This window comes from Bos indicus x Bos taurus, chromosome 1 (genome assembly GCF_003369695.1).
Source record: "Bos indicus x Bos taurus breed Angus x Brahman F1 hybrid chromosome 1, Bos_hybrid_MaternalHap_v2.0, whole genome shotgun sequence".
Lineage (NCBI taxonomy): Eukaryota > Metazoa > Chordata > Mammalia > Artiodactyla > Bovidae > Bos > Bos indicus x Bos taurus.
This window is the reverse complement of record NC_040076.1, coordinates 43483610-44637042: the sequence shown is the minus strand read 5'-3', so window position 1 is coordinate 44637042 and position 1153433 is coordinate 43483610. Positions and strand designations below refer to the sequence as shown.

Here is a 1153433-nt window from a genome sequence, read left to right as displayed (position 1 = left end):
GAAGTCGCTCAGTCGTGTCTGACTCTTAGCAACCCCATGGACTGCAGCCTACCAGGCTCCTCCGTCCATGGGATTTTCCAGGCAAGAGTACTGGAGTGGGGTGCCATTGCCTTCTCCGGTTACAAACACATACAAATACAAATACAAAGTAGGAAGGGTGCCTATCTGTGTCTATTCTTTTTGCCATTAATCAAGAGTCATTAGAGTCATTCCTTTTACTTAGTGAGTATTTTGACTCCCTTTAGAGAAGGGCTGTCCGAAGAAGCCAATGGCAACCTGTTCCAGTACTCTTTCCTGGAAAATCCCATAGACGGGGGAGCCTGCTGGGCTGCTGTCTATGGGGTCACACAGAGTCGGACACGACTGAAGCGACTTAGCAGCACCAGCAGCAGAGAAAGGCTGTGAGTTATATCTTCAGTTGCTAGCACAATGCCAGATACATGGAAAGTACCCCAAAATTTTTGCTCACTGGCTTCTTTGCCATTTACCTTTTTGTTGAGGATATCAAACTGAGCTATCTACTCTTGGATCATAATCGCATTTTAACTCCTTGTGCTCCCCAGTTCAAGACCCTATCCTCTGAAATACCTAAAATACCCACAAAATATACTAAAAGTAGTATTCATATTTTTAAGCCTCTCTGTTTTCAGTAAAGAAAGTCGGATCCAGAAAGACTGAGTGATTTGTTTTTATCCTATATCTAGTATTTTAGGGTTATTGACTCATAAACATGGCATTAGCTCTTCACTGGCCCAACTTCCTCATCCTATGTAGCGAGTATATTCTCCATTAAGAACAATTCTTTCTAGTTCAATAATTGGTTGGTAACTGAGTAGGCACTATAATTCAGATCTCATTATTAGCAACCAAGTCCTCCTGGTCCCTCCTCACAATGCCTAACTTTACCACAGAGATAACAGGAAAAGTGGGCATCAGCTTCATTTTACTTGAGATTCCATACACTGGAACATACTTAATAGTGCTATTTTTCTTTTATAACATCAGTGTGATAATAATAAATATTCATCATATTTAATACTTACAAAAGCCAGGACATGGAATCAATCTAGATGTCCACTGACAGATGAGTGGATAAAGAAGTTGTGGTACATATATACAATGGAATATTACTCAGCCATAAAAGGATTGAATTTGAGTCAGTTGTAATGAGGTGGATGAATGTAGAGCCTATTAAACAAAATAAGTCAGAGAAAGAAAAACAAATATTATATATTAATATATGCTAGTAAACTAATGCTCAAATTCTCCAAGCCAGGCTTCAGCAATATGTGAACTGTGAACTTCCTGATGATCAAGCTGGTTTTAGAAAAGGCAGAGGAACCACAGATCAAATTACCAACATCCGCTGGATCATCAAAAAAGCAAGAGAGTTCCAGAAAAACATCTATTTCTGCTTTATTGACTATGCCAAAGCCTTTGACTGTGTGGATCACAATAAACTGTGGAAAATTCTGAAAGAGATGGGAATACCAGACCACCTGACCTGCCACTTGAGAAACCTGTATGCAGGTCAGAAAGCAACAGTTAGAACTGGACATGGAACAACAGACTGGTTCCAAATAGGAAAAGGAGTATGTCAAGGCTGTATATTGTCACCCTGCTTATTTAACTTATACACAGAGTACATCATGAGGAACGCTGGGCTGGAAGAAACACAAGCTGGAATCAAGATTGCTGGGAGAAATATCAATAACCTCAGATATGCAGATGACACCACCCTTATGGCAGAAAGTGAAGAGGAACTAAAAAGCCTCTTGATGAAAGTGAAAGAGGAGAGTGAAATGTTGGCTTAAAGCTCAACATTCAGAAAACGAAGATCATGGTATCCGGACCCATCACTTCATGGGAAATAGATGGGGAAACAGTGGAAACAGTGTCAGACTTTATTTTTTGGAGCTCCAAAATCACTGCAGATGGTGACTGCAGCCATGAAATTAAAAGACCCTTACTCTTTGGAAGGAAAGTTATGACCAACCTAGATAGCATATTCAAAAGCAGAGACATTACTTTGCCAAAAAAGGTCCATCTAGTCAAGGCTGTGATTTTTCCAGTAGTCATGTATGGATGTGAGAGTTGGACTGTGAAGAAAGCTGAGTACAGAAGAATTGATGCTTTTGAACTGTGGTGTTGGAGAAGACTCTTGAGAGTCCCTTGGACTGCAAGGAGATCCAACCAGTTCATTCTAAAGGAGATCAGTCCTGGGTGTTCTTTGGAAGGAATGATGCTGAAGCTGAAACTCCAGTACTTTGGCCACCTCATGCGAAGAGTTGACTCATTGGAAAAGACTCTGATGCTGGGAGGGATTGGGGGCAGGAGGAGAAGGGGACGACAGAGGATGAGATGGCTGGATGGCATCACTGACTCAATGGATGTGAGTTTGAGTGAACTCCAGGAGTTTGTGATGGACAGGAAGGCCTGGTGTGCTGCAATTCATGGGGTTGCAAAGAGTCGGACACGACTGAGCAACTGAACTGAATATATATATTGGGCTTCCCTGGTGGCTCAGATGGTAAAGAGTCCACCTGCAATGCAGGAGACCCAGGTTCAGTCACTGGGTTCGGATGATCCCCTGGAGAAGGGAATGGCTATCCACTCCAGTATTCTTGCCTGTAGAATTCCATGGAGAGAGGAGCCTGGCAGGCTACAGTCCATGGGCCTCATAGAGTCAGACACAACTGAATGACTAACACTTTCACTTTCACTTCATGGAACCTAGAAAAATAGTACCAATGGACCTACTTACAGACAAGAAATGAAGGTGCAAACATGGAGGACACTGGTGGACACAGTGGAGGAAGGAGAGGGTAAGACAAGAAAGTAGCATTGACATAGTTCATTTCAGTTGCTCAGTTGTGTCCAATTCTTTGAGACCCCATGGACTGTAGCACACCAGGCTTCTCTGTCCATCACCAACTCCCAGAGCTTGCTCAAACTCATGTCCATCAAGTCGGTGATGCCATCCCACCATCTCATCCTCTGTCATCCCCTTCTCTTCTCACCTTCAATCTTTTCCAGCATCAGGGTCTTTTCAAATGAGTCAGTTCTTCACATCAGGTGACCAGAATATTGGAGTTTCAGCTTCAGCATCAGTCCTTCTGAAGATATTCAGGACTGATTTCCTTGAGAACTGACTGGTTTGATCTCCTTGCAGTCCAAGGGACTCTCAAGAGTTTTCTCCAACACCACAGTTCAAAAGCATCAATTCTTCGGTGCTCAGCCTTCTTCACAGTCCAACTCTCACATCCACACATGACCACAGGAAAAACCATAGCCTTGACTAGACAGACCTTTGCTGGCAAAGTAATGTCTCTGCTTTTGAATATGCTGTCTAGGCTGGTCATAGTTTTTCTTCCAAGGAGCAAGTGTCTTTTAATTTCATGGCTGCAGTCACCATCCGCAGTGATTTTGGAGCCCCCAAAAATAAAGTCTCTCACTTTTTTCACTGTTTCCCCATCTATCTGCCATGAAGTGATGGGACCAGATGCCATGATCTTAGTTTTTTAAATATTGAGTTTTAAGTCAGCTTTTTCACTCTCCTCTTTCACTTTCATCAAGACACTTTTTAGTACTTCTTCACTTTCTGCCATAAGGATGGTGTCATCTGCATACCTGAGGTTATTGATATTTCTCCAGGCAATCTTGTAGCACTGACATACTATACACTATCATATATTCATGAAGATATACTAGCGGGAAGCTAGTGTAACACAGGGAGCCCAGTCTGGCACTCTGTGATGACCTAGAGGGGTGGGATGGAGGTTCAGAAGGAGGCTTAAGAGGCAGGGTATCTAGCTATCTATATATGTATATATAGATATAATTTATATTTTTATTTTAGAGGGACAGAGAGGCCTGGCATGCTGCAGCCCATGGAGACACAGAGTAGGACACAACTCCACAACTAAACAACAACAAAATTAAATTATGACTGATTTGTATTGATGTACTGTTGAAAGAGATGGGAATACCAGAACACCTGACCTGCCTCTTGAGAAACCTGTATGCAGGTCAGGAAGCAACAGTTAGAACTGGACATGGAACAACAGACTGGTTCCAAATAGGGAAAGGAGTATGTCAAGGCTGTATATTGTCACCCTGCTTATTTAACTTATACGCAGAGTATATCATGATAAATGCTGGGCTGGAGAAAGCACAAGCTGGAATCAAGATTGCCAGGAGAAATATCAATAACCTCAGATATGCAGATGACACCACCCTTTTTTTTTTTTTAATTTTTAAACTTTACAATATTGTATTAGTTTTGCCAAATATCGAAATGAATCCACCACAGGTATAACTGTGTTCCCCATTCTGAACCCTCCTCCCTCCTCCCTCCCCATACCCTCCCTCTGGGTCGTCCCAGTGCACCAGCCCCAAGCATCCAGTATCATGCATCGAACCTGGACTGGTGACTCGTTTCATACATGATATTATACATGTTTCAATGCCATTCTCCCAAATCTCCCCACCCTCTCCCTCTCCCACAGAGTCCATAAGACTGATCTATACATCAGTGACACCACTCTTATGGCAGAAAGTGAAGAGGAACTAAAGACCCTCTTGATGAAAGTGAAAGAGGAGAGTGAAAAAGTTGGCCTAAAGCTCAACATTCAGCAAACTAAGATCATGGCATCTGGTCCCATCATTTCATGCCAAATAGATGGGGAAACAGTGGAAACAGTGTCAGACTTTATTTTTGGGGGCTCCAAAATCACTGCAGATGGTGATTGCAGCCATGAAATAAAAGACACTTACTCCTTGGAAGGAAAGTTATGACCAACCTAGATAGCATATTCAAAAGCAGAGACATTACTTTGCCAACAAAGGTCCATCTAGTCAAGGCTATGGTTTTTTCAATGGTCATGTATGGATGTGAGAGTTGGACTGTGAAGAAAGCTGAGCACTGAAGAATTGATGCTTTTGAACTGTGGAGTTGGAGAAGACTCTTGAGAGTTCCTTGGACTGCAAGGAGATCCAACCAGTCCATTCTGAAGGAGATCAGCCCTGGGATTTCTTTGGAAGGAATGATGCTAAAGCTGAAACGCCAGTACTTTGGCCACCTCATACAAAGAGTTGACTCATTGTAAAAGACTCTGATGCTGGGAGGGATTGGGGGCAGGAGGAGAAGGGGACGACAGAGGATGAGTTGGCTGGATGGCATCACTGACTCGATGGACATGAGTTTGAGTGAACTCCAGGAGTTGGTGATGGACAGGGAGGCCTGGCGTGCTGTGATTCATGGAGTGACCAAGAGTCAGACATGACTGAGTGACTGAACTGAACTGCTGAGACAACCACAATTATTAATTGTAAAGCAATTATCCTCCAATTTAAAAAATTCTTCTTGGGAATCTGAGAGATGTGATGAAAAACATTTTTTATTTTTCATCCCTTTTATGTTTTCATCTTATATTTTTATTATTTTTTCAAGTATTATAATAATAAATATATCTATTATCTCTTCAATAGTAAAGGGAATCATTTTCAATAAATAAGAAACCTAAGTAAAAGAATACCAACAAAGGTGCTAGGCACTTTACATATTTTATTTCATTTATAAATATGTACAATAATCCCATGGAACAGATACTTTTGCCCATTGCATGAATGAAGAAATGAGACTTGGGCAAGTACTACTCTGAACAGGAGCTCTGTGGTTAAGGACATCTGGGTGACACTGGGTTACACAAAGTTAACAGCTTTCTTCAATTCTAGGATTTCTCAGAGCCTTTCGTATGCTCACATACCTTGTGAATTATCAAGTTCCCAGCATTATTTGGCCACAGAATCCTCTTCCTGAGAAGAACCTTTCAGAGGTAGCATTCTTAGGAGTGTGCTTTGGAAGCACTGCCCCACATGAATGTCTGCAGAATGGTCTTAGTTGAGCAGTGTGACTGCAGGCGCTGGTGATGGGCAAGTCTTTGCCATGTAGCTAAGGGCATTCATCTCATGTAAAGTTCCAGGTATGTTGAAGGGGTGACTAAAAACCAGCTTTGGTGGTGCTCAAGACATATTCTGTTCCGCACATGGTAGAAGTGCTGGAATCCTGGGAATCTACATTAGCCACAACTTTTTAGTGTCTCCATCTTCATCTGTAGGCCAGATATCCCCCTAGGCACTCAAGAAATTCAGGGAATGGAAGAAATCCCTAGGCACAGAAATTTAGATGTTGACATTTATATAAGAGCATGAATTTCTATTGGTTATAGACCAATATTAACATATAAAGTCATTAACCTATGCACACATATACTAAGATGACAAAGAAGGAATGGAAAAGAACTACACAGGGGATGATTCACTCATTCATTCATTGTATTCATGGAGACATCACTCTAGGTGCTGAAGACAAAGCAGTGAACAAGAGAGGCAGGGTTCCTGCTCTCACATAGCTGACACTCAGGGGGACCTGGACTTGTACTGACTTTGTCTCAATTTGGTCTGTGACCAGGGATAAGCCACATAAACTTCTGAATCTCTGTTTCTTCACATTTTAAACAACCTATTAGATCCCTTTCCTTCATTTAAATTTCAGCCATAAAGTCATAGTTGAGGAAAAACAAGGTAGGTATCTGTGATGGGGGTATAGAGTAGAAGTAGCCCAGAGCAGGTGTCAGAATTCAACAGGATAAGAAGGGGATTCATAATGGTTGAGGGCAAAGGATGGGGAAAGCCTGGCATGAGATGTTAACCCCTAAGCAAGGTGAATAAGCCACCCACACAATGGGGAGAGGAGCCTGGCATGAGGTTAGGGTGTGAAGAAGGTGTCCAGGTGATAGACAATCCCATATGGGAAATCAAAGTCAGAACAGAGGAGGACAGTGCTTCAGAGACCAGGACGGGTCAGAAAGACATCTTCATGATGAGCTGATTGATGTGGGAACTCAGAGTCATGGTTAGTGGGAAGGGTATCCACATGGAATGGCAGCCTAGAATAGGGAGTCAGACCCCAAGCAAGAAGGAAAGGGTGTCCCACATGGAGGTGGGAAGTGAAGTTGCTCAGTCATTTCCGACTCGTGACCCCATGGACTGTAGTATACACCAGGCTTCTCCATCCATGGCATTTTCCAGGCAAGAGTATTGGAGTGGGTTGCCATTTCCTTCTCCAGGGGATCTTCCTGACCCAGGGAATGAACCTGGGTCTCCCGCACTGCAGGAAGATGCTTTTACCCTCTGAACCACAAGGGAAGCTATTGGGTGGAGGTGGGGGTGAAGACAAAAGTTTGGTTACACAAAGGATCATCAAACAAGTCAATGTTTAAGAATAATCAGAGCCAATTTCCTTACTCTAGGAGAAGAGAGTTACAACAATGCAAAAGAAGAAAACTTAATTCCATGAGAATTTCAAAACAAGTAATCAGCAACATGGAGAAAGAAACAAAGCTACATACAGTCAATTCTGAAGGAAGCAATATCCTCCAGAGAAAGTGGCACTCAGACAAATGCATAAATGCAACAATGAACAATGAATCCAAAAGCTGAAAACTTGTGACTTGCTGTGATACAACAAAAACAAATATTTTGAAGACATATTATAACAAAGACAAATATTACTTTTCATTTCTAGTGCTTGAATGAAATAATTTCCATTGTGCCTTAATAAAAGTCATATATGAATGTGAGAGTTAGACCATAAAAAGTCTGGGCACCAAAGTGCTGATGCTTTGCAACTATGGTGCTAGAGAAGACTCTTGGGAGTCCCTTGAACAGCAAGGAGATCAAACCAGTCAATACTATAGAAAATCAACCCTGAATATTCATTGGAAGGACTGATGCTAAAGCTGAAGTCCCAATACTTTTGCCTCCTGATGCAAAGAGTCAACTCATTTTAAAAGACCCTGATTCTAGGAAAGATTGAAGGCATGAGAAGCGGGTGACAGAGAATGAGATGGTTGGATGGCACCATTGACTTAATGGACATGAGTTTGAGAAAACTCTGGGAGATAGTGAAGGACAGGGCAGCCTGGCATGCTGCAGTCCATGGGGTTGCAAAGAGTTGGACACAACTGACCAACTGAATAACAAACTGTAGTGTTGAATTGGAATTGGATGTATATGTCAATATAAACTCATGGTTTTTCATATACTTTGATATACTTTTCATCATATATTTCAACATATGTTTAATAAATTTATTTTATATGTAAATAATATAGAAGCAAGCATAGATGCAAGTGTGTTAAATACAAAAATGTATATACTGCACATTTGTGATATATATCACACAGATATTCTCTAGCTCCAGCCACTCATAGGGCCTGGAAGCAGTTATACCCCATTAGCAATAAGCACACCAATGCCCAGATTCTGACTTCTAAAAACAATTTTCCACTAAAAGGAATATGGCTCCTTTAGGAAATGGCTAATTCCAAGACTGGGGCAGGGAAAATCCAAGTTGAGCCTAGACTATCCTAGACCAGAAAGCAAAAAAGTGTACAAGGAATGATAGGTACATATTAAATGGACACAGACTCCAGCATGAAGTGACTCTCCATTACCAAATGGGAGACAATTTGAGCATCAAAATAAATGATGTTTACAACATATTATAATTCATTAAATAAAATAGGAAATCTACTGAATCTGAAGTAGGGCTCAGCAATCTGTGGGCCCAGCAATCTCCAACTCTATGCCCACAAATGTTTGGTAACCACTGTTCAAGGTGATTCTCCCAAAGGCAGTGATCAAGTTTGTGGTAAACTAGCAAATGGCAAGAGATTGAATGGCTTTTTCAATAATAGGATATTCCTTTGTTAATGCTTATGGGAAATCTTATGGCTTTAAAGATTGCCAGATATCAGATAAGTATGCTAAAATTCATAAGTAGACTATATTTTTTGTCATATGTAAAACTACCATTCTGTTTTATCTTATTCATTTATTCAACTAGATTTTTAATGGGTTTATACCCAGAAATGTCACGCAGTTCTTAAATCCCTTTAATCTTCCTACCATCTGGACTGTGATCCCAACAAAGAGTTAAGTATATATAAACCTGCTTACCTTACCTCCCACAGCATTGATGAGGAAGGCCAATCTCAACTTCCCCATCTGTTATAACTTAGAGATGAGTCCCGGGTGTTCAATGGAAGGACTGATGCTGAAGCTGAAACTCCAATACTTTGGCCACCTGATGTGGCCTCAGTTGACTGAGTTGAAGAGTCGACTCATTTGAAAAGACCCTGATGCTGGGAAAGATTGAAGGAAGGAGGAGAAGGGGACGACAGAGGATGAGATGGTTGGATGGCATCACTGACTCAATGGACATGAGTTTGGGTAAACTCCAGGAGTTGGCGATGGACAGGGAGGCCTCAAAAAGTCAGACACAACTGAGCGACTGAACTGAACTGAACTGAGCCTCTGAGTTTCTCTATTGGAAAATATCCCAGTGGCATTATCTACCCCTTAATTAGTGAAAAGTCTGAACTATTGCCTATAGAGAAGCCTGAACTCACCTGTTTATATTTCTATTCAACCCTACCATCCTCTGTTTCTACCTAGTCAATGGAGGACAGGAAGAAAGATATCAAAAAAACCTTTGCTGGGCCAAGAGGAAGTTACCAAGTCACTCGCCTTGCTTTCTTTGTGCTTTTCTGCTTTCCCATGCTCTGTGTGTCTTTATTCATCAGGTACCTCCTATGCTCCCCACAGCAAGGTGTTCCAGATCGTATTTCAAGGGCTGATTTCTTCATAGACGGAAGTACCTTGTTTAATACTAGTAGTAGCTTGTTGCCTAAGAAACTCAAATGTATGTGGAAGATGCTGCACTCTGATTAATGTGTGTTCAGTCATTTCTGACTCTTTGCGATCCCGTGGACTGTAGCCCACCAGGCTCCTCTGTAACCTCATGGGGTTCTCCAGGCAAGAATACTGAAGCAGTTGTTCCCTTCTCCAGGGGATCTTCCTATCCCAGGGATCCAACTTGTGTCTCCTGCATCTCCAGCATTGCGGGTGGATTCTTTACCACTGAGCCACTGGGGAAGCCTTGGTTAATGTAACCCTGAGCTAACCTCTTCATGCCCCAGAAGAGGAAAGAAAAGGCACCCTCAATTTTTTTTTTTAGTTTTAAATTTACCTCAGCATCTTGCTCCAGAGAATCTCAATTTCTCTCTCCATGTATTCCAACATATTCCTATTAAATTCCTTTCCTGTTTTCTTCTCTTTTATTTCTTCTCTTTTTCATCCCTCGTTTGAGCTGATGGGCACAGATATGTGGTCAAGACTGAAAGCAGAGAGAAATGGTCTACTATGGGTTAGATTAAGAAACATAGTGTGGGATAACAGTGTGGGAATAGTTTTATTCTTTTCCTTTCTAAAAACCCAGCTCCAGGTGAAAGACGAATCCAGAATTTATAGCAAATAGACATGAGCTTTAGCCAAGAAACATTAGTCCCATGTAAATGCTAGTCCTCCTGAAAATAGTAATATAAAGTCTTAAGCTTAACTGAGCTAAGTTGATATTTTCAATGTCTTGTGTCAAAAAGCACTATGATTTATATCTTAACAAGATAATATTCTAGATCCTAAGTCTCTCAATTAGTATAATTATTTTACAGAAATCATTGGCCCAAATATCAATTATCTATTGCTATATAACTGGCCACTCCAAAGTTTAGTGATTTAAAACACAACCATCATTTATTTCCTCATAATCAAGTAATTTGGGCAGAACTCAGTAGCAGTGGCTTTGCTCCACATGATCATATAGCCGAATCATCTGAAAGTTTCACAGGAGCTTCAAGGATCCAAGATGACCTTTCTCACATGTCTGGGATCTCAGCTGAGATGACCAGAAAGGCCAACTGCCAGGGCCTCTCTCTACCTCGTGGTCTGTTCTGCTCCAGGGCCTCCTCCTTGAAGATTTCCCAACAGAATAGCCTTGTTTCCTTCACATTCAGGCTAGGTTTCAAGACAGCAACAGGGTAAGCTGCAAGACCTCCTAAAGTGTAAGACCATAATTTGCCACATGGTCTTACCACATTTCATTGGTGAAACAAAATTGTAAGACCCGTCCAGATTCAGGGTTGAGGAAACCACAAAAACACATGAAATCAAGTAAGCAGAATCCCTAATGGCCATGAAGTTTCATTTTATGTGTCAACTAAGCTAGGCCCCGGTTCCTTCTTATTGGTCACACTTTATTCCAGATGTTTCTGTGAAGGTGATTTTTAGATGAGATTAATGGTTTCATCTGTAGACTTTGAGTAAAGTAGATTACCTTCATCCAAGCAGTTGAAGACCTTAATATTAACAGAAAAACACTGACTTCCACCTATCACGGAATTCTGCAGCAGGCTGCCTTTGAACTCAAACTGCAGCATCAACTCTTTCCAGCCTGCCTTCTTAAAAGCTTAGGAGGGCACTCTGCAGATTTTGCACTTGACAACCTCCACAATGAGTCAGTTATTTAAAATACATAAATTGTATATATATATATATATATATATGCACATATATATATGGGACAAACTAGGAGTTTGTGATTAAAATATATACAATATTATATATAAAATAGATAACCAACAAGGACCTTCTAAATAGAACAGGGAACTACATTCAATATCATGATATATGTACTGAATCACTTTGCTGTATACCTGAAACTAACAAAACATTATAAATCAACTAAATTTCAAACTAAACAAAAATTTAATTAAATATATCATATATATGTATGTGCCAAGTCGTTTCAGTCATGTCTGACTCTTTGTGACCCCATGGACTATAGCCCACAGGATCCTCTGTCCGTGGGATTCTCCAGGCAAGAATACTGGAGGGAATGGGCTACTGTGCCATTCTCCAGGGGAACTTTCTGACACAGGGATCAAACCTGAGTCTCCTGGGGCTCTTGCAGGCGAAGTCATAGGGAAAACTCATATATATGTGTGTGTGTATATCTTACAGGTTATGTATCTGAAAAACCTTGGCTAATACAAGAGCATCTTGTGATGAACACCGTGCATTTTCCAGAAAAGGACTGTAATTCCCAGAAAGCTTAATATTAGTGTATGATACTCAAGGAGTTTGTGATCTAGTTAGAGAACAGGCATATAAAATTTAGAGAATACCAAAGATGATAATGCAGAAGTTACTTGTTGATAAATGATTTACTCTCCAAGTGTAAACTACCTACCTGAGAAATGTTGAACAAAAAAAACAGTTAAGGAAACTTGCCAACCTGAGTAAGGCCATAAAAAAAGCATAAATGTATAACCAAGCCACTTGTCAGCAGTTTTCCCAATAAGGACAACGTATTTTATGGCTGTTAACAAAACATAGGAGAGATCATATTTTCATGTCTGGAATTGCCATATAACCTTCAGTATGCCATTTCCCAGCTCAAATGCATATCTTATTTTGAAGTCTAAAACATTAAATTTAAAACTGATGTTAGAGTAGTGAATGTATTAGTTTTCTTTGGCTGCTGTAACAAAGTAACACAAATAGAGTGGCTTAACAGAAATTTATTGTCTTATAGTTCAGGTAGCTTAGAAGTCCAAGATCAAATTATTGGTGGGGTCATGCTCCTTCCCTCTAGAGGTGCTGGGAAAGAATCTGTTCCAACTCTCTCTCCTTGTTTCTGATGGTTTGCTGGCATTGTTGGCACCCCGGTCTGTTCCTTCCTGTCCGCATGATATTCTCCCTATGTGTATCTTCACCCAAATTCCTTTTTATATGGGCATCAGTCTATTGGGATTGGGGGTCACCCTACTCCAGTATGACCTCACCTTAACTAAGCTAATTGCATCTGCTACTGCTAAGTCACTTCAGTCATGTCCAACTCTGTGCGACCCCATAGACGGCAGCCCACCAGGCTCCTCCGTCCTTGGGATTCTCCAGGCAAGAACACTGGAGTGGGTTGCCATTTCCTTCTCCAATGCATGAAAGTGAAAAGTGAAAGTGAAGTCGCTCAGTCGTGTCCGACTCTTAGCGACCCCATGGACTGCAGCCTACTAGGCTCCTCCATTCATGGGATTTTCTAGGCAAGAGTACTGGAGTGGGGTGCCATTGCCTTCTCCAAGCTAATTACATCTACAGCACTGTATTTCCAAATAAGTTCACAGTCTGAGGTGTTGGAGGTTAGGACTTCAACTTGAACTTGAGGAGATAAAACTCCACCCATCACAATGTGTTAGGGTGCTGATAAATTAAAATCTAATATATTTTTAAATTACCCAAACTCTTCTTCTAACAATGCTTGTGGTTTGACATGTTACTTTGATAAGTGAAGCGCTCTTTTCAGGTGTGAAACATGGTGTTTTGGCTTATGAGTTGTGTTTCCATGCTTTACCACTAGAGGGTAGCATCATTGCTATTTTTTTCTGCTGCTAAGTACTCACCATTCATCCATAATGGGGACACATCAGATATGAAGTAACTGTAGATACATTTATCCAAGGGGTGAGGAGAAGGGAAAGTATCAGCTGGGAAGAACACAGTGTCATGGTCATCCCTGTATTGGTGATTCCTCTGCTGAATTTTTGCTATGGACTGAATGTTTGTGTACCTTCAAAATTCATGTGTTGAAACTAATCCCAGTGTGATGATATTTGGCCCTGAGGCTGTTGGGAGAAAATTAGGTCATCAGGGTGACGCTCTAGTGTTGAGATTAACGCCCTTATAAGAAAGAGACTGGAGAGAGAAGACCTGTCTCTCCCACCAGAAAGTGGGCCTTTACCAGACACCAGATCTGCTGGCACCATGATCTTGGACTTCCAAGACTCCAGAATCGTCAGAAACAAACATTTGTTGTTTAAGTTACCCAGTTTATGGTCTTCTATTACAGCAGCCCAAACTAACATAATTCTGACCAGAATCAAATCACCAGACATATTAGAACAGAAGCCAAAGTCTCTTCCCCTGAATGGACATTTGTGTGGAAAGCAGGGCTGGGGGACAATGGGTCTTATGAATGAAGCAGGTCCCTTGAAGACGGACCCGAGCCATTCACTGTGTAGTCATGAAGCCTCTTCAGCGGACAGAGCCCTCTGTCCCGGGGTCAGGAGATTTATATCCCATCATGGGCTTGGCCACTAATTGACAGCACAATCTTAGATAAATCACTAAATCTGGTCTCAGAATCTTCACCCATAGACAACCTTTGGGGCCCTGTTTTCTTTAAAGTATATTTTCCTTTGATTCTTCTCTCTCGTTCCTACTCCTCTAGCTCACCTTTCAATGCTGCAGGTTTAGAAGAATTCCTTAGGTGCTACAGCAGAGATGAAAAAGTGAGACTGCCTTTAGGGAATTACAGCTTAGCAACAAGATAGCATTTCATTGCAGAGGTAATTAGGGGATTGAACAGCCTATGATCCTGTGCTGCTCTGGGCTCCATACCGTAGGAACTTATAAACAGCAAAGGGTGGTAAGAAGAAATAGGAAAGAAGAGCTTTAAACCGGGCCTTAAAGAATCTCCTGAAGTTAAGCTGCAAAAGAGGAGGAGGGGAAAAAAGGGCAATTGGTATGATACAGACACAGAAATACACATGTTTTAAACAAATTTTAGGAAACAGAGAACAAGTCACATTTCTGGAACAGGGGTTGTGTTAGACAATATGACAGTATAACTACATATTGAAGTACATTCAAAGTAATTTTATTTTATTCGGGTGTAATGTTAGTCAACTTAGAATTAATCTGAGAAGCCAAGCAACCGAAGTCAGTCTCTGAGCACATGAGAGAATTGTTTCAACTTAAACTGTTTAGCCCTTTGATTACTTGGCTGAGTTTTTCTGTGTTTTATCACCTTAATTTTGGCTTCAGATACAAATTATAAGTGGGACTTATATTGGGCTCCTCCACATGGCTTCTTACTAAAAGTATTTAATTCTCCCTTTTGGACATTTGAAAACAGGCAGAAGAGCTCAGGTTCATGAGAGGAACCAGACAGGAGGCACTCTTTTGCCTCCATTTTAACCTTTTGCATTAGTCATATCAATTCTTCCCACAATTCATGCAAGCACTGAACAGAGAGGTATTGTCCTGGCTTTAAAAGATTAAAGGCTAAGAAATACTGACATCCAAGCTCAGAGCTGCTGAATCATTGTTAAAAGAGAGTGACCTAGAATTCATTAGAATATCATCTTAATATCTGCAGAAAATGAGTAGTCTCATCATATAGGAAATGGTCAGGGGGGTGAGGGGGAGTGGAGGATTCTATCAAGTTCAGAAATTTCTACTTAGAAGGAAACACAATTAATATCTTAAGAGCTAAAGAATAGTGAAATCCCATCAAGTGACATGGCAGCTTGGGCAGGGGTTGCAGATTTTCACAAGTAGGCAGAAAAGACAGATAATTTTAAGTATGACTCCAGCAGGGGAAGCCTCCTTCCATGTGCTGTGCAAGACTGGGAGACAGCCTATGTGGAGGGTCTGATGTAGTGACTGTAAATAACAGGATTCATTCCTAACTGTCATTCATTCATAAAGTGCTTTTAGGGTCACTGTCAAGAATCCTGTCCTGTTCAGTATCTGGGCCCAAAATCTCGACAAGCAGACTAGATGTCCCTGGCATTGTCTGTTGTAAACAAATCATCTCCTTACCAGTAAGTTACTTACTCCAGCTAAGTACAGAAATGTTTAAGAGCATCAGAATCAACAAATGTTGATATTTGTGCCTTAAAGAATTGTACATGTATAGTATTTTAAGTATTTATATCCTACAAATAATTTTATCTACACAGATTAGTCTTGTAAGTTCAGTTTATAAGTGTGCGATTGACCAACAAATTTATGCTTGTGAGTTGCAGTTGCAATCTCACTGTTTATACAGTATTGGAATATTTAAGAAAGTTTAAATAATACCACATTTAAAAGTTTAATAAATTAAGCTTTTAATAATAACAACTTGAGAAGATCTGTTGATTAATTAAAGTACTCAAGAATCTGAAAAAATATTTAATTCATAAACACAGTGAGGAAATCTAAAGGGCAATCTTATTATCTAAGTTTAAAATTGTGCCCCAAATACTAAAGTTTCCTTAAAATTGAATGCTTAAATTTTCCAGACTTAAAAATAGAATAATACTATTCACATATTGAACTTAAATTTATAAGAATGGCTTATATTTTTCATTTTTACTTGTATGAATCAGAAACCCAAACACTGTATTTTCTGCACAGCTCTTGAAGCACCTCTCCAAGCTTAAAGCAAACATCTCCTTTTATTGCTATTATTTAGGGGAAATTCTTATCTATTATTTCATGCATGTCCTCTATTCTTTCAATCTTCTCCATCTGGAATTCAGATTAGGAGAATATAGAATTTCTGGATCTGTTGGGGGCCAGAGTGAGGTACTCCGCCCATGGCAAAGGTCATGAGGAAGGAGGCTCGACATACGCAAAGGCGGGATCGAGCCTCAGGAGTCCCCCTGGAAATCCTTGAGCGTCTACCCCCATAACCAGAGCCTGCCTACTTTACTACTTTGTGCTCTTTCCTACATCTTTGACTTTACAGGGGGCTGTCCCCCACCACCTCTTTCGGAGAAGGAGTTAACCTAGAGCTCCAGTCAATAAAAACTCTTGGGTGTGACAAGAGTGTTTTAACCTACAAACTCCTCTGAAGGTTCTCTAGCCTGCCTGACAGGCTCCTCCGGCCACATGTGATTGCTCACAGCCTCCCAACCGTGAGAGGCACAAGATGCTTTAAACCCTCTAAAAACAGGTTCTTTAGAGAAGTTAGAAAACTATAAGTATAGTGGGCTAATTAGAAATTGTGTTGGTGAAGGGTTTTTCATTTGTTGAGCCAATGTTTGTTGCTAAGTCTCCATATCCCCTGCCCTTACACACATTAATGAATATATAGAAGGAATAAGTATTAACCTTTGATATTAATCACGTTAGACCTTAGGCTAAGTAAATTCTTTCCTTAACTAAAACCCACTACACCCTCACCCTGTAGGAATGTAACTTTATTTGGGTGGCGTCTGTTTTGAGAATAATCAGCCCTGGAGAAATAAGTGTCCTGATTGACTGACCACTGTCACAAGGAGAGGGTCGTAAATTGTCAGCAGGCCCCCCTGGCCAGAAGATGATGTAACACCCCTAAGACCTCTGTATACATTTGTGTGAAGCACCTGACTTTAATAAAAGTCAGGACTGCTGTCCCCACGTGACTTTTGTATAACATCTCAGTGTATAAAAACAGACTCTGGAAAATAAAGAATTGGGATCAGTTTCTCGAAATACTGGTCTCCCCATGTCGCTCTCTCTCTCACTCTGGCTGAGTCTCCATCTGGAGCGCGGAACCCACCATGCTTACTAATTATGCCTGGGCTTCTAAGATCCGACCGGGGAGGCCTCAGTGTCTCCTCTCCTTCGGGAGAACGGAAGGACGCCTGCGGCCTACGTAAGTGGTGCAAACTTCTTGTCTTGAAGTTTTATTGGTCTCCCGCGTAAACCAAGCTACTCAGCCTCTTTTCTCCACTGAATTTTCCTACTGAGCTATCCTTATTCTATTACTCTTTATATCTTTAATTAATATCTAATTGAAGCTATTGTATCCTGATCCTCGCCTATGCCGTCTCTCCTTCGAATACCCTGGATCAACCGGGGCTGGTCCTCGGCATGGATCTATTCTCCATGTATACAAATGTTTCTTTCATGCTTTGTAATCTATTAATTCCTTGCATTTGGGATACCTTGTCATTTCTCAGCTTTTATTTTCACTGCTCCTGTAGTTCTCAGTAACTCTTGCATCACCTTCTTAATCCACATCCAAGATACAATCACTACAACCTTGAGTAATGAGCCCTGTAGTGACATGATGAGGAGGACACCATGCTGGTCATAACCTGATCTCCCAGTTCAACAGTGAACTGGCAGTTGGTGCCATGCGAGGCTGCAGTTTCCTAAGCAACGGTGGTAAGAGATCACAGAATTCACTGAGGAGGTATTAGAGACCACAGAAATAGCTGAGGAGGTATTACCATATCCATAGCCATGTTGATATTGTGCTGAGTTATTTAAAGAATCTCTTTCCCTTGGTTATGGCATATCAAGCATGGGTTAACTCTGAAGAGGCTTGATAAAAGCTCAGGACTTGAGACTTGTTTTTGGAAAAGTTGAGATAAAATACAAACAAAAGTACGGGAGGATGCTCTTCCTCTACTCCTTTCTTGATGAAGGTTCCATAAAGTTATATTAATTATATTTAGTTTATTGCTCATTTCATGGACTACAGGCAGATAACCCCAAACTATGGACTCAGACCTGAACAGGAAGTTTCTCCTCTGAGAACTCACTGGGTTGCATCTCACTTGTGTTCTCTCTGTGAAGAAACTGCAGGAATAGACATTTCTGCTATCTTGTAAAGACTGCTAGTATATTTACACTTACAGCTTTCAAAACTCCAGACTTAATCTCATTCATGCTAATTATCATAGAGTTCCTACTCAGGCCTAGGTACCAGCAATGCCATTTTGACATAACTGCAGTTGACAGCTCACTTGTTTGAAATACAAATTGCCAAAAATCATAGAACTTGCCCTAAGATATAGTATACATATGGGGGCAGAATGCCATGGTCACCTGGGGACCACAGCATGTGGGCATTTCATATGCCATAAATGTACTAGGGTCTATTGCATTGTTCAAGATAAACCTTTAGGCCCCCTCATCAGCTCTTTTCAACCATTACATAAAAAAAGAAATGGGTCCAGTCCTTTGGCCTAAAGAATCCACTCACATCCCTCTTCACTGTCATGTGAAAATACCAGACTGGGGCAGCTTTCTGGATTAGTCAGTGCTTCTGGAACACCAGGGAGCTTCTGGTTTAAATTGAGTGCATGTCACCTCCAGCTACTCACTTTTTTTTCTGGTTGTTGTTTAATCACTAAATTGTGTCCAACTCTTTTGTGACCCCATGGACTAGCCCCCCAGGCTCCTCTACCTGCTAGACTGCCTCTTTTCCTTCATATTCAGGTCAGCCATCCATGGACTCATGCAGTGCTCCTTATCTTTCCTGTCACAGCAGAGACTGGCCTTTCTGACTAATCTGTACTAAATTAGCTTCAATTTTGTCTCAGAGATTCTAGATTCATAAAATATGACAGCCAGAAATTGATCCATTTGATTGAATTCCCTACCTTCACAGAGAAGACATGGTCACTGTTTAAACCCTAGAGGCTAGTGATGGTAAAGCCAGAATGAGAAAGAATTTCAGACTCTCCTTTGGGAGTTACTTAGTCCACCAGTGAAAAAGGGCTCTGATTGTTTACCCATGTATTCCATAAAAGGCTTCTGTTTTAACCCCTCAGTTATTCTAGCAGGGTAGATGGCATGGTGGCCATACTAAGCCATGTGATGATTTTTTCCTCTACAGATAATATTCAAACTCTCCTTTCCTAGATTTTCATGGCTTTTTCACCATGTACCCTTCTGTAACCATGGATCATGCCTTTTATCTTCTTTGAGAGAGTGCACCACAGGATGACTTCCAGCTTGCTCTTCCCAGGAGAGAACACAGGTGCTACAGAAAGAGATGTCTCGTGAAAAGGAATTTCGGTGTCACACAGGTTCTATCTTCATGATATAAAGGTGGGGTGCAGCTGAATAACAAAAATATCTGAGGTGTTTGAACCAAGATCCACGGATTTGTTTATTTCCCACCGTAGCAAGGCAGTAAACAAGTGAAATCCCATCTATGAGTTACAAATGATAGTAAGCCCAGGAACCTTGAGCATATATATCTATAAGGCAAACAAAACAAGTATTTTTCAGAATGTGGGCATCATGCTTTAACTAATCTAGAGAGAGCCACCTCAAGCCCCCAATATCATGACACCAAGAATCATTCTCAATCAGCTGTTCTCCAAACAAAAGATAAAAAGGCAAAAATAATAGAAAAAGAAAAATTTCATCTAGAAAGACTGGATGCCCATCAAAGTCACATCTCTTCTTCTGAATCTTGTTCTCGTTCAGCATTTTTCAGCAGTTCAACTTCTGAAGGGCAGAACCTCGTAAATCGAGATTTAACCAACCTGAGGAGAATGAAAGTCATCTTACATTATTCCATTTAAAATTAAAACCCCAAACTATCTGTATCTATAGTACAACAAACTCCAAATTATCTGTGCAAATGGAAGAGGCACCCTCAAAAAGAAAATCACTTTTATTTGTCTTTGGAGCTACCTGCGAACATTTTGTGGATTAAAGCAGTCTATAAGCAAACAGACACAATAAACCTCTAATATGTAACATAATTGTTTGCATCATATTCAAAATTCATAACTTTAACCATTTCTAAGACAAACAAAAGAATCTCTGGACTGTAGTAGGTCCTGAAGAAACTGAGCTCAGCTGAGTATTACAAAAAGGAGCCCTGTCCTGAGAAGGAAGCCCATGAAGCCATCGCCTTCCCCAGGTTGAGCCCCATGTCAAGTCTGGGCTGTACTGCAGCCCTTACTGTGTCTTCAGAGAGCTGCTTCTGTGCTGGCCCCAGGCTGTTCTGTTGAATGTGATGGTCCCTGATGCACTAAGAAGTTGAAAGAAGTGACCTCTATTCTTGTAACTGTTTTCATAGATTAAGAAAATGTGTAGGTGCTGGGGGGAAATTTCAGAATTGAAAGATGCCAAGTTTCTTGGTAGCAGAAACTCAGCAGGCTCTCAACTTTTCTGATGTAATCAGAACTACATAAAACTTTTCCTGTGCAGGATTATTTGTGAAGAAATGGTGCGTGACTATGTCAATAAAATATTGTTAACTTCCAGAAGTACATAAGGATACGCAAACAAACTGATAAACCAAATCCAAAATCATTATTGTTTTATGAAAAACGTCACCAGCCTGTCTGTAACTTTACACTTGTTTTCTGTCTTTTTCTCCCAAAGAAGGTCTGGCCCATCCCTCTCAATACACCAGGCTTTTACTTGTGCTCTGGATCTCACTAGAGTATGAGTTTCCTAAGAGCAGAGGCTTCATCTTATTTACTGCTCTAACTCTTGTCAGAGTCTAGAACAATTCATAATAATTGTTCTATGGTTCATAGAATAACTGTTCACTGGTTCGTAATAGTGGTTCGCTATGTATGTGATGATTCAGTGGACTGTGGAGCGGTCCTACAGAAGTTCATATCACTCATCTACCCAGAGGTAATTCTTCAGTCATTTCCAACTCAACATTAATTTCTCCAACACACAACAATTGAGTGGTATCAGTAACATCTACGGACTCATCAGAAGCCAAGAAAAACTACTCAAAATCTTTTGCCTTGATAATTAGTTGACCATTGACCTGGTTCCCAATGTTCTCAACTCTTCAAGGCACTGTTTTCATGAAAAGCTAATAGTTTTAACTAAGGTTAAAACTAGGACACTGTATCATTTCATTTTTTTAAACCCACATGGTTATCTCCACATTGCAAAACCTGAGTAGGTGCTAAATGAAAGGGATTAATTAGTACATTCATTAGATTCATTCTTGATGACTCTTCTGGAAAGTGAAACAAAGAACTAGCTATTTAGTGTAAGTTGCCTACATGTGAAACTTCAAGTCGCACACTTTCAAATATGTGAATGTGCATGCCAGCCCCTATATGCCAGCTGTTGTACTATAGTACTGTACTTTTCAAGGTACTGTATTGTGAGGTTAAAAATACTTCTTTATTTTTGTGTTTTTTTTTAATGTATATATTACTTGTGTGAGAAGTATTATAAACCTATTACAGTACTGCTGCTGCTAAGTCACTTCAGTCGTGTCCGACTCTGTGCGACCCCATAGACAGCAGCCCACCAAGCTTCCCCGTCCCTGGGATTCTCCAGGCAAGAACACTGGAGTGGGTTGCCATTTCCTTCTCCAATGCATGAAAGTGAAAAGTGAAAGTGAAGCCACTTGCACTTACAAACAAATTGGACTTATGAACAGGCTCTCAGAACGGAACTCATTTGTCTGTAGGAAATTTGCTGTAGAAATTGTTTACACGGTTAACAGTGTTAACACAGTGACTACTCCTGTTCCAGATTCCTCCTCTCTGAGTTGTATCTGCTGTTGTTAGACGCCATCAAGCTGAGGCATATTCAGGCTCTGTCCACACCCTGAAGCCCTTGGTATTGGCACACACAGAAATGGCTACTAGGGAGAGATTGAGGGATGGAATAATAAGCAGGAAGTACAAATAATTGCTAAATCCTGGAATGGTGCAAGTTCAGGACACTAAGTTCAGGGTGTGTCTGGGCTTTTGCTCCCACATGTTCTCTTCTGCTCTTAATATAAGAGCAGAGCTGAGACTCTGGGTATACTTCCAGAGTTGAAGTGGAAATCAAACTTCCAAAAATCAAACTACCATCTACCATGAATTTGGTCATTTCTATTTTGTTCTTCAAAATGGCTCACAAGAATCATTTGTTTGGAAAACCAACCTGAAAATGGGTAATATTTCTTTGTCCATCCAAAGGGGCTTTTGAAGTACTTCTGTATCACAGTGATGTTTATGTAAGTTTATATGTGAAATATAGTAAAACACACAATAAGATTTCCCAACAGATAGGGGTCTCCTATGAGCTGTCATGAGAACAACAGGCATGGGACTAGATGAAGCAATCTTTAAACCATTATTCGGGAAAGCTGCAAAGCACAGCTTCATTCTTCAGAGATTTGGGGGGCAGCAGTTCCATAACCCAGTTTTGTTTCCATGGTGATCTTTGTGCTTTGTCAAATAAATTCAGATAGAATGTCCTTAAAACCTATCACCTGTGACTGAGTTTTAATCCACTTCACAGTCAAACCCAGGTGTACATATTTTCAAAGCTCTTCATGACTACAGGATTGAATTGAATTATCCTACATATAACCATGCTAAAAGTCAATATTCAATCTTCGTGATATTGTTTAATCTACTGCTTAATATTATATTAAAATATATCAGAATACAAGCTCTTGGCCTTATATTTCATAAGCAGTATGAGAGTAAAACTTAAAAGCATATAAAACATTCCCAAACAACTGAACCCTGTTTGAGAAGTTCTGAAGCAGAGCTGTTAAAATAGAAAATAAGTGTTTTTGAGAGTATGCCAAGATCAGTGAGAGATATGAAAAAGATCTTTTCCTCCAGGTAGCACAATCTAGTTAGCAGATAAGCCTAACATGAGCTAATAGTAAATATCACAAGATAGATCACAACTGTTAAAATGTGTGATCAAGACTAAAGTACTGTAAACTCATGCAAGGAGATAAGCAAAGACAAGAACAATCACATAAGTTTTCATAGAAGAGATGAGCATTTGATTGGATATGCCGGGAAGAGACAACATGTAGTCAAGAAGTCCAGGGTGCCGGGGAAGGAGAGGCAGTTGCAAAAGTAAACATGAACTTTCTGGTTTCTAGAAAACTATACGTGGGTAAGCGGCTCATTAGGGGTCTGAGGTTTTTAAAACAGAAAGAAGCAATAGTCTTCTTTTGGCTCTAGAACTGACATGGAATAGAGAGGCTTCTTGAATGCCGGCTTTATTCTTGGAGGCTGTCCAAACCCTAAGGAGATGAGGCCCAAAGTCAGCCTAAAACAATAGAGGAAGAAGTCAAGTTTCACTCAGTGGCAGAGTGAACCTTAACCATCAGTGCATACACATGCTTTGGGGGAACTGAATAGGACTAATAGAAATCATTCCATAAGAAGGTAGAATTTCAAGCAGGCATAGCACTTAGACCTCTAGAAGAAGGTAACTACAAATCAAAGCCTACTAGAGACATCTGGGAGCTAGACAAGGAAAAGGCCTTTTTACCCAGAGACACAGCACCAAATCTCTTTAGCAGTAAAACCCACAGAAGCACAGAGAAGTAGAGGTAACTGGGGAAACATCTAGAGAGGACTAGAAAGCTAGTTTGGGCAGAGGCTGAGACCCCATTGGGCCTCGAATCAACTACTGAATCTAGGGAATCTAGAGAACATGCTAGACGTGTACTATCCAAAATGATAGTCACTATGTATGTATGAAAGCTAAAATTCATTAAAATTAATGTAGTACTGGGTTGGGAAGATCCTCTGGACAAGGAAATGTCAAACCACTCCAGTATTCTTGCCTGGGAAATCCCATGGACAGAGGAGCCCTGCGAGCCACAGGACATGGGGTTGCAAAAGAGTCAGATATGACTTGGCAACTGAATAGCAACAACAATAACAAGGCACATGTCAAGTGTGCAATAATCACACATAGATCATGGCTACATGGTGGAGACTGCAGATATAGAACACTTCAATCAATGCTAAAGTCTGAAGATTTAGAGCCTGCATGATTAACAGTTGGAATCAGCCAAGCCAACTGTGGTTTGGCATTAGCTACCATGCTAATGGAAATAAGGAACCATGCTCATTCCATTCTATTCCTACTCATCCTTCAAGTTGCAGCTTAATTCTCAATTGTGAGGAGACCTCCTGTGTGTTCCAATAGTGCTTTATTCTTACACTATTTCCATTCATCGTACTATATTTAAACTGTCTTTCTTTCTCCATAAGGTCCATCAGTTTAGTTCAGTTCAGTTCAGTTCAGTTGCTCAGTCGTGTCTGACTCTTTGTGACCCCATGAATCGCAGCACGCCAGGCCTCCCTGTCCATCACCAACTCCCGGAGTTCACTCAGACTCACGTCCATCAAGTCAGTGATGCCATCCAGCCATCTCATCATCTGTCGTCCCCTTCTCCTCCTGCCCTCAATCCCTCCCAGCATCAGAGTCTTTTCCAATGAGTCAACTCTTCGCATGAGGCGGCCAAAGTACTGGAGTTTCAGCTTTAGCATCATTCCTTCCAAAGAAATCCCAGGGCTGATCTCCTTCAGAATGGACTAGTTGGATCTCCTGGCAGTCCAAGGGACTCTCAAGAGTCTTCTCCAACACCACAGTTCAAAAGCATCAATTCTTCAGTGCTCAGCTTTCTTCACAGTCCAACTCTCACATCCATACATGACCACTGGAAAAACCATAGTCTTGACTAGACGGACCTTTGTTGGCAAAGTAATGTCTCTGCTTTTCAAGATCAGTCATAACTTTTCTTCCAAGGAGTAAGCATCTTTTAATTTCATGGCTGCAGTCACCATCTGCAGTGATTTTGGATACCTTATACAATTTTTGATACAGAAGAAGAAGGAGAACAAGAACAAAAGGAATAATAAAAACAACAAGGGAGGGTGGGGGAGGTGGTTCAAGAGAGCAGCCTAGGAAGGTCCTGAATTCACCGTCTCCCATGGACACAGCAAATCTACAGCTACATAAGGAACAATTTCCTATGGAAATAGAAAAAGACCTGAAAACTAACCAAATAGCTCCTCTACAATAAAGGACAAAAGGTCCACAATGAGATGGGTAAAAGAGGCAGAGATGTGGTCCCACCAAAGACCCCACCTCCAGGTTGGAGACCCACAGTCAAAGAGATCTCACAGATACAGAGCTTCTTCCTGAGGAGCAAGGATTTGTGCCCTATATCAGGCACCCGAACCCTTTGGACTTGCATTGATGAGATGAGCCCCCAAAACATCTGGCTTTGAAGATCAACAGTGCTGATGTCCAGAAGAACCAAAGGGCTGTAAGGAATGGAGATTCCACTCTTAATGGGCTTGCATGCAGACTCACCCACCTGGCCATACAGCACAAAAACCACAGTTTGAAGAGTCCAAACCATATGTGAATGGGATTCATTTGCTAATCTTAAAGCATCTGCCAGCAAGGAAGAAATCTGTTAGGATTCTCTCCCAGGAATGGAAGCACTGGCAGGTTCCATTTTCACTTTCTTCCCCCTCTACTTTGCTAGTGCCAGCACGAGTGGCAACCATTTTTGTACTCTAATTCTAACTTGCTAGCACCAGTGTTAGATCAGAGGAGAAATTAAAAACCACCTGGAGACAAGTGGAAAATGGAAATACAACATACTAAAATCTATGCAATGCAACAAAAGCAGTTGTAAGATGGAAGTTTATAGCAATAGTCCTACCTTGAGAAATAAGAAAAATTTCAAATAAACAACCTCACTTTTACACCAAAGGGAACTGGAAAAAGAAGAGCCAACAAAGCCCAAAATTACTATAAGGAAGGAAATAGTAAAGATCAGAGTAGAAATAAATGAAATAGAAAGTGAAAAGACAATAGAAGAGATCAGTGAAACAAACAGCTGATTATTTGAAAAAATTTAAACAAAATTGCTGAAAATATTCCCAGCCAGGCTTCAGCAGTACATGAACCGTGAACTTCCAGATGTTCAAGCTGGTTTTAGAAAAGGCAGAGGAACCAGAGATCAAATTACCAACATCTGCTGGATCATGGAAAAAGCAAGAGAGTTCCAGAAAAACATCTATTTCTGCTTTATTGACTATGCCAAAGCCGTTGACTGTGTGGATCACAATAAACTGTGGAAAATTCTGAAAGAGATGGGAATACCAGACCTCCTGACCTGCCTCTTGAGAAACATGTATGCAGGTCAGGAAGCAACAGTTAGAACTGGACATAGAACAACAGACTGGTTCCAAACAGGAAAAGGAGTATGTCAAGGCTGTATATTGTCACCCTGCTTATTTAACTTATATGCAGAATACATCATGAGAAATGCTGGGCTGGAAGAAGCACAAGCTGGAATCAAGATTGCCGGGAGAAATGTCAATAACCTCAGATATGCAGATGACACCACCCTTATGGCAGAAAGTGAAGAGAACTAAAAAGCCTCTTGATGAGAGTGAAAGAGGAGAGTGAAATGTTGGCTTAAAGCTCAACATTCAGAAAACGAAGATCATGGCAGGAAGGCCAGGGGTCTCCAAATAGAGGAAATAGCCTGCAAGTGTCAGACATTTTTATCTCTCTTAAGCGGCAGGAGGAAACAAACTAGCAATATTTTTTCCTTCTCTATACAAATTTAAAGGGAGGTTTTTCTTAAAATATTGTGTTGCCATAATGACACCCGGCTTCACCTGAAGTTAGCTATTCTCGAGTCTAGAGATAACCAATGCCTTTTTCTTATGGAAATGTTTGTCTTAAGCTATGCTAATGTACTATGCCTTTACCCCAAACTGTCTCCAAGCCGGTTCCGCCTCTTGGCCCAGAACCTACTTGACAAACCAGTATGGATATTGTTCCCCTAATCTATGTAAATGAAACTATTTGTATGGTGGTCTGCCCTTCTTCAAGATTCAAGTTAATCATTTTATGGCCCAGGATAAACCATTTGGTGCCAAGATTATCCCAAAATGCATCTTATGGGTGAGGGGCCTGGTGCCATTCTGAATTTTAAGACATTCCTTTCTTTCATTAACAGACTGCTAGTGACTATATAACATCCAGCTAAAGACTAGCAGGGGGGTACTCTTTCTGCCCCCTTCTGATGCCTATGTCAGAAGCTTTCTCTATCTCCTTTATACTTCAATAAAACTTTATTACACAAAAGCTCTGAGCGATCAAGCCTCGTCTCTGGCCCCGGATTGAATTCTTCTCCTCCGGGGGCCAAGAATCCTGGTGTGTTCGCGTGATTCAACAACAACCTTTCAGTCCCATCACTTCATGGGAAATATGTGGGGAAACAGTGGAAACAGTGTCAGACTTTATTTTTCTGGGCTCCAAAATCACTGCAGATGGTGACTGCAGCCATGAAATTAAAAGACGCTTACTCCTTGGAAGAAAAGTTATGACCAACCTAGACAGCATATTCAAAAACAGAGACATTACTTTGCCAACAAAGGTCCTTCTAGTCAAGGCTATGGTTTTTCCAGTGGTCATGTATGGATGTGAGAGTTGGACTGTGAAGAAAGCTGAGCACTGAAGAATTGATGCTTTTGAACTGTGGTGTTGGAGAAGACTCTTGAGAGTCCCTTGGACTGCAAGGAGATCCAACCAGTCCATTCTGAAGGAGATCAGCCCTGGGATTTCTTTGGAAGGAATGATGCTGAAGCTGAAAGTCCAGTACTTTGCCTACCTCATGCAAAGAGTTGATTCCTTGGAAAAGACTCTGATGCTGGGAGGGATTTGGAGCAGGAGGAGAAGGGGACGACAGATGATGAGATGGCTGGATGGCATCACTGACTCGATGGACATGAGTCTGAATGAACTCCGGGAGTTGGTGATGGACAGGGAGGCCTGGCGTGCTGCAATTCATGGGGTCGCAAAGAGTCGGACAAGACTGAGTGACTGAACTGAACTGAACTGACTGAAACAAAATTGACAAACCTTTAGCTAGACTCACTAAGGAAAAAAGAAAATGAAATGCTAGTCATTTAGTCATGTCTGACTCTTCATGAGCCCATGGACTGTAGCCTGCCAGGTTCCTGTGATCATGGGATTCCCCATGGACTGTAGCCTGCCAGGTTCCTGTGATCATGGGATTCTCCAGGTAAGAATACTGAAGTGGGGTGCCATTTCCTTCTCCAGGGGATTTTCCGGACCCAGGGATCAAACCTAGGTCTACCACATTGCAGGCAGATTCTTTACCATCTGAGCTACCAGGGAAGGAATGAAAGAGAGAAGGCTCAAAGAAAATCAGAAATAAAAAAAGGAGAAACCAACATTACCCTCACACTAAAATCAGACAAAGATATCACATACAAAAAAGAAAATTACAGGCCAATATCACTGATAAAAATAGGTGTAAAACTTTCAACACTATAAGTAAACTGAATTAAAGGCTATATTAAAAGGATCGTATACCCTGATCAAGTGGGATTTATTCCGGGGATGTAAGAATAGTTCAACATCTACAAATTAATCAATGTAACATATCACATTAACAAAAAGAAGGATTAAAGTCATATGATTATCTCAATAGATGTATAAAAACATTTGACAAAATTCAACATCATTTATGATAAAAACTTTCAACAAGTGAATATAAAAAGATGTATCTTAACATAATAAAGACCATATAGGACATGCTCACGGGTAACACCATACTCAGTGATGAAGTCATGAAATTTTATTCCTTAAAATCAGGACCAAGACAATAAGGTTCACTCTTACTACTTTCAGTCAAAATAGAGTTTAAGTCCTAGCCATAGCATTTAGGCAAGAAAAAAAGGCATCCAAATTGTAAAGGAAGAGGTAAAACTGTTACTATTTGCAGAGGACATGATACTCAGTATAGAAAACCCTAAAGACTCCACCAAAAAACTGTTAGAATTAATAAATAATTTTAGTAAAGCTGCATGGTACAAAATCAATATGCAAACATGTTGCATTTTATACAGTAACAAGGAACTATTAGAAAGAGATATTAAGAAAACAGTCCCATTTACAATGGCATCAAAAAGAATAAAATACCTATGAACAAATTTAACCAAGGAAATGAAAGACCCAAGGCAATGGCGCCCCACTCCAGTACTCTTGCCTGGAAAATCCTATGGACGGAGGAGCCTGGTGGTCTGCAGTCCATGGGGTCGCTAAGAGTCGGGCACGACTGAGCGACTTCACTTTCACCTTTCACTTTCATGCATTGGAGAAGGAAATGGAAACCCACTCCAGTGTTCTTGCCTGGAGAATCCCAGGGACGGGGGACCCTGGTGGGCTGCTGTCTACGGGGTCGCACAGAGTCAGACACAACTGACACGACTTAGCAGCAGCATATGCTAAAAACTATAAAACATTGATAAAAATAATTGAAGAAGACATAAGTAAATGGAATGATATTCCATGCTTATGGACTGGAAAAATTAATATCATTAAAATATCTACATTACCCAAATTGATCTACAGATTCAATGCAATCCCTATCAAATTATGAATGGCATTTTTCACAGAAATAGAACAAACAATCCCAAAGTTTGTATGGAATCACAAAAGATCCTGAATAGTCAAAAAGAGGTTGTTCTTCTTAAAAAAGAAGAACAAAGCTGGGGGGGGGGGGGCGCTCATACTTTCTAATTTCAGACTATACAACAAAGCTATAAAATCAAAACAGTATGATATTGGCATAAAAACAAACCCATAGATCAATGACACAAAATAAAGAACTAAACTCATAAATACATTGTCAATTAATTTATGATAAAGGAGGCAAGAATATAAAACGAGAAAAGGCCAGTCTTTTTGTTGTGCTAGGTAAACTGTATAGCCACGTGCAAAATAATGAAACTTGGACACTCTTATACTATACATAGAAACTAACTCAAAATGGGTTAAAGTCTTGAATGTAGGACTAAAACCATAAACTTCCTAGAGGAAAATATAAGTGGTAAGTTCCTTGATATTGCTCTTGTTAATATTTTCTGCATCTGACTCCAAAGGAAATGGCAACAAAAGAAAAACTAAACAAATGGAACTACATCAAATAGAAAGCTTCTGCACAGTGAAGGAAACCATCAACAAAATAAAAAGGAAACACTGAATGGAAGAAGATATTCCTAAATGTTATCTGATAAAAGGTTATATCCAAAATACATAAAGAAATCAAACAACCCCATAACAACAATGAAAATTCAATTTAAAAATAGGCAGACAGTCAGAATGGCTGCGATCCAAAAGTCTACAAGTAATAAATGCTGGAGACAATGTGGAGAAAAGGGAACCCTCTTACACTGTTGGTGGGGATGCAAACTAGTATAGCCACTATGGAGAACAGTGTGGAGATTCCTTAAAAAACTGGAAATAGAACTGCCTTATGACCCAGCAATCCCACTGCTGGGCATACACACTGAGGAAACCAGAATTGAAAGAGACACGTGTACCCCAATGTTCATCGCAGCACTGTTTATAATAGCCAGGACATGGAAGCAACCTAGATGTCCATCAGCAGATGAATAGATAAGAAAGCTGTGGTACATATACACAATGGAGTATTACTCAGCCATTAAAAAGAATACATTTGAATCAGTTCTAATGAGGTGGATGAAACTGGAGACTATTATACAGAGTGAAGTAAGCCAGAAAGAAAAACACCAATACAGTATACTAACGCATATATATGGAATTTAGAAAGATGGTAACAATAACCCTGTGTACGAGACAGCAAAAGAGACACTGATGTATAGAACAGTCTTTTGGACTCTGTGGGAGAGGGAGAGGGTGGGATGATTTGGGAGAATGGCATTGAAATATGTATAATAGCATATATGAAATGAGTTGCCAGTCCAGGTTCAATGCACGATACTGGATGCTTGGGGCTGGTGCACTGGGATGACCCAGAGGGATAGTATGGGGAGGGAGGAGGGAGGAGGGTTCAGGATGGGGAACACATGTATACCTGTGGTGGATTCATTTTGATATTTGGCAAAACTAATACAATTATGTAAAGTTTAAAAATAAAATAAAAATTAAACCATCAAAATAAATAAATAAAAATAAAAATAGGCAGAGAATCTGAATAGACATTATTCCAAAGAAAACCTACAGACAACTAAAAGGCATACCTGCAGAACAGCTGTTATCAAAAGGACAAGATATAACAAGTATTGGCCAGAATATAGAGAAAAGAGAACTCTGATGTACTATTTGGTATAAATGTAAATTTGTATAGCCACTATGGAAAACAGCATAAAGTGTCCTAAAAAAATTAAAAACAGAAGTACCATACAATCCAGCAAATCCACTTCTGGGTATTTATCTGAAGAAAATGAAAACACTAATTGAAAAAGGCACCTCTAGGTTCACTGTACCATATTTATAATATAATAACCAAAATATTTGGGCTTCCCCAATGGCTTAGTGGTAAAGAATCTGCCTGCAGGGCAGAAGATGTAGGAGAGGTGAGTTTGATACCTGGATCAGGAATATCCCCTGAAGAAGGAAATGGCAACCCATTCCAGTATTTTTACCTGGAGAATCCCATGGACAGAGAAGCCAGCGGGCTATAGGGTCGCACGGACTCAGACACAACTGAACACACACACACAAAACCAGGATATGGAAACAAATGTCTATCAATTGATGAATGGATAAAGGAGATGTTTTATATATGTGTTTATATAAGATAAATATTTTATACTTATATGTATATAATAGAATATTACCCAACCATAAAAAAGAATGAAATGGACCTTGAGGTATTATGCTAAACACAATACAACAGATAGAGAAAGACAAATACCAAATGATTTCACTTATCTGTGAGATCTAAAAAACAAAGGAACAAACAAAAGGAACAGATTCACGGTTGCCAGAGTTGGGGGAGGTAGGCAAAAATGGATGAAGGGGATCAAAAGATACAAACTTCCAGTTATAAAATAAGTAAGTCTTATAGTTTGGGGAATACAGGTCTTTGGTCTCCTTAGGTAGGTTTATTCCAAGATATTTTATTCTTCTAATGGGGTTGTTATTCTTGTTATTACCAAGTTATTATTCTTGGTAAATGGGGTTGTTTCTTGAATTTTCTTTTGGATCTTTTATTGTTAGTGTATAGATAAGAACAGACTTCTATGTATTAACTCTGTAACCTGCAAATTTACCAAATTCATAATGAGCTCTAGTAGTTTTCTTTTGGTGTTTTTAGGATTTTCTAAAACATTTTCTACATGTATAGGATCATGTCATTTGCAAACAGTGACATGAATTTAACTTCTTTCTCATTTGAATTTCATGTATTTCTTTCTCTTCCCTGATTGCTGTAGCTAGGACTTCCAAAACTAAGTCAAATAGAAGTGGTGAGAGTGGACATCTTTGTCTTGTTCCTGATCTTAGAGGAAATGCGTTTAGCTTTTCACCAATAAATATGATTGTTAGTTATAGTTTGTCATATATGGGGTTTATTATGTTGAGGTATGGTCCCTCTATGCCCACTTCTGGAGTTTTTAATCATAAATGGGTGTTGAATTTTGTCTAAAGCTTTTTCTGCATCTATTGAGATAATCATATCACCTCACACCAGTCAGAATTGCTATCATCAAAAAATCCACAAACAACAAACGCTTGAGAGGGTGTTGAGAGAAGGTAACCCTCCTACACTGTTGATGAGAATGTAAATTGCAGCCACTATGGAGAACAGTATGGAGATTCCTTGCTGCTACTGCTGCTAAGTCGCTTCAGTTGTGTCTGACCCTGTGCGACCCCATAGACGGCAGCCCACTAGGCTCTTCTGTCCCTGGGATTCTCCAGGCAAGAGCACTGGAGTGGGTTGCCATTTCCTTCTCCAATGCATGAAAGTGAAAAGTGAAAGTGAAGTCGCTCAGTCATGTCTGACTCTTCGCGACCCCATGGACTGCAGCCCACCAGGCTCCTCCGTCCATGGGATTTTCCAGGCAAGAGTACTGGAGTGGGGTGTCATTGCCTTCTCCTTAAGAAGCTAAAAATAGAGTTACCATATGATCCTGCAATCCCACTCCTGGGCATACAACCAGAGAAAAACATGATCCAAAAGGATACATGCACCCCAATGTTCACTGAAGCATTATTTACAGTAGACAAGATATGGAAGCAACCTAAATGTCCATCAAAGGGATGGAGCCAAAGCAAAAAGAATACCCAGCTGTGGATGTGACTGGTGTTAGAAGCAAGGTCCAATGCTGTAAAGAGAAATATTGCATAGGAACCTGGAATGTCAGGTCCATGAATCAAGGCAAATTGGAAGTGGTCAAACAAGAGATGGCAAGAGTGAATGTCGACATTCTAGGAATCAGCGAACTGAAATGGACTAGAATGGGTGAATTTAACTCAGATGACCCTTATATCTACTACTGTGGGCAGGAATCCCTCAGAAGAAATGGAGTGGCCATCATGGTCAACAAAAGAGTCTGAAATGCAGTACTTGGATGCAATCTCAAAAATGACAGAATGATCTCTGTTCATTTCCAAGGCAAACCATTCAATATCACAGTAATCCAAGCCTATGCCCCACCCAGTAATGCTGAAGAAGCTGAAGTTGAATGGTTCTATGAAGACCTACAAGATCTTTTAGAACTAACACCCCAAAAAGATGTCCTTTTCATTATAGGGGACTGGAATGCAAAGTAGGAAGTCAAGAAACACCTGGAGTAACAGGCAAATTTAGCCTTGGAATACAGAATGAAGCAGGGCAAAGACTAATAGAGTTTTGCCAAGAAAATTCCCTGGTCATAACAAACACCCTCTTCCAACAACACAAAAGAAGACTCTATACAAGGACATCACCAGATGGTCAACACCGAAATCAGATTGATTATATTCTTTGCAGCCAAAGATGGAGAAGCTCTACACAGTCAGCAAAAACAAGACCAGGAGCTGACTGTGGCTCAGACCATGAATTCCTTATTGCCAAATTCAGACTTAAATTGAAGAAAGTAGGGCAAACCACTAGACCATTTAGGTATGACCTAAATCAAATCACTTATGATTATACAGTGGAAGTGAGAAATAGATTTAAGGGCCTAGATCTGATAGACAGAGTGCCTGATGAACTATGGATGGAGGTTCGTGACATTGTACAGGAGACAGGGATCAAGACCATTCCCATAGAAAAGAAATGCAAAAAAGCAAAATGGCTGTCTGGGGAGGCCTTACAAATAACTGTGAAAAGAAGAGAAGTAAAAAGCAAAGGAGAAAAGGAAAGATATAAACATCTGAATGCAGAGTTCCAAAGAATAGCAAGAAGAGATAAGAAAGCCTTCTTCAGCCATCAATGCAAAGAAATAGAGGAAAACAACAGAATGGGAAAGACTAGGGATCTCTTCAAGAAAATCAGAGATACCAAAGGAATATTTCATGCAAAGATGAGCTCGATAAAGGACAGAAATGGTATGGACCTAACAGAAGCAGAAGATATTAAGAAGAGATGGCAAGAATACACAGAAGAACTGTACAAAAAGATCTTCACGACCCAGATAATCACGATGGTGTGATCACTGACCTAGAGCCAGACATCCTGGAATGTGAAGTCAAGTGGGCCTTGGAGAGCATCACTACAAACAAAGCTAGTGGAGGTAATGGAATTCCAGTTGAGCTATTCCAAATCCTGAAAGATGATGCTGTGAAAGTGCTTCACTCAATATGCCAGCAAATTTGGAAAACTCAGCAGTGGCCACAGGACTGGAAAAGGTCAGTTTTCATTCCAATCCCAAAGAAAGGCAATGCCAAAGAATGCTTAAACTACTGCACAATTGCACTCATCTCACACGCTAGTAAAGTAATGCTCAAAATTCTCCAAGCCAGGCTTCACCAATATGTGAACCGTGAACTTCCTGATGTTCAAGCTGGTTTTAGAAAAGGCAGAGGAACCAGAGATCAAATTGCCAACATCTGCTGGATCATGGAAAAAGCAAGAGAGTTCCAGAAAAACATGTATTTCTGCTTTATTGACTATGCCAAAGCCTTTGACTGTGTGGATCACAATAAACTGTGGAAAATTCTGAAAGAGATGGGAATACCAGACCACCTGACCTGCCTCTTGAGAAACCTGTATGCAGGTCAGGAAGCAACAGTTAGAACTGGACATGGAACAACAGACTGGTTCCAAATAGGAAAAGGAGTATGTCAAGGCTGTATATTGTCACCCTGCTTATTTAACTTATATGCAGAGTACATCATGAGAAATGCTGGACTGGAAGAAACACAAGCTGGAATCAAGATTGCCGGGAGAAATGTCAATAACCTCAGATATGCAGATGACACCACCCTTATGGCAGAAAGTGAAGAGGAACTCAAAAGCCTCTTGATGAAAGTGAAAGAGGAGAGTGAAAAAGTTGGCTTAAAGCTCAACATTCAGAAAACGAAGATCATGGCATCCAGTCCCACCACTTCATGGGAAATAGATGGGCAAACAGTGGAAACAGTGTCAGACTTTATTTATCTGGGCTCCAAAATCACTGCAGATGGTGATTGAAGCCATGAAATTAAAAGACGCTTACTCCTTGGAAGGAAAGTTATGACCAACCTAGATAGCATATTGAAAAGCAGAGACATTACTTTGTTAACAAAGGTTCGTCTAGTCAAGGCAATAGTTTTTCCTGTGGTCATGTATGGATGTGAGAGTTGGACTGTGAAGAAGGCTGAGTGCCGAAGAATTGATGCTTTTGAACTGTGGTGTTGGAGAAGACTCTTGAGAGTCCCTTGGACTGCAAGGAGATCCAACCAGTCCATTCTGAAGGAGATCAGCCCTGGGATTTCTTTGGAAGTAATGATGCTGAAGCTGAAACTCTAGTACTTTGGCCACCTCATGCGAAGAGTTGACTCATGGAGAAGAGTCTGATGCTGGGAGGGATGGGGGGCAGAAGGAGAAGGGGACGACAGAGGATGAGCTGGGTGGATGGCATCACTGACTTGATGGACGTGAGTCTGAGTGAACTCCGGGAGTTGGTGATGGACAGGGAGGCCTGGCGTGCTGCGATTCATGGGGTCGCAAAGAGTCAGACACAACTGAGTGACTAATCTGATCTAAAGAATATGTGGTACATATATACACAACGGAGTATTACTCAGCCATTAAAAAGAATACTGCTATTTGCAGCAACATGGGTAGACCCAGAGATTGTCATACTTAGTAAAGTAAGTCAGACAGAGAAAGAAATATCATATCTTATTTATGAAACAGAAACAGACTTACAGACTTAGAGAAGGAACTTATAGTTACAGGGGAGAATAGTGGGGGGAGGGATATTTAGAGAGTTTGGAATTGATATGTACACACTGCTGCCTCTAAAATGGATAACCAAAGAGGACTGATTGTATAACATAAGGAACTCTGCTAAATATTCTGTAATAAAATAAATGCGAAAAGAATTTGAAAAAGAATAGATATATGTATATGTAGAACTGAATCACTATTCTGTACACTTTAATTAGCACAACACTGTTAATCAACTATACTATAATATAACATTAAAAAATTTTTTAAACAATAAAATAAGTCATGGGGATTTTGTATATAACACAGTGACTATAATCAAAAATATTCTATTGCAGATATGAAAGTTGGTTAAAAAAGTAAATCTTGAAAGTTCTCATCACAAGAAAAAAATTTTGCAACATTAATATGGTGACAGATGGTGTTAATATGGTGACAGATGGTGTAACTATTAATAGACTGATTGTGGTGGTCATTTTGCAATGTATACAAAAGTTGAATCATTATGTTGTACAAAATGACACTAGTATAATGTTGTATGTCAATTGTGGTGGTTGTTGTTTAGTCTCTAGGTTGTATCTGACTCTTTGCAACCCCTTAGGCTATAGCCCGCCAGTCTCCTCTGTCCATGGGATTTCCCAGGCAAGAATACTGGAGTGGGTTGCCATTTCCTTCTCCAGGGAAAGTTCCCAACCCAGGAACCAAACCCCCATCTCTTGCATTGGCAGGCTAATTCTTTACCACCAAACCACCAGGGAAGCCCATGTCAATTGTACTTCAACTGAAAAAGAAATCTATCATAGGAACCAAAGCGGGGAAAAAAAAGAGCAAGGGTAAGAAGAATTTCTGTTGAGCTCTTATTATATTAAGGGCAGTTTAATGATATGATCTTATTTAGGTACCATCATTATCCCCATTTTGCAGACAACAAAACTGATATTTAATGTAGTTAAATCATTTACCCAAAGTCTTTTAGCTGACAAGAAGCAGAGCTGGAAACATGGGTTCTTAGCAATCTGTTACATTGCTCCTCACCCATCATGAAACACTGTATCAAAGTCCTTATAAAAACATGTAGCATTCAACTTCATCTTACTGTTACAAATATTACAGCAATTATCAAATTAATCAGATACTCAAAGTTAATGAGAGGCATACATGTTGGTCAAAAGTGCCACCACATTTGGGAAGTGACATAACTGATGTACACATGGGCAAATGGAGGGGGCTCACTGCAGGTATGTTGATGACCATTTGGGAAAGAAAACAGAATATACAAAGACATGAAGGCACAGAAGAACATATTGAAGGGTGATGCATAGGTTCAGAGTACAGCAGAGACACTCTTTAGCTATTCCAATCTTAAACCAGCATTTATTATTTTAATTGGAAATGTTTGTGTTTGTAGATAATGTGGAATGCTAAGGAATAAAATACCTCTTTGAACTTAAAGTTCAGACTGTCGAGTCTTGATGATCATATACCAAAAAAAAAAAAAAAAATAGAATTTCTATGAACAATAATCACTAACTTACCGGGTGACAAAGGCATAAATTGCTCCAGTGATGATAATGGCTATTGCATAATGCCAGCAAAAGCATATGGTGAGAAACATAATGTTGTTATGATCCATTAAATCCCAAGGAGGGTTTCCGTTGATGGGATAAAGGACAAACGCCATCTGTAATTTAAAAGAAGAAGTGAACATTAAAGCATTACTGCCATATTCCCAAAGATGGTGCAATTCAAAATGCTTTGTTTCAAGATTAATGGTGACAGATAACTCCCATTATCTGAGATGCTACAGATAAGAAACTGCTATCTGTTTTACTAAGATAGACAATATCTACTAAATCATATTTTTGCAAAAATGTTTAGGATATTTACAGATCAATTTTCAAAATATGACTAGTAGTCATCTCTGTAGATTGGTAGACTTTCAGAGAATTTGGTAGGATTCTAAGTTGCTCGGTTTCACTCTATTATTTCAAAATCAGAGTTTTTTTTTTTTTAAGTTTTTGAAATAAACAAAGCCCATGGGTAACATTATATTTATACTTAAAGTTTGTCTCCTAAGATCAGGAGCGAGACAGGGTGTTTGGTTTTACCATTTCTGTTCAACACTGTACTAGAAATTCTAGCCAGAGCAACTAGTCAAGAAAAATAGATAAAGGGCATCCACACTGCAAAGGCAGAAGTAAAACTATCTATATTCACAAATAAAATGATCGTATGAACAGAAAATTCTAAAGAATCCACAAAAAGCCTATTCGAGCTAATAAATGAATTTAGCAAACTTGCAGGATACAAAAGCAACACTCAAAACATGTAATGGACAATTCAAAAAAGTAAATTAGGGAAACAACTCCACTTATAAAAACACTGAAAAGAATAAAATATTTAGGAATAAATTTAATCAAGGAGGTTCAAGTCTTGTACCTTGCAAAACTATAAAATATTGTCAAAAGAGATCAAAGATCTAAATAAATGAAAGTATACCTCATGTTCATGAACTGGAGCATTTAATATTGTGAAGACAGCAATAGCACCCAAAGCGCGCCACAGATTCACTACCATCCCTATCAAAATCCCAATGGTCTTTTTTTTGCAGAAATGGAAATCTGATTCTAAAATTTATGTGGTATTGCAAGGGACCCTGAATAGCCCAAACAGCCTTGAAAAAGCAAAGCAAAGTTGTAAGTCTTACACTTAGTGATTTCAAAACTTATGACAAAAACTACAATAATGAAAACATTGTGGTACTAACATAATGGTAGACATACAGATCAATGAAATAAAATTGTGAGTCCAGAAATAAGACCATAAGCCTGAAATAAATTGGTTTTTGACAAGAGTGCCAAGGCCATTCAATGGGGAAGTTAAAGTCTTTTCAACAACCGGTGCTGGGACAAATGAATATATACATGCAAAAAAAAAAAAAAAAATTATTTACCCTTATTTTACACCATATATAAAAGTTAACTCAAAATGAGTCAAAAACCTAAATATGAGAACTAAAATCATAACTGCTAGAAGAAAACATAAGGAAAAAGTTTCATGTCCTGGGTTTTAGTGATGATTTCTTATACACGACACCAAGACACATTAAAATTAAGAATTTTTGTACATCAAAGGACAGTATCAAGAAAATAAAAAGAAAATCCTCTGCATAGGAGAAAATCCTTGCAAATCACGTATCTAATAAGGAATTGGTATCTAGTTCTAACTGTTGCTTCTTGACCTGCATACACATTTCTCAGGAGGCAGGTAAGGTGGTCTGGTATCCCCATCTGTTTAAAAATTTTCCACAACCAACCACAACAAACACAGTCAAAGGTTTTGGCACAGTCAATAAAGCAGAAGTAGATGATTTTCTGAAACTCTATTGCTTTTTCCATGATCCAATAGATGTTGGCAACTTGAACTCTGGTTCTTCTGCCTTTTCTAAATCCTGCTTGAACATCTGGAAGTTCACAGTTCATGTACTATTGAAGCCTGGCATGGAGAATTTTGAACATTCCTTTGCTAGTGTGTGAGATGAGTGCAACTGTGTGGTAGTTTGAACATTCTTTCACATTGCCTTTCTTTGTGATTGGAATGAAAACTGACCTTTTCCAGCCCTGTGCCCACTGCTGAGTTTTCCAGATTTGCTGGCATACTGAGTGCGGCACTTTCACAGCATCATCTTTTAGGATCTGAAATAGCTCAACTGGAATTCTATCACCTCCACTAGCTTTGTTTCTGGTGATGCTTCCTAAGGTCCACTTGACTTCCCATTCCAGGATGTCTGGCTCTAGGTGAGTGATCACACCACTATGGTTATCTGGGTCATAAAGATCTTTTTTGTACAGTTCTTCTATGTATTCTTGCCACCTCTTCTTAATCTCTTATGCTTCTGTTAAGTCCATACCATTTCTGTCCTTTATTGCGCTCATCTTGAAATGTTCCCTTGGTATCTCTAATTTTCTTGAAGAGATCTCTAGTCTTTCCCATTCTATTGTTTTCCTCTAATTCATTACACTGATCACTGAGGAAGACTTTCTTATGTCTCCTTGCTATTCTTTGGAACCCTGCATTCAAATGGGTATATCTTTCCTTTTCTACTTTGCCTTTAGCTTCTCTTCTTTTCTCAGCTATTTCTAAGGCCTCCTCAGACAACCATTTTGCCTTTTTGCATTTCTTCTTGGGGATGGTCTTGATCACTGCCTCCTGTACAATGTCACGAGCCTCCATCCATAGTCCATCAGGCACTCTGTCTATCAGATCTAATCTTTTGAATCTATTTGTCACTTCCACTATAATCATAAGGGATTTGATTTCTGTCATAGCTGAATGGTCTAGTGGTTTCCCCTACTTTCTTCAATTTAAGTCTGAATTTGGCAGTAAGGAGTTCGTGATCTAAGCCACAGTCAGCTCCCATCTTGTTTTTGCTGACTGTATAGAGCTTCTCTATTTGGTTGCAAAGAATATAATCAATCTGATTTTGGTATTGACCATCTGGCGATGTCCATGGGTAGAGCCCTATCTTGTGTTGTTGGAAGAGGGTGTTTGCTATGATCAGTGCATTCTCTTGGCAAAACTCTGTTAGCTTTTGCTCTGCTTCATTTTGTACTCCACGGTCAAATTTTCCTGTTACTCCAGGCAGCTCTTGACCTTCTACTTTTGCACTCTAGTCCCCCACAATGAAGAGGACATTTTGTATGGAGAAGTAGTGGGAGAAAAAAATTGTGAAAAGCAAATAACAATGTAATTTTATTAGCTTGAGATAGAGTTTGGGAAATAAACATTCAAAGCAACCAAACATGGAAGCATAATAAATTCACCTAAGTCCCTGAAACATTTTCATTTCAGAAGAATCCAGCACAGAGGGGACGAGGGACATGTACCATGGCTAAAGCTTCCTATCCTGCAAGTATGTTTGCTTGTATTGGTATCAAATATTCATTTTTCTCTAAGTCTCAAATGTCATTTAGTCTGACCACCCAGTAAAGAAAAATACTAGTCTGGACATAATGATGGATAGAAAGTTTTAAAAATAATCTCAAATTTATACCCTCAAAATTTAATCTCATATATCTTCTTTAGAAAAGCTCTTGGGGAAATATGAAAACATTATTACTCTGCCAAAAGGGACAACATTAAGCCAACCTATGCTCAGTTGCAAAAGTTCACAGCTTCTTCCCTCAGATATTTAATTAATTAATCATTAATTTTTAATGGAACACTAGTTTCATCAGTTCTGCTCTTAATTGTATTATTACTTTATTCAACTATCTTTGGGTTTCCCCCATTTATCTTAGTTTCTTTATTTGAATATTTAGCTCTTTAAGAAATTGGATTGCATAAACATGTGGATAATCTTCAGCCCAAAAGATGGCATACACTTTCTTCTCAAATATATATTTACTACCACTGACATTGGGCTGCATCCCGAAAAAGTCTTGACACATTTCAAAGGGAACACATACAAAGGAATTGAAAACAAATAATAAAAAGAATATTTTTGGAAATTGAAAAGAATGTTTCTGAATAACTCATAAATTAAAGAGGAAAGCACATAGAAAATGCAACATTCAAAATCACCCAAGGTGAAAGCTACCACATACAAAATCTCATGCTGCCTGCCAAGTCGCTTCAGTCATGTCCGACTCTGTGCGACCCCACGGACTGCAGCCTACCAGGCTTCTCCATCCATGGGATTCTCCAGGCAGTAACACTGGAGTGGGTTGCCATTTCCTTCTCCAATACATGAAAGTGGAAAGTGAAAGTGAAGTCACTCAGTCGTGTCTGACTCTTAGCGATGCCATGGACTGCAGCCTACCAGGCTCCTCCACCCGTGGGATTTCAGAGGCAACAGTACTGGAGTGGGGTGCCATTGCCTTCTTCCACAAAATCTCATAGGAAGTAGTTATACTAGTGTATAGGACGAATTCTACAGTCTTAGGAATATTTATATAAAAATAAGAAAAATTAAATATAAGTGAATATTCAACTCAAAAAAACTAAAAATAGAGGAGAAGAATATAGCCTCATGACATTAAAGAAAACTGAAAATTAGGAGAAACTGACAAATCCATAAATATAACATAAAATGATCAACTGGATGGAAAGCAATTAGAAATAGAAAATATTTAGAAACATTTAATTAAAAAGAGTCAAAGAGATCCCCCCAGAAGATGGCGGAGGAGTAGGACGGGGAGAACACTTTCTCCCCCACAAATTCATCAAAAGAACATTTAAACACTGAGTAAATTCCACAAAACAACTTCTGAATACCGGCAGAGGACATCAGGCACCCAGAAAAGCAACCCAAGTCTTCGAAAGGAGATTGCGAGCCCTATGGTAACTCCCCCAGCAGAGAAGCAGCGCAGATGCCTGCACACGCCACTAGCAAGCGGGGGCTGGGCTGGGCAGGGAGGCGCGGCGCGGGCTGCATGGCTTAGAGTAAAGGTCTGGCCTGAATACCCTGAGCGCTATCTGAGTGAAATAATTTGGGCTAGCAAACCAGACTGTGGGATATCTACCACGCGAAAAGCCAGCCCTAACCTAAGACACTGCCAGGCCTGCACACGGAACAAAGGACTGAACAGAGATAGCCGGCTACAGACCATCCCCCTCCAGTGACAGGCAGCCAGAGCCGGAAGGGGGCAATCGCAGCCCCAGAGAAACATTATCTATAAAACTAAGCAGGCTTCTTTGCTAACTAAAACTTCTTGGGGGTCTGGACGGTCAACATCTGCCTGAGAAGGTGCGCCGGTTGTACACCTAGATAACCGAGCAGCAGGGAGGCGATAAGTCGCAGCAATTGCGCTCACCAAACACCTCATCACCTGAGCTGCTCGGACCTGGGAAGGGCACAAAACGCAGGCCCAACCGAATCTGCGCCTCTGAGGACTACCCGAGTGCCTGAACCTGAGCTGCTTGGACCTGGGAGGTGCAGGCAGTCCAGGGCTGGGCACGGATGGTTCCTGGCGGAGCAACCTAGAGCCTGAGCAGTGTGGGCAGGGAGGCTACACGCGCAGTGAGCGGGGGCTGGCCCAGTGTGGCTGAGGCACTGCGAGCACACGCCAGTGTTATTTGTTTGCAGCATCCCTCCCTCCCTCCCCACAGTGCGACTGAACAAGTGAGCCTAAAAAAAAAAAAAGTGTCCTCCACCGTCCCCTTTGTGTCAGGGCGGAAACCAGACACTGAAGAGACCAGCAAACAGAAGGAGCTATAACAGAGGGAACCGCCTTGGAAGCTACAGGCAATAGATTAAAACCCTGTGGTTAGTACCAACTACATAGGAAGGGGCCTATAGATCTTGAGAAATATAAGTCGGACCAAGGAACTAGCCGAAAATGAACTGAACCCACAAAACTCACAACAAAACCAGAGAAAGTCCTAGATATACTTTTACTATTTTTATGATCATTCTTTCTTTTTTTTTTAAATTTTTTAAAAAAATTTTAAGTCCTGTATTATTCCTTTAATTTTCACTTTTATAACCTATTACTTTGCAAAAAAAAAAAAGACCCATTTTTTTTACAAAGCAAACTTCATATATATAAATTTTATCATTTTTTTGACCTTGTTTTTTTTGTTTGTTTGTTTCTTTTTGTTTTTGTTTTTCTTCTTTTCTTTAACATTGTATTTTTGAAATTCCAAACTCTACCCTAGATTTTTAATTTTAGCTTTTTGGTATTTGTTATCAATTTTGTACCTATAGTTTTTTTTTATATAATTTCTGTGACTTTTTTTTTTCTTTTCTCTGTTTCTTTCTCTTCTTCTTTTATATAACATTGTATATCTGAAATCCCAAACTGTACTCTAGATTTTTAATTTATGTTTTTTGGTATTTGTTATCAATTTTGTACATGTATTTTCTTTATAATTTTTACGACTTTGTTTCTGTTTGTTTTTTTTTTTTTTTTTCTCTTTCTTTTTCTTCTTCTCTTTTTTAACATTTTATTTTTGAAATTCCAAACTCTACTCTAGATTTTTAACTTTTGCTTTTTGGTATTAGTTATCAATTTTGTACCTATATTTTCTTTATAATTTTCGCGACCTTGTTTGTTTTTGTTTGTTCATTTTTTCTCTCTTTCTTTCCCTTCTTCTTTCCTTTAACATCATATTTTTGAAATTCCAAACTCTACTCTAGATTTTTAATTTTTGCTTTTATGTATTTGTTACCAATTTTGTACCTTTAAGAACCCAATCTTCAGTACCCATTTTTCACTAGGGAGCGAGATTACTGGCTTGACTGCTCTCTCTCCCTTTGAACTCTCCTTTTTCTCCACCAGGTCGCCTGTGTCTCCTCCCTAACCCCTCTCCACTCTACCCAACTCTGTGAATTTCTGTGTGCTCCAGACGGTGGAGAACACTTAGGGAACTGATTACTGGCTGAATCTGTCTCCCTCCTTTTCATTCCCCCCTTTTATCCTCCTGGCCACCTCTGTCTCCTTCCTCCTTCTTCTCTTCTCTGTATAACTCCGTGAACATCTCTGAGTGGTCCAGTTGTGGAGTGCACATAAGGAAGTGATTACTGGCTAGCCCACTCTCTCCTCTATTGATTCCACCTCATCTCATTCGGGTCACCTCTAACTCCCTCCTCCCTCTTCTCTTCTCCATGTAACACTGGGAATCTCTCTGGGTGACCCTCATGGTAGAGAAACTTTTCATCTTTAATGTAGATGTTTTATCAATGGTGCTATATAGAAGGAGAAATTTTGAAACTACTGTAAAAATAAGACCGATAACTGGAAGCAGGAGGCTTAAGTCCAAACCCTGACTCCAGGGAACTCCTGACTCCAAGGAACATTAATTGACAGGCGCTCATCAACGCCTCCATACCTGCACTGAAACCAAGCACCACACAAGGGCCAACAAGTTCCAGGGCAAGACATACCAAGCAAATTCTCCAGCAACAAAGGAACACAGCCCTGAGCTCCAAGATATAGGCTACCTAAAGTCACACCAAAACCACAGACATCCCATAACTCATTACTGGACACTTAATTGCACTCCAGAGAAAAGAAATACAGCTCCACCCACCAGAACACCGTCACAAGCTTCCCTAACCAAGAAACCTTGACAAGCCACCTGTACAAACCCACACACAGCCAGGAAACACCACAATAAAGAGAACTCCACAAACTGCCAGAATACAGAAAGGACACCCCAAACTCAGCAATTTAAACAAGATGAAGAGACAGAGGAATACCCAGCAGATAAAGGAACAGGATAAATGCCCAGCAAACCAAACAAAAGAGGAAGAGATAGGGAATCTACCTGATAAAGAATTCCTAATAATGATAGTGAAATTGATCCAAAATCTTGAAATCAAAATGGAATCACAGATAAATAGCCTGGAGACAAGGATTGAGAGGATGCAAGAAAGGTTTAACAAGGACCTAGAAGAAATAAAAAAGAGTCAATACATAATGAATAATGCAATAAATAAAATTAAAAACACTCTAGAGGCAACAAATAGTAGAATAACAGAGGCAGAAGATAGGATTAGTGAATTAGAAGATAGAATGGTAGAAATAAATGAATCAGAGAGGATAAAAGAAAAATGAATTTAAAGAAATGAGGACAATCTCAGAGACCTCCAGGACAATATTAAATGCTACAACATTCAAATCATAGGGGTCCCAGAAGAAGAAGACAAAAAGAAAGACCATGAGAAAATACTTGAGGAGATAATAGTTGAAAACTTCCCTAAAATGGGGAAGGAAATAATCACTCAAGTCCAAGAAACACAGAGAGTCCCAAACAGGATAAACCCAAGGCAAAACACCCCAAGACACATATTAATCAAATTAACAAAGATCAAACACAAAGAACAAATATTAAAAGCAGCAAGGGAAAAACAACAAATAACACACAAGGGAATTCCCATAAGGATAACAGCTGATCTTTCAATAGAAACTCTTCAAGCCAGGAGGGAATGGCAAGACATACTTAAAATGATGAAAGAAAATAACCTACAGCCCAGATTATTGTACCCAGCAAGGATCTCATTCAAATATGAAGGAGAAATCAAAAGCTTTTCAGACAAGCAAAAGCTGAGAGAATTCTGCACCACCAAACCAGCTCTCCAACAAATACTAAAGGATATTCTCTAGACAGGAAACACAAAAATGGTGTATAAATTCAAACCCAAAACAATAAAGTAAACGGCAACAGGATCATACTTATCAGTAATTACCTTAAATGTAAATGGGTTGAATGCCCCAACCAAAAGACAAAGACTGGCTGAATGGATACAAAAACAAGACCCCTATATATGTTGTCTACAAGACACCCACTTCAAAACAGGGGACACATACAGACTGAAAGTGAAGGGCTGGAAAAAGATTTTCCACGCAGATAGGGACCAAAAGAAAGCAAGAGTAGCAATACTCATATCAGATAAAATAGACTTTAAAACAAAGGCTGTGAAAAGAGACAAAGAAGGTCACTACATAATGATCAAAGGATCAATCCAAGAAGAAGATATAACAATTATAAATATATATGCACTCAACACGGGAGCACCACAATATGTAAGACAAATGCTAACAAGTATGAAAGGAGAAATTAACAATAACACAATAATAGTGGGAGACTTTAATATCCCACTCACACCTATGGATAGATCAACTAAACAGAAAATTAACAAGGAAACACAAATTTTAAACGATACAATAGACCAGTTAGACCTAATTGATATCTATAGGACATTTCATCCCAAAACAATGAATTTCACCTTTTTCTTAAGCGCACATGGAACCTTCTCCAGGATAGATCACATCCTGGGCCATAAAGCTAGCCTTGGTAAATTCAAAAAAATAGAAATCATTCCAAGCATCTTTTCTGACCACAATGCAGTAAGATTAGATCTCAATTACAGGAGAAAAACTATTAAAAATTCCAACATATGGAGGCTGAACAACACGCTGCTGAATAACCAACAAATCACAGAAGAAATCAAAAAAGAAATCAAAATTTGCATAGAAACGAATGAAAATGAAAACACAACAACCCAAAACCTGTGGGACACTGTAAAAGCAGTCCTAAGGGGAAAGTTCATAGCAATACAGGCACACCTCAAGAAACCAGAAAAAAGTCAAATAAATAACCTAACTCTACACCTAAAGCAACTAGAAAAGGAAGAAATGAAGAACCCCAGGGTTAGTAGAAGGAAAGAAATCTTAAAAATTAGGGCAGAAATAAATGCAAAAGAAACAAAAGAGACCATAGCAAAATTCAACAAAGCCAAAAGCTGGTTCTTTGAAAGGATAAATAAAATTGACAAACCATTAGCCAGACTCATCAAGAAACAAAGGGAGAAAAATCAAATCAATAAAATTAGAAATGAAAATGGAGAGATCACAACAGACAACACAGAAATACAAACGATCATAAGAGACTACTATCAACAATTATATGCCAATAAAATGGACAACGTGGAAGAAATGGACAAATTCTTAGAAAAGTACAACTTTCCAAAACTCGACCAGGAAGAAATAGAAAATCTTAACAGACCCATCACAAGCACGGAAATTGAAACTGTAATCAAAAATCTTCCAGCAAACAAAAGCCCAGATCCAGATGGCTTCACAGCTGAATTCTACCAAAAATTTAGAGAAGAGCTAACACCTATCCTGCTCAAACTCTTCCAGAAAATTGCAGAGGAAGGTAAACTTCCAAACTCATTCTATGAGGCCACCATCACCCTAACACCAAAACCTGACAAAGATCCCACAAAAAAAGAAAACCACAGGCCAATATCACTGATGAACACAGACGCAAAAATCCTTAACAAAATTCTAGCAATCAGAATCCAACAACACATTAAAAAGATCATACACCATGACCAAGTGGGCTTTATCCCAGGGATGCAAGGATTCTTCAATATCCACAAATCAATCAATGTAATACACCACATTAACAAATTGAAAAATAAAAACCATATGATTATCTCAATAGATGCAGAGAAAGCCTTTGACAAAATTCAACATCCATTTATGATAAAAACTCTCCAGAAAGCTGGAATAGAGGGAACATACCTCAACATAATAAAAGTTATATATGACAAACCCACAGCAAACATTATCCTCAATGGTGAAAAATTGAAAGCATTTCCTCTAAAGTCAGGAACAAGACAAGGGTGCCCACTTTCACCATTACTATTTAACATAGTTTTGGAAGTTCTGGCCACAGCAATCAGAGCAGAAAAAGAAATAAAAGGAATCCAAATTGGAAAAGAAGAAGTAAAACTCTCCCTGTTTGCAGATGACATGATCCTCTACATAGAAAACCCTAAAGACTCCACCAGAAAATTACTAAAACTAATCAATGATTATAGTAAAGTTGCAGGATACAAAATCAACACACAGAAATCCCTTGCATTCCTATACACTAATAATGAGAAAACAGAAAGAGAAATTAAGGAAACAATTCCATTCACCATTGCAATGGAAAGAATAAAATACTTAGGAATATATCTACCTAAAGAAACTAAAGACCTATATATAGAAAACTATAAAACTATAAAACACTGGTGAAAGAAATCAAAGAGGACACTAATAGATGTAGAAATATACCTTGTTCATGGATTGGAAGAATCAATATAGTGAAAATGAGTATACTACCCAAAGCAATTTATAGATTCAATGCAATCCCTATCAAGCTACCAATGGTATTCTTCACAGAGCTAGAACAAATAATTTCACAATTTGTATGGAAATACAAAAAACCTCGAATAGCCAAAGCGATCTTGAGAAAGAAGAATGGAACTGGAGGAATCAACCTACCTGACTTCAGGCTCTACTACAAAGCCACAGTTATCAAGACAGTATGGTACTGGCACAAAGACAGAAATATAGATCAATGGAACAAAATAGAAAGCCCAGAGATAAATCCACGCACATATGGACACCTTATCTTTGACAAAGGAGGCAAGAATATACAATGGATTAAAGACAATCTCTTTAACAAGTGGTGCTGGGAAAACTGGTCAACCACTTGTAAAAGAATGAAACTAGAACACTTCCTAACACCATACACAAAAATAAACTCAAAATGGATTAAAGATCTCAATGTAAGACCAGAAACTATAAAACTCCTAGAGGAGAACACAGGCAAAACACTCTCGGACATACATCACAGCAGGATCCTCTATGACCCATCTCCCAGAATATTGGAAATAAAAGCAAAAATAAACAAATCAGACCTAATTAAACTTAAAAGCTTCTGCACAACAAAGGAAACTATTAGCAAGGTGAAAAGACAGCCTTCAGAATGGGAGAAAATAATAGCAAATGAAGCAACGGACAAACAACTAATCTCAAAAATATACAAGCAACTCCTAACGTTCAACTCCAGAAAAATAAATGACCCAATCAAAAAATGGGCCAAAGAACTAAAGAGACATTTCTCCAAAGAAGACATACAGATGGCTAACAAACACATGAAAAGATGCTCAACATCACTCATTATCAGAGAAATGCAAATCAAAACCACTATGAGGTACCATTTCACGCTAGTCAGAATGGCTGCAATCCAAAAGTCTACAAGCAATAAATGCTAGAAAGGGTGTGAAGAAAAGGGAACCTTCTTACACTGTTGGTGGGAATGCAAACTAGTACAGCCACTATGGAGAACAGAGTGGAGATTCCTTAAGAATCTGGAAATAGAAGTGTCTTATGATCCAGCAATCCCACTGCTGGGCATACACACCGAGGAAACCAGAAGGGAAAGAGACACGTGTACCCCAATGTTCATCGCAGCACTGTTTATAATAGCCAGGACATGGAAGCAACCTAGATGTCCATCAGCAGATGAATGGATAAGAAAGCTGTAGTACATATACACAATGGAGTATTACTCAGCCATTAAAAAGAATACATTTGAATCAGTTCTAATGAGGTGGATGAAACTGGAGACTATTATACAGAGTGAAGTAAGCCAGAAAGAAAAACACCAATACAGTATACTAATGCATATATATGGAATTTAGAAAGATGGTAACAATAACCCTGTGTACGAGACAGCAAAAGAGACACTGATGTATAGAACAGTCTTTTGGACTCTGTGGGAGAGGGAGAGGGTGGGAAGATTTGGAAGAATGGCATTGAAACATGTATAATATCATGTATGAAACGAGTCGCCAGTCCAGGTTCGATGCACGATACTGGATGCTTGCGGCTGGTGCACTGGGACAACCCAGAGGGATGGTATGGGGAGGGAGGAGGGAGGAGGGTTCAGGATGGGGAACGCATGTATACATGTGGCGGATTCATTTCGATATTTGGCAAAACTAATACAATATTGTAAAGTTTAAAAATAAAAATTAAAAAAAAAAAATAAAAAGAGTCGAAGAGCTTGACTTTACCCCTACATCCAGAGAAATCTCTAATTTCCTTTTAGTTCCCCTGGAGCCAAATAACCAACCATCATGCCTACCCCAGACTTGTAGTCCACAGAGCTACAGCCCAGCTCTGCTCAGTCTGGGAATGTCTAGTCTCGTCTATTTCTATTCTATTCACTGGGGGCTTGCCCTATTTTTGTTTGTGGTGTTTAATTTGCAACTGTGTATTTTTAAACTCTCTTACTTTCATTTACTTTTCTATTCTTTTAATTTACTTTTTATTTTATAGGTATTTTTGATAGTTTATGTGTCATTGTTACATATTTGAAGCAGAGGCAATACACTGAGGCATAAACTCACTGTGTCATCTTGATCTGAAATTATCACTGTTAAGTTGTTTAATTTTATTTTTAGTTTTGAATCAGCAATACCAGAACATAGTAAAATATTCCAATCAAGAGATACAGAATGCATAATCACATCTTACATGCCATTCTATTTAGCTTGCCAACTGATGGTAAATAATCTCACAATACAACATCTATATACCAAATGGTTAAATTCACTGATTATCAAATTATACCATGATAAGGTATTTGTTATTTTTTCCAAATCATTTTACCTTCAAAAAACCCCTGAATCTCAGACCCTATTTACTAGCCTGTGCTCCAACAACCTTTCTACTCCCCCACAAGCTTAAATATCACATCTTTCCTAGCCCCCGTTTGACCATGATGTTTCTCTGAGTCTACCAGGGCTTTCTTATCAATCTTCACTGAAATGCAAATCCCTGGAAGAACCTCATCATCCCAAATCCCTGCACTTTAGTGACTAAAAACCTCCTCTAAGAAATCTTCTGTGATTAAACCACATTCACCTTTTATTCCAGACTTTCCTTATATTCATGAATGTATGTTCAGACAGAGGATGAGATGGTTGGATGGCGTCACCAACTCAATGGATATGAATTTGAGTAAATTTCAGGAGTTGATGATGGACAGGGAGGCCTGGTGTGCTGCAGTCCATGGGGTCACAAAGAGTCGGACATGACTGACCGAACTGAACTGAACTGATAAAGTATATGTTCACTGATTGGAATATATGTTTTCAACAACACTCCAAGGTTAGGGAGTCAACAATAAAAGTGCCTGGGATTTGGAGTCAGACAGACCCACATTTAGATCCTAGTTCCACTACTGTGTGGTCCTGAGCAAGTAACCTGCTCTCTCTGAGTCTCTTTATCAGTTAGTTGGGGATGATAATATCTAACTTCCAAGTTGTCGTGAAGACAAAATGAAAATGAAACAATGTGTATGTAAAAGTCATGTCCAGGGGCCGGCACATACTTATTCCTCAATAGATAATAATTCCCTTCCTTTCCTGCTTTCCTTACGTTTCTCGAGCTTATTACCCATTAGGCTTTAAGTGACTTTAGCATCGGGAACTGCTTCCAGCTAAGCACCAGCTCAGAGTTCCTACAAATGGATATTCAGGTGTGTGATGAAGGTGTACACCTCCCACCTCCTTCCCTGCTGCTCTGCCACTATTCTCACCAGGGCTGCTGGGCCCCTCAAAGGCCTGCATTCTCACTACCAGCAGCATATCAGAAGGAAATCTTTGGGTTCCAGGGCACAACACCCACAATCAAAGAGAGAAGGTCATCAGTGCAGACACCAGGCACATTCACTGGAGGCCCCAACTCACCTGCCAGAACCAGCTTCCCTGAAGCAGGAAAAGGCTTGTCCGCAGAAGTTCCACAGTTATCTTGGCCTGTATGAAGAGCTCCATGAAGGTAATCAGGGCTGTCAAACAGATGGCCAAGAACAGAAGATTGTGCACAAAGATGTCCAGCACTTCCCGGCCATGAGTGTGATTGTAGAAAACAAAAGCTGTTGGAGGCAGAAAAAATAGTTTGTCTTTCTCAATGAAACTACTGTTCCTCCCCCATCTCCACACAGCTTTACATTAAGCACACACATTTGTCCAAAATATAAGGTGCCCACTGCTTCCATTAATAATGGAAATCTCTAGCATTTTTGGAGTCATCACTATACCTGTTTACAATGTAATCTTTGAAATCTCCTTTTCCCTTCCCCAGTCTTTATTCTCTTCTCCAATACATCATGACATTTTCAACTAACTAAATTTCAAACCATATTTTATGCAAAAGGATAAATAATAAGCATGATGAAGGCAGGGGAGCAGGAGTTAGGGCAAGTGGACAGATGAATGAAATAGTCTTTCCTTAAGCAATTTAGTCTACTGGAGGCAGCAAATATAAACACAAATCATAAGAGTGCACTGCGATGGGTAGGGCAAGGTTCTCTGGAAGCTCCCAAGAAGTAGTAACTAACTATATTTTTAATCCTATGGACAGATAGTGGCTTCAACTTCATCCTTTTCATTCGGATGTATAGGAAAAGATGTTCATTCAAAATATAGTAACATCTGGAGAGTAGCTTCGGTGTGAATGGATACATGTAGATATGTATGGTTGAGTCCCTTTGCTGTCCACCTGAAACTATCAAAGCATTGTTAATCGACTATACTCCAATATAAAATAAAAAGTTTAAAATAATATGATAACATCTGAGATAATGAGAATCATGCTGTTGGTGACTGTTGCCCAACTTTTATCTATCACTTGTTCTCAAAGAGCATTTGGCAAAAGCACTTATCTTTAGATGTAGGAGGCAAGGTGGACATTAGAAATGACTGCCTCTTGATAATTGGGGGCTTTTTAGTTCTATGACCAGTCTACCCCTTACATATAAAATGTTGTGGTTCAGTCACTAAGTCGTATCCAACTCTTCTGTGACCCCATGGACTGCAGCCCACCAGGCTCCTCTTCCATGGGATTATCCAGGCAACAATACTGGAGTGTGTTGCCATTTCCTTCTCCATACATATAAAATAAATGAAAACAAAGCATTAAATACTTGTCATCAGTGTTTTCTTATGCAGTAACAGGGAGGCCAACTGAACAAAAAGTGTTAGGACCTCAATTTTATGTGACTGGATTTTTTGGACTCTGTTTATCATGTAATGGTGGAGTTTCATTATATCAATATTAAAAAGGCTACTTCATAGGTATGGGAACTATTCTGCTTTGAGTGGTCTCTTCTTTGGAGGATATTCATGCTTTACTAACCCCAGAGAAGGAAATGGCAACCCACTTCAATATTCTTGCCTGGGAAATCTCATGGACAGAGAAGCCTGATGGATTTCAGTACATGGGATCACAAAGAGTTGGACACAACTGAGTGACTAAAAAACAACAACAACAACGCTTCACTACTCTGAGCTCAGTTTGTTGTGTTAAAAATGGAAATAATGATCATCTCCAGGATAAACCTGAGATAAATGAGCATAGCAGGTGGTTCTTTAAGGTAGATGTGAAATTTGAATACGATACCTGAATATTGTGCTTGTCCAGTTTTACTAAATAAGTTAGTAGGGAAGGGAAATCTTTGGCATCCTATCTAGGACACCTCAATAGCTTACCATGACCCAGACAGCTGGCCTACAGGTCAAGGCTGTACCAGGACACCAAAGGAAAGGTGCCCTTTATTGTTGTAAAGGGCTAGACAAATGTCCAATAATAATGAAAGATAAATGAAAACACTCATACTTACCCTCCACAAATAAGGCATTTAATAGCATTAACTTGCTAAAGGAGGGAGGAAGTGACCTGATGGTGGAACATAAGATGTTTGTCACACCCAGCAGCCCAAAGAAGAGGTATATGGTAAAATGATGCCAGTCTAGGAGTCTGACCCATTGATTCTCTTTGTAGTTGTATAAGATCAAGTGCGGTCCTCCAGGAATAAACTGTCCTGAAAGCATGCCTGCAGAGGGATAAATCACACTTTAAGCCATCTTTCCACAGCTTTACTGAAAACTGAAGATGCAGAAGGATCAGCCTACAGCTTAGCCCAATATATTGTCTTTTTATGGCACTGATTCTTCTTTCTGGGCCATTACCTAACAGCTGAGCACTGGTTCTTTAGACTGGTTTAGAGCTTCAAAGACTGGTTTAGATAATCCCTTTTAGTCAAAGATAGCCAATTCTGTCAAACAGCTATGTCAGATCTTCAAAGCTAATGGACTTAGTTCCACTGAGTTCCCCGATCAGTTACACTGACAGACTAAGTTCCTATTTTAATCTAATGACTAGATAAATCCTGAGTAATTTTGGATTTAGATTTGTGAGACCAATCCTATAGCATCTGATTACTTCCTTCTTACACAGTACGTCTTTGGGTCGGGAGTTGTGCTTGGTTCAGGATTAAAATGCTAGAGTTCAGCTTCTCCCCAATTAAGGATAACCAAATACAACTGAGCAACTGAACCGAACTGTTAGAAAACTAGGCTTGAACTGAATTGCTACATGATCAAGCAATAAAAAACAGAAATACAATTAGAATACGTATTCAGATGTATTTGAATAAAAAATTTGTTTTAGTAATCTCTTGTTTTGATATTCAGTCTTCTCTTTGCATGTGAAAATACACCAAGAAAGCAAACAGAACACAGAAAAGGATCACTCACCGATTAAAGCCATTCCAACTAGTACAATTCCCTCCAACATTTCCATTCGACAGAATAATGCTTTGGGATCGAAGTAGGAAGTCTGCTTCTGGTTTTTGAAGGCATATTTCAGAACACACTTTGTAGTCCACCAAATCCCCAATGTAATTAAGAAGACTCCAGGGAGAACATGGCCTTTGAAATCCCCCATGACTACCAAAATAAGAACATAGAGAAGATGAAGGCATTTCATTTCCAGAACTTGGCCTAAATGTCACTTTTTCTGTAAAGTATACTATCTCTGATAATGGTAGATATATCACTGAGTCAGAGGATCCAGTATTACTGATGACAGTAGTAGACCTATTACAATATCAACAATACCAGCAAATAGAAAAATCCACATTTGTTGAACACTTACCTTTGTCTAGGCACTGTGTCAAGTGGTTTACATGTGATCTCTAACTTAATTTTCACAACATACGCATAAATCAAGGGTTAAATCACATTTTCAATTGGCATACAAGTATAGGAAGTGAAATGACTTACCCAAACCTCACAACTATTGGGGGGGAAAAAAAAAAAAAAACTTCATTGTTTTTAACAGAGAACTGAAAAGATCTTTGAAAAATGATAGTGTGTACTCAACCAACACATTTTAAATATATTTGAAAGAAAGTAACATGAAAGTTTTATCTTTATGTTTAAAACTTGAAGTGATATAAAATTGCCTACAAGAATTTTTAAATAGGTAATTTCAAAGTATCAAACATCAAGAGTGTGGAAAAGATCATTAGTACTTATCAAATATCTGTGTACTCTTCCACACTTTTCCCAGCCACTTCACCATTTGATCAGAATCACATTTCCAGTTCTGAGCAGTAGACTGTGGCATTTGTCACTTCCAGGGTGAGTCAGTTAAGAATCTACATGCTTCCTTTAACTCACTTTTCCCTGCCTTGGCAACCTGGGCATAGCATATCTACAAGATGGAAGACAATCAAACAGCCTGCATCAGATTTCTACAAGAAACAACCCTTTATTGGGTTAAGTCATTTAAATGTTGAGGTTTAATAGCTTAATCAAGCAGATCCAAAGGGATACGAAGCTAAAACATACTGCAAATTCTGTTCATTCCATTGCTACATGATTGACCAATAAAAATCACACATATCCTCCTTTTTGGTCAGCACTATATAAAACTATTGCACTCATCTAACACGCTAAAAGTAATGCTCAAAATTCTCCAAGCTAGCCTTCAACAGAAAAAGAAACAAGAACTTCCAGATGTTCAAGCTGGGATTAGAAAAGGCAGGGGAGAAGGCAATGGCACCCCACTCCAGTACTGTTGCCTGGAAAATCCCATGGATGGAGGAGCCCCTGGTAGGCTGCAGTCCATGGGGTCACTAAGAGTCGGACACAACTGAGCGACTTCACTTTCACTTTCCACTTTCATGCATTGGAGAAGGAAATGGCAACCCACTCCAGTGTTCTTGCCTGGAGAATCCCATGGACAGAGAAGCCTGGTAGGCTGCAGTCCATGGGGTCTCACAGAGTTGGACATGACTGAAGCGACTGAGCAACAGCAGCAGCAGCAGAAAAGGCAGAGGAACCACAGATCAAATTGTCAACATTCGTTGGATCAGAGAAAAAGAAAGAGAATACAAGAAAAACATCTATTTCTGCTTCATTGACTATGCTAAAGCCTTTGACTGTGTGGATCACAATAACCTATGGAAAATTCTGAAAGAGATGGGAATACCAGACCACCTGACCTGCCTCCTAAGAAATCTGTATGCACGATAAGAAGCAACAGTTAGAATTGGACATGGAACAACAGACTGGTTCCAAATCAGGAAAGGAGTATGTCAAGGCTGTATATTGTCACCCTGCTTATTTAATTTATATTCAAAGTATATCATGCAAAATGCTGGGCTGGATGAAGCATAAGCTGGAATGAAGATTCAGTTCAGTTCAGTCACTCAGTTGTGTCCAACTCTCTGTGAGCCCATGGACTGCAGTATGCCAGGCTTCCCTGTCCATCACAAACTTCCAGAGCTTACTCAAACTCATGTCCATTGAGTCAGTGATGTCATCCCCTTCTCCTCCCACCTTCACTCTTTCCCAGAATCAGGGTCTTTTCAAATGAGTCAGTTCTTCCCATCAGGTGGCCAAAGTATTGGAGTTTCAGTTTCAGTATCAGTCCTTCCAATGAATATTCAGGACTGATTTCCTTTAGGATTGACTACTTGGATCTCCTTGCAGTCCAAGAGACTCTCAAGAGTCTTCTCCAACACCACAGGTCAAAAGCATCAATTCTTCAGTGTTCAGCTTTCTTTATAGTCCAACTCTCACATCCATACATGACTTACTGAAAAAACTAAAACTGTGACTAGATGGACTTTTGTTGGCAAAGTAATGTCTCTGCTTTTGAATATGCTATCTAGGTTGGTCATAACTTTCCTTCCAAGGAGTAAGCATCTTTTAATTACATGGCTGCAGTCACCATCTGCAGTGATTTTGGAGCCCCCCAAAATAAACTCTGTCACTGTTTCCATTGTTTCCCCATCTACTTACCATGAAGTGATGGGACCAGATGCCGTGATCTGTTTTCTTAACATTGTTTTAAGCCAACTTTTCACTCTCCTCTTTCACTTTCATCAAGAGGCTCTTTAGTTCTTCTTCACTTTCTGCCATAAGAGTGGTATCAGCTGCATATCTGAGGTTATTGGTATTTCTCCCAGCAAACTTGATTCTAGCTTGTGCTTCATCCAGCCTGGCATTTCTCATGATGTACTCTGCATATAAGTTAAATAAGCAGGGTGACAATATACAGCCTTGACGTACTCCTTTCCCAATTTGGAACCAGTCCATTGCTGGCAAATGCACTGGAACTGGACCAGTCCATGTCCAGTTCTAACTGTTGCTTCTTGACCTGCATACACATTTCTCAGGAGGCAGGTAAGGTGGTCTGGCGTTCCCATCTCTTTCAGAATTTTCCACAGTTCTTTGTGAACCACAGAGTCAAAGGCTTTGGCATAGTCAATAAAGCAGAAATAGATGTTTTTCTGGAACTCTCTTGCTTTTTCCATGATCCAGCAGATGTTGGCAATTTGGTCTCTGGTTCTTCTGCCTTTTCTAAATCCAGCTTGAACATCTGGAAGTTCACAGTTCACCTACTGTTGAAGCCCAGCACAGAGAATTTTGAGCATTACTTTTCTAGTGTAAGATGTGTGCAACTGTGTGGTAGTTTGAACATTCTTTGGCATTGCCTTTCTTTGGGATTGGAATGAAAACTGACCTTTTCCAGTCCTGTGGCCACTGCTGAGTTTTCCAAATTTGCTGGCCTATTGAGTGCAGCACTTTCATAGCATCATTTTTAGGATCTGAAATAGCTCAACTGGAATTCCATCACCTCCACTAGCTTTGTTCATAGTGATGCTTTCTAAGGCCCACTTGACCTCGCATTCCAGGATGTCTGGCTCTAGGTGAGTGATCACACCATTGTGATTATCTGGGTCATAAAGATCTTTTTTGTGTAGCTCTTCTGTGTATTCTTGCCACCTCTTCTTAATATCTTCTGCTTCTGTTAGGTCCATAACATTTCTGTCCTTTATTGAGCCCATCTTTGCATAAAATGTTCCCCTGGTTTCTCCAATTTTCTTTTTTTTTTTTTTTCTCTCCAATTTTCTTAACGAGATCTCTAGTCTTCCCATTCTTTTGTTTTCCTCTATTTCTTTACACTGATCACTGAGGAAGGCTTTCTTATATCTCCTTGCTATTCTTTGGAACCCAGCATTCAAATGGGTATATCTTTCCTTTTCTCCTTTGCCTTTAGCTTCTCTTCTTTTCTCAGCTATTTCTAAGGCCTCCTCAGACAACCATTTTGCCTTTTTGCATTTCTTTTTCTTGGGGATGGTCTTGATCACTCCCTCCTGTACAATGTCATGAGCCTCTGTTCATAATTCTTCAGGCACTCTGTCTATCAGATCTAATCTTTTGAATCTATTTCTCACTTCCACTGTATAATCATAAGGGATTTGATTTCGGTCATACCTGAATGGTCTAGTGGTGTTCCCTACTTTCTTCAATTCAAGTCTGAATTTGGCAATAAGGAGTTCATGATCTGAGCCATAATCAGTCCCCTCCCTGTCTTGTTTTTGCTGACTGTGTATAGTTTCTCTATCTTCAGCCACAAAGAATATAATCAGTCTGAATTCAGTATTGACCATCTGATGATGTCCATGTGTAGAGTCTTCTCTTGTGTTGTTGAAAGAGAGTGTTTGCTATGATCACTGCATTCTCTTGGCAAAACTCTATTAACCTTTGCCCTGATTCATTCTGTACTCCAAGACCAAGTTTGCCTGTTACTCCAGGTATTTCTTGACTTCCTACTTTTTTCCAGTCCCCTGTAATGAAAAGGACATCTCTTTTGGGTGTTAGTTCTAAAAGGTCTTGTAGGTCTACATAGAATCATTCAACTTCTTCAGCATTACTGGTTGGGGAGTAGACTTGGATTACTATGATATTGAATGGTTTGCCTTGGAAACGAACAGAGATCATTCTGTCTTTTTTGAGATCACATCCAGGTACTGCATTTCAGACTCTTTTGTTGACTATGATGGCTACTCCATTTCTTGTAAGGGATTCTTGCTCACAGTAGTAGATATAATGGTCATCTGAGTTAAATTCACCCATTCTGGTCCATTTTAGTTTGCTGATTCCTAGAATGTTGATGTTCACTCTTGCCATCTCCTGTTTGACCACTACCAATTTGCCTTGATTCACGGACCTAACATTCCAGGTTCCTATGCAGACTTTACTTCCATCACCAGTCATATTCACAACTGGGTATTGTTTTTGCTTTGGCTCCATCTCTTCATACTTTCTGGAGTTATTTCTCCATTGATCTCCAGCAGCATATTTGGCACCTACTGTCCTGGGGAGTTCATCTTTCAGTGTCCTATCTTTTTGTCTTTTCATTCTGTTCATGCCGGGAGAAATAATAATATCCTCACATATGCTGATGACACCACTCTTATGGCAGAAAGCAAAAAAGAACCAAAGAGCCTCTTGATGAAAGTGAAAGAGGAGAGTGAAAAACTTTGCCTAAAACTCAAGATTCAAAAACTAAGATCATGGCATTCAGTCCCATCATTTCATAGCAAATAGATGGAGAAACAATGGAAACAGTGAAGGTCTTTATTTTTGGGGGCTCCAAAATCACTGTGGACAATGACTGCAGCCATGAAATTAAAAGATGCTTGCTCCTTGGAGAAAAGCTATGACAAACACAGACAGCATATTAAAATGCAGAGACATTACTTTGCTGACAAAGGTCCATCTAGTCAAAGCTATGGTTTTTCCAGTAGTCATGTATGGATGTGAGAGTTGGACCATAAAGAAAGGTGAGCACCAAAGAATTGATGCTGTTGAACTGTGATGTTGGAGAAGACTCTGGAGAGTCCCTTGGACTGCAAGGAGATCCAACCAGTCCATCCTAAAGGAAATCAGTCCTGAATATTCATTGGAAGGACTGATGCTGAAGCTCCAATACTTTGGCCACCTGATGCAAAGAACTGACTCATTGGGAAAGACCCTGATTCTGGGAAAGATTTAAGACAGGAGGAGAAGGGGATGACAGAGGATGAGATGGCTGGATGGCTTCACTGACTCAATGGACATGAGTTTAAGCAAGCTCCAGGAGTTGGTGAAGGACAGGGAAGCCTGGCATGTTTCAGTCCATGGAGTGGCAAAGGGTCTGACATGATGAGTGACTAAACTGAATTGATTGAAAACCAGGTTTGAACTGTATTGCTACATGATCAAGCAATAAAAAACAAAAATATCCTCCTTTTTTGGTCAGTGCTATAGAAAATCAGAGTCTTCCCTAGTGGCTCAGACAGTAAAGAGTCTGCCTACAAATTGGGATACCTAGGTTTGATCCCTGGGTGGGGAAGATCCCCTGGAGAAGGCAACGGCAATCTACTCCAGTATTCTTGCCTGGAAAATCCCATGGATGGAGGAGCTTGGTGGGCCCCAGTCCATGGGGTGGCAAAGGATCAGACACAACTGAGTGACTAACACACTCATAGAAAATCAGTCTTTAGTTATATGAGTTTTGAATTACATGAGCACTCTTTTGTTCAAAGATATTGTATCATCTACAGAATAACAAAGAGAGTGTTCAGAATAACCCCTGTGGATCTTACAGTGGGCCAGTGCAGGAAAACTCACAAAAGGGGATTTCAGGATTCCCTTCAGCTCAACAGAGGTGGGTGATGGACCTCTCAATTCAGGGAAAATCCCTTTGAGTTACTTCCACATCCTTCTGACAGAACTGTGAAGTTTCAAAGATGAACTATGAAGCTCACTCAAACACTAAAAGGCTCTTAAATCTCCAGCTGAGACCCCAGATAGACATTGTAGCAACCCCAGAATCATCCATACCATCCTAGAGACTCTGCCTCAGCGTATCACAAAGTGCCAAATGCAGCTTCTTGTCCAGACTGACTCTAATGAGGGGTGTGACCTGGATGAGGTCCCTTAAGCTCTCTGAGCCTTGGTCCTTAATAAAGAAGGATGTGGCTCCCTGACACCTGGAGTTCCTTCCTGCTCTAACAGATTCACTGATTCATTATCCTAACCACCATCTTTATCACAGTGTTACTGAGTCCTCTTGTATGTCATGGCTTAGACAATCACATGAGATTGAAATATACTTCTATGTGGGATTGAGAAGTACACCTAGACTCTAAATATTTTTAACTTTTCTGAAAAAGAATCTGATATATTCTAAAGGAAGCTTAAATTTTACATTCTTTGGTACAGGGAATCCACTTCCAGGAATTTATCCTAAACATCTAACCAGAAATCAGGAACCAAATTACAAGCAATATACATGTCTGAAATTAATAAAGAGGGGATATATTTACTTTAAAGAAAAAAAAAGGTTGTTTTTAAAACTGAGAAGAGGGGACTTTAGATTCAGATTGACTAGAGATGAATCTTAACTTTACTGTTTAACAGTTCCATGACTTTGGGAAAGTTATTTAACCTCTCAGGGTTTTAGCTTCCCCTCTGTAAAATAAAACAAAGTTTCAACCTTATAAAATTAAAATGAGTTGTTCCAAAGCAAATAACCCACAGTATTATTAAATGAGCTCCGACTATACTCAACATCACAAACTATGAAAGTAAAACCAAATGACAAATTCTACTTGTATACCAATTGCAGAAAAGCAAGAAGCACCTATACAATTCACTTAGCACTCATTCATGTACTGCCTGTAACATTGCTCCTGCTGTTGACTTAGAGAGTTACTAGCGACTGCAATTTGGAGAAGGCAATGGCACCCCACTCCAGTACTCTTGCCTGGAAAATCCCATGGACGGAGGAGCCTGGTAGGCTGCAGTCCATGGGAACGCAAAGAGTCAGACACGACCGAGCGACTTCACTTTAACTTTTCCCTTTCATGCATTGGAGAAGGAAATGGCAACCCACTCCAGTGTTCTTGCCTGGAGAATCCCAGGGACAGGGGAGCCTCGTGGGCTGCCGTCTATGGGGTCGCACAGAGTCGGACACGACTCAAGCGACTTAGCAGCAGCAGCAGCAGCAGCAGCGACTGCAATTAGAGAATAAGCTCCTTGAAAGCAGGAACCATAAATCTACTCTTCCATTCCCCCCTGGACCTGTACAGTGCACTATATACTGGGAAGTTGTAAGTTAAGAGTAAAGAAGTCCTTCCTGTAACACAGGATCACATATTTACTCAACACCACCATTAAACTTGGGGCTTCCCTTGTAGCTCAGTCGGTAAAGGATGTGCCTGCAGTGCAGGAGACCTGTGTTCGATTCCTGGGTTGGGAAGATGCCCTGGAGAAGGAAATCACAACCCACTCCAGTATCCTTGCCTGGAAAAGCTCATGGACAGAGGAGCCTGGTGGGCTGCAGTCCATGGGGTCGCAAAGAGTTGGACACGACTGAGTGACTAACACTAACTAACACCATTAAACTAATTATCTTATTTACCACCCAGTACCAGAAAATAATTTTCCTCCAGTTACCACCATTCACCGGCTTGCTCAAACCCAAAATACGCAGGTCATCCTAGAGTCCATCTATGTCCCTGAAAACTAGTTGATTATCGAGATTTACTGCTTCTGCTTTTCTATGTGAACCCTCTCCTGCCCCAAACTAGGCTGACTTCCCTTAGCCTCTTGAATTTTTCTGCTTGGTGAATCTGCCCTGATGGCCCAGACAGGAGATGCTAATACCTTCTCCAAGTATTGAGTTCTTACTTTACTGAATTCTTTCTGTAATTAGTCACTGGAAGTTGGCCTTCTTCATTAGTCTCTATATTTGTTACTATATTGTGAGTGCCTGTGAGGCAGGCAATTGAGGCCTCTCAGAGGTTAAATGCCTATACCATCCTTATTTATTTTTTTAGGCTTCTGGTACATGGGGAAAAGAGAAAGAAAATTCCAAAACAGGTTACCAAAACTGGCTGCTTTTAAGTGTTTACGTTTCCCTAGTAAATACTTTGAATCCACACATAAAATGTATTGCCTATTTTGGTAATAACATGAAAACTTCTGAATTGTGCAGCTCTAGGCCAAATCCACCTCTATGACCAGCTAACAGATTACCACACCCCCAAAGGCTTGAACATACTAGTGTATCTCAGAACAGCCCCTGGGATGTGATAGGGTGGCAATGAGGAATAGTTGAAAGATTTTGAGATGATTGGAATGGGGTGAGAAATTACTTCTTTTCCTATGTCAGCTTTAGATCTTCTGTATCTGTAGCCTTTTAATCTCAAACACTCTGATGGTTCCAATCTTTCTGTTTAAAAAACCCAAACAAAATGAAGTCAAAGCAGGCTTGCTATATTTGCCTGGCTAAGGGACCCAGCAGACCCAGTTTCTCCCAGCAACAAAAATGGCACTCAATTGATTTCACTTCCATTGCAGAGAGAGAAAACTCACTCAGAACCTCAAACATCACTCAAGTCAACTTCTAGAACACCACCACCTGTATATCAGTCTGTTGTTCCCTGCTTTTGCAACTGCTGGTAAAAACCTAGGAATCCAAGTTTAATTAGATCTCAATCTAAAAAGCAGATATGTTGCCCTTGGAAGGAGAACATGGGGCCCTCCTCCACAAAGCAGAGCATACTTGCCAGGCAGACAGCAGAAACCCCAGGGAAATCACCAGGCTAGCAAACCAGAAGGTCCTTCCTCAGCATCCTTCCTGCTTGATTGCACCACTTGCAATCTCGTGCAGAAGAGGTTCAGGCAGCCCTAAAGTGGTGGGCTTCAAGATTCAATCACTAGCTTCCAGCTGCCAGCCATCCTAATAATTTATACCCTTCTCCATCCAGAAAAAAAACCTCTGCTCCTAATGACACCAAACATCACCCCCTGAGCTAAGACAAGAAACAATACCTGCAACCCACATTGGCTGCTTTTTTCTGAACATCCCCTGACATACACAAATACTCACCACTCAAAAGGGAAATGTTTTTAAACTCTCTCACTTAAGGATAATGAGCAAATCTCAAGATTTAAATCAGGTGTTAGGGATTCATTCCCATTAACCAAAGCCACTTAAACCAATGGCCAGGGCTGTGTATGGAAAGAGAGAACTCAAAATGGCCTAGAAATAGAGATTCTACAATTTACTTGTTGGATTTTCAACTTCAATATAAAATGAATACTATGGAGAAAAACTTAAACTAAAAATTTAGCTTGAACCATCACCAAAATGAAGTATTCTTAAATCTTAGCGATTCATATTTCAAGATATTTACATATTCAAATACACTAAACCAATTTGAGCTATTTCCTGAGCTTACTTTACCACTTGTCTTAATTCTCAAAGCAATGTATATACAAGTATATGTAGGTTTAATTATATTTTATTTTCCACCATTCCATACCAGTTCTTTCTCTCCCAAATTTCAACTGTTTTTAAAGACTCTTCTTTTTTATTAGCAGTATTATGAATAAATTTATTATTAATAAGTTAGCCTTACATTCACACTTTCCTCAGTGTCAAGTCCTATGCAATTCTCTTCTTCTAGAAGAGAATTTACAATAGTCCCAGTCTCAAGAAGGAAAAGCAGATACTGACTGACTTAAATCTAAAACTGCCCCCTCTTCCTTCTTGGAGACTACACCAATGTCCTCATATCTTTCCAGCTTGAACTTGAGCAGATACATCAGAATATGTCACAATGCCTGCATAAATGTGAATCTAAGGACCAACCCCTTTTGAAAACCCTACCTTCTGGTCCAAATGTTGTGCCATAGAGTATTTCTCAATGAGACTCACCTGACACTCCATCCACATGACCACAGTCATGTCCCACCTGCTGTGAAAACCAGAGCCAGGGTGCATGTCTGATCTTTACCCTCTCTCTTCCAGGCCATCAAGATGGATAGATGACAAAGGGAATGGCAATAGCAGCAGTAACATAATAAAGCCTGACTGATAAGACTGATAACGACAACCATCTTCTAACATACAGTGAAATGTTCCCTTGGTATCTCTAATTTTCTTGAAGAGATCTCTAGTCTTTCCCATTCTGTTGTTTTCCTCTATTTCTTTGCATTGATTGCTGAGGAAGGCTTTCTTATCTCTCCTTGCTATTCTTTGGAACTTTGCATTCAGATGCTTATATCTTTCCTTTTCTCCTTTGCTTTTCACTTTTCTTTTCACAGCTGTTTGTAAGGCCTCCTCAGATAGCCATTTTGCTTTTTTCCATTTCTTTTTCTTGGGGATGGTCTTGATCTCTGTCTCCTGTACAATGTCACAAACCTCCATCCATAATTCATCAGGCACTCTATCTATCAGATCTAGTCCCTTAAATCTATTTCTCACTTCCACTGTATACTCATAAGGAATTTGATTTAGGTCATATCTGAATGGTCTAGTGATCTGCCCTACTTTCTTCAATTTAAGTCTGAATTTGGCAATAAGGAGCTCATGATGTAAGCCACAGTCAGCTCTTGGTCTTGTTTTTGCTGACTGTATGGAGCTTCTCCATCTTTGGCTGCAAAGAATATAATCAATCTGATTTCAGTGTTGACTATCTGGTGATGTCCATGTGTAGAGTCTTCTCTTGTGTTGTTGAAAGAGGGTGTTTGCTATGACCAGTGCATTCTCTTGGCAAAACTCTATTAGCAGAAGATATTAAGAAGAGGTGGCAAGAATACACAGAAGAACTGTATTCATGACCAAGATAATCATGATGGTCTGATCACTCACCTAGAGCCAGACATCCTGGAATGTGAAGTCAAGTGGGCCTTAGAAAGCATCGCTATGAACAAAGTTAGTGGAGGTTATGGAATTCCAGTTGAGCTATTTCAAATCCTGAAAGATGATCTTGTGAAAGTGCTGCACTCAATATGCCAGCAAATTTGGAAAACTCAGCAATGGCCACAGGACTGGAAAAGGTCAGTTTTCATTCCAATCCCAAAGAAAGGCAATGCCAAAGAAGGCTCAAACTACCACACAATTGCACTCATCTCACACGCTAGTAAAGTAATGCTCAAAATTCTCCAAGCCAGGCTTCACCAATATGTGAACCATGAACTTTTAGAAGTTCAAGCTGGTTTTAGAAAAGGCAGAGGAACCAGAGACCAAATTGCCAACATCTGCTGGATCATCGAAAAAGCATAAGAGTTCCAGAAAAACATCTATTTCTGCTTTATTGACTATGCCAAAGCCTTTGACTGTGTGGATCACAATAAACTGTGGAAAATTCTGAAAGAGATGGGAATACCAGACCACCTGACCTGCCTCTTGAGAAACCTGTATGCAGGTCAGGAAGCAACATTTAGAACTGGACATGGAACAACAGACTGGTTCCAAATCGGAAAAGGAGTACGTCAAGGCTGTATATTATCACCCTGTTTATTTAACTTATATAAAGAGTACATCATGAGAATCACTGGGCTGGAAGAAGCACAAGCTGGAACCAAGAATGCTGGGAGAAATATCAATAACCTCAGATATGCAGATGACACCACCCTTATGGCAGAAAGTGAAGAGGAACTAAAAAGCCTCTTGATGAAAGTGAAAGAGGAGAGTGAAAATGTTGGCTTAAAGCTCAACATTCAGAAAATGAAGATCATGGCATCTGGTCCCATCGCTCCATGGCAAATAGATGGGGAAACAGTGTCAGACTTTATTTTTCTGGGCTCCAAAATCACTGCAGATGGTGATTGTAGCCATGAAATTAAAAGACGCTTACTCCTTGGAAGGAAAGTTATGACCAACCTAGATAGCATATTCAAAAGCAGAGACATTACTTTGCCAAAAAAGGTCCATCTAGTCAAGGCTATGGTTTTTCCAGTGATCATATATAGCTGTGATAGTTGGACTGTGAAGAAAGCTGAGAGCCGAAGAATTGATGCTTTTGAACTGTGGTGTTGGAGAAGACTCTTGAGAGTCCCTTGGACTGCAAGGAGATCCAACCAGTCCATTCTGAAGGAGATCAGTCCTGGGTGTTCATTGGAAGGACTGATGCTGAAGCTGAAACTCCAATACTTTGGCCATCTCATGCAAAGAGCTGACTCATTGGAAAAGACTCTGATGCTGGGAGGGATTGGGGGCAGGAGGAGAAGGGGACGACGGAGGATGAGATGGCTGGATGGCATCACCAACTCGATGGACATGAGTCTCAGTGAACTCCAGGAGTTGGTGATGGACGGGGAGGCCTGGCGTGCTGTGATTCATGGGGTCACGAAGAGTCGGACATGACTGAGCAACTGAACTGAACTGAACTGAACATATAGTGCCTCAAGCAAGAGATTGGCATTGGTACTTAAGTTGGGAGTCACAGCCAAATCAAAGTTATGGGAATAAGAAAAGATGATGGGAAAACATTTAACTAGGTCAACAGTGAAGGTCACTTGTCTTCAAGGAATACACAAACTAAGAGCTGGGTGAATAAATAAGTTAGAATAAGTTTTCCTAAATCAATATGAAGCTTGCCCAAAGTGAAATGTAAACAAGAAAGAAGCAATGGTCTGACTCTAACCTGGAAAGCCAGCAACTGCTACCTATCTGCATTGAAGTCTTATTTCCTCCTTCATTGTAAACTCTTGGTGAACAAGAGCCATGTCCCCTAGAATGCTTCACACCCAGTTAGCCAATGAATGATGGACCCACCTCCCTGAAACACTGGCCTGGGTGGCAACCAAGATCAGAAAGAGTCAGAGTGACTAATTGCAAATTCCTAGGCTCACTTCATATCTACTAACTCAGATTTAAATGTGGCCTCCCCATCAGCATACCCAGAGGCATTTGTCTCCCATCAGTACATAAGCCGTGATGTGTCTGCTCATATCAGGCTTCGTATAAGACAAGGGTAGATGGTGCAATAGCTGCTCTTGAGACCAGACAATAACTGGCTCTGTCAGATGACAATAACCATTCTAGAGTGCTTCCATTCTATTTATTTTACTCTATTTTATCAGGTATTACTAAGACATTATTTTATTTTGCTCTCTTCTGTACAGTTCAGTTAGGTTCAGTCACTCAGATGTGTCCGACTTTTTGCCCTGCCATGGACTGCAGCACACCAGGCTTCCCTGTTCTTCAACTCCCAGAGCTTTCTCAAACTCATGTCCATTGAGTCAGCAATGCCATCCAACCATCTCATCCTCTGTCACCCCTTTCTCCTACCTTCAATCTTGCCCAGCATCAGGATCTTTTCCATTGGGTCAGTTCTCTGCATCAGATGGCCAAAGTACTAGACCTTCAGCTTCAGCATCAGTCCTTCCAATGAATATTCAGGACTGATTTTCTTTAGGATGGACTGGTTGGGTCTCCTTGCAATCCAAGGGACTCTCAAGAGTCTTCTCCAACACCATAGTTCAAAAGCATCAATTCTTTGGCACCCTCTTTCTTTACGGCCCAACTCTCACATCCATACATGACTACTGGAAAAACCACAGCTTTGACTAGATGAACCTTTGCCAGCAAAGTAATGTCTGCTTTTTAATATGCTATCTAGGTTGGTCATAGTTTTTCTTCCAGGGAGCAAGCATCTTTTAGTTTCATGGCTGCAATCACCATCTGCAGTGATTTTGGAGGCCAAGAAAATAAAGTCTGTCACTGTTTCCATTGTTTCCCCATCTATTTGCCATGAAGTGATGGGACTGGATACCATGATCTTAGTTTTTTGAATGTTGAGTTTTAAGCCAACTTTTTCACTCTCCTCTTTCATCAAGAGGCTCCTCAGTTCCTCTTCGCTTTCTGCCATAAGGGTGGTGTCATCTGCATATTTGAGGTTATGGATATTTCTCCTGGCAATCCTAATTCCAACTCGTGCTTCATTCAGCTCTTCTGTACACTTGGTTCTTATTCCCATAACTCTTTGAGTTAAACATTGAGATGTTTAAATAACTAAAACCATCCCTGTCACATACATGGGCTATTCTTAACCAAACATTCAGAACAATAAACAGAACACTTAACCTGAAAATAGAAGACAGGATAAGGCAATCCAAAGACTTATATCTTGAACAACACAACCGACAAATAGTAAGAACAAGTATATGTCACATTACCTGCCTGTAGCCAACTCTTCAAAATATAGAAGCCTAGATTGTTTCTGTTAGAAGTGTGGCACCTGAGGTAGGTAGGAAGCTAGCATCTACTATGTGCTAAACTTTTCATGTATTTGATTATTCTTTGAGAAAACCCAAGAAGTATTCTTTCTACCACAGGTGAGAGAAATATGAGACACCAAGAGATTAGCTAACCAACACTAGGGCACAGGGGCTTCTCCCAGGTAGCACTGGTGGTAAAGAACCCTCCTGCCAATGCAGGAGACCTGGGTTCTATCCCTGGGTCAGGAAGATCCCTTGGAGAAGGACATGGCAACCCACTCCTGTAGTCTTGCCTGGAGAATCCCGTGGGCAGAGGAGTCTGGCAGGCTACAGTCCTTGGGGTCACAAAGAGTTGGACATGACTGAGCGACTAACACAAGGCACAGAGTTGGTTAAAGATCAGAGCCAGGATTTCAAGTTCTTTATATGTCTGACTCCAAATCCCATTCTGTCCCCCTAGATCAGGGCAAAGACTAAAAAAAACCTTCTCAGCTAGCCCCATCAGACAATCTTCATCAACTACATTTGTGTAGGTTAAACACAGTGGGGAGAGGGCTTCTCCTTCTAGGACTATCTATAACTGAATTGTCAGCACATGTGAAGGAGGTGAAGCTTTGCACATAGTCAGAGTATTTATTTACCACTGTGGTAATCAAAGTCAGAATGCACAGGGTTGCCAACAAAAAAAGCACTGAGTAGTCTGAGACATCATTTGACAAAGGTCTAGACACTGAGATGAGTATCAGTGATGTAGAAAGAATCTAAAGCAGTCATCTATAGTTCCAGGCTTCATGCTGCTTCACAAATCACATCAATGAAAAATGTCATCAAAAATCGTCAAATTACACACTTAAAATTTAGGGCTAAACTTTATTGTATGTAAATTATACTTCAATGAAGCTAATTGAAAAGGGAGAATGAACTCTTCTGCACTTCCTTCTCTCCTGGCAGCTGGGAACATGATTTTGATGGATAGAGCCTTAGCAACTATTTTAGACTATAAGGCCCAAGTTGAAGAGAAGGAGCAGTGAATCTGAAAGAAGCTTATTCCTGACAACTTTGTCAGGATCCATTCCATTCCTGAATACTTCTGTTGTCATGAATATTTTATGTAATATGCAAATTAAATTCTTTTGTGTATAAAAGAAAAAATATTTAAATCTATCCTGTATAGCAAAAAAATAAAAATTATGTGTCAAAATAATAGCTAACATTTATTGATTGCTTTCTGTGTACCAGTCTCCATTCAAGTAAGTGCTTTGCATTTTAACTAATTTAACCTTCATAAGAAGCCTCTGAAGTAGATACTATCAGATATTTTGTCACTCTGATTTTGCAGATGAAGAACCCGAGGCAAAGTTAGGAACTAAAATGTTTACAATCACACAGGTGATAAGTAACAGAACTGGAATTCATATCCAGCCCTGGGTCTATAGTACCTCTATGACAATATACCATAAATACAGTTAAAAGACACTTGACCAAGAAGATATTGACAATTAATGTAAAACTGACAAAGGCTGAGTAGCCAGAATGTCATTTTTAATCAGGGATCTGTTTGTTAAAAAGAAAAAAAAAAAAATCTGCTCCCCTACACCCCTCTACCATGGGCAAGGAATTGTTCTTAACAGACAATTCAACACAGAGAAAACCTTAATGCCGGATAATCAAATGAAAAAAGTCCAATCTCATGAGAAATCAAAGCAAATTGAATTTAAATCAGAGCTATTTTTCTTATCAGATTAGCAAAATTCAAAAGATCCATTATATCAAGTGTTGGTGAGAGTATGAGGAAATGGGAGTGCTTATACACTGTCAGAAGTATAAATTTGATTGCTGACTACAGTCCAGCACTTCCATTTGTACTATGTACTCTAACAAGTCATAGATATGCTCTCTTGAATATATAAGAAATTTTATTGTTGCATTGGTAGTAGTAACATGAAATTAGAAATAATCTGAATATCCATCAACAGAGAAATAGAAAAATAACATGAAGTAACCTATACAGTAGAATATGATGTGTGTGTGTGTAAAAGTTGCTCAGTCATTGTCCGACTCTTTGTGACCCTATGGATTATACAGCACATGGAATTCTCTAGGCCAGAATACTGGAATGGGTAGCCTTTCCCTTCTCCAGGGGGTCTTCCCAACCCAGGTCTCCCGTGTTGCAGGTGGATTCTTTACCAGCTGAGCCACAAGGGAAACCCAAGAATACTGGAGTGGGTAGCCTATCCCTTCTGCAGTGGTAGAATATGATACTAGAGTTTAAAAAGACCTTTTTAAAGATGAAAGCATTAGATCTATATTGAGCAACATGGATAGGTTTTTTTAAAGCATTAAGTTGAATGAAAATTGCAAGTTGCCAAATACAATTATGGTTTGATGTAACTTATGTAGTTCTAAACACCTGAAACATAATACAATTAATTACTCAAGCACATATATTAATATAAAAACATAAAAGCAAGGATAGGCATTAGTAATAGTAGTTTCCTTTGGGGAGAGTGAAGGAGACTAGAACTGAGGGATGTCATGGAGTGCTTGTTCTGTAATACCTTATTTCCTGTATTTAAAAGGAAAACTTGAAGCAAATAATACAAAATGTCAGTTCTGCATGGTAGGAAGACTAGAGTATGCCATATTATTTTTGTGCTTTCAATTTTTTAAATTAATAGACTTTATTTTTTAGAAAAGCTTTAGGTTTAGAGAAAACTGAGCAAAAATTACAGATTTCCATGTTTTTTTTCTCCCCAACTCTCACAATTTCCCAATTATTTACTTCTTGTATTAATGTGTATATTTGTTACAATTGGAGAACCAATCAATACGTTTTTATTAACTGAAGTTCATCATTTACATTAGGGTTCACTTTGTGCTTTACAGTTCTTTGCATTTGACAAATGCATCATGTCATGTATCTATCATTACCATAGCATGCAGAATGTGCCACAAAAACCTCCTTTGTTCCACCTACTCATCCCTTTCTTCCTGCCCCTGAGCCCTTGGCAACCATTGATCTTTTTACTTTGTCTATAGTTTTGTCTTTTCTTGAATGTCATATAATTGGAATCATACAATATGTAGCCTTTGCAGACTGAGGCCTTTTATTTAGCAATAGTGCATTTAAAGTTCATCCACGTCTTTTTCTGGTTTGATAGTTCATTTCCTTGTAGTGCTGAATAATATTCCATTGTATGAGTGTATCACTGGGTTTTTTGTGGGGTTGGTTTTGTTTTTTGTTTTTTGTTTTGCTGTTGTTGTTGCTTGTTTTTGTTTTTTATCCATCCCCCTATTGAAGGACATCTTGTTTGTTCCAGTTTGGGGTGACTATATTATACAGCTGCTATAAACATGTAAACATTTATGTGCAGGTTTTCGTATGGACATTAGTTCCCAACTCATCTGAGTGAACACCCAGGAGCCTAACCCTGAATCACATGATCAGAGTACGATTTCTTTTGTAAGAAGCTGCCAAACTGTCTCCCAGCAGGGCTGTATCATTTTGCATTTCCAACAGTAAATCCAGAGAGCCGTTTCTCCAAAGCTTCTCTAGCACTTGATTTTGCCAGTGTTCTAGATTTCAGCCTTTCCAATAGGTGTACAATAGTACCTCATTGTCGTTTCCATTTGCAGATCAATCAAGATACACAATTATTTGCCATCTGCATATCTCCTTTGATGAAGTGACTTACTTTTTACTTGGGTTATTTATTTTCTTTTTGTTGACTTTTAAGAGTTCTTTGTATATTTGGATATCTCTTTTTATCAGACACATGAATTGCACGTATTTCCTCCCAGTTTGTCGCTTGTCTTTTCAGTCTCTTAAAAGTGTCTTTCACAGATTAGAAGTTTCAAATAATATGGTATAAATTATATATGCTTTTCTTTGATGGGTTGTGCACTTGATGATGTATCTAAAAACATCATACCCAAGGTCATCTTGATTTTCTCTTATGTTATCTTCTAGAAGTTTTATAGCTTTGGTTTTGTATTTAGGTCTATGATCCATTTTGAATTAATTTTTGTGAAAAAAATATAAGGATTATGCATAGATTTCGTTTTTGTTTGTTTTTATGTGGATATACTGTTGTTTCAGCACCATTTATTGAAAAGATTATTCTCTCTATACACAGAATTGCTTTTGCCCCTTTGTCAAAGACCACTTGACTATGTGTGGGTTTATTTATGGGCTCTTTATTCTGTCTCATTCATCTTTGTGTCTTTTCTTTCACCAATACTACACTGTCTTGATAACTACGCTGCTGCTGCTAAGTCGCTTCAGTCGTGTCTGACTCTGTGCGACACCATAGACAGCAGCCCACCAGGCTCCCCCGTCCCTGGGATTCTCCAGGCAAGAACACTGGAGTGGGTTGCCATTTCCTTCTCCAATGCATGAAAGTGAAAAGTGAAAGTGAAGTCGCTCAGTCGTGTCCAACTCTTAGCAACCCCATGGACTGCAGCCCACCAGGCTCCTCCGTCCATGGAATTTTCTAGGAGTGGGGTGGAATGGGGTGCCATTGCCTTCTCAAACTAATACCTGAACTTGGATAGTATCAGTCCTCTGATTTTGTTCTTCAAGATTGTGTTGGTTATTCTGGGTCTTTTGCCTTTCCATATAATGCTTAGAATAAGTTTGTCAATATTCACCAAAAAATTGCTGGGGTTTTAACTGGGACTGCATTGAACCTATAGATCAATGACAACACTAACTCTAAGAATGACAACAGCACTGATTCTTCTAATCCATAAACATGGAGTATCTCTCCATTTATGTGGATCTTTGGTTTCTTTCATTAGAGATTTGTAGCTTTCCTCATAAAAACCTTATACATATTTTGTTAAACTTACATTTCATTTCTTTTCCCTCTTCTTTTGGTGCTAAGGTAAATAGTGTTATGCTTTTAATTTCAAACTCCAATTATTCATTGCTGATACAGTTGACAGCAGTTGACTTCCATATATTAATTTTATAACTTCAACTATAATCACTTTTTAGTTCCAAGAGTTTTTGGTTGTTGTTGATTCTTTGGGATTTTCTAAATAGACAGTCATCATCATCTACCAAGAAAGATAGTTTTATTTCTTCCTTCTCACCTTGTGTATTTTATATTTCTTTTTCTTATATTATTGAAGTAGCTAGAATTTCCAGTATGATGTTGAATACTAGTGGTGAAAAGGGACAACTTGCCTTGTTCCCAGTTTTAGGGAGAAAGCATCCAGTCTTTCAGCATTAAGTAAGTTAACTGTGGGTTTTTCTGTAGATATTCTGTATCAAATTGAGGAAGTCTCTGCCTTTATTCTTAGGTTACCACTCTTCAGATTAAAAAAAAAAATTTCTAAAAAATTTTTTAAAAACTAAGATGGTCTTTAGAACCAGAAACTAGAGAACCTTAAATGCTAGGTTAAGAACTTTATTCCATGGACAATAAGATGCAACAGAATGCTTTGAGGAAAAAAAAAAAAATCAACAGAGATATGCATCAGACCCCTTAAACTCTTCCACAATACAAAAATATAATTTCTATCTAAAAATGTCCAGCAAACTCCTCCAACTACTTCAATACCTCATTCTGTGGACATTCAAATCTCACTCTCCATTAGCCCTGCCTCATAGCCAACTTGAGTCCCTTGGAGGTCCCAGGGAAGATGCAGAATATTCATCTGTCTTGATAAACTGCTTCCACACAAACCTGACTTGCAAACTCAGTATTCTATTACCCACTCCCTGCCCAGAAGGGAAAGTTAGATCACTCTGGTTCAGAGCAGAGACACAGTCACCCCATGGCCCAGACTCACTAACCAATATGCAGTCAAAATGCAGTGACCACCTCTGAATCAACAATGTTGAACAGTCATTTGTACCACATATTCTAAAGAAGGAGTTGTTGTCAAGAGCTCTACCCATAATGGTATCTGGATGCCTGTCTACAGAGAACACCCTGTAGCCTAGTTCTATCCTCTGGGGACATGAGATCAAACTAGAATCCTCATTTTAGCCAGATACCCATGTGACTCATACGCACATTAAAAACTAAAAACCCTTGTCTGGTCTAGGGCAGAATTTCCCTACAGTGGCACTATTGACATTTCATGCACAATTATTTGTTTATTATGTAAGGTTCTCCTGTGCTTTCCAGGATGTTCAGCAACATCCTTGGCCTCTACCTTGTAGATTCTGACAGCACTTTACTCCCAACTGTGACAAAGATATCTACAGATATTGATAAATGTCCCCTGAGGGGCTAAATCGTAGTCCGTCCCCAATAAGAAGTACTGGTTTAGAAGATCTTTGGTCCAAACTCTTAACATAAAAAGTTTTTTTTTTTCTTTTCACTTGAGAAAAAGAGAAATCTAACAAGTTTAGCTGTTAACTACTGTATAAGTCCAAAAAATATGATGTACACCTTTTCAGGAAGATAAAATACATGTTATTGCAAATACTAGAACAAAACATCATTTGAAAAAAATGACTTGCAAAATTCCCATGACCTTTCATACAAAAATTTTTGAAGTTTAAGTTTGATATTATTACTGAAGACAAAGGAGGACTTAGCAATAAATATTCCATACACGAAATGAGGTCCAAGGACTTATCCTTTCATGTCATCACTGCAAAAACTTTTGCCCTAGATATCATCATATAAAAGTCTATCTAGAACATCTCATTTTGAAAAAGATGACCTATGAGGCATCATAACCTATCAGTTTATAGTGTTACAGTGTTAGTCCCTCAGTTGTGTCCAGCTGTTTGCGACCCCTTGGACTGTAGCCCGCCAGACTCCTCTGTCCATGGAATTCTCTAGGCAACAATACTGGAGTGGGTAGCCATTACCTTTTCTAGGGGATCTTCCCAACCCAGGGATCAAACCCAGGTCACTCTCATTGCAGGAAGATTCTTTACCATCTGAGCCATCAGGAAAGCCTTTCCAGCCTCAAATAGTGGACATGGTAACAAGGTAGGGGAAGTCATGTTCAAATTCAGCTTGTGAAAAAACATATAAGCAGAAGCTGAAACCAGTATGGTGATATCTGAACCCTGTACAATTTTTGTTGGCATAGAGGAGGAAAAGGTTGCAGAATAATTCTTTGGTCTCTTAGTCTCTTGGAGTTAGGAAATTTAGGTCTCATATTTATTCTAATTAATTTTTTCACAGAAGCCATCTAGGAAATAATGGCTCCTAATTTGGGTGAGTGTCTATGGCAAATAAAGAAAGAAACAAGACAATTTCAGCTATTGATAAACTAGCTCAGGGCATTATGGGGGAGGGTGGGGACACTGGTTCTGCGTGGGAGTGCTAAGCTGGGTTGTGCTGAGTCGAAGGATCGAGACCAAGGCAGGGGAAACATCTATGCAGTGGATGAAGCCATCGGCCCAGTACTACCCTCAAATATGTATGGTCATATTGATTCCATCACACAAAAGAGACAGCTAAACTTAGAGACATTTGCCACTTGTCTGAATATCCTTAGTCAGTAAGCGGTAGAGGGCAGAAAAATAAGCCAAATCTCCCAAGTACTAGCAGACAGTGTTCTTTCTATTAATACAACACCAAATACCCCCATTTTAGCTTCCTGTTGCTGTTCTAACAAATCACCATAAGTTACAACAAAAGATTCAATGTCTTACAGCTCTGGAGCTCAGAAGTCAGAAATGAGCTGCACTCAAATCTCAGCCTCTCTCTCTGACGCTGCTCCCCATTCTTCTGTTGCTGTGTCCTTTTCGACTCTGATGATCCTGCCTTCCTCTTATAAGGATCCTTATGTTTACATTGGACTGACCGGAATAATCCAGAGTATAATCTCCTTATCCCAGATCCTTAGCTTAATCAAACCTTCAAAATCCCTTTTACCATGTAAAGGAAAGCAGAACACATCACCCCAAAGTATGCCTCTTTGACATAAAAGTTATTCTGAGCTGAAGGCTATTAAGAATGCCAGGAAAGCTCTCTCTACCTCACCTTTTTACCTAAAGGCAGAACACACATTCTCCTTCCACTGGAGACAGCCTTACCAGCCCAGAGATGGCCCCAAAGGAATCTGTAAACAAACATTAACCACTAGTTCCCTGCCATACATTTTTCTTCCCAGTTTGCTGCCCTAAGAAGCCCAAACTTCCTTTCTTTGTCCTGTCATTTCTCTCCACAGGTATTGTTCTTTGTTGAAGATGATCTAGAAATTGTAGTTATAAGCCCTGCTTTGAATTACTTTTAACTGAGATTTCTCCCACGTGCTATGCACTGCATGAGTTAATAAACTGTTTTCCTCTTGCTTGTTGATCTTTCTGTTACAGAGTCCAGGCTGAAAATCTAAGATGAGTAAAAGAGTTTTGTCTACGCTACTTCTTGACACTCCACATGGAACCAGTTGGAATGTCCCACTGTCTATGAAACCTGCAGATTGGATCCTGGGACAAAAAGCCAGTGAAAGATAAGAATTCCTACCCAAGTCTGCTCTCTCAGTCTCTCTGTAATTCCTGGGCAAGAAAGAAAGATAAAAATTTCCCTTATCCCTTCCTCTCCAAGTGTTTTTCCAAAGAAATATTTGTAAAAACTAGTTCTTTAAATTGTGACTCTGTGGATTTGGTGGCACTAGTAGTAAAGAACCCATCTGCCAATTCAGGACACATAGGAGACTCGGGTTCGATCCCTAGTCTCTTGGGAAGATTCCCCTGGAGGAGGGCATGGCAACGCACTCCAGTATTCTGGCCTGGAGAATTCCATGGACAGAGGAGCCTGGTGGGCTACAGTCCATAAGGTCACAAAGAGTTGGATACAACTGAAGCGACTGAGCACGCACGCATGCACTCTGTAACCAGACCTCCTCACCTCTAGATCTTTCCATGTTTTGGGCCCCCATCACACACACACACACACACACAAAGTCATGGACTATCCTATACTTGAGAAATTTCTTAAATAGCAGTTGCTTTACATTTCTCATAAGTAAATGTGCCCCCAAATTTCTTTAAAATCTTTCTGGTGACCTGGTTTCTGGTGATGTAAATTTTACCACACCTCCAAAATATAAACATCAGAGGAGTTAATTAAAACAACTGCCTACAACCACCTGAGATTGGAGGGAAATAGAGAGACTTTAAAAAAAAAAAAAAAAAAAACAGCTATGAAAACACCCTTGTTCAAAATCTAGTCCACAGTCTCTGTGAGATTAGCTATGAAGAGCAAATTTTAAAATCTTGAAAGTTTTCTCTACAAATATTTGTAAAATGTTTTAGCCATCTAAGCAAATAACCTTACCTTGTTCCAACTGCCAGAAATGCAATTTGAATTCAACATTCTTTTATAAGCTAGTGAGTTTTATATTCCATAACTGTTTTTAGCCATAAATGGCTAAAATTTTTAAATGAAGTTTCAGAAGGGCATGGCAACCCATTCCAGTATTCTTGCCTGGAGAATTCCATGGATAGGGGAGTATGGCAGGCTATAGCCCATAGGACTGCAAAGAGTCAGAAAAGTGAAGTGACTTAGCACACACATAAGATCTTTGTCTGCACCTGTCTGTATATTTACGTACGTCTAGGCATGTGTTATGTGTATGTGATATTTTTGTACCTTTGGATGGTATTGCCAAAAATAACTTATGAAAGAGCTTAATAATCAAGTGTATAAATTAAATGTTCCTAAAAGTCTCAGAAATATAGAAATTAACTAAATGTCTTTCAAGTTCACATTATTGGGATAATCTTCAGTAAATAAAAGCTAGTTTAAGTTCTTCAAATTAATAAAACTGGCATGTCTCCAGAGCTTTCAACATTAAATTTAATGCATATGTATGATTTTTTTCCTCCCTGGATTTAATAGTCAAACAAGTATATGTTATCTCTATTAGATATTTAAGATTATAAACTTATAAATTGAAACTAAGAAAAACACAATAAAAAAATTACTTAATGTATGTTAAGCACAACAGCAAAACAAAGGAAAGAAAGAGAAGCCACGTGTTTAACTTTTTAGGTACTTTGCCTCTATGATGTTTGATGCTTGCCTAATATATAATCATGTATGGATGTGAGAGTAGGACTGTAAAGAAGGCTGAGCCCTGAATAATTGATGCTTTTGAACTGTGGTGTTGGAGAAGACTCTTGAGAGTCCCTTGGACTGCAAGGAGATCCAACCAGTCCATTCTGAAGGAGATCAGCCCTGGGATTTCTTTGGAAGGAATGATGCTAAAGCTGAAACTCCACTACTTTGGCCACCTCATGTGAAGAGTTGACTCATTGGAAAAGACCCTGATGCTGGGAGGGATTGGGGGCAGGAGGAGAAGGGGACGACAGAGGATGAGATGGCTGGATGGCATCACCAACTCGATGGACGTGAGTTTGAGTGAACTCCAGGAGTTGGTAATGGACAGGGAGGCCTGGCATACTGCAATTCATGGGGTCGCAAAGAGTCGGACACAACTGAGCAACTGAACTGAGCTGAACTGAATATATAGATGTTACAATTGATAGCAAGAAAAGTAATTTAAGATGATGGCTACTTTTGTCTAATATTATGAAATTGTCATGAGTAATCTAAACATAATTGTTTAGAACAAGCAAGTTAAATAAAAATATGTGGGGAAAAAAGTTTATAAATTAACTTTTCAACAATGATTATGTTTTACTTAAAAATAGTTTCCAAAAATCTTTTTGGTAAAATAAAGCCTTAAAGCTATCCTGTATTAAGTGATGCATAGTCATGGAATATCTAGATCATTTCCAGATAAAATAAAATTCTGTAACAATATTGCTAAACATAAGTTTATTTACTTTTGACTTCTTATGACAGAGGGACAAAAGATATTTAGGTCTATTAACAATATGTTTTTCTTGCCATGTTAAAAATTTGTTGTATGAATAAAAGGCATATGAATCTAAAAATTATGAAATGGTTTATTCATAATTTGCCAATCTACTATAAAATGTTGGTATGTGACAGTTCAAAGTTGTGCTTCTTAGTTTTCACTGAAAATTAGGGTCACTAGAGATTAAATTTTTTAATAATATATGTAATTAAAACTATTAAAATAATAAGAAAGCTCTGTATGCAAAGCATATAAGGAAAGTAAGAGGTATTTTTTGTAAGAAAAGGTATGAGATATGAAGATGCTTTTTTGTTCATGGAAACAGGGAGTAATTTTGTCCTGGTTTAGAGGTTATTTAAAGGCTGTTTCAGAATAATAAAGGAGAGAAAGAGATGAAAAAATAAAGGAGAACAACTGAAAATATTTAGAAAGTTGGAAATAGAAAATCTTGTGTAGTCAAGTTGGTTTAAATTGAATGAATTTATCAGAATTTTCTTTTTAATAAGCTTTAATATAAAAATGTGGGTATATATAAAACTAAAATTTAATTTTCTTTCTCTGTTCAAAGAACAAAGTCTTTTGGAGGTTTTTCTCTTTACCTTTTAAGAAATAAGCTTAGAAAAAAAGTCCATAAAACCAAGACTTTATGTCTTATCAAAATATTTCTTGTGCTTCATGTTATCTTTACCAGGTTTTCAATTACTTAAGAAAAACTGAGTCAATATTAAGAGAGTTAAGGTTTTTATTCCAACATGGGTAATTATCTTTATTTGCCTTTGAAACCTTTTTGTTGTCAACTTGGTTAAACGGATAAATATTAATTCACTGTGACTTGTGGTTCTATTAATGTTTCAAACCTTTTGATATTTTTTTTTACAAACTTCCCAAACCAAATTCTAAGTGAAATCTTTTATATTTGGAACTAATTTTTCCAGAGAGTCCCTGGAAAACCTCAAAGAATTTGTTCTCTCAAAAGAAAAATGTTAAATTAATTAGGCTTATTTGATATGTCAAATTACCTGAGAATAAGAAATGATGCTAAACCTTCTTTAGGTTATATTTGTATGGCTGCATGTTACTATTTTAAGTGTTACCAAGTCCAAGCTTACTTTTCTCACCACACGATAGGCCAACAAATCCAAGAAATGAGTTGTTGAGGCAAAGAATACGACTTTATTCAGAGAGCTGGCTGACAGAGAAGATGGCAGACTAAAGTCTCAAAGTCATCATCTTGTTGGGGGCCTTCATGTCAGGTTTTTTTATGGATCAGAGATGGAGAGAGGCGAGGAAACAACGTAAAAAGACCATTTAATTCTTGCAGATATCTCTGAGAACAACAGGCCTCAGGTAGGGGGATGTGTTAGTTTTTTTTCCTAACAGTCATTCACAGGTGGGCAGGGTCAGATTGTCTCCCTGTGAGCTAAATAAAAGCACCTTAAGGGTCAGGCAGAGGGGACAGGATTCTCTGAGGCAGGTCATTATGTATGATTTTAATGACAAAAATGGCAAAAATAAGGTTAAAGTCATAGCATGAAGTCAAAATTAACCCTTCCCAGTTACAATTCCCCACTGTCAATGGCCATCTCACAATCTTGTGGGGGAAGGGGGTGACAACTGTTCTGTCAGATGGATCTTTCTGGGAGTGTCTATCTTCAGTGCCAGTGTCTCAAAAGTCATGATTTGTCTTCTTTTTGCTCTTTTTTGAAAAGTGTCCACTTTACACCTGTAGGCTTAGAAATATCTAACTTCAAACCCAAGAGGCAGCAACTCAAGTTAAGAAATTTAGTGCTTTTCTATGTATGGGAAGATACAAGAGTCAGGGCTCATTCAAATAATTTCCATGGTATGTACCTCATCTGTCTGGGGACCGTGTTCCTGTATTCTCAGTTTCCTCAGGGCTCACCACCTTCCTCGTTCGCCTTCCTCAGAGCTCACTGGCTCATGTTGAAGGGCTGCAATCACTGATTCCATTTCTCAGGTCTTTCTTCTTGGTCATGGTTTTGACCAATATTTGGGAAACATTTCCTGATCAACTTTTGTCCCATGGTGCTGAAAGGCTCATCCCAGATTAGGCAAAAATGCTTGATACATCACACCAGTTGGTAAATTTTGGACCAGGCCCCATCAATAATGAAAATTCTCTGGTTTCTGTCTAACTGTTAATATAATCCAGGAGACATTTTCCCTTGTTGTTTCTTCTCATACCCAGAATCATATTATTACAATTATTTCCTCAAAATATTTAGCCACAGAAGTTTCACTGGAGACCTGATCTGCACATTGGTTACTGCAAGAGATAACAATCTTATAAATTGGACAGAATGTAAGTAGTGCAGCCAGTAACATTGACAATGACATAGTGCAGGAGTGAGACACAAAGCACAATTTGAAGACAAAGAACAAATTTAAACAATGATTAAATTTATAATCCAATTGCAATAGTTGAGAGACCAAAGGAGGCATAACTGATTTAATGAGCTGTTCACAGTTTCAGTGTACTGGCCGTGTGTACTTAGACATTCATAGCTTAATCTTTGAGACAAGCATATGTTACTGGTAGGATCAACAAAGTAGAGAGAAAAAGATACATATTTCAGTTTTGCTCACAAAAGATATAATTTTCCAAGTTATTATAAGCCATAATTTAAGGAGAAGATTTTCCTTACTCTTGGAAAACACAGATTTAAATCAGTAATCCTTTTAGATAAAAACCATAAAAATTACAACCATATTTACCAGTTTACTCAGTCCTGTGTAACTAATCCTTTTTGATAACAGCTTTATGAAGTCATCAGCTTTCTCATTAGAATTCTTTGATTTACAAAACCACAATGAGGTACCATCTCACACCAGTCAGAATGGCTGCAATCCAAAAGTCTACAAATAATAAATGCTGGAGAGGGTGTGGAGAAAAGGGATCCCTCTTACACTGTTGGTGGGAATGCAAACTAGTACAGCCACTATGGAGAACAGTGTGGAGATTCCTTAAAAAACTGGAAATAGAACTGCCTTATGATCCAGCAATCCCACTGCTGGGCATACACACTGAGGAAACCAGAAGGGAAAGAGACACGTGTACCCCAATGTTCATCGCAGCACCGTTTATAATAGCCAGAACATGGAAGCAACCTAGATGTCCATCAGCAGATGAATGGATAAGAAAGCTGTGGTACATATACACAATGGAGTATTACTCAGCCATTAAAAAGAATACATTTGAATCAGTTCTAATGAGGTGGATGAAACTGGAGCCTATTATACAGAGTGAAGTAAGCCAGAAAGAAAAACACCAATACAGTATACTAATGCATATATATGGAATTTAGAAAGATGGTAACAATAACCCTGTGTACGAGACAGCAAAAGAGACACTGATGTATAGAACAGTCTTATGGACTCTGTGGGAGAGGGAGAGGGAGAGGGTGGGAAGATTTGGGAGAATGGCATTGAAACATGTAAAATATCATGTATGAAACGAGTTGCCAGTCCAGGTTCGATGCACGATACTGGATGCTTGGGGCTAGTGCACTGGGACGACCCAGAGGGATGGTATGGGGAGGGAGGAGGGAGGAGGGTTCAGGATGGGGAACACATGTATACCTGTGGTGGATTCATTTTAATATTTGGCAAAACTAATACAATTATGTAAAGTTTAAAAATAAAATAAAATATATTTTAAAAAAAAGAATTCTTTGATTTATTACTCAGTTCATCATTATGGTCTGAAAGTCAGAAATTTGTATTTATCCAAAAGTCCTTTTTATAAATCTTGAAGAGGAGACATTTTTGCAAAGGTATTAGAGTGAAACCATACTGTCTGCAAATAACTTTAAAAAGGCACAGTTTAAATCTGATTACAATACAATTGACAAAGCCATCCGGTTGCCACTGTGACATTCAACACTTTCAGAAAATAACTAGAATTATGACTGACAATATTCCACCAGGATATATCAGATTATTAGGAACTCCATATAATCTCTAGAATATCTGCACCATTTATCATATAATGTAAAATTTATTAGGTGGCACTAGTGATAAAGAACACACCTGCCAATGCAGGAGACATTAGAGATGCAGGTTTGACCCCTGGGTTAGGAAGATCCCTTGCAGAAGGGCATGGCAACCCACTCCAGTATTCTTGCCTGGAGAATCCCATGGACAGAGGACCCTGGCAGGCAATAGTCCATGGGGTCCCAAAAAGTTAGACACGACTGAAGCAACCTAGCATGAAAATTTATAATTCATTTGACATCTCCCTTACAGTTAGGGCTTTCCTGGTAGCTCAGCTAGTAAAAAAAAATCTGCCTGCAATGTAGGAGATTCTGGTTCAATTCCTGGAAGATCCCCTGAAGAAGGAATAAGCTACCCACTCCAGTATTCTTGGGCTTCCATGGTGGCTCAGATGGTAAAGAATCAGCCTGCAATGTGAGAGACCTGGGTTCGATCCTCGGATTGGGAAGACCCCCTGGAGGAGGTCATGGCAACCCACTCCAGTATCCTTACCTGGAGAATCCCCATGGACAGAGGAGCCTGGTGGGCTACAATCTATGGGGTCCCAAAGAGTCAGACACGACTGAACGACTAAGCACAGTATAGCACAGCACTTGCAGATAAATATACCGAGTGAACCTAATTAATATCTCCCTTTGGTGTGCCTCAGGGGCTCTTTGAAGCACACCAAAGTTAGCTCGAGGTCAAAGAAACATAATTTGATTTGGGAAGTTTTGTCAAAGGAACACCAAAAAACTTTTAAAAATACAATAGGACCATGAAAGTGAAAGTGAAAGGGTTAGTCACAGAATCATGTCAGACTCTTCGTCATTCCATGGACTGCAGACTGCCAGGCTCCTCTGTCCATGGAATTCCGTCCACTGGAGTGGATAGCCATGCCCTTCTCCAGGGGATCTTCCCTATCTAAGAATCGAACCTGGGTCTCCCACATTGCAGACAGATTCTTTACCATCTGAGCCACAAGGGAAGGCCATAGGTTACTGTGAAACTTAGCCAAAGTGACAATTAAAGATTTCCAAGGCAAATACAGATTACTACAGAAGTAAATAAACTTAAAATCTGTTATCAAAGGCAATTTAGCATCTTCAGAAAACTTGTCTGTTTTAACAGGGAGCAAAGCCAAATTTATGCTTTGCCTCAGTTTAAAGTTTCATTTACTGAATTAAACTTGTGATGCTTTTGAACTGTGGTGTTGGAGAAGACTCTTGAGAGTCCCTTGGACTGCAAGGAGATCCAACCAGTCCATTCTAAAGGAGATTAGTCCTGGGTGTTCTTTGGAAGGAATGATGCTAAAGCTGAAACTCTAGTACTTTGGCCACCTCATGCGAAGAGTTGACTCATTGGAAAAGACTCTGATGCTGGGAGGGATTGGGGGCAGGAGGAGAAGGAGATGACAGAGGATGAGATGGCTGGATGGCATCACTGACTCGATGGACGTGAGTCTGAGTGAACTCCGGGAGTTGGTGATGGACAGGGAGGCCTGGCGTGCTGCAATTCATGGGATCGCAAAGAGTCGGACGCGACTGAGTGACTGAACTGAACTGAACTGAAACTTAGTCAATCCTGACTGATCATGTACAAAACCCTTTTGTGGTTCCATTTTCCATAAACCTTTCATTCCTTCAGTTATTTTAGCACAATTTTAACTTTTAAGTTGTAGAATATCTGGAGAGATCCTAAAACATGTATTTCTTTTTTAAAATATACTATTTATTTTAATTGGAGGCTAATGACTTCACAATATTGTATTGGTTTTGCCATACATCAACATGAATCCGCCACGGGTGTACACGTGTTCCCCATCCTGAACCCCCCTCCCACCTCCCTCCCTGTACCATCCCTCTGGGTCATCCCAGTGCACCAGCCCCAAGTATCCTGTATCGTGCATCGAACCTGGACCAGCGACTCATTTCATATATGATATTATACATTAAAACATGTATTTCTAAAGGTCTACTCAAAAACTCTTTTCTCATTTGCACCTTCTTTCCTCAAAAATTTCTTCACATTAATTTACTTTCCTTGCTGACAGATTTGCAACAGATATAATAAATCTTATTTAGCTGATACTAAAACTGATGCTGGGAAAGTGTAAAGGCAGGAGGAGAAGGGGATGACAGAGAATGAGATGGTTGGATGGCATCACTGACTCCATGGACGTGAGTTTGAGCAAACTCAGGGAGATAGTGAAGGACAGGGAAGCCTGGTGTGCTGCAGTCCGTGGGGTCGCAAAAAGTTGGACATGACTGAGCAAGTGGACAACAAAACCTATGCACAATGAAAGTATTATACTTAATATTTTATTTAATGTTGATATAAGACATGCCTGTTGGATCAACTAACTTATTTTATTTTATTTTTTTTCAACTAACTTATTTTAATGTGCATGCATGCTAAGTTGTTTTAGTCATGTCTGACTCTGTATGACCCCATGGACTGTAGCCTGCCAGGCTCCTCTGTCCATGGGATTCTCTAGGCAAGAATACTAGAGTGGGCTGCTGTTTCCTTCTCCAGGGGATCTTCCTTACCCAGGGATCGAACCCACGTCTCTTACATCTCCTGCATTGGCAGGCGAGTTCTTTACCACTAGCACCACTCAGGAAGCCTAGTATTGAATATTTCCCATTCATGTGAACCTGAAATTTACTTTGCTTAATTTCTCTTGTATTTAGAATCGTTTGGTTTGTAAGTGCTAACTTTTGTTTAAGCCAATTAAATAGAGCTCTCTTACAGATCAACCACGGCAATGTTATCCAAAGACAAAGACATGTACAGACACACAAACAGTGAGATCTCAGTTCTTATTTCAAGACTTTAATCCTGAGTCAGGTACAGCAGTGTAAAACCTATACGTTTACAAAAGAGGTTGGATTAAAATTGGGTTTTTCACAGATGGAACAAGTCAAGTTCACTCAACTAGACAGCTAAATATTCACAGGGAAAAAAACATTTAGGATTTCTATTTGTCTTCAGTTCAGCCACTCAGTGGTGTCTGACTCTTTGTGACCCATGGACTGCAGCATGCCAGGCTTCCCTGTCCATCACTGCCGGGAGCCAGCGTGAGGAGCTCCACCCGTGGCAAAGGTCATGAGGAAGGAGGCTCGGCATACGCAAAGGTGGGATCGAGCCTCAGGAGTCCCCCTGGATATTCTCGAGCATCTACCCCCAAAACCAGAGTCTGCCTACTTTACTGCTTTGTGCTTTCACCTCTGACTTTACGGGGGCTGTCCCCCACCACCATCTCGCTCTCTCTGAAAAGGAGTTAACTTACAGCTCCAGTTAATAAAGTTCCTCGGCATAATAGGAGTGTTTAAATCCAAACCCCTCAGATAGCTCTCTAACTCGCCTGACAAGTTTACCTGGACTCCTACAGCTATGCACATGATTGTTTACAGTCTCTCAGCCGTGAGAGGCATGGGAAGCCTAAGATATTCAAATAGCTTAGAGCCTCTCAGAGAGTTATAAACTGTCAGAATAAAACTAGTAAAAGATTTCATTGATGAGCCAATGCTTGCTGCCAAGTTTCCACATCCCCTGTATTGTATCCTTGAATGTGTATTAATTAATATAGTTGGTATGTAGAAAAAATAAGTAGTGGCCTTGGTGTTAGCAACTTTAGACCCTTAAGGTAATAAATTCTTTCCTTTGTTGTAAACCCACTGCACCTCTGCCCTATAGGAATGCAACTTTATCTAACACCTTTGGAGGATAGTGCCAAACATTAAAATAATTACTCTTAGAGAAATAAGTCTTATGGTTGACAAACCTTTATCAGAGTCATAAAATGTTAACAGGCCTTCTGGCCAGAAGATGATGTAAATTACCTAAACCATTTGTATACGATAATTTACAGAAAAGAAAGCCTGGTCTCAATAAGGATCAGAGACTGCTGACTTTGCATGATTTCACACCCCCTGTTATCCTCTATGTGCAACTTAGGGTATAAAAGCCCCTGTTGAAAATAAAGCTATAGGCCTTGCTCACTGAAGCTTGGTCTCCCCATGTCATTCTTTCTTTCACATTCTGGCTGAGTCTCCATCTGGAGCGCAGAGGTCCTCTGTGACCATTTATTTGCCTGGGCTTCTAAGACCCACTCGAGAAGGTGCCTAAGGCGGGGCACCTTCTGCTATTCGAGAGGGCACCTGCGGCCTCCATGGTCAGAGCTAACCTGATGTCACAGGTTGTATTGATTTTCCGCATAAACCAAGCTACTCAGCCTCTTTTCTCCACTGAATTTTCCTACTGAGCTATCCTCATTCTATTACTCTTTATATCTTTGATGAATATTTAAATAAAGCCAGGGTAATCGCCGACGCCATCTTCCCTTCAAACTTCCTGGATCAGCCGGGGCTGGACCCCGGCACATCACCAACTCCCAGAGCTTGCTCAAACTCATGTCCATTGAGTCGTTGATGCCATCCAATCATCTCATCCTCTGTCATCCCCTTCTCCTCCTGCCATCAGTCTTTCCCAGCATCAGGGTCTTTTCCAATGAGTCAGTTCCGTGCAGCAGGTGGACAAAGTATTGGAGCTTCAGCATCAATGGCCACCTCCATGAAACCAAAGGACTGACACACCCATCCACCCCTCTTGCAAAGCTTCACCCCTCCTACTATAGCCTAGGGGAGAAGGCCTTCTGCTAAGAAACCAGCCTTACAATAAGTACTTTTCATTTTACCTTGAGCAGTTAGTACCAGAGGTCTGTGTGTTACCGAACCACACTAACAGGAAATCACCAAAAAAAAAAGCAAATAGCAAAAATATGCCCAGAAACCCAAAAACCAACTGGCAAGAATGCCCCAAATGTGACTCCAAGTCCCACTAAGCCTTGGATGTTTCTCTAAAATGTTGTAGTTTTACTTCACTGGGAGAGCTTCCAAACTGGAGCTGAAGCTCTCACTGCCAAAGTTACCTGGGGCCCCTGTAGGGAAAATTATAATTGGATGTCTCAAGTCCAAGGGGGACCCCAGGCCTGTTCATTATCAGTGTTCCTCTCCTTGGCAAAGCACTGCTAACTATGAGATTGTATACTTGAGTCACTCAGGGGCCTTCTGATCTTAACATATCTAATATGCTCCCCCAAAGAGCTATCCTATGGGATAGATGAAATATTTCCCATTTTTATAAGTTTGGTAACACAAAAACACAAAAGACATAGGTAAATCTCAACAAAAATGGCACAAACAGGTTGCATCAATGCACAGATGAACCAGCTCCCAACTCAGGTAAATAAATTTACCCTACAAAGAAAAAAAAAAAAAAGAACTAATTCCAGCCAGGTAGCTCACCACACGATACTAGCTCCCCAATGAACCGGTTCGCACTCAGGTAGAATCCAACAAAATCTCCCCACCTCCAACAGGGTGCCCCAAACAAATTGGCTTGTCTTGTAAAGGAAAAGCCCAGACTGAGGGGGAAATACGTTTTTGATGTGTATACTGGAGCAACTTAGCCTATAAAATTGGGTTCATCAACTTGCAACACAAAGGATACACAAAACCACAAATAAACAAACTGGCTGAACTGGCTATCAGAGCGGGTAGAACAAGGGGCTTCCCTGGTAACTCAGTGGTAAAGAATCCACTTGCAATGCAGGAAACATAAGAGAAGTGGGTTCCATCCCTGGGTCAGGAAGATCCCCTGGAGGAGGAAATGGCAACCCACCCAGTATTCTTGCCTGGAGAATCCCCACAGACAGAGGAGCCTGGTGGGCTACAGTCCACGGGGTCACTGTGAGTTGGACATGACTGAGCACATACGCATAGGAACCTACCAATGAAATTGACTTTTGTTTTGTCAGTTTCTTATACCAACTGCCAAGCACTGTGCAGCCAGTGCCACTTCAGGATATCTTGAAGGAAGGATCCTCAGGACAAATAGTCCTGGTAGATGCTTAGGGTCTTACAACAGTACTCCCTGACCAGGGCCAGCTAGCCACAAGCAGCAGGACTCCTGGCTGGCTAAGCCAAATTTGTTATCGAGTCCAAGCTCTCTCTACTGACCACATGCTAGGTCAATGAATCTGAGAAACGAGGTGTTGAGGTAGGAATACAACTTTAGTTGGAGAGCCAACTTTTCTCTTTCTTACCCACCTATTAATAATTTAAAGCAAATTAAATTATATTGGTAAATTATATCTTTGTAAACAAAATTTTCTTTCTACCTGATCCCTCAAGAATTTAGAAACTCTTACTGAGTGTTCCTATTTTCACTATAAGAAAATAAAACTATTTGCATATAATTATGTAATATAGTTATTTGCATAGACTGAGGGAGAACCTGTTTTCCTTATTACAGGACACAGTGGGCAATACTGGTTATATTACCAGGACTTTGACTGGAATGTTATATTTGAGAATATAAACTAATATAACTAATGTTAATTAGTTTTTTTAAAACTGTCTGGTCATGTATTTAGACTAAGACATGACCAGACAGTTTTTTAAAAAACTAAGATTGACTTTATGGAGCCTTTACAGCCTCCTTTCAAAAAACTATCTGGTATCTTGTTTATAGGGTTCCCAGCCTAACCAATGAGAATGCAAAGTCATTTCCTAGTAGACCCAACAACTTATGGCATCTTACATCTCAAGAAGAGAGGAATTCACCTAAATCTACAGGCAATGCAAGTGAGTCCTTGACTTGGCTTCCAGAGTAATCTTATATTCTTTATCAAAAATTCTAGCAAAACAGACTTAAAAGAGCTTACATGATCAGTGTCTATTCTTGCTTCATTTATGTTAATAATCAGACCAAGTTTAATGAAATTAGACTTATTTAGCAAAGCAATCAGAGAAGGCAATGGCATCCCACTCCAGTCCTTTTGCCTAGAAAATCCCATGGATGGAGGAGCCTGGTAGGCTGCAGTCCATGGGGTCGCTAGAGTCGGACACAGCTGAGCGACTTCACTTTCACTTTTCACTTTCATGCATTGGAGAAGGAAATGGCAACCCACTCCAGTGTTCTTGCCTGGAGAATCCCAGGGACGGGGGAGCCTGGTAGGCTGCCGTCTATGGGGTTGCACAGAGTTGGACACGACTGAAGCGACTTAGCAGCAGCAGCAGCAGCAGCAAAGCAATTTGTCTTATTATCTCTTTGGTAAAAAATGGGGGTGATCGTAGAGATAAAAAAATGATGTTTCAATGGAAAACTATGACACAACTTTATGGATATTGGACCCTAGTCCTGTTCACTATCATTGAGGTTTTGTTATTTACCTGTGAATCAAAGTGGATCCCAAATTCTTTTAGATTCTGAAAATATCTGGTCACAGCTCTCCAAGCTAACATTTCCAGTTTTTCTCCTACCCTTCTGACTTGTAATCACTAAGAAATCACTAAGAAATAAAACTGCCCTTTTCCCAAAGGGCAGTTTCCCAAAATGACTGAAACTAGACAACCTGATATAAACAGAAATATCACCCACAACAGCTCATGTATGAACAACCTTCATGCCTGTTGTTGTGTAGGTCACTCAGAAGGTTCACTGGAACACACCTGATGACAGCCTCAGAGACATTCAAACTGCAAAACATACTTTGAGCTCAATATCTTGAAATCTGCTCAGTTGGCTGTCATCTGGACTCAAAAATCAGTTTTATAGTCTACTCCAACCATTAAACTTCATTTTCCTTTTGTTTCTATAGAAATGCCTCTTACTAAATCCCTGATTGCTCAGATCATATAGTGGAAACCCACGAAAACATCACCTTCTGAAATGAGACACAACTGTTGAACCAAACTGACCTATTACCAAATTAACAGACCGACTCAATCAAACAGAAAATAGTGTTCTTAAATTCACTCTATTCTGCTTGTTTCTGTCTATATTTTTCTCCCCCTGTGCTGATCTCTTATCTCACAACTTGTAACCCAATTCAGCTTTTAATATGTTCAGTTCAGTTCAGTCACTCAGTTGTGTCTGACTCTTTGCAACCCCATGACTACAGCACGCCAGGTTTCCCTGTCCACACCAACTCCAGGAGCTGCTCAAGTGAAAGAAAGTGAAAAGTGAATTCACTTAGTCATTTCCAGACTCTTTGCGACCCCATGGACTGTAACCTAACAGGCTCTTCTACCCATGGGATTTTCCAGGCAAGAATACTGGGGTGGGTTGCCATTTCCTTCTCCAGGAGATCTTCCCGACCCAGGGATTGAACCCAGGTCTCCTGCATTGTAGGCAGACGCTTTACCATCTGAGCCACAAACTCATGTCTGTTGAGTCGGTGATGCCATCCAACCATCTCATCCTCTGTCGTTCCCTTCTCCTCCTGCCTTCAATATTTCCCAGCATCAGGGTTTTTTCCAGTGAGTCAGTTCTGCGCATCAGGTGGCCAAAGTATTGGAGTTTTGACTTCAGCATCAGTCCTCCCAATGAATATTCAGGACTGATTTCCTTTAGGATTGACTGGTTTGATCTTCTTGCTGTTCAAGGGACTCTCAAAAGTCTTCTCCAACACCACAGTTCAAAAGCATCAATTCTTCAGCACTCAGCCTTCTTTATGGTCTAACTCTCATATCCATACATGACTACTGGAAAAACCGTAGTTTTGACTAGACGGACCTTTGTTGGCAAAGTAATGTCTCTACTTTTTAATAACCTATCTAGGTTGGTCATGTGACACTTTCTAAAAACATGTGACACTTTCTAAAAATAAAGCTACAAATTGGGAACTAAAGGAAACTAGAATACACCATCCCAAAGTATGCCTATTTGACATAAAAATATTTTTGAGCTGAAGGAAATTAAGAAGCAGCCAATGGAGGAAAAGATTTTTCTTTTCCCTCCTTTCTGCCTAGAGGCAGGATATACATTCTTTCACTAGAAACAGATTCTAATCAGCGCAGAGGTGGCAAGTGGAATCTGCAAACAAATCTTAGCCAAACTTAAACAAATCTTAGTTCCCTCCCATATGTTTATATTTCCACAGTTCACAGCCCTTGAAAACCAAAATTGCTTTCTTTTGTCTTATCATTTCTCTACAAATTTATTGTTTTTTGTTGAAGATGCTCTATAAGTCAGAATTCTAAGCTGCCACTTTGAGTTATTTTTCATTGAGGTTTCTCCTGCATGATATGTGCTGCACGTGTTTAAACAAAAACAACAAAGATTGTTAGTTTTTCCTCCTGTTAATCTTTTTGTTAAAAATACCAGTTGAAAATCTAAAATGCATAGAGGTCCAGTGTTTCCTTCCCAATATATTTTGTTATTGTTGTTGTTCAGTCGCTCAGTCGTGTCTGACTCTTTGAGACCCCATGGACTGCAGCACACGAGGCTTCCCTATCCATCACTTAACTCCCAGAGCTTGCTCAAACTCATGTCGAATGAGTCAGTGATGCCATCCAACCATCTCATCCTCTGTCGTCCCCAATACATGTAAGGCAACACATTCTAATTTCCAGAGACTGGCCCATCTTTGGGGCTGGGGAAGGGGGACGTTATTCAGATTGTCATACCCTGTTAGGAATGCCAGTCAGAAGGAGGGCCTCTGACCATCATAAAAGTAAAAACTTTAAAAATCACTACCAGATGGTGGGGGGAGAAGAGAACAGAAATAGAAATGTTACAACAGAAATGGGAACTAGGTTTTTCTGCTAAGTGAAAGTGAAAATGTTAGTTGCTTAGTCCTGTCTGACTCTTTGCAACCCTACTGGAGCCCATCAGGCTCCTCTGTCCATGGAATTCTCCCAGGCAAGAATACTGGCATGAGTTGCCATTTCCTTCTCCAGGGGATCTTCCTAACCCAGGGATTGACCCCAGTCCTCCTGTGCTAACAAACAAGGAAAACAAATGAATGAGTATAGAAACCCCCAGAACAGGCCTGTAGGAATTAAGCAATCCTAGTTTTACTTTGACTGTTTCTAATCTTTGGTGCACATAACTAGACTTGTCCTTCCCAAAGTTAATTTCTTAATCACTCTCTGACCCTAGGCATCCTGCACCTGCATTCTTCCCCCACACACCCTTGTAACACTCCCTTGCAGCATTCTTCAGAAAGGAAGTCACAGGCCAATAACCTCAAGGATGACCAAACCCAGTGTTATGGCTGTGTTAGAACTTTGCAGAAGAAAGAAGAATGTAAAACCGCCACTGCCCTGATCCTTATCATATACCGCTGACAAAGACATCAAACTATAACACCTCTCCCTATTTCCCAGGGAGGTGGGCACAGTTGAGGTGCTAGCCTGATGCATTCCCTCCTTGCCTTGCAAAGGAATAAAGCTACCCTTTCTTTCTCCTCTATAACTGTTTCCGTACTTCTGTTTGTCATCGGCACACAGACAGCCAGATTTTGGCAGCAGAAGGAGCCTCTTTAAACTCTCAGATTCCATCACTGATGAAAACTCAAGGGCTTAGTATTGTCTACTTCTCAATCCTGGCTGCACCAGAGAATGCCCTGAAGAGCTCATAAAAAATAACTAACGCCTGGACCTCAATTCCTAGAGTTTCGGCTTCAATTATATCAAAGTCTGCTTTTATATATATAAATAAGTCTGCTTTTGTGTATATATATATATATATACACACATATATATTTTTTGTGTGTATGTATATATATATACAAAACAATTTTGTGTATATATATATATTTGTGTGTTTATATATATATATAAATATATATATATCTGTGTGTATATATATAAATTTGTGTGTGTATATATATAAATTTGTGTGTGTATATATATATATATATATATATATATAAACTAAGATCATGGCATCCAGTCCCATCACTTTCATGGCAAATAGATGAGGAAAAGATGGAAGCAGTGATAGATTTCTTCTTCTTGGTCTCTAAAATCTCTGCAGATGGTGATTGCAGCCATAAAATTAGAAGCCAATTGCTTCTTGGAAGGAAAGCTACGACAAACCTAGACAGTGCATTAAAAAGCAAAGACATCATTTTGCAGACAAGGTCTGTATGTATGCATCCAGCCTCACAAGTATGGACGTGAGAGCTGGAACATAAAGAAGGCAGAGCACCAGGGAATTGATACTTTTGAACTGTGGTGTTGGAGAAGACTCTTGAGAGTCCCTAGGACAGCAAGGAGATCAAACCAGTCAATCTTAACCAAAATGAACCCTGAATATTCATTGGAAGGACTGATGATGAAGCTGAAACTCCAATACTTTGGCCATCTGATGTGAAGAGCTCACTCGTTGGAAAAGACCCTGGTGCTGGGAAAGATTGAAGGCAGGAGGAGAAGGGAGCAGGAGAGGATGAGATGGTTGAATGGCATCACTATTTCAATGGATGTGAACTTGGGCAAACTCTGGAAGATACTGAGGGACAGGGAAGCCTGGTGTGCTGCAGTCCATGGGGTTGCAAATAGTCAGACACAACTTGGCAACTGAACAACAACAAAGTATATATACATCTCCTGGCTCCTCTTTGAAGCAGTTTCTCAGACCTACTGTGAGGCTATTTTCCAAACTAGACTATAGCCTCAGTAAGTGAAAGTGAGTGAAGTCGTTCAGTCGTGTCCGACTCTTTGTGATCCCATGGACTGTAGCCTAAGCTCCTCCCTCTATGGGATTCTCCAGGCAAGAGTACTGGAGTGGGTTGCCATTTCCTTCTCCAGGGGATCTTCCCGACCCAGGGATCGAACATGGGTCTCCTGCATTCCAGGCAGATGCTTTAACCTCTGAGCCACCAGGGAAGCCCTCAGTAAGATCCTGAAAGTGAAAATGGAGTCACTCAGTCGTGTCCGACTCTTTGTGACCCCATGGACACCAGGTTCCTCCGTCCATGAGATTTTCTAGGCAAGAGTACTGGAGTGGATTGCCATTTCCTTCTCCAGGGAATCTTCCCGACCCAGGGATCGAACGCAGGTCTCCCGCATTGTAGACAGACGCTTTACCAACTGAGTCACCAGGGACAAAGCTCAAACTCACATCTCGCATGTTGTACATTTTTGTTTAAGTAGACAGTTTGTTAGCTCTCCAGATGATACTTGTTAACTAGAGGTTAAACTGCTAAGTCCTCTTCTTATGCCTGGTATCTGAGTTTCATTAGCCTCACAAATTTCAACAGTAAATGCAGGAAGGGAGGGGAGAGAGTGACTCACCATGAATGACCTCTTCCTATTATGTGCCAACACCTAATACATTCTGCATGCTGCATGTTAAACCTCTTGATTATCATTCCCATTTTTAAAGATAAGATAAAGATCAGTTCAGCCACTCAGTCATGTCTGACTCTTTTTGACCCCATTAATCGCAGAAAGCCAGGCCTCCCTGTCCATCACCAACTCCCAGAGTTCACACAAACTCATGTCCATCGAGTCGGTGATGCCATCCAGCCATCTCATCCTCTGTAGTCCCCTTCTCCTCCTGCGCCCAATCCCTCCCAGCATCAGAGTCTTTTTCAAGGAATCAACTCTTCACATGAGGTGGCCAAAGTATTGGAGTTTCAGCTTCAGCATCAGTCCTTCCAATGAACACCCAGGACTGATCTCTTTCAGAATGGACTGGTTGGATCTCCTTGCAGTCCAAGGGACTCTCAAGAGTCTTTTCCAACACCACAGTTCAAAAACATCAATTCTTCGGCGCTCAGCTTTCTTCACAGTCCAACTCTCACATCCATACACGACCACAGGAAAAACCATAGCCTTGACTAGACGGACCTTTTTTGGCAAAGTAATGTCTCTGCTTCTGAATATGCTATCTAGGTTGGTCATAACTTTCCTTCCAAGGAGTAAGCGTCTTTTAATTTCATGGCTTCAATCACCATCTGCAGTGATTTTGGAGCCCAGAAAAATAAAGTCTGACACTGTTTCCACTGTTTCCCCATCTATTTCCCATGAAGTGATGGGACTGGATGCCATGATCTTCGTTTTCTGAATGTTGAGCTTTAAGCCAACATTTTCACTCTCCTCTTTCACTTTCATCAAGAGGCTTTTCAGTTCCTCTTCACTTTCTGCCATAAGGGTGGTGTCATCTGCATATCTGAGGTTATTGATATTTCTCCCGGCAATCTTGGTTCCAGCTTGTGTTTCTTCCAGTCCAGCATTTCTCATGATGTACTCTGCGTATAAGTTAAATAAGCAGGGTGACAATATACAGCCTTGATGTACTCCTTTTCTGATTTGGAACCAGTCTGTTGTCCCATGTCCAGTTCTAACTGTTGCTTCCTGACCTGCATACAAATTTCTCAAGAGGCAGGTCAGGTGGTCTGGTATTCCTATCTCTTTCAGAATTTTCCACAGTTTATGTGATCCACACAGTCAAAGGCTTTGGCATAGTCAATAAAGCAGAAGTAGATGTTTTTCTGGAACTCTCTTGCTTTTTCCATGATCCAGCAGATGTTGGCAATTTGATCTCTGGTTCCTCTGCCTTTTCTAAAGCCAGCTTGAACATCTGGAAATTCACGGTTCACGTATTGCTGAAGCCTGGCTTGGAGAATTTTGAGCATTACTTTACTAGCCTGTGAGATGAGTGCAATTGTGCAGTAGTTTAAGCATTCTTTGGCATTGCCTTTCTTTGGGATTGGAATGAAAACTGACCTTTTCCAGTCCTGTGGCCACTGCTGAGTTTTCCAAATTTGCTGGCATATTGAGTGCAGCACTTGCATGGCATCATCTTTCAGGATTTGAAATAGCTCAACTGGAATTCCATCCCCTCCACTAGCTTTGTTCATAGTGATGCTTTCTAAGGCCCACTTGACTTCACATTCCAGGATGTTTGGCTCTAGGTGAGTGATCACACCATCGTGATTATCTGGGTCATGAAGATCTTTTTTGTACAGTTCTGTGTATTCTTGCCACCTCTTCTTAATATCTTCTGCTTCTGTTAAGTCCATACCATTTCTGTCCTTTATCAAGCCCATCTTTGCATGAAATGTTCCCTTGGTATCTCTAATTTTCTTGAAAAGATCTCTAGTCTTTCCCATTCTGTTGTTTTCCTCTATTTCTTTGCACTGATCACTGAGGAAGGCTTTCTTATCTCTCCTTGCTATTCTTTGGAACTCTGCATTCAGATGCTTATATCTTTCCTTTTCTCCTTTGCTTTTCACCTCTCTTCTTTTCACAGCTGTTTGTAAGGCCTCCTCAAACAGCCGTTTTGCTTTTTTGCATTTCTTTTCCACGGGGATGGTCTTGATCCCTGTCTCCTGTACAATTTCACAAACCTCCATCCATAGTTCATCAGGCACTCTGTCTATCAGATCTAGTCCCTTAAATCTATTTCTCACTTCCACTGTATAATCATAAGGGATTTGATTTAGGTCATACCTAAATGGTCTAGTGGTTTTCCCTACTTTCTTCCATTTCAGTCTGAATTTGGCAATAAGGAGTTCATCATCTGAGCCACAGTCAGCTCCCGGTCTTGTTTTTGCTGACTGTATAGAGCTTCTCCATCTTTGGCTGCAAAGAATATAATCAATCTGATTTCGGTGTTGACCATCTGGTGATGTCCATGTGTAGAGTCTTTTCTTGTGTTGTTGGAAGAAGGTGTTTGCTATGACCAGTGCGTTCTCTTGGCTAAACTTTATTAGCCTTTGCCCTGCTTCCTTCCGTACTCCAAGGCCAAATTTGCCTGTTACTCCAGGTGTTTCTTGACTTCCTACTTTTGCATTCCAGTCCCCTATAATGAATAGGAGAGCACCAGGCTCTGTTGGCGCAGGAGCGGCTGAGAGGAGCTACCCCACGTTCAAGGTCAGGAGCAGCGCCCTTGAGGAGATATCCCTCATCCAAGGTAAGAAGCAGCGGCTGCGCTTTGCTGGAGCAGCCGTGAAGAGATAGCCTACGTCCAATGTAAGAGAAACCCAAGTAAGACGGTAGGTATTGTGAGAGGGCATCAGAGGGCAGACACACTGAAACCATAATCACAGAAAACTAGCCAATCTGATCACACGGACCACAGCCTTGTCTAACTCAATGAAACTAAGCCATGCCATGTGAGGCCACCCAAGACAGGTGGGTCATGGTGGAGAGGTCTGACAGAATGTGGTCCATTGGAGAAGGTAATGACAAACCATTTCAGTATTCTTACCTTGATAACCACATGAACAGTATGAAAAGGCAAAATGATAGGATACTGAAAGAGTAACTCCCCAGGTTGGTAGATGCCTAAGATGCTACTGGAGATCAGTGGAGAAATAACTCCAGAAAGAATGAAGGGATGGAGCCAAAGCAAAACAATACCCAGCTGTGGATGTGACTGGTGATAGAAGCAAGGTCTGATGCTGTAAAGAGCATAGGAACCTGGAATGTTAGGTCCATGAATCAAGGCAAATTGGAAGTGGCCAAACAGGAGATGGCAAGAGTGAACATTGCCATTCTAGGAATCAGTGAACTAAAATGGACTCGAATGGGTGAATTTAACTCAGATGACCATTATATCTACTACTGTGGGCAGGAATCCCTTAGCAGAAATGGAGTAGCCATCATAGTCAACAAAACAGTCCAAAATGCAGTACTTGGATGCAATCTCAAAAACGACAGAATGATCTCTGTTCATTTCCAAGGCAAACCATTCAATATCATGGTAATCCAAGCCTATGCCCCAACCAGTAATGCTGAAGAAGCTGAAGTTGAACGATTCTATGAAGACTTACAAGACCTTTTAGAACTAACACTCAAAAAAGATGTCCAAAAAAGATAATGATAAAGAGATGAATTTCATAAGGATTACAACACCTATCACAATAATGTTGTGACAGAACCAATATTCAAATCCAAAGCCTATGTCCAAAGGGGACAAAGAGGAAAAATAATATTTTTTGAGCATCCACCCATTTGGATCTCTATAGAATCCTCTCAATTCCATGAGGTAATATTTTCCTTATAGGTCAGTAACTTGAAAGGCTAGCTAGTTTGTCCAGGCCACACTGCTTTATACTTTTTCTCCTCCAGGTGAGAAAGCCCAGCTCCTATAAGATATTACCTTGAACCTCATAGACACTCTCATTTCAAAAATATATTCTGACCATTGCAGGTTCACATGGGAATGTCCCCTTCACCCTTCAAACTTATTTTAGAGGGATTCTTATCCCACTGCTGCTATCCATTAACACTCCGCTATGCTCAAACAAAATAGTCGCATTTAAAGTTCCCCAAATATTCCAAACTCTCTAACATGCTTCCTTAGCTCTCTACAGTCTTACTGCTGCTTGGAACCCTTCCTTCCCTCAACCAATGACATACATCCTGCATGGCTCAGTTCAAGAAAAAAGGAGGAAGAAAGAGATAGGAAAACTCCATTCAACAGTCATTTCATCTCAATCAAGCACTCTCCCTGATCCACCGTGCAAGTGTGAGGAACCCTATTCTGTGTTCCCAAGGCACTCTCATGGAAATTTCCTGAATGCCATCATTACACATCTAGGGTCTCTCTCACTGCACTGTGAGCTTCTAAAAAGCAAGATCTATGTCTCTGTCTTTACATTCTCATTGCCCAGCATTCATTGAATGAGTTGTTAAACAGGTAAATAAATGATTGGTTGGGTCGGTGAGTATGCTTATAGCTCTGTCTGAGTATAAGAAGCAATACCCAGTGCCACATAGTCTTAAGTGTTAAAAGAGAACTAGAGTGCTCTTGGAACATTGGCATCCCAACAGACCAGTAGTCAGGGTATTTGTCATAGTGACAGGAGCAGACAGTCTCCACAGAGCATCTGGTGATGCCTTCAACCATTTCATAAGAAGCCACCAGTCCTCAACCTTTTTGGCACCAGGAACCAGTTTCACAGGAAAGTTTTCCATGGGCGGGAGTGGGATGGTTTCAGGATGATTTAAGCACATTACATTTATTGTGCTCCTGTGAGAATCCGATGCTGCCTCTGATGTGACAGGAGGTGGAATTCAGGTGGTAATGCAAGCAATGGGGAGTAGCTTTAAATACAGATGAAGCATCGCTCCTTGGCCACCGCTCACCTTCTGTTTTGCAGCCCATTTCCTAACAGGGCACAGACAGGTACTGCACCATGGCCCAGGGGTTGGGGACCTCTGCTCTAAGCTGTGCAGAAGATGTAGCAAATCTGGAACTAGCCCCATGTTAGCTCCCAGGGGGCAGGAATATGTGGAAATGGTGAAATACCTAATAAAGTAGTGAGTAGGAAGAAGCCTGCTAAGCATCACAATGTGGCCACAGAGGCAAGGAGCCCAGGCTCGCTAACCTGGAAGGGACAGGGGACAGGAAGTGTTGGCATCCATCCATGTCTAGAATGGCAGATGGTGGCAAACTGTACCGAGCAAGGGGCAGGACCACAGGAACTTAGTTCTCCCTAACTCACAACACTTGGGTAAGTATGTTGAGAGATGTTTCTAGACACCTTAAAAGATGTTTATAGATGTTGACTGCACTGAGATAGTGGTCTATACTAGGTCTTGGACCTGAACCTCTAACCTTTGATGCAACACACTGGTGTGCCCCTGATGGGTACAGCTATGACAGAAGGAAATACAAATGCACTCAGGCCCAGGAGCAGTCAGCTGAGTGTAAGGGGATCCAAAGCCTATGAAGCCAGACCTCCCCTGGCCTGTTCTCTAAGAGTGAGTCCTCTCATCTACATGGTGTGATGTTCTACATATACTGTGACAGAAATAAATGATGAGAATCGTTGGGTTAGACTATATGAGACAGATGAGCAGCACCAGGGGTTGGGGATGTCAAAAAAAGGGATTTCACTTTGTAACTAGGACAAGAATTGCAAACTCTCAAATGTACAGACCAAGATCATCCTATTTGTGTGAGTGCTTCTGTGAGTTCAGATGGAAGATGGGACATTAGAGTGTTGTACCATTAAAAAGAACTAAACAATAGTAACCCACAAGAGTAAGGCCCATGTTTTCAGCAGGAGTTATTTGCTCCTGAAAAGCAAATAAATCAATGTGAGCAACATGTCATCCCCCAAATAGCCCATATTTCCTCATCCCAAGAAGAAGATCAGGGGCCAGAGCAGCCTACAACCACTGTCTGGCACCCACTCTCTTGCCTCTACTGCAGAATGGCCCCGGGAGAAATTAGTTCTTCAGTTCAGTTCAGTTCAGTTGCTCAGTCATATCTGACTCTTTGCAACCCCATGAATCACAGCACGCCAGGCCTCCCTGTCCATTACCAATTCCTGGAGTTCACTCAGACTCACAACCATCGAGTCAGTGATGCCATCCAGCCAACTCATCCTCTGTTGTCCCCTTCTCCTCCTGCCCCCAATTCCTCCCAGCATCAGAGTTTCCAAGGAGTCAACTCTTCGCATGAGGTGGCCAAAATACTGGAGTTTTAGCTTTAGCATCATTCCTTCCAAAGAAATCCCAGGGCTGATCTCCTTAAGAAGGGACTGATTGGATCTCCTTGCAGTCCAAGGGACTCTCAAGAGTCTTCTCCAACACCACAGTTCAAAAGCATCAATTCTTCGGCACTCAGCCTTCTTCACAGTCCAACTCTCACATCCATACACGACCACAGGAAAAACCATAGCCTTGACTAGATGGACATTTGTTGGCAAAGTAATGTCTCTGCTTTTGAATATGCTATCTAGGTTGGTCATAACTTTCCTTCCAAGGAGTAAGCGTCTTTTAATTTCATGGCTGCAGTCACCATCTGCAGTGATTTTGGAGCCCAGAAAAATAAAGTCTGACACTGTTTCCACTGTTTCCCCATCTATTTCCCATGAAGTGATGGGACTGGATGCCATGATCTTCATTTTCTGAATGTTGAGCTTTAAGCCAACTTTTTTACTCTCCACTTTCACTTTCATCAAGAGGCTTTTGAGTTCCTCTTCACTTTCTTGCCATTAGGGTGGTGTTATCTGCATATCTGAGGTTATTGATATTTCTCCCAGGAATCTTGATTCCAGCTTGTGTTTCTTCCAGTCCAGCATTTCTCATGATGTACTCTGCATATAAGTTAAATAAACAGGGTGACAATATACAGCCCTGATGTACTCCTTTTCCAATTCGGAACCAGCCTGTTGTTCCATGTCCAGTTCTAACTGTTGCTTCCTGACCTGCATACAGATTTCTCAAGAGGCAGGTCAGGTGGTCTGGTATTCCCATCTCTTTCAGAATTTTCCACAGTTTATTGTGATCCACACAGTCAAAGGCTTTGGCATAGTCAATAAAGCAGAAATACATGTTTTTCTGGAACTCTCTTGCTTTTTCCATGATCCAGTGGATGTTGGCAATTTGATTTCTGGTTTCTCTGCCTTTTCTAAAACCAGCTTGAATATCCAGAAGTTCACAGTTCACATATTGCTGAAGCCTGGCTTGGAGAATTTTGAGCATTACTTTACTAGCATATGAGATGAGTGCAATTGTGTGGTAGTTTGAGCATTCTTTGGCATTGCCTTTCTTTGGGATTGGAATGAAAACTGACCTTTTCCAGTCCTGTGGCCACTGCTGAGTTTTCCAAATTTGCTGGCAAATTGAGTGCAGCACTTTCACATCATCATCTTTCAGGATTTGAAATAGCTCAACTGGAATTCCATCCCCTCCACTAGCTTTGTTCGTAGTGATGCTTTCTAAGGCCCACTTGACTTCACTTAAGAACTGCAAATTCTCATGTAATTTCTCATGAAAACCATCATTATAGCATCATGGACCAGGTGACAAGTGAAGGAAAAGAGGGCATGATTGTCAAGGAGCTGATGGCTCAGTGGTAAAGAATCTGCCTGGCAATGTAGGAGATGCAGGAAGCATGGGTTCAATCTCTGGGTTGGGACAATCCCCTGGAGGAAGCCATGGCAACCCACTTCAGTATTCTTGCCTCGAAAATTCTACGGACAGAGGAGGCTGGTGGTCTACAAAGTCCATGGGGTAGCAAAGAGTCAGACACAACTGAGCCACTGAGCATGCACCCATGGGCCATTATCCCCATGGTAATTTACTCACCAAGCACTGTTTGGCTTTTCTTTCTTTTTTTTAACTCTGCTTATGAGTTCTCAGTTCCCAGACCAGGGATGAACCCAAGCACAGCAGTGAAAGCACAGAGTCCTAACCACTAGGCAACCAGGAACTCCCTGCCTTGGTCTTCTTAAGGGCAGATCTGAACTCAGGATTGGACACTGCTGGTCAGTGATCCAACCAGAGAACCACAGTGTTCCCTGAGAGAGGACTAGAGGTGTTAGGCTTCTATTGAAATACTGTTCATCCAGAAACAATAAATAATTGACAACAAACATACCCCCACACACACATTACTAAGCTGATTAGATATACTCTTCATAGTCATGCTAAATGGCTTAGAGATATCCTGGAGCCTGGGTGCAGGAGCCAAATGTGGCAAGGAGGCTCTGGGCACTCCCCACAGGTGTCAGAGCAGTCCCACCTGTCAGAGTGATTCTGGCTGCCATTGCTCTGCTGTGACCTGAGTGGGCAGGAGAAGGCCAGACCCAGCTGGTACAGAGTAATAAGAGTCAATAGCCCAGAGGTCTGTGTGTACGTGCTGAAGTGAGCGTGGCACTATAACAGCCCTAGCCAAGAAGCAGCTAGCTCAGAATAAATAAATAAATAAACAAGTGTGTCATCTAAAAAAGCAGCTGACAACTGAGATCCAAATACACCCTGCCAAGGTGGGGCTGATACCAAATAGAGGAAGCTCAAGCTAATTCCCACACATCCAGCCTCAGCCAGAGGTGCCAATGTCACCTGTACTGCATCTGTCAAATACTGCCAGTGGGATTTAAACTCTTCTACATCCCACATTAAAAGACAGCCAGGACTTCCCTAGTGCTCCAGGGGTTAAGAATCTGACAGCAAATGCTGGGGACATACTTAGTCCAGGAGAATTCCATGTCCCGTGGAATATATGTGTGTCCCAATTCCTGAGCCTGCACTCTAGAGCCCATGAGCCCCAACTACTGAAGCCCACGCACCCTACTTCCCATGCTGAGCAACAAGATAAGCCCCAGCAATGAGAAGACCACACTGCAATGAGAGAGTGGCTCCCACTTGCTGCAACTAGAGAAAGCCTGCACACCGCCATGAAGACCCAGTGCAGCAAGAAATTAATAAATGAATGAATGAATAAGTAAAGCAAAAATACCATGTGATATAGCAATTCCACTTCTGAGTATTTACACAAGAGAAACAAAAATTGCTGTCTCAGAAAGACATATGTACCCCCATGTTCCCTGGAGTATTATTTATTGTAGCAAAGACATGGAAACAATATAAGCATCAATTTATATGTGTCAACTGACAAATAAATGAATAAAGATGTGATACACATATCACACACACACATACATACAATGGAATATTATTCAACCATGCAAAGGAAGGAAATCCTGTCATTTGTGATGACATGGATGGACCTTAAGGGCATTATGCTAAGTCAGACATATACACAAATACTGCTCCGTGAGAATATATGTGACCTTAATTATACATGGAATCTAAAAAACCATAAACTCATAGATAAAGAGAACAGGCTGGTGATTGCCACAGGCTAGTGGGAGAGGAGGGGTAAAATGAATAAAGGTGGTCAAAAGGTACAGCTATCCAGGCATAAGATAAATAAAACCTAGGAATGTAATACTCTGCATGGGGACTGTAGTTAATACTACTATAGTGTGTATTTGAAAACTGCTTAGAGAATGGGGTTAAAAGTTCTTATCTCGCACAAAAAAAATATGTACCTGTGTGTGATGATGGATGTTATCTAAGTTTTTTGTGGTAATCATTTCTCAGTAGATATGGGATGGACAAAAATGTTCACTTAGAACAGCTTATGAAAAAACCCAAACTTTTCGGTCAACCCAATACATATATCAAATTATTATCTTATACACCTAAAACTAACACAATGTAATCTGTTGATTTTATCTCAATAAAAAAGAAAGGAAAACAAAACAAACAGCCAATTTAAAAGTAGGCAAAAACATCTCTGGTGGCTCATTGGTATAGAATCCACCGAAGACACCAATTGTCTCTGCCAATGCAGAGACACAGGTTCGATCCCTGGTCTAGAATATTGTAAAGTAATTAGCCTCCAATTAAAATAAATAAATTTATATTTAAAAAAAAAAAGAAAGATTCCACATGCTGCAGAACTGTGCCTGTCCCCCACCCCCACTACCTCGGGATCAGGCAGGTAGTCACATTTCTACCACCAGATGTGAAGGGAAGAAACAATGAGCTCTGCACCCCACCAGAGGCTCCCTGTTTGGAGGAACATCCCATTCTGCTGATTTGGCAGCCCATTCCAAAAGAATTGAAGGTTGCTTACAACGATTAATGGAATTGGCAAAATAAGATAAAGATGAATCAGAAAAATGGGAAGGTGAAGGGCTTAGTTCCTCTGGATTGGGAATGAGGAAGACTGGTAGCAATTTAATGGTCACTAACTTCATCTCTCCCTACTTCAACCTGTCCCTTCTTTACTGGACCTACCTGATTCTAGCTCTCTTGTCAAGGTCACTGAAATCCCAATTTGCTGCATTCAACAGCCAATTCTGTCTTCATCTTACTTGAGCCACTAGCAGAAATTCACAGAGTGGATCAGGGCCTTCTGCTGGAAAATATTTTGCCCCTGTTTTTACTCCTCTCTGGTTCTTCCTCCTTTTCTGCTTTCTTTTATCTCACAGGTCCTTAAAATTAGCAAGTCCTCTGGCTGTTTTTAGAACTCTTTTCTACCTGCCCTCAGTACTGGGGTATCTCATTCTGCTTCACAGCTGTAAATACTACATCACGTGTCCACCACTCCTAGATTTCTATCTTGAGCCCAGGCTTCACTGCTTAACTCTTGACTCCCAAATCCAGCTTCCCATTCAGTATCTCCACTCTGGTGTCTGACTTACACCTCAAATCCCAAACCATCCAAGACAGATCTCCTAACATCCCGGACGAAATCTGCTCCAGTTTTTCCCACTCAATGACAACGTTATCTTTCTGGTGAGTTGCCCTCTCCCTAAAATTTAGAGTCATCCTTAACTCCTTTCTTTCTCTCACTACTCACATCTAACCGACTAGAAAATCCTGTTGGCTCTATCTCCAAAATATTCCCTGGGGCTGTCTACTCTTCACCCCTTCCCTGTAACCACTTTTATACAGGTGTGTGTTATTACAATGGTTGAAGTAGACTCTGCTTCCACCTCTGCCCTTCACATTGTTCTCAACATAGGAGTCAGTGTTACTCTACTGAAGTGTCGGTTACGCTCAAGGTTTCACGAGAACCTCCGTAGCCACAAGTGATTTAGCCCTTGTCACTCCTCCAGCCTTCTCTCGTCCTCTCCTCCACCAGCCACACCGGCTTCCCTGTTTCTCCTTGCACAACAGGCTTGCTTCCACCTTCCAGCCTTTGCACTTGCCACTTCTCCTGCTTGAAATGTTCTTCCCCTTTTCTCCTTTCAGCCTTTGCTCAAAAACTTTCTCAGGGAGGCCTTCCCTGATCACCCTATGGAAAAACTGCAGAATGCCTCAAACCCCAACCTCTTTTCTTGCTTTACTTTCCCCATAACAATGCCCCATCTAACACACTACAGACTTTGCTGATTTATTTTGTTGATTGCACCATGGCTCACTAGAATAAATGCTTCAGGAATGCAGGATTTTTTTTTCCTGTTTTTCTTTATTGCTTAATCTCTGGCTCTTAGAACTGTGCTTGGCATACACTGATTCAGTACACAAATGTTGGGTTGATAAATGGATGAATGGATAGATGGAAGAGTGGACAGCTGGATGGATAAATAAATGGATGGATGGGTGGATGGATGATGGATGAATGGAAAGAGTGGATAGCAGAACCTATGCTTTAGTTGCCACATCCTGAAAGATCTCAGAAGGAAAAAATGCTCCACACCAAGTGAAGTAGAATTCAGCATTTGAGACACATTCCTTCCCACATTTACTCTGCCTATCTAACTACAATGCTAGAGTCTAACATGAAATGAAATGTCCATAGAATCATTAAATTAGGCTAGTCTTAGCTTTGTCTTAATCAGCCACAACCTACAATAAATTGGCTATGGAAACACCATTAAGGGAGTTGAGAATGGCAGGACATGACTCCAGTGCTAGGGAAGTGGAGCTAGAGAAAGAGTTGATAAACTAGAGGTAACCATTGCTGAGTTTCTATCCAGAGACAGCTGCTGCACTAGGCTCTTTGCGAGCATTATTTCATTAAATCCATACTACTCTGCAAGTTCAGAAAGACTAAGTTATTTGCACAATGTCAAACATACACAGAAGAGTCAACCTAGGTCAGTGTGAATGAAAAGTTCTTGCCCTTTCACACTAAAGACTACTCTGGAAATGGTGAACTACTTTTGACCATTTCAAACCAGTTCTCCATCTAATCATTCATCAACCATGGTCTGAGTAACACCTTAGATTTGAGGCAGAAGAGTTAAGGAATAAGAAGTTAAAACAAAGCCTTCATGTCTTAGTTAATGCTGAAAATTTGCCAACAGAATAAAAAAAAATCAATAGACTGCAACCTGACAACTTTCAGTCAGTTTTATACACATATACACATCCAGGTGCACACCAAACCCAATGAGTAGGAAAACACAGTACTAAAATATACCACATTCTTACCTTTGCCCTCATGTCCCATGGCTCGTGAGTATGGAGATGTGTTTCTTAGTAGCTGACAATCCTGGCAGATGCTGCTTTACTGCTTTAGAGAGACAAGCATCTTTCACCAGCATCAGCCTTGGAACAGCTCCAGAGAAATCCTTTTTCTTCCTCCCACTCACACATTTCTCCCTGGGCACGGCACACATTGCCAGTGGCCTCCACCTCTGCCCAACCTACAGAAACCTCGCCCATAACACCCTGTAATTAATGTCATCAGACGAGCAAGACTGAGTGTCACTCCACAATGCACACTCTCTGCTTAGCAGTAGACACTGTCCTTGGCAATCAGGGAAGCACTCCCCAGCCACCGTCAGCAGGTGCTTCTCCAGGTCCTGAGAAGGACTTACAGCCTTTATGCCCACTCTCACCAAGTCTGCCTCCTGACTAACAATATCTATGAAACTGCTCAGTCGTCCTGCTTAGGCAGCCAATATGTAAGCACAGTAAAAGTGGAGGCTTCCTCGGGGATAAGGCCTACTCATGACTCTGCTTCTCTCTCCTGGGCCAGTCCACCAAGCCAACCCACCCACACCTATTCCCACCCAAGGGGAACAGATAAAAGCTACAGGGTGCACTCCTCACCTGTGCACAGCCTATAAAAATTAAGAAAACTCAGGAAAGAATATTCACAATCACTGGGGCTGGTTTCAGTATTTGGACCCACCAGCCAATAAGAATATTTCTTAGTTCTTGCTTAAAAAATAAGACATACTGAACTGTGTGTAAAATGCACCCATGAAATTGAGGTTGTGCTAAAGACCATAACACAAAGTAAAGCAAGTAGATGTAGAAAGTTCATCTTTTCAAAGGATGTTGCCAAGACCTAAATCATTCTATTAACTAGAGTTTCTGAATCAGTATGGAGATGGTTCTAAAAGGGGAAAAGAGACCTCTGAAAATCTTAAAGGAGGTTAAATATGCTACCAGTTAAGATCATGGGGAGGAAAAAGTGGAAGTAATGACAGATTTTCTCTTCTTGGGCTTCAAAATCACTGTGGATAATGACTGCATCCATGAAATTAGAAGACGGTTGCTCCTTGGAAGAAAAGCTTTGACGAACATAGACAGCATATTAAGAAGCAAAGACATTACTTTGCTGATAAAGGTCTGTGTAGTCAAATCTATGGTATTTACAGTACTCATGTACAGATGTGAGAGTTGGACCATAATGAAGGCTGAGGGCTAAAGAATTAATGCTTTTGAATTGTGGTCCTGGAGAAGACTCTTGAGAGTCCCTTGGACAGCAAGGAGATCAAACGAGTTAATTCTAAAGGAGATCAACCCTGAATTCTCATTGGAAGGACTGATGCTGAAGCGTCAAGCTCCAATACTTTGCCCACCTGATGCAAAGAGCCGATTCACTGGAAAAGATTCTGATGCTGGGAAAGATTGAGGACAAGAGGCAAAGAGGGAAGCAAAGGATAAGATGATTGGATGGCCTCACCAACTCAATGGACATGAACTTGGGCAAACTACGGGAAACAGTGAGGGACAGGGAGGCCTGGCATGTGGTAGTCCACAGGGTCACAAAGAGTCAGACATGACTCAGTGACTGAACAACAACAACAGAGATCGAGGAATGGGTAGCAGTTTCATTAGGTGCTTATCTGGATACATAAACTTGGAGGACGGTGACAATGGAGGTTCTTGATTTTTTTTTTCTCACTCTTGTTACCTCAATCTTGCATGACCTTGGATGCATAGAAGCAGAACCAGCTTCAAGATTTGTATGGCCAAGAACAAAATGAAAATGTGGGTCCCTTGTTTATAAATTGTTGGGATGTTGACAACAGTAACAGTACAGCATTAAAATAAGACTGAGGCTCTCCCATCTAAAACTGGACATCTAAAACTATACAACTATACAAGTTGCACAAACATGAAGCTGGCCCTGAAGATAAATAATTTCTCTTCTGTTTTTTGAGCAACCTGCATGGAAACTACAGTGTAAAGAAATGCTCTTGGGCACCATCAATCCTGGGTAGAGTGCCAAAAAGCTCAGTGTCCCTGTGAAGCATCATTCCATGCTGGTATCACTTGGAGAGAAGAGTAATTCCTTCCATCTGACAAAATCCTGAACTGGACTTCCACAAACATGGCTGTTCCACTGGAGATTCAAAAGCTTTCTGTCCCTGAGACTAAATAGACATTTCTCCAAAGAAGACATACAGATGGCCAATAGGCACAGGAAAGCATGCTCAACATCATTAATTATTAGAGAAATACCAATCAAAAACACAGTGAAGTACCACCTCATACTGATCAGAATGTCCATTATTAAAAAGCCTAGAAATAACAAAGGCTGGAGAGGATGTGGAGAAAAGGGAACTCTCCTATATTGTTGATGGGAATTTAAGTTGGTGCAGCCACTATGGAGAATGGTATGGCGGTTCCTTAAAAAATTAAAACAGAATTACCACATAAGCCTGCAATCCCAGTCCTGGGCAATATACAGGGATAACTATAATTTGAACAGATACATGCTTCCCATTGTTCACAGCAGCGCTATTTACAATAGCTCAGACATAGAAACAGCCTAAATGTCCCTCAACGAATGAATGGATAAAGAAGATATGGTCTACATATACACTGGAATACTACTCGGCCATAAAAAATGAAATAATGCCACTTGCAGCAACATGGGTGGATCTAGAGATTATCATACGAAATGAAGTAAATCAGAAAGAGAGAGGCAAGTACCATATGGTATTACTTATAGGTACCATCCACAATGTGACACAAATGAACTTATTTACAAAACAGAAACAGTCTCAGAGAAATAAAAAACAAACTTAGCTACCAAAGGAAAAGGGAAGGGAGGGTTAAATTAGGAATCTGGGATTAGTAGATACAAAGTACAATATATGAAACAGATAAACAACAAGATCCTACCATATAGCTGTGTGTGTGTGTGTGTGTGTGTGTATCTGAATCATTTTGCTGTACACCACAGATTAACACAACATTGTAAATCAACTACACTTCAAATTGAAAAGAAAAAAGCTTTCTTCATTGCCAGGAGAAACATCAACAACCTCAGATATGCAGATGATACCACTCTAAAGACAGAAAGTGAAGAAGAACTAAAGAGCCTCTTGATGAGGGTGAAAGAGGAGAGTGAAAAAGCTGGCTTACAATTCAACATTGAAAAAACTAAGAGCATGGAATCCAGTCCCATCACCTCATGGCAAATAGAAGGGGAAAAGTGGAAGCAGGGGCAGATTTTATTTTCCTGGGCTCCAAAATCATTGTGGATGGTAGCCACGGCTGTGAAATTAAAAGATACTTGCTCTTTGGAAGGAAAGCTATGACAAACCTAGACAGTGTATTAAAAAGAAAAAAAGAAGAAACATCATTTTGCTGACAAAGATTTATATAGTCAAAGCTATGGTTTTTCCAGTAGTTATGTATATACGTGACAGCTGGACCATTAAAGAAGGCTGAGCGCCAAAGAATTGATATTTTCAAATTATGGTGCTGGAGAAGACTCCTGAGAGTCCTTTGGACAGCAAGGAGATCAAATCAGTCAATCCTAAAGGAAATGAACCCTGAATATTCATTGGAAGAACTGATGCCAAACTGAAGCTCCAATACTTTGGCCACCTGATGCGAAGAGATGACTCATTGGAAAAGACCCTGATGTTGGGAAAGATTGAAGGCAAGATGAGAAGGTGACAACAGAGGGTGACATTTTTAGGTAGCATCACTGACTCAATGAACTTGAGTTTGAGCAAACTCAGGGAGATCATAAAGGACAGGGGAGCCTGGCATGCTGTAGTTCATGGAGTTGCAAAGAGTCAGACACAACTTACCAACTGAAGAAATAAAATTCCTGTTGTACTTAGGTTTACTAGAGGTCAAATAAGACCTTATTCTATCTGTTACAAATTTGTCAACAAGAAAAGTAGCAAACTTTAAGAAAACTAAGATTTGTGCTTTCAATAAAGGGAAGTATGACTATAAATAAAAGTACTGAAATGAAGACAAAATTCTTTTCTCAAGACCCACTTTTCACAAAACTTTCTGTAGCATTCACTTAATTTATTCTAGCACAATTTTAACTTTTTAAGTTGTAGAATATCTGGAGAGCTCCTAAAATACATAATTATATCTAAACATTCACCCAAAACACTTAATTCATTTTTACTTTTTTCCTCAAAAATTTCTTCACATCAAGTTACTTTCGTTGCTGACAAATTTGCAATGGATGTAAAATCTTATTTCAGTTCAGTTCAGTCACTCAGTTGTGTCCGACTCTTTGCCACCCCATGAATCGCAGCACTCCAGGCCTCCCTGTCCATCACCAACTCCCGGAGTTTACCCAAACTCATGTGCATCAAGTCGGTGATCCCATCCAGCTATCTCATCCTCTGTCGTCCCCTTCTCCTCCTGCCCCCAATCCCTCCCAGCATCAGAGTCTTTTCCAATGAGTCAACTCTTCGCATGACGTGGCCAAAGTACTGGAATTTCAGCTTTAGCATCAGTCCTTCCAATGAAGACCCAGGACTGATCTCCTTTAAGATGGACTGGTTGGATCTCCTTGCAGTCCAAGGGACTCTCAAGAGTCTTCTCCAACACCACAGTTCAAAAGCATCAATTCTTCAGCGCTCAGCTTTCTTCACAGTCCAACTCTCACATCTATACATGACCACTGGAAAAACCATAGCCTTGACTAGACGGACCTTTGTTGGCAAAGTACTGTCTCTGCTTTTGAATATGCTATCTAGGTTGGTCATAACTTTCCTTCCAAGGAGTAAGCATCTTTTAATTTCAAGGCTGCAATCACCATCTGCAGTGATTTTGGAGCCCCAAAAAATAAAGTCTGACACTGTTTCCACTGTTTCCCCATCTTAGGCTATATTAAATGTAATGAAAGCATTTTGCTTAATATTATATTTAATGTTGATGACTCAAGACATGTCTATATTAATTAGATCAACAAACTGAAATATCAATTCAGTTTAGTTGCTCACTCAGTCTGACTCTTTGCATCCCCATGGATAGCAACATACCAGGCTTTCCTGTCCTTCACCATCTCCCGGATCTTGAAACTCATGTCCATTGAGTAGTGATGCCATCCAGTCATCTCATCCTCTATCGTCCCCTTCTCCTCTTGCCTTCAATCTTTCCCAGCATCAGGGTCTTTTTCAATGAGTCAGTTCCTGACATCAGATGGCCACAGTATTGGAGCTTCAGCTTCAGCATCAGTCCTTCCAATGAATATTCAGGATTGATTTCCTTTAGGATTGACTGGTTTGATCTCCTTGTAGACCAAGGGACTCTCAAGAGTCTTCTCCAGCACCACAATTTGAAAGCATCAGTTCTTTGGTGCTCAGCGTTCTTTATGGTCCAACTCTCACATCCGTATATGACTACTGGAAACACCATAGCTTACCAGGTACTAATTTAATATTGACAATTTCACAGTTCACATGAACCTGAAATTCAATTAACTTAATTTCGTTTGAACTTAGAATTGTTTGGTTTGTAAGCATTAACTTTTATTTAAGCCAATAATAATTGCCGGTTGCTTGGAAACCTCTGGAAAAACCTGGAGAATCCCATGAACAGAAACCTGAGTAAAAAACAAAACAAAACTGGCTTAAGGAGCTTCCTTTGTGGTCTTTGCTTCAGCTCAATGGGTCTTACAGATGCTAATAATAACATTAGAATAATTAAAAGTTAACAGAAAAAATTTGTAAGAAAAGTCTAGGTATTATTTCCAACAAGGAAAAATTTTAAAGGAATTTTCTCAATGAATAAAGAAATCTTTTGGATAGTTACTTAAAATGGGAAAATTAAAATGGACATTTATGGGATTAAAACAAGGAAATCAGTCCTGAGTATTCATCGGAAGGACTGATGCTGAAGCTGAAACTCCAATATTTTGGCCACCTGATGCAAAGAACTGACTCATTTGAAAAGACCCTGATGCTGGGAAAGATTGAGGGCAGGAGGAAAAGGGGATGACAGAGGATATTTGGATGGCATCACCAACTTAATGGACATGGGTTTGGGTGGACTCTGGGAGTTGATGGACAGGGAGGCCTGGCGTGCTGTGGTTCATGGGGTCACAAAGAGTCGGATACGACTGAGCAACTGAACTGAACTGAACTGATACTACTACACTACATAAGGTTATATGGGCCAAAAGGGGCCCCCTGTCCTGTGCTGTGCTTAGTCGCTCAGTCAAGTCCAATTCTTTGCAACCCCATGGACTGTAGCCCACCAGGCTCCTCCGTCCATGGGGATTCTCCAGCCAAGAATACTGAAGTGGGGTGCTATGTCCTTCTCCAGGGGATCTTCCCAACCCAGGTATCGAACCCAGGTATCTCACATTGCAGGTGGATTCTTTACCATCTAAGCCACTAGGGAAGCCCTAAGAAAGTGGAGGAGGATGCAATCTAAATTGGGAGAGCTTACTCTCAAAAATAGTACGGCAAAAGCCAAGTTTTCAAAAATGCAAATGAGCAAAACACACAAACACAGAACAACCCAAGAAGATCAGATAAAACATTTACATCTCAAAGATATAGAGAAATGTAAGTTTCTACCTAGAACTCCATTGTTTGAAGTCTGTAAAGATATTTTTACTAAGCTAGCTCATAACCTTAATGTAACTTAACTACATAGCAATGAAAGAGCCCTCAATTTTTAGGGCGAGATTTCCTTTAATTTCCAATTAAGCGAATACTTATAGGTTTTGTACATATATTAAGCCAGCTTGGGTGTTGGCAATTTGTTGTTCCTTTTTCTTTTATTCTGAAACCTTTATTTCCCATTTTGAAGTCAATGTTTCAAGATAAAATTGCAAGTGACAATCACGCGATGGGCCAGTGTGTGCTGCTTCGGAGCTTAACTCCTCTGGTTTTGTTCCAGAGTTGTTTTAGCCCCCTCCTACATGTCTCAGGTCTCCCAGTGAAGTATAAGACTTCCCCAGGTGCTCAGATCATGGAATGGCCAAATATTGTGCATGTCCATGGTTGAGCACTTTGTTAATTACATGAGTGGGTTTCCCTTCAGGGACAACCTCACAGCGTGGGGTCTTGCCTCTACCTTAAATTTCCTTAAAGTTTCTCAGTTGCCTGAGGAAGCTGTTGCTGGCAAGGAGGGTAGAGTCCCTTCTTCAGAGCTCAAAACCACTCATAAGATTTCTGCTTTATTTTGACAAACTCTACTAAGGCAACCAATTCAAGGAAACACCACAGGCCAGTTTCCTCCCTAATAACTTGGTCCCAGTTTGGTCAGTGTTTAACTAAGTAAAGTCTTCCCAGTCTCTAAATTGAGGATAACAATCACTCAGAATCCAAACTGAGGCTTCCCAGTGCCTTGCACACTGAGGATCACCTACTCAAGCAAAATCTTCCCAGTGTCTTTTTACACTGAGGATACCCACTCAGCACCTATGAAGAAGGAATTCATAGGGCCTGGACTCCATCTTAGGCCTGTTCATGCTGATCGTGCTCAGCCACCTTTCCAATGGACTCTGAACTCTGTGTTTAGTGCCTGTGAAAACAACAACAGAAGGATAAGACCCCCTCCAGACAGGGGAACCTTGAAGATCATATCTAGGTTACTCATCGTCTAAGAGAAAACATACACTAATCACCCCTTTCTCCAGACAGGCCATACATTTTTCAGTATCTATCGGAGTGTAACCTCAGGTTTATTGATTATTGGCTGATTGTTTGACTGTTTGAGCACTTGAGCACATAGCACGTGAATGATGGGGTTATTGAGATTGTATTTTCCTTGGTTTATGTAAGTCTCAAGGAATTTTGAGTGGTGGGTTCAGACACCTACACATGGTGTATAAAAGATTTTCACAAATGCTGGTCGCAGTCCTTGGCTAAGAGGAGACTCTGCCTTGGGCCCGCCGGTGTAATAAACTGCACTCCACTATCTAAATTGCCCTTCTGAGTGAGTTTTTTTCCCGGAACGAGTGGCTACAACACCTAAACTAAGCAAAATCTTCCAGTCCTACAACTGAGGATAACCCACTCAAGTCTCTAAAGTGAACAACCCAGGTACCTCTTCTTGAAACCAAGTTTCAAGGATAGCCTCTTCCCACCAAATAAATCTTAGGATCATCAACCAAAACAGGAGACCTGAGAACCAGGAGAGGCTCTTTCAAATCCATCTGGACTCCCTAAGCAGGCAGATGGGCACAAAGGGCCTCTGCTGGTACCAAGCCTCCAGATTTTCAGACAGCTCAGGTGGAGGGGAGAAATCTACTCTGGTCCCCTCATGGTCACCATAACTGTCAACTTGAAAAACAGTCACAACCTAAAAGCTGAGAGTTGCTTTATTTGGTGGGAATTTTTAGGACTTCAAGCCCGGGAGACAGCATCGCAAGTGACCCTGAAAGAACTGTTCTGAGGAGGCAGGGGGACGAGTCAGGCTATATAAAAGCTTGCAACAAAGGGCACGTAAAAGTATTTTTGTGAATTAAAGAAAATCAGATATCTCAAGTTAAGGAATCTAGCACTTTTCTATACATGAGAAGATGCAAGAGTCTGGGCTCACTGAAATCATTCCTTTCATATGCATCTCAGCTATCTAGGGCCAGTATCCTGTGTTTTCCACATTCTGAGTTCCTCAGGGCCCTCCACAGGGAGTGGCTGCAGCCTGATGGCTGCTGATCACAGGGACTCTTCTCCTTCCTGGAATCACTGATGACTGAGACATCTTTGTTTATTGACGTGGCAGGGAATATTCCAATTTTCAATAGAGATGACCACAAAACTAAACTAAATTAAATTAAAATGTTAGCAAAGAAAAGGAAATGAGGTCTATGCATTTGTGGCAGCAAGCAGTACTTTTCTCTCCCTGATGAAGAGAAGGCTCGTGAGAACAGCAAAAAGAGACAGGGTAGTGATCACAGCGGGAAAAATAGGACATCTAGCACATATCCAAAACTTACTCAACACTATTTGCCCCACTTTGCCAGTTTTATATCAGACAGCAGCTAGGTTTTTTGTTGTTTGGATCCCAAGAAAGTTAAATTGTGTGTTGGATAGGATCTGGCCCCATCTCGCATTAGAGGGGAAAAGTTTTAAACTTGGATTTCTCACTGCTTCTCTGGGAGAATTAAAGTAATAAGTTACAGTACACGTGCTTCTCTCTTGTGGAGCCCAGGCTCCAGGGTGCATGGATTCAGTAGTTGTGGTGCATGGGCTTCGCTGACCCTCAGCATGTGGAATCTTCCCAGATCAGGGATCAAACCCGTGTCTGCTGCTTTGTCAGGTGGATTCTTAACCACTGGACCACCAGGGAATTCCTGCACTCTCATATTCTTAAAGTTTAGCATTGCTTTTAGGGACCCAGCACTAAGGCAGTATCTCCTACCATCAACCCCAGCCTACAGTGGATGGCCACCACTTCTCAAAGACCCACCACCCACACCCTTACTAGTGCATTTCTTATTATCTTAATGAATAGAGTATCCTCTGGCTCCTCTTGGATAACATGATAATGGATGTGTTCTCTGGTCTTATTTTATAAATCCACTTTAATATTCTCAAGTTTTGGAGCCCTCTGGTGCCTTCTGCAGTGCTCTGCCAAGGCAGTTCTATTTTGTTATCTTTATCATGCCCAGGCTTCGAAGAGCCATGCCAGTGGCTTCTAAGACAGGCTCCAGGTATCCTTGTTAGGTCATTAAATTCTGAGTCACATAAGTTCCCATGGCAATAAACTTTCCCTATCTGATACCCATGTACCCTAAAGCTTACACATATTCTCCTGGTTCCTGTCAGTTAATATTACCTGGGTCCTCCAATTTTGGGGAGGTGACAGAAGTGTATTTCTCTCCTAGGCTGTTGGTGTACAGCCAGTGAGGTATAGTGGTGCAAATACTGAGAAGGCTGAACATCATTCTGTGAAGCAGCCACCTCGGGGAGTCTTTCATGGTTTCAGGCAAAGAGAGGCGATTTTACTCTAACAAAGAAAAGGTAACTGCTTCTGCCAACCTTAAGGGTTTAGGGAAAGAAATCAGGGAGGTCCAAATTCTGGGACCTATCCACTCAAATACCTCCACTGCAGGTCTGAGTCCCACTTCTTGGTCAAGGCTCTGACTTCAGCATAAAAGACACATCAAGGCTACTTTGCAGTTCTGCAGTTTTCAGTCAAATTTTGGGTTTGATTTTTATCACCATCTTCTGATCCTTGCAAATGATGGAGGTCTCTATAAACACTGCTGTTGAGGCCCTCCGGTTTTCATAGCTTGGACTGAATTTCTAGTTGTCTGAACTGAGCCTGTCATTCTCTTCAAGGTTTCTGAGGCAAATAACATATGCCATCTCTTCTCCTAATACTGTTCGAGTCTGGCCCTATTGCATATTCCATTTCCTCTTCCACTTATACCTCATCCTGTTGCATGAAAGAGGAGACTCTAAGTATTGTGATGTGCAAGTGTGGCCAGAGATCCTGCCCCTTTTCCACAGCAATGGAATCCTTGCTGACATCTCACCAGTAAGTGATCTGATTCTAGAGTTTCATCCCAACTACTGGCTTTTCACTAATGTTTCCAGGAACATGTCTTACTTTATGTCCTTCTCCACATAGTCAAAGGATTTAGTATAGTTAATGAAACAGAAGTAGATGTTTTTCTGGAACCCCCTTGCTTTCTTCATGATCCAGTGAATGTTGGCAATTTGATCTTTGGTTCCTTTGCCTTTTCTAAACACAGCTTGTACATCTGAAAGTTCTTAGTTCACATACTGCTGAAGCATAGCTTGAAGGATTTTGAGCATTACTTTGCTAGCATGTGAAATGAGCACAATTGTATGGTAGTTGGAACATCCTTTGGAATTGCCTTTCTTTGGGATTGGAATGAAAACTGACCTTTTCCAGACCTGTGGCCACTGCTGAGTTTTCCAAAGTTCTTGACATGTTGAGTGCAGAACTGTAAGAGCATCATCTTTTAGGATTTGAAATAATTCAGCTGGAATTTTGTCACTTCCACTAGCTTTGTTCAAAGTAATGCTTCCTAAGGCCCACTCAACTTCATGCTCCAAGATGTGTGGTTCTAGGTGAGTGACCACACCATTGTGGTTATACAGATCATTACGGCCTTTTTTTCATATCTATAGTTCTGTGTATTCTTGCCTCCTCTTCTTAATCTCTTCTGCTTCTGCTGGGTCCTTACTCTTTCTGTCCTTCATCATGCATATCCTTGCATGAACTATTCCCTTAATAGCTCCAATTTTCTTGAAGAAATCTCTAGTCTTTCCCATTCTATTGTTTTCCTCTATTGTTTTGCATTGTTCATTTAAGAAGGCCTTCTTATTGCTCCTTGCTGTTCTCTGGAAGTATGCATTTAGTTGGGTATATTTCTCTCTTTCTCCGTTGCCTTTTACTTCTCTTCTTTCCTCAGCTGTTTGTAAGGCCTCCTCAGACAACCATTTTATGTTCTTGCATTTCCTTTTCTTTGGGTTGGTTTTGGTCACTGCTTCCTATACAATGTTATGAACCCCCATCTATAGTTCTTCTGCCACTCTGTCTACCAGATCTAACCCCCTGAATCTATTCATCACTTTCACTGTATAATCATAAGGGATTTGATTTAGTCACATCTGAATGGCTTAGTGGATTTCCCTACTGTCTTCAATTTAAGTCTGAATTTTTCAATATAAGGAGTTCATGATCTGAGCCACAGTCAGCTCCAGGTCTTGCTTTTTGCTGACTGTATAGTGCTTCTCCATCTTTGACTGAAAAGAACATAATCAATCTGATTTCAGTATTGACTGACTGGTGATGTCCACATGTAGAGTTGTCCCTTGTGTTGTTGGAAGAGTGTGTTTGCTATGATCAATGTGTTCTCTTGGAAAAACTCTGTTAACCTTTGCCCTGCATCATTCTGTACTCCAAGGCCAAACTTGCCTGTTATTCCAGCTATCTTTTGACTTCCTACTTTCGCATTCCAATCCCCTATGATGAAAAGGACATATTTTTTGGTGTTAGTTCTAGAAGGCGTTGTAGGTCTTCATAAAATTGATCAACTTTAGTTTTTTCAGCATCAGTGGTTGGGGCATAGACTTGGATTACTGTAATGTTGAATGGTTTGCCTTGAAAATGAACTGAGATCACTCTGTCGTTTTTTGAGGTTGCACCCAAGTACTGCATTTTGGACTCTTGTTGACCATGAGAGCTACTCCATTTCTTGTAAGGGATTCTTGTCCACAATAGTAGATATAATGGTCATCTGAATTAAATTTGCCCGTTCCCATCCATTTTATTTCATTGAGTCCTAAGATATTGATGTTCACTCTTGCCATCTCCTGCTTGAGTACATACAATTTACCTTCATTCATGACCTAATATTCCAGGTTCCTATACGATAGTATTCTTTACAGTATCGGACTTTGCTTTCACTACCAGACACACCCACAACTGCACAGCATTTCCACCTTGGCCCAGCCGCTTCATGCTTTCTGGAGCTATTAGTAATTGCCCTCCACTTTCCCCAGTAGCATACTGGTCACTTTTTGACCTGGCTGGCTCATCTTCCAGTGTCACATCTTTTTGCCTTTTCATACTGTTCATGGGATTCTCACAGCAAGAATACTGGAGTGGTTTGCCATTCCCTCCTCCAGTGGACCACATTTTGTCAGAATTCTTCACTCTTATCTGTCTGTATTGGGTGGCCCTGCCTGGCATGGCTCATAGGTTCATTGAGTTACAGAAGCCCCTTCTCCACAAAAAGGCTGTGATCCATGAAAGGATCCAATACATATGTGCATATGCAATGGAATATTACTCAGCCATAAAAATTAAATACTGCTATTTGTAGCAATGTGGATGGATTCAGAGAATATTATGTTTAGTGAAATGTCAGAGAAAGATAAATATTATGTGATATCACTTATATGTGGAACTAAAAATAATACAACTAAATAAATATACAAAAATTAGGGGTATAGGATTAACAGATACAAATTATTACACATCAAACAGGCTTCCAGGTGGCGCTAGTGGTAAAGAACCCACCTGCCAATGCAGGAGACATAAAAGGCCCAGATTCATTTCCTGAGTCAGGAAGATCCCCCAAAGAAGGGCACAACAACCCACTCCAGTATTCTTGCCTGGAGAATCCCATGGACAGAAAAGCCTGGTGGGCTACAGTCCACAGGGTCACAAAGAGTCAGACATGACTGAAGTGACTCAGCACTCATGCATAGAACAAACAGAAAAGCAACGAGGATTTACGGTATAGCGCCAGGAACTCCATTCAATGTCTTATGATAGGGAAAAGAATCTGAATAAAATACTGGTCACTATGCTGTATACCTGAAACACACTACCATGTACAACTACACATAAAAGAAAAGAAGCTAGAAAGATTTAAAAGCAAAAAAAAAAAAAAAAGGAAGGGAAGAAGAGGGGAAGAAGGAAAGGAGGGAGGGCCAGAGGCATGGAGGGAGCCTGGGAAGCACCTGGCAGACCCATCGCAGAGGGACTTGTTGCCTCAAGTAGAAATTTGGATGAGACAGTCTTGAGTCAGATGACCCCTCCCTGCCCCAGGTACACAGTGTAAAGTTTGACTTACATATATTGTGAAATGATAGCCACAATAAGTTTAGTTAACACGCATCCCCTCTTATAGACACATAAAAAGAAATGGAAAAAAAAGGCAAAAAACATTTTTCTTTGTGATGAGAGCTCTTAGGATTTACTCTTAATAGCTATCATATATAACACATTTGTCTTTGTAAAAAGCCACTTGTTTATAAGAACCTAATGAACAATCTTTACACACACAATTGCTAGTTACAGGCGAAAGATTTATTAATATTTCAGAGATAAGAGAATCCTGGGAAAGTACTTCACTGGCTCCTTGCTCAGGTTAAAATTGTTCATGACAAGTATATTACTATTACCCATTATGAATGGCTAACCAGCACCCATTGCAAATGGAAACTCTAAACAAAGAGACATAGTAATCATTATGAAGATTTAATTTGTTTGCATTTATCTCTCCACCAAAACACCTGAAGGTGATTTACACAATAGCAATGAAATCACCTATAGCAATTGCAATGAAATCACTCTTGGGAGTCCCGTGGAGAACGGGGAGATCAAACTGGTCAATCCTAAAGGAAATCAACCCTCAATATTCATTGGAAGGACTGATGTTGAAGCTGAAGCTCCAATACTTTGGCCACTTGATGCGAAGAACTGACTTATTAGAAAAGATCCTGATGCTGGGAAACATTGAGGGCAGGAGGAGAAGGTGATGACAGAGGATGAGATGGTTGGATGGCATCACCAACTCAATGGACATGAGTTTGAGTGAACTCCAGGAGATGGTGATAGACAGAGAAGCCTGGTGTGTTGCAGTCCATAGGGTCACAAAGAGTCAGACACGACTGAGCAACTGAACTGAACTGAACTGGATGAAATCATCTGCTGTGAAGAAAGGTGTATAGGACACAGAACACTGAGGAGGTATGAGAAGAAAGGGAAGGAGGCAAGAAGAGTTTGAAATAATATTTTTGTCATCAAAGTTTGAAAACCAGCTCCATGGGGTGTTTGATGCCATGCTGGAAAGTTTTAATTCTGTAAGTAATGAGCCATCTAAGGGCTTCAAGCTAGAGAGTGACACAATATATATATATATATATATATATATTTTTTTTAATTAGTTATCTCTGAGGAAGTGATGTGTAGACTTTCATTTACTGTTTATCTTCCCCACGGCAATGTGAGCTCCTGAAAGAGGTTTTTATCTGCTTTGCTCACTGTTGTATACCTAACACAGAGCAGGAAGTAAAACAACAACAACAACAACTTTTCATTGAATGAACAAGCAAATCCTGGCAATTAGTAAAATGGGAGAGACTTAGAGATCATGAGCCAAGGCGAGGTGTGGCTATGCTCTGTGGTGTAAATTACTCAAGAGTTGCTGGGCACACATGTATGCACAAGCTGAGCTAAAATTAAGGAGCTTCACAGTTCATTATTGATTTTTGTTTGTTTGCTTGTTTCTTTAATCTAGATAAAATTGACCTATAACATAATACTCATTTCAGGTGCACAATGATTCTATGTCTGTATATATTGCAAAATGATCACTACAATGTCTAATTAATATCCACTACCTCTGCTGCTGCTGCTGCTAAGTCGCTTCAGTCGTATCCGACTCTGTGCAACCCCATAGACGGCAGCCCACCAGGCTCCCCTGTCCCTGGGGTTCTCTAGGCAAGAACACTGGAGCGGGTTGCCATTGCCTTCTCCAATGCATGAAAGTGAAAAGTGAAAGTGAAGTCACTCAGTCGTGTGCGACTCTTCGCGACCCCACGGAAGGCAGCCCACCAGGCTCCTCCGTCCATGGGATTTTCCAGGCAAGAGGACTGGAGTGGGGTGCCATTTCCTTCTCCAATGCATGAAAGTGAAAAGTGAAAGTGAAGTCGCTCAGTCGTGTGCGACTCTTCGCGACCCCACGGAAGGCAGCCCACCAGGCTCCTCCGTCCATGGGATTTTCCAGGCAAGAGTACTGGAGTGGGGTGCCATTTCCTTCTCCAATGCATGAAAGTGAAAAGTGAAAGTGAAGTCGCTCAGTCGTGTGCGACTCTTCGCGACCCCACGGAAGGCAGCCCACCAGGCTCCTCCGTCCATGGGATTTTCCAGGCAAGAGGACTGGAGTGGGGTGCCATTGCCTTCTCTGATTCACTACCACACACAGTTACAAATTTTTCTCTTGTGATGACAGTTTTTAAGATCCACTCTCTTAGCAACTTCTGTTTATACGGTGTAGAATTGTTAGCGATAGTCACCATGCTGTACGTTACATCCCCAGGACTTATTTTATACCTAGAAGTTTGTACCTTTTGACTCTCTCCACCCATTTCACCCACTGCCTACTCACACTACTCCCCACCTCAGGCAAACACCAATCCGTTTCCTGTTTGTTTGTTTTTGGCTTTGGGGGAAGGGGTTGAGGTACAATTGACATGTAACATTATATTGGTTTCAGGTGTACAACATAATGATTTGATATTTTTATTTATTGTGAAAAGATCACTATGATGTCATTAACATCTGTCACCACACACTTACAAAATTTGTTTTTCTCATGATAAAAACTTTAAGATCTATTCTTTAAGCAACTTTCAGATATGTTTTACAATATTGTTAACTATAGGCACCATGCTGTACATTACACCCCATGACTAATTTTTTTATAGCTGGAACTTTGTACCTTTTGACTATCTACACCCATTTTGTACACCTGGCCTGCCCCCATTCTCCCCACATACCCCCATCCCAGCTTGCTTTTTAAGATTCTGTTATGTAAGTGAAATCATACAGTATTTGTCATTCTCTATTTGACTTATTTCACTTAGCTTAATGTCCTCAAAGTCCATCCAAGTTGTCATGAATGGAAAGATTTCACATATATATATATATATATATATATATATATATATATATATATACGAAATATATAGAGAGAGACTTAGATTTCATATATATATACATGAAATGCAGACAAGGCAATGGCACCCCACTCCAGTACTCTTGCCTGGAAAATCCCATGGACAGAGGAGCCTGGTGGGCTGCAGTCCATGGGGTCGCTAAGAGTCGGACACGACTGAGCGACTTCCCTTTCACTTTTCCCTTTTATGCATTGGAGAAGGAAATGGCAACCCACTCCAGTGTTCTTGCCTGGAGAATCTCAGGGACAGGGGAGCCTGGTGGGCTGCTGTCTCTGGGGTCGCACAGAGTCGGACACGACTGAAGTGACTTAGCATAGCATAGCATAGCATATATGAAATAGAGAGAGAGAGACTTAGATTGTTTCCATGTCTTAGCTGTTGTAAGTAATACTGCAATGAACATGGGAGTGCATATGTGTTTTTGAGCTACCGTTTTGTTTCCTTCATATCAATACCCAGAAGTGGAATTGCTGGATTATATGGTAGCTTTATTTTTAATTTTTCAAGGAAATTCCATACCCTTGTCCACAGTGGCTGCACCATTCACCATTGTTTTTCCCTCACATCTCCATACATGCAGATGGGGCAGAACTGTGCTCAGTCAATTCTCTACCTGGCTCCTAAAATAGCAGGATTTCAGTCAAAACAAAGTTATATAATCCCAGGAAACAAAAGAATATTAAAAACTTCAAAGACAAAGAAAATTAGTATTTATAATCCCTCCCTTTGCTAGTTTAAAATCTCCCATTGTGTAAATGTAAATCATCTGCACAAGTATTTTATGCCTTCTTTCTCTTTTTGTGCCCCGTGGAGAAAATCAGTTCGTCATTCTCCCTCGTGTACCTTTAAATACATTAATAAGTCATAAAAATTACCCAGTGTTTAATTAGATTAATCCAACCTCCAAAAGTTTTGATAGGAAATGCTGCAGTTCTCCTTTCTGTCTGAAAGCTATGGGAGTGATTTTGTCACTGCCCGACAGGGAGGTTTCTCTGCGTCCAGCGTTACCGTCCAAAGGTCAGCTCAAGTCTGCCCCCTAGAGCAGAGTAACCAGTGTGCCTTCACAGTAATGCTTAACCGTGTTCATTTCTGACACTGGTGTTTTCCAGAGAACAGCCACTTTCTATTTTATATGCTTCTGCATTATTTGAAAGTATGACAGGTGCTGTTTTTATAAGTAAAAGAGTTTCCATGGAGGGGGGAATATGATCTACAAATGCAATTTTTCATTTCAAGAGAGTAATATATGACAGTTTCTTGCCTAAAATAGGCAGAATTAATTCAAGTTATAGAACTCTGTTCAGAGTCACACTCTCAGACAATATATATATATAGCCTCAGTACTATGAGATAGGCACCTATGGGGTTCTGGGAATGCAAAGATGATTAAGATATGATTCCTGTGAACTCAGAGTTCACAGTCTAGATGGGAAGACAAATGTGTACGTAAATCATTACATGCTAAAACCCACATGAGTTATACTACAGCACAGAAGAGAATATAATTGGACAGAGGTATTTTCATTTGGAAAGAGAAGGATGGAAGGAAGGAAGGGAGAGAGGAAAGAAGGGAGAGATAGAAGGAGGGAGGAAAGAAGGAATCAAGTATAATAAACTTTAAAATGTTATAACTACTATTAAGCCAGTTAACCCAAAAAGTAACACCATGGGTTAATCAAATTCTGATTCTTTTTAAACTCCCTAGAATTTAAAAAATAAAATTCGAGTAATACAAAAAGAGGCTTAGAGAATCAGTCACGGTAAAGATCAGTACTGCCCCAAAGGAATGAGACAGAGAGGTAAGTGTAAATTTTCTAATAGCTACATTAAAATATCAGAGGGACTTCTTTGGTGGTCCAGGAGTTAAAACTCTGTGCTCTCAATGCAGGGGGTCCAGGTTTGATCCCTGGTCAGGGAAGACATCATTTTGGTCAGGGAAGACATCAACAAAGACATTATCTTTGTTGCAATCAAGGGGCCTCAAGTGATGTGGTTGCAGTGAGAATGGAATTTAGTAGGTCCCAGTGATATTTAGAGGCAAAATAGGCAGAAGTTGATGATTATTGGAATGGAGAACAAAAGAAGACTACAAGATGGTTTCAACCTGAACCAAGTTCTTAGTTGACAACTGGTAAATGATAATAACCATTCACTGAGATAGGGAACCATAGCCTTGACTAGACGGACCTTTGTTGGCAAAGTAATGTCTCTGCTTTTTAATATGCTATCTAGGTTGGTCATAACTTTCCTTCCAAGCAGTAAGCATCTTTTCATTTCATGGCTGCAATCACCATCTGCAGTGATTTTGGAGCCCAGAAAAATAAAGTCTGACATTGTTTCCACTGTTTCCCCATCTATTTGCCATGAAGTGATGGGACCAGATGCCATGATCTTAGTTTTCTGAATGCTGAGCTTCAAGCCAACTTTTTCACTCTCCTCTTTCACTTTCATCAAGAGGCTTTTTAGTTCCTCTTCACTTTCTGCCATAAGGGTGGTATCATCTGCATATCTGAGGTTATTGATATTTCTCCTGGCAATCTTGATTCCAGCTTGTGCTTCTTCCAGCCCAGTGTGAAGAAAAGCTGAAGAAAGCTGAGTGCCAAAGAATTGATGCTTTTGAACTGTGGTGTTGGAGAAGACTCTTGTGAGCCCCTTGGACTGCAAGGAGATCCAACCAGTCCATCCTAAAGGAGATCAGTCCTGGGTGTTCATTGGAAGGACTGATGCTGAAGCTGAAACTCCAGTACTTTGGCCACCTTGTGCAAAGAGTTGACTCATTGGAAAAGACCCTGATGCTGGGAGGGATTGAGGGCCGGAGGAGAAGGGGACGACAGAGGATGAGATGGCTGGATGGCATCACTGACTCGATGGACGTGAGTCTGCGTGAATTCTGGGAGTTGGTGATGGACAAGGAGGCCTGGCATGCTGCGATTCATGGGGTTGCAAAGAGTCAGACACGACTGAGTAACTGAACTGAACTGAGATAGGGAACACAAGAGGAGGGAAAGACAGGGGGGCAAGAAATAATAATGTACTTTTTAAAAGTGAGTTTGAGGGAATTTCCTGGCAGTCTAGTGGTTAGGACTCCATGATTTCACTGCTGAGAGCCCAGGCTCAATCCTGGGTCTGGGAACTAAAATCTCACCAGCCTTGTGGTATGACCATAAAATTAATTTAAAAATGAGTTTGCAATGCCTATGAAAACTGCAACTAGATATATGTCTAAGGTCCAGTTGTGTGTGTGGGTGTGGTGCTCAAGAGAAAGGTCTGCATCATAGGAAGAGATTTAGGGGCCATTTGGGGCTTCTCTGGTGGCTCAGATGGTAAAGAATCTCCCTCAAGGCAGGAGACCTGGGTTCAATCCCTGGGTCAGGAAGATCCCCTGGAGAAGGGAATTGCAACCCACCAGTATTCTTGCATGGAGAATTCCATGGACAGAGGAGCCTGGCGGGCTGCAGACCATGGGGTCAGTTGGACATGACTGAGTGAATAACACACCACATAGGTAGCTGACCCCATGGGAATGTTTGATATTGCTCAAAAAGAATAAGCGGAGTCAGACATATGCCTAGAACACATGCCTAGACAAAGCCTAGAGGAAAGCCAACATTTAAGGGTTAAGGATTCCTCAACAAAGACTAACCAAGAATGATCAGTGAAGTCCAAGGAACCAGAGAATATAGATCATAACAACCAGAGAAGACTTCAGAAGGGAGAGAGTGGTCAGCAATGTCAGAAGCTGCCAGATAGTCAAGCTAAGGAAGTAGAGCAATGTTTTCATACAGTTTGACAGTAAAGGGGACAAGAGTGACTTTGAAGAGAACAGCTTCCAAAGAAGGTAAAGATAAAAGTCACATTGCCACAGACTGAAAATTCAGGGAGGAATGTAATAGATACTCTTCAGGAAGTTTTCTGTGAAAGGAAAGATAGCTAAGGTGGTAACTCAGGGAAAACAAAGTGTTAGTCACTCATGTCTGACTTTTTGCAAGCCCATGGACTGTGGCCCACCAGGCTCCTCTGTCCATGGAATTCTCCATGCAAGAATATTGCAGTGGGTAGCCAACCCCTTCTCCAGGGGATCATCCGACCCAGGGATCAAACCTGGGTCACCTGCATTGCAGGCAGATTCTTTACCATCTGAGCCACCAGGGAAGGCCAGGGTGGTAACTATTGGCTATTAAAAGTGGTACCTACTGATATGTTGTGAGGGAAACTTTCTAAGATAGAATAGACTTGAGCACATTCTAAGTATGTTTCCTTTGTAATAACCATTAAAATTATGCACTCAACTATTTTATTGACTTTAAAAGATGTTATCACATATTATTAACTGAAATGAGTTAATGTTTGGACATAAGTTGTGTGTGTATATCTGTGCACATAGATAATATTCTGAAAAGACATAAAATAAAGTATATCTCTGAGTAAGTATAAGAATTTTTAATTTTTATTCTCTTTCTTTTATATCTTTATTATGACAAGTATTGTTTTATTTTAAAACAAATTTTAAAAAGGCAATAAATAGACAAAGTCATATTCAGAGAGTCCCCCCTTTTACATGTACAATGGTCCTGAAAGTGTGCTGAAAATGGACTTTTCTTCAATTTGATAAAATATAGAATAAAATTCCTAATTCTGATTTTTCCAGGTATCATCATCCTTGAAGGGGAAGAACCTTCACACGTATCCTGGTTGGAGTGGAAGGTGGCTACTCTCTCAGTCAGCCAGCCAACGCGCCCCGAGAACTCCAGGTATTTCTCCTTCCCGTGGGTGGGCCACTTCTCCCCAGACCTTTATATTGGGGCCACAGCAATGTATAGATCATCCCCACTTCTAAAATTTGGTTAGCAAGACTGAAAAGTACCCAAAGCAAAGGTGGAGAAACCAGTATTTTCCCCACAACTACAGCAGAACACAAACCTCAAAGGCAGGTCAGGTCCCATTCTCCACCTTGGTAGCAAACACACCAGGTACTAGATTGAAGTCATCTTTTACTTGTGTGAAAAAGCATCATTGAGAGGCTACATGAAAGTATCAACCCAAAATGGTGAAGGTACAAGTTGTATGAATTGAAAGAATGCAAGTTAATGATCATCAATATTTTACTTTTATTTCACTGTTTTCCTCTTCTCTTTTTCTTTCTTTTTACTAACTATGCCAAAGTTAGTTTGTTCTTACATAAGCAATCAGTTGTGGTATAATTCTGGGAGATCTTTACAAAATAGAGATTCTTGCTACCCTTGGGCATTTAAAGATCCAAGACAGAGATAAAGAATAAAAAGAAGGCAGGAATAGAGACCCAGATGTAGAGAACAGACTTATGGTTATGGACACAGCAGTGGAAGAAAAGGGTGGGACAGATTTGAGAGGATGGCATTGAAACCTATACATTACCATATGGAAAACAGAGAGCCAGTGGGAAGTTGCTGTATGACACAGGGAGCACAAATCCAGTGTTCTGTGACAACCCAGAGGGGTGGGATGGGGAGCGGAGGGAGCTTCAAGAGGAGGGGACATATATATATATATATATATATATATATATATATATATATATAATATACACTTATGGCTGATTCACATTGTTATATGGCAGAAACTAACACAACGTTGTTAAGCAATTATCCTACAATTAAATTTTTTTTAATTTTTTAAAAAAGAATAAATAGGGAGATTTCAACTATCTCTCCTTCTAGGGAAAAAAAATAGAATATGGGCTCAACGTGTTTAATTAACCTGACTGTGGTGATGGTTTCACAAAGAATGTCATATACATACACGTCGATCATCATGCTGAACAATTTAAATATACACAAATTTATTCATCAATTATACTTCAATAAAGCTGGAAAAAGAATAAAAAGTCCCTGCTTCAACAGCACATACAGTAACATTGGAACTTCTCTGGACACACAGAAGATTAGCACAGCACGTGTGTAAGGGTGACATGCAGATCTGTGCGGAGCATTCCATATGTTTCAAATAAGTCATGGGTGTAATGTACAGCAAGATGACGATAGTCAACAATACTGTATTGTACATTTGAAAGTTGCTAAGAGAGTAAGTCTTAAAAGTTCTTATCATCAAAACTATAACCCACTTCCAAGTCCTGCTTTTCTCATTCACCTCTGCCCATTTACAAGCAAATCACACACAGACTAAGTCAGGACCCTCTGCCAAAGGGAAAAAGATGTCCTGCCTCAGGTTAGGAACATGAGTCAGAATGAGCTGAGTTCTGGCCCTAACTCTGATTACCTCCTCAGCAGTGAAAGACAGAACTTTCCTAAACTGCAGTTTCCTCTGCCAGCAAGTAAAAAGACTACACCCCACCTCGGGAGTGGTGAGGACTATTTCAGGTCATGCGTTCAAACTTTCCACATAGTACCTGGCACCTTTAATTACCAGTTCTCATTAAATAATGGCCATTAGACATACTTATATAATAACTTCTAGTAAGGAGTTCGAGTCACACCAATGACATTTATTTAAGATTATTTGTGAGGCTGATGTGGAAGAAGGGTTGGTGAAGATGTGTAGGTGGCTCTTTAAATATCTCTCTTTACATTTTCAAGAATAACTTTATTCTATTAAAATACCTTTTATTCTTTTTATTCCCCTAAAAGGGCAACAGAGCAGATCATACTCTGAAAAGCAGGTGGGGTATGATGCAAGCTGTCTTGGGGAGCAGCTGAATCAACCACCCACCTGAGTCACTCAGCATCTGCAGACCCTCTTACAGGTACCGTTCCTGGGTCTGGTAAATTGGGGCTCAAAAAGCAGCAGCGTCGGTAGTCATGGTGTGGAAGCAAAGGGTTATTTGAGCGCTTTTTCAGACAGGGTAGGCAGGTACGCTTCTCCATGCTCTTCCTTCCTAGAGCTCCTTTTTTCCTCCACTTTCTTGCAAGACCTCACTTCCAGAAACCGGCGTTCTCTCTCATTTCTCTCCTTTCTGCTCTCAGGTCCCTGATAAAGAAGGATTGGAAAAGGGTAGATAGCTGACAACATTCAACATTTTTCCTAATTATCAGAAATGTAGGAAACTCTAATCATTTAGGAGACTTTCACATCTTAGTTTTTAGTAATAAATTAGCACAAGCCTAAGGGTATTGCTAAAGCTTTAGTCATAAACAAAGGAAGAGGGGCCTTGGGCACCAGCAGATGGTCTGTGGAGGAAACTCGGCCTGCACATGACTCTGCCTCTAAGGTACAAAGGGATGTGATTTCACAGTAAAATTAATACTCTTCTGGTACTTTTTGAAAAAGAATGTGGCAAGGGAATCATACATTGAATGATTCTAACCTCCTCACGGTCACTAAGGGTTTGCACTAAGTTTTCAGATAAGGACTAGGTAAAGAATGAAGTGTCAAGAATGACATTCAACCACACTAACATTCCCCAACAAGTTGCCCAGGGGTCCACATTCAATGGTCAAATGAACAAACACACACTGTTGTTCTAGGATGGGGCGATATGACACCAACTAGACTAGAGACCCTACTGCTTAGATTCTACACCTAGGCGGAGGGAGACAATCAACCAATAAGCCTGAAAGGAAATAAAAAAATAACAGGTAGTTATAAATGTAATGATAACTATAAATAGGGTGATGTGATAGGGAACTGTGTGGAGACTGGGGGCAAGGGGAGAGGTGTGCTTCTTTGATTTCCATGGTCAGAGGGTTAGTTTCGAAGGAATTACTTACAAAAGACTAGTATTGGTCAATATAGTGATGGTATCTATTTACACTTCAGTTTTTTAAATAAACAAAATCATTATTCCCCCATTGTCCACTTGAATTGGAAATGCTGCAGAACTCCTGAGTGCCTACGAGGTGAACATAAGCAGTAACACTCAGATGAGCAAGGTCATGACTAGCCCAGCAGGGTGAGCTATGGGGATGTCTGGTTACTGAGGGGGTGTTATCCTCTGTACAGTGTTAAATTGTTTTCATACTGAGATTATTTCATTTCTATCTATAATGGTCCGCTAGTCAAAATCAGAAAGCAAAACAAATGATGATGCTGAGATACAGGTTAAGAGGGGCTTAAAAATTGTACTAGCCCTGTAAATGTGCCTCCAGATTATTTTCATTAGGTCCAGCACTTGTATTAAATCCATCAATCTGCTCATAATTCATATTGAGCAGCCAGGAATATCTCTAATCCTTATAAGAACAGTATAAAATAGAGAAAATATAGTGATGATTATTTGCAATTTGGCTTTTCCCTCATTGAGAATAAAGACTATGTGAAAACTGCTCATAATAATAACCTGAAATATTTTTTTCTTATCTTATCACTTAGAAACAAAGTGAGAAAAATTATTTTAAAATGCCAGTTGAGTTTTTCAATATCAAAAGGAAAAACTTTAATGTTATTGGTCATGAACAGATCACAAAGGCAGTTTTCTGGCTCTTCTTGATGCTAAAAGATGTAAAATTTAAATCTACATAGTAGTATACATTTGGCCCCCAAATAAAAGCCAATATACATCATTTTTAGATTTGCTGACAAATCACACTTTTTAATGTAGTTAGTTTCAGAAAATCGCATCAATTGTTACACAGAAAAATGTTTTAAAGTATGTATTTTCCAAATTGTTTTATTTGGAATGAAGAAAAATTTTATAATATAAAAGTAATATAAAATTTAAAATATTTAAAATTATTTATCATATATATTGATCACATAATATGAAAAGCATTTTAATGATTTTGTAAATTCCTAGCAGGTTTCTAGGTTATTATACAGTTGTCCCTTAGTATCCTCAAGGGGACTGGTTCCAAAACCACCCACGGGTACCAAGATGCATGGATGCTCAAGTTCACAAGTACAGAACCCAAGGATATGAAGAGCCAACTACATACAACTATGAACAGAGTTCTTGAGTCAAAAAAGTTGAAAAGGCTGCCTTGGTTATCTTGGCACTCAAAAGGAAGAACTTGAGAAATGAATGAAACAAACATTCTTATATTTTAAGGATAAGATAATGACATCTCTTTAAGTAAGAAAATTGATTTCACATTTACACACTTATGTAAACATGTGATATGAATTTTTTCTGTGGCCAACAGAATCAACAAAGAATTGTTCTGATTAAATTTTTTTTCAAAACATATTTATATCCTTCCTTACTCTAGAAAGAATTTAAAGCAAGTCAATTCCCTGATTAATATAATTAATGACTTTAACAAGCAGTTTTGAAACAGATGTGAAAAAATATTTTATTCCTGCCAAAAGCTCATAATGTGAATCTAATCATGAGGAAATATCAGATGATTTCAAACTGAGCTTCATTCTAAAACATAACCAGCCAGTCTTATGAAAGATAAAGACTGAGGCATTGCTGCAGAAATAAAATAGCTTAAAGGGACATGAAAATCATTTGCAACACATGATCTGGAATCTTGATATAAAAAATATTATTGGGACAACTGGGAAAATAGGAATAAGGCCAATAGATAAGATATTGTGTTGGTGTTCATTTCCTGAGTTTAATTACCATACTATATTTATATCCTTGTGCCCTTGTTTGGGGGTGGGAAGGAAAGAGAGAGTAAATGTAAATGGGATAATATGTTTACGTTTAGAGGGAATCTAGGTGAAAGGTGTAGTCTTGGCACTATTCTTGCAACCTTGTTCTAAGTCTGAAAGCATATCTAAAAAAAAAAAAGTATTAAAAAAAAAAGACAAAATAGAAACCCTTAATAATGTTTAGACACAGAAAGTGACAGCTGTTCACTATTCTTCCTTCCTTATTCCTTTTTTGATCCCGTAGAGATAGCACTTACTCAAGGGGAGTCATAGATACACAAGGTCACTGCGACAAAAGTGAAGTGCCACCGTGAGGCAAAAATGCACAGTGACAATCCCAGCAGCTGTCACAGCTAGGCAGAAAGCACCAAGCTCAGGGGACCATGAGGTAGGAAGCCCATGAGTGTCTTCCCTAGCCAGTCACAGAGCGCAGCTCAAGATCCAGGTGGATCTAGCCTTACTTATTCGCTCCATCTACTACATGGCAGAAACATATCATTATTCTTCTTTTGCAAAATAAAACCAAAATCAAAGACCCAACAAAAAAGAAGTATGTTGCTCAGGGCTGCTCAGTGAACACACTGCAAAGTTGAAAAACTAACCTCCAATTAATTGGTCTCTAGTTTAGGACTTTATGTATCAGTTTTGGCATCATCAGTGGTGCTTCTAGTCTTCCCCCCATTTCCTGCCTGTTTCCCTTATGCCTCACTTGGATTCCCACGAGGCCACTGTGACCACTCCTGCTCCTGCTCTTCATGGTGTCCAGAGAGTTCCTTCTGTGTGCTTTTTAAAGATACAGGGGGCACAACGCCATCACAAACTATTTCCTACCAGATTACATAGGGGAGGATAAGAGCAATAGGGACAGCTTTTTCTTTTTCATATAGTGGAAAGAGAACAAATCACAATTATTTGTAATAAGGGTGATAGAAACAGTCTCAAAGAACTAGAGGACATTGGTAACAAAACATTCCAACCAGTACTTCTTCAGGAATTCTTCCTACACCCGATGTCTTTAAATAATAATAATTTAAAACCTTTATGTACATCTGGGCTATCTAAAACAGGTATCATTTTCCAAAGATCTCAATGCTGCTGCTGCTGCTAAGTCGCTTCAGTCGTGTCCGACTCTGTGCGACCCCAGAGACAGCAGCCTACCAGGTTCCCCCGTCCCTGGGATTCTCCAGGCAAGAACACTGGAGTGGGTTGCCATTTCCTTCTCCAATGCATGAAAGTAAAAAGTGAAAGTGAAGTCGCTCAGTCGTGTCCGACTCTTTGCAACCCCATGGATTGCAGCCTACCAGGCTCCTCTGTCCATGGGATTTTCCAGGCAAGAGTACCAGAGTGGGGTTCCATTGCCTTCTCTGAAAGATCTCAATGCCAAACTGTAAATAAGAAGCTAGATTTGTTCTCCTCAGACTGGGAGAGTACGAACTCTTTGAGTTTCCTTTTCTAAGACAGCTTAAATATTCAATAACTCTGTTACATACCAAAGAGACGGAACGTTTGGTTCTAAAGCACAGTTGCTGTTCAAAGGAGTCTGAAAATGACTGAATTTTGGAATGGGATCTTCCTTTTGATTCCAATGGCTCCTTGAATGACCCATCCCCTGAGCACTTTCTGTGATCCCGCACTTGAGTGTGGCATCGAAATCCCTGGTCCTCATAAGAATACCTTCTAGGATGGCTGGCAGACGACATCATTCTGGGAAGTACAGGAAACTGGGAATACAGAATAAAAAATGTTACAATATAAACAGACTGCACAATATTAGCACAGAGACAGAATGTCCATAGATTACTAACCAAACGAATCTCATGTTGAACTGAAATTTCATCTTCTTGATCAGTAGGACCTTTCTACAGCAATGAGGCAGTGGAGTCAATTTGTCAAAACATTAAATATCCCAAGATTAGCTTTGTTGCTCCTGTATCATTAGGGTGGTATAATCAAGTGTCCCAAGCCTTAAACTGACATGTAAAAAAAAATTCCAAAATAATCAAGTGAAAATTTTAAAGAAGCCATAAACATTAAAAAAAATAATACAAAGATGAATAGTTGTGTGATTTCTGTATAGAGAAGGAATTTCTAAGAGCAAAGAACAATAGAAGAAGTCAAAAGGAAAAAAAATCATTTAATTACATAAGTAAAGCTAATATACATGAAAACAACACAAAATTATGCAGTGGACAAAAAAAAAACAAAATATTTGCTACAAGTTACTAATATTTAATAAATACTCTGAAGATAAATAAGTATATTCACATATACATACAAACATAGAGGTCAGGTAACACAATGACAGCAACAGAAAATGATCAACAACTGGAAAATAATCAAAGACAGAGTTCAGAGAAGCCAAACTTTTGAAAGAATTGTGACATTTGCTCTCTCAATTTCTCTTACTCTCCAAACCACTCCAATCCAGCTTTTGCAGCCACATGTTAGTTAGGATATTGGTCCCCATGTTGCCAAATGCTGTGCATGTTTTAGCCTTTCGTCCTTTATGTAGCCTCCAACCCAGGTGCCTAGGGAGCCATTCTGAAACAGTCTTTCTCTTGCCTTCTGCCATGGCACTTCTTGGTTCCCCCTTCACCTTTCTGCCACTGTGTTTTAGATGTTTGCTCACTTCTCCCTTCTGTCTGCTCACAACTGCTGGAGTCCCCAGCGCTCTAAACCAGTCCTCCCTCCCTTCCTTTGCTTTCTCACCTAACACTGTCTCTCTAAATGCCTCACCCCCAGACTTCAATTTCTATCTATACCCTAGTTTCCTCATTTATACTGACTTCTCCCCTGAGCTTCTGCCCGCTCAAAACTTCCCTTCTTGGTTTCCCATAGGCACACAACCTGATCCGTCCAAATTCGAACTCATTGCCTCTCCTCCCCAAACCTGCTTCTCAAGTGCCCCTCAATTTAGAAAAGGCATCGCCATTCACCTGGTTGCTTGGGCCACCTTCCACATCCAATTGCCAAGTCAGTAGAATCCACCTCTCAAGTGTCTCTGAAAACCATTCACTTTTTTCCAGTGCCACCGTTACTACCCTAATCCAAGTCATCATTACCTTTTGCCCAGATTACAGTGGCAGCTTCCTTCCTAGTTGGAGCTATCCTGGGTTCACTCTTACTCACTTTCCCCACAGCACCCAGCATACTTAAAACAACCGCAACAAACATACGCCATCACGCTTCATCTCTTCACCCTCACCTCTTCAAGGACACAGCCTCACTGGTCGCTTCCTCCAGCTCACTTGCTCCTAGCCAGCACAGGCATTTTCACAAGAGGTCCCCTCTGGCTGTGACCCCACCCCTTCACTTCATCACCAGCTAATCGCACTTTACTCACAGTGGAAACCACACCCCCCTCAGAAAGCCTTGCCTTCCCCCTTGATTGGTCCAGGCCCCTGAGGCACTGTTAGACACTCTCCCTGAGGTCTTATACTTCTTCATGACGCTTTTCACAACTGTCGTTGATCTTCTGGTTAATTTTGTTACACGTCTCTCTTCTCCAGTAGACTGTGTGCTCCACGTGTCAAGGGCTACGTATCATTCTCTCCTAGAAACTCAGTACACAGCACTTTGCTGCCTTCACAGCATGAGTTTATTAAATACACATTCAATGAATAAAAGTATAAAGAATGAAAGAAAAAGAAAAACCAAGTGGTGAAAACTGTTTAGGCTTATTAGTAGTCAAAATTATGTTAAAATGAAATGAAAACCAATTTTGCCTTTTGGGTTAGCAAAAAAAAGTTGTTTTGTTTGTTTGTTTGTTTTAATAACACTAACACTAGCAGGAGTGCAAGGGGATAGGCACTGCCATTCCTTGCTGGTAGCAGGACTATAAATGGATACAGCTTTCTTGGAAAGCTGTTGACAATATGAATCAAAAGGCTTAAAATAAGGTCCTCATTGCACATGGGCTGCATTGTGTCATCCCTTCCCCCCCCAACCTGCCCCACCAAATTCACATATTGAAGCCCCATGTGAATAGCTCACAATGTGACTGTATTTAGGGGTAGGGCCTTTAAAAATTAACTTAAAATGAGGCCATCAGGGTGGCCCTAATCCACTCTAACTAGTGTTCTTATAAGAGGAAGAAATTGAGAGACACCAGGGACATACTCATATGGAGGAGAGACCACGTGAAAACACAGGGAGTAGACGTTTTCTACAGATGTTTTCTGTACTGATCACTTATATTGTCAGTAAAAAAAGAATAATAATACGCTAAAAAATTGAGACTGGGACACAGAAGGACAAATACTTCATGATTCCACTTATATAACATATCAGAAATGGTCAAGCTCCTAGAAGGAAGGAACAGAATGGTGGGTGCCAAGGGCTGGGGCAGTTGTTAATTAACAGGTATAACATTTCAGTGCGCTGGTTCAGACTCCACGCTTCCCCTGCAGGGGGCGTGGTACCACCCTTTGTCCGAGGACTAAGATTCCACATGCCTCACGGTGCAGCCAAAATAAATAAATAAATAATAAGTCCTAGAGTTCTGCAGTACAACATTGTGCCTAAAGGTAACAATACTGTATCGTATACTTAAAAATCTGCCAAAGAGGGTAAATCTCGTTACATGTTCTTATCACATCAAAAATCTTAAAAAATAAAATTTAAAAGATGTGAGACTGGGAGTGAAATGTATGTGTTTGTACAAATGTTCTCTTCCATTGATAGGCATAAAAAAAATGGCAAGGGTTTCCATCACAATGTAAATAAAGTGTACCCTTAATATCTCCTTATGTCAGATGAAATTTCCAGTTAGTCTGTTTAGGTGTGGAAGCTTGTGAGAAACAAGCTTTAAAAGCACTCTAATTGGTAACATAGAAACACATATTACCATATGTAAAATAGATAGCCAATGGGAATTTGTGTATGTCTCAGGGAACTCAAACTGGGGCTTGGTGACAACCTAGAGGGGTGGGATGGGGAGGGAGGCAGAAGGGAGGTTCAAGAGGGAGGGGAAACATGTATACCTACGGCTGATTCAAATGCAGAAACCAACATAATACTGTAAAGCAATTATCCTTTGACTAAAAATAAATAAACACACACACATAAAAAGCACTCTAATTGGTTACATGGAAATTTTCCCACTTTTAAAAATGTTTTCTTAGTAAGCAAGCTCTACTTTTGGAATTTTATATGCCCTTCTAATGCAATTTCCCCCACAAAGACTTGAATCAATGCCCTCAAAAGCTTTTTTTTTTTTTTTCAAGGTGTGGAATGTCACTTCCACGTCCATGGATCAACCTTATCCATCTGTCTCCTGTGCTGTGACGCAGGTCCTCGTGTGAGGCATGGGATCCCCCACACTCTGAGCTCATGGCCTGGGCTCCCGGCTCCCAGGCTCCAAAGCCTGCAGCAGGCATGGACTTGCTGGAGCAATTATCACCCCGGAGTTAGTAGTGCTCTCACCAGAAAACAGTGCTCTGAACAACCTTGCTATTTCTCACAGGGATGCCAGAAAACCATTTCTGTCCAAAAAACACCCTATGCACTCTTGACTCCAAGCCATAGGTTCTTGCCTTTTGAAAATATAGTTACGTAACACCTTCACTCCAAGAACTACTTGAAGTTTTTTATTCTGGGTTTAATTATAATCACCCTTCAATTGTACCCCTCCTGCCCTCTGAGTAAATGCAAGCACCTGAGCATGATGAGAAATAATCGGGGAAAAGATCCAGGTGTTGAGATAATTAAGACCCATGTTGAATCTTAGTGCACTGTGTGTGTCAGGCTCTCTGGGGACCAGGCCTTATCTCTAATCTCTGAACAAAGCCTACAAGGGAGTCATTCTTCCCCTTTCACAGATGAGGAAAATGAATCTTAGTTTGGCTAAGAGACTTGTCTAAGACTTACATGACTAGTGACTTTATGGAGATGCTTAAGCATAAGATGTCTCTTCCTTGGATTATTGTTGTTGTTTAGTGACTAAGTCACGTCTGGCTCTGTGACCCCACAGAATGGAACCTGCCAGGCTCCTCTGTCTATAAGATTTTCCAGGCAAGAATACTGGAGTGGGTTGTCATTTCCTTCTCCAGGGGATCTTCCCAACCCAAGGATCAAATCTGCATTTCCTGCTTGGCAGGCTGATTCTTTACCACTGAGCCACCTGGGAAACCCCTTAATCAGATTAATAATCCCAAACTTGTATCTTCAACAACAGCAACAAGTTCACTCTATTTCTAAGTGAAACATGGCTTTAAACAATGTACCAGTTATAACAAAATCTTATTACAAAAGTAATAATAATTTGTAGGTCTTTAGGAAATAGTCTAAATTAATTTTATGTGAGGAATATTAACTGCCTATCAACAGAGCCAAGAGATTTATAAATTAGTCAATTAGCATTATACAGAAATAGCATCAGGATAAAAAGGTTCAACTGGTAAAATGGTAGGTTGATACCATCCGCTGGACCTCCTTTAGGGAAACTAAAAGACAATTTAAACTCTGACACATAGGAAAAAGAGGAGGAGGAGGGAGAGGAGGTGGGAAGGAGAGGGGGAGAAAAAGTGCTTACTTGGTACCAGGCACTGTTCTAAGCACACTGCACACACTAGTCACTGAATCCTAAGAACACCTGCATGATGTATGCACTGTCTTCATCAATCCCATTCACACAGAGGGACTCTGAGACAGAGGGAGGTTATGCAGCCAGTAGTAGACACTGGGAGGCACCTCAGAGCCCTCGCTCTTACTCACTCCACTCTGCTGCCTTCCCAGAAATTCCTCTATCTTGGCATCTATTGATAGTAGAAGAGAGGAAACAAGTCCAGGGAACATTAATGATAAATGCTCCCCTGTAGAACTGTCACTGATGCCTGAAATTTATTACTAATTTCTTTGGATCAAGCTTGTCTCCTCTTGAAATAGAATACACATTTAAGCTGAAAAACAAGGAATCACATTAGTCACGAAACTTTAGGGCATCCCCCTCGTTTCAGGCGTGAGAAATCCTCTAAGGGGGCCAAGGCCCACCCTACCCCTGTAGTGAGCAACGCTGGAGAACCACCACTGAAGTGAGATACTACAATGGCGAGAGTGTGTAACAACCCTTAGGTCAGTCAGTCAAAAAAATTAAAATTAGATATATATTCTACAGTTTTCTTCCCTGGTAGCTCAGCTGGGAAAGAATCTGCCTGAATGCAGGAGATCCTGGTTCAATTCCTGGGTCAGGAAGATCTGCTGGAGAAGGGATAGGCTACCCGCTCCAGTGTTCTTGGGCTTCCCTCGTGGCTCAGATGGTAAAGAATCTGCCTGCAAAACGGAAGACCTGAGTTCGATCTCTGGGTTGGGAAGAGCCTCTGGAGAAGGGAACAGTTACCCACTCCAGTATTCTGGCCTGGAGAATTCCATGGACAGAGGAGCCTGGTGGGATACAGTCCACCGGGTCACAAAGAGTCGGACATGACTGAGCGACTTTCACTTCATTTCACTTCTGCAGTTTTAAATTGAGACTATAAAGACAGAATATAAAATTGGTTAAAGGTGATTGTTGTTAAAAAGAAAAAAAAATCCCTTGGGGTAGAGATAGGTAAGAGGTTTATTTTGAACCCCCTCAAATGATATGATGTGGACTAGCACATGTTGTGCCTATGTGAGCATCGAAGAAGCACTGAGAAAGCCCAAGGCCAGGGAACTCAGTTCCCCCGGAAGAGGTCTATCATTCAGCATAATCCTCACTTCCACTAGGCCCTAACTGTGTAGAACAAGGCTAAGAGAACCACATTAATCTGAAGATGACTAGAAAGTCAAATCAACTACTTACAATTCACTTTCAGTGAGTAGAATAAATAAGGGATATGGAGATTTTTCTACTTCAAGTTTGTATCCGTGTGACAATGGAGGGAGGAAGATTTGTTCAATAATGAGAAAGACGAAAAAAAAAAATTTTTTTTTTTTCACACAGGCACCTCAGGACAGTAAAGTTAGATTTTTAATTTGATTTAAATCAGCAATCACAGATTATAATGAGTCTTGTCAAAAAGTCGTGTGTGTTCTCTATATCTAAGAAATTAGTAATAAATTTCAGGGATCAGTGACAATTCTACAGGGGAGCTTTTATCATAATGCTCCATGGACTTGTTTCCTCTCTTCTACTATCGGTAGAAGCCCAAAGTAGCAGTGTTCTCTAAGATGGAGCAAGCTTCATACCTTGTCTACCTCATTCTTTCTGCCGAATTTGTATTTTCCACCAGCTTGGACACGCCACAAGCACAGACGCCATATACGTCTTCTTTTCCCCTGTAATCCTATTGTGCCTTGAACAACAACTGGCGCACAATCGGTGTTCGATAAATATGTGTAATGATTTAATGTTCCATCACTATGGTTTTGCAAGAATCGTGAGGCTGAAGACTTATAGTGGAAACCACATGCAAATAGCAAATAAGGGGAAAATTCTTCACGTGAATATAAAACTGATGGATGTAGGCTACTAACAGGTTGCAACAGGGGAGAAGCCTTTGAGTGGAGCAGTGGGGAGAGACAAAACAAAGATAAGGCTAAGAGTAAGCTTTTTTCTTTTAAGTTGTGTCTGAGCTCAAAGCAAAACACAAAACTTGAAAACCTAATTGTTCTCATATCTCCAAAGTAAGAAAAATTTGAGCACATTTTAGAGTCAGGAAAAGTTAAGTATCCAACTACAGATTCACTTCAGAAACACAGGCATTGTGTGAGGAGGGACGAGGAATCAGGCCCTCCATCCTCCAGGACTCTGCCTCTTTTGCCCGGGGTCCCCCAGTCTGCGCTCTGTGTTTCGTGCTCTCTCTGCTCAGTTAGGTCGTCATGTTTCGCCCGTGCTTTTGTTTCCTTAAATAAACACATGCTTTCTGCATGCTAGTCTGCTAATTATGGAATTGTCAACTCGGAGAATCGAAACAGGTTAACTCGGGCAGATGCTCAAAGCCAGTGTGAGCAGGAAAAGATAGATGGATCCTCTTTAGAAATGTTATACAAAGAAATTCTGCTATTCTCCGATAGTTTAAGGCAAACAACATTGCAACCCACAAGTGGACTCTCTAAATAAGGTAGATCATCCTAGTTTTTAAAGTCTAATAAATGCTAAAATCTATTCAAGAAACTATTATTTTATGTCATGTTTATTTGTTTTCATATTTTGGTGGCTCCAAAGGGCTGTTGTGATAAACAGTGAAACTCATTTTTTTTCTCTTTGTTTCTCCCTGGTTCTTGCTGTTTGGCTAAACACTAGTCATATTCCTGGTTCACACATTATGAATACCTCCCTCAGTGTGGGCCATAAAAGATTAAAACATGAGCATAATAAGCAAGGGTTTATTTTATAACAGAATTATGGAAAGTGAGACTGGAAGGGTTCTTGTAGATCATCAAGTGCAACCTCTGTCTTTTTTCACTTAAAGAACCTGCAGTTCAGTGAAGTGTTGAAATGCTCCCTTGGTCCCTGATTATGCTTTTTAAGAGAAGTATTTTCAAATATTTGTGTCTCAAAGAGGTCTCATTCCTCAAACTTGCTGATCATTTGGAGTATAAGACTGCTTTACATGCTTTAATATACTTCACATACATTATGCTTCTGGGAACTTCAGAGCTAAAAATAAAATAACATCACCCCTGAAACTTATTTGGTTCTGGAGTTAGCATAGCAGGGGGTTGGGGAAATATTCTCTGGTAGCTGGAATTCTAAGTGCACGTGTACCCACTGTCGAGTCCACACCTGGTCAGGTCCACCTATTTCCCTCTCAAGAGCTCTCCTGTCCCCTGCCTAGCCATGGAAAAACAGTGCTGAGAGTGGTAGAATGTTGGCTTTCTCTCCCACCAGGAAACTAAATGAGAACCAGAAGAAAGAGTACATCAAATTGATCAGGGGTAGTGACTTATTAAGTAGAATCCCCAATTCCTTAGATGCCACCAAATCGTGGAGCTATTTTCAGTATTTCAAAAAGACTGCTGGAAATCAAACAGTGATCCACACCAGTGTTACACAGACTATAACATCAGGTTTCTTTCCTTTGGCTTGAATTATATTACCTCTCAATAGGATTATCCCAGGCTTATCAGGAGCTCCGAGTAGCAGTTAAATATATCTTAGGTTGCTAAAAATGAAGGAATCTTTACTTAATAGATGAAAATCAGGTCCTTTGGAGGACAAGATAAAATGATAAAAGGGATTTTTGTGAGTATAAAAAAAGGTTTGGAAGTACTCATTTCAACCAAAGAAAACTGTATCATAGGACCCTCAAAAAAATCGAAGAGAAAGCCCCCTCCCCTAGTTTGGTTCTCCCCTGGTTCCATTGTAACAACTCACTGGGCAGGGCAGGGAGCTTTTCCTGTAACTGGCGTCTTGTGATCCACGGCGGTCCCGGAGTCCTCGCTCATCCTCCTCTATCCAGCTGTGACCCCAGAAGCTGCTCATCCATTTGGCAAAAGACACATCATCATCATCATCATCATCTTTGTGCTCCATGTAAAGGCGCTTCAGAATATCCAAGGCCTGTCCCTAAATCTAGCAGAGAGAAATATCACCCAACAGGGCTGACTCGATGAAACCCAGGACCTCCCCAAGAGACAAAACGAAACTGATGTTTTCAAATGGTTTCTGATAATGGAATCCTTAAAGGAGAAAGATTTACTAAACAACCACTTCACAATCAGGCAGCCTCTGGTAATGTCTATTTATAAATTGTGCAGCCCACATTCCCCTCCCCTCCCCCTGTCTTTTTAAATTGAGAGGCTTTTTAATCCTTCCATTGCTGGGGTTGTGCCTCACAGCCGAAGGGTGGGAAGTACAGTCCACTGCCTGGTTTTCCCTGTGCTTTGCTGCTGATGGCATGTGATGGCCTCTCCAGCTGTCAATGGTGATAGAGCATGACCCTCATAATATGCCTGTCAGCTCCAGGCCAGCTCTAAAACGGGGCCACTTACAAGGGACAGACTGCAGCCTGCAAGATAGCCGGCTATTGGTATGTCATATCTACAGCCAGATTCTCCCAATAAATAAATTTGATACTGATATAAAATCTAGCTCCTGGGGCAAAAAGAAGGTTTTTTTTTTGATGTGCTATTTATACATGTACAAAGGTAAAGGAATGTGCAAATCTTAAGTGTACGGTCTGATGAATTTGTACACACATATACCCCTCTAATGACCACAACTATTCAGGTGAAGACATTTCGAGCACCCTGGCAGTCTCCCTCTTTTCCCATTCTAATCTCATCTCCCTCCAAAAGGTTAAGATTTCTGACGTCTATCACTGTAGATTAATTTTGCCTGGTTTTGACTTTTCAATGGAATTATATAGTATGTATTATTCTGTGTCACAAAATTGTTAGTGAGATTTATCCTCACTTTTATAGTAACAGTGGTTCATGCTACATAGTATTGTACAGTATGATTCTCCAACTTTTTAAAAATTCAGTCTATTATTGATGGTCTTTTGGGGCTGTCATATTTGGGTTGTTTCCATTTGGGGCTGTTATTAATAGAGTTTCTATGAACATTAGAGTCTCTCTTAGTAGGCTTTTTCTTCCTCAAGGTAAGGAGAATATAACATTTATTGAGCTACTCTGTGCCAGGTATGGAGTCAAGTATCTTACATATGTTATTTTCATTATTAACAACCCTGTGCTTGGGGTATATTCATCATATTTTATAGATGAGGAAATTTAATTCATAGATCATCACTTTCCCAAGGTGAAATTACTTCTGAGCAGCATAGCCAAGTTTGAAGCAAGAAGTAAGCCCAGGTTCTCTCCACTGTTCTGCCAGTATTCCATGAAATTTTTGATAAATTTTATATTTATAAATAGAAGCGTTCTTGGACATTTTCCATATAAAGTTTCTTCCTTGAGCTGTAAAAATTGACTTAACTGTAACCAATGTTCCTAGAGTACTATTCTACAACTTACCTAAGGGAAAGTAACCAATGCACAAGATGGCTTATATTTTTATTTTTTGCTTTAAATTATAGGGTTCATGCTTGTTACTTTGTAATATTTTTATTAAAGAATGGAGGCTTCTCCGTGACCCAGATGAGAAAGGAAAATATATAATTCTATGTCATCACTGTTGGTTGTCTCTGTCATTAAAGAAAGAAATCAGATAATTATTTTCCTTGGGGAAACAGAACCAGGTTTGTCCACAAAAGATGACAATGGATGGACTTCTTTTTTTCTGTTTCTCTTAAGACAAAACTGTGTTTTCTTCCAATTTCTGGGGAAAAAAAAAAAAATCTGGGCGGGGGTGGAGAACCCAGAGCAGATAATATCTAATTACTTCAAAGTATTGTAGGGAAAAGGAACTAGGACTTCATCTTAAAACCTCTTTGAATAATATCTGTCTCTTGCACTTCTGAGTGCGAAAGTCATTCAGTCGAGTCCGACTCTTTGTGACCCCATGGACTATACAATCCATGGAATTCTCCAGGCCAGAATACTCGAGTGGGTAGCCTTTCCCTTCTCCAGGGGATCTTCCCAACCCAGGGGTTGAACTCAGGTCTCCCACATTGCAGGTGAATTCTTTACCAACTGAGTCACCAGGGAGCCAAGAATACTGGAGTGGGTGGCCTATCCCTTCTCCAGGGGATCGTCCTGACCCAGGAATTGAACCAGGGCCTCCTGCATTGCAGGCGGATTCTTTACCAGCTGAGCCACCAGGGAGCTCTCCCCTTTACACCCTAAGTGCTCAGTCACTCAGTCGTATCCAACCATTTGCGACCCTATGGACTGTAGTCCCTGAGGCTCCTCTGTCCCTGAGATTTTTCCAGGCAAGAATACTGGAGTGGGTTGCCATTTCCTACTCCAGGGTATTTTCCCAACTCAGGAACTGAACCTGAGTCTCTTGTATCTCCTATCTTGACAGGCAGTTTCTTTACCACTAATGCTACCTGGGAAGCCCTTAATGCCTTACAGGCAAAAACAATTCAGATATTGGAAATGTGCAGAAAAAAGGTATCTGTTTATACACACACACATACACACACACACACACACACATATGAATTTATTATGAGGAATTGGTTCATGCAATTATAGACCAGAAATCTGCCAGTCTGCTAGCTGGAGACCCAAGAAAGCAAGTGGTGTAATTCAATCTGAGTCCAAGGGCCTCCATGGAAAGCAAGGATGTAAGTCCCAGTCCAAGTACAGAGAAGATGAGATGAGATAGCTCAGTTCAAGCAGTGAGGAAAGAAAAAAAGGGTGAATTTCGCCTTCATTTGCCTTCTGTTCTATGCCAGTCCTCAACTGATTGTATGATGCCCACCCACAATGGCCAATTTACTTTACTGAGCCCACTGATTCAAATGCTAATCTTATCTAGAAACATCCTCACAGATATCCCCCAAAATAATGTTTAGTGTAGGTGCCCCCATAGCCAGTAAAATTGACATATAAAATTATCACAAAAGAACTAATCCCATTCCCAAGACTCCACCCTCAGGATCTACTTATCTTCCAAAAGGCTCCATCTCCAAATACATCTCTCACAATAAAGATCAAGCTTTAACACAAGAACTTTGGAGGACCACAGACACTCAGTTCACAGGAAGCTGCCTACATGACCAGTACCCAGTAAAAACCCTGGGCATTAAGTCTTTAATGAGCATTTGAACAATGTTTCACACATGTTATTTCACACTAACTGCTGGTAAAATTAAGCACATCTTATGGGAGTGAAATGGAAAGGGAATTTTGGAGGCTTATTCCTGGTATCCTTCAGACTTCACCCAATATGTCTTTCCCTTTCTGATTTTATATCCTCTCAGTGCAATAAATTTTATCCACAAGTACAATTATGTGACGAGTCTTGTGGATTATTCCAGCAAATCCCTGAACTAGGGGGTGGCAGTTGGTGTCAAAAGTGGGATTTACTAAAACAACCCCAACTCACTGAAATATTGCTAAAGCAGTGTCTGGAAAAAGGATAAAGGGGACATCATAATAAACTTTTGATGCAAACTGGTTACCTAGTCATCTGTGGTATGAAACATCAGCAGAGATGATGTCTATTGTGAAAGGTAAAGATTAACTATGGAATTTCAAAATGATACAGGCAAGTCCAGGAGAATCTGCTCATTGAAAGTATTGATTGCTTTTGGCAATGGTAGCTAAAGTGACAAGACTAAAAATTGCAGTTGCAACCTAGATGATGCCTTAGGGTCTTGTTCTCTCCTCCCAGTGGGAGGGGAAAAGATTATCAGTGCCAAGGCTAAAGCAAGCTTCAGATAAACCAGAAATAAAGGAGAAGGGAAAAGCAATACTCTGTCCTCTGGTACAGCTGCTGCTGCTGCTAAGTCACTTCAGTCGTGTCCGATTCTGTGTGACCCCATAGACGGCAGCCCACCAGGCTCCCCCGTCCCTGGGATTCTCCAGGCAAGAACACTGGAGTGGGTTGCCATTTCCTTCTCCAATGCGTGAAAGTGAAAAGTGAAAGTGAAGTCGCTCAGTCGTGTCCGACTCTTAGCGACCCCATGGACTGCAGCCCACCAGGCTCCCCATCCCTGGGATTCTCCAGGCAAGAGTACTGGAGTGGGTTGCCATTGCCTTCTCCATCTGGTACAACAGCCCCTTACATTCCAGCTGGGATTTCTCAGCAGCTGTAATGCCAATCCTGAAAAGTGTTGAGGGGGTTGTACAAACTTGCAATGAAAAAAAGAGGGAGAGAGAAAGAATGGAGAGACTTTTTTAAAAAATGACTTTTTTGTGGCTACTACTTCTGGATGTATGATAAAAACTGATGCAAAATACTATATGCCTATAATTTCATACATGTTAGAGGGATTATCCCAAATCAGGGAAAGCTCCCCAATAAAAGGTGTCGGTAGAACATAAAATCCTTGCTTTTTGTTGCTGGTGGATGGGTTAAAATTTAAATGCTGGCTATTGAAATCTCACAGCTGATTATTTTTGCTAAGATTTTTGCCAGTTGGAGCCTATGAGAAAGGTAGACAACATAAAAAGAGAGAAAATCTCTATAGGAAAATCTACTTTTGAGTTTTAAAAGTCAGGTTTTGATTTGCTAAGTTCTTGCAAAATCAGATGTCTAATTCTTAGAGGCTGATAATTTTCCAGCCTAATGTGCATATTTTTGAGTGGTTCAATTTGAACTTTAAGTCTGGCAGGATAAAAAGGACCTGGAACCTCACTGTCTGACCCAGTAGTCTCTTGGCTTTGCTGCTGCTAAAGAAGAAAAGTCCTTTTTGGAATCCTGGATTCAGAGATCCTATTTACCTGGACCTAACAGGAGGCTGAGGGGCTTGCCAGGTGGCTCAGTGGTAAAGAATCTGCCTGCCAATGCAGGAGCCATAGGAGATGTAGGTTCAATCCCTGGGTCGGGAAGATCCCCTGGAGGAGGAAACAGCAACACACTTCAATATTCTTGCCTGGGGAAATCCCATGGACAGAGGAACCTGGTGGCTCCATGGAGGTTGCAAAGTGCTGGACACAACTGAATGACTGAGCATGCGTGCAATGTCACATAATGATTGCGATAGACTGTTCCAACTTCTGAAAGCAGGCATAGGCTCAGTGAATAGAATCCAGGCTCTGGGAGATGTCAGACATCCTCCCCTTCCACCTTGTGGGGCCATAAACTATAAAAACACTATGGATGCTTACTGAACCCCATGGTTCATTTGCAGATGTCCATGGGAAAGGGTTTGTTCTCTGACGGGACCATCTGAAACCAAAATGCTAGTAACTCTATCTAATGTAGGGACGAATTGCATCTGAGATGATTAATCATAAGAAACTTGTGATTCCTGTCAAAACTCCAAGTTGGGAGACAGCACATTACGGGGAGTGGGACCTCTCCACCACTCCTAAAAGATAGGGTTCCCACCCCTCTTCCCAAGGATATCTCACAGTTATTGACTTGTGTTTGGGTTTTACTAATAACATTATTGACAATGGTGGACTGGTAACTGATTCTAATTCACTCACCTTTCTTTCTTAGTTAGGAATTTTTAGCATTAAATCCCCAAACAGAGATTGAGCTTCTCCAGGCTATTTACCAAATAAATGATCAGCATGATAAGGATTGGGGTTATGTAAATCACATTCTGCAAACTTGAAAATTCAGGATTTTGTCCTACAAGTTCCTGAACATGATGTGTCTTTTTGGTTAAGTTTATTAAAAATGTTTTTCTATGTAAATTCATCTATTCCTCTGTTTGAATTTATTAAATTAACACTTATTAAGTGGAGTGCAAGGTGTCAGTTGTGAGCCGCACTTCAACAACAGATCACAAGAGAAATTAAAATAGAGAAAAATTAAATACTTACAGGTCCCATGGGCAGGTCAAGGCAGAGTGCAGACAGAGAGAAGCAGGGCCTGGGGAACATGTTTTTATTAGAGTTTATAGGGTGGAGTGCTTTGCAGTTTCCAGGCTAAGGCCAGATTGGTCAGTTCAAACCAGAAAAACAGTGCTTTGATAAGTCCCATGAAGGTCTCATTGGTCTTATCTAAGAGAGTGTAAGAAGGCACTGGGAGGCAGGGGAGATTGTTGATTGCAAGGGCCTTTGAGGAAGTCATATCAGGAACTTACATTTCCTTGTGATTCTGTGAGCTGCCATCTAGGGCATGGGTTTACCTAAGGGGACTACTGTCCGTTTAAGGTCACTGCTGGCCCCTTGGCCAAACAAAACGGATGTTGAGACACAATAGCATGGAGTAGCTTAGCTAAATTCTCAACACTCTCCTTATTCCTAACCCTTCCTGCTGAAAAGTCTAGATCAGAATAAAACATGATTGGGAAAAAATGTAAAGTTAAGATTACTGCATGAGACATACTTATCAAGTGATAACACAGAAAAAACAAAACACTAACACCTGTGAGATGCAGGGATAGGTGGGCATCAATAATTTCTACTTTTTATAACTGCTGTCTTTCAGAACTGCTCCTGGAGGAATTCTCTGGCAGTCCAGTGGTTAGGACTCTGTACTTTCACTTCCAGGGCCTAGAATTCAATCCCTGTTCAGGGAACTAAGATCCCATAACTCTCCTGGCACAGCCAGAGACAGAGAGAGAGACAAAAGAACTGCTCCTCAACGACAGTACTGCCTTCACAAGATGCTTTGAGGTCTTGAATGCAAACAGACTGCTGAGCCTATGATCACACCTAACAATGCTGACTGTGACACAGCAGGGGATGTCCTCAGCTTCTGCGTTTCCAGGAAGAACACCTGAAGATGCTGTTCCCACTCATGAAGCAAATGAACTGATGTCAAAGACAAGCAAAACTGATCGAAACTGCCTTCCTCCTGGAAATGCTTCCAAAACTAGGGACTCGGGACTTTCCTGGCAGTCCAGTGGTTAGGACTTCAAGCTTCCACTGCAGGGGGCATGGATTCAACCCCTGGTTGGGTAACTAAGATCCCAATGCTGCATGGTGCCACCTAAATAAATAAATAAAACTAGGAACGCAACTGAATTATTTGGACTGGACAGAAAGCCCTGAGGCATAAGGACTCACAGTGGGAAGCCACACTGGAGGCCCCGTTAACCTGTTTTGCCTGACTAATGTGTGCCTTCATTGGTGTGACTTAACAAGTGCACACTTTTTGTTTCCAAGGGTGCTCTCTGGAATTGTTATTTCTTGTATGCGTACCTTGACTATCATGGACCACCTCAACTTACCAGAATTGTGTTGTGCCTAAATTGATGGCTCAGGCCAGGTTAAGAAAAGGTTAATATAAAACTTAAGGAGAAAGCCACCTAGCTTTCTAAGACTGACCTTTATTTTTAATAGGATTTGTTTATATTGGCTAAATCCAGGATCCCTGGAGGGCCATAATGAAAAGTCAATATTGCAGGATGCTTTCATCCTACTGCATGGGTCCTACCGATAATAATTTTGCTCTAAAAATGCCTTGAGCAAGAAGGTGGATGCTGCAGGAAAAAAGGTAACACAGTAGTCTGATGCTGCCTATCCTTAGAAAGGACTCCTTGCAAGGTTGGCCCTTACCTGGTATCTGGGAACTTGGCTGGCCACCCATCCTCTGTAGTGATGTAAAACTTTCCCTAACTGGAACCCTCCTACACTGTTGGTGGGAACATAAATTGGTGCAGCCACTATAGAAAACAATATGGAGGTTCCTCAATAAACTAAAACTAGAGTTGCCATATGATCCAGCAATCCCACTTCTGGGCATATGCTGCTGCTGCTGCTAAGTCGCTTCAGTCGTGTCCAACTCTGTGCAACCCCATAGATGGCAGCCCACCAGGCTTCTCTGTCCCTGGCATTCTCCAGGCAAGAACACTGGAGTGGGTTGCTATTTCCTTCTACAATGCATGCATGCATGCTAAGTCGCTTCAGTCTCTGTGCCACCCTATGGACAGCAGCCCACCAGGCTCCTCTGTCCACGGGATTCTCTAGGCAAGAATACTGGAGTGGGTTGCCATTTCCTTCTCTATCTGGGCATATATCCAGACAAAACTATAATTCAAAAAGATAAATGTAGCCTTATGTTCATAGCAGAACTATTTACAAGAGCCAAGACATGGAAACAACCTGTCAGTTGACAGATGAATGGATAAAGAAGATGTGGTTTATATATACAATGGAGTATTACTTAGTCATAAAAAGAACAAAATAATGCCATTTGCAGCTACACAGATGGACCTAGAGATTATTATACTAAGTGAATAAGTCAGAAAGGGAAAGACAAATACCATAACACTTATATGTAGAATCTAAAATATGATAAGAATGAATTTATTTACAAACAGAAGCAGACTCACAGACACAGAGAAGAGACTGTGGTTGCCGGGCTAGGGGGCAGGGGATGACCAGATTGGGAGCTTGGAAGTAGAAGATGCAAACTACTATATATAGAATGAATAAACAAGGTCCTACTATATAGCACAGGAAACTATATCCAATATCCTGTAATAAACCATAAGGGAAAACAATATGAAAAAGAATATATAATATATGTATAACTGAGTCACTTTTCTGTACAGCAGTAATTAATACAATACTGTAAATCAACTAGACTTCAATCAAAATAAATAAATTTAAAAATATATATACACACAAAACTATATACCAGAAACTAACAAAATACTATAAATTAACTATACTGAATTTAAAAAGAAAGAAAAAAAAATCTTTCCCTAACTGATAGGAGTGGCCTAAACTGCTTATACAACCAATGTGATTTATGCTGAGTAGCTGCCTTTCTCGTGAAAGTCTAGAGTTTTGGTACATGCCAGGCAGTGCATGCCTACATGACCAGCCTCCAGTAAAAGCCTTGGGTTCTGAGGCACCAGTGAGCTTCCCGGGAAAACACTTGGCACATGTAATTACAACTCATTCCTGGAGGAATTAAGCACACAGTGCGTGACTCCACTAGGAAAGGACTTCTGGAGCCTGAGATACGTTTCCTCTAGACTTGACCTAAGCGCATTTTCACTTTGCTGATTTTGCTTTGTCTCTTTTCACTGTTATAAATCTTAGCTATGATTACAGCTACATGCTGAGCCCTGTGAGTTTTCAGTAAGCCAGCAAACGTGGCGGTATTTTCTGGGACTGCCCAGTGCAGGAAGGAAAGACAACTCTTCAAACATGTGGCCAAAAAATTTTCCCAAAGTAACAGATAAATTTACCACCCAAAGAAAAAATATTCGGCCTCCATTATATGAAATTAGTCCATCTCCATTTCCTCCCCTCACCACCATACCCGCCCACTTAAGCCGATTTCTTTAAAAGTGTGAGAGAAAGATGGTTGTCCACTTTGCCTGTCCTAAATTTCTTACGACAAACCTAGCAGCAAAGGAGCCGCAGCAAACGTCAAGTCTCAGCAGCTGGGGGAGAATGGCTCTTCGTCCTGTCCTGGAAGCCAGGGCCTGAGAGGAAGCCATGCAGCACTCTCTGCGAGCCCAGCTGCCCGCTTGACAGGGCAGAGGTTTGGACACCTGCCTTGGGGAGATGCTGCCAGGGGCACAGGACCAAAGGGAGCTGCCCTTTTGACCCTGCTCTAACGCTCTGCCTTGCCAAGCCAGTGTTTACACAGTGTCAAGTGGCTGAGACAGCTGCAGTTTTCTAGACAGTTTGAGTGTGCTTTTTTAATTTTTCTTGTACTTATTGTGAAAGGAATTATCTTCTCATAGAGGGTAGAACACCAGTAGTGCGTGTGTTCTCATAAACTGATCAGACATAAAGGGTGCCCAAGTGACAATGATCCTTGGCCTGCATAAAAATGAAGTGGCTTTGCAGTGCCCTTTTTCATATTCGCTGCTTCAGAAGACTGCAGTAATGAAAAGATGATTTTGCTTTTATTTCATTCTTCTTTTCATTTATTTCCTTTTGTTATTTCATTTCATTCCCTTTATTTATTTCATTCTCCATAGCCCCTACCTATTAATTTTTTTTAGTTCATTTTTTCTTTTTATTTTTGACAGTTAAAAGGAAGAATTATTCATTACACTGCTTTCAAGTTTGCCAAGCCAGTTTCACTCTGGAAAAGAAATGCTATGTACAGAGCTAAGCTGCTACTTTTTTTTTTAGTACATCAATGGTTTTGAGATAGTTTTCACTTGCCAGAGGGCAGTACTTGATTACTTGGCACTGTGTGCTGTGTTCTATTTAATGTCCTGATTATCAGTATGCTCTTTTGCATGCAACGTTTCCTAATATCATCCATTTCCATGATTCTTATCCAGTTACACTTTGAAGTATGCAACCCTTTTGAGGTGACTACCAAAGATACAGATTGTCGCCTAACAAAGTGTCCTAAAGCATGTACATGAAGGTACAACATAATCATTTTTTATTCTACAAAGTTGTATAATTTACATAATGAAAACTATTTTTAAAGTATTCAACTGCTAATGCAAAAAAATATATGAGGGAAAGAAGGTATGTTTTCAGAGGTTTGCCTACTAGAATGTTGGTTGTATAAATATCCAGTTACTTTGGTATTAAGCATCATTAAGTTCTGCAGGACTTTGGCTAATGAGACTTTATGACACTCCAAGTTTTTAGATGTTGTAAAAGGTTTTTAAAAAACAATATCTCACCTGTTTCACAAGAGACCGTTAGAGACAGCATTTATTCTCATCTGCCAGAGATGGAATCTCTGCGGCTTTGTCTCCAGGAGTATTATTAATTGTATGATTTCTCAAGATCTTATTGATCTCTGAGCACCTATTACTCTATAAAAGATTAAACACACTATTTGTTAAAATTTACCACTTTGTAAAAAACTTTATCAGTTCAGCTCACCAGTGTGTCCTACTTCAGAAAAGACTTCCTCCCATTTATTAACTGCAATTTCACACAGTTTAAGGGTAGTGCCTTAGCACCTCCTCTTGTGTTCACAAGCCTCCCCATATAAAGTGCTCCAGAGAAGAACTGGGGGAATTAGACTCCTGTGAGCCTGACTTCGTCTTTTTTTGTCACACCGAGTAGCACATGGGATCTTAGTTCCCAGGCCAGGGATTGAACCTGTGCCCCTGCAGTGGAAGCTCGGAGTTTTAACCACTGGATTTCCAGGGAATTCCCTGTGAGTCTCAGTTGTGCAATGTAAAATAAAGAAGTGGATCGCCAAACATTTAACAGAAATTGTGACAAAATACTTAAGACATTTAGAAAAATAAATTGGAAAAATTAAATTTTGAGTCAATAGACAATGGGAAATCTTCAGAATATTAAAAAGAAAAACTTTAATGAAGCTCTAGAACAATCTCTTCTGAGGATCAAATGCCATATACTACTAGTCTGAACACAGCCTTTCTGAAAAGAAATATTGCAAGGTGTATTAAGAAGCTATAAAAAATATTCTCATCCCTTGACTAAAAAATTTCACTTCTAAGTATGGTAAGTATATAATCAGAGGTTCATACAAAGGATATTTGTTTACCATAACATTATTTTAAACAGCAATAATGTGGAACTATCTTAAGAATAGAATTTGAAGATCAGGCTAATAAATTATGACATACTCATATAATGGAATTCTTTGCAGTCAGTCATTTAAAAAATCACAGGACTTAATGACACATGCAACTTCTCAGAATAAAATATTTGGTGACAAAACCAAAATATAGTGTGAGGGTTAATTTTATTTATCAACTTGGTTAACCCATGGTGCCCAGATATTTGGTCAAAAAGTATTCCAGATGTTTCTTCTTCAAAAAAATATTCTGAAGAGTGTTTTCTGGATGAGATTTAAAATTAAGTCAATGGACTTTGAGTAAAGTAGATTGATCTCCATTCTATGGATAAGTCTCATCCAAATAGTTGATGGCCTGAATAAAACAAAAGACTGAACTTCTCAGAACAGGACGTAATTGTGCCAGCAAACTGCCTTTAGACTTCAACTACAGTATTGCCTCCTCCGGGGTCTCCAGCCTGCGAGCCCACCCTGCAGATTTTGGACTTACCAGCTTGCACAGTCATGTGAACCAGTCCTAAAATCAACCAATCAACCTCTCTATAAAAAACAATGGTAGTCACACAAAGCTATACATGTGTTAAAATTTCACCAAGTTCTGTGTGTGTATTGCTGGTGAAATCTGAATAAGTTCTCCAGATTATATCTATGTCAATTTCCTCATTTGATATTGCCCTATAGTTATGAAAGTTGTCAATATTGGGAAAGGTGGGGGTGAAAGGTACGTGAGACCTCCATATACATTTATTTGCAGCTTCTATAACTATTTCATTGTAAAAGTAAAATGAAAAATTACTGCTACCAAGAAAAAGTTCTCTAAATGGTTAGCGACTAGATCAAAACGCTATTAAACTACAGATATTCTTGGAATATAATAATAAAGATAGCATAGCTTTTCAATCTCTCTGAATCCCCACAGAAAAACCAATAGAGCAACCTCTAAATGAAATCATCCATGGACAACTCTACAATAGATACAAGATGTCCCCCACCCCCAAGTGGAAGGGGTGGGGTCACACAACCAACTATGAGTTGTCCACGCTGAAGGAAGAAGAAAGTAAAAGGCCATCTGTTAGATCTAAGAATCAGAGAATCACAAAACAGTCAATAGTTCAGAAAGCACAAGAAATCAGGTTAAGAACAGTGCTATCCTTTTATCCACAATGTTGTTGAACTGTTTTTTTTAGATCTAGATTATAGATTTTCTTGGACTTTCAATTTGGAGACATATTGTCTGTGAATAATAAAAAGTTACTTCTTCCTTTCCACTATTCTTTTATTTATTTATTTTGTCTTATTAACACCTTCAGTAACATGTAATAAACCTAAAAAGCTTGACTGGTTCTTAACTTCAAAAAGAATACTAATGTTTCACTCTTAGATATGTTTATTTAGACTTTCAGATGATCTTTATCAAGGTTCTATAATGAAAATGTTTTCTAATTGGATCACAAGTAGATAGGGCAAAATACAACTTTGGTTAAATCTAGTTAGAAGATCATGGTATATTAAAAATAACTGCAACTTTTTGCTACTTCTTCCATTGAGAGTTGCAGTCTAATTCACTTCCCCATGAATCTGTGCTGGTCTTGCTAACAGGCTTGACCCACAAAACGTAGTAGAAGTGAAGTTTTGGAAAGCTTTGCAACTTCTGCCTGCAACTCTTAGGGCACACTCACTGGGAACCATGAGATGTCACAGAAGTCTGACTACCCTGACTCCTACGCTGGTAAGACCACAAGAAAGTGCTCCACCTGATAGTCTCAAATGAGTCCAGGTTCCCTACGTGTCTCTAGTGATAAAGAACCCACCTGCCAAAGCAGGAGACATAAGAGACACAGGTTCGATCCCTAGGTCAGGAAGAGTTCCTGGAGGAGGGCAAGGCAACCCACTCCAGTATTCTTGCCTGGAGAATCCCACGGACAGAGGAACCTGGCAGGCTATGGTCCACAGGGTCACAAAGAGTTGGAGAGGGGTGAAGAAACTTAGCACGGAACAGCAGAAATCACTACCACTTGGGACAGTCTGTCAAGCAGCAATAGATAACTGGAACACAGATATATAAACTATTTTTATGGTTTTACATTTTTTCATAATTTAACAAAATTGAGTCTCCTCCTCATTATTGGAATTGAGGCAATTTCCCAGTGGTTAGGAAAAACAACAAAAGGTAAAGACAGGCGAGTATAGCACAGAGGATCTCAGGTTCAGTACTAGACCAATGCTAAGAGCAGGTCTGCATAACAAGGGTTACTAGTCTAATAGGAATGAATTAGAAAATGGGTAGATACTCCACCAAGGGCCCATCACTTAGTGATGGGCCAGCATCTTCATGCAAATCAGAAAAAGGAATACCTTTTTTCCTAGCCACAGTCTGACATGAGACTGAGATGAACAAAGTGCAGGCTGGATCTCAGCCTCCACTTCTTCCAGCTTCCTTGCACAAGGCGCAATTAGTATAACCTATATGCAATACCTTTATAAAGTACAAGGAAATATTTCTATATTTGCAAATAACACAAATTCTTGTGGGCGGCAATGAACCAAGTTGATGAGGATGCAAAGATCTTAGGAATCTGTGTGAGTGGGCAGAAAGGTGGCAAATGAATGCACAAAGTATAAATATGAGCTAACATCACAGCTAAGGAGAGGATCTAGGGTTGTTGCAGACTGTTCTTCAGATTGTTCCCTGAAGATAATACAAAGGCTTCCTTTGACAGCAAAAAGAGCAACTACTTGATTGAATCATTAAAGTGACATTCCCCCTGAGAAGTAAAGTAGTACCACCCACTCAACTGATGCTCTGATGGAAGCTGAATAAAGGAGAAACCATTAAGAGTGGAGAAAAATTAATAGCACGAGGGCTCGGAAGAAACAAGGACTTCTATATATGAGTAGAATATGAAGGACAAGTTAATCAGGTCCCAGGGAAAGGAACTGCAGTGGTGGAGGTGGTAGCAGTGAATACAGCAGGCTTGGGACCAGGAACTAGTAACCGTGATGATCGTGGTGATGCAAGCAGACAATTTCTGGTGATGGCAGCAGCTGCAGCAATTGAGTTGGTTTCCCAGCTCTGCCAGTGGTCTTGACCAGCAATGTGGCACCAGACCATCAATGCTAGCAACAGGAATGGAGATAAAGCAGTAATCAGGAACTGTCCAACAAATACTTCATTAACTCTTTATTCAGCACTGACCATATTTCAGGTATCATGTTTAGTAGATAAATGTTAACAAATAATCATTATGTGCCCAGCCCCATAATAGATGTGGGAGTACAAAGATGATTAGATTAACGGTCCCCATCCTTTACAATCTTACAATTGAGTATGGGGAGCACACATGAAAACAAAAAAAATTGTGGCAATGTGGTAATTGTGAAGAAGAAACATAAAGTTTTGTGTAATCCAAAGTAAACGGAGAAAACATATTCCTTTGTTCTGACACATAGCATTAGAGGAGACACTGTGTTAGGCACTATATAGAACACAAAATAAATCAGATATAGATCCTGATCTGAGATGCTTAGAGTCCAGTCGATGAAGCAGGGCAAGTACAATTCTTAAAAACAAGTAGGAAAGTGACAATGTTTTAGAAAGTTCCAGAAAAGTATTTTAGGGTTTTAAAGGAAAGCCTGCATATAGCAGCTACTCAGTATTGTCTTAAATAAAGCTACATTCTACCAACTCAATCTTGAATGCTACTTTCTCCTTCTTTGATGCCCTTTAATATAGTTTACTTTAAAAAATCTTTACTGAGTGCCTCTTATATTGAGTGCCTGCTCTATACTGAATATCCACCTCCCCATCAATCATATATTGAAGCCCTAACCCCCAATGTGATAATATTTGGAGGTGGGACCTTTGAGATGTAATTAAAATTAGATGAGATCATGAGAGTGGGGCCCTGGTCCACTGGGATTAGTGTCCTTATAAAAAGAGACACTTAAGAGCTTGTACCTTTCTCCACCTTGAGAAAAAAAAAAAGGAGAAAGAAAGGAAGCAAGGAAGGGAAGGAGGGAGAGCAAGGGCAAGAGTGAGGAAAAAAGGAAGAAAAATAAACAAAGAAGAACGAAAGAAAGAAAATCACCTGAGGACACAGCAAGAAGATTGACACCTGCAAGCCAGGAATAGAGCCCTCACCAGAAACCTGACTGGCCAGAACATTGATCTTGGCCTTCCCAGCTTACAGAACTGTAAGGAATAAATTTCTGTTCATTAACCCAACAAGTCTAGCATATTTGATTATAGCAGTCTACTACCAATAACCTCAGATATACAGATGACACCACCCAAACGGCAGAAAGTGGAGAGGAACTAAAGAGCCTCTTGATGAGGGTGAAAGAGAAGAGAGAAAAAGCTGGCTTAAAACTCAACGTTCAAAAAACTAAGATCATGGCATCTGGTCCCATTACCTCATGCCATATAGATGGAGAAACAAAGGAAAGTTTCAGACTTTACTTTTTTGGGCTCCAAAATTACTGCAGATGGTGACTGCAGCTATGAAATTAAAAGACACTTGCTCCTTGGAAGAAAAGCTATGACCGACCTAGACAGCATATTAAAAAGTAGAGACATTACTTTGCTGACAAAGGTCTGTATAGTCAAAGCTATGGTTTTTCCAGTAGTCATGAATGGATGTGAGAGTTGGACCATAAAAAAGGCTGTAGAATTGATGCTATCAAAATGTGGTGTGTTGGAGAAGACTCTTAAGAGTCCCATGGACTGAAAGGAGATCAAACCAATCAATCCTAACAGAAATCAACCCTGAATATTCACAGGAAGGACTGATGCTGAAGCTGAAGCTCCAATACTTGGGCCACCTGAAGTGAAGAGCCAACGCATTAGAAAAGACCCTGATGCTGGGAAAGATTGAAAGCAGGAGAAGGGGATGACAGAGGATGAGATGGTTGGATGGCAGCACCGACGCGATGGACATGTTTGAGCAAACTCTGGGAGATGGTGAAGGACAGGGAAGCCTGGCATGCTGCAGTTCATGGGGTTGCAGAGTCAGACACAACTGAGTGACTGAACAACAAGCCATCCCTCCCAGACTAACGTCCTTCTCATCCAAAATTCACATCCTTGTCACATGCAAAATACATTAATTCCATCCCAACAGCCCCCAAAGTTAACTCATTCCAGCATCCACTCAGAAATCTAAGGTGCAAAGTTTCACTTAAATATCATATAAATCAGGTATGAGTAGGTCTTGAGACATGATTCATCCTGAGGCAAAAATTCCTCTCCAGTTATGAACTTAGAAAACCAGACATGTTACATGCTTCCACAATATAAATGGCCCTTGAACAAAAGAGTTCTGAACTGTGAAGGTCCACTTACACATGGGTTTTTTTCAATAAATATGTGTAACACTATGGTGCTTCCCTGATAGCTCAGCTGTAATGAATCCACCTGCAATGCAAGAAGCCCAGTTCAATTCCTGGGTTGGAAAGATCCCCTGGAGAAGGGACAGGCTACCTACTCCAGTATTCTTGGACTTCCCTGATGGCTCAGATAGTAAAGAATCTGCTTGCAATGCAAGAGACCTGGATTTGATTCCTGGGATGGGAAGATCCCCTGGAGGAGGGCATGGCAATCCACTCCAGTATTCTTGCCTAGAGAATCCCCTTGGACAGAGACTGCCCAGCTACAGTCCATAGGGTCGCAAAGAGTTGGACATGACTGAGCGACTAAGCACAGCACAACTCTTCAGAGGTAATTGAATCTGTGGTACAGGACCACACACATGGAGGGAGAGCCAACATTAAAGTCATATTCAGATGTTCAACTGTACAGGGTGGGGGCAGCACCTCTAACCCCCCACTGTTCAAGGGTGAAGTGTACAATGACAGGCATATTACAGATATGTCCATTCCAAAAGGGAAAAAATAGGAAAGAAGGGCTGATAGGTCCACAGCAAGTACAAATTTAGCAAAGCAAATTGCATTAGATCTTAAAGCTCAGTAATAACCCTCTTTGGTTTGATACTCTGCCCTCCAGGCTCACAGGGGTGGCAGTGTCACTTCCACAGCCTGGAGTAAAAGGTGGCCCTGCTCATGCAGCTCTCTGCAAGGGTGGTCCTGTCTCTACGGCACTGGGCAGACACACCCTGGTGGCCCTGCCCCCTGGATCCGTGGTAGGCATGGTAGCCCTGCTATCTGAACAGCCCTTAGCATCTTTCCTTTTTCCTGAACATAAAGCAAGTTCACAGCTGAATAATTGTATGGTCCTATCCTATAAAAGCCCCAAACTACAACAGCCTTCTTCATTCCATCCTATTTTGGGAGGTCCTCTTTAGTTCCAGCTGGCAGTGTTTCTGCTGATAAAATCCTGTTTCTATTCCTAGCTTCTACTGATATTGACAATTAAGTCCGTAAGTTGTACTAATGATCCATCAAATAGTCTTTCGGCCACATCCTAGTATTCTCTTCATAATAAGCTTTCTCTCTCTCTCTTTCTGCAGAAGGCTCAGAATTTTCCAAATCTCCTAGTTCCTTTTTATTTAAAGTTTCTTCTTCAATTCATCTTGCTTCTCTTACATTTTACTATAAATAGTAAGGACTACCCACAGCACACCTTCAATACTTTGCTTAGAAATCTCCTCTGCTAAATAGCCAATCATCACTCACACTTCTAATTTTTAGAAAACACTGGGACACAATTCAGCCAAGTTTTTTTGGACGCTTTACAAGAAAGATCTCTTTGCTCCAATTTCTAATAACCTTTCCCTCATTTCTACTTGAGATCTTACTGGAATGGCCTTTATCATTCATATTTCTACCAACATTCCACGACTATTCATGTGGAAGTTTTGTCTCCTATTTGGCTCTTTTCTTTCTGAGCCCTCACCAGAAACACCTTTAATGTCCTCATATCTATCAACAGTTTCTTCATAGCAATCTCGGCTTTTTTCTAGCACATGCCTCAAAACTTTTTCAGCCTTTACCCATCACACAATTCCAAAGTCACTTTCACATTTTTGGTATTTGTTACAGCAGTACTCTACCCTAGAACCAAAATATATAGGTATTTCATGGGGCTCTCCAGAGAAACAGAACCAGAAATTTATAAAAAGGAACAGATTCATGCAATTATAGAGGCTGAGAAGTCCCAAGATCAGCACTCAACAACCAGAAACCCAATAGAACTGACAGTATAAATTCCAGTGTGAAAGCTGGCAAGTTCAAGACCCCAAAAAAGCCAATGCTTCAGTGCAAGTCCAAAAGCAGGAAAGATCAATGTCCAAGCTCAAGGGAACCCTGAAGTTCCCTCTTGCACAAGGAAGGGTCAATCTTTTTTTCTATTCAGGTCTTCAACTGATTAGGGAAGGCAATCTGCTTCATTCAGTAAAACTGATTCAAATGTTAATTTCATCACCACCAACAACAGCCAAAAACCCAACCCTCTCAGAAGCACCCAGAATAATGTTTGACCACATACCTGGGCACCTTGTGGCCAGGTTGACGCATAAAATCAGTCATTAACACGGACTATTTTGGGGGCTCTGGAAGTAAAAGATAAACAGTTTCTACTGGTATGGAGCTTATGTCCTAAATAAATAATTTCAAACACTTGTGCTGAGAATGTGGACCAAGGAAACAGACAAAAGTGTGAGAAAGGAGGTGGGGGTAGGCAGAGACATTTATAGGAAGTGGAGCAATTCTGAAAGTCTAAGAGCTAGAGAATGAAATTGGAGTTACACTTTGGGAGGAAGAATCTAGTATCAAGCTGCAAAGTGGCACATGGGAGAGGTACTGCAAACAGGGAGCTAATACAGCATGCAGGAAAGATGAAGGTGATGGAAAACAAATGGAAGAAGAAGGGGAGAAACTATTCATCAAGCATCTGCTATGTGTCAGACACACTTTTAAGTGTCTTCACATATTTGAACTGGAAGTGGCAAAGAGCACGGAAAGGAAAAAAAAATCAAAAAGATATTACAATCAGCAAGACTTCAGCAGCTGATTTTATGTTTAGGTATGTGTATAAAGGATCAGTTTTCATTCCAATCCCAAAAAAGGCAATGCCAAAGAATGCTCAAACTACCGCACAATTGCATTCATCTCACACACTAGTAAAGTAATGTTCAAAATTCTTCAAGCCAGGCTTCAGCAATATGTGAACCGTGAACTTCCAGATGTTCAAGCTGGTTTTAGAAAAGGCAGAGGAACCAGAGATCAAATTGCCAACATCCACTGGATCATGGAAAAAGCAAGAGAGTTCCAGAAAAACATCTACTTCTGCTTTATTGACTATGCCAAAGCCTTTGACTGTGTGGATCACAATAAACTGTGGAAAATTCTGAAAGAGATGGGAATACCAGACCACCTGACCTGCCTCTTGAGAAATCTGTATGCAGGTCAGGAAGCAACAGTTAGAACTGGACATGGAACAACAGACTGGTTCCAAATAGGAAAAGGAGTTCGTCAAGGCTGTATATTGTCACCCTGCTTATTTAACTTATATGCAGAGTACATCATGAGAAACGCTGGACTTTAAGAAACACAAGCTGGAATCAAGATTGCCGGGAGAAGTATCAATAACCTCAGATATGCAGATGACACCACCCTTATGGCAGAAAGTGAAGAGGAACTCAAAAGCCTCTCGATGAAAGTGAAAGTGGAGAGTGAAAAAGTTGGCTTAGAGCTCAACATTCAGAAAACGAAGATCATGGCATCCGGTCCCATCACTTCATGGGAAATAGATGGGGAAACAATGGAAACAGTGTCAGACTTTATTTTCTTGGGCTCCAAAATCACTGCAGATGGTGACTGCAACCATGAAATTAAAAGACGCTTACTCCTTGGAAGGAAAGTTATGACCAACCTAGATAGCATATTGAAAAGCAGAGACATTACTTTGCCAACAAAGGTCCATCTAGTCAAGGCTATGGTTTTTCCTGTGGTCATGTATGGATGTGAGAGTTGGACTGTGAAGAAGGCTGAGTGCCAAAGAATTGATGCTTTTGAACTGTGGTATTGGAAAAGAGTCCCTTGGACTGCAAGGAGATCCAACAAGTCCATTCTGAAGGAGATCAGCCCTGGGATTTCTTTGGAAGGAATGATGCTAAAGCTGAAATTCCAGTACTTTGGCCACGTCACGCGAAGAGTTGACTCATTGGAAAAGACTCTGATGCTGGGAAGGATTGGGGGCAGGAGGAGAAGGGGACGACAGAGGATGAGATGGCTGGATGGCATCACTGACTCGATGGACGTGGGTCTGAGTGAACTCCGGGAGTTGGTGATGGACAGGGAGGCCTGGCGTGCTGCGATTCATGGGGTCGCAAAGAGTCAGACACAACTGAGTGACTGAACTGAACTGAGAGGTGAAGAGATAAGTCATATCAGAAAATGTGTAGATAGAGATTATATGCAGATAACCTGTGAAGTTGAAGCAATGAGATGTACATAGGTTACTCATGCAGATAAAGAAGAGGATATATTTTTATGGATTCTCATACTTGAGGAAGATCTATAGGTGTGCTGTTCATAGTTGGCACTCTTAAACACATGAAGATACTCAAATCAAATTAAATTAAAATGAAAAATTTAGTTAGTTGTACTAAATACATCAAATGGCTACCATATTGGATATCAGAGATAGAAAACATTTGCAACATCACAGAAAGTTTTATTGGGCAATATGTATCTAGAGGTTTGTCAGTAAAAGAAAGAGGAGTTAGTCTTATGAAGAGACCAACCTAGACAGCATATTAAAAAGCAGAGACATTATTTTTCCAACTAAGGTCCATCTAGTTAAAGCATGGTTTTTCCAGTAGTCATGTATGGATGTGAGAGTTGGACTATAAAGAAAGCTGAGCGCTGAAGAATTGATGCTTTTGAAGTGTGGTGTTGGAGAAGACTCTTGAGAGTCCCTTGGATTGCAAGGAGATCCAACCAGTCAATCCTAAAGGAAATCAGTCCTGAATATTCATTGGAAGGACTGATGCTGAAGCTGAAGCTCCAATACTTTGGCCACCTGATGTGAAGAACAGACTTATTGGAAACGACCCTGATGCTGGTAAAGATTGAAGGCAGGAGAAGAAGGGGATGACAGAGGATGAGATGGCCGGATGGCATCACCGACGCAATGGACATGAGTTTGAGCAAGCTTCAGGAATTGGTGATAGACAGGGAAGCCTGGTGTGCTCCAGTCCGTGGAGTCGCAAAGTACTGGACAGAACTCAGTGACTAAACTGAACTGACTCTCCTGAAAGCCAGGGAAAACAACATTTCAAATAGAGAATGACCCATAGTATCCAGTAAAAGCATATGAAAACTAAAAACAATAACTTGTGACCTCTAAAGCAGTTTCAGACTAGTAATAAAGTTACAAACTGCTTATAAGAGATTTTGGATGAAATGAGTGATAAATAGGTTAAGGTAACAAGCATAAACAGTTCTTTCAAGTAATTTTTCAGTGGAGAAAAACAAAGAATGGAAACCTAAGCAAGAGTTGAAAGAGAATCAGGCTAGATGTATGCCTAAAACAAGCATGTTTGTGGTCTCATTAGAAGGCCTGGCCATCAACCAATCAACCAGCTATCCACTAACTTTACCAATCAAAAAGCCTTTCATGTGGCAATGACAATTGAAAGGATAGAATTATACAAAGTTAAAGCTATGAGAAGTTTTGTTGTTTAGTCACTAAGTTGTTACCCCGTCTTTTGAGACCCCATGTACTGTAACCTGCTAGGTTCATGAGTCCATGGGATTTTCCCCAGCAAGAATACTGGAGTGGCTTGTCATTTCCTACTCCAGGGGACCTTCCCAACCCCAAGAATCAAATCCACACCTCCTGCAATGCAGGAGAATTATTTACCTCTGAGCCACTAGGAAAGCCCCCAAAGAAGCTTTGAAAGTGAAAGTCGCCTCATCATGTTGGACTCTTTGTGACCCCATGGACTATAGCCCTGCCAATCTCCTCTGTCCAACAAATTCTCCAGGCCAGAATATTGGAGTGGGTAGCTGTTCCCTTCTCCAGGGGATCTTCTCAACCCAGGGATTGAACCCAGGTCTCCCACATTGCATGCAGATTCTTAACCATCTGAGCCACCAGGGAAGCCCAAAAGCAGCTTTAGGAATCATCTAATCCATTGGTTACATCATATAGAAAGCAGGTGTCCAGCCACACCTAAAATCTAGATTAAGAACTCAAGTGTTTTGCATCCCACGCTATTAGATGTTCAGCCTCATTCAAATGCCTCCTCAGACACAGACCAGAGAAGTGAAGAGAGTTTCGTCTATTGAGTTCCTTTAATCTAGCAAGAAAATACCTGTTAACATATATAAAACTTCAATTTTTAAAAAATGAAACATAATTCTTTTACTTCTCTCCTTTAAAATTTAGAGAAACAGAGAACTAAGCATTGAGTGTCTACTATTTTGCAACAAACGTAACACTAAAAAGACCTTGCTGCTGCTACTGCTGCTAAGTCGATTCAGTCATGTCCGACTCTGTGCGACCCCATGGACAGCAGCCCACCAGGCTCCCCCATCCCTGGGATTCTCCAGGCAAGAACACTGGAGTGGGTTGCCATTTCCTTCTCCAATGCATGAAAGTGAAAAGTGAAAGTGAAGTCGCTCAGTCGTGTCCGACTCTTAGCGACCCCATGGACTGCAGCCTTCCAGGCTCCTCCATCCATGGGATTTTCCAGGCAAGAGTACTGGAGTTACCTTAAATACCATTTAATTAAATCTTTAACGTATAACCTGTTTTCAGTATTTCACAGCTTAGAAATGCATGCATCAGTTCAGTGAGGTCACAAAGGTAGTGACAACTTTTACTCAGTTTCACATTATATTCAATTAGGAAATGGAGAAAATGGGAGGCAAGAGATGAATAGCCTAGGGAGCCGAAATTACATGTTTAACAAGGTAAAAAAGTAACAAGGACAAATTCATTTATTGATGCCAATCTTAAAAATAAAACCAACTCTTTAGATAAATAATAGCTACTTAAAATGTTTCAAGAAAGTCTTAACATTGTCTTTGGAGGGAAAGGAGACTTCACAGTAACTTTTGTAACTTTTGATTGCAACTATAACAATCCACTGCCTATTACTATAAACCAGTTTCCTTTAAAAACTTTAAATGTTTTAGTTCCTACCAATAATTCGTAATTACTAGCATTCTACAATCCCCTGAGGCTGCAGAAAAACTGAAATTTCAAGAAAGAGTCTAACTTTGTTCTGAAAAGGCTAGGGAAAAATTACATTAAGGGACCAAAGATTTGCCTTTGGGGGTTGGGAATCAGAAAGTGAGAGAAGTCATTGCCTGCAACAATCACTATTTGATCAATTCTACTGCTATTATTTTTAGCTCATCTTTTTAGCCTGTTGCTAAGGAACTCTACAGCCTGAAAGCAATGTACCAATAGGAACCCATATGAAGCAAGAGAAAAGCAATTATCCTGACTTTCAAATTAGGCCATTCAGTCTATTTTGGTACCATTTAATAAATTATCTCCTTTCAATCTTTATGCAGCCGCTATAGTCTGCACATACATATTTTCGCTGTGTCGAAAATCCTCGGTTGTACCCAAAAGCAAAATCTTCATTTGTAAATTTTTATTATGAGGGTCTGCAGATCAGTATACCTGAAATGGAGAGCCATAGTTCTGGACTCTGATTTTCTATTAATACTTGTCTTTTATTCTTGCAAATACTCTGAATTCTAAACTTCTTGCAAGGAAAATTTTTGTATTTTAAGAAATCTGGTGCAGAACACGGTGACAGGACTTGACAAAGCTATTAGATACATAAAGCTGAAATTTCTACTTGGAACATGGCAGGACAGTGGGTGGATCAGAGCACTGGGGAGGGCGCGGAGGCTCCAAAGAGCGAGGTGTGGGCTGGGGTGTCAAGTGAAATCCGGTATGACACAAATACGTACAGGAAAGATGGGAACTCTGGGTCTTCTCATTTCTACCCACTCACTTCGAGAACCTCGTAACACCCAGACGTCATCGCTCTCGTAACTGGTGCAGAAGGTGAGTCGCAGGGACCCCGTTCAAGCTGTTTCAACTGGAGCCAACCTAGATTTCCACCGAGTCTGATTTCTGCCACCCGCCGTTGCCCTCAATAACCTCAAATTGTTCCAAACTAAAATCTGGCCATGGAAGAGCTAAGAAGACCGGTAATATCGGGCTATCTTCAGCTTTTGGCTTTCCTCCTACATTTTTAAGTCCTTCCAACCCGATGGTTTCCCGGGACACGCGAATAGACAGCCGAGCTAACTGCCGCGGGGCTCTAAGCAGCGCCAACGTGGCGTTAACGAGAAAACGAGGGGTCCAAATTCCACCAATGAACTAGGCAGCTCGGCCTACGCCCCGCCCACCAATATTGCCAGCCAATAATCTTCAAAACCCCTGTGTTACTCCCGCCCATTCTTAGAGCAGCTTAAGAGCCTGAAGCTTTCTCTGCTCACCCGAGCACTTTAACCCGCTGTTTATGCGCCCTTCCTTCGCTTCGCTAGCTCAAAGGGCCCTCGGCCCTTCTTTACTGAAGGCGTAGAGAGCGGCATCGGCTATCACCGGAGGCCCCGGACCCCAGAATTTAGTCTTAAAATCAGCAGCGGTACGAAAGGCAAGAAAAAGGACTGCCTGGGACGTTCAGATCACGCCCAGTTTACCTTGACCCGGAAGTGATTTTCCACTCCTCTTTTCTCCCTGCCCCCCTCTCCCTTTTTTGAGAAAGGAAAAGAAGGACAGCTAGGTCTGGCCCGGCATGCCTTGGGCTTCCGGTGACCTCTGGCCCTTTTCTGTCGTCCGCTCTTGCTGCCTAGCGTGCTTGTTCGCTCACTGCTTTCCTTCCCTACCTCCCTCCCGTTTTCCTTGGGACGCTACCTGGTGACTGTGGCTCCCGCGACCAGCAAGGAGGCGGTGGCGGAGGACACTCGTTATGGCCGCCTCTAAGCCTGTGGAGGCGGCAATGGTCTCAGCGGCTGGACCCGGTTCCGGGAGTGGGATGGGCGGCGGCAGTGCGACTTCGGGCCCGGGCACCGGGAGCCTGCCGAGATGGCAGCTGGCGCTGGCGGTCGGGGCGCCCCTGCTGCTAGGAGCGGGTGCCCTGTACCTATGGAGCCGGCAGCGGCGGCGCCGGGAGACCGGGGCCCGAGGCGACTCCGGCGGCCTGAAGCGCAACAGTGAACGGAAGACCCCGGAGGGCAGGGCCAGTCCGGCCCCGGGCAGCGGACACCCCGATGGCCCCGGTACTCACCTGGAAATGGTGAGAAGCAGCCCCGGGCATGGAGGTAGAACCCGGCGGGTGCAGCCTTTCCTTGACGGGGTTGTGCCCCTCAGGGGGCTTCCCATCAGATGGAAGCTGCCAAGCGGCCGCGCAAGGGTTTAGGGAAACTCAGTTCTGGCTGCCGTTATAGGGAATGGAGTAGCCCGAGGGCACAGGTTAGCAACATTCGTTGACAGTTTCCTTTTGGTTTCAGAAAAATATATGCTTTTCTTCTCAGTGACACAGCGTTTATCTCTATCGTTGTGGGTAAGGGGACATTTGCTAATGCGATGATTGTCTCTAACTAGGGAAGGAAGCCAAATTCCCTTAACGATCGGTACATTGTGATATGAATTGCCTTGATCATTTCTAAGGCCTAGGACTTAATCAGTAATAATCTTTTAATAACAAATGACTCCCTGGGTTGGGGAGTAAATACAGTGACTTGGTGGACAAGAGTAAAATGGTGTTCAGAGACATTTATTTCATCTGTAGGAATGAGTTCTTAAACTTGGGTTAGAAGCATCTTAAATTTTTTTTTTTTTTTAATTTTACCTGGAAACTTAACATGACCAAGCCTGACTGCATGATACGGATTCTCTGACGTTAAGCCAAGCTTCGGAGTGCCTGATAAATTGCTTTGTATGGTTTTGTTGGAACTATTAAATCCTTCTGGTATCTGACAGCTGTTGGGGGAGGTGGGAGGGAGTGGAATTGGCCTGGCTGCATTTAACAATACAGGAGTGAGCTGAGCGGGGTGGGGAGGATTTTTCGGAGTCTGAGATTGTATAAGGGCAGTTACAGTTAGAGAGTGAATCAGTTCAGAGGAAACTGGTCAGAAAATATATATATTTTCAAGTTATTTCCATATTATACTATCCAGAGTGAAGACATGTTTTTATTAAGTGAGTGAGTGAAAGTTGGTCAGTCTGTCTGACTCTTTGCCACTTCATGGTCTGTACAGTCCTTGGAATTCTTCGGGCCAGAATACTGGAGTGTGGGTAGTCTTTCTCTTTTACAGGGGATGTTCCCAGCCCAGGGATGGAACCCAGGTCTCCCGCATTGTGGGCTGATTCTTTACCAGCTGAGCTACAAGGGAAGCCCAAGAGTACTGGGTAGCCTATCCCTTCTCCAGAGGATCTTCCCAACCCAGGAATCGAACTGGGGTCTCCTGCATTGCATTCGAATTCTTTACCAGCTGAGCTATCAGGGAAGCTCCTGATAAGTAGTCAATTTTAAAGGAAGTTCTGATGTGGAAGCAAACTACCTTAGTTTAGTGCATCCTATATATCAGGCATTGTGCTAGGCCCTGAGAAAACCAAATAATCTTTCTAAGGGGAGAGTAACATACTGCTTTTAAAAAAAGTATAGCAAAGATGCAGTACAACTATGCTGGAAAAAACCTATGGACTGTGAGAACCAGGAGATGTATGTGTGTTTTATATTGGGGTCTCCAGCAGAGTTACCTTGGAAAGTCATTTTATCTCTCAGATGTTGGTGTCATCCCTGTAAGAGAAGAGAATTAAACTATTAGATCTCTTTTATTTCAGCCCTGGGAGTGGTGATCATGGCACCATGAATTAGTCATCATTTGTCTTGTTTTGATGTTTCTGAAAGTCTCTGGCCATTTCCTATTTTATTTGTTTTTAATCATGGAAGAACAGTGGATGAATAAAAAATACCTAAAAGTTCTGAGTTCTATGTGCTGTGCTGTGCTAAGTTGTGTCAGTTTGTCTGACTCTCTTCGACCTTATGGACTGTAGCTCGCCAGGCTCCTCTGTCCATGGGGATTTTCCAGCCAAGAATACTGGAGTGGGTTGCCATGCCCTCCTCCAAATCACCAAAAATAGTTTCTATTAAAAAAGCTAGGCTCTGATATTGCAGTTTCAAAAATGACCTACTCCACCTCACCTTTTTGGCATTTGATAGAATTTAGCATACTGTCAGATTTTAGATTTCCTTAAGCCCCATTTCCAGTGTTTCAGCATTGTCTAGGTCAACACTGTGTTAATTTTTAAATTTCATGGTGTTTTGTGGTTTTACCAGAACAGTTTTTTAGTTCACATCATTGCTGCTAAAAATTAGACTTCAATATTGACTTCTTTGTATAACTTGAACTGCTTTAAAATGATTACTTCTGACCCAAAATAAAACTGAGCAAAACACTTGCACATACTGTTCTTGTGGATTTTATGGTGTTGTACCTATAATCTTACTTTGAATTACTAGATGATACTTTAGTAAAGCAACAGTAAAAATGTCTTTGCCATTTTTTTAATGGAAATTTGTATTGCAACTCATGATCATCATTGTATATTGAAAAACTTTGTTCTTTTTTTTTTTATAGCCTGGTCCTTAGAGTTATTATTAGACTATTTGACCACAAATGGTAATTTATTATTATCTGTGGTTGGAGAAATTGTTTTATATTTGAATAGCACCTTTAAATTGTCTACCTCAGTGGGCTTTGTAAATAAGAAAACGTTTGTTTGAACTGATGGGAAAACTGGCAGAATCCTGATGCTCAATTCTTTTCTACCTAATCAATAGTTGTAATTTTTAAGGAATGCAGGAATGGACAAATATTGTCAGTTTAGGGCTCAGTATCAGTGAGCAGAATGGAAAATCAGTGGTTATTGTTTGTTGGCTTATGTTTGCCTTAATGTAAAACTGAACTAATTACTGGGCTCCTGTCTATTGGGTTTGTGATACTCATGTCCAAACAAACTATACCAAATTGGCTTTTTCTGGGATAGCAAATACTTGTAAAGCAAAAAATTCATATTTTTGTTTAATTAATGGGATTTCAGGAGTTCACCAAAGGAAGGCATCTAATTACAGTTGATAGTGTGAGACAGAGGTAAAGTATTAAATCATTTTCCACTTTGGGACATTATAAAATCTACCGTGATGTGCCATTTTGTTTCAGTAATTTATTTTGAAAACTTGATAATTAACAAATTTTTCAAAGTTTGTAAGGTTCTTTGTGAATCTTCTAATCCACAGGACTTCTCAGTCTCTGGGCCTGAGTTATCACAGGGCAGCATCATATTCAGATATACACCAGCCATGGTATCTGGCTGTACAGATAGATGTCTTACATATTTCTTTTTTCAAACAACTTGTGAATTTTTAAAATGTGCATTTATTTACTACTGACTTTATAAGTAGTGTTTTATCCAATTGTTGTCATTTGATTACTTAAAAAAGCAGTTATACCAGTTCAAGTTTTTTTTTTTTTTTTTTAATGTTGCACAAGAGTGAAATGTTTAGGAACCACTAATCTAAGTCAGTCCTTTAAAATAGGAAGGGAGAGATGTGTGTAAACATTTTAATTAAAGAGGTCAAAAACTGATAACCTGTTATCAGTCATGGTTGAAATTAAATAATTCCTACCCCAGCTCCAGTGATCTGTTTCTAATCTTTTTTTTTTTTTTAAATCAGGATCACCAGTGACATAAGACCAGTGAACACCTTTCACTCTTCATCTTCCTTGATCCTTCATAGTATTTCACATTATTGTCTCTTAATTTTGTGATTTTTCTTTTGGTTGCTGAGACACTATGTTCTCTGATTGTAGTTTTTTGTGGTTCTATCACAGGCTTTCTTAATGCTCTGTACCGTCACTGGATGCTTATTTGCCCTCCAGAAGCTTCACTTAACACTTACATGATGACCCCCTAATTTCTTGTTTATAGCTCAGACCCCTCAAAAGACCTAAGACCCAAATTTACAGGAAATCTTCACCTCATTACCTTTTAAGTGTTTAACATCAGATTCTCTTGAGAATATTCCTTATCAATGTGGTTCATCTAACTAGTTTTCCAAGCCAGAAACTTGTGAACTATCTTCCCTAACTCTGTATTCTTTTCATGTTCTCCACATCCAACCTAGAAAAATATCCAGAACATTCTACTTCTTAAGTATCTGACTACTCTTCGTTCCCACTGCTATTATATCTTGACTGAATAACTGATACTCTCTTTATTGTCTTCCTCCAATCCGTTTTGTCACTAATAGAGTAAATCCTAACAGTTCCATGCTTAAAACTGTTAAGTGGTATTCTGGTCATTGCTCACAGATAAGTTCAAATTCATCATGATTCAAGACTCTGTGGTCTTGTTCTCACTTATCTCTTATCTCCATCTCTTGCACTTCCTCTTGTTTCTTGCCTTTGGATGTTCTGTAACACTGTTCATTATGTCTACCTTTTTATCCTTCAAGTCACAATATATAGGCCATTTCACCTTTTCTGAAACCCTTTTATACCTAAGCATTCTGTTGTGTGATTGATTACATCACACTCTGAACTTTTCTCTTCCATAGCACTTAGTACTAGAGTTGTTTATTCATGTCGTTGCTACTAAACTCAGGAATCTGTGAAGACTGGGACTTGCTCTGTCTTTGCCATTTTTCAGAACTGGCACTTGGAAGATGTAAGTGAACCAGTGAAGTGTCATTATTTGACATTTTTTAAAAAATTCACAGAAATTGAATACTTTTTCAAAATTTCCAGCTTTTCATTTGTATTCTATCCTGGGGAAATTTGTGTTAACAGTCTTAAACCTCATTTAGACATTCTTTTTATAAATTTCTTGATTTTGTATGAACTCAAACCATTAATCCTGCAGAGGTAGCATCCTTACAAGTGAAAGTCACTCAGTCATGTCATTCTTTACAACCCCATGGACTGTAGCCCATCTGGTTCCTCTGTCATGGAATTCTCCAGGCAGGAATACTAGAATGGGTAGCCATTTCCTTCTTCAGGGGATTTTGCCCAACTCAGGGATTGAACCCAGGTCTCCTGCAGGCAGATTCTTTACCATCTGAGCCACCAGGGAAGCCCTCCTTACAAGTATATTCTTCTTAAAGAGTTCTCTGTATTATGATTTAGTAGGTGGGGTTGTATGTAGATTTTTTACATTTCAGGACATAATCTAGAAAAGAACTTTCTTGTTATCTTTAGGTATCTTTTATCTTAAACTTGATTTTTTATAAAAGTAGCAATTGGTCAATAAAGTATTGAAAGATTGTTTCTTATGTGGTAAGTGTTTCAGACTTGATTGCTACTTTCGTAAAGCTAGGATTCAAATTTTAAAATATGCCTCTGGAATTTGGTAAACTTAAGGGAATAAAACCATTGAAAAGAAACAGTATGCAACCACCTCATGTATATTCTGCTGCTGCTGCTAAGTCACTTCAGTCGTGTCCAACTCTGTGTGATCCCACAGACGGCAGCCCACCAGGCTCCCTCGTCCCTGGGATTCTCCAGGCAAGAACACTGGAGTGGGTTGCCATTTCCTTCTCCAATGCATGAAAGTGAAAAGTGAAAGTGAAGTCACTCAGTCGTGTCCGACTCTTCGTGACCCCATGGACTGCAGCCCACCAGGCTCCTCCATCCATGGGGTTTTCCAGGCAAGAGTACTGGAGTCGGGTGCCATTGCATGTATATTCTAACTGGATGTAAATGTGTAATTATGGTGATGAGTTCCCTCTTACCCACTGTTTTAGCTTTCTGTAGTTTCAACTAACCTCAGTAAACCATGATTTGAAAATGTTAAATGGAAAATTCCAGAAGTAAATAGTTCATAAATTTTAAATTGTATGCCATTCTGAGTAGGTCCTGCTCTGGATGTGAATCATCCCTTTGTCCAGCACATCCTGTCCCTTAGCATTCAGTTAGCTGTCAGATTGACTGTTGAACTAGTAACCTGTATTTTACTTAATAGCCCAGAGCACAAGATTAGTGATGCTGGCAATTAGGACATACCAAAGAGAAGCCATTAAAGTTCTTCTTTTCAGTAAAAAGGTGAATGTTCTTGACTTAATAAGGAAAGGAAAAATAATCATATGGTGAGGTTGCTAAGATATATGGGAAGAATAAATCTATTTCTGAAATTGTGAAAGAACGAGAAAGCTGTGCTAGTTTTGCTGACACAGACTGCAGAAGATATAGCTACAGTGTGTTAAGATGGAAAGGGCATTAAATTTGTACAATGAGATACTTTGAGAAAAGACCACATTCACATAATTTTTATTACAACATATTGTAATTGTTCTACTTTGTTATTACTTATGAATCTCTTATTGTGCCTAATGTATAAGTTAAGCTTTATCCTTGATACATGTATGTAGGAAAAAAATGTATATGTAGGCTTTGGTACTATTTGCAGTTTCAGGCAGTCACTGGAGACAGGAGTCTTCGAATGTATCTCCTGCAGATAAAGTGGTGATTGCTATACCTATTCTATCTCCTTACACATGGATTAATGTACCTGATTCTAGCTCATTCTTTTTACAATGACTATATGTTTCTGATCACCAGAGTGTTTTTTAAACACTTGCTAAGAATTTACAGTGATTCCTTATTGCCAAATCTATATCATTGATAATTCTAAAGGTTCTTATTATAACTTGAGAAAGTAGATGGAGTTGGGTAGAAAGTAACTGAAAAGCAGTGCAAAGGATTCCTGGGAGTTGGAATTAAAATCCCCTATATTATAAAGAATTGGGTAGTTGTATATTTTCCAGTTTAAATTTTTTCTTCCAATAAATTTAATTTCTGCCTGGTATTGGCCTCAAAGCTTATGAAAATAATGTCTAATTATGATCTAATTACTATTATTAATGTCTAATTATTATCTTTAGGTATCTTTTATCTTAAACTTGATTTTTATAAAAATAGCAATTGGTCAATAAAATATTGAAAGATTGTTTTTTATGTGGTAAGTGTTCCAGACTTGATTGCTACTTTCATAAAGCTATGTAAAGTTTTATGTAAAGTTTCATAATCACTATGTTTCTATGTTTCACTAATCTACTATGACATAGTAGAAGGCTGGTGTTGATTGATAAGCTCACGTTTTGTTCTAAATTTTATCATTGGGCCAAAATAATTAGCTTTTCTGTATTGTCCCTGTGGTAATGGCATTCTTTCTCTTCATTTTTATTAATGAAGGGAAGCAGTTAGACAGTAATGTGGCTGTGGAGGGAGTGTGGTGAGCAGAAGGTGATAGTGAGGTTCACTGAGACATTGCTCTTCCCAGATGTGGTTTGGTTGCCTTCTGGAGTGACAGTGGATGAAAATTTGCAGTTTGGTGATTTGCCTGTGTAATTTGATCCTTGTCCACTCAGTGTCATTCAGAGCATCATTTTTTTTTCCTAGTACAGTAAGGAAAGGAAATTAAGCAGGTTCTGATTTTGACCCTAAGAGACAAAAAAATCTATAATAATTTTTAAAGGGAATCTATTGTAAAACGTGACTAAATGGAGGGAAATGGTAAGTGAAAGAAGTAAACAGTCCATAAGTGTTCTTGAACGTTTGTGTTCAAAATGTCTTGGTTGGTTTTAGGTTGATTTAGACTTTGCTGTCAGGGCTTCCCTAATAGCTTTGCTGACTTTGCTATCAGGGCTTCCCTGATAGCTCAGTTGGTAAAGAATCTGCCTGCAATGCAGGAGACCCCAGTTTGATTCCTGAGTTGGGAAAATCCCCTGGAGAAGGGCTGGGCTACCCACTCCAGTATTCTTGGGCTTCCCTTGTGGCTCAGCTGGTAAAGAATCAGCCCACAATGTGGGAGACCTGGGTTCGATCCCTGGGTTGGGAAGATCCCTTGGAGAAAGGAAAGGCTACCCGGTCCAGTATTCTGGCCTGGAGAATTCCATCGGACTACAGTCTGTGGGGTCACAAAGAGTCAGACACAACTGAGTGACTTAAAAAAAAAAAAAGACTTTGCTGAAATAAAAATAAGAAGTACCCATCTTTCTAAGGAGAGGAAGCCTTGTATACCTTTCCATATTTCTCTCCATTCTTTTAACTTATCTGCACTCACATGACTACCTCTCCTGGTATTCTGTGTGATATCCTGTATGTAGCCTTAAACTTCCAATAAACAGGAAAGAGTTCATTGCCTGTTTGTGCTAATGAAACAAAGTCATTACTCTGACCCAAGAAAGTTCTTTTTTAATCCTCAAATCTTTAGTAAAAATAATAGTCAAACATACTTCTCACAGGCATTTAATATAGCAGCTTACTTTCTATGTCAGCAGTCCCTAGTGTATTAGGCTGTGTATTAGCCATGTTCTCAATGACTTAGAAACATTGTAAACTTTTTATAAGAAATTGAAATAATGTTTATCTTGTTGTATTTAACATTAAAAGTAATTGAGTTTCATTATTTTGAAGTTTTTTTGGAGCACATAAAACTTTGTAGTCATGTTTTCTTGGTAGATTGTACCTTTTATCAATAAAACTGCCCTTCTGTGCTCCATCCCTGGCATTTGAATGGTATTTTGTCTGATACTGCCTTCTTTTTTGCAAGAATTTGCATTCTGTAACTTTTTTATGTTTTTTTTTTTGACCTGTCATTTTGTTTTAGCTCATGCCTGTAGGTAGCATGTAGTTATTTTTTTAATAGGGAGATTTAAGCTGCTCACATTTATTGTTATTATTGACGTGTTTGGTGATTCTTGCCATATTTACTCCACCTTTTTGTTTCTTCTGTGATCCTCCCCTTCCTGCTTTTTTGTTTTGTTGATCATCTCCCCCACTTTGGAGTTCATTTTTAGTGGTAAGGAAGTTGTACACCACAGTTTCTGTTCTGGTGTTAAATCTTAAATGCTAATTTAGCTACGTATAAGATTTTAAGTTCAAGATAATCTTTCTTCAGGACTTTGAAGTTGTTGCTCCATTGTTTTTTAAGACATAATGTCGGTGATAGTCTGACCCCAGTTTGGTTTTTTTTTCTTTGTAGGTAATCTGTATGTGTGTGTGTGTATGTGTATATAATTTTTTTCTACCTGAAAACTTTAAGGATTTTTACTGTGAAATTTCACCATGATATATCTAAAAATGTGTGTCAGGAATTTTTCTGATATTTTCTTAAGACACTCCTTTCTATGCCTTTCCTTCTAACATAGATAGATGTTGGAACTTTGGGATTTATACTCCTTATATCTAACTTTTTTCCAAACTTCTCATCTCCCTGTCCTCTATTCTTCTTGCATTCTGGCAGATTCACTTGCCTCTGCCTGCTGCTTGTTTGCTCCCCAGTTATGCCCATTCTAATATACAGTCCACCTATTTTTATCATAATAATTCTTTTTAATTTTCAAGATGTCTAATTGGTGCTCTTTAAAAGCAGCCTTTTTTAAAATGAATGTGGTTACCTCTCATTCCTCTGATGTTAAATTTTCTGTTTGTTTTGTTTATCCTGCTTCCTCAAATACTAGTTTTTTAAATATGAGTAGGGTGCCTCTCTTTTGTGGTATTAATTTTCCTTTATGTTAGCAATTCTTGACAGTATGGTTTCTTGGAAGACAGACATAGTGTGTTTGTCACTGGTCTTTCAGGTGGAGGGGCTCCTCGCTCCTTCTGGATGATGCAGCCCTAGTCCAGCGTGACTTCTGTTTCTCTAGTGGAATGGGAGGTTGATGAGGTCGCTTTAAGTGCAATTTTCCAGCAACTGGAAACCACAACTACATTAGAAAGTCCTAGTTGTCTTCTATTATGAATGTGCCAAGGATTTTTTTACTGTCAAAGCTTTTGCAAGATGGTTACGGCTCTTTAGAGGTAGAAGATTTCATATATTACTCTTTTTGTGTCTTATTCGACTCCTTTCATCCATTTGCTTCTTTTTAAAATATGCACGTTTCTTATTGGCTTTCCTGGTGGCTCAGCTGGTAAAGAATCTGCCTGCAATCCGGAGACCTGGGTTCAATCCCTGGGTTAGGAAGATTCCATGCAGAAGGAAAAGGCTACCCACTCCAGTGTTCTGGCCTGAAGAATTCCATGGACTGTATAGTCCGTGGGGTCACAAAGAGTTGGACACGACTGAGCTGCAGTCCCTGGGGTTGTGAAGAGTCGGACACGACTGAGCGACTTCAGTTTCACTTTTCACTTTCATGCATTGGAGAAGGAAATGGCAACCCACTCCAGTGTTCTTGCCTGGAGAATCCCAGGGACGGGGGAGCCTGATGGACTGCCGTCTGTGGGGTCGTACAGAGTCGGACATGACTGAAGCGACGCAGCAGCAGCAGCAGCAGCAGCAGAGCGACTTTCACTTCACTTCACTTATTGACACTAGCTAGCTTAAACTAGCTGTTTAATATTCTGAACTTAGAGTTCCCTACACATCTTTCTTTGCACACTATACTTTTTAAAAACTAACTGTAGTTTCATTTAGACTAAAGGAGAAGGGAAACAAAAGGTAAATGGAAGAAAAAAGTAGCAAAAAAAAAAAAAAAACATGAGTAAGGGAGAAGATAACAGATATAAAAGCATACTCTCCTCCCATCATCTCTTCATGACTGAGATGCCTTAGGTCCCAAGCAACTTACTCTTCGCAAGGTGAACTCACAGGGGCTCTGTGAGTTCGTTGTGAGGGCAGCTACTTCTGCTTTTGCTTTGTAAGTGTTTACCTGTTGGAAATACATGGGTTCTTTCATAATCACATATTTGTTAAACATCACATATTTGATGTTGACAAAGTTTGGGGTGAAGACGTGCCGCAGAGCTCTTGGACCCAGTAGCTTGAACCTAAATAACTGGATTTATCTACAAAGATGCTTCCCAGATGTTTACTGAAGCTTTTGCAACTGTCCTCTGTGGCTATTAACTACCAACTCATGAAATATGTGAATTGGGTCCTCTAGGAAGCAGATACTGAGACAAAGATAGGAGTGCCAAAATTTTATTCATTTGCAAATAATAGATTTGGGATAACAGTTGTAATGAGGACGGCAAAGTGTGTCTAGTATCTGTTCTACACTGTTGACCAACAACCTAATTGAAAAACACCAATACATGTGATTAAATGGTTTTCAGAATGAAAAAGTCAAATAACCAATAAATGTGAACAGATTTTCAAATTCATTTATAGTGGAGAAAATGTGAATTAAAATAATATCAGAATATTATGTTACACTGGGGTTTTGCAACTTTAGCACTATTGACATTTTGGATCTGATAAGTTGTTGCGGGGTGCTGCCCTGTACATCGTAGAATGTTAGCAGCATTCTAGTATCTACCTACTAGATACCGGGGGCATCTCCCCCAACCCCTAGGTGTGAAAATCCAAAATGTTGTCAGGCATTGTGAAATGTACCCTAGAAGGAAAATCATCCCTGATTGAGAACCACAGTTTTATGCCCATTAGACTGGATATGAAAACTCTTGCTGGCAGAGTTTGGTGGGAAAGTGGTATACCTTAAAGCAATACAGCCTTTTGAGGGGGGAAGTGTCTTTTTCAAGTTAAAGATTTATAAAATTTTTGATTTGGCAGTCCTATTAAAGACTCTTGTCTCCCATGAAGATGTAAATATGAGTGGCTTGCATTGTGAACGCCCATTCTGCCCTTCCATTTTTTTCTTCAGTGTGTCATGTAGTCACTGTGATCTGAATCTGTTACTGCGTATTGATAAGTGTTTCATAATTGTTTCCTTGTATTTCAGAACTCGCTTGATAGAGCCCAAGCAGCCAAGAACAAAGGCAACAAATATTTTAAAGCAGGAAAATATGAACAAGCTATTCAGTGCTATACCGAGGCTATCAGTTTGTGTCCTACAGAGAAGAATGTTGACCTTTCCACATTTTATCAAAACAGAGCTGCTGCCTTTGAGCAATTGGTATGTACCGTAGGTTGGTTTTTCTTTTTTTTTCTTTATTTGCATAATGTTTCAGCTAATGCAACTCAAATATGTCTAATACACTTTTTGAAGTTGTTTTGAAATTATAGGAGTTTTGTTTTGTTTTTATATCCTTTAATTACATAGGTTTTTAAGAACAAATTTTAGTTTTGTTCATTCCACATATAATCCAAAGTTGTATATATCAGATTTTATAAAATTAGATAATAAAGAACGTTAATGTTTCTGGTGACCCCATTCACCTCAGCAGTTTAAGTCTATTTCTTCAACTTTTGCCTCCATATAAGCATATGTGGGGGAAAAAAAGACTAAAAGATTAATTCCCATTACATTGTTTGCAATGTATCTTTCCAGTTGCCACTGTATCTGGTACAACTTTTCATAGCACACACAGATCTGTTTCATTCTTTTTAAAGCCAATAGGTAGTAGCTGTTATATAGCTGTATAGTGGAAGTGAAGTGAAGTGAAGAGTCGTGTCCGACTCTTTGCAACCCCATGAACTGTAGCCTACCAGGATCCTCCGTCCATGGGATTTTCCAAGGCAAGAGTACTGGAGTGGGGTGCCATTGCCTTCTCCAGGGGATCTTCCTGACCCACGGATCGAACCCGGGTCTCCCGAATTGTAGGCAGACGCTTTACCGTCTGAGTCACCAGGGAAGTCTACAGTGGAAAACATCTCCCTACTGATGAGCATTTGAATTACTTCCTCTTTTCCCTGTTGCATTCAGTGTTGCAGTAAATATTTTTTAAATACTTTTTTTTTACATACTTTTCTGAGAATAAAATTAAGAAATGGAATTATAAAGAGATAGTACCTATTCTAATAATAATATTTGAGCATGCTTGTTTTCTAGTATCTCACTTTGTGAATTGGTCTTAATATTTGCCACTCTAGTAGAAGAAAAATACTATCTTCTCATTTTTAATTAGCACTTTTTGAGATGTTGGTGATGTGGACCATCGTTTTCTATGTTTATCAGTCATTTGTAGTCTCTGCATTCTTTGTTCAACCATATTTTGTTGACTGTGTTATATATGAAAGGTTACTGTAGTAGGAGCCTAGGTCTGTAAAAGCAGACAATTATGCATCGAACTCAAAGATCACTCAACAGTGAACTGTTAAATGACATTTGGATAAGCCTTTGATTCTCTAATAGAGGAATGATTGAGGTTGGTGTGTCAAATAGTGGACAATAGAGTGTTACAAATGGAGAAAACAGTGTATGTAATTGCTTCTGAGGCAGAAAAGAGTTTGCCATGATTAAAGAAGTGTGGATAAAGGATCCTGGGATATAGAGAGATGAAATCGGAGAGGTTGCAGAGGCCAGATCAAGCAAAGCCTTGCAATAGCAAGAAGTTTGGATTTGATTCTGAGTGTAATGGGAAGTATTTAAGGCTTTTTAATAGGGCAGGAACATCATCTAAAATTGTTCTTACTGTTCTGTCAGTATATTGGAGGGAGGCAGGAGTGGAGGCCAGGGGGCTGAGGAAGGATGTTGTAGTTGCCGAAGTGAGACATGAAGGAAAGCTGAAAACCAGTAGAACTTGCTATTGCATTGGGTGTGAAGGGTGAAGAGAAGCAGGAGTTTTACTTATAGTGGCGTGAGGAAGGGTTGAGACAGCCAAGCAGATGGTTTAATTGAGAAGTGTCTGTATTTTAGGAGAGTGATTTGGGTTAAAGAGATAAATTTGGGAGTCCTCTAATTTTAATGTGGTTATAGGACCACAGATGTGATTACCTAACGGGATGAGTCCTTGAGCATTCCAGCAGAAATCAGATGGGGGGAGAAGTCAGCTAGAGAAATTGGGAAGGAGCAGCCAGTGGAAGTAGGTGGAAATTAAGCAGAGTGGCTACTCCTTGGAGGTTTGGCAATAATGAGGGCTGAGAAATGGGGTAGTAGCTGTAGGGAATTACGGAATCAAAGGAGGGTTTTTAAAAGATGGGAGATACTAAAGCAAGTGTTTTTATGCTAATAGGAATGATTGAGTAGAGAAGCAGATAGCTGCAGAGGCAGGAGAGCTGACAGTGAAGTCCTTGACATGGGGGAAGTGTAGATCCTACTGCAAGTGGAGGGTTGGCCTTTGATGAAGAGGGGTGCTTCCTCAGTTTTAAAAGGAGGGAAGGAGGAGATGATATGATCACATAGATGCAGGTAGGTTATAGATGTGGTAGTAGAAAGATGGCTTATGTCCTTTACCTATTTTTAAAAATCAGATTGCTTATCTTTATTGCAGTTATTTGGAGCTGTTATAATGTGTTGTGGATATTAACTGTTTGTATGAATTGGGAATATGTTTTCTATTGTGGGACTCTTAATACTCAGCCTGCTGAGTTTAGAAAACTGATTTCTGTTGAACAGTGCTTCCTTCAGTGTGACTTTTTTTTTTGTTTTTTAATACTTTCAATTACAGCAAAAATGGAAAGAGGTGGCACAAGATTGTACAAAGGCTGTTGAACTTAATCCCAAATATGTGAAAGCTCTCTTTAGACGTGCAAAAGCCCACGAGAAGCTAGACAATAAGAAGGAATGTTTAGAAGGTGAGGGTATTTTCGTGTTTACATATGAAAATTACTAAAGGTTTTGTAGTCACTGGTAAATTTATATGCAACTCTCCCTATGGGTAGAGAAATCAGTTGTGTGTAAAAGTTGGACTCTTCCCCAATTGAAACTTTGTTCTATAGTTTCAATTGACATTGCTGATGCTTGAGTACCATCACTATTCCCACCTATTGAATTAAATGATTTAAAGTTTATATACTGCACATTTTAAACTTGGCAACATCATCAGTGTAATTTCATGAATAAGAAATCAGAAGAGAGGTTTAGTTGAGTGTTACTAAGATTCTGCATAGTTTCAATTAATATCCTATATCAATATGAAATAAATTTTGAGATGAATCATTAAAGAAAACATTTGTTTTTTGCCCTTGCTATTTTCAAACATTATCCTTTACTCAAGTAGAAATTTTGTAATTGATACAAAGCATCAAGTGAATTTGCCGTTCTCTATAAATATCATAAATATTCCTTGGCCTCTAATTAGCCATATCTGTTGCTAAAACTTCAGTTAGGGTATTGGCCACTTACCTACAGAGTACATTGTTCCACTTAATATAGAGCTAACCCAAAATGCAATTCCACAGTCTAAAAGTGTTTTCCCACTACATATTTAAATCTGCTTTAAAAGTATCAATAATCAGAAATTTAGCCATAATTTTTTTTTTAAATAATATCATCATTTAAAAGGAGAAAGCTATTTTGTTTTTTAAAATCTGGGTTACCAGTTAAGAGTGGTTTTAGAGAACATTTTAGAAGAAACTTGAGGTTTTGCAGTATTATATACTTCGGTGATGGATAGGAGGAGTGTTGCTTTGAAAAAGAGATTTCTGAGTTTTGAACCAGACCTTGAAGTTATTAAGAGCTAATTATAGAGAGGCGTTTAAATGGGTTTTAGATGGAGAAATGGGATGGGGAAAAGACATTGACATTGGCACTAGCCAGAGTATCAGGGGAACATGCAGTAGATTGACTTGTTTGGAGGGGCATGGGTTTGCAATTATGAGAAATTGAATTCAAAAAGAGAGGGACAGTCTTGTTGACTACTTTGAATGAAAGGTTGGGAGGTTAAAGAAACATTGATCTTTTTCATTTCAAACCACTGTATATTGAGTTATAGCATAGCCAGGTTCAAATGATATTTTGAAGCAGATTTCATTGAGAGCTCTGTGGCAAGATGGCTTTGGAGACAAGGAGTAACCCTGAGGCCTATTTAAAAAAAAGTAAGACCAGACATGAGAGAGCCACATTATGATTTGGCCTATATTTACTGTCCCGAAGAGAATATTCCTGGGTTACTGGTTTTATTTGCTATGTACAATGTTAGAGCAGTGAGAAGCATCACAAATCATGTAGCATAGTCCTTTTCATTTCACAGGTTAGGAAAGTAAATTCTGGAGAAGTAGAGTGACTTTCTGAGCTATGAGTTTGTAAAGTATGTAAAACCAAAGTGTTAAGAATAAATTTATTGAAAATGATAGCCACATAAAGCTATGAATTTAGTTTGGCATTTTGTGGTAACACTGAGCCCATTTGATGCTGCTAGTCATCTTTGCAATAATTTTCATACTCACTCTTATTTTTTTGCATCATTTCTAGATGTCACTGCTGTATGTATATTAGAAGGATTCCAAAATCAACAAAGCATGCTGTTAGCTGATAAAGTTCTTAAACTTCTTGGAAAAGAGAAAGCCAAAGAAAAATATAAGGTAAATTAACCTGCATTGGTTAATATAGAGGAAATATGCGTTGTGAAGGGTCATTGCTCATTTATACTGCTTAAATTTGGGCATGATGGTAATGACTGAAATTAGATCTGGATTATATTTATTTTTCCTATAATATTGGGCTTTTGTGGCCTTTTAAAATAAGAATGTGACCTATGTCCGAATTGTACCTGCTGCTGCTGCTGCTAAGTCTCTTCAGTCGTGTCCGACTCTGTGCGACCCCATGGACTGCAGCCTACCAGGCTTCTCTGTCCATGAATATTAAAAGAATTCACGTATATTAGAGGTTTCCAAACAATGGCCTACAGGCCAAATCCAGTCCGCCACCTGTTTTATAAATGTGCCAGTAGTGTTTTATTGGAACTCAGCCACTCACACATTGTTTTTGGCTGCTTTTAAACTACAACAGGAGAGCTGAGTCGTTGTGACGCTATATGGCATAGAAAACCTAAAATATTTACTATCCGGCCTTTTACAGAAAAAAATTGCCAACTCTTGCTTTTTAAAGTTTTTAAAGGTATACTGTATAAATTGGCACTGGTCTTACACAGTTAGTAGATGGTTTAATTTAGTGTGTGTTTATAAGAGTTCTTGACATTTTACATCTTCAGAGAGGGAAAGGCTGTCATTCAAAATGTTTTTTGAAAAGCTGGGATTGGCAGCATTACCATTTTCACTGTCTATTACCCTACAGTTTGGAGCCTGATATTCTTCAATTATTTGAAAATGAGGAGCCAGTTTTTATGGCAGTGGTTCCCAGTGTTCTACAAATGCATCTGCTTCTTTGGTTAGTGTTTTCTACTTTGATGTATTTAAATATGATTAAATTTCAGAATCGTGAACCTCTGATGCCATCTCCACAATTTATCAAATCTTACTTCAGTTCTTTCACGGATGATATAATTTCTCAGCCAATGCTTAAAGGAGAGAAGTCTGATGAAGATAAAGACAAGGAAGGGGAGGCTTTAGAAGTAAAAGAAAAGTAAGTGTGTCTTGAGTATAGTGTCTGCCTAATGCTTTTTGTGGGGGAATTGGATTGTGGGGGTTTTTGCTGCCGTAGAGGGTTTCCCTGATAGCTCAATTGGTAACGAATCCGCCTGCAATGCAGGAGACCCCAATTCGATTCCTGGGTCATGAAGATCCACTGGAGAAGGGATCGGCTACCCACTCCAGTATTCTTGGGCTTCCCTTGTGGCTCAACTGGTAAAGAATCCGCCTGCAATGTGGGAGACCTAGATTTGATCCCTGGGTTGGGAAGATCCCCTAGAGAAGGGAAAGGCTACCCACTCCAGTATTCTGGCCTAGAGAATTCCGTGGACTGAATAGTCCATGGGGTCGCAAAGAGTCGGACACGACTGAGCGACTGTCACTTTCACTTTCATTGCTGCCATAGAGCCAAAATGGGACTCTGAGTCATCTCTTTAAAAACTTATTTATAGACAGATATGAATATAATAGAGCTTCCCTGGTGGCTCAGACGGTGAAGCGTCTGCCTACAATGCGGGCGACCCAGGTTCAATCCCTGGGTCAGGAAGATCTGGAGAAGGCAATGGCAACCCACTCCAGTACTCTTGCCTGGAAAATCCCATGGATGGAGGAACCTGGTAGGCTACAGTCCATGGGGTCGCAAAGAGTCGGACACGACTGAGTGACTTCACTTTCTTTATGAATATAATAAAATTATAGTATATAATAATATTATTATAATAATAAAAATACTTCTTTTCTCACACATGTCTATTATATCCTGAATGTTACATCTTTGGTAACTCAAGGTTTTACTGCCAGGAGTCTGCCCAGCTTTTAAGGTCTACATAATATTCTAAAGAGAGTTCCCAGAGAGTCAAGTGGTTAATTATATTTGAGTAGGGGGACTAACTTAAAAAATGATTGTGTAGGTCAATATCCAGATGTTTCAGTGCAAGGAAGTTTCTAATTTAATTTTTAGAAGTGCCCAAAAGAGTAACTATCTTCAAGGTTTTCCCTGCATGCCTAGGAAAATGCCATTCTTTGTGTTTGTGTTTACTCTTCTAGAGAGCTGAAGTCAAAGTACAAGGTGCTGTGTTTACAACTGGCAGTCAAGGGATGTAATACATAAACTATCGAGCCTGCTTATCCATTTATATTTAGCAGTACTTTTGTTTTGCTGTTGAGGCTAGCTCACCTCTCCAAGAGAACACACAATATTATTACCAACATGACATTTTCTAATGAGTTTGGAAGAAAAGGGAATGCTGTTCCCATAGCAAAGCATAATTTTGCCTCTATAGTGTATTGAGATGTTTAAGGGAAAAGATTGCTTTTGGTTTCTCTCTCTCAATTTTCCTACCATTATTGGCCACCTTTTTTAAGGGAGGATACTATGCATAATTTTGCCAAGATGTTCTGATTTTTGTTAGTTGATGAACAATCTCTTTAAGAAAATTATAGATGGGAAGTAAATGTTGAGGGTGATGCCAATAATTGCCTCTTCTGATTAGGAGGTAGTCCTAATTCCAGAAAAATTACAATGAAGTTTTAATACCATTATTCTAAAAGCTACATTGAGAGATGGTTGGACGTAACTGTCTCTCACCAGAACACTAACTGGAGTTGGTCCTAAGTTTTTAAATTCTACTTTACTCTGAGCCTTAGCTTTATCAGTTTTTGGATGGAGAGATAATAATTACCTTTGAGGCTTATTGTGAGGTTTACGGGTCATGTTTGTAAGCATCTAGAACTTAGGTTCTCAGTAAATAGGAACCATTATTACTTCCAATCTAATTATTTTGTCTTAGTTCAGGAGTATTAGAATTTTAATTATGGGAAAGGTTAGCACAGAGTTTCTAAGTTTTGACTGACATAACTTTTAAGTCACTTGCCAATTCTCTCTATTCAGAGTAGGTAGCAAATGAAATAAGAAAACATGATTTTCTTACATAATGTGCCTTATATTGTTTCTTATGTAATATGCCTTATATTTGTAAGACCCCCTTAAAGAACATCTAGTGTAATTTTCCTTTTCAGTTCAAAAAATCCCTTCTACAAGTGTTGTGAATAAAATCATCCTAGACAAGTGATGATATTGTGGTCATTGCTTTTTAAAAAGTAAGAGAAGGGTGTTTTCTTTAAGTCCTATTTGATGGAAGAGTCTTCTGCTTTTGTATTCCCACCTATTCATTCTGAAAGTGATGGGCTTCCCTTTTAGCTCAGATGGTAAAGAAACTCCCCACAATGTAGGAGACATGGGTTCGATCGCTGGGTTGGGAAGATCCCCTGGAGTAGGAAATGGCAACCCACTCCAGTGTTCTTGCCTGTGAATTCCATGGACAGAGGAACCTAGTGGGCTACAGTCTGCTTCTTTGATATTCCCACCTGTTCAATTCTAGGTCTGTTCTTCTAGGTGAAATAGCACAACTTCTAGATGAGAGCCTTTTAGCTATTCCATTTGCTTAAGTTCTTGCTCCCTTAGTGTTCACTTTTCACAACACAGCTGGAGTGATGTTTACAAAGTACAGCTCAGGTCACACCTCTTCTCTTGCGTTCTGGGACCCCCAACTCACCTGACTATTTTCTCTTTCTCTGTTCTTTCTGTTGGTCATAAAGTAACTGTTGAGTGCCACCAGTGTGCCACAGATAAGGTGAACAAGACAGGATCCTTTCCTATGCTGCATTTCAGTCTGTCATTCGCTTACTTTTTCATGTGTCTAAATGTTGAAGCCTGGACAATAACCCTAGGTTTCTGCCATTTTCTCTGCTGTTTTCCTTTTTAAAACCCTCTCTCCAAGGCAACAGGAAGATCCCAGTCTACATCGAAAGTCCTAAGGTGCTACCCCCACACACACCTCCACCACCACCTCCAGTCCTGCACTGGCTGGTTAACTTGTTATGCTCATTTTATTAGTAATAAAAGATAAAATTTATAATTTCCTCTGTTCATTTTATTTTCAGTTCTGGATATTTAAAGGCCAAACAGTATATGGAAGAAGAAAACTATGATAAAATCATAAGTGAATGCTCAAAAGAAATAGATGCTCAAGGAAAATACATGGCAGAAGCATTGCTACTACGAGCTACTTTCTACCTGCTTATTGGCAATGCCAACGCAGCCAAACCAGATTTAGATAAGGTCATCAGCTTGCAAGAAGCTAATGTGAAGGTACTTTTAAAACTCTGTGTGTGTGCATGTGAAAAAAATTAATAATAAAAATGAGGCTTTTAGGTATGTTTTGCCAAATTTGTGGCATTTCAGTTGCCATTCTCCAAAAGACTTATTTTTTGTTTTCGAAGGAACTACACCTAATAATGATTGAATTGGTGCGGTGAAACTAAAACAGACATTTCAGTGATAGTTAACTTTAACTAAGAAAGGATTGTTTTTTCTACAGCATCTTTTGGCTTCAGCTTCCCTGTATATCTTCTGCCTACTGTATTGGACTATATTTGGGTAGGAGTAAGGGTGATGTAGCAGTGCTATAGATAATATAAATAACTTGCAATATGTTATAATACTATAAATAACATGCAATATGTAGTATAAGAAGATACAATGCATTTAATAAAAAGTAAGCATGTTTAATGTCTTCTGAAAGAGTTTATTTACATGAGGAAAAAAACAAGATCTAAAAATATATTGTAATATAGAAACATATCAAAAGTTTTTGCGGTTGTGTGGTTGGAACAGCTTTTCATTTTCTAAGTGTTCTTGTGTATATGCAGTTATTTTCATAATTGAGATTTGGTAGGGATCTGTTATGGCACCCCACTCTGGTACTCTTGCCTGGAAAATCCCATGGATGGAGGAGCCTGGTGGCTGCAGTCCATGGGGTCGCTAAGAGTCGGGCACGACTGAGCAACTTCACTTTCACTTTTCACTTTCATGCATTGGAGAAGGAAGTGGCAACCCACTCCAGTGTTCTTGCCTGGAGAATCCCAGGGACGGGTTAACCTGGTGGGCTGCCGTCTATGGGGTCGCACAGAGTCGGACACGACTGAAGCAACTTAGCAGCAGCAGCAGGGATCTGTTAAATTATATGAGCCCTCCATTTCAGCATAATAAGAACAAATGTCGGCCGCCAAAGTACTGTTGGTTAATTAACATCTCTTTTTCCTCACTGAATTAAGAAAACTCTGGCTTCCTTCACCTCCAAAAGAATCATTCATGTATTTTGTGGAAAATGAAAGTTGTTTTCAAGGCTTAAGTATTTGCCAGCAAATTTTATCTTAACTTCTTGTAAACAAAAGTAATTTAAACTATGTATTTGTTAAAAGTCCTTTTCAAAATGAGATTTTCAAGTTGAAGATAGCCTTGTACTAATTATCTTTATTTCCTGATAATCAGATATGTTCTGTTTTTGTTATTATCATGGGGGCATTCTTACTTGTTTCATTGAGGACATTTGTGTACTTTTGCCTTGAAAAAAACTTTGGAGAAGAATCTTATTTCTTATTTCCTGATCATGACTTTGTTCTAATGGCAGGTAATAATGTACATATCATGCCATGTACAAAAATGAGCTCAAAATGGATCAGAGACCTGAATGTAAGAGCTAAAACTATAAAACTCTTAGGAAAAAACATAAGGAGGAAATCTTCAGTACTTTAAATTAAGCAGTGGTTCCTTAGGTGTGACACCAGCAGCACAAATGACAAAGTGGTGGGGGGGGGGGACTTATTCCACAGAATGGGAGAAAATATTCCCAAGTCATATATCTGATAATGATATGCAGACAATATTAAATCGTCTTTATAGCGCAACAATAAAAAGATAGCCTAATTTAAAAATAGGAAAGGATCTGAGTAGACATTTTTCCAAAGAATATGCACAAATGACCAATAAGAACAAGAACATATACTCAGCATCATTAGACCTTAGGGAAATGTGAATCAAAATCACAATCAGGTATAACTTTATACTCGCTAGAATGGCCATAATCAGAAATTTGGACAATTAAAAGTATTGATATAGATGTGGAAAAAATTGGAACTCTCACACATTGAGAGTAGAAATGTAAAATGGTAAAATCCCTTTGGGAATTAGTAGGCGGTGGTTTCTAGAGTTACCATGTGACCCAGCAGTTACTCTCTTAGGCATATACCTATGAGGATTTATGTCAAGACAAAAACTTGTACATGAATGTTCTTAGTAGCATTATTCATAAGAGCCAAAAAGTGGAAGCAGCTCAAATGTCCACCAGCTGGTGAAGAGATAAATAGACTGATTTATCCATGCAATGGAATATTATTCAGCCCCTAAAATAGAATGATGTACATGTTAGAACTTAGATGAACCTTGAAGACCTGCTGTTTGTGAAAGAAGACAGACAGAAAGGCCACATAGTTTACAATTCCATTTATGTGAAATGTCTGGAATATACAAATCCGTAGAAATAGAAGGCAGAATGGTGGTTTCCAGGGACTGAGAATTAGAGGTGAAATAGAGTCCCTGCTAATGTGTATGAGGTTTCTTTTGGGATCAGTGAAAACATTTCTAGTGGTGACTGGTTGCACAACATTTTTAGTCATATACTAAAAATGACTTACAGTATGTGAACTACATCTCAATGAAGCTGTTATTTTTTTAAAAACTAAATTAGAATAAAAAGTAATGATGAATCTTTCCTCATTTTGGATATATAGCTTCGAGCAAACGCGCTCATCAAAAGAGGCAGCATGTACATGCAACAGCAGCAGCCTTTGTTGTCTACTCAGGATTTTAACATGGCTGCCGACATCGATCCTCAGAATGCAGATGTTTATCACCACCGAGGACAGGTAAATTAATTTTCTTAAGGCGTTTTGATCCTTGAATTGAGGGATTTGATAGCATTTTTGAGAATGTCTTAAAGTTTTCTTATATCACTGATGATAGCTATGAACAAAGTATCAGGGTGGTTTAGTTTGGGTTTAGTTTGATACATAGTATCATTTGTTTAGTTCCCTCTTGAACATTTGTCCTGATACTTTTTTGTTAAAAAAAGAGAGAGAAGAGGAAGGCTGCAAATGTTGGGTTGCCAGTTCAAGTTTGGTTTTTAGGCATTTCTGCTTCATAGGTTTTCAATGAGTAAAGCATTAAAAAATTAGTGACAAATTAAAAAAAACTTGTAGTGAGCATTTTGAGTTAATGCTTAGAATCAACAGAATGATTTTTGTAGGCATCTTGTAAAGAATTATTAACCTGAGCTATCTAGACTGTATCACAAAAAAATCTCTTCTGAATAGAGCTTTATAATTCTATGCATATTTGGTTTTTAGTAAAAATTCGCAGTGAAGAAAACAGTTCCCAATTTCAGCCTCATCTGGAAAAACATGGCTTTAAAATCTGTTTGTATACATGTATACCTGTGGTGGATTCATTTTGATATTTGGCAAAACTAATACAATTATGTAAAGTTTAAAAATTAAATAAAATTAAAAAAAAAAAATCTGTGTGATGTGGCTTCTTGGAGTGCATTAGAGTGGAAAGTATGGACTAATCCATATAATAACAGAAAAGTTCAAGTCGTTTCTAATGGAAAATTTTAACCTAATATTTCTGCCTGGAGCATCTTAAGAAGTATCGAGATAACCTTAAAAACTAATTGATATTTTGATCCTTACTGGGTGTATCTTAAGATTAATATGAAATGTAGTTATTTAATGTCTGATCTATCCCTACTTTGAAGTTTAAAAGTACAGAGACATTTCATATTCTAGAAGAAAAATCACTTAAGAGTGATTAAAAACTGGTAGGTTTATAGTGCTTTTTTAAAAAATTGAACACTAGTTCTAAGTTTTAGCACCTTTCCTTTAAAATTATAAGATTTTCTGATTCACTGTTTCTAGAAAGTAATTCTATATTAATAATTCCATGCTTAGCTTTATGCTGATTATGCAAAAAGGCACAGTACATGCTTAACTGGTGTAGTTTTTGTTTTGAACTGCGCTTATTTGTGTACTTTTTTTCCTTAGCTGAAAATACTGCTTGATCAAGTTGAAGAAGCAGTAGCAGATTTTGATGAATGTATTAGATTAAGACCTGAGTCTGCTCTGGCGCAAGCCCAGAAATGTTTTGCTTTGGTAGGTTCTACTTTCTTTTGTATTTTCCTAAACATCAGTATTTCCCATTGTTAACAAAAACGAGTATCTCATTGTCTACAAAATCTTCCGTTTTTTCCTTCAATCTGTGACAAACAGGGAGAAAAACATGTCAGCTTAAAGAAATAGAAGTGTGTATGTTACTTGAGGTACTGCTTCAGTATTTCTCTGGGTGCTTTATTTGGTTCATCCTGATAGACGTTTGTCCCTGATTTTATGTGCCCCCTAAACAGCGCTCTTCTTCTCCCTGCTCTTTACCATAAGCCAGTACAAAGAACAAAAGCATTTCAAGGAAATACTTGGCAATCATGACACCATACAATGTACCTCTCATTTCACCTTTGTAGAGCTATTCAGAAACACAAAGTTGAAAATCAGGTAAAATAAGACGATTTCTAATGAGATGAGATATTTCCAATTAGCCCCATACCCTGAGACCTAAAAGAATTTTCCTTTTAAAGAAAAAAGTCAGTTTACAAACAAGTGAAAATGTTATCAGATGAAGGATACTATAATGCTTTTAGTAAAATGATAATAAATTTCTTTGAGTTTAATATTCCCCTATTTATATGCAAAGTTAACTTCAAGTTAGTCTGTCTGCTAGGATATTGAACATCTGGAAATTGTGTAGTGGCAATGAAGCCCTGATTGTACAAAGCCTTTGAGTCCCTGCTCTGTAGATATTCCTGTGGAACCCTTTTAGACGCAGCAAATTATGTTCGCAAATTACCTGCTTTTCTGGAAATATTTATGTAATTTTGTGTGACCATTATAAGATGTTAACATTTCCTGAGTTTTTGAGTTCTTGATTTGACAGGCTTCTGTTGATTTTTTACACAGTATCGCCAGGCATATACAGGAAACAATTCTTCACAAATCCAAGCAGCTATGAAAGGTTTTGAAGAAGTCATAAAGAAATTTCCAAGGTGTGCTGAAGGCTATGCATTATATGCCCAGGTAAATGTCATTTTTCGTATTTTTTCAGTTGCCAGTTCTGTAAAGAACTGCATTTATATCCTGAATCCTAGAGTGGAAATCAGTAAACAGTGATCTTGTTGTAGCTTCTTTGGAAGCAAACGACTTTGTTCCGGGTTCTCAGGATGTTCAGGATGGTCCTGAATCACCTCAATGGGGCTTCTTTTCTGTGTTACATAATTTGAAAACTGTGGCCCTAAACTTGTAATCTGGAGAAACTTTAATAGAGCATTTCCCTCACGTTTTCATTTCGATTGGATTTATAAAAATTTAATTACTTTAGGAAAATTTACTGCATGCAGTTGGTGGGGAAAATGTCCTTGGAAAAAGTTTTCTTTCTATTTGATTACTGTTCTTTTAAATAGTTAGTCTATAACAGCTTATTTTAAACCATGATTTGTCCAAAATTCTTGATGCTTTCCTTGATTTAGGATTGAAACCATGGAAAATTGGATTTAAATTTGCATTATTTTCACTTTTAATCATAGTTTGAACTCTTTAAAAGTTTATTAACTTTAAATCATCCATTTAGATGAAAATGATTAGCTTCTTATTCCCACAGTTAAAGAGTTTTCCCTCAAACTAAATAATATCTGAATGGCTGTGGCTTAATCTTAAGTTAAAAGCTGCTTGTGGTATCTCAAATCCCAGCCATCTCAAAATTCTATATATTTTGTCTTTTCTTTTTAGCCTAAAGAAATTTGTCCCTCCTTCCTTAACCCCCCAAACATCACAGAAACAGGAAGCACTTAAATATGACCATCCATGGTAGACTCCTACCTCCAAATATCCTTAAGGTTTATTGATTTGTTTCTGATTTCCTTCATGCTATCATTAGTCAAGTTATAAGAAAATTTCCACAGGAGTAAAACTTTCTTTTTCAAGGATTATTGAGAGGGACTGTGAGAAGATTGATTTGTGTTGGATCGATTCTGTAAAAGTCCTACACACCCCTGCATAGGGTTGAAATTCTGGGATATGAAGTACAACCCAGGAATTCTTTAACCTCAGTTTGAAATCTTTATCTATTCAGTCTTTAATTCCTAGACAGAATGACAATTAAACAAATGATACATTGGTTGCTAACTGCATGCTGACTTATTAATTGTGAAAGCATGTACTGTCAGTTTTCAGTTCAGTCGCTCAGTCGTGTCCAACTCTGTGACCCCGTGGACCGCAGCACGCCAGGCCTCCCTGTCCATCACCAACTCCCAGAGTTTACTCAGACTCATGTCCATTGAGTCAGTGATGCCATCCAACCATCTCATCCTCTGTCATCCCCTTCTCCTCCTGCCTTCAATCTTTTCCCAGCATCAGGGTCTTTTAAAATGAGTCAGCTCTTCGCATCAGGTGGCCAAAGTATTGGAGTTTCAGCTTCATCAGCAGTCCTTCCAATGAACACTCAGGACTGATCTCCTTTAAGATGGACTGGTTGACCTCTTTGCAATCCAAGGGACTCTCAAGAGTCTTCTCCAACACCACAGTTCAAAAGCATCAATTCTTTGGCACTCAGCTTTCTTTATAGTCCAACTCTCACATCCATACATGACTACTGGAAAAGCCATAATCTTGACTAGATGGACCTCTGTTGGCAAAGTAATATCTCTGTTTTTTAATATGCTGTCTAGTTTGGTCATAACTTCCCTTCCAAGGAGTAAGTGTCTTTTAATTTCATGGCTGCAGCCACCATCTGCAGTGATTTTGGAGCCCAAGAAAACAAAAGTCAGCCACTGTTTACACTTTTCCCCCATCTATCTGCCATGAAGTGATGGAACCAAATGCCATGATCTTAGTTTTCTGGATGTTGAGTTTTAAGCCAACTTTTTCACTCTCCTCCTTCACATTCATCAAGACACTCTTTAGTTCTTCTTCACTTTCTGCCATAGGGTAGTGTCATCTGCATATCTGAATTTATTGATATTTCTCCTGGCAATCTTGATTCCCGTTTGTACTTCATCTAGCCCAGCATTTCTCGTGATGTACTCTGAATAGAAGTTAAATAAGCAGGGTGACAATATACAGCCTTGACGTACTCCTTTTCCTATTTGGAACCAGTCTGTTGTTCCATGTCCAGTTCTAATTGTTGCTTCCTGACCTGCATACAGATTTCTCAAGAGGCAGGTCAAGTGGTCTGGTATTACCATCTCTGGAAGAATTTTACACAATTTGTTGTGATCCACACAGTCAAAAGCTTTGGCATAGTCAGTAAAGCAGAAGTAGATGTTTTTCTGGAACTCTCTTGCTTTTTCAATGATCCAGCAGATGTTGGCAGTTTTATCTCTGGTTCCTCTGCCTTTTCTAAATCCAGCTTGAACATCTGGAAGTTCACAGTTCACATACTGTTGAAACGTGGCTTGGAGAATTTTGAGCATTACTTTACTCACGTGTGAGATGAGCACAATTGTGCCGTAGTTTGAACATTCTTTGGCATTGCCTTTCTTTGGGATTGGAATGAAAACTCACCTTTTCCAGTCCTGTGGCCGCTGCTGAGTTTTCCAAATTTATTGGCATATTGAGTGCAGCACTTTACAGCATCATCTTTCAGGATTTGAAATAGCTCAACTGGAATGCCATCACCTCCACTAACTTTGTTCCTAGTGATGCTTCCTAAGGCCCACTTGACTTCACATTCCAGGATGTCTGGCTCTAGGTGAGTGATCACACCATCATGATTATCTGGGTCGTGAAGATCTTTTTTGTACTGTTCTGTGTATTCTTGCCACCTCTTCTTAATATCTTCTGCTTCTGTTAGATCCATACCATTTCTGTCCTTTATTGAGCCCAAGATATCTTTGCATGAAATGTTCCCTTGGTATCTCTATTTTCTTGAAGAGATCTCTAGTCTTTCCCATTCTGTTGATTTCCTCTATTTCTTTGCATTGATCACTGAGGAAGGCTTTCTTATCTCTTCTTGTTATTCTTTGGAACTCTGCATTCAGATGCTTATATCTTTCCTTTTCTCCTTTGCTTTTCGCTTCTCTTTTTTTCACAGCTATTTGTAAGACCTCCTCAGACAGCCATTTTGCTTTTTTCCATTTCTTTTTATTGGGGATGGTCTTGATCCCTGTCTCCTGTACAATGTCACGAACCTCCATCCATAGTTCATCAGGCACGCTGTCTGTCAGCTCTAGTCCCTTAAAACTATTTCTCCCTTCCACTGTATAATCGTAAGGGATTTGATTTAGGTCATAATGGTCTAGTGGTTTTCCCTACTTTCTCAATTTCAGTCTGAATTTGGCAATAAGGAGTTCATGATCTGAGGCACAGTCAGCTCCCAGTCTTGTTTTTGCTGGTTGTATAGAGCTTCTCCATCTTCGGCTGCAAAGAATATAATCAATCTGATTCAGTGTTGGCCATCTGGTGTTGTCCATGTGTAGAGTCTTCGCTTGTGTTTTTGGAAGAGGGTGTTTACTATGACCAGTGCGTTCTCTTGGCAGAACTCTATTAGCCTTTGCCCTGCTTCGTTCTGTACTCCAAGGCCAAGTTTGCCTGTTACTCCAGGTGCTTCTTGACTTCCTACTTTTGCATTGCAGTTCCCTATAATGAAAAGGGCATCTTTTGGGGGTGTTAGTTCTAAAATATCTTTTAGGTATTCATAGAAATGTTCAACTTCAGCTTCTTCAACATTACTGTTTGGGGCATAGACTTGGATTAGCATGATATTGAATGGTTTGCCTTGGAAACAAACAGAGGTCATTCTGTCGCTTTTGAGATTGCATCCAAGTACTGCATTTCAGTCTCTTGTTGACTGTGATGGCTACTCCATTTCTTCTAAGGGATTCTTGCCCACAGTAGTAGGTATAATGGTCATCTGAGTACTATAATATATAAAATTTTATAGCATGTACAGAAATTAAAGTGAGACGAACACACATAATTTTATGACATATGTACTGAATAGTACACTTATGTTTAGGATTTAATTCGAAACAAACCAGAAGGTAACCATCCTCATCACTGAAATGAAATTCAGAAGGGCGTTTTTGGTTCAGATTTCTATAAGCAGCTAAAAGAGTAAAGTAGCTTTTAAAGAAACCAACATTAAACTCTTTAGCAGAGGTTTCATAATTGTATATTTATCCGTCATTGTGTTAACTTCAAAATAGGTTTTGGCTTCCTTGAGCATTGTCTTACCAGCACTAGCACTATTATGTCTGTTTGCACTAAATTTCTGACTTTTGGTCCCTCTTCTGATGTTTGCAACTTTTAATTTATATATATTTAGAGGGAGTTATATTTTAGTTACACAGTATGACTTTTTGCTTTGAGCTCTGAAGCTTGAGCTTAGATGCCGGCTAACTCTCAGAGTTACAGTTTGAGCATGGTCTTGTCTCCACATAACCAAGCCTTCCATTTGTGCCATGGGATTTGCCTTAAAAGTTGACTGTAGCCTTTTTTTCTTTCACCAATTATTTTTAAGGATTGACTCTGATAACCATTAACATACCTACCTGAATTTATCCTTCCAAATAAGTATTGTTTTTAGGGTTAACATTTTAAATTAAGTTTAATACCCTAAACAGGGCTTCCCAGGTGGCATCAGTGGTAAAGAATCCACCTGCCAATGCAGGAGACATAGGAGACTCCCTGGATCAGGAAGATCCCCGGGAGAAGGGAATGGCTACCCACTCCAGTATTCTCGCCTGGAAAATTCCATGGACAGAAGAGCCTGGCGGGCTACAGTTCATGGAGTTGCAAAAGAGCCAGACACGACTGAGCAACTAAACAACAGTCACCTCAAAACAGTAATTTGGTTATGAATGGTTAAATGAAGTAAATTTTAATGATTAATAAGCAACATATAGTTATAACTCCTTAGGGATACAGTTACCTAAATTTAACTGAAGTATCTCTTCACATAGGCATTAACAGATCAACAGCAGTTTGGCAAAGCTGATGAAATGTATGATAAATGTATTAATTTGGAACCAGATAATGCCACAACATATGTTCATAAAGGGTATGTATTTTTGGGGTCTGTTTGTTTCAGTAAAAAAGCTAAATTGCTTGCACAGTAATAAAATGGAATTGTTTTGCTCACTGAGAAAGGGGACTGTGATAGAGTCAGTGAGCTAATTGAAAAATTTCTTCATTGCTATGAATGCTTCACTGTTACTTTTTTTTAACTTTTATTTTTTAATAATGTTTATTATTATACAATAATTAGTAAATGTGCTACTTGCACTCTAGCTTAAGGATTTCAGTTCTGAACATCCTGTCAAATGTTACTTGTATCAAAAAGGAGACACATAAATAGGTTTTTCCTGTTCTAGTATACTTAAATTATCATTTTTAAAACTTCACTTAAATTATACAAATTAAAACATTAAGCTGTGCAAAGGAAGTTAATAATAGAGCTTAGACCATTATAATAAGGAATTTAGACTTCATAATAAGGAATTTAGACTACAAAACCACTATAAGTTGAGGGAGAAAAAAACCGATTTGATGCTGATTATACTGTTTTAGATTTTGTTTTTCCTTATTAATTAAATTATAAATTCACTGAGAGCAGAATTGATACTGGGCCATGGTCACATCTGACTGCTGTTTTGCATTTGCAGTTTACTTCAACTTCAGTGGAAGCAAGATCTGGATAAAGGTTTGGAGCTTATCAGCAAGGCTATTGAAATTGACAATAAATGTGATTTTGCATATGAAACCATGGGAACTATTGAAGTACAAAGGTAACTTCTATAGTCTGTCCTTAGGAAAGTTAGGGAAGCTCCATAGATATTTATCTTTTTGTTTTTTTCATTATAGATAGGTTATTGTCATTATTCATTGCATTTCTAAGTCTTAAACATGCCTTTGGAAGCAAGATTCCCTTGAAACTATACAACTTTGATTTGCTTGGTTTCATATTTTTTCAATTTAAAAATCAAAACATAAAAGTTGTTTAAGTCAAGCATATGCATTAAAAGGGAAGCTTGATCTTAAAGAGTTGCTGTATGGTTGTGTCTCCTGTCACCTGTGTCACTTCTGTTGGAGGGGAATGTCTGCCTTGTACGTAAGCAGTGCACTGTAGCACAAGGCTTGGCAGCCACATTGCCCAAAGACATAGATCTTGCTGCAGCCAAGTGGCTGGGGAACTTGGACCATCACCTCTGAGCCCTCAAGTTTTCTTTCAAATCAGGGAGTTGGGTAAGATTTTTGCAGTTCTGACTTTTTCATAACTTCTTGATTTCTGTAAATGTTTATCCAGAGTTGCACTTGAGATTCACCATTAACAGATGACAACTGCATATGCCATAGACTTTAATGTCATATGCCATCTTGACACTGGCATTGTCATCCATTTGAGTATCTACTCTAGGCCAGGTACTGAACTTTAGGTGCTTTCCAAATATTTCAGTTGATTTTTTTCTGTCTTTATAAAGGTTGAGATTATATGGTCCTCGATTTAACTGAAGAGTATAGAAACTGATTCCTCAGTCAGTCAGTTCAGTCACTCAGTCGTGTCCAGCTCTTTGCGACCCCATGGACTGCAGCAAGCCAGATCTCCCTGTCTATCACCAGCTCCCAGAATTTACTCAAACTCATGTCCATTGAGTCAGTGAAGCCATCCAACTATCTCATCCTCTGTCATCCACTTCTCCCACCTTCAATCTTTCCCAGCATCAGGGTCTTTTCAAATCAGTCAGTTCTTCACATCAGGTGGCCAAGTATTGGAGTTTCAGCTTCAGCATCAGTCCTTCCAGTGAATATTCAGGACTGATTTCCTTTAAGATGGATTGGTTGGATCTCCTTGCAGTCGAAGGGACTCTCAAGAGTCTTCTCCAACACCACTGTTCAAAAGCATCAATTCTTTGGCACTCAGTTTTATAGACCAACTCTCGCATCCGTACATAACTATTGGGAAAACCACATCTTTGACTAGATGGACCTTTGGTGGCAAAGTAATGTCTCTGGTTTTTAATATGCTATCTAGGTTGGTCATAAGTTTTCTTCCAAGGAGCAAGCCTCTTTTAATTTCATGGCTGCAGTCACCATCTGCAGTGATTTTGGAGCCCCCAGAAATAAAGTCTGCCACTGTTTCCACTATTTCCCCATCTATCTGCCATGAAGTGATGGGACCATATGCCATGATCTTAGTTCTCTGAATGTTGAGTTTTAAGCCAACTTTCACTCTCATTTTTCACTTTCATCAAGAGGCTCTTTAGTTCTTTGCTTTCTGCCGTAAGGGTGATATCATCTACATACCTGAGGTTATTGATATTTCTCCTGGCAATCTTGATTCCAGCTTGTGTTTCATCCAGCCCAGCGTTTCTCATGATGTACTCTGCATATAAGTTAAACAGATAGGGTGACAATATACAACCTTGACGTGCTCCTTTCCCTGTTCGGAAGCAGTCTGTTGTTCCATGTCCAGTTCTGTTGCTTCCTGACCTGCATACAGATTTCTCAAGAGGCAGATCAGGTGGTCCCGTATTCCCATCTGTTTCAGAATTTTCCACAGTTTATTGTAATCCACACAGTCAAAGGCTTTGGCATAGTCAATAAAGCAAAAGTAGATGTTTTTCTGGAATGCTCTTGCTTTCTCAGTGATCCAAAAATCTTTGATCTCTGGTTCCTCTGACTTTTCTAAATCCAGCTTTAACATCTGGAAGTTCACAGTTCACATACTGTTGAAACGTGGCTTGGAGAATTTAGAGCATTACTTTACTCACGTGTGAGATGAGTGCAGTTGTGCCGCAGTTTGAGCATTCTTTGGCATTGCCTTTCTTTGGGATTGGGATGAAAACTGACCTTTTCCAGTCCTGTGGCCACTGCTGAGTTTTCCTAATTTGCTGGCATATTGAGTGCAGCACTTTCATAGCATCATCTTTTAGGATTTGAAAGAGCTCAACTGGAATTCCATCACCTCCCCTAGCTTTGTAGTGATGCTTCTTAAGGCCCACTTGACTTCACATTCCAGGATGTTTGGTTCTAGGTGAGTGATCACACCATCCTGATTATCTGGGTCATGAAGGTCTTTTTTGTATAGTTTTCCTGTGTATTCTTGCCACCTCTTCTTAATATCTTTTGCTTCTGTTAGGTCCATACCTCTTCTGCTCTTTATTGTGCCCATCTTTTTATTCCTAGACTGGTTAAATTAATAAGGTGACATTGTGAGCCAGTAGTAGAAAGAGGAGATGAACCCATATTTCACTGATGCTGAAAGTAGCTGATGATCTTCCCACCATCACTTGTCAGGAACTAGTAGGAGTTGTCTTAATAACATTCAGTCACTCCTGGAGTCCTCTTCTCTCTCAGCTCCAGAGGAAGCAGAATGTATGTGTGTGTGTGTGTGTGTGTGTGTGTGTGTGTGTGTATATATATATATATATATATAGGCTGATGAAAATTTTTGTGATTCTTTTGAACCATTCTGACAGTTTCATATAAATATTAAATTATTTCTTAATTTCTAGGTAATGTGAATAAAATATTCTTATGCTAGAATATGATTGGGTAGTAGTTCTTAATCTTTTGAGCAAAGATGTGGACTTTTCCTAGAATAATGCATATATGGAAACTCTCTGCACTTAAGTTGTTCATAGAGCCTGGGTTAAGGGCCCCTGATATATGGAGTTTGATGAACTGTGTTTGAAATGTACTTTAAGAAATCCATTCTAAATCCTGCTTTACAAACAGATAAATGTTAATGAATGAAATTGCTGGTTAATGTAAGATTTAGCAAGTCTTCTGTCTACCAAATATCTGAACATGAACTGTTAGTTATTTTTTTAATTGTCTCTTATGCACCATATCAATATATGTAGTAGGAGATTAACTACAGTCACCCAGAGGCACATTTTACTTCTTAGAGTTTAACTGTTGTATATATGTGTGTGTGTTAGTTGCTCAGTTATGTCCACCTCTTTGTGACTGCACGGACTATAGCGCTCCAGGCTCCTCTGTTCTTGAAATTCTTCAGGCAAGAATACTGGAGTGGGTAGCTGTTCCCTTCTCCAGGAGATCTTCCTAGCCCTGGGATCAAACGCAGCTCTCCTGCATGGCAGGCAGATTCTTTACCATCTGAGCCACCAGGAAAGCCCGTTATATTTATAGTGGAGACTTAATATTTATTGTAAGATTACAGGCATGTATGCATGTATACATATCCAATACTAACTACTTTAAAACAGCTCTTGTTTCTTAGTAAGTATATAAAGCCTAGTCACAGACTGTAAGAGGTAAATTTTGTGTTTTTTGACAAAACGTATGCATCCATTTATTCAAAAAATAGATAATAGTTACCAAGCATTGTACTTGGTTCTGGGAATTGAAAGGTGTCCATTAAGGATCTACTTCTGCTTCATTGACTATGCTAACGCCTTTGACTGTGTGGATCACAACAAACCGTGGAAAATTCTTAAGGAGATGGGAATACTAGAGCACCCTACCTGTCTCCTGAGAATCCTGTATGCAGGTCAAGAAGTAACAGTTAGAACCGGACATGGAACAACTGACTAATTCAAAATTGGGAAAGGAATACAAGGCTATATATTGTCACCCTGCTTATTATATGCAGAGTACATCATGAAAAATGCTAGGCTGGATGAATCACAAGATGGAATCAAGATTCCCAGGAGAAATATCAATAACCCCAGATATGTAGATGATACCACTCTAATGGCAGAAAGTGGAGAGGAACTAAAGAACCTCTTGATGAAGGGGAAAAGAGGAGATGAAAAAGCTGGCTTGAAACTCAACATTCAAAAAAGATCATGGCATCTGGTCCCATCACTTCATGGTGAATAGAAGGGGAAAAAAGTGGAAGCAGTGACAGTTTTTATTTTCTTGGACTCCAAAATCACTGTGGACAGTGACTGCAGACGGAAATTCAAAGACACTTGCTCCTTGGAAGGAAAACTATGACAAACCTAGACAACTTATTAAAAAGCAGACATCACTTTGCCAACAAAGGGAGATAGAGTCAAAGCTACAATTTTTCCAGTAGTCACGTATAGATGTGAGAGTTGGACCATAAAGAAGGATGAGTGCTGAAGAACTGGTGCTTTTGAACTGTGGTGCTGGAGAAGACTCCTGAGAGTCCCTTGGACTGCAAGATTAAACCAGTCAGTCCTAAAGAAGAACAACCCTGAATATTCATTGGAAGGACTGGAGCTGAAGCTTCAGTACTTTGGCCACCTGATGGGAAGAACCAACTCATTGGAAAAGACCTTGATGCTGGTAAAGATTGAGGGCAAGTGGAGAACGAGGGCAGCAGATGATGAGATGGTTAGATACCATCACCGACTCGGTGGACATGAACAGAGGCATTTAGCATGCTACAGTCCATGGGGTTGTAAAGAAACTTAGCAACTTACCAACAAAGACTGGTGTAAGCATATATATTCATCTGACTGTGCATAGAATGATGATAGAATTATGGGAACAATGGAGAGGGAGCAGCCAATTCCTGCTGGGAAAGGGAAAAATATTTTTCATGAAGATATTCTAGTCAGTATTTGAACTGGGCCTTAGAAAGGTAAGGATTTGACTAGAATCAGGCAGAGAAGCAATAAATAATCTGACCATTGTTAGCATGAGTGAACTCAAGACCTGTGTGACTGGAGTAGAGATGTGGGGGCTAACGATATGCTGGTAAGGGTTGCACAGATCTGTGAAGGTAAGGTCCCTGAATACCCTTAATGTTCTTTGAGCTTACATCACTGCTTTCTAAAGGAGCCTCATGATGGAGTAGAAGTGGGCAGAATTTAGGAACCAGATGTGATTAGGATTTTAAATAAGTCACTGAATTTTTCTAGTTTCACTGTTCTTATCTGTGAACAAAGGCCACAAGTGACATAATATAAACACATATAGTATTCAGTCTAGAGAAGGCGATGGCACCCCACTCCAGTACTCTTGCCTGGAAAATCCCATGGACAGAGGAGCCCGGTAGGCTGCACTCCATGGGGTCGCTGAGGGTCAGACACGACTGAGTGACTTCACTTTCGCTTTTCACTTTCATGCACTGGAGAAGGAAATGGCAACTCACTCCAGTGTTCTTGCCTGGAGAGTCCCAGGGACGGGGGAGCCTGGTCTATGGGGTCGCACAGAGTCGGACACGACTGAAGTGACTTGGCAGGCAGTATTCAGTCATGTTCAACTCTTTGCAACCCCATGGACCGTAGTCCACCAGGCTCCTCTGTCCATGCGACTCTCCAGGCAAGCATACTGGAGTGGGTTGCCATTTCCTACTGACCCAGCAATCAAGCCCAGGTCTCCTACATTGCAGGCAGATTCTTTATCATCTGAGCCACCAAGGAAGCCCTGTATTTGTAATAGTAGCTAACAGTCATTGTTTTCTATATGATAGGCATCATCTTGTTATAAAGAAGCATTTTATTAGTATCATGGTTGAAACTTAGAAGTCAGCTCCATGTAATTTTTGTTTTTTTTTTTCTTTTAGAGGAAACATGGAGAAAGCCATTGACATGTTCAACAAAGCTATTAACCTGGCCAAATCAGAAATGGAGATGGCTCATCTATACTCACTTTGTGATGCTGCCCATGCCCAGACAGAAGTTGCAAAGAAATACGGATTAAAACCACCAACATTATAAAATATGGGGGAAGGGAAATGACCCTCTTTTTAGAAGTTTACCCCTCTCCAGCTGAACCCTGAAGACACTGTTGTGAACTGTGTTGAATGGTGGGACTTCGTGTTTCCATTGTGCTGTTGTCCTTTGTCACAGCTGTCTCATGTTTAGGTGTTGTGGGAGTGGCTGTTGAAGAAAGTTTGCAGTGTGGCAGCTTTTATTCCCTGTGCAACAAAAGCTTAGAACCTGTTAAAGGGATATGAAAATAAAGTTGCAAAGAGTACAAATGACAATTGGCCATGCAAATAAAAACTTTGATTTGTTGATTTGACTTTTTTTCTGAGGGGGTGGGAGGGTGAATATGTGCTGGTTGATTTTGTCTTTGTGTGCGTGTATGTGTATATATATATGAATATTCTACAGTTTTACAGCATGTTGGTTTTTTTAATTAACATAGTACGTGCTGTAGAATAGGATTCTTTTAAGATTTGGTTAATCCCTTTCAGTTGAGTCCTCTGAAGGAAACAAAGCTTAAGTGGGGATTTTTTTATGGCAGCAAAATTGAGACCCTTTAAACCACTGTCCGTCAGCATGCACAATGCCTCTGATTCTGCAGAATGTTACACATGGTGGCAACGCTTAAATCTTTTGACCCCCTTCAACTCTGATAATGTACCTCATTCTTAAAGTCTACAGTAGCTCTTTTTCCTACAGTAAATCATGCAGAAGCAAGATATTCTAGTTGATGTATGTGCAGAAGACTGAGTATTCAAGGGAGAGCAGACCAGGCATGAGGTAAGATGAAATGTGTTTACAATTGCCCACGGTTATTTTCTCCTGTTTAAAGGTACTACTATTTATTAGTGTACTTTTTAAAGAAGACAAAGATTGGTTATATATATATATATATATATATATATATAAATGAAATGTAATGAGTAATTAGCTTAAAATTTCTAGTGAAGAAACGGGGGCTAACAGTTCAAAAAGGATGAAAGTCTCATGTCCAGAAGCATATATTTCCTAAAGTGACAAGTTTAATGCTTCTTATCTATGGCTATGTGTACCTACGGGATTGTGAGCCAGTATTGTCAAAGATGCTGAGGACACGTGGCATGTATCTTAGTTTTGAACTGCCTTTGGTCTTGAAGCATGTCCAGGTCTGTACTGGGGGCACCGGCAGCAGGGTTTTGCTTCTTTCATCTTACCTTTACCTCACCCTCCTCCTTAGCAATCACTTTGTTTTCTCAACATGTCACTTTGATAGATCATCCTTTTCTTATATGCTGGATTTTTCTGGTGGGGGGTGGGGTGTTCTTAAAGAATGTCCTCCTTTGAGATATTTATGGTGGTTTTGAGATATTCAGGGTGGGAAGAGGTTTACTTAGGTCTGAGTAGAATAAAAGAGCAAGCTGTCAGTTGTACTTTTCTGGAAATGTTATCTAATTAGAGTTTACATTGTTGGGAGTAAATGAGCATTTTACCCCTCTTTAAAAAGGTGCTTTATCCTATTGAAACCAAAAAGATTTTGTCAAAAATGCCATCGTTTCAGAAGCTACTAGAAGTGACTCCTTTCCAAAGTCAGAGTCTGAGAAATATTGCGAGGCCTCTAACTAATTGGTGGGGGCAGCAAACATAATTTAAGATGGCCTGGATAATGGAAAGTGGGAGAGCGCTGCATTGTAGCTTTTAAATTAAGCACCTACTGTAATAACCCCTGAATACAGAAATGTTCTACATCTCTGAACAACAACCTCTGGCTTAAAACAGTTTTTATTTGCATGGCTGTAGTTACATTAACACTGATATTTTCTTCTCTTCCTACCCCTTGGGGTTTGGTAGAAAACACACAAAGGAAACTGAAGCATGTACCATTCGATACTATCATTCCAGAGCCTCATGGACTATTGCCTGTTCTGAAAAATATTTGAAACTGCGCTGAAAGCTGCATCTGTCTGTATCTTCTTTTGTAAATGACCTCACATGTAAATTCACCAAATAAATATTACATTCAAGCTTTTCAATCTATTCTTTAAATAGAAGGATAGGCAGTTTATTCATTTACCATAGTATTTGGTAAATTCATTCTCTTGTGGGCTCAAGCTAACTTTGACATATTGGACATGTTTGTATATGAAACACAGTAAGTCTTGGGTTATTAACGATGGAGTTTCCCATTCTTCCTCCTGGTGAAACAAAAGTTCTAAGGAACAGCTAGTAGAACCAACTTCCTGTATTCCTACCTTTACCTTACTTGTACTGCACAACAGCCTGGAAGGTTACCAGGCAGACCTGAGCCCTGTGGCTCAGCTTATCCTCAAACTGGTTTCACCAGTAAGGGCTTTTTTTTCCCCCCCCCCAGTGAGTTTTGATCAGTCTTCAGACACTTGGTCTTGTAGTCTGAAAAATCCTACCATCCTTAGGTATTTGTGGTATGAATAAGAGATCTCAGTGCAGTACTAAGCAGCTTTGGCTTTATAACACAATTCAGGTAGATGGAAATTCAAATTGTAAATAGTCGTTTTTCCCAGGAGAGCTCAACTAATTGTCATCTTCTTAAGGCTGTTTATAAACAGGAAGACTGCATAATTACCCCCAAAATTTTTTAGTAATAATGAAAGTAGTAATTACCCAAGACTGTCCTGGGTAAATTGAATTGTATGGTCTTTGTATTTATAAAGAAACGATATGGTAATGGGAGAGCTAATAACTAATCAACCATAGCTTTAATTCTCTGCATAACTGTTTGAACAGTTGGGTCAGTTCAGTTCAGTTGCTCAGTCATGTCCTGCTCTTTCTGACCCCATGAGCTGCAGCACTCCAGGCCTCCCTGTCCAAAACCAACTCCCGGAGCCTACCCAAACTCATGTCCATTGAGTCGGTGATGCCATCCAACCATCTCATCCTCTGTCGTTCCCTTCTCCTCCTGCCTTCAATCTTTCCCAGCATCAGGGTCTTTTCAAATGAGTCAGCCCTTCACATCAGGTGGCCAAAATATTGGAGTTCCAGCTTCAACATCAGACCTTCCAGTGAACACCCAGGACTGATCTCCTTTAGGATGAACTGGTTGGATCTCCTTGCAGTCCATGGGACTCTCAGGAGTCTTCTCCAACACCACAGTTCAAAAGCATCAATTCTTAGGCGCTCAGCTTTCTTTATAGTCCAAACCTCACATCCATACATGACTACTGGAAAAACCATAGCCTTGACTAGACGGACCTTCATTGGCAAAGTAATGTCTCTGCTTTTTAATATGCTGTCTAGGTTGGTCATAACTTTCCTTCCAAGGAGTAAGCATCTTTTAATTTCATAGCTGCAGTCACCATTTGCAGTGATTTTGGAGCCCCCCAAAATAGTCTCTCACTGTTTCCACTGTTTCCCCATCTATTTGCCATGAAGTGATGGGATCAGATGCCATGATCTTAGTTTTCTGAATGTTATTAACTTGTTCTATTTTTAAGGCTTTACACACAGTGACAGAATGAATAGTGGTCCTCCAGAAGATATTCATGTGATCCCTGGAACCTGTGTTACCTTATAGGGCAAAAATGGACTAACGGGTGTTATTCAGTTAATCTCGTGATTGGGAAAATATCCTGGGTTATCTAGGTTGACCCCAGATACAGTTACAAATGTCTCTGTAAAAGAGATTTCAGAAGAGAAGATGGTATGACAACAAACAGAGATCAGAGTCCTGGGCCCCAGGCCAAGGAATGCTGGCAGCCACCAGGAGCTCAAAAAGCAAGAATGGATTCTGCCCTAGAGCAGAGCGTGGCCCTGCTGACACCCTGATTTCAGTCCAGTGAAACCGATTTTGGACTTCTGGCCTTCAGAACTATGAGAAAGTAAGTTTCTGTTGTTTTAAGTCACCAAGTACGTGGCAATTTGTTATGACAGCCATAGGAAACCAATTCTCCTTTTGCTATTCTGTACAAGGCAGCCTATAGTTGAATTATTTTTTGAGTATTGCAAAGTTCAGCATGACCTCACATGCACTTAAAACTTTGGCCAAAGGCATTTCAGGCAGAGTGAAGATTTAGTCAAAAAATGGGGCACTTGTGATGGAAAATCCATGTGATCATGGTAAAATCACCAGGCCAAAGCCTGTTCTTCATGAGGCAAAAAAACTGAGATGCCTCTGCCAGTACCAAGAAATATCAAAAGAAGGATGCTATTTCCAAATGTTTTCATTTACTTTAAGGAGACGGTACACAAATTCTGTTGGGGGTTGAGAGCTTGACCCTTATAGACTACCTTCCTGCCAGCCGGGACTTAAGGGACAGGAACTGTGCCAACCAAAGGAGCGGGGCGGGGGGGGGGGGGGGGGGGGGGGGGGGGGAATTCAAGGTGAGAAGAGGCTGCAGGCAAATATGATAGCTGCCTTTTGGGGGCCAGGAACATGACTCGGTTTCTCCAGTTTTTTTTTTTTTTTTGCTAGCACTGGAATATACCATGAATCTGCAAGTGCTGTCCTAGAGTCCACGGGAGGGTTTGGCAGATAAGGTTTCTATAGCCTAGAGGGGAGGAAGACCACAGTGGAAACAGACTCCTGGATACCATTTGGGGGACTAGAAACTTTAAAGCAAGGGGGGACCGGGTAGAGCAGGTTGGAGTCTCTGCACAGATGACTCATGGTCTAAATTATCCATGAAGCTGCTATATTAGCAAATTTTATCCAATTTTAATTCTCAGAATACCTGCTTTATATCAAGAACTGGAAAGGGTCAGATTTTGCCCTACTAAGTAGTTTCATGAATGCTAGCGAAAGATGTGAGACCCTAGGTCAGAGATGATGGATCTACTTAGAGCACGCTAAGCAGCACAAGCTTCATGTTCGCTTTGCTCCCGCGCCTCATGGAGGTAACCTGGAGTGACCTAGGCGGAGGTCACACGCGGAGTGGGTCTGTGTCACAGCTGAGAAACTCTGAGCTTAGGAAACCGAAATCTTAATGAACTGACCACTTGAAAACCTGCCTAACTTTTGCATCAGTGGGAAACATTATTGTTGTGCTGATTCATAAACAGACCTAATTGTATGCTCCAGAAAGAGACAGTTTCTGTCTTCTAAAGCTGTTTACTTTATACAGACATCTTTGAAAGGGCAGTCTGGAAGAAAAGCTATCAGTGCCTCTGTTTGCAAGGCATGCAGAAACTAAAGAGACCTGTGGAGAATGGACTACTCATCTCTACATGTTTTTAGCTTTTATGACTTCATCTCAAGCTTAACTTTCATGAGTTTAGAGGATTACAGCATCTATTCTCGGCTTCAGCGTAGTGCAAGTAAAAGTATTATTGGCCTGAGCATCCGGTGACTGGTTCTAACTAACACAGCTTTCCACTGGCTGTGTGATCTTAAGTAAATGAAGGTCTAATCCAGCTCTAAATTAGATGAAGCTACCCTATGTCCTGGATCTTCCCAGATTAGAATCTCTTAAATAAGGGGACCACTCCAGAATATGTAGAAGTTACTTCACCCGAAAACTTGTACATGTCATGTACAAGTATAAACTGTAGGAATGAATTCACTTCAACTCAGCACTTACTGAGAACCCATCAGGTGGCTCAAGGAGCTCCAACACTGAGCTCCTTTTATGGCCCAAAGTTTTGGTGCCATAAAATTAGATAAAGTTAAATACACTACAGTATGGAAACACAGGACAGTAATAACTTCTGCTAAGCCTCGAGTAATAATGAAGATTTAGGTCATGAACTTGGAAGATGAGGACACTACAAAACAACACGAAAAACTAAGTGAAGGGATATTAGTCTGAGCTGAAAATAAGTCATCCAAGTTAAAGTTGAGTCCAACAAGATGAAGCTGTTTTTTCTAAACTGGTGAGGAGACACCAATAGTAAAACTACATATGAGGATTATCAGCGTATGGTCTTGAATAGACCATGTATGTAAATGAGATTACATCAGGACAAAAAGTACTAAAACTGGGAAACATTAACATCTAAGGGACAAAGATGACGATGAAAAAGTGGTCAGAGAGATGGTAAGACCAAGGTCACATTGATGGTGTTTTATTTCAAGAGGCCAAATGGACAGGTCTGCAAAGAGATCACCAGTAATCTGACAGAGAAGTGTCACTAGAATGGTGAGGGGGAGAATGTGGCTTCAAGGATCTGAAAAGAAACTGAAAGATAATTAGTGAGTAGAAATGACTCCTTTAAGTAACTAGGTAAAGAACAATGAGTTTTTTACAGATGGCATGGTTTTTGTTTTCAGTGAGAAACTTTGAGAATGATCCTACAGACAGAATATTAAGAGTAACAGCACACAAAGGAATACATTTGAAAAATTAGGTCAAAAAGAGCTAGGATCACAACACTGCCCCTTGCCCACCATATTCCATTCTTCCAGATCCATACTCATTTGGTGAATTATGAACTAGCTACCAAGTAATCATTGAACAGGAGGTAGTGTTCTCACATGTATGTGTTTTAGTAATTTGACTGTAGATCTGGGGCCAAATTTTCTAGTTCCTGATTTTAACAAGACCATTTTATCCCTAAAGTGAATCTTCAACAACTACCTTTTACTTTTCCTCCACTCTCCACTCAAGAAGAAATGAAGGTAATTTGACAAGACATTGGGACACAAAGATAAACAGCATAAAAGGTAAAAGCCCTATTAAGCCTGCTGCCCTGGCAATATGTTTTGGTCAATGCAGACATCACAGAACACATTTCTTTTCCCTTTTCATCTCTTGGCTTATCAAACCCACTCATGACCAAAACCTATATAGCAGTGCTTAAGGAGCAGCATAAAAGACTTAAAAAAAACCCTAGTGCCAGTGTAGCAGAACATTCATTCAGAAACCTTTTTCACTTAGTGTACTTTGCACAGACCTAACCTGTGGCAGCAAGGAGTCCTTCCCTAAATACCCATTTGATGTCACAATATGACTACTATTCAGTCATTTTAAAACATGGGATGTTAGTAATTTATTAATTTGTAACCAATGCAACACCTATTATCTGTTAGCTCTCAACTTCAAACACCTTGGCTAGAGTCAAGTCACATTTGCATGACCGACTGCACATCCTGATTTCAGCATCTGTTATCAAGCTTGTGAGGCAATCAGTTCCATTAGCTAATGTATTGCCTTAACTAAACTTCAAGTGACAGATGTCCAAAATGTGATAGCATACTTCAAAGTATTAACATAAAAAAAGCATCACTGCCTTAACTCATTGAAAGTCAGGGAGTGAAGGAATGACAGTTAACACCTTTTTCATGGCCTTATATTGCAATGTTTTTCCAATTCAGGTGGACCAAGTTCAAGGTTCATTTTGGTCAGATATTTTCTTCAAGGGGAAATCAGAGACTATATTGCCACTTAGTTTCTAAAAATACAAACAATATTACTTCCTAATAGGAGATGCCTACTTCATTCATTTCCTTTCATAGTCTTCAAATGCACCAGAAGGCAAGATGACCTGATAATAATAAAAGGACGATACACGCATTTAGTAATGAAATACAAAATCAAGTTTCAGGATCCATCTGCTACTATCTGTTGTAGGAATCCTATATAAAGGGAAAATGTCTTTTCAAAGAGGAAATCAAGAATACTTCAAGACATATAAAAATAAAAACACAACATTCCAAAATCTATGTGATGCAGCAAGCAAAACAGTTTTGTGAGGGAAGTTTATAGCAAAACAGGCCTACCTCAAGAAGCAAGAAAAATTTCAACCTACATCTAAAAGAATTACAAAAGAACATACAAAGCCCAAAGTCAGCAGAAAGAAGGAATAAAGATCAAAAACAAAACAGAGACCAAAAAAAAAAAAAATCAATATGCCAAGAGTTAGCTTTTTTTTAAAAGAAAATTGACAAGCCTTTACCCAGGCTCTTTAAGAAAACAGAACCCAAATGAAAGAAACCGAAGAGGAGAAATTAGAACCAGTATCACAGATAAAAAAAATTACATGCAAGAAAACAAAAACAATTATATGCCAAAAGGAAAACCTAGTAGAAACATACATTTCTAGAAATGTACAATCTTTCAAGAATGAATCAAGAAGAAACTGATAATCTAAACAGACTAATCATTACTAGTAAAATTTAATTAGTTATCAAAACTCTCAGCAAAAGTCCAGGACTGGTCAGTTTTACAGGGGAATTCTACCAAACATAAAAAAGAGCTAATATCTATCCACTTAATTTTAAAAAATTTTATGTTTAAATTGAAAAGGAGGGAACAGTCCTCTAAATTCATTCTATAATACCAGCATCACCCTGATACCAAAATCAGACAAACAACACACAAAAAGGGAATTCCCTGGCAGTTCAGTGGCTAGAATTCCACTCTTCCAATGTGGGGTCACAGGTTCGATCCCCGGTCAGGGAACTGAGACCCTACAGGCAACACAGCACAGTCAGCCAAAAAAAGAAAAAAGATATCACATAAAAATTTTGAGGCCAATGTCTCTGATGAATATAGATTAAAAACCCTCAACAAAATATTAGCAGACTGAATTCAACAATATATAAAAAGATCATACATTGTGATCAAGTGGGATTTATTCCAAGGACATGAATTGTTAATTTCATTATGAATAAAAGTGACATTCAACAAGATGACATAACAGCCCTAAATATGCACCTAATAAGAGAGCTTCAGCATACCTGAAGCAAAATGAAAGAACTGTAATGAGAAATTGACAAATCCACAATTATGCTCCAAGATATCAACACCCCTCTGTTAATAACTGACAGAAAAATTAAGACAAAAAACAACTAAAGATACAGAAGACTTAAAAACACTATCACCCAATGTGACTTAATTGACATTAATAGAACACTCTACGTATAACAGCCCCCAAATACACATTCTTTTCAAGGGCACATGGAACATTTACTACGATAGAACGTCGTATGGGCCATAAAACAATCTCATAAAACCTGGAAGTATTTAAATTATACAATGTATGTTATCTGGCCACAATGGGATCAAATTAGAAAGCAAAGATCTGGAAAATCTCAAATATTTCAAAGTTAACATAAATAATCCTTAGATCAAAGAAAACATTAAAAGGGAAATAGGACAGTATTTCAAACTAAATGAAAATATATCAAAGATTTTGAATGCAGCTAAAGCAATACTTAGAGGGAAATTTATAGCACTAAAACAACTCTTAGAAAGGACGAAAGGTCTTCAATAAACCTAAGCCCCACTTTAAAAAACTAGAAAAGTAAAAGTAAATGAAACGCAAAGTAAACAGAAGAAAAAAGAATAAGAGCAAACCTTAATATACTATGGTCAAGTGAAGTTTATCCCAGAAATGCAAGGTTGGTTTACCATTCCAAAATGAATATAATTCACAAAGTATAAACATAGACTAAAGAAGGAAAAAGATGTTTGTCTCAATAAAAGCAGGAAAAGCATCTGAAAAAAAATCCAACATCCTTCCCAGAGAAAAACTCTCAGCACACTAGGAACAGAAAGGAATTTCCCCAGAGGGCATCTTTGAAAGACTAAATGCTTTCTCTAAATCAGAACCAACACAAGTATGTCCATTCATGAGTCTACTCAGAACTGTACTAGAGGTTCTAGACCATGTTACAGGCCAGAAAAAAAAAAAAAACAGATTGGAAAGGAAGGAGCTTATTTATTTTGTATACTGTATTTGCAGACATGATCATCTATGTGAAAAATCATATAGAATACAAATATAAAATGCTGCTAGAATGAGTTTAGCAAAGTTTCAGGATAAAAGAGCACATATAAAAATAAATTCTATTTTATATACTAGCAATGAAAAAACAAGAAATAAGTTTACAAAACAATAGTCCAGCATTATAAAACTTGGAGGCTTTAGGGATAAAATGGACAAAAGATTTGCATTACCTTTACTCTGGAATTAACAAACACTGTTGAGAGAAATTAAGGAAGGCCTAAATAATTGAGGGGTTATCTCATATTTCTGAGTCAGTGATTCAATACTGGTAAGATGTCAACTTTCCATAGATTTAATGCAATTCCAATGAAAACCTGGACAGGCTTATGTTCTATAGAAATTTACAATCTAATTCTGAAGTTTGTTTGGAGATAGAAAGGACTTAGTCTAAACCATTTTGAAAAATAAGCTGAAGGACTAACACTGACTTCAAGACTTAGATTACTAAGTTATAGTAACCAACACAGTAAGTTAGTTCATGTATATATAAGAATATATATGGCCAATTCATTTTAATAAAGATGCCAAGACAATTCAATGGAACAACTGGATAGCTAGAGGCAAAAAAAAAAAAAAAACTGGACTCTTACACCATATACAAAAAATTACCATTCAAAATGGGTCATACCTCAAATAGCCAAAGCAATCTTGAGAAAGAAAACAGAGCTGGAGGAATCAGGCTCTCTGACTTCAGGCTATACTACAGAGCTACATTAAGCAAAACAGCATGTTACTGACAAAACACAGAAATATAGATCAATGGAACAGGACAGAAAGCCCAGAAATAAACCCATGCACTTAGTCAATAATCTATGACAAAGGAGGCAGAGGAGAAAAGATAGTCTCTTCAGTAAGTGGTGCTGGGAAAACTGGACAGCCACATATAAAAGAGTGAAATTAGGACATCATAAGGACATTTATTTTGTATACTGTATTTGCAGACATGATCATCTATGTGAAAAATCATATAGAATACAAACATAAAATGCTGCTAGAATGAGTTTAGCAAAGTTTCAGGATAAAAGAGCACATATAAAAATAAATTCTATTTTATATACTAGCAATGAAAAAACAAGAAATAAGTTTACAAAACAATAGTGCAGCATTATAAAACTTGTAGGCTTTAGGGACAGAATGGACATTAGGACATTAGGACATTCTCTTAACATCATAAACAAAAATAAACTCAAAATGGATTGAAGACCTAAATGTAAGACCAGATACTATAAAACTCTTAAAACAGGCACAATACTCTGACATAAATCACTGCAATATTTTCACCTCCTGATGCTGCTGCTGCTAAGTCGCTTTAGTTGTGTCCGACTCTGTGCGACCCCATAGACGGCAGCCCACCAGGCTCCCCCGTCCCTGGGATTCTCCAGGCAAGAACACTGGAGTGGGTTGCCATTTCCTTCTCCAGTGCGTGAAAGTGAAAAGGGAAAGTGAAGTCGCTCAGACGTGTCCAACTCTTTGCGACCTCATGGACTGCAGCCCACCAGACTCCTCTGTCCATGGGATTTTCCAGGCAAGAGTACTGGAGTGGGGTGCCATTGCCTTCACCTCCTAGAGTAATGAAAATAAAAACAAAAATAAACAAATGGGACCTAAATTAAACTTAAAAGCTTTTGTACAGCAAAGGAAACCAAGAACAAAACAAAGAGACAACTCACAAAATGGGAGAAAATACTTGTAAACAATGTGACCAACAAGAGATTAAACTCCAAAATAAGGACCTAATACAACTCAGTATCAAAACACAAACAACTCAAACCACCCAATTTTAAAAAATGAGAAGACCTGAATAGACATTTTCCCAAAGACATACAGATAGCCAAAAGGCACATGAAAAGATCTTCAACATTGCTAATAGAAAAATGCAAATCAGAACCAGTCAGAAGGGCCATCAAAAAGGCTACAGATAATAAAAGCTGGAGAGGGTGCAGAGAAAGGGGAACCTCCTACACTGTTAGTGGAAATGTAAATTGGTGGAGCCACTAGGGAGAACTGTATGGATGGTTCTTTAAAAAACTACATTTGTAATTTACCATATGATTCAAGAGTCCCTTGGACTGCAAGGAGATCAAACCAGTCAATTCTAAAGGAAATCAATCTTGAATATTCATTGGAGGGACAGATGCTGAGGCTGAAACTCCAGTACTTTTGTCAACTGATGCGAAGAGCCGACTCATTGGAAAAGACCCTGATGCCAGGAAACACTGAAGGCAGGAGGAGAAGGGGACGACAGAGGACAAGATGGTTGGATGGCATCACCAACTCCATGGACATGAGTTTGAGCAAGCTCCAGATGGTGAAGGACAGGGAAGCCTGGCATACTGCAGTCCGTGGGGTCCCGAAGAGTCGGACACGACTGAACAATATGATCTTACAATTCCACTCTTGGGCATATACCCAGACAAAACTAGAATTCAAAAAAATACATGCACCCTATTATAACACTACTTACAACAGCCAAGACATGGCAGCAACCTAAATGTCCATGAACAGATATATGGATAAAGACGTGGTACCTATATACAATGGAATATTACTCAGCCATAAAGAAGGATGAAATAAAGCCATCTGCAGTAACATGGATGGACCTAGAGATTATCATACAATGGAAGTCAAAGACAAATGTCACATGGTATCAGTTATATGTGGAATCTAAAAAAAAGATACAAATGAACTTATTTACAAAACAGACAAAAAACTACAGTATGATTCCACTTGTAGATAATTTTTCACTAGTCTGTAGTGACAAAGCTGATCAGTAATCACCTGGGGATAAGAGGAGCAGCCAGAGAGATTATAAAATAGTACAAGGAAGCTTTTAGGGGTGGTGGGTATATTCATTATCTTGACTAATGTAGTTTCATGGACATATACATGTCAGATTTTTCCAAATTGTACACTTATTTTTAAATAGTCATTTGACTTTTTCACTATTGAACCCTTCTCAGTATATACTGCTGGTTTTTCAAAGGTTAAATTGCACTCGATAATGTCAAGTTATTCGTTATTCTTACAGCTAAAGGGATGTGTATTCATGTATTCTTTTGTTTTAAAATCTTACTTTCCAATATGGCAAATATCTCTATACATGTAAACAGCAGTGTGCTAGAGAAGACTTACACCAGCTCACAAGAGCTAATTAGACTTCCAGCACTGTTTCAAAGTGTTAGATTGATAGCTTGAATTTGGCAGTAAGTACACCTTGGAAATTGGGAAATGCTTCCACAAAATCAACTTTCTCAGACTGCTGGTTGTTAAACATCTACCAACCCATCACCAGCTATAACATACATAAAGAAAAGCTCAATGGAATTCTTCAATTTTAATTGTGTAAAAGGATTCTAAAAACCACTAAGCTAAAAACTTGACTTTATCAAGCTAAAAGTGTTCCTAGCTGCTAAGTCACTTCAGTCGTGTCCGACTGTGCGAACCCATAGACGGCAGCCTACCAGGCTCCCCCATCCCTGGGATTCTCCAGGCAAGAACACTGCAGTGGGTTGCCATTTGACTTTCAGACACTCACCCATATTAAGAGAATCTTTTGCAGCTCACACTTCAGTTGCCTTGACCAAATTATGCCACTGCCAGGGGGCTCATGTTTGAAACATTTCCCTTAAAACTGGGGAGGGGTCTTAAATCCTTAGCTCCTCTCTGAATTTGAAGAGCCCTAAGGGTGCCAGGGAGGGCAGAGCTGCCATCTTCTCTAGCAAACACCAAGGATCCATCCCACAGTTACTCACAGACCAAAAAGTGACATTAAGATAACGGCTCAAAGACCACTCACAGACCAAAATGTGACATTAAGATGCTGCTCAAAGACCAAGGTTTCTGCATAATGTATTCCAACTCCAGCAATCAAGTAAGAGGTTCACCACACAAATATACAGGTGGATCAACCATCAAGAATACCAGGATCTGATATTTTAATAACTGCTTGAGACAACTTGAATATGGAAGATTTAGAGCCACACCCACCCTCCTCCTGTTCTTCAGTGCCAGCCCTTTTTGACCATTTTATATGGTGTGGAGAATACCAGCATCAGCCCCATCATCCCAACAGAGCTTCCCTTTTCAGGAAGGGAAAAGACTGAAATTATTTAAAAAAAAAAAATTCCATTAAAGAATTCATAAGATTGTTGATTATCCTGTAGAAACATATCTTCCTGTTTCATGACATGTCGGAAACATCAGGATTTTTTGGCTTCCACTGCATAGAGGTCTGATCGCTTCTGGCTAAAAATGGGGATTTGCTGGCGAATTTCAGCCAACTTCTTCAGGTCTGCAAAAACAGAAAAGTATACTATTAGTAGATGTGATTCCTTACTTGCCAACAGGAACTTCTTCCCCAAACAGCAGAGAAACAACCAGAGCCCCAGCCAGTAATTTACTCATGGGCCTTGTCTGGAGGCACATTCAGCTTGGCACTGCCCCTGGTGTCATTTCAAACCAAACCAAGAAAACTCAGGCTGAGACAGAGCCCAGGGCTTAGCCAGAGAACCAAGGATAAATGAGGAGGGCGGGGCATAAAGGAGTCCCTCCCGGTGTTCTACAGCTGTAGAATCTGGCCTCAGGGCACTTAGGGACACCAGACACCTAAACTGGGCCAGAGTGAATCTTACCTATATCTGCATACACGATCGTCTCTTCAGTGCCAGCTTTGGCAAGGACCTCCCCCCTGAAAAACACGTGGGGAGAATGAGTCAATTCCCTGATGCTTGCTGTTATTTACTATCTCTGTTCTTCCGCCCTATCTCACAGGCCAAATGGGAAGGAATCTGTTTTTAAAACAAGAAAATACGGGCATAAATTCCTATGATGCTTTTGAACTATGGTGTTGGAGAAGACTCTTCAGAGTCCCTTGGACTGCAAGGAGATCCAACCAGTCCATTCTAAAGGAGATCAGTCCTGGGTGTTTATTGGAAGGAATGATGCTAAAGCTGAAACTCCAATACTTTGGCTACCTCATGCAAAAAGCTGACTCATTGGAAAAGACCCTGATGCTGGGAAAGATTGAAGGCAGGAGGAGAAGGGGATGACAGAGGATGAGATGGTTGGATGGCATCACTGACTTGATGGACCTGAGTTTGAGTAAACTCTGGGAGTTGGTGATGAACAGGGAGGCCTGGCATGCTGCAATCCATGGGGTAGCAGAGTCAGACACAACTGATCAACTGTACTGAACTGAACCACTTAAGTAGCTGTGTGGTCTTCTGGCAAGCCATGTCGAATCTCTACTTCCTAATCTATAAAGTGGAAATATGAGCTCTGTGAGGACATAGTGAGAAAATACCTTTTATTTTTTTTTTTTTTGAAATCTTGAAGGAAGGTACCTGTTGTGTTTGATGTTCCTTGCTCTGATAAGATATAAAACTGCTGCAAACAATGCTTCTTCAGAACAATTCCTCATAGCTATCTGAGAAGCTGTCTCTTAGGCTACAGTCCTCAGTTTGGCTTGAATAAAACTTTCCTATTCCTACTATAGATTATTTATTACTTCCACCCTGTCGTGAGTACATTCAAGAGCCCTTTCCAAGGGCAGTCTAGCTCTGTTTCTTCACACCTCCCAAGGCTGCTACATAACCCTGGAGATGGAGAGGGAAGGCTTGGGTCTGCCTGGATCTCTGGCCTCAAGTCTGTGATCCTTGGATCCCTGTGTTAATGGCTTTTGGGTTTGGAGGGAGAGATTTCAACCTTTGAGGCCTGAGTAGAAGTGGTAGAACCATGCCCCAGCAGGAACCCCACACTGGAAACAAAAACACTCCACAAAATCTGAGGAAAAGCTGACTTGGAAAACTATTTCCAGTGCTGAGTGAGTCTCTTGGCCCAAAACAGGCCTTCAAAAACATAGCTGTGGGACTTCCCTGATGGTCCACTGGTTAAGAAACTGCCTGCCAATGTGGGGAATTCGGGTTAAATCCCTGGTCCAGGAAGATCCCCGCTGCTGCAGGGCAACTAAGCCCAGGTGCCACAATTACTAAGCCTGTGCTCCACAACACGAGAGCAGCCCCCACCTGCCGCAACTAGAGAAAGCCTGTGTGCAGCAACGAAGACCCAGCACAGCCAAAAATTAATCATTAATTTAAAAAAACCTTATCTGTGAAATTTTTCCAAAGTACAAAACAAAATGATCCAATACAACAAACAATCTGATATAATAATTGGTTCCATCTAGGGCCACAGATTTTTGGCACAGTAAGCTACAGGCATCATCATTAATGACGTTTAACTGAATCCTTTTCTAGTCTCTTCTATTTTTCCCCCATTTGCCCCGGCATGCAAAGATCTCTATGTTAACCCTAGGCACCTATCACAATGACAAAAAAGCCACACAGCTCCCAACCAAATGGGGGAAATTCTGCAAAGGAAGAAATACAGGCAAATCTTAGGTAACCAACTGTGTCAAAAGCAGCCAGCCTGATGAGTAAGAGTTCACCAGGAGAACCAGCTGGGTGAGCAGAGCTACCCACAAGGTCAGTAAGCTGATCACTAATGTCTACAGAGGAACCCAAGTCAAGTTTGAGAAAATTTTGAAGCCAACTCGATCCTTCCAGCCTTCCAATGCACCCCAGATCCTGATGTACAGGAGGCTCACTGAGAATCTCCCACGGGCCATATCTCCCAAGGCCTTCTCCACCACACACGTTCATCTGTGAGTCCTACAAAGTCAGAAGAGAGGAACTCTGGGAATCCCACAGTGACATGTAAGCCTTTGCAGCCTTGTTACTGATATGTTTATCCTGAAATTTTAGAAACACATATGTGTGTGTGTGTGTCGTAATCATACAGACATACTGAGAAGTAGTATGGAATAAATCTAAGTTCTGAATTCAAAAGTCTTGGATCCAAACACCAATTCTGGCCACTTCATCCTGTGAACTTCAAGTCTACCATCTATTAACTGGGTTAAATAAAGATAAGTCCTTGAGAGCTCAAATTGAGACAATGTGTGTGAAAGTACCATGTGAACTGTACAAATGCTGGTAAGACGTGTCTATTACCATCCGGCTGTGTATGTATCTGGGCAGACTTCCCTGCTGGTTTCCCTAAGTAATAGAATGCTTTACCCTCTCACAGAGGACAAGTTCACAGTTCCTCTTAATTCAACCCATCCTCCACTCTCCTCTAAGTGTTATGCAGGGAGCAAAATCCTTACCCTCAACTCATTCCAGCCGTAGGTCCAGTGACCCAGTCTAAATTTTAACCCAAAGCCAAGAGTTTGGGAGCCTCTTTTACTAAAAAACCACCCACCTGTGACTTCTGCCTCGTTTCCAAGTTTGGTTGACAATGAACGTCACTCAGAAACTCAGAACAAGGCTGAGGCCAATCACTCAGTCAGGAGAGCTGAGCCATTTCTCTCTCGCATGGCTTTCAAGTGGAAGCTCCTCCCACAGAGAGAGCCAGTGACCTGGCAGGCCTGAGGGGAGACGGCAGCGGAGGGAGGCGCAGGACCACCCGGGAATCAGACAACCCACCTGCCCAAGCACCACCTCTCTCAGCTCAGTGAGCCTGTCCCTGCAGAGCCAACTCACCAAGGATTCACAACAGTGCTGTGTCCCCAGGCAACATAGGAGGCCTTTTCATCCCGGGCGGGAGATGCTGTGGCCACGTACACCTGATTATCAACAGCCCTGTAGTCAATGGAGAGAAAAGAGGTAAGTCATACAGTACAGATCTGAGACGTTTTTACCCTAAGTGTCCAGACCCTTCTTTCAAAAACTAGGACAGGACAGGCTAGCTCGGACATGGAAGAAACATTCAAAGCCACAGAACCCTTTCTTCAAAAAAGACCTTGCTGCACAAGCTAGTTCTCCACTGGGGCAATTTTGCCCAGCAGGGGACTTCTGCCAGTGTCTGGAGACATTTCTGACCAAGGGATAGCTACTGACATCGAGGAGTAGAAGTCAGGGGTGCGCAAACATCCTGCAACACAGAGGACGGCGCCCACAACAAAGAGCCATTTCCTCCAAAGTGTCAATAGCACCACAGTGAGAAACGCTGGCCTGAGCCAACCTGTAACAGGTAAAGAGCAGAGCTTCTCTGGTGCATGCAACCCAGGTGACCAGAGAGAATGGGCTGGCCTCGCTGGAACAACACCCCGGGCAGGGCTACAGGGCCCTTCCATGCCAATGGGGCAGTCCCATCACCTCAAATTAGGCAAGAACTAGGAACCGGATGGTAGCACGGCTACACCAAGCCACCTGACCCACAGCCCTCTGGGCTCAAACAACAGATTCGTGCCAGGTCATCCCAGGCTCTCTCCAGCTTTTCCTGCTTTCAACAAAGCAGCATTTATTAATACTCATGGGATCACATACCCCTACCACCTTCCATCATGCAACCAGCCAAACACTCCTACATCCCCTTCCAATAAAAATCACTGTCATCTCCAGATGTGAGCACAGTGGCCATCCCTGGGCAGAGAGAGGAGAGTACTGACTGAGAAGGAGAAAAGGGGAGCATTCCAAGGGGCTAGAAATGTTCTAGATTTGATCCTGATCAGAGGTGAATCCATATGTAAAAATTCACTGATCTGTAAACTTAAAACTAGTACACTTTTCTGTAAGTATATAATACCGCAATTAAAAAAATCTTTTCATGAACAACCCGTCATTTCTGAGCAGCATTTCATGGTTTGCAGAGCACTTCACAGTCATATTCCTGTTCCCTTCTATGTTACACCCACCTCTGCTATTTGCCCTTCACCACTCCTCGGGCGACTAAGGAAAAGTAACTGTCCCATGCGCAGCGCTCAGAACTTAGACGTTAGAAGAACAAGAACTTATCACAAGTGTCTTGGCAGAGTACCAAGACTAGCAGGAAACTCTGGAGGATGGAGGAGGGTAAGCACCCATCTACACAGCACAAGGACTGCTGAGCGTGACCACAAGTCTCTCCGGGCGTCAGACTCAGGAACCCTTGCCTTTGCCTTGGCTCCAGCCATGTACACTCCATGGCTCTCCAATTCTCTGTAAAACCTTCTGGCAACTCTACCAGAGACAGAAATTCTTATCTGAACACAGGAAAACCAAATCACTGCCCACCTGATGGGTGAATGCTCCTGGAAATGCAGACATCAGTCCTCAAAATCCACAAGGCTGGTGCTGGGGCTTCTGAGGAGCCCACAGCAGAAGCCCTCCTTTCGGACTGGAAGACAAAGAGTCACCTTTGGGAACTGCCTCTGGGTGCCAGGGCAGCCTGAGTCAGAGGCAGCATTCCATACGGGGAAGGCTGATGCTTCCACCAAACCGCAAACGTTTTCGCAGAGAAACACGGAGATGCTTTCTTACCGGCCTCGCTGAAGCAACTCCCAGTGGGCTGGCCCGGTGGTCAGATTAAAAGCTCCAGGATATACCAATAGCTGGCAGCCTTGGGGCAAGAAAAGCCAAAGAAGAGGGATGCAGGTGGACACCCAACCACATTAGCCCTCCCTCTGCTCCTTACCTAGTGGGGACCAAACTCAAACTCCCCCAACGTGAATAGATTCATCAGTGTTACAGATGGCTGTGAATTCCTCTAGAGACACACACGCAACACACACACACAAGTACAGTGATCCTGACAACCACTTTTCAAGCAAAGGTGACTTTGCTTGAAAAACATGGAAAATCTGTCATTCAGACTTCTCTCAGCACCATGTGGACAGCTCCCAGGGTCAAGGACCATGTTTTGTGATGTTCATCAACTGAAAGGAGGAGAAGACTAATTGCTCTACTTCTTCCAGCTAAGACTCAACTGAAACAGCCAACCTGGAGCCCTTGCGCCTCCACCTTTTGCTGAGCAGGGTGTCAAACCGTCTGCACCCAGTTCACTTTATAGTGACAGACAAACTAGAGTCAGAGTACCTCTGGCAGTCTAGTAAGGATGCTAGTATTGTTGAGTATCATAAGAGGACCTTCGTAAGTTCTCTGTCTGTAATCCTCACACCTTTCCTATGAGAAAACTGAGACCCACAGTTCTCCAGAGATTAATTTACCCAAAGCACTGTGCCAATTAAGGGGCAGAGCTGGAACCAGAACCCAGGGCTTCTCATCTGACTTGTGCTTCTCGGTTGGCAGGATGGTCCTCTGGACCACAGTGGCGCTGACTGCCTTTTTGCTGTTCCCAACATCTAGGGCTAGTGAGTGGTGCAAGCCACGTGCAGGCAGACCTACTACTGGGGCCCCAGTGCCTCTCCAAACACAGCGGCCGGAAGGGCTCCAACGGCAGAGCAGACGTTTAGTTTAGGAATGTGGCTCCTGCCTTAGCTGTGTGGTGTGTTAAACTACAACCTCCAGAAAACCACACTGCCCATTCCCAGAAGTAGTCTGAGAACTCACACAGACGCGGAGCTTAAGACCTCCTCCAGGTTTTCTGACCAATGATCCCCTCCACCCACAAAGCCCAGAGCCAATCAATCTCCGAGCATCTACATGACCTAACCCAAGGCGGCCTCACCTCTCTGTGCATAGATCTGCGCCAGCTCTGCGAAGCGGATGTCATAGCAGATACCCAGGCCCACCCTGCAGTAAGCTGTTCTCCAAACAGAAAATGTACAAAGTTAATCTCCTGAAGCAGGTGTGGCCAGGCAAAGTCTCCAAGATCCAATGGTCACAGGACACTGACGGGAGTACATTCACGCAGGGCCCGTGGACAGAGAACATGTAAGTTTGCTCCTGCGTGGATTCTGCCTCGTGAGAACATCATTTACATCAGTAGAGCAGAAATGAGAAATTCACTCTAATTATTAATAAATGTTTCTTATCTAAGTGGGAGGTGTTCAGTCATGGCCTAATAGGTATAGGCTGGAAGCTATCACACTAATAAAGGCTGTGACCACTGGAAAAGCACAATCATGTCAAACCCTTAGTTCTCCATTAAATCCCCCACTTTCTAGATCTCTGACCGTTCTCCGCCCTTCTCCCCCTGGCCTTCCAGACAGGTTTTGTAAAGAAGTTGGAAAGCAACATCATGAAAAACAAAGGACTACCTGATCCTCCTCTACTGGTACTGCTAGAAGAGGTGAATTTATCTGGTACGTACGAGTATCAAACGAGGAGAAACTATCACCAGGACTCAATGTTTCAGATTCTTGAAATGTGATTTTCCCAGGAACATCAATGTCAAACAGATGGAGCTGCATCACAAAGAAAGGATTTGGTTACCTCCTTTCCAGCAGGGCTCATGGCAGTAATAACACACACCTTTCCATGGCCAGCCAAGGGGGTGTTCTAAGATCACTTGTACAAAGGGCAGCGCCAACCTGCCCACAACCCACCCCACAAGATGCTGACATCCTATGAAAATGACTTCTAACACAGGGAACTGGAGAAATGCTGCTATAGTTTGTACGATCCTTCTTCCCTTGGTGGTGTGCAGATCAACGTCTAGATTTCTTATGGAAAGTAATTTATATGCCGCTTTTTTTACTCAATATAAATGCTAAATGAAGACTTCTCAGAATCAGAATCAAACTGACACATTGGCAAGGAGAGGTAGAGAGTGGGCGAGTGATCAAAAATAGGTAGTTCTCCAAACCCAATGCAGCAATATATTAAAAAGTAACTTCCAAATTGGATTTATTCAAAGAAAACAAATGTGTCTGAACATTTGAAAAACCAAAGTGACTTACCACATGAACATAATAAGGGAGAAAAGTCACATGATCATCCTAAGAGGTGTATAATGAGCATTTGGTAAATTTCTACATCCATTCTTATTTAAGCCTGGCACACTGCAGTCTATGGGGTCAGAGAGTTGGACACGACTGAGTCACTGAACAACATTCTAATTTAAAAAATAAAAGAGAAAAACTCTTCTAGGATGGGAACCCCTTTAATAAAGAGAATCTGCAAAAAAAAAAAAAATCTAAAGAAACCTATTTAAAGGTGAAACATTAAAACCCTTCTCCTGTTGAGATCAGAAACAAGGTAAGTATACCTGCTATTCAACACTGTACCAGAGGTCCTAACCAAAGCAATAAGGCAAAGGAAAAGAATACAAAGGGTAAAGATTAGAAAGAAAAAATTAAAAGCCATTATTCTCAGATAATTGTGTACCTAAGGAATGTCAAAGGACATACACAGGTGAATTATTAGAATGAATGAGTTTAAGCAAAGGTATTATATACAAGGTCAATATTTTAAAAATGTGCTGTACGTCTATATACTAGCAAGCATCAGAAAATGAAAGGACATCAGAAATACCATATAGGAATAAATCTAGTAAATGATATAAGACTATATCCAAAAAACTATCTAAAAAACTTTGAGAGAAATTAAAGAAAGCCTAAGAAAATGCAAAGAGAAATATATTCATGAACTGGAAAACTCAATTGTCATAGCCCAGTGCTGGGTCTGTTTCCAGTCACGGCAGAGTGGCTCCTAAAGGACCAGCTTTCTCACAGGTAACCCTGAGCTCTGGACAAAACAAAACAAAAAATACAACTACTTAAAAGCACTTGACAATAATCAAAATCAGGCAAAAATTAGAGAGAAGTCAACTTCCGGAAGACAGGACCTAGTGCTGGGTGTTTCCCACTTGTTTACAACCTTCACTTGGAAGCAAGGCCCAGCTGTGGCTGCGACTGGTGGTCACAACTACCCACCAACACACCAGCCAAGGAATCAAAGGACAGAGCTTCACAGCAGCTGGAGAGTGAGGGGGACACTGAAAAGGAGAAAGCAGAAGAAGGGCCCTACATTTTACATAGAAAACCTGTCCAAATCCCTGACTAAGCAATGCACTAAAGATGTGTGGGGCAGACTCTGAGCAGCCCAGCTAAAGCTAAACTTTGCAACAGGCAGAGCAGCTGCAGTTGCCACCCACCTCACCAAGGAAGGGTCTGGTCTGTGAGTATGCCCCAACTACCTACCTGCTCAAATAAAACACTCAACACTTTTCGGGCGAACGCAACAGAAGTTAGAGTCTCAACAACATATAATCCAATATACAATCCAAAAAACTGGACACACAAAGGTATGACCCGAACTCTTGGAGAAAAAGCAGCAATGGAGCAGACCCAGGAAGACCCAGATGTGATCACTACCAAAGACAATAAAGCAGCTACTGAAACTAACCTCAGGAGAGTAAAGAAATAGATGCTCTTAACAAATAAACAAAGAGGAAACACAGTAGAGAATAAAAGCTGTAAAAAGAGAATGAAATAAAAATTTGAGAAATGAAAAATCCAACATCTGAAATTTTTAAAAATTCCACTGGATTACAGAAGGGAGATTACAGAAGCCTCAGTGAACATAAAAAATCAATGGAAAACATGCAATCTGAAAAAGACAAAATTTTTGTTTGAAAAATAAAAATAAAAAACCACAGCCTTGGTGACCGCGTTTGGTGAACAGTATCCAAATTGGAGTCCCATAAGAAGAGAATGGGACAGAAAAATATTTAATATTTCTTGAATATTTCATTCTAACAATCTCTGCCTTTTAACTAGAGTGGTCACTCTATATTTAATGCTCCCAAGTTTCCCAAATACAGCGAGAAACTAAATTTACAGATTAAAGAAACACAAAGCAGGACAAATACAAAAAAAAAAACCTCGTATCAGGAATATAAGAGTCAAAATTCTGAGAACCAAAGATTATGAAAAAACCTTGAAGGCAGGGAGAGAAAAACATGAATTACATGCAGGAGAACAATACAAATTACCACTTACTTCATGAGTGTGTGCATGCTCGGTTGCTTCAGTCATATCTGACTCTTTGTAGCCCCATGGACTGCAGCCCACCAGGCTCCTCTGTCCATGGGATTCTCCAGGCAAGAATACTGGAGTCGGTCGCCATGCCCTCCTCTGGGGGATCTTCCCAACCCAGGGATCAAACCAACATCTCCTGCACTGGCAAGCGGATTCTTTTACCCACTGAGCCACCTGGGAACCCCTACTAACTTTGTATCAGGGGGGAAAAAAGAGGCTAGAAGATAACTGAATAATGAATAATGTCTCTCAAACATCTGAGGAAAAAAAGAAAAGTGTCAACCCAGAATTCTATTCCACCAAAAACATCTTTTAAGAATGAAGGCAGAGACTCCCTGCCGGTCCAGTGACTAAGACTGCCCCTTCCACTGCAGGGGGCAGGGGTTCGACCCCTGGTCAGGGAGCTAAAACCCCACATGCCTTTTGGCCAAAAGACCAAAACATAAGCAACAGAAGCTATACTGCAACAAATTCAAAAAGATTTTAAAAAACAGTCCACATCAAAAATATCTTTTTAAAAATGGCAAAGTAAAGATATATTCATAAATAAAGCTAAGAGAATTCATATCTAGCAGATGCTCACTTCAAAATGCTAAAGGAGGTCTTTTTGTTTGATGGTAAACATACCAGACAGAACTAAGGTCTTCAGGAAGAAAAGAAAATAACCAGAAATGGTAAACGGTGAGGTAAACATGAAATATTTCTCTTAATTTCTTTAAAATACAAGTGACTACTGAAATTAAAAATTAGTATTTTGTGGTATTTATAATGTATATAGATGCAATATGCATGACAACCACAGCATAAAGAATGGACCGATACAACTGCAAGGTTCTTAAATTTCACATGAAGAAACAGAGTATTAACTAAGAAGCCTATGACAAGATAAAGTGTGTATACTGTAATTCTTAGGGCAACAACTTAGGGGAAAAAAAGCAAACTACTACTCAACTCAAAAGAATGCAGGCAAGAGGAACAAAGGGAAACAGTAATTCAATGTCCACGTGCTTAAAATCCAATCATAGCAATAATTACATTAAATATAGAGTGAACACTCTAGTGAAAAGGCAAAGATTGTCAGAATGAAAAAAAGCAAGACCCAACTACATGCTATCTGCAAAAGAGGCATTTATATATAAAGAGACATACAGACTGAAAATAAAAGATTAGAAAAAGATGTACCAAACAGTAATTAGAAGAAGGCTACAGTGGCTTTACTAATATCAGAGATAAACGTCAAGACAATCAGTATACCAGAAAAAAAGGACATATCATAATGAGAAAAGGATCAATTTACCAAGAAGACTTAACAATCCTAAGTGTATATGCATGCATTACCACTGCAAAGATATCAACTCTCCCCAAAGTGATCACTATATGTTTGAAGTGAAGTGAAGTCGCTCAGTGGTGTCCGACTCTTTGCGACCCCATGGACTATAGCATACTATGCTCCTCTGTCCATGAGATTTTCCAGGCAAGAGTACTGGAGTGGGTTGCCATTTCATTCTCCAGAGGATCTTCCTAACCCAGGGATCGAACCCAGGTCTCCCACACTGTAGGCAGACACTTACCATCTGAGCCACCAGGGATACCATCCTAATCCAAATTCTTGTAGGTTTTTCCTTGACCAAAATTGATAGGCTGAGTCTACAATTTATATCAGCAGGCCAACAGCCAGGTATAACCACCTGTGCCAACTAATCCAATGCCTGGTGTGTGTACCACAGGATGGGTACTGGGAACTTCAGAGCGAATTCTCAAGAGGCAGTGAGAATTGCCACATTCTCTACTGACCTTTCTGTGCTTTACCAGTAAAGTTCCATCAGGCCCAAACACGGCGCAGGTGTTATATAATTTCCCAGCATCCTTTTCAGGAATGGACCCTTTTGTTGAGAAAGAAACACAGAAAGAGACACAGAGAGACAAAGAAAACATTCTGAATGAAGCATTCTTTTATAACAGGACAAAGGCTTGTTACAGTTTACCATCTTCTCGGGTCCAACAGTAAAGTTTACTGTCTCCTAAGGGTTATTTAATCATGATTCTTTTCTTCTTGAATACAATTTTTCAGAGACCAATTTCAGAGTGTGGGTGAAATGTAATTAAGTCAGAGGCCAAAGAAAGGTTTCAAAACTAATCAAACTATTTTTCAATTCAGCTTTGCTCTTGAGCAACACTTAACCTGAAGCATTAGTGCAACACAGGGAATTCACAGTTGCGCAACTTAAATCCGCCAGGTCCTGCAACATAACTGTATCCAAAAAGGCCTTGAGGTGGGAAGGTATGCCAGTCTTTCCATCACTAAATATGGTGCCTGTAGTTCTATCTCTGCTCTGTCCTCTTTTCTCCACCCCTTATTTATTTCTAATTCTCACTGTATCAGAATACAGAAATAATTTTATTGCATTAAAGAGTTTTACTGTATTTTTATGTAAACAAATAAAACATTTTTATTTAAACAAGCCACATAAATAAAGCTACTTTTAAAAAATTATAGTTGATTTATAATATTACACTAGTTTCAGACATGCAACATGATTCAATCTTTTTTTAGGTTGCACTCAATTTAAGATTATTACAAAACAATGGTTTTATTTCTCTGTGCTGCACAATATATCCTTGTTACTTATTTATTTTATACACAGTTGTTTCGATCTCGTCCCATCCCTAACTCCCCCTCCCCTCGTCCCTCTCCCCACAGTAGCCACGAGTTTGTTCTGTGAGTCTGTTTCTCTTTTATTACATACATTCGTTTGTTTTCTTGTTTTAGATCCTACATGTAAATGACAGCATAAAGAATTTGTCTTTCTCTGACTTACTTCACTAAGCCTAAAACTCTAAGCTACCTTTGATGTCAGCGGTCTCTTTCTGGGGGAAATAAAAAGAAAGTCTTAACACTGTATTAAAGACTTTCAGATATAGTTTCTCCTTCCACATTTCCACCTGCCCTTGTACCCCCAGATAAAATTTTCAGCAATTTGGTGTGTGTCCTTGTACAATATTCACTATGCCTTAATATATAAATACATATAAAAATATACATATAAAATATATAAACATATAAACATATAAAAATACACAGTCTTTTATGTGGATCATTAATCTATAGGGAAGGACCTGTTCATTTCATACCAAACTTGCTCTTCTTCCACCAAAGTGTGTCTTGAAGATCCTTCCACAATCCTGCATAGACAGATCTACCTCATTGTTTTCTATAGCTAATTTGTATTCCATGGTTCAAATGTAACAATAGTTTCTCAGATGTTTTTAATGTTTAGGCCATTATACCTTGCGGGTAGGAAGTTACCTCCAATGACATATACGCTGCACTCCTTTGCCACTTCAGAAAGCTTCTGTGTGGAGTCACCAGGAATTTTCTCTGCATAATCAGGAAAATATTTTGTGCCATATGGAGAATTAAAGCATTCCTAGAATAATGTTGGAAGAGAAAAAAGATGGGGGGGGGAACCCGACTTATTTTAAAGTTCTGCTGTAAAAAGACATAGTTCTCAAAGAGGTAAAAAAATACAACTGATAAGAAAAACACAGACATCTTAGGCTAAAGAGCCTGTGGCCACAGACAGGATTCGGCCCCAGGCTCAGATGGGGCTGGAGTCAGTGTGCTCAACCGGATGCTGGTCACCTTGGCAAAAAGCTGCACTTGTCTCTCCCTGAGTCCACAGAACCACGCCTCCACAGCGTCGGGCACCTGGGACCCACTACCACTGGGCTTGCTCACAGGATTGGGGGTGTTAAGATGAATCCAGACTCTCAAAACTATATTATTAGCTATGTAAAGCAATAAAGCCTATGTTTTTCAAAAATACAGAAGCCGTGAAACCCACCGAGGTTAAGACATTTCCTCACGTATACGGGATACACGAGGGATGTTTCTAAGCTCCCTTCCAGTGCCACCATTCTGATCCTGCAAACTCTCTCACTCCCCTGAATGTGTCTCAACAGCTCTGTGATAAAAGAAAACTCATGCATTTCACCTCCAGTTCATTCATTTACATTCACTGAGACTGCTTGTCTGTGCTAGGAAACTCAAGATCGAGGATCACCAACTTGTAGAAGATACTTTAGCAGGGGACACATGCAGAATTCAAGTGCTTTTGCTCCTGGCTTTTAGGCTCTGACCCCCAGCAGCCTAAACCGACAAGAGGCCATGACTGGATACAAGGAGAGATGAGTCCCATGACTGGAGCGACATTAAGATCTCAAGTGCCCCTGCTGAAGACTCCTACTCACTGGCCTCCCTGGTAAATAGCCCAGAGCCTAGAATATCAATACAAGCTAGCCCTGAAGAGTCTCCAGGGCTTGCTGAGGGCTGCCCCCACCCCACCGCGAGGTCGGGGACGGTCAGGAATAGTTCCACCACTCACCCCTGCAGGCCTCTGCCAGCAGAAGGGGCCGATAGGTGCCTCTTCTGACCAATGTGGGACTGTCCGTGGGGCTGACCCTGTACTTGTTGACAAACAAATGTGGCCCCATCTTCAGCTGATTCTGTCTTAAACAGGTCACCTAGCACACTGATGCAGCATCCTTTGGCTCACTACATACTACAGGCTTCCTAAGTGTTTAACAATTTTCAACAATGTTTTTAAAATGTCGGAAGCTCAGCGCTAAAATCAATGTTCTGGTCTCGTGAAGACTAGACTATGCAAGCAGAGAAGGTAAGTGCCTGAGGCACTGAGTATTTTGGATTTAGGTAAGTCCCTCTGACTCCTGGGCTTCTGAACCGAGCAGGTGAACTAAAGTTAAAGACCTGTCACCAAGCTGGCACGTCCTATCACAAAGATCCTTGCTAGGTCATCTTCCATACAGATGAGGAACCATCCTGGGGTCCAAAGGGACCCTGCTGGCCCCTAAGACCCAGAATGAGCAGACACCACACTACCGGGACAACAGTGCTCAGAAAGGGGTGGCCACCCCAGACTTACTGGCAGGGAGACTATCTGGGCTCCTTGCTTCGATGCCTCCCGGATGAGGCCACAGGCTCGAGTGAGGTTCTCTGACTTGATGGAAGAAACCTGAAGCTGGATGAGGGCCAAGCGGAAAGCTGAGGAGGAAGATAAAAGAGAGGAGCGGTCAGAAGATCTGACTGCTGACTCAGATAGAGCAGCTGTTTTTAATGGAGGGTAAGTCGGACCCCCAAGACACGTGGCAGCGTCTAGAGACACTACTAATGGTCACGACTGCTGGTGTGCTACTGGCATTTAGTGGGCAGAGGTCAGGGACACTGCCAAACATGCCACAAGGCATACGACAGTCCCTGATGACAAAGAATTATCCACCCCGGGTTGGAAAGATTCCTTGGAGGAGGGCGGGGCATCTCACTCCAGTATTCTTGCCTGGAGAATCCCATGAACAGAGGAGCCTGGCAGGCTACGGTCCATAGGGTTGCAAGGAGTCAGACACAACTTACTGACTAAAACAACAGCAGCAAATGTCAACAATGCTGGGGTTGAACAACCTTGAGACAGAGCCATAGTGTGAGCAAAGCCTGCTCCAGGCACAAGAATCTGAAGTGAAGCCAGCAGGGCCAGCCTCTCCCTTAGGAGAGAGGAGACTGGGCTTGACTAGGGAACTACCTCTTATCATGCGACCTCAGGCCCCAGTCCATTCTCAGCCAGGTGCTGAGCACCTTCCAGCACAGCAGGTGAAGTCTCTCTGGCAGTCCCCGCCCCACCGTGAGCCAGAAGGAAGCAGACACACCTAGCTCAGCTTCCCCATCGCCAGCTGGGACACAGTGCACTGGTCCAGCCACTGGGGGACGGGGAGGCTGGCAGCCGATGGGCTGCACATGTGCCACAGAGAGGAACCCTGGGAGGACCTGCACTCACCCCACGAATCTCCTGGTGCCCAGAGGAGCACACCATTAAGTAGCAAATGAAACATACCACGAGAGACTGAAACACTGTGGAAGGAAAACCAAACAGCACTTCTTCCTGCTGTCTGAACAAGGGGCCCCACATTTTCATTGGAGACTGAGTCCCACAAATCACACAACCAGCCCCGCCAAGCAAACCTGCTGTCAGCCTTGGGGCAAGAAGGTCACCGGTTCCTCCAGGCTTATTTCTTTCTTGAGGTTGTCACCACATCCGACACTTGCTTTTCCTGTAGAGCTCTCTTAGCCCTTGCCATAATCATCTTTACTGGTTAATAGTCCTCTAGATAAATTTTTTCCTGTTCAACTGACTAGTGTGGTTTCCAAGTCCCGCCTGGACACTTACTGACACAGTTTCTGCTTGTGGTCTTGATAGAAGGCTACATTAAAGGTTCCCAACCATGTCATAACCCACAAAGCTCTGCAAAACTTCTGAAATTATCTGGAAGTTAATTGGCCTGGCCTTGCTTCCCTACCCCAACTCTGCTGTAGAGTCTAAAATTCCACCCTTAGTGACTTCTCTCTCTGGGTGTTTCTCCTGCACCTGTAAAAACGTCCCCAGAGAAGCAACATTGACAGACCCTGGCCTTTGATGAAGACCTGTTTGGCTCGGGGTTAATCCTAAAAATAGGAAAACTAGATGTCCATTCCTTCTTGTTGTTGTTGTCATTCAGTCGCTCAGTCTTGTCCAACTCTTTGCAAACCCATGCACTGCAGCACGCCAGGCTTCTCTGTCCATCACCAACTCCCAGAGCTTGCTCAAACTCATGTCCATTGAGTCAGTGATGCCACCCAGCCATCTCATCCTCTGTCGTCCCCTTCTCCTCCTGCCTTCAATCTTTTCCAGCACCAGGGTCTTTTCCAGTGAGTCAGCTCTTCACATCAGGTGGCCAAAGTATTAGAGCTTCAGCCTCAGCATCAGTCCTTCCAATGAATATTCAGGATTGATTTCCTTTAGGATGGACTGGTTTGATCTCCTTGTAGTCCACAGGACTCTCAAGAGTCTTCTTCAAAACCACAGTTCACAAGCATCAATTCTTAGGCACTCAGCCTTCTTTATGGTCCAACTATCAAATCCATGCATAACTACTGGAAAAACCATAACTCTGACTATTTGGATGTTTGTTGGCAAAGTAATGTCTCTGTTTTTTAACATGCTAAGTTTGTCATACCTTTTTTTCCAAGGAGCAAGCGTCTTTTAATTTCATGGCTGCAGTCACCATCTGTGGTGCTTTTGCAGCCCAAGAAAATAAAGTCTGTCACTGTTTCCATTGTTTCCCCATTTATTTGCCATGAACTGATGGGGCTGGATGCCATGATCATAGTTTTTTGAATGCTGAGTTTTAAATCAATTTTTTCACTCTCCTCTTTCACCTTCATCAACAGGCTCTTTAGTTTCTCTTCGCTTTCTGCCATAAGGGTGTTATCATCTGCACATCTGAGGTTATTGATACTTCTCCCAGCAATCTTGATTCCAACTTCTGCTTCATCCAGCCCAGCATTTTGCATGAGGTACTCTGCATAGAAGTTAAATAAGCAGGGTGACAATATACAGCCTTGATGTCCATTCCTTGGTTTCTCCTAAATACAATGAGAAGAACTAAACTGAACCTGGAACGCAGCTTGTCAAATAGTTTTAAAGAATGGATGAAAACAAAAGCTGGGATGATTACTTTGGGGCAAACAGCCTGAGCTGTCACCAGAACATCACAGAACATCCCATCAAGTCTCCACTGTAACGGAGAGGTGGGGCTTTGTCTCCGCTTCTGAGGGAGGGTAAGCTGAGATCCCCCAAGGCTCTCTGATGGCTTCCTCTCCCCGCTCCCACCCGGGAAGGAAGCTGTCCAGGACCAGGGTGGGGACTGGCTGACATCGTGCAAAACACCCACTCCATAGAGGGGCCGAGGCAGGACAGTTCCACGGCTGGGGAGTTCCTTGAGGCAGAGGATGAGATACAAGTCACTTCATCTCAACTGCAAATGAACACACTTCTCATTTTCAGGTCCCTAGTGGTAGGTAGTCACTCAGTAGTGCCCATCTCTTTGCGACACCCACAGACTATAGCCCGCCAGGGTCCTCTGTCTGTGGGATTTTCCAGGCAACAATACTGGAGTGGGTTGCCATTTCCTTCTCCAGAGGATCTTCCCACCCCGGGACTGAACCCAAGTTTCCTGCATTACAAGCAGATACTTTACCATCTGAGCTACAGGGAAGTCATCAGGCCCCTGGCTATACTATACTAATCCTTGATTGTTAGATTACAATGAATAGTTCATGTCCCTGGCTATACTAATATTCACTGTAATCTAACAATCAAGGACTCACCAAGGGGAAGGATAAATATCTTAAGCGAAGAGACCAACAGGGAAACAGCATAGGGAACGTGCAGGTCTTTTACACATATAAGCATCTGTGGGTTATCGTTAGCAGTATTTTGTAGATGAATAAATAAGAGGCTTGCAGACGGAAAGGTGCAAGAAACCAGTCCAAAAAGTAACTGGCACAGCCACAATCAAGCCAAAATCTGGACTGCAGACAAGAGGGGCACCATGTTTGTTTCTGGGTGGGTGGGGGAAGTCAGGTAACTTGAAAACACTCCTCAACGGAGTCAGATCAACGCTGCCCTCAACCCTACCAAGAACCACACCTCTTAAGTTCATTAGTCTCTTCTGAAAGATACAGTCACACTCAGAAGGAGGTGTGTAAAAGGACTTCTATACTCCAATCCTGGAGGTTCACTCAGGTACCAGCTTGCACTGCACTCCAGGATGTTGAAATGAAAAACAGAGAGCACTTCCACAAACACTATCACCTTGAGAGAGCCTCACAAGACCTCAGTAGGAACAGTTTATGTTCATTTTAAAGAAGGGAAACTGAGGTCCAAAGCGATCAAATGACCTGTTGACATGGGCTGCGCCAACCCTGTAATAATCCAGGTCTCCAGACTTTTTAAGCCCAGAGCACTCTACTGCCTCGTGTAAAAGAATCAGGCACAGACTTGGGAACACAGCCAGAACCTCATCCCTGGGGCTGATCCTGAGTGGGGATGTGGAAGCAGCACGTGACACATGCGTGCTCAGCTGTGTCCGACCCTATGGACCCCATGGACTGTAGCCCACAAGGCTCCTCTGTCCCTGGGATTTCCCAGGCAAGAATACTGAAGTGAGTTGCCATTTCCTTCTCCAGGGGATCTTTTCCACCCAGGGATCAAACCTGCTTCTCCTACATAGGCAGGTGGATTCTTTTACCACTGAGCCACCTGGGAAGCCCCCAAGAAACATGGTAATACCTAACCTGAAAGTTCAAGGTCCAGGTGCAGAAACAAACTGCCCGTTTTTGTTGTTGTTCAAGAGAAGGCAGCATTTCCCAGTGGGTGTGAGGGGGGCGCACTGTGGAGCAAATTAACGAGTTCACTTACCACACAAGCCCCAGTCAAAGAAAACACGTGCTTCATTTTCACCTGACAGGGCTCAAACCACAAATAATCAGGGTTGGTACCTTTGCAAAACCCAAGTTCAAACCAATCTAAAACTAGCAGCAACCTCCAAGAATCCCACGGGACAGACTCTCACACTTGAGGTATCATAAATACTGAAAGCTTTACTGAAAATGCACAGTCTTCGGGTAGTGGAGCGGGGGTGGCGGTAGGGAATAGGAAAGACCACCAGGGAGGGTGCGGAATTTGCATTTGAAATAAGCACCCTTCCCGCGCCGATGAATCTAGAGCGGAGCGGACCGGCCCGGAATGCTCGTGGAATCTGCCTCACGTATTACAAGAGCCCGCGGGGCGGGGAGCAAGGAGCCGGCGCTTCCGGCGCGCTGACCCGGTGCTCCCGCGACCCCGCTGGCCCGTTCGGAAGCCCAGAGTCCCCGGCGTGCGCCGCGCTGCGCTCCGCGGCCTTCTCCTCCCCGCCCCGCCCGCGCCCACCGCCCTCGCCGCTTGGGCCCACAGCCCCACGACCACCGGAGCAGAGAAGGCCAAGGGCGCGGCGGGGAGAGGAGATGGAGAGAGAGGCTGAACGGGCGAGACGCTCCGCTGGCGTCGCACCCGAAGCCTCTACTCCGGCCCGAACTTGGGCCGCGGCGCTACTTACTGGCCATGGCTCTGCCGGGAAGCACCATAGGTACTGTTGGCGTAGCCCAGGTCTCTGGGCCAAGGCGGCGGCGCCTCGAGGGGCGGGGCAAAGCGGCGCGTCCGGGGGCGGGGCATCATCGCCCGATGCTCCGCCTCTCGCCCCGCCCCGCCCCTGGGCCTCTTGGCAGGGCTCAAAGGTTGTTTTTTTTCTGCTGCTGCTAAGTCGCTTCAGTCGTGTCCGACTCTGTGCGACCCCATAGACGACCTCCTACCAGGCTCCCCCGTCCCTGGGATTCTCCAGGCAAGAACACTGGAGTGGGTTGCCATTTCCTTCTCCAATACATGAAAGTGAAAAGTGAAAGTGAAGTCGCTTAGTCGTGTCCGACTCTTAGCGACCTCATGGACTGCAGCCTACCAGGCTCCTACATCCATGGTATTTTCCAGGCGAGTACTGGAGTGGGGTGCCATTGCCTTCTCCATGTCCTCTTTCAAGCGGGCCTCAAATACCTGTTAATCTCTTGCTGTTTCAGTAACATCCTTGTAGTCAGATACCGAAAGGCAAGGGACAACCTAAATCGGGGTGGTGTGCTAGTAATTATTTAACAACCTATCTCTCCGAGTCTAAACGAAAGGATTGAACCTCTTGCTAGTTGAATCACCTCTGTGGCCAGGGGAGATTACCTTACCTTATACTGATTGTTGTTCGGTCGCTCAGTTGTTCGTGGCCGATTCTGTGACCCCATGGACTGCCGCAGGCCACGTTCCACTGTCCCCTGATCCTGTGACCCCACGGACTGGAGCAGGCCAAGTTCCACTTGTCCCCATCTCTCCTGGAGTTTGTTCAAATTCATGTCTAATGAGTTGGTGATGCTATCTAACCAGATTGCCTTGGGGGATTTGAACAAGTCCCCAAAAGGAGTATAGAATTATCTTGGTTGATTTAGGCACTCTGGGTTTGGAGTACAAGGCTGCTATGAGATCCTGCTGCTGCTGCTAAGTCGCTTCAGTCGTGTCCGACTCTGTGCGACCCCATAGACAGCAGCCCACTAGGCTCTGCCGTCCCTGGGATTCTCCAGGCAAGAACATTGGAGTAGGTTGCCATTTCCTTCTCCATGCATGAAAATGAAAAGTGAAAGTGAAGTCTCTCAGTTGTGTCCGACTCTTCGGGACTCCATGGACTGCAGCCTACCAGGCTCCTCCTTCCATGGCATTTTCCAGGCAAGAGTACTGGAGTGGGTTGCTATTGCCTTCTCCGCTATGTGATGAGAAGAGGGGAAAAGAGAAACTAGGTTCAGACAGAATATCGTCAACAGCAGTTCAGTCCTGCAAGGAGAGCCAACCAGTCCATCCTAAAAGATCAGTCCTGAGTGTTCATTGGAAGGACTGATGTTGAAGCTGAAACTCCAGTACTTGGCCACCTGATGAGAAGAGCTGACTCATTTGAAAAGACCCTGATGCTGGCAAAGACTGAAGGGAGAAGGAGAAGGGGACGACAGAGGATGAGATGGTTGGATGGCATCACCGACTCAATGGACATGGATTTGGGTGGACTCCGGGAGTTGGTGATGGACAGGGAGGCCTGGCATGCTGCAGCCCATGGTGTCGCAGAGTCAGATATGATGGCGCGACCAAACTGAATATGCTGAAATCTGCTAATACTGTTTTAGGATATTTGCTTTTATTAGAATTGATTTTTAATTTGTGCTTTTGTCAAATTCGGGGAATCAAAAAGTAATAAAACAAAAATTTGCTACCTTTTAAAAAATTTTTTAAATAATTTATTTTTGGCTGTCCTGGATCTTAGTTGCTGCACAGGCTTTTCTCTAGTTGCAGCGAGTGGGGCTACTCACTTGTTTCGGTGTGCTGGCTTCTCATTGTCCTGGCTTCTCTTGTTGTGGAGCACTGGCTCTAGGGTGCAGGGTCTTCAGTAGCTGTGGGTCCCAGGCTTTAAGGCTCAATAATTATGGCACACAGCTCAGTTGCCCCATGGCATGTGGGATCTTCCCAGATCAGGGATTGAACAGGTGTCCCCTGCACTGGCAGGTGGACTCTTCACCACTGAGCCACCAGAGAAGCCCAATTTGCTACCCTTTGTGGTCTGGAATAGTTCAAATTATATTGAAATATATCTTAGTTTTTAAAAGGATACTATAAAAAACATTTTGAGGACAATTAAGGGACATTTATTTCAGTATGAACTGGATATTTGTTGCTTTAATGACTTTTATGTGAAAACTGTGATTATGCCGAACAGTCTTCATCTGAGAACATGCATGCTGAAGTATTTAGGGATGAAGTGTCAGAATGTCTGACTTGAAAATGATCAGCAAAAAAGAAAATATGTTCTTAGTAACTATGGGGTTTTTGAAGCTTTAACAGACTAACTGGACTTGGCTTTGCAGCAGGAAGATCTTTAATAACCTTCTAACTCTATGTGCTGTGTGTTTAGTCGCTCAATCGTGTCTCTTTGTGATCCCATGAACTGTAGCCCGCCAGGCTCCTCTGACCATGGGGATTCTCCAGGTAAGAATACTGGAGTAGATTGCCATGCCCTCTTCCTGGAGATCTTTCCAACCCAGGGATAGAACCCAGGAATCCCACATTGCAGGCAGATTCTTTACCATCTGAGCCGCCAGGGAAGCCCAAACATATTGCAGTGGGAAGCCCATCCCTTCTCCAGGGGAACTTCCCAACCCAGGAATCGAACTGGGTCTCCGATTGCAAATGGGTTCTTTACCAGCTGAACTACCAACCACCAAATTCTGCTATTCTTATGGTCTACTGAGGCTCCTTATCGATAACCTCAAGATACACAGATGACACAACCATTATGGCAGAAAGTGAAGAGGGACTGAAGAGCCACTTGATGAAAGTGAAAGAGGAGAGTGAAAAAGCTGGCTTAAAAAATCAACATTCAAAAAACTAAGATCATGGCATCTAGTCCCATCAATTCATGGCAAATAGATGGGGAAAAAATAGAAAGTGACAAACTTTATTTTCTTGGGCTCCAAAATCACTGCAGATGGTGACTGCAGCCATGAAATTAAAAGATGCTTGCTCTTTGGAAGAAAAGTTATGACTAAACTAGACAGCACATTAAAAAGCGGAGATATTACTTTGCCGACAAAGGTCTGTCTGGTCAAAGCTATGGTTTTCCAGTAGTCATGTATGCATGTGAGAGTTGGACTATAAAGAAAGCTGAGTGCTGAAGAATTGATGCTTTTGAACTGCAGTGTTCGAGAAGACTCTCAATTGAGAGTCCCTTGGACTGCAAGGAGATCCAGCCATCCTAAAGGCAATCAGTCCTTAATATTCATTGGAAGGACTGATGCTGAAGCTGAAAACTCCAATACCTTGGCCACCTGATGCGAAGAACTGACTCATTTGAAAAGACCCTGATGCTGGGAAAGATTGAAGGCAGGAGGAGAAGGGGATAACAGAGGATGAGATGGTTGGATGACATCACCGACTCAAAAGACATGAGTTTAAGCAAGCTTCAGGAGTTGGTGATGGACAGAGAAGCCTGGGGTGCTGCAGTCCGTGGGGTTGCAGAGTCAAGGCATGACTGAGCAACTGAACTGAACTCAGTATTAGCTATTACAATCTGATGAAATGTCCTGGAGTTCAACAGTAGTGATGGTTGCACAACTGTGAATACACTAAAACCCACTGAACTGTAGGTAAACCTAATGCTACACAGACTACATTTCAATAAAGATGCAATTTTTCAAGTTGAAGCTGTTAATGGTATAGGTGAAATATTACTTTCATTACACATTCAACCTGTGGAGTTGAGTCTTCCCTAAGTCAAACTGTCAATTTTAAGTAGAACTGCCAATCTATGGCTCTAAATTTAGTATGTTAGAATATCATGTTAAGAAGTTTTAAAGGTACTGTGTGAAACATATCAGTGGCAAAAAGTGGTTGAATAACCATCAGTAAAAATTTATCATCCCTACTAGAAACATGTGTTATTAATGGTGGGCAAGTGACATCAAATCTTAAGAGGATTGATTTTACACCTTAATAAGCAATACTAATTCCCAGGGATCTGGGAGAGAAGAGGGGTACTCTTTCTTTGCACTAAATTTCTTTGAGCCTTGGTTTTCTCATCTTGAAAAATACAGTAAATACCAAGCTCAAGAGAAATGCTGGGCTGGAGGAAGCACAAACTGGAATCAAGATTGCTGGGAGAAATATCAATAACCTCAGATATGCAGATGACACCATCTGCAGAAAGTGAAGAACTACAGAGCCTCTTGATGAAAGTGATAGAGGAGAATGAAACAGTTGGCTTAAAGATCAACATTCAGAAAACGAAGATCATGGCATCCAGTCCCATCACGTCATGGCAAATAGATGGGGAATTAGTGGAAACAGTGGCTAACTTTATTTTTCTGGGCTCCAAAATCACTGCAGATGGTGATTGCAGCCATGAAATTAAAAGATGCCTACTCCTTGGAAGGAAAGTTATGACCAACCTAGACAGCATATTAAAAAGCAGACATTACTTTGTCAACAAAGGTCCATCTAGTCAAGACTATGGTTTTTCCAGTGGTCACGTATGGATATGAGAGTTGGACAATAAAGAAAGCTGAGTGCAGAATTGATGCTTTTGAACTATGGTATTGGAGAAGACTCTTGAGAGTCCCTTGGACTGCAAGGAGATCCAACCAGTCCATCCTAAAGGAGATCAGTCCTGGGTGTTCATTGGAGGGACTGATGCTGAAGCTGAAACTCCAGGACTTTGGCCACCTGATGCAAAGAGCTGACTCATTCGAAAAGACCTTGATGCTGGGGAAGATTGAAGGCAGGAGGAGAAGGGGATGATAGAGGATGAGATGGTTGGATGGCATCACCGACTCAATGGACATGGATTTGGGTGGACTCCGGGAGTTGGTGATGGACAGGGAGGCCTGACGTGCTGCGGTTCATGAGGTCACAAAGAGTCAGACACGACTGAGCGACTGAACTGAACTGAACCAAACTCATAATACTGCAACCCCTGCAATTCTGGAGGGTACACAGATATGGGTATCCCAGAGTGAATTCTAGTTCTCTGGGTATCAGACCAGTGCAGAGAGGATACAGCTACATAAGTGCCTGGTGCAATCAGTGACAAGTATTTTCATTTGATATGCATGAATAATAACTGGGCTATTAAGATGAGCAAATAATTTTAGACAAGTAGTTCAAGGGAGTAATTTACTACACATAGAATGTAATGTCATTAAACTCCCTCTTTCCTCTTACCCATCTGGATGAACACAAAGAGGAATCTAATACTTTCAAACCTGAAATTGGAACACTACAATCCACTGTAAGGATAGCCCTCAATCTCCTAATTTTGTGGTATCTGTAGAGATTTACAATTGGGTGGAAATGGATAAAGAGAGAGAGATACTGTCATTAAGAACAAAGTTTTGAGGACTTCCCTGGTGGTCCAGTGGTTAAGAGGCTGCACTCTCAATGCCTCCAATGCCGAGGGTACAGGTTCTATCCCTGTTGGGGAACTAAGATCCTATGTGCATGTTGGCATGGCCAAACACAAAAACAAAAACCACAAAGTTTTGAGCAAATTGTACTGATTTATTTACAACTGTAATTTATAAAGAGTAACACAAACATCTTTACATTAATATTATGAAAAAAGTCCCATGGCTGAAATGGGCAAAAAATGAGACTTCAGGACGTTTCTAAAAGGGGCACCAAAAGAAGGGGAAAAATGCAATACAACAGTCGTGGGGAGTTATAAATATCAAGTATTGTACCAGGTGCAGTTTCATGCAAATGTCTTCAACCACTCAAACTGTTTTTATTTAGATACGAGAATAAAATATCTTGAACTATGTTGCCTTTTATTCACTTGATTTCCTTTAAGTAAATTAAAATAACTGGCTGTAAACAGGATACATCTGAATATTTCTATCAACCCCTAGAGATAATCCATGACATTTTAGGACATGGCAGGTTGTGAGGACTTGTTACTTCCCAAACAGATTTTTGTAAGCAGTCATTCCATGGCCCCAAATGTGTTCCTGGATTTCTTTCACCAAATGTGTCTAACACAAAACTCAATGAATTAAACTGAGAAAGCTGCAAAATAAAGCAGACCACTTGCAGTTTTGTCATATTAAGAGAATAAAAATCATTTCAAACCACTAGAACTTTAATAAGAAAACAAAAAAACAAGAGAAAAATATTTCATGAAGTGATGATAAAAACTAGTTTATACAGCTCTCCGATCATCTAGCTTTTCTTTAAGTCAGTATTAGTGTGGTCACAGACATAATCTCACAGAAGATAAATCCATGTGTGCTCAGCACCTGTTTTGAAATATCCTAAATCAAATACTCCTCTTGTAATAGAGGCCAATGACACTTGTAAAGGTACAATTTTGTCCCCCAAGTGTTAATTTTAATCTTAACATGCCTACCTACTTATTATAATGCTTTTAACTGCTCCTTAGATACAATTAAGATGAAGTGTAGTATCTAAAGCACTCAGTGTTAAGATTATTAGCTAATGGTACAAAGACGACTTAGAAACTGATGTTTCAACATTTTACTAGCTGGTCTGAATTTGAATTGGCTGGAATCTTCATCCATTTTATTAAAAAGATTTCACTCTTTTCAAGAACAGAAATGGCAAACTAATTATTGATCTATATAATACTTTTTAGTTTCTGATACTGCTCAGTGGGTAAAACTAAATGTAGCAATTAAAGGGGTCTCTTCAGTGAATTCTATCTCTAATTTTCAGTGAAGACATTGCAAATACACATGTGTATGGTTGTTTTTAAATCTGAAACTGATGCATGTTCTCTTAAAACAGCTCTTCAAAACAGAACTGCATTCTGCACCCTTAGTTTATAAGGGCACAGGGTCAGCTACTTTCAAGTCATTTGATAACTGACCTTTATAAGAAATCATTTTACAAAACCAAAAATGCAAAAGAAAATTAAAAAAAAATTTAACTGTCCAGAGATTGATTATAATAATTTATACTTTCTTAGACTTGCTATTTAAGCACCCCCATAAGCAAATGAAAGTCTCCAATTAGTATTCAGTCAGGAAAATATGTCCATATTTCTCTTGGTTGCCTTAATTTCTTTTGAAATAATTTTCGTTTATATTAACTTTCCAAAGCATCCAAAACTTTCATGATCTGTTGTTTTATGGCTTTGGTAGCATCTCCTGCATTTGGAATCAAATACCTATGGGGAGAAAAATATATGTTAATAACACTGCCTTCTGTTGAGGACTCAGATTCCACTTCCAGTGGGGAAGTGACCCACAAACCCAGCACAGACGCCCTCCCATGTACTCCCCCCGTCACTTCTCTCAACATATACTCAAAAGTGCTATTTTGAAAGAAAGAAAATCCAAGTGCAAAATGATTTTTCTTATTGTGTAGAGCAAGGTGGAATAAACTGGAGATCAGGAGTCAGGAGGGCTATATTTGTTTCTAACACAAGCTAAGTGTGAAGATCTGGAAGTCACTCAATCCCTCTGGGCTTCACACTGTTACCTGTAAGATTAAAGATGATTTAGCTTCAACAGCAATGTGGCTACAGCCCTGATGCCAGTCCAAGAACTGTTTGTCACTGGTCCGCAAGAAGGCAAGGAGGAGCCTGTATCAGACTGTTAACTAACTACATCATCCAGCACACTGCTTAGTTCACTGAGACTTTTCAAAACAAGAACTTTTTGATGAAGGAAAATAAAAACAGTGACTTACATTCTGAGAAAAGCTCATTTAATTGCAAAGCAGCATGTAGTGCAGCACTGATGTAGGGTATTCCTAAAGACCCTTCTGTCAAAGTCTGTGAAGTTAGCTATGGCACTTAATGAAATCATGTGCTAATGCCTAATCCATATATTACAACAAATTTGTAAGGAAAAGATAGCAAGAATACCAATAAAAGTGATTCAGGTATCTATTCCACCATCCATTTCCCCAAAGTGAGAAACAAATCATGTTTAATCATGAACTAATTCAGTAATTCAGATAATATCATCCTAAGAAAATCTTACCTTTCGATTGCCAAGATTTCTATTCCTGAAGCGCTACTGTTTCCATACTTGAAGGTAATTAGCTCAGGATGTTTTTTTTTGGATGTTATTTTAACTACAGAATTTAGTGCTTGTCGAGACTGTATATAGGCCAATCCTTTTCGTGAAAGAATCTCCCTTAAACAGTACATATGTGTTGCAGTAACCAACAGATGACTTGAGAGAGACAAAAGATTAAAAAAAGCAAAAAGAAATGTCATTCAGAACAGCTGTTACTTCAACAGTCCCAATTAAAAACATTTTCAACTCCAGATGAAACTACTTTTGAAGGCAAAGGATCACTATTGATTTAAATAAGCTACTTAATAACAGCTTTTAATTTGCCTTTAGTTGTAGGCAAAATTAGTGTTTTATTGACAGATAAATTCTGTAACTATTTAAGAGTAAAGTTTATATTTAATATAATAAAAACTATAATTAGAAATTATTAAAATAATGGATTTTTGGAATCTATTCTACATGTAGTATATTTGAAATATACTACCTTTCAGACTTTTAACAGCAAACTATCCTCATGTGACATACCACAGCATATACTTTATATCAAAGCAATACCTGGACTGCCTTACATATTTAGTAATATTCTGAAACGGGCCCCAAAGACAAAATAAGGATAGAATTATTAACACCCACACCATGCCTTGTGTCTCAGCTCACTTTTAGTATAGTAATAGTACTCACACACTTTTATGAAATACAATAAGACAGATATCCAGAATGAGGGACATTCTGCAGAACACCTGACCTAGACTCAAAGGATTCACTCATCATGAAGAAAAGCGGGCAGTATGATGAGGGGAGCACTACTGTTGTTCAAGGGATGAGACTAAGGAGAGAGAAGGCAAATGCGATGTGTAAAACAGGACTAGACCCTGGATCAGGAAAAAAGGATAAAGACTATAAAAGATACCTTGGAGATACTGTGAAAAATGTACATGTGGTCTGCATGTTACATGATGCTCATTTTTAAGGTTTTTAAAGATGTGACAGTGTTATTGGAATTGTGGAGGAGACTATTCATATTCTTGAGAGATTTATGCTAAAGCACTTGTCATATTTATAAGCTGCTTCTGAGTGGTTTGACAACGGAAAAATGTGTATATGTGTATGTATTTACAAAGATATTTACACAGAGAGATGGGATACTGTGAAAAAAAGTTAAAAGTAGCTGAGTTTGAGAGAGGCTTATATTCTATGTACTATTCAACTTATCTGTTTAAATTTTTCCCAAAAAATTACCTAAAAAATATTTTTTTAAAAACCAAGATATATAATACAAGCTGACAGAAGAAATTCTATCTTACTGTACTTAGATACATAGAATTTCTTTCGCACTTAACCTTCATATCACGACTTCCCTAAATTCAATCTTACTTCTGAAGAAGGCATTTTAAGAAGTACCGAGGGACTTACCTGGGGGCACAGTGGGTAAGAATCCGCCTGCCAATGCAGAGGACACAGGTTTGGTCCCTGGTCCAGGAAGATTCCATATGCCATCAAGCAACTAAGCCCATGCGCCACAACTACTGAAGCCTGTGAGCTCTACCGCTCCAGCAGTTTCCAACTACTACTAAGCCTACATACTCCAACTACTAGAGCCTGTGCTCCACAGAAGAGAAACCACCGCAATGCGAAGCCTGTGCACAGCAACAAAGAGCAGCCCCCACGCCCAGAAAGTCCATGCACAGCAACGAAGACCCAGTGCAACCAAAAATGACATTTAGAAAAAATTCAACTTAAATAAAAAGTACCTAGGAAACATGTGTCCACTTTCTTTCACTTCTTTACAAGGAAAATGATGCTTGACATCTGGCTTGTTTATCCAAGTCTGAATGTTCACAACCTCTTTTCTATCATCATCTGACATTGAAGAACTGTCGATTTCATCTGTAAAGAATTTAAGATGTTAAAAGTGGGTATCACCAACTTTAAAAATGATAGCCTGAAAAAATTTCAGTAGTATTTTAAACAGACAGGTTGAAAAACAAAACAATCGATTCTAACCCAGCTACTGTATTTCCTGTGCCAATGATACTAATATAAAAGTATTATGATGAAACATCACTACATATGGTAAGAAAATCAAGTGAAAATATAACATATATACTTTTATTACAATATTAAACTACCTGAGGAATTTCAACTTCTTTGATTTATACAACGTAACTCTAATCTATGACTAGTCTGTAGGGAGATGGTGGAATTGTCCAATCATTATATTACCACCTATCTTGAGGGCAAAAATGGCTGAGTTCTTTTTCTCTTGCTGGTTTCTTTTCCTTTTTTGTTTATTGAAGTACAGTTGATTTACATAATTAAATCAGTTTCAGGTGTATAACATAGTGATTCAATATTTTTATAGATTACACTCCATCTACAGAATTACTGGCTTCTGATTCTGGGGGAAAATAACAACTAAATAATCCTGGGATAAGTAAGTCTATTTAGTGGGGTTTTATGTGAGAGAAATGTAAGGCATTCCTGTTATTCTGTTTTTCTAATTTAAGAAAGGGAATTACACTCCCTAGAGTTAATTGCAGATGTTCTTCTCTTCACTTTTCAAAAAATCAAAATACAAGAGACATAGTAAAAAAAATGAAATCTCACGTATCTATTCACTTCTAGCTTAAATAAAAATTAAGCCCTCATGGATTTCTGCCCAATCACATCCCCATTTCTTTTCCACCAAGAAACAGTGACTATCTGAATTTGGTGTCACATCTTTAATCAAACAAGAATATTATTAAATAATATACTGTTTTGCATTCTAAGTTAACATAAATAATAGACTGCTCAACTGTATTCTTCTCCAACTGCTACCCTATTCCCAACATTATAAATTTTACCCATGTTGACAATCATAGCTCCAGTTTTCTTATTTTCATTTCTGTGTAATTTTCCAGAGCATAAATACATATGTATAGATATAAAAACATGATATGTGAAAATACACCAACATTTCTTCATCCATTTCCTTCTTTTGTTAATGGAATAACAAATATTTAGGGAAAGACAGACTGATAGGTAACAGGAAAATGACAGAAGAGACAGAGCAAAAAGGAGAAAGGGAAACAATTACAAATAGCATACAGAAGTTTATGAAACAGAAGGTAAGAATAGCTAGAGAAGGTGTTGGGGAAAAGCTATAAAGAAATAAAAGTACAATGTACTGATTATTGTGTTATACTATAAAAGAGAAAATGTACTTTTAGAGTTTTTATACAGGGATATAAAAATATTATATAGAAGAAAAATAAAAATTCTGTGTATTTGCTTCAAAAAAATTACATATAGAAAATTATTTTCCCTTCAATGCAGTTTTCAGGAAGGTGACTGTAATATACACTAAACTGTCAAATGTGAGTCCCTCTAATCTGGCAATCTTACTGGGAATTATTTACCCTCTAGATACACTTGCAAAAGTTCACCTAGATATATGTGAATATACATTCATGTACGCACACACACACACACAAAGATAGCCACTGCTATTTGCAATAGTAAAAAGAACTGGAAAACTACCAGGGTCAACTGGGAGAAGACTGATTTAATTATGGTGCATTTGTATAACAGGAAGTCAGCTGTGGGCTGAGGTGGAAAATACACAATATGTATTACTAAGTGAAAAAAGCAAGATGAGATTTGGGAGTATTCTTCTTGTTTTGTACTTTTATATACAACATATATTTAATATATAGTATATATATTTATGTATTTTTTCTAACTCAACACACATTAATACTAATTATGATCACTTAGGGTAATCTGAGCAGTGGGATTATGAACAAAAACAATAATTTTTTAAAACATAAAGACAATCACGAATTTCCCTGGCACAATATCCCCATCTTGTGGCCCTTTAGGATATTGCCTCCAGTTTCAAAAGGCTCTTTTCAGAGGTCTCAATTTTGAGATTTCCTGAACTTGAGTCCCACAACTCTTAATCCCCTACATGGCTGAATCAAGGGGATTTACGTCCAATCCCATGGACTTAAATACTATTTATACACTGATAATTCCCAGATTATCACTGGCTTCGACATCTCTCCTCAACTAGACTCCTGTAATTATTGCCTACTCAGCATTTCTACTGCATAATTTAAGGCATCTAAAACCAAACTCTTAACAGAAAAACCACAGACTCTCCAATCTCCTCAACAGAATCACTGTGTCTTGCTGGTCCCAGAACGATCTCTACAATCACTCCTGATGCCTGAGGAAAGCAGTCTGTATACAGAGAAGTGTAGTACCACACCTGTGTCGTATTCTTCCTCATCCCCGATGCTGAAAACAGGCTTCACACCACGATAAGGCTTACCCACTCTGTCACTGCTGCTCACATGCCTATAATTCAGAGAATTGTAAGAGGGAAATCATCACTTAAGTTTCTAAAGATTTTCCCCAAGTATCATCTGAATATTAAAATACAAATGTTCTTTGTCCACCCCCTACCTCACCAAGTACCACCCAGTTTCAGGCCAGCTATGTTAAGGAAATTGAAACAAGATAAGGAAATCATGTTAGCAAAAGTGGCACAAGGGCTTGGTGTGCAGAATGCTTTCAAATCTGTAAAAATTATGTTTTAAACAATTTTAATGTTCACATAAACCAATGCACTGGGACATTCCTTAACCTCTGAGCTCTGTGTCCTCAGCTGTAAAACGGTAATGACAATATCTACTCTTCCTGGCTACTGTGAAAATTAAATCAGTTAATATCTGGTAAAGCTCTTGAAATAATGTCTGGCATACAGCAAGTGCTACATACATGTTTCTTAGACACAACAGTTTATGAAACCAAATATTCAAATTCTAGTAGGAGTGCCTAAGGGCTTCTCATTTGGGTACAGATGTCTTAAGGCTTTTCCTCCCATTTTTTGTAATTTCTGTTACTTCTGTCTCAATAGAAACTAAGATGCTACTTCTTTTACATAAATAAACCATGAAAATTCTCAAGTGAGAATAAACCACTTCATTCTCAAGTGGCAGAAACAAACAACATGTAAACTCAAACTTAATTAGTTCTGTAGGAAGTTCTCTTTTTTATATAAAAATCAATACCTTGTTACTTTTCAGGTAATCTCCAATAAACCAAGAAATACAATTAAAATATTTAGACAAAATATTACATGTTTCTGGAGAAAGAGTACTATTTGTAGGATAAAGTTCAGCTAAGATAATCTATGATGAAGGAAAATTGTGACTTGCTTTTTCCCTTGTCATGTTAAGATAGAGTTCAATTAAGTTGTCTTAGAATTCAATTTTTCCCAAAAAACAGAGATCAAATCTATATTTTAAATAATTTCTTAATACATAGCATCAATAAAAATAATGACCTAATTTGGTTAAAATAAGCTTAAATCTTTACTTCTCCCAAAACAATATTCCTTAACAGAAAACCAACAAGAGTTGAGTGTATGACAGAATTGTAAATTAATCAATACACTGCTTACAGTTTAAGTTAAAATCATAAAATCATTTGATTTTTATGCTAAAACATATCTAATGTAAAGTTATCCTATAAATTAGCAAATTTTACTCATTAAAGACAAAAATATGAAAGAAATAATTAAAATAAATCTATGCACTCAGATTCAGCTCTCTAACAAAAGGCAAAGACAAACACAGCTTTATGTAACAATACATTTGTGTCATCTAGAATATAAAATTGTATGAGATTGTGTTATTGGTTCTCTCCTGATATTAAAGCATAATTAAACTTCTATAATATAGAAAATAACGAAGATAATGTTTACAGTAAATGCTTGTACCAGAATGTTTGTATGAATAAAGTGACATCCAAAAAAAAGATACCAAGCTATACATTATTGAGCAAAATGTATAATACAATGCAGTTTTTATAAACAAGATGGCTAAAGATAACTAACAAAGTTCTTAAAAGACTATCAAAAACTGAAACTCAATATCTGGACTCTTTAAAAAGCAGTCTATCTATGCTTTTTTGCAGAAACAAAATCTACAAAATAGTCTGAATAGATTTTAACTTTACTTACTGGGCTCAAAAACAAACCACATTTATTCTAACTTTTCATTAAATTCTATTTTCAAAATGGATATAATCTCTAGGGACCAGAAAAGATAATTTTTAATTTTTTAAAAATTATTTGGGATAAAATTTGGAAGTTAAAAAAAAAATCAGAATAATTTGATGGTCCTGTAACAAGAGAAAACAGAAACATGATTCACAAGTACATTATAATTTTAAAAGAAGCCATCCCCTTTAAAATTATAAAATTCTAATAGAAGCTCTGTAACTGGCATCATACAGGAGCAGTCACAGTAAATAAAATCTCTTATACGTAAGTTGAAAGTAAACTATTGCTAAAAATGCTCCTTCTAATTCACTGAAAACACTGAAATGATCTGCCAAAAAAGTCAACCTCATTATTCCAGAGCTTAACTTACTTTTCAAAGTATGACTAGAACTTCTTTTTAAATGTTCATAGGTATTCCTATAATTGATATTCAAATTAAAATCGTAGAAAAGTCGTGCATATAAAAATGTAAAGCCATATATATAAGGTTCTATTGTTTATCCTAATTGAAGATCCAGTAGATTTCTAAACTTTAAACCTATGGAATTTAATAAACACCCCAATTTTACTGGGATAAGAGAAGAGATGGATTATATATTAACATGTCCACTGTGGCCTAATTTCTTTCAAGGAAAAGCAAAGGCAGAACCCTAGAACTGGAGTTCTTTGGAACTGATTTATATAATGTTGTCTCTCTAACTTAAACACATACATCTTATTAAGAAAATTCTAGCAATATTATCAAATGACATAGTGTACGTGAAATAACAAAAAATTTGAACCGCAAACTATGCTTTTTTTCAGGTGCTACAATTTTCTCCACTGTTAGGGCATGAGACAGAAGTAAATGATCTCCAAAGCTAATAGCCTCCCAACTCTGAGACTATGTATTTTCTTTGTTTCATCTTCCTCTGTCTTAGAATAAAAACATGAAATTTGTTTTATAAAATTGTGTTTGAATGTATGTGATTTTCTGAGGAACAGGAGATATAAAAGGAGAGGCAAGGAAAAAATTTAAATGATCAAGCAAAAAAAACAAAAGGAAAGCATAACAGCATCACACACTCCTAAAAGCAGAATGAGAAGAGTTCAGCATTTGAGACAGCTGCATGAAATCTGAGCCAAGACAGCAACAGGCTTAGAGACAGCGTGATGCATGCCAAAGGAAAAGGATGGTCCAGTAAAGCTGTGCTACTCGTTGGCTTACCGCTCGGTACATGTTCTGTCTGGCCAAGGAAGATTGAAAGACATTCTACAGCAAATTGAGGCAGAGGACAGAACAATATGATTATTAAAAACACAACAGCTTTAAAACAAAAATATAGTATAATCAGTTCTTCTAATTGTGTATATTAAAAAGAAAATGTTTTGATGATCCCAAGTACAAAGAAAAATGAAGAAAAGCCAGTTTCAAGTGATTATTTAACAAAGAGAATAGTCTTTTCAACTTAGTATTATCACCAGTTCATTTTAAAATAAAATTTTAAGTGTTCATGCTACAAAATGTAGCAATAATAGTACCCTAATTGAGAATGCACTAATTAAAAGTATTTTTAAAAATAAAGCTTTTGAAAGCAGACAGAATTTTAATGAGCAAAAAAAACTTTCAGCCTTGATAAAAAAACTTTTAACATTATTTATCAGTTGCCCATTTTAGACAAAGCATCGTTTTTTGGATTAATGAAAATAACCTACATCTTGTTATTTACTAAACGAAAAAATATATATACCTCTGTATGCATATGTACTTTATTTAATAAAATGAAAAATAGTACATTCCTTATATTCAGTTCTTCAAGTCAAATACTTCAACTCTCCTAGTATACTGCAAGTAAGACATGAGATGAAATTAAATACTATAATACATTTCCAAGATGAGGCCTGCTTAGAAACGAATTTCACACTGGAATTATTAGGTTAGCTTTGAACTCTAAGAACAAGAAAGATCAGTGAAACTAACGTGGAGAAAAAGAAAACATATTGTGCACTCACAGTCCCAGTGAGAAACAATATAATAGACATTCTTAAACTTCCTTATCATTTGTTAGCTGGTTACTTCATTTGTAATTCATGGGAGAAGTGAGGTCACACATGCCGTGAACAAAATTCTATGAAGATCTGAATTCTTGAACTTAAGAAAACGGGGTTCTGCTTTATTTAGTATGACTCAATTTTCTAGGTTTTAAATTCCTGAAGCCAAGAAAGAGATTACTGCTATGACATTACTGCACTTAACAGATGATTCCAACCACGTGACAGGTGGGATTATACATAATAGTGCTGGAATATTTTTTTCTAATGAATGGCTTGAAGGGGCAGAATTATTATTTGCCACCTATTCCGGGCAGTGGAAGAAGAGAGTAATCTTCATAGTCAACCTTTACAGCAATAAAGAACATCTCTGTGATGACAATGAAAACTGGAATCATCTAATAAAAAAATATAATTTACAATCTTTTTTTAAAGCACATTCTATTCAACTAACATTTACTGTAAGATACTTTTCTTCAGCTTGAATTACTCATCACAAATTCATACTGTATAAGTAACTCACCGGTCCACAGGAGTTGATGTATTCTCAATAAAGCTGATAACTTTTTCCCTGACATTAACAGATTTTGTCTTCAAAGCAACAGTCATTTTATTAACTAATGATTTCATTCCTCTATCATTTGAACCATTAGAAGATTCACCCTAGGGGGGGAAAAAAAGAATTTACTGATGAATTAACTGCTCTCCAAATAACTAGCAAGACACACTACTGCTGAAGGTTGTCTCGATGTTATGCACTGAACTGGGTGCACCTCCTACCACAAAATCATATTTTAAAGTCCTAATTACCCAGTATACCTCAGAAAATGACTGTAGGTGGAGACAGGGCCTTTAAAGAGTAAATTAAGGTTAAATGAGGTCATGTAATAGGTAGGCCCGATCCAAAATGACAGATGTCCTTACAGGATAATGGGGAGACATCAGGGACTTACCAGCCCAGAAAAAAGGCCATGTCATCTGCAAGCTGAAGACAGGTGCTTCTGGAGAAATTAAACCTGTCACCCCTTTGATCCCAGACCTTTAGCCTCCAGGACAATGAGGAAATAAATTTATGTTGTTTAAGTCACCTAATCGGTTGTGTTTTGTTAAGGCAACCCGAGTAGACTGACACACTGGGTGAAACCATTTTAGGAACGGAAGGTAGAAATGAAAACTGAGGATATGTACTACACACATAAATGTGTGCGACCTGAAACTACCTTTTATTCAGTAAGAAATGAAGTTATTGACCTCTTAACTCAGATAACTCTATAAAAATAAGTAAAATTACAATCACAGTATCATTCATATAGCTAAATTTTGAAACATTTATTCTTTATAAATTTTTGCTGTTTAAGACATTATTACTTAGGTCTTTATTTCTCAAGAAAAGTCATCTTTATGCACCTAGTGTAACAGATTTGAGTATAATTCTTAGATTGTATATAACTGTTCCTTTACATCCTACTGCAGCGGTTCCCAGTCCTTGTGGCACTAGGAACCAGCTTTGTGGAAGACAGTTTTTCCACAGATGGGGGCTGGGGAATAGTTCAGGCATTAGGGAGTGGCAGAGGAAGCTGCTTTGCTCATTCACCTCCCGCCACTCACCTCCTGCTGTGCTGCACAGTGGGTTTCTAAGAGGCCTTGGACCTCTCTGCCCTACAGGCAAGTTGGTTGCAGATGTCACAAGTTTAAAAATTTGCCTATCTTCTGCCCATTAATTCCTCTTCAGGATTTATGGGAAGGAAATAATCAGAAAATGCCCTAGGATTTAGTCACTAAACTATTTTTTAAAAAGTTTAAAAAACAACCATTTAAAAATATTAGAAAATGCTCAAACGTTCAGTGAAAAAGCAGAAAATAAACCTATTTGTACACTCTGAGCACTACTTTTAAAATATAATACTACAAAAAAGCATTATAAAAGATGTGAAGAAAATATTTCAAAATATGAACAGCTGTTATCCATGGTTAGGTAACAATTAATTTTGCTTTCTTTGTATTTTTAATATTTACATATGATGCTATAATGAAATGTATTATTTTTATTTTTAAAACAAGTCATTAATTAAAATGTATTATTTTTACTTTTAAAACAAGTAAGTCATTAACTAAAATATGTTACTTTTATTTTTAAAACAAGTAAGGCATTAACTAAATAACATAAAAATCATGTTTCCATTTCCATATCCAACTTCAAAACCAAATTATACTGACCATGGAATTCTTTGGTACTTTAGAAGATAACACATCTTTAAGAGTTTCTTTAATAGCCTCACTCATTGCTTTTCAAATCTGAAGATAAAAACTTCAATAGAGAGACTATCCAATGCTGTGGGCGGGAATATAAATTAGAATGATGTTTTTTAGAGGGCAATTTGATAATAATGCAGAATTCTAAGGATTCTGACATGTCATCTTTTGATCAAGTTATTTCATTTCTAGGACAAAATAATGTCATATGCAAACATTAGTACAAAAATTAACAGTAGTGTGCACAACAGAAAAAGACTGGAAGCAATGTAAATATTCAATAATAAGGGACTAACAAAACAAATTATAATATATCCATAGTATTTAGATATTAAAAACGAAAACAGCAAATATTTATTAAATAAATGGTGAGCTCCTAAATATCTAAAAGATCATGCTGAAAACCTAATTCTCAGAGAAGCTTTATCTGCACGATTTGACAATAATTTGCTTTGACTTACAAGACTGAAGATAAGCCTCAATTCATCATCTACTGAGTTACAAAGTTTATCTGAGCCACCAGTGAAGTATAAAGTATGTAAGTGACACTATATAGTATGCAAGTGACAGGTACTACACTTTACGTTCACTTGTACATTTAATTCTCATGTCATTATTATGAAGAAAGTTCTGGTATTATCACCCCTATTTGCACAGATGGAGAAACCAGAGCGGAAATGATCTTGCTGGAGATCATGAAGAAAATAAGTTCTGGAGATAAAACCTGAGTACCCAGGTAAGTCTGATTGGTAAGCTCAGGACTGTATTGGAATTTTCCTTCTATTTCTGATTTAGAGAATGATCATCAGGTAGATAGGGATCATTACTTGTGAAGAAAACAATTTAATGACAGAGCCAGGCTTCAGCAATATGTGAACCATGAACTTCCAGATGTTCAAGTTGGAGGAACCAGAAATCAAATTGCCAACATCCGCTGGATCATGGAAAAAGCAAGAGAGTTCCAGAAAAACATCTATTTCTGCTTTATTGACTATGCCAAAGCCTTTGACTGTGTGGATCACAACAAACTGTAGAAAATTTCAAGAGATGGGAATAATAGACCACCTGACCTGCCTCTTGAGAAATCTGCATGCAGGTCAAGAAGCAACAGTTAGAACTGGACATGGAACATCAGACTGGTTCCAAATAGGAAAAGAAATATGTCAAGGCTGTATATTGTCATGTCAAGGCTGTTTATTGTCACCCTGCTTATTTAACGTATATGCAGAGTACATCATGAGAAACGCTGGACTGGATGAAGCACAAGCTGGAATCAAGATTGCTGGGAGAAATATCAATAACCTCAAATATGCAGATGACACCACCCTTATGGCAGAAAGTGAAGAATTCTTGATGAAAGTGAAAGAGGAGAGTGAAGAAGCTGGCTTAAAGCTCAACATTCATAAAATGAAGATCATGGCATCCAGTCTCATCACTTCATGGGAAATAGATGGGGAAACAGTGGAAACAGTGGCTGACTTTATTTTACGGGGCTCCAGAATCACTGCAGATGGTGACTGCAGCCATGAAATTAAAAGACGCTTACTCCTTGGAAGGAAAGTTATGACCAACCTAGATAGCATATTAAAAAGCAGAGACATTACTTTGCCAACAAAGGTCCATCTAGTCAAGGCTAGATGGTTTTTTCAGTGGTCATGTATGGATGTGAGAGTTGGACTGTGAAGAAAGCTGAGCACCGAAGAATTGATGCTTTTGAACTGTGGAGTTGGAGAAGACTCTTCAGAGTCCCTTGGACTGCAAGGAGATCCAACCAGTCCATCCTAATGGAGATCAGTCCTGGGTGTTCATTGGAAGGACTGATGTTGAAGCTGAAACTCCAATAACTACTGCCACCTGATATGAAGAGCTGACTCATTTGAAAAGACCCTGATGCTGGGAGGGATTGGGGGCAGGAGGAGAAGGGGATGACAGAGGATGAGATGGCTGGATGGCATCACCGACTCGATGGACATGGGTTTGAGTGAACTCCAGGAGTTGGTGATGGACAGGGAAGCCTGGTGTACTGCAGTCCATGGGGTCACAAAGAGTCAGACACAACTGAGCGACTGAACTGAATGCAGATGATACAAAGTACAGAAAACACATAAAAGACTTATTGCCCAAATATTTCCAAAGAAGAACAGAATGGATTTACTCTCACTATTCTCCTGGAACAAACTAATTGGGAGAGTCCTGAGAATCAACTCACTTTAAAGTCCAAGTTAATCACAGGAGTCAGAATTATCTCCGTTGATATTTAAACAGAAGTAGAAAATTGTCACTAAGTGATACCAAGTTGCAGCTGGGGAGGGAGAAGTCTGAATTCAGCAAGGAGACCACCAGAACTCCTGACTAGTTTAACTATGCAGGTTGGCTCCTGTGATTCCATTAACCTCACGACAATATGTGTCCTCATTGTACTTGTTTGAAATATTTTGACTCCATTTCTTTTATGGTGAGTATTTAGATGTTAATCATCATTTCTGAGCATTCATCCAAATCTGGTGACATATTCTACATACACACTTACATCCACAGAAGAATTGATGCTGCTCCTTGAACCTGAGGTGCTAGCAATCCAATGGCCATATCCGTTTTCTGGTCCATCCACATTGATGTCTGCCAGGTGCTGCTGCAGTGCTTAAAGATAAAGAGGAAGAAGGAAAAAAAGTCCTGACATATCAACCCCCCTTAGAAGTCTGATAAACATGTCAGACATGACTTAGCAACTGAACAACAACAGAAGCTGAACGAAAAAGACCCAAGGGCATAATCACAGGTATTTCTTTCACAGCACCTTTGTAAAGAATAAAAGATGCCAGGCTACAGAAAGTTTTCCTTTCCCTCCTCTTTCTTCTAAAGCCCTCTCTCTACACACATATAACTTTTCTTAATTGACCCTAAGGGTGACAGTAACCATATACACAGATTTGATGTCTTCCTCTTTGGAAGGCAATCTTTCAAGTATTAATAAATAATTTTAGCAACATTTTGATGATATAAAGGATTAATGGAAAACCTATGATGGCTTTTGTTTACCATAAAGAGACATCAGTTAATCCTTCCAGTAATAAAGAAGCAGTCTTAGGCATTAACTGCTGTGGAAAGAGAGATTATTCTTGGAAAAGAAATAATTCATGGTTTAAAAAAATTTTCCTAAAACCTAGCCTATCTGTGCTATATAAAATAATGCTTTTCAGACACTTTTGAGAACAATAACCAAGTTTTGTGTTATGCTGTCAGAACTTCCAATAAATAACACTAGGACTTAGGCCAATACTTGCTTAACACCAGTACTCATTAAAAGAAGCCCTTTTTTTATATCACTCTGGGTATGAGCCTCAAGGGTAGTTAGTTATCAGGCCATGATACAAATTATATCCATGATAGGAGATAAAAATTCTTGCCAATATCAACAAAGACCAAGTTGAAATAAACCCTAACCTATCGAAACTTCTAATTTATAACATAAGATCATATTAAGTCAGAACTTAAGCCTGATAAGACTCTTTATGATTCAAACTCAGGATTCTACTGCCTCCAACAAATATTAATTTGATTTTACTATTAATTTTCCTAGTAATTACAGATTCAATATTTGTATATCTCTTTTACTAATGAAAGGCTTTCTTTTAATTTAAATACATTTGACATGCAATACTGTGTAAGTTAAAGGTATACAAAAAGTTGATCTGATACATTTATATACTGTAGCAACAGGGGCACCTCTATCATGTCACACAGTTACCATTTCTTTTTTTGTGGAGCAAATAATTAAGATCTAGATTCTCTGCCCAAGTTTGGTGATTATAATACAATATTGTTGTCCACATTCACTATATTATGCATTAAGTACTCCAGGACTTATTTACCTACTAGTTGCAAGTCTGTACCCTTAAGTAACAGAATTTGTTTAAAAAAAAAAAAAAAAGACAGTCTCTATTTAGAATCTTACCATCCTGACCTACTCCTTTATAAATTCTCAAATATTTGCTGTAGCAACTCTGTCATTTTTCTATCCTGAATTACCAGATTATCTGCAGTTGAAAACATCAGCTTATTTCTTATGCCATTCAGTCAACGTTTTTCATCAGCTAATACTTTCAAGTAATTAAAAAATGAGAACAAAACAAAAAAGCAAATAGTAAGAAGAGTTTACAGTGAAAAATAACCCCTCCTACTCTTGTCTCCCAGTCTTATCTACCCCTCCTTCTTCATAAAAACAAATCATGTGGGCAGTTTTTCACCCATCTTTACAAAAACATTTTTTACAAATTCAAGCTAATTGGGGCTTGTATTTGTAAATATACAATTAGCTTGAATTTGTAAAAAATGTTTTTGTAAAGATGGGTGGCTCAGACAGTAAAGAATCTGCCTGCAATGCAGGAGACCGGGGTTGGATCCCTGGCTTGGGAAGATCCCCTGGAGAAGGGCATGGCAACCCACTCCAGTATTCTTGCCTGGAGAATCCCATGGACAGAGGAGCCTGGTGGGCTACAGACCATGGGGTCGCAAAGAGTTGGACACAACTGAGCAACTGAGCACAGCACAAGTTAAAGACATCCATTTTAACAGTCTTCTAAATATTTTCTCATTGCAACTGCCTATTGTATTTGTCTTTATCTATCTGTTCTGCTGGCCTTGCCTTTTCTGAAAACAGTGATGACTGAAAAGAAAGTGTACCCAATTACTAATTTGGTCACTCCAAATCAGCTCCAGTGATCATATAATTTCCTCTGAAAAGTAGGGTCAAAGGAATTAATAAATTAAAATCTTACCCATAAATCCTCCACTGGCAATGCTCACGTATTCTTTGTTTTTCTAAAGTGGAAAATAAAATTTAAATTACTTCAAAATGCAATTCAATTAAAATATCTTATAGTTCTATAAGCACTGACAAATGTAATAAAAGGTTATATACTAAATTTCTGGATTTTTTTTACATTTAGACTTTGGCACAGAGACGTGCATACATTTATCTTGTATACTGTAAGATCTGGGGCTTGCACAGGAACAAGTGGACAACTTTGCGGCTACTAATGAGACTGTACTACAGTCCCAACGGTGCAAGAAGTCAAACCAAAATCAGTTACACTGTATTTTCCAATGTAATGAAAAAAGCTTTCAAAAATATTTGGGGTTCTTTATTAAAAAGGAAATACAAAAGCAAGTAACACAGCTAATTATGAACAAATGACAGAATGTCAACATTTTACAAACTATTAAAAATTAATGAATCCAAGTAATGATAAAGACACAAGAAAGGTATCTGGGCAGTATTTACTGCCTGAGGAAGTACACACTATCCAAGACTTCCTGCTCCCCCACCCTCCAAAGTCATCTAACAAGACTCTAGGTCTAACCACCAGCTTACGGGAAATACCAGAGATAGAACCTGATAAACACCACTATGTGAATGCAACCAGCAAAATCCAGATTGTGGGTTTTTCCAAATAAACAGATGCAAGGAAAAAAAACTGGAAACAGAGCCGATAAAAAGAGACTTAAAAGATATTAACCAAGTGCAATGTCTTGTTTTAGATCTTGAGAAAATTAGGAAACTTGAATACTCATTAGATTTTTTATAATCAAGTATAGTAGTTATAATGTGATTATATCTTTACAAAGAATTTACAGTTCAATTCTCCCTACTTTTGAATTTGTTTGAAATTTCCACGTTAAAAATTGGGGAGGGAGACGGATTTCTAAATCCATATCAAGAACTCAAATTATTAAAAGAAGTCCACAATATTCCAAATTCTTGCCATCTGACATCCTTTGTAATATATAGCTTGTTTCAGAGCATTTTTAGAATAGCTCAATTAAATTTATAAGTAAAATGAATTTGAGTCCCTATTTCTGTTATTCTGTTTAAAGTAATAAAATATCTTTACTCCAGTAAAGCATAAAATTACTGTATAATCCCTCTCCCAAATACTTTGTTCCCTTTCTGATTTTGTGTTTCAAGGATTGTCCTTTCGACTAATTTTCTCAAACCAGAGTCCCATTGAAGTGGATACAAATTGAGTGGCCTGTGTCTCCTCTCTTCCTGATTTCATAGTTCAGGGTCACACAAAATGAGGACTTTAATATATAAACTCCAAGGAATAACTAATAAACAACTATTTTTATAAAGAGCGAGCTGTCAGTGAGTGAGGCTTTGTAGAAAAGGTAGATGGACAGGGTGCATGAAATCAGTGATACAAATTAGTGTGTTAAAGACAACACTGGAACTCAAAAGGGAAAGGTGGTTAAGTGTCATAGACATATTCATGTATATTTATTCGATTTCAAAGTAAAGATATTAAAAGGAATTATATAGCAACTGTAAAAAGTATTAAGGCATGAATACGCACAGAGAACAAACAAAAGAATAATCCAGAAATGGACCCTGATGCATTGAAGAATTTAGTCTATTGAAGAGGTGGTACTTCAAATTGATAGCATAACTGGTTAGCTATTCAGGGAAATTTTTTTTTTTATTCCTACCTCATTTCTTACAGAAAAATAATTCTAGATGGTCCAGAAGATTTAAACATAAAAAATAAACCATAAAAGCATGTGCGAAAAAAATTAAGGAGACGACTTCTTGGCAAGACACAAACCAATCAAGTGTTTAAAAAAAAAAAGAAATTTAACAAGGTAGACAACAGCACAAAATTGCCTAGGAGAATTTCTTAAAAGTGACAGCAAAAACCAAAGAAAAACTGCAGTAATCTGTCAGCATACCTGTAAAAAGTGTGCAAGGACCATGTTCATATACATGTCTTCTTCCTCTCTGCCACTGCCCATGAAGCAGAGGTGCTCCCCACCAGCGATGGAGCCAGACTCAATGGACTGCTTCTGTGCTTCCAGCAGAGATTTTACAGACTGTGCAAACTCGGATGGATTTTGGAGCATCTGGACAATTAAAAAAATTTAATATGGCAAGCCTGTGTTTTTTATACATCTGCAAAACTTGAAATATTTTCCCCGCAGGCTGGGGAGAGAACAATTTTATACTTCCACCATGAAATTTAAAAAAAAAAAAAAAAAAAAGGCTCTTTTTTTTTTTGGCTGTGCTACACAGCTTGTGGGATCTTAGTTTTCTGACCAGAGATTGAACCCAAGCCCTCTGCAGTGAAAGCTCTTAAGTCTTAACCACTGAATAGCCAGGGAATTCCTAAAATAAAGGCTCTTATAAATAAAATCCCTGGGATAAAAGAAATGTATATTAAATGTACCTATAATACATCAGAAAACAAAAGTTGACAATTCATGGAAAGATTAAATTATGCAAAGAAAATACCAAGATAAAAAATGTTTTTGCTGTTTGTTGTCTAAATTTCAGTGTCTTCATGGTATCATGACAAGAAAAGTTTAACAATGAGTGGAAGGGTCCATGACAAAAAATTCATTGAAACAAGCTATATTTTTTAGTCTCCACTTACATGGCAAACCATGTTATTTCTTAGAAGACAGTTAGAAATAGTGGAAGCATTTATCAGTACTTATTCTAGGTACTAGAGATATGACAATGAAAAAATTCATTTCTTACCCTCAAGAAAATAAGCATGCCAATAAATACAAAAATTTGTTAAAACTGTTTTAATAAAAAGCACAGTGAAAATTCAAAAGAAAAATGGACAAACCACAGAAAAGCACTTTGTAAAAAAAAAATTACAAATTAACAGCACACTCAAAAACATATGTGCAGTATCACTAGTAATGACCACTGCTTTCCACTCATGATTCTTGTAAAATAGAAAATTAGTGATGTCTAATAATGCTTATGGTATAAAACAATCATTCTCACAGTTGTAAAGTATAAGTTGATACAGCCTTTTTAAAGGGCAATATGGCAGACTCTAGTAACAATTCTATATACCCACATTCTATATGCCCACATTCTATAGTCTATATGCTATAACTCTTACCCCAACAATTTTACTTTTAGGAGTGTATTTTACAGAAATATTTGCACAAGTCCACAAATGTTAACTACATTAACTACATGTTAACTACAGCATTGTTTTATTACAAGAAAAATGAAAACATTCTAAATGTACATAAATCAGGCGATAAATTGTGGTATATCTATACCATGGATCACTATACACCATTAAAAGGAATGTACTAAAATGAAAAGATGTCCCAAGAAACTGTTAAGTGAAAAATCAAATAGACAAAAAACAGTGAATAAGAAATATGTAAATGTATGTTAAAGGTCTGGATGATTAAACAAGCTGACAGTAATTGTTAACTCTGGAGATACTCTTTGAGCTTTTTAAGAATAATCAAAGTTATTCACAAATGACTTGAATAATAAGCATAAAAGATGGACCATCTAGGTCCTCCAGGGCTTCCCAGGTGGCTCAGAGGTAAAAAGCCTGTCTGCCAAGCAGGAGACATGGGTTTGATTTCTGGGTAGGGAAGATTCCCTGGAGAAGGAAATGGCAACCGGCTCCAGCATTTTTGCCTGGGAAATCCCAGGGATGGTTAAGCCTGGCAGGCTATAGTCCATGGGGTCACAAAAGAGTCGGACATGACTTAGCGACTAAACAACAACACATTTAGATCCTCCAAGATGAATTTCATGCAAAGATGGGCTCGATAAAGGACAAAAATGGTAGGGACCTAAGAGAAGCAGAAGATATTAAGAGGTAGCAAGAATATACAGAAGAACTGTACAAAAAAGATCTTCATGACCAAGATAATCACGATGGTGTGATCACTCAACTAGAGCCAGACATCCTGGAATGTGAAGTCAAGTGGGCCTTAGAAAGCATCACTACGAACAAAATTAGTGGAGGTGATGGAATTCCAGTTGAGCTATTTCAACTCCTGAAAGATGATGCTGTGAAAGTGCTGCACTCAATATGCCAGCAAATCAGGAAAACTCAGCAGTGGCCACAGGACTGGAAAAGGTCAGTTTTCATTCCAATCCCAAAGAAAGGCAATGCCAAAGAATGCTCAAAGTTACCGCACAATTGCACTCATCTCACACGCTAGTAAAGTAATGCTCAAAATTCTCCAAGCCAGGCTTCAGCAATACATGAACCGTGAGCTTCCAGATGTTCAAGCTGGTTTTAGAAAAGGCAGAGGAACCAGAGATCAAATTGCCAACATCTGCTGGATCTGCAAAAAAGCAAGAGAGTTCCAGAAAAACATCTATTTCTGCTTTATTGACTATGCCAAAGCCTTTGACTGTGTGGATCACAATGAACTGGAAAATTCTTCAAGAGATGGGAATACTAGACCACCTGACCTGCCTCTTGAGAAACCTATATACAGGTCAGGAAGCAACAGTTAGAACTGGACATGGAACAACAGACTGGTTCCAAATAGGAAAAGGAGTACGTCAAGGCTGTATACAGTCACCCTGCTTATTTAACGTATATGCAGAGTACATCATGAGAAACGCTGGGCTGGAAGAAGCACAAGTTGGAATCAAGACTGCTGGGAGAAGTATCAATAACCTCAGATATGTAGATGACACCAGCCTTATGGCAGAAAGTGAAGAGGAACTAAAAAGCCTCTTGATGAAAGTGAAAGAGGAGAGTGAAAAAGTTGGCTTAAAGCTCAACATTCAGAAAACTAAGACCATGGCATCTAGTCCCATCACTTCATGGGAAATAGATGGGGAAACAGTGGAAACAGTGGCTGACTTTATTTTGGGGGGTTCCAAAATCACTGTAGATAGTGACTACAGCCATGAAATTAAAAGACGCTTACTCCTTGGAAGGAAAGTTATGACCAATCTAGATAGCATATTCAAAAGCAGAGACATTACTTTGCCAACAAAGGTCCATCTAGTCAAGGCTATGGTTTTTCCAGTGGTCATGTATGGATGTGAGAGTTGGACTATGAAGAAAGCTGAGCACCAAAGAATTGATGCTTTTGAACTGTGGAGTTGGAGAAGACTCTTGAGAGTCCCTTGGACTGCAAGGAGATCCAATCAGTCCATTCTAAAGGAGATCAATCCTGGATGTTCTTTGGAAGGAATGATGCTAAAGCTGAAACTCTAATACTTTGGCCACCTCATGCAAAGAGTTGACTCTTAAAAGACTCTGATGCTGGGTGGGATTGGGGGCAGGAGGAGAAGGGGATGACAGAGGATGAGATGGCTGGATGGCATCACCGACTCGATGGACGTGAGTCTGAGTGGATTCCGGGAGTTGGTGATGGACAGGGAGGCCTGGCGTGCTGCAGTCCATGGGGTCACAAAGAGTCAGACACGACTGAGCTACTGAACTGAAGACGAATGAAGGATGAGAAAGGCACACAGTCTGCATTCAGGATGCAAACATGCGAGAATCGCCTTCTTCACCTATAGCACCTCAAACTCTCTGGGTTGTTTTACCTCCATTTTCCATGAACTTCCTCCTGACGCCACTGAGACCTTTCCACATGCCCTTTCAACCTTAGCATCAACTTTTTCAGATAAGTTAGGGACAAAGTTACTCCTCTTACTGTCTTCTCCATTCCTGAGGCTCTAAAAACCCCAGACGGGCTTAAATAATGCCAGTCCCAGTCTTACCAAATGCTCTAAGCATCTCTAACAATAATTACTTCATCTATTCCTTCAATTCAAGTGATCCTAGAACAGTAATTTTAACAACTGAGGCCCTATATGCCAGAGACTACCCTTATTACATATTACTTTATTATATGCACAAGTACTCATGAAAAGGAGGCTTACAGTAAAAACTTTTAGACTAACTACCCAATCATAATAAGAGCTAATATTCACAGAGTACTTACTAAATGCAAGGCACTATGCCGAGTGCTGTATGAGGCAGCTCACAGTAAGAAGTTTAGAATTTACTGACATAACAATGGTAAGCAACAGTAAACCATACATAACAGTGCTCTCATCTACCCTTTATGACGCCAAGGGGGTGTCCGTGGTTAAAAGGAAACCTGAGAGCTATACTTGTATAAAGGCAGACTCCCTCTTTAAGCAGAAAGAAAAACATCCCCAAATCTGGTACATGTATATTTATTCATGGATTAAAGAAAAAAATCCATTTTCTCCATATTTTTTAAAAGTTTAAATCACATTTATACTAACCAGATCTGAATCTAAATGGAAAGCAGTCGATAAATGCCCAGCATTATACTGTTCTGCAGGACGGCAATCCACCACAAAGAACCGGACTCCTTCCTAAAAGGGAAACATTTGACATAATAAAATTTGCCAGGAGGAGCACATTTTACACAATATAATATTAACAACCAAAAAGGGGGGAACAAATGGATTAAAAAATGGATCTCACGTATAGTTAGGAAGTCCCATACAGTACAGACTCAAGAAAATATCCTCAAGATCTTAAAGAGTTGTACTCATTTTAAACAGTAGTTAAAACAATTTGTATATACTGTCCTTGACAAAAAGTCTTAAAATATATAGCAGGAAGAATGTTAGTTTGGGCTATAAAACTAATTTGAATTTAGTAACTTAATGTGCATCATGTTAAACACTTTCAAAAACACTATACATGATATAAACACAGATGTAGATACAATTTCTATTTCTGAAAATAAGCCCACAAACTTATCAACAATGTAATTCACGTAAGGATTAAATAAATGTCTTCTGGGATGACAGCACGTTCTCCAATGCCAATCTGAATTGGAGTACACATGGGTCTCTTTAAACTGGATTACAAGCTATTTTTTTAATAATGGTTCTAATGAGAAAACCACACAAAATGCTTGTTTTAAAAGTATCTACTGTGAAAGGCCTATCTTCCCATGTTCTTTCCTCTTCTCTGCATCTTTGAAATACATCCCACCTTTCAAATATACACACGTAATTAACTGCTGCACTATTAATAATAAAGAACTTATACTGAAAAAACTGGCTCATCAGATTTTCATAAATACAAAAGAGAAAAAATTATGGTATATCCTCAATTCTCCTTTGTAAATGCCTTTTGGCATTAAACCATGTAATTCAATTATCTGCATGCTGCTGCTGTGCTGCTTCAGTCGTGTCCAACTCTGTGAGACCCCATAGATAGCAGCCAACCAGGCTCCCTCGTCCCTGGGATTCTCCAGGTAAGACACTGGAGTGGGTTGCCATTGCCTTCTCCGAATTATCTGTGTTAGTATCTAGAATTTAACTATGAAATAGTAAATTCACCCTTTCAAGTACTTTATATAACATTCAGTAGCCCTGTTAAAATTTAAAATAAGATTTTGCAATTTACAAAAACTAGTGTCAAAAATAATTAGTTGTTTGACAAATAAAATAACACACAAGCTGGCAGCTTAAAAATGAGCATATGCACAGGAGATTTAACACATTAATCATTCAGAAAAAGCAAAACAACTACATTCTTATAGTAAATTAATTTTGCAATAATCAACAAACATGGAGGAGACATTCATTCCTTGCATTTAAAAGGGATCATCCTCTAACAAACAGTGGGGTTTTTTAACTTACCCCTTGAAGCTGATTTGCTTGAAGGATCTCTGACACTGAGATAGCCAGGCAAAGAGCCTGACTCAGATCTGCATCGTCGTCCTTAATTCCCAACAAAGTACTGCCAAACAGATGGTGATTATCCTGTGTGAAGAGGAATTTTTAAAACTTTATGAAGAAAAAAAATAAAATCAAGCTTCCCTCCTAAAACTATTCTCAACAGACCAGATAAAAGGTAAAATAATTATATAACATCTTTGAGTCATATGATTTAACTTATTATATCAAATTTCTAGGCTAAAAGCTATAAAAAGGCTACAAACAAAACCCATGTTTGAGTTCACACAAAATGATAGACTAATTAAAAAAATAACACATTCTACACAGCTATTTTCTATACTATCACATACAAATAGCAAATTTTTAAATGATTACTCACATTTTATGCTTAATTGAATAAAAATTAAAATATGGCATAAATTATGTAATATGCTGCTAATAAAACCTGCTCTAATTAGCAATTGCTAGTGCAGTTTATTTACTATGTCTGAAGAATAAAAATTATTCTCTTAAAAGGCTGGGAAGAAAAGGATAAAAGTTCTTTTTCATCTAGTATCATAACCACTACCTTGCCATCTAACTTAGTCAACACTGTTGGGAACTGAGGTAATCTACATAAGGCAATTATTAAAATAACTGAAATTAGTCCTGAGAAACAAATTTCTTTTATAATTAGTTTTGAGGGAAATGTTCTTAAAAAGTTTCCATCACCTGCCTCCTGGACACACTATACTGAACATAATTTAATCTCATCTTAATATTTCAGGGACATGATAACTTCCAACTAACAATCATGATGGTAGAATGCCTTAAAAATAAAAAAAAACAATAATGTTCTCATGAGCACTTGAGGTCACAAATAGTTTATAAATGGTAATTCCATGCTGCCTCCATTACTAGCTTTAGAATCTAGAGTTTTAGTTTCTAGAAGTTCACAGCACTTGGACTTCTAATCTGATGTCATTTCTCTTGAAAGCACTTGTCTGATCTGAGAAAGGTTCAAGGTCTCCAGGGAGCTTAAGATACCCTTTTTTTGTGTAAAAGACAGCTCAGCATCATTAAAAGTTGGAGTTTTAACTTTAACTCCAGATAAAGAAGGCATAATGATACCTCCTCAGTCAGATTTCTATAACACAATTTTTAAAGTAAGGAAGCGTTAATTTAAGAAATACCTTATAGTCAATTTTCTCATGATCAGAAATAATAATCAGAGGAGAGGTAAAATGGCTCCTAGCATATTTGTATACTATCTTTTTAAAATGTCTATTCCTCTACTAGGGAGAATATTTATAGTGAAAAAAATCACACAAAACTGTACAACACAGAAAGAATGACAACCTAGAGTATTTTAACTGAAGTGGATACAACATAAACAAAAAACAATGCACAAAATGTGAAATACTGAAGCAGGTCATTCCTTGTCTGATACCTTTCTAAATGAAGCTGGTGTTTTACTGCAATAATACTGAGCCAGAGAGAAAAGGTCTTCTATATCTTCTAGATTCAAACTGGATGGAGTATTTTCCAAGAACTCTGAAATAGGATTATACATATATTATAATATTTTCAAGAAATTTTGCTTGTAAAGTATACAACATTAAACATTATATATCAAAGCTGGTTTATCTTAAACATTATAGTTTTATACATGAAATCTCAACAGTGATGCACAGAAAACTGCTTGAAGAGATGTGGATTTTCCTCAAAGGAGCTGAAACTCTTAATATAATCCTGCTATTAGTGACTGATAGTATCTGGCAATCAAATCAAATTCATTAGCCTTGATTGTAATACTGTGATTTATTTAACAAACACAAATGCCAGGGCCCCTGCAAATAAAAAATAACCAAGAAATGATTCCTGACTTAAGGAACTTTGTCTTGCTTGAGAAATATAAAGATAAATCATATAATGTAGTGAAGTAAACACTGTAACACAGACAGTACAGTGTGCTGGGTACTACAGAAAAGAAGTAAATCTGTGAGGGCTGGAGTGGAGAAACCAAAAGGAGGATCAACATTTCAACAATGGAGATACTTACAAGAGTCGGGGATTCAAAGGAAAATTAAGGAAGGAGGGGAAAGGGAGAGAGAGAGGAGACCAGTTTATTTAAACCAAATAAACAGTGTACAGAAAAGAACTGAATGAGTGAAAAAAACATGTAAGGATGAATGAAGGTAGCAAATCCGGGGAGACCATATTTAAGGCCTGTATGTGGACAGTGTGTAAGATTTGAAGGGAACCTCAGATCTTCTAGACTAATCTTCTAAATTCACATAATGGATGAGAAAACTTGAGTTTTAGAAAATAAAGTGACTTGAAAAATGTTTTCTCCACATTAAGTGATACTTACGGATAACTTCTTCTTTGCTGTCAGACTCCTGCCCTAAAATGACTTCTCTGTAAAAGAGAATCACATGAATTTGAGTTAAATATTAACAGAGCACCCTGAGAACAAAGAAGAGAAAAATCCAGCCACCTTGATACTTACTTTGCATTAACAAGGATTATTAACATTAAGAAATAAATAAAAAATGGATCTGCCTGTTGTAGATATCCATCCCATATTGCCTGAGTGACTTCAATGGAACAGTAACAGGCAAAAAGGCTTCCAAGCTGTAATCAGGAAATGAAATGAGAAATATAAACCACTGGAAATGACTTGCTCTTTTTAAAGTATTGAGGCAAATGCATAAGTAACATTATAACAAACTGTCTGTACCTGATATTTACCGTGGACCTTAATTTGACTGTACGTAATCCAAAGGAAGACTATGTGGATCCAAGGCACAATGAAGCCACTGACCAGCTGTGTGCCTTAGGGCATGTCACTTATCCTCAGGAGCTTTACATTTCTACTTTTTTTTTTTTTAAAGGAATATTACCCATGCTCTACCACTACTGTGGTAAAGAGAAAGATAACTAACCCTTAATATCTAAAGTAACTTAAGTTAGCATGTATCTGCCACAGCATAATAACTAGCATAATTACCCATGAGCTCTATAAGGTAACTACTACAGTACTTAACTTGCTAAGAAATTGTGAAGATCAAGCATGGTAATTTCAGTTAAGAGCACCAAATGAAATTGTAATAACAATTTAAAGGCCAACTGTGCCCCAAGCTTACTTGTACATAATTTGAAACACATGAGACAACACTGATGTCCTGCAAAACGTTTCAAGAGCTCTATGGTTTTCTATGTCAATTAAAGAATTGTTAATGTATGTAAGTTTCTCTAGAGCCCAACTGTATTTTAAATTGCATGAATTTAGGGATATTTTTAGATTATTCCATTTTTCTTGGATACAGAAACAATTTCATCTAGAGGTTTAAATTTAAAACATTTTTAATGAATAAAGGAAGCTAACAAGACACATACATTTAGTGAATATTTTGTGCCAGGTACTAAACTACTGCTACATATCTTTCATTAAACGTCTCTTATTTTAAATATTCTCATGACAGGCTTTCAAAATAGACATTTTCCTCCCTGTATTATAGGTAGGAAAATAAACCTGTAAGAAATAACCTTCCTAACATCACAGAGCTAGTGAGTGGTGATACCTGGACTAAAAAAAAGGCCTGAGACTCCACAGCTGAGGTAACTGCTATTACAGTTGACCACAAACTTTTAAAGTATAATACATAATGCTTCTAATGTTTTTTGTAGTTGTTTAAAATTTACTATTAGAAATAAGGAAGATGCAAATACAAACAGACAAGGTACGGTCAACATTAACCTCACTTAGCCAAACTAAAGCTACCTCTGCATCATTTTCAGTGATGAGTTCTCAAATCACAGGAACTGGTTTTTCTTTATCTCATGATTGGAAAAGAAAGACTCCATTCCATAGACAAGATACTGGTAGCAAGAATGAACTACTTGGGAAACTGACAAAGAGAAACTCGTTGTTTCCATAACCAGTTAAAATCTACAACCAGCACTGAGTACTAATCCAGAGTTCTGGCCACAGAAACGGCATTTCTCGGCCATGATGTGACCAGAAAGACGTCTATGAAAATATTCAAATTCTTAAAAGAAAATTTCTTACTTCGATACAAATAAGTAGACTTAATAGCAACATATGAATCTCAGAGAACCTACAATTTTATTTTTATCAAAGTGACTAGACTGTAGCCAAGAAGGAACGAAAGAGCAGGTTCTTGAGGTTTAGTATGCTAGAGCTGAAACCAATTAGGGTCTCTAGGGTCTCACTGTCTACTCATCCCATCACCCTCTGAGATAGATCCTATTATTAGTCCCATTTTACAGATGAAGAAATAAAAGTTCAGAGGCTAAGTGTATTAAATAACACAGTTAATAAATGGCAGAAATGGAATCCTTTCTGAAGAAAAGTTAGGTAAGACATCATCGAGAAACATGTTAAAATTTTTGAATATACATATATTTTCTTCTGGAACCTAAACACTGTTTTAAAAAGACCTTCAAGCTACCCTATAAGAGCAGTTCTCAAAGTATGGTCTGAGGAGCCTTGGACATCTCCAAGAGTATTTACAGGGCAGTTTGTGAGATCAAAGCTATTTTCATACTAATACTCATATTTTGCCCTTTTCATATTCATTCTCTCACAAATGAACAACACAATTTTCCAAAGGTTACATGAAATATGGTATTATCACTGACTGAATAAAGAAATAAATATGAGAATGTACTTGCCTGTGATCTACCCAAACATCATGAGATCTGCAAACTTAAAAATGCCACTATTCTTCCTTTTTGGGAAATAGTTCATTTTCATTTAAAATATTTATGCTAACATGTATTGGATTTATCACTACTTCTAAACGAATACCTAAAATTTCTTAATTTCTAACCAATGTGATCCACATAAATTATGGATCCTCAAAAAATGTTGAGTGTAAAAGGTCCTGAGACCAAAAGGCTTGAGAACCACAGACCTAAAATAATAAAACTTCCCATTTAAAATATAAATATAGAATGACAGAGGACTGAGATGTATTTTATATTCTTTTGTATCAATCATTTGATAATCTTAAGTTATTTTCTTCGTGACTGTAGATCAATTCTCAAACACATTATCAACAATTTAATTACACGGTTTTAAAGTGAACTGATACATACCATATATATTTACATATATTTCTAAAACAACAAAGGCTAAACTTCGTATTAAATAATTTAAATGAAGAGCAAAAAAAAATCTTTGAAGTGCTAATAATTTTAATCATTTGTCTTAAATAATAATGGTCTATAATTTAACACTTTTCTTTCTTTTGCTTTGGGGGGGAACTAACTATAGTTTCACAGAAAACTATTTTTCATTAAGTGTTCCTACTTTCACTTTATTACCCAGTTGAGTGCATAGGAGTCTGGAGTAATTTTCTTTGTATCAAGAAAAGAACAAAGCTCAGGTTCATGGTATTGGATGAGTAATCGGAAAAGATGAAATGGTCTCCCCTTCAGGGAACAATCCCTAAAAGACAAGAGAAGCAAAGTTTCTTGCATTAATAGGTCAAAACTGATCATATCAGTAACCAGTCTTCGTGCAATACCCTCCTCCCCTCCTTACCCCAGAGCATCCGACTTAAGAGCATTGATAGCAAGCCTACCTGACGCAACAGGGGACAGACCTCTCTTGCTTACACCTAACATACCTGACCTGATAGGAAGAAATGGCACGTCTACAGCCAACTCTAGGAAGATTCTTTCCAGGTGAACCCAGGCAGCACTCAGGAGAAAGGACTACAGGGACCAATGAAAACAGAGGGACCACTTAGGTTATTTTGATAAGCTTTGGATCCCAAAGGGAGATCTGGAGAGCCCTGAGGAAGTCCAGCTCCCTTCTTTTTCTGCCAAATAAGAAAGATCTCCCAGGAAGGCTTCAGGATAGCTCCATAGTTAACGTACTCAATTAAGAATCCCTTCAGCAAAGCTCCAAGTCTGAAATGGCCACAGACGAACATTCCAAAAGAGTGGACCCAGAGCTGTGACTGGAAGTGGCCTGGATACCAGATGCTCAGAGAAAATCCCAGGAGGTGCCAAACACTGACCCTACTGAGTAACTATAATACTTCTTGCCTTGTTCCCTGGTGTCTAATAAATCTGTCTAATAAACCATTAAAAATATACACAGCTCAAATTGCAGGCCATCTTAATAAAAGTCAGTATTTACTGAGGAAACACCATGTGCCAGACACTACAATACAGTTTACAATGTTATCTTACTTTATCTTTACCAGCAACTCTATGAAAGATACTATTATCACCCTCAATTTACAGATGAGAAAACGGAGGCTTAGCTGTGGTCAAGCAGGTCAACCAAGGTCACGTAGCTAAGAAGTGATGGCATTAAGACTTGTACACAGAAACTGGGTATTAAACCATTATACCAAGCTACCCTCCCATATATGCAATTTAATATTTGAACTAGTGGTATTTTGGTAGATTTAGTCTTTAAAAAGCAAACTGTAAAAAAAAAAAAACCTGAAATAAGGTGAAAGATTTCATGTAAAAACATTAATGAAAAGCATTGATAAAGAATGTTTCAAAATGCTATTCAAGTGGGAATAATGAAAACTAATCTCTGCAAAACTAAGATCTAAGGTCAATGTCAGGATTTGGTATAACCATTCATCTACCATTTTTAATACTGCAGATAACAGGGAAGTTTTGTAGAAAAGGCCCTAATTTGCTAATTCAGATGTCCAAAGATAGAACTGGATTCATACTGACAAGACTACCTCCTCCTCTGTCTGAACACTTTCCCCACTCTATAAAGGCAAAACAGTAGATTGCTAAAACAAAACACAGAGACACAGTGGTAACGAAGACTAGGAACATACACTGTAAGGACAATTGCCTAGTTTGTGGGTCTCATCCTCGGAAAAAGTGGGACATCTCAGGGAATCAGCCATTGCAACAGCATCTATTCATTTAATAGCTGTGTACTGAAAGTTACTCTCCACTGCAAAGCAGTGTGCTTGACAGAATTCTACTCATGTTACATCTGACTCTCTAATAAGATATATTATAGTGGAGTTGTTTGAGCAACATTTTGTGGGGCTGAGCCCTATGCGGGGGTATTAACACTGACTCTGGCTGGAGTACAGTGTTACATGTGGAATTCATGGAAACAGTAACTGGAGTAACCTGGCAAAGTATGTTACACAGCTCAGTGCAAACCTCTACTAGTAAACCTCTACAATACAGCCTGTACTAGTATCTGCCACCACCAACTTCCTGTAGAGACAAAGCTGGATCATCATGTCCCTTGCTATTACTAGTTTTGTTACACTGAGAGGTGGTAAAAATATAAGCAGTTGAGAGATTTAGTATAACACAGTCGCTCAGTTGTGTCCGACTCTTGGCAGCCCTGTGGACTGCAGCCCGCCAGGCTCCTCTGTCCACAGGATTTTCCTGACAGGAATACTGGAGTGGGTTGCCATTTCCTCCTCCATCAGTATAACAGAATGACTCCCAAATGTGAATTCTAGCCTCTGATTTACCATTAGCATAGCCCTGTATTCTGGCATCTCTAGGTCTGCTTTCCTTACATGAAGCCCTATCGCTTCAAGGTCGCACCCAGGTTCTCCACTCTGGTATGTATTAGAATTGCCTGGGAATTTAAAAATCGACAGGGCTCTACACAGTCTACTTATATTTGAAACATCAAGGGTCAGTATGTTTTAAAAGTTCTTTGGCCGAACAGACATTTCTCCAAAGAGGACATACAAACTGCATCTAGGCACATGAAAAAAAATGCTCAAAGTCATTAGCTGTCAGGGAAATGCAAACAAAAACCATAATGAGACACCACTTCACACTCAGTCTGGCCATAATTAAAAAAAAAAAAAAGTTGGCAAGAATTTAGAGAAACTGGGATCTTTATTTACTGCTGGTGGGATTGTAAAATGCTGCAATTATTGTGGAAAAGTCTGGCAATTCCTCAAAAGGTTAAACACAGATTTACCGTATGATCCAAGAATCCCACTCCTAGGTACATATCCCAAAGCAATGTCCACACAAATATTTGTACACAAATGTTCATAGTTGCATTATTCATAACAGTCAAAAAGAATCCAGATGTCCAGCAACTATTACATGAGTAAATAAAATGTGCTATTTTATTTCATTGTACATACAATGAAATGTTACTCAGCAATAAAAAGAAATAAAGTAATGGTATTAATATATGCTATAAATACATACAGATGAATCTTTAAAAGACAATGCTAAGTGAACAAAGGTAGTCACAAAAGACCATATATTATAAGGTTCTATTTATATGAAATACCCATAATAGGCAAATCCACAGAGAAAGATGAGTAGGTGCCTAGGGCTGAGAGTACTGGGGGAAAAAGCAGTTGACTGCTAGTGAGTTCAGGGTTTCTTTCGGGGGTGACAGAAACATTCTAAAAAGGATTGTAGCTATGGCTGCACAGTTCTGTGACTATACTAAAACCCATGGAATTGTACATATTAAAGGATGAATTTTATATTATGTGAATGATATCTAAAGCTGTAAAAGAAAAAGAAAACAAAAACCAAAAAAAGTTGTTTAGTTGATTCTAATAAGCAACCAGGGTGGAGAAACTTGTAAGGTAAAGCACAAGTGTCCAATCAAACTTAGGTTCAAATCCTGACTCAGTCATACACCAGAAGTATAATGCTGAATAAGTCATTTAACATCTGTCTTTGCTTCAGTTTCTGTAGCTGTAAATCAGACATATCTGCTTTATAGTGGTCACTGTTTAAGTGAGAAAATACAAAAAGCACCCAAAGCTAACCCAGTGCTTTTCACACGAAAAGCAGGGGGGAGGAATGGCAGTCATTTAACTATCAAGCTCTAGAATAGCAGTCCTCTTACCTTAGGTGCATGCTGCAATCAACCAAGAAGCTCTAAATCTAAACAAACCTCACTGCATGGCTGGCCTCCTCAGAGATCTGATTTAATTAGTCAGGTATGTAAAAGGGCATCAGGATTTTTTAACCCCACCCCCAATGACTCTCCAGTACTCTTGCCTGGAGAATCCCATGGACAGAGGAGCCTGGTAGGCTGCAGTCCATGGGGTCTCGAAGAGTCGGACACGACTGAGCGACTTCACTTCACTTCCAATGACTCCAATGTGTATCCAAGGTTCACTGCGCAGCCCAACCACTGCTCTAGATTATGTCAAAAGTTCCTTTTGGCACTAAAGTTCTGACTATCTGATCCATACCTGAGAACTACAAGAATTCTTTCTGAATTCCACCCCTCCTCCTACCCACCTCCCTTCTTCCCTGTACCTCTTCCATTCCCCCAAAACAACCCACCCATCTGTCTAGACTCAATTTAAGTGTCACTTTCCCAGAAAAGACCTTCCTGACCTCCAGGGTAAGTCAGGTCACCCCCACTGTACATTCCCATAGCACTCTGCATTTCACCTTCCTAACACTCAGTGCACTTCCAATTCCTTCTTCAACATTTGTATTTCTAGGACTATATTCCAGGCTGTAACCCCAGCACTGAAGACAGCAGCACTCCAAAACTTTTAGACACTATAATGTTATTTTTATAAGTAAAGAAATCAAAATAAGAGATATCATCCAAAAAGTATGAAAAGTTATACTGCATACATAAACCCTACAAGCACAAATTCTTAACTAAAGAATCCTTTAAAAAATATTTATAACCACAAAAATAAAGTCAATAACAATTATGATTCAAACAACCTTAAAAATTACTTGAACCTTTTACTTTACCATCAAAATAAATCTAACAACTTTACTTCAAAACAAACTAGAGCTTCCTTTATTTTACAGCTATAATAAAAAATCGTGTCTTACCTGGGAATGTACTTATTCATGATTGCATAAAAGCAGTTGTATAAATCACTGCGTGGCAGCTGAAGATGCACCAACGGTTTGAGGAGATGTATCCAGCTAAGGGTTGAGCTATACTTAATGTTACGGGATTTACAATAAAAGGTAATTACAGATTCAATATCCAAAAGTAATTGTGCTGCCTTCTCTTCTGGCACTGAAAGGTGATCTAAAAAATAAGAGTCAAAATTACCAAGGGGCTGCTAGACGCTCAGCTATTGGACAAAATACTTGTTTACAAAATATATGATACTATCTTACTGCATTTAGAGCATGTAAAGGACAAAATAAAACTACATAAAAATACATTTTTCCTTATACCTATTCATATTCACTAGCTATTCAGGATTTATTAGCTTAATATTGGACCTTCATATATGTTTCATATATATATATATATCATATGTGTGTACACATGAAAGTAGTGAAAAGTAAAAGTGTTAGTCACTCAGTCATGTCTGACTCTATGCGACCTATGGACTGTGGCCCATCAGGTTTCTATGTCTATGGGATTCTCCAGGCAAGAATACTGGGATGGGTAGCCATTCCCTTCCTCAGGGGATCTTCCCCACCCAGGGACAGAACCTGGGTCTCCTGCATTGAAGGCAGACTCTTTACCATCTGAACCACCAGGGAAGAGGGGGGTGTGTGTGTGTGTGTGTGTGTCTGTGTGTGTGTCTGTGTGTGTGTGTCTGTGTGTGTGTGTGTCTGTGTGTGTGTGTGTAAAAGAATGCACAATGTGAAGCAGGAAAGTAGGTATCACCCACATTTCCGGAAAGCAAAAAAGCGTTTTCCAAATAACAGATTATAAAGACTATCCTCTGCCCCAGGAAGGGCAGCTGCCACTATGGCTTTGTTGAAGCGAGGGGAAGTGATTCATTCTCCACCACCCAATTCCCTATCCTTCGCCTAGCAATAATGTTTCTCTTGAGGTCGGCCCATAAAAAAGTCTATTTAGCCAATAATCTAACTAAAAAATGACAGAGAAACAAAAAGACACCAATGGACTATAGATGAATTAAAAAAGAGAACTATAAACCAAAATAATTTAATCTTCAAAAGACAGTGTGAGGGATTTGAAACCTATTCACCCATGATCTGTAACACGTTTTCTATAGCAGATCATGACTTATGACTTACAAAGAAACTTTTGGAATACCTCCTTTTAATCTGAGAGCTGTATACAATCATACAGATGGTCAATAATACAAAAAACAATTTAAAAATACTAAAAATCAGACACTCTTTCTTAAATGTTGACATTATTTCATAAGAATTGCCAAAGAGATGTTCTAAAACTATGCCCTTTCAATATATTCCAAATTCAACAAATCGCCAATTATAACAAGTTCATTCTACTAAACAGTGACTCCTCCATCCAAAAATTATTATTTGCAGAATTTATCACTGTTTGAAAACAATTATTAAACTTACCAATGAACTCCAGACAATCTTTGTGAATAGTGTTCTGTTCTGGCAGGTCTAAAATACCATCCCATGATGCCAAACTATCACCTTTTCCTGCAACATTTAGAGCAATCTGGAAGAAAGAGGAAAAAAAGCAGCTGGCTCCTTATGTTATTTCTCACTCTTGAAAAATACGTTATAATAATAATAGAGGCCTGGATTTAGGGATAATAATGTATACTTCAAAAATTACAAGTAAAATGTCTATATCAAATTTTACTATTTTATGTTAAACCAGTGAATAAAATGAATTACACAAAGTATTTACATAATATTTTACACATGTAAGCTTATTTCAAGCAAATATCATTAACGCTATAGAAAGAACCTTTGTGTCCCCTCCCCCAAATTCAGGTATGTTGAACAAATTCCCAATGTTCTGGTATTTACAGGTGGGGCCTGTGATAGGTGATCAAGTCTTGAGGGTAGAGCACTACATGAATGGGATTGGCCTCCTTATACAGAAGACCCTACTTAGCGCCCTTGTCCCCTCAACCATGTGAGAACACATTAAAGAATTACAATTCTTTTCAATTTAATAGTGTTATGGTTATTTTTAAAGTCTTTAGACTTTCATATTAAATATTTTAGTGCCCTGCCAAGGATTTGCTTTAAAATAATACAGTGCGTAGGGTGGGGAGAAAAGGATAGAATACTAATCAAATAAGATCAGCCAAATGTTCAGTTCAGTCACTCAGTCATGTCCAACTCTTTGCAACCCCATGGACTGCAGCACGCCAGCTTTCCATATCCATCACCAACTCCCAGAGCTTGCTCAAACTCATGTCCATCGAGCTGGTGATGCTATCCAACCATCTCATCCTCTGTCGTCCCCTTCTCTTCCTGCCTTCAATCTTTCCCAGCATCAGGGTCTTTTCTAAGGAGTCAATTATTTGCCTCAGGTAGCCAAAGTACTGGAGGTTCAGCAACATGGCCAAATGTTGACAACAGTTACAACTCAGTGATGGGTGCGTGGGGGTTCACTAAACAAGTGTTTTTACATGAGTTTTAAATTTCTGTAACATTTAGAATACTAAGCACAGGTATAATTCCATTTCTGTTACATATATATATGTGCAGAGGGGAAAAGATAAGATGTGACACCGAGATATTACTATGTGTTTTACTTGTAAGTGGTAGATAACAGACGATTTTTTTTTTATGTTATCCTTTGCTTACACGTTTTAACAATGGGAACTACTTAATAGTAACAAAATCTTAATTTAAAATTAAAAAATTATAATACACATGTACTAGAGAACAGCTGAAGCAGAAAATAGAGCAAAGGAAAATCTCCTATAATTCTAACACCCAGAGACCTATTTCCTCTCCCACCTTTTTAATTTGTTTTTTAAATATAGCCGTATCTGCAATTATATATCCTATTTTACTCATTGGTTGCACTTTCCCATTTCACTGAATAATCTTCATAAACATAAATTCTAATGGTTACAAAAGGAAGCACTGCCTTTCAAAACCTAAATTATTAAATATACCAAACACTACAGGCACACGGGCTTTCCCTGGTGGTTCAGACGGTAAAATATCTGCCCGCAATGAAGGAGACCCAGGTTCGATTCCTGGGTCAGGAAGATCCCTTGGAGAAGGAAATGGCAACCCACTCCAGTATTCTTGCCTGGAAAATGCTATGGACAGAGGAGCCTGGCAGACAACAGTCCACAGGGTCTCAAAGTGTCAGACACTAAAACTTTCCACTTGCACAGAAACACACACTTTAGCAAGCTGCTCTATTTGATTAATTTTCTAAATGTGGAATGCGCATAACAGTATAAAGTCCTCTGCAACTAAGACAGCTGAAAATCAAAATTCTAAAATATTGTTCTTAAGTGATTACATTTTACTTGTTTTAGTTTCCAGTTACCTTCCAAACTTTAGCCCTCAGATCAGCAGGCAGTGGCCTCCCTTGAATTATATTTCTCAAAGTTTCAAGATCACAACCTCCTGCTTCCAGAGCTTCTTCAAGATCTTTTTCCCTGAAAAACAAGTCCTCTTTATTAAGATAAATTTTTGGTTTTTTTCCTTCCTCAGTACTTCCTCAATAAATATGGCCTATTAAAGGTTAGCCTGCATGCAATGCAGGAGATGCAGGTTCAATCCCTGGGTCGGGAAGATTCCCTGGAGAAGGAAATGGCATCTCACTGCAGTACTTTTGCCTGGAGAATCTTATGGACAGAGGAGCCTGGGGGCTACCGTCCACAGTGTCACAGAGAGTTGGACACAACTGAGCGACAGTACAGACTAAGAAAAAACGGTTCTCAGCAGCCAAAATGCAATATACTGCATGTTGTTTTCTTGAAAGGAAATCTCAGGTTTCATATAGTCAATCTACTCTTATTTTACACTTAGTTCTAGCAAGCTTATTTATCTGTTTTCTAAGATTAAAGAAATTTAAAAATAGTATACAGGACAAACAGTACTAAGAATTCACAGTAACAGTAATATTCATAGCAGTGATAATGACTAATACTTTCTGTAGGACTAACCTTGTGCCAGGCACTGTTCCAAACATTTCGTGTGTGTGTGTGTGTGTGTGTGTGTGTGTGTGTGTGTTTAATTCTTACAGTAACCCTATGAAGTAGGTTATATTACTGGTCCCAGTTTACAGATGCAAAAACTGAGGTAAAGGGAGGTTGTGTAGCTTATAGTTAAACATCTAGTAATAGCAGAGCCAGGATACAAATTTTAACAGCCTAGTTCTAGAATTTATGCTCTTAACGTTATGCTCAGATTGAGGCAGGAAGGAGAAGCCATAAAATCGGGCCAAGAATTCAAGGTATGGGAATACTAGCACAAAACTATAGAGATACCATGCCCAGAACAGTGCCTGGCTTATAGTGAATAGTCAATAAAGGTTAGAGGAACAAAAAAATAATCTAATGGCATCCCTGTATTTATTATATATCAAAGCAAACTACAACCACATCAAGTACATTATCAAGTAAATAATCAAGCAGTTACATTTAGTCTACTATGTTTAAGGAGAAAAGCACGAAATAAATTTTATTTCATATATATATGGTCAAAATTTGTAAAATTATTTGTAAGTTGAAATAATAACTTAAAAACCTTCACAAGGGTATGGATTATTTTTTAGCTGGGAAATAACTACTTAAAATAGCTAATCCCTCAGAATTCTCAAAAGCTAAGGTTCCAGTCATTATTTATAATTTTAGTACACAATGCACAAGAAATGTATATAAATAAAAATCCCTGAGCCAGGCAATTTCTAAAATTCTTTGGAGCAGGCTAAAAGGCAGAGCATTCCACTAGGATCAGGAAACCAGGATTTTGTCACATGTTTCTGGTTCTTGAAGAAAATAAATTACACCCATTACATATTCTCTCAGTAAGATAATGTAAATCTCCTCTATTCATAGGATTCCAAGAATATTAGTTTAAATATATAACTTTCCTAAAGTGCTGTCCCATTAATGGAAAGGAATTAAATGAAAATGTAATCACTTGGGATCATATCTGACAGAAAAGCTGGGATCAAATCTGAAAGATTTTCTTAACAAAGCTACTACAAATTTGTATGTTTAAGAATGTTCATATGTTAACCACATGTTTGTATGTTAACATTCGTATGTTAACCACACAAGAAACATTTCATTCTTTTGTTATTTGGTCACCAAAGTGTTAGACCAGAAAATGAAAGAAAGAGACTTCATTCAGTCCACAGTTGAGAAATAGTTAAGGCCTATAAGTGATAAAGACCGGGCTTCATCTATTCTGTTTGGCCAAAGTGTACGAGACAGCCTGTCAGAATCTGAAGGACTGTTTGTAACCATTAAACAGACAAAATTTAGTGGGATCTTTGATGAACAAATACAATTAATTTTAAATGATTAAATGTGTAAGTGAACTGAAAATACCATTTAATGAGATGAAATTATTTTTATCAAATTAATGAAGAACTAAATTTTTTTTCATTTTTCAGTGAAAAATCTTTGGTTTCTTTTTAAACTTTGCCAAATTCCTTACTACTGCAGACAACAAAGTCAGTACTTTGGGGCAAAATGTCCAACCCTCAATATACTTGATGATGATAACCTCTCTGTTGATACAGCTGCTATTGGATTCTCTGATGCTGTTCCCAGAGGACCACAAATGTGGTTTCCTGGAGCACAACCATAAGCAAGAAACCAGAATATGCTCCACTGTAAGTAGTCAAAGGCACTTCTCACAACTAAATAATTAAAAGTAATGTTATCTTCTGAACAAGGAGTTCAAAGGCTCAGTTATCAGAACTTCAACATTACAAATGTACTTATAAATGTAGTAAAAAAGCTGAAAACAGTGAAGCTAAATAATTCATGTAAGAGTCAATTTCCTATCAAGAGAGTATTTAGCTCTCAGAATTTTCCTTCCCCCAGAGCAAGTTTCTTTTCATTTTTGAACAAGCAACACCTAACATTCAAATAAAAAATGCATGTCTGGTGGAGTATGACTGAGAGGGTTGTGCTTTTTAAAGTCTTCTTCGGTTATGGTGGCTTCCCACCATCTCTATAAGCTAGAAGTTGACAGAAATGTACTAGACAGTCTGACAGGCCTTAAAAATAGACAAGAACGGGCCATGTTTAATTATCTTAGTAAATATAAAAAATAAGTAATTATCTTCTCTGCTCAGAAGGTCTAAGACAAAACAAATCCAAACATTTGGGGTTGCAAAGAAACAGGAATGTACGTCTTCCTGCCTCTGTGATCTTGAAACTATAGTATTTATTTGCATAATAGTTTAGGGCTTCCCAGATGGAGCTTGTGGTAAAGAACCCACCTGCCAATGCAGGAGACATAGGAAACACGGGTTCAATTCCTGGGTCGGGAAGGTTCCTTGGAGGAGGGTATGGCAACCCACTCCAGTATACTGTCAATGATCTATCAATGATATATTTTTGAAACTTAAATACAATCTAACAAAATTTCTCCAGAGTTGATGTTCTGTAGCAAAATCACCCAATCTAATTTAAGCACTGTAACCCAAGCTGCTTTAGAATTATAGCAAGGCGAACAGTATATGATAAACTTTAAAGGAAGTTAAAATATGTAAAAATATTTGGTTCTATTTTTGAGCATGGAAGAAAATTAATTTTGGTGAAGGGGTGTCCTCCCCATGTCCTCCTTCCTGTGTAAGGAGTTAAAAGTAGAGGGTGAAAGGTGGCTCAGACTTGTCAGAAGAACTTTCATATGGCTTCGTCAGTATTAATTTCATGGCCTAAGACTTCAAGCACATTCTTAACGCCCTGAAGTTCACCCCTTCACACTCCTAACACATTCAGAAAGCTGCAAACTCCTAACACGGGGTTATTCGAACCAGTTCTGCCGTCTCTGTTCCCATACTTTGCTCTAGGAGGACTCATCGGGAAACAGAGACAACTTCATGATGCTATCATGAAGATTCACCACCGTTTGTTTCTTTTGGGCATCAATCTACCTGAAAATCTCCTATCCACCACTTTCTTCAGACTCCCCTACCCAGTCACTTTACTTCAGGTGACATTATTTCTGATTTCAAAGAGAAAATACAGGCCAGCAGGCTTCTCTTCCCTTTGATCTCAGCCACTCTCCAAAATAAAATGAGTAACTGATCTTTATCCCAGATACCATTTCCTTCTTTTCTACATGCATAGATGTCTAGGGATGCTTTCTCTAGTCTAATACTGATAACTTCATGTGAGTCTTATATCCCTGACCCACCCACCCCCCCACCTCCCTATGCTGACTCCTCCGGAGCCACGAGCCACCAGTTATCCTCTCTCTTCTATCTTCCACTTCTCTTTTGCTATTGCTCTTTCCTCTGAGCCAACATGCTCAAGGATTGCTATTAGAAACAACATCAATAACAAGCACAAAAACTCCTCCAAACTTTCCTGTCCTTCCACACTCCTGGTTGTTCCTGTCCCAGCAAAGCTTTTGGAAAGTATTCTTGACAACACATGTGACCACGTCTCCCTCATCTCCCACTCACCTCCTCCTCTTACACACCCAACCATCCCTCTTCCTTCTCTACTGCCCACAACTCCAGGGCCACTCTCCCTATGTTACTTCAAATGATCAAATCTTTACCTTGATTTGACCTTCCCAAAACATCAGACTACTTTTCTTTCTCCAAAAAAATAAAAACGATAACAACTAGCCAATAAGCACCCGAGAGGCACATGTCGTCATTAGCCATTAGGGAAACTCAAATCAAAACCACAATGAGGGATTTCCTTGGTGGTCCAGTGGTTAAGAACTCATCCGCCAATGCAGGAGACACAGGTCAGTCTCTAGTCTGGCAAGATCCCACATGCCCTGAAGCAACCAACCCAGTGCTCTAGAACCCAGAAGTCACAACTACTGAGCCTGTGCACGCTAGTGCTATGGTCTGCAGCAAAAGAAGCTACCACAAGGAGAAGCCCACACACCACAGCTACAGAAAAGCCAGAGCACAGCAATGAAGATCCAGCACAGCCAAAAATTAACCATTAAAAAAAATGTTTTTAACCCACAGTGAAAAACAACAACAACAAAAAACAACCCACAATGACACACCACTGCACGCTCAGAAGGACGGCTAGTATCAAACTGTCCTAATGGAAACTGGAAGCATCATACATCGCTGGTAGGAATGTAAAACGGTACAGCTACTTTTGAAACTGGTTTGACAGATCCTCAAAATGTTAAACCTGCATTTTTAACATGTTGATACAGCCACTATTAGATTCTTTGATGTGGCCCCCAAGGGAACCACAAATGTGGTTTCCAGGAGCACATCTGTAAGCAAGAAACCAGAAAATGCTCCACTGTAGGTAATCAAAGGCACTTCTCACAAACTAAATAGTTAAAAGTATAACCCTCTCATAATTAAAAATACGACCCAGCAGTTCTACTCCTAGGTTTGCAGTATACCAAAGAGAATACAAAACATACACCAAAAACTCATACATAAATCACAAGATACTATATAACACATCTGTTAGAATAGCTAATATCCAAAAAAGGGGAGGAGGGCAAGAATATGAAGAAATTAGAATTCTTGTGCATTGCCAGTGGAAGTGATGCAAAATGGTGCAGTCAACTGTGGAAAAGTTTGGCAGTTCTTTAAGAAGTTAAACAGAATTACCATATAACCTAGCAATTCCACTTCAGGGGGATATACCCAAAAGAACTGAAAGCAAGAACTGAAACAGGAATTTGTACATCCATATTCACAGAAATATTATTCACAACACCAAAAACTGGAAACAACCCAAATAAGCATCAGCGTATGAATGGATGAGTAAAATGTGGTATATATAGACAATGAAATGTTATCAGTCTTAAAAAGGAAGGAAATTCTGACACATGCTACAAGATGCATAAACTCTGAAGACAAATACTAAGGAGGTGAGGGGGAAGAAGTCACAAAAGGGCAAACAGCGTATGATTCCACTCACATAAGGTAACTAAAATAGGGAAATTCAAAGAGACAGAAAGTAGAACAGAGGTTACCAGAGGCCGGAGGTAGGGGCAATGGGGAACTACTGCTTAGTAGGCAGAGTTCTTGTTTGGGATGATGATGGCTGCACAACACTGTAAATGTACGGAATGTCACTTGACTGTACCTGTTAAAATGGTGAATTTTATGTTATGTATGCTTTACCACATTAAAAAGGGCAACGACAAAAAACTTTAAAAAAATATCTGTAACATTAGTTCTATGTATTCTTCATAATAGCCAAAAAGTAGAACCTAAATGTATGCATTATTCATAAAAGCCAAAAAGTAGAAACATCATCATCTTATGAATGTGTGTTCATACACTGGAATACTAAGCAATAAAAAGGAATGAAGTGCTGACAACATGCAACGCGTGCATGGACCTTGAGAATTATGCTCAGTGAAAGAAAACAGACACAAAGGCCACACATTGTAAGATCTCATTTACATGCAATGTCTAAAATAGCAAATGTATACAGACAGAAGGTGGATCATCAGGACCCGAAGTGACAGGGGAATAAGAGGGATACTAATGGGTATGGGGTTTCTTTGGGGGTAATGAAAATACTCTAAACTTAGATCATGGGTGATGATTGCTTAACTCTGGAAATATACTAAAACCACTGAACTGTACACTTGAAATATGTATTTCATGATTCATAAATTACATCTCAATAAAAATGTAATAAAAGAGTAAAAAATAATAATAAAAGAGAAAAGTTTCAGTTCAGTTCAGTCGCTCAGTTGTGTCCGACTCTTTGCGACCCCATGAATCACAGCATGCCAGGCCTCCCTGTCCATCACCAACTCCCGGAGTTCACTCAAACTCACGTCCATCAAGTCTGTGATGCCATCCAGCCATCTCATCTTCTGTTGTCCCCTTCTCCTCCTGCCCCCAATCCCTCCTAGCATCAGGGTCTTTTCCAATGAATCAACTCTTCACATGAGGTGGCCAAAGTATTGGAGCTTCAGCATCAGTCCTTCCAAAGAACACCCAGGACTGATCTTGCAGTCCAAGGGACTCTCAAGAGTCTTCTCCAACACCACAGTTCAAAAGCATCAATTCTTCAGCACTCAGCTTTCTTCACAGTTCAACTCTCACATCCATACATGACCACTGGAAAAACCATAGCCTTGACTAGACAGACCTTTGTTGGCAAAGTAATATCTGCTTTTCAATATGCTATCTAGGTTGGTCATAACTTTCCTTCCAAGGAGTAAGCGTCTTTTAATTTCATGGCTGCAATCACCATCTGCAGTGATTTTGGAGCCCAACAAAATAAAGTCTGACACTGTTTCCACTGTTTCCCCATCTATTTCCCATGAAGTGATGGGACTGGATGCCATGATCTTTGTTTTCTGAATGTTGAGCTTTAAGCCAACTTTTTCACTCTCCTCTTTCACTTTCATCAAGAGGCTTTTGAGTTCCTCTTCACTTTCTGCCATAAAGGTGGTGTCATCTGCATATCTGAGGTTATTGATATTTCTTCTGCAATCATGATTCCATCTTGTGCTTCTTCCAGCCCAGCGTTTCTCAGGATGTACTCTGCATATAAGTTAAATAAGCAGGGTGACAATATATAGCCTTGACGTACTCCTTTTCCTATTTGGAACCAGTCTGTTGTTCCATGTCCAGTTCTAACTGTTGCTTCCTGAACTGCATATAGGTTTCTCAAGAGGCAGGTCAGGTGGTCTGGTATTCCCATCTCTTTCAGAATTTTCCACAATTTATTGTGATCCACACAGTCAAAGGCTTTGGCATAGTCAATAAAGCAGAAATAGATGTTTTTCTGGAACTCTCTTGCTTTTTCCATGATCCAGAAGTTGGCAATTTGATCTCCGGTTCCTCTGCCTCAATAAAAATGTAATAAAAGAGTAACAGAAAAAGTTTAGAGACTCTTTAATTTAGGGCTTTAAGAGGAAGCTTGTATGTCAACCTTCATTTACCATTTCAGTGATGTGAGCACATCACTATGAAGGGTCCAAACCATATACCCTAGGGTTGCTGAGGGAAAGAGTTTGCCTTGCCTCTTTAATTTCTCAAATTGATACTACTTGTTAAATAACTATCAGAAAGGAACAGACTCCTAAACAGTTGCCATGGCAGCTCAGTAGCAAAAGCATCAAGAATCATGAATATAGTGGCTTAGAGACAGTGTGTTACAGAGAAAATTGTATAAAATTTAAAGTCAGAAAACGTGACATCAGATTCCACACACCTTTAACAGCTGTGTGACCTAAGATACAAACTCAGTTTCTTCACCTATAAAACGGCGTAGAATCAGATACCATCTAATCAAAAGACGTGGAGAGTATTTATACAGCACATGAATTATCTTCTTTTCTACTAGAATATCACTCCCACTCTCTGCTTTCTATTTCATCTTAATAACTACACCTTACCTGACTTTGTCTTTCCCAACTTTCTTGCTCAGTCTTGTACAAGACTCCAAAGGCAGTGCAGACTCACTGTTCCCCAAAAAGAAGAGCGTCGGACAGTGAGCTGCTGCTCACATGAGCCACTGCGGGGCGCTTGTGTCAGCACTCATGAGGCGCAAGTGAGGCAACAGTGAAATGTGGGAAACACTAAAATTAGAGGTAAGAGCAAACCTGAGTGTAGGGACATAAGTCACTCTTCATTTAGTCAAGATTAAATCTTCAGAGACAAAATAAGCATTCAAGAAGCGTGGGTTTTTTTATATAGAAAGCATACGTATGAAGTAGCTCTAGAATTAAGCAGTCATTCCCAGCAGCCTATCAGGCCTCTATGATTTCCTATGGCCTATTTAACTTCAGAATAGACTGTCCCCCGAGCATACTAAGATAAGTTGCTGAAACACTTAAGAGTATTTTCTAGGTTGGAAACCAATTGTCTTAATTCTCAGTCTATCAAGTAAATAATGTCAACTTTACTAGCTTTCAAAATTCTTTAAAATCACACCCTTTTCTATTATTATTTTAAAAATCAAAGAGTAGAGTAGTTAAAAAAAAAAAACCACTTAGGACCTAGAACGTATATAGTCACCTAAGCTTAGCAGCAGCAGCAGCAAGCTTAAATGCAGAGTACAGAGAAACTAGAGAAAACCCAAATGACAAATTAAAAAAAAAAAAAATTAGTTTTGTGTCCAAAGTGGTCAAGATCTAAGATACATTATTATTTGATTAAAATAAAAAGACAAAAACTGCATTACTGGGGAAATCAATAAAAGCCAACACTTGCTTGTAAACACCAAGCATGTTATTTCTACTGCATAGGCTACCGTTCAAACCTGACTGCCAGCAGTGCTATGGCCGTCCCTTGGTGTGCTTAGAACATAAGCCACTATGAGCACAGGTTAAGCAATGTGCGGCCAGCTTCTCCATGCATACATGGCACAAGCTTCTGATCAGTTATTCAAAACTAAAAAAATAGCCAGCTAACTACTTGTGAGCACCAGCAAATTGTGTAACAGTGGCAAGTTGCACATACTGAGTTGTGGCTGCAAGATTTCACTTGTGCTGTCATACTTCCGGTTGTTTCCTAATGCCCAGGTCATGAGACATCAGCACCGAAGATCTGTCTGAACTTATTTTGCGTGACATTTGTTAGAAGTGAAGATAAGAGAACGTTGTTACAGATTCAATTGTACAGTAGATATGGATGGAATTGACCATAATATGTAATATGCAACATGTTTTTAAATACCAATCTCAAACTACCAAAGCATTCCAAGAACAAATAGTATGACGACACATTTGGAAATGACCATGACACCTTACAGTCCATGACAGCAAAATTTGTTAATTGTGAAATCTTGAATTTATCTGGATTCTTGTCAGAGTCAGCCACACTTATTACAGCATTTTAACAAAATGTATATTTGTTAAAATAGACATATGGGAAAAACAACACTCCACCAGCTTGAAAGAAGAAACAGTGAAACTATTATCAGGATCAGATCTACCAAAGCAGTTTCAGGAGATTCCCCTATCAAATACTGTAATCATCTGCAGAATTTAACTAGGAGCTTTGCCAAGTAGACAAAGTGCTAAATCTAGTCCTCCTTGTCTAAGAGGACAAGCATACACGATAGCTGCAATATTTCAGCACTGTGTTGCTCTGTAAACTACTAAAATTAGCTACATTACAAATGGAGCAGATGCTTTAAATTTTTATAAACTTATTTTTGACCCATAATCCATGTAGATCAAATTGCACCAATGGTATACCAATGGTGCCCCTTCCTCTGCTAACAATGAACTCAGGAATTTTTGTGCAAGCATTGAAAGAAAAAAGTGCTCACAACTTTACCGTACGTGTAACGCTGCAATGCATTCACTGTAAGACTTGGTGCACAAAAGGGAGAACTCTCTCTCCACTAATGAAAAGTTAACCTTAGAGAGTGCTCTAAACCTTTTCCTCTTCTATGCTTCCTCAAAGCAAAAAGTCCCCAACAGTCTGTTCTTTTCTATACACATAAGGTGATTTTCTAGCACATTTAGTGCACAAAGAAATGCATCACAGTCTTTCCCCAACCCAACAACCAAAGCACTAGTCCATCTGGAAACTGAAAATAGTGAACCTCTTTTACCTCAGAGAAAGAAGGCGATGAAAACAGCACAAGTCAACACAAAACAGCACTTTACCTGTTTCTAATACAAATTTCCACTTTACTCAAACTGGAATGAGAGAAAGACAACAGTATCCCATTGTTCACTGCAGCACTATTTACAATACTTAGAACAGAGAAGCAACCTAGATGTCCATCAACAGATGAATGGATAAAGAAGTTGTGGTACATATACACAATAGAATATTACTCAGCCATAAACACGAACACATTTGAGTCAGTTCTAATGAGGTGGATGAACCTAAAGCCTATTATACAGAGTGAAGTAAGTCAGAAAGAGAAAGATAAATATCGTATACTAATGCATATATACAGAACCTAGAAAAATGGTACTGAAGAATGTATCTGCAGGGCAACAATGGACAAACACACATACAAAATAGACTTATGGACATGGGGAGACAGGAGGAGAGGGTGAGATGTATGGAAGGAGTAACATGGAAACTTACATTACCATATGTAAAATAGACAGCCAATGGGAAATTGCTGTATGTCTCAGGAAACCCAAACAGGGGTTCCACATCCACCTAGAGGGGTGGGGTGGGGAGGGAGATGGGAGGCAGTTCAAAAGGGAGGGGATATATAATACCAATGGATGATTCATGTTGAGGTCTGACAGAAAACAACAAAATTCTGTAAAGCAATTCTCCTTCAATTAAAAAACAAACAAACAGAAAAAAAAAACTGGAATGAGAATAGAAAGATCACCAATATTCCTTTTCATGAAACCACTATTTTGGAAGATAAAGAAACAGTTATTGCAAATGAGGTGACAATATTTTGCAACATTTAGGCAGTTCTTCCCAAAGATATTTTACCAATGGAGATCAGAGATGGACAAAGAAACACATAATGGACTTATTTTTTTAACCTGAATTCCATCTATCAGTGATAACTTATTCAACAAAAAAGGAACTCAATTTATTTTCATGTCAGTGGTTAGATCTAAATGGAATCTACAAAATAAGTTCAAGAATGTTTGGTATTCAACTGCTCATAAGATGAATACATCCTCTGTGTCACTTTTATATCTCAAAACAGAGACTAGAAACTATTTAAAGGGGACAGTGACCACAAGAAAGCTATTTTAAAAGCAAGTTTCTTATTTCCCTAACATCACTGAATATAAACAATGAAAAAATTACTGAGGTGATAGTAATTAAAACTGTATAATTATTTATATGTTCTTATTAAATATCACTATACGTTCTCACAGACTAAATAAGTAAATCAAAATAAATTATGACTTTATTTCCAAATGATATAGATACATATATATTACTTATGTATTCACATATAATTAATATATAATTACATAAATACATGTAGTTAAATATATAAAATATTAGATATATAATCTAGATGATATTTGTAACCACAGTATCTCAACATAAAAAAACTGATCTATTTAAGTGATTTTTGCCAAGAGGCATGAGAACAGATTATGAAAACCAAAGAGATATGAAATGATAGTACATAACGCTCTGTATCCCATCCCACCACAACAGTCATGAATTACCCCTTCTTGTGGATTCAAGAAAGGCAATGTGGCCTGTGCACAAAGCCTGTGCATAGCCTCAGAGCCTTATAGGTTCCACAGATAATGCACACATGTGGTCAACAAAGCACATCTTTAAATACCGTATGTTCAGAACACATGGTGATTTAATGTAAGATTAGCATATTTTTAACTGGGTTCTCTCTATCTGTTAAAGTATCTGCAAACTATACACAGTGTATGCAATCAACTTTAGAAAGAAAGGGCTTAGAGAGCCATGAGTTTAAGTCCCAGATTTTCCACTCACTGGGTATATTGTCTAAACTCCCTATGCCTATCTTCTCAGCCCTAACAAGAAAAGGACAATAACTCATAATTTCCCTTTCTCATAGAATTTGTTCTAAGAGCCAAAATGAGACAGTATATATAAGCATGTTATCCTTTGTATAACAAAGGATAAAGTTCTATACAAACATATAGTATTTTCTTACATGTTTTCTTCTTACTAAAATCATTAAACACCACAACAACTAGTTTTACGTAACAACTGCTTGAAAGTAAGGAAAGGACACATTACAGCATTCAGTTTGGAATGAAAAATCCAATAAAATGCTATGTCAGCTTAAAGACAAGAACAAACTCCTTTAATCTTCAAGAAGAAGGAAGATGTAAAACACATTATTTAATTAGTCATCCTTTTCTCAACTCAGGTGAAAAAGGTGAGACAGACCCTTAAAAATAAATGTACATTAAATTTCAGGAAATAGGTTTTCTTTTAACTGGTTCCTACTGCTCTTGCATTCCCAACAAACAACAATTTGCTCTTATGAACTTAATATATGAGGCTGATTTGCTTTCTGTATGTAATTCTCAATATCTAAATAAGTCACTTCAAGCACTGCTTCTTTAAATGATGAAAAAATTGAAATGCCAAAGCAAATCAGAACAATGCACAGTTTTGGTTTTAAATGTTTCAATTTTTTTTAAACACTACATAGCAGCTTGAATATAACCAGTATTTAGTTAATGTTAGCTGAATGAATTAAGAATGCTTTGCTAACCTCTATTTTGCTTTTTAATAGATGGTGTGGGAGGACTGGACTGCCTTTGATTTATACCAAGTAGAATCCACATTTCACCATAAGCAGCAGAAATGACTTGTAGGCATACTTTATCAATTCTGCTCAGAAGACACCTACCCGTGAGTTGGCTGTGTACCGGAGTACACTCAGTAGTGCAGAATTACCTGAACCGCCTCCCTATACTTACAGGGATGCACCTGTACTCCTAGCAGTGAGTACAAGTACATGGAAAGAAATTCACTGAGTACATTTCTTTAGCATGCAAAAACCAATTACTAACTCTTACCTGTGAGTATTAAAACATCCACAGGAACAAGGAACAAGTGAATTCTTATTTAGGAATTACCTCCAAAAACAGTAAAACCCAAATTATAATAACATTCATATAAATAGCATAAACAAAGTAAGTCTTCTTAATTTCTAACTTCTGTCTGCCCTCACAAAATCAAACAGTTGTCAACATAAAAACTCCTAATTCACACCAATATGGTTCACTTTCTCTTCATTTTATGTAAGATAATATCTAGTCTTCCCAGAACTACAAGCTATCAATATTCTAAGCAACAGGTTTCATTCTCTTTCATAGTAAATGTATTTCTTTATTGATTATATCATTCTGAAATTGCTACTACCTAATAATCCCTGAGTGATAATTTAAATCTCTATTTCCATGCTTATGAAATGGAAAGCACAGAATACTATTTACAAAGTGCACAAAATTTCGAAAAAGACCTCATTATTCTCAAAACAATTCCTATTCACATCTCAAATTAACAATAGAAGCCTCTTTATGAAACTGATATTTCTACAATTTTAACAAAAGCTTAGCAACAAATTTAAGAAAAGCTCTACAAAAAATATTAACTTAGCAAACTCAAAATACCAACAGTTGTTGCACAATGTCTTTACCAAAACAAAAATTTTTAATCAAGACTTTAGATTTTAAGGAGTTATTTCAGAAAGAAAGTCTCAGAAAATGAAAGCCACAATCGCAAACCTGGTTTCTTCAATACCCAGAAGAATGACCAATCATTGAACTACAATAATTTAACACTTGTTATTTTCAGATCTGTAGCTTATATTATTTAATTAAATTTATTTCAAACTGTAAACAATTTTACAAGGACTTCTCCATGCTCTCTGAGTTTACATGGCTGCAATTTCAGAAAGTTTGGGAGCTGAGGCAGTTTCTGATAACCCTAGATTTCCATAAAAATATAAGTATTACACCAGCAAATAATCACGCAGCTTACAAAAACACTGGAGTCAGAAAATTTATATGAAATGACATCTTGGTATATTACTGCACATGATTTTACAAAAATCTGTATCTTTATTCAGACAATAAACATTTGAGCCACCTGCCATCAGCACTGCCCTTGGGAAGTTCACTATCTAAAGAACAACAACAGGACTTCCATGGTTTTGTCGTGGATAAGAATCCATCTGCCAATGCAGAGGACATGGGTTCGGTCCCTTGTTCAAGAAGATTTCACAGGACACAGAGCAACTAAGCCCCAAAACCCCCAAGCACCTAGAGCCGGTACTCTGCAACAAGAGAAGTCACCGCGATGAGACGCCCAAGCACCACAACGAAGAGTAGTGCCCGCTTGCCACAACTAGACAAAGTTCTCCCAAAGCAATGATAAAGAAATAAATAAAATACCGAACAGTGGTAAAACATGCAATCAGATTAAAACTAAAGTATAATTATGTAATATATACAGTATAATGTGTTAGATGATACAATATAAATAGTAAAGAGAAAAATTCTCCTGACCAACTCATTGGAGATATACATCACCTAGAACTATGAACAAGAAATGCCATCGCCCAGTAGTGGTCGGTCAGAAATATGGAATTCCAGGTCCCAAGCAAACTTACTGAACCAGAATCTGAAATTTAACAAGCTCTCCAGGTAATCCCAATGCACATTTAAATTCTGAAAAGCACCGATCCAGAGCATAACTAAAAACAGTAAATAAGTAAAAGTGACATCTTGTACTTTTAAGTTCTTCAGGCCCCATCCTGAGCCTCTTTACAAATGAACAGATAATTTAACAAGTTCAGCTACCGAGTTTCACAGATCAGGATCAAAGAGTGAGATACCACTGACAACAAAGAAAGCACACAGGAAAAACTAATGAAAAGCAAACTCAAAAAGGGATGGCTATAGAGGGGCATTTAAGCAGCAACAGTCTACGCTTTCTGCCTAGATAGGCCTTAAAGGTCTCAATGTATTACAGAAGTATAACAGTAAATGATGTCTTTAAACCTGCCTCCTCTAACTAGACCACAAATTCCTTAAGGACGGGGACCTAGTTTTATTCTTATACACTCACATTTGTAAACTGAATGACCCTAAATCTTTAAGATGAGTTCAGTTACACAACAAGATGTTTAACACATTTCAGAAATTTTTCTATCTAAAAAGATTACAATAAATATGTCACAATATTTCTTTTTTTAAAGAATAAAGCTGCTCCAGTGTATACAAGAAGCACTCTAAGGACAGAGGCTTTACTGAACTTGTGGCTCCAGATGCGAATGTCTTTTCTGACTCTATTCAAATTCACTTCTAGGGGACCAGTGAGTGGAATGAGTACAGAAAAAGGATAAAGATTAGAAGACAATGGAGGTTTTTTTGTTTTACCTAGTTAGATAATAGGTAACTAAGGAGACAGGTACATGCATACATCTCTAAATATATGTATAAGTTCACATTATTTTTTTTTAATTTTATTTTATTTTTAAAATTTACATAATTGTATTAGTTTTGCCAAATATCAAAATGAATCCGCTCTGGAGGGTACATATCATATTTAAGTAGGTGTGTGAACAGAAGAGGCTTGGAGAGACTTTTCATTGATTACTTAAAATTTTATTATTATAGGGTTTACAAATGATGTGTATTAGTGTTTTCTTTCTTTTTTTTTTTTTTAAGGAGGAGAAATTAGTGAATAAAAAGCTAATTCACTTCAGTCAGCTTTCTGTCTCTGTACAAACATACCCAAGCACACACTCACATATTCACACACTACTTCGTAGTAAAATGAACATCTTGAATTTAGACTATAGAAGCCATAGATTTGGAGAAGGAAATGGCAACCCACTCCAGTGTTCTTGCCTGGATGGGGGAGCCTGGTGGGCTGCCTTCTATGGGATTGAACAGAGTCGGACATGAATGAAGCGACTTAGCAGCAGCAGCAGCAGCAGCAGCCATAGATTATTATAAACAGCTATTCCTTTAACTTTTCAAAAATCAAAATCTGTAATTTTAATCTGAAATGTATTTTTCTTAAAGAAAAACTATTAAAATAAGCAATAAAATATATACAAATAATAAAAAAAAAAAAGGAGAGAATGGAGGGAGAATAAAAATCAAGAGAACACTCAGGGTTCTTCCACTCATGAAAATAAAAAGAGCAAAAACGGGAAGCCTCACCAAAGAAACAGCAACGCTACAAGAAAACAAATGCCACCACCAGCAACCATTCACTCCACGGTCCTTGCCCCTCTGAACCAGACACAAGTTCACAATCTGCCCAACCTAAGAACTCCCCAAAGACACCTTTTCTCTAGAAATACTTTCCCTCCTGGCCTTCAATCAGTTGATGACAGCCAGTTTACACTACAACAAATTCACTCTTCCAAAACAGCAAACTTTATGACATCCTAGTCATTACTCTCCAAACAAATCATCAATTTTCTTGTCTATGTCCTTGCTCATGCTATTACTTCATTCAGAGACCTTTCTGCTCTGTTAATTTGACCCTGCACCTTAGCTGCCAGCCACGAGTGGCTATTTAACATTTGAAACACGGCTAGACCGGACTGAGATGAGCAGTAAAGTGTAAAATACACATCGAGTTTTGAAGACCTGGTACAAAAAAGATGTGAAAGTATTGTTTGTTTGTTTTTTAACAATGATTACATGTTGAAAGGTTTTGGATATATTCAATTAAAGAAGATACATAATTAAAATTATTTTCACCTGTTTCTTTTTAGTTTTTAACATGGCTACTAGAAAATTTTAAATTACTATGTGGTTCACATTGCATTTCTATTGGACAGCACTGGTCTAAATCCTACTCATTCTTCAAGGCCTAATTCAAACACCCCCGCCCCCATACAGCTTTCCCCAATGACTCCAAATGGACGTGGTTTCTGTCTCCCAGAACTTTGACAACACTTTTATTAATACGTCCAAAGAACTAGGGCAATTTTATCTTCTTACCGAGTGTACCTCTACAGCTCCCCAACTCCAAGGTAAGTCAATTGAGAAAAGAAAGTACATCTAGGTAAGTTTTTATCTTACACCTTCATCAATAGTACATATATTGATGCTAAGGTGATGCCTGATGTCTGCTAAGTGAGAGCTGAATTTCTCAATTACTATTACTATATTATCTATCCCTTTCAACGATTTCCAGTTCTTTCAGAAGGATTAAACTCCATGTCTACAAATGTCCTGGATTATTATTATTAGACAAATAGAGTGCTAGTGAGCTATACATATATGATGAACAGGCAAATTCAAAACTATCTAATACCTGTGGTCAATGCACTTAGATCAATTGTAAAAATTCGACAAGCCTCTAAAGGTTCCATTTTTTAAATGATGTTATCTCTAAAAGTGTACTGTGAAGATCAACTATTTCAAAAATAGGAGATTTTCCCAGAGAGTAACAACACTAGGTGACTAAAGCCTACCAAAAATTGTCAGAAGTCCTCCCCACAACCCTGACTGTAAATCAGGTAAGCGCGCAAAGCCTTGAGGACAGCAACAGCGGTGTCCTACGTCGCATCCAACGCTCTGAAATAGAGTTGTGAGCAAAATAGCAGGAAGGAAAAAGATGTGTGAAAAGAGACGAAAGGTGGAAACTGTTGGAACGCTAAATGAGAAATGAAAACTAGGACAAAAAATGTCTCAGTTATGTGGGAGGGAGTCATCCCTAGGTGTACCGCTCAACCTCTGAACCAAGCAAAGGCTACGGCAGTCATTTCAAGTGGTCTTTTCTTCAAAGAGTATTCCAGTGCCTGAGATCTGCATCCGCGAAACTTCCTTCCTAACCAACAGCCTACTCTGACTCCCCGGGCCAGGGACTCCGGCCAAACCCAGCCCCGAAGCCACCCTTCTCCAGCACATTTTGGAAGCCGGCGGATGAAGCTGGAAGGGTCAACTGAGGCCCAGCACCTGGACGAGACCCCTCTCCCTCCGAGTCTGGCTTTAGCCCCTAGGGCAGGACCGTGCTGGCAGAGGGGAACCCGGCAGGCAGAGGGGGCGGGGCAGGGCTCCGGGCTTCGAGCACCGGTCTTCCCGTTCCATGCCGGCGCCTGCCGGGGACGCGGGGACGGGCAGGGTGGTGACAACGCAGAAAAGAAGGGCAGTGCGAAGCAGCCCGGGGCTTCTACTCACCAGCCTTCGTCGCCCGACGTCGGCAGTGGCAGGACCTCTTCTCCTTCCGCCATTGCTGTTGACGTCCACGTCACTTTGCCGAAAAGTGGACCCGGCGCCGAGACCAATTTATACCCAACGTCGTAAAAGGTCCTCGGAAGTCTGGGACCAAGCTTCTGGAGGGGGAAAGGAAGAGAGAGGGAGGAGGCGAAGGACGGGAAGAACGCGACGTCACGACGTCCCGAGGGCGAAAGGCAACTTGGAGGAGGAGACTTGGAGAGCCGCTGCCCTTCCAAAGACTACACGTCCCAGGATGCCGCGGGCCCTGGGCCGGACGCAGTGGGTGGGGTTTGGCAAGAGTGTGGGTCCCAGAAAGAGGCCCTTGTAAGCGTCCCTTTTTGGCGTCCAGTTAGCGTCTTCTTTGCGTCTTAGCGTCCTGCTTAGAGTCATATTTGACAGTTTTAAGTAGTGGAGGGAGGAGCGAAGGGGAAATGCCATAGGGAAGATGGAGCGGTCAAAAGTACAAGTGGAGGCCATATACTTTATGTCTGAATGCTTTAAAAGTTGTTTTTCAAAAAGCTAAACAGTAAAGGAGAAGGAAATGGAAGCCCACTCCAGTGTTCTTGCCTGGAGAATCCCAGGGACGGGGGAGCCTGGTGGGCTGCCGTCTATGGGGTTGCACAGAGTCGGACACGACTGAAGCGACTTAGCAGTAGCAGCGAAGAAGGTGTGTTCTAGGCTCCCACCTTTATAAACATCTTTCATATATAAACATGGAAGTGAAAGTGAAAAGTGGCTCAGTCCTATTCGACTCTTTACGACCCCATGGACTGTAGCCCTCCAGGATCCTCTATCCATGGAATACTCCAGGCAAGAATACTAGAGTAGGTTGCCATTCCTTTCCCTAGGGGATCTTCTCTACATGGGGATCGAACCCTGGTCTCCTGCATTGCAGGAGGATTCTTTACCGCCTGAGCCACCAAGGCTAGAATTATAAATTTGGACTTGACATTGCATGTTTATAAACATATTTCATATGTAAACACAGAAAGTCAAGTCCAAATTTAGAATCTAGAACTCTGGAGTTCCAAGCAGAGAGAGCTGCTACGTTTTATCTCTTCCCACCCTACTTCCCCTTCACTCCACATTGGTGGCCACCTCTGCCTGCACGTCCAAGCTCGGTTCCCACCATCACCACAAAAGCAGGGACTTTTTGTTCTACTTTGACCATCCATGGGCCTAGGGGTGGGCAGAGGCTCCGGAGGATGGACCTAGGGAAATGCTTTTGCCAACCTGGACACAGTGCTGATGTACCACATGTAACAATACAGATAAGTCTGGAAAATATGATGTTAAATGAACAAGGGTAGGTAAAGTATGGTGTCATTTATATTTGATTTTAAAAATAGGCAGCACAGTATATTTTTTATTAATAGATACATGTCTGCTTTTTAAAAAAATGTAGCAGAATGATACACAGAAAACTTGGAATGGCAGTTCTCAAAGATAAACACTGACAGCCTTTAGTTAAAGCAGTGAAAACACATGTTTTTCGGAAACTACTGGCAGTAGGGAAAGGGCTGAGTTCCATTGTGATTTTTGCAGAAGTGATTAGGGGTTTTAAAGGGAGAATGAGGGAGCAGGGAGAGCTGGACTCATTAGAGTCAGACAAGTGAAAAATCACAAAACATCCGTCAGTGTCATTGTGATTAGACCAGCAGTGTCTGCTAGCTGGCAATTTTCAAGGTTAGGATTCTTCCCTCCCACAGAGATTGGGAGACAGAGACCCTGTTCTTCTTGATGATTACATTTCAAAGGAATGGCTCTCAGGCCTTGAGAAGGACACTTCTAAGTTGTAGAGGTACAGATTCACAACTGTGAGTCTTTTCTCTCTCCAAGAGAGATCAGCAGCCTAACATCAGGTGTTGGCTTGATCAAACAGTAAATTCTCCTGTCAGCCATCGCACTTCCTCAGTCAGACATTTTAATGGGGTTTGGTGGGGGCCCAGGTCATCCTAGGGACACAGCCTTAAGTTGCTAAAAAATGATGGTAGTCTTTAATCAGGTCTCTAGTGCAAGGGTTTGGACAGAGCTGTTAAGTTCTGTGGTTCTCACAGTTACATTTGTGGGAGGAGAGAAAATGGCTTCAATTATATTTTTAATATTTTGTTTCTAAAGAGCTGAAAAGAGGCTATGTAGGTGTTCTGTATTCTTTATAGAGTCTATACTTGGTATCTAAAATGTTTCATAATTTTTAAAACTATTTGATTAAATAAGCTCTTTCATTTCTAAGCAAAAACATGTTCATTCTCTTCCCCAAAGGAAAGATAACACAGAGCCACATTATTGCATCCACTTCTAAGTCCAGGATGTCTGCATGATGATCAGTCCTATGGGGAAAATTTCTTTTAATGTGGAATGAGAATCTAGATGGCAGCTATCAAAAAGAATAAAAGGCATGGATCTGGGTCAAATTACCATTCCAATATTCAGGATGTCTACTGGGTCTCTTCAGTTGTTGTCAGGGGGTTTTCAGAAGCTTTTCCAAAAAAAATTTTTTTTAACTGTTTAGCCAGTGACATGACAAACAGTTGTTCATCGGTTAAGGTGATCCTACCCCTCAACTGTAATTCATCTTGAGAGTAATTAAGCCAGTGACTGCTTTATACTCCATGTGGTAAAAATATTATTCCACTAGAAATGTATCACTTGACATTTTCAAGCATTTTTTTTCATTCTGTAGAAGATGAAACTTCCAACTTCCATTCTCTTTAATAGGGCCAGGGTCAGCTTCAGGGGCGTGTAGTCTGTGCAACAGCACAGGACTCCATGCCATCTGGAAATGCTTTTTTTTTCCATTTGATTTATGTATTGACTGATTTTTGGCTGTGCTGGGTCTTCGTTGCTGTGTGGGCTTTTCTTTAGTGGTGAGTGGGGGCTACTCTCTGGTTACCATGCACAGGCTTCTCACTGCAGAGGCTTCTTGCAGAGCCTGGGCTCCAGGACAAGCAGGATTCAGTAGTTGCACCTCCCCGACCCCAGAGCACAGGTGGCTCATGGGCTTAGTTGCTCTGAGGCATGTACAATCTGCCCGGATCAGGAATCAAACCCATGTCTCCTGCATTGGCAGGTGGATTCTTTACCACTGAGCTGTCAGGGAAGCCCTGGAAATTCTTAATAATTTTGGAACAGGAGGCCCCTCATTTTTATTTTGCACTAGGCACCCCCACAAATTATGTAGCCATTCTCAATAGGATCAATATGACATTGATATATACCCCGTGGGGACAAGATTTCAATAGAAATTAGTGATGGTATCTTCTGAAGTATTTATATCATCTGTTCCTTACTCGTCAAACCTTTCAGTGTCATACCGAGTACTCTGAATTCATGGTATCCACCAAGATGACATCCTCTTCCTCCAGTGGTAATTCTAGGAATCTGCTTGTTAGCTAAAGTCTTTCAAACTTAGTATGCCTTGGGTTCCTCTTGCTTGAACATGTTGCACTGGCTGCACCACACTCTCTGCAGTGTTTGCTTGTGTTTGGCTTGTTGATATCCAGGCTGCTGAATTCTCCAAGCGAGGCTTCAAAGGTACATGAACCGAGAACTTCCAGATGTTCAAGCTGGATTTAGAAAAGGCAGAGGAACCAGAGATCAAATTGCCAACATCCACTGGATCATAGAAAAAGCAGTTCCAGAAAAACATCTGCTTTATTGACTATGCCAAAGCTTTTGACTGTGTGGATCACAACAAACTGTGGAAAAGTCTTAAAGAGATGGGAATACCAGACCACCTTACCTGCCTCCTGAGAAATCTGTATGCAGGTCAAGAAGCAACAATTAGAACCAGACATCCTCTCATGGAACAACAGACTGGTTCCAAATAGGGAAAGGAGTACATGAAGGCTGTGTATTGTCACCCTGCTTATTTAACTTATATGCAGAGTACATCATGTGAAATGCCGGGCTGGATGAAGCACAAGCTGGAATCAAGACTGCCGAGAGAAATATCAATAACCTCAGATACGCAGATGACACCACCCTTATGGCAGAAAGTGAAGAGGAACTAAAGTGCCTCTTGATGAAGGTGAAAGAGGAGAGCAAAAAAGCTGGCTTAAAACTCAACATTCAAAAAACAAAGATCATGGCATCCCATTCCATCACTTCATGGCAAATAGATGGGGAAACAATGGAAACAATGACAGAGTTTATTTTCTTGGGCTCCAAAATCACTGCAGATGGTGACTGCAGCCATGAAATTAAAAGACGCTTTCTCCTTGGAGGAAAAGCTATTTCCAACCTAGACAGCATACTAAAAAGCAGAGACAATACTTTGCCAACAAAGGTCTGTCTAGTCAAAGCTATGTTTTTCCCAGTAGTCATGTATGGTTGTGAGAGCTGGACCATAAAGAAAGCTGAGCACCAAAGAATTGATGCTTTTGAACTGTGGTGTTGGAGAAGACTCTTTAGAGTCCCTAGGGCTGCAAGGAGATCAAACCAGTCAAAAAAAAAAAACAAAACAGTCCTGAATGTTTATCGGAAGGACTGATGCTGAAGCTGAAGCTCCAATACTTTGGCCACCTGATGCGAAGAACTGACTCATTTGAAAAGACCCTGATGCTGGGAAAGATTGAAGGCAGGAGGAGAAGTATCACCGACTTGATGGACATGAGTTTGAGCAAGCCCTGGAAGTTGGTGATGGACAGGGAAGCCTGGTGTGCTATAGTCCATGGGACCGCAGAGTCAGACATGACTGAGCGACTGAACTGAACTGAACTGAGTTATTGCAGATCTCAGTGGTGGTTGAGTCTTCTGCTCATAAGCCCTTTTTCCTTTTTCTCTTGCTCTGGATCAGGGTCATCCACTCTTCCCCTTCACCTTGTCTTGTCTTCTGAAAGGACAAACACCACATTGGGTTGTTGATCTCCAGTCTGCTAAGTTAGTTTTCTAACTCATGAGTTAGAGAAAATGAGAAAATTCATTTTCATGAGTTTTCTGATCTTTCCTCTTGATCTGGATCCAGTTTATCTACATTTTCCCCAACATGCCTCACTTCCTGCGATGACAACAATATTACTATGCCCAAAGAACATTCCCTAGCTGGCTACAAGTTTTTATGCTTGTAAGTTTCCTAGTATTTTTGTGCTTTTAAAAAAATCTCAAAGTCCTACCTTTTACCTGGATGGTTGTGAACTTAAAAGATATATAAGCATGAGATTACAGTAAAATTTGTTAAATTCTAGTAGTAAATCTCTGCTTAAATCTTTTTCAAGAGCTAGAGAAGATTTTATTATGAAATTATCTAAATGTATTTTCTCACATTACTCTTTTCTCCTAATTATAAGAAGATTCCATCAATGATACTAGGAGCTCTCTCTGCTTTTATACATCTTTGGTATCCTTTTGGAACAGAAGGAGTTGGAATTTCTTTTTTCATAGACCTGCTAATGCTAATAGTTGTGACCACCTGGCACACAATGGAGCCATTCCAAGATACGCCTTCAAGAAATGTGTATCCAGTCATCTACATAGAGTGTATTATCTGCCCGTGCTTCACAGTTATTTGTATTTTCATCCCCAAATAGGAAGGGTAGTAGTATTCTATAGTATCTTTGGATAAAACCAAATTGCATTTTTACAAAGGGAAAATTAAAGTTTGTTGTTTTGAATGAAACTGTAAAAACCAAAAATATGTTTAATCTTTTACTGGTGTTCTGTGCCATATAATTATGTAATTCCTATTGTATTAGATGTACAAAAGTCATATTATGACACATAGCCTATTCTCAATACATACTTGTGAAATGAACTGAAGAATGTTTTTAAAATATTTTGGAATGGATGAAGTCATTCACCAATATAGAAACAGCTGGTTGGGACTAGAGGCAGGTGAGGGATTATTACCTCATCTGTGTGGTCAATCTTTATGTTAGGGGTAATAGCGTTTATTTCAGCTTTTATTATAGTATTATCATAGCATTTCTTTTAAAAGGGTAGACAGAAGCAGTCATAGCTCTTTTCTTCCTTCTCAAGCAATCTTTTCTAAATTCTCATGCATTCTTAGGTGAAGATGAACACCTACTAATGTGTATTAATCTATTGCTATATAAAAAATTATCCCCAAACTCAACATCTCTAAACTGTAAGCATTTATTTATCATGATTTCTGTGGGTCAGGAGTTTAGAAGCCACCTAGCTAGATGTTCTGACTCAGGGTCTCTTGAGGTTATAATCGAGATATTGGCCAGGATTGCAGTCATGCAATCATCTGAAGGCTTCCCTGGGCTACAGAGTCTACTTGGACAGTGGCTCAATCACATGCCTGACAAGTTGGTGTTGGCTGTTGGCAGGATTCCTATGGTGCTCTCCAAATGAGACTTTCCATGGGCTACTTGAATGTCCTTTCAACATGGAGGCGGGCTTCCCCTAGAGTGAGAGTTAAGAGAGACCAAGATCAAAGTCACAGTATTTTTTTTATTACCCAGCCTCAAAAGTCATACTCTATCATTTCTGCCATATCATTGTTTACCCAGGTCTGCCCTGTTCAGTGTGGGAGGAAACTACAAAAAGGCCTGAAGACTCAAAGGCAAGAATTATTTACGGCCATCTTGGAGGCTGGATGCAAATGAGGTAACATTAGACTCTATAGATTCTTCATTGGCCAATCAACTTACCCCTGAGATTCCTGCCTATATTATCTCAGCTCTCCTCAAGTTCTACCTCGTCTGAACTTGTAAAGGACTAGCAGCAGGCTCTCTTATCTGGGCACTGGTTCATACAGTATCTTATTTTCTTTAACTCTGAGAATGACAACTAGTTCATTTTCTGAGTTCTTTTGTGTCCTCCACCACACCAAATGCAGAGCTGAAAATGTAGATGGTGTCCAAAAATTCCTGCTGAATAACAAAAGATTGATTTTTGTCCCTTCACGTATCATGTGAGAGTTTCAGAATTCTAAACTTTCCCAGGAATTTTCCTTGTCTTACAAGGACAAATGTTTTCACAATTTTCAAAATTACTTTAGTTATTTGTAATTTTAAAACCCCATCAGGAACAGCATTCCAAGACTCTTTAAACTACTGAAGCCTAACATTTAATTTAACGATGAACAAAACCAAGTTAATTCCCTTTCACAGATGACAAGTGTACAGTTGGCAGCAATTTCAACATCTGCTTTTAATTCATTTAAAAGTGTTGAGCAAACAGTGATTAAAAAAAAGAGCTGGAAACTATAATATTTCACCATTATCCTTCTAGTAGTTGTCTTTGCTAATTGAAGTTGACTCTTAATAGGCTATATGGATGGACTCAAACTAAACATTTGGACAGGGATTGACCCATTCTTGGGTTTGGGATGGTTATGCTTTAAAGTGGGAGCCTGTTTTACTCTTTTCTCTTTTCAAATTTGTTCCCAGATGTTCCAGATAAAAGGTTTTTATTAGGGTTGAGACACTGCTGGTTAGAAACAGAGATAGTAAACAATATGTTAGCTGAAATAAGCCTTTATTTTAAAGACTTAACTTCCTGCTTTTTGTGAGTCCACCCATTCACAATATGTAAACAATATCCTTAGATAATGACTGTGCTGTTCTTTATGTATCATCTGTCTCCATTCTCCTCATACACTTATACTCACCCTTCCTTTTAGGCATATGTCTTTTCAAATAAAAGAGTTAGCAAGTAACCATATAAGGTACATGAAATTACATTATAAATGCTTTTAACAATATGTGTAAAAATACAGGTATGTATCACAATTTTTATGAATATATTATTTGTAGACTGATTTCTCTAATACCCATGCTAACTTGTACAAAGCTTATCTCACTCCTGGGCATATACCCAGACAAAACTATAATTCAAAAAGATATGTTCATAGCAGCACTATTCAAAATTGCCAAAATATGGAAATAATCTAAATGTCTATCAACAGATTAATGGATAAAGAAGACGTGGTACATATACACAATGGAATACTACGTGCCAAGTTGCTTCAGTTGTGTCTGACTCTTTGTGACACTATGGACTGTAGCCCACCAGTCTCCTCTGTCCATGGGATTCTCCAGGCAACAATACTGGAGTGGGTTGCCATGCCCTTCTCCAGGGGATCTTCCCAATGCGGGGATCGAACCCGTATCTCCTGAAGCTTCTGCATTGCAGGTGGACTCTTTACTGCTGAGCCACCAGGGAATACTACTCAGCTATAAAAAAGAATGAAATAATGTCACCTGCAGCAGAGATTATCATACTGAGTGAAGTCAGACAGAGAAAGACAAATACCATATGATATCACTCGTGTGGAATCTAAAATATGGCACAAATGAGACCTCCGTGGTGGTGCAATGGGTAAGAATCCACTTTGCAATGCAAGAGACACCAGCTTGCCTAGGGCTCCGTGCTCCACAACAGGAAAAGCCACTGCACTGAGAAGCCCATGCACTGCAACAAACAGTCTCTGCTCACTGCAGCCACAGAAAGCCTCGGGCAGCAACACCACCACCGGTGAAAGCCGCTCAGTCGTGTCCAGCTCTTTGTGACCCCATGGACTATACAGTCCACGGAATTCTCCAGGCCAGAATACTGGAGTGGGTAGCCTCTCTCTTCTCCAGGGGAATCTTCCCAACCCAGGGATCGAACCCACGTCTTCCGCATTGCAGGCAGATTCTTTACCAGCGGAGCCACAAGGGAAGCCCAACAACCACAGCCAAGATAAATAAATACATCTTTTAAAAATATAAATAAAATATGGCACAAATGAATCTATCTACAAAATAGACTCACTGACACAGAGCTCAGACTTGTGATTGCCAGGGGAAGGAGGGCAGGGAGAGGGAATTTGGAGTTGGTAGATGCAAAACATTATGTTTAGAAAGGATAAACAACAAGCTCCTACTCTATAGCAAGGGAACTATATCCAATCTCTGGGATAAACCATAGTGGAAAAAGAATACTTTAAAAAAGAAAGTATATATATACATACGTATGTATAACTGAGTCACTTTGCTGTACAGCAGAGATTGGCATAACACTGAAGTCAACTGTACTACAATTTAAAAATGAAAAAAATAAAAAAGAAATTGCACAGCTTATCACTGTCATTTCTGCATTCCAAATTCACACAAGAATTTAAAAATTAAATAAAAAGAATTCTTAGGATGTAATGAATGAACTCCAGGAGTTGGTGATGGACAGGGAGGCCTGGCGTGCTGCGATTCATGGGGTCGCAGAGTCGGACATGACTGAGTCGGACATGACTGAACTGAATGAATGTGAAAATTACCACAGAAACAAAAGCATTTAAAATATTTAGATAAAGAATTTCTTCTCTATAATTTTGCTCATGCTTCCTGGACAATATCAACTAGTTCTCTGTTGTTAATTACCATCTGTAACCTGATAACTCCTAGGTCTGTATTTCCAACACTGGCCTTTTATAGTTTGCATCGTAAATCTAGCCATCTACTGGAGCTTGCACTTGGATGACCCACAAACACTCCAAACTCAGTATTTCTAAACCTAAATTATTATGTCTACCTACTCCCCAGTCCATATCATTTCTATAGAGGTAAATGGTTTTGTTACGTTTATTCATCCAGTCAGCTAAGCCAGAAACTTGGGAGTTATTCTAGCCTTCTTCCCTTCTTCCTCCCCATAGGTCATCATGGGCCTAGGCAGATTTTCCTCCCTAGATTTGAAGCCAGCTAGCAGAGTTGGACACGACTGAGGTGACTTAGCAGCAGCAACAGCAGCAGTCCTTCACCACGCTCGTTCTTCCCTTGTTTTTGTTCCTCATTATGTTTTACATGAACGGATTCCTTAATTAGCTTCCAAACTTCTTCCACTGTCTTCCCCAAACAGTCAACAGGGACTCTATAGCCAGAGTTCATCCTGACAGTCCTCAGATTTGCTTAGCAGCTTTTATTCTGTCATCTTTAATCGCTTGAATATCTTTATATACTTTCAGTTTGTCTCTTCCACCACTTTGGACCAGCCCCCAATTTATACATTTGTCATTTGCTTGGTCCTCTTGAGTGACTTCACTTTCACTTTTCACTTTCCTGCATTGGAGAAGGAAATGGCAAGCCACTCCAGTGTTCTTGCCTGGAGAATCCCAGGGACGGGGGGGCCTGGTGGGCTGCCGTCAATGGGGTTGCACAAAGTCGGACACGACTGAAGTGAGTTAGCAGCAGCAGCAGCAGCAGAAGTATTTGAATTTGTGGCCCTCCCTGCATTTTCTAAAATGGAAATCTACCTAAAATCCTCCAATTGCTCATTATTCCCTATAGAGAATGTCTAAGTTCTTTATATCATGGATACAGTACTCTCAGAACCTCAAGTATTTTCCCTTCTTCCCTTTCAGCATATGCTTCAGCCATTCTATATTTACAGGCCCCCAATATGCCCTGCTGCTTCATGACTTTATGTCTGTTAAAACTTACTTCCTCTGCTTTGTTACCTCTAACTTCCTTCAACTGGTTACACTTAGCCACATGGTTTGAGCAACATTTTCTTTGTAACCCTCTCTCTCAAGAAGAATTATTCACCCCTGCCTTTTGCTACCACTTCCCCTTAAATATACCTCAAAATTTATATGCTTATGTATTTGTTTCTCTGCTAGACATGATATCCTTAGGACCAGCTTAGTATGTCTTTACACTGCTAATGCCTAGCATAGTATTTTATACATAGCTGTAATCTGTTGTATGAGTAAATGGACGAATGGATTGTGTGTGTGTGTGTGTGTGTGTGTGTGTGTAACCTTGTTACTGCAAACACTTAAAGAGTATTTGCTATGTGTTGGCATTGTTCTGATTTCCCAGGTGGCACAGTAGTAAAGAATCTGCCTGCCAATGCAGAAGATGCAAAAGATGCAAGTTCAATCCTGGGTCTGGAAGATACTCTGGAGAAGGAAATGGCAACCTGATCTAATATTCTTGCCTGGAAAATTCCATGGACAGAGGAGCCTGGTACAGTCCATGGGGTCGCAAAAGACAACCCCAGAACTGAGTGCTGAGCACGCGCACACACACACACACACACACACACACTCACACAGAGGCGTTGTTCTAAGCCCTTCTAACTGATTTAATCCTCCCAACAACCTTATGAATTAGTAATGAATAAATATGAAACCAGATACAAGTTAGATCAAATAGGAGAGTAGTTTTATTACAATTTAAGAAGCATTTCTTTAGAAGTAGAAACGATTGTCATGTTTGTATGAAATAAAAAAAAATAAGCTAATGAAGACACACAAAAGATGAAGAAGAGGTAGGCCATTACATCAGGGTCCTTATGTATCACAAGTAGGTGCTGTTGCTCAATTGGATGTTCTTGCTTCTGCTTAATGAAATCTTTCCTGGGAGAGGCAAAAATCTTGTGTCATCGTTTTTAACCTGAAGAAAAATAATTTCTCCTTGCCATAAAAACTTTATTATTTTTTTAAATCATCGATTTGTATAAAGCACTTGGTGACAATCTATCAGCAGAGATAAAGCCTACATTCACAGATAATGATAATGCTTAAATTTTATCTAGTCACAGTGTTGACAATGTCCTACCAAGCTCTACATAATCTGCAACTCCAGTGCTCCCTCCATCTAGAAAGCTCTTTCCCCAGATATGTTTATGGCTCACTGGGTAGACAGCGCCCGGGTAGGCAGAGATATGGAAAAGAACTTCAGGGAGGGACTGACACTATCAAATACAGAAAAGCCCCAGGCATGTTGGCAGTTCCGAGAGTAGGCCAGTGACAGGAGAGACAGCTCAGCTAAGATCTGGCAGGAATGAAGAGTAACTGGAAGTTCTCAAATAGGAGAGGTCTCTACGACCCAAGGAGAGTTTTACAAAGATGTCCAGGGGATTGAGTTCAGTTGGACTGAAGGTAAAAGAGATCAGAGATAGGGTGGTCAGCCTGGAGCTGATAAGATCCTAAACTGGGATATGAGCCACAGAGCCACAAGAAAAGTAATGGGTGAGAAAGATTGTGGGAAGAGAAAGATGATGAGAGACCGAGTTCCTGATCAGATATGAGAGACAAGAGAAGGGGGATGTGGTCCAGAGGCTAGCGGCCACAGCAGGAGCAGATCCCTCAGGAGGGATCTGTTGGGGATAGAGATTTGATGGAATTTGGGTATATTAGGCAGCTGGAAATAATGCTGTGGCCCAAAATGTGGATTAGGTCTAAGGATACAAATTCTGTGAAATTCTGATTCTGGTTCTTTCTGTAGGATGAGAGGTAACGAATCAAGAGACAGAGATGGAAATGGGCACTCTCACGTGCCACTATGGGAGGTGAACTGATGCAAAGTTTTTGGGTTAGAACTTGGAAATACTCATCAATATCTAAAATATGCATGCCCTAAATATTCTCTGTAGAATTTATCTTATAGAGATATTTGTACAGTTGAGCAAGAGTATGGACAAGGATGGACTTTCCAAGTGGTGCTAGTGGTGAAGAACCTGCCTGCCAGTGTAGGAGACACAAGAGACATGGGTTCAATCCTTGGGTTGACAAGATTTCTTGGACCCACTCCAGTATTCTTGCCTGAAGAATCCCATGGACAGAGGAGACTGGTGATCTACAGTTTCAGGGTTACAAGTAGTCAGACACAACTGAAGCCTCTTAGCATGCATGCATATACAAGGATGCTCATTGATGTATTGTCTGGCTTGTAATGGCAAAAAAAAAAAAATAAGTCAATCTAATTGTCCATCATCAGATGGTACTTGTATATGAGAAATACCATGTTGCTGCTAAACAAAATGAGGTAAAACTATGTATAATGATACAGAAAGATGTCTGTCATATATTAAGTTAAAAAAAAAGCAAGTTGTAAGTTATAGACATGTTAAATAACTAGGTATGAGGAATCTTTTTTCTTTTTATGATGTGGACCATTTTTAAAGTCTTTATTGAATTTGTGTCAATATTGTTTCCGTTGTATGCTTTGGTTTTTTGGCCTCGAGGCATGTGAGATCTTAGCTCCCCAGCCAGGGATCGAACCTGCACCCCCTGTATAAGAAGGCAAGGTTAAACACTGAACCACCAGGGAAGTCCCAGGAAGAAGCTTTTCACAATGAATGAAGTGAAGTCACTCAGTTGTGTCCGACTCTTTGAGACCCCATGGACTGTAGCCTACCGGGCTCCTCCATCCATGGGATTTTTCCAGGCAAGAGTACTGGAGTGGGTTGCCATTTCCTTTTCCAGGGGATCTTCCCAACCCAAGGATGGAACCCAGGTCTCCTGCATTGTGGGCAGACGCTTTACCATTTGAGCCACAAAAGAAGCCCTCACAATGAATATGTATATCATATTATCACCACGTACACTACTTTTTCATGTACATTTTAAGTATCTTTCCATTTTACTTGTCAATTACACCTCAATAAAGCTAAAAATAAAGCTAAAAAAAAAACCCTCTTAAAGTCCTCACAGCCACCACTAACAGAACAGTTCACTGGTGTCTGTTCTGGTTCTACCTAACCTTAAAAAGCTGGGTCCAATAGCGAGTCACTTCTCCATCCCCCAGGAATCGTGTTAACCATTTTATTTATTTTTAAGTAAAACAAAAGGGTGGGGGAAAAGCAAGTTGCAAAATGATGTGTCTAGTGCAATTCTGCTTTTCAAAACAACAGTAAGATGTGTATTTGGACATGCACCTAGGAAGGTCTGAGAGAATATGTGGAATTGTTAACTGTGACAATTTAGGTTGGGCACAACTTGAGGGGGTATTGACCTTCCACAGCTATACATTGTTAGACTTTCTTCCACTAACCATGCATGATGCTTGGAATAAGAATAGGAGTTTGGAATGTTAGGAAAACCATTTTCAGACTTTCTTAAGGAGGTGATTCAGTCACTGTCACTAAAGGTGAGATGAAAGTAGGTCAGAGCAAAGCAGGAGAAGGTGAGGTGAACTGACTGTGCGCAAGGCACGTGGGGTGTATGTATGCAAACAAGTGGACAGGGCCCTACCCGTCCAGCCTCCTCTCCCAGCACCTTCCCCGTCCCCTCACACTTGCCTCCTCTGTGTTCCTGGACTAAGCCTTTCAACACATGGCCTCTGCACATTCTGTCTCTGCCTTGAAAACACCCCCAAGCCCCGAACACACACAGCCTCCAGCATGCACACACTGTGCTCTTACTTCACATACCAGCTCAGCTTTCACTTCCCCCAGAGAAGTGAAAGGATAGGACAGGCTTTCAGAATGTAATAGCAAGCCCCTTTGTTATATGAGTTCTTGGATACGTCACACACGATTTGAATGGGGAAACAAGAAATTTAAAATGGGAAAAGAGAAGGAAGGCAGAGAGTGCCTTCCTTTAATAGTGTTCATGTTTTGAAACCTTTCTTCTTTCAAAAGATCCACATTGTTTTTTGGATAATAAAGTAAAATCCAATAAAAGTAGATCCGTATTGTTTACTCTGCCTGCTTCTCCTACTTTTAAGTGTACTTGTGGTTCTTCGTAGATATTTCCTATGACGGGCAGCAAGAGAACCCAGAAATTGTTAGTAGATTGTTAGTTCCTGCAGCATCATTTACAATTTCTCTGTGGACAAGTTCTTTCTGTGGTTGTTTATTGAGCACTTTAGCATGCATCAATATTAACTTCTGTTTGAGACCCTGGGTGAAAATGACCTTATCTATCTCCCATCTTCCTATTTATACCTCTTCTACTCTCTTATGCAGTGCAAGCTCAGCCCATCGCTGTAATTGTCAATCTTCTGAGCAGTGGAATAACCCGAAGCGAAAGGGAAAGTGTTTTTTCAGTCGTGTTTGACTCTTTACGACCCCGTGGACTGTCTCTGTCCATGGAATTCTCCAGGTGAGAATTCTGGAGTGGGTAACCATTCCCTTCTCCAGGAGAGCTTCCTGACCAAGGAACTGAACATGTGTCTCTTGCATTGCAGGCACATTCTTTACCATCTGAGCCACCAAGGAAGCCCAAGGAGTTTTTTAAAGTTTGGGAATATACCCTCAGGGATTCTGACTCTGCTGGTTTAGGGTCAGACCCAAGCACAGGGTGTTCTGAAAGTTCCTTGGGTGATGCTAATGTGCAATCAGCATTAAGTACCATTGGCCAAGATTAATCTTGAAACAGAAACTCTACTTAGAGAACTGCAGAACACCTGACTTCTGGAAATCAAAGCCTGGGTGGTTTCAGTGGCCCTTGTCTCTTAGATGGTGTCTGAGTTGCTTTGTTCACAAAGATAGAAGCTGAAGGCAGACATCATAAAAGGTGATGGCTGAAGCATCACCCTGAATCAAGGCTGATTACTTTGGACCCTAGCACTTGCTTGTAGGAAATAGCTTGATCACTTGTACAGCTGGAGTAGGGCAGGTGTTCATGGACGAGCAGACTAAACGCTTCTGGGGACCTATACTAACTTTCAGATTCTGTTCTCTGTCACTCATGTGTCTCAAAGACTTTCAGAACAAGCAAGTATGCTTTTAGGAGTTTAATGCATGGGGCACCTGAGGCCCTGGAAGGTTTCTGCTTTATGCTGAAGGTTTATGATTTATGCTGAAGAATATTCTTCAGCACAGTCCAGCTCCCTGGACTCTTGACTCCCAAACTCCAGAGGTTATCACCAGCTGTGCTACCTGAAGCAGGGCCTGAGTCCTAGTCCTGGCTCAGCCACTGAGCAGATAGATGTGGGCCGCTTAAATCACCTCTTCACTCAGGGTTTTCCTTCCCTCGTTCCCTCGGATGAGGTCAGTTAAACCGCATCCAAACCCCCTTCAGCATGAGCAAGTGACACTAGGTGGCGCTCACGTAACTCCAATGGGGAACGCTTGGACCACGCTGGCTGCCAGGCTCCTGCCCCTGAAAAGATCCGAGGACATGCTAAGCGCAACTTGGGAAATGATGCACTTTTATGAGGACTTCTTGGGCCTCCTTTCCCCAAGAATTTTTGAATCTGTGAATGTCTGTTGTGTTTCACCAGATACTTTTTACTAATGTACTTCAGATTTCATATCCCTCTCCTTTTCATCATCTCAAATTTTTAAATGCTGTAGAGAAAACTATTTCCCATGGCTTAGCTACACATACATGCTTGTGTGACATAAAAGTATGTGCTATTACCTTAGCAAGTGCCAAGTTCTCCCCAGGGACGGGGGAGCCTGGTGGGCTCTACACTAGTAACTTCTAGGAGAGAGACTCGCTATCCCAGCACTGAACTTCAAGCAAATGGGATTCTTCCCTGCAATGAGTCGCCACTGGACAGGGTGACCCAGACGTGGCTTTTGTTTGAAGCCTTGCTCCCCACAGCTGGTTCTCATGTTTCTAAGATGTTCATTCTGGTCCAGGTTCATTTCAAGTATGCAGTCTGGCTCAGCTTGAATTCAGGCCTTGAGCTTTACGATCAGGATATTATCTCAAACATGATGCTTTCTTCACTGATAAAAGTCACCTAAAACATCTTTCAGATGCCTCTTCATTCAAGGACCAGAGTAGTAGTATGCAAGGATAAAAGTGAAAGTGTTAGTTGGTCAATCGTGTCCAACTCTTAGCGACCCCATGGACTGTAGAAACAACAGCTGCTGCTGCTGCTGCTGCTAAGTCGCTTCAGTCGTGTCCGACTCTGTGCGACCCCATAGACGGCAGCCCACCAGGCTCCCCCATCCCTGGGATTCTCCAGGCAAGAACACTGGAGTGGGTTGCCATTGCCTTCTCTGAGAAACAACAGACTGGTTCCAAATAGGAAAAGGAGTACGTCAAGGCTGTATATTGTCACCCTGCTTATTTAACTTCTATGCAGAGTACATCATACAAAATGCCAGGCTGGATGAAGCACAAGCTGGAATCAAGATTGCCAGGAGAAATATCAATAACCTCAGATATGCAGATGACACCACCCTTATGGCAGAAAGTGAAGAACTAAAGAGCTTCTTGATGAAAGTGAAAGAGGAGAATGAAAAATTTGGCTTAAAGCTCAACATTCAGAAAACTAAGATCATGGCATCCGGTTCCATCACTTCATGGCAAATAGATGGGGAAACAGTGGCTGACTTTATTTTGGGGGGGCTCCAAAATCACTGCAGATGGTGACTGAAGCCATGAAATTAAAAGACACTTACTCCTTGGAAGGAAAGTTATGACCAATCTAGACAGCATATTAAAAAGCAGAGACTACTTTGTCAATAAAGGTCCATCTAGTCAAGGCTATGGTTTTTCCAGTAGTCATGTATGGATGTGAGAGTTGTACTATAAAGAAAGCTGAGCATTGAAGAATTGATGCTTTTGAACTGTGGTGTTGGAGAAGACTCTTGAGAGTCCCTTGGACTACAAGGAGATCCAACCAGTCCATCCTAAAGGAGATCAGTCCTGAGTATTCACTGGAAGGACTGATGTTGAAGCTGAAACTCCAATACTTGGGCCACCTCCTGTGAAGAGCTGACTCATTGGAAAAGACCCTGATGCTGGGAAAGATTGAGGGCAGGAGGAGAAGGGGACGACAGAGGATGAGATGGTTGGATGGCATCACCGACTCAATGGACGTGAGTTTGGGTGAACTCCGGGAGTTGGTGATGGACAGGGAGGGATGCCTGGCGTGCTGCGGTTCACGGGGTCACAAAGAGTCGGACACGACTGAGTGACTGAACTGGACTGTAGGCTGCCAGGTTCCCTCTGTCCATGAGATTTCCTAAGCAAGAATACTGGAGTGAGTTGCCATTTCCTTCTCCAATCCAAGGGTATAGCAACAAAAATAAACATGGAGTAACTAAGTTTGGCATCCAAACCTGTGAGATCTGAGATTTAAGAAGTTTCATATTGTTAATTTATGTTGGGAGTAATAGGTAGATTTCAGTGACTTCATCATCAATATAAGGGATCTTGGACTTGCATGAATGTCCTGGGTGAATTATAGTCACGACTTCCCAATGTAGCACGGTGTTAGAGCCAGAGTAAGGAAGTGAAGGTACATATGTATGCACACTGGTAGACTATAAAGATCTAAAGCCAAAATACTAATAGCAGTGGGGTTATGGGTAACTTATACTGTCATCTGTATACATTTCTGTATTTCTCAAATTTCATTTAATGACTATGAAACTGTTTTTGCATTTCATTATTTCAAAGTTCAAGAGAAAAAAGAGGGAAAGAGAAAAGAATGATCAAGCAGGTTTCAGTAAAGAAACTGCTATTTGTAACTTACCTTGTTTGTGTGTTTTTGTTTTTTTTTTTAAAGCTAATGATAGTATGATTTCAAAAGGGGATTGTACTATTTCACTGCTGCTGCTGCTGCTAAGTCGCTTCAGTTGTGTCCGACTCTGTGCAACCCCATAGATGTCAGCCCACCAGGTTCCCCCATCCCTGGGATTCTCCAGGCAAGAACACTGGAGTGGGCTGCCATTTCCTTCTCCAATGCATGAAAGTGAAAAGTGAAAATGAAGTCGCTCAGTGGTGTCCAACTCTTAATGACCCCATGGATTGCAGCCTACCAGACTCCTCCATCCATAGGATTTTCCAGACAAGAGTACTGGAGTGGGATGCCATTGCCTTCTCCAGTACTATTTCCCTAGGATGTAGAAATTACTTGACTCTGGTGTGATCCACTGATAGTGAAGTAACACCAGAAAACACCTCACATTAACATTACAATTTTCCTAAACATACATGAAAGGAACTGTTAAAATGAATACAAGTATTTAGAATAATTTATAATTCTCCTCTTGTTTAGACAATATGTACTATGTTAAGGGTGAAACTGTTTTCAACTATGATGTTTTACTTTTCTACTTTATGCTAATTCTACAAAGCTTGGCAGATCCCCAATTGTGACTTCTTTTAGGACTTTTGTTGCTACTCATTAGTCTGCTTAACATCCCCCGAAGTAAAGAGCACCAAGCTTGGAAACGATTTGGAGCAAGGTTCTAATCCACCTTTGGTACAGCCCAGGAGTGTAAGCACGGTCAGCTTACTTAAGTGTCCTGGGTTTCAGTTTTTCCATTTGTAAAGTGAAGCATGGTTGTTCCTACTATCTCTACTATCTCAGTTATTATAGGTATAAAATAAGATAATGGACGTGACAGGAGTCAAAATCTATAGTGAGTTCTTTTGTAAACAGACGGTGAGATAAAGTTAGGAGTAAAAAAGGTTTTCTGAGGGTGTGACCCTTGTAAAAGCAAAGGGGAGTGAACAGGATTGAGGAGGGGAGTGGTCAGAGTGCAATGCTTTCTCAGCAGCCCAACAGGGAGCACAGAGCTCTGATGGCCAGTTCTAAGAGTCCGTGTTGGATGGGAATGGCCAGTTCTTACACCACTGCCTTGCTCAGTCATTGCCTCAGGGGCTAATCGCATGAAGAGAGTGACTTCGGCTCCAACACAGAGCAGGTTGTGGAAGGAGCTAACAGCTAGAGGCTGTCAGCTAACCACACTTCTTGAAGCTGAATAGCAAGTCCTTTCTGGAAAGGAGGATGTGAGCAATAGATCTCACGTCTGCCACACTGGGCCCTAATACAATTCTACTTAGGGTCACCACTTGAGACAGGTGTACATTATATGTCAAGATTATGAGTTCCCTTTCTCTGACCACAGACTTCTGTCCTTTGATACTGTCTGCTCCTTCTCTGAGCATTGAGCATGCCCCTCCACCTTCTGTGACCCCTCTCCTTCTCTCCCTCCCTATCTTGACAGTCATCTTCTGATTTCCCTGACCTCTCTAGCAAGGTTCACCAGCTTGGATTCAAGGATCTGGCATTTTTAACATTGCCTTCTCTTGCTCTTCTAGAACCTTTGATTGTCTCTCCTGCTTGCCAGACTGATTTCTAATTCTGAGTCACCCCACAGTGTTCTGTCCTCTGAAACTTGAGTGCCAAAACTTACTGGAAAAATTCATGTAGGGAATTCCCTAGAGGTCCAGTGGTTAGGACTCCAAGGTTCCACTGCCTGGGGCCAAGTTCCATCCCTCGTTGTCAGGGAACTAAGATCCCACAAGCTGCATGGTGCAGCCAAAAACAAACAAAAATAATTCATGTAAATCTACTGAGTGGTAAACTACACTTCAATGACAGCCAATTTCACCAACACATTTACTGTAGCAATCCTTTTATCCAATTCTAGTTGTCTTCCTGTGTCTAACTTGTAAGACACAATTGACACTTCTTCAATTCCACCTTATGCAGAAAGTATCTATGGAATTGACCTACTCCCTTCCACTCTTCTCCCTTCGTTGGCTGTGCTGGGTCTTTGATGCTGTGCAGGCTTTCTCTGCTTGTGGTGAGCAGGGGATGCTCCTCCTCGAGGTGTGCAGGGCTCTCACTGCCGCAGCTCTTCTTGCTGCAGAGCATGGGCTCCAGGGCGAGTGTTGTCAATGGCCCAGTAGTTGTGGCGAACCAGCTTAGTTGCCCCGAGGCATGTGGGATCTTCCTGCGGACGAGGGATTGAAACCCATGTCCGCTGCATTGGCAGGCGGATTCTTAACCACTGGTCAACCAGGGAAGTCCCTATACGGTGACTCTTGAGGGTTGAGCTATGACCTGTACTACCTTGACTCTTGTGTATCACCCAGAACAGTGCCATAAGCTTCACTGGCACTGAAAAAAATTGTTGAATGAATAGTTGAATGAAGAAGAACAATTAAAGTTGTTTTGTTATATGCCCATTACAAGTTAAGGACAACGTCAAGTATTTTATGTACGTCGTCTCAGTCTGCACAGGACTCCCATTTTGTAGGTTTTATAGATTGGTTTGTTGCCTATCTCGTGCTGCTAATATAAATTTCTTGAGGGCAAATAACAAGTCTGATTTGTTTCTTTGAGCTCCACTTTCCAGGTGATGCCTGACACAAAGATGATGCTCAATAAAAGTTAGATGAGGGATCAGATAAATGACAGGATGACAAATGAAGGGTCAGTGTTAAGACTGCTCAACATCAAAGCCTGTACACTTTGTGCCAGGTCATGTGGCTCTGTCTGTTTTAAGTGGTGTCAACTGCCCAAAGCTTCACAACAATTTCATGACCAAATATGAATTAGAAGAAAATGATCCTCCATACCATACTTCAATCAAAATGGTGACAGAAATTATAGTTGTCACTTGCTTTATTTACTTCTAAAGAATGTACCTAATAATGCAGGAAGGATAATGGGCCAGTTCATGAATTTTCTGTTTCTACCTCAAACATCTGACTATAATTGTTTCTTTACCTTGGTCTGAGGTCATCCATGACTCAGTGTATGTTTGGATATTATTTGGGAGCCATTTGAATTCATAAGTCTTCTATTTCTTACCATGAGAATAAGAATGGACAATATTTGCATATGCTAACCTTAGTGAGAAAATCATAAAGAATGACTTAAACAAAATGGTACTTAGCAGATAGTGATAATTAAGTTCTTAATCTTTCTGCCAGAATTTGGCTTTTAGTCAACCATTTGATAATAGTGCACATAATGTGGCAAGCACCAGAAAGATGGTTCTAGACAGCTCATGGATCCTAAAAGTATGCAAATCTTTGAACCTATTGTTGGAAATTGAACAACAATAGAGGTGAGATTCTAGAATTTCCATTCTTACTACTACTTATAATGGAACCAAACAACTGTGAACACATTTTAGAGATTACTGAGGCCTTCATTCATAAAGCATTTTATGAACATTTTAGTGTAAATACCAACTATTTTTAAATCTTATGATTCCATAAGGAAAATGTTTTCCTAAACAATTTGGACCACTCCATAACAGTTCTAATGGTTTCCCTATTAAGTATCTTTCAAAAATAGCCACAACATGTCTTTTTTAAATAGATGAGTATTAACCAAATGGAAGCATGCATTGACAGATTCTGCTAAAGCAATGAAACCAAAATAGTCTATAGAATAAGGAACTCAAACTAAATGACCCTAAGTTTGCTATTAGTCATGGGGAAAAGAAATCTATGGCTGTAACCCTGAAAAAGTTTAGTCAATGCTAAAACCTGAATACAATTCACATGCTCTGTTATTCATGCCTTACATGATAAATTCTTGCCCATTTAACTCAAATCTGAAGGGAAGTTAGCAACTATATGTGAATTCATCCATTTGTTTTTATTAACTCATCTTTCTATCGACATGTTTAATAAAATGGTCATAACCTAACAAGAACTTCCAGTTAAAGGAAGAGGCATTTTCAGAAATGTTTTTTCCTTATGTTTTTAGCAAAAGTGATGACGTATTTTCAAAATCCAGTTTTATGTTCCACAGTTATAATTTTGTGTCATATTTCCATATAAAAAGAGCTGATATTGCAGTACCTCTTCTGATAATAGTTTACATTCCTATCTCACTTTACAGTTTAACAAATTTATGTTTTATTTATTTATTTTTTGGCACTGAGACAGGATCTCAGTTCCTTGACCAGGAATGAAACCCAGGCCTTGGCAATGAAAGCATGAAATCCTAACACTAGGTGAGCAGGGAACTCCCCAAATTTATTTTTTCAGTTTTTAAATTTTCTATCACATTCACCAAAACCTTCTCATCACTCCTTAGGCACCCAGTCTCCTTGACCCCTCATTCTCCAACTTGGATTCCTTCAGTGACCCGGAAGAGATTGCTTGGCAGGTATTCTCAGCCAGAAATGAGCAAACCAAACCTCAAGGAATCAAAGAAGCTAGCTTGTGGATGATGAAGCCTCAGATTACAATTTATACTGCATCTGTGAAGTTAATTTGAATAAAGTTTTGAATGAAAAATAGTCATTTGGACAACTCAAAATGTCTAAAACCATTATAGGAAAGTTGATAATTGATAGATCCATTTCAAGACCATTTGCCCACCCACAAGACTCCACAGGGACTTCTAAACTGAACTCATTATCTACTGATGTGTATTCTTCCTGCTATGATGTAGTCAGATTGCTCAGATGGGTTTGAGTTTAGACACTGCTGACTCCCTAACTCTGAGACATGTTGGATGGATGGCACATAACTGAACAAATATTTGTTGAATTAATAAGTGAACTTAAATTTTTAATAGGCCCTCATTTTTTATTAGCTGTTTCTTTGGCACAACTATTTTGGAAAACAATAAAACAACATATAGCAAGAACCATAGGAATATCTGTGTGATACTGTTTGATTCAGGAATTCTACACCAAAGAATTTTTCATAAAGAAAAAATCCTATAGGAGTAACATCTTGAAGGTATTCTCAAGATTATTAATCATAGGCAAAATACCAAAACAGCCTCAAAGCCCAGGATACAGTATCTATGAAGGATATGATTTCTGGCTGCTAAGTATGTTTCTTCCCTATCACTTCCTTCATCCCTTTCAAACATAAAGGTAGGCACATGACCCAAAGTGACCAATCAAATTGTCCCATTTCCACAGCACACAGTGATTGCTTTAGGGATGAGCCAATAAAAGTCCTTTCGTAGGAATTTTCCTTTAGAATTAGTTAGAAAGACATTCTTTTGCTTCTATTGTCAAGGATTGGAAAAATACAACTCCATGTTGCCAACCACATGGGGAAATTCCAGCTGGCTGCAGCAAAATCAAGTGAGGCCAATACACAAGCAGACACAAGAGGCGAAAAGAGACAAACTCAGCTGGCACATTCCTGAAAACATAATGAGTCCTGAATCCTAACATCTCTCCCACTCATGTCTACTCCAGTTACATAGGCCATTAAGTCTCTATTTTTGTTTAAGCTGGGTTTCTGTCACTTACAATTAAGAGCTCTGATTACTACATCCACACAAAGGAATGCTATGTAGCCTTTAAAATAGCAATTTTGCAGACACATGGGAAAATGTTTACAGCAAATGTTAAGTGGTAGTAACAAAAGACAAAATAATAGGTGTGTATGTATGAATATACAGAAAAAAGGTGGCTGTGTTAACAGTGCTTACTCCTGAGTGAGAGTGAGAAGGAATAGAATTTACTTTTATATGCTTCTACTATTTAAAAATATTTCAGTGAACATGTGTAATATTACTATTGTCACTTAAAAAGAAAAAAAGTACATACCTCAGGATTACCATGATGTAAATACACTTAAACCACCTGCAAGATAATATGAAAATAGTAATTGTGCTAAAATGTGAGGTTTCAGTGGTTTAAATTTTTAAAAAACATCTTGGAGATGACTTTACTTATTTATTGGCTTTTCAGTAAAAAAATAAATATTTTAAAGAATAAAATGAATAAACTTTTTCATGTGATAACTTGAAAGATTAAAACTAACAAAGGAGAAGAGTAATCTCATCTATTGGGAATTTGTTTATAAATTTTAATTTCATTTCAAATCAACATTTTACTTTAACTTTATAGCGCTTGTGGGGACATTCAGTGCTAGGTTGCTGATTTTCCTACCATGTACTTGCCACTTTCTCCTAGTTCGTTTTAATGATCGTATAATTGTAAAATTTGTCCAGTTAATTTATACCAAGACTAGTTATGGAGGAAATCATCTTTTCTTTTGCTTTATTTTAGTATTAGCTCTGGTAGTTAATTCCATGTATGATATCTCAGCTCTCTTCTGTTCAGTTTTTCTCACATGGAAAATGAGAACTTCAGGTGTACATTTTTGTATATAAAATAAAGATTTTACCTGATGATGTGATTGGTTGTTTGGTTTAGAAAAAAATTTACTAGTCAACGATTTTAGATGGTTACTTCTTTTGGTAAATTTAGAATAATAAATTTCCTTATACTTTATTTTTACTTCTACTAAGAGAAGTGAAATACATCTTTACTCATTTTTTTCTACCTGAATATTGGGATGTATGAGATGTTGGTATATAATTAGTAACATATGATTCTGAAGCACCACTTCCTACCAAGAGGGAAAAAAAAACATAATTAAGATAAGGCATAACATTTCTTCACCTTCAAAACAATAAAGCACTGTTTTAGCCCTGATTCACAAAGTAAAAAGTAATTTATGTACTTTTAAAAGGTTGTGTATCTTCTCTTTACCTCATTTTTTTTCAGTTATAATATAGAGACATAATAATAGCTTCTTTGACAACTTCCTAGGGTTTGTGTATCTACTGAGATTATAAACAAAATATTACTAGAGTATATTACAAAGAAATGTGCACACTTTAGAAGTGTACAGCTTGATAAATGTTTACCAACTGAGCGTGTTCACGAGATAAATGTATGAGAAACAGAATGCCACCATAATCCAGAAATATCACTCACTCCCCTTCAAGTCACTGCTGCTGCTGCTGCTAAGTCGCTTCAGTCGTGTCCGACTCTGTGCGACCCCATAGACGGCAGCCCATCAGGCTCCTCCATCCCTGGGAGTCTCCAGGCAAGAACACTGGAGTGGGCTGCCGTTTCCTTCTTCAATGCATGCATGCGTGCTAAGTCACTTCAGTCGTGTCCAACTCTGTGTGACCCCATGGACAGCAGCCCACCAGGGTCCTCTGTTCACGGAGTTCTCTAGGCAAGAGTACTGGAGTGGGCTGCCATTTCCTTCTCCTCTTCAAGTCACTACTCCCTTCCAAAAGAGTGTTCACTACTCTGATCTCTAATACTCTGGATTTTGCTTGTGCTTGAACTTCATATAAAAGGACTCACATGGTTGGTTGTCCATTTTAAATATAGCAGTCTGTACATGTCCCTCCCAAGCTCCCTAACTATCCCTCCCTCTCATACTCCCCTGCCCCCACAACCATAAGTTCATTCTCTAAGTCTGTGAGTCTCTTTCTGTTTTGTAAGTAAGCTGATTTATATCACAAGGGCCTACTGTGAACTCTGCTCAATGTTATGTGGCAGCCTGGATGGGAAGGGGGACTGGGGGAGAATGGATGCATATATGTGTATGGCTGAGTCCCTTCAATATCAACCTGAAACTATCACCACATTCTTTTTTGTTGTTGTTCATGCATTCCTTTATTATTATTTTTTTGTAAATAGAATTCTTTTATTATTATTATTTTTTTTTACTTTACAATATTGTATTGGTTTTTTTTTCTCTTTTATTTTTTATTTATTTATTTTTTTTCTGAACCCTCCTCCTTCCTCCCTCCCTGTATTGGTTTTGCCATACATCAACATGAATCCGTCACGGGTGTACATGTGTTCCAAATCCTGAACCCTTCTCCCACCTCCCTCCCCTATCACCACATTCTTAATTGGCTATACCCCAATATAAAATAAAAAGTTTTTTTTAATAAAAAAAGGACTCATATAGTATATACTCTTTTACACCTAACTAGTTTCACTCAACATTATGTTTATGAGGTTCATCAATACTGTGTGCAGTTTACGGATAATTTCTTTTCCTTGTTGTATAGCAACATTTTATGGAAGTATATGCCACTATTTATGTATGCGCTTCTCTGCTGATAGGCATTTACATGGAGTTTACTCCTGGCTTTATGAATGAGAGAACAAATGTTTGTTTCTGTTGGGTATATACCTAGAAATGAGATTTCTTGGTCATAGCTTATATGTCTGTTGGATTTCAGTAGATACTACCAAGCAATTGTTCAAAATAGTTGATCCAGTCAAACTCCCCCACAAACAATATGTGAAACATTTGGTTGCTACACATCTTTGAGAACACTTGGGATTTTCTCTGTTGAGATTTTAATACATATAAAATAATTTCATAAACCATAAATCTCCTCCAAATCCAAGCTGTTTCCTAATTTTACTGTACTTACTTGCCTTGCTCCAAAGTAATTTAAGGTGAATTGAAGGTAACACTGTGTATTCCATTTCACTACTCGCAGCTTCTCTTTGGACTGTTACTGCCCTCTGGGGTGGTCTTAATTAAGCTATGCCTTTATTAATCTAAATAAAAGCAAGTCCAGTAACCAAACTGAATTAAATTTCCCTAATTTTACTAGAATGTTTCTCAGAGATGCTAATTATGTCCCTCAGTTCTACAGGCAACAAAGACTAATTCTTCCCAATTTATGAAAACTAGGAGGAACTCAACTTTACACCACAGGCTAGGAAAATTCAGCACACAGCAAATATACTCATTTAAATGCAAATCTAATTTCCTCTGCAAACTTAGTACTTAAACACTAAGAACAGAATTCACCCCATTTCTTTAATGCCCTCTACTTGACTTCACTACTCTGACTTTGTGGGCTCTTCTGAGTAATTCTGCCAGATTTCTTTTCAAGAATTAGAGCACTGTTGGCTGTAGAGAGGAAGGGGAAAGCCTGTATTTAACAATGGCTATGGTTTTAACAGAACAAGAACAACTGTGGGTCTATTCTGTAATCTGACAAAACTGCTCAAGCTCTGAGAAATCTAATGACCAATTGTAATCTTCCACCTCACTCTTTGCAGTTGTTGGCCCTAACCTTCCTTCCTCACTGCCAGTCTTGCTTTAAATCAATGAGGTCTGGTCAGTTCAGTTCAGTCGCTCAGTTGTGTCTGACTCTTTGTAAACCACCCAGTGGACTGCAGCCTGCCAAGCTTCTCTGTCCATCAGCAACTCCTGGAGCGTACTCAAAATCATGTCCATTGAATCAGTGATGCCATCTAACCATCGCAACCTCTGTTGTCCCCTTCTCCTCCCGCCTTCAATCGTTCCCAGCATCAGGGTCTTTTGCACTGAGTCACTGCTTCACATCAGGTGGCCAAAGTATTGGAGTTTCAGCATCAGCATCAGTCCTTCCAAAGAATATTTAGGACTGATTTCCTTTAGGATGGACTGGTTGGATCTCCTTGAAGTCCAAGGGTCTCTAAAAAGTCTTCTCTGGCACCACAGTTCAAAAGCATCAATTCCTTGGCACTCAGCTTTCTTTACAGTCCAACTCTCACATCCATTCATGACTACTGGAAAAACTATAGCTTTGACTAGATGGACGTTTGTTGGTAAAGTAATGTCTCTGCTTTTTAATATGCTGTCTAGGTTGGTCATAGCTTTTCTTCTAAGGAGAAAGCGTCTTTTCATTTCATGACTGCAGTCACCATCTGCAGTGATTTTGGAGCCCCAAAAAATAAAGTCCCTCACCGTTTCCATTGTTTCCCCATCTATTTGCCATGAAGTGATGGGGCCGGATGCCATGATCTTAGTTTTCTGAATGTTGAGCTTTAAGCCAAATTTTTCATTCTCCTCTTTCACTTTCATCAAGAAGCTCTTTAGTTCTTCACTTTCTGCCATAAGGGTGGTGTCATTTGCATATCTGAGGTTATTGATGTTTCTCCTGGCAATCTTGATTCCAGCTTGTGCTTCTTCCAGCCTGGCATTTCACATTATGTACTCTGCATATAAGTTAAATAAGCAGGGTGACAATATACAGCCTTGATGTATTCCTTTCCTGATTTGGAACCAGTCTGTTGTTCTATGTCCAGTTCTAACTGTTGCTTCTTGACCTACATCCAGATTTCTCAGGAGGCAAGTCAGGAATACCGGTGGTCTGGTATTTCCATCTCTTTCAGAATTTTCCACAGTTTGTTGTGATCCACACAGTCAAAGGCTTTGGCGTAGTCAATAAGGCAGAAGTAGCATGTTTTTCTCGAACTCTCTTGCTTTATTGATGATCCAGAGGATGTTGACAATTTGATCTCTGATTCCTCTGCCTTTTCTAAATCCAGCTTGAACATCTGGAAGTTCATGGTTCATGTACTGTTGAAGCCTGGCTTGGAGAATTTTGAGCATTACTGTGCTAGTGTGTGAGATGAGTGCAATTGTGCAGTAGTTTGAACATTCTTTGGCATTGCCTTTCTTTGGGATTGGAACGAAAACTGACCTTTTCCAGCCCTGTGGCCACTGCTGAGTTTTCCATATTTGCTGGTATATTGAGTGCAGCACTTTCAGAGCATCATCTTTCAGGATTTGAAATAGCTCAACTGGAATTCCATCACCTCCACTAGCTTTGCTCATAGTGATGCTTCCTAAGGTTAATTATCCTCACTTATGTAGCAGTCACTCCAATGGAGAGTGTGACTCTATCCTGAGATGCTGTTTTAATTAGTTAATTAACAAAACATATATTTACAGACTGCATTCCATGTGCTTGACACTAGGAACTCAGAGGTAAATAAGAGTAAGGAAGATCGGTACATATCTGGCTACATGTACTAAAAGCAATAATACAGCATATGTAAACAGAAAAAGGTGGAGAAGGCAATGGCACCCCACTCCAGTACTCTTGCCTGGAAAATCCCATGGACGAAGGAGCCTAGTAGGCTGCAGTCCATGGGGTCGCTAGAGTTGGACACGACTGAGCGACTTCACTTCCACTTTTCACTTTCATGCATTGGAGAAGGAAATGGCAACCCACTCAGTGTTCTTGCCTGGAGAATCCCAGGGACGGGAGAGCCTGGTGGGCTGCCGTCTATGGGGTCGCACAGAATCGGACATGACTGAAGTGACTTAGCAGAGAGAGGCAGAAAAAGAACCTTATTTTATTACACAAGTGGATACGGGACACATGAGAAAGACACTTTATGCCCCCTCCTACGGCACTTTCATTTACCTTGTTACCTCAGTTTCAGGTTACAGTAATTTATTCAAATAGGAAACCACAATCTGGCCAATACATTAATGTAACATCAAGGATGGAAAATGCTCATCTTTCATATTCTTGTTCTTTGTTTGGGGTTGTTTTGGTTTGGGGTTGTGTGTGTGTGGTGTGTGTGGTTTTCTTGCTTTTGTTTTGTTTTTTTCTTTTTTGGCATCTTTCATAGCTCTTCTTGGAAATCATTTATTACTCCTTGACTTGAAGCTTATGAGCTGTTTTCCGTTGGTCATTTCTGACTGATGCAGGCTCACAATCTTCTCCAAACAGCTGTTCGTTGGCTTCCATTTGTATGTGTCCATCCCACACTTTCCATCCCCAGCTCCCAAGTTCACAGACTGTTGTTACATATGTAAGAATTCAGTGGACAAAAATTAAAAAAAATAGAATTCCAACAGATTAGTAGAGTATACCAATTGGTAGAGTGTGCCAATTGGTAGATTATAGATTGTTATGGGGCACACTAGCAGGTCATAAACCTTAACGAGCATAGGAATCACTGCTGCTGCTGCTGCTGCTGCTAAGTCACTTCAGTCGTGTCCAACTCTCTGCGACCCCATAGACAGCAGCCCACCAGGCCCCGCCGTCCCTGGGATTCTCCAGGCAAGAACACTGGAGTGGGTTGCCATTTCCTTCTCCAATGCATGAAAGTGAAAAGGGAAAGTGAAGTCGCTCAGTCGTGCCCGACTCTTAGCGACCCCATGGACTGTAGCCCACCCGGCTCCTCTGTCCATTGGATCTCCCAGGCAAGAATATTGGAGTGAGTTGCCATTTCCTACTCTAGGGGATCCTCCTGACTCAGGGATCAAACCTGTGTCTCTTGCGTTGGTAGGAGGATTCTCAGCCCTCTTGTCAGCAGCTCTTTTATTTATTTTTTTGTTTGTTTTTTTAGTACATTTGATTTTTTTAGAAGTTTCAGATTTATAGAAAAATCAAATAAAAGTACATAGAGTTCCCATGTGTGTGCACCAAGTCGCTTCAGTCGTGTCTGACTCTTTGTGACCTTATCGACTGTAGCCTGCCGGTCCATTGGATTATCCCAGAAAGAACTAGAGTGGGTTGCCATTTCCTCCTCCAGAGGATCTTCCTGACCCAGGCATGGAACTCTGTGTCCCTGGGATCTATAGGAAGCCCAGAGTTCCTATAGATCCATTAAAAATCCTGTGTGTTCCCCCTATTCATCCTTCCCTTCACCAAATCTGTGATGACCACTGATGTTTTCACTGTTGGCATTTGGCATTGTCAATGTCTGGATTTTAGCCTTTCTAGGAGAAGGCAATGGCAACCCACTCCAGTACTCTTGCCTGGAAAATCCCATGGACAGAGGAGCCTGGTAGAGTACAGTTCATGGGGTCGCTAAGAGTTGGGCACGACTGAGTGACTTCACTTTCCCTTTTCACTTTCATGCATTGGAGAAGGAAATGGCAACCCACTCCAGTGTTCTTGCCTGGAGAATCCCAGGGACGGGGAAGCCTAGTGGGCTGCCGTCTATGGGGTCGCACAGAATCGGACACGACTGAAGTGACTTAGCAGCAGCAGCAGCAGGGGCTTCCCACGTGGCGCTAGTGGTAAAGAACTGGCCTGCCAATGCAGGAGACATAAGAGACTTGGGTTCAATCCCTGGGTTGGGAAGATCCCCTGGAGAAGGGCATGGCAACCCACTCCAGTATTTTTGCCTGGAGAATCGCATAGACAGAAGGGCCTGGTGGGCTATAGTACATAGGGTTGCAAAGAGTCAGACATAACTGAAGTGACTTAGCATGCATGCAGGAGGTATGTAGTGCCATCCCACTGTTTTAATTTGCAATTCCCTAATGACATATGATGTTGTGTATCCTTTCATATGCTTATTTTCCATCTGTATATGTAACTGCCGCTGCTGCTAAGTTGCTTCAGTCACGTCTGACTCTGTGTGATCCCATGGACAGCAGCCCACCAGGCTCCTCTGTCCCTGGGATTTTCCAGGCAAGAACACTGGAGTGGGTTGCCATTTCCTTCCCCAATGCATGCATGCAAAGTCGCTTCAGTTGCGTCTGACTCTATGCGACCCCATAGACAGCAGCCCACCAGGCTCCTCTGTCCATGGGATTCTCAGGCAAGAATACTGGAGTGGGTTGCCATTTCCTTCTCCAATATAACTGCTAACACCATCTAATTCCCATTTTGTTTAAATATCTCCCTTGGGATGATGTCTCTTAATTCTAATCCCAGAGTGCTGTTGGCTTAAGGCTATCTGTCCCCAATAGACATCTTGCTCTTTACATCCTCTTTACTCCTACATTTCATTGAAACAGAGGGCCCATGGATCTTTAAAACAATATACCAGTTCCTCTAGGGGCCTTGACTTGGGTTGCTGACAGAGAAATCTTTAAAAATGATATTATTCAAGACACACACAAGGGAAATGAATGATGAGAAGAGGAGGTACTATTACAAAGTGGTCCCAGGATATTAGGTTTATCACAAAATTCTTTCCATGAGTCAATTCATCTTTTCCATTTTCGTTTCAAGGAGGATATTTGACCCCTTGGAATTAGGAGTCTTCTCCTACTATAACCAAATTATTAAAGCCAATGAATATTCAAGTGAAATCTTATCCAAATTCGGGGCTCCCCTGACCACAGAGGACCCTCTGCCTGAATTATTGCTCCTGAAACTCACACAGCTGTCTCTGGAGAGCACAGAATGGAGGCCAAGTTTCTTGCATGAGATGCAGTAAGTTTTCCAAGGAGGTGGCTAATCCCAGAAAACACACAGCTAATTCATAAGTAAGCAGCCACCTTGAGGATAACATATGAAGAATTCAAGAGGTCAAGAACTGACCTCCGTCCATATGGGAAACTCACTGGTTTTAACTGAAGAAGCTTACACTGCAGCCTACCAGGCTCCTCCATCCATGGGATTTTCCAGGCAAGAGTACTGGAGTGGGGTGCCATTGCTTTGTCCAACATGAAGCTATAGGCTCTCTAAAACCCCTGATGATGCTCCTTTATGTTATAGACAGAAAGAGGTCAAAGGTAAAGATCTTGAAATATAGATTCTCCCTCTGCATTGGCTGGGAGACTCATGGCACCTGAGCTGGCTTGAAGGAGGCTGGGTAGTCAGAAATGCTTGCCTAATGCATGCTAGTCCTGATCCTAGGATTTAACTGTTATTTTCAGTTTAAGAGAGTCCAACAGGTCTATATATTTTAATAGAAGGGAATTTTTCCAGTCTTAGAGTCTCTCTAGAAGCCAATAAATCATGTTAAAAGAGGCTGAGATTATCTGTCTTCCTTCATCCTAATGCCTCCACAAGATTGTGCATGACCTCATAGGACTGGTATGTGACAGATTCTATTCTGAGTCTTCCTATGAGTCTTTCATTTAGTCTTTCTTAAGAACCAGAGTTCAGAAAAAATCTGAGAGACTGGAAGTCACCCCCAGTCCCCTGGATCTTGCAGCCCCAGTTTCAAAGAGGTCAGTGTCTTCTTAAGGGCCATGTGGAGGCTCCAGCGTGTTCCCAGGAAAATGCATTCCTTGTACTAAGAACTTATCTACAGAGCATCTTAGATGGATTTCTGTTCGGTGCTGTAGTGACAGAAGATGTCTGCTGCTGAAGAACTTTTTGAGTTGTTAAATAACGGACTGTTTTAGTGAACCCAATAAACCCTAGTTAATAAAACTCTCCATTGATGTGGACAGTATTCATTTCCAATGAAACTAGCAAGATAGGACTCATACAACGAGCATGCTGTCCTAACTTGTTGGAAGATAACTACAGCTGAAAACTACAGCCAGTTTCATTCCATCTTCCTTACTGATATTTGGCTTGATCAGATGCTTAGCACAAGTGCAAAAAGCCACTCAAAACGGCTTTTTGCCGTCATTCTAAATTCCACGCGTGGCACATTGACCTTGAGATTTTTGTTTGTTTTGGTGGTAAAATATATATAACATAAAATTTACCCTTCTAACCATTCTTTAGTGTACAGTTCAGTAGCATTAAGTGCACTCATACTGTTGCACAATCATCACCAGCCTCTACCCCAGAACTACTTCATCTTCCCAAGATGAAAGTTTGTACTCATTAAACGACAACTTCCCACTCCCTTCTACCCCTAGCCTCTGGCAACCACTGTGCTACTTTCTGTCTCTATTTGACATAAGTATATCATAAAAGTGGAATCATACAATATTTGCCTTTTTGTGTCTGGCTTATTTTTTTCACTTAGCATAATGTCCTCTAGGTACATCCATGTTGTTGCATGTGTTATAGAGTTTCATCACTTTTAAAGGCTCAGATAAATACTATTGTAGGTATATACACACATACATACACACACATAGTGGGCCCTTGAGCAACACGGTATTGAATTGTGCAGATCCACCTATATACAGACCTTTTTCACTAAATATGTACTACATGATATTACATGGTCTGTGGTTGATTGTTCCTTGGATCCTGAACTGCAGATGTAAAGTCATATGCAGATTTTGACTATTCCTAAGGTCAATGCCCATAACCCCTAAGTTTACAAGGATCAACTATATGTATATGTCTGTCTGTCTGTCTGTCCACATATGTATATACATACACACAAAACAATATATTTTGTTTATTCATTTGTCTATTGATGGACACTTGAGTTGCTGCCACCTTTTGGCTATTGTGAATAATGCTACTATGAACATGAGTGTACAAATATCTGATAGAGTTCTTGCTTGTTTGGGTATTTACACCCAGAAGTGGAATTGCTGGATCATTTTGTAATTCTATTTTTATTTTTTTGAAAGATCACTATACCATTTCCCACAGCAGCTGTACCATTTTACATTACTACCAGCAATGGGTTCTACTTTCTTCAATGTTTCTCAACACTTGTAACTCTGCCTTTTTTTTTTTGGACAATAACTATTTTAATGGATGTGAAGTGAATCTCATGGCTTTGATATGAATTTCCCTATTGATTAGATATTGAGCATCTTTTCATGTGTTTAGTGGCCATTTGTACACTTTTAGAGATGTCTATTCAAGTCTTTTGCCCATTTAAAATTGGATTGTTGGTTTTTTTGTTGTTAGGATGCATTTTTAAATTATATATTCTGGATATTAATCTAAGACATATGATGAATCTGTAGATCTTGTTGGGTAGTATTGACATCTTAAAAATATGAAAACTTCTAATCTGTGAACATGGGATGTTTTTCCATTTATTGGTGCCTTTCTTTCAGGAATGTTTTGTAGTTTTCAAGTATAATTAACCTCCTTGGTTAAGTTTATTGCCAAGTATTTCGTTCTTTTTGATGCTACTGTAAGTTGAATTGCTCTATTAATCTCCTTTTAGACTGTTCATTGCTAGTGTATAGAAGCAAAACTAATTTTTTTTAAAGCATGAGTGGTGTGTGTCTGTGTGTGTGTGCTCGTGTGTGTATGTGTGTGTGGTGTGTGTCTGTGTGTGGTGTGTATGTGTCTGTATATACATGTGCTTGTGTGTCTGTGTGTTTGGTGTGCATGTGTGTCTGTGTATGTCTGTGTGGTGTTTGTGTCTGTATACACGTGTGTATATCTGTGTGTGTGGTGTGTGTGTGCGCCTGTGCTTGTATGTGTGTGTGTCTGTGTGTATGTAGGGTATGTGTGTGGTATGTATGTGTGTGCATGTGTATCTGTGTGTGTGTGTGTGTGTGTATTTGGCTGCACCATGCAACATGTGGGAATCTCAGTTACCTGACCAGGAATCAAACTCATGCCTTCTGCACTGGGAGTAGAGTCCTCACCACTGGACTACCGGGAGAGCTCCTGTGTGTTGATTTTGTATTCTGCAACTTTGCTGAATTCTTTTATTGGTTCCAACAGAGAGAGAGAGAGAGAGTGTGTGTGTGTGTGTAATCTTTAGGGTTTCCTACATATAGGATCTTAGTACTTGCCGACAGAGATAATTTTACTTCTCTGCCAATTTGAATGCCTTTTATTTCTTTTATCTTGCTTAACTACTCTAAGTAGAGCTTCTAGCACCATGTTGCCATGCCCTGCTCCAGGGGATCTTCCTGACCCAGGGATCAAACCCACGTTTCCTGCATTGGCAGGCAAGGTCTTTACCACCAGTGATACCTGGGAAGCCACGATGCTGGACTGAAGTGGTGGAAGTGAGCATCCTTACCTCATTCCTGATCTTTCACCATTGGATACGCTGGCTCTAAGTTTTTCACATACGGCCTTTACTATGTTGAAGTAACCTTTTCTAATCCTAGTTTATTGAGTGTTTTTGTTAGGAAAGATGTTGAATTTTTTCAAATGCCTTTTTTTCTACATCAGTTGAAATCATAGACCCTTGAGATTCTGTAACAAGGGAAATGGCTTTTTTTCTTGTTCTTCCACCCCCGGCCTCCAACTGGGAAAGGCCTCAGCAATTAAGAACTTGTGGCTTTATTTCTTGAAACTCTGTTCTCTTCCACATTTCTTAGTGAAACCAACCACTGTTGTCAGTTACAGCAATCAGATCTAGGTGTTCCCTTTCCTTACCTAGTTACTGTTTTTCTTAAGCTCAACAAGAGCCAACTATAGCACATCCTCTTTCTTGTTAATAATTATATAAAACAGTAAATCAATTTGGACTTAATATGAATGACTGGCTAGAAACTATTTTTAATGGGATGAATTTAATTTGTAAATAATTACATAGTAATCAGGTACAGTATGGGGCATGTATAGTCTTAGGAATAAATACAGGTACAGAGTCATGCAACTACCACCACAATCAGTAAAGAGCTCATTTCCATTACCCCCAAACGGTTCCTGCACTCTATTCTTTTATTATTATTCCCCTTCCTTGAACCACTATTTTTGTCTTTTTGAGAATGTCATTCAGTATAAAACATGTATTTGTGAAGGGAAGCTTAAATGTAACTGATGGCTTTGCTAGTAGCCATTATGAATAACAGAAAGATTCTAAACCGGGACCCTGGTATCATCAACATGGTAGGAGACAATAATCATAGATTCATATATTGTATCAGCCTCAGAACTTCTATCAGTTTGCTAGGAAGAGTGTTAGCCAAATTATAAGACTAATGCTTAAGGACTGGTGCCAATCTTTAAGCAACTGAATCGTAAGAAATAATAGACTGTAAAGTTACCATCTGTGGTTCATGGTCATTTCATGGGGACTGTTAACATGGACAGTGAGGAGGAAATGCACTAAGCTGAAAACTGCAGAACCGCACAAGAGATGATTTTCAACAGATTAGAGAGCAACTACACTCTGTTTCCACTGTATTGATCAGCAATATAATTTTCTGGCCAGATGAAACACATCTAGTGCAATAATATGGAAATCATCACATTTTTATCTATCAGAATGATTTTGGCTGCAAGTCATAGAATATCCATCTGAAAGTGGGTAAAAAAATCTCACATGAAAAGTCTCTAGAGGTAGGTAGTTTCAAGACTGAATCAGTGGTCTCAAAAATATCATGAGGAATCCAGCTCTTTAAAAAAACCACACACACACAAACCACAAGGTCATCTCAATAGATGCAGAAAAAGTATTTGACAAAATTCAACACCCATTCATGATAGAAACAAAATCTGACCAAAGTGGGTATAAAGGGAACATATCTGAACATAATAAAAGCCATTTACATTGAATCCACAGCCAACATAATACTCAAAGGTGAAAAGCTGAAAGCCTTCCCACTAATTGAAGAACAAGACAAGGATGCCCACTCTCACCACTTCTACTCCACACAGTATTGGAAATTCTACCCACAGCAATCAGATGGGGAAAAGAAATAAAAGGTATCCAAACTGGAAAGGAAAGAGCTAAACTGCTACTATCTGTGGATGACACCTGTTTTGTCATCTGACCAGGTTTTTGCCTCAACACAAAAACCATTAGAACTAACAAATGAATTCAACAAGATAGCAGGATACAAGATTAACATACAGAAATCTGTTGCATTTCTTTACACTAACAATGAAATACCAGAAAGAGATGGCAAAGAAACAATCCCATTTAAAACTGTCAGTTCACTGGTGTGAACTGGAGTTCACTGGTGGTCTAGTGGTTAGGATTCTGGGCTTTCACTGTCATTCAGTCCTCAGCTGGGGAACTGAGATCCTGTAAGTTGTGTGATGTGCCCCCCTCCAAGAAAAAGCCACCACCAGCATTAAAAAAAAAAAAAAACCTAGGAATAAACTTAACCAAGGAGGTGAAAGACCTAAACACTGAAAACTATAAACAATGATAAAGAAAACTGAATATGATTCAAATAAATGGAAAGATAGTCCATGCTCTTGGATTGGAAGAATTAATACTGTTAAAATGGCCATCCTACCCAAAGAAATCTACAGATTTATTGCAATCTCTATCAAAGTACCCATGACGTTTTTCACAGCACTATAACAGATAATCCTAAAATTTATATGGAACCACACAACATCCAGATTTGCCAAAGCAATCCTGAACAAAAAGAACAAAGCTGGAGACATAACCCTTCCAGACTTTAGACAATTCTACAAAGCTACAGTAATCAAAACAGCATGGTATTGGCACAAAAACAGAGATATAGATCAATGGAACAGAATAGATAACCCAGAAATAAACCCACAAACCTATGGTCAATTAATCTACAACAAAGGAGGTAAGAACACAATGGAGAAAAGACAGTCTCTTTAACAAGTGGCATTGGGAAGCCTGGAAACAAGTGGTGTTGGAAATCAGCTACATTTAAATCAATGAATTTAGGACACTCCCTCATATCACATACAAAAATAAACTCAAAATGGTTTAAAGATCTAAGTATAATGACATGGCACCATAAAACTCCTAAAATAGAACATAGGCAAAACATTCTTGGGCATAAACCAGAATATTTTCTTAGATCAGTCTCCTAAAGTATAAGAAATAAGAGCAAAAATAAACAAATGGAAATCTAATCAAACTTAGAAGCTTTTGCACAGCCAAGATTATTGTAAAAAAACTTAAAAGCTTTTCAATAGCCAGGATATGGAAACAACCCAAGTGCCCATCAACAGATGACTGGCTTAAGAAGGTGTGGTATATATACAGTGGAATATTAGTGAGTCGTTAAAAAGAATGAAATACCGCTATTTGCAGCAGTGTTGATGGACCTAGAAAATATTTATACTAAGTGAAGGAAGTCAGACAAAGACAAATATATGATACCAGTTATATGTGGGATCTAGAAAAAGTAATACAAATAAATCTATATATAAAACAGAAACAGACTTACAGACATAGAAGATAATGAATGGTTATCAAAGATTATAAACTAGGCGTAGGGATTAACACAAATTAATATACATAAAACAGATAACCAACAGGATTTACTGTGAAGCACAGGGAACAGTATTCAATGTCTTGTAATAACCTATAATGGAAAATAATCTAAAAATATAGATGTATATATAATAATCATGTTGCTGTACATCTGAAACAAATACAATCTTGTAAATCAACTATTCTTCAAATAAAAATAATTTATAAAAAAGAATCAAGCTCTTTCCATCCTTCATTCCACCATCCTCAGTATGAAAACTTAGAGCCCTCAAATCTTTTACCTTTTGCCACAGTTCCAGGGATCATGTCCTTGTGAAAGTGAAAGTGAAGTCGCTCAGTTGTGTCCAACTCTTTGCGACCCCATGGACTGTAGCCCACCAGGCTCCTCCGTCCATGGGATTCTCCAGGCAAGAATACAGGAGTGGGTTGCCATTTCCTTCTCCAGGGGATCTTCCTGACCCAGGGATCGGACCCAGGTCTCCCGCATTGCAGGCAGACACTTTAACCTCTGAGCCACCAGGGAAGCCCCTCATGTCCTTGTACAACCGCATTTATATAAAGGAAGTAGGTGGCAGGTAAGTGACAAGAGAGCTCTCCCTTTCCCAGTTCCACCAAGAGTCTTTCTCTTATGCCCCATAGTCAGAACTGGGTCCCTTGGCCATTACTACCCAAAGGCAAAGAATATATCTGGTGGGCTTTGACAGGAGGGAAGAAGGGTAAGGGAAGTGATTCATGGGACGGTAACAGATTTGTCTCATCCCTTTGTTGTGAAGATGAAATGCAGTAATGTAGGTAGCGACTTCTAATTGGACCAGATACATCCTCAATTCTTTGTTTCATTTCCCCTCTTTCTCCCCCATCAGGGGAGAGCTTATTTTTCAGCTTTAGAAGAAAGATGGAAATCCAAAAGATTTGCTCATCTTCCCTAAACTGAGGTACTGCTTGTCTTGTCCACCCCAACCTACTTTGTGGAGTTTTGTGGCTCTAGTTTCCACAAACCATTTGGAATCTCCCCGACCTCTCAAGAAAGTTCCTGACCTCAAACTCAGGAATATATTTTTATGGTCAACCCATGGATGTTGATTATAAGAAAGAAACAGAGAAATCTTTATAAACAAAAAAGAAAAAAAAATTGACAGACTCTAAGTTATTTCTGCCATGTTAGCCTGCACTAAAAATCATTTGTTTCAGTGGAGTGAAGCTCTTTCCATACAGAAAAGCACCCCCACGCCTGTCTGTGCAGACTGCTGGCTCTGTGGGTGCCGCAAGATGTTCCTTACCATCAGAGCAATGACTTCAGTTTTTCCATTCTAACTGTGGTGAGAATGAATAAGAAAACTGGATCCTGTCTCTGGAAGCAGGAGACAGGCTCCACTCTAATCAGAAAAGGAAGATTCAGGGTAAGACAATATTTCACTCCCCAGACTTTGAAGAGTTTCTACGTTTGTCAGAGTGGCTCTGAGTCATCTTGCTGATTGCTACAGGATTACAATGGGGACATTGCACAAGCCTGACCCTTTGCAGGAAAAGTTTTACCCCCACCTAAAGAAGTTTTGCTTGCTACTGAGTCATTGCAATCCAAATCTCATAATTTGACCTTCTTTCTTCTAATCATTTACCAGATAGCTAGCTATTTTAAGGGAACTGGTGGGGGGCCGGGCAGGGAGGAGTGTAGATAAAACATGGCTCATCCTATAATGCATTTATCTAAGAAGTGTCAAAGATACGGACACTGTAAACAGGTGAAAGCAGAATGAAGGCTTTTGAAACCTGGTTGCTCCTGCTGCTGCTGCTGCTGCTAAGTTGCTTCAGTCATGTCCGATTCTATGCGACCCCATAGATGGCAGCCCACCAGGCTCCCCCGTCCCTGGGATTCTCCAGGCAAGAACACTGGAGTGGGCTTCCATTTCCTTCTCCAATGCGTGAAAGTGAAAAGTGAAAGTGAAGTCTCTCAGTCGTGTCCAACTCTTAGCGACCCCATGGACTGCAGCCTACCAGGCTCCTCCATCCATGGGATTTTCCAGGCAGGAGTACTGGAGTGGGGTGCCATTGCCTTCTCTGTGAAACCTGGTTAGTAGAGATAAAGACTTCAAGGTGCTGCGCTTATTTGCCAAATTAAGGCTGATTTAGCTACAGAGTCACGAGCCAGTGCTGAGGAGTGGGACCCTGGGCTGAGCGCGTGAGTGACTTGTGGCAGCAAGAAAGGGGCATGGGCTTCCCTGTGTTGCACCCAGTAGAGAAGCCGCAAGAAATCTGCTCTTCTGTCCTACCACTTAGGAATATCCAGAGGCTGAAATGTTGACAACTGCAGGCTGCCGCGTGGTCCTGTGAAGGAAAACCACCAGCAGCTGTCTGAAGCTGGTTTTCCTTTATTAACACTTGGTTAATAAAGCCTCTACATGAAAGAAACCAGCTGAAAACCCAGGCTTTGCAACAAAGACTTTAGTGCAGGCTGGGAAGGATTACGTTTTTTATCAATTTAAGAACGCCTCTGTGTGCCTAGTGTGGACTTTGGGGTTCTGGGATCACACTGCGGGGGTGGGAGGCTGATGCTGTCCTGAGTGGGGCATAGTCTCTCTTCAGTCCTGAGGCCAGATTGACATCTTAGCAAGCTGCGTGAAACCCACATTAGGCGAGTGTGGGATCCACGCTCAGTTGGGCAAATGGGATTGGAAGGACAGAGAGACCCATGGGAGAACAGTCCCTTGAGACCATGGCCCCAGCTGGCTCGTTTTGGTATCCTTGGCATCGTGGATTTGTCACATAAGGCAGGGGTGTAATTGGTTAAATTTCCAATAAAGGTTAACTCTACACTTTTATTCCCTGGTGGCTCTGACAGTGAAGACTCTGCCTGCAATGTGGGAGACTCAGGTTCGATCCCTGGGTTGGGAGTATCCCCTGGAGAAGGGATAGGCTACCTACTCCAGTTTACTTGGGCCTCCCTGGTGGCTCAGAAGGTGAAGAATTAACCCGCAATGCAGGGACTCAGGTTTGGTCCCTGGGTCAGGAAGATCCCTTTGAGTGGGAAATGGCAACACACTCCAGTATTCTTTCCTGGAGAGTTCCATGGACAGAGAAGCCTGGTGAGCTACAGTTCATGGGGTCGTAAAGAGTCAGACATGACTGAGAGACCATCACTTTCACTTTGACTGGGCCATGGTGCCCAGATATTTGGCCAAACATTGTTCTGGATGCTTCTGGGAGGCTGTTTTTTAAAATTATTTATTCACACTTTGGCTGTGCTGGATCTTCGTTGAGGCTTTCTCTAGCTGTGGAGCACAGGCTCTAGAACATGCAGGCTCAGTAGATGTGGCAAGCATGTAAGGCTGCTTTGGGACGAGATTTATATTTAAATCAGTCAACTGAGTAAAGTAGATTGCCCTCCATAATGTGAGTGGGTCTCATGCAGTCAATGGAAGGCCTGTAGTACAGAGTGCTAACCTCCCCTGAACAAAGGAATTCTCCAGCTGACATACTTTGGGCTCCACTTGCAACACCAATTCCTCCTGGAGATCTAGCAGATGGTCTTCTGGCTTGAACTGCGACTATTTCTTAAATATCCAGCCTGCTAGTCTTCCCCATCAGATTTTGCACTTGCCAAGCCCCCATAATCATGAAAGCCATTTCCTGAAAATAAATCTCCCTGCACACACACACACACACACACACTCACACACATCTCCAATCTGTTTCTCTGGAGAACCTTGACTAATACAGCACTTTATAAGCTGACAAACAAGACTGAGATGTAACAGATGTCTTCATGACTTTTTCCAATCAACATCATAACTGAGGAGTGTGGACTGAAGGGGCGAGAGCCCAGAGTCTGAAGTTGCTGGGTTTGGTTCCTGTGTGAGCGCTGTTCCTTCCTAGCTCTCTGACCTGGACAGGTCACCTAAGCTCAAGAAACCACAATCGTTCAGATGACCAGAGCATTGCTAGTCCATGGTATTAATATACTGGTTTTCTATCACTACTGTAACAACTTACCATACTTGTGCTAAAAACAACATAAATTAATTTTCTTACAGTTCTAGAGGTCCGAGCTCTCAAAGTTAGGTGTCAGTAGGACTTTTAGCAGTTTGTGTCTCTTGCTTTTTTCAGCTTCTAGAGGCTGCTTGCGTTCTTTGGATCACAACTCCTTCTTTGTACCACCCCAACCTCTTGATTCCATAGACACGTCCCCCCTACTCCTCTGATCTCCTGCCTCACTTTTATAAGGACCCTTATGATCACATTAGGCCCACACAAATAATCCAGTACAGTCTCCCCATGTCAGTATCCTTAGCTCAAGCACAACTGCAAACTGTCTTCTGGGCTTCCGAGGTGGCACAGTGGTCAAGAGTCTGCCTGCCCATGCAGCAGATGCAAGAGATGCAGGTTCAATCCCTGGGCAGGGAAGATCCCACTCAAAATATTCTTGCCCGGAAAATCCCATGCCTGGGAAGATCCCACTCCAACTTTCTTGCCCGGAAAATCCCATGCCTGAGAAGATCCCACTGCAATATTCTTGCCCGGAAAATCCCATGGAAAAAAGCCTGCGCCTGGCAGGCTACAGTCCATGGGGTCACAGAGAGTTGGACACGACTGAGAGACTGAGCACACACCCACACAAAGTGTCTTCTGGGTACAAGGTCACACTCACAGGTTCCAGGGATGAGGATGTGGGTATCTTTGCAGTGGGCATTACTCAGCCTACCACAACCTGGTCAGGTGAGGTCAGTGGTTGGTACCTGGTTTTTTTGGAAAAGTACTTGACCATTTGGTGAACACAGAAAGTTGCAGCAAAGAAATGCTTTCTTGGCTGCTAAAGAGAACAACGAAAATTCTGCTCTTAGAATCACCATAGAGTAAAGCTTCCCCCAACCTCAAAAAATAAAAATAATATATAAACATGTTTTTTACAGTACGCTGGTTATCTAGTTATGCAGATCTAGCAAGTCTCCTGCCCTGCCAGCTTGACCAAGTACAGCTGATCCTCGAACAACACAGGTTTGGAGTGCAAGTGTCTACTCAGGGATTTTTTTCAATAAACATTTCAGTACTACATGATCCACAGTTGGTTGCATCCATGGATGTATCGATAGAACCACAGGTATTAATGGCCAACTGTAAATTTATAGGTGGATTCTTGATGGCATGGGGGTCTGCGCCACTAACTCCTGTGCTGTTCAAGGGTCAGCTGCATGCTGTTCAGTCTCCTTTAAAGTGGCCTTTAGCAGGACTTCAAATCTTTTAAGATGGACCCTAACAACTCCCTCAAAATGTATAATTCAAGTATCAAAAATCCGCATCACCACCCGCGTTCTAGAGAACGTCATTCTGATGTAAGTTTCAGAACTGTGCTGCTCCCTCACATGCTGGGTACAGCTTTTGAGAGCATCAGTCACTTTCAGTACTTCTCTTTTGGCCTCATGGGTAGCTTTAGGAAAATTCCTAGACTTTCTTTTTGGTGTATTGATGTATTTTGGGTGCTGTGAGGACTACTGCCATAACCTTCACTTGGCTTACTCTTAGTAAGAAAACTTCATTTTGACCCACAGAAAGAGGAGAACATTGAATGAATCCATTTCCAAAAATCACCCTGATTGTTCAATTCAGTGATCAAAAATTGTTGCTGGGGAGTCTATAATTTCAACCAGCCAACGAAGGCTCATGGTCTGAGCCTGACTGATGGTTAAAAGGACTCACTTAATCTTGGGGCCCCAGGTTTGCTTCCTCTCATCTGGTGATGCTGCCCTCCTAGGCATTCACCTATTTTTAGGCACAAGGGCTTCAAATAAATACCCGAGACTTGGTTTAGAGCTCAAGGATGATTTATCCTCCCCATTCCAAGGACATTTTACTATACCTAATCATGCCTCCTCCCCTTCTTTATCTTTACTTTGAAACTCTTATTACATATCTCTCTGGAAGAGTACTTGGTCAGTCAGTCCAGTTCCCCTTGGTAGAATAACCCATTTTGAGATCTTTGGCTCCATTACTTCACTGTCCATTTCTGTATTTTCTGTTTTTCTTTTTAACGCTTGACTTTACTACTGGAGGAAGAACGTTTTCCTTTCTTTCAGCTTCAGGTGAAGTGCCATCATGGAAAAGGAGGCCAACAAAGTCACAGCTCCTGTCACCAGATAGGCAAGGGCTAAGAAAAGGCTACTGCCTCCACTCCACGTCAGGGTAGAAAGAACAACTGCTTTTTGTCCTTGAAACCTGCTCACGGGAAAGTCTAAGGAAAGAAAATTTGTTAAGGCTCTGTCTCAGCACTTCTCAGCCCCACCTCTACACCTAATATTGCTGTTTTTGTTGGTAATAAATGGTTGACTATTCAATTTCATTTAGCCCAATCTTTACCAAGCAGTATGTTTTATCTTGCTGGAAACTAAGTAAAAACAAGCCTTCCCTCTACATAGTTGTAATTTATGAAATAAACTGACACAAATAGATCTGAATGACTTACAGATAACTCAATAATATGAACAAATATAGTTAATTTACAAACCCAAGGAAATGAAGAGCCTATATAGACAGATTGTGCAGCAAGCCAAAATTTGTGTTTGTGGATCAGGACACCCAGGGTAGGCTCAAGTCCTTTAGAGGCTAAGGTTTAAATTTGTACCTCAGGGAAAATTCTTCAAGAGGCGTGTAGAACAAAAAAGTAGTGAGAGAGATGGCAAAACATTTTTGGTGGTGTATTCAAGTTTTGAAAAGGCCAGCCTCCCTCCCTGCTAGGGAGAAAGTGTTTGAAGTGGCTTTGCTATCATTAGCATTTGAATGATGTCATTTTGATTATGCATGTGGCCTGAGGTTTTTAAACATCTGGTGCTTTTTGTAAACCAAACTAATAAACAAATAAAGGCTTCTCATAGCAACGGCATTTCCCAGCAAAGCTCTTAAAAGGCCTCAAATCACTTGGCAACATGCTATTTAAAGGCACAAAGAAACTTGTTAGGAAAGCTAGTTTGCTTTCTTTTCTGTCAAAATTCCTCGTGGTCACTAGGTCCCTGGGCTCCTTGGGTGCAGGTCCTCAACTAGCCCTCTGATTCTTTTCTCTCCCACTCCCCTTGTTTCGTTAAGAGGGTCTTCTCCTCACACGGGATCAGTGGTAGAACTATCTGCAGCTCAGACTTAGTTCTCTACATATTAGCCAGGCCGTGAGGCTGGACGGGTAATACTCACACTAGGGTTCAACATAGGTGGTATGAGCTGAAGCTCAGGACTGAAGTTCTGTTGCTAAAGATTTAGGTTGGAGAGTTGTCAGCATTAAAAGTTTACTGTGAATAAACACATCCAAGGAGAGCATGTTTCACGCAGAGAAACAGTGTCTCCTTTGTTTGAAAGTGGACTCCCTCTTTCCATCAGCCTTAAACTCACTGCAGTGCCTTGTGAGAGCACCAGTGCCCAATGGGCTTTTTTCCCCTGTGTCTTGATTGCTACCCTAACTGCTTTACTGGTAGGGTCATCACAGAAAAAGCTGATGAGAACTGAAGGTCCAACTTGAAAGACTACTTTGAGCAACTTTCAGTCTCAAATTTTCTAGGAGGGAGAGAGAGGGGTGCTGAAATCCTATTGAAAAGGTAAGGTTCTATGGCCTGGTCTTTGATCTGTACACACAGAGAGCAATTTCTGACTTTCCTTTGCACAGACTAGCATTAGAGACCATGCTAAAGGAACAGCTGAAGGCAACCATACTCCTGGTCAGTAAACAAAAGGAGGCAATAAGCCAAGAGGCAGAGATGGTGTCTCTTCAGTGGAAGTCTCTCTGCCCAAGGAACATCCCCACTCCTGTGTCAGGGAGGAAACCTCTGCTCTAGGACAGAAAAGAAGAAAAGATGGAGCAGGGAACTGGAATACATATCATCATTCACTGACCCAGGAGTGTTTCAGTCAAACTCCTCGAGTGGTAAAGAAACAAAAGAGGTGGAGAGTTTGGTGTTCAGATCCTCCAGCCTGCTGGGGGTCGCCTGAAAAACTCCAGTGGCCCTGAGATGCCAGGGGGGTGCTGATGCCTGATGGGCTGACGTCTCAAAACTGTGTACAAGTCCTGGAAAGACCTGCCTCTGGGAGAATTCTGCCTCAGAGAGAATCAGGAGGGGACTTGAAACCTAAGTTTGAAGACCAGAGTTAGTACAAATTATATTTAAAAAAAAAAAAAAAAAAAAAATATATATATATATAAAGATAGTGTTTGGTGTCATTTTGAAGTTAAGAACTTTTTGTTCTTAAGTCAAGAGTGACATTTACATTTTTAAAGTAACTGAGAACACTCAGAATCTCATATTCAAGTATGTCTCTTAACATGGGCCATATGTCCACAACCAAAGCCTTGGAGCCTGCTAACTGGCTTCGTACCAGTAGAGGAAGAGCACGGCATCCTCAGTGCAGAGCTGGTGGTGCAGCTCACGTGGGCTGGAGGAACCCAACCTGCTCCCTGAATCCAGAGCTTCTCCCTAGGCCCATGAGACTTCTGCCTAAAATAAAAGGTTCTACCATGGCCCTCTCAGTTTTCATTGTTTTTAGTCCATACTCAAATCTACTTCTTTGTAATCCTATCTTTATTTCCAGGGTCCTCCATGTCATCCCATCCTCTATAATAGGCTTCTCCTCATTGTTTTAGATCTCTAGGCCCAGTGTTACTTAATTTTTCTCCTAGGGAAGAAACAGTCCTTCCTTACTTACCCATACCTGCTTACCTAATGTTGCTACTGTTACTCCTTAAAAAAAGTGCACATTTGATTATATATAAAGCAGAGACAAATAGCTATGTGGTGATGGACTGACAGTATTGCCTATAAGGTAAATATGTATTTCTTTTACAGTATATATAGATTTGATTGGAGAATAGAGAAGTATAGAATGAAATAGTTCAATAACTAGTATGCAGATGGACCCTGATTTTCCCTCAGCCCTGGAATAAAAGGATACTGTAGTTTATGATGAAACTATAGCTACCAGCAGGTAAGCCTTCGGTAAAATTGCCTATTCGATGGAGTCGGCGGTATAGTTTCTTGAAATTGGGAAAGGCGGCGGTCCGCATCCACACAATGAAGTCATCATTGATGAAGCCGTTGTTCCCTGGGTCCTTTTCATCTAGTTCATAGACAGGCTTAGGCCAGTTCGGAGGCTTTGCAGTTCCTGTGGAAAGTTAATAATGGATGTGGTTGAGAAAAACCATCTATCGCCTCCAGTCTTTCTTAAAATGTAGAGAATGAAACAACTTTCATATTCTTGAGGAATTGAAATGACACTTTTTTTTTTTTTTAAAGTATGTGTGTGTAAGCTACATGAATATGCAACCTTTAAAGACAATGATTATAGGGCTTCCCTGTTGGCTCAGGAATAAAGAATCCGCCTTCCAGGGCAGGAGACACAGGTTGTATCCCTGACCTGGGACGATCCCACATGCCACGGAGCAACTGAACCCATGTGCCACAACTACAGAAGCCCTCCTGCTCTAGAGCCTTGCTCTGTAACAAGAGAAGCCACTGCGATGAAACGCTTGTGCACTGCGTCTAGAGAGCAGGCCCTGCTTGATACAACTAGAGAGAAGCCCGCTTGCAGCAATGAAGAGTTTTGACTTAGCGCAGTCAAAAATAAACAATTATATAAATAAAATAATAAAATTTTTAAAAGATAATAGTTATAAAGACTCCAAGGAAATGTCGGGGGCAGGGAATGCTGATGATACTGTTATAGGGTTAAAAAAAAGCAGAATATCATATTGTATGTGTATTATTTATCCAACTATGTGCTGTGCTGTGCTTAGTCACTTAGTTGTGCCCAACTCTTTGCAACCCCATGGACTATAGCCCGGCAGGCTCCTCTGGCCATGGGGATTCTCCAGGCAGGAATACTGGAGTGGGTTGCCATGCCCTCTTCCAGGAGATCTTCCCAACCCAGGGATTGAACCCAGGTCTCCCGCATTGAGGGTGGATTCTTTACCATCTGAACCACGAGGGAAGCCCATATTCAACTATATTAAATGCATAACAACGCATTGAAAAAATAGGTACAGCAAAATAATAGTGGGGGTTGGCACTCAATGAGAGCATCATGGGTAATGTATATTTTCTTTAACTTCACTGGTAATGTGGAGAACAAATTAAAACAAGATACTGTTTCACCTCAAAATGGGCTAATATTTAATGAAAAAAAGAATGAAAAACACTTATGAGGCAGTGGAAATGGGAATTCTTATACAGAGCAGATAGATTCATGGATTAATGACATCTTTGGTAATCTAGGAACAAGCAGCAAAAGATTAAATGTATTTTGCATATATTTTAGCCCAGGAATTCTACTTCTAGGACTGTATTCTAAGGAAATGATCATGGGAAGTGCATGAAGATTGCATTACATAGATATTCCCTGCAGACCTGCGCCTAAGAGCGTGAAGTTGGAAGCAAGGAAGAGGAATTGGTAGAAGGGAGAAGGTGGAGAGCAGAGGTGTGGCAAGCCTGTTCTAAAGCCAGGAAGCCTGGTGGGTCTGGGAGCGGGTGCTTGGGCTGGAGGGCTGGCGCCTCGAGTCCAGTCTGCTGAGTTTATTCTCCTCCTCTACTTCCCGCTTTACAGTGGCAGCCATGTCTCTCTCCCACTGGACAGCAGACTCTTGAGTTCAATGTCTTCCTCATTGTGGTTTCATTGTCATTTAGTCCAATCCCTGGCACATGGTAGGTATTCAATAAATGCTTGGTAAAGGGATGAGCGATTATGATGAAAGTTGACAGAAGTAAAAAGCATTCTGAATTTTGAAACAGTCAACAAGAAGTTGTTCAGTGAGCCTTTCACTTCTATAAAAATGGTTCTACTATTTGTAAGGAACCATTCTTTCTTAACTCTGACCACTGACTATTTTCTCTTAAAAGAAACACAGTCTTATTTCTAAGCATGGGCTATAGTGCTTATAAAGGCATGTGCTAAGTTTGGTTGGATTAATCTGCTGAATTCTGTTTGTAGACTTATACTTCCTCTGGAAATAACCCTTTGCTGAGAAACTTCCTCTCCAAAAATTGTGGAGACGTTGGCTGTCCCAAAGACTTCAATGGTTGTTGATGGAAGAATTTTGATTGACATTGAAATTGTCTTTGGTGCCTGCATGTGGTAGCTCATTGGTCAAGAATCCACATGCAATGCAGGAGACGCAGGAAATGTGGGTTCAATTTCTGAGTCTGGAAGATCTCTTGGAGGAGGGCATGGCAACCCACTTCAGTATTCTGGCCTGGAGAATCCCACAGACAGAGGAGCCTGGCAGGCTATAGTCTATGGGGCTGCAAAGAGTCAGACATGACTGAAGGGACTTGGCAGGCATGCCTGCACATGGACCACACACTCTCTTTATTTTAGCCAGAGCTCACGCTCCAAGACAATGTATCCTGTGGACCAACGACATCCAAATCACCAACGGAGTGAAAAATGCAGGTTCAAACATGCCTTTCCTTACCAACCTCCAATCCCACCCTATCCCATGTCTCCAGAGAGTGTGAGAAGCATAGTATAGGAAGAACCAATTTCTTTCATTTTCCAAGTTCAGCTGGGTCCTTGGTATCCCTCCATTCACTCAACAATAAGCATTTCTTGATTGCTCACTTGTATCAAGCACCAGGGATTTAAAATTGTATGAGATCTAATCCTTTTCCTCAAGGAATTAACATACCAAATGGGAATGACAAGCATTCAGACAGATAATTACAGACAAACATGGTAACTCCTACAACAGAAGTTAAGAACAAAGTGCAGTGGGAGATAGCCAAGGATGCTTTATGTTACATGGCTGTGGTTATGGTAAGACAAAACAATAGCATGTTGCCAAGGTCCTTTCTAGGAGTTTAATTACAGATACAGTGCGCACACCTGCCAGTTTGCCTAGGACAGTCCCAGTTTATGTCTGTTGGCCATTATCTCATCTGATTTAGCATTTATCCCAAGCGAATAATGTAAGTATAATTTCATCCTTCCTATTCTAGTCATGGTCTTAGCTAGTAGTGAGAGATACCTATATGTGGTGAACACGAGTACTTACTTTAACATGTTATTGATGAAAGATAACCAGAGGCTTTCCACAGCAGAACATAACATATCCCCATGACCCTTGCCACTGTTTCACAGTGCAGCCGGTTAGACCACAGCCTCTGTTTTAATCTGTGTGATGTATTAATATGAAGCTGCCAGGCTGCAAGTCATTGGGCTTAGTAGGAAAAGTGGGATGTTGCAGTTTATGTTGCATGGACATAGTGTGAAATACAGATAGTGTGAAAATATATAGTGTGAAAAAAATATAGTGTGAGAATAGTGTGAAAAACAGATACTGAGCAGCCTTGCTGAGAGTAGTTGGAACTCTCTTGCAATAGCGTTATTTATTATATGGTGTAAAAATATAACTATTTTATTGTTCAGTATCCATTTTTTTATTTGCTAGTAAATTCTTTTAGCTGAGAAGAGCTAAAAAACAAACACACATGTTCAATGAAAAATTAAGTACAATTTTTTCAAGGAAGTAGATGAATGTGATACTTGCAATGTTGGTTAACATTTACTCCCTACCACAGGAACCATCATGATATCAATGATTAGGTGAAAATCAAAAGATATAAATCTGCTGAAGAATATCAGAATCTACTTCAAAAGTTTGCACTTATTTTTAAAAGAGTAAATTCAGAACAGTGCTTTACCTCATGTAGCTACAGAAAGTTCATTTATATACCATTATGTGAACATGACTTTTCATTTAGATCAAATACGTTTCTGTCTAGTGTCATTAAAAAATGTTTTTTTGTAATCAAAGGAAAGTGTTAATGTTTGGGCTTTGTAATCACATAAAGAACCTTGTAAACGGTTAAATGAAGCCAGTTTTACATCAGTCTTTTCAAATGTATTCATCTTTGATTTTTCATGTAATCAAAGCAAAGATTTTCAATATTCAATACTGGAAGACAAAAATTCTGACACAGTTATAAATATTGCTATAAATTCAGTTAAAATATTCAACAATCAAGTGTAAATTTTTTGGTCTTATAGTGATAATATAAATGCAAATTTGGTAGAGTACAGGCAGAGTAAAGAAAATGTTCTTAGTAAATTAAGAAATTTATGGAGAGATGGGGCTTAAAATTGGTTGTGAAACATAATTAATAACTATATCCAAACAAGCTATAATATTTTGTTAATCAAGAGAGCTGTAATTATGCAAATTAAAATGTTTTTTTTATAGTCACAGAGAAAATGAGCTGCGAAGTTTTTACAATGACGAAGATGTTAAAGAGACGGTTCAGCTGGTAGGACTTGGGGTCTGTCTTTGCTACACATCATCAGTCAAAATTTTAGAAATCTTTGAGCCTTCAAAGAGCTATTTTCTGTATCAAATGATGAGTCCTACAATTAGCCTGAACTTTTTCTTGGTAAATGAGCCCTCTAACTTTTGGTGAAATTTTATTCAAAATAGCTGAAAAGTTTTAGACAAAATATTCTAAATGTGGAATGCCAGAAATCTTAGTTTATGAAGGTCTGCTGCTAAGTCACTTCAGTCGTGTCGGACTCTGTGCGACCCCATAGACGGCAGCCCACCAGGCTTCCCCGCGTCCCTGGGATTCTCCAGGCAAGAACACTGGAGTGGGTTGCCATTTCCTTCTTCAATGCATGAAAGTGAAAAGTGAAACTGAAGCCACTCAGTCGTGTCCGACTCTTAGCGACCCCATGGACTGCAGCCTACCAGGCTCCTCCGTCCATGGGATTTTCCAGACAAGAGTACTGGAGTGGGGTGCCATTGCCTTTTCCGTTTGAAGGTATAGTTAATTGTAATTATCAAAAATCAAGTTTGCAAACAAGAAGGTACTGAAATTTACCCCTATGAAAGCAAGGGAACAATTTAACATACTATATAATGATCATATCATATAATGATAGTTCAAAATGTATACAAGATTTAATTTTTAAATTCTATAATTGTGCTTTGGAAAATCTCAACTTATGTGAAAAATATTTTGATGGAGCTCCTATTTTAATAAGATCAAATTTTCTTCTCGATGAGAATTAAATGATACCCAGAAAGTCTAAGATTTCGTACCATCTAAAACTAGTAACACATTTAAAAAATCATAGAAAAAAAAATGAAGTGAAGAAAAAAAAAAAGACCTTGCCTATAAAAACATTTGGGTTGCGATACTAGCATATTCTAATACAAAAGAATTGAAAATGAGAATATCCTCCATTTAGTAAAATGACTGTGAGCGTAACAGGTATCTCACCACCTATAGATATTTTCTTTAAAAAAATATGGCCAAAGGAGAAGGATCAACTGGAGGTGCTACAGTTGAAAGTGATTAACCATAAAATGCGCTTCAAAAAAGATTGCGGCGCAGACAGGACAGGGTCCGAAGAGGACCGCCGGCGGGGATCTGCGCGCCGGGAGCCGGGTGCGAGCAGTGGAGCGGCGGCTCTCCGCGCTAATTCTCCTCGCCTCCTCAGCGGCGACCCAGCCTCAGAGGCCCTCGCTCGTGCAGCCCCGTCTCCCCTGCACGAGCCGCGCCCGCGAGCGAGCTTAACAGCAAAAAAAAAAAAAATCCTCAGCACCAACCAGGCACCTGTCCCAGAGGAAAAGGGGAGAGTTGGTCATGCCAAGAAGGGTGAGGAGGAGGAGGGGAGGACTGACACTGAGCTGCCGGCACCAGAAACAGAAGGCTGCCCTCGCTGTTGGGGGCAAGTTCCGGCCATTGCAGAAAAGAAGGATCCCAGCTCCGGGATAACTAGCCTTACCCTTCACTCTGCTCCCTTCTCTTCCCTCTCCACGGCTCTGACTCCCACGAATCTGTGTCTCTTGGTCCCTCTAGCCGCTGGGTGAGGCATGTTCAACCCTTAGACATTATTTTCTCTGCCCGGTCAAGCCATCTCTGGCCCCTTAGCTGTAGAGGCACAAGGAACGTGTGTGTGTGGAACATGTGTGTGTGTGTAACGTGTGAGTGTGTGTGCGCTCAGTCGCTCAGTCCTGGGACTCTTTGTGACCCCACAGACTGTATAGCCTGCCAGGCTCCTCTGTCCATGGGACTCTGCAAGGCAAGAATATTGGAGAAGGTTGCCATTTCTCCTCCAGGGGATCTTCTGGCCCAGGGTCCATCAGGCATCTCCTTAGTCTCCTGCACTGGCAGGAGGATTCTTTATCACTGAAACACCAGGAAAGCCCACAAGGAGCATGGGGAAGATGAATTCAACAGGCAGTCCCTTGTCTAAGGGTGGACCATTTTCTCCTGGAGGTGTAGCTCCTATACACAGTGCCTATGCCTGCCCTTTGAGGCTGAAGAACAAGAGGTTTTAAGGTTGAGAGAGGGACCCCTGGCAATGTGGGAGGGAGGGAAAAGCCTTCAGAGTAGGGTGGGGCATATACACTGTTGCGCTAGTTACAACATTCTCATTTCAGATAGCATTCTTTCCCCTTCATGTCCGCTTAGTCCTCCTATGAACTAAGCCACAGTGGGACCTGGAGTCTCTCTTTCCCCTGCTGCTGCTGCTGCTGCTGCTAAGTCGCTTCAGTCGTGTCCGACTCTGTGCGACCCCTGAGACGGCAGCCCACCAGGCTCCCCCATCCCTGGGATTCTCCAGGCAAGAACACCGGAGTGGGTTGCCATTTCCTTCTCCAATGCATGAAAGTGAAAAGTGAAAGGGAAGTCTAGGCAGACCTAAATAGCTGCTTCCATGTTAGTGCTTGATGAGGGACAAGGAAAAGTTTCCTTCATCATCTAGTCTAGAACCATAAGAAGCAGAAGTGAAAGAGGTTCAAGGAGCCACAAGCAGGGAAATGGGAAGATTTGGAAAGGAAAGAAAAATGGAGTAGGAGATCTCTAAAGACCCAAGTTACTACAGGTAAAGGTGTACTATGTGAAGGATTCCTGGGGCTTTGCTAACCTGCCTACCTCTAACCCCTCACATCTAGCCACCGCCAGAGGTCACACAAAACAAGTGACCCCTGTAGCTACCACCTGCCCCACTGTGGAGTCAGAGCAAAGTTGCAACAGCCACTCTGTGTGATTCTAGCATGCATAATAATTATGAAAACAAAAACAAAAAGCCTCAAGTGGGGCCATTTGGGGAAAAAAAGAAAAAGATTGTAGATAATTTTGTGAAATTTTTCCCACAAAAATTCAAAATTTTCATTAGAAAAATACAGGGGCATGTAATTAAGACTTACATGGCCAAGAAACTGATTAAAGTATGTGACTCCATATCCAGAATAATTATTCTGTTATCTTTTAGCATTTAGATAATATTTAAAACATTTTTAAAGTTGGTTTAATGTACACAGATATATTCTTTCAACTTTTGAAAGAATTGTATTTTAAAAAATAATTTATAATAGAATTATTTTATCGGCCCATCAATATGGTAATATCAATTTTGGTGGTCAATAAGTACCACTTTCTAATAAATATGTAACTTTAGTTATTCCTGTGACCTCTTTCACTCTCAAGAGTGCACTAGTTTGGACAGTAAATTATATGATCACTCTAATTATAGATGAAGGAACAAGTTTCTTAAAACACTGCCTTTTTCATCATGGTAATCTAGAAGGAACCAGGGTACCAATCATTTTGTGTTTCTGATAGGTATGTGATGGAGGTGCTCACAGGCAGGAAAAGTTAACAAAGGTGATCAAAAAAGAAGTAAAGAAGGAGGAATCATAAACATCCCCCCACACATCAAAACCAGTTTCCATAAACAGTACTGTAAAGAATACTGAGCTAATATATGAATCTTACCTGCAAATGCACTAGAAAGATTTTGGAAAGCTGGATTCTGAAACTTGACATACTTGTCTGTCCACCATGCAGTTTCAGTCCTTACCATTGGGACTCTGATATGTGTAGATGAATTAAAGTTGTACCAAAGAACAATGGTGTCTGTGGGGGAAATTAAAGACTGTGTTAAGAGATTCAGGCAAGCATTTTTGCCACGCTTGGAAGTGCACAATCAGACACAGCTGAAAAAGCAGGGTTTGAGAAGACTCTTCACATGCCTGCATGCCATAGATGCTGGAATCAGAAGGCGATTCCTTTTCTTTCTAAGGTCCCGATTATTGAGAAATACTCTTAGGCTCCATTTAACTAACTCATGTTTCCCGACTACTTCAGATCTCTGGTGAAGAACTTACTTGCCAATGAAGTATAAATCAGTGGATAATGTACACAAACATTAAAAAAAGCAACCTGCCACTCAGCTGCAGGAGTAATCTTCTGGACATTAGGTTTTACACACTTATGAAAGGAAAGATGCTGGAGACAGAAAAAGTCACCTACCATTGAACATGCTGTTGGCAATTGCACCACAAGGAGCGATGGGGAGCCCATTGTCAGAGGTTCTGAATGGAGCACAGTTTCTAACATCCTGGAGGAGAAATGACACAGGAATACGTGATTTTGGTAAACTCTTAACAATGCTGCAAGTGAAAACACTGGCAATATAAACCAACCCACACTGATCCATTGGCACAGACTGAGATTAGGGACCACTGCCTGTTGTTCCCAGGCTTCTGGCTCACCTAGGCTAGAAAATGTTTGTGTTTTGAAGATATTTATGTGTGTATACACATGTGTGTAGTTTCTTTCCTCATTAACAGTACATAGCATACTGAATATGTCTGCAGGAAGAAATTGTACTTTCCTGGCTGTGCTAAATACCACACTAAGCCTACATTGGAATACATTTTAAGAAGTTTTTCTTATTGTAGTATAATATGTTCTAAAAACTATATAAATTGAGTCTACAGCTGGATGACAGACCACAGGGAAATCCACCTACCTACCAGAATATATTTTAAAAAGAATGGCTGCTAAAAACCATTTGGTTATCCCTTTTATATAGTGTCAGTATAGAAAAGGTTTCCTTTAGCTTTTATTGCCAGTATGTTGAATATCATCTACCTAGAGTCAAGTTTTGTAATCTTAGGTCTGAAAGGATATTCAGTAAACCAAAGGCTTTTATTCAATCAAGTAGAGCCCAGTGTCCTTAAACTAGGCTGCCTGAAGGCCCCAGTTATAAAAAAAGACAGTGGTGGACACAGAGTGAACTGGACGGAGATGAACCACTCAAGGTTACTGTCAAAATGGTTGGTGCACCCATCTACTAAAACGGGGAAGTTTAAAGAAAACTACAGAAATCAAGTGTGCAAAAATAATACTGAAATCTATTTGATATGTCATTCAAAGAAGCAAACGCTCTACTGTTTGAAGCAGCTCCAGTATGCCATCAACTTATCAACAGAAACAAATCCTGAATTGTGGTTGAAAAGGTGCTTGAAGATTTGCCCTTCTGACACATTCATTATCACCAAGACTTGGGCAGTCCACTATGAATCTGGCTTTAATATAAGATGTTGTTAAACTAAAAAATGGGTGACACATGAAAGGATAACCATCTCACTGGAGAAGACTCGCATTCCTGTTCTGAGGAGGGAAAGGGCTCATTCTCAACAGCAGTTATCCTGAGTACTCAGCCCCTTCAGTTCACAAAAGAATGAAAGGAGCATTTCTGTCTTGTAAAACCTTAGCTTTTGAGTTTATTTTCCATACGCTCTTTTAGACTGAAAGATCTATCTGGTTAAAAAAAAAACACAAAGAGTATCATACCAAATTTAATAAAGCCCTACCTTTACATCTGCACCCACCAGCTGGATATTACTTCTGGACAGAATATACCGATAGAGGTTCTGATAGAAGCCATACAATTTATAGTACAGATAAACATTACCCTGTGGAGGAGAACATCAAGATATAAGAAGAAAGAAAAATAAATGGAAATATTAACAAACATGGATGGGATTTGTTAAATATAAGTAGTACCAAAAATATTGATTGGGAACTGAAAGTTTCCTTATTTCAAATAGAAACCCAAGAAATTGTTTTTAAAAATCAACGTTGGAAAAATCCTAGTATATAGTATATACAGAATTATTAAAATAAGTAAATAACTTATTTTTAATGTTTATGTAAGGGGTACTACATTCCTGCCTTGAAAAAAAATTTATAACTAGGCTTTGTATTCTCAAAACATAAAATTTGATTCTTCAAATATTTCCCCCAAATACTAAGAAAGATGCTTTGCCTAGGGGTTGTGGTAAGCATCAAGTTCACGTAGTTTCAAAGCAAATCCATGAAACATAATTTAAAATTGGAGCCACTAAGCATATTTAGGTGCATGCGCCCACTGTCCAAAGACAAAAAGCCGACTCCAGGGCTGCACTCACTGTCCATAAACCCGGCTCCAGTGCTGCGCCCACTGTCCAGAGACATAAACCCAGCTCCAGGGCTGTGCCCACTGTCCACAGACAAAAACCCGGCTCCAGGGCTGTGCCCACTGTCCACAGACATAAACCTGTTTCCAGGGCTGTGCCCACAGTCCACAGACATAAACCCAGCTCCAGCACTGTGCCCACTGTCCACAGACATAAACCCAGCTCCAGTGCTGCGCCCACTGTCCAGAGACATAAACCCGACTCCAGGGCTGTGCCCACTGTCCACAGACATAAACCCAACTCCAGCACAGTGACCATTGTCCATAAACCCGGCTCCAGTGCTGCGCCCACTGTCCAGAGACAAAAACCCAGCTTCAGCGCTGTGCCCACTGTCCATAAACCCAGCTCCAGGGCTGTGCCCACTGTCTACAGACATAAACCCAACTCCAGCACAGTGACCACTGTCCACAAACCCGGCTCCTCGGCTGTGCCCACTGTCCACAGACATAAACCTGGCTCCAGGGCTGTGCCCACTGTCCATAAACTCAGCTCCAGCGCTGCACCCACTGTCCACAGACATAAACCCAGCTCCAGTGTTGTCCTTTTATCTTAGGATCTAACACAGACCCATGGGATGTAACACTTGATCAAGAAATGGTGATCCATTTGTTATGGACAAAAAGATGGAACAGTTCACTAATCTAGAAGAAAGATGATTTTCATCTTAGCAATAAGTAGTCCTGGTGCCATGAGAGATATGCCTTGTCATGGATGCTGCCACGAGATTGCCCTTTTACAGGCTACCATCATGCTTCTACCTTTGTGGTGACAGACCAGGGCCCTTCTCTAGGAGGGCTTGGTACTGATTTTACTAACAGCACATATGATGCAAATGTAACTGTCTAGTGTAGCTACTTACTATAGCCCTCCAGGATCCTCTGTCTATGGAATTCTCCAGGCAAGAATACTGGAGTGGGTAGCCATTCCTTTCTCCAGGGGATCTTCTTGACCCAGAAGTCAAACCCAGTTCTCTTGCTTTGCCGGCAGAGTCTTTACCATCTGAGCCACCAGGGAAGCCCCAAATAATATAATACCTATCTCCAAAATAATAAAGGCATGCATCTAAAACTATGAAGGTCTAAGTTTTTATTAAGTGACTCCTAAATGTTAGGTGCTATATTCAGTCCTAGAAATACAAAAGTATTCCTTTACAATTCCCTGAGCCAATTGATTCTCTTATGCTATGCAAATTTGCCCTTGCCCTAAGGACCTTTAAGAGGATGAGTATGGGAGATGGGATCTGGGACCCAGGGCAGGCTGAAAATAAAGGTCATAGGAAGTGTGGCCAGTGACAGAAAACCACAAAGCCTGAAGAGCTTAGTCCCTGGTAAGAGAAAAGTCTCTGGGACACTGAGAAGGGGAGATGCTGGGCCCTGACAAAGAGGCAGGTTGCAACATCATAAACAGACAGCATGGATATGAAGGCAAACAAGTCAGGCATAGTGGGAACGATGGATTACATTTCCTCACACAGAGAGGTAACCTCTATTGATGACCCATAACTACAGAAAATAGGAAGTCCATGGAATGGAACTTGCCATACATTTTCTTGGGAGCTAAGAAGAGAATTCTACTTACCTAAGGTTATATATTCATATAAACAGGACAAAATAGATAGTGAACACTCACACATTAGAGACAGGAGTGTTTTTCATAAACTTGTTTCAGTGAGCCTTTGTCCAAGACTTTATAAGGCCTCGTTGACTGCATCTTTCTGATTAGTCCCGGAGGCGAATGCACTGTGTGGTGTTTCTTTTCCTCAGTGCAGGATTCCTAGTTCGAGGCCGAGAGTCTTGCATGGATCTGTCGTCTAGCGTGTGTGATGTGTGTGACCTGGCGAGGCGAAGGCCCTGCGGTTGCTCTGAACAGTTTGGTTAGATTTTTACGAGAAAGACTCTGTCTGAAAGGAATGGTCAGCAGCTGGGAACACTTATTTGCCTTTAGGATTTCAAAGGACACAGACAGATGGGAAGCTGAAGCCTTTTAAGGCTTTATCTTTTGGATTTTTTCCTTCAAAAAAGCACACTGAGCCCCTAAGAAGAAACCAATCCTGCTGACACCTTGATTTCAGATTTCTGATTTCTAGAATTATGAGAGAATAAATGTCTAATGTTTTAAGAATGAAAAAAAAAAAAGGCAGTGCTAACTTTACTTTTGGGTGGTGGTAGCATGGTGAGTTGAGGAAGGCAAGAAGGGACACAACTGTAGACAGCTAGCATTTTGACTGCTAACAAAAGAACACAGATATAAAACTTCCCCATGGACTTTATATACACATCACTTACAACCCAAGTACTGATTCTCTTATGCTATGCAAATTTGGCCTCACCCTAAGGACCTTTAAGAAGATGAGTATGAAAGATGGGAGCTGGAACCCAGGGCAGGCTGAAAATAAAGGTCATGGTACATGTGACCAGTGATTCAGTAATTTCCATACAATTTCCATCTGAATTACTCAAAAAATGATTAAAGATATAGTTGTACTCATACTATTACTGATGCCAACATGATTTCATCTGGGATCAAGGGGGAAAGGGACACATAGAATCAAAGCTTCCTCGAGCATAAAGCCATAACATTAAGCACTTTATCTTTTTTCCATTCATTAACATTTCAGCGCCTACTGTGTATATTGTGCTATGCACTGTGGAGGAAGCAAAGGTTCTTATGTTCACCCAAAACCATTAACTGAGAAACTACAGGCTGCCAGACATAGTTACAGGTGAGCGCGCGTGCTAAGTTGCTCAGTTGTGTCCAACTCTGCAACCCTATGCACCACAGCCCACCAGGGTCCTCTGTGGGAGGAGCCCACTCCTCTGGAGTGGGTTGCCATGCCCTCCTCCAGGGGATCTTCCTGACCCAGGAGTTGAACCCAATGTCTCCTGCATTGGCAGGTGGGTTCTTTACCTCTAGCACCACCTGGGGAGACCAGTTGTAGGTGAAAGACAGACAATAAACCATACGTATAATAATCTGTTCATTTATATGGTAAGTTTGAAGGTGATAAGCATTGTGGAAAAAATGGAAATTACAGCAAGGTAATATGAATCATGACTGAAGCGACTTAGTAGCAGCAGCAGCAATATGAATCAGGAGTGCAGGGGCAGGGTGAGTAGGCAGGCAGCAGTATGAAATTGGATGGTTAGCTGATAACTGAGCCAAGCAGGACCTGAAGGCAGCAGGGGCGTTAGCCGAGGGGATGCCAGGCATGCGGACGAAGAGAATGCCTGACTTGTCTGTGGAACAAAGAGCCCACTGTGGTCAGAGTAAGGAAGAGAATGGAGAGAGGAGGTTAGAGAGGAAATAAGTAGTCAGATCATGTAAGGCCTTGGAAGGACTTGCGGTTTTTCATGGAGTGGAAAGAGAAGCCATTGCAGGGCTTTTTGAGCAGAGGAATAACATGATGGGACTCAACGGTTTAAAAAGTTCAGTCTGGCTGTTATTCAAGATTTGGGTATAACGGGGAGATCTGGTAGGAAGCTGTTGCAGAAATCCAGGTGAGAGGTGGGTGTGGAGCTGAGAGCAGCAGCAGAGGTGGGTAGAGGTAAGCAGATTCTGGATATATTCCAAAGGTAGAGCCCAGAGGATGGATTGGAGGTGAGCTGGAGAGAAAGAAAGTAGTCAAGAATGACCCTGGGCTTTAAGCCTGAGCATCAGAAGGACAGAGTTGTTGCCAACCGAGATTGAGAAGTCTGTAGGTTGGAATGGTGTATTTTTTGGGGGGAGGGCATGGAATAGGTAAGGGGAAAAAGTGGATATTCATTCAGTTTTAGAAACATTAAGCTTCAGATAGCTATTAGACAGTTGAATGTTGACACCAGGAAGGCAGCTGGAAATACAAGTGTGGATATTGGAAGAGATGATTGGGATAGGGAAAGAAAAGAGAGCGTTGGTGATAGAGAGTGTTTAAATCTAGGCGGTAGATGCTGTTTCCTAGCAAGTGAGTGCAGACAGAGAAGAGAAGTCTAAAGACCAAGACTAGAGCCCCGAAGCTCTCCACAGAAAGGGTCTGGGGGAAACAAGAGGACAGCAAAGGAACCAAAGAAGGGCAGTCAGAGCGGAAGTGGGAAAACCAAGGGAGTAGGATCTCTGAGAGAAGCGGATGTGTCAAGGAAGAGGGAGTGACCACCTGTGTGCAGTGGGTGACAAGGCCCCGAGGACTGAGCCCTGGGTTTGTCCAGGAGGAAGTCACAGGTAACTCTGCAGTTTCACTGAGTGAGAGAATGAGAGGAATTAGAAGTAGCCACGACAGATGACTCCTCTGGCGACTTTTCCTGCTAATCTGAGGAAAGAAATGGGCAGATAGCAGGCTGGGAAATTTGGGAGAATAGAAGAGATAAAGATAGGTGAGGGACTTCCCTGGTGGTCCAGTGGCTAAGACTCTGTGCTCCCAATTCAGGGGGCCTGGGTTTGCTCCCTGGCTAGGGAACTAGATCCCACATGTCACAGCTAAGAGTTCACATGCTGCAACTAAGATCCTGCACAGCCAAATAAGCAAAGTAAATATTTGTTTTTTTTTTAAGATAGGTGAAACAATGTGTCTGAGTGCTGGTGGGAATTATCCCGTAGACAGGAAAGTTGATGATGTATGAGAAGTGAGAACTGCTGAGTTAAATCCTTATAAAGGCAAGAAAGACTGGCATCTACCGCACAAGTGGAGAGGTGAGCCTTCAGATGGGAGCATGGGTGGTTCACCTGTGGCTGCAAGCGGGAAGGCGGAGTATGCAGTGCAGAGATGAGCGGGTGTGCAGTTGTGGTGTGGCATGTCAAGCACGGTCCCTGTCCTCAGGGAGGTTCCTGTGAATAGTGGAAGTGAGTACAGGATATTACACGGGTGACTGTAAGTCCATCAGAGGAGAGGAAACAGCGCTCCCAGAACACAAATGTGGGCAAATTCTTGCTGGAGGCATGAGTGAAAAGGAGGCTCAGGGAATACTGGGGGTGATATTAGGGGCTCAAAACTAGTGAGATCTTACAAGTGCAAGTGAGAGGAGAGACTTTCTAGGCAAAAGAACAGCAAGAACATAGAGAGTTGTATCGTGGCAAAGCAAACTGGTCAGTTTGGCAGGAGTACAAGGTCTCTTGCAGAGATAAAGATGAAAAGGTAGTTGGTCCTCAGGTGTCGAAAAGCAATCTGAAAGAGTGCACATTTTGAGGGGGTGCAGGGCGTGATCTACCGTTTCTGCAAATAACAATGGGAGACAAATAGGAGAAGCCAAAGGCTAGAAGTGCAGTTAAGGCTGCTGTGGCAAAAGACCAGGAGGGCCTGAACTAGGGTGATGCCAAGAAACTGGAGGGACAAAGTGGTTGCGAGAGACACGGAATATAGAACAATGCTTACACATCAGAGGTGTGGATGAGAAAGGGGCAGGCAGGGTGGAGTTAAGGAAGAGAATTTTGAGTCTTGGTGATGAGATCTTTCCCAGAAATAAGGAGTCTTTCCCAGAAGTAAGGAGGATTTTCTCAGGAGATGATGCCAAGTCTGGTTTGGGAAGGAAGCAGGGCCTTGAGGATGGGATGGTCAGTGATTAACTCAAGAGAAGTCCTGCCCACAAGGGAAGACTCCCACGCAGAATCTCTCAGCAGGGGAAGAAGAGGGAATGAGGCAGTTTATGGAGGACGGCACTGTCAGGGGAGAGGTGTGGACACAAGGGGCAGGATCTTTGAAAAGTTGAAGGAAACACATTTTCATTTGATCGTATCTTTGCCACCTAGAAAGACTGTGGAGGCCCTGAAAAGGAGCCTCTTGATCTCCTAACTGCAGGAAGTGGAATCAAGGGACCACGCGGTGCCCGTGCTCTGAGGTCGTCCTGTGTTTGCACTGAGGTCATACTTCCCATGGCTGGTCCCAGCCAGTGGCTCAGCAATAGTGATCCTGAGGCAAGGACTCTCCGTTGGCCTTGCTGAAACTTTCAGAAGCATACACTGCATCTGACACCTTCCTTCCCTCCTCCCTCCTATTCACCCTGTCTCTCTACCCTTCTCTTCCTCTGTCCCTCCAGCCTTCCTTCTCCCCTTCCTGCTCCTTCCCCGAGGGGTGGGAGCTGTGCTGTGGTTCGACAGCTCTCCCAGCCTTCTCCATATTTTCCAAGGCAGGCAGTTCCCTCGGTACATCTCTGGCGTGTCTAATCCTGTCCTGGCATCTGGTTCTCAGGAGGACCTGGACTAACATGAGACTTTAATCAGCGCAAGAGCAGGGACAGCTCTTAATATTTCTTCGGCATTTCTCACAGTGTCTGACAGCCAGGCAAGAGTCGCCTTAGGGATTAGCCAACTGCATGCAAAGAACGACTTGGAGAGGGGCCCAAGGAGAGTCCCACCAGGTGTGTGACCCTTGACACTAACTCAGTGTGTGACCTTGGCCAAGTCACTTAACCTCTCAACCCATTAATTTTCTCACTATAAAACGAATGGCCAGATTCAGAGATTTCTATGGTCTCCTCCTGTGCTGACACTTGCCATACAATCTGTTTGACTGATGTTAAGAATTATGTTACAAAGTTGAGTAAGTAAAGAATCTGGAAATTTAGACACAAAGGAGAAGAATGAAAATTCCAAGGGGAGAAAAAATGGGTAGGGAAGAGAGTTGCACACAAACTCAATACTTTATAAGACCCGCTGCCATTCCCACCCTGCTTTACTTTTTTGTATTTTCAACTTTGGAAAGCATTTGGTGGAGATCACAAACTCACTGCCATGTGTTAATTAGGAACAGAACAGCATAGAGCCAAATGAAGGCTCCTGAATCTCACCTCCATTTTCTGTGGAAGGTAAAAGGAAATAGAGCAGTTGCATTCTTTGTCAAAATTAGTGGCCTCTTCCCGCAGTTTTGCACAAGTTGCACATTTTTCTGTATAATTAATCTGTCAGACAGGGAAAAGAATGATTCTTAATTAAAAAGGGATGTGAGTACACACCTTAAAATCCTGTCTACTCAAGTCACCAGGCTCGCGGGGTCGAGGGCACGCTGTCTGGGACGTGAACCAAGGGCAGCTCCCTGGATGCGCAGGAGGAGTGGGCCCCCTTTCATTTTGGCTCCCGGCAGTATTCTGCCATGTACTGGAGTTCAGGGTTTCTACTGCATGTTTAGCCTGTTGTGATGAAGGCTTACACCTCCATCGTAAGAAGTCACCATTAGGAAAGTATTAGCCAGTGACTCAGGAGAACTGGGCCCATGGCCCAGGTCTAATCAGCTTTATGGGGAAGTCACTCCACTGCTTTTCCATGTTATCATATGGAAAATACTTATACTAGTGAATTCTTCTGCATGGTGTCTTGAGGAAGTTATTGAAAATGACCAAACATAGAAAAAGAAGTGTTTCAGAAATGTAGAGTTATGTGAAACAATTGTTTTAAAAATTGTTGTTACGTTCTGTAAAAGTTAAATTCTGTGCAAAATGGAATAAGTGGACTCTAAAAAAAAGGGTAGTGTGTCCCACGTGGGCAAATCCTGTGAGCTCTGGCTCCACTCAGTGACGTGAAGATGGAGTTGGAAGGAGAGTTGGGAAAGGAGGCTCAGAGAGAGGCCATGGGGCCACGCATTTCCCTTCTGCTCCGGGGAACACTCATCTTGGGCACCCGGGGGTGGTGTGGGTGCTGCTGGCAGCTTCTGCTTTTCCCTCACCCTTGCTGAGGAGTAATTAGAAGAGTCTGGGGACCGGAGAGGAACAGGGACTGGCTTTCTTCCCAGTAAATTACCAATCAGATTTTAGATTCTTTGGGAGAGAAGACTAATAAGAAAGAAGGAACTTTAAATACTTGCAAAGCCACTAGGTGTTTGGAGGCAAAGGGGTGAAGTGTGAATACTAAATTAAAGATTAGCCAAAAGGCTACTTGATTGTACTCAGTTGCTTATACTTACTTAAATCATTCTTTAAGTATGCAGAAAAACTTACACTATTATTTTTAAAAATACTGACCCCTTTTCTGTTTGTGAAACTGCATTCTAATTTTTTACAAGCAATAAAGAACAGGGCTGTATCTAATTGAGAGCTAGCGCACGGAACTGTGTCCATCCAGTCTCTGATATTGAGTTCAATACTTAACCTCCAGGGCCCACATTTTGTTCACCAGCATCATTTTGACTAGCAATGAATTGATGTGTGAGCTCACTGTAGTAGTGTACATTGTACTTCACGGATTCTTGTGAGAGTTCTATAATGCCAAAACAGAAAAAGTGTCTTTGTTGATGAATAAATTTTTGAGTAGATGACATCCAATGTGCTTTCTAGCTCTAAAAATTTTATGAGGAAAACATATCAAAAATCAACGTGTTTAATCTACTTTGCTGCATGAGTGCTTCTGTAAGCGTGTAGCTCTAAAATGACAGCAAAGATCATAGCCTGCTCCTCATAGAATTTTGGAGAGGCGGGAATTATCATTCTTGCTTAAAGTGAATTGCAAAAAGGGCACTTTCTTGTTGTGCCTCAGGGCTGACTGAGAAGAGAAAAACTAGCTCAGAACTCTTCTACTAAGTGTGTGTTGACAACACTGGCCTGAGATACATGCTTCATCTCATCACCCCTTATAATGAAACACTTTCATGTGCAATAGACGATCACACTCCATGGGTGGCTTCTGGTTTTTCTGTATAAAAACAAAATGTTTAGAAACAGTCCTAGCTGAAGTGGCTTAAAAGAACAGCTGATTGAAAAATCCTCTTAAAATCATGATTAAACCATTCTGTTGAAACTTGCTTGCAGAGTGGCCTTGCCAACCATGGGGTGAGGTTCTCCTCTCACATATAAGGTGACATCATTCAGCAATGGCTGCCTTGTGATGGAGGCTGCACTTCATAGTGGGTGGGGATGGGTGCTCAGAAGGGAGGAAGCTGGAAGGACATGGGAAGAGGAGGGGAAGAATGAGAAAGAAAGGGGTTGGTGAAGAATAAAATGGAAAAGTAAACAGGATGAGCTCTGTGGAAATGAATATCAGCCTTGTAACCAATTACTTTGCAATTGCCTTCAACACGGCAAGCTTATTTTCCTCCTGCCATTTTGGCCTCTGCCACATGGTAGGGCCTGGCGGTTTACATGATCACACTGGAGGACTCAAGAGGACTTAGGGCCACTCGGAAGCCAAGCTGCCAGGAGTGGGAGGGGAGAGCAGAACATTTCAGGGGAAAGGCAACACAGCAGGATGTGTTGGTGGGAGGAGTGGGACCTGAAATATTTTTCTTCTTTGAAGTCCCACTGTTTGTCCAAATCCGTTCTTTCAATAAGTGAGTGCCTGCTATGCATTGGGAACATGCAAGAAAAAGGTTGTGGATACAGCAAACAAGCCAGCCACAGCTGAGCTCTCTGTTCTTGGCACCCACTGTCTTGCTTACTCTATCATTAGCTCACTGAAGGCAGGAATTGACTCTTACTTGGAGTTTACTCACCTGCACACCCAAAAGAACTCTGAGCATGTTCATATACTCAGGAATGTTAAATCAGTGTTGCCAGACTTGGCCTCCATGGCAATTTTGCCACTAGCCTATGGGGAGAGGGACTAGATGAGCTCTCCACAGCTGCCTTCCGAATAGAGGTCATATGGTCTTGGTAATCTGCTCAGAGCTGATTGGCATGAAGCATTTACTTAATTTATTAAACCAAATGTGGGCAAGGCATCAGGCCAGATCTGAGCTCCCCTGCCCAGACCAGCTTCTGGGCTTCTCATTCTCCAATGGCTTGTTAGTCAAATTGGCAAAAGGCTTATGACTGAGGGGGTCACAGCTTAGCTTCAGCTTTTCTCACTCTGAGTAGAACCTGATTTATTTTAGTAAGAATCCTTTAGAGGCCAGAAAGATTTGTGTTCTTTTTCCTGGATTAAGACAACGATCTGAGGGAGTTTATTTGCAAAGGCAAAGGCAAATGCTTGAAAGTGGCACAAATTTGAAGACCTGTATCTTTGGCTCTTCACTCTTTTTATCATTATGATTCATAGGCGTCTGGCAGGTCCCTATAAACAAGTATGGCTGAACTGACCAGGTTGAGAGTGTCTGTCCTCAAGAGGGAGGAGGGATGAATAAAGCACAGAGAGGCTCTATCACCATCTGCAAAAGGGATGCTCCAGTCTCATCTAGTTCCCTGTGGTGGGGCTGGGCTCTCAAACTGACCATTCTTTACAGTCTCAAAGCTAAAATTCTTAGAATGCATTACAATGTAAGATGGGACAAACCTCTACTTCCTTGATGCTCTTTGCAGACAACAGAAGGATGATGCCCATGCCAAGGCAGAATAGCCCTATGGCAAAAAAGCCAGAGAGGATTTCACTGGCTGTCAGCTGGAGCCGGAAGGCGGGCAACTGTTGCTGCTTCACCGCAGTGTTGTCTGGCAGTCTGGACTCGTAGTCCTGGCATTTCCTCTTCATTCTGGTCCTGCAGGTGACCCACATATACTTCTCAGACATTTATGACATTACTGCTCAGAGTAATACCACTTAATGTTAAGAATTATGTGACTCTTCCTTTGTGGTGGCAAAGTATCTCTGCTTCCTAGAATTATTCCTTAACCAGAACTGCTGTTCAGTAAGAGCACAGCTCCCTTCAATCAGCCACGGGTTCGTACATTTTTCTTAGGTTCAAAAACCTTGTTGTGCTAAGTGCCATGCCTAGGAGGAATAGTCCCCAGCAGGTCTGTATAAACCAACATCTGGCGACACTGGGAAGCAGTTACAGCAGGCTATTTCTGGGATGTGGTGACTAATTCAAGGCAAGCCTTTCCTGAAAGGGGAAAATGGATTTATCTTTAAGAACTTGCCCAAATTCTTGGAGATTAATACAAAAAATAGAAGTGAGTGCAGTCAACAAATGTGGCTGTCCATTAACATGAATATAAACTAAGTTGGGAAAATACTAACTTTTTCCCAGGTTATAGCTAACTTCGCTATTTGTGATAATGAGGGAGGAAGAAACAGGAATTGCAAAACACAGATGTCTAATCTCAGTAGTTTCCAACTCTCTCATATATAAGAAAGACTCTGATAAGAAGGTGTGGATGAAAAACATCTCTTCCTAGCCTTTCTCCAAGCACCTGCTTTGATGGAGCCCAGATGAGGTAAGAGAAAGCAAGAGGAAAATAATCCTTTAAGTGTTCAATATTGTAATATGGTATCATTGCTTGGTTTGGTTTTGCTTTTTCACATATTAGAAATCTACTAACATTATTTTCATTAGGCTATTAATAATTACTTCTTCAAGATGCATTTAAAATGTAGAATTAGGATTTAAAAAAAATTAGGCAGCGTGTGAGTTTCTAATCTTTTTTGTTAACATTAGGCAGAGAAGCCATGCTGGACTCTTTTTATATTAAAGAAGACAATGACTTTGGCAAATCTACCTAGTTTAAAAGAATACAGAACAAATGTAACTACTTACACTGGGATGTTTCCAATTCAGAGTCAAAGTTTCCCCTTGCAAGACTGGAAAAAAGCAGAATACCAATGGGAACTTTTCAGCAAGCCATTTGAATCGGGCTAGAGGGTAGTGACAAGTATGGCTGTTGGTATCAGACAGATTTGTGTGAGAAGACGGTAGTGAACAATTCTAGTTCACACCTACTATTTGTTTTAATAAGTAAATGTGGTCAAGAACCTTAGTTCAGTAACAGTCTGTGAGATTAGATAAAGTGTTCACAGTTAGCCTATAAAATATCAGATATGTTTGCAATCTAGGTACTTGTTTCAACACTGGGTGAGATTATAGTAAACAGGTAAGGTCTACCAGAGGGGTCATTACAATAACAAATCAAGAACAGTATTTGTTACACTTTTTATAAAGTGACAAAACCAATCTAACCAAAATCCCAAACTAAAAGGTGCTTCACAGGAGTATATTAGGATTTCCAGAGAAATTCTAATCACAACGAATTGGCTCACAGGACTACAGAGGAGGTTGACAAGTCCAAAATCTGCAGAGCTGATGTTCCTCAAGTCTGAGTTTGAAGGCCAAAAGCTGCTGAAGAACCAGGAACGGGCAGTGTCAGTTTGAAGGTCATCAGGCAGGAAGAGGTGATGCTTCAGTTGGAAGGCGGAATTCTCTCTTACTTGGGGGAGGGTCAGCCCCACAAGGGTTACACTGAGCTATATATAGCTTGAGTGAATTTTCATTCTGTGGAGGCTTTCTTCCTTTTTCCTCTAACTTTTTGAGTTTGATCTGAGGTCCCGCAGAATGGAACTTGCTCCCTTAGCCTTGGGATTCCTGTGTGTGGCTTCTAGCCCACAGAGGTGCATGAGCAGCAGGCGGCTGGTGTGAGGAAGCAGGGGATTTGCTGGAGTGTGATTTGCCATGCTGCGAGGCTCATTTAAAATTTCACAGCATTTGAATGTGGAATGCACTAATGGCATCTGTTTGCTTTATTTTCTCATTTGTTGTATATACCTGACTCTCCAAACAGATGACCATGGTGTCTTTAAATGAGTATGGGAGATGTGGGTTTGCCTTTTGGTTCTGCTACTTAAACTAACGTGTATCCTTTCTGAGATTCGGTTTCATCATCTATAAAATATAAGACATTTCCTCCAGAATTATTTTAATGATTAAATGTGACAGACTATACATATTTTTCTAAATATATTTTCTAAGGAATGACAACTATATGCAATGTGGGATCCTTGACTGGATCTTGGAATAGAAAAAGGACATCAGTGGGAAAACTGGTAAAAATCCAAATGAAGTCTGTAGTTTAGTTAGTAAGTACCCATGTTGATTTCTTAGTTTTGATAACTTTATTATGATTATACAAGATGTTAACATGGTGGGATGCTGGGGGAAGGGAATATGGGAATTCTCTATGCTATTTTTTTCTGTAACTATGAAATTATCTCAAAACAAAGAGTTAAACAGATGCATAAGGTAGTTGTAGTTATACTGTTGTCTTTTCTTAGTTTATAAATTGCCACATGTACTCTTTCCACCACTACACCCTTCACACTGGGACTAGGCATTGCAGTTGATAAGTCTGTTCCACATGTACCATCTCATGAAGTACTCAGCAATCCTGCAAGGTGGTATTTCCATTTCACAGCTAATGAAACTGAGGCTCAGAGAGGGAAGGGGCTTGCCTGAGGCTGCCCAGATGCTCCTTCCCTTTTAAGAGAGCGCAGCCCTTAGCAGGTAGCCATTGCTGTACATCATTACTCTGCACCCTGTTACCAGGCAACAGGTCCTGCTCAGCTACTGGTCAGCACTGCAGGGGGCCCTGCCCACAAGTAACAAACTGTCAGTGAGGGTCCATTAGGGAAGCGATTAAGCCAACAGTGGTGTGGTGGTCGTCAGGTATAGAGTGAGGTAAGAGGCAAATTCAGGCCTTCCCTGGGAGGCCCCCCAGTTCAGCTAGCCCTGGGCCAGTGGGCAGCCTGGGGGCTGTGTCCAGCAGGACTCCAGAGCCCTCACCAGGGCCACTCACTGGTCTTGAGGCTGTGGTGAACCTCTCCCCTACCCCTGTCTCTGCTACCTGATAGCAGTGGCCTTCTGCCTGGGTCGCAGTCTGAGGAACCTGGTTCCACCCACCATGCCCCCCACCCCTTGTTTGGATGGCCTGAGGAGCCTGAGGGCCAGCTGGGTCAGGTGTCTGGCTCCCTCAGCAATGACGGCTGGCCAGGGTGTGGGAACCTGGCTCTGAGGAAGCTGCCAACTAAGATCTACCTCCTCTTAGCTAGGACCAAGACCCTGAAGGATGATAGCTATTCCTTGGGACCTTGCCCTTCCTTGTCAGAACAGAGAATAACACTTGTTTGGTAGAGATTTACAGGAACATCGTTTCCTAATCATGACCTGACCTCAAGAACAAAAGATCTGACACCAAGAAATGTGCAACAACTAAACACACTCTTCCCTCACCTTTCCTAGAAAAGGGCTTTGCTGAAAGCTTTCAGTAATTTTGGGGTTCTTAAGGGATGAGCTATCCATCTCCTTGTATGAACCTGTAATAAACCTTGATCTGTTCCAAACTTCCGTGTTTTAGTATTGTTTGGCCTCACTGTGCATCGGGCAAATAGACCTGTGATTTGGTCATACTGTCTCCTGTATAGTCACATCAGAGGCCAGCTGGTGAAAGAAAAACTCAGTCTCCTTAACAAAAATCACACACAAGGTAGCGATGCTTTATTACACAAGGGATTTGGCAAAGGGCACATTCATTTTGTTAAAGAATCCCCACCTAAGATTCCTAGTGATCCATCTGGTGACACAGTCAACTTAATAAACAATAGCTGGTATTTACCAAGTGCTTGCAATGGGCCAGAGCCATACAAATCCCACCAGGAAAACAGGACTTTTCACTAGGATCCAGATTTAGAAAAGGCCCAGCTTCAAAGATTCTGTCTTGCACAGATTTAGCACTCCCATTTCCAGAAGTTCAAAAACTTCCTTTCTTATCTAAGGGAGAAAAAAAGAAGAAAAAAAAAGTTTTAAGATCAAGAGAGGATGGATTTGGTGAATAAATTCAACTATCTGGATTCCCTGGTATTTATGCAGCTGTTATGGCCAGAATCAGGAAGAGCAAAACCGCATTTTATTCACATTTGAAATATTTACATAAGTAAAGGAAGAGGAACTACATAAGACATCAGTTTCATGTAGATGTCCTCTTGTTTGTAGCCCTTCAAAATAAAATCTCATAGGAAAAATCTTACCCAATGGTGGTTCAAGATATCCAAAGTATGTCTAGACTATACACAGTATTGTAATACCGGTAACTACTAATAATGACATCATCACAATAAAAACAAGTCTGGGTTAAAAGGGTTTTTGTGAATACTATTTCTTCCTCATTATTATAATTGGAAAACTAGTGGTGGCTTACTCAGATTTAACATTATAAGCAAAATCATCAAATATGCCCTCATGTGCGTGACATTAAGTTGGTTCAACTGGTTTTAAGAAACCAGTCAGTTCAGGAGACTCTGTGTGTGTGTATATGTATGTGTGTGTAGGAAACTCAGACAATGGTTTTTAGCCTAACTCACTAATCAATTAAAATCAGGTTTGGTTATTCTGAGGATATAGTTTTATATAGCAAATTAATTCAGCATATTTGGATTGCAAGCTTCTTTGATAGTCACTGTCATGATTTATTCCTGGTTGGTGACTGGCAGCCATGTTTATTACTGCACAACCCTATTCTCTCCAACAGCTACTTCTTCTTCTTCTTTTTTTTTTTATTTATTTTTTTCAACAGCTACTTCTAAGCATCAGGCTAGATTGAAAGATTATCCCCATAACATGGTGGGTATCAAGTCAATTGTCACATTATGATGATAATGGATGACTTTCATAAATATATAATCAGCTAATGCTGGTCCCACAAAGGTATTCAATCAGTTTTAATTCACTGAGACATCAAAAAAATTTCCCCACTCCTCAAAACGTAAATCGCTCATTAAGTAAGCAGGTTTTTGGGTATGTGGAGATGCAAGCAATGAGGCAAGTTTGTGCCCCTCACCTCCAAATGCACTTCTAAGGACAAAAAGGCAAAGATGATCGTGTCTCTAAAACAAGGCACAGGGAAATATGCCAAGTCCTCCAGACCTTCCTGTTTCCCAAAGGTACAGTATAGAGTGGACCCCAGGGGGGCAGAGGCCATTGGGCATTTAATGAAGAAACAAAGCTGATTCCTATAAAACACATGGAAAGGATACAGTTATGTGTAAGGGGTGAGATGGCCTCTATAATTGTAGTTACTTCAGAGTTAAAAGAAATCATTTCAAAGGCCAGAATGTGCTGGCTCCTCATGTCAAAGACTTTATTGCTGTGTTTGAACTCAAGTTCAAATTGAAAAAAAAAAGATTAAAGGGAAGTGCTGGATTGCTGGTTACACGGTACCTCGGGAATGTCCATCATCCTTCTCAACTTCTGATCTCTCCAGTTCCAGTCAAAAATCAGAAACTTTAAGGGGTTCAAATGAAGGCCACCTGAAAGAGACAGAGAGTTGCTACATTAAAGAACTCATGACATAAGCTTATTAAAAGGATTTTTTATTCCTTTGGTTGCTTTTTATTTTTCTGGCCTCATTTGTTCTTTTCTCCCCACCCCATCCCCCCAACACTGGCAACTAATCTCTGCACATTAAGTGCTGTCCCTGTCTGATGGAAAACAAATGCAACACTCTGAGACTTGCTCTCCTTACAATCTTATCACTGATTCTCGGGGAAGCTGCTCTTGCTAAGCTTGTGAAATGCTCAAGGGCTGGCAAAGAATCAATCCCAGGCCTCCCTTTTACCAAGCCCCAGAGGGTAAAGTCTCATTCCGACAGGAATTTGGTAAGATGTATCCTACAGTTCCAGAGAAGGCAATGGCAACCCACTCCAGTACTCTTGCCTGGAAAATCCCATGGACGGAGGAGCCTGGTAGGCTGCAGTCCATGGGGTCGATCAGAGTCGGATAGGACTGAGTGACTTCACTTTCACTTTTCACTTTCATGCATTGGAGAAGGAAATGGCAACCCACTCCAGTGTTCTTGCCTGGAGAATCCCAGGGATGGGGGAGCCTGGTGGGCTGCCGTCTATGGGGTCACACAGAGTCAGACATGACTGAAGTGACTTAGCAGCAGCAGCAGCAACCTACAGTTCATGAGTCTGAGTAAACTTCAGGAGCTGGTGATGGACAGGGAGGCCTGGCGTGCTGCAGTCCATGGGGTCGCAAAGAGTCGGACACGACTGAGCAACTGAACTGAACTGATCCTATAGTTCAGGGCAGAGACCCTTCAGAGGAGTTGAATCCAGTAGAGTCTGCCTGTCTCTGAAAAGGTGAATCAGCAGAAGTTTGAAGACAGGGTTGGGAGGTTAATTTCAGGCAGAAAATAGAGTTAAGATGAATGAGCTCCAAAGTCTGCTGTCCTTTGAGAAAACTGGAGAACAACTCATTCCTACTGTCTTCCTATCTATCTAGAGACAATACTGAAATGTGGGGTGTAAGGGGACCTCAGAGGTTGTTTGTTCCAGAGGTCCCAGAATTGGGCAGTTAGCTTTTCCGTACTCCCCACGTTCTGACCACTGCCCCCAAGCTTTCACATCTGGAAATGTAAATAACAAAGCCTTCTTTTATCCAGCAGCCCTTCCCCTCAATACTGGTTTATTTCAGTAATTTCCTCTCTCCCTAAAGACTTTTTCATGCTTCTTATAACTACAATGCCTCTTATTTAATACTCTCTCTGTAAATTAAAAATGATATAAATGAAGAAAGACAATGGGTTGATAGTGTTCCCTTAAAAATAATTGGCCTGATGATGGGAGAGCAAACAGGTACAGCCTCTCTGGAAGGCAACTGGACATGCTATAACATGAGCTTTAAAATGCTTGGAGTTTGATAAAATAATTCTTCTTCCATTTCAATAAAACACCAGAAGCTTAAGCACAGTTACTTAAAAAGATGATAACTGTGTACCTACTTACACGAGCAAAAAAATTAGAAACAACCCAAATATCCTGCCTTAATAGAACTGTTAAACATCCATATAACTTGGAATCAATATCCAGAATATATAAAGAACTGGTAACAGCTCCATGGCAAAAAAAAAAAAAAAAAAGAGATGATTTAAAAATGGGTATAGGAACTGAATAGATATTTTTTCCAAAGTAGACATCCAAATGGCCAACAGCTATATAAAAGGAGCTCAACATCACTAACCAACAGGGAAATGGCAAATCAAATCCACAATGACCTGTCACCTTTTACCCGTGAGAATGACTATCACCAAAAGACAAGAGATACAAGTACAGGCACTGATGTGGAGGAAAAGAAACCCATGTGCACTTCTCAGGGGATTGTAATTTTGAGCAGCCATTATGGAAAACAGTATAGAGGTTTCTCTAAAAATTAAAAATAGAACTCACCCTACGGCCCAGTAAATCCCCTTCTCGGTATATATCCAAAGGAAATGAAATCACTATCTTGAAAAGATATCTGCATCCCCTTGTTTATTGCAAAATTACTTCTAATAGCTAAGACACAGAAACAACCTAAGTGTCCACTGACAAATGAATGGATAAAGAATGTCAGTGTTCTTTGTCTCACTCACACACACACACAAACATCATTCAGCCATAAAAAGAAAATCTCGCCATTTCTGACAACATGGGTGGTCCCTGATGGCATTATACTGAGCGCAGTAAGTCAGACAGAGAAAGACAAACACTGTATTATTTCACGTATATGTTGAGCCTAAAAAAAGAGAAAACAAACCAAAAAATGAACTCATAGCTACAGAGAACAGATTGATGGTGGTTGCCAGAGGTGAGAAGCAGGAAAACTAGAGGAAGGTGGTCAAAGGGTAAAAACTTACAGTTGTAAGGTAAATAAGTGCTGGGGATGTAAAATATAGCGTGGTGCTTACAGTTAACAGCACTGTACTCTGTATATGCGAAAGTTGCTGAAGAGAGTAGATCTTAAAAGTTCTCATGACAAGACAAAAAATTGGAACTATGTGAAGTGACTGATGTTAATCAAACTTACTGTAGTAATCATTTCACAGGTATCACATGTACCCATGATAAGAAAAAAAAAAAATGGAACTATGTGAAGTGACTGATGTTAATCAAACTTACTGTAGTAATCATTTCACAGGTATCACATGTACCCATGATAAGAAAAAAAAAAAATGGAACTATGTGAAGTGACTGATGTTAATCAAACTTACTGTAGCAATCATTTCACAGGTATCACATGTACCCATGATAAGAAAAAAAAAAAAATGGAACTATGTGAAGTGACTGATGTTAATCTAACTTACTGTAGTAATCATTTCACAGGTATCACATGTACCAATCATGCACACCTTGGTTAATACAATGATATATGTCAATTATATCTCTGCTAAACTGGAAAAAAGCTTAACAGGATATTATGCAGTCACTAAAAATGAAAAAATAAAACTATTTCATGACATGGAAAGTTGTCATGAGATATTGACATATTGGGTGCTGTGCTTAGTCATGTCCCACTCTTTGTGACCCCATGAACTGTAGCCCGCCAGGCTCCTCTGTCCGTGGGGATTCTCCAGGCAAGAATACTAGAGTGGGTAGCCATGCTTTCCTCCAGGGGATCTTCCCAACCCAGGGATTGAACCCAGGTCTCACACTGTAGGCGGATTCTTTATTGTCTGAGCCACCAGGGAAGCATATTAAGTAGAGAAGACAGTTATAAAGTTATGATATGCAGTATGATTTCCATTTATAAAAAGATATAGATAAATGCATAGAAAAAAAAGACTGAAAAGAAATATAGTTAATATTAGCTGATAAGCAATATCTCTAAAGTAACTTTCTTTTCTGTACCTTTCTGCATTTTACAAAGGCTCTTATAATTAGAAAATCCCCTTATTAAATAAAACAATACAATTCTGTCTGTAAGTGTTATGGGATAGCTTTTGACGTTTAGAAACTCTCCTTAATATAGCATATATATAAACATCTCAAGTCATGAACAGCTACATAAAATGTGTTATGTGCCATTTGAATTACTTTGTTAAATTTTCAGTTTTTAGAGTGATGGAATTGTTTCTCTTTAAACGCTTTGTATATAGCCTAACATCTGTAGTCAATGAATATGAAACCATTCATTCAGTCAGAATCAGAAGTAAGAGTTATTTTCCTTTTATAAAAAAAATCAACAGCTCCTTAAATGATTTTTCCACTTCTTAGATGAAGTAAGGTTTCACAGTGAGTTTTCACAACTCTGTAGAACTCTAATTTCAACAATCTGGACAGCTTTGTTTTCTCTGTCTCCCTCTCTCTCTTTTAAATATTAAATATGGAGAAAAGTGACTCTGTTGCCTGTGGGGGGTGGGGCGGTGGTGGCGACACATAAAAACATGTGGAATACAGTAAGGGAGAGGTGAGCCTTTGGCTAAGAGGTGGAGAACGACGGCGCATCCCTGGGCCCTCTGGCTGCCCAGCCAATCTCTCCTGACTCCATGTCTCCTAGATGGACTACGAGCACCTCTCATCTGCTCTTTCACTTTCAACATCCTCCTGGGGCCACAAGACAAAAATCCAGCCAATCGCTGTGCAAGGGTCTTCCTCCAAAATCTGACTTTCTTTCCAACTGAAGTACAGACTACTACAGCCAGTAAAGTCTCCAACCAAGAAAGGTGGTCTCTTTAATAAAAGTAGTAACTAGTATTTGTTGAGTTCCTAAGGAGTGACACTCACTGTGTTTAGTTTTTTATTGGCATAACATACCCCTTGTTGTTCAGTCGCTCAGTAGTGTCCCACTCTTTGCAACCCCATGGACTGCAGCACACCAGGCTTTTCTGTCCTTCACCATCTCCTGGAGCTTGCTCAAACTCATGTCCATTGAGTCAGTGATGCCATCCAACCATCTTGTCCTCTGTCATCCCCTCTCCTCCTGCCTTCAATCCTTTCCAGCATCAGGGTCTTTTCTAAGGAGTTGGGTCTTTTCTAATGAGTTGGCTCTTCGCATCAGATGGCCAAAGTACTGGAGCTTCAGTCTCAGCATCAATCCTTCTAATGAATATTCAAGATTGATTTCCTTTGTGATGGACTGATTGGATCTCTCTGCAGTCCAAGGACTCTCAAGAGTCTTCTCCAACACCCAGTTTAAAAGCATCAATTCTTCGGTGCTCAGCCTTCTTTATGGTCCAACTCTCACATCCACACATGACTACTGAAAAGACCATAGCCTTGACTAGATGGACCTTTGTTGGCAAAGTAATGTCTCTGCTTTTTAGTATGCTGTCTTGGTAGGTCACAGCTTTTCTTCCAAGGAGCAAGCGTTTTTTTAATTTCATGGCTGCAGTCACCATCTGCAGTGATTTTGGAGCCCCAAAAAACAAAGTCTGCCACCGTTTCCCCATCTATTTGCCATGAAGTGATGGGACTGGATGCCATGATCTTAGTTTTCTGAATGTTGAGTTTTAAGCCAGCTTTTTCACTCTCCTCTTTCACTTTCACCAAGAGAATCTTTAGGTCTTCTTTGCTTTTTGCCATAAACATGGTGTCATCTGCATACCTGAGGTTATTGACATTTCTCCTGGCAATCTTGATTCCAGCTTGTGCTTCATCCAGCCTGGCATTTTGTATGATGTACTCTGCATATAAATTAAAACAGGGTGACAATATATAGCCTTGACATACTCCTTTCCCAGTTTGGAACCAGTCTGTTTTCCCAAAGTCTGGTTCTAACTGTTGCTTCTTGACTTGCATACAGATTTCTCAGGAGGCAAGTAAGGTAGTCTGGTACTCCCATCTCTAAAAATATTTCCACAGTTTGTTGTGATCCACACAGTCAAAGGCTTTAGCATAGTCAATGAAGCAAAAGTAGATGTTTTTCTGGAATTCTCTTGCTTTTTCTATGATCCAACAGATGTTGGCAATTTGATCTCTGGTTCTTTTGCCTTTTCTAAATCCAGCTTGAAAATCTGGAAGTTCTTTGTTGAAGTACTGTTGAAGAATGGCTTGGAGAATTTTGAGCATTACTTCACTAGCATGTGAAATGAGTGCAATTGTGCAGTAGTTTGAACATTCTTTGGCATTGCCTTTCTTTGTGATTGGAATGAAACCTGACCTTTTCCAGTCCTGTAGCCACTGCTGAGTTTTCCATATTTGCTGGCATATTGACTGCAGCACTTTAACAGCATCATCTTTTAGGATGGCCTTTCCTGGTGGCTCAGCTGGTAAAGAATCTGCCTGCAATGCAGGAGCTCTGGGCTCAATGCCTGGGTTGGAAAGATCCTCTGGAGAAGGGCATAGCTACCCACTCCAGTATTCTGGCCTGGAGAATTTCATGGACTATACAGTTCACGGAGATGCAAAGAGTCAGACACAACTGAGCGACCTTCACTTCTTTTAGGATTTGAACTAGCTCAGATGGAATTCCATCACCTCCACTAGCTTTGTTCATAGTGATGCTTCCTAAAGCCTACTTGACTTCATACTTCAGGATGTCTGGCTCTAGGTGAGTGGTCATACCTCATGGTTATCTGGGTCATGAAGATCTTTTTTGTACAGTTCTTCTGTGTATTCTTGCCACCCCTTTTTAATATCTTCTGCTTCTGTTAGGTCCATACCATTTCTATCCTTTAGTGTGCCCATCTTTGTATGAAATGTTCCCTTGGTATCTCTAATTTTCTTGAAGAGACCTCCAGTCTTTCCTATTCTATTGTTTTCTTTTATTTCTTTGCATTGTTCACTTAGGAAGGCTTTCTTATCTCTCCGTGCTATTCTTTGGAACTCTGCATTAAGATGGGTATATCTTTCCTTTTCTCCTTTGCCTTTTGCATCTCTTCTTTTCTCAGCTATTTGTAAGGCCTCTTCAGGCAGCCATTTTGCCTTTTTGCATTTCTTTTTCTTGGGGGTGGTTTTGATCACCACTTCCTATATAATGTCACGAACCTCCATCCACAGTTCTTCAGGCACTCTGTTTATCATATCTAATCCCTTGAATCTATTTGTCACATCATAAGAGATTCGATTTAGGTTATTCCTTTATGGCCTAATGGTTTTCCCTACTTTCTTCAATTTAAGTCTGAATTTTGCAGTAAGGTGGGTGCATTTACCATCTCTGTCATTCAGATAAAGAAACAGGTTCAGAAATGTTAAGAAACTTGCCAAGTCACAGAGATGGTCACTGCCAGATCTGGGATGTGCATCCAGAGGCTTCAGTCTATAGCAGAGGCTCTTCTCCTTGACACAATATTGCCTCCTCTATATAGTCTGTGTGTCTACCTGCCTACTTCTGATTCAGCTGTTCTCTCATTCCTGAATGCTTTTCTTACATCTCCATACTTCAAAGATCCTATTTTAATCCTATCCATACTTCAAATATCAGTTAAAGACTCCTTTCTCTATAAAGCCTTCCTTGCAGATTCAGCCACTGAAACAACCTCTCCTTCATTTCAACTCATATAGACTCAAGTGCTGGCTTGGCCCTCGGCACTTACTGCTGTCATTCTCATTCTGTGTACATTTATCTCTTCAACTAGATCAGGAGCTCCTTGAAGGGGAAAGCCTCTGGAATCAGGAAGGCCTAGAATGAGAGTCTTGGGAGGGGTTACATAACCCTTCTAAGCTGCAGTTTTCTCTCTTAAGAAATAAGAATGCTAGCCTGCAAGGATGCTGTGTGTACTAAATGAGATATGTAAGGGTGTTTAGCATAGCACCAAGTACAAGTAGGAACTCAAAAAATATTTGTTTCCCTCTCCTTGTCTAGGTCTACCAAGTTTGCTACTTGTAATTGCACAGACTTCTGCATATAGTGGGTTCACTTATGCATGGTTTTCATCTGGAGAGAAACGATAGTATTTTTAGCTCTTTTTTGCTTCCAGGTAAAAGATCATCTCCATACTGAGATACTATGTTGATGAACACGTTACTTTTAGACACACAGAAATCAAGGAACAGCTCCAGACAGTTATAAGATAAAGTTTTGAACAAGTCATTTGGAAATAGCATTTAAGAGAAATACTTTAATCTGTCTGGCAGGTAGAAAAATGTACGAAGATCATCAGTAGGCCAGAAGGTTTTTAGGCTACCGGCTTTGAGAAAGTCATCAAACTATAAAAACCCACCAGTGGATGCTATCTGGAATACTTTCTGGGTAAAGCACTAAAAGGAAATGAACTCACGAGAAATGTTCTAGAATACTTGAATTTCATCCATAGAAACTGCATTTTCTTTCATCATATTTTCTATACCAGCCCTCAACTGGAATGGGAGCCTTGGGGAGCCAAGACTCAATTAAGTGAGAGGGAAACACTCAACACATTAGCTTACAAAGTCCAGAGGCTGCAAACTGGTGTAATAAACTGTGAATCCACCAACCTGCTTAAAGCAACTGCAATGTGAATGTGTTTAGATGGGCACACATACTGTGTTTGCAACAGTCCTCATCATTCCCCACTGCACTACACCTGCTGGCTGGTTTTTCGAGACTAAAGGCTGAGCTTCCAACCCTGAATTAACTAAAAACAAGAGGTCTGGTCTCACTGCATCACACATGTGATTTCCAGACTCACACAGGGTAAGGCAAACACTCAGCTCTGAGTAGGAGTATTACTACCTCTTCTCATACCTTGTTTAATGAGTTCTTTAATCCTCCCTGGAGTTCCTACACCCAGGTGTACTACACGCTTCTCCAGCAATTTTACTTGCTCCTGGACCTATTTCAAAATGGAAGAGAAGGGAGAAAAGAAGAGTCATTAGATAGTTCAATCACAGCCAATTTTAGAGCGTTTAAACTAAAAGCTAACCAGCAGAAGTGAAACAGCAAAAGGAGCTACTCCTGTTTAGGGTCAACTTCCAGGGCAAAGAAGGTTAACATCAAGACAGAAGAGAACATCTCCCTAGAACACTGGTTAAGCCTCAGTTTCTGTACAGGAATATCAGAGCACAGAGGAATGGTGACTGTTGTGGGGACAAAGGCAGGGAATGCAAAGAAAATCAGATTGGGTGTTAAATATGTAAGGAAGGCACCAAAGAACACACTTGCTAAGGAGATAAGGTAAAGCGGCTGAAGTGAAAAAACTGAGGCCTGGAAGTGGCCCTGAGGCATCACTTCCACTCCTCACCAGGAACCACAGGCCCTCGCTTACCTTTATGTGTTTTGCGAATAATTTCATAACTTTGCTGTCTCCTTTGAATGCAGTCATTGACCTAATGAAAAGACATAGATTTACTCATAAGAAAACTCACTCATTCAGGGCCATGCCAACTACTTATGTATTACCCTTTGATTTATTTAAAAGAAGGTGTCTGTTTATGTGTGTATATATGTGGGTATACACACACACACAGAAATTCTGATTTTCAGCCCATCTCTGGAACAAAAGTGGGGTGGCCTTTATTCAGGCATGCATTTGGGTTGGCTTTTAACTTTCAGAAACAAGGTTAACTTTACTTAGGTTTCCTTGATTATTGAAACATGTAGACTTGCCTTTTATTGGTATTAAAATGAAAACCACAGTCTCAATATGGCATCACTCATGCTAAAAGCTCGTGATACTGAACCCAGATTTAATATTTGATCTAACGACAGTTTCCACTTCTCTCAGAAATGTAATCTTAATCAACCAGTCTGAAATTTCTGGTCAAGCCCCAGTAAGGCAACCTGTTCTGTGGGCCTCTCCAACCCCAAAGGAAGCTAAAACCTTGCTGCTTCCTCCCCCACCCCAAAAGATGTTTTGGCCTAAAAATAAGTTGTTCTGCTCTTGTGTGCTCTCCCAGTCATTCTGCTGTCCCCTTGCTCCACCCTTTTTCCAAAAAACCTTCCACTGTGCACAACCCCTTGGAGTGTCCTTCTAGTAGCTAGACGGGATGCTGCCTGATCCACGAATTGTTGAAAAAGTCGATGTGACCTTTAATTTACTTGGTTGGATTTTGTTTTTAAACACCTTTAAGACAAAAGTTCTGTACTTTAGATCCCTGGCAGAGAATTTATCTTCAAACTCTGCAGTATAGTTCTCACCCAAAATTTGGTTGTGAGAATCTTAGCGTTGATGTCAGCCTGTGCTCCCCGGAGCCCAAGGCCATGTACAGAGGTCTGTGTGTGGCTGCCCCGAGGGCTCAGCCCTGCATTCAGAGGAGCCCCCTACTTTTATTGACTTTGCAGAGTGAGCTTATCTGTAAAATTTTATATGTGGAAATGCTTCGGGTATAAATGTGTAAAATTGGGTATAAAAGAATAATCTTCTAGTTGATGTTTGGGATGAGAACATGGGAATGCTGCTCGGAATATTACTCTCCTTTATATATCACTATTATACTTGAGAAATATTACTGACCAGTGGGAATATATGAAGTTACAAATGGTGACTCATTCTACACAAATTCTGTTGCACTTGAGTCTGTACTTACGTGAGAGCTTTCTCTGTGGTGAGGTTAACTAAGAAGACAATTTAGGGGACATATTTAATATAGCTTATGGTTCTCAAGAGAACAGGTAATCTTACAAAATTTAGAATTATTCAATATTTGCCTTTATGAATAGGGTTCATTGTGCCTGCTCAGAAATCACCTTCTGCAAATCACCTGAGCTTGAAATGGATCATAATATTACTGAAGACACAGAAAAACACTGAGAATTGGCAAGTGAAGTACAGCACCACAGTGCTTCTATGTCCCTCAGAAAGGCATTTATGTGCTCAAGTTGATGTGACAACTTGTTTTTAAGAAGCCACCTTCAGGCCAACCCCTTTGCCACTAGTGTTCGAATCTGAAGTAAGTTCTGCGGCGGTAGTTTTTTAAACACTGAAAAGTCAATGTGAACTCCTATGATTTCAGAGCCAGCAAAGACAGCTGTCCAAAAGCAGTTGGAGTCTTGAAGATCAGTTATGTTTAGAGCAGAAAAAAGGAACACTTCTGTTTTACTGAGAGGGAATTTTACAATTTAATGTGAGTGCCGAGCAGGAAAGAAGGATTTGAAGGACTATTAACAATCATTAAAAACTACTCATGGTCAGATTACTTCATTTAGAAAAATAGAGGCTAAATAACTACCAAGAATCTACTTTGCACCTTAGTCTATTTGATCAAGTTCCTTTTTCTTCAGGACTTGGATTCTCCTTTGTTTTATCTCTGGTCAAAGCTAAGCAAGAGCCTGGCTCTGGGAGAGGGTTGAGTCCCAGTAAATCACATTTTACTCTGATGGCTCTTCTTTGAATACTGAATGTTACTACAGATTCAGTGGAAGCCTTTTTGTTTATTCTACAAAAGCTACAGTAAATGAAGAGGTGTGTGAAAGCACTTAGTAAAGTACCTACAAATTATCTATAAAATGTAATTTTTATATGTAAATTTTTGGTCCATTTGGCATTTTTCTTGGTATAAGAAGTGGGATGTGGATCCAAGTTAATTTTTTCAGATGGCTACCTGGTTGTTCCAATGCCGATGATTAAAGTCTATCTTTCCCTACTCATTTGTCACTTTTGCCATATTCTGTACATATACGTATGTGTCTACTTATGAACCTATAATTCTGCTCCGCTGTTCTGACCTGTCATGCACGTGCCAGTTCCATACTGTTTTGATTATTGAGAATTTGCAATATGGCTCTTAATAAAACAATCTGATGGATACTATAGGCCTTCATTAGCATTCTCTTTTAGAATTTCCACAGCTATTATTTCTTTTGTATTATATGAATTTAGAACTATTTTATCTAGTTTTAAAAACAACTATAGAAGTTTCATTGGAAATCTATGAAATTTGTAGATTATTCTAGGTAAACAGATATATTTACATCAAATTTTCCAATTTAACATGGTTCACCTTTCTGTTTAAGATGTTCTGCATCCCTTGTGTAATATTTTCTTTATCTAAATTTTGAGAGGTTTATGCATTGGTGTTCTATTTTTTCTTGTTATATGGTTTTAAAGTAGATCTTTTCTTTCATTTATTTCTCCAAATTGGTTATCGCCTGTATAATCTCCCAGCTTTTACCCTTGCCCCCCACAAAGTGTGTTCTCCACACAGGAGCCGAAGTGAACCTTTAGAATGATAATTCAGATCATGTGAATCCTCTGCTCAGCTCCTCCAACTGCACTGCATCTCAGGGCCTTTTGTATATACTATGCCCTCTGCCTGGAACACTCTTCTCCCAGACATCTGCTTGGCATTCTCATTCACTGTGTTCAACTCTGTCCAAATGTCAGTCTCCTAAGAGAGGTTTTCTGCAATTATCCTTTTAAAAGCAGCCCCCATTCTCTTCTATTCTTTTGCCATGATTTGTTTTTTTCTTACAGAACTTATCACTACTTGACATTATAATGTGTATTTTATTTGTTTATCATCTGTCTTCCTCACTGGAGAGTAAGTTCTACGAGAGAGGAAACTCTGTGTATTTCCTTCATTGCTACATTGCCAGCAAATAGAACATATCAGCTTGGCATATATTGGTTACTCAGAAAACATTCACGAAATAGAACAGGTGAAGCTTCCAACCTAATGAGCTCCACAGCTCGGATGGCAGAGCCACAGATAATCAGCATCAGGACTGATTTCTTCTCACTGTGGCTTTTCCGGAGTTTCACCCATTTGGGGCAGACTGAAAAAAGACCATAAGAAAAATATTACCCTACGTATAGCAAAATAAGGCCTCCAAAGTTGAATATTGTCCAATTCTTCACTATTATTTAATATAATGAGCATTGTTCAGATACTATTCTCTGGTTATGTTAGATATTAAAATGGAACATCATTAATTTATACCACAAAACATAAAATATGCTAAGTAACTGTGACCAGCTTTAGAAGTAAAAAAAGTTTGTACCAAAAAAAAAAAAAAAGACAAAGAAAACTTAATAATCCAGTGAGACTGATTCTATTATTACCTGCATTTACATTTGCTGTATTTGAGGCTAAGAAAGGTTTATAAACTCAAGTTGAGTGTCATTGGAATTGGTTAGAATGTGAAAAAAGAATGCTAAATTACTGTGTCTAAACTAGTTCATTATTGGTCACAATAAATGACTATCTAGCATGAATAATCTAATTATTACTGTCTACATACAATGAAAAAGACAAAGTCAGACTGAGCAATAGCCATGGTCTGAGTTCTGAACATGGGAACAGAATTTCAGAATCTCAGAGTTGGGGTCAAGATCATAGTCCCACTTCCTTGTCCTTCACATAACAAAACAGAGTCCTGGAGGAGTCCTCAGTAACTTGTGCCAAGTCAAACATCAAACTGATGGGGTACTTGGGATGAGAACACTAATATAATTCTCTGGATTCCAAGAGCAATACATCTAATGTGCTGTACAACAAAAACAAGACCAAAACTCAAATCCCCAAAACCAGAGAAAAACAAGAAAAAATTAAAGTAAATAAAAATTAATATCAAGATGGACCTAAAAAACATCAATTTAAAATCCACTTAGGATGGAAACTTCATTTTAAATTTGAGGTTTTAAAAGTTTTTATTTTAAAGAGACAAACCTCATGTTTTAATGGAAATAACAATTTGATGAATAGTTTTTTAAAAAATGAGTTTACTTACCTTCTTTTAGATATGATGAAAGACTGTGAGTTAAATCATTGGCCTTGAGGAAGCAGGAGTCTAGAAATATGAGAAGCATACTTTGTAGAGGATTTTGCAAACACACACTCGAAACATTAAATGTGAATGATGTATTCTTGAACAGGTTGTACAACATTAATGAGTTGAGGACTCATTTATTTTAGAGTGTTGTCGAGCATTTAAAACAAAAGCAGCATCAACAATAATACTTTTTACTGCCCATCTTTTTTTTTTTTTTTTTGAGCTGTGAGTTCAGTTTTATTTGGGACAAAATGAAGATTATAGCCTGGGAGACAGCATTTCAGATAGCTCTGAAAAACTGTTACAAAGAGGTAGGGAGGAAGGTCAGTATACATATAATTTTAGTAAAGGGAGAGTACATGCAATCAAGCACATGTTTTTGCAGAAAATTTCTGCTACTACTAGTCATATGAAGGTTACTGCTAGTCACAAAAAGCATACACTCACCATGAAGGCTTTTCTAGATATGAAAAGATGCAAGAATAGGGCTCATAAAATTGTCTCCTGAAAATAGTCTATCTGAGGACCTGTTCTGCCAGTTTTTCCAGAGCACAGGGTGCCTTATTTCTTTTTTTTTTAATATAAATTTATTTATATTAATTGGGGGGAGGCTAATTACTTTACAATATTGCATTGGTTTTGCCATACATCAACAAGAATCCACCACGGGTGTACACTTGTTCCCCATCCTGAACCCCCCTCTCCCCTCCCTCCCCATACCATCCCTCTGGGTCATCCCAGTGCACCAGCCCCAAGCATCCTGTATCCTGCATGGAACCTGGACTGGTGATTCATTTCACATATGATATTATACACGTTTCAATGCCATTCTCCCAAATCATCCCACCATCACCCTCTCCCACAGAGTCCAAAAGACTGTTCTATACATCAGTGTCTCTTTTACTGTCTCTCATACAGGGTTATCGTTACCATCTTTCTAAATTCCATATATATGCGTTAGTGTTCTGTATTGGTGTTTTTCTTTCTGGCTTACTTCACTCTGTATAATAGGCTCCAGTTTCATCCACCTCTTTAGAACTGATTCAAATGTAATCTTTTTAATGGCTGAGTAATACTCCATTGTGTATATGTACCACAGCTTTCTTATCCATTCATCTGCTGATGGACATTTGGGTTGCTTCCATGTCCTGGCTATTACAAACAGTGCTGCGATGAACACTGGGGTACATGTGTCTCTTTCAATCCTGGTTTCCTTGGTGTGTATGCCCAGCAGTGGGATTGCTGGGTTGTATGGGAGTTCTATCTCCAGTTTTTTAAGGAATCTCCACACTGTTCTCCATAGTGGCTGTACTAGTTTGCATTCCCACCAATGGTGTAAGAGGATTCCCTTTTCTCCACACCCTCTCCAGCATTTATTGCTTGTAGACTTTTGGATCGCAGCCATTCTGACTGGCGTGAAATGGTACCTCATTGTGGTTTTGATTTGCATTTCTCTGATAATGAGTGACCTCAACAAACATTTTTCTCCAAAGAAGACTGCCCATCATTTTTTAGAGTAGTGAAATAGAAGCTTGTTGTACATTCAGTGGACTAATGAAACATTTTTATTTTCAAATCCATGGAAATAGGCAATATACAAAGGTAAAGCTGAAACAGCTAATGGATCTTTGCGGAGATGCCCAAACTCACCAGTCACCATGGACGTGCAAATTACTATAAGATGAGATAACATTTTGCATATACATTAGAATGGCAATTGTTAAAAAGATGTATAATCTACCAAGCATTGCTGAGAAGGTAGGCTGATGGAAATTCTTGGGAACTACAGGTGGAAGTACAAAGTGGTATTGCTATGCTGGATTGTAATAAAATTAAGGTGTACATCATGAAGAAAGCTGAGCGCTGAAGAATTGATGTTTTTGAACTGTGGTGTTGGAGAAGACTCTTGAGACTCCCCTTGGACTGCAAGGAGATCCAACCAGTCCATTCTAAAGGAGATCAGTCCTGGGTGTTCATTGGAAGGACTGATGCTAAAGCTGAAACTCCAATACTTTGGTCACCTCATGCGAAGAGTGGACTCTTGGAAAAGACTCTGATGCTGGGAGGGATTGGGGGCAGGAGGAGAAGGGGACGACGGAGGATGAGATGGCTGGATGGCATCACCGACTCGATGGACATGGGTTTGGGTAAACTCTGGGAGTTGATGATGGACAGGGAGGCCTGGCGTGCTGCAATTCATGGGGTCGCAAAGAGTCGGAGAAGACTGAGTGACTGAACTGAACTGAACTGAACTGATATCCCTATGAACCCAGGATTACATTCCTGGAATGTAATGGAAAGAAAGAAACATTATGGAAAGAAATTCTCGTGTAGTATATAAAGACACACTCAAAACAGTCATACAAGTATTATTTATAATGCTGGAGAACTAGAAGCAACCTAAACATCCATATAGGAGAAAATGCATGAGCAATAAGTGGTAGATGAAATCACTGGAATACTATGTAGCATTTTAGAAGCAATGAACTACATGTACATAAAGCTATACAGGCATCCTGAAAAAGTGTTCAGGGAGGAAAGAGAATGAGAGGTGCAGCACAACTTCATTTAAATAAATTGTAAAAAGCTTCCACATGCAACAATATGACATATGCATATTAAAAAATGTACAGGAACCCATTAGAATTGATGCCTATGGAGAAAGGAAATTGGAGTGTGGGTGGGGAAGAGCAGGAATAATACATCAAAATACAACATTAACACAACACAGCACAACAACACAATGAAAGACAATGAAACAAACAGCAATAAAACACAGGGGCCTTGATCAACCAACGATGATCATGGTCTAGCAACTCAGTAGTATTATTAACTCTGTAAGATGTATAAAAAAGCATGTTTATCATCCAAATTCTTTATACCAGAAGAAGTCTGTCTATAAATACATCAGAGTGTTAGGGAGTAAACTATTACTGAATTAAATGAGACTTATGTTGTGACCCAGTGCATACAAATTCACAGTATGTGAGTAACTTCAAAGATGCTGCCCTCTATATCCTGTTGTAGAGCCTCTGATGATCTTTAAAAATGTAATCTCCCAAGTCTGGATATGATCAGACTCACCTGCAGAGCATTACAATAGATACAGATTCCTGGAATGGAGTCCCCTTGGCACAGTAAGAATTCCTTGGGGCTGGGCCTGGGAATTTGCTTTTTAAGTTCCTGGGTGATTCATTTGCTTACAGGCATTTAGCACTGATCTGAACTACAATGCAGCTCTCAGGAGGACAGCTGAGTTAGCTCTAAGTGATTCTTGCTTCAAAACTCTAAGTTCCCATGTATATGACATTAACAATGTACAGTGCACAGTATTAATTGAAAAGACAAGTTCCTTCCCTACAGGCACAACTTGCAAACCACAACCAAGTCAGACACTGGGCAAACTAAATAGGAACAATATTTTATTACTTATATCCATATAAGTAATATATGCCCCTTCCTGAGACTGTTCTGATAACTGGTGGCATGTCCCTCCTTCAAATAACAGAGACCTCCTCTCTGTCTCGGCCCTGACAGTGTAGTGATGGGCCTTTTCTCTAAAACTTTCCTATGATGTTTTCGTACACTGTGACTCAGAATGGCCTAATTTCTTAACTAAAAATGAAAACCTGTTCCTTTTGGCTACAACAGTCTTCTTTTAACATATTTTAAATATTTTCCCCTAAGTTAATCATGACCACATATTCTTACCTAACTATATTATTGAACTCTAATGATGATATAATATAAACTCACTATGGAACTCAAGTGACTCCTTAAAGATTTCTTCTGACTTTTGACTCTCTGCAATTCTAACAAAGAACTAGAAGTGGGGAGGGAGGTGGGAGGGGGTTCAGGACTGGGATCACATGTACACCCGTGGCGGATTCATGTTGATGTATGGCAAAACCAATACAATATTGTAAAGTAATTAGCCTCTAATTAAAATAAATAAATTTAAATAAAAAAAAAGAACTAAAAGGGAAAATTGACTATTGAGTCACAGTGAAATCAAACTTCAGTTAAACCTTGAAGAGGCTGTGTTACAGCACCTGGTTCCTGAGATAGAGGAGTCAGGAGGAGCTCTCCTCCTGAGGAGGGGCTGTGCTTAGAAGAGTCATCTCTAATTGCTATTGGGGTTTCTGAGCTCAGTAAGTAGGAAACTTCAGGACTCACTCATGTAGAAATGAGTTCCTTCAATTCTCTACAGGGCATTTCTTTTGGAAAAGGAACAGACAGGGGAACTGGTATCTCCAATCCAGTGTGCATTAAAAAAGAAAATGCACACATCATTTTATAAAAGAATTATAAAAATTCAGGGAATGGACTGTTTTTCAGCTTCTCAAGTCTCTAGAAAGTATAAAGTTGTAATGGAAAAAGGAAATCAAGCCACCTTTGACTTTTTCCAAAAGCGGTGTTAGATATTCCTAGTAGTCTACACATAGATCATCTGAAGCAGTGGTGCCTGACATTTTGTGGTTTGATTTTATGACATCTATTTTCTTCAGTCTCAGAAGAAAAGAGTAATAGATTACGTCATTATTTTGAAATTAATTAAAATTGGTTTTTAAAAGAATTTTCCAATATTTTTAACTTAATTATAAATATTCTAAGGCAGTAGATCTCATATAATAGTATACTTAAGAATCATACGTGGTGAGGTGTCAGCCTTGCTAAAAAATGTAGAATTTTGTTCATATCTTTAGATGGTTTACTTGAGAAAGTCTTGGTTGGAAGCTAAAATACTACCCTAAAAGCACAACAATGACTAGACATCCATGATGAGGGCAACAACAAAACTAAAATGTTATTAAAGCTAAAGTTCTTGTCTATAAAGGATGAGTAAATTAATCACCTATACTTTTAAATGTGTGCTTTATTTTTATTTAACTTCTATCCTCATTAAAGATTCTTATTCATTGAAAAATCTGTACAAAAAAAAAAAATCTGTCCCCAAAACACACCCAATACCTTTGCAGTGAAAAAACTTACAAATCTATTAGATTGAACAAATCCCATTTAGCATCTTAATGAAGAAATCATCCAACAGTTAAAATGATAAGGTTCAGGAAAGGAGTACTAGTACATGGAAAACACATTCATTAGAGGGAAGAACAACAGGAAGCCTGGCTGTACCTGGTAGGGTTAGTTCTTCTAGTTCAATCACTGAGCGACTGCTGCTGTAATAGTCCTTCATCAGCTTCTGTAGGTCTTCAGGTGTCCCTGGTTTTGGCTCTGATTTTGCAAGAATATCAGTAATTTTCTTCTGACGAGAAAGAAGTAAAAATGGGAAGACAGATTTTTAGAGTGGCATTTGGCTGAGGATAGGTTGATTCCTCTGGCATTTAAACTGTAAATAGGATCTGGTGATGGCCAAGTGTGAATGGGAGTTCTAATAAATACACTTGAGAAAACTTGAAAGATACTTTTTAGACATAAATACTGCTTTGAAAAGCAGATGATCTAAGAGACTCCTTGGTCTATGATTTCTAGGAGAACTAAAAATTTTGCAGGAGTCTATAATAGGTACTGCTGCTGTTAAGTCGCTTCAGTCGTGTCCAACTCTGTGCAACCCCATAGACAGCAGCCCACCAGGCTCCCCTGTCCCTGGGATTCTCCAGGCATTTTCTGTTAAAAGTCAATAAGTGTTTATTTTATTTTTTTATTCTTTCACTTACTTGTGTTATATACAGAGCTTGCAGTCAATATGATACTATTTCTTTAAAAACTGTTATTGATATTTGCATTATGCCCAGGCATGTGGTCAGTTTCTGTAAATGATCCTTGTGGATTTTTTTTCTTTTTTAGAATTTTTATTTATTTTACTATTTATTTATTTATTTTGGCCATGCTGGGTTTTCATTGCTGCACAGGCTTTCTCTGGTTGTGGCAAGCAGGGGCTACTCTCTAATTGAGGTGTGCTGGCTTCTCATTGTGGTGACTTCTCTTTTTGTGGAGCGTGGGCTAGGGTGCTCGGGCTTCAGTAGTTGCCGCACGTAAGCTGAGTAGTTGCAGCTCCAGGGCTCTGGAGCACAGGCTCAACAGTTGTAGCACACGGGCTTAGTTGCTTTGCAACATGTGAGATCTTCCCAGATCAGGGATCGAACCCATGTCTCCTGTACTGCCAGGTGGATTCTTTAATCACTGAGCCACCTTAGGCTTCCCTCATGGCTCAGATGGTAAGGAATTTGGCTGCAATGCAGGAGACCTGGGTTTGATCCCTGGGTTGGGAAGATCCCCTGGAGAAGGGAATGGCTACCCACTTCAGTATTCTTGCCTGGAGAATTCCATGGACAGAGGAGTCCAGTGGGCTATAGTGCATTGGGTCGCAAACAGTCAGACACGACTGAGCCACACGACTTTCACCAAGGAAGCCCTAAAAGTCGGTAAATCTTGCTTATGGAAACCCCTTTCTAAGCTTCATAAGATCTGTATTCCTGGGAGAGTAGAATTTGAGAATTTCTTGTGTAACCTGGATCTTAAGGCACTGAGTTTCAGTTTGGATTTCTGGGATTAAAGTAAGAGCTGCAGGAGTAATCTCAGCAAAGAAGTACACTGAAAAAGGGCACTTAAGACCCTCAATGCTCAAGTCTTGGGAGAGACATCTCGAATTGGCCCCATGAAAAGCAGAACAGGAAATGCTCTACAACATCTATTTTGATTTGGATTTACTTGTGTAGCATATACTCAATGCCTGCAATGTACTAGGAACATAAATTGTTCATTTAACTTTCATCATGAACTTCCCTTCTTATATCTTTCTAATATTTCACCAAAACTTCAGAAAGGTCCTTCCTTGTCTCCTACACCACCTTTTCCCCCCTCCGTCCATACTATGTTCCTTTTCATACCGCTGCCAAGAACAAAGTTCTGTCAAATGAATCAACTTTACCAAAAAAAAAAAAAAAATGTCATCAGTGGGCACATTTCAGCATGACCTCAGCCAAGGCTAAACTATCTAGCTAGAGTTCTGACCTTGAGCCCCAAGAATGTAACACTCTTAAGGCCATTACTGTACAAACTATCAAAGAGAAGTTAAGGTCATTTCTTTAAGGACTTGCCAAACCTCAGCCAATTTGGCATCTCCCATCTTCCTATTTGGCCATATGCAGGCAAGGAAAACATAGGCACACACACTCTCAGTCTTCTAAAAGCTTGCTGGTAAGTAATTGGTTTGAGTCCATTTTCTTTCCTCTAATCCCAATCATATTTCCTCTGCTGACCAAAGCAGTAGACCCTTCTTGGCAGGGAGAGAATTACACTGCTGTTTTCACAACAGTGGTAGAAGGTCAAAGCTAACCACACTTTCTTCATAAGAAAGTCTGTATAGGAGCAACCGAGTTTCCCATATGTTCACAGGCAATCTGAAAATGCAAGGGGAGTCTTTTGCTTTAAATTATGGTTCAAACTTAGAGTCAGAAATGCCTTATACTTACACTACTTTCATCTGCTTAATCTTTTCTTATTAATACTCTAAGATATAAGATTTTTTAAAAAATGAAATGGTTAAGAAAAGAAGGTTGGTAAATTTCTTTTCTTGGATAAATCCAGAGGGGCCAGAGGGCAGGACAGCTCTGGGCCCCTTCTAAAATTAGAAACCCATGTCTGACTTCTAACCACAGTGAAAACACAGGGTAACAAAGATGCCTGGTAATCCACAAGGCTGAAATAGGAATTCTAAGAATTTATTTTTAGCTCCAGCAGAAACACTTATTACTAGTGACCTTAAGAGAGTCACCAAAGCTCAGTGAGTTTTACAACTTTTGAATCTCTAAAGTGGGGATTACAATAACTGCCTCATCAAAGTACACAATATAACAATGTGATGGAAACCACGCAGGGCCACATCACTGTAAAAAATAATATTACCTTTTTCCTCTTCCTGGTCTTGGTGGCATCTTCATTTGTTTCCTTTGGTTGTATCAAGAAACATTCTTTAGGCTAAAAAGAAACGCAAATGAGAAAACTTTCATCTTAGTGTGATGAGCCATTCCCTGGTGGCTCAGCTGGTAAAGAATCTGCCTGCAGTGTGGGAGACCTGCATTTGATCCCTGGGTGAGGAAGATCCCCCAGAGAAGGGAACAGTTATCCACTCCAGTATTCTGGCCTGGATTTCTGGAGAATTCCATGGACTGTATAGTACATGGAGTCCAAAGAGTCAGACAGGACTGAGCAACTTTCACTTCACTTAGCATGATGAGGTTGTCAACTAACGGTATGAATCCCAAATTACCTATTGTCATGCATGTATTCTTCAGAATATCTTGGTAATACGGACAAAGAAATGTTGCAACATCCACTGTAGGCTATTATGCAGGGGCTGGCTGAGAGAATTTGTAAAAGTGAGAAACTGCAGATGACCTAAGACAGGACCTATGAACAAAGGTCAAAATGTGTGAGTGAGTGAATATATGTTTTGAGGTGGTGGTACAGGGTATTAAAAGTGGAAGACAGTGGCCAGGTTTGTAAAATATAGGCAGAAAGAAATATGGTTAAAATTAAGATATAGTAAAAATAAAAGTCTTTGACTAGCATGACTGGTGTGGTCTACTAACTAGCAATGTGTGAGACTGTATTTCCAAGTCACTGACATCATTTTGTTATCCATTCCTTTCCTCTTCTCAATAGGCACAGAAAATCTGAAGTAGGATATATTTACTTACATTTTTATAAAACCAGCTGCACCGAATGCCTTATCTACAGTGACTACAAAATGAATGTTTCTGCTAATGGTCTGACAAAAGTCTCAGCACCATGGCATCCTGAGTAATTGATTTTGCCTGTAGCCTTGACCCCTGGAGTACCCTATACAGTTTAGTGCTATTTTTATCCTAAGGGTTCTTTTTTTAAGCGTAGAAAAACAGGAAATTTGGGCTAAGACTTTGATTTATAAAACGGAATGCTTCAAATTCCATATTTATTAATCATAAGCAGTTGTATAAAATGTTTCCTGTGTTGGATCTTTTATGCAACATTTTCAAACCAGTTGCCAAGTAAGATATAAAATGTAAGTGAAAACTTATTCTGAGTTTTTTCTTCATTGAGTTTCCATTCCAACTAGAGAGTACTCAGTTTTAGCTGGTAAACTACTAACTAAACCAATCTTGTCTCCACTGGTTCTGTTTAAAATGAGTACAGATGAAGCTTTCTATTAAAGTTTGCAGACAGTCTGAAGATTAAGAATGCCTATGGCCTGAAGCCAGAGAAATAAAACGCTATATAATTTCTTCAAGGCATGGGGCCAGGACCAGCAGTTTCTAGACTCTATTTCAGTGGTAGAGAAGTAGATTCAAGTGGGAATCTTGAAATCTCAGCTGCTTCTTAGTTAAAACAAAAACCCTGCAAAGTACAAATGCATCATAGCTAAAGAAAGAAAGATATTATGATCTCTCTTATTTAGAAAGTTAAACTGTCTTGTAGATGCAGATACACTCTAATCTGATGCCAATTAGAACCGGGGCCATGGCCGCTAATATGTCACAGAAGCTGCCAGACAGTCCTAAGAGTCCAGTTACAGATCAGGTCCAGATCAGGTCAATGTCGGCTTATGCTCCTATGGCAAAGCCTGCATACAATTAGTAGATCCCTAGATGCCTCAAGGCATACTGCAGTATCTTGTCACCAGTAGCAAGGTTTTGGGGAAGCAAATGTAGAATCTATTTCATTTCCCTATTTAGCAAATGGAGGTGCTCTCCGAGTGTATGTTCAATGTGTGGAGTTGTATTCATGTTAGGTTTACAAAGCTAATTAAACACAACAGAAATTAAATGTGGAAATGAGTTCAGTTATAAGGACATGGATTCTCCAATTCCAGAAGGAAAAAAAAAAAAATCAACAATTCTGAATCATGCAAAGGGAAAAAAAAAAACAGGCTTGACAATTGCTTTTGTCAAGATTCTGTATATTAGGTTCAAACTCTTACGTCATCTTAAAGGAAATACAGTATGATATTTATGTTCTGGGAGCAGTCACTTTAGCTGGCTGCAGCAGGATGCTAAGGAAGATGCGAGTTTATGGATCAATTTCCATAAAAGTAAGATGACTTTATGAAGAAACACAAATCCCTCAGTACTGAAATTTCTTAACCTTTGCTAACTGCCTTACAAATGCTGATGTTTACCCTCAGAGAGACGAGGTAAGAAGATGAGGAAGCACCACAGCCGGCCAGTTAACCATTTATAGAATCAATTCCAAGAGTGTCTGTCTTTGGCAGGTAATAAGTTATGTCATTTCTTTATGCAGTGATTTTTAATATATGTACCTGGAGTATTAAGTTAAAGATTTAGAAGAATCACATTTGCCCCAAAACATTTAACAGGAAAACTTATTAAGCATTTAGAAAAGCAATTAATTGGGGGTATGTTTTCAATTACTTAAAGTGTCAAAAATTATATTCTTTAAGAAGGAGGCTTCTGGTTTTAACCATGGCAAATCATTTGCAAAACACTAAAATGAAAATAAAGGAAACTGAAAAGATATAAATCTGTAAGGACCAAGAAACCAGAAGAGAGGACAACCGTAGTGGAGAGATTTCAACAATTTTTTGAAAAATGGAAAGTGGCTGAAACTGGATGGATGCTATTTAGCAGAGGGAGAGAGACAGCTAGGACCTGGGTTTCTAGAGAGCTGGCAGCTAGCAATACATGTGTCTGTTTCACCTACTTGGCCCTGAAAAGGTTGAGTAGTGGGTGGTACAGGGTACTACCGAGGGGAAAGGGCTTGAAATAAAAAGAGACTGGATGAAAGTTTACATTTAAAATGATTTGCCTCCTTCCTACTCCCATCTGGCTCTATCTTCTGTCCAGGCAGCCAAGCAATTATCCTATTACTGCTTCCTCTCATCTTGCTCTTCCTGACAGAAGACTAGAGATTTATGCTCTGGAGAGAATAAGAAGACCAAGAAGTCTAGCACAGGGGAGACAGGGCAGAGACTGAGACTCATCTCCTTTTCTTGTCCCTCTTTCAGGATGTCTCAAGCCAAGTTACACAGTACAGGCAGGAGACTACTGAATTCTTCTCTGGAAAAATAACATAACCTAAGACAAATGCCACAAGAGAGTGACTTTGGGGGTTCCATAGTAAAAGTCCTGCTTTCTTATCATATCACCCTACCAAGAGCTCTACTAATTGACAAGTCCCATTTATGCACAAAAGTTTTCCATCAACTTTTTAGCATATCTCTCTTCAATATGACTAGACAGCTAAAGTTAATTAGACATCTAAGGAAAGTCTCTAACATGAGAGCAAATAAACAAAAAGAAGAAAGAACCCCAAGGAAACAAATTACAATTACAATACTATTCTTAGAAGTACAATTACAAACAAAATGATTACAAATTATTCAAAACAATTATAATTAGTATTCACAGAGAGATGAGGGAAGAATTTCCAGCTATGAAACAAAAACAGGATGCTATACACAAGGGAAAAAAATCAGAAAAAAACATTAAAACAAATAAGAAAGTTGGAATAAAAATATAGGAGGAAGGCTTGAAGAAAAGTAGAAAAATCTTCCAGAAAGATGAAAAATAATAAGAAAAAAGTAGTAACAAAATTAGAGAGTCAGCTTAAGAGAGTCAACATGACAATAAAAGGTATTATAGAAAGTAAGAATCATATAAAACAGTAGGAAAGAAGTGATTAAAAAATAAGAAAAACTTTCCATAACTAAAAGAAACTTTCTAGAACATGAAACTCCAAATTCAAAGTCCATTAAGTATACAGTACAATGGATAAGAAAAATATCCCCACTAAGGAAAATTACTATGAAATTTCAGAACATCATGGACAAACAAAAGACTCTAAGAACTTCAAAAGAAAAACAGTAACATAAATAATAAAAAGGTCAAAGAAAATAATAGTGTCAGACCTTGCAACAACAGTAATGAAAGCCAGAACTCAGTGGGACAAAGCTTTCAAAAGTATGGGGAAAATTTATTTGCAAATTATAGATTTTTTTATACCCAGAAAAACTATCAGTCAAGTTAAAAGGAAAATGTTTAGATTTCAGTAAACATTCTCAGATATTTAAGGTCTCAAAAAATTTACTTCCTACTTGTGGATACTAAATGCTCTATTCCAGCACTGCTACTGCTAAGTCACTTCAGTCGTGTCCGACTCTGTGCGACCCCATAGACGGCAGCCCATCAGGCTCCCCCATCCCTGGGATTCTCCAGGCAAGAACACTGGAGTGGGTTGCCATTTCCTTCTCCAATGCATGAAAGTGAAAAGTGAAAGTGAAATTGCTCAGTCGTGTCCGACTCTTAGCGACCCCAAGGACTGCAGCCTCTTCCATCCGTGGGATTTTCCAGGCAAGAGTACTGGAGTGGGGTGCCATTGCCTTCTCCATTCCAGCACAATAAAGGGCTAAATTAAGGAAGAGGATGATATAGGATTCAGTGAATAGAGAAACCAATCCAGAAGACAACTGAGGGAATAGCAAAGAGAAGTCTCAGTTGCTCTGCAAGTCTAGAAAATAACCAATTCCAAATGGAAAAAAAAAAAAGTGTGGAGATGCGTAGGAAAGAACAATAACTGTTCTAGTTGAGCATATGGAAAATATTATTTATGGGCATGTGGAAGAGATGTTGTAACATATGGGAGCAATTAACAATAGGAACACAGCAAGTCTGGCAAATGAAGAAATGAGGTAATTATTAATGCCATGAAAATAAACAATTGTATAATAAAGTAGAGATGATTATAGCTTCTCTTTTTCTCGGCATTGAACAGTATTTCCATGGTCATAATAATGAAAGAGTGACAACTGTTCTAACCAAAATGTAATATTGTGTTGGCAGAGGAGGTAGCAGTTGGAGAGGGAATAGGGCATAGATGACAGGATTTTGTCCTTGTATGCCACCTCAGGAAGATAATGTCAAAAATTGGGAAATCAAGAAACTGCAATATAAAATATAAGGTAGCAAATAAGAAAAACAGCTAAAGACTGAGAGTGGTTGCCACTAAGGAAAGACTTAGATAAGAGAAGGGAAGAAGACTGCTGTTTTTCCACTAAAAACCTTTAATCTTCGTCGTCGTCGACGTGAAGTTGCTCAGTTGTGTCCAACTCTTTTCGACCCCATGGACTGTAGCCTACCAGGCTCCTCACTCCATGGCATTCTCCAGGCAAGAGTACTTGAGTGGGTTGCCATTTCCTTCTCCAGGGGATCTTCCCAATCCAGGGATCGAACCTGGGTCTCCTGCATTCCAGGCAGATGTTTTAACCTCTGAGCCACCAGGGAAGTGGCCAAAAAACCTTTAATAGTGTTTGATTATTGCTTTGGTAAAAAGATAAAATTTAAATTGTCATTTTATAACAAAAACAAGCATGTTCACTGTAAAAATTAAGACAACTTAGGGATCTCCTTCATGGTCCAGGATTAGGAATCTGCCTGCCAATGTGGGGGACATGGGTTCAATCCCTGGTCCGGGAAGATTCCACATGTCGTGGGGCAACTAAGCCTGTGTGTCATGAGTGAGCCCTCAGCTCTAGAGACTGTGCCCCACAACAACAGAAGCCACTTCGATGAGAAGCCTACACACCTTGTCTAGAGAAAGCCTATGCGCAGCAATGAAGACCCAGCACACCCAAAAATAAAATAAATGAGTAAATAAATAAAATAGTTAAAAAACAAGCAACTTAGAACTGCTTATTTGGTTTGGTCAAACGTTATTCAATATACACTCACCAAAATGTTTAAATAAAAAGATTGATAACTCCAAAAGTTGATAAGAGAATAAGGCAAGTAAAACTAATACACTGACAGTGGAAGTGGAAAAATGGAACACTCATTTTTGAAAAAAGTCTAGCAGTTTGTGCAAAACTAAATATGATCCAGCAGTTCTATTCCTATGTGTTTACTCAAGAGAAATAAAGATTTATGTTAACAAAAAGGCTTGTATATGAATGTTGATTTCAGATTTATTCATAATAGACCCTAACAAGAAATAGTCACAGGCATCCATTAATAGAAGAATGGATAATAAACTGTGACACATTCATATAATTGAATATTATTTAGTGTTATGAACTGAACTGTGACCCCCATAATTTATATGCTGAAGCCCTAATCCCTAATGTGACCATATTTGGAGATAGGGCCTTTAAAGAGGCAATTAAAGACAAAGAGATCATAAAGATGAAGTCATAATCCAGCAGGACTTGTGTCTTTGTAGGAGGAGGAAAAGACACCAGGAATGTACATACACAGAGAAAGACCACGTGAGGACACAGTGAAAAGGCAGCCATTTACAAGCCAAAGAGAAAAGCATCAGGAGAAACCACGCCTGTCAATACCTTGATCATGGACTTCCATCTTCCAAAATTGTGAGAAATAAAATTCTGTTGTTTACACCACTCAGGCACTTTGTTATGACAGCACTACAGACTAATCCACTCAGCAAAACAAGAAAGAAAGAGAAAACAAAGAAAGACCACTATCATCAACACAGATGAGCCTGAATAATATTATGCTGAATAAAAGACATCTAGAGCCAAAGAGTGTACCCTGTATGATTTAATTTGTGTGAAATTCTAGAAAAAGGAAAACTAATTTTGGGGGGAAAACATCAGAATAATGGTTGCCTCAGGGGCAAGCAGTTTTGAAGAGGACATTCGACACTTCTCTATTTTTTTTGTATGTTAACTTTACTTTAAAAGGGAAGAAAAGAACTTTAAAATTTTTATTTATTTATAAATATTTTAATACTATTTTATTAAATATTAAAATATATTTCAATATTTATTTTAAAATAAATATTGAACTTTAAAAAATAATATGCATGCTGAAGCATCTGAGCGGATTGTACTGATTTTGAAAATTTGAAATGTATCAAAAATAAGGTGATAGATGGATGGTATCTGAGCACCCTGTTCAAAACTTTTGGACAGAGACACAATCACATAAGAAATCTTTAAAGGGAATTCCCTGGCCGTTCAGTGGTAAGGACTCTGTACTTTAACTTCTGACCAGGTTTGATACCTGGTCAAGGAACTAGGGGAGAAGGAAATGGCAACCCACTCTAGTACTCTTGCCTGGAAAAATCCCATGGACGGAGGAGCCTGGTAGGCTACAGTCCATGGGGTCATGAAGAGTTGGACACGACTGAACGACTTCACTTTCACTTTTCACTTTCATGCATTGGAGAAGGAAATGGTAACCCACTCCAGTATTCTTGCCTGGAGAATCCCAGGGACAGGGGAGCCTGGTGGGCTGCCGTCTATGGGGTCGCACAGAGCTGGACATGACTAAAGTGACTTAGCAGCAGCAGCAGCAAGGAACTAGGATCCCACAAGCTCCACGTTGCAGCCAAATTAACAAACAAACAAAAGTCTTTAAAGATATTAAAGGTGTGCCTTGGTGATTCTCTAAAACACAAGTCTAGGAAGCTTAAGGGGTCTTGTCCAATAATTGTCTCAGCTGAGGCCCAAGGTACAGAAGGCTTTATCTGAGTCTCTTTCTGTTTTGCAAGTTCATTTGTTTCATTTCTTTTTAGATTCCACGTATAAGGGATGCCATACGGTATTTCTCCTTCTCCGTCTGACTTATTTCACTCAGTATGACACTCTCTAGGTCTATTCATGTTACGGCAAATGACATTATTTCATTCTTTTTAATGGCAGAGTAATATTCCATTGCATAGCACGTGGAACTCTACTCAATGTTATGTGCCAGCCTGGATGGGAGTTGGGTTTAGGGGGGAATGGACACATGTGTATGTATGGTTGGGTCCCTTTGCTGTTCACCTGAAATTACAAACATTGTTAATTGGCTATATCCCAATACAAAATGAGCCTCCATTGTGGCTCAGCTGATAAAGAATCTGCCTGTAATGTGGGAGACCTGGGGTCGATCCCTGGGTTGGGAAGATCCCCTGGAGAAGGGAAAGGCTACCCACTCCAGTATTCTGGCCTAGAGAATTCCATGGACTGTACAGTCCATGGGGTCACAAAGAGCTGGACATGACTGAGTGAATTTCACTTCACTTTGATACAAAATAAAATGGTTAAAGTTTCAAAAAAAAAAAGATGGTTTATCTGGAAAAGATTTGTGGGTGTGACTTTTGCCTAATAGAGTAAATCCCCAGAAGCATCATAGGAAACCCACAAAATTCCTAAAGGAGTTATATATTCAGAAACTGAGAGGATCAGAGATGAACCCTCAGATTTCTATTGTCAAGAAGGAAGCTGAAAGAGCTGCTTAGTTGCAAATACATGTTACCTTTCTTTTTTTTTTTTAAAGAGAGGATGACTCAAAGGACAGAACAAGAACCCAAAGAGCAGAGTCAAGAACCATAAGACCTTGAGCCTTAAGACTTAATTAAGAAACTCCCAACACTTGCTGAATGTTGTGGATGAATGACTCTTTGTTCCTCTGGTTTGAATAGAAATGTCTATAAAGTCATCCAGTGTTTGTCTCACTGCTTGGTGATGGATATATAGAGGTTAGATAACTTGTCTTTTTAGTTACACAGGTTGAGAAGAAATATACTCAAAGAACTATACTTAAGGGACTAAATCCAAGGAACCTCAACTGCATGTGGACTTGATCTATACAATGAAATTCTGGGCACCGAACTCATGCTGTAATGGCATGAGATTTTTGCAGCCTTGGGAGGGGTGAATATATTCTGCATATGTAGTAGTAGTAGTGTTAGTCGCTCAGTCGTGTCCGACTCTTTCCAACCCCATGGACTGCAGTCCACCAGGCTCCTCTGTCCATGGGATTCTCCAAGCAAGAATACTGGAGTGGGTTGCCATGCCCTCCTCCAGGGGATCTTCCCGACCCAGGGATTGAACCCAGATCTCCTGCAATGCAGGCAAATTCTTTACCAGTTGAGCTGAGCTGAGCTACGGGGAAGAACCATTCTGTATATGGGAGGGATGTAAATCACTAGGGGTCAGAGGGCAGACTGTACCCAGACCCCAGGATAGTTAGCAGTGAACATTGTATCCTGGTATTCATCCCCTTCTCTTAAATGTGGATCGGATTTACTGATCTACTTCTAATAGCATATGGAGGAAGTGATGTGATGTCAGTTCTGAGTGAGTCTGAGATTAGTTCTGGTTTCAGTTTTGAATGATCTTGATCACTCCCTCATGGGTCATGTGGCCTGGAGAAAGCCAGGGGCAATGTTGTGAGGCAGCCCTAAGGGAAGGCTCACTTGATGAGGAAGTTCAGTTCAGTTCGGTCACTCAGTCGTGTCCAACTCTTTGTGACCCCATGGACTGCAGCACACCAGGACTCCCTGTCTATCACCAATTCCCGGAGTTTACCCAAACTCATGTCCATTGAGTTGGTGATGCCATCCAACCATATCATCCTCTGTCATCCCCTTCTCCTGCCTTCAATCTTTTCCAGCATCAGGGTCTTTTCCAATGAGTCAGGTCTTCACATCAGGTGGCCAAAGTATTGGAGTTTTGGCTTCAACATCAGTCCTTCCAATGAACACTCAGGACTGATCTCCTTTAGGATGGACTGGTTGGATCTCCTTGCAAAAAAGGGACAAAAAAATGCCAAGGGATTCTCAAGAGTCTTCTTCAGCGCCACAGTTTAAAAGCATCAATTCTTCAGTGCTCAGCTTTCTTTATAGTCCAACTCTCACATCCATACATGACTACTGTGAAAAACCATAGCTGTGACTAGACAGACCTTTGTTGGCAAAGTAATGTCTCTGCTTTTTAATATGCTGTCTAGGTTGGTCATAACTTTCTTTTTAAGGAGTAAGGGTCTTTTAATTTCATGGCTGCAGTCACCATCTGCATTGATTTTGGAGCCCCCAAAAATAAAGTCTGACACTGTTTCCACTGTTTCCCCATCTATTTCCCATGAAGTGATGGGACCCGATGCCATGATCTTAGTTTTCTGAATGTTGAGCTTTAAGCCAACTTTTTCACTCTCCACTTTCACTTTCATCAAGAGGCTCTTTAGTTCTTCACTTTCTGCCATAAGGGTGGTGTCATCTGCATATCTGAGGTTATTGACATTTCTCCCAGCAATCTTGATTCCAGCTTGTGCTTCATCCAGCCTAGCTTTTCTCATGATGTACTCTGCATATAAGTTAAATAAGCAGGGTGACAATATACAGCCTTGATGTACTCCTTTCCCGATTTGGAACCAGTCTGTTGTTCCATGTCCAGTTCTAACTGTTGCTTCCTGACCTGCATGCATACAGGCTTCTCAAGGGGCAGGTCAGGTGGTCTGGTATTCCCATCTCTTTCAGAATTTTCCACAGTTAATTGTGATCCACACACTCAAAGGCTTTGGCATAGTCAATAAAGCAAAAATAGATGTTTTTCTGGAGCTCTCTTACTTTTTTCGATGATCCAGTGGATATTGGCAATTTGATCTCTGGTTCCTCTGCCATTTCAAAACCAGCTTGAACATCTGGAAGTTCACAATTCACGTATTGCTGAAGCCTGGCTTGGAGAATTTTGAGCATTATTTTGCTAGGGTGTGAGATGAGTACAATTGTGCAGTAGTTTGAACATTCTTTGGCATTGCCTTTCTTTGGGATTGGAATGAAAACGGACCTTTTCCAGTCCTGTGGCCACTGCTGAGTTTTCCAAATTTGTTGGCATGTTGAGTGCAGCACTTTCACAGCATCATCTTGTAGAATCTGAAATAGCTCAACTGGAATTCCATCACCTCCACTAGCTTTGTTCATAGTGATGCTTCCTAAGGCCCAATTAACTCACATTCTAGGATGTCTGGCTCTAGGTGACTGATCATGCCATTGTTGTTATCTGGGTCATGAAGATCTTTTTTGTATAGTTCTTCTGTGTATTCTTGCCACCTTTTCTTAATATCTTCTGCTTCTTTTAGGTCCACCCCTGGAGAAGGAAATGGCAACCCACACCAGTACTCTTGCCTGGAAAATTCCATGGACAGAGGAGCCTTGTAGGCTACAGTCCATGGGGTCACAAACAGTCAGACATGACTGAGCAACTTCACTCTCTCTGTTAGGTCCATATTATTTCTGTCCTTAATTGAGCCCATCTTTGCATGAAATGTTCCCTTGGTATCTCTAATTTTCTTGAAGAGATCTCTAGTCTTTCCCATTCTATTGTTTTCCTCTATTTCTTTGCATTGATCACTGAGAGAGGCTTTATTATCTCTCTTTCTATTCTTTGGAACTCTGCATTCAAATGGGTATATCTTTCCTTTTCTCCTTTGCTTTTTGCTTCTCTTCTTTTCACAGCTATTTGTAAGCCCTCCTCAGACAGCCATTTTGCTTTTTTGCATTTCTTTTTCTTGGGGATGGTCTTGATTCCTGTCTCCTGTGCAATGTCACGAACCTCTGTCCATAGTTCATCAGGCACTCTATCAGATCTAGTCCCTTAAATCTATTTCTCACTTCTACTGTATAATCGTTAGGGATTTGATTTAGGTCATACCTAAATGGTCTAGTGGTTTTCCCTACTTTCTTTAAGTCTGAATATGGCAATAAGGAGTTCATGATCTGAGCCAGTCAGCTCCTGGTCTTGTTTTTGCTGATTGTATAGAGCTTCTCCATCTTTGGCTGCAAAGAATATAATCAAGCTGATTTTGGTGTTGACCACCTGGTGATGTCCATGTGTAGAGTCATCTCTTGTGTTGTTGGAAGAGGGTGTTTGCTATGACCAGTGCGTTCTTTTGGCAGACTTCTATTAGCCTTTGCCCTGTTTCATTCTGTACTCCAAGGCCAAGTTTGCCTGTTACTCCAGGTGTTTCTTGACTTCCTACATTTGCATTGCAGCCCCCTATAATGAAAAGGACATCTTCTTTGGGTGTTAGTTCTAAAAGGTCTTGTAGGTATTCATAGAACCATTCAACTTCAGCTTTTTCAGCACCTCTGGTTGGGGCATAGACTTGGATTACTGTGATTCTGTTGTTTTTGAGATTGCATCCAAGTACTGCATTTCAGACTTTTTTGTTGACTATGATGGCTACTCCATTTCCTCTAAGGGATTCTTGCCCACAGTAGTAGATATAATGGTCATCTGAGTTAAATTCACCCATTCCAGTCCATTTTAGTTCACGGATTCCTAAAATGTTGACATTCACTCTTGCCATCTCCTGTTTGACCACTTTCAATTTGCCTTGATTCAGGGACCTAACATTCCAGGTTCCTATGCAATATTGCTCTTTATAGCATCGGACCTTGCTTCCATCACCAGTCACATCCATACCTGGGTGTTGGTTTTGCTTTGGCTCCATCTCTTCATTCTTTCTGGAGTTATTTCTCCACTTATCTCCAGTATGATACTGGGCACCTACTGACCCGGGGAGTTTATCTTTCAGTGTCCTATCTTTTTGCCTTTTCATACTGTTCATGGGGTTCTCAAGGCAAGAATACTGAAGTGGTTTGCCAGTGGTCCAGTGGACCACATTTTGTCAGAATTCTCCACCATGACCCGTCCGTCTTGGGTGGCCCTACACGGCATGGCTCATAGTTTCATTGAGTTAGACAAGGCTGTGGTCCATGTGATCAGATTGGTTAGTTTTCTGTGATTGTGGTTTTTAGTCTGTCTGCCCTCTGATGGAGGATGAGGAAGTGAGGCCTGCCAACAGCCACCTGAATGAGTTTTGAGGAGGATTCTTCACAATGGAGCCACTAACCTTCAGCTTATAACCTGACTGACGACTGATGAGATATAGGTAACAGAGGCTGAGATAAGGAATCTTTTCTCTTTTAAGCTACTAACTTTGGAGGTAATTTGTTATGCAACAAGAAAGAGAGAATTGAGACACCATATGGAAAGGAAGAAGGTAAATCAGAGAGTAGACAGGACACAGTCCTCTTTTTTCTTCATCAAGAATAATACTGAAGTTAAAGAGCAGGAGAGATACGAAATGATCACTGTGAAAATAATTAGTAAAAATATGCTGCAGTGAGAAAGGTAAGTAAGAGGGGAAAGTGATAAGTACTCTTGCTGAAGATTCTTTTATGATCCAAGGAGATAAACAAAAAGCTAGTTCAAGAAAAAAGAAGTTCAGTGTGGTCTCTGAGGGGGAGAGGATGGGTCATGGAACCATTAAAAGGCTACTGACATCATGGAGGCATCAATGAAAAGGCACGAAATCCCTCATAAGGGATTATATTCTGGGAACCATAATTACAAAGTCACTAGGGTTGGCTCTGAAATGACTGATGTTGAGGAGGAAAGAGGGTGATGCAATCTCTAGAAGTAGGGGAGTTCATGATTTATTTTGGAAGCAGTATTTGGAAAAAAAAAAAGAACTCTTGGCAAATCTTTATACTCACATTATTAAGGAGGCCAAGGATGATTATTCAGATGTAAAATGGTTGCTAGAGATGATGTAGTTGTAAGGGTAAAAAACTGTTATAAGGTTATAAATCTGCTGCTTAAAAAACTGGACAGATGGGAGATGTAGACTCAGGAAGAGAAATGCAGGCCCAGCTATGGCAAAGGAGGGAACACTATCCAACTGGACACATACTCTCGCCTGGTGATATTAAAGTCTAAATGCACATTACAGCTAGCAGAAGAAGGCCAGGCAGCTACTACCCAAGTTTAAAAAAAACAAAACAAACAAAAAACCTTAAAGAACAGCAAACAACTAAGCAAATTTGAAAAAAAAATTCAAAACTTAAATATAGCAAAAAATAATTTCTTTTATTTTTCTTTTTTATCCAGGAAAAAAAATGTATAATTACTGTTAGAAAACAAATACTTGGTTATATGCGCCAAATGAATCACACGCCTATGGCTGTGCTAGGTTACCACAGTGGACACAAACGAAATGCTGGTTCCTAAGGTGCTTACGGACTAGTTGGAGACTCAACCTTTATGTGCATAAACAGCTCGAGAAGGACTCAAGAAAGCACAGTCAGCCTGACAAAAAGGTGGTCCTTGGGGTGGTGAGATGAGTTCCAGAGGGCGCAGAGCATCAGGAGACAGGACAGGGAGGCCAGAGAGGAGCTCGAGGGACTGTGTGGTACTAGGGCCAGAAGAGGAAAGATTCCCAGCTCTAGTATCAAGGTGGGGGACCCTTCAAGGAGGGGCTGATGACAGGACAAGGGTCAGGGAGCTCCACTGGCAGCAGAGTCAGGGAGCTGATGCCTCACAGCTGGGACATGAAGGGTTGAGATGGGAAGAGTGGGATTCCAGTCTAGTCATTCATGCTTCCTTTTCACAAATGAGTGTCAGTTCAGGGAAGGTTCTGTACCAGGGGCAGTGGAGATGCGCAGAGGTGTACAGCCTGGTGGGGAGACCAGAGAGTGAGATGGATAACACTTAAATAAGGCAGAGGGCACAAGGAGATCCCTGTGTGAATCTCTGATCAGGGCAGTAAAGCTAGGCCTGGGAGAGTGATTAGGGCACTGTGTCTACCTAGGACCTTGATTCTTTAAAGCAATTTGTTAGCAAAAGAAATCACAGCAGGGTGAAAGAGGTTAAAATGAACAGTCAAATCTTAACTTTTTGTGACTTTTTTTTTTCCCTTAGCAGAAAATACCAATGGTATGTGACCAACAAAGCATTTGATGACACAGTACATCTAATTTTTCCAAGCTGAATGAGGAAGGACATGTGGAAAGGGAACTGGAAGCAGTGTCATCCCTCAGGGGGTGCCTTGAAGGCAGTCAAATGGGTTATGGCTCCTGGTACCCCTCACTCTGAGCTTCAGGTTCTTTGTCAAATGGGATCTCCCTGCCCTCCCAGGGCAGCTGTGATGATTGTGAGTCATGACCTTACACAGCGCCTGTGCGGAGTGCTCAACCAATTGTTTTATTGTTGTTGAAACTTGGGTTGCTGAAAGATAGGTGAATGCTCATGGCAATTAAGAATGTGTTTAACTTTTTCTTCCTCAATTTTTCTCTTTTCTTCCTGTGGTTCTCTGTCATTTATCTAACTTGATCGTGGGAAAAGAAGACTCAAGGAGGAAGAAGGTAAAAAATAGGTGGATATTCAGCAAGGTGAAGGCTCTGCCAATAAAAAGACAGTAAAGATTCAGACCTGAGTGAGTTTATTAATGCAAATTTATTCTTTCACCAAAGAGCCCAGAAAAAGTGAGGTGCAATCAAAAAGAAAATCAAGGGAGAAAGTAAGGAAAAAGAAAGTCAGTGGGCTACAAAGGATACTGGGAAACAAGTTCTGCAGGGAGGCACCGATTAGAGGTGGAGGTTAAAGAAGGCATGACTATGCTGTGGTCAGTAGAGTAAGTTAAGATAAAAATCAAACCCCATCTTGGTAAGATAAATTGAAAAGCTAATGATGTTAACCTGTAGGTCTTAGAGTGGTTAAAACTGAAATTTATATAAGACGTTGGAGTTAAATATTTAATGGCTGGAGAGAAAACCAAGATGGATTATACATTAACTATGTAAATTTTTCTGCATCCCCCACCCCACAAAGAAAAAATAAAAGACCTGAAGTATATTTCACTATAATATTTATCACTTCAGTGCTTACTCTTTGCCAACCACTGTTTAAAGAGCTTAATAAGTATTAATCATTTAATCCCCACAGCAACTCTGTGAAGAAAATACAATTAACACCATTTTACCAATAGAGAGATGAGGCACAGAGAGTTTAACTTGCCCAAGGAATCACAGCTTGCAGGTCACCACAATGCAAAAACTGCTTCCTACAATTATCCTAAGCCTGGTCACAAACTTTGGGTAGAGTCACCCTCTAGCGGGGAATGAGTTTAGGGCCACCTACAATGAGAATGGGCTTCCCTGGTGGCTCAGTGGTAAAGAATCCACCTCCCAAAGCAGGAAACCCGGGTTTGATCCCTGGGTTGGGAAGATCTCCCAGAGAAGGAAATAGCAACCCACTCCAGTAGTCTTGCCCGGGAAGTCCCAAGAACAGAGGAGCCTGGTGGGCTACAGTCCAGAGGGTCGCAAAGAGTAGGATGTGATTTAGTGAATACACAACAATGAATAAGATCACAAATCATTCCTGAGAAGGAGATGGTGACTTTGGACTGACAGTAGGTAGTCCTTTAAAAATCACACATGGTTGCCAATTCGGTTGGAGGGACACATAAGGTGAAAAAGCTGAAAATGGATGTGAGTGGCCAATAAAAAGAATGAAAAGGCAATAAAAGATCGTAGTTTATCAGATTCCCACCTGTGGTAATACGAAGGTGGAGAATCCCTGATAAGAATTCACACAACAGACATGCTGCTAGATAGTCATGAGGCCCCGAGAGCCTCCTCACAGTGTGGTTTGGCCCTGTGATCGTGTATTGGTGTGGGGCTCACCTTGCCTATGTTTATGCTATTTGTCTCCTCCTAGGAACGATACCCAAAAGAATGAGGCTGGGTCTGTGGTAAAAATACATTACAAGAATCTGAGATATCATTATTCTACAATACATTTCTATTATTAAAAAAACAAAACAAAACAAAAAACCACTAGAGGGAAAATTTACCTTGCTGGTCTGTAATTAATGAAGCCTGACTCTTTCAAAGGCAGAGAAGGTGGCTTCCCTCAACCCCACCCACAACTGGCACTGGAACACAGGGAATGCTGCAGAAGGGAAGAAGAGGCTGATTTCAGAGCCAACAATTGTGACTCTCACCGCTTTGACTTTCTTTGACAGGGCAGGACCTGGAGCTGTCTCCTGCTGAGTCATTTCTGTGTCTCCTCCTCCTTCACCACCTGATGCTCCTAGGAAACATAAAGATTAAAAATTAGAAAAGCACCCCTCTCTTTCTCCCATTTCTAGCATAATCTTGGTACCATCTTTTCAGAAGGTTCTGTCCCTTGACTCATTAATTTCACCTCTAAGAAGCTGAATTTAAGAAAATGATCCAAAATGAAGATAGCGATTGAAGAACCAAGGTGGCAGTATTATTTATAAACCTGCACAAATGAAGATTATTCAGATGTCTAAAACTGAGACTGTTTAATTAAGGAACACACACTGAGTTGCATGGTTGAACTCTTCATTTTCAGATAGAAAAGTTGTTGCTTGCAGGGATAAAGTAATTTGCCCTAGGTCACACACCTGGGAACCCAGATCTATCTGAGTCCAAGGTCTTCCCCCACAAGTGATGCTGCCTGTACTGAGAACTAGCCAGCTCTCAAACGAAAGAAAACGTGACAAAAGGATTATACATCATGAGAAATTCTTATTTTAAGTTTATAAAATCTTTCAACACTGGAAAAAGTAAATTCTTGTCCTAAGAATCAGGAAAAAAAAAGTTTTTAACAATATTTCTGTTTAAAAAGCTCTCTTAAAGAAACATGGCAATCACAGGTTTTTTTTACTTCCCATGCTATGCTATGCTATGCTAAGTCACTTCAGTCGTGTCCGACTCTGTGTGACCCCATAGACGGCAGCCACCAGGTTCCCCCGTCCCCGGGTTTCTCCAGGCAAGAACACTGGAGTGGGTTGCCATTTCCTTCTCCAATGCATGAAAAGTGAAATCGAAGTCGCTCAGTCGTGTCCGACTCTTATCGACCTCATGGACTGCAGCCTACCAGGCTCCTGGGATTTTCCAGGCAAGAGTATTGGAGTGGGGTGCCATTGCCTTCTCCTTACTTCCCATAATGCTATCCTGTCTTCCAGATTTTAGTGGCTGTTCTATCTGAATACATTTTTGAATCTTTGAAAGACTTCACGCACTCCCTTTGAGTTTTTCTGTACATCTCAAAGCCCAAAATATGAGTCTTGAGTAATACTGGTCAGAATTCATATTTAGGTACAGATTAACTAGTCCAGTAGTCTTGAGACGGTTAGTTTTATGTATCAACTTGATTGGGCCATAGGGTGGTCCAGATATTTGGTCAAACATTACTCTAGATGTTTCTCTGTAGGTGTTTCTGGTTGAGATTAACACTGAATGGGTGGACTGAATAAAGCAGACGTCCCTCCCTAATGTGGAAGGCTATATCCCATCAGGTATGGCTGGAATAGAACTAAAAGTATGACCCACCCTGAGTAAGATAATTTTTTCTGCCTTTGGACTTGAAATGAAACATTTGGCTCTTCCTGGATCTGGAGCCTGCAGGCCAATGAGCTGGAACTATACCATCAGCTCTCCTGTTTCTCAAAGCCTTCTAACTAGAATTGCAACTAAACAATTGGCTCTCCAGGGTGGCCAGCTTGTCGGTCCACGCTGCTGATCTTGGGGCTTGACAGCCTCCATAACTGCATGAGCTAACTCCTTTACACACACACACACACAGACACACACACACATGACAGAGAGACAAAGAGAGAGAACAATAAATATAGATAGATATGTAGCAAAGATATCTATTTCCCTATGGCTTCTGTTTTTCAGGAGAATCTTGCTTCATAACTGTGTAGAGTGAAAAAAAGGACTCTACCCAATCAAGCAGTAGCAGGTAGAAGATTAACAGGGCTTTTTAAATGAATGATTAAGTTGGCACTAAAAGTATTTATAGAACTGCTTCTGGGAAGAAAGTAGTAGTAGTCATATTTTCCCCTATTCCTCCTGTTAAGTTACAGCGAAAACCCCTGAACATTATACATAAAACAAACAGAGGAAATCTCTGAAAGGTGGAGAGAAGTCAGACGGGCTAGGGACTTTGAGGCCCAGGGAACAACACAGTGGTGAACTCAGTAGATTTTCTTTTAGCTCATTATCTCAGACTTGGAGCTAAAGAAGCTAGTAACTTGGAAATGCTAAGTGTGAGCAGAAAAAAAAAAAGCCCCAATAAAAGTATGCTATATTTAACAAAATGACCAGGAAAAGGACAGCCTACCAAGACTGAAAACCTTTAGATAACAACTACTTGATTCCAGCCAAACACAACAGAAAAGCTGTGACCCTGCCTACCCCAGCAAAGGCTAAGTGGGGAACCAAGCCTTCCACCTTTGTCTGGCTGTAACGAGGCACCCCAACTTCTCTTCCACCTTCCCTCAGGCTGGTGGTCAGAAGTGGTCGAGTAGGGACTGAACTCCTGAAGAGATTTTCCTCCCTGAAGGGCTGTGGGAAACCCCTGTTCTCTAGCACCACCACCACCAGTGCAGTTCAGTGGAAAACATGTGAGCCTGGACTTACCCCTCCTCCCGGCAGTAATGAAGGGTACCTCTCTTTCCCACTACAGTCAGAGAAAGCCTAGTAGAGAATCAGGACTCTCCATACTGCCCAGTGGTAATGAGGCCAACACCTACACTAGTGTTTCAGCAACCACTAAAAAAGCTATACAAAGAAGTACACTCAAAAATATTAAGACAAATCAAAACAGAATTCTAAAAAGTTCAAGTAACTCACAAGAAGGCAGGAAAGATAAACAAGAAATAGCAAATAAACAGAAAAGATGAAATAAAATTACAGACTTGAATCCCAACATATCAATAATTATATAAATTTAAATGATCTAAACACACCAATTTAAAGACAGAGGCTGACAAAGTGGATTAAAAAACATGACCTAACTACATGCTGGGGCTTCCTGGATGGCTCAGTGGTAAAGAACCTGACTGTAATGTAGGAGACGTGGGTTCAGTTCCTGGGTCAGGAAGATCCCCTGGAGTAGGAAATGGCAAGCCACTCCAGTATTCTTGCCTAGAATATTCCATGGACAGAGGAGCCAGCCAGGCTATAGTCCATGGGGTTGCAAAGAGTCGGACATGACTGAGCATGCATGCACCTATATGCTATTTATATGAAACTTATTTCAAATATAACAGTATAGCTAAAGCAAAATGATGGATGAAATGTAACATGTAAATATCGATAAAAAAAGCAGGGGTTATATTAATACATTATACTCTATTGATTATATTAATATCAGCTTATATTAACATATTTATATATATCCGATATTAATATCAGACAAAGGTTGAATAAATTAGTTGTTTCTTTAGCCTGTGATGCTTTTTAGTTCCAAAAAGAAAACTGCTTTTCTGAAGTAAAAATGCTAGTTCTGTGATTTCCATTAAGAAAGTATGACAAGAACAGCATGGGGACCCAATCTAGCCAGCCTGGCTCCAGCATCTAGATTCCTCCAGGACTGCTGGCATTTGAGGAATTGAAGCCAGGACTGCCCGCTCAGTCCCAGTGGCTGACTCAGCCCATGGAGTGGAGTCCCCAAGACGGTGCCGTTTTGTCTCCAAATCCCTGAGGGTCTACATTAAAAAAAAGAAAAGGACATGACCAGATGGGATTCGTTAAACTCTTCCAGAAGTGGAGTCAAGTACACTGTTCTTTTTCAACCCCAGGCGAAAAGAGCAAAAAGCTAAAATTAAAAGTTGCACATATATTTTTCCTTCAATCCCTGTCTTTGTCCTCTTCATGAGAAGTATCAGAAATCCAATTTCTCAGCAACTTCTGTAAGCTTCTAAGTATTTGCTTGCATGGACTCCTTCAAGGCCCTAGGGAGAGTACTGGCAGTGGATCATGGATAACTTTTCTTTAAAAATTCACAAAATAAAGATATATGGGGATTAAAATAAATACAATAGACCACTGTCTATTTCCACTCAGAACTCATCTCTGTCGCTATCCTAGTGAGTGATGTTGGAGCTGGAGTGAGCATTCTGGGGATCCACTTAGAGGGAGATGATTGGACAGACTCTGAGTTTAATGAAATATTATAATATAACCTTATAATAAGGCTCATAATCATAAAGCCTATAGTTAAACTACTGCAGGCTGTCCTCGTGTATGAACGTTTTCAGGAATATTCCTACCACCCTTTGCCAACTTACCAGACATCTGACACAAAGTGTACAGGGCCAGAAGTTGTGGATTGTAACACAAACACACCTGTAGCCTCCTTCCTTGGAATGATGCAGGAAGTGGAGGAGAAAGCAGGTTTGGGATGAATGAAACCAGAAACTAGACAGTGGAAAATTCTTCTAATCATCAGAAATGTAAAACTGTAAGCAGAAAATTAGGTTCTCGTTTTGTGTGTTCAAAACGGAAAGTCTCTCTCATATAGGAATATATAAGATAAAGCATTTTACAGTTTAAAAAAACACATTTTTTTCTTATCTAATGAAAATGAATAAAATAAAACTTTTCAGAATTCTTATGTTCATAACAGTACTGTTATGATTTCTTATTTAAAACAATGTCTTTCATATCTTATTTTGTATCTGTAATTTTGTATTTTTTTTCTAAGAGGCCCCACCCTGCCAAACTGCATAAGATTCAGGCCTCACAAATCCTAGATCTGCCCTAGCTATAGACCTGCTTAACTCCCCTATGGTTCTCATATTTTCTCAGCAGAATAAATTCCTGAAACACACAACCTGGTAAGTTTCAAAAGCATGACGCTAAGCAAAAGAAGCCAGAATCAAAAGGCTATATAATGTGTGGTACTGGAAAAGGCAAAACTATAGGAATAAAAAACAGATCAATAGTTACTGGGGATGGGAAACTTCTGGGGCTGTTGGAAATGTTCTATATCTTAATTGTGGTAGTGGTTACACAACTGTCAGTCAGTTAATATGGGCTCAGTAGTGTCTGACTCTTTGTGATCCTATGGACTGTAGCCTGCCAGGCTCCTCTGTTTATGGGATTCTCCAGACAAGAATACTGGAGTGGGTTGCATTGCAAAAAACTCATGGAATCATACACAAAACTGGGTTAATTTTACTATGTAAAATTTACTACGTAAATTTTTAAAAAATTATTTAAAAAATAATTTTACTATGTAAATTATTCCTCAATAAGCCCAACTTTAAAAAATAATGATAGAAGCTAAGTTTTTTTAATGTCTGAGTTTACAAGCTTAACCCTCACACTACCCTTGCATGAGAAGATGGTGCTTATAGCTAAATGTTTAGCTAAATGATGTTTCCTTCTATTCTGTTTGCTAAGAGGTTTGTTTGTCCTTTTATTTTAAAACCATGAAGAGGTGTTAAGCTTAATGCAATGCTTTTTGTTTTTGCACTTATTGAGATGATCATATGGGCTTCGCCTATAATCTGTTAATGTGGAAAACTGTAAAAATATGTTGTCTAATATTAAATAAACCATTCTTGCTATTCCTAGGATAAATCCCAATTTGTCAAGATATATTTCTTTTTTAATAATGTTGGTTATATTTTGGCTACCATTTTATTTTAGACATTCATTTACATAATTTTCCTTCCTAGTATTGTTCTTGTCTGGTTTAAGTATTGAGGTTATATTAGCTTCCTAAAAGGGCTTCCCTGGTGGCACAGATGGTAAAAAATCTGCCTGCAAGCAGGAGACATGGATTCAATCCCTGGGTGGGGAACACCCCTGGAGAAGAGAATGGCTACCCTCTCTAGTATTCTTGCCAGGAGAATTCCATGGACAGAGGAGCCTGGTAGGTTACAGTCCATGGGGTTGCAAAAAGTCAGACATGACTGAGTGACTAACACTTTCACTTTTTTTAACTTCATAAAAGAGTTGGGAATGTCTCCTCATTTTCTGTTCTCTGAAATATTTGTATATAGTTAAGATGACCTATTTATTGATATTTGGTAAAATCTGTTAGTAAAAGAAGCAGAGTGTAGTATTCTTTTTGTGGGTATGTTTTAACAAATGCTTCAACTTCTAATGGTTATATAATTATTTAGATGTTTCATTTTTTTACTCAATTCTGGTAAATAATATTTTTCTAGGTAATTTGTTGTTTTACTTTTCAAATTTATTGGAGAGGGGTGATTATTATATGTATATATGTTTTCTTTTTTCTTTTCTCGCATTTTTAATTTGCAACCTATTTTTCTTGTTCTATCTCGGAGATGTATTTCTTAAAAAAAAAAAAAAACAATTAGGTTCTTTATTATGCTTTCTATTGCTTCTTTGATTTCTAGTGCACTAATTAAGATTCTTTCCTTTAAGTATACTCTGTTGAGTTCTTAATTTTTGTAGTTGGATATTTAGCCCACTGTTTTCCTTCATCTGATATAAGCATTAAGGATATAAAATTTCTTGTGTGTGTGTGCTTAGTCATTCAGTTGTGTGCAACGCTTTGCGACCCTTTGGACTGTAACCCATCAGGCTCTTCTGTCCATGAGATTTTTCAAACAAGAATACTGGAGGGGGTTGTCATATCCTTCTCCAGGGGATCTTCCTGACCCAGGGACTGAACCCTTGCCTTCTGTGTCTTCTGCATTGCTGGTGGATTCTTTACCTCTTGAGCCACGGGGAAGTCCATATATTTTCTTAACACTTTATAACTTAATCTGAATACCATACATTTTAATATTATAGCATTTTCATTATTATTTAATTCTAAATATTTTTAAAGACTCTATAATGACTTTCTTTGACTGATGAGTTATTTAGAAGTGTATTTTTATATTTCCAAACCGATTTTTTTTAAAGTTACCTTTTTGTTATATTGTGGTTGGAAAAATGCCCTGCATTTTTTAATAAAAGACTTATTTATTTAATAAGACTTTTATACCTGTGATGGATTCATTTTGATATTTGGCAAAACTAATATAATTATGTACAGTTTAAAAAAAAAAAAAAAAGACTTGTTTTATTTTCTAGCACAGGGATCAGTGCACTTTTTAGGTTTTTAGGGCCACATAGAAGATAACTGTAGGAGGATTTGCAGAGCAATAAGGTCTCTGTCAGTAATTACTGGATTCTGCTATTATGCAAAATCAGCCCTAGACAGTATGTAAATGATTGGGTGTGGCTGTTTTCTGATAAACTTTATTAACAAAAATACATCTATTGGTCTATGAGTCATAGTTTGCCAGCTCCTGACCTAGTAGATAAATATTTATTTAACATATATTTATATATTTTTAAAATAGTTGACATACAATATCATGTTGATTTCAGGTAAATTACATAGTAGTTTGATATTTGCATACATTATGAAATCATCACCACATAAGTAACCATCTGCCTCTATACACAATCAATTAAAAAATTTTTTTAATAGAATATGCAGTATCTAATTGTTAGGGGCACAGTTCTATACAGGATTACGGATAGACTTAATTATGTTTTTCAAATCTGCTATATGTTTATGAATTTTTATGTTTTATCAGCTGGGCTTCCCTGGTGGCTCAATGGCAATTACTGACATGTATATTAACATCTTCCACTCTTATTTTGAAGTTCTTCATGTTTTCTAATAATTCTATCAGTTTTTAGTTACACATCTAATAGGTATATTAGATATATGCAAGTGTAGAACTGTTACAAGTTCCTGTCAGTTGAGTCTTCCTTTTATCCTTATGTAGGGACACATCTTGTTTAAAAAATCCATCTCTAATTTAGTTCAAATTCACTAATTTGGGGAGGAGTATTCTATATTTCTAGAGGCGGTCAGTTTACACACTGAAAACTCATGTTGGAGACACAGCTGTAGTTCAACAGTCTACAGTGTTTTGCTAAAATTACTCATCCCTAGGAACCAGAATGTTTTATTTGGCCAGGCGAAGCCAGGCTGGGAACTACTCTTCAAGAACCGTGCATGTTCCCAGCTCATTAAGGGACTCCTACCAGCATCACTGAGAAGGAACACAATTCCCACATCCAAAGAACAGGACCCTGTGAAAAGTGAACTCAGTGAAGGCCCAAAGCAAATAACACAGGGCAGGGGAAGGGGCGCACAGAGGACGGGGGAGGGGGAAAAGGAGGAGGAGGACAGGAGGGCAGAAACAGTGAGAAATGTAGCCAATGAAAGAAGAGGGCTCTCAATTCTGACTCCAGGTACACTAACAGTCATACAGTGAAGGAAGCTCCATCCAAAATAATTACTATAGGTATGCCAAAAAGTAAGGGCTTACAATCAATGAGTCCATGCCAGAAAAGAATCTGACATCTGGAAGTGGACCTCTCATTGACTCTGGGTATGCAGAACACCTGCTTCTCCCTTTATCTCTTGTCATTTCTCCTTCTCTATCAAAATCTTAGTCCCATCTTCTAAAATTCCACACAAGTCATGTCCTCCCCCACACCGCCACCCATGTGGAGACCTTCCAAAAATAGAAACAAGAATATCTTAGGGCTATACTCTAGCAAAGAGCTGCAACTTTCGCTGGTTAAAGAAAATGCTGAGAAAAGAACAGGATCCAGCATGCAAACGAAGAATTATGTGATCAGCAGCAGGAGGAATAGCAAACCCTAGGCCAAGTCTATTGTGCCCAATCCAGGGCACCTGGCTGTACGGAAGCGCTACTCTGAGAGGCCTGGGCAGGTTCAATCTTTCGCCTCCTGGCCTTTTCTGACCGCAGAGTCCCCACCTTGGATACAGGGACACTGGACCACTCAAAGTCTTCTGCACCCTAGTGGTGGTTCAGTAGACTTTACATTAGCATGGCATATGTCTCTCTGATTTTGTTTCATTTTTCTTAGGTACCGTATGTTTCTTTTTCAGTTGCATATGCAGCAAGAAACTGAGCATGATTCACCTTTTCCAATTCTCAGGCTCTTTAAGATGTTCTCTTCCTTTCTCCAAAAGATTTGAGAAAACAAATGCTTCTGAATGTAAGCCCCCTGTGAGTTAGTTCTTCTCATCAGAAGCTTTCCTTGCATTCTCAACTGGAATGGGGAATGGGGTGGGGAATCCCTTTTCCCATTAAATTTTGCTGTTTCCAGTGGCAACTGCTACAGCCAATAATGTTCCAATAAAGTTCCTATTTTCATAGCTGAAGATGTCCCTAGCAACAGTTCCAGACTTTGTTTATAAAATATGTTTCCAGTTTCCACAGAAAACTTTAAAGTTAGATGGTACAACTCTAAACTGTTGTCATTTTAAAACTCTGAAAGAAGGTAAAGTACTAAGACCAATAACACCACCTCAAAAATACATGACCAAAGAAAAATACTTCACCTTCTAAGGGGATCTTAAACACTACACAATTTGCTGCCAGTTACTTTTAACTATACATTGCAAGCTGTAATGTATAGAACTATGTAATCATTATATTGTGGACTGGGAACTAATATAATGTTACAGGTCAGGGAAAAGTGAAAGTGTTAGTTGTTCAGTTGTGTCTGACTCTTTATGACCCCATGGACTGTAGCTCTCCAGGCAAGAGAGAATTTTTTTCCTAATGATGAGAACTCTTCCGATTTACTCTCTTGACGACTTTCATATATAACATACAGAAGTGTTAAATAGTCATGTCGTACATTTCATGCCTAATACTTGTTTATTGTAACTGAAAGTTCGTATCTTTTGACCACTTTCATCCAGTTCTCTTTCCCACCACCCGCTCCTTCAGATGACCACAAAGCTGATCTCTTTTTCTATGTATTTGTTTTTTTTTTTTCTAATTTTATTTTATTTTTAAACTTTACATAATTGTATTAGTTTTGCCAAATATCAAAATGAATCCGCCACAGGTATACATGTGTTCCCCATCCCGAACCCTCCTCCCTCCTCCCTTCTCCCTCCCCATACCATCCTTCTGGGCCGTCCCAGTGCACCAGCCCCAAGCATCCAGCATCGTGCATCGAACCTGGACTGGCAACTCGTTTCCTACATGATATTTTACATGTTTCAATGCCATTCTCCCAAATCTTCCCACCCTCTCCCTCTCCCACAGAGTCCATAAGACTGTTCTATACATCAGTGTCTCTTTTGCTGTCTCGTACACCGGGTTATTGTTACCATCTTTCTAAATTCCATATATATGCGTTAGTCTACTGTATTTATGTTTTTCCTTCTGGCTTACTTCACTCTGTATAATAGGCTCCAGTTTCATCCACCTCATTAGAACTGATTCAAATGTATTCTTTTTAATGGCTGAGTAATACTCAACATCACTCATTATCAGAGAAATGCAAATCAAAACCACTATGAGGTACCATTTCACACCAGTCAGAATGGCTGCGATCCAAAAGTCTACAAATAATAAATGCTGGAGAGGGTGTGGAGAAAAGGGAACCCTCTTACACTGTTGGTGGGAATGCAAACTAGTACAGCCACTATGGAGAACAGTGTGGAGATTCCTTAAAAAACTGGAAATAGAACTGCCTTATGAGCCAGCAATCCCACTGCTGGGCATACACACTGAGGAAACCAGAAGGGAAAGAGACACGTGTACCCCAATGTTCATCGCAGCACTGTTTATAATAGCCAAGACATGGAAGCAACCTAGATGTCCATCAGCAGATGAATGGATAAGAAAGCTGTGGTACATATACACAATGGAGTATGTATTTGTTTTTGAAGTATAATTGGGCTTCCCTGGTGGCTCAGATGGTAAAGAGTCTGCCTGCAGTGCAGGAGACCAGGGTTCAATCCCTGGGTCAGGAAGATGCCCCGGAGAAGGGAATGGCTACCTACTCCAGTATTCTTGCCTGGATTTGGATCTAATTGGTTTTTACTCAGTTTGCTCTTAACCATCACGCAATATGGGCTTCCCAGGTGGTGCTAGTGTAAAGAATCTGCTTGTCAGTGCAGGAGACACAGGGATGAGGGTTCGATCCCTGAGTTGGAAAGATCCCCTTGAGGAGGGCATGGCAACCCACTCCAGTATTCTCGCCTGGAGAATCCCATGGACAGAGGAGCCTGGTGTGTCGCAGTCGATAGGGTGTCAAAGGGTCGGATGTGACTGAAGCGACAGCACGAGCATGCATTATGCAATACCCCTGCCCCTCTAACTTAGAAAGAAAACTAGGTGTCTCTCAGGTGGTACTAGTCATTAAGCTGGATACTGGAATCACAGGGCTTTGTATGCAGAGCCCAGTTTAACAATAACATGTTCTTATATTTGAATAACACTCATCTAACTGGAGAAGGAAATGGCAACCCACTCCAGTATTCTTGCCTAGAGAATCCTGTGGACAGAGGTGCCTGGACACCTCTGTTGTACACGACTGAAGTGACTTAGCATGTATGCATGCATTGGAGGAGAAAATGGCAACCCACTCCAGTATTCTTGCCTGGAGAATCCCAGGGACAGAGGAGCCTGGTGGGCTGCCGTCTATGGGGTCGCACAGAGGTGGACATGACTGAAGCTACTTAGCAGCAGCAGCAGCATCTAACTGAGGCAGAAGCTGCTGCTTCTGGTGACTAGCTCCTCTCCTCCAAAATAAACATACCCAGAATCTGTTAGCAACTCTCCCCCACCACCCCTGCTTCCATCCTATATTTTGGCTTGGGAGAAAATATATCCTGACTTAACAAGGGTATTCCTCGTTTATGCTTGTCATTCCCACATCCCATCTGATTTAGTATCTGTCTTATTGCAGGGATCCTTTAATGTATTAATATGCATTACTACTCTCCAAGTGTGAGAAGAGAAATGAGGTCATCCTTGGGTTTACTTAACCCCTGAACTCTACTCTTTGCAGCACAACTGTTAACAGCTCCCAGAATAGCACTCTGTGCACACCTTTTGGGAAGTTCCAGCATAGATGAGTGAAAAGGGAAGTTCTAGAAGTCTCAGCTTCTAGTTCCAACTTTTGTGATCTTGGGCTAATCATTTATTTTATGCCACAGTCTTCCCATTTATGCAATGATGAAGTCATACTGCTATGATTTATGATTCTCTTCTGGCTCAGGCCAATTTCTATTAAGAACACTGTATGCCCTGGACAAGTCAAAATTTCCAGAGTGAGGTGAAATGTTGAAGTACAGAGGTATAGGGTAACATTAAAAAAAATATAGGTGAACGTGGCCTGTTACATGATTATGTGAGTTACGTCATGTCCCCTGAACAGAAATTTCATAAGGAGAAGGCCTATGAGGCTGCAGTTAGACCTGCTATCCACTCACCCTTGTGAAAAAGTATGAGCCCAAGAGGAGAAATGTTCAAGGGAAAAGCACACTGTTTCTGTTACGATTGCCCTAAGCCTTCACAGAGACTTCCACTACCTATTAGATGACTTCACGTAGGCTGTTAATGTGCATCCTGTGAATTGTTAAAGGTGGGCATAATGTTCACATGCCCTGCCTGCTCCAGGATCCTTAACCTTCTTGTCCAGCTTTCTCAATGGAAAACCCAGATCTTAACTGCCTTTTTGTATACCTCAGGAAAAGGTACTTTATTGCTTTAAAGGTACTTTAAAGTTTCCTGCAGGTAAACTGGGCTTAAGGATGTTAGTGAAAATTGCTCAGTCGTGTCCAACTCGTTGCAACCTTGTGGACTATACAGTCCATGGAATTCTCCAGGCAAGAATACTGGACTGGGTAGCCTTTTCCTTCTCCAGGGGATCTTCCCAACTCAGGGATCGAACCCAGGTCTCCCACATTGCAGGTGGATTCTTTATCAGCTGAGCCACAGGGAAAGCTACTTATCAACTAATTACCAACTACATGGGAAATATACAGAGAGGGGTTTGTGTTGGGAATGATCTTCCAGAACTGTAACTCTGAGGTCTTCCATAATAGTGTGGGATAAAGCTCAGATGTAACAGTCAAATGCGGTAAATAAATAAGAGATTAAAATAAGACTTGATTTGCCAATCCTATGCTATAATTTTGATGGGGTCATCATTAAAAAAATTTTTTAACCTTTTTCCTTGATATAAAGTCATACATACTAATCACAGAGAGTTCAGAAAATACAGAAAAGTAAAAATCTGGTACTACCATAAAAAGATAGTCCCACTATAATAAGATATATTCTTATAATTGTGATACAATAACTTCTACTTTTTGTTCTGTCTCTGTGTATATGGGTATGTGTACAAGGGTGCTAAGTCACTTCAGTCGGGTCTGATTCTCTGTGACCTCATGAACTGTAGCCTGACAGACTCCTCAGTCCATGGGGATTCTCCAGGCAAGAATTCTGGGAGTGGGTTGCCATGCCCTTCTCCAGGATATCTTCCTGGCCCAGGGACTGAACCTGCGTTTCTTACGTCTCCTGCATTGCTAGGTGGGTTCTTTACCACTAGTGCCACCTAGGAAGCCCATATATACATATGTTATACATATGTGTGTGTGTGTGTGTGTGTACATACATATACATATGAGTATGTGTTAGTCACTCAGTCATGTCCAGCTCTTTGTGACCCCAAGGACTATAGCCACCCTCCAGGATCCTCTGTCCATGGGATTTTCCAGGCAAGACTACTGGATTGGGTTGCCTTTCCCTTCTCCAATATATGAGTGCTGCTGCTGCTAAGTCGCTTCAGTCATGTCCGACTTTGTGCGACCCCATAGAAGGCAGCCCACCAGGCTCCCCCGTCCCTGGGATTCTCCAGGCAAGAACACTGGAGTGGGTTGCCATTTCCTTCTCCAATGCATGAAAGTGAAAAGTGAGAGTGAAATCGCTCAGTCTTGTCCGATTCTTAGAGACCCCATGGACTATAGCCTACCAGGCTCCTCCATCCATGGGATTTTCCAGGCAAGAGTATATGTATGTATATATATATATATATATGGGGCTTCCCTGGCGGCTCAGATGGTAAAGAATCTGCCTGTAATGCTGGAGACCTGGGTTTGATTCGATTGGGAAGATCCCTTGGAGAAGGGAATGGCTACCCACTCCAGTATTTTTTCTGGCTGGCCGACTACAGTCCATGGGGAAGCGATTTAACACAAACAAATACATACACATATATATCTGGAACTACATGTTGTATACAAATACTTTATCTTTTAATATTATATCTTGAGAAATTTGTATGCAGGTCAGGAAGCAACAGTTAGAACTGGACATGGAACAACAGACTGGTTCCAAATAGGAAAAGGAGTTCGTCAAGGCTGTATATTGTCACCCTGTTTATTTAACTTCTATGCAGAGTACATCATGAGAAACGCTGGACTGCAAGAAACACAAGCTGGAATCAAGATTGCCGGGAGAAATATCAATAACCTCAGATATGCAGATGACACCACCCTTATGGCAGAAAGAGAAGAGGAGCTCAAAAGCCTCTTGATGAAAGTGAAAGTGGAGAGTGAAAAAGTTGGCTTAAAGCTCAACATTCGGAAAATGAAGATCATGGCATCTGGTCCCACCACCTCATGGGAAATAGATGGGGAAACAGTGGAAACGGTGTCAGACTTTATTTTTCTGGGCTCCAAAATCACTGCAGATGGTGACTGCAGCCATGAAATTAAAAGACGCTTACTCCTTGGAAGGAAAGTTATGACCAACCTAGATAGCATATTAAAAAGCAGAGACATTACTTTGCCAACAAAGGTTCATCTAGTCAAGGCTATGGTTTTTCCTGTGGTCATGTATGGATGTGAGGGTTGGACTGTGAAGAAGGCTGAGAGCTGAAGAATTGATGCTTTTGAACTGTGGTGTTGGAGAAGCCTCTTGAGAGTCCCTTGGACTGCAAGGAGATCCAACCAGTCCATTCTGAAGGAGATCAGTCCTGGGATTTCTTTGAAAGGAATGATGCTAAAGCTGAAACTCCAGTACTTTGGCCACCTCCTGCGAAGAGTTGACTCATTGGAAAAGACCATGATGCTGGGAGGGATTGCGGGCAGGAGGAGAAGGGGACGACAGAGGATGAGATGGCTGGATGGCACCAGACTCGATGGACGTGAGTCTCAGTGAACTCCGGGAGTTGGTGATGGACAGGGAGGCCTGGCGTGCTGTGATTCACGGGGTCGCAAAGAGTCTGACACGACTGAGCGACTGATCTGATCTGATCTGATTATATCATGAGCATTTTTCCATGTTAATAGTATTGAAAAATATTTTTAATGGCTATATGACAAACTATTGCTTACTTACAGTATATTTAATTTGTTCTTCTATCATTAGATTATTTCTAAAAGTTGCTTTTGTAAATTTATTGTAATAGACATTTTTATAACTTTTATCCATTTTTGATTAGAGCAGAATTCTAGAAGAGAAATCACACTGTGAGAAAGTATGCATGTTTCTTAAGGGTTTTAACAACTTCTAAACTGTTTTTCAGATGATTTGGGGTCAATTTTAAAGTCATCAACATGTATAAGAAAACACCTTTTGCATCACACTACAGCAAATACTCAACTGCTAAGATCTTTTAGACTGCTAAGAGGTACAAATGATACAGTATTTTAATTTGCATTCATTTGATATGACTGAGAGTATTTTGTTCTTTTTATTAGCTATGTGTATATCTTATAGGAATAGAATGGTCTTCATCTCTATTCATTTGTCAAGAAGGGTTTTAATGTTTTCTTTGTATAAATCTTAGTATTTGAAATACAAAATACAAATTTTTGGAAGATTTGTATAAATCTTTCAATGTTAAGGTTAACTTGTTTTCTCTCTTAATTTTTAAAATTATTTTGACCTAGAGATGCTATAAATTGTAATGAGATCAAATATGTCACCTTTCTTCATTGCAATTATGCTTTGCAAAGTTCACCCTAAAGTAGATACTTTTATTTAGTTAAAAAAAAACTTTGTGATCCTTTTTTAAACATTTAACTTAAATCCTTTATAGTAGATTTTGTTGTACAGTATTAAGTAAAGCTCTAACTTTATTATCTTTTCACATATTTAATCAGTTGTCCTAACCTCTTACTGAAGGATTCTTTTTTCTCTCATTATCTTATTCTAGTATTTTCATTTCATTCATAATCAAAACACAAATCATACACATTCTTGGGTCTGGTTCTGTTGATCTGCATGTGAATCTTCTATAGGTACCACACCATCATGTTATTTTAAAAGATATATTGAACTTTTAAAAAGTTTTCTAAGTGGCTAAAACATTGGGGTGTAGGGAGTAACAAAACAGGGAGCACCAGAGTCAGGCCAAAATCTCTGGTAGAGGTAGAAAGCGCCATGGACGATGGAGGTCAGTAAGAATGTAGAGACAGAAGTTGAGCTGCTTCTCTCCAGAATCTCACATGACACCTCTGTCACTCAATAGCTATTGTGGCTTTGGGTAAGTTAATTCACCTTTCTATGCCGTGATTTCCTTATATGAAAAATGAGGTGGTTAAGAGGTTAAATGAGTTAGTGTAAAACTCTTAGGACAATGTATCAGATCAGATCAGATCAGATCAGTCACTCAGTTGTGTCTGACTCTTTGCGACCCCATGAATCACAGCATGCCAGGCCTCTCTGTCCATCACCAACTCCCAGAGTTCACTCAGACTATGTACAGCTCACGGCAAACATTATTGTCAGTTAGTTATTTGAAGCTATCTTCTACTTCCATCGGGCTTTCCTAGAGGCTCAGATGGTAAAGAATCCGCCTGCAACATGAAAGACCCAGGTTCAAGCCCTGGGTTGGGAGGATCTCCCGGAGAATGGCAAAGCACTCCAGTATTTTTGCCTGGAGAATTCCATGGACAGAGGAGACTGAGGGGTTATAGTATATGGGGTTGCGAAGAGCCAGACATGACTGAGCGACTAATACACTTTCTGCTTCCATCATGCCACTGACATTACTCTTGCTAAGGACATCAATGATTCCTTAATTGTCAAATGAACATGGGACAGGGATTAAAAATACAGGCTCTCTAGAATCAGGCTGCCCAGATTAAAACAATACCTCTGCATTTTAAAGCTGTGTGACTCTGGCAAAGTTACTTGCTCATTCTGTGCCTTAATTTCTTCATCCATAAAATGGGAATATTACTAGAGCCAACCTTACAGGGGTATTACATGGAGTCCGGACACAATAAATGTAAATTGCTTGGTGCACAGTCCTGACATAATAAATGTAAATTTCTTGGTGTATAGTCCACCACACAAGTAAAATCTCAAGAAATGGTCATTATAACCATCATCTTACCTGACTGCCTTGGGGAATTTGGCACTGATGTTGACCCTCAGCTTTTTGATAAATCACTTTTCTCCTTTGTGTTCTGGCACACTATGGTTTGGTTCTCAATCCACTACTTGCACTGTCTTCTTTCATCTATCCTGTAAAGTGCTGGCATTCTCCGAGGTGTCCTCCACTTACCCTATTCTTTGGTGACCATACACTTTCTCCGTGTTCCTTCTTATAAGCCAGGAGTTGGAAAAATTTTCATTAGAGGATCAGATAGTTAATATTTTAGGCTTGTGGACTCTACAATCTGTCACAACTACACACTGCATCATGAAAACATTCACTGAAAACATGTAAATGAATGGGCATGACTTTGTTACAACAAAACTTTGTACACGGAAACAGGCAGTCAGAAAATGGACCAGAGTTTTTCAACTCTTCCTCTAAGTAGTTGTTACAGCTCAGGTATCCCTTACTTAGACTACTCATCACACAGTATCTGACCTTCCTTCTGGACTGCGGGCTACCCAAGAGCCCAGTGCCCTTCATCCTTGCATGCTCTGAATGTAGCATAGAATCTGGCTGCTATAGTAAATCACCATCTGCTGAAAACACTGAATGAGATGAGCATATAATATCAGTCTTAACAGTTAAAACTTTGTTGTGGTGTAAGGAAGAAGGTACTTCTTCCATTTGAACCCTTCAGTAGCTACCAAAACAAACTACAGAGAAGACCTCATGGCCTGTATAACACACTGAAATGCCTACTAGAATTAATCTTTCTTTCCCAAATGTGAAAGGGAAACTCAGGTCCAGGAAATTCGCAATTTCAAGGACCAAGTAATATTGCAGACATCAAAACAGAGCTGTCCAGCATGATCTATAAAACAGGACACACTTTATAGGAATTGAGAAACAGCTGTTTCCCCATTTCTGCCTTAAAAGGAATAGGCAACAGGGCTCAGGGGTATATGGTAAGCATATGGAAAAAATTTATTTGCTTAAAGAAATGTGACATGGAGCTGGCAAAGGGCTCAGTTTGTAAGAGATAATGTTGTGGTGGGTAAAATTAAGAGTATTAGAAGGATATATACAGAGTCATTTCAGCATTGTGATTAATGAAAAAGGAAACACCAATAAACACTGGAAGGGAAAAAAAGAAAAGTAAAGCTTAAGCTGAAAAGAACTGAATATACTCCAGGGAAGACAACTGGCTGGAGGAACCAAGTATCGCTTGCAATAATAATAACTTTAGTAAAATAAATTTTAGATAAAGGTGACACTGGTTTAGTGGAAAATAAGGAAACCAAAACTTGAGTCACAAGTAATAGGGTGAATACTGAGCTTCTCTAAATATAGTGCAGAGAATACTTATAGACCTAAGAATACCTGGAAAATATATTAAAGACTCTGGGAAGAATTTTAGACTTCTGAAATACCCTCAGAATAGGTAATAGACAAAGAAGCATGTTTAACTGTTTCCTTTTAATTTCCATGTTTAAACTTAACCAGTAGTAATATTTTCAGTATAATCAAACATTTGTTGGACTCCTTTTAGGGGTGATTACTCATTTGTGTGATCCAACATATTCTCTCAAGTGGCCAATTACCAGGCAGCACTCTTTAGAATTTCATAAAATTATAAAATTATTATTGCTGTGAAAAAAGGACCTAAAGATTTTCTTAAAAAGAACAGAGTTAATGTTGATTTTCTTTAGCTTTCTACTTACTCTTGCCTCTTAAGAATTATGAGAGTATTCATTATGTGGCTGTGAAAGCTGTTCAGTCATATTCAACTCTTGCAACCCCATGGACTGTATACTCCACGGAATTCTCCAGGCCAGAATACTTCTCCAGGAGATCTTCTCCAGAATACTTCTCCAGGGGCTTCCCAACCCAGGGATTGAACCCAGGTCTCCCACATTGCAGGTGAATTCTTTACCAGCTGAGCCACAAGGGAAGCCCAAGACTACTGGAATGGGTAGTCTATCCCTTCTCCAGCAGATTTTCTTGACCCAGGAATTGAACTGGGGTCTCCTGACTGCAGGCAGATTCTTTACCAACTGAGCTATGAAGCTCTCATATGTGGCTACACGGACATTAATTCATTCATCCTTCAAGTAATTAATGCTTATGTACCAGGTACTGTGCTAAGCATAGATGAGGCAAGGGGAATAAAGTAGGATCCTTACTCTGTAAAGCTGATAGTACAGTGAGAACAACAGACGTGTATAAGCAATTAAAATGCAGTGTGCTTAGGGACTTGGGGTGGGAGGAGGGTAGGACTATAAAGGGAGCACCAGGGAGTTTTCTAAGGTGACAGGACTGTTTGCATACTGATTGTGGTGATGGTCATACACATCTGTAAGCATGTTAAAATTCACAGACCTGTATGTCAGAAGAAAAAAAAGATAATCTTACTGTACAACAATTTAAAAAATAAGATGAAAAAACGTGATACATGTTCAACAATAGGAGAAGAGATGAATAAACTCTGGTATATTTGTATGATGGAACACTAATGAGCAATAAAAGGAATGGACTATTGATAAACACAAGAAGGGAGGTGAATCTCGAAAGCATGTAGTGAAAGCTGAGGGAAAGAAACAAGATACAATGAAACACAGCCTGCTTGAGTTCATTTATACAAACTCCTAGAGTAGGCGACATTAATATGGGATGGCAGAAATCAGATCGGGTTTGGCTTTGGTTAGGGAGGGTGAGGGTGGGGCAGGTATTGACTGGGAAGGGAGCTCAGGGAACTTCAGGTGTGACTGAAATGCTCTGGGTCAAAATTGACTAAAGATTTGAGAACCTTAATACATATAAATTACATACCTCAATAAAAAACATGCATTTAGCTCTCTTGACTTCTCTTTCACAACACAGAATTTATAATTGTGTTTAAAGTTGTAAAAATAGAACATTAACAACCTGTCTACCATATGAAATCATTTTCTTTTAAAGATAAATTAGAGTTCCTTTTGATTTCTTAATGAAATAAATATAATAACCAATAGTAAATCTCACGACAAACATAATTAAAATGCAGAGTATGTAGCAGTAGGGGGGGCAGGGAGGTCAGAGCCCTGCATTCTGCTGGGTTGAGGATGTGTTACCAGGGAAGACCTTCAGAAAGAAGTGAATCTCATTGGGATGCTGAAGAAAGAGTAGGAAATGCTCAATGCAAAGACCAGGAAAAGAATGGCCTTCCAGGATGACATGTGCAAAGTCACAGATATGAGGGTTGGGATATGTCCTTCTGGGTGAGGTGCACTCAGGGGACATGAAGGTGTAAAGGAGGGCTGGGCCCGGACCATAAAGACCACCCCCTTCCCTCCCCAACCCTCAAGCACACCAGTGCTAAGCACTTTACGTGGACAGTTTAATTTAATCACAACCATCTCCAGTTTTCAGAACCGGGGTTTGGCAAGGTGCAGGACCCTACGCAGGGTTCTTGCCCATTAAGCTTCCCACACAGATAGCCCAGCTCCAGCTTTCACTCTCATCCTCAGCCATATGCTGCTTCCTATTCACCACGCTGAGAAGTCTGGCCTTGATTATGACACTGATGGGACCTAATGGAAGCCTTTACTTGTCCAGAATCTGCTTTACAGAGATAACAGGCCTCTGACAAGGATGGATCATTTGAAATGTGGTTCTCGGTCTTCCTCCACCGCCCCCGCCCCACCTCAATTCCCTTGAGAACTATTTTTAATATCATTAGTAATGATGGTTAAGCAGTGATCACCAAAGGCTGTCTCCATGCCCTTCTCACCATTCTACAAATATTCCCCCACCAAGAGGTTCTAATCTGGGGACTGGGTCAGCAACAAGATGATCGCTCTATAAGTCTTTAAGCGGGAGATGGTATATCTTTGGAATCTGCAAATCTAAATGGGAACATGTGTGGAGTGGAGGGGATGGTATTGGGGAATTCTGTGCAGAGTCTGAGATCCTAAGGTAAGTGGATTTGTTGATCAGCTATTTTCCAGGCTTGGTGATCTAGATGGTTCTGGCTCCTGGCCCATCCAAGCTACGGAACTCTGTCAGGTTCGAGGTTTCAGAGACATCCTTAAAGAGAGGACATTGCCTCTGTGGTGCTCCAAGGATTATGGTTCTCTGCTGTAAGGAATTCCAAGAAGGCTCTGATCTGAGTAGACACTTCCTGAGAAGTGCCATCTTCTGGGTGGAGATGAAGACTGAGCAAAGGGCTTGGCACTGGCATTGGAGAATTGCCTTAATTGATAATGGATTTAAAATAATCACAACAAAGCATCACAGAGCTCTGTAATCTATCAAGTGTGTTTACATTCGTTATCTAAAAATAATTTTGAGGCCCAAGAAAATGCTGGAGTGCAGAGGAGGAGGAGTCTCGTAGGCTGCAGTCCATGGGGTCACTAGGAGTCGGACACAACTTCACCTCCACTTTTCACTTTCATGCATTGGAGAAGGAAATGGCAACACACTCCAGTGTTCTTGCCTGGAGAATCCCAGGGACGGGGGAGCCTGGTGGGCTGCCGTCTCTGGGGTCACACAGAGTTGGGCACGACTGAAGCGACTTAGCAGCAGCACCAGCAGCAAGTGAGGAAACTGAGGCTTAAGGAGGTTAAACTGCTGATACTTGCATGGTTTGACTGCCTTCCTTCTTTTTTTCCTTAGTTCTCTTCCTTCCTAACTTCTTCTTTCAGTTTAAAAAAATATCTAGCTATTTAACTATGGGCCATCTTATTCTAGAAAGGATTCAAGGCAGCTTGAGTGAGTGAAGTCACTCAGTTGTGTCCGACTCTTTGCGATCCCATGGACTGCAGCCTACTAGGCTCCTTCACCCATGGAATTTTCCAAACAAGAGTACTGAAGTGGGTTGCCATTTCCTTCTCCTCAAGGCAGCTTACAAGGTTACACACACACAAAAAAATAGTATAAAAGTGGGAGTGAATGTGAAAGAAAAATAAGTATTAGAACTGAAATCAATCCAAGAGTTACACTAAAGATGTTATAATGACATATATATTTGTTACTGATAGGGCACAAATTGGACTCTAAGTTTCTAGTTGTCAATGTGAAAAAAGGAAACCATAACACCATTCAGAGTGGCCACTTGCTAAAAACTAATAGCAGTAGCAAAACAATCAATTCCTCAGAAATATGGCTTTGGGTTCTTAACTACAACATAAGCCAAAATGCATAGCAACTTCCTTTATAATTTAACAGCTTTGAACTAGGCCTTAAGGGGCTTACCTCATAGCTTAGATGGTAAAGAATCTGCCTGCAATGTGGGAGACCTGGGATTGATCCCTGGGTCAGGAAGATGCCCTGGAGAAGGGAATGGCTAGCCACTCCAGTATTCTTGCCTGGAGAACTCCATGGGCAGAGGAGCCTGGTGGGCTACAGTCCATGAGTTCACAAAGAGTCAGACACGACTGACTGACTAAGCATGCACACAACTAGGCTTTAAAAGGTAATTCTGATTTTCACACAAGAGAAACTACCATGTCATGTTTTAAAGAACATGAAAAGTAGACCATCTCTCTGAACTCCTGTAGCAAATTGTATTTACAGAAGCCAAAGCAGGTGAGACCCCAGGGAACTCATTAGTTGTTGAAACAGCTTTAGGACCAAGTGAGACAGGCAGGGTGACTATTTCCATACCTGCTAAGGGGAAGAGACAAAAACAGAAAACCCCACCTACCTAGCAGGCTACAGGAATAAGAAGGTCTTCGTAGTGATAGTTCATCTTATTTTGTAAATTATTTTAACTTAATGATTAGCACTTGGTGGTAAATATTAACATGATCTTTTTATCTCTTCCGTTTCTAATGATGACTATGCTGGACTGCCAGTTTCTATATTGTACATCTTGTGCCTTCAGGTCCCAAGGCCAGGTTTTATTTATATTGGCTATTTTATAATGGCTTTCTTTCACTCAACCATCCAGTTTCCCTTACTTTTATGACAAGGAACAAGGACAGAGTTTTTCCTTTCTATAATTTATATATGCAGAAAAATAAATCCAGGTCAGGAATACCCCTTGCATCCACAAGAAGAGTCTGGAGCCACCTGACTCATTGACACAACAAGCCCAAAAATAGAAAAAGCAATCTGGATGAAAGGCGAAGATGAGTGGAAACTTCTAAGCCAGCACTAAGGTGATATGTCATATGAAATTAATTCTCTGAGGTCAGCGATTAGAGTCAGGTTACACCCCAAATGTAACTCTGCTTGCTAATTACTTGACCCAATATTTATTTCGTTGAGCAAGATGCCCAGCCACAACTTTCAAGTACGGGCTTGGGGTAAGAGGGAAGGAAGCGACAGCCAGAGAAATAGCAGCTCCTTTCTTTTACAAGTAGATGTGTCTCCCAGGCCCCTAACTGAAACGATTTACCTTCCTTTCTAAAGTGAGAGATCAGATGTGTCATGCGCTTCCCTTTCCAGAAAAATGAGGCACTTGAGATCAAGGAACTCTTTAGCCAGTGGATAAGATGCCTGAAGAAACAGTTGTGTTCTGTCACAAGAAGCTCGGAGCTGAGATGCTAACAAAACCACCCTCTGTAAGGCAAAGAGGAGGAAGCCAGGTGGGAATGGAATGGTGGATGTATGTATCTTTGGACTTCTGAAGACGTATATCTCTCACAATAAAGATATTCAGAGTGGCAGTAAGCAGGAATGCCACTTGCCAGATGGAAATGTTGGATTAATGAGAGTACCATGAACAGGAATGATTCTCAAATACAGGGGGTAAATTAGGAAAACAGCCCTTCCTTAAAGGAGGTGTCACACAGTTGCCCAAGGGGTTGATGAGGGTGCAGAGCAAACAGTAGAAACAGGATCGGAAAGCTGGAATCTGACCACATGAGACTCATCAATAATAAAAATAATGGCGTCAGCAGGTGCTGTTACCCTACGCTATGTGACTGCTCTGGGCCAGGCATTGCACCAAGAGCTTCATGTCTATGACCTCGCTGAAGAGTGCTGTCCCCTCCCTTCCCATATGGCTCCCAGGGGGCATTCTGCCGTTTGGGGATGTTTCTCCCCTTTCGGGATGTCCGTGATATTCAAACAAGCTAGTGGCACCTAAATAACAATGGTGGATGGAAAGAAGACTTCTACCCCATGACTGGCTTGCTGCTGACCCTGAATCATGAGGCTGCTGAGAGGGTCAAGGTCACCAGCTGTGTGACCTGGGGGCCGATGGGAAGGCCAGAGTTCCCCAACCTCTTTCTTTCTCCCATCATTCTCATTTCTGCCCCTAAATCAACACACAGTGAAAGAAAAGAAGGAAAGACTGATGCCTATAGCTGAAGTGTGCAGTTTAATGGCCAGAAACCAGACTTGTCACATGTAATCAAATCATCATAGTGTTGGTGACAGAGTTAAGACAGTTGAAAAAACAGTTGCTATTCCAACTTCCAATTTTCAAGTTATTGTTGGGGCTGAAATTTCTCTCACCTCAAGAGTTTTTATTTTGGAAAATCTCCAAAGCACACTTTCAGCCATATTTGGGTAACTGAAACATGAAAAAAACAGCAATGCTTTTCAGTCATATTAAATTCTAACCAGATGCTCTTAAAAAACTTTTCGCAAGTACACAGCACCTTTTATTCTAGAGGAGTCATTTTTTTCACCCTGAATTGTATTCACCATAGACTGACAATACTAACTCTTTAAGAGACCTGGTAACCCCACTGACACACCATCTCCAGAGAGGAAGTAAAGAGGACCTCATCGGCCTTTCTAATTCTCCCTCTACTCACACTACTGGGAATCCAAGTGAAATCAGTCTAACAAACAAACATTTACTGAATACTTTCTGCATACTGGGAACAAAGCTGAAGAACAGTGGAAAGTTGGCATGAATTTAACTGACCTACAAAATGAAAATGACATGGAGGATTCCTATAAAAAAGTGCTAGGGCAAGAACCCTACCTGAATAGCTCATCTGACTGACTCACCTAAAAGACAGTGCTTCTGGCATCTTTTCATCTATGAACCACTAGGCAAAGAGAGAAATGGCTTGGTGTTTGGAGGAAAAGCAGAGTGGAGAAAAATTAATAGTATTGCCTAGAGTCCATGAGATCTCAGGTCACTACCCTCAGGAAAACCCCAGAGCATGACCCAGAAGTACCTTGCCTGGTCCCCCACTAACCACTTTGACCCCTTCTATTCTCTCCATGAAAGCCAGAAAGACCTTTTGAAAATATAAACAGGACTACACAATCTTCCAGTTTAAAACTCCACAGAAGTTTGCTTTTACACATAGAATTACATCCATATTCCGTACCACAAAGCACAGGCCCTGCCGTGACTGGCCTTCACTTACCCCTTCTGCCTCCCTTGTTCTCCTCCATGCCCACTGCACCCCAGTCACACTGACCTCCTGAGGCTCCTGGAACATGCCAACAGCCTTCTCGCCTCAGAGCATTTAAGCTCATTGTTCTCACACCTGGACTGCTCCTCCTGGTCTAGCTCCTTCACAATACTCAGGTCCAGCTTTAACGTCACCTCTTCAGAGGTCTCCTCTGACATCCAAAGTGGGGCCTCTCCTCCCTCACCATCCTCTGCCTCAATTTTCCCTTATTTTCTACCATAGCACTACTGCAAGTTGTCGTTACCTGATTTATTTATTTGATCCATCCATGACTTTAAATTCCAAAATGGCAGGAACCAATACATCTGTTTTTATGTGTGTGTGTTGTTTGCCATATTTCCAGGGTTCAAGACAGTCTCTGGACACAGCAGAAAGGCAATAAATAATTGTTGAATGGACAAATGAAGTGAATACAATTGCAAATAGTAAATTGGAAAAAACAATAGAAGAGGCATCTTTTTATGTTTTTACTACCATAAATACTGTTATACTACTGAAAATCTTGGCTTTGTTTGAGGTTTCCATTTTAACCAGGACCACCCTGACTGAGCTTAAGAGGCTAAAAGAATGGAGACCTAATTTATGGCTACAATTAGAAAGTTTCAAAATGATTGCTTTATAGCACCAGGTTTGGCATGCAATACAGTTTGAATAAGAGGGGGATTAGCCCTTTCTCATTCAGACACTTGTGGTTGAAAGTAGAGCTGCTATTATGCATGTAGCACAGTGCTCCTTAGGAGACATGACAAAAGAACCTTACAGTCAGGCACCGGAACAGTAAGAATGGCCACAGTACAAGGTATTCCTGGGAAGCTACTAAGAAGCTGGTCCAACTGGAATGTCCTTGTCGCCCTGCCGTGTGGCCCTGGCCTGGGATGCTGAACAACGGAGTTGCCTGGAATCTCAGAAGGACCCTGGGTAGCAGGCCTTCCTCCCCACCTCTGCCCAGTGACTAAAAAATAATATCAGGAGTGTGTTCTGTTGGGTTCTTTGGTGCCTAAGAACCATGACTGGTCTGGCCATACTAGAAAGGGAGCCTAGAACTGCCTTCCTGCCGGGGGACACTCCCTGGAGGGCCTGCAGTGGCCCCAGCTCCTCGTCCACTGGATGTACAGCAGACTTTTTCCAATCACCTCCTGATTTGTCCAGCCCTTAGGATAACATTTTCTCCTTGGTTTTCTCAGTGTATTCAGTTTTTCTGCTCAGACTACAGCCACTCAGAACCTAGTTATTTAGATGGGGTTCAGCTTTCTTGCACAGTTCCTGTCTTTCCCTGTCTCCTCCTCCCCATTCCCTAGCTGCTGCTTGGGATCTGGTCCCACCTCAGGCAGCTCACTTGGCACCACACTGCAGCCACCTACCCAGATTCTCCAGGCAGGGCTGAAATAACTCCACTTGTAACATATGCTGCCCGGTCCTCATGCTGGGGCTGCCTCTCCCATTCCCCATTCTCCACCCCACAGAGGTCCTAGCATCTTTCATCAGTCAAGTGCACAGAGGTGACATTAGTGGCCCCCTCAGGTCACAGGGACAGCCTTGTTTAAACCCAGGGATGACTCTGGGGAATCCGTGACGTAGTGGCTTCTTTAAGGCTTCATGTCAAGTAGAGGGCAACCAGTGGTGTGAAATTTAAACCTGAGTTACACAATTTTCATGAATAAAACATGAGGCTAAAATTAGATGAGCACTGAGCTTCTTTTCAGGAGAAACATCCCAGAGTCCTACACAGAGCTCTTCCGGATCCAAATCCTGAAGGTTTCCCACTATACCTCTCTGACCGTAATTTTCTGCTAAAATGCCTCTGGTGGCTCCCCACTGTCTGTGTGGTTATAACGTCTGGCATCAACGCATCAAGGCTCTTAACATTTTGGACCCAAATAAAGATTCCACTTTACCTAAGACAAGGCTGGACACCACACCCCTGTTCTCCGGACTTGGGAGCAGCTCGACTCTGCTGAGCCCATCGCGTGCTCTCCTGCCAGCCTGCCTGCGCTCACACTGTGTCCTCTGTGGAGAATACTCTCCTTCTTAACCCTGCCCCTGGCAGAAACCCACTCCTCCTCCCCCAGGGCGTTCGGTTCAAATATTTCCACCCCACCTCCGCCCCGTGCAGCTTCCCCGACCTGCAGTTTGAGTAGACTCAGACAGCATTATGTTAAGCCCTATATTACAATGCACAGCCCATCAAAATTATAATTGTGATGAGTGTCTCTCCTACTACAGTCTGAGTTTTGCATGGTATATTGCAGGCACTCAGTAAATATCTGTGGAAGTGAGCTAAAAATGGTGTGCTTATACTTGTATAACTGGCTATTAAAGACAAAAGTTACTAAGCCAAGATTTGAGCTGAAAAAGGAATCAACTTTTTGCTGATATAACATGTCTTTGTAAGATGTGTCATTAGAAAGGAAAAACAAGACTAGATTAAAACAACATTGTCAAGAGAAGAAGGGCTGAGAGGGGAGAAATTCTTCTAACTCATGTATTTTTCCTGTTCACAAAGGAACTTTCTAGTCAAGGAGAAAACATTGATTCAGTTTGAGATGTTGCTGGAATTCTCTCCTTTTTCCTCTAGTTTTGGGAGAACTAGTATCCATTTGGAAAAGTAATGGGGATGTAGAAGTGAAGACAGCAATGCAGCGATATGCATAAACAAGGCTTCTGAGTGATGATACAGCTCTGCCGAGAGAGAAATAGTACAGAACGACACTTAAGTAGGACACTTGAGGAATGCCTTAGCGCTAAGACAGCTGTCACCTGATATTTTGGAATTTCTGAAATATATGAAGAAATAGCACCTGGAAACCGAAAAGTACAAATTGTTGGTAACAACAACATTCCGAAGTCAAAAGTATATTTTCCTCATCTTTTAAAAAAAGTTAGCCTGTTAGCATCATTCTCACTTTAGAAAAATGTGAAACCCTAAAATACGTATAATTCTAGAACACTGTCTACAGGTGGCCTTCAAAAGAGAGAGCTGCCCTTCACTGTACCAGATTTTCCTAAACAGACCTGTTTACCTGGAGGTACTTTTCTGTTTCGTGGATTATCCAGAACTTTTTTTCCACCTCTTAAATTTTTTTTTTAAAAACTGGAGGCAATGGCACCCCACTCCAGTACTCTTGCTTGGAAAATCCCATGGATGGAGGAGCCTGGTGGGCTGCGGTCCATGGGGTCGCTAAGAGTTGGACACGACTGAGCGACTTCACTTTCACTTCTCACTTTCATTCATTGGAGAAGGAAATGGCAACCCACTCCAGTGTTCTTGCCTGGAGAATCCCAGGGACGGGGGAGCCTGGTGGGCTGCCGTCTATGGGGTCACACAGAGTCGGACACGACTGAAGTGACTTAGCATAGCTTAGCGTAGCATAGTTGCTATACAATGCTGTGTTAGTTTCAAGTGTAGAGCAAAGTGAATCAGTTATACATGTTATACAGACCTTTTATTTTTACATATAAGTCATTAATCCAACCCTTAGGGAAGAGGAAAGAAAGGATAATATGTGAGATTTAAATCTGTCAATTTCTCTGCTGGTAAATGTTTACTAGGAAAAATTTTAAAAGCCTGGAATTTAAAAATGACTGATTGATAGGTTTAATATGTGAGCGTTCTTCTTTCGTGACCTTTCAGCTCACTGAGACACTATTCTACAGCTGCTTTACCTGAAGGTTGCTTCTTCCTCTATGCACTAGAATGGCCAGTGATCCTGCCTCCATACAGTACATATTTACTGAGCTCTGACTTTGTGCTCAGGGTTGGGGCTACGGTGTTAGAAGGTGCTCTCTGCTCTAAGAACTCCCAGATGCAGAGGGGGAGAGACAAGTGTGCTGGAAGTTGCAATTAAACTGGGATTGAGGGTAAGGTACAGTTAAGCTCTGGATGCCTTGGGAGTACCAGGGAGGAACATAATCCATGTGGGCCGGGAGAGGACAGTGGGAAGGAAGGGTCTGGAATGTGAGTCAGCATGACGTGAGGCATGCCCAGGGAACACTGTCTCGGACACCCAGTGATCCAGCTCTGCTGCTGAGACTCCTGCACTTCTTTTCACAGTTCACAGAAATAAACAGACAAAAAAGGACAAACAGTTTAAAATGAGTTTAAATCTCACTATATTTTTAAGAACTGATACTGATACATCTCTCAATGCAGACATCCACAGTGATAACTATTAGTAAGAGTTAAGCAAAAGGCATACATAGCATTAGTGTTTTCCTGGATCATTTTCAGGTCATCAGTTGACAGGTTCATGGAATATTAGTGCTTAACTAGAACCAAGATCCGGAGAAGGCAATGGCACCCCATTCCAGTACTCTTGCCTGGAAAATCCCATGGACAGAGAAGCCTGGTAGGCTGCTATCTATGGTGTCGCATAGAGTCGGACACGACTGAGCGACTTCACTTTCACTTTTCACTTTTCATGCATTGAAGAAGGAAATGGCAACCCACTCCAGTGTTCTTGCCTGGAGAATCCCAGGGATGGCAGAGCCTGGTGGGCTGCCGTCTATGGGGTCGCACAAAGTCAGACATGACTGAAGCGCCTTAGCAGCAGCAGCAGCAGAACCAAGATCTTTCAGTCCAGAACCTTCACAAAGGGGGAAATTGAAGCTCAGGATCAGTGAAAAAAAATGACCACTAAAAGATAAGGGATACTTTCCCCTGCTATTTCCCTTCTTTACTTGGTTGTTTGGTTACCTATGAGTAGACGGAAATACGACCCTTTAGAGAATCTGTTCTGGTTACGTCCTCACAATTCCATCAGCTGTCTGTTCCACCACAGAACTACGAGTCTGCCCAGCTTTCCGTTCCCTCCTCCCCTGCAGATACCCATTGGCGGTCGACACTGTGATAGGAGGGCTACAGGAAGGGGAGAGAATGACTGTCTTGAGACCCAGTTTTCAAACTTTAATGGTCAGACTAATATTAATTCCATGGACCCAAAGAAACTTTAATCATGATGGAATTTATGACAATTATATTTCAGGGTATACATAAAGTGAAAAGTCGAAGTGTTAGTCACTCAGTCATGTCTGACTCTTGGTGACCCCATGGACTGTAGCCTGTCAGGCTCCTTACTTAGTCCATGGGATTCTCCAGGCAAGAATACTGGAGTGGGCTGCCATTCCCAACTCCAGGGGATCTTCCCAACTCAGGGGGTGAACTCAGGCCTCCTGCATTGCAGGCAGCTTCTTTACTGGCTTAGCCACCAAGCAGAGACAATTATATCAGTTCTGGAAAGAGGCCTAGTGGATACTGTGCAAAAGGAAAATAAGAAATTATTAAAACAACACATGGTTACTTGTCTCATAAAGTTGCTTATATCTCAAAAGTATATCTTATTAGTATAACTTTAAGTCAAAAGCTGTCCTTTACCTTTTTCAAAGGTGAGTGAACAAAACTGTGAAAAGTCTGATTCAGGCCCATGGCGGTATACCAGAATCTCTTCAATATGCCATGTGAAAACGGAAAGACTGATAAGGAATTTACTTCTTTGTATTCATAAATACAGTACTATAGTAGTGCTGTCTGACAGAGATATAAGCCACCTATGTAATGTTAAATTTTTTAGTAGTCTCATGAAAAAGCAAAAAAAAAAAATGGTAAAAACAATTTTTAAAACTATGGTAAAATATAAATAAGAATTTACTGTCGACCATTTTTGAATGTAAAATTCAATGGTATTAAGTATATACATTCACACTGTTGTGCAACCACCATTACTATCCATTTCCAGAATTTTCCTATCATCCCAACAGAAACTCTATACCTGTGAAATTATAACTTCCTATCCCTAACCCCCAGCCCTTGGTAACCTTACTTTACTTTCTATCTCTATGAATTTCACTATTCTAAGTACCTTATGGAGAAGGCAATGGCACCCCACTCCAGTACTCTTGCCTGGAAAATCCCATGGACCGAGGAGCCTAGTAGGCTGCAGTCCATGGGGTTGCTAGGAGTCGGACACGACTGAGTGACTTCACTTCCACTTTTCACTTTCATGCATTGGAGAAGGAAATGGCAACCCACTCCAGTATTCTTGCCTGGAGGATCCCAGGGACGGGGGAGCCTGGTGGGCTGCCGTCTATGTGGTCGCACAGAGTCGGACATGACTGAAGCGACTTAGCAGGCAGGCAGGCAGGTACCTTATACAAGCAGAATCAGACAGTATTTGTTCTTTTGTCTGGCTTATTTCACTTAGATTTGTCATCAAGTTTCATCAATATTTTAGCATACATCAGACTTCCATTCTTTTTTAAAGACTGAATAATATTCTACTATAGGCATACACTGCATTTTGTTTATCTACTCATCTGTTGTTAGACATTTGAGTTGTTTCTACTTTTTTGGCTATAGTGAAGATAAAGATAATTTTAATGTGTTTTATTTAACTCAATATATCCAAAGTATTAAATTTCAACATAGTCAATATAAAAATAATTAATGAGATATTTTCTATTCTTTTTTGCAAGAAGTACCTGAAATTCAGTGTGTATTTCACAACTACAGCACATGTCAATTTGGATTAGCCAAGTTTCTTGTACTAATCAGCCACATGTAGCTAGCAGTTAATATAGGAGGGTTTGTAGTCAAGTTTTGGTAAATCATGACTCCTCCTGCAATACATCTTAGTGGATAATTTACACTTTATTGGTTCTCATATAGCCCAGGTGTTTAGAAGTGGGGCTCTGGAGTCAGATTAATCTAAATTCAAATTTCAGATCTCTCACTAATTACCTTAGTATATTAGAAAGGTTACTTATTAATAATATTTCCAAATGTGAGTTCCTTCATCTGTAATGTGGATAAAAAACACTATTTCTCCCACAGGGTTGCTGTGAATTAAGTTAAGTAACACAAAATGCTTAACATAGCATTGCCACAGAATGCTACTATTAAGTATAATAAAAAAAAAAGGCGGTATTCCGGGTCATTAAGACCTTTGTTTTTGTATAGTTCTGTGTATTCTTGCCACTTCTTCTTAATTTTTTCTGCTTCTATTAGGTTCTTACTGTTTCTGTCCTATCACACCCATCTTGCGTGAAATGTTCCTTTGATAGCTCCAAGTTTCTTCAAAAGAGCTCTAATCTTTCCAATTCTATTGTTTTCTTCTATTTCTTTGCACTTTGCAATTTGCATATTCTTGCATTGATCATGATGGTGTGATCACTTACATAGAGCCAGACACCCTGGAATGCGAAGTCAAGTGGGCCTTAGGAAGCATCCCTAAGAACAAAGCTACTGAAGGTGATGGAATTCCAGTTGAGCTATTTCAAATCCTAAAAGATGATGCTGTGAAAGTGCTGCACTCAATATGCCAGCAAATTTGGAAAACTCAGAATGGCCACAGGACTGGAAAAGGTAAGTTTTCATTCCAATCCCAAAGAAAGGCAATGCCAAAGAATGCTCAAACTACTGCACAATTGCACTCATCTCACACTCTAGCAAGTTCAGTTCAGTTGCTCAGTCATGTCTGATTCTTCGTGACCCCATGGACCACAGCACACCAGGCCTCTCTGACCGTCACCAACTCCCGGAGTTCACTCAAACTCATGTCCATTGAGTAGGTAATGCCATCCAGCCATCTCATCCTCTGTCATCTTCTTCCCCTCCTGCCTTCAATCTTTCCCAGCATCAGGGTCTTTTCCAATGAGTCGGTTCTTCGAATCAGGTGGCCAAAGTATTGGAGTTTCAGTTTCAACATCAGTCCTTCCAAGGAACACTCAGGACTGATCTTCAGAATGGACTGGTTGGATCTCTTTGAGTCCAAGGGACTCTCAAGGGTCTTCTCCTACACCACAGTTCAAAAGCATCAATTCTTCAATGCTCAGCTTTCTTCATAGTCCAACTCTCACATCCATACATGACCACAGGAAAAACCACAGCCTTGAGTAGACAGACCTTTGTTGGCAAAGTAATGTCTCTGCTTTTTAATATGCTGTCTAGGTTGGTCATAACTTTCCTTCCAAGGAGTAAGTATCTTTTAATTTAATGGCTGCAGTGACCATCTGCAGTGATTTCAGAGCCCCCCAAAATAGTCTGAAACTGTTTCCCCATCTATTTGCCATGAAGTGATGGGACCAGATGCCATGATCTTGGTTTTCTGAATGTTGAGCTTTAAGCCAACTTTTTCACTCTCCTCTTTCACTTTCATCAAGAGGCTTTTTAGTTCCTCTTCACTTTCTGCCTTAAGGGTGGTTTCATCTGCATATCTGAGGTTATTGATATTTCTCCCAGCAATCTTGATTCCAGCTTGTGTTTCTCCAGCCCAGTGTTTCTCATGATGTACTCTGCACATAAGTTAAATAAGCAGGGTGACAATATACAGCCTTGATGTACTCCTTTTCCTATTTGGAACCAGTCTGTTGTTCCATGTCCAGTTCTAACTGTTGCTTCCTGACCTGCATACAGATTTCTCAAGAGGCAGGTCAGGTGGTCTGGTATTCCCATCTCTTTCAGAATTTTCCACAGTTTATTGTGATCCACACAGTCAAAGGCTTTGGCATAGTCATTAAAGCAGAAATAGATGTTTTTCTGGAACTCTCTTGCTTTTTTAATGATCTAGCAGATGTTGGCAATTTGATCTCTGGTTCCTCAGTTCAGTTCAGTTCAGTCGCTCAGTCGTGTCCAACTATTTACGACCCCATGAACCTCAGCACGCCAGGCCTCCCTGTCCATCACCAACTCCCCGAGTCCACCCAAACCCATGTCCATTAAGTCGGTGATGCCATCCAACCATCTCATCCTCTGTCGTCCCCTTCTCTTCCTGCCTTCAATCTTTCCCAGCATCGAAATCTGGTCAACCACTTGTAAAAGAATGAAACTGGACCACTTTCTAACACCATACACAAAAATAAACTCAAAATGGATTAAAGATCTAAACGGAAGACCAGAAACTATAAAACTCCTAGAGGAGAACATAGGCAAAACACTCTCCGACATACATCACAGCAGGATCCTCTATGACCCACCTCCCAGAATATTGGAAATAAAAGCAAAAATAAACAAATGGGACCTAATTAACCTTAAAAGCTTCTGCACATCAAAGGAAACTATTAGCAAGGTGAAAAGACAGCCTTCAGAATGGGAGAAAATAATAGCAAATGAAGCAACTGACAAACAACTAATCTCAAAAATATACAAGCAACTCCTACAGCTCAACTCCAGAAAAATAAACGACCCAATCAAAAAATGGGCCAAAGAACTAAATAGACATTTCTCCAAAGAAGACATACAGATGGCTAACAAACACATGAAAAGATGCTCAACATCACTCATTATCAGAGAAATGCAAATCAAAACCACTATGAGGTACCATTTCACACCAGTCAGAATGGCTGCGATCCAAAAGTCTACAAATAATAAATGCTGGAGAGGGTGTGGAGAAAAGGGAACCCTCTTACACTGTTGGTGGGAATGCAAACTAGTACAGCCACTATGGAGAACAGTGTGGAGATTCCTTAAAAAACTGGAAATAGAACTGCCTTATGAGCCAGCAACCCCACTGCTGGGCATACACACTGAGGAAACCAGAAGGGAAAGAGACACGTGTACCCCAATGTTCATCGCAGCACTGTTTATAATAGCCAAGACATGGAAGCAACCTAGATGTCCATCAGCAGATGAATGGATAAGAAAGCTGTGGTACATATACACAATGGAGTATTACTCAGCCATTAAAAAGAATACATTTGAATCAGTTCTAATGAGGTGGATGAAACTGGAGCCTATTATACAGAGTGAAGTAAGCCAGAAGGAAAAACATAAATACAGTAGACTAACGCATATATATGGAATTTAGAAAGATGGTAACAATAACCCGGTGTACGAGACAGCAAAAGAGACACTGATGTATAGAACAGTCTTATAGACTCTGTGGGAGAGGGAGAGGGTGGGAAGATTTGGGAGAATGGCAAAGAAACATGTAAAATACCATGTAGGAAACGAGTTGCCAGTCCAGGTTCGATGCACGATGCTGGATGCTTGGGGCTGGTGCACTGGGACGGCCCAGAGGGATGGTATGGGGAGGGAGGAGGGAGGAGGGTTCGGGATGGGGAACACATGTATACCTGTGGCGGATTCATTTTGATATTTGGCAAAACTAATACAATTATGTAAAGTTTAAAAATTAAAAAAAAAAAAAATCTTTCCCAGCATCAGGGTCTTTTCCAATGAGTCAGCTTTTTGCATGAGGTGGCCACACTAGCAAAGTAATGCTCAAAATTCTCCATGCCATCCTTCAATGATACATGAACTGTGAACTTTCAGGTGTTCAAGCTGGATTTAGAAAAGGCAGAGGAACCAGAAATCAAATTGACAACATCTGTTGGATCATCGAAAAAGCAAGAGAGTTCCAGAAAAACATCTACTTCTGCTTTATTGAATATGCCAAAGCCTTGGACTGTGTGGATAACAAGAAACTGGAAAATTCTACAAGAGATGGGAATACCAGACCACCTGACCTGCCTCCTGAGAAATCTGTATGCAGGTCAAGAAGCAACAGTTAGAACTGGACATGGAACATCAGACTGGTTCCAAATCGGGAAAGGAGTATGTCAAGGTTGTATATTGTCACCTTGCTTATTTAACTTATATATGGAGTATCATAAGAAATGCTGGACTGGATGAAGCACAAGCTGGAATCAAGATTGCTGGGAGAAATACCAATAACTTCAGATATGCAGATGATACCACCCTTATGGCAGAAAGTGAAGAACTAAAGAGCTTCTTGATGAAAGTGAAAGAGGAGAGTGAAAAAGTTGGCTTAAAACTCAACATTCAGAAAACTAAGACCATGGCATCCAATTCCATCACTTTATGGCAAATAGTCGGGGAAACAGTGGAAACAGTGTCAGACTTTATTTTTGGGGGCTCCAAAATCACTGCAGATGGTGACTGTAGCTATGAAATTAAAAGACGCTTGCTCCTTGGAAGAAAAGCTATGACCAACCTAGAGAGCATATTAAAAAGCAGAGACATTACTTTGCCAACAAAGGTCCGTCTAGTCAAAGCTATGGTTTTTCCAATAGTCATGTATGGATGTGAGAGTTGGACTATAAAGAAAACTGAGCCCTGAAAAATTGATGCTTTTGAACCGTGGTGTTGGAGAAGACTATTGAGAGTGCCTTGGACTTCAGGGAGATCCAACCAGTCCATCCTAAAGGCAATCAGTCCTGAATATTCATTGGAAGGATTGATGTTGAGCTGAAACTCCAATACTTTGGCCACCTGATGCGAAGAACTGACTCATTTGAAAAGACCCTGATGCTGGGAAAGATTGAAGGCAGGAAGAAAAGGGGACGACAGAGGATGAGATGGTTGGATGGCATCACTGGCTCAATGGACATGAGTTCGAGTAGGCTCCAGGAGTTAGTGATGGACAGAAAGGCCTGGTGTGCTGCAGTCCATGGGGTCTGAAAGAGTTGGATATGACTGAGCAACTAAAATGAACTGAACTGAACGCAACTAAATTTCTTTGCATTGTTCATTTAAGAAGGGCTTGTTATCTATCTCTCCTTGGTGTTCTCTGAAAGTCTGCCTTCAGTTGGGTATATCTTTCCCTTTCTCCTTTGTCTATAGCTTCTCTTCTTTCCTCAGCTATTTGTATAGTCTCCTCAGACAACTCTTTAAAAACGTCGTCACCAAAGACAAAGAAAGACTGAAACACTGTTCAGATTGAGGGAGAGCCATGACCACTAAATGCTACACATAATCCTGGAACAAATGAAAAAATAACATTTCCCTCTGCAAATAATACTATTGAGACAGTTGGTAAAAAGTTGAATGGGGACTATGGATTAGAAAATAAAATGGTATCAATATTAATATACTGAATTTGATAGTCATATAATAGTTATGTAGAAAAGTGTACTTGCTTTTAGGATAATAACACTGAAGCACACAAGTTGATTCAGAAAAACATACACACACACATATAAACACAAGGAGATAGGTGGGTAGAGGGAGATTAGAGGAAAAAAGGGAGAGAGACAGCAAATGTGGCAAAATGCTAAAATTTGGAGAACCTGAGTGAAGAGTATACAGGAATGCTTTACTATTCATGTATCTTTTCTGTAAGTTTGAAATTATTTCAATGATAATAGCTAAAAATAAACAGCATGGGTTTCAGTGCGACTCAGATGGAAGTTTGAATTCCAAGTCTGATGTTTATCATCCAGGAGACTGTAGGGAAGTTAATTATTGTGAGCTTTGGTTTTCTTATTTGATCACCAATTCAAGACCAGTTTGGTCTTCCCAGATGGCGCTAGTGATAAAGAACCCGTCTGCCAATGTAGGAGACATAAGAGATGCAGGTTCGATCTCTGTGTCTGGATGATCCCCTGGAGGAGGGCATGGCAACCCCCTCCAGTAATCTTGTCTGGGCAGAAAAGTCTGGCGGGCTACAGTCCATAGGGACATGACTGAAGCAACTTAGCATGCACGCACAGGACTAACTTAAAGGGATGCTGTGATGGTTATGTAAAATAATACCCAGAATGGAGCACCTGGCTAGTGGTGAGTCTGCCTGGCAGAGGACCTGATACCTAACTGGTGAGGAAGTATGTACTTGCTAAAGAAATGAACAAGCTCCTTCCTCCTGCCCCTCCCCACCAATCAGATTAAGTGATAGCACTTAGAGAAAACTAACAAATTTTAACAAAGTATGAGATTTTTCTTAACATTGCATAACACAAAACAAAAACCTTGATTAATCATAATAAATATCATCATACATTTGAATGTTGCTCTTAAGTTTCCTCAGCATTTTGCCCTCATGTCTCATATGACACTGAATGGAACAGGCAGGCATTCAAGTTAAAGTTCAACACAGCGTTAATAATAGCGAGTCTCTGCAGTGCCTTGGGTCACGACTGTCAAAGAAGAGGGCATGCCCTTATTACTTAAATCTCAAACAGGGCTTGCATCAGTTCTTGGTTGCAGGGTACAAAATGAGGTGCAGTCTAACGTCCATCTGGGCATCTGTTCTTAAGATGCTGGCACCGCTGTTTGTTGTGGTTCACAGTGTATCTGGGGCAGTGACAGGGCACAGAAGGGGACCCAGGTTGTGCCTGGGAGGTTTCTTCTCTCGGCCAAGATGTGCACATAAATTTGAAATCACCCAAGAGGGTGGTTTCAGAGTTGCCTGCCAAAGAGTGGTGTCTTCTAATCTGGAGAGCAGCTGCTGGGCACAGGCATGCAAACACACACACACATAGACACACACACACAGACACACACACACCCAGACACACTCACGGAGCCTATACCTGCCTCTACTTGTCTGCTCTGGGCAGATGGCTCCTGGGTCTTGGGTCGTCTCATTCTGCACCTCAGTCCAGTCAGACCCTTTCTTCTGTGGAGGCTGGCAAGCTGTGGGGTGAGAGATTCAGCCAGGTCGTCTGCCTTCTGAGTATGAAGGACACTGCCTGGAGAGGGAGGAGGGTTATATTTAGTGTTTGGGCCCAGTCAGTACTGGGCTCCCCACTGCCTCTCCTCTGCGGAACTGTCAGTGGACCCTGGTTGCAAGTTCTCCTTGACTTTGAAGCCCACAAAACAAAAACTGAGAGACTGTCCAAAAAGAAAAGAAGAAAACGCTGTTGGCCCCTGGATTCCACTGTTGGATTTGGTGGGGATGAGAAGAGAGGACCACCGGGTGTGACCAAGCAGAGGCACCTGCGCGGTAAGGTAAGTGTCCCCATTGCCACTGAGAAGAGGCTTTGGGGACGTGTCTGTGATACCCAACATCCAGGAACGGCCCCCACTGCTCCCCAGGAGCAGGAGCTTCTGGGCATTATGCAAGGGAATAGAGTAAATCTTAGGCATGATTAAGGGCTTATGAAGGGTGATGACTTTTTTTAATATGAAGAAGAGCTGCTTGCAAAATAGAGGAACTATCCTGACAGGAGATATGAAAGGAGACCAAAATAAAATTTTAAATTGCTATCCTCTTTAGAGCAAGACAGATGGTCAAAAATTTTAAAATGGTTTGGGCCGATGACTTTGCTTGGTAATAGCTTGATTTTGCAAACTGATGTAAATGATCAATGCATAATTTGAAAATCATCCCAAATGTGGTTATCAATGGAGAAGTGTATTGGATAGGCTAGACTGGTTAGGAGGCATTTTCTTTTTATGGAAAGACAGAAGAAATTAACATCTTAAAATGGCAACTTAGAGGTATTCCTTTTCGTTTCCTTTTGTTCATATTTCTTTGGTGCTAAAGATTTGATGAATGGGCAAGATTTGATGAATGGGGGCCAGAGAAGAGAAGCAGATTCTTGAGGTGGGGTTTTTTGGAAGGTCTTGGAAGATACCTATCACCCCAAAGCATGACTGGATATTTATGGCACAACAAACCTCAGTGTCAATGGGAAATGAAGCCTGATTGCTGCCAAATGATACCAGAGAAAGTTCTGCTCACTGTACTTGCTCAGTGGGAGTATTAGTCAGTGTGTAGGGTGAATGCATAGTTTTGAATACAGATACAGTTCGAGAGATACACGTTCAGCTAAAATTTTTGTGACATATTCAATCACTCTTTTTCATTACACCTGATGATCACATCTTTCTTCAATATCTATGCAAGTCTTACGAAAGACTGCAAGAAATGCAATGCACACACTGCTCAGCTACATTCACCATGTTCTATGTGTGCATCAGGCTTGTAATTAAGGAGGCAGGGGGTGGCGTACTACTGGTGAAAACGTTTCCAAACTGTGGCAATGCTCCTCTTGCTTCAACTAAAAATACTTTTCCTTTGATGATACTTTCTAATACATCAATCTTCTATCCTCCCAAAACAAATATTCCAAGTAAATACATCTCTACAGTCATCAGTTGACACTATTATGAAACTCATATTATACTTAATTAAAAATCCAGTATAAATACTTAAAGAGCTCTTTGTTATTGAAAATTTCTAAAGGCAGCAATAATATTCATGGGCTATTTCTATTTCTTTAAAACAAATACGTTGGGCAATCAAGACAAGTCTATGCTTACAAGAGTTTTTCAGATAACTTCCCAGAGCAATGTTGAGTTTGGGTTCTTAAGATTACCAATGCAAAAATATTCTGTAAAAATTCTAGGATGAAGAAAGTATTGCTTATAAACAAAAAAGTGTAAAAAAAATTTTCTTAAAGAGTTTAGATTCTGTTAAAGTTTGTATGTAGTTTTCTTTTTTCATTTAAACTGTTGTTCAATAAAAAAATTTGTTAGCCAAGAATTGGTCTTAGGTACTGACATTGTCACTGGAGATACAGATACTTTATTGTGGCTTCAAAATGATGATCCATTTAACTATTGTATGGGATAGATGCTGTAATGTGCCAAGAGTTCAGGAGCAATGGGGATGAGCTCCAGGGATGGGGAAAAACAAAAGTAAAGGGCCCTGTATTCTTCAGAAGAAAGTCCATGTTATTCTTGTCTTAACGTAAAAGAAAATTTTCATTACTACTGAAATACATGCCTTGCCTCTTCAATATGTTACATTAAAAAACATTTAAAGAAAAAAATATTGCTTTTATTTGCCTTTGGACAGAACTAAGTGGCCACCAGCATTTAATAGCCATTCATACAGAGAACAACATAATTTTTTTATTTTGTTTCATTATAATTAGGTAGACCACTTTTATGGCAAAAGGGCTTAATTAGTTTGCTCACTTGTTCATTCATTCAACAAATGTTTAGAGTGCCTACTACATGTTGGGTTACCAGAGATACAGCAGTGAATGGAGCAAAAGTGGTTTCCATATTCTCTGAGTATAGAGATCTTCACAGAGGGGCCAATTAGTAGTGATTTGAACCTTAATACTGTCCATGTTGCCTACCATGGTGTTTTCTCCTTTGTTTCTAATTAAAAGAAAAAGACTAGAAAAAAATTTTCCTACTTATAAAGGTTTATTTAGTGTCTGCAAGATAGGGAGAGAATTCCAGGGACCAAATAATCAGATTGGAATATACATTTTACTGAAACTACTTGAGGCTTCTTTGAGGGATGTTAACATTTCTGTTCTAAATTATAGATGTCAGACAAAGGCTCACATACTGATAGTCTGGGTCAGACAAGATGTCTCTAAGGAGGACATTAGAGCAAAATTTGTATTAGATGGCCTCCTGACTATCTGGGGCTCAAATCTGATGAGAGTTCAAGACATTTCTGTCTAATTTGTCTGACAAAGACAGTCAGTCACCGGAGGCTACAGCAGAAAGAGTGGCAGTGCTGCGCTTCTCGCTGCGGTTGAGGCAACTTTGTACAATGGTGGTATTCGTAACCACGGGGTCGTTTTATGCCTGGGAGGTGTCCTACACTGTTTACACAATTCGAGTATCAGTCACTCACTTGATCCCAAGGTGACCCTGCATGATAGGAAATGCAAGTATTATTCCCTGTTCAGCCGATGGAAAAACTAGGTTTTAGACTTTTAAGGAACCAGCCCAGCTAATGTTCTCTCTAATGCAGTCTCCTTAAATAATTTCTCAAACGAAGTCTAGAAAAATTCTGAGTTTTCAGCATGAATACTCACAGTTCCGAGCACTGGTTGAAGGTGGTGGTGGCCAACTGGAAGCTGCCAATGGGAGAGTTTCAGGCCTTCCCACACCCCATTGTCTTCCTGCCTTTACCTCCCTTTTACACTCACCCAAGAGTTCTTTCCTCTGGCCCTCAAAATAGTGTAGTTTCTAAACAAGATATAAGCTACTGCTTTTTTCTTCTTTTTATGATGGGAACAGGATAGTATAATAGTATACTCATCTACATGTGAATGCCAATAGAATTTTAAACCGCTGGTTAGTGCCAAAAGTCTGGCAACATAAAAAGCCATCAGATCAGATTAGACCAATTGTCCACCCAGCCCAGATTCTGCTACTGGTGGATGCATAAGTGGGCCCTTGAGAGAAGCAGTTTATCAACGGTAAGTGAAAATATCACAGGACAAAATTATGGGGGAAAATGGTAAGCTGACAGCTATATCAACTGAGACATATGAGTTAACTGAGAGCTCTATCAAGATAGGCAGAGCTGAACAGAGCAGTGCTGAGTGAAGGTCTCCCTGGTGGATTTCAAGAGAGTAAACTGATCTGCTGGCAACTGGGATACTGAAGATAACAGGGTGTAGGGTACCACTCATAGCTAGTATTCTCTGTTACTACTAGCTATGATCAGTCAAATGCACTTTATTTCTTCCTTACATTTTTTCCCTGGAATTTATCGTGTACCTATTTAAGGTTTATTGTAATTGTTTGGAGGTGTTTAGCTGTTGGGTTGGCCAGAAAGTTTATTTGGGTTTTCTCATAACATCTTACGGAAAAACCCGAACAAATTTCTTGGCCAACCCAATACTTTGCTCTAGTGGCTTGGACAGAATGTCTCAGATCCCCTTGACGGATCCAGGGACAATCTTCTGACTAGAAAAGTAGAGTTTAGGGAGGACAGGAATGTGGGTAAAGCAGAGGCTGCTTCTGTGCTTCTTCTAGGAGCTGCTGCTCCAGGCCTTGAGACAGAAAGAGACAGAGGCAGCTGCCTCTGAGCCACGGTATTAACTGCCAGGTTGTGACTAGGGACACCAGCTCCTTGGTTTTCAGCTGCTCCAAACATCTTCACCCAGAGCTATTTTAAGAACCTTTGCATTTGATCAGGGAGCATGTGGGGTTAAGCCTTGTGTTTTCCATTTCAGTTTTAGATCCCAAGCAGGTGCAGCTAGTAGTTCAGAGTTTAAAAACTTATTATTGTATTTCTCCCCAATCAATGCAAAAATAACTTCATATTAGGGGAGAAAAATCCTATAATTGAGATCAAGACTTGTTTCTTAAATAAAATTAAAAGTATTTAGAACTTGAACTTAAAAAAAAATCACTAGCATTTTCCATTATAATTCTTGTTTGGCAAACTTGGCTAAAAGTATGAAAGAATAAATAAAGTCATTTGGCTAAAGTAGTCATGTACGGATGTGAGAGTTGGACTATAAAGAAAGCTGAGAGCCGAAGAATTGATGCTTTTGAACTGTGGAGTTGGAGAAGACTATTGAGAGTCCCTTGGACAGCAAGGAGATCCAACCTGTCCATCCTAAAGGAAATCAGTCCTGAATATTCACTGGAAGGACTGATGCTGAAGCTGAAACTCCCAATACTTTGGCCACCTGATGTGAACACCTGACTCATTTGAAAAGACCCTGATGCCGGGAAAGATTGAAGGTGGGAGGAGAAGGGGACGACAGAGGATGAGATTGTTGGATGGCATCACTGTCTCAATGGACATGAGTTTGAGTAAACTCTGGGAGTTGGTGATGGACAGAGAGGCCTGGCGTGCTGCAGTCTATGGGGTCACAAAGAGTCGGATCTTGCAACCCCATAAACTGTAGTCTGCCAGGTTCCTCTATCCATGGAATTTTCCCGGCAAGAATACTGGAGTGGGTTGCCAATTCCTATTCCAGGGGATCTTCCTGACCCAGGGAAAGAATCTGCATCTCTTGCGTCTCCTGCATTAGCAGGTGGATTCTTTACCACTGAACCACTTGAGAAGTCTCAATCTAACCCTGCTGCTACTGCTGCTAAGTCACTTCAGTCGTGTCCGACTCTGTGCGACCCCATAGATGGCAGCCCACCAGGCTCCCCCGTCCCTGGGATTCTCCAGGCAAGAACACTGGAGTGTGTTGCCATTTCCTTCTCCAATGCATGAAAATGAAAAGTGAAAGTGAAGTTGCTCAGTCGTGTCCGACTCTTTTCGACCCCATGGACTGCAGCCTACCAGGCTCCTCCACCCATGGGATTTTCCAGGCAAGAGTACTAGAGTGGGGTGCCACTGCCTTCTCTGCAATCTAACCCTACATTCTACTTATTATGCTTGGAATACTGCTGACAAGGACATCTTTGTATATTAGGGACATTTATGATGGTCTAACAATGTCAAACAATGATTTACCACTTGAACTTTGACAATCAGAGAAAGGTTTCCTCTAAGACTCAGCCTACTCCCTGAAGGGATAGAGTTGAAACAAAAGTGAAGGCAATATAAAACAAAAAATTATTTCTTTTACAAACCTTTTAAGCTAAGTATCTGTAAATTCCTCCAAAATTTATATAGGTCTTTCTTGATCTGTTCAAGTTCTGTATCTCTAATGGTCCACTACACACTTATGAATCTGAGCCAGAGTTGCCCAATTTCTTAGTTTAAAAGATTTATTTGTACTCTTCAGGAGATTCAACAAAGCAGAAGTGCTGGAATCTGGGGCTTGGATACAGCTCTGGAAAAATAAAGGAGGTAGGACAATCATTGGTTGAGTTGTATTTGGGACTGAGGAATTTTCTAGGCTTCAGGACTTGCACTGCTAAAATCAGGATAGTCCCGGGAAAACTGGGGCAGTGGGTCACCCTAAATGGAGAACACACAACTGAAATGATCAAATTATAGTGTCTTATTGCTGTAGAGGATCGGGGTACAGAAACCAGGTGTCCTAATTCTGTCTGGTGCATGGTATACATGGCAGACTCCTTGTTTAGGAAGATGTGGGGAGAGGTTTGGTCATAAGATTCACCTGTTTATGGAATCTCACCCTTCCTAAAACAAGAAGAGATCTGAAGGCATAATAACGAAGTGCCATCTTGAAGCTTGGGAAGTTCAAGTTTCCCAGTGAACTGGCTCAGCTTCCCACCAAAAACAACCAAGACTCCAAGATTACACAGGTATTCCACAGTTACATTTTTTGTTTAAAACTTTACAAGGGCAACATAGACTATTCACACAAATTCAAGGGGAAACAGAGCATAAACTGTACAAGTCCACCAAACTTCTAGACCAGAGTAGGAAAAGAGTAAGGGCTATCTGAACTGGATATATCAATATCAAACAAAAGCCAGTTATTACTAAACCAGCAAATGGATGTACTCATTAGCATAATGCCTAATGCTTAAGAGCATGGATTTTTTCCAGATGACATCATGGGTTTTAATCTCCAAAAAGTTACTTAACCTCTCAAAGCTTTAAGTTTCCTCATAAAATGAAGATAATAACTGTATTTGTCTTTTGGGGAACAATAAATGAGAAATATAAAGTGTTAACCACAGTTAGTGACAAATAATAAGTGCTTGATAATCAGGAGATATTTATGGCAATGAACTCCAGTACTCTTGGCTACAGAATACTGTGGACAGAGGAGCCTGGTGGGCTGCTGTCCATAGGGTCGCATAAAGTCGGACACGACTGAAGCAATTTAGCATACATGCATGCATTGGAGAAGGAAATGGCAACCCACTCCAGTATTCTTGCCTGGAGAATCCCAGGGACAGAGGAGCCTGGTGGGCTGCTGTCTATGGGGTCGCACAGAGTCGGACTCGACTGAAGCGACCTAGCAGCAGCAGCAGTATTACTATCATTATTAATAATATGTGTTATAGATTGGGTCTAACAAAATTCAGTCTTGAAAATGCGGCATGTCAGGTCTTCCTGAAAAGCTGGTAAACATTACAAGATCCTGGATACACAAAGACACAAAATTTGGGCCCCTTGAGACAAATTAAGAAGTCTTGGGCTAGAAATGTTATCTAGAAACCAAGGGAACTGGCATTTGAATAATGTGTTTTCTTAGGGACTCTAAGAACCACTGCTTTAGATACTACATGCCCACAGACAGGTATGAATTTAAAACACCAAATTTTGTGGTTTGGGCATAAAAAAATTTTCAGAAAGTTGGTTATTGAAAGTAAACCACAAATTTCCTTGAACTATGTTAAATAAGCAGGAATATTCTTTTCCCTTCCTTGAGCTTCTCTAACCATAAACAAGTCACTACTTTTTTGCAATTCTCTTGCTCTTTCCTTCCATAAAAGTTAGATCGTATAATGGAAGTTCCATCAAAATGTGATAATTTATGGGCCCACAGCCCAGAAGATTTTGAGGAGACAGTCAAATTCCTAAATGTGTGCAAATTATTCCAGAATGGGAAATGACTCTTCCGGTGTAGCAGTAATTATTTATGTAACATTACCTTGGGAGAATGTTAATGGTAGAGCATTAAATTTCTCCTGTTAAAACAAAGGCACTTCTACAGGGTTTTATATCTTCTTTCCTAATTTGGAAAGACAGCATTTGTACACACAGAATAGCAAGTTTTGCTATTTTACTGTTAAGTGGTTAGGTCAGGTTTCAGACAGACTGTCCTGACACATTAAATACCTGTCATTTGTGTGGAAGGAAAACTCCAGTTCAAATCGTGACAGAGTTGCAGATCCATCACTCTTAAAGTAAGCAAAGTAAGCAGCAAATTCCAGTACCAAAAAAGTGCCAGAAGAGGCCATAATGCCTACTGAAGGGAGAAAAACTTTAGTTTACCTCAAATTCACATGCACTTAGTAATTTCCCCAAATGGCATCATAAAACTGCAATCATGACCTAAATAATCTCAGTTATTTAAGCACGTAATTCTATTATTATGTTCCCATCCACATCTGGATAGTTCATTTGTACAAGGAAATTTCAGTTGAAAAAAAGAACTCCAAAAGTTCAGCTAGGTCTAGTGGAACTAATCTGTGTATAAACAAGGAGTTTTTTTTTTTCAAACAGGATGGAAGAATATAAAGATTTTCACCTGTACTTGCAGCACTAAAACAGTAGTTCAGTCTGAACTGGGAGCTACAGATTTACTTCTCTTGACTCTGTAACAAAGTCCATAAGAACTTAATACTTTCAGGGTTAGACCAGATTCAGTCAGTGGCCAAACGCCAGCCACCATCTTAGTGAGGTTTTTGCATTTCAATCCATTGCCCTTGTGACCAATAAACATTTTCCTTAGCGTTTCCTTCAGCATACTTGTGCTATCTTATTAAATTTCAGCAGTTTTTTTTTTTTTTAAACAGTAAAATAACCTCTGGCATTTAAAAATTTCCAAACATGTGAAAACATACTATGGGGATCACAGTATCAGCCCGGGATTATAGAACAGCCAGACACCACTTGAGTGAATCAGATGGTGCTGAACTTATCTAAAGGATTCCAAAGGAAGTGAGCATTCCTAGCAGGAAGGTGAGCAACACACCCCAGCACAAGCAAGGGTACAAGCTTCTGAATTGAGAACTCTCACAAGGACATGCATGCGTGCTAAGTCACTTCAGTCGTGTCCAACTCTTTGTGACCCTATGAACTGTAGCCTGCCAAGCTCCTCTGTCCATGGGATTCTCCAGGCAAGAATACTGGAGTGGGTTGCCATGCCCTCCTCCAGGGGGGTCGTCCCGACTCAGGAATTGAACCTTCATCTCCTGTACTGCATGTCACTGGGGAAGCCCCTCTCACAAGGACACACAGTTATAGAATATGATGCCTGTGCATGAAGGCAGACCTTTAAAAAAAAAAAACAAACCCACAACTCAGTGATCATTCTCTAGCTTTTAACTCTTTTTAAAAAGCCAAAGTAGGGCTTCCTGGAACAATCCTTCACCAGGTAGCTCTAGATTTCCTGCCATTCTTTCTCACTATCTCCACCACAGTCCTAGAAGTCACACTGAACCCTGCTTAATCTTGAAATTCATGACTCTGTCCAGATGGGAGCATTGTTAGAACAGATCTAGATTAGCAGGCATGCAGAATGGATTTAGTCTACACTGGTCTGGAGGAGAAATGAGATTCCACCAAGTCTGGCATTATCTGCAAGGGTACAGCTCTGGTGGTATTCTGCAGTCTGGAAGCATGTACTCTGTCTATCACAGCATCCTGGCCAGACCAAGTTGTTTCTGTGTCCTTATGATGAATCAACCTCTTCAGATTTACTGAGGTGTTGTCTAGGTGTGATTGTTCCATTAACCCCAGCCTACCACTGACAGTGACTGCAGCCATGAAATTAAAAGACGCTTGTTCCTTGGAAGAAAGGCTATGATCAACTTAGATAGCGTATTAAAAAGCAGAGACATTACTTTACCAACACAGGTCCATCTAGTCAAAGCTATGGTTTTTCCAGTAGTCATGTATGGATGTGAGAGTTGGACTATAAAGAAAGCTGAGTACCAAAGAATTGATGCTTTTGAACTGTGGTGTTGGAAAAGACTCTTGAGAGTCCCTTGGACTGCAAGGAGATCCAACCAGTCCATCCTAAAGGAAATCAGTCCTGAATATTCATTGGAAGGACTGATGCTGAAGCTGAAACTCCAATACTTTGGCCACCTGATGTGAAGAACTGACTCACTGGAAAAGACCCTGATGCTAGGAAAGACTGAAGACATGAGGAAAAGGGAACGACAGAAGATGAGATGGTTGGATGGCATCACCGACACAATGGATGTGAGTTCAAGTAGGCTCCAGGAGTTGGTGATGGACAGGGAAGCCTGGTGTGCTGGAGTCCATGGGGTCGCAGAGTTGGACACGACTGAGCGACTGAACTGAACCACTGATAGTAAATTCCTATTTCCTGCATATCTTATGCCTTGAATGCACAAATATGTTGTTTAACTGAAATTGTAGGAAATATATTCTGATTGCTTGGATTTCCAGACTGCCAAGCACAACTCTGTTCACACCAATAAATGAGTCTGATGGTAAGAAGCTATGTGAAAACAAAGGACTTCCAAGATGAGTTTCATTTGAGAAAGAGTGTGAAGAGGAAGCCAACTGATAAAAAAGATTTTGTTTGTGGAGAAGGGGAATGAGAACAGTAGTTAAGTATGGGCTTCTGCAAAGGTAACATCTTCTGAAACATCTCCTGGGACTGTATCATCTTGACCCAGCAGTTGTTTTTCATTCCTACTTTCCAAGCTACCTTTGTGTAAGGATTAATGACCTTCCCTTAGTCCATTAACTCAGAGTGCCATTAATCTCCAGGAAATACCTTGTCAGTACTGCCTGAAGGATACATGAGAAACACTATATTTAAGGTTAAAAATGGTTAATTGTACAGCTCTTTAACTACCCTTTTCAATGATTATGGACTCTTCTTGGAATTCTCTTTGCCCCAGAATTTAATATTTTAATTAGAGTCTTAACTTGTAAGCTGTGAAGTTGTCAAATAGGGACTGCAACTGATCCAAAAGAAATGTCTTTCTGGAGGGTAAACTGAGTTTTCAAAAATACATGTAAAAAAGGATTCTATCAAACTAAATTCCTGTAATCCCTATGTGTCTTATGTACTTGGAAACTGAATGTTGCCAACCCCAAATCTGCATTGTTGGTCAGCTCCAGTTATGAGTTATTTCCATTTTAATCTTTGTAGAAGAATATATCATCTACTAAATCAGCTTTGTAAAATGTCTAGAAAAGTTGATATAGGCATAAATATTTGTATACTTTTAGAGGAATGTTTAAGAGACTTAAATAATACTTAATGTTAAATGTTCTTGAGGGCACTCCAAGAAAAGGCTAAAAAGAGTAATAGCTACAGTCAACAACAGCAGGAAAAAAAACAAAAAAAACACTTATAAAAGAGATTTCCTAGAAATATAAATTATATCCTGAGGAAAAAGTTAGATAAAGGCAGATTATTTTAATAGAAATATTAGAATGCAAGCATAGTAGGGATTTTGGCTTCAGAGAGAAGTGATGACAGAAGCAGCAAACGTGCAAGAAATGAGGATGCCAGTGGTCGGGTAGTGAACTAGCCACGCTAAAATCGGTGGCTCAGTCTCGAGCTGAGGGAAAAATACCACAAGTGATTGTTTTCATACCCATTTTTCCTGAACTTCTCTTCCACTAGAGCAGAGTTAACAAGCTGAGGGCACTGGTGTAAATCAGCTAAGCAACAGGGCCAAACTCACTGCCATTCCAGCAGAAAGGGAAGAGGCCCTCGGTGCTAACATTTGGGTTCCTGGCTTTTGCCAGAGCAGGTCTCAGTCAGCCAGCTCTGAACTGGATTCTTCTTTGCTTTGGTCACTCTCCTCTGGGTCCTGAGAAGGCTGGCCTGTGCTCCAAAGCCATTGTTCTTTAAACAAAGTTGTGAACCGCTAACGGTTTTGTTTAAAAGTTTATAAAATGGTAACCACATTGCTACATCTTTCTGGAATATCTCAAACAAAATGTGGTTCAAATTTCTTGTTAAAAAAGAAAAAAGAAGTCCAGAGTTCCCAAATAAACAAAGACAGCCAATATAGTTAACAGGCTTGTGTGACCACAGCTCTGTCATTTTGTCTTCTCTTTCTTGCTTTGGGCAGAGGTCACGGTGGCCATGCAGCGAAGGAGCCGATGACTAGTCCCACAGCTCAGGAGCTGTCTGAGCAAGCTTCTATGCGGCACCCCCTCCCCTGCACCTCGGCAGGACTGGTGGGAGGGGAAGGCAGAGAGGCTACCTTCCCTGGTGCCTGCCCCGATACACACAGCAGTTATCTCCATTTCGAGCAGGTGAGAAGCCAGCTCCATGTGGGGGATCACAAGGAGCCCCAACTTGGTGACTTGGCCTCTGTGCCTATAAGCAAATAAGAGGTACAAATGGACACCTCTACTAATTGAAAACCACTGCATTGATGCAGATGATTAAACAAATGATGGAAATCTTGGCAGGGAGCTGCTCATGGCTTTTATTAATAGACATTGATCTTTATATAAAGATCACTGATGATGCCTCACACACACAGGATACAAAGATTCTTTTCTTTAGGGCAGATGAGACAGATCCATCTTAGTGCAACAATCTATTATTTGGACAAACATGCTTACCCCAAAGCCAGGCCACCCAAATCCAAGCAACCACTGGATATGACCACCCCAGAGCTTCTTGTACAACCCATGCTGCAGGCAACGTGCATCTCCCCATCCCAGCTTCGGTCCTTCATTGACCATCCCTCCTTTCTACTTGACATTCAGGATGACTGTGGTTACTTGCCCAATCGATGCTTCAACTTTCCAAGAAAGGCCAAATTCAAGATTTGAGGGGGAAAAAACCCCTAAAGACTCTAGCTCTTTAGTTTTACAGAGGGACTTGGGCTCAGAGTAGATTCTGCAAACATTAAAACGGCTGTCCTGTCCCTGATCTGGTTTCCTGTCAATGTCTGTGCAGCAGTTCCTGAAGGAGCAACAGCAGCCTTCAGGAAAGAGCTGCTCTGCCTAGGACTCGGGGTTCCACATGTCCTTCTGGCTGGCTCTCCCCATTCCCTCTGCTCTTGCCATTCTGAGCTTCTGCCATCTCCCTGGGCTAAGTGGGTCCTTCTTAAAGGGCCACTCACTCTGCTCATAGTCATGACTAGTGAGATCTCTAGTCATCAGTTGCTTTTGGAAGACTCTGAAACTGAGATCACCGAGTACACAGGAATATACAAAGGTCAGGGAAGGTATTTAAAACACACATAGATCTCTGCACACTGGTTGGTTGGTTGGCTCCATTTTTACAGCACTTAGCATCCTGAGCTGCAATCACACACATTTTCCTCCTCTATTGGCACCTGTGCTGCTGTGCGCAGAAGGCATTACATTGCTTTTTCCTTTGAAACCACCCTTGCCAATCTGCTCTGCCCTGACGGAGCTTGGACGTAGATTGAAAGGCTATTTTTGACGAGAGGGCTTAGCAACATTCCCTAAACAGAAAGTATCTCTCCTACACACACAAAGCATTATAGAACACTTTTTATCTACTTTAGTCCCTGATCCTGGAGAAAGGAGAAAGTTGGCTTTGTAAGGTGTCATCTTTGTTGGCCAAGTAAAGAGTTTATTAAAGAAATTTAGAGGAATCACAGTGTCCTTGGGTTCGTTCTTTCAGTCGAACACTGAAGAGCTACTTGAAGGCAAAGCGCTGCAGATGGTACAAAATGGAAAGCACACTATCTCTGTCTCTGAAGAATCACCAGTTCAGTAGAAGCAGAAAAAAAACCACAAAAGAGCGTGGAAGGTGAAACATGTCACAACAGAGGTGGAGATAAAGTGACAGCATGATTCAAGGGAAAAAGAGAACCTTCCACCTGTGAAGAAGCGGAAATCACATTTACAACAAGGATCCAACTTCTTCTGCAAGCAGCCTATGCCAAGTACAGGCTTTTAAGGCTATTTCCACTTCTGTTTCCTTATTATCCCCCTTCTGAGGGCATTTCTTCATGTTCTCACTGCCCCAACCCCTCCTGTGACGATCGGGATCAGACGGCACATGTGTTACTTTGAAGGGCATGTTTATTTTTACCTCAATCAAGAACTCCAGCAGGAAGACCTTAACTGAAAGCAAGGTTGTGCGAGTCCTAATTTTTCTTCAGTTACTTACTTGTCCTTTTTTCCTGTCCTTTGTGCCTTCTAACCTGATCTCTCTCACCTGAGGCCACTCTTACCTGGCTGCAGAGCTGGACTGCCACCACTCCCCTCAGGTATCAAAACCGGCTTCCAGAAAAGTGTCTGGTGCTGGCCTGTGCCCATAAATGTCAATGTATAATACTACACATGGGATTGCTGTTTCAGCTGCAGCATTAACTGTCCCCTAGTAAAGGAAAGTCGGACGTTAGCTGTGCCAAGATGCTGAGGAAGGAAAAAAATACTTTCTTCCCCAGATTCTGTTAAAAAGCCGTCTTGGACAGTAACTACTAACTGCCACCTGGGAGAGGCTGATACATATGTTTGCTTTTCACCATAGTCTAATGAAAATTCCAGCTTGCATCACACAGCTCCAGAGGTCCCCAAGCACAAAGTGGCCAAGGCACCTCAATATCTGATGGGCTCCCACCCTTCATGCAAGTGAGAGGTCGTCTCACACATCCTTCTCTGTTCTCTATTGTCTGGGCTGAAAGACTGATCACAGACACTTAGGAAGCTAAGCCTCTTTGACTGCCCCGCCAGGAGTGAAAGAGCCAGGAGAGGTTGGCCTTTGTTACTATCTGCCTGGGAGAATTTTCTTCAAAAGACATTAGAATACCTTGACAGCAGTGCTCCCCCGGGACCTGCAGCAAGGCAATCACTAGCCTTACCAGGCCTCATTTCTGCTAGAGGTCTCAGTGACTCTCATCCTCACAACCCTGGCATTTCCAGCCACCAGCAAAAATGCAAGCATCACTAGGCAATAGTCCTCTATTGTATCTTCATTCCCATGTGACTCTGCTTCCTCCCTCGGGTTCTTCCCTTCTCTGATTTCCCTCCAAATCGCTCCCATGGTGCTCTCTGAACGTCTCTGAAGACACGTGAAATGGCGCAAAAGCTCAGCTTTGCAGTCAGGCAGATCTGGGTTCAGAGATTCTGATGTGGACTTGCTGTGTGACCTTAAACGATGCATGTGACCTCTTTGGACCTTATGCCCTTATTTGTAAAATCCAGATGACAGGAATTAGTTTGTAGCATCCTGTGAAGATTAACTGTACAAAACAGCCAAACACAGTACCTGGTACATTCTAGGTGCTCAATAAACAACAGTTATTGCTATTACTGGAAGCCCTACATGTTCAAGGGCTTCCCAGGTGGCTCAGTGGGTAAAGAATCTGCCTGCAATGCAGGAGACACAGGAGATTAGGGTTTGATTCCTGGGTCAGGAAGAGCGCTTAGAGGAGGGCATGACAACCCACTCCAATATTCTTACCTGGAGAAATCCCATGGACAGAGAGGCCTGGCAGGCTATAGCCCATGGGGTCATAAAGAGTTGGACACGACTGAAGCGACTGAGCATACACATGCATGCCACATGCTTACCCTTCTTACATACTCGTCTTCCCTCCTCCTGTTCCACTTGTTGTCCCGCTCTTCCCCCAGGACTTATACTCTCTTAGCCCCTCAAGAGAAGACCGGTCATACTCCCATAGCCCAAGCCCTAAGCCTGGGGCAGTACCACTCTCCAGGCTTCACAGTGATGCTTCCTCGCCATTCCTTGCCATCTTCACATCACCGACCACCGGCTTCCCTTGAGGTTCACGTCATCTGCCCGTACACGCTTGTCCAATTCCCAGTTCTGCCATCTACTGACTTTTCTTCATCATTCCACCTATTTAATAAGGACTGGCAACTGGATCAAGCTTTTTTCCCTCTTAATTCCCTCCACGTTGAGGGTAGTCTCAACTTGAACATAGATGATCTTTACAATAATGTATCTTCAGTGTTTCTCAACTCCAAAAGCACACTGCACCTCAGCAATTCAGTTCCACTGCTACCCCTGGAATGTTCTGCCTCTGCACACCTGTGATGTTTCACTGTATTTAAGTGCTTCCCGTGTGTCTCTCCTTGGTGAACTGTTACACAGTAGGTGTCTGGTACCCAGTAGGTGTCTGTACACAGTAGGTGTTTAATAAATATTTATGGAATGAATAACATGGTACATCAGTATAGTTTTTTAGAGCTTACAATATGCTTCTCTGTCCATTATCTTATTTGATCATCACTTTAGGAAGGCAGAGACATGATCACAATTCCCCTGTATAAATATGGAAATGAGGCTCAGAAAAACTAACGACTTACTCGAGGTTACCTGGTTAGGCCACAACAAATACCTCTTTATTATAGCCCATAGATGCCAGCTGGGGCTTTTCCTGACATCCTAGCAATGAAAACAGTCCTGTTCTTCCCTGCCTTCCTTACCCCTGTGTACTTACTTCCTTTGAAAACTTAAGAGAAAATTTGGAAACATGAGAGCTTGTTCATCTTAGGTACATCTGAACAGTTCTAAGAGGAATATGTCTCTCTGTGCTCCCAAGGGTCTCCTGCCCTCAGACTGTACATTAAACTCTCAGGATCTTCTTTAAAGAATTATGTAATGTTGTATTTCATTGCCCCACTGTGAACACTAACATCATAAATGTTCAGTCTATTACTAACATTATGCAGATTTCAGAACTGGAAAATGCAGAAACCCAACCTTGCGTTCTCTGATTAATTCAATCCTGGATCTAAGCTCCCCGATAAAGCCCACAAAATGACAACTCAAAACTCCTCTGGTTACCAATGAAAGATGATCATTGGCAGAAATATGAAAACTCTCTTTTAATATATAAAGATGAGTTCTGCAATTGGCAAAGCAAAAACAGCTTCCTGAATCACTCTGCACCACATCCCACACACACAGCTGAATCCAATAAGTTCTTCACTGGAATTTGATTTACAATCCCAAACTACAGAGTGTCTAGTTTCAGGCAGTGAATGAAAAGCCTTTCTTATCTGGGCCATTTGCTATCTTTAAAGCATTTTCCTAGTTTAAGGAAGCCATTTTAAAAAAGGGATTATAGCTAATGGGTTCTTTTCATGGTAAGATTCCACTCCTTATATGGCAATGATTTTTGTGAAATTCAACATTCTTCAGGAAGGTACTGTGCTAGACACTGAGATGTAAACAAAGTATGTAAAGTACTTGTTCCCTGAAAACCACAAAATGCTGAAGAAAGACATCAAAGATCTAAATAAACAGAGACACATACTATGTTCATAGACTGGGATACTCAGTACAGCAAATATTTTATTGTTGTTGTTTAGTCACTCAGCCGACTCCTTTGTAAGCCCATGGACTGCAGCCCACCAGGCTCCTCTGTGCATGGGATTCTCCAGGCAAGAATAATGGAGTGGGTTGCTATTTCCTACTCTAGGGGATCTTCCCCACCCAGGGATCCAACTGGTATCTCCAGTATTGCAGGCGGATTCTTTAGTGCTGAGTCACAGGGGAAGCTCTGCAAATATTTTGATTTGCCCCCAATTGATAAACAGGTTTAATGCAATTCCAACCAAGAATTGGAATTTCAAAACACTTTTTTTTTTCTGTCGATATAGACAAGATAATTCTAAAATTTCCATGGGGAGGTAAAGAAACTAGGAAGCTAAGATACTGTTGAAGAAGAAGAAAAGTGGGAGCTATCAGTGTACCTAATTTCAAGATTTATATAGCTGCAATAATCAAGACTGTGCATATTGGTGGAGGGACAGACACACAGATCAATGGAACAGAACCAAGAACCCAGAAATAGACTCATGCAAATATGCCTGACTGATCGTCAACAAAGGTGAAGAAGGAATTCAACAACAACAACAAAAAGATATGCCTTTTCAACAAACAGTTCTGGAGCAATTGGACATTCAGAGGAAAAAAAATGAAACTCAACCTAAGTCTACTGCCTTACACAAAAATTTAACTCAAAATGGATCATGGACTTAAATATAAAACATATATCTGTAAAACTCTTAGGAAAAAACAATAAGTGAACATCTTTGGGGTTGAGGACTAGGCAAAGAGCTCCAACACTTGACATCAAAAGCTCAGTCCATAGAAGCAACATAGAGACATCAGATTTAATCAAAATGAAAAAGCTTCTGCTCTGTGAAAAACTCCTTTTAGAGGATGAAAAGAATCTTGAGATTGAAGGAAAAAAAAAGCAAACCACACATATAACAAAGGACCACTGCCTAGAATATATAAAGCCTCAAAATTTAACAGTAAAAAACCATACAATCCAATTAGAAAATAGGCAAAAGATAGGAACAGACATTTCATCATTGTGGATATTCAGATGGAAAATAGGCATATGAAAAGATATTCTACATGATTAACCATTAGGGAAATGGAAATTAAAACCAGAATGATGTATCACTACATGCCTCTCAGAATGGCTAAAATTAAGAAAAAATAGTAACAATAAATGCTGGTGAGGATTCAGAGAAATTAGATTACTTCACATTGCTGGTGTGAATGTAAATTGGTATAACCACTCTGGAAAACAGTTTGGCAGTTTCTTAAAACTAAAATATGGCTCAGCAATTGTACTTCTGGCCATTTATCTCAGAGAAATGAAAGCTTAGGTTCACACTACAAGTTATTCACAAATGTTTATGGCAGCTTCATTTGTTAGCAGTCCCAAATTGGAAATAATGCAAATGTTCTTTGAAGGTGAGTAGTATGGTTTATTGGAGAAGGAAATGGCAACCCACTCCAGTGTTCTTGCCTGGAGAATCCCAGGGACGGGGGAGCCTGGTGGGCTGCCGTCTATGGGGTCGCACAGAGTTGGGCATGACTGAAGTGACTTAGCAGCAGCAGCAGTATGGTTTATAACCATGCTATAGAATATTACTCGGCAAACAGAAGGAACAAACTATTAAGACACACAGCAACCTAGAAAAATCTCCAGAAGGTTACACTGGATGGAAAAAATTAATCTCAAAAGGTTATATACTACAAGATTCCATTTATACAACATTCTTGAAATAATAAAATTACTGAAATAGAGAACAGAATACTGGTTGCTAGGATTTAAGAAGTGGAAGTGGCAGGGAAATGATTTGAACTATAACAGGTCGTGTTCTGTATGCTGACGGCATCAATGTTAACGTCCTGGTTGTGATGCTGTACAACAGCTTTGCAAGATGCCACCATTCAGGAAACTGGGGAAAGGACACCTGGGATCTCTTTTGATCACATCACTCTTACAATGGCATGTGAATCTGTAATGAGCTCAGAGTAAGAAATTTAACTAAAAATGTCAAAAGTATAGATTTCATTTTTTTTTAATAAGAAAAAGAATGAGAAGCTATGTATCAGAATCTTTACCCTTAGGTAGTAGTGAATCAGTGACTTTTATTTTCTTCTTTTGCATTATCTGACTTTTTCTACAATGAACATTAATTGTTTTGGTAATTAAAAAGGAAGACATTGGCTGTAAGGAAAAGAACTAAATTCTTATGTCTTAAGCTGTCCAACTTGGAATACTTGGTTATATGTTAGACCAGGGATCTCTGCCTTGACTTTGAGATTTTAAAGGGTCTAGTTTAAAATGAGTCAGGCTTTCTTTTTTAAATTTCACATTTCAATTTTTTCAATTCGGTATTCTATTTTTTTGTTATCCAGTAATATCTAATCTATTAAGGTACTTATGAAATTGCACAGATTCCCAATTTATGATACTTTTAGCATTAGGCTGGATCCATACATCAAGAAAGTTATGTGTATCTAGGAGAAGAAACGGAGAAGGCAATGGCACCCCACTCCAGTACTCTTGCCTGGAAAATCCCATGGGCGGAGGAGCCTGGTAGGCTGCAGTCCATGGGGTCGCTAAGAGTCAGACACGACTGAGCGACTTCACTTTCACTTTTCACTTTCATGCTTTGGAGAAGGAAATGGCAACCCACTCCAATGTTCTTGCCTGGAGAATCCCAGGGACGAGGGAGCCTGGTGAGCTGCTGTCTATGGGGTCGCACAGAGTCGGACACGACTGAAGCGACTTAGCAGCAGCAGCAGCAGCAGCAGGAGAAGAAAACAGTTATGGACAGCCAAACTAAATGGAATTTGACCAGAAAGTTCCAGTAGTTATACTTGGAGTGAGTCTGTCTCAGGAGAAGAATAAAACTGTGATCCTAATAGAGCTAACAGATTTTTCTGATAGATAGTGGCTTAATTCTAAAAGATGCTGAATGCAGACAGGTAAGGCTTGAGGACAAGGTAGAAACTCAAAATAAGCAGGCATAATTCTTTCTGGAGGGGGAACCTGACAATAATAATAGTTATAATAACTTACTTTTTGCTCAGGGCTTATTAGATACCAGGAAATGTTCTAAGAGCTTAACGTTTACTGACTCATTTAACCAACTAGTGGTCTTCGTACCGAGGTACTAGATATGCAAATATTTTACAAGATAATGCACATGCAAGGGTATTTTAAAGAAATTAGTCTCCACAACTTTCATTTGTGCTTTATTTTTTAACTGCTTGAGAATTCACCTTGCATTCATATCAGCCCTCTCTCGTTATTAAACAGCAAATGCTTCATCCAAGACAACTATTACTGCCTTGGACATCATTGTCTTTGGAGTACACAAACTTTCTGCAATCCAAACATGCTGTGATTAGCAAGCATCCTGTCTTCTATCTCATACTCATTTTTATTAAGTGTGAGGCTTAGTCAATATTGAGATATTCTGAATTCTTAACAATGGCCAGAGTAGAATACATAAATGATGCAGATTCTTTTACATGTTGTGTGTATCATTTCTGAGAATGAAAAATTACTCAAATACATATTTTAAAAATATGAATACCTTTTTTCATTTCTTTCCAGTTTTCTCTGAGTTACTCAGCAAAGCAGGTCAAACATTTTTTCAAATTGTGTTAACTATTTCAGCCATATCAATTCTCGTATTAGTTCACGTTATACTCCTTTCTGCCTGTGCGCGTGCTAAGCTGTTTCAGTCGTGTCCAGCTCTTTGCGACTCCACAGACTGTAGCACTGCAGGCTCCTCTGTCCATGGGATTCTCCAGGCAAGAATACTGGAGTGGGTTGCCGTGCCTGCCTCCAGGGGATCTTCCCAACCCAGGGATGGAACCCAGGTCTGTTACTGCCCACCTGCATTGGCAGGTGGGTTCTTTACCACTGACACCACCTGGGAAGACTGTCTACCTCTTACCAAAAATACACTTTGAACCTATGATGAAAAGTTTTAGATCTCAACTTGAAAATGTGTGAGGATGTACACAGGTTTTAAAATATGTTTGGGGAGTACATTTTTCAAGACCTCTACTCATAACACCCTATGAGGTAGATATTAATACCCCCATCCCCATTTTACAGAACTAGCATAAATGAAGCCGAGAGGTTGAGCAAGTTGCCCTAGAACACACAGCTTTTAAAGGTCAGAGTTAAGATTCTAACTGGTAGAATCTGGCTCAGAATCTGAGCTCTTAACCACAAGACATACTATCTTCAGGGTTTCAATTAGATTTACTCAGGCCTGACATGGAATCAGAACTGTGTACCTATGATTCATGAGAGGAGATACTGAAAAAAGACTCTTTCTTAAGGAAATGTTGGAGAATGTCCATAAAGAGAAGTTTAGCTTGTACCTAATGATACTGGTAGAAAATTGTTAGTTTTCCAAAATTACTCTTATTCTTTTCCAGAGACGATGGAAACAGGAATTTGGGATATTCAACTGGGTTCAAATACAAGGCTTATTTGGAAAATTGAGGGGCCCGTATGTTTTTCAAACATGCCAGGCACAAAGTTAGAACATGTTTATACTTCCAGTGACAGAATAACTTGTGATGTTTATTACTTGGGGATATGGAAGAAGCCATACATGCTAAGTATCTTTAAAATTGGATGTTCTTTCCTTGTTAACATTTTTCACACTTTGCTTCTTCCCTTACAAAACACAAGGTCTTTCCAATAAAATTCCACAAACATTTATGAAAGCATTTTGTTTCAAGGGAAGTGGACACACACGCACATATACATACACACACACCCCCCTTAAAGACAGGGTACCAAGAATGGCATTTTCCAAATGACCATGGGTTAAAATTACTTGTAAGCCCAAGTCTCTTTGCAAATGTTTAACCTCTACACTAAGTTCAAGTTTTAAGATATACTTTAGACTACGTGGGATGGAATGAAGTAGGCCAGCCTGGGGAGGGTTGGGAACACCCGGGGTAAGACTGGTCCATCACACTGGTATACCTGCAAGGAGCCCTCTCTGCTCAGAGAGTGCACTGAGACAACTTTTGTGGTTCCTTTAGCGCTTTTCTCAGCATTCAGACAGGTTAATCATGTAGATCTCATTGTTCACGCTGACAAAACCCATGCTGAGTGGGGCAGGGAAGGCAACGGGAAATGCTAGAGGGAACATGACTGCAACCCCCAAACGGTCTGCTGTGGCTCTGTTAAGGCTAAGACTCGTAACCCAGGGGGAGGGCCCAGTCGGGGGTCCCAGAACAACTTAACAATCTACCGTCTCAGAGGCCCTGGGCAAGTCACCTATCTCTAGGGCCTGCCTTACTCTCGAAGTCTGTGACTCAGAAAACCCAAGATGGAAGTTTCTCTAAATTTATTAGAAAACATTAGAGAAATAGAGAAACAGAATAGGTAGAGAAATAACCTTTTCCCTGAAAAAGCACGCTCAGCATGACAGAATCGCATGCTTGCATTCCCAGCTGCGCTTTCCTAAAAGGTGTTTTCAATTATTTTCAGTGAGCTAATGTTCCCCCGACTATCTTAAAGTCTTAGAAGCGCAGGACAATTAAATTTGAATCTTGACGAAAATGAGCAAACAGCTGCACAGTGGACCTGGGCAGACACAGACGTCTGTGGCTGGACTGGAAGTGGCCCTCACAGAGTGCTGCCCGGTCCACGGAGCCATGGCCCTGGAGCAAGCCCTCCATGCACAGTGAAAAAACAGAGCAGAAAGAGCTTTGAGAAAATGCGAAGGTCTTCTGTGGCCACACGCACCTGTACTTGTATTATGAGAAAAAATGGCTGGCTTTGGGGTGGGTATAGGGTAGGAAACTCAGTGTGTGACTTCTACCCTCCTTGAATTTTGTTAAGAACCAGGAGACCTTAAAGATCATGGAATTTATTTTCTACATTTTGCAACTGAGGAAATGTAAAATGAAGGCCTAGCTGACTTGTCCTAGGTCAGCTAGCCAGATGGTTAGTAAGTGGCAAAATGGAGACCAGAACCCAGCTGTTTCCACCACATATGCCACTTGAAGAGCCTGCTCAAATCTTCCTCAATTACGCACCAGTGTTTTCTCCTTCAGATTACTAAGGAACAATGAAACATTACTTTACATAAATGAAATGGATGTTTATACTATTTGTATTACTTTCATAGAGAGGTATCTTTTCCATCAAGGGTAAGATATCAAGTACGTGTTGCAGTCATAGAAGACCATATAAAGAATCATAATGAAGAATGCTGAATTCCACTTTGTTAAACTAAAGCATGATTATTTTAGAAATGTTTCCTGCTTCACATGCTTTTTGCTTGACATAATGCTTTGACCTACAGGTGAATATGGAAATATCTTCATATCTCCATTTCCTCTTTAATGCTTTTAATTAGGTTACTTCATTATTTGTATAAAGTTCAGTTTAGTTCAGTCATTCAATTGTGTCCAACTCTTTGCAACCCTGTGGACTGTAGCACGCCGAGCTTCTCTGTTCATCACTAACTCCTGGAGCTTGCTCAAACTCATGCCCATTGAGTCGGTGATGCCATTCAACCACCTCATCTTCTTCCCCTCCTGCCTTCAATCCTTCCCAGCATCAGGGTTTTTTCCAATGAGTTGGTTCTTCACATCAGGTGGCCAAAGTATTGGAGCTTCAGATTCAGCATCAGTCCTTCCAATGAATATTCAGGACTGATTTCCTTTAGGATGGACTCGTTGGATCTCCTTGCAGTCCAAGGTACTCTCAAGAGTCTTCTCCAACACCACAGTTCAAAAGCATCAGTTCTTCGGTGCTCAACTTTCTTTATGGTTCAACTCTCATATCCATACATGACTACTGGAAAAACCATAGTTTTAACTAGACAGATCTTTGTTGGCAAAGTAATGTCTCTGTTGTTTAATATGCTGTCTAGGTTTGTCATAGTTTTTCTTCCAAGGAGCAAGCATCTTTTAATTTCATGGCTGCAGTCACCATCTGCAGTGATTTTGCAACCCGAGAAAATAAAGTCTGTCACTGTTTCCATTGTTTCCCCATCTATTTGCCATGAAGTGATGGGGCCAGATGCCATGATCTTCCTTTTTTGAATGTTGAGTTTTAAGCCAGGTTTTTCACTCTCCTCCTTTTTCTAACTTGTATAAAGTTAGTAAAACTAAAAAGATAGTTTTTAAGAAATAAGCCATTATTAAGTAGGAAAGAATTAGAAAGTCATGTAAACATCTTGGATGGTTTAGATTGTGGATATGCATGCAGTAGTATGAGGAACATGAAACTGAGGCTCAATAAATAAAAAAACTTCTGTCGGGAAAATGCAGTCAGAAAATTGGAAAGCAAAACAATAAAATGACTAAATTTCTTTAAACTGCTGAAAATAAGGGTTAGATATTGGAGTGTATTAACAAAGTAACCATGTCTAGAGACTGTTAAAAATAAAAGAAGGGACAGAGTGTCCCTCATCCTCCAGAAACTCAAAGGGTTACGTTATAACCCACTGCTGCTGCCCAGCCACGAGGCAGTGCACCCCAGAAGGGCGTTCCGGATGGGGAAAAAACAGGATGAGGCGTGCACTGCGCTGAATAAATGGGCCCGCAGATAGTTATGATGCACATTTTAGGAAGAACTTCAACGACTCCAGATTTTTGCATCCTTCCATACAAAGAAAAGCACGAAAAGTATCCACCTGAGAAATCTGCTCTTTGTGGACAGCAGTAATCTTTCACCAAGATACTTGCTCCACTACATGTTCTTCCTAGCCCCCAAAAATTCACATACATACTGGTTCCTCCCCTACTTCTCTGGAATGGTTTACTCAGAGCTAACTGCGAGGCTGTCTCCCAGGCTACAGTCCTCAGTAAGACCTTGAACAAAACTTAAACTCGCAACTATCATGCTGCGTGTTTTCCTTTAACTCAGCAACACCTAATGTCAATGATATCAGACACATTTTTAAACTGGGATACTTTACTGGCAGAAAATGGGTAAAAGAATCCTTGATGGTGCTTTCAAATACTGATGCTTTGCAGAGCAGAATGGCTAAAACAAGAGAAAACAAACAAAACCTAACCAACCAACCAATCAACCAAACAAACACACACTGACAATACCAAATGCTGGTGAGGGTAGAGTAACCGGAACTCTCATACACTGTGGGAACGCAGAATGCTACAGTTCCTTTGGGATACAGCCTTAGAAAATGTTAAACATACATTTACAAAAAAAGACAATAATCTTACTCCCAGAGAAATAAAACTTACGGTTACTTAAAAACCTGTTCATGAACATTTATAGTGATTTTATTCATAATGACTCCAAACAGGAAACAACCCAAATGTCCTTCAACCAATGAGTGGATAAGCAAACTGTGGTATGTCTACATGATGGAATATCACACAGTGGCAAAATGGAACAAGCTATTGGTATACACAGCAACCCGGGTGAATTGCAAGTAAATTATGCTAAATGAAAGAAACCAGATTAAAAATGCTATTACTCGATTCATGTGACATTTAGAAAAAGGAGAAATTAGAGGAGAAAACAGAGTGGTTGCCAAGGGTTGAGAGTGGGGGTTGACTTAAAAAGCCAGCAAGAGGGAATTTCTTGAGTGTGAAAGTGTTCTGTATTTCAATTGTGGTGGTGCTAACATCACAGCATGCATTCATCTATATCACAGCACTACACATAATAAAGTGAATTTAAGTCTATGTAAATTTTTAAAAAGTGAAAAAATGGGTTACCCATTGCTCTCAACTTTCCAGTGAATTTATTAAATATTTTTAAGAGGTTCTACACTAAATGGTTGTAATGATCCATAGGAATAGACATCATATTTTGGACTACACCTGCTGGGTAATATCTTAAAATTAAAAAACATAATTTAAATTGAAAAAAAAAGTACTCAGTGTGTCAACTAGGGGTCAGGTACTGTTATTAAATGGTAAAAATATAGCCACGAATAGGATTTGTTTTGGGCCTTGTACCGTGCTAGAACTGGAAGGTGCTGTACAGTGGGAAAGCTGAGTCAATGGTGTTTCTCTAGAGCCAAACTTGAAATGATATAGTCATTGTTGTTGATGTCCAAACAAGCACAGGCAACATCGTAGCTTTTTGCTCCCTTTCATCCGTAGTGCTGACAATGAATTGTTCTGCTAATCAGCTCAACAGGTTAACTATGTGAGATTGAATAAAATAAAGCAGCATGTGGCAGGTTAAAGATTTCCTGCCACTGCCAGTAAAGAAATGTAACTACGCTATGTGCTTTATGCTGGTCTGCTGCAGAAAGGTACACGTTTATTTCATTAAAAGTTATTTTATTACCTGGGGGAAACCAAACGTCAAGTTTAGCTCTCTAACACAAATCGTATTTTATCCAAATGCAGATGTACTTTTGAACTATGGCAGTCATTTGATTAACTCGTCCAATGACTAAGCTCATGACCTTCTATATTAAATGTAGTGATCTTTATGCCAAAGAATCTAACCCAGAGCAAAATTATCCATTAAAATGCAACTTGGGACTATGTTACTCTTCACAAAAAAGTAACCTCCTCTGTTTCTGCTAGTGGGGGTCTCCAGAGAAACACCAAATGAATAAAAGACATATGTAATTTCTTTTATTTGGCCATTTAGGAAGGGGGTCATCAACACACAGAGCTCTGATTCTCAGGTAACACACAAAACTGACAGAACACTGAGGGGGCTGAAGAATACTTCAGAAACACTTCAGTTAGAGGAAAGGCATTCAGTGTCCTCTTGAGAGTTGGAAGGCCTATGTATGAGGAGGTTATTTGCTTGCATCTTAGGGCTGTGTTGACATGCAGGATAGAAGACCATAGAGGGGCCCTGGTGATAAGGGAAGATGGAATAGGAACATTTATGCTTCTGAACAAAAGAGGAAAGAAACTTTGGACTGACATACAGTTTTGAGAAATCATAAATGCCTATAAAAAGCATAGTCCCAAATGGGCAACATACATGTGAAAAAGACTCTGCTATATCATAAAACTCATTTTCCCCTAAGGGAGGAAAACATAGTAAGAAATGAATTCTTAAAGAGAACTCAGGACATCATTTGTCTTGCTATGAAATACTCTCATTAATTTACAGTCACCATCAAGTACTTTAATAAGCTGTCCTGTCCAAAAAATCAATGTTCTGTTCAGGCACACAGTTATCCACTCTGCCTGCACAGTAGACTCACCTTAAACACCTAAAAATATTCCATCACCAGTGAGTCTAAAGCCATTGATCAAGGTTGTGTACAAACATCAGCAGTTTCCAAAGTTCCTCTTGTGATTCAATTGAGTAGTCAGGGCAGTGAACTGCTTTAGGGGATAAGACTTGGTTATTAGGATGATCAACTCTGAAGCTAAAGAAATGGACAGGGAATAAACTTCTACATTATGAGGTAATTTCTGGATTCATTCCTTAAAAGTGGCCCTTCATATAATGGCTATGTTATAGCTCACTAACTTAATGCTCAGCTGGGGATAATTGGGGATAGGTGTTTTAGCTGCCATATTCCAGCTAAGCTAGCAAAAGAGAAGATACAGCATCTGTAAGATGATAATATGAGCCAACTAAAAACTATAATTTGATTTATAAATATTGTTTTTATCTGACTTTTTAGGAATACTAAAAAGTATTCCTAAAGATTCCTTTGGATTTAGGAATCTAAGTGGAAAAAGTGAAGAACACCTGTATATCCATATGCTTGTGTTTATACATAAGTGATGATTTCTCTAACTTATGATTTTTATAATCAAATCCCTTGCAAATATAGAGTAAAACCACAGCAGTTCCTGTTTATAAAGCTTCCTTGAGTAGACACAGTCACCATAAGGTTCTTATTTCCCATAATACCATATTATCTTCCAGTTTTTAGAGGATGCCTCCTTGAAGTAAACCTTTGAATCTTTAAAAATCTTAACTATTCTGTGTGTTTTTCTTTGTATCTCAAAGTGAACCCAAAATGTGAATTACAAAGCAACCTGATCAGAATTCATATTTAGGACCAAATTAACCTGGTAGGTTGACCCGAGTTTATCAATGCTGGCATACTTGAAAGAATGTAACATGAAAAAAAAAAAGTCTCTACCCAATATGATAATAAGAAATAGTGGGTGGGAAGGTAAGAAGGCATTTTAAAAATGAGCCATTCAAAAAGTTTGCATTAAAACTATTTATATGTGTGCATGAAATAACAATATGGAGCTTTTGGTACACATGGAGAATCTGGAAGCCCAGACGTGCAGTGAATGAGATGAATCTCTTGGTCCAAAGTTTTCCTTTAAAACTGAGCACCTTTCTGGGATTTCCATGGTGGTCCAGTGGTTGAGAATCTGTCTTCCAGTGCAGGGGATGTGGGTTAGATCCCTAGTCGGGAAACTCAGGTTCCACATGCTGAGGAGCAACTAAGCCCATGCATTGCAAATACTGAGCCCGTGCACTCTGGAGCCTGCAAGCCACACCGAGAGAGAAGTCCATGTGTCAAAACAAAAGATCCTGTGTGCTGCAACTAAGGCCTGATGCAGCCAAATAAATAAATAAATACATACTTTTAAAAACTAAAACTAAAAAAAAAAAACCCACAAAACCCCCAAACTGAGCACCTTTCTGTTGGCATGAAGTAACTAGATTCTTAATGCAAGCATTATTATTATAACTTTATGAAAGGAAGGAGTAACACAAATTATCTACAACTTAGTGAAATGAACCTTGTAAACCAGTTGTCAACTTCAGAATACATAATTTTTATAATTCTGTTCAGAACCTTAATACTTTCATTCAAAAAGCTACTGAAGATCATCTATGGCAGAATCAAAGAAATGGTGATGCTTAAAGAATTTTGTAAAGTTGAAAACAGAACTTAGTTAAGACTAATTATTCTAGTAACTTTTTTAAAACATGAGAATAAATGCAGACCTCATTTATTGTGTGTGTGTGCTCAATCGCTCAGTCATGTGTCTGACTCTTTGTGACCCCAGGGACTGTAGCCCACCAGGCTCCTCTGTCCATAAAATTCTGCAGCCAAGAATACTGGAGTAGGTAGACATTCCCTTCTCTAAGGGATCTACTTCTAAGTAAATTATATTTTCTTCTTGATAAAAATCTGCTTTTTATAGCATCAGAGACAATAACCATCAAATCAGGTAGGGGAAAAAAGTCACAATGATTTTGACAGTCTAAAACAATGGATTTCAAATCTTGGTGTGCACCAGAACCACTCAGAGAGCTTGTTAAAATGCAAGATTTCTGGGCTTCCTTGGTGGCTCAGTGGTAAATAGTCCACCTGCCAATGCAGGAGACATGGGTTTGATCCCTGGCTGGGAAGCACCCCATGTGCCACGGAGCTGCTATGCTGGTGTGCCACAACTACTGAGCCTGTGCTCTAGAACTGGTGAGCCATAGCTTCTGAGTCCATGTGCTGCACCTAATGAAGCCTGCGTGCCTAGAGCCTGTGATTGCAACCAGAAAAGCCACTGCAATGAGAAGCCAGAGCACCATAACTAGAGTAGCCACCCTCATAGCAACAAGAGAAAAACCCTGTGCAGCAATGAAGACCAAGCATAGCCATAAATAAAAATAAATACATAAATAAAAATTATTTTTAAATTAAAAAAATTTCTGGCTCTCAACCCCAGAGTTTCTGGGGTTGGGTCCAGAAATTCTCACTTCTAATAAGTTCCCAGGTGATGCTAATACTGCTGTTGCAAGTAACATACTTTGAGAACTGTTCATCTACAGTAATCCTTTTGCAATTAACTAGTTGGTAAAGATTTTTTTTTTAAAGCAGCTACAGGTTTAAGCACTCCTGAGATTCAGTAAAAATCCTTTCCTCGAATCATTTTCTAAACAACTTTGACTCCAGTAAGGCACTGACTACCAGCATGTCTGACCGTGAACATAAAACCCACGTAACTTTTCAGAGATTTAAACTTTTGCTAAAGAATTGTGATTTCATAAATGTAGCCAGTCAGATGTATACATTCTAAATTACTATATTAAACTTGAACTTTTCTAAACAGTAAATAAAACCACAAGGGCAAGGAGTTCTCCATTTATTCTTCTTTCAAAACCACAGGCAAGTCAATCCTACAGATTGTGGAATGCACGACGGGTCATTTTTACAAAAGAAATCCCAATGGGTGAATTATCTCTTCAAACTAGGTGATGTCTTAAGTCAACAAGGATAAGTCTTCGAATATCATGCTGACAAGCAGATTTTGTGACATTTATGGACCTCACAGAAATAGAAACACGTAACAATAAATTTAAGCAAGGGCATAAGAAAGTAGGTGTGTTTGTGTGGTGTCTATAAAGTTTCCCCAAGGAAAATTTGTTGGAGCTTGACTACAACTAAAAAGTGGCTACTCTGGGGAACTGTTTCCCAGAGCTCATTCTTATGACCAGAAACATGGATGCCATGTTGCTATTAAAGGCCTTCCTAGCTGGCTCATGTTTCAGCCAGGTTTTATGGGCCATCTTCTCCAAGACATTTCTGCAAATGAATAATATTTTGCTGATAGAAGGGAATAAAAACCATAACTAATTACCAGCCTTAAGCTATTAATGAATGAGTTTTCTCATCTATAATGATAAAAATTTTTTTCTCCCTAATAGTACAGAAGAGTTCCTTTAAGTTTCTGCTATACTGTTATTTGTAAATTTTTGCCCATGAGTTATATGGTTACTAGGTAATATTTACTTTTTACATGTGTAGTTTCAGTGGGTTAAACAAAAGCAAACACTATTTTAAGAATTCTATGTGGCCTACTTTATTCTATGATACTGAGCTCTTAGTTTAACAAGAATGTTCTTGGTGTGTTAGAGACAACATGATGAAGAATCAAGATTATTGTATTTTGCACCTTTATTCTAAAGATTCAGCGGAACTAAAAAGTCTAGAAGCGTCCCATCTTTGGGTAATGATACTTTCAGAACATTACACAGTACTTTTTTGAAGAAGGAGAGGGAATATAGTAAGTTCTTTTCCCGATAGCCTTAGGTCTAAACATGCCATGCCTCATATTCTAAAATAGTGGTTCTCAGCTGGAGGTGACTTTGTCCCTGGCAGACCTCTGGCAGTATCTGGAGACATTTTTAATTGCTGCAATGGGAGGGGACTCCTTGCTTCTGGTGGGTAGAGGCCAGGGATGCAGCTAAACATCCTACAATGCACAGAACAACCTTCCCTACCCCCGCAACTTAGATACATCGAGCACAAGATGTCAACAGCGCTACTGCTGAGAAACCAACCCTGCTCTAAAACAACTAAGGGATGACATTAACCATTAAAAAACACGATGTAATGTAGTAACAGCGCCAGCTTGACCATCCTGCTAAAGATTCTATTATTTTCTTGTGTTCATGTATATAAAAAGCACACTTCCTAGAGAACTTTTGGTGACAGTCACACTAATAAAAGCAAACTATACTGGCACAAAGGCTTTAAGGATGCAACGGTTAGAGTGCAGAGGCCAAGCTACAAGATTTCAGTCCCAAACCAAGAAATCTTCATGAGCAGTTAATCCCTAAGCTACCCACAGAGGTCTTTCTACACAAATATATATATGGAAGATAAGGGGTGCCAAGTACTCTTTCAAGGGGTTGACATTGACAGATAAGATTAGTCTGAGCAAGAGTATGACATTGGGCTTTCAAAGAATACTGTTAGGTTTCCAAGGACATAAATTAACTATCAGCATATCTGTTGGATGATGATAAAAGGTGGTATATAACTTGCTTTATATGAAAGGTGATCCACTATTCTCCACTGTTATTTCTGAGAAAAAATAGAAAGTTTTATTTAATTGCATCAATGTAGATTAAGATTAGTAGAAGACAGGCAGAGATTGTGAAAAATGTCAGACTGTAAATTATTCTAAAGAATCTTCATCTCTTGAAAATATTAAGAGCAGAAGATGGACTCTTGGGTAGTTTAGGCAAGGTTCACTTTAGGAGCAGATTATGTACCATGGAAGTGGTGTGAAGTCCCTAAACTTTTTCCCTAAAATTAGGGAGTATCAGATGAGGGCCCAGAATATCAGCAAGATTAATGAATAAAACACTGGCTGTTTACAACACTAAACGCCTTCCACATACAAGATGCTCAATAGACATGTCTTGAATAAATAATAATAACAGAAATACATGAATCTATCTTTTGCAAACAAACCTAAAAGCAATCTGTAGTCTAAACTCATATTTTAAGACAGTTGCAAGTGGACTGGTTTGGTAGCCATGGTGGGAAAGCATACATATGTATCTCAAAAAAGGGCCAAGCAAGAAAATCCAGTCCATGCCCTATTTGGGGAATAAGTAATAGCGTTTCTTATCTATTCTCACAAGCCTTCCAGCTCCAATGCAAATAAATAATTAGGTGAAGAAGCCCAAGAAATGACATCATTGTAACTATTCATAAACCCATACATTGTCTTGCTGCCACTTTAACTGCATCTTGTCAGTGAGGGAACAGGAAGAGGAATCTACCTTCCAAACCTCACCAGTTTCAGTCTTTCTAGGACTGGTAGGGAGAAATTTAAGAGGGATTTCTCAAAATGAGGCCCACAGATTAGCTCTATCTGCATTCAGTTCAGTTCAGTTCAGTCTCTCAGTCGTGTCCGACTCTTTGCGACCCCATGAATTGCAGCACACCAGGCCTCCCTGTCCATCACCAACTCCCGGAGTTCACTCAGACTCCCATCCATTGAGTCAGTGATGCCATCCAGCCATCTCATCCTCTGTCGTCCCCTTCTCCTCCTGCCCCCAATCCCTCCCAGCATCAGAGTCTTTTCCAATGAGTCAACTCTTCGCATAAGGTGGCCAAAGTACTGGAGTTTGAGCTTTAGCATCATTCCTTCCAAAGAAATCCCAGGGCTGATCTCCTTCTGAATGGACTGGTTGGATCTTCTTGCAGTCCAAGGGACTCTCAAGAGTCTTTTCCAATACCACAGTTTAAAAGCATCAATTCTTCGGTGCTCAGCCTTCTTCACAGTCCAACTCTCACATCCATACATGACCACTGGAAAAACCATAGCCTTGACTAGACGGACCTTTGTTGGCAAGGTAATGTCTCTGCTTTTCAATATGCTATCTAGGTTGGTCATAACTTTTCTTCCAAGGAGTAAGTGTCTTTTAACCTGAAGGATTAAGTTCATATTCCTGGGCTCCACTTCTCACTATAGAACTGGAATTGTCTGGGGTGGGGTGAGGGGTGGGGGTCCTTCCAGAAATTTACATTTTAACATGTTCCCTGGTGATTTTGATTTTTGTAAAGAGAGACTCTGCTCAGGGAGATTTAGAACCCTAGAATTATAAAAAGTTTTTGTTTTTTTTCCCCTCTAAGCTAGCTTATGAGAGCTTTAAGGATAGTGGCTAACTTATTTCAGCAGAAGGATGCAGTAAAGGTTAAAAAATACTGTGGAAGACCCAAAGCTGAGACTATCACTAAAATGCAATTTCTCACATGGTTGCTTGATTGATCCACTCCAAGATTCTACTGTTTCTCAACATACCATGGGAGTCTTTGACGGAGATTACATTATACCACAAAGGAGTTTGTTATACTTTAATAAAGTAAAAAAAAAGGAAACCCACAACCATGTCCATTTTATTCTGTGTGAATTCTTTTTAAATAATGGGGATATCAAATCTTGATTTTTTTTTTTAAGGTTAACATAAAGGTTATGAGCCATAGAAATTTTAAATGGCAGTAACCACCCCAGTCTGGGCTTCATTAGGGAATTAATTTTTGTTCTGAAATATGAACATAGGTATTTAATATTTTGGGAATTCACATGATCTCATTAAAAATAATAGAATCCGTGAATGAAGAGAAAATTAGAAAAATTTGGAAGAGTGTTTTCATTCCACACACTTATAAAGAGTTTTAATAACCAGAAGTGACATTAGCTTTATCTATCCAAAAATTTTAAAAATCTACTTTCTTGCTGATATGCTGAAACAATTCTGATTTTTCATGAAATACAAAATACATTCTTCCCCTACAAAGCGACAACATAAGCATCACCTCAAATGCAACCAAGGACATTAAGAACTTCAAATTTAACATTCATATAGTCAGTCAACAAATATTTACTAAGCAACCACATGGTAAATTAAAGATGGCTACAAATTCTTTGCCATTCATGATGTCAAGAGATATTGGATATTTCCTTTCCCCTTGGATCTAGGCTGGCCTTGTAACTGCTTTGACCAATAGGAAGCATCAAAAATGACCCTCAGCTGTTTCTGGCTATAAGTTAGCCTTTTTTTTTTTTTTTTTCTTTATGGCTGCACCGAGTCTTAGCTGTGGGACACAGGATGTTCAATCTCCGTGGAGGCATGCAGGATCTAAGTGCCCTGATTAGGGACTGATCTTGGGCCCCCTGCATTGGGACTGTGGAGTCTTAGCTACTGGACCACCAGGGAAGTTCCTGTAAGTTAGCCTTAAAATGGCTCGGTGCTTTCATTTTTGCACTCTTGGAGGCCAGTCACCACACTGTGAAGAAATCTGCTACAGACCGCTGGATACTGAGAAGAATGTGGATAGAGTCCCTGGAGGATCAGGGGCCATTTTGTGTGTTTTCAGCCTCAGGTGAATACTACTTCAAGAGACCACTACTCCATACCACGTGGAGAAGAGGCACTTAGCTAAGCCCAGTCAATAAATAAACTGTTGCTCTAAACCACTTGGAGTGGTATGCTACGCAGCAATAGAGAACTAAAATAACCACCATGTACCATATTCTTTGCTGCTCCAAGTCTCAGAACTAAAACAGAGAAAAAAGTAGACAAATGTTTCCTATTTGCTCTGATTTAATCTACTGTTAGCCAAAGTAAAAATATGTTAAATATGAAAGGTTGTTATTTCTGGTGAGCATTTAATTTTATTAAGAACTGTAATTTTCTCTGCAATATACTGAGACTTTGAGAAGTTCATTTTTCTCTTTCTTTAATTGTTCCAAATGAGAAGTGGGTCTAAATATATTAACACCAATATGTTTATTTATTTATTTATTTTTAACACCAATATGTTTATATCCTGAAATACTGAGATGAAATTGTTATCAAACCAGTATTGCCATCTTAAAAAAAGCCCAATTCTAAGTTATTAATAGAATAATATTGCTAGTATAATTAATAACCTTTTAGCTGGTCATTATTCTGTGTTGTCCTTAGTCACTCAGGTGTGTCTGACTCTTTGTGACCCCATGGACTGCAGAATGCCAGGCTCCTCTGTCCATGGGATTCTCTAGGCAAGAATAATGGAGTGGATTGTCATGCCCTCCCTTCAGGAGATCTTCCCAACCCAGGGATTGAACCCAGGTCTCCCACATTGCAGGTGGATTCTTTACAGTCTGAACCACCTATTGACATTCTATTTTAGAGTCTGAATGAATGAAAGCACGTTTCTCCAATCTCTATTTTAATAATTCCTTATTATTAAAAAAAATCCATATTCTTGTTAACAAACTTATTTCATTCTGTATTATTTACACAGCAAGTTAACTCAGGAATACACATTATTTTGTAATTCCTCTACCTGGAATGTTGTTCTCCCCTCTTCATTTGCCTAAATCATCCTTATCTGAAATATGCACTGCCTTGTATTAACTTTTTATACAATAAACTCCTTGAAGGTGGAATCCAGCCATGGTCTAGTAGCTAAACACCTACATGTTTAAGAGCTTTCATTTTTCAAGTCCAGTTGCTGCCCTGAAACACTCTAGTGATGTGCAAATACATTCTGCTTCTCAGGCTGTAACTGAGAGACAGCACTGGTAGTTTCCTAGGGGTCTGCTTCTTAAAAATACCATGCTCACAGGATACTGGCAGGGTCTCTGCGTTACGGTGTGCTGCCATTTGTCCCACAAACCTATATATCTATGAACAATGTGTGCATAACTGGTTTTCCTAAGGTCTTTGCATGTCAAATAAAAGCTCTTCCAACATCTACTCTTCTTTCAAATGGCCCAGATTTCAAAACACAATTGTCTGTGATGTTGGGAGACCTAACCAGAATTTGCAAACAAGCTTACGTAAGCATACACTGGTCAGCCTTGTACTGAGAGACCTATGTGAATGAGGGTTTTGATTTCTCTTGTGGACAGCGAAGGATCTTCTTGAAAGAGGTATCTCCTGTCTGAACTGTAATCTGAAGAGTACCCGTTGGATTTTATTCTTAACTGTACAGGACAAAATGCTGGGCAAGAAACAATAGCAGAGTTGTAAAATGCTGAGTCTGTATGATGTCCAAGCTGTGTAACAGTTTCACTAACAACTTTATTGATGACCTGGAAGCTTGAGTGGATGCTACAATATTAAGTCTCTCAAATGGCACCAAATGTAGAGATGGCAAAGGAGACAGAATTGAAATGAAAGTCACTCTGTCATGTCCGACTCTGCGACCCCATGGACTATACAGTTCATGGAATTCTCCAGGCCAGAATACTGGAGTGGGTAGTCTTTCCCTTCTCCAGGGGATCTTCCCAACCTAGGGATCGAACCCAGGTCTCCCACATTGCAGGTGGATTCTTTACCAGTTGAGCCCAAGGGAAGCCCAGAGGAGACAGAGGTGAGGCCAAATAATATTAATGGACCTGTGGAGATTATGGGCAGTAAAGTACACCATGAGTTCAGTTTGGTAAAAACACAATGAAGTACAAGCATCAAGGAAAAAATAACACAGAAGACTGACATTCACTGGGCAGATGGAACTTCAAACACATGTCAAGAACAACTAGATAGATACTATAAACCAAAGACGGAGAAGGCAATGGCACCCCACTCCAGTACTCTTGCCTGGAAAATCCCATGGACGGAGGAGCCTGGTAGGCTGCAATCCATGGGGTCGCTAAGAGTCAGACACGACTGAGCAACTTCACTTTCACTTTTCACTTTCATGCATTGGAGAAGGAAATGGCAACCCACTCCAGTGTTCTTACCTGAAGAATCCCAGGGACAGGGGAGCCTGGTGGGCTGCTGTCTGTGGGGTCGCACAGAGTCGGACACGACTGAAGTGACTTAGCACTTAGCATAAACCAAAGAAGAGATAGGATTTTACTGTGTAATGGAAATAGCAAAGCATGAAGTTTATAATAAGCTTTCCGTCAGAGGGCCTCAACAAATGATGATGGTGGTGGGAGGGAAAAGTTAGTAAAAGAACTCAGTTCTTGGGTACAAGAGTGTGAGCACTTGGATTTCTGCTTTGGATTTAACAATCTTTCAGGAAGATGAAAGTGCCTGAAAGATGTGAGGGATTTTTTTTTTTTTTTTAATAGAAATAAGCTATGATGGAGTTTCCCTGGTGGCTCAGTGGTAAAGAATTTGCCTGCCAATGCAGGAGATATGGGTTCGATCCCTGGGTTGGAAAGATCCCCTGGAGAAGGAAATGACAACCCACTCCAGTGTTCTTGCCTGGGAATCCCCAAGGACAGAAGAACTTGGTGGATTCCATGGAGTTGCAAGAGTCGGACAGACTTAGTGACTAAACAACAACAAAGCTTATGATGAGAGAGTAAAGAAATCAGACAAAACTCTGATGAGTAATGACCAAAAGGGGTATTTAACTCTGATAAAAGTTGTTATTTACATTTTAAGGGTTTTCCAGATAAGATCATAAATATATTTTTTAGTTATACATATGGCCGACAAAATAGTGAGTTTATGGGAAGCAGCAGACTTGTACAGAGCCATGCAGTTGAAAGAAGACCCAGGATCACAAAATTTTAGAGAAAAGGGAATGTAAGAGATGATCTATTTTGTTGTCTTCAAGGCAAGGTCTGAGGGCCACCTAACTCAGAACTGCCTGGGGAACCTGTTAAAAATGATTTCTCAGCTCCTACTCAGCCCTCCTGGATCCTAATACTGAAGGATTGCCTTGAAAAGCTTGCAGCGCTTAGGGGCCTCTTCCTATAAATAAAGAAACTGAGACCCAGACATGTAAGCTGCCCAAGGTCAGGTACCAGTGAGTCCTGGTTCCTGGTCCAAGGTTGTCACCAAGGGTGAAACTTTCCTGAATCTGTAACTTGTCTTTATTATCATATTATGCAATTTTCTGAAAATATAATTTATAATTCATATTCTAGATGTTGCTTCAAATAATAAGGGAAGGAAGATGAAAGAAAATAGAGAACAAAGATTGGGGTAGGAGGCAGAAAGGGAAAACTCAGACAGGCAAGAGCAGGAATCACAAAGAGTCTCTGATGAAGATGACATAATATCTACATGGGTGAAGTTAAATCACAGTCTGAACAGAAAGGCCTTCCATCCACTCCACAACTAACTCCCCCCACCCCTCACCAAAACACAAACTTAGAAGAAAAACATCTGAGGGAAGTTGGCCCTAAAAGGAACCTGAGGTTAATAAATAGGTTTGGGTTTTGGCTTAATCCTCTGGGCCTTGTCCAAGTTATGTTGAAAGAGATGGACATGAGATGGGCTCCCACACAGGGGTGGCACTATGAGGAGCTCTTCTCCAATCCTGAATTATTTCTAAATACAGAGTGCCATGTAAAACACACAAAGACAGAACCAGATGATGTGCTGTATTCAAAGATTTTTCTTATAGCTTTTCAATTCTCACAGACTTGTTCTCACAACTCAAGAACTACTGGCCAACATTTTAAAGCAATTAAATCAAATCTCCCATCTTCCGGTTCCCATAATCACGTGACAGTTTTAGAATTCCACCACCTTCTAGATTCTCTGATTTATATTACTTTTAACTTCTCAAGAAAAAAAAAAAAATTTAAGTGTAATAAAGCTTCCATGGAAAGAGAACTTAAGAAAAAAAAGAAAACACTGCCTTATAATCCCACACCTTTTAGTCCTATAGGGTGAAGGTCATAGGGATAAGACACAGATTGTGGCTTATCCCTGTTACTATTTCTGTGGCAGTGATTGGTATGTTCTTGATAGTTCTCCCATCTCACTAGGGGCCTGTTATTTGAAAAGTGATCATGTTGCATTGACATGGCATCAGAAGTAAGAGTTGGCCAAGGAGTATTTCCAGGTTGGCCATTTCTTGTTTGACAGTTTCTAATCCTATAATGGGAGCCTGGGTCTGCCCCCAAGCAAACCAAAACAAACAAAAGTGAAGAAACATTGATCAATAACATAAATCATGAAAAATACAATAGGTTAAAATAGCTTTATTAAAAAAAAAAACGCTTATTATCAAACAGGCCTTATGTTTGACATGTATAGAAAATGAGATGATTTAAAAAAACTGGAAACTGAACTTTAAAAGAAAGATGTATTACTAAAGGCACAGTTTTTATTAGTTTTCAGAAAAAAAGAAAGCTCATTGTACTACAATTTGCCAAACCTACTGACTATAAAATGGACTTAGGAAAAGATTTCTGTAACATGATAAAAAGATCTATAGAGAAAATAGTGGAAGGAAGATTATGCATTCAAGCTACATTTTAGAGTCAAAAGGCCTCCGGAAAACAGATCTCAAAGAACATATTCATATAAAGGAAGAAGACCCTTGATTTCTTATAAAGGCACGAGTCTGACATCTTGTCTGTTCCTGGAGGGCAGGAGGCAGATTCAGTAGCAGAAGTCTTTGCCTTATGTTTTGGAACAGTCTAGGGAGAGCAGCAGAGAGCTCGCCACAGTCGGCCTGGAGGGCCCAGGGGGGCTTTCCAATTTAGAGCTCTGGTACTCTTATGCAGGATAAACAGCTCCGGATTCTTCTTTAATGACAACAGCATATCAGCTCCTTTTGAGGTTACAGCATACATAAACAGGATCTGCCTCATATTTTCCAATTGTGGAGGAGGGAAGGCAAAAAAAAAAAAAGAAAAAAAAAGCCCCCACAAACCTTTTCCTGCAGTTGACTATGGAAGACAGTTGACCCACATGCAAGATTAAAAAAAGGTAAGAAGGGAGAACCACAGAATAGAAAGAAACCGTTTTCAGAAAGGAAACAGGAAAAGCATTGCTTCCTCTGTGTGTGAGAACATCAGGGAGCAATCAAAGGGAGATAGGTAATGCTGAATGAACTCTAGGGTTTTAAAGTCGCTTGGTCATGTTGGACTTTGTGACCCCACAGACTGTAAAGAAAAGCCTAAGAAGAGTGAGAGAAAGGGTTCCTAATAAAGTCTTCTTGGTGCCAAAACCCAGAGACATCAATTGGGAAGTCTTGCCAACACGCTCCCTGCTCTTCACTTTGAATGTTAGAGTGAACACTGGCTGTCAGGTTAAGGAGACAAGCAGGCTATTTCCCAGGATCCCTTGAGGGATCAGCTTGGCACTGAAAACTTCCTGGCTTTCAAGAAGCCCTAACAAAATGTGCCAAATGAAGATATTTGCTCACAGAACTCACTTTCTTGCATCCTGAGCCCAAACTCCTTATTTGGTTTTGCACATAAGGTCTAAAGGAAAAACCTCAAGATTTCTGTTTTATTGACCTAGGCTTATCAGTCTCCCCCCTCACCTCCCCGACCCCAATATTTTCCAGAAAGCTGCAGAGGAAAGCTATTTCATTTGTATTTAAGGTATACTTTAGTGATGTGAGACTTCCCTGGTGGCTCAGATGGTAAAGCGTCTGTCTACAATGTGGGAGACCTGGGTTCGATCCCTGGGTCGGGAAGTTCCCTGGAGAAGAAAAAGGCTACCCACTCCAGTACTCTTGCCTAGAAAATCCCATGGACGGAGGAGCCTGGTCCTCATGGGGTCGCAGAGAGTCGGACATGACTGAGCGACTTCACTTTAGTGATGTGAAAGCTTGCTTCATTTTTCTATCAATCTGGGGTCAACAATTTTTTTCTGCATCTTTCAAAACAGTGAGTTGACAAAGTGAGAGTCACAAGAAAAAAAAGAGAAGCCAGTTAGTTACGATCAGAAGTAGAGGAGATACCAGCCAGAGACAAATCTGTTGTCAGAATCCCAAGCCTGAGTCAAAGGAAGCTCTCAGATTTAGACTCAAGTTAGAGTCTGGATTTGGAAATGCAGGGGATCAACTAGGTCCGATGGCCACGGAAAAAACTGTCTCCCATCTCTAAGAATATTCCCTTCACAGCTGAACAATCCATGGGTTTGTGGAAACAATAGGTGAAGGATCTTCGCACATGAGATTTGAAGTGGCTAAGATCAGTGAACTTCTAATTCACATATTACTGCTGAGTGCTCTGTCCTAAAATATGGTCCATGCAACACTCAAAGAGTGGTAAGTACAACTTGCTTATCTAAAAGAATGACAGTTTAAGGACGACATTTTTCTCCTGACATGTGCTAATTAGCTTGCCACAGGAAAGACTAGTCCTTTACCTCTGCAGGTAAGATTACTCTGTATTTCAGTTTCGGTCTGTGGATCAAGTTTCGGTCTTGCATATCAAGTTATAGAAATGTAAGTAATTAGCTGATCTGGCAAAGCCCTCCAGAAGGCACTTGATTGATAGCTCACTGGTTCACAGTTGGGAAAAAACCCAGTTGGGGGCCCAATCCGTGTGAGAACTTCAATCACCTCTCCAGGTTAGCTGTCACAGGGACTCTTCTAGAGGAAACCAAGGGCCAGTGGCAGCTAAGAGAAAAAGAGACCAGGGCAGGAAGAGGAGGGCAAGAGTTGAAATCATATGGAAGGCAGACATGGATCATCCAGGGACAAACAGTGTCGGCTAGGATAGATGAAGTAGAGTGACAGAGAGCCTGAGTGTGGACCAAGAAAGGTGTGTTCAGGGTCAGCCTTCAGGGCCACCAGTCCACCCCCCAACACACACACACACCCCAAACTCCCCGGCCACTCCACACACACACACATCAAAGATGCAGCTTGGCTCTGACTGAAATGCGGACTTGGACACTGACATCCTTGGTCTTTTCTAAACTTCCTCTATCCCCCTTTCCAAGGAGGTTTTAATGAATACCTTGAAACCAGGGAAGGTTTGCTGCTGCTGCTGCTAAGTTGCTTCAGTCATGTCCGACTCTGTGCGACCTCATAGACGGCAGCCCATCAGGCTCTCCGGTCCCTGGGATTCTCCAGGCAAGAACACTGGAGTGTGTTGCCATTTCCTTCTCCAATGCATGAAAGTGAAAAGTGAAAGTGAAGTCGCTCAGTCTTGTCCGACTTAGCGAACCCATGGACTGCAGCCTAACAGGCTCCTCCGTCTATGGGATTTTCCAGGCAAGAGTACTGGAGTGGGGTGCCATTGCCTTCTCCGAGGGAAGGTTTACCAAGAGGCTGAAACAATGTCCATTCTGAGTGCTTTGCTCAGGTGGGGGCAATATGGGAGAGGTTGACAGTCTTAACAGGGACTGAATACCTACTGAGGCATTTCGTCCCCAGAGAATAGCCCCATACCTGACTATCTTCTGGGCCTATACATTTCTCCATTATATCCAGCTAGTTGTGTAACAAGTGCAAGATTTTAATTAAAAGATGCAATGGGTAAGAGAAAATCAGGATCAAATCTACTTTTCCTCTACTTCTGCAACAAAAATTGATAGTGATATATCCAAAACAGCGGCAATTATAAGGACTTGACATAAAAAGGGAGTTTAGAAACGTTAGCACACCTAGACTCTTTAAAAACAAAAGTTTCTAAAGTCTAGGAAAGGGATACTACATAGGAGAGAGTTTAATAAGGAAACTCACAAAGAGAGAAAACCACAATATTACTGATATAAAATATTTTTTCATGGGCAACTTTTGATAGGTTTGGAGTAGCAACTTATCACAACCCCATGCTGCTGCTACTGCTAAGTCGCTTCAGTTGTGTCCGACTCTGTGCAACCCCAGAGACAGCAGCCCACCAGGCTCCCCCGTCCCTGGGATTCTCCAGGCAAAAACACTGGAGTGGGTTGCCATTACCTTCTCCAATGCATGAAAGTGAAAAGTAAAAGTGAAGTCGCTCAGTCGTGTCCAACTCCTAGCGACCCCATGGACTGCAGCCCACCAGGCTCCTCCATCCATGGGATGTGCAGGCAAGAGTACTGGAGTGGGTTGCCACTCTTAAATTGGCACAATTGATCTTTAGGTTATATAACCTTGTGATGTGTTGGGGGCCAGAGTGAGGCACTCCGCCCATGGCAAAGGTCATGAGGAAGGAGTCTCGACATACACAAAGGCGGGATCGAGCCTCAGGAGTCCCCCTGGAAATCCTCGAGCATCTACCCCCATAACCAGAGCCTGCCTACTTTACTACTTCGTGCTCTCACCTACACCTCTGACTTTACGGGGGGCTGTCCCCCACCACCTCTTTCGGAGAAGGAGTTAACTTAGAGCTCCAGTTAATAAAAACTCCTGGGCGTGACAAGAGTGTTTTAACCTACAAACTCCTCTGAAGGTTCTCTAGCCAGCCTGACAGGCTTGTCCGGCCACATGTGATTGCTCATAGCAATCTGTGTGAGGCACGAGATGCTTTAAACCTTCTAAAAACAAGTTCCTTAGAAAAGTTAGAAAACCATTAGTATAAGTATAGTGGGCTAATTAGAAACTGTATTGGTGAAGGGTTTTTCATTTGTTGAGCCAATGTTGGTTGCTAAGTCTCCACATCCCCTGCCCTTACACACATTAATGAATATATAGAAGAAATAAGTATTAACCTTTGATATAAATCACGTTAGACCTTAGGCTAAGTAAATTCTTTCTTAAAACCCACTATACCCTCACCCTTATAGGAATGTAACTTTATTTGGGTGGCGTCTGTTCACCCCTGGAGAAATAAGTGTCCTGGTTGACTGACCGCTGTCACAAGGAGAGGGTCATAAATTGTCAGCAGGCCCCTTGGCCAGAAGATGATGTAACACCCCTAAGACCTCTGTATACATTTGTATGAAGCACCTGACTTTGATAAAAGTCAGGACTGCTGACCCCGCGTGACTTTTGCATAACATCTCAGTGTATAAAAGTAGACCATGGAAAATAAAGAATTGGGATCAGTTTCTCAAAAGACTGGTCTCCCCATGTCGCTCTCTCTCCCACTCTGGCTGAGTCTCCATCTGTAGCTCGGAACCCACCATGCTTACTAATTATGCCTGGGCTTCTAAGATCCGACCGGGGAGGCCTCAGTGTCTCCTCTCCTTCGGGAGAACGGAAGGACACCTGCGGCCTACGTAAGTGGTGCAAGCTTCTTGTCTTGAAGTTTTATTGGTCTCCCGAGTAAACCAAGCTACTCAGCCTCTTTTCTCCACTGAGTTTTCCTACTGAGCTATCCTCATTCTATTACTCTCTATATCTCTAATTAATATCTAATTGAAGCTATTGTATTCTGATCCTCGCTGAAGCCGTCCCCGCTTCGAACTCCCTGGATCAGCCGGGGCTGGATCCAGTACTTAGGCTGAAGTTTAAGCAGATTAGGAGAGTAAAGCAACATGCAGAGTATTTGAAATCAGTGCTAGTGTGAAAAAATACTTCTAATTCACTGTTTAGAAGAGAGCAGAGATCTTTTCTGATGTCTTTTATCAGTTTTTTACTCTTAACCACATTCTTTTAGTATTACAGTGATCAACTTCCCTCAAAAACTTGCATGGGAAAAGCAATGAGCGTCTCCACCCCTACCCCAGTCAAAAACTAAGTTCAATCAATGTCCTAGAGCAACATTCAATATCTCTTACATTAATGAGATTCAGATCTGTGCTCTGGCCATAACGGGGGTGAGCAAAGAGCACCGAGAGTTAGCCATTTGGTAATAATTATCCAAAGCCATGGCCTCTTTTATGCATACCTTATGGCCATACCACGTGCGCATCCATAATCAAATGCTATTAATTTTTAATGTGTGAGTTTTCTATTTGAGGATCAAAAGAGTTCAGAATTGTGTTTGAAATAAGAAGGAAGAAAAATGAGAGAAAAAAAAAATCTCCCAGTGAACCATAGACTTGAGTTGCCTTCTCACATCAGATTTATTTTTTTTAAAGTTTGCCAGAATGAGCTGGAATTTGTTTAGAGCTTTAGAGCTATCTACAGCTCATGTTCAGGGCAGGCATCACCTCTCAGTCTTTTGGCAAATGTACGATTTCTTCCTATGCTCCCACAAATGGACTGGTGTGCCGTTGCCCCACCCCCTATACCAGTTCTGAAATTTCTGGCAGAAAAGAGATCTGTCAAAACAGGTTACTTGTATTTTTATTGGTTCCTCCAGACCATGACGACATTTCCTGAAAGGCAGTGCCAGGAAACTATTAATGTCTGTGAAGAAGAAGTGAAAGTTCTTATGAGTATAAACTGTCTGGTGGCCCAGGAGACTGCAGCCTGAAGGAGCCACTGGTCTTAGACTATGACACTGATTCAATTGGCTGATATACTGGAACTCCAAAATGCAACCATCAGAGTAGAGGAGGAAAGAGTCCTTCCAAAAAGAGAGGCCTGGGAGACACAACAGGCTATTTCCCCCTTTCTCTTAACCATTTGTTTACTTAGAGTAGAGAATCTGCTGCTGCTAAGTCGCTTCAGTCGTGTCCGACTCTGTGCAACCCCATAGATGGCAGCCCACCAGGGTTCCCCATCCCTGGGATTCTCCAGGCAAGAACACTGGAGTGGGTTGCCATTTCCTTCTCCAGTGCATGAAAATGAAAAGTGAAAGTGAAGTCGCTCAGTCGTGTCTGACTCTTTGCGACCCCATGGACTGCAGCCTACCAGGCTCCTCCGTCCATGGGATTTTCCAGGCAAGAGTACTGGAGTGGGGTGCCATTGCCTTCTCCAGTAGAGTATCTGAGAAGGCAGCTAATAATGACTGGCTCAGTCAAGGCTGAAACACCAATTAGTTATTTCATTCAAGTAGTTAATGGATCCTTTCCCAAGCAGGAGGGGTAATAAGGCCTACACCTGGAAGAGGAGAACATGGCCTTCTCCACAAATGGGAAGAGAGAATCCATTCTAACATCCAGGTGCAGAACCAGGATTGTACCTTTTTATAGGACCTCAGCAATCTGGTTAAGGCTAGAGTCACAATGCTGTGAGCACTTCACATGGCTGATCTTAAAGGAAAGGAGCTTTACAGAAGACTGGAAACTAAACAGAACTTGTTTGAGGCACTAGACCTTTAGGAGACTTTCAAGTATTTCAATTGATATGTTAAGTGCCAAAATCATGTGGGTACTTGGTAAGGTTGTAACTGGGTTTGTGGGAAAGGCAGCTTACTGCACTGTCATATCCCTCTATTTCACAGCGCCACCTGCTGGGGAAGGGTGGAAAGAGCTGAACTTCGTTTCTTGGATTGATAACCTATGAATTCAGGAGAAGAAGGGGACGACAGAGGGAGAGATGGTTGGATGGCATCACCGACTCAATGGATATGAGTTTGAGTAAACTCTGGGAGTTGGTGATGGACAGGGAGGCCTGGCGTGCTGCAGTCCATGGGGTCGCAAAAAGTCAGACACGACCAAGCGACTGAACTGAACTGACTGACTGATAATGAATTCAAAGAAAGAAGTCTTTACCTTTTCCACTGTACACAAAACACGGAGAAAGTGCTCTCTATAGCGGCAAGTTCACAAAGAAGGGGACAGCTCTGCTCATCTTTGCTGTTGTCCCAGCCACCCACAGTCCAGTGATGAGTGTTTTCTTTTGAAGTGTCCAAACAGGAAATAGGAGCATTAAGACCAAGAACATAAAACTATGGGCTTTTGCATGTTGACTAACTACATGCCAGTCTTAACAGCCAGGTCTTCTGAATCATTACCTTTAATATAGGAATGGTTTTTGTCATTATCTTTAATAGAGCATTGTAAGTGTCCTTTCCAGATGCAGTTAATTTTATTCTCATAATTAACCCTCTTTGGCTTCCCTGATAGCTCAACTGGTAAAGAATCTCCCTGCAAGGCAGGAGACCAGACTTTGATCCTTGGGTCAGGAAGATCCCCTGGAGAAGGACTTGCCTGGAAACCCATGGATAGAGAAGCCTGGTGGGCTATAGTCCATGGGTTGCAAGAGTCGGACACGATTTAGCGGCTAAACTACCACTAACCCTCTTCAGGAGAATATTTAATATCCAGCCTCAACACATGAATAGTGAACACCTAAACTCAGAGAAACTAAGAAAAAACTGTGGCTAGAGAAACATTCACTGTTACATAAAGCACTGGGTTCCATACATGGAATGTTAAAAGTAAGTTAATCCATATCTGAAGCTCTATTGTTCAACCTTGAATATGTCAATTTCTCCTTGCCGAAGAAGCTATAGGCTCCAAATGCCTCATCAGAAACTCCTAGACCAAAAAATTTCAGAATTTTTTAGATTTTAGAAAGGTAAAATAGTATATACATTATTATATAACACTTCCAGCAGGTTCTTGGGCAAGACCCACTAATCAAACAATATTCCTGCAGGAAGATAAATGAATATTCACAGCCAATGATTAGAGACTCTAAACAGAATTGTGACAGTTCAGATCAGGTTTTGTTTTCAAATGAGTCTGCATAAAACTTAACAAGTTGCACTTTGGGGGACTTCTTGAATTTCAGAATTGAGGATAAAGGATTATGGACCTGTGAAAGTCAGTCTTGATGTTAATGAAAAAGAGGCAAAGCAGCAGCAAAGAATTCTTTAGAAGGCTGAAACCCAGGTGTTTATCTTGGTTATTTGATTTTGTGGCCCTTGCTGCTACTGCTGCTGCTAAGTCGCGTCAGTCGTGTCTGACTCTGTGCGACCCCATAGAAGGCAGCCCACCAGGCTCCCCCGTCCCTGGGATTCTCCAGGCAAGAACACTGGAGTGGGTTGCCATTTCCTTCTCCAATGCATGAAAATGAAAAGTAAAAGTGAAGTCACTCAGTTGTGTCCGACTCCTAGCGACCCCATGGACTGCAGCCTACCAGGCTCCTCCGTCCATGGGATTCTCCAGGCAAGAGTACTGGAGTGGGGTGCCATTGCCTTCTCCCTTGTGGCCCTTACTTACTACTTTTAGCCTTGGTTTTCTTGCTGGTTGCATTGTGGTGGGGATGGAGCTGGGAGTGGCAGTGGATGGGGGTTCCAAGAGAGGTAGGAGAGAATCAGCATCCATCCAATGACTACAAAATTTCAGTCCTGTGTGAACTGCTCCTAGTTCTTCAATATTATAAACAGTAGTGTGATAAGCAGTAGCTAAATCTTTATACATTTTCCTTATGACTTCTTTGGGATAAATACCTTAAAATGTAATTACTGGATCAAAAGACTAACTGCCTAATTGTCGTCCGTCCATCCATCAATCCTGGTTTATGCTAACATTGCAAAACTGCCTTTAGGGTAACTTACACTAACAGCAATGTGCAAGAGCACCTATTTCCTGCATCTTCGTCAATGCCAGGAATGACAGTAACAAAATTCTACCCATTTGAAATGTGAAAAAGGGTATTTCTTTGATTAAACGTGCATTTCTCTGATTGTCCTGCATTTTTACATGGGCTCCATGTAATCTTCCATAATTTTACGAAGCAGTTATTCCGAACTTTCCATCATTAGCAGTAGATCCAGGTCTGTGTGACTTCAGAGCTTAACCTCCTTCCAGACCCTCCGTGGATTTTAAGTTGCATTTCGGAGGGGCTTGAAAGGGGCCCCAGAGGTGAACTGGGTCTTCGGCACACAAGAGCACGAGTGAGCTGTGGGGCAGCCTTGATCGTATCTGTGTTCTGTGCTTCTATGCGGTGCCTCTCTACTGTACTAAGCCTAGGGGCTTCCTAGCTGGTCAACAAAACCTCTTTGAAATGGCAGCCCTCGTGGCTTAAGGCTTGGGAGAGACCCTGGGGAATGTATTTTATATTACTATTCACCAGCACTCAGAGCAAAGTACATAGTTTTAAAACTAGCTAATCATTAATTTATTAACCAAAACTAGTATACCACTGACTTGTTGGATAGCCTAGATAATCTTATTAGTTTTAGACATTCCTCCCTCCCTGTATGGGTTTATATTGGCATTAAATAAACCTGTAAAACAATAACACATCTGCAAAGCTCAGACGATATGACAGCATTTTAGATAAAGTGACTGAGGTCAGACTTTACCTGCAAATCACACACTATTCTCAGTCATATACACCCATGGAAGAATGGGATGAACCAGACCCAGGGATTCAACAACATTCCAAGCCATCATCTTTCTTAATTATAAAACCCTCAGCAGGGTATTAGCTACTAGCTTTCCAAAGTATGAGTGTCACATTCTTTCTATACTCTGACCTGCTCCACAGGAGAGACATAAATAACTTGTGAAAATGCTGAGAAAGGGCAAGAAGGTAAAGCGTCAGTGTAAATCAGTCTGACTAAGAATCTCCCACGTTAGGCCAACTACGAGCACTGGCAGTTTCTCTATTTCGTAAACGCAGGCAGGGCGACAGGGGGGCAAAGCTCCTGGAACTTATGGGACCGGGAGTGTGCAACTCGGTGCCCCTATATTGGATAACCCAATCACAGTCCAGGCTTGCTCTTCTGTATACAAAGCACACCTGAGTGGAGATCTGTGTGGCATACACATTTTCAGGTGTCTCTCTGAAGAAGACAAACAGATTTCTCTTGAAATATAATATCCTGAGAAAAAACAAGCAGTGACTGGCTGTAAATATATCAAACAAAAATCTTTAACTGTGACCCAGGATTTCAGATGTTGGTCTGGTCTCAGGTTATTTAGGGAACACAGCCTTCTGCATTATCTTTGCTTTAATCCTCACTGTCCATGACGTCACCATCCAGACCATTTATTTAGTCTGTTTTCAAGCTCACCACATGGCAAATGACTGCCTACACCAACAAAACAATTCAGTTCTATAAGAATTCTTTGCAACTGAGACCCCTGGAGAGAGGGAAAAAAAGTGTAATTGTCATCTAAAATATGTTGAAATTTCTGTAACTGGTTTTATAAATAAGTGACTGACTCTCATTAAAAGAGGAAGGAAAAAACCCCGCAAACTACTGCAGAAGGCATTTCTGAATCTTGTACACACAGTAAAGCAAAATTGGTAAAGCAAAATCATAATACCTCCATGAGCTCTTAGTTATCAGAAATCCCAATCTGAATTTAGCCATTCACAGGTGGACAAGGTAACACAGATAATATCTTTCTCAGTGAAGGCTAGGTCTCTAACTTCTCATACCCCTTACAGTGCATGTGTGCGCATGTGCTAAGTTCCCAGAGTTTGTGTCTCTTTGTGACCCCATGGATTGTAGCCTGCCAGGCTCCTCTGTCCGTGGGATTCTCCGGGAAAGAATGCTGGACTGGGTTGCCATGCCCTCCTCCAGGGGATCTTCCCAACCCAGGGATTGAACCCATGTCTTCTGCACTGGTAGGCAGGTTCTTTACCACTAGCACCATCTGGGAAGCCCAACCAAGAAAGAACTCTTCAAGAGAATGTTTTTCATGGTTTTCAAACTTTAGTATGCATCGGAATCATCTGGAAGAATTTTAAGAACAGGCTGCTGGGCCCCACCCCCAGAGTTCCCGACAGAAGGCCCAGGTAAGGCCCAATACGTGCAGAGGTAACAAGCTCCCAGGTATCCTGCTGGTCCAGGGACCACATTTTGAGCACCACTGCCTTATAATGAGGAGCGCAGCATTAAGCAAATGGTAGGTGGAATATATATATACACGTATGCTGATTAAATAGAATTTATCTTCAAAAATAAGGTTTTCTTCCTCATCCCAAATCTAATTTGTACTGACATGCTGGTGCACCAATCAGGCACAAGGATGTAGTTATTGGGGATATCAACTGATCATCTGATGATTACGTGGCCAGGAAAACAAACCTAAAGTAGCCTCTGCACCTTGGCCTCACGGTGACCACAGCTATGGGCACTACGGCATTGGCAAAGTTATTAAAGTCAGTGCTTTCTATGTAGGCAGAAAGAGTAACACCACGAGTGGAAAACCAAGAAAGAACTCTTTTAGAGAATGTTTTTCATGGTCGACACTTTCTAGGATGACACAGCAGGCAGTGGCATGAGGACTGCAGACTACATGACACAGATATGGTTCAAGAGAATCAGAACTGTATTAACAATATTAATACTGTTGATACTGCAACAGTAATATCAGCTGTTACTTTTGGCAAAATTAATCTCTGACACTCCCATTTCCCCTCACCTGTGATTTGGATGATAATAACTACCAAGAGAATTAGAGTAGCTTGGGGAACTAAGGCTTAGAACAGTGGTTCTCAGATTTTAGAGGGCAAAAGAATTACCTGGAGAATCTTGTTAAAACATAACAACTCCTTAAAATACAGATTACTGGGCCACCCCGTACCCAGAGAGTCGGGACCAGCAGATCTAGAGTGGGCCGGAGAATCTGCGTCTCCGATGCTGATGCAGCCAGCTCTCAGACTACACTTGGGAGTAGCACTGGGGTGGCAATCCACTTCCAGTGCCACAAACATCACACCAAACAGATTTCTCAATGTATATCTCACTTAGATCACTTTCCAGATTCTATTTCGTCAATTGGGCTCATGGGTTTCAACCCTATCAGACTTACCCTAAAGCAAGAACTTCGTCTTGTTCTTCCCTATATCAAACAAACGTCTAGAATAGTGTTTTGCTATGCACACACAGGGGTGAGTGTGTGACATATGTTAGGGTTGATATATCCTGCATCCATGGGTAAGCAACAAGAATAAACATATTGTTTGCTTATTTAGGTTTCTTTTTGCTCAAATCTGCCCTCTGCTAATATGTTTACTGCGTACAAATCTAACCGCTGAACTTCTTAAAAAATTAGTTATTTGGAAAAATCAGCCTTATGTGGTAGATGGCAACACGGAACTTTTTAAAAGCATTCTTATGAGTGTGATTTGCCAACATGCCCTCAACGAATTTGAGGCTAAAGAAAACCAGCAAGTGGAAATCACAAGATCCATTAGGACTGTAAGCATTTTCCAAGCCCTCTGCCAGAGTCTCCCTCCCTCCATTTCAGGGCCTTCTGTCCCCTAGAGAACCAAGGGGTCTTTAAGTCAGTTTTCTGCATTTAATACTGGGCTGCATATGTCAAAACACAAAGAATGAAAACTGGCTTATACCAATGGAATGGCTCTAATGTTAAAGTCGCCTTTGGAGGGGCTTTAATGTTAAAAAGAAAAAAGTGTGTGTGGGGAGTGTGTGTTGCGGGGGTCAGATGGGTGAGTAGTTGAAAAAAGACAGGCAGTGGGTCTGGGGAGCTGGTGACAAATTTGTTCCTTAAGATACACAGGAAATAGTCTGAGGTTTTATCTACTTAGTAAGTAAATTGCAAAGCAGAAGCTCATATAATGTTTACTTTGGTATATCCTCTGTCTTCCCAGTCCACTACATTGCAAATACATTCTCAGAAGAAAATCCTGTAACTCCAGAAGAAAAGAGCCCTAGAAGGTTTAAAGCAGACTGAAACCCACTTTCGAAATCTCCCTTTCTAAAAAAATGTTTTTAAAATAATAAAATAAAATTCCATTCTTTTGGGATGTCTGACGTCAGAAATAATAAAACGAAACCCAAACAAAACAAAAAACAAGTAACAATGACGACAAAACCAGGGGCTCTACTACCTGATTCTAGAAGGTCCAGTGTTGAGTTTGAGAGGAGGCCTAGAAGCAACTTTTCCAGTCCGCATTCAGTACCAGCAATGTTATGATTGACAGTATTGAGGGGGGGACATGTGGAGAGATTTTAACGTTTGATTCGGTTTCATCTCCATACTTCAAACAACAGGACAGACCAGCTTCTCTCTTCAACCGGAACCCTCTTTACAGATACAAGGAATGAGATGCTTTTAAAAATTACTTTTCCCAACTGTGCCCCAAAGCCCAGAGTTTTAATGAGATTTTTTGCAGATTGACTTTTCTTATGACCATGTAAACTAGAAAACAAAAACTAGCTAATCAAGTTTTTTAAAATGAAAATTAAAGCCCCCAAATTAAAATGATCCTTAAAATAACTTCTAAAGCCTGTCAAACTCCGGACAAGAAAGCATTCATCTCTGTACATTAGCTGCCAGTAGAAGCTCAAGAGTTTTTCAATTTGGCTTATACAGTTGCTTAAAAAATAAAACTGTATGTATGTATGTGTATACACACCCTGCCCCGCAAATTCGCACACAGAAAATTAAAGCTGTCATCCTTTGAATTATGATGATCCAGTCCCTAAGTTGTATCCAATTCTTGTGATCGCATTGACTATAGCCCGCCAGGCTCCTCTATCCATGGGATTCTCCAGGCAAGATTACTGGAGTGGGTTGCCGTTCCTTGACCCAGGGATCAAACCCTTGTCTCTGGCATCTCCTGAGTTGCAGGTGGATTCTTTACCACTAGTGCCACCTGGGAAGCCCTAGGAAGAGGTAGAGGCATTTTTAAGCTTGGAGGGGCTGGTGTGACTCTGTGAGGGATTGACTGTAACGCATACAGTGACCCAGAGGGCAAGTGGGGAAGGAATGGATGCTAATACTGGTAAGTATTAAATCCTCTGTATTAAAAGAAGACAGTTTTACCACAGAGAGTGGTGGACTGTTTCAGATCTCTAAGTATCATTAGGGAGGCAAAAGAGATGGTTAAAGTGAGGTAAAGCATAAAGAATAAGGATAAGTAAAATAAGGGCCTCAAAATTAATACCATGCATGATCTGATCTGGAATAACTAACAAATGCCTACATCAACTGGACATTTAGATTCCAATCGCCAAGCAAAATTGTGTAGGGTCCTGAACCAGCTATGAAGATGTTTAAAAGTCCATAAGCCTGGCCCCATCTGAGCTAACCAACGCTGAGGGTCCAAGGTGGGGCACAGGGAATGGTCCACTGATGTGCAGGAAGAGCCTGTCATCTCACAAACATTCTCTGTCCTTAGCGATGACTCATCTTTGGTCCTTTAGGATCATCTGCAAGACTCCTTTATATTGTAACATCGAAAAATGTGTGCCCTCCCCTTTTATAATGGCACCTTTCTGTATTCTATGTGCACATCTATTCGTCACCTAAGTAAGAAAATTTTGCTAATAAATGTTAGGTGGTTTCCGACCGTGGCTATTGCTGAGGTAGTCCTGATCAGCTGCTGCTGCTGCTGCTAAGTTGTGTCAGTCGTGTCTGACTCTGTGCGACCCCATAGACGGCAGCTCACCAGGCTCCCCATCCCTGGGATTCTCCAGGCAAGAACACTGGAGTGGGTTGCCATTTCCTTCTCCAGGGCATGAAAGTGAAAAGTGAAAGTGAAGTCACTCAGTTGTGTCCGACTCCTAGCGACTCCATGGACTGCAGCCTACCAGGCTCCTCAGTCCATGGGATTTTCCAGGCAAGAGTACTGGAGGGGGATGCCATTGCCTTCTCCCCTGATCAGCTAGTATATCTAATTAGAATGCAGATCTGCACCTTCCCATGTCCATTTTAGAGCCACCTAGGTCTTGCTTATTACATAGATCTGTGTCTCAAAGAGATGCCCCATTTCTTTTTTAAACCGTGCTCCCCACCCCTCCACCCCACTCCTAGGGAGACTCGGTGGCTACAGTTTGTCTTTTTTTCCTTGGTGCGGATACCATTCTAATTTGGTCTGATTTCATTTTCCTGTTCTGGTTTAGGGCACTGGCATACTTTAAAGCTATCTTGCTAGAGGGTGGCTTCTTCTCTTAGAAGTACATTAGGTGGACAGTCTGGGGATGTGTGCAGAGAGGTGGAAGAGGAAGTGGAGTGGAAAACAGGAAAGCACAATGGCAAGAGTCTGCTGATGGTTTCTTCTTGCATGCTGCTTTACCCCTTACTCACTGACGACGACTTTCATTTTCTAAAATAGTAGATCAACAAATCTTCAGTGGCTCCCTGGGCCCTAGGAAGTCGAGTCCCATCTCCTCAGCCTGGCACTGGAGGCCTCCCACCACCGCATGGCCTCAGTGGGTCTCCGCATTCTTCACACCCACCCTCCAGTTTCCTCACACCCCTTACCTGCCTGGTGCAGCCCCTGGGGCCCATCTTTCTCCTGTCTCCTTGGTCCTTCTTGTCCTTTCTCTGAACTTCTCCAGCAGGCACTGTCTGTGTCACTCATTAGGGCTTAGTCATAGTAGCCACATTTTAAATTAATGATTTCATACATGTATGATTTATCTCACTAACCAGACCAGAACTCCCAGAACTGGAGGCCCATGGGTTGAATTCAGCCCACCAACATGTTTTGTTTGGCCCACACAATGTTTTTGAAGAATCTGAATTAGTTGCCTTGATGGCATATCATAAAAATTTGATTTTGTGAGTCTCGTGACAAGCCAGAGGCTCTGACCATGCTGGGCTGGCATTCTAGGATGGCTCCAATCAGCTGGAGCTGCTGACTGGAGTAATGATGGTCCCTTCAGAGTGACGTGTCCTTTCCAACTTGGCAGGGTCCAAATCACACCTCTGACCTGCGCCGGCCCCTTCCTGATCTCACAGACCTTCCTGTCTCCTGCAGTCATTTAAACTTGCAACCTCTGAACTACACCCTATGTCCTCGGAGGACATGGTCTTTGTCTTCATTTCCTCACCTCCTTAAGTGTCTGAACACTGCTATTTACATAACAGGTGCTGAAAAAATACTTCCTGAATGAAAGGAAGAAAGGCCAGAATTGAAGAAGCAGATGAAAGTGATAGGGAGATGAGGGTTAAAGGAGGCCAAGGCTAAGGACAAATGATGAAGTGTTTTCCAGTGCCTCAAAAAGGATGTGAAACCAAGACTTTAGAAACCCTACAAATATGATTAAAATCTAAACTGTTTTTCTTTAAATCTTTTTTAATATATCAAAAGTCCTGCTTTAGTGACATGTTAGTCCCACCAGAAAATAACCCCAACACCCCCTTTATAGCTTCAAATGGCAGTGATTTATAAAGCTCTTTTAGAAAATAAAAAAAGGTATTTTGTTTTTAAAATGGTAATTTCCCAGAAGCGGGACAAGAGAAACTCAGATTATCTAGTGAGCCTCTTCAACTCTGAGTGTACTTTACTGTGTCAATAGTGAAAAGAGTCAGTCTGTCCTTTTTAAAAGAAAAACCACAAAACTTTAAGCCTTACTTTGTACTGCTGACTAGGTAAGAGAAATTACCCCAAAGGCTGTCTTCAGCTCACATCTGTCTACAAAATCTCAAAAGAAATACACTGTTTAAGAGATGCATGTTACCAAGGACGTTTTCCTGAACTTGCACCAAATTCCTCCTGGGTGTCATCCAAGCTGCCCCTTTCCACTCAAGTGAGAGTGAAGTTCAGAAGATTAGGAAGAGCAGGGCTCCAGAATACTAGACACATCACTCAATGACTGAACTTTAAGTTAAACTTCACAGATGAAACTGTGATTCCAGAGGAGAAATTGGGCCTTAACTCGGTGTTCTAACACTGGAGGTTTTACAGCCTTCCTTTTCTCTAAAAACCCTCTGAACTCTGTTGCGAAGGGAACAGGAGGGAGAAACTGGTCTTACTGATGCCTCGACACCTCTAGGTTTGAGGGCATGAAGTGAATGGAGTGGGCACCGCGGCGCTGGGGAGAGACGAAGTGGAGAGACTTCAACTCGTCCACTGTGAGAGTTCGTGTTTGAGCTAGAAGTTTGAGGAACTAAAGCTGAGCAAAGCTTTAGGTCTGGGATGTGAGTATCTCAAGCTGCTGGGATAGAGAGGAACTCACTAATGGGAGATGTGTAGAGGCATCCAAGAACAGACATCTGCCTCACTTGATTCTTAGTCAATTTTTTTCTTGTCTGCCTGCTGAGGTGACCTAATTTTTTCACTTCAAGAAATTATAACTTAAAACCCATACCCACTTATAAGCATCAGATTGTGGAAAGTTTCATTCCATAGGCAGGGCCTTATCATAGTCTTCTAAAATCCTGGTGTCCTGAGAGACAGTAGAGTGTGGCGGTAACAGCATGGGTTCTGGGGTCAGGCAAGACTTAGGGTGGAGTCCTAACTCTGCCAGTCAGAGGATCTGCAGCCCTAGGAAAGTCAGGTAACTTCTTCCAGCCACACTTTCCTCACCCCCAAAAGGAGAATAAAAATAGTACAATTGCATGGGATTACTCTGAGGTGTGAGTGAGAGAGCGCATGCAGACGACTTATCGCAGCACCCTGCAGGGAGCTGGCCACCCCAAACATGCTGTTTTCATCAGGGTCTCTCACAGTACAGGAAAATTCAGATGGTCAGTTGGGTGAAAGGTCATCAGGATCTTCGAGGATTTCGTAACTTGGCTGGGCATATTGCTCATAGTTCGTAATTCTAAACAAGGCTGAGGTCAGTTACTCCTGTCAGAACTTGGGCTGGAAATGATTTTTCCAGTAGGAGGGAGGTTATGCTAAGCTGGCCATGCTCACACCTCTGCCCTCTGTGATCAGATATATGCATTTCTGAACCAGCCAGGAAAGGGGAAGCTGCTCTGCAGGAAGCCAGCTGTCCCACCCGGGGCCTGTCCCACAGCCTTGAGTTTTATCTAGTGGAGCTAACTGGTAACAGATAACCAAAGGCATGCTCCCAACTTGCAGAAGACCAGCAGAGTTTTACAGGGACATAGCATGAACACTTTAATAAGATGCAGAACACAAAATGCATTTCAGTAATACCCAAGAACATGTAATGTTTCAGAGTTTGGAAAAAACACAGCTACTCTGTCCATTCCAATTTATAAGCAGATTCTACAGCCTGAGAGGTCTGGGCTTTTACTGGCCTTTTTCCCTGATGATGTAATGAGTATCTGAAACTGACAAATCTAAGGCTGAACAAGAAACTCAGAACTAGAGATCACGTCATCTTTCCTTAAAGTAACATCTCACTGCCTGCTTACTTTCCTGCAGAAAGACTGGACTGAGACTCACCACAGTAACCAGTCATGTCACACTTTCAGCCAGTAATAATTCTTGGTACCCTAACATTTTCTATTTAAAATGCACCTAAATGGCTTTCCTCTCTATTCCCTGCCTTTTGTCTTTAAACCCCACCTTAAGATCTTGGTCCATTATAGCTGACACTACCATGCATCTGGTTCTACATACTACCTTTCTCAAGTATGAATCTTCTTATATCTACAGCCAGATTAGTCAGGAATCCCTTTCTTGAATACCATCTTAATTTAGACTGCTCGAATAGAATACCATAGTCTGAGTGGCTTATAAACAACAGAATTTTATTTCTTACAGTTCTAAAGGCCGGAAGTCCAAGACTGGGGTGTCAGCATGGTGATGTCCTCGTAAGGGTTCTTGTCGGGATTGTAGATTGCTGACTTTTCATATCTTTCCACAATGAAGTGTAGAGAGAGGAAGCAATGTCTCCCATGATTCTTTCAAGGGCACTAATTTCTTTTATGAGGACTCTGCCCTCATAAATAACCTCATCTAATCTTTATCACCTTCCAAAGGTCCTACTTCCTAATATTACATTCAGGGAGAGGGTAGGGGTTCAACATGCAAATTTGGGGAGGGGAGCACCATTCGGTTTATAACAGAGGTCTAAGTCTAAGCCAGGACTCTACACACATGAGTTGGCCATGATACAATCTATCCTATACCAGAAAAACAAGAGGACTATACAGATCTTCTGTAGACTCCTTGGGGGTAGTCATGAAAAATCTAGAATCATGTTGTGGAAGGCTAAAATAATTTAACATAAAACAAGCAAGAATGTATATAATGTTGAGAACATTCTGAAATGGTTAAGGCTAGAATATTCTCGAGTTACATAACTATTTCTTCTAAATTTTGGGGATAATCACAGAAATTATCCTTCTCTCAAGACTATTTGAGGACTAAAGAAGTGGGCAAGGAAGAGATTAAAATGTAAAAGAGATTAAAGTGAAGATGAAATTAAAATAAAAACAAACATATCAAAATGCTAGCAGTTGCTATTTCTAGGTACTATGGTTATGGGTAATTTTGATCTTTTTTCTTTCGCATCTTTGTGTATTTTCCACATCCTCTACAATGAACATATGACTCTGATAAGCAAAAAGGAACTCCAAGAAGCTGTAAGACAAAGATAAAGATGAGGTCTTCCAAATATTTGATGAAAGACAAATTAGGGTTCTTCTATTATCAGCTGGTGATTGCCATAACATGATAATATATCCTGTGAATTTCTAGGAAGAGTATGTGGTTACAAAAATCATAAATACAATTTTCCATGGGCTGTAGGGATCAAGCATGCCAATGGTGTTGAGGATAATGAATAAGTGAATCTTTTAGTGTTATCGATACTTTTGGGGAAAGCAAGAGAGGCATTGTTCAGGACTCCAGGGTCAGTACTTTAGGTAATAGACTTCTACTGAAGGGCTGTGAGTACAAAAAGAAACTGGTGACAAGACAGGGAGAATGGGAGACTCTAAAACCAGGATAGCAGCTGCCCAGACATGTTCTATAGGGAAGACACCAGTAAGAGTCTGAGATAAGAGACTTACAGAAAGACAGTTGTAACATAAAGTCAAAATACTGTGGGACAAGGGGTAAGAGTGAAGCATGGAAGCAGTATGGACAAGTAGGAAGGGCCAAAGGAGGAGCCACAGGCTAGGAAAGGGCATTTAAAAGTGTCTAGAAGGGCCTGTGCTGTAACTGATGAAGTCCAAACTTCATTAGAGAAGTTTGAAATTAATTTGAATTTGAAAATTTCAGTTCTTGCATATGAATTCAACCGTAACACCAGAGATGGTGAGAAAAAATAAGGGTGGGAAGGCTATGGAATCCAGAGGCCCTGTAAAGGATACTGAAGGGTCCTTGAAGGATATTGGTGGAAATTTGCCAAAGACAGTGTAAAACAGAGGGAGGGAAAACCAGTGATCTGCCCTCCTTTGCCCCAGTGTGTTCCATATAGTTTCTTTGAACAACATGAGGGAGAAATGAACGCTGAATTCCTAAGCCTTTGGGTCAGACAGGTAACATAAACACATGAAGTAGTCCAGTCCAGAGTGACCTACAGTGTAGGCAAGAGCCCATCACACTCTGCTTGAAGGGACAGCTGTGGAAATATGGGCCTACAGTTGCCAAGTCTGAGTTTTCAAGAAAAGCCAGATATCTGGATTTCTCTGAGAAGTGTTATTGTTAGTAACTAATCAAATCTCTAAAAAACCATCAAGTAAGTCAAAGAAAACATACATGGGGAGGAACATGGGGTCGGGGGCCTGGGTGAGTTTGCGACCCATTCCTGGACCCCTTCCTCAGTACAGCTGCAACTTTGGTTAAGGAATGGATTTAAACATGACATGCTATCTAGAAAGCACACAAATATCTGACCTTTGGCCAGTCCTGAGACTACTAGGGACACTCAAGCAGCAAAAGAAATTGGTATAATGGCATCACTGCTAATACCTTGGGGAGAAAATTACACAAGTTTAAGTAAGCCTAATGTCCAGATGTATAAAGAACAAAGTATAGAATCTGGGAATGACTTAAATGTGGGCCAGAGTCAATGCCTGAAAGCACTTGTATGCTGTTTTCTAGTAGAAAGCTGCACTTGAATACTGAAGAACAAAACTTGCCCCTGGGGCAATTTTACAAAATAATACAGACTTGGTATACACCATGCTAGTGACCAGATAATTGATTAGTTAGGGTTTCTGTGGCTTTGGATACATTTCCAGGTAAGAGAGATGTTACAGTGAATACAATTATCCATGTCCCAAGTGGATGGAAAGCTCAAGATTGCCCTGTTTCAGGTTGGAAAGTAGAAGTGCTTAAGTGCAGACCCCCTAAATGCTCAGAGCGACAGAATTCAACAAGATTCCTACCACCTACACCAGGTTGATTAGTGTGTGTCCCCTTCTCCCTCCATTCATGTTCACTGAGGACCTGTAAATCTGACTTCATTTGGAAATATGGTCTTTCCAGATATAAATAAGATGAGGTCATATTGGACACAGGGGGGCCCTGATACAATCAATGACTGGTGTTCTTATAAGAAGAGGGAATTTTGGACACAGACACACATTGAAGGAAGACGACCATGTGATGGCAGAAGCAGATTTTGGAGTTGCCACCACCACCACCCAAAGAATGCTAAGGATTGCTGGCAACCAGGAGATTCCACAAGAGTCAAGGAAGGATTCTTCCCGCAAGCCTTTGCAGGAAGAAGCACAGCCCTGCTGGCACTTTGATTTCTAGCCTCCAGAACTGAGAGAACACATTTCTATTGTTATAAAACACCCAGTTTGTGATAATGTGTTATAGCAGCCCTAGGAAACTGAAAATTTTTTCAAGCTACTTCTGGAATGAAAGGCTTGCTGTGGTGGATTATACAATGACTTACAATTATGCCCCAAACTAGAGCAATATGGAGGGTACAAGATAAAGGCACAGGAAACACTCTGCCAACAGAGCATGAAAACCCTTGTTTTTGGAAAGAATGGAAATGAGGAATAATGACTAGTAACCAAATAGAGAGCAAGAGAACTTCCAGTTCCAATGGTGTTATACATAGCATTTATCCCAGAGTTGAACTAAATTTAATTTCATGTAAGGGAAACTACACATTACAGATTTTAAAGATTCTAGTCATCTTGTCCTTTTCCAACTTAGTTTCCTTTCTGTAAAGAAAAAACCAAGCCCTGAAAAATAACTACAAGTCATTTTAGTTCTTTACATATCTAAAGAACAAGATTAAACACTAAGTTATTTATAACTTTATCCCACTTCATATGCAGAAAGTTTTCCTAATATACACTTACATGATTGTTGAAGGGTGGGGTGCTTTTCATTTGCCTTTGTAAAAATTGAAAGTATAGTTATTTTTAAATCTGGTTATATCAGAAATAAACATAGTATTGATTTATCTATGGGTTTGCAGTGTTACTTTTTCTTTGCTTTTCTATTTCATGTCTCAGACCTCTTTTCTCATATCAGCTAGTCTAAGCCAAGGGAAAGGAAGGAGAGGCTTCATTTATCTCACTTAGAGGTTCAATTAATAAAACCACAAAAATAACACGAACCATGCCATTAAGGCCTATCGTCCAACTAGATGTACTCACCCACATTATCACCACCAGCTATAATTACCACCACCACACAGATCTTGGACCAAAAGCCTCTCTTACAATTTTGGTACATGTAAATGAATTTCTTTTAAAAATGCTGTTCATTAGCAATACCCTTCCTAATGAACAGCATTTTTAAAAGAAATGTATCATATTTGAATGATTTCTAGACTATGAGTGTCTGCTCATGTAAAACTCCAGGGTAGTACATAACTATAACATATGTGTGCCATACTCAGTTACATATCAAGAAAGTTTAAACACATCCACCTATTTACATCATATGATCCTGGCCAGCTCCGTGGGAGTTGACACCTCAGACCACAAGTTATGCCTACTGGTAGCCTAAATAACATGACAGATAACACATATGTCATGATAATATTATATCATTTAAGGGTATATAGGTAAACTGCATGTGCTTCCTGTGTGATATATTTGTATTTATTATACATTTATAATATACATGTATAAATATATAACACATTTGATATTTCATATCATGAAAATGTCATTAAACAAAATATATATTTATAAATACATGATATATAAAATACTGGGACTGACAGAGAATGATATCCATTCAAATTTCTGATTTGTGGAAAGGGTTTCAGTGGTTTCAACAACTGTCTTGAAAATAAGTAGATGTGTGACAACCTAACATTAAATTTAGGGTAATAACATATCACTTATGTGTATTCTCTGTGTTGAAGGTAGACAGATGACTGTTTGGAGGAAAGAATCTTGCTGCCTAGAACATTTAAAAATGTTTTGTGGAGGGCATTCCTGAGCTGCCTTTGGACCAAATTCTGACTCTGAATACTTTCACCCACAAGGAACCACCTCTATGTTCCAAGAAATAAGTCTCAGAGAGGCATCTTCTAAGGTCTTATGTGATAATTAACAAGACCCAGAAGGACAGGAGGAATTTACAGAGACTTCTCTTAAAAAAAGAAAATCATGAAAATGTACCTGATCTAATTTGGATTTATCCATAAACAGGTAAACATTCCATTTTAGCATTAAAACATGGCTAAAATCAATTTTAAGAGATTTTTATATTTATATACAGAGCACTTCACACAAATCTAATAAAGATATGCCTTTCTCTGAAATTGCCTGAGAGCTCTGTCATTATAAGCTCCTAATACATTAGAAGGTGCTCAAGGAATGTTCATAAATGAATGAATGGGTAAAACAACCACTGCTCCTGAACATTACCCTGTGATGTCCTTAATAAATTTATTCCACGGGATGACTCTGGGTGATTAAAATGGTATGCTCCCTTTCACGTAGGCCACTAGGAAGCTTAGAGCTAAATTTGTGATTTACTTCTAACAAAAATAAAGGACCAGAGAGTATATATTTCGGTTTCCCATTCTTATCTCTGGTTTTATATTCCAATTACTGATTCCCTCAACTACTTATTTTATTCTTCTGTATTGCGTGTTCTTTAGAAGTGAGGTATAAAATAGACTAATAAAAAAAGAATCTTTCTTAAAACCATAACACCTTACTAACCTCTCCTACAACACTCAGTGATTTTTTTTTTTTTTTAAAGAGCTCTCCCCAAAGTAACCATTCTGCTTTGTTCTTAGTTGCTCAGTCGTGACTGACTCTGTGACTCCATGGACTGTAGCCCACCAGGCTCCTCTGTCCATGGGGATTCTCCAGGCAAGAATCCTGGAGTGGGTTGTCATATCCTCCAGGGTTCTTCCCAACCCAGGGATTGAACCCAGTCTCCCACATTGCAGGGAGATTCTTTACCGTCTGAGCCACCAGGGAAGCCTGATTAACCATTCTATCTTTGGTAAATTCTAGAAAACCCTAGGGTTTAATGGGAAAGTTAGAAAAGCAATGGCCTAAGCCTCTGATCGTTGTTGGATCTGCTTGTCCCTCAAAAGTGAGGCTATTCCTCTGAAGCAGTGCTAAACGAAACAAGAGATTGAGCTGTTTGCTCTTGTGGCTTATATTTGCCACTTTCCTATAGTGTACAGAAGCTATATGTTCCCAAAGGCTTAACTTTAAACACCAGGGTGAGAAGGTAAGAGAAACAAAAGAGGAGCGAGAACTGTCTGTGTCAGAGGCAACTCTCTACAGTTCCTTCCCACTAAATGTAGACATCAACTTAATTTTGGCCTAACAAATTTATGCTTAGTTTTTCCTATGCTCTTTTATTCTCTTTAAGATGCAATCCATTTAGATTTCAAAATAGACTATTGTGTAGGTGGCAACTTTCATTCCAAGACACAAACAAAAGTGCTTTTCAACAATTGTCCATGTCCATATTTAAGCAATTAGTTTAGACAATCATGTCAAGCCTTACACAATTCTGCACAATGGATTTTCTTTAAAGAGTAAGATACAATTTAAGAAGCTGAAAGTAAGCTTAACTAGGAGAAAAACCCCAGGGGGCTAGACAGGAAATTCTGGAAACCCAGTCTCTATCCACGCATGGGAGTTAAGAAGCATAAAACCCACCTGGACTTGAAGGCTGCCTTCAGCTGATATGTCAAAAGAGAGGAATGGATTCCTGACTTGGGTTTTGTTTTCCCTGTCTAAATGGTAGTCCAAGAAAGTAGACCAAGAAAACTGCTGCTTTGGTTCTCTGCAGCCGGCTCCACTCTCCCTTCCTTCTCTTCTTCCCTGCGCCCCCACCCCCCGCCACCCCAACTAATGCTTCAGGCAGCTGCCACACTAAGGTGGTGGCCGTGCCCAAGGCTCTGAAGGTGAGGGAAGGGGAGAAACAAGGGGGAGCTCTGTGACTAAGACATAACCCAGCGCAGGGATGGGTAAGTGAGCTAAGTGTAACCCTGCTGCTAGTCTTCCTGGTAGAATCGAGACCATAGAGAAGGTATGTGGTCCAGACTTGTCTGTCTCCTTCCGTGAGGGCTGCTTAGCAGAGCTTGGGATTCCAGCGTTTCAAAGGAGGACAGGACAAGAATGGAGGAAGACGACGGAAACAAAAGTGGACATGGACTGTGGCTAGGTGCTCCACACATCCCAGTCTGCCTGAGATAGTTCTGGTACTATTAACTGTGTCTCCCTTTCACTCTCCACAGCTCTGACCCAGTGTTTCTTAGGAGTGCGTATTTGTGCTGTACGGAGACAATTCTTCCTTTCAGGAGACTGCTTTGCTCAGTGTAGAAAATTAAGCAGACCTACTTGTGTCCACTAAATGCCAACAGCATCCTCCCCCCACCCTATCATTTTTTGCACACCCTGTCATTTTGACAAGCATAAATGTCCTCCCTCTTTTCAAATGCCTTCTGGGGAGAGTAGTAAAGCCCTGGTGAAGTCACTGCATGCTTTCTCAGTGAAGAAATAAGTAAGGTGAGGTTCAGCGAGGTGAAATGATTTAAGGCCATTGCTAGAAAATGACCCAAGAATTAACTGTTTCTTAATTTTACATACTGTGCTCCATCCAGGACAAAATCCTACTGTCCCATGACACACCTGTAGCTGAATCACTGTCTGCAGAAGCCCAAACTGCAGGGAAGAATTTACATGTGGTAAAAGCAGTGTTTTATTTGTGACCACTTACTGGTATGTAGTCAGTAGTCAAGCTTCGTAACCTTGAAAAATACCATTATTATTAATAACCTTTGAAACCACCAAGGGTTAGGAAGCTACTGACTTTAGATTTTAAAACACATGACATTTGGAGGTAAGTCACAAATGCTTTCCAGAAAAGGCGTAAGGTTGTCATTATTTTTTAAATAAATGAAGCTTAAAGAGGGATTTATCAGTTAACAACAATGGCACCTATAAATATGCTTTTGAAGAATTTTTTCTTTAAGGAACTAAAAATGTTTAAGATTACAGTATTCTCAAAACAAATCAATAACAACACTTACCTCCTATGGTTCTTATTAGTTTGACTTTCTGAATAAGATTTAATTCTGAAAATAACTCTAGGAGGCAGGCTGAGAAAGTATTATTCCCATTCTGTATGCATGCGTGCATGCTCAGTCACTTCAGTCGTGTCCAACTCTGTGCGACCCCATGGACTGTAGCCCCCCAGGCTCCTCTGTCCATGGAATTCTCCAGGCAGGAATACTGGAGCGGGTTGCCATGCCCTCCTCCAGGGCATCTTCCTGACCCAGGGATTGAACCCACATCTACTGCGTCTCCTGCACTGCAGGCAGATTCTTTACCGCTGAGCCACCTAGGAAGCCCACTGACCAAGAAACTGGGGTTGAGAAATTTTAGGGGCTTGCTAGAAGGTCGGACCTCCAGTCCAGCATTCTTATATCTTGGAAACTCAAGTCAGGAGCACTGTTGAGAGTCAACTATTACATTTACCTAAATAATTCCACCTCTTTCTCCAGCATTTAGGAGAAAATATTCTTTTCCTTCACATAATTACTCATGGTCATTTGTAGTCACTAACAGCAGGACTCCTGAGCCATGGGGAAATGGGCAGACTGGGTTGCTGGCACACTCACCACTCACTGAGCACTTACTTTGTCTCAGGCCTTGGCTGAGGCACTGAGGCCGCAAAGGCTAATCAGAGCCGGCTTGCTTTTGATGGGTTCAAAACCATCTTGAGGGCACCTTTAATATTTTCAGTCAGAGCTGACTCACTTCTGTTACCCTGAGCTGATATGGCCAAACGGTTCACCATGACTGGCTGGCCGTGCCCAAGCCAGGATCCCTCCCTGGCATGCCTAAGTGACCCCTCTTTCGCTCAGCCCTCCCCTCACAAAACCCTCAACAACAACAGACTGTAACATGAACTCCAAACCCTGGGACACAGTCTTTGTGTAGATAAGTTCTAGAAATAAACCTATGGCACACCAGTTGGACTACTACTGCTACATTAAGAAAAACAAAAAGGTTGTTTATTTGGTTTGGCTGACGACATTGAGAAGCAGATGAAGAATGATCAGACACTTCCGTCTACACTGCCAAAGAACGATGATTTTCAATTTCTCTTTTTTAGACACGTTTGCAGTAGGAGGAGAGGTGGAGTGTCTAGAACTAGGCTTCTATACAGCTCTAAAGTAGTTACTGGGATCTAAACTGCTGTAATATCCTGTGCTGAGCAATTTCAAATATTCTAGAGATTAGATTCATAGGCTTATCAGTACCCTGGAGATTTGATTTGCTTGTTACTGTGAATACTGTTAACAGTGCAGCTTCGGGCGGGGGCAGTGGCGGGCACCTCCTATGAAACAGTTCCTCACCATCCCCTAGTCTCTCCATTCCCTCTTCTTAATAAATAAAGCAAGCATGTGGCAAATATGTTTCTATTTTTCCACCAAGAATACAGATGTGACAGCTTCTTCCCCTCCTCTTCTCTCATCCTTCCTCCTCAACCCCATCTTTCCCCCTCCCTACCAAATGACCTCATTCCTGCGCAGAACGGACACCAGCTGCAGGGAGGGTGCCTGCACCAAGTGGGATCATTATCATCATTAGGAATGCCAAGAAGCTCAGATGGCCTCATCCACATGTGCCGTGTGTTACGGCTCTGCGGTCTCCCAACATCCACAACCAGGCTGCTGTCTGGAGTTGGAAAGGCTCGGCCTTCCTGAAAATAGTGTTACTAAAAAACCGTTTAGATATTTCTTAACAAATCCATCAGTGACAGGAGCAACAGTGAATAGAACCTGCCAGGATGATGAACTTGGTGGCAGCCTTAAAAGTCATTTGGGTACAAAATTCCCATTTAAGAAAAATGAAGACATGTGAATTTTCAGGGTGAGAATTGTTAAGAGCTTGTTTGCAAGGGGAGGGCTGCCTAGAAAATAAAAATTAGAAAAAGAAATCTAACATGCAGGCAACAATAAAAGGTAATGTTATGATCTCTATTTTCACAGGCACATCCCTATAGATCCAGGTTCATTTCTTCATGGGCTCATTCACTCTTCTCCACACTACTATCTGTTCATTAGTGCTAACGCATTCCGGAGAATGAGGCTGTGAGGTTTTATGAGACACAGTGGGAATAGCAATTACCATACACTGAGTGCCTACTATGAGCTGGACATTGGGCTATGTGCTAAATGCATGCTTCTCAACATCTTTGCACAGATAGATCATTACTTCCATGTTACAGAGGAGACAACTGAGGCTCAGAGAGGCTTCCTAGGTCCTCTTCTACAAACAAGCACTCTTTCTCAGTGGTCTTGTCCACACTAATAGCTTTAAATGTCATCTATAAGCTATTATCCAATTTACATCTCTAGTCTAGATATCCCTTCTGAGCTCCTAATCTGTTCTTATAATTAAATACCTGCACGACATTTGCATTAGGATGAATCACAAACATTTTAGATCAAACATGCCTCAAACTGAATGTGGGATCTCTTCCTGCCCACTTCCCCCATCTCACCCCACCCCCAGGCTAGGCTCTACTCCAATGTCAGAAACGGGAAGTCATTGGTGATACCCTCATCTGCAATGCCACCAATCCAGGGAGCCATCAAGTCTGGTAAACTCTATCTCCTAAATCTGTCTTGAATCCACCGATCTTGACATCATCGCTCACCTGGATAATGCTATTAGCCTCACTGGTTTCCTTTTTGTACTTCCCCAGTCCAGTGTGTGATGAGATTAAAAAAAAAAAAAAAATTGGTGTGATTCAAACATAAATATGATCATGTTTATCCTCCTCCCACCCCTACAAAAAACCTTTCACTGCTTACTCGTTGCTATTAGAAAAGGCCCAAAGTCTCATCAGTGCCTACAAGGCCCTCTTTAATACCCCTCCCCACCCCTCACCTTTGCTTCTGAACCTCTCCACTTTCCTCTCACTCACTGGGCTCTAGTCTAGCTTGCCTTCTCTCAGTCCTTTTTTGCATCAAGTTCCTTCTTGACTCTGGTTTTGGGGGCTTGGCCCTCAGCCTGTGATGCTTTTATGCTGTCTCTTCATCTGGCTAACTCCTACCTATTCTTAAAGTCTCAGCTTAAATATTATTTCACAAAATTGTTTCCCTGCTCCTTTGACTCAATTAAATACCCTGTGTGTTTCTTATTTTTTATATTTATTAATTTAATAGTATATACTATTACTGAAGTATTTATTTAAAAACTTATTCTTCTTTGGCTTTCCCAACTGGAGTATAAACTTAACGAGTTAAAGAAGGACCATGTCTGTCTTGTTAACTGCAGTCATCATGCCTAATGTAATGTCTGGAACACAGAAGATAATCAATATCTGTTAAATGAATAGAAGAGACAAATAACTTGCTCAGGGTCACAGGATTTGAACCCAAATCTCTCTGTCCTAAACTGCATTCTCTTTGAAAACCTTGTAAAGCAGAAAAGAGGACTTTATAAATTCAACATATCATAATCAGTTTTAGGGATGTAAATTTCCCAAGTCTCAAAGTACTGACTGACTGACTGAAATGGATGGATGGATGGATGGTTATATGGCTGAAAGGAATGGGGCCTGGGAGTAAGGTGGGATTGGGAGTAAACTACCTCCCACAGTCTATGTGACATAGAAACATCTACTGACCTTCATGAGTAGTCATAGTAGAGAAATGAGAATATGGATGAGAGAGGGGAGATCATTAGACATTGTTAAGCTGCTACAAGTCTGAACAAAAAACATTTAAAACCACGGGAACAAATCTTTAATATGGCTGAAAAGAGCAAAGGTAGAAAGATTTTGAAGAGACAAAGCATCATCTTTTATGAAGGAAGAAAAATTACTGAAGGTTGTTTTTGCATATATCTTCTCTCCTTGTGTGTGTGTGTGTGTAGGATGTGGTACAGATAAAGCAGAAGAGGATGAAGAATGCACTGTTGGGAATGCCTGAAGAAAGCTTCTTTGACTTTTGAGGAATAGGGAATAATTCTTTCCTTCTGAGACCTAGGATATTTGACTCTATCAATACTTTTCTAAAAGTGTTTTCTGCTTGGTGGGCTGTCAAGACCAACACAGGGTATTTAGGCCCTTATTCCTTGAGTCTGGTCATACAATCCAATTTTCCTCTAAAAAATGCAAGACTTCACATTTTTCGACAATGAATGTAGACTTCTTACATTTGCCCAAGTTGTCAAGGTCTTGGAACTTTGGCTTTGTTCCTCGACTTCAACCCTTTTATTTTCTTGAACGGTCCAAGCTTCTCCCAAGTTCTCAATTATTAGGAACTTTTTAGGAAAGTTTATTTCTCATGTTGCTGTCCCTTTGTAAGGATGAAATGGTGTGATAACACTTAGGTTATCAGCTTTTTGGCAAAAGAGAAGGAAAAAACAAAAAACTTGTTCTCCATTTCCTCCTCCGGTTCTCCATAAAAGGTAACAAAACTCTTCAGTAAATTCAGTGTCATGCAAAACAGTTGAAACTGTTCTGACTAATTACACACTCTGGTTAATAGTGTTTCAACCACACATGGAGCACCAATTTTCAACGAATTAAAATAACATATACCTAGGTACGGAGGAGCCTGGTAGGCTGCCATCTATGGGGTCGCACAGAGTCAGACATGACTGAAGCAACTTAGCAGCAGCAGCAGCACTAGTAAAATGACACATGACTCTAATGTCATCTTTTAATGAATCAGAAGGTGCACAGGATCCTGTAGTTTGAACATTTTGATCATTTTACTGCATGACTGTGCTTAGCAGCTGGCTAATGAAACATTAGATAACAGTTTACAGTATCTATTATTGGGCTGGTCACAGAGCCAACTGCATTTGCTACTAGTTGGTTTTCTATTAGAATACAAAAAAAAAAAATGAAGCTATACATTGAGTTTGACATTTATGGTACTAAGTTCTGTAACTGGATAATTCTGTTTGTTTCAAGGTTTGGGGGGCATCTTCTGATTTCAGTGACTAAGTTTTTGCCTTCAGTGTCATGATTTTTGCCCTTTTCAGCTCCTTTAATATTTGATAATAACTTTAAAGACAAAGGTCTAGCATTTCTATTGATCTGACAACGTTAAGATCAAGAGCCTGGGCTTATGGCAAGAGAAAAAAGGACTTAGAAGGAGATCTATGTTAGAGGAAGAAGTGACAAAGAATGCACTTCCCAGGTGGCACAAGTGGTAAAGAATCCACCTGTCAATGCAGTAGATGCAAGAGACGCGGATTCTATCCCTGGGTTGGATGATCCCTGGATTGGGAAGATCCCCTGGAAAAGGAAATGGCAACCCGCTCCAGTTATTTCTTGCCTGGAAAATTCCATGGACATAGGAGCCTGGTGGGCTACAGTCCAGGGAGCTGCAAAGAGTTGGACACAACTGAGCACACCACATGCTAGACAAAGTGACAAAGACAATGGAACAGAGAACAGAGGAAGGAAGGGCTCATGCCCTGAGAGTTCAAAAGCTGCAGGCTGTGCCTTTCGAGTGCATCTTCCATGGTCACTATTTTAAAAATCGAATTGTAGCTGGGGTCTTTGTACACGAGAGACTATCATTTTGAAAGAAGAAAAGGCTGAGAGAAACCAAGGTACAACGTGAATTATACCTCCCCTGAATTTTATAGTTTAAAAAGATCCCCAGTAGACTTAAAACCATGCCATGCAGCCATAAAATACTCCATTTCACCCCATAGCTTGGCTGTCTGCACTCATTTCCCACTCCCCAAAATGAATACATACAACAAATTCTATTTTTTTTTTTTTTTGGAGGGCAATTGTTGATTAATGAATCATCTTTCCTGTAATTTTTATTTTTTGTAGACTTAGTTTGGCTAGGTTCCCTGGCATTCCTGTTGAGATATGTAATGGAAAATTTGACCTCACACTCTTTGCTTTTTTGTAACATCACAAAACACTGATATAACAGAGTTACAAAAAAGTAGCTTGGAAATGAAGAGAGTTACAAAAAAGTAGCTTGGAAATGAAGGGATGCACACAAAAAGAGAAAATGCAGTGTGGAAAGGAACAAAGATACATTAAATCATCTGGAAAGTAAATATTTAGCTTCACAGACATGGAGTTACATTTATCTTTAAGAACAACTCGTTTGTTACAGCCTAGGATGTCACAGTGTTTCCATCATAATTCTGCGTTTCTAAAGAGATTATAAACCAGACATAAAATGTCATTCTCAAAATTAACTTGGAACACAGGCAGCCCATTTTGTAGATCTTGTAACTTTTTCCCAAAATGGTGATTTAGGGAGGGGCAGACAGAATAAAGGTGTCAGTAAGTGATTTCTTGTGTTTAGTCATATCTGAGTTGAAATAAAAGCTTGGCAATCTTCCTTCTGTGATCACATCCAAAAGTCTATGGAAAATGTAACAGGTCATACAGAGTCAACTTTGGTACCATGAAACTTGGGATTTGGCAGTAGAGACATGCTTTAGGACAAGTCTGTCAGCAGAACTCACGGAATGAACAAAATGGCTGTTAAAACTGTCTTTTCACATGTTAATATAATGAGACTGTACTACTCAAGATAAGACTATACTCTCTTCCCAAAGTTAAAAGAATCAGTTCTTTAAATGTATAATCCTAAAAATTTTCTAGGTCTTATTTGGTCTCTGGCTTCTCTGATTTACTCACACTGAAGAGGACATTGACCCAGCCCACTGACTATGAGCTGAGAAATTACTGACTTAAGAGTCCCACATAGCTCCCACCACCAACCTCTCCAAAGGCCACAGTGCCCTGGAATAGGGCATCCAATGAGGTGTTTCACGATAACAACACAGGGTGATGTGTGTCTTCTCAACCCTCACAAGTCCCCATGGTTGTCAGAATGCATATACAGAGAGTTCAGTTTATTAATCATCTGGAAATGGTAAAAAAGGAAGAGAGGAAAGAGCAGATGCAGAGAAGCCTGCACAAATCACTACTTAGTTACTCAGGCTGCTGGAAAATGCACAGATGCTTCTTGATGTTACCTAAGTTGTTTCTAAAACCACTGTCACATCTGTGTAGTCTTCCCTATAAAAATGCAGCATTATTACCTGGAACTATACAAATAATTTTCGGTGGAAAAAGCTTTATTATATACCACTGATTAACTGGATGAGTAATCTTTATTTGAATAATAATGTTTTTGTTTTTTTTAGAAAAGTGAGTTACAACAGGAGAACCATGAAATATGCAAATAAGCCACAAGAGAAGAGTTTCTTTTTGTTTTTATGTTGTAAGTGGTAACAGATGGCTACCTATTCCAGAGACTGTCTTAGGTTTTACTTCTCACTGATTTTGGCAGACGCAGACAAAAAAAGTATTCAGACAGCTTGGAATAATTGTATTTATCCACTTATAAAATGCAGGTGGGCTGATAAAGAAAGCTTTTAACTACAAAGAGAACCATTAGGAAAAAATTAGCATGTGCCACTTAATATCCTGTTTAAGGGAAGCATGAGATCTTGGTTGAAAAAAAATTGGTGATATATTAAAATATCAACTTCAGGGAGGATGTTCTTCTAGAGTCTTCTGGATTCCTAAAAAAATTTCTAGGTCTTATTTGGTCTTTGGCTTCTCTGATTTACTTACATTAACCTTACAGTAATTTGAAATAAATTTTACCCTATACTTCCCATGGGGTATTAAACCAAATTGGTATTTTGGTATAACCCCACTTAAATCAGCTTTATACTTTTCAGCTCTTAATATTCCTGTGAGTCTTGTGTTCATTCATGGGATGTACTCCTGTGACCAAAAACACTTAAGAAACAAAAACTGATCAGTCTTTTTTGCGATCAAGTTAATATGTGAATTGGAATGATTGAATCAGACAAAAACCATAATGATTTACATCATTACAGTGAAAGAGCTGGACATTTTTGATAAACTATCATTTTAAGACAGCAATTTTCACAACAATAAAACAGAGGTGAAAAGTACCACTTCTTATTTTCTTCTGTAAGTATTAAGGAACATCTATTAATGCTATAGGGTTTCCCTGGTGGCTCAGACAGTAAAGAATCTGCCTACAACGCCAAAGATTTGGTTCCATCCCTGGGTCAGGAAGATCCCCTGGAGAAGGGCATGGCAACTCACTCCAGTATTCTTGCCTGGAGAATTCCATGGACAGAGGAGCCTGGAGGGCCCCAGTCCATGGAGTTGCAAAAAGTTGGACAGGACTGAGCAACTAACACTGTCACTTTTCTCTCACTAATGCTATTGGGCTTCCCAGGTGGCTCAGTGGTAAAGAATTCACCTGCCAATGCATGAGATGCAGGAGACGTGGGTTTGATCTCTGGGTCAGGAAGATCCCCTGGAGGAGGAAATGGCAACCCATTCCAATATTCTTGACTGGAAAATTCCATGGACAGAAGAGCCTTGAGGACCCCAGTCCATGGGGTTGCAGAGTCAGACACGACTGAGCGACTAGGCACGCATTAATGCTGAAATTACTGAACTTGTTCCCCAACATCAAATTCTCATTTCCTTATGCAAACAATTTTGTATGTATGTATCTTTTCAGTGACATTTCATTCATACGCAGACAAACATATATAGTGTATATATATACACATATACATATTCTTTCCTCCTTTTATTATATGCAAATGGTAGCACTCAATATACACTGCTCTGTCTGTGCTTTTTGGACTTAACATTATACTTTGGAGATCTTTCCATATCAATACATAAAGACTTTTCCAGTCTTTGTTTATTGTATTCCACCAATATTAAACATCCTTATCAAAGTATATTTATTTCCAATCTTTTGCTATGACAATGTTAATTTTTAAATTAAATCAAACTGTTTATAAGAAAATACATTTGACGATGAGTTTTTGCTTGCTGCTACGTCCTAACCCAATTCTCTATGAACAGAAAATACGTTTAAAAAAAAAAAGAGTAAGAGGCAAGATGGGGTCTTGGCTAATCGGTTTTTGGATAACAATGTCTTACTCTTTTTTTTTTTGTGATTAGTAAAGCAATATTTTTAGGATAGCCTTAAAATAGTAGATGCTATCACATTACTATTCTTATTATTTCTGTAACAGTTATATTTTAATGAGAAGAAGACAGAAAAAAGGGAAAACTCAACAAGTTCAAAGCTAGCTCTCTTAAGGCATAGATTCAAATGACCTGAAAAAAACTACTCAGGTAATTGGGAAAGAGAAATCTGAAGTACAGCCTTAGCTCTGCAAAAGCCTTAATCTGTATTTTGGAGCAAGTTATCGATCACCCTCATTTTCTTCAAAAGCATTTAAGCACAAATACAGAACCAACTCTATGTTGTGAGGAGCTTCACAAAGCAAGCCAGGCAGATACAGCAACTCTTAGTGAAAGATAGCTAAAAGAAATGCAGCTATACCTGTCTTTACAGATGGGGTTTGGGAAATTGTCTATATTCATTACATTTAAAAAAATCTTATAATTTTAACAGAAAAATTATTAAATGATTTCTGTAGCAAATTTGTTGGGAGAAAAAATTTTATATTCCTCAGCTCATCTTTTAGTATGAATTTCAGATTTCCATATTTTGAATTAGCTTTATTTAAAGTGAAGACAACTAACTCTCTGTGCCTGTGTGTATGCATATGTGTGTAGTTGCTTTGTTTTAGCATTTAAATTTTTAAAATTTTGAATCAACTTCAAACTTAAGAGAGAAGTTGCAAGAATAGCATAAAAAACTCTTCCATCTTCTATCCAGATTCACCAAGTGGTAAAAATCTGCTTCTTTTTCTCTCTTTCTATATATACATTGTTTTCCTAAGCCATCTGAGTTGCAGATATCATGTCCTTTTGCCACTAAATATTTCAAAATATATTTCCAAAGAACAAAGGTAATCACTTAGTTTATGACAGTACAATAAAAATAAGGAGACTTACATAGTCACATTATTATTATTTAATTCACAGAACTGACTTGAATTTTACCAACTATCTCAATAATGCAGCTTTTTTCCTACTGCAGGATCCAAACTGGGATCAAACATACATGTAAATATTCCTTTCTCTTTGGTTTTAACCTGAAATAGCTCCTCAGCTTTTCTTAGTGTTTCAGGACACTGATATTTTTGAAGAGTATCTTTCACTTTGCGTTTGTCTGATATTTTCTTAACATTAATTATACATTTTTGGGGACAAGGATATCACAGATGTCTTTCTCAATGCATAACATCAAGAGGCACATGATGTCAGTCTGTTTGACTACTGGTGGGTGTAATTTTGATCACTTGGTTAAGGTGTGACTATCAGGCCTCTCCACTCGAATGCTACTATTCCCCATGGATGTTACTAGGTTGGTGCAAAGTAATTGCGGTTTTGCATTGTTGAGCTTGGCATTTGACATTGGAGTACATTCTTAAATGTGGTTGTGTTTACATCATTTTAATGTGCATTACCTTGTTTTATCTTTTTTTTTGCTAATGACTTATTACTTGCTATTTATTTTACAGCAAGCGATGGCACCCCACTCCAGTACTCTTGCCTGGAAAATCCCATGGACGGAGGAGCCTGGTAGGCTGCAGTCCATGGGGTAGCTAAGAGTCGGACATGACTGAGTGACTTCACTTTCACTTTTCACTTTCATGCATTGGAGAAGGAAATGGCAACCCACTCCAGTGTTCTTGCCTGGAGAATCCCAGGGAAAGCAGAGCCTGGTGGGCTGCTGTCTATGGGGTCGCACAGAGTCAGACACGACTGAAGCAACTTAGCAGCAGCAGGAGCATGGAAATGATGTTACACAAAAAGCAAATTATAGCAATTTTAAAATTTGATTTCAAAATGGGTCATAAAACAGTGGAGACAACTCACAACATCAACAACCCATCTGGCCCAGGAACTGCTAACGAATATACAGTGCAATGGTGGTTCAAGAAGAAACCATTTGCAAAGGAAATGAGAGCCCTGAAAATGAGGAGTGTCGTGGCCAGCCATTGGAAGTTGACTATGACCAACTGAGAGGATCATTGAAGCTGATCCTCTTACAATTACGTGAGAAATTGCTGAAGAACTCATTGTCTACCACTCTACGGTCATGTGGCATTTGAAGCAAATTGGAAAGGTGAAAAGGCTTGATAAGTGGGTGCCTCATGAGCTGACCACAAATCAGAAAAATCATCATTTTGAAGTCTCATCTTCTCTTATTCCATGCAACAACAATGAACAATTTCTTGGATTGTGACATGGGACAAAAAGTGGATTTTACATGGCAGTCATTGATGACCAGCTCAGTGGTTGGACCAAGAAGTTCCAAAGTACTTCCTAAAGCCAAACTTGTACCCAAAAAAGGTCATGGTCACTGTCTGGTGGTCTGTAGCTGGTCTGATCCACTATAGCTTTCTGAATCCTGGCAAAACCATTACATCTGAGAAGTAAGCTTGGCAAATCAATGAGATGCACTGAAAACTGCAAAGCCTGTAGCCAGTATCGATCAATGTAATGGGCCCAACTCTTTTCCATGAAAACACCCCACTGTGCGTTGCATAACCAACACTTCAAAAGTTGAAAAAATAGGGCTATGAAATTTTGCCTCATCTGCCATGTTCACCTGGTCTCTTGCCAACCGACTACCACTTCTTAAGCATCTCAGTGACTTTTTCAGGGAAAATGCTTCCACAACCACTAGGAGGTAGACAATGCTTTCCAAGAGTTCATCGAATCTTGAAGCACAGATTTTTATGCTACGGGTATAAACAAACATTTCTCCCAGAGTTTGTTCAAACTCATGTCCATTGAGTCAGTGATGCCACCCAACCACCTCACCCTCTGATGTTCCCTTCTCCTTTTGCTTTCAGTCCTTCCCAGCATCAGGGTCTTTTTCAGTGAGTCGGCTCTTCACATCAGGTGGCCCAAGTACTGGAGCTTCAGCTTCAGCATCAGCCCTTCCAATGAATATTCAGGGTGGATTTTCTTTAGGATTGCTTGGTTTTATCTCCTTGAAGTCCAAGGGACTCTCAGGAGTCTTCTCCAGCACCACAGTTTGAAAGCATCAATTCTTTGGTGCTCAGACTTCTTTATAGTCCAACTCTCACATCCGTACATGACTACTGGATAAATCATAGCTTTGACGATACAGACTTTTGTCTGCAAAATGATGGGTCTGCTTTTTAATATGCTATCTTGGTTTGTCATAGCTTTCCTTCCAAGGAGCAAGTGTCTTAATTTCATGGCTGCAGTCAATGTCTGCAGTGATTCTGGAGCCCAAGAAAATAAAACCTGTCACTACTTTCCCTTTCTCACCATTTATTTGTCATGAAGTGATTGGACTGGATGCCATGGGCTTTGATTTTTGAATGTTGAGTTTTAAGCCAGCTTTTTCACTTTCCTCTTTCACCTTCATCAAGAGGCTCTTTAGTTCCTCCTCACTTTCTGCCATTAAAGTGGTATCATCTGCATATCTAAGATTGTTGATATTTTTCCTGGCAATTTTTAGTCCAGCTTGTGAGTCATCCAGCCTGACATTTCACATGATGCACTCTGCATATAAGTTAAATAAGCAGGGTGACAATGTACAGACTTGACATACTCCTTTCCCAATTTTGAACCAATCAATTGTTCCATGTCTGGTTCTAACTGTTGCTTCTTGACTTGCACATAGATTTCTCAGGAGGCAGGTAATGTGGTCTGCTATTCCCATCTCTTTAAGAATTATCCACAGTTTGTTGTGAACCACACAGTCAAAGGCTTTAGTGTAGTCAATGAAGCAAAAGTAGATTTGGCATTTTTTGCAATTCTCTTGCTTTTTCCATGATCCAGCAGATATTGGCAATTTGGTCTCTGGTTCCTTGGCCTTTTCTAAATCCAGCTTGTACATCTGGAATTTCTCAGTTCACATACTGATGAAGCTTAACTTGAAGGGATTTGAGCATAATCTTACTAATTTGGGTCATTTTAAACATTCCATACATCAGTGATATTATACAATATTTGTCTTTCTCTGTCTGCCTCACTTTAATCTCTAGATCCATTCATGTTGTTGCAAATGGTATTATTTCATTCTTTATTTTTTATGGATGAATAATATTCCACTGTATGTATGTATGCATGTGTATATATATATATAATTTAAATAATTGATAGTCAAAACATTAAAACCAGAAAATAGAAAACTACAGTCATTTAGATACCTTACTGTAGGGTGAAAAAACCCACCTCAGATGGATACACACACACACACACACACACATACACAGACACTGATGAGTGTGGACATTCTCCTGAGGCTGCTTATTTAACAGGAAGTCTTGGCTTGTAAAGCATGGCGCTCCTTCCCATTAGGAAAACTGACACTGATATTCTTGATCAACGTAACTTCAAGAAAGCTGGTTTTGAATATAAGGGTTTATCCACCATAAATCTGAACTGACTTACTAGTCAATATTTTCTGTTAAATTTAAAACAACACGTCTGCTTAGTTTGATTGACAAGGAAATATACTTAAGTGACCAAGAATAGCCAATTCAGATGGGATTTGAGGCCCCCAATCATTTTTTCCTTTATTCAAGCAACAGAAAGAACCTTTTAGGGTTCTGAAACTAAATGACAACCTTTTATCCAATGTTGATTTAAAAGGTGCATTCCTTACAAAAGCTAGTGTTAAAATGCTAGTGAATTCTTTCCATTATGTCTGGGTACAATCAGAAGGCTCACATTCTGTAGCTTGCACATTTTAAATAAATACAGACCAAATAACTTCTTATTGCTGCCATAAGCATAGATTTTCTCCAGACAGTAAGTGGTACATTAGCACATATTTGTCTCCTGGCTGCAGCTTTTTTTTCCTCCCTGCTTTCCTTGACATACTAGTGGGACAGTCTAGAAAAATCAATGTTGTGATACATACAGATCAGGAAATTATCTCCTGATGGAGTTTTGTGTCTGTAATCACCAGCAGCCAGTCTTGCCAATTTCAACAGATGATGATGCAAATATACTTTTTTTCTTAAGTGTATTAATGTTATTAATGTAAGCAAAATAAAGCATGGCAGGGTGAATAACAGCAACCATATTTATTCAACCGAATATCCATACTGTATGTCTGGTTGTAGTTTCAAAGAAATCTGGATTAAATAACATGATTCACATATGAAAAGACTGCTAAAAACTGGATTTTGGTTTCATTCAGTCCTACAAAAAACAGCTACTTTTGGATTATATCGCCACTTTCAGAGAAAATGAAATTGCTTGCTCTGAGACACGTATACTGGGCAGCTGAATCCTGAACACAATTCATAGAAAGAATAAAACTGAGAGGGATGAGAAGAGGGCTAAATCACCTGATATTCTCGGTACACCAGGGATTTTTATTTAATTCTCATCTGTAAAAGAGGCACTATTGGAAATTCATTAAGCTTTCCAATTTTCCTACTGAATATCTGAAATATTCTCATCCTAGTACTGAAATACTCTCTCCAGATTACTGGGTAAAAATTTAGGGTCTAGCAGTTGAGAAGCAGTAAATGTCCTGGTGTGGAAAAGTTAACACAGAGCTCAAGTTAAGGAATCCTGGTCTTGCAGACAGTGTTTTGCAGTGGAAGTTTTACAACGTTACAAGCATTAGTCATAACCTTCAAGATAACAGCAAGCTCTAGGAACTGTGATTTTCAAAGGGGATGTGGGAATGAGGGTTTTGATGGAAGCTTTCCAGAGCTGCAGCTGCCGAGCCTGTGGGTTTTCCATTGGCTGTCACTTGATAGAGGTAGGGTGGGAGAAGAATTCTTTGAGGGCAAGTTCAGACAGTGAATAGTTCAAGGCTGCAGCCTGCCTAAGAGCTGTGAGCAATAAATGGACACACAAAACACAAATGTTAAAAGACACAATTGGTTTGATTTCTGAAGGTTTTGGTTTTAAGGGGCTGAAATCATTCTATTACTGTACAATAACCATGCAGGGTAAAACTAATATGAAATAATAATAGTCAACAACAGAGTTGAGGATGGTTTTTCCAAATTCTGTTCTTTTTGGACACCATTTCTTATCATGGTACTGGTGTGGTGGAAACAGCATCAATTTTTGTGTTAGGGAGACAAAGATTTGGCCTTGCTACTTCGTGTGTGTGTGGCCTGGGCTCAATCTCATCTTTAATATGGGAGTAATACCATCTTGCAGGGTTGTTGTGGGAATAAATGAGATAATGTATGTTAGGTAGCAGTAGGTAGTAGCAGCAGCTCAAAAAAAAGGTAATTGTATTATCATTATTCATGCTCCTTCGTTGTAATAAGTACATTATCCTCTATGCAATTGCTATCAGTAAGCTGACCTACAGAGCAAGAAAAACTGTATTCAACTGCATGTAAATCACTCATACTATTTTTTATAAAGGTCCTTTATGATTTTGAGTTTACAAGATTTTTCAATTTAAATTTAATCAGTATAGTTTTTATGTCATTAAAATAGAGATTTTTATGGGTTCTTTCAACACAGTAGAAAACATACTCTGTGAGAGCTTTACAGTGTCATGAACTAGTTTCTGCTAAAGAATAATACACTTAGCTGTTCCCTCCCTGCCTCAGACAGATTTCACAATGATTCACCAATAATGAAAACCACCAGCTGCCATTCCTAATAAAATGGTCTATTGGAACTGCATACCTTATGGTAAACTCTAAGTCACATACTCTCTTCTTATTTCTGCCTTTCTTCTCTAAGGCCAGTTAAAACCTGTCTTTCACAAATCATAAGAGAGTAAATCAAAATAACCAACCTGGAATTTGACCAAATACCAACCAAGATTACCTAAAATAGAATCAAGGGTCAGGGCATCTCCATATATGCATAGTTGTCCGTCATTTCCTGACAACATTTAAATCATCTGTCCTTCAGGTATCATATTTTGTCTCTTCATGTTTTAACACCTATAGTCTTCCTTGTATTTTATTATTTATTCCCCAAGGGCAGGGGTGAGCAAACTGTGGCTAGTGGTTCAAAATCTGGCTCACAATCTTTTTTTTGTATAGCCCACAAGAATGATTTTTACATTTTTAAACAGTTGAGAAAAAAAATCAAATAATCCTTCCTGACATGTGAGAAATATACAAAACTGAAATTTCAGTGACCATAAATAAAGTTTTATTGGAACACATCCATGCTCATTTGTTCACATATTATCTGTGGTTGCTTTTGTGTTACAATGATAGAGGTGAGCAGTTGTTATAGAGACCATATGGCTGGCAAAGCCTAAAATATTTACATTTGACCTTTTACAGCTGAAGTTTGTTGACACTGACAAGGGGGGTCTTTCTCTTGAAAGAAAGTGAGGCAAATACACATAAGCTTGACCTCCCTGTCTAGTCAGCCTTGGAAAGTAAGGCAATAGAGCCTAGTCTGACTTTTCAGTAAGGGTGGAATGGAACATTAAAAAGAATTGGCATAGGAAACATGAGACATGGGTCTCAGGTTTTATTTTTATGGTTGTTCTGAACAATTATGTACTCCTAGACCTATAACATGACTTCTCTTTTGCTGAGTTCAGTTTGTTTGGAAAAAAAGTTAGTCCTTCACTGCCTTATAGAATCACCAGGATAATATGTGAAATATTACCCTCATCCCCTCCCTTACTCCATTTCCCCAAATCAATCCAGGGTCAGCAAAATCCAAGGAAATGAGGTATTCCCAGAGGACTATGGGATGGAAGGTTAAAACTCAGTTTTAAGCCTATAGAGATAAGCCCCCAATCACATATTTACAACAATGAATAATTCACCTTGGTCTCTACTGTATTATGGCAATACTTAGGGCATATGAAACTTTCTGGAAATTCCCTTTTATAAATATGACTGTTATCCTCATAGTCTGAAAATGTTGATACCTGAGAAAATATCTTCTAAATTATAGCAGAAAAATGGAGCTAAATCTGGACAAAGAGATGGTGATGGGATGAAGAGAGATAACTTTATATTCACAGTAGAGCAGTATGCAGAGATATGTACATTCACACAGATATCATCAAATGCCAAATACACTTCTAATCAGAGTTCCTATCTCACGCATTTTCTACAGCAATTAGAATCTACACATTCTCATTCCTAAGCCAAGATTAGGCTATATAACTGCACAGTAAAGAGATTTTTACCACCATCTATTTAAAAAATATATTTTCCATTATTGGATTACAAAATACCCAAAACTTTTTATTATTCCAATTCCTTGCTATAGAGTAGGAGAGGTGATTGATTTCATTGCATAGATTTTCATTTTGCTAACTATCCAGCCAATTCATATCTGTGTAACAGAAAAAATCATTAATTATTGGATACTAGTTTAATGTAAAAGGTTAGAGTTATGGGTACAATGACTATTCATCATTAAAAGTGGTGAACAGAGCAGGGAGCCTTGGCATTCTTTCTGGTCACAATGCATTACTAAGTCACTTTGGAACAGGTGCTCTCAAAGGGAAAGCAGGTTCTGAGAAAAGGCTACAGTGAACGACACAAGCATGGATGAGAATGAATAGCAATTTTTGTAAGTTGGGAGGACGAATAATTACTCTGCTACAAATATTATTAAAATCATCCACACTTATTAAAATAGAGTTGGAAAAGTTCTTAAAGTACTCTGAACCCAAGTTTCCTTCATGGAAAGTCAACATGCATGTCAGGTAGCCATTTTTCAGTTTCTACCTCATTATTCATTTCTTCCCTTCCTCATTCATACCAACTCACTCCATTTTGGTACAACTCCAGTGATTACACAGTCAAAAATGCACAATAAAGTAGATAAAATAATACTGAAATAGAAAATAGGAGTTCCAAATTCCAAATTCAGTCTCCATTAACTCTAGTTGTGTGACACTGAGTAAGTCTTTGGTGCTCTCTGGACCTCAGTTTCCTCACTGTAAAATAAGGTCTTTTCCAGTTCTCTCTGGTCTTTTACAGCTCTGAATTTCCCTGCGTCTATAATGTGCACCTTATGCTATAGAAATGAAAGATACAAAGAGCTGTAGACTTTCTTCTTACATTTTTTATTTATGTCAAACCTGGGCTGCCTCTGTATATTCCAACACTTTCTAAATTTCATCCTAACACTTTGTCTTTACCTCAGCTTTCCAGATTACCGATAGCTTGATTTCTCTAATCAGAGTTCCTATTTCATACATTTTCTATATCTCAATGCTACCATGATTCAGAATTTTCCCTTTTATAGTTACTCAATAGCCAAGGCTAAACTACAAAACCCTCCATGTAGCTTAGTCTGGCTTGGAAAATCCTGAAGTTAAAAAACAAAAACAAACAAAAGATCATGAGAAATGTTTTACTGTTCTTAAACAAAACTAAAAACATCTTCAGTCTTCAACAGACTGTTAGTAAACTGCTCAATATTTGATTTGATTCTTTTTTCATGATGAGAACATATGGGTCAGAATAAACTGTGAGCTCAAAGAAATGCTATACTTTTTATAAAAATGACAATGTACATTTGGTATAGTCTAAATATATATATATAAAAAGTTTTGGAAGCAAAAATGCTGTACATTTTAACATGATAGTAGCTTGGCAAAGGTTGCAAATGCAACAAGAGAATGACTATTCGGCATTTTCTTTTTGTAACTAGAGTGGGTATAGTTAAAAAGACTAAACGTGTCTGGGGAACCTTCCTCTACTAAACAACCATTATAACCCATATCTACAGTGTTATATAACTAAAACCAAGTTTATTATTTTTTTTGCTAAATAAATACATTTAGTTATGTAAGTAAGATATTTAAAAATTAACTTCAATATTTTAGTTATAAATGTGAACATAAACAATATTTTCTCAGCTATTTAAGTTCAAAAACAATTTTTTTAAAAGCAAAAGGAGTGGAGTCTAGGCAATAAAATGACTGCTAACAATTGACTGACTTGTTTGAAAAATATCACCAGGATATAAATATGCCATACTTCAGTAAAAGTTGCATCAAAGAAATTACCATTATGAACAGTTTATAGTAATGTAATGAGTTTTGAGTCTTCCCAGTGAGCCGAAGAATCGAAACTCCTTATCACAGTCTGTAAGATTTGACCCTGCTTGCCTCTCCAATACGGAGAAGGCAATGGCACCCCACTCCAGTACTCTTGCCTGGAAAATCCCATGAATGGAGGAGCCCGGTAGGCTGCAGTCCATGGGGTCACTAAGAGTCGGATACGACTGAGAGACTTCACTTTCACTTTTCACTTTCATGCATTGGAGAAGGAAATGGCAACCCACTCCAGTGTTCTTGCCTGGAGAATCTCAGGGGCGGGGGAGCCTGGTGGGCTGCCGTCTATGGGGTCACACAGAGTCAGACACGACTGAAGTGACTTAGCAGCAGCAGCAGCCTCTCCAATACCTTTTCCTGTACCTTTTCTCCTTCACTCCCTACTTACTCTAAGTTTCACTTGATCTATTCCAAAGAATCAAACTTTCTTCTGCCTATGTGTTTTTATATATGATTTTCCCTCTGTTCCTGTGGGCTTCCCAGGTGGCTCTAGTAGTAAGAAACCTGCCTGTCAATGAAGGAGATGTAAGAGATATGGGTTTGATCCTGGGACGATCTCCTGGAGGAGGGCATGGCAACCCACTCCAGTACTCTTGCCTGGAGAATCCAATGAACACAGAAGCCTGCGGGCTACAGTCCATAGGGTCACAAAGAGTTGGATAAGACTGAAGCTACTTAGCACGCACTCTGTTTGTGGTGCTCCTTCTCTTAATCATTGCTTGTACAACTCTAAACTCTGTTATGAAAATGCAAGTAAAACTGTTTAAATGTTTCCTACCTTCAGAGGTTTGTAAGTTCACATAAGAAGCTGAACTAATCCACTTATCAACAGCAGTGCATCAGGATAAACAGTGTTGAGGGTAAAATAAGAAGCAAGCACTGAGTTCAGCAGGGTGGAGCAGGAGGACACAGTGTGCAGGGATGAGGGACTCTTTTGTTGTTTTCTGGGCAGGGCAGGTGTGACGTAGTCATGAAACTTGTCCCCAAGCCACTATATGCAGCTGAAGAACTGCTCTCTCTTCTTGACCCTGCGTCAGAAGACGACCTGTGTTTGGCCCACTTAAGAGTTTTGTCTGGCCAGAAGCTGAAAATCGGGAAAGGAGTACGTCAAGGCTGCATATCATCACCCTGCTTACTTAACTTATGTGCAGAGTACATCATGTGAAATGTGGGGCTGGATGAAGCACAAGCTGGAATCAAGATTGCTGGGAGAAATATCAATAACCTCATATGCAGATGACACCAGCCTTATGGCAGAAAGCGAAGAACTAAAGAGCCTCTTGATGAAAGTGAAAGAGGAGTGAAAAAGTTGGCTTACAACTCCACATGCAAAAACGAAGATCATGGCATCTGGTCCCATCACGTCAGGGCAAATAGATGGAAACAGTGACAGACTTTATTTTGGGGGGCTCTAAAATCACTGCAGATGGTCACTGCAGTTATGAAATTAAAAGATGCTTACTCCTTGGAAGGAAAGCTATGACCAACCTAGACAGCATATTCAAAAGCAAAGACATTACTTTGCCAACAAAGGTCCATCTAGTTAAAGCTATTGTTTTTCCAGTGGTCATGTACGGATGTAAGGGTTGGACTATAAAGAAAGCTGAGCATTGAAGAATTGATGCTTTTGAACTGTGGTGTTGGAGAAGACTCTTGAAAGTCCCTTGGACTGCAAGGAGATCCAACCAGTCTATTCTAAAGGAAGTCAGTCCTGAATATTCATTGGAAGGACTGATGCTGAAGCTTCAATACTTTGGCCACTTGATATGAAGAACTGGCTCACTGGAAAAGACCCTGATGCTGGGAAAGATTGAGGTCAGGAGGAGAAGGGGATGACAGAGGATGAGATGGTTGGATGGCATCATTGACTCAATGGACATGAGTCTGATAGAGCTCTGGGAGTTGGTGACGGACAGGGAGGCCTATCGTGCTGCAGTCCATGGGGTCACAAAGAGTTGGACACGACTGAGTGACTGAACTGAACTGAGAAGTTGAAAAAGTTGCTGTTGTCTTTTTAAGATTCATTTATTTATCAAACATTTATCGAGCATCTACCATTTATTGAGGCACTTCTCTTAATGCTAACTATATAGCAGCGACCAAGCACACAAAAATATACAAAGTTCCTATCCTTTTGGAACCTACAGTCTCATGTGGAAGACAGGTAATAAATAAGAAAAATGTGTAGTGCATTAGATCACGATATGTGCTAAAAACAAAGCCAAGGGGGAAAAGGAAGGGTGTGAGTCTGTGTGCATGTGGCAACAGTTTAGACAGTGTGGCCAAGGAAGGCCTCATGGAGAAGGTGACATTTCAGAAAAGGGTTGGAAGGGATGAATGGGTCATGGAAATACCTGAGGAAAGAGCATTCCAGGCAAGGGAACAGCAAGGGTGAAGGTCTTGATGAGGTAATGAGTTGGTATATTTGAGCAAAACTGGCAGGAGGCCACTGTGGCTGCAGAGATGACATCAGAGAGCCTCATGGGGCACTGGAGAACTCTGGCTTTCATTCTGAGTGAGACGGGAAGCCAGAGGGTTGTAAGCAGAGGAGCAACATGATCTGAGTTGTGCTTCAGTAAATAGATCCCTCTGGCTGTAAGAGAGAAAGCATGGATGGAAAAAAAGCTGGGAGACTACTGCAGTAATCCCGGAGAGAGATGATGGCGGTTTGGGCTACAGTAGTGCAACAGGAAATCACTAACAAGTGATCAGATTCTGAATATATTTTGAGGGAAGAGCCAACAGGATTTCCAGATGGATTAGATGTGGGTTTTGAAAGGAAGAGAGGAGTCAAGGACAACTAAAAATTTCTGGCTTAAGCAAGTGGAAGAAAGGAGTTGCCAACATTCAAAATCAGAAGGTTTAATAATCCACACTTCCATCTTCTCCCAAAACACTAGAAGATGTGGTCAATGGTCTATCTGCGCTTTTCACAAGACAAAAATCAGCTGGAGCTGGGAAGCAGCTGGTCCCTGGAGAGGGGCCACTGGCCCTTTGGTACATATAGGTCTTAATCCCTGTTGTCTTCAACCTGGCCTTTTGTACGAGCAGCTGTTTGGGCCAGCCTGACTGCTGCAGACAGCTTGGGTTTGGGACCCCTGCCCAAAGTTTTCTCATAACTCTACTGTCACAAAAATACACCATAAACTTGCCCATAATTCTGACTGAAGAAAGTGAAGTTTTGAGAAAGTATTTATTTAAAAACAGGGTATAAACAGCACACCTCTTATTCTAGCTTTCCCCTCCATTAGTGATTTGACAGCAAACTGGGACAGAGTTCTACCCTCTGTCTCCCTTCTCAGTGAAAAGAGAAGGTCCTTGAAGAAAACCCTCTTCCGCATATTCTGGCTTCAAGCCTAATTCCCACTCACTTGACTGTCCATGGCTCCAGTGCCCAGTAGTGACTCTGGTTCATATAGTCCTGAACCATACCAGGTCAAGTACCACATCTCACTCTATCCATAAGTTACAATTTCAAAATGACCATAATTCAGAATTTGACCATACAAGAGTAAGATTAATTTATTTAAATGCATCAATATGATCTTTACTCAATGCAATATACATTTATAAGGCCGCCTCATATTTAAGATATAAATTATGAATTTTTCTCTTTATTTGTAAATTAGATTCACCATAAACATGTTCTATGATGATTACCTATTTCATTCAGTTCAATTCAGTCAGTCAGTTGTGGCTGACTCTTTGTGACCCCATGGACTGCAGCACACCAGGCCTCCTGGCCTATCACCAACTCCCAGAGTTTACTCAAATTCATGTCCACTGAGTCAGTGAAGCCATCCAGCCATCTCATCCTCTGTTGTCCCCTTCTCCTCTTGCCTTTAATCGCTCCCTGCAGCAGGGTCTTTTCCAGTGAGTCAGTTCTTCACATCAGGTAGTCAAAGTAAAGGAGCTTCGGCTTCAGCATTAGTCCTTCCAGTGAATATTCAGGACTGATTTTCTTAGAATAGACTGGTTGGATCTCCTTGCAGTCCAAGGGACTCTCAAGAGTCTTCTCCAACACCACAGTTCAAAAGCATCAATTCTTTGGCATTGAGCTTTCTTTATGGTCCAGTTCTATATCCACACACGACAAGTGGAAAAACCATAGCTTTGACCATATGGACCCTTGTTGGCAAAATTGGCTTAGCATAAATTGCCTGGTAACAAAGTCTCTGTGCAAGACCTGCTACGTTTGCTAAAGCTATATGCTTTAGCAAATAAAAATAATGTGAACCCAAATATCTTCTTTTGCTTTATCTATCAGGAAGCTCAGAGCTAAATGTAATGTTCAATAATAACTAAAACAACAATACTAACTTGGGGGTTGAATACAACATTTTCCCCTTTCCTTCATATTCATCTACTGGTTTTATTTTTAGCTGCTCAGTTCTAAGCACATTTTGACTCTAGGCAACATCAAATCTTTCCTGATAGGGGGTGGGGCAGGAGGGAAGCACTGGAAGGAAGGGTGGGGAAAAGGAAAGTGATTAAAAAAAACTTTCCTATTTGATATTAGAAAAGTCAGCATATATGGTTTGTGAAAGAGATCAAATAATATAAACCTCACTGCCCTGCCTAAACCCCAAAGCAGCTTTGTCTCACAAAAGCAGCCATGAACAGGACAGGGATGTAGACTGGGGAGGAGGGTAAGTCCTGCCAGGAAAATTCTTCCCCACAGCTTCTGTCTCTCTTACCTAATTATGGTCATTTAGACACAGAAATAATAAATCTCATGACATGGATTATCTCCCTATAATAAAGAAGGATCATTTTTGATATCAAGGAGAATTTAAAGAAAAACATGTGCTAATCAGTAACCCCAAAACTATGGGTATAATAAGTGTCAAGACAGATACTTTGTGGTAATAAATCAAAATGCACTTTATAAAGCTGCATTCAGCCAGCAGAAGGACAAGCACAACAAAGGGCTTAGATACCAGTTCTCCTCTGCTGTCATAGGAAAACCATGGCTTGGGAGTCAGGATACCCAGCTTGGCTTCCATCTAGTTTTGTGACCTTGCATAAGTCCTGTAACTAGGCCAGGTCTTGTCTGTAAAATGAAGAGAATGTGAAGAGCATAGATACAGAAATTTTCATACCTTCAGTTCAGTTCAGATCAGTCGCTCAGTCATGTCCGACTCTTTGCGACTCCATGAATTGCAGCACGTCAGGCCTCCCTGTCTATCACCATCTCCCAGAGTTCACCAAACTCATGTGCATCGAGACGGTGATGCCATCCAACCATCTCATCCTCTGTGGTCCCCTTCTCCTCCTGCCCCCAATCCCTCCCAGCATCAGGGTCATTTCCAATGAGCCAACTCTTTGCATGAGGTGGCCAAAATACTGCAGTTTCAGCTTTAGCATCAGTCCTTACAATGAACACCCAGGACCGGTCTCCTTTGGGATGGACTGGTTGGATCTTCTTGCAGTCCAAGGGACTCTCAAGAGTCTTCTCCAACACCACAGTTCAAAAGCATCAATTCTTCAGCACTCAACCTTCTTCACAGTCCAACTCTCACACCCATACATGACCACTGGAAAAACCATAGCCTTGACTAGATGGACCTTTGTTGGCAAAGTAATGTCTCTGCTTTTCAATATGCTATCTAGGTTGGTCATAACTTTCCTTCCAAGGAGTAAGCGTCTTTTAATTTCATGGCTGCAGTCACCATCTGCAGTGATTTTGGAGCCCAAAAAATAAAGTCGGACACTGTTTCCACTGTTTCCCCATCTATTTCCCATGAAGTGATGGGACCAGATTCCATGATCTTTGTTTTCTGAATGCTGACCTTTAAGCCAACTTTTTCACTCTCCTCTTTCGCTTTCATCAAGTGGCTTTTTAGTTCCTCTTCACTTTCTGCCATAAGGATGGCGTCATCTGCATATCTGAGGTTATTGATATTTCTCCTGGCAATCTTGATTCCAGCTTGTGCTTCTTCCAGCCCAGCGTTTCTCATGATGTACTCTGCATAGAAGTTAAATAAGCAGGGTGACAATATACAGCTTTGACGTACTCCTTTTCCTATTTGGAACCAGTCTGTTGTTCCATGTCCAGTTCTAACTGTTGCTTCCTGACCTGCATATAGGTTTCTCAAGAGGCAGGTTAGGTGGTCTGCTATTCCCATCTCTTTCAGAATTTTCCACAGTTTATTGTGATCCACACAGTTAAAGGCTTTGGCATAGTCAATAAAGCAGAAATAGATGTTTTTCTGGAACTCTCTTGCTTTTTCGATGATCCAGTGGATGGTGGCAATTTGATCTCTGGTTCCTCTGCTTTTTCTAAAACCAGCTTGAACATCAGGAAGTTCATGGTTCACATGTTGCTGAAGCCTGGCTTGGAGAATTTTGAGCATTACTTTACTAGCGTGTGAGATGAGTGCAATTGTTAGAGCGCCACTTATGAAATTTGGTCCTTTTGTTTAACTCAGGGCCGAGCCCACACATACTGAATGCTGGAGGTTAGAAGGCTATTCTCCAGTGAGCCCCCTGCAACTTCTTCCAACTATTTAAAGAGTGGTGTTTGCTCCCAAGACTGGTAATGCCTGTTGAACTTGCAATTACATAACTTAATCAAGTATTATGTAATTTGATGAAACATGACAGTGAAAGGCAGAGTTGTTTTCCACACAAACTACACTGAGCAACTGAGAAGACCTGATAAAGGCAAATCACTTAAAATGGCTATCAAGGCAGATATAGGTCAGACAATTCTAAAAGACTGGAAAATGAATTGTAAAAATCTAGGATTCTTTCTAAAGCCTTTTTCTACTTTACAAAATGGGTATGGGAAACCACAGAAAATGCAATCAGTAAGGTATAATTAATGCAAGAAAAATGTTAGGAAATTATAATCAGCAGATCTATAATTGAAGAAAAGGTCTTGACTCTACATCAAGGTTTCTACTACAATTGAAAAAAGAATAAGAACCATGGAGAAATGTTACCAAGTCCCCATGCTCTTATTTAAAACCAGATGCAGTAGGCAATGATGACACTGAAATAGCTTTCCAGTAACTGGTTAGTGAGGGAGAGGGAAAGTGGAAGACTGCGTTAGGGTCGTGTGAAGCAGGGGCAGACGGACACACAGACACTACTTCTGACAGTCTGGCATGTCCTTGATCCACTTCTTCAGAGAGTCACAGGTTCATCCCTACTATCTTTCCAAGTAAAGATTTCTTTAACTAGAAATCTTAGTAGATTTTAGTTAAAAGTTACTAACTGTAAAAAGTTAGTAACTAAACTCTGCCCTTGCATTCTCAAGCTTTAAAATTATATATTGATAAATTAATGAGTAATAATATTAGTTGAATTTACTTGGGCAAGGAACATTGAGAACAAGAACCCCAGATGCTTTGGTTTTGTAAGAGTAAGACATGCAGAGTGTAAGAGTAAGACATGCAGAGTGTGAGCAGTCCTAGGTAGAAATAATAGTTTTCAACAGCAAGACCAGGCCTATAATTTTCTGCAGCACACTATGACATCATGGTTTACATGAGGCCAACTCCATAAATCAAGATTTACCTAATTAGAGATTCTTCTGCAGATCTATTCAATACATTATTAGAGCAAATAATTAAAACTGCCTAGGCAATAATACAAACCAGATCTGTTTACAAAAATGTTCTTTTCCCCAAAAAAACTCTTTTAGTCTCACCACCACTTACAGACCTTTCACATTTAGTAAATTATAGACTTAGAGCATTTCTTTTAGTCTGACTTCACTTTCAAGGAATTCTTCAATTAACTTTACGTTGCTTTAAGCTGTTCATCCAACGAGAAAACAATCTGTGGCTTCTGACTCCTTTGCGTGCCAATGGCTGCCATCCATGTTTGACTTTCAGACACACTGTCTCTTGAGAGCCAGGCTCTGTTTGCATAAAACCAGCCAGTTGTCATAGCATTCTGACAAGCACTATAGAAAAACAAGGAACAGTACTCCAGAGTGGCTGCGTTGGGAGAATTACCACTGCAGTGCTAACTGCATGGGGGATACACAGGACATCCACACCCAACCACCTGGCTTGAGCCAGAAGGTCACACGTACTGCACTTTCATCTGTGAACTTTCCATTTTCAGGCATCATCTCTTTATCATCAATTCCTTCTTGTCCCTTCTCCTCTTATTTCAAAATGGATAAAACACCAGAAACTCAAGGAAAAGTGTGGTTACTCTGCTGGTATGCTGGTATGTCACTTCAGTCGTGTCTGACTCTGTGCGACCCCATAGATGGCAGCCCACCAGGCTCCCCCGTCCCTGGGATTCTCCAGGCAAGAACACTGGAGTGGGTTGCCATTTCCTTCTCCAATGCATGAGAGTGAAAAGTGAAAGTGAAGTCACTCAGTTGTATCTGACTTGTAGCGACCCCATGAACTATAGCCTGCCAGGCTCCTCCATCCATGGGATTTTCCAGGCAAGAGTGCTGGAGTTCGGTGCCATTGCTTCTCCAGTGGTTACTCTAACAACAGGCAAAAATGCCAGTGGCAATCTAGGAAGCAAGAGATTGTACTGCCTTTCCAATGGTTACAATGCGTCTAGTGTCAGATCATCAGCCAAATACAGGTGAGAAACAAAACAAAAACATGAGCTCAGAGGTGGGACCTTAGTCGCAAACTTTGAATTTTCTCAGAGTCTGGTAGAGCACCTCAATCTTCTTTGCTTCTTAAGGCTCACTCACTGATGCTTTTTTAAAAAGTAGTAGAAAAATAACAATTGGACAGTGGAAGATAACCATGGGAACAAATGAAAACAAATGATGATCACTGAAGAAAAAAGATCTTTAGGCTTTCTACCCATTACAGCTGACTCAGGCAGCATGGAATCTCTCTCACTTTCCTTCCCCCTGGGTTTTGGCAGTTTCTCCATGTTCCTCACCTATGTCTGTCCTACAGAAGCACCCATGAAGCCAACGGAATAATAAATGGAGAATGATGTTTTGAAGGACTCTTGAATACTCAGGCTCAACGTAAGAGGCACAGGAGGTTCCCCCTTCCCCCAGTTAGGCTCAGTGCTATTCCTGTAACAGGATTTGCAACTGTTGAAACTGCAGGCCTTTCCACAGCAACAGAATGAACATTCTGGCAGAGCCAGGCCTACCAGCGTGCAGGCAGAGCCTGAGGAACAAGAAAGAACGCACAGGCCCGGTGAAGCCCAGTGGCTGGTAGTGGACTTGGCACTGGTTCACCATGGGCTGACGAGGGATGCGCGGACCTACGGAAAGTCTCCTCTTCGGAACAGAACAGCACCTTGACCTCCCTTAATGTTACTGCTTCTGTACCTGAATCAAAAGACCTGTAGGATTCCTGGTAGGAGTCCCGAGATACCCGAAGTTATTTTAATAGCATTCTTTCCCCTTGGTCTTCCCTCTCTATTTTTATTTAAAATCCCCACATGAATTAATGTTCTGTTTGCAAGCTATTACAGCTTCTCTGTAGAAAAAGAGGATGGGTAGAGCTATGTCTGTCTCATGTCTGCTGTCTTTCTTTCTCTCGTTTTCTGAAAGGGACCAATACACACACACACACACACACACACACACACACACAGAGCTAGCACCCACATTAAAAGGATAAGAGTTTTATAAAGTATCTGATTTTTTTTTCTTTAACTTACAAATAATCATATCTATAGAATTATCTTTATGTCTCTTCTGAGATTTAAAAAATACAAACCAAAGATACCTGATATACTAATTTGTTCAAAGTGTTGCTTAATGGATGGCCAGCACTTTTCTAAAGTAGGGTCATAATACAGACCTTGCTTCAAACTCAAGAGCTCAAGAGAGCTCTTCTCCTACCTCTTTGTTTTCTCTAATACTTAGACTCTTCAAATAAAACAAAATGTTCTATAAATTTTCTTTGCAATGAGGCAATCCTGAAATTTGGAAAAGGGTTCCTTTTCTCTTGAAGCTTCTTGCTTAATCTTGTGTACCATTAAGCTTACTTCTGGAAGTAAAGGTGGTTGAGATACCTAACTTGGAAGGAACAAATGAATCAAAAGGCATAGAGTTGAGGGTATAAACACATTACATCCCACTTCTTGGAAACTCCAAAGAATAAAGAACTTACTATGTATAAGGAGAACTCTAGAGTGTGTCACCAGTAACTCAAGTACTTCTAACAGCTTTGTTTGATCCCTAGCAATAGCAATGGCAAAGGGCTGACTGTGTTCTCGATTTCGAGGTGAGAGCAGTGAGCTGGGGAATTCTGCATTGGGATTTGTGGTCTAGGCAATCAACAGGCCTTGAAAAACAGAGCATATTGAGACGAAGAAAACTCCAAATTATTCATTACCTTCTAATAAAACAGCTCTTTGTAAGTAAATAGCAACAAAGTGAGTTGCCATTTCCTTTTCCAATGCATGAAAGTGAAAAGTGAAAGTGAAGTCGCTCAGTCGTGCCCGACTCTTAGCAACCCTATGGACTGCAGCCTACCAGGCTTCTCCATCCATGGGATTTTCCAGGCAAGACTACTGGAGTGGGTTGCCATTGCCTTCTCCATTTAGTGACTTAGTAAGTTTTAAGTCATTAAAAATAAACGGTTTTAAAACACTTTAAAACTTATGTGCAAAAAATGTTACCCGTTACTACTCAACTCTAATCTGATGTTCTCCTTGGTGAGAGTTAGTGAGAGAGGCTCCTCTCTTCTAATTTATATCTTTATGTCTTTTAGGCCTTGGCAAAAAGATACCACCCCATCTGCAGCTCTCAAAAAAGAATGGCCAAAACTGTTGGGCCTCACAAACTCTGTATCAGACCTTCAAAATACTGCAGAGCTTAATAAATCAATTCTGTTTCTTTGCTGATGACATCTAACTTTCTTTGGAAACTCAGGGACCAAAGAGAAAATATTTTGGCTTTCTAGTGTAAATTTGTACAGATTCTGAACTTACAGTTTCTGGCTGTAAAGTTGTCTTTCACCAAGAAGCCACGATACTAGACCATTAAGTGAGATAATTCCACTTTTAGAAAATCTACAAATGATTTAAGATTTACTTGAAGAATAGAAAAGTGAATTGCAAAGAATTGTCTGAAATAGAGAAGGGTGTGTAGGAGCAAATAAGACATATGAGGATACAAGGTTTTTGAAAGGTTGCATGGGGGAAATGAAGACATCAAACACCACGATTTCAGAAAATAAAATTACAAGGTACATGATATGCTAGCAAAGTTCTCAATTATAGTAAGGCTTTCCAGGAAATAAGAAAACCTGTATGGCTGTTACCCAGGGTGATTATTGGATCAGAGATATTACTCAGAAAATAAAACTGCATATAATACATAGGCATCTCAAGCCAGTTTCCTTGTACCACACTCCCCTTGTCCTTAATCTCACACTAGCCACTTCTCTAACTGACAAAAACAAAAAACAAAAACCCACTGTGTAGCTTTCTGGGATTTACCCATAAATTCCAAGTGAATTTAAAAAAAATGAAAAGAATCCATGAAATCAGATGATAACATGATGAAAATTTTCTTATTCTTTAAGGCTGTGATAACAGCTTAAAAAAAAGATTATACTCCCACAGAATATAAATGGCACCCTTACACACTCATCTGTTTACCTTTATATCATTTAAAAGGAGAAGACTCAAATAGAAAAGGGTTGGAAAGAGACATTCAAACATTACAGTTAAGAAATCTAGAAATAATTTCAGAGAAAAAAGAATCGTTAAGTAGACCAAAATACAAAAATGGCAGATGACCCATGACTCAGGTTTCTTTATTAATTGACTCTTCAGCAAAGATCTCAGTATACATGTTGCTGGTAACACAAAGTACATATAGAGGAATTTCATTTTTTAGTTACTATGGTGCTTCTTGCTCTCATATGGTAAGGTGGGTGCCAGGTAGATTTGAGCACACAAATAGGACAGAGGGTTAAAGAGCATAAAAAGGTGCTGAGGAGATGCGAGGAGCTAACTAACAGTTACCAGTTACTGGTGATATAATAGCAGTACCGTTATGATTAACACGGGGGCCTCCCTGGTGACTCAGTGATAAAGAACCCGCCTGCCAATGCAGGAGATGCAGGTTCAATCCCTGGATTGGGAAGATCCCCTGGAGAAGGAAATGGCAAACCACTCCGGTACTTTTGCCTGGGAAATCCTTGGACAGAGGAGCCTAGTGGGCTGCAGTCCACGTGGCTGCAAGAGCTGGACACGACTTAGCAACTAAACAGCAACAGCATGATTAACATACGTTAAAAAGCTCATCTAGCTTTATTATTGTTCTAAACCATGTCAGACCCTCAGAATCCCTTGCTGATCTAACATGTTAGTTCTTTCAGCTCTGTATAATATACAGACTGAGTTCGACTTTTCCCCAGAACTTGCTTCATTTTCAGCTTAACTGGTAATCAGAGCCATAAGATTTTTAAAATATTCTGTAAATACTGCTTTTTAATGATAGATATTCTCAGGACGTATCATTTTGACAAAGGAGAAAATCAATATGAACCTCTTATAGGAGCCTTTTTAAAAATGGAAGTGTATTTGATTTATAATATTATATTCATTTCAGGTGTACAGCATAGTAATTCAGTATTTTGGTAGATTATACTCCAGTATAGGCTATTACAAGATAGGAATAGTTATAATTCCTTGTATATAAAGTATATCCATGTTGCTTAACTATTTTATATACAACAGTTTGTATCTGTTAATCTCATACTTCTAATTTGTCTCTACCCCAAAAGCTTTTATTAAGAATATACACACACAGTCTCACAAACTGTGAATTTGAAAAATGAATACAAATTCACTTAAAAGTCTCCACTGTAGCTTAAATTTAAAACAAGTCTCAGGGAAATATGAAATAGTTCATAAGGAAGATGTGGACTATAATAATATGAAGAGAATGCTAGGATTAATATTTTAGACACAACTAATTCTCACTTGGTCCTTGGATAACAAAGGCCAAGGTGTTGTAAAACCTGAATCTGTTTCTAGAAGCACTATTAAGAAAGGGAATAAAGGAAATGTGTGCTTCATAAACTAATAGCAGCATTTCACATAAAACAACTCAAAAGATTCAAGAAATAAGCAAAAGCATAAAAAGGAGCCTTGAACAACCACAATCTAAAAATTTCATGGAATTTACATATATTAAAGAGCCTCTTAGTCTGTGCTTAATTTATATGCATATTTGTATGAATGGTTATTTTAGCTTCCCAGTCACAGAAGGTTAGAAGTACAGACTAGTGAGGAAGGTTCAGAGAGTTAACCTCACAGGAATATGCCAGTCTTCATACCAATAGTCCCAAAACACAGCAATCTGAAGCTGTATAGTATCGTGGTAAAAAGATCTATGTTTCCAAAAGGGGCTGGGAGGGACATCATACATAGGAGGTGCTAAATAAACACAAGCTGAAATGAACTGAACTATGACCTTGAGTTATCAAAAAAAGTTTAAATATGGTTAGTGTATGTTCTTTTAAGGCAAATGAATGGCAATATTTTAGAAAAATTTTCATATAAATCAATTAAAATAATATACATACTCTTGAAATGGCAACCCACTGTAGTATTCTTGCCTGGAAAATCCCATGGACAGAGGAGCCCACGTGGTCACAAGAGTTAGATACGACTTAGAGACTAAACCACCACTAATGTGGTTGACATTATTTTACATTTATGGTACCTCCTCTCACCTATCAGATACTCAGTGAGTGACTACTGTGACCTGGCAGTATGACAACTGTCATAGGTACAGAAACGAGCAAAAGGAGACAGTCCCTAAATATGGGGCTTTGGCCCACTGAATTTAAGAGCCCATTTCTCTTCTCTAACGTCAGTCATAGCTGTAGCAATTTTTACTTCAATAATCTCAGTGTTCAGTTTCAAGGACCATTAGAATTCTAGAAGCAATGCACTTGAGATTGAGAATACTTTAAAAATATTTTTCAAATGTTTAGAAAGAATTTATTTCTAAACAAAAAGAATATGGTCATTCCATTTTCTATTGTTTAATTTCAAATATTTTCTGTATATAATTTATTGATCTTAAAGTGGGACTGCTATCAAAATCTGCTTGGAGTGGAGTGAAAGACACTCAGTTGTGTCTGACTCTTTGCGACCCCATGGACTATAGAGGCCATGGAATTCTCCAGGCCAGAATACTGGAGTGGGTAACCTTTCCCTTCTCCAGGGGATCTTCCCAACCCAGGGATCAAACCCAGGTCTTCCTCATTGCAGGCGGATTCTTTACCAGCTGAGCCACAAGGGAAGCCCCAAAATCTGCTTAGTGGACACAGAAATCAATCCACCACTGGTGTCTTAGTCTCAATGTCAACTCATTTCATAATTATCAGCCATATGCATTTTTTTTTTTTTTTTTGCTGAGGGCATTTTAGCTGAGATGAAACTGAACTGAGTGTATACTTCAGGAGTGCATACTTACTTTGGGATGGGGTAGGGAATCCGAATTCCTCTTTAAGCATAGAACTTCTCTCAGTCTTCGCAGTATTAGGAAGGATTCTTATCCCCAGATGCTCTAACCCTTACTAAGTGACATATGTTCTTCAAAAGGCTTCTGATTTTCTCTAAGGTTATAACACTGGAATTTTCTCTGGATGACCAATCTCTTTGGAAATGCAAAAATAATTTTCTTGGTTTTAGGCTTTTAATGACATTAATGAGAAACCAGAGAGATTTTTAGCAAAGAAAAAGGGAAAACAGCATTGAAATTAATTTATTTTTATACAACTCATATCTAGCAGACTTTATGAATGGTTGACAAGATAGTAATTCTACCAATCTTCTTTCTAATAAAGGGACCAGACAGAATTTTTAGATATTTTATCCTTTTGAAATATAGAAGACAAATGAAGATGTTTAAAATTCAACTTAGGTATAGAATCAACCAACATTTTGGTTTTGCTTAAAAATTGTTTTTTGCATGCTTTGAGTTAAATCCATTCCTGCTCCTCACCTCTCACAGAGGTTTTCAAAACACATCTAATTTAGGTACATGATTATTGATAGGGAATGATCAGAATCTCAACACGAGAAAGCATCCACACAATACGATATGTGCCGAACATAAGGTAGCTATGACTAAAATGGGAAGTTCTCCATTAAAAAATTCCAGCATTACAGGCCAATATCACTAATGAACACAGATGCAAAAATCCTCAACAAAATTTTAGCAAACAGAATCCAACAACACATTAAAAACAGCATACATCATGATCAAGTGGGCTTTATCCCAGGGTTACAAAGATTCTTTGATACAGGCAAATCAATCAGTGCAATTGAAAAAGAAATACAAGAAGGCAAAGTGGTTGTCTGAGGAGGCTTTACAAATAGCTGAGAAAAGAGAAGCGATAGGCAAGGGAGAAAGAAAGATATACCCAACTGAATGCAGTTTCAGAGAATGGCAAAGAGAGATAAGAAAGCTTTCTTAAGTGAACAATGTAAAGAAACAAAGGAAAACAACAGAATGGGAAAGATTAGCGATCTCTTCAAGAAAATTAGAGATATCAAGGGAACATTTCATGTAAGAATAGGCATGATAAAGGACAGAAACGGTAAGGACCTAACAGAAGCAGAAGGGATTAAGAAAATGTGGCAAGAATACACAGAAGAACTATACAAAAAAGATCTTAATGACCCGGATAACTATGATGATGTAGTCATTCAAGAGCTAGACAAGAGCTCTAGACATCCTGGAGTGTGAAGTCAAGTGGGCTTTAGGAAGCATTACTATGAACAAAGCTAGCGGAGGTGACAGAAATCCAGGTGAGCTACTTAAAATCCTTAAAAAAAATGATGCTGTCAAAGTGCTGCACTCAATATGTTAGCAAATTTGGAAAACTCAGCAGTGGCCACAAGACTGGAAAAGGTATTTTCACTCCAATCCCAAAGAAGAGCAATGCCAAAGAATGTTCAACTACCTCACAACTGTGCTCATTTCACATGCAATCAAGGTATTGCTCAAAATCCTTAAAGGTAGGCTTCAGCAGAATGCGAACTGAGAACTTCCAGACATACAACTAGATTTTAAAAAGGTAGAGATCACACTGCCAACATTTGCTGAATCATAGAGAAAGCAAGGGAATTCCAGAAAAACAACTACTTCTGATTCATTAATTACGCCAAAGCCTTTAACTGTGTGGATCACAACAAACTGTGGATAATTCTTAAAGAGATGGGAATACCAGACCCCTTTAGGTATTTCCTGAGAAACCTGTATGCAGGTCAGGAAGCAACAGTTAGACCCGGACATAGAATAACTGGTTCCAAATTGGGAAAGGAGTAAGATAAAGGCTGTATATTGTCACCCCGCTTATTTAATTTATATGCAGAGTATGTCATGTAAAATGTCAAGCTGGATAAATCACAAACTAGAATCAAGACTACCAAGACAAATATCAATAACCTCAGATATGCAGATGAGACCACCCTAATGGCAGAAAGCGAAGAGGAGCTAAAGAGCCTCTTGACAAGGGTGAAAAAGAAGAGTGAAAAAGATGGCTTAAAACTCAACATTCAAAAAATGAAGATCATGGCATTCAGTTCCATCACTTTATGGCAAATAGAAGGGGAAAAAGTGGAAGCAGTGACAGATCTTTTCTTGGGCTCCAAAATCACTGCAGCCATAAAATTAAGACGCTTGCTTCTTGGAAGGAAAGTTAAGACAAACCTAGACAGTGTATTAAAAAGCAGAGACATCACTTTGCCGACAAAGGTCCATAAAGTCAGTTGCCAACAAAGGTTGGTATAGTCAAAGCTATGGTTTTTCCAGTAGTCTTGTACGGATGTGAGAGTTGGACCATCAAGAAAGCTGAGCACCAAAGAACTGATGCTTTCAAATTGTGGTGCTGGAGAAGACTCTTGAGAGTCCCTTAGATTGCAAGGAGATCAAACCAGGCAATCCTAAAGGAAATCAACCCTGAATATTCATTGGAAGGACTGATCTGAAGCTGATGTTCCAATACTTGGGCCACCTGATGAGAAGAGCTGATTCACTGGAAAAGACCCTGAATCTGGGAAGGACTAAGGGCAGAAGGAGAAGGGGATGACAGAGGAAGAGATGGTTGGATAGCATTACCAACTCGATGGACATGAGTTTCAGCAAACTCCAGGAGATAGTAAAGGAGAGAGAAGCCTTGTATGCTGCTGTCCATGGGTTGCAAAGAGTTGGGCATGACTTAGCAATTAAACAACAACAACATATTCATAAATTGAAAGATAAAAAACATAAGATCATCTCAATAGATGCAGAGAAAGTTTTTGACAAAATTCAACACTCATTTACGATAAAAACTCTCCAAAAAGTAGGCATAGAAGGAACATAGCTCAACATAATAAAGGCCATATGCGACAAACCCACAGCAAACATTATTTTCAATGGTAAACAACTGAAAGCATTTCCTCTAAAATCAGGAACAAGGGTGCCCACTCTCGCCACTATTATTCAACATGGTTTTGGAAGTCCTAGCCAGAACAATCAGAGAAGAAAAAGGAATAAAAGGAATCCAGACTGGAAAAGAAGAAGTAAAACTCTCACTGTTTGCAGATGATATGATACTATACATAGAAAACCCTAAAGATGCCACCAGAAAATTACTAGAGCTAATCAATGAATATAGTAAAGTGGGAGATATAAAATTGATACACAGAAATCCCTTGCATTCCTATACACTAACAATGAAAAATCAGAAAGTCACCTCTGTGCCACAGGATCCTGGTTTTATGCTTCTAAAATTATATGTTTGTTTCTTCTACTCAATAATAATGTTTTAAAATGAAACAGATTCCGAAGACTTACAATTCTGATTCAAAAGAAAAGCTCTCTGATGATACAGAATGGCTTTCCCAAGACGTAGATCAACATTTTGAGGAATGTCAGATTTTCACCAAATACAATCAAGAAACTACAGCTCTAAAACTTAATGGGATTGTCTGAAGTAAGCCCAATCTTTTCTAAATACAATTAAATATAATAACTCAATTCCTCAAGTTCTAATGAGCAAAATTGATGAAAATAGCTATAAAGATGTAGGTTTCTTTCAACAGTGGGGTTTTTTTGGACATAGAAATAATCTTTAGTTGTTTGCCTTTTCACTTATTTCCTAGTTTTTCTCCCTTTCTCTCCCTCTCTCTCTCTCATATTTTTTTGTCCTTAAGACAGAGCATATTCTAAAGGTCAATGTTGTGGGAAAACACAAATTGAGAAATCACAAAAATCAAACTTTATATCATTTGATAAAAATAGTAATACTTTACCAAATGGAAAATTCCATCAAATGAAATGTCACTCCAATCAGATGACTTACCTAAAAAACAAGAGTGTTAGAAGAAAGTGAGCATTTAGTATTGTATTCAACCCTCAATAGACTAGAGTTAAAAAACATGGCAGTTATCTTAAATTGATGCACTATCCAAAACAAATAGAAAGTATACCAGGTCAGGAAACACCAATTCCTTCAGAAACGGTAATTAATGTTAGAAAGGAAATGACAAACAGGGAGCAAAAGCAATGAAGAAAGGAAGTGGTATCTACTTTCAAATCACTTGCCTCATATATATTTTAGGAGGTCAGTTTTGAAAATGTGGACATATATGTGTATAAATGCCAGAGCTAAACTGTGACGGTATCTGCATGTTACTTTCTCTCCCAAGACTTCTGGTTACTCTCTTAAAGAGAGGCTGTCAAAGCTACACACTTTCAAATAATTTCACCTCGTATGACTCAAGAAAATGGTGCCACTGTATCAAGTGCTACTGTAATTTCCTCTGTTGATTTTCTTTCCCTCTTAACACTTAAATGTTTTGGGTGTTTGCTTTTTTATTTTCCAAAGTGAACACTGATGTTCATGAAAGGTGCCAGATTAACAACCAGGGGAAATTAAGAGCTTGCTCTATCGAGAGAAAAGGCTCAGTGTAGCAGAGGTGATGAAAGTTTCCCCTATACTGTGCTTGCCTATGTATGTTAGCTCTGACCCATGGTCACCCCAGCTCTCCAGTTTTCACGGTCCATTAATGCCTTTGATTACTCACATTGCTAACAGGGGCAGGCAATCTTGTTCCTGCTTTTAATGCTATCATTATTGTTACCACTACCGTTAGCTCTAACTATGTGGAAATTTATATCAGCCATCATTTTGTTTTAGGATAACAGAAAAATAAACTGCAGATGACTCTTGTATTCTTAACTAAATTGCAGGTTTGGTTAAAAATCCTTTAATTTCTTCAAACAAGAGGGAAAGTCCTGAGTGGTCAAACTGAAACAGGTCTTGCTAAATTCAGTCACCTGCACTCAATCTGAACTCCCACTCAGGGACATCCTAATATTTAAAGGCCACAGATTTTTTATTTTTCTTTTGAGTCTACCATAAGCCAGTCAACTCTATTACTCATTAGCAACTATGGTAAAGGTTTGGTGGATGTTGAGGCTAAAACTATCATTATATATGAGATCTGGAAATCACTGTCAGCTAAACAGAAAAAAAAAAACAAAAAACCCTTTTCCTTGTATTTATAGGTAGGTGTTCCAGGTTTCTGAATGGTCTGAATATTTTATAAGTATTGATTATTAATTAATATTCCCTATAACCAGGGATCTATGAAATCATTTTGCTTCCTCTAGTTAGTTACCCAACAATTGTTCATTTTGTGTTGGCACTTTCTGTGCTACGCCAGTTCTTTATGCAAAACATAAGCGCCAGTGCAAGATCACAACGCTTTTTCTATCTAGACTTTGTAACAATAAGGGAGGCAAAGCTAACAAACACACACAAAATATGAATGTAACAATGAAGTACAACATTGAGTGCTGCTGTCTAACAGACAATTATTTGGAGTGATCACAGTATTAATCTCACAGCTGTTCCTTCTTTGCCTTTCTGTCAAATTCTCTGTAGCTAGAGTAGACATGCATTTTGACATGGCTAGCACTTCCTATAATTTCTAATCTCTAGAAGAGCTGAAGAATGAGAATTGCAGGGTACCAATGACTATGGCAAACACAGGGTAACTATTAGATGAAGGGTGCCCTAACTGCATCTCATATGGAAATCTTGAAAATAAAGTTTGGGAATTTTGTTTTTTCCTCTGCCATGCATAGCCTTTATCAAGTGAGTCCTTATGGCATTAAAACATTTGGCACTAACTCAAGTCTATGCTATTGCTGGCAGGGGATCTAACTGGGAAGGAGGGGTGGAGTAGTTACCTTTATCAGGAAAGACCTTAACTTTATGGAAAAGCTCTTTCCTCCCCATTGCTTAAGTAGCTTTACTTAAAGAAAGACTTAAACCCAGATGTGAGAAGAGAGATTATCTTCAAGAGCAGCAGCAATTTATTGCAATTATGTTAGTACAAAGATTAGGAAGGTGGAAAATATTATGCTAGGTTAGTGGATGAGAAGGGCAACACCCTGTATATAGGGCAAGGTTGTGCTAGGAAAATCAACTCTAACTCCGAAGTCCCAGGGAAGCCTCAGTTTCTGAAACTGTAAGAAAATAAGAACTTAACTACTTATAAAACCAATTAACCCACAGTATGTAGTAACCAATGGGTGGGGGCCATAAGAATCTGCTTACCAATAGATACGATTTGATATCTGCCTCTATTCCCTCAGTGGTCAGCTCTTGCCAACTTCCTACTGCTCCCAGACGACTCATACGTCTCCTGTCAGCCCTGTATGACAAGTCATCATGGTGGCTGTCAAAGTAACAAGGTCCATTTTGCCTGTAGGACACTCTAGCTTCCCTCAGTGAAGAACTGGTCTGATTTAAAGTACTTAGAGGTTGGCCTTGTGTATCGCTCGGTTGTGTCTGACTCTTTTCCATCCCGTGTACTGTAGGCTGCCAGGCTCCTCTGTCCATGGAATTCTCCAGGCAAGAATACTGGAGTGGGTAGCCATTCCCTTCTCCAGGGGATCTTTCCAACCCAGGGATTGAACCCGGGTATCCTGTATTGCAGGCAGGTTCTTTACTGTCTGAGCCACCAAGGAAGCCCTGCAACTGGAGCAAAATCTGTATACATTCTGGGTCAATTCTAGGCTTACTGTGCCTCAGCCATCCAACTAAGTATATTTGTCCCTAACTCCTTCCTGCATTGCATACTGGAGCTCTCATTAGTTTCTCCTGACTGGATTTTTGCTTCCTTCATAATTTGATTTGTCTCATTGTACCAACTTTTTATGGTGGGAGATGTATAAGCATAAATTTTCAGAATTTGGTATTTCATACAAAATGGATCAGTGAATACAGCTAAAATTTCTCTGTGGGCAAGTCAGTCTACTCTCCATGGTCTTCTAGTCAAACGAAAATCTCAGGCAATAAGATATTTTGATTTCGGTAAGCAAAGATAAAAAGGCTAAACCTAAGAAACCCAAATGATTGACTCCCATAGTCATGAAGATAAAAACAGGAAAAGTAATAAAGCCTTTAGAGCAGAAAACAACAGGTGATTTCTTCTTTTCTTCCCATTACAAGCATCTGACAATAGGATAATGGATGCCAAGGACACGAGAAACATAGCGAGTCAGAGAAAATTATAAGCCACAAGATGGTATAAACTTTATATGAAAAAATACTAGCTAAGGCACTGAGAAAGTCAGTAAATACTAAAAAAGTAATTAAGATAATTGTGCTCAGGTTATGAACAAAGAGTACATAAAATAAGACGAGACAAAAATACTTTAAAAACAAGTTTGTGTTTTGTTCTGCTTCTTACAATGCACATTAGAGTTCAATTTTAACAGCTTGCAGAGGTTTAGTAATCAAACAGCTCAAGACAATGCATCACGGTTCTACCTATGAAGAACGCTTGCTCACTTTGGCTGACATGCTGCAATTATTAATTTGATTATCTGATGCTAAACAGAGTCAGGAACACTTGCTCTTAGCTTTAATTTCTTCGCTTAAGTAGCAAATTCTAGGAGTTACCATGCTAAGGGTTGAGTGCATTTAAAGTTGGAATTTTCTTACGGGAAGAGAAATTATAAGATAAACAAGCTGAATTCTCATCATTCCAAAGCCAAGTTTTAATAATATAAAATTAAAAGGGTAAAACTAAAATGTCTGGAATTTGGATGATGGATGCCATGACTATGTAGAATAAATATTATTTTAAAAGAAGCCTTTAAAGCAGAAAATTGCAGATGATCACTCCCTGAAAAGGGGTGAAAGGAGGGACTCAAACTGACCAATCTGTGGGTAGTAGGGATGTTGATTACAAGGAAGGAGGAAAGGAGTGTGCTGCTGAATGTTCTCAAAGGAGCTATATAATTTGAAGAAACTTTGAGATTATTTAGGGAAATGACTTATACAAAGGTAACAATCAAAGACAACAAAAACAAAATTTAAATAAGAGCCAAAGAACCGAGGAGGGCTGAGGAAGAGATTAGTTTGGGTTAGTTTCTGAGGCTATCAACAGGAGCGGTGGAATTGGAGCCAGTCTTTCTTATTGCTGCAATGGCACCCCACTCCAGTACTCTTGCCTGGAGAATCCCAAGGACGGAGGAACCTGCAGTCCACGGGGTTGCTAAGAGTTGGACACGACTGAACGACTTCACTTTCACTTTTCACTTTCATGCATTGGAAAAGGAAATGGCAACCCACTCCAGTGTTCTTGCCTGGAGAATCCCAAGGAAGGGGGAGCCTGGTGGGCTGCCATCTATGGGGTTGCACAGAATCGGACACGACTGAAGCGACTTAGCAGTAGCAGCAGCAGCTACCCCTATACTTCCCCAAAGCGCCTACATCCCACATAGTTTATAACCACAACAAATGGTTTTATCCAAAGAGCTAGGGCTAAGGGCTTTCTGGCGTAAGGTTTCAAGTATTTTTAGAAACTAGAAATCTTGTTTTCCCTCCTTTCCATAACTTATACAACTTCAATTCTATTTCCTATCAAACTGCTTTTCTCTTTTCCAGTATTACCCCCTCTAGTTCTGGTGTATTAGGGTTGAAAAAGCAGTAGCGGAGGTGGGGATGAATGGAACACAGCTGGCTATGAGTAGGAAGCAGCTGTACTTTAGAGCAAGAAGAACAAAGAATTGGGATCTTCAAAGCTAAGGAAAGCTTCTCCCTGTGTTCTTCCCTCCTTTCACCTCTTCCCCTTCTTGGGAAAAGACAGAAATTTTACAAAACATACAGTCTTTGTGAATTCATAACAATCTTATTTTCTTCATACCCACATGTTTAATTTATTACTACTGCTAACATTTTACATGTAGTTTGTATTAACATTTTTCTCTTAAAGAGTTTCAAAGACGTTTATAAATTTCCATTGAAACAAATATGCCTGAGTATATTTTTATATTAATAAAATTTAACTTTAGAGTAATGAGAATTCAATCTGTTAAAATGTTACTTTTTAAGAATTTAGGAATATATTTCCTAGGTCAGTGGTTCTTACATTTTAGGCTTCATAGGAATCCTCAGGGGCACTTATTAAATGCATATTCTTGAGGCACATCTGATCATGGATTTATATTTAGTTGCTCTAGAGTAGAACCCTGGAATCTACATTTTTAATAAGCAGCCAAAGAGATTCTCATACACACAGTGGGGGGTGGAGGGGCCCCCAGAGACCCTGTCCTAGTTGGGGCATCCTAGCCTCCCAGCTTCAACTTTTCCAAGGCAGCCTGTTTCTTAGGGGCAGTAGTCAAGCAAGCAATCTCCTATAGTCCACACAGAGCAGTAAGTCAAAAATACAAAGTGAGCAATCAGAGAAAGAAAATGATCAACAACAAGATTTCACTTTTAACAACGCAAGGTGCTATTAGCTGCACAAACACAGGAAAGAAAGGGAGGTGTCCCCATTTTAACTTCACTTCCTTGAATGTGATGAGGTTTGGTATTATGAATGAGTTGGTTTTTTATTCACGAGAGCTGAACCTTTACTGGCTCTCCAGCTGTGTATGCTGCATTCTGGCACCCTTTTCCCTAACCCACAGAGAGCCTTGCACAGCTAGCTTTGATTTCTCAAATTGCAAGCAAATTGGAACCTAACTACTTAGAAAAGCAATTGTGTGAGATCCAAAGTGCAGGGGGTACAAAGCTATGAGAAGCTGCTTGTCAGTACACACCACAAACTCTCCCGCCTCTACTCCCTCAGAGGTCAGCGCCTGCCCACCAGCAGTACACGGGGAAGCTCAGATAAACTCAGAAGCCAGAATTCTTCTTGAGGATACCATGTGCTTCTGCTTTTAACCTCCAAACCCTATATTTTAGGTACTACTGTCACCAACTCATGTCCTCAGTTCTGTGACCCTGTGCCCTGACTTACTGCTGAGCCATAGTGTCGGAGTCATATCTTGCTGACTACTTTGACCTACTGTTAGATGATGTTTAACTCCTTGTGCTTCCCTGGTGGCTCAGTGGTAAACAATCCGCCTGCCAATGCAGGGGATGTGGGTTCGATCCCTGGGTTGGGAAGATACCCTGGAAGAGCAAATGGCAATCCACTCCAGTATCCTTGCCTGGGAAATCCCATGGACAGAGGAGCCTGGTGGGCTACAGTCCAAGGAGGTGCAAAAGAGTCGGATACTACTTCGTGACTAAACAACAATAACTCCTTGTATCTTGCTTCTGACCTTATGGCTGATCACAATGACTCTCTCAAACCAGTGGCTGAATTCAGTGGATTTTTCTTAATTCTCTCTCCACCACTGGGTTGAGTGACCCTATCATACTTTTCCTTCCATTGATTCTCTTCCCTTGGTTTCAGTGATGACAAAATTCTCTTGACAACACAGTTCTTTCATGGACATAGTGAGCATCTGATCTGTTTGGTATTAATCCTCCCAACCTGGCACAACACACAAAAAATGAAACATACATTTAGCCACCAATATGTACAATGTTGAAGAGCCCAAGACAGTTTCAGTTCAACCTAAAGAAAAATTCCCTGCCTGATTATATGCAAGCCAATGTCAACCTAGAGGAGTTGCATTTTACTTGGGGTTTGGGCTTTTAAAAGAATATGTAAGGAAAAAAACAAAAAACAAAAACAAACAAGTTGTGTCAAAATTACTTTGAAAATACCCTAGGAAGGCCCCATGCTGGAAGTCTCTCAGTAGGCCCCATCCGGGTGGGTTTTTCCTTCTGCATTGGTACAGATTATTATGCCTTTGGTTGACTACAAGATGGAATAGTTGGCTTGTATTTAAGATGCAGGCTATACCAAACAGGCCACTGAGCAAGGCAAGATACTCACCCTGAGAGAGAACATGGGAACAGACACGGACTGAGAAGAAACAATATACATCTCAGGTTCACTCCTGGGCATAGACTCATTGAATGTAACTTATACCTGGGTAGACTCATCTGCAAAATGTAAATTATTATTCCTCCTCTTTTTATATTCATTTGCTGAGCAGGTGTAGTTGAATCCATGCAAATTTAATGTTTGTATGCTACAACGCCACCAAATGACGTGAGTTTGGCTGGTTATTTTGGTAAATATACACATGCCTACTCTCTTGACTTCTGGTATCCCAAGGAAAACGAACAGGGGTGGGTACCAGAACAAGTATGAATATCAACCAGACAGAAATGGATATTTTTCTGGTAAAAAATTTTTTTGATTACATAAATCAAAGTCATTTGTTATATAGCAGAAAAAGTACTATATTTGGTGTCAAGAGACCAGGATTCCAATCCCAATTCTGACACACATTAGTTGAACTGGGCCAGCGTCCTCACCTCTAATCCGAGTACAAGTAGTAACTGCTTTGAGGTCTACAAGAAAAAGCGTAAAGTATGCATCATAGTCACTAACACAGGTAGGTACTTGCTATGGGTTTGTTCACTGTGAATCTGTTGAACTGAAGCTGAGAGACAAAATAGCCTAGCCATCTAAGGAAGAAAACCATTAGCATCAACATTATGGGGCACATAGTTAAGTACTATGTAAGTATTTAATGGTCCATTTTGAGATATCAAGCTGATCTGACCAAGTCAATATGTAATTTTCCTATTCGAACATTCTTTTCTCTTCTCCACATGGTCATCAGTACAAGTCCAGTTAAGGCTTCATAAACATGGGCTCAAAACAAAAGTGCTTCTAATCAGATTTGGCAAGAAAAGGAGAGAAACATAGGGTGAGGTAAGTGTGAGGCTACAGTGCTGAATAACAGGGATGGCAGTGCCTCAGTACATGAGTCACACGGACACGGAGCAGTACACAGCTAAAGATAATTCTCAGGTAAATGCTGCATGAGCCATAACGTCATCCCTCCTTTGCTCTTTCTTCATCAATCATGTCGCCTGGACTCTGATGCAACCTAGCAAGAATGTCTGATTTGCAGACAGTAGAAAGAGCCTTAGAACACACACATACTCATCATGGAGAGCAATATGAACCCAAGTTAAAGCTTCTGGCATTTCCTTTTGTTTAAATCATGCTTTAGAGAGGAAGTCTTATGGGTGGGATGTGTAACTACAGGTTAAGCCATCTGGTCTGAAGACCTCAAGGACTAGGCTTGATCATTTCAGACAAGTCACTCCACGTCTATAGGCCCTTTCCACATCTGTACAATTAGATGATCATCAAGGTCCCTCCCAGTTCTGTGATTTCATCATTAAAAATCCAGGCCAATCAACACCCATACAATAGGCAGATAAACATTTAGCTGTATAAGTCAGCTTTATTTGTTCTCAGCCAGACAGGTCATTCAAATATTTGGCTACCTCCATCACCATTCTGAAATACTGAAAGAGCAGGTAGCTATGTACAAACCTTGTTTAAGCATAGAAAAACTGGTGGGTAGGAACTGGTGGTTCAGAAAATATGAATGTTCATACCTGAGGAAATGTGCTCAGTTGTGTCCAACTCTTTGTGACCCCATGAGCAGAGGAGCCTGGCAGGGAATTCTCCAGACAAGAATACTGGAGTGGGTTGCCATGCCCTCCTCCAGGGGATCTTCCCAACCCAGCAATCAAACCCTGTCTCCCACATTTCAGGCAGATTCTTTATCATATGAGCCAGCAGGGAAGCCCAAGAACACTGGTGTGGGTAGCCTATCCCTTCTCAAGGGGATCTTCCCGACCCAGGAATCGAACCAGGCTTACCTGCATTGCAGGTGGATTCTTTACCAGCTGAGCTACTAGGGAAATCCTCTAAATCACATAAGTGTAAAAGTAAATGCTCCTCAGGGGATATAATGCATTAATACCTACTTTTCTGTAGGGGCAATGGTTTAAACAGAAAAGAAGAGTCACAAGGGATGCAAACAAGAAATGGGTACAAAATGGGCAGTCTAGCTTCCAAATTTAAGAGAGATGTTATAACCCTAACTCTAAACCAAATGCAGGGCCAGTATGTTCAAGACTTAGTCAAGAGTTATCAGTTTGTAAGTTCACATACCACCAGTCCAAAGGAGGCACTCATTAGAGACCAGGAAGACCTGGTAAGCCTGTCCCACCAGAATGCTTAAATCTGTCATGGTGCCACATCTTTCCAAACTGACCAGTGCAAACACTTTAAGACCTATCACTGCAAGATTTTCAATGGAATCTCCAGAGAGGAGCATTTCAACAAACTTGATACTGGGGAAAACAGACAAGCTCAGCGAAGGATAAAAACCAAAGACCTTCCCTCACAGCCAACACTGTGTGGGGTCCCCTACCTTGTATGCTGAGTGGCTGGGGTCGGGGGCGGGTCGCTGCACCTGGAGCAGCATTCAACAAAGCACCCAGCCCTTTAATTGTTCAGCCAAATGATTTATGAAGCTTGGCAGCAAAGACAGGGCAGACTGGTTTAAATTCAAAGGATCCAACCTACAGGTATTTTGAAAACCTTGGGCGCATCTGCAACAAGTACTGTTCTCCTCGGGAGGGGAGAGAATAGGAAAGGAGAAGATGTGACCTGCCTGACAGGAAAATGGGACCCAGCTAGACAGAACATGCCTCCCAATCCTTTTCCTATCCTATCACTCACCCATCCTCTGGCAGACTTCCTTGCTACAGAAAGCAGACATATACAGTCAATTCTTTTTTAAGTAGAAATGAGTAAAACCTCAGAACCATCCACACATTCTTACACACTGGGCTCCCGTGGCTTATTCTGATTGTCTCCTGATTGTATAATATTTTTAATCAACTGGGGCAGAAATCAACCAACTCTCCCCCCAAAGAACCAGACAATAAATATTTTAGATTTTGTGGGTTCTGTGATTTCTGTCACAATACTCACCTCTACCATTATAGCGCAGAAGCAGCTATAGATGATACGTAAATGCATGAGCACAGTTCATTATTCATAAACACAGGCGAAGGGTTAGACTTAGGCTGCATGGTTCACTGATCCTTGAACCAGTATGTTTCCAAAGAGCTAAACTGTGATAAACTGAGGAAGTACTACCAAACTTACCACCCTTAAAATAATTTAAATCTAAGCCTCCATTTTGGGAGAACTCATTTCTAAAATAAACTTCATTATTAGTAGGTACAGTAAGAACTCATTTTCAGGAAGTGTGTGTGTGTGTGTAAAAAACAAGGTGAATCAAGATAAACTGAACACTTTCAATCATTCAGTAACTTAGGTTTTTCGTTTTTACAAAATCATCGTTACCCTGACAGGTGTCTTGCCAAAGGGCAACTCCAGGCTTTAACTACATGTTTACATATATCACAGTTACTGAGTAATACATTTTTTAAAGTGTTCAGTTCTGTTTATCCAGCTTGTATATTATTTGTGTATATATTATAAAATACTTTAAATGATAAACACTAAACTATAAACAATGGTTACTCCTGGAGAATGGGGGTTAGAAGTTTCACTTTTAGCAGTGCTGCTTGAATTTGTAACAACTATGTACTACTTAGTGAATAAAAAGGTGTTTTGTTGTTCTTTTATAAAGAAGTGGTCACAGTGGGTAATCTTTGGCATTGCAACTTATATCATCGACTGGCCACATCGAAGGCCAGCTGTGACTCTCTTCTAACAGTAGATGCCAATAAATATCTCAAGAAGTTCATAACTTAGCAACAGGGCCAGATGATAAACAAAAAAATCCATAAATACATAAGTTATTTTCAGATTACGGTAAATGTCCTAAGCCACAGGGTAAGGGAGGAGGCCCACAGAAAAGCTGACACTTAGGTAGAGAGCTGAAGGATAAGGAGGAAGCAGTCATGTGAGGTAAACTCCAAGCTAAGTGTTAGATTTTCTGGCCTGAACCATATGCCAAATTCTGGTTAAACATTAAAAGCAACTGGGGCACTTTCAAAAAATACTGATGCCCAGGCACTGCTGCAGACCAGTAACTCTCTGGAGGTAGGGTCAGGTATCGCTTTGCCTTTTTTTAAAGCCAGGACTGAGAATTGCTGTTCTAGAGTCTAGACACTTCTATGTCAGCATGAACAGAGGCCTTCAGAGATTAGAGGGAACAACAGTATGGGTGAAACTGAACTGTTAACTTTTAGAATGGTGTGGGGTTTTTTCTGTTTTGTTTTAATCTAACAAGATTAACTGGATGCATTGTTCAGTGATGTGATGAAGGCCTGGGGATTCTCTCCTTACCGTTGAGCAAGAGACCACAGAAACACATAGATCTTTTAATTGGGACCTTTCGCCTGGGCCTCTGGCAAACTGTACAGCAAATGAACCATCAAGTGACAGACTTTGATGTATTTAGCAAAGGGCTAACTGAAAAGGCTAGGCCCTGAGCCCCTCCCTGAAGGCTAACAGATGCATAACTGGCTGAACCACAAAAAAGAAGTTCCTGTGGCAAATATTTACCCTATAGAGTGTTAGGACAGACACATTCTCATATTCATACACCCCTATTCACCTAACTCTCAATGAATTTGGTAACAAATGACAAGGAGGGTAAGGATCACGGGAAATTGATCATCATCTCATTAATTTCAGGCAGCTGTTGCAATTTCCTTTCATTCACCTATCCATCGATCCATCCAGCATATACCTACCATTGCACACCTACTCTGTACTTCCCACTGTGATGTATGGGATATGCATGCCTTGTGTTCCACCGGGAAACATAAGTAATAATCACAAAAAATTGTAACATGTGCTATGAGACAGTGTTTCGATTCTTCTTCCCTGTTATTTCTTCCTCCCTGTAATTTCTCTTCTACAATGCAAAACTTAACATACTTTCTATAATTTGCTTATTTTTTCTCAGCTAGAGGTCTTTAAAAAAACAAGGGCTGTCTTATTCTGCATTCTTAATGCTAAATATAATTCACAGCATAAAGTAGGCATTCAACAACTATGGATTGAATCCAATGTGTGCGTGTGTGTGTGTGTATACATACATACATACATGTGTGTATATACACACACAGGTGTGATCAAATCAGATTATACAATATAGACATACATACAGTGGAAGAACTGCCTATGGGAACCAGGGAAGGCTTCACAGAGGAGTGATGTCTGAGAAAAATCTTAAAGGATAAACCAAAAATCTCCTAGCAGAGGCTTCCTCTCAATGTGTGTTTGGACTTTGTTCCAAAGGCAGTGGAGAACTACTGTAAGTTTCTAAGGTGAAGGGAAAGATGGTGTGGTGGAATCAGATTTGATTTTAAAAATCATTTCTCTGGAAGCACTGTGAGAAGTGAATGGGAGGCTGGGAAAGCAGTAAGTTTGGGGCAGGGAGGGTGAATAGAGAGGCTGTGATATTGCCTTGCTGGCAAAGAAGAAGCCAAAGCAATTCAGGATGTTGAACTAACTGGCTGGATGTAGCTGGCTGGACTTCATGGCATGTGTTCTGTATACCTATCTCACTTCTGAGTTCATCTATTTTTCTTGTCCTTATTTCTCTTTTGCCCAGATCCCCTCCTTTACTACCACTGTGAGAGAAATTATTCTGTCTTGTCCTATATACATATTGTTGAGTTAACTAAATCTTCTGTGAGACATGGTGGAGACATCCATATATCAAATAGATGCAGAAGTTCTGGCTTTCTGCAAGGATGATAGGAGAACGGTAGGGGCTGTTAGCCAAAGCATGGACTAGGGAAGGAGATCGCTGGATTGGGAGAAGATAATGAGTTCCATTTGGGCATTCAAGAGAAGCTGGCCAGAAATCAGCTGGAAATAATGGCTGGAGCTCAGAAAGTGTGAGACACAGGTTTGGAAACTGGCAGTATACACGTCATTGCTGAAGCCAGTGGTATGCTGTTAAACTAACTCTCAGAAAATAAAACAAAAAATTACCCGTCCTTGGTTTGCAGCATTTGCCTGTCTCTGTGGCACACATCCTCCCACATGGGCCAATTTCAAACTACCAAGATGATGGTTATGAACAAAAAGTTGAGACGAGATGTGCACAACTGGTTCTTACAAACTGGCACTAACATACCACTGACTGAAGCCAAAAATGAACAAAGTTATCCAGGGACTAAATGCAAAGCAAGAGAGCTGGGAATAAAACTCTGGGAAGTATGGACATTTATGAGATGGACAGAAGAAGATGAGCCACCAAAGGGACTTGAGAAAAAGCAGACATAGGAGTAGGCAGAAAACAGGAGCAAAAGAAGTCACAGAGGACAAGGGAAGAATTAATTCAAGATGGATATGGTATGATATATATGGTATGATTAATAAATGTTATTAAAAGGTTAAATAAGATAAACAAGGGTAAAAGGTATCTACTAGTTGTGACTACAAGGATACTAGAGGTGACCTGTATGGTGGGAGCTCAAGTGTTAACATTAAACAGTCTTAGCAATGTTTTTAGGTTGAGAGGATGTTGGGGAGAAAGGGGAGGCTGAAGCTACATGAGTGAGAAGGCCAACTTGAAGTTGTCTGTTTTAGAGTAAATCAGCTGTTATTGAATTGAGGATATAGATTACAGACGAAACGAACTCACTGTGGGTAGGAGAAGGAACCCTTCTTTTTCTAGAAATGGGATACCAAGTGATTATTAGGAAGACTAACAACATTGAGTTTCATCTCTCTTTAATTAGCCCAAAGAAATCTCAGTAAGTTATATGATCAAAAGACAATCAGGAGATGAAAGGAATAAGAAGCTAACAAAAGGTCTACATAATCTACAAGAGAACTAAACTCCAAAAAATTTTAAATAGGCTGTACTTTTCCCCTAGAAAAGCAGCACCACCCATAAACCCTACTTCCCTTGGAAACTATGGTTGGTAAAAGTCTAATTAAAAGATGAACATTCTTTTGATATGTATATAAATATAGCTCTTCCTCTCCATTTATACAATATATTTAGAGACTGTGGTGGTACACATGCACATTTAAACACACGCAAAATGAATTAAAACTCATCTTATTTAAAGATGTTTTCAATAGGCTACCATGATAGAAAATATCACCTAAAAAAAAAAAAAAAAAACTTTTAGATCTATAGTCCTAGTCTAAACTAGGACTATCTAGGCTAGATCTATACTTCACAAATAGTATTACTTTATGGAATTAAGTAATTTTTCAGATAGAAACAGATCTTGCTTAAATACTTTTTTTTGATTAAATACTTTTCAGTAATGCAATATGATTCTTAATTTCCATACAAGACTAAAACTGGTTTCAACTCTATGGTCTAGTAAGAACCTGGAGTGATTGGTCTGAAAAACTTTATTCAATTTGATCTTGACTCATGATGTGGAAAGCCTTAGCCCACATTTTCAAAGCAATTTTCTTCAGGATACATTACATTTAATTTACATTTTAATAAAGTTTATATAATAAGTGAGTGACTTGTGACTTAGGTTACCAGACATTTGGTATTTATGGGATATCAAAACTCTGTTACTTCATGCTACCCTTATGTTATCTCTTCATAAAAACTCTCTAGCTTCATAGCTATGTACAAAGTTTTAAACTATTAACTCATCTATTCTAATGTTTACTTCAGAGGAGGTAACACTAAGGCTCACAAGCACCTATGTTATTTCCCTGCTGCCCTCCCTGTCTTCATCTCCCACTGCTCCCTCCATATATTACAGGCAAAACTGATGAGCTGCTGCTGCTGCTGCTGCTAAGTCGCTTCAGTTGTGTCCAACTCTGTAAGACCCCATAGAGTCTGGCAGCCCACTAGGCTCCCCCCTCCCTGGTATTCTCCAGGCAAGAGTACTGGAGTGGGGTGCCATTGCCATCTCCAGTGATGAGCTGGTCCTTGGTAACTTTGAAAAAGTTCCCTGAGTATTCTGATGTGTACTTAAGACTGAAGGCCCCTGGATATTTGAAAGAACAATGGATTTGGAAGACTTAAGCTCAAAAACTAAATTTGTTACTTAATAGTGACAAGTGGCTCATATTCTCAATAATGTCTTTGCTGAGGATTAAATAATATGTGAAACCACTTCATATATTTTCAACAATAGGAAAATTTCTTGAAATAATTATTATATTCCTAAATGTATTCCTATTTATAATTATTATTATGAAAGTGAAAGTTTAGTCACTCAGTCACGTCCAGCTCTTTGTGATCCCATGGACTAGTCCACCAGGTTCCTCTGTCCATGGGATTCTCCAGGCAAGAATACTGGAGTGGGTTGTCATTCCCCTCCCCAGGGGATCTTCCTGACCCAGAAATCAAACCTGTTATTATTATATTCTTCAACAAATTCCTATTTATTCTTAAAAACATCACTGGGAACATTCATTGCCTGTTGTCAGCCTTTGGAGAGGCATGTGACCTGAAGTAGATATCACAATTCACAAATTGGTATTAATAGATCAGCCATTTGAAATTGTTACATTTATTGCTAATGAGAGCATCTTCTCTTGCTTCTTGAGTGAAACGGCATGCTTTATACTTTTTCCAACTCCCCTCCATTCATCAGTTCAGTTCAGTTCAGTCGCTCAGTCGTGTCCGACTCTTTGCGGCCCCATGAATTGCAGCACACCAGGCCTCCCTGTCCATCAACAACTCCCGGAGTTCACTAAGACTCACGGCCATCGAGTCAGTGATGTCATCCAGCCATCTCATCCTCTGTCGTCCCCTTCTCCTCCTGCCCCCAATCCCTCCCAGCATCAGAGTCTTTTCCAATGAGTCAACTCTTTGCATGAGGTGGCCAAAGTACTGGAATTTCAGCTTTAGCATCATTCCTTCCAAAGAAATCCCAGGGCTGATCTCCTTCAGAATGGACTGGCTGGATCTCCTTGCAGTCCAAGGGACTCTCAAGAGTCTTCTCCAACACTACAGTTCAAAAGCATCAATTCTTCGGTGCTCAGCTTTCTTCACAGACCAACTCTCACATCCATACATGACCACTGGAAAAACCATAGCCTTGACTAGATGGACCTTTGTTGGCAAAGTAATGTGCCTGCTTTTGAATATGCTATCTAGAATGGTCATAACTTTTATGTTTATTTACTGGATAAAAATAGGAGGAAAAATAAGTGTCTACTCCCCCACCTTCTTCATGAATTCCAGAATTATTATCTTTTATAAACATGAGTGGATTTTTCTTCTTATTTTTTAAATTTATTCTCCCTTTGAGCACTTGATGGGAAATGCACTCTCAACTCTGGCTGTATATCAAAATCACACCAGGAAGCTTTGGAGAAATACTGATGCCAGGATATCATCTCCAAGTTCTGATTTAATTGGTTTTAAGAGGAGTACGTGGGAAAGTGTAAGTTGCTCAGTCATGTCTGACTTTCTGCGATCTGGCAGGGCTATAGCCTGCCAGGCTTCTCTGTCCATGGAATTCTCCAGGAAAGAATACTGGAGTGGGTAGCCATTCCTTTCTCCAAGGGATCTTCCCGACCCATGAATTGAACCTGGGTCTCCTGCATTGCAGGCAGATTCTTTACTGACTGAGCCACCGGGGACGCCCAAGAGGAGTATAAGCATTGTTATTTTTAAAAAATGATTCTGTTGTAATTCTAATCGTAGCCAGGAGTGAAAACCTATAGGAACACATAATAGGTGTTCGCTAAATAAAGAAGTTGAGAGATGTGGTTGGGATTGGGGGGGTGGGTAGAACACTTGCCATGATGGCAGCAGCTCTCAGTGTAAACTCTGGTGGGATAGTAAGCAGGTAGGTGAACAGATCAATGTTACGTTCTCTGATGTGCTACAGTTCCACCGCGGTTGTGGGTTCAAGTTCTGATATGGAAACTCTGTGTCTATTTCTGTTATTACCTTTCTCTCTTCTCTTGACCTCTTTCTCCTGCCTCCCAATGGAACTGTCATTAGGGCTGGCACTTTCTGATTTATTTGTCACTGTATTTCTAGGGCTTACAATAGTATCAGGCATATAATTGCTGTTGATATTTAGTCACTAAGTTCTGTCAGACTCTTTGTAACCTCATGGACTGTAGCCCATCAGGTTCCTCTGTCCATGGGATTCTCCAGGCAAGAATACTGGAGTGGGCTAACATTTCCTTCTCCAGGGCATCTTCCTGACCCAGGGATTGAACGGACAACTCCTGCTTGGCAGGCACTTTCTTTACCACTGAGCCACATGGGAGGCCCCATCTGGACACTCAGAAAATATGAGTTCAATATACTTCTCTTTCTCTCTCACGTATAAACATAAAATGCAAATAAGGAATTGCAAAAGTAATCCTTTTATGAGATTTTAAGACCCAGCCTTCTTACATTCAGATACAAAACACTGGCATTTTTGCTCTTGTAAAGTAAAATTCATTCCTCCACTAGCAAGAAGGTGCCAGACGCTTTAGAACTAAGGGAAGAACTACCCCAGTTTCTGTATCTATCTGAAACATAGTCAGTCTTTACAAAGAGTCAAAGAGTCAATCTTAACATTGACTGTGAATAATATGTCTTGCTAAAACTAATCTGAACAAGTGAAAGTTTGTTACTTCTACTTTCTTTTCTCTCACATTAATGCCCAACTTTTAATATTAACACACGGATATCGTATTAGTATATTAAAACTTCATTACTCTTGCACCTTAAATATTTTTCCGTAGGAAAAGACATAAAGGAGAATAAACTGATGAATATTAATTTAAAAAAACTGCTTTGGATGTAACAGTTCCACAATTTAAAAAATGTTTCATTATACAGGCAAAGTGCCTTGCAGGAACAGTGAAATGCAGGAACAGGAGGACTGAGAGAACCAGGTCACAGCTTAGACTAATGAATGGAATTGAGAGCTGGAGTCACCTGGAGAAACGGACAAAACAAGCGCTGCAGTACTGGGGCTTCAGAAGAAACAGGTTATTACATAGGAAGAGATGCTCTTCTTGACCAGGGGATTTTCCCGTTTTTCCCCTTGCCGCCCCTGCCTCCCCCCACTCCCCTGCCCCCTACTGAATTGCCTACAGTCCCAAACACATGGCCTGGAGTCCCTGAGAAAGCAGAGCAGAACTCAGGACTGGAGCCCAAAAGGCAGGAACCAGAACACCTGGCTGTTAATTTCCAGAGGCTCAATTTGGACTTTGTGAGCTTCCGAGCCATAAGCGAAGTCGCTCAGTCGTGTCCGACTCTTGGTGACCCCATGGACTGTAGTCCACCAGGCTCCTCCATCCATGGAATTTTCTAGGCAAGAGTACTGGAGTGGGTTGCCATTTCCTTCTCCAGGGGATCTTCCCAACCCAGGGATTGAACCTGGGTCTCCCACATTTCGGGCAGACATTTTACTGTCTGAGCCATCAGGGAATCCCTACTCTGAGCCATAAGCCTCACTTAAATTGACAGTTCACTTATCTCCAAGAAGAGTATAATAATAACAGTCACTTCATACAGTTGTTGCTAGATCCAGACAAGATAATACATAGGAAAATGCTCTGTAAACTGTGAATCATTAGGTAAATGTTATTCTCACTGTTAGATTGAAGAATTTGTTGAGGAAAAAAATCACCACTGATTTTTCCTTCACAATCCACAAGAAAATGCACCTGTGCTAAAGGTATAATCTTAGTTACACCACATTTCTAACAATCCCATATAAAAATCTGAAAACACAGAAAGTTTCTAATTACTTGGTACTATGAAACAAGTTTTAATAGAAACCAAAATAGCTGCTTTTAGCCAGGAGAATGAAGGCCCCTGCCAGATTTAGGACTAAGGCACAAATTACTGACTGGAAGTACTGGTTCCTACAGTGAACAACTGGCCATTAGTGCAAGTTAAAGTGTATACGTATGTAACAAGTGTTCCTGTAAAAAGTACAGACCTAATCTAGACAATTCTATGTATCCATGTTTTGAGGAAGCTAACAGAAAGGGTTATTTTTGTTTATTGGTACCATCTAGCTACCAGTCAGAACTGAACTGACAGTTTTTCTTACAAGAGAAACTCAGAAGACTGAAATTTCAGACTTCCTAAAGAAGAGAAAACATGGTTTGGATTAAAATCAAAAGCCTCATAACAATGCTTTTAGCTTTTATTCATTTATTATAGGAATAAAAAAAGTTGTTACAATAGAACAATAGTTAAAAAAAAGCTTATTATAAACATGTATTGACAAACAATGAAATTAACCCATCTTTGCATTCTGATGTACCAGCTTTTAACTTTGATTACCAAAACATAGATATTCCTCAAAAAAAGACTAATGACCTAGAAGAATAGGATCCTTGAAATCTTTTATGAATCTTACAGGATAAGAGATTGGTGGCTCTATTTTAAAACTATGTACATTATTGCTTGCCAGATCAAGTTAATGAAATCTTTACTGCTAGAGTGTTATTTTTAAGTTAACAAAAGCATTTTTGCTGACTTGCTCATTGGACATACGCATGCAATTTAAAATGGAATTTCAAAACAGTTTTATTACATGCACCCATCAAGAGAACAACTGAGGTCTCAAAACTAATTCTGACTTTGTGTTAATAACAGAATTATTAGTCTTGTCAAAATTTTGGCTTTGTTTTTAATAAGATTAAGGCCTCAGGGTTTAGGCTTCTTCAGTTTGAATTTCTTGCACCTCAAGATTCCTTTGTACAGTCCCCCAGTGTATTCTTGCTCTCTCAACTAGATCAGGGTTTCTCAACCTTGGTTTCTTAAAAACCGTGTTTTGGAATGGATAATTCTCTTTCGTGAGGGGTTGCTCTGTGCACTGTACGGTGTTTAGCAGTAACCATGCCAAATGCCCAGTTAAGTAGAGGAAGACCCATTCTCCTCCCTCTGCTTGAGTTCTTGGGTCCATACCCACGACCACTTCATTTCTTCCTAGTAAGTCTCTCTCTCTCCCCATCTGCCATCTGTGTTTCTCTCTTCGACAAACTAACATCTCAATTCTTCCCATTAAAAGAATGTAAACATACTAATCAGCCAACCTCAAGTAAATTCTATAACTCACATAGTTACTCTCTTCTTATTCTCTTTCACTAGAAATTTTTAGAAAACGAACCTTCATTAGCACTTAAACTGAGCTGTTAAAAATAATCTATGCCAGTGATATACTTCTTTATTTTTTAAAAGCAACAAAACCCACCAAACACACACATATCTTTATTCTCTTTATTTTACAATGGTATATCTTTATGATTATGAAATGGAGGGGGCCATATATTTAGTGTACCAAGCTTCATGAAAGACTCCCTAATCCAAGATGTATTTATCACAATCAACTTACACACTGATGCCTAAGCACCATCCTTCAAGCACTCTGTTGATGGAAGCTATCTGTATGTCTTATAATTTCAATACATTTGGCATATTTGGTTCTTATTAAAATAAAAATGATTACAATTTTCTACTTTGTATCCTGTTACAAAACTCAAAATAGATATAAAAGAATATAATATCTTACAGCAATTAATTCTTTTGTGAATACATTTCTTGCTATTGACTTAGATCTATGTGCAAACTGTTATCTCATTAAGGTCATATTAGTATCAAAAGACCCTGATGCTGAGAAAGACAATGGGAAAAAGGAGAATGGGAAAACAGAGGATAAGATGGTTGGATGGATTCAGTGATTCAGTGGGCATTGAGTTTGAGGAAACTCTGGGAGACAGTGAAGGACAGGAAAGCCTGGCATGCTGTAGTTCATGGTGTCTCAAAGAGTCAGACAAGGCTTTAGGGACTGAATAATAACAACAATTAGTATCAAAGCATTGTGATACAAATATGTCCTGGGGTCACAATGGCTTTAGTCTTCAATGTGCTTCATGGATATATGCAACAGGACTTTAGAAATGGCCTCTGAAACAAAGCTTTTCTTATAAGACACACTCAGAAAGCTGAAGGGAAATTTCAGACTTACTTTAAAAGAATGGTTTGGCTAGCTTACTTTCCTGGGACTTATATCACTAGACAACCAATTCCATTTGGGAGCTCTTTAAATATTCTGAATCAATGTTTCTTAACCTTTAAAAAAAAATAAACTATGACCCCCACTAGGACTTGTCACTCAACTCTCTCTCTAATCCAATTAACCCAAGTCTTGCTGAGTTTAATTTTGGCAGTCCATGTTTTACAAAGAAAAAGGCATTGAATATGCTATTTCTAACTACATATATGTCCTGCATTCTCACTTCCCTATACCTTCCTTGTGGCAAACGCCTTAAATATTTATATTTAACAAGATTTATTTTGTTCCCACTAATTTTTTTCTTCCACGATCAAACCCCTCAGTTTATTTCACTCTAGAATCCTGGCTATACAAATTCCCTGTCACTGTGGTCACTGGCTTGTTAATACACCATTTAAAATATGGCAGCCAGATCAAAATGTGTTATTTCATATGCACACTGAATTAAGAGATGATTTCAGTATTTATGCTTCCCTGGTGGCTCAGCTGGTAAAGAATCTGCCTGCAGTGCAGGAGACCTGGGTTTGATCCCTGGGTAGGGAAGACTCCCTGGAGAAGGGAAAGGCTACCCACTCTGGTGTTCTGGCCTAGAGAATTCCATGGATCGTATAGTCCATGGGGTTGCAAAGAGTCAGACACGGCTGAGCTACTTTCACTTCAGTATTTATTCTGTATACTATGCCTTGGGCTGGTACTTGGCAGCACAGAAGGTCTTCAATAAATAAATATTAGCTGTATATGACTTTAACTTAGCTTCTCAATCAGGCAGGATACTGAGTAGAAAATAGGTTTTTCTGTTACTACTACACAAGCCTTTCCTTTCGACACACTGCGATTCTGCCCCCATAGTGGTTAAAATGGTTGGCCAGAGAGGAGACTTATTCTTTCTAAAACACACCCAAAGGAGGAAATTCTTGGCAAACATCCTGAGAATAGAAGCCCCTTGCAGTGACCAGGGATAGAGGACAACTGACCACATCAGAAAGTTGTAAGAAAGTTAATGCAAGTGATAGAATTTCACAAACCTTTAGAGTTCACAAAAAAGTTATCCAGGGCTCATGAGCTAATGCAGACTAACTGGTGCCTTCTGTTTCTGCTCTGCCATTATCTATCAGTAATAAATGGTTTAATCCTAAAAATATATTATGTGGTTTTCATTCTTGGCTCTAGATTACTTGTGGAGAGGACAAAATATAACCTTTAATTTGGTTTGACAAGACATCCTACATAATAAATAAATGAATTGCTACTAGTAAAATTGCACTCAAAGAATGCATTTTTGGCTCCCAAACAATCACATTCCAATTTCACTATATATGTATATAAAAATCTGCTTAAGTCAATTTGTGATATACTTCCAGTAGTATGGATCAATCATATTATATCTCAACATTTGGTAGAACTCAGTTTTATGTCTCCCCGTGCTTTATACCTGAACACACACACACACACACACATATCTTTTTCCTTCTGATTAACATATCACAGAAAACAAAACAAAAAAGAAAATCTATTAGGTAACTGATTTATATCATGTAGTACAGGAATTTTTCCCTTTCTGGCCTTCTTCCAGCCTGTTCAGACCAAATCCACGTTCTTACTTCTTTTGGCAAGTTACTCTACATTCTGAAATTATTCCATCAGATGGTCTCTTCTCCCTTACTTTCATCCTCTGATTTTACTTTTCTCAGTAACTACTATAGGATCCCACTGGTTTGAACAGTTGATAATGGAGATTGTAGGTGAATGATGGGATGCTTCAATTTCTCTGTATCAATACTAGAGAAATTTTTCTTGGCTACTTCAGTAACTCAGAGAAGTCAGAGAAAAATATCCTTGAGAAATTATTTTCAAAAGTCTTTAAACGCAATTGCTGTAAAAAAAGGTTTTGACCCATCGGAAAGGCATTTTTGACTAAGTTCATTATTGTGGTTTTCATTCCTCATGGACACAGAACAATGAATTCCCTCATATTTGTAGAGTGGGTACAAAAGCTCGGCTAATATGGGGGTACTTCAAAGACATCCTCCCTACACATTCTCAAACAGCACTGTCTGTATTACTTTGATGTAAGAGACTAAAAAACATGCTTAACACAGCTGCCTTCAGCTGCAAGCCAACATTACATGGATTTATTTATCTTTTTATTGCTGCATAAATTACCATTTCATAGGGTTGGGTTGTTCAATTGTCATCACAAATTTTATAAGCACATTTTTGAAAAACGAGGATGGATCTTTCTATGAAATACTACATATGGCATTACAGAATCATACAAATGAGTGGTAGTCTGGATAGTTCCATGGTTAAACAATTTAATGGTTCAAAATAGTTTTAAAAATCACCTGAACAAAAATTTGTACTCACTCATAAAACAAGGCCTCAGATTAAATTGGTGGCTGCAAAATGTATAATAAGCATGACTGGCATAAGAAAAAAAGCACAACAAAGAAAAGGTAATATTTTACTTTTACACAATTAAAGAGCGTGTGTGTGTGCGTGCATGCTAAGTTGCTTCCATCATGTCTGACTCTGTGATCCCATGGACACAAAGCCTGCCAGGCTTCTCTGTCCATGAAATTCTCCAGGCAAGAATACTGGAGTGGATAACCATTCCCTTCTTCAGGGGATCTTCCTGACGTGGGGATAGAACCTGGGTCTCCAGCACTGCAGGCAGATTGTTTACTGTCTGAGCCACTAGGGAAGCACATATACTAAAGTACATATATCAAAATACTCCTATGGTGTACTACCCCAAATTTCTACATGTCTTCATAGGAATAGAACCTTTAAAACTAGACAACAAATATTATCAATTCGTACTAGAATAAAACACGGAGAATGAATGGCTCTTAAACATCACGGACCTGAGCACTCATCTCTGAATTCTTCCAGATAGGATGATACGTCTACAGGACAAAAGCTTTAATTATCTATAAAATATTTTAGCATGGGATATGCTCAGATACGACAGTCTCAATCAAACTCTTTAGTTTCTATGTAGTAATCTCCTAATAGTACCAGTTTCAGAAACATACAGGAACAGCAGGACCATTCAGTTGTCTTTTCAGTGCAAAATGAAGATATCTGCTGCTCTAATTACCGAGATCACTAAAGAATTCATCAGTTCATATATATTTATTATATATATGATATAGACTGCTGGGTCTCCTGCATTGCAGGCAGACTCTTTACCGTCTGAAATACCATAAAACCCCACTAATGTAAATTATGAACACAGGTCTTCATCCATGGAGAAATATCTAGAATGAAGCTCATTAACATCTTACATTTCAGTTCAGTTCAGTTCAGTCACTCAGTCATGTCTGACTCTTTGCGACCCCATGAATTGCAGCACACCAGGCCTCCCTGTCGATCAACAACTCCCGGAGTTCACTCAGACTCACGGCCATCGAGTCAGTGATGCCATCCAGCCATCTCATCCTCTGTCATCCCCTTCTCCTCCTGCCCCCAATCCCTCCCAGCATCAGGGTCTTTTCCAATGAGTCAACTCTTCGCATGAGGTGGCCAAAGTACTGGAGTTTCAGCTTTAGCAACATTCCTTCCAAAGAAATCCCAGGACTGATCTCCTTAAGAATGGACTGGTTGGATCTCCTTGCAGTCCAAGGGACTCTCAAGAGTCTTCTCCAACACCACAGTTCAAAAGCATCAATTCTTCGGCGCTCAGCCTTCTTCACAGTCCAAATCTCACATCCATACATGACCACTGGAAAAACCATAGCCTTGACTAGACGAACCTTTGTTGGCAAAGTAATGTCTGTGCTTTTGAATATGCTATCTGGGTTGGTCATAATTTTCCTTCCAAGGAGTAAGCGTCTTTTAATTTCATGGCTGCAGTCACCATCTGCAGTGATTTTGGAGCTCCCCAAAATAAAATCTGACACTGTTTCCCCATCTATTTCCCATGAAGTGAGGGGACTGGATGCCATGATCTTCGTTTTCTGAATGTTGAGCTTTAAGCCAACTTTTCCACTCTTCTCTTTCACTTTCATCAAGAGGCTTTTGAGTTCCTCTTCACTTTCTGCCATAAGGCTGGTGTCATCTGCATATCTGAGGTTATTGATATTTCTCCTGGCAATCTTGATTCCAGCTTGTGCTTCTTCCTGCCCAGCGTTTCTCATGATGTACTCTGCGTAGAAGTTAAATAAGCAGGGTGACAATATACAGCCTTGACGTACTCCTTTTCCTATTTGGAACCAGTCTGTTGTTCCATGTCCAGTTCTAACTGTTGCTTCCTGACCTGCATACAGGTTTCTCAAGAGGCAGGTCAGGTGGTCTGGTATTCCCATCTCTTTCAGAATTTTCCAGTTTATTGTGATCCATACAGTCAAAGGCTTTTGCATAGTCAATAAAGCAGAAATAGATGTTTTTCTGGAACTCTCTTGCTGTTTCAATGATCTAGAGGATGTTGGCAATTTGATCTCTGGTTCCTCTGCCTTTTCTAAAATCAGCTTGAACATCTGGAAGTTCACTGTTCACATATTGCTGAAGCCTAGCTTGGGAGAATTTTGAGCATTACTTTACTAGTGTGTGAGATGAGTGCAATTGTGCAGTAGTTTGAGCATTCTTTGGCATTGCCTTTCTTTGGGATTGGAATGAAAACTGACCTTTTCCAGTCCTGGGGCCACTGCTGAGTTTTCCAAATTTGCTGGCATATTGAGTGCAGCACTTTCACAGCATCATCTTTCAGGATTTGAAATAGTTCAACTGGAATTCCATCACCTCCACTAGCTTTGTTTATAGTGATGCTTTCCAAGGCCCACTTGACTTCACATTCCAGAATGTCTGGCTCTAGGTGAGTGATCACACCATCGTGATTATCTGGGTCGTGAAGATCTTTTTTGTACAGTTCTTCTGTGTATTCTTGCCACCTCTTCTTAATATCTTCTGCTTCTGTTAGGTCCATACCATTTCGGTCCTTTATCAAGCCCATGTTTGCATGAAATGTTCCCTTGGTTTCTCTAATTTTCTTGAAGAGATCTCTAGTCTTTCCCATTCTGTTGTTTTCCTCTATTTCTTTGCACTGATCACGAGGAAGGCTTTCTTATCTCTCCTTGCTATTCTTTGGAACATCTTATGTTTAATAGAAGGTTATTTCTGGGTAGTGGATCTTGCATGGTTTTTCCTAACTTCTTCCCATTTCTCTATATTGTTTTAGTGTTTTAAACTAATGCTCATGTTAGATTTACAAAAATATAAAGAAGTGTGAAAGGACAGGGTTAGGAGTCAACAACTATTTCAGGGACTTTCCTGGTGGTCCAGTGGTTAAGACTCCATGTTTCCACTGTATGGATTTGATCCCTGGCTGGATAACTAAGATCATGCAAGCCATATGGAGTGGCAAGAAAAAGAAGAAGAATGAGAAGGAGGAGAAGGAAGGGAAGGTAAGGAAGAGGAAGTAGAACAAGAAGAAGAAGAAAAGAAACAACTGTTGCAAAGCATACACTTGTACTTATATTTACAAATGACTAAAAGGGCATATTATACTACAGAAAAAAAAAATACTTGGCTTTATAAGACCCTCCCATGTACCTTCACTAGTACTCACACATGTACATGTGTGAGTGAACATCTATACACATTTCTTTTTCCTCCTTTAGGTGAAGATGAGAAAATAAAATGGACTTCAGAAACAAGCATATCTGGTTTAAATCCCAATTCCAACCAGACTGCACAATGTTTTTGAAATCCTCTGACTTTTCCACTTGGAAAGTGGAGATTCACACAATGCTTAAATCTGTGTTAACTGTCAGCTGTGTGTTGTTGAGGCTGCTGGGAATACTAATGGGAATGGGAAGACTGAACACACACATGAGGAACGATGGCAACATGCAAGCGCTGTGACAGAAGCCTGGATGGAGGGAGAAAGGTTTGACTCTGCCTAAATCATTTAAGGAAGGCTTCACTGAAGAGGTAACATCCAAGCTTTGTCCCTAGTGATCAAGTAGGAGTAGGCCAGGAGGCTGGGGGCAGAGTAAAGACTGGGGCAGCAGAAGTAACATGGTTAAATGTAAGGAGGTGTGAAAAGACAAGGTCGGGTGCCAGAAAACTACAAGCAACACACCCCAGCGTAAGGTGCTCATGAGGGTCACCAGAGCAATGCACAGGACAGAGCTCTGACGGTGTACCTACGCAAACCCGCAACTGAATTTGTTTCCCAAACCTTAGGGTTCTTTTTACTTCCTCCTTCACCCTTCTAAATCCTAGCAAGTCCACTGTCTCTTTGTTCTCACTGTTCTCCCAGGTTCATTACATGTAATTTGGCTGGAAGGATTGCAACTGTCCAGCAAACACAGTATGTACTTCACCAGTATCAAACGCTTTCAACTACCTGACTCTAGCCTAGCTACAGACCTTGGAAATGTCATTTACTCTCTCACGTCACTTGTAACTAGGAATGCACAAAGAGTAACAATGAACACTTACCAAGTACCAGGCAGGGTGTGAGCCCTTCAAATATACTGTTCCATTCCAGTCTTACAAGAACCTTCTGAGACGGTACTACTACAGGCCTCTCGTCCTTTATCCATAATTTTGAGATCTAAAAAGCACTGAAATCCAGGAGTTTTCCCTTAGTCTGTAGTAAATTCATTTGGATAAAACCTGAATTGAATGCATATAAGGCCATGTATCATTTTCATTCCATTTAAAAATTCCCACATTGCTTGCTGTGAAAACACAAATGCATTGGTTCTGAGGCACTGCCTGAGACTTTGTTGGGGAAGTTATCTAACACTTCTAATCACTATACAATAGTATCTTTCTGAAAAATTCTGAATTTCAAAACATCTGATGTAAGAATTGTATTTCTTATCATAGACAAGCAAGCTGAAACACAGAGAGATTAAGTAACTTGTCGAAAGTCACACAGCTAATATTTAGTAGACCCAGGTCTCAAACCCAAGTAATTTGACTAGTTCCTAGACTCTCTTAACCTTTTAGTTAAACTTGGTCTGAGTGTCCAATAAACTCCAAAGGCTTCCAAAGACAGCTATAAGGTACTGTTAAGTCTCACTTTATTAACCTTATTGCTTCATCTGAAATAGGCTCTCATCACTTCTAAGACATATTCTCTGCTTTCCAACTTCTACATAATCTTTGCTCAGATTTTCCTTTACTCCATTGCTGCTTTAATACTTCCTTCTCATCCCTTCAGGTTCAACTTCAATGTCAGGGTCATCAAGATAATGTTCTGGTTTCCCTCAGCCACAAGTGAGTTTAGTATCTCATTCTTTATATATAGTACTTTGTATTTCTTTTTTTTAGGCATTGTGTGTGTTTTAGTCGCTCAGTTGTGTCCGACTCCTTTCGATCCCATGGACTGTAGCCCGTCAGGCTCCTCTATGGGATTCTCCAGGCAAGAGTACTGGAGTGAGTTGCCATTCCCTTCTCTAGGGGATCTTCCTGAACCAGGGATCAAACTCAGGTTTCCTCACTGCAGGCAGATTCTTTATCATCTGAGCCACCAGGGAAGCCCCTTGAATGGAATTTCGTTAGGAGACAATTCTCTCCTGCAGCTGAGCTGGGGGAAGGCAGGAGGAAGCCTAATGGTGCTGGGGCGCCCTGAGGAGGCCACCTCAGGGAAGCTGAACCAGAGGTGGAGGGGGCCATTGAGCCTGACAACATCCCTGTGCCCCCAGGCAAATTCAACTCCATGTAACTGTTATTTGTGAACCTGTCTCCCAACTAAATTGTGCCCTCTTTCAGAGCTGGCAGGAACCATGTCCCATTCATTTTTATATCTCCAGAGCACTAGTCAAGTGCTATGGATATTATCATTGTCCCATAAATGTTGGTTGCAAGAATAAAAAGCGAACCATATTTTAATTAATGAGTTTCATACTGATGTACATAAGTGATATTCTAACACACAATGACAGACTTAACTTTTCTCTTTTAAAAACATTACCATCTTCAAGTGGAACTTTCACGAAGAAAGAATTTTCTCCTGTTTCTTATGAGACTGAACTAAAAAAAGCAAAACAAAACCCCAAACTGGGAAAGAAAAATAAACCATTTCTACTTATGAACATCTAGACTCTAATGCTGGCTCATCACCATAAACTTTAGTTCCCACGAAGAAATTATCCTATTAGGAAAATGAACATGATATAGCATCTTATTAGAATCTTTTCATTCTGATGAATTTGGTTGGCAGAGGGAATTATTGAAAGGAGCAGTTCATATTTATATTCTATTCTGAGTATACAAATTCTAAATGCTTTATTATTAAAAATTTATTTCTAATATTTTCCAGGGGTAGGGCTTAAAAATATTTGCTTTTGAAATGTCTGTTTCATATTTTATGTAAAGGATGGCTATAGGTAGAATTATGAGGGGCTTTAAAATGGAATAATAATCTTAAAAGGACCAGCTGATATAATAATTTGTACATGGAAATTTTAGAATAGAAATAGGCCTATTCCTATTTTCCTTGCAATTTTTTCTTTTAGGTTAATGATGTATATATGCATATTATGTGCTTTAAACTGGCTTTCTAGCAATGGCAATGGATTCCTCTTATTCCATCTACATTTACATTCTATTAAAAATGACTGGCTAGGATTAGGCCATCAAACAAAACAAGCTAACTCTTCCATAAAGAAATCCATCCAACAGTTCTGATCTCAGAAGTCTCCTGCTCCATTCAAAAGATTCCATTCTATTATTTTTCTGAGAAAATTTGAAAGTTAAATAAGCTTGGTTAAAATATACTATTTGTGATGTACATTTTATGGCCTCTATGCTAAAATCAACTACTTCTGTTGTTGAAATGTACTTCATGGAAATACCAAAGAAGAATTTTATTCCTTTTAAAGTCAAAATCCCATGAAAACAAATTATTTTGGGTATATTTACTAACTTCCTTGGGGTTCCTCTGTGGCTCAGTGGTAAAGTATTTGCCTATAATGCAGGAGACACAGGAGACCTGGGTTTGATCCCTGGGTCAGGAAGATCCCCTGGAGGAGGGCATGGAAACCCACTCCAGTATTCCTGCTTGGAAAATCCCATGGGCAGAGAAGCCTGGCGGGTTACAGTCCAAAGGGCCACAAAGAATTGGACATGACTGAAGCGACTGAGCACGCACACACTATCTTCCTTAGCATCTCTCATATTCCATCCATCCATCTCCTCTCTTACTTCGCTTCTGTTGCCTACCGGCTCACATCATATCATGCTTAACCACTGGAAAATAGTTTTAATTTGCTTCTCCTGCCTTGGATCTCTCTACCCTCCTAAGCTGTCCTCCACTTAGATGCTAGAATGACTTCTAAAATGTGAACTCATTAATGTTATTTTTTGATTTAAATCTCTTCCCTGGCTTCCCATTGTCTCTAAGATGGTCAGCTGCACTGTGTGGCATACTTTCTTTCCATGCTGTGCTGCCTACCTGCTCATCTAGTTAGATGCTCCTCATAATGAAACTGTGTACAATTCGTGCCAGGTTACTTCATCCCTCCATGCCAGTGTGCCTGTTTTTTCTATCCATAAAATAAGAAATAGCAGCAAATTTCAACATTTAACTAGCTCTCTTGACATTTGTTGATTGGCACTGGTTGGTGTGGGGCTTCCTAGGCAGCACTAGTGGTAAAGAACCTGCATGCCAATGCAGAAAACATAAGAGACATGGGCTTGATCCCTGGGTCAGGAAGATCCCCTGGAGGAGGGTATGGTAATCCACTCCAGTATTCTTGCATGGAGAATTCTATGGACAGAGACTGGTGGGCTACAATCTGTAGGGTTGCAAAGAGTTGGACATGACTGATGTGACTTAGCAAGCATGCATGCACTGGTTGGCGTGGAGCTTCTGGTAAACATTTAATCTCAACTAAAGTCAGATGACACCACCCTTATGGAAGAAAGTTAAGAAGAACTAAAGAGCCTTCTTAATGAAAGTGAAAGAGAAGAGTGAAAAAGTTGGTTTAAAGCTCAACATTCAGAAAACTAAGATCACGGCATCTGGCAGCATCACTTCCTGACAAATAGATGGGGAAACAATGGGAACAGTGGCAGACTTTATTTTTGGGGGGAGGGGCCTCCAAATCACTGCAGATAGTGACTGCAGCCATGAAATTAAAAGACACTTGCTCCTTGGAAGAAAAGCTATGACTAACCTGGACAGCATATTAAAAAGCAGAGACATTACTTTACCAACAAAGGTCGGTCCAGTGAAAGCTATGGCTTTTCCAGTAGTGATGTATGGATGTGAGAGTTGGACTATAAAGAAAGCTGAATGCCAAAGAATTGATGCTTTTGAACTGTGGTGTTGGAGAAGACTCTTAAGAGTCCCTTGGACTGCAAGGAGATCCAATCAGTCCATCCTAAAGAAAATCAGTCCCGAATATTCATTGGAAGGACTGATGCTGAAGCTGAAACTTCAATACTTGGGCCACCTGATGCAAAGAACCACCTCATTGGACAAGACCCTGACGCTGGGAAAGACTGAAGGCGGGAGGAGAAGGGAATGACAAGGATGAGATGGTTGGATGCCATCACCGACACAATGGACATGAGTTTGAGTAGGCTCTGGGAGGATGGACAGGGAAGCCTGGTATGCTGAAGTCCATGGGGTCACAAAGAGTCAGACATGACTGAGTGCCTGAACTGACAAGAGGTCCAATCTCTGGCTTCCCTGGATTCAGATCATTGTCCTCATGGCACGTTCTGTTGGTCCCTACCCCATATGAAAACTCATTAGGATTACCTTCATGAGTGCTTGTAATCCAAACATTTAATCAGAAATGACTTTTAGGAGAAGCCTACCAGAAATAACAGATGCTATATACACTGCTTTTGTTTAAAACTAACCCAGGGTTTAGTATTTAGCACGAAAAATTCTGAACTGCTCTACAGTAACAAATCACACTACCATAAAAATACTCATTTCTTTTTCATTCATTTAACAAAGTTTCACAGGCTTTTTAAAATCATTATTTGGGGAAAAAATTTCAGCAAAATTTTCCTATGGAAAATGTTAGCCAACAAAGAGGCCTGCTCTACCGCAGAAAAAAATCACCAAATTATAAATTAAGTTTCTTAAAAATGTGTAGAATATCTTCAATTTATGCTATATATACCAAATAATAAGAGTTAATCTTTTGAAAGAAATATGATTTCTCTAAGTATATCTTTATTTTTATTATTACCATATAACCCTTATGAACTAAAGCTTGTAAATCCAGTCTCCTAAGATATGGAGATTTCAATAGCTTTCTATGAAAGAGATTGACTACTTTGTGATGTTTCCTATCAAGGATAAACCACCAGTTGACATTCAGAATGAAGATGTCTAGAACTACAGAGAAATACCTGATAGCAGGAGATTCAGTGTGGCTCCCTCTCCTGTCCATTCTATCATGTTTACCAAAAATAAAACTGATAGGCATATTTCAAAGCATGAATGATTTTAAAGTCCTTTCAAGTCCCAGTCATCCACAGTTTAATTTGATTCTCAATGACTTGGCTTTCCTGAAATGCTACTTTACTTAAAGAAAAAAAAAAAAAAAGCACTTTGCTTAATTTCTTCACCCTAGAAATATTATTTTTCCATTTAAAAAAGCCCAACCTCAAAACTATAACCATTAAAATTAAATACTATCCCTTAGGGACTTTTCTTCTACAGTAAAGACTTTGACTGTCACTTAATAAGCACACACAATGCCTCAACTGTGAGCACCAAGACAAGGAATGCCTACAAGTAAGGGAACAAATCTTAAGCTACTTAATTTTCCAGACCTTGCTGCTCAGTGCCTCTGGCACTCAGTGAGTGTTCAATGAGAATATGTTCAATGAAGAATGAATGAAAATGTCTGCAGTAGCAAGTGCAGGTAGTTGAATGAATAAGACTCTGTTGATACATACAATACCTTAAATTTACTCTGAAAAGAAAATAGAAATAGACCAAAACAAACCTGCTTTCCATAATTATGCTACAGTCGTTTGGCCTTTACTTTCCAACTCCTAAAGCATTTTTAAAAATATTTACTGTATTAAGTCTGATTGCATCCTGAAGGGTAATAGCACAATTATCACTTAATCTACAAGTAGAAAAATGAAAGTATAGCAAAAAACAAAAAAAGTGAGATTGAGAGACACACACACAAAGACCTACATTGTATAGGAAAAGAAATAAAATTTCACAATGAATTCAGACTCCCACTTAAACATTCTAATTACCAGTTTGGTTCATGGTTCATGGTTTGAAACCCATACTCTGGAACCAGTCTGCCTAAATTTGAGTCCTGAGTCTGCTCTTTATTAACTGTGCATGTATGTGCTAAGTCTCTTCAGTCATGTCTGACTCTTTGTGACCCCTTCCTTATCCATGGGACTCTCCAAGAATACTGGAGTGGGTTGCCATGCTCTCTTCCAGGGGATCTTACTGACCCAGGGACTGTGTTATCTCATATATGCTGCTGCTGCTGCTAAGTCGCTTCAGTCATGTCCGACTCTGTGTGACCCCATAGACAGCAGCCAACCAGGCTCCACCGTCCCTGGGATTCTCCAAGCAAGAACACTGGAGTGGGTTGCCATTTCCTTCTCCAATGCAGGAAAGTGAAAAGTGAAAGGGAAGTCACTCAGTCATGTCTGACTCTTCTCGACCCCATGGACTGCAGCCTACCAGGCTCCTCCGCCCATGGGATTTTCCAGGCAAGAGTACTGGAGTGGGGTGCCATTGCCTTCTCCATATCTCATATATACCATATATCTATTCCCTCATCTGATTAACAGGAATGATAACAGTACCTACTTCATAGGGTTGATATAAGGATTAAATTAATAATACATATGTAAAATGCTTAGAAAAGTAGGTGATTCATTGTAAGGTCTATTTAAGTGTTTGCTAATATTATTATTCTTTTGACTAAATCAGTGAAAATTAAATTTATTTCTTGGGGCAGGCATATATGGCAGTGGAATTATTGAAAACCAAATATGCAGAACCTCAATAAATAAACAGATAAAAGGAGTTTTGACTTAAAAAATTATCTCATACATTTAAATGTATGATGCAGTCTAAAGTTAACTGTGTTCATAATGAGGATGTTTTGTCATAAAAATTTATAATTTATAAAATGATAGATACACACTTCTCAATTTTCATCTTACTTATTTTCATATTTCATTTTTGTTGCACCATGTCAAGAAAAGCTTGATTTACACAGATAAGTAGTTTTTTAAAAAAGTCTTCAATGAAATTGATTCAAGGGCTTGACAAAGGAATAGAAGGAACTTTTTTTCCAAGTAGAATTATTAGAAATATTTAAAAACTTCTTACACTCCTTGTAATAAATCAAGAAAAGAACAATATGTGCTAATAACATAGAGTCATGATGCAGCATGCTAGCCATTCACTTGTTCCTGCATAACTAACCAGTGTACAGTGAAGACAGGTGTCACTGATGCTGCCTGGCATTTAACTGACTGCTGTATATGTGTGCTTGATATAGTAAGCCCTGCCTTTGCAATTTTACATGTGCAGACAGGAACAGGGCTGGATTTGGATATGTAAGGTCATACCCTCCTAATCAATGCCATGGGTATTAGAAGTTCAAAGATAGTGTGAAGTGGTGACAGGAGACTTCTTGAGGTCTGAAAAAAAAATAGTTAACAGAGCAACACAGTTATTTAAGTTGGTAGTTCTCCAATGTGACTTTGGAATATAAGATATTTTAGTGATTTATTTTATTACAATTTTTAGACAGTTAAAATATTTATAAAATAAAATTTGAATTACATGTTTGTGGAGCTCCTAAAGCACATCTGTAGAATAATTTAAAAATCACTGGACTAGGATTCTAATTCCACCCAGCATATAGAAAGCTGGAGTGTCACATTCACCATAAAAAGAAGAAAAAGTAGAAAAAAACATAAAAACATAACTTTATTTGAGTCCAGAAAGTTCAGAAAACAGGGTAAGCAGTCTGAAATCCAAGAAGGAACCGGTTCCTCCAAGGAAATTTGGAAACTGTAGATTGGTTCACTTGTGGCAGCACACAGAGACAGCACACACTACAAACGGTTAAGAAGAGTTCAGCTAAATAGTTAAGAAATTGCTAAAGAACAAGTATAGGTTAGACTGAGAGTATAGGGCTTTTGGGAGCTCCAATCACCAGGGCATTCAAACCCACTTTCCACCAGGTGCTCATGAGAAAGATGGGGGAAGGGTGGGAAAGAATAGGAGAGAAGAAGAAGAAAACAGTCAAAATCCTCCCCCTCCACCATATAATTAAAGACATAAAACCACAGGTCCAAGAAACTTGGAGAACCCTGAGTAGGATAAATAACAACAACTACAAAATCATATATTCAAATTTCCCAAAATTAAAAATAAAAAGGAAATTTTGAAGGCAGCCAAAAAAAGGAAAGATAGTATATAGAGAGGAACAAGCATAATAATTGTACCAAACTTCTTGCCACAAATTATGCAAGCCAGAAGACAATCAAGTGACATCTTTAATGTGCTGAAAGAAAATCACTAGGCTAAGACTTTTTCTTGGGAGTCTAGCTTAGATCCTGGAGAAGGGAATGGCAACTCATTCTGGTATTCTTTCGTGGGAAATCCCATTGACAGAGGAACCTGGCTGGCTACAGTCCATGGCGTCACAGAGAGTTGGACATGACTGAGTGTCCACACACAGCTTAGATCCAACAAGAGTCCTACTAGTAATCTGGCTGCACTTCTCATGAGGAGTTACTTTTCCCAGGTTCATTGTGTCTATATATTTGCTTTATATATTTGCTTTGGGCATGGCTTAATAATTTACCTAAAATATCCAATAAATAGACAACACCATAGTGTTGATGTTGTTTAGTCACTAAATTGTATCAGACTCTTTGTGACCCCATGGAAGACAGCCTACCAGATTCCTCCATCCATGAGATTTCTCAGACAAGAATACTGGAGTGGGTTACCATTTCCTTTTCCAGGGGATCTTCCCAATCCAGGGATCAAACCCATGCTTCCTGCATTGGCAGGTGGGTTCTTTACTGCTGAGCCACCAGGGAATTCATATTACCATGTTACCATTCAATTGTATTCTATATGTATGGTTTCTTATGATTGCTTTTTAGTTATAAACAGAGATGAGTAGTGTATATAGGTTACAGTATCTTTGTACTATCCTCAGATAGATTAAAAACAGCACATACTGACAGAGCCTCACCATGTTCTACTTCTAAGTGTTTCATATTTAATAAGAGACACTATAGTATTACTGTTCACATGCTAGCCCAAAGAAAATATACATTAATATATGTTGTTGATTTTTCTAACCTTTCTTTCTACAACTCACTGCATATTTGATTTCTACATCTGAGTAAGAATGTTACTTTTGGAATGACTCTGATACTCAGATTGCTGAAATGTCTCTTTCCCTAGACTATACTATCCAAAATAGAACTTTCTTCGTCTTCCATGTCTCCCGATATTACAGTCACTTTCTATCTGATTACTCTATTTTATTATTTTTTTCATAGCACTTATTATTACATGACATATAACATCTTAAATATATTTGCCTGTCCATTGTCAGTCTCCTGTGCTGGCATCAACAGTAGGGGCTTTGTTTCTCTTGGTCACTCACTGTTGTATCTCCAGCACTTAGAATAGTTCCTGGAACTAGGTGGAGTTCATTATGTATTTGTTGAAAGAGCACGTGCAAACGAACGGGAGAATACATGAACGAAAAAAGCACAATCCCTTTAGCCTGAGGAATCTGGTAAACTTGGGATGGGAAAGAGCAGAAGTAGGTAGAAGGTGAATGCCTGCTATTTGAAAGGGGCTTCACTGGTCCGTCTAGTCAAGGCTATGGTTTTTCCAGTGGTCATGTATGGTTGTGAGAGTTGGACTGTGAAGAAAGCTGATCGCTGAAGAATTGATGCTTTTGAACTGTGGTGTTGGAGAAGACTCTTTAGAGTCCCTTGGACTGCAAGGAGATCCAACCAGTCCATTCTGAAGGAGATCAGTCCTGACTGTTCATTGGAAGGACTGATGCTGAAGCTGAAACTCCAATACTTTGACCACCTGATGCGAAGAGCTGACTCATTGGAAAAGACCCTTATGCTGGGAGGGATTGGGGGCAGGAGGAGAAGGGGACAACAGAGGATGAGATATGGCTGGATGGCATCACCGACTCGATGGACACGAGTTTGAGTGAACTCCGGGAGTTGATGATGGACAGGAAGGCCTGGTGTGGTGCAATTCATGGGGTCGCAAAGAGTCGGACATGACTGAGAGACTGAAATGAACTGAACTCACTGGCTTCAGCTAAGATGTCCAGCACAGACTGTGGAGCATTAGCAGACATTCAATATTATTAGTTATAATTACCAATTGTCCTTATCTCATGAACTCCTCTTAACAAAGTGGTGAGGACCATTTTCTGGTTTTGCAAATTCATAGAAGTCCAACATCACATTCATGTTTACAGAGTACGGAAGTGGTTGTGCTGAATCTACCCAGATGTGGCAGGCACCAGAGCCCATACCAGAGGTGGGAAAGAGAACACTAAACTGTTGACTGTCTATTTCCTTGAAGCTTGCTTCATGCATTCATTACTTCCTCTTGCTTCCTGAGGGCTAAATTATGATCTTTAGTTGAATAAAACTGAATGAATTTTTTATTATATGTCTTTACTCTAAATTTGGATTTTTATTCTTGTTTCTAACTTTTTTGAGTTGACAGTGATAACTTTAAAGTCAACAAGATTAAAAAAAAAAAAAAGGACTTTACTAAAGTTACCAAAAAAAATTCAGTTTAATGAAGCCCACTAAAAACTGCAGGTCCACACCATAATAAATCAACCTTGTGCTTGAAAGCACAAACTGTATATACTGGCACCCAATTCACTAAGATAAAAATGACAAGTATTTCAATGATAAATTGTCCTCTCCATATTATCCAACGGAAATATTCAAATTGTCCAATACCTACAAGCAACTAGAAGGATTGAGTTTAACTTTCAAATTAAAAAGACATTAAGATGGAGCACAATCTGTCTCTGAAAAATATTCACAGAACCTTCTTGGTCTTAAAGCTTATGTTTTCAGATAGCAATTCAGCCAGCTATTACAACTGCAGACTACAAGAAACTGAGGGATAAAATAAAATAAGAAACTATGCAGGATCTCTTAACAGTTGCCTGTGGTGGTGGTGGTTTAGTCACTAAGTCATGTCCGACTCTTGCAACCCCATGGACTGTAGCTTGCCAGGCTCCTCTGTCCATGGGATTCTCCAGGAAAGAATACTGGAGTGGGTTACCATTCCCTTCTCCAGGGGATCTCCCCAACCCAGGAATCAAACCCAGGTCTCCTGCATTGCAGCAGATTCTTTACTGACTAAACTATGAGGGAAACCCTCTGGTAGCTTCCTTTGAGAAGGGAAGCAATTAACAGTTGCTTAACAATTACATATTATCAGTCAAGGAGAGCTAAACTTTGAGCAAACCTGCTCTCTGCCTCCCCCCTGGACTACAAAACTAGGCCTAGGAAAAGAGGTACTGAATTTGTGACAGGATATCTGCATCCCCAATCTCTGTTTTCCTCATTGTTCCCAAAACTGGGAAAGATGTGTACTGAAAAAGAGGTTTAAGTATAAGTCCATTTGTCTCTTATAAATGTGTAGTGTGTTCCTTATTCCCTTTACCATGGTGGGATTTTGCTTTTCAATCTATGAGTTACCTACAGGATGCGAGTATGAATTCTATAAGGCATGAGGCGAGATGTTGATAAGTTGCACACAATAAAGCAGATAATAGATGTCTACCAAGACTTGGCAATACAATTTGAATATCTACTCACTGATATCAATAAGGAGTTCTCAAATGAGTATTGAAAAATTTTTAACACACCCACTAACTCTTATAGAGATCACAGGAAAAGAGATAGAGAACATTTTTCTTTTTTTCCTTTATGCTCTGTGTACATATGCTCTTAAATTCTCATGAAATTCACTGAGTTCTAATACCGATCTCCAAATCAGCTTTACCATTCAGGTGGACTCATTCTGCCCTTCAACTTTCCTAACAATTGTCATTTCATCCACTATGCCTATAGTTCTGCACCTAATTTTGTGAAAAGATAAAAGAGAAGCCTTTAGTGGTGTCTGCCCCAAATTCTTTGGCCAGTTTCTGGCTCTCAAAGGCGTGAAGATCAAAAGATGTTCTCTGCTGAAGTGTTTACTGCCCTGTAACATATCCTCTCACAACAAAGGAGTTCTTTATTTACATCTAAGATGAAAGAGTAAGTTACAAAGTAAAAGGCCTACATTAGACAGATGCAAGTGACAGAATATGCTTGCCCCATCCACAAGAAAATTCACATCATTAATATTAATATAAAGTCAACTTAAAAGTCCTCCAGAGCAAAATACACGTCTCAGGGAAGGGGTGCAGCTCTGGCTTTCTGAGGGATTTCCTTGGCTTCACCCATAACTTCAATCTTCCCCAACAGGGTGGTGACATGCACTCATTTCACAAGCACAGCAACATCTCGCGACAGCCCTGGAAACATGAACCACTATTTACACTGGAAAGAATGACTGGGAGCAGCTGTGCCCAGCAGCAGACAGCACTCAAGGCAGAAAATGGGGCTGTGTCACCAATCTGTTATTACAGTAATAACTAATGGAGAGGAATAAAATGGATTACCAGTACTAAATCAAACTGGGAGGTTTCTGATGCTGCTGCAGGACATTGGCTTCTCACAGTTTATGATATCACCAGGCTTCCTGATGAATTTACAGTCTGGTAATCCTGCCATAGCATTAGTTTTCCACATGCAAATCCTTGGAATATAAGTCAACTCCGCAAATGAACAGGACTAGGGAACTCCATTGGGTCAAGTTTATTTCAACCTCAGGGAAAGCTAAGACTGGTTGTCTTCCTGTTCCTTACCATGTTTATTAAGCCCATGAAATGATTTGTTTGAGTGGCATCTTTTCCCATGCTTTGTATATTCGTTGATTCTTAATATGTCTGTGCAATATTGTTCTGTCCTCTCAGAACCAGGCCCCTTCCCATTAATAACATTAGCACTGATTCACTCACTTCTCAGCTAGACTGCATTATCTATATTTTACCACGTTACCCACTTGTTGACTATATTTCTTGTTGGTATGCTAGTTATATGCCTAATTCACAGTTTCCGTCTAGTCTACAAAACCTCGGCCAGGAACTAGGTCTACATAATTAACCTGTACCAGACCCACCAAAATAGTATGCAGGTGGCTTTTTAGGATGACTAAAATTCAGTGACTCCAATGTGATTATTCATTCATTCATTCATGCTAGTGTTTAAAAAAAAAAAAAAAACAGAATGTTGCTCATCATCTAAATATGTGAAGGGTTAAATCTCATCCCACTGCTCCCTGAGGGGAATTCAGGTTGGGGTGGGGGTAGGGAGGCACAGGTTGAGGTATTCCATGCTACCGATAAAACGCCCTTAGATAGTTAAGATGCATATCTCAGGAGGAATTTCAGTGACCCAAGATTCTTGCATCTTCCCACACACACAGAAAAGTACTAAAATCATTAACTTCAGATATCTGTTTTTCCTGATTAGCAGCAGTAATCTTTTACCAGAGATGTGTGTTTGACTACTTGTTTCCTTCCCTATCTCTTTGGGGGAGTTCCTCAGAGCCATCTGTGAGGCTGTTTCTCAGGCCACAGTGCTCAGAAAGAACCTGAATAAAACTTGAACTCACAACTTTCCTTTTGCACATTTTTCTTTCAGTGGGCACTAGGAAGCTGCTCTTCCCCTTTTCATGGGAATGATGTTGCAGGAAGAGGGCTGCTCTCAGCAGCTGGAGGCTTACTGGGTGTCCTAGAACCTACCCTGGACCCTTGCATGATTCCACAGGGTGAGGTCCTGAGGAAGGCACCTGGCCCAAAGCGACAGGCCACTCAGGTCCCTGTCTCCACATTCTGGTACTAACTTAGATCAAGGAATGGCCACAGGGTAGATACTGATGGAGGTAGTGGCAATTTTAGAAGTGAATCTCAGAAATACCAGGGAATACTAACATATTTTCATTTGCATCTCTTATGACACCTGGTTCCTGAATCCCAGACCTCTATTTCTACTTGGATTCTAGAGACATCTTGCACTCAACATACAGAGAAAAAGGATTCCTTCTAAATCAACATCTTTTCTTGCATGGTGATTTTCGTTGCTGATTTAAGGAATCCACACTCTCTTAGGCACCAAAATCTGTCAATTCTTGCTGTTAAACACCTTGGGGAACATACCCCTCCTTTTTAGTTACATAGCTAGGATCATTGCCAAGCCCTATTCCTTCATATACGGGCTTCCCAGGTGGCTCAGTGGTAAAGAATCTGTCTGCAAATGCGAGAGACAGGAGACATGGGTTTGATCCCTGGGTTGGGAAGATATCCTGGAGGAGGAAATGGCAATTGTACTCCAGTATTCTTGCCTGGAAAATCCCATGGACAGAAGAGCCTGGCAGGCTCCAGTCCATGGGGTCACAAAGAGTCGGACACAACTGAGCAGCTGAGCACTCAGGTATTCCTTCACATGGGTAACTGCAGCAGCTTCCTAACTTAATTTCCTGCCTCTAGTCTTTTCCCCCTTAAACTGCATTTTTACATTTATCTACAGGTGAACCTTGAACAACAAGCAGGTTTGGGGAACCAACCCTCCCCACAGTCAAAAATCTGCATTTAACTTAACAGCCCTCCATATTTGTAATCACTCTACATCCACATTTCTATGACTGTGGGTTCAACCAACTGCAGATCATGTAGTATTGTAGTACTTACTGCTGGAAAAAAAAAATCCATGAATAAGTGGATTCAGGGAGTTCAAATGGTGTTCAAGAAGCACCTGTATAATTTGTTCATGGTATTTCGCTGCTTAAATCTTTCCGATGGTTGGCTACAACATGGAGGATAATGTTTCAGTTCTTCAAACTGGCAAAAAGTCTTTCAAAACCCACCCCTGCTTCTGGCTTAACCTCTATCATTCCCTCTTACAAACTCTACCTCTCCCAATATCCTGACTGATGTCCTATATATAGCATGCCTTATCATTTTCTGAATGAATTCTTTGCTCTTTCTCAAATTCCTATGACCCTGTAAATAAAATGTTTGGAATTCTCCTCCCTGTCAACTAGTACACTCCTTGTAGTTTACTAGAAAATTAGGGACATGTTAATTTCAGTTAGGTAAGGAGAGAGAGAGCACTCTACCACTAGGTCTGAGAGTGAAGGAGAACACAATAGAAAGGGTGGGGAAGCCCAGAGCATGTTGGTATGAGATTCTGTGAAGGACTAGACTGTGTTCATTTGCTTTATGGCAGTATTCCCAACCCCTGGGCCAAGGATCGATACTGGTTCATGGCCTGTTAGGAACCTGGCTGCATAGCGGTGAGTGAGCAAGCACAGCTTCATCTGTATTGACAGTCGCTCCTCATCATTCGTATTACTGCTTGAGCTCCACCTCCTTTCAGATCAGCAGTGGCATAATAAATATAATGCACTTGAGTCATCCTGAACAACCCCTTGCCCCCAGCTGGGGAAAAATTGTCTTCCATCAAACGGGTCCCTGGTGCCAAAAAGGTTGGGGACTGTTTTGTTGTTGTTGTTTAGTTGCTAAGTCCTGTCCGATTCTTTTGTGACCCCATGGACTGTGACCCCATCCCACCGGGCTCCTCTGTCCATGGGATTTTTCCAGGCAAGAATACTGGGGTGGGTTGCCATTTCCTTTTTCAGGACTGCTGCTTTATGGCATTTATCTCAGTTTATTATACACTTGAGAGGAGTTCAGTCTCATATATCTCACTCCCTGCTCAAGTTTAAAAGGCAGTGAGGGAAGGGTGGGCATTCTCTATTGAGAGAGAGACTGCAAGCTCTAGAGCCAGACTGCCAAGGTCTGTAGCTGGGTCCAACTTCTGTCAACTTCTCTTCTCCGCTTATCCCCACCACTGCTACTAATACTTATCAGATGCCCTTGGGCAAGTTACTTATTATTCCTGTGGTTCTGCTAAACGTATTTAATTGCTAAATGGTAATCTACTTCAGAAGTTGGCTGTGAGAATGAATGAGCTAATACATACACAGTATAAGGCTGAACAGTATGAAATTACCCTGGTGGCTCAGACAGTAAACAATCTGCCTGCAAGGCAGGAGACCTGGGTTCGATGCCTAAGTTGGAAAGATCCCCTGGAGGAGTGGGCTTGGCAACCCAACTCCAGTATTCTTGCCTGGAGAATCCCATAGACAGAGGAGCCTGGTGTGCTACAGTCCATGGGGTCACAAAGAGTTGGACACAACTGAGTGACTAAGCACAGCACAGCGCATGAGGTTGAATAGTATGAAAATTACCATTTTTATAGATCAAAATGCCCAAATCTCAGCAAGTGCATATGGTTCAGCCAAACATTTAAAATAATGTCTAATGAACAGTACACACCCCAAAAATGTGATTTCTTCTCATAGATGCTTCTAAAAAAGCTGTTGAGATTTATATCACCCAATGGTCTTTTCTCAATGATGTCCTCTTACTAATCTCCTGGTTCCTTTAAAACAAGACTAGGCCACTTGGCTATAATCTTTAACATATCCCTTGTCAGATCACATCCTGGATGACTTCAGTATCCATCTAGAAAATCTATCCAACTCCTTACCTTCTTCAGCTCCAGGCTTACCCACATCAAGGTCACCTGAAATAAATCATCAGGTGGGGCTCACTTGCCATCCCATATCCAGAGATGATGACAATCTCTGATCCTTCTAGTCTTCCTCAGCTTTAACTGCATCCTTTCTTCAGTCCCTGGAGAACCATAGTTTCTTGACCCCTCGCCTGGCCTCACTGCTTTACTCAGCTGGGACAGCCTGGCTCACCATCACCCGAACTACCCACTGAAAGCTTCGACTACATTGGACCTCACTTCACTTGTTTAACAAAATCTCAACACAGGATCAATTCAAAAATATACTTTCTATATTTCATGACCCAGCTTTTAAACACAGTTGGAGGAAATCAGCTTTCAGATTGATGCCACTACAAATTTGCAGCCCTCAATCTCTGCTCAGTCTCTCACTCATCCTTGTTTAGCTTGCTTTTATTTTACTTAGCAACATTTCAAAATTGGCATTATGCTCAAGACTCCAGCCAAAGCCACAACCCTCTCAGCATATGACATCATCTTCTACTTCAAGGAGACAATTACACACATACCCATAAACACACATACACATAAGTCAGCATCTGCCTCTTCCTAGATATCTCTGGACCCATCCTTAGACTCTTTCTTCCTATTCAGAAGATGATGTATCCCTTACTCTGCTTCAAGGCTCTGCTCTCCACACATGGCCCCAATCTCCTTTCATCTCTCTGAGGATCCTGTCCTATCAATCATCTCCCCTTTTCCCTAAATATTCAACCTATTTGCTTTTTTTCTTAAGCCTAGAAGCCTACATAAATCTTTCATCATATTAAATTTTTTCTCCTTCTTGAACCTGGTTGCTCCTCCCAGGAACCATCCCCTTCCTTCTCTTTTACTCCAAGTGATCTGAAAGACAGGTCTGCACTCACTATCTCAATTTCCCGACTCTTTCCATTTATCTTACAACAAACTATAGTCTGACATCTGCCCTGTTTATTACGCTGAAAAACTTTTCTCATGAGCCCACCAAAGAACTTCATATTGCCATCCTGATGGACAAGGATCAAATGTCTGTTTTCTCTGCTTTTTCTTTCCAATCTCCCTCATGGGTTCCTTTTCTTCTTTTTTAAAAAATTTTATTTTATTTATTTTTAATTTTTGGTTGTGCTGGGTCTCCATTGCTGTGCAGGATTTTTCAAGTTGCAGCAAACTGTGGCTATTCTCCAGTTGTGGTGCTTGGCTTCTCACTGCGGTGGCTTCTCTTGTTGCAGAGCACTGGCTCTAGGGCGCTCGGGCTTCAGTAGCTGTGGTATGTGGGCTCAGTATGTGGGCTCAGTAGTTGTGGCTCCTGGGCTCTAGAGCACAGGATCAATAGTTGTGGCACATTGGATTAGTTGCTCCATGACATGTGGGATCTTCTTGGATCAGGGATCGAACCCATGACCCCTGCATTGGCAGGCGGGTTCTTTACCACTGATCCTCCAGGGAAGTCTGGTTCCTCTTCTTTTGTTTGCCCTTGAATGCATTTGTCAAGGCTTCTCCACTGGTACTTTACTCTGCTCATTCTACATACTCTACTTGTATAATTTCATTAGCTCTTGATTTTAAATATCATTGATAAGGGGTGACTTCCAAATCTGTATTTCTAGTCCAGAGTCTCTTCCAATGCCTGTCACATTTATTTACTTGGAAAGCCCACAGGGGCTTAAACCCAACATATTTTTCATTCAGTCTTTAAAAAATATTTATTGATGACCCACACTTCATACAATATTTAGTAGTAAATAAGACAGCAAGATAGGCCCTTTATCTTAAGCACTGTTTCTCACTCCCACTTCCAATTAACCTTTGAAAAATAAAAGTGTTAGTCGCTCAGTCATGTTTGACTCTTTGCTACCCAATGGACTGTAGTCCGCTAGGATCCTCTGTCCATGGGGATTCTCCAGGTAAGAATACTGGAGTGGGTAGCCATTCCCTTCTTCTCCAGAGGATCTTCCCAACCCAGGGATCAAACCCGGGTCTCCCACATTGCAGGCAGATTCTTTACCATCTGAGCCACCAGGGAAGCTCTAATTAACCCGTAGGCCATAAGGATACCAGATTTTCTGTAGACTGCCATTTTCTGTTGAAAGAAGGCTAAACATTGGGGGCCTCTGAATCTTTCAGCCTGGAATTTTGGTTTCTCGTTCTTTTCAATTTTTAAGACTTTAAGAGAAGTCTTGCCCTCCAGAAGCCTTCTCTAAATTCCCAACCTGAGCTAAGTGCCCTTCATCACTGCATTGGCTAGGGTGTGCTAAAACTATGTATTTGCATATGTGTTCCCCACTGGATCTCCAGGGCAGGAATGATGGCTCTCCAAAGAACATGCTTGGTACATAGGAGATAAATGCTTGGGATTACTCAGCTAAATGTAATCCTTCCCCTCTTCAAACACCTGAAATACTGTGATGCGTTTCTAACTCTCCCCAGTATGGTGGCTCGTATCAACTTGTAAATCTCATTCTCCACCCCTTGTTAATACCAGTTAACTTTCTTGAGTACACTGTGCCTCTTTCATTCTCTACACTGCTCAAAATGATGTATATAATGGACACTCAAGAAACAATGGCTGAATTGAGCTGAAATGAACAGAGAAAACATTCTCATATTATCCTTTTCTATCTCTGGAACCCTTTAGTGGCATTGTGTAGTCTAGGGCTGATTTTCCAGGTGTGTTTCTGCCTCAACCAAGGTCCCAAAGTGCTATCAAATGTGTTTTGACTGTCCTTCAAGATAAGTCCCAAGAGACTACCCTGATAGCATATATGCTGCTGCTGCTAAGTCGCTTCAGTTATGTCCAACTCTGTGCCACCCCATAGACGGCAGCCCACTAGGCTCCCCCGTTCCTGGGATTCTCCAGGCAAGAACGCTGGAGTGGGTTGCCATTTCCTTCTCCAATGCATGAAAGTGAAAAGTGAAAGTGAAGTCGCTCAGTCGTGTCTGACTCTTAGCAACCCCATGGACTGCAGCCCACCAGGCTCCTCCGTACAAGGGATTCTCCAGGCAAGAATACTGGAGTGGGTCGCCATTGCCTTCTCCAGATAGCGTACATAGAATCTCCCATTCATGTATACAGACTCTTGTATTTTCTCAATTCACAAAAAAAGGAGGAAAGATGGAACTCTTATGGAATAAAAATTCATTTGGCCACTGGATCACTATGTACCATATGTCCTCCTGCAATACATTGAATTCAGACTCTTATGACTTAAGTTCATTTCCAAAAAATGAATACTTGTATTTATTTCTCACAAGAAGCTTCATTCTCAATGTACATAAAATGTTTGAGCTCTCCATGAAAGGAATGACATAAATACAGGACATTATTACTAACATTTTCCTCTAGATAACCTCATGAGGTAAGTATTAATGTCAGAGGGAATATTATTTTACAGGTGGATAAGTCAGTTGACTTGCTCAGACTCAAAGGTAGTAGTAAGAGCCAAGAACATACTCCAAGAGTCCTATGCTTATATTTATTGCCAGACCTAATCCAAGCTTTTCAATAAGTGTTCCTTCTGGTGTGAAGAGAGTCTAAGAACTTTCTCTCTGCTTCTTTTGACTGTTTTTGCCCTATCCTTCTTTCCTTCTTATCAATTTTCCTTCTCAAAAGGGAACCAAAAGAGAATGCAATGGTCACCTAGCAGTCATCCAACCCCCCACCTGTGTAGCATCTGGTATAATACAGAGGGTCTGTCAGGCTTACTTCATCTAACTTCTTATCCAGGGCTCCCAATCAAGGCAGCTCAGAGCTTTGCCAGCTTGAGTTAATTCAGTTCTAATAAATTGCTCTGTCGTGCAAGTGCGGCATGCTCCACTGCATTCATCCTTCAGTTACATCTCATGCAGGTGGCCTGCATAAATTAACAGTGATCCCACTTTTCAAACAGCTTTTCAAATCTGACATACTACATTCATTAGGACAATTCTGACTAAGTCTCTGAACTATTTTGATGGGCCCTGTACAATAGCAATCATTTATGGAGAAGTAGAAATCTGCTAGACTGAATTATATCTAGATCCATGCTCTCAAACTTTACATTGTCAAAAAAGTCACTGCTGTCTGGAAGGATGCAGGCCTTAGGCTGGGAAGGAAAAAGAATAGAGAGTGGAAAAAGTAAAGAAGATGAGAGGAACAACACTTTTCTTGGTAATAAACAACAAAAAACAACAAAAAAGCTGATGACTTGTTTCCTATATTTAAGGAGAGCTGCAGAAATTAAAGTGTTAAAGTGCTATAGCTGATCAATGGTATGTTTAGATTCTGGGAGAGAAGGGCACACATATCATTTACTTATAAATTATTAAGGGCCCATTGTATACTTTACACTGGGGATACAAAGATAAATAGAAATGTGAACCATTACTATTCACCGAGACGGTAGCTTTAATTGCCATTAGGCATTTTTGTACACAATGGAAACAGAGAGGAGGGAATTTGAAAAGTCATTATGCCTTCACTTGGTCTCTTTTGGAGAAGGAAATGGTGACCCACTCCAGTATTCTTGCCTAAAGAATCCCAGGGACAGAGGAGCCTAGCGGGCTATAGTCCAAGGGGTCGCAAAGAGCCAGACATGACTTAGTGCCTGAGCATAGCATATTGTCTTTTTTAACCCCAATCCAAGTAGGCAGCACCGTCTAAAATGAAGATATATAACCTAGAGACAACAGACTTGGTCTCACTGGGATAAACACCACATCCCTCCTTCCTACTTGTTGGCACATGATCATAACATCCACTGGTGTGCTGGTAAATGGTTAACAACTGGCTCTCTGGGAAAAAGTTGATTTGCTACATTTGTTGATTTCCATGGTGCAAATATTCCCATGATGGCTGATTTCAAGCTATCAACATGACATCACTGAATACAGAGCTGGGAAGAGAAGAGGCATAAATAATCTTGAGAGCACAGTGTAGTAAAATTATTAATAAGTGATGAGTTTCAGCATTTCTTAGCCCTGTTTGCAAGAATTTGCTCATTTATTTGAAGTTAAAATTATTTAATTTTTAATAATGACTGTGCTTAACAAAGCTTGCATAGTTCCTAAAAACTGAATAGTTCTGAGTCAGTAAGGACCAGCTGCAACATACCACTGGACTCACACCCTTGGCATGCCAGGGGCAAGGGCAGTGATCCAGATCCATGTTTACCAAAATGCTGTGCCTCACTTCACCCTCTGCTGTCCTCTTCCCATCTTACCCCAGACCAAGATAAGAAACAGCTATTCCAGGTTCACTGCCACACTCTCTCCATCCTTTTCTCTGCCTCCAATGACCTTCAATAATGTGCACCACCCTCCACGGAAAAGAGACTTCACATTCGGGTGCTGAATAGCAGACTGCATTTGCTGATCACTAGTAACTTTATAGGTGAAGGTGAAGTCACTCAGTCATGTCCGACTCTGCGACCCCATGAACTGTAGCCTACCACACTCTTCTATCCATGGGATTTTCCAGGCAAGAACACTGGAGTGGGTTGTCATTTCCTTCTCCAGGGGATCTTTCCGACCTAGGGATCAAACCCTGGTCTCCCACATTGTAGGCAGACACTTTACCGTCTGAGCTACCAGGGATGTCCCATTAACTTTATAAACATTTGGCAAATGGGCTCTTATTATTACTGCTCTTCAATGCCCTTCCCTCCCTGTTTATAGTCTGATTCAAGATGCCAGCATATTTAAGTGGCACTTTCAAGGTTTAAAGTGAGTCAGTATTCTTAGTATCAGCAGATTTTCAGTCATGGTGTGATGGAGCATGCAGAAAGGAAGGGTCACTGGTGGGGGAACCTACCAGTTCCAGAAGATTTGTCCAGAGTTTGACCACTTTAACTCCCAACCCCTTTCAAGTTCCTAAGCCCAGCCTCTGCAGTCGGCTTAGGTGCCCTCTCAATCCACTTCTGAGATAAGAAACAATTTCTCTAAGGACTCATTTATCCTATAAACTGTGAAAATTTTATTTAGCTGTCTTAAGAGATATTGTGGAGAGATATCCCTATAAATAGCCATTTATCTGTTAAAATACAAAAGTATCCAGAAAAGTACCTGAGACGAACTCAGAGCTACAAATTTATTATTTATCTCAGTTCTAAAAGGTCTGGAAAATCAGTCACGACCTTCAAAGAACAAGGTCCTACATCCACAGAACATGTATGATGCTGGACGAAGCATGTGTCATGTACCTGACTGAGCAACACAGGTAAATGCAACAGCCTGCACTGATAAAAATGAGTTCTAACCTTCCTTCTCTGATTAAAAAAATTATATAGTGCCCCCACAGATGAAGAACACAGGAAAGAAGGTCAGGAACTGTTTAGCCTCAAAAGAAAAATAACTGACCCATGTATTTGTTGTTTCACAATTTAAGCTTATACCCTTAATCTCATGGTGGGGACTAAGCGATATGTTTGGATAGTAGGATTTATATTTTTTCACCACCACAGTGAGAAGCCCGCAACTACAGAGTAGCCATCACTCACTGCAACTAGGGAAAAAGCTGGTGAGCAGCAACAAAGACCCAGTACAGTCAAAAATAAATTTCTTCAGAAAACATGGGTCCGAGTGATCTAATGTTAATTTAGGGAAGCGGTTTCCAACTGTTGCTGGAAACTCAGCAGATGAGAGAGAAGTGTATGAAGATAGGAAGATCTGATCCCTGGATCTGCTTGGCAGTGCCTGGGCCAGTGAGTGTCCTTAGGGGCTCCTCACTTCAGCTGCCCTTCAAAAGCCTTCATTGTTTACCCTAATGTCCTAAATAAACATCACCCTTTTCTCTGTGAGCCTAATTGGGAAATACCAGGCTGGGAAGCACTAGCTTAGTGAATATTGGCTTCCTATGGGTGCTTGGCACAAACCCAGGTCACTGCAAGAACCTGACTCATTAGCTGTGTCAGCATGTCAGGGTGCGAAGAGCTGAGGTGGGAATAAAACTTGGGTTGTGGCTCAGGCTTCCTCACTGCTGAGCCCTGATGCCTTAGCAGATCACTTTAAATGTCAGGACCTCAACTGCTTCAGCTGTAGCATAAGCTGACTGGCGTAGATCCCTGTGATGGTGAGCACCATAAACCTTGTACTGGGCTAGGTGTGGGAGGGGAAACTTAGAGGAGACACAGACACTGCCCCTGATCTTAAGGAAGCTGCAATCAGCTAGAGATAAGATCATCAATAAAGATAAACAGCAATGAGTAAATATAAAATCTAGCTAAACTATAATGAGTTTCGAGGCCTGAGAATTATCATGGCTTATGATACCTCAACGGCACTTTCCACTGGGCATATAAATCTATAGAGTAAAATTTGCATCACAGACTAGTCTATGACCTCTCCTTTTATTTTGTCATGTAACAGAATAAACAGCATGTTCAAATATTCAAACATGTGCTCCAAGATTACAAAGTCACGTGAACTTAAAAGATCAGCTTCACCTTGGCTGTACCTAGGAGCTCTGACCTGACCTATCTAACATTTTCATTATGACATACTTTAATTAAGCTATTAACAGACTCGTATATGTTCAGATAACACTGACCAAGTCAAGGATGAGTGCCAAGAGTCCTCTTCTGAAAAAAATTTTAAACATTTTAAACATCCGGTTCACGGAACATTTGTCACTATTTCTCCAGTCCTTTCATGCAATTGCTCCTGCCTCACTTCTTTCTGGACTCAGAGATCCCAGTCCCTCCACTAGATTCTTACGCACCAGCCCTCACCTACTTTCACTTCTTTTCCTATCCAGCACAGGCTCGATGCATCATCACTTCAACCTCTCTCTTACTTATTTTCATCCCTTCTGTCCCCCAAGAAACACTTGTCTGCACATATTCAACATGAAATCAATCAGTTTAACAAAGAAACTATGCATGCTTGAAAACTGCAGCAGCTATACATTCATGGTTACCAGCACAGCCTGGCCTGGGAATTCTGTATCCTTAGAATTAAGGGTATTTCAAACTTTCTCTGGTTTACTGTTACCCTAATTCTCCTATCCTCCCTAGGCAGGCTAAACCCTCTTTGAAAGTGGCAGGAGGCAGGGAGGTCAACTGAGGTTGCGGGCAACCATAACTTCTAGTGAGACACATTCAGGGCCAACCCTGAATCCCATCAGGAGAGTGGTCTCCTCCATACAGTAATGCCTGGGGATTAGGTATGAAATGTGGAGTTATGAATACTTGCTCTATTTATTCTGGTCATGACCACACCGGCAAGTGTGTGTGGCTGTGACCATCAACAGCGGGCAGGAGCCGTTTCCACAGATGTTTTGAATTGTGTGGGCTTCCTTTACCTAGAACTTAAATCTTTCTCCACATGTTCTTAGGGCTTGAAGTCAAATCCTAGCTCTGCCACTTAGCTTTTTATCCTCTGGTAAGTTATTTAAACTCTCTGTATCTAGGGATAATACTTAACTTGTAGAGTTAATGTGGGAGTCAAATTTGTTACTATTAACAGGGCCAAGCCCATACTAATATAGAAGTGTTTGCTATGATTACTCTTGTTGTCCTATGTCTAAGAGTCATCCACATTTTCTCACAGTCATTAGAATGTTACAACTGTGTTATCTCTTTCCTCTTGTTTCTCCAAATCCAGTTAGAGAAATGGTCTTGCTACTGAAAGATCCATACCTGTCTAATCCTGATGACTGATGACATTCTTTCTCTAACAATAAAACGTAATACACAAAATATTTCCAAACCTGTATGACCTCATACAGAACCTGTTATGTTCCCATAGTTGTTGGGTAACCGAGAGAACAATAAATAGTCTTCCTAATGAGGACAATCTCTCTTGTAATGTCTGATTCCATCCCCCCACCCTTCCATCTGTTAGCTCTGCTTTCTGCTTCCAGCACTTCTGCATTTTCATCTCCACTCACCACCTCCACATTTACTGCCTTACCTGAACGGAACTACTCTCACTTCCCTGAACCCCCGTTCAGCATTTCCGGCAAGCTGGTTCTTTTACCTGAACCCCTTTCCTCACCTCATTCACACTGCTTCCTTGGGACACGCCTTGTACACTTCTGGACTTCAATTACACAATGTCTCACCAGAGAACTTTCCTTGACAAGTTCAATCTCCAATCAGATCAGATCAGTCGCTCAGTTGTGTCCGACTCTTTGCGACCCCATGAATCGCAGCACACCAGGCCTCCCTATCCATCACCAACTCCCATAGCCCTTATCACTCTATAATTAATTAGACCAGAAGTTCCCTAAGGGCAGAGATCACAGCCTACTTTATTCACACAGCTTCCCTAGTTTCTGCATCTAACATATACATAGTTTGTACTCTACAAATGGACAAATGAACTATAATGTAATACTTTCACACACGTATGGATGTGTGACACCTAAAAAGGGAAAGGGGCAAGATCACTGTCATTGTCTTCAAACACCTACAAATATCATGGAAGGAGAAGAACACTTCTTTTATGTAGCTTCAGAGAGAGACATCCAGAGTAACACTGTAGACTCTGGGGAGTCACATGTCAAAACAACACAACAAACAACTTTCTAAAACGTCAAGCATAAGACACTCTGGTCAGTATTCAGCTGCATATAGTTGGACAGGTTTATGTAGAAGCTGGCGAAATGAACTGGGTGATGTCTAGTCTCCTTGCAATTTAAGGCTCTGACTCACAAAATTCTGCTTTGGGCACCTGGGCATGCATGCATAGGATAAGAGTCATGCTGAATATATAAAAGAGATCAAAGGTTATATATTAATGTTACCACAAGACTGCCACACCATGGAGTACTGGGCAAAGGAATAGTCAGAGAAGTTTAAATAAAACAAAGTAATCCAACCCAAAGCCAGCATTCCAACCCAGGGGACAAGCCTGGAGAGGGGCAAAGCCAGGTCCCCTGGGGCGTTCTCCACACCACCTCCCTCATCCTGGAGGAGGCAATTTAACTTTACAACTTTCGAGAAACTTCCCATTAGAAGTGGTTTTAACTTTAGATTTATTGCATTTTCCAAGGTTACGTCATTTGGGCTGTGCACAATCCAGAGTGACTCCAGGGGCTACACTGTAAACTGTTACAATAAATATTAACGAAGAGTAGGCCTGATAAAACCTGTAATCTGCACACACGCACCCACACAAAAAGGGACTTTTCACCTTATATGGTTACTTTAAAAAATCGACGCTTTTTCCGTTCCACTTTGTTGGTCTGCCAAACACGCAGAGTACATCTACTTTAAAAACACCAATTAAAAATATTAACAACACAAAAATACATAAACCGTGGTTCAGAGCCAAGGGCACATAAATTGACATGGATTCAGATGGTAAGTAAACATAAAATGAGTAACAGAAACTACTACATCATTCAAAAGGAAGCAGGAACAATAGCCCTACATGTACGAGCCATCCTTCCCGCCCCCCACCCCCACCCTCAGTACTCCAACTCTCCCACTCCAGAGGGCAAGGTAATGATTAGGAGGCAGGCAAAATGATTGAATGAGGGAGGGAACGAGGAAAGACCTGTAGGAGGTGGGGAGAAAAGCAGACGCAACCTCATTTCACACTGTAACCTTGGACAGCCCCATGGGCTTTTTTACTCCTTACTAGAAACACTGCATCTCAAGTGCTCAAACCCTCAAACACTAGGGTGGTGTAACTGAGAAGCAGCCGTGGAGAGAAAGCTGGGTTGGGAGTTATAGTCTTTGGATTGGCACCACTATTAGCATCTAGTTCCTGTCACTTAACTTTTCTAAGCCTTATCGTTGTTGTTCAGTTGCTCAATCATGTCCAACTCTTTGCGAGCCCATAGTCTGTAGCATGCCAGGCTTCCCTGTTCTTTGCTATTCCTCATCTTAAAAATGGGGATCCTAAAACCCACCTCATTACAACCTTGATAGGAATAACTAAAACCAGATATGCAAAAGTGAAGAATCTAGCTAGAAAAATACAAATCCCTCAATGATTCCATTTGTCTGTTCAAACAGAAAAGAACTGTTTCCTTCTCTGGTACCTGACAGACTGAGCTATCACTATTTTTTCAAAACTGAACTCAGCCCAGGACAGAGTGAAGCTCATCAGTATAATACGAGAGGCATGATGCTATACACACCGCAGACAATTAATGTGTGATGATAGGAGACAGCCAGAAGATGAAAGGTGAAGGAAAGAACTAGGCATAATCCCAACATTTCTTTCTGCAAGAGGAACAGACATGAGCCCTCAAGGCCTTTTCCCTGCACTTCCTAGGGGTGGTCTGAGCCTTACTACTACCACAGTGAATGAGCTTGAGGTCTCAGCCAGAGAACCACGTTCAATGTTCATAATCTTACTGCTGCTGCTGCTGCTAAATCGCTTCAGTCGTGTCCGACTCTGTGCGACCCCACGGATGGCAGCCCACCAGGCTCTGCTTTCCCTGGGATTCTCCAGGCAAGAACACTGGAGTGGGTTGCCATTTCCTTCTCCAATGCATGAAAGTGAAAAGTGAAAGTGAAGTCGCTCAGTCGTGTCCGACTCTTAGCGACCCCATGGATTGCAGCCTACCAGGCTCCTCTGTCCATGGGATTTTCCAGGCAAGAGTACTGGAGTGGGTTGCCACTGCCTTCTCTCAATCTTACTGTTAGGTAGTTCTAAAAGAAGTCACATTAGTACAATTCTTTCCTTTAATTGTTCTCTACCATTGTTAATCTGGAAGCTCACTGGAGACTCACTACTATTCTATCTCTGGAGTCTGTTAGAAATAAATGTTTCTATTAAATCTAATTTTGTTTCTTCCATCTCTAAAGCTTCTTTATGGGCTGTAGCATTTTGATCTATGGATTACTAAATTCAATTTATCAGTCTGGAAAAGAAATTTTACATGTGGAAAACTACGGCTTGGGAAAGTCCAGAGAATTAATACAGCCCCTATAATGAATTAGGACAGCCTGAACATTCATACAATATATTTTTAAAAATTATGATCATACCCTAATATGCTTTCTAGTTAGATTAGATTTAGAATATATTCCTTTTAAAAGGCACTATTTCTCTCTTTTTAAAAATGAACTATAGTTGATTTACAATGCTGTATGAGTTTCAGGTGTACAGTAAAGGGATATACATACATATCTATATTCTTTTTCAGATTTTTTTCATTGTAGGCTATTACAAGATAATAAGTATAGTGCTCTGTGAATAATATATTCCAGTAATTTATCTGACAGAAAAAAAAGATGAAATGTTTATTAAGGCATGACAATTTGCTATACTATTACCCTTAAGATCTCAGTAATGCCGAGGTCATTATCCCCATCCCACAGATTAAAAAAACACTAAATCTGATGACTCCCCACTGCCTTAAGCAAAAAGCAAACAACTCCTTAAGATGATAGGTGAATCTCAAAGAATGGCTCTCTCTGCAGTTCATTCTGGCGTCTTCCCCTGTTTCCTCCGGGCCTCCTCTGTATCATGAGCCCCTCCATAACCTGCTCTTAGGTTCCGGAATGAGCTCTGGTTCCCGCCTCTAGGCTTTACTCTGCCCCCAGCAATCTCCTTCCCCTGCACAGACACTGAGATTCCAATGAAGCTTCACTTCAGGATTCTCTGAAATGCTATCTCAGTCTCCCATGCTCCATGACAACTTCCCCTAGGGACCCCTCCGATGCTTCTGTGGCACCTGCAACATGGCACAGTTCTTCTTGGTACAAAAACCTCTCCATTCTGTTAACTTCTGTGAAAGGAAGGGTGGAGTCCTATGGAAGCACTTTTCTGCGGGGCCTCAGTGACACACGCTTTGTCAAGTTTGCTGTGATGAGCGCTATTCTATATAGTCATGACTCTGCCCAAGGAGGGCAACACACTCTGGGTGAAAACAGTTACACACAGTGAAAACACACTCAGGGCAGCTGATTGTTTTCCTCTTTTGTTATTATTCCCCAAATTCAAATCAAACCTTCTTCATTCTGCTTCAAACAAAGAAACACCAGACTTATAGGGTATGGGGAAAAGGAGGTCAAAGGGGCAGATGACAGTTTTGTAAAAGAAAGAGGGAGAATGGCATGCAGGCTGACCACTATAGCTTCACTTTCAGGTCAAGGACTGAATAGGCTTAGAGAGGTTCATGGAAGGCCCCAAAGTGAGGGCATTCCAACTATATGGTACAGAAAAGTGATTAAAAGACTGCTTTGTTCCTTACAGACTTCTGATGATAACATGACACAGAAACCTAATGAGGATCTTGTATACATATGCAAATACATAAATTTTGTGCTGGTATTTCAAAAAAATGTCACAACTGTGAAAAACCAGAACACTCTGGCTCAAAGTATTGGTTGGGTTGGCCTTTCTTCAACTAGATACTTTCTGTTAGTGCTTAGAATGTGTGGAAATCGAATTGTTAAGAATACCCTGCTATGCATACAATGCATGTGGTTCATTCACGACTTTTACTGCTTTCCATGCTTTCTCACTGGCTTGGCCTTTTGCTTCTCTCAACATCTTACTGCCAAATGAGATCACTCTGATGAATATTTCTGAGTCACTCCTCTGCTTTATACGTTATCTTTTGTTGTACTGTTGTTCAGTTGCTAAGTCATGTCCGATTCTTTGCAACCCAATGGACTGTAGCATGCCAGGCTTCCCATCCTTCACTCTCTCCTGGGGTTTGCTCAAACTCATGTCCATTGCACTGATGGTGTATACCTTCTAAAAAATAAACTTATAAATATAAACACAAGTCTTCTTATTCTTACAGAGGAGAGTATGTTAGAAAAGGCAGAGGTTTTAGAAAAGGCAGAGGAACCAGAGATCAAATTGCCAACATCCGATGGATCATGGAAGAAGCAAGAGAGTTCCAGAAAAACATCTATTTCTGCCTTATTGACTATGCCAAAGCCTTTGACTCTGTGTATCACAATAAACTGTGGAAAATTCTTCAAGAGATGGGAATACCAGACCACCTGACCTGCCTCTTGAGAAACCTGTACGCAGGTCAGGAAGCAACAGTTAGAACTGGACATGGAACAACAGACTGGTTCCAAATAGGAAAAGGAGTACGTCAAGGCTGTATATTGTCACCCTGCTTATTTAACTTCTATGCAGAGTACATCATGAGAAACGCTGGGCTGGAAGAAGCACAAGCTGGAATCAAGATTGCCGGGAGAAATATCAATAACCTCAGATATGCAGATTGACACCATCCTCATGGCAGAAAGTGAAGAAGAACTAAAGAGCCTCTTGATGAAAGTAAAAGAGGAAAGTGAAAAAGTTGGTTTAAAGCTCAACATTCAGAAAACGAAGATCATGGCATCCAGTCCCATCACTTTATGGCAGATAAATGGGGAAACAGTGGAAACAGTGTCAGACTTTATTTTTGGGGGCTCCAAAATCACTGCAGATGGTGATTGCAGCAATGAAATTAAAAGACGCTTACTTCTTGGAAAGAAAGTTATGACCAACCCAGATAGCATATTAAAAAGCAGAGACAATACTTTGCCAACAAAGGTCCATCTAGTCAAGGCTATGGTTTTTCCAGTAGTCATGTATGGATGTGAGAGTTGGACTACAAAGAAAGCTGAACACCAAAGAATTGATGCTTTTGAACTGTGGTGTTGGAGAAGACTCTTGAGAGTCCCTTGGACTGCAAAGAGATCCAACCAGTCCATCCTAAAGGAGATCAGTCCTGGGTGTTCTTTGGAAGGACTGATGTTGAAGCTGAAACTGCAATACTTTGGCCACCTGATGCGAAGAGCTGACTCATTTGAAAAGACCCTGATGCTGGGAAAGATTGAGGGCAGGAGGAGAAGGGGACGACAGAGGATGAGATGGTTGGATGGCATCATCGACTCAATGGACATGGGTTTGGGTGGACTCTGGGAGTTAGTGATGGACAGGAAGGCCTGGTGTGCTGCGGTTCATGGGGTCGCAAAGAGTTGGACACAACTGAGCAACTGAACTGATATGGATACTGATGTTAAGGGGAAATGGGTGAGTGGAAAATGACACCAAGATTTATAGCCTGGATAGGTGTGGAAAGAGCATAATTAAATCCACCTAGAAGCTTGGGCTGGAACATGAAGACAAAGAGGAGTTTCCTGGGTCTGGAAATTTGGAAGCCACTGGTGAGGACAGGAGCCACATGACAAATAGACGGGTGGGAAGTTAAGAGGCTAACAGAATGAGGTAACAAAATGTGAAGACAGGAGATAAACTGGCAGTTAGCTATGGGAGCAGTGAAAGCCAAGATATTAGAAAAAAGGGCAACTGGACAAGTTATGCAGTTACAAAAAATTATCAGCAGTGAGAAAAAATTATAGGTACACAAGGGAAAGGAGGTATCTGAAGGGCAAGATTCCAGAGGTGATGCCTATGACCCAAAGCTCAGATGAGGGAAAGGATTTGGAAACCAAGAGGAATATTCTTTTAAGACAGGAAAAGAAGAAAATGTCTAATGAAGGGGAGAGGCTTTGCAGGCAGAGGAACTGGGCAAGACAGGTGAGGGGGTGAACAGAAGGGAGGCAGTGGGAAGAATGGAAAAGATGTGAACTCACAGTTTAGCAATGAGACAGATTCCAGCAACAAGGAAAGAAGGAACCTATCATTGATAATAGGGGTCCATAGAAGCTGGAAGTTTAAAACATGTTCTTTAAGTCAGTCAGTCAGTTGGTGAATGAACATTTACTGAGCAACTCCAAAGGTGCAGGCACCTTGCAGCCGTAGCCAGGAAGTACTACTCCAGGGTCCAGTTGGGAAGTCAGGCAAGAACACAAACCATAAGGCAATGTAGCAAGCTCTTTGTTAGAGGTCAACAATGGATACATAGGAGAAGGGAGAAGATGCGTTTAATCCAGGGGTATAGTTTCCTAGAGGGGGGAGTTGCAAATTATAAACAGTTTTAATAATTTGCAAATTATAAACAGTTGCAAATTATAAACAGTCCTATCTATAAACTGTTGAGAATGAAGGATGGGCCATTGGGAACTTCATCTCCTTCTTGGATATACTAATGAGGAGGGTATATAACCATACCCCATGTGAAATCAAGTAATTCCACACATCAGCACTGAGGGATCTTGACCATCAGTGCTTGAGGATGTAATTTCATGATCACCAATAAGTTAAACTGATGGAGTTCCTTAGGATTATGATCAAAACAAAAACTTTCACAGACTTTCCCAAGCAACAGAGTGTCTGGCTGTGGCTGAATATCTTGTTAGAGTTCTCAAACTTTGCTGGAAACTGTTCTGGGGAACTGGCCTCCTGATTCATCTTGGGCTACTAAATTCCGGTTTAATAATTACTTGTATTCTATTATTCCCTGGAGCCAAGCACAAAGCAAATATTTTCTTAAATGCCTTTGCTAAAAAAAAATCAATTATCTGGCTTTTGTTTTCATCTTAAAATGCTGTAGGTATCTTATCTTTCCATGAGAAACAAATACCCCCAAAGTCCTCACTGTTTATACTTCTTGTCATTTACAACTCTGAAAATCAAAGTCAGCACTCAGCTTTGCTAATGGGCTCTGTTCAATCCTCTGTTCGAGGAGACCACATCTTTACTGTGGAGAGCATTGGAGGTTCGACTTCAAATTTCTTACAGGAAAACACAGTCCTCCGTTGCTACAATGGTATAGTTACAGAACTGGAAGAAACCTCAAAGCCACTTGTGTAATTGCTTTGGTGATGAAGGACAAATTACCCAGTGCTTGATCTAACTTTTTGTTTTAAATGAGAGAAGACACCCTTTTGTTTACCATTAATATAATACAATCTTTGTAATATTGAGATAGATAGTTGAATAGCAGGATTTTTCTATTCAAAGTGATTCTGCCTTTGCTGTGCTAAGTTATAGCTAACATTTATTGAGGGCTTATTATGTGCCAGGCACTACGCTAAGCACTTTACAAGAATTATCTTATTTTGTCCTGAGAGACTGGTGCCATTATTGTTCTTATTTTTACAGTGAGGAAATTGAGGCTTAGAGAAGTTAGGGGTTAGAGCTCCTATTCCGAGTTTGCCGTTAACTGAGGTGTGACTGTCATCGGGTTACCTAAATTCACATGTCTATGAGTAAACTGGGAATAATTTATGATACCTACTTCACAGGGTAGATGGGGGGATTACACAGCATACCAGCCCAAAGCACACCTGCCATGAATCCAATTTTCCTCCTTGGAGGGACTGTGGGGGTCCTAGAAAGAATCTGGGCTGTGGAATCAGAAGATCTGGGCGCAAAGCCCAGCTCTGCTTATTGTTAGGATATGTGATACTGGGCATGTAATTCACTCCTCTGAGCCTCAGTTTCCTCATCTATAAAATATGAAGACAATACCTCATGAAGTTACTGAAGGATCAAGTGAGATAATCTCTCACAAAGAGCTTGCTTAGCCTCAGGCTGCTACAAACAGCGGTGCCAACTCCTTTTCTTCTTTGAGGGTCACATAGTAATTCTCTTAAGAGCACGACAAAACTGAGGAATGTGACTTCTAAGAAGACTGCAGGGGAGGTTTAAGAGAACTATTATGTGGGGAAGGATGCACTGGTCAACCATAGAGTGGGTCAGTACGGAAGGTGTTCCTTGTTGCCTTCTGATTCCAGCATCAGCAGGTTATCTGGGCATCAAAGAGGAGAAGGAGTCCCCATAAAAGGGTATAGTTGAACAAGCTAGCTAATTGCTCACATGGACTGCTTCAGGCAGTTCTCTATCAACATCAATGGAATTCTTAGGAAGGCTCTCACTGTGATTTCACATCTATGAAAAGCACATTCCAGCAGAAATGATGAATAAGAAGTGTTTCAAAGATATTTATAGCATCTTCCTATGAGCAGGACAACTGGAATAGATACCTATAAAGTCACCTTAGACAAGGCTGGTTGGATTTGATTTATTCTTTTGAAATGTAGAAATTTAGGACCCTACTCAAAGGTAATATGGTCCACTATGTCATGATACAGACACACATCAACTGCCATCTTCCTGGGACACAGTTTTTATAAAACGTCAATCTAGATAAAAGGATGAAAAGATATCTGCACTTCAAAGGACTCTCAGAACTTCTACACCAAAAACATTACTTCATCCTTTAGAACCTTGCTAGTTAGCCTGTGGTAGATGTAAAAGCAAAAACCAGATACAGGAAGGTAGAAGCAGGTTGAGAGGAGCAAATAAATGACTGGTTATAATATGATACAGAGGAGGCAGAAAACAAAATAAAAATGTAATACTTCAGTTGCTGTTCATGTAACTAACAGTGAACTTCAAACAAGCAGGAAAGTATGGCTTTACCTTTAAAAATATCTATCAAACTTTAAACTTTATTTTTTAAAAAAGTTCTGGCACTTGACAGTGTAGACAGTTGTGGGAAAACCCATCTTTGCCAGCAACCTGGTTTAATGACAAAAACCAAATCAATAAAATATTATTCTGGATTCTTTCTAAACCAATGTACAATTCTATTGCCCATTTTGGGAATACATTTCTATAGTGTATACTTTGCCACTATGTGGCAGAAAATCAATTTAAAATATAAAGATTAACATCCTCAACCACCTCAAATTAAATTCAAATTAACACATGAGAAAAAATTTCTTGTATTTCCCCTTAGGAATATTAATGAGCAATTTAATAAACAACGTTAAGTGTTTCTCTGTTTTCTTCCTTCTTCATTCAAAGCTAGTAAATAAAGACGTAAGGGAATCCGGGGTGGCAAGAGGAAAGTTGTGCTTCTTCTATAGCTCTCTTATGTGTGTATGTGACTTTAAAAAGCAGTGTATCTATGTCTGTAAGGATTGCGACATAGTGTTTTCTAGCACCAGAAGTTTAAGAAACTGAGAAAATAAACGATCCATTTCATTTGGCTTTTATTCCACAATGACCAAACCAACCATGAATGAACTCCACATAGATCCTAAATTCTTTACATAGGTTCTAAGAGTCGAAATCTCTGGGCTGTGTGTAGGATGAGCCAGAAAATTCTTTTGTTTCCAGGATTTGAAAAGAAAGAATGACTACTCAAGAACAGATGAGGAAAATGCTCAAATTTTGTAGTGCAATACTATAATTTGCTCATTATGAAACACTTTAGACATCTAGCTAAAGCCAAAAAGAATTCCACTGAAATTGTCCTAGTTGGTTTAAAACACAGATTTTGTGACCAGAGACTATATCAGATCTCAAATAGAAACTGCCCCTTATTTAATCAATAGGGAAAAAAAAAATCACATCTACAGGAGACAATGGTCTATGAAATATCATAGCTCTCATAGTCCTGGGTGATGTCCATGCCACATCTACATCATCTATTTAACAGCTTCATTGTTGGCTCTAGGTCTTATGCATAGTTACACATATCCTGCAGGGACAAATGAAGACTTTGTGAATAACTTTCATCTAAGGGGGTGGAGAATCCTTCTTTCAGATTAACTTATTTGTAGGTTCCTTCATGATTGCTTCATAATATGATCTAAAGCAGGGGTCAGCAAAAACAGCAAAACATGGCTGTTTCTGTCAGTGAAGTTTTATTGAAACACAGCCATGACCACACATTTGTTGTCCAGTTCGTGACTGAATGTCATTAGGAAACAGATGTCATGTAGCCAACCAAGCTCAATATAGTGGGGTGTGTGTGTGGTGGGTGAAGTATCAGGAAGAAGGAGTGCCATGTTAGTACTTGTGTCATTGCTTTTTTCCCCATCTTTCTCCATTTTATATCCAAATGCTTTGTAACACATGAATTCTGCTAGGTCAAGGCTGTGAATCTGGCCAGAAAGATTGGAATAAAAATCTGGTCCTTTGATGATGAAATAAACGCATTCAGTTATTCAGTAAGTCATTCAAGAAACCGAGTACCACACTATGAGCAAAGTACCAGGGACATAATGACAAGTAAACATACTATGTCTGCATTCATGGAACTCACAGTGCAGTAGCGGAGGTCAAAATTCTCTAGCTAATATAGATGTATATAAAATTGCTAATTTAATTGGATAAGAAAGAGGTCATAGTGCCACTAAAGTGTCTAACAGTGTCATGACCTAGTCAGAAAGGTCTGGGAGGGCTTCCTCAGGAACCCTCACTAGAGCTGAAGGTGGAGGGCTGAGACGGAAGAGTTAACTGGATGCCGAACAGAGGGAAGGCGTCCAAGTGGAGAGCACAGGGCGGGCCTGGAGGCGGGTGGGGGGTGGGGCGCGGCAGGGGGTGGGGGGGAGGTGTACTAAGCGGTCAGCATATTCAGAGCAGAAAGAGTGAAGAAGGGAGGAGAATGAGGCGAAGTTGTGGGCCAGATCAAGCAGGGCCTTGGAAGTACTATTAACAAGTTGTGAGTTAACCAGGATTAAACCTAGTAATTCCTGGGTGACAGTCTTTCTCCCTTGGGCCAGGGCCTTGGAAGTACTATTAACAAGTTGTGAGTTAACCAGGGTTAAACCTAGTAATTCCTGGGTGACAGTCTTTCTCCCTTGGGCCATTCTGTTTTCCTGACCAGCTAGTGTTTTTTTCCTTTTCCCACTTCTTTCTCCCTTCCTTCTTTTTAAAATCCTGACCCAAAAGACACTCTATTTTGAATATTCACTTGTCTTCATCATATTCAATGGGCATAAAAAAGGGAGGAAGGGACAAGATAGTAAAGAACTTACTTGCACATCTATAATACAATGCTATATATCAACTATACCTCAAAAAAACAGAAAAATATTAAGATAGGTTGAAAAACAAAAATAAGAAATTACTCAGGAGCTTTCTGTGAATATGTTAATAATACATAAAGGGAACTATGTGGGCTACCGCCATCACTCTTTCTAACTGGGGAGGTGAGTGGGTAGGAATATTCATCTAGACATGGGCTTCTGTTCATGGGAACAGCAAATTTTAAAACTTCAATTATACTATTTGATGAATAGTACTTTGTGCCTGAAAGGCAAAAAAAGGCACCAGAGGAGACTGAAAATAGGAGGTAATACCAAAAGGAGAAAAAAATTCTGGGAACAAGGCATTTGCACCATGGCTCAGTCACTTAGTAACTGATCTTGGGCAAGTTACTTAATTTTTCTGATTTCTGGATTCCCCATTTGTAAAAATGAGAATAATCAGGTGTCCACCACAGAGTTGTTATGAGGATTAAGTCAGATTATGTAAAGGTTTCTAACAGGGCTTTCCAGGGAGTGCTAGTGGTAAAGAACCTGTCTACCAGTGCAGGAGACGTAAGACACGGGTACAATCCCTGGCTCGGGAAGATCTCCTGGAGGAGGGTATGGCACCTCACTGCAGTATTCTTGCCTAGAGAATCCTATGGACAGAGGAGCCAGGTGGGCTACGGTCCACAGGGCTGCACACAGCTGGACATGACTGAAGTGACTTAGCACACAGACATGCATGCAAAGGTTTCTAATACTTAGTATGAGATCAGATATCATTTTCTTCCTTTCCCAATAGTAAAGTCTATTTCTGATATATATTATGGGACAGAGAAACCAGGGTAAGTGGCAATAGAAGATACAGATAAGGAAGTAAAGGTAGAAAAAGTTTTATCTATAGTTATAGCACATGGCTTCCTTGTCCGTTTATAGTGCTTTGTAACCTTTACCAACTTTTCTCTAATTTTGTGACTGAAAATGACTAATACCTTAAAATGACCATAGCCCCAATCCTACTAAGCAGGTAAAAAACAAACCAACCATAAAGTCAAAGGTAGAGATGTACCTTTGGTTATGGAATTGATTTATTATGGACATATTTATAAATTAAAAAACAGCAACAACAAAACTCAGTCTGACACCTCCCCCACTTCATAACATGTGCGTATGCTGCCACGTTATAGTACATGAAGCCATGTACTGTAACTGCAGATAAGACTTTTTCCACCTTTACTTCCCTGTCGGTATCTTCTATTGCCACTTACCCTGCTTTCTCTGTCCCATAATATATATCAGAAATAGACTTTACTATCAGGAAAGAAAGAAAATAATATCTGCATACCCAGCTGTTAAGAATGTCACTGGTAATCACTGTGACTGACTTTAAGGTACAATTATCAAAGGAAATAATTATTTCTACGTATGAAATCAGTCTTACTCTGATTCTTAGAACTCAGAAGAACTAAAAAGTAAAAATTATGCTTTAGATATAAATGGCCTAAAGAACCACTACAGATGTCTTGTTGTGCAACTCGAACCATCTTTTAAGTGTGTTATACCTTTTGATTAGGAAATGCTAACGTAAGCACCGTGCAGTTTTTTGTACCTTTTAGGAAAACATTAAGTGCTTTGAAATGTAGCCAAGTCAGCGCTCTGAAAAGGAGCCCAAGGTTGCTATTGGATTGTTTTTCATTCTTTCAACTGATGAAGGGCACAGAGAATGGAGCAGCTTATTTAAGGTGGTATTATAGACGGAAACATGAACAGTCATGGACTTCTGGCTTCCCCAAATGAAGACTCGAACTGCGCTGTACAGCTTAGCATCCAGACAAAGCTCAAGGACACAAATTGAAAGCATATTTCAGTATTTCAGCAAGAAGCCAGCTGTTAATTATGCAAGGTTTTATTTAAAGTTATTTTATTAAAAATGAATAGACTGAATAGTACCAATATGCCAAAACAGAATTTGGGGAAACAGCCTAAGGTTTCTTGGTAGGCTGAGCGTTAGCATTTTTAGAACCAGGAGCTTACGCTGGCAAAATTTTCTTTTAATTATATCCTTAATGAAAAGCACTCTGGCTACTTGCTCAGTTTGTGGGAAACCTTGCTCATCTTTCACATTTAGGAAATCTTCCTTCCTTGAAATTTACTCAGCGTCATTTATATTATCAGGTGGCATTCAGTTAATAACAGTGCGATAGGAAATAAAAATGGCAGAAATATTTTGGACACATCTTGAAAGAATTGGCTACATTTTCGAAAACCAGAGTTATGAAAAATGAAGGCTCACAGAGTGGATGAGTGCTTGTCAGAGCGGTGTCCCTTCCCCACTTACTGCCTGCTGGGGAAGAGCTGGGCAAGCCCATCTCCCAGCTCTTCACACTGCAATGCTGTTTTATGATTTATGTGTTAAGATTCTGAGACTCTTTTCTAGACCAGTTTGGTCCTTCTCTGAACATCCTAAGCCATGAAATAACTGAATAATTGGTACACTGCTTGGTAACCAGGTTTATGCACAAAGTACTGTCTTTCGGTAACAAAGGAATATTAAAATGAGGACACACTCCAAAGATTGGAAATAGAATGCTGTTGTTTTAAAAGAAAAAAAATATTTCTAATCTTACCACCACTAGTCTCTAATCAGCTTTGCTTCTACTCTTTATGAAATATACCCCCCAAGCCTGATTCTCATCTTTTGAATTCAAGTCTACATAACAAAGTAAATTGTGAATAAAATAGTAGCCTCTTCCATTAAGAGAAAACATTTGTGAAAGTAAATATCCTTCAATTGTTAAAGATGAATTACTTGAATACATTATTTCAATTCTTATTTCATTTTCCAACTCTCAATTTTCAGGGCCTGAAAAGGTGGTAGAGTGGTCTACTCTAACAGTATCTAATGATTTCTACATTTTTTTACCTTCTTAAAAGTATCCAAACATTTTTCATATGTTGAATTTGGTAAAGGGGAAAGAATTTAGAGAGGAGATAGAATAACAATTATGAGCTGTGATTAAATCCTGCAGAGGCCAAAATCATGACTTTAAAACACAGAGATTTTTCTGAGCCAAAGCCAGTTTTTACAGATTCTAGCCAGTTTCATTAAGTCCAGACAGTGGTCAAGGATCCTTGTTAGTTCTGGATCCTTTCTGGATCCATAGGATATAGGCTTCTATAGTGAAGGTTGGGGAGGAGGAAGGAAGGACTCAAAAGAGGATGGTAAACTAAATATCCAGCAGGAGGAGAATGGTTATTAATAATGACACCATCATATAATGAAATACAACCATTAAAAACTGTGGTTTGGAAAAATGACAATGAATACTATTCTCTAAACAACATGCGCATTATAATAGATACAGAAAAGAAGAAAGTGTGGAAGAAATTACACTAAAAGATGAAGAGCACGGCTGGATTAATGATGAATTTTTTTATTCTTTATGTTTGCGTCCCTATTTTCAGTGCTTAATATATATTGCTTTTTAATTAGGACATTCTCCCCCTTATTTAGAAAAGGGAAATGTTTACAGAAAAGGAAGAAGAAAAAAAATACAACGATAATAAATCAATCAGAGCAGAGGGCAGGCATTTGTCAGCGCCTATGCAATGAATGCCATAACTCCCTGATGAAGAAAGTGTCTATGCTTGGCAATTTGGGCCTTTATATTATAGAGCCAGCAAACTTCTATTTTAAAAACTATAGCCAACATGCTGAAAGAAGCAGTCCCTACTAAAGTCTAAAAATAAGAATACTCTGGATCCAGTCCTCAGCATGTAGCCACCACCAAGTTAAACTGCAATAATTTCTCACCTGAAAGTAATTACTTTGTATATGGTAACTTGTACTGAAGAGAGTAGATGCATGAATTCTCTTACTATACTAAAACAAACTTCATTTATAGTTTTTAAAATCAACAACTTGAAAGATCAAATGTCTTCAGTCCACTTCTCAGCTGCAAATGCAACCAATAGGGGGTTCTGATCCAGACGTGAAACCATGTAGGATCAGGAAACACAGTAGTAGAAGGTTCAGTAACAAGAAAACAGGAGCCTCTAGCTTAGCTGCTACAAAAAAGAAGTTCAGATGCTTTTTACTCATCCTTTCCAGGGTAACTCCTTTTCCATAATAAAAAAAGTTTCCTAATTCCGCATGAACAGTAGTTGTAGCTTTTCCTATCCATAGAATGAAGAAAGACATAACCACAAAAGCCTACAACAAACTCAGAAAATCTTTAAATGGCTTGTATACTCTCAATCACAACAGCCTCCATTCTGGAGATACATCACACTTGGTTTCTCACAATGCTTTTGGAAGATGACTGGAAGCCTCCTTAGACAACTTTGAAAGTTCCTAGGGGTTCTGGGTTCATAGGCTGAGAATCACTACTGCAAAGCATATGCCACATAAGGAATCTCAAGAACTTTATCTTTCTGATGGCTGTCACTGGAAATACAGCTATCAACCATCTTCATGCACACACTCACAAAAGAAATACACGATTTCATGGTGAGGTGCTAAGTGGAGGAAATGCAAACAGCCATGAATGAGTAACATGCTATGGGCTTCGAAGTGTGTGTGGCACTTCTGAGCCCAAGGGGTTCTTCTGTTGGCTCTGTGGCAGAGGTTTAGCATAGAGGGTAGGGGCTGAGAACCGTGACAGGGAATTTCTTTTCTAAAAAATGCAGGGTTTTAGTTGCCTTCTTTTTCCTTATAAAGCCTTCCTGTGTCAATAGGCTATCCGCCTCCAACCCCCCAGCAAAAACAAGGGTGGCCCCTACATGCCAAAAGAATAATTGTCTGGGCTTTGTACGCTGAAACTGACTTGGCAAGCTCTCCATCTTGCAAAGAACACAAAGAGCTTAGTTTAGTCTGTGTGTTAATGCTTTACAATCATTACCAAAATACCCAAAGCAACATGCTCAAGGGAGGGTAGTGATTCTTTGTCTCTTCCCCCATCCCTCCCCTCTTAATTTTAAGTTCTGACATCCATTTATGTACTTGTAGCTCCTAGCAGAAGCTGTCCTCTTTGGTCAACACACACTCTTGGCTGCCTTAGGCACTTTCAAACAAAGGGTTATGTGGAACCACACACAGTGGGTAGAACCTCTGAGCTCAGTCTACCCCAGTCCCATGTCCCCATGTCTGAGGTCCAAATCTATTCAACAGGACTGGGAAGGGGTCTCCCCTAATTAAAAAGTGCTGGAAATGCACACTTTCATAAGATTAATGTGACTAGGGGCTTGGGAAGGCTTGGTAAACCCTTCTTAGAGGACACAAGGAGAGTCCTGACACCAGTTAAAAGAACACTGATAATCAGTCCGACCCAAGCTCATAGCATGTAGGCCAGGTCACACTATCTAGGCCCAGCGTCCACCCTGCTGCATGTGGTTGTCTGGATGCTTTTGGATGCTCCCTGATGCTTCCTGACTAAAGCAGACTTCCTGCTCCATAACTCCCAAGCTAATATTCAGAAAAGTGAAAGTGAGGTTGCTCAGTCGTGTCCGACTCTTTGTGACCCCATGGACCGTAGCCTACCAGGCTCCTCCATCTATGGGATTTTCCAGGCAAGAATACTGGAGAGGGTTGCCATTTCCTTCTCCAGGAGATCTTCCCAACTCCGGGATTGAACCCAGGTCTTCTGCATTGTAGGCAGATGCTCTGAGTTGAATAATGGAGAACTGTGAAGGAGCAAGAACTTGATTCACACTGGGCTCAAATCTGAGATCTGACCTAGCCTAGGTAATTTTTCTTACTCCCTGGAGATATGTTCTCTTCTCTTACTGCTTCATCACGCAGGTCTTTGGTGAAAGGACTCTGGCCCTTTTTTATTTTGCCAGTGTAGTCAAATTTATGCCATGATTACTGAAGAGATTTCTCCTCCCCCTTTACACAGATCATTATTCTGAGTGAGAAAGAACTCAGGCAACATAAGCTTTGCAAAGACTAGGTGGGTTCTAAAGCCAGCAGGAATTCCTGCCCTGCTCTAGTGTTCTGTGACTTAGGGGCAGACTGACTTTACCTCTTTCAATTTAAATTTCCAATAAAGCACAGGTTAATAGTAGTATTTGCTGATAGGCTGTTTCCAGTATCAAAGGGAATAGTATATTTAAAGTGCTTTAGCAGAGTGCCCAGCCAGGAAGACAGTAAGTTATATGTTGCTGTGGTATTAGAGAAGATTTAAAAGTCTTGGTCGGTGGAAGAGGCACACCAATAAGAGCTTGGGTGAGCCTACCCCTTTGAATCAGCAGCCTTCGTCATCTTGTTTGGAACAGTTATGCCAGTTTGGACCGAGAAGCTAGTCACTTTATGTTAAGTCCCTCCAGATTGGCAGGATCATAGTTCCCTATTACCTCTCCGCTAAATAACAGGCACTGGTTCTTGGCCAATTTCCAATTTCTTCAGCTTGCCAATCTCCATCTTGGCAAGGAACCGAATAACACACTTTCTGAAAATACAGGTTTAGCAGTGACTAAAAGAACTCCCCTTCCCTTCAGCGATGGAAGGCTAAGTAATATATTCTCCTCATGATGCTAAAAGGCAAAAATCCATTTGTTATGTTCTTATCTCACTTGATGTCCCAAGAGGAAAGGTATGTCTGATGAATCAAGAGATAAAATTGTAACACTATGTCTCTACCAAGATAAGTCACATGTTCCTGTCATACGTACGGCACTGGGCACAGCATTTTATACGTATGATCTCAAACTCTCCCAACAACCCTGCAAAGACAGTCCCGAAGAAGTGAAGGAATTTGCCCCAAACTGGACAGCATGAAGGGATGGAGACAGGACTGTCACTTGGCTAGCCAGCTCCAGAGCCTGCACTCCTGCCCCTGCCATTCACCGCGTAGTCTCCTACATTTTGGCTTGTCCAGAAGCTTCTGACTCTAGAAAGCCACCAGAAGCTTTGGGACACCAAAGATCTGACATATAACCAAAGTTGATGGAATATTAAAAACAAAACAAAAGCTCCAAGTTATAAATCCATTTGTGTCATTCAGTCAAAAGTTTTCCTATATGAAGCTTATTCTGATAATGTGTCATGGCTGACAGGTTTTGGAAACATCTTCAAAACTGGTTCAAAGACCACATACAAAACCCAGTCTCATTATTTTAAGGTCACAATTCGTTCTTTGACCAAAAACAGTATTCGCTGACCCAAATCCTGACTTCATTCACTAGATTTGGCTCCAAGGACATTTTCCCTGTGGTAAGAAGTCACATTCACCTTCAATGAACCAGATTTTGCCATGGCTGAGAGATAGTCCAAAAAAACAGAAAACTCCAACAAAAGTAGAGTTCCAAAACTGTTCTGAGCAGTGGCAATATTGTTAAAAAAAAAAAAAAAAAAAGGCACAGCAGCTCTCTGCTCCTTGAAATCATTTTCTTTCTTGGTTCCTGGGACACAGCTCCATTTTCTGCTTCTCTGTCTCTGTCAGACACCCCCAAATTAGTGTCTTCTTTCTCTTTACCTTGCACCTTTTGCTCCCCTCCTCTTGAAACTTCTTTAAAAGTTTATGTATTAAACACTATGTCTCTGGTGTGTGTCTATTTAAATCTTTAGTCATGAACATTTCTAAATTTATAAAAAGTAAAAAGAATATAACAAAGACCATGTACTCACCCACCCTTAAACAACCATTAAAATTTTGCCAAACTTATTTTTCCTCTACTCTCTGCCTTTATTTTTTCTGAAATATTTAAAAGTAAAGTGCACACGTCACTCCTATCTGAGGCCTGTCTGTCCTCCATAGGTGTTAGAGTCTGCAACCCTAGGCCTGCAGTCTTCTCATATGTGGACATATGAGAAGGACACCATATCATTTCAAAGTAGGATACTTCGCTATGTATCTAGAAAAATAAAAAGGACATTCTCTCACATAAATACGATGTCATTAATACAGCTAACAAAATTAACAATAACTTTTTATTAACATCTAATACATAGAATACACATTCAAATTTCCTTGCTGGTCTTCTCCTTTACTTCAGCCATAAGGAATGACTTGATATTTGCCACACGCTGTTCTTCATACACTTTCAACCTGTACATGTGAGCCAGCTACTCTTATCCTCTAAGGCCCAACACACTTTGTACATTGGACATTATTTACAGCATTTGTTGGTATTCTGTATTTAGTCTTGAACCTATATTTCTATTCAACTGTGAATTTCTCAATGTCTCAAGTTTTTTCATCTTTAAAATAAGGAGAATAATACCAAGTCCATGTGTTTGAATTTTTTAAAAAAAAGATATGTAAAGAATAGAAAGCATGAGTCATATAATCTGGCAAATAATCGGAGTTTTACAAGTTGAGTTTCTTTCTTTTCCCCTAGTAAGATCAAGTGTACATGAGCCAGACTAGACGCAAATGCCTGAGAGGCAAGCAGGGACCTGTTCCCCAGTACAGGAAGATAGACTAAGTAACGGTAGATGTGGGAAAGGAGAAATAAAATGGCTGCAAGGTCGAGTACTGCTCTAGGACTTTACCAGCAGCAAGATTTGTTTTAGTAACACATTATCACTCTATTCCAGTCACAGGTCAGTAGATACAAGAAGAAAAAGGAAAGATGTCATTTGGAATCTATAGATGGAAACTCTTGATCTCAAATTTCCCGTTCATCTCTGAGCTCTTTATTATGCTAGGTTGGTCTAGCCAAGAAGAGGCCGAAAGGCAGTCAGGGTGACTTACTGTCAACTAATGGGTGAGGAAGAGGTCGAGAAAGTCAACAAAAATTTGCGGGACACTTTGGGTTCTATAAAGATGCATTTTTTATCTTTTAAGATTCATATCTTTCTAGGGCTGGAAGAAGTAGGGGCTGGCCTGTTGAACATGTAGCATTGCTATGGAAACAGCAACAGAGCTGTAGGCAAGAGTTCTGGCTTCTGGGGCTGGATCTGGTCATGACCAAGGGCACATTAACTTCCAATGGGTTTCAGAAGAGGGAGATTGGTAGAAACTGGTTCCAAGAGCCAAAGAGACAAAAATTCAAAGAGAATAGAAAGGTTAAGTGACTGGCTCAAAATCACCATGCTTCTAAGAAAAAACAGAGAGCAGACTTGGAAGAAATATGAAAAGTGATGTAGTTTGAAAACTGTTAAAAAGAATCATATGATTTTCAAGAGCTCTGATCTAGTGCTGGGAGTGTGGCATTTTAAAATGCACTTAAAGTTAACTTGGACTATATGAAAATAATTTTCTTCTTCTGTTCTATTCCACAAAGATCTGGAAAACATTCCCAGCCCTGTGTCAACCTTAAATGAGAAAAGAATATTTAAAGAGCCACTGATTTGTAATGGAAAACTTGGATAAATTGACTATTTATACTTGGAGATTTTTATATTTCTTTTTGTCCTTTCTTCAGAACACACAGCTAAGAAAAGCCATGATGTAAGTCTGCTCTATTAGACCCCATTGGCAGGCTGTTTATTCTGTATCTACAGCATAGCAGCTTCTCTGACTGTAGCACTTTGTGGAAAAGCAACCAAAGAACATATTCGAGCTTTTAAAAAAGTACACTGTTGATATATCCAGCATGAGACTGGAGAGAAAGGGGTGTCAGAATGCCTGAGTTTTCAGTTTGGGCTCAAGGTTTATTAACCAAAGTTATTTAAGCTTTCTGAACCTCGAACTCCTCATCTTGAAAAACAGGGTGAATAATTATCTATTTACTGATATAAAGAGCAATGTACACATGAAAGGTATTACAAGCACTCATCTGATAAGCAAAACTGGAATAAGTCTTCATTAAATGCCTACTATCAAATTATTTGATCTATACTGAGATCCAATATCAGAGATCTATCTGAGATCCAAAATCAGAAGACTGAGGTCTTCCCTAAGTATATACTCTTACCATTTCATTACTTTAGTTGCGTTTATTATCTGGGAAATCATGCCCAACTCTATGCATTTCTTTAAGAAACACCTAACCTAATGAAGCGTAATTCTAAAGGGTGTAATCAAAATGTGTGGTGAGATGGTGTGTTGGATGAGGGAGACTAAACCACACAACATGAGGTGTGGTGAGTGTTACATCTGGAAAAAAGAACAGAGTACTTCCCACTGAAGGGCCACAATGTGGCAAGAGAAGTAGCCTCCCTTGACTTAGCTCTGGAGGCAGGAGAAGGATAAATGAATAAAGATCCTGGGAGCTGTATTTCAGCTCACAAGGAAGCACTTTCAGACACTTGTGTATGTTAGTTGCTTAGTCGTGTCCAACTCTTCACGACCCCACGGACTGCAGCCCACCAGGCTCCTCTGTCCATGGGACTCTCCAGCAAGAATACTGGAGTGAGTTGCCATTTCCTTCTCCAGGGGATCTTCCCGACCCAGGGATCAAACCTGGGTCTCCCGCATTGCAGGCAGATTCTTTACCATCTGAGCCACCAGCAAAGCCCTCAGACACTTACAGCTGTGTAACAATGGCGTAGATGGGCATAGGACAATATGTAACAATGGAGGAGATGGGCACAGAAAATACCTAGATACTGTGTTGACTTTGTCAACCAAGGTCCATCTAGTCAAGGCTATGGTTTTTCCAGTGGTCATGTATGGATGTGGGTGTTGGACTATAAAGAAAGCTGAGTACCAAAGAACTGATGCTTTTGAACTGTGGTGTTGGAGAAGACTCTTGAGAGTTCCTTGGACTGCAAGGAGACCCAACCAGTCCATCCTAAAGGAGACTGGTCCTGGGTGTTCATTGGAAGGACTGATGTTGAAGCTGAGACTGCAATACTTTGGCCACCTGATGAGAAGAGCTGACTCACTTAGAAAGACCATGATGCTGGGAGGGATTGGGGGCAGGAGGAGAAGGGGACGACAGAGGATGAGATGGCTGGATGGCATCACCGACTCGATGGACATGAGTTTGAGTGAACTCCGGGAGTTGATAATGGACAGGAAGGCCTGGTGTGGTGCGATTCATGGGGTCGCAGAGAGTTAGACACGACTGAGTGACTGAACTGACTGATACTATGAGAAATGAATGAGATGACTACACTGCCTTCTGAACCTCACATTTGATGTGAAAGTAACCCTGAATTTCTTTTAGGAATCAGAATTCTTAAGAATATGGACCTGAATCACAGATCCTCAAGTTCTATTCCCCTCTCCAAAGCCCTATTCACCTTTCCCTACAAGTAAAAACACCGTTAAGGGAATGTTTCAATGACTTTTACTCAAAATGGAAGAAAAAGATAAAGGGGGGCCATTGCTAAATTAGGTTATCTGGTTTTCAATGTATCTTTTTTTAGCCATCAGATAGCTCTGCTGTAGCTGGCTGAATTAGTGTCTTCAAATGTGGGTGACTAGGGAAATAAAAGGAAACAAACTTTTATTTTTTCATTTTAAGAGAAACCAAATAAAATACTCAACAGGATTTTTTTCCCAAATGTGGCCATGCAAGCACAACCTGGCTGATCTGCAACTGAGCACTATTAACATCTATTTATAGCCAGTATTTTCATAGATGAATCACATTTACCATGAGACAGTTAATATTAAGGGCTCAACCAACTCTGCTGAGAACCCCATAATCTTACTACTTCTCTTTCCATTCTCCTTTCAGGGAACTAAGTTATAGCTTTATGGATCCACACAGAGAGAGGGGGAAATCCAAGTGGAAATGTAAAGCTAGCCGACAGTCTGCTCCCTAAATGTTAAACACATTCAAACTTAAGGCACTGAATCACTTTCAAGGTTGTCCCTTGGCGAAGAGCGTCCTCCAGTCGGCACAGACTCCCTGTGCGTTATGCAGCCATCTTGCTATCAAAAGAGTTCACCCCCAAACTTCCTACAAATGAGTTTAAATGGCACTGCATTATGTCACAGACATAAAAACAGGACTAAGGACTGTTCAAGGTGCCGTCAAATAAAAAGGAGTGTGGCAGACGTTGAACTCATTTTATGCATGTGAACCTGTAATCAGGGAGGTGAGGCTGAGACAGAACAAAGGGTCGGGGTATACATGATAAAGGTTCCAAAAATTCGACGACTTTTAACTGCAATTTTCTAATAAGTCTTGGGGACTGAGTGTCCCTTCTCCACCCACATGTGTGCAAACACACACACTAAACTTTGTGTAGGTACCAGCACTACCCTGATTGTTGTTGTTCAGTTACTAAGTTGTGTTTGACTCTTTGCAATGCCATGGACTGTAGCATACCAGGCTTCCCTATCCTTCATTATCTCCCGGAGTTAGATTAAATTCATGTCCATTGAGTTGGTGAGGTGATGCTATCTAAGCATCTCATCCTCTGCTGCCCCCTTCTCCTTTTGCCTTCAACCTTTCCCAGCATCAGGGTCTTTTCCAATGAGGTGACTCTTCCCATCAGGTGGCCCAAGTACTGGAGCTTCAGCTTCAGCATCAGTCCTTGCAATGAATATTCAGGGTTAATTTCCTTTAGGATTGACTGGTTTGATTTCCTTGCAGTCCAAGGGACTCTCAAGAGTCTTCTCCAGCACCCCAATTTGAAAGCAAGAGTTCTTTGGTGCTCAGCGGAATTCTTCTTTATGGTCCAACTCTCATATTGTACATGGGTACTGGAAAAACCAGAGCTTTAAGTACACAGAACTTTGTTGGCAAAATGATGTCTCTGCTTTTTAATATGCTGCCTAGGTTTGTCATAGCTTTCTTTCCAAGAAGCAGTGTGTTCTGTTGGCAAAACTCTGCTAGCCTTTACCTTATTTCATTTTGTATTACAAGGCCAAACATGCCTGTTATTCCAGGTGTCTCTTGACTTCCTACTTTTGCATTTTAATCCCCTTTGATGAAAAGGACATCTTTTTTTAGTGTTGGTTCTAGAAGGTCTTGTAGGTGTTCATAGAACTGGTCAACTTCAGATTCTTTGGCATCAGTGGTTGGGGCACAGACATGGATTACTGTGATGTTGAATTGGCTTTCCTTGGAAATGAATCAACATCATTCTGTCATTTTTGAGATTGCACCCAAGTACTGCATTTCTAACTCTTTGTTCACTATGAGCACTACTCCATTTCTTTTAAGGGATTCTTGCCCACAGTAGTAGATACAATGGTCATCTGAATTAAATTTGCCCATTCCTGTCCATTTCAGTTCACTGATTCCTTAAGATGTCCATGTTCACTCTTGCTATCTCCTGTCTGATCACGTCCAGTTTACCTTGATTCATGGACCTAACATTACAGGTTCCTATGCAATATTGTTCTTTACAGCATCGGACTTTACTTTCACCACAACTGAGTGTTGTTTCCACTTTGGCCCAACTGCTTCATTCTTTCAGGAACTATTACTAATTGCCCTCCGCTCTTCCCCAGTAGGACACTGGACACTTTCTGATCTGGGGGGCTCATTTTTCAAGGGTCATATCTTTTTGCCTTTTCATACTGTTCATGGGGATTCTCCAGGAAAGAATACTGCAGTGGGCTGCCATTTCCTCCTCCAGCAGACCACATTTTGTCAGAACTCTTCACTATAACCCATCTGTCTTAGGTGGCCATGCACAGCACTATGTCCTTTTGCCACTACAAGGCGGTGATTCATGAAGGGGATTACCCTCATACTGATATTAATTTTTGTCTTTGAGAGTCTCCACTCTTAGTTTAGCTTTACCATGCCCTTTCCTACAGTCTTTACTAAGGGTAAAACTCTTTAAGATTAAATGATGACATACACAAAGCATTTAAGATAGCACCCGGCATGTGTTAAGAGGTCTACACACATTAGCTGCTTCTGTCAGATTCTCAGTACCATTTTTCTGAATTTCTAGCCCGTGGTTCACAGATGACTCATCTTTACTATGAGGCAGTCCCTATTGATACTTAAGAGCCAATCAGCTCTATTGAGGACTACACGATTCAGTCATTCAAATGAATTCCTGCTGAGGTCCAACTCTGTTGAACACTACAGAGACAGACATGAACAACAGGGACCCTAAGCTCACAGAGTATGAACGATAAACTCATTACCAGGTAGCATTATCTCCATTTTACATCTGAAGGCTCACAGAGGTATAGTAAGTTGTTCAAGGCCACAGAGCTAACATGCTGGAGTAGTGATTCAAATCCAGATCCATTTGATCCCATAATCTCAGAGTCTTTCTTGCCATGCTCCTTCTGCCCACACCCAAGATGCCAGCAAAGTGTCTGAGAAAAGCCACTTTGTGGCTTAGTTTCTGCACATAAATGATGCATGAAAACAAAACATTTTTACTGAATAGACCAAGTGCTGAAAGGGCCAGAAGTTGTGAATTCATTAATATTCATATTTTTGTGTAATTCTGGGTAGCCAGAATTAACTGTACCCATATCAACAAAACAGACATTAGTCCAGACACAAAAACAAGCTTGCACAAATTAGCAAATATGATAACTGATAAGTGGGTACTTCATAAATGTTTATTGAATAACAATATTGAAGCAGGATATTTTCCTTTACTAAGTATACCTTCTTATGAGACCCTAAGTAGATACAGCATAGTGATTTGCTGAATTCTAAAGCCAGACGCCCATGCTGGGACATGGCTCTGCTACTTTCTAGCAGTATGACCTTCAGCAAGTTACTTAGAAGCTATGCTTCAGTTTCCTCTATTGCAAAACAGAGAAAAAGTTTTTGAGAAGACTAAAGCATTAACCAAAAGAAAGCATTTAGTATTTATTTGCTAAGTACTGAATTAATGTAAGCTATCATTGTTATTTTCTTCTTTAAACTGGAGTAGTTTTGATTGGTTACCCTGATACCATAGTAAATTGTCAAGACCACAACCAATTTCTTTCACGGAGGCATTCTGAAGTTCTTTTATACAGCCAAACAACCTGTTTCCACCATTCAAATATGGAAATAAACAGGTATGCAGAGACTAAATTACATCTAAGTAGCATCCAATTATGTAGAATAAGCAGTTTTTGTTATACAAAGAAAGAATGATTAATAAAATTCAACATTTATAGTAAGGAGTTGGCTAGGGGCTTGTACGCTGGGGGGAGGTGGTAGTTAGAATGGGCCTCAATTGACATTTGGCTATTTCCTGTAACTAAATTAAGTAAATAATTGCAAAAAATTCTATTTGTCCTTCTGCATGAACACATCCTTACCAAAATATATCACGATTTCAACCAGCTTACGCCAAAGAAAAACTGACCGAGGTCACTGCATAGGAAAACAAAGCAGAATCTGCTTCTCGGGGCCAACTGCACTGTATTTGTATCCATAGATACAAGACAACAGACAAGCACAAAATTCTAAAGCGGGAAGTCCCAGGACCTCAGAGATCATCTAGTCTCAGGCACAAATTCTGTAGTAAGGGGGACCCATTAGGGAGTGAGGACCAGGGTAGAGGTCAAGGGAAAGAAACCTTATTTCATCCTGAATGACCTCATGGGGTCAACCCAGCCTAATAGCCTTATTTTACGAGCTGCAACCCAGAGCCTAGCTAATTAAAAGCAGAACTGAGATCAGAAGTCCTGTTTCCTGATTCCCAGTCTATCACTCTCTCACATTTCTGAAGGCTGCCATTCAATGGCTCTGAGAGTCACAGATAATCAACACACTAGGCTGTTAAACTTGACAACTAGGCAGGCAAATGTCTTTGCAAAACCATCAGGCATTATGTCACTAGTGACAGTTATGAAAAGAGTAAGGCATCATGATTTGTTATAAACAAAAGCAATTTTCCATTCCATTTTTTTCCCTTTGTAACCTAAAAATCCCAAACCACCACTGCTATTACAAAACTTTTCTTTTCCTCAGTATGCACCCCTGGGCCAAGCACAGATGCATAAAAAATTTGCCAAGAGAAACAATGAAGTCACTGATAATACAAAGCATGAGAGTATCATGAAATTCATGTCTTTGTTTTCTTCCTCTCGATACTTAATTACTTCTCATTACTGATCAGTTTGTGGTTGTTGGCAGAAGGGTAAGGAAACTCCACCACTGTAAACATGCGGAGACACACACTCCTCAGTCAACCCGAAGTCTGCACACGAAGGATCTGTTCACAAACCCAATTGAACACCAGCAAGAATGCTGAAGCTATTTTCCCTAGTCCCCAAAGAAGATAGATGGTTTCAGAAAAACTCTAAACAATTTAAAAAGGATAAACATAACATAAAAATGTTACAGCTCATTCCTTTTTTAAAAAAATCACTTATAAATATCATCATTGGCAAATGATATGTGCACTCCTGGAGGATTTCACTCAACTCACTTTAACAATGAAGTGAGGAGGAATATAGCCAATATTTTATAATAACTATAAATCGAATACAACCTTTAAAAATGATGAACCACTATATTTTACACCTGTAACATATAATACTGTACATTAACTATAATTCAATTTAAAAAAAAAAGAATGAAAGGTGAGGGAAGACAGTGCATATATGGAGATCCACTCAGTTTTCTGTAGCAGTTTGTGCTCCATGCTAAGTTGCTTCAGTCGCATCCGACTGCGTGACTCTATGGGCTGTAGCCCACCAGGCTTCTTTATCCATGGGGATTCTCCAGGCAAGAATACTGGAGTGGGTTGCCATGCCCTCCTGCAGGGGATCTTCCTGGCCCAGGGATGGAACCTGCGTCTGTTACGTCTAACCTGCGTTGGCAGATAGGTTTTTTTTTTTACCACTAGTGCCACCTGGGAAGCCCTGTAGTAGTTCGAGTTGCCTTAAACTCAAAGAGCACTACTTATGAGCAAAGCTTAGCAAGCTACCCTGTAGCTACTTCTGTAATGTAAGTACAGAAACTTACATTATCTTGGAATTCTGGAAGGCATACCTTGGATAAGATTAATGGTGACAGAGGAATCCTTATTGAATAGTAACAGAATACAAGTTGATTCTTATCAGTAGCCTATTGTTCCACATTTGACTACCTAGGTAAGATGAAAGCACAGGAATGCATCATAGAAGTCACAAAAATAACCCTACGCTTCCAGGAAACTAAAAGAAGTAAAGAACCAAACACATTTTACCTCTCTTTTAAACTAGGCTTCTATTTGATTTTCACAGAAATATGAATCTGTAAGTGTGGCAGATGAGTTTTTCAAAGATGGCTGCAGTTAATTCTTCCCAGTCATCTGCAATGTGACTCTGCAGCTCCTTCCATCAAGAAGTGGGATCTATTTCCCCACTTCCTGAATTTGGGGTGGCCTTGTAATGCTCTTTTACCAAAAAAACTGAAGACTTGGAGTAGGGGAGAATAAGCGATGCAGGGGAAAGTCAATGACAACTATCGTCACAGATCACTGTTCATCACATTCTTGGGATGCTGCCCTGAGTCTGCTCTATGGGGAAGCCTGGTCCAGACCACCAGAGGCTGAAAGCCCACGTGGAGCAGAGATGAGATGATCCAGCTGAGATCAAGTTTGTCTAGCTGAGAGTCAGATATGGAGTGAGCCCATCTTAGCCCATTCACACCCAGTTGAGCTGCAAGATGACTGAAAATGCAGAGTGACCTACAGAGTTTTGAGCCACTGTTATTTAGTAATGTAACCTAAATTGTGGATAGGCGACAAAGTAGAAGGAACAAATCAGTCATTTTCTTAAATAGCCATTAGGTATGAAACACCAGGTCAGAAATCCCATGGGACACATGAATGTATTAGATAGAATATCTGAATGTATTAGATATTAATATTAGATAGAAGAAACTGAAGGCCTTGTCCTTCATGTGAGAACATTTATATAAACAAAGTGGTACATAATATTTAAGTGTTTTAAACGTATCTACTCTATATTAACAACCCTCCATTATTCCTATAGGCCAGAGTAATGATCTCCCTGAAGTGATCAAGGTAATCCAAAGGGGTAGGAGAAAAAAACTGGATTTCTTATTTTTTATTAATATTTTTCAGTTTTATTTTTGAATATGTTTTCATAAGTGAAGTAGCTCAGTTGTGTCCGACTCTTAGCAACCCCATGGACTGCATGCCTACCAGGCTCCTCCATCCATGGGATTTTCCAGGCAAGAGTACTGGAGTGGGTTGCCATTGCCTTCTCCCATAAGGTACATAGCATACATTAATATGCTAGTATATGAACATTATTTATTAGTACATAAATATACATATAATGGGGCTTTCTACAGTCAAAAATACTATATATCCTAACCTTCCATCCCTATATAAAAATATACTCCCTTTATACCTTTGCATTTCTCAAATAAATAAGTCCTTTCCTGGATATGTAGTGCAGTGAAAGTGAAAGTCACTCAGTCATGTCCAACTCTTTGCAACCCCATGGACTATACACTCCATGGAATTCTTCAGGCCAGAATACTGGAGTGGGTAGCCATTCCCTTTTCCAGAGGATCTTCCCAGTCCAGGGATCGAACCCAGGTCTCCTGCACTGCAGGCTGATTCTTTACCAGCTGAGCCACCAGAGAAGGCCAAGTAGTGGACAATCAGTGACAATTTTACTGCCACAGATCACTATTCATCTCTACTGTAATTATTGATAAGTAATCTCTTCAGCAAGGCTACAAGCATTTTTCACACACGGTGTCTGTATCCATCTTAGACAGGGTGTTTATAACCACCTGTCTTTGGCAGTACAGTATAATAGCATAAGACATGATTCTTTAAGAGCACAGGTAGTAGAGCCAGGTTGTCTGGATTCAAATCCCAGTTCTTCCACTTATTGGCTGTGCAGCCTTCATTGGTGCTTCCATTTCTTTGCTGTAAATAGAGATAATAATATCCCTACACTTCATAGGGTTGTTGTGGAGAATTGAATGAGTTAATACATGTAAAAGGCTTAGAAGAATGCCTGGCATGTAGTAACTTCTCATTAAGTATTAGCTACCATCAACATTGCCACCACCATCACCACCATCACTGTTGATCTCTAGCAGCTAATAAAGGAAATAAATTGTGATGGAGGAAAGTCAGAGTGAACATGAATTATAGAGGAAAGATACTACATGACTTGTTAAAACTTTGAAAGTGAATGCTTTAAATTTCTCCAGATGGACACTGTAACTTTAAGGCAGGGTGCCCCACTAGTATCACTTTTTTTTTTTAAATTTTACTTTATTTTTAAACTTTACATAATTGTATTAGTTTTGCCAAATATCAAAATGAATCCGCCACAGGTATACATGTGTTCCCCATCCTGAACCCTTATCCCTCCTCCCTCCCCATACCATCTCTCTGGGTCGTCCCAGTGCACTAGCCCCAAGCATCCAGTATCGTGTATCCACTTGATAGTTGGTTTGTTACTGACGAAATACATGATAAACAGGTAAGCCACTAACACCTTCCAGTTCTGCTGTTACAGCCTGATTGTTATGCTGAGGCTACTGAACGATTCTCAGTTGAAAATTAACTCTGGGATTCTTTCCTTAAGCACTGTCTTTTAACTGTGATCTCTACTCTGGTGAAAACCATTAGTCACAGGTTCACTGTATATCCATATGCAGCGTTTAGATTTCTGTGGATTTCCTATAGGGCACAGACCCACGAATTCATGTCTTTTAAATACGCTATTGATAATCTATGCTAAAAGAAAGGCACGGTGGCAAGAACCATTATATATCCTAGGAGAAAGGGGGTCATACAGATCATCTCCTCACCCACCTTACCTCACAAATCAGGACACTGCACTCAGGGAGGGTCACGTCTTAACTAAGTCCCACAGCTGATTTGTGACAGAATTCTTTTCACCTGACTTCTGTCTAGTTCAGTGCACTTCATGACCCCAGATTTACAAACTATTTCCATAAACTTTATACTTGAAAGTGTACCACCTGTATTAAGAAAAGTAAGACAGTCACACCATAAATAACCAATTTAGTGCAGGACACACAGTGGGCCTTCAATAAATGCTTGTTGAAGGACGGGTGGAGAGATGAATGGACGCTTAGCTGGTTGGTTATGAAGTCCTCAAGGTTCCTAAACTGTTCTGCACTCTGATTTCTCAAGTGGTGCCAGCAAGGTGGAACTGGAAAGAGTCACTTCTTCAACAGAGTACCCAGGAAAGACACAAAACCTTTCTTTCAGTCTTCTTTTCTTTCTCCCTGAATTCATGGTTCACAATTCATTAGATGAAATAGATAATCAAATAAATTTGCTTTAGTTCTTAAATTTTTTTTCTAACTATAAAGGTAGTACAGAATCACTATAAAATTGGAGGGAATAAAAATAAATAATGTTAATAATAAAAGCTAATGTTTATTGGTGTTAATATTGTATTAGGCATGCTATAAACATATGACATGTATTGACTAATTTAATTCTCACAGCAACTTTAGGTTATGAATATACTACTATTATCATCCTCATTTTACAGATGAGAAAGGCAGAGAGGTATCGAGTAACTTGCCAAAGTTTTATAGCCAATAAGTAATGGAGGAGAGATATGAACTCAGGCAGAGTGGTTCCAGGGTTCACGGTCTTAACCATTCTATTATACTGCCACTGCTCAAATTTTGGTTTCCAATGCAAATTATAAAGAAAAGAACTGATTTATTATTAGAGAAATGCAGATCAGAACTACAGTGAGGTATCATCTCACACCGGTCAAAATGGCCATCATAAAAAAAAATCTATAAACAATAAATACTGACGAGGCTGTGGAGAAAGGGAACCCTCTTGCACTGTTGGTGGGAATGTAAATGATATAGCCACTAAGAGGAACAGTATGGACATTCCTTAAGAAACTAGGAATAAAACTTCCATATGACCCAATAATCCCACTACTGGGCATATACCCTGAGGAAACCATAAATGAAAAAGACACATGTACCCCAGTGTTCATTGCAGCATTGTTTACAACAGATAGGACATGGAAGCAACCTAGATGTCCATTGACAGATGAATGGATGAAGAGGTTGTGGTACATATATACAATAGAGTATCACTCAGCTAAAAAAGGAACGCATTTGAGTCAGTTCTAATGAGGTAGATGAACCTAGAGCCTATTATACAGAGTGAAGTTATGTCAGAAAGAGAAAAACAAGTATCATGTATTAATGCATATACATGGAATCTGGAAGGGTACTGATGAGCCTGTTTGCAGGGCAGCAATGGAGATGCAAAAATAGAGAAAAGACTTGTGGACACAGAGGGGAAGCAGAGAGTGGGAGGAATTGAAAGCGCAGCACTGAAGCATATACTTTACCATGTGTGAAATGGCTAGCCAGTGGGAATTTGCTGTGTGATGCAGGGAGTTTGAATCCAGTTCTCTGTGACAACCTACAGGGGTGGGATGGGGTGGGAGGAAAGTTCAAGAGAGAGGGGACATATGTACACCTATGGCTGATTCATGTTGATGTATGGCAGAAACCAACACAATATTGTAAATCTTCCAATTAAAAAATAAAGAACTGATTTAAAAACTGATTAACTTGACTAAGTTAAATTGAAAACTTCTTTACCACAAAAGACATAAAGTGAAAATGTTTAAGCTACTATCAGAAGAAATAATAGCAAAACATATAATCAACCAAACAGTAACTTATAGAATATATAATGAATTCCTAAGAAAAAGGCAACTAATATTTACAAAAGGAAAATGGGCAAAGACTATGAATAAGCAATTTATGAAGAAACTCAAATGGCATCTAAACACATAAAAGGATGCTGCTCTTATGAATTCAGGATGCAAATCAGATATCATTTCATTTATCATATTGGTATAAATTCTATAATAGCACGTGTTGATGAAGATATAGAGCAAGGAGAACACTTCTACTCTGCTATCAATTGGTACTCCACTCAGGACAGCAGTAATCCCTAGTAATGTTGAGAACACAATATAGCAGAGTCCAAAAATCCCACTCTTACGCCATAAAGAATACCCGAAGAAATGCATATACACAGGAAGAAAATGTCAAAGTATGTTCACAGCTGCATTTTTTTCTAACACTAAAAACATGTAAATTATTTAAATATCCATCAACAGTAAAATGGATAAGTAAATGGTGGATTATTCATACAGTGTAATATCATATAGCAGTCAAATATGTAAAATAAGTAAAATGGAATAAGAATCTCAAAAACAGTACAAAAAACCTTTCAGAATGCTACATGCAATATGCTATGTTTACATTAGGTTTGAAAATCTGCAAAGTAAAACTATAAATGGCTCAGCAATATTAAAAATATAAAGTATAAAACATGCATGGGAAGAATAAACACCAAATTCAGTATGGTTACTTATGGGGTAGGATGTGTAGAAAGTGGGTTAAGGAAGACGTACATAGGGGCTTCTGCTCTATCTATAATATTTTACTTAAAAAACTATTTTCTAATGTATTGGATTATTTGGGTTAATCTGTAAGATATTACCCAAATATATAATAAATGGAGATTTTACAAATCTGCGTGGTAGCATGTAGTGACTCATTATATTTTCATACATCTCTGTATGCTTGAACTTTTCCAGATTTTTTTTCTTTTTTTGGCCGTGCCTAGTTTGCCAGCCAGGGATAGAGCTGTTCCCCTTGCAGTGGAAGCCAGAGCCCCAGTCACTGGACCACCAGGGAATTCCCTCCAGAATTTTTTTTTTAATGTAATTTTGGCTGTAGTGGGTCTCTGATGCAGGCTCTTCATTGCTGTCCGTGGGATTTCTCTAGCTGTGGTGAGCGGGGGCTACTCTCTTGTTGCGGTACTGTGGGCTTCCTGTTGCAGTAGCTTATCTTATTGTGAGAGCCCGAGCTCTAGGTGAGCGGGATTTAGTAGTTGCAGTGCACGGGTTCAGTAGTTGTGGCACGGGTTAAGCTGCCCTGCAACATGTGGAATCTTAGTTCCTAGACCAGGGATGGAACCCATGTCCCCTGCATTGGCAGGCAGATTCTTAGCCACTGGACCACCAAGAAAGTTCCACCCCTTCTGATTTTTAAAGAAATATTATCACAAATGAAAAGCAAGGCACCAATGATGATGATAGTTTCTTGACTTGTAGGAATGAGTAAAATTAACAATCTTTTTGAACATCACTGAAGTAGACTGTAAGTTCAGTTGATATTTTCTTTTTTCATTAGAAACCTCAAAGGTGGAACAGATTATTGTGCTATTGTAAATTAATTTCAAACCTATATAATAAGATGTACAGCTATGTACCTTCAAATATTACTTTATTTTATAGTTTTCATAAAATTCAACTACCATAGGCATTGGGGCTCTTATTTTGGAGATAAGGGCTCTAAATATAAACCCTTGACTTATCCAAGGACAGTTCTGGAATTTTAGCAGAATGTCAGGGATGCAGCCAGGAACCAAGCCTTCATTCCTTTAATATTAGACTTTATCATCATAACAAAATAACCCAAAGTATTTTATAGCAGTAATTCTGATAATTCTATCTTAAAGCACCAAAGGTTAAGAAATTTAAAAACATTTTTTTAAGTTCCACAGGGTTTCCTTGTGGAACCACAATGTGAATCTGCAGAAAGTTAGAACAATTAGCAAATTTACCATTTTATAATTATGTTAAGTACGTCTTAAGTAAGCACTTAAGCCGAGGTTGGAGGTATGACCCAGGTCCCTCAGGTGGAATGCTCGGCGGATGAAATTCAAACACAGTCTGTTTACCCATGGACATAAGTGGCCTTAATCAAAGCAGAACACATTTTTTAAAATGTTGATTTTAAAAACAGAAGTGTAAATAAGACTGTGATTTATGAATCTGCTAATACCCTTCTCTGCTGTAGACTTCACAAAGACTGAGTCTTTGGCTGTGGTAAATATATATGCTGTATAACATGAGTGCAGACTTGTCAAAGCAGTAATAGGTTCTCTTACTAAAATTCCACTTCCACTAAGCATTACAAATTGTCTTTCTTCTTTCCAGCCCTTAAAGAATGCGTTCCAAAAGCAGTGACAAGGAGGGCTCAGCCCCAGAGCAATTTCCAAGACCTGGAAAAGACCACAGTTTCCAAGGGCCTGAAGACAAGAAGCAGAGACAGCAAGACAAAGACCCCACCAGGGAGTCAGATGCAATCCTTCCATATCCTAAGTCACACAGTGGTAACGGCCACCAAGGAGAAGACCTCTCCAGAGATGACCTCTTATTTCTTCTCAGCATTCTGGAGGGGGAACTGCAGGTCAGCTGGCTTAAAAGCATCGCCCTCACGCTTCCCGGGGAAGGCTGCTTATGAATTTGCTGTGTAGGCTGCCACAGACATAGCTATCTGGGCTTCATACTTGTATGCACATGAAAGCAACGTGTAAGGACACATACACAGAATCCTCGTCTGGCAACACGAAGAGTAATTAATCACATCTAAAAGGGCTGTCATGATGACATGAGATTGGCATGTACATGTGAAAGGTCACATCCTCCACTCAGGCTGCTCCAGCGCACAGGCTCGGAAGGGTAACAATAACAGCTGATGACTTCTGGGTCAGTTTTAAATGACAGTAGGTGCTTTTATACCTCACGTGAACTGGCTCCAAGATTTGCCCCAGCATTATTAACCTACACAAAATAAACAGCTGCTATACATACAGGACAATCTTATTTCATATCCCTGAATATGAAAATATCAGTCCATTGAGGAATATCATGTTATCTACTTGTCAAACACAATGAAAAATGTAGAATTCTCTCCATGCTGTCTAGTTATCACAATAAAAAGCATTATTCATGTGTAACTAGATTGTAAGAATGATAAAGGGACATAGTTTTGCTACCTTTTGTGAAAGGTGCTATAACAGAATATGATGTTTATATTTGAAAGAGAAGAAACAAGAAAAAACACTCAACACAAGAAATCACTTGCAGAGACTGCTCGTAGATAAAATGGGCTTTCTGAAATGCCTTTTGTTCCTACAGGCTCGAGATGAAGTCATAGGCGTTTTAAAGGCTGAAAAAATGGACTTGGCTTTGCTGGAAGCTCAGTATGGGTTTGTCACTCCAAAAAAGGTGCTAGAAGCTCTCCAGCGAGATGCTTTTCAAGCAAAATCTGCCCCTTGGCAGGAGGACATCTATGAGAAACCAATGAATGAGGTATGTATTGTAATGAGGAGTGTGCACCTAGGGAGATGAAGTAAGCTCACCAGCTAGTAAAGCACTGGGCCTGGCAGGTGAGCAGGACATGTAACTCCTTTTTCGGTTATTTATAGTTGTATGTTTAAAACCTACCCAAGGAAGATAAACACTACATGCTCTACAGGAAAGAAAAGGAGAATAAATCATGGACAGGAAGCAGGATGTTCCCACTGGGTTTGTTTCTTGACATCAGACTAAAACCTAATAAATGCAAGAGAATTCCTCCTACTTTCTCTCTCCCCCTCTCTCCTTCTTGTACAAACACGGACACACACACACACACACACACACACAAAGAAACACAGACACTTGGACCCAGACAGACAGACAGACACACACACACATACACACACGGGTCTGTACTTCTTTTAGAGATCTGAAGGCAATAATAAAAAACAGATAAAGTTCAACCATGGAGGTTAATTTATTTGAAAACACTGGAGTATTATGTCATAGAAATTCTGAGCATGAATGGAAATGATCTGAAGAACTGTCCAAGAAACAGAGTTTTAGGAAGTATACATTTTAGATGAGTACATATCCTCTTTTTCTTTCAATAGTTTAATGACAGTGAAGACCTTGCCCCCCCAACCAAGTGTGCCCAGCAAGGACAATGGCGAAGACAGTTTCAACACGGCCACCACTGCACAAAGATACAGCACTGCTTGCTCTTTTACTTGCTGACATTTCTGAAACTCCTTTGCATCCTTAGTTTATTCTTCCATTTTCCTCTGAGACCTTGACGGAAAATTTCATAATTTTTCATTTTTATAAAAAAGAAACAACTAGGAGCATAAGCTAAGGCTGAAGAGAGTGAAAGCAAGTTTTGGACAAATTTCCCCCATGGTCTGGCAACCTACCTCAGAAATGACCTCTAATGTCCCTGCTATTCTTGTCTTGGGTGTCTCATGAGAGAAGCCTACCATCTTGCCAAATTGTTAAGGAGTTTGGTCATATGGATCTGCTTCTCTGAGGGGTGAAGATGAGACCACCCAAAGTCTGTTGATTGAGCTTTAATCCAAAATTTAAACAAGAGGAGCCGAACCCTCATTCAAGTCAATAGTGTTAAAACTGTATCCAAGCTCCCAACACAGTGACTGCGAAACAGCATTTAGCACAAATTTAACAAATGCAAATTAATGATCACTGAACATATCCTCACAGAACTCCACAAACGGCATAGCCCCTCAACACTGCAGTGTAAAATGAAACAGAATAATTTCAAACTTATCTTGAAATCAGCAGGAAAAAGTTTTAGTTACAAAATCTACTGCACACTGCAAAATTGGAAATACCCTCTCTGCAAATGCTTGCAATCCTAACTTTGCAAAATGTCCCTGAAAGTTAATCATAGTTTGGCCCTGCTTTATAAATCCAACCTTTCTTGATTACTCTTCCAAGAAATACCCTCCCCCTGACATACACCACACACACACATATCTTATATTCCCACGTCTATGATTTGTCTGTTTTCTTCTCTTGCCTACTACATCCCTCCTATAGATTTCTCTCCTCAGCTTCAAGACTCTCTCAGTTCCTTGAAGACCATATACACCCAGTTGCTTGCCCTCTTCCTCTATCTAGGAAGTGATGGATGAGGGGAGATATGTAGACAATAAACAATAAAGGAAAAATATGACAATGAGTCCCTAGATAGGGTTGAAGAAAAGAAAGGAGGAGGAGTGTTCCCACTGCAACCATACCAGGGAGCACCGTAATTACATCAGGATAAAGATGTGCATACAAAAAATTTATTATTTTGTTTTCTTCCATCCTTCTCCTCCCCCACCTCATAATGTTCTTTTAAAAAAATGTAAAAAATCTCAACTATGTCTAGGGTAAACTAGAGGGGATTTATCTATTCATAATGCAAAATACCTTAGAAAAACAAACTGTTCTCAGCTACATCACATGTTAGGAACACTGACTTAAGGTGGAGGCCTGCAAGATAGGCCCGCCAAGGGTATGGATGGGGAAATAGGGAGGGAAGAACGCAGAATCCAAGACTGTTTCAACCTCCTATTTCTTTCCAACCTGCTTACCTTATTAGCATTACCTTAAGGTAATTCTTAAAGTACTTATTTTAAGCAACTATATAATTTTGCTTTTAAATTTTATTTTATAATTTTCACTGTATAAACATAGTTGTGTTTCTGTCTTCAGAATGCTTAATGTCTAAAAGAGTGACAGACAACAAAAGATCACACAAAAAGTATATTTTATACACACACACACACACACACACACATATACTATGTTAATTTTGTAGTGAAAACCACAAAGCACTATGAGAAAGTATAACAGGGGATCAAGTTTAGATAGGAGAATCAGGAAAGCCAAGCACCAGAGAATAAGCAGGGGTTAGTCAAGTACATCATAAAGAAATTCCACTTCCAGCAACACTGTGGATGACATATGATGAAATCGTATCACTAAAAAATACATAAAAACACTAGATAAAATATCTAGCATACCCTCAAATGCATGGATGAGCTTTACATGGAGCTAGAGAAATCCTGAAGCCAGGAACTAAAATGGGAAATTTCCAGAGACTAGCTTCTGGTTCCACATATTTTGAACCTTTCTCTTTAGCAATCCACACACTTCCAGTGCTAGAAGCCAAAAGACACACAGTGTTCATTTTGCAGGACACTGGTCTTTCATTTCTGATGGTGGCTGGGTGAGCTGGCACATGCAGAGTGCTCCCAAGACTGACAGGAGAAAGGCAGATTGTGAGTGAGCTGAAGCTCAATAGCTGACTACATACGAATAACAGTGGACTATCACCATTCAGGGGACAATAAAACAAGGAAGGGCTTTCAGAGGAGTCTGGCAGTGGTAGTGCAGAGCCATGAGAATCATGCCCCTATTTCCAGCACCTGAGATACTGAGGCAATGTGAGAATTAGCAGTCTCTATTTTAGGATTCTACTATTATCCAAGAAAATCAAGTTTCAGTAAAGACAGAAAAGAAGATGGAACATTTTATGAATAGCATATTTGGTTACCTTTGATCTACTAAAACAGCTAAATAATTTCTCAGCTGTCTGAACTAGCTTTATCTCTACCACTACATTCAAGATAATCAAAGAAAAAGACAATCTTCAAAGGGCCAACAAAAAAGAAGAGAACCAAAGCCAGAAAGAAGATCAAATCCCAAAGTAGGGTGATCTGTGACTCAGGAGTTATTAAAACAAAGGTCATTATTTTCTAAGCATAATTAAGTGACCAAAAGCAAAAAGATTGACAAAGTCTCTGTTCTTCATTCTGCTTAACCACCAGGACAATCCAACCTATTGGAACACACTGGATCTCCTTCATCCTGGGCAAGGAGTTGGATTGTGTTAGGGTTTGCAGGTAGGATATGACATCAAGGAGGCTAAAATGATAAGCAGGAAGATTGTCACTGCATGGTAAACATTAAGGAGCCACTGTTAATCTTTCTGCACCTGACACTCCCCTAAAGTGACTAAGTCTTCCTGTTTTCTTCCCCAGGCTTCATTCAGTCTGTAAGTGGGGCTAGATCAAAAAGGGGCAGTGGTTCTCTGATAGTCCCATAGTGCTTAATGATACACCACCTCACACTGTTCCTGTTTAATGTGTATATCTTATCTGTCTAGTAAGAGGATAAGCACTGAGACTTTAAAATTCTCCCATGGCAACCATCACAGTACTAAGTACATACAGCATAATAGACGCTTAATAAATAGTTTTTACCTTGAGAAAACTGTGGCAATACAATTGCTCTTAGAAATCAAGCCCAATCACTATATTTATAATAAAAAAACCCCAGAAGTACAGAACACTTAAGTGGCTTCACCAAGCACACACACACAACTGCTGGGAAATGAAATGAGTTCAGAAGAGCTCAAGTCCATCATTTGATGTGGCAGGAATGAAGAAGAGACTGAACTGAGAACCAGTGGCGTATTTCTAAGGACCATTTGGGGTATGGAGAAATGAAGGAACAGAATAAAACTTCAAGTGTAAGCTAAAATGTCTCTAGAATCACTTACACTTCCTTCGGGAACTTTCCCTCTGCAACGTCACTATTCAACACCTTTCCAATTTCTGCTGTTGACAAACATGAGGTCCTTACCTGTTGCACCAAACAGCATGCAGTAAATTTAAGTCTTGCTTCAAGAGTCATGGAAGGTGAGAGAAGGAAATCCCAGAGAATTCGACATTTCACTGATATGAAGGAACACACAATTCTACACAGGAGTAAGCAGAGAAACTTATAAATGAAGGACAGGAAAAATTTGGGGTGGAAGGCGGAAAAGGTTTCCATGTTTCAACACTGAAAAAAAGCAGTACTGAAGCACCACCGTGTGTTTTAAGAACCACTTGAAGCCTGGTGTGGCTAAAGACTAAGTGAGAAAGATGGGAAAGTACAGAATGAGAATGGGGTAGAGAGGTCAGGAGGCCAGATGGTGAGAGATGTTTCAGCTCTGAATAGGAGAGTGGAGTAATCCCATTAGTGGAAGATCACGCTATCATTGATGAGGAAGGGCTGGGGTGGGGGCAGTGGGTTGAAGGAAGGGACAGCCCTTACAAAGTTGTATAATAAATAACGGACAATGATTCTTTCCAATCTTCCTTCCTTACAAACAAACTACAAACAAACTAAGTAGGGAAAAACACAATGGAAGGTAATAAAAGATGAACTAAAGCTTCTCTTTTTTTCTTTTTTGGGCTGAACAAAGTTTCATATTCATGTCCATATAACTACAAGAAGCTATCTGAGGAAGCTTCTCTTATGAAGCTGCCCTGTCATTCATTTATGCTTTACTAAATACCTACTGTGAGCTTCTCTGGTGGCACAGATGGTAAAGAATCTGCCTGCAACGAGAGAGACCTGGGTTCGATCCCTGGATTGGGAAGATGCCCTGGAGGAGGGCACGGCAACCCACTCCAGTATTCTTGCCTGGAGAATCCCCATGGACAGAGGAGCCTGGTGGGCTACAGTCCGTGAGGTTGCAAAGAGTCACACACAATAAGCGACTAAGCACAGATACCTTAACAATAATTATTCATTTATTAATTCTAGGGCCAATCTTGTGATAAATTGAATGTTTCTCTAAGTCAAATGTCAAGATCTCCAAATTAAGGCTGATTCTATCACTATTTCACTTTAAAATTCTAAAAGCAGTTGATTTGAATCTCCCTTATAATGCAGTCTAATGTTTGGGCAACTGGAAGGAGTTTTCAGAGAACTATTGTTTCTTGAGACCCAGGACAGTTAACACTACAACCTCCCTCTCAGAAGGTGGTCATTAGTTAAAAGTGACTCTGCCAGCAGGCAATATAACCAAGCAATTTCAGCTCCACAAAAGACCTGGTCACATTTATTAAAAGTCATGAACACCTGTATGACATGAAGTACTTTTGTGTGTGTTAAAGTATCATTATAAACTCATATTAGAAAACCAGACAGCCAGCTTAAATGTTTAGAGGTCAGCTGGATTCTGTCTGCTGGGATACCTATATTCCCTTCTTTTTCTGAAATGATTTGGCCATTTTTGTGCTTTGGATTCCTGGTCAAATACGTGATTTTTAAGGATGTACAATTTAAACTGGCTTCAAATTCAAGAGTCACAAATTTTAAATCTTTTATAATAAAAGCAAAGGGCAAAATTAACCAATATTATGGCTTATAGTTTTGTGTTTAGCTCATCTAGAAAGCCACATGCTTTCAAAACCATGGTCTTATACGGATTTGAATTTATCACTGGCCAAAGCTCCTGAGCTACTTTTGTTTTAATCAGCCGACTTCCCTCTTTTCTTTTTTTTTTTTAAATGTTTAATTGGAGCTTTACAATACTGTGTTGGTTTCTGCCATACATCAACATGAATCAGCCATAGGTACATGAATGCCCTCCCTCGTGAACCTCCCTCTCACTTTCCACCCTATCCCACCCCTCTATGATGCAGCTCTCTGCATCATACAGCAAATTTCCACCAGCTATATATTTTACAGATGGTAATTTATACATTTCCATGCTATTCTTCCAATTCGTCCCACCATTTCCTTCCCCAACTGTGTCCACAAGTCTGTTCTCAATGTCTGTGTTTCCACTGCTGCCCTACAAACAGGCTCATCAGTACCATCTTTCTAGAGTCCATATATATGCATTAATATGCAATACTTGTTTTTCTCTCCACTCTGTATAACAGGTTCTAGGCTCATGCACCTCATTAGGACTGATTTAAATGTATTCTTTTTAATGGCTGAGTAATATTTCACTGCATGTATGTACCACATCTTCGTTATCCAATCATCAGTCAATGAACATCTAGATTGCTTCCATGTCCTAGCCGTTGCAAATGGTGCTGCAGTGAACACTGGGGTACATGCATCTCTTTCAATTATGGTTTCCTCAGGATATACGCCCAGCAGTGGGATTGTTGGGTCATACGGTAGTTCTATTACGAGTATTTTAAGGACTCACCATACTGTTCTCCTTAGTGGTTGCATCAATGTACACTCCCACAAACAGTGCAAGTGGGTTCCCTTTTCTCCACACCCCTTCCAACATTTATTGCTTGTAAATTTTTTGATGACGGCCATTCTGACCAGTGTAAGGTGATACCTCACTGGTGTTTTGTTTTGCATTTCTCCAATAATTAAGTGGTGCTGGGAAAACTGGACAGCTACATGTAAAAGAAAAAAACTAGAGCACTTCTTGACATCATACAAACTCAAATGTATTAAAGACTTAAATGTAAGGTCAGAAACTATATAACTCTTGGAGAGAAACATAGGTAGTGCACTCTTTGACATACATCACAGTAAGCCCCTCTTTGACCCACCTCCTAGAGTGCGTGCAGGGTTTCCCAGGTGGTGCTAGTGATAAAGAGCCTGCCTTCCAATGTAGAAGACAAAGACTAATGGAAATAAAAATAAAAATAAACAAATGGGACCGAAGTAAACTTAAAAGCTTTTGCATAGCAAAAGAAACAATAAGCAAGATTAAAAGACAAGCCTAAGAATGAGACAAAATAATTGCAAATGAAACAACTGACAGAGGATTAATCTCCAGAATATATAAGCAGCTCATACAGCTCAGCATCAGGCTGTCTTTTCTCCACTGTATATTCTTGCCTCCTTTGTTAAAGATAAGATACTCATAGGTGTGTGGTTTATCTCTGGGCTTTCTATCTTGTTTTATTGATCTATATTTCTGTTTTTGTGCCAGTACCATACTATCTTAATGACTGTTGCCATTGTAGCATAGTCTGAAGCCAGGAAGGTTATTCCTCCAGCTCTGTTCTTTGTTCTCAAGACTGCTTTGGCTATTCAGGGTCTTCTGTGTTTCCACACAAATTGTTAAAATTTTTGTTCTAGTTCTGTGAAAAATGCCACTGGTAGTTTGATAGGAATTGCATTGAATCTATGGAGAAGGCAATGGCACCCCACTCCAGTACTCTTGCCTGGAAAATCCCATGGACGGAGGAGCCTGGTAGGCTGCAGTCCATGGGGTCGCTAAGAGTTGGACACGACTGAGCGACTTCACTTTCACTTTCCTGCATTGGAGAAGGAAATGGCAACCCACTCCAGTGTTCTTGCTTGGCGAATCCCAGGGGCGGGGGAGCCTGGTGGGCTGCCGTCTATGGGGTTACACAGAGTCAAACATGAATGAAGTGACTTAGCAGCAGCAGCAGCATTGAATCTATACATTGCTTTGCATAGTATAATCATTTTCACAATATTGACTCTTTATCTCTCCATCTGTTTGTGTCATCTTTGATTTCTTTCATCAGTGTCTTGTAGTTTAGGTCTTTTGTGTCTTTAGGTAGGTTTATTCCTAAGTATTTTGTTGTTGTTGTTGCAATGGTGAATGGGATAGTTTCCTTAACTTCTCTTTCTAATTTTTCATTGTTAGTGTATAGAAATGCAAGGGATTTCTGTTTATTAATTTTATATCCTGAAACTTTACTATATTCATTGATTAGCTCTAGTAATTTTCCAGTGGAATTTTTAGAGTTTTCTATGTATAGTATCAAGTCATCTGCAAATAGTGAGAGTTTTACTTCTTTTTTTCCAGTCTAGATTCTTTTTATTTCTTTTTCTTCTCTGATTGTTGTGGCTAGGACTTCCAAAACTATGCTGAATAATAGTGGCAAGAGAGGGTACCTTTGTCTTAATTCCTGATCTTAGAGAAATGCTTTCAGTTTTTCAGCACTGGGAATAATGTTTGCTGTGAGTTTGTTGAATATGGCCTTTATTATGTTGAGGTAGGTTCCTCCTACACCTACTTCCTGGAAGGTTCAATATACACAAATCAATCAATGTGATACACCATATCAACAAACTGAAAGATGAAAACCACATGATTATCTCAATAGATGCAGAGAAATCTTTCAACAAAATTCAACACCCATTTATGATAAAGCCCTCTTTTCTTTCTTGATTCCTTGCTTGCTTATTTTGTTTTCAATCTGTAACCATATACTAGACACCTACTGTAGGCAAATCACTCTATTAGATGGTAAGAATTTAAGAAAAATAGAACGTAGGCCCTGCTTTCAGGGAGTTCACAGTCCAGTAGAGTAGACAAGTGTAAGTAAGACAGAAAGGACTTGGTGTTTACATTGGGTCACATTCACACTCTATACCAAGACAGAATTGGTTCTCAAGTATTTGAAAAGAGTACACCAACAGTTTCATACATAATGCTGTGAAAAACTGGCTGTGGACCCAAGAAACATACATGGGCAGAGAACTTTAGGGAGGGCTGGGGCAGGATCCATCAGCTAAGGGAGCGGCAGAATCAGACACTGTCCTTTACTTTCCATCATTCCTCTAATACGGTTTCTTTGGAGGCAAAAGAAGCAGCAGAAAGATATTCAGATATCTACAGAGGCACTGATTTTTATTTTTGGTTAAGAAAAACATGATGATGTGGGAATTAAGATTCCACAAGCCATGTGGTATGGCCAAAAAAAAAAAAGACGGAAGGTTACATTTGGGTTGAAACATATCAAAATGTATCAAAATTAAGAAGAGTAATGATAAAAGCTAAACAAGGAAATCAGAAACCCATTGTTGAATTTGTTAAAACTTGGACCATTTCTAAAAGCAGGAGAGATGGCAGTTTTATGAATGCTTTGTACTTAGATTATTAATGTATTTTCTTTTGTAGTTGGACAAAGTCGTGGAACAACATAAAGAATCGCATAGACGAATCCTGGAACAGCTTTTAATGGCAGAAAAATCTCACAGGCAAACCATACTAGAATTGGAGGAAGAAAAGAGAAAACACAAAGAATACATGGAGAAGAGTGATGAATTCATAAGCTTGCTAGAACAGGAATGTGAAAGGTAAGGCTACTCGGGACAAGACAATGAAGTATTCTCAAACTCTTCCTAACCTCTCACTATGGGTTGGGTATTATACCAAGGGATACAGGGATATACAATGAATATGACAGCCTCTGGTCTCAAAAACCTCATGGTACAGAGTGAAGAAAAGGATATGTTTAAAAACAGTATCAATGTAACACAAGAATAATCAGGTGTGATAGGACTGTGGAAATGTAAGTGCTGGGCACCTCACCTACTTCTTCAAGGGGGTGCCCTGTGAAAGCTGCAGAGAGGAGGTAATGGGTCTAGTCCTTGTGCAAATAAGAATGGAAACCACACACAAGGCAAGGGCAGAAATAAGTGCCACAGCATAGAGATAAGACAAGAGTATGGGTACTGAGGGAATGCAAGCTTTCCACAAGCTTTCCATATGGCATAGCACAGGGTGTGAGCAAAGGAAAGGCTGGCCACGGGCGCTGGATTTTATACTGTTGGCAAGGAAGAACAAATGACAAGTTATGAGAAGGAGAATGAATTGATTAGGGATGCTTTCTTAATGAACCATTAAGGAAAGATAGAAGAAAGACCGGAGGAGCTTTAACCTGGAGGCAGATATGTGTTCCAATGGCTAGAGGGTTAGGGATAACAGGGTGTAATGAGAATTGTTTATGAGGTATAGTCAATATGAATTTGTGACTAATGTGACTAGAGAGCAGAGCAAGGAAAACAGAAATGCCATTCTCCCAAATCATCCCACCCTGGCCCTCCAATTAAAATAAATAAATTTATATTTTTAAAAAAAAGAAAATAGAAAGTTATACTCCTGGTTATTCACCAAGGTGCAGAAGGTGGGAGTGGCGCACAGCTTTTTGCTGTTGCAGGGTTTCTGGTTCAAAAGGGGGAAGGGGGTCTTGCTTCAGACAAGTTGAGCATGAGGGACCTGGAGTGTTCCACTGTCCAGTGGGGAGAACAATATGTCTAAATAGACAATCCATGGTTAGAAATGTAGGTCTGGGAAAGGCTGGGCTGGTGATGTGTTTTTGCAGCTGGTGAGAGCTGAAGCTATGGGTGTTGGTTTGGTGAGGGGAGAGAATTTTGAGATGGGAACTCTAGAAAACACCACAACAATCCATCAAGTTAGGGTTTTCGTCCAAAAAAAAAAAAAAAGGGTCAAGAAGGGAAGCTGAGCAAGAATAAAGAAGGGCGGAGGACTAGAAGAATCAGAAGAGAAAGCAAAGAGCCAAACAAGGAAGGACTCTCAAGAATGAGTGAGCAGTCAAATAGCACAAGATAATACAGAAAAAGATGGGCAATAAGGAAGACACTGAAGAACTTAATGAGTCATTTCAATAAAACAGTGAAAGCAGAAGCCAAATCACAATACTCTGAAGAATAAATAAGAAATGAGAACACAGAAGCTTAGAATGTGAACTAGTATTTAGAGAAGGGAGAAAATGGTTAGTAAATATTTTATAACCATATGGAAGGCAGATTATTTTGCTCAACTTTGATTCTCTATTCTGAATCTCCTTAGAAAGTTTGCACATCCCTATTAAATTGAAAGGACAATGACTCTTCTCTATTAGTATTGCAAAGATAGAAAATAACCAATCTCAAATTTTTACTGGATCTTTGTTTCACTTTTGTTATTCCATGGATACTTCTCTTACAAGTTACAGGGCTAATGATGCTAGATTCTAACAATCACAGGAAAATACAGAAAAAATAATTACTTGTGAGTTCCCTTTTCTAAAATACTAGTAGTCTCAACTATTTTATTTGACTACTTGCAATTCATATTTTAGCAAGGTATCCAAATTACATAACCAATGGCGCTCCCATCCAGTTTCTTTTTCTACATTCATCAGGGGTTTGTTTTCTACTCACCACATAGAGAGGGGTCTTGTTACTTTGCCCCTCATGAACCTGAAGTATCTTCAGGGGCAAGTTAAATGAGCAAAAAAAGTCTGGCACTGAGGGAAGATCTGATTAAGACATTACCGTATACAATTTGGTATTCGATAAGACAATGTCATATTAAATACTATTTCGAACCCTGCAGTTTGTCGCCCGTGGCCTCATTTAGCCTCCACACTTACTTGGCACTAACTTGTTGAACACAGACACTTCCTTTCATCTCTCATTATTATGAATATTTATTCACCAGGGTCAGAGTGCTGCCCACCACAGAATAAAGAAGTAGGCAGGTAAATCCCTGCCCCAGGGGCTTACTAAACATTAACAGAGAAGATAAGAGGATACAGATTTAGGGTGGAAATGTGGAAGGCTCTTGGTGGTATAGTCCCAGTGCTCACGGTTGTATCTCTACTGTCTTCTGAAGGAAGGTTGAGAAGGGCTATCCAGAAGTAACCCTATAAAGTTGGGAGGCAGATGGTGAAGATTATTTAAATCAATAGAGAGTAAAGAAGAACAGCACTGAGAAATGAGAACACAAGAGCAGTAGGAATAAAGGCCATGGCTAGAGCAAAAGGAAAATAGTGAGATGAATGTAAATTGTACACCATAGACTCAATATATTAAGAATGGTATTGCCACATGTATCAAAGTAGTTTAAGGGGGAGAATTTTAAAAGATCATATTTTTTAGCCATATAGGACACAAAGTTTTTCTGTCTTGAAGAATAATGAAAGTAAACAAGCCATTAACCCTCCAAATTGGAAAAAATGACTGCAGTGATTCTCATTCCATGTTTAGCCATTCCAGAAGACATGGGAATATTCACCTATTTCTATTTGTCCAGGCACAGCTTCCAGATGGAACTCTTTGGGTATGAAAGTGTTAAGCCTATTCTCGACTCACAAGATAACACAGACAATACTTCTGCTCTACCTGTACATCACAGTCCCTGGAGCTTGGCTGTGTTGGTGCACTGACCCTTCCTGCCACCATGCTTGTAGCAGGGAGATTGTGGGCCTCATAAGGCATAACTGACTTCTACTTGCTTTAAGGCCATGTGCATAAAAATACTAAATGAATACCACCTCATGAAGAGGAAATGGGGGAACTAGTAATTTCAGGTAAATATATACTGAGGAGGTGTTTACACAAGAGAGTACAGTACCATTCACACATCTCATTCTATGACAACAAATGACAGAACAAACCTAACTTTAGTGAGAGTACTTCCTCTCAAACATGCAGCCACCCCTCACAAAAACAAGACTAATTTTTTCTAAGAAGTCAAAGAATAATGTTTCCTTCCTCTAACAGAGTGATATAAGCCACTCCCGAATCAGTGACCCTCAGTACAAAGAAACAAAGATATCATAACCGCCATAAAAGTGGTTTGAGTGAATACAGCCATAAATATAGCTCTATAACTATAATATAGTTTCTGACTGGAACTCTGAGAAAACACTGAAAGTTCAGAGCTCCTATTTTTAGTGTTAGATAACATCTACTTGGAAATTAAATAAAAATTAAGAAATACACGATTGAGATAGTTAATGAGACCTTAGAGGGTGTAATAATGGATTTCAAATTCAGGCTCCATTTCTGTGTTTTCTTTGGAGAATTCATTTTATGTGGAAAACCCTAAAGGAGGCTGATGTCACACACTGAGTTGAGGCCAAAATGTCTGCCAAATGATGTCGTTGTCGTAATCAGTAAACAATTGGCTTTCCCACTGCAGAAGGGTGGGGGCAGGGAACAGCTCAGGAAACCCTGTTCCCAAGTGTGTTAATGTAAAGTTTCCTTCACTGTTATCTGTGCAGTTTGGTCTGTCCATAAAATAATATGTCCACATTTCATGACAACTTTCTGTTCACCAACCAGCTCCAATGTGTGGATATGTGTATCACTGATGACCTGAATTATGTACTTGGCTGAATTACAAGTGGAGTCTATGTGAAAGGTTTTATACAAAAGCAATGCCAGTAATTTTTGGCCTTTTTGGAGGACTTCACAGGAAAGCCAAAACAAAAATCACTTTTAGTCAGTGCAGTTTTGCAAAATTTTCCCATAAGTGAAATGCCAATTTTGTCTGTACTTTCAAAATAGCTTGCATAATTTTTTTTTTTTCCTTTTTCAGTTTCAATGGGGGAAAAGGCTGGGAAGAAAAAAAAGTTCCCTATTTTTTTTTTTTTTTTTAAATCATGCTTTCTTTCTTAGAACATTAAAGCAAACCATGTATACTAACCATATATATTATTGCACTTCTGGCCTTGAAACCACCACTGAAGTAGGAAACAAACATTGTTATGGCAACTCTGTCTAAAACTGTGACTTCAACTATGGATTTTTTGAAAACCTTAAATTACTTTTTATAATATCTTCGCCAAGTAGGTTAGCACTGATAGTTGTGATCTTATAAAGCAGGACTTCAAATGGTAGCTTCTCAAAAGCCACATAGTAAGGAACGAGTCACAGGCAGAATTAATTTATTGCTGCTGTCCTGCCCAAGTGCGACTAGACAGAACAATGGCTCAGGGGGCAGAAGGGTCTTTGCAGCAAAGTCAGCAGGAGCCCAGCTTCAAGGCTGTTGCCTTGACCATATCTTGGGTTAAGTCCTTAGTAAAGAATAAAACATTTTCACCTTTCCCTTTGGCTGAAGCAACTTTATAAAGATTTCTATCATTAACTCTTTTCTACTATGACAGGCCTGTTTTCTAGATGGGCACCAGGAAAGGTGAGTGAAACACTGAGCCATATTTGACTCTCCTGTTAACTGAATATATTGGATTACTTTCAAAGGCTTCTCTCAAAAGACATCAAATCTTCTTTCTAGAGGTTTTGAATACTCCCTTGAAATATATATAAATGAACGAGTGTATTAATCTATTTTTTAGTTAAACTAACTAGTTACTTAGCTATTTAATGCTGCTGGCCACTTACTCATTCACTAAAACCAAACCAAAACAAAACAAAACAACCCACCCAAAACCCAAACCAAAAACACCCCAATTAATTAAATGCCTGTTATATGCCAGGTCCTACACTAGATACTAGGAGAAGGAAGTAGATGAGTTCCTCACTGGCATATAACCCCAACTCATTTGTGCATGTGTAGGACAGAGACACCACTATAGCCTTTATGATTTGATACTAAGGCTTCCAGGGCACTATGAAATCATGATGGGTAAGGGAAAAAAGCACCAGTATGGTACAAAAACATAATACATTAAATACTCATGAAAATAAAACAGGAGAATTCAATAAAAACATTAAACTACAGTACTTCAAGAGGATCCAGTATCTTGCAACTATTACCATTAGGATTTTCAAATTTTTTGGTCTTAAATCCCAGCTTTTAAAAATATCCCACAAAGCATAACACAGAGAGCATAATGTTTTTTAAAAATAAATAAGTAAAGTCTACTTTTTACAAATCCTATTTGGAAAGCCAGCAGTTTTAAATTTCATGCACACTAAACTATTGTTGTAGAATGCATTGTACTCAAATGCAATCATTTCCTTTCAGTTTTCTGGCAAGGAGTTATATGTATTACATATTCTCGAGGCTATGTCTTGTAAGTAGTGGAATGGATGGCAGATCTCCATTTGATCTTTGTCATTGGTATTCAGTTCTTTGTCAGAACAAAATGGAGACCACCACAAACATATTTATATTGTAACTCTACAGCAACTCACAATGTGATCAGCCCAGTGTTCATATACCTCAGATCTAACACGGGGTCTGGGTAGGGATTCAGAGAGATTACCTCACGAGGATAACCAAAAAACCCATTCGTTTAGGACTGTACATCATGACTTAACTTTCAGCAGATGTCACAAAACCATACCCTTGTAACTGCATAATTCAGTGGTTTCTATACAACACTATTTAATTATAGAGGTCAAAATTCGGCTACAGTGATGACGCTATTTGATTGCTTTTCCTTCCCAGAAAGCTGAACTAAATTTTACAAATAATTCTGGGTGTGTATTTAGATGTACAATGATTCATGAATTTACTGCTTACAAAAGAATACTACAAATGTTAAAAAGCAGTCTAAAAGGAAATATAACAAGCACAGTGAGGGATGAGGGAACTTGGAGAAAGGGGATGCTGGTCTGCAAACTGGATCTGCAGCTAGACCAGATTTGGGCAAATTCCATTTCTCCAACCTTGTATGTAAACAAATGGGACAGGCTATATTTGTGTGTCTCTTTCAGATTTAAAACACTGTGATTACGTGATACTATTATGAATAAGTATCTTTTACTTCAACCCCATCATTCTAAGCCACACTAGCAAAAGAGGTCAGTAAGAATGATAGCACCTCAACCACCAGATTCAAATCTACGTCAGCAGTGTTTCCATTTTTAGAGGATATCTAGATTTAAGTACGTCCTATCGCTTCTTGAATGTTACATATTAGAAACTGAACTTAGTATCACCTTCGCAAATTGAGGTCAATTTACAGCCTTTCTATTCCGTTTATTCCACCACAGAGAATCAATCTATGAGATAGCCATAAAAAATTACAGAAATCTCTCAATCCTAAATTTAAATGAGTAAAGATCTAGCAATAAAGACCAATCCTCTAATTTCTGAACTGTGAAAAGTGAAGCCCATCAAGACTCAGTTAGAAATCCCCAAATCTTGCTGCTAAATAGAAGTAGGGCCAGACCAGAGGCTAGCTCTGATAACATAGTAAGTAATATTCTCCCCAGAATCATTACTAAGTGCTCAACCCTTGTGCCTGCTATTCCAAGGAAAGTTAAGATGTAATTATACCATAATTGAAAAGATAAGACCTTCATAAAATATCTCAGAAGATGCAGGTGTTCATTCTGTGGTACTGACACTGGTGTTGCAATCTGATGAAAGGTTAGTCAAAAAGGATATTAAGAAGTGTAATTATCCAACGACCCACATAGCCCTAGGAGAGTGGAAGACATACAGTAAGTCTTGGATAAATATATCTAACTGGCTCATAGCTACTAGCTTAACAGCTCTATAAAACAGGTAGTCAAAGACTGAATGTGGAAAGGCAACCCCAAACTTCTGTTCCATCTGGCTATAAAATACCACGAGGAGGAAGAGTCATTAAGCCATATCAAAATGGAAAATTCTGTCTCATAAATGGAAACCAAGGTGGAACATTAGAATTAAGCTGTATCCTGAATTTCCAACTGGTAGGTAAACTTTGCTGGCAAATATATTATTTCTCATGAGAAGATGAAGGCAAACAGCTTTTGCCAGCCATGAGAATAGGAAATGCCTGGCATAAATGTTGAGTAAATATCAATGCACAGAAAGGCCTTTCCTTAGAAGGGTGTACATATAGTATTGGGTTAAAAGCATAGGCTCTGGAGTCAGAACCAACAGGAGTTTGAACCATGCTCCCATCCTCTCATCTGGTCCTACTAGCTGTTTAACCTTGAACAAAGTACTTACTCTCTGTAAGTCTCAATTTTATCATCTGTTAATAAAATGATATGGATCTCACAGGTTGCTGAAATTACTAAATTATACAATGCATAGGAAGAGCTAAGTATGATGGCTGACAGTCAGTATGCATTGGCATCTTTCTGCAAATTTGCCTTTGTTCAAGTTAGTTCATTTGCATACACTTTACTGCACCACTGGGCATATTATGGATTGCGAGGAAGAAACCTAATTGGAACCTATGCTAGTGCTAAGGATGTGCTGATGAATAAAAGTTTCCAAGGGACATACCCTTTGGTATGGGGAACAAAGACACAAAAACAAGTGTCATGTTGTGTTTCAGGTAGAATGACAGCTGAAAATACAGAGCAGGCCCAAATAAGCGGTCCTTTTCTAGGCCTGGTTGTATCTTATTTCCTTTAGATAGGGGTATTGCTGGATGTCCTAAGGATCTAACATTGTAACACTGAGCTGGACACCATAGTACTCAATAATTTCCCCCTCATCTCCTAAACCATGGAGACCTATGTCCCCCTTATGGAAATCATAAACAGAAAGGTTAATGCAATGATATTATGAAAAGCACAATCTATCACATACTCAAAATAAAGACTAACCTCAAATGATGGTTTTTAAGTGCACCAACAGACTCCACTGGTCCTTGGCCAAGGCAGTGTCACAAGATCCCCACACTAACTACATCATCTTGACTAAAGGAATTATAAAAAATCAAATATTCCCATAATAAGGTAAGTGGGCTTCTGATTTACTTTGTTCACAATTCCTTCTATAGGGCCAAGTACATGGAGAAGTTTAATAAATATTTACTGAATAAGTGACTAGAATGTAGAAAAAGTTGTTACATTTTAATTTAGTACTTTCCATTAATATCTTCTCAAAAATTATCTTCTGGATTAGTTCTTTTCACTTAGTCCAGCTTTCAGTTCAGTTCAGTTCAGTTCAGTTGCTCAGTTGTGTCCTACTCTCTGTGACCCCATGAATTGCAGCACGCCAGGCCTCCCTGTTCAATACCATCTCCCGGAGTTCACTTGAACTCATGTCCATTGAGTCAGTGATGCCATGCAGCCATCTCATCCTCTGTTTTCCCCTTCTCCTCCTGCCCCCAATCCCTCCCAGCATCAGGATCTTTTCCAGTGAGTCAACTCTTCGCATGAGGTGGCCAAGTACTGGAGTTTCAGCTTTAGCATCATTCCTTTCAAAGAACACCCAGGGCTGATCTCCTTTAGAATGGACTTGTTGGATCTCCTTGCAGTCCAAGGGACCCTCTGGAGTCTTCTCCAACACCACAGTTCAAAAGCATCAATTTTTCAGTGCTTAGCCTTCTTCACAGTCCAACTCTCACATCCATACATGACCACTGGAAAAACCACAGCCTTGACTAGACAGACCTTTGTAGGTAATGTAATGTCTCTGCTTTTGATTATGCTATCTAGGTTGGTCATAACTTTTCTTCCAAGGAGTAAGTGTCTTTTAATGTCATGGCTGCAATCACCATCTGCAGTGATTTTAGAGCCCCCCAAAATAAAGTCTGACACTGTTTCCCCATCTATTTGCCATTAAGCGATGGGACCAGATGCCATAATCCTTGTTTTCTGAATGTTGAGCTTTAAGCCAACTTTTTCACTCTCCTTTTTCACTTTCATCAAGAGGCTTTAGAGAATAAGATATGAAACAAGTCAATTTTGGTAGAGAAAGCAAAATATGCCTGAGAGCTTTGGGATTATTCTACTGAAAGCAGATATAAAACAGAATGGGTCCCCTTTATCAAGGCACTGGAAGAGAGAACCATACAAAGATAGGATTTTGGTTTAAGAACATCAGAAATATTAACTATTTAAAAAAACTAAAAATAACTCTCTCAACTCATACTTTGCATAGTTTTTGTATCTTGTTTTTATCACTGACAAAAACATGAACATTTTCCTAAATCACCAACTATTCCTGAACATCATAATTTTTAAGTACATGAATACTATTGTCATACAGATGTAATTTATTCAAATTCCCTATTGTGGGCATTTAGATTCATTCTACTTTTTTACTTTTATAAAGAACACTATGAAGAAAAGCCTCACATCCTGGTTAATTTTTATGCCTTCCTGACTGTTGCCATAGAATAAAGTTTTTGATGTGGAATTGCTAGGTCAAAAGTTATAAAACTTTTCAGGATTTTAAAAACTGTAGCTCAGTTGCTGCTGCTGCTGCTGTTAAGTCGCTTCAGTCATGTCCAACTCTGTGCGACCCCATACACGGCAGCCCACCAGGCTCCCCCATCCCTGGGATTCTCCAGGCAAGAACACTGGAGTGGGTTGCCATTTCCTTCTCCAATGCATGAAAGTGAAAAGTCAAAGTGAAGTCACTCAGTCGTGTCCGACTCCTAGAGACCCCATGGACTGCAGCCTACCAGGCTCCTCCGTCCATGGGATTTTCCAGGCAAGAGTACTGGAGTGGGGTGCCATTGCCTTCTCCAAGTTTGCATTCTATTGATATAAATAGACCATTTATACTATCACTCTCAGTGAAGGAGAGTACCCATTTCTTACTTTATAACTTTGCCTGAGACTAATCCTGAATCTGATCTCGTTTAAAATATATTAAAAACCATGTAAAGTCATAGAATGTTCATAACCCGATCAGACTTTCCCACTGACTTGGAATTTGATTTTAGAGATGTATTACTTCTGACCAAAATTCTAACATATCATCAAAAACATACTCAAACATAACATTTTCTTGAAGGAATATTTTGCCAATGTCAATATAATTTCAGTACATTTCCTTTTCCTCATCAAATTCAAATTCTAATGGCCTACCAGCACCAATCCTCCAAAACACTGCTTCTGTTGCTCTTTCTCTGAAAGGTCTGAAACCCTCTGTAGAATCCCACAAAAGCTGTAAAGTCCCAAGGCAGGATCCTGGCTTACCTTTCCTACCACATGACAAATCTGGCAATAGTTCATACTGCTTATAGTACTGGCCTTCCACAGACAAGTTTGACTTGTTTAACACTGCGGAATCCAAAGTACACTTTGTCAAATTTCCTTTTTGATAATTTGGTTGATTAGGAGTATGTGAGAATTTTCAATCAATTTCTCCTATTTAACTCAATTTCTACCCACCAATTCTCACTTCCTCACGTAACTTCCCTATTTATCATGCATAATACATTATGCCCATAGCATTGTCTCATTTATTTCCATGACTTGCCTAATGACAGCATGAAATATTTGAGATGCCTGGTGAACAGATAATTTATATCTTCAGAAAATGTTTCAGAAGAAACATATTTGCAGGATTTATGAGGCTGAGTACATGTTTCTCCAAAATAAGTAATTTCTACCATATAGTTTGTCACTTTATAGCATGCTTTTTGTTGTTGTTGTTGTTGTTCTAACTTCCCTGATAGCTCAGTTGGTAAAGAATCCGCCTGCAATGAGGAGACCCTGGTTCAATTCCTGGGTTGGGAAGATCCCCTGGAGAAGGGAAAGGCTACCCACTCCAGTATTCTGGCCTGGAGAATTCCATGGATTATATAGTCCATGGGGACGCAAAGAGCTGGACACAACTGAGTGACTTTCACTTTTTTGTTCTAAGTACATATGACATTCAAAGCATCTCATGTCATAACAAACACTGCAATATGTATATATATGTATACACACATATGTATACATATATGTGTGCATATATATGTAAAGAAACAATTTCAGGAAAAGAGAATCATATGCAGCTGATCTCAAAATGCAATATTTATCAGTAATGGCATTAGTGAGGACCAAATACAAATGGCCATAAAAATAAGAAGACCATTTCCCTGTGACGCTCATCTGTCATTTGCTTTATGTCAAATTACTTCTTACTCTAAACATATTTGTCAATTAATCAAAGCTCCACTTAATAATCTTCTCAAGAACACTCCAGCTGTTTTACAGACAAACTTCCAAGCATGATAGCATTGAGCCATTAGGACAGCACATAGATTAAATGAATGGCCTTTTCATGTGTTTATTTGCGGATACAAAGATAGAGAACTCCTGTGGCTTCTTCATATAGAAGAATTCAGTGGCTCACTCTCACCGTTCCTCTGAAGCATAAGCTTTTATCAATAAACAAAGAAGCACAAAACAACAAAAATGTTAGAAGAGGGAGAAATCACTCCTTAATTTTCACCTGTGTTGAAATCTAAGTGAGGATGCCTCAATGATGACAAAGCAGAGAAATGAGAGAAAACTTCATCCTGAAAAAACATCTGGATGGCAGCAAATGAATTCTCTTCTAGAATGCTGCTGCTGCTGCTGCTAAGTCGCTTCAGTCGTGTCCGACTCTGTGCAACCCCAGAGATGGCAGCCCACCACGTTCCCCCGTCCCTGGGATTCTCCAGGCAAGAACACTGGAGTGGGTTGCCATTTCCTTCTCCAATGCATGAAAGTGAAAAGTGAAAATGAAGTCACTCAGTCGTGTCCGACACTCAGCGACCCCATGGACTGCAGCCTACCAGGTTCCTCCGTCCATGGGAGTTTCCAGGCAAGAGTACTGGAGTGGGGTGCCATTGCCTTCTCCCTGGAAGAGTTTAATCTTGAAACATGTCTCCTTGTCTTTTCTGTATAAGTCTGTATTCTTTCAAATTGATTTTATTTTGTTAGAGAACATGTGGGGCAGTCAGTTAGTTCCCACTTCCAGTTCCAAAAAGAAGCCTCAGGAATCCAAAGAGGTGTGTAGCTTCAGAATGAATTGTTCCTGTACCATGACTGAATGCTCACAACTCACCAAATCATGCAAAAAAAAACCAAAGAAAGTTTTTTTAGATTTCAGATATTCAAATTCTTTTTATTAAATAGTGATAGCTAATTCATACTTTCCTACAGATGGTGTCTTATTAACAATTATTTTAATTTAAAATATGTAATGATTGTTGTTCTTTAGTCACTAAGTCATGTCTGAATCTGTGACCCCATAGACTGCAGCCCGCCAGGCTCCTCTGTCCATGAAATTTCCCGGGCAAGAATACTGGAGTGGGTTGCCATTTCCTTCTCCAGGGGATCTTCCTGACCCAGGGATCAACCTGGGTACCCCGCATTCCAGGCAGATTCTTTCCTGCTCAAACATAAAAAGGTGTGGGGTGGGGGCAGCGTTACAGCCTTGAATGCCTTCAGGGGACAGCACGGTAAGGAAAATGACAGGAATAGGATGTCTGGGATTTATTTCAAAATAATCCAGATTGAGAAGCATAGCCTAGTGCAGGAAAAATAATTCCCTCTCTACCCTTTAGAGATCTTGGTTGAGACCCACTGAAATAAAAGACAGATTAAGAAGAGAAAACCAAACAGAAGTTTATTAATATATATACCTCATGTATACATAGGAGATACCCAGGGAAAATGAGAAACTATAAGATGACCTAAACTACAATCCTAAATACCACCTTCAGCTAAAGACAAATGAAAGAAGAGTAGTGAGGAATGAGGAAAAGGGTAGCCCGTTATGGGAAGTTACCAGAAAAAGCTTGTGTATGGTTGCTATTCAGATTTAAGTTGGTGCCTTCTTTGCTGATAAGCTTCTCTTATGATTTAGTCATCCTTCTCTGGAGATACCCTTACACAGAGATTTCCTTCATAAACGTAAATTTCCCTTACAGAAGAGTAACTCTACTCTTATTTTCAGAACTTTTCCTATACCTGCTGTTTATTTAAACAGTCAGCTCAAAATATTTCTTATGCTAAAGAGATATACTTTTGGTGGCATATTCTGCTACCCTTCAGTAGGGTGATACAGAAGAAACAAGACTGGCCAAGAGTTAGTAAGTACTGAAGCTGTAAGAGGGACCCAAAGGGGTTCATCATATTATCATCTCCACTTCTTTATCTGTTAGAAATAACACATAAGTGAACAAATAATAACACAAGACTATAGTTAGAAATTTTAAATGAACAGAAAAGTATAAAATAAAAATTAAATATAAAGTGAAGATTTATAAAAGTAAAATGAAAATTAACCTTTCTCTGACTTTTCCTCACTTCTGACTCCCCAAAAGTAAACTGGAGCTAATAGTTTTCTGTGTATATTTCTAAAAATTTACTGTAAGCATATATCGTAAGTAATTCACAAAGGAGATCTTTCTACTTTAAAAAAAAAGTGGCCGCATATTATTTCATTCTAGAGATGCAATTCATTTGACCAGGCTTTAGATAGCATTCTTTTTTCTTTTATTTGCTACCAAACATTGCACGGTCAATTGACTCTCAATAAATTCAGATGTAGGTTAATTCCAACTTTCTTTCAGAAACAAGTTACTTAGTAGTAACTTTGCCCTTTTTTTTTTTTTTTTTGCATAATGAAGAACTAAAACCCACAAGAAAAGAAGCCTTTGCATGGGATGCTCAAGACAACACAGAAGATAGTAGTGGGGTGAGGACAGGGACAGCAGGGAGATGACACTTCCAGAGTCAGGTCCACAGACCACACTCATTTACTTGTCAGCACTTTCCCCAAGAGGTCTTAAGAGCTAGCAGGTGACGGTGGTGATTTAGTTGCTAAGTCGTGTCCTCTTTGTGACCCCATAGACTGTAGCCTGCCAGGCTCCTTTGTCCATGGGATTCTCCAGGCAAGAATACTGGAGTGGGTTGCCATTTTGTAAAAGCTACAGAGCAGGGATTTGATGCAAGAGCAGAAGCTCAGGCAGTTCAAATGAAATTTGTACTTATTTGCAGTAGTATCTGCCTGATGAAGTGAACAAAGTGACCACAGAAGAATCAAAGGTAACAGAATTCTAGAAGTAAAGCCCGCATATACTTTCTTTATGCTGTCCCCAAAACAAGGAATGCTACTTATTTGGATTTGGCACTGCCTGTGAGAGGAACAAGACATGATTCACGAACTCCAAACTGTCCCTAGAAATTTTCTGGAAAATCAGAAATAAAGCAAAATAAGAGATAAAACTATTATGAACCTGTGAGCCATTGTAATCTATGGCCACTTTCTTCTTTCAGAGAAAATGATACAAGTACTTTTTTTTTTCTTTTCTAAACTAAGCTTTACAAAAATATTATAAATCTCAACAGATAATAGTGTTAATGTATGCTCATACAGCTTATGGGTGGAATAAAGTTTCTCTTCAAACTACAAAACTAAGACAGATGATATATACATATAAAGCATCCCTGCTAAGTTGCTTGGGAGAAGGCAATGGCAACCCACTCCAGTGTTCTTGCCTGGAGAATGCCAGGGACGGGGGAGCCTCGTGGGCTGCCATCTATGGGGTCGCACAGATCAGACATGACTGAAGCGACTTAGGAGCAACAGCTAAGTTGCTTGAGTTGTGTCTGACTCTTTGTGACCCTATGGACTGTGGCTCACCAAGCTCCCCTGTCCATGGGATTCTCCAGGCAAGAACACTGAGGTGGGTTGCCATGCCCTCCTCCAGGGTATCTTCCCGACCCAGGGATTGAACTCAAGTCTCTTACAACTCCTGCATTGGCAGGCGGGTTCTTTACTACTAATGTCACCTGGGAAGCCAAAAGTAGCTCACAAGGTCATATAAAAACTTAGATCTAGGCACAGATCAAATAATATCAATGTCTTTTATGAAAGATGAATAATCTTGGAACATATTTGTTAAACTGATAACAATGATAATAATAGTGGTAACAATTAGATCCTAAAAAAACCACTGAGAAAACTATAGAACTAATAAATAAGCTCAGCAAGCTTATAAAATACAAGCTAGATCAATACACAAAAATCAACGGTATTTCCACACAGTAGCTGTGAGCAAACTAAAAATGAAATTCAGAAAACAATTTTATTTACAATAGCACCAAAAAGAAATAAAGCATTTGGAAATAAATTAAACAAAAGAAGTACAAGGCACACTCTGAAAACTACAAAAGAACATTGACAGATACTAAAGAAGCCCTAGAGAAGACTCTACACATGGACATCCCAGATGGTCAACACCGAAATCAGACTGATTATATTCTTTGCAGCCAAAGATGGAGAAGCTCTATACAATCAGCAAAAACAAGACTGGGAGCTGACTGTGGCTCAGATCATGAACTCCTTATTGCCAAATTCAGACTTAAATTGAAGAAAGTAGGGAAAACCACTAGACCATTCATGTATGACCTAAATCAAATCCCTTATGATTATACAGTGGAAGTGAGAAATAGATTTAAGGGACTAGATCTGATAGGCAGAGTGCCTGATGAACTATGGACGGAGGTTTGTGACATTGTATAGGAGACAGGAATCAAGACCATCCCCAAGAAAAAGAAATGCAAAAAAGCAAAATGGCTGTCTGAGGAGGCCTTACAAATAGCTGTGGAAAGAAGAGAAGTGAAAAGCAAAGGAGAAAAGGAAAGATATAAGAATATTAATACAGAGTTCCAAAGAATAGCAAGGAGAGATAAGAAAGCCTTCCTCAGCGATCAATGCAAAGAAATAGAGGAAAACAACAGAACGGGAAAGACTAGAGATCTCTTCAAGAAAATCAGAGATACTAAGGGAACATTTCGTGCAAAGATGGGCTCAATAAAGGACAGAAATGGTACGGACCTAAAAGAAGCAGAAGATATTAAGAAGAGGTGGCAAGAATACACAGAAGAACTGTACAAAAAAGATCTACACGACCAAGATAATCACGATGGTGTGATCACTCACCTAGAGCCAGACATCCTGGAATGTGAAGTCAAGTGGCCCTTAGAAAGCATCACTACGAACAAAGCTAGTGGAGGGGATTCCAGTGGAGCTATTTCAAATCCTGAAAGATGATGCTGTGAAAGTGCTGCACTCAATATGCCAGCAAATTAGGAAAACTCAGCAGTGGCCACAGGACTGGAAAAGGTCAGTTTTCATTCTAATCCCAAAGAAAGGCAATGCCAAAGAATGTTCAAACTACCGCACAATTGCACTCACCTCACACGCTACTAAAGTAATGCTCAAAATTCTCCAAACCAGGCTTCCGCAATATGTGAACTGTGAACTTCCAGATGTTCAAGCTGGTTTTAGAAAAGGCAGAGGAACCAGAGATCAAATTGCCAACATCCACTGGATCATCGAAAAAGCAAGAGAGTTCTAGAAAAACATCTATTTCTGCTTTATTGACTATGCCAAGGCCTTTGACTGTGTGGATCACAATAAACTGTGGAAAATTCTGAAAGAGATGGAAATAGCAGACCACCTAACCTGCCTTTTGAGAAACCTTTATGCAGGTCAGGAAGCAATAGTTAGAACTGGACATGGAACAACAGACTGGTTCCAAATAGGAAAAGGAGTACGTCAAGGCTGTATATTGTCACCATGCTTATTTAACTTATATGCAGAGTACATCATGAGAAACACTGGGCTGGAAGAAGCACAAGCTGGAATCAAGACTGACGGGAGAAATATCAATAACCTCAGATATGCAGATGACACCACTCTTATGGCAGAGTGAAGAGGAAGTAAAAAGCCTCTTGTTGAAAGTAAAAGAGGAGAGTGCAAAAGTTGGCTTAAGCTCAACATTCAGAAAACTAAGATCATGGCATCTGGTCCCATTACTTCATGGGAAATAGATGGGGAAACAGTGGAAACAGTGGCTGACTTTATTTTGGGGGGCTCCAAAATCACTGCAAATGGTGACTGCCACCATGAAATTCAAAGACATTTACTACTTGGAAGAAAAGTTATGACCAACCTAGATAGCATATTGAAAAGCAGAAAGGTCCGTCTAGTCAAGGCTATGGTGTTTCCAGTGGTCATGTATGGATGTGAGAGTTGGACTGTGAAGGAAGCTGAGTGCCAAAGAATTGATGCTCTTGAACTGTGGTGTTGGAAAAGACTCTTGAGAGTCCCTTGGACTGCAAGGAGATTGAACCAGTCCATTCTAAAGGAGATCAGTCCTGGGTGTTCATCGGAAGGACTGATCCTAAAGCTGAAACTCCAGTACTTTGGCCACCTCAGGCGAAGAGTTGACTCATTGGAAAAGATCCTGATGCTGGGAGGGATTGGGGGCAGGAGGAGAAGGGGACGACAGAGGATGAGATGGCTGGATGGCATCACTGACTTGATGGACATGAGTCTGAGTGAACTCCGGGAGTTGATGACGGACAGGGAGGCCTGGTGTGCTGTGATTCATGAGGTCCCAAAGAGTTGGACACGACTAAGCGACTGAACTGAAAGAAGCCCTAAGTAAATGGCAAGAAGACATCCATCCCATGTTTATGCATCAAGACTTAATACTGTTTAGCCCGTAATACTTGCCAAATTGATCTAGAGATTCAACATAATTCTTCTTAAAATCCCAGATGATTATATTACAGAAATTGAGATGCTGATCTCAATTCATATGGAAATTCATGGGGCCCAGATAGCCAAAACAGTATTGAAAAAGTAGAGCAAAGTTGAATATTTGATACTTCCCAGTTTCAAAACTTACTACAAAGCTACAATAATCAAGCAGTATAGTACTGGTCAAAGGATATGAAAATAGATCAATGGGATAGAATGAAAAGTACAGAAATAAACTGTTATGCTGCTGGTCAACTGATTTTTAGCAAGTGTGCTAAGACAATTCAGTGGGGGAAAAACAGTCTTAAAAAGACTGTTTTACAAAAGAGTAGTGCTAGTCACAAGCAAAAGAGTAAAGCTGGATCCTATACCTCACATTACATTCAAAATGCACCTCAAAATAGATCAGAGACCCAACTAAATATGACACCTAAAATGGTAAAACTCCTAGAAGAAAACAAAGGCATAAATCTTTGTGACATTGATTAGGCAATGGTTTCTTAGATATGACACCAAAAACAAACAGATAAATTTGAGAAATATCATCAAAATTAAAAACGTTTGGTCTTAAAAGGACTCCATAAAGAAAATGAAAAGTCAGCCCAAGATTGAAAATATCTATAGATCCTACATCTGATAATGGGTTTGTATCCAGAATAAATAAGTCTCTAACAAATCCCACAATAAAAAAGATTAAAAAATTGCCAGTCCAGGTTTGAAGCACGATACTGGATGCTTGGGGCTAGTGCACTGGAACGACCCAGAGGGATGGTATGGGGAGGGAGGAGGGAGGAGAGTTCAGGATGGGGAACACATGTATACCTGTGGCGGATTCATTTTGATATTTGGCAAAACTAATACAATTATGTAAAGTTTAAAAATAAAATAAAATTTTAAAAAAATTTGCAAAAATGCCAGTTCTCCATAGAACAGGTACAAATGGGCGATAAGCACAGAAAAAGGTGTTCAATATCATTAATCATCAGGAAAATGTAAATCAAAACCATGAGATATTACTTTTTGCAATCAATGTGCATGCTTAGTTGCTCAGTTGTATCTAACTCTTTGTGACCCTGTGGAGTGTAGCCCACCCAGCTCCTCTGTCCATGGGATTTCCCAGACAAGAATACTGGAGTGAGTTGTCATTTGCTACTCCAGGGGATCTTCCTGACCCAGGGATCAACCAATTTCCCTACATCCTTACTAGCACTTGTTATGATCTGTCTTTTTAGTACAATCATACTTTACAGCCACTAGGATAATAATAAGAAAAAAGATAGATCATAATAAGTGTTAGTGAGGATGTAGGGAAATTGGAAACTTTACATACTGCGGTAGGAATGTAAAATGATGAAGCTGCTCTGGAAAATAGTCTGTCAATTCTTCAAACAGTCAATTATAACATTAGTATGAAGTGAAGCAAAGTGAAGTGAAGTATCTGACTCAGCAATTCCACTCCTAGAGAAATTCCACTCCAAGAGAAAGGAAAACAAATGCCCACACAAAACTTAAACATGAATATTTATAGCAGCATTATTCAAAATAGCCACAAAGAGAAATAATTCAAATGTCCATCAACATAAATGATCAACAAACCTATGGTATATGCAATGGACTACTATTTGGCAATAAAACGAAAGCCTGTGTCCGTTAGCAGTCACTCTACATTTCCCCTCCCTGCCCCTGGAAACCATTAATATGCTTTCTGTCTCTATGGTTTTACCTGTTCCTGACATTCCATATAAATGGAATACAATATGTAGCCTTTGGTATCTGACTTCTTTCACTTAGCATAATGTTTTCAAGCTTCATCCATGTTGTAGCACCTAAAAAGCACTTCATTCCTTTTTATGGTTGAACAAAACCCTTTCTGGTCTTTATGGATAAAACTTGAGTGATCTAAGTGATCAATATGATAGATATAAAACTATTAATGACAATAGATATTTCTCATGAGATATAGGTTAGTTGTTTTCTTAAAATTTTATAAGGAAGGCCTTTTAATGCCAGATCACACTCTTGAACCAAAGGGCAAAGACCTGAAAATAAGGTAATGTGGATATACCAAAGGGAAGTGCCCAAAGGCAAATTAATATTTGCTGGAGACAGGGTGTGGGGGCTGGGGAAACATTTTCATTCTATATGGAAAGGGGAAGAAAAAGGGACAATGAGGATATCTCTCATCCACTCATTCATCATTTGACATTTATTTAACTGAACACTATATATGGAACTAGGAACTTCGGAAAAAGCAATGACTAATATATGGAGGCTGTCTTTGAGGTCTCAGTAGAAAACATAAGTAGGATGTGGTAATTAACTGTGGGCTACAATGAAAGCAGGCACAGAGTGCTCCAGAATCCCATTTGAGGGATGGATTAGTTCTTCATGGAGACAATGAGAAAGCATCCCAGCAGGGAGCAATTAGCTTGAAGGCCTGCTGCTGCTAAATCACTTCAGTTGTGTTTGACTCCAGGCTCCCCGGTCCCTGGGATTCTCCAGGCAAGAACACTGTGGGTTGCCATTTCCTAGCTTGAAGGCCTAGTGGACTCTTATCTGGCAGAGAAGAGCAGAAACGGTATTCCAGGCAGAAAACTATACCCATAGGCACAAAAGGACTGAAGAAGAGGAGTCTGTGGATCCAAGTCTCTGTTGAAGATGAGTAGTTTAGGGCCAGGTACACAAACCCTACGTGCCATTACCCTGGGATTCCCCTTTATCCTGAGCCCAAGAAAAATCTCAACTTCACATGGGTGATCTGTCAGAGAACCTACAGCATACACAAAACACTATGTTAGGTGTGTTCAGAGTCAAATTTGGAAAGAACATATTGTAATAAAAATATTAACAACACCATCCGGAAAACTACTACTATAAGTAAAACACCAAAGACAGCAAGGCTTTTCAGAAATGGATTCCACGTTACCAATTGCTATACAACTTCCTGATAAAGACTTAACAGTAAAATAGGATTGGAGAAGTACATGCTCATTTAGTTAAAGTAAATGGAAAAATAAATCTCATTCCACCCTAAATCCCAGCAAGAGAGATGTGGGTGTGTAATATGCTAGCTAATCCCTTTTGCATGGCCTGAACTTGGCTAATTACAGCAACATGTGAATAAATGGCACAGAGATATAACTAACTGGAAAACAGAAAGGAACAGGAGCGTCTACTTATTTTGAATGTTGCCTGACCTCTGCCAAGAAAACATACCAATTTCATCCCTGAAAAAAGTTATTTAGCTAATCTTTCTTACAGAATATCCCTGTCTCTGGCCATCTTTTGAGTTTGGTCCCAATTTTCCTAAGCAAACTTGATAAAAAAACAAAACAAAAACAAACGAGTTCTGGGCTGATGTATCCATCTACAAAATGAGCAGAAACAGTCTTCCTACCTACCACTTCTCTTGTTGTTGTTGATTAGTTGCTAAGTCATGTCAGACCCTTTGAGACTCCGTGGACTGCAGCCTGCCAGACTCCTCTGTCCATGGGATTTCCCAGGCAAGAATATTGGACTGGGTTGCTGTTTCCTTCTCCAGACCACTTTTCTTGTACAAGGGCTAATTAAGAAAAATAAAGGCAACTACTTGGGCAAAGAATTTGAGATCTGTGGATCAGAAGTGAAATATGAATCAAATGAAATATTTATTTACATATGGGAATATTCTGAATTATAGAACATTACTTTTATCAGTCCAAGGGCTAACTACTAATATTTCCCAGATAACCTTTAAAAATTACTTCCTTTTAGGGGCTTCCCTGGTGGCTAAGTGGTAAAGAATCTGCCTGCCAATGCAGGAGACACAGGTTCAATCCTTGATCTGGGAATATCCCACATGCCACAGAGCAACTAAGCCTGTGTGCCACAACTACTGAGCCTGTGCTCTAGGGCTCACACGCTACAACAACTACGGAAGCCTGCACCCTAGAGCCCATGCTCCACAATGAGAAGCCACGGCAATGAGAAGCCCGCACACCGCAACTAGAGAATAGCCCCCTCTCTCCGCAAATAGAGAAAAGTTCCTGCAGCAGTGAAGACCCAGCACAGCCAAAAATAAAATAAATAAAATTTTTAAAATTATTTAAAGTTACTTTCTTTAGAAACCATAAACAAAATGAAAAGACAGCCCAGAGAATGGGAGAAAATATTTGCAAATTAAGCAATGGACAGGGATTAACTCTCCAAATATACAAACAGCTCATGCAGCTCAACATCAAAAAAGAAAAAAAACAATCAAACAAACCAAATAACCCAATCAAGAAATGAGTGGAAGATCTAAACACACATTTTCCCAAAGACATACAGATGGCCAAAAAGCACATGAAAAGATGATCAACATCACTAATTATTAGAAAAAGGCAAGTCAAAACTACAATGAAGTATTATTACTTCACACTGTTCAGAATGGTCATCATCAGAAAGTCTATAAACAGTAAATGCTGCAGAGAGAGGGCCTGGAGAAAAGGGAACCCTCTTACACTGTTGGTGAGGATGTAAACTGGTATAGTCACTATGGAAGAGAGTATGGATGTTCCTTAAAAAACTAAAACTGAGCTACCATATGATCTAGCAATCCTGCTCCTGGCCATATAAATGGAGAAAACCTAATTTGAAAATATACAGGCACCTCAGTGTTCACTATAGCACTGTTTACGACAGCCAAGACATGAAAGCAACCGAAATGTCCACTGACAGATGCATGGATGAAGATGTGGTACATATACACAATGGAATATCACTCAGCCATAAAAAGGATGGAATAATGCCATTTGCAGCAATGTGGATGGACCTAAAGATTATCATACTAAGTAAATCAGACAGAGAAAAAGTATCATATGATATCACTTATACGTGGAATCTAAAAAGATGATACAAATGAACTTATTTACAAACAGACTCACAGAATTCAGAAACAAACTTGTGGTTACCAAAGGGCAAAGGTGAGGGGTTAACATATATACACTAATATATATATATAATGCATAATCAACAGGGACCTACTGTATAGCATAGGAAACTCTAGTAAATATTCTGCAATAATCTATATGGAAAAGGAATCTGAAAAAGAATGCACGTATGTATATGTATAGCTGAACCACTTTGCAGTACACCTAAAACTAACACAGCACTGTAAATCAACAATAGTGTTAGTCGCCCAGTCGTGTCCAACTCTTTGCAATCCCAAGGACTGCAGTCTGCCAGGCTCCTTTGTCCATGAAATTCTCCAGGCAAGAATACTGGAGTGGGTATCCATGCCCTTCTCCAGGGGAGCTTCCCCACCCAGGGATCGAACCTGGGTCTCCCCCACTGAGGGCAGATTCTTTATCATCTGAGCCACAAGGGAATCCCTAACCTTTTGGTTAACAGCCGAAATCAACTATTTCCGAACATAAAATAGAAATTAAATTAAAAAAAAATTACGTCCTTTAAGAGCCACAAAGAGGTAATGGATACGGCAGTATGCCTATGCCGCCTCTCTAGAACGTAACAACTGTAAAGACATGAATTTGTTTATTTTGAAAGCTCTTAGTGATAGGAAGATTTATTAGAGAAATGAAACACTTCACCTCTAAAAGCTCAAAGAACTCTGTTTTTATTGCATTAGTCTTGCCAGGAGAATTCTGAATGTGTTTGTATTCTATCAGTTGACAGTGTGAGTCAGTCTGTCCCAAACCGGTTTTCTAACCAGAAAATTGAGAAGTCTGATGACACATTTAGGTAAACATGCTCACTGGATGAAGTTATTTAAAATTTTATAGCCTTTTTAATCCTCTCTAAGCCTTTGAAATCCAGATAGGTTTTTAGACAAGATTTAAGTTCATATGAGTCAAAGAGTAGAAATTATATATAAACCAACTCTATTAAGAATCCCACAGGTTCTGAATAACTAAGAAAGTCTAATGCTTGAGACAGCAATGAGGGTAATCTGAACCCCAAATGAAGCCTTTAACTGTTAACTAATCGACCTTGTTTTTAATTAAAATTTCAGCTCTAAATGCAGGTCTTACCCCAAGAACTAAAATTTTTCTCATCTGTTCTGCTCAGATGACAACAGCTCTTTGTTGACAGTGATAAATGAACTCCGTGAAGGGTTTACTAAAGTGAGAGTCGTAGACCATGACTCTCATCACCTATTCTCCAGGCAATTTGAGAATTCAATATGCAGTTGCATGCAAACAGAATCAGAACATGGCAAAATAGAAGTCAATCTCAATTATCTAACTAAAAATGATAGCAATAGTGTTATTGTAAGAGCTAACTAATCCACATAGATCAAAGGCATATAATGCATGAGCCACGTGTAGAAATAGCTGACTATAAACCTATAGAGGGATTTTTTTTTTTTAATTGTATTGGAGGGTTGGTGCCCCCAAACCTGTGTTATTCGAGGGTCAACAGTTTATTTCCCTTGTAACACCCTACTTTTAGCCATAGCATTACTTTTTAATGCAAAGAACACTATTAAGATAAATCCACCCATTCTTTTGTTCTAGAAAGTTTCTGCTTTATCTAAAAAAAATCTTGTTTCTGCTCCAAACTTTAACTTCTTATTATTCACTGATACCCTGGGGCGTAAATTTAAACAATAACTAAGGTACAAGGGAGTGGCTTGAAAACCTTTTGATGCTGTAACTCTCACTAATCCTAGTCCCTCCCTCCTGCTCCAAGGATTCCATACCCATCATTCCTCCACTGATATATGAAACACACATCCCAGAACTCAGGTTACCTTGAAGTTGCTGTGCTGTGCTTAGTCGCTCAGTCATGTCTGACTCTTTGTGACCCCATGGACTGTAGCCCACCAGGCTCCTCTGTCCATGGGGATCCTCCAGGCAAGAATACTGAAGTGGGTTGCCATGCCCTTCTCCAGGGGATCTTCTCAACCCAAGGATTGAACCCAGGTTTCCTGCATCGCAGGTGGATTCTTTAGCACCACCAAACCCTAGGTCAGATTATCTCTGCTCCATTCTCTAATGTTGGACTAGATAGAGAATTTTATAAACAGAGACAAGAATTTGAAATAGGTGACTCTCTGCACTTGTTAGCCAAAGCCTCAACTTTGAGCTCCTAAGTTTTGATAGCATTAACATTCAGTTCTTAAACATTCAAGGAAAGCATTTATTTGTAATACTCCCCTATACAGGCACACATACATACTCACAACCCCAGAGTAATAGTCCCTCAGTACTTAAAACAAAACCGCATGGGGTGGCTAACTAGTAGATTATTCATGATGAGTAACTGCGATCAGAGTAATCCCACATACTCTTTTAAATAAATGCCTGAAACTAAGAACTCTATTAAAGACCACACATACTCACATATAACATGAATTCTTTTTGTAGAGACAGTAGATTCTACTTTGTACATTTTATATAAAAACAATACAAATTCTTTATAAAGAACTCAATAATTAGTGATAATACTAATAGTAACAATAGTTATATTTTATTTAATGTTTACTGTTAAACATTGTCCTTAGCATATGAAGTGCATTATCTCATATAATCCTCATAACAATCTTTTAAAGTAGATACTGGTATTGTCCACATAATATTCAGATAATCAAACTGAAGCTTAAGGACATTACATAACTTTCCCAAAGTTACACTACTGCTAGTAACTGTAGAGAAGAATTAGAACTCAAGTCTATCTGACCCCTGAATCTGAGTTCTTAACCTTTCTCTGTAAGTGGTTCCCAAAATTAAGTAAGTGATCATCATAGTTGCCAGGGGAACTATTTAAAAGTACAGATTTCTGGGCCCAACCCCAAATATCCTGAATCAGAATCTCCAATGGGAGCATTTAGAAATAGGAACACAATGGCATCTCAAACATGGTTTAAATGTTCTTTTAAGATGCCAAGAGAACCTGAGTGAAGCCAGTTGTCACATAGTTGTCTAAGTCAAATCATCAGCTTTGAAAAGAAAATAGCATCTCTTTTACCATGTGAACCTTTTTTCACTATATAGCAATCAGAAAGGTCTTGCTTGCTGAAAGGTCAAATGAAGTCATGGTCACACTATGTCAGCAATTAGTATCAGGACAGCCAGATGTACAGGCGGTGTTATGGAAGGTGAAAGTGATACAGCACAGCAAAACTGCTGATTCAGAACTGCTGAGTCAGAAGCACAGCAAAGAGAAGGCACAGAACCAGTGTGGAGACAGCTTAAATTTCCAGTGAGGCTACACTCATTATATGACCAGATCAACATTTCTTAATATTATATATATAGTTTTTGTTGTTGTTTAGTCGCTCAGTCATGTCTGAGTCTTTGTGACCCCATGGACTACAGCATACCAGGCTTCCCTGTCCTTCACCATCTCTCGGAGCTTGCTCAAACTCATGTTCATTGAGTCAATGATGTCATCCAAGCATCTCATCCCCTGTTGCCCCCTTCTCTTCCTGTCTACAATCTTTCCCAACATCAGGGTCTTTTCCAGTGAGTTAGTTCTTCACATCAGTTGGCCAAAGGATTGGAGCTTCAGCTTCAGCATTAGTCCTTCCAATGAATATTAAGGGTTGATTTCTTTAGGACTGACGGGACTCTTAAAGAGTCTTCTCCAGCAATACAGTTAGAAAGCATCAATTCTTTGGCGCTCAGCCTTCTTTGTGGTCCAACTCTCACCTCTGTACATGACTAGGGGAAAAACCACAGTTTTGACTAGATGGTCCTTTGTCAGCAAAGTGATGTCTCCATTTTTTAATATGCTGTCTAGGTTGTTCATAGCTTTTCTTCCAAGGAGCAAGCATCTTTTAATTCCATAGCTGCAGATACCATCTGCAGTGATTTTGGAGCCCAAGAAAATAAAGTCTGTCACCGGTTCCATTTTTTCCCCTTCTGTTTGCCATGAAGTGATGGGACTGGATGCCGTGATCTTTGTTTTCTGAATGCTGAGTTTTAAGCCAGCTTTTTCACTCTCCTCTTTTACCTTCATCAAGAGGCTCTTTAGTTCCTCTTCGCTTTCTGCTTTTAGGGTGGTATCATCTGCATATCTGAGGTTATTGCTATTTCTCCTGACAATCTTGATTCCAGCTTGAGCTTCATTCAGCCAAGCATTTCACATGATATACTCTGCCTATAAATTAAATAAGCAGGGTGACAATATACACCTTTCCCAATCCTAAAAAATTCACTTATTGTCTAATTTATCTATTAATTTCAAAACAATTACTGAGTGTCTAACGTGTGCAAGGCACTAAAACACAAAAATGATCCTTGCCCTCAGGGGCAGAAAAGCATTCAGGTGGCAGAAAAAAGAGGTGAATACTAATTAGGGGACAAGATTAGGTTTCATGGAATAAGTGGCATTTGAGCTACCTTTATTATATAATTAAAAATATTATTTAAATAAACTTAAGTATTCTCAGCTCCATGAGATCATTCAGAATGTTGTCTTCATCTGCATGATCAAAGCTAAAACCCCACTATGTCTCTCTTATAGAGTATGGAGGATAGAGAGGATGGGAAAGAAGGGTAAACTACATGAGAAGTATCTTGCTTTCAAGTTGGATTTGACCATATCTATTATTCACATTCCACTAATCGAATCCAAACTCACTTAGCCTCTTCTCAATACAGGGAGAGGTAGAAATGTCTGGCTGGGCAGCCATATAAGCCCAGGAAGGAAAAAACCAATTGATGTTTCAAAGATAACTAACAAGTCTGCCACAACCTTAGCACAAACCACTTAACCTCTCTGTGCCTCAGTTTATCTTCATGATCTTGAAGAGGATAACATTTTCTTGAAAAGGACGCAAGAGCACTAATCATAAAAGATTACTTATTAGACTTTATTAAAATTAATCAATCATTATAAATTAATAAATTAATCTAAATATAACAATAATCAGATGAAAAGGTGTCTTGTCATCTGAACAAGCGCTGAACCCATGGTAGGAAAGGTGTGAGCTGGGAAGCTAGAAGAAAATGAGAGAAGCCCTAGGAACTGCAGACATGCTTTATTCACCAATGGCTGATGCACCAGAAAGGGCTGTTTCAGGTGGGTTTAATATAGGTATACATGAACAAAGGTGGCAATTTGCCAAGCTATTACATCACGATGTGTGTGTGCAGTGCTGTGGATGATCTCAGCTGTTGCATAACCATGCAAAGTCATTGTTTATAGGAAGTGGGGCAAGAGAGCCTGACCATCACCATCTTGGCTAATTACTATTCCTCTACAAAAAGCAAAGCACAGTTTGGGAGAAGATACCTGCATACATATAACCAACAGAAGACTAATATCCAGAATATATAAAGAACTTGTAAAAATAAATTAAAAAGAAAAGACTGGCAAGCCAATATAAAAAAGGAAAAGACTAAAGGACACTTATTTGGATAACCAAAGAATCATGTGAAAAGGAAGTTCAACATTATTAATCATCAGAGAAATGCAAACTAAACTATAATGATACCACTACAGTCCTACCAGAAAGGCTAAAATTAAACTGACAATATCAAGTATTGCTGAAGAGAGCAACTGGAACTTTTATATATCTGGTAGCAATATAAATTCCATTTATATGAAGCTGAATTTCCATTAATATGAGCATGAATTTGCATGAAGTTCAGGAAAGCAAATTAAACCGTGGTAATAGACATCAAAATGGTGGTTACTTCCTGGGAAGAAAGTGGATATCAACTGGAAGGTGGCACAAAGGAGGTCTGCGGCAGACTCGGACATATTCTACATTTTGATCTGCATAGTGTTTATACAAGTATATGCATCTATAAAGTCTCACTAACCTGCATGTTTAATGTGTGTGCACACTAATAAATATAAAGTATACCTCAATAAGGGGAAAAATGGAAAAACAGTACTTATAAGTTGTGAAATGAGAGATGCTACACATTCTGTGGGTGCAAGAAGTAGAAATGACTGAACTCAGCAACTCTTATCAGCCTGGTAACAAGAACACTGGTTCTCATAACAGTAACTGGAAGATTCAGAGAGGCGGATGAGTTTGATTTTGGGATGTTGTGCTTGAGAAACTGAGAAGACATCTAGGAGTAATTGCACACATGGGACCAGAGAGAATTCAGGCAAGCAGTGGCTAAAATCAGAGATGTGGGAGTTCTAGGATGGAAAGGTAGATTGAAACAGTAGGAGCAGATTAGAGTATCTGCTACTGCTGCCACTGCTAAGTCGCTTCAGTCGTGTCCGACTCTGTGCAACCCCATAGACAGCAGTCCACCAGGCTCCTCTGTCCCTGGGATTCTCCAGGCAAGAACACTGGAGTGGGTTGCCATTTCCTTCTCCAATGCATGAAGGTGAAAAGTGAAAGTGAAGTCCCTCAGTCCTATCCGACTCTGAGCGACCCCATGGACTGCAGGCTCCTCCGTCCATGGGATTTTCCAGGCAAGAGTACTGGAGTGGGGTGCCATTGCCTTCTCCGTTAGAGTATCTAATAGTATAGAATGCAAAGGGCTAGACTGTCCTAGCAAATGCCTACATTCAGAGGATAAGAGAAGGGGAATAAGCTATCACGGAAAATAGAGAAGAAGCAGTCTATGATATTGAAAGAGAATTTAAAGAGCCCAGTGTCTTAGAAGCCAAAGGAAGAATTTCAAGGAGTGGATAGGTAGCGAACTGTGTTAACTGGCCGAGAGAAGTAGCAGAGGGTGAAGTTTGCTGGACCTGATGATGAAATCGCCAATGACCTCTGAGAATAATTTCATCAGAATGGTAGGTGCCGAAACCAGATTTGAAGGAACCAGAGTATAGTTAGGATGTAGACACACTGAGTATAGAGATATTTTTTCAAGAAATTCATCAGGGATGGGAAGGGAAATGGCTGTTCACTTGTAGAAATAGCAAAGTTGAAGGAAAGGGGCCAGTTAAGACTGAAAGATGATGTTACAAGAGAGTCAAGTCCCAAGGAAGACAAGTGAGCATGGGAGGCAAGAAAGAGATAGTTACTACAGACACTGATGGGGACTTAAAATAAGCATGAATCTCAGGTTGACTGAGAAGTAAGGAGCAGTCACGAAAACAATGGCAAAGGAAAAGTACGGAAACCTCTAAGCTTCCTAGGGTTAGAATAGGAAGATGTCAAACTAACAAAAATTACTGTTCGAAAAGTTCTTTGACCTCATTTTAATGGACTAGCCTATTTTAAAGATGCATGTTCAATATATGTGTAAAAGATCCTATTTTAATTTGGTCATTGAAAAAATGCCAGTGCCAAAAAAAAAGTGCCTTAACAGAAATGAAATACATTTTTACCAGGCAGGTTCTACTACTTAAAGAGGTTATAAATATTTGATTGGAAAACAATGTTTTTCTCTTTCTACTGAAAGATCTATTCCAAGATTAGAACAAAAATACTAGCAAATGATGGAAATAACAAAATAAGCACATTCTAATGGTTTAACAATCTGGCCTATGGTCCTTACAGACCCTTCTTTCTAGTGAGAATAAAAACCACACACTTACCATTAAGAGCAACAATAACAAAAGCATTCATCACACTTAATGCTGCCAGAAATGCAAAGTGCTTGTCTGAAAACTGGGCAACTCAAGCCAGGTAAACAGATTAAAGCCCACTCAGATTCCAAAGTAGGAGCATTTGCTTGGAAAAACAAGATGCATATCTAAATAGTTACGTTTCCTGGCCAAAGATCTTGCTTAACTCAATTAGCTTGGGCTTGTTTCTATTACTGGAAGTCATACTTTTTTATTACCAAATGAAGAGTTTTTCATTTAGGACAAATTAGTACAAGCAAATGAAGCAGCAGGAAGGAGAGCTTTATCTTTATCTCATTATTTCAGCCTGGGAAATAGCTGCGTGGTTTTCTGTGTGAAGCATTTTAGTAAGAACAGAAACAAATACTTTTTGGGTCAGGTCACTGATCAAACCAGCCAACCAGTCCAAGATTCCTGTCTCTTATGGAAGCCTTTTAGGGGCCTGTGAGGATGCAACCTTAAAAAATAAATTACTCTAAATAGCCAATTTTGGATTTCAAATGTAAGTAATTCTTCTAAAGCTACTTATTTTTTTAACCCACCTGATCTATATGGCAAATGCTTTAAAACAAGCACATGTACACACACATACACACACACACACACACACACACACACACACACATAGAGCTTACTCTATGCCAGCTGTTTTAAGTGCTTTTCACTTACTCTTTAATCCTTGTAACAGCTGTACGAGATAGGTACTATTATTAGCAGCATTTTCTAGATGAAGAAACTAAAGACTGAGAAGATAAGGTGATTAAGGACACAGAGTTAGAAATGGACAGGGAGCTGAACTGAACCCAGCAGTTTGACCATTTGTCTATATTCTTAACCACGAGGCGGCCACACACTCTAGTGCACTGCTCTTTGAGTAAATGCATTTCCTTCAAGACTCCAATTCTAACAATTCTAGGCTGGGTAAACAAGTGTGTTTGCCCTGCCACACTCTTTACGATTTTGTACATTTTAGTCATATGCTTTTTTCTTCCCAGTTTTATTGAAGTATAATTAACATATAGTACTGTGTAAGTTTAAGGTGTACAGGATAATGATTTGAATTACTTACATCACGAAATGATATTCACAGTAAGTTCAGTGAACATCCTGGGCTTCCCTGGTGGCTCACATGGTAAAGAATCTGCCTGCAAGGCAGGAGACCTAGGTTCGATACCTGGGTCAGGAAGATGCCCTGGAGAAGGAAATGGCTACCCACTCCAGTACCCACTGCAATATTCTTGCTTGGAGAATTCCACTGATAGAGGAGCCTGGCAGGCTATAGTCCATGGGATCACAAACAGTCAGACACAACCGAGTAATTAACACTTTGGTGAACATCCATCATTTCATATAAATATGACATTAAATAAATAGGAAAAATTTTTCCTTGTGATGAGAACCCAGGATTTATTCTCTTTCATATATAACATACAGCAGTGTTAATTAAATTTGTAATGCTGTACATTATATCCTTTGTACTTATAAGATAAATAACTGGAAGTTTATATGTTTTGACTCTTTTTGTCAGTTGCTAAGTTGTGTCCGACTCTTTGCAACCCCAGGGACTGCAGCACGCTAGGCTTCCCTGTCCTTCACTATCTCCTGGAATTTGCTCAAACTTCATGTCCATTGAGTCAGTGATGCTATCCAACCATCTCATCCTCTGTTGACCCCTTCTCCTCCGGCTCTCAATCTTTCCCAGCATGAGGGTCTTTTCCAATGAGGCAGCTCTTTGCATCAGGTGGCCAAAATATTGGAGCTTCAGCATCAGTCCTTCCAATGAATATGAATTCCTTTAGGATTGACTGGTTTGATCTCTTTGCAGTCCAAGGGACTCTCAAGAGTCTTCTCTAGCACCACAATTCAAAAGCATCAATTCTTCAGTGCTCAACCTTCTTTACGGTTCAACTCTCTCAAGTTTTGACTACCTTCATCCAATTCCCCCTCCTCCTAACGCCCTCGCCCCTACCACCACCACAGTGTCTGGTAACCACAGTCTAGTCTCTTTTTCTATAAGTGTTTTTCTTTGTTTCTGAGGTATAACTGACCTACAACACTATGTTAATTCCTGGTGTACAACATAGCGATTTGGTATTTCTGTGTATTTTTAAATGATCACCATAAGTCTAGTTGTCATCTGTCACCAAAGACATTATGTAATTATTGATGATATTCTCCACATTGTACATTTTATACCTGTGATTCTTTCATTTTGTAACTGAAAGTTTATACCTCTTAATCTCCTTTACTTATTTCACCTATTTTTCTCCTCCCCCACTTCCCTCCCCTCTGTCCTCTGTATCCATATCTCTGCTTCTGTTTAGTTCATTTGTTTTTTTTTTTAGATTCCACATGTAAGTGTAAGTGAAATCATACAGTACTTATCCTTCTTTGTCTGACTTATTTTACTTATTGTAATAGTCTCTAGGTCCATTCATGTTGTCACAAATGGCAAGACTTCATTCTTTTTCATTTTATGGCTGAGTAATACTCCACTGTGTATATATATATACCACATCTTCTTCATCCATTCATCTATTGATGGACACTTAGATTGCTTCCATATCTTGGCTATTGTAAATGATGCTGCAATGAACATATGTGAGTGCATATACCTTTTTGAATTCATGCCTTCTTTTTCTTTAGATAAATAACCAGGAGTGGAATTGCTAGATCAAATGGTAGCTTACCACTTTGTATTTACATAAAACCTCCAACTCTGGTTAAACCTTTATTTTCAGGACAGGAAACTAGTATGACAGAAAACACAACATTTGAATATGCTACATTTTAAATAAAAAATAAGATCATGCTATTAATTTAGTGTGAATCCCTTCACATTCTGTTGTTAGTCCTTTCTGGCTGTCCAGCTTTCCCTTAGATCAAAACTACAGTTTTCAGATGCAGCTTGAATTAACCACTCTTCACACCATTTTCCATCTTAGAATGGGCTAATGGCTAGATATCCTTGTGAATGAGGATAATTTCCTTGGGAATGATAGTCCGTCACCCCGTTACAGAATCACTCTGAAGGCACTTAATTTTCACTGCCTTTTCCATGTCCTCTCATGGAACTACACCTGAAAAATTGGTTCGACTCATGTAAGGGATAAGCATGAGTAGAAAGTCTGCTAAACAAACACCTACTGAGCACCTCCTCTTTCCTAGGTACTGGGTGTGCCACAGACTTTCATGAGTAGGCCCATACTTTCAGTTGCCAGAAGATCATGTTCCCAAATGCCTATTCAAAAAATGCCACATGGTACTAAGAATGTCTCAGTTACTAATACTCAGTCAATCACACTGATGAAAATGTTTCCTAAAAACGTCTCATCTAACATTGTAAATATCCTCTTTATTTAGAAGTCAGTGAAAGCAAGCCTATCATGAAATTTCTTGTTTCTAAAAAATATGATGTAGTTAGCTTAACACTGATTCTTAAGAGAGCTCATATAGTATTGGCAGACAGACCATAGGAAGTTAATGAAAATGTTCTGTTTTGTTCATCGGTATCATATATTATCAGCAATACACACATACACATATATAAACTACATACAAAACATTACACTGAGCTCCTCTGGGGACAAGATATTTGGTACTACTTACACAGAAACAAATATATAAATCTTTTTTAAAAGTATATATATGTATACGTGTATATCTGTATACACACAACAGATACAGAAAACTATTTTTAGGCTTCTTGGGATCTGTGCTACTTACCAACATAACGTAGAGAAAAATACTTTACCCGTTAGGCATATTCTGCCCAGAGTTTAACAAAGATAAAAATCACTTGTCTGAGAGTGGAGTTACACAAATTATTTAAGCAAAAAGACTGAGCTTTGCTTGACTATTTAGCTTTAGAATACACACACCGCTGATATTTAAGCAGCATAAACTGTGTAGGATCGTCAGCGCAAATCACAGGTCTTTACGTGTGGTAAGCTTTCCCAAAGAACATCTGGCTAATAGCCAAGCAAAAGTACATAATTTAAAACATTCAATCAGTTTCATTCTGAGGCATTTTTGTTTAGTGTTTAATAGCTTCTCCAGGGACAGGAAAATTACAAAAGCGAATTGTTTTGACATGAGCTAAAATGAGTCATTGATCGTCACTACATTTCTGAGGATTTGGCATTAACCTTCTGAGGCAATAAACCATAAACATTTGAAATAAATATCAGTTTTCCTAAACAGTTTAGTAAAGTCAGTCTACTCTTCTGACTGGAACAATAACTATAACCTTAAAGGAAAGCACAATCCTTTTCCCACTTATAGCAATTTTGTTTTTTTCAAATGTTTCCTGAACATTTTCAATGGCCATGTATGGCTGCATGACTAGAGCAATAGGAAGGCTTAATTGATTTTTTTAAAATAACAAGTTAAAAGAATAACATATACAATGTAATCCCTGGGTAACTTTCAAATTCATTGTTACCTAGTATTTTCACTGTATGCATGCAGAGGAAGGAATCCTTAAAAGACACCATGCAAACAGGCTTGAGGTTCAACTTCTGCATGCCCCAAGGTCCCTGCTTAACTCCATGCCCTACCCCCTCAGACATGCTCTCGGGTCCAAACAAATTTCATTTTCCTTTAGATCAATGGACCTAAAACTTTGTTAGATATCAGAATCACTAGAGGAGCTTTAAAATATCCCAGTGTTCATGGCACACCAGTTAAAGTTAGAATCTCTAAATCTTAAGTATCAATAGTGCTGAAAGCTCTCCAAGTAATTCCAGTGTGCAGCCCTATTTGAGTATCAATGCTTTAAGACTTGCATGGGAGAGCAGAAAGAGGCAGAGTTAGGCAATGATCAATACCTTTGGTACTTAATTGTTAGGATGAACATTAAATCAGGGAAAAAAAGGTTGCACTAAATAATTGTAATGAAACTATCACTTATTTACAACAGAGTTAAGTGCACAGATTCCACAGCCAAACTTTCTGGGCTGAATCTTGGTTATTTTAATCTCTCAGACTCAGTTTCTTTACCTATTCAACGGGGATAATAATAGTACTCACCTTATCGGTTACTATAAAGATTCAATGAATTAATCTACATAAATGTAACATGTTTAGAACAGTATTTTACACAGAGTAAGCACCAGATATATTTTAGTTGTTATTAATATTCTTATTATAATCTATGTTACACAGATGAGAGTTGAATAATCTCTCCTAAACCTAAAAGAGTTGAATGGATTTCATTTCCAGAATTTATTCATTATGAATTTTAAAATTTTAAGAATGACATCACTAATGTTTATGATATGTTCAATTTAACATAACACTATGTATAATATTTTCAATTGTAATTAACCCTTTAATTTTAATAAACATTTTATTAATATTTATTTCATCCTAAAATACTGTCAAGGGCTTCCCCAATGGCTCTGCAGTAAAGAGTCAGACTGTCTGCCAAGCAGGAGATGCAGATTTGATTCCCGCATGGAGAAGATCCCCTGGAGGAGGAAATGGCAATCCACTCCACTATTCTTGCCTGAAAAATCCCATGGACAGAGGAGCCTGGCAGGCTACAGTCCATGGGGTTGCAAAAGAGCTGAATACAACTTAGAGACTAAACAACAAATTACTGTCATGTTGATTCTGACCTTAGAACTAAAAGGGTTTCAAAGATCCAAAACAACCAGAACACCACAGATGGCATCTTAGGAATGTATAATAAGAGCTAAATAGATGAATGGGGAAAAAAGGGAAGTGAAAGTGTTAGTCACTCAGTGGTATCTGATTCTTTGTGTCCCCTATGGACTGCAGCCCACCAGGTTTCTCTGTTCATGGAATTCTCCAGGCAAGAAAACTGGTATGGGTAGCCATTCCCTTTTCCAGGGGATCTTCCCCACCTACGGATTGAACCTGGGTCTCCTGCAATGCCAGCAGATACTTTACTGTCTGAGCCACCAGGGAAGCGCAACTAGTTGAATACTTACTGCTTAGGTGCTATTCTAACCACTTACAAGCCGTAATTCATTTAATACTCAACAACCCTATGAGGAAGGTACTCTTTCTGTCTTCATTTTATAGAAGAAGAAACAGATGCACAAAGAGGTTACAAAATCAATAAATGAAGAACTTAAGATCAAATGCAGGGAGTCTGATTTCAGAGCCTTGCTTATCATCCTTGAGATGTTAACGTGCATTGAGGAAAAATGCCCTGAAGGTGAACTATGGTGGAGTCATAGTCTAGATGGAAGTGGAAGTCCAAAATGCCCATCATAATAATTTTAAAAACGGTGCACCTTCTATGTTATTCTTCACACTTTATCTTAGAAATATTTTGTTAAAGAATGCAAGAGGGGCTAGGAAGCTGCTGGAAAAAAAAGTAACAACAGTAATCATAACAGCTACAACATAGATTTCACAAAAACCTAAAACCTTTATATTCAATAACTTTTAATTATTTTAGTTATATAGTTGATATAATTTACTGAGAACTTCTTTGTAGACACAATTATTTGGCATATTTCTTAATATGGTCTTAAAATACATGTTTTTAATGCCCATTAAAGTTAAAAGGATATATCACAGTAAGAAACTACCAAAACACCTGCAAAATGTAATAACTTGGTATCAGAAGCCAGCAATCTGCTTTGAAAAACCATAACCAATGTTCGGTTCAAAATAAAATTGAACAGACTTCTTATATGATATAAAATAAACATCAATGAACACCAGAAACTACTTTCTCTAAAAGGGTTTTTTTGGATGAAAAGAAATGAGTTTTTAGTTGAGGCCTCTAAATAAATGCACACATAAATTTTTCAATTAATATAACCAAAGCACATCTATTGTAGCTGTCTCTAAGGCCCTAAACAAAAAGGAGTGTTCACACTTTTTCTTTACATATATTCAGCCTTCTTCAGGTGATGTGAAATACCAAAAGAAATCCAATGTGTATTAATATTAATAATCCTCTAATAAAGAATACACACTGGATTTCTCTTGGTATTTCAAAAAACAGAATAGCTTGAAATGAAAACTTAAACTTCTATAGTATAGACTCCGTGTTCATGGAATACACCTCATTTAACTGTACCTTATTCTGACATTCTTGTGTGATATTCCAAGTCATACTAAAACAAAACTACTAGGACAATGTGAAAAATGCATACATGTGTTTATGTGTGGGTGTGCATATTAAAAGTTGATCTGTAAGAAATCTGTCACTAGCAAAGAAAAATTTTGTTTAGCTGAAATTTCTAGGTTTCTATTTTTAAAGGAAGTGAGTTTGAAAAGGATGAGATTGGACATAAAGAATCAGAGCAAACATAGTCCCTGGGCATTGTGTAATTCCATATAAAACAATTTACTTGAAACATCTTCCATTCCATATGCCTATGACATGACATACCTATAAAAATAATGCTATCTACAATACAGAAATACAGTCTTTGTCTAAGAACCTTTTTAAAATGAAATGAAATACGAAAAATATGAAACAAAATATGAAATATGAAAATACGAAACAAAAATAATAATGTATCACATCTAAACTCTCAAATAAGCAACCAAGACTTCTTTTGAATGTTTCCTTCTGTTTTGAGAGTCTGATAAATTAGATTAAGTCTATTTAGAAATACATATTAATGACTATTCAAGGTATAAAAAATCCTGTTAGAACAATAAATACAACATTAGTATGAGGACTCCTAATTGGAATCAGGATATCTTTTATTAATACTCTTACTTATGGTGATTAGACAACAAGGAAAACTTCATTTAGTCAGGAGCATTACATACTTCTCTGGTGGCTTGCTTTGCCATGTACACTTTAGCAGAAAGCTTTGACACAATACAGGGGTGTCTCTTACAGAATACCCCTATAATCTCCATCACTCATTCTAGACATCCCCTTCTAGAAAAGGTAAAATAAGAGAAAGTGATCTGACTGGAATGTATGAAACCAAATAGAACCAGTTCAAAACCTCACAGCTTCCCATTAGTCTCAGAAACAAAACTTTGGTTTTCTACTTTCACTGTTCTACAATAGATTTCTCCTCAAATGTATATCACCTCAGTACTCCACCATAAGGCATCCATTATCTTGACAATAATGGATTAATAAATCTTCACAGAATATAAACAATCAAAGATCAAAAAGGGTCCTAGTACAGAAAATTCAAAATTTGGTGTCGGGCAAATGAACACAAATTAGTTGAGATATAGAAAGCCAAACTTTCAGGTGCCCCCACATATTTGTTTCATTTTGAACTGTACTTATTGCCAAAGCTATAGAACAGTGGTCAGCAACCTGTCTTTTGTAAAGGAACAGGTAATAAGTGTTTTAAGCTTTGTAGGCCAGATGGTCTTGTTTCCACTATTCAATTCTGATGTTATACCAGGAAAGCAGCCAGTAATATGTAAACAAATGGGTGTGGTTATCTTCCAATCAAGCTTTACGGATATTAAAATCTGAATTCCATATAATGTTTGCGTTGGCATATTACCAAATATTATTCTTATTTTGGAATATTATTCTTATTTTCCAATTATTTAAAAATATACAAACCATTCTTAACTCGATACCAAAACTGATAGTGGGCAGGCTATAAAGCTTAGTCATGTCTTCTCTCTGCCATGCCCAGCTTTCTTATACATGTAAATGTATAAAGAAATTTTTGACTACAAACAAAACACTTTGTTTACATTAGCTTCTTAGCCATCCATTTTTAAAGTATGAGACCAGACATAAAAAAATATATACCATTGATACCAATCATAATAAAGCAGGATACTTGGAGAGAAGGTACAGAACAACTGGGTTCTGCAGCACTGACACATTTACAGATATATACATATTAGTAAGTTCCTTGTTCATCTTGGTATTATTCATTGTCAAGGTCCAAATCAGTAATAACACCAACAGCTTTTTCCCCAGAATCTGAACAACTGAAGTTAAGTCTTATTAAGAAATTAATTAAATTTTAGACACATAAAAGTTCATAATATTTTTTGCCATAATCATTTCTATGCAAACAAAGCAAAACAAAAAATTGTGCTGAGAAACAAATTATGCTTCTCTCTAGTGTGTGTGTGCTCAGTCGTGTCCGACTCTTTGCAACCCCATGGACTGTAGCCCACCAGGCTCCTCTGTCCACTGGATTCTCCAGGCAAGAATACTGGAGTGGGTGGCCATTTCCTCCTACAGGATTCTCTCTCTAGTATTTATCTCTAATATAACAAAAAGCCATAATTAAATTTTGGAGACTTAAAACACAGTTCTTATTTATTAGTCATGTATGATATACAATTGGAAATGGGTGTGCACTTAGTATACATAGATTTCTTTTTAATGTTGAGAAAATTATTTTTTTCAAAGTAAGTTATTGTGTTTTCAGTTTGTTAGAAGGTAAATATTGATTAATTCATAGTTTGTGAAATCAAAACAACAAACACTTTCCCTTTAAGGTAACTTGTGAAATCTCAAACTACTGAGCAAAGATTTAGTTGCTATGGCAACAAATAAATCCTAAACACTGTCACTGCAGAATTATCATTTAAAAGAAGAGGGTGCCTGAAGACAGTAATTTGGGGCCCATTCTTCTATTCTTTGGCCTTCAAAGTGACTGTTTCAAAGTGCTTTCCCACACTTCATTTTTGGTATGTTAATAAAATGTCCTATTTCCTGATTAAATTCTGTCTTTCCCCTCTGGGAACCTTTCTCGCAAGACCTCTGTATGAAATGAGAAGGTTTAAGATGACTGCCATTCATGAGAAAAAAGACACCACCACAGAAAATCCTAGAAAACCTATACACTCCATACACAGAAATGATGTTCTAATGAGGCATGCAGACTTTTTAAATCAAAACAGTCCCTCAACGGAAGAGCACACCAATTGTGCAGCTAACGTTAGTGCTGCAGTCCATGGGGTGGCAAAGAGTCAGACATGACTGAGCGACTGAACTGAACTGAACGTTAGTGCAACAAATTTTCCCTTACCTTCCTATTGCCATATGCCTGTCATTTTCTCCCTACAGTTTCCACTCACTGTTTTAAACATATGTTGCCACTTATTTGCCAGGAGAGGAATCTCTGAACTACCCGCTTTATGTATGATGAAATGGCAGACGGAGCGGAGCCAGAGACGGCACCATTAGTAGTCATTCACACTTCTGTTTTCTCTTAGCTTCCTTTTCTCTAAAGTTTATTCCTCATATGTTAAGAGGGATGTGTAATCATAAAGACATCCGTGACTCATACTTAAGAATATGGAAGCACAGCAATTCCCTGTGGAAGCAAACGGTTCACTCTTGCACAGAGCTGCATGCCTCTGCTACAGAAAGCCTATCTTTACAGCTTAGAGCCTGACAAACACTGGCGAGAGCCTTCTTTGTCAAACCTCACCGACTATCAACATTCTTTTCTTTTCCAGTAATCACTGCTAGAGTTTACCCAACATTTAACCTCAGTCTTTTAATAAGGCACCTGCTTCATGGGTTCAGGTTGCTAGGTGATCAATTGCCCTGAGTCAAGAGGAGAAAATACCATGGAGATTAGTTAAGAAAAAGGGGTTTTCCAGTAAAGATGAAGAGAATTTATGGAGATAAAGTGGGGAAGTCTGGTGTTAGAAGTACAGTAAAAAGAAATGAATGCTATTTCAGTCTGTATTGATTATCCTCTTCCGGCTTACTGAAACCAATCTATAGGCCAAGAAACACTGCCATGGATTAATAGTTATGTTACTGTTGAACTAAGTTCCTTGAACTATATATCCAGCAAACCCTACCAGGAACTTGGCCTTTTGTGAAAAAGTGGTGAAAAAATAAGCTCTTGTCCATAAGCAGAAAGGAAATACAGTACCTTGAAGAAGCCACAAAATACTACCACTATTCATATGTGAATACTGAAAGATCTTCACAATCCAGATAATCACGATGGTGTGATCACTCACCTAGAGCCAGACATCCTGGAATGTGAAGTCAAGTGGGCCTTAGGAAGCATTGCTACAAAGCTAGTGGAGATAATGGAATTCCAGTTGAGCTATTTCAAATCCTAAAAGATGATGCTGTGCAAGTGCTGCACTCAATATGTCAGCAAATTTGGAAAACTCAGCAGTGGCCACAGGACTGGAAAAGGTCAGTTTTCATTCTAATCCCAAAGAAAGGCAATGCCAAAGAATGCTCAAACTACCACACAATTGCACTCATCTCATACGCTAGTAAAGTAATGCTCAAAATTCTCCAAGCCAGGCTTCAGCAATATGTGAACTGTGAACTTCCAGATGTTCAAGCTGGTTTTAGAAAAGGCAGAGGAACCGGAGATCAAATTGCCAACATCCACTGGATCATTGGAAAAGCAAGAAACTTCCAGAAAAACATCTATTTCTGCTTTATTGACTATGCCAAAGCCTTTGACTGTATGGATCACAATAAACTGTGGAAAATTCTGAAAGAGATAGACATAGCAGACCACCTGACCTGCTTCTTGAGAAACTTGTATACAGGTCAGGAAGCAACAGTTAGAACTGGACATGGAACAATAGACTGGTTCCAAATAGGAAAAGGAATGCGTCAAGGCTGTATATTGTCACCCTCCTTATTTAACTTATATGCAGAGTAAATCATGAGAAATGCTGGGCTGGAAGAAGCACAAGCTGGAATCAAGATTGCTGGGAGAAATATCAATAACCTCAGATATGCAGATGACACCACCCTTATGGCAGAAAGTAAAGAAGAACTAAAGAGCTTCTTGACGAAAGTGAAAGAGGAGAGTAAAAAAGTTGGCTTAAAGCTCAACATTCAGAAAACTAAGATCATGGCATCTGGTCCCATCACTTTATGGCAATAGATGGGGAAACAGTGGAAACGGTGTCAGACTTTATTTTTTGGGGCTCCAAAATCACTGCAGATGGTGACTGCAGCCATGAAATTAAAAGACGCTTACTCCTTGGAAGGAAAGTTATGACCAACCTAGATAGCATATTAAAAAGCAGAGACATTTCTTTGCCAACAAAGGTCCATCTAGTCAAGGCTATGGTTTTTCCAGTGGTCATGTATGGATGTGAGAGTTGGACTGTGAAGAAAGCTGAGCAGAGAAGAATTGATGCTTTTGAACTGTGCTGTTGGAGAAGACTCCTGAGAGTCCCTTGGACTGCAAGGAGATCAAATCAGTCCATCCTAAAGGAGATCAGTCCTGGGTGTTTATTGGAAGGACTGATGTTGAAGCTGAAACTCCAATACTTTGGCCATCTGATGCGAAGAGCTGACTCATTTGAAAAGACCCTGATGCTGGGAAAGATTGAGGGCAGGAGAAGGGGACGACAGAGGATGGGATGGTTGGACAGCATCACCGACTCAATGGCAAGAATTTGAGTGAACTCTGGGAGTTGGTGATGGACAAGGAGGCCTGGTGTGCTGTGGTTCATGGGGTTGCAAAGAGTCAGATACGACTGAGCAACTGAACTGAACTGATTCATATGTGATGGGATATGGCAAAACATAAAAAACAGTCCTGCTGAGGGACAGCCCACTAAATCTATGAAGCCAACTGCAAAGCTAGTTGAATTATGATTCATTCTTTAAAGGGGGATGTTTTCAGCTTTTCCAGTCATGAACATGGGTGACTGCAAGTTGCTTAAAAGAACATGTTGTCATCCTTGAACCTGCAAGAGCTAAGAATAAAATATACTAAGCTTAACTCTCCAGGCCACATAAAATACATACCAGCATTCTCTGGGTTATGAACACCTGACTCATTAACATTCCTTCTACATAAAAAGGCAACCTACATTCGGCTCAAAAGGATGATACCTGGAGAGCAAGAGTATTTCCAGAGCTACTTCATATTCCTCAGGCTAGTTGGCCAGGGGCTGCCATGGACATGGCAGGGAGGTGTTCACCTAGAATACAAAGTGGGAACCTGGAATGCATTTACTAATAAGCGTCATGTTCTATGTAAAACATAGGCTCCGAGCTAGTTCACAAAAAGCTAGCTGACCCCAAATATAGCTGAAATTTCTATACATTTGCAAGAATATTGTTCTCTATTACGTGCTACAATAATCACATTATATGTAAATCTTGTGAGCTATGATATGACTGTGCTACAATATTACCATACTATCACAGTTTCCGAAATACAGATTTTCAGCTTTATTATGGGTTTAGTAAATCTCCCTGTGCTAATCTGGGAACCAATTCTCTACTTTGTAACTTAATAACATTGTTTCTGTGGGAAAGATATTTGAAATGAACCTTTCAAATAATCTTTTTGCAAAACGGGGCAATTCTTACATATTGAAGATGAACATACTTACTTTTCTTCTTGCTATAAGAATCCAAGTTGCCCTAAAATCTATGTAAATTCTTCATCGTCCCAGGTTTCTTCCATGAGCAAAAGAAACCATAAGCAACATAGACTTTAAAAGCATAAAAAACAAAAAAAAAGCAAGAAATGGTTATTTGTGGAGAGAAGAGAGCAGCACATGAGCACACAAGAGTAATGTGGATAGTAACTCTGCCCTCCAGCCCCCTTGGGCCAGACCTGGCACCAGACCAGCTCCTCCTCAGAGGCTGCACATTTCACGTGTCCCCAACAGAGGAGCAAAGTGGGTGGAGCTTTACCTCAACTCCTCAGTGCCACCTTGTCTCACACCTTCCCAGATGCCTAACTTCTTCATCTGCACGTGAAGGCACTTCTTGTATGCACCTTGTGTAATTTACTTAGCTTTTAGCCAGTCTATCTCTTCTTCCATATTAATACCTCCCTAACCAACTCCCTGGAGAAGGCGATGGCACCCCACTCTAGTACTCTTGCCTGGAAAATCCCATGGATGGAGGAGCCTGGTGGGCTGCAGTTCATGGGGTCATGAAGAGTCAGACATGACTGAGCCACTTCACTTTACTTTTCCCTTTCATGCATTGGAGAAGGAAATGGCAACCCACTACAGTGTTCTTGCCTGGAGAATCCCAGGGACGGGGCAGCCTGGTGGGCTGTGGTCTATGGGTTAGCACAGAGTCGGACATGACTGAAGCGACTTAGCAGCAGCAGCAGCAGCCAACTCCCAGAGGTAAATTCCCTGAAGCAAGGAATCTGTCTTATTTTCCACCATATAGCACAAAACTTTGGCTATAAAAGCACAGAGGAAAGGAGCCTATTACATCCTGGTTGCATGTTAAATGGCTTTCTTCCCCTCAGATTTCTGTCGTTTAACCTAGGTAGGTACTTAATAAATGAAAGCTGAATGTCTACTCACCCAGCTTCAATAAAAAGAAAACCGTAAAGAAACTGATAGAAACATTTGTGAATTCAGGAAAGAGGTAATCAGATTTTTTACCTTCAAAATGTCTTTGGTTTTGGTGGTAAAATCTAACTATAAAATATCTACATATTCTAAGATGGGTGTTGGTAAACAAAAACTGTTCTCAATTAGCATGGAACTCTACTTCTATTTTATAGTGATAAGTATAAAGTAATTATCTATAGCACATAAATAGGTGTGGAGATTCTACAAAAATGGACAATATTTCTGTGCTTACCATTCAAAAATACCTAGACTCTAAAAATATTGTTACTGGAGATGGAGATACTTGAAAGCAGAAGGATGTGCCCTGGGAGTCCCAGATTCCCTTACAGAACACCTTGAAGGGACAGACACAGAGCCTGCTGCATTCATCGAAACGAGACCTTGCCACCCCTAGTCCACAGTCACCACTGCACACCTCATCCACGCGGACTTCCCTGGGAATGGCCAGGAGAAGACTGACAAAGGCCACAAAACACGAAGACGTGACTTGGGACGAGGACTGCAAACCTGTTCACCCAACTGTTAAAGACTTCAAATCATTCCTTCTTGAAAATCATCTTCAGAATCTCATTCCCTCAATTCTTAAGCTGAGGACAAGCACCTGCAACACAGTGATAAGGAAACATATGCACACACAAGCAGCTACTCTAACAAACACTTGCACACACATGCAGGCACTCACATCTAACTAAAGATACACAAGCAGAAATAATAGTTCCTGTGATATTTAAAACAAATTTAGTCACCATACCATATCCAAAAGAACAATGATCTAGCAATAAAATATGGTAACATCCCAACAAATAGTCTTTGGCAAATGATTTTTTATTTTTTTTTCCAACTAGACAGTTCAGGCTTTATCAAAATCAGGAAACACTGTCAGCAGAACCCTCAATAACACTTCTATCCATTGAAACTCTTCAATTTCGTTACTTCTGTTTCTATTCCAATACTAGTTTTCATTTTTAAGGGTAAAAGAATGATAGTGAATTAAGAGCAAGGGAAAATCTGGGGAGATAGGAAATAAGGAAGCTTATTATATGAACTTTTTCTAAATCAGAAGTATAGTGGGGCACACAAAGAACAAAAGCTGGCTTTTGCTTGGAGAGCATTGTTTCAATGCTGCAACAAAGAACCCAAGCTGGCTTTTGCTTGGAGAGCACTGTTTGAATGCTGTGACAGAGAACTCAACCTGGCTTTTGCTTGGAGAACACTGTTTGAATGCTGTGACAGAGAACCCAAGCTGGCTTTTGCTTGGAGAGCACTGTTTGAATGCTGCGATAGAGAACTCAACCTGGCTTTTGCTTGGAGAACACTGTTTGAATGCTGCAAATTTTTTTTTATGGCACTGTAGGGCACAGAGGACAAAGCCCAGGGTCCTACCAGCCCCACATAAAGTTGAGATTGCAAAGAGCTAAGCCATCGGTGTAAAGGTGACTAAGAAACAAAACCAACCTCTAGGAATGGTAAGGAAAACTACTTTTCTTAAACTATGGCATTGGGAGGAAGCGAAGAGATAAACTCCACTGAGTATTTATAATAACGTCACCCAACCCGAGAATTTGCAGTCCAAATTCACACTACCTGGGTGGTCCAAAAACAAAAAAATAAAAAGCCTACAGATTCTGGGCTGACAATACCCGCCTGCACCTGGCAAAAATAAACGTAAATCCTCTCTAGAGGAAGCCATCTTCAACCCAAGGTTCAAAGAACTGCCACATATAAAAATCTAAGGTGTTTAAGTTCATATTTTTTAAAGAATCCAAAAACACACTAGAAAATGATGCATAATGATTGAAAGCCAGAGAAATCAGAATCAGAGCTGCTGATATTTACAGATCTCATATATTTAAATTATCAAATAGCATGTATATCTCTCAATATATTAAAAAGGGAGACTGAAATTTCTGGTTAAAAGTAACAGACTACAAAAAAATCAGATAAATTAGTGGAAAAAAAGAAAATTTTGGATATGAAAACTATAACTGCAGATCAGCAAAGGGAATTGTCAAGTCAAGTGTCAGTCACTCAGTCATGACCAACTCTGGGCGACCCCATGGACTGTAGCCTGCCAGGCTCCTCTGTCCATGGAATTCTCCAGGCAAGAGTACTGGAACGGGTAGCCATTCCCTTCTCCAAGGGATCCTCCTGATGCAGGGATTGAATCCCGGTCTCCTGCACTGTGGGCAGATTTTTTACCACATGAGCCACAATAGTGAACTGAAAGAAAAATCTGAGGAGATAATAAAATGCAGCCTGAAGAGCTAAAGAGATGGAACAGGTGAAAGAATAGTTAAGGGATATGAAGATTAGAGTAAGATAGTCTAACATGTGTCTAAGTTTTAAAATGTAAGGAGACAAGTTATTCAAAAGTCATATTTGGCGAGTTAACACTGAGAATTTCCTAGAAGTCAGGAAAGACACCGATTTATGCATACAGGAATCTTAATGAAGCCCAGAAAGTATAAAATTAAGAAATCTATACTTAATATGTCATATGATAGAATAACAAAAGACAAAGGAAAAATCACAAAAGCAGTCAGAGACAAAAGGAGTAACAATTAGACTGATGACTGACTTTTCAACAGCAACATGGGAGTCAGTGGAATAATACTTCCAACATCCCGACAGACAACCTAGAAGTCTATTTGCTGTAAAAATCTTCCTAAGAACAAGGGCAAAATACAGACATGTTCAAATAAATAAAAAGACGGAGTCTGAAAAAAGCACACTTCCACTAAAGAAACTTCAAAAGTATGTATTTAGGTTGAAGGAAAGTGATCCCAGATGAAGTATGGAATAAAAGAAGGGACGATAAGCAAAGAAAGTGGTACATATGTTGGTAAATCTAAACCAACATTGACTAAAAGAACAAAAATAGATGATGATGATATCTTATAGAATTTAAAAAAGAACTGTTTAAAAGATATTTCAGCAATAATATAAAAATTGGGAAGGTATGCTTAAAAGTGTTCTGAAGTCCTTAAAGTCTCTGGTGGGATTAAAATAGCGATTAGCTTTAGACTCTGATCATTTAACTTGTGAGGCAGAATGTATAGGCAAATTAGTTCCTAATAGAATAGAAACAGTGTATAACTCCAAGTAGAGAGGGCGAAAATGAATAAAAATAAAATCCAAAAGAAGCCAAGAAATGAGACAAAACAACAGCAAAAAAGGTGGTAAAAAACAGAACCATCAAATAAGATGACAAAAGTAAATCCAAATACATCAATAATCACTGTAACAGACTAAATACATTAAAAGACAAAGACTGTCAGGCTGGAGTAAAACAATTTTAACAATAATAATTCCCAACTATATGGAAAAAGAGACATTATCAGGCAACCACTAATCAAAAGAAAGGTTATACAGCTATATTAATATAAAGGGATTTTATTTAGGTGGAAAGCATTTATAAAGAGTAAGTATATAATGTGAAGAACTTCCATTTCCTAGGAATACATTGATGGTCACTGGCACTGGACAAAAAAAGTAACATAGATAGCCTTTGGGAAGTAGATTTTCATTCCTGACCTAAAAAGTTGAATTTTATTATTCTTCATTTTCTCTTGTAGTTGTGAGTGAGCATACATAAAAGCCAGAATGTGTACTTACACAGTGTGTGTGTGTTTTAGGGCCAGGGGTAAGAGGTTGTAAGCAATGAGGAGGGAAGAAGACATCTGTTCCACAAGGTTTCAGCAAACAGCAGCCATAGATAGAGAATGGATGGTTGGATAGAATCTGCTTTTAACCAAAAGTTGGTCAGCACATATCAGAGATGAAACAAGACATTTTCATGTTTTGAACCTACTGATATATTAAAAAGAGGAAGTGAAGAAATGCCAATATAAGTTTATGAATGCATGCTAATTTAAAATACTTGCATTTAGGAATGAACTTTTAATTTTTGTAATGAAAGGTCAGGTAATGAAATATAATTGAGCTATTCACAGGATTTATTTGAAAATTAATTTATAGCACACTCTTAAGTGGCATAGACTAGTAATGAGACAAATAAGTATTCTTATGATAAACGTATCACTTTTGTCAATCTTATCAGAGTAGATCAGCATTTGGAGATAAATTTGAGGTCACTCAAAGTCAACACCAGTGACTCTCCAGATTCCCAATGTGAGTAAGTGAATTGGAACATGGACATTCTGGCATCACTAGGGCAAGAGCCATTCATGGTAACTGAAAATTGATTCTATGTGTTTCAAAACTCAACTGGATCAGTTTTCATTAGAATTTATTATATTTAAAAAGAAATCAGCTCTATTTCAAGTTATGTTTTGCCAAGAGACAGTGCTAGGAGCAAACTCTGTCCCTGCAGTTTTCACTCCTCAAGTTCTCAGGCTGTCAGCACTATCATGACAGACTTTTCCCTACTTGCATGATTAAATACAATCCCATGGGGGAATCTTCCCTATCGAATAATATTTGTGATCAAGGAAACTAAAGAAACTTGAGTAAATGTAATAAAGAATAGTTTCTGGATCAAGACTTATGTTGAGTTAAAAGTACAAGGCCAAAATCTATTACCACAAATAGGATCCCATAGCATCCTGCACGCACATGTGCCTTCACAGATGTGAAATAAATGGGACATAAAATGATGCAAAAGCTGAGTCAATGAGTGGGAATAGTGTGTACATGGTCATCACCTCTTTCTCTTTCTCCTGCCGGATCCAAAGCACTTCTTTACAGTCATTTCCTCACTCAGGAGGCTTGTGGAATACTCACCCTGTGCAGGGTATTGTGCCAGTCCTCATACAGAATCTCAGAGAGTGGAAAGCAGGTTTGAGACCCCAAGGTAGAGGGCTGGGCAGAGTAACCACCACATATGAGGCTCTCAATAAATGACAGCAGTTCCTTGCCATTCCCTTCCCACTCCTTAAATCTTCTTTGAACTATGAAACTTAAGTCAGAGAGATTTTAAGAATATATTTGATAAGATTCTTAAACCTATGTCATAATCTGAAAAGATAAAAAACTTACAGATTCAGAAGCTGGCAATAAACGAAAACAGTTTAAAACACAGTATGGTTGGATTTTTAAGTGATCCTTTCAATGTGATTTATATTACTGTTACTGTTGTTTTAATGCTTCAATGCCAAAAATAACTGGAGAGGGAGAGAAGAAGACAGGAAGGAAGAAAGAGAAGAGGAATGGGAGGAAGGAGAAGAGAGAAGAAACTGTACAAGCAGAAGTACTTCAGAGTTCTGCAGCAGAAAAGTGTGGTGCACACACAGGCCTGAACTATGGTCTCTCTGCATGTCCCTGAACAGGCTACTGCACAGTTGAGTTTGAGTTATACAAACTACAAGATGAGGGAAGCTGACCAGATGATCTCCAGATTCATTCTCACTCTATCCCATGAAGCAAAAGTGAAAGTGTCAGTTGCTCAGTCTTGTCCAACTCTTTGCAACCATGATCTGTAGCCTACCAGGCTCTGTCCATGGAATTCTCCAAGCAAGAATACTGGAGTGGGTAGCCATTCCCTTCTCCTGATCTTCCTGACCTAGGTATTGAACCTGGGTCTCCTGCATTACAGGTGAATTCTTTACCTTCTGAGCCATCAGGGAAGCCCCTGCTATCCTACAGTGCAAGCCTAATGAACTAGATGGCAGATAAGAGAGATACAAAGTTTCATGACTCCAGGCTTAGTACCAATTGCCCCCAAGACCAAATTCTACTACAAGACACTGAGTGTGATATCAGAGGTTGCTGAAGTCAGTCTGCAATTCAAATCCTGGTGCCACTCTTTATTAGCTTTGTGATCTTATACAAGTTACCTCACTTCTCTGTTTGTTCCTCGGTTATTTAACTCACAGAGTCATTACGTGGACAAAGTTGCTATTATATGTAAAGCATACAGTTCATGGCATCCATTAAGTAATAAATGTGTTATATATAATTGTTACTAAACAAAGATATAAACAAAACCAACACAGGAATAGAACTGATTAACCCAGATTATCACAGGAGCAGTGTATGATGAAAATACTTAAGTGTGAGGTTGTTCATTAGGAGGCTGGTGATCAGAAAGCTCAATGACACAGTAGTTTGGTGTAGGCTGTCTTAGATAATTACCGTAAAATGCTTAGATAATTTAGGTACACACACAAAGTCTGTAAGTCTATGAAGGGGAAGATGATCCTAATACACAGAAGTAAATTGCTCATTTTGAGCTCCAAACCATACAGACAGGGTGGGAAAGGACTCATATCAAACAGGCACAGCTGACAATTGAGGACAAACTGTTTTCAAATACTTAAAAAACTGTCATGTCAAAGCAATGCATTTATTCAACACAGCTCCATGGAAAGATCAGGAATGTCAGTGGAAGTTGGAAAAAGCCAGTTTTTAGATTGGAATGGAGTGGACTTGTTGAGGAAGTAACAAATCGCTGGGGCTACTCAGCTCTAGTGACAACTGAACTGTGTATGCACCAATTCCTGGGAAGAAGGTTGAAATTCTCACCTGAGAGAGATTCCAATTTGAGGGTGAAAACAGAACTTTTTATCTCCCTCCAAAACCTGTATTTTATGATGCAGACTGGATGCCTAGTGACATAAATTATAAAAGGATTTCTCATGTACAAAACAAACAATTGGCAAGCATGTAAGACAATGTTGTTATACGATAACGCAGTATTAATATTAAAAGTTCAGATATTTTTGATCAGAGTTGTCAACTCATTACCAATCTTGATGGCTTGGGTTGATTACCAGTATTATACAGATCTTTAATTTAAAAGAAATGCAACAATCTATTGCATTTTTAATCCATAAAGTAAATAACTTGCTCATTAATGTTCCATATTAGTTCTGTAGTTAGTATAAACCATGGTAGATTATACTAATATTACAATAACTAAGATTTCAGATACATTCTTTTTGACATTTCTTTCCCTGGTGGCTCAGAGGTTAAAGCGTCTGCCTGGAATTCGGGGGACCCAGGTTCGATCCCTGGATCGGGAAGATCCCCTGGAGAAGAAATGGCAACCCACTCCAGTACTCTTGCCTGGAGAATCCCATGGAGGAAGGAGCCTGGTAGGCTACAGTCCATGGAGTCGCAAAGAGTTGGACACGACTGAGCGACTTCACTTTACTTCACTTTAATCACATTAGTTAGTCATTTTTGATTTTTCATGTTTCCCAACAGAGGCATGCAGACCCATAAAACACAGTGGCTGGACCACCAGTTTATTGTTTGACCTTGGGGCAAGTCCTTTAACCTCTCTGAGCTCCAATTATCAACTTAAAAAGGGAGAACAAAGAGTGGTAATAAGCAGAGTAGATGTTTTCTGAGGTATTTTACACTATAAAACATGATTTTATGAAATAATCATCCTTCCTAATAAAACTCAAAGCACGTTTCTCATTTCTTAATTTGTCTGTCATTTTATCCCAGTGAAGACATCTTATCTTTAGCCATAATGTAGGGAAGTGAAGCATTTAGGCTATACCACTACCAGTGAATGCTCCATGAGATAGTTTTATTCTATCCCTCTGGGGTTTGGAAGTAGTTGCCTGACTGAGGGAAAGAATTTAACAACCAGAAGCCACCTTCACAACAAGCAATGATCAACTGTAAATAATGGACAAAGCAGAATCAGGGACAGGAGGGAAGATCATAAAATGTCTCTTTCATAAAAATAACCTTAGAATGAGCCATTTTACTCTTATTTCCTTTTTATTTCCTAAGTGCTTTATTCCTTAGGCCTTCTAGACCCATTTCAATGAACTTACATGATTAAAAGTTTATCCTCATGCATTGTTATATTTGACTTTCCAGGGATAAAAGAAAACATAAATTCAACTCACCCATCTGTTTTATCCTTAGTCAACTATTCTAGTAACATCCTGAACTGCTCCAATGAGTTTCAACTAAAAAACCTGTTCAACTGTACTTTGAATCCATAGGTCCTCCTCCAAAAATACTTAGCCTGAAATTAGGCTTCACAATGATACAGAAAAATCTGTCGAGAGAAGTTGCTTTTAAAATGCATTACTTTAAAAAGACATGAAGCATAAACTAGTTTACAAGGTCCCTTTAAAAAAATGGACTGAACAAAGTATTGAGAACAATCTGTACTGGCAAGGGACAAAGAAGATGACCTAATAGGTCTTTTCTGTCTAATTTCTGTGATTCGAGGATTTTTTTTTTTTTTACTCTTGCAGTAATACTTGTGAGTGCAACAATTTCTCAAAACTATTATTAGTTACCAAGGAAACATAAAATGTTTACAGGAATAAATAAGCAAAAGGACTGGACCTAAATAGCAGGCTTTTCCTGCTTCCCATTTAATAATCTTACGGTGGCATCGTATTATCAATACTTCATTCTCTCCAAGTTATCCTGCTCACCAACTGGCAGGCTCACTAGTGTCCTATAGTCAACTCATAGCATCCCACGTAAACCAAGAACAGGAGGTCTCTGAAGCAGAGGAGTCTCCATTAACTATGCACTTCCTTGTTTCACTTATTGAAGAAAAAACAATGGTGATGTCAGTGGTTGGCTTCGTGACCCACCATTTCTAGGGAAAATATGCAAATTATATGCTTTTAAATGACCCAATGTCTATAGAAAAGACAGGAACATAATTAAAATATATATATGAAAAGGTAAAAAAGTAAGAAACAATATACAATTATATCCCACAGTATGAAAACAATCATGCTTTACAAATGCTTAGAAAAAGACTAAAAGGAAACACAGTACATGGAATTGTTAATAGCTGGCAGTAATCATGTGGTAGGACTAGTTGTAAAACGTCTTTTTGACTTTTTTCATTTTCCAAATTATGACATGGGCACTGAACTATTTTTAAATTAATTTTTAAAGCCACAGAATAGCATTCATTTTAACGTGAATAAAGGGCTTCCCATTTCCTAACATTACCACTGATACTGTTGTTATCAGCCCAAGTTAACTCTCAAAGGATTGGTCCCTTTTTAAAATCAAAGTCAGCTAAAGTATGAATGGCATTCCCAGGTGGCTCCGTGGTAGAGAATCTGCCTGCCAAGCACATGTGGGTTCAATTCCTGGGTGGGAAAGATCCCCTGGAGAAGGAAATGCAACCCACTCCAAAATTCTTGCCTGGAGAATCCCCCTGGACATAGGAGCCTGGTGGGCTGCAGTCCACAGGGTTGCAGAGTCAGACAGGACTGAGTGACTAAGCGTGCACACATATGGAGGCCTGGGACAGGAGACTTGAGCTGCAGGTAAAAAAGACGACCTACACGTAAACTAAAGTTCACTGCAGCCCATTAACTGCAGGTGAAAGCTCTCTGTGCACATGTTAAATGCTGTGCTGCCTGGGGACGTGGTATATTTCATATGGGCGTTTATGTGTACAGAGTGAGGCAGATAACACCAGGGAACTGAAAGAAGGGTAAAAAGAAAGAGGTAGGTCAGAAAACTGATTCTCCCTGGCATGGAGAGAAGCTGTTTTCACCCTCAGACTTTCCTTTTGGCTCCATGTTCCACAGCTGTCCATCGTGGTGCTCAGTCCCTTTAGCCTTCCTCCTTAATTGTGGAGCAGCAGAGAAGCCCATGTCAGGCTTGTCCAATGCTCAGCAGCAAAGCCATGTGGCAAGAAGTCTGTCCATGAGATGTTAGAATGTTCTGTCAGGAGGAGTGTCTTAGCACCAAAGACTCATGCTCTGGCCAATCTAACTGCAGCCTGATGCAATGGAGGACCACAGCATTCTGCCTCGCCCCATGCCATCCTGGATCTGCCCCCATTCCCTTCGCTTCTCATAACAGGACCATGCCCATAATAAAAATTGTTGCTTTTCTTTGCCTGTTACAGTGTTTCCACGTAAACCCTATGAGAGGCAAAGGGGCAAATGTGTCCCATTCAGAGTTAGCATTACCATCCCAGAGCTTACAGCACAGCTTCATAGAACAGTATACATCTCCCCTTACCTGATTAAAGAGCCAACAGCAAAAACTATGGGCGGTTCTAGAAAAGGTTCAGCTAATTATGAATACTGCTTCTCTGGCACTTATTCAGATGACTAAAAGACTTCACCAATCACAAGAAGAAACAAAGACATGGAGACAGGACAAGAAAGAAAGAGCAGTCACTTCACAAAGAGAAACGGGCTCTGTTATGTTTAGTAACACATTAATGGCATTTTAAAACAGTTAAATAATGATGACATTGTGGACATTACTAATGACATTGGTTGCTGTGGTCACTGTAATAACCTCCTGGCAATAGCTTGAACCATGGGAAACTGCTGATATTCAACTGTTTTTGACTATTTAACAAAAGTGACCTCACACAGTTCAATCAAGTCAATATATCCTAGTCTCCAGCCTTGTTGCCTACAAACTTTACTTCCACATTAGAAAGCAATTAACTTAGAAAAATTCCTTTGTACCATCTCCAAATGATAACTTAAACTATTGCTGATTTCGATTATAAATCAGCTTACTCACTGTAGAAAGGACTTTTATTTGTAGGTATACTTATTTGTACAAAATTCTTGATTATAAAATGAAGAGTCACATAGGAATTGGGCAGTGAAATTTTCTGTAAAAAGGGAAGTAACAACTTCCTTGGCCAAGACTGTGGCACAATGGTCACATCGCTATTCTTTTCGTAATAAATACGTTAGAAGCTAAAAGAACAAAAATTACATTGCCAAGAGAATGCTGATAGGAGGAAAGGAGATAAAAGCCTACTCATTGACACGTGGCAGTGGAGCACAACGCCAATGGCTGGCTGAAGTGTGCACTATAAGACCCAGGGTGCCCTTCTGGGGAGGGCACCCTGGGTGCCCTCCTTCAAAATGTTCCACTTTCAACTGCTGGAGAACTGTTACAATATTCTAAGTTTATTAGAACGTGTCGCCAACAGTCTCAAGAAAACTATCTTAGTAAATATACAAATCCACAGTGTTTCCAATGTAAACAACACTCCCTGGGGTTATTCAGCACACAATCAGGGCGGCTTTGGTGTGTAGCCCCTGAAGAGCGTGAGTTTTAGCTTTCTTAGTTCAACATTCAGTCTGGAAAATAAAGACACAAACTTCTCAGTTAAATCTGATTATTTCTTTACTAACAACACCTCTGAGAGATTCTGAGTAAATCCCTAAGGTAGGGTAAGACTAAGCCTGTATATATATAAACACTGCTTCAAATTTTTCTTTTCATTACTTTACCAGCAGTGTGACTGGTCAAGCAATTTTACCCTTTCAAATGTGTTTTGTCATCTGAAAAGTATGGATAAACCACCTCAGAATGTTAGGCAGATTGAATGATGGAGTGCACGCAGAGCACTAAGCACCGTGACTGGTGTGTGCTACAAGCTCAACCAATGAGAGTCACTAACTGGTTCCTGAAGAGAGTGGTCACATACCATGACCTTCGTTGCAAGGCTGAGTCATAGCTGTGTCAGGGACCAGTGCTTCAGGGAGTAACAGCAAAGGAACTTGGGAGTTCAGTTCAGTTCAGTTCAGTTCAGTCGCTCAGTCGTGTCCGACTCTTTGCCACCCCACGAATCGCAGCACGCCAGGCCTCCCTGTCCATCACCAACTCCCGGAGTTCACTCAGACTCTCGTCCATAGAGTCAGTGATGCCATCCAGCCATCTCATCCTCTGTCGTCCCCTTCTCCTTCTGCCCCCAATCCCTCCAAGCATCAGAGTCTTATTTGCTTCAAGAATCCTAGACAAGTCTTGCAGCCATTTAACTTCTCTAGTCTTCAGTTCTTCAACAAAGAAAATGAGGAAATAATCCTGACAATTTTACAGGGAAACTGGGAAGTCAAAAGCATAGACATAAATGCAAAGCAGAAGTACAAAAATATAAGAAAGAAATAAAAGGCAGTGTCAAATGTGAGGAAGTCTCTGTATCCATCAGAGTGGAAACGAGGCAGAACAAGTTACAAAAATGCTAGCTTTGGGTAGAGGTACTTTACCTTACCAGTTTGGAACTGAGATTCAGGAATTTGTGCTTCATGCAACTTTCGTAACAGTCATTTTGTCTCATTTGCAACAGTGTAAAAATCTCAAAGTATGTTGAATAAGTACAAGGTAAGCACAGGACACATACACACACACACACAAAAGATTTAAATACACTTCATGGGCTTCCCTAGTGGCTCAGATAGTAAAGAATGCGGGAGACGCAGGTTCAACTCCTGGATCCAGAAGACTCCTGGAGAAGGGAATGGCTACCCACTCCAATATTCTTGCTGGGAGAATCCCATGGACAGAGCAGCCTAATGGGCTATGTCCATGGGGTCACAAAGAGTCAGACAGGACTGAGTGACTAACACATACACACACACAACATAAGGCAAAGTAACCATTAAAACCAACAAACTAACATCTAAAATGTTAATACAAAACTGCAAATCAAATATTAAAGTTTAAGTTCAGCTGAAGTGAATGGTCATTCACTTCTCTTAAAAGAGTATATACAAAAAGCAGGGCTTAGTTTAATATGCTTCTCAGTAGACAGGTAGAGTGATCTAGAACTGTCAATGTGAGCCCACTATTAAAGATGATACACACTTCTTTTGGGGCCCTGCATCTTTTCTCCACACCATTTTCACTAACTATAAATCCTCTGCAACCAGCCTTTCTCCACTCCACACTAAAGAAAAGAAACAGGCAGACTATTTTTATTATTTCTGTTTGACGAAACATATGGAAACAATAATTCCATAGACATGTACATTATAATAGGGAGCAATCCTATTTTAATGTAATTTAAAAAATTAAACAGACTCAAGTTATTTAAACTACTCAGTTTATTTGAAACTCACAAATGAGGCAGCCATGTCTCTAATTTACTTAGCAGATTCATATAGTTGGCTAGGACTTTTTGAGATTACTTCTCTTATCGATGTGCAAAGCAATTAGGAAGTTAATTCTCATTTACTAGAAAAAGTTTTTAAAGAAGTAAACTTGTCCCAGAGTAAAAGGTAGCAAGCTTAACTCAGTCATATTTTGTTGGTTTCTTTTTTCCTCTCTGTTTTTTTTTCATTTTGTAGAAGAGAACAGATGAATTAAAACTAGTTTTGAAGTTCTATTTTTATACTATCTTGAAAGTACAGCACAAAACATTAAATTTCTTTAATAAATACTGTCCCTGCCAAATAAACCGATTAGTTTTAACTACTTTCATTAAAACACAGGCATGCAGAAATGAGGAATGAGGAGGTTCTTTCAGGAAAAACACTGAAAAAAATAAGATTTCATCTGGCCTTCCCATCATCACTTGAAGAATTGTTTGGTAGTTACATCATCAGGAAATAAAATACTATCCTCTGAGGACCCCTACTCTTTACAAAGAGGAAAGAGAAGGTTTGAAGTCTAAATCACTCCCGGAGATGTGCCCCACCACCAAAAAAAGAAAAAGAGACTTCCCGCCTCCACACCCTCCCTCCGCCCCCAGCGAGCAGAAAACAAACTTAAGAAAAATATATTTACAAAGCATACATAAGAATAACATGATGTATATTTAAGAATCCCAAGCAATAACAGAAGCTTTAGCGCCCCAGAAGAATAAAAGTTACAAGCTGATCGACCATGAGCCCCAAAGACTAGGTTAGCCCGGCTGGAGGGCGCCAGCGTCCCCGGCCGGCCTCCCATTCCCCTCCGCGGGGAGCCGGGACCCACGGGCCGTTCACACGGTCCGAGCGTCTGCGGGGCCGGGGCGCGCTGCAGCGCCGCCGCTGCGGGTCTGGCTGTCACCGGCGCCCCCGCCGTCCGCGCCGCACACGCGGAGCGCCTTATAAGGCAGCTCAGTGACGTAACGCCCATAGGCCGGGCGCGCTCGGCGCCCCGCTCGCATTGTTCGGGCGACTCCCGGAGCGCGCACAGCCCGCTCGCGACGCCGCGCGACTGCGGCCCCCGCCCGGTCCCCGCCCGGCCCCGGCGCAGGCGACTCAGGTAAGCCCGGGAGAGCCGCTCCGCTCCAGCAAGGGGAGCGGAGAGCCAGGCAGTCTGTAGGTCGCTTTTAAAGTTATCAGCATCACGAACTGCAAACAGGTTTCGAAAAGCGCGTCCAATGAACTCTAGGATCAAAGACTTTCCCAACTCACACAAAACTTAAAAAAGTTTTCTCTGACGGAGAATACAGATTTGGGATTTATTTTTAAATGTGGAGGTGAGGGATGACTATATATTACAGACGCCTTCCAAATAAGTTATGCATTGTATCCTGCCTCTATTGAGAAATCTTTGGGGGAGAGGGTGGGGGGAATATGCTGTAATACAACAACTCTCCTGATCTTCTCTCTCCTAGGACTCAAACTCCTTTAAGTCTTACAAGAGCACAAAGCGAAAAACTACCACAAGGTAGTGGATTTCTTTTCCCACCCAGTGTCCTCTCTCTTTTATAAATCTTCATATGAAAGACTAGAAAACCCTTGTTAGGAATACATCTTGTAATTAGGATGAATCTAACTTTAAAAGTAAAGCACTTTTTAAGATTCAAAAAAATCCTACAAATGCTAATCTGTCTTAAAAACAAGTTTTAATTAGTACAAGAAAGTAACTATCACAGTTTTGTGTTCTAACTTTTTACTTCAACTCCAGTCAATGGGTAAATGACAAACTGCACTGCAATTAAAGATAAAGCTAGTTTCTGACAGTAATATGTTGGACAGTAGTTCATAATGTAGAATTACATAATAAATTTAAAAAGTAAAGCCTACAGAAGAATTTTGTTAATATGTGGCATTTTGAGCCATTATTTATTACCTCTAAACCTTGAATAGACTACTGCTATAAATGAATCCTTACTGTATGATAACCGAACAAGTGGCAGATGCCGAAAATCGACTTATTTTACGTTACTTTTCAGAATAAAAATCATCAGAGGAATTAAAAATAAAATATGCTATGTCAAAAACACTGGAATATGAGATGAAAAATGATTAATCACTTAAATTTTACTTGGTCTGAACATATGTTATAAAACAAAACTTAACAAAAAGTGTGTGAAAGAATTATTTTCCTTGTAAAATAGTCTCTATGTTTTATCTATCATTTGAAACATAGATTTGTTTTACCTGGTCAAAATGTGGAATATATCTGTATTTCTAGTAATTCTGTGGTTGAGTTTTTAAAAGTCTATGACATTGGTGCCTGCCATTTTTGCTTCAGAGAATTTTTGTTTTGTTAGCTAATTTTGTTTGGAGCAATGCAGGCCTTTGGTTTTAGTATTCTAAAAGAAAAATTATATGTTCCTTGGCCTGAAGATAGGCTTTACAAACTGCAGGTTAGTATTGAGAAGTAGGATTTCCTCAAAACTATTATTTCAAATCTAGGGAAGCCTACCATAATGAGAAGAGAGTGGGGGCAACACCCAGGTTACTGTGGAGAAGTACAGAATATGCAACAGAAAAGTTGTTTATTTGATATATGCTGTAACTGGAAACTGAAAAAGATTCCTGTCTTGGAAAAAAGGTATTCCACTCTTTTGAATCTAATAGAGGAGAAGAGAAACAGAAACCATCAATTATTGTTTTAGCTTTACCCAAAGTACCATCTGTATCATAAACTATTAGCTCAACTGTTGAAAATCATAACCTCTATCAAAGTTCTAACAGCTGTGTTTCCAGTCTGCATTTTATTTTTTTAAAACAGGCAAGCATCAGTTTGTAAAAAAATTTTAAATAACACACTTCAATAGTCCACACTATTTTCCATTTATTAACTTCAAAGCACAGTTGAAAGAACAATCACCTGTTAAAATCCCTTTTAAAATTGAAAGTTAAAAAGATTTTTCATGGATACATTATCTCACAGTGGGCTCTCTGAGTGAGCATTTCTTAGTTCTTGAGACAATTTATATGATGGAAAAAATATTTTGGATTGAATCAATGTGAATTTTTACGTCTTCAAAAAACATATTAATTTTATAATTAATAAACTCATTTACCTTTCTATGGTGATTAACCTTACCTGTTAGGCCCTGGTATTTTTGTGATATTTTCCTAATGCTGTGATGAAGTCTGTAGTAACAGTCAATATGAAAATACAAATCAAGCTTAGAACTTCTCAAGTCCACTTGCAATTCCCATTAATCTGCTTTCTCAAAATGCTCTGAATTTTGCTTTAGGATTCTTTGCTACCTCTCCCCCTCCAAAAATTGCCTTTGGTAATAAATGGATTTTGAAGTAACAATGAAAATGGGAGAGAGGAAGAATAAAATTCCATTAATTCTTCTTAGGTCGTGTTCTGTCTATATCTATTGCTTCAGGGCAAGGTGAATGCTTTTACAAGGTGAATGGAGAAAAAAAAAAATACAGCCTCCTATTAAAAGGAAGAAGGAAGGGGGAGCAGGAAGAGAACTGTTTATAAAAGACTGGATATTATGAAGTAATATCAGGGTATGTAAAGCAATATTGGTCTCATCCTCCTTCAGGAATTAAAATCTGTTATCCACAAAGCCAATCATTATCTTGGAAAAATCAAACACACCTTATCCTCTTGGGCTTATCATTAATTTTAAATGATTTTTAGAGTTTAATTTACATTTGACTGTGAATTTAGCTTCAATAAAAACTGATTTAGTTTTTGTAAATTATGTTTAAATAAGGATTTAAAGATGAAGAGACACTGTATATGCAGCGTAAGACTTTCGGAGAAATATTTTTATGGCTGCCTCTGCCATCACTACAGTCTATACGGGCCACCAACTCAATCACTTAATGTTTCTGTCATGTGTGCTGCAAAGACTTGTAGAAAATCCTTTGGTCAGTTAGCTTCTGCTTGGAGGCTTAGGTGCACTAATTCCTTAGCAGATCATCACCAACACTGTTGTAAGTTCTCCTATATTTCCTTTTTTTAAAAACAGAGTTGAGATTCTCTCCCCCGACCTTCTTCTGCACTAACATTACCTCCATCTGGGAAAGCTGCAAGGCAAGTAAAAGTGGGAAGGCTCTCCAAGGAAAGTCACTTGGTTCTTTTTCAGATATGGGAGGACTTCCTTTTCATGCTTGCTCCAGGAGATTCTAATTTAGCAGGTTAGATAGGATAACAGCAGTTTTCATTCTGAGCCCAAGAACAGAGAATAACACATTAGCAGCATTCTTTCTCCAGTCTAACCATCCTCACATTCCTCTGCCCTACTGGTTTCAAAATAAGGTTAACTCTTAAAGATACAATTATTATTTTTTTTTAATGACTAGCTTAGGAAATGATATGTCTCTGTGTGGGGGAAGGGGTAAGAAGGTATGCAGAGGAGTAGGTAGGTAACTGTATCTACCACTGGGACAGGTAGAAGTGCAAATTCCTTGTTTCTGTTTATGGCAACTACTGATTCTAGGCTAAAGGACAGTTACTATCAGTAAAAGAGAGTGTATATTATGTCAGAATAGCAAACACTGAATCCCACAGATGTGAGTTTGAGAAGTGCCTTGATAAATTCTTATGGACTGTGGGATGTCCCAGGCCCCAGAGAGTGCATACACACACACACACACACACACACGCACACGCACATATACTCCCACACACACGTGTGCACGTGCACATATACACCCACCCACACACACCCTAGCAGGGAATGTCCATAGAACCTGATAGCTGGAAGAGACCTTGGAAGCCATGTGATCCAAATGCCTCACCTTGCAGAAGAAATTCATGTCCACTGTGTGACTTGCCTCAGAGACACAGAGCTGCTCAGAGGCAGAGCCAGGGCCGCCTGCATTTTTAGACTGCAGCCTTTGGTTTCCCCTTAAATGAATGGCAGGAAAAGATGAGAACAGAAGCCCCAGAAGAAGCCTTGGTATGTGTTAATTTGGATATAAAATCCATTAAAAAAAAAAAAAGTAGAAAGGTTCAAAGTCCTTGTTAATAAGTACAAGTAGTAAGAAGACAAAGAGAAAGGAAGGAGGTGAAAATCATTACAGTTTAACCAGGCTACAACAATGGAAGGGAGGTGATAAAGGAGAACAAAGAAAACAAATAATAAATGTACTTAAAGGTCCTTTGGGTGGCAAAGCTCGCTCTCTGCCCAAATGCTGAGAGGTGCCCTGCAAAGAGTGTGTATGCTTTACAGTTAAAGTCCCTTAGGCCTGAACCACTAACATGACAAGTGACCTCTTCTCAGCACCTTCCAACTAAGCAGTCTGCATTCCCTGTACCTCCCCAGCTAGCAGGTTCCCTTTAAAAACCCAAAGTGACTCGATGCCTTTGAAACAACCCTCCCAGAACTTTCAGAGGAAGTCACTGTGGGCTTTAAGCTCCAGTGATACTTCTTTTACTTTACTTCATATGCATTTCTTATGACATTAAATTGCACATTAACTGCTAATTTGTTTATCATCTATCTCCTGGACTATAAACTCCTTGAGGGTGAGTTTTGCTACCACTTTATCCCTAGCACCTGGAAAAAAGAAAGACCTAGTTAAGTTAGTAGGTATGTCACAAGACCAAGAAGGGTATTGAATGAACATATGAACAGATTACAACCTAGAAGCTTCTTATTTGGGAAGAAAAGAATATTTCTGGAAACAGTGGGCTAGGAAGGGCCCCTTCAGACTTTGTGCAGGACCCTAAACAGATCTCTGCCACTGTTTCATTAAACTACATAGAACTGACTTACAAACACAAAACCCAGAAAACAAATTAGGCTCAGATTAAATCAAGGCAGTGAAGTCAAAGCAATCTGCTTTTACCGTACATTATATGTTGTGTAGGCAGACTTCAAGTCAGATGCTTCTCTGTCAACCCACCTCCACCTACTTCACTTTAACATCCTCCCCAAAATAATGAGAATGAAAATGGTGAAAGAGTACCAGGTGAATTGCCTCTGGGCAAGGAGTGGACGGGAAGCAAAACATGAAAGAGCAGCGTGTAGTGCTTTTGTCTCTAATAAGGGTATTCCTCTGTTTCCCACTAATCTCTCTGCCTCAGCTGAATGCCTGCCCCCTACTGCATTCACGGGGACCAAACAGTTTGTCCTTGCTGTGACTAGAAATGAGCAGATTCCCGTTTTCAATATACTTTGATTCCAAAGTTTCTGTGGGTAATCCAGTGCATCTGCCAGGTTTTACAGAAAAGGAATGATTTTTCTGTAGTTTCAAAGTTACGTAATGCCAGTGTCAACCTGTGAAGCCAGCCTAGGGCTTGTGACTCCTCATCAGTACCAAACATTTACTGAGTGTCTAGTAGGCACTGTGCTCAGTACAAGGGAGGACAAGCCTAGCAACTAAATTCTCCACACACCACACCATGTCGCTAACACAGCTACACCTACCATTGATGACAAGGGCTAAGATCATCAGTAGCTCTTACACAATGGTTTCAATCATTGGTCACTGTCCTGTTTAGGCTCTTTTTTAATGAATTGATAAAGCAATATAGATAATGTAGGTCAGCTGTACATAAAAATTACGTAAAGATAAACCATTTGGGACTATTTTTTAAAAGAATACAACACAAATGTAGCCAATCTCCAAGCTTATTTACTAGTGACACTAAATTGATAGACAAACAGTGTTATCACAACACTAAGACTACAGAGTAGGAATGACGGTTCGTAAATTCTGCTCTTCTTGGCTCTGCCATCCATGCTCTGTGTAAGCCTCCTGTAGCCTTGGCTTCCATTAACTTAAAAAAGACATGATGTCATCCACTATAAGCATCTCTCAATACTAGGTAAGGACAGAATAGTGTGTAGTCACCCCTGAGGGAATTCTGATCAAGTAGAGCCAAAGATATAAAAATACAGCCTACTGATCGTTCATTACAGAGACACATCAGCTAAAGAAAATGGGAAGAATGTGAGGGGAAAAGTCCAATCTGAAGCCAGAAGCAAGATTCACAGAACTATAGCCCTGAGCCTGTGAGAGCTCCAAATCATCCTACCAAGAGCAGCCTCAAGGATGAGGTCAGACCTTCGAGATGAGCGATTCTGACAAGAGTGAACCTTCCAGATTTAGCATATCTCATGGCCCACCAGTCTCAGAACAAAAGTTTAAAGGTGAACCAAGTTTTTCTCTCTCTTTTTAAAATTCTTTTTTAAGTGAATCAAAACAAAAACAAATCTCTGAGCAGAAATCATAAGAGGAATGTAAAATATTCATCACATTTGGGCTGACAAGACTTAAATGACCACTGCTGTTACATTTGAAGAAAAAGGAAGAAGCTGCTTGGTCTAAGCACTTGGGGAGAGCATAAGAAAGCTCCTTCTTGCTGAAGACAAAGGGCCTGCAGTGAGATGCTGTGTAAGTCCCTCAGGCTTGGTAGGGACTGGTCAGTTAATTGGGAATGGCAGAGGACGCGAATCATTCTGTGGAGTTTTATGAAAAGTAATCCTTTGCTGCTAATGAGATTAATTATTCTTTAACAATAATATCAATTTATTTATCATCAAGGTAGTTAAACACTCATTTTGTTAAAAGAAATACATTATGTTTGAGGTTCCATATTAGCCTTCCGGCTTTCATACAACTGCCTACATGGGGCAGACCAAGATCTTTTAGATAAAGATGAGAACAACTTTGTTAAGTGATTATGGTTCTACTCGTGCCCCCTAAAATTATGCTATACAGGAATCTTCTAACAGTCCCATAAAATTCACTGGGCTGAGCAAAGATGCAAAGAAACACAGGCAAAGTTAACATTCTCTGGCTAGTTTTCCCACATCTGAACTTGATTAAACTTTGTGTTGAAGTGACTTCATGTCACTGAATGATTCTCCCTCCTCAAAAGTGACAGGAAAAAGAGGAACAAAATTCTACTTCTCCTTCTTTTGCTCTAATAATTAGAGTAAATTCTGAAAACTTTAGGTGGCATTCAGTCTAAGAGGGAGTCATGCTCCCCTTAGAAATGGGTCTTCTTACCTCTCAAATCCTTTGGTCATCCAGTATGTACCAAGTTCAGACCCATGTGGAGAACACAGAGGTATCAAATCTTTAAGGAGCTTATAGTTAGTTCAAGAGCAAAACTAATACAACATAACAAACTAGAAAGTGGTATAAAATGATACAGAGTATTTGTGTCACAAAACTGTTAAGAGCTGTGGGAACTCAGCCAGGGTCAGACAAGTTAGGGAACATTCATGGAAAAGATATAAAATGAAATGTAAATGTAGCATTCTAAAAAATGATGACAGATTTATTCCTTGGCAGTCTACTCTGAAAAGGGAATCTGAGGTAAAAAGAGAAAGAAGGCTTGACCCAGCATCAGAACACGTGAAGTCTGATTTTTAATTCCATTGTTTGGCCTTTAGAACAACCTGGACTCCCATAGTGGTTTCAATCCTTAAAATGAAGATTAAAAGTGATGATAAAGCAGTTGGCCCAATGCCAGACCCATAGGAGACACTCAGTAAATGGTATCTTTTACTATTCTAGATATTATGCCAGTCTGCTCATAAGAATGATGTTCCATCAGCATCTGATGCTATTGAGGTCCACCAGGCTGAGGCACAAGGGGTTGCCGTAGGGCCAAAGAGGAGGTGCTTTGTAGGATGCAGTCCCAAAGAACTCATGTTTTCATAATCCAGCCATGGATGAAGTAAAGGATCAAGCTTATTGGAGAAAATCCATGTCTCTAGTGCTTAATTAACTTCAGCGACTCTGAAAAGTGAGGTTATCTTTTATCCCTAAGTTCTCTGCTGGAAAGGAATCCCTAGTATGAGAAACCCACTTAAGCTTTCCTAAAGAAGTTGTAGTCACCTGAAATAAAAACCAAGTCACTGAATAAAGGATCAAGGAGAGAGAGCAAAAGGCTTAAAAGCTAATCTGGAATCTTCCTGTTTTACCTTGAAAGTCCTACCAGGCTGGAGAGGCACATATATAAAACAAATAGGTGAGACAGATGTTAGACAGCATGAGCTTAAGTAGCATATATTATGTCCTATAAAGATTCCCTTTCAGAAACTACTAAATACTTCTTAGGTGTTCAATTTTCAGTTTAATTATACTTTCAATTTAGCTTAACATTTTAGGTGTCAGACACCAAAATGATTTATTTCTGTACTGTTACAGCACGCTTATAACCTTGAACTACAATAAATGCCTGACATATAAAGAACCCAAAATAAATGTGAATCCCATGAAATTCCAATAAAGGTTCCCTTATAGTTATGAACCACAGATCAGATGAGTCACAAAATCTCTTCTGATAGAATGGAATATACATTTTTGACATGTGAATTTGTGTACAGTGGTATATAGGAAAGAAGGGAGGGAAAGGACTTTAAAGGTTGGTAAAAGTGAAAGTCAAAGTCGCTCAGTCTAGTTGGATTCTTTGCAACTCCATCGAATTATCCAGGCCAGGTGAATTCTTTACCAACTGAGCTATTAGGAAAGCCCTTTAAGGTTGGTAGTGGTTTTTATCCTGTGCAACTGGGATCTGAGGATCGTTAGAGGCTTTGTAAACCATCGAGACGAAGGTGTATTGCTTTCCCCATGTTGCAGCTGAGGTAGCATGCAGATGGACAAAGGTCACAGAGTTCAGTGGATGGCAGATTTTGGTCAAATATCCCTGTCCATTGAATACAGGGCTCCTCCAAAAGTGGCTTGTCTGTTGTTTAAGAATTGGGGTTTCGCTTTTTTTCTTTGTTTTTAGCTGTGAACTTTAAAAGTGAGGGAGAGTGAAGTTAGTGCTTTTTTTCAATGAATTGAAAAAAACAATGACACTGTTTTCAACTACGGCAAGCATGAGATAGTTTGCCCTTTCTCAAAATTCAAATCTTAAAATGAAATAAAATTCAAAAGTAAGATATGATCAGGGCAAAACAGATTGGTCTTCATATGCATATGCACAGGTATACTATATAGCCTTTTCTTCAATTCTGCTACAATTTCTCATGCAGATTAATATAGCTAAATGGGGACACTTTTGCTCAAGGACAAAATCCACTGCAAACAGGCCTAGGGCCAAGGGAAGTAAAGTAGTAAGTCACTGCTCTCACCTCTAGCAGTCCTATTTGCAAACCACTGTAACATCTTGATGGAATTGCCCCTTACTGCAAAAGCTAAATATTCTCCAGAATACATTCATCTTAAAAGAACCCAACTTCTAAGAAGAGAAACCCAACTTCTAAGAGAGAAAATAGGATCAAACCCTGAGTTCATGCTTTCTCAATGCTCAGAAGTGGCAGAAAAGGGAAATACAACCCAATGCTCTGAATTGTTATGGAAAATTAAACAAGGTTAGATGACCAAAATAATTTTAATTTTTAAAATGTATGCAAGAGGACATGCACAGTCCACAGGAAAAATGGTCATTTATATTACAACAGATTTTAGAATAAAACTTTCCCACCTATCTGTAATTAAAATTTACAGGTGACCCAGATTCATCAAAACATCATGTAGGAGTCAGAAACCAATCACCTTCTAATAGGAAAAGTGAGTAAGAGTAGATGGAGGATATTCACTGTGGTTCATGATTCAGTTGTTCAGCAGGCAGTCAGGCCAAGCATCAGGCTTCATCTTCCAACTGCTTTGACCTGCACATACTATTTAATGGTATTAAATGTTCCTACTTCCTTTGCCCTCCTTATTTACTGATTTACTAGTAGAGCTAAAAGGGAAAGGGGGAAAGAAGGAAGTTCTCTCGGGATCAAAATGTCTCACATTTTACATTCTTGGGGTTCCTATCTAGCTTGTTTCTCATGGCAAGCTTGTGACTTCAGTAGTCACAATAAAACATAAGCGTCTGTTGTTGTGGTTTCTAAATTTCTGAAGTCTAAATTTCCCACTAACAAGTTAGGAAACGTTTGGTTTCCCAAGCATACCATGTTAGCCGCTGCCTCTGTACAGGCAGCCAGACTGCAGGGAGGTGAAAACCAATGAACTCATCCACTCTGGCACATGACTGCTCCATGCTTTGGGCTTTTATGTTAAATATGAATGCCAGCGAATTAAGTATGAAAGCCAAATAAAAGAGGAAAACCTTTAAAAAAATTTACAGGAACTAGGGGCTTAAAAATTTTTGTTTTTGGCTCAGAGTAAGATTCAGAAAAGGATTATTCTTTGTGACTTTTTAAAAAAGAGAATAAAAGAAAGAAAAACAACCTACCAAGGAATAAGCTTTAAGAGAAAGGAATTATACTAATCCTCCAAAATACCAATTTGCAATATATGAATGAAAATAACCTGTGATCTGGGAAGAGAAAAAAGGGATGAAAGAGATTAACTGCAGCTACATCAGAATGCTTTTCTAAAGAATTTATTTCCGTTTTCCTCAATCCACTAAAGGGACATCTGAATATAAATGGATTTTGCAATAGGATAAATATATATAAATATTACTAATAAGTTAAAATACATACAACACACATTTAAGGGTATACAGCATTATGCCCTTGAAGTCTGTTTGAGAAAAGACTGCCTGTTAAAAATATTTTCCGAGAACTTTAAGTTCCTTGAAATGTTCTACGGAAATGGTATTTATGACAAACCCACCTCCTCTAGGGAACATGAGATGTTATTACTGGCAAAGTCACAATTTTTTAAACCATCCAAAAATAATCATGAATTTATGCCAGATGACTAAACATGTTTTATTATTACAGTGATTAAGGGAATATTTGCTAATGTCTCATGATCAAGCTCAGAGTAGCCTAATAGAGAGCTTATAGAGAGTAACAGTGACAAAACGGTAGATTGCAAGTGGCAGTGATTCTCTGTGCCTTTCCTGGGCAGAATATCACAACACACATATTCACTGAAGAGGATGGGACACATGAGATAGGTGTGCATGTATGTCATGGTGGCGACAAACTGCTTTTCTGTAACATGAGAATAAGAATAGTTCCTTCTTATGACTATTTCCAGAACTAGCATGGTACATGGCATGTAGTAATTGCTCAATAAATGATTAACTGCTTAATCAATGATCATAGAGGAAAGGAACTATACACCGTCATCCCTCAGTATCCAGTGGGAGTGGTTTCAGGACTCCCACAGATACCAAAACCAGCAGATGCTCAAGTCTCTCATATAAAATGGTGTAGTATGGTCAGCCCTCCTTACCTGTGGCTTCTACATCCGCAGATACAGAGGGTGACAGCACTACGTGTCTATTGCTTACAGTCACAAAACACTGTAGTTCAAAAGTAGAACAGGTATTTGTTCAAATGTAACAAATACTTAGTGAGTACCAATTACATACTAGGTACTGTTCTTGAGCTAGAAAATACAGCACTGATGAAAACAGACCAGTACTTGAGCTGTCATTGAACACACACACACACACACCCCCCTTACCTCCCTGCTCACATGAAGCTTACATTCTAGTAGGAGAGACAGCCAGTGATCAAATAAGTAAAATACAATAAGTATGCAGGTGGCACTACAAGAACTGGGGAAGAGGCCTTCCCTGGGAATGCAGACAGTACAAAAGCCACAGGCCTGCTGTGTTCAGGGAACAACATGGAAACTGGTATGACTGGAGTAGACTGAGCAAAGGTAGGAGGGGTCAGGGAGTCAGTGGGATAGGGACACAGTGCAGGAATGGACAAATGAACACGAAAAGCATGAGATGAGAGAGAAAGGAAACTCATGTGAGGTCAGTACTCTGTCTGGGCTTTCTAGCATGTAGACTGTTTAGTTGAAAGAGCACATACTTTGCAGACAGTGACTCTTTATTCTGGCTTGGTTATTTGTGCTATTTGGCAATTATTTAACCTCTCTATATTTTAGTTGTTTGGTCCTTACCCTCATCTGTAAAACAGGAATAATACCTCGTAAAGTTGTTTTAAGGATCAAGTAAGATCAAGAGGCACAGACTAGACCCTCAATATGCTTGTTTCTTTTTTGCTATAAACTAAATCACACCCTGGATAGCGACTGGGAATTGGAGTCTGTGTTCCAGTACCACCAGGGCTACTGTAACAATGGCCTTGCATGTTATTTAATCTTTCTGGGCTTCAGTTTCCTAACTAAGAAAATGTAGATGCTACACACAGACATTATAAAAACAGATATAAATCAGTTAAGCTGTTGTTATAAAATGATAATCAAAGAATATTACTATTATAATTTATCTTAATGTTAAAAATTCAAAACTGCAAAAGTATATGACTCCTCTTCCTCTATCTTACTTCATCTCAAAAATCCTACAAATTTTAATTTTTTAAGCATGAAGTTGTAAAGATTTAGTAGCCATGTTGATTTTTATTTCCATATCCTGCCCCTGCTGAAGAACACTGATCTAATAGATCTCCAAAAAATGTTTAACTGCAAAAATCAAGGTGAAGGATAAAGAATAAGCTATTTTTTGTATAAAAAAGGGTAGATAAGAATCTTTACTTGTATTTTCTTGTTTACTCATAAAGACACTATAGAAGTACATGTAAGAAGCTAGTATCAATGGTTATAAGTTGGGGAAGAAAAACTGGCAGATGAAGGATGAGGTGGGATCCTATACCTTTTAATATACATATTTTGAAATGTATTTTATATATTTAGGAATGCTAATCTAAAATCCAAGACTGAAATTCAGACTTGTGAAGAGTTAAGACTGAGCAAAGAAAACTTTTTAATTACAAAGCGAAGTATACAACAGTATGAAAACCTCAAATGACCTCTTTCTCAGATAATCTGGGTATCCTTCAACCTGTTTGTACTTTTTTTTTTTTTTTTATGAAATGCTCAAAAAGAATTTAAAATATCATCAATAGTCTTCTTCACTTTTCCACTATGAAAACTAAACCCAACAGTAGCACATACGAGTCCCCAAGTAGACAAGTCTTGGAGCATATTATCTCAGCGGAGAAAGTGCACTGCACATTTACACTCAAGAAACGATGAACAGGAGAAACATGAACAGAATATCAAAGAGGCTTTGGGAGAATCAGCTATTAGTATCCATTGTGGTATGCTGGCATGTCACTGGATAACGCACATTCAAAATATCATACTGTTCAGGAAGGGAGAAGAGCTTGTGGTGTAGACCTGTGAACAAAAGAGAAACGGAAAATACTGATCCTAAATATATTTCAGCAGCAAACAGTGAAGAGTTATGAATGTTAGATCTCTTTGTTGTCTCTGACATTCCTAAGTTTTCCAAAAAAATCAACTGTGCCCTAAAATGGTAGTTACCAGAGGCAACTTCCCCCTGCTCCCAGATGTTCTTCTCTGCTGTCATCATCATCAGTTCAGCTTCCTACTCTAGCAATAACTGATATATATTGTGCCAGGCAGTATGCTAGGTGCTTTCGTATAGATTGTTTTAGTTAATCCTTAGAACAGCACTGTTATGAGCGAGGTTCCAATATTATCTCTATCCCACAGATGAAGAAAATGAGACCTGTAGAGGTTAAAATGCTTGCTCCACGACACTGGGTAGAAGTGGAGAAACCGAGACTCAGCTTTGAAAATTGAACTCCAAAATCTCAATTTCTCCCCCAGCACTACCGTGCCTCCCACAGGACTCCACTGCCTCTCTCGTTGGTGCATCAGTCCTGGGGGGTGTACTGGCTCTCTGTCAGTCATCCTGCCTGCCCCTTGCCCTTAGCCACCTGCACTGCTTGCTGCCATCTGCTGCTGGGGCAGTAGGGAATAGGCAGCAGAGAGGACATCATTCCTATCCGAAAGCAAGCTACTACCACCGTGGAGCCAGTAAATAAGATACAGAAGAACAGAGATCACAGAGGGTACCCAGTCACCCACAGAGAGGGGAGGAAGAAATGAAAGAATGATAAACAGTCAAAGTGTTAGGAATGTGGGGACAAGCCAATATCATCATTATCATCAACTTAAACTTAAAGATGGCTCTGCATGCTATCTACCAGGCAAGGTGTTCTTGGGAATATAGATGCATAGTTGTATCTGTGACAGTCCAAGGCATCACATGCTGGGTGACTTTTTTACATGCTTCCCCTAGAAAAGAAAAAGGCAGCCAGGGAAGGCACCATGGCTGTGGGAGCCCCAGGCAGGCCTTGATGGATCAGGGAGATGAAACTTTCAGTTGGCCTAGGACCTGAAGTTTCAATCTGTTAAAAGACAGGCTAGTTTGCTTTTTCCTCCCTAAGTTTGTGTTTTAGTGTAGCAATCAAAATGGAAAGTCTGGAGAAGAAAAAAATGTTAAAATGTTGATCTGAGGAACTGCTTTCAAATAATTAAGAACCACATTCAGAGTGGTGGGGCGGGAGAACATGAATAGGCTCTTTACTGCATACTCAAAGTAATTGTTTTTTAAAGTTTCTTCTTGATGGCTATAATATATTCAAAGCAAAGGAAAAAAAATCCTATTCAGCAAATGGCAAAAAGAAAAATTCATCTGAGAAGATACTGTTCAATGAAAAATTAAAATGGGTGTCAAGGAAGCATAAGCTTACTGGTATTCAATGAACATCCATTATCCCATAGTTCTTTCTGGAAAGTAACTTAACTGACAATACAGCACTGAAGTAACAACATATAATTCAGGCTCTAAGTAATTATCCTGGTACACATTTGCACACGCTATCCTTATTGTAACTCCCTTGTTAGTTTCCATTTCCTCCCCTGGCCCTAGACTGAGAACCTTTTTAAGTCTCCACCCGGCCCTTTGATTGGAGGGTGCAGTGTCTCCTAGACTAGATTCCAGGGTCTCAAAATGAAAATATTCTCCTCAAGTTTTGTGCTGGTGAGCTCTCAGACTGATCTTTTTCTGCTTCTGAAACTTTGCCTTTCAGTAGTTTTTCTTTCTAGGAGATTCTTTGTTTCCATTTCTTTAAAGATTTTCTCCCAATGCTGGTCCTTTTGCTCAATCTGAGGATTTTATAAGCTCCTCTTAAGACCTTCTTTCTCTGCTAAAAGCTCCTTAACCTCCTGATAATTAGTAGGTCATTCGACTATTTGTGTCTTATTAATTCACTTCCTATGACCCTTGGGGAGCCAAACAAGACTGTACAGATGCTGAAGAGTCCTGACTCACCATGCCCCATTTTTACTTTATATTTCTCTGACACCAACTAAAGCCTTCTGTATCACTTCTTGCCCCAATTCTTGTTTCACAGTGAAGGAAAATAGCAACCCAGTTTCCTGGATCTGGACCCATTTATGGTGTCTCTAAGTGATCTCAATGATGATGACAGTATCTTCAGTAATAAGGACATAAAGCAGACACAGATTTATACTCATACATGGCTAGCAGACGCCAAAAAACGTGTTACTGTTCTTCTATATCTTGCTGACCAAGTCAAATGAATCAAGCATTACATTATGACTATGGTATGCTGGAGCTGTAATTTTTTTTAAAACCTTTGACTTCTGAGAGAAATAAAAGGAAGCAGCATACATAGAATAAAAAAGACTAGTCATAGCTATTTTTATGAGTGCTCCTAAAAATTAGACTAAACAGTGAAAAGTCCCATTGAAAAAGCAGAGAGTAGAGCAAGGAAACATAAATTACTGGTTGATTACCAAGAACCTATCTCAACCTAAGGAAGCTTTCTAACAAATTCCATGTAATTACTCTAAACTGCTTAGAATTCTGTGGTTATTTAACCATAAACCCAGCTGCTATCAATACAATGCAACAATTAAAATTACATATTAGATAAAAATTGCTAAGAGATATAGGGGGTTATCATCATAATCAGACTATCAAAGTCTAGCCATGAGAGCAGACATAAAAGTGAATAAAGCAGAGTATGTAGTTTCTTGATTATTAGTTAACATGTTAAATCAAGAAGAAAACGTAATGTATTAAACTAGCATAGAAAGAATGAAAGCAAATATAGAAATTGAGAGCCATCAAGGTGAGGTTACACAGTTAGGTCTAGGATGAGAGATGTACTATTTCGTATATCTTCAGAAAAGACCAAACAAGATTTGGTATCATCACACTATTTGGTTGTTGATGGGCAACTATTTTAAATTCTGACTAGAGTGATGTCTGCAAATATACAGGCAGGTTTTAACAGGAAGAAGGTAAACTGACAAATAACAGGCACAGTAGTTTGCACATAGTAGTCGCTCACTATAGTGGTATAATAGAAGTCTGAAATGAATTAACTGTCAGCAGACCTGCACAGCACTGAGGATGAACCCATTTAAGAACCAGGTCATTCAGTGGTTTCCATGCCCTTATTTCAAATTGTCGTTTCAAACAAAACATGATGTCTTATGGAGACAGCTTTGTCGTTTAGGATTTTTCTAAGAACTAGAAAAGAGGTATTTTCTGAAGGAAGGGAATTTTCCACCTAGCTGTTACAGGGAGCAATTAGTTCAATTAATGACATAAACACTGAAGCAGTGACTAGGCCAGTGAATCTGGGGACTTCGTTAGTGTGTTATGAAGTGAAGGGCTCACTCAGTAATAGCCTGCAGAAGTGACAGCCTAAACCAAAGGCTTTTCCAGAGAAAGACACACTTGCCATTTATGCTTCAACCACCTATCCTCAAGGTGAAGAGTGATTCTCAAAGGCTGGCCCCTTTCAAGAGGTCTATGAGGTTAGAGCTGTTTTTACAGTAACACTAGCTTTTTCACTCAAAGCCTCACAAGTTTTTCAGAGATGTGACGTGTGGTGATGTCATTGCTCTGACAGCTGATGGGATGTATGAAACAGCTCTGAGAATCCAGCTGCCTTCAATTAAGCCAGGTATTAAGAGTTTGTAGAAATACAGACAACACAGCCCTTTCCACCAGGTTTTGGCATTACAAAAAGTGATTTTTCATAAAAAAATATGTTATTTATGTTTACTATTTTAATGAATAAATATATAAATATTTTAAAATATCTTGGTCTGAATTTCTAATACTGTAAATATTGGTAGGCATAACCCACACAATCAAAAGCTCTTCAGAGTCCTCAATTATTTTTAAGAGTGTAAAGGAGTCATGAGACCAAGAAGTTTTAAGAACTGCTGCTATGGAGACTTTACTGAGTTGCACTGAAATTATCTGCTCATCCTTCCCAAGAGCCTACAAACTCTGGAGAACCGGATCCTCCCCTCTTCATCTCAGTATAGCCCAGTATTATATTCCTTTGTTGTTTGCAAATTAATGAACAAAAGTGTTGTTACATTCATAACATCAAAAACTAAATTTAAGATCTACACAGTATATTTGTCTCCTAAAAGATGACAAATGAGAAGCTAAGCTGACTCTGAAGTTGTTCACTACTTATAGGTTGATTTCTGCAGCTACCAGAAACAACACAATGCCACGAACGGCTTGTGAAACTGGTTTTATTGGTCAATAATCATGCTAATCTTATTTATATGGGCCAGTTGTCTGAAAAATTAGGAAAGAATCTGGAAAAGCAGAACCAGAATTGGTGTGTTAGGGTGGTCAGATCAGAGATGAATATTTCCTTTTCAGTTTCATCTGTTTGTTGATGTAATGTTGTTTGTGTAGTAAACAAACATATTTGTCCAGGAGAGCTCTAGCTCTGAGGAAAAAATAAAAAGGACCACTCCTTTGTTTGCAGAGATGAAATTATCAGAGGAGAGTGAGGGGCTAGGATGTGGACGCTAGCAACCATCTCCCTTCTCAAACAAGCAAGCACATACAGTTCTAGTACATGGTTCTGAAGAAGGAAGAGAAGATATTTCAACAGTCTTAATTCTTTCCAGAGGCCACTGTACTTAACCAGTAATACCTAATTTTCTTAAATACCTAAAACCATGCTCATGGTAAGCATCAGAGCACCTTCTTTTAAAAATGAATAAAATTAGTCAGGATAATAGTACAGTGTTTTCCACAGGAAAATGTTCATTCATTCATTTAAAAAAACATTCATTTGGTACCTTCTACATGTAAGGACTTTGTAGTAGACACCATAGAAGACACAAATGAGTCAATCAGACATATGTCCTGTGCTTAAGAAGCTTATATTTTAGTAGTGTTGATTGTAATATACATAAATAAAAATAAAAGGTGGTGAGAATTATATATAAATCATTATGGCTATGACTGGCATTATAGCATTTAGACACACCATCTGTTTCCTATGTCTTATATGATGCAATTACTAACAGTCTTACATAGAGGAGATAAAATACAGTCATACATGTGTGCTGACATGTGTGTATGTAAATAAAAACTGCAAAGATGCTCTGAATGTATAATTTATAATAAGGAGCCAGCATTATGGTTAGTACCAAAGAACATTCAAGATGACAGATGTGATTATTTTTGAAAAAACAAGGAGCTAGCGTTGCACATAATAGTGATAAACCGCAGTAAATTATAACAGTTCTGAGCCATAATAGAAACTCTAAAGAAGAGGTGCCATAAGCCACTGCTGTAAACCAGTTTGGATTTAGCTACCTCGAATTTGTGTCCGTAAAACCAGCTTCTACAACCTGTTTTTATTGGACAAGATTCAGTGACTGTTCCTATAATCTTCTTGTGTCAGTCCTTCAACATGAATATGAGTACTCCAAGACAAGATTCTTCAAACTGGAGTACATATACTCTTGAGCGTGCATGCAAGAATTTTTCAGAGCACAAGCATGGAGAACATGAAGGGAATCAGTGTCTAAACCTGCAGTTCTCACACATGCTTTCCAAGACTGATCTGCTAGGGAGGAAAAAAAAAAAAAATGCTTGTGCTCTAAAAGCTTCTTTTTCTAAAAAGTCATACTTAACAGAATCTCACCAAATGCATATTCCTGGGTTGGAAACCCCTCAGTGGTACAGATGTAGGGACAACTCTAGGAACACTTACTTCTTATATAGTCCCATGAAAGCAGAGCATCAGCAGCTTCAGAACTAAACCACTGGATGGAAATATGCAAATGGTACCTGTTATTTCATCTGGGCCTCATCTCTTTTAGAAGTGAAGTGGCTGCCAGAGGGATGTGTATTTATGCACTGGCTTAAGTTGAAAAAAAAAAGACAGACTTTCCCTGAACGTCTGTTTTGGCTGACTGGTTTGCCAATGATGACTTTTAGATTATATGGCAGATGTTAATATGTATCTTCTGCAGTTATTTAAACCCTGAATACAAAATTCCAGATTCCAGTGAAGTGGTACTTAGTTTAAAAAAATTATTTTAGAACAAATTATCAAAAGAGAAGTTAAGAAAACCCCATTTAAAATAGCACCAAAATGAATAAACTACTCAGGAGTAAGTTTAATAACCAGGAAGGTAAAAGATCTGTATATTAAAAACTGTAAGACATTGATGAAATAAAATGAAGAAGACACAGAAAAATGGACTGATGTTCTATGTTCATAGATTGGAAGAATATTGTTAAAATGTCCATACTACCCAAATTGTGAAGATTCAATGTAATTCCTATCAAAATTACAATGTATTTTTTCACAGAAATAGAAAAATCAATCCTAAAATGTATATGGAACCAAAAAGATGTTGAATAGCCAAAGCAGTCTTGAGAAAGAATACCTGATTTCAAAGTATACCAGAAGGCTATAATAATGACAACAGTTGGTATTAGCATAAAAAAAGACATAAGAGACCAGTGAAGCACAAAAGAGAGCCCAGACATAAACCCATCCATATATGGTCAATTAATCTTCAACAAAGGAGCCAAGAATATACAAGGGGAAAAGGATAGTCTCTTCAATAACTGGGGCTGGAAAAACAGGACATGCGCACGCAAAAGGATGAAATTGGACTCCTATCTTACATTACACACAAAAATAAACTCAAAATGGATTAAAGATTTGAACCTAAAACCCGAAACTAACATTCCTAGAAAAAAATACAGGGGATAAGCTCTCTGACAATGGTCTTGGCAATGAGTTTTTAAACTTGATACCAAAAGCAAAGGTAATAACAGCAAAAATAAGCAGATGGGATTTACATCAGACTGAAAAGCTTCTGCACTGCAGAGGAAACTGAACATAATGAAAAGGTAACTTATGGAATAAGAGAAGATATTTGCAAACTACATATATCTGATAAAGGGTTAATATCCGAAATATACAAACTCATACAATAGCAGAAAATCCAAATAACCCAATTAAAAAATGGGCAATGAACCCAAATAGACATTTTTCTAAAAAAGATACACAAATAAGCAGGTGTATGAAAAGGTACTCAACGTCACTAATCATTAAGGACATGCAGAAACACCATGATGAGATATCATCTCACATCTGTGAGGATGTCTGATATCCATCTCACATCTGTGAGGATGTGGAGAAAAGGGAACATTTCCTGTACACTGTAGGTGAGAATGTAAACTGGCACAGTCACTTTAGAAAACAGTATGAAGATGTCTCAAGAAATTAAAAACAAAATTGCCATGTGATCCTTTGGTATATACCTGAACAAAAAGAAATCTCTATCTTGAAGAGATATCTATAACTGCAGCATTATTCATTCTAGCCAAGGTATGGAAACAGCCTAAGTGTCTGACAACGAATGAGTGGACAAGGAAAATGTGGCATGTATTTGTGTTTAAATACAAATGTATTTTACATATGTAAATATGCAAATACTTTACATATATAAATGTATATGTGTAAAGTACATTTTATAAAATGTATATAAATGTATAAATGTATAACATATTAGTGGACACATGTTACATATATGATACACTATATAACATATATCTACAGTACAGATATACATTTATATATGTGTACACAGACATATATATGGTGGAATATTATTCAGCCTTTAAAAAAGAAGGAAATCCTGACATTTGTGACAACATGGATGAACCTAAAGGGCATTATGCTAAGTGAAATAAGCCAGGCAGAGAAAGACAGATGGCACATGGAATTGCTTAAATGTGGAATCTAAAAACAAGTTGAACTCAGAGAGTAGAATGGTGGCTGCCAGGGACTAAGGGAATGGGGGGAAATAGGAAGGAGTTGGTAAAACTACAGTTATAAGATGAATAAGGCCTGAGGTTACAATGTATAACATGTGACTACAGTTAATAATACCATATTTTATAGCTGAAATTTGCTAAGAGAGTAGAACCTAAGTGTTTTTACACACACACACACAGAAGGTGAATATATGAGGTGATGGAACTACTGGCGGGAATCCTTCCATAATTCATATGTATATCACTACATTGCATGCTTTAAATATTATCTTTCAATTATACTTCAGTAAGTAAAAAAGATAGCATTTGCTAAAAGAAAGTGCTATAATTCGGCTTCCCTGGCGGCTCTCAGTGGTAAAGAACCCACCTGCCAATGCAGGGAGACACAGGTTTGATCCTTGGGTTGGGAAGGTCCCCTGGAGAAGGAAATGGCAACTCACTCCAGTATTTTAGCTTGGGAAATCCCATGGATAGAGGAGCCTGGCAGACTACAGTCCATGGGGTTGCAAAAGAGTCATACAGAACTTAGCGACTAAACAAGATAATTATTCTTTACATGAACAAATTAACTGTACATAATAGAAAATTATTTTAGGAGCTATAAGAACAAATAGTTGAAAACCAGTGCTCTATGAGATATGAATTAAAAAGAATGTAAGCACGATGATAAATGAGAATTTTTATTTAGGCTGCTAAGTTTCTCTGATACACAGAATGTGCCTTGAGAAAGACACCATTTGTGGACCAGGTCCATGAAATAGTTGGTGTTCCTGTTAGAGAGGCAGTGTGGTTGGGGAAAGAGAACAGGTTCTGCCCCTTCCTGATCTTTCTGACTCTCCATTTTCATTTTCTCTGTAAAGTGGAGAGTAATCTCAAACCCTATAAGCTTACCATGAGAATCAGAACTAACAGCTATAGTTAATAGCTCAGTGCTTGGCAGCACGTCACTGGCCCTAAAAGGTAGCCATTATACAGTCTCATATATTTTAGTCTTTGGGTTGAAGCTAAAGTTATTTACTGCCTTCTTAAAGGAGAAAATTTAGTTACTAACTCAAACACTTCTGATATGCATTTTAAGATTTTAAGTCATTTTTTCCAATAATAACAACAGATTTTAGATTAGTCATTAGTCCTGCTGGATGTTCTCTGTGAGAAAAATGGATGGCCCTGTAGGTCAGGAATACAGGCTATACCCACCCACAGTTGGGGATATTATTAATAATGAACAATTGGGTAAGTTAATATTCAGCCAGAATACCATTACTAGACAACATCTGACACATAAATAGTAAAGTCTTAGTCCTGACATCACCTGGGAACTTGTTACAATGCAAATGTTGAGGTCCGCTCTTTGCCTTCACAATTGGAATTCACCATTTAACAAGATTCCCAGGTGATTCAATTGAACGTTAAACTGTGAGAAGCACTGGTAAAGAACAGGCTATGAGCAGGGAAGATAACACCACCAGGCGTATATGTAATTCGAGTGGGAAAGCTGAGTAAGGACCATAAAGAGCCTAACTTGTAACGACAGACTGATAGATACACATGTCTATAAACACACAACTCATACACAGGTGTAGATCACAGTGGTTTTCAATGGGGGGTGGTTCTGCTCCCCAGAAGACATTGGGCAGTGTCTGGAGATATTCTTGGTTGTCAAAGCTGGTGAGATGCTCCGGGCAGGCGTCTACTGAGGCGAGACCAAGGACGCTGCTAAAACATATTACAGGGCCCCTTACCATAAAGAATCAGTTGGCCCAAAATGTCAGTAGTGCCGAAAATGAAGAACCCCTAGCATAGATTATACAAACCTATCGATTGGAAAAGGCACTAAGACATAGTAATTGGAACTATTCATGGGAGAAGGAGCAATAATTTGACCTCACAGTTCTGACGGAAGAATTTCATATCTAGATATCTCAAGATCTGTGCTGTTTTCAAGATTATGAGTATCCTGATTAAAAGCTCTCAGATTTCCTTACCTGCTGTTACTAGTAAAACCAGAGTCAATGATAACCTTGTTACATATAAAATTAGTCAGCTTCAATACCTAAAACCCGTTAACATGCAAAGAAAGATAAAGGATACAAAACTATTACTGTTTGGTTTAAATCCCAAGGAAGGAAGCTGCCTCAGGGGACCCACAATTGCTAAATTGTGACAGCAAAACTTCTCCTTACATGAACTAATTTGTCCGTGAAATCTGAACAGATGTGAGGCTATTTATTATCTTAATCACTGCACTTAGTGCACCTATTCACGTAGCTCACTATGGAAGTTTTCCAAGGTTTGCTTAGGAGATGGTGCCACAGACCTTACTGGAGCTGTTATATAATATGTGGTAGATGCTCCTTACTGCCTTTCTAAAATTGGAAAACTCTAGAACTTTGGAAACATTTGGCTTCAAAAGTTTTAGATAAGTGATTGTGAACCTGAAATGACTAACATGCAGTCAATACTCAGCAAATATTTGCTGAAAGCATTCAAATATATATTTGAAAAAAAATACACATAGTCAAATATGTGTGTATATACACATACACACACACACACACATATACATATATACATCCCTGAAGTAGTAATTAGCAGTGTGACAATTAGTCACACTACACTGTAGTAGTGTTCACACTACACAGTCTGTAGTAGTGTACACACAACAGGTCGGGCTTGCAGCTTGAAATCTTGTAAGACTAGCTAACTTTCCAAAGAAACAACTTTCTTCAATACTATAAACCTCAAACTTTATCCTTCAAAATGTTTCTGGCAAGAAACAGTGAATGATTTAGGATAAACCCATTCACCATACCAGAAACTGCTACTGCTAAGTCACTTCAGTCGTGTCCGACTCTGTGCGACCCCATAGACGGTAGCCACCAGGCTCCCCCATCCCTGGGATTCTCCAGGCAAGAACACTGGAGTGGGTTGCCATTTCCTTCTCCAATGCATGAAAGTGAGAAGTGAAAGTGAAGTCACTCAGTCATGTCCAACTCTATCGACCCCATGGACTGCAGCCCACCAGGCTCCTCCATCCATGGGATTTTCCAGGCAAGAGTACTGGAGTGGGGTGCCATTGCCTTCTCCGACACCATACCAGAAAAGCTGATTCCAATTCAGTAGCATAACTGGTGTCTCCGTCTCTTTCTGTCTGTCTGTCTCTCTCACATATATACACATCCCTGCAGTGTGTAATAGCACCATGTGTAACAAGCACCCAACCGGCCCTGGGATTGATCCATCAGGGCCTCCCTCCTATCATGGATTCTACTGGTTGATGGTTGGGGCTGTAACTCTTTCTGCATATAAATTCCTATCTTCTTCCCTGAAAGGCTTTACCAGACTACCTAAGGTGTGCTCATGGGACTAGTCCAGGGAAATAGCAGGTTCTTAAGAAACAAGTAGTAAGGAAACGCTGAGGCATATGTATTCAAATTGTCACTTTTATGTGTCTACCCATGTAAAAAGGAGCTTGGAAACAGATGGGGATACCAGCCGATTTTCAGAAACTACAGAAAAAGATAAATGAACTTGCACCATGCTGAAAAGATGCATCATGCTTGCTTCAAGAAAACACTGAACACAGTGGAAACAACTGAAATGTCTTTAAACTCTTTTTTTGCCAGTTTTGGCAATGCCAGGATCCACTGATGACCATTCAATTTTAATGCTCTTTTCATCATACTCCAAACAATCTTCCCTTCCTCGTATCCTAAGAAAACATACCTTCTTCTCATGAAAATGAAATAGCACATGGCATTGTTTAATAAGCTGAAAAGAAATCCTGAAAAGCTTTTGTGAAACTATTCTCTAATAAAATTCTAAGAACTGTGATGTAGAGAGGGGAAAATATTTCACTGCAGTATTGTTAAATACCATCCTAATGCTCATGTGGGAGGAAGAAGCACTTTGCCAGTTTCTGTAACAACTTCACCACCAGCACAGTTTACCATGGACTCTGCCACTGAGTTGTGAAGCCCCACTGCCTTTCAGGAGGGAGCCACCATGTTTCTCTTCTCAGGTTCCCATGTGTATCAAATGGGAATGGGGCAGGGCCAGAAACCCTGGGCAAGCCTCCTGCCAAGTGTGGATTAGATCATCAACCAACCCACCCCAGCTTCCGCAGAAGTGCACAGGCCACAGCCCTTGGGCCAGCCTGTCAGGTTCTCAAAACAGGAAAAACTAAAAGTGGATCCTCCCCATAAAAAAGTTTGAAAGTTCTTACATCATACAATTATTTTAAACACATTGCCTCTTGCATAGTGTAATTACAGAAGAGCAGATTCGAATCTCAAAAAGGACTCTATTTCCAAGAATACCCCAAGTTAATTTCCCTGTACAATGTTTTAAAAAGAAAGTTCTGTGGGAAGGATTAAAGACTTGCATTGGATAATTAACTCATTCCTAGTAGATAAGATACACTAAAACTCTCTATGCTTGATCAAGAAAACAAATATTTACAACTTTTCACCTATGACAAGTCCTTCAGTTAAATTCTTCAGGGATTCCATCCTATTTTAGCTTCTGTATAACAATACTGCAAAGCTGTAATTACATCCTCTATAATCAGCCCATTCCCAGTGTAATTAGGAGTGCCACAAATTTAAAACTGTGACCTCAATACTGAGGGAAAAAGTGTGTGGAAGAGAGAGTTTATACTGCATACAATATGTCTTCCATGTTTTATTGACAAATTTAAAACATAAAGAAAAAAATAACATGTTATCAAAGTCATCATTCAAAGGACTCATGATTCAAAATGGTTCCTGATAAGAGTTTTTCCTCCATCATTTCTAATATCTGACACTCATCAAGCTCTTTTGTATCAAATCCCATGCTCTTCCCATATGTTATGAAAACTCTAAACCCCTTCAGGTACTTGTCAGTTCCTCTCATTCAACTACCATCCACTGTAGGAATAAAGATAGATGTGCATGGATTCCTGACACAATGTCAGGCTAGTGTAAACCAAGTTTAAGCTGGCAAATAGGTCCATTAGTAAAGTGCCTAACTTATAAGCAATGTGAATAAATTTAATCTTAACTAAGAATAAGGAAGCTAATCAAACATTAGTAATCACATATTGTAATGTTTCAAGCAAACCATTTGATAAATACAATAATAACCACATTAATAAAACAGATCAACAGCAACAAAACTTCTCAAATGCTTATGGGTCAGCACTGTGAGAATCTTAGATGAATAATCTCATTTAGTTTTCACAAATGGCCCCTGGATAATAAAGTAAGTTATCACCTCCAGTTTTCACAGAGGAAACTGAAGCCCAGGGGATGTTAAATAACTGCCCAGGTTAATTAGTTGGTAAGAGTAGGGCCAGTCTTGAAGCTTGGTCCAAGTGAGTCTTAAGCTTGTGCTTGTTTTTACAATCTTCAGGCTACAATGTCTATTGATTATATGTTACACAAGCAATTTAAACCAAACATTCTTGTCCTTACTCTTTCACTAAGGCTCCTGGTGAACGAAAACTGTTAACAATCAATGAGGAGTGGGAAGAAAGCAGGAAGTGGAAAAAAAGAGCAAGATTCCCCACCTCCATCAAATTCAGGAACTCCTTTCCATTACTGTATGAGTTGATACTGTCTAAATTACATACATGTTTACTCACAGCCTGTAAGTTACGAAAGCACCAGTTACAAAATAGAACGCACTCTTGTATTTTTCAGATTAAAAAGGCTGATTGACCAAGAAACTGAGTCCCGGGAGAAGAAGGAGCAGGAAAAAGAGAAGAGGGTCACCGCCCTGAAAGAGGAGCTGACCAAACTGAAGTCTTTTGCTTTGATGGTGGTGGACGAACAACAAAGGCTGACGGCACAACTTGCCCTTCAAAGACAGAAAATTCAGGACCTAACCACAAGTGCAAAGGAAACACATGCTAAACTAGCCCTTGCTGAAGCCAGAGCTCAGGAGGAAGAACAGAAGGCAACCAGACTAGAGAACGAACTGCAAACGCAGACCACAAAATTCCACCAGAACCAAGAAACAATTATGGCGAAGCTCACCAATGAGGACAGCCAAAATCGCCAGCTTCGACAAAAGCTGGCAGCACTCAGCCGGCAAATTGATGAGTTAGAAGAGACAAACAGGTCTTTACGGAAAGCAGAAGAAGAGCTGCAAGATATAAAAGAAAAAATTAACAAGGGAGAATATGGAAACTCTAGTATCATGACTGAGGTGGAGGAGCTCAGGAAACGTGTGCTAGAAATGGAAGGGAAGGATGAAGAGCTCATAAAAATGGAGGAGCAGTGCAGAGATCTCAATAAGAGGCTAGAAAAGGAAACATCACAGAGTAAAGACTTTAAACTTGAGGTTGAAAAACTCAATAAAAAGATTATGGCTCTGGAAAAATTAGAAGATGCTTTCAGCAAAAGCAAACAAGAATGCTACTCGCTGAAATGCAATTTAGAAAAAGAAAGGATGACCACAAAGCAACTGTCTCAGGAACTAGAGAGTTTAAAGATAAGGATCAAAGAGCTAGAAGCCATTGAAAGTCGTCTGGAAAAGACAGAATTCACCTTAAAAGAGGATTTAACTAAATTGAAAACATTGACTGTGATGCTGGTAGATGAACGGAAAACAATGAGTGAAAAATTAAAGCAAACTGAAGATAAGTTACAAGCTGCTGCTTCTCAGCTCCAAGTGGAGCAAAATAAAGTGACAACAGTTACTGAGAAGTTAATTGAGGAAACTAAAAGGGCACTGAAGTCCAAAACTGATGTGGAAGAAAAAATGTACAGTGTAACCAAAGAGAGAGATGATCTAAAAAACAAACTGAAAGCGGAGGAAGAGAAAGGAAATGATCTCCTGTCCAAGGTTAATGTGTTGAAAAATAGGCTTCAATCCCTGGAAGCAATTGAGAAAGATTTCCTAAAAAACAAATTAAATCAGGATTCTGGTAAATCCACAACAGCATTACACCAAGAGAACAATAAGATTAAAGAGCTTTCGCAAGAAGTGGAGAGACTGAAACTGAAGTTAAAGGATATGAAAGCCATTGAGGATGACCTCATGAAAACTGAAGATGAGTACGAGACTCTGGAACGAAGGTATGCTAATGAACGCGACAAAGCTCAGTTTTTATCTGAAGAGCTGGAGCATGTTAAAATGGAACTTGCCAAGTACAAGTTAGCAGAAAAGACAGAGTCCAGCCATGAACAATGGCTTTTCAAAAGGCTTCAAGAAGAAGAAGCTAAGTCAGGTCACCTCTCAAGAGAAGTGGATGCACTGAAAGAGAAAATTCATGAATACATGGCAACTGAGGACCTGATATGTCACCTCCAGGGAGATCATTCAGTTCTGCAAAAGAAACTCAATCAACAAGAGAACAGGAACAGAGATTTAGGAAGAGAGATTGAAAACCTCACTAAAGAGTTAGAGCGGTATCGTCACTTCAGTAAGAGCCTCCGGCCCAATCTCAATGGAAGAAGAATCTCTGACCCTCAAGTATTTTCTAAAGAAGTTCAAACAGAAGCAGTAGACAATGAGCCACCTGATTATAAGAGTCTCATTCCTCTGGAACGAGCTGTTATCAATGGTCAGTTATATGAGGAGAGTGAGGACCAGGATGAGGACCCTAATGATGAGGAGTCTGTGCTTTCCTTCAAATGCAACTCATCCACTCCCTGTCCTGTTAACAGGAAGCTCTGGATTCCTTGGATGAAATCCAAGGAGAGCCATCCTCAGAATGGCAAAATACAGACTAAACCCAATGGCAACTTCATGCAACCCGGAGATTTAGTCCTAAGCCACACACCTGGGCAACCACTTCATATAAAGGTTACTCCAGACCATGTCCAAAACACAGCCACTCTTGAAATCACAAGTCCGACCACAGAGAGTCCTCACTCTTACACAAGCACTGCAGTGATACCAAACTGTGGCACCCCAAAGCAAAGGATCACCATCCTCCAAAATGCGTCCATAACACCAGTGAAATCAAAAACCTCTGCTGAAGGCCTGATGAATTTAGAGCAAGGCATGTCCCCAATTACCATGGCAACCTTTGCCAGGGCACAGACCCCAGAGTCCTGTGGTTCCATAACTCCAGAAAGGACAATGTCACCTATTCAGGTTTTGGCTGTTACTGGTTCAGCTAGCTCCCCTGAGCAGGGACGCTCTCCCGAGCCGATAGAAATCAGTGCCAAGCACGCAATTTTCAGAGTCTCCCCTGACCGGCAGTCATCATGGCAGTTTCAGCGTTCAAATAGTAACAGTTCAAGTGTGATAACTACTGAGGATAATAAAATCCACATTCACTTAGGAAGTCCTTACATGCAAGCTGTAGCCAGCCCCGTGAGACCTGCCAGCCCTTCAACACCACTGCAGGATAACAGAACTCAAGGCTTAACTAATGGGGCACTAAACAAAACAACCAATAAAGTCACCAGCAGTATTACTATCACACCAACAGCCACACCTCTTCCTCGACAGTCACAAATTACAGTAAGTAATATATATAACTGACGACCCTTCCTTATCCGGTTTATACTGATATTGCAAGGAACTCAGTCCTTTTTAATTATCCCTCCACATCCCCCCAAAGACTGACTGAACTTGTACTTTGGGAAGGTTTATGCATGAACTATCCAAGAGTATCTGAAACTAACTATTGCCTGCATAGTCGTATCAAGTGTGCACTTACTGTATATCTTTTCATTTACATACCCTGTATGGAAAATATTTAGTCTGCACTTGTTTAAATACATCTTTATGTATTTCATTTTCCATAACTCACATTAATTTGACTGCAACTTGTCTTGGTGAAATACTTTAACATTATAAAGCAGTAAATAATTTGTTATTTTTACCATTGCTTGCTGAATTTTCTTTTGGTCATTCTGTGTTTTTTTTTTTTTTTTGCATGTATAATAGAATTTTATTTCCTGTTCATAATGTCTATTAATTCTTCATTAAAAACAAACAGGATCTATTTCCCATTTATAGTCAACTTCTGATCAGGTATTAGAGGAGAAGGAAGTAGCTGAAATAAATAAAATTTTATGGCTCTTTGATTTCAAGGTGAACTACAAGATCTCACAGGAGCAAACTTGACTTCACGCTTGAGATGTTTCCTAATATCCCTGGTGCCCAGCACAGTATTTAGCACATATTAGGAATTTAGAAACTTAATAAAATGTTTACTCATAATCGCTGAATAAAATAATATTAATTTGCTTTTGTGAGCATGTATGAGCTGAGGCATGTCAGGTGAAAGAAAGAAGTGTGTTAGGAAGCCAGAAAAAGCACCTTTGGAAATACAAGTTACCTTGACAATCAAGAGTTGACTGTGTTTCTACCATACATTAAAAATCCCCTTAACATGTTTGTCTACATCTAAACAGCCACTAAAACATATGCTAGAAATCAGCCTAGAATTAGCCACTAAAACATATGCTCTTGAACACTCTGCTTCAAACCAAAAATGTCATTATTGTTCTTTTCTCCTATTTGGCTCCCAGAATAGTTTGAACTACTTAAGGTAGCTGCTTCCAACCTTACTTGTTAGTGGTCTGCAGTCAGAAGCTTAAACTTGACTGTAGGTTGTTGTTTTTTTTTTAACCTCCCAACAAGCAAATAAAAAACAAACATAAGTTATAGAAAAGGCATATTTTTTAAAATACTGTATGTTAGTTGAGGAATTTTCTTCTGTGATTATTGTTATATGATTTTCAAGGTAGGTGAGAAAAACTCAGTAATCCTTAAAGAAAGAAAAAGCATCCTAGGAATTCTGATACTGGGACTGTCAGCATAATCTGTACCTCTGTAGCAGAGAACAACAGCTTTCAGAGGAACATTTCATATTACAAATCTGGTCCCCAAGCCACATTCCAAAAACATGATTTCAGACAAAGTAGCTCACTGCCATTTTCCCTTTTCCAACCTCATAACTGTTAATTTAGTGTGGTCAATTTTATTGCCAGTTATTGATTTTAAACACAATTCATTTAGACACCCAGGAAAACTGTGAGGATCTTTAGAAGTAAAAGCCATCTTTCACAATTATCCTCCTTTTCCTGCAAAATCAATTTCATGATAGCAAAGCAAGGATTTGTTGACAGAAACACTTCCATGGTGATGAACTGCAACACCAACGCTGTGGGCTTGCATCATCATTAAATAAATTTGGATGAAAGCTGAGGTTAGTGATGAATGAGAAAGCTTCTGTTTAAACACATTTATCATGGGAATCGGCAGTGACCCAACTGTATTACAGAATACATGATGGTCTAAATGTTTTCCAAAACTGTTTTTAAGTTACCTTGGATTAGAACTTTAGAAGAAACTACAACTGTTATTTTATATCTTTTAAAGTAGACACTGATAATGTTGCTACATGGGATATCTTTTAAGATAATAATCAAGAGAGTACATATAAAGTTTTGGTAAATAGTGATCAACTAATAAAAAACAGAAATAGTTTATAATCAACTAATAATAAACAGAAACTAGAAAGAATTAAAATACAAAGTCTTCCCAGCATTTCCCAACTTTGTCACATAATGACATAAACAGAAAACACACTGGATGGATAAAGAGGCAGAGGTGATGAGCTGAGGGACTCCTATCACGCCCAGGTTCCTCCCGGCTGCCCCAAGTACTGAGGAAAAGATCCATTTTGGGCACACTTGTAACTAAGAGTTTGTTAGTTGAACTGTTTTGTAAGGATTCAATTTCTTATCTTATGTGAGCCAAGCAATTTTATATAATAAAGTTAATACCCCAAGTCCTGTGCTCTATGATTATAATACACAAATTCTCATTTCATCATCCTGCTCCAGATATTAACTACAAATAGGCTTCCCAAGTAATTAACATTATTGGAAATCTACTGGACTTTCAAGGAACTGAACTTCTTTTAGAGGTTCCTCTACTAGGACTACTTTGGTGTAACAATTCATATCCACATCAAAATTTACGAACACTGTCGTATTAATAACATATATAGATTACTAAAAGTGCTACTAATCAAAGTTTATGGTAAAGAGAGCATCATCTCTTAAAAAAAAGTTTCTTTTCCATAAAATCATACAAAGAATGACACAGACTACATTTTTGGCCTTTAATTTCAAAAATAATTCTTCATAACTCTGTGTGCTTATGTGTGCATATGTGTATGTGGGGTTCCAGGACTTTCTTTTTATTTCACATAAAATCACAGACGAATCCTGAAAACTAGGAAGGAGAGAGGAAATGTCACTGGAAAATCTTCATATGAGATATATGGAAGTGGAGGGTTGTGTTCTTGAAGAAAAGAAGGCCCTTGAGAGGCTCATAGGAGACATGATTGTTTCTATAAACATCTGAAAAAATATCTTCCTTTCATTTCATCTGAGGTCCTAGCTTCAGAACCAAGATTCATTTTACTCAGTCCCTGATCCTTTTAACTTTTTGAGCTGCAGCATTCTATCACGGTTTTGAATGATTCTATTTTATGACATTTTATTTTATTTTGTCAATTTATTTTAATGACATTCTTCTTGCCTTTTAAGACCATTTCCAAAGCTTTCCCAAGGAGGCCACTGCTCTGAGTTATCCTTACAAGAAGGACATTATACATTACAACAACTGGATCTTTACATACAAAGCAAAGTCTCTCTATGTGTTCAAGATGATGACAGGATTATATAAATTCTGTTAGTACTTAGAGAATTTCTACAACTACATTTCAGAATGCCAAGACATTAGGCAAAGGATAAACTAGGTTGCACTGTGAGATGACCATAAAAGGGGTATTTAATTTAAAATTTTTAGACTTGTAGTATAAAGATTCTGTGATCTTTATTGACTAAAATATAACTCCACACAAAAACATTTTTCACAGCTGTTTGATACTTAATCTTTACCAAGTGAGTCTCCTTTGAAACTTGTTAGACAAAGGCAGAGAGAGAGCTTTAATAACACTCTAGTTTCCCTACATTTTGGCTTCTGATATTGTCTTTTCCTCCAGATAATCATTTTGCTTTGCAATCCTAAGAGAAAAAATAATTAGGCAATAATGCATGCCCAAAACAATAGGATCTACATTTCTCAAAGTAAAATTCAAAACACATTATGAAAATCCCCTGATGGTCCCACCCAGAGTTATCAAATCCCAGTCTCTGAGGATAGGGCCCAGGAAGCTGCATTTTTTTAACAAGTTCCTCTGCTGATTACTATGTACCTAAAGAAAGACTTGGGCTTCCCATGCAGCACTGATGGTAAAGGACCCACCTGCCAGTGCAGGAGACATAAGAGACACAGGTCCAATCCTTGGGTCAGGAAGATCCCCTGGAGGAGAGCAAAGCAACCCACTCTAGTATTCTTGCCTAGAGAATCCCATGGATAGAGGAGCCTGGTGGGCTACAGTCCATAGCGCTGCAAAGAGTTGGACATGACTAAAGCCACTCAGATATATCTACTGATATATTGATAAACACTAGCAAATACGTTCTGACTCTAGTCTTGCTCTATCAGAATGAATTACACCTGTTTCAGGAAGTGTGACTATTCCACCCTCTAGTGGCTGGCATGACAAACATGGCTTATTCTCCAGGTTTTCTTTTTATTCAAAAGAAAAGCTCAATAAAAACTGCCATTTTATAAGGTGGGAAGGTTCCCAGTTTTACAACAGTAGCAAAGCATACATGTCTGAATCTTTGAGCAGTAGCAGGCTGTCTGGCAACTACAAGCTCTGTTTCACCTTCAGGTCCCTGGGCCTCAACATAACCCTACAGCATGTCTTGGGAATGGTCCAGAACATACATTAAAGAGAGCAGTTTGGATGAGCCAAAACAAAGGACTCCATTCACCTTAGGCCACAGTGAAGCAAAGCCAAGAAAGAATAAGGAAGATAAGTGGTTCAATAAAATCCCCAAACCTTAAAACTCATTTTCATTTAGATTAAGCTCCAAGTCCTTTGCTTTGTAACTGGTGGATCCTTCTACTGTGCAGTCAGAGCAGGTAACCCCCAAAGGCAAGGCTGTAGGGTAAAGAATCCTTAGGGAGTCGAGCAAGTTAACCAGCCAACACACTTCTAAGTACCCTATAATCTGATAATACATTAACGCTGTTCATATGGCAACACATACAACTCTGTCAATATTCTATCAGGACACCAGGTTTTACAACACTTAGAACAGTGCCATAAAAATATAATCTGGGCTAACCTTTAGCACTGCAGTCAGAAATCTGACAGATAATCCTCTTGTGGCCTCATTTTCAAATTTATTTTTGTCACAAAATTACTGGTCAAGAGAAATAAAATTTGTCGAGTTACGTGAGATAATTTTTTGAAAGCCTAAAAGTTGTATTTTAGTGAGTTCCTTTTCCCACATAGCCAAGTGGTTCTGTATGATATTTTTGTGAGGTTACCTAAAACACACCCTTTTTTTTGCCTATCAGTTTTGTTTCTTTTTCAAAGGCTAGTCATCTCTGAATAATCAACAATAGGCCCTACAGATCTACAAAGGCTGTCTCACTCTCTGCCATTCTTTAGGCCTCTGGAAGGGTGGAGTAAGATTACTGACATAGCACCCCTGTCTCAGTGACATCACAGCATCTCAGCATTAGTGTCTCCTCTTCAAAGAACCACAGTGGACACAACGGATCAATCCACCGATAGTGACAAACTGAACGGGGTGGGTGCTAAGGAGAAAGATTCACTGAGCTTCAAGAGCTTCCTATATCTGATATACAGAGATGAGAATCTGGAACCAGACTAAAATAAGCCTCAAAGCAACTTTAAAAATCTGCGCTGAGGAGTTTCATTGCATAAGGCTTGTTTCTACTAATTTGATAGACAGGCCTAGAGCACATGCATATTTGAACGTTTTTGTTTGTATTAATACCTTTTACCTTTGTCTCTTTCAAAGATACCATACTACAAACCAGTATTTTCAGATGAGCCTTCCATTCTTCACATGCCTTTGGAAGAAATAGAAGTCTAGACAACCAACCAACTTTGCTTTGGTGGGCAAAATGGGGGAAAGGTGGGTTTCAGCAGGATTCCTAAGAACTTAAGAAATAACCCTTTACTGTTTAGAACTTTCTAAAGTCTTCTGTGAGGCGTTTCAATCCCATTTGTATTAGCTTATAATACAGAATCATTACAAGTGATTCTATGTCTTCTATGAGGATACAAGCACCATTCATTCCTCAACAAATCACTTACAAGAATGAACCCACAAACATTTATGAAACACCCAATATTTACTCATTGCTGTGCAAGACAGCTATGCAGGTGATAAGATTTAGAATCTAAGGCAAGAGTTGAGAACTACCTTAAAAGGTAATTAAGAGCACAATACAGAAAAGGAATTCTATAGATAGCAAGTTCTATAGGCCTTTGGAGGAGGAATAGATTACCCTGGACAGGGTTCAGGGGTCAGGTTTCAGACACAGATAGGATCTGACTGGAGGAGAGGTAGCTGTCTGAGAGAGAAGGAAAACTGGGACAGAGATTCCAGAAGGTTCTCAGAGCAGAGGTGCGGGGGCAGGCAGGAGAGCAGAAAACCAGCATTCGAGGAACAGTGAGTGATGCAGTGTGGCTGACATTGACACGGCTGGGGAGTGGTCACAAAGAGTCAGACACGATGGAGCGACTGAATAACAAGATGCAAAAGGCACAGTATTGTCAGAACCTGAAGGTCCTTGACTACCATGCTAGGACACTCTGTCCTCAAAGACGTTCTCTGGGTAGTGAGATAGAGAAAACTAATGCTTTATACACTGTTATTTTATTTCGTAATAACCCTGTAAAGTGGATATCATCACAATTTTAGAGATGAAGCTATCTCAGCGCAAAGGGGAAGCATAATAAATCGTATCTAATCCAGCTCAGAACACAGACCGGGCACCTAACATTAGCTGCCTATTCTCTGCCTCACAGTCTGCCGCTTCAGCCAGAACACTCGGAACACCCCTACATACACACACGGGGCTTTTCCCTGCTTCTTCCCCACTGCTCTGCTGCTGCTGCTAAGTTGCTTCAGTCGTGTCCGACTCTGTGCGACCCCATAGATGGCAGCCTACCAGGCTCCCCCGTCCCTGGGATTCTCTAGGCAAGATCACTGGAGTGGGTTGCCATTTCCTTCTCCAATGCATAAAAGTGAAAAGTCAAAGTGAAGTCGCTCAGTTGTGTCCGACCCACAGCGACCCCATGGACTGCAGCCTACCAGGCTCCTCTGTCCATGGGATTTTCCAGGCAGGAGTACTGGAGTGGGGTGCCATTGCCTTCTCCACCCCACTGCTCTACCTGGAGAGAATTCTCTGCTCTAATCTAGTGATCTACAGTGAAAGGTCTGGCTCGAGCTTGACCTCTTCTGAAAGCTTCCAAGATCACCATAGACAAGAGCAGCAATCTGCCTCTTCTTTCAACTCCTCCCATCTACAGACCACTGTTAAGAGCTAATGAAGGTGAAAGGCCAAGCCCCACACCAATGGGCAGGCTTGGGAAAGACTGACTGGGGATGATGCTGCAGATAAAAGATGCGAGAAAGCAAGACCAAGGAGAGGTACAAGTTGTCAGGGAGCACTAAAGCTGCAGTCCAACCCCACTCTATCCTAAAACAGGAGTCTGCAGGCAAAAGCACAAACTCCAGGAGTGAAGAATGAGTTTGGACAGGCTATCAGTCTGTGAAGACCAGAGGTACCTGATCTCCTCAGAGGTGGCTGGAGTGAAAAGCATCAGAAATGAGTGACAATGATCCACAGAAGCAACATCACAACCACACACATCAAAGTTTGTAAGCAGGTGGCCACGTTGACAGTCCTGACAGTCCTGACCCAAAATCTCCAGAGAAGGCAATCTAGGGATCAAGGTCTAGTCATCAAAAAGACAAGCACCACCAGCTTAGCCCAGAGGTGGTGAGACTTCTGCCTTTGCAGAACCCTAGAAAATCTTCCTGGGATGGCATACCCTAATTTAGGGTTTCCATTTCTCAAGCAGCATCATGACTTATAAGAAAAGATTTAAGGTCCCAAAATCACTTTACAAAAAAAGAACTGTGTATTTTTTGAGCTCGGGGAGAAATGTTAGGGTTCAACCTTGCATGCATGCATGCTCAGTCGCTTCAGTCATGTCTGACTCTTTGAGGCCTCATGGACTGTAGCCTGCCAGGCTTCTCTGTCCATGGGATTCTCCAGGCAAGAATACTGGAGTGGGCAGCCATGCCCTCCTCCAGAGGATCTTCCTGACTCAGGAATCAAACCCGCATCTCCAGCATTGTAGGCAGATTCTTTACCCATTGAGCCACATGGGAAGCCCAGGGTTCAACCTTGTCAGTCTCTAAATTCTGCTTCCAATTCAGAATTAAATAACTGTAAACTTAGGGAGTTATCACAAATAAAATTGTCATTTTAGAGAAAAATCTTCATATTGATCTCCAATTATCTCTCACAACAATTGCTGTTTAGTTGCTAAGTTGTGTCTGACTCTTTTTGCAACCCCATGGACTGTATCCTGCCAGGCTCCTCTGTCCCTGGGCTTTTTCAGGCAAGAGTACTGGAGCAGGTTGCCATTTCCTTATCCAGGGGACCTTCCTGACTCAGGGATCGAACCCGGATCTCCTGCTTTGCAGGCAGATGCTTTACCATCTGAGCCACCGGGGAAGCCTGAGCTACCAGGGAAGCCCCTCATTACAATTAAGTACATATAAAGACCTGCTTCAATGCAGCCACTCAAAGCAATTCCTCAAGAACAATTTACCAGCCTTTACCATTTAGTCAGTTGGCTGTTTTTTCCCCTTCTCTTTTTTTAAAAAAAGAGCTATTCCTTTTCTGTTCTCTACCTTTTAATGGAGTTCTTGCTTAAATTCACTGATACCAGTCAGTTTTGAGGCCTCAGAGAAATATCATTTTATAGAAAGAGGAGTTAAAACTGCAATAGATCCCTAAAGAGTCCATTACATGAGAAACATTTAAACACCTGACGGGTCCCTTCAGGGTAGCTGGGATCACTCTGAGAAGGACAATCTCTCTCACAGTGACAGACACAAGCAGCACAATTTTTTATATAAAAGTTTATTCTGATTATAATAATGCATATATATTGCAAAAATTTTAGAAAATGTAAATGCTGCTGGAGTTGCTGATTTTAGCTTCTAAGAAGCGTAATGAGAGGACTAGGGAGAACAATGGACAATTAATACTATTTTCTTAGGCCGACCTATCAACTATGGCTCTATTCCAGGCGTTCTCAGACTGCCAATAAGGAAGGAAATGTGCTAAGGGGGACCATCCTGTAGTTACTGAACACCCCTGTGCTAAGGAGTGGCAGACCCCCTCAGAGACTGCAAGCTTAAGTAATCTGTCTCCTCAGCCCAAACATAATGGCCCAGGGGCCAGCCTGGTGACCACAGGAGAGGGGCAGGGTTTCCCTCCCCTCTGAGAGCCAATCAATGCCTGGAAAACGGCTCAATCACTGTGCATTGTTCAAGTACCGGAAAGAAATGTCTCCTTAGAGGGCTACTCTCAGAACTAGTCACACTCTTATCAGTTAATAAGACAGGCAGCCTTGTAGTGGGAATGTGGGCATAAAACTCACCTCTCAGGCTTTGGGAAAAGTATACAGAAGTACCCACGCTGGGAGAAGGAAAAAGTGGCAGGTGAGGGGGAATCACATTTTCTCCCTGGGCTGCCTCAGCCACTTGAATGGTATCAGCAGTTTTTCTATGATGATTCTCAAAGCAGCATCTCCAAGTTTTCAATGCCTACCAAACAGCTGCACATGGAAGATGGGACTGCACTTCAAACTGGGCATGTGCCTAGACCCCTGGGCTCTGTCACTCTCGGACTGCTCTCTGGATTGCTTTGTCTCACTTCTGGTGGTGGTCCACCACCTTCCCTGTCACCCAGGGTCAACATCTGAGTCCTATTCTCCATATCTCTGCTCATCCTCTAGATCCAGCCGACCACTCTGCCCTGGTATTTCTCCCTCTGCCCTCTCTCTTTTATGTGTGCTAGTACTCCCCACAACCAGACTTCAGAACAGATGCTACTGTAAAATAGTTAAACTATTGGATTTAACCCCATACCTCTAATACAACCTTCACTTGTGTTGCTGGTGATCTTTCTACAGCACTGTCCTGACCATGGCAATTCTCCAGTCCCTCGCCTCAAAACCGCACTTATTTAGCACTTACATTACTGAGTGGCCCAAATCCAAACTTTCCATCAGGCCTCCACCTGTCACCTCCTCTCCCTTTGAAACTCTGGACATAATGTGTGCCCTCACCAGGACGCTGTACTGACCATCTCCTCACACACCACAGGACTTCTAGCGCTATGCCTTTGCTCATGCAGTTCCTCGGACAATAACGCTCTTCTCTCTTCGTTCCTTTACTGAAATCTTACTCCTACCTTAAGTGTCAATTCCTCCAGAAAATTATTTTTCTCAATTTTCCTCTGAGTTTCCAAAACATTTCTGTTTATACTTTTATTATAGCACTTAATTTTGCCTCATTATAGTCTTTTGTCACCCCTCTTACACTATAATCCTATAATCTCTTGAATAAGAATAAGCTGTCATTTATGGCTTGAAACTCTCATATTAATGTTTCTCAAAATGCAGTCACTGATCGCATTTATCAGAATTACCAAGGCCTCCACAGATTTCCACATACCCAAACCTGTGAAGTCCAATGCAAGGAATCTGCGTCTTAACAAGTTGCCTGGCTCATTCTTGGGTTTATAAAAGTTAAGAACCACTGTATTACAGTATCCAGGACTTAAATACTGCTGGTAATAGGAGCTCAGCAAAAGTGCACAGGTCTAACAACACACCTGGGGGCCACAGTTGAATTGCATTTGTTGTTTTCATAGAATCACTGAATGTCAGGGTCAAAGGGCATTATAGAAGGTATAACTGCTTCAATTTTTGAACAATTAAAAGACAGAAAAAGACAAGACAGAATATGTTTTCAAATAAACTCTAAAAAAGAAAGACAATGAATAGACTAAGCAGGATGAGGACAGAAAAGGATATCTGAAGGTTTTCTGGGCCAGAGGTGGTTAGAAACACAGCCCAGTAACTGGCACTGCCTGGTCAACAGCTGGAACTATGCTTAGCAATATGTTTCCAAGAATGAATTGGAGAGATGGGAGAGCAAGAGATAAAGCAGAAAAACAAGAAACATAAAATAACCAAAGAAGATAAATTATCGTTATGATCAAGAAATGAGTACCTTAAGAACAGATACAAAGAAAAAGACAAGTAAAAAAGAAAAGAAAAAAGCAAAGATAATAATGTTGACATTAGTAACAACTAGCACTTTGGATACGCTAGGGACTTTCCTACACAGTATCTCTACCCGCTAAGGAACTTGTAAGTCGGCAGTCTAATCCTAAGGGTTACAAGATGAGGAAACTACGGTCGGCCACAGGCTGACTGGCTTGATCAAGCACACACAGACAGTGGTGCCAGAACCAGAATCGAGACCCACCCAGGTCTACCTGGCGCCACACCCAGTGCTCTAGTCACTAACCCAAGGCTGTTGTAAAATATAAGCCGGAGGATGATTTTTAAAAGTTATGTGGGTGTATGTAAGGGAATGAGAAAGAGGGGAGTGGGTACCAAAATAGAAGAAAAAGAAAAAAAGCTGAGGTGAAAAACCTGACAGATGAATAAAAAGAAAGGGGATAAACAAAACAGTTCAAGGTTAGTATATTTGAACATCCTATTTCTAAATGGGATGCTATGTGTCTGGACACAAAATGGAAGTAACTAGGTTAGGAAGGATTTTTGAAAACTGTATTTCGATGCTTATTCTTAGACTGCCCATGGTGTAATTACCACAGAAAGACTGGGAGGTGACTAGGTACAACCACAAACCATGTTACATTATAAAACGAAGGCATCAATTTCCTCTAGCCTTCACCTCAGAAACTGGACAACTCTTAAATATAAATCACAGCACAGCAGTTCTATTTAAAACCAAACGTTCTCTCACAAGACATTAGTGGGAATGAGCTAATGAAACTACAGAGTTTCCTTTAGAAGGACCGTTTGCCATATAAAACTAAAATTTTAGTGACAAAGTTTTATTGTATAATGAGGAAGTTCTGAGAAAAATCAAGAGAAAGAAGCCAAAGCAGCATATGAAATTCTGGGCTATCTGCCAGATTCATTATCTGTTGTTTCCTTTAAAAAAAAAAATTATCAGTGATTTACCAAACAATACAAAAGACAAAAGAAGGCAATAATATTCCAAAGACATTTTTTCTCAATTTAGTATTTCCTTCTTTTCATCACCATATCCATCATCATTACTTATGTACTTTCCCATAAACAGAGATAAAAACAAAAATACAAAACACTGTCATTCTGATAAGACCAGGGCCTTGACCAAGCATTCCATAGCTGGGTCCCTAAGCAAGTCAGGCAGCCCTGAACCTGCCCCTCCCTTGTCTACCCCAGTGACCACAGATGAAAACCACTCATGGTCTCTGGAAGTCCTGAGCCTTTCAACCTCTAGAGTTAAAGGTGTAATGAGGGCCCTGCAGTCCCTGGAGTCAAGAACACTCCTGATGGAACACAGCTTTCTTATACAATATGTTGCCAATACATCTCCAAAAAGTTCAAAGTACTTACACAGTTAATTTCATTTAGAAGAAAGGAAACATTCTGACTCCAGCTGTATAACTAGGATCTGATAGTTTCCTCATACAAGGAAACTAATTTTGTTCTAGTGTTTGCCCTCCAAGATAGTGTGAAGGAGCACAAGGATCAAGTAGAAATTGGATTGAAGAATTGAGATTTTGAATAAAACATTTTCACCTTTCAGTACTTCTTTTGGTCATTAAGGCTCACTGCCATCTCATGACTTGCTGTAATCACAATCATATAGATAGATCCGTTTCTTTTAAGAACTCACAGGCTAAACAAGCTAACATTTTAAGAACTTAATAAATTCTCCTTTTCTTTCTACTGTTACCTAAATATAAGTGAGGCCTCTGCCTCTCTGAACTCAGCATCTTTTAAACTTGTAATCCATTCCAAACCCCAATTTCCATGTTAAACTGAGTTAAACATTAAAAAAAAAAAAAAACCACAGACTTTTCTTCTATGAATGAGCTTTCCAACTTGCTTAATCTCCTCCAAGACATCTGCTTTCTGATGAAACCCAGGAACCTCCAATTCTTATTCACTGTGTGGTCTTAAAAGAGCCATATGCATCGATTCCTCCTACAATATGCTCTCCAAATTTGGATAAAGCTTTCTTGGAGCTATTTGACATAGTGTTCTATAAAAATGATCCAAGAGATGACACATTTTAACGCTCTCTACCTCATTTACTGAAACATGTCCAAGTATAAAATTCATACAAACAAAAAAAATAGTTTTTTGTTTTTTTTTTAAGATTTGGAAATGAAATTTAGAGTTGTGCTAATAATATAACTAGCCTCTGCTGCCATCTAAAGGTAAAAACTATGAAGTGAGATCAAGAGTTATCAAGAAAACCAAAATTAACTTGCAGCATCAATGGTGTAGAAACAATGGGAACCCAGTAACTTTCAGGCAGCTGACCCTACCAATGACCATTCCAAGCCATGCTGTCTTTACAAACATGTATCAGTACAGCTCACCAGAAACAGGACCCATCAATACTGTCTTCAATATCAATTAGTTTATTGGACAGATTTCAGTTCTGACTAACCTGTGGTGCTCATTCCACATTCCTAGACAATCTGAGTCGGGAGATTTTGAGATGGGATCTGGGCATCTGCAGTGCTTTAAAAGCCCTCAGGTGGTTCTGATGAGCATCTAGGACCACTGGGCCATGAAACACTGGCCTTCTGCAGTACTAAACCTCCCACACCCAAGCAGACAAGAGTTCTAGGATGAAAGAAACCTTAAAGCTTATATCTAAATGAGATTCAACTATGGCAGTGTTTATCAAAGTATGTCAGGCTGACCACCCTGCATCAGATAAATCACCTTGAGAGTTTATTTAAAATGCGGATTCCTGGGTGCGTTCATAGACATTTAAATGAATTACAGTTTCCAGAGGTAAGGCCGAAGAATCCACAATTTAAGTAGAATCCCAACACAGATTTTTGTACACTGAACAGGACAACTGATCTAAATCTTGACAAAGTTAAAGGACATCACTGAAACCTATTTTGTAAAGGCTATTATTAATGCTGTGGTTTTAAGGTCAGCTGACTTACTCATGGTTTGCACAATATGTTGATGTTCACAGAAATGTCCTGATCTCTTAAATATTTCTTTCCTTTTTTATCCTGTAATATAACTTAGTGTGTTTTTTTTGAATTATATACTTAATTACAGAAAATGTAGTGTGTAGAGAAGATATAAGAAAAACAAAAAACACTATAACTCCACTAACCAGAGTTAACCACTGATTTGTTGTTGTTCAGTCACTAAGTTGTGCCTCACTCTTTGCGACCCTAGGGACTGAAGCATGCCAGGCTTTCCTGTCCTTCCCTATCTCCTGGAGTTTGCTCAGACTAATGTCCATTGAGTCTGTGATGCCATCCAACCATCTCATCCTGTGTCGTCCCCTTCTCCTATTGCCCTCAATCTTTCCCAGCATCAGTGTCTTTTCCAATGAGCTGGCTCTTCTCATCAGGTGGCCAAAGTACTGGAGCTTCAGCTTCAGCCATCAGTCCTCCCAATGAATATGTAGGGTTGATTTCCTTTAGGATTGGCTGGTTTGATCTCCCCACTGGTGTATTTTCTCCTAGTATTTTCTCTTCAAATACACACAGTTAAAGCGTGTATACGGTTTTAAATCCTGCTTTTAACATTTCCAGTAAACAGTTTTCTATATCATCAAAAGCATCATTATTTAAAGACAGCATAATATTTTCATGTGATTACAGTGTAATTCATTTACTCTATACTGATTATTACAGCTTTAAACTATGTCCACTTTTCACTGTTATAAATAATGCTAAAACAAAGAGCCTTGCCTGCATCTGTGATTATTTCCTGGCAGGAGAATGATATCGGAGTATCAATACTTCATTTGCTATGCTTGCTGTGCTGTGCTTAGTCTCGCCCACCAGGCTCCTCTGTCCATGGGGATTCTGCAGGCAAGAATACTGGAGTGGGTTGCCATGCTTAGGACTAAGTATTAAAAAAAATGTCAGTAAGAACACTAAAGCCTAACAACTCTCCTAGTGCCTAGGCATAGAGAAGGCTGTACCAAAAGAAAGCATATTCCTCATATAGTTTATACTTTATTGAAGGATTCATATTTTCTAGCCAAGTCTGTGTAGTATTTATTTGAAAACCCAAATGTGGTTGCTATTAATAGTTAGGGGGCACTTAAAATAAGTGAATGTTTACATAAAGAGACCATGGGACTTTACTGTACTTTTATCAGTATAATAAAAATGTGTAAACAGATTTCTACAGAATAAAAAACAACACAAAAAGGGTTTCTGTAAAAACACTATTTGGAATATATGATGAAAACGACAATGCATTTTTAAAAGATTTCTATTTTTGAGGTCACAGCAAGGAAAGAACAATGCAACAAAACGGGGGAAGTTGTCTTCATCATCGTCATCCCTGTGGGTTATAATGGGAGAACTGCAGTTACCTGAGACCTTTTTCCCGTCTCTTTACCAACACGTATTCTTAATCAAGAATATTTTTCCTAAATAAATAAGAGTATATTTCCAAGCAAATATAACTATATCAAGCCTTTACTCTTTCACACTCCACATCCTACTTTCCCAGTCAAGATCATTCAACCTGTGACTCCTCTCTCACCCTTCATATGCTGTGGACAAATATTAGTTCAATTGTACCTCCACAATATGTCTTCCCTCAGCCTAAGTCCTTATTATTCCCCTACCACCACCCACCCCCCCCCCCACACACACACACACAGGCTATAGAATCAGGTACAATTTCCCCTATCTAGCCCTAGTCTACATTCCCATTCTGTTTCCCAAACACAACCTAATTTAAAGTCATTCCATTTCTCAACTGTATCCAATTTCCTACCTTAGGAACATTGTCAAAGTATTCCTTTACTTTGGAATGCTCTCCCATTCTGCTGTTAACAATCCTACTAGTCTTTGGAGTGAGTGAAGTTGCTCAGTCATGTCCGACTTTTTGCGACCCCATGGACTGTAGCCTACCAGGCTCCTCTGTCCATGTAATTTTCCAGGCAAGAGTACTGGAGTGGGTTGCCATTTCCTTCTCCAGGGAATCTGCCCGACCCAGGGATCAAACCCAGGTCTCCAGCATTGGAGGCAGACATTTTACCCTCTGAGCCACCAGGGAAGCCCCTAGTCTTTGGAGGCCCAAGATAAATGTTACTTTCTTGATGAAGCTCTCTTAGACCCCTCATTTGAAATTCACCTTTCTCTGGCAATCTCATTAAACTTTGAGATGAATTTGGGACACATCTCTTGTTTATCTCCCACTATACCATGATTGCTAAAAAGCAAGAAACATAAGCTATTTATCTCTGTATCTAACATTACCTACACTTGAGAATCTTGAACAAAGCACACACTTAACTCATGTTGGTGAATTGTTTAACTGAATTTTTTTCTTCAACATGACAATCCTTAATCTGATATGTCCCTAGAACCTAGTGTTTTCAAAAAAGCCAAAATCTCCAATCTGACTCTATGTCCTCAACAATGTCTGCTTCTCTACCAACTGTACTATTAACTACCTTCTGTTTTTCTGTTTAATTCAAGATCAAGGAGGTACGCAAGCAGAGAATTCCAACACGGATCCCTAAACCAAAATCTACAGGCATCACTAAGCCTTCCCCTAAAGCTCCCCCAGGGCCTATGGATAAGACTGGCTGTGGGAAGCTACACATCATAAGGACTGTCACCTCTAATACTTTCCTCCACTTGGGAGGAAAAAGGTAAGTCGTGCCAATGCCTGGATACATTCACGGACAGAAATATCTGGGAACCTGGAGTTATTAGCATGGAAGGACAAAGATGAAGGGCAACCTCTCCAGGAAAAGGTGACGCAGCAGACAGACAGATGGTTCATTCACAGGCTGCTGGGCCTGGTGAATACCATCCTGAAGGAGCAGCACAACTATATTCTTTCACCTATGTATGTATATGCATACACATACACATAAAATCATAGGCCCAGACACACACCCCAAATCCTCCCAACTTGCCATCCTACTTGTAATGCAACCCAAAGCTGGACACTAGCCCAAAACAGGACTGGATTTGTTGGAATACTTTGAAAATTTTCTGGCGAACCTGGAAGTAATTCTTCATTCCACAGAACTTTGCTAAGAATATGTGGTAGCAAGAATTCCTACTCTGCTTCAAGAAAGTCAGATTAAAAATGGCAGGTTGATTAAAATCATACTTTAAGGTCTGAAATTATGACTTCTTTTGACCAGGAGGGGGGAGAAAAAAAAAATGGTTCTTCTTAGTTACAAGAAGGAAAGGAACAACAAAAATGAGTAACAGCCAAACACGTCCTTTTTGTGGCCTACCTGGTAATTGCTGGGGTAGTGTGTACACTTGCCTGCAGGCACATAGTCTTCTGTCCTTCTTTTCCTAGTAAGTTGCCCCTCCTGTATATACCAGGTCATGGAATCTCACTGCTAAGCTTGAAAAGCAAGCCATTTTAGATATCTTTACTTTCTATAGTAATCAGGACACCTGAGAGTCAAAGGTCACTAATACTGAGATCTTTTAGGGAGACATGAATCACTGTCTTGGATGTTTAAAAAAAATTTTTATCATCTCATATGACATTTTTTAAATTATATCTGAACCAACACTATAGAAAAAGCACTTGATTCAACAAAAGGTTGTGATCAGGAGACTCAAGTTCCAATTCAAATTTTTCACTCATTTGGCACAGAGCTTGGCATTCATTAGCCTAGGCCCTGAGTTTCCAGAATGCAAAAACAGAAAAGCTAAATAATTCCCCTGGTTCCTTAAGTTCTGATCATCCATGACTACGTCCAACTACAAAATACTGAATTCAACCAATCATCTACAAGGCACTGCTCAGGTTCCTGGCAGTAAACTAGTTATTTTCTTCACACTAAAAACTCACTAAATCTACAGAAAGGTGTGTCTGTAATTTAGTGTGGGCAGAGTAACACAATGATGTTTTAAGACAAATGTATTTTTGACACGGGACACAGTTACATCTCACAAAGCTTCGGCCAGAAAATAAATTCTAGAAGAGCATGACGCAAGGTTTTCTGTACTTTGGCACCAAGAACTGGAGGCATAATCCTGGAAGAAATACTCCTGGTTAAGGACAGTGCTTTAGCTCACTGTCCTGGGATGCAGTCAGCAGAGCAGGAGCAAAGGAACTGCCATTTCCACATTCATCCAGCCAAGCCCGCTCCAGTGCACTGATGTCACTATACAAATGCCCCTGGGGCCCACTTCAATTTCAGGGAAGAGGAGAAGGGGCTGAAAGCCTGGGCAGCACTGAGCTATGCAAGTCAAAAAGAGGGATGACGTGCAGCAGTCAGCAGGCAAGTGGCAAAAGGGGAAGGTAGGGGGGTTAATTGGATTAAAAACACCAAGTGGAAAAGTCTAAGCTAAAGGAAAGCAGTAAGAGAACAATGGAAGGAAGGACTACAAAAGAAAATAACCCTCTGACATAACAATAATACGAGACAGTTCAGCAGGAAGTACAGGGCAGTAATAGGTAGATGGTGAAGTGGGAAAAAGTGGAGGGTGCTTATGACCATGCCTGATATTAGCAGGTAATATTCGGCAAACAGAGAATGAGTGAATGAGGGACAGAAAAGCCATTCAGTCAAGAATTAAGTGAGGAAATGTACTAAGAGATGGCAATGGTACATGACAGGGTCAGGAAAAGCAGTTATGCTGCATAACATTCAACACTGATAATTATGCTAATATAAAGAGGAAACACTGAACCTCGTAGGGTGGAACCCGAACAGACTGGAAAGAAGCATGAAACAAAACAGGCAAAACAAGCACCAACAGTACTCACAGAAAAACACAACACCCTGGGAATATTTTACCTTGAAGATGAGCAAGTGAGCAGCAGAAATCCATCTTTAAATGGATTTTATTTTCTTGGGCTCCAAAATCACTGCGGACAGTTACTGCAGCCATGTAATTAAAAGATACTTGCTCCCTAGAAGAAAAGCTATAACAAACCTAGGCAGCAAATTAAAAAGCAGAGACAGTACTTTGCCAACAGAGGTCTGTATAGTCAGTTATGGCTTTTCCAGTAGTCACATATTGATGTGAGTTTGACCATAACAAAGGCTGAGCGCCAAAGAATTGATGCTTTCGAGCTGTGGTGTTGGAAAAGACTCTTGAGAGTCCCTTGGACTTCAAGTAGATCAACCAGTCAATCCTAAAGGGAATCAGTCCTGAATATTCACTGGAAGGACTGATGCCGAAACTAAAGCTCCAATACTTTGACCACCTGATGCAAAGAACTGATTCGCTGAAAAAGATCCTGATACTGCAGAAGACTGAAGACAGAAGGAGAAGGGGCCAACAGAGGACGAGATGATTGGATGGCATTACTGACTCAATGGACATGAGTTTGAGCAAGCTCCGGAAGTTGGTGATGGACAGGGAAGCCTGACGTGCTGTAGTCCATGGGGTTGAAAAGAGTTGGACACGACTGAGTGACTGAACTGAACTGAATACTATTTAGACAGGTCTTTAAAATAACAAAATCTATTCTAACAAAAGGATTACCAGCCAAAAACTATACTTCTTATTTTAAAGCAATATGTAATATAATAAAAATGCATGAACAACTTACAACCAGGGTAAGTTCAACAAAATGGTGTTTGACCTGTAACACAACCAAAATATAAAGAATTCTGTCTCCTGAGCATAATCCTGTTTCTGCAGAAATATGCTCCTTGTAAAAATAAAAATAAAAGAAGCTATCCTAATAATTTTAGAGTGCTTTTATTAGGTTAAATTTTAAAACAGATAAATATACAAGTAAACAAAGATACATTCAAATTGTGAAAAAAGAAAAGTTTAACAACCTGATATTTGTATGCTGGAGTCTTTTTTCTCGGCTCTTCATTTATTTAACTTCAGTGATTTCTGAACTGATCTCCTTGTAACTTTTTAGAATCAATTTTCTGATTTTAAGAGGAAAATGACTGATCTAATACATGACTGGTAATTATGGGCTAAGTAATGGAGTATCTGATGTGATGTGGAATTCTCTTTGGGACGTGTTTCAAATGATATGTGTCCTAACACTGGGGGTCTAACACTGAGTCTGAGGCAGGGATCTGCAGCCCACAGGCCAAATTCAGCCCACTGTCTTTCTGTATGTTCTGCAAGTTAAAAATAGTTTTGATATTTTTAAATAGGAAAAAACATCAAGAATATTTTGTGAGATGTGAAAATTACATGAAATTCAGATTTCACTGTCTATAGATAACATTCTATTGGAACACAGCCATGTTCATTTGTTTACATATTTATTATATGATCATTTTTATGCTACAATAGCAGAGTTGAGTAGCTGTGACACTGACTGGCCAACACAGCTTAAACTATTTACTATCTGGCCTTTTACAAAAAAAGTTTCCTTACCACTGTTCTAGTGTGATCTAGACTAACAAGGAACTCAACAACTTAAGAAGAGCTTAATCAACTAATTGGTAAAAGCAATGCTAGCAATTTAAGAATGTGATTAAAAATTCCATAAAAGCTGATGAAAATGAAAAAACTATATTTCAAGTTTGCTTGTGATGTCTTTTGTAAAATGTATACTTCCACATATGCACTAAAGTGTTCAACTAAAGAACATCAGATAAGAATAGGTCAAAGGATTCATGTCACAAAATAATGAAATGTGCTACTGCTAAATCTGAGTGGGGAAACAAACTATTTCTAGGCCTTCTAAATTCCTGGTATTTTCTAAGACAGCGGAACTACTATACATGTAATTTAGAGAAAGATGTGTAAATCTGCACCTTTAAACATTCATAATTGTTGTCAAGAACCACTTCTTTAGGGATTCCCAGGTGGAGCAGTGGTAAAGAATTTGCCTGCCAATTCAGGAGACGCAAGAGGCGTGGGTTCGATCTTGGGTCGGGAAGATCCCCTGGAGAAGGGAATGGCAACCTACTCTGGTATCCTTGCCTGGAAAATTCCATGGACAGAAAAGCCTGGCGAGCTACAGTCCATGAGGTCTCAAAGAGTCAGACATGACTGAGCATGCATACATACATACACATACCGCTTGTTCAATCATTTACAAGAATCATAGAAATTGTGTACAGTAAAGTAAAACTTGGTCCATTTGTTACAATCTTCAAGTACAGAACAAAAATGTTGTATGCTCTCTCCTCTTTCTTTTTAAAATTTATCCTACCCCTGTTTTCTGCCCTTAAACATCTGTCTTAAAATAATATTACTTGCATTTTGTTTGAACCATATCAATGTGTAAATTTCATAAGGTAAACAGATTATGTTTTTTCCTCTAACTCCATTGCAATTTTGAAAAGAGGGCCAAGCATGACAGCTCAATAAATGATTTTGAAAACAACAAAGCTCTGAAATTGATCCTCTGATGTATGTTATCAACATCAACTGCAAATATTCCCAGTCTGAATTTTACATGCAGAGACAATGCTTTACAACATCTACCATGCATGTATGCCTATAGGTAAAATTAATGCTATAAGGCCTAACTTTGGTGTTAGAAAAGCAAAAAAACACAAAAATGTAAGCTATTTAGGCTTAAAAAATCCAAGGTGTGCCCCAGCTTCACCATTTCCAGAAGGAACTTAGCATAAAGCAATGTGATTTTTTAAAGGATAAAGTAATATTACAACAAAAATATTTATAATGCTTACTTCAGCAATTTCAAACAAAATGAACAATCACAAAGATTTTAGGTGACAAAAGCCATCACTAGTGGGAATTACCAGCTCATTTACAAAGCAAAAGTCTTCTGTCCTTTCAAATACAGAATTTCAAAACATAAGTTAAAAACTAAACCCAAATGTGGTTAGAATGAAACGGTAGTAGACACAGTTGTAAAACATGGACTTCTAACACATTTTCAGAAAGAGAAAAGCAACACCTGCCAAGTTTAACAAAAGCCTGAGCAGGATGTTGACAACCCTTCCAGTGGACCAAGTTTCTTTAGATGTCGAAATCCTGTGTTAAAGTCTCCAAGATGTGGCTGGGAAATACTAACAGTTAATTTCTTAATGAACAAATTCTTAATGAGTGTCTTCTAAGTAGCCCTGAGGATACAGCAAAGAACAAGATAAACTAATCTCTGCTCACATGTACTTATGTACTAGTGTGGGGAGACTGCAATAGTTTAATAAGGAAAATAATAGTTGGTGACCATAGCTCTGATGAGGATTACTATAACATGATAATGTAAGTGGATAGCTACTCTAGACTGACTGAACAGGAAGGGCTTCCTATTTAGTATGTCTGAACCTAGGTCTTAATGTCAAGAAAAGGCCAACCATTCAAAATTCAGGACAGCCCAGAAAGGAAGCTACTGCAAATGGATAAGACAGAATGAGCTTGGTCAGCTGCGGCACAGTATAAAGGCTGGTGTGGCTGGTACAGCATAACCTAGAGGAGAGTAAGTAGGTTCCAGCAGATAGCAACCATGGTAAGCAATCCAGCGGGGGAGCCACTGACAGGTTTAAGCAGGCATGTGATGTGATTGATCACTACAGCTGCTGAGTGAAGAACAGAGGGACAAGACGGAAGCTGGGAGCCCTGTTAGCTTACTGCAGAGGTTTAGGCAAGCGAGAATGACAGCACATACTCAGATGATGTAAACAAACACGCAAAAAATAATAATAAAAGGAAAAATAAATTCAGGATGTGTTTTGGAGAGAGAGACAAGACTGGATAGACCAGATGTAACAGGTAGAAAAAGTAAATGAATAAATCAGAATATTCCTAGGCCTCTGCAAAACTGGTTAATTGGTGATTGAATTTACTGAGATAGGGAAGTCTGGAGAAAAAGCAGATTTGGGGAAAAATTCAGTAGCTGGACCTCATTTCCATTTAACATTTCATCAAATAAGTAAAGACTTCAAGAAGACAGCCAGGTATATAAGCCTTGTGTTCTAGAGCCAAGTATGAGTGTCTGGGAAGAGACTGTTCTGAAAAGTCCAATGGTGCAACCGGCTTATTTGCATCTGAGTAGTCAGTGTTCTTCAGAACAGTACACTTTGGGAGACTAAGAGTTAACAGACAATTTGACAACAATGACATATATAAACAAAAGGTTTATAAAATATTATTTTAGAGGTGAAATTGTTATCATTGATAATTAAATAACTGAGAAATTTAAGTGCACAGACTGGCTTCCTGACTGCCTGTCTATGAATCTGTGCCTCTCCACTTACCAACTGAATGACATTGGGCAAATCACTGAACCACTTAGTGCCTCAATTTCCTCCTTAAAAAAAAAGAAGATAATAGTAACTATATCATGGTTATAGAATAATCTGTGAAGATTAAATGAGCCAGTACATGGAATGCAATCAAAACAGTATCTGGCAAAGAGTCACCACTCAGCAAGTGCAAATCAGTATTGTTACCTGCTGTCTCCCTGCAGTGTACACAGAAATGTCTTCACACTTCAGTTTTCCAGTTAGATGATGAGTAAGAGATGGCATCAAAGGTTTAGAATAAGCCAGGGAAGAATATGAAAAACCCTCCTCAAAAGAAGTGGAAGCGAAGAGTCCTGCAGTTTGCTAAAAATATTCTCTTTAAAAGTAAGTTATATATGTGCCAGTCATTCCTAAATTCATGTCTCCAGATGCAACCCTGGAGCTGCAGACTCATAAACCCAGCTGTCTACTGGACTCTTGACTTTATAATTTAGTGAGCATATTATTAGAATAAAAAGGGAAAACAATCAGTGTTCTCTTCAGTTAGTGAATGACTGACTGCTTCCAACAGCAAGAATTCTCTGCTCCATAAGTCACAAAAACCGTAATGTGGGTAACATTCAGCTTCACACTGAGAAAGTGCCCAGTTTGGTGAACTGCACCTGGTCACTTTAGCACTAATGCTTTGGAATCATGATTCTGCGGCATGTACTGTTTACTGTATGTATTGCAGTAATTATGTGTTATGCAGTATTACATATAGTTGTTTAGGCACTAAGTCGTGTCCCACTCTTTGCAACCCCAGGGACTATAGCATGCAAGTCAATAATTTCTTAAGGTAGGCAAGGAATAAAACAGAGAATAAGGAAATAAGTGAAATGAAGTGAAATGAAATATTAGAAATCACTAGAGGATTCCTAGGTTCTGTTGCCTGAGGCAGACTGGGCAGCACACACCTCAGCAGAGGCAACTCTCAGTTGCCTTGTCCTGGGCCATGACTCCAATCCCCACCAATGATGATGCCAACAGGGTAACCAGACATCTCAAGTAGACAGTCCCAGCAAAACTCTAAGAGCATGGCTTTCCACTCTCAAAAGTGTCCAGACTGGATGAGAAATTGTATGTCTACTTGTGTACATTATCACCAAAAGTCCTGTAGCATGCATTCACTCATTCAGCTAATATCTACTAAACATCTACTAAGTGCCAGGTCCCATGTTGGGCTCCAGTACGATTCAGGATTCTAGCACAGCCATACCTTGGAGATATTTCAGTTGAGTTCCAGACCACCACAATAAAGTGAGTATCACAATACAGAAAGTCACATGAATTTTTTGGTTTCCCAGTGTGTATAAAAGTTACATTTCACTATTCTGTACTCTATTAAGTGTGCAATAGCATTACATATAAAAAGAGTACATACCTTAAGTAAAAAATAATTTATTGCCAAAAAAGGCTAACCAACACAGGGTCAACGCAAACCTTCAATTGTTTAAAAAAATGTAGTATCTGTGAAGCACGATAAAGTTAAGTGCAAAAAAAAAAAGGAATGACTCTAGAAAAACAACAGCTTATGAAAAGCCAAACTGCTGCTGCTGCTAATTCGCTTCAGATGTGTCTGACTCTGTGTGACCCCATAGACGGCAGCCCACCAGGCTCCTCCGTCCCTGGGATTCTCCAGGCAAGAACACTGGAGTGGGTTGCCATTTCCTTTTCCAGTGCATGAAAGTGAAAAGTGAAAGGGAAGTCTCTCAGTCATGTCCGACTGTTCTCGACCCCATGGACTGCAACCCACCAGGCTCCTCCGGCCATGGGATTTTCCAGGCAAGAGCACTGGAGTGGGGTGCCATTGCCTTCTCCAAGTAGCATAACACATCAGTTTTAAAAAGAACCCGCCTGCCAATGCAGGAGACGCGCGTTTGATTTCTGGGTTGGGGAGATTCCCCGGAGTAGGAAAGGACAACCTGCTCCAGTATTCTTGGCTGGAAAATTCCATGGAAAGAGGAACCTGGTGGGCTACAGTCCATGAAGTCCCAAAGAGCTGGACACGACTGAGCATACACACAGTGTAACACATACAGGAATAAAGGCATTTTACAACCTTTTCTTTCAGTGACTTAAGGCGCTAGTTCTCTTTTGACTTTCAAAACAAAATATAATTCACACATTTTAGACTGATGTTTCTCTATTAACACTGGTAGGACTAGGAAACCTGAATTGGTGCAACTGTGATTTCTTCTGAATCATAAACATTATTCAGATTAGTTAGAAAAATCACCAGTAACTAATCAACCAAGCAGATCTCAAGGAAGCACATACACTTATCTATCTTCAAAGCAGGTAACAAAGCAAAGGGCTCTGATAAATTTAATGTTGGCAATTTTCAAAGCTCATACTTACACTTAGAAAGAACCTAAAAAGTAAGGTGATCCTGGAGACTCCAACATACCTTGATGGGAATCCTGGCAACTTAGATGAGAGAGGCTGTAGCACTTCACAGTTCTATCTAGGTTCAAAGTTTAAAACTCTTTGTTGGTAAAACCCTTTAAAAGGCGATCTTTAAGGATCCCTCACTTTACAGATTGTGACACTGAGGACCAGAGAAGCCACACAGTAATGTGGGAAAAGTGTGATCTTGAAAGTCAGGTGCTCTTGACTAACCTCTTGCCAGATCTCTCCCTTGTCTGTCATTTAAACGTGAAGGTAACACTTACCTTTTAGGCATGTTATGAATATTAAATTAAAATGCTTACTTTTTAAGCATGTTATGAAGATTAAATGAATTCATATTTATGAAAACATCTGGCATACAGTAGATACTCAATACATGTTAATTTCCTTCTTTTCAAAGGGTGACTAACTTCAGAGACATATAGCTGGCAATGGGCAAGAGAAAGGACTAGAACCAAGAATTAAGACCCCCTTTGCACTCAAAAAATTTTTACTTCTTAATTAGCCTTTATTCTTCAATCATGCCATGAAATATAGTTTTTAACACCTCAGTTATGAGTGGCAGGGGTTATTAAACGTGAAATGCCACAACCCGCAAAAAAAGGTATTTGTGCCTTCAAGCACATACATCTGCTAAAAACAAAGCCACAAAGAGAGTCAAGAAGTTTAATTAAGGAAGTATTATATTGTCAACCTTTGTAAAAATGCCATCTACTCAGGTTATACCTAAAGCCTGTCCTTCTGGAAACAATGTTGTAGTAAATAGAATTGTTGTTTTTAATGGCTATTTCTCAACTGATATTTCAACATTAGTGTTTGTAGCAAATATGTATCAACTGTCAATCATGTGCAAGGCCCTGTGGACTCTACAGACATGAATTAGGCTTTGGCTTTTTCTTCAAAAAATCTTAGAATCTAGTAAAGAAGAGAGGCAGACCTTGAAGAATGATTAAAAAAAAAATTGTATATTAAGCCAGGGACTTGAAAAATTCAAGGCCAGCCTGTGGTTAGGAGTTATTTAATGCTTTATTTAATGCTATCTACTCAAGGATAAAATGTTCACTGCACTGGCAGTGGGTACATACAACATAATAAACACGTCTGAAGTGTGTTAACTGAATTCTAGTCTTGTTTCTGACACCAACCAGCTTTGTGAACTTGTCATGTTATTTGATAGCTTTAGGTCTCATGTTCCTCAGCTGTCAAATGCGTGAGTCCAAGCGACTCTCCAAGTCTCAGGTTCTAAAAGTCCAAATTACATGATGATGATGCTAGCAAGAAAAACTAAAGCTTTTATTTACTGCGCATATGTTATGTACCAGGCGCTAAAGGCATTATTTGTGTTATCTTCATTTAATCTTCACGACAATCTTACGAAACTGGCATTATTACCCTTATTTTAGGGATGAGGAAAAGGAGGCGAAACAGTATTAAAGGGCTGTAGGAGCGACCTGAACAGAAGCAGTCTGAACCTAATCCAGGAGTTAACCCTTAACCGTTACGCTCAAACTCCCAGTCTCCGCATAAACTGTCTTATCCGTTAAGAAATAAGGAAAAACAGAAAACAGCTTGGGAAGGGATTCCCCCTGGCTAGAGGGCAGATCTGAGTTACTGTCACACTTGTCTGTTTCACGTGTTAGTATATCTCTTGCCCCACTTGCTCCGCAGCGCTCGCGCGCTCCCACAGAGGCGCGCACCACCGCGGGACAGACCGCGACCACCGCCAGCGGCTGCGCGGGCCCGGGCTGAGGCTCACGGAAGGGCTGGGGGTGCGGGAGGCCCCGTAGGAGCGCGGGCAGAGTGGGTACCTGGGCTGCTGGCTGCTCCTGCCGGCTGGTTCTCCCACCACTCGTCTCCAAGGTCGTCTGCCATCTCCACGCAGGACTCGGCTGGGGCGGACCAACAGGGAAGAGCAGGCGCTAGCCGGGATTCGCGCTGCCTCAGAGCCGGGTAGCGGGCGTTGCAGCACGCGGAGCCTCGTCTCAGACACTGTCGCCTCCGCCCCGTGGCGATGACATCATAACATCGGCCCCGCCTCTCCGGCAGTCGTGTCCAATTCGTCGCAGTTTCTACACCCGTGTGGACGAGCAGGATCAGTTTGAAGACTTAAAATAAACCCCTACAAAAGCCAAAAGAAGAGAAGACACGTAACAAAAGTAAAAGTGTATTGACTTTTTAAATGCTTATTTTAAAACTTTTTGTTTAGGCTTTGTTTTTGCCGAATAGATATTGTCGAAAGTGGGAGATAGAATGCTAAGACAGTTTTTCTCCATTCATTTTCAAAGGCTTTGGATCGCGGGAGAAGACGGTAGCACGTGGATGTGTTTTCGTCTGTATGTTACATTTTGGGCGTCAGTGTTTTGCACTGTTTGCTTTTTTAAAAAACGTGCACACCAATACAGTATGCTGCTGCTACTGCTGCTGCTAAGTCGCTTCAGTCGTGTCCGACTCTGTGCAACCCCATAGACGGCAGCCCACCAGACTCCCCCATCCCTGGGATTTTCCAGGCAAGAATACTGGAGTGGGTTGCCATTTCCTTCTCCAATGCATGAAAGTGAAAAGTGAAAGTGAAGTCGCTCAGTCGTGTCGGACTCTTAGCGACCCCATGGACTGCAGCCTACCAGGCTCCTCTGTCCATGGGATTTTCCAGGCAAGAGTACTGGAGTGGGGTGCCATTGCCTTCTCCGAATACAGTATACTAACGCATATATATGGAGTTTAGAAAGATTGTAACAATAACCCTGTATACGAGACAGCAAAAGAGACACTGATGTATAGAACAGTCTTTTGGACTCTGTGGGAGAGGGAGAGGGTGGGATGATTTGGGAGAATGGCATTGAAACATGTATAATATCATATATGAAACGAGTCGCCAGTCCAGGTTCGATGCAGGATACTGGATGCTTGGGGCTGGTGCACTGGGACGACCCAGAGGGATGATACGGGGAGGGAGGAGGGAGGAGGGTTCAGGATGGGGAACACGTGTATACCTGTGGCGGATTCATGTTGATATTTGGCAAAACCAATACAATAATTTAAAGTTAAAAAAAAAAAAAAAAAACGTGCACGTCATGACCATGAATTTTGGACCTTTGTGGTAGATGAAGGTACTGCTTGCTTTTTTTTTTTTTTTTAAATATATACGATATGAGGGAAGAAAATGTTCACTGGCCCAGAAGGGATTGCCCACGGACAGACCCGAGAAATCAGGGTTTCAGAGTCGACTTCCCCACATCCCCTTGGGTTGCGCGGACCCCTCTCGGTTTTGTGAACCAAGGGAAGAAAAAAGGAGCCAATTGCTGCCCAAGTTTAGGTAAGAGACCTACAATGCTGGTCTCATGTCCTGAAGTGGCAGAGATGGCCGCTTGGCACCTTGTGCTGGGGCCAGCTGGAAAGTAAGTGTGGACAATACTTTTCAGGACAGACACTGAGGTGAAAGTCATACAACATGCATTACATACACGCGGTGTGCCTGGCACTATGTTTTGAATGCTGGTTTAAAGATGAATAGGATATGATCCCGCCTTCCAGATTTCACCAACTTGAGAGGGAAAGTACTGCATGTAAGAGTAAAGGTCTAAGCTAATGATGGAAATGCATTCTCAGAAAGGACTGGGACTCTCAATCTGATGAGGATGAATCCGAATCAGTCCAGTCACTCAGTCATGTCCGACTCTTTGCAACCTCATGGACTGCAGCAGGGCGGGCTTCCCTGTCCATCCCCGACTCCCAGAGCTTACTCAAACTCATGTCCTTAGAGTTGGTGATGCCATCCAACTCTTTCATCCTCTGACATCCCCTTCTCCTCCTGCCTTCAGTCTTTCCCATGCAGCATCAGGGTCTTTTCCAAAGAGTCAGTTCTTCGAATCAGGTGGCCAAAGTATTGGAGTTTCAGCTTCAGCATCAGTCTGTCCAACAAATATTCAGGACTGATTTCCTTTAGGATGGACTGGTTGGATCTCCTTGCTGTCCAAGGGACTCTCAAGAGTCTTCTCCAATACCACAGTTCAAAAGCATCAATTCTTTGGCTCTCAGCTTTCTTTATGGTTCAACTCTCACATCCATACATGACTACTGGAAAAACCATAGCTATGACTAGACAGAACTTTGTTGGCAAAGTAAAGTATCTGCGTTTTAATATGCTGTCTAGGTTGGACATAGCTTTTCTTCCAAGGAGCAAGCGTCTTTTAATTTCATGGCTGCAGTCACCATCTGTAGTGATTTTGGACCCAAGAAAATAAAGTCTCTCCTTGTTTCCATCGTTAACCCATCTATTTGTCATGAAGTGATGGGACTGGATGCCATGATCTTAGTTTTCTGAATGTTGAGTTTTAAGCCAACTTTTTCACTCTCCTCTTTCACTTCCATCAAGAGGCTTTTTAGTTCTTCACTTTCTGCCATAAGGGTTGTCACATCTGGGTTGTGGGTATTCTTCACATCTGGGTTATTGATATTTCTCCGGGCAATCTTCATTCCAGCTTGTGCTTCCTCCAGCCTGGCATTTCTCACGATGTACTCTGCATATAAGTTAAATAAGCAGGTTGATAATATACAACCTTGATGTACTCCTTTCCCTATTTGGAACCAGTCTATTTTTCCATGTTACGTTCTAACTGTCTTTCTTGACCTGCATACAAATTTCTCAGGAGGCAGGTCAGGTGGTCTAGTATTCCCATCTCTTGAAGAATTTTCCACAGTTTGTTGTGATCTACACAGTCAAAGGCTTTGGCGTAGTCAATAAAGCAGAAGTAGATGTTTTTCTGGAACTCTTTTGCTTTTTCCATGATCCAATGGGTGTTGGCGATTTGATCTCTGGTTCCTCTGCCTTTTCTAAAAACCAGCTTGAATATCTGGAAGTTCACAGTTCACGTATTGCTGAAGCCTGGCTTGGAGAATTTTGAGCATTACTTTGCTAGCATGTGAGATGAGTGCAACTGTGCAGTAGTTTGAACATTCTTTGGCATTGCCTTTCTTTGGGATTGGAATGAAAACTGATCTTTTCCAGTCCTGTAGCCACTTCTGAGTTTTCCAAACTTGCTGACATATTGAGTGCAGCACTTTCACAGCATCATCTTTTAGGACTTGAAATAACTCAACTGGAATTCCATCACCTCCACTAGCTTTATTCATAGTGATGCTTCCTAAGGACCACTTGACTACAGATTCCAAGATGTCTGGCTCTAGGTGAGTGATCACACCACTGTGGTTATCTGGGTCATGAAGACCTTTTTTGTATAGTTCTCCTATGTATTCTTGCCACCTCTTCTTAGTATTTTCTGCTTTTGTTAGGTCCATACCATTTCTGTCCTTTATTGTGCCCATCTTTGCATGAAATGTTCCCTTGGTATCTCTAATTTTCTTGAAGAGCTCTCTGGTCTTTCCCAATCTATTGTTTTCCTCTATTTCTTTGCACTGACCACTAAGGAAGGCTTTCTTATCTCTCCCTGCTATTCTTTGGAACTCTGCATTCAAATAGTTATATCTTTCCTTTCCTCCTTTGCCTTTCATGTCTTTTTTTTCCCCTCAGCTATTTGTAAGGCCTCCTTGGACAACCATTTTGCCTTTTTGCATTTTTTTTTTCTTGGAAATGATCTTGATCACTGCCTCCTGTACAATGTCACAAACTTCCATCCATCATTCATCAGGCACTCTATCAGATCTAATCCCTTGAATCTATTTGTCACTTCCATTGTGTACGGGATTTGATTTAGGAAAACTTACTGCATCTTTTATTGACCACCTTCTACCTATGCAAGAAATAGAAAACAGCATTTGGTGCATTTGTTTAGATTTTACACCTAACCTACGCCATACTGGAAAATACTGCTCTAACTCACTTATCAGTGAAGTCAAAAGGCTGCCAGTTTTGAGTAGGGGCAAAAGAAGAGAAAACTCAGCAGTGCGTCCAGGCTGTGAACATGCTGCTCTTCTCCTTAGCTCATAATGGTGTAGCAGATTCCATGGTGCTGGATGATAGTTAATGATGCCGTGTAGAGACTGGCAGGACCTGAAAGGAGAACCACAGCACAACTCCTAGGGTTTTAGAGTACGGCCATGCCTTCAGTTTTTCCAGTAGTCATGTTTGGATGTGAGAGTTGGACTATAAAGAAAGCTGAGTGCCGAAGAATTGATGCTTTTGAACTGTAGTGTTGAAAATTCCTGAGAGTCCCTTGGACTGCAAAGGGATCAAACCAATCAATCCTAAAGGAAATCAGTCCTGAATATTCATTGGAAAGACTGATGCTGAAGCTGAAACTCCAATACTTTAGTCACCTGATTCGAAGAACTGACTCATTGGAAAAGACCCTGATGCTGGGAAAGATTGAAGGCAGGAGGAGAAGGGGACAACAGAGGATGAGATGGTTGGATGGCATCACTGACTTAATGAACATGAGTTTGAGTAAGCTCTGGGAGTTGGTGATGGAAAGGGAAACCTGGCGTGCTGCGGTCCAGGGGGTCATAAAGAGCTGGACAGGACTGAGCCACTGAACTGATCTGAAGTGATGCCTTGTCAGCCAACTATTCAGAAAGCAGCTACTGACATGATACAGAGTTCTAGCCAAAACTAAGCATTTGATTGTGGGGCATCAAATGAATATATTACCAGAGCTGCTCTTCTGGACCTAGGTTTTGTAAGGTTGGGTGCACACAGCTAACACCCAGTGAAAAACAAAAATGCTATACATGGGATCATATCTAAGCAGTCCAGAGGTTGTAATTTACATGAACAGGTAACAAAGATCTCTGTGTCTTGTATTTCTTACTCACGCCTATTGCTTCATGAGGTGTGACCAGTTGATGATAATGGTGGAAATATTCACAACTCATTTAGGCCTGATATGTTATTAGAGCTGAAAATGGACTGCTATTGCACTGCAGTCCCACTAGGGAGGGCCCCTGAAGGACAGTAGTGAGGAGAGTCCTTCTAGTAGGCAGAACTTCAAGGTGTACATTGAGTTATCTCCTTTGAATGGGGAGAGAGATAACATGAGCTCAGGGTAAATAGAGCCCTGAGGAACAGTGAATTGTGTGGTTCAGTGGACCAGGGGCCTAGAAGATATAATGTTTTGAAGTTCAATAGCAAGGAGATCTGGGAAGAGACATGTGCAGGGAACCAGTGGGCAAAAGTGTGTGCATCTTTGTGTCCCATGTCCAGGTCCACTTGTGAGTATCCACTATGGATGAGACACTAAATATCTAGGAAGACATACTGCTGGTTATATTTAACAAAGATGGCCACCAGTGCTTCCCATCCCACATACTCTTCTTACGATGTGACTTTGACGCGCTTTCCATTGAGTAGTGGAGTCTGGTTCCCTCTCTGAAACTGGACAAGCATCTGTCACCTGCACTGGGCTTCTCAGGTGGCTCAGTGGTAAAGAATCCACCTGCCAATGCAGGAGATATGGGTTCGATCCCTGGGTTGGGAAGATCTCCTGGAAAAGGGAATGGCAACCCACTCCAGTATTCTTGCTTGGAGAATTCCATGGACAGAGGACCCTGGTGGACTACAGTCCATGGGGTCACAAAAGAGTCAGATATGATTTAGTGACTAAACAACAGCAAAACAACTGATAGAATATGGTAGGAAAGATATTCTGTGACTTCTGAGGCTGAATCTTAAAAATCCCACTCATTTCCACGTGGCTCCCTTGGAATATGTGCTTGGAATCCAGGTGTAGTACAGTGAGAAAACCACACAGAGAAACCACATGAAAAGGACATATGTTATTGTGGCCCACAGCTCAGCAGAGGTCCCTGCTGACTGCCAGCATCAACAGGCAGACCTGTTTATGAAGATGCTTTCAGATGATTACAGGCCCCAGTTGTTGATTTCCCTCCAGCTGTAGCCCCAGACAGCATGGAGCAGAAACAAACCATCCCCACTCTTGTCCTCAGAAGTGAATTACAGACCTACTTTTCTCATGTAAGAAAAAAAACCTGCCTGTGAAACTGTTGTTTCTCCTCTGGCCACAAGAGGGACACCTTGTTCCTTAGGAAACCTGTAAGTTGCAGAAACCATGCTTACTTCCGATCTCTTATGGCCTGCAGGGTACCCTACTTAGAATTGCAATGAATTTTCCATCTTTTTCCCCACAGGACCTGGTAAAGTCAAGTGGCTTAAAGTAAAACTTATGGTTAAAAAGAGTGCATATCTTGAATATGTATGAGCCCTAGAGATCCCCTCATTTAGAAGAAACATATGATCTTTAACTTCACCTTTGGAACCAGAAAATTGACATGGAGACCACATGTTTAGGCTTAAAGAAGAAACTCAATTCTAGTTTGCCCTTTGGAGTCATTGGGTGAAAGTGGACTGTCCGCCTCTAGCTGCCAGGTCTTAAGCTCCCTAGAAGGTCACATCCACGGAAGTGGAGCAAATAGAGTAGGTGCCAGCCCCGTGGTGGTCTGCAGAACTTCCCTGGGAGAGGCTGGGGCTTCTGCTTGTGGTTTCTGGACCACCACTGTGCTACTGCTAAGACTCCTTACCCTTTAGTGAATGCTGTGGTGAACTTATTGGTAAAGGAGGCTGCTGGAGGTCATTTTCAGTGACCTCCTACATCATGGGTTAGTCCTATTAACAGATGTTTTCCCTCTAGGTTTTTTTTTTTTTAAGATTATTATTATTAATTGTGAAATGCACATCACATAAAATTTACCATGTTAACTACTTTTGTGTATACAGTTCAGTGGCATTTGATATATACACATTGTAGTGTAACCATCACCACCATCCATGTCCAGAACTCCTTTCATCTTGCAAACCAAACTCTACACCCACTAAGCAATACTCCTTCATCCCTTTCTCTCCCCAGCACAAAATCACCCTTCTGCTCTGTCTCTGGATTTGACTTCTCTATGTGTCTCATATAAATGGAATCATACTGTTTTTGTCCTTTTGTTATTCGCTCATTTCTGTTAGCATAATGCCCCCCAGGATCATCCATGAGGTAACAAGTCTCAGAATTTCCTTCTTTTGTAAAGCCTGAATAATATTCCATTGTATGCATATACCACTTTCCGTTTGTCCATTGATCCCTCAAAGAACGTTTAGGTTGCTTTTTCCTTTTAGATATGGCGAATAATGTTGCTATGAATTGGAGTGCGCCAAATAACTCTTTGCATCCCTGCTTTCAGATCTGTGGGGTATCTACTCAGAACTGAAAATGCTGGGTCACACAGTAATTCGGTTTTTCATTTTTCGAGGGTCCTTCATACTGTTTTCCACAGCTGCTGCCTAACGTCACTTTCCCATCAGCAGTGCACAGGACTTGCAATTTCTCCATATTCTCACCAACACTTGTTATTTTTGGTATTGTTTTGTGTTCTTTCATAGTAGCCATCCTAATAGGTGTGAGAAAATCCCTTTACCCTTTAGTTTTTAAAGCCAGCTGCCCTCATATCTCTTAGGGGAGAAGGATGTCACCATGACATCTGTCAATATATAGTCTTTGGGTAGCTGGCTGTCTCTGTTGTCTCTGGTAAGGACAATAACTAAGAAATAACTGAGGTCATCAGTCTTTCTCTGGGGGCAATCGAATATACTAAGCCCTCACTGGCAGGGTTTGCTTCTTAGGCAGCTAAGAACATTTCTGTCCTGCCTTTAGGCAATTTGGTGCAACAGCTCACAGCGTGGACTGTGGAGCCAGATGCATGGGTTAAAATTTTGGCATTGCCTTTTAATTAGATCTTGGACAAGTTATCTTGCCTCGGTTTCTTCCCCTATAATATGGAGCTAATAATAGAGTCATTATAAGGAGTAACTAAGTTAATACATAAAGACACTTAAAGCATTTTGATTCCTGGTTATCGCTCAGTAAAGAGTGGCAGTCGTTACCCCTCCGTAACACACTGTATTACCCGCCACAACTTCATTTAGCCTCCCAAGTGATGAAGATAGTTACTGTTACCACCTACTGTTTTGTAAGTGTAAAAGCTGAAGTTTAGAGACCTTAAAGTAATTGACTCAAGATATCACAGCTGGTGGAGCTGAGATTGGTTCTCTGACCCTGGCCCCGGAAACTTCTAACACATTCTGTATTGGTGACTCTGATTTTGGCAGAACAAATGACAAAGACAGCATTGTCCTTGGTGAGGAAAGACAGCTCTTACTAGCAGGCAGTTGGAGCCTGGTAAGCATTCCATCAACTTTCCCCAATGTGTTTGTCACCCACAAATGAAGAGCAGATGAGAACGTTGCTGCCAGCCACTCACTTGTCAGATGAGAACCGACTTGGCCATGCTCATTAAAGAATTAATTTTTAGATCTTGGTGGTTTTTAACAAAGCATGTGAATTGTAGGTCTCCACAAGATCATAAACTTTAATTTAGAAGTGCCTTTGAATCTAATAGTCCATTTTTACTTGCATTAAGATAGCAAAGGAAAAAAACCTCTGAAAAGGTTCTGGATGCCTTGAAGGAAAATTCAATTAGATGGTTCTGTGTTTCAGTAATATACACAAGAAACTTCTGAGTAATTTGTTAAAATGGGATAATGTGCCCCACTTTTAAAATTCAAATTCCAGTGCACTTATCTCTAGGAATTAGCAAAAAATAATCTTCTAATGATAAAAGTCATTAACAGGTATTTGACATCATAAAGAATAGCTTACTTGAGAATAAAATTGATCCTGATACAATTATTGGTTTTGAAAATGAAAGCATCAGAAATCCTGTGTAACTCTTTGCCAGAAGAAGGATAACTCTAAGGGTATTCCATAGATATTTTTCTTTTTCGTAATATGGAATGAGCATGATATTTACTTTTAGAGTCACAAGGACCATTAAAAAGAAAAACTTTTCTGAAATATAGTAAAACATGATTGATTTGCACTCTTTGGTGGCCGTATGTATTTGGAATTCATTGTAATTCCATGTGGGTTGGGATGACATTTCCCTTTGCTGTATATATGATGAAAGGATTTGTCAAATACATTCCTGCAATGAGTAAGGGAGATTTTAAAGCAGTTTAATCATTTTTGTCTGCAAATGGTGCCACTGATTTTAAGTGAGTCTTTTCTCTCCCTTTTATTACCCTAGGCCACCAGGTCTCTCTCCAGGCTCATGGCTCCACCCTTTATCTTCTCAGCAAATATATGTTTGGAGCACAGACACATCCCACAAGTCCGTGTATAAACCGAGCATCTATTCTTTCCCTGCCTGGAGCAGGCTCCCCTGCGAGACTGCCTGTTTCTATCAGGGGCACCATCTCTGTTTTCCAAGTGTATCAGTGAGAAGAAGCCATCTTGAAGTCAAACTTCCATCTCCCTCATAAGGCCATTCGGGGATTGTCCCCAGGTTCAGTTCAGTCTATCAACTGTCTCTTCAGTTTCCAATTCTTCTTCATTCTATTTCCTAGCCCTTGAGATATCTCCATGGTTATGCAGTCCTTAAACCCTGACACTGACCTGACATTCACCCTCATTCTTGAGATTTGGTTGCTGCTGCTGCTGCTAAGTTGTTTCAGTCATGTCTGGCTCTGTGCGACCCCATAGGTAGCAGCCCACCAGGCTCCCCCGTCCCTGGGATTCTCCAGGCAAGAACACTGGAGTGGGTTGCCATTTCCTTCTCCAGTGCATGAAAGGGAAAAGTGAAAGTGAAGTCGTTCAGTCGTGTCTGACTCTTAGCGACCCCATGGACTGCAGCCTACCAGGCTCCTCTGTCCATGGGATTTTCCAGGCAAGAGGACTGGAGTGTTAGGCTCCCTCAACCATCAACCCATCATCCCATTCCTGGATTAAAGCTGTTCTGATCTATTCAGTGGTTTTGTTATCTGTATCATAGCTTCTCCATAGAATTATCAAAGTAACTTTTCTAAAATGCTTATGTTCATACCATTTTTTCTGCTTGAGGACCTACAATGTCTTATTGCATATTAGATAAAATATAAATGTATCTTCCCTATATGTAAAGCCCTGCATCATGTGGTTTTACTTTGGTTATTAAACATTTCCTTTATTAGTTTTTGAGTAATTCTTCTTGTCTAGTCAGGCCATTTCCCTTATCTCTGCTCTTTCCCCTACCCCACCCCTGCCCTTTCTGACTCTCTCTCTCTCTCTCTCTCTCTCTCTCACACACACACACACACAAACACACTACCAGTTTCCTCTTCTATTAGAGGAAGAGAGGCTATTCTTGGGATGCCCTATGCTCCATTCATCCAAATTCTATCAAATTAAAGATGATTTCTTTACAAGTCATCTTCTCAAAAAAAAAAAAAAAAAAAAAAAACCTACCTGAGATTAGATTTCTTCTCACATTAGGCTTCTAAATAATCTTGGAACATATAATCTCTGTATAGTCTTGGAGCTGGATTCAGTCACACCTCACATCAAGTTTAGCACTACCTCCCACAGCAGCCCTGAGAGATTTTTTATTCCTCCAGGCTGGTGCTGGACCAGTACTCTATGATGAGCTGTGGATGCAAAGATGAAACCATGAGGTGCCTGCTGTCAAGAAGCTGACACTCTCTCAGTAGGGGAGTCAGACAGTTCAGTGACCGAGCAGGCAAAGTGAAACGACAGAAGATTGTATAGGCAAGTCGGAAGGAGAGGTGGTGCTTGTGTGTGTCCCGAGAGCTGAAGAGGATTTATCCCTCACTAGGGGTAAATCAGAGAAGCAGACAGGCCAGAGAAGCATTCCCAGGAACAGAGAAGCAAGGAATGGCCTTCCTTTTTCTGAACTTCACTGGCACGTATACATCCAGTGAGCTGTATACCAGCCTTATTTGCAGATCACCTGGAAATCCACTTGTTTAACAAACCATGATACCCTCTGAACAGATGGTACTTTTTAAAAGAATGGTCATGTTTTCTGTTCCTCATGTGCCCCTCACATTGCCTGGTAATACCAGGTGCAAAGTAGGGGCTACTCTGTGTTGTGTTTTAACGTAAAGGGATACAGTAGACACATAGTAATAATGGATTTGCCCTGCTTGTCCAGCATTCTGAATTCCAGCCATTTATTCCTTCCTGCCTCTGTCTCCTGTATCTATCCTTCCATTGACTTTTGTGACTAGCACTGTGTGCACAGGAGATAACTGGTCCATGTTATGGAAGAGCCTTTAGTCATGGGATGAGATAGAGCTAGTTGGGCCAAGTGGAAATGGAAACTGTTGTCCTGAGCTTTCAGATTGAAGGGTTTAAACAAGTAAGTTAACCAGCCACAGACTGGTGCTCCATAGTTGCTTATTGAATGATTCCTTTATAATAAGTTATGTAATAAGTTATGATCATTCAGAGCTTGATAAGTCATCACGAAAGAATTCATTCCTTATCAGTGATGCTTATTAAAACCCTTAGGTTCTTGAAACAGGTCTGCTTCCCATCTGAAGCTCCACCCACCACTATCTCCCTTCAAAATTTGTGGCTCTGGTGTGGCAAACGGTGACAGAATTTAGTACTTACAGATTACTTTTGTGTGTGGGGGGGGTGGGTGCGTGGGGAGACAAGAAATTTGTGGCAGTTTTTCCTTTTAGGATGGATGTGACAGATGCAGCAGCTAATTGTCCCCCAATATATGTTATATTTTCTTCTGTATTAATAGAACCTGTGATTTTTAGTTGGGCATGTGGTTGCCCTAAATAAATACTCCATTTCCCACACTCCCTTGCAGCTTGTTGTGGCAATGTGACTAAATTCAGAGCATGGGATGTGGGTGGGTGATTTCAGCAACCCCTCAGTTGAGTTCTTTAGGAAGGAAGCATGCTCTCCCCTTCCTGACTTGTCCTCCTTCCCACAGACTGGAGCAGGGCTGCAGTGGTTTGCTCTCCTGGCCCCTGGAGATGAGGGCCACACCCTCGGGTGGAAGAGCAATGCAACAGAAGGGGCCTTGGGGCCCTGACTGGGGCTGCCACAGCAACCCCAGCCTGCTTATACTTGCAGCTGCTCTGTCAGAGAGAAAGAATTGTCCCCATTAAACCAGGATTGGGGCTTCCTAGTGGCTCAGACAGTAAATAATCTGCCTGCAATGCAGGAAACCCAGGTTCAATCCCTGGGTCAGAAAGACCCCCTGGAGGAGGGAATGGCAATCCTCTCCAGTATTCTTACCTGGAGAATTCCATGGACAGAGGAGCCTGGCAGGCTATCATCTATGGGGTCACAAAAAGTCAGAGACGACTGAGCGACTAACACTTTCACTTTCAAGCTAGGATTATGTTAGGTCTCTGTTTCAGTAGCTAATTGACATGTTAGGGGATAAACAGTTATGAAGTTCAGACAGTGTCAGCTGAGTGATATGAACAAGATAAGAAACATACTTTTAAAGGTATTTAATAAGACTCTTTTTTTTCCAATCAGTACAAAATTTTAAATACAAAAATGATTTGTTATTGACATGTCTCAAATCTATCATGGAAACTCAAAAAAAGTTACCAGTCTGTTCACCATTCATGGTTATCTGTAAAATATTTGAGAACAGTCACCCACTGCAGACATTCTTCTCCCCTGTGGGATGTCACCCTGCATTAAAACTCTGTATTGAAATAACAATATTGTCAGTTTGGTCCATTTCACATGGAAAAGTTCTAGTTAATTTTGAATTACTAGGAATTGTAGCCCTGTCCCTATACTTTAGCACATGTACTTGTTTCATCTGCTTTTACACTCAGTGTGTTAACATAATGTGTAACACTCCAGAGGGAAACACAGATACATAGATAATTACTTAAAACTCTTTTTTAAATTAAATGGAGTAATTCATTTAGCTCTGAGATTAGCACCATTGTATAATAGAATACACAGTATCTGGCATAGATTTTGCTCCTCTCCTATCTAAAAGTTAGAAGCATATGCCTGATAATACACACACACACACACACACACACACACACAGGCAATTGAGTAACAACCAATAAATAAGTTGGAAGATATTTGAAAAGTGAAATTTGGTTTTGACTAAAGAGGTACTTTCTCTCTTTGTGGAAATCAAAAGCCCATACATGCACAGATAAATATAGTTTTATAAATGAGCTGAGCTGACTTGCTTCTGAGCCATTTCCATGCAGCTATTCAGCAGATGGAACCCAGTGAACCCAAATGGCCCTCATAGCCATTGGTCCACAACCAGCATCCTCAAAACCAACCCAGAAGATGTTTGGCCACATCCGTGCTATCTATCTGCTTTGAAAATGAAGGTTGAGTGGGATATGTTTTTGATGCGAAAAGTTTGTCATACATTTAGCCATGAGTAAGAAGCCACGTGATAATGAACTCACTTCTCATTCTAACGAATTGAGAACAAATGGTGCTTGTATACCATATAAGGAAAAGAGGGAAAAGACAGCTACTAGGCTGAGGAGAACATTCTTGATGGTTCAAATGATTCTGATTTCACGTAGACACAATTCCATGTGTGTTTATACCGTATTTATTTGTGTATTTTCCCATCTGTACCTATCACCTTGTTTCCTCACTCTTAATTTTGAGGAGAAGATACAAGACTTTACCACCATAGCCCCACATTATTCCCCCCAGTGGCTTATAGTGTCGGCAGCATACTCCCAGCCAACTTGAAATGCTTTGTCTGTGTTTGGAGACCAGATTTTAATGTGCAAAGCAATTAGTATGTAACTAAGTGAGAACCTGGAAAATATTTTTATCTTTAAAATTGTATTGATTCTTGTACTTGTGGGGTGACATAAAAAGCATGGGCTGTCATTGTCCTTTAACATTCCAGATGGCTCTTCCACAAGTTGCTTCCTGCATTTTTAGTACTTACAGCAGGAAGTAACATCCATTTGTTAAGACTTCAGAAATTATTTTTCCAGAAAACTTTATCTTCCTATATAATTCTGAAAGCCCCCTTTCTTTCCCCAAGTAAAGGATAGCTTAGATTTAGGAAATTCACTCTGGAACCTCAGATGACACACTGATTTGTATGTATACTACACAGGGAAATTTCATTGAAATTCAATAGGTACTAAAAAGTACTGATATCCCCTTCATGGATGAAACCTCATTGTAGTTATTTGTGTGTGTAGGCAGAGGAAGGAGATTATTATATGCATGTAAACACAGTTAAGAACTGCTGTTGATAATGAACATTCCACAAGACTGGAAAGTTCGGCGGGGAGAGGGTTATTTTTTTTTCTTATGACTTCTAGGTGTTTATATTAGTTGATTCATAGTGTAAATTACATGGAGACAAGAAGAAAGAAAGAAAATTACAGGAAAGAAAAATACAAGCAAAAACAATCCTTGAGGAACAAATGAGTTACTTTCCGCTCATGTCTCCCAGCTGGTTTGTTGGCTTCCTGTGGGACACTGTCTTAAAGCCCCGCAAAAGTGTCTCATCCAGTGCTCGGCACAGAGAAGGCACAAGTAAGTACACTACAGTTGTTCTTCTAGGGACACTAGATGTGCAATTCTAAGTAGAACTCTTGTAAAAGACACAGCCTCCAATAGGGGTGAAATATCCTGTGGACTAAACCCTACCCTGGTTCTTTGTCCCCGTCTCACTGGGGAAGAGCACTGCAGGACACCCCCACATCCCAGGGCAAAATATCTGCACAAATACGGAGGAAATTATGCAAGTAAATACGGTATGTAATTGTTATCACTGACATTTCTTTAAGCCATATTTATAAATATTTTAAAGTAAACAATATGAGTGAGTGACTTTCATTATCTATGATGCTCTTTCATACTGAAATACTTCGATCTGAATAAGCAGGTTATCATGGAAGCACATAACATAAGCAGCTAATACAATTCCAGTGGGTACAACAGGAGTGTCAGTACTTGATACATAAATCTATCCCATCATTTTCAATCACAGGCTGCCGTGCAGAGCACTAAGCATGCATCTTAGTTTTTATTTGTACATGACAGTTCAAATTTTCACTTAAATATAACTTTCCAACTATATAAATGTTTTGAAGCAATTATGTTTCTCATTTGGATTTTTTGGGGTGCATCATTTTCTTTTCTTCTATTAAATCTCTCTCTTGTTTTCTTTTTTTACATGGGATACAATAAATATCCTGAAAAAGAGGAGTGGACGTACTGCCCGGCGTACAGTCCCGCGGCCTGTTCAGAGGGCATCTGCAGGAACACCCGGTCTCCGGGCCGGAGCAGCAGCACCGCGCTGCCGGACGCCTGGTCCAGGAAGCCCTTCTTGTACTCGTCGTACGTGTACATTACGGGCTCGTTGTTCTTAAACAGAGCAACCCACACGTTGCCCCCCTTGCAGTGAACGTGGTATACAAAGTAGTAGACCCCAGGGACCTCGCAGGTGAAGATGCCCGTCTGCGGGTTGTAGTTCTGTCTGCCGTTATAGAGCAGTTTGTCGAACTTCACCGGGGCCCCCACGGGCGGGAAAGGCGCCGTCAGCTCAGCGGTGAACGCGGGCATCTCGTAGGCCGGCCCTCCTCCATTCTTGCCTTTCTTAGCACCGTAGGCGTGCGGGGGTTTCGCTCCCTCGATTCCCAGCCCCATATCTGGCAGGTACTCTCCATGGGGTGGTGGTGTCGGGGGCATCACAGCTGGGGGTCCTGGGGGCCCCGGAGGGCCTGGGGGTCCCGGAAGGCCAGGCTGGCCTTGGGGACCGAGGGCACCAGGCTTCCCCGGGGGGCCATGAAGTCCTGCTACTCCAGGCTTCCCTACTCCAGGGAACCCCGGGGGCCCTGGGAGACCGGGTTCTCCTTTGGGGCCAGGAATTCCAGGTGGTCCAATGGGGCCACTCGGGCCTGAAATCCCTGGGATGCCTGGGGGGCCCTGTAAACCCTGCTCCCCTGGGATTCCTGGCTCTCCCTTTGGTCCAAGCAGCCCTGGGGCACCCGGTAGTCCTGGCAAGCCTTTGAGCCCAGCCTCCCCCTTGGGCCCTATGGGACCTGGCAAGCCCCTCATGCCGGGGGGCCCCACTTCACCAAGGAAGCCTGGCTTTCCTGGGAAGCCTTGGAGCCCTGGCTCACCCTTTGGTCCTGGTGGCCCCTGTGGCCCCACAACCCCACCTTCTCCTTTGGGTCCAGGAAAACCGATAGCACCTGGAGGGCCCATAGGACCTGGGATTCCAGGCAGGCCTGGCTCTCCTGGGGGACCCCCCAGTCCAGGAGCGCCTACTGGTCCTTTCTCCCCTCTTGGTCCCAGAGGCCCAGGAAGACCCCCAACACCCCTGTCACCTTTGGGTCCAGGGAAACCTGGTTTCCCGACCCCTGGAAGGCCTGGGGGTCCTGGTAGCCCTGGCAGGCCTTGCTCCCCTTTACCACCTGGAAATCCTGGCTGCCCAGGGATCCCATCCTGGCCCGGTTTGCCAATTCCAGGTATCCCAGGAGGTCCTTGAACCCCTGGGACCCCGATAGGGCCTTGGGGCCCAGGTTCTCCTGGAGGGCCTGGCTTTCCCAGGGGGCCCTGGGGCCCAGGGAAGCCTGTCACTCCTGGCTTACCTACTCCTGGAAGTCCTACAGGGCCAGGAGGCCCATGCATCCCTGGAGGACCCTTCAGGCCTGGCAGACCTGGCATCCCGAAGCCCTTCTCTCCTTTAGGACCCTGAAGGCCTGGAGGGCCTGGTGGTCCTTTGGGTCCTCTCTCACCTTTGGCACCTGGTTGCCCTGGTAACCCTGGCCCACCTGGCTTCCCAATGCCAGGAAGTCCGTGAGGCCCTGGAGGCCCTTGCGGCCCGGGGATCCCCATGGGTCCTATCTCCCCTTTGGGTCCGATTTCACCTTTGGCCCCAGGCATTCCCATGGCTCCTGGCTTTCCTGGCATTCCGGGCATACCTGGCTTTCCAATTCCTGGATACCCCTGTGGTCCTGGTTTTCCTTTGACTCCAGGAATCCCCTGACCTGGTAAACCAGGGGGCCCAGGTGGTCCTCTTGGGCCAGGCTCTCCACGGGGACCTTGCTCCCCTCGCAGACTGGCTAATGGTATTTCTACCGGGAGAAGGGAGAAAGAAAGAGGGAGGAGGGCACAAAGAAGGGAGGGGGGAGAGAGAGAGAGATTAACATTGATCATCTTTCACTTCATTTCAATCATTATTTAGTTCTGACACTTTGGCTCATTAATTATCAAGAGAAAAGATGAGGAGTAATGTGTGTGTATTCCAGGACTGTATGATCTGTATTTAATGGACAATTAAGCTGTTAATTTCTTTGTCATGTTTGAGATACTGTTTTGAGAACTGATGTCTGCGGCTGCTTTTATCAGCGTTAGTTAAGTTAAGTAAAAAAGCTAACAAGTAATGAAGAAATAATTTTCCCAGTACAAACTTGGAAATATTATGGTGTGATCACTATAAAGAGTTCAAAGAAGGATAAAGAAAAATCGAGTTGTGTATAAGCTCCACTACTCAGAGATAATTGCTTGACATTTATGTGTATTTCCATCTCATGTGTTCTATATATACATATAAATGTTGTGTGTATGTGTACTTTAAAAAATGTTGGAGCCATTTTTATTTTTTCTGTTTTATCCCTACTTGTATTTTTCTATGTCCTTGAGTTTTAAATATAATAATATATAGTAAAATAATGTTTCTCTTGTGCTGAAGTATAGTATGATGTAGGATGATGGTCGTTGTGATGTGGACACAGGGAAGAATAGAAGCATTTTATTTTTTATGTGGTTTAATGACGTCTTAAACATCTGTCCTGTGGAGTCAAATTGATTTATTTAATTTCTTTAATATGCTATAGGATTTCCTAAGCCTCAGATATTTCTTTAATTTAATAAGCTATTTCTCACTTGCAAATTTGGTTTCAAAACAAGAGAAATGAATTAGGTATTTTAGGATGATAAGCAGTACAGATAAGGACGTAACTGGGATTAGGAGCAAGAAGCTCTTTCTGGCCTTGAAATGAGATCTTCACTGGGTTACTTAAGCCATCAGCATCTCTGCTTGGTTATCTGTATGGCAAGTGTAATACATCTGCACTTCAAGATTGGATAATAGATGTGAAAGGCATTATGCTTTCTCAAATTTTTATCAAAATACAAAGCATATGCTGTTATACTGACTAAGTTATGCCTTGCAGAGAAACAAAACTCTGGATCTCCCATGCTACTGGGAGTAAGGAATAACATCAAGAAAGGAAACTTCATTGTCCCAAAGTCTTATTTTTAACCATTAGTTGCATCTTAATCCTGATGTTGTATTTTTCACTGACCTACTGTCAGGGAACAGAATAGAACCACAGAACTCATATTTTTTCTAAATTCCTCAGTTGCAATCTGGTACCCATCTGAATAAGTACAGGAAGTTTCAAAATCCAGGCAGGCCATTCAAGAAAGAAAGGAAAACAAATGACTGAATAATCCCCCAAGTGGAATATCAGCTTCTAAAGAGAAGAAATACAGCTCCTAAAAGAAGGAAGTACTTCTTTTGTGCAATGCAGATGCTTTATCCTCTGAGCCACCAGGGAAGCCCCCCAATAGACATTACTATATGTGACTAAGGTATGCCATTTCTAAGCAGGGGTTGTGTAGCTCCTGTATCAAGGAGCATCTTGGGCAGGGTCATGTCATATTCATCAGGAATCCCCAGTGTCCAGCCCGTGCCTGGAGTACGCTCTGTCCTTACTTAAGCTTTGTCGAATGACCAGCTGTAGCACCTCAGAGTTCTTAAGCGGCTTTAGCATTTATTTAGTACTTACCTTATGTCATCAACTCTCTCAATAATCCTACTTTACAAATGAAGAAAAGTGGTTTCAGAGAGGTTGAATGACTAGGTTTCTCTCATTTCTGGCCTCTGGGCACCCAGACCTACGGGGTCCAAACCCCACAGTTCCCCGGAAGTAGAGCTCCTGTTTTGCAGGGACCATTGGGAATGGTGTCTGTTCCTCAAAGGGAATTGCTACTCAGATTGCAATTCCTTTCCTGCAAGTTCGAGGTTTCCTAGGTTTCTTATAAATCAACTGAGTGTATAAGAAAATGTCTCTTGGGAATTCTCTTGTGGTCCAGTGGTTAAAACTCAGCACTTAAGGGCCCGGGGTTCAATCCCTAGTCGGGGGACTAAGATCCCATAAGTTGTGTGGTGCAGCCAAAAAAGAAAAAGAAAACGTCTCTCACAGTGATAGGTATTTAGCAGGTGTTGAATAACTAATGAATATGCCTAGAAAGTAATGGAGAGATTTTCAGGTATCATCTCTAGACTCTGTCTGTGCTCTTCAGGCTCCTTCTGTTGATTTATTGATTGACATGTGTAGCACCTTTGTTAGAGCTGTCTTAAAAGCACATTTATCTGGCATCTGGTTACATATGATTTTCTTTTTTAACACCGCAGGTTCTTACCACATTTCTCTGCTAGTTCTGAAGACTGACGTCATATATATACATATATTTTTTTTTTTTTTTTCAGTGCTTTATCCCTCAGCATTTAGCTGAGAGCCTGACACGGGAAGAGATGCTCATTAGTTGTATGTTTGAATAAAGAAATAATGAATAAGAGAATGAACTATTTGTTATTAAATCCATCTTGTGCCATTTGATGCTGTTGAAATAAAGCACAACATAAAATGGTAACTTTGTCTGTCTTTAAGAGTTGAACTTTTTCAAGGATAGAGTTTAGAACACAGTAGGCATTTAATGAAAGTCAGACATAGAGGCTAAAATAAAAACACCCCAAATTTAGTTCTCGCCACCCCCACCTCATTACTTGGGATTTGGGGAGGCGGCTATTTTATAGCAGTACCGAGGTGTGTTACCTTTGCCTTTCTTGGGTGCTGCTTCCTTGCCCATCCTCGGTGCTGGCTGAACTTCCTTCCTATATTGGGGTAGGTGTGGATACTCTTTGCCATACTGCATGTGGGGCAGCTCCTTGCCCACGTTCAGGCCATCTTTGCCCAAAGGCATATGAGGTACTTGCTGGCCCAGGGGCTGGTATTGCGGAATTTGCGGTGGGATCTGAGCGGGAATTTGAGGTGGCAGCGGCTTGATCCCATAGTAGGCACCAGCGTGGATGAGCCGGATGGAGCCCACGGAAAGGGTGAGCAGGACTCCCAGCAGCTGCAGAGGGGAAGGTGGTCCAGCCATCACCTGTGGAGGAAGACACGCACCAAGATGGTGAAAACCAGCCGGCCAGGTGACCAGAGTTAACTTGAGAAAGAAAAGGAAGCGTACGTAGTCTTTATCAGCAGAAACTCATGAGTGGAGGACAAATGAAAAGGAAAATGTCACCTTTTGATAGAAAACGAACAAAATCCAGGAAAGAGTAGGATCTACCAAATGAAGGCAATTGGTGAGATTGTAGTCTATGGGGGTGGATTTCCCTGGTGGCTCAGTGGTAAAGAATCCGCTTCCCAATGTAGGACACGTGAGTTTGATCCCTGGTCCGGGAAGATGCCCTGGAGAAGGGAATGACAACCCATTCTAGTATTCTTGCCTGGAAAATTCCATGGACAGAGGAGCCTGGTGGGCTACAGTCCAGAGGGTTGCAAAAGAGTCAGACACAACTTAGTGACTAAACAAAAACAGGCTATGGGGAGCCTGCTAGTTGTCTCCGAACATGACCTCAGCCTTTTTCCATAGTACTGGCACCTCTGACTCTAAGCTGGAGCGAAGCAAGCCTAGACCATAGATGTTTCATTTAGATGTGGCCACGTGACAAAATTCTGGCCTGTTGGGTGTAGTTGTAATGGGCACCAGCTTCCAAAAAGGCTGTAAAGGGGAGTGGACATGTCTTGGGCTATAGAGTGAAAACTGTGTATTAAGGATAGCAGAGCAAAAAGCTTGAAGAAATCTCAGCCTTGGTTGAACTTGGTGGGGTTATAAGCATGTGTAAAGGTTAAAGAGCAAACAAGGACGATAAAAACCAAAGACATCTTCTGAATTGGAAAGAAAGTACTTCATGTGACAGCCCCCAAATGTCATTAAAAAAAAAAAAAAAACCACCATTATAATTACATACACACAAGGATACCATTTCTTTCTTCTAATTGTGTACTGTGAAGTCATTTGTTTAGAATTCAGTTAATTTGACCTGGAGATCACTGAAGTTTAGCTTTGTACTATTATGAAAGAAAGGAGTTTTCAAAGCAAATTTGTTGCATAAATGAAAGATGTTTAACTACTCACAAGGATAAACTATTTTTAAGCCTTTTAATAGCACCCTTTGAAAATTAGTAATTAATAGAATAAATATAAATGCGGCTTATCTGTTTATTAAAAAGAGCTTGAGAAAACATCTGTTTGGAGACACCCGGGGCTGAAGATGAAACAGCCCAGGGAACTGCAGTTTTCACGAATTCCCACTAGAGGGCAAGTGTGATGCACATCAAAGTCAGCTCAATTACTCCCAGACCTAAAACCACACACAAAGCTTTGTTCTCATATCTCATTAAAGGACTTAAAACAGAGTGTTGTGGTAATGCTGCAGAGAGAGACAGACAGACAGGCACGGAGAGGAGGGGTGGGGGGCTGGAGGAGAAGTGGCAAGTTTCTCACAATGTTTAATGTAAATGTCTTCTGGAAAACTTTGAGTAAACTTGTGTCTACAAATTTTAATTTCCATTCTCCTGAGAGTTTGTTTTCTTTGCTTCTGCCTTACTTAATCCTGGATCTTAGTTTTCCACTTCTCAGAAAATGTGCGTTGACAATGCAACATCTTATTCAAGTGTAATGCTGAGAGTGTGAACAGACTATAGAACTGATTAATAAAAAGCACCTAACAAAATATTTAATAAGAACCTTTACCATTAAATTCATTGCATTACAATTTTTTAAAATATACTAATCATTTCTCCCCCTTCAGGGGGGAAAAAAATGAAGAAATATCTGTCAGCAAAAAGATTTATAAAACTTTCTCCATTTCATAAATCAGAATAGTCTTTAAGAACTATTTGTTTCAAGTGTACTATAAATGGGAGAAGACAGAAAGCTGTTATTTTATGTCCTTATAAGAATGATTAATTGTTATAAACCATTTAGAAAGAGTCACAAAATTAATATTGATTTATACTTGGTAATAGTCAAATTTATTTTAGATGAAAAAAGAACATCTGTTCTAAGTACTCAACAATGGCTTATTGAGTACTTAGCAGACACAGTGAGATACCTGTCCATGGATGACAAAGATAACTATAATATGGTCAATAAGTCCTGCCATCAAGAAACTTATACTGTTTTAGTAGGAGTGACAGATGTGTAACCTATTAATGAGTAGCAAAGGATATCAGGAAAAAGTAAATTTTCCTCTCACTTTTGTTCTTTAGTGTCTAAAATCCCTTCCTTTTGAAGTAACATTTTCCTTTGTATTTTCCCAGAGATAATCTGTGAAGATGCACATTTAATATGCACCCATTTAAGACAAACTACACTTATTCTACACACCACTATTCCTTACATTTTTCATGCAGAAGACCATAAATTCATCATAGTTTTGTGTATCTGAACAGATACGTTCAGCTTCTTCTTTTGTTAAAAATGAGACTCAATTGTTTTCTAAGCCCCATCTGATTCTAACATTCAATGTCTCGGGTAGTCATTAAAGAGTTGACAATGGTAATCCATACTAGAAATAACATGGTAATATCTGGTGATGTGTAACTTGGGACTTAATTCTACCTTTGGTCGTTAATGAGTTTCATTATTAAACCCTAAACTTGTTCTTTGTAATAAGTTAGCATGCCTGGTCCTTTACCTTTCCTTCAATTCAGTGAATGTGTTGGATTTACTTAATAGTCTTCAAACCAGGACAGCCTAATGAAACACTGGAGAATTGGAAAGGGGCGAATTCCTAGAAGAAAGCCAGATGAATATCAAAGGCCCACTGGAATTCTGCTCGACTGTGATTATTTCCTCTCACAGACTTGGCCTGTTTCTGCTGAAAACCACCCCTTTTGGTCTGCCATCTGCCATTTCTCTGGATCTTTATTTAAATAAACTTCGTTCAGTTTTAGTGCGAATATTTACATAGGGGCCCTGGTTAGAATTTAGCACTCGACTTATCCTTCCTCATTTCCCTCTTGTCCCTGAGGGTATTTTTGGTGGTCAGAGTGTTGTGGAGGTTCTCCCCAGATCACTCAAAAGAACATCAGACTTGTGTAACGCTGTACAAGCACCTGGTAGGAAGAGGGAGCCTCAGAATTCCTGCTGGGAAGAAACGGTGGTAGTGGGTTTTCTTGCCTCTTCCCCGCCCCCACAAGGATGTAGAACACAAGAATCCTGTGAGTTCTATTTGATGTTTTCTTGGATTTCTATTTGGAAACTGATATGTGGTGTGTGTGCACGTGAGCATGAACATACATGCTGTGTGTGGACACTGGATTTTTGCCAGCCAGGCAGACTTAGTGATGGGTGTCATGTTATACATTGTAGAAGAAGCCCAAAGACCATGAGTTGAGGTGTAGCTTTGCCATTCTCCATGTTCATGACTTTCTGCAAGTCCCTTATCTTCACTGCGTCTCACTTTCTCTGTCTATAAAACAGAAATTATGATCTCCGCCTCTCCCACAGCAATGTTGAAGGGCATACATGATAATATGAATTCTTTGTAGGGCGAAAAGCACTATTCACATTTAAGTTATTATTAATGGAGTGTGACCAAAGAGACAAATCAAAACCAACTGAAACGTCAAAGACTTTCAAAGAAAGATGCTAGCCAAAGTAAATGTGAGGTTAACTGCAATAATGATAAACCTAACATGAAGAAAACAATAATGGCCATTAAAATGTACTTGTTAAAAATGGGAAAACAGAACAGCTGAACCAAGACAGTTATTCATTCTGGGGTGGGAGTTGCCAGTCCTAACATTCTGAACAGCCCTAAATGCTTCCCTATATTTGGGCTGGGCTGCTGCAGAGAGTTTCAGTTTCCTCATGTGAAACTTGCAATGTAAATAACAGAATAGCGTGATCTGTATTATTTTAGACACTCTTCAGCATTTTCTTAGGACGTTGATCCTCATGAGATTATGGCTTGCTGTCCGAAAGAATGTTTAAGTATTTAAGCCTTCAAGTTCAGTTCAGTCGCTCAGTCGTGCCTGACTCTTTGCGATCCAACAGGCTGCAGCATGCCAGGCTTCCCTGTCCATCACCAACTCCTGGAGCTTGCTCAAACTCATGTCCATAGAGTTGGTGATGCCATCCAACCATCTCATCAATCCTTGTGCTAAATCCAACTCTCCCTTTCCCATGGACAACTTTCCCTTTCCCAGCACGTCTGTATGTGTATGTATGCGTGTCCATGTCCTCTGTGGTGCGGACTAGCCTTCTCTCATTCTGCTCCCAGTTGGTGTTCCTCTATGCCCTCTACTCACCCTGTCACACAGGGTTTGTAGTTCCTCAAGCCTTCAGATTCACACCTAAAAAGGGGAAAGTCAAGCAGCACCCTACGCCTCCAATATTCAGCAGGATTGTTTAGAAAATTCTCTCATGGTTGATTACACTTCTCGGGGCAATTCATTCACTACATATGGATATTTATGAGACAGCTACTAATCATTACAAACTGCTTGGAGATTGAAGAAACAGAAGTGAATTATAGAGGTAAGTCCCTGATCTCATGAACGCACAGTCTAGCCTGGGGAGACATGTAATTAACAAGTTAAAAATAAGTTTTGTAATCTCAAGATTTTGGGGCTTCCCTGGTGGCTCAGTGGTAAAGAATTAGCCTACATTTCAGGAGATGTGGGTTCGATCCCTGGGTCAGGAAGATCCCTTGGAAGAGGAAATGGCAACCTACTCCAGTATTCTTGCCCTGAAAATACCACAGACAGGGCTATAGGCCGTGGGGTCGCAAAGAGTCAGACATGACTAAGCAACTAAACAGCAACACAACAACCTCAGATTTAAATGCTGTGAAGAAAACAAAGAACGGGAAAGGGTGTGAGATTGCCTTGGGGAGGCGGATGCTGTTTTGGAAGGGTGATAGGGTAAGACATGTCTGAGGAAGTAAGTTTTGGATAGAGGTGTGAGGATTCAAAGTTTTATTTATCTCTCTTTAAACACAATACTGGGGAAAAAAGAGTCCTATTAGTTACCAGAGATAGCTATATTAGTTACAAGGTAGTCTTATACAACATTCATTAATGTAAACCCCTGTTTCAAAACTATTCCTCATCTATGTCAGTCATCATTTTGACCTCTTTATTTAGGGTATCCTGTTCTCTCTAGAGGATTCTTATTCTTTTTTTTTTTTTTTTGCTGTGCCAGGGCTTAGTTTTTTGCTTAGCACTTGGGATCTCTGTTCTTCATTGTGGCATGTGGAGTCTTTAGTTGCAGCTCACAAACTGTTTTAGTTGCGGCATGTGGGATCTAGTTCCCTGAGCAGGGATCGAACCCGAGCTCCCTGCACTGGGAGCATGAAGTCCTAGCCACTGGACCACCAGGGAAGTCCCCAATCCTTATTCTTTTTAAATCCCTCTCCAGATTTCAGCCCAACTGTATTGGTTTGCTGGGGCTACGATAACAAAGGACCCCAGACTGAGTGACTGAGACAACAGAAATGTATTTCCTCACAATTCTGGAGGCTAGAAGTCCAAGATAAAGGTATTGGCAGGGTGAGTTTCTTCTGAGGCATCTCTCCTTGGCTTGTAGATGACTGTCTACTCCCTGTGTCTTCACCTGCTCTTTCCTCTAATGTGTCTGTGTCTTAATCTCCTCTTCGTATAAGAACACCAGTCATGAGATTAGGGCCCACCCGTTTGGCCTCATTTTAACTTAATTTCCTCTTAAAGACCCTATCTCCAAATGCAGTCATGTTCTGAAGTATGGAAAATTAAGACTTTAGTATATTCCCCTCTTTTCAGGGGGACACAGCTCAGCCCATAACACGTATAATTCCTCTGTCGGCTCAATGCCTGCCTCTTCTGTAAAGTCTTCCCTACCTACCTCCTCAGACATCATTATTCTGCTAGCACTATTGAAAGTTTAACAAAGTTAAATGCAGTCCTAACCAACGTTATGCTTTTCTCTATTTTTTTCCACTAGACCTCAATATGATTGTGTTTCCTGAGAACAGGGAAAATGTGTGATATTCTTTGACTTCCTCAATATTTATCGATGAATCCTTACAATCAAAACTTGCAGTGTTGATAGGGGCTTTGCTGCTGCTGCTGCTAAGTCGCTTCAGTCGTGTCCAACTCTGTGCGACCCCATAGATGGCAGCCCACCAGGCTCCCCCGCCCCTGGGATTCTCCAGGCAAGAACACTGGAGTGGGTTGCCATTTCCTTCTCCAATGCATGAAAGTGAAAAGTGAAAGTGAAGTCGCTCAGTCGTGTCCGACTCTAGCGACCCCATGGACTGCAGCCTACCAGGCTCCTCCGGCCATGGGATTTTTTAGGCAAAAGTACTGGAGTGGGGTGCCATTGCCTTCTCCAGAAAGAGGCTTTAGAAAATATCAAATTCAGCCTCACTCCCAGTTTGGAATCCTTCCTACAACAGTTGTTGACAGAAGGCTTGCATGTTTCCTACTTGAATGTTAATTGTGATGGAAATATTCCTGAGGCAACTGACCACCTTCTTGTGCAGCTTTTTTTTTTTTTTTTTTTTGCAATTTTTATTATCTGAACAGCTTATAGGGGAGACCTACCTTTTTTGATTCATAACTGGCTTGCACAGGTAGCTTACTTTTAGTGAGGGGTAGAGAAGGCTGAAAAAAAATGTATCCCCAAATTGGCTAAAGCAAAAGATAGATGGTCACATGATCTTTTATTGCCATGCCAATAAACCCACCTTAGGGTCATCAAAGTAGGGATATGTAACTTATTGCACAATTTATTAGTATTACAGGACATTAACAATTCTATGTTGAATAAACCAACTCAGGTTATGGTTTTGTTGCCCTTTAGAATATTAAAGGGCATATTGGAGAAGGCAATGGCACCCCACTCCAGTACTCTTGCCTGGAAAATCCCATGGATGGAGGAGCCTGGTGGGCGGCAGTTCACGGGGTCGCTAAGAGTTGGACACAACTGAGCTACTTCACTTTCACTTTTCACTTTCATGCATTGGAGAAGGAAATGGCAACCCACTCCAGTGTTCTTGCCTGGAGATCCCAGGGACGGTGGAGCCTGGTGGGCTGCCGTCTATGGGGTTGCACAGAGTCGGACGTGACTGAATCGACTTAGCAGCAGCAGAATATTAACCAGTTTTGGTTAACATTCTAATATTAACCAGTATTCTAATGCTAATTTTGTCAAATTTAACATTATCTCAGCATATTTTTTATCTGCTCATTACAATGAAAAATGTAGAGTTTTAATATTTTATTTCAAATTGACTGTCCTTATTTAAAATTTTGACATATTCATGTACAAATGAAAATTGTGTTTTTAACATTTTGAGGATTATGCTTTGATGGGGATACAAATTACACAAAAACACAAATGTATGGTGTGTTGGGTGATATGGAGGAAAACAAAAGAGAGGGTGGTACAGATGTTGAGATGTTACTGTAGAAATTGAGCCTTCTGCACTTGGATGGGCTGGCACCTGGGTTTTAAAGAAAGATAGAAACAATACTAACAGAGGTACAGAGAGTTGCTTGGTTTGGAAGTCTGGAGGCGGTTGTGATTGCTGCATGACAAAGAGAGGAAAGAGGATCTCCAGGGGAGGAAGAGTCAAGACAGGAAAACATCATTTCAACTGAGCTCTTCTTGTTTATAATAGGATACCTATTATAAAATCCCTCCTTCATGTCCTCAGAGATGAAGAGACTCTTCTGTCTTTTTAAAAAAAAACTTTAATTTTGTATTGGGGTATAGCTGTATTTTACCTTTTCATACTGTTCATGGGGTTCTCAAACCAGTCAATCCTAAAGAAATCAGTCCTGACTACTCATTGGAAGGACTGATGCTGAAGCTGAAACTTCAGTACTTTGGCCACCTGATGCGAAGAACTGACTCATCAGAAAAGACCTTGATGCTGGGAAAGATTGAGGGCGGGAGAAGGGGACGACAGAGGATGAGATGGTTGGATGGCATCACTGACTTGATGGACATGAGTTTGAGTAAACTTTGGGAGTTGGTGATGGACAGGGAAGCCTGGCATGCTGCAGTCCACAGGGTTGCAAAGAGTCGGACTGCGTAACTGAACTGAACTGAAATGATAGCTGTATTAACAACTTATTATGTATTACATTGTATTATGTATTACATTGTATTATGTATTAACAGAAGAGCTGACTCATTGGAAAAGACTCTGATGCTGGGAGGGATTGGGGGCAGGAGGAGAAGGGGACGACAGAGGATGAGATGGCTGGATGGCATCACCGACTCGATGCACATGAGTTTGTGTGAACTCCAGGAGTTGGTGATGGATGGGGAGGCCTGGCGTGCTGCGATTCATGAGGTTGCAAAGAGTCAGACACGACTGAGTGACTGAACTGAACTGAACTGAGGCAAACAGTTCAGAACTGCTCCATATTAGCACTGGGCAAAATCAGTGACTATATTTGAGAAAACCAGAACTGAAGAATGGTTGGGGGAAGAAAGAAAATAAACATCCACGTTATAATAATATTAGCTACGTTTTTAAGCACTTACTTTATGCCAGTCCCATGAACATACTTCAGATACATTTCACTAATCTTTCATCCATTTACTAGGCTTTTTTTAATGCTAACCTCTTTCATATGGTATCTCCCCATCCTGTATTCATATATTAATAGTTGATTATTTTACTGAAATTCAAGACTGTTACATTCCAAGTTAGAAAGTTTAAATTCTTACTTGAAAAGAGACAAATATCATATGATATCACTTATGTGTGAAAACTAAAAAGTGATACAAATAAGCTTTTTTACAAAACAGAAATAGACTCAGACAGAAAACAAATTTATGTTTACCAAAGGGGAACAAGGGGAGGGGATAAATTAGGAGTTTGGAATTAAAATATATACACAACTATATATAAAGTAGATAACCAACAAGGAACTCCTGTATAGTACAGGGAGCTATACTAAGTATCTTTAATAACCTATAAAGGAAAGGAACCTCAAAAATAATATAATATATATATTATATATATACATGTAAATTATATATAAATATATAAATTATATACATATAAATATAAATAAACTGAATCATTTTGCTACACACCTAAAACTAACACAACATTGTAAATCAACTATATTTCAATAAAATTTTTAAAAAGTATTTCTTATTTGATTATTGTTAGGAGATTCATCAATATATTAAATAACCAGGTACAGATCTAACTATATTTCCACTTCTCTCCATCTTGTCCTCCAAATTCCAAGGCTGCCTTTTTCATTGAAATAAAGAGTTTCCCTATTATATAGTTTAAGATCCTGGACTAGATCCCTTTTTGCTTTCTGGACTAGGGACACAAGCTTGGGAGGTATTAATAACAGCAAGGTGAATATGCTGAGATGGAACCCAGAGAAACTAAACCATCACATATTAGTCGATCAATCCAGTAGAGGCAGTGGGCAGAAAATCCAATAAGCATTCATTAGTTTTAGTCAATCTGCCCAATTATACGGACTGATGCATATATAAAACTGAACTTGAATATGTGCCTCACTGATGAATCCTGAATCTACTATAATTAAGCGGAGCCAACAACCCCACCTACTGGCCATAGGCAGAGCGTGACCTCTCTGGACTTAGAACTTGAGATGTCAATTAGGTTGTGTCCTTTGCCCTAGAAATGGGCCACCCACATAACCCCTCTGAAACGATGGCCAACCACCACATTCCACAAGTCCTCCAGAAGAGATTTCACAACCTTCGCAAATAACCAACTGCAGGCTTCACAGACCTGCATTTCCTAACATCTAATCTGAATCTTACTTGCTGAACTTTAAACTCATTTCCTCTTTTGTATTCTCAAAGGAGGTGGGAAACATCTGGAGAAAATTTTTCTTAAAATAATAGCTCACATACTTGAAGTCTGCAATTAACTCCTTTTGTTTCTCTAACTGGGATCACGTCAGCTGCCAAAGAGTTTCTAAAACACTTGAGAGAACCCCTAAAAGGGAAGTGCTAAAGCAGAATCCTGTCTTGTTTTGTTTAGCTTTTCTTCCCATAATGAGAAGACATCATCATTGATAGTACCTAAATGCTGGTTCTGACCTGAGCAAGTCACTACCCTAAGTGGGCAGCCATTTCCTCATTTGCAGAATCGGGACACTAGCTAGATGGTCTCAAGTTTCCCTCTAGCCCTAAAATGCTAGGGTAGCTGTGAACCTGAATAACAAGTCCACACTTCATGGACAAATGCTCTCATGAAGGTGCATGCTTAAGCCTTTTGCATGTCATCTCACACATCTGGTTACTTTTCAGTATTTTACTCTCCTCATCTTCTTACAGGTGAAGATGGAGCAGGAAGAGTTTGAAGAGCCCCCTGCAAGTATCCCTCTGATGAAATAAGCTATACCTGACAAGAAACCAAAGAAAGAACCTAAATAAGAAATAACATTTACAGAGAAGACAGTGGTTTATAACTTTTTAATACCATATTCAAAGATTTACTAAAAATGGAAGCTTAATGAAAAATCTTTAAAAAAGTGGCTATAAATGGAAAAAACCTTTTTATAATATAATAGGCTCAAAATGCCCCCTAGAGTCCCTCAGCAAGGATTGATGTATGCCTCCTGTCATAGGAATGACAAATGAATACAAAGTATGTATCCCAGGAAGGAGAAGTAGGCAGTGAATAAGTATGACGTAGAAAAATGGAAGATCCAAAATTTAGAGGCAGGTCTTTAGTAGACAAAGAGGAGAGCTTCCCAGGAATAAAGCTTTCCCCATCCCATGAGCTGGGAATGTGTAGCAAGGCAAATTCCTTCCTGGTGTGACCCAAGAAGGGCTGGAAAGACCTCTACCATTCACACAAGCATCTTTCTGCCTTCTCTGCACTACTATGGTTTGTGTAAATGACACGATGTAAAATAATGTGATTTCAGGCCGTTGCAATGGAGAGACAAGTGTGAGGAAGTCTTTTCTGACGTAATCCATTGAACTGGACATTGTGAAAATATTTATCATGAGCAAATAACTATAATAATGTATTTTGTAAAATATAAATATCATGTACATGGAAGTACAAAGTTCCAGTTATGAGCTAAATAAGTTCACATGATAAATGCAATTAACACTGCTGTATGTTATGTGTGAAAGTCATTAGAGAAGTAAATCCTAAGAGCTCTGATCACAAGGAAAATTTTTTTTTTCTTTTATATCTTTATGAGATGATGAATGTTCACTCAGCCTCTGCAGGAATCATTTCATGATGTATGTAAATCAAATCATTGTGCTCTATACCTTAAACTTATACAGTACTGTGTGTCAGTTATATCTCAGTAAAATTATAAGGAAAACAATGTAAATTTCATGGAACATTTGTTCACTGCAGACACCTTCATTTCATCCTGAACTCTTGTATACACCAATGGGATTACAAATGAATTTTAACCAAACAAAATTCAGCAATGTCCTTGTCACATGCATAGTTAAAATTTGGTAGTTGTGGTAGAAGTTGTTCTTTATAAATAACATGAATGAGTTGAATAAAGTAAAATGAAAAAAATTATACTCATTCCCAAAATATCTAAGGCTACAGAGATTAGAAAGTTTAAACCAAGTTTGGTAAAAAGACAAAGGCATATATCTTGTTTCCTGAATGACCTTTTTCTGTGTCTTGAACTTGTAGAAGTTGGGGTCCTAGGGTAGCCTCTAGATGTAGGTCCTAGGGTAGCCTCTAGATGTAGGTCCTAGGGTAGCCTCTAGGTGTGAGTCCTGGAGTCACCTCTAGATGTGGGAGGGAGTGATTGGGAGGAAGAGCTGGCTTGTCTTTAGACTCCACCTTTTCCTGAGGAAGGCTGCCATATTAGAAGCTCCTGCCTTGTCTACTTTTCTGTAGTTCTGCATATTCTTCTAGATGCTTCACCATTGCTCAGCATCTTACTCAAGAAAAGTTGAGAGATTAGGTGACAGTCAAATGAGGTAGTTCTGGTCGAAGTTTTGAAAACTGAGAAAGTTGAAATATAAAGCACAGCAGGGTCAGCTCCCAGCCAGCATGGGCACTCCCTGGAAGCAGGGGGCCGGGAGTGCTTTGCCACTCGGATGTTGCTCCCAGTGCTTTCCTAGGATGTTGGCAAGGAAGGACTGACAAGTACAGAAAGGTCTCCTGTCTCTGCCCCATTCTGGCTGGCACTTAGCATTTACTCTATCAGCATATCCAGAAGCTGAAGCAAGCAATTTCCCATGCTAGCGTTTTCTTTTTATTAACCAGCCATTATGGAAGTAGACTGTTCATTTTGGTATTTTTATAGGAAATTGTGAAATAAACAAAAATTCCCTCAACTGAGCAACAAATCCTAGCCTCTCCTATCTTTCATAATACTAAAATATTTACTAATGGAATTACTATATGGGTACACAGGTGTCTTCGTGGATAGAAAAGCAAGAGATAGAGGACGTGAGGCAGCCAATTAACATTTTTTCCCCCACTTTTGAACTAGTGATTTAGGGGATTCAGTTGTTGAAGTCTTATTTAGCTAAAATTACTTTGAGTCACATAACCTTGAATGACTTGATGTTAAAAGTTAAGCTCTAGAGTTTCTATCACACATGGGTGAAACATTAAATCAAATCAACAGCACTTGGAAATAAAAATAATTAATAAATTTCTTTAAAAATTGCTCCTCCCTCATGCCCACACATATTCACTTGGCTAATCTCCAGTCAGAACAGCAATCCTATTAAAGTTGCAACGTGTACCCCTGGAAATTTCTGAATTATATAAGAACTAAAAAAAAAACAAAAAAAAAACAAAGAAAACCTCGACAATTTATCGGGCAGTAAAAATGTGAATTTGTTCTTTCTCTGTTGCATGGTTTAAGAGTAGCAGAGATCATTCCATAGGACTGTTCCCAAAAATGAATTTAAATATGAAAAAAATTTCGCTTTCAACCTGGGGCTAAGCCTAAAACGCCAAGCTGTGATAAATTGTCAGCCACAGAGAGGGCAGTCTCTAAATCCACCACTTTTCAACCGTGGCTTCATCTAGATAATTAGCCTGTGTGGTAGCATCCTGTCCTTTGAACACAGGCAAAGTGCTGAGGCAACAAAACCACAGCTATCTTGGTATTGGAAGTTCTACTTCTTTCGGGGTGGAATTTATTTTGAGGGAGAAAGAGATGGATGTGCTGTCTGGGAGGAAAATCATAAGGTTTTCACAGTTAATCCACCAAACATTTTTCAGAGAAAATGGAAGTGGAGAAAGGAAAGGACAAGGAATTATGTAACAAATGCCGGTTCTTGGAAATGCCAAAGTGGAGGAGGTTGGGAGTGTGGAAGAGACTTTCGGTTTTCTGTTTTTTTTTGTTTATTTTTTTGAGCAAACCTCCGCTACAGGGCACAAAGAATTCACGAAAAAATGAGGGATTGCTCTGATAACCATGCTTCACAAATGCCATTTTTTAGGACTTGGTGGGAATCGGAAACTGGAGATGAGAGACGTGGGGTATATGTAGCCACTTCTCTGTCATGGATATATTCCTGTACTTTTCAGGCCCGACTCTTCCTAAACTGTAAGATGAGGGGAATGAATTAGAAGGGGAGGGAGTCCAAATACCTGGAGGAAGCAGGGAGACGGGGGAGCGAGTGGAGTTGGCTAGCCAAAGTTTGCGGTGAACTGGGGAGCATTGCCCTGTCTAACAGGGCAGAAGTTGAACTACTCACTTGTGTGCCTGGTTTGGGCAGGTTTTCCAGTTTTTCAAGACAAAGCCACAAATTGGGACATTTTGTAAAACCCCTTCATCTTGAAATTTTGGGTTGATTTAAAAAAAAATAATGTCTGGTAGAAAAAAGAAATAGCTCTCTGCAGACAGAATCCAAACTTTAGGCTGCTGCATGCCTTTGGTGTCAGATGGTTTCTAACATATCTCTCGTTCTAAAATATTGTATAGGGGATTCCCTTGCCTTTATTTGCTACAGTTTCTAACTCCTGGCATTGTTTCTCTCTACTGTGACTGTTGATTAGTTTAATTATTAATATTAAACCCAACACTTTGTACATTGAACTTTTAGGCACTACCATGCTAGTGGCCGGGACTTTCCAGGTGGCACTAGTGGTAAAGAACCTGCCTGCCAATGCAGGTAGATAAAAGAGACATGGGTTCAATCCCTGGGTCAGGAAGATCTCCTGGAGATGGGCAAGGCAATCCACTCCAGTATTCTTGCCTAGAGAATCCCATGGACAGAGGAGTCTTGCAGGCTGTAGTCCACAGGGTCATACAGAGTTGGACATGACTGAAGAGATTGAACCCACACGTTAGTGGCTGGCAATGTATAAAAATAACTGAAATACAAGGACCTACTCTCAAGAAGTTTCTAGTCAACTGTTGAAAGTTAGATCTTAATCTGGTGTAAGTGCTTCAATAGAGACAAAAAAAAAAAAGACTTCAACCTGATTGTGATGTATGGGTGGCAGGGTTGGTCAGACACAAGGTCTTTGAGGGACAGTGTTAGAACTAAGGTTTGAGGAATAAATGGGCATTGTTTAGCAGAGTAAAGAGGGAAGTAGAGGCTATAATCCAGAAACAGATGTTGGCAGCTACAACAGTTAAAGGGCAGCTGTAGCGGAGAATGGTTGAGAGCAGCAGCCCTGAGCTGACCTGCTTGAGTTAAATCCTAATCACGTGCCTTCTAATTCGATCTAGCTCTGTGATTTCAGGCAAGTCACTTAACCTCTCAGTGCCTCCATTTCCTCATGATAAATTGGGGATGATAATAGCATTGTCTCACGAGGCTATTGAGGATGGGAAGAGAGTTAATACAAGTAAAATGCTGAGAACTGTGCTCAGATGTGGCTAGCATTATATAGGTAGGTGTTAGCTACTATTTAGAGGAGGAGTGGAAGGGGGAAGGAGGAGAAGCAGGGGAGAGGATTCTGAGCATATAGTTCCACACACTTAACTTTATTGCAGTCCTGTTTCTGAACAGTTTGAAAAGACTTTTGTCTTTACTTTGCTCCTGACCTATTATAAAAACTAGGCTGCCCAACTGTCCCATTGCCTGAGATACCAAGACAGGTCAGGTAACAAAAGAGCCTACTGTGTGGATAACAAGTAGTGTCAGAATTGCTGCCGCTCAGTGCAGCCTGGGCCCCCACCTGCTGGTCACGTGAGCACTAGTTCAAATTCTGGGTCTCTTCCTGCTTCGTATCCCACACAGTACTGGCCACTCTGCAGCCTATTGACTAAGAAGGGCTTTGGCTATGAAATTCAGAGAAGCAAAGACATTTCTCTAGGCAGTGGTAGTAGAAAGTTGGCCTTGTGGGAGCAGCTATAGGATTTAGGATATATCTTACTATTGAAGGAAGTAAGATTCACAAGTAATAATAGAATTATTTTCAGGTCAGAAAAATAATCACCTTACAATCACTTTCTTTAGAAGCTTAATCTTTTCATACTATTTTCAGGGAGTTTAGGAATAATAATAATATTTGAATTCACATTTATTTAGTGTTTACCCTTTTATCAGCCAGACAGGACTGAGCAACTTTCACTTTCACTTTCTGCCACTAGAATGGTATCATCTATGTATCTGAGGCTGTTGATATTTCTTCTGGCAATCTTGATTTCAGTTTGTGATTCATCCAGCCCGGCATTTCACATGATGTACTCTACACATAAGCTAAATAAGCAGAGCAACAATATATAGCCTTGACATACTCCTTTCCCAATTTTGAACCAGGAACCAGAACTAAATTCTTAAAGAGACGGGAATACCAGACCACTTTACCTGGCTCCTGAGAAACACGTATATAGGTCAAGAAGCAACAGTTAGAACCAATGTGGAACAACGGCCTGGTTCCAAATTGGGAAAGGAGTACGTCAAGGCTATATATTGTTGCTCTGCTTATTTAGCTTATGTGCAGAGTACATCATGCGAAATGCCGGGCTGGATGAATCACAAACTGAAATCAAGATTGCCAGAAGAAATATCAACAGCCTCAGATATGTAGATGATACCATTCTAGTGGCAGAAAGTGAAAGTGAAAGTTGCTCAGTCCTGTCTGGCTCTTTGCCACCCCATGGATTATGCAGTCCATGGAATTCTCCAGGCCAGAATACTGGAGTGGGTAGCCTTTCCCTTCTTCAGGGGATCTTCCCAACCCAGGGATTGAACCCAGGTCTCCCACATTGCAAGCAGATTCTTTACCAGCTGAACAACCACGGAAGTGAAGAGGAACTAAAAAACCTTTGATGAGGGTGAAAGAAGAGAGTGAAAAGCTGGCTTAAAACTCAACATTCAAAATACAAAGATCATGGCATTTGGTCCCATCACTTCATGTCAAATAGAAGGGGAAAAGGTAGAAGCAGTGACAGACTTTATATTCTTGGGCTCCAAGATCACTGCAGACAGTGACTGTAGCCATGAAATTAAATGATGCTTGCTCCTCAGAGGAGAAGGCAATGGCAACCCACTCCAGTACTCTTGCCTGGAAAATCCCATGGACTGAGGAGCCTGGTAGGCTTCAGCCCATGGTGTCGCTAAGAGTCGGACACGACTGAACGACTTCACTTTCACTCACTTTCACGCATTGGAGAAGGAAATGGCAACCCACTCCAGTGTTCTTGCCTGGAGAATCCCAGGGATGGGGGAGCCTGGTGGGCTGCCGTCTCTGGGGTCGCACAGAGTCGGACACGACTGAAGCGAGTTAGCAGCAGCTCCTCGGAAGGAAAGCTATGAGAAACCTGGACAGTGTATTAAAAGAGCAGATACATCACTTTGCCAGCAAACGTCTGTATAGTCAAAGCTATGGTTTTTCCAGTAGTCATGTACAGATGTGAGAGCTGGACCATAAAGAAGGCTGTGTGTGAGTATGCTAGTTGATCAGTTGTGGTATCCAACTCTTTGCAACCCCAGGGACTTAGCCTGCCAGGCTCCTCTGCCCTTGGAATTCTCCAGGCAAGAATGGGTTGCCATTCCCTTCTCCAGGGGATCTTCCTGACCCAGGGATCGAACCTGATTCTCCTGCATTGCAGGCAGATTCTTTACCAATTGAGCCACCAGGGAAGAATGCTTAGTGCTGAAGAACTGATGCTTTTGAACTGTGGTATTGGAGAAGACTCTTGAGAGTTCCTTGGACAGCAAGGAGATCAAACTAGTCCATCCTAAAGGAAATCCATCCTGAATATTCATTAGAAGGGCTGATGCTGAAGCTCCAATACTTTGGCCACCTATTAGAAAGAGCCAACTCAGTGGAAAAGACCCTGATGCTGGGAAAGATTGAGGGCAAGAGGAGAAGGGGATGGCAGAGGATGAGATGGTTCAATAGCGTAACAAACTCAATGGACATGAGTTAGCGCGAAATCTGGGAGATAGTGAAGGACAGGGAAGCCTGGAGTGCTGTAATCCATAGGGTCACAAAGAGTTGGACACAATTTAGCAACTAATCAACAACAACAAATATTTTAAGACTTGTGTCTGAAAGATGCATATCATTCCCACCATAGATCCTTGCTGAATTCAAGATTATGTTGGGTTTTGGCTTCTCTGGTAGCTCAGATGGTAAAGAATCTGTCTATAAAGCAGGAGACTTGGCATCATTTCCTGGGTAGGGAAGATCCCCTGGGGAAGGGAATGGCAACCCACTCCAGGCAACCAGGTAAGTATTCTTGCCTGGAGAATCCCATGGACAGAGGAGCCTGAGGGCTATAGTGCATGGGGTTGCAAAGAGTTGAACACAACTGAGCAACTAACACTTTCACTTTTATATCTGAAAAAAGACAGACTCAATTCAATTTATGCTTCTTTTATAGTTAGTGCAAAGTAGTAACCTCAAATTCAAAATACCAAATAAATCTCTAAGCATTTTTTAGCCATGAACACTTATTTCAATAGAAAATATTAATTTCCCTCCAAATGAAATTTGCAATGTATTTTATTTTGAACATGGTGGTAAATTCTAGGAGCTGGTTATGGGGGCAGGAATTTCCATATAAGAGCACTCTTAAGTGTCTGAAACCCTGGCATCAGACGTTTGCCTTTGGGAATTCTCTGCACCTAGTTCATAACTGTGGACAAAGTAGGCTTTATGAAGCTTGTTGAACAAGTATATGAATGGTACCATATTTTCATTCCTTCCTCTCCTGCCTTTTCTAAATGTTCAAATAAGGTCTTAGGTGATGTGAAGGCTGAGAGAACTACGGTTTCTGAATACTGGATCAACATAATCCTGTCTTCTGTTTTTATTCTCACTCCTGATTTTGTGTTCTAGTGTCTGCTGCCAAATCACAAGAAGGAAAAATCCTACATAATAGCCTTTCTGCCTTAAAAGTTAATTGAGTGCTCTTTTTGATTTAACAATAACAAACTCTGTAAAGATGGGGAAGGGTTGGTTGAAGGTAACCTAGTCTCAAGGTTGGTGATTATTGTCATTCATCGTAGGATGCTTGTTAGAGTCTCTATGGCTGCTCTATAGAAGGTCTTAGACTTGGCCTGAGTTGAATGACAGAATCATGGAAGCAGTTTTGTGAATCCTCTGTCTTAACATTCAACTTAGGACTCTGGAGCTCAAGTGAAAAATCTCTGAAGTTCTCGCTCTCTATAAAAGTAACCTTTGAGCCTCCACTTCCTTGTTTGGAAAACCAAGAGTGTCACATTAAATGATCCTTAATGTTCCTTTCAAGTCTAAAGACTCACTGTCCTTGGCTCTACCCAGTTCAGTCCTTTTCTGTTCCGTCCTAATTATGCCAGATGCTGGAAAGTGTCAGGCAACAGGCTGTGGAGTCAAGTATTAACATGAAATTGGATGGAAGGTGAGGAGGAGGAGGAGGGATGGACATGTGATGACGCCATACTCATGTGAACGCTTCAATAACACTTCACAAAGTCCCACGGTTCTTTTCTCTGGGATGGCCCGTATCACGGGCCACATCCTTGCCCTGAATTTTTGTCTCCTGACCGTGGAAACCGGCCAAGACACATTACTAAGCACCCTCTCACTTTCTTACACAGGATGACTCGCCAGACTTATTTTCTTTGCTTTCTCCTCCTGCTGGTTTATGGCGCTCTCTTATGTAGCAATAAAACTCTTGGAGAGTCCTTTCAGGGGTGAATGAATGCCACTTAAGAATATTTCTGTTAGCTGCTCTTTGATGGTTCTGCTCGAAAATAAAGTGGGAGTTGGGGCAGCTTGGTTCTTATTGAAATTTTCCTTCCCTTTGCTTTAACATTACCATTGCTGAAACTCTTAAGTTACACTCCAACGGAGTTTTGCTAACAATAAAAAATGTCTGGAAGATACTGTCAAACAACAAACTCACCATCTTTCAATAATTTTTCCCCCCATTGGAAAAGTATTTGCATTATAAAGAGGCCCAGCCTGGCCTGTGTGAACTTCCCTTGTATCCCTTTTAAATATTCAAATTTATAAATAATAAATAGAAAGTGTGACTAAATTCCAGTAAGCAAAGCACTATCTTGTTCTCCACCCTAATAGCAAACAGATTAAGGATCAGGTGTCACGATCCCATTTCAGTTTTGTGTAGTCTATAATTTATTTTTACTTTCTCCATGTTTTGTTTTAAATTGTATTAATTCATCTGAATCTTATACTTAATCTGTGTCTGCTCTGGAACAGAACATCCTATGGCTTCAGTTTCCCCTTCTCACAGTTCCAGCCCTGGGAGCTGGAAAATAGTGGTGTTTGTCCTGAGCTCGACACTTGTCTCTGTGTGGCCTTGGGTAAGCCACTCAGCTTTGGTAGGCTTCTAGCTTCTCTGCTGTAAGATTAATAGAATCTGGATATTGAGGGGGAAAAAAAGCTCAGGAGAGACAGGGCTTCAGTTACTGCCATAGAAATTACCACCAAAATAAACTATTTTCATTTTTTCCTTCTTTGGTTTGTTTAATAAGTGATGTTGACCAGATGACATGCAATGAGGATTGGGGCGGTGTCACCATGACCCTTGACCCATTTCACTGAGGTCATTACCACACACCACTTTAATTTTCTTATTTATCCCATTCCACAAACATTTTTTGAACCCCCATGCTAGGGACCACGAAAGATTCAAGCACAACTAAGATATCACTTGCACCTCAATGACATGCATGCTAAGTCGCTTCAGTCGAGTGCAACTTTGTGTGACCCCCTGGACTGTAGCCCAGCCAGGCTTCTCTGTCCATGAGATTCTCTGGGCAAGAATATTGGAATGGGTTGCCATTTCCTTCTCCAGGGGATCTTCCCTGACCCAGGGATCGAATTTGAGTCTCTTATATCTCTTGCATTGGCAGGCAGGTTCTTTGCCACACCTCAATGGCAACCCAAGACAAAGACAAAGTCTGAAAAAAATGCAAAGAAACTGATCTTGCTTCCTGTCTTGATCCTACTTCCTATTTACCCCTTTTCTCTTATACTTTTCTCTCCCCTTTTCCTTGTCCTTTCCCAACTCTATCCCTAATTGTTTTTTTCTTTTCCAGGTTTTTGATTCCCACTTGGTGGTTACAATTTAATCAGCCCAGTTTGAACCTGCTTCTGTGTGCTTAGTCCCTCAGTTGTGTTTGACTCTTTGCGAGTTCACGGACTGGATCCCGTCAGGCTCCTTTGTCCATGAGGATTCTCCAGGCAAGAATGCTGGAGTGGGTTGCCATGCTCTCCTCCAGGGGATCTTCCCAATCCATGGATCAAACCCACATCTCCTGCATTGCAGGTGAATTCTTTACTAGCTGAGCCATCAAGGAAGTCCAGTCTTTTGAACCTAAGACTGAATAAAAGCTAATATGTTCAAAGGCCACAGTGGGGCACAGGAACCAAATCATCTTCTCTCTTCACTAGATTCAAGGGCAGAGTTCTTATAAGTAAGGAAGAAATGCCATATGGAATGACTAGGGTGGCTTTAAAAGGCACCCATCCCCACTTGGGACGAAAATGCCTCCTCCATAAGTCTGCAGAGTACCTGAAATTTCTGTTAAAGTTCCAGAACCTGGGAAAACTGATACATTCCAGAGATTTTTTTATGACAGATGATTGATCTATAACACAGAACAAACAGGGCCCAAGGCACTGGGACTCAGGCAGTTTAGAAGAATGGGGCCTGGACAGTTTAGGAGCTCTGGGGGTTGCCCTAGCTGGGAATGGGTAGATAGTAAGATGGAGGTACAAGGTAATAGGTATTTTGAGGAAGTCAGAGGCATGAGATAGAAGCGTGAAGCTTAGTCTTCCCATGAAGAATCTCTAGCAGCTCCTGGAGAGAAGGGCTGGTCCTGATGGCCCACGAAATCGTGTCTACCACATCACCACTGAGAGGCAGAGCTCATGTGTTCAAGAAAGATTCTCTCCAGTAAAGTTCCAAGGAAACTGACTATAGCCCAGGCATGGCATGCTTGAGATGAACAACCTTGGTCATTTGCAAGACTCAGACCCCAGCCCTCCTTTCCCCCAAACCCCTGGAGTGGGTTGCCATGCCCTCCTCCAGGGGATCTTCCCAACCCAGGTATCGAACCCAGGTCTCCTGTATTGCGGGTGGATTGCAGGAGAGGGACTTGTTTCTCAGACATGCACACAGATGGGGCAAATACTGCCAGCATCTCACTGTACTGTTTAGCTGGAGGTGCAAGGCTAGGACCTGTCTGCCCGAGAAGAGATGTGTCAGTGCTCCCCTCAGCCATGATTGCTGCGTATCCAGGAGGGGGCTGGAGCCAAAGTTCTGCCACATCATTGAGCTATTTGATCTCAGTCTCTGATCACACCAGGGGAAGGGCTGGTGCGTCCCTAGTCACACAGTTTAAATGCCTCACAGGCCAAGAGCAGTTTCTTCTCTGGAAATCTGACTTTCAGGCCTGCTGGAATTTTATGTATGACCCTTGCCTGGAACGTGCCAAGGACAAGGGGAGACCCTCACACCTGTTACTGCTCCTCTCTTTGTAAATTTTCCCTAAAACTCTCCTTGGTCATTTGTCTTTCTTTGCACAACAACTTCCACATCCTCCCCCAGGGCTCAGCTGGGGACGGAATTCTATGATATAAAGAATGCAGAGCGATGCTTTCACCCGTTAATTACCTAATTCATTGATTCATCCATTCAACATTGTTCGGTGCTTAGCAAGTGCCAGGTGCTGTAGACACAACAGTACGTGGAGAATGAGGTCCCTGTCCTGGAATGACTCACAGTCTAGAGCGGTTGGCTAGCTGAGCAGGCGACGGCTCAGACTCCTTCCCTGGCTCAGTTTCCATCTCTGTGAAATTAGTCACAAGGAAACATTCAACTCCTGTTCATGTGTGCTGGGCTGACCAACTCGGAGGATAACTGCCAGCAGTTTTACAATCCCATGCTGGCTTCTCTCCACCTTCCAGTGTGTGATTGGGCTTCTTCTACACTCTAGTCCTTGATGTGTATCCACTAAAAACAAGCTTATTTTAATATCAGTCTCAACAAGACTTGCGAAGAATGCAAATGGAAGACACTGCATAGCTAACATAACTTTTGAATTATCTCTATGAACGTCTGGCCTTATACAGAAGCATATTAAAAAAATAATGAGTTATCCATGAGAAGTCTGAGCAGGCAAAGAATTTCTAAAACTACATATTATTTAGCATATAATAATATTCTGAGTTTCTTTTTTCTTTTTTTTTTAGGAGAATCAGATTCTCTCTGCTGAATGCTACTTGTTCTAGCTATTACCAAAATCAAATGACAAAGCATTTTCACAAATACGTGAAGAAAATTCCTTTTGATATATGTTTATCATCTACCCACCCATGTGTTCAACTTCCAATCTATCCCTTTTCTCTCCATCCACTTGTAGTTATTAATGAGTGCACAGTCTATAGAGACACAAAAGTTGGCTGTTTGCTTGGTTCTAAGTTCTGATTGGATAGAGAAGTGGGCATTTCCAGCACCTGTTAAAGGAACTTCTGGACTGAACACAAAAAATGTAATTATGTGTTATAATTTATAAGAGATTTTCCTTGAAAGAGCTCTTACTATAAAGATATTTTAAAATAAAGATCCTCACAGTAAAAATCTTTTGCAACTAGAAATTGTAATAGACTGAATTTTAATTTACTTTGTATCCTGTTGAGATTCATGAAACATAGGTATAGACAATAATTAGGGCAGAAACATTATATTAAAGTTCAGCAGAATCCTGTTAAGAGGGTTTGACTCACTCCTGGCTACCACTGACCTTAACATCTGGAATCGTCACTGTGAAATGGAAACCAGACATTATCCTTTGCCCCGACACTGGCAATACCAGCAGTTAATTGAAGTCTCGTTATTAATTCATTGAACACATTTTATAATGGCTGAGAATGTTTTAGGCACTGCTAACTCTATTATTAATAATATTCAGAGTAAAAAGCCTTGAATAAATGTTTACCAAGTGCCAAACACTGTGCTAAGTACTTTCCATAAATTATCTCATTTAATACAATCCCACCAACTCTGGATACAACATCTTTTGTATCTTGGCTTTTGTAAATAAGGATGATAGCACATTTCTTTTTACTGCTGAATAATATTCCATTGTCTGCTTGTACCATGGTTTATTTACCAATCTGCTTCTATAGAATTTTTTATTTTATATTGGAGTATAATTGATTTAAATGCTGTGTTGGTTGCAGGTGTACAGCCAAGTGATTTAGTTATACATATACATATATCTGGGCTTCCCTGGTAGTTCAGATGCTAAAGAATCTGCCTGCAATGAACAAGGCCCTGGGTTCCATCCCTGGGTTGGGAAGATCCCCTGGAGCAGGGCAAGGCAACCGACTCCAGTATTCTTGCCTGGAGAATCCTCATGGACAGAGGAGCCTGGTGGGCTACATAGAGCCCATGGGGTCACAAGGAGTCAGACATGACTGAGCAACTAAGCATACATACATATAGCTATTCTTTTTCAGATTCTTTTCTCCCAGAGGTGATCACAGAGTTCAATTTACTCCTTTTAAAACCATATTTTTGACTTCCCAAACTTCTCTCCTGACTTAAAAAACTGCATATAGACTCTGCTAGCCAGGTAATTTAAGAAAACAATGTTGGAGGGTATTTACGACTGACAATGGTGTCATGGGTTACTTCTCTAGGATAGGATGTTTGTCTTTTGATAGAGTTCCCATCACCTCAAGGAGGAGTTAGTGATGAGGAAGTCCAGGAGTGCAAGGATCACCAGGAGGATCTTGGGGGGGAAGGTGGCCTCTCGATGCCGCTGGGATCACAGCAGAGGGGGCACTCCATCCCCAGAGAGCGAGCAAGCTAAGATTCTTTGAGCACCAGCCTGACGCCACACTTTGGGTCCATGAGTACCCTCACAGTTAGTATGTTGGGATTCATGAATGGAAACCACAGAAAAGGCCCTGGCTTACTTTCAGCTGGGCAGGATTAATATTAATCACAAATCAGCTTGATGAGCTAGAAAGGTTATAGCTCACACCTGCTGTTTTGTAGAATGCACACAAACCTGGAGGAGTATTTATTTCAAATAGTGTTTACTTTGCCTGGCATCTGTTTGTTTAGAACTTATTAAAGGATACTTTTTTTTTGTTTTACCATTTGGGTCACGATGGTTATCACTGACCCCTGAGCTACTGAATGTTCCCAGATTACTGAATCATCGCATTTAATCTAGTGATGCTGAAACTATATTTCTAGTTATAATAGCGTACAATATAATTATTTAAAAACTGATGATCATTGTATGTATAATGTGATAAAACAATTGTTTTTTTTTTCAGTCCCTTTAACCTTATTAGGCTTCCCAGGTAGCTTAGTGGTAAAGAATCTGCCTGCCAATGCAGAAGACAAAGGTTTGATCCCTGGGTCAGGAAGATCCCCTGGAGAAGGAAATGGCAACCCACTCCAATATGCTTGCCTGTGAAAATCTCATGGACAGAGGAGCCTGGTGGGCTATAGTCCATGGAGTTGCAAAAGAGTGGGACATAACTTGGCAACTAAACAACAATAACAACAACCTTATTAGAGTGTGATTCTGTAAATATTATCACTGAAACAAATGTAAGTCAGAGCACAGTACGCTTCGGCTGAAATCCCTCCAATGTCTTTCTACTATTCTTTGCATAAAATCCAAACTCGCTTCACTGTTTTCAGATCTTGATCTCATCTGGTTCCTGCCTGTCGCTCATTCTACCTCTACCTGTTGATTAACAGCCAGACACGCAGAGTTCCTCTGTTCATTTAGCTTACCCATTTGCCCCTGCCAGGGACTTTGTACCGTCTGTTGTTTTTGCCTGAGCAGCTCCGCACATGTCTCCTTTTCATGTCATGCAAGTCTCAGCTAAATGCCATTCCCCAGAAGAGCTTTCCCTGACTCCTCTGGCGAAGGAAGGTTCAGATATGGTCATTCTCTATCACTGCTTCATTCATAACATTTCTCAGTAGCTGAAATTATCTTGCTCATTTATTATATGGTCTATTCTTCTTGCTATGTCTATAAACTTTGTGAAAGAAAAAACCTGGTCTGTGTCACTCACTCTGCTGTTGGCATGTAGTTCATGCTCAGTAAAAATCTGGAGAATGACTAATTGCATGGGTGATACCATGGGTGGTAATTTTTGTTTTCCGGGTTTGTTTCTGTCTTGTGTGTGTGTGTGTGTGTGTGTGTGTGTGTGTGAGTGAGTGTGTGTGCACTTTTAGGGGGACGCATTTCGCTGTTCTTTCTTTTGTTGTCACCTGTGCTACCAGATAGCACATGGCAGTACCTTGGCTGCTTTCGTTTCTGCTTTCTCCAGGGCTTAGTACAGCACTTGGCACATAGCAGATAGCTCATTCATGTTGTTGAGTGAATGGATAAGTTTGTAGGCAATTTTGATGAACTGCTTTAAAAACCAGGCTATGCCATATTGACATATAATCCAACATGATGAATGCTGGTCTCTAGAGAAGCTGCAGTCTCACCAGCTTTCCAAAGTCTTTGCTGACTCCTTCTCCTTCTCCAGTGAGTGTATGAGTGGAGTGCAGGCTGCCAGAGAGGCAGATAGCAGGATGGCTGCCTTAACAGAGGAGCCTGGTTGTTCCAGCTTCCCTGGTGAAGTGATGGCAGCCTAGGTCAGGGACTAGCCCTATGGTCCTGCATTGTGCTGGGAGGACAGGAGAAGGACTGACATTTATTGAATGCCTACCAAGTTCAAGGCAGTATGTTAGGTGCTACACATACCTTATGTTACTTAGTTGTGACAATACTACTGTGAAGAGTTATTGCTTTTAATTTTTAAAATAGGTGAGAAGCCACAGATTCAGAATATTAAGTTACTCACCCAACTTTACATAGGTGATAGGGGCAGAACCAGGATTGCATCTTCTTTCTGACTCCAAAGAGTGTGCTCTTTGTACCATAGGCACCAAAAGGAAAAAAAAAAAAACGCCAACAACCAAACAGCAAAGAAGTCCCCTCCTATATGATCCATTTGGTTTAAGAGTCAGACACGACTGAGTGACTTCTCTTTCTTTTCTTTCTTTCTTCTGAAACACAGGTGGTCTCAGATAGAGTTATCCTAGCAAATCATTCCCATATTTGTCCTAATAATTTTGAGAAGGTGGACTATTACCTATTCTCTAATGGAAGTCATTATCGCATGAGAAGGTACAGGTGTGAAGGTGGGCTGGGGAATTTCTGGGAGGGAGACAGCTCAGGGAGCAGAACTGGGTGGGCTGAGAGACTCTGGGCAGTGGTCTGAGGACTGTGCCAAGCTGCGTCCCCCTGACATTTTGTAACGAGTATTTGGAAGGGAATTTACTAGGAAGTCTGACTGGCAGTCTTAATGGAGGGTGGTAAGTGTGAGACAAGCACGACAGGGTGGTTACATGTAAGGGATCTAAACCAGATGCTTAGGGTTAATTACTCTTCTGCTATTCACAGTCTGGGAAACCCTGGGGAAGTTACTTACTTTCCTGTACCTCACACTCTTTACTTATAAAAAGAGTGCTAACTGGTGTTGCATATTACCCTTGGGTGTTGTAAAGACTAAATGAAGTTTTCCCATACACAGTGCCTGGAATTAGTGATTCATAAATGTCAGCCCTTGGTGTGCAACTGTCCAAGCCACTTGAAGGTCTCAATCAGCCATCAGCTGGTGACAAGCTGTGAGTCTCATGTGGTCATTTTACTGCGTGTAGAATCAGACCAGATGGTTTGGTGCTTGATGGTGGGGACAACTGGGGTAAAAAGAAAGAGCCTCTTTTGGAGCTGATCAGTTGTCTAGAGTTTGGGTTTGTGGGGCTTCTCATACCCAGGGTGTAGGACCTTTCTGACTAAAACGAATTTCTATTTTGCTCTTGCAACTCTGCTATTAATTAACCTAATGCCACCACCAACTTTTTCCGTTTGAGAAAAGGAAAAATTTCAACTACCTGAAATACGTAATAGTTCATCTTATTTAAGATGAGACTGGTTATGTGCCAATTTCAATCAAGTATTAGTTATGTGTAGATGAGCTTGCATTGTATTTGACAAATGATGACAATCTCCTTATATCACAATTAAAAGGAGAATGGGGGCATCTTTCCTTTCATAGATCCTGGAATTTGAAATTATTCTAATGTCGGTTCCTCACGCTGATTCTGAGATACGTGTCTTATTATCATCATTAATATTATCCTACTTGTAGCTCCTTTGTTTTGAGACTTCTGCTTTGTCTTTTGTAGTAATTGCATTTCTATGCTTTGCACACTGTGATTCCCAGACCCAGTAGCAGGATGCATTATACGTTGATCTGCTTTTTGATAATCAACTTAACAGTGATGATGGTCTGCAATGTATTTGGGTTTGAGCAAAACGTTCATCCTAATGAAATGTAACTTTATGAAAGAAGTGCTCCTAATCCTCTCAAGTACTGAGCCAGGTCATCACGGGTAAATGGGAGGTATGTGAGTTTTCTTCTCTTCTTTTTCTTCCCTTTTCCTTTTTTTTTTGTTTTCCCTTTTTTTTTCCTCCCCCAAAACATGTTGGGTACACCAGCTGTTAGCAAGAACATTATTAAAAATCATGTCAGCTCAGAGTTATTGCTGTTTCTGAAGAAAAGATAAATGTATTTATTTTTAAATCTGGACATATGAAGGTTTAAAAAATATTGTTGTAGAGTTCTCCTGGCTACTTTTACTTAGCTTTTTTCCAAGTTTTGGGCTGGAGAAACTTAAAAATGTCTCCATGCCAAAGTTAAATATTAAATGAAAACCTTCTGTCTGAGGAGCTCCAGGATTAATAAACTGTGCAAAATAGGTAAGATCTCAAATCGCTAGAGAAAGAAATTTCCAAAGGGAATGGGGTTGCATTGTAAATGGTGTCAGTTCAGAGCTGTGGGATAAAAACCCACAGGGAAAAGATGGACCATGTCTCATTTTAGGCTCAGAGGAGGCACCATTTCTTTGAAGTTGCAGGGGTACTACACTTATCGTTGAGCTTAATACATATTTGAAGGAGTTAAAGAAATTAATGCTTTATGCACATGTGCAATGTGATATCATAAGTCTCCCTCCCCAGGAAGACATCATCTTTAACTGTTAGTAGCACTGGTTTCCTAAAGTCAAATCCAATTATTATGGCGAATATTAATTTTAGTAGCCCCATATTTTGCCTCAAGATTTATTATCTTTTTTCTCAAGGAAAATCCTAGGGGCAAGTGAAGTATCATTGAAAGATTATATAATGAACCGGGAATATAAAAGTTTAGTTTTCATTTCCTAGTTAATTCTAGTGATAAGTTTCATCCCAGCTTTGAATGCGTGGATTGGTGGAACTGTTTGAATTTCAGTTCTTTCTTGTCAAGTGTGCTGCAGTTGCTGGGGGCCGTGTACTGAGAGGGGCCTTCAAGGCAGAAGGCTGTGGGCTGGAGAGTCTGCACCGCCTGGATTTGGATCCTGGCTCTGCCACTTACCATCTGTATAACTTTAGGAACCTCCACTCTTTAGCCTGGAAAATGGAAATAATTCTTTGGGGGATCATATTAGATAACAAGTGCCTAATAGGGACCTGGTAAGTAGCAGAAACTCAAGAGAGGGTAGCTATTATGATAAGGATTTATATAGCTTTGCATTTTTTCTATTACCATAGTTCCAGGATACAATAGGATATTAACATATCTTTAACTAGCTGATTCTAGTATCTTAGGCATATCCGTAAACAAAACCATCCTTAAAAGATATAAGCTATCCTGGGTTTGTTGAGCAAGCATCTGATATTTATAATTGCTTGCCTTGAATGATGTTTGAAACACTTTCCTGAAACAAAAATGTAATTTTGATACTTTTGAGTAGGCATCAGAAGAGAAGTCTGTTGTGTTGGATTGAGGATATAGAGGATATCTGGAAGAATTAAAGTAAAATTAAGGAAAAACTGTAATAAGCCAAGGAGACTATGTGGAGAAATTTACAGAACAGGAGAAAACTGTGAAATGTTAACATTCTTAGCCTGGAAGCCAAAAACACGAACACAACCAAAAGGAGTGAAAGGACCAACTGAACAGTACTCTGGTTACCTTGCCAGGAGGAACTCCTGCCTTATGCTAGTGATATTACAATGAGAGACTTATGTGCCAATGAGGTAAACAGTAACTAGAAGTAGTACCATGAGTGTTCCAAGCGTCACTGTGAAGAATGGCCTGGGGAGGAGTCTGGGAAGGGTTCATACAGCAAAGGTTAAGATCTTGCAGAAAGGAATTTGGGCTCCAAAAAATATTAAAACTGGTGTGTGTGCTTTGGAACATTTTGGATATGTAGTCCTGCTGTAATTTCCTCTGGCTTCATTGAATAAACAACAGAAAAAAACAAGTGCTTGCGGATTCCCACTGAACTATCTGTCCCACTAGGTACACTTTGCTGAATGGATGCAATGTTGGTCTGGGAACTGCGCCGCTTATTTCCTTGGTGTTTCCTGCGGGACTCTAAGTAATTATGGCAGACTACAGCTAAGACTGATGTGTCTGCTCCCTAAATTCTTAGAAGGGTGAAGCCTGCTCCGACGAGAGACAAGGAGAGTGAGTCAGCTGATTCTGTGATGGCCAAGACCTTGCCTCTGAGAACCATATTTTCATGACAGAACTTAATATATTGCCTATGCTCAGTGGCTAATGCAGCAGGTATTATATTCTGTTATTCCTGGTTGTGCTTTGTTAACTGTTATTATCAATAACTGTTCCCTTAACCATTAAGAAAAAATATGGCTAACTATCAATTCCTAAAAATATAATTATTTTATGTGCTGGATGAAACTGTACTTGTTTTTAAATTATGGAATGGTTTGGCATGGCAGCTAACATTCATGGAGAACTTACTATCTGGGGCTTCCCTTGTGGCTCAGAGGGTAAAGAAGCTGCCTGCAATGCAGGAGACCTGGGCTCGATCCCTGGGTCAGGAAGATACCCCGGAGAAGAGATTGCCAACCCACTCTAGTATTCTTGCCCGGAGAATTCCATGGACAGAGGAGGCTGATGGGCTATAGACTATGGGGTTGCAAAGAGTTGGACATGACTGAGTGATTAACACACACTGAAAATATTTTATATTAATTAATTCCTTTAACTACTTTGTGTTGATTAATTTATTTAATTCTCAGAAAATCTCCCCTGAGAATGGGAGCTATTATCATAATCATTCCTATTTACCTATAGAAAACTGGGCAGAAAGGGTTTAAAAAACATGCCAAAAGTCTCAAAGTCAGCAAGTAGCTAGATCAGAATTTTAACTTGAGGAGGCTGCCTCCAGGGTCTAGGCACTTAACTGCTACAGCATATCACTTCTTTGAATATGAATTTTGAATATAGAATAGACTCTGGAGCATACATAAACTTTCCATATTAATGTCCACCCACAACAGTTGCATTTAGAGTTTTTAATGCAAATATTATTCTGTTTTTTATATTCATTGAACAGACATTTAAACTGAGGATTATTGAAGAATATAGCAAAACTTAATTCATTTAAAAACTTCTGAACACCTCTTGTATATAAGGTACTCTATCTAGTAAGAACTGAAAATAACGAAAAATGAGACCCAGCCCCTGATCTTTTGTGAACCTTAAAGATTAGAATAAGTAAATTTTAATACTCAAAGTTCTAAGAAAAATTTCCATTAGTTGTTGAGAATTTGGTGACTGTTATGGTTTCCTTGACGTTTCTTTTTTTAAGTGATGCACTGGTCAACAATGTGTTTTAAAAGTGACTATAACAGTTTTAGTATCATTAAAAAACCATTGTTGCTGTTTAGTGGCTAAGTCGTGTCCGACTCTTCTGCAACTCCATGGACTTTAGCCCACCAGGCTTCTCTGTCCATGAGATTGCCCAGGCAAGAATATTGGAATGGGTTGCCATTTCCTTCTCTAGGGGATCTTCCCAACCCAGGGATGGAACCTGTGTCTTCTGCTTTGGTAGGCAAAGTCTTTACCACTGAGCCACCAGGTAGGCTCAATACACAAATTGTAGTGGGCTTAAAACCAAGTCCTTGGTTCCATATTGCACTTCATGGTGATGGCCATGGGACACTTTTCTCTTCCCACAGAAAGCAGAATGGGGAAGCAGAGGGTGAGAAGTGGCTGAGTTGTACAGTCCCTGGGTGGTGGGACATCCCAATAAGCAGTAGAATGTGTTGCTAGTGCGCAGACTCTAGTGATGCACAGACAGTGTCCAAATCCCCACTCTGACTCTGATTACCTGTGTGACCGTGGGTGAGGCTTAATTCTCTCCCCCCCCCCCCACCACCCCAAATCTTTTTATGCCTCACTTTCCTCCTATATAAAATGAAGATAATAATAATAGCTACCTCATAAGGCTTTTGTGCAGATTAAATGGGTAAATGTAGATACAGTGTTTAGAATAATGTCTGGCACAGAGTAAGTGTTACGTAAGCTGTTTTGTTGCTATCATTACTGACAGAGGCAGGAGTGAATTCAGGGCATTAGGCAGGTAGGAGAATCAAAGTGTACCTCACTTGAAACGAATGTAAACCCAAGGAATCCTGTCTCTCCTCCCTGCCGTCTCCCAGAGTACATTTCTCTGGCTCTTGCTTGCTTCATCCTCTAAGGAAATTTATGACAATGACATATGTGCTTATTCTCCTTCCTCCTAATTAAACTTATTTCTACATTAGATTATGATCCATTGTTAATGACGTCTCCTTTCGAATATTTAACAGATTCTATTTCTTCACTGGCTTTGGACCACAAAAACTAGAACAGGTAATCAGATGGCTGGGCTTGCAATTCAAAGAGCAAACTGCATAATCAGTGATATTGAGGTGTAGAAGCCTTGCCTTATGAGAAACCATGGATCTGGAGCCTCTAGTTCTAAATATCCTTCTGAGATGCCTTTCACTGTGACTTGGAAGCTATGGATTAAAAAGCGTCCAGTATAAGGTTAACCCTCACTTAGTCATTACAACAAAAGGGACATTAAGTCCAAGCAGTACTTCCATAAGGCAAGAGAGCTCTGCCTTGACCTCCCTGAAGCTGTGCCGCCTCCATCTGTCGTGGGGGTAAGGAACCCAGAGATTGTGCTGCCCAGAGCCCACTCCCTTCTGCACAAGACCCTAGAGTTCTCTACCCAGATGATCCTGAGCTCCTTCTGGTGACTCTGAAGGGTTTTTCTCAGGGCCCAGGCTCCTGAGGTGGATTGTCCCTCTGGGTCCAATGAGGGGCCAGGGAGAAGCTGCTTGCTGGGGACTGTGGATGGAGTTGACTGTGCAGGTGGGGTGTTCATGTGCCTGGCTGTGAAATCTCTTGTGGTCTGCGGCCAAGCTGGAGGTGAGAACAAATGAGCCAGGGGTGGGCTGACCTCTCCGTGCCTCTGTGTCCTTGCGCAGCACCCCACGAGTCTGAGAACACCAAATCTGAACATGGACTTTCAGGCTGCCATGAATGTATACTTGCCAAGAAAGAGGATAGAACATGGAGCTTTTGACATTTTGTCAGTCTGATCCATAACTTTTAAATACTTAAATGTAGTATGTGAGCACCTCCATTTATAATAACACATGTTAGGAGTGGGCCTAATTAACATGGATACACACAAAAAAAATCTGTGCTAGCACTATTTACAATAGCCAAGACATGGAAGCAACCTAAATATCCATCAACAGAGGAACAGATAAAGATGTGGCACATGTATACAGTGGAATATTAGTCAAACATAAAAAGGAACAAAATTGGGTCACTTGTAGAGATCTGGATGGATCTAGACAGTTTCATACAGAGTGAAGTAAGCCAGAAAGAGAAAAACAAATATTGTATATTAACGCATACATGCAGAATCTAGAAAAATGGTACAGATGACCTAATTTGCAAAGCAGAAATAGAGACACAGACATAGAAAACAGATGTATGGATACCAAGGGGGAAGAATAGGGAGGAATTGGGAGACTGGGATAGACACGTATACACTATTGATACCACGCGTAAAATAGACAATGAGGGGAACATGCTGTATAGCACAGCGAACTCTACTTAATGCACTCTGGTGACCACATGGGAAGGAAATCCAAAAGGGAGGGGATATATGCCTATGTATGGAAGATTCATTTTGCTGTGCAGTAGAAGCTAACACAACATTGTAAAGCAACTATACTCCAATAACACTGACTTTAAAAAATTGAACGAAAAGTCAGGATCAGAAGTGAGAAGCTTTACTTTAGAAATTTTCTTGAAAAGTGAATCAGAAAACTTGGAAAAGCAGAAAAAAAATCCCCAATGAAAGCCACCTTCTGCAAGCGCACACATACACATTCCATGATAAAACGTCCATGATTTTCTTTGCTGGCACAGGAAGGCTCAAGAAATAGAGCAGATTGTTCAAAAGCAAAAGCTGAAGAGAGCTAACAAAATACCAGGAATGGCTACCCACTACCATTTTTATTATTTTTTTTTAATCTTGCAAATAAGGTTTCTGGAAAGGAAAATATGATCATCATTAATAAATCAAAACCAATAATGGGACAGTTTCATTGGAAGAAAAAGCAGAAGAAAGCAGAGGGAAAATCCCCAGACATTGATTGCACCCAACAGGGTATGTATCTGCCCTTTGCCAGTCAAAGTTTGGTGTCTGAGATTTATTGCTGGAATATCTGGCATTCTTAATAAAAATTCCAGGAAACCTGGGGGCTTCTGGGCAGCATATGTGAAGTCAAGAGGCGAGAAATATTTCATTTTCTGTGAAAGTCAACAAGAACAAAGAACAAGGTGTTAGCAAGCTAGTGGCTGGGCGTGGCCGAGTGAGTCTGCTTTTTTTCACGTTTCTTATGCTTTCTCTAAATGTCTGAAGCCAAAGCTTTTTAGAGAAAGGAGAGTGCCTCTTGCTTCTCCCCACTAAGTTTCTGGGGGGACGTTGCCTGTGCCTACTTGGCCTGGTGGCGTTTCTGGCATGCACACAGCTGCCAACCACTCCTGTCCCATCTTCAACAGTTATTCCTGGGTCACATGTGAGGACTAGCAAAAGTCAGTGTAGAAGAAGCATAGATCTCAGATGCTTTCTGTTTGGATCTCAATCCCGAGGACCAGCTGGGGACTCCTTTGATGGGTCAGTCTCTGTTTCTTCATTTATAATCATTATGGCTTCTGGCAAATCACCAAGTCTCAAGAAGCCTCTGTTTCTTGGGGCTATCACCAGAATAATGACAACCCGCCTCAGAGGATCATTGGGAAAATTGCCAACAGAGTGCCTAGTTTACAACAGATGCTTCCTAAAATGTTTTGGAGCCTCTTCCAAATAATGTAGTATTTTAAAACTGATTTACATTTTTATCAGACATATACTATTTCTTTTTGTATTTAAATACAACGATGCTAAAGCTGAAACTCCAGTACCTTGGCCACCTCATGCGAAGAGTTGACTCATTGGAAAAGACTCTGATGCTGGGAGAGATTGGGGGCAGGAGGAGAAGGGGACAACAGAGGATGAGATGGCTGGATGGCATCACTGACTAGATGAACATGAGTCTCAGTGAACTCCGGGAGTTGGTGATGGACAGGGAGGCTTGGTGTGCTGCGATTCATGGGGTCGCAAAGAGTCGGACACGACTGAGCGACTGATCTGATCTGATCTGATCTGATTATGTAAATAAATTTTAAATTACGATTTAAAGAAATTCAAATTATGATGTAAAAACACTTCTACCTGTACCCTTCCTGCAGTTTATTCCATTTTCTCTGCATACATGTCAGAGGTATGGTTCAGGACAGCAGGTCCAGGAGAAGAGCCAGAATGAAACTAGAGGATGTTGTGTGGTTATTTTCTACCCGTCTTCCAAGGAACTCCTGAGTTACAAAATGCATCTGGCTCCCATTTCCTGCAGAATTTTGCTTATTTGAAATGTTCAAGAAATCAACTGATCTGACTTCAAACAGACTAGGTTTAGCTGGCCGTGTACAAGCCCAAACCCCCGTGTGTGTCACTCCCAAGTCTGGACTTTACAAGCAGCCAGTTCCTTTCATACCTTAGGAAAGGACTTCTTTTTGGCTGTGTACTCTTTGTTCTGAGCCAAGTGTCAGACCAGGAATTGAGGCAATAAATCTCGGTGATTCTTCATATTTGGAATTTCTCCTGTTGCTTCTGATAAGGAAATGACAGAGTCTTTCAGCTCTATGCATGAACCTCAGAGAAATTTGTAATCCAAATCATGTTTTGCTCACAAAATGGAAACAAAACATGCTAAACCTGGCTTTGAGTTAACCCAGACTGTTTTGAAGACTGGGTAATGAACACGGAAATTATCTTTGCTCTTGATTGATTGTAAAACTTTTCAATGAAAGTTGAAAAACTTTTCAATGAAAACAAGTTCCTCTCTTGTTTTAAATATTCTGATTCTTTCTCAATGGGGGTGGGGGTGAGGTGGATGTGTGCATTCTCAGTCATGTCCAACTCTTTGAGTCCCAGGGGCCTCTAGCCCACCAGGCTCTTCTGTTCTCCCCAGCAAGAATACTGGAATGGGTTGCCATTTCCTTCTCCAGGGTATCTTCCCAATCCAAGGATCGAACCTGCATCTCCTGCATTGGCAGGTGGATTCTTTACCACTGAGTCACCTAGGAAGCTGGGGTGGGTTGGGTGGCAGCAAAATTCTTCATAGGTGAAGGTATTTGTGAAGGATCTTTGCCTTCCTGTAGTGAAAATGGACCTCACTATTGGTTGTACGCCCTCCTCTGGCCCTTCCCTCATCTACTACGGTACTTTCAAGTTCGACTGACTGAAGTGAATGTGATAGGGGAACAGCAGTTTTTCAAAGATGGATGACTTTCCCATGATCTATCCACATTCTCTGAGATGACTAATGAAGCCAGCCTGCTGCTGCTGCTGCTAAGTCACTTCAGTCGTGTCCGACTCTGTGCGACCCCATAGACAGCAGGCCACTGGGCTCCTCTGTCCCTGGGATTCTCCAGGCAAGAACACTGGAGTGGGTTGCCATTTCCTTCTCCAATGCATGCATGCATGCTAAGTCACGTCAGTCGAAGCCAGCCTAGGCCTGGCTAACTGCTGCCATGATCACAGTGAAAAGATACTCTCAAAATAAAACAAGGAAAACTTTTTTAATCTTTCTTTTTGATTTTGAGTATATTCTATTCAACAACATGCCTGACAACATTCACTGTTTGGCATTTCGGTGGAAGTGGTAAAGAAATGACTCAGAATAAAAGGCTTCATTCAGCAGCAATGCCTCAGCCCTAGCTCTTATTTGCCTGAGACCCGTTACCATAAATGAAGAGGAGGAGGTTGACTTGATCATCTGTGATCAGAGTCTTGCTGAGGTTTGTTTAGCAGTGATCTGACGTCACTAGCGAGTGGCCTTTTTCAAAGGCCATGGTTTTGAGCCACACTATTTGAGAACTCCTTTTTAAATGAGTTTCTCTCTCTCTCTCTAAAGTCTACAGCCAGCTCCTAATTTTAATTTTGTTGGCACAGGGTAAAATGGTCAATGGTTCTGACATACTCACCATTTCGAGTGACCTGGTCTACCCGTTCTTCTTACTATTGAAACAATTGACTTCAGTTTCATTGATTTAACTAGCTCTTCAAGTGTCATGTAGATACAACTTTTTAAACTAGTAAAGAAGAGTCATTGTGTGGCCAATAAAAACATTGGTTAATCTAAAAATTATGTATATTTAATCTTGGGATGTGTGTATTACTTACATTTGAACACGGGTGTGTCTGATGTCCTAAGAATTCATTTCAAACAAAATATTGACACTCTAGGTTTAAAAAATCTTCCAGACTTTTCATTTAAACCCTTACTGGTTCTCCCTTTTTCTCATGTCCAATCTCTGACTTGGGACAAAGTAGATCAGATTTTTGGGTTAGAGGTTTTTCTTTTCTTTTCTCTTTTTTTTTGCTTTTTACATTACCATAATAATTTTGAAATCTCTGAAAGAATAAAGAAATTACATAGCAAACACAACTCCTTTACTTTGCATTTACTATGCATTTTTTAACATGTATTCATTTAAATGTTTCCTTGATATCTACTGTGAGTCACTCATTAAAGATACAGTGACAAATAAAACCTGCAAGATTTCTGTTCTTGTGGAGCATACATTGTTTTGGCTAAAAAGTTCATTTGGATTTTTCTGTAAGATGGTACAGAAAAACCTGAACAAACTTTTTTGCCAACCCAATATTTTAGTGAAGGAAGTCACTAAAAAAGAAAAAAAAAAACCCCCAAAACCAAACCAGGTATTTTAGACAGAGGCAAATGCTGTAAAAAACAGGAACGAGATCTTGTGATGGGGTGGGTGTAAAACTGATGCTACTTTAGAAGGCAGTCAGGGAAAGTCTTCCTGAGGAGGTGGCAACTGAATGCAACAAAGGAACCTGTCACGTGACACTTTGGACAGAGTATGAGCAGAGTGCCCAGAAAGTGTCAAGGCTAATGATAGACTCCTATTGTGAGTATTAAATGACTTAATAAGTGCAGAGTGCTTACAACAGTGCCTGGTATCCATAAATGCTCACTGTCTTTAATTCATTCAATAGTCATCAAGTATCTAGCAGGTTCCAGCCAATGTTGGGTGCAGGGAACTAGAGCTGGAGAGAATTCTGAGTTTATCAAACTAGCTCCACAGTCCAATGCAGTGATTCTCAATGAATATTGGCACAAGCATTGCATCTTTCTCATTGGTCTCCCTTATTCCTGATCTCCTCCCCCATGGAGGGGTCTAACTAGACAGGCTCAGGGAGAGGACCAAAGCACTGAATTTCTACAAGCTTACTCTAGTTGATGGGTAAGCCCACACAAGTCTGAGAACCACAATCCTATTGCACAGATTGTAAGTAATTGGTTCTTTTCAATATGGTACACTCACATGCTAGTAAAATAAAGCTCAAAATTCTCCAAGCCAGCCTTCAACAATACGTGAACCGTGAACTTCCAGATGTTCAAGCTGGTTTTAGAAAAGGCAGAGGAATCAGAGATCAAATTGCCAACATCCCCTGGATCATGGAAAAAGCAAGAGAGTTTCAGAAAAACATCTATTTCTGCTTTATTGACTATGCCAAAGCCTTTGACTGTGTGGATCACAATAAACTGTGGAAAATTCTTCAAGAGATGTGAATACCAGACCACCTGACCTGCCACTTGAAAAACCTGTATGCAGGTCAGGAAGCAACAGTTAGAACTGGACATGGAACAACAGACTGGTTCCAAATAGGAAAAGGAGTACATCAAGGCTGTATATTGTCACCCTGCTTATTTAACTTGTATGCAGAGTACATCATGAGAAATGCTGGGCTGGAAGAAGGAGAAGCTGGAATCAAGATTGCTGGGAGAAATATCAATAACCTCAGATATGCAGAGGATACCACCCTTATGGCAGAAAATTAAGAACTAAAGAGCCTCTTGATGAAAGTGAAAGAGGAGAGTGAAAAAGTTGGCTTAAAGCTCAACATTCAGAAAACTAAGATCATGGCATCTGGTTGCATCACTTCTTGGGAAATAGATGGGGAAACAGTGGAAACAGTGGCTGACTTTATATTTTGGGGCTCCAAAATCACTGAAGATGGTGACTGCAGCCATGAAATTAAAAGACTTACTCCTTGGAAGGAAAGTTATGACCAACCTAGACAGCATCTTAAAAAGCAGAGACATTACTTTGTCAACAAAGATCTGTCTAGTCAAGGCTATGGTTTTTCCAGTAGTCATGTATGGATGTGAGAGTTGGACTATAAAGGAGGCTGCACCAAGGAATTGAAGCTTTTGAACTGTGGTGTTGGAGAAGACTCTTGAGAGTCTCTTGGACTGCAAGGAGATCCAACTAGTCCATCCTAAAGGAGATCAGTCCTGGGTATTCACTGGAAGGACTGATGCTGAAGCTGAAACTGCAATACTTTGGTCACTTGATGTGAAGAGCTGACTCATTTGAAAAGGCCCTGATGCTGGGAAAGATTGAGGACAGAGGATGAGATGGTTGGATGGCATCACCAATTCAACGGACATGGGTTTGGGTGGACTCTGGCAGTTGGTGATGGACAGGGAGACCTTGCATGCTGCGGTTCATGGGGTTGCAAAGAGTCAGACATGACTGAGCGACTGAACTGAACAGAGAGCATCAAATATAAGCAATGGCCCCAGTGGAAGTAGTACTGCACTGTGCTCAAGAGTAGCTGTGTTCAGTCTCTGGAGCCATAAATATCATGGGATTATGTTTCACAATTAACATCCTCTAATCCCTAGGCCTAATTTTGTTTTGTTGATCTTGAGCTGGCTGAGGATGCTGTGTGTTTTGGATTAACCTGCTTTTGGTCAGGGTTTGGAAGGTTTGCCTGACACTCTTAAATATCATTTAAAACCTGCCAAAGAGGGGGGAAAAAGGCTTTAACCTTTTAGAAAGAATGTGCCAACCAATGTTTGGCAAAGCCTCCTGTAGCCTGAAAGAAATTCTACTTGTAAGTAGATTGCTGCTGCTACTGCTAAGTTGCTTCAGTTGCGTCCGACTCTGTGCGACCCCAGAGATGGCAGCCCGCCAGGCTCCTCCCTCCCTGGGATTCTCCAAGCAGGAACACTGGAGTGGGTTGCCATTTCCTTCTCCAATGCATGAAAGTGAAAAGTGAAACTGAAGTCGCTCAGTCGTGTCCGACTCTTCGAGACCCCATGGACTATAGCCTACCAGGCTCCTCCACCCATGGGATTTTCCAGGCAAGAGTGCTGGAGTGGGGTGCCATTGCCTTCTCCATGTAAGGAGATTAGCTTAACTGAAATTCCTCCCCTAGGCTCCTCCCCAAATCTATTTTTACAATGTAATGTCAACAAAAGGGGGATGGGAAAGATTTACTTTCTCTCCCCTTGACTTTCTACTAGAATGTATCTAATTCATTGTCTCACTTTAGAATGACTTATACACATTTCTAAAAGGTCTTTGAATCAAGGATCTCAAAAAAACATTGGATACAACATTGGATAAAAGAATAGATTCATGTGGATCCAGTTGAGGCTGAGTGATAACGGCCTCTAAAATCCAGACCAGATTCCAGGCAGGTCCATACCTTAGATATGTGAGGCTTCTGTTTTCTCCTTAACTTTCCTAAAAGGATACTTCCTTTTTTGTTTCCTATTTTTCTCTCTCTACTAGCTTCAATCCATTGCTATGCAATACCTTTGGCCAGATAGAATGATGGCAATTGAAAAAAGGCTCCCCTTGAGCTTGAGGTCAGAACTGGTTAGGGTAAATAGACTGATGTAAAAAAAAAAAAATTTAAAGAAGAGTGAACTGATGTAAATTTAAGACAAATTAGAATCTTAGAATTGAGTAGGTGGTCAAAAGAAATGAACATTTGTGGTTGCCAGCCTGTCAATTATTCAATTTTTTGTTTAACTTTTCAGTTTGATGATATTCACTTGTCAAAGATGATAAAGATGGGGTGAAGTATGTAGGCTACATAAAAACCAGTGAAACTCAAGATAAAGATCTGTTACGCTCAGTCTATGCCAACATATGTTGTAAATATATGGGGCAATGAGAACCCCAGGCTGGCAGCTGAGAAAAAAGTACATTAGATAAGAGCTGCTCCCCAGAAATAAAATTTTCTCTTGTAATTTTTATTAGGTTTCAACTGACAATATGGCTTTTTACATGAAAACAATTAGGAAGAGAAGATTCCTTTTTACTTTCTGTATTTTCCTTTGACTTAGCAATTTATTCCAGTTTTTGTTCATTCATTCAACAAAAGTTTGCTTAGTACTAGCTGTACGCAAAGTACCATTCTAATTTCTGGGGACACAACAATAGAGAAGATAGTAAGGTCCTTGCTTTATAAGTTGCTAGAATTTCATGTCTTTATCTATAAAAAATTTATAGCTAATTATAATAGTATCCATCAGACAAGCTAAAATGTGGTAAAGGAGGCATTCTCTGAAAAAGAGGGGACCTGACAAAGAAACCATATTTCCTTGGAATTTGGGGTTCCTTCTGTTTACTTTGCATGTACATCAAATAATTCCAGTATCTATTTGAAAAATACTGTCTACTTAGTTTTGACTTTGTGCAGATTAATGGCAATTTTGGCTACACCCTCAAAGCATTTCCTCTTTCTGGTAGGCTGCAGTCCATGGGGTCGCTATGAGTCGGACACGGCTGAGTGACTTCAGTTTCACTTTTCACTTTCATGCATTGGAGAAGGAAATGGCAACCCACTCCAGTGTTCTTGCCTGGAGAATCCCAGGGACGGGGGAGCCTGGTGGGCTGCCATCTATGGGGTCGCACAGAGTTGGACACGACTGAAGTGACTTAGCAGCAGCAGCAGCAGCAATCATATACGGGTGATGTCATGGCACTGTCCCCAGACCTTTGTGGCCACGCTCGGTACGACACAGCTGCCTCAAAGTTCAAGACTCTGGTTCTCACAAAAGAGCCACTGGCTCACAAACCAAGCACATTTCTTCCCTTTTTTCACTGTAACATTCTTTCCCAAGAGTATAAATCTCAGGCTGATATTTAACATTCCTTTGAACTGAACCATGGACTTTTACCTTGTACTTCTTGAAAGAGTGGAGAGCTAAGCTTCCATTATGCATATTTATAAACATGTCCTAAACGGAAGGCATGATTTTGTAATTCTCTAGTCATGGGTCTTTGAAACTATTTTATAAAAGAACATGTAGAAACATCGCACTGGATCAGGCTGATTGCCTGGTTTAGGATTCTATCTCAGAGTGGAGTCCACGTGGCAGTGGAATGTCACTGTTGCTAAACGTGGCTCAACCTTGACAAGGTGCTGACATATCCCAGAACCTCTGGAATTAAAAATTCCTTTCACTTAAAAAAATTAATTCTGAAGTTGAATTAACTAACACAAGTAGAGGTTTATAAGTTTCGGAAAATTAATTTTACCCTAGGCTTCTCTATTTTGGAAAATGAAATTACCACAAGCTCAAAGTTTAAGAGATGTTCCTTTTGTTTGTTTATTTATTTTGCATCAGAAATTATGAGAGCCTCTGTAGTTCTTTTAAAATGTAATACTTATTTTGATAAATGCATAGTTTTTAAATATAAGTTTTGAAGAAAGCTATGGTTATATGACATTGCATGGATCACAAAGAATAATGTTGAAAACTAAGTCCTATTTCCCTAAAAAACCAGTATCTCAAAGTTATTAGTTTTTAAAGTCTGCCTTACATGGACAGCAACAATCTTTCGTTCCTTTCTTCTTTCCTCCCCCCTTTCTTTCTTTCATGGTAAGAACAGATGACACAAGATCTAACCTCTTAAGTTCTTAAAGATATAGTACAGCATCATTATGGAGTAGGAAATGACAACCCACTCCAGTATTCTTGCCTGGAAAATTCCACGGACAGAGGAGCCTGACAGGCACAGTCCATGGTGTCGAAAAGAGTCGGACACGACTGAGTGGCTATGCACACACACGTAACATCATTAACCATCAATACAGTGTTCTCCAGAGGATGTCTAGAACTTATTCATCTCACATAACTGATCTTTTATACCCACTGAACAGCAACTCTCCAGTTCTGCTCCCCTCAGTTCAGTTCAGTTCATTTCAGTCACTCAGTCGTGTCCGACTCTTTGCGACCCCATGAATCACAGCACGCCAGGCCTCCCTGTCCATCACCATCTCCCGGAGTTAACTCAAACTCACATCCATCAAGTCAGTGATGCCATCCAGCCATCTCATCCTCTGTCGTCCCCTTCTCCTCCTGCCCGCAATCCCTCCCAGCATCAGAGTCTTTTCCAATGAGTCAACTCTTCGCATGAGGTGGCCAAAGTACTGGAGTTTCAGCTTTACCATCATTCCTTCCAAAGAAATCCCAGGGCTGATTTCCTTCAGAATGGACTGGTTGGATCTCCTTGCAGTCCAAGGGACTCTCAAGAGTCTTCTCCAACACCAGCTCCCCTCAGTCCCTGGCAATTACCATTCTATTCCTGTTTCTGTGAGTTTGACTGTTTTAGATACTGAGGAAACATTTTTGATATCAGCAAGTTTTAGGATCTCTCCATAAAGACTTATCCTGAGTCCTTATTACTTAGGCACCATTACCTTACCTTATTTTGAGTATCTTTATTTTAGAAGTAACCGTATAGAACCTGAGCTCTTTGAAGGGAAAGTATGTACATTGTAATACATAATTACATTCACATGTTCTGTCCAAAAGATCCTGTATCAGGTGCTGGAAGTATTCATTTCTCTATCCGGTCAGAACTGAGCACCAAGCAACGGCCAGCATTTGTATCTCTGTACCACTAGTGTCAATATTTTGGTTTGATAACGATCTTGTAGTTATTGAGGTTAGACATGCTTTGGTAACTGAGAAGTCTTAGGGAGTTAAAAGGATTAGCAGCGACCAGGCTTTTAAATCCAGGAAATCTCTGATAAAAGAAGTCTGGAGTGAGGGGAGTTAGACCTCAATCCACCAGCAAAGATTCAACTTTTCTGCAAAAGTGCTTTCGTGAGGACTCTTGGAAGGCAGGGACACACAGCGGAGTAGCGTTCAGGTATACAGGCTGAGGGCAGCGCCCAGGAAGAAAAATGAAACACAGACCTCCACCACTGAGCTCTTTACTTCTGTGCATTCACTGTGAGTGTCATTATTACCTCTAGCACTTCTGCATAACAGACCAGGAGATCAAACTTGCTGTCCTCTTGCCTTTCCTGTGTGCAGGACAATTTGAGAAAAACCAGTTTGGTTACTACCCATTGTCTCCCTATTTGTTCTCATGACCACAGTCACTGGGTAAGTTGCGTAGTGTCTCAAAAATGTAATCTAGCTTTAAAGAATTTCCAGCTGTGTAAATTACATTTTCACTTTTTCTACTTCATAGATGAAGGAAGCAGGGCCCAGAGAGGTTAAGCATCCTGACCAAAGTTGCAGAGCAAGTTTGAAGTTGATTCCAAGTTGGTTCTCATTTTTTTTTTTTTTTTTGCGTTGTGGTATCTTTTGCAGGTAGAAACATTTCTTTAGTTATTCCACATAAGCTGATTTCATTTGGAAGAATTGAAAAAATTAAATGCTTCAATATATATTTTATAAAAATTTCAAACCCATATCTGGGAGCTGGTAACTGTTCATAGCAGTACCCCCTTATCTGTGGGGGATACAGTACAAGACCCCACTGGATGCTTGAAACCTTGGATAGTACCAAGCCCTACGTACTATGTTTTTTCCTATACCTACATACCTATGATAAAATTTAATTTATAAATTAATCACAGTAAGAGATTAACAGTAATAACAAAATAGAACAATTATAACAATATGGTATAATGAAAGTTATGTAAATGTGGTCTCTCTCTCAAAATATCTTATTGTACAAAGTTAATGTCTTTTCCATTTTAATTAAGTACTTATCACACACTGGGGCCATAATTTTTATAGTTTGTAATGTGACTGCAAAACTTGCATGGTTTTCTTTTTTCTTCTTCACAATTTCATAGATAGAAACTTTGTTTTTACTGTAGATCTTAGCAGCCTCAGCATGTTTTTCTTTTTTCCTTATGAAGTCAAGAACTTCCCCTTTACCATTTAGAAGAAACACTTTATAGCTCCTCTTGTGCTGTGCTTAGTTGCTCAGTTGTGTCTGACTCTTTGTGACCCCATGGACTGTGGCCTGTAAGGCTTAGGCATATCCTAATTACCAGTATAACTGCTCTGGGGCTTTGAGGTCATTATTAGGTAAAATAAGTGTGACTTGAACACAGCACTGAGATACCACCATGGTTGATCTGATAACTGAACCGGCTCCTAAATGACTAACTAATGGGTTAAAGGGATGATATTAATACTATCTTGGGTGGGTTGGGGCAAGAAGGCACAAGATTTCATCATGCTACTCAGAATGGCATGCGATGTAAAGCTTATTATGAATTGTTTATTTCTGGAATTTTCCATTTGATGTTTTCAGATGGTTGTTGACTGTAACAAACCGCAGAAAACAAAACCATGATAAAGGTGGGGCTACTGTACGGGTATCAATTGTTTCCATTACCTGTGTATTTAAATGGCTGATATAAGAGAGACTGGCTAGAGCAGTATCTCTCCAGCAACTGTTTAGGTTCAATCCCAGCTCTACCACTCCACTGGTTGGGCAGCCTCAGGCAAGCTTAATTTCTTTGCGTATCTGTAGCTATAGTTCCTGTCTATAAAGTGGGCATAATAATTGTTACTGGGTTGCTGTGAATAACTGAACCACAGATGTACTGTTAGAACAGTGCCTAGCACATAGTGATATGTACCTGTTTATTTCTATAGTGCCTAGGTACAAATGAAGACAAGACCAGCGTACATTAGAGTTTGTTCTCAGAAGTTCTCATCTTAAACACTTTTGTAAAAATAGTTTCCCAATGAAAGCATCACTTAATTCTGTAGTCTCTAGATGCAGTAACTCAAAGTTATCACTAGATGGCGACTGTGATCCACTATGACTTGAGAAGAAGTCGGTTTTAACAGATGGATCAAACCCTGGAATTTGTTTTCTGTGCAGGGCAGCATTGTCATCTCCGGCTGCCCCTTCCCCACAAGTTGGCCCTTTAACAGAATTGTTACGGTCAGCAAAGTCTGCCTTCCGTGGCCACTCTTGGAACGCACCCACAGGCACCCAACCTTCCTGATGGCAGCTTCCCAGAAGCCTGGGTTTCCTTGCTTTCACCCTACCGTGAACTTGCTCTCTGCCAGGTGGCGGACAGTGTCAGGATATCCTGTGCTAAGAAGATTAATCACTGGTCTTCAAAGTGTGGGACACCCCCCACCACACACATAGCAGCCTCAGCGTCACCTGGGAACTTGCTAGATATGCAAATTCTGGGGCTCCCTCTCAGACCCGCTGACCAGGAATCAGTATTTTCATAAGCCCACCTGATGATTCTGATCTCTGCTAAAGTTCGAGAACCACTGAGATGAACCAATATTTAGCATCACTTATAAGTTGGCACTGAGTGGGTCCTCAGAGACCATTTTGCCCAATTCATTCATTCTACTAAGGAGAGTGAGCCCAGAGAGTTAAATGACTCGCTGAAGACCACAGGGTTAGTCTTGGGGCAGGGCCAGGGCTATGGAGTTGTGTCCCCCAACTTTTCCCATGACATGCTTCACCCTCTTTCCCCTTCAAAACTGAGGTCACAAGATACACATTCTAGCCTCATAATTACTTACGAAGACAAAAAAGGCACTTGTATATTTACACAGGTGTTAGTTCATTCATTTAAATAGATGTTTCTATAGGGATACATGGAGAAGGCAATGGCACCCCACTCCAGTACTATTGCCTGGAAAATCCCATGGACGGAGGAGCCTGGTAGGCTGCAGTCCATGGGGTCGCTAAGGGTCGGACATAACTGAGCGACTTCACTTTGACTTTTCACTTTCATGCATTGGAGAAGGAAATGGCAACCCACTCCAGTGTTCTTGCCTGGAGAATCCCAGGGACGGGGGAGCCTGGTGGGCTGCCATGTATGGGGTCACACAGAGTTGGGCACGACTGAAGCGACTTAGCAGCAGCAGCAGCATAGGGATACAAAAATGTGTGTGCAATGCATTGAGTGTGACGCATTTCCAGTTTAGTGCGTACGTGTGTGTGTTAGAGGAGAGAAATCAAGTTTAAAAAAAAGTCACGATTCAATCGCTAGAAGAGGCATATTACAGGGCACCTTGGGAAATGAGTGAAAGCAACTAAGTCAGGCACAGGGAGGAGGGGAGACAAGTAAGAGCAGGAAGTTTCAGAGCTGAAGCTTCCGCCAGAGGAAGTAGGGAAAGGACATGTGGAAAGAGGCGGCAGTATGCGTGAGGACATGGGGCCATGAAAACAAGAGGGGATCTCAGGAGTTTGGTTTGCTTGAGGGGAAAGGTGTGTGTGGAGGAGCTAGTGTGTTGTAAGTAACATCTGTACGGTGACTACTATCTGACACTGAGCGAATGTTAACTATGTTCCACACACTGTACTAAGCATTTTACATCTATTATTGACTTAATCCTTAAACAGCTCTGTGAGAATCTACTCCTATTCCCATTTTATGGATGACAGTAGGATTGCATGCACTGTTGTATTTTCCTTACAATCAAGTGTTACTATTTCAGTTTCTTAGACAAATTTAGAAAAAAGAGCCTTAATATTTACTTGTTCCAGGAGAATCTCCGTAATGTCTAGTATGTATTTTTTTTAGGAGGGGGACGAGGAATATGTTTTTAATACATACAATTTTATTATAAGCATGCTTTCATAAATGCATAAAATCAGGAGGATTTTGACACTCTTTTTAAACTCTAGGAATGAATGTTCCATTATTTTTTAGTCTACCAGTAATTGTGGGAGTAGCCAATTTCTCATGGTAACAAACAATTTGTATCTGAAAAGTGGCAAAGAAAGTTTCTTTCAATTATTTAACTCACAGAAGAGAGGAAGCTGAGTAAGGAGTGAGGGATCTGGTCTGAAATCATTGGCTTTGTTATGCTTTTGGTTTTTACTTTATAGGGATTCACTGGAAATGTGCTTTTAACATATGATATGAATATTAGTCAACATTAGTATATTTTCTTTCTTGCACAGGAATACCCACAACTAAACTATCAAGTTCCGGTAGCATTTGAAATACCTAGCCTTTCTTAGGTGCTGCTGCTGCTGCTAAGTCGCTTCAGTTGAGTCCGACTCTGTGCGACCCCATAGACGGCAGCCCACCAGGCTCCTCTGTCCTTGGGATTCTCCAGGCAAGAACACTGGAGTGGGTTGCCATTTTCTTCTCCCCTTTCTTAGGTAAGCTTCCAGAAATTCCTAGATACTTTGGGATATTTTTCAGTGATTTCATTTTTTCCTGAGATAACAATTCTTATGCTCCTTAGTTTTCTCATCTGTAGAATGTTGGTAGTAGATGAGATAATCTAGAAGGCCCCTTTCAGCACTAATGGTCTGTGGATTTACAATTTAATGATTAAATGCCAGAAGGAACTCATTTCTGAGTTTTCTTTGCAGTTAAATTTTAGTGTTGTTGTTATAAAAGAAGTTAGCTGACCAACTATTTCTCTATGAATACTTGAAATGGAAGCCTAAAACAGCTCTGTATTTCACTATTTTTAGGATCACTATGATCACTATCCTGCTCAGAGATATGATTGTATAACATATTCTCACATGACGTTCTACACATCTCAAGGTCTAAGACTAAGGCCAGCTGGTAGACACCATTAGAAATGACTGATAGCCAGTTTGTTTTATAGAAGAGGTGCGCTTTACATGATGCTCTGGTTTTCTGGTTGCTGTAATAACAACTTTGAGCTTTAAGTGCACATATTACAACCTTGATCTTTATACTCATGTACACGGCTGAGGGGAAACTGCTTTCTTAAGAAAATCTAGAAAATCCAACCTAGCTTTTACCTTCACTATCTAGAGAAACTGAAAAATAGTTCACAGGATGTTTTATTTTGAATCAAAGGAAGGGCAACAATGCCTCAAAAGAAGAACCTATAAAATATATAATTATTTTACAATTTATGGTTGAGAACAAAATTTGCATTTTACACCAGCCTCTCACCAAGATAATTTTGTTTTTCTTATTTGCAGTCATTTTTGGAGTTGATTACAACTTTTCTTTTCACCTATTATAAAAGCAGTACATGTTTATTCAAGAATTATTATAAAAAAGTATAAATAAGGACAGAAATATCTAAAATTCTGCTACCCAGACTTGGCTAGTGTTACTGTTTTTATTTCACTTCAGGTAAGCATGAACATTAAGAAATTGGTAACAATTTGAAATCTTAAAAAATATTCTATGTTATTAGCTTACATAGACAATTTTTATTGTCAGCCTTCAAAGGTAGCATTTTATTTTTATTGTATAAAAACTTAAAACCTTTAGTTTTCACTGTTTTGTGATTTTCAGTGCCGTTTTGATTTAGACCCCCTTTTAGTTTATTTATATTCATTTCTTATTTTTCCAGAAAATATTTAAGGTTGAATCCTTCAAGTGGTTATAACACATAGAGGAAAACAAATCTCTGAAACTCATATAGTCATATTTTGTTTAAATGGGACCTTTGCTTTGTAAATAATAGGTAAATTTTAACACCTTGGAGAACGTTGTTGTAAAGATTTCTATTGTACCATTAAGAAACCTTTAGAAAGTGAAGAGTAATTCCTCCTTCATATAATCTTGTTTATAAGTATGTATGTTTCAAAAGGCTTCCCTGGTGCAAAGCAGGAAATGTGGTTCGATCCCTGGGTCGGGAAGATCCCCTGGAGAAGGGCATGGCAACCCACTCCCGTATTCTTGCCTGGGAAACCCCATGGACAGAGGAGCCTCGGGGGCTACAGTCCATGGGGTCTCCAAGAGTTGGACACAACTTAGTGACCAAACAATAACAACTGTTTTTCAGAAACATGTTCTACTCCCTTGTGCCCTCTTTGAATGCTGATTTTTGATCTTATTACTCAACATTACCTTATATTCTAATATTGTCTCTATAGCTCATATTGTGACTTCAAACAGCATGGAAGTAAGAGGCAGTAATACTTAAGAACTCTGTTTCTTCTCGTTGTTGCTAATTTTCATATCTCTAAAGGAGATAATCTTGGTTTAACTCTTAATATAGTGCCCAAGGCTACATAATAAATACCAAATAGATGTTAGTTTTCAATAATTTGAGCTATTTTGGTTTATTTTTACTATATGTATTTTTCTGCTAAATAAGAAATTTTAATTTACCATTTTTCCTGAGGACTTTCATTTAGATTTTTCAAAACAGAAATAAGCTACTTCTTTAGGGATTATATATAAAATATCTTAAAGAGTTGATAGGAGGAATAAAATATACTACATTTTATAATAAATTTATATATCATTATTATTTTTCATTACTTGTATCACCTAATCGCCCAGTGTCTCATTCACTCATAATGTTAATGGGAACCCATTTAAAAATAAGCTGTGCTTCAGAGCCATAAATATAGTTTATACTTCTTTCCAAGGTATGTTTACTCTAAGCTTTCCAAACATTCGGCAAGTATAAAATGAGGCCTTTTAATAAATGAGCAATTTGAGGCATCGACTAATAAGGTCTGACTTTTTCCCTGCCTGTGGAAGATGGGTGAGAATGACTAAATCATTACTCCAAATCTATACCGCTCTGTGTTTGACAGAATTTTTGGAAATTAGTCTCAGCCACATCACGGCAGGTGTATAAAGAAGTCCAGGACCGTGAAGTCCACCCTGTGGGCTCTGAACAAGGAAATCCTCAGTCCAGCTCTGACCAACAGAAGCACTGTGAGCCATGTATGTGACTCGACATTTTGTAACAGCCACATTCAAGAAGTTAAGGGGACAGGTGAGATTAATTTTAATCATACAGTTTATTGAAATGAAGATATAAAAATATTATTTTGATGTGGAATCAATGTAAAAATATTAATGAGATAGTTCACACTCTGATTTTTTTGTTCAAGGTCTTAGAAATACTGTATTTTATACCCAGTGTATGTCTCGGTTGGGACTAGCCACACTTCAAGTATTGTATCGCCACCTATGGCTCATGGCTCCATACTGGACAGTTCAGCTTTGGAGGTGCTGCAGCAAGGTAGTGTGGTGCATGGGAAAGGAGACAAAGACCAGCGTGGAATCATCATGTATGTCTGTTTCTGGCCCTGACATTTGATATTGAGATGAGAAGTGATTTAGTGTCTCTGGGTCTCAGATTTCTACTCTCTATAACAGGGATTGTTAATAACTGCCAGACTCCTCTTAGGATGCTGTGAGGAAGATTTAAATAATATATTGTATTCAAAAATGCTGTGTAAGATCATAAAGCACCAGGCATATGTAAGACATTATAGCTCTCTTTTATTGTAGATTTACTCTAATGACTTGCCCAGGGCCACATTCCCAGTTGGTAGGAGAATCAAGGATAGAATCTGGGACTTCTGATTTCTAGCCATCTGCTTCAACTAAAGGCTGTTCAAGACATGCTAACTTTATTTAAAAAAAATTAGGAAGGAAGAGAGTGGCAACAAGAAATAAATTACATATTAGATGGTTAGGGTCTTCTTGGACACTGTCATATGTTCTTCAGTAAAATTATACATTCAGAATATTTATAATACTTATATATCAGCACTACAGCCATCAAGGACTGACTTTATTACTGTCATGTAATAGAACCATACATTCTTCAGTGTTTCAAACAACTTCTAAATTGACCTGTGGTTTCCCCACTCTATTTATCTCCAAAATATAGTATAACCACAAGAAAACCCTTCTGTACTGGGCTTGATTAATAAAACAGATATGGATCAATTTATCAGGTTTTCCATGGATATTTTTGGTTACAGATGTAACTCATTAATCCACATGTGTGAGACACCACCTCGGTAGTGTGAGTCCAAGAGACACATTAATCTCTGAACAGAAAGTGGAAATAATTTAGTTCACTTCACCATATTATTTGGTGCTTACTGTGCGTAAGACACATCGAGTATTTTTAGGGAACAAATGGACTTTGTTTCTATGATAATCGTCACTCAGAAATACAGTCTTCAAACTTGAGGAAAAATATGGAGCCTAACAAACTTTCTATGATATATGATTCAGGAATCTATATTTTCAGAAGATATAAAGATGATCAGAAATAAAATTCCAGATTTTCCAAAAAATAATTTAAAAAGTTATGTTCTTTACTTTTGGAGGACACGTAGCGGATTAGTTATTATGATCTATTTCCCTAATTGTAAGTCTATTATAGTTTTCATATTTAAAATTTTAGGGTCATTTTCTACATTTGTTTCCATGAATTTCTTCCTAGAACTTAAAAACCACATAAAATATTTAGCTTTATACTATGTGAAATGACTAAATATACTTAAGCATAAGCCAAGTTCATTTTTGCTGAGAAGAATGCACTCAAAAAGTTCTTTATTTCCTTTTCAGTCAAAATTCCTTCTTAAAAATGACTTTTGTCTGGTTATTATTATTTTTTTTTACTAGAAAACTATTATAAGCTTCCGTTCTGCCTGAACTGATGGCTACACTGAATAAATATAATTTTTATTTTCACTTGTTGAATGATTGCTGTTGATCACTGAGTGAAACCATTTATTGAACAAACTACATTTTCTTGCTTTTGCACCCTAGTTTAGAAACAAAGTTAAATTTTTTAAAAGTTCAAAAAAATGTATTTTTGATATTTCCATCATAACTTTATAACTTTCCTTTCCTCTTCCCTATAATAACCACCTTCTGTATTTTTTTGATTTACTTGAACATTATTATTGTGATTTTTCACTGTGCGAACCCATCAATGCCTTTGGCAGCAAGATTTTGTTACAACAAATCCAGAAGTAGCCGAGCTTTGGTTGGTTCCAACAATTATCAAGTTTCTCTGGGTTGAGTTCAGAACCTTACCCTGACATTATGAATGTAACCCACGTCATGCCTCCTTCTTCAGCTTCTCCAAAATACGTGATTGGCTTGAGTTCTACAACCTGTTGCTTAAGTGAGCATATATTTTTTATTCAATGGTTTTATATTATAAATATTTCATTCAATTAACATCTGGCCTTGATGGAATGCAGCCAAAATAATTAGGGGTACCTGCAGTAAAAAATGTGATACATTAGGAAAATGAATAATGTATTTGCATTTCTCCAGGAACTCTGAATAGATTCATTCTAGAGAGGATGTGGTCATGTGGCATTAAGTATAGGGCTAGATGCTGTGTTTTTCTTTTTGTTCAAGTGCACCTTCAGCAACAACACAAAAATCTGAGGAATCTTAACTCTTCATTCTTTAAATTACTAAATAAAATTAAATAGACTATAAAAAGCCATTGTACTATTAAATAATAGGAAACATTGAGTTGTGTGTCCAAAAGTCACACTTAAGACCAGGCAAGGGTAATAAGCATGAGATGGCTGTGGATACTATGAGATAATGTCTACTTGTCAGAAATGGATAGAATTTTTTTCTGTCAAAGTTCAAAAGTTAATGATTTACTTTATATTTTAATTGCTTCTACTGAGAGATCTATTAAGGAATAAAAGAGATTCTATCATGCTGTTATTATTTTTCACTGTTGATATGTTCAATATTACATATGAATAAAACTATATTTGTTACACCATGCACTGTTTCATACATCCTAGACTGTCTTTAGGAAAATTTAGTACATGTCACTTCAGTCATCTGAAAGGAATCATTTCTTCATTACAACTCATAACTTTAAACTATAAAGTATCAGCCAGAAAAAAAAAAAATTGGCACAATTAAGAGAAATTTGATAATGGTAGAAAAGCACATACAGACATGACTGGGAGATGATAAGATTATTTTAATTTTCCCATTTGCGCTAGAATTATTTATTTTACAAATCTCCAGATCTTTTATTACTTAAAACCCTCTGCTGAATCATGAAAAGAAGCTTAAGTTAGCAATTTTCTTCTGCAAAATCTAGCTGCTAGCATCTGGTGAACACTTGGATACCTAGTCAGGTCCTATGGAAATGATTATTTTAAGACTCTATTCAGCATGCCTGGGCTTAAAAATCAGCTCAAATCACACTCTGCACATGTATTTTACTCTCAGGGATTTTAAAACCTGGCATTGGTAGCGATGGTTTCAAGGCTTTTGCAGTGGAGATGAGGGTGGGAAATAGGACAAGCAGGCAGGCTGGACACCCCAACAGCCCCCGTGCTCCCTGAACAGACAGTGACTTCTGCAGATGGACCCACAGTGCCTGTGGGCCACCAGCCACCAGGCCACCGTGCCCCCCGTGGCTTCTCACACTTACATTTAGACTCGGCCGCCTGCGGAATCGAGCACCGCTGTCCTCGCTTGTGCCTCCCTGTGGCACGTGTGGGCTGGTTTCCGTCTCTTCAGATGCTGCTCCACTTCCAGAACAGCTTCTGGGGTAGAAAAAAAAGAGAATACTTTTACTCAGTTGGAAAGACAACAAGAATCTGGATTATTATCAAAGTGCACTGTTCTGGGATCATAGGAGAAATTACATTATAGCAACGTATAAATACACACTTCAATAAAAGATGCTGTTATGGACCAGAATTTAAGTGCATATTTAGTTGATATTAGAGATATTTGTATGCTGATTCAGAGAGAGAATAATTTTGTGCAATTCTATGTATGCAAATAGGTGCTTATTTATTTTTAAACACTTACTACCACATATATAATTTTTATCCAAATAAACATTTCTTGTATATGTTTATTGCTTTTCATGGTTATATTATGTGCTAGGTTTCCATTAATTTAATTTCTGTTAATACAGACTGCAGGTAATTTAGAAAGGGTGAGGGCAATTGCTACAGTGGGAGGAAATTTATGGAAGTAATACCTCAGGGAGCAATGTTAGGTTAATTTAAGAAAAGGAATCTCTGCCATCAACATATTTCCATCTAATTTGCATACAATAGTATTTGAATTAGAAATTATTCTCTATTTTTTGTCAAATCAGGTCTGGTAGAACTTTAATTCAGCAGCACTTTCAGGTTTTTGTTTGATATTTTTAATTAGAGTATACTTTATAAACCATCTGTAATTTAGACTTTTTACAAGTTGTATGGAAACTTCTCCCCATTTAATCAGAATTTCAGAAATTTAACTCTGTGTTTCACATATTAGTCTCTATTTTGTTTTGGTACATTTCACAGAGACTTTTTTAGGAAATATTCTTTATATTTGTTGTTCAGAAAAAGATTTAAGCAGGGAAACTTTAGACACTTAAAAAGATTTGAAAGCCAGGATTTGTTGATTAGGAAATAAATGCAGAATTGGGTTTCTAATTTAGAATTTCTGCAATATGACATAAGTGATATATTCTAGAGCAGTGCTATTCAGTAAAACTTTCTGTGATAAAGGAAATGTTCACATTTTGCAATGTTCAATATGACAGCCACTAGCCAGAAATGGCTATTAAGCACTTGAAATGTGGCTAATGCAATCAGGGAAGTGAATTTTTAGTTTTAATTTAAATTAATTCAGATTTAAATATTCACTTGTGGGTAATGGCTACTGTATTGAAGAGTATAATTCTGGAGTTTACATGTATTTTGTATTCAACACAAAATGAGGAAGGACTTGAATGGTTCTAGCTGCTGAAGGCCTATGTTCCCCAAACACAAGGCCCAGGCTCTGATACCTGAGCTTGTGCCAGAAGAGTGGACCCAGCAGCATTCTGAATTTCGGCTCAACTTGGGGATATTCTGACATAAAGTTAAAATTTGGGTTAACCATAGATGATTTGAGAATACTTTGTGTACAGAAACTGTGGCATCTCAAGTGATCTCCCATAATAGAGTTCAGGCTGTAAATGGACTCAAGGGCTTGACTTTCCCAATCTACTGTTTGTGTGATATGCCTGACAGGCAGTGGAGACAGATATAGAAAAAATACTCCATAAATATAGCTGCCTCCATGAAAAAGAAACTCTCCAGATTCAAACTAGATCACAGGAATAGGCTGGTAAATACATTTGTGCCTCTCCCCAAATCATTCTTCTCTAAATATCCATTGAGCGCTACTATGCAAAAGGCCCAATGCTTAGTGCGGGAGATAAAATGTTAGAAAAAAAAAATATATGAAACTCCACCCTGTGATTAACTGCATTAGACAATAACATTTTTCCCAATGTTTTCTTCTTCCAAAATTCCTTTTTCTTTTCCTGAATGTGGTGAAAAGAAAATAGGAGAAAGACACACAGGATAAATAGAAACACTGAAGATCGTGATTATGTGTGTCATACATCTTATTCAATTTACTTCTTTCCACACAGCTTTCACAGTTCCATACTGAGATGGCAAAACCAGGTTTTGAAATGTACCACTGGAAACAGAAAATAACTGAACAGATCTCAATCTAAAATTTTAGAACATGGGATGACCACCATCATTTAGCATTTATTAAGTTTTTACAATATATGTTAACAGAGTTCTTTCCTTTCTGTTAGCTAGAAGAATGTCCTTTAAAATAATTGCTAATTAAATGCTGTTATGGGAGGACACTTTTTTTTTTTTTGCTTTGCCACTTAGAACACTGTAAGAAAGAGTGCTACAATCACATTTATGAAATGAATACATTTTTTCAATATTTGAGCACCGTTGCAACACCTGATGGGAACTACTAGCTACACAGACCAAATGTAGCTCATTGTGTTTCAGTTCATTTTAAAAGAATGAACCTGAAAAGTGCAAAGAACTAAACAAGAACTATTTAGCCACACTTCCCTCACAGAAGCAAGGTCTGATGCTGTAAAGAGCAATATTGCATAGGAACCTGGAATGTCAGGTCCATGAATCAAGGCAAATTGGAAGTGGTCAAACAAGAGATGGCAAGAGTGAATGTCGACATTCTAGGAATCAGCGAACTGAAATGGACTGGAATGGGTGAATGTAACTCAGATGACCATTATATCTACTACTGGGGGCAGGAATCCCTCAGAAGAAACGGAGTGGCCATTATGGTCAACAAAAGAGTCTGAAATGCAGTACTTGGATGCAATCTCAAAAACGACAGAATGATCTCTGTTCGTTTCCAAGGCAAACCATTCAATATCACGGTAATCCAAGTCTATGCCCCAACCAGTAACACTGAAGAAGCTGAAGTTAAACGGTTCTATGAAGACCTACAAGACCTTTTAGAGCTAACACCCAAAAAAGATGTCCTTTTCATTATAGGGGACTGGAATGCAAAAGTAGGAAGTCAAGAAACACCTGGAGTAACAGGCAAATTTGGCCTTGGAATACGGAATGAAGCAGGGCAAAGACTGATAGAGTTTTGCCAAGAAAATGCACTGGTCATAACAAACACCCTCTTCCGACAACACAAGAGAAGACTCTACACTTGGACATCACCAGACGGTCAACACTGAAATCAGATTGATTATATTCTTTGCAGCCAAAGATGGCGAAGCTCTATACAGTCAGCAAAAACAAGACCAGGAGCTGACTGTGGCTCAGACCATGAACTCCTTATTGCCAAATTCAGACTGAAATTGAAGAAAGTAGGGAAAACCACTAGACCATTCAGGTATGACCTAAATCAAATCCCTTATGATTATACAGTGGAAGTGAGAAATAGATTTAAGGGCCTAGATCTGATAGATAGAGTGCCTGATGAACTATGGGATGAGGTTCGTGACATTGTACAGGAGACAGGGATCAAGACCATTCCCATAGAAAAGAAATGCAAAAAAGCAAAATGGCTGTCTGGGGAGGCCTTACAAATAGCTGTGAAAAGAAGAGAAGCGAAAAGCAAAGGAGAAAAGGAAAGATATAAACATCTGAATGTAGAGTTCCAAAGAATAGCAAGAAGAGATAAGAAAGCCTTCTTCAGCGATCAATGCAAAGAAATAGAGGAAAACAACAGAATGGGAAAGACTAGGGATCTCTTCAAGAAAGTCAGAAATACCAAAGGAACATTTCATGCAAAGATGAGCTCGATAAAGGACAGAAATGGTATGGACCTAACAGAAGCAGAAGATATTAAGAAGAGATGGCAAGAATACACAGAAGAACTGTACAAAAAAGATCTTCACGACCCAGATAATCACAATGGTGTGATCACTGACCTAGAGCCAGACATCCTGGAATGTGAAGTCAAGTGGGCCTTAGAAAGCATCACTATGAACAAAGCGAATGGAGGTGATGGAATTCCAGTTGAGCTATTCCAAATCCTGAAAGATGATGCTGTGAAAGTGCTGCACTCAATATGTCAGCAAATTTGGAAAACTCAGCAGTGGCCACAGGACTGGAAAAGGTCAGTTTTCAGTCCAATCCCAATGAAAGGCAATGCCAAAGAATGCTCAAACTACCGCACAATTGCACTCATCTCACACGCTAGTAAAGTAATGCTCAAAATTCTCCAAGTCAGGCTTCAGCAATATGTGAACCGTGAGCTTCCCGATGTTCAAGCTGGTTTTAGAAAAGGCAGAGGAACCAGAGATCAAATTGCCAACATCCCCTGGATCATGGAAAAAGCAAGAGAGTTCCAGAAAAACATCTATTTCTGCTTTATTGACTATGCCAAAGCCTTTGACTGTGTGGATCACAATAAACTGTGGAAAATTCTGGAAGAGATGGGAATACCAGACCACCTGATCTGCCTCCTGAGAAATTTGTATGCAGGTCAGGAAGCAACAGTTAGAACTGGACATGGAACAACAGACTGGTTCCAAATAGGAAAAGGAATACGTCAAGGCTGTATATTGTCACCCTGTTTATTTAACTTATATGCAGAGTACATCATGAGAAACGCTGGACTGGAAGAAACATAAGCTGGAATCAAGATTGCCGGGAGAAATATCAATAACCTCAGATATGCAGATGACACCACCCTTATGGCAGAAAGTGAAGAGGAACTCAAAAGCCTCTTGATGAAAGTGAAAGTGGAGAGTGAAAAAGTTGGCTTAAAGCTCAACATTCAGAAAATGAAGATCATGGCATCCGGTCCTATCACTTCATGGGAAATGGATGGGGAAACAGTGGAAACAGTGGCTGACTTTATTTTTCTGGGCTCCAAAATCACTACAGATGGTGACTGCAGCCATGAAATTAAAAGACGCTTACTCCTTGGAAGGAAAGTTATGACCAACCTAGATAGCATATTGAAAAGCAGAGACATTACTTTGCCAACAAAGGTCCGTCTAGTCAATGGTTTTTCCTGTGGTCATGTATGGATGTGAGAGTTGGACTGTGAAGAAGGCTGAGAGCCGAAGAATTGATGCTTTTGAACTGTGGTGTTGGAGAAGACTCTTGAGAGTCCCTTCGACTGCAAGGAGATCCAACCAGTCCATTCTGAAGGAGATGAGCCCTGAGATTTCTTTGGAAGGAATGATGCTAAAGCTGAAACTCCAGTACTTTGGCCACCTCATGCGAAGAGTTGAGTCATTGGAAAAGACTCTGATGCTGGGAGGGATTGGGGGCAGGAGGAGAAGGGGAAGACAGAGGATGAGATGGCTGGATGGCATCACTGACTCGATGGACGTGAGTCTCAGTGAACTCCGGGAGTTGGTAATGGACAGGGAGGCCTGGCGTGCTGCGATTCATGGGGTCGCAAAGAGTCGGACACGACTGAGTGACTGATCTGATCTGATCCCTCACTCTCTACAGCAACTGAATAATTAAATGTATGGTTAACCTAAATTTTTAGATGAATTTTAAGGATGGAAAGGATTAAAAACTATATTAAATGAGTGCAGCCAAAATACATAGTACTTCAAGCATCTAAAGGCCATACAGTCATTTCTCTGAATATAGTTACTGATAATGTCCTTAATATTGTAGACACACAGTATGAAAATAATTTTTAAAAATGAATTACAAAGCAATGGAAGAAATCACAAAGAAGAAAGAAATTAATATAAGTACTTAAAAATCAGTGGCTCTTTAAAAACATTATAAGCAAATAAAAGGTGAAGTGGAATTTGTTTTAATCTTTAAAATATTTAATCCTTATGCAAGTTTGAAACAGTCACAGATTGTTTAACCCACCTCTGTGTTCCCTCCCAGTTAAATCTGGAAGGGTTTGTGCCTGCTTTGACCAATGGAGCACAGTGGAACTGACACTATGTAACTTCTGAGACTGGGTCATGAAAGACCAGTTGCTACTTTGTTTCTAGAATATTTTCTTGGAATTCTGAGCCCCCAATTAAGAAATCTGACTGCCCTTAGGAGCAGCCAGGTTTAGGTGCTCCAGGGACAATTCCAGCAGAGCTCAGACTTCCTTCTATCCCTGCCATGGCACTAAATGTGTGAGTAAAGCCATGTGAGGCCCTCCAAGTCAGCCAATCTATCAGGTAAATAAGCCAAAAGAGAGAAAAAGCTCCCAGCTGAGACCCATAAAATTGTGAGATACAATAAAATGTTGGTTATTTCAAAGCCACTACATTTTCATGTGGCTTGTTATGCAGCAATAGAAAACTGGAGCATACCCGCATGTGTGTGTGCTATTTTTACAGTAAAAATTTAAGAAATTGAATGTAAAAGACACCCTGTGAAGTTGTTTGAGAAAATTGACAGTCAATATCCTTTGTATAGAAAGAGCACTTATGAGTTATCAGGGGAAAGAATTGTAACATTGTGTTAAAAAAATGAGCAATTAAATGAACACAATTCACACACAAAAAAACAAAAAGGCTAAAAAAAATGTAAAAAATGTTCAACCTAGTAAGTAAAGGAAATGTTAATTACACAATGGAATTAAAATTTTGGTTATAAAACTGGCAAAAATAAAAAAAAATTAAACATTGGTTTGGGTAAAGTGGAGTGTACATAGTACAAATTTTCTGGAAAATAAAGAAATATGTTCAGAGTTTAATGCAGTGAAGTTGGTCATTCATTTAGGACCTGTTTTTGCCCAAGGGCAAGGAAAAACCAGAAACCTCTGTCTCACCCTTTAAACTGGGACATGCCAATAGATACAATTACTTGCAACCTGTTTCAGCTCAAAACTGGCCTTCTGTTGAGTCTGAATTTTGCTGGTGGTTTAGTCGCTAAGTCGTGTCTGACTCTTGTGACCCCATGAACGTAGCTCACTAGGCTCCTCTGTACATGGGATTTCCCAGGCAAAAATATCAGAGTGGGTTGCTATTTCCTTCTCCAGGGGATCTTCCAGACCTAGGGATCCAACCACCGGCTCCTGCACTGCAGGCAGATTCTTCACTTCTGAGCCACCAGGGATTCCCAAGTCTGAAGTATGGAAAACATATAAGGCAGCTCTTCTCTTTAAGTCCAAGCTTTAACCTCCAGCAAGACTTGTTGAAGCTTTCTAATTAAGGGGCAGCAACACCTGCGGTGTGGACGGCAGCTATTGAAGTAATTCCAGGAGGGTGAGACTGAGTTTGCAGAACTGAGCGCTGTTTCCTGTGATACCTTCCTCCTTGAGAGTAAATTCAGAGATAAGGACAGAAGGGCCTTCCTCCTTCAACAAACCCGGGTTCGGGTCTTGGCTCTACATCATTCCGTGAAAGGCCTTTGGGCTACCCATCACGTCTGCAAAGCTGCCGGCCTGGGACAAAGAGACACAGGAGCTTTGTGTTCTGCTCTGCAACATCAGGGCTGGCAGAACTAAAACTCCAAGGGGTCTCCTCGGTCTCCTGGGTGATGTCACTGACAAGGGAGGAAGCATTGGGGTGAAGATCCAAACCAAGGTAAGGGGGGAGAGACCTTTGAACTTTCCGGAGATAAGAAATTTGTTGTTTATGAAGCGAAACGGCATCGGTTGCCATGATTTTAGCCTTCGGCGGCGCAGAGGCGCGACCCCGGAACGCGGCATGGGGCTGGCTGAGCTGCTTCAAGGCCAGGAGCCTCTCCCTGGTCTCAGGCTAGCTGGGCCCCGAGACGGCGCACTGTCTGACAATCAGAGGGCCCAGGCCTGCAGGCGTTCTTCAGGGGCTCCTGACCTGAGTAGAAGGCTTTTCTCCATCTGTAGCATCCAGGCAATGTCAGCAGGTTAGGGCCCGGGGCATAGCCCTCAGACCCAGGTCAAAGATGCTGGGCCGCGTCTCCAGGATGCCCGGGAGCATGGCTTCAGCCGCAGATTGGTACCCAGGCTTCTCACTACACTTCGAACAGCCTCCTGTGGCTTGTTCTACCCGATTGAGATGGTCACGTTGTCTTTGCATTTCCCGCATTTCATCTGGCTCCTGCACCTGAAGGACCAGGCGGCCCCATAGCAGTTCTGGGCGCTCGGGGATACGGGAGGCTGACACCTTCCTGTCAGCCTGTATAAGGACCACCGGCTTCTCCTCCTCAGACCCCGGCTCTGGACTTACTGCCCTCACGGCCCCTCCTGCCACAGCGTGGCCAGCCTCAACTGCCCTCACTTTCCCTCCTAATTTCCTGAAACTCTTCCATAGTTCCAATTGCATGAAAAATGTATCTACTTTTGCTCTGCCGACAAACAGAGCAGATGAGGTGAATTTTGAAAAAGTCTGATCCGCCATTCAACCGCTTAACACCCCTGCTCTTGCACCTAATAGCTCCCCTCAGTACTTAGCCTGCCAGACATCTCTTTCCATGGGATTCTCCAGGCAAGAATACTGGAGTGGGTAGCTGTTCCCTTCTCCTGGAGATCTTTCTGACCCAGGGATCCAACCGGGGAAGCCCAAGAAAATGGGAGTATATAGCCTATCCCTTCTGCAAGGGATCTTTCTGACCCAGGGATCCAACGAGAGTCTCTTGCATTGCAGGCGGATTCTTTACCAGCTGAGCTACCACGGAAACCCCACAGCACTTAGATCAGATCTAAACTGCTTTTCTTGCTGAAAGGCCGCATATAATTCTCTCAGCCGACCTCCCCATTCCCCTACACCTCTTTCCCCTTTGCCCTTTTTTCTCCAGCCACACTGGCCTTCTTCTTGTGGGAAATATCGTGCTGGTCCCCGTCTTCAGGCCTCTACTGCTCCCATGTTTGGAATGCTCTTCCTGCAGAACCCTGCATGCTGGGCTGTTCATTTAAATCTCACCTTACAGGTCACTTCTGCAGAGAGGTTTTTCTTGACCATCTAATCTAAAGTCAGCCACTCATTTTCATGTATCTCTAATTCCCTTTCATCACACAGTAACCCTTGTACACTCCCTACTTCATCGTTCATATTATCCGTTCATAGTCTGCCTCAACAGCAACACTTCCTCTCTCTCCACTCTCTTTGAGAGCAGAGAACTCGTTTCATTCTTAGTAACATCCCTTGCCTTCCCTCACGGCTCAGTGGTAAAGAACCTGCCTGCCAATACCGGAGATGTGGGTTGGATCTCTGGGTCAAGAAGATCTCCTGGAGAAGGAAATGACAACCTACTCCAGTATTTTTGCCTGGGAAATCCCAGAGACAGAGGAGCCTGGCTGGGCTATGGTCCATGGGGTCACAAAAGAGGCAGATGTGGCTTAGTGCCTAAACAACAAACAACAACATCCCTTGTGATTGGAACCAGGATGGGCACACGGTAGGTGATTCATAAATATTTGCTGGATGCCTTGCAAATACTTTTTGTACATTTGAAATACAAAACTTAGCAGTGCAGAAGATACCGCATTTGAAACCATTAAAAAAAACCTAGACATTGTATGTTATATGGGCATTTTCCAAAGCTTTGATGGTTCTGATTAAAGTACATTGCTTCAATTTAAAAAAAAGAAACAGCCAGCACAAGATCACAACATCATAAAATCATTTCAGGACTGTGATGAGAGCTCCCCTGTCAAATTAGATATTTTCAAAACTAGAGCACCACTCAACAGGCTCCTTGCTTTGACTTGAAGAATGTGCACCTCCCACCATTATTTTTTTTTTTTTTTTTGCTGCTGAACATATGATTTATTCACTGGGTAAGGAACACGTCTTGAAAAACTTCCCTTTCAGCACTTAAAGTGTTGAAAACAGAGTTTCATCTTTTGAGGCTGGTTTAATACAAACCTCTGGAATGAGATGTCTTACATGTCCCCTTGAGTGGATGAGAGTTAAAGCTGTCTCGGTGTTATTCTTTCTGGAATTGCAGGAACCTCAGTGGCTGGGTCTCAGTGGCCAACTATGATTACAAGATTCTACAGAAATGAGATCTGTTTCTATAAAATTCATGAGAAAAATCTGAATTGCTATTTATAAATAGGCCACACCATTTCAGAAGTGATATAACATTCGGACACTCAAGCACAAGTTTTGATATGTGTTTCAACATAGCCTATCCCTACCAGTTTATAGTTTCCTCACAAAGCAGGCAGGCCACATTCTTATGATTCTTGAAGGGATGGGAAATGCACATTTACAACATGTCCTTTGGGCCAGTCTCCTTGCTAGCAGTGGTTGCACAGACTCATTTAATCCTGAGAAGTGTGCAACACGTGAGTGAAGGTCATGAGAAGAGACCGCCTGTTCTCTCACACAATATTAAAGAAGATTGATTAGTCAGGAATCAGCAAAACAGAAGAACTGCCTATTCTTATCCCACTGACATTATCCCAGGGTTTAGTTCCAAGTTTTTCAAGGGACATTTTATTTTACTGTGCTGATTCATGGCAGTTGTCTGGAGCATGGAAAATGTTCATTGGTTTTATAGTGTTATTAAATTGGGCACAAGATTTGCATAGGAACTGTGTATTTGAGTGGTTTAGAAATGCCAGGGCTTTAGAACAACAATTGGATAAGGTGCCTTGAGGTTCCTGAAAGCTATTTTCACAGTCCCACAGAGTGGTACATCTGATTTGGTTTCATTAATAATGTTTGGAGAGCTGGAGGAAGCGGTGGGCAGGCCATTTCCCTTTCTCCACCCATCTGAAGGAATGCCTTCATCCTTCAGCTAACTTTTTATAAAAATTTAAGGTTATATGTCTCAGATAAAACAAGGATTGTTAAATTTCATATCTACCGAGACAGGATTAACTCTGAATTAATGACTAAATCCTGATAAGAGAGAGGAAAATAAATCTCCTAAGGTTGTACTAAGCCACCACTGAGGGTCTGGATTGTAGATAACTGGCCTTCTTTTAAGTACCTTGCAGTTAGAGAGACACTCATTTTCCCTTTTTTTATAAGACGCACATTATAGTCACACAGTTTACAAACACACAGTATACTTCAAAGAAGCCAAGTATAAATGACCTGGTAGAAAAGAACATTGAAAAGATCTAAAGATCCAAAGTATATCTGAAATTCCTACTAGTTTGGAATAATGAAGGATGAAGTGAGAAATTAACACTTCTATATGCAAATAAATTTGAGAAATAGTGACTCTAGACAACTGGAGAGCAGAAGGTTCACTGGTTGCAATCTAAAATTAGGTTCTCATGATGCAATTTAAGAAGAGAAGTAGTCAATGACATTGACAAGAAGTAGTCAATGAAATTTTCATTGTAGGTATATCCTCTTGACACTTGCTATTGATAAAAACATATCACCCTTTCCTAGAAGTTCCTCATCCTTGCTGAGAAATTATAGCCCCTTCAAATGAAACTGTTAGATAAACTTTCAGACAGGATAAAATATTAGTAATATAATGGCGATTCAAGGTATGTTCAGAGGTCTTCTAAACAACTGAGTTCAAGAAAAAGACTAAAGCTGTGTCTTTGTAAGGTCAATATTCAAGGAAAATCTAGCATGGAGTCTCTTTTCAGTTATTCAGATATTTTGCATTATATAGCAATGCTTAAACTGAACCAAAAAGTGCAAAGTAAGTGAATTCGTTTGTTAAGGGTGACAATATTTTGAAACTTTGCATTCAATCATCTGGTCATTTGCATTATGATTCATTAATATTCATTAATATATTCATCCATATAATTAAATAATTGAGTAATTGATTAATTAAACATCATACATCATCTAAGATGACCTGTGAAGTGATTTGAGGCAAGTGAAAAAAAAATGCCTTGGGTGAGTAAAATTTGATTTAGTTTCACCTCCAGTTAAAAGTGGATTTATTCTTATCGAAGACTAATTGATGATACTGATTCAATAACAGCTAACAAATTAAAATGATGCCCCCCAAATAAGCATTTTATGTACCTTTGAAATAAATGTGGAAAACTTCAAGTGTCCCTTAATAGTCACTTGCCTGTGGAGTAACTTTGGTGCAGACCATGGTAGAAAGAAGCAGGAAGGAGAAAAAATGTGCTCTGCATATTTGGGGTGTGGACGAGGTTCTGAAATACTCCAGACAAAGATGGCAACCCAACTCTCAGGACATCAGAATGTGGCTGAGCTCTATTTTAATGGGAAAATACTGACTTCAGTGTTCTTGATTATAGTTTTTTGTTTTTGCATTTGAATGTGATGGTTCCTCTTACTCCCGTAACAATCAAACATATTGCCCATAATCCAAGGTCAAGTTGGATTTCCAGAGATAACCTTCTCAGAAGAATTGCTCTAAATTAAGCTATAACTCAGCAGCAATAGTAATACCTATTAGTTATTGAGGATGTCTTATATGGCAGGCTCTGTGCTCAGTATAATTTATATATATATATATATCTTATATTATTTAATCCATACTATGATTCTACAAGAAAGCAATCTCTTATATTTAAGATAATTTAACATCTCAAATTAACTCATTACACACACACATATTTTGAAGATAGAGTTTATGTTTTACTCCCCTTTCTCTCCCCAGAAAACAAGTGGCTCAAAATTGGTACCTAGAAAATATTGATTGAATTAAATGAAATGTCAGTCCTTGTGCTTTTCCTGAGGGATGGGCTTTTATCAATCATTTTGTCCTTTGATGTAGCTTTGAAGACTCTTAAGGATGAACAGGCATTGGAAATATTTAACCCAACCACGAAACATGGATCAACTTGTCTCTGTCTTCTTGGGTTAATGAGGAAGGCTGGCATAAAGTAAGGTTGAAGGGGGATTGTGCAGGGATTGGTGGAAAGGGAAAAATACTGATTCTGGTGAAAATATCTGGGTTGTAAACATAAAGAAATAAGAAAGCCAAGAGACTGGACTTGACAGTCTTCTGTGGAGGGTCTTAAATCTGACAGATGATGCTCTGAGCTGACAGCATCAGCAAGACTGTGTTTATACACAAGAGGAAGGAGGGTCATGGTGTTGGGAAAGCTCTCAAATGAATAAGGTCTTACTTTCTCTACGTTTCACACCCTGGTTTATTAGATTTTCCAGTTGTTGATTGGACGCTTGTCCTTACTGCTCAGTTCCTGATGGCCCCTGACTGTCCTTAGGGCTTTGGTGTGCTGCATATCGGAAGATTATGGGATGACATAGAGTCTAAGAACCGAGTCTTAGTCATCTCCCTCCTGCTTTGATCAATCCATGTAGTTTGTTGATTGATCGAGGATCCAGGCATGCCAGAAATTGTCACTGTCAGGCACAGTGTGCGTGTGCAGTGTTTTGCAAAGCAAATTAAACAGACTCCATGTGTCTCCTCCAGGAGCTCACAATAAAAACCAGACAATAGATGTGTGAACACAATGGGGCACACAGATGCTCAGCTGTATAAACAAAGAAGTACAACAAATTAGAGAATTTTGGTATGAACTATGAGTGCAAGTGCTCTTGTTTGTGCTACGGAAGTGAGGGGAAGTTCACAAGTTGCAGAGAACTTGCTGAAGTCTGTATGAGGGTAAGGAGCATGTGGATGATGGTAAAGGTGAGATCACCCTGCTTCTTTCAGTTAGGAGGGAAACAAGTGTTCCTTTGCAGTGGGGGGAGAATTTTTTTTCCTTCCCAGGTACTTGCTCTGAAGGCATGTGTATTTCTACTTAGGTCTAGGTTCTTCTAAGAGATTTGGTTAGAAGGAAAGTAAAAAGTATTAAGCAAGGAGTAGCCTGCCAGAGAGATTTCATAAGCCTTCTTTCCACTGGAAACCAGGCTAAAAAGAAAATAAAAACCAGTGTCTATTATAATTGTACATTCCACTTTTAATCAGCTAGCATATGTCAATTGATTTTTCAAGGAAATGATTACTTTGGGTGAATTTTTTTTTTTAATAAGGGACAAAACTTTTTGTCATTGTCTAGCACTTGCTGTCTCTGACATCTCAAATGTTGTCAAGAATTAATCTGGATTTACAGAGTTCAGCTGAAAGCAAATTCCAGGTAGGTCTCTACCTCAACCACCCTGGACTAATAGGTATATCTCTTCCCTAAAATATATCCAGATAGGGGATCCTTCCCAGGAACCTTTTACAGGGTTTATAAAATCTTCACTGTCAATAAGATCTTTCAATCTAACTTAAATTCCTTTGGTTGTAATTTAAATTCATTTCCTATTCTTTCCTCATTAAAAAGAGGGAACTATCTGCAAAGTCATTCTTCTGAATACAGTGGTTAAACACACACTTCAGGCTTCTTTCTTTCCTGGATTTTCTTTCTATTTCAGATGTCATCTATTTATATTTTTTTTCCTGTCCCATTTATCTAGTTCCAATCAGGTCTTATTTATTGGGTCATAAAAGTATAAAAGAACATTGGAATTTATATATATATTTTTTGGAATGGGTGAGATGATAGTCTCAACCTATTAATGGCCACTTCCTAGCTCTTAATCCCTTGGGCAAGAATTTACCTGTAGATATTGCAATGGGTTGAGGAGGGGTATCTTGTTTTTCACAACTATAAAGTGATACAATGGACAAAATATTTTTAAAGTTTTTTGTCCTTTTACTGTTCAACAATCCCATGGGTAAGTTCTGAGTATCCTTTGGCCCCAAAGAGCAGCTATTTTCCCTTAACTAACACTATTCTTACAATAGCAGTAATCCTATGTATGTTAATGTGTCATCCAATGACTGATTTCTACAGCAAGAACCTCTAAACTCTGTTTAACATTTTTTTATTGAGGTATAACTTACATAGTTTAATATGAGATCTTCTTGGGTACCTATTTCTGCTTCTATGATACATTAATGTCAAAGGGTATGAGTTTTTGTATATGCTAAGTCATTTTCCAGTTTATTATAGCTTGAATATTTTTGCAAGGCCACTGATATCATATATGAGTTTTTTCTTTAAGTTGGTATCCCCTGAAAAGGAGTCTGTAATTCCCCGTCTTCTCTATCCACATGGATATGCTTTCTATCCTTCATGGCCTGGGTTCTTTTAAAACCACATACTAAAACAAGTATATTGAGAATATCATGACACATAGGATTCTTTTTAAAAGACATTCTTTGATTTCAAACACTTAAGTAGCATGAAATATTTTATTTATTTATTTTTATTTTTTAAATTACCTAAGTATGATAATGCATTTACAGGAGATTTGTATATAGTGGAACTATATGGAACTTTGTTCTGTATTTTCCAAGCATGGAATTTAAAAAAAATTTACGTTATTGAAAGAATTTTCAAAAGTAGGGCATTGAAAAAAGTCCATGGCAAAAATGTTTTTAGGGTGGATCTCTTTCTCCAAGTGATTATATATTGAGTGATCAATTTTCACTTCATTTCCTTTTAAACTTCTGCTGAACTTTGAATTAAGCATCAAAAGCCATATCAGAGTTAGCTACAGCACTCCCTGACTTAAGAAACCCAGCGTCTGCTAAAATAGTCTCAGGGATTTTATAAGAAAGATGGATACTTTCATTTGCTCTTTTGCATTTTCCTGCATTAGCCTGGTTTTTGCTTGCTTGACTTGAAAACTATTCTTCAACAAACCTCATGACTAATTAAGTAAGGGAAGTCTGTATTTAATCATATTCCAGTTATCAAAAAAGAATGGATATTTGTATAAACTTGAGCCATTCTTCTTCTTTTGCCAGGTTGTCAGCAATTTATTTTCTGTCTCAAACAACAAAACCTACTTGGATTTTACATCTATCTTTTGCCTTCCTGTGGGGATCACCAGGCCCCTCTCTTCTGCCTTCAGCCCTCTCTACCTAGGCTGCGACCACAGCTTTCGTACCAACTGAACACAGAGCATGTGCTCTGGTCTCACTGGCGGGCTGGCTGGACTGCTCAGCAATCAGCTGACATTTTTAACAGTTCTTTTCATGCCTTTGTCCCATCTTGCACCACATAACTCACATAGCATGTCTCTGAGTGATATTTGCACTTTTCACCCAGTAGGCGTTCCTCCTGGCTTGGTGTTAGAGTTGATGGTGAGCAAGGGGCATGGCCTGCCTGAGCACCTATCTGCAGTGCTACTCCCTAATTCTAAGTGGTCTGAGAATGCTCCCTGCCACGCCTTTCATCTTTTCAGCCCTTTCTTTTTGTCCAGTTTCCCACTCTTCCTCTCCTGCCCCTTGTTTGCCGGTCTTCCCTCCCTCATCCTCTCACCACACCAAAATCACAAACAGAACAGTACAGAACTAAGTGGGGCTAAAGGAGTCATGATGGAGTCTTTCCTCCCACTTGTTTTCATTCTCCAAAATTCCTTATCATTCTTCTAAGGTCTTGACTTAAATAATTTGCCTTCCTTTCTGGTTTTAACTTCAAAAACAAAGACTGCCTTTTCTTATAGTCCAGGTGGTGATAGTGGTAAAGAACCTGCCTGCCAATTCAGGAGATGTAAGACTTGGGTTCAATCCCTGGGTTGGGAGGATCCCCTGGAGGAGGGCATGGCAACCCACACCAGTATTCTTGCCTGGAGAATCCCATGGACAGAGGAGCCTGGCAGGTTACAGTCCATAGCGTTGCACAGAGTCGGACATGACTGAAGTGACTTAGCACACACACACAGACTAGTACTAGGTTCCAGTTTTTAAATACATAGCCTATTTTTTTTTCTCAAATTTTTCCTAATACCTTAACCACTAAGGAGTTTATTCTGCAAAGATAAACCAATTCACACCTGGTTTGTGATGGAAAAGATTGTTTGAATTTAGGTTTTCTCAGGTAATTATGCCAACTGACCTGACACATTTATATAAAAGGCTGCTTTTTGGTGAATATAAAATTCCCATGAGGTCTCCAGCTGAAAATCTATGTGTCATTATTATTATTATGTGATTCTTATTCAGTGTTATCACCTTGAATTCTAAAAAGAAACATTCAGGTTAGCTGGGAGACCATCTAGGAAGTCCAGAGTAATGTAGTATATACATGCACAATCAAAACTGGAATTAAGAACATGTTAAATGGAAGGTAACTAGGATTACAAAACTTTTTTTTTGCTCCACATCTTGCTACTTATCTTCTTCCTTGAAAATTCTCTGTCATTTAATATTAGAAGATAATAGAAGATACACTCATTAATGAGGTTGAGTCAGCCATGTACAAAAAGTTAACCTGCCTCTTTTGCTATAAGCTTAAGAGAGAGATTAACTGTTGAATCATAGTATGGTATTGTGGAGGTAATCAGATGAGAAATTCTGTGGCAAAAATGATAGATCCTATTCGATCTACTCATGATAAGAACTTCTACCCATAGGCTTTGGGTTCAAAGGGTTCAAGATAGCTTTGGGCTTAGAAACCACTGTCAAAAGATGGTCAAAAACAGGCCTGGATCTGAAAACCATAGGTGATTATTGTTCTAGCAACGTGGACTTGCAAATAGGCAAATAAATGTCAAAGTTAATGTTTCTCAAAGCAAATGGTAGAACTCTGAGAACCAGTGAGATGGAGGAAGCCACAGTCATCATTCTAAAGCCATTTAAATGGCTGCACGGCTATTAGGATGGAGTCCCCACTGCACTCAGAGCCCCACCGACCTCTGTGGCTCCTCTCTCTCCCTCATTTCATCATGTTGAGTGACACTGGTCAAAGGAAATGACCATGCTCTGTTGCATGTTAACAGATCCTGCACGTATCAATCGGAATGTCATTTTTTTCCAGAAGGCATTGTGGTTTCCTTGAGTTTGGACTAGATGTTCCTCATGCTGTTGTTCAGTTGCTAAGTAATGTCTTTTTGTGACCCCATGGACTACAGCACGCCAGGCTTCCCTGTCCTTCACTATCTCCCAGAGTTTGCTCAGACTCCTGTCTGTTGAGTTGGTAGTGCCATCCAACCATCTCATCCTCTGTTGCCTTCTTCTCCTCCTGCCCTCAATCTTTCTCAGCATCAAGGTCCTCATACCTTCACCCATATGCCCTGTACTATCTTACTGGAGCAATCAACCTGGATCAGAAGTCCAAGTCCTGGACAAGGACTTGCCTCCCTTCCCTGCAAGGCCCTGCTTCCTCCTGCAGGTTAGGATATCGTCTTGCTCACTGTTGTATTCTGGGTTCCTGCCACATTGTGAAGTTTTGGTGAGGAGTAAATGCAATCAGTTATTCATTCATCAGTTATGTACTCAGTGCCTGTGTGGGCTAGGAGCTCCTACTGGTGCTTGAAACATATTAATGAACACGCTCACACATTTTTACAAAAATTATATCTACTAAAATATATAAACTGCTTAGCACGGTGTCTGACATATAAGTATTTAATAATGATTATAATAGTAATGATAAATAACTAATATTTACTGAGTGCTTACCATGTGTCATACATTTAAAGTGTTTTTTTCGTGTATTGTCTTGTTTTAATCCTTATAACAAATCTGAGTTAATACTATTCTTTTCCCCTACTTTTCCCTACTTAATAGATGAGGAAAGTGAGGCAGTAATGTTAAGTGATTTGCCCACACAGTTACAGTTGTGAACCTAGAATTCAAAGCCAGACTGTTTGACTCTTGAATCTGGGCTTTTAACTTTTTATTATGTTTATTTAATGGTCTGAAGTATTACCATCAAGATGCACTCAATAAATGCAAGCTAAAAGAAAATAAGCGAGGATAAGAAATATTTTCCTGAGATGTGCCAAGTGTCACTTCATGTCTATATAATGAAGCTGTGGCATTCTGGTACAACTAAGTATGCAATTGATTTTTTAAATAATTTTGGCTCATAGAGGTTCATATTATTCATCTTTCATCACATGGATTCAATAAAACTTTTCTTACCCCATGAGAAAAGTTTCAAGTCTAAGGAGCAGACTTATTGCCAGAAATTGATGCTGCAGAAGTGGAAATCTCATTTAAAAACAGCTATCAGTCACCTGGGAAGTCTCAAGTGAATTTTCTCCACATTTCAAAGAAAGGATTGTAGGATGGGATTAGGAGAGGCATATCTGCTGTCCTTTCCTGCCCTCCCTAATTAGTTCTAATTAGTTCAAAACCTCAATCAAACTTTCCAGTTTCAAGTTTTTGTATTAGCTTTTGTGGATTCTCAGAAGTTAATCAAGAATGGGTAAAGAAACAAGTCAAAGCTTGTTCTCTCTGCCCCCTGCCCAATCAACTGAGTGTTAGTGAATCTGAGTCCATCCATCACAGTGTTCTGCTCCACTGCAGTTAGATAAGTCTAAGTCATGGTACTTGTCTTCAAGGGGCCATAAGTCTAATTGCAAAGATAATATGTACACAAGAAACAATGAGGAGAACATCAGGCCAGTAGTAATTGTGCTCTCTCTTGTGAGCTAGCTTTGGAAACTGTAGGAGTTCAGAAGAAAGGGAGATTGATGCTGCCAGACAGGGAGGGGTGATATTGTGGAAGAGACGGAAAAGTAGGTTGCATGACTTTATAAACACCACTTGTCTTAGCTGGGCCTCAGTTTCCACATCTGTAAAGAATAAACTGAACCATTTCATTTCTAATGACACTTTGAACTCAAAGACTCGTGACTTTGTGACTCTTTTTGCATTTTTGCACCCATGCGATCTTTTATGATAGATAAACGAGGATGGCTTTTCAGATTAAACTCAAAACAGCCTGAGTTTCTCTTAAGTGGATTGTTCTAGGAGGTATGTTGGATGTGTCATACCTTTGTGTGGTCATAAACAATTCAATCATACGATTAAAGATTTTAAGCCTTTCCAGGGTTAGGCTGAAATGGAAAATAGTGTTCAGTCACTTCCTACCTTTACACAAATGGAGTGATGTTGATGATAATAATATACATTATTTATTGAATGCTGATTTTGTGCCAGGAATTTTATATGATATATGTATCATTTATATAATAGCCCTCCATGTATCTTCCATTTATTGTGCAAAACACAGAGTTTTAATGACTTTCCCAAAGTCACCTAACTCACCAGTAGCAATGCTGAGATTTAGTTCCAGGGCTGTCCACACACAAACCTATGCTTTTTTTTTTTTTTTAACTAGGAATGTCTCCTTGTTCAGTGAAGGATTTAGGGGCAAACACTGCTAAAACTTCACATAGGTGCTGGTTCCGAATACAGCCAGGAAAATTTGGAGCACATAGGAAAGATGAAAGAGTTAGGCCCCTTAGAAACAATTAGGACTTTTGTATTCCCTATTATGTTTAGGCCAGAGAGTCAAATACCATGGCTGGAATTTAAAAGGGACTGAACAATCTTATGACTAATAATAGCATTTGTAGTCATGAGGACTGAGGCAAAAGGGAGCAAACAGTAAGCTTTAAGGTCAAACATTCAGCACCAAGGGGTTAGCAAAATACTTTTCTTCCTAAGTTCAAACGTCATGCAAAGAAATGCTGAGGGTTGACTGCAACTGTGGCTTGTGCCCTTGAGAGGGCTTCTGAGGGGGGTGGGGTGAGTCAGCTGGTATGACAGGAAGACCACCTACTTACTACATTTTTTCATCTGGGTTTCTATTTTTTCCAGCATTGTTGACAAGGTGTGCTGACTGAAATTCTTATTATTTAATAAGCTTCCTTCTTGTGGTACATTTTAGAGCGTGCATAAAAACTGTCATTCTTATTAGCAGAATCTATGTGTTATGTTCATAGAGTTAATGAATTTGCATTTTGGTTCTAATCATTTGGACAGAATGTTTCTCTTAGAAGTAGTTTTTTCCAGTGCAACTCCCTGGGTGCTTTTTCAAGAGGCTGGTCTGATGGATAAACTTTCACAGGCTGAAGGAATTCAGATAAACAGGGTGCTTCCCAATCAACATGAGAATTAGAGTGCTCAGGGCAGTCTTTTACATATGTTCAAGGACCAGTCAGTTGCAGTGAATATGTTTACTAAGAGAATTATTACCCTACTCTATACCAGGCTAACCATCTCCAGTATTATTGCCTGGAGAATCTCATGGACAGAGAAGCCTGGTGGGCTCTAGTCCATGGGGTCACAAAGAGTTGGACAGGATTGAGTGACTGAGCACCCACATAGCAGTCTACTTCTGGCCCGATAATTACTAACCTGTGTAGGCCAGGGGATGGTAAACTGATGTCACACACCAGGTTTAATTTAGATTCCAAAAGGTTATCACCTAGTCAATAAACAGTTTGCTGATTGCAAATTCTTCCACCTTTAGATGAACAGGATTCTACTAGTATAAAGTGTTCTTACTTTAATAAAGGCAATCTAAAAAGTGCCCCAGAATGAGTGTGTAAGACCTTTTAATGCTGTTTCCTAGACTCCATGGAATATGGAAATGCAATAGGCTGTTCAGAGAGGCAATCTCCAGGAGTCCACTAATCTTTGCAGATTGTTTAAGAGAGCAAACATTTTAGGTCCTGACCCTAATCCTACTTTTAACATTCCCATTTAATGACTTAATCAGGTTGCTCATTTTAAGGAGCAAAGGAGGACTGCAAAATCAAAATGCAAGCCTTCATTTATTTGTTCATTTCCTCAGATACTGAGGAGAATTATTTTCTCTTTGCTGACAGTTCATGTATCTCTGACTCCAACACATTTTTTCTTATTTTGAGATACATGCAGAAAAGATTTGCTGTCCTTCTAGAGGGGCAGGATGGGAGGGAGGAGGGAAGCTCAAGGAGGGGATATGTATATATAATTATGGCTGATTCGCATCATTGTAAGGAAGAAACCAACAAAACATTGTAAAGCAATTATCCCCCAATTAAAAAAAAAAAGCTGTCATTACAAATTCCAAGGGCTGAAAGCATAAATAGCATCTTGTATCTCAAGAAAGCAAGGAATAAAATAAAAGACCAGTTAACAGGACTCATTCTACCTACCTGGTTTAGGATTATTCTTACAGAATGAGTATCAGGAAATGGCTCAACCACCTACCCCATTGTGTAAGCCCAACACTTCAGAGTCATCCTTGGTTCTCTTCTTTTCCTCATCTCCTGAATCTAAATCATCATAAGACCTCTCAGCTCTCTCTTTAAAATGTTTCATTGCTATGTTTACCTCTTACTGTCTCCACTACTAGTCCAAGCCACCATCATTTCTTATTTGTTTATGTAACAATCTCCTAAACGTTCTCTCTGTCACTCTTGAACTTTGTCTTGATCTTTGCTATACTCCTGAGCCTAAAATCAGGCTCAAATATTTGTTGAATGAATGAATGGATAGATGGATGGATAGAGAGATGAATGATGGATAGATGGATGGAAACAGATCCTTGGGATTGTTGCCATTGAACAAAAGGGAGTTGCTTACAGGTGGCCAGTAGGTTGCAGACATGTGTTTAAGCTGCAGTAGCCCCAGAACAAAGGTCAGTTCCTCAGATAGATTCCACTTCCTCATCTTGTCTGCTGAAGTTTTGGGAAGCACTGGACACCTACATCAAGAGCTCCAATGAGTCATTTGTTTCCTTGAGAATCTGGAAAGTTTATGGGACTGACTTTAGAAACTGCTTCCTTCCAGCCAGCTGGTCCTAATGCGTATGCTTTACTTTCATGGTGAAGGGTGCCCTTGGGGGAAAAAGAATGTCATCTTACTTTGAGGTGGGTCAGGTTTTAGGAAGTCCAGTAGAGCACTAAGTTGAAAACAGATGGTCTGGATACAAAAAAAGCAGAGCTACTTGCATTTTAGCTGCAACTGTGTGGTGGTGGTCTCTGGCCCACTAGCAGTAAATACATGTGTTTTCAGATGTGTCCAGGGAGAACGATGTCAGGGGCTCTCAGTTAAAATGTGGAAATCTGAATTTGTCATCCACTTGTATCAATGGTTAGACTCCCAGTTGGATGTGTTTTCCATTTGCCTGATTTTAAGTGTTAAACTGGAGGTACATCCAGACTGCCTTTTTTCCCTCCCCTCTCATCAGAGCCAGAAGCTCTCAGCCTCCTGTTTTTATACAGGAAATCAGCTTAAGTAAAACAGCTTCTCTCCATAAGATCAATCCTCTAGTGACCAGTCTGGGGCAAGTTGTCTCCTCCTGTGCAACTATACACTCCATATTTCAACAGAATACTGTTAACATTTCTTCTAATTGTATTTCCCCCCACCCAGAAATCCATTCCCAGAGCCTATAATACTCTTAAGTGGTAAGCCAAGCAATTACAGTGGCAACTTTATTCAAACAACACCCCTGCTCTTTGAGAGAGGGATTAAACAGGGCTCCTGGGCAGCTGTCTGGCAAGGTGCTTAACTCCAAAGAAGTTGCCCAGTGCCTAGGATCAATGACTGAAAGAATGCTTTAGAGAGAAGGCATTGAAGGTCTTAACTCATGCAGGATGCAAGTAACTTTGCTGTAGAGTTTATAGCTTTATTCCATAGAAGCCCATGGATTCTGTTTTAGGAGGTGCTAAACCAGTTGCCATTTAACAAGCGTTAGCTGTACCGTTTTCTCTCTTCCTTAGTTCCTTTCTTGAAGGAGCACCTGGTATCTAGCAAGTTCTTAGGATAGCAAACAAAGAAGTGATATGTCCTGTTCTGCGTGCGTGCATGCTAAGTCACTTTATTCGTGTCCGACTCTTTGCAACTCTATGGACTGTAGCCTGCCAGGCTCCTCTGTCCAGTGGGATTCTCCAGACAGGAATACTGGAGTGGGTGGCCATGTCCTTCTTCAGGGATCTTCCCAACCCAGGGATTGAACCCATGTGTCTCATGTCTCCTGCCTGAGCAGGCGGGTTCTTTACCACTAGCACCACCTGGGAAGCCTAATTCCATCTTAAAGCTTAAAGAGGCTGCTTATGGGGCATGAGAAGATTCTGAATGGTGGAAAGTGGAAGGGATAACTCTTGGTTAAGCTCAATGTACTTTGTGCTATTCATTCAGGCTCTTTCCTTACTGTGTGTGTGTAAACTTGGGCAAGTTACTTGAATGTCTGTGTTTCTTAGTTTATGTAAGATGGGGACAAGAAGAAATAACTTTCAAGGCTGTAATTGGGATTAACTGAAATCAGGTTTGCAAAAGCACACAGCAGAGGCATGGCACAAAACAAGGGCTCTGTGAATGTCAGCTGCTATTATCAAGAGTTTTTATTTCTATTTTCTCCCTTGCTCACATTGAACAAATTGTTCTCAGTATCACTAGGATTTTTCTTTCTCAAAATTTGAGCCACAAAGGTATCCAAAATCTCCTACTGGGGTGACCAGTCTCCTACTGTCCCAATTTGCATGGAAAGAGGGGTTTCCAGAGATGCTAGACCTTCAGGGCCCAAATCAGGAAGGACCTGGGCCAATCAGGCTGGAGAATCACTCCACCTTTGGAAAGATCCCGTGTCTGATTCCTAGTTCTGTGAGGTCTTCCTTAGGCTAGGCAAGCCTTCAAAAAACAGTCACTCTGATGCTCTTTGAAATCTACCTTGTTTCTGGAAAATCTTTAGATCTTTTCCCTTATGTCATCTCTGCAGACATGGGGCAAAAAAAGAGTCCCAAGGAGAGCAGGGTTCTCCACGCATCTTCAGCTGCTTTTCAATTCAAGGCTTAGAAATCATGGGCGCAATGTCCAGCAGGCTGGGAGGTGGATCATGGAGTGGATTCAGGATAAACTGAAATGACTTTTGCCATTGGCTTGGCCAGTACACCTTGCCAAGTGGTTTTCCCCTCAACTTTAAACAGATCAGTGTTATAAGGGGAAATGTACTCCATATGTTACTCATGCCTTTGCCCTCAATTCACAAAAATGCCATCTTCTCAGAGAAGTAGAGTTTCCAGGAATTGTTTGGGATCTTTTTCCTCCAAGAAAGTACCACTTGAATAATCACAAATAACTCCGTTTTTCTTCACTGTTCAAGGTGGGGATAATAAGATCTGACTTTGGCTTAGCAATTTTTCTCGTAACCTTTCAAAATTTCTCATTCCAAAGTATAACTTTGTCTTTTTCCAAAGAGTATAGATTTTCTGTTTTGTTCACTTTCATGTTTACCTGAATTTAATAGAGGTTGACAAAAGCCTGACAGCCTCAAGTATATTTTATTAGTGGAAAGAAAAGTTCCTTCTATTTATTGATAGCATCAAAATGTGTGTGTGTGTGTGTGTGTGTGTGTGTGTGTGTTTTAAACCATCCTCAGTTTGGAGAAATAAACCATCATTAAGAAGGTAGATGGTTAGAAAATATTATCCCTGCTTTGCTGATTTTTTTCCTAAAAAACATTGTTAGAAAGGAACCATACTACTTAGCTTATTATTAAATTCTATCCCACGTTCTTTCCCTCTGATCAAAAGTAAAAGTCACCTGTTTTCCCATGATCTCATCAATTGCCTGTAAGTTCTGATGTGGTTCAGTTTGTCAGTGGTCTAGGACCAGACAGGCTTGGCATTCTTTGTCATTTATAAGTCAGGGGTACCACCCCCACCTCCCCCAGGTATTAGGTCACCTCCATTTGTTTGTCTGGTGAGAACTGGCTTCCTTTTCTGAGACTGGATGCCAGATTGGTTCAACACCAGAATAAGAACCTGGAACTGATATTGGTTTTGCAGATGTGCAAAAAAGTCCCAGGAGTTTTGAAAAAAGAAAGAAAAGGGAGAAAGGGTTTTGAGAAGAGAAGAGAGAAGGTTTTTAGAGGGCAGAAAACAAAACAATTAATCATATGGTGACTATTACACTTGTTTCTATTAAAGTGACTCACTTTCTCTGCCTTTTCAGACCATAACTCAATTCCATTTTTATGTAACTACTGAATAACTGTCACATTTTTTCTTTGCTTTCTCTTTGTGTTGTTGTTGTTGCTGTTTCCCAAAGTCGAAAGGCTTTCAAATTGCCTCCTTGCTCTTAAACCAGAAAAGGAAGTGATTTCATACAGGAGATAATGAAGTGAAAAAGCAATGCCTGATCACTGTAAAGATTTGCAATTGGAAAAAAATAAGTCCAAAAAAAAGTCTTGTAATTTTCATAATAAATTGCCCAGGGCAGCCAAACTTTCTCAGGACCCTCCCCTTCATCATTTCTGGTTTGAGGACAGATTTGCCTTTTGGTACCCAGGTAGAGTTCCAAAATGATGAATTTTATCTCTTATAGGTAAGGCCCTGGAGTGGGGCCAGAAATTACATAAGGAAATATAGTATGTTTTTCTATCTCACATTTTCACCCAGTTCATTAAAAAATTTATAACATTAGCAGAAGCTTCCAGATTTTTGACAGTGCAGGAGGCACATGCCCTGAATGCACAGCCCTGACATTAATTTTATTATTTGCCATTTGTGTGACTGTGAACTAGTTACTTAACATCTCTATCATCTCACCTATAAAATAGAAATAATAATAATAGTAGTAACATCTGTGTCTGGTACAGATGTTATCATATCTCTGCCCGGTGGAAGTCTTGTTCTTGAAAGTCAACAGACCATTCCTCTTCAGAGAGCTGACCAAGTAGATTAAACTCTTGAAAGGTTGGTGAAAACCTCTTCTTTTATGCTTGCATTTCCTCAGCTTTAGTTTATTCATTGCTCTTTGGAATTTTGTTTATGGGGTACTGAAAACTTAGTTTAACAATGTCCCTTTTATTTGATCATAACTGAATTCCTTAAAAGCGTTACCATGTTGTTACTTTTCTGTATTAGATTCTGCTCTTGGTGCTTGGAGAACACATGGAGATCACAGAGCTGTTTTATTTTAATGTCCTGTGGCTTTCCCTCTGTCATAACCTGTTCCTCTCTCATGGAGGCCACTTTTATTTGGGCAGGGTAAGGAGAGAGAATATTTGGGCAGTAGCCCAGTTGAGGCCTGGGAAATATCCCAGTTTCATAGATAACAGTGCTTTGCTCTGGGATTCCGAAGTCATCTTTTTTTTTTTAGTTTAGCGTTTAACCCAGAATTTTCTTTTTGGATAACCTTTTAAGTGAGTTAAATAGCCAGGCTCTCCTCATACATGAGAAGGGAATTGGGTGTATTATTAAAAGGGATTTTCCTATGTATCACCATCTCTCTGAATTGATCTTTGATATAAAAACTCTTTGTGCTTTAAGCTTTGTTTTTGAAAATCTTTCAAAAAATTGCAACAAAACACTCATCTTCTGGGCCATTGTTCTGCTGTTCAGTTGCTCAATTGTGTCTGACTCTTTGTGGCCCCATGTACTATAGCCCACCAGGCTCCTCTGTCCATGGGATTTCCCAGACAAGAATACTGGAGTGGGTTGCCATTTCCTTCTCCAGGGGATCTTCCCAGCTCAGGGATCGAACCTGCCTCCTCTGCTTAACAGGTGGATTCTTTACCACTGAGTCATCAGGGGAAGCCCCTTCTGGCCAATAATTAAGTGTTAATCACTGACAATGCCTCTGTTCTATTCAGTACATTCATGGAAAGTACACAGGTCAAATAAATAAATGTGAGGTCAGATTCAATATGGAAAGGCAGGTGAACGTTATGTGGTTTCTGGTTTTTGACTAGATTGTTTTTATAAACTTAATTGCTTTCTGTTTAATCTTTTGGCACAAAGTGTTTTAATCACTTTCTGCTAAAAGTGGAAATGGATAATTTGAGAAATTGAATATTTCCTATTCAATATTTCTTTAAAAAAAAGTTCTGATTTGCTTCAAGTCAATAAATATTTAATGAATGCCTACCAGAAGCCAGAAGGTGCCGAGGCCTTAAAACTCAACTATGTCTCTGCCCTGATGGAGCTGATAATGGGATGTGGAGGATAAAGGTTAAGTCAACTAGCACTAGGATGAGGGAGTAGACAGGGGTCATGAGAAGATAGAGCACAGAATTAACTCAGTATAGAACAGAGGTTCTTCAACTTTCAGGTGCATAAGAATCGCCTGGGACTTTGTTAACAGCACAGTTTTCTGGGCTCTGATCATTCTGATGCAAGGTGGTCAGCCTTTGAGAGAGAACCCTTGTCTAGTGAGTCAGGAAAAACTGGCCTGAGGACTGAAACTCAAACACGGTCTAAAGGATGAAAAGAGAATGACCTTTGTAGTTAGTAGTTGGAGAAAGAGCTGTCCAGGCAGACAGGAGCAGGAAGACGTGTTAGAGATGGGACAAAAGGGACCCAGAATGGCGGGCACGTTCCTCTGGGCGCCCTAAACCTCCTGGGTGCATGAAAAGAGTCCTCATTCCGTCATTTCCGGGTATTGATGGCGGGGTGGAGGGGTGGAGGCTGGGGGTGGGGGATAGCATTTCTTTAGGGTTGCTTTCTCAGGTAAGCATGTAGAAGGCAAGACCCAGTTTTCTAGGCAATACTTCCTAATACCAAAAAGGAATAAAAAGAGAGAGAGAGAGAAAAGAAAGTAAAGTATGCATCCCGGGTCCAATTTCACCCTCAGGCTATTCTCACCACTGCAAACGAGTGGTTGGAAAATGCCTTCCTAAGCAGAATTTGGTGGTATAATTAGAAAATTATCTCTTCCTAGAACATTTTGTGAAATTCTGCCGTGAGGTGTCAACAGGTCTTTGTGGCGTTCTCTCCAGTAGAGATCGACTGACATGTAAAATACAGCGGCGTTCCAAAAAAGCCACTGTAAAATCTCAAGTATGTGGAAGGAGTTTGGTGTGCTTGCCAGTATGGTTTTTCCAAAAAAGAAAAATTCTGCAGAGATCAAAGATGGGCGGAGGAAGTAGGCTCTAGCTTCAGGCGGAAGGTTTTATCATCAGAATAATTCAAGCTGGTGATTTTCTGGCAAGGCGAGTCAATGGGCCAAGTGAGAGGAGTGAACGTCTGAGCTTTGGATGCGAGACGGAGGAATGGAGACGCAGCGGTGAAGGAGAAATGAGGAATTAGGGACAGCCACTCCCCCGGATTTAAGTCCCTGACCACAGACTGTCTGTCTGAAGGCCTCTGGCATCTTGTGTAGTTTCCAGTTCTGGGAGGGAACTTGCTCAGCGCTTCCTCAGATGCCTGCTCACCACACGAAGCCAGCAGCCTTGTCTTTGAGAAAGAGATTGGGGATGATGAACCAGAAGCATAAGTAACACTCTGGGGTTTTCCTTTAACTTTTTTTTTTTTTTTTTAATGGAAAAGGGCATCAGGATAACCCAAAGAGAATAGAAGTTCCAAGTGGTGAAGGATGAGGTGAGGTGGATGTTGGAGTTCATAGATGGGAGGTTAGCTCTGAAGTGACACCTTTAGGGTTCAAATCCTGAGGGCACCGGTTATTAGCTATGTGGTTTGGGGAAATCACCTAGCCTCTCTGTGCCTCAGTTTCTAGGTCTGCAAAACATGCAAGAGTATTTACCTCATAGGGTGGGTGAGCGGATTAAATGAATGAAATGTGAAGCTCTTGGTGCAGTATCAACACATAGGAAGCTTGATAAATGTTAACTATTATTTTATTAAGGGCTTCCCTGGTAGCTCAGATGGTAGAGCATCTACCTGCAATGCAGGAGACCCGGGTTCCATCATCCCTGGGTCAGGAAGATCCCCTGGATTAGAAAATGGCAGTATTCTTGCCAGTATTCTTGCCTGGAAAGTCCTGTGGACAGAGGGACCTTGTTCATGGAGTTGCAAAGAGTTGGACATGACTGAGCAACTGAGCACACATTTTATTAAACATGTTAACATGTTTACAGGCTTTTAATTTAATGATTTATATGTTTAATTTATTTTATATTTTTCTTACTCGATGGCATTTTCCCCCAATTTTCTCTCTAGGAATAATGCCTCAAGTTAGGCAGGGCCTGGGCAGAATCACATGGTCTCTTGACTTCCTATGCCTCTGCCTAAGGCATCAAGACCAAAATGATACAGAAGCAAGGGACAGCCCAGTAACTTCTTCCTAAACACATTTACTAGGCTCTTCAGGGAGGTAGCTATGCACTTGCCTTCCCAGAAGAATGATGGGTTGTTATAGGCAGAAGAAAGGAGGATAATGTCTCACTTGCTGAAGTTTTGAAGCTTTTTGGTGTTATCACTAATATAAAGTGAAATGTGCTCTCCAGTTAGATGTAAAATTGAACTAAGTCCTGGTGTCATCTTGGAGCTTCAGAGCCTGGTTATTCCCCCTGGATTGCTGAATTGTAACCCTTCTCCCAAGGTCTGCACAACTCTACCTGGCAGTATCAGCAATGGTGTGAGCAGCAGGTTAATTTTGTGTGTGTGTGTGTGTTTGTGACTGATCCTGTTTCTTTTTCCCGAGGTCTGATAGAAAGATCTGAGCCCTATCTGTGGCTTGCCTATAGCAACTATACAGAGTGTCATCATGCGTGTTTGGTACAGCCTTTCTCCATATTCCATATCATGTTTTCATCCTTGGTTTCTCTTTGATTCATCTTGCATCATCTGTGTCACTATAAGCTGACCTGAATCCTTCTGGAAAAAGAAATGCTAAACATTTAAAAAGCATATATTATATAAATCAACCCAAGGCCTTGGTCATTCAGCAAGACTTGTACAGATCCGGGCAGCTCTCTTACTTAAATTTAGCTCTATTTTTTTGATACTTTATATAAGAATATCCTTTTTGCAGTGATCCCAAGAGAACCCAATATTACTCATGGACAGCAAAATCTATATTCCTTTCTTAAGGAGCTACCGAAGCTACCATTGCAGATATATGAAAGTTGGATCTGAATTAATTATTTAGAAGTGACATGAAAATATGCACATTAAGGTGAGAGAGAATCTGTGTTCTAATGAAAAGGCAGCTGAAAAATTCCAGATTTAGCAGTCCCAACCAGTCAAGGAGTTACAACTGTTTATCATGGACAAATATAATGGTCATTTGGTAAGAACACAAAACCACCAGTCTGAAAATGTGTTTAGAGTTTTGGAGTTCTAAGTCTGGAATTCTAACAGGGAATTTCATCCAGGAGTCCAGCAGTTTTCCTCCACTTTTTCTTGGGAAAATGACCATATCAGATATGGTTGAGCACCTTGTGTTTTAGAAAATGACTCTTAACTTCCAACTGCTTAACTGGGTTCCAGGTAAAGGAAAAAAGAAAGAATGAAAAAAAACCTATTCTGGAAACAAAACTTTTTCATTGGGAAAATTTCCTCTGTTCTTTCAAATATTATAAGATCATGTTAGGAAAATGGAAGCCCTGAACTGGAGATTAAGATCCTTTCTGACTGTCAAGAGTTCACACTGTGGCTATTTTCCAGTGAGGAGGGCAAGTGCAAACACAAGCCTGTGTGATGTTTGAGGTGGGTGGCATGGGGTTGTTGGAAAGATAAGGCTGCCTTGTCCTTTGCTTTTCTGAAGTTGTGTGCATATTTTTCCTGACCTGACACTAATTTATGTACCTGTCACTCAGTTCACTGAAGTTATGATTAAGCCCCATACAATTTGGACTTTCTCCTAACATGGCTAAGACATTTATGGAAACATAGTACAGAAAGAGATAAAAAATATAATGTGTGCTGACAAAAATATATTGACATTTTAAAACAGGTATTATTATTTATCACCACATTCTGTGCTGGGAAGATGTTAAATTTGGGTGAATTGAATAAATAAATGTTCATCTTATTCACCTTTTGTTTATTATGCCCCTGAAAGGGTCATATCTGCGGGTAGGAGTTTATTCATCCCCCGAATCCAAACAAAGTTTCCCTGCTTCTTGAAAAAAAAGTGAGGTTTTTACCTCTTCCAATTTTTGAAACATAAACCATGTTCTTTATTTGCAGACTGTTATGTAAATCAAGTGACCTGCCTTGTATTACAGTTTTCTCAACCACTGCTGTGATGGATATCTCTCTTAGGACTTTTATAAAAATGCCATCCCTTGAGCTTTTCCCAGAATGCAAATAATTCAAGTACAAAGAAAGGGAGAGAAATAAATAAAATCAAGCGGTGTGCAGCCCTTTCTTCTGAACCTTCATACTGTCCTTAAATTAAGGAAAAGGCAGCATGTAAATTGGAATACAGAAAGGATACAAGAAACCCTCTATTTACTACTGGGAAGAGTTCCCAAAGGCGTAAATCAGTAGTTGGGAACTCCAAACACAGAATGCCTATGGAAACGATGGAGGCTGGGCTCCAGGTTGGTCCTCAGAGGCCTACTTAATTCATAACAGAGGCTCCATAAATTTGTTAAATGAATAAATAAGCTCTCGCAGTGAGTCAGTACATCAGAACTACCTCGGGATTCTAATGGGAAACCTGGTTTTGGAATCAAATAACACTACCATTAACTTGTCTTGTGTGGGAGAAGCAGAATAGCATGTAGATAAAGTTGTCCTCTATTGAGTCCTGCCTGTCAAGTGTGAAAGATAGTTCCCCTCCTATGTGCCTTGCCGGGCAACTCTTCCACATTTGAAATCCTCTTTCCCAAACTCGCAGACCTCTAGTACCTTGTTACTGTCCAAAGCTGCCTCTTGGGTACCTTGCCTTGGACCGTTCACCCTATTAATGGGATCCATGTTCAGAACTGCCTCCATCAGCCTTTCTTCTCTCTGATCAATCAAAACTTCTGCTCTGTAGGTATAAGGGGCCTTCTAACTGGGTGAGAAGAGAAAGCCCCTTCACACTGCTAAAAGTGTGTGTATGGACTTTACAAGATTCAAATGGGGAGTGCAGAAGTATAATGATATATGGTAAAATGACCCAGGTTGTTCACAGTCTGGAGGGCTCAGAGGGAGAACAGAAGAAAACTGACTGGCAGGAGGAGTGAGAGTTGAGGCAGGCCAGGGCTGCCTGGGAGCTGAGCCCGAGACTGCTGTCAGTGCCCTGTGTGTTCAACACTGTCATTAACTATTATCTGCATTTTTTCTCCTTTTTGGTATAAGATTTGGGTTTCCCAGGCAGCGCTAGTGGTAAAGAACCTGCCTGCCAATGCGGGAGATGTAAGAGATGCAGGTTCCATCCCTGGGTCGGGAAGATCCCCTGGAGCAGGGCATGGCAACCCACTCCAGTATTCTTGCCTGAAGAATCCCGTGGATAAAGGAGCCTGGTAGGCCCTAGTCCACAGGGTCACAAAGAGTTGGACATGATTAAAGTGACTTAGCATGCACGCATATAAGCCTTTGAGATATATAAGCCTTGTCCTCTGACAAGGTTGTAAATTCTTTGAGTGTAGAAATACCCTGTATCTGGTTACTTCTTTACCTTTCCCTTCAAAGTTAGGGCTTTCTGATAGCTCAGTTGGTAAAGAATCTACCTGCAATGCAGGAGGCCCTGGTTTGGAGGCCCTGGTCAGGAAGATCTGCTGGAGAAGGGATAGGCTACCCACTCCAGTATTCTTGAGCTTCCTTTGTGGCTCAGCTGGTAAAGAATCCACTCGCAATGTGGGAGACCTGGGTTCAATCCCAGGGTTGGGAAGATCCCCTGGAGAAGGGAAAGGCTACCCACTCCAGTATTCTGGCCTGGAGAATTCCATGGACTGTATAGTCCATGGGGTTGCAAAGAGTTGGGCATGACTGAGTGACTTTCACACTTTCTTTCAAAATGTTAAGGCACTGAACAGATTCTCTTTGAGCTAAAGAGTGGGTTCAGTGGGTTTTGGCTTCTTGGTGGGATTCATTTAGTTTACTTGAAAATCTCTTTAAAAAATGAATGAGAGAAAAACACCATGCGTGAAGTATAATTTTTATTGCATAATTACTTGTATATATGTCACTATATTCTTCCATAATTATTTGTAAACATTTTACATAATTTTGTGAAAAGATGGATTTTTACTAATATCACACATTCTAATTGTGAAAGTTGTAAAATTCTGGCACATTACAGAAGACGTTAAGTTTCTAGTTATGTTTCTTTGTGTTCAAAAATAGTGTTGAAGAGATATCATGGCGATAACTTTCTCTTTGAAGGTTTGGTAATCAGGTACTTAAGGTGAGTTGACATGATTATAATAAAAATTTTGTGAAGGATTTCTTTACAAGTTTTAAATAATTAGAGAAACCCAAATCATATGGGAATGAAGGTTGAGAATCACTGATAAGTAATATCAATACAGTAATCACAAAAGGGAATCTTAGTCCTTTTCATATTCTTGACTTCACATTAGGTGGGAAAATAAATGTGCAAAGCCCCTTTCCAGTACTGCAACTGACAGTTCAGGCACCTGCTGCAAAGTTATTAATAGGTTCTGCTATAACTCTTGTATTTCTGACTTGTAATATACTGTTTTTTAACAACTGACATAGCCAGATATTTCTGACTCATTTGTCTACAAAGTGCAATTCAGTCCATGAAATAATGGAAATAGAATGAAGCAAAATGATGTTTCCTTCCCCAATTAGAACTGGGCCTAGTGGTCCCCTGCCAATGATATTTGCATCAGTTTTTCTTGCCTCAGCCTTTGACATCTTTCTTGAGAAGTGAGAGTGTAGAGGTTAAAAGCATGACCTCTGGAACCAGCTTGCCTGGGTTCTTATCCTGGTACTGCTATTTGCCATCTGTGTGACTTCTCCCAGCTTTGTCACGTGCAAAATAGAAAACTATAAAAATCTCATAACTCATGATGCATAACCGAATTAATACAAGCATCTGCTTTTGCCTCTAAAGTCTAATCTAAACAGAGCAGCCAGAATGTTTTTTTTTTTTTTTAAAAACATGAGTCAGATCCTATTACTCTTCTACTCAACACTTCCATAGAATCTCCACCTCCATTGGTGTGATAGCCAAGGTCCTGATGATGGCTTACAAGAATCTACATGGAACGCTTTGGCTTCAGCTTCTACCATTCTTTCTCTTGCTTACTAAACTCCAGTCCCACTGGCTTTCTTGCTATTCTTCAAACACATCAATCATACTTCTTGTATAGGGCATTTGTTCCCACTGTTCCTTCTGCTTGGAACACTCTTCCCTAGAAATATTCACAGCTCACTGCCTTGTTTACTTTAGGTCTCTGCTTGAATGTGGCTTTTACACTCGGACCTTCCTTGACCATGTCTATAAAAAAGCAACTCCATGTTCTGGTTCAACATGAAGATATAGGAAAATCCTGAACTCACCTCCTCCCACAGACACACTGAGTCTATAGCTACAAAAGGGCCAATTTCCTCTTGAAAATCTAAAGACTGCCCGAGTGACAATTGCACACTGGGCAAGTGAGAAGAAAACCACATCAAGGCAGGAGAGGGGACTTTCCTGGTGGTACTGTGGCTAAGACACCACACTCCCAATGCAGGGGGCCCAGGTTTGATCCCTGGCTGGGGAACTAGGTCACACATTCTGCAACTAAGAGTTCACATGCCACAACTAACGATCCCACACACTGCAACCAAGATTGAAGATCCAACATGCCGCAAATAAGACCTGGTGCAGTCAAATAAAAATAAATAAATATTTTTAAATGGCAGGTAGGAGAGGTTGAGATATATCTTTCCATAAACCCTACCCCTGATACAGTGACCCATAACTGGGAGGAAATTCAAAACCTGGAGCTTCTCCCTGAGGAGCAAAGGGTTCAGACCTGTCATCAGGCACCCCAACTTTTAAGACACCCACTTGAGAGAGGATCACGCCAAATATCTAATTTTAAAAGCCAATAGGGCTTGCATCCCAAAACTTACAGGATGGCAGTGAAATGGATGGCAGCTCTTAAAGGGCCAGTGCACTCAGAATCACCTGCCTTAGACCCAGCTCAGAAGTAGCTGATCATGCCCAGACTTAAAGTGAAGGAGTCTCATCTACTGCATTTACACTTCACATTTCTATGAGCCTGCTGCAACACTTTCTGTGGACAGAGCCTGGGGGATTCTCCTTTTGCCATGCTTGAGGCACCAGAATCTCCCAGGAGAGAGCCTTAACATATGTCTGGTGCCTCAAATTTTGTGATTGCTGCTCAGGGGATATCTCTGGGTTGCTTGGCCCTGGAGGCCAGGGGAACGTGTGTACCTGGTCATCTGGGACTCTAATAATCAGTGTCACCCAGCAAGGAGCTCCTACCCCTGTCTGGCACCCTGAGTTTTATGACTGCTGCCAGGGAGCACCTTTACATCACCTGGCTCTGGTGGCCAGTGCATCCCACAGGACTGTAACCAATGTAGAAAGAGTTCTTAAATAGCTACCACACACCAGGTTACCAAGAGATAACAGACCTAAGAGTTCAGTCTTTCTATGAATAAGGTAAGTTAGCTAATCATGACTGTGTCCAGAGGGGCAGCCTTCTAATAAAACATATACCTAGGGGCTGACTGTAATTCTTTCCAGAGATCTTGGAGGGTGGGTGCTATATTCACTCTCACTCTCCATTGCACTCCAGAGTGCCAGTGTCTCTTGGAGGGGAGATTTGCCTGTGTCTGGTGCCTGGTTTTTGCAGATGACACCCAAGGGACAGCCTTTGATTGCCTGGTTCTGGTGGATGAAGAAGCTTGTATTCTGGTGTTCCATGGGACTATGGTGATCAGAGGGATGGTTCTTGGCAGCTTACAATCCCCTAGGGCACAGCTCAGACAGCAGACTAAGGCATATTTTTCAGTCTTTCTGTGAATGATGCCACCTTTCCTGTCCTGGAGCTTCAGCCTGAGGGACAGGTTTTAGGTCTGGCACATATTTAGTGACCTATAGAGCTGCTCTCAAGGAAGGTAGGCTGTGAATGCCATCTTGGCCTTCTCCTTCTACCTTGCTCCAGCTCACCAGTATCTCAGGAAAGGAGCTTACACACTCATCTGGAGTGTGATTTTTGTGATTGTAGCTCAGGGGACACTGACAGATCACCTGACTCTGGTGGCCAGTAGGGCTTATGCTTGTTTCCCCTCAGAACTACATATATTTGCATATTTTTAAAAGCAGCTGCCTGAGGGTCTGACTTCCTGTCAGCCTGATCTAGATGTTGAGATCTTTCCCTTTGAGACTCTGAAAGGTCTTGGCATGTCTTCAACCAGTGGGAGGTATTAAAAATATATTAGGCTGCTTAACAAGCACAGATGTTTGAGAGATGACCAGGAGCTGGGACAGAGCTGAATTAAAAAAACTCATCTTCAACACAAGGCTACTCTTTCAAGACTGGGAAAGGTGGTTGTTTTATTTACTATATAGAAACCAACACAGAGAATCAAACAGAGGAATATGTTCCAAATGAAAGAACAAGATAAACCCTCATAAAAAATCTTAATGAAGCAGAGATAAGTACTTTACCTGATAAAGAGTTAAAAGTAATGGTTATAAAGATTCTTACCAAACTGGGGAAAAGAATGGATGAACACAGTGAGAATTTCAAGAGAGAAATGGAAAATATAAAAAAGTACCAAATAGAAGTCACAGAATTGAAGAACATGATAATTGAATTTAAAAAATACACTATAGAGGTTCAACAAATGAAACAGAAGAAAGGATCAGTCTACTTGAACACAAGGCAGTGAAGTTCACACAGAAGAGCAGAAAGATAAAAGAATGAAAAAAGATGAAGATAGTTTAAGGGGCTTATGAGACAACATCAAACAGAAGGGAGAAGAAATCTTACTTGAAAAATTAATGGCTGAATTTTTTTCTTCCCTGAATAATTTTCTTCCTTAATTTGGAGAAGGAAATAGACATCTGGATCCAGGATGCCAAGAAAGTTCTGAATAAAGAGACTTATAATAGGACACATTGTAATTATAATGTCAAAAGTTAGAGACAAGGAAAGAATATTAACAGCAGCAAGAGGAAAACTCTTTATGTACAAGGGAGGCCCCATAAGGTTATCAACAGATTTATCAGCACAAAATTTGCAGGCAAGCAGGTAATGGCATGATGCATTCAAAGTGCTTTAAAAAAACCCCTTAAAATCAAGAATACTCTACCCAGAAAAGTCATCCTTCAGAATTGAAAAAGAGATGGAGTTTTACAGATAAGCAAAAGATAGAGGAGTTTACCACCACTAAACTGGCCTTACAAAACCTATTAAAGGGACTTTTTCAATCTGAAAATAAATGATGACAATTAGTAATGAGAACATATATGAAAGAATAAATCTCTTTGGAAAAATAAATAGTAAAGGTGCTGGATTAGTTACTTATAAAAGCTAATCATAATAAAAATGTCTATGATTATAATACAGGCATACTTGTTTTATTGTGCTTCTCAGATACTGCATTTCTTTTTTAAACAAGTTAAAAGTTTATGGCCCTGCACTGAACAAATCTTTGGCACTAGTTTTCCAACAGCATTTGCTCACTTAATGTCTCTTTGTTTTATCTTGGTGATTCATGTAGTATTTCAAACTTATTTTAAAAATAATATTTGTTATGGTGATCTTTGATGTTACTATTGCAAAAAGATTACAACGTGCTAAAGTCTTAGATGATGGCCAGGATTTTAAGCAATAAGACATTTTAAAAGTAAGGTATGTACATTTAAAAGACATAATGCTATTACACACTTTATAGACTACAGTATAGTGTAAATATAACATATGCCCTGGGAAACCAGAAAATTCATATGACTCACTTTATTGCAGTATTTGCTTTATTGTGGTTGTCTGGAACTGACCATAATATCTTTGAAGTATGTCTGAAATTAGTTAAAAAATATACAAGATAAAAAAAATAGTAAAATGTGACATCAAAAACATGAAACATGGGAAAGAGTAAACATGTTGAGCTTTAGAATGGCAAGAAGCTTAAGTTATTACTAACTTAAAATATGTTGCTATACAATTATATGAAATATAATATGTAACAGAATATAACTTGTTATATGTAAGATTCATGGTAACCACAAAGCAAAAACCTATAGTAAATACACAAAGAATAAAGAGAAAGAATTATAACCATACAACTAAAGAGAAAGTCATCAAACCACAAAGGAAGAGAGCAAGAAAAGAAAGAAACAGAGTAACCACAAAAACAGCTAGATAACAATGTAAAATGGCAATAAGCATGTACTGATGAAAAGTTATTTTACATGTAAATGAACTAAATTTTCTAATCAAAAGACATAGAGCAGCTGAATGGATAAAAAAGTTACTCATCTATATGCTCCTACAAGAGACTCACTTTAGGTGTAAAGACACATACAGACTGAAAGGTAAGGGATAGAAAAAGATATTATATGCAAATGGAGACCAAAAGGCTGGAGTCGCTATACTTATATCACAGAAACACTTTCAAACAAAGATAGTAATAAGAGACAAAAACAATGTTACATAATGATAAAGGGTCAATCCAACAAGAAGATAAAACACTTGTAAAAATTTACACACCTAACAAGGAACACCTAAATATATAAAGCTAATATTAATGGACTTAACTGGAGAAATAGCTATCAATATAATAATTGTAGTCATTAATACCCCACTTATATCAATGGATAGATCATGCAGACAGAAAATCAATCAGGAAATATTGACTTTAAACAACATGTTAAAAAAGATAGGCTTAACAGATATTTATAAAACACTATATCCAAAAGCATCAGAATACATTTATTTAAAGGCATGTTAACATTTTCCAAGATACATCATATGTTAGGCCACAAAACAAGTCTAAATAAATTTAAGAGGATTAAAATCATGTCAAGCAATTTTCCAATAACAATGCTATGAAACCAGAAAAATTTATTTATTAAAAATATATCCTTTAATTGATTCACTTTTGTTACACAATTTTTAAAGGTTATATTCCATGTATAGTTATTATAAAATATTGGCTACATTGAAAGTATAAATTAATTACATGACAAAAATTGGAAAATTTGTGAGTATATGGAGATTAACCAACATGCTACTGAACAACCAATGGGTCAAAGAAGAATTCAAATGGGAAATAAAAAAATACCTTGAGACAAAAGTGGAAATGTAACATACCAAAAGTTATAGGATGCAGAAAAGTAGTTCTAAAAGGAAAGTTCAGAGCAATAAATGCCTGTTTCAAGAAACAAAAATAATATTAAATAGATGACCTAATGCTATGCTTCAAGGAACTAGAAAAAGAAAAACAAATAAGGCTCAAACTTAGTATGAGGAAGGAGTTCAGAGAAATTGTGGTTTAGTAACCAAGTCGTGTCCGACTCTTGTGACCCCATGGACTGTAGCCTGCCAGGCTCCTCTGCCCATGGGATTTTTCAGGCAAGAATATGGAGTGTGTTGCTATTTGCTTCTTCAGGGGATCTTCTCAACCCAGGGGTCAAACCTGGGTCTCCTGAACTTCAGGCAGATTCTTTACCAACTGAGCTTCCAGAGAATTCCCATTAGAGCAGAAATAAATAGAGACTAAAAACACAATAGAAAAGATCAATGAAACTAAGAGCTGGTTCTTTGAAAAGATAAACAAGGTTGACAAACCTTAGCTAGACTCACCAAGAAAAAAGTATTATGCCTCTCGGGATGCTTGAATTTTAAGCTAGGACACTGTGGATAGAGTGGTGCCTCAGCTAACACTCAGAATACCTCATAGTGGAGACTGTTGGTGTGTGTAGGACTGGGGAAGCAGACAGAGAAGGTCTCTCCATCACCCTTGAAATGACATTGTGGGGGACTTCCATGCATAGTTAGTGGCTTAGATCCCCTCATGAGTGGACAGAAGAAAATAATGGAACCCAGTAATACCAAAGTACTTTCCAATTAATGCTTTCATTCTTTCATGTAAAACTGGTGTAGTGAGAAGAGCATGGGATTGAGTGTTAGCCCTGTCTCTAATTAAGAAATGTTAGAACTTCACTGCAAAAGACCTCAGTCACACATGCATGTGATATGACTGCTCAAGTTTTTCAGATCTGAAATTAATAATTTCTAAAGCTCCATAATTAACTGGAAGTCCATAGTTGAGATTTTTTTTTTAAAGGGAGGGACAGAGGGTGGGCATAAGTTTTTGTAGATATTATTGGTTAATGGCACACGGGATTCAGACATAGACTGGAAAAGGATCTGGCAATTCAAGAATAATCACTGAACTTCTATTTAAAGAGGAAAAAATTGAGAAGATAATTCGTGTCACTTCTGCTTCCTCAGTGTGTCCAATTTCCTTTTATGTACTGGAGTAGGTGGGATTCCCAAAAGTTAAGGAGAATGAAGATCCTTTGGGGTATGTGTTATATCCTACTGACAGCAAAATACTGCCAAAGATATGCTTCTCTTTTTCTTAAGGAGAAATCTCACCCATGAAGTCTGTGTGTGAGACTTTCTAAGGGAAGGTTTACTGAGTCCACCCATATTATGTTTGGCTCTGGTCAGCACCATTATTTTTCTCCTTTTTTGTTTTAAATGGGGTGAAATTTGCAAGCAGCAAGGAAAACACAAGCATAGAATCTTTCACTATATATGTGTCTTGTCAAAGGTAAATGGAAACCAAATGAATTCAAGGCTGATATTAAACATTTTGCTCAACAGACTAAACTAAAAGTGAGTGCTGTTTCCCAGTTCCCTCAGCCAGGGTTTCAGATGCCCTCCAGTGAGCTCATCCACTGGTCCTCACAGAGGAAAAGAGACATATAGTATTATCTGAATAGTCCTCGTTTTGCCTTTCTTCTTGCAAATGAGTTCCTTCTGAACTTAGGAACTGGATGCAAAAATCATGAAGTTATGGGGAGAAGGTTGGGATAGCCTATACATGGGAAGCTACTAGAACTTTCTAAGTGGAAGACGACTGACATGTCTGTAGACATTGGGCTTCCAAGTAAACAAAATGATGATGCCCAGATGCCCAATCTGTTGAATGCATAGATTCTTTTATGTCATCAATTCTGGTATTTCCCTTAGGCAAGTATTTGCATTCCAAGCTGGCCAGGTAGCAGTAGTCCTATCAGTATGGGGGAGACATACAGTTGGGTCTAAAGAGGGTCATAAAAAAAAAAAAAAAGAGGGTCATGTGTTAGGAAGTAAAGGCAAGTGGCATCAATGTGTATCCACAAATCTTCTCAAAAAAACTGGCCTCCCCGAGGTAAGCATCTGTGCTAACTCGAGTACCTCACATCTCCTTTGACTCTCTGTTGTCAGTGAGAATTTATAACCCTCATTGTTAGAATTGTGTGTTTTTCAAGCTCTAGGTGCTGAAAGATTCTCAAACCACCTCTCTCGTGCCAAAGCCTTTTCAGTTAACTCCCTAAAACATCCTTTCATCTCAGCTTCCCCAATCTCTTTAGGGAATGCCAGCATTTAAAACAGTTTGCTTGTTTTCCTTTTAACTTTCTAATCTGACTAATTTAATTCTGAGTCATAAACCTATAAAGTTTATTAGCAGATCTAATCATCCCAAAGATTTCTTCATCATAGCTACTCCTTTAACATCACTTGTGGTAAACAAGAAGCATTTCATACCTCAAAGAGCCACTCAGGTTTTTTTGTGTGTGGTTTTAAATTTTTGTCTATTTCAGGCAGAGAGTATAGCAAACTGATTAAATTACTACTTAGTAATTGTTTCAAAAAAAAATCCAAAACACTAAAATAATGTGAGATTGAGAAGAGTATGGTGAAAATATGACAAATAGATCTGAAGGAGTTATACATAAATTTGTCACATGAATTCCAAAATAAATACCCCTGTTTCTACCTTGGTTACCCCCTTTAGGTCTTGCGACCATAATCGGGTGTGAGTGTGGCTGGTTTTCGTTTCTGTTATGACGGTGAGGTAACCCTGTGACCCTGGGTGGGCCTGACCAAAGGCTGCTCAGGGTCTGTGCAGCACAGCCCTCCAGGTCTAGTCTGTGAGCTGCTGGCCATATGCAAACAGGCTCCTCAGGGTACTGTGACGCTTGTTTGCCCCCTCAGAAGGACTTCCAGATATTCACTTGGCCTTTCTGTGGATTCTACCTATAGTTTCCCTCTTTGAACCTATCTCAAAGGTCCCTTCCTGACTGAACTGCTGTTGGCTGCTCTGACGGAAAATACCCCAACTCTGAGAATCTCTCTTCTTGGGCTAGGCTTCGTGGTAGGTGCCCCTACCTAGCACAGACCCTTCTTAGCCCTGAGGTGGGACCCAGACAAGCCTTAAATCTTGTTACCCTTTTTTTTGTGAAAATTATTATTTTTTAAATTTAGTTTTTATCTTTTGGCCTCAGCACGTAGCATTCAGGATCTTAGTTCCCCAGCCAGGGATTGAACCCGTGTCCCCTGAAGTGGAAGCACAAAGTCTTAACCACTGTGCCACCAGGGAAGTCCCATAAATCTTGTGAATCTTGACATCTGAAGGAAGAAGTTATTCTTAAATACCTAGGAATTTGTGCTACAAAAGTTGAAACTTTTGATATGTTTACTCTCTTGGCTTTGTTCAATTCAGATATTAGAATAAACTTAGTATTTAGAATTCTAGTATGTGTTATTAATGCAAAAGACCCTTACTTTTATGCTAACCTAGCTGATGTCTCTCAATTTGTTTTATAATTCTTTTAACAAATATTGAGTGATTCTCATTGCCAGGCTGGAGGGCAGGTACTCTTGGAAATTACACTGAACATAATACGACGTGTGGTTCGTGCTCTAACAGAGCTTATATTCTGTGAAAGGGAAGAAAGGCAACACATAAGTGAAATGAGTACAAACTGTGGTGCTTTGATGGAAGCAAATACAAGGGGGAAAGGGAGGGAAAGAGGGGACAGCCAGCTGGTCTTATGATTTTAAATTATCTTTATTTAAAATTTTTTTATGGAGAAACTTTGCTAACTTCCCTGGTGGTGAATTCTCTTGACTTCCCTGGTGGCTCAGACAGTAAAGCATCTGCTTACAATGCAGGAGACCCGGGTTCAATCCCTGGGTCAGGAAGATCTCCTGGAGAAGGAAATGGCACCCCACTCCAGTATTCTTGCCTGGAAAATCCCATGGACGGAGGAGCCTGGTAGGCTACAGTCCATGGGGTTGCAAGGAGTCAGACACGACTGAGCGACTTCACTTTTGCTAACTATAAATATCACTCAAAAGTAGTGATGAGAGAAACCTTCAGTTTTATTTTGAGATTTATTGATACAAAAGGTAAGAGGCTATTACAATTCAATTATCTTAGGGCTTATGCTAGTTTATTACTGAGAATACTTTTCCAATAAGTTTTCAACTGTTTTGCTTATTAACCATTCTAATCATTTTCTCTTCCTAATCTTTTAACATGGAGACTAGTACAATTAATGTAAAATAGCTTTTTGGTAAATTTTTATTTTGATTATATGTTGAAATGATACTATTTTGGACACATTGGGTTAAATAAAATATAGTACTAAACTTAATTTTACCTATTTTTTAAAATGTGGCTGCAAGAAAATTTATATTTATTTATATGACTCTCTATTGAAAAGACTGTAATAGAATCTTGATATGAAAATTTGTAATTATTTTGGATAGATTGTGCTTGATGACATGTATCCTTAATAATCATTACTAAAAAAAAAAAGATTATTTGGTTGGCATGCTTAATTATATCCCTGAACATTTGTCTTTTATAAGGATCCACAGCAATTTTTACTTCTGCCATAAGTCAAAAATTTCTTGAGAAGAGGCATTATGTATTTTGAACTATATTTTGCTTCCCATCCACAAGCTAGATATTTGTATTATTTGGCTAAACTTAGTAAATTACCTAATGTTACCACACTGAATGCTGCTGGTCTATAAAAAAAAAAAAACAACTTATAATTTTATATGAGAAAAAGAAAATAAGAACAATTTATAAAGATTTACAGAAACAGGAAACTAAAGAGTGAGGAAGATACTGCAGGTTTATTAAACATAAAAGAAATAGTGAAATTAACTTTTGGTTTGATGCCTTTGGATTGACAGTTCTCAGATGATAATGCTATGAGGGAGAAGACAAAGAAAAGATCATTTCCAAAGGATAAAAATGGTACCATGCAGTTATATTTCCCCCATTTTAAATATAACGCCTGTGACTTTAATTCCAGGTAAAACCTGGAGTAGTCTGGAGGCAAACTGAAGAAAGTATTTGACAGTATGACTATGGCCAAATATAGTATGCTTGATTGTTCTTTCAAGTGGTTTTGCTATTATTCTTGACTTTGGACAGTTAATCTCTCTTGTTTCTAGGTCACCATTCAGTGGGACTAGTGAAAAGAGAAGTGGAAACAAAATGGAAAGAAAGATTGCTGGGGAACATACGAATGCTCTCTATACTCAAAAATGAACCAATGGGATTTGTTTAATGCCATTATATATTATTTATTCTCTCTACCCATTTCTCTATGTTTGCTTTAGATAAATTTGGTTTTCAAAATTTATTCAAAATTTCAAATTTCAAAGCTGTAAAAGCTTGAAAAGACCTGTGCCTTTAGATAAGGCACGGGGCTTTCCCGGTGGCTCAAACAGTAGACTCTGCGTGCAATGCAGGAGACCCCAGTTTGATCCCTGGGTCAGGAAGATCCCCCGAGAAGGAAATGACAATACACTCCAGTATTCTTGCCTGGAAAATCCGATGGATGGACGAGTCTGGCAGGCTACACCCTGTGGAGTTGCAAAGAGTCGGACACAACTGAGCGACTAACACAGACACACAGACAAGGCACAAGGCTGGTTGCTAAGAGGGATTATTAATAGGACTTGCAAGCTTCCTGGATCATGGACTTCTATGGTTTCCGCTGTTATTCATAATTGAATTATTGGTGTTGGCTGTGTGTGTGTGTGTGCATGCTGCACATTGGGGAGCATGTTGGCTTGGGGAGAGGTGGGTGTCTCAGTAGTGAGAGGGGGAGGAAGCAGGAAAGTAAGCATCTGGCCTGAGTCTAAAGGTCTTCCTACCACCTGGAAGAGGAATGAGACACCTGTAACTTGATTCTTCTCGCTGTACCTCCAGAAATAACATAATTTCACTAAAAAATAGTCATTTTTAAACTAAGAAAAGCTTTTTCCAAAAGAAGAAAAGCATTGCTGTTCGTTTGTTATAACATTAACACTTGGCAATTTAATCACACCATTTTGGTAACATTCTCATGAAACTGTATAATCAACTGCACTGGAAAAACTAATAACAAAATCTGTGTTCTGCTGCTAATTAGCTGTATGGTTTCAGGAAATTGGCTTTACCTGCCGGGGCCTCAGTTTCCTTCCCTGTCAAAAGAGAGGGCTTGGAATCCTGGCACTTAAGAAAAAAAAAATAATAATAATCCTTATTGCAAATTCTGCCTTGAGGATGGTTGGGTGGGACGAGGATGGTTAGGATTGGTATGGTCTTGGGTACTAAGAGGGGCTTCCTTTGTGGTTCAGCTGGTAAAGAATCTGCCTGCAATGTGGGAGACCTGGGTTTGAACCCTGGGTTGGGAAGATTCTCTGGAGAAGGGAAAGGCTACTCACTTCAGTATTCTGGCCTGGAGAATTCCATGGACTGTATAGTCCATGGGGTTGCAAAGAGTCAGACATGACTGAGCAAATTTCACTTCACTTCACTTAGGTACTAAGAATGGAGTTACAAAACCAGTGTATTAGTTTATCTAGGAATCTTGTTAAAATGCAAATTCTGACTCAGTAAGTCTGGGGTAGGCCTGAGTTTTGACATTTCTAGCAATATCCCATGTAATGATGATCCTGCTGATCTCTACAAGGTGTTACATGATTATTTTTCCCAACTGTCTCATTCTAAAGAAGAAAGTGGGTCATGAACAGGTAGAATGATTTACCCAAGCTCACCTGACAATTGAGTAGTGCAACCCATAGAAGAATCCCTGGTATCATTTTATTAGTTTGATGACAATACCACTTTCTACATCTCTCATATTTCTTCCAAAGCTAAAACTCTGTTTGATAACATTTGGGGCTTTACATTTCTTACGAGTTATTCTGGGTTTAATATTTTGGCCACACTATCTCATTACATTCACAATTTCATGTCCAACCATCTGTAGTAGTTGCTAGAAAAATCAAATTTGAAAAATTAACCACTTTTCAATTCTTAGCCTTAGTCTCCATTTAGAATGACCTTTGCATGTTTATCGGAGAAGGCAATGGCACCCCACTCCAGTACTCTTGCCTGGAAAATACCATGGATGGAGGAGCCTGGTAGGCTGCAGTCCATGGGGTCGCTAAGAGTCGGACACGACTGAGCGACTTCACTTTCACTTTTCACTTTCATGCACTGGAGAAGGAAATGGCAACCCACTCCAGTGTTCTTGCCTGGAGAATCCCAGGAATGGGGGAGCCTGGTGGGCTGCCGTCTATGGGGTCGCACAGAGTCGGACACAACTGAAGTGACTTAGCATAGCATAGCATTGCATGTTTATGTACTGCTCATGTAGATGAAGTAAGAGTCCATTAAGGAAAAAAATCCTGTTTGCTGATTCCATGAACTGTGACCACTGTCCATTTGTACTCTTCAGGTGATACTAACTTCAGCAATGACTGCTTTTAGATTATCAGGGCACACATTCTGTGCAGCTTTATCAATTAAGATAAAAAAGATGTTAATTACTTCTCAAAGCAAAGGAGGTTGGTGACATTGTACAGGAGACAGGGATCAAGACCATCCCCATGAAAAAGAAATGCAAAAAAGCAAAATGGCTGTCTGAGGAGGCCTTACAAATAGCTGTGAAAAGAAGAGAAGTGAAAAACAAAGGAGAAAAGGAAAGATATAAGCATCTGAATGCAGAGTTCCAAAGAATAGCAAGAAGAGATAAGAAAGCCTTCCTCAGTGATCAGTGCAAAGAAATAGAGGAAAACAATGAATGGGGAAGACTAGAGATCTCTTCAAGAACATTAGAGATACCAAGGGAACATTTCATACAAAGATGGGCACAATAAAGGACAGAAATGGTATGGACCTAAAAGAAGCAGAAGATATTAAGAAGAGATGGCAAGAATACACAGAAGAACTGTACAAAAAAGATCTTCATGACCCAGATAATCATGATGGTGTGATCACTGACCTAGAGCCAGCCATCCTGGAATGTGAAGTCAAATGGGCCTTAGAGAGCATCACTACGAACAAAGATAGTGGACGTGATGGAATTCCAGTTGAGCTATTTCAAATCCTGCAAGATGATGCTGTGAAAGTGCTGCACTCAATATGCCAGCAAATTTGGAAAACTCAGCAGTGGCCACAGGACTGGAAAAGGTCAGTTTTCATTCCAATCTCAAAGAAAGGCAATGCCAAAGAATGCTCAAACTACTGCACAATTGCACTCATCTGAAATGTTAGTAAAGTAATGCTCAAAAGTCTCCAAGCCAGGCTTCAGCAATATGGGAACTGTGAACTTCCTGATGTTCAAGCTGGTTTTAGAAAAGGCAGAGGAACCAGAGATCAAATTGCCAACATCCCCTGGATCATGGAAAAAGCAAGAGAGTTCCAGAAAAACATCTATTTCTGCTTTATTGACTATGCCAAAGCCTTTGACTGTGTGGATCACAATAAACTGTGGAAAATTCTGGAAGAGATGGGAATACCAGACCATCTGATCTGCCTCTTGAGAAATCTGTATGCAGGTCAGGAAGCAACAGTTAGAACTGGACATGGAACAACAGACTGGTTCCAAATAGGAAAAGGAGTACGTCAAGGCTGTATATTGTCACCCTGCTTATTTAACTTATATGCAGAGTACATCATGAGAAACGCTGGGCTGGAAGAAGCACAAGCTGGAATCAAGATTGCTGGGAGAAATATCAATAACCTCAGATATGCAGATGACACCACCCTTATGGCAGAAGGTGAAGAGGAACTCAAAAGCCTCTTGATGAAAGTGAAAGAGGAGAGTGAAAAAATTGGCTTAAAGCTCAACATTCAGAAAACGAAGATCATGGCATCTGGTCCAATCACTTCATGGGAAATAGATGGGGAAACAGTGGAAACAGTGTCAGACTTTATTCTTTTGGGCTCCAAAATCACTGCAGATGGTGACTGCAGCCATGAAATTAAAAGACGCTTACTCCTTGGAAGGAAAGTTATGACCAACCTAGATAGCATACTCAAAGGCAGAGACATTACTTTGCCAACAAAGATTCGTCTAGTCAAGGCTATGGTTTTTCCAATGGTCGTATATAGATGTGAGAGTTAGACTGTGAAGAAAGCTGAGCGCCTAAGAATTGATGCTTTTGAACTGTGGTGTTGGAGAAGACTCTTGAGAGTTCCTTGGACTGCAAGGAGATCCAACCAGTCCATCCTAAAGGAGACCAGTCCATCCTAAAGGAGACCAGTCCTGGGTGTTCATTGGAAGAACTGATGCTAAAGCTGAACCTCCAGTACTTTGGCCACCTCATGCGAAGAGTTGACTCATTGGAAAAGACTCTGATGCTGGGAGGGATTGGGGGCAGGAGGAGAAGTGGATGACAGAAGATGAGATGTCTGGATGGCATCACCGACTTGATGGACATGATTTTGAGTGAACTCTGGGAGTTGGTGATGGACAGGGAGGCCTGGCGTGCTGCAATTCATGGGGTTGCAAAGAGTCGGACACGACTGAGCAACTGAACTGAACTGATAGCCAGTAAAATAATTTCCACATTGTCTTTTATATTTATTTGTCACTTGCATTCAGCAATGTTTTTGAGTCCCTGGGGGTGCAAAACAGAGATGAACAAAGTTACTCCAGAGAAGACTGTCTGCTCTTCTAGGTAGTTGTTAAAATATAAGGTCGTGTACATTTAAAAATATCCATTATCCTAGAGTTTGTTCTTCATCTCAGAAAAATACTGTTTTCTCTAATCTAGATTTATCAGCATTTCCCCAAATATGTTCCTCTGAATACTCGCCCCAGGGAATGCTCTTAGGGAAAAAGAGGATATTTTTCATTAAATAAATTTAAGGTTGCATGCTTAATGTCTGTTTCTCTTAAGTTTTACAAAGCACAGTAGAAAATGAAAGCTTTTGACAAGTCTTACAATAAAAAATTAATTTTGTTTAACAATATTTTCTCAAATTATTTAACTAGATCTGTGCCAACTTCCTCCCTTACCTTTCCCCCCATATGATTTCTACTGAGATCCTATAGAATTAGTGTTTTCTGTGAAATACACTGTTGGAAATCCTGGCCTGGATTACTTTCTCCAGTGTTTGGGTTTACTTTTTTGGTAGTTATCTGACTGATGTGATGCATTAAACACATCAGTGTGAACTACCTGATATTGCTGTTTTTAAGGGCATTATCTTAACTATTATCTGTTTTTAAAGGAAAATGAAAAGGAAGATGTTTAGGAAAGTGTGTAAAATGCTAGCCTGAGGTTTTCCCTCCGATTGCGAAAGCAATTGGTTTTCTGTACTTTGATGGTCCCTCGTCTGTGAGGAACTTGAGTAGATGGGAGAAACCTCTTTAGATCTAGAAACAAATGTCAGGCTTTTCCTGATGTTGGTTGCCTCCAGGACAATATTTCTTAAACTCTTGTGTATGTATCCAGTAGTGAGATACTTTTAGATAGCATGTGGATAAACGTGAAACTCTTCATAGTTACATATTTAATTCCGTGCATTTTAGAAAAAATTCAGTAGCATTATGAAACATGATTTCACTTATATTATTGTTAAAACATTGATTCTTGAAAATCATAAGTTGATTTAAAGATAAATACTGTGTAATTAATGACAAAAAGAAATCATGAAGGAGTTATGTGTGTGTGTGTTAGTTGTTCCGTCATGTCCAATTCTTTGTGACCCCATGGACTATATGCCTGCCAGGCTCCTCTGTCCATGGAATTCTCCAGACAAGAATATTGGAGTGGGTTGCCACTCCCTTCTCCAGGGAATTTTCCTGACCCAGGGATTGAACCCAGGTCTCCCATACTGCAGGCAGGTTCTTTACCATCTGAGCCACCAGGGAAGCCCCTATGAAGGATTTGTACAAGTGACTAAAACTTAGGAGGGCTTCCCTGATGGCTCCAATGGTAAAGAGGAACTAAAGAGCCTCTTGATGAAGGTGAAAGAGGAGAGTGAAAAAGCTGGCTTAAAACTCAACATTCAAAAATTGAAGATCATGGCATCTGGTCCCATCACTTCATGGCAAATAGATGGGGAAACAATGGAAACAGTCACAGGCTTTATTTTCTTGGGCTCCAAAATCACTGCAGATGGTGACTGCAGCCATGAAATTAAAAGATGCTTGCTCCTTGGAAGAAAAGCTATGATAAACCTAGACAGAGTATTAAAAAGCAGAGACATCATTTTGCCGACAAAGGTCCATCTAGTCAAAAGTATGGTTTTTCCAGTAGTCATGTATAGATGTGAGAATTGGACCATAAAAAAGGCTGCGCATCGAAGAACTGATGCTTTTGAACTGTGGTGTTGGAGAAGATTCCAGAGTCCCTTGGACTGCAAGGAGATCAAACCAGTCCATCCTAAAGGAAATCAATCCTGAATATTCATTAGAAGGACTGATGCTGAAGCTTCAATACTTTGGCCACCTGATGCAAAGAGCTGACTCATTAGAAAAGAATCTGATGCTGGGAAAGATTGAAGGCAGGAGGAGAAGGGGAAGACATAGGATGAGATGGTTGGATATCATCACTGACTCAACTGATAAGAGTTTGAGCAAGCTCAGGGAGATGGTGAAGGACAGGGAAGCCTGGCGTGCTGTTGTCCACGGAGTCGCAAAGAGTTAGACATGATTGGGGAACAGAACAACAGCAAAAGCTTGGGGATAAATGTGGGGAGGATTAGCCAAGAAGTGAATTCTGGGGCCTGGCCTGTATCACTTCAGAGGCACCATTACCCCTGTGTTTGAGAACCATCATAGTACAACAGAAAGTTTGAAAGACGTAGGCTGAGATTATGCTACTCATAATGAAATGAAAGATGCTAAGACATGGGTCCCACTGCTGAAGAGCTCACAGCTCTTGTAAGACACTGCGTTCTGAGGCACTCCTTTCTGCCTGATATCCAAAGCCCTGAAAGCCTCATAACCCACACGGGACTCATCACATGCATGAGTTACTACCAATGAATAAGACAACTCTGAGTTTTGTGTCTTTTGGACAAATACATTTGGCAGTAAATTTAGTCTGCAATGCTAAGATGTATGACTCACATTTGCCCCCTTAAGATTAGCCATCAGTCTATATATCCAAATCTTTTGCCTTCTATGAACTTATTGCCTTCAAAGAGGCAATGACAATAATTTGGCTGCTTTCTATTACATGAGTGGTTCTCCACTGAGGGTAAATTGTTTCTACCCAGGGGACATTTGTCTATGTGTGGACACATTATTCTTTGTTGTCACAACTGTGGGGGCAGTGCTATGAGCATCTAGTGGGTAGAGGCCATAAATGTTTCTCAGATTCCCACAATGCACAATTCCCACAGCTGTTTCTCAGCTCCCCACAACAGAGAAATATCTGGCCCCAAATGTTAATAGGACCAAGGGTGAGAAACCTTGTGTTAGAATGACATAGGTAGGGAGAACTGGATATGATTATACAGCTCAGATAAATACAAAGGCTCATTGGGCATATATGAACACATTTTTTATGCTGCCAATGCATTTTTCCCTCACTGAAAAAATAATGATAATGCAGTAACTGTCTGTGGTATGCTGGGTACTAGATCCCCAAAATATCTAAATGTTAAGCCCTGAACCTGTGAATGTATTATTTTACATAACAAAAAGGATTCTCCAGATATGATTAAGTTAAGGACCTTGAGATGGGGAGATTATCTTGGATTGTCTGAGTGGGCATGATCTAATCATAAGGGTTTTTAATCTATAAAAAGGGAAGCAAGAGGGTCAGGGTCAGGGTCAGAAAAGGAGATGTGATGATGAAGGCAAAGGTGGCAGTGATATGATTGAAAATTGAGGAAGGGGCCATATACCAAGGAATGCAGGCTGTCTCTGAAAGATTAAAAAAGGCAAGGAAATAGATTTTCCCCTCTAGTTTCAGATGGATTATATCCCTGCTAAGACTTTGATTTTAGACCTGTAGACTTTTGGACTTCTGACTGCCAGAGCTGTAGGATACTGAACTTGTGCTGTTTTATGCTACTAAATTTGTGGTGATTTGTCACAGCAGGAATAAAAACCTAATACACTATCATTTGGTATGCTTTGAGAATGGATATTTCCACATATTATTTCCACTATATGTATTTCCACAGATAGTAGAAATAGATTTCAGACTTTACTGCATTAGAACAAAAATTCTAGTTAACACTATAGCTATTTGGAACACTTTTTCTCTAAGAGTAGGGGAGGCATTTGGGGTTTTGCATGAGGATGGATGATCTTACTGAGGAAGAAGGGTTGGTGGTTTAACAGCTGACTGTGGGTCAGACCATGAACTCCTTATTGCCAAATTCAGACTGAAATTGAAGAAATTAGGGAAAACCACTAGACCATTCAGGTATGACCTAAATCAAATCCCTTATGATTATACAGTGGAAGTGAGAAATAGATTTAAGGGCCTAGATCTGATAGACAGAGTGCCTGATGAGCTATGGGATGAGGTTTGTGACATTGTACAAGAGACAGGGATCAAGACCATCCCCATGGAAAAGAAATGCAAAAAAGCAAAATGGCTGTCTGGGGAGGCCTTACAAATAGCTGTGAAAAGAAGAGAAGCGAAAAGCAAAGGAGAAAAGGAAAGATAAGCATCTGAATGCAGAGTTCCAAAGAATAGCAAGAAGAGATAAGAAAGCCTTCTTCAGCGATCAATGCAAAGAAATAGAGGAAAACAACAGAATGGGAAAGACTAGAGATCTCTTCAAGAAAATCAGAGATACCAAAGGAACATTTCATGCAAAGATGGGCTCGATAAAGGACAGAAATGGTATGGACCTAAAAGAAGCAGAAGATATTAAGAAGAGATGGCAAGAATACACAGAAGAACTGTACAAAAAAGATCTTCATGACCCAGATAATCACGATGGTGTGATCACTGACCTAGAGCCAGACATCCTGGAATGTGAAGTCAAGTGGGCCTTAGAAAGCATCACTATGAACAAAGCTAGTGGAGGTGATAGAATTCCAGTTGAGCTATTCCAAATCCTGCAAGATGATGTTGTGAAAGTGCTGCACTCAATATGCCAGCAAATTTGGAAAACTCAGCAGTGGCCACAGGACTGGAAAAGGTCAGTTTTCATTCCAATCTCAAAGAAAGGCAATGCCAAAGAATGCTCAAACTACTGCACAATTGCACTCATCTGAAATGTTAGTAAAGTAATGCTCAAAAGTCTCCAAGCCAGGCTTCAGCAATATGGGAACTGTGAACTTCCTGATGTTCAAGCTGGTTTTAGAAAAGGCAGAGGAACCAGAGATCAAATTGCCAACATCCCCTGGATCATGGAAAAAGCAAGAGAGTTCCAGAAAAACATCTATTTCTGCTTTATTGACTATGCCAAAGCCTTTGACTGTGTGGATCACAATAAACTGTGGAAAATTCTGGAAGAGATGGGAATACCAGACCATCTGATCTGCCTCTTGAGAAATCTGTATGCAGGTCAGGAAGCAACAGTTAGAACTGGACATGGAACAACAGACTGGTTCCAAATAGGAAAAGGAGTACGTCAAGGCTGTATATTGTCACCCTGTTTATTTAACTTATATGCAGAGTACATCATGAGAAACGCTGGACTGGATGAAGCACAAGCTGGAATCAAGATTGCTGGGAGAAATATCAATAACCTCAGATATGCAGATGACACCACCCTTATGGCAGAAAGTGAAGAGGAACTCAAAAGCCTCTTGATGAAGGTGAAGGTGGAGAGTGAAAAAGTTGGCTTAAAGCTCTACATTCAGAAAACGAAGATCATGGCATCCGGTCCCATCACTTCATGGGAAATGGATGGGGAAACAGTGGAAACAGTGTCAGACTTTAATTTTCTGGGTTCCAAAATCACTGCAGATGGTGACTGCAGCCATGAAATTAAAAGATGCTTACTCCTTGGAAGGAAAGTTATGACCAACCTAGATAGCATATTCAAAAACAGAGACATTACTTTGCCAACAAAGGTTCGTCTAGTCAAGGCTATGGTTTTTCCTGTGGTCATGTATGGATGTGAGAGTTGGACTGTGAAGAAGGCTGAGCGCCGAAGAATTGATGCTTTTGAACTGTGGTGTTGGAGAAGACTCTTGAGAGTCCCTTGGACTGCAAGGAGATCCAACCAGTCCATTCTGAAGGAGATGGGCCCTGGGATTTCTTTGGAAGGAATGGTGCTAAAGCTGAAACTCAGTACTTTGGCCACCTCATGCGAAGAGTTGACTCATTGGAAAAGACTCTGATGCTGGGAGGGATTGGGGGCAAGAGGAGAAGGGGACGATAGAGGATGAGATGGCTGGATGGCATCACTGACTCAATGGACGTGAGTCTGAGTGAACTCTGGGAGTTGGTGATGGACAGTGAGGCCTGGCGTGCTGCGATTCATGGGGTCACAAAGAGTCGGACACGACTGAGCGACTGATCTGATCTGATCTGATAAAATCTTAAGCCAACCTTATGCTGCCTTCTTTTACAGACAATTTATGAAGTATTGTCAGAGTAGCTGTACAATTCTTCATGAACTCTCCAAAATTATAAACATTTGTTATGCTCTCACTTGAATGGTTTTATTAATTTTTACAACAACCATATTAGTTGCTATCATAGGTCATCATTAGTTGTTATCGTAAGATGACTATGATTCTCACTGCAGCCTCTCTAAATATTGCTCTCCAGTTTGAACCCTGAGTGAGAATGCTATTGTGTTTTGCTCTGGCCCGTATCCAGTACGGTGGTAAGCAGTCAGGTGATATCCAGGGTGCAGCCTGTAGTTTTGCAGCTGTCAACACAGTGTGTGTACTCACTGGTGTGCTGTGTGTACAACTGCAGCCTCCTGCCTAGGCACAGCTCGCCACAACCAACCTCATCATGCCAAGGACAGCACTCTCATCTACCCTTTCCATTTGTGAAGTGTGAAAAATTTAGAATCATTTAATAAATAGTACACACATCCACAGGGGCTTCCCAGGTGACTCAGGGGTGAAGAATCAGCCTTCCAATGAAGGAGATGTGCATTTGATCCCTGGGTCGGGAAGATCCCCTGGAGAAGGAAATGGCCCCCCACTCCAGTATTCTTGCCTGGACAGAGGAGCCTGGTGGGCTATGGGGTCATGGGGTCACAAAGAGTCAGACACAACTTAGCGACTAAACAACAATAAAAACACACATCCACACAAAGACACACGAACAGATAAGGAAAGCTGACGTTTGAATGCTGCCCAATAGCTCACAAAGTGCTTTTTACCTCCTTTGCCTTATAGTCCTTAATTGTTATCCTCAATCTGTTTTTCCGATTAAGAAATGGGAACTGAAAGTTGCAGTGATTTGTCTAGTGTAACAAAGGCAGTAGGGGTGCTGGGACTCACATTTTCTTTCTCTAATGTGGCACTCCACCTGCAGCTGGGTGGTTCCATGGCATCTGGACTTTCCAAGATGGGCAGTTATAGAGCTTGGCTGAGGTCACCGTGGGGATCACGCTGAGCGCCTGTATAGTAGAAGCGCCCTATATGCGGCCCAGTCAGCTGGCCCCCAGTGTTCTGCTTTTAAAAGACGTATTTCTTTCTTTCTTTGGCTGCACCAGGTCTTAGTTGTGGCATGGGGGATATAGTTCCCTGAGCAGGGGTCTAACGCAAGGCCCCTGCATTGAACACTTGGATTCTTAGCCTCTGGACCACCAGGGAAGTCTCTCTCCTGCCTTGAAGACTTAATTTTTCTGCCTCTGGGCTTTGGGAGACCTCTTCTTGAAACTTCACTGTTCTGCTTAGTCTGGCAGAGGGAAAGTATTTCTCTGTCTCCTGGCTGTAATATAGCCCTCTCCCCAGGGTCCCCTGGTTCCTACTTCAAAGACCTTTTATGGATTTATTTTATCTAAAATCTTTTTTTTTTTTTAATTGAAGTATAGTTGATTTATAAAGTTGTGTTAGTTTTAGATGTACTGTAAAGTGATTCAGTTATATACACACACACATATATATATTCTTATTCATATTGTTTTCCTTTATAGGTTATTGCAAGATACTGAGTATAGTTCCTTGTACTACATAGTAGGTCTTTGCTGGTTATCTGTTTTATATATAATAATGTGTACATGTTAATTCCAAGCTCCCAATTTATTCCTCTCTCTCCCTTTTCCATTTTGATAACTGTAAGTTTGTTTTCTATGTCCATGAGCCTATTTCTGTTTTGTACATAAGTTAATGTGCATCATTTTTTAAAAAAAGATTCTACATATAAGTGATATCATTTGACTTTTGTCTTACTCTGTCTGACTTCACATAATATGTTCATCTCTAGGTCCATTTGAAATCTATAGAATAAACTAGCATGGATTGAAATGAATGATTAGCTACTTCATTGTTCTCTTTTTAAAATTTTCACACACTATAAAAAGGTTAGTACTAAATTGAATAAAGCATCCCACTAATATTTTTTAATATTGTGGTAAATTCTATTAAAAGTTGAGTGCAGGTCTTCAATCAAAAATATAACCCATGACTATTGTTTTGAGGATGCAGCCTATTGTTTAAATTTATTTTGCCTCATCTGAGAAATTTTAGGCTGCACATGGTTGTGAAATTTTCAAAAGTAACTACCTTTGGGATATTTCTCTTCCAGCATTTGATAAAGAATGGAGATAGCATTAAAATATTTAGTAGAAGCAATATTTTTAGAATTAGAAGCAGTATTATTTTCTGTAATACTGAAAACAAAAATGACAAAAATAAAAACATTAGTATGATTGAAAAGGTTGCCAAGTCCCCAGCTAAGTACCTCACATGGGTATATCACATGGTCACCATCACATGGGCTTATTACATCTGTATTTTTGTTAATCATGGAAAATTGCCACGGTGGATGAATTATCACTCTTATTAAGAACTTATTCTATTTATTACCATATTATGGACTTAAATAAGCCAAAATCAACATGACCTGGCCATAGGATTTTAGTATCCAGAGATAAATTATACATGTTTGGGTTGAAAATAAAATTTTTTACTCTATGTGGAAACCCATTAGGAGAATTTTTTAAGACTTTAAAATTCTACAACATAGAGAAAAGGGGAGAAAAATGTTTAGTGACATAGGGTATGGTATAGACAGTGCAGAGAATGGTCACTCTCATTTCTTTTCTTTGAATTGACACACTTTTATTTGGCAGCTTTTTAAGTTCAAGAGGAACTGAGAAAGAAAAATTAGTAAAGATGGAAATAATATACTAATTTCTTATTCAGTAGAACATGACTAAATTAATATTATTTCATACTTATGAATATAAAATACAATTCCAAAATGAAAAACTGAAATGTGTGGCATTTGAAAGATATTTATATTCTGGACACACCATGGGTATAAAAAATTCTTCTTCTTTCTTCTTACCGCTTTTGATGGCAGTAGAGTGGTGTTATCACTCATGCCTTTCCATCAGCTTTTTATACTGTACTTTGTATTTTTTGCATTCATCTTCTTACTGATTGAGCTTTCAGTGTAGTTGATTGACATATTTTTATTTAGAGTTTTTATTACATTAAGAATAAATTTATTTATTCCTTAGAGTGAGACATTAGAGTAGTAAATTAACATTTTTTTCAAAGATGTTAAAATTTGCAAAATACTCAGAAATATTTTCTTTATAAATAGCATAATTCAGTTGTAGGTATTATTGGAGAAGCTGGGGAGAAAAGTATTGCCTGTATTCTCCCTTTACTGTTGTAGTTACACCAACAAATAGGATGACAATTCAGTCCAAAAAATTTCCATTTCTTTTAAGAGTGAGACCTTGAGGGCCACTTGAATTTTTGCACTGCCTCCCCTTCCCAGAACCTTTTAAAATTTTGGCAACCTTTTGCAATTAGGTAATGGAAGCACAATTCCCGTTCAGAAAATTATTCTGCAAGGTGCCAAATTCAGACATTTTAAAGAAAATACTCTACCTTAGGAAATGATTCTATCATTATAATAATACTGACAATTCACAGAGCAATGGAAAATGGGTGGTTGAGATCCGACACTCTCCATTTCAGTAGGAAAAAATGTACAACTGATTTAAACCAAATGTCAAACTACTCATTCAATAATTCTTTGTGTCTACTTTCTATCTTTTCAGAGCTTTGGGGCTCAGATGCTTATAAATGGTCAACAATGTGCCACTCTGCTCCTTCAGAAAGGCAAGCAGAGAAAGGCATTTGACTCTAAATCCTGACTCTGACGTAGTAGCTGGACAATATTGGGGAGTTTCTATAACCTCTCTGAAGCCCCTTTTCTACAGATATAAAATGGGAATAATGACCTCTGCCCCTTTTTTTTTTTTAGGAATACTTTTAGGATTATGTATGTGCGTGCATGCATGTTTTATTTTTAATTTTAGGATTACAGAGAATGTATATAAAATGTCTAGTATAATCAGATTCACCCAGAAAGTGCTCCATGCACAGTGATAAATGTGACTGTACTTCTGGTAAACTCATATCCTAAGTGTGGTCCCCATGGCATGTTTGGCTCACGTCACCTGATGCTGAAAGCCTGAGTGAATGCAGGACATTCTGACAGTGTGGTAGGTTCCCAGGGCCTGAACCTGTCTGACTGCTCTGAACAGTCCAGCTCTGCTTAGTTAATCCACATAAAAATTTTGTTCCCTTCCGATCTCAGCCCCCAAACCTGGTTTCAGAAAGTGTTTGATTTTTCATCCTACTCTTCTGATCATGTGGAGGTAAAGTCACAGACTCTCCTAGTTGACATTCACAGCACTTGTGCTTGGCTGCAAGAATCTACTGATGTAAAAACAGATGTTTGCCACATGACAATATTGGGTTAAATATTTGCACTCTTTTTATAGGCGCTTGTTTAAGGCACAGTCAGAGTAATTGGAAAGAATCATATGATTGGAAGGGTTCCCCAGGGTTCATTTGGGATCACTGAGTCACTGAAGCCCAGGATGGAAGAAATCATGTGGTTTTATCCACCTGATTCCCAGAAGGCCCACCCACTCCCTCTCACTAACCAGAATTTGTCCTGCCCCTTAAGAGCTGCTGTGGATGGAGTTCTGGAAGTTTTGAACAATTGTGAAAGACACTTCAAGGCTATGGTTTTTCCAGTGGTCATGTATGGATGTGAGAGTTGGACCGTGAAGAAAGCTGAGCACTGAAGAATTGAAGCTTTTGAACTGTGGAGAAGACTCTTGAGAGTCCCTTGGACTGCAAGGAGATCCAACCAGTCCATTCTGAAGGAGATCAGCCCTGGGTGTTCTTTGGAGGGAATGATGCTAAAGCTGAAGCTCTAGTACTTTGACCACCTCATGCGAAGAGTTGACTCATTGGAAAAGACTCTGATGCTGGGAGGGATTGGGGGCATGAGGAAAAGGGGATGACAGAAGATGAGATGGTTGGATGGCATCAGTGACTCGATGGATGTAAGTTTGAGTGAACTCTGGGAGTTGGTGATGGACAGGGAGGCCTGGCATGCTACGATTCATGGGGTCGCAAATAATTGGACACGACTGAGCGACTGAACTGAACTGAACTGAAAGACGCTTCTGTATTGTATTTTAGATGGAAAAAAGAATTTCCATCTTCAATGAATGGTCTATCAATCTTAGTAAAGGAAATAAGATTCAATTTATATTTTTTCTCCTGTGATTTTGTTCTTTTTCCAATTAAGAAGCTTTATTCATTCATTCAACAGATATTTTATGAGTGCCTATAGTCTGCTAGGCTCAGGTCTTGGTATGAATTTGGTAAATATGGAACAATTCTAGAATCCAGAATCTCACTGGGAAGAAAGACATGTGAGAAGATTATTAGAATATGATAAGCACCATAATAGAGGTAGGAAAGTACAAAGGAGAAAGCAAATAATTAAAACAAAACAAAACTGGTGCTTCTTCTCTTTGGGCTTTTTCTGGAAAGCTCATCTTTCTTTCAAAAGATACCAATTCTCTAGTCTCCCTTTCTGCACTTAGCATATTTCTCAAACATAATGTCAAAAGTTCTTCCTCTGTCACCTTAGACCCTTGTGAAGAAGGGAGAGTGGGAAAGGAACTCTTTGAATGGTAACCACAGCGATGCAAGGTGTAGTTAGTATTGCTCTCATTTTCCAGATTTTCTTCACCATTGAATTCTGATCTATGTAGGTGCTTAATGAATAGTCTTGAATAAGTGAGAGAGGAAACAGCATCAGAGAGGGTAAGTGACATACCTGAAATCACAAAACTCTTAAGTTCTTATAAATTCTGTGTTTACACACTTCTAAGTCACTGATGCCTTTTCCAATGATTTCATAGTTGACGGAGAATGTCAGATTATATTTCTCTGTAGAAAGAGTCTTCCTACACCTGAACATCAAATCTAATAGCTACTCTTTCTTGTTGCATTGCCATTGCATCAATCCTAAAGATGGAAAAAGTTGGCTCTGGAGTTTAAATCTTTGAGTTCACATCCCAGCAACTCTGCGTGTGAGCTCCTTAACAAAACATAGTCTTCCCATTGATAAAATGAGGACAACAGTATTATAGATTTGTTGTACTGACATGAAGACATAATGAATGTAGCATGCTTAGTGTGGAGCCTGAATGTAGAAGCCCTTCATACACATGGGACATTATTTATCCCAGGGTCAAGATATCCTTGAGAGGAAGTGACAGTCTTACTTAGTGATTTGTTTCAGAGACCTAACCAAGAAATTCTTCTTTGGGTCTAAGCCAAAGTGCCACTTTCTGCTGTAATTGAAGGCGGTTTTCTCAGGTTCTAGTCTCTGAGGAAATTCAGAGCAGCTGGTCTTTCGTATTCTTGATGACTTTTATTAAATCAGCCACACTTCAGAGGTCTTGTTTCTAGACTAAATACACTCCCCAGTCAGAAACTGTGTCTACATAATTTTTTCTCGCTCTAATCTTTCTGTTCCCTTTGGACCCTTAAGAAATTAGGCCATTGGTGTAAAAATTTTGCAGATGGAAAATACGAGAGATTTTTCTTTGAAAATAGAGTCTATAATTTCTGACCTAGATTTACAGGAAAATCTCAGCCAAGGATAGATGATGAAACAGTTGCTAATGAAGTAACTCAGGGATGAAAATTTTCCTGGATATTAAAAATACACCCCAATCCATATTTATATATCTTTTATCCACAATAATTCATCTTGAAAATGTGTAATGTGTTGGCCTATTTTTCTTACTATCTCCAGTTGAGATTCTGACTTGGCCATTGCCATGCCAGAAACAGATTGAACCTTTTCTACAAATATAAACTGATTTGCAAAAAGAATAGAATAATTCTGGAAAGACTTGTGGAGATAATTTATCTCATGTCTCATGACCATACGCCAAATTAATGGGAGTGAAGTATTCTGACTTCAAGGCTCTTTATTTGATATCAAGAACTGCCTTTTATGTTGATTTCAGTAAACTGATAGGCTACTATTGATATACGAAATGAAATTAACTAATAATGACCTGACACTATGTCATAGAAAGACAGGGGAAGACTGTCCATAATGTTCTGAACAAACATAATTTTCTCATTTTCTAGGATATAAACAGCAGATAGTAGTAAAATCTTACAAAGAGAATATAGGTGGGAAGATTGTTTCCTCATTCTCCTTCTTTGTTATTATACAAACATCAATTCATATGTGTCCAGCTTCTGTCTGGATTGAACACAGAAAAGGGCAGTTGGTTGTAATATTATTTCATATTCTTAAACTGATTTCCCTTGACTTTTACAATTACCTAATGAGTGTTTTTTAAGCACGTCTTGGACTTAGAAGATTGCAACCTTGGCTCAGAAAGGAGCAGTCTTATTCCTCAGGCTATTTTCTTAAGCTCTGAAAGCTTTAGTGAAATAATGCATTATTATGTCACATATGGTGCTCATCTCAGATGACTGCTAGAAGCTGCCGAGTTCTATACCAATAAGAGATATCCATTTGTGGTTACAGTGAATTTGAGTGTCAACATTTATATGGAGAATGATCTCCTGTGCTTTCATCCCTCAGTATTTGGAGCACTTGTATTTGCAGTGGGAGAAAGAAAAATATAAACATATCTTTAAGTCTAGAACACTCAGATATGTGTCCTAAGATGTTGGTTTTGAATAAATTATCTTATATTTCTTAATGTGAAAATGCTGTCCGATGGCTTTTTGTTCTTAAAACATTTTCTTTCCCAATGAGCTGTCCTCAAAATTATAATTATTAGGTACTGTTTTCATGGAGAATTTGAATAATTCTGCCACATTTCTTTTAAGTACACAAAGGGAGGAGTGAAAAAAGTCTTGAGAGGCAATCTAGTTGCAAAAATTAATAATACCCAGAATAATGGCTATCCAGTTTACTATCTGAGAGAACGTCTGGATACTCAATGTGCTAACTACCTAGTCTTAAATCTTTATCTTCCAGATCGGCATAGTGCTGGTGACATATCCTTGTATTACAGAAATGTGAAGTGACTCCTTTTCCATATTCACCATTGTCTCCCCTTTCTTAAAAGTCTGCTGTAGGCCAATGAGGAAGATTTCATCCCAGGCACTTACATTACATGGTGTATCAAGTCCAAGTCAGAATGGCTAAACAGTGGTTGAGAAACAAACCAGCAGTTGTCTGAGAATATCGCTGGCTGGTGACTCAGTCCCCAACATTTCAGACAAGTTGCTTGGGGAATTGTATGGCCCTCAAGCAGAGAAAGGCAAACTTGTTCACCCACATGTTGAGAGGAAGCAAAGAACGTGGTAATTTGTTCCCTGTATAAATGTGTTCCACCCACGCATACCCGCAGATGGGAGTGAAAGATAGGGCTTTTGGCCTAAAGGGTGGAGTCACTCTCATCCCCCTCATTTCCTTGTAAGGATGTTGGGGAGACCAATGAGATCATGTCTGTGAAGTAGATTGCCTGGAATGTGTTCATATGGTCCAATGTAAATTATGCCAGTAAGGTTTTTTACTTTTCTCACAACACTCATTGCAGCGTCTGCCTGCAATGTGGGAGACCTGGGTTCGATCCCTGGTTGGGGAAGATCCCCTGGAGAAGGAAATGGCAACCCACTCCAGTATTCCTGCCTGGAGAATCCCATGGATGGAGGAGCCTGGTGGGGTCGCAAAGAGTCGGACACAACTGAGCGACTTCACTCACTCACTCACTCACTCACAACACTCACAAACCACTGGCAACCTGTGTAGATTGTCCCATGTCCTTAAGTTCAAATCCCTCTGTCAGCCCACCCTGGGTAATTCATTTGTGGTCTGTGTGTAAGTGACCAAATCTTAGCTTTTTGTCTTGAGGAGCTTTCCCATAGATAGCTGGAGTTGTTCTGAGTGAGGAACTCTATGAAAAAGCAGAAAGGAACACTTGCAGGTCACCCTGCTGTCTAGCAAACTCATCAAAAGGCCACAAAATACTGAGTTCTTCAGACCTTGCTGGAGATGGTATCCAGAAGTTTTCTATTCAAAGTTGCTTCTCTGGACACATTGTGTATTTTCATGTGATACCCTTTAAGATGTTCTGCGTGAAGAAGCTACGTGATTGCATGTTTTTAAGAGAGCCAGGAAGACCTAAACCATCATGTGTTATTTCCTTTTGGGACTCTCCTTCTATCTAAGACATAAAACCAATTGAAAACCAGTGGCTTTGATGGAAATGGTCCTAAAGTCCATTTCTATTTTCTGATGTTATCAGTGAATCACTGGTGAATATTCAAATTTTATGATAGCCTGCTTTTAAGAAATGTAGCAGCTAACAAAAGAGAAAGAGGAAGAAAGATTTGGAGATTGGTTTTAGAAAATTACTATCAAAATTTAGTTATATTTACATGGATTTTGGATCTTTTTTTTTTCAGCACTTGTCCCATCAGATTATTACTCTTAAAACAGTAATTTCTTGATGTCTGTTCTCTAAATTTCTTTGCACATAACTAACAAGCTAATGCTTTAAATGCTATTGTAAATGATGTCTTTTAAAAGTTTCATTTTCTATTTGTATTATGTTTGTATAGAAATGAATAATTTTTTGGATATTGAAACTTGTATCCAATGGGCTTATATATACATTTATTAATTTTAATAATGAATAATGAAAATTATATTTCCCCTTTCCTATTCTTACGCCTTTTGTTTGTTTGTTTGTTTTGTCTTATTGCATTGACTGGGACCTTAAGTATAATTCAAACAAAAATGATCATAGTGGGCATCCTTGCCTTGTTCCCAAATTCACAAGTAAAGATAATGTTTGTTGTAAGATTTTTGTAAATACACTGTCAGATTAAAAAAGTCCCCTTGGTTTGCTAGATACTTTTATCATCAATGGGTGTTGAATTGTATCAAAATTTTTTTGAAACTATTGCATGTTACATGATTTCTCTTTTTTTTTCCTGTAAATGTGTTGAATTATATTGATTAATTTTTGAATCATAAACCATCCTTGCATTCCTGAAAAGAGCCCATTTGGTCATGCTACTGTTGTTTATGATTTTTGCATCTATATGTCTACTATTTTTGTTTCTTGTAAAGTCCTTGTAAGGTTCTGCTGGGCTGATAAATAATAGAAAAGTGTCTCTTATCCCTTTTTTCTATTCTCTGGAAGTATTGGTGCTAGTGTTATTTATTCTTTCTGAAGTAATTCACTGGTGAAACTATTTGGTAAGTAGAGTTTTCTTTGTGGAAAGTCTTATAAAAATTGGTTCAATTTCTTTCATAATATCAGACAGTTTAGGTTTTCTATTCTTTTTGGTATCAGTCTGGTAATAATTTCACATAAATAGTCATATTTACTGGCATAAAGTGTTTCATAGTATCTTCTAATAATCTTTTAAATGTCAGCTAATAGTTTACAATACTATTTCTACAGCCAATAATAATGCCAAATACAATGCTCACTCCTTGAAGTTTGCCAAGCCATTTCCTATTATCACATAAGTTTATGCAATTAGATGAAATAATACGGATGTAAATCAAAGACTCTTTCCTATCCCTGTGACATCAAATGTTTACATTAATATGAAAGTACTTCTTCAGCCACAGGGGAGTCAAAATGCTATTAATAATAGTTATACTTGTTTTTAGGGACTTGTTGCATCTATAAACTGAGGCATACTGCCAACTGCTCATAAATATCACCCTTCAATTACCTTTTGTTCTTGAAATTATTCCAAGGATGTGTTGGTGAATGCATAGTTTCCCTGAATGAAGAGTGTGATGTTCAGTGGGGATGATAAGGAAAGTTTTTAACTAAAATGCTTCTGTTGTCAGATATTTCCATTTTAAGCAGTACAGGCTAGTAATTCTGTCACAGAAATAAGTGTGTTTATCTTCATTAGTTACTGACTGGGTGACTTGGGAGAGTAACCTAATTAACCTGTAGCACTCTTTTTCTAGGATATGAAGTTAACATGATCGTCCTTTTGTGCATCATTGGTACTCGTAGCAAATAATTAAATATTGTATGTAGTGCCTTATGCTCCAGGGAACCATCCAGAAAGAAGGTCTTGATCTGTGAAGTTGAAAGAAGCAGTTCTGATCTTTGAAAATGATTTTTCTCTGGACCAAAAATAAAGCAAGGAAGGTAGCAATGGGAAGAGATTTTTGAGGATCTTCAAAATTTCAGTTGACTATGGCTGTAGCTCTCTATGCCATTGTGAAATGTCAAATGGAACTGTTCTACAAGCTGTTGGTGGAAGCATACTCTTCCGTAGACTATGAATGGAGTGATAAAATCAGAAAGAAAAACCAAGCAAAAAGACATTTCTCCAATTATGCCTAGACTGCCTTGGTAAGAAAGTGAATTTCAAGCTGGGAGGGATTGGAAAGGTCATTGAGTCTGGTGCTCTAATATTCCCCTAAAGAAAACTGAGCTCTCAAAGATTAAGTGACACCTATGGTAGACTTCCCTGGTGACTCAGACAGTAAAGAATCTGCCTGCAAAGCAGGAGACTGGGGTTTGATCCCTGGGTTGGAAAGATTTCCTGGAGAAGGGAAAGGCTATCCACTCCAGTATTTTTGCCTAGAGAATCCCAAGAACGAAGGAGTCTGGTGGGCTACGGTCCATAGGATTGCAAAGAGTCAGACACGACCAAACGACGCATTAGTAGAAAACTAATGCTAAACTTGCTTTAATCATATTCCACAATTCTAAAAGTGAAAACAGATAAACTAAAGGGTCATTATTATTTTAAAAAGGGATTTTATTATTCAGTCAATAACCCTCTGTAGCATTTATTAAGCGGCAAATTCCCAGTGCACTCAAGAAGTGATTGAACTTGCAAACACTTGATTTTCATGCAGAGTTACAGCAACACATTGTTGAGGAAAGCAAGGTGCACTAATGTTCTTCCTGTGACTGGTCAGTGTGAGCTCAGTCGTCTACCTGGGTGTTTGCCAGGGCACACACAACTAGGGACATTTTATGGCATATCCCCAGGTAGTAAGGTACGTAGATGTTGTTGCTTTTACTGAACAAAATGCAGAGCCTGAGCTATACAAACCAGACTAGAGAGGGTGGGCCATGAGCTAGGGCTGGGGGGCCTTTCAAGTCTGAACCTGTGGCAGGATATTGCTTTCCTTGTCAGCCACACCTTCAAGACTTTTTAAAAAATGGACACAATTCACTTCATCACAAAGCTATATTAAAAATGGAACAGAATTTGGGTGGAGTAGCAATACCACAGTTGAAAACCTTCACCTTCAAGTTGACAGGGTGGAGTGAGCAAGGCATTCCTTGCCAAGCTTGTTTATCTTGGCTCACAGGACCAGCAGGGGAGCGTGGGGCCCCCTCTGACCACAGAACTAAGATGTTCCTCTTTTTCCTCAACTCCCTCCATTCCCAAAGGACTTCCTGTCACCAGCCTCAACAAATGTTTTTGATTTCAAAAAGGAAGGCTTATTTGGATTCATTCCCTTTAAGATATCCATTCATGAAAAAAAAGTAAGATCATGAAAAGAGATAGCATAGGATTGATTTTTTTTCTATGTGTATGTGTGTGTTCAGTTACTCAGTCATGTCAGACTCTTTATGTCTCCATGGACTATAGCTTGCCAGACTCCTCTGTCCTTGGAATTTTCCAGGCAAGAATACTAAAGTGGATTGCCGTTTCCTAATCCAGGGGATTTTCCCAACCCAAGGATCAAACCCACATCTCTTGCATCTCCTGCACTGACAGGTGGATTCTTTACACCTAGCACCACCTGGAAAGCCCTGTTTTTTTTTCTTTTTAAAAAAATATGCTTCAAGATATTGTACCTTGAGACATTTCCATAAAACTATGAAATCATTAGGCTAGGTTATAGTTAGAAACACTCTCTTAGAGATGCCTGTGCCAAAAGCCTTATGGAAATTTGAACTATAATAATAATAACGTCCATTGAGGACAGGTTTAAATTTTCTCTCTGTATTAATTCATTTAATCTTTATAACACCCTGTGTAGTAGGCACTATCATTCTCACCCTTGTCATCCCTGTTGTCCAGATGTGGAAGGTGAGGTACACAGAAGTTAAGAAGCTTACCCACAGTTGGGCACTTAGTAATAACTGGTGGAGTCTGGATTCAGACTCAGTCAATCTGACTCTAGAACTGGGAATCTCAACACCTATACTCTGCTACTTCTTTAAACTTGAATATAAGATAGATTTTTTAAAAGAAATAGCCCAAAGTCAACAGTTGTTTCAGAATCACAATGAGTGAAACAAAGGCAGGAAAATAAAATAACAATGAAAAACAAAAACATTTTTTTTCTCCTCAAATACTGTTGTTTAAAATTTACTTTCATATAAATGTTAAGGACTAACAATAGGGACACTGCTTAATTCAATGAATAATAAACTCAAGTTATTTACACCAAAGGCAAAAAAATATTTTAAAACTATTATAAAGAAATGTAAAATAATTTAGGCAAATTGATGGGTGGTGGTAGTCTCATAATAGATTTTGAAGGGAAGAAGGGTGTCTCTAATATCAGAATCTGAAAATTTACTCAGCCTGTTTTTCACTAGAATATGCAAGGAAATTTACTCTTAATCAAGGAGGGCAACCAAACGCTTCTCCCTCATTATTTTTTTTGTACCAAAGTAAGTCATACTAAACTATGTGCTGCCCATTAATTAAGCACATGTAGTGATTCTTATAGGGCTTCCCTGGTGGCTCAGAGGTAAAGTGTCTACCTGCAATGCAGGAGACCCCGGTTTGATCCCTGGGTCAGGAAGATCCCCTGGAGAAGGAAATGGCAACCCACTCCAGTACTCTTGCCTGGAAAATTCTGTGGGCTATAATCCATGGGGTCGCAAAGAGTCAGATACAGACTTAACATCCTTGTATCATTTTTCACTACAAAGGATTTCTTAAATGTTAAAAAAAAGTTCACCAAAAATGGAAGAGTCAACAGAAGTGAAAGTTTGATAATTCAAAGAAGTGAATCTATTTCTTACATGCAAAGCGCACTTTTATAAGATATCTAGTTACAGAATCCCCAAATTAATTTTTTTCAGCATCAAAATTCATTTCTGGGATGGTTGGCTGACTAAGCAGATGTAGGAAACATATATTCTAACTCAAAATATGTGGTAAAGCCAGCTAAAATAGAAATTAAAAATTATGAGCTATAAAGCTGAGTTCAAAAGACAGAAAGATAAGTTTTTTAAGTAGTAGGAAATAGAGGGAACTTACGTCATTGCAATGAGTGATGGTTGATGCCATGCAGGCCCAGGGTATTAGCCTGGATATACGCGTTAAGAACTAATGTCTAAAGCACTTTGTACAATGGGGAAATATATCTGCGAGTATCCTGTTCAATTCATACGGGGAGGTAGAAGTCCAGGGACAGGCTTGGGATATAGCATGGGGATATGGCTTAGAAACAGATAATTTCCCTGGCCATGGTGGAAAACGGAAGTCCAAATCCAGGCTCTTTGTGGGACCTGAGTTTAAATAACCCAAGTCGTGTAGAAATACAACCTTAGAGTCTAACCCAAGAGATGACTTAAACAAAACCTAGATAAACTGAAGACACAGGGAAGGCACTCAGAATGAAGGCCAGAGAGAAAAAAAGACAGAAAATATAAGAGCAGTTAAGAAAACATGGAAGATAAGAAAGAGTAGTTTCAAAATAGAAGTACAAAAATCTTCCCCATAAATCAAATAGTTACTTTTGTACAAAAAAGCAGCAATGTCATCTACATATAAGAAATATAGATAGTAAAGCTAATTATTAGAGAAATGTAAATCAAAACTACAATGAGGTACCGCTTCACACTGGTCAGAATGGCCAACATTTAAAAGTATATAAATAACAAATGCTGGAGAGAAAAGAGAGGGAAAAGAGAACCTTCCTATGCTGTTGGTGGGATGTAAAGTGGTGCAGCCACGATGGAGGGCAATATGGAGGTTCCTTAAAAAACTAAATATAAAGTTATTGTATGATTCAGCAATCCTACCCCTGGGCATATAATCAGAAAAAACTCTAATTCAAAAAGATACATGCATCCCTATGTTCACAGCACTATTTATAATAGCCAAGGTGTGGAAGCAACCTAAATGTCTACTGACAGATGAATGGATAAAGAAGATGTGGTCATATATATATATGACCATTTGCAGCAACACGGATGCAACTAGAGATTATCATACTCAGTGAAGTAAGGCAGAAAGAGAAAGACAAATACTAAATGATATCACTTAAACGTGGAATCTAAAATATGACACAAATGAACTTATTTACAAAATAGAAACAGATGCACAGACACAGAAAAAAATTATGATTACTGAAGGAGAAAGGGGGTCGGGGGTTAAATTAGGAATTTGGGATTGGCAGAAACAAATTACTATATATAAAACATACAAAAAAGCAAGGTCCTACCAAATAGCACAGGGAACCACATTCAATACCTTGTGATAAACCATAATGGAAAAGAACACGAACAAGAATCTATATATGTGTATAGCTGAGTCACTTTGCTGTATACCTGAGACTAACACATTGCAAATCAACTATATATCAATTAAAAAAAAAAAGAAACTTAGATATTGAAATAGAGAATAGGTTTTCTACCTCTTTTTCCAATTGCTTTTCTGGAAGTGTGAAAGTTTAATTTTTCCTGCTCTGAGATGTGGGGATTCCCTACAGATTAGTTTTCTGACTGCCTCTATGGAGCTCTTCAGGTTTCAACAGTTCCAGATAACTTGTGTCTTTTCTCTTTAAAAGCTCTTGGGCTCTAAAGTGGATGGCTCAGATGACAAAGAATCCACCTGCCATGCAGAAGACCCGGGTTCGATCCCTGGGTTGGGAAGATCTCCTGGAGAAGGGCATGGCAACCCACTCCAGTATTCTTGCCTGAGAATCCCATGGACAGAGGAGCCAGGCAGGCTATAGTCCATGGGGTCTCAAAGAGTCTGACATGATTGACTAACACTTTTCTAAAGTGGATGCTGCTGCTAAGTCACTTCAGTCGTGTCCAACTCTGTGTGACCTCATAGACGGGAGCCCACCAGGCTCCCCCGTCCCTGGGATTCTCCAGGCAAGAACACTGGAGTGGGTTGACATTTCCTTCTCCAATGCATGAAAGTGAAGTCGCTCAGTCGCGTCTGACTCTTAGCGACCCCATGGACTGCAGCCTACCAGGCTCCTCTGTCCATAGGATTTTCCAGGCAAGGGGACTGGAATGGGGTGCCATTGCCTTCTCCATCTAAAGTGGATAGCTCCATTTAATTCAGCTAGTGTGTTCTATAGAAGACAATCACTTGAATAACCAAAGTTCCCAAAGTCCTGCTTTTTTCTTTTGTAGCAGATTTGGGAGAGATGATTTAGATAATTGAATACTTACTCCTCTTAAAACTTGGTATATGAATACTTGCCTGGTGATCCAGTGGCTAAGCTCCCAATGCAGGGGGCCTGGGTCTGATCCCTGGTCAGGAAACTGGATCCCACACCCTGCAACTAAAGATCCCACATGCTGTAATGAAGACTAAAGATCCTATGTGCCACAACTAAGACCTGGCAGCTAAATAAATAAATATTAAAAAAAAACCCTGGTATACATCACCAAGAATTTAAAATTTTCTGCTTTAAAGCATCCCTCATCAAAGAAATTAAAAAATATTTCTGAACTGTAAAGAATATGAAGAATTGTCTCTTCTACAATATGCTCCAAGAAGGTTCTGGTATCACATACATCTAAGTTATTATCTTTACTTTTTCATATTTAAAAATAATTTCATTCCTATTCCTTTTAAATCATCTTCCTTCCCCTTTGTTCATGTTCTATATTCTGTTTCACTTGTTTTTTTAGTTTTTTTATTTCTATTGAAGTAGAGCTGATTAGGAGAAGGCAATGGCACCCCACTCCAGTACTCTTGCCTGGAGAATCCCATGGACGGAGGAGCCTGGTAGGCTGCAGTCCATGGGGTCGCTAGAAGTCAGACACGACTGAGTGACTTGACTTTCACTTTTCACTTTCCTGAACTGGAGAAGGAAATGGCAACCCACTCCAGTGTTCTTGCCTGGAGAATCCCAGGGACGGGGGAGCCTGGTGGGCTGCCGTCTATGGGGTCGCGCAGAGTTGGACATGACTGAAGTGACTTAGCAGCAGCAGCAGCAGAGCTGATTAATGATATTGTGTTAGTTTCAGATGTACAGCAAAGTGATTCAGGCATATATATACATGTATCTATTCTTTTCAAATTCTTTTCCCTTTTAGGTTATTACAGAATATTGAGCAGAGTTCCCTGTGCTATTCAGTAGGTCCCTGTTGGTTATCTATTTTAAATATACATGCTCCATATTCTTTAAACTTTTGTTCTCAAAGATTTTGGTTGCAGATTTGTATAGAATAAATTACACATTTTAAACACTCTCTCCGTATGAGTCACACAGATTCTCACACACACACACACACACACACACAAATACATCCACACACACACTGGATGTGTCACACTGAGAAGGAAAGAAGGCAACCAACCCAGCATCTTCAGAGGCAGCAAAAATAGGGAGTCTTCTCTAACAGATTTCACAGTCCCCTCCTTTCTCTCTAAAAGCTGGTTCCAAGCCCCATCCAAGTACCCATTGGCCACAGGATGACTAAGTTTGACTAACATTAGGCTGACTTTCCATAGTGGCTCAGATGGTTAAGAATCTGCCTGTAGTGTGGGAGACCCAGGTTTGATCCCTGGATCAGGAAGATCCCCTGGAGAAGGGAATGGCAACCCACTCCAGTATTCTTCCCTGGAGAATTCCATGGACAGGGAGCCTGGCGGGGTGTAGTCCATGGGGTCACAAGGAGTTAGACACAACTGAGTGACTAACACTTTCACTTTCAGGCTGACTTTATGAGTAGAAGAATTGTAAATGTAAAATTCCATTCAGTGCATTTCAGGCAATCATAAGTGACATGCAATAAGAGATATGATTATTATTACTCAAATTCCTCTTTGGTTCAAAAGCTTCCTATAATGGTTATGACTTTAAAATATTGTTTTTTAGGTAATTACAGCTAATGTCTGAGTGGTAGTACTTTGTTTTTTTTTAACCTCATTTGAAATAAATTCTTCAGCTGAAATATAAAACGCGTGTATTTCAGACCAAGGCCTCCCCCCCAAAAGTGCTAAGCCTGATATAAATATGTGAAAATATAAGCCATCTTTCTTTATTTGGATCCTAGAGGTGATGTATTGTTTTTGAGTCAAAAATTGTACAGGAATTTGGTAAGTTCAAGAAAAAGGCTCTGGGAAACTTTTTTCCTCTGGAATGTAGTGAAAGGACTAATTGCAAAAATTTCATTATTACCTTATATGTCTAAAGTTTTTTTCTTTATTTCTTCTCTTTTTGTTTCCCCAAAGAACTGACTGGTATCATACCAAAGGAATTTTCTCTTTCATTTTCACTTCTATGAATAGAAATTAGAATTGAAATCTAATTATCTGTTTCTTTTCCAGTAGCTTCTGGTTATCTCTAGATTTCTTTTTACTATAGAACATGCTTTTCTTCTGTCTCCCAACACTCGTAATTTTCTTTCCTAATTTTCTTAAAGATATGGAGGTTGATGTATATGGTTACTATTTGGGGTATGAGAGTGGAATCTCAGTTCTAGTGCTACAAAGACATTTCATTTTGTTCAATATTTATTGAATATCTACCATGTGCTGGGCATAATGTCTCTGAGCCTTAGTTTCTCCATCTGGAGTCTTCAACATTAAAATTTGCTGATCCTAACCAAACATTATCTTTTCCAAGTATTTGATATTGTGCCATTCCTACTTACCTTTAAAGACTTTTAAAATGTTGTAGTTTTTAATTCCCTTATGCATTTACAGACCTGACTTCTGCCTGGAATGACTGTCTTTCCTTCTTCATTGATCTGATGACCCCCTCATCCTTTAAAATTCAACAAATGATAGCCCCGCCTCCTTAGTCTGGTTCAGAGCCTATCTCCTGTGCTCCCACAGCCCCTGTGCCTTTCTCGTTCACAAGATTTATCATGTTTTACTCTAAAACTGTGGTGAAAGATGAAAAGACAACCCTCAGAATGGGAGAAAATAATTGCAAATGAAGCAGCTGACAAAGGATTAATCTCCAAAATATATAAGCAGCTCATGTAGCTCAATATCAGAAAAATGACCCAATCAAAAAATGGGCAGAGGACCTAAACAGACTGTTCTCCAAAGAAGACATACAGATGGCTAATAAACACATGAAAAAGTACTCAACATAGCTTATTATTAGAGAAATGTATATCAAAACTACAGTGAGGTATCACCTCACACTGGTAAGAATGGCCATCATCAAAAAACCTACAAACAAAACATGCTGAAGAAGATGTGGAGAAAAGGGAACCCCCTTACACTGTTGGTGGGAATGTAAATTGATACAGCCATATGGAGAACAATATGGAAATTTCTTTAAAAACTCAGAATATAGCTACCATATGACCCAGCAATCCCACTACTGGGCAGATATCCTAGAAAACTACAATTCTAAAAGACACATGTAACCCAGTGTTCACTGCAGCGCTATTTACAATAGCCAGGACATGGAAGCAACCTAGATGTCCACTGACAGATGAATTGATAAAGAAGTTGTGGTGCATATTTACAATGGAATATTACTCCATTAATATTTCTCCATAAAAAGCAACAAGTTTGAGTCACTTCTGGTGAGGTGGATGAACCTAGAGCCTGTTAAAATGAATGAAGTAAGTGAAAAAAAGTAAGTCAAAAAAGAAAAAAAAATCATATATTAACACATATATGTGGAATCTAGGAAAATGGCACGGCTCCTATTTGTGGGCCAGCAATAGAGACACAGACACAGAAAACAGACTTGTGGACACAGTCGGGGAAGGAGAGAGTGAGACAAATTTCGAGAGTAGCATTGAAACATATATACATTACCATATGTAAAATAGATAGCCAGTGGGAATTTGTTGTATGATGCAGGGAGCTCAAGCTGGTGCTCTGTGACAACCCAGAGGGGTAAGATGTGTTGAAGGGTTGGAGGGAGGTTCAAGAGGGAGGGGGCATATGTATACCTATGATTGATTCATGTTGATGTATGGCAGAAACCAACAGAACATTGTAAAGCAATTATCCTCCAATTAAAAAAAAAAACAACTGGTGAATAAACTTTAAAATGGCCCCCAATTATGCCTGCCTTCATCCTGTTAGCAGATTCTAGCTGTTGCCCTTTTGGCTTACCTTGATAAAAGAAGCAGGCATGTTGGGGAGGTCCATGTGGCAAGGTATTGAGGATTGCCTTTAGACAAAAGCCAGCTAGACACACTGAAGAACTCAGTCTGATAGGCCACAAGGAACTAAATCCTGCCAACACCACATGGGCTTGAAAAACAAATCCTTTTCCAGTTGAGCTTTCAAATAAGACCTCAGCTCTGGCTGGTACTTGATTGAAACTTTATAAGAGACCCTGAAGCAGAGGATCCAGCTAAATTTTGCTCAGTCTCTGATCCTCTGAAGCTGTGCAATAATAAATGTACATTGTTTTAAGCTACTAAGTGTGTAAACTGTTACACAGAAGTGTACCTACCAATTTATTTACTTTACTCTCCCATTGGATTATAATATTCTTCAGCCCTGTCTTTTTCACTTTTGTATAATCAAAACCCGATACTATGCCTGGCACATAGCAGTTAGTTAAATACGTATTGAACACTGTGTCACTGAAGCCAGCTTATCCCTGATTTCCACTACTAACTTTGTGATCTTCATTTTGTTCAAGTTCTGAGTCTCAGGTTTTTTTTTTATGTGAAAAATTAGATGGTCAGACTTACTGTAGCTCAATTCAGCTCAAGTAGTTTCCACATCCCAGCTTTTTTCTTTAAAAGCAACTATCAGTGAAATGTGTGAGACCATATTATAGTTTGGTATATGATCTTAGTGAATTTCTGTATTCTGGTATATTTTTAACTCTGATGTGCAAAAAGCAGTTATAGCAAGAATAGTGTATCTTTGACTTTTAGAAATGAAGAGTCTACTTTAAAAAAATCCTAAAGGATTAAACAGTGAGAACACAAAAACTGGATGAACTCATGAAAAATTGAAATCAGTTTTAAAAAGGGCATTTGATGACATGTAGCATGACATTTAGCAGCTTTCTTAATTAAGTGGGCTAAAAACCAGATAACACAATTTTAGACAGGAATTTTTTTTTCCATGCTGACAGGAAACATTTGTTTTGTTTTAGTCAGACAGTCTAAAAAATGCTATTTATGATAGCTTTGCCAAAGTGAAAAAAAAAAGACATCTACAAATTCTCATTCATTTCTATTTTTTTTTAATTTGCTCTATTATCTTCTCAAGTGTTTCTTTGTTTCACTGATAAGAAAATCATGATTCAATTCTTCAAAGACTGATAGACAAGACATTTTTCATTTTCTGGGCCAGCACATATGTAGAAGATAATTCTTATTAAACACATTAGATAATTCTTGATGAAATCAGTGAACTATCAGTTGGAGCTACCTTTCCTTCCTCTCCACCCTCTTCCTTATGTGTTATTTCTCCAAGTCCAGAAAGCCTAGTCACAGATGATATTGACATTTTGTTATTTAAAAGAAAAGCAGAAAATGAACAGTTTCCTTTTATGTAAGACTAGCACTTTTCATCTGTCCATCTATAGACATTTCATTCCTTCTGCGTTTACTCTCTACAGACACCCCGCCAAACACTGATTGCAAGAAGGAATTAACATTCCTTGTCGTGTCTCAGTACAACATTTTTGTATCTTCCCTTAAGCATATTCTGTCCTATTATTTCTCACCAGGAGAAAGGGATAAGAAACAGTGATCAAATTCACCCTGATGTACTGACTATAAATTAGAATTGAAGGGAGCCACACCAGACAGAGGAAAAAGTCTTTCTTTCAATAGTAAGCAAGTAAGCGATAGATGGTCTTCTAAGGGAGGCTATATCGTCTCTATTTGAGAGAATCTTTTAACAAAGGGGAAAAAAGCATTTGTTTGGGTCGAATGCTTTTGGAAGAAAAAGTCAAAGAAGATGAAGCTACCTGATAGTTCTTTTTTCTCTACCATTCACAATATAAAAGTAGTTAAAAATATTGAATATGACTATTTTTTATTCTATATAAAATCAACAATAATAACTTACTGCTAATACTTCTTGCAATGAAATTAAGTAGTTCCATGGATCAGGATATAGAATCTGAAGGACTAGTTTAGGGTGCTCAGAGCTCATTTAGGTGATAGCATATTTCAGCAATTAAAATTAGGATTTTGGAATGGGAAGAAATAAAGGTTTAGATTCAGGTTCTATATTTGAGTGACCAAGATACATGTTTTGAAAGTTACTTAACCTTCTGAATCTATTTCTTCATCTAAAAAATGCAGATTATAATTCCTTTCAAATAGAGTTACTGTGAATTCAAAATAAAATCCCTTCTACTTCTGTTAGGTTCTTATCATTTCTGTCCTTTATTGTGCCCATCATTAGACCTAACAGAAGCAGAAGAAATTAAGGAGAGGTGGCAAGAATACACAGAAGAACAATACAAAAAAGGTCTTAATGATCCAGATAACCACGATGGCATCGTCACTCATCTAGAGCTAGACATCCTGGAGTGTGAAGTTAAGTGGGCCTTAGGAAGTATTACTATGAACAAAGCTAGTAGAGGTGATGGAATTCCAGCTGAGCTATTTAAACTCCTAAAAGATGATGCTTTTAAAGTGCTGCACTCAATGTGGCAGCAAATTTGGAAAACTCAGCAGTGGCCACAGGACTGGAAAAGGTCAGTTTTCATTCTAATGCCTAAAAGGGAAATGCCAAAGAATGTTCCAACTACTGTACAATTGGGCTCATTTCACATGCTTGAAAGGTAATGCTCAAAATCCTTCAAGCTAGGCATTAGCAGTACATGAACTGAAAACTCCCAGATGTATGAGTTGGGTTTAGAAAAGTCAGAGGAACCATAGATCAAATCACCAAACATCTGATGGATCATAGAAAAAGTCAGGGAATTAAAAAAAAAATCTACCTCTGCTTCATTGACTACACTAAAGCCTTTGACTGTGTGTATCACAGCAAACTGTGGAAAATTCTTAGAGTTGAGAATACCAGACCGTCTTACCTATCCCCTGAGAAACTTGTATGTGGGTCAAAAAACAACAGTTAGAACTGGACATAGAAGAACAAGCCTCTTCAAAATTGGGAAAGGAGTATGACAAGGCTGTATGTCATCACCGTGTTTATTTAACCTATATGCAGGGTACATCATGCAAAATGCTGGAATCAAAATTGCCAAGAGAAATATTAATGACCTCAGATATGCAGATGATACCACTTTCATGGCAGAAAGTGAAGAGGAACTAAAGAGCCTCTTGATGAAGGTGAAAGAGAAGAGTGAAAAAGCTGGCTTAAAACTCAACATTCAAAAAACTGAGATTGTGGAATCTGATCCTATCACTTCATGGCAAATAAAAGAGGAAAAAATGTAGGCAGTGACAGATTTTCTTTTCATGGTCTCCAAAATCACTGCAGACGGTGACTGCAGCCATGGAATTAAAAGACGCTTGCTCCTTTGAAGAAAAGCTATGACAAACCTATACTGTGTACTAAAAAGCAGAGACATCACTTTGCCAACAAGGTCCATATAGTCAAAGTTATGGTTTTTCCAGTAGTCATGTATGGATGTGAGAGTTGGACCATAATGAAGGCTTAACATCAAAGGATTGATGCTTTTTTGAATTGAGATGCTGGAGAAGACTCTTGAGAGTCTCTTGAACTGCAAAGAGATCAAATCAGTCAATCCTAAAGGAAGTCAGTCCTGAATATTCATTGGAAGGACTTAATGCTGAAGTTGAAGCTCTAACACTCTGGCCATCTGATGCGAAGATCCAACTCATTGGAAAAGATTGAAGGCAAATGCTGGGAAAGATTGAAGGCAAAAGGAGATGAGAGTGGCAGAGAATGAGATGATGAGATAGCATCACTGACTCAATGGACATGAATTTGAGCAAACTCTGGGAGATAGGACAGAAAAGTCCAAACTCCTCCAGGACAGAGAAACCGGCCCTGCTGCAGTTCATGGGGTTGCAGAGAGTTGGACATGATTTAGCAACTGAACAATAATACCAACATAAAATAGTAACATGATAAATGCTCTCCATAGAAACTGGTACAGAATAGACAATAAATGGACAATGCATTAGCCTGGCCTTAAATTGACAGATGAGGAAAATGAAGATTAGAGGTTAAAACCTGCCAAAGGATGTGTGGTTAATTACAGAACTTTAGCTGAAAGAGATTTCTTCCACAAACTCAAGTTCTGTTTTATATCTATTCTTCTATTAAATTGACATAGCATTTGTTTGAGAAAAGTAGATGTCTCTTATTGCTGAGAGAGCAAGGAAAGTAAAGAAAGGGAAACTGATTTATACAAGGATGTAAAACAAATTTCAATTGGAAGTTGAAACCAACAAAGTTAATCTCCCCTTCCTGTAACTTTCCATACTGATCTGAATTTTTGTTCCCTGAATGCATATATTACAGATAAAGTGAAAGTGTTAGTGGCTCAGTCATGTCCAACTTTTTGCACCCCCATGGACTGTAGCCCACCAGGCTCCTCTGTCCATAGGATTCTGCAGGCAAGAATACTGGAGTGGGTTGCCACTTTCTTTTCTGGGAGATCTTCCTGATCCAGGGATCAAACCTGGGTCTCCCACATTGCAGGCAGATAATTTATCATCTGAGCCACCAGGGAAGAGGGATGAACCTAACTGAGGATCCAGGAAAGCTGATGAAACTATGAATGTGAAGCAAAACCACACGGCCCACCATACTTTTTCCCAGTTGGGGCAGAGAGAAAACTCAGGGACAAGAAGTCTTCATAGATCCCATGGATAGACTCAGGTCTGAGGTTGCTGCTATATGGAGTGAACATTTGGTAATTAGAGATAGGCTGGTTTATTTTTGTAGCTTCCAAATCAATGAATTGTGATGAAATGTCCGTTCTACACAGAAAATTGTGGTAAAGAATTTATAGAATTGAGGCAGGGTTAGGAAAAAACTTAACCAGTTTTTTTTCTTAGATATACAAAGAAATAAAAAAAATTTGTATTTTTTAAAAATTCCAAAAAAATCTGGCTTCAATAAGGGATACAGGTATAGCCCTTTCTGTGGGAAAAACAATATCTCGTTTCCAGCCCTTTTTGCTTCCTCTAGCGTAGATTTCCCATGATTTTAGAAGTCAATTATAGGGAAAAAATGACAGCGAGTATTGCTGGAAGATACAATGTCAAAGTGCCACACATAAGCTTACACTGTGATTTAGAACATTCATAGAGCTTATTGCAGTGAAAAGACAAAACAAAACACCACCACCATCACTACCATTTTGATCAGAATTACTTTCAAACTTTTTTACAAAACACAACTGTACATTTGCTTGAGCTCTGTAGGTCAACATAGAGAAAATGGGGACAGGAAACAAGAATTCTCAGGATATTTGGAGAAACCAGAGCCCTATCACCTTGGCATGTGCGGTGCCTAAAGAAACAACAAACATGCATGCCAAAGCCTTTCGAAGGGATGCTTTGTGTTTGATGTACTGGTTGGTAAGAGTGAGGGGTGGGCTATGATTGATATTGACTGATGAATAAGGAATAAATATGTCTCATTATGCTCAGGCCGTATGAGCTAGTATCTGACTCCTTTTTACACCTAGCCTTGGGAAAGTGGATTCTCCTATGTCCAGTGAAAACATGCTGCTGCTGCTGCTAAGTCGCTTCAGTCATTTCTGACACATGGCACCATCCAAAAAGCTGGAAGAATGCTTCCGGGTTCCATATGCCATTGTTTCTCTTCATTGAGCAACTGAAGCGCACGGGGTGGTTACTCCCTGCCTGAGCCCCGCCCTTCCCCAGCAACCATGGACACAACTGAAAGACGAAATTCTTGGAAAGCTAGTGGGTAGTGGGCAAAATTACCGAACTCATGATTTCAAAGCTGAGCTGATGCAATTCCATGAAAAGAAGACTTTTGGAAAACCTTTTGAATCTGAGTTAGGGTTCCTTAACTCAGAGAGCCAGGCTTCCCTGAGCACTCAGCAATTCTTTTGCCAAAACACATTCTATATTGTCTTGTAATTAGGTGTTTTCTTGACCTTGTTCAGCCACATAGGGGACTTGTTTATTTTGCTGATCAATGAATCCCTAGGACCTGGTGTAGTCCTGACTCATAGGGGGTACTTAATCATTACTTCCTGATTGAATGGAGGAATGAAGAAATCTCTGAAGGACTGACCTAGGTTTGTGGGATTCAACTCTGTTATATGGGTGTGCACTGAAAGCTGTCTCTCCAATAGCAGTAGCAAAGGGTGGCACAGACATTCTGCAGAGGCAGAGTGGAAGAATCAGGCTGCCTGATTATATAACGGATCGTCTACATGCTGTCTTTCGAGCACATGGCTGAAATCAATGGCCTCTGCGTTCAGATCTTTATCTAGGAGAAGAGACAGTTGGCTATTTTTAGGCTCAGTCAAATTTTGTTGTGACGTACAATGTAAGTGTATGAGCCAGATAGGAATAAACATAGACCAAGGGACTGCATATCTGGAATTTACAGAAACATTGAAAGATGAAAATGCAAATGCCAATGTGGTTAAGAACCTAAGGTCACATAGCCAACTAGTGCCAGAAGTGGAGCTCCTTCTGGCTCTGGACTCCAAGTGCAGTTCTATTTCTCCTCTGCCATTGACTCATAAGCCCTTTTTAGGGGGAAAATATGAAATATTACTGTTTTGCATTTTGACAGCTGAAAAGTATTCCAACAACTTTGGATCACCTAATTATTGTCGTTCCCAATTCTTTCCAAGGCCACCTAATTATCTACCTTGATGAACACCTTTTGTGTGCATGTGTGCTCAGTCGTGTCTGACTCTTTGTGACCCCATGGATTGGGGTCTGCCAGGCTCCTCTGTCCATGGAATTTTCCAGGCAAAAATACTGAAGTAGATTGCCATTTTCTGCTCCAGGGGATATTCCTGACTCAGGGACTGAACCTGAATCTCTTGCATTGGCAGGCAGATCCTTTACACTGAGCCACCTGGGAAGTGGCTTGTAAAACTCTCATTCTATATCCATTAAATGATAACTTGCCATTCCACTTGGGAAGCCTGCCAGTAAACCATCAGAAGCTAATACAGAAACATGAAACATATACTCTTGCTCACAGCTCTCTGAAGTAATTAAATTTTGACATCCTGATTTTAGCCTTCTGGCCTTCAGAACTGTGAGACAACACATTTCCATTGTCCTAAGTCATCTAGTCTGTAGTATTTTGTTATGGCAACTCTAGCAAACTAATACAGTCAATGAAGCATGTTGTTCTGAAAATTGCTCCTTGACTCAAGACATAGATCCTGGACATCCTTATGAGTTAATAAGTTTATATACACAACATTATCCAATAGTATGTGAAATTCTATTCAATGGCTATTTCCCATTTGGAGGATTTGCATGTTTTCTGTTTTTCATGATTACTATAATTAACACCATTATTCTTTTTAAAAAAATTGTAAAATACGCATAAAATTTACTATCTTAACCACTCTAAGTACATAGGTCAGTATTAAGTACTTTCATATTTTTGTACAATCAACAGAACTCATTTCATTCTATATCTATTCATTAAATTAACTCTATTCATTAAATAATATCTCGCCATTCCCTCCTCCCCTCAGCCCCTGGCAACCACCATTCTATTTTCTGCCTGTATGAATTTGACTACTTATGTATCTACTTAGGTATATAAATGGAATCATACAATATTTGTCTTTTTGTGACTAGCTTGTTTCTCTTAGCATAATATCATCAAATTTCACCTGTGTGGTAGCATGTGTCAGAATTTCCTCCCTTTTTAAGACTGAATAATATTCTATTATATATGTATATCACATTTTGTTTATCTGTTCATCTTTCAATCAGTGGACTCGGGCTGTTTTCACCTTTTGGCTATTGTGAATAGTGCTGCTATGCAGCAAACATGGATATAAAATATATATTTGAGGCTGTACTTTCAATTATTTTGAGTAATACTCAGGGATAGAATTTTCTGGATGATATGGGAATTGTATTTTTAATTTTTTGAGGTACTGTCATACTGTTTTCTGTAGTAGCTACACCATTTTTTCATTCTCACAAATGGTTCACAGGGTTTCAATTTCTCTGCATCCTCACCAATATTTCTTATTTTCTGTTTTTTAAAAATAATTTGCCATCATAATGGTTATGAGATGGTATCTCACTGTGGCTTTGATTTGCATTTCCTTAATGATGCTTTTGAACTGTGGTGTTGGAGAAGACTCTTGAGAGTCCCTTGGACTGCAAGGAGATCCAACCAGTCCATTCTGAAGGAGATCAGCCCTGGGATTTCTTTGGAAGGAATGATGCTAAAGCTGAAACTCCAGTTCTTTGGCCACCTCATGCAAAGAGTTGAGTCATTGGAAAAGACTCTGATGCTAGGAGGGATTGGGGGCAGGAGGAGAAGGGGATGACAGAGGATGAGATGGCTGGATGGCATCACTGACTCGATGGACGTGAGTCTCAGTGAACTCTGGGAGTTGGTGATGGACAGGGAGGCCTGGCGTGCTGCGATTCATGGGGTCGCAAAGAGTCGGACACGACTGAGTGACTGAATTGAACTGAATGATTAGTTATGTTGAGCAGCTTTGTCATACATTTGTTGGCTATTTGTATCTTCTTTAGAGAAATGTCTATTCACTCCTTTGCCTATTTTAAAATTAGATTGTTTACTTTTTGTTGTTGAGATGTAGGAGTTCTCCAGATATTGATTCTTGGGATGGAATTACTGGTTCAACTTTGAAAAGTTGTATCAATTTAGACTCTTACCAATAGTGTATGATCATCTCCCTATCTCTGTTATCTTGTCAGCACTGCATAAGAGGTCTATTTTTACAAATGGACATAAACATAGACAATGAAAAGGATATCTTTATACACAGCTATTCTGTTCCTCAAACAGTAAAAGCCTGTTACATCATGGTTAGCTATTAAGCAAATTTGGGTCAAATCAAATCACGTCCCCTGGAACTTTAACACATACACACAGTAAAAACCTATGATTCAGAAATTGGTTCTGCCCCCAGCTCTAGGGTAAAAATCTTTTACTTTTTTTTTTTTTTTTTACTAAAAGCTCTATAATTAGTTCTTTTACATCAAGTGATTTACTTTAATGAATAGTGCCATTTTATAAATTGAGTAAATACATCTGCTCCAATTCATAGCTAGAGGAATTATAGGAGAAGCTGGTGTGCCAGAATGATTCAGTGTGTGCCAAGGATTCAGTCTCATAGCCCAGAATCCTTTCTAGTGCCAGGCCCACTGCATGGGCGTAGACATCCAGTTTCAGGGGCTGGAAAGACCCAGCGGAATGCTTGACACTAAGAAGGAGGATGATACTATCCGACAGAGTTAGCGGGAGTTGTGTCACTGCAACTGAGAAAGGGACCTGGCCCAGGAGGATATTTCCTTTGTAGTTATATTTTTAAAAAATTATAGGAAAATAATCATGGTTTTAGATCTGGGGGCCAGGGGGACACAAAGGCAATGAGGTTCTCCCCCTTAATCTTACCACCTGTGTAAAGGCTTATGAAGGCCCCATATTAATATAAGGGAGGTTGTACAAAGCCATGGGGCTCTGATATATTTCCTCTTCTTTCGCTGCTAGAACTTCATACATACAGCATGTGTGAGAGATGGACCATGCTTGTAGATGAGCACTTGTCCCCGTGTGTGACTCCATATAGGGATACAAGCCCCTCCCTCTTCCTAAGGTCCTCTACGGAAGAATATTAAAAACCAGAGAAGTGGAGCCTGATGTTTCCATACTGCTTTTCTAGTTTATTGGCTCTCTTTGCTTGTAAAAATATGTTTTCAATTATACTTAAAACATTCGATTCAGATGACTTCAAGAAAGTTAAGATGTATTGTTTTTCCTGCCCACATCACATACGTTCTGGTTTACTGGGGGCTTAAGGTGATGGACAGGGAGGCCTGGCGTGCTGCGATTCATGGGGTCGCAAAGAGTCGGAGACGACTGAGTGACTGAACTGAACTGAACTGAAGGTGCTGTGTACTGATGTCAAATGGCAGTGATAGAACAGAGCCTTGGGAGAAAGGTGAAGAATAAGCTATAAATAATAGAATAGTAACAAAAATCGGTGTTTACCTTGGACTTGTTGTCAGCATGACAGATTATAGGCATGACCATAAAGGACAAAACTATATGTAAAACCCAAAGGAAAATAATGAGATTGCTTGGAGCACAAGATCAAATAAGGAAATGCTGGTTTGAGGTGAACTTCTTTTACTCAGAACTTTCTAGATTTTTTTTTTTTTCAGTCATCCATATCTAATTATTTTTCTTTGACAATAATGCAAAATTGGACAGAGTTTTAAAACCACAGGCTTAGTGGGGTTAAAGGGGACATTTTTGTTTTCCTCAGAGGAGTGATAGCTTACAATGGACTCTTCATAGTTATTATTGTTATTAGCCCTTTGTCCAGGTCATGGACAAGGCAATATGTTTTATTGAGCATTGGTTAAATGGTTGCTGTCCAGATAGAAGGTGGAGATGAATATACTGGGCCATGCCCCAGATAAGAGAAGGGAGGCCACAGTGAGAAGTTAGGTGGGGGTTATAACCACAGTGCTTTGAAAGCATGCCCCCTCCCCCCTACACATGACCCTTGTTGGAACTTTTAAGGGTCACACACGGACCAGCTGTGTGTTAGCTCATTATGAATGAACCAGAGCAAAAGGGATCCTTATCAATGAGTCATGGGCCACATGGACAGCAACTGGGGCTCACAGTATCGAGCTAGACACCACCAAGGAAGGGTATTTGCTTCCCACTCTTGTTCTCCCTACTCAACCAGCTATTGTGATTATCTGTACTTCTGGCCCAGGACCTTAATGTACATAAGTATCCCTTGGGGTGCTGGTTGAAAATGCAGATTTCTGGCCCCAGCCTAGAAAAGATTCTGAGTCAGTAGGGCTGGCTGGGGATGTAGAATCATGATGTAGGTAGTCCTCATATCACAGTCTGAAACTTTGGGGAACTTTGCTCAGGATGAGCATGAGAGGGACTGGCTGGTGTTGTGACTACCAGATTCTGTTTGCTGTTATGGATAAGGGCCTGTCTAGACCTCTTCCTCCACCACCTTGCACTGCTGATTGTTCAAGACTTTGATTTCTGACTTCTTTGACCAGACTTTTGACCACTCACTTTTTCTAGAACCCTGGTTAAATCTTGAATCTACTGCTTTATCTTTGATATTGGTACTTCTCTGATTATCATTAATGTGTCTTTCATTCATTCTTTCATTCAACAAATATTAAATATCTGTGCTTGGTTTCAGGCTCAGGAGTGGAACACACTGCTTAGTAAGGCAAACTCAATTTGGACCATAATGGGGTTTATAATGGGGCCAGGAGGAGAGATAATCTGTTAATTAAATAGTTACAGTGATAGTGTTAAATGCCATAGAGGGATGTTGGGGCAACATGTGAGCATACAGCAGGACCACCTAATCCAGTTCTGGGGTTCAAGGATGGCTTCGAGGGGGATGGGAGATGATGAGAAGGCAGGTGTTCCAGACAAAAAGACAGAATAGTGTGAATGAAAGCCCTAAAAAACAAGAGCTATGGCATGCTCAGAGAAAACTGTTGGCTATATCTAAAGGGGGGCGGGGCTTGGTGACAGCAAGTGGTATGGAAAGAAATGGAGCTAGAAAGATCGGCAGGCCCAGATTAAAAACGAACCTTGTAAATCCTCTGATGGTGTTTGGATTCTATTAATCTGAGGGCCATGAAATATCCCCGAAAGGTTTTAAACAGATGTGAGTCATGATGCAATCTGGGTTGAGAGAGATCACCACAGCTGTAATGGGCAGATGGTGCAAATAGTTCAGAGTGAAATCCCCAGAAGGCAGGAGGGCTGGGATGAGGAGTGCCAGAGAATATGGAGAAATTTAGGAAGAAGAATGTCTGTAACAGAGAGAAGGCACAGGGGACAGAATGGCCTGCAGGTTAGGTGTGTGTTTGGTAACAGTGAGTGGACAGTGTTTCTGTAGAAACTTCCTCCCAGGGAGATGAATGAAGACACTTTTGAGATGTCCGTAGAGCACTTTAGATAATGAGATTTTAGTACTGAGATAAAATTTTCAACTGGGCAATACGGAGGAACAGCCAACTTCTTAATCTTCTCAGCCAAAGAATGACAATAGCCATTTAAACATGTACCAAAATGGATATGTATCTTTTTCAGATTGTGAGTGTCTTTAAGAATTAAAACAGGGACTTTCCTGGTGGTCCAGTGGTTAAAAATCTGTCTTGCAATGCAGGGGACATGGGTTCAATCCTTGGTCAGGGATCTAGGATTCCCCATGCCATGGAGCAACTAAGCCCACGCACTGCAACTTTTGAGCCAGTGTGTCCTAACGAAAAATCTCATATGACACAATGGGGATCCGGAGTGCCGCAACTAAGACCCAAGGCTGCCAAATAAATTAACAATAAAAAAATAGTTAAAACCAGAAATAAAACACAACTATAAAATACTGGGAAATCAGAGGCATACAGGTCTCACAAATGAATGAACATGCATGAAAGCCCTTCATACACTACAAAGTTGTATGTTAGACTGTGACAGACTTTAAGAAAGCAGCCTTGAAGAAAACAAAAAGCGTGATATCTGCTCATTGCTGGGATGTAATAACCAATTTCAATATCAGAAATCTCTAAGTGAAGGCTCTCTGTGAACCTTCAGCTTTCTGAACCACATAGGACTTTTTTTCCCCCTGAAAGAAGGATGGAGCCAGCTTTTCTAGGCACAAAGTTTTAGCATTTTCCGCATTTGTCCTAAAAGCAAGTTCAAACTAAGAAACCATCCTAAGGATGAAATGAGTAAGATCTGAAAAAGAAACTAGACTCAAGATTTCATTGAAAGGCAAAGTTCAGCCCCTTCTTTTGTCAGAAAGCTCTAACATCAGAAAAGGGCTCCAATGAGGGGAGCTGTGTGCCCAAGTGGGCTTTTCACAGACGCATCACAATGGACAGATTCGGACAGATTGGGAACGTGCCCTTCTTTCTGCTAAAGATGTTTTTCCATGCTTGGCCTTCCAAGACCCAGAGTTCAAAGCTTCATGACTACTTTTTTATGCGGGAGCAAATTGACCACAGCACTATTAGAAAAAATTGTGAGTCAGAGTGCTTGGCTCTTTGTTTCTCTGTTGTGTTCTTTGGAAAGGAAAAACTGTAAGGAAAGAAACTGGGGAAAGAAAGACTGACTACCTTTGCCTCTTTTTTTTTTTGAAGGGTGTTTGCTTAAAAATAATAACCCAAACCAGGCTATTATTGGGATTTATATTAAACATTTCCAAGTTTTGAAATGGGAGCAGTCCACCAGACCCTTGAGAGCTGAGCTTTTGTTTTTCTCGTTATACCAACAGATAAATTGAGTCACTGAGCAGTGAGGTAATTTCTCTGATCTCAGTTGTATTAGATGAAAAGAAAGCATGAACTCAAGGTTTTGGATTCCAGGTAACCACTTTGATCATGCTTTTATAGGAAGCCAACAACCAAAAAGTTAATAATCCATTATACTGCATGTTAGGGGGATGAGGTTTTCTAGTGCAACAAAAATTCTACTTCATATAATTTATATACATATGTGCGCATGTGCATGCATACACACTCATATATAGTAGAATGACCTCAACTTTCCTGAGTCTTCAGGGAATGAGACATTTTGGATAAATTAAAAATTTCCTAATAGCTGATAATTTTACACCCACCAGGACCAACATAGGCTTGTTTTTATACGATATATTTGAAATACAGAATGCCCTTTATTCTTAAATGATACTACTAAATATGTCAGTATTTTTATTCAGCTGCGATTCAGTGGTTCCCCCAGAAACTTCCTAAGTCTATGCAACTATTTATCTCCTCCACGAATGCCATTTCCCTTAGAAATTCTGATCATTTTATAGCGCTTTTCCTTCTGTACTGCTAGGCTTCCATGATTCTATTCCTCCCTGCTGTCAGTGCACTTGTTGCAATCCCTTCCCCTATTCAAATTTAGGTACTTCAAGTTCGCTATGTTCTTGTGGTTTAGTGGCTAAGTCATGTCTGACTCTTTTGTGATCCCATGGACTATAGCCTGCCAGGCTCCTCTGTCCACGGGATTTCCCAGGCAAGAATATTGGAGTGGGTTGCCATTTCCTTCTCCAGAGAATCTTCCCAACCCAGGATCAAATTTATGTCTCCTGCATTGGTAGGTGGATTTTTTTTACCACTGAGCTGCCGGGTAAGCCTGTACTTAGGGATCAGAGAACCAAGTTTGTTAGCATTATTTGCAAAGTAGAGGTAAATAGGCTTGAAGTGAGAAATCCTAATTGCTTATGAATACAAACCTTAATCTGATTTTGGTGGCGACCATCTGGTGATGTCCATGTGTAGAGTCTCCTCTTGTGTTGTTGGAAGAGGGTGTTTACTATGACCAGTGTGTTCTCTTGACAGAACTCTATTAGACTTTGCCCTGCTTCATTCTGTACTCCAAGGCCAAATTTGCCTGTTACTCCAGGTGTTTCTTGACTTCCTACTTTTGCATTCCAGTCCCCTATAATGAACAGGACATCTTTTTTGGGTGTTAGTTCTAAAAGGTCTTGTAGGTCTTCATAGAACTGTTCAACTTCAGCTTCTTCAGCATTACTGGTTGGGGTATAGATTTGAATTACTGTGATATTGAATGGTTTGCCTTGGAAATGAACAGAGGTCATTCTGTCGTTTTTGAGATTGCATCCAAGTACTGCATTTTGGACTCTTTTGTTGACTATGATGGCTATTCCATTTCTTCTAAGGGATTCCTGCCCGCAGTAGTAGATATAATGGTCATCTGAGTTAAATTCACCCATTCCAGTCCATCTTAGTTCACTGATTCCTAGAATGTCGATGTTCACTCTTGTCATCTCCTGTTTGGCCACTTCCAATTTGCCTTGATCATGGACCTAACATTTTAGGTTCCTATGCAATATTGCTCTTTACAGCATTGAATCTTGCTTCTATCACCAGTCCCATTCACAACTGGGTGTTGTTTTTGCTTTGGCTCCATCCCTTCATTCTTTTTTTTTTTTTTTTACCAATGAAAATTATGCTTTTTATTGTTAAGATAAATAAATGGAGCTAATACATGAAACATATGCAATTTTAAACACTGTGAGTAACATATGTTAAGTGATTATTTAAATCTAACCATTGTTATTAAATAAGACATATTGACTCACAGGAGAGTCAAAAAGGAATAAGAAGTAAAATAGAAATTTAATTTAGTTAAGTATTGAGAAACCAGCATTTTTCTAAAACCACATTTATTTCACAGCAAATGACAGAAAAAAAATAGCACTGGTATGATCATTATTTATTTATTTATTTTCTTGATTGGTCATACTAGAAGTTTAGTCTTTTTCTTTTTTTTTTTTTTCTCGTTTCATACATGACATTTCACATGTTTCAATGCCATTCTCCCAAATCTTCCCACCCTCTCCCTCTCCCACAGAGTCCAAAAGACTGTTCTATACATCAGTGTCTCTTTTGCTGTCTCGTATACAGGGTTATCGTTACCATCTTTCTAAATTCCATATATATGCGTTAGTATACTGTATTGGTGTTTGTCCTTCTGGCTTACTTCACTCTGTATAATAGGCTCCAGTTTCATCCACCTCATTAGAACTGATTCAAATGTATTCTTTTTAATGGCTGAGTAATACTCCATTGTGTATATGTACCACTGGTTTCTTATCCATTCATCTGCTGATGGGCATCTAGGTTGTTTCCATGTCCTGGCTATTATAAACAGTGCTGCGATGAACATTGGGATACACGTGTCTCTTTCCCTTCTGGTTTCCTCAGTGTGTATGCCCAGCAGTGGGATTGCTGGATCATAAGGCAGTTCTATTTCCAGTTTTTTAAGGAATCTCCACACTGTTCTCCATAGTTGCTGTACTAGTTTGCATTCCCACCAACAGTGTAAGAGGGTTCCCTTTTCTCCACACCCTCTCCAGCATTTATTATTTGTAGACTTTTGGATCGCAGCCTTCACAATTTGTATGGAAATACAAAAAACCTCGAATAGCCAAAGCGATCTTGAGAAAGAAAAATGGAACTGGAGGAATCAACCTACCTGACTTCAGGCTCTACTACAAAGCCACAGTTATCAAGACAGTATGGTACTGGCACAAAGACAGAAATATAGATCAATGGAACAAAATAGAAAGCCCAGAGATAAATCCACGCACATATGGACACCTTATCTTTGACAAAGGAGGCAAGAATATACAATGGATTAAAGACAATCTCTTTAACAAGTGGTGCTGGGAAATCTGGTCAACCACTTGTAAAAGAATGAAACTAGAACACTTTCTAACACCATATACAAAAATAAACTCAAAATGGATTAAAGATCTCAATGTAAGACCAGAAACTATAAAACTCCTAGAGGAGAACATAGGCAAAACACTCTCTGACATACATCACAGCAGGATCCTCTATGACCCACCTCCCAGAATATTGGAAATAAAAGCAAAAATAAACAAATGGGACCTAATTAACCTTAATAGCTTCTGCACATCAAAGGAAACTATTAGCAAGGTGAAAAGACAGCCTTCAGAATGGGAGAAAATAATAGCAAATGAAGCAACCGACAAACAACTAATCTCAAAAATATACAAGCAACTCCTACAGCTCAACTCTAGAAAAATAAATGACCCAATCAAAAAATGGGCCAAATATCTAAATAGACATTTCTCCAAAGAAGACATACAGATGGCTAACAAATACATGAAAAGATGCTCAACATCACTCATTATCAGAGAAATGCAAATCAAAACCACTATGAGATACCATTTCACACCCTTCATTCTTTCTGGAGTTATTTCTCCACTGATCTCCAGTAGCATATTGGGCACCTATTGACTTGGGGAGTTCATCTTTCACTGTCCTATCTTTTTCCCTTTTCATACTGTTCATGGGGTTCTCAAGGCAAGAATACTGAAGTGGTTTGCCATTCCCTTCTCCAGTGGACCACAATCTGTCAGACCTCTCCACCATGACCAATCCGTCTTGGGTGGCCCCATATGGCATGGCTTAATTTCATTGAGTTAGACTAGGCTGTGATCAGATTGACTAGTTGTCTGTGACTATAGTTTCAGTCTGCAGATGACACCACCCTTATGGCAGAAAGTGAAGACGAACTAAAGAGCCTCTTGATGAAAGTGAAAGAGGAGAGTGAAAAAGTTGCCTTAAAGCTCAACATTCAGAAAACTAAGATCATGGCATCCGGTCCCATCACTTCATGGCAGATAGATGGGGAAACAGTGGAAACAGTGTCAGACTTTATTTTTCTGGGCTCCAGAATCACTGCAGAGGGTGATTGCAACCATGAAATTAAAAGATGCTTACTCCTTGGAAGGAAAGTTATGACCAACCTAGACAGCATATTAAAAAGCAGAGACATTACTTTGCCAGCAAAGGTCCATCTAGTCAAGGCTATGGTTTTTCCAGTGGTCATGTATGGATGTAAGAGTTGGACTATAAAGAAAGCTGAATGCTGAAGAATTGATGCTTTGAACTGTGGTGTTGGAGAAGACTCTTGAGAGTGCCTTGCACTGCAAGGAGATCCAACTAGTCCATCCTAAAGGAGATCAGTCCTGGGTGTTCATTGGAAGGACTGATGTTGAAGCTGAAACTCCAATACTTTGGCCACCTGATGTGATGAGCTGACTCATCGGAAAAGACCCTGATACTGGGAAAGATTGAGGGCATGAGAAGGGGACTACAGAGGATGAGATGGTTGGATGGCATCACCGTTTCAATGGACATGGGTTTGGGTGGACTCCGGGAGTTGGTGATGGACAGGAGGCCTGGCGTGCTGCGGTTCATTGGGTCGCACAGAGTCGGACTGAACTGACTGACTGACTGACTGACAAACCGTAATGGGCTTCCCTTCGTCGCTCAGTCGGAAAGAATCCACCTGCAATGCAGGAGACTGTTTGCAATGCAAGAGATCTGGGTTTGATCCCTGGGTTGAGAAAACATCCCCTGGAGGAGGAAATGGCAACCCACTCCAGTATTCTTGCCTGGGAAATCCCATGGACAGAGAAGCCTGGCAGGCTACAGTCCATGGGGTCACAAAGAGTTGGACACGACTTATCAACTATACCACCACCATACCACAAACCTTAACAACCACTGCTTTCATCTCTGAGTACTTTTGACTTACTTTTTATCCTCAGTTGTGTTATGTAGGGTTGAAGTTTTCAGAATGCTAGATAAATGAAAAATTACCTTAAGTGTATTTTAATTCTGAAATTCAACTTGGAATAATTTATTTTTTTTCTAGTGATTCAGATAATATTCATCCACCCAGCATTTATTGGAAAGCAAAGTACCCAATTCTGTTCCAGGCCCTTAGGATTCTCAGTGACGTGGGGTCATCCCTAGGACACTCACTCATTTTATCTTGTTGGCAACAGAATTAAAAGACTTCATAACAATTTTAGATGAAAGAATACCAGATAAAACAGAGGTTACTGTGTTGTACATTTTTATATATGTGTGCTGAATGTCTGAAGTATATCTATTAAGGTGCTGACTTATTAGGTTTTTGGCACCTGGAGAGTAGGTTAGGGCTTGAATCCTTGACAGCTATTGAGTGAAAGCCTTTTCTTGAGTGAGGAGGGGTGTGTTGTGGGAGAATACTGGTCCCAGGGAAGGCTCAGAACACCCTGACCAGCATGAAAAAGGCACAAAAATTGGCCTCCCCTTTGAGTAAAAAGGAGTTCTCATATGCCCTGTGCATTTATGCTTCAAATGGCTTTTTACTGGTTTCTTGCCTTTCAGCTGCTAATCCTAAGTGCTGGTCAAACAGTCCTTGATGGCATCTGGCATCTACGGCTTGCATGTAGTAGGCCCCCAAAAGCTAGATGTTGAATTGTTGAATGAATGAATAAATGAGGTTGAGATCAAAGACCTAAACAAACAAAAGTAGGGTAATTGAACTGGAATGACAGTCTTTCAAAATTCTTATGGCCCTCTTTCCTTTGTCTCATAAACGAAAGTACCTTCCACTGTAGCTTATTATTTTCCTTATTCTAACATTTGGCTTCTCAGAGCCAGTTATTGAGGGAGTCTGGATTGAAAGTTTTCTTGATAATTAAGCCATAGAGATAAAAAGGCTAGGGCTTTTAAAATAAGCCCTATTTTCCTTTAAAATAGGAAAATAGAATTCATATAAGATAAGACTCTTTTAAAATAGGAAAATGGAATTCATATAAGATAGGACTCTTTGACATTGAATTTTGTAGGGAGAATGTGCATGACCTAAGAAGGTAAATGAAAAGTTACCTTAAATACATTTTAATTCTGAAACTCGGAATAATTTAGTTTTTTCTAGTGGTTTGGATAGTATTCACCCGAATTCATCATTCATATATATAGTCTCTCTATGTAGAATACATATATGAATCACTTGCCATACACCAGACACTAACACCAAATTGTAAGTCAACTATACTCCAATAAAAAAGAAGGCATATTACTGCATCAAAATGAAGGGACCAGGATGTATTTGGAATGCCAGCACCCTAAATGGGCATGTACAGAGCATAGAAGCATAAAGCTCCAGAAGCCCATGGGATGAGCTAAGACCTTAGATGAAACACTTGGGACAGCCATCGTTTTTCTGATGATACCACAGTTGCCTATATGTTACCTACATTGCCCTGGTAATGGAAGGAGGTAGCTTTGGACTGGAGAGGGATTATGCAATCACAGAAATTTCCTCCATTGGGGAACTACTGGGAACACTGACGTAGTGCCATTTAGTACAAGCAAACAAACAAATAACAACAGCAGCAGAACATAAACAACCTCCTTACTCTCCAAATCCCAAATCCTCCAAAGACCAGAAAGATAGATGAGCCGAAAAATATCCCACACTGCCACCATGACAAGCTCACTGAAGCACCCTGGAGTAGGAGTCTAGAGTTCATCAAATGAACTGCAAAGGAAAGAGATCCTTAGTTTGCCCTTATTTGCATTATGTATAAAGCAATATTTAAGTCCCTGGTAGCTCAGATGGTAAAGCGTCTGACTACAATGCGGGAGACTCGGGTTCGATTCCTGGGTCTGGAAGATCCCCTGGAGAAGGAAATGGCAACCCACTCCAGTATTCTTGCCTGGAAAATCCCATGGACTGAGGAGCCTGGTGGGCTACAGTCCACGGGCTCGCAAAGACTGGGACATGACTGAGTGACTTCACTTTCACCTTCAATAATTGGGAGTCATTATTATCAAATAATTTTTACCAAGTGCCTTCTGAGTGCCAGTTACTTTCTCATATGTTATCTTATTAAACATCATAACAACCTGGAGAGGCAGACTAATTCTAAAGCCAAGAAAGTGAACACTGGGTGAGACCCACGGTCTTGCCCAGGGTGTCTGTGCTTCTGGGTAGCAGAGGTAGTACATGACCCTGTGACTTCTGCCAAATTCAGTGCTTTTATTTGTGACCGTGGCTTCTTGTCGATGGTTTAAGGTGTTTTGTTATTTTTTCTTCCATTAATGACATGCATTTTGGCATTAATTCAAAGGGGATTTTTAAATACCCTTTACAACTTACGGGCAGGTTTAAAATTAATTGTGTGTCCTTTAAAATCATCAACTGTACAGAAAACAGTCTATAAAACTATTCTTGCTGATTATTAGTGGCACTTCTATATTGCTGGTCCTGCGACCATTGCCAATCTGTTTGTCCACAGATTACTAATAGGGTGTTGTGATTAATTCTTTGGGGTTAAAATGTCAATGATGTAGCAGTTAATGAGGAGAGCTCAGGAATATGATTTACTGGTTTCATATCTGGTTACTTTACTTCTAGCCACGTGAGGAAGGAAATTACTTCACCTCTCTTACATATCCTGTCTCATAGGAAATTGATCAGGATAACATGCACTAATATATAAGAAAAAAAAAAGAGAAGCTTTTGGCATTCTACACGGCACAAAGTAAACCTTCATTACACATTAACTGCTATCATTGTTGGGAGTTTGAGTTCTATCTTCTTGAAAAGCACATTCTTAATCACTGAATCTGGTTTATGAAGTAATCTTAAAGACCATTCAGCTTTCCTTTGCTGCAGTTTCTCATTTATCGTGCCAGGACCATACCTGGGTGTGATACTCTAAGCCTAGGTGAGTAGAAAGAAGAGGACTTCAGGAATGGGATGATCTAGGTTCATATTCAAGCTCCATCACTTACTGTCTAAATGATGTTGTGAAAGTTGCTTAATCTTTCTAAGTCTCCACAGACTCATGTGTGAAATATAGATAAAAATCTCTAATGCAAATAAAGGAATGTATTATAGAATATATGTCATAAACTGCAGATTTCTTTGCAAAGGTTATTTTTATCATCATCAATATGTTCATGTTTAAAAGGCCTCAAGTTAAGATACTTACTAATATTCTCTTGCTCATGTGGTAATAATGAATTCTATTTTATAAAACCAAGATCTCAAACCTCTCTGGTGTTCTTGCTCTGTTTTAAAGGAGTCAGTGGATTCTTTCTTTAGCCACTGGCTCCTGTCTGCAGATGAAAATTTTATTTATATGTATTCAAATGTGATTTAAACACATGGTGATATCTTTGATGACTAAATATTAAAAAAATACAATTGAAATGTTATTGCTATCTTTATGATCCTCTAGGGCTTGCTTATCCTACAATTTGAAAATATTTTACAAGGCAGAGGAAAATACCAACCCCTAATTATTTCTCGATGTTGTCTGGCTGATGATCTCAGGGTAAATTCTTTTATTTTATTATTTTTAAAAAGTTTTCATTGAAGGTTTTTCCAGTCACTCCAAATAAACTTAGCTGTGAATGGAAAAGATACAGCTGATTGCCCTGGCTTTGTCCACATCTCTTCTGCCCTGTCCTGCTCTTCACTGAGTCAGAAGGAAGGCATGCAGTATGGCTGACCTCTGAAATCATTAAACATCTCCTGTAAACTGTTGCTGTTAGAGACACATTCTGGTTTATTTTCTGAAAGCTTATTAATAAGTCAGAATCTAATCTGCAACCAGACTGTTTGATCACTTTGCTCTTGGCTTTGCAGGCACAGGACTTTGTTGTGGGGTTGGCCTGTTGGCATGATGATTCCTGAAGGGCTGTTGGTAAGCCAGCAAATGCCAGGGGCACATCACTGTTAAATTCCAAAGACCTGTGACCTTCCCTGACCTGCTAGTAGAAGTTTAGCCTTCTTCAAAGAGCCTCAGATTGGGCACTAGAAATAGAGAAAAGAATGCTATGGGAAAGTCTATCATTGAGAACTACCTTCCTTTAGAAAGTGATGGGGCCTCAGTGGGTAATAAAAATCTGATTGGCTGAACTTGTTTCAGATTCTCAGGGACAGTCTTTCTCTGTAGAAAAGGTCATTTTGAAAATTGAAGAAATTCTGTTTCAGCAGGTCTGAAATGTGTTTAAAAAACATTTAAAACATATTTTCCCCCAAAAGGGAAAAGAGAAGAGAGAGTTATGCATAATGGAACTTTTTCTTTCAGAGACTCAGTTCAAATCATTCTTCATCTTATTTTGGTTTTATAGTGATAGAGGATCCATGTAGTGATACAGTGCCATTCTGAGTGAGTTTAAACCATTAAGCAAAGACAATCTGTATTCTTTTATTAATATTATGTACATATGGGAGAGGACTTCTTCAAGAGAGTATAACTATCAGAGGCAGACCCAGTAGTCTAGCAATGCACTGACCACAACATTTGTTGAATACTACTGCAATCATGGCATGAGCTGAGGATACAAAAAAGAACTGAATTCAATTTTTTTCCCCAATAGTTTATATGTTCATCAAGGATACAAGACATAGCACACAAAAAGTTAAATATTCTGTGTTGCCCAATACAGTAGCCACTAGCTACATGTGGCTATGTCATTTTTAAAGAGACTACAAAAATATAAAATAAAAGTCAGTACCTCAGTTGCACTAGCCACATGTTAAGTACTCAGTTGCCGTATAGAGCTGGTGGCTACCATTTTGGACGGTTCAGTTATGACACATTTCTATAATTGCAGCAAGTTCTAATAGACAGCCCCAGTTTCTTCAATACAGGGTACAGGCATCACATAATTGATATTTACAATAACTACCAACCAGATGAGAATAAGGAAGAATCAATGCAGGCTGCAGTACTTAGGAAGATCTTAGTAGGGCCTTGAATTTATGGTTATTTTGACAAGTGTAAAGGACAGTGGGGCATAGTCAGTAGAAAAAAGGGGAAAGAATATTTGGGGGAAGAACAGTCCATCTGACTTAGGTCAAATTCCTGGTACAGACGAGAGAGTGATGAAAATGGAAAGCTGGATTGGGGTAAGAGAGATGGAGGGACTGGCTGGCAAGCTAAGATGTTTGATCTGTTTTCTAATGCTAATAAATAGTTTTGAGCAGGTTACTGATAGTCCTGGGGCAGTGGCACCACCCAGCAAATAATCTTTCCTTATGTAGTTAGGTATTCAGAAGCCTCATATTTGATATTAATCTCCCACTGGGAGTTCGTCCTGAGCCTTACAAACAACTACAGAGTTGAGCCTAGTAATGCTGTGTGTGTGTGTGTGTGTGTGTGTGCGCGCGTTTGTGTTTGTGTGTGCGCTTCTTGGAACAACTACAGGGAGAGGGAAAAGCATATTTAGAGCCTCTCATGTACCATCATTGCATTTTGTCCCCTCATCCCTTTTTTTCTTTTCACATTTATTAAGTTTCTCTTGTGTGCTAAGCATCGAAGGTGCAGCGATAAACAGCACATGAATCCTACAAGGGGATCACTGTCTTATACAAAGATGTGGCCGTGACAGGGCTGTGTACAGAACACTAGTGGGCGTGGGGAGGTGCACATGTCGTCAAGACAGGCCAGGTGCAGGCAGGTCTTTTCAGAGGGGAAGTTTGCTGATCTGAATCTCAGAGGAGGAGTACAAATTAAGCCAGTAGATCAAATGAGGAATGCTCCAGGCAGAGAGGGAAGATCAAGCACAAAACTATAAAGTTAAGCAGAATGTGACCATGTGGAAAGACCTAGACCTTCTTTCCTCTTTTGTCTTTGGTACAGCACAAAGGAAGGGCTCAGAGTGTAACTATTTTCTACATACAAGCTTCCCCTGCTATCTGAAATCAGAACATTCGTATGAAATCTTTCATAAGGGAAAATGGGGTAAAGTGAAGAAGCAGGTACCTTAGGACACGTCTTGTGCAGAAAATAAATCCAGAATAAGCACAGATGCTTACAGACACAGTTCAGAGCTATGGCAGCTTGATGCTGAGTGCAATTCCTGGGGAAGGAGCTTGGCAGTGCTGAATGCTATTAGGTTGGCCAAAAAGTTTGTTTGGATTTTCAATACCATCTTACGGAAAAATGTGAATGAACTTTTTGGCCAAGCCAACACTGTTGCATTTTCACCCCCGCCCGCCCCCCCCCGCCATAAAGGTGAAAATCTTCTTTGGATTTCTTTAGATTAGCAGAAACAGGTAGTAATATAGGTCTTTCATAGAAGTGAAGTGGCATAAAGTGAACTTTTGGAAAGTGGAGGATACCTGTACACCCTCAAATAGCTTAAGCGGCAGGTGTAAAGACAATAGATTTTTGTCTGGGTGACTCACGTGGCTTGGGGCCTCAGTTAAACTGTCTTTACTCTCTTCACCTGGGTATGGAATACAGCAAGAGTCAAAGAATGATCCAGGGAGCCGGATTCAAGTGTGTTTCACACGCCAGAGTACCTTTGTTCTAGGCTGTTCCTCATATACTCATGGGAATTTCTCCTGCCTGAGGAATGACATGCTTGCTTGTCACTCTTTTTCCCAGACTCATGCCAAGCAACTTGGGATCACTTGGGGAGAATTTATGGAGAAACCTTAGACCTTATAAATTACCCCAGGGAGAAATGATAGCTTTTTTTTGTTTATTTTTCTAGTTACACAGACCTTACTTCTTTGGCTCTGAAATGGCAGCATGCTTTTAGGAAAAAAATACAAAAAAGAAAAAGAAATTAAAATCACAGTATTAAACAAAAAACAGAGCCAGTAGGCAGTGTCTAGGAAGAGAGCCATTGGAATTCTCTGACTTTCTTTATGAGTCAGAGGTAGTGACACAGGGAGTCGATATTTTTTCTTCCTTTTGTGATATGATGAGACCTCAGGAGAGGCGCCGTGGAGGAGCAGGAAACCTACGGCCTTTGGAGCATGACTGGGATGGGAATCCTGGCTCTGCCACTTCTAGTTGGGTGACCCTGGGCAAGTTGCTTGACCAAATAGGCGCTCTGTTTTTCTCATCTTTGAATTGGGAATGATAATACCACCTTTGTACTGCTGGTGTAAGGAATAGAGGTAATGAGAGCAGTACGGTGTCTGCTTCTGTGAGACACTTACTAGATAGTGTCTATAATTGTAACTAGAAATGGTGAGTCTGAGTTTTTCCCTTGGATGACTGTGAACTTATTTTCTTAAAGGAGAGGATGCTACACTGCAATGCTTTTGGGATACTGGCTTCCAAGCGTGATCTTTGTAAAGGGGAAAGAGATGTTCCAGAGTAGAACCCTAAGAGAAGTAATCAATTTGATATGGGTAGGAGGTCTGAGTGTCATAGGTAAACCAATAAGCCCTGATGTAGCAAGATATACTAGAATATCAGTGTGTTCCTATTCCAGGAATTAGCTCCCTATTGATGGCGATAAAGTAAATTCTCAAGAAAAATGTTTGGTTAATGATCTTGATTAATTAGTGGTGTTTATGTTGAACAGCTCAGGGGCTGTTGAGCTAATTCATAAAATTATCCAGGCTGCCCATTTACTGACTTATTACTCATTGTTGGCCGTTTCTCTATTTGTAATACAATATCCTGACACTGAGAAAGATGAGGGAAGGAAGAGATCATTTCAGTCTATCCAATATTCTCCCTGCTTCCCCTCTTTCCTTTCTTGCTTTCTTTCCATCACTCCCTCCCCTCTTTTTCTCTCTCATTTACTGTTTAACTTAACTATTGGTAAATTATTTTAACATTTCTGCTGTTCTTATCATAAAGAACTTAGTCATGGGACCAAGACATGTTCATTTGCTTCTTTTCGTCCCTTTTCAATTGGGTTTGGAAATCACACTGGGATTATTTCTTACTTTATGGTTTGACATAGCACATAATCTATACTGACAATCAATGTATATTACATATTAACTAGTAACACTGAAAATATCATGTCCCAGTAAGTCTTGGAATAATTTAAACTGAGAACAGTTGAGGCTTGTGATTCCTAAACTATCCCATAAAATACCAGACCAGAGAGATGCCCTCAGGTTGAGAAGATTTGTTATCGAATATGTTGGGTGCACACTATTTACTGTAACTTTTTTGAAGAATGAAAATATACAGAGCATATTAAGGTCTTTATTAAATCTTGTAAGTAAAATTGTAAAATAATAAGTAATTGGTAAAATTACTTGTATCAATTGTAAAATAATAAGTAAAATTGCTCATGTTATTTGATTAAGTATTTCTAAAGTTTGTTTGACCATAGAACCTTTTTCTGTATAAACATGTTAGTATCCCACATATTACTGGTTTTGAAACACACTTTGGAAAATGCTGAAGAAGTGGCATTTAGAAATTTTATACTATAAGAGTCACTATTAAAAATATTCTCCAGTAAAACAACTTTAAAAATCACAAAAACTTTTTTTTCTGTATGAGGAATTATCTTTTGACTGGTGTCAAGATAATGAATAGGTGAACGTATAGGCCTCTTGAGACTCTTGAAGTCATAGTTTAATTATTGTTTCTTTCCCTTTTTCTACTTACCCTAGGCCTTATCTGGCCCCTTGAGACATGTAATATTGTCCTCTGTACTATAAGAAATAAAAATGCTCTTAGTACATCTTGGAAAGTTAGGTGCTTATTTGGCACTGTATTCCATTTTAACTTGGTTCTTTGTAAATGCCAAGAGCCATCTCCAGGTGTCCTGAGTCCAATCCATTAACTATGTATGCTTAAGTAGCACCATTCTGTAAAATTTTTGGCAAGACCTTACTTGCCTCTAAAGAGAGGGGTTCTTTGAGAATTGTTCTTCTATTCAAGATAAATAAATTAAGGCATAAAGATGATCAAGGCCCCAGAAACAGTCAAGGTGTTCTGGGGACTAAAACACTAAAGATTCGTAGAACAGAGGATTCTCAGGCCACATGCGTACCAACTTCACAGCTTCATCTCTACTGAGATCACTAATAGTCCTAGAGAGAGGATTGCTCTGTTTTCCTATGAATGTCATAAGTTTTACAAAGCAAGCTGCTCTTTCCTCGTATGCCAGGGATTTTTTTTTTTTAATGGTCCTAATTGATCTCTATCCTCTAGAGGGTTCTGAATTTTGCAATTGTCTCAAGTCTTAACAAGCCATCCCCACACCACTGCGCAATGGAAATGTTCAACAGAAAGGTATTCACTTCGGTCTAGGCAAGACTGACTGCTGCCCAGAGAAATGAGGATCCTGGAATGCAAGTTCTGGGCTGTCTTGATTGGATAAAGCCTTTTTGGCCCATTTCTGCCTCCCTCTTTCTTGCATTTCCCTTCCCCTCTCCTGGGGACCAAGGGTTGATCCTGGCAGGACGCTAGGGCTTCCCTTTGGAACCCAGGAGGTTTTCTCGGCCCTTGACTCTGTGCTTGTCTCCTGCGGACCCCCAGCTGATGTGGTTTATTTATTGCTGAATTGAGCGTTTAGTCCTGAACATTTAAGTCTTGGCTGGTGGTGGCCTCGGCAAGAACATTTTCTAAGATTGCCATGGTTTTCTTTCAAATAAACTCCTACATGCCTGGACATTTCTGGCATTGCTGAAATGCAGGTGATTTATTTGTAGAGGCTTAAATTGGGATTTTTTTTTTAAAGGAAAATCAGCAATGTGGTATACTCCTGTGCTACATTTTCGCCACTGGTTGTAGAGGACACCTTGTTCTGTCTTTTATCAGAAAAATGAAAATCTGAAGGCTCCCTCTGGGAACAAATCAGTTTTCTGTTCTTAGACACTCAACCCCCCAGCTCCCTCTACTGGTCAATAACCTCCCTCCCCAGTCATGGGGACAGCAGGGGACTAGAGTCAGCTGGGAGCTAGAAGGGAACTGGACTTGAAGTTAGGGACTGTGGATCCAATAGCCTATTTTTGCTGCAAATCCTTTATCTTCCTTCATTCTTTCTACCTCAACAGTCTTGGTCACCTAAGCCTCAAATTCTTAGCTCCACCTAGCGTCTCCCTTCCTGTATTCCTCAGGCTTGTCTTGTACGTGCCCTTTAACAAGAGGCTACTTGTTTGGCTTTATAGCACGGATGAACACTATGACCTCTGGATGGGAAAATTGTTAAGTACAGATCTTCAAAGAAATATAATAATGTACAGTCATCACTTTGAATTTATGAACCAAGTTTAGATTTATCTTTAGCGTGCACACAGTATGATAGAGGAAACATACTAAATGGGATAAGAGCTCACAAAATATCTCCCAGCTGCCCTAGGACAACACTCTTCAACCAGCTCGGAAGGTCTGCTGTCCTGCTGTTGAACTGAGGGCAGCTGTGGCTTAGCCACGCCACTGCTGGGTGGCCAAATGTCTTTCTAAATCGGCCATAGTTCCCTAATAGATGAAACCTTAATGGTGGCCTAGAATTTCAGCAAAACAGCTGTTTTATCTAGCTAGCAGAGAGGACTAGAAAAGCTCCCCAACAGGCTGATACATTTTATTTCCTGGAGAAGCCAACAGCTGACATCCACACCCAGGCCTATTCAGTTAGTTGGAAAAGTAGTGCATGAAGTGACTAATTGTCTTTAATCTCAGCACATCAAATGATGCCAATGCTTAAATATCCTGAGATGTAAACACTTCAAGAGAGCTTAAGAAAGACAGTCTTCAAGAAAGACTTACTTAAAAGTATGTTTTCACAATGAAGCTTAGTCACGGACCATGTAAATTTTAACATACAATAAACCAATTTCAGAAACACAATGACTATTTCAAAGTTTTGCAAACAATTGTCAGGCATGCTTTAGAGGAAAGTGAAGAAGCATCTGAGGTAACATCTTTCTCTTTCTCAGTAAGTTCTTTCTAGAAAAGACAAGAATATTCTTTTATACCTTTATCACTTTCCACATTGGGGTAACTTTATGTATTACAAAAAGTTGTATTTTTATCTTAGCAGAGAGCATTTTGATGACATTATATCCATGGAGTTAGTACTCTGGGTCAGGATCAAGTTTAAAATGAGGTCAAGTGAGGTTCTTTTCTCAGTGGAAGTCCAGTTAAGGGTTAAGAAGAGTTTTAATAGATGTAAAATTTATAAAGCTTTTCCCCATGTGAGCCATTCCTAATATTGTACTATACAGAAAGAAGTCTGACCCAAATAAGGTTTTACTTCCCAAACATTTGAGTGGGTCTTAGCTACGACAATCATGTTAAAAAAATCTCTTCTCCGGAGTTTCTCCCTCCTCTGTTTTAGAGGAATGGATCCTCTTAGCTGCACTATCTTGTCTATACTCTTGACCTCTTGATAATCCCTCTCTGGTGTCATAACACTTCTCATGCCTACACTCCTTAACCAGTATGTTCCTTAATGGTCCATTATGCATATTTTGTCATTTCTTTCATTAAAGACCTGAGGAGATTCCAGGTATATTGATAACACACTGTCAATGTGATGCCAGAAGAGGAAGGTTATGCTGTAAATCATCACATAAATAATAATACATTTGTTCTGTCATGGAAAAATTGGAACTCAATCTTAAGCCTGTTGCAAAAAATAGCATTATTCCTAGAACTCAGGCAAATGTAAGGATTAATGAAATCTCTGTAGGCAGGGAAATGGCTCAGCCATTGATAAGGCTAAATGAACTCTCCTACATTACTTAAAGCACCAGGGAATCTTAAATTTCATATACTTGGATCTGAGTCTCTATAAGTACCTATAGGCTTGTAAGGATTTTTATGGAAGGAGTTAAGAAATATGGATATTTTATACTTAGCCTTTTTTTTTTTATCAGTCACTCACTCTCTCAACACAGGTTTACCAAGCAGCTATTACATATAAGACCCTGGAATGAAGATAAAGACACACAAGGTGCCAGTGATGGTGACAACCAGCGACTTCACTCTTCATAAGGGATTGCACCAGTGTTTCTGAACGTTCTGTAGGAGAGGTACAGCTGAAGCCCCAAACCTCTACCAGTTACGGTTTTTAAGAACTCTATATTTTATGTTTCAACAGAATTCTCGTCATAGTCAGAGACATCTTAGATACACACTGTATGGGGAAGACACATGATAATTATTCAAAATAGAGCCCTGAACAGAGAGTTTGGTTATATGAACTCGAGTCCTGCTTCTCCTACTCATGTCTGGGTGACCTTAGGAAACATCAGCCTCTCTGACTTTTCTCATCTGTAAAATTAACTTTGTTAAAATTAGCTCCAAGGATTCTTTCAGCCTTTGTACTGTGTGATTCCCTAAATAAAAGTTTAAACCCCAAGAAGTTAGACTACAGCCTAGATAAATAAAACTGCTTAGACACTTCATTTCAGTTTGGAGGCATGTAGCAAGTTTAAGTTACCTATCTTCTAGGTATATGAATTAAGATTTAGAAAAATGTAAAGGTTTATTATTTGTTGGAGTGAAAATCTACATCACCTGTTTAAGAGAAGTATGAGCCTTTTGATAATGAGAAATGCCACAGTTATGGGTGGTACTCCAGAAACTATAAGATCTATAAGGATTGAATAGAGATTTCTTTCACTGAAAAAAAAAAAAGGAGGTAGCACAGAGAGACATGACTGCATCTGTAAATCCTGTACTGAAGGAGAGGACAGCTTTCATTTTCCAGGAAGGACAGTAGAAGTGAGCCCAAAATTAACAGAGGAGATTGAAGGTAGACCATCAATATGTTTTGATATTTTACATAATCAGTTATAGGTGTCCATAATAGCTTTTGCTGTTATGTTACACTGAGAAGTGGGAATTTATTATTATTTTAGCAGATTACTCTATGATCAGTTTTTGGGAACATTTTTGTTTCAGTCACTTCAGTTTGATTCCTTGCAATTTCAACAGCTTTGTGGATTTGCTTTCACAGGGCCCCCAGATTATAGACATTCCGACCGTGTGTGACTCCCTTTAGCCCTCTTGTTGCAAATCTATTTGCTTAAAGATAGACTATAAGAACCTCCTTCCTCAAACAGCAAATGTAGTTCCCAAGTCAATAGTGAAATGTCTAATTAGTGGCTTCTCTGTTGGTGCTGAAATGTGGTTACTATTCTTTCCCAGTCTTCACTCCTTGGGTCTCTGCAAAGGGGAAGTTTAGCAGAGCTCTAAATTAGTACTTGGGGGTATAAACTGATGTTAATGACTGTCAGGTCATTGGAAGATCTTTTTCATTATATCCTTAACATTTTGAAACAACCTGTAAGCTGGCCTTTTTATTTCTTAATTTAAATTTTTAGATGCTTTGGGTAGTAAGGGGTTCTTTTTTACACAATGCTAAAGTGATTCTCTAAATTCCACAGGACACTCATTCTTCTCTCTGTATCTTTATTTTCATTTCACTCAGTAGCTAGAACAATGAAACTCTCAGAAGACGGCACTCTAGTCTCGAGATCTATACTTTCCTTGAGTTATGCATATGGATGTTCACGGGGGCTTGGTGGAAGAGAAGGAAGCCAAGGCCTGAAGAAAGACCTAATTTCCAGAGGGTTACTTGGAGGACCAGAGATTGGCAAATACCGCTGCATCTCAATCACGCTGCAGGTTGCCATATCACAGTTGAAGACCATGGATAGGGAGGAGTAGACAGCTGCCTCTAACTTCTAACTTTCAAATAGTTACTGAACATTGGACCCTTTGAGAGAGTTAGAGGTGGCTTTGTTGACATGAACTACCCATTAGTTAAAAATGTGTTCTGAGGATTTTTATATTCAGAATGTAGCTTTTATTATAAAATTATAACTGGCAAATATCTATGAGTTTTAATGTGGGACAGACCTGAAATCATTTTGGTCTCTAGAAGGGCTGTTCTTTCTGTTACAGAAGGGTGTAGTAGAGATGAATCTTAAATTATTAGAAACACTCATTGATTAAAAAAACAACAACAGCAGATATGGATTTTGTTCCTCATATTCCACATAAAAAAGAACAAAAAGAAGTTGCATTTATTACAGAGATTCTGATCTTTCTCTTCTAGGGCACTTTCTAGGAGCAGTTCTGCCCAGCTTCCCTCTCAATTCTCTGTTCATTTCATCTTTTATTTCACAAATGGAATTAAGGTAGGATATACCTTCTGATCATGGGAAGAATATTGTTTTATAATTTTGGGAATAGCAGAAGATCTAAAATGTGTGTTTCCCTAGATGTAACAGGCCCTCCAGATCAACCGAGCACCCTTCCCGTGTGTCTCTAGTGAAACATGCAGTCACTTTTCTTTTATAAGAAACATTAAAGGAGTCATTCAAATTTTGCTGGAGTGGTATGGGGTAGGTATGGCCATGAAGCAACCCAATCCAGGGGCAGCTATACAATGGCATAGACAAGACTCATGCCTGTATGTTCTGTGCAAGGGGGGAGTCACTGGTGGGGACTCCATGAATCCCCACTACTGATTTTTCTATAAACTTAAGGAGGAAACTATGGAGAAAGTATCATTTTTAGTGTCTGGTAAAGACCCCTGGGAAAGTGAGGTCATGAGCAGTCTAGGATGATCTCATCTAGTTATTTAGGGTGTTGAATGTGATGGCACATGGGGAAAGCAGTTACTATGAAATGGTTCATAGCTGGTAGAGTGGATTAACTGCCAGGAAAAGCAGAAGCAAACCCTGGGGGAACACTTTTCATCCCCACATTTAGGAATAACAGGGAGCTCTTTTACACTGGCAGCACTTTTTTTTTTTCCTCCCAGAAAAGATAACTTTCCTCAAGGGGATCTGGTGAATGAAGCAGTGTCTTTTCACCCTTGTGATGATGGGCGTGAATCCGGCACTAACATAAAAGAGGAATTAGCTTGGACATACCACACACTTGGTTTGGCCCAGTCCCATACCTGTGCTCTTGTCATGGTTGATTACCCACTTACAGCAAATATGAAGCAAGCAGTCTGCACTGTGGCTTGAGATAAAAGGTATTTTAATATGCTCAGGTCACATATTATCATGGCCAATAGTAATTTTATATCATTTTCTTAAAGGAAACCGCACTCCTAGTAATAATTTTTTCTAATGAAGCAAAATTTCACATGACAGAAAGTTTTACATATAACTTTTTCATTTGAATAATAGCATTGAATCCTCTCCATGCCAAACAGAAATTTTAAATATCTTTATTATTTCTTTTGATATGCAAGCGATAAGGAGGAAAGGTTTGGAAGACCCTCAGTTAAACTTCTAATGATTCTATGTTCTTTAATAGTGAAGAATTTTTTACAGCTTTGGAGACTTTTCCTTTTTCAAGTGAAACAATATAAACAAACCAAAAAAAAAAAAAAGAGGAAAACTCTTCCTCTCTTACTTTAAGAACCTTGAGGGCTGAAACAGTGGTTTGGTTTCCTGACTGCCAGCTTTGGTTTGCCGTCTCTCAGCTGGCTTGTGCAATTCCCCAGAGGAAATATTTGAAGAGGGTTTTTCTCCCACATGAGAGAGTTTCATCCCACCCAGCCCGCAGATTCTGACTGCAAACTTCATGGACTAAGTGTCTGGTTTTCCAGAAGTAGCTGCGGCGGACGTTTTTCCTTCACAGGTGCACGACACACATTCTCAGACCTCAGAGATCAGGATGTAAAGTCCGAAATCTTTAAAAATGAGGGTAGCTTAAAGACTATCTATCTGCCAATCAGATCAATTTTTACTAGATAAGGGAAAAGAAGGTGACAAGCAGGGATCAAACTTCCAAAGCCTTCAAGCTGATCGTTCTTTACAACCCTCGGGTGTAAACAGAAGTATTGGATAATCTGGCCTGTATTTTTCTCTGACTGTGGAACACATTGAAATGCTTTATGTTTAGGTGTGTGTATAGAAATTCATGAAGTTCTTTTATACACTTTTGTATTTCAGCACAATTCTCATTTTAGGACGTCTTGAAAAGACAACTTTGTGCTCTCACGTTGTGCTGTAGCTTGTCAATTTGGATTTGTTCTTTCCTATCTTACCAGCCACCTGATTATGGTCTCTGGGCAAATGGTACCCGTTGGCATCATTTTTTCCAAGCACTTAAACCTGGAAAGATATTTTTTAAAGGACTCACAGAAGCTGTCTTGGGGGTTTGGAAAACATGGCAAAATTGTTAGCAGACCTTTGTGCTATTTTTAGGAAACTAATTGTGTTCTTTTAAAGTACATTTTTGACAATGGGACAAAGTTATCCTTGCCCCCACTGTTACGTGAAATATTTACAATGAAAAGCGGTCAGGAAAGCACCCCAAACGGATACACTTTAACCTCGGCAACAGCCAGCAACCGGGGGCAAAAGTGATTTAAAAGGCGAAAAGGTTTTTGCAATATTTATGCTGCTGTTTCTGCCCCAAACGAACTTTTATTTTACCGTTCAAACAGAAGTTTGTTTTCAAACCAGTTGCTGGTTTAAAGGAGCAGCCGATCTGGCATTCATAAGAATCAGCTCTAACCAAACAGTAAGCACGTTGACCAGGGGAAACTGATTCCCCCAAAGCAACCCCCAGTAGGTCAGATGCCTGCAGAAGGGTTATCTTACCTTGAGCACGTAAGATCCAGGAGAGAGGCTCGGGGGCTCCCACAGGAGAGGACCGGGAAAGTGCTCTGATCCGCTGCTGGTAACATGCACTTGGCTTTTATGGGCAGGTGGGAGGAGCCGCTCCTCATGGTAGGTGGGCAGAGAAGCAGCAGCGGGCGGGCAGCCCCGGGAAGCTGGACACTCTTCTCTGGGGAGGGGCGGCGAGGGCAGAGCCAGGAGCCGGAGAGCGGGAGGAGGGGCGGGGAGGGAGGAGGGTTAAGGAGCGAACGGGAGAGGAGGGAGAAGAAGAGAAAAAGAGAGAGACAAGAGAGAAAACTTATAAAGGGATGTAGTCCACAAACAGGGAAGAGATTGGGGGAGAAAATGAATAGGAGACTGAGACAGTTAAACAAGCAAGATACGGAGGGAAAGGGGAATTTGATTATTTGCCATTTTGTATGACATCTTAGATGGTAGTGGTGTTGGGGAGCGAGTTGTGAGTGACGGAGATAACAATAGGTATTTTCTGTGAATTCGAAAACCTAAATAACGGTTCAGGAATATTTGAAATTTCACAGGCAAGGGAAAGGAGGGGAAGCTGGCCGTCGGAGTAGCACATCCCGAGCTCTGGGTGGGCGCGGAGAAGGGCTGTCCACAGCCGGCTGCGATGCGGCCGCCCTCCTGCGTCCTGTCTCCCACCCCCCGCGGGTGAAAGCCGGCCCTTCACTCATCACTCCCCACTGTGCTTTGTGACCAGCAAGTTCTCCCGGTGCTGCCGGTAGTGCGCAGCGTCCAGAGGCCCCTCTGGAGACTTCTGCAGCATTAAGGTAAATCCAGCAAAGGTTGGAGAGGATCAGCAGAGATTGGCTTGTGGAGAAAGGAACCTCAAAACCAGCCTCGGTCCTCCAACATCTGCTTATGTAACAGGATTGCAGGGCTCTCTGCCCTCTGGTTATTTTCGGTATTTTAAAAACTCTCATTCCTAGCAATTGGAAAACGTCTTGGTGCCATAGCTCTCTGTGTGTCTTAAACATTAAGAGGATTCAACCAACAAGAGGCTGAAGGATCAGGCCGAAATTCTTAAGAAATACATTCAGAGAAAGAAAAACAAACTCCTTTAGCTGCTGAGCCGTGACTCACTTCCTAGCCCAAGTTTGATTTTTGCCACCACAGGAATTAAAGCATTTGAAAAGAGAGAACCTGAGCCTTGAGGATGAGGGGTACAGACAAGGGGAAAGAAAGGGGCAGGGAGATGGATGGATGGGCCTGAAAAGAACAAGGGCAATAACTTTTACTGACACTATTGATATATAACTATATAAATGTATAGTAATATATACATATATGAAACTTGATTCATTTCACCACAACCTTATGGAGTTAGATATGATTCATATTGTGTAGTTTCTTTCTTTCTTTTTTTTTTTTTAAAGAAAGGAATTTCAAAGGGTTAAGCAACTAGCTCAAGCTAACGAGAAGGGGAGCCATATTTGGTGAGCTGCCAGAGCATGTGCACCCTCCACATGAGTGAAGTCACTCAGTCGTGCCCGACTCTTTGTGACCTCATGGACTGTAGCCTATCAGGCTCCTCCGTTCATGGGATTTTCCAGGCAAGAGTGCTGGAGTGGATTGCCATTTCTTTCTCCAGGGGATCTTCCCGACCCAGGAATCGAACCCGGGTCTCCTGCTTTGCAGGCAGACACTTTGCCGTCTGAGCCACCAGGGGCCACCATATAGAATGCCTGAGCTGGCCTCCGGTTAGTCCTGATGTCTTTGTGTGTGGAGTGAGGAGAAGTTATCAGACTCCAAGAGAAGGAAAAATGATGACCAAGAGCAGAATATGTTGAACTGGGTACTGTTGACATCTTGGTCCAGATAATTCTGGTGAGAACTTTTTCCGGCTATTATAGGATGTTGAGCAGTATCTCTGGCCTCTACCCACCAGATGCCAGTAGCACCCTCCTTGAGTTATGATAATTGAAAATGTGCCTACACTTACCCAAATTGTGGGAGGAGGAGCACAAAAAATCTCCTCCTCCCTTTAAGAATCATTGGTTGTAAAAGGTCCACAGATATAAAAAAGGATTTTAAAGAAATTCATTAAGAAAATATCCAACAGTGGTATTTGGATAATAGTAATACCAGTTGCCATATGTGTTAAGGTTACATTGAACATAACTTTCACATTTTCATAATCCCATCTGTCTGCCTCTAGACTTCAAAGCCTCAGTTGCTTTCTTCATAACTAATCTTTTCTCATTCGGATACATCTGGGAGTCAACAACCCCCTGTGCCTGGGATATGAGGAGAATTAATGATATATGAGGTGAAACATTTAAGTTCTTTATTATAAACACAACCTTGATGTTAGAACAGTTACTCAGATGTTACTCATGATGTTTCATGACATTGATTATTTGTCTTAATAGTTATAATTTTTCATCTCTAGACCCCCTTCACAAATAGTATGTTTGTGCTCTGAGAATACGCCTAAATCCACTGAAGGAAGTCTATGAAATGAACAGCTTTGTTACTGGACCTAGAAATAAAACTGCATTGAGTCTTCTGGGGTTGACCCTTAAAATCAAATGTGATTTCACAGGAAAGCTACCACTTCTGGAACTTTATAGTTTAGTGAAGAAATGTTTTCTGGGAAAGCTAATTAGGACCCAGTTAGAGGCACCTCTGGGTGATACACGTATTAGTAGATATCCTTATCAGATTATAGCAAATCACCTTTTCAATTCTGATTTAGTGCCTTCAGACATTCCAGATCCATCACATAGTTGTGAAAAATAGAAACAGAAAAGGCAAGAAAAGCACATTCAAAGGGAAGGCAATTGACAGCTGTATTTTCTTTCCCTTTTTCCTCCATCACTCCCTCCTTTCAAACTTGAATATCCAGCTATGTAACAAAAGAGCTCCTTTCATTTTGTTTGGATGGTGCTAACGGTTAGTTGATTTCTCCAGTTCACACTTGCCTGAATCTAACTTTAGCAGATCTGAACAACAAATCAGGAATCCAGGAATGTGATCTCTTTGCTGACTCTTCGAGTGCCCTTCTAGAATCTCTTGAAGGTGACTGAGGTTTGAAATGACCTAGTTTGGTCTTTTGTGGAAAGAAAGGAATCCAATGACAACATACTAGATGGCTCTGAAGTTTCCATTGTGTGAATGTAATAACAGCTACAGATTATTACCTTATTTTAAAGCGCTTTGAAAATGGAAACTTTTTTTTAAATTTAGAATTAATCAATTAATAAATACCTATTAAGAATGGATACAGACAGTGTGGGGTATTCAAAGCAGAGGGAAATAGTAAGAATGTAGATCTACTCTCATGGAAGGAAAAAAACACCATGAAATTCCTGTTAGTTGGGTAGCAAAGTGGTTTCAGGGAGGTGTTGGCATCTGGGTTGACTGTGGAAAGTAGAATTGGAACAGGTGAGTGATGAATTCTAGGACAAGGGGGGAGATGTACACAACTGGGGGAGTCACAGGAATATGTGGAGAATGGTAAATGGCCGGCATGACTTAAGGGAAGTGTTTGTATAGCAGAACAATGAAGCTAAGAAACAGGAAAGGAGAGATGGAGTCAGCCTGTGGACGGCCTTCAATGTCACCTCAGTAGTCTGAACTGTAACTCTAGGCAATGAGAAGTCATTGGAGACTTTTGAGCCATAGCATGGCATGCTGGAAATAGCATATTATTAAGAATTCGCTTTTCTTTTTATAGGCTGTTTATAGTAGCTTTGCATATAAATACTTGCCAGTCTCTCCAGGGCCATGAGCATACTTAGAGAAAACTGACTGTCTGTGTCTTGCAGACTTGGAGGTCTGCGTGAGGTGGCAAAAATGACTGTAGTTCTACCCTAGAGTGTCCCTACAGTGTCCTGGGTGATTCTTAGGAGATGGGAAGGCAGAATTTTCCCAGAGTGTGGCCAGGATGATAGATGAGGTTAATGTGAGGGTTGGTGCCTGTTCTGTGTATCAAAGGCGCTGGTCTTTAGTTTACGTGCTGTAGCTTCAATGTTATCAAAAAGATGATCTTTTACTTTTATCTAGTTTATTTCACTTTTTCTACTTCATAGTCAGTGCTCCCGTTTCATTTAGTTTAGCTTTTCCAATTTCTCCATCTCTTTTCTTTTTCTTTGATGTTCTTACTCAAGCCTTTATCAAACATGGTAGAAAAGTTTTTGTTTACATGTTTATAAATAGTATGTATAATATATATATTTTAGAAAACTTAGGAACATTTGCCTAACTAAAAACTTTATGACATTTTGATTCCACATGTTTGACTTAGTATGAATAGAATGCTAGATTTCTAGTTCAAAAAAATAGGTATGCAACAAACAACAAAGGTTTACTGTGTAGCACAGGTAACTATAGTCAGTATCTTATAATCTATAATGGAAGATAATCTGAAAAATAATGTATGTTATATGTATATACTGAATCACCTTATTTTGCACCTGAAATATTGTAAGTCAACTATACTTCAATAATATATATATATATGTTTTTTTTTTTAAGAAAAAAAGTATCAGTCCAGAGATAATAGGTCTCATGTAGAGATCCTTAAATTTTGAAGGTTTCTGGATGAGGAAACAGTGGACCCTGGTATAAAAAACTTATGCTGTCACATTTATGTTTGTTAAAATACTTTGAATTATTTCCTATGTGTTATCCTCAGCAAATTTCAACCTTCAGTTTTTCCTTCCACTCCTCAATTGCTTCAAAATGCAAATGATCATGGCTTTGGGTCTGAACAAAAATCACAATGATCTGAAGTTCGATGTACAGAAATTTGCTTTTTGTCTATCAGCTGACCCATCAGTCAGTCAGCCTAAGCTTCTGTTAAGTATCACCAAATATGATCTTGGACCGCAAGGCACTTACAATTGCCAGCTCTCCTAGGACATTTAAAGTAGGGTTTTATTTACAAAAATTGAAAAGGTTCACAGCACAGAAGAAAAGCACACCTCTCCTACATTCCAGAGGAACGTTGGATTCTGTGAGTCACTGTTTTCCTGTTGGCCCAGATGGTAGAGAGCTGACTGACTTGGGTGATCCACAGATGACTGCCTCACAGCTCCCGCTGGCTTTATAAAGAGCACTGGATTGAGGGTCAGGAAATATGGGGTTTAGTCCCAGCTGGGCCACTAACTACCCATACAAACTTGCGGCAGATGTTTTATCCTTTTTGGATTCAATGTCTGTATGTAAAATAAGGAGGCTTAACCAGCTCTTTCCACTTTTCAGATGCCTGCTCTGTACTAGTTAGTAGATGCTCCTTTTATTCAACATCCCCATGAAGTCAACCTGATGATCCATGATACACATGCTCAACTTGAGTCATAAGAGTAAAGCTTATAATGCATTAGTCCAGTGTTTGCTATAAAAGGATCACACCCCAACATTAAACATTGTATTCTAGATCCAGAATCCCCAAAGGTGGGGTTTAATTAGCTCTTAACTGTAATCATTGTCTCTCAAAGTCTCAGGATTGGGAAGAAGTCTCCCAGGTATGGGCTTCCTAGGTGGCTCAGTAGTAAAGAATCTGCCTGCCAATGCAGCAGCTGCTGAAGACTCGGGTTCAATCCCTGGGTTGGGACTATCCCTTGGAAGAGGAAATGGCAACCCACTGCAGTATTCTTGCGGGGAAAATTCCATGGGCAGAGAAGCCTAGAGGGCTATAGAGGGGTCACAGAGTCAGACCCACTGAGCAAATGAGCACTCCCAGATTTAGCCATCAACCTCTAAACCTTGAGGCCTTTTAATTTTTTATTCTGAATCAAGTAGTAATTCTCCTTTTAATTGGTGGAAATGTAACCACACCATACAGAGCCCCAGTTTCTGAAAATTCTGTTTATTGTGCTGAATTTGTTTGATGTCTGAATAAATTGATTTGATTTCCTGTGAAGCTATCTATTCTTCTCCCACTATGAATTCTTCCCTTTCCCAAGTGCTCCACCTCTTTATTTCTTTAATTAGCAAAAATCTGTTGCCTTTTTCAATATAGACTAAATGATTGTGACTCTTTTTAGTTTCCCAAACTGTTAGACTTTTACTAGGGTCACTGAACCTTTTTTCATCATTTATCCACTCCATAACCAATGGCACCTAAAGCCATTCCATCCTTTTTCTGTTTGTTGAAAATTTCATCGTAGGGATTCTCTCATGGGGGCTGTGCAATGGAGAGGGAAAAATATAGTCCAGGGAGAGTTTTTTTTCCTTACTTAAGAGTGGAAAAGTAAAAGCTTTCCAGAGTACTAGAGAAATATATTCACCCTTACCATATGCCATCTTAAATCCTATCTAAAATATGGGAATGTCTTGGTCCTAGACTTCCCCTGCTGAATAATTCATGATCCTGCCTTATCGTCTATCCTCCATGCTTTCTAATTGTGATTTACTCTTATGCTTTTATTAATATTTACCTCATGTTCAATTTTAATAAATCCCATACTTCCTGCTTAGAGTTATATCTTATACAACCTAAGATTTTCATGAAAAACTCCAGTTTGACAGGCAAAAATGTTTATCTGAGACAAGAGGTCTAACAGGTGATCAGACCTTACCTATCCCAAATTACCTGGCCTGTTGCCCCTATAGCAATCACCCTAAACACAGCAATGATTATGTCATGTCTTCATTTAGACGCCTTCAGCAATACCACTCTGTTTGTAAAGAAAACCATATGTTATACAGCACAGGGAATGTAACTAATGTTTTATAATAACTGTAAGTGAAGTATAACTTTTAAAAATCATGAATCACTGTGTTGTACACCTGAAACTTCATAACATTGTAAATCACCTGTTGTTTAGTCGTTAAGTCATGTCTGACTCTGCCACCCCACGGACTGTAGCCTGTCAGGTTCTTCTGTCCATGGGATTTCCCAGGCAAGAATTCTGGAGTGGATTGCCACCTCTTTCTCCAGATCTTCCTGACCCAGGGGTCAAACCTGCATCTCCTGCATTGGCAGGCAGATTCTTTGCCACTGAGCCATCTAGGAAGGCTGTAAATCAACTATATTTCAATTGAAAAAACATCCAAGTTCATATTCTTGCATTAAAGATCCCCCCCAAATTCAAGCCCAGTCTTCATTTCATTTACATACCCTGTAAATGCGCTTCAGTCAGGAGAAACAATTTGCTCATCATAATATCTGTGCCTGTAGCTCTTCATCTATGTTATTGTCAATGGAGTGCCTGTTGCCAGGTGAATATTTCTCAAATCCTTTAATACTTCAAAACCACCTTCTTTAGGAAATGTTTCCTGATCGTTTTTTGAACCTCCCAGGGAAATTGGTACTTATGACATTTTCTACTCTTTACACATATGCTCACTTATTTTATCCTCAAATTCATTGCTCCATCCTTGGAGCCCTAACTCTTCCCCCTGACACAGGGCCTATCATGGAATAGGTGGTGAGTAACTATTTATGACTGTGGAACATTTTTTGAAAATAAATCCTTTCCTACCTTTCTCTGTTCCTAGCCCTTTTACCTGATTCGACTGAAAAAAAATTTTTTTTTAGAGCTGCTAGTATGTTTCTGTCAGGGTCATAGAAACTGTGTTCAAAAGACCAATATAGCTTCATTACCATTTTTGAGGAATTTAAACAGTCTTGTTGGGGAGCAGAGATAAATAGGCAGTTTCTATTCCATACGGTAAATTCCATGGGTGAGCTAAGTACTGGGCACTTCAGGAGCTCCACGACCATCCTTGCTCATGAGAGGGAGCTTTGGGTGTGTTACTCTGAATGCCAGGTGTACATCGGGGTGGCATGGAGAAACACATAGAAAAGCAAAGTTTGGTCCTTCTTGGCGCCACTTGGGAGGAACGTAGGATATGCTTTGTGTTTGGGGTATGGGATCAGGAGGGACAGTCTGCATGTTGGCCTGACCGCTGTGTCTTGTTGCCTGGTAATTCAGTCAAGGTGTGAGGGTTGTTTGAGTAGATATGTTTCAATATTGCTTTGACGTAAAAAGGGCTTGAATATACTCTTCTGGTGTATACCATCACATGCTGAGAGTTTTGACTGACTTAAACTGTACCTAACGCTGAGCGGGCTTCCCTGCTGGCTCAGATGGTAAAGAATCTGCCTGCCTTGTGGGAGACCCAGGTTCGATCCCTGGGTTGGGAAGATCCCTTGAAGAAGGGAATGGCTACCCACTTCACTACTCTTGCCTGGAGAATTCCGTGGAGAGGAGCCTGACAGTCTGTAGTCTATGGGGTCACAAAGGGTTGGCCATGACTGAGCAACTAGCACTTTCATTACTGAGTACACTTAAAATCGATGCTTTTGGACTTCCTTGGTAGTACAGTGATTAAGAATCTGCCTGCCAATGCAGGAGACATGGGTTCTATCCCTGATCTGGGAAGATTTCACATGCCAAGGGGTGACTAAACCCATGGCCCTTGTGCTACATTACTGAGCCTGTGGTCTCTACCCTGTGCTCCACAACGAGAGAAGCCGCTGCAATGAGAAGTTGTGCATTGCACCAGGAGAGGAGCCCCTGCTCACCACAACTAGAGAAAGCCCCGGTTCAGCAACCAGACCCAGTGCAGCCAAAAATAAATTAATTAATTCAAAAAAATTGGTGCTATGTATCTTTGGATGCTCTGTGATGGATGCTATCTCAGGGCATCTGGTTCCATCTGTTTCCTTCAAAGGAAATCCTAAGATAGCCTTCAAGAGCCTCCATGACAACAAGGGGGAGAATGTAGAATTCTACTTTGACAGTGTTAGTCCCTCAGTCATGTCTGATTCTGCAACCCCATGGACTGTAGCCCACTGGTCTCCTCTGTCCATGGGATTCTCCATTCCCTTCTCCAAGGGATCTTCCCAAACCAGGGATCGAACCAGGGTCTCCTGCATTGTAGGCAGATTATCAGGGAAACACAAAAGCTTTGTGTTGTCCCTCTGAGCTTCGAACTCAGGACCTTCAGATTATGAGACTGAAGTGCTGCATACTGTGCTAAGGAGGCACCTATCAACCTTGGCTTCTATATTATTCATGATTTTTTTTCCTAAATGTGGACATATAATGGTTGCCCCTTATAATTTGTGCTTAGGGTCACTGTATTATTTTGTGAGCATACTCAGTGTGCCAATACCAGATCCTCTTCATCTCTGTTCAGATGAGATCAGATCAGTTGCTCAGTCGTGTCCAACTCTTTGCGACCCCATGAATCGCATCACGCCAGGCCTCCCTGTCCATCACCAACTCCCAGAGTTCACTGAGACTCACATCCATTGAGTCAGTAATGCCATCCAGCCATCTCATCCTCTGTCGTTCCCTTCTCCTCTTGCCCCCAGTCCCTCCCAGCATCAGAGTCTTTTCCAATGAGTCAACTCTTCGCATGAGGCGGCCAAAGTACTGGAGTTTCAGCTTTAGCATCATTTTTCCTAGAAGGAAATTCACAATCCTGGAGTTTCACTCTATGCATAAGAAAATAGGCAAGTCTATTCACAAGATAACATTAAAGACACCAAAGTTATTAACATGTGGTTAAATGGGCTTTAGATGCCTATGTAAGGGAATGGGAAGAAAAACGGCCTGTTAAGAAGCAAGACTCAAATATCTGTGCAAAAAGTGACCTGATCCCATGAAACTCTTGTAACTTGTTATTTATAGATTTGGTCCTTTGGATTTTTGGAAAAGGTGTCTGTTTCATACTATCTTGGTTTCATCCTATTTTTCACTGTCCTCATTTCTTCAATGTTCCAATATCTTCATTTTCCTACTTTTTCATTAAATTCCATCTTGTTGTATGTCTTTTGTACCCTTTCTGGACCCTTCATTTTGATTTGACTTTCTGTGCTGGGTTTGACTTTCTGTGCTCCAGTATTCTTGCCTAGAGAATCCCAGGGACGGGGGAGCCTGGTGGACTGCCATCTATGGGGTCGCACAGAGTCGGAAACGACTGAAGCGACTTAGCAGCAGCAGCAGCAGCAGATTGCATCTGGCCATGTGGCATGGAGGAACCCCGTTCAGGATCAGATGTCTTCCCCCATTCCCCACTTTCTCTATGACTAGACCAGAAGGGTTCCTACTAGACATTTCTAAAGATAAGTTATGTGTTTATCGTCACAAATGGATATTGCTTTCTATTTTAATTTGTGGAATCTTGTCTTCACTTCTGCTTTCTAGATTATAAGTTTCTCAAACCGAGAAGTCAAAACGTCTCTTGAATGCAGGAAGTACCAGCCTAGGGCTGACTGCCTCAATAAACACTTGTTGATTTATGTCCCTTTTGAGACTATGAAGATGAAACATCTATAAAATCCATGAATATATTTGCATCTGACTATTTCTCTTTGTGACATAACTATTAACAGCATCTGTAGTGATTGGAAGTATTTGGGGCCCTCTTTTTAGGTTGCATCCTAGGTCTTAATTTTTGAAGAAGTCAGTATCTGCCTTTACTCATAAATTAAAAATCTCACCTTTCACGCTGCTCGCATAGGGTCTCACGAGGGGAAGGAGTTGGCCTGTTACTCGTTACTTCTCATTTTCAGACCCTCTGTGATGACTGGATACCATGAGCATTTGGTCCAGATGAGAATCTAATTTTCTGTTCCCTTTGAATAATAATAATATTCTGTGGGACTCTGGCGCCTTGGAATATTAGTAGGTGTTAGGTATATGAAAAAATATGTCCAATCTATTATGTTTCAGCAATCCTGGATTATTAAAATTAGATAGATTTCTTTATTGCATGGCTATTCCAAGCCTTCCGTGGCTAATGTGTTTTTTCATATTCTAAAAGGTAAACATACTACACATAGCGTTTCCTAAGATTATTTGACTTACAGGACAAACCTCGTACTAATCCCTCTCTCCAAGGGACTTCCCATAGAACTAATGCTCTGTGGTCCCTAAATTTGGAAACCTTGCCAGAGAATTTGTCACACCCCCACCACTAGGACCAACACTGATACCAACATTATTTCCTCTTAAGTACAAATAGCACTTGATGCTTTTCAGAGCATTTCCACATGTATTATCTCATTTCATTTTATTAGCTGTGTTTAGGGCAATCTTCCCAGGTGGTGCTAAAGGTAAGGAACCTGCCTGAGAATGCAGGAGACTGAGACGCAGGTTCAATCCCTGGGTTGGGAAGATCCTCTGGAGGAGGGCATGGCAATCCATTCCAGTATTCTTGCCTGGAGAATCCCTTGGACAGAGGAGCCTGGAGGGCTACAGTCCATGAGGTCGCAAAGAGTCAGACACGACGGAAGCGACTTGGTACACTGAGCATAGCCTGCTGCTGCTGCTGCTAAGTTGCTTCAGTCATGTCCGACTGTGCGACCCCATAGACGGCAGCCCACCAGGCTCCCCCGTCCCTGGGATTCTCCAGGCAAGAACGCTCGAGTTAGTGGAGCTAGGCAAGTATAGTTTTATCACCCTAGTAGATGAGAAAGGAGAGACATTATCCCAGTAGTGTGTTAGAGAATTTTTGAATTGTATAGAGGTAAAGAGAACACACGTCTATGGCTAGAGAATTCTTGATATTATAAACAGTAGACTTTTTCTGTTATTTTATTTGATTTTTTACAAACGATTCCTTCCCTTCAGCACGCTGCCCAGAAGAAACTCTTCTACTGCATGAAGTGACATCCACATAATTTCAGATACTGTGGAGGGTGATGCACTTAGATGGTTTGATTCAGTGTTAGGGTGCCGAATGCATTTGCCTGTATAAAACAGATTGATTCAATATTGGACCTTAATGCAATTGGGAGAAAATTGAAGGAAAAGGTTGAAATCTGACCACAGCATTTCATTTATAGCAAAAATTTTGTACAGATTTTTTAGAAATTCTGAACACAGACCACTCATTGGGATGCTTTAGAAACTTCCTTCTGTCCCCAATTTCTACTTGGAACTTCATATACTTTTGATGTGTGTAGTCTGCACTAAATTTCCGTAATTGTTTATAATTTTCTTCACTTGACACTAACGTGAAACTACTTTCACTAGGTGAGTGTAAACAGCATGTTGTGGGTAAGCAGAAGTTAAACAGCAATTATCTAAGTCTATAGATTGGCTTTAGTAACCAGAGTTTTTATTTCTTATTTTCTTTTGAAAGGACATTTGGAGAGAGAGAGAACAGGGCTTGTGAGTAATGGGACTGAACTTCCAGATACTGAAAAGACATTCCTTTCTATAGCTAATCCACTTCCCCCATATAGATCCATCTTCCTTGGAAGCAAAAAAGTATTGTATAAAGGGAGTGAGTGGTACCAAAGAGACTCCTTTCCTCATTCCCAGAATGACACAGATTTATGCAAAGTCATTAAGAGCAGAAATTAAATAAATAAATAAAAATTACCTAAGAGCAATCGGAGAAGGCAATGGCACCCCACTCCAGTACTCCTGCCTGGAAAATCCCATGGACAGAGGAGCCTGGTAGGTTACAGTCCGTGGAATCGCTGAGGGTCGGACACGACTGAGTGACTTCACTTTCACTTTTCACTTTCATGCATTGGAGAAGGAAATGGCAACCCACTCCAGTGTTCTTGCCTGGAGAATCCCAGGGACGGGGGAGCCTGGTGGGCTGCCGTCTATGGGGTCACACAGAGTCAGACACGACTGAAGTGACTTAGCAGTAGCAGCAAGAGCAGTACAGTTCTTCTACCAAAGTTTAGGCATTGAGCTTTGAGCAGTTGCAGGCTGAGTGGCTACAGATCTTTGTAGAATCTTCATTGACACCACGAAGAGACAGTGCAGTGCAGAATGCTGAAGGGCCAACTAGGGCAGGGGCCTGACATTCTACAGATCTCCTCTATGTCTCTGCTAATGGAGCAGGGTCAGCTTGGCTAAGATGCTTGTGTCGTGATCTGTATCAGGGTAGTGGACCAAGTGGCCCTCTTGAACCTTTCAAGACTGAGGGGGTATAGCTGGAGGAACTAGGCTAAAGCTTGATCTGTTAGGGAAAGCTGGGGTCTAACATTGGTGTCTTGCTCTCCAGTGTATTTTCACTACCTACCAAGAAACACAGAGTCAGGTTCAATAAATACTTATGGGAAAATATGGATTGATGAATGAATATGACAAGGGTACCAGGTAAGAATACCAAGTCTGATGGGGAAAGCCAGGATGGAAATCAGGTGTTGTGCTAAGAGTCTGTGAGGCCATCAAAGATGAAGTCTCATGGTGCCAGGTTTTAGATGGATTAAAAGTGACATAATGTTGGAAACAGAAACAGAAGAAAACCAAAAGTGTGTTGAGTGTGTGACTCTAGCCACCCTCCTTAAGGCTAGATGATTGGTGGTAAACTCCAGACATACGCTCTCATGGTTGTATGTTAGATGCATTGTATACTGGCATATACTTGTTAATGATTCCACAGTGTGAGATCAGTTCTTCATGACTGATGTTTATAAAATGCCCAGTTATGCAAACCCCTTTAAATACTGATTAAAAAGTAGGAAGACCCAATGGGAATTTCCAGTCTTGTTTCATTTCCTGTGTAGATAGTTTTCCTAGATAAGCAGCACTCTAGTACACAGATGTACTGTAAACAGGAATGTATTGCATGGCAGGGAAAACCAGCATCCATTTGAAGTTTAACCGGAGACAATTTACATTAGTAGGATAATCTTTGTGGATATCTGGAAGAACTCATAATTCAAGTGGCAAGCCAAATTGATTCTTTCTGGTCCTTGTTTATTGATGTTTGTCAAGCCCCTAGAGTAAGCTTCAAGAAACAGGAGGTTTAAGATTTGTGTCATTCTCATCAACTAGCATAATGCATTAGTAGTGGTTATAGCTCTGGTTTCTATTTATACCATGGGACTGATTTTAGCAAATTCAGTGTGTGGCAGTTTGCCCCTTATTTACATGTTGCTCTGAAACACGTTGGTAATGGAGAATGAATGACTTGATTTTCCGGAGATGAGAATAGAAATGTCTGGGTTATCATGGGACTGCCCATGTACACACTCCACTTGTCACCATCCTATTAAATCAGTTTCTGAAATGGAATGCCAAACTTGGCATGCACATCTATCATCCATACATGGGAATCATTAGACTACGTAAATGCTGCCTCTTTGCAGTCATCTGTGCTTTATGTTCATGGGTAGAGTTACTCATTAATATAAATAAGTCACAGACAAAGTCTTAGACAAAAAGTTCTTTGGACTGGTGAATAATAAAAAAGTTTTTTTGTTAATGTGTTTGTTGCTTCCATATGACTTTTTGTTTATGTTCTGGATTATAGCCATTGCCACCATTGTGCAAAAGCCAGAAAGAAATTTAATCGGGTGTTGCCCACAGGGGTTGTTATTTAGTATAGTTTTCAATTTCCACCACATCTTACTAAGTCAGTGGACCCAGATGCAGCAAACCTCTGCTGGGGAGATCTAGGGTACACATGCTAAAAGCCATCATTTCATAATTAAAACATGGTTCTATCTCTTCAGATTTATTTGAAGATAAAATCTCCTTTAAAAATGATCCTATGCTCCTAATTAGAAGTTCCCCCAATTCTTTCCCACAAATATTATGTCTAGTTTTTGGTTCCCTGAAAAACATCTGCCCAATAGTCTTTTTCTAAACATATAATTAATATATTTTCTCAAACATCTCTCGCTTTCTGTTTGCCAGTATGTTTAACCCTACAGCTCTGTAACAGAAATTCTGAAAAACAATGAAATTTCAGAGCACAGTGGGGAAGATATCCCATGCAATCCTCCTCCATGCTTTCTTCACTGTCCGATCTTGAACTTCTAGCTGCTTCCTTGATTGTCAGCTTTTTTCATTCTTCTCTCTCTTTAATCACCTTTTGTATCTGGACTTTGGTCAAGTTCTGTTTATTTGGTCAATATTTCATTTACCTCCATTCATTCACCTGTTCACTCAAGCCTCTACCTTGTACATGGAAAGGGTTAATCTCAGGTTATCATGGGCACTACTGTCTATACCATTCTCTGCCTCAAGCAAAGTACAGGTCTATCATTTTTTATTTAGACCACTGAGCCTGCCCTTTAGGGGTCTCAGAGCAAGAGCCACTGAACACAGGATTGGGCTGCTATAGTGCAGAGTGTATTAAAATGAGGTTATTCTCCTGACAGTCCCACACTCTTGTTTCTTGATACTTTGACTCTTCCATATTCTTAATAGGTGGGTACTGTGGTAGGCAGAATTGTGGGCTTCCAAATGTGGCCACATCCCAATCCCCAGATCCTGTGAACATGTTACTTTATGTGGCAAAATGTAGTTTACAGATGTGATGCAGTTAAGAAAGCTGGGATGGGGAGATCATTTTGGATTATCTGCTTGAGTCCAGGATAATGATAGGTCTCTAAAAGCAGAACACTTTTCCTCATTTGTTCAGAGAAAGAGATGTTACCAGAAAAGTGTCAGAAGGTGGCCACCTTGTTGACTTTGAAGATAGAGGGAGGGGGCCATGTGCCAAGTAATGCAAGTTGCCTCTAGAAGCTAGGAAAGACAAGGAAATGGATCATCCCTTCCTCAGAAAGGACCTGCTGATGCCTTGGTTTTAGACAGGGGGGTCCAGGTCAGACTTGTCATATAAGGTCTGCAGGATAATAAATCTGTGTTGTTTTAAGCCACTAATTTTGAGATAACTTAATATAGTGGCATTGAAAATTAATACAGCTCCCATGACAGCCATAGGCTTCTAGACTTCTTGGGTTGACTTTTGGTATCTCCTGTCTACTGGCCCCTCTATATTGACCTCAGTTATCTACTTCAGCCCTTTTTGCATCTCAAAGTGGGGACATCATCCATTCCTTGGTATCTCCTATTGACTGTGCATTTCTCAGCTTTTAGATTCCTTTCTGCCAATAGTTTCTCTGGGCTTCATGTAACCATTTTTCCCTCATGTAGTACTTTTCCCCTTCAGTAGACCTTCTATGCTAGAGTAGGTTTCAAAGCTTTGAATTACCTGACCCCAAACTATCTTTCTGATTCTCTCCTCCAGTTTGTCATGGTCAAGCCTATTCCATGTTAAATTGTACTTCTATTTTTGAATATAATCTTGACTTTAGAGACTTGGATCAGTCAGGAGAGGCTAGATCATGCTGGGAAAACAACAAAAACTTCAAAATTTTAGTGACATAAAATACCCAGGTGGGTCTACTGCAAGTTGGGCCCCACAGTTCCTATGTGCCTTATGGAACAACTATTATCTCAGCAGTTGTTGGCCATGATGCAGCAAAAAGGAGTTTGCACATGAGGTCAGCAATTACACCTGGTCCAGAAGTGACATGTGCCCCTTTGACTTTCAACCTAGCTACATGGCTTCATCCCACAAGAATTATAGAATTAAACCTATCATCTATGTGGAAGATGCCCATTGCCATCAGTCTATGATCCTCTGCAGATGGATTGGGGAATAACTTCACATCTATCAAGTCTGTCCACAGCTGCACTCTCCTGCAAAAGAGTTTTTTTGGGTGCCCCTGGTCATGTAATGGCAAAGTGGTTATTTCACTGTGTCCTTAGCTTACACCTCCAACAATTATAAGAATTTTAATAAGGGGAAGAAAAATGTTTGTTTACTCAGTCACCACAATCACGCCTTGACTCCACTGAATGCAAAGTACAGTTGGGTGTTTGGAAACTGTAGTGATGAACTAGACATCCCATAGGGGTACCGGGTCCACTGGCTATAGGAAGGGCTCTGGGATGAACTGCTGTCCCCAGGTTTGGCAGTCATGCAGAAGGTGGTCAGGATGTGTGTTCTCAGTCGCTTCAGTTGTGCCCAAGTCTTTGTGACCCTATGGATCTTAGTCCACCAGGGTCCTCTGTCCATGGGATTCTCCAGGCAAGAATACTGGAATGGGTTTCCATATCCTCTTCCAGGGGCTCTTCCTGACCCAGGGACTGAATCTGTGTCTCTTATGTCTCCTGCATTGGCAGGCAGGTTCTTCACCACTGAGCCACCTGGAAGCCCTGGTCAGGACGTCAGGTGGGACAAATCAGGGAATGCGTTGGGCTTATTTGCATAGGCTTTTGAAGATAACTCTTTTCTAGTTTACTTCACAACTTCTAAAGGAACTTGCAAATATGAATTTTATGAAATTTGAAAATAAAATTTTAAGGAATTTTGTGCTACAGTGTAAAAAATACTTGCTTTGGAATTACACACTCCTGAAAAGGGTTCCCAGGTCTGGTCTATACTCCTGTGTAATCTTGGGGAAATTATTTTAATTCTCTGAGACTTGGTTTCCTCTTCTGTATAGTGAGTAATATTTTCCTCAAAAGATTAATAAGAAAATAGGAAGTACACTTAATGGTGGTATCTGGCCTAGGTAGGCTCTAAATAAACACTGGTTTCCTTCAGTTTCCTTCATAAGACTCATTGGGCAGTACTATTTCATTTTGCTTTGTATTAGGTTATATATAGCACCATTAAGCACTGTTTTATAAAGATTACTTTGCGTAAGTTTGCCATTTTATGTAGTTTGCTTTCTTTTTTTTTTCTTTTCATATTTTTTCATTGTGGTTTAATTCACATACCATAAAATCCATGGTTTTAAAGTGTACAATTCAGTGATTGTTATTGTATTCACAAAATTGTACAATCAAAACCACTATTTAGTTCTATAACATTTCATTATCCCTAAAAGAAAACACATACTCTTAGCAGTCACTACCCATTTTATCTTTATCCAGGCCCCTGATGACCACAAATTAACTTTCTGTCTCTATTGACTTGCTTCTTCTGGACACTTCATACAAATAGAACCATACATATGTGGCCGTTTGTGTATGGATCTTTTCCCTGACATAGTGTTTTTAAGGTACATCATGTTTTAGCATGTATCTGTACGTCATACCACCTTTTTATCACCAAATCATATTCTGTTGCACGGATGTACCAGTTTTTGTTTACCAGTCATCAGTTGATGGACATTTGGGTTATTTTAACTATTCAGATATTATGAATAATGCTGCTATGAACACTGATGTACAAGTTTGGTATGATCACATGTTTTCTTTCCTCTTGAGTATATCTTTAAGTAGAGTTTCTGGGTCACGTGGTAATTCTATATAAGCTATTTGAGGGGCTGCCAGACTGTTTTCCAAAGTGGTAGTCTTATTTTGGCTGCTTGGTTGCTCAGTTACGTCTGACTTTTTGCAACCCCATGGACTGCCGCCCACCAGGCTCCTCTGTCCATGGGGTTTCTCAAGGGGATCTTCCCAATTGAGGGATTGAATCCAGGTCTCCCACTTGTAGGCAGATTTTTTACTATCTGAGTCACCAGGGAAGCCCATTTTATATTCCCACTAACAATGGATGAAGGTTCCAGTTTCTCCAAATCCTAGTCAACATTTGTTATTGCCTGTCTTTTTTTTTATTATTATTATAACCTTATTTTCTGTCATTGTGATTATAGCCATCCTAGTGAGTATGAAGTGGTACATCAGTATGGTTTTGATTTGCATTTCTACAATGACTAGTAATGTAGAACAACTTTTCATGTGCTTGTTAACCTTTTGTGTATCTCCTTTGGTGAAATATCTATTGAAAGCAGTTTCTTTTTCTTTTTTTTTTTTTAATACTATCTCTTTTTGTTTTAAATTTTGTCTTTTCCTTAATACTGCTTTGTTGTTCAGCCACTAAGTTGTGTCTGACTCCTTTTGACCCCATGAACTGCAGCATGTCAGGCTTCCTGTCTTTCACTATCTCCCAGAGCTTGCTCAAACTCATGTCCTTTGAGCTGGTGATGCCATGCAACCATCTCATTCACTGTTGCCCACTTTCCTCCTGCCCTCAATCTTTCCCAGCATTATTTACACTGTTAGACTTTCTGATTACTCTCAGTTTAACACAGAGGTGGTGTTTAAGTGAGGTACCTATTCTTTAGCTGCAAGCCATTGAAGGCAAGAACACTGAACTATGAGCCTGAGATCTGGGACCTAGCCCTGCTTTGCCACCCCTGTCTGAGAGACCTAGGACAAGTAGCTACAGTCTCAGCCTCCTCATCCTGTTCAACCAGGTTAGTTCATCTCAAACTATAAAACACAGCTTTGAGCACCAACTGTATATCAAATGTGGTACAAGGTCCCAGGAAATAGATGAATATGGCTTGGTTTCTCTGCATGATACCCCTTAACATCTAGACATTTAAATGAACATTATACTATAACAAGATGCAGTCACAGGGAAGAGAGTCAAATATTGTGGAAACTCCAGCAAGGGGACAGCTGACTGTCCCCAAGGCCATATGAAGAGGCTTCAGGGAAGAGAGTCTCTGAAGTGTCTTCCTATGTTAAAATTCCCTGAATATAGGACTTCGTTCCCTTTCAGTTTATGTGTTTTATTGTATTAAATGGAGAGGTTATATTGCCTATCACAATTTGCAGACCTACAGTAATTAATGTTTACTGAGTTCATTAGAAAAACTAAGTGCTCACCACTGCCTGGTACTCTGGGGTGATACAAGACTTTGCATCTCAGTCCCCAGGGTATGTTGGATGAATGAATCATTTTAGAAAGAAGGGGGATGCACAGACTACATGTTGGATGCCTCAGCTATAATTTTTCCTTTTATACTTGAGCCCCCAGTAAGGATATTTAAATCCTTAATAGGAAAAATTCAGCTTCCTGGTGAAGAGGTCTGTAATGCTCTTTGTTAACAAGAGGTCTGTAATGCTCCTCTTACATAGTTTCAAAATTCTTTAGAGATTTAGTCAACCTGACTACAGATCTGTTCCTTTCCCTACAATATTACAAGGCACTTTTAGATTTAAAGATTTAGGGAGTCTAAATAGATGGAGGGAAGTTTGGGGATTTTCTAAAATTTCAACCCTTTATATCATAGAAGAGGAAACAAGCGTGGCTTATGTCAAATGATCTTGGCAAGTCTGCATCTAGAATCCAGGCATTCAGTCTCCCCCCACCAACAGATTTCCTTCTCTTTCACATCTTCATTTTCTCTTTGGGAAAAAAAAATCAAGAAGTTAAAACTAATTAAGTGGTCTGGACAAAAATGAACCTGTAATATATTTTAAATTGACTGGAGATGTGCAAAAAAGTATTTTGAGCTCCTAAATTCCTTGATACACTTCAAAAAAGTCTTCCTTAGACTAACTGTATTAGTCAGGTAGGGCCATTGCACAACATATCATAGAATGGGTGGCTTTAACAATAGAAACTTATTTTCTTGTATTTCTTGGGGCTGGAAGTCTGAGATCAGGGTGCCAACCCAGTCAGGTTCTGGTAGGGGCTCTCTTTCTCGTTTGCAGATGGCTGTCTTCTTGCTGTATCCTCACATGATAGAGAGAGACATCTCTTTTTTCTTTGTCTTCTTGTAAGGCCACTAATCTTATTGGATTAGGAACCCTCTCTTAAGATCTCATTTGACCTTAGTTACCTCCCCAAAGGGTTTCCCAGGTGGCGCTAGTAGTAAAGAACCCACTGCCAATGCAGGAGACATAAGAGATGTGGGTTCAATCCCTGGACTGGGAAGATCCCTGGATGAGGGCACAGTGACTCACTCCAGTATTCTTGCCTGGAGAATCCCATGGACAGAGGAGCCTGGCTGGCTGCAGTCCCCTTGAGGGGTTGGAACTTTAATACATTAATGGCGGAGGCAGGAGGAGACACAATTCAGTCCATAGAATGAATGAATTCATTCTTTAACATTTTCTTCCCTCCCAGCCTGACTCTCTGTTACCCTTTCTCCCTGACTCATAGGGAATATTGGGGCTGAGGTAATTATAACACTTTGAAAGAATTCTTTTTGCTTGAGAAATATTTTGTGTGTGTATGTGTGTAATAAATAAAAAACATGTTACTACTCCCAAACCAAAGTTAAATATTGTTTCCAATTACCCCTTGCATTGCTAACACAGAAAAAGAGTTAAACCAGGGACTACAAAATTTGTTACTGAGGTAACTGGACATTGGGTCTGTTATTATTCAAAATGTTCAGAGAAGATCTGGCTTGGGTGAATATCTGTCAGGGATAGGCCAGAGAAGATTCCAGCACTGGGTGGGAATTGGAAAAGATAACATTGGAGATTACTTTCAATTTTAAGATTTTATGATTCTCAGCAGAATATTGGATGGGTTTGAGTTTTACCTGCTCTATGACTGAACACCCTTGATTGCAGGTGCTAACGAATAGTGAAGTGACCCACATGCAAGGAGCAGGAAAGTGCAAGGACAAAGCCAGGTTTCTGGGAAATCCACTATCAAAACTGAGAGTTGGCTGTCGTTAGTGTTGGTCAATGAGTAATGATGATTTTGGAATATCAATACACTAGTATTGGAAAGGAAAGCTATCAGGACTGTTACCACCCGAGGACTAATGGTTAACTGTGAGTAACAGAGAAACAGCTGCTGATGAAAGAGGGCTCTATATAAAAGGGATTATTAACATCTTTTATCATATTTATTTAACATTTTGATATAAAAAAATGTAAGGAACATTAATGACCATCTTTGAAACAAGAATCATGTAATGTATGCTCTTTTTGTATGGATTTTTTTCACTTGGCATAATTCTTTTGAGATTTGTCTATGTTGACATGCTGTTGCATGTGTCAATAGTTCATTTCTTTTTAAATTCACTGGTTATTATTGTCGAATAGTACTTCATTATATGCATATACAAAAGTTGATTTATTCCCTGTTGATGATTTGGATTGCTCCTAATTTGGGGCTATTACAATTAAAGATACTATGAATAATGTACCCTGTTCAGAGTGTACATAGTTCAGTGAGACTTGAACTAGATGTACAAATCTCTGTATGGGTCCTTATGCTTTCTTTCCTCTTGGGTAAATACCTAGGAGTAGAATGGATACATTGTATGATATAATATTTAAATAGAATTTGTTTTTTAACTTTTAAGAAACTTCCAACCTGTTTTCTAAATTGATTGTACCGTTTCACATTCTCATCAACAGCAGTTTATGATTCTGGTAGTTTTTCATTATCTTTACCAAGCCTAAGAAAGTAGGGAAAACCACTAGACCATTCAGGTATGACCTAAATCAAATCCCTTATGATAATACAGTGGAAGTGACAAATAGATTTAAGGGGCTAGATCTGATAGACAGAGTGCCTGATGAACTATGGATGGAGGTTAGTGATATTACACAGGAGACAGGGATCAAGACCATCCCCAAGAAAAAGAAATGCAAAAAAGTATAATGGCTGTCTGAGGAGGCCTTACAAATAGCTGTGAAAAGAAGAGAAGTGAAAAGCAAAGGAAAAAAGGAAAGATATACCCATTTAAATGCAGAGCTCCGAAGATAGCAAGGAGAGATAAGAAAGCCTTCCTCAGTGAACAGTGCAAAGAAATAGAGGAAAACAATAGACGGGGAAAGACTAGAGATCTCTTCAAGAAAATCAGAGATACCAAGGGAAGATTTCATGCAAAGATGGTCTTGATAAAGGACAGAAATGGTATGGATCTAAGAAGCAGAAGATATTAAGAGGTGGCAAGAATACACAGAAGAACTGTACAAAAAAGATCTTCATGACCCAGATAATCACGATGGTATGATCACTCACCTAGGGCCAGACATCCTGGAAGGTGAAGACAAGTGGGCCTTAGGAATCATCACTACGAACAAAGCTACTGGAGGTGATGGAATTCCAGTTGAGCTATTTCAAATCCTAAAAGATGATGCTGTGAAAGTGCTGCACTCAGTATGCCAGCAAATTTGGAAAACTCAGCAGTGGCCACAGGACTGGAAAAGGTCAGTTTTCATTCCAATCCCAAAGAAAGCAGTGCCAAAGAATGCTCAAACTACCGCACAATTGCACCCATCTCACACGCTAGTAAAGTAATGCTCAAAATTCTCCAAGCCAGGCTTCAACAATATGTGAACTGTGGACTTCCAGATCTTCAAGCTGGTTTTAGAAAAGGCAGAGGAACCAGAGATCAAATTGCCAACATCCGCTGGATCATTGAAAAAGAAAGAGAGTTCAGAAAAACATCTAGAACATACTTCTGCTTTATTGACTCTACTAAAGCCTTTGACTGTGTGCATCACAATAAACTGTGGAAAATTCTGAAAGAGATGGGAATACCAGACCATCTGACCTGCCTCTTTAGAAACCAGTATGCAGGTCAGGAAGCAACAGTTAGAACTGGACATGGAACAGTAGACTGGTTCCAAATAGGAAAAGGAGTACGTCAAGGCTGTATATTGTCACCCTGCTTATTTAACTTCTCTGCAGAGTACATCATGAGAAGTGCTGATCTGGATGAAGCACAAGTTAGAATCAAGATTGCCGGGAGAAATATCAGTAACCTCAGATATGCAGATGGCAGTACCCTTATGGCAGAAAGTGAAGAAGAATTAAAGAGCCTCTTGATGAAAGTGAAAGAAAGGGTTAAAGCTCAACATTCAGAAAACTAAGATCATGGCATCTGGTCCCATCACTTCATGGAAAATAGATGTGAAGCAGTGGAAACAGTGGCTGACTTTATTTTTTGGAGCTCCAAAATAACTGAAAATGGTGACTGAAACCATGAAATTAAAAGATGCTTACTCCTTGAAAGGAAAGTTATGACCACCTAGACAGCATATTAAAAAACAGAGACATTACTTTGTCAACAAAGGTCCATCTAGTCAAGGCTATGGTTTTTCCAGTAGTCATGTATAGATGTGAGAGTTGGACTATAAAGAAAGCTGAGTACCAAAGAGTTGATGCTTTTGAAATGTGGTGTTGGAGAAGACTCTTAGGAGTCCCTTGGACTGCAAGGAGATCCAAGCAGTCCATCCTAAAGGAGATCAGCCTTGAGTGTTCATTGGAGGGACTGATGTTAAACAAGCTGAAACTCCAATACTTTGGCCACCTCATGCGAAGAGCTGACTCATTTGAAAAGACCCTGATGCTGGGAAAGACTGAAGGCGAGAGGAGAAAGGGACGACAGAGGATGAGATGGTTGGATGGCATCACTGACTCAGTGGACATGGGTTTGGGTAGGCTCCGGGAATTGGTGATGGACACGGAGGCCTGGCGTGGTCCATGGGGTTACAAAGAGTCGGACACGACTGAGTGACTGAACTGAACTGAAGTATGGATAATCTTTCTACTTTTAGCCATTTTAATACTTGTGTAGTGATATCTCATTGTGGTTATTTTTCACTTCCCTAATGTTTAGTTATGGCAAACATTTTTTATATGCTTGTGTGCCATCCATATATCTCCTTGGTGAAATAGCTGATCAAATCTTTTGCCTGTTTTTAAATATTGGCTTGTTTTTTAAATTGGATCAGAGGTCTTTTCATATTCTGTATACAAGTTGTTTATCAGATATATGCTTTATAAATGTTCTGTGCATTTTGATTTGTAAAGTTATGAATATAGTCCTAAGTACTTTTTAAATACATAGAACAGTACTTAATAATACTTGAAACTAAGCTTATAAAAATAATGCTAAAAATGAATGAAGATAATCAATGAGGGGGGGGAATCATAGGTTTTCAGGTTCTCATTTGATTACCTTTGATCTTTCTACTTGCTAAACACTTTGTTCAAATGTTCCTTTTTAATGTGTTGAGAATTATCTGTCTTACCTATACATGGAAGTTAGAAATGTAAAACATAATTTTTGTCATTCCAGATTATCTCATTTTCTTGGCATAATATTTGCAATTTTATCAAGGTAATGCATACACATGGTTAGATAATACAATATTTATAGTGAGGCTTATAAAGATCATCATCAATTCTCTAACCTATCCCTCAATTATCACCACCCTCTGAGACAATCACTTTCAACTCTTTAAAGAATATACTTCTGATAATTGCTTCCATATGCCTAAATAATTATCCTTATATACAGTTATCTATTTTAGCCTTTATCTATTGATTTTCTCTTATAATAAAGGAAGATTAGATCTTTGACATGCCTGTATTTTTAATTAAATCAGCAGACAGTGGTCATACCAATAAAAACACCAGAATAGCAATAACAAAAATAATGCAAATGTTTCCACTGTTCTTGTACAATGTATTGTGGGTGCATTTACTTTCTTGTGCATCTTTCTACTGTTATTTGAGTTAATTATTTTTATTTCATGCTACACAGTTTTTTGTACCTATTGTTTCTATTTCTTGTTTGTTCTATCAGACTGGTCATATACCCATCAGTATATTTTCCCAAATGTTGAAACATTTTGATTAACATACAGCATTTTTAAAAAATCTTTTGGGACTTTTCTCCTTGAGGTCTCTGTACTTCTGTTCCATTCCAGGCTGGTTATTCTTCAAGCCTTCTGCATAGCTGTTATGCTGGGTTTTACCTCCGTATTAGTTTCTCTGTGTTCAATGTCTAAGTGCTGCATCTTGTCTTTTCCTCTTCAGCTGGAGCACATCCTTAGGCAGCTTTCCAAAGTAGGCTTTGAGAAGGGCAAAACTTATTTTTCCTCATCCTTGATTGACATTTCAACCAGATATAAAATTCTGGATTGAAAATAATCTTCCCTCAGGACTTTGAAGGCATTTTCTCAGTGTCTTTTAACATCTGATGTTCTGCTTGAGAATTTCAATACAATTCTAATCCTTTTGCCTGTACTGCACCCCTGCCCCTCTTTCCTCTCTGGAAATTTCTGCACTCTTTATCCTGGATGCTTGTGGATATTTGTGATGATACGTGCTCTATAGGTCTTCTCATTGTGTGAGCATTTAGTGGATTTTCTTAATCTGTGGAGGCATGTACTGCTTAGAAAATTTTCTTGATTATATCAGTGATAACCTTCCCTCTAATTTCTTCTGTTCTTTGTTTCTGGAACTCTCGTTCATCAGGTTTGAGAATATTCTGAACTTATTCTATCTATTCTATTTTTCATTCTTCAATCATTTTATGCTTTTTTACTGAGGTATAATGACGTGCAACATCGTCTTAGTTTCAGGTATACAGCACAATGATTCAATATTTGTGTATATTGCAAAATGATCACCACAATTAGTGGTGATCACCACAATCTGTCACCATACATAGTCACAAAGTTTTTTCTTGTGATGAGAACATTTAAGATTTACTTTTAGCAACTTTCAGTCCATTTAATATTTTTCATTTTATTTTTGAGAGGTATCTTCGATTTATCATCTAATCCTTCTACTGAATTTAAAATTTTGTCTGTCACATTTCTATTTTCTCAGAGTTCTTTATTATTTTTGGATTGTCACTTTTTTAATGCTTCCTTTCTGGTTGAATTAATACCATTTCTTTCTTACCTTTTTGGGAATTTAAACTTTGTGATGATTTTTCTGTTTGTACTCTGTCTTACCTGTTTCCTTGGTGTTCTCAGCCTTTTGGAGTTTCTAAACCATGAATCAGTTCAATTTTCAATTCTTGGTGGCCTTCCTGTGGCAGATGCTATAGATGCCCTGCCAGATTCCCTTTAATAGGTTGGTGCTTGCATCCCCCAGGTTCAGGGGATGCTATTTTGCTACTCGTTTACATCTGCTGCCTTCTCTAGATGCTAATGGCCTGAGAGAGCACTGGAATGACCTCTTAATGTTAACACAATTCAGCAACCTGTTGACACCTGCAGATGGTGGACACCGTCCTTTCAGATCTAGTATTTGTCTTAAACCAATGACCTTTATATGTTACTTTGCCCCTAACAGGTAATCTATAAGCATCTGGGACTTCTGGGATGTATGGATAATCCAGCTCACAGTCACTATGCAATCCTTCACTCTGTGGGTCTGGAGATCCTGGCTCCCGGTGGAAGGGAAATTCTTCCACCTGGGCGTATCAACTTAATTTAAAGCTACAGAGGCCACATTATGCATTCTGTTATCCCAATTCCAGTACAACAGCAGGAACAGAAGGAACTGCCATATTGGCTGAGGTAATGCTTTGTCTGACATTTTAGCACATTTTTGGAGAGAAGAGTTGTATGTGAAAGTGAAAATCACTCAATTGTGTCTGTCTCTTTTCGACTCCATGAACTGTAGCCTGCCAGGCTCCTCTGTCCATGGAATTCTCCAGGCCAGAATACTGGAGTGGGTAGCTGTTCCCTTCTCCAGGGGATCTTCTCAACCCAGGGATCAAACCCAGGTCTCCTGCATTGCAAGCAGATTCTTTGCCAGCTGAGCTACCAGGGAAGGCCAACAACACTGGAGTGGGTAACCTATCCTTTCTCCAGCAGAGGAGTCTTCCCAACTGAGGATTCGAACCGGGGTCTTCTGTATTGCAGATAGATTCTTTACCAGCTGAGCTACCAGGGAAGCCCTGAAGAGTTATATACATGTGGCCAGTCTTATAAGGAAGTTAAACTCTTGGTATATAGAACTTAAGGTTTATTCTTTATTTTCTAATAATGCTATTTCTACTAAAGATTTTAAAGATTTTGTTAAAAATTATTTAGATTAAGAAACAAAATCAGAAATTGTAACGCTTCAAGTTTTAAACAAGACTGTCAGAAATTCCAAGGAATAGTGTGTTGGGGTAGAGTCATTCATTTTGCTTTTAGTCTAGTGTTTCCAAGAAACATTTCACTTACTAGAGGGACATGTATGAAATGATTTGAACAGATTTACTAATTTCTGCTAGAACACATGTCAGAAGCTATTAATGAGGTAAAACAGGATCATTAGGGTTATAATTATATGTCTCTCTGAATTTTCACAAGCTTATCCAGTTCATTATTGTTTTCTTAGAATATTTAATTACCATGATCATACTTTATCTGCAGCGTGTGTGTACCTATCATTTATGTCATGTGGTATATGTATCTATTTGCATATGTCTTATCCCCCCTATGGAGTTGAAAGCAAATGTTATTTTTTTATCTTTCTATCTCTGCAGAGTCTACCTGGTAGATGCTCGATTGGATATTGGTTTACAGTAAAATAAAACATAAAAACCTAGAAAATATTTCTATTTAAGAAATTCACTATAGTCACTAATGATTGCAAGATAATAGTGGTTTCTCTCAATGTATCATCTCCTGAAAGTAAATGAAGTATTTCCTTTGCATCTCCTAACACTTTCTTGTTGCAAATAAAATTGAAGCTGAGACTGTGCACAGCTGGTTTGAGTACCAGCTACGAAAGCCCAGCTCAAGTGAAGTCATTCTTGGTGCAGCTGTCTGCTTCACAGTCATTCAGTTTCACTTCACAGAGGCTTGAACAGTATTTATGTTCTTCCTTCCACATCTGCAGAACTCCTTTTGGAGTCAATGAGAATCACAGACTTGTATTTAGCACGCTGGAGACACTGTATGAGATTTTATTTTGTGCTTATGTTTTTTTTTTTTTTCCTTTTATTGCCGGAGGAGAGGATTAATATTTGGGTGATACTTATGATATGACACAAACAGTGTTACAGAATTCACACAGTCAAATAAATTTATATTTGGAAGGGACTTTAAGTGCCATTTAGTTGAATACCTACCGGTCCTATTTTACACATGAGAAAATTGAGTCTTAAAGACCTTAAATTACTTGATTAAGTATGGTTACTGGTAGGTGCAAGATTAGTGACATCATTCCAGTGCAGGCATATTTTAGGGAACTGGCATTCAGTTCTCAGCTACAAAAGTAATTTAACAAATTAGGTTATACTAACTTTCCATTGTATTCAATATCTTAAAATATTTAAAATTTTAATGCTGAATTCATGTTGTATATTAAGTGTTTTAAATAAATATTTTAAAATCTCAGTTAATTGAAATATTAGAAGTTAATATTGTCCATTTAATTAGTTTTTCTGAAAAATTAAGGGTCCAAACTTTTGATATTGAAAATTATTTCAACATTCATCAGTGTCTACTACTACTTAATGTCTACACAATGCAGTGGGGCCATCTTGATCTTAAGTCAATAAATAAAAGACTATTGTTGCTCCAGGATCATTGGTGTGAGATTCTGGAATTGAATATATAGAATGTAAGAGCTCATTCTGAATATGTACTGAGTGAGGATATATATCTAGGGAGAGAATTTTTAGACTAATTCCTTATATAAGCTTGTTAACTTTTCTAATAAAAATCTGAACATGTTAAAAAATGTTTGGATCATTTGAAAGTAAGAGTTCAGTGTTTATGCTAATTTACTATCTGTTCTACATCTTGAACTTACAGATGTTCAAGCTGGTTTTAGAAAAGGCAGAGGAACCAGAGATCAAATTGCCAACATCTGCTGGATCATCAAAAAAAGCAAGAGAGTTCCAGAAAAACATCTATTTCTGCTTTATTGACTATGCAAAAGCCTTTGACTGTGTGGATCACCACAAACTGTGGAAAATTCTGAAAGAGATGGGCATACCAGTTCACCTGACCTGCCTCTTGAGAAATTTGTATGCAGGTCAGGAAGCAACAGTTAGAACTGGACATGGAACAACAGACTGGTTCCAAATAGGAAAAGGAGTACGTCAAGGCTGTATATTGTCACCCTGCTTATTTAACTTCTATGCAGAATACATCATGAGAAACGCTGGGCTGGAAAAAGCACAAGCTGGAATCAAGATTGCTGGGAGAAATATCAATCACCTCAGATATGCAGGTGACACCACCCTTATGGCAGAAAGTGAAGAGGAACTAAAAAGCCTCTTGATGAAAGTGAAAGAGGAGAGTGAAGAAGTTGGCTTAAAACTCAACATTCAGAAAACTAAGATCGTGGCATCTGGTCCCATCACTTCATGGGCAATAGATGGGGAAACAGTAGAAACAGTGTCAGACTTTCTTTTTTGGGGCTCCAAAATCACTGCAAATGGTGATTGCAGCCATGAAATTAAAAGACGCTTACTCCTTGGAAGGAAAGATATGACCAACCTAGATCACGTATTCAAAAGCAGAGACATTACTTTGCCAACCAAGGTCTGTCTAGTCAAGGCTATGGTTTTTCCAGTGGTCATGTATGGATGTGAGAGTTGGACTGTGAAGAAAGCTGAGTGCTGAAGAATTGATGCTTTTGAACCGTGGTGTTGGAGAAGACTCTTGAGAGTCCCTTGGACTGCAAGGAGATCCAACCAGTCCATTCTAAAGGAGCTCAGTCCTGGGTGTTCTTTGGAAGGAATGATGCTGAAGCTGAAGCTCCAATACTTTGGCCATCTCATGTGAAGAGTTGACTCATTGGAAAATACTCTGATGCTGGGAGGGATTGGGGGCAGGAGGAGAAGGGGATGACAGAGGATGAGATGGCTGGATGGCATCACTGACTTGATGGACGTGAGTTTTAGTGAACTCTGAGAGTTAGTGATGGACAGGGAGGCCTGGCGTGCTGCAATTCATGGGGTCACAGAGAGTCGGACATGACTGAGTGACTGAACTGAACTGAAATGAACTACATCTTAATGAATGACTTTTGATCATGCTTGTGCCCCAGGAGGTTTTATCCACAGCCTGATATTCTTTATGACCTCACTTACATGTCTTCTGTTTGTTCATATTAATCTTTCTCCAACATTAGAAACAAAAAATATTGGAAAGTCAGAAAGGTGCTAGCAATTACCATATCAAAAGCACCCTATGTCAAATGCAAAGAAAGTAAGAGGGTGTCTTGGGTTTAAGTCAGTGAGAAACAGGGGAACCCAGGCCAGGAAAATGATAGATGATAAAGACTCAAGGGTCCAGACATCATTAGACGATACATTATTAGAAATACAAGCAAAGGGGTTGTTAAGGATCTAACTCAATAGGTCTGAAAAAGTGGGCCACACACACTGGAAGCAAGAATGAACTTCAGCATAGAATAAGTATTGAAAGAAGAAATTCGAAGTAGAAGTTGCTGTTCATGCATTTCCTTCTCAAAACCTTGGATGTATCTAGTCTAAGGCGGATGAGACACTTGGATGTGTGTTTGAGGACTGAGCAAGGTGGCTTCTAATATGCTACTGTGCTCTCATTTCTCTTGCTTCTTGAAGAGATTCTGCACACTGTAGTTCCACAAATTCTCACTAAGTGAAAGTTGTATGGATGAAACACACACACATGTATGCACACACACAGGACTATGCAGCTTTCAGGGGACCCTGGATCAGACTTAAGGCACATGTATTTAGTATTGAATGGATTCAGTTCAGTTGAGTCACTCAGTTGTTTCTGACTCTTTGTGACCCCATGAACTGCAGCACGCCAGGCTTCCCTGTACATCACCAACTCCCAGAGCTTGCTCAAACTCATGTCCGTGGAGTCGGTATTGCCATACAACCATCTCATCCTGTCGTCCCCTTCTCCTCCTGCCTTCAACCTTTCCCAGCATCAGGACCTTTTCCACTGAGTCAGCCCTTTGCATCAGATGGCCAAAGTATTGGAGCTTCAGCTTCAGCATCAGGACTTCCAATGAATATTCAGGGGTGATTTCCTTTGGGATGGACTGGTTGGATCTCCTTGCAGTTTGAGGCACTCTTAAGAGTTTTTTCCAACACCACAGTTCAAAAGCATCAGTTGTTTGGCCCTCAGTTTTCTTTCTGGTCCAATTCTCACATCCATACATGACTACTGGAAAAACCATAGCTTTAACTAGATGGACATTTGTCGGTAAAGTAATGTCTCTACTTTTTAATATGCTGTCTAGGTTGGTCACAGCATTTCTTCCAAGGAGCAAGGCATCTTTTAATTTCATGGCTGCAGTCACCATCTCCAGTAATTTTGGAGCCCAAGAAGATAAAATCTATCACTGTTTACATTGTTTCCCCATCTATTTGCCATGAAGTGATGGGATCACCCTGCTTATTTAACTTATATGCAGAGTACATCATGAGAAACACTGGACTGGAAGAAACACAAGCTGGAATCAAGTTTGCTGGGAGAAATATCAATAATCTCAGATATGCAGATGACACCACCCTTATGGCAGAAAGTGAAGAAGAACTAAAAAGCCTCTTGACGAAAGTGAAAGAGGAGAGTGAAAAAAATTGGCTTAAAGCTCAACATTCAGAAAACGAAGATCATGGCATCTGGTCCCATCATTTCATGGCAAATAGATGGGAAAACAGTGGAAACAGTGGCTGAATTTATTTTTCTGGGCTCCAAAATCACTGCAGATGGTGATTGCAGCCATGAAATTAAAAGATGCTTACTCCTTGGAAGGGAAGTTATGACCAACCTAGATAGCATATTAAAATGCAGAGATGTTACTTTGCCAACAAAGGTCTGTCTAGTTAAGGCTATGGTTTTTCCAGTGGTCATGTATAGATGTGAGAGTTGGACTGTGAAGAAAGCTGAGTGCCGAAGAATTGATGCTTTTGAACTGTGGTGTTGAAGACTCTTGAGAGTCCCTTGGACTGCAAGGAGATCCAACCAGTCCATCCCAAAGATCAGTCCTGGGTGTTCACTGGAAGGACTGATGTTGAAGCTGAAACTCCAATACTTTGTCCACCTGATGCGAAGAGCTGACTCATTTGAAAAGACTCTGATGCTGGGAGGGATTGGGAGCAGGAGGAGAAGGGGATGACAGAGGATGAGACAGTTGGATGGCATCACCGACTTGAACATGGGTTTGGGTGGACTCTGGGAGTTGTCGATGGACAAGGATGCCTGGCGTGCTGTGGTTCATGGGGTTGCAAAGAGTCAGACACGACTGAGCGACTGAACTGAACTGAACTGATGGGAACAGATTCCATAATCTTTGTTTTTGAGTGTTGAGTTTTAAGCCAGCTTTCTCACTCTCCTCTTTCACTTTCATCAAGAGGCTCTTTAGTTCTTTGCTTTCTGCCATAAGTGTGGTGTCATCTGCATATCTGAGGTTATTGATATTTCTCCTGGCAATCTTGCTTCCAGTTTGTGCTTCATCCAGTCTGGCATTTCGCATGACGTACTATGCATACATAAGTTGAATAAGTAAGGTGACAATATACAGCCTTGATGTACTCCTTTCCCAAATTGGAATCAGTCCATTGTTCCATGTCCAGTTCTAACTGTTGCTTCTTGACCTGCATACAGATTTCTCAGGAGGCAAGTCAGGTAGTCTGGTATTCCCATCTCTTGAAGAATTTTCCACAGTTTGTTGTGATCCACACAGTCAAAGGCTTTAGTGTAGTCAGTCAAGCAGAAGTAGATATTTTCCTGGAATTCTCTTGCTTTTTCTATGGTCCAGTGGATGTTGGCAATTTGATCTCTGGTTCCTCTGCCTTTTCTAAATCCAGCTTGAACATCTGGAAGTTCTTGGTACATGTACTGTTGAAGCCTAGCTTAGACAATTTTGTGCATTAACTTGCTAGTGTGTGAGATGAGTGCAATCATGTGGTAGTCTGATCATTCTTTGACTTTGCCTTTCTTTGGGATTTAATTGAAAACTGACCTTCACTTGGATTAAATATTTGGATAAAATTGTATGCTTTCCTTGTCTAGTTTACCAGAATTGTTATTGATCAGAATATGAGTTACCCTCTTTTAATTATTGTATATAGTTCTGAGGCTTCCCCCTCACAGACTTCCTGACCAATGCAGCTCTGTATTCACTGAGTGAATTCACAGACTTACGTGTTATTTTATGACTCTTTGGGGACTGGTGATAGGGAATATTTCCTGGGACCTAAAAGAACAGTGAGAATTTGAACAATGAAAAAAATAGAAGAATTCATTAGCTTTCTCGTTAGAGTTTGCCTTTGTGGAAAACATTAGGAAGATAAGGCATCAATAAGCATTTTCACCCAGGATAGAATTTTTTAAATCGAGAGGACCATGTAAGTTTAAATGGAAATGTTTTGGGATTATGATGTTATAGAATTTAAGTTGTCACTGCAACTCTGTTGGAAGCCCCATGAACATGTGATAGCTCAGCATTTGTGATTAGAACTGTTTTAGGGTTCTAGTCTTTCCACAATATTGTAGGATGACTTGAAAAAATTATTTTACCTGTCCTGATCGCCATTTCTTTGTATGAAACATGACACTTTTAGACTAAAGCTGCAGTGTCCTTTTTGCTCTGTTCATGATATATATATTTTTATCTAACAAAATTTTGGCAAATAAAGGTAAATACTGACTGATTCTGGCCTCACAAAGGCATGTGTTAGTAAGAGAGAGAAGTGGTCCTATGGGTTGGGTAAACAAGAGAAGAAGAATATGGGTGAATAAATCTACAAGTTGAGCTGAAGCGTATCATAAAGATGATTGGCTGGCCTCTGGACATCTAATCGCACACACAGCTGCTTTTGACAAGTGGAATCGCAGGTGACAAAAGTTATGTCAGCGTCTCAGTGAGGTGTAGATTAAGCAGTACCTAATTTCTTAGGGAGAGCTGATAAATGAGACACGATGGAAATAAGGTCAACAGGAAGGGCATCCAAGTAAATTGAAATAAAGTCCAGCCTAAGATTGTTCCCAGCAGAGGTGTAAGGGATTCAGTTGTAATTGGCAGAGAAAGTATTTGTTCTCTCTATGAGAAGAGCCAGAGCAAGAACAATGGAAGGGACCTGACAAAAGAAATGAGACATTCTCCAAAAATGTCTTCGGGGAAGACATTCCCCAAAGAGGAGCATGGTCAGGCAGCACAAGCAGACCCTCTCCTATGACATTTTATATTATCTTTACCTCTTTTTTTCTGAGAAAAAGTTTTCTTTTTGTTTCTCTTCCTTTTGTCTTCATTTCACCTCTTGAAAGACTTGAGATTTAGATTATAGTCCCTGTGTACCAATGAGAACTTTTACTTGAACCCTTAAGTTGGAAGATTCTTACTCAGAGGCCCCTGAGAGATTATCACAGCAGAGTTGCTTCTGGGGACTTGGGAAATGACCAGTCTCTTTGATTTCCTGGGGAAAGCCACCACAACAAAGTCCTTGAGGTCAAAGCTCAGCTTTACACTGCACAAGAAGTTGCAAATTTTGACTTTTTGGTAGGTTCACAGAGAGGTCACCAGGACTAGTTCCTGCACACATTGCCAGTAACAACAGACTTGTCCAAAATGAAAAAAGAAAAAAAAAAAAAGAAGAAGAAAAAATTGGAATAATGTTGCAAAGTCTCTGTGGATGAATTTAAAAACTTGATGAAATGATTGATCCAGTGGCCATACCATTGAATTAAATGGATCAAAGACTGGCTTGGAGTGTAACAGCAAACACATAAACTTAGGTGAGCCAGGCAAGATTTCTCCTTTCTGTGGCTTTTGTGATATTGAACTCACAGGCTTGTTGTTGTTTTCCAAGGAGAGGCCCAGTTGTCTGAGGCCCCTCCCTGTGTCCCCTATGCCCCTACATGTGACTTGATGACCTTCTGCTCTCTCAAATCTCTTTTCACTCTTTCCTGCTATTTCAGGCAATGGACTCAATGAGCCTTGAAAATCAGGTCCAAGGCCGCATAGACAGACTGTCTGCAAAGCTCATAACGTTGCTGCCAGTCTAGGTCATCAGTGTTCAACATGGGCTCTCTCTAGATCTGGCAAAGCATCACAGCTATCTCTGTGTTTAGAGAACCCAGGTTGTCTGAAAGGAAGCATTGTTCACTTACAGCACTCTGTCTGAAGCATCCTTCTTGGGAAGGTTGTACCAGGGGTCACTAGACCCTTTCCAACCATAATGCTTGGGCAGAAGGGTAGAAGCTTCCTAGGCAAGCAAGTGAACATCTCACCCTAAAAGAAATTCTTTTTCTTCTAAAAATAAGGGGGTGCATTGGAAATGAAAGAGACTTTAATTCAAATTCAAATGATAAATACAGTTTTATAGCAGTGAGGAGAATTTACCAAGACAAAACTAAGTCGAAAGGCCCTCACAGATTAGGTAGCGAGTTACCTATGAAAACGAGCTTATGCTCCTTCACATGGCCTGATCCCTATTGGAAGAAAATCCCTTCCTGCCTCCCAGTCACTTTAATATAAGTTATGGAGAAAAAAGTCTGAGTTTGACCTCAGTTTTCAGGCTTGATATTTTAACACATTACACTGTTTTTAATGCAAACATCTCAAAAAGTTTAAACCCTCTTTCAGACACTAGAGCTGTTAGCTCATTTCATATCAGTTAGGGGCTACAGATTGTGAGTAGTTGGTTTTGTTTTTCTTCTTTCTGGGATTGTAGCAAACTGCACTCCATAGTTTGGGCTTTGGGAGTTGGCCCACTGAGCTCACAGAAGATAGCTCTGCTAGGAACACAGGGGACAATTGAGAACTAGGCAGCCTACAGAGAAGGCCCTTCTGAGGGTCAGTTTGGAAGGAGCCACAAGAAAAAAGGGTGAGGGTTAATGACTCCCTTCATGAGGCTTTTTGGCAGTGGTACTTCACCTCAAATGGAAATTTCAGAAGTTTCTGTACTGCTCACAAGAGCATTCCTGGAGTTGAGTAGCAGAAAGTTAGGCCAAGCATAATGTAGTGACTCTGCCGAACACAGCTCTGTCTCCAGGAACTCATCGTCATCATCAAATAGTATTTATTAAAAGCCCACACGCATATGGTTCAGAACAAACCACATTAAACAGGCAGGGTTGAGTTGCTGTTCCTCTGGAGGGCCACAATTTAAAACACACCAAAAATCAACTCTTGCTTCTATTAAGCTATGTTCTGACAACACAAGAATACTGAGAAAGGAAATTGCTTACACAGTGACTAATATTAATATGAATAATAATAATTAGTGCACTAAATATAATACTAATTAGTATGAATGTGTATGTGTCAGTCACTCAGTCAGTGTAGGTATCATTAATTAAGTACTTTCTTTGTGTCAGATCCAACACTGTTTCCTTATGCTATTTCAAAATGATCTTTATTTCTACTCAGAGAAATATATATCATTACTAAAACTAGTTTATGAAAGAGGCAAATGAAGCATAGACAAGTTAAATAATTTTCCCATAAAAACAAAGGTACAGGCTAGCAGAGCTGGGGCTTTAACTTAGGTTTATTTAAATCCAAAGACCATGCTAGGCCATACTGCTGTGGAAGAATGGGGCTTGAGAGGATGGTCATAGCCCTGGTCTCTGGTGAGTCTCTGGGATGGGCTGCCAAATGAGCATCCTTGGCTTTGCTCAGGAAAGAATTTAAGAGTGAACCACAGTAAAATGAAAGCAAATTTTTTTAGAGAGATACACACTTGAGACCTTTCCGTAGTGGTCCAGTGGTTACGATTCTGAGCTTCTAATGCAGATGGTATAAGTTTGATCCCAGGTCAGGGAACTAAGATTCCACATGTCACGTGGTATGGCCAATTAAAAAAAACAACAACAAAAAACATACCTACTCCATAGGCAGAATGTATGACATTTCAGAAGATAAGAGCTGGCCCAGAAATATAGAGTGATTAGTTTTCTTATTGTTCAGTTGCTAAGTCCTGTCTGACTCTTTGCAACCCGATGGACTTCAGCATACCTGGCTCCTCTGCCCTTCACTGTTTCCCGGAGTTTGTTCAAATCCATGTCCATTTATTCAGTGATGCTATCTAACCATCTCATCCTCTGCCACCTCTTCTCCTGTTGCTTTCAATCTCTTTCCCAGCATCAGGGTCTTTTCCAATGAATTGACTCTTTGCATCAGCTGGCCAAAGTATTGGAGCTTCAATTTCAGCACCAGTCTTTCCAATGAATATTCAGGGATGATTTCCTTTAGGATTGACTGGTTTGATCTCCTTGCAGTCCATAGGACTCTCAAGAGTCTTCTCCAGCACCACAATTTAAAAGCATCAATTCTTTGGCGCTCAGCCTTCTTTATGGTCCAATCTTCACATCCATAACATGACTACTGGAAAAATCATAGCTTTGACTCTTTGGACTTCTGTTGATAAAGTGATCTCTTTGCTTTTTAATACTCTGTCTGGTTTGTTATAGCTTTCCTTTCAAGGAGCAAGCATCTTTGAATTTCATGACTGCAGTCACCACCTGTAGTGATTTTGAAGACCAAGAAAAGAAAATCTGTCACTACTTCTACTTTTTCCCTTTCTATTTGCCATGATCTTAATTTTTTGAATATTGAGTTCCAAACTAGCTTTTCACTCTCCCCTTTCACCCACATCAAGAGGTTCATTAGCTCCTCTTCACTTTTTGTCATTAGAGTGGTGTCATCTGCATATCTGAGGTTGTTGATATTTCTCCCGGCAATCTTTATTCCAGTTTGTACTTCATCCAGTCTGGCATTTCGCATGATGTACTCTGAATTTATAAGTTAAATAAGCAAGGTGACAATGTACAGCCTTGACATACTCCTTTCCTGATTTTGAACCAGTCAGATGTTCCATGTAAGGTTCTAATTGTTGCTCCTTGACCTGCATATAGGTTTCTCAGGAGACAGGTAAGGTGGTCTGGTATTCCCATCTATTTAAAAATTTTCCATAGTTTTCTGTGATCATCAGAGTCAGAGTCACAGTGGAGATTTCCAGGCACGTTTTTGGTCAGTGTCAGCACTGTCATGGTTCCTGTGGATGTGTCATTTAGCATGCTGATACATTACAACACGCATATAATGAGGCTCAGGATACAGAAAGCTGAGTCTTTTGCCATTTGGGGCCTCGCAGGTTCTAACCAGTTTTTGTTGTATACTATTCCCAATGGCTGTGTCGTTCTTTTAATGGTTATGCCCTGCCCCCTTCCCCTCTTGTCTCAATATTGCCAGGTCTCATGAGTTGAAAGTTGGCCTTGGGTGGGGTGGTAGAATATTTATAAAATAATAATGCCTATACTTTGTAAAGCAAGATACTTTATCTGTAACTTTAATAAAGTTCAGAAACTACTTCATTCAACCCTTTTTATTTAAAATGGTGTTGCTTTCCTGGGGCTTAGACAGTAAAGAACCCACCTGCAAAGGGGCAGACCTGGGTTCAGTCCCTGGGTTGGGAAGATCCCTTGGAGGAGGGCATGGCAACCCATTCCAGTATTCTTGCCTGGAGAACACCCATGGACCGAGGAGCCTGGCCGGCTGCAGTCCATGGGGTTGCAAAGAGTCAGACACGACTGAACGACTAATGACAGCACAGCACATTTAAAATGGTGTTGTTCCTACCATTAATGAGGTTAAGAATTTTCTTTGCCATGAAAAACAGGAGAAGTGGGGCTGGTGAGTCATGAGTATGTCTAACTAAAGTAGTTTACACACCAAATTGGATGAAGAAGACTGGTCTAGATAACTGATCAGAATCACCTAGACCACAGATTTTGAAAAACATGCTTCTGAAACCAAGCAGTGTCTATGGGTCCCTCCCGGGTACAAAAACCTTTCTGTGTCCCCAGTTCCTTGTTTGTAGGATAAAGGCTTTGTTCTCCTACACCTTCCCTAAGTTCCAAAAGGCAAATTCAAACAGTTGCTAATCAGGGAAATGAAGACATGCAGAAACAAAGGAAAAGCAGTCAAACCTAATTCCTCCTCAAGGAATAAGCATAACAATACATCTTTGAGTTCTTCTACAGAAACTAAAACCCCCACCCAGGTAGAGGATGGTAATTTGAGGCTGAACACAAGATTCCTGGAACACTGCCCTGTTACCTGACCACCAATAAGTCTTCCCTTGTAGCTCAGTTGGTAAAGAATCTGCCTGCAATGCAGGAGACCAGGGTTCAATCCCTGGGTTGGGAAGATCCCCTGGAGAAGGAAATGGCAGCCCACTCCAGTATCCTTGCCTGGAAAGTCTCATGGACACAGGAGCCTGGTAGGCTGCAGTCCATGGGGTGCCAAAGAGTTGGGCATGACTGAGCAACTAACACTTAACCTATCAGAAGTCACACACCCTGCAGCCCTCACTCTAAATTTTGCCTTTAAACATTCTTCCCTGTTTGGGTCTTTTTGAGCATGAGCCACTAATTCTTGCTTGGCCCTTGCCATAAACATTTCTCTGCTCCAAACTCTGACATTTCAGTTTGTATGGGCTCAACTGTGCATTGGGCACATGAACTTGGATTTGACAACACTTTCTACAATAATCTATGCTGATTGGTAGTCCTCAGATGATGGATAGATAGATAGATATAGATAGATAGATAATTGATTCACTTTTCCATACACCTGAAACTAACACAACATTGTAAATCAATTATACTGCAATTAAAAAATAACAGGAGGGAGGGAGAAGGACTCAATAAATTTCAACCTCTTTTCTTTAGTATTTATACTGCTTGGTGTTCTCTGAACTTTCTGGAACTGTGGTTTGATATCTGACATTAATTTGGGGGAAATTCTCATCATTATTGTTTCAAACAATTCTGCTCCTTTCTCTCTTTCTTCTCCTTCCAGTATGCCCATTACACATATGTTACGCTCTTTGTAATTAACTTACAGTCCTTGGATATTCTGTTCTTTAAGTCTTTGTTCTCTTTGCTTTCAGTTTTGTGGGTTTCTTTTGAGACATTCCTCAAGCTCAGAGATTCTTTCCTTAACTGAGTCCAGTCCACTAATAAATCCATCAAAGGCATTCTTTGTTTCTGTTACAGTGCTTTTTATCTCTAGCATTTCTTTTTGGTCCTTTCTTAGAATTTTCATTATACTACTCACGTTGCTCACCTTTTCTTGCATGTTATCTACTTTATTCACTAGAACCCTTAGCATATTAATCATAGTTTAAAATTCCTGATCTGATCATTACAACAGCCCTGCCATGTCTTGTTCTGATGCTTGCTCTCTTTCTTCAAAGTGTGTTTTTTGTTTTTTTTTTTTTGCTATTGGTATGGGAGGCACAGGTTTGATCCCTGGGTTGGGAAGATGCCCTGGAGAAGGAAATGGCAACTCACTCCAGTATTCTTGCTGGGAAAATCCCATGGATAGAAGAGCCTGGTGGGCAATAGTCCATGGGGTTGCAAACAGTCAGGCATGACTTAGTGACTAAACAACAGCAACAAGAATGTGCGTTGTTATTGTTTCCTGGTAGCGGAACATGACCTTAACAGGCAAAAGAAACTGCTGTAAATAAGCCTGTAGAGATGTGGTGGTGAGGTGTGGAGGAGGGGAAGCACTCTTTAGTCCAGTCATGAGGCCTCAGTCTTGGTGAGCCTGCATGTGTGCTCAGTTGCTTCAGTCGTGTCTGGTGTTTGACTCTTTGCGACCCCATAGGCCATAGCCCATCAGGCTCTGTCTATAGGATTCTCTAGACATGGGTACTGGAATGGGTTGCCGTGCCCTCCTCTAGGGGATCTCCCTGACCTAGGGATCCATCTCCTGTGTCTCCTGCATTGCAGGCAGATTCTTTACCCACTGAGCCACCAGGGAAGCCCCTTGGTGAGCTTATGCCTCACCAAAAGTGAACTTCACAAGAGCTTCTTGGTTTTTTCCTCCTCTCTTAGGTGAGACAGGATGGCTTGAGTGGGCTTGAGTTGGGTATTTCCCTTCCCCCAAGTCAGATAGGGAAAGGAGTATATCAAGGCTGTATATTGTCATCCTGCTTATCTAACTTGTATGCAAAGTACATTATGCAAAATGCTGGGCTGGATGAGGCACAAGCTGGAATCAAGATTGCCGGGAGAAATGCCAATAACCTAAGATACACAGATAACATCACTCTTATGGCAGAAAGTGAAGAAGAATTAAAGAGCCTCTTGATGGAAGTGAAAGAGGAAAGTGAAAAAGTTGGCTTAAAACTTGAGATTCAGAAAATGAAGATTGTGGCATCCGGTCCCATCACTTCATGGCAAATAGATGGGAAAACAATGGACACAGTGACAGATTTTATTTTCTTGGGCTCCAAAATCACTGTAGATGGTGACTGCAGCCATGAAATTAAAAGATGCTTGCTGCTTGGAAGAAAAGCTATGACCAACCTAGACAGCCCATTAAAAAGCAGAGACATTACTTTGCCAACAAATGTCCATGTGATCAAAGCTATGGTTTTTCCAGTGGTCATGTACGGATGTGAGAGTTGGACTATAAAGAAAGCTGAGTGCTAAAAGACTGATGCTTTTGAACTGTGATATTGGAGAAGACTCTTGAGAGTCCCTTGGACTGCAAGGAGATCCAACCAGTCCATCCTAAAGGAGATCAGTCCTGAATATTCATTGGAAGGTCTGATGCTGTAGCTGAAACTCCAATACTTTGGCCACCTAATGCGAAGAACTGACTCATTGGAGAAGACCTGGATTCTGGGAAAGATTGAAGGCGGGAGGAGAAGTGGGCAACAGAGGATGAGATGGTTGGATGGCATCACCAACTCAATGGACATGAGTTTGAGCAAGCTTCAGGATTTGGTAATGGACAGGGAAGCCTGGCGTGATGCTGTCCATGGGATCACAAAGAGTCCGACACAACTGAGTGACTGAACTGAACTAAACTGAAATTAGTCACAGGTGTTGATAATGCCCTGCAGGTGAGGCTTTGGTTAAGCAGTTTCCTCTGTGGGCAGGCTTGTTAAGAAGAACAGAGCATTCTGGGATATTTCAAAATGTTCCTTTTCTCCCTTCCTCTGCTAGAAGCAGGAGAGGATATTTCTTTGATGTTTTCTGATGAAATCTGATCGGGCTTCTGGAGCTAAATCCCCCGTCACTGGGTCCTCATGGAGTTTTTAAGTCTCAGGCTTGTCTGTGCTGAACTGTCATTAATTCATCATTTACAGTTCCTGGCTTCCTGCCCTGTGCTTGGTTCTCAAAGGTTATACCTTATACTTTCCTGTCTCTCTAATCTTGGCAACAATGGTTTGCTCTGTGCCCTCTTGTTATGGATACAAGATGAGTTGTGGATGTTGATCTTTTCAGTTTTTCACTTGCTTGTAGAATGGGATATGGCTTCCAAGCTCCTTATGTGAGCAACTGGAAAGCAATCCCTATCCTCCACTCCCTTATCATCCCACTTGAAGCAGAGAGCTGGCTGAGTAGTATTGGTACGGCACAAAACTACATCCATTTTGGAAACCAAGACCTTACCCCATCACTGCTGTTCCTGCCTGTTGGGCTAAACACAGCTAGTAGTGGTGTGGAAGAAAGACAGGTGAACATTTGTACAGATGCAGCACAGCAACTTTAAGATGGAGACTGATTCAGGGCTGGGGAGGTTGTGCAGCTTCAGAATATGTCTGGTGCTTAGGAGAGTTTGTCTCCTAGCCAGAGTTGATCCTATTTTTTTTTTTTACTAACTGGCCAGTCTTATCTGACTCTTTGCAACCCATGGACTGTAACCCACCAGCCTCCTCTGCCCATGGGATTCTCCAGGCAAGAATACTGGAGTGGGTTGCCATTTCCTTTTTCAGGGGTCTTCCAGACCCAGGGATCAAACCCAGGTCTCCTGCACTGCAGGCAGATTCTTTACCATTGAGCTACCTGGGAAACCTCGACTTATTAGTAGCTATCTAATGTTAATTTCTGCATTTATAATACAGCTAAATCTCCTACCTGTTGATTATGCTGATTTGTATGAACATCTTTTCTGATAATTTTAATATTCAAACTCTCCTTTTGCTTGAGCTTATTGACTTCCCCGTGTGTAACATCATTTTTCTGCTACCTGATCAATATTCTGACCTTCATGAACATCTTTTTCAACTACAAATTTGTGGTTGTTGTGGAAGTGTGTAGTGGGTGTTCCAGAGTGTCACCCAGATTCTCCCTGCAGGTCTGCGAGCATTGATGGCTAAAGACCTCTCACAGCTGGGGAGCTCTTTGGAAATTGCTCTAGAATAAAGATAGCTTCTTTGCTCACATTATACCCTGTCCCTAGAGACAGCTCACCAACTGAATAATTGACCTATATGAGTGTGGGCTTCCCTGGTGGCTCAGACCTTTAAGAATTTTGCCTGCAATGCAGGATACCTGGGTTTGATCCCTACGTCAGGAAGATCCCCTCGAGAAGGGAATGGCTACCCACTCCAGTATTCTTGCCTGGAGAATCTCATGGACAGAGGAGACTGTTGGGCTATAGTCCATGGGATGGCAAAAAGTCAGACATGATTGAGTGACTAACACATATGGGTATACCTTAAAGACTTGGTTTCCTTGCCTTAATTCTAGAAAACTGTGAAGGGCCATCCTAGATCCAGGGCTTCCTGAAGGATTACCTGAGACCCCTGTTAGAACTGCCCTGTACAAGTTCCGCTTCTCCCTTTGCCCAATCCTCCTTCCTTACTCCTTAATACATGTTGTTCAGCCTTAGATTCTGTTTTATGAGGAACCCAACTTAAATGTTAGTTGGTTCCAGGAGTGGTCTGAGGATCCAGACTGTACAGCAGAATTTTGGAGCTGGATTGCCTGCTGTCTGCAGGGTAGTGAGAGCCCCATCCCTGGTGGAGGGAGGGGCAGTCAGCTCCTGGCGTGCTGGAGCATGCAGTTAGAACTTTCACAAGTGGTGCAGCAGGGTAGGATTCAGTGGAAGGAAATGCCCTGCCAGGGGCAACATCTCAGGCATTTGTAAAGTAGTGATTGTCAGACCAATTCAATCAGATGGCTTTTGCTATGTGTAAGCAGTACATTGTAGAAAGACAAGGGCCAAGGGTTAATAACTCATTTAAGGTGAAGTATGCAAGCCAGATTTGTTTTTTTTTTTTTTTTTTAATTTGGCTGCCCTGGGTCTTCCTTGCCACGTGCAGGATCTTTAGTTGTGGCATTCCAACTCATAGTTGCAGCATATAGAGTCTAGTTCCCTGACTAGGGATTGAACTTGGGGCCCCTGCACTGGGAGCACAAAGTCTTAACCACCACGGAAGTTCCAGGGTCTTTTGACAGAGTATGAAAAAAATTTTATCTCTTACAACCAGAAGGAAAAGAGCTGAGGATCAGGCCCAGGGCTTGATTATGAGGATAGTGAAGCTTCAGGGAAGGTTGAATTTTCAACCCCAGCAAGTCAAGTATCATGAAATTAGCACCCTAGTTAGAAAGTAGCTGGACTCTGAGACTTGAAATGGGGACCTCTGTTTGTCTTCAAAAACCTTGAGTCCCCAGATTTCCTAAGACTGCAGGCCCACAGATGTGGCCCACTCCACACTATTAGATACACACTATTAGTCCCTCTTGCTGCTTGAAGATGACACACAGGCTTTGAGAGACAATGCAGCCTCCCTTCAGCGCTATCTTTACCTTCATTTCTGGACACTAGCCCAAGTCTAAGACTAGTTCACAATAAAGAACAATCAAGAGTGCTGGACCTGCTAAGGGAGTAAAGAGGCTTAAACCTAAGGAGCACTTTGGCTAGGCTAATGTGTATTGGCAGGAACTAGTAGGGTGGGTGTGTGGGTGTGTGTGTGTGTGTGTGTGCATGCACATGCATCCTTACAATGCTGGATCAAGGCATGGAGCTAGACCATTAGGTTTACATAAGGGAAAAGTCTGTCTCCAGGAGAGTACTCTCCCAGGCTACAGGATTTAACACCCCATCCCATCAAGAACCTAGGAGATGCTGCTAAGATGGTTCTTGGAGAAATGCTGGCCCACATGAGGTGAAGCAGAAATGTCAGGACTCTGACAGCAGATGGAGGAGGCAGGATCAGAAGACTGAGAGGAAAGAACCATGAGCCAAAACCATACATATCTTAGGTAGAGGGATGGTGACAGGTATGAAAGCCACATTTAGAGATTTGAAGAATGCAGGAATTTCTTATCACCTCTTCACTTAATTCACCTCTCTGGCCACTACAAGAGAGAACTGTATTCTAGAGGATGACAACAGATTCCATCAAGGGGTAATTCCACTTATAGCTTCTGTGTCTGCTAGAATAGACTAACAAAACACCTCAGATACAAAGCATACAACCACTGATCTAAATGGTGCATTATTTCATATACCTATTTTGGAGGATTGAAAGCAGGTCTCATTCACATGAGATAAAACGCAGCATACATTTGTGACCTGACCTCAGGGCCCTGTTATTGTACCTCTCCCACCTTCTGTCATGATACAGACCAACAAGATCTAGACCACCTGGATGTTCCATAAAACATCACATTGATCTACCGATGATACCATGTTAATTGTTCCAGACACACAAGAATGTTGGAGGCCTTGGTAAGGTACAGTGGGAAATGAGCTCCGAAGATTCAGTGACCCAGCACATTGATAAGGTTACTAGGACTTTGTCAGATGAATGAAACTCCTACTATTAGGCATGAAGCCTAATACCTGGATGGCCTCATTGGTTCTGGAGGCAGCATATTACATACTTGGGTATTTACTGCTCTGACCCATTTCCCAGCTCACACAAAAGACTGCCAGCTTTAGGTGAGGCCCAGAGCAGAGAAGACCTGCATGAAAGCTTAGGCTATGGTATAGCAGCCTGCCAGTTGGGTGAGCTCTCCAGGTAATAAAACTATGTGGTGAGAAAAGATGTCATGTGGCAGGTATGAAGAGCTTCAGTAGGGAAGACCTCTAAGGTCTTGAAACAGGGCCATATCATCTACAATTATTATAATGCAGGAGATATTGTAATACATCTGCATCAGTGAGCTATAGACTTTGGAAAAGAGCCCTTGGCTTGCTATTAGGGGTGAGTAGAAGTGGGATGCTTTACCTTGAGACACAGGGTGATTGTGCGGCCAAAGCTGCTCATTGTGAGCAGAGTATTGCCAGACTCGTCAAGCTATCGGGTCAGACAGCTATCAGTAATCCATTAGAAAAAGGGAGGGTCACTTCCAGGTGGTTTATATTCATGTGCTGTCTAAGACTCTGTACCAGAACCTCATGAGGGTTCCTTAAAATCAGCCAATGGACAGAGAAAAAAAAGAATTTGTTTCATATAAGTGTAGGTTTGATATGTCAGGGCAAGCTACAGAAGGATTACTGCTGCCCTGCGGCCCTACTTGGAATAACCTTGAAAAACAGAAGTGAGTGAAAATTCACTGAGCAGAGCTTTAGTCACCCACTTTACACGGAAAGAGAAACAGCCTGAGTTAAGAATATACATGGACTCCTGAGCTGTTAATGGTTTGGTGGTTGAACTCGGACTGGGGAGGTGTGGTTACAGGAGACTGTTAATCCTGGAGGGAAATCTGGGGAAGAGGCATGTGGATAGATCTATGGGGTGGGGAAAAAAGTGTGACAGTCTTTTAAATCAAATGTTCGCTCTTATCAAGGACCATAAACCATGGAATAAGTGCTAAACACAAATAGATACAATGCCTTGGCCAGTTGTTGTCAGCCAGGGCTTTCCACTGGTCCTCCAGTGCTGGCACAGGGAGCCATGGTGGCCGTGATGGAAGTTATGCATGAGCCCAACAGCATGGGCTCCCACTCTCTAAGACTGATAGTGCTCCTGTGGCTGCTGAGTGTCCAGAACCCCACCAGGACACTTCCTTCTTATGTACTCCATGGAACAAAAGTCTTAATTTATGTGTGTGAGTGGCAGAAGGGAGGGGCAACTAACATTGTTGCCCATAATGTGGGCTTAGTCACTGTGTCGTGTCTGACTCTTGGCAACCCCATGGACTGCAGCCTGCCAGGCTTCTTTTCCATGGGGATTCTCCAGGCAAGAATACTGGAGAGGGTTGCCATGCCCTCCTCCAGGGGATCTTCCCACCCCAGGGATCAAACCCAGGTCTTCTGCACTGCAGGTGGATTCTTTACCGACTGAGCCACCAGGGAAGCCCTTGTTAGGGCACTGGTAAAAAGCTTTTGATCTGGGGGGAGTGAATAGAAAAATATCCTCTATCCTTGAGGGAGGGGCAGAGTCATTGAGAATAACACACACTCCAGATCCGGGGACTTTGTGCTGCTCAAACACTGCATCTTTATTAGAACAGAGGCTTCTACCTCTTTCTATCCCTTTACACACACACGCACACCTGGGCCAAAAAGTATAAAGTAACAAATACGTATGGAAAATTCCTGGGGAAGTTGCAGGAGTGTGGATACCTTCTCTAAGGTTAATCAAAAGGGAAGACCTAAGACTGAGGGTGGATTAGATGTGGAGAAAACCCATCTGCAGAAACTATTTTCACCCTGAACACAAGGTTTTTCTAGAATATTTGAAGCCTGAGGTTCACTGAGGGTAACCATAGCAACAACTCTCTGAACACACTCTTGCCCAAAGAAGGTTATGCAGACTTGTCTAAAGAAGATTATGCAGATGGTAAATAAACACAAGAAAAGATGCTCAACTTCACATGAATGTGTGGTAAGTCACTTTAATTGTGTCCAAGTCTTTGGATCCCATGGACTTTAGCCTGCTAGGCTCCTCTGTCCATGGGATTCTCCAGGCAAGAATACTGGAGTGGGTTGTCATGCCTTCCTCCATGGGATCTTCCTGATCGAGGGATCAAACTTGTGTCTCTTACATTTCTTGCATTGGCAGGTGGGTTCTTTACCACTAATGCCACCTGGGAAGCCAACTTCAGATAGGGAGATACAGATTAAAACTGTAGTAAGATACTACATCATATCAATTGGAATGGCTAAAGAAAAAGTAACAGTACTAGATACTCACTAGAATTGCACAACTGGAACTCTTAGGCACTGCTGATATATCAATATATGCAAAAATTTATTGTTACTTGGAAAACAGTTTTGCATTTTCTTATAAAGTTAAACATGTAAATACAATAGACTTATTACATGATTCAGAGTTTACTACAGGTATTTTGTTGCTATTATTCAGTTGCTCAGTCGTGTCTGACTCTTTATGATCCCATGGACTGCAGTACGCCAGGCTTCCGTGTCCTTCACTATCTCCAGGAGTTTGTGCAAACTCAAGTCCATTGAGTCATTGATGCCAACCAACCATCTCATTCTCTGTCGTCTCCTTCTCTTCCTGCCCACAATCTTTCCCAGAATCAAGGTCTTTTCCAGTGATTTGACTCTCTGCAACAGGTGGCCAAAATATTGGAACTTCAGCGTCAGTACCAGTCCTTCCAATCAATATTCAGGGTTGATTTCCTTTAGGATTGACTTGTTTGATCTCCTTGTTTTCTGTATGGAAATGTTTATAGTAGCTTAATATTTGCCCCAAATTGAAATCAAGTGAGATGTCCTTTTTATAGTTAGGGGATTAAAAAAAACCTAGTACATTCATGCCATGAACTCCTACTCAGCAATGAAAAGAATGAACTGTGATTCACAATAACAAGGATGGATCTCAAATTTGCTTTGCTAAGTAAAATTAGCCAAACCCCAAATGTTACAGGTTGTGTGATTTCATCATATGACAGCTGGGAAAGGAAACACTACATGGATGGAAAACAGAGCAGTGGTTGCTGGGAACTAGAGCTTAGGAGTAGGAGTTCACAATAAGGGAGAGCAGGAAGAACTTTTGCTGTGATGAAACTCTTCTGTCATGACTGTGATGGTATCAGTTCAGTTCAGTTCAGTCATTCAGTCTTGTCTGACTCTTTGCAACACCATGGACTGCAGCACGCCAGGCCTCCCTGTCCATCACCAACTCCTGGAGTTTACTTAAACTCAAGTCCATTGAGTTGGTGATGACATCCAACCATCTCATCCTCTGTCATTCCCTTCTCCTCTTGCCTTCAATCTTTCCCAGAATCAGGGTCATTTTAAATGAGTCAGTTCTTTGCATCAGGTGGCCAAAGTACTGGAGTCTCAGCTTCAGCATCAGACCTTCCAATGAATATTCAGGACTGATCTCCTTTAGGATGGACTGGTTGGATCTTCTTGCAGTCCAAGGGACTCTCAAGAGTCTTCTCCAACACCCCAGTTCAAAAGCATCAATTCTTTGACCCTCAGTTTTCTTTCTGAGGGCCATACATGACTTTCTCACATCCATACATGACTACTGGAGAAACCATAACTTTGACTAGATGAACCTTTGTTGGTAAAGTAATGTCTCTGCTTTTTAATATGCTGTCTAGTTTGGTCACAGCATTTCTTCCAAGGAGCAAGCATCTTTTAATTTCATGGCTGCATTCACCATCTACAGTGATTTTGGAGCCCAAGAAGATAAAATCTGTCACTGTTTCCATTGTTTCCCCATCTATTTGCCATGAAGTGATGGGATCAGATGCCATGATCTTAGTTTTCTGAATGTTGAGTTCTAAGCCAACTTTTTCACTCTCTTTTTTCACTTTCATCAAGAGTGTCTTTAGTTCCTCTTCACTTTCTGCCGTAAGTGTGGTGTCATCTGCATATCTGAGGTTATTGATGTTTCTCCCGGCAGTCTTGATTCCAGCTTGTGCTTCCTCCAGCCCAGCGTTTCTCATGATGTCCTCTGCATATGGGCTCCGTTTATTTCTCAGCACCCATAGAACTGTACACCAGAAGTGAGTTTTACTGTATATAAATTGAAAGAATAAAAAGAAATCCTAAAACTGTAAGCAAGGTGAAGGGACCAAAGGGAGACTTGGACAAATCTCACCAGATAAATTTTCAAACATTTATTCATTTTTAATTGAAGGATAATTGCTTTACAGCATTGCATTTGTATCTACCAAATATCAGTGTGAATCAGCCCTAGATTTACCCATGTGCCCTTCCACTTGAACATCCCTCCCACCTCCGTCCCCATCCCACCCCTCTAGGTTGTCACCTAGCCCTAGTTTGATTTCCCTGACTCATACAGCAAATTTCCACTGGCTATCTATTTTACATATGGTAATGTAAGTTTCAATGTTATCCTCTCCATACATTTCACCCTCTCCTCCCTGCCTCCCCAGCCATATCCATAAGTCTGTTCTCAATGTCTGTGTCCCCACTGCTGCAATGTAAATAGGTTCGTTAGTTCCATCTTTCGGCTGCTGCTGCTAAGTCACTTCTAGATTCCATATATATGCATTAGTATACAATAGTTGATAAAATTTTTAAACTTTAGTTAAATTCTCTAATATAAAACCTCATGAAAATAAAAAGATGAACAATATACTGTCAAAATATTTGCAGTAAATACTATAGACAGAGTATTAATACAATTAATAGGTTTAAGTTGTGTATATCAATAAAAGGCATGATATAAAACTTGAAATTTTCAGAAGAGGAAAGTGAGTGCTTAATGAGATAAAATATTTTATTCATACCAGTAGTAGAAATGCAAATTGTGTAATAAATTATGTAATGTTTCAAACATCAAATCAAGATAGGTTTACATAATATTCAAATAAGGTTTAAGGGTAGGTTTGTAGATCTCTAAACTGGTGTAAATTTTTTGAAAAGGAATTTTGCAAAATATTTCATTAGCCATAATTCTTTATGTTTGAGAAATTCTCCTTGGAAATTATTCTAAAGATGTAACTGCATATAACTATTTTATATATATATATATAAAAGAATCACATATGTATTTTATATACATACAAAAATACCAGTGGAAGAGATCTAAGAGAGTATATTTAAAAACAATCTAATTTTTAATAATAGAAAAATGTCTAGGTAAATTATGGTACATTGTAAAATGGAGTATCATGCAGACATGAAGTGTTAATAAGCAGAACCTTAATGATAATGATAACATGAGTAGTCAAGATAAACCAAATATTACATGATGTCATAACACATGGACATAAACCATCAATATAATAAAAATGGTTTTATCCACTTGGAAGAGTCGTTAGTGAATGTTATTTTCTTTCTCTCTTTTATATAGTTTTACCTTTTTCAAAAGAGATTAAAAAAATTTTTTAAGCACCTGGAGAATCTTTTTTTCTGTCCATTAGCAGCATAGCCAGAGGTGAAGGGCACATAAGTAGGAGTTGTTTTCTTCCTTGATTTTCCCAGGAAATGCCTGGTCCTTTAACCATTTGGTTGCTTTGACTAGTACAAAGCAGGATCCTGGGTCTCTGCTCGGAATTCAGAGGGTTGTTATCTCAAATTGAGGAATAAAGGGCTGTAGAGTGTGGAACTGAATTGTTTTCTCTCAGGATACAAAATAGCAAATATCTTAAAATTGTTAAAACTGATTAGGATGCAATCTGGCAATATCTAGAGACCAACAGGGCACACACCCTTCAACCCATCAGTCTCTATCTTGGAAATCAAACCCATAGGAATGAAAGCACTGGCATCTAAAGGTACCTATGCAGTCACTTCTGGTAGAACACTTTACTTTGAAAATGTGAATTTGTTCCAATGTAATTGATATATTAGGGAACACTTGAGCATAACGTGAATTTTGCTTTGGCTTATGCACAATTTCCTTTGCAAAAAAAACCCACCAAGAGATGGCAGGAAACTGCACCCAGCTGAACCCAGCTGCCTGGGAAAACACAAAACACACCTCATACATCTCTAGCTACCTTAGCTCACTGTGTGTGTTAGCAGCCACACCCTCCACATCTGGTGTTACAACTTTCCATCTGATTCCAAATAACCCTCCTCCCACTGCTTCACAACTTGTAACAACCTTTCTGATGCCAATTTCCTAAAGCAGTTTTCATGTCTTTTTCAAGGTTGAATGACATATTTTTTATAGTATTTATGCATTTCTTAACCATTTATCATATGTGAAATGGCACTAGTATTTATAGTATTTTGGCACTAATATTTATAGTATTTTATAGTATTTATGCATTTCTTAACCATTTATCATATGTGAAATGGCACTACCATTTTTTAGGGTTCTAGTTTTTCAATATGTTGCTTTCTGGGATGAGGTTTCTGTACCTCCCTAACCCCATACTTGCCAGAAGTGCTATGGTTTTGTTAAAAAAAAAAAGGATTTTTATTTACTTATTTTTGGCTGTTCTAGGTCTTCATTCGGAGAAGGCAATGGCACCCTACTCCAGTACTCTTGTCTGGAAAATCCCACGGACAGAAGAGCCTGGTGGGCTGCAGTCCATGGGGTTGCAAAGAGTCGGACAGACTGAGTGACTTCACTTTCACTTTTCACTTTCACAGAAAAGGAAATGGCAACACACTCCAGTGTTCTTGCCTGGAGAATCCCAGGGATGGGGGAGCCTGGTGGGCTGCCATCTATGGGGTCGCACAGAATCAGACACAATTGAAGCGACTTAGCAGCAGCAGCAGGTCTTCATTGCTGTATTCAGGCTTTTCTCTAGTTGCAGCGAGTGGGGACTATTCTTCACTGCTGTGATGGGCTTCTCCTTGAGGTGGTTTTTCTTGTGGAACACAGGCTCTAAGCGGAGGGGCTTCAGTAGTTGTGGCACACAGGCTTAGTTGTTCCGAGGCATGTGGAATCTTCCCATACCAGGAATTTAACCGTGTCCCCTGCACTGGCAGGCAGATTCTTATTCACTGCATCACCAGTAAAGTCCCAGCCCTGTGATTTTTATTGCACAATTTTGTGTAGCCAGGTGTTTTTTTAAGGATGCATTTACCAATATATAATATATATTATATGCCATATATATATGCTATATATATATTATATGCTTTATATATGCTATATATATATATAATATAGCAGAACTTGTGTATGGAAGGCTGTTTATTGCAGCTTTTTTTTCTTTAATAGTAGCTGAAAACTGGAAATGAAGAACCCTCAATAGAGATATGGTTGGATAAAGTGGGTTTATTCATGCTATGGAATACTACACAGCTTTTAAAAGAGTGGATTAGTGTTATAATAGCACATTAGAAAGATTTCCCCAGTATTGTGGAGCTATATTTTTTGAGCACCTGCTAAATGCCAGGCATGATGTTATTTTAGCACTTAATTTCCCTAAGTGTATATGTGTGTGTGTGTGTGTGTGTGTGTATTAGTTGCTCAGTCGTGTCTCACTCTATATGACCCCATGGACTGTAGCTCACCATGCTCCTCTGTCCATGGGATTCTCCAGGCAAGAATACTGGAATGGGTTGCCATGCCCTCCTCCAGGGAATCTTCCTGATGTAGGGATTGAACCTGGGTTTCCTGCATTGCAGGCAGACTCTTAACCATCTGAGCTCTAGGGTACAAAAATAAGTGCAATGAGAGCTTTTAAAAATAACAAAGGACAAAATTGTGGACAATCAGGACTTCCTAATTTGTTGCAGGATCCAGATCCATAAGTAATTCACTATAATGCAAATCAGATAATGACTTTGAAAGGATTAAGGGGCTTACCCAGAAGACAGATGTGCTTTAGAAGCATAACTGAGGGAGAGTCACTGTCCTGACTTGAACTCTTGAGTGTTTTAGACACAGTGAAGCAGATGAACTGAACTTACGAATAACAGCAATACAAGGAAGTATGCAACAAATGCTAAATAAGAGCTGTAAATTAGTTTGAGTGAACGCCGGGAGTTGGTGATGGACAGGGAGGCCTGGCATGCTGCAATTCATGGGGTCTCAAAGAGTCATACGTGACTGGAGACTGAACTGAACTGAACTGAGTGAGGACTTAGAAGGGTCCCTTTCTGGCTGAAGACTGCAGGAAATCATGGAGGAGGTGGATTTAAGATATTCTTTAAGTGATAAGCGAGACTGTAATTTAAAATTTTTAATTCTTATTTTTTTTATTGGAGTATAGTTGATTTACAGTGTTTCAGGTGTATAGCAAAGGGCTTCAGTTTTATATATATATATATATATATATATATATATATAATGTATGTGTCTATGTATATATCCATTCTTTTCAGGTTCTTTTCCGTTAAAGTTTATTACAAGATGTTGAATATAGTTCTATGTGTTATATAGTAGGTGTTTGTTGATTATCTATTCTATATAGAAGAGTAGTGTATGGGAATTTTATGTCAGTTTTAGGAGCAGTGTTATGGAGTTTGAGAGAACAAAATAAATACTTTAAATAGAAATAGTCTAGAGGGTTTGAGTTTAGGTTTATTTTATAAACATGTATCAACTCAACATGATAGCTGAATATCAACCAAGAATCACAGGCGAAACAGAAAATTCAAGTAAACATCTGGAATTCACATTCTGATTTCAGGAAGAACAATCACCTCACCTGTGTCCTCTCACAGAATAAAAGAATCAGTAGAGAACTCCAGTAGATTGACCTTCAGAGTTCTGGTTATAAACCACACTTTACTGTCTGTGCTATTGAGCAAGGCACTTCACTTCTCTAGGCTTCTCACCTTTGAAGAGAGGATTTTGAATAAGATGGCCTTGAGCTTTAGGATTCTGCAGTTCCTTGACAGATAAGCTTCCATGCTGTTTTGTATCTGCCCTTCAACTTTACTGAAAGATATGCTTTTCATATCTGGATTTATTTGGTGCAGAGCAGTTACCAAATGGAGTCTCTTCTTTGGGTGAAAGGAACTCCATAAGCTGGCACATTCTAATGTATGTTCATGCTTACTTATTTAATACATTATCTCTATAGGAAGAGGGCACAACCAGTTGGTGTAATTTATGATACATTCACTAAAACTACTTAGGTATTTAGAGACTTTTTCCCCTTCAAATATCACAGTGATTTCAACAGTGAAAATTCTTTACATGCAGCCACAAACACTAGTCCTTGCTTTCTTCCAATGGGCACATAGAGGCATCTACTTGGATTTCCTTTGTGCTCATGATGTTCTTATCACCCTCGACATTTCCCATATACAACTTTGAAAAAGATCTTTAGGGATGAGAAAATAGTAATAAAAATATATGAGAATCAGAATTAGCAAAAAATCTCTGAGTGTACACATGGCTTCTTACATTAAATGTGCAAGTTATAAGATGTCAAATCTGATTTCTTTTTTGTAGTTAGTGGGAAATGAAACTTCAATGGAAGAGCAAGATTCTGCAACATGTTTTAAAAGGTCATAAGCAAATTGCTGATAGGTTTATTTTCTATTTGAGTCCGTCATGTTGAAGGTTAGCATTTGGCTTATTAACCCAGTTTCCTTTTCTGTTGGGGAATTTTATAAGTAATAGGTGGTCTCCAAAACCTTTAGCTTATCAAGTTTATGATTCTATGATCCTTATGGATCATTTTCTTTTTAAAAATCCTGAATTTGTAACAGAGGGAATACTAGTATATATGTGAACAGATAATTTCTTTGAAAAGTTTTCAATTTAGAAATCTAGGAGCTATATAAAATTTGGTTTTACATACTTTAGTTTGCTCTGAATTCTTGAACTATTCAAAATGCACTTTACCATTCAAAAACATTTTCAAAATGACCCCTCAACTGAGGAAGAATTTATCATGAAATACATTGCAAAGTAGACATAAAATTACACCTGTACTGTAACAAACATTGTTGAGGGAAGGGAACAGTGTGTTTGAGCCAGCAAGTTAGAATTTTTATTTCTATTGCTATTATTTTTAGAGGCTGACAATTGATTGCTTTGACATTGTTATTTATGTTTTTTTCTAATTCTTAACATATTAGGACAGTTTTGAGGCAGAAATAGTCTTTCAATTTTAGAATTAAAAGTCAATTCCTGATTAGGCAAAGTTGCTGTAGGAAATAATAATTTTTGAATTAAAACATAATGGTATGTAGCAGTAGCCACAAACCAAAGAGCCCTCAGAATTCAGTCTCCTTTTGTCCTTGTGCCAACTTCTTGTCCCAGCATAGGGGAGTGCTGGGAAAGCTCATTTTCCCTTATTTTGCTAGTTCTTTTTGCTTTTCTTGGTATTTTTCTCAATACAGAAAATATCTGATTGAATACTTTGTTGACTCTTGTTCTTATTTAAATGGAGGTTGAGAAGCCAGGCTTCAGCAATACGTGAACCGTGAACTTCCTGATGTTCAAGCTGGTTTTAGAAAAGGCAGAGGAACCAGAGATCAAATTGCCAACATCCGCTGGATCATGGAAAAAGCAAGAGAGTTCCAGAAAAACATCTATTTCTGCTTTACTGACTATGCCAAAGCCTTTGACTGTGTGGATCACAATAAACTGTGGAAAATTCTGAAAGAGATGGGAATACCAGACCACCTGATCTGCCTCTTGAGAAATTTGTATGCAGGTCAGGAAGCAACAGTTAGAACTGGACATGGAACAACAGACTGGTTCCAAATAGGAAAAGGAATATGTCAAGGCTGTATATTGTCACCCTGTTTATTTAACTTATATGCAGAGTACATCATGAGAAACGCTGGACTGGAAGAAGCACAAGCTGGAATCAAGATTGCTGGGAGAAATATCAATAACCTCAGATATGCAGATGACACCACCCTTTTGGTAGAAAGTGAAGAGGAACTAAAAAGCCTCTTGATGAAAGTGAAAGTGGAGAGTGAAAAAGTTGGCTTAAAGCTCAACATTCAGAAAATGAAGATCATGGCATCGGGTCCCATCACTTCATGGGAAATAGATGGGAAAACAGTAGAAACAATGTCAGACTTTATTTTTCTGGGCTGCAAAATCACTGCAGATGGTGACTGCAGCCATGAAATTAACCTACCTAGACAGCATATTCAAAAGCAGAGACATTACTTTGCCAACAAAGGTTCGTCTAGTCAAGGCTATGGTTTTTCCTCTGGTCATGTATGGATGTGAGAGTTGGACTGTGAAGAAGGCTGAGCACCAAATAATTGATGCTTTTGAACTGTGGTGTTGGAGAAGACTCTTGAGAGTCCCTTGGACTGCAAGGAGATCCAACCAGTCCATTCTGAAGGAGATCAGCCCTGGGATTTCTTTGGAAGGAATGATGCTATAGCTGAAACTCCAGTACTTTGGCCACCTCATGCGAAGAGTTGACTCATTGGAAAAGACTCTGATGCTGGGAGGGACTGGGGGCAAGAAGAGAAGGGGACGACAGAGGATGAGATGGCTGGATGGCATCACTTACTCGATGGACGTGAGTCTGAGTGAACTCCGGGAGTTGGTGATGGACAGGGAGGCCTGGCGTGCTGTGATTCATGGGGTCACAAAGAGCCGGACACGACTGAGTGACTGATCTGATCTGATCTGAGGGTTGGCTGCTACTTCCCATGGGACCCAGTGCACAAGACAGCAAGTCCATTTCAGATGGAGTCAGTTGACTAGCTTGGTGGGAAAACTAGAGCAAGGAAGGACATGTAACCCTGGCATCCACTACCTCATTCAAGGAAGAAGGCTTCTCCTCAATTGTTTTATATTGCAGCTTTGTGATTTGCTTTGTCCAGGCCAGTTTGGAACCATCTCATGACTCCATTAATGTTTATTTTGATTTTTGTTGGATTGAAAGACATGTTGAAACTTCTTCTCCTTCTCCCCTACCACCCCCACTGCTAAACAGTTGCATGCTTGCATTTTGGAGTTTTTGCATTTTGATGTCAGAACCATCATGTAGCCTGAGCCAAGTTTATTGGTTCTATTGGCTTTTGATTTCACTCATGCCAATTAGAAGGAATCTCAGCAGTCATTGTCCTGTTTTTAAAAGCAGTTTGTTGTTTGTCAGAGTTCTGGTCATGCCTGGAGGGTCTTCTAAGGCAACTCCAGAAAACTCTTGTAAATTTGGAATTTGGAAACATGAGTTCTGTCTCTGGACTCAATCACTGAACATTCTGAATCTGAGTTTCCTCTTTCTGCCTCAGCTTCTCCATCTGGAATATGGGAATGTGGAATAAAACATAGGGATGGTGTTGTAGTAGACCATAGATTTACAATAATTAAAAGGCCATAGCAGATCCTTCATGGTCCCTTTTATAAGATGCACATTTGAAGCTATACTTACATAAGAAAAAATTATTTAAGAGGTTCATCCTGAAAAAGCACCCATGGGAATATACTAGCCAATAATCATTCCTGAAACATTATCCTAAAACAGCCAGCAGCAAACTATATATGGAAAATCAAGTATCATGCCCATAAATTCTCATCAGGCAAGTGAATTAAATGGTGGATAGATGTATAAATCTTGGTATGTGGGGAAATTTAAAATCTAGTTGTCCATGAATTCTTTTAAAAACATTTTTGATTGGAGGATAATGGCTTTACAATGTTGTGTTGGTTGCTGCTGTACAACAGTATGAGTTAGTTTTATGTATACATGTATTCCCTCCCATCCCTGCATCCCACCCCTCCAGGTCATCACAGAGCATTGAGCTGAGCCTCCTGTGCTATACAGCTGCTTTCCACTAGTTGTCTATTTTGTATACAACAGTGTATATTGACTCCTTGCAACCGCATGGACTGTAGCTTGCCAGGTTTCTCTGTCAATGGCATCTCCAGGCAAGAATACTGGAATGGGTTGCCATGCCCACCTCCAGGGGATTTTCCTGGCCCAGGGATCAAACCCAAGTCTCTCAAGTCTCCTGCATTGGCAGGCAGATTCTTTAGCACTAGTGCCACCTGGGTATATATACATATGGGGCTTCCCTGGTGGCTCAGACAGTAAAGAATCTGCCCGCAGTGCAAGAGACCAGGGTTTGGTCCCAGGGTGGGGAAGATCCCTGGAGAAGGGAATGGCTACCTACTCGAATATTCTAGCCTGGAAAATTCCATGGACAGGGGAGCCTGGTGGGCTACAGTCCAGGGGTCACATAGAGTCAGACATGACTGAGTGACTAACACTTTCACACTTTTTTTCAGTGTATATAAGCCAGTGGTACTCTACATTTATTAATTCTAAGGAAGGGATTTTGTGGCTAAATTTTTCATTGATTTGGATTAGTGCAAACATATGATACCCACGTTATTGCATTTCCAATGTGTCTAATATGGATAGGATATTTTGTCTCTGATATGAACAGAAGTATATTAAGTTTGGGGCTAGAAATGTGGACCTCATTTTATGCTGAATTCTTTACAGGAGTTCTCATACTCTTTTGGCTGTTTCTTTTGCATGTGCTTCAGTTTCCTGAGCCTTCCTGCTTCTTGATCTGACCTTTTCAGTACAGCATTAAACTGTCAGTTTCTAGTGCTTATTTGGAACTTGTTCAAAGTGAGCATATGGATTTTATAGTAAGTCTTTATAACACCGTTTGACTCCTTGGTAACTTTTTCTCATCATCATATTATTTGCATTATATTGAATCATGTATATTTTGCTGGGCCAGAATGAGATTAGGATGTAATATAGAGAACGTGCTTTAAAACCATTTATGTAAAAATGAAAATCTGGATGAATGCCTTTACAGTCTAGCTGTTGACTGGCAGGATATGTAATGTATGCTGCTGGCATGGAAGATAATTCAAAATGATTTAATAGGCAGAATAAAACATCTTTGCTGAAATCCAAGGGGCAAAGGAACACTTTTCATAAGAGTTTTCTAGAACCTGAGCAAAGAACATGAATATTTATGTACATTCTTATGAAATACACAAACTTACATAATTTAATTTGGCCTCTCCAAAAATAATAGAATACATGAAACAGACAATTAATTCCCAACAGTTTAAGGACCTACACTGATATAAATATGATTTTTTTTTTCCCAGTGCTTATTTTTGAAAGCAACTCTAGGATTCTAATTACCAGGAGCTCTGTCAGAAACAAGGAGAACACAAATTTTAGTATCCATTCATATTTGGTGCTGGACTTAGGCAACGGAAGTTCTGCCCAAGGACTGGATGGATAGTGATCATGTCAGAACCAATCAGTTGTTGAATGGTTGGTGGAACCCAAGCAAAGATCATCAAAGGAACCCCAACAACAGCTAATCCATTTAATATAATTTCTTGTGAATTTCTTTATAACTGACAAAATGCTTTCACATCCATTTCTCCTTTTGAGCTTCACAAAGCCCTTTTTGTCTAATGAGGGCAGATAAAAATACTCCAATTTTGTAGATAGGTTGTGGGTAGTGAGCAGAGTTCAGGCTTAGAGAGATTAAGAAATTTGCCCAAAGTTACAAGATAGTAAGTGGTACTAGAGCTGAATTGCAGTTCTTGGAATTCTAAGTGCTCCACCTCTAGAGGATGCAAGGAAAATAAGAAGGGAAATGCATCTTCAAATTGTGAAAACTACTTTTTTAATCTGTGCTTAATAACAGACTGATATATCCTGGGCCATCTTACTTAAATACCGAAGATGCTCAAAATTCTCTTCAGTGGTACCTACTGATGTGGCCACTTCTGCTTTTGTTTGAGGGATTGGAAAAATCTTTCCATAATCCAGGTTATTCATAATACCAAATATGCTAGGAAAATCACACAGCAGCTTTCAGCTATACGATGCAGCTTTTCTCAGGTGAAAATGGCCTCTGTTATGCTTATCTTTAATACAATTATGGGCTGTTGCTTAGTTAAGGGAACATCTAAAGAAGAGAGAAGCCATTGGCATGGTAAGCTTTCTTTAAGAACTTCCTCTCTTTCTGTCTTGCCCCTTCTCTTATTGTCTCCTCTCCAAAAATTCTGGGCATGAAACAAAATGGGTAGGCTTTCAAATGCTGCTTGTGGAGTCAGAATTGCTTTCCAGATGGCTCCTTAAATTTTGATCATTTCTGCTCCAGCTTTTGAATGCTTTAACCTTCCTACTGTACACTTGATTCCCTCCAATGACCACAGTTCTGACTTAACCACCTCAAAATGCCATGCCATATATCCTTGGAAAATAACTCCCAAAGCTCAACTGTTCCTCAGAGGAACCTTATCTCTGCCCTTCTGGTTAATTAGGGTTTTCCTCTGAGGGGTTTCTTATGGAAAGTAGGAAAGTCACAGCCTTCTGACCCAATCTGAAAGGGACATTTTCTAGGAAGACTTAAAATGAAGGAAAGTGAGACAGGAAAGAAAAAGAAAAAATAACTCTAAATGACAAAAGTAACTAGTTAACAACTCTGTAGTCAAATAGATAGCTTTGGTCACAGAAAGGTAAAGATAAATATTGTTCTGTTTACAAATAATTATGTGTGTATATATATATATGTATTTACAGAAAAGGTTTTTATGACTTTTTGAAATCCTTCTCTTAATTTCTCATGAATCAATAGAATACATAGTTAAAATATACATGAAGGCAAAAGTAATCGATTTATTTTTCTTGGGCATTCAATTTTTATTACCTAATTATTAGACTCCCAAGTTCAAACCACTGTGTACTTTGCTGGGAGGGGCAGACTAAGGGAGGGAAGATACAGGCTGATTCTAACCCTCAAGGAGCTACATTAAAGGAAGATAAGTATAGCACATTTAAAACAGATTCAGACTAAATTATGTGTTAAGGCTGTGAAATTTTACGGACCACAGAGAAGGGAGACAAGTTTCTGTAAAAAGAACTGACTTTTCCTGAGCTCTAGTAAAGTTTATGAAATTGACCAGATATGGCCATTTTCCTCATTTCACTGAGTCTTAAAACCTCCCTTACTGTTTTGGTTCTGTCAAGAATTATTTTTAAATAAAGGTAAGTATTTGGGGTGTCTGAAATGGAAGACAGAGAAGATTCTGCCCCTTCAACTGAAGAGGTGTCCTGAATGCCAGGCAGCTGAGGGAGAGGTCTGCTCTTCTCTCTGGTCAAGCTGGGTGAGATATCTCTTGTGATCACAGTTGAGGAAGTAACACCTTGGGACTCATATTTCATCGAGTTCTTGTCAATAATCATGCTGGGATTCTCAGAATTAGCTGCATGTCCCAAGGTTAATAACTGAAGACATCTGGCCACATCATTTAGAGACCATTAGAAAAGCAGAGACTTTTTCCATTAACTTCCTGTTTACATTTTGTAGGCTGTTTTCAGTATGAACAGGGGTATCTGGCAGTTGTGAAGGCAGTGTCAAGATTTGGACACTCTCCTTTTACTTCAGTCAATAGTTTGACAAGATTTGTGTTTGTTTTTTCAAAAACATGTCAAAGGTGAGAAATCACTTGAATCACTAACTTTGAAAGTTACTAAAATGATCTGTCTCTAAACATTTCATCCTATCTCCAAAGTGACTGATTAGTTGTTACAGGTTCCATGCATATTCAAAAGGTGGTGGCTATTCTTAGGACTTGAGGCTTTTCTTAAAAAACACAAAGCCCAAACTTCCTTGGTCGTCCAGTGGCTAAGACTCTAAGCTCCCAATGCAGGGGGCCTGGGTTGGATCCCTGCTTGGGGAACCAGATTCCATATACTGCAACTGAGACCCAGCACAGCCAAATAAATCAATTAAAATGATTAAAAACAAACAAAAAGCCTATGAATTCTTTCAAGTGAGAAAATAATAGAGAATTGGAATTGTCTTTCAGTTCTTAATTCTTTGACTTGTGCAAGATATATTTTATACCCAACAACAAAGATAACCAGAATTATCTTCCTGTATGTGTGTGAGCATGCATGTCTCTTTGTGTGTATTACGTACACCCCCCAAATTCATTAAGAGGAAAGTAAAGAGTACTGCTGCTGCTAAGCCGCGTCAGTCGTGTCCAACTCTGTGCGGCCCCAGAGATGGCAGTCCACCAGGCTCCACTGTCCCTGTGACTCTCCAGGTGAGAGAACGCTGGAGTGGGTTACCATTTCCTTCTCCATTGTATGAAAGTGAAAACTGAAAGTGAAGTCGCTCAGTCGTGTCCGACTCTTAGCGACCTCATGGACTGCAGCCTACCAGGCTCCTCCATCCATGGGATTTTCCAGGCAAGAGTACTGGAGTGGGGTGCCATTGCCTTCTCCTAGTAGGACAATTTCAGGGAAAGCATTTGTGTTCTCTGGGTGGAGGGATGCACATAGTAGCCTGTTATATGGATAAAAAGAAAGCTTAGACCGATAACTTTTTGCTAATTTTTATCTGCCTCAGAGGAGAGAAGGACTTTCTGAGTGCAAACATATTTTGTGGGGGTTTTGAAAAAAAAACAGTGGAAAGAATGGAAGACTTGGAAAATACATATTTTAAACAGTTGGACAGCTAGTTCATTTTTTTTTCTTTCTGCCAAGCCATTTCCACTTAGGATTCAAAAAAAAAACCACAGCTTGATATTGGATTTAGAACCAAATTTTCAAAGAAACACATTGCCAGGGAACATGCATGGAATTCCCACTGATAATAGCATGAAACACAAAAGGATAGAATCTGACTATCCGGTGTGATCTCTTCTTCTGTTGTATCAGCTGACAGCTATCTTTTTACATATTAAATATGTTACTAGAGTGTAAGCTACTTGTGGATAGGTGCTTGATTGATTTCTCTTGTCTTTTCTAGCAATTCAATAAGGGATACTCAACAGATACTCAATAATCATCCATAAAATACTATATTTAAGACTAAAATTTGAGTAAGACTGCCGTAGTCTGCCAAGAACCAGGTCTGCCAAAAAGTAGATACCAAGGCAGGATTAAACTTACAAGAAAATTTTGGGGGAAATGCCTATGAGCAAAAATGAGGAGGTTGAGAGAGGCATCAGAGTATAATGCAGGTCTAACCCCAAATAAAAGAGAAAGAGTGAGAGAGAGAGAGAGAGAGAGAGAGAAGGAATGGAGAAAGGGAGGGAGGTGGGTAGAAACATCTTAGACTGAATTGCAGTTCTAAGAAAAGTTTGGTGAGGCCACTGGGAAGTCCTGAAGCCAAAGCTGCTTATCAGAGGAATTCCACATCTTCCAGGAAAGGGTGTGACTTAGTGTCCTTCTTGTATTCAGTCTCTGAGAGTAGCTGGTGGAAAGTGTGATCTCAGAGCAAAGGCAGGGTTGACATTTCAGAGTGTGGCCCCTGGGGCTCTTAGTCAATTACACTCCCTATGCAGGGAAATCAGAGAGGCAGATTCTCACAGTCACTACACAGTCCTTGGTCAAAACTTATGTATCTTTTCAGTGACAAGAGAAATTTTCCTTCTTGGATAAGATCCATTGGTGGCTGTGAAGATTAACTGAGATTATGTATGTAAAAGGCTTAGCATAAAACATAGTTTTGCATAATAAGAAGCAGCTCTTTCCTTACCATCATTAATAGTATTGCTTGTCTGAGCTCACTGTTTACCAAGCACAATGATGGGCACTTTATATGTAGTGGGACATCCTAGAAGGAACAGAATGGAGTTCAAAATCAGGATGAGACACTTATCAGCTGTGTGACCACATTGAGCAAGTCTCTCCAAGTCAGTTTTCACATATGTGAGATAGAGATTCTTTACCAGCTGAGCTACCAGGGAAGTCCATAAAATATGCACCCCAGAGGGTAGTAAAGGGATTAGAAGAAATAAAGTACAAGTGTCTGGTACATACCAGAGATACTATATATGGTCATTCTTGTTACAATTTCTAAGCATCACAACCCAGCAAAATTATTGATCCTAAGAGGCTGATGCATATGAACTCAATCAAGAGGGTTCTCCATGCCCTCAGACTACCTTTTACTTTTGGCCAAAGGACAGCCCTTGAAGGAAGCTGTGTGAGACGGTTGAATGCAAACTCAAGGATGTCTTCCCTTGGCCCCTTCTTTGTGAGACCCACCTCTGTCCTCCTACCAAAAGTCACCATTCTTCACAAGACAGACTCCACCCAACTCTCTCCTTCTGGATTATTTTTGTAATTAACTAACTTATTTTTGGCTGGGCTGGGTCTTCATTACTGCATGGTCTTTCTCTAGTTGCAGTGCAGGCGCTTCTCATTTCCGTGGCTTCTTTTATCGCAGAGCGTGAGCTCTAGGTGTGTAGGCTTCAGTAGTTATGGCTCATGGGTTTAGTTGCCCCTTGGCACCTGGGATCTTCCTGGAGTGAGGATGGAACCATGTCCCCTCCACCGGCAGGTGAATTCCCAACCACTGGACCACCAGCGAAGTCTTCCCTCTGGATTCTGATAATACTTCCTCCCTTTTATCCTCAGTCTCACTGGTGAGACTGTCCCAGCTGCTTTCAAGTTATCACACTCGCCTTTGTGGCTCTCCTAAACCCACACATTTGTTAACCTTGCCTCTGGAATACAGCCTTGCTCTGAATTACCCTATTTTGAATATGTCTCCACTTGTTTGTGGGGACTGCCAATTTATTTTAGTCCCTCTTTCTTCAACCTTATACCTTTCCTCTGTGAAATATGAGCACTTTATGTTATTGTAATTAAAAAACAAGCTTTTTTTTTAAATTTTATTTTTAAACTTTACAATATTGTATTAGTTTTGCCAAATATCGAAATGAATCCCCCACAGGTATACACGTGTTTCCCATCCTGAACCCTCCTCCCTCTTCCCTCCCCATACCATCCCTCTGGGTCGTCCCAGTGCACAAGCCCCAAGCATCCAGTATCGTGCATTGAACCTGGACTGGCAACTCGTTTCATACATGATATTATACATGTTTCAATACCATTATCCCAAATCTTCCCACCCTCTCCCTCTCTCTGTCCCACAGAGTCCATAAGACTGATCTATACATCCGTGTCTCTTTTGCTGTCTCGTACACAGGGTTATTGTTACCATCTTTCTAAATTCCATATATATGCGTTAGTATACTGTATTGGTATTTTTCTAAACAAGCTTTTAAATGGCGGTGGTAGTTTAGTCGCTAAGTCATATCTGACTCTTGCGACCCCTTGGACTGTAGCCTGCCAGGCTCCTCTGTCCATGGAGATTCTCCAGGCAAGAATACTGGAGTCGGTTGCCATTTCCTTCTCAAGAGGATCTTCCCGACCCAAGAATTGAACCCAAGTCGCCTGCATTGCAGGCAGATTCTTTACTGCCTGAGCTACAAGGGAAGCCCCCTTTAGGGAAGATGGAAAAAAAAGGTGGTGAAGTAGTCCTATATTTGGAATCTGGCACCGAGATAGTTGGTTTGATTTAAGAAAAACATACAAGCTCTTTTGAAGAAAACTGTGTTTGTAAACAACCATGCTGAGCCTTATGGAGAGAATTAAGGACAAGAAACCCCTAACGACTGAAGCCCTGGCTGACTTAGGGTGTATCCCTTACTCTCTCTGACCTTTAAATCAGAATGTAGGCAAATGTGTGGCTGGGACTATTTTGGCTGTAGTAATATTGGCCAACAAAACATTGTCTATGAAGGGAGATTTCATCTTTTGATCTTGGAAGTGTTTTCAAATTCTTGGTCAAAGGACAAATGTATTGAGGCAGATAATTTTGTCTTCAATGTGAACTTGAATTTCACTTGGAAGAATCATCTAGCTGTGGGCATTGCCAGGCAAGATCATAGTCATTGCTGTTGATCCCATGGTGGGTGGTGGGTGGGTGGGGGAAGCCTGGTGCCCAGGGAGGAGGGGGGTTTCCTGTTTTACCAGCTTGTATGAGTCTTAACAGCTCTAGAATAAAATAATTTGAAATCAACAGCCCCAGGTAGAAAAACGTAATTAAAGAAAAGAATGGAAAATCAGACACCACTGGTGTGAATGTGAAAACTCCAGCCAATAGACAATTTCAAACAGATTCACAGAGGATTTTTCAAGAGCTACTTAGATGAAATTCTGTGTGTTCTTGGACTTCAAAGACCAGACATGGGTTCTATGTGATATCTATGGATTTAAGTCAAATGACCTGTTCGCATTCTGCTTTCTGGCATTGAGAAGCAAAGGGAGCTTTCTTTTTCTCCCTGAGAGGCAGAAGTTTTCCTAATGATTACAGGGAAAGTTTTGACCCCAGGTTAGATGGGGTATGACCACACACCACCCTGATTAATTATATTTTAAAGGATGTGAGTGAAACTATGTAACTGAAGAGAAATTGGATTGGCCTTGCTTTTTTTTTCTTGGGGAAGAAACTCAAAAGTGCTCAGCAGCTGAAACAATAGATGCCAGGAATTAGAGAAGCGAAGCGTAACAATATAATCTAACCCTGAGAGCCCTGAATGCAATGAGGTCTTCCTTACTTCTTTATACACCCCTGGCCTGCTTCATCCCCTGCTGTCTTTACTTCATCGTGCTATTGGTCTCCTTTTTGAAAGAAAAGACAGATTGCCAGAGCACAACACACTTCCTCATTACCAGTCTCTCTCTTTAATCTCAGGCTCCAAAAACATTTTCCAGATAAATAAGAGACCAAGTAGGGAGGGGACCCACCTTTTCAAGGAGGTTGTGTTTAGAAGAAGAAATAGAGAACTTAGATCAAATATTCTTGTTCAGTGAGTACTAGCCATTACTGTTTTGGGTAAGAGTCTACCTCTCAGAGGCTCATCTGTAAAATGGGGCTGTTGCTAACTTATTTTGCATGATTGTTTTAATAAGGAAATGAAATGATATATGCAGACATACTTTGTAAACTGTAACTTACTATGTAAATATTAGTTGTAATTAATGTAATCCATATAAGCAAAACACTTCTATTCATTTTCAATCTGTCTGTTTCCACTTTGTCTTTTAAATAGTAAGCACTTGTGGGGGGTGGGGGTGGGGGGTAGGGACTACTTTTGTGGAATCACCCCTCATGTTTGTTAAACATCTGTGTTGTGCAAGGCCTTGCACTATGTGCTATGGAAGATATAAATGTGACTAGAGCAGAGTTCTTGCTCTCCTGGATCATACAAACTAGTCAAGGATTTAAGACACTCAAAAGTAACCACTTTTCCCTTCACAACCATTTTCTCTACTCCATGTGGCTTCCCAGGGGGGGCTAGTGTTAAAGAGCTGATCTGCCAATGCAGGAGAAATGAGACATGAATCCAAATCCCAGGTTGAGAAGATCCCCTTGAAGAGAAAATGGCAACTCACTCTAGTATTCTTGTCTGCAGAATCCCATGGACAGAGGAGCCTGGCGGGCTACAGTCCATGGGGTCGTACAGAGCTGGACATGACTGAAGCCATTTAGCACTTGTGGCTTTAGTGGGGTTGTCATTGTGAAACTCTCCCCTTTCCTCTCTTCATCTGTTCTCAGAATAGTAGTTGGAGTTCCTGGATTTTAAGCAAAAGGAATGAATTCTGAGGGGAGGAAAAACTGGACTTTGGGTGGGACATTAGGCAATCAGCAGAGTTAATAGGAAGTATCTTAATATCTACTTCCCTAAAAGCAGAGTCCAAGACAGAGATTGAGGAGCCCATGTTTCACTGAGGGTTTGCTCTTCAGGAAAACTTGTAAGGAAGGAGGGAACCAGTACAGGTAGGAGCAAGGAACTAAGCGAGGATGTGGTCTCAGATGTCTCCTCTTTGGAGCTGTGTATTTTAAGGCAAAGAGGATGAAATTTCATACCTCCCTTAACTCGTACAATCAGTGCAATCAGTTGTTTGTTGCCTTGGGGTAGGGGAGACTGAAACCTCCCAGACATCTCTGAGTGAGGTGTCCCAGTCAGCCGTAGGTGATGTTCTGGAGAAAGATGCAGATATCCATATAAGCTGCTACATGCAGTACACACAACAGCTGGGTAATGAATATACTGGCTGGTAAAGAGGGAATGGTTAGGCGACCACAACATCTACTAGGGAAGGTAAGGAGGTAAGACTCAGAAAAGATCAAAACCCAGACTGCTTAGAGGACATAGTGGGTCTCAGTGTCAAAGATGAATTATTATGGTATTTGAATGAATGAGCACCAATCATTCTCCCATTATTGGAACACTCTGCTCACAACCAAAATCCAAAAAGAGGGGCTCCACTTGGACATTGAAATAGAGAAGTTCCCTTTTTCTGCAGGTCAGTAATCTGAGGACATACAAAATTAGAACTGAAGAAGATCAATCTGCAGTGGGAGAGAATGAAGCCACACTTGAGAGGGTATACAGCTGAGAGATGGAGTCAGAGGTCCAATATCTTCAGGCATGGTTTATTATGGTGAAGATCACATCACTTCTAACTTCCCAGTTAGCCAATAACTTTCCTTTTGGCTTAAACTACTTGGGACAGATTCATGCAATCAAATGAACTGTGCTAGGCAGAATCTTGGTCCTCTGATGGTACTGCTGTTAGTATGTGATATTACATGGCACGATGGGTTTTGCACATGTATAATATTAAGGCTACTCATCAGTTGATCTTAAAATAAGATCATCTTCAATTATGTTGTCAGACCTAATCAAATTATGTAACCCCTGAAAAAGTAGAGATCTTTCGCCAGTAGCAGAAGGGGAAAACAGAGATTAGAGGTATGTTGTTGGATTGAAGGGCTTCCCTGGTGACTCAGATGGTAAAGAATCTGCCTGAAATGTGGGAGACTTGGGTTTGATCCCTGGGTTGGGAAGATACCCTGGAGAAGGGAATGGCAACTCACTCCAGTATTCTTGCCTGCAGAATCCCATGGACAGAGGAGCCTAGTGAGCTAGAGTCCATGGGGTTGCATAGAGTCCAACACTACTGAGTGACTGATGAAGGGGCCACATGCCAAGAAAAATGGGAACTGAATTTGACTATGAAGTGGGGATCTTCCCCAGGCTTCCAGATAAGATCCCAGCCCAGCTAACACCATGATTTCTGTTTTGTGATCCCTGAGTAGAAATTCCTTGAGACATGTAGTGCTCAATTTCTGACCCACAGAACTGTGAGATAGTAAGTGGGTGTTTTTATAAGCCACTAAATTTGTCATTATTTAAGAAGCTAATACATGAATCAGATAAATGGTACTTTTTCATTCAATGACACTTATGGAGCTCTTGCCTTGTGTCCAAATGTCTAGAGTCACAGGCACACAAACACTACATAAATACTAAAAATAAATAGCTATACAATGTTCCTCTGGAGACTTTATGGCCTCTGTATAAAGAATGTTTGCTCCAATGACTGGACCGTGTCTTATTCATCTCTCTGCCTCATGAAACCTTCCTGGCAGACAATTGGTACCAATTCCTATTTGTCCTACTAAACTGAATAGCTTTAAAATACACTTGGCTCAACAATGCACAGTGCTAGGTTACAAAGACTAGAGATTTAAGTGCAGGCTGGAAGTTATGCTTTAGGGAATACTTTCTGATTCTTGGTTTGACCTTCAATTTATATTATAAATGAAGATTTAAAAATCCTTTAAAGGTCTAGGGTTTTTTTCCTCATTACTTTAAAATATAGAGCCCCTATTTTGGTTCTAGAACTAAGATTAATTGTGAATCTTTCTGGTTCGTCGTTCAGATACCCCAACCATCAGCAGATGCTCGAGGGGTAAGGCTTGGAGTAGATTCAAAAATCAGCAAACTCAGCAGTTATTTTATATTTGTTTCTCCAAAATTTAATGCAATCATTCTTAACTAGGGCTTTTTTTCCTTATGTGTATGTATGTGTGTATATATATATTTAATACTCTGGGTTATATACATATGTATGTATATATTTATGTTTAATACTCTGAGGTGTATATATATATGTGTGAGTGTGTGTGTGTGTATTTTTGATACTCGGGGGTGAAGTCCCACCACATGCCAGGCAGGTGTCTAAAGCCTGCCTCCTCACTCCTTTGATCCCCACTGGTCTCAGTTATCAGTTTCTCTCCTGGGACTAGTGCTAGAACTCTCCAAATGGTCCTGTACACTTTGCACTGACTCTAAACTGTCTCCTGACTGGCTTACTTCCCTTCCTCTTACTACTTATCTCTAGGTTGGGGATGAGCATTCACCTTAAATGACTCCAAGCTTCGCTTCCCTTATGAATCCTATACTTGTGAGGAAATATCCAAGTACTCTTAAATTTTGATAGTCTTCATTGGTTAGCTAATGACCATTTCACATGTCAGAACTAGGAGAATTTAGGGTTTAGTAACTTTGATCCATATAACATATTTGTGTGTTAAGTTGCTTCAGTTGTGTCCAACTCTTTGTGACTCCTGTCAGGCTCCTCTATGTAGGGGATGATCCAGGTGAGAATACTGGAGTAGGTTGCCATTTCCTCCTCCAGGGGATCTTCCTAACTCAGGGATCAGACCTGAGTCTCTTATGTCTCCTTCACTGGCGGGCCGATTCTTCACCACTAGCCACCTTGGAACCACTGCTTCATATCTGAAAGGGGACAACGGTATTAAGCAACAGCTTGAGTCTCTCTTCAACTTCTTCCTTTGAGAAGTGTTAAATGTTGCCATTATTCTGACAGTTCAAAAGCTAGTTCTGTGGTTGATATTTTACCAATGAGATAAGTGTGGGAAAATGTCACTTTCCCTCTAACTAGTTCTGTCAGTACAAACTTGGCAAGAGATAATAAGTAAGGAGATATTGGCATTTAGGCATGTTCATATTTACTTTTTGTGATTTAGGATTATGACGACTTTCATGTATCCTTACAGTGACCCTGTCTGGTTTAGAAGTTCTGAAAAATTGTAACGTCAAACCTCTCTCCTATTCCTGCAGACAAAAGCAGTAACATTCACTAAACGCTGGAGATTTGATCAGAGGCAGCCACACAGCAATGAAAAACATTTTATTTTATATTAACCAGTTGATGCTTGTGATTTATGTGGAAAAATGCCCATTTCATTTTCTTTTTCTGGAAAAGATTTTGATGCATAATTTGATCTGCTTTTTTTTTTTTCCAATTCTTCATTGTATTTTGCATGATCAAAGATATTGTTTTCAAACCTAAATAAATAGAGCTTGTTCTCTTTTCCTGTCTTATGATTAGAGAGCCCTGAAACACATGTATGGCCATGGTTTTTTACTTTTCTGGTTCAAATTACTAGAATTCAGGACTTAGCCTTGGCATTCTATTAATAGAAAAAATCAATGAACAATTAGTTCCTTACTGATTTTAAAACATCTACTTTTTTTTTTTCTTTTTTTAATGCATGATGCTTCCATGAGGGAAATAAGATAACAGACATAACAGCCTAAATGGTTAGGCTAGGAGAATAAACTGTAACAATAATTAATAATAGCTACTATTTATTGAGTGCCTAGTCTACGCCTGATAATTACATGAACAATATCACCTTCTATTTCTGATAATATGGTGGGCCAGGTACACAGTCCAACCCTTCCATTGAAAACTACTAAAAATGCTATGTAAGGGTACTTAAAAGCATCTGTGAATAAGCAACAAAGGAAGGAATTATCATGCTAAAATCTTGGTAAGTGAAGACAGAGACCCAGAGAGCTAAGCTAGCTCTAAATTTCGCTTTCATTCTGAGGACAGTCATTGAACCTAGTAACCTTCAGCTTCAAATTCCTCATTGAGTTATGAGACAGGAAACAAAACTCAGGTGTGGAATCTAATAAAGGAGCCTCCTCCCCAAAGCTGAGACAAGAGCACTGTGCTCTCATCATAAAGATGAACTGTAGATACTACCCCTTTACTTGGAGAGACAAATATAGGGAACATATGAAAAAGATTAAGAGACACGAAGGAGAGAGTGAGATATCACACATAAAAGTATTTTAGTTTCATAAAGAAATAATAAAGAGAATGAGAAGCAGTATCCAAAGAGATGATGGCTGAGAATTTTCCAGAATTATTGAAAGACATAAATCTTCAGATGCATAAACCCCAAAGAATCCAAGGCAGATATTAAAAAAGAAATCCTAACCAAAACACATTAGCCTGAAACTAGAGAACATGAAAGATGAAAAAAAAAAAAAAAATCTTTAAAACAGTCAGAAGGAATAAACTGGCCACCTACAAAGGAATAGTTGACAGCTGGTTTCTTACAGCAGTAATGGAAGCCAGAAGCCAGTATAGTGATATCTTTAGCACACTAAGCAAAAATAGCTGCTAATTAGGAATTCTTAACTTAGTGAAAACATCCTATAAAATCAAAGGAAAAATGACATTTTCAGGCAAGCCTGAACTGAGTTTACTTCCAAAATATTATCATAAACTAATATGTAAAGGACATATTTCTAAACAGTGTATTTCAGAAAGGATGAAAGTGATCCTAGACGAAAAAAATCTGAGCTTCAATAAGAAATGGTTATCAAAGATAATGGCAAATTTAAATAAAAATGGGAATGAGGAGTAGGTTAAAATACTGAAATGGCAAAACTAAAATATTGGAAATCAATAGAACTTACGTTGGGAAGAAAGTAACTAAAGTTGAAATTGTGCTCTTTGTAGCAGGTGAAAACCAGCCTGGCACACAACTTTTGGTGTGAATAATTTTTTTTACAACTTTATTAAAATATACCTTCAGCAAAATAAAACAAAAAGAAATTATTTTGTTTGAGAGGGAGGGAAAGATGCTGATTTTTATGGTATACATGCTATAGTTTATAGGAAGACCACTATAACTATAAAAATAGAGTATATAACTTCAAAACTTGAAAAGGAAAATGAAAGTGAAAAAAAGAATTTTAAAAAGTCAAGAAATGAGAAGAAAAAGAGTATGGAAAAGGCAGAATAAATAGAAAATGCCAATTAAGATAGTAGATGTAAGTATAAATGTCAATAATTACAAAAGATGTAAATGGAATAAATGCTTTAGCTGAAATATAAAGATTGTTAAACTGAATGACAATACAAAGGGAGGATTGAAAAATGTATCAGGCAAGTGTGGTCAAAAGAAAAATGCTGTAACTATTTTAATATCAGACAAATTATGCTTTAAAGCAAAAAGTATAATTAGATAATCTCTTCTGAGTGATAGAATATTTAATTCACCAGGAAAATATAATTTAACATTTGTGTGTGTGAATATCTCAAAACAAATAAAAGTTGACAAAACTAAGAGAAATGATTCCACAATTATAAAAGGAAGTTTTAAGATACCTCTCAGAAACTGAGTAATGGGACAAAAAGAAATCAGTAAGGAAAGTGAAGAATTAGATAATGATCAATAATCATGCCCTAACGGGCATGTATAGTAACATGTCTCTGCACCAGACTATGCATTCTATGTAAGAACACAAAGGATATTTGAAAAATTGACCATACAGCAGTCTCAATAACTTTTAAAGTCCTGTATTGTTCTTTGAGCACAGTCCAGTTTAGCTAGAAATCAATAATCAAAAGGTAATCAACAAAACTCCACATATTGAAAAATGAAGAAATATATTCCTAAGAAAATTATGAATCAAAGAAAAAATAGTAAAAGTAGAAAATATTTAGAATGGAACAATTTTAAAACACTACTATCAAAACTTACGCAAATACAGCAGCATTTAGAAATTTTAGATTTTAATGATTGTATCAAAACAGAAACAAAGATTGAAAATCAATGAGTGATACATTCAACTTCAGAGGATAGGGAAAGAACAACAAAGTAAACCTTAAGAATATGGAAGGAGGGAAATAATAAAAACTTAGGCTAAAATTAAATAATAGAAAATGAGCATTGAGTAAAAAGAATGAACAAAAACAAAATTTGGTTGTTTGTAAGGACTAATAAAATTGACAAATCTTTGGCAAGATTAATCAAGAAAAATGAGCTGTCGCAAGTAAACAATATGAGGAATGAAAAGGGGGATAAAGCTGTAAGCATTAAGGAAATAAAGGATGGTATGAACATCTTTATGCCAGTTAATTTGGAAATTTGTTTGAAGTGAACAAATTCCTAGCAAAATATAGCTTAAGCAAAACTGATTCAAGAAGAAATAGAACGCATGCTACGTCATCTAACCTTTAAGAAAACTTGTCAAAAAGATGTCAAAGATCTTTCCACAGAGAAAACTCTAGGCCTTACGTGGTTTTACCAGAGTTCAACCAAACATAGAAGGAACACATGGTTTCAATTTTATGGAAACTATTCCAAAGCACAGTAAAAGAGGGAATATTTCTCAACTCATTTTATGAAGCCTGTATAACCTTGCTACCAAAACCCTGATATGGACAAAACAAGAAAGGAAAATTGTGAGTGAATCTCATTCAGGAGCACATGTAAAATGGGGCTTCCTTGGTAGCTCAGACGGTAAAGCGTCTGCCTGCAATGTGGGAGACCCAGGTAGTCTTGGACAAATACTAGCAGAGCCAATCCAGCAAAGTCTAAAAAAAAATACATCATATCCAAGTTGTGTTTATCTCAGAAAGCACAGTTTTTTAAAACCAGTACGGAAATGGCAAACCTCTCCAGCATTCTGGTGGTCTACAGTTCATGGGGTCACAAAGAGTCAGACACAACTGAGTGACTGAGCACAGAAAAATCAACCTTATTTTCCACGTGAACAAACAGATCAAGAAAAAAATATTATTGTCAATAGATACCAAAAAAATTGTTTGATAGAACTCAATATCTGTTGATGAAAAAATTTTAGCACACTGGAAGTAAAAGAGAGTTTGTTAACTTGATAAAGAACAACTAAAAAAGCCTACTGCTGCTACTGCTGCTGCTAAGTCACTTCAGTTGTGTCCGACCCTGTGCGACCCCACAGACAGCAGCCCAGCAGGCTCCGCCGTCCCTGGGATTCTCCAGGCAAGAACACTGGAGTGGGTTGCCATTTCCTTCTCCAGTGCTTGAATGTGAAAAGTGAAAGGGAAGTCGCTCAGTCGATAGAAGATACCAAATTTAAAGATGAAACAATGTTTTCTCTTCAATATTAGGAATAAGACAAGAGTGCCCATTTTTACAATTCTAGTCAATGTTATATTGAAGACTCTAAAGGAAATCAGTCCTGAATATTAGTTGGAAGGACTGATGTTGAAGCTGAACTCCAATACTTTGGCCACTTGATGTGAAACACTGACTCATTTGAAAAGACCCTGATGCTGGGAAAGATTGAAGGCAGGAGGAGAAGGGGATGACAGAGGATGAGATGGTTGGATGGCATCACCGACTCAATGGATATCAGTTTGAGTAAACTCCGGGAGTTGGCGATGAACAGGGAGGCCTGGTGTGCTGCAGTCCATGGGGTCACAAAGAGTCAAACACGACTGAGTGACTGAACTGAACTGAACCGAAAAAAGTATAGTTGGAAAAAAAGTGAAATGTATTAGGATTAAAAAGTAAGTACTTTTAACAGTAAGTAGAAAAGTATAAAGAGCACATATGATTCTTTGGATAGAGAATTTTTAAAACTACAGATAAAATATTAGCATTAATGAAAACTTAGCAGGTTTGCTGTATATGTTCAGCTGCACTAATCAACAAAAATAAAGTTTAAAGATACCATTCATAGTATCATCCAAAATATAATAATATCTAGGAATAAGTCTAATAAAAATGAGAAAGGTGACATTTTTAGAGGAAATTATTGTTCACTTAGGAAGGCTTTCTTATCTCTCCTTGCTATTCTTTGGAACTCTGCATTCAAATGGGTATATCTTTCCTTTTCTCCTTTGCCTTTTGCTTCTCTTCTTTTCTCAGCCATTTGTAAGGCCTGCTCAGACAACCATTTTGACTTTTTGCATTTCTTTTTCTTGGGGATGGTTTTGATCACTACCTCCTATACAATGTTATGAAACCTCTGTTCATAGTTTTACAGGTACTCTGTCTATCAGATCTAATCCCTTGAATCTATTTGTCACTTCCACTGTATAATGGTAAGGCATCTGATTTAGGTCATACCTGAATGGCTTAGTTAGTTTCCCCTACTTTCTTCAATTTCAGTCTGAATTTGGCAATAAGGAGTTCATGATCTCAGCCACAGTCAGCTCCCAGTCTTGTTTTTGCTGACTGTATAGAATTTCTCCATCTTTGGCTGCAAAGAACACAATCAATCTGATTTCGGTATTGACCATGTGGTGATGTACATGTGTAGAGTCATCTCTTGTGTTGTTTGAAGAGGGTGTTTACTATGACCAGTGCATTCTCTTGGCAAAACTCTGTTAGCCTTTGCCCTGCTTCATTATGTACTCCAAGGCCAAACTTGCCTGTTACTCCAGGTATCTCTTGAACTTTCTACTTTTGTATTCCAGTACCCTAGGATGAAAAGGACATCTTTTTTTGGTGTTAGTTCTAGAAGGTCTTGTAGGTCTTCATAGAACTACTCAACTTCAGCTTCTTCAGCATTAGTGGTTGGGGCATAGACTTGGATTACTGTCATATTGAATGGTTTGCCTTGGAAACGAATAGAGATCATTCTGTCATTTTTGAGATTGCATCCAAGGACTACATTTAGAACTCTCTTGTTGACTATGAGGGCTACTTCATTTCTTCTGTGGGATTCTTGCCCACAGTAGTAGATATAATGGTCATCTGAATTAAATTCATCCATTCTAACCCATGTTAGTCCAATTTAGAGGAAATTCAGTTCAGTCCAGTCACTAAGTCATGTCCGACTCTTTGTGACCCCATGAACCGCAGCACGCCAGGCCTCTCTGTCCAACACCAACTCCCGGAGCCCACCCAAACTCATGTCCATTGAGTAGGTGATACCATCCAACCATCTCATCCTCTGTCATCCCCTTCTCCTCCTTCCCTCAGTCTTTCCCAACATCAGGGTTTTTTTCAAATGAGGCAGCTCTTTGCAACAGGTGGCCAAAGTATTGCAGTTTCAGCTTTAACATCAGTCCTTCCAATGTACACCCAGGACTGATCTCCTTTAGGATGGACTGGTTGGATCTTCTTGCAGTCCAAGGGACTCTCAAGAGTCTTCTCCAATACCACAGTTCAAAAACATCAATTCTTTGGTGCTCAGCTTTCTTTATAGTCCAACTCTCACATCCATACATGACTACTGGAAAAACCATAGCCTTGACTAGACGGACCTTTGTTGGCAAAGTAATGTTTCTGCTTTTGAATATGCTATCTAGGTTGATCATAACTTTCCTTCCAAGGAGTAAGTGTCTTTATAAGCATGTTATTATACTTCATCAAAAAGGTAAAGCAACTTACATAGATACTATATGCTGAAAGTGGAGATGGGTATGTAGGAACCTGGGCCTTTCCCAACTCCAAGATCTGTGTTTTCCACAACGTAGTGACCCTGATTTGGGGGCATCCCAGGTGTGCTCAGTTCTACATGACTCCTGGGACTTGGTCCTACTTTCTGGCTAAACAACAGTGACAACTTGTGTCATCTCCAGGGTTAAAGACTGGTTGCCATGGCCATCCCTTCATCTCAGCTTTTCAGGTTCCCTTCGAGATGAGATATGGTCACTGGCCTTTGGACCATGGGCGGGTACCCCTTCCAGCTGCCTTAATATATGATTTTAACACTGGTTTTGCCCAGATGAACTGGACAATATAATCTAGAAATGTAAGGGAGTTGAAATGGATCTTGAAATGGGATGAATTTTGACCAGTGAGAGACTACATATGGGAAAGAGCTTACAGTCAATAGCTTACCTTCCTCCTTCACCCTCTACAAAGGGCTCTTCCATGTAGGAGATGTTTCTCTTCTGTTACTGAGCAACCAGCTGTGTTTTCTTATGAAGCGGTGGCCATATCAGGATTGTTCCACTTTATACGTGTTCCTCCTTTTTCACTGACTCACTGTTTTTTCCTCTCACTCTTGCTTTCCTGAGACAAAAATTCTCAAAGCACTAACGCTTTGTCTTGGGGTCTGATTTCCAGGGAACCTGGACTTTGATATCCACTAAAGTTGGTGTTAGTGGTAAAGAGCCTGCCTGCCAATGCAGGAGACATAAGAGACATGGATTTGATCCCTGGGTGGGAAGACCCCTTGGAGGAGGGCATGGAAACCCACTCCAACATTCTTGCCTGGAGAATCCCATGGACAGGGGAGACAGGCAGGCTACAGTCCATAGGGTCACACAGCGTCAGACACGACTGAAGCGACTTAGCACGAACACACTGACAAGGTTCAAGCTTTCCAAAATTCAGATAGGGATCACAACCTATTAGCAGGCTATAAAATCACTTAGAGCACATGACTATTAGCAATCAAAAACACATTAAAACATAAGAGGAACAAATCATTGGAGTGTACCCTATGTAATGAGAGTAAGTACAGATTTTCTAAACCTGTTACTTCAGTTATCGTGTGTATGTTGAGGATGTGAATGTGTGTATTGTATTGTGATATAAAATTATGTTTTACTGGGTGCCAAAAAAGTTCAAAAGCTAGTGGTCTAGGCAGCAGTTACATGAAGTAACAAGCTTATAACTGTGACTTCAGTTTGCATGTTCACAAATGTTCCTATCTGTGGGAGTTTTGGGTCATCTAATTTTACTTCAGCAAGTACCAAGATGTCTAAAGAACTCTCATATGATTTCCTCATGTATGGTCAACTTACACTTGTAGTTGCCATATTAGAAAAAGAGTGTTTTGAAATACTACTCTTGGAAGCTAGATGGCATGCCTTATTTAGAAAAATAAAAGGGATTATCTAGAGAGGGAAATTTTATTTAATGTTGCTAGATGTCTTTGTGAGACTATGGTTATACAGGCAGATCTATTTTTCTAGTCATTGATAATCCAAGTAACTAACACAATATCCATTGTATTTTTCTTTAATGATGTTTTTATCTTTGAAAATTATACGCAGCCTTTCAAGTGCAATGACCTATTTGATCTCCTTGGAACATCCTGATTTGGAGAATCCAGTAGAGAAAATGCAAGTCTCAGAGCTATGCATGTGCTTTCTGACTTTAAAAGCAAACACCCAAAGCAGGTTTTCATTTGCATTGTATGTACTGACTTAATATATTAACTGAGAACAGCTGCTGAGTTGCACTTGGTGAAGTATTCTGAGATAAAATTCCCTGGCAAGACACATAAAAGAGAAAAAGAAGAAAGTTTGTTAAGACACAGAACAGTCTCTAAGGTATGATCCAAAAATCAAAGAAATGGAAAGTGTTGTCTTAAATCCTCTGTGATTCTATGAAATCTATAGAAAGGCAATTTGAATGGATTCATACTCTATTCAGAATTCAAGGATATGGTTAATTGTCAAGATCCAGTTGAGTTGCTTTTAATTTTATACTAATCCTGAGTAGCCAACTGATAGACTTAGCTTTCTCATTTGGTAGTCATAACACAATTATTTTTACAGTTACTGCCAAACCTACTGAGAATTTAATTCATTTGGAAGTCTCTGAAGAGAGATTTTGAAGTTTATTCTATCCACACCCAGATGGCCGATCATTAAAGCCTGGCAAAGACAGAGAGGTTGTTTATTCCTTCTTCACAAAATTATTGTAAAATAAGTAGTGAGCCACACTCTATGTCCAGATAATACTGACTTGTTATTCAAAGTATTAGTGATATGCTAATTTACAAGTATTAATGATATGTTACGGAGAAGGCAATGGCACCCCTCTCCAGTACTCTTGCCTGGAAAATCCCATGGATGGAGGAGCCTGGTGGGCTGCAGTCCATGGGGTCGCTAAGAGTCAGACATGACTGAGCGACTTCACTTTTTTCACTTTTCACTTTCATGCATTGGAGAAGGAAATGGCAACCCAATCCAGTGTTCTTGCCTGGAGAATCCCAGGGACGGGGAAGCCTGATGGGCTGCCGTCTATGGGGTCACACAGAGTCAGACACAACTGAAGTGACTTAGCAGCAGCAGCAGCAGCAATGATATGTTGAAAGAATTTATACAGTAATGTTTAAGGGGAAGAATGAATACTGGTTTCATTCTTGTAGAGCTATTTCAGGAGGTACACAATGACCAGAGGAGATATGATTCAATATTCATTATTCTTACTCTAGAGTCAATAGTATTAATGACAAAGGTCAGGTATCATGTGAGGGGAATGCATTTTGCAGAAGAAGTCTGATCTAGGATGATAGGTCAGTTGGTCACCTTCACATCTGTGCAGAAGTCATTCATGGTCTGCTTTTCATCTGATATGCTTGTTGATCACCTTTGTGGCAGATCACATTACCTTTCATGCATTCATCTGATTTGCCATATGGCTGTTCAGTTTCTCCCATTAGTTTACTAATGTTCAGTTTACTTTCCTACCCCTTGACTTTGGAATTGGCCATGAGACTTGTTTTGGCCGATATTATCAGGTACAAATTCACTGTGCCAGTTCTGAGCTTAGGTCTTAAGAGACTTTGTGTGTATCCATTTGCTCTCTTGTATTTCTGCTATATTCATGAGAAGAACATTCCCAGACTGATGCTAGTCTCAGGAGAGGGTTGAGAGGCATGTGGAATAAACCGTCCAGCCAAGTTCAGTCTGGATTAGCTAATCCAGTCAACCTGCACTGAATGAACTAAATAAGTGCTTATTATTGCCACTGATGTTCTGTAGATCTTTGTTAAGCAGCATTATTGCAGTAGGGGCTTCCCTTGTAGCTCAGTCAGTAAAGAACCTGCCTGCAGTGCAGGAGACCTGGGTTTGATTCCTGGGTCAGGAAGATCCGCTGGAGAAGGAAATGGCAACCCATTCCAGTATTCTTGCCTGGAGAATCCCCATGGACAGAGGAACCTGACAGGCTACAGTCCTGCAAGAGTCGGACATGACTTAGCAACTAAACCACCACCACCACATTATTGCAGTAATAGTTGACTGACAGACCTTCCAAATTTACTTGTGGTTTTTTAGTGAAATTCTTGGCTTTGTCAGATTTCATTTTTTTTTTCTTCGTATAATACCTATTTCTTTTATTCTAGGCTCTGTCAGATTTTAGAAGCTAATTTTTGTCCTGTGAATTAAACAAGGAATTAGGTGGAAGTTCTGGCTTTCTTCTTGAGCTCCAAATCCATGTGTACACTCTTTCTGGAGTTTATAGGAAATTCAGAGAGGCCGATTCTGGCAGAGGATCACTTTACCTTTACACACTAATAATTCTGAAGTATATGTGTTCAGCTGATTTGGCCAAGACTTGGCCTGTAGCCAATCAGTTTCTGTGGATCATACCTGTACTAGTGCTCTTCCTTCCTCATCAGGCCTGAAGTTATGGAAAGTTGCATTTGGAACCCAGGTGAGCTCTAAGAGGATTCAAAGACATTATTACCACAGGTAATTCTGACATGTGTAGAAGTTACCATTGGGTAAATGAAAAATGTTAAAATGATTAATACAGTTCTTATAGGAAAACTTTTTTTTTTTCTGGAATTATCTGGGAGTTTCATGAGTAAAAATCTAGCATCACAATCACTGTGCTGTACAGTCCCTGCCTTGTAATAAGTTCATGACTTCTTACCAAAGGAACTCACATGTGAACGTGCCATATCTTATTCAGCCACAAATATGATATTTCAGTAAAAATGCCTGGAAAGATCCTTCTCTATCTCTTAAGATCGATGTTGCTGACAAGCTGCTCCTGGCATTTTTCTAGAACATGGTTCACCTCTGCTCTCCCATCAGAGAAAGAAGTGAGTTTAGTGGTGGGATAGGATATGTCCTACAACCACAAAGGCACCTCTTGAACATTTGGAAAGCATCTACATCTCAGTTTGATTTGGTATCTTGGAGCCCAGAACAAGCTCTCATCATCTAGACAGTGTAAAGATATGAAACCAGGGTAATTTTAGTATTATGGATGTCTTGGAATTCTAGGAAAATCTGTTCCTTCAACTTAAGCTGGAAAAGGCACTGGTATACTCACCTTTCAGATGACTGCCCGAGATGGATAGGTTCATAAAAATTCACATTCCCTACCGGAACTTGAAGCCCTCCCTTGAACCTAGGCTTTCTAAGGTTTTTAGTTGTGTTCAGACAGGCTTTGGGTGTTTTCAGGAAAAGAGGTTATTCCAGAGATGGCCTAAAGAAAGCTAAGCCATGCCCTTTCTCCTTTCCCATGGAGACCAATCTAATCATGCTCCTCACTCTAAGACTGGAGACCAGCTCAGTTATACCTTTGGAGGTTTTAGTGCAGTGGTTCTCAAACCACAGACTACAGTGTCACCTCACATGGTGCATGATAAAAAAAAGTTCTAACGTGCAATTCAAAGAGATGTATTGAATCAGAATATTGGGGTAGAGGCTCTAGAACATGCATTTTAACAAACTACCAGAATTATCTTGATGCTCAGAAAACACCAAGACACAGGTCTTATTTACCTGGATTTCCTGAAGCTTTAAGCCTCCTTTGAACATATCTGTCAAGCTTATGGGGCCTTTGAATTGCATTCTGGATTGTCATGTCAATCATCAACAAACATTTCTGGGCATTTACTGTATTCTGGCATATTCTACTGCTGCTGCTACTGCTAAGTCGCTTCAGTCATGTCCGAATCTGTGCGACCCCATAGATGGCAGCCCATCAGGCTCCCCCATCCCTGGGATTCTCCAGGCAAGAACACTGGAGTGGGTTGTCATTTCCTTCTCCAATGCATGAAAGTGAAAAGTGAAAGTGAAGTTGCTCAGTCGTGTCTGACTCTTAGCGACCCCATGGACTGCAGCCTACCAGGCTCCTCCATCCATGGGATTTTCCAGGCAAGAGTGCTGGAGTGGGGTGCCATTGCCTTCTCTGCTGGCATACTCTAAGATCCAGTAAATAACTAAGGTATACCCTCCACCCCCCAAGGAACTTTATGTACTGTCCCTGAAAAATGCCTTGATCCACCAGTAGCAGCAATTCCTAAATCCAGATCCAGAGATTCCTTGGAATCCCTGAAACTGATAAAATGTGCCTCCTCATCTCATCTAGAGATGGCCAAATAAGGCTCCTTCTTTTAGCTGGACTCATATCACTGAGTCCAGTCCTTAAACTGTAACTATAAACTCACTTTACAGTCTTGCTCTGATAGATTCTCTTCTTCTGAATCCCAGTGAAAGATTCTTAACTGAATCCTGAATTCTTCTAAATGATTCTTAACTGAATCCACTATTATACTTGAGAGTAAGCATCAATTTGCCCACTTAGCACTGTCTGGCTTAGTCTCAGCTGAACACATTGGATCTGAAAAAGTCATTTGTTATTGAAAGTGTTTTTAGCCTAGGAAGTCCTACCAGCTGTTCTCTTGCTTACTTCTCCTTAAAAATGCATACAAAGATGTGCTAGACCCAAACACGAGAATCTGCCAATAATCTTCAAGTGTTTTATTATTCTGGCAGCAAAGTTGAAATATACACTTATGAATCTGTTTTTATGTGTACTAAATTTCTCAGTGAGAAAGGACAGGTATTTGGAAGAATATAGTGGCTGTTCTACAACAACCTAATGTTCTGTGTTATACCTGGAGAAACCAGTGTTCCCAAATGAGAATATCTTTTGAAGCCCTTTCCAGTACCTGTAGAGTCTTAACTGTCTGCCTAAGTTTTCCCACCACATATGGACTCTGCAAAATGTAACATTCCTTGATTCTGAACCGCATTCCAACTCAGTCCTCTGGATGCCCACAAAGGACTTTTAAACCTGAGATGGTAATCCAGGAGAGAGTCTAAATATCTCAAAGAACATGGGGATATGTCCTGAAACATACTCAAATAAGCTAGAATTGCTAGCTCAAGCTTCCAAGGTCTGTCCAAATAGTGCTAGGACAGTCTGTCCTCTTGGAAGTTTCAGGAAGCTTCTACAGAACTTGCTGAGGACCTAAAGGCAGTGAGGTATTCCAGGAGTCCATCCTAGCAAGGTCAGCTTGGATCAGGATGAGTTCTGAAATGCTGATGTGGAGTTGTTTATTCCTTCTCACTCTTCTATGATTCTAAGTGTACTCAGCATCTGAGATTTATTAGATTAACAAATGTCAGTGAAGAGTCTTTGATTTGTGAAGGCTAGGACTGGATGTTTCCTGTGAATCTCTACTGACTTCACAACTGGGAACACGGCTGGGAAGCCCCAGGGAAAGGAGCTGTCCCTAGTGTTGGTGCTGACTGCCCATAGCTCCTTTGCCCTACAAGGAACAGGAAGAAGTATGTGGTAATAGGCTGGTGGTCTTGGTGTGTCCCATTTAGAGACACCTGAGGAGAGCAGAGACCAGGAGGGGAGGGGAAGAGAGAAGAAAGAAGTGAATAGGAACAATATAAAGATACAAATCTGACCTGGGTAAAGATGCCCAGTTTGGCTACTATTTTTTTAACTCCTTTGTAGGTAATCAAGAGAAAATCGTAATACTTATTTGAATATATGATGGAAATCAGATACTACCTGATTCTGGGAGGTTTTTTTTTTTTTTTTTTTTTGGTCATTTATCCAGTAACCCATTGCAGAAAACAACCTTTTGAGAAGTCAGAACCATGGTAAAACAAGTCTAGTTACTACTCCACAACCTCAAACTACTGTCTGGTTTAAGAAGAGGAGTGAATGTTGTGCAAAAAGAGCAGGCCCTCAGAGGTCTAGAAAAAGGAAACTCCAAAGAAGCATAATCTTTTGTGTCTTAATTGGAGCTACAAGTCATGCTTCTAATAAGCAAACTCAGCCAAGCATAGCCAGATGAATATCTTATATCTGAAACCATCATAAGGTGTTAATCAGTGGAAAGAAAGTATAAAATCTTCTGCTATTGATAGAGGGTAGTTTCAACAAATGCTAGGGATGGTGTCCTGGAATGGATGATACCAGTCCTTACTTTGATTTCTCTTTCTTTAAGGTCTATAGCTGTCTTCTATGTATCAAGTCACTTTCCTCACCAACCAGACTTAGGATTCAAGGCAATATGGGGCCATCCCATCCCACGCATCCAGTAGCTGAAGACTTAGCCGCCTGGCTATACCCTGCTTTGAAGCTTCACTCTATGAGCACTGGACACAAGACAGAGGTAGATGTCCCCAGAGATTCTTCCAGTCTTTCCTGCCTCCTGACCTTCTTTCTGGTGTCTATCTTTGTATGGACACATCACCCATAACAGCAAGTACTGCCTGTCTGGATCCTTATGTTGACTTCTTCCTGGCATCACTGTTGCTATATCCTCTTCTTTTCCACCCGCTGGCTAATTCCTGTTACAGATTTAATTCCCATTTCAAAACACCTTTCAAAATAGAGAACCATGCAAGGTAGATTTTTGTAGTGGTTAGGAGGACAGACTCCAGAGCTAGACTGCTTGGGTTTAGATTTTTGTCTCTGGCTTTGATTAGCTGTGCATCTTTGAGCAAGTTACTCAAACTCTCTGTGCTTCAATTTATTTGTCTATAAAATAGAAATGGTAATAACAGAGCTTACCTCATAAAATTGTTTTGAATATTAACTGAGATCCATATCCTTCTTATAAACTAGGCCAGCAAAAGCATAACACATGTTTTTATATGCTAATTGCCTTAGGTCTATTCTCTCTTTTGATTCTTTCTGAGGTATGGCCATTTTTATCCCCATTTCATTGTTAAGGTCAGAGAAATTGAATAGCGTTTTAAAGATTAAACACCCATCAAACTGTGTACCTAGGACTTGAACATAAGCTTGACTCCAAAGACTGAGCTTTTATCTTTGTTGCATGACTTTTAGTGGCTAATTGTCCCTGTCCTGGCCCATTTTTGCATCTCAGTTGGACTCCAAGCCTTTATGTCACCTGGGTCCCGGTTTCCTCAGATTCCTGATCAGCATCCATATTGTGTGACTAACTTGGTTACAGTAGCTCTGACGCAGGGCATTGATCAAGGAAGAGTTAATTTATAGAACAATATTCCTTTTGTCTGTTTTTCCTGCTGAATTCAGCTCATTCAAAAGAGTAGTTACTTAGATGTAATCTTTGTTGTATTGGAGAATAGGGCTTCTGTTTCACCCAAAGAAATCCAAATGGGTTCAGGAAGCTGCCATCTTGTGTGTGTAATGAAATTCCTCCAGAAAGCCAATGGAAGTGTGGATCAGCAAAAAGGGTAAAAGAAATTAAGCAGAGGGGGGATGAAGGAGACTTTTTATTTTGAAAGTCAGAAAAGAGTTTTAACTAGGTAGAATGTATTGAACCACTTTGAAAACATTCTATTAAGACCTGAATTAGCACAATACGTGTTTTATTTTCATTCATTCTGAATTTAGAATTAAAAAAATAATTGTGAGGACACTTCCTTGCAATAAAATCTAAAGGATAGGCAAAGACTTGTCTTAAATCCCTGTGAATTTGGAAAAAGCTGCAAAATGTGTGTGTTTGTGTGTTACAGACTGAATGTCTGTGTGTCTCCTGCCCTTCCAATTCATGTGTTGAAACCCTACCCTCCAAAACAGTGATACTAGTGAGGTAGGGTCTTGGGAAGTAATTAGGATTAGTGACGAGGTCATGAGGATGGAGCCTTCATGAGTGGGATTATAAAAGAGACCCCAAAGAACTCCCTTGCCCCTTCCACCGTGTGGGGACCCTGCCAGAAGCCAGCAGTCTGTACTAGTCCCTGGCCCTACTGCCACCCTGCTCTGAGACTTCTCAGTCTCCAGAACTCTGAGAAATAAATGTTTGTTTTTAAGCCCCTAGCTTAACTTTTGTAAAAGCAGCCTCAAAGGAACTACGGCTGTGTGTGCCTGTGTCTGTGTGTGTGAGTGTGGTTTGTGTTTTAATCCCCTCCCTCACAAAACAGTGTGAGAAGCCAGTTTGAAAATGACAGTGTGGTGGTTCCTTTACCCAAGGGAGGTCAAAAATTGCCAAGCTATTTATATTGCTTTTTTTGGACCTTACATTGGAACTCAAGTGCTTTTAAAGTGTTGAAGGAAAAAGGAAACCTTCAAGCTACTCAAAGATTTGAATTGCTCTGCTATCTAAAACTGTACTTAAGAGGGACATTTATAATACAGTAAGGGGAATTAATCAAAACCTTCCATTAAGAAAAGAAGCAGGTAGCTAAAAATATAGCTACATTGAGAATAAATAGAATTCTTCAGATTAAATGAATCTTTCTGGTTCCTACCCACTGAAGCACTCGGAGAACCTATAATTCTGTCATTATTACTGCTGCTATTATTATTATTATTATTAGGTAATTGCTTCAACTTAACAAGTTATTCATCTTTTTGCCTATGTAAGATGTATTACTACATAATTAAGTAGTGTAATACTCACAGATCCATGGTTGCTGGTTTGTAGTGTGACCTTATATTACTTCATGATTCAAGTGAAAGAACTAATGCCTTTAGGTGACACATGTTTTCCTCCTAAATTCACAAAAATATACTTGTTACTTTTTAATATTTGCATCTCCACAAAGAGCAACATTGATCTATTCTATCTTGATGTTCTCTTCCCAATTTTTGAGGTAGATCACTGTCTCAGATACTCCTGCTTCCTCTTTCTGGACCTTTTTCTTATTTGGAGCTACCCCTTTCTCCTTAGCTGCCCACCCCTGGCTCCTGAAGTGTCCCTCATTGTCTGGCAACTCGGTGACTGAGTTTGATTCCTTCAAAGCTATTCTACTCTATGCTGGGGCTGCACAGAGCGTCCTGCTGGGAATCAATCTTCTACAGCTGTTTGCTTATTTCTGCATTTTCTTAAAAAAAAAAAAAAAAAAAAGAAGCAGACACTCCTTCCTACTCCGTGTTCTCAGTTGACCACCTTTCTTGTTATGTCACCGGGAATACAGAAGCAATCAGGGCAGGACTTCTCTTTTCTACCACCAAGTCATATCTGCCCTAGTGTTTTCTGCCTTCCCTCCCTTCCACAGTAACTGTGCCAACTCTCATCTAAAGCTACGTCCTCCACTTGTGCATTGGTCTCATTTTCTTGTCTAACTCAGACTTTTCTCTTACAAGTACCCCATTTCTCTCCTACATAAATCCCTCCCTTCCTACTGGATCTTCCTATCAGTATGCAAGCTGATAGGAAACATCAGAAACCACATCAAAAAACACAAAACCCCAAATCCCTCTTTCAATCCCCTCATCCCCTTTCAATTCATTCTTCATTTCTTTACTCTTTTTGTAGCAAATTTCCTAGACAATTTGTCTATTTTTGTCTTCCCTTTTCCCCTCTCCTTTGAACTCCAGTGAGGGTTTGTCTCCATCATGCCAGTGAAACTGCTCTTCTTAGTATCACCAGTGACCTCAATGTGGCCAAATCCTGTAGGCAGTTCTCAGTCCTCACCTTGACTGAAACATTTCTTCACTTCTTCCTTTGGAAACATTTTTATCTCTTAGTTTCTAGGACACCTCAGTTTCTGGTTATCCTCTTTCAGACTTCTTTGCCTGTGTTACTTCCTGTTGGGAAAAAAAAATCCTTTGCTGATTCTTCTTCCACTACCTACTCTGAAACACTGGAATACCCGAGGGCTCCTTGGACCTCTTCAGTTCCCCATCTACACTTATCCTTTGGGTGACCATATGGTGTTCAATAGTGTTATGTGCTATCTACTTCTATCTCTAACCTTAATCTCTTCCATGAGCTCTAAACACTCTATTCAACTGCTTACTCATTATTTCCCTTTGAAAGACCAGTATACAGTTCAAATGTAACATGGTGAAGAGAGAATTTTAAAATTTTCTTCACTAAATCTGTTTCTCCCTGGGAAGTTACCACTGTCTACCTGGAGGGTTTCAGACAAAAACTTAGAAGTCATTCTTGAGTTCTTTCTTACTAAATATACTTATCCAATCTTGAAACTTTTCTTGTCACTTCTACTTTTGAAACATCACCTAAATCCATTCATTTTTCACTGTCTCTATTGCTATTATCTTAGTCCAACCCACTGTCAACTTTCTTCTTGGTCTTACCTTTCAGGCATCCATTCATTTAGCAAATACCTCTAACACTCCAACATGTGTCCATCACTATTCTTGGTACTTATTTTGTAACAATGAACAAGCCAAATAAAAGCCCCTTCTCAATAAATTTAAGTTCTGTCTTAAGGAGATGCCTCCTTATTGGCTTCTCTGCTGTCTTTCTCTCTACCCTCTCTTTAGTCTATTCATCACCTAACAGCCAAAATAATCTGTTAAAAAAAAATCTAAGATCAGCCCTCTAGTGGCCCCTTGGACCTCATCTCCGTTGTTCCCCTTCACTTAGTTCATGCATCCCCCCAACCTCTGCCAAAGCACACTAAATTCATTCCAGCTCCCTGGATTTTGTACTCACTGTTCTCTGCCTGGAAAGTTCTTCCCTCAGCTATTTGTGTGGTTTGCAACCTCACTTTATGCAGACTCTGATCAAATGTCACTCCAGAGAGTTGCCCTTATCACCCTCTCTTAAATAGTTGCCCTTTATCACTCTGTTTTTTGACCTTTGTTTATTTTCTTTGGAGCATTTACCACTACCTGACATACTCTGTATTTATTTCCTTATCTGAATTTTATTTTCTCCTCCTAGAATGTAAACTATTTAAGGTAAAGCTTTTGTTTTCTTGTTCCCTGTTTTTTTCCCAGCACTCAGAATATTCTTTGCAGTATGGTGGACGTTGAAAAAAATATTTGATGTATGAATGAATTAGTGAGTGAAAAAATTATGTGATAACAGGGGGAGAAAACCCACTAAACTTGGAATCGAGAGAGCTGGGTTAATAACCCTGGTTCTGTCATTGACTAGTTATGAGACAGTTGGCACGCCATTTTGACCTCCTTGCCACTCAGACTCTGCATGATGAAAAGTCTGGACTGGGAGCCTGAAGATCCCAGTTCTAACATTCTCAAGTTCTGTGCGCGTGGTGTCTTCACTCTAGAGACCAACTCCCACGCCTCATTTGGCCCAAACAAGATTGAGGGCTTTTTTTTTTTTTTTTAAGAGCTGCTGGGAAGTAGACATGGCTTTTACTTTCCCCTGTATTCTGTCAGGGTTGAAATCCCTGCCAGGAGGGAAGTCACAGCACTTGCATCTGCACAAACATTTCAGTCAAGAACCTCCCCAAGTTGCCTACTGAAGGGAAGGAGCCAGAGTGGGGAATATCACAAGGGAAGAGATTCAATGGAGCTTTGATCAGAAAATTCATTACATTTGCTCTCGATCACAATGCATACTCACTCAGGTCTGCAATCACTTACTCTGTTAGGCAAAATTCCTAGTGGGGAAAAAAAATAGCATGTGTGCACGACTCCATCTGTGTAAGACCCTGCCAGAAACATTTATGAATCACTCGTCTCCTGATAGACAACTTGCTTTCCTAGTTTGCAATCATATTTCCCACAGATGTTGCTTTTGAATTAACCATTGTCTCATTTTGAATGTTTTCTCCTATCGGAGACTGTCATGTGGGCAAATCTCCCCTACCGTCAAACTTGGCAGCACTTACTCATCTAAAGGAAGGAAGACAAGCCAGGGAGCTGGAATCCAGAATCAGGGATAGACACTTCTCCACAAGTTTGGAGTTTGGTATTTCTCAAGTTCTGGCGTCGGGGATGTTTACTCTCAGGTTATGCAAAGTCTCAGCTTGGGTTCTGGAAAAAATGATCTGACTACTTTGCCTGAAAGGAGTTTCTTTCTAGTTCCTGGGGACATCTTGCTTTTGTCAGGCCATATCTATTGTTACGTTGTCTATGCTGAGAGACGAGGGTGTCGCTCACTGTGTGGAATCCGTTGCTGTCGTGGCCTTGGTTGTCTGGTGATTTGTATACTGTTTTACACCAGACCTGTTTATAGCCATCTTGTCTGCATCTCAAATGTTACTGAGAAAATTTGGAAGGTAAACAGATTTTCTTTGGGGCATATTTAGAAGCTAGCCTCCTGTGTTTACCGAAACATATTAACTTCACTTTTCAGTCCCTTTGCCATTCAGCCTCTGTTGATTCTTCATGAACTTTGATCAGATTTTCCTTCTCTTTTCTTTTTAGAGATGAAATATTAAACAAAACCCTATAAAGCAAATTTTATTCTTTTTAAAATACCATGTCTGAATGTGCCAATGGTGGGTCCAGTTTCGGATACATGAGCTTAAAGTTAAATGCAAATTTTAATTTCCTTTATAAAGGAGCTGATGAAAATCCATTGTGAAAAGGTTATGAGAAAAATCTTATCTTATAATTGCAGCCAAGATTCAAGTCATTATTTAAGACGTGAAGCATTTGGCAACAAAAAGATTGTTGTCATTAAAAAGGAAGCCTAACACATTACTCCTGGGCTGAGAAAAAAATAATTCAGCTGTCATTGTTACTGCAGGAGCAACACAGGAAGATGGCAGAAATGAAAATGAGCAGCTTTACCTCAAGTAGTGTGATATATATTTTTTCACCGAAGAAGCACAGATAAACATTTGATGATTGGTTTAAACCTCTCAGAGAGATTTACTTATTGGTTAGTATCTGACATTTACCTTAGTCTGTATACTCCTAATGAATGTAGCTAAGAGAAAGCCAGTAGAACTTCACCACAGTGGTAGCAAGAGACAAGAAGTTCTTTTTCTCTGTATTATTAGCAGCCTGAAGTCTGTAATTTAATAAAACTGTTGCCAAATTGCTAGGTGTCCTTATAAATTATTTATTTTTGGAAAGAAGGGTTAGAATGAGGCCACTGATGTCATCCTGGCTGGGCTTACCTTAGCCTGGATGAAGCAGAAAACGGGCACTGGGAATTTGCATAGGTAAGTATTTGAAAGGCTTTACTAGTTTCGGATGCTACAGAAAAGTCCAGTGTACTTCTCATCAACTCCTTCCAAATAGTTCCTCCAGATATTCTGTCCCTTGTTGGTTATCCTGAAAAACACTGTCTAAAATGATTGTCTCTTCTGTCATCTTCTCCCAATGCAGTGTTATTTCTCTGCTTGATATGAGGGAAAATTTGATGGACATAATTCCAAAGATGTTTTCAATTAGGTTTCTTGTTCTAACATATTATCTCATGAATATACCTTTTCCTTGTCAATCATGCTTGCCCTGAGCCTGCATCACATTCTGTGTAACTAGACTGAGTTTTTCCATTGGGGTAGTGGAGAAGAAAGAGATGGCATGTTGCACTTAGACCATCAAAAAGCAATGAATGAAGGAGCTATTTTTGAGGTTGTGGGCAAGGTTAATGGAAACCAACCAGGGATGGAGAAACACCTCCGTCTCACTGGTCTTCCCTCCTCTGATCATCTATTCATACTTCCTATCGACCACAGTCAGTTGAAAACCCAAGGGAATGCCTTGATGCAGGTCAGCCTCTTCAGCGCAGAGAAAAGTGAAGATTAATGTTTGTATCTGGATAGACATATAGAGAATATTTAGAACATGAATTACCTCTGGAAAACTGTCATTTTCCTCCTTTCCTAGTACTCTTTGAGGTGCTTTCTTATCCTGTGAGTTGGTGTCCTTAGCAATCCCAACCTAAGACTCATGTGAGTGTTAAAATAAATCAGGGAGCTAACTCATGAAGTAAAGGAAAAGAATCAAGAATTCAAGTGTAAATTCACTTTTTGTTCACAAGCTTAACAAACCTAAGCAGAACATAGGAAAGTAAATCTGTTGCACTCTGTAGTCTTCTCTTGCACTATTGAGTGTGGTATAAATTGGGAATAATGAATAAGAAGCTGTGGAATTTTCAGGCCAGGTGAAGGTAACTGAAAACTCATCTAATTGAAATTTTTAATTTTCATTACTTTGATTCTATTTCATTTAGGGTATTCCTCCTATATTTACATACCTACCCAAGTCATCTTTCTATTTCCTTTATCTTCTCACATCCATTTAAGTGAATACCCTATTTTTTTACTGACTTCAACAAAACCACTATTGTAATTAGCTGGGAAACTATCAGTGTGTTTCCTTTGTCCTCCTTCCAGAGTAAGGGAGTTACAGGTTAGTTTCATGATGGTGTGGGGATTCTTAAACAAGTAAGGGAAATATTTTAAAGATGGACTATTGTTGTTGTTGTTAAGTCGCTTTATGTCCGACTCTGTGCGACCCCATAGACGGCTGCCCACCAGCCACCTCCCCCCGCCCCCCCGCCCCGTCCCTGGGATTCTCCAGGCAAGAACTCTGGAGTGGGTTGCCATTTCCTTCTCCAATGTATGAAAGTGAAAAGCGAAAGTGAAGTCGCTCAGTCGTGTCCAACTCTTCGCGACCCCATGGACTGCAGCCTACCAGGCTCCTCCATCCATGGGATTTTCCAGGCAAGAGTACTGGAGTGGGGTGCCATCGTCTTCTCCGAAGATGGACTATATATATTCATAAATATACTTATATATATACGTAACCTCCCTGGTGGCTCAGATGGTAAAGAATCTGCTTGAAATGCAGGATACCGAGGTTTGATCCTTGGGTTGGGAAGATCCCCTGGAGAAGGGAACGGCAACCCATTCCAGTATTCTTGCCTGGAGAAATACATGGCTAGAGAAGCCTTGTGGGCTACAGTTCAGTTCATGGGGTAGCAAAGAGTAGGATATGACTGAGTGACTAACACTTTTCAGTCCTATATAACCCCTCCTCTGAAACTTCACCCTAGAGTAGATTCTGGAAACCTTCATCTCATGCAGATACTTCCAAGTTTCTGAGTGACTCCATTTCTGGTGCCTAGGTTCTCTCTTCCCTGAGTCCTCATGCCACTTCTTCATCAGATGATCTTTGACATTCCACTGAGATTCATCTAAATGTTATTATTTTTTTCAGGGAAGCTTCTGATGATTCCCAAGACCAGGATAAATCCTCTGTTGTGGAACTGACTACACTAGAATTAATCTCTTTTATCTGCCTTTGCCTTCAGTTCATAATCTCCTAAAAGGTAGGAACAATAAATGTCCTCTTCACTGTATCACTCAACATCTAACATGCAGTAGGCACTCATTAAGTGCTTGCTGAGTAGAAATCAACTCTGATGTAGCCAGTGACCAACCAAGCTGCAACTAGGGTGGTTTGGAAACTGAAGAGCTTTATCAGTCACGTAGGCCACCCCACACTGTCAGGCCTTTCAACAGTCTTCTTTATTTTCTTTTTAAAAAACTTTTTTGTTTGTTTTTTGGTCAGTAGCAGGTTTAAAAGTAGAATTTTGCATTTAGCTGCTAGTATAGTGGGATTGCAACATATTGAAATTTACGAAGGCTCAAGAGTTTGGCAAATATTTTTGCCTGCTGCATTTTTGTAAGTATTTATTTTGGGAAGAGGCTGCAAATTTAACTTTCTTTTCATGGTCCCTTTCTTACTTTATTTTTGTCTGAAAGTAACTGATACGAAATGAACTGGAAACTTTAGCATTCTCTTTGTTCTTTTTAAACTCTATTATTAAAACAATGTGGAAAGAACACTGGACTTGGACTCAGAAGCCCCAGATTCCAGGCCCCAATCAACCATGTTTTATCATCTGTAAAATTGAGATGATAATAATACCAATTGCAAAGAGTTTTTGTGAGGGTTAAGTGAGATGATCCACATAAAACATTTAATGTGGATCTTGGCCAATAGTAAGTGCTCACTTTACTGATAGTGGAGGTAATCATAATGATTAATATGTTAATAGATGCTAAATTAATATATCTGAACACTTGTTATTTTACCTACAAGGATTGGAGAGGTCATGTAAGAATGAGGAAAAAAAATACATGAGAGCACTTTGTAAACTATTTAACTCTTATGTATAACATTAATAATGATAGGAATGGTAGTGGTAAACAATGCTTTAAATAAATGTGTATGTATTTAACCCCTATTCCAAATAACTTTCAGTTCTGTTCTGAACATACTGTACTGTTTTTTTTTTTTTTTCTGTTTCCTTACTTAGGGAATCAGGAGTAATGATTGGGGATGGAGTTTAAATGAGCTAGCCACTCATCCAATGCTTTATTTTTCTAAAAGTCAATGTATCCATTTGAAAACCTGAAAAGTTAATTTCAGAGGCCCTTTTACCTATGGTAAATGCCATAGGTAAAAGAATGCCAAGAAATGCCAAGAATGCCAAGAAAATTGTTGATGCAATTTTACATTTGTGAAAAGTAACACTTAGTTGGCAAACAAATGCTGAACTCTTTCTGAACTGAAGGAGATAAGATTGCTACAAACTTGCAAGTCATTGCTTCTGGTTCCTGGTTTTGCTTTTCCCCCCAAAAAAAAAAAGTATTGGTTGCTTTCATTCTTATCACAAACAGCGCTAGTATCCAGATTTCTAGCTGTGTTAGAGTCCCTAACAAGAGAGGTTTATTGTATTCTCTGCCAGCATTTTCCTTCCCAAATGGATGCGCAAGGAATCTTTCAACTTAATCAAATTTTAACTATAGCTAACTCTTCAGATGCCACTGAAGAAAGAGGTATTTTCAGAGAATTTAAGTATGTTGAAAATTCTGTGGATAATCTTAGAACCTCAGCTTTCTATTTCATCAAATGTGACTTGGTGGAACTTCTCTTTCTTTCCTTTTTGAACAGCAGTATTAATGAGAAATGGATGCATGATAAAAAGAAAAAAGATTAAACAGAATATGGAATACTGAGAATTTGTAATCAGCCTTTGAAAGTTTTTGAACATCATGTTATTTAGTAGATGCCTTCTAAAAGGTTTTCTGCTAATCAAAAGTCATAAAATATTAGATCTAGCAGATGCCTTGAAGTCCATGAGTTAACTTCCTTTGCCAAGGCAGAAGCAGATACTTCCGTCACTGACTGGTACCCCTTATATACAAATGATATGTTTGCTGTGCTTTTATGCATCTCTCTTGTTAGGTCTTGGTTAGCACATAAACTTTTACCAGCAACAAGTATAATCAGTGTTGGCAATATATAAATATTAATGCCTTTTAATCAGCTAGGTTTTAGAAAACTTGGGCCGAAAGCTTAGAATAATCCTACTTAGCTCTATAGCTGAATGGTGCACCAAATTTTGAGAATTTTTATTCTAACTAGTGGTGGTGATAGAAATGGCAATCATGGTCACTGTGACAGAAGAAACTGCAACATCATGTGAATTGTGGACATGTGGGTGTGTGTGTCCTGACCTCACCACATTTCACATTCCCAACTTTCTTGTTACATTTCCCTCTAGCTGGTGTGTTATTTAGCAATAAATCTAGGTGAAAGGCAATATTGTTGTTTAGCTGCTAAGTTGTGTCCAACTCTTTTGTGACCCAACTCTTTTGTGACCCCACGGACTGTAGCCCGCCAAGCTTCTCTGTCCACGGGATTTCCTAGACAAGAAAAATATTTGAGTGGGTTGCCATTTCTTTCTTCAGGGGATCTTCTTGACCCAGGGATTGAACCTATGTCTCCTGTACTTGCAGGTGGATTCTTTATCACTGAGCTACAAGGGAAGCCTGAAAGGCAATATGTCAGCTACCAAATGTTACCAGATTAAATAAACCATATTACTGTAGAAACTGATCATCAATATGTCATTGGTACACAGGGATCTGGGCAGCTATGCAATCTGCCTTTTCTGGATGATCTTGTATGGATTAAAATTGACCAGTTCTCATAACCAAAGCTTTGGCTGTGGAGCTAAATCCATTCCTTGTACTTCCTTTACCACTTTCTGGTAAAAACTATGGGATTGGGCACTCTTAGGACTGAGAGAGTTAGGATACTTCTACGGATAGCAATTTAGATCAAAATAGTTTTTTTTTTTTTTTTTTTTAAGTTCATTTAACCACTCAGGCTTTGATTTTACAATGAATTTGTCATGAGCAATCAAGGTGAATGTTAAAATGAATTTAATAAGTATAAGAAATGACTTACATTTCAAGAATTATGTTCACATAATATCTAGTTTTGGGATTTTAGAGCATTACACTGGAGCACATACCGGTGATTGACCTAAAAACCTTTCCATGGACAGATTCCTGCACATGATACAAAGTGTGTATACCACTTTCTAGTTTCACCCACGTTCTCCTGCTCAGGCTTTTCCCCACACCTCCATAGCCTTTCTGCATGACAAGAACTCAACCAGACTCTTTTCAAGGGGAGCTTACAGTACCCCAGGCTATGGAACATAAAGAAGAATCTGTGTGGTACCTTTGGATGAGGAGCAACAAACTCCAGGTGTGGGCAAGCTTCATTTTGCAGGACATGCCCAGTGTGGCCTATGGCCAGCTCTCATGGAAGGCATCCTCTAAGACAGAAGGGTGGCAAGCATGTCTCCTCAGCTTAGGCAGCATGGGGGACTCACTCCAATAACCTTGAGATGTGAGGGAAGCTGTGATGGGTGGGCTGCTCTGGCTTCTAAGAAGGTTCTCTGTACCAGACAAACAGGAAGGGCTGTTTTCTAACAAGCCTGCTCCTTCTGGCCTTCCCCTCAAGCTTGCTTACTTACTGTTCTTTGAGAAACGTTTTTATTTTTCTGAGACGGTGACCTTTTCCCATTTTTAGTGTTAAAATGCCTTTCTTTAATAAAATGATGGTGATAATAGATGGCATTTCTTGTTTTTGACGGCCTGCTTGGCGAAATCAGCACTTGGCAGCCTGCTGCCAATTTCCCACATTGTTTTCATGTTTGTTTAACTTACTGGTCACTGAACTCCCAGTCTGGAATACCAGAGTATGCAGGCTCTCAAGGGCAGTGTGGCCAGGAAAGCTCTTGGAGAAGGAGAATCTTTTAGACCCTGCAGATAGGGTGGTCAAGGGCATGGAGGGCCAAAGGCAGGGAGGAGCAAGCAGGAAAGAGGTTAAGCGAGAGGAAATGAGGTCAGGCAGCAAGGAATGGGCCTTGCAAGCCCCAGAGCATGGCAGGTGGAAGAGAAGCCAGGTTCGAGGCAGGGCTGGAGCACAAGAGCAGACTGACAGGGCTCTTTCCCTGAAGCACATGGATGGTCCTGGGTTTGGAATGGATACCACGTAGGTCAGAAGTCTAAAGATTCCCCCAGCTTTGTCACAGTGGCAAAATGAGTTTGGCAGAGAAATGAATCCTGCTGTGGATAAGTGTATGTTTCAGTAGACAAGGAACTGAGATTCAGTGTTTTCCTTCAACTTAGCACATGTGGCGGGGAAGCTGTGGGATTTTGTGTGTTGTCACAGTGAGGGAACATGATAGCAATATCCCAGATTAACAGGACAAGGGGAAGCTGACACCTTTCCCAAATCTCCCATGAGTTAAGTGAAAATACAATGATTAGAGAAGAATACAGTTAGTGTGAAATAGGCACAATTTCAGCTGACTGCATCCTCATGATCTAATTCTTAGTCTGAATATTTTAAATTATTTAAGGATAATCTGACTATATTCTTATAGGGAAATATTAAGATTACCCAGAAAGGGAAAAAGTATGAGAGAAAATACAGGGCAAATGGGTAAACATTTAAAAAATAGTATCTTTCATACATATTTATATTTTTTCTTTCTATACAAAATGTTAAATGTCCTTCTAAGTGGAAAGTGTCAATTTTCTCTAAAAATCTTACCTGACATCAGTCACAATAAATAGCAACGTCTTCACCTGATTTTGTGACTGTTTGTAATGCCTGAGTGCAAAAGTGATGGATGAAAAAACAGATAATACATTGCTGATTAAATATGCATTTTCCTAATTAGCAGAGAGAAATTTAACACATTTTCTTCTGTTCAGAGTCATTTGTACTTCTTCTGAAATTTCCTGTATGAAATTAACATTTCAGTTTTCTAATGTCTCATGTCAGCTCCTGGTAATTAAAGTTTATCAAGGAACAGAACTGAAAGATGAACTCTCCAGGTCGGTAGGTGCCTAATATGCTACTGGAAATCAGTGGAGAAATAACTCCAGAAATAATGAAGAGATGGAGCCAAAGCAAAAACAACACCCAGTTGTGGATGTGATTGATGATGGATGCAAGGTCCAATGCTGTCAAGAGCAATATTGCATAGGAACCTGGAATGTTAGGTCCATGAATCAAGGAAAATTCAGTTCAGTTCAGTTCAGTCGCTCAGTCGTGTCCGACTCTTTGCGACCCCATGAATCGCAGCATGCCAGGCTGCCCTGTCCATCACCAACTCCCGGAGTTCACTCAAACTCATGTGCATCAAGTCGGTGATGCCATCCAGCCATCTCATCCTTTGTTGTCCCTTTCTCCTCCTGCCCCCAATTCCTCCCAGCATCAGAGTCCTTTCCAATGAGTCAACTCTTCGCATGAGGTGGCCAAAGTACCACCTCATGTGAAGTTTTAGCTTTAGCATCAGTCCTTTCAAAGAACACCCAGGACTGATCTCTTAGAATGGACTGGTTGGATCTCCTTGCAGTCCAAGGGACTCTCAAGAGTCTTCTCCAACACCACAGTTCAAAAGCATTAATTCTTCAGCGCTCAGCTTTCTTCACAGTCCGACTCTCACATCCATACATAACTACTGGAAAAACCATAGTCTTGACTAGACAGACCTTTGTTGGCAAAGTAATGTCTCTGCTTTTCAATATACTATCTAGGTTGGTCATAACTTTCCTTCCAAGGAGTAAGCGTCTTTTAATTTCATGGCTGCAGTCACTATCTGGAGTGATTTTGGAGCCCCCCAAAATAAAGTCTGACACTGTTTCCACTGTTTCCCCATCTATTTCCCATGAAGTGATGGGACCGGATGCCATGATCTTCGTTTTCTGAATGTTGAGTTTTAAGCCAACTTTTTCACTCTCCTCTTTCACTTTCATCAAGAGGCTTTTTAGTTCCTCTTCACTTTCTGCCATAAGGGTGGTGTCATCTGCATATCTGAGGTTATTGATATTTCTCCTGGCAACCTTGATTCCAGCTTGTGCTTCTTCCAGCCCAGTGTTTCTCATGATGTATTCTGCATATAAGTTAAATGAGCAGTGTGACAAATTGGAAGTGGTTAAACAGGAGATGCCAAGAGTGAACATCCACATTTTAGGAATCAGCGAATTAAAGTGGACTGGAATGGGTGAATTTAATTCAGATGGCCATTATATCTACTACTGTGGGCAAGAATCCCTTAGAAGTAATGGAGTAGCCATCATAGTCAACAAAAGAGTCTGAAATGTAGTACTTGGATACAATCTCAAAGGCAACAGAATGATCTCTGCTCATCTCCAAGGCAAGCCATTCAATATCACAGTAATCCAAGTCTATGCCCCGACCAGTAATGCTGAAGAAGATAGGTTGAATGGTTCTATGAAGACCTACAAGACCATTTAGAACCAACACCCAAGAAACATGTCCTTACATTATAGGGGACTGGAATGCAAAAGTAGAAAGTCAAGAAACACCTGGAGTAACAGGCAAATTTGGCCTTGGAGTACAGAATGAAGCAGGGCAAAGGCTAATAGAGTTTTGCCAAGAGAACGCACTGGTCATAGCAAACACCATCTTCCAACAACACAAGAGAAGACTCTACACATGGACAACACCAGATGGTCAACACTGAAATCAGATTGATTATATTCTTTGCAGCCAAAGATGGAGAAGCTCTATACAGTCAGCAAAAACAAGACCGGGAGCTGACTGTGGCTCAGATCATAAACTCCTTATTGCTAAATTCAGACGGAAATTGAAGAAAGTGGGGAAAACCACTAGACCATTCAGGTATGACCTAAATAAAATCCCTTATGATTATACAGTGGAAGTGAGAAATAGATTTAAGGGACTAGATCTGATAGAGTGCCTGATGAGCTATGGATGGAAGTTCGTAACACTGTACAGAAGACAGGGATCAAGACCATCCCCAAGAAAAAGACAGGCAAAAAAGCAAAATGGCTGTCTGAGGAGGCCTTACAAATAGCTGTTAAAGAAGAGAAGTGAAAAGCAAAGCAGAAAAGGAAATATATACCCATCTGAATGCAGAGTTCCAAAGAATAGCAAGGAGAGATAAGAAAGCCTTACTCAGTGATCAATGCAAAGAAATAGAGGAAAACAATAGAATGGGAAAGACTAGAGATCTCTTTAAGAAAATTAGAGATACCAAGGGAACATTTTATGCAAAGGTGGTCACAATAAAGGACAGAAATGGTATGGACCTAACAGAAGCAGAAGATATTAAGAAGAGGTGGCAAGAATTCACAGAAGAAGTATACAAAAAAGATCTTCACACCCAGATAACCACAATGGTATGATAACCCATCTAGAGCCAGACATCCTGAAATGTGAAGTCAAGTGGGCCTTAGGAAGCATCACTATGAACAAAGCTAGTGAAGGTAGAATTCCAGTTGAGCTATTTCAAGTCCTAAAAGATAATGCTGTGAAAGTGCTGCACTCAATACGCCAGCAAATTTGGAAAACTCAGCAGTGGCCACAGGGCTGGAAAAGGTCAGATTTTATTCTAATCCCAAAGAAAGGCAATGCCAAAGAATGCTCAAACTATCACACAATTGCACTTATCTCACACACTAGTAAAGTAATGCTCAAAATTCTCCAAGCCAGGCTTCAGCAATACATGAACCGTGAACTTCCAGATGTTTGAGCTGGTTTTAGAAAAGGCAGAGGAACCAGAGATCAAATTGCCAACATCTGCTGGATCATCGAAAAAAACAAGAGAGTTCCAGAAAAACATCTATTTCTGCTTTATAACTATGCCAAAGCCTTTGACTGTGTGGATCACAATAAACTGTGGAAAATTCTGAAAGAGATGGGAATACCAGCCCACCTGACCTGCCTCTTGAGAAACTTATATGCAGGTCAGGAAGCAATAGTTAGAACTGGACATGGAATAACAGATTGGTTCCAAATAGGAAAAGGAGTATGTCAAGGCTATATTTTGTCATCCTGCTTATTTAACTTATATGCAGAGTACATCATGAGAAATGCTGGGCTGGATGAAGCACAAACTGGAACAAAAACTGCCAGGAGAAATGTCAACAACCTCAGATATGCAGATGACACCACCCTTATGGCAGAAAGTGAAGAGGAACTAAAAAGCCTCTTGATGAAAGTGAAAGAGGAGAGTGAAAAAGTTGGCTTAAAGCTCAACATTCAGAACACTAAGATCATGGCATCTGGCCCTACCACTTCATGGCAAACAGATGGAGAAACAGTGGAAACAGTGGCAGACTTAATTTTGTGTGTGTGGGGAGGGGTGCGGGGCATTGCTCCTAAATCACTGCAGATGGTGACTGAAGACATGAAACTAAAAGATACTTCTTCCTTGGAAGGAAAGCTCTGACAAACCTAGACAGCACATTAAAAAAGCAGAGACATCATTTTGCCAACAAAACTCCATACTGCCAGAGTTATGATTTTTCTAGTAATCATGTATGGATGTGAGAATTAGACCATAAAGAGGGCTGAGCACTGAAGAAATGATGCTTTCAAATTGTGGTGCTGGAGAAGACTCTTGAGATTCCCTTGGACTGAAGGAAGATTAAATCCTAAAGGAAATCAACCTAGAATATTCATTGGAAGGATGATGCTGAAGCTCCAATGCTTTGGCCACGTGATGTGAACAGCTGACTCATTGGGAAAGACCCTGATGCTGGGAATGCTGCTGCTGCTGCTGCTAAGTCACTTCAGTTGTGTCCAATTCTGTGTGATCCCATAGACGGCAGCCCACCAGGCTCCCCCATCCCTGGGATTCTCCAGGCAAGAACACTGGAGTGGGTTGCCATTTCCTTCTGCAATGCATGAAAGTGAAAAGTGAAGGTGAAGTCACTCAGTCGTGTCTGACCCTCAGCGACGCCATGGACTACACCCTACCAGGCTCCTCCGTCCATGGGATTTTCCAGGCAAGAGTACTGGAGTGGGGTGCCATTGCCTTCTCTAGATGCTGGGAATAGTTGACGGCAAAAAGAGGAGGGGGCGGCAGAGGATGAGATGGTTAGATAGTATCACAGATTCAGTTCACTTCAGTTGCTCAGTCATGTCTGACTCTTTGCAACCCATACTGCAGCATGCCAGGCCTCCCTGCCCATTACCAACTCCCGGAGTTTACTCACACTCATGTCCATTGAGTTGGTGATGCAATCCTACCATCTCATCCTCTGTTGTTCCCTTCTCCTCCCACAGTCAATCCTTCCCAGCATCAGGGTCTTTTCAAATGAGTCAGCTCTTTGCATAAGGTGGCCAAAGTATTGCAGTTTCAGCTGCAACTTCAGTCCTTCCAATGAATATTCAGGACTGGTTTCCTTTAGGATGGACTGGTCGGATGTCCTTGCAGTCCAAGGGACTCTCAAGAGTCTTCTCCAAAACCACAGTTCAAAAGCATCAATTCTTTGGAGCTCAGCTTTCTTTATAGTCCGACTCTCACATCCATACATGACCACTGGAAAAACCATAGCCTTGACTAGATGGACCTTTGTTGGCAAAGTAATATCTCTCCTTTTTAATATGCTGTATTGATTGGTCATAACTTTTATTCCAAGGAGTAAGTGTCTTTTAATTTCATGGCTGCAGTCACCTTCTGTAGTTATTTTGGAGCCCCCCCAAAATAGTCTATCAATGTTTCCATTGTTTCCCCATCTATTTACCATGAAGTGATTCAATGGACATGAATTTGAACAAACTCTGGGAGATAGTAAAGGACAGAGGAGCCTGGTATGCTGCAGTCCATTGGGTTGCAAAGAGCTTGACATGACTGAATAACAACAACAATCTACCTACTTACTTTGAGAGACTAAAGTCTTGATCTTGGATTCAGAAAGCATCTGTTTGGCTATTGGCTCTATTGTACTGTGTGACTTATCTCTTAGAACTTCTTTAGACCTTCATCTGTAGAGGAGTTATGAAAATTTGGCTAGGAAATTCCATGTACAGGGCTTCTTACAAGATCTGGTACATTAGATAAATGGTAATAATGGTATTTAATACGAGAGATTCCGTATATTTATAAAGACTAACTCCCCTCCTTCACTCCAATCAGTGTGATTCAACCTCAAACCACATCAGGTGTAGATACTCTAGGGCTTTTACTTTTGAGTTGGCTTGAATTAGCTGCAATTTCTTTTGAGATATTTCTGTACATTAAGTAAGTGCTCACTTTTCACACTTGCAAACAGTTTAGGATTTGAAAATATATTGCCAGGTTAAAAGATTTGGCAATTATTATTGTGTGGGATCTTGACTGAAGAAAAGTACAGAATTAACCAGAATCACAGCAATTAGTCTAGATTTTGAATTATGAGAGCCATAACTAAAGAGTATATAAAAAAAGAGAATGAAGTTTCAAAGTTTTCTGCTAGAATTTTCTCAAGAATTATTTGTCACTATTGTCAATAATTTTAATCATATGGAAATAATCATATAATTAAATATTACCTTATAGACTGGGTTATGGCTAAGGTCATTTCATAAAAATAGAAACCAGTAATTTCTCCTAAGAATTCTATTAAGAAAATATGCTACTCTGAATATTATGAGAAAAGATGTGATGTTTCTTTTTTTCCCCCTCTTATTACTGAATTATAATGTGCAAAACTGTAAAACATTACATAAAGGACTTATAAATGTCACTCCAGTTTCTCTGCCAATAATTTTTGTTTTATGAAATTTTAATTTCTATTAAAATTCAATAGGTAGAACTAGAAATTTACAATTGTAATCTTGATAGCTCCATGTTCCAGAGATTTTTTTCCCCATTGTTCTCCAAAGCTTACATGTTATTTTTGAGAGAAAGCAGATGTTATGTTCTCTTTGTGGATATCAAGTGCATGTGATCATGAAGGGACTTGCATAAAAGCACACAGAAGCCAGGCTGGTATCATAATTTAAGTCCCTCAATTCCCATAACTGGATGCTTGGACCTCAAACAAAACCAAGGGTTGAAACAATCAGAGTGAATATTACCTCAGATACCCAGCGTCCTGCATCTCTTAATGTTGCATGCATCAGCTCTAGGGAAATGAACAATTATACAACAGTGTTGGGATTCACTTGTAACTCTTGGGGGCCTTTGCTCTTTATAATCACATATATTATTGTAAATTATTTAACTATTAATCTTCAAATTATTGTAGAATGAAGGAGATCAAATAAATGGACACATTTATTCTACAAGGAATTTGTTTTCTAGATAGGACAATCTATTTTCTACATGGACAGAGAGGGGCCTAGTATCAGGCTGGTGCTTAAGGGAACCAGGCATCTGAAGGCTAGAGGGACAGGAAATTAGTGGAGACAACACTTATTTTAGTAGTCTCACACCATGAGGATCAACCCTCCTGGTCTGGGGGTTGGTTGTTCAGTTTGATCACAAGATGAGGTGCATCATGGCAATCAGTAAACACCTTTACGGCTCCCTTGTTACACCAAAGTTCTGACTTTGCCTCTCATACGCAGTGCTCTGTCATAGACTTAACAAGATCCGCGAAAATTAGATGAGATACTATTTATTTATTTAGTTTTTGCACATTTTAATATAAATTTATTTATTTTAATTGGAGGCTAATTACTTTACAGTATTGTAGTGGTTTTTGCCATACATTGATATGAATCAGTCACGGGCATACATGTGTTCCCCATCCTGAACCCCCCTCCCATTTCCCTCCCATCCCATCCCTCAGGGTCATCCCAGGGCACCAGCCCCAAGCCCCCTGTCTCATGCATCAAACCTGGACTGGCGATTCATTTCACATGAGATACTATTTAAAACAAACAAAAAAAGGATGTGGAAAAAGTATACAAAGGGGAGTGTGTTAAGAGAGGTTTCCTGAACAAATATAATGAATCTTGCTACTCAGAAAAAAAAATAATCCCCAAAGTTGAAATGATTTTAAGTGAAAGATGACTTTCAGGTAAGTGTGTTAGAAAACCCTTTGTATTATATAACAGTACAAAAATGGTCATGATTTGTGTTTGACACAGGGTGTCACAAGCAAATGATGCAACTGTAAGAAAACCAAACTTCCACACACTCATCAGGGTCCAGGTGATAATGCTGGTACCAGCTATAAAGAAACTCCAGGGAACTTGGAGTCAGGTTTCTAGGCACTGCATTGCTTCTTCACTGCAGCCCCAGAACCCTAACGAGGGGGCTGAGTATGCCAAGCCACAGAACAAATTCTCCTGAGGGTGGAACAAGGCAGCACTGTAGCCAGACAGCATAGAGCAATGGAACATGGAGAATGCATGGGAGACCTGGGTCTTGGACTTGGCTTTGTCCTTCAGTAGCTGTGAGACTATGGATCAATCATTATACTTTTTAGATTCCCAGTTTCCTTGCTTGTGAAACTAGAAGATGGGACTAAATTTTTTCCCAAGTTTCCTTTTAGCTCTAAAAACATTAATGATTTGCTAGTCATGACAGGCAATGATTATCCCCTTTCTTTTTTCTGGAAAGACATCTATGCTGTTCATTTTCAATGTGAAAGGTTTCAATGTATATTGTTTCCTTTTGGTTTATTCATGTGTACTTTAATTTCAGCAAATGAAGAAACATGATTGGCATTTAAATGTAGCATTATTGCAGGTATAGTGTTCATCTTTCTTGAGGCTATGGTACTGTAAGAATAAAGAATATTCTGATATCTGGGATATGACCAAAATTCCTCAGAAATAGGACAGAACAGTGCTTAGCCTAGTTGCCAGAAGATTGGCTTTCATTAAATGCATAATATTTCTGGTGTTTTTGATCTCAAAACTCCACCCTGCTGCAAAAATGCAATTTGGGCCAAATACCACATCCAGGGATGAGGTAAATTTAATCTGTTTTTGTTCTGGATGAAATACAACTGATATATTTTTTACTATTTTGGTGCAGTCTTCAATGGGAATCATTATCCTATTTAATTGACTATATTTTTCAAAACTGTTTTGGCAGTAAAGATGGTATCATAAAAATGGTATCTACCAAAGTAAATCTTTCTAATAAATAACTGGCAGATATAAACTATAATGAGAGCCTCTAATTTATTTTGGGTCCCTAATATATTAGAAATGCTTAAAGGGATAGCATGTATGTTATATTTTACCATTTTCCCTTAAGTCTACAATATACGTCAGACATTTCAGTTAGATTGAAGCAGACATTCCTTCTTCCCTTAAAAATGTACTGTTTACATTCTTCTCTGCTCCCATTTCGACGTTTTACCAAGTTTAATGTTTATGTTTTCTATGAACTTACAGTAACTGAAAATCCTCTTCATAATAAAATAAAGATACATGTGCATGATACGGTCGTGGATAATCATATATGACATCTGCATGAAACATAAACACACATGACTGAATTGACTCACTTATCAGATAGTAACTGAATGTCTGCTCTAGGTCAAGCATGGTATTGACACTGGAGATACAACAGTTGTGATGGTTAACTTTATGTGCCACCTCGGCAGTCCCACGGGGTGCTTTGAATAAACACTGCTTCTGAGTGTCTGTGAGGGTGTTTCTGGGTGAGAATAGTGTTTGAATTGGTGGACTCAATAAAGCAGCTTGCCTTCCCCAGTGTGGTAGGCATCCTCCAATCTGGTGAGGATCTGAGTAGAACAACAAATGGAGGAAGAAGGAGTTGACCGCTTTTGCTTTTTGCCTGCCTGACTGGATGGGGATATCAGTCTTTTCCTGTCCTCACTTGAAGTGGGATGTACACCACTGGCCCTGGTTTGGGGGCCTTTGGATTTGTACTAGAACTACATCACCAACTTTCCTCCAGCTTGCACAAGGCAGATTGCGTGACTTTACAGCCTTCATCATTGCATGAGTTGATTTCTCATAATTAATTTCCACACAAATGTATATACGTATTTCAATAGGATATATGTATATGAACTATATGTACATGTATATATTTATATGCACACACATCTCCTGTTGGTTTTGTTTTTCTGAAGAAACTTCATATAGCAGTGAGCACAATTCCAAGCTCCAACAGCTATTATCAACAGGAGATTGGTTGTTTCAGTGGCATAGTAGCTCCTTCCTTCTCACTTTCACACAAGTCTAGAAAGCACAGTGAGCATTCTTGCTGCTACTGTGGCACAGTGATGCCACGTCTGTGAAAGAGAAGGAGCCTAAAGTTGCATCCTGTACCTTTTAGCTGATCTGTGTGCCCACCTACGGAGTCCAAAAGAGAAACTGGATATTACAGACTCCTGTGAGAATGATTACCAGTATGCAAATGTCAGGAGGTTTTTAAACATATGAATTTGATGTTTATTTCTTTGTTTGGCTTTCTAGGCTTTAGTAAGCAAGAACAGTGCTGTGATTGAATGGCTAAGAATCTGAGTGCTGGAACTTGCCTAGGTGGAGTCAGGTCACAGCTCTGCTATTTTTAGTTCTGGGACCTCAGATATGTGACACACCAGTTCTCTCACCTTTAAAATAGAGATGATACTGATATCTACCATTTGATTTATTGAGGCTTCTTATGGGAATTACATAAATGAATATATGTAAATTACTTAGAGTAGTGCTTGGCACACAGCAGGCACTCAACAAATACTAGATATTACACACAATAAAAAAATCCACCTCCCCTAAGATATATACATTTGGAAATTGTTTTCTTCATCCTTCTTTTATAGTATGTTATTTGGAGTCTCTTTTTTTCCTTTTGGTGTTTAGAGGGACTTTTGTCAAAAATGAAAAGAATGCGCTCATTTTGGTAAATAGCAAGATGGAGGCAGTATATTGGGTGCTTCTCTCCCTGAAGATTCTTCCTGGCTTAGTTCCTGCCTGTCACTTTTGTTCTGAGGATTTCAGTTTCCCCATGCACCAAAAACACAGAACAGATGTTAGGAGCTGAGTTAATGGTGGCCCATAACACTGAACACCTTGACTGATAGGTTCAAAAGCTTCCTCCTAGCAATTCAATAGTGCCAAGAATGAGTGAGCCAAGAGGGAGAGTTATGGCCCTTTGCAAACCCATAAGGAGTAGCTCTCAGTCTGCGCTTGACAAGTCTGAGGGTTTAGAAGACTGTTTTGTGGTACAGCTGAATCCCCAGTGTGCTGTGTTCCCAGGGAAGAAAACCAATAACAACAGATCCCACAACTCATACCATTTGCTAAATGGGCTTCCTCGCAAGTGGGGCTCTGGGAGGAATCTCACAATTTCCTGCCGCTTTGTCTCTGAAGGGTAAGCAAGGAGAATTGTTCTCATTTCAGCTGCTTTCATTTCTTGAGACTGTGGAGAGTGTGGAAATGTCTTTCTTTTCATTTTTGCTTCCATTCCAATGCTTGCTTTTATCAGCTTTATCTTTTTTGTTGCCCAACAGCCTTCAAATTTGACCTAAATTGCAAGTCAATTTCTATATTTCACTGGTATGGGGTTTTTCGCTGGAACAATTTTCATAGCTATCTTTCAGCCTCTAAGAATACAGAAAAGTGGAGGAATCATAATGACAGTGACCAAAATAAGGCAGGACGTCTCAACAGCTGATGTGTTGCAGAAATACTGTGAATTCTTATGGTTCACGCCAGAGTCTCCAAAGAACCATTTGTTATCTGATTTTTATTAACACTAATATTTTTTTGTTGAAATGTGCTTTCCTGTGACTCTAGAATAAACAGAATTTAATAATTCTCTAGGGACTACATTCTGGTTTTTGACAAAATTTTGCAATCAAATCCTTGAAACAGATTCTGTCTGACAAACACTGGTGTTCTAAAGACCTAACTCACCACATTTCTGAAGTCTGAGATAGCCCAATTTCATCATCCAATATGCAGGAGTTGATATTCAATAAGCCCTTGACCCTAACCAGCTGATCTTTGATGTTAGTTTTAATATTTGGGGGTCTGATTCATAATTTGAATGAATCTCCGTGGCTTGTTGGTTTACCTAGCAGGGAAAATACTTGGAGCCTGAACGACGAGCTACTGACTGTCTTGGCCTTGGGTGTGTAATATTTATATCATGATTTGAGTGTCTTCATGTCTCACTTAGTCACTAAGTCATGTCTGATGCTTTTGCGACCCTAGGGATTGCAACCTGCCAGTCTCCTCTGTCCAGGGGTTCTCCAGGCAAGAATACTGAAGTGGGTTGCCATTTAATTCTCCAAAATTTAAGGTATACAGCATATTAATTTGATGCATTTATGTACAGTAATATGATTGCCATTGTAGTGATAATTACCACCTCTAGCATGTTATATAATTAAACTTTCATTTTTAATGATTGGAATAATTTAATTCTAGTCTCTAGGTTTGCTTATAATACAATATTGTTTATATTCACTATACTTTTCTAGGGCTTATTTACTACTCATTGTAATTTTGTAACCTTAAACACCATTTGTCCTATCTCCCCACACCACCATCCTTTGATAACCACCATTTTATTCTAAGTTCCTGTGAGGCTGGCTTTTTTAGATACCACAGGTGAAATCATACAGTATTTATCTTCCTCTACTAACTTATCTCATTTGGCAATATATTTTTAAGGTCCATCCTGTTGTTTTAAGTGGCAGGATGTTCTTCTTTCTCATGGCTGAATTATATATATATATCTTGCATCTTTTTTATCCATTCATCATTGATGAGCTTTCAGACTGTTTCTATATCTACACTATTGTGAACAATGCTGCAATAGATGTGGGAAGACATATATTTCTTAACAATACTGTTTTCATTTCCTTTGAGTATATACCCAGAAGTGGAATGGCTGAATCATATGGTATATCTATTTTTCACTTTTTCAGAAATCTCCATACTGTTCTCCACAGTACTTGAACCAATTTACATTTCCACCAACAGTGTACAGGTGTTCCCCCTTTATGATTTTTCTCTTGTCTTCTTGATGTTAGTCATTCTAACTGGAGTGAGGTGATCTCTCACTGTAGTTTTGCATTTCCCTAATGATTCTCCAATACTTTGACCACCTGATGTAAAGAACCAACTCACTGGAAAAGATGCCGATGCTGGGAAAGATTGAAGGCATGAAGAGAAGGGGACAACAGAAGATGAGATGGTTGGATGGCAATACCAACTCAATGGACATGCATTTGAGCAAGCTCAGGGAGATGGTGAAGGACAGGGAAGCCTGCTGTCTGCAGTCCATGGAGTCATAAACAGTCAGACACAACTGAGCAACTGAACAATACAATACATAATAATTAGTGATGTTGAGCATCTTTTCATGTACCTGCTGCCTATTTGGATTTTGTCTTTGGAAAAAATGTCTATTTCCTTTGCCCATTTTAACTCTGTTTTTGTTATTGAGTTTTATAAGGTTCTTATGCATTTTGGATACTAACCTTTTATCTGATATGTATATGGTTTGCAAAAATTTTCTCCCATTTTGTAGGTTGCCTTCACTTTGCGTCTTTTGCTATGCTATGCTAAGTCACTTCAGTCGTGTCTGACTCTGTGTGACCCCATAGACGGCAGCCACCAGGCTCCCCCGTCCCTGGGATTCTCCAGGCAAGAACACTGGAGTGGGTTGCCATTTCCTTCTCCAATGCATGAAAGTGAAAAGTGAAAGTGAAGTCGCTCAGTCGTGTCCAACTCCTAGCGACCCCATGGACTGCAGCCTACCAGGCTCCTCAATCCATGGGATTTTCCAGGCAAGAGTACTGGAGTGGGGTGCCATTGAGAAGCTTTTACGTTTCATGGTCCCATTTGTTGATTTTGCTTTTGTTGTTTATGTTTTTGGTGTCATATTAAAAGAAAATGCCCATTTTTATAGTGTCAGGTTTAAGTCTTTGAACCATTTTGAATTAATTTTTGTGAATGGGGTAAGGCATCCTTCTGAGTCTATCCAGTTTCCCAACACTATTAGCTGGAGAGACCAACCTTTCCCCATTGTGTGTTCTTGGCTACCTTGTTGAATATTAGTTGGCTGCAAATGTGCGAGGGGCTTTCCTGGTGGCTCAGCTGTGAGAGTTTAATTCTGGGCTCTCTGTACAATTGTATTAGTTTATGGGTCTATTTTTATGCCAATACTGTGCTGTCTCTATTACTATAGCTTGGTAGGGCAGTTTGAAATCAGGAGGTGTAACACCTCTGGTTTTGTTCTTTTCCCTCAGAATTTCTTTGGTTACTTGGAGTCTTTTGTGGTTTCATACACATTTTAGGATTGTTTTTCCTGTTTCTGTGAACAGTGTCACTGTATCTTGATGATGTTGCATTCAATCTATAGATGGCTTTGGATATTATGGCCATTTTAACAGTATTAATTCTCCTGGTTCATAAACATAGGATGTCTTTTCCTTTGTTTGTGTCTTCTTCAATTTCTCCTAGCAAAATTCTGTAGTTTTCACTCATTTCCTTGGTTAAATTTACTTTTAGGTATTTTATTGTTTTTGATGCTACTGTGAATGGCTAGTTTTATTTTTCACATGTCTCACTCTTAGTGTACAGAAGAGCAGTTGATTCCTGAATGTTGATTTTTGTGTCCTGAAACTATACTGAATAGTTTCAACAGTTTTTCAGTCGAATCTTTGGGGTGCTTTTTTAATATATAAAATCATAGCATTTGCCAATAGTGACAATTTTACTTCTTCCTTCTTGATTTGATGCCTTTTCTTTCTTTGTTGTACGAAAAATTCTTATTATTTTTTACCCAGTGTCTGAGAAGGACTAGAGAAATGATCCTGAAAAATGTCTCCTTTTGTTAGGTTAAAAAAACCGAGTCAGAAGAACTTTTCATAATGATGGTAATGATGCTGTTTTTATTTCTTATTTATATGTATTTTTAAGGCTTTGATATTACCAGGGAGAATGCTGAGTTTCCATGAGAGATAAGGAGTGTTTGAAGAAAAAAAAATTGTAAAGGAAATAAGAAAACATAAGGATATTAATAAATCCAGTGAAAGCATAGTATAGAGCTAGGAGAGGAAGAAAACAGGGTTATATGAGACAAAATGACAGACCTCTGAGTCTAGACTCTAAATTAATTATCTGATAATGACTGAGCAACTGAACTGAACTACTCTACCTAGTGATTGGTATGTTCTAGGTGTTCAATATACATTGGCTTTTGTTCTGTCTCTCAGTCACGTTCAACTCTTTGCAATCCCATGGACTGCAGCATGCCAGGCTTCCCTGTCCTTCACCATCTCCTAGAGTTTGCTTAAACTCATGTCCATTGAGCTGGTAATGCCATCCAACCATCTGATCCTCTGTCATCCCCTCCTCCTCCTGCCTTCAGTCTTTCCCAGCATCAGGGTCTTTTCCAATGAGTCAGCTCTTTGCATCAGGTGGCCAAACTATTGGAGCTTCAACTTCAGCTTCGGCCTTAGTCCTTTCACCCCATATACCATTTGACACCTTTCTTGCTTTTTATACATGCTCAGTAATGCTTGAACTGTGGGAGAAGAAATGGGTAAAATTCAAATGAATAGGTTGGATAAAAAGCATGTTGAAGATAGTACGAGCACAGAATTGGGCCAAAACCAGGATATGTATGTATAAGAATGGATATAACAGTAGGGTAGGGGAAGGGAGAAATATATTTAGAGACACTATACAGATTCTAAAAGAAATCAATGCTGCTTTGTGGTTTCAGAAACTGAAGGACCTTGAAACTTTGAGAGTCCTAGGATTCTCTAGGACTGTGTTATCTACATATTTCATGGGTGCACATCCATTAACCATTGTAAAGATGTAGAACTCTCCAAGACATGGATTTAGCAAAACCATTTTACCCCACTGGGCATTCATTTTCATACAGTCTAATGCTTTTTAGATGCCAGAAAAGCTGAGGTTCAGCTTATTCTAATATAAAGAAAGTATACTTCCTGGCATCATCTTGCATACTGGTATTCTGAAGACTGGAATAGAGAATGTTTGAGTCATTGCCATAGCTGATGGTTTTTTTCCGATTTCTTCTCTAGCATGTGGTCATTAATGTGCTGTGATAAAACATATGGCTCTATAGTTCAGCGTGCTTTCTTGTTATTAAAGACACCATGGTGTTTGAGCATACCTCAAATTTTACAGTACGTTATGGTCCCACCCCTACATTCCTGCCTGGTTTGCTCTTACTATCCATGTATATTACATTCCAGAAATAACACTAAATTTTCCTTTTTTCCACCAAACATGCCTCAGTGCCTTTGTACCCACCACTCTCCTCCTGAAAAGCCCTTTCCCTCCTTTGTGACTGGGCATTTATGTCTTATTCTTCAAAATTTATTTAAAATTTATCACATTATGTGGAAACTTTCCTGACTCTCATGGGCTAATTTAATGAATTGCTTCTTTGGGATTGCCCTCTCTATATCCTTACAGTAGTTTTCTAGCTTTTCTAACTCAGTAGTACATCATTGGAACATATTTAAACTATCATATTTCCTTAATGCAGATACTTATTTAATGTGCTGTGTCTAGGAAAAGCACTGTATGTAACGTAGACACAAATTTTAAATCAACAATACTTTATTGTTAAAAGCAAATCTACATTACCACTTTTCTTCAGTGTCTCAAAGTTGAGTCTGCATTTTTCACATTCCTAGTCTAGAGATTCTTCAGGATTACCTTTGTCCTTTGGCAGTGGTGTTTAATAGCATGACAACATTGTTTTTCATCAGCCATTCTGGTAATGTAGGCAGTTTTACCATTAGAATTGATAAAATAGCTTTGAGATGTGTTGAAAAATACCAGAATTTTATCTTAATTTCCTATTTGATTAAATTTTTGGTTTATTATTAATTGGATTACATGTCAGTGGAAACTAAACAACTTCCCTCAGAGCTGTCTGAAATCTTTAAAAAGCCAAACGTTCATAATTTTCCTGATAGTCTCTTGGGATCTATGTATCCTCAATAAACTCTTAGTTTTGAAAATTCTATGATCTTTTCTGAAATTTGGCAATTTCTACTGTCTTATTCACATGGCCTGTCATGCGAATGCTATTGACTACATATAGAACTTTTATTTTAAGGTCACATTATAATTTATTCTTTTTGAAGACAATAAAAGCAATAGCAGTCCAAATTTATGATATGAAAACCTCCATTTTACTCAGTGTGATGTGTCAAAAAAAAGAAATATTTTATGATACTGCTTATATGCAGAATCTAAAAAGTAATTATACAAATGAACTTATTTACAAAAGGAAACAGACTCACAGAAAATGAACTTATGGTTACCAGGAAGAAGGGGTGGAGGGGAGGGATAGCTAGAGAGTTTGGGATTGACATGTACACACTGCTATGTTTAAAGTAGATAACCAGCAAGGACCTATTTATAGCCCAGGGAACTCTGCTCAGTATTCTCTAACAACCTAATTGGGGAAAGAATTTGAAAAAGAACAGATACATGTATAACTGAATCACTTTGCTGTACACCTGAAGCTAATATAATATTGTTAATCAACTACACTCCAATATAAAATTTGAAAAGTTACAAAAACCAAAAACCAAATTTTTGGTATTATCCATCAGATTCAGCCTCATGCCCTGTTTTCCAATATTTTATTCTTTTAGTTTCTTTTCTGGGAGGACATTTAAAGAACCTACAGTGCTTCACAAGGATCAAAGGAAGAATAAAGGGATTACAGAAAGAGACCAATGTAAAAAACCTGAAATATTAAGGAATGTGTTCCCAAAATCTCTTCCCTTTAACTCTGAAACTTATTTTTTTTTAAAAAGGAGTTTTATTTGTTGTTGTTGTTCTTTGCTCTTGAAAATATAACAGCAAGAGCTGTAATAGAAGAGTAGAGTTTTTAATTTTGGGGGAGTCGAGTAGATACCCTCATTTTAATAATGAGTAAACTGAGGGCCACAAAAATTAAGGCTTTGTCCAAGTTCATCCAACCAAACTTTCCAAAACCTGAAAAATTTCAGAGGCAAGCGCACTGGCCTGGCCAAACAGAGGATCAGGTTTTATTTAGTTTTGGAAGCATAAGAACATTGGTATGTGCTGTTGCCTTGGGGGTAAAGATGTGTATACTGGTTACATCTGCATGTCCCTCTAAACACCCATACAAATGGGTATAACTCACAAGCACATTGACTTTGAGATATATATGAAATGAGCTCTGTGTTCCAGTGACAATTTTAAATCTTGTATCCCATTGAGGTTCTGTTTTTAGCCATATTGCTCCTGGCCCAACATATGCTTCCTGAATTAATTCAGATACCAGACATGTAAAGACAATAGCCAAGAAGTTTTATCAGCATTCCTTCACCTTTATAATATATTGTCCATAACAACAAAAACCTGGAAACAGCTTATTTCTTCATCAAACGGAGACTTTAAAAAATGAATTAAGACAGGCTTTCCAATCTACAGTGTAAAATGAAACCAGAGGAAGAATAATATGTATATTATGCTTGTGGGCATTTAAATATATTTATATATATATATGAAAAATTTTTACAAGTATATGCAAAATAACTTAAATGGCCTCTGTGGAGAGGAACTGCAGGTATGAAGCAACCAAGAAACTCATTTTTTATTATATATCATTTATACAATGATTTATATAATATGCCTTTTTCATATTTAAAAATAAATAAACTCATGCATTGCCTATAACGTGTGTTAGTCACTCAGTTGTATTCAACTCTTTGTGACCCCATGGACTGTAGCCCACCGGGCTCCTCTGTCCATGGAACTCTCCAGGCAAGAATACTAGAGTGGGTTGCCATTTCCTTCTCCAGAACCCAGGTCTCCCACATTGTAGGCAGACTCTTTACCATTTGAACCACCAGGGAAGTCTCATCCTATAACATATTTCCTATTAAAGGCCTTTAAGTGCAGTGTGGGAAATGGAGCTAATTTTCCCTTTTTCTTAATTAAAAAAATATTTTGGTTACTCTGCTTTGTCTTTTGTCTATTTGCTTTCAGATCCATTTCTTCCCCTTCCCCTGGATTTGCATTCACAGGGTAGGACTCCATGTAAACTTTGCCAGTTGGCTTCCATTTAAGTTTGGCCAATGGGAGGCATAGGAAAGATAATGAAGGGAAAGAGCAGGGAAGAACCTGCTCCACCTGTCTGCTCCTGGTGGCTTCTTGATTATCTTCTGTGGGTCCAGCTATATCCTTAGTCCTAGCTTCCACTCGGCAGTCCTGTTAGAGTTTCAGTGTCCTTGTGGGACCCTGGTCTGGGACTCTCAGAACATCATTCCCTCCCTTTGTCCTTCCAGCCTGGGGACCTTAGCTGCTTTGTGCTATTACTCATTTTTAGGCAACATTGTTTGCTGTTTCATCTATTCTAATACCTTCACAATTTGTTCTATTCTCTATATTTGATTATGTGATAAGACAATATTTTGCCAGCTAGACCCTGACAAAATTACTATTGAAAATGAGATTTTCTACTTCCTAACTCATATTTCAAAGGAGTTATTATTTATACATAAGATAGCAATTAATTTCATATATAAATGTTATTATTTGTAACCTTATTTCCTAAAGGCTTTAACCTGGTGGCCTTGCCTTGGGTATTGGAACAAGAATCCTCAAAGTCTCAGTCTCCTGATCTGTCTATATCAGTTTCTTGCCTAAGTGTGAAAATATTTCATTTCTGCTTGTGTCAGCCTTAATTTTATTATTAATTGAGATATAATTGACATATAGCATTGTATACATTTAAGCTATTCAATTTAGATTAATTTTTATTTTAAACTTCTAATATTATGTATTGTGGTTATTATACATTGCTTATGCTATTTCACACTGGGGAACTTCTGAGATTTTCTTTGGGGACTATTACACTGCCAACTTTAATAGCTTTTTCATGTTTCCTTAAAAATTACTTCCTTCAATTTTATTAATATTTGCATGCGTATGTGCTTACTCAGTTGTGTCTGACTCTTTGTGACCCCATGGCCTGTAGCCTGCCAAGCTTCTCTGTCCAACCTGGGACTCTTGTGTCTCCTGCCTGACAGGCAGATTCTTTTTTATATTTGTACTTAAAGATTTATTTTTATTGTCTTTATTCCCAGTTGTTCCAAATTCATATTCTTGTTGGATATTATTGTTCCATAACTTTCTCAGTGCTCATACAAAGGTATTGAATATATACATTTATAGGATCTCAGAGGCTTCCCTGGTGGCTTAGATGCAAAGAATCTGCCTGCAATGCAGGAGACCTGGGTTCAATCCCAGGGTCCAGAAAATCCCCTGAAGAAGGGAATGGCTACCCACTCCACTATTCCTGCCTGGAAAATTCCATGGACAGAGGAAGACAGGCAGATTCTTTACCAATTGCACCATATGGGAAGACCTTGTTGATATCTATGCATGTATATATATATATATATAAATCCACATTATTAATTTTAGTGTTTTTTTTCTATATTGGTACTTATTTTTTATCACCTGTCAAGGATTATTTTTATGTCTTTAAATTGCTATTAATTTATGTCTTTTTAATATTTTTTTTCAGTTTTTGCCTTATGCATTTTGATAATAGTATTATCTGGTGCTTAAAGGTTCAGAATTGTAGATCTTCATTATAGACTATATATTTCCTATCATGAAATCCTTTCTTAGGCTAATTTAGCACTCTTTACTCTAAATTAAAATTTAATTCTTTATAAACACAACCTGAGAATGTTTTTGCTCTAACACAACTTTAATTTTTTTCTAATTTGGTTTCTTTTCTTCATAGAGAACATTATTTTATGTACTTGTGGGATCTTACTTGTCTTACATATCTATTTTAATTTCTTTAAAATTATTTTTTCTAGTGAATTTTAAGTCTTTATTCTTAATCATTTTACTTAATTTTCTTAAGACTGACCTCCCTAAGTCGGTCTATATTTTTGGTGGTATCTATTATGAAAATTTCTGCTTCTAAAGTGGTCTTTATATCTGGATAAGTCACTGTTTCCTTGCTGAATCTGCCAGCTCATTTATAATATCCTTCTATTGGCTTATCTTCTTTAAGCCTTTCTCTTTTATTCTAAGTACTTTATTTTTTTTAAAGACTATTTTCTTTAATTTTTTAATGTCATGGAAAAGTATTTGAAGAAGTCATCTATTTTTTTCTATAATTGTTACATGTGATTTTTGTGTATCTCTTTTACTTAAACTTTTTTTTTTCTTGTTATATATGTATTGGTTTTATGCCAGTTCCTTTCTGTTATTTTTTTTCTCATCTTTAAATGGTGCCATTCTTTCAGGACTAGCTGTGTGTTGAACGCCAGTCTGAGAAGGAGCTGGGGGAGTAAGCTGGATAAGTAAGCTGGGGGAAGCATTTAGTTTCATTATGTTTATGTTGTCTCAGTCCTCTTTCTAAAATTTCTTCCAGGGATTAGAATTCTGCTTACTTCCCTCAGGGATATCCCCATTCAGTATGCGTGTTGTGCAATGAAGCAACGTTTTGGGAGTTTGTGTTCATTAATTATACTTGACCAGTGTTTAACAGCATCCAACCGTCACCCATCATCCCTCTTTGCTATATTACCACCCTACTAGTTGCAAACACGGATGTGGTTTTATTCCACATCCTTTATTCTATATCTTATTCCTCTTGTGGTCTTGCGTTTCTTGTCACTCTCCACAGCTTACTGTTTCAAATAAGAAATCATGGGTCAGGCGCCTTAAGGCTGTGTCTACTTCCTTTGTGGAATTCCATGCCCTGCCTGAGGTCTGTTAAGGTATGCATCTATTATGCTCAGTTGAATCCAAATCTCACTGTATTCCTCATAGTTTTTGGTTTGGTATTATCATTTAAAATGGAATTTCCTTCTTTTTGTTCCTTATTGTTCTTTTCAGCCAGTTTCAGAGAAGAGAATGGAGGTAGAAGCACCCTTCCTTTGCAATCTCTAAGTGTACGTCTGTAGGACAGTGTAACACAAGTTCTGGGCCTGTCTCAAAGCTTCTGATTCAGTCGATTCAGAGTGAGGCCCTAGAATTCGTATTTCTAATCAGTTCCCAGGCAGTGCTGATGCTGGTGGACCAGGGGCCACACTTCATTAACCCATTTCTAAGCTGTTTATTCAATAGTACGGTTATCCCTGGGCTTACCTACTAGGAGACAGATCTGAGTCCTATGTCAATTGGAATTTGCTTAACTATTTATGTAAAAAGGGAAATAGGTATTTGTTTCGTGATACTGCTGTCTAAGGATTTTCTTAAAGTTTAGGGAAAATGGTTAAGGCTATTGACTCAGTGGGAGCAGTTTTGTTCATTGTTTTTCTTTTTCAAATAACTTGTTGATTTTACTCCAGATCGAGCAAGTTCTTTTTCCAGTTAACCTCAAGTTATCTAAATGTAATTAATGTATGGTTTTTATGGCTCAAAGTCTATCTACACGAACAGGCACTTCTTGGCTCTGAACATCTATCCATAGTTTTTAGCCCTGAACTTTTCTATAGGTCTTTGACATATTGAAATGAGCTTTACCACATAGCTAAATCTATTCTGTCTGAATGCTTTTCACTCTGGCCAATGTATTTTCAAATTTGACATTTAGATGGCTTTTTCATCTCTATCTCGATTTCCCTCCCTTCCCCAACATATGACAGAGACTAACCAAGTTACTGCCCTATTTCATATGGCAGAAAGCCCAGACACATTTGAAACTTCATGATTTAGATTCATCTGGAGGAAACTGTAGGTTTGACAATGAATTTTTGGTTACATGTTAGTAATGAAGCCTCTGCAGGTTTAATAATCTTAATCAAATTAAAGACTCATTAAAATTTGAAAATTCAGAAACTGCCTCAGGAACATAATTTAATGTTTTGTTTGTGGTCCGTGATCATTTCTTTCAGTGATGTCATTTCTATTGCCAAATTATAAGCTGTTGTACAGAGTTCAAACCTGAACCTGTGCTGAGAGCTAAAGGATAATTTTAGCACTTGTTAATCTACACCAGAAACACTGGTCTGTAATAATGGGAAGCTTTCGTCAAAGCTGGAAAATATTATACTGCTAAGTCGCTTCGGTCATGTCCGACTCTGTGCGATTCCATAGACGGCAGCCCACCAGGCTCCCCCATCCCTGGGATTCTCCAGGCAAGAACACTGGAATGGGTTGCCATTTCCTTCTGCAATACATGAAAGTTAAAAGTGAAAGTGAAGTCGTTCCGTTGTGTCCGATTCTTCGAGACCCCTTGGACTGCAGCCTACCAGGCTCCTCAGTCCATGGGATTTTCCAGGCAAGAGTACTGGAGTGGGGTGCCATTGCCTTCTCCGGGAAAATATTATAATCCCCTTTCAAAAAGAAAAAAACAAAAACTGTAATGATGGGAGGAGGGCAGAGTGGGTCTTAATTTCAGTGGAGGTTCCAGGAGCATTTATTGAGTTTAAACTGAGTTCGGAGCCATGTGCCTGGGAAAGCTATTTGAAGACGTGCACAGTTGTCAGAAAGGTTCTCACTTTTTTCCTCTTTATAATCCTTGCCTAACATACAGCTCACAACTATGTGTATCACTGTAGATAATTTACAGACATACTCATTAAGATCAAGAAGCAAATAACTAAGGATAAAGTAGGAAGGTGGCTTAAAAAATCAGCCAGAACAAATGAAAAAAAAATGTAAATACCAAGATGAGTCCTTCCAAAATATTGTTGATCTTGTGCAGCCTGACCCCTGCTTTTTAACCTAGCTGGAATATGGATGCTGTCCTGTGCTTCCTGCCACACTTTCTCCACAACCTGGCCAGCCTTCACTCCCTCCATCAGTAACACGGGAGATTCTTTTTCCTGTTATTTGATGAAAAGCTGCTGTTGCACTTGATCAGATTGGAGGCTGAAGGTATACAGTTACATGATAGTCTTACCTTCTTCACCTGCAGAGCCTTTAAAAATTTTTAACTGAAATACAATTGATTTATAATTTTGCATAGTTTCTGGTGTACAGCAAAGTAATTCAGTTATACATATATACATAAATAAACATATGTGCTTTTTTTTACATTCTCTTCCATTATAGATTATTACAAGGTATTGAGTATAGTTCCCTGGGCTGTAGAGCAGGTCCTAGTTGATTGTCTTTCTTATATGTACTTTAATTACAAACCTCTTTTAAATGTGTCATTTCAACAATGTGGCCTTGCATTTCCAGGGAGGGCTAGAGACTTCCCAAAACACGGCCATAAAATTTCTGCTGGTTCTTGGGTGAAGCCTGAGCATCAAGATTGTCTGCTTTAAGTTCCCACCTACATATTTTGTTTCTCAGTTGTGCCATTATCTGATAAAATTGTTTATTTTCCCACTTGAAACATAATACTATGATTAATGATAATAACAGCTATAAAATAACAGCAATTGCTGTTAAATTGCTATTTATAACAGCAATACATTTATTGCTTATTTATGGTCTTTAATTTTCAAAACACTTTTCATAGTATGGGTCTTCACTGGAAAAAGGGGCTTACTCATGGCCCCAGAGTAGACCCTGCTATTTTTCAAACACCCCAATCCAAGTTGCATGATGGAAGTTGAGCCCACATAAACCACCTGAATGAAAGCTGTCCAAGTTTTAGGCAGCCAGTTTTGTACAAGTAACTGACTTAGGGCTTAGGATAGGAACATCTGACTCCATCAAGGGGCTGCGCAGTTGAAAAAGTCCACTGTCCTTCAACAAATCTCAGAGATTTGACCAGGGAAGTAGAAAGCGGATTTAGCTTGGCATGTGAAGCTGCCGATTGAAAACATTTCAAGTATGCAACCTAGACTTGTTTTTCCCCCCAAAAAAAGGACTAATATGGAAATCTCAGCTCATGGAGACCCCTCCGGAAGTTCTTCACATTACTATGAATATCATTCTTTCTCATAAGCTAAATGTACATGCAGCTAAGGAATAAAGCATTCTAGCTATGTGTTTGTTAAAGATTATGCCTTCAATGGAATTTTGCAGCATCAATGGGAATAGTAATAACAAAAAAGAATTCATTGAATCAAAGTACAGCTACTAGTCTGTGAGTGCTAAATCTCACAATTAACCAACTAGTCAAAAACTAGGGCCAGTTGGCTTTACCAAGGCCTGGGTGTTCACTGTATTTAATTAAGACAGCCGGGAGAAAGTTATAAATATTGATGTCTTCATTTTAAAAAAGTGGAAAAGCCTACCAGGAAAAAGGAAATCAGAACATTTCATGAAAGCCTTGTAAAATATCAATCTAAAAATAATTGTTGAGCCCATGAATCCAGAATTAGCTTCTCTTTTCCCAGATACTCTTTCTACTTTATAGTACTTCTCACAACAAGAAATTTTGGCAGTAAGAGCATTTGTTCCCAGAAAGAATACTTAGAATTTCTCCCCAGAACTTGAGTTTTTATGAAAAATGAACACACATAAAAACAATGACAACAAAACCCCAGAAGAAAACTGAGAAAAACGAGAGTCATTGAATTCCTCTAATCCCTGTGGCTAAAGTAAATGTGATTTTTAAGTGAATATGAGATGTGCTGATCTTCTCTGAACCCTCAGAGTTTACTACAAGTCTGCTGGAGCAGAGGTGAGGATAGAGGCCTGGCCTTCCTGCCTCCTCAGCTGGCCTGGCTTCTCCATTCCATGTGGGTCCACAGCCCTCCGTATGTAGAGCCCTGTTAGCACTTACCACATGTAGGTACACGTTCATCTCTCTCGGTTTCCAGAAAGACATGGAGGTCCCATGCTAGGTCTTATATAACTTTCCACAGCCTCCCTCTTCTCCTCAATTACTCACTGATGCTGAGGATTTTGTTACATTTCTTGATATCCCTTGTCATTTTGGATTCATTTTGAAGTGGGAGGAAGATGGGGTCGAGTTGAGGAAGGCAATAGGGAAGCAGCATTGATGACAAGACCCACTCCCCTTTGATTCAGGGAACTGTTTGCAATTCCTATCCTTGGAGGAGTGAGTCCTGAAGATCTGGCTGTTCAAGCTTTGGAGATTCCTTGCTGGCAGAGCTTCCTTGGAGCTCAAGGGGAAAGTGCAGAGCCGGGGAGGGATTATTTTGTGCCTTGCAGATAGAAAGCATGGGGGCTTCTGGAGGCAGCTCCCTTGACAGGCCTGTTAGAGTGTCAGCACTGCCAGAAATAAGGCTGCTCAGGCCTGCAGATGTACTTCCCAGGATGTCATGCTGTGGTTTTAAGCAATTGAACTTCCCCCTCTTAGCCACTCCAAGATCTTCTCCATGAGGAGGGTCAGAGAGGGGATAGCTTCAGACACAGAACCCCAGGTGGATCAGCCAGCCATGGATTCCACCTGTCTTTGCTGTATTTTGGGGCACCTGGATCATTCTGATGACAGGACAATGCATAGAGAATCTGTAGTGGAAGTGGGGAGCATCATGGCCAGTATTGGGCAAACTTGCTTCCATTTTGGAGTAAGGGATGAAAAAAGAAGGTGGCCTAGAGAGTAACTCTAGAGAACAACACTGACGCCTGTGGAGGCACGTGGGGAGAGATCTCTCCTTTCCCTCCTCTCCTTTCTCTTCCTCGTTCTCCCCTCTCTCTCCCCTTCCCTTCCTCTCTCCTCCTTTCCTCTCTTTTCTGTCTCCTCCTCTCCTCTCTTCTCTCCTTACTTCCTCTTAGGGTTTTGGTTTCTATGAAGCCTCTGAATTCCACTTGAGCTATTCCAAATCCTGAAAGATGATGCTGTGAAAGTGCTGCACTCAATATGCCAGCAAATTTGGAAAACTCAGCAGTGGCCACAGGGCTGGAAAAGGTCAGTTTTCATTCCAATCCCAAAGAAAGGCAGTGCCAAAGAATGCTCAAACTACCCACAATTGCACTCATCTCACATGCTAGTAAAGTAATGCTCAAAATTCTCCAAGCCAGGCTTCAGCAATATGTGAACCGTGAACTTCCTGATGTTCAAGCTGGTTTTAGAAAAGGCAGAGGAACCAGAGATCAAATTGCCAACATCCACTGGATCATGGAAAAAGCAAGAGAGTTCCAGAAAAACATCTATTTCTGCTTTAATGACTATGCCAAAGCCTTTGACTGTGTGGATCACAATAAACTGTGGAAAATTCTGAAAGAGATGGGAATACCAGACCACCTGATCTGCCTCTTGAGAAATCTGTATGCAGGTCAGGAAGCAAAAGTTAGAACTGGACATGGAACAACAGACTGGTTCCAAATAGGAAAAGGAGTACGTCAAGGCTGTATATTGTCACCCTGCTTATTTAACTTATATGCAGAGTACATCATGAGAAATGCTGGACTGGATGAAGCACAAGCTGGAATCAAGATTGCCAGGAGAAATATCAATAACCTCAGATATGCAGATGACACCACCCTTATGGCAGAAAGTGAAGAGGAACTAAAAAGCCTCTTGATGAAGGTAAAAGTGGAGAGTGAAAAAGTTAGCTTAAAGCTCAACATTCAGAAAACGAAGATCATGGCATCTGGTCCCATCACTTCATGGGAAATAGATGGGAAAACAGTGGAAACAGTGTCAGACTTTATTTTTTTGGGCTCCAAAATCACTGCAGATGGTGACTGCAGCCATGAAATTATAAGACGCTTACTCCTTGGAAGCAAAGTTATGACCAACCTAGATCACGTATTCAAAAGCAGAGACATTACTTTGCCAACAAAGGTTCGTCTAGTCAAGGCTATGGTTTTTCCTGTGGTCATATATGGATGTGAGAGTTGGACTGTGAAGAAGGCTGAGTGCTGAAGAATTGATGCTTTTGAACTGTGGTGTTGGAGAAGACTCTTGAGAATCCCTTGGACTGCAAAGAGATCCAACCAGTCCATTCTAAAGGAGATCAGCCCAGGGATTACTTTGGAAGGAATGATGTCAAAGCTGAAACTCCAGTACTTTGGCCACCTCATGTGAAAAGTTGACTCATTGGAAAAGACTCTGATGCTGGGAGTGATTGGGGGCAGGAGGAGAAGGGGATGACAGAGGATGAGATAGCTGGATGGCATCACTGACTCGATGGACATGAGTCTGAGTGAACTCTGGGAGTTGGTGATAGACAGGGAGGCCTGGCATGCTGCAATTCATGGGGTCGCAAAGAGTCGGACACGGCTGAGTGACTGATCTGATATATATATATGTGTGTGTGTGTGTGTGTGTGTACATGAACACACAAATATACATATACATACATTCATATATGTATATATACATATATATACACGTATACATAGGGGCTTCATATACATATATATGTGTATGTATAGGGGCTTCATATACATACATACATATATATGTATGTGTGTGTATATATATATACATATATATGTGGGCTGCCCTGGTTGCTCAGCTGGTAAACAATCCGACTGCAATGCAGGAGACCCTGGTTTGATTCCTGGGATGGGAAGTCCCCTGAAGAACGGATAGGCTACATACTCCAGTATTCTTTGGCTTCCTTGGTGAATCTGCCTGCAACGTGGGAGACCTGAGTTTGATCCCTGGGCTGGGAAGATTCCTTGGATGAGGGCATGGCAACCCACTCCAGTATTCTTACCTGGAGAGTCCCATGGACAGAGGAGCCTGGCGGGCTGCCATCCATGGGATTGCAAAGAGTCAGACACAACTGAGAGACTAAGCACAGCACAGAATATGTATATGATGGAAGTTTGGAGAAACCAAATAAGACATAGAGTGGCAACCCGGAGACTAGCAACAAAGGAAGCCATAACACTAGAGACAAGGGTATTTTTGAAAAAATTGAGATATTGTTAACATATAATCTGTGTAACTTTAAGGTGTCCAACATATTGATTTGGTACATTTAAATAGTTGCATACAATTTTTATGGGATCTCAAAGGTTGGGGTCATGCAGTGGAACTTTGAACTGCATCTGGCATTTCCTTCCATGAAGCTGTGCAGGTGATGTAAACTGGAGTAGGAATGCCCGGGCTTTTCCTTTTCTCCTGCTTTCCAATTTCTCTACCTGTTCCTTCTTGGCTGAAGCCAGAAAGGCAGCTGAGAACTCTGGGAATGCAGCCTGCAGGGGGCAGCACCTCCTTGTTTCAGAGCAGCCTAGGGGCAAGGAGAAGAATTGATCTGAGAGCAGAGACCAAGTCAGTCCACTCTTCCTATAGTAAATCTTCTGGGTAATGCAATGGAGGAAAGTACGTGTGTGTTATGGGGTGGGGTTTGGAAGAGGGGTGGTCTGAAATTGAGAGAAATTCTTTACTTTCCTGCCAGAAGAGTTGAAGTTTATGCTGGCTTGATACTCAGCTTTCAGACAAAAATATCATATTCAACAGGAATTTATTTCACAGACTTTAATAAACATTAGAATTTGCCATCAGTTCAAATGAGCTTATCTAAGACTATTCCAAATGACTAGTAGCAGATACAATTTTATTCTAAAATATACAAGTAGCCAAACAGTTCAATCAAGTTGTACTCAAAAGTCACCTTGAAATAATAATTATCTCTCATTTTAGTAATCAAGGAAGAATTAAACTTAGAAGAAGTAGATATATTTATTTGAATTTGTTCATGTTGTTGTCACCTAGGATGGGCGCACTTGTTTGGGTTATTCAAATTGGATTAAATGCTTAACATAAAAAGCGACTATTGGAGGGCTCAAAATGTTTAATTAACTTTTTTTTTCTTTGTGTTTTTATGTGTTACTTGCTTTTTCTGTTTTCAGCCAGGAGAGACAGTACTGAAATGTCATTAAAAAATGTTGATTTTGCAGTATTTCTCTGCCCTTGGGAACAGGAAATACCTAGAATTCTGCTAGTAAGATGGTTCTTATGAAATTTCTCATGTAATTTTTATAATGAAGGGGATTAAATATGTTTGGGTGAGCATCCAGTGATGGGAGTTTTGTCACTCTGATGCTCCAGACCCATTGACATTTTCCTCAAATGTTCTGTCTTCCATATGTTAGGGAATTACTTTTAAGATCAAGTAATGAGTATAGTTTAGTCTGTGCTGGTTTTGGATTTCATATTCCTTGTGAATGTGAAATAGATCAAATAGAGGACACTTGAGAAGCAATGAATTCCAAAAATAATATCACTGGTGTAATGAAGAGGCTGAGCAAGACTTTTCAACAGTGTTGAAGTGGCATTGGCATTTTCAAAAAGACAAGCGAGAGACAGTCAGCTCTCCTAAGGCCTCCCAGGCTACCTAGACAGCTTTTTGGCTTGTGTGATGAACTGATCATCTGAGCCATGGAACCACTTAGCAATGAAGTTCATGACATAATGTCACCTAAAGGCCAAAATAGAAAAGTTATGCTGTTCTCCTATCTTCCTTGAATCATGGGAAAGAACCATGTCTCTTCTTGATATGCAGTTACTTGAGGTGAGTGTCTTAGGTTTATTTTTACACTCTCATGGATAATTTGATAGGCTTAGTCAACATTTGAGAGAGAATGAAAGACCAATAATCACCAAGTACCCATTATGTTCTAGTCACTGCGTGAGGTGATTGGCAATGCTTAGGACAAAGAAAAGACATCATTCAATTGACACGTGGATAACTTATGCATTACAGCCACAGGCTGCACCAAGGTGATCAATTGGTGTTGTTCAGTCGCTAAGTTGTGTTTAACTCTTTGAGACTCCATAAACTACAGCATACCAGGCTCCTCTGTTCTCCACTATCTCCCAGAGTTTGCTCAAATTCATGCCCATTGAATCAGTGATGCTATCCAACCAACTTATCCTTTGAATGTCAACCCTTTCCTTTCTCCTATCTTTCTCACCATAAGGGTCTTTTCCTATGAATTGACTCTTTCCATCAGTTGGCCTTCAGCTTCAGCAACAATCTTTCCAATGAATATTCAAGGTTGGTTTCCTTTAGAATTAACTTGTTTGATCTCCTTGCAGTCCAAGGACTCTCAAGAGTCTTCTCCAGTGCCAGAACTTGACAGCATCAATTCTTTGGTGCTTAACCTTCTTTATGGTCCAACTCTTAATACTGGATGCAAATAAAGGAAGACAGTAGTCATGTCCTAGTGAAGTCAGCATGGACTCTGGAGTCGGCTAGACTGTTGCCTGTTTATTATCAAATCCATTTCCTGTCTTGTCTCTGCTCCCTTTGTGCTGCGGAGAAGTTATTCTTGTTATTTCCAAGACTTCTTCACCAGTCAGCATCTCCCCATTAGTAGAACTGGGAGGTACGGTAGGAGACATTGGGGATAAAGAAGGAATAATCCAGGGCATTTATGTTCACCTCTCTGATCCAGGGAAGTCTTTAGTAGTGACTGTCCCTTGTGAAGCTCCAGCTCCTGCCAGACAGCTTGTTATTCCATGACCCTAAATTCTAGTGTCTGAGCCAACTGGCTTCTAGCTTCTACCATGTCTTCAGTTCCTGAGCTCTGGTTACATCATTCCCTCCTTGGTCCAACCAATTCTGGGGATGACAGCAGCCTCTTGTAGTTAGAAAGTCCTGGTTGCCTCTCCTCCCATGTTTACTCTTTTGGGCTCTTCTCACAACTTTGTGACAAATACCCCATGATTAACTCCCTCTTGAATTACCAGGTACAGACATTGGGCTCCTGACTGCACCATGAACGAGGCTGAAATGTAGGTAAAGGCTACATTTGCTCCACCATGAGCAAGCCATTAGAGCAAGTCATTTAACTGACTGAGGATATTTCCTCATCCATATTATGAGATTAACAGGGACCTCCTCAAATTGTCAGGGAGCCTAAAGAGTTCTATCACGACTCCCAGCACAATACAAGCATCCAATAAATCTTAGCTCTTAAGCCTATGATTTAAAAACCAGGGCACTGCACTCTAAAGTCTCCAATACAGAGAATCCGATGGAAACAAAAGCATCATGATTGTATGAGTAAAACATCCATTTAAAAGGGTGTGTGGGTTGTTGGAAAAGTCATGGAATACAAATTGGAGTTGTTTGGACATACTGTCTATGGAGAAGAGCAGATTATCTAGGAGAAAAAGATGAGACTAGGGTGTATTCCAGGGAAAGAGTCAACTGGGAGACATAAGTTGGCTAAAAGACCTTAAGGCGTGACTGTGGAACAAGAAGAGTGGGCAGCAAGTAGTTATAAAAGCTGAGGGCACATAAGGATAGCTTCTGGCTGTGGGAACCGTCCCCACATTAATGCAGATCCAAAGTACGAGGGAAGAATACTCTTCAAGTGAAAGAAAACAGTGCTGTTTATTCCCTTTTGCAAATCTACATGGAACATGACATCAGAGCTCGTCTATAACATATTTGGTGATTGAAAATGGGCAACTACTTCAAGGAGAAAATACTTCCAAGCTTACCCTGGTTTATAAAGCCAAATCCAAAGAAAATCTTAGTCATCCAAAGCTTGCTAGATTTAGCTATATTCTTAACCTCCTTTCTTTTACTGAAAGTGCTATATAGGGAAGTATAGTTTATTAAGGTGACAGACATGAGACTTGTGATATAATGGACCTATTTGTCTAAGGTTGTGATGAAAAAACCTAATTTTGGTTTTTGCTAGTTTTAGTAAATATGTTTAGAGTGTGACATGAGCATGGAAAATAGTAGATGTTCAGTTAGTGCTTGTCGAATTAAATGTGTATTAAATACAAATATTGGCAACATGAAAGACACATTTTCCAAAATTTGACAAGATAATCACACAGAAATAGCACACCATGAAATAATGAATGTGAAGTATAACATGTGATACAAGTATAAGATTGTTATTCTAAAAGTACCTTGTGAATCATTTCAGGAGTTGTTGGTATTAAATCATGAGTCAAGTTTTAATCTTGTAATGAAGACAGTGTCCATTATTTGTACCTCTGATTTTATCTTACTAAGTCATGGAACAATGTAGGGGGCCTGGAAAACATAAATCCAAAGCAGACTTGAATCTGCTTTTGATGATACTGTATTTAGGTGGAATGCAAATAACCCAGGTTAATAGTATTGAGACAGACTTTGTTATGTAGGTTGTGTTTTCCAAAGGGCTTGCCCTTTTTCTAGCCACTGAAAGCAAGAAGCTCACCCTGCCCCTCTCACAAGCTGGCTCTTAATATCTTCAGGCTAAATTGAACCTCAAGATATGTCTGGTACCAAGAAGATGCACAAGTGGGTGCTTTGGGTCCAGTGTTTGACAGAGGAAATCCTGTTCTTTGTGTTTAAGGACAGGCAGTACTTCCCAGATAACTCAGTTAGTAAAGAATCCACCTGCAATGCAAGAGACCTTGATTCAATTCCTGGGTTGTGAAGATCCCCTGGAGAAGGATAGGCTACCCACTCCAGTATTCTTGGGCTTCCCTTGTGGCTCAGCTGGTAAAAAATCCACTCACAATGTGGGAGACCTGGGTTCAATCCCTGGGTTGGGAAGATCCCCTGGAGAAGGGAAAGGCTACCCACTCCAGTATTCTGGCCTAGAGAATTCCATAGACTCTATAGTCCATGGGGTTGCAAAGAATTGGACACCACTGCACGACTTTCAGTACTTTTTGCTCCTGTGGAATACTAGAGGACACATTGCTCAGTATAGTAATTACCATTAGGGTACACTTATCAAGAATATTGGGCTATTAAGAAATACAGGTTGGGATAAAGACATGGAAACCTGAATTCAGAAGAAAAATTCCAGTGGTTCAGTCTTATTTACAGTGTTGTTGAGGTTGGTGACATTTGGTTAACCACCATCTTATATGATCTTCCTTTAAATGAACTGACACTTTTTCACAGGACTCTTGCTAATTCTCCCTACCTTACCTTTTTCAAAATTCCAGATAAAGTTTTACTGAAAAGGGAGCTAATTTAATATACTTAGGGAAAGACATAAAACACAGCTTGGGGAAAACAACAAAGTCCTAAGTGAAAACGGAATGGCATTTCTTTTTAATATACCAACATGCTTGGATTTTCACTTTCAATAAGATTGCCCTGAAAAATAAATACAGTTTCAAATAGCCACTCTGAGTATCCTAAAATGCTCTAAGACATTTTGGCATCATGAAGAGAAAATTAATTTGTGGTTCATTCAAATTACTCTACATTAGGAGAAAATAGCTCAGTAAATGAGTGGAAACCAAATTCTTAATGTTTCTTATTTGCCTAATTGCTTTCCCAAGGAATAAATAATAAACAAAGAGAAAGTTCATGAAATATACAAGACATGCTTATGGCCACAGGGCTTCCTTTCATACTTTCAAAGCTTTACAGTGTATTTTTTGAACCCATCACCTATCATTAAGGGCACTAACAGCACATAATGATCACCCATTCTACATTCTTTTCACCTTCTCTTATTCTTTCTTATCTCCTCCTTTTCTTTCTCTTTCCTCTAAGTGCCTCTTCTGCCTTCTCTTTTTTCATCAAAAGAATGTTTATCACACAATTTCTGGGAATACAGTGCAGTCCTGTGGAATCAAAGGTGGGCTGTATGCTGGGCACTGAAAGAATAGAGAGGGTTTTAGAAATTAGGGTTCATTGGAGAGAATCTTTGGGGAGGAGGGTTAAGGGAGGCATGTGCAAGAAACTGTGCATCGATCTGGCTGGAGGAAAATGAAGTGGTAGAAATAATTAGGGTAAGGTGGGTGGGGACCTGGTTGGGAAAGCCCTTGACTCTCAGGCTCAGATATCACTCTGTCGGCAATGGAAAACTGTCTGTGGTTTCCAAATATGAACATATGCTAACGAGTGATTTGGGAAGATAAACATGTTAAAGTACAAGTTCTAGAAACAAATAAATAAAGTACAAGTTCTGCTCGTCTAAGAGAGATCAACAATACAAGTGGCTTAAATTTAAGATTAAAATTTATTTCTTAGTTTATTACTAGCTGAGGGTTAAGTAGTTCAGACAGGCAGGGTGATTACACAGAATCAGGCTCCAGCACTCTTCTATCCTGTTGGTCCACCATCCTTAGGCTTGTCCTGGTCCACATGGTCCACGAATGATGGCCTTCACTTTCTTATGCTGCTGTGGAAAAAGGGGAGGGGGAGGAAGGTGCCCAACTAAACTACAGTTTTATTAGTATAAAATGGAATACCAGGGAACAAGAGTCAAATTTGGTAGGTAGCAGTATATATAGATGGAGAAGGAAATGGCAACCTACTCCAGTACTCTTGCCTAGAGAATCCCATGGACAGAGGAGCCTGGTGGGCTGCCATCTATGGGATCGCACAGAGTCGGACACGACTGAAGCAACTTAGCAGCAGCAGCAGCAGCAGTATACATAGAATATACTAGAATAAGTGATCTAGCTTTTGTCCCTTTAGGCTTACATACCCAGAGTTCCGAACCACATGTTCCCTGGCCCACTGGGGGTAAATTAAGACCATTACTTGGAGAAATTCTGGCAACAAGAAGATGTAAAGTGGTTCATGGAAGAAGTTGCCAACTCAGTGTCAAAGGACTTAGATTTAAGTCTTAATTTATAACTTATGAGTGACTTTGGGCAGGTTATCTAACCTTATTGAATCTCAATTTTATTAGCTATAATATATATGAGATTGCAAATACTTCCTCTTCTTGTCACAATGTTTTGTCATAAGAATTAGAAAACAGCAAAGTATTGTCTATTATCATTGCCTTGCTGTTAATATAGGATATAGATAAATGTTTGTATGGGTATATGTGTATGAGATAGACAGATGGGGGAAGGGTGGGGCTATATGTATACATATAGCTCATCACTTTGTTGTACATACAGCAGAAAACAACAAAACATTGTAAAGCAGCTATACCCCAATTAAAAAGATAAACCAAATAGAAAGAGTAAAAAGGGACAGGGGAATAGTATCATCATAAAACAAGCAGGAAAATGAAAATGAGTACGATTGTGATCTTTATTCATTACTTGGTCTCCAGTGTATTGCATATAGAAGGCTCTACATATGTTGGTTGAGTTTGTTTTATAAACTGCAAAGTTTTACTTTGAAACATCACATCCAAATGCTTATAGGGAAATTATTTATATTTACTTGTAGTTTGTCATGCCATTCTTTGTCTCATTTCCCTTTATCAACTGTCTAGAATAAACCATATTGTAGAGACAGTGTGATTTAGTATAATACTTGTTATTTCTCATATTATCAAAAAAATCTGAAAGTGAATCAATATTTGGAAAATATATAACAGTTGTATTTTTCATTCTTTTTAAAATCACATTTTCCTGAAGGCTTCCTGTCCTTAAGATTAGCTATAAAGTTTTATTGTTATTGTTGTTGTGTTCCTGTTTTTTGCCCTGGGAATGAGCCTCAAAAATGACTTTTTGAGTCCACAGTAATACAATGGTTTTGAAATCTTGTTTTCTTGAGAAGGAAGAGGATTTATTAAATTTCTAACTCTCCCTCACTAAAAATATTGATATCAAAACCCAAACCTGGAACACTTACTTCAATAGGGTTTTATTAGAAGTCATTGTATAGAAATGTTGGAATCTGTTGCAAGGAAAGTTCCCATCAGGGTACTTAGGTTTTTTGTTTTTGTGTTTTCTTTTGTTTGGCCTCCCCACAGAGACAGGAAGGTAGGAGGAAGAGAAACAAGAAGTCAGATGTTATTGTCCTCGTTTTCCTCTCTTGGAGAAAATCCCAAGAAATGGAAGTGAGAAGCAGAAACACTGAGATAGTTTTGGGAAACTCCCTGTGTAGAGGGCTTGCTTCTTGCTTCCCAGACAAAGAATACTGATGCTATGCTAAGTCACTTCAGTCGTGTCTGACTCTGTGCGACCCCATAGACAGCAGCCCACCAGGCTCCCCCGTCCCTGAGATTCTCCAGGCAAGAACACTGGAGTGGGTTGCCATTTCCTTCTCCAATGCATGAAAGTGAAAGTGAAGTCGCTCAGTTGTGTCCGACTCTTAGCCACCCCATGGATTGCAGCCTAACAGGCTCCTCTGTCCATGGGATTTTCCAAGCAAGAGTAGTGGAGTGGGGTGCCATTGCCTTCTCTGAGAATACTGAAGGTACTCCTCCCAAAGACATACAGAAATATTTAACTCCCCTAAAGGCCACACCTAGTCTATAGGTTAGGAACACATCAAATCTAGCCTATCTGCCTTGACAGGCAGTACTTACATGGTTGGCACCATGATGCTCCAACTGGAGCATGCTCCATCCTAACCTATAGACTAGGTGTGGCCTTTAGGGGAGTTAAATATTTCTGTATGTCTTTGGGAGGAGACACCTAAGCATTAAATCAGGACAAGGACTCAGCAGAAGTTAAAGTGGTGCCATGCCAGGGAGTGCTTTCATCTCAACAGATGCCATAGATGGGTTCCTATGAAGAAGACCAGATCAAGCACAATACACTACAGAGGGAAGAAAAGAGCAATGAAGGACACGTAGATATGTCAGCCTCCCCTGCACCTAGATGCCACCTTTGGAAGGTGGAGTGGGGTTGGGGGTTGGTTCTCACTAAAAAAAGTGAGGAACTTACAGTTGACTGAATTAACCTAAAGGAAATGATTTTAATTTGGAAAATACGTTTTTTTTTTTTTCCTCCTATACTTTAATCAGGGTTCTAGAGAAAGATGAGATGAGTTAGACATTATAGCAACAGGTGTAGTGTATATCTGGATTATTGCACATGTATTTCAGTCCTACTACAAGTATTAATGCTTAAAATACCCAACAGTATCTGAAAGTGAATGTTGAAATTCACTTCTGCTTAACGTTTTTGCTATTTTAGTCGGTGACTGTATAAAAAAGAAGCCATTGATTCCAGAACTTTCGTAACTTCTGAATTTCTTCTTGACTAGGTAGGTGGAGCAATTTAAACTGTTCAAGAGAAATCCAACTGGCCTCCATGAGTACTTGTGAAAGAACTTGGAACTGCCACTGGAGGTCAGCGAGCATCATGTGGAAGGTGTTGGAAGAAGGGAGAAGACGCCTGTTGCCAGTCCTCAAAGGTAGGGCCTAGAGGCTGAGCCAGGGCACCCGCTCCATTTGCCTTTGTGCCTGCTGTTTGGCTTGGCAAAGGCAGGCTCCTTTGCAGGAGGGAAACGGTTTCTACATTGGTCCACAGATGAAAAGGATATGGACTTAAAAGAAAGGAGGATTGAGTTGTTCTAGCTAAATAGGTTTGGTTCATTTCCCTAAGACCTCCCAAAACACATTGATATTTTCATAAGAATGAAATGAAGGCAGTGATGACAAAGAGGACTAAAATTATAACTGCTGTCTGAATTGCCAGTTAGTATAATATTTACTTATTAATGCTCCTGAAATTGTGCTGTGAAGCTGGAAAATTCCAATAAGTCATCTAATCTATCTTCCTGGTGGTACAGGATCACCAACCTACTATTTATGAAAGTTTAGGTAACAGATTGAAAATTTTCTAAGTTTATGAAGGAAAAATAATTTTGGGTAATCCAAAAGGAGACACTTGGAGGAAAGCATCACCACCGGGCAGCCTTGTCCTATAATTAAATGTTTTTGTCAAGGAGCTCATAGTCTAAAGTAATAGTCAAGGAACATACACTTATCTTTTGGTGTTTGATCATTCATATGTCAAAGTGTTATCAAATGTGTTTGTGCCAAGTATTAGCCTAGATGCTGGGTATGCAAAAGAGTTTGCTATCTAGCTGGGATGATGAATTTGAAAAAGTCATTTGAATGAAAGAAGTGTTAAGAGAGAGCTGACAAAGCCCTAGAAGAGCATGGAGGTGTGATTATGGGGGAGTATTGTTGTGGACTTAGAGAAGACTTCCTGGAGGAGGTGGTATTTATGAGACACTCTTACACAAAGCCACATGGGGTCATATCTATAATATAGCAGGTGTGTTTATGGAAAGGCAGTTTACAGAATTTTCTTTAAAAATAAATGAATTGATCAATAGCAGTGAGGTTTTTTTAGTATTCTTCTGAGGATGACCTGAAAGGAGGAGATCAAGTCATTTTTTAAAGGTTTTGACAAAATTTACTTTGATCACTGCTAGCATAAAATCAGCTCTACCAAGTTGTATTTTGCTAATTATTATGTGTTTGTTGTTGTTGTTATTGTTTAGTTGCTAAGTCATATCCCACTCTTTTGTAACCCCATGGGCTGTAGTCTACCAGGCTTTTCTGTCTGTGGGATTTCCCAGGCAAGAATACAGGAGTGGGTTGCCATTTCTTTCTCCAGGAGATCTTCCTGACCCAGAGATCAAACCTATGTCTCCTGCATTGGCAGGTGGGTTTTTGTTTGTTTGTTTGTTTGTTTGTTTTACCACTGAGCCACCTGGTAAGCTATTATGCTTTGGGAGTGTTCATTATGAAAGCCAGAGTTTACAGAAGCAAAGGTGGAAAGAAAAGTGGAGTTTGTGAAACATGACCTTTGACTTCACTTTCTTGTACCCTTCCTTTCCTGGCCCCTTCACCTCTTCCTCTTGACCACTGTTGTGTCTATTTAAGATTCCTCCATTCCTCTTCTGTTCTCTTGCTGGGAAGGAAAAACATAGACAAACTCACTGGCATTTAGCTTTTCGAACTGAATGGTTTACTTATTTTCTGGGAACTCTGGTGGTTAAAGAAATTTATAGGAGGAATACTATATTTAACCAAAAAGAATGATAACGTTTCTAATACGAAGACACTTGGGTGGTAGGGATCTACATATATATATATATATCTCTCTAAGAAATACCACTGTCACAACCACCTTCTTTTCCTGGGTGTCAGACTAACTTTAATTACAACCAAAAACATATTCCCCCAAAGGAATACTAGAATATTTAGTTGAACTGTAAAGACAGAGTTCATATGACTACACGATCCTAGTCATGGTATTACTTATACTTTTGAAACTCATGAATGAGATTTTCTCCCTGCTTGAGCTCTACATATGTATGTGAAAATTCTACATTTTTATTCCCAATGTATATTTGAGTAATGAAAGTAAAAGAAATAGGATTAACAGGAAAATGTCTTTATATATGTAAATATACACATCTATAATATGTATATGTGTGTTGTACATCCCACAGCATGTTGTTATGCTAAATGGTGTTGAATGTGTTGCCAAGAAACAAAGGAAAAGTTTAGAAAATTTTAATTCAGTTCATTATTATTTTTTCTTTGGGTCTGTCACTGTCATTTTCCACCCCCAGAACAGGTGAACTTTTCAGCTTCTGAATTGATTGTTTGCTTTTAGCCATTTAACCAGTTGAACTCTATGGACTCAGAGCAGGGTGATTCTGGGATGATTTCCTGGAAGAATGTAGTGCTGACACTTTTTTAGAAAAGGCACATGATTAACTGTGTTGACAGGATTTTGGTGGTTTTCAGTTTCCCTGCCATGAATGTTTCTGTTGATCATTGTATCCCTATTTTTTTTTCTTTTTTATTTCAGCGTATTATCTTTTGTTGTATGCAGCCCATTACACCATTTATGACAATTCATGTTCATCTTAATTCCTCGCAGATTATTTCTAGAGAATTATTACTATATTGATCAATATTGAGCCCAGCTATGAAGTACACTTTCCCCCCTTCCACATGTTTATTTTCTCTTTTTTAAAATTTTGCCAAAACTCTAGATGGCTCCCACTATATCTAATGAAAAAATTCTTGCCCTATTTAACATTGTATTTGTTTATTACTGTTCTTTCAGTTGCTTATGATTTCTTAGGAATGTCAAGTAGAAGAAATCATGTAAAAAATTTAATATCTCTGCAACTCATAAAATCTTAAAATCTAATTTTCAGTTTGACACAAAATTCAAAAGCAACCAAAAGTCCAAATGTAACTTCTTGGAAGCATTTCCAAATTGATTCCAAATATTCTTTTGTAGCTCTGAGTCCCAGTTCCTGCCACATATTTGTTAATTTTCCCCTTTTCCCCAAGTTTCAAAAAAGTGAGCATTCAAACAAGGATCATATGATCATTGACACACATACTCATTAAGTCAGATAAGACCTTCATAGTTATTTTATGTATCTACTTATTGTATTTTGTGATCTCCTTTATATACCTCTGCTCCTGGAGATAATCTGGTTTATTCTTGAATGCCTCCTTAAAAAAAAAAAGAATCTGGTTTCCTCGGTGTGTATGCCCAGCAGTGGGATTGCTGGGTCATATGGCAGTTCTATTTCCAGTTTTTTAAGGAATCTCCACACTGTTCTCCATAGTGCCTGTACTAGTTTGCATTCCCACCAACAGTGTAAGAGGGTTCCCTTTTCTCCACAGCCTCTCCAGCATTTATTGCTTGTAGACTTTTGGATAGCAGTCATTCTGACTGGCATGAAATGGTGTCTCATTGTGGTTTTGATTTGCATTTCTCTGATAATGAGTGATGTTGAGCATCTTTTCATGTGTTTGTTAGCCATCTGTATGTCTTCTTTGGAGAAATGTCTGTTTAGTTCTTTGGCCCATTTTTTGATTGGGTCGTTTATTTTTCTGGAATTGAGCTGCAGGAGTTGCTTGTATGTTTTTGAGATTAGTTGTTTGTCAGTTGCTTCATTTGCTATTATTTTCTCCCATTCTGAAGGCTGTCTTTTCACCTTGCTTATAGTTTCCTTTGTTGTGCAGAAGCTTTTAACTTTAATTATGTCCCATTTGTTTATTTTTTGCTTTTATTTCCAATATTCTAGGAGGTAGGTCATAGAGGATCCTGCTGTGATTTATGTCAGAGAGTGTTTTGCCTATGTTCTCCTCAAGGAGTTTTATAGTTTCTGGTCTTATGTTTAGATCTTTAATCCATTTTGAGTTTATTTTTGTGTATGGTGTTAGAAAGTGTTCTAGTTTCATTCTTTTACAAGTGGTTGACCAGATTTCCCAGCACCACTTGTCAAAGAGATTGTCTTTAATCCATTGTGTATTCTTGCCTCCTTTGTCAAAGATTAGGTGTCCATAGGTGCATGGATTTATCTCTGGGCTTTCTATTTTGTTCCATTGATCTATATTTCTGTCTTTGTGCCAGTACCATACTGTTTTGATGACTTTGGCTTTGTAGTAGAGCCTGAAGTCAGGCAGGTTGATTCCTCGAGTTCCATTCTTCTTTCTCAAGTTTGCTTTGGCTATTTGAGGTTTTTTGTATTTCCATACAAATTGTGAAATTATTTGTTCTAGCTCTGTGAAAAATACCATTGGTAGCTTGATAGGGATTGCACTGAATCTATAGATTGCTTTGGGTAGTATACTCATTTTCACTATATTGATTCTTCCGATCCATGAACATGGTATATTTCTCCATCTATTAGTGCCCTCTTTGATTTCTTTCACCAGTGTTTTATAGTTTTCTATATATAGGTCTTTTGTTTCTTTAGGTAGATATATTCCTAAGTATTTTATTCTTTTCGTTGCAATGGTGAATGGAATTGTTTCCTTAATTTCTCTTTCTATTTTCTCATTATTAGTGTACAGGAATACAAGGGATTACTGTGTGTTGATTTTATATCCTGCAACTTTACTACATTTATTGATTAGTTCTAGTAATTTTCTGGTGGAGACTTTAGGGTTTTCTATGTAGAGGATCATGTCATCTGCAAACAGTGAGAGTTGTACTTCTTCTTTTCCAATTTGGATTCCTTACATGTGTACCCCAATGTTCATCGCAGCACTGTTTATTTTAGCCAGGACATGGAAGCAACCTAGATGTCCATCAGCAGACGAATAGATAAGAAAGCTGTGGTACATATACACAATAGAGTATTACTCAGCCATTAAAAAGAATACATTTGAATCAGTTCTAATGAGGTGGATGAAACTGGAGCCTATTATGCAGAGTGAAGTAAGCCAGAAAGAAAAACACCAATACAGTATACTAATGCATATATATGGAATTTAGAAAGGTGGTAATGATAACCCTGTATGTGAGACAGCAAAAGAGACACAGGTGTCTAGAACAGTCTTTTGGACTCTGTGGGAGAGGGCGAGGGTGAGATGATTTGGGAGAATGGCATTGAAACATGTATAATATCATATGTGAAACGAATCACCAGTCCAGGTTCGATGCATGATACAGGATGCTCAGGGCTGGTGCACTGGGATGACCCAGAGGGATGGTATGGAGAGGGAAGTGGGAGGGGGGTTCAGGATGGGGAACAAATGTGCACCCATGGTGGATTCATGTTGATCTATGGCAAAACCAATACAATATTGTAAGTAATTAGCCTCCAATTAAAATTTGTGAGTGAATATTGACAAGTTGTTGTTTCTGCTTAAAGTCTTATTTGCTATTTTAAGTTATTGTTTCTTATAGATTTTCTAATCTGTGCTTATTTTACTAGGAGTCATGGCTTTGAAAGAATTACCTTATTGATTTCAAACACCATTTTATGAGTAATTTTCCATATGCCTTAAAAGAAATAACCAAGCAAAAAAGGAAAGAGACAAATAAAAGGTATTGCCATTCTCTTCCACTGTTTAACCTAACATTTTCAGAAAACAGTCTTAAACTGAACTTTGTACACTGTGAGGTGTTTTTATCTAGACTCTGTGAAGTAAAGATAAAAGCTGTAGTATCTGATCTTAAACAAGTCACTTTAAGCCCTGGACTTCCAATTCTACTTTTATTTTTATTTTTAATCTGTAAAGTGAATGTTTTGTGCTAAATGAGCTATCAAATTGTATAGATAAGAATTTAATAAAAATTTGCTAAGAGTGAAAAAAAATTAAAAAAAAACAAATTAATTAAAAAAATTAAAAAATAATAAAAATTAAAAAAAAGAATCACTAACTTTCAAAACAAACTCTCCATATTTGAGCAGCAATTCAGAAATTTTCTCGTACTTGGACTTTTCTCCCCTTGGTCTTAGTTCTGGGGTTATAACCCCTTTGGGGTTATTTTGAGCAATTCTATTTCCTCAGTTACTTGCAAACTTTCACTATTTTATGTCGGCAACTATAAGCTCACAAAGTCTTTATTTCTTCCCTCATATGTCCAGCATTTCCCATTTTCTTGGTCATTGCTTACATCATATGAATGAATAACTACTGCTCTTAGAACATTATCCAGTTTGTAGTGTTGCTAGAGGAGAGGGGAGGTGGGTAGTGCCTTAGACTGGACACAAACTCCAGGTGGGCCCCAATAGAACCATCAGCTGTCCTCATTCTAAAATGATAAACTTCCATCAGTATCTCTCAAGCTTGCATGTTAGGAATTTTGGACATCATACTTCCTTGTTTACTCATATGAGGCATACTGTTGATTTAAACCATAAGTCATGTTCTTACCTCTTTGCACTAAGCCCTGTATCCTTCAATACCCAAAACAAACTGGTTTTTGGACTTCAGTTCAGGACTTTAAATTTATCTCCTTTAAAACTTATATTCAGCCTGACTTGTAAAGATGTTTTTAGTCTTTATTGGTTCCTAAATCATAATCACTCATGGATTTATAATCATTTCCAGCTTTCTACAAATTTAGAATGCCTACCCCATATTTTTGTATGAATCATTGATAAAATTATTTGGGGTGAGAGAACCAAGGCAAACTCTCTCTAGCTTTCCATTGACCCATTGCATGGATTTCTTCAAAAACTGCAAATGTAACTAATGAAGGACCATCTCACCCCCATTTTCCCACATTATCAACTAAGCTATTTAAAGAATACTTTGTAAAATATAGACATCATATGTTCTGTACCTATTATGTGTTTTTGACCTGAGAGTAGAAAAAGTAGGTTGATTTCATGTAACCTACTAATGAACTCATGCCAACTCCAAGTAGAAACGGTGAATTGTCCATGTGCTCACCATATCTCCCTATGCTGGAGTCTCATCAGCATTGTTTTGTGTTCAGTGTCCTTTGCTAGGTGCTATTTCCATCTCCTCCTCTGTTTTGGGACTAAGACATTTAGTGGGTCTGCAGTCCTCTGGCTCCTCTGCTAGTCTTCCCATTTTCTCACTGGCACACCTCATATTTGCATTCCCTCTAACAGAATCATGGGTTCTTGTTTAGAGAACAAGATATTCTGTTAAAATTTACTAAAACATTGGATGTTTCAACCCTCTTCTGCTAGTGTTTGTAGCATTAATATTCATTCTAGGGAGCATTCTCAGCAGAGAAGATGAGGGTCAAATAAGAGTTATGAGCTTTTACTATTTCTGTTTTATCTCTCAGCCATAAATTTTGGCCTTCAAAATTAGCCCTATCACTCTTCAAAATCTACTGTTAAAATAATGAAGAGACAAGCTAGGGGAAAATAGTTTCAAGTCACATACATATCTGATAAAGGACTTACATCTAGAATATAAAATAATAATGGAAAGCAACAATAAGGAAATAACCCAGTTAAAACTGGGGAAAAAATCTGAACAGTTACTTCACCAAAGAAATATATGGATGGCAAATAAGCATATGAAATTATGTTCAACATCATTAGTCATTCAGTCAGTTCAGTTCAGTTCAGTTACTCAGTCATGTCTGACTCTTTGCGATCCCGTGAATCGCAGCACACCAGTAGGGCAATTCGAATTAAAACCACATGAGACATCACTGCCCATTTATTAGAAATTCTTAAAGAAAAACACTGATCTTACCAAGTGTGGGCAAAATTGTAGAGGAACTTGAATTCTAGAACAAAGCTGGTGGGAATGCCAAGTGGTTCAGCCACTATGGAAAACAGTGTGGGAATTTCTTATAAAGTTAAACATACACTCAGTGTATTGACCTAGCAATCTCATTCTCTAAGTACTTGTTCTTGAGGAGTTAAACCCTACATTACACAAAAACTTGTATGGAAATGTTTATAGTGACTTTATTTGTAATTGTTGATAACTGAAAACAACCCAAATGGTTCCCAACTGTGGTCTAACCATGCGGTGGAATACTACACAGCAACAAAAAAGAATATACTATGGATACATGTATGACATGGATAAAGCTTACATTTATTGTGCTAGTGAGATAAGCCAAGCTCATAAGGTTGACTTCTATGCAATTTCATGTATATGACACTCTTTCCAAGGCAAAATCCATAAGAGAATAATAGATAGGTTGTTGCCAATGGCTGGACAATGAGAGAGGGATTGACAACAAAGAGGCAAGGGATAATTCTTTTGGGTGATGGAACTGTTCTTTAACTTGGTTATGGTGGTGGTTATGCATGATCATGTGTGTTTGTCAATTTAAAGCATTTTAACTACAAAGGGTGAAATTTCTGTATGTAAATTAAACCTTAATTTAAAAAAGCAGATGTATAATTTCTTTGCTTTTGTTATTGGAATACATTTCATTTTTTAAGGTTCATTTCTTTTTTTTAAAATTGAAGGATAATTGCCTTACAAAACTTTGTTATTTTCTGCCAAATATCAACATGAATCAGCCATAGGTATACATATAGCAGCTCCCTCTTAGACCTCCCTCCCTTCTCTGTCCCCATTCCACCTCTCTAGGCTGTTACCTAGCCCTGTTTGATTTCCCTGAATCATACAGCAAGTACTATTGGCTATCTATTTACATATGGTAATGTAAGTTTCCATATTACTCTCTCCATACATCTCATCTTCTCCTTCCTCCTTCCCCCGCCACCACCATGTCCAGAAGTCTGTTCTCTATGTCTATTTCTGGTGCTGAAGAATACATTTCATTTTTGAAAAACAAAGTCACTTTAATTTTCCTAACATATGGTGAGCCTTAGCCAAAAATACCATGAATTGTAGTCTGACAAAACTTCTAGACTGAACATTCTGAGCTCTTTCCAAGCTCTTCCCTCAAGGACTCCTCTTTCAGAGTCTTCCAGTATAGATCTCATTGTTGCCTCCAGGATTTTAGTCACCTGTTAAGAATGGTGCAGAATCTACTATTTCTCCCTTAGATTAATATAATATAAACCAAATAGCCAGGACCTTTCTGTGATGTTTTTCAAATGCCCCTGAACCTTACTCCCAGTTTAATGTTTGGGAAGGGCTCAGCAATGATGAAATATGCACAAATTAAATATGTCTGGAATGACCACATTTTCCTGGTCCTTTATGGAATCATGAGATCTCAGAAACCACCAGTCCAGATCAGATTTTCCTTGTTTGTCAATGAATATGGAATGTGGGGTGGAATCATAGAATCACAGAATGTTAAAACTGGAAGTCTCCTAAGAGTTCATCTAGTCCAATTCTTTATTTTACAGAATCAAAAGCTTTATTGCCTGTTGGCCATTATCTGGTAACTTCAGGCACTCTCTGATCTCACATTCCTTGGGCTCCATCCAGACCCAGGTCTGAGATATGCTGTGCTCCTAGAGAAATGCATTCCACTTGGATAAAGCAAAACAAAAGCCCAGCCACCTATTCTACTAGCAGACAGGAGTATAAATATGCAGTTATGAGGGTGCATCAGTGATCAGCTATGCTACAGTTAATTAAAATGAGGCTTATTTAAGTAGCCCTTATGTTGTCCCCTAAGGTCATACATTTGGGTTCCCTTAAGGTTTTTGTTGGAGACCCCAGTAGTTAAACTATCTATCTTATGTATTTATTTGTTGAAATGTAACTGTAGTTCAGGCTGAATATCCTGGAAGTTCTGATTCTTTTAAATACCTATTTTCAAGTCTACTTTACCTTATTTGTCCTCAGAAAATTTCGATGAGGGGAGTTCAAGGCTCTCTCTCCAAAAAAAAAAAAAAGAAAGAAAACACGCAGTCAGGTTTTCTGCTGGTCTTGGCTTCTCAAAAATAAAGTTTGTGGCAAAACTACAGAACCACCAAGGTTTGGAGTTCTCACTACTGAGTACAAGTGGGTGATATTTGAGAAGGTAGTCTTAGCTGGAGGAAAACAAGGCCATTGGGCTCAGTTGTGTTTGTTTCTTTTCTTCTCCACAAGTTTACGAGGAGAAGCTTCTGGGTCTTCAGTGTATTTACCTTTCAATTAATTTATTTGCAATTATGTCTCCCAAACATGAAATGTTGCTTTTAATTTTCACCTGGGTGTTGGCAAAAACAAAACCCAGTTGTGGATGGGACTGGCGATAGAAGCAAGGTCCAATGCTGTAAAGAGCAACATTGCATAGGAACCTGGAATGTTAGGTCCATGAATCAAGGCAAATTGGAAGTGGCCAAACAGGAGATGACAAGAGTGAACATTGACATTCTAGGAATCAGTGAACTAAGATAGACTGGAGGGTGAATTTAACTCAGATGACCATTATATATACTACTGTGGGCAAGAATCCCTTAGAAGAAACGGAGTAGCCATCATAGTCAACAAAAGAGTCCAAAATGCAGTGCTTGGATGCAGTCTCAAAAACGACAGAATGATCTCTGTTCATTTCCAAGGCAAACCATTAAATATCACGGTAATCCTACAAGTCTATGCCCCAACCAGTAATGCTGAAGAAGCTGAAGTGGAACAGTTCTATGAAGACCTAGAAGATCTTCTAGAACTAACACCCAAAAAAGATGTCCTTTTCATTATAGGGGCTAGAATGCAAAAGCAGGAAGTCAAGAAACACCTGAAGAAACAGGCAAATTTGGCCTTCGAGTACAGAATGAAGCAAGGCAAAGGCTAATAGAGTTCTGCAAAGAGAATGCACCGGTTATAGTAAACACCCTTTTCCAACAACACAAGAGAAGACTCTACACATCTCCAGATGGTTGACACTGAAATCAAATTTATTATATTCTTTGCAGCCAAAGATGAAGAAACTCTATACAGTCAGAAAAAACAAGACTGGGAGCTGACTGTGGCTCAGATCATGAACTCCTTATTGCCAAATTCAGACTGAAAATGAAGAAAGTATGGAAAACCACTAGACCATTCAGGTACGACCTAAATCAAATCCCTTATGACTATACAGTTGAAGTGAGAAATAGATTTAAGGGACTAGATCTGATAGACAGAATGCCTGATAAACTATGGATGGAGATTTGTGATATAGTATAGGAAACAGGAATCAAGACCATCCCCAAGAAAAAGATGCAAAAAAGCAAAATGGCTGTCTGAGGAGGCCTTACAAATACCTGTGAAAAGAAGAGAAGCAAAAAGCAAAGGGGAACCGGAAAGATATACCCATTTGAATGCAGAGTTCCAAAGAATAGCAAGAAGAGATAAGAAAGTCTTCCTCAGTGATCAACACAAAGAAATAGAAGAAAACAATAGAATGGGAAAGACTAGAGATCTCTTCAAGAAAATTAAAGATACCAAGGGAATATTTCATGCAAAGATGGGCTCGATAAAGGACAGAAATGGTATGGACCTAACAGAAGCAGAAGATATTAAGAAGAGGTGGCAAGAATACACAGAAGAACTGTACAAAAAAGATCTTCACGACCCAGATAATCATGATGGTGTGATCACTCACCTAGAGCCAGACATCCTGGAATGTGAAGTCAAGTGGGCCTTAGGAAGCATCACTACAAACAAAGCTAGTGGAGGTGATGGAACTCCAGTTGAGCTATTGCAAATCCTGAAAGATGATGCTGTGAAAGTGCTGCACTCAATATGCCTGCAAGTTAGGAAAACTCAGCAGTGGCCACAGAAATGGAAAAGGTCAGATTTTATTCCAATCTCAAAGAAAGGCAATGCCAAAGAATGCTCAAACTACCACACAATTGCACTCATCTCAGAGGCTAGTAAAGTAACGCTCAAAATTCTCCAAGCCAGGCTTTCAGCAATACATGAACCGTAAACTTCCAGATATTCAAGCTGGTTTCAGAAAAGGCAGAGGAACCAGATATCAAATTGCCAACATCCACTGGATCATTGAAAAAGCAAGAGAGTTCCAGAAAAACATCTATTTCTGCTTTATTGACTATGCCAAAGCCTTTGACTGTGTGGATCACAATAAACTGGAAAATTCTGAAAGAGATAGGAATACCAGACCACCTGACCTGGCTCTTGAGAAATCTGTATGCAGGTCAGGAAGCAACAGTTAGAACTGGACATGGAACAACAGACTGGTTCCAAATAGGAAAAGGAGTACATCAAGGCTGTATATTGTCACCCTGCTTATTTAACTTATTTTCAGAGTACATCATGAGAAATGCGGGGCTCGAGGAAGCACAAGCTGGAATCAAGATTGCTGGGAGAAATATCAATAACCTCAGATATGCAGATGACACCACCCTTATGACAGAAAGTGAAGAAGAACTAAAGAGTCTTGATGAAAGTGAAAGAGGATAGTGAAAAAGTTGGCTTAAAGCTCAACATTCAGAAAACGAAGATCATAACATCTGATCCCATCAGTTCATGGGAAATAGATGGGGAAACAGTGGAAACAGTGTCAGACTTTATTTTTTTGGGCTCCTAAATCGCTGCAGATGGTGATTGCAGCCATGAAATTAAAAGACGCTTACTCCTTGGAAGGAAAGTTATGACCAACCTAGACAGCATATTAAAAAGCTGAGACATTACTTGTCAACAAAGTCTGTCTAGTGAAGGCTATGGTTTTTCCAGTGGTCATGTTCGGATGTGAGAGTTGGACTATAAAGAAAGCTGAGTGCCAAAGAATTGATGCTTTTGAACTGTGGTGTTGGAGAAGACTCTTGAGAGTCCCTTGGACTTCAAGGAGATCCAATCAGTCCATCCTAAAGGAGATCAGTCCTGGGTATTCATTGGAAGGATTGATGTTGGAGCTTAAATGCAGTACTTTGGGTACCTGATGTGAAGAGCTGACTCATTTGAAAAGACCCTGATGCTGGGAAAGATTGGGGGCAGGAGGGGAAGGGGACGACAGGGGATGAGATGGTTGGATGGCATCACCTACTCAATGGACATGGGTTTGGGTGGACTCCAGGAGTTGGTGATGGACAGGAAGGCGTGGTGTGCTGTGGTTCATGGAATTGCAAAGAGTTGGACACAACTGAGCAACTGAGCTAAACTGAACTGAACTGAATTTTCACCTCTCTCTTACCAGCCAGGGCTTCCCAGGTGGCCCTAGTGGTAAAGAACCTGCCTGGAATGCAGGAGACTTAAGAGATGGGAGTTTCATCCCTGGGTCAGGAAGATACCCTGGAGGAGGGTATGGTGACCCGAATTCCATGAACAGAGGATTCTGGCAGGCTACAGTCCATAGGGTCACAAAGAGTCGGACACAACTTAAGTGACTTAGCATGCTTAACAGCCAAATGCAGATTAAATCTGTTCATACTGTTCTTTCTTTCTGTTTTGGGGGACAAGCTAAGTCACTGTCCCTGGGCATAAATTTCTTCTTGAACTGAACTGACCACAGCTCTGGTGTGTGGGACTTCTGGTTGCTGAGAAAAAACATGGATATGTCTCCAGAGTATACAGGGGAGCTAAATAAAGTGATTGTGACTTATAGTTTTTACTGTTTTTTTCTTTCTCTTCCTATTTTGAGACTGTGGAAAGTGTCCTGTTTGACTAGAAAACTTTTCATTAGACTGTGCATGGGGGGCCTGGGCTGAGTTTGTCAGAGAGCATTCGTATTTCTCTGGGATGCTCTTCCCAGCAATTTGTGATGCTGGCTGATCACTTACTCTTCTTTTTTTTTTTTTTTATCACTTACTCTTCTGAGCTCCCTTTTGGAATTCTTCTTTGACACGCTCTCTAATATCTCTCTGCTCTAATCTGTTGGTCAGAACTCTGGGGGATGTAAATGTCCAGTGAGAAGCCCTTGTGAATAGATCCTGCCATTCTCTGTCACACAGATTGTGTAAAGGCCCCATCTCACTCACCACAATCGTGTCCCCAAGACATGGCCTCCTTTTCTGAGCTCTTTTAAGGAGCTGGTTTAATCTGATAGATAAATGAGAGATAAGGAACACCTGGAGATTGTAATCCATTATTGACTGCAAACCTATTAATACATCTTTTGTTACCCAAATGTTAACGTTAATATCACTGCAAAATTGTTAGAGTTTCAAATAGATCAAGGGTTCATTATACAGCTTGTGATTGTTGTTATCATTCATATTCTGCTCCTCTAGCTTTTTGTTTCAACCTTATGTATATTACAAACATAACATTTAAAAAAAATGATGCATTGTGAAGTTCTGAGTGAAGAATATTTTGGTGAATTTTATACAGAGACTTTCTCTGATTGTCTGAGTGACAATCTAGTGTCCCAGAAGATGATAATTCTTCAGAATATAGTTCTGATTAGACCAACAACTGATGCGACTTAGCAGCAGCAGACCAACAAAAATACAAAAAAACCTTAGTGATTGATTATGACATGGAAAGTGACACTAAAACTTGTGGTCCTGCAAAATATATGTTCCTTTCTTTCTACAGAAAAGTGGATTGAAGACAATGTTTCATGAAAATTAGAAGACTTTACAGATGTGTCAGGTTAACTATTAAATGTAATAAGCTACAAAGTATTAGTGAAATAACAGAATTAATTTTTGTCGGCCAAAATAAAATTCACTGACCAGAGGCATTGGTTTCTGCAAAAATCCCCGTCAACATTAATAGCAACTATCTAGAGACAGTCAATGTGCTATTGCTCTCTGACCCCAAGGAGCACTTCTAAGGGCATAGCTAGGAGACTGAGGAGGGCATCTTGCCTGGTGAGAGGCTCCGTCGCCCAGCTGGCTCAGAGCTGCCTGTAGGTAGACTTATTCCAGCCCAGTGAGACTTAGACCCTACCCTTGGATCCTGCATGTGGCTTTCTGTGTTTACTTGGGGGCTCTTCTGGTTAATGTTGCTTATAAATAAGACTTTCAAATCACAGAATGGGACAAACTCCCATTAAGAGAACAAGCCTTTGCAATATTTACTCAATTCCCAAAGCCACTTGGACTATATGTTGACTCAACTTTAGGGAAAGTGAGAGTAGAGCAAGAAGTTGTTTATTAAACATTAAGAAAGTTAAAAAATGAAAATTAAAAAGTAGCTATTTATTTGTATGTTTGTCTCCTTTTCCACCTCTTAATGAAGAAAAGAGCAACATTTATACAATGGTAGCATGTGCTTGCATGCAAGGGAACCCATCTAATGAAAATCCTGGCTCCAGGCTGAGCAGCTGGGAGCATCCTGAGTGGCTCAGATCCAGGCCTTCGAGGCAGGCGACAGACACCCTGGTACTTACTTTGCGGTAGAAGATCTGGAAAAAGCACTGGTTACATATTTGTAACCCTTGGCTAATGAGTCCCAGTGGGCAGAGGCTGAGCTGAACACCACACCACAGGCAGCAGACCATCAGCTTGCTTCTTGTGGATGCAAATATGTCAGCGGAATCAGGCCTGTCTTTTCATGTAAACCGGCAGCTGATTTCCCCCTTAATTAGTTACAACACCGCTAACACAAAACAAAGGATTTTGTTATTTTCTTACACAAAAATGGTGTTGGAATTCCAGAATTTCTTTTCTAAGTATGTCATTAAGCATTTTTTTTTGTTTTAAACAACCTTGAAGGGCAGAACATTCAGAGATTTTCTAGTGGGAACTGTTTTCTACCCGTACTTTCAGTGTTGCCTGAAAGAAGGCGTGATGACAGAAGGATATGCTCCATTTCTCCCAAGTACTGTCCTTATGTTATAATAGCAAACAATTACATTATAGTTGTTAGCTATTGTTCTACTGCTGTAATTACTACCAATGCAGAAAGTTGGTATTTTGGAGACTGCAGAGTTTGGATACATAGAATGTTCAGTGGAAGTCCTTACTAGGATAAGAGGAAAGAAACAAGAGAGTTGTAGAGTGAAATTTCAGAATATTATTGCTTGGAAGGGCTTTGGGAATCTTGCAGTTTGACAATTCCTAAATTCTGTCCAGTAGAATACTAGTTCTGAGAAATGGTATTTGAAAATAGGGTTTAACATCATATATGTTTGGGAAACATGGAACTCTATTTCTCCTCCTCACAGTGCAACTTAAAATAGTTACAGTCCCCGAGGAGTCCTAAAATTTAAAAAAAAAAATTGTTTTAATGCAGAATTTCTGAGTTTTATTTGATTATGCAATATCTTAATATTTCTCGCACCCCCCCCCTTTTTTAATCCTTATGGAAACCAAACAAAAACCTTATAGATGCACAACTAATTGTTTGGTGGCAAACCCCACTCGCATGGTTCTCAGGCTCCAGATCACTACATAACGTGCTACAGGTTATGACTTATTCCTTCCATGACTCACAACTGAGGACTTGTGACTGGGCCATGTGTCTGTGGTCTGTGCTCACTAAGATTTTGGTTTGCTAAGTTATTCCGAATCTAATGATATTTGGGTGATTCCCCAAACTGAGGAGGAGATGACAGCAGGCTCTGTATCTTCAGGGTTCACTGAAGAACTGTCACAGTATGTCTGAGCTCCTGCATCTGAGAGAGCTTTGGTCCTGCTGACAACAGGTGAATGCAGGGGAAGACTGCCTGGCTGTAGTCAAGACCAGGCCAAGGCAGGTCAGTGAAGAGGTGCCAGTATGTCTTCAAAGAAATTCTATTTTCATTTTATTTATTGATCCCTTAACTTCCCCAGTCTTTTAATAAAATTCTACTGTGGGAGCTTTTATTAACACTAAAGTAGAAATTATTGATAACCGTAATTAAAATGTTATCTATTCCATACTAAAGTATAAATTATTGATAACTATAATTAAAGTGTTACCTATGCCATAGGGATTTGCATTTTAATCTAAACCTCATGATAATAAATATAACTCTGAGAGTACATCTTGAGGCAAGTGGTGGATTTGGGAGAATTAATAGGAGAGTACATGGAATCTGAAAATCATGTAGGATAAATAAACATCTATTTTATGTTTGAATTTGAATAAGGATAGCCTGGGATCCAAAAATACACACTTCTGGCCCTACCCAATATAATATACATACCTTGACATTTAAGTTTAAGATTTCTTAAAAAAATATTTTTAAATTAATTTTGCAGGGCTATACTTCATGGGAAATAGATGGGGAAACAGTGGAAACAGTGTCAGACTTTATTTTGGGGGGCTCCAAAATCACTGCAGATGGTGATTGCAGCCATGAAATTAAAAGACGCTTACTCCTTGGAAGGAAAGTTATGACCAACCTAGATAGCATATTCAAAAGCAGAGACATTACTTTGCCAACAAAGGTCCATCTAGTCAAGGCTATGGTTTTTCCTGTGGTCATGTATGGATGTGAGTTGGACTGTGAAGAAAGCTGAGCACTGAAGAGTTGATGCTTTTGAACTGTGGTGTTGGAGAAGACTCTGGGGAGTCCCTTGGACTGCAAGGAGATCCAACCAGTCCATTCTGAAGGAGATCGGCCCTGGGATTTCTTTGGAAGGAATGATGCTAAAGCTGAAACTCCAGTACTTTGGCCACCTCATGCGAAGAGTTAACTCATTGGAAAAGACTCTGATGCTGGGAGGGATTGGGGGCAGGAGGAGAAGGGGACGACAGAGGATGAGATGGCTGGATGGCATCACTGACTCAATGGACGTGAGTCTGAGTGAACTCCGGGAGTTGGTGATGGACAGGGAGGCCTGGCATGCTGCGATTCATGGGGTCGCGAAGAGTCGGACACAACTGAGCGACTGAACTGAACTGAACTAGGTCTTTATTGTTGCATGCAGGCTTTCTCCAGTTGCAGTGAGCAGGGGCTACTCTTCATTTGTGGTTCATGAGCTTCTCATTGTGGTGGCTTCTCTCATTGTGGAGCGTGGGCTCTAGAGCATGCCAGCTTCAGTAGTTGTGGTACACAGGCATAGCTGGGGTGCAAAGGCTTAGTTGCTCCATGGCACGTGGGATCTTCCCAGACTAGGGATTGAACCCATGTCCCCTGCATTAGCAGGCGGATTCTTAACCACTGGACCACTAGGGAAGTCCTAATTTTAAGATCTCTGATAAGGCACCCATCTGACTGCCGTGACTTAGCAGTAGCAGTTTCACAGGATAGGTTAGCCTTGGTGGGTCCTCAGGCAGCTGTGTGACTTGACTAGTCTACTACTCAAGGAGGTGGGTGAGCATGCTCCATGCTGCTCAGTCCTACACCCATTCATTCTGTAATAGTGAGTGACTGTCATGTTCTAGGCCTGGGGAGAGGACGCAGGGACACACAGAGACCTGAGTCTTGGCTTTTTTGCCCTCAAGGAGTTTTACTTTCAAAAGGGACCATCAATTTCTTATGTAAACAGATGAAAGAAAGTAAAAGTCATTCAGTGGTATTAACTCTGATTGCATGGACTAGAGTCCATGGAATTCTGCAGGCCAGAATACTGGAGTGGGTACCCTTTCCCTTCTCCAGAGGGTCTTCCCAACCCAGGGATCAAACCCAGGTCTCCCATATTGCAGTCAGATATTTTACCAGCTGAGCCACAAGAGAAGCCCTTGTAAACAGATAATGACAACTTAATAATTTCTATAATGGAAGCATGTACCAGTAATGTGAAAGTGGGTCTTCGTGTCAAGATATTTTGAGCTCCTTTGATAAAATTAATTCTATCTGATATTCACTTCTGTAGAACTCCAATTTCATGCTATTGTTCAGGCTCTTAATCTAGGCCAATGTCATGGGTAGTGCTTAAAACAGATCCTTTGCCTGTATGGTGTGTGTATATGTGTGTGTGTGAGGTAACAAAGCACCTCCCCCCAATATCATAAATAGCACAAGCTTTTAAGGTGATATGTATGTTCAGGTTGGTCTAAAGTCTTTTGTTATGGACAAGAAGTGACACATGAACTTAGGGAAAACAATGGTAAGAATTACTTAGTCAGCAACTTCTGAGTAACATGCAACAAAAAGAAAGGCTTTTTTTTTTTTTTTTTTTTAAAGCAAAAAGTTAGATGGGGAAACAGTGGAAACAGTGTCAGACTTTATTTTGGGGGGCTCCAAAATCACTGCAGATGGTGACTGTAGCCATGAAATTAAAAGATGCTTACTCCTTGGAAGGAAAGTTATGACCAACCTAGATAGCATATTGAAAAGCAGACATTACTTTGCCAAGAAAGGTCCGTCTAGTCAAGGCTATGGTTTTTCCAGTGGTCATGTATGGATGTGAGAGCTGGACTGTGAAGAAGGCTGAGTGCCAAAGAATTGATGCTTTTGAACTGTGGTGTTGGAGAAGACTCCTGAGAGTCCCTTGGACTGCAAGGAGATCCAACCAGTCCATTCTGAAGGAGATCAGCCCTGGGATTTCTTTGGAAGGAATGATGCTAAAGCTGAAACTCCAGTACTTTGGCCACCTCCTGTGAAGAGTTGACTCATTGGAAAAGACTGTGATGCTGGGAGAGATTGGGGGCAGGAGGAGAAGGGGACGACAGAGGATGAGATGGCTGGATGGCATCACTGACTCGGTGGATGTGAGTCTGAGTGAACTCCGGGAGTTGGTGATGGACAGGGAGGCCTGGCGTGCTGCGATTCATGGGGTCACAAAGAGTTGGACACGACTGAGCAACTGAACTGAACTGAACTAGCTTTTAGTGAAGTCATTTGTCCCTGACATTTCAGTTATGTTCTTCGAAGCTAATCCATACAACAAAGATGCCAAGATATTAGTTAAACACATTGTGAAGCATTGAATGGAAGGAGTCGTCTTTGCTTTCTTCACTGGGGCTTTGTGGAACATCTCAATTATATAAAATTCTGGATAGGGGATGCAGGCAATGATCAGTACCCCCAGGAGTTATGCAGAGTTGGGACAGTACTCCATCTGTATCTTGGTATACTCTATGTCCTTCTTTCTATACGTACTTTGGGTTAAACAATAGAACTCCAGACACTCTCTGAAAAGTAATAATGGAAGAATTTAACACTCTTAGATGCAGACATATTCTGTTTTGAACTTTCACTAGCTGTGTGACCTATGAAATACAGAAAGGACACCTGATGCATTGTGAGATCATGCAGGTGAATTTTAGAACCTGGCACAGTATAGATGTATGAATAAACATAAACTATCACTGTAACCTTCTCCTCCTATCCCTCCAGTTAAAAAGATGTTTACAAATCAACAATGTGAAATGACTTGTCCAAAGTCTCATGGCTGGTCAGTAATAGTCAGAATTTAGTGCTGACCTTATTAGGACCCTGGGATTTGCTCAATAGTTTTCTATTGTAAGCCACCTTTCAACGCATGCATAGAGTAAGGCTTCCTTGGGGTTCTGGTTCTTCTCCTCCTACTGCCTTTCACTCTTACACTGTGAGATACTTTTTGTATACATTCCAATAGTTTTGGCGTGGAATTTTGAATGTTTAGCCTTCATATTATTTTTCAAAGCCTGTTGTCCACAGAGCTAAACCCAGAGAGTATGGTGTCATTACTTAACCCAGATTCCCTGGAATCCTGTTTTCTGTTCATGTCTGTGAGCTTCCCTCTTCCGTGTGTTGGGTTTCTTCTAACACTCCTCACTTGCAACTCCCTTCTGGAGCCTTCTACGTGCAGACAGTGGCAGTGTCTGGGACTGATGTTCCCCACCCCTAAATCCCTGTGAACCGTCTGTCAGTGAGTGTATCTGCAGGAATAGGAAAGCCCAGCCCTTGTGTTTCTGGTGGGGACAAACTCTGAAGTGTAATTTCTATTCCTGAGCTCCCATTAGGGGTCAGGCTGGAGCCTGACTGTCTCAAACCTCACCTTTGCTTGACTGCTCGCTTTTCCCAGTCCAGCTTCCCCAGACTCTGTCTCTGGAATCCCAGGCATGCTTTTACTGACCTACCATTAATAAAGAAGAGCCTTAGGTGAGAACAAGCCATCTTTTGTTTCACATAATACGTTTTCTCATTCTAGAAACTCTTACAGAGAATGGAGTCACTTGCTGTTTCAATGAGATCACATATTTGAAAGTTCTTTGTATGCTGTAGGAGCTATAGACATGTGGATTATTATTACTCCAATATGTAATGGCTGTATTTATGAGTTAGGGAAGAGAAGAAATCTGACCTGCAAAGTGCCTATCACACATTGCACGGCTTCGATTTCTCAGCTTTCAGTTGCACAGGAAGTTTCTATTTCTATTCCAAACTCTTTGGTTCTTCTGATGCCCTGCCTTGCTGCTAATGGTATGGGGCTGGTGTTCTCAGAGGCAGGGCTGCAGGACCAGATGGGTACTGCACCCAAGGTTAGGTGTAGAACATATCATGTGAAGGTTGTAGATTGTATTGGGTTGGCCAGAAAGTTTGTTTGGATTTTTCCCTAAGATTGTATGGAAAAACACAAATGAATGTTTTGACCAACTTAATACTTTCTGTCATAATACTTAATATATCTTTATTCCTTAATTTATTCTCAGCATATGAAAGTATGTGACAGTATATAGTACTTCATTATGATCGTCAGTTGCTCTTCTCATCTGTCTCCCTTCATGTTTGAAAGTTCTTAATTTTAAAATAAATGAACAAGGAAATACAAGCTTACTACAACTAGACTATTTCTCTGTAAAATGTATTGATGTAAATTTTTGTCCATTTTTTCTACTCCATGCCCTCACTGATTGCAATAGCAAATACTTTTCTGTTTAAAAGTTCAAAAGAAATTAAGAACATTGTTCTTGCTGTAGATTCTCTGTGGTTTCTGCAGCTCCACAACACCTTTTATCATTGCGTTTGTAGTGGTTTCATTGGGTTGCACTGGGATAGAGGGTGGGCTGGGAGTTCTCCAGTAATGTAGGCACTACTGGGCCAGTCTCGGTCCTCTATTCCCATAACCTGCCATGCGTTTTTGCATAATAAATGGGATCTTTAGTAGCACTTCCAGGAGTAGATGCTGAAAGCCCAAGCCAGTCATTTTTCTTCTATATAATAATGGTTTACTTGCAACCAGTGACAGAGTTCAAGGTAGGGCCTCCTACTCCCAGCCTGCCAGCCTGTTCATCCCTGGCCATAACCAAGAGCTCCAGACTGTGGAGATTCTGATAAGTGCATTTGAGGGTAACCACCTCTTTCCCCAGATGACCCACTTCAGAATGTACCTCCGGTTTAGAGTTGACCAGGAGAGATTTCCAGACACAACAAGCCGGGGAACCATGGCAAGATGCCATTGCCTAAGAGGTCCCAGGGACGAGCCCAGGAGTGCCTGGCCACATGGACTTGGGCAAAGGGTCCATTGAGACTACAAGTGATGTTTAGCACATGACTGACTCCCATCCCCACACTATAGGTTCTTCTTTCTTTCCTAGTGTTTATCCGATTGCAAACTGTGTACTCTTATGTGAGTACTCAATTGTTTTACTTATCCTCAGTAAACCAAAATGTGAGGTTCCTGAGTAATCCATTTGATACCAATCAAAAAAAAAGTGTAATTATTATATTGGTGAAAATATGAAGAATAAGATGACTCTATGTCTGACAACCCTAGTTCATCTTTTCTCTCATTTTGAGCTTGTAATTCTGGCTTTAAATCCCAGGTCAATACTCCAGCCAAAATGTACAGTCTCTGTGCCTGAAGGGCTCAGAATACTTTTTTGCAGTATACTGGAGAACTCCCTTATTCCATCCAAAGGATTATACAACCTCAGTGTGTATCTGACTGCTGAACTACAGATCCTTAAAAACAGTTCTGGTCACAGTGATTTATCTGAGGTTTTTTCACCACCTCCAACTTCACTCTTATTTTGTACACAGTCTCAGAAATGAATGTTTTAGGAGAGTGCACATGCCACGAACACCAGTTGGACTTGTGGGCTGGGCTTGTCTCCCAGCCCCTGGGCATCCAGAAATCCCCACAGAAAACTGTTCTTGAATTGCATGAGTAGACTTTACTGAATTAGGTTCTGATTTCTTGATGAAGAACCTCATCTGAATTGTATTTTCCATAAGCAATGCAACTGATACGCTTCAGACACACGCACAGACTGTGTCCAAAGCTTTTAGGTGAGTCAGGCCTGAAATATCACATTTCCCTACAGAGGCATACCTGACTCCAAGCTCTTGGCACAAAGCTTCATTAATCTGTTAGAGAGGTGGTGGCCAGGGGATTGTAGTCACTTGCAGATCATTGTGGTCAACTTGAAATCATAAGTCAAAATGTATCCATTTCATTCTTGTTTACACTTCCTCGTCTGAGTTGATATAAATTCATAACATGTCTCGTCTGGTAGTCCAAAGACACACATACACGCCTCTGCTCTTCCTCCTGGTCAGCCTAATGGCAGCAGACTGCTGCTGCCTGAAAGAAGAGTTGATAGAAGCTTCTGTTCCTGGATGTAGGTCTAGGTTTACATGCTGCATGGAGTTGGCTTCAGAGGGGCCTACTCTATTCTGTATTCCTCTTTTTTCTAAGTTTATCATGGATTCTGGGGAAAAAATAAGCCTTTCCTCATGCTCAGCAATACCACCGGACCTTCAACAGCACAGCATTGCTCTCTCTGAGGGAGGCAGAGAGGAAAGATGGAATGGTGTCTTTGGAGACAGGAAGCCCTGTATTTAGATGATCTGCCAGCCCTGGTGCTTCCCTTGAGAAAAGTTAGAGTGACAGACATCCCTCATGCAAGACGGACAGTGGAGGAAGATAGATATACTCAGGTTCATACTCTGGTTTTACCACCTGCAGCTCTTAGACATTGTGCCACTTTCCTAGCATCTCTAAAATGAGGCAAGTGATATTGACCTTGTAAAGATATTAATATTACTATTGTTATTCAGCTGCTAAGTTGTGTCCTACTCTTTGTGACCCCAAGGACTGTGGCATGCCAGATTTCTCTGTCCTTCACTATCTCCCTGAGTTTGCTCAAACTCATGACCATTGATTTGGTGATGTTGTCCAACCATCTCATCCTCTATCACCCTCTTCTCCTCTTGCCCTCAATCTTTCCCAGCATCAGGGTCTTCTCCAGTGAGTCAGCTCTTCACATCAGGTGGCCCGAGTATTGGAGCTTCAACTTCACCATCAGTTCTTCCAATGAATATTCAGGATTGATTTCCTTTAGGATTGACTGCTTTGATCTCCTTCCTGTATAGAGCATGAAATTTTCCATCTTGGAGACTCATTATTATTACCCACCCCATTGTATTTGTGCTAGAAACTGTGCACATCTGAGTAGCATTATATATGCATTTCTTGGACTGTCTTATCTTTTGGGTAACTGATGTTTCTCTTACATCAATATTTCCTGTTATCTTTAAAGAGAGAAGTGCACGCAAAAATGAATCTAAATGAAATTATTTTACCTCTCTATTTTTGGAGTTTTGTTCAGCCAGTATTTTTTTTTTTTAGCTTAAGTTATGTTTGTTAAGTCTGTTTTGTGCCAGTCAATGTGCCATGTGCTGGGAATACAAGAATGACTGGGCCACTCTGTCTGCCAAGTGCTGTTAATTCTGGTGGGAGGGGAGACACAGATAGAAACAGAACATTTCAAAGCAGTTTGATCAGTGCGATGCACAGGGTATGGCAGGTAGTATCAGTTGTTCCCCTAGAAACTTATTCCTTTTGTAGTTGACAGAAGCCTAATTTTGTTTGGGTTGGCAGAGTATCCAGCTAAACTGTCACCTCCCTAGGTTCCCTTCATGCCGTGCAAAGCTGCGTGATGGAGATGTGATGAATGGGACACACACAGAGGTGCGATGGAAACTCTAGTGGCGCTGTTGTCTGGACAAATGGAGGTTATCACAAAGGACACTGCTCTGTCCCCGTTTTCCTGCTTTGACCATAGCATAATGCCCAGTGATGCAGCAACCATCTTAAACAAATAAAATTATATGTATTTAAGATGTACATCATGATGTTTTGATATACATAGGCATACTAAAGTGACTATTGCAGTTAGGTTGATTAATAAATGGATCCCCTTACACAGTTACTATAATTACTTTTGCTGTCAGAACACCTGAGATCTACATTCTTAGCAAATTTCCAGTATATGGTACAATGTTACTAATATAGTTACCATGCTGGACATTATATCTGTAGACTTGTTCATCCTACATAACTTCAGCCATATACCCTTTGACAAAGGTCTCCTCACTCACCCCTATTTTCCTGCCTTTTGTAGCCAAGTTATAGTACCTGCTTTTATGTAGATTTCACACATAAGCAAGATCATGTGGTATTTTCTTTTCTGTGTCTGGTTTATTTCACTTGGCATCACATCTTCCAGTTTCACCTAACTGTTGCTAATGACAGAATTTCCTTCCTTTTTAAGGCTAAATAATATTCTATTATATATACAGAGATACATCACAACTTCTTTACCCATTCTTCCATCAGTCAGCTTGTGACCATGAAAGAGGGAAAAGGTAAGAGAATCCCAGAGATGGCAGTCCTGATGGTACTGAGCTTCTGAATCAATGCCAGCTCCCACCTAGATCCAAGATCTTGTTAGGTGAGAGAGATACATCTGCTTTTGTTGGAACTGCTATAAATAGATTTTCTGTTACTCGCAACCAAAGACATTCCTAAACAAGACAGCTCCCATGGGTGTGAAAATGAGAGGTGATATTTCTTGCAGAATGCTAAGTGGCTGAGAGGAAGCTACCCTCTAAAGCCTGGGAGGAGTACTTGGCAGAAACCTCTCCTTTCTCAATGAGGGGATTTTCATCTACCACCTGTACTTCAGAATACTACTCAGGCTGCAGTCAAGAGAGACAAAAGTCTTAGTTAGACCTTCTTCCTGAGAGATTCCATTCAAATTTGAGACATATTCCCCCAACTTCTTCCATGAACTAAAGACAATCTGTAAGCAAGAACCAAAATAGTCAGGACGTCACCTGATGGACCTTGTGTACTGAGGAACTCAGTTTTCTCTGGCTTAAATCACACCAGAGCCCTCCACAGTCCACATTTAAGGTTAAACCCTTGCCATATTTTTCAGGAGCAGGTCCTTATAAACCCTGACTGCAGTCAGATTCACAAATATGCAGCTTCCAAGACTAACAAATTAGTAGACAGTGTTTTTGCTGCCCTCACAACTCACAAAGAGTTACCTGCTTTTTCCAGTAATTCACTTTTCTCTCTCTCTGTCTTGCCCTTTTCTTCCTCAGACACAGTTTGAGAGTCTTACAGATGGCTTTGGGGAAGAAACTGCTTGTTCTCAAACATGCTGTTGGAAGACACATTCCTGCTTCCTCTCACAGACTCTTTGGCCTGCCTTGGCCCTTTCTCCAGGAGATTATGACATTGCAGCCTTGTTCTGCAAGTCCCCATAGCTTCCAGTGGCCCTACTGGCAGCCTGGGCTGCTGGCACTTGCATTCTTCTTCTAAGTAGCTTGGAAAATAAGAGCCTTTACTTTCTGTTTTAAAAGACTGGCTTTTAGTTTCTGGGCTGAAGGGAACATTCAGTGTTGTGCCCACGAGCACACAGATCTCAAGGGAATGCTTTCACTCCTTCCTGTTCTGCCTACCTGTATCACCAAGGTGTTGTTCAGTGTGCAAAACCAAGCACATGGAGAGAGCTGGGGTGAACTGGAGCCCTGTTCATAGGCAGCTGAGGCAGGGCAAGTTGGGTACCCATAAGGCATGAGTTGGCAGGGAAGGGCTAGAAGAGAAGGTTTGGGGACCCATGCCTTCTCTAATAATCCAACATGAGGTCAATCAAAGTTACCAGGTTTAGTTTTGATGGATTCGAGGCACATGAGGAGACCAGGGACCTTAAAGAAATCCTTTTAAAATTAATCTAGATGCTCTCAAAAATTAAAATGAGCATTGGGATAAAAAGCAAGTGACATCTGACATTCAGAAAAGGCCAGGCATGTGTTAAAACATAGTCTTGTCTTTTGGTTTCTAAAGGTCCTGAAACTGCATCAAATTAAGCTTTATGTCTGCTTCTGCTCTAAATTTTACTTTGTGAATCCTTCTGAGTTTTAGTTTCCTCACTGATAACTTGGGGATAAATATATATATTCGTCTACAGGTTGTTTTGAAGCTCATGTGAGTTGATGGTTTTGGAGGAACTTTATAATCTCACAAGTACTTTCTGCTTTCTCTCTTCCTCTTCCCTCCTTCCTTCTCTCTTAATCTTTCTCCACCTCTTCTTCCCTTTCACTAGCATCAACAACTAGGAACTAGAACCAAAGAAGATCATAAAACAAGAGGCAGAAAGGCAAAGCCCAGGGAGACACAAGTCAATTTTTCCTTCCAAGCGTTACATTAATGGGGTGGAGAGGCAATGCATGCATGCATGCTTCGTTGCTCAGCTGTACCCAACTCTTCATGATCTTATGGGTCTACAGGCTCCTCTGTCCATGGGATTCTCCAACCAAGAATACTAGAGTGGGTTACCATTCTCTTCTCCAGGAGAATCTTCTCAACCCAGGGATTGAACATGGGTCTCCTGCATTGCAGGCGGATACTTTACCGCCTGAGCCACCAGGGGAAATCTTAACCTGTGATACATTTTTTTGGTTACCTTTGACTTTGCAGACTTTTAGGGAGCCATCACTCTGTTTTCAGACTCCACAGGATAGACACACTCCATGTATTTCTGTCCTGTCTCTTCTGGAAGGGAGATTGGAATCCAGATGTGAGAACAAAGACAACTAGACCTCAGAATGGGTGCATGCATTCTCTGGGAAAATGGAGGCTACATATATAACTAGAGCTTAATTTTAGGGCTTCAGAGGTTAAGGGCACATGGCTCTAAGGTTCATCAATATCCACTTCTGAATACACACCCTCTGAGGTCAGGCATTGCCTAGAGGTGACCGGAGGTGGTCAGTGAAACAAGAGCAGGAGTGCCAGGTATCACTTGGAGTCCCCATGACTGGGTGGAATTCTCCTGCTCTCTCTTCCACTGCCTTGCTGACCACAGGGTCTACTTCCTCAGACTGTGCAGCGGAGGGAAGCAGAGACTCTGCAAGTGTGGACTGCATTGTCAGCACAGGAGGGACAGTTGCCCTGGAGAGTATCCCAGACTGCAGAGGACTTTTTGGCTAAGCAAGAAGTCAACCTTTGTGGTATGGGGTGGAGCAGCAGCACAGCTTAGCAGCCTACTCCGAGCAGTAGAGGGCATGCGCGGAGAAGATGCCTGCTCTTCCCTTGATGGCTCTCCTTATACTCTGCCTACTTCTAAGCAGCCAAACCACTGCAGAATGTCCCACTTCTGTGTTGTTTTTCTTCTATCCTGAACCCAGAGCAGCAGCTGTGTGGAGGGTTGCAGCTGTTGGAGCTGAAGGGGGAAATGGCTGCTCCTCTTCCCTTTGGAATTAGCCTTGTCGCATAAATGGTCTACATACTGGTGGTCTCCACAGACGCCAGGCATGTGTTCTCAGGTGTTTCCCCTGTTCTGCATGCACCGCATCCTGTCTCCATCCCAATGCCTAGACGGGAGCCACGGACCCCCCACAGAGCCGGGAAGTCCTGTAACACTTCAGGAGGCCTAGGTTCAGTCTGGAAACTGGCAGATCTGATCCATGCCACCCACACACCCAGCTGTTGCAGAAGCGATGTAGCCACAAGCAAAGAGAATCTGCAGAGCTGTTTCCTGGAAAAGATGATGAATGTGGTTTTCTTTTTTTCTCCCTCTCAGAGTATGAAAATTGTATATCTCAAGTGACTTAGGAAGGGATAGTATGCCTGAAAGATAGTTTAAATTATTCCTATGATTTTCTTATCATTATGTCTTCATTCTGCCTTTTTATCACTTACTTGCCACCCCTGAGGCTTTTAGAATGTGAATCACTGTCTCAAAGGTGGATGTTACTTAGATTTTTATATAATCAGATATAATTATATTTTAATGTAATCTATAGAATTCATTTAAAAACCTATTGCCATATTTTAAAAATATGTAAAATGTAGTAAATATGTAGACTGATTAAAAGATGTTAGCATTTTTAAACTGCCCAAGTCTAAAAATGGAGCTTTTAAAATATATAACCAAAACATAGACCTTTCTAGGAAAATTTTGGCCTTTAATTACTTTTTTCTGTCTTTATCTGTACAAAAGGGTAATAATAAGAAAAAGAGTTAGAGTATGCCAGCATACCTAAGCCATTGGCTATTAAAATGTATTGATGGTCATTAAATTAGCTAGACATATAGACCAAACTCGGAGAAGGCAATGGCACCCCACTCCAGTACTCTTGCCTGGAAAATCCCATGGACGGAGGAGCCTGGTAGGCTGCAGTCCATGGGGTCGTGAAGAGTCAGACACGACTGAGCGACTATCACTTTCATGCATTGGAGAAGGAAATGGCAACCCACTCCAGTGTTCTTGCCTGGAGAGTCCCAGGGACAGGGGAGCCTGGTGGGCTGCCGTCTATGGGGTTGCACAGAGTTGGACACGACTGAAGTGACTTAGCAGCAGCAGCATAGACCAAACTTGGAGCAGTGGCAGGAGAAGGGCATGACAGAGGATGAGACAGTTGGATGGCATCACTGACTCAATGGACATGAGTTTGAATACATTCTAGGAGTTGGTGATGGACAGGGAGACCTGGCATGCTGCAGTCCATGGAGTCACAAAGAGTCGGGCACGACTGAGCGACTGAACTGAACTGAATAGAGCAAACTAACTGAAATCATGTTTCATTTTGTATTCATATTCATCGAAGAGATGGGAAAATTTGTCAGGTTTGTTTTGTTTGAACTTACTCCATTTAATAGGTTTTAAAGATTTATTTTTTTCCTATTACTAACTAAATTACATTTTTTTCTTTCTTGAACAAATTCTTAGCTCTGCATTTCTGATCTGGAGAAAAAAAGTTAAGTGGAAATCAAAGGATACAGACCATTCTGAACTTGAGTATAACAAATTACAATTTATATGAGGTGTGATAACCCAATGTTGATGGTGGTGATAAGCACACCTACTGTGTACATACCCACTGGATTAATTCTTGTTTATGTAGAGGGAAAAGTAAATGCACACCTCTGCATACAGTTCTCATTTACTCAAATCTCATCTCCGGAAATCCAACCCTAATTCTTTAGGGTAAATTTCAGATGAAAAATTAACACAGAACTTAAGTTAAAACAGATTTGGGCCAAACTCTACCATTAGCTCAGACAGTCTTTGTGCTTTGATAGGAAACCTTGCCAGCACATGTGTAGACAAGATTTGGCTTGGATCTGAGTGATCATCATGTACAGAACTGGAAATTGCTTAGTCTGTGAATGAATTCTCAAATTATTCACCACAGGCATCTTTTGCCTGGGAATGCCACTTGAGACTAAGAAAGCTCAAAGGTACCCTGGAATCTGTGAAATGAAGCACCCACTCCCTTAGGCTGGAGGAGAGTAGCAGTGCAATAATAGAGTATGTCTCTACCTCTGTTTACCCTTGAAGAGTTTGCCAAGATTAGTACTTGTCTGAAGTCTCTAAAGGAAGAATTATCTAGCTTTTCTCAATAGGGAGACTTGGTCTTGAAACTGTGATCTCTGGAGGCAGCTGAGATGGGTGGGGGGAAGAGGAAGATTAAGGTTCTCATAAATGCAATCATTCCTATCCCTCCGCATATGTATCCTTATGCATATAACTATCCTTGGAATTATTTCTTCCACTAGTTTATTTTTCAGTGTCACAGACTGCAATACTTGTTGAAAAGCTTATTAGCAATAAGCTGACAAGGAGCCTTTGACTGTTTAATAGTCTTAATTAAGAACAGTCCACACCCACATTTCATAGTTTCAAAAAGACTCCATTGACATGTTACATTCGACATTACTACTGAATTGGAATAACACATTATAGTAAGTATACCAGTTAAGATAAGCTAAGTTATCTAAGTTATGCTTGGTCAGAACTCTTAACATTTTAGAAGTTTTAAACATTTGCTCACATTACATGTCCATTGTATCAACAGGTTGGTTTTTGTGTGGGAGTGGGTGACTCATCAGACACTGTCTATCAGATCTAGTCCCTTAAATCTATTTCTCAATTCCACTGTATAATCATAAGAGATTTGATTTAGGTGACACCTGAATGGTCTAGTGGTTTCCCCTACTTTCTTCAGTTTAAGTCTGAATTTGGCAATAAGGAGTTCATGGTCTGAGCCACAGTCAGCTCCCGGTCTTGTTTTTGCTGACTGTATAGAGCTTCTCCATCTTTGGCTGCAAAGAATATAATCAGTCTGATTTCAGTGTTGACCATCTGGTGATGTACATGTATAGAGTCTTCTCTTGTGCTGTTGGAAGAGGGTGTTTGCTATGACCAGTTCATTCTCTTTGCAAAACTCTATTAGTCTTTGCCCTGCTTCAGTCTGTATTCCAAGGCCAAATTTGCCTGTTACTCCAGGTGTTTCTTGACTTCCTACTTTTGCATTCCAGTCCCCTTTAATGAAAAGGACATCTTTTTTGGGTGTTAGTTCTAAAAGATCTTGTAGGTCTTCATAGAACCATTCAACTTCAGCTTCTTCAGAGTTACTGGTTGGAGCATAGGCTTGGATTACTGTGATATTGAATGGTTTGCCTTGGAAACGAACAGAGATTTTTCTGTCATTTTTGAGATTGCATCCAACTATGCATTTCAGACTCTTTTGTTGACCATGATGGCTACTCCATTTCTTCTAAGGGATTCCTGCCCACAGTAGTAGATAAAATAGTCATCTGAGTTGAATTCACCCATTCCAGTCCATTTTAGTTCGTTGATTCCTAGAATGTCAACGCCAAAGCCTTTGACTCTGTGGATCACAAGAAACTGTGGAAAATTCTGAAAGAGATGGGAATACCAGACCACCTGACCTGCCTCTTGAGAAACCTGTATGCAGGTCAGGAAGACCTGGACATGGAACAACAGACTGGTTCCAAATAGGAAAAGAAGTACGTCAAGGCTGTATAGTGTCGCCCTGCTTATTTAACTTATGTGCAGAGTACATCATGAGAAACACTGGACTGGAAGAAACACAAGCTGGAATGAAGATTGCCAGGAGAAATATCAGTAACCTCAGATATGCAGATGACACCACCCTTATGGCAGAAAGTGAAGAGGAACTAAAGAGTCTCTTGATGAAAGTGAAAGAGGAGAGTGAAAAAGTTGGCTTAAAGGTCAACATTCAGAAAACGAAGATCATGGCATCTGGTCCCATCACTTCATGGGAAGTAGATGGGGAAACAGCGGAAACAGTGTCAGACTTTATTTTTTGGGGCTCCAAAATCACTGCAGATGGTGACTGCAGCCATGAAATTAAAAGACGCTTACTCCTTGGAAGGAAAGTTATGACCAACCTAGATAGCATATTCAAAAGCAGAGACATTACTTTGCCAACAAAGGTCCGTCTAGTCAAGACTATGGTTTTTCCAGTAGTCATGTATGGATGTGAGAGTTGGACTGTGAAGAAAGCTGAGTGCCGAAGAATTGATGCTTTTGAACTGTGGTGTTGGAGAAGACTCTTGAGAGTCCCTTGGACTGCAAGGAGGTCCAACCAGTCCATCCTAAAGGAGATCAATCCTGGGTGTTCATTGGAAGGGCTGATGCTAAAGCTGAAACTCCTCATTAGGAAAGACCCTGATACTGGGAGGGATTGTGGGCAGGAGAAGAAGGGGGCGGCAGAGGATGAGATGGCTGGATGGGATCACCGGCTCGATGGACATGAGTTTGAGTAGACTCTGTGAGTTGGTGATGGACCGAAAGGCCTGGTGTGCTGTGATTCATGGGGTCGCAAAGAGTCAGACACCACTGAGCAACTGACAGGGAAGCCTGGTGGGTGTGCTGTGGTTCATGGGGTCTCAAAGAGTCGGACATGATTGAGCGACTGAACTGAGGGCAAAGAAAGATCTGTTTCTTGTCTTAAATGGGTAGGGGAGGCTTCATGTCAACACTATCAGGTTGTCAATTCAAAAAAACCCCCCAAAAACCCTCTAAAATCAAGGTGGGGCACAGGTCATACTCTGATTCATAAAGCTTCTACTTGGAAGTAACACATCATTTCTGCTCAAATTTCGCTCCTGGTGAAGTTTCCTGTCATGGCCATATCTAGTTTCAAGTGTAGGGTTTAACTCTACAAAAATTTCCCAAAAGGGGAACTAAAAATATTTGATTAATACTATTCAGTTCAGTTGCTCAGTCATGTCTGACTCTTTGCAACGCCATGGACTGCAGCACGCCAGGCTTCCCCATCCATCACCAACCTCTAGGTCTTGCTCAAACTCATGTCCATCAAGTTGGTGATGTCATCCAACCATCTCATCCTCTGTCATCCCCTTATTTTCTTGCCTTCACTCTTTCCTAGCATCAGGGCCTTTTCCAATGAGTCAGTTCTTAGATTCAGGTGGCCAAAGTGCTGGAGTTTCAGCTTTAGCATCAGTCCTTCCAATGAACACCCAGGACAGATCGCCTTTAGAATGGACTGGTTGGATATCCTTGCTTTACAAGGGACTCTGAAGAGTCTTCTCCAACAACACAGTTCAAAAGCATCTGTTCTTTGGTGCTCAGCATTCTCACATCCATACATGACTACCAGAAAAACAATAGCTTGACTATATGGGTCTTTGTTCACAATGAATGTCTCTGCTTTTTAATATGCTGTCTAGGTTTGTCATAGCTTTTCTTCCAAGGAGAAAGCATCTTTTAATTTCATGGCTGCAGTCACCATCCACAATGATTTTGGAATCCAAGAAAATAAAATCTGTAACTGTTTCCATTGTTTCCCCCTCTATTTGCCATGAGATGATGGGACCAGATGCCACAGTCTTAGTTTTTTGAATGATTAATTTTAACCCAGCATTTTCACTCTCCTCTTTCACTTTCATCAAGGGGCTGTTTAGTTCTTCTTCGCTTTCTGTCATAAAGGTGGTGTCATCTACATATCTGAGATTATTGATATTTCTCCTGGCAATCTTGATTCCAGCTTGTGCTTCATGCAGTTGGGTATTTCTCATGATAAACTCTGCATATAAGTTAAATAAGCAGGGTGACAAGATACAACCTTGACGTTCTCCTTTCCCAATTTGGAACCAGTCCATTGTTCCATGTCAGGTTCTAACTGTTGTTCCTTGATCTGCATACAGATTTCTCAGGAGGTATGTAAAGTGGTCTGGTATTCCCATCTCTTGAAGAAATTCCCACAGTTTGTTGTGATACACACAAAGACTTTAGCATAGCCAATGAAGCAGAAGTAGATGTTTTTCTGGAATTCTCTTGCTTTTTGTATAACCCAGTGGATGTGGGCAATTTGATCTCTGGTTCCACTGCCTTTTCTAAATCCAACTTAAACATCTGAAAGTTTTGCTTCATGTGCTATTGAGGCCTAATTGGAGACTTTTGAGCACTACTTTGCCAGCATGTGAGATAATCGTTATTGTGGGATAGTTTGAACATTCTTTGGCATTGCCTTTCTTTTAGAATGGAATGAAAAGTGACCTTTTCCAGTCCTGTGGCCACTGCTGAGTTTTCCAAATTTGCTGGCATATTGAATGCAGCACTTTCCCAGCATTGTCTTTTAGGATTTGAAGTAGCTCAGCTGGAATTAAATCACCTCCACTAACTTTGACCATAGTGATGCTTCCTACAGTCCACTTGACTTCGGACCCTAGGATGTCTGGCTCTGTGTGAGTGATCACACCTTTGTTGTTATCTGGGTCATTAAGATCTTTTTTGTGCAGTTCTTCTGTGTATTCTTGCCAGTTCTTCTTAATATCTTCTGCTTCTGTTAGGTCCATACTTTTCTTGTCCTTTATTGTGCCCATCCTTGCATAAAATGTTCCCTTGATATCTCTAATTTTCTTGACGGGAACTTGTCTTTCTCATTCTATTGTTTTCCTCTATTTCTTTGCATTAGGAAGGCTTTCTTATCTCTCTTTGCTCTTCTTTGGAACTCTGCATTCAGATGGCTATATCTTTTCTTTTCTCCTTTGCCTTTAGCTTCTCTTCTTTTCTCAGCTATTTGTAAGGTCTTCTCAGACAACAGTTTTGCCTTTTGCATTTCTTTTTCTTGGGGATGGTTTTTTTATCATGGCCTCCTGTACAATGTTATGAACCTCCTTCCATACTTCTTCAGGCACTCTGTCTATCAGATGTAATCCTTTGAATCTATTTGTCACTTCTACTGTATAATCATAAGGGGTTTGATTTAAGTCAAACCTGAATGGTCTAATAGTTTTCCCTACTTTCTTCAGTTTAAGTCTGAATTTTGCAGTAAGGAGCTCATGATCTGAGCCACAGTCAGCTCCTGGTCTTGTTTTTGCTGACTCTATAGAGCTTCTCCATCTTTAGCTGCAAAGACTATAATCAAACTGATTTCGGTATTGACCATCTGATGATGTCCATGTGTAGAGTCATCTCTTGAGTTGTTGGAAGAGGGTGTTTGCTATGACCAGTGTGTTCTCTTGGCAAAACTCTGTTAGTCTCTGCCTTGCTTCATTTTTACTCCACAGCCAAACTTCCCTGTTACTCCAGGTATCTCTTGACTTCCTACTTTTGCATCCCAGTCCCCTATGATGAAAAGAACATCTTTTTTTGGTGTTAGTTTTAGAAGGTCTTGTATGTCCTCATAGAACTGTTCAGCTTCATCAGCATTAATGGTTGGGGCATAGACTTGGATTACTGTGATATTGAATGGTTTGACTTGGAAACGAATGGAGATCATTCTGTCATTTTTGAGATTGCACTCAAGTACAGCATTTCAGACTCCTTTGTTGACTATGAGGGCTACTCTATTTCTTCTATGGGATCTTGCCCACACTAGTAGATATAATGGTCATATGAATTAAATTCCCCCATTCTGGTCCATTATAGTTCACTGGTTCCTAAAATGTCGATGTTCAGTCTTGCCATCTCCTATTTGACTGCCCAATTTACCTTGATTCACGGACCTAACATCCAGGTTCCTATGCAATATTGTTCTTTAAAGCATCAGACTTTACTGCCAGTACCAGTCATGTCTACAACTGGGCACTGTTTTTCTTTGGCTCTCTCTCTTCATTCTTTCTGGAGTTATTTCTTCACTCTTCTCCAGTAACATATTGTGTACCTACCAACCTGGGGAGTTCATCTTTCAGTGTCCTATGATTCTGCCTTTTTGTACTGTTCATGGGGTTCTCAAGGCACGAATACTGAAATGAGTTGCCTCATTCCCTTCTCCAGTGGACCATGTTTTGTCAGACCTCTCCACCATGACCGTTCCATTTTGGGTGACCCTACACAGCATGGCTCATAGTTTCATTGAATTAGACAAGGCTGCGATCCATGTGATCAGTTTGGTTAGTTTTCTGTGATTGCGATATCATTCTGTCTGCCCTCTGATGGATAAAAGTCTTGTGAAAGCTAATGATTACCAAGCTAAGCTTCAATTCATGCTAATCTACCTAAATCCAGCAAATGCTGAAGTGTATTTAATAAGGAGTTCATTCAAGTCCTTGTGTCTTACAGAGACACCTAGACTTCAACCTGAACTTCAGGCATCTTGGCTTCTTCATAGGCAGAAAACAAGCTTAGAGGTAGCCAACTTTAAAGGGGCAGATGATGAGTTGGCACTCAGAGTATCACTCTTTCAGGGGTAGGCATATTGAGAGGGGCCAGGGAATAAGTATGTACAAGAAGATGTGTGCTGTGCTGTGTTGCACTTAGTTGCTCAGTCATGTCTGACTCTTTTCCAGGCAAGAATACTAGAGTGGGTTTCTGCCAGGGTCCAGCCCCGGCTGATCCAGAGTATTCGAAGGAGAGACGGCATAGGCGACCTATTTATTTAAATATTTATCAAAGATATAAAGAGTAACAGAATGAGGATAGCTCAGTGAGGAAATTCAGTGGAGAAAAGAGGCTGAGTAGCTTGGTTTACGCGGGAGACCAATAAAACTTCAAGACAAGAAGTTTGCACCACTTACGTAGGCCGCAGGAGTCCTTCCGTTCTCCCGAAGGAGAGTTGACGCTGAGGCCTCCCTGGTCGGATCTTAGAAGCCCAGGCATAATTAGTAAGCATGGTGGGTTCCGCGCTCCAGATGGAGACTCAGCCAGAGTGAGAGAGAGAGCGACATGGGGAGACCAAGTTTCGGTGAACAAGGCCCGCACTTTATTTTCCAAAGTAGTTTTTATACCTTAAGTTGTGCATAGAGGATAATGGGGGAAGGGGTAGAGTCATGCAGTAAGCCAGGCTTTCTTCCTGCAAACTTATCATATGCAAAAGTTTAGGTGATTTGCATCATCTTCTGGCCCAGAGGCCTGTTAACATTTTAAGAAACTTATTTTTCTCTAAAGGTGATTATTCTAAAGTCAGGCGCCAGCCTCCAAAAAAGCATTGGACAAAGCTGCATTCCTATAGGGCAAAGGTGAGGTGGGCTCAATCAAGAAAAGAATTAACTCAAGGGTCCAAGGTTACAAACATTGAGGCTACTACTTACATTTCTATACACCCATTATATCAATCAATACACTGCCAAGGACACAGTAGGTAAGGGGTATGGAGACTTAGCAGCAAACATTGGCCCAAAGTGAAAAACTCTTCACCAATACAATTTCTAATCAATCTTTTAACTACTCAAAAGAATCTGTGTTTAGACAGTTTAGAACATCTCCTGCCTCTCACAGTTTGGAGGCTCTGAACAATCACATGTGGCCGGAAAAACTTATTCAGGCAGGCTAGAGGATTTCCAAAGGAGTTTGTAGGTTGAAACACTGTCACACCCAGGAATTATTAACTGGAACTGTAAGCTAACTCTTTTTTCAGAGAGAGGTAGTGGGGGACAGCCCCCTGTAAAGTCAGAGGTGTAGGTGAAAGCACAAAGCAGAAAGTAGGCAGACTCTGGTTTTGGGGGTAGATGCTCGAGAATTTCCAGGGGGACTCCTGAGGCTCGATCCCGCCTTTGTGTATGCCAAGCCTCCTTCCTCACGACCTTTGCCACGGGCGGAGTGCCTCACTCTGGCTCCTGGCAGTGATAGAATTCTAGTTGAGCTATTCCAGATCCTGAAAAATGATGCTGTGGAAAGTGCTGCACTCAATATGCAATATGCCAGCTCCCGGCAGGTTTCCATGCCCTCCTGCAGAGGATCTTCCTGACCCAGGGGTTGAACTCAGGTCTCCTGCATTGCAGGTAGAGTCTTCACCATCTGAGCCACCAGGAAAGCCCATGAATACTGGAATAGGTAGCCTATCCCTTCTCCAGGGGATCTTTCCTACCAAGGAATCAAATTGGGGTCTCCTGCATTGCAGGTGAATTCTTTACCAGCTGAGCTACCAGGAAAACCTGTACAAGAAGATAACTGTGGTTTAATAAAAAAGAAGACAAAGTCAAACCAGTTTTAAGCCCTAACTTGGCAATTTACTGGATAAGTAATTATGTGTCCACTATTTATCCTCTAGAAGTCTGAGTTTTCCTGCCCTGAAAGATAAGGAATCAAATGGATATTGCAGATAAAGTACTTTATGACTCATAAGTACTATATAACTGTCATAGAAAGAATAAGTTATTTTATCCCTGGGCATGTGTCTCAGAAAATAGAAGTTATATTTGGCATGGCATTAACCCATATCATTTTAATATGTCATCAACTCTAATTCTAAATCTACAGTATTTAATAGTAATAAAGATAAATAATTTATAATGCTTTACAGAATTATTTCTCACCAGGCATCCAAAACCCATGCCAGCTGCCATCATTGAACAGAGAAAAAGACTCTAAGAAATGAGATGAGTAACAAAGCAACACAGCAGGTAAACAAATCCTGATCAGGAAATGAACAGAATAGAAAACGAAGCCTCATTGGAGGAAGGCAAGATAAAATTAGGGAGACCAAAATGTCAGTTGCTATATCTTTACATTGGTTATGTATAAGCCTGCCCATTATGCACAAATTGTCTTCTTGATTATATCACTGTATTTTGAATATTTAAAGACACTTAATCTTTTAAAATAGTATTATGGGCTTACTAACTGAAAATTTAGATTCTAGATATTTGGGGGGTCATATTAAAAAAGTGTAAAGTCTTTCTCTGCTTCCTTCCTTCTTACCTTCTGTGTCTCTTTAGTCCCTCTACATTTATTAACTGCTGTTTTATGTTTCAGATAAAGTACTGGTATTAAAGCTTCCCTTGTAGCTCAGTTGGTAAAGAATCCACCTGCGATGCAGGAGACCCAGGTTTGATTCCTTGGTTGGGAAGATTTCCCTGGAGAAGGAAATGGCAACCCACTCCAGTATTCTTGCCTGGGAAATCTCATGGGCAGAGGAGCCTGGTGGGTTACAGTCCATGGGGTTGCAAGAATTGGACATGACTGAGTGACTAAACCACCAACACTGGTATTAAGGAAGTCAGTGTTTTTACAATATTTTCATTCCCTGCTGTGCTGCTGCTGCTAAGTCGCTTCAGTCATGTCCAACTCTGTGCGACCCCATAGACGGCAGCCCCCCAGGCTCCCCCGTTCCTTCCCTAGAAGGATGCAAAAGCTAAAGAGAGTAATGAGGTGGAGGCTATAATACATGTATGAATAGAATGCTGTAAGAACAAGAAGAAAGAAAGTGTCCAACTGTGGTCAGGAGTTTAGAAAAGACTTCATGCTGAGGATGACATTTCTCACCGTAAGAAGGAAAGGCAGGGAAAGAAATTCTGGGTAGAAGAAACAATTAGTACTAAGTGAGAATTAGCATTACACCTTTAATGTCAAGCAATTTAAAGTAGCTGAAATGCAGGATGTTTGGGGAGAGGTCAAATTACAAAAATGGATAGGAACCTGACCTTGGTGGTCTTTATAGGCCATTGCCAAGAGTTTGTGGTCCATCCTAAGTGGACTTTAAATAGGGTGATTGAAAAAAAAAAAAAAAAGGCTAACAGTTTTACTTATGGAATAGCCACATTACCTACACTTAGAAACAATATTGTGTACTCTCAATTTATGAATTTGTGAATTACCATGTTAAACCTTTTATTGGTTAGCATTTATTGGTAGCTCCCTACTTCAACTCAAGCAGCAAATCTTCTTTCCTGATCTTAAAGTCATTTCATGAAAATACCAGCTCCCATCAGGGAATCTTTCCCACATACCCAGTATTTTAACTCCAAAGCACTCGAGTCCACTTCATGTCTTGGAGTTGTGCTTGATTTCCATGTAATCACGACAAACACACAGACAGAGGGAATGTCCTTGAGATTTTTCCATTGTGTAACCCAGTGCTGAAAGCTTTCACAATGAATGCAGTTGGCATGCAATTTCTTTTCCTTTCTTATGCCATCTCAGTATTGCTAACAATCTTAACAAGATAATTTTTGATAGTCAAAAGAGCCAAAAGCTCTATGGTCTAAAGTTTTATTGAGTTCAATTTGTCTCAAGTTATGATGATAAATACCTTTGGAAAAAAGCAAGCATAAACTAATAACCATGATCCAGAATGCATTAGCAACCTGGAAACATTTCAGTCGTTGTAGTTATATGCTTAAAAAAAAATCCAAACACTTCCGTTAATACATGTTCTCTCTCTTTTTTTTTTTTTTTGATGTAGGCTTTATAGGCTAGAATATGTTTATGATATATTTCAATTTAATATAAGCTATAGTAATAGAGCATTTTATTTGAGGATGAAACCATAATCTTAATATGTACTCCATGTTTCACCGAAGATGGATAAGACCAATAAAATAGGTAGCACCTTCTAAATGAAACAGCTAGTGATTGTCCTTGAATTCTGATGTCTCTGGGACACTACATGAGGTTCTTTCTATAGAAGGCTAAATAAAAGCAAGGCTTGAAAATGGTCATTAGAAAGAAAACAGTTGAGAGTGAAGTTTTAGTTGAGTGCAGGCAGGAACCCTAACGGCAGAGGATGAGATGGCTGGATGGCATCACTGACTCGATGGACGTGAGTCTGAGTGAACTCCGGGAGTTGGTGATGGACAGGGAGGCCTGGCATGCTGCAATTCTTGGGGTCGCAAAGAGTCGGACACGACTGAGCAACTGAACTGAACTGAACTGAGGCAGGAACCAGATAATAATGCTGAAGGATGAAGAAGAAAGGATTAACATAATTTATTCTTATCACTATAAGCTCTTTGTTTACTGTAACTTACCCTGTTCCTGTTAAACCTTGGTTTCTTCTGGCCACACCTTAAATGAAGAATGGTTAGTACTCAGCATTTGGAATTCTAAGGTTTTAGAACCTGGTTTACCATAGTAGATAGGGAAAAATACTTGGTTAATCAGTTCACTCATTATCCAACCCTCCTCACTACCCTCCCCTCCACCCCCACCCCTACCCCCCACTCCTCCCTCACCCCTCACCCCAGCTCTGACATCTAGCCATGGGGAAAGAAGATAAAAACTCTGAGGTGAGTGAGCTGAATCCCCCAGCCACCCCACCCTTAGGGACATTTGCTGGATCCTGAGGATTTTTCCTTTTGGGGAATTTAACTGATTTGTGACATGGTTGACAACTGGGTTTAATTTAGGCATGAACCCACTTCTAAGCAAAAAATAAACCAGCAAATTGTTGTTTTGGCAGTTGTAGGAGGCTAGAGAGACAAATTGGAAACTTTAGGGACTTCTTCAAATGCTTGGCTAATTTACCCCAATGTGACACTGGCTAATTCTAGAGATCTGTAGCAGCATTGCAGATAATGAAGGAAATCCAAAACCTTCAAAAAGGCAAAGTGAAATCTGACCCACTCCAGGGAGAGTGGGCCTACCTTAATCACTTCACTAAGTTTCTCAATTAAGACATTTGCTAGATTATTAAGATGTCTAGAGTGGAGACATCTTGGCAACCCACTCCAGTGTTCTTGCCTGCAGAATCCCAGGGATGGGGAAGCCTGGTGAGCTGCCGTCTATGGGGTCGCACAGAGTAGGACACAACTCAAGCAACTTAGCAGCAGCAGCAGCAGAGTAGAGGCTGAAGAGCTGGGCTGGAAACTTATGAATGGCAAAGCTGGAAATCCAAAGTATTTCATGATCAAGGATAAAGAGAACAGTTTGGCTCTCTATCAGAAAGCTTCAGATGGCCATTCCCAAGGAAGTGGGTTGGAACAAATGTAGATTGATTCTTATTCTGCAATCCAGCTCTGATTCATGTAAATTACTGATTAGATAAAATGATCAGCCTCTTACCTGAGCTGCATGACAGAGAAGAGAGGAGACCCTTTCTGGTTAAAGATAGTATTATTCAGATTCTCTTCATTTCTTTCATAGTCAGTGTCTGACATACAATAAAATATTGCTACACATGCAAAAAGACATGAAAATATGACTGATGATAAAGAAGAAAAAGATGAAATCTTTTTTCATCTTTTTGATGAAATAGATAAATAGATAATCTAGCTATCAGAGTTATCATGAAGATCTTTGAAATAACTATGATTGATGTATTAAACAAATTAGAGAAGATGGGAAGAATAGATGAAAGTATGGAGATTTTCTTCAACAAATTATACTCTGTAAAAAAAATAATACATAAATAATCTAAAATAGAAAAATATAACTCTAAAGTTCAGAACTCAGTAGGTGTTCCTAAGAGTAGATTAGGGAGAGAAATATATAGGACATGTAAATTGAAAGATGACTCACTAAAAATATACAGAATTAAATGTATAGAAAACATTAAAAAAAAAGGTGAGTGAAAATATATAGGATGATCTAAATTCTCATATACATATAATAGAATTCATGGAAGGAAAAAGGGAAAATGGGGGAAATCATTATTTACGTTTCCTAAAACTAATGAAATATGTCAATTGAGAGATTTAGAAAAGTCTGGGAATCTCAAGTTGAAGATAAACAAAACCATACCTAAGTAAATGATGAAATCTTCTGAAAATGAAGTACAAAAAAGAAAAAAATTAAAATCAATGCCTTAAAAAATTACTGGTATCTAACTTCTCAATGGAGAAGGCAATGGCAACCAACTCCAGTACTCTTGCCTGGAAAATCCCATGGACGGAGGAGCCTGGTAGGCTGCAGTCCATGGGGTCGCTAGGAGTTGGACACGACTCAGCGACTTCACTTTCACTTTTCATTTTTATGCACTGCAGAAGAAAATGGCAACCCACTCCAGTGTTCTTGCCTGGAGAATCCCAGGGACAGGAGAGCCTGGTGGGCTGCCATCTATGGGGTAGCACAGAGTAAGACATGACTGAAGTGACTTAGCAGCAGCAGCAGCAGCTTCTCAATAGAAATTATAGAAGCTAGGAGACAATAAAATGACATCTTTAGGATATTGAAAGAAAATAAATTCAATCTTTTAATTTTGTACCAGAAGTTATACTTTAAAAATGAAAAATATAGTTTTAGTCAAATAAAAAGTAATGAATTTTTTTGTTACTAGCAAGTCCTCCTTTGAAAAACTAAATGGACATTTTTCAGGTAGAAATATAATTCTAGATAAAGCATGGAAATATAGGAGGAAATTATGAACTCCAGAGGAGTAAAATATGTGAGCAAATAAAAATGATTATTGATATTATATATAAGACAAGAGAAACTGCAGCAATAAAATTTTGAAATATTTGCAGTATAAAGCAGTTCAGAATGGTTCCTAATTTCTAGTTTAGATCCACTCTGGTGAGAATATATTTCTACGTAGTTGACCCTTGAAGATTTAAACTGTATTTAAACGGATTTAAACTGTATGAATTCACTTATAGGTGGATTTTATTCAATAAATACATATATTGGTACTACATGATCCATGACTGGCTGAATCTGGATGCAGAATGACAGATATAGAAAAATTACTGTAAAGTCATACACGGATTTTAGACTATATATGTTGACACCACTTTGTTGTTGTTCAGTCACTACGTCGGGTTAGACTCTTTGCAACCCTGTGGACTGCAGCATGCCAGGCTTCCATGTCCACCATCCCCTCCTGGAACTTGCTCAGACTCATGTCCATTGAGTTTGTGATGCCATTCAACTATCTCATCCTCTGTTGCCCTCTTCTCCTGCCCTCAATCTTTCTTAGCATCAAGGTATTTTCCAATGAGTCGACTCTTCACATCAGGTGGCCAAAGTATTGGAGCCTCAGCTTAAACATCAGTCCTTCCAATGAATATTCAGGGGTGATTTCCTTTAAGATTGACTGGTTTGATCTCCTTGCTGTCAAAGGGTATCTCAAGAGTCTTCTCCAGCACCTCAGTTCATAAGCATCAATTCTTCGGCACGCAGCCTTCATTATGTTCCAACTCTCACATCCACACCTGACTAGTAGAAAAACCATCAGTTCAGTCAGTTCAAGCACTCAGTTATGGCCGACTCTTTGCAATCCCATGAAGGCATCACGCAAGGCCTCCCTATCCATTACCAACTCCCGGAGTCCACCCAAACCCATGTCCATTGAGTCAGTGATGTCATCCAACCATTTCAACCTCTGTCATCCCCTTCCACTCCCGCTGTCAATCTTTCCCAGCAAGAGGGTCTTTTCAAATGAGTCAGCTCTTCCCATCAGGTGCCCAAAGTATTGCAGTTTCAGCTTCAACATCAGTCCTTCCAATGAACACCCAGGACAGATCGTCTTTAGGATGGACTGGTTGGATCTCCTCGCAGTCCAAGGGACTCTCAAGAGTCTTCTCCAACACCACAGTTCAAAAGCATTAATTCCTGGGTGCTCAGCTTTCTTTATAATCTAACTCTCACATCCATACATGACCACTGGAAAAACCATAGCCTTGACTAGACATACCTCTGTTGGCAAAGTAACGTCTCAGCTTTTTAATATGCTGTCTAGACTGGTTGTAACTTTCCATCCAAGGAGTAAGCGTCTTTTAATTTCATGGCTGCAATCACCATCTGCAGTGATTTTGGAGCCCAGAAAAATAAAGTCTGACACTGTTTCCACTGTTTCCCCATCTATTTCCCATGAAGTGATGAGACCATATGCCATGATCTTCGTTTTCTGAATGTTGAGTTTTAAGCCAACTTTTTCCACTCTCCTTTTTCAATTTCATCACGAGGCTCTTTAGTTCTTCACTTTCTGCCATAAAGATGGTGTCATCTGCATATCTGAGGTGATTGATATTTCTCCCAGCAATCTTGATTCCAGCTTGTGTTTCTTCCAGTCCAGCATTTCTCATGATGTACTTACTCTGCATATAAGTTAAATAAACAGGGTGACAATATACAGCCTTGACGAACTCCTTTTCCTATTTGGAACCAGTCTGTTGTTCCATGTCCAGTTCTAACTGTTGCTTCCTTACCTGCATACAGATTTCTCAAGAGGCAGGTCAGGTGAACTGGTATGCCCATCTCTTTCAGAATTTTCCACAGTTTATTCTGATCCACACAGTCAAAGGCTTTGTAATAGTCAATAAAGCAGAAATAGATGTTTTTCTGGAACTCTCTTGCTTTTCCCATGATCCAGTGGATGTTGGCAATTTGATCTCTGGTTCCTCTGCCTTTTCTAAATCCAGCTTTAACATCTGGAAGTTCACGGTTCACATAGTGCTGAAGCCTAGCTTGGAGAATTTTGAGCATTACTTTACTAGCATTTGAGATGAGTGCAATTGTGCGGTAGTTTAAGCATTCTTTGGCATTGCCTTTCTTTGGGATTAGAATGAAAACTGACTTTTCCAGTCCTGTGGCCACTGCTGAGTTTTCCAAATTTGCTGGCATATTGAGTGCAGTACTTTCACAGCATCATCTTTCAGGATTTGAAATAGCCCAACTGGAATTCCATCACCTCCACTAGCTTTGTTTGTAGTGATGCTTTCTAAGGCCCACTTGACTTCACATTCCATGATGTCTGGCTCTAGGTGAATGATCACAACATCATGATTATCTGGGTCATGAAGATCTTTTTTATACAGTTCTTCTGTGTATTCTTGCCACCTCTTCTTAATATCTTCTGCTTCTGTTAGGTCCATACCATTTCTGTCCTTTTTCGAGCCCATCTTTGCATGAAATGTTCTCTAAGAAATGCAAAAAAGCAAAATGGCTGTCTGGGGAGGCCTTTCAAATTGCTGCTTCTGTTAGGTCCTACCATTTCTGTCCATATTGAGCCCATCTTTGTATGAAATAATCCCTTGGTATCTCTAATTTTCTTGAAGAGATCTCTAGTCTTTCCCATTCTGTTGTTTACTTCTATTTCTTTGCATTGATCACGGAGGAAGACTTTCTTATCTCTTCTTGCTATTCTTTGGAATTCTGCATTCAAATGGGTGTATCTTTCCATTTCCCCTTTGCTTTTCTCTTCCCTTCTTTTCACAGCTATTTGTAAGGCCTCCTCAGACAGCCATTTTGCTTGTTTGCATTTCTTTTTCTTGGGGATGGTTTTAATTCCTGTCTCCTGTACAGTGTCACAAATCTCCACCCATAGTCCATCAGGCACTCTGTCTATCAGATCTAGTCCCTTAAATCTATTTCTAACTTCCACTGTATAGTCATAAGGGATTTGATTTAGGTCATACCTGATTGGTCTAGTGGTTTTCCCCACTTTCTTCAATTTCAGTCTGAATTTGGCAATAAGGAGTTCCTGATCTGAGCCACAGTCACCTCCCAGTCTTGTTTTTTTCTGACTGTATAGAGCTTCTCCATCTTCAGCTGCAAAGAATATAATCAATCTGATTTCAGTGTCGACCATCTAGTGATGTCCATGTGTAGAGTCTTCTCTTATGTTGTTGGAAGAGGGTGTTTGCTATGACCAGTGTGTTCTCTTGGCAGAACTCTATTAGCCTTTGCCCTGCTTCATTCTGTACTCCAAGGCCAAATTTGCCTGTTACTCCAGGTGATCCTTGACTTCCTACTTTTGGATTCCAGTCTCCTATAATGAAATGGACATCTTTTTTGGGTGTTAGTTCTAGAAGATCTTCTAGGTCTTCATAGAACTGTTCCAATTCAGCTTCAGCATTACTGGTTGGGGCATAGACTTGGATTACTGTGATATTGAATGGTTTACCTTAGAAACGAACAGAGATCATTCTGTCGTTTTTGAGATTGCATCCAAGTACTGCATTTTGGACTCTTTTGTTGACTATGATGGCTACTCCCTTTCTCCTAAGGGATTCGTGCCCACAGTAATAGATATAATGGTCATCTGAGTTAAATTCACCCATTTAGTCCATTTTCGTTCGCTGATTCCTAGAATGTTGATGTTCACTCTTGCCCTCTCCTGTTTGACCACTTCCAATTTGCCTTGATTCATGGACCTAACACTTCAGGTTCCTATGCAATATTGCTCTTTACAGCATCGGACCTTGCTTCTATCACCAGTCACATCCACGACAGGGTGTTGTTTTTGCTTTGGCTCCATCCCTTCATTCTTTCTGGAGTTATTTCTTCACTGATCTCCAGTAGTATATTGGGCACCTACTGACCTGCGGAATTCATCTTTCAGTATCCTATCTTTTTGCATTTTCATACTGTTCATGGGGTTCTCAAGGCAAGAATACTGAAGTGGTTTGCCATTCCCTTCTCCAGTGGACCACATTCTGTCAGACCTCTCTACCATGACCCGTCCATCTTGGGTGGCCCCACACAGCATGGCTTAGTTTCATTGAGTTCGACAAGGCTCTGCTCCATGTGCTCAGATTGGCTAGTTTTCTGTGATTGTGGTTTAAGAGAGGTGCTGAGAGATGGTATCAGAGGGTAGACAGACTGAAACCACAGTCACAGAAAAACCATAGCTTTGACCTTTGTCAAATTGTCCTATATGGACCTTTGTCAGCAAAGTGATGTCTCTACTGTTTGATACACTATTTACGTTTGTCATAGCTTTTCTTCCAATGAGCAAGCATCTTTTAATTTCATGGCTGCGGTTATTGTCTACAGTGATTTTAAAATCCAAGAAAGTAAAATCCAACACTGTTTCCATTGTTGTCCTGTCTATTTGCCATGGGGTGATGGGACTGGATGTCATGATCTTAGTTACTTGAATGTTGAATTTTAAGCCAGCTTTTTCACTCTCCTCTTTCACCTTCATCAAGAGGCTCTTCAGTTTGTCTTTACTTTCTGGCATTACGGTGGTATCATCTGCATATCTGAGATTGTTGATATTTCTCCCAACAATCTTGATTCTAGCTTGTGAGTCATCCAGCCCAGCATTTTGTATGATATACTCTGCATATAAATTAAATAAGCAGGGTGACAATATACAGCCTTGATGTACTCCTTTCCCAATTTTGTTCCTGTCGTTTGTTCCATGTAAGGTTCTAACTGTTGCTCTTGACCTACATACAGGTTTCTCAGGAGGCAGGTGAGGTGATCTGGTATTCCCTTCTTTTTAAGTATTTTCTACAGTTTATTGTGATCCACACAGTCAAAGGCTTTAGTGTATTCAGCATATTCAATGAAGCAGAAGTAGACGTTTTTGTGGAGTTCTCTGTTTTTTCCTATGATCTAATGGATGTTGGCAATTTGATCTCTGGTTCCTCTGCCTTTTCTAAGTCCAGTTTGAACATCTGGAAGTTCTCAGTTCACATACTATTTTGAAACCTGGCTTGAAGGATTTTGAGGATTACCTAGCTAGCATGCGAAATAAGTGCAATTGTATGGTAGTTTGAGCATTCTTTGGCATTGCCTATCTTTGGAATTGGAATGAAAACTGACCTTTTCCAGTTCTGTAGCCATTGCTGAGTTTTCCAAATTTGCTGATATATTGAGTGCAGCACTTTAGTAGCATCATCTTTTAGGATCTGAAATAGCTCAGCTGGAATTCTATCACCCCCACTAGCTTTGTTCATAGAAATGCTTCCTATGGCCCACTTGACTTCACACTCTAGGATATCTGGCTCTAAGTGAGTGACTACACCACTGTGGTAATCTGGGTCATTAAAACTTTTTTTTATATGGCTCTTCTGTGTATTCTTACCACTTCTTTTTAACTTTTTCTGCTCTGTTAGGTCCTTGCCATTTCTAGCCTTTATTGCCGAACTTTTCAGGAAATATTCCCTTGGTATCTCTAATTTTCTTTAAGAGATCTCTAGTCTTTCCCATTCATTGTTTTCCTCTATGTCTTTGCATTGTTCTCTTAGGAAGGCTTTCTTATTTCTCCTTGCTATTCTTTGGAACTCTGCATTCAGTTGGGTATGTCTTTCACCTGCTCCTTTGCCTTTCACTTCCCTTCTTTTCTCAGATATTTGTAAGGTCTCCTCAGATAAATATTTTACCTTCTTGCATTTCTTTTTCTTTGGAATGGTTTTGGTCATCATCTTCCCTAATCCTTTCATTGTTTGAGGGTCAATCGCATTTTGGAAAAGAAAAAAGACTAAATATAAATTTATTTAAACTTACAACAGAAGAAGCAAGATAACAAAAAGCAAATATAAACTAAGAAGACTATAAGGACAGAAATAATAAAGAGCATAACTGCTAAGTCACTTCAGTTGTGTCTGACTCTGTGCGACCCCATAGACAGCAGCCCACCAGGCCCCTCTGTCCCTGGGATTCTCCAGGCAAGAACACTGGAGTGGGTTGCCACTTCCTTCTCCAATGCATGAAAGTGAAAAGTGAAAGTGAAGTCGCTCAGTCGTGCCCGGCTCTTAGCGACCCCATGGACTGCAACCTACCAGGCTCCTCTGTCCATGGGATTTTCCAGGCAAGAGTACTAGAGTGGGTGCCATTGCTTTCTCCGAAAGAGCATAAATAAAATAATAATAAATATCAACAGAGTTGGTATTTTGATTAAATTCATAAAATTGATAAAATTATCACAAGATTGATGTAGAAAAAAAGAAGGCACAAATTTTCAGAAATGAAAATGTACAGATCGTAGTACATCAAATGAGATGATATTATAAGCACTTTCTCTGATAAATTTGATAATTTGGATGAGATGTATTAATAATTCAAAATTCTCTTTTTAAATTTTTCATAAGATGAAATAGAAAATATTAAAAATCAGATATGTATTTTAAAACATAATTAGAATGTTTCCAGAATCTAATTCTTAGGCGTAGATAGTTTCACTGGTGAATTCTTCCAAACATTTGAGAAAGACATAACAATATTGTACAGATTCTTCCAGAGAATACACAAATAGGGAACAGCTTGTAATGCTTTTCAAGAGGCACATTTAAGAGATCTTTAATTGAGAAAAGACATAATAATAAAAATAATAAACCAATTTTTTCATTAACATTGATGCAAAATTAAAATAGTAACAAAGTCTACACTCTATGATACAAATCACAAGAAGATCCTCTGATACACCTCCTAGAGTAATGGAAATAAAAGCAAAAATAAACAAGTAGGACCTAATTAAACTTAAAAGCTTTTTCACAGCAAAGGAAACTATAAACAAGGTGAAAACACAACCTTCAAAATGGGAGAAAATAATGGCAAATGAAACAACTGACAAAGGATTAATTTCCAAAATATACAAGCAGCTTATACAACTCAGTAACAGAAAAACAAACAACCCAATGAAAATGTGGGCAAAAGACCCAAAGAGACATTTCTCCAATGAAGACATACAGATGGCTAATAGACATATGAAAAGATGCTCAACATCACTCATTATTAGAGAAATGCAAATCAAAACTACAATAAGATATTACCTCACACCATCAGAATGGCCACCATCAAAAATATACAAATAATAAATGCTGGAGAGGGTGTGGAGAAAGAGGAACCCTCTTGCACAGTTGATGGGAATGTAAGTTGATACAGTCACTATGGAAGACAGTATGACGATTCCTTTAAAAACTAGAAATAAAATTACCATATGACACAACAGTCCCACTATTGGGCATATACCCTGAAAAAACCATAATTGAAAAAGACACTCTACCCCAGTGTTCATTGTAACACTACTTACAATAGCTAGGACATGGAAACAATGTAGATGTCCATCGACAGATGAATGGATGAAGAAGCTGTGGTACATAAACACAATGGGATATTGTTCCTTGTTAGTTGCTCAGTAGTATCTGACTCCTTGTGACCTGGTAGAGTGTAGCCCACCAGGCTCCTTTGTCTATGGGATGCTCCAGGCAAGAATACTGGAGTAGGTAGCCATTTCCTTCTCCAGGGGATCTTCCCAACCCAGGGATCAAACCCAGGTCTCCTTCATTACAGGCAGATTCTATACCATCTGAGCCACTAGGGAACCCCAACAGAATATTACTTAGCCATAAAAAGGAATGCATTTGAGTCAGTGCTAATGAGGTAGATGAACTTAGAGCCTGTTATAGTGAGTGAAGTAAGTCAGAAAAACAAATATCATATTAAAACATATATATGGAATCTAAAAAGATGGTACTGATGAATTTATTTGCAGGATCTGCTAAGTTTCTTCAGTCTTGTCTGACTTTGTGCAACCCCAGAGACGGCAGCCCACCAGGCTCCCCCGGCCCTGGGATTCTCCAGGCAAGAACACTGGAGTGGGTTGCCATTTCCTTCTCCAATGCATGAAAGTGAAAAGTGAAAGTGAAGTCGCTCAGTTGTGTCCTACTCCTAGCGACTCCATGGACTGCAGCCCACCAGGCTCCTCTGTCCATGGGAGTTTCCAGGCAGGAGTACTGGAGTGGGGTGCCATTGCCTTCTCCCAGTGGAGATGCAGACATAGCTAACAACAGACGTATGGACATGAGGTAGCGGGGGGTAGGAAGGAGAGGGTGGGGCAAATGGAGAGACTAGCATGGGAAAATATACACTAACATATGTAAAATAGATAGCCATTGGGAATCTGCTATGTAACTCAGGGAACTCAAACTGGGCTCTGTAACTACCTAGAATGGTGGAATAGGATGGGAGATAGGGAAGGAGGTTCAAAAGGGAGGGGACATAAGTATACTTATGGCTGCTCCATGTTAATATATGGCAGAAACCAACAAAGTATTTTAGTTATCCTTCAATTAAAAATAAATGAAAAAAACAGAAAGAAAAGAAAATATTAACAAAGTCAGTCTAGTAAATAAAAGGAATACTGACTTGCTACCATTCTGTTGTTCCATATCCAGTTCTAACTGTTGCTTCCTGACCTGCATACAAATTTCTCAAGAGGCAGATCAGGTAGTCTGGTATTCCCATGTCTTTCAGAATTTTCCAGTTTATTGTGATCCACACAGTCAAAGGCTTTGTAATAGTCAATAAAGCAGAAATACATGTTTTTCTGGAACTCTCTTGCTTTTTCTATGATCCAGCGGATGTTGGCAATTTGATCTCTGGTTCCTCTGCCTTTTCTAAAACCAACTTGAACATTTGGAAGTTCATGGTTCACGTATTGCTGAAGCCTGGCTTGGAGAATTTTGAGCATTACTTTACTAGCATGTGAGATGAGTGCAATTGTGCGGTAGTTTAAGCATTCTTTGGCACTGCCTTTCTTTGGGATTGGAATGAAAACTGACCTTTTCCAGTCCTGTGGCCACTGCTGAGTTTTCCAAATTTGCTGACATATTGAGTGCAGCACTTTCACAGCATCATCTTTCAGGATTTGAAATAGCCCAACTGGAATTCCATCACCTCCACTAACTTTGTTCATAGTGATGCTTTCTAAAGTCCACTTGACTTCACATTCCAGGATGTCTGCCTCTAGGTGAATGATCACACCATCGTGATTATCTGGGTCCTGAAAATCTTTTTTGTACAGTTCTACTGTGTATTCTTGCCACCTCTTCTTAATATCTTCTGCTTCTGTTAGGTCCATACCATTTCTGTCCTTTATCGAGGCCATCTTTAACTTATATGCAGAATACATCATGAGAAATGCTGGAGCGGAAGAAACACAAGCTGGAATCAAGATTGCTGGGAGAAATATCAATAACCTCAGATATGCAGATGATACCACCCTTATGGCAGAAAGTGAAGAGGAACTCAAAAAATTCTTGATGAAAGTGAAAGTGGAGAGTGAAAAAGTTGGCTTAAAGCTCAACATTCAGAAAACGAAGATCATGGCATCTGGTCCCATCACTTCATGGGAAATAGATGGGGAAACAGTGGAAGCAGTGCTAGACTTTATTTTTCTGGGCTCCAAAATCACTGCAGATGGTGACTGCAGCCATGAAATTAAAAGACACTTACTCCTTGGAAGGAAAGTTATGACCAACCTAGATAGCATATTCAAAAGCAGAGACATTACTTTGCCAACAAAGGTTCGTCTAGTCAAGGCTATGGTTTTTCCTGTGGTCATTTATGGATGTGAGGGTTGGACTGTGAAGAAGGCTGAGCACCCGAAGAATTGATGCTTTTGAACTGTGGTGTTGGAGAAGACTCTTGAGAGTCCCTTGGACTGCAAGGAGATCCAACCAGTCCATTCTGAAGGAGATCAGCCCTGGGATTTCTTTGGAAGGAATGATGCTAAAGCTGAAACTCCAGTACTTTGGCCACCTCTTGAGAAGAGTTGACTCATTGGGAAAGACTCTGATGCTGGGAGGGATTGGGGGCAAGAGGAGAAGGGGATGACAGAGGATGAGATGGCTGGATAGCATCACTGACTCGATGGACGTGAGTGTGAGTGAACTCCGGGAGTTGGTGATGGACAGGGAGGCCTGGCGTGCTGCGATTCATGGGGTTGCAAAGAGTCAGACATGACTGAGTGACTGATCTGATCTGATCTGACTTGCTACCAAGGAGAGTTTATTTCGATATGCCAGTGTGGTTTAACATTAGTTAATCACTAAATGTAATTCATCACAGCAACACACTACAGAATAACAAGACTTTACAAGTAGATTTAGCAATGCCCCTTAATACAAGGTTCAGTTTAGTTCAGTTCAGTCGCTCAGTCATGTCCGACTCTTTAGGACCCCATGAATTGCAGCACGCCAGGCCTCCCTGTCCATCACCAACTCCCAGAGTTCACTCAAACTCACGTCCATTGAGTCAGTGATGCTATCCAGCCATCTCATCCTCTGTCATCCCCTTCTCCTCTTGCCCTCAATCCCTCCCAGCATCACAGTCTTTCCCAATGAGTCAACTCTTCGCATGAGGTGGCCAAAGTACTGGAGTTTCAGCTTTAGCATCATTCCTTCCAAAGAAATCCCAGGGCTGATCTCCTTCAGAATGGACTGGTTGGATCTCCTTGCAGTCCAAGGGACTCTCAAGAGTCTTCTCCAACACCACAGTTCAAAAGCATCAATTCTTCAGCGCTCAGCTTTCTTCACAGTCCAACTCTCACATCCATACATGACCACAGGAAAAACCATAGCCTTGACTAGACGAACCTTTGTTGGCAAAGTAATGTCTCTGCTTTTGAATATGCTATCTAGGTTGGTCATAACTTTCCTTCCAAGGAGTAAGCATCTTTTATTTTCATGGCTGCAATCACCAATACAAGGTTACATGCATAATTTTATAAATATTTTATATACCAGAAGAATATGGAAACTTAAAACATTGTCATTTATAATAAAATAAACCATATACGTAGCAACTAATGTAATGAAAAATGTGCACACTTCTACAATCAAACTACAAAACATTATTGAGAGAAATTACACAGAACCTAAACAGATGAAGAGAATCTAAACAAATCTATGTTCACAGATGGAAGACTCAATATTGCTAAGATATTAATTCTGCCCAAACGAGCCTACTAATTTAGTATAATCTTAATCAAAAATATCAACATGTTTTTGTTAAATAAAATTTGGAAATGTAAGAGCCAAGGATATCCAAAGCATTTTTTGAGAAGAACTTAGCTGAAGAACTTGCCAGATATCAAAATTTGTTATGAAATTATAGTAGGTAAGATAGTATGGCTTTGGTGATAGGATAGACAAATTGATGAGTGAAATAGAATAGAGAGTCCAGAATTAGATTCACATGTATAGTAACTTATGATTTTATAAATATGAAAAAAGTGCAACAAGGAATGAATAGTCTTTTCAATAAAGGATGTTGTGGGTCAATTGTATATCCATATAAAAATAATCAAATTAAGATAGATTATATATCTAAACATAAAAGGAAAATAATAACACTTTTAGAGGAAAAGTCAGGTGATGATCTTGATGATCTCAAAGCAGGCAAAGACTTTTAAATAGGACACAAAAAGAACTATTTCTAAAACAAAAGTAGTAATTCAGTTTATATCAAAATTAAGAGCCTCTTTAAGAGACTCAAAGTACTTGTATTCAGAATAAAAAAGCACTCTGACAAATCAATAAGAAAAAGGCAGATAAACTAATAGAAAAATAAACAGAGCTTGAACAGAATCTTAGAAGATATTCAAAGAGCCAATAAGCTTATTATTATTTATCAGTTCAGTTTAGTTCAGTTGCTCAGTCATGTCTGACTCTCTGCAATCCCATGGACTGCAGCACTCCAGGCTTCCTTGTCCATCACCAACTCCCAGAGTCTACTCAAACCCATGTCCATTGAGTTGGTGATGCCATCCAACCATCTCATCCTCTGTTGTCCCCTCCTCCCCCTGCCCTCAGTCTTTCCCAGCATCAGGGTCTTTTCCTATGAGTCAGCTCTTTGCATCAGGTGGCCAAAGTATTGGAGTTTCAGCTTTAGCATCAATCCTTCCAATGAATATTCAGGACTGATTTCCTTTAGTGCAAGCTAGAGGCCACTATATAACAATACTACACATCTATTAGAATGTTTAAGGCAGAAGGATGGAAAATACTGAGTGCTGGGCAGGATGTGAAGCAGCAGATATTATTGCTGTGAGACGCTGCTGCTGGAGGTCCAAATTCATACACACATGCTGGAAAACAGCTTGACAATATGTTATATCCCACCCACATACATAACCAACAGAAATGTGTACACAGCTTCATCAGAAGCCATGAATTCAGCAGTAGTTCATAGTAGTAAAGAACTGAAAACTCTGAGTGCCTGCAAGAGTAGAATGGGCTAATACATCGTGGTATCATCACAAAACAGAGCACAGCATAATACCATGCTACTGGCAAGTCTTCACCCATGAAGTCTTTCCCTTCAGAAATATGTAGTTGCTTCCAGAGTGTGTCTAATACTGTCGGGACACATGTTTCAGAAAGAAATGAGAGGCCCAATCTGTGTAACTCCATGGAAGGCGTGGTACACCTCTCTAGTGCAGAATGTGACCTGTGAGAGGTGGCATTACTGTCATTGTTAACTCGGCTTTTGTTATTCCCACGTGGCTTGCTGGTATCTGAGCAGTTTGGTCTCATGTCAGCTGGAGACACAGGTGGCACATCCCTTTAGTCACAGAGGCCCAAAAGGGATCAGTCAGTCCCTCCAACCACATAAATGGTGTTTGCTCAATGGATTTCTTCAATGAGATAGAATTAAAATATGCTTAGATATGGAATTTTTTTTTTTAATGTTGGGGAGATAGGACTTGAAAACCTACCCCCCAGATGTTTGAAGAATGCAATCTGGTGTGAGGAGTCTTGCATGAAAAATATGTCCCTGAGGCTGAAACTGCTAGTTTAGTATGCTTTAATGTGGCATCTAACATGCAGCAAGAAAAAAAAAAAACCCAAAGAGCGTTGTTTGTCTTCTGTGACAGTGGTTTAGACACAAAACCTTGACTATTAACTTCATATGCAGTCACAAATTTTGTAGTGTCTTTTTAAGGGCCAGACAGTTCTACCACTAAATAAAATATTTGTCTTTTATCCACATTACCATACTACTGACAAGTCTTCACCTCAGAACTCATCATTCAGCAATGTGTAGCTGTTTCCAGAGTGTGTCTAATAATGTTGGAACACGTGTTTCAGAAAGAAACGAACAGCCCCGTCTGGGTGACTCTGAGGAGGGTTCAGTACACCTCTCCAGTGCAGGGTTTGGCCTGTGAGGGGTGATGTTCTTGTCATTTGTCAATTCAGCCTTTGTTATTCTCACATGGCTCTCTGGTATCTGAACAGAGTTTGGCTTCATGTTAGCTGGGGATAGGGGTGTTATATCCCTTTAGTCAGAGAACATCCAAAAGTTATCAGTGCCTCCAGTCACTTTAATGATGTTTTCACACTAAAAAGAAATACTCAGTTTTTAAGAACATTAATCATATTGACGCTTTTGCATTTTTTAAACATAGTTTTCACAGCTCCTGGCCTAGAATGGAAATATTACTACTGGGCATCAGCAATCACAGACTTGGCTATTTTAGCAAAGTAGGGAGAAAACGGTGCTGGTGGCCAAGTGAGTTGCCCGAGTTGTGAGGAGTTGGACCAAGTCCTGATAGTGTCAGGGTTGGATTCCTGCTACTCACCACTATTTCTGGCACCATGACTTGTTGTGGCTGCACAGGGGCCTCTGGGACTTGGGAATTTGAGACTATAATGGCAGAGGGGCAGTCCAGAGCCTCCCAAAAAGGAGATGTCTCAGGGTAACTTCACATGGCCAACGTGTGCCCAGCACCTGTGCCAGTGTGCACTCCGCTCGAGTACCAGTTAATCCTTCCTTTGTCTGTATGGAGTTCTTTGGCTTCCAACCGGGAAGGCACAATCAGGACACTGGGACTATTTATCAAGGTTTCAGAGCAGGCTCAGCTGTCTTCACTTCACATTTATTATATAACTCCCACAGAAGAAAGCAGATCATGTCTCCAAATAGAGGTGAGGCAGGGGATTGCGGGCAGGGCACATAAGACAGGAGTCAGTGCTATTTCCAGGTAGAATTTTATAAGCTGAGAATCACAAGAGGTCAAAAAATCTTACAGAGATGGAAAGATCATAAATATAAAACCACCCAAATCTTTTAGTTTATATCTGTAGAAACAAAAGCTCAAAAAAGTGACTTATCCAAGGTCATAGTGATAATAATGTTAGGATTAAGGTTTTTTCAAAGACTGAGTTTTCTGTTTTTCTCTTATTCTCTACCTACCTGTGATTATAACAGACACCTACCTTCGGGTTCAGTTAAGAAAATTATATTATTCTCAAAATCCCTATTTTGTACTCATGCAACTAAAATTATATAATATTGAATAACCTTTTTTTTTTCATGCTTATATGTTAGTTCCAAAGATTGTTTCTTTTTGGCTATAGCAAAGCCATCATTCTCGAGTTTCCCTACCTTAAAAATTAAAGAATTTTCTTCTCTTTCCCTCTGTTTGCCTGGAAGCATCCTCAATCGAAAACAAACAAGCTGTTAATCGGTGAAAAAAAAAGGAGAAGGAAAAATCTTCAAAAATTGTGTTTAGCCCCATTTGGCCTTAAAAAAACATGAGAATTGGTGATCAAGTAAATTCAGCAGGATGGCTGCCTTTCAAGGGAAACAATATCTGGATATTTCTATGTCTAGACCACAGAGGAAAAATGCTTCCTTGGTAATTAACCCACTGAAAGCAGAACAGGCCCACGTGGGCCTGAGAAACAAAGATAGTGAAGAGTTATAAAGATTCAGTCTCTGAAGATTCAGTCTACACTTGGCATTGTCGGTGATATGTTTATAAAAACTTGTTCGCTAGGCTGTATTTGAGCATTTTTGATCCAGATACTATATAGGGTGAAGAATGAATAGGGGATGGTAAGACATTATTTCTTTTCTTAATCAGCCAATGATATTTTTTATTTTACTGTTCCCATTTCACTCTGTTTTTGCATGCCACTGCTAAGAATCTTTTGAAAACCTCCTTCCTTCTGGAATATGAAGCAAGGACCCTGTAGTTCAGGCCTAAAGGATGTTTTCATTGAGAATTAAGGGACGAGAAGGTTTCTTAGAAAAGTGGTTTGTCTGGGTGCTGGAGGGAAAATTTATGTGAATCCTGGTAGGATTGTGAATCAATTTGATAATCTCAATCTTTGAGTTCTGTTTCATCATTTGTAAAAGCTAGATGTGTTTGTGTTGATGGACATCACTACCACCTAGATAGTTTATATTTAAAAATATGTTTTGTAGGCAAAGGCTACAAAGTAGACCAGATTGCAGTGAAATATTTTGAACTTCTGTGAATATTACACATTAACATTCATAGAAAAGGAAAGGGTTCCTTTTACATTTAGGTTTCCTAAGTATGATTTGCATATTCCTTCCATACTTGTCATGCTTGTGCTCAATTGCTCAGTCCTATCCAACTCTTTGAGACCCCATGGACTGTAGCCCACTGGGTTCCTCTGTTCAATGGATTTCCCAGGCAAAAATACTGGAGTGGGTTGCCATTTCCTTCTCCAGGGGGATCTTTGTGATCCAGGGATTGAACCCATGTCTCCTGCATTGACAGGAGGATTCTTTACCACTGAACTACCAGGGAAACCCATTCTTTCCATAAGCATTTATTAAATGCTGATACAACTCACAGAGGTGTTTAAAATCATGGGGATCTGAAGAGATAAACATGTAGTGTTTACTTCTGAAATGTAGCCTATATGAGGAAACAATATACATACAAAAGTCAAATGTACATATTATAATTAATATCATATAAATGATATAGCAGTGCTGACAAATACACAATAGAAACATGACAAGTATATGTTGAAGATAGTTGCAAAGGAATTTTTATAAACTTAATTGAAAAAATAGTGGAACAAGGATTGTGGAAATAAATAAAAAAATCACTCAAACTAATCTTTTATCTTTTTTCACATTCTTTTGTGATCCTTTTCTAAATTTAGGCATAATTTTAGAAATTTCCAGTGGAGCTTGAGTCCACCCCTGATGTAGCTGTGCTTTCCTTTCCGGTCTCTTCCAACCGTGCACCCTCGTTCCTGCCTCCCTCTTGAGAAAGGTCCCCCTTTCGCTACCATGTGGCTCCTCACTCTGGGACCTTCCGCTTTTGCCTAGAATCCTTTTTTTCACCACCATCCTCCATCTCCTATCCTTTCACCTTACAGACTCTTCCTCACACCTTGAAGCTTTGGCATAGCATCTTTCAAGAATTCTTCCTGAAACTCCTCCTCCTCCTCCTACTCTTTCCTGCTTCTTTATCTTTCTTAATCTGACTTCCACCCTCCTCCCACAGATTGTATTAAATGCTCCTCTTTGGTAAACCTATAAAAATCCTTGACAATTTTAACCAGTATATTGGCCACATTAGATTTTTAATGATTGATTTCTATGTCTGTCTTTCCAACTATGATGTAAGCTCTTTCATATCTTATTAATGTTATATTCTTTGGTGTTTGTGTCAATAGGAAGGGCTCTGTCTGTTGAATGAACCAACAGAGGAACTTCATATGTGGTTCTGAATTAAAAACTACAGAGACTCTGCCCTCAGGGAGTTTATAATCTAGTAGAGAAGATAGACAACACACAAACTTGACTACAAGATTGCTAATGAAATGAAGGAAACAAAATGAGTTTTGAGATAGAGAATAATAGAGCAGATTGCCTTAATTGGAGATGACAAATGACAAATGTTAGGTTGCAATGGAATCAATCCCCTGTGGCTGGCTCTAGAAAGAAAGGAATTTATTGACACATGAAAGTGGCTTACAGAGTCTTTGGGAAAATTAAGGATTCAGGATCAATATCAAGATGGGTTGTCAGGATAATTACAATGACTGCCCCAAAGACCTGTCACCTCTTTTTGAAAGGAGAGTTAGAGAGATCCCAGTTCCACATGTAGGTCCCTTCTCAGTGTAAGACTAACTCTGGTGCAAATGACGGACAGATTCTGGGTCACAGATATGTACTCCAGCTGCCATTATAGCTGGGAGGTTGAATTGTGATAATTGCCTTGAAGAGGCAGAACTTTTAAATATGGAAATCTACATTTTTAAAATTTCCACTAATATAAAAGAGATGCTAAACATCCACAAATGGATATTATAATTGTCGCTGCAAGTCATTAAAGTGCTATTTGAGAAGGTAGCAAGAAGGTTACCTGAAGGATGACAAAGAACTCACCAGGCGAAATAACCAGAGGTTAGAAGGAAAATGGAAAATGTTTTATTTATGGCAGATAATCAGTAGCTTCTGAAAACTGAAAGAATTCTGTATGACTGAAGCATGGTGAGTAATGGAAAGGGAGACCTGTGAGGAGATTAGAAAGGGTATCAATACTAAAAGCCTAGTGGTAGATGTGAAAGCATTTGTATTCAATTCTAATTTCTATATGTTGTTATTGTTCAGCTGCTGTCATGTCCAATTCTTTGTGACCCCATGGACTGCAGAAAACCAGGCTATCCTGTCCTTCACTATCTCCTGGAGTTGGTTCAAATTCATGTCAATTGAGTCAGTGATACTATCTAACCATCGCATCCTCTGTTGTTTCCTTCTCCTTTTACCTTCAGTCTTTCCCAGAATCAGGGTCTTTTCCAGTGAGTTGGCTCTTCCCATCTTCAAAGAGTGAAATATTGGAGTCTCAGGTTCAGCATCAGCCCTGCCAATGAATATTCAGGACTGATTTCCTTTAGGATTGACTGGTTTGATCTCCTTGCATATCAAAGGACTCTCCAGAGTCTTCTCCAGCACCACAGTTCAAATGCATCAATTCTCTGATGCTCAGCCTTCTTTATGGTCCAACTCTCACATCCATACATGACTACTGGAAAAACCATAGCTTTGACTAGACGGACCTCTGTTGGCAAAGTAACGTCTCTGCTTTTTAATATGCTGTCTAGGTTGATCATAACTTTTCTTCCAAGGAATAAGCTTCTTTTAATTTCATGGCTGCAGTCACTGTCTGTAATGATTTTGGAGCCCAGAAAAATAAAATCTGTCACTGCTTCTAGTTTTCCCCTTCTATTTGCCATGAAGTAATGGGACCAGATGCCGTGATCTTAGTTTTTTGACTGTTGAGTTTTAAGCAAACTTTTCAACTCCTCTTTCACCGTCATCCGGAGGCTCTTTAGTTCTCTTCACTTTCTGCCATGAGGTGGTGTCATCTGCACATCTGAGGTTGTTGATATTTCTCCTGGCAGTCTTGATTCCAGCTTGCGGTTCATCTAGTCTGGCATTTTGGATGATGTGCCCTGCATAAAAGTTACATAAACAGGGTAACAATATACAGCCTTGACGTACTCCTTTTCCAATTTTGAACCAGTCAGTGAAAGTCCTTAAAGGTTTGAAGCCAGGGTTGTGAGATGATCCAATGTATGCCTCACAGAATTTAGACTGACTTGTATGCAGAGATTAGATTGAAAAAAGGCAAGAGAGGAAACAGAAAAACTAGCAAGGAGGCTAGGGATTCTCCAGGTGAGATGATTGTGGCTTAGGCTGGGGTGGTGGCAATGGTTAAAAGAGAAATGGGGAGAGTGTAAGACATAATTTGGAGGTTAAAATGTTTGTGCTTAATGCTAATCTATGGGCTTCCCTTGTGGCTCAGCTGGTAAAAAATCCACCTGCAATGAGGGAGACCTGGGTTCGATCCCTGGGTTAGGAAGATCCCCTGGAGAAGGGAAAGGCTACCCACTCCAGTATTCTGGCCTGGAGAATTCCATGGTCTGTACAGTCCAGGGGTCACAGAGTCTGACAAGACTGAGTTATTGTGGGTGACTGGCAATAAAGAAGACATTAGGAAGTACTCCTAGGTATCTAATTTTAGAACTACTGGACGGATTCCTGGAAAGGGAAAGACTGGAGAAGGGTCATATCTGGGGGAGGAGGGTGTTGGTTGAATTTCAAGAGTTTGGTTTGGAACATTGTGGTATATACTGAGACTGACCACCCAGATCCCCCTTTAATGAAGAACTTGTTGCCCCGGCTGTGAAAGTGCTGACAGAAGACAGCCTTCACCTATCAATTCCTTTAGATATTCATACAGAAAATCACATTACACACAGCTTCTGGGGGTGTGGGAGTATGCACAGCAGTGACTAATAAAAGGCTGGCCATCTTGTTCCAGAAGGGGACAAAGTTTAAGGTACATCTAGTTCCACAGCTCCTCATGGGCTTAGGCAACACTTTTGTTGGCCCTACTTCTCCCTTTTTTCATGCTTGCTTTCTACAAATACTGCTTCCAAAAGAATCTGGTAAGTACCCTGCATGCTAAGACTGTCTTAGAATCTGACAATAAGGATCCCATCACTGGTGCTAAGTAGAACACAGAGGGCTCTGGCGTAGCCATCTAGTTGTTGAAAGTTTTGCCGGTGGTACACTGGGATGGCATAGCAGTGTAGGGGAAGCCATCAGCTGGTTCCACATAACAGACATTTGAGAAACGTGGGAAATGGAAGCTAAAATAACATAAGAATTGGGTGGCTATTACTATGCTCAACTGATGCTCTGAATGCAGATAACCAAAAAAGGAGAATTATAGAGGGCTTCCTTAGAGTCTATCCAAAGAAAGTCCAACTGCTTTTGAGAGGAGTAGAGAAAACAGAACCTAGCTAAGGGTTTAATTGAAAGAACCCCAAAGAAGGGAAGGTTAAACTCCCAATCAGGGCAGTTTTGCTCTGCCAGTCAATGCTCTGGTGAGGAGCTAATAGGATCTTGATTTATTAGATGGAAACATATCGACTTACGGTATAGAGACATAAACTTGTGACCTATGAGCATATAAGTAACATACAAAATCATGGGACTAAATATTCTCACCCCAATGAAAGAAGTTAGCTATAGAAAAAAAATGTGCTTAGAACTGATTTTCAGTCTTAAAGTTTAATTGTAAAAGTTCAATATTGCAAAAGGATCTTGCAGAGAAGATTTTTTAAAAGTACTAAGAGGTCAAAAGAAAACTGGCAATGTGTATCATGGAAACCAAAAGAAGAGAGTTTCAAAAATATATGAAAAGAAAGTCAGGAAATATTTATAATGTTGCTAAAAGGAGAGTGAATTTCAAATACAGCTAAGTGAAAGAAATCAAAAGGCTAAAAGCTCTTTGCTTTCATTATGTGACATTCTTGCAATGACAAAACTATAGAGATAGAAAACAGGTGTGTGTTCTAGGGGTTGAACATGAGGGTGAATTTACTACAAAGTGGTTAAAAAGGCTTTTGGGAGGTGACAGTTATTCTATATATCAACAGTTCTTGCTGTATGTGTTTCTTAAGACTTGTAGAATTCTGCTATAATTGTACACATTATGTGTATCAGTAATTTGATATTTTTTAGTGCTGTATTGAAGTCTATTCTGTGACTATATCACCGTTTTTTTTTTTTAACCCATTCCATACTTGATGAACTATTAGTTTATTTTAAATTGTTGGTGATTATAAATAACATTATTTGCCTACACTTTTTTTAGAGTGAACATAAAGAGGTTACTTCATCATATGGTAGTTGTACATTTAACTTTATAATAAACTCCTGAACCATTTTTCATCTTGAACTATTTTTCATTCCTGCCACCATGATATAAGATTCCCAAGTGCTTTAGGTCATTGTCATCACTTTATATCATCAGATTGAAAAAATTATTTTAGCTGTTGTAAGAAATGTTTAATGGTATCTCGCTGTAGTTGGCATTTCCAAAATGACTATGGGCATTCTTTTATGTGCTTATTTGCCGTAAATTTGGATCTTTGGTTACGTCTGTTTTGTCCATTCTTATTGGATTGTTTCTTTTCTTAATACTCAGTTTTGAGAATCCTTTGCATACATGGATGAGGATGAAAGAAGAGAGTGAAAAAACTGGCTTAAAACATTCAAAAACTAAAATCATGGCATCTGGTCCCATCACTTCACTG

The 1153433-nt window shown here is 39.9% G+C and overlaps 9 protein-coding genes and 1 long non-coding RNA gene across 19 annotated transcripts; 2 read left to right on the top strand and 8 right to left on the bottom strand.

The window, feature by feature from the left end:
- Positions 1–19593: 19593 nt before the first annotated feature.
- Positions 19594–109354, bottom strand: LOC113898685 (transmembrane protein 45A-like). Its single transcript, XM_027552057.1, has 6 exons — positions 109229–109354; positions 55329–55520; positions 54413–54625; positions 52482–52666; positions 37975–38120; positions 19594–20000 (listed from the first exon to the last, which is right to left on the bottom strand). The coding sequence occupies exons 1-6, from the start codon at positions 109245–109247 to the stop codon at positions 19907–19909; spliced, it is 849 nt and encodes a 282-aa protein (XP_027407858.1). The 5' UTR covers positions 109248–109354; the 3' UTR covers positions 19594–19906.
- A 21440-nt stretch (positions 109355–130794) lies between these two features.
- Positions 130795–170465, bottom strand: LNP1 (leukemia NUP98 fusion partner 1). Of its 3 annotated transcripts, none has more exons than XM_027558861.1 (5): positions 156252–156338; positions 151513–151561; positions 145538–145637; positions 136731–136961; positions 131503–132669 (listed from the first exon to the last, which is right to left on the bottom strand). In XM_027558861.1, the coding sequence occupies exons 1-5, from the start codon at positions 156280–156282 to the stop codon at positions 132520–132522; spliced, it is 561 nt and encodes a 186-aa protein (XP_027414662.1). In that variant the 5' UTR covers positions 156283–156338; the 3' UTR covers positions 131503–132519. The 3 variants fall into 3 exon arrangements, with proteins under 3 accessions (XP_027414836.1, XP_027414662.1, XP_027414751.1); XM_027558950.1 differs by lacking the exon at positions 156252–156338 and adding an exon at positions 170021–170424 and having other exon boundaries at positions 131508–132669; positions 145538–145735; XM_027559035.1 differs by lacking the exons at positions 151513–151561; positions 156252–156338 and adding an exon at positions 170021–170465 and having other exon boundaries at positions 130795–132669; positions 145538–145735.
- Positions 170466–170517: 52 nt separating this feature from the next.
- On the top strand, positions 170518–209862 carry TOMM70 (translocase of outer mitochondrial membrane 70). 2 transcript variants are annotated; one of them, XM_027558639.1, is made up of 12 exons: positions 170518–171354; positions 182803–182976; positions 185411–185537; positions 187156–187265; positions 188117–188265; positions 191214–191421; positions 193902–194036; positions 195213–195320; positions 196179–196295; positions 201176–201273; positions 201878–202000; positions 207718–209862. In XM_027558639.1, the coding sequence occupies exons 1-12, from the start codon at positions 171028–171030 to the stop codon at positions 207869–207871; spliced, it is 1830 nt and encodes a 609-aa protein (XP_027414440.1). In that variant the 5' UTR covers positions 170518–171027; the 3' UTR covers positions 207872–209862. The 2 variants fall into 2 exon arrangements, with proteins under 2 accessions (XP_027414440.1, XP_027414536.1); XM_027558735.1 differs by lacking the exons at positions 201176–201273; positions 201878–202000 and having other exon boundaries at positions 170554–171354; positions 207718–208159.
- Positions 209863–221372: 11510 nt separating this feature from the next.
- Positions 221373–241370, bottom strand: NIT2 (nitrilase family member 2). 2 transcript variants are annotated; one of them, XM_027558433.1, is made up of 10 exons: positions 241227–241370; positions 236186–236304; positions 234550–234670; positions 233037–233125; positions 228572–228665; positions 227987–228061; positions 226840–226918; positions 225082–225180; positions 222172–222227; positions 221373–221831 (listed from the first exon to the last, which is right to left on the bottom strand). In XM_027558433.1, exons 1-10 carry the CDS (start codon positions 241252–241254, stop codon positions 221740–221742), a joined length of 852 nt encoding a protein of 283 aa, XP_027414234.1. In that variant the 5' UTR covers positions 241255–241370; the 3' UTR covers positions 221373–221739. The 2 variants fall into 2 exon arrangements, with proteins under 2 accessions (XP_027414234.1, XP_027414318.1); XM_027558517.1 differs by having other exon boundaries at positions 234531–234670; positions 241227–241310.
- Positions 241371–246775: 5405 nt separating this feature from the next.
- On the bottom strand, positions 246776–303770 carry TBC1D23 (TBC1 domain family member 23). 2 transcript variants are annotated; one of them, XM_027558301.1, is made up of 19 exons: positions 303495–303770; positions 285286–285397; positions 283371–283476; positions 281901–282105; positions 277425–277548; positions 274582–274706; positions 274444–274490; positions 273520–273623; positions 272052–272174; positions 270675–270767; positions 266351–266521; positions 264400–264442; positions 262152–262261; positions 257892–258031; positions 256545–256589; positions 253538–253626; positions 251034–251169; positions 249244–249438; positions 246785–248423 (listed from the first exon to the last, which is right to left on the bottom strand). In XM_027558301.1, exons 1-19 carry the CDS (start codon positions 303545–303547, stop codon positions 248342–248344), a joined length of 2103 nt encoding a protein of 700 aa, XP_027414102.1. In that variant the 5' UTR covers positions 303548–303770; the 3' UTR covers positions 246785–248341. The 2 variants fall into 2 exon arrangements, with proteins under 2 accessions (XP_027414029.1, XP_027414102.1); XM_027558228.1 differs by lacking the exon at positions 256545–256589 and having other exon boundaries at positions 246776–248423; positions 303495–303709.
- Positions 303771–346763: 42993 nt separating this feature from the next.
- LOC113902746 (cell cycle control protein 50C) lies at positions 346764–375426 on the bottom strand. Its single transcript, XM_027558156.1, has 8 exons — positions 372818–375426; positions 371620–371818; positions 368211–368321; positions 360814–360915; positions 359465–359552; positions 358928–359068; positions 351111–351320; positions 346764–348414 (listed from the first exon to the last, which is right to left on the bottom strand). The coding sequence occupies exons 2-8, from the start codon at positions 371809–371811 to the stop codon at positions 348227–348229; spliced, it is 1032 nt and encodes a 343-aa protein (XP_027413957.1). The 5' UTR covers positions 371812–371818; positions 372818–375426; the 3' UTR covers positions 346764–348226.
- Positions 375427–375522: 96 nt separating this feature from the next.
- Positions 375523–769787, bottom strand: CMSS1 (cms1 ribosomal small subunit homolog). Of its 2 annotated transcripts, XM_027558092.1 has the most exons (11): positions 769509–769787; positions 453574–453732; positions 414967–415055; positions 398303–398374; positions 395570–395699; positions 390392–390451; positions 389335–389437; positions 385989–386049; positions 385469–385556; positions 377264–377352; positions 375523–375817 (listed from the first exon to the last, which is right to left on the bottom strand). In XM_027558092.1, exons 1-11 carry the CDS (start codon positions 769570–769572, stop codon positions 375734–375736), a joined length of 999 nt encoding a protein of 332 aa, XP_027413893.1. In that variant the 5' UTR covers positions 769573–769787; the 3' UTR covers positions 375523–375733. The 2 variants fall into 2 exon arrangements, with proteins under 2 accessions (XP_027413893.1, XP_027413854.1); XM_027558053.1 differs by lacking the exon at positions 453574–453732 and having other exon boundaries at positions 769509–769707.
- FILIP1L (filamin A interacting protein 1 like) lies at positions 644347–761019 on the top strand. 4 transcript variants are annotated; one of them, XM_027557683.1, is made up of 5 exons: positions 644347–644599; positions 645331–645504; positions 654692–654870; positions 739609–742384; positions 758606–758800. In XM_027557683.1, exons 1-5 carry the CDS (start codon positions 644357–644359, stop codon positions 758783–758785), a joined length of 3552 nt encoding a protein of 1183 aa, XP_027413484.1. In that variant the 5' UTR covers positions 644347–644356; the 3' UTR covers positions 758786–758800. The 4 variants fall into 4 exon arrangements, with proteins under 4 accessions (XP_027413484.1, XP_027413577.1, XP_027413641.1 ...); XM_027557776.1 differs by lacking the exon at positions 758606–758800 and adding an exon at positions 747793–747882; XM_027557840.1 differs by lacking the exons at positions 644347–644599; positions 645331–645504; positions 654692–654870 and adding an exon at positions 713032–713155 and having other exon boundaries at positions 758606–761019.
- Positions 769788–781954: 12167 nt separating the features above from the next.
- COL8A1 (collagen type VIII alpha 1 chain) lies at positions 781955–953669 on the bottom strand. Its single transcript, XM_027557556.1, has 4 exons — positions 953461–953669; positions 843765–843879; positions 789338–789668; positions 781955–786568 (listed from the first exon to the last, which is right to left on the bottom strand). The coding sequence occupies exons 1-4, from the start codon at positions 953586–953588 to the stop codon at positions 784659–784661; spliced, it is 2484 nt and encodes an 827-aa protein (XP_027413357.1). The 5' UTR covers positions 953589–953669; the 3' UTR covers positions 781955–784658.
- A 79221-nt stretch (positions 953670–1032890) lies between these two features.
- LOC113898683 lies at positions 1032891–1043359 on the bottom strand. Its single transcript, XR_003512720.1, has 4 exons — positions 1043279–1043359; positions 1042292–1042404; positions 1041275–1041366; positions 1032891–1033158 (listed from the first exon to the last, which is right to left on the bottom strand). It is a non-coding gene; the product is annotated as an uncharacterized LOC113898683 (long non-coding RNA).
- Positions 1043360–1153433: the final 110074 nt, after the last annotated feature.

Bases quoted from the DNA above. Each gene is read 5' to 3' on its own strand.
- LOC113898685 (XM_027552057.1), bottom strand. The intron at 52,667-54,412 runs GTAAGTATGAGT...TGCCTCCAACAG, and splicing joins AAATGCCTTATTTGTGGAGG to CTTTTGTTTTCTACAATCAC. The intron at 38,121-52,481 runs GTGAGTTGGGGC...TTTAAATTACAG, and splicing joins AGGGAAGCTGGTTCTGGCAG to ATGGCGTTTGTCCTTTATCC.
- LNP1 (XM_027558861.1), bottom strand. From the start codon at position 156,282: ATGCTGTCTCTAACGGTCTCTTGTGAAACAG. The intron at 151,562-156,251 runs GTGAGATATTGT...CATGTTCCCCAG, and splicing joins AACGGTCTCTTGTGAAACAG to GCCCTGCTTCTCTCTGTCTG. The intron at 145,638-151,512 runs GTAAGTATTTAA...ATGGATGAGCAG, and splicing joins TTGACCTGCCCATGGGACCT to CTTCTGGGGTCACAGCTGGA.
- TOMM70 (XM_027558639.1), top strand. From the start codon at position 171,028: ATGGCCGCCTCTAAGCCTGTGGAGGCGGCAATGGTCTCAGCGGCTGGA. The intron at 182,977-185,410 runs GTATGTACCGTA...TTTCAATTACAG, and splicing joins CTGCTGCCTTTGAGCAATTG to CAAAAATGGAAAGAGGTGGC. The intron at 188,266-191,213 runs GTAAGTGTGTCT...TTTTATTTTCAG, and splicing joins GCTTTAGAAGTAAAAGAAAA to TTCTGGATATTTAAAGGCCA.
- NIT2 (XM_027558433.1), bottom strand. From the start codon at position 241,254: ATGGTGCTTCCCGGCAGAGCCATGGCCA. The intron at 233,126-234,549 runs GTAACTTCCTAC...TCTCAACAAAAG, and splicing joins CAGCGTATATGTCATTGGAG to GGTCCATTCCTGAAAAGGAT. The intron at 228,062-228,571 runs GTACGTACCAGA...TTTGGAGAACAG, and splicing joins TTTCTCCTCGTTTGATACTC to CTTACTGCAGGGTGGGCCTG.
- TBC1D23 (XM_027558301.1), bottom strand. From the start codon at position 303,547: ATGGCGGAAGGAGAAGAGGTCCTGCCACTGCCGACGTCGGGCGACGAA. The intron at 274,491-274,581 runs GTAAGTATCAAG...TCTCTTTTACAG, and splicing joins ATAATCCTTGTTAATGCAAA to AGAAGTCATTTTAGGGCAGG. The intron at 253,627-256,544 runs GTAAGCCAACGA...TCTGAATTATAG, and splicing joins GACAGAACATGTACCGAGCG to GCATGTGAGCAGCAGTGACA.
- LOC113902746 (XM_027558156.1), bottom strand. From the start codon at position 371,811: ATGAAGAGGAAATGCCAGGACTACGAGTCCAGACTGCCAGACAACACT. The intron at 368,322-371,619 runs GTTTGTCCCATC...CCTGTCTGACAG, and splicing joins AGAGCATCAAGGAAGTAGAG to ATTAATTATACAGAAAAATG. The intron at 359,069-359,464 runs GTAGGTGACTTT...TTTCCCCCACAG, and splicing joins TGCCAACAGCATGTTCAATG to ACACCATTGTTCTTTGGTAC.
- FILIP1L (XM_027557683.1), top strand. From the start codon at position 644,357: ATGCGTTCCAAAAGCAGTGACAAGGAGGGCTCAGCCCCAGAGCAATTT. The intron at 644,600-645,330 runs GTCAGCTGGCTT...TTGTTCCTACAG, and splicing joins TTCTGGAGGGGGAACTGCAG to GCTCGAGATGAAGTCATAGG. The intron at 742,385-758,605 runs GTAAGTAATATA...GTTTAATTCAAG, and splicing joins CTCGACAGTCACAAATTACA to ATCAAGGAGGTACGCAAGCA.
- CMSS1 (XM_027558092.1), bottom strand. From the start codon at position 769,572: ATGGCAGACGACCTTGGAGACGAGTGGTGGGAGAACCAGCCGGCAGGA. The intron at 385,557-385,988 runs GTAAGCGAGGGC...ATTTTGAAATAG, and splicing joins TATTCGCAAAACACATAAAG to GTCCAGGAGCAAGTAAAATT. The intron at 377,353-385,468 runs GTATGAGAAGAG...TGTCTCTTTCAG, and splicing joins TAAAGAACTCATTAAACAAG to GTGGCCTTCATTTGAACCCC.
- COL8A1 (XM_027557556.1), bottom strand. From the start codon at position 953,588: ATGAGGAGCGGCTCCTCCCACCTGCCCATAAAAGCCAAGTGCATGTTA. The intron at 843,880-953,460 runs GTAAGATAACCC...TTTCTACCCCAG, and splicing joins CTGGATCTTACGTGCTCAAG to AAGCTGTTCTGGAAGTGGAG. The intron at 789,669-843,764 runs GTAAGTGTGAGA...CTTCCTCCACAG, and splicing joins GCAGGCGGCCGAGTCTAAAT to GTGATGGCTGGACCACCTTC.